The sequence below is a fragment of the Truncatella angustata genome (genome assembly GCF_020726525.1).
Source record: "Truncatella angustata strain MPI-SDFR-AT-0073 chromosome Unknown BKA67scaffold_1, whole genome shotgun sequence".
NCBI lineage: Eukaryota > Fungi > Ascomycota > Sordariomycetes > Amphisphaeriales > Sporocadaceae > Truncatella > Truncatella angustata.
The window spans coordinates 6,260,386-7,304,185 of NW_025763381.1; the positions used below are offsets into that span (position 1 = coordinate 6,260,386).

The 1,043,800-nt window shown below is 49.7% G+C and overlaps 341 protein-coding genes, 7 non-coding genes and 1 pseudogene across 349 annotated transcripts in view; 180 read left to right on the top strand and 169 right to left on the bottom strand.

The window, feature by feature from the left end:
• Nucleotides 1-654: 654 nt before the first annotated feature.
• On the top strand, nt 655-5,086 carry BKA67DRAFT_653945 (SNF2-family ATP dependent chromatin remodeling factor snf21; the record flags this gene model as incomplete). The annotated part of the gene is made up of 3 exons (XM_046106472.1): nt 655-747; nt 858-4,820; nt 4,874-5,086. The coding sequence occupies 3 exons, from the start codon at nt 655-657 to the stop codon at nt 5,084-5,086; spliced, it is 4,269 nt and encodes a 1,422-aa protein (XP_045964919.1).
• A 2,578-nt stretch (nt 5,087-7,664) lies between these two features.
• Nucleotides 7,665-9,408, top strand: BKA67DRAFT_653946 (uncharacterized protein; the record flags this gene model as incomplete). The annotated part of the gene is made up of 3 exons (XM_046106473.1): nt 7,665-8,048; nt 8,097-9,265; nt 9,321-9,408. 3 exons carry the CDS (start codon nt 7,665-7,667, stop codon nt 9,406-9,408), a joined length of 1,641 nt encoding a protein of 546 aa, XP_045964920.1.
• A 102-nt stretch (nt 9,409-9,510) lies between these two features.
• Nucleotides 9,511-11,372, bottom strand: BKA67DRAFT_590056 (major facilitator superfamily domain-containing protein; the record flags this gene model as incomplete). Its single annotated transcript, XM_046104547.1, has 6 exons — nt 9,511-9,703; nt 9,768-9,886; nt 9,952-10,544; nt 10,604-10,931; nt 10,996-11,137; nt 11,200-11,372. 6 exons carry the CDS (start codon nt 11,370-11,372, stop codon nt 9,511-9,513), a joined length of 1,548 nt encoding a protein of 515 aa, XP_045964921.1.
• Nucleotides 11,373-11,731: 359 nt separating this feature from the next.
• Nucleotides 11,732-13,410, bottom strand: BKA67DRAFT_549196 (CoA-transferase family III). Its single transcript, XM_046101564.1, has one exon. The coding sequence runs from the start codon at nt 13,226-13,228 to the stop codon at nt 11,891-11,893; it is 1,338 nt and encodes a 445-aa protein (XP_045964922.1). The 5' UTR covers nt 13,229-13,410; the 3' UTR covers nt 11,732-11,890.
• A 382-nt stretch (nt 13,411-13,792) lies between these two features.
• BKA67DRAFT_530879 (acyl-CoA dehydrogenase/oxidase) lies at nt 13,793-15,109 on the top strand (the record flags this gene model as incomplete). The annotated part of the gene is made up of 1 exon (XM_046099303.1): nt 13,793-15,109. The coding sequence occupies one exon, from the start codon at nt 13,793-13,795 to the stop codon at nt 15,107-15,109; it is 1,317 nt and encodes a 438-aa protein (XP_045964923.1).
• A 45-nt stretch (nt 15,110-15,154) lies between these two features.
• BKA67DRAFT_65585 (uncharacterized protein) lies at nt 15,155-17,351 on the bottom strand. Its single transcript, XM_046106837.1, has one exon. The coding sequence runs from the start codon at nt 17,213-17,215 to the stop codon at nt 15,200-15,202; it is 2,016 nt and encodes a 671-aa protein (XP_045964924.1). The 5' UTR covers nt 17,216-17,351; the 3' UTR covers nt 15,155-15,199.
• A 201-nt stretch (nt 17,352-17,552) lies between these two features.
• BKA67DRAFT_590060 (propionyl-CoA carboxylase-like protein) lies at nt 17,553-19,477 on the top strand (the record flags this gene model as incomplete). The annotated part of the gene is made up of 2 exons (XM_046104548.1): nt 17,553-18,128; nt 18,188-19,477. 2 exons carry the CDS (start codon nt 17,553-17,555, stop codon nt 19,475-19,477), a joined length of 1,866 nt encoding a protein of 621 aa, XP_045964925.1.
• Nucleotides 19,478-20,545: 1,068 nt separating this feature from the next.
• Nucleotides 20,546-23,482, top strand: BKA67DRAFT_530882 (UNC-like C-terminal-domain-containing protein; the record flags this gene model as incomplete). Its single annotated transcript, XM_046099304.1, has 1 exon — nt 20,546-23,482. One exon carries the CDS (start codon nt 20,546-20,548, stop codon nt 23,480-23,482), a length of 2,937 nt encoding a protein of 978 aa, XP_045964926.1.
• Nucleotides 23,483-26,584: 3,102 nt separating this feature from the next.
• BKA67DRAFT_653953 (RNA recognition motif 2-domain-containing protein) lies at nt 26,585-29,216 on the bottom strand (the record flags this gene model as incomplete). The annotated part of the gene is made up of 10 exons (XM_046106474.1): nt 26,585-26,730; nt 26,784-26,898; nt 26,951-27,030; nt 27,083-27,155; nt 27,204-27,252; nt 27,307-27,428; nt 27,491-28,042; nt 28,092-28,355; nt 28,408-28,581; nt 28,635-29,216. The coding sequence occupies 10 exons, from the start codon at nt 29,214-29,216 to the stop codon at nt 26,585-26,587; spliced, it is 2,157 nt and encodes a 718-aa protein (XP_045964927.1).
• Nucleotides 29,217-33,059: 3,843 nt separating this feature from the next.
• Nucleotides 33,060-35,945, top strand: BKA67DRAFT_549207 (exocyst complex subunit Sec15-like-domain-containing protein). The gene is made up of 3 exons (XM_046101565.1): nt 33,060-34,908; nt 34,961-35,664; nt 35,727-35,945. The coding sequence occupies exons 1-3, from the start codon at nt 33,367-33,369 to the stop codon at nt 35,812-35,814; spliced, it is 2,334 nt and encodes a 777-aa protein (XP_045964928.1). The 5' UTR covers nt 33,060-33,366; the 3' UTR covers nt 35,815-35,945.
• Nucleotides 35,946-36,345: 400 nt separating this feature from the next.
• On the bottom strand, nt 36,346-37,317 carry BKA67DRAFT_653955 (CCAAT-binding protein subunit HAP5; the record flags this gene model as incomplete). Its single annotated transcript, XM_046106475.1, has 3 exons — nt 36,346-37,053; nt 37,124-37,137; nt 37,227-37,317. 3 exons carry the CDS (start codon nt 37,315-37,317, stop codon nt 36,346-36,348), a joined length of 813 nt encoding a protein of 270 aa, XP_045964929.1.
• Nucleotides 37,318-38,918: 1,601 nt separating this feature from the next.
• On the top strand, nt 38,919-39,767 carry BKA67DRAFT_65747 (uncharacterized protein). The gene is made up of 2 exons (XM_046107121.1): nt 38,919-39,268; nt 39,487-39,767. The coding sequence occupies exons 1-2, from the start codon at nt 39,023-39,025 to the stop codon at nt 39,601-39,603; spliced, it is 363 nt and encodes a 120-aa protein (XP_045964930.1). The 5' UTR covers nt 38,919-39,022; the 3' UTR covers nt 39,604-39,767.
• Nucleotides 39,170-40,298, top strand: BKA67DRAFT_65673 (Fcf2 pre-rRNA processing-domain-containing protein). The gene has a single exon (XM_046106993.1). The coding sequence runs from the start codon at nt 39,637-39,639 to the stop codon at nt 39,943-39,945; it is 309 nt and encodes a 102-aa protein (XP_045964931.1). The 5' UTR covers nt 39,170-39,636; the 3' UTR covers nt 39,946-40,298.
• A 1,004-nt stretch (nt 40,299-41,302) lies between these two features.
• Nucleotides 41,303-42,283, bottom strand: BKA67DRAFT_549220 (uncharacterized protein). The gene is made up of 3 exons (XM_046101566.1): nt 41,725-42,283; nt 41,552-41,665; nt 41,303-41,495 (listed from the first exon to the last, which is right to left on the bottom strand). The coding sequence occupies exons 1-3, from the start codon at nt 41,861-41,863 to the stop codon at nt 41,326-41,328; spliced, it is 423 nt and encodes a 140-aa protein (XP_045964932.1). The 5' UTR covers nt 41,864-42,283; the 3' UTR covers nt 41,303-41,325.
• A 646-nt stretch (nt 42,284-42,929) lies between these two features.
• Nucleotides 42,930-45,121, top strand: BKA67DRAFT_653958 (uncharacterized protein; the record flags this gene model as incomplete). Its single annotated transcript, XM_046106476.1, has 5 exons — nt 42,930-43,035; nt 43,105-43,206; nt 43,277-43,372; nt 43,454-43,735; nt 43,818-45,121. The coding sequence occupies 5 exons, from the start codon at nt 42,930-42,932 to the stop codon at nt 45,119-45,121; spliced, it is 1,890 nt and encodes a 629-aa protein (XP_045964933.1).
• A 1,664-nt stretch (nt 45,122-46,785) lies between these two features.
• Nucleotides 46,786-50,081, bottom strand: BKA67DRAFT_549228 (beta subunit of phenylalanyl-tRNA synthetase). Its single transcript, XM_046101567.1, has 17 exons — nt 49,935-50,081; nt 49,849-49,867; nt 49,606-49,775; nt 49,247-49,483; nt 49,146-49,184; nt 48,957-49,094; nt 48,803-48,875; nt 48,718-48,745; nt 48,612-48,665; nt 48,401-48,478; nt 48,135-48,339; nt 47,944-48,079; nt 47,665-47,833; nt 47,536-47,580; nt 47,352-47,484; nt 47,156-47,274; nt 46,786-47,093 (listed from the first exon to the last, which is right to left on the bottom strand). Exons 1-17 carry the CDS (start codon nt 49,966-49,968, stop codon nt 46,944-46,946), a joined length of 1,827 nt encoding a protein of 608 aa, XP_045964934.1. The 5' UTR covers nt 49,969-50,081; the 3' UTR covers nt 46,786-46,943.
• Nucleotides 50,082-50,926: 845 nt separating this feature from the next.
• Nucleotides 50,927-53,250, top strand: BKA67DRAFT_510804 (armadillo-type protein; the record flags this gene model as incomplete). The annotated part of the gene is made up of 8 exons (XM_046097356.1): nt 50,927-50,992; nt 51,079-51,184; nt 51,260-51,411; nt 51,481-51,972; nt 52,028-52,287; nt 52,347-52,447; nt 52,501-52,838; nt 52,897-53,250. The coding sequence occupies 8 exons, from the start codon at nt 50,927-50,929 to the stop codon at nt 53,248-53,250; spliced, it is 1,869 nt and encodes a 622-aa protein (XP_045964935.1).
• A 488-nt stretch (nt 53,251-53,738) lies between these two features.
• BKA67DRAFT_653961 (uncharacterized protein) lies at nt 53,739-54,814 on the bottom strand (the record flags this gene model as incomplete). The annotated part of the gene is made up of 2 exons (XM_046106477.1): nt 53,739-54,618; nt 54,744-54,814. 2 exons carry the CDS (start codon nt 54,812-54,814, stop codon nt 53,739-53,741), a joined length of 951 nt encoding a protein of 316 aa, XP_045964936.1.
• A 904-nt stretch (nt 54,815-55,718) lies between these two features.
• Nucleotides 55,719-59,004, bottom strand: BKA67DRAFT_653962 (uncharacterized protein; the record flags this gene model as incomplete). The annotated part of the gene is made up of 2 exons (XM_046106478.1): nt 55,719-56,758; nt 56,814-59,004. The coding sequence occupies 2 exons, from the start codon at nt 59,002-59,004 to the stop codon at nt 55,719-55,721; spliced, it is 3,231 nt and encodes a 1,076-aa protein (XP_045964937.1).
• Nucleotides 59,005-63,757: 4,753 nt separating this feature from the next.
• BKA67DRAFT_641853 (uncharacterized protein) lies at nt 63,758-64,882 on the top strand (the record flags this gene model as incomplete). The annotated part of the gene is made up of 3 exons (XM_046105786.1): nt 63,758-64,426; nt 64,487-64,691; nt 64,744-64,882. Exons 1-3 carry the CDS (start codon nt 64,207-64,209, stop codon nt 64,880-64,882), a joined length of 564 nt encoding a protein of 187 aa, XP_045964938.1. The 5' UTR covers nt 63,758-64,206.
• Nucleotides 64,883-66,034: 1,152 nt separating this feature from the next.
• On the top strand, nt 66,035-67,984 carry BKA67DRAFT_634434 (tripeptidyl peptidase A; the record flags this gene model as incomplete). The annotated part of the gene is made up of 4 exons (XM_046105641.1): nt 66,035-67,124; nt 67,187-67,418; nt 67,478-67,620; nt 67,687-67,984. The coding sequence occupies 4 exons, from the start codon at nt 66,035-66,037 to the stop codon at nt 67,905-67,907; spliced, it is 1,686 nt and encodes a 561-aa protein (XP_045964939.1). The 3' UTR covers nt 67,908-67,984.
• A 693-nt stretch (nt 67,985-68,677) lies between these two features.
• On the top strand, nt 68,678-70,309 carry BKA67DRAFT_653965 (sodium/bile acid cotransporter; the record flags this gene model as incomplete). Its single annotated transcript, XM_046106479.1, has 5 exons — nt 68,678-68,825; nt 68,885-69,070; nt 69,120-69,332; nt 69,442-69,667; nt 69,721-70,309. 5 exons carry the CDS (start codon nt 68,678-68,680, stop codon nt 70,307-70,309), a joined length of 1,362 nt encoding a protein of 453 aa, XP_045964940.1.
• A 430-nt stretch (nt 70,310-70,739) lies between these two features.
• Nucleotides 70,740-72,310, top strand: BKA67DRAFT_549261 (uncharacterized protein). Its single transcript, XM_046101568.1, has 2 exons — nt 70,740-71,109; nt 71,242-72,310. Exons 1-2 carry the CDS (start codon nt 70,989-70,991, stop codon nt 71,835-71,837), a joined length of 717 nt encoding a protein of 238 aa, XP_045964941.1. The 5' UTR covers nt 70,740-70,988; the 3' UTR covers nt 71,838-72,310.
• Nucleotides 72,311-73,480: 1,170 nt separating this feature from the next.
• BKA67DRAFT_653967 (family 1 glycosyl hydrolase) lies at nt 73,481-75,007 on the top strand (the record flags this gene model as incomplete). The annotated part of the gene is made up of 2 exons (XM_046106480.1): nt 73,481-73,524; nt 73,621-75,007. The coding sequence occupies 2 exons, from the start codon at nt 73,481-73,483 to the stop codon at nt 75,005-75,007; spliced, it is 1,431 nt and encodes a 476-aa protein (XP_045964942.1).
• Nucleotides 75,008-75,782: 775 nt separating this feature from the next.
• Nucleotides 75,783-76,362, bottom strand: BKA67DRAFT_549266 (uncharacterized protein). The gene is made up of 2 exons (XM_046101569.1): nt 76,057-76,362; nt 75,783-75,999 (listed from the first exon to the last, which is right to left on the bottom strand). Exon 1 carries the CDS (start codon nt 76,342-76,344, stop codon nt 76,072-76,074), a length of 273 nt encoding a protein of 90 aa, XP_045964943.1. The 5' UTR covers nt 76,345-76,362; the 3' UTR covers nt 75,783-75,999; nt 76,057-76,071.
• Nucleotides 76,363-77,735: 1,373 nt separating this feature from the next.
• Nucleotides 77,736-78,978, bottom strand: BKA67DRAFT_549267 (uncharacterized protein). Its single transcript, XM_046101570.1, has one exon. It carries the CDS (start codon nt 78,480-78,482, stop codon nt 77,994-77,996), a length of 489 nt encoding a protein of 162 aa, XP_045964944.1. The 5' UTR covers nt 78,483-78,978; the 3' UTR covers nt 77,736-77,993.
• A 191-nt stretch (nt 78,979-79,169) lies between these two features.
• BKA67DRAFT_549269 (vacuolar protein sorting-associated protein) lies at nt 79,170-82,334 on the top strand. The gene is made up of 5 exons (XM_046101571.1): nt 79,170-79,466; nt 79,731-80,498; nt 80,555-81,794; nt 81,872-81,953; nt 82,018-82,334. Exons 1-5 carry the CDS (start codon nt 79,322-79,324, stop codon nt 82,267-82,269), a joined length of 2,487 nt encoding a protein of 828 aa, XP_045964945.1. The 5' UTR covers nt 79,170-79,321; the 3' UTR covers nt 82,270-82,334.
• Nucleotides 82,335-82,376: 42 nt separating this feature from the next.
• Nucleotides 82,377-85,183, bottom strand: BKA67DRAFT_590068 (protein phosphatase; the record flags this gene model as incomplete). Its single annotated transcript, XM_046104549.1, has 3 exons — nt 82,377-82,454; nt 82,723-85,059; nt 85,169-85,183. The coding sequence occupies 3 exons, from the start codon at nt 85,181-85,183 to the stop codon at nt 82,377-82,379; spliced, it is 2,430 nt and encodes an 809-aa protein (XP_045964946.1).
• A 1,062-nt stretch (nt 85,184-86,245) lies between these two features.
• BKA67DRAFT_66463 (40S ribosomal protein S3-like protein) lies at nt 86,246-87,399 on the top strand. Its single transcript, XM_046108413.1, has 2 exons — nt 86,246-86,351; nt 86,466-87,399. The coding sequence occupies exons 1-2, from the start codon at nt 86,329-86,331 to the stop codon at nt 87,235-87,237; spliced, it is 795 nt and encodes a 264-aa protein (XP_045964947.1). The 5' UTR covers nt 86,246-86,328; the 3' UTR covers nt 87,238-87,399.
• A 1,156-nt stretch (nt 87,400-88,555) lies between these two features.
• Nucleotides 88,556-90,646, bottom strand: BKA67DRAFT_66520 (magnesium transporter NIPA-domain-containing protein). The gene is made up of 7 exons (XM_046108520.1): nt 90,435-90,646; nt 90,298-90,341; nt 90,188-90,213; nt 89,989-90,079; nt 89,671-89,922; nt 89,317-89,608; nt 88,556-89,241 (listed from the first exon to the last, which is right to left on the bottom strand). The coding sequence occupies exons 1-7, from the start codon at nt 90,449-90,451 to the stop codon at nt 88,773-88,775; spliced, it is 1,191 nt and encodes a 396-aa protein (XP_045964948.1). The 5' UTR covers nt 90,452-90,646; the 3' UTR covers nt 88,556-88,772.
• Nucleotides 90,647-93,258: 2,612 nt separating this feature from the next.
• Nucleotides 93,259-93,396, top strand: BKA67DRAFT_t18 (annotated as a pseudogene). The gene has a single exon. The product of its transcript is annotated as a tRNA-OTHER (tRNA).
• Nucleotides 93,397-96,636: 3,240 nt separating this feature from the next.
• BKA67DRAFT_653973 (glycolipid 2-alpha-mannosyltransferase) lies at nt 96,637-98,288 on the bottom strand (the record flags this gene model as incomplete). The annotated part of the gene is made up of 3 exons (XM_046106481.1): nt 96,637-96,978; nt 97,038-97,941; nt 98,008-98,288. The coding sequence occupies 3 exons, from the start codon at nt 98,286-98,288 to the stop codon at nt 96,637-96,639; spliced, it is 1,527 nt and encodes a 508-aa protein (XP_045964949.1).
• A 2,018-nt stretch (nt 98,289-100,306) lies between these two features.
• On the top strand, nt 100,307-100,377 carry BKA67DRAFT_t19. Its single transcript has one exon. It is a non-coding gene; the product is annotated as a tRNA-Gly (tRNA).
• A 603-nt stretch (nt 100,378-100,980) lies between these two features.
• Nucleotides 100,981-101,951, top strand: BKA67DRAFT_549288 (uncharacterized protein). The gene is made up of 2 exons (XM_046101572.1): nt 100,981-101,743; nt 101,897-101,951. The coding sequence occupies exon 1, from the start codon at nt 101,002-101,004 to the stop codon at nt 101,299-101,301; it is 300 nt and encodes a 99-aa protein (XP_045964950.1). The 5' UTR covers nt 100,981-101,001; the 3' UTR covers nt 101,302-101,743; nt 101,897-101,951.
• A 402-nt stretch (nt 101,952-102,353) lies between these two features.
• Nucleotides 102,354-103,863, top strand: BKA67DRAFT_549289 (uncharacterized protein). Its single transcript, XM_046101573.1, has 4 exons — nt 102,354-102,835; nt 102,904-103,137; nt 103,197-103,271; nt 103,338-103,863. Exons 1-4 carry the CDS (start codon nt 102,618-102,620, stop codon nt 103,747-103,749), a joined length of 939 nt encoding a protein of 312 aa, XP_045964951.1. The 5' UTR covers nt 102,354-102,617; the 3' UTR covers nt 103,750-103,863.
• On the bottom strand, nt 103,864-106,320 carry BKA67DRAFT_549291 (dihydroxy-acid/6-phosphogluconate dehydratase). The gene is made up of 4 exons (XM_046101574.1): nt 105,896-106,320; nt 105,721-105,826; nt 105,533-105,640; nt 103,864-105,438 (listed from the first exon to the last, which is right to left on the bottom strand). The coding sequence occupies exons 1-4, from the start codon at nt 106,043-106,045 to the stop codon at nt 103,958-103,960; spliced, it is 1,845 nt and encodes a 614-aa protein (XP_045964952.1). The 5' UTR covers nt 106,046-106,320; the 3' UTR covers nt 103,864-103,957.
• Nucleotides 106,321-107,353: 1,033 nt separating this feature from the next.
• BKA67DRAFT_530906 (uncharacterized protein) lies at nt 107,354-108,410 on the bottom strand (the record flags this gene model as incomplete). The annotated part of the gene is made up of 2 exons (XM_046099305.1): nt 107,354-108,187; nt 108,267-108,410. The coding sequence occupies 2 exons, from the start codon at nt 108,408-108,410 to the stop codon at nt 107,354-107,356; spliced, it is 978 nt and encodes a 325-aa protein (XP_045964953.1).
• Nucleotides 108,411-110,218: 1,808 nt separating this feature from the next.
• Nucleotides 110,219-110,798, top strand: BKA67DRAFT_549295 (uncharacterized protein). The gene has a single exon (XM_046101575.1). The coding sequence runs from the start codon at nt 110,249-110,251 to the stop codon at nt 110,546-110,548; it is 300 nt and encodes a 99-aa protein (XP_045964954.1). The 5' UTR covers nt 110,219-110,248; the 3' UTR covers nt 110,549-110,798.
• A 6,399-nt stretch (nt 110,799-117,197) lies between these two features.
• Nucleotides 117,198-119,586, top strand: BKA67DRAFT_66685 (uncharacterized protein). The gene is made up of 3 exons (XM_046108600.1): nt 117,198-117,502; nt 118,037-119,066; nt 119,135-119,586. Exons 1-3 carry the CDS (start codon nt 117,423-117,425, stop codon nt 119,279-119,281), a joined length of 1,257 nt encoding a protein of 418 aa, XP_045964955.1. The 5' UTR covers nt 117,198-117,422; the 3' UTR covers nt 119,282-119,586.
• On the bottom strand, nt 119,531-120,856 carry BKA67DRAFT_66721 (uncharacterized protein). Its single transcript, XM_046108610.1, has one exon. It carries the CDS (start codon nt 120,374-120,376, stop codon nt 119,891-119,893), a length of 486 nt encoding a protein of 161 aa, XP_045964956.1. The 5' UTR covers nt 120,377-120,856; the 3' UTR covers nt 119,531-119,890.
• A 640-nt stretch (nt 120,857-121,496) lies between these two features.
• BKA67DRAFT_530909 (WD40-repeat-containing domain protein) lies at nt 121,497-123,096 on the top strand (the record flags this gene model as incomplete). Its single annotated transcript, XM_046099306.1, has 2 exons — nt 121,497-121,701; nt 121,805-123,096. The coding sequence occupies 2 exons, from the start codon at nt 121,497-121,499 to the stop codon at nt 123,094-123,096; spliced, it is 1,497 nt and encodes a 498-aa protein (XP_045964957.1).
• A 1,745-nt stretch (nt 123,097-124,841) lies between these two features.
• BKA67DRAFT_530910 (chitin synthase III catalytic subunit-domain-containing protein) lies at nt 124,842-126,988 on the top strand (the record flags this gene model as incomplete). Its single annotated transcript, XM_046099307.1, has 4 exons — nt 124,842-125,654; nt 125,712-125,902; nt 125,958-126,048; nt 126,404-126,988. The coding sequence occupies 4 exons, from the start codon at nt 124,842-124,844 to the stop codon at nt 126,986-126,988; spliced, it is 1,680 nt and encodes a 559-aa protein (XP_045964958.1).
• A 786-nt stretch (nt 126,989-127,774) lies between these two features.
• BKA67DRAFT_508628 (nucleotide-diphospho-sugar transferase) lies at nt 127,775-128,866 on the bottom strand (the record flags this gene model as incomplete). Its single annotated transcript, XM_046097172.1, has 1 exon — nt 127,775-128,866. One exon carries the CDS (start codon nt 128,864-128,866, stop codon nt 127,775-127,777), a length of 1,092 nt encoding a protein of 363 aa, XP_045964959.1.
• Nucleotides 128,867-129,642: 776 nt separating this feature from the next.
• Nucleotides 129,643-131,171, bottom strand: BKA67DRAFT_590076 (2-epi-5-epi-valiolone synthase; the record flags this gene model as incomplete). Its single annotated transcript, XM_046104550.1, has 3 exons — nt 129,643-130,332; nt 130,386-130,781; nt 130,842-131,171. The coding sequence occupies 3 exons, from the start codon at nt 131,169-131,171 to the stop codon at nt 129,643-129,645; spliced, it is 1,416 nt and encodes a 471-aa protein (XP_045964960.1).
• An 878-nt stretch (nt 131,172-132,049) lies between these two features.
• BKA67DRAFT_653984 (catechol O-methyltransferase) lies at nt 132,050-133,004 on the top strand (the record flags this gene model as incomplete). Its single annotated transcript, XM_046106482.1, has 4 exons — nt 132,050-132,112; nt 132,177-132,705; nt 132,757-132,917; nt 132,969-133,004. The coding sequence occupies 4 exons, from the start codon at nt 132,050-132,052 to the stop codon at nt 133,002-133,004; spliced, it is 789 nt and encodes a 262-aa protein (XP_045964961.1).
• A 553-nt stretch (nt 133,005-133,557) lies between these two features.
• BKA67DRAFT_66809 (carbamoylphosphate synthase large subunit) lies at nt 133,558-135,411 on the top strand. The gene has a single exon (XM_046108629.1). It carries the CDS (start codon nt 133,819-133,821, stop codon nt 135,343-135,345), a length of 1,527 nt encoding a protein of 508 aa, XP_045964962.1. The 5' UTR covers nt 133,558-133,818; the 3' UTR covers nt 135,346-135,411.
• A 103-nt stretch (nt 135,412-135,514) lies between these two features.
• Nucleotides 135,515-136,411, bottom strand: BKA67DRAFT_510176 (NADP-dependent oxidoreductase domain-containing protein; the record flags this gene model as incomplete). Its single annotated transcript, XM_046097305.1, has 2 exons — nt 135,515-135,847; nt 135,899-136,411. The coding sequence occupies 2 exons, from the start codon at nt 136,409-136,411 to the stop codon at nt 135,515-135,517; spliced, it is 846 nt and encodes a 281-aa protein (XP_045964963.1).
• A 757-nt stretch (nt 136,412-137,168) lies between these two features.
• BKA67DRAFT_508664 (uncharacterized protein) lies at nt 137,169-140,527 on the top strand (the record flags this gene model as incomplete). Its single annotated transcript, XM_046097174.1, has 3 exons — nt 137,169-137,361; nt 137,419-137,596; nt 137,647-140,527. The coding sequence occupies 3 exons, from the start codon at nt 137,169-137,171 to the stop codon at nt 140,525-140,527; spliced, it is 3,252 nt and encodes a 1,083-aa protein (XP_045964964.1).
• Nucleotides 140,528-142,252: 1,725 nt separating this feature from the next.
• BKA67DRAFT_67605 (WD40-repeat-containing domain protein) lies at nt 142,253-145,428 on the top strand. Its single transcript, XM_046108797.1, has 2 exons — nt 142,253-142,685; nt 142,799-145,428. The coding sequence occupies exons 1-2, from the start codon at nt 142,428-142,430 to the stop codon at nt 145,115-145,117; spliced, it is 2,577 nt and encodes an 858-aa protein (XP_045964965.1). The 5' UTR covers nt 142,253-142,427; the 3' UTR covers nt 145,118-145,428.
• Nucleotides 145,254-146,171, bottom strand: BKA67DRAFT_549329 (thioredoxin-like protein). The gene is made up of 2 exons (XM_046101576.1): nt 145,748-146,171; nt 145,254-145,598 (listed from the first exon to the last, which is right to left on the bottom strand). Exons 1-2 carry the CDS (start codon nt 146,154-146,156, stop codon nt 145,435-145,437), a joined length of 573 nt encoding a protein of 190 aa, XP_045964966.1. The 5' UTR covers nt 146,157-146,171; the 3' UTR covers nt 145,254-145,434.
• Nucleotides 146,172-148,147: 1,976 nt separating this feature from the next.
• BKA67DRAFT_530919 (putative amidoligase enzyme-domain-containing protein) lies at nt 148,148-149,182 on the top strand (the record flags this gene model as incomplete). Its single annotated transcript, XM_046099308.1, has 2 exons — nt 148,148-148,379; nt 148,437-149,182. 2 exons carry the CDS (start codon nt 148,148-148,150, stop codon nt 149,180-149,182), a joined length of 978 nt encoding a protein of 325 aa, XP_045964967.1.
• A 912-nt stretch (nt 149,183-150,094) lies between these two features.
• BKA67DRAFT_590082 (pelota) lies at nt 150,095-151,231 on the top strand (the record flags this gene model as incomplete). Its single annotated transcript, XM_046104551.1, has 1 exon — nt 150,095-151,231. The coding sequence occupies one exon, from the start codon at nt 150,095-150,097 to the stop codon at nt 151,229-151,231; it is 1,137 nt and encodes a 378-aa protein (XP_045964968.1).
• A 579-nt stretch (nt 151,232-151,810) lies between these two features.
• BKA67DRAFT_67420 (2,5-diketo-D-gluconic acid reductase A) lies at nt 151,811-153,399 on the top strand. Its single transcript, XM_046108750.1, has 4 exons — nt 151,811-151,876; nt 151,944-151,963; nt 152,177-152,260; nt 152,309-153,399. The coding sequence occupies exons 3-4, from the start codon at nt 152,182-152,184 to the stop codon at nt 153,175-153,177; spliced, it is 948 nt and encodes a 315-aa protein (XP_045964969.1). The 5' UTR covers nt 151,811-151,876; nt 151,944-151,963; nt 152,177-152,181; the 3' UTR covers nt 153,178-153,399.
• Nucleotides 153,400-154,250: 851 nt separating this feature from the next.
• Nucleotides 154,251-155,843, top strand: BKA67DRAFT_509214 (general substrate transporter; the record flags this gene model as incomplete). The annotated part of the gene is made up of 1 exon (XM_046097224.1): nt 154,251-155,843. The coding sequence occupies one exon, from the start codon at nt 154,251-154,253 to the stop codon at nt 155,841-155,843; it is 1,593 nt and encodes a 530-aa protein (XP_045964970.1).
• Nucleotides 155,844-157,680: 1,837 nt separating this feature from the next.
• BKA67DRAFT_530923 (uncharacterized protein) lies at nt 157,681-158,978 on the top strand (the record flags this gene model as incomplete). The annotated part of the gene is made up of 4 exons (XM_046099309.1): nt 157,681-158,205; nt 158,265-158,346; nt 158,412-158,518; nt 158,580-158,978. The coding sequence occupies 4 exons, from the start codon at nt 157,681-157,683 to the stop codon at nt 158,976-158,978; spliced, it is 1,113 nt and encodes a 370-aa protein (XP_045964971.1).
• A 334-nt stretch (nt 158,979-159,312) lies between these two features.
• BKA67DRAFT_530924 (DNA-directed RNA polymerase III, subunit Rpc31) lies at nt 159,313-160,140 on the bottom strand (the record flags this gene model as incomplete). The annotated part of the gene is made up of 1 exon (XM_046099310.1): nt 159,313-160,140. The coding sequence occupies one exon, from the start codon at nt 160,138-160,140 to the stop codon at nt 159,313-159,315; it is 828 nt and encodes a 275-aa protein (XP_045964972.1).
• A 297-nt stretch (nt 160,141-160,437) lies between these two features.
• On the top strand, nt 160,438-162,344 carry BKA67DRAFT_549353 (uncharacterized protein). Its single transcript, XM_046101577.1, has 3 exons — nt 160,438-160,894; nt 160,970-162,039; nt 162,092-162,344. Exons 1-2 carry the CDS (start codon nt 160,750-160,752, stop codon nt 161,914-161,916), a joined length of 1,092 nt encoding a protein of 363 aa, XP_045964973.1. The 5' UTR covers nt 160,438-160,749; the 3' UTR covers nt 161,917-162,039; nt 162,092-162,344.
• Nucleotides 162,345-162,596: 252 nt separating this feature from the next.
• BKA67DRAFT_510002 (uncharacterized protein) lies at nt 162,597-165,450 on the bottom strand (the record flags this gene model as incomplete). The annotated part of the gene is made up of 6 exons (XM_046097287.1): nt 162,597-162,944; nt 163,043-163,921; nt 163,974-164,279; nt 164,339-164,522; nt 164,579-164,746; nt 164,804-165,450. The coding sequence occupies 6 exons, from the start codon at nt 165,448-165,450 to the stop codon at nt 162,597-162,599; spliced, it is 2,532 nt and encodes an 843-aa protein (XP_045964974.1).
• Nucleotides 165,451-169,689: 4,239 nt separating this feature from the next.
• On the top strand, nt 169,690-171,791 carry BKA67DRAFT_653998 (uncharacterized protein; the record flags this gene model as incomplete). The annotated part of the gene is made up of 4 exons (XM_046106483.1): nt 169,690-169,798; nt 169,858-170,185; nt 170,248-170,404; nt 170,457-171,791. 4 exons carry the CDS (start codon nt 169,690-169,692, stop codon nt 171,789-171,791), a joined length of 1,929 nt encoding a protein of 642 aa, XP_045964975.1.
• A 2,614-nt stretch (nt 171,792-174,405) lies between these two features.
• BKA67DRAFT_530928 (major facilitator superfamily domain-containing protein) lies at nt 174,406-176,379 on the top strand (the record flags this gene model as incomplete). The annotated part of the gene is made up of 5 exons (XM_046099311.1): nt 174,406-174,633; nt 174,692-174,808; nt 174,867-174,977; nt 175,213-175,736; nt 175,821-176,379. 5 exons carry the CDS (start codon nt 174,406-174,408, stop codon nt 176,377-176,379), a joined length of 1,539 nt encoding a protein of 512 aa, XP_045964976.1.
• A 3,937-nt stretch (nt 176,380-180,316) lies between these two features.
• BKA67DRAFT_530930 (uncharacterized protein) lies at nt 180,317-180,898 on the bottom strand (the record flags this gene model as incomplete). The annotated part of the gene is made up of 1 exon (XM_046099312.1): nt 180,317-180,898. One exon carries the CDS (start codon nt 180,896-180,898, stop codon nt 180,317-180,319), a length of 582 nt encoding a protein of 193 aa, XP_045964977.1.
• Nucleotides 180,899-181,483: 585 nt separating this feature from the next.
• On the bottom strand, nt 181,484-182,334 carry BKA67DRAFT_654000 (uncharacterized protein; the record flags this gene model as incomplete). The annotated part of the gene is made up of 2 exons (XM_046106484.1): nt 181,484-181,646; nt 181,718-182,334. 2 exons carry the CDS (start codon nt 182,332-182,334, stop codon nt 181,484-181,486), a joined length of 780 nt encoding a protein of 259 aa, XP_045964978.1.
• A 1,419-nt stretch (nt 182,335-183,753) lies between these two features.
• BKA67DRAFT_641888 (uncharacterized protein) lies at nt 183,754-188,778 on the top strand (the record flags this gene model as incomplete). Its single annotated transcript, XM_046105787.1, has 10 exons — nt 183,754-184,385; nt 184,471-184,852; nt 184,903-184,920; nt 184,980-185,036; nt 185,087-186,106; nt 186,203-186,704; nt 186,764-187,105; nt 187,244-187,501; nt 187,557-188,039; nt 188,122-188,778. The coding sequence occupies 10 exons, from the start codon at nt 183,754-183,756 to the stop codon at nt 188,712-188,714; spliced, it is 4,287 nt and encodes a 1,428-aa protein (XP_045964979.1). The 3' UTR covers nt 188,715-188,778.
• A 660-nt stretch (nt 188,779-189,438) lies between these two features.
• Nucleotides 189,439-191,207, top strand: BKA67DRAFT_549379 (uncharacterized protein). Its single transcript, XM_046101578.1, has one exon. The coding sequence runs from the start codon at nt 189,647-189,649 to the stop codon at nt 191,051-191,053; it is 1,407 nt and encodes a 468-aa protein (XP_045964980.1). The 5' UTR covers nt 189,439-189,646; the 3' UTR covers nt 191,054-191,207.
• A 1,417-nt stretch (nt 191,208-192,624) lies between these two features.
• On the top strand, nt 192,625-194,477 carry BKA67DRAFT_549380 (zinc-binding dehydrogenase). Its single transcript, XM_046101579.1, has 3 exons — nt 192,625-193,071; nt 193,128-193,776; nt 193,833-194,477. The coding sequence occupies exons 1-3, from the start codon at nt 192,885-192,887 to the stop codon at nt 194,083-194,085; spliced, it is 1,089 nt and encodes a 362-aa protein (XP_045964981.1). The 5' UTR covers nt 192,625-192,884; the 3' UTR covers nt 194,086-194,477.
• Nucleotides 194,478-194,863: 386 nt separating this feature from the next.
• Nucleotides 194,864-195,841, top strand: BKA67DRAFT_530935 (ribonuclease H-like domain-containing protein; the record flags this gene model as incomplete). Its single annotated transcript, XM_046099313.1, has 1 exon — nt 194,864-195,841. The coding sequence occupies one exon, from the start codon at nt 194,864-194,866 to the stop codon at nt 195,839-195,841; it is 978 nt and encodes a 325-aa protein (XP_045964982.1).
• A 1,138-nt stretch (nt 195,842-196,979) lies between these two features.
• Nucleotides 196,980-198,570, top strand: BKA67DRAFT_654005 (uncharacterized protein; the record flags this gene model as incomplete). Its single annotated transcript, XM_046106485.1, has 5 exons — nt 196,980-197,123; nt 197,174-197,278; nt 197,332-197,788; nt 197,842-198,290; nt 198,340-198,570. The coding sequence occupies 5 exons, from the start codon at nt 196,980-196,982 to the stop codon at nt 198,568-198,570; spliced, it is 1,386 nt and encodes a 461-aa protein (XP_045964983.1).
• Nucleotides 198,571-199,154: 584 nt separating this feature from the next.
• BKA67DRAFT_68499 (uncharacterized protein) lies at nt 199,155-200,460 on the bottom strand. The gene has a single exon (XM_046109003.1). The coding sequence runs from the start codon at nt 200,182-200,184 to the stop codon at nt 199,543-199,545; it is 642 nt and encodes a 213-aa protein (XP_045964984.1). The 5' UTR covers nt 200,185-200,460; the 3' UTR covers nt 199,155-199,542.
• Nucleotides 200,461-200,736: 276 nt separating this feature from the next.
• Nucleotides 200,737-204,291, bottom strand: BKA67DRAFT_509848 (pentatricopeptide repeat protein; the record flags this gene model as incomplete). The annotated part of the gene is made up of 1 exon (XM_046097272.1): nt 200,737-204,291. The coding sequence occupies one exon, from the start codon at nt 204,289-204,291 to the stop codon at nt 200,737-200,739; it is 3,555 nt and encodes a 1,184-aa protein (XP_045964985.1).
• A 2,574-nt stretch (nt 204,292-206,865) lies between these two features.
• On the bottom strand, nt 206,866-208,340 carry BKA67DRAFT_654008 (DNA polymerase subunit Cdc27; the record flags this gene model as incomplete). The annotated part of the gene is made up of 5 exons (XM_046106486.1): nt 206,866-207,026; nt 207,076-207,879; nt 207,930-208,126; nt 208,178-208,233; nt 208,287-208,340. The coding sequence occupies 5 exons, from the start codon at nt 208,338-208,340 to the stop codon at nt 206,866-206,868; spliced, it is 1,272 nt and encodes a 423-aa protein (XP_045964986.1).
• Nucleotides 208,341-208,885: 545 nt separating this feature from the next.
• BKA67DRAFT_499582 (uncharacterized protein) lies at nt 208,886-209,923 on the top strand (the record flags this gene model as incomplete). The annotated part of the gene is made up of 1 exon (XM_046097072.1): nt 208,886-209,923. A coding segment is annotated over one exon (1,038 nt), but the record flags the coding sequence as incomplete, so codon positions are not given.
• Nucleotides 209,924-210,411: 488 nt separating this feature from the next.
• On the bottom strand, nt 210,412-211,863 carry BKA67DRAFT_530941 (Snf7-domain-containing protein; the record flags this gene model as incomplete). Its single annotated transcript, XM_046099314.1, has 3 exons — nt 210,412-210,439; nt 210,523-211,746; nt 211,811-211,863. The coding sequence occupies 3 exons, from the start codon at nt 211,861-211,863 to the stop codon at nt 210,412-210,414; spliced, it is 1,305 nt and encodes a 434-aa protein (XP_045964988.1).
• Nucleotides 211,864-212,835: 972 nt separating this feature from the next.
• BKA67DRAFT_530942 (uncharacterized protein) lies at nt 212,836-214,125 on the top strand (the record flags this gene model as incomplete). Its single annotated transcript, XM_046099315.1, has 1 exon — nt 212,836-214,125. One exon carries the CDS (start codon nt 212,836-212,838, stop codon nt 214,123-214,125), a length of 1,290 nt encoding a protein of 429 aa, XP_045964989.1.
• A 467-nt stretch (nt 214,126-214,592) lies between these two features.
• Nucleotides 214,593-215,893, bottom strand: BKA67DRAFT_549404 (Nitroreductase). Its single transcript, XM_046101580.1, has one exon. The coding sequence runs from the start codon at nt 215,536-215,538 to the stop codon at nt 214,711-214,713; it is 828 nt and encodes a 275-aa protein (XP_045964990.1). The 5' UTR covers nt 215,539-215,893; the 3' UTR covers nt 214,593-214,710.
• A 207-nt stretch (nt 215,894-216,100) lies between these two features.
• On the bottom strand, nt 216,101-218,041 carry BKA67DRAFT_549405 (uncharacterized protein). Its single transcript, XM_046101581.1, has 4 exons — nt 217,577-218,041; nt 217,374-217,506; nt 216,856-217,324; nt 216,101-216,799 (listed from the first exon to the last, which is right to left on the bottom strand). Exons 1-4 carry the CDS (start codon nt 217,712-217,714, stop codon nt 216,316-216,318), a joined length of 1,224 nt encoding a protein of 407 aa, XP_045964991.1. The 5' UTR covers nt 217,715-218,041; the 3' UTR covers nt 216,101-216,315.
• A 1,730-nt stretch (nt 218,042-219,771) lies between these two features.
• On the bottom strand, nt 219,772-221,598 carry BKA67DRAFT_549408 (uncharacterized protein). Its single transcript, XM_046101582.1, has one exon. The coding sequence runs from the start codon at nt 221,174-221,176 to the stop codon at nt 220,109-220,111; it is 1,068 nt and encodes a 355-aa protein (XP_045964992.1). The 5' UTR covers nt 221,177-221,598; the 3' UTR covers nt 219,772-220,108.
• A 167-nt stretch (nt 221,599-221,765) lies between these two features.
• Nucleotides 221,766-224,194, top strand: BKA67DRAFT_617418 (P-loop containing nucleoside triphosphate hydrolase protein; the record flags this gene model as incomplete). Its single annotated transcript, XM_046105446.1, has 2 exons — nt 221,766-222,033; nt 222,079-224,194. Exons 1-2 carry the CDS (start codon nt 221,852-221,854, stop codon nt 224,192-224,194), a joined length of 2,298 nt encoding a protein of 765 aa, XP_045964993.1. The 5' UTR covers nt 221,766-221,851.
• Nucleotides 224,195-224,832: 638 nt separating this feature from the next.
• Nucleotides 224,833-227,355, bottom strand: BKA67DRAFT_68701 (peptidase S8/S53 domain-containing protein). The gene is made up of 4 exons (XM_046109039.1): nt 226,660-227,355; nt 226,053-226,608; nt 225,759-225,991; nt 224,833-225,695 (listed from the first exon to the last, which is right to left on the bottom strand). Exons 1-4 carry the CDS (start codon nt 227,133-227,135, stop codon nt 225,041-225,043), a joined length of 1,920 nt encoding a protein of 639 aa, XP_045964994.1. The 5' UTR covers nt 227,136-227,355; the 3' UTR covers nt 224,833-225,040.
• A 617-nt stretch (nt 227,356-227,972) lies between these two features.
• Nucleotides 227,973-228,515, bottom strand: BKA67DRAFT_68721 (uncharacterized protein). Its single transcript, XM_046109044.1, has 2 exons — nt 228,290-228,515; nt 227,973-228,207 (listed from the first exon to the last, which is right to left on the bottom strand). The coding sequence occupies exons 1-2, from the start codon at nt 228,457-228,459 to the stop codon at nt 228,021-228,023; spliced, it is 357 nt and encodes a 118-aa protein (XP_045964995.1). The 5' UTR covers nt 228,460-228,515; the 3' UTR covers nt 227,973-228,020.
• Nucleotides 228,516-229,048: 533 nt separating this feature from the next.
• On the top strand, nt 229,049-231,970 carry BKA67DRAFT_549415 (ER-golgi trafficking TRAPP I complex 85 kDa subunit-domain-containing protein). Its single transcript, XM_046101583.1, has one exon. The coding sequence runs from the start codon at nt 229,523-229,525 to the stop codon at nt 231,866-231,868; it is 2,346 nt and encodes a 781-aa protein (XP_045964996.1). The 5' UTR covers nt 229,049-229,522; the 3' UTR covers nt 231,869-231,970.
• Nucleotides 231,971-232,744: 774 nt separating this feature from the next.
• On the top strand, nt 232,745-233,739 carry BKA67DRAFT_530949 (catalase-like domain-containing protein; the record flags this gene model as incomplete). Its single annotated transcript, XM_046099316.1, has 2 exons — nt 232,745-232,841; nt 232,910-233,739. The coding sequence occupies 2 exons, from the start codon at nt 232,745-232,747 to the stop codon at nt 233,737-233,739; spliced, it is 927 nt and encodes a 308-aa protein (XP_045964997.1).
• Nucleotides 233,740-245,417: 11,678 nt separating this feature from the next.
• BKA67DRAFT_68857 (uncharacterized protein) lies at nt 245,418-248,490 on the top strand. The gene is made up of 6 exons (XM_046109077.1): nt 245,418-245,475; nt 245,526-245,551; nt 245,635-245,837; nt 245,928-246,105; nt 246,174-247,612; nt 247,664-248,490. Exons 3-6 carry the CDS (start codon nt 245,805-245,807, stop codon nt 248,129-248,131), a joined length of 2,118 nt encoding a protein of 705 aa, XP_045964998.1. The 5' UTR covers nt 245,418-245,475; nt 245,526-245,551; nt 245,635-245,804; the 3' UTR covers nt 248,132-248,490.
• Nucleotides 248,491-250,991: 2,501 nt separating this feature from the next.
• On the bottom strand, nt 250,992-252,250 carry BKA67DRAFT_590098 (putative carboxyphosphonoenolpyruvate phosphonomutase; the record flags this gene model as incomplete). Its single annotated transcript, XM_046104552.1, has 3 exons — nt 250,992-251,614; nt 251,713-251,860; nt 251,921-252,250. The coding sequence occupies 3 exons, from the start codon at nt 252,248-252,250 to the stop codon at nt 250,992-250,994; spliced, it is 1,101 nt and encodes a 366-aa protein (XP_045964999.1).
• A 2,825-nt stretch (nt 252,251-255,075) lies between these two features.
• Nucleotides 255,076-256,416, top strand: BKA67DRAFT_687208 (DUF1275 domain protein; the record flags this gene model as incomplete). Its single annotated transcript, XM_046109043.1, has 4 exons — nt 255,076-255,285; nt 255,414-255,643; nt 255,710-255,739; nt 255,809-256,416. The coding sequence occupies exons 2-4, from the start codon at nt 255,463-255,465 to the stop codon at nt 256,414-256,416; spliced, it is 819 nt and encodes a 272-aa protein (XP_045965000.1). The 5' UTR covers nt 255,076-255,285; nt 255,414-255,462.
• A 400-nt stretch (nt 256,417-256,816) lies between these two features.
• BKA67DRAFT_508910 (major facilitator superfamily transporter) lies at nt 256,817-258,799 on the bottom strand (the record flags this gene model as incomplete). Its single annotated transcript, XM_046097192.1, has 4 exons — nt 256,817-257,901; nt 258,085-258,165; nt 258,324-258,474; nt 258,527-258,799. The coding sequence occupies 4 exons, from the start codon at nt 258,797-258,799 to the stop codon at nt 256,817-256,819; spliced, it is 1,590 nt and encodes a 529-aa protein (XP_045965001.1).
• Nucleotides 258,800-259,211: 412 nt separating this feature from the next.
• Nucleotides 259,212-260,554, top strand: BKA67DRAFT_68960 (uncharacterized protein). Its single transcript, XM_046109105.1, has 2 exons — nt 259,212-259,623; nt 259,679-260,554. The coding sequence occupies exons 1-2, from the start codon at nt 259,621-259,623 to the stop codon at nt 260,423-260,425; spliced, it is 750 nt and encodes a 249-aa protein (XP_045965002.1). The 5' UTR covers nt 259,212-259,620; the 3' UTR covers nt 260,426-260,554.
• A 129-nt stretch (nt 260,555-260,683) lies between these two features.
• BKA67DRAFT_508581 (thiamine pyrophosphokinase) lies at nt 260,684-261,634 on the bottom strand (the record flags this gene model as incomplete). Its single annotated transcript, XM_046097167.1, has 3 exons — nt 260,684-261,279; nt 261,338-261,436; nt 261,484-261,634. The coding sequence occupies 3 exons, from the start codon at nt 261,632-261,634 to the stop codon at nt 260,684-260,686; spliced, it is 846 nt and encodes a 281-aa protein (XP_045965003.1).
• Nucleotides 261,635-262,497: 863 nt separating this feature from the next.
• Nucleotides 262,498-263,628, top strand: BKA67DRAFT_68951 (uncharacterized protein). Its single transcript, XM_046109099.1, has 3 exons — nt 262,498-262,857; nt 262,920-263,332; nt 263,386-263,628. The coding sequence occupies exons 1-3, from the start codon at nt 262,647-262,649 to the stop codon at nt 263,431-263,433; spliced, it is 672 nt and encodes a 223-aa protein (XP_045965004.1). The 5' UTR covers nt 262,498-262,646; the 3' UTR covers nt 263,434-263,628.
• Nucleotides 263,629-264,370: 742 nt separating this feature from the next.
• On the top strand, nt 264,371-265,966 carry BKA67DRAFT_509262 (uncharacterized protein; the record flags this gene model as incomplete). The annotated part of the gene is made up of 2 exons (XM_046097228.1): nt 264,371-264,611; nt 264,690-265,966. The coding sequence occupies 2 exons, from the start codon at nt 264,371-264,373 to the stop codon at nt 265,964-265,966; spliced, it is 1,518 nt and encodes a 505-aa protein (XP_045965005.1).
• Nucleotides 265,967-266,128: 162 nt separating this feature from the next.
• BKA67DRAFT_509769 (general substrate transporter) lies at nt 266,129-267,966 on the bottom strand (the record flags this gene model as incomplete). Its single annotated transcript, XM_046097266.1, has 3 exons — nt 266,129-266,289; nt 266,350-267,351; nt 267,462-267,966. 3 exons carry the CDS (start codon nt 267,964-267,966, stop codon nt 266,129-266,131), a joined length of 1,668 nt encoding a protein of 555 aa, XP_045965006.1.
• Nucleotides 267,967-269,240: 1,274 nt separating this feature from the next.
• BKA67DRAFT_510997 (alpha amylase) lies at nt 269,241-271,157 on the top strand (the record flags this gene model as incomplete). Its single annotated transcript, XM_046097372.1, has 1 exon — nt 269,241-271,157. The coding sequence occupies one exon, from the start codon at nt 269,241-269,243 to the stop codon at nt 271,155-271,157; it is 1,917 nt and encodes a 638-aa protein (XP_045965007.1).
• A 270-nt stretch (nt 271,158-271,427) lies between these two features.
• BKA67DRAFT_530960 (uncharacterized protein) lies at nt 271,428-272,409 on the bottom strand (the record flags this gene model as incomplete). The annotated part of the gene is made up of 2 exons (XM_046099317.1): nt 271,428-271,737; nt 271,790-272,409. 2 exons carry the CDS (start codon nt 272,407-272,409, stop codon nt 271,428-271,430), a joined length of 930 nt encoding a protein of 309 aa, XP_045965008.1.
• Nucleotides 272,410-273,111: 702 nt separating this feature from the next.
• Nucleotides 273,112-275,953, top strand: BKA67DRAFT_69162 (uncharacterized protein). The gene is made up of 6 exons (XM_046109177.1): nt 273,112-273,465; nt 273,556-273,762; nt 273,819-274,150; nt 274,204-274,466; nt 274,522-274,605; nt 274,659-275,953. Exons 1-6 carry the CDS (start codon nt 273,436-273,438, stop codon nt 275,570-275,572), a joined length of 1,830 nt encoding a protein of 609 aa, XP_045965009.1. The 5' UTR covers nt 273,112-273,435; the 3' UTR covers nt 275,573-275,953.
• Nucleotides 275,954-276,522: 569 nt separating this feature from the next.
• On the top strand, nt 276,523-277,669 carry BKA67DRAFT_69178 (uncharacterized protein). The gene is made up of 3 exons (XM_046109188.1): nt 276,523-276,572; nt 276,634-276,686; nt 276,750-277,669. The coding sequence occupies exons 2-3, from the start codon at nt 276,667-276,669 to the stop codon at nt 277,456-277,458; spliced, it is 729 nt and encodes a 242-aa protein (XP_045965010.1). The 5' UTR covers nt 276,523-276,572; nt 276,634-276,666; the 3' UTR covers nt 277,459-277,669.
• A 292-nt stretch (nt 277,670-277,961) lies between these two features.
• On the top strand, nt 277,962-278,614 carry BKA67DRAFT_590106 (phosphatidylethanolamine-binding protein; the record flags this gene model as incomplete). The annotated part of the gene is made up of 2 exons (XM_046104553.1): nt 277,962-278,362; nt 278,422-278,614. 2 exons carry the CDS (start codon nt 277,962-277,964, stop codon nt 278,612-278,614), a joined length of 594 nt encoding a protein of 197 aa, XP_045965011.1.
• A 597-nt stretch (nt 278,615-279,211) lies between these two features.
• BKA67DRAFT_654034 (uncharacterized protein) lies at nt 279,212-280,829 on the top strand (the record flags this gene model as incomplete). The annotated part of the gene is made up of 2 exons (XM_046106487.1): nt 279,212-279,750; nt 279,821-280,829. The coding sequence occupies 2 exons, from the start codon at nt 279,212-279,214 to the stop codon at nt 280,827-280,829; spliced, it is 1,548 nt and encodes a 515-aa protein (XP_045965012.1).
• Nucleotides 280,830-281,033: 204 nt separating this feature from the next.
• On the bottom strand, nt 281,034-282,418 carry BKA67DRAFT_654035 (caspase domain-containing protein; the record flags this gene model as incomplete). The annotated part of the gene is made up of 2 exons (XM_046106488.1): nt 281,034-281,059; nt 281,116-282,418. 2 exons carry the CDS (start codon nt 282,416-282,418, stop codon nt 281,034-281,036), a joined length of 1,329 nt encoding a protein of 442 aa, XP_045965013.1.
• Nucleotides 282,419-282,988: 570 nt separating this feature from the next.
• On the top strand, nt 282,989-284,855 carry BKA67DRAFT_549466 (uncharacterized protein). Its single transcript, XM_046101584.1, has 5 exons — nt 282,989-283,244; nt 283,343-283,446; nt 283,551-283,901; nt 284,081-284,404; nt 284,472-284,855. Exons 2-5 carry the CDS (start codon nt 283,350-283,352, stop codon nt 284,711-284,713), a joined length of 1,014 nt encoding a protein of 337 aa, XP_045965014.1. The 5' UTR covers nt 282,989-283,244; nt 283,343-283,349; the 3' UTR covers nt 284,714-284,855.
• Nucleotides 284,856-285,410: 555 nt separating this feature from the next.
• Nucleotides 285,411-287,801, bottom strand: BKA67DRAFT_69285 (uncharacterized protein). Its single transcript, XM_046109231.1, has 2 exons — nt 286,602-287,801; nt 285,411-286,547 (listed from the first exon to the last, which is right to left on the bottom strand). Exons 1-2 carry the CDS (start codon nt 287,603-287,605, stop codon nt 285,527-285,529), a joined length of 2,025 nt encoding a protein of 674 aa, XP_045965015.1. The 5' UTR covers nt 287,606-287,801; the 3' UTR covers nt 285,411-285,526.
• Nucleotides 287,802-288,137: 336 nt separating this feature from the next.
• On the top strand, nt 288,138-290,585 carry BKA67DRAFT_530967 (uncharacterized protein; the record flags this gene model as incomplete). Its single annotated transcript, XM_046099318.1, has 7 exons — nt 288,138-288,140; nt 288,201-288,227; nt 288,262-288,337; nt 289,742-289,786; nt 289,857-289,906; nt 290,027-290,466; nt 290,552-290,585. 7 exons carry the CDS (start codon nt 288,138-288,140, stop codon nt 290,583-290,585), a joined length of 675 nt encoding a protein of 224 aa, XP_045965016.1.
• A 932-nt stretch (nt 290,586-291,517) lies between these two features.
• On the bottom strand, nt 291,518-291,794 carry BKA67DRAFT_549476 (uncharacterized protein). Its single transcript, XM_046101585.1, has one exon. The coding sequence runs from the start codon at nt 291,784-291,786 to the stop codon at nt 291,571-291,573; it is 216 nt and encodes a 71-aa protein (XP_045965017.1). The 5' UTR covers nt 291,787-291,794; the 3' UTR covers nt 291,518-291,570.
• Nucleotides 291,795-292,638: 844 nt separating this feature from the next.
• Nucleotides 292,639-294,394, top strand: BKA67DRAFT_590108 (uncharacterized protein; the record flags this gene model as incomplete). The annotated part of the gene is made up of 5 exons (XM_046104554.1): nt 292,639-293,404; nt 293,461-293,642; nt 293,699-293,809; nt 293,860-294,031; nt 294,195-294,394. 5 exons carry the CDS (start codon nt 292,639-292,641, stop codon nt 294,392-294,394), a joined length of 1,431 nt encoding a protein of 476 aa, XP_045965018.1.
• A 1,209-nt stretch (nt 294,395-295,603) lies between these two features.
• BKA67DRAFT_510541 (ribose 5-phosphate isomerase a) lies at nt 295,604-296,561 on the top strand (the record flags this gene model as incomplete). Its single annotated transcript, XM_046097331.1, has 2 exons — nt 295,604-296,039; nt 296,131-296,561. 2 exons carry the CDS (start codon nt 295,604-295,606, stop codon nt 296,559-296,561), a joined length of 867 nt encoding a protein of 288 aa, XP_045965019.1.
• A 541-nt stretch (nt 296,562-297,102) lies between these two features.
• BKA67DRAFT_590110 (ras family-domain-containing protein) lies at nt 297,103-298,109 on the bottom strand (the record flags this gene model as incomplete). Its single annotated transcript, XM_046104555.1, has 6 exons — nt 297,103-297,158; nt 297,215-297,493; nt 297,579-297,708; nt 297,798-297,886; nt 297,966-297,991; nt 298,057-298,109. 6 exons carry the CDS (start codon nt 298,107-298,109, stop codon nt 297,103-297,105), a joined length of 633 nt encoding a protein of 210 aa, XP_045965020.1.
• Nucleotides 298,110-298,963: 854 nt separating this feature from the next.
• BKA67DRAFT_549503 (ribosome biogenesis protein Nop53/GLTSCR2) lies at nt 298,964-300,850 on the top strand. Its single transcript, XM_046101586.1, has 2 exons — nt 298,964-299,269; nt 299,332-300,850. Exons 1-2 carry the CDS (start codon nt 299,118-299,120, stop codon nt 300,494-300,496), a joined length of 1,317 nt encoding a protein of 438 aa, XP_045965021.1. The 5' UTR covers nt 298,964-299,117; the 3' UTR covers nt 300,497-300,850.
• Nucleotides 300,851-301,041: 191 nt separating this feature from the next.
• On the top strand, nt 301,042-303,727 carry BKA67DRAFT_549504 (uncharacterized protein). Its single transcript, XM_046101587.1, has 2 exons — nt 301,042-303,338; nt 303,390-303,727. The coding sequence occupies exons 1-2, from the start codon at nt 301,280-301,282 to the stop codon at nt 303,404-303,406; spliced, it is 2,076 nt and encodes a 691-aa protein (XP_045965022.1). The 5' UTR covers nt 301,042-301,279; the 3' UTR covers nt 303,407-303,727.
• A 369-nt stretch (nt 303,728-304,096) lies between these two features.
• BKA67DRAFT_530973 (uncharacterized protein) lies at nt 304,097-306,334 on the top strand (the record flags this gene model as incomplete). The annotated part of the gene is made up of 4 exons (XM_046099319.1): nt 304,097-304,539; nt 304,602-305,061; nt 305,125-305,213; nt 305,272-306,334. The coding sequence occupies 4 exons, from the start codon at nt 304,097-304,099 to the stop codon at nt 306,332-306,334; spliced, it is 2,055 nt and encodes a 684-aa protein (XP_045965023.1).
• A 286-nt stretch (nt 306,335-306,620) lies between these two features.
• Nucleotides 306,621-307,854, bottom strand: BKA67DRAFT_510893 (uncharacterized protein; the record flags this gene model as incomplete). The annotated part of the gene is made up of 4 exons (XM_046097364.1): nt 306,621-306,796; nt 306,852-306,957; nt 307,024-307,696; nt 307,772-307,854. 4 exons carry the CDS (start codon nt 307,852-307,854, stop codon nt 306,621-306,623), a joined length of 1,038 nt encoding a protein of 345 aa, XP_045965024.1.
• An 879-nt stretch (nt 307,855-308,733) lies between these two features.
• Nucleotides 308,734-310,717, top strand: BKA67DRAFT_549510 (trehalose-6-phosphate hydrolase). Its single transcript, XM_046101588.1, has one exon. It carries the CDS (start codon nt 308,818-308,820, stop codon nt 310,609-310,611), a length of 1,794 nt encoding a protein of 597 aa, XP_045965025.1. The 5' UTR covers nt 308,734-308,817; the 3' UTR covers nt 310,612-310,717.
• A 741-nt stretch (nt 310,718-311,458) lies between these two features.
• BKA67DRAFT_t20 lies at nt 311,459-311,563 on the top strand. The gene has a single exon. It is a non-coding gene; the product is annotated as a tRNA-Ser (tRNA).
• A 669-nt stretch (nt 311,564-312,232) lies between these two features.
• On the bottom strand, nt 312,233-313,042 carry BKA67DRAFT_530976 (uncharacterized protein; the record flags this gene model as incomplete). The annotated part of the gene is made up of 1 exon (XM_046099320.1): nt 312,233-313,042. One exon carries the CDS (start codon nt 313,040-313,042, stop codon nt 312,233-312,235), a length of 810 nt encoding a protein of 269 aa, XP_045965026.1.
• A 1,281-nt stretch (nt 313,043-314,323) lies between these two features.
• Nucleotides 314,324-316,078, bottom strand: BKA67DRAFT_69630 (uncharacterized protein). Its single transcript, XM_046109343.1, has 2 exons — nt 315,518-316,078; nt 314,324-315,451 (listed from the first exon to the last, which is right to left on the bottom strand). The coding sequence occupies exons 1-2, from the start codon at nt 315,950-315,952 to the stop codon at nt 314,405-314,407; spliced, it is 1,482 nt and encodes a 493-aa protein (XP_045965027.1). The 5' UTR covers nt 315,953-316,078; the 3' UTR covers nt 314,324-314,404.
• Nucleotides 316,079-318,274: 2,196 nt separating this feature from the next.
• On the top strand, nt 318,275-318,964 carry BKA67DRAFT_654050 (uncharacterized protein; the record flags this gene model as incomplete). The annotated part of the gene is made up of 1 exon (XM_046106489.1): nt 318,275-318,964. The coding sequence occupies one exon, from the start codon at nt 318,275-318,277 to the stop codon at nt 318,962-318,964; it is 690 nt and encodes a 229-aa protein (XP_045965028.1).
• A 663-nt stretch (nt 318,965-319,627) lies between these two features.
• On the bottom strand, nt 319,628-321,006 carry BKA67DRAFT_654051 (uncharacterized protein; the record flags this gene model as incomplete). Its single annotated transcript, XM_046106490.1, has 3 exons — nt 319,628-320,579; nt 320,738-320,777; nt 320,835-321,006. The coding sequence occupies 3 exons, from the start codon at nt 321,004-321,006 to the stop codon at nt 319,628-319,630; spliced, it is 1,164 nt and encodes a 387-aa protein (XP_045965029.1).
• Nucleotides 321,007-322,383: 1,377 nt separating this feature from the next.
• BKA67DRAFT_654052 (FAD binding domain-containing protein) lies at nt 322,384-323,760 on the bottom strand (the record flags this gene model as incomplete). Its single annotated transcript, XM_046106491.1, has 2 exons — nt 322,384-323,401; nt 323,456-323,760. 2 exons carry the CDS (start codon nt 323,758-323,760, stop codon nt 322,384-322,386), a joined length of 1,323 nt encoding a protein of 440 aa, XP_045965030.1.
• A 1,947-nt stretch (nt 323,761-325,707) lies between these two features.
• On the top strand, nt 325,708-327,322 carry BKA67DRAFT_530981 (uncharacterized protein; the record flags this gene model as incomplete). Its single annotated transcript, XM_046099321.1, has 6 exons — nt 325,708-325,845; nt 325,907-326,024; nt 326,076-326,300; nt 326,352-326,419; nt 326,480-326,796; nt 326,851-327,322. The coding sequence occupies 6 exons, from the start codon at nt 325,708-325,710 to the stop codon at nt 327,320-327,322; spliced, it is 1,338 nt and encodes a 445-aa protein (XP_045965031.1).
• A 1,064-nt stretch (nt 327,323-328,386) lies between these two features.
• On the bottom strand, nt 328,387-330,626 carry BKA67DRAFT_549522 (cytochrome protein). The gene is made up of 8 exons (XM_046101589.1): nt 330,383-330,626; nt 330,189-330,327; nt 329,827-330,119; nt 329,680-329,769; nt 329,311-329,625; nt 328,873-329,254; nt 328,776-328,821; nt 328,387-328,617 (listed from the first exon to the last, which is right to left on the bottom strand). The coding sequence occupies exons 1-8, from the start codon at nt 330,446-330,448 to the stop codon at nt 328,485-328,487; spliced, it is 1,464 nt and encodes a 487-aa protein (XP_045965032.1). The 5' UTR covers nt 330,449-330,626; the 3' UTR covers nt 328,387-328,484.
• Nucleotides 330,627-331,345: 719 nt separating this feature from the next.
• On the bottom strand, nt 331,346-332,966 carry BKA67DRAFT_530983 (uncharacterized protein; the record flags this gene model as incomplete). Its single annotated transcript, XM_046099322.1, has 3 exons — nt 331,346-332,416; nt 332,542-332,774; nt 332,873-332,966. 3 exons carry the CDS (start codon nt 332,964-332,966, stop codon nt 331,346-331,348), a joined length of 1,398 nt encoding a protein of 465 aa, XP_045965033.1.
• A 672-nt stretch (nt 332,967-333,638) lies between these two features.
• On the top strand, nt 333,639-335,291 carry BKA67DRAFT_617481 (uncharacterized protein; the record flags this gene model as incomplete). The annotated part of the gene is made up of 3 exons (XM_046105447.1): nt 333,639-333,914; nt 333,967-334,013; nt 334,066-335,291. The coding sequence occupies exons 1-3, from the start codon at nt 333,853-333,855 to the stop codon at nt 335,289-335,291; spliced, it is 1,335 nt and encodes a 444-aa protein (XP_045965034.1). The 5' UTR covers nt 333,639-333,852.
• A 10-nt stretch (nt 335,292-335,301) lies between these two features.
• Nucleotides 335,302-338,265, bottom strand: BKA67DRAFT_549528 (sulfate transporter family-domain-containing protein). The gene is made up of 3 exons (XM_046101590.1): nt 336,975-338,265; nt 336,408-336,921; nt 335,302-336,343 (listed from the first exon to the last, which is right to left on the bottom strand). The coding sequence occupies exons 1-3, from the start codon at nt 338,087-338,089 to the stop codon at nt 335,612-335,614; spliced, it is 2,361 nt and encodes a 786-aa protein (XP_045965035.1). The 5' UTR covers nt 338,090-338,265; the 3' UTR covers nt 335,302-335,611.
• A 995-nt stretch (nt 338,266-339,260) lies between these two features.
• Nucleotides 339,261-339,962, bottom strand: BKA67DRAFT_590118 (uncharacterized protein; the record flags this gene model as incomplete). The annotated part of the gene is made up of 1 exon (XM_046104556.1): nt 339,261-339,962. One exon carries the CDS (start codon nt 339,960-339,962, stop codon nt 339,261-339,263), a length of 702 nt encoding a protein of 233 aa, XP_045965036.1.
• Nucleotides 339,963-341,749: 1,787 nt separating this feature from the next.
• BKA67DRAFT_509982 (calcium-translocating P-type ATPase) lies at nt 341,750-345,357 on the bottom strand (the record flags this gene model as incomplete). The annotated part of the gene is made up of 3 exons (XM_046097285.1): nt 341,750-342,568; nt 342,621-344,923; nt 345,042-345,357. The coding sequence occupies 3 exons, from the start codon at nt 345,355-345,357 to the stop codon at nt 341,750-341,752; spliced, it is 3,438 nt and encodes a 1,145-aa protein (XP_045965037.1).
• A 2,339-nt stretch (nt 345,358-347,696) lies between these two features.
• Nucleotides 347,697-348,524, bottom strand: BKA67DRAFT_654059 (serine hydrolase FSH; the record flags this gene model as incomplete). Its single annotated transcript, XM_046106492.1, has 1 exon — nt 347,697-348,524. The coding sequence occupies one exon, from the start codon at nt 348,522-348,524 to the stop codon at nt 347,697-347,699; it is 828 nt and encodes a 275-aa protein (XP_045965038.1).
• A 1,175-nt stretch (nt 348,525-349,699) lies between these two features.
• Nucleotides 349,700-351,477, top strand: BKA67DRAFT_69913 (uncharacterized protein). The gene is made up of 5 exons (XM_046109375.1): nt 349,700-350,141; nt 350,192-350,449; nt 350,519-350,630; nt 350,687-350,746; nt 350,805-351,477. The coding sequence occupies exons 1-5, from the start codon at nt 350,100-350,102 to the stop codon at nt 351,410-351,412; spliced, it is 1,080 nt and encodes a 359-aa protein (XP_045965039.1). The 5' UTR covers nt 349,700-350,099; the 3' UTR covers nt 351,413-351,477.
• A 3,865-nt stretch (nt 351,478-355,342) lies between these two features.
• BKA67DRAFT_590139 (major facilitator superfamily transporter quinate) lies at nt 355,343-357,559 on the top strand (the record flags this gene model as incomplete). Its single annotated transcript, XM_046104557.1, has 5 exons — nt 355,343-355,620; nt 355,681-355,853; nt 356,036-356,788; nt 356,969-357,124; nt 357,252-357,559. The coding sequence occupies 5 exons, from the start codon at nt 355,343-355,345 to the stop codon at nt 357,557-357,559; spliced, it is 1,668 nt and encodes a 555-aa protein (XP_045965040.1).
• A 656-nt stretch (nt 357,560-358,215) lies between these two features.
• On the top strand, nt 358,216-359,332 carry BKA67DRAFT_530991 (uncharacterized protein; the record flags this gene model as incomplete). Its single annotated transcript, XM_046099323.1, has 2 exons — nt 358,216-358,275; nt 358,475-359,332. The coding sequence occupies 2 exons, from the start codon at nt 358,216-358,218 to the stop codon at nt 359,330-359,332; spliced, it is 918 nt and encodes a 305-aa protein (XP_045965041.1).
• A 1,172-nt stretch (nt 359,333-360,504) lies between these two features.
• BKA67DRAFT_549554 (uncharacterized protein) lies at nt 360,505-365,013 on the top strand. The gene is made up of 2 exons (XM_046101591.1): nt 360,505-364,093; nt 364,149-365,013. The coding sequence occupies exons 1-2, from the start codon at nt 360,675-360,677 to the stop codon at nt 364,708-364,710; spliced, it is 3,981 nt and encodes a 1,326-aa protein (XP_045965042.1). The 5' UTR covers nt 360,505-360,674; the 3' UTR covers nt 364,711-365,013.
• Nucleotides 365,014-365,403: 390 nt separating this feature from the next.
• BKA67DRAFT_509954 (uncharacterized protein) lies at nt 365,404-366,980 on the top strand (the record flags this gene model as incomplete). The annotated part of the gene is made up of 3 exons (XM_046097283.1): nt 365,404-365,581; nt 365,660-365,960; nt 366,068-366,980. The coding sequence occupies 3 exons, from the start codon at nt 365,404-365,406 to the stop codon at nt 366,978-366,980; spliced, it is 1,392 nt and encodes a 463-aa protein (XP_045965043.1).
• Nucleotides 366,981-367,626: 646 nt separating this feature from the next.
• On the top strand, nt 367,627-369,458 carry BKA67DRAFT_530994 (Tannase/feruloyl esterase; the record flags this gene model as incomplete). Its single annotated transcript, XM_046099324.1, has 4 exons — nt 367,627-367,739; nt 367,817-368,162; nt 368,275-369,042; nt 369,111-369,458. 4 exons carry the CDS (start codon nt 367,627-367,629, stop codon nt 369,456-369,458), a joined length of 1,575 nt encoding a protein of 524 aa, XP_045965044.1.
• Nucleotides 369,459-369,626: 168 nt separating this feature from the next.
• On the bottom strand, nt 369,627-370,853 carry BKA67DRAFT_654066 (uncharacterized protein; the record flags this gene model as incomplete). Its single annotated transcript, XM_046106493.1, has 1 exon — nt 369,627-370,853. The coding sequence occupies one exon, from the start codon at nt 370,851-370,853 to the stop codon at nt 369,627-369,629; it is 1,227 nt and encodes a 408-aa protein (XP_045965045.1).
• A 1,080-nt stretch (nt 370,854-371,933) lies between these two features.
• On the bottom strand, nt 371,934-372,919 carry BKA67DRAFT_509386 (RTA1 like protein-domain-containing protein; the record flags this gene model as incomplete). The annotated part of the gene is made up of 2 exons (XM_046097237.1): nt 371,934-372,658; nt 372,748-372,919. 2 exons carry the CDS (start codon nt 372,917-372,919, stop codon nt 371,934-371,936), a joined length of 897 nt encoding a protein of 298 aa, XP_045965046.1.
• A 791-nt stretch (nt 372,920-373,710) lies between these two features.
• Nucleotides 373,711-376,155, bottom strand: BKA67DRAFT_549568 (uncharacterized protein). The gene is made up of 4 exons (XM_046101592.1): nt 375,850-376,155; nt 375,708-375,797; nt 374,583-375,624; nt 373,711-374,534 (listed from the first exon to the last, which is right to left on the bottom strand). Exons 1-4 carry the CDS (start codon nt 375,956-375,958, stop codon nt 374,072-374,074), a joined length of 1,704 nt encoding a protein of 567 aa, XP_045965047.1. The 5' UTR covers nt 375,959-376,155; the 3' UTR covers nt 373,711-374,071.
• Nucleotides 376,156-376,818: 663 nt separating this feature from the next.
• BKA67DRAFT_634493 (kelch domain-containing protein) lies at nt 376,819-379,678 on the bottom strand (the record flags this gene model as incomplete). Its single annotated transcript, XM_046105642.1, has 8 exons — nt 376,819-377,277; nt 377,448-377,723; nt 377,787-377,840; nt 377,992-378,236; nt 378,304-378,396; nt 378,484-379,164; nt 379,222-379,393; nt 379,475-379,678. 8 exons carry the CDS (start codon nt 379,676-379,678, stop codon nt 376,897-376,899), a joined length of 2,106 nt encoding a protein of 701 aa, XP_045965048.1. The 3' UTR covers nt 376,819-376,896.
• Nucleotides 379,679-380,632: 954 nt separating this feature from the next.
• BKA67DRAFT_549574 (Alpha/Beta hydrolase protein) lies at nt 380,633-382,333 on the bottom strand. The gene is made up of 2 exons (XM_046101593.1): nt 381,927-382,333; nt 380,633-381,864 (listed from the first exon to the last, which is right to left on the bottom strand). Exons 1-2 carry the CDS (start codon nt 382,068-382,070, stop codon nt 381,058-381,060), a joined length of 951 nt encoding a protein of 316 aa, XP_045965049.1. The 5' UTR covers nt 382,071-382,333; the 3' UTR covers nt 380,633-381,057.
• A 303-nt stretch (nt 382,334-382,636) lies between these two features.
• BKA67DRAFT_549576 (fungal-specific transcription factor domain-containing protein) lies at nt 382,637-385,786 on the bottom strand. The gene is made up of 3 exons (XM_046101594.1): nt 385,242-385,786; nt 384,409-385,189; nt 382,637-384,253 (listed from the first exon to the last, which is right to left on the bottom strand). The coding sequence occupies exons 1-3, from the start codon at nt 385,398-385,400 to the stop codon at nt 383,034-383,036; spliced, it is 2,160 nt and encodes a 719-aa protein (XP_045965050.1). The 5' UTR covers nt 385,401-385,786; the 3' UTR covers nt 382,637-383,033.
• A 207-nt stretch (nt 385,787-385,993) lies between these two features.
• BKA67DRAFT_549577 (uncharacterized protein) lies at nt 385,994-387,579 on the top strand. Its single transcript, XM_046101595.1, has one exon. It carries the CDS (start codon nt 386,067-386,069, stop codon nt 387,498-387,500), a length of 1,434 nt encoding a protein of 477 aa, XP_045965051.1. The 5' UTR covers nt 385,994-386,066; the 3' UTR covers nt 387,501-387,579.
• Nucleotides 387,580-387,615: 36 nt separating this feature from the next.
• BKA67DRAFT_549578 (RmlC-like cupin domain-containing protein) lies at nt 387,616-388,241 on the bottom strand. The gene has a single exon (XM_046101596.1). It carries the CDS (start codon nt 388,145-388,147, stop codon nt 387,779-387,781), a length of 369 nt encoding a protein of 122 aa, XP_045965052.1. The 5' UTR covers nt 388,148-388,241; the 3' UTR covers nt 387,616-387,778.
• Nucleotides 388,242-388,901: 660 nt separating this feature from the next.
• Nucleotides 388,902-391,196, top strand: BKA67DRAFT_549582 (amino acid/polyamine transporter I). The gene is made up of 8 exons (XM_046101597.1): nt 388,902-389,202; nt 389,261-389,309; nt 389,365-389,466; nt 389,511-389,875; nt 389,924-389,997; nt 390,054-390,171; nt 390,222-390,852; nt 390,924-391,196. The coding sequence occupies exons 1-8, from the start codon at nt 389,011-389,013 to the stop codon at nt 390,968-390,970; spliced, it is 1,578 nt and encodes a 525-aa protein (XP_045965053.1). The 5' UTR covers nt 388,902-389,010; the 3' UTR covers nt 390,971-391,196.
• Nucleotides 391,197-392,258, bottom strand: BKA67DRAFT_549584 (uncharacterized protein; the record flags this gene model as incomplete). Its single annotated transcript, XM_046101598.1, has 1 exon — nt 391,197-392,258. Exon 1 carries the CDS (start codon nt 391,994-391,996, stop codon nt 391,199-391,201), a length of 798 nt encoding a protein of 265 aa, XP_045965054.1. The 5' UTR covers nt 391,997-392,258.
• A 1,144-nt stretch (nt 392,259-393,402) lies between these two features.
• On the bottom strand, nt 393,403-396,403 carry BKA67DRAFT_549590 (uncharacterized protein). The gene is made up of 6 exons (XM_046101599.1): nt 396,226-396,403; nt 395,374-395,885; nt 394,968-395,179; nt 394,733-394,848; nt 394,397-394,683; nt 393,403-394,295 (listed from the first exon to the last, which is right to left on the bottom strand). Exons 1-6 carry the CDS (start codon nt 396,360-396,362, stop codon nt 393,664-393,666), a joined length of 1,896 nt encoding a protein of 631 aa, XP_045965055.1. The 5' UTR covers nt 396,363-396,403; the 3' UTR covers nt 393,403-393,663.
• A 178-nt stretch (nt 396,404-396,581) lies between these two features.
• On the top strand, nt 396,582-398,164 carry BKA67DRAFT_549594 (uncharacterized protein). The gene is made up of 3 exons (XM_046101600.1): nt 396,582-396,890; nt 396,951-397,707; nt 397,765-398,164. The coding sequence occupies exons 1-3, from the start codon at nt 396,804-396,806 to the stop codon at nt 397,905-397,907; spliced, it is 987 nt and encodes a 328-aa protein (XP_045965056.1). The 5' UTR covers nt 396,582-396,803; the 3' UTR covers nt 397,908-398,164.
• Nucleotides 398,165-398,471: 307 nt separating this feature from the next.
• BKA67DRAFT_687258 (GMC oxidoreductase) lies at nt 398,472-400,521 on the top strand (the record flags this gene model as incomplete). Its single annotated transcript, XM_046109045.1, has 3 exons — nt 398,472-398,606; nt 398,664-399,923; nt 400,051-400,521. Exons 1-3 carry the CDS (start codon nt 398,502-398,504, stop codon nt 400,519-400,521), a joined length of 1,836 nt encoding a protein of 611 aa, XP_045965057.1. The 5' UTR covers nt 398,472-398,501.
• A 649-nt stretch (nt 400,522-401,170) lies between these two features.
• Nucleotides 401,171-403,166, bottom strand: BKA67DRAFT_509873 (peptidase S8/S53 domain-containing protein; the record flags this gene model as incomplete). The annotated part of the gene is made up of 4 exons (XM_046097275.1): nt 401,171-401,242; nt 401,300-402,537; nt 402,641-402,863; nt 402,921-403,166. The coding sequence occupies 4 exons, from the start codon at nt 403,164-403,166 to the stop codon at nt 401,171-401,173; spliced, it is 1,779 nt and encodes a 592-aa protein (XP_045965058.1).
• Nucleotides 403,167-406,238: 3,072 nt separating this feature from the next.
• On the top strand, nt 406,239-408,757 carry BKA67DRAFT_70370 (uncharacterized protein). The gene is made up of 3 exons (XM_046109377.1): nt 406,239-406,864; nt 406,923-407,582; nt 407,656-408,757. Exons 1-3 carry the CDS (start codon nt 406,485-406,487, stop codon nt 408,548-408,550), a joined length of 1,935 nt encoding a protein of 644 aa, XP_045965059.1. The 5' UTR covers nt 406,239-406,484; the 3' UTR covers nt 408,551-408,757.
• Nucleotides 408,758-408,935: 178 nt separating this feature from the next.
• On the bottom strand, nt 408,936-410,090 carry BKA67DRAFT_509477 (Sialidase; the record flags this gene model as incomplete). Its single annotated transcript, XM_046097242.1, has 1 exon — nt 408,936-410,090. The coding sequence occupies one exon, from the start codon at nt 410,088-410,090 to the stop codon at nt 408,936-408,938; it is 1,155 nt and encodes a 384-aa protein (XP_045965060.1).
• Nucleotides 410,091-412,205: 2,115 nt separating this feature from the next.
• BKA67DRAFT_598881 (glutaminyl-tRNA synthetase) lies at nt 412,206-414,686 on the top strand. The gene is made up of 5 exons (XM_046105314.1): nt 412,206-412,932; nt 412,996-413,231; nt 413,283-413,304; nt 413,391-413,434; nt 413,564-414,686. The coding sequence occupies exons 1-5, from the start codon at nt 412,368-412,370 to the stop codon at nt 414,572-414,574; spliced, it is 1,878 nt and encodes a 625-aa protein (XP_045965061.1). The 5' UTR covers nt 412,206-412,367; the 3' UTR covers nt 414,575-414,686.
• Nucleotides 414,687-414,790: 104 nt separating this feature from the next.
• BKA67DRAFT_549602 (Alpha/Beta hydrolase protein) lies at nt 414,791-416,486 on the top strand. The gene is made up of 2 exons (XM_046101601.1): nt 414,791-415,454; nt 415,531-416,486. The coding sequence occupies exons 1-2, from the start codon at nt 415,164-415,166 to the stop codon at nt 416,194-416,196; spliced, it is 957 nt and encodes a 318-aa protein (XP_045965062.1). The 5' UTR covers nt 414,791-415,163; the 3' UTR covers nt 416,197-416,486.
• A 420-nt stretch (nt 416,487-416,906) lies between these two features.
• Nucleotides 416,907-418,264, bottom strand: BKA67DRAFT_510663 (uncharacterized protein; the record flags this gene model as incomplete). Its single annotated transcript, XM_046097344.1, has 3 exons — nt 416,907-417,319; nt 417,383-417,904; nt 418,075-418,264. The coding sequence occupies 3 exons, from the start codon at nt 418,262-418,264 to the stop codon at nt 416,907-416,909; spliced, it is 1,125 nt and encodes a 374-aa protein (XP_045965063.1).
• A 3,816-nt stretch (nt 418,265-422,080) lies between these two features.
• BKA67DRAFT_509953 (FAD binding domain-containing protein) lies at nt 422,081-423,730 on the top strand (the record flags this gene model as incomplete). The annotated part of the gene is made up of 3 exons (XM_046097282.1): nt 422,081-422,407; nt 422,464-422,913; nt 422,969-423,730. 3 exons carry the CDS (start codon nt 422,081-422,083, stop codon nt 423,728-423,730), a joined length of 1,539 nt encoding a protein of 512 aa, XP_045965064.1.
• Nucleotides 423,731-425,277: 1,547 nt separating this feature from the next.
• BKA67DRAFT_70417 (Clr5 domain-containing protein) lies at nt 425,278-427,164 on the top strand. Its single transcript, XM_046109378.1, has 2 exons — nt 425,278-425,659; nt 425,722-427,164. Exons 1-2 carry the CDS (start codon nt 425,511-425,513, stop codon nt 427,025-427,027), a joined length of 1,455 nt encoding a protein of 484 aa, XP_045965065.1. The 5' UTR covers nt 425,278-425,510; the 3' UTR covers nt 427,028-427,164.
• Nucleotides 427,165-427,503: 339 nt separating this feature from the next.
• Nucleotides 427,504-427,576, bottom strand: BKA67DRAFT_t29. Its single transcript has one exon. It is a non-coding gene; the product is annotated as a tRNA-Lys (tRNA).
• A 2,932-nt stretch (nt 427,577-430,508) lies between these two features.
• Nucleotides 430,509-432,097, top strand: BKA67DRAFT_549623 (concanavalin A-like lectin/glucanase domain-containing protein). Its single transcript, XM_046101602.1, has 2 exons — nt 430,509-430,926; nt 430,981-432,097. Exons 1-2 carry the CDS (start codon nt 430,845-430,847, stop codon nt 431,958-431,960), a joined length of 1,062 nt encoding a protein of 353 aa, XP_045965066.1. The 5' UTR covers nt 430,509-430,844; the 3' UTR covers nt 431,961-432,097.
• Nucleotides 432,098-433,889: 1,792 nt separating this feature from the next.
• BKA67DRAFT_654087 (uncharacterized protein) lies at nt 433,890-434,507 on the bottom strand (the record flags this gene model as incomplete). The annotated part of the gene is made up of 1 exon (XM_046106494.1): nt 433,890-434,507. The coding sequence occupies one exon, from the start codon at nt 434,505-434,507 to the stop codon at nt 433,890-433,892; it is 618 nt and encodes a 205-aa protein (XP_045965067.1).
• A 1,113-nt stretch (nt 434,508-435,620) lies between these two features.
• Nucleotides 435,621-438,037, top strand: BKA67DRAFT_654088 (uncharacterized protein; the record flags this gene model as incomplete). The annotated part of the gene is made up of 2 exons (XM_046106495.1): nt 435,621-436,940; nt 436,994-438,037. The coding sequence occupies 2 exons, from the start codon at nt 435,621-435,623 to the stop codon at nt 438,035-438,037; spliced, it is 2,364 nt and encodes a 787-aa protein (XP_045965068.1).
• A 1,489-nt stretch (nt 438,038-439,526) lies between these two features.
• On the top strand, nt 439,527-440,984 carry BKA67DRAFT_531017 (cytidylyltransferase; the record flags this gene model as incomplete). The annotated part of the gene is made up of 2 exons (XM_046099325.1): nt 439,527-440,879; nt 440,943-440,984. The coding sequence occupies 2 exons, from the start codon at nt 439,527-439,529 to the stop codon at nt 440,982-440,984; spliced, it is 1,395 nt and encodes a 464-aa protein (XP_045965069.1).
• Nucleotides 440,985-442,275: 1,291 nt separating this feature from the next.
• Nucleotides 442,276-443,542, bottom strand: BKA67DRAFT_510157 (structural studies On the mobility in the active site of the Thermoascus Aurantiacus xylanase I; the record flags this gene model as incomplete). Its single annotated transcript, XM_046097304.1, has 5 exons — nt 442,276-442,371; nt 442,439-442,641; nt 442,707-442,944; nt 443,012-443,127; nt 443,200-443,542. 5 exons carry the CDS (start codon nt 443,540-443,542, stop codon nt 442,276-442,278), a joined length of 996 nt encoding a protein of 331 aa, XP_045965070.1.
• Nucleotides 443,543-444,519: 977 nt separating this feature from the next.
• BKA67DRAFT_70580 (uncharacterized protein) lies at nt 444,520-448,212 on the bottom strand. Its single transcript, XM_046109379.1, has 2 exons — nt 447,715-448,212; nt 444,520-447,663 (listed from the first exon to the last, which is right to left on the bottom strand). Exons 1-2 carry the CDS (start codon nt 447,838-447,840, stop codon nt 444,637-444,639), a joined length of 3,153 nt encoding a protein of 1,050 aa, XP_045965071.1. The 5' UTR covers nt 447,841-448,212; the 3' UTR covers nt 444,520-444,636.
• A 1,023-nt stretch (nt 448,213-449,235) lies between these two features.
• On the bottom strand, nt 449,236-452,933 carry BKA67DRAFT_667881 (uncharacterized protein; the record flags this gene model as incomplete). Its single annotated transcript, XM_046108623.1, has 5 exons — nt 449,236-451,126; nt 451,187-451,744; nt 451,803-451,908; nt 451,983-452,697; nt 452,750-452,933. The coding sequence occupies 5 exons, from the start codon at nt 452,931-452,933 to the stop codon at nt 449,324-449,326; spliced, it is 3,366 nt and encodes a 1,121-aa protein (XP_045965072.1). The 3' UTR covers nt 449,236-449,323.
• A 2,816-nt stretch (nt 452,934-455,749) lies between these two features.
• BKA67DRAFT_509837 (armadillo-type protein) lies at nt 455,750-459,325 on the top strand (the record flags this gene model as incomplete). The annotated part of the gene is made up of 2 exons (XM_046097271.1): nt 455,750-455,904; nt 456,310-459,325. The coding sequence occupies 2 exons, from the start codon at nt 455,750-455,752 to the stop codon at nt 459,323-459,325; spliced, it is 3,171 nt and encodes a 1,056-aa protein (XP_045965073.1).
• A 241-nt stretch (nt 459,326-459,566) lies between these two features.
• BKA67DRAFT_549654 (alcohol dehydrogenase) lies at nt 459,567-461,253 on the bottom strand. Its single transcript, XM_046101603.1, has 3 exons — nt 460,929-461,253; nt 460,766-460,873; nt 459,567-460,694 (listed from the first exon to the last, which is right to left on the bottom strand). Exons 1-3 carry the CDS (start codon nt 461,146-461,148, stop codon nt 459,835-459,837), a joined length of 1,188 nt encoding a protein of 395 aa, XP_045965074.1. The 5' UTR covers nt 461,149-461,253; the 3' UTR covers nt 459,567-459,834.
• A 664-nt stretch (nt 461,254-461,917) lies between these two features.
• On the bottom strand, nt 461,918-463,036 carry BKA67DRAFT_641970 (SGNH hydrolase-type esterase domain-containing protein). The gene is made up of 2 exons (XM_046105788.1): nt 462,385-463,036; nt 461,918-462,320 (listed from the first exon to the last, which is right to left on the bottom strand). Exons 1-2 carry the CDS (start codon nt 462,811-462,813, stop codon nt 462,027-462,029), a joined length of 723 nt encoding a protein of 240 aa, XP_045965075.1. The 5' UTR covers nt 462,814-463,036; the 3' UTR covers nt 461,918-462,026.
• Nucleotides 463,037-464,099: 1,063 nt separating this feature from the next.
• BKA67DRAFT_t21 lies at nt 464,100-464,213 on the top strand. The gene has a single exon. It is a non-coding gene; the product is annotated as a tRNA-Met (tRNA).
• Nucleotides 464,214-465,106: 893 nt separating this feature from the next.
• BKA67DRAFT_511232 (peptidase S8/S53 domain-containing protein) lies at nt 465,107-466,951 on the bottom strand (the record flags this gene model as incomplete). Its single annotated transcript, XM_046097389.1, has 2 exons — nt 465,107-466,299; nt 466,360-466,951. 2 exons carry the CDS (start codon nt 466,949-466,951, stop codon nt 465,107-465,109), a joined length of 1,785 nt encoding a protein of 594 aa, XP_045965076.1.
• Nucleotides 466,952-467,661: 710 nt separating this feature from the next.
• Nucleotides 467,662-469,422, bottom strand: BKA67DRAFT_531025 (uncharacterized protein; the record flags this gene model as incomplete). The annotated part of the gene is made up of 1 exon (XM_046099326.1): nt 467,662-469,422. One exon carries the CDS (start codon nt 469,420-469,422, stop codon nt 467,662-467,664), a length of 1,761 nt encoding a protein of 586 aa, XP_045965077.1.
• Nucleotides 469,423-470,915: 1,493 nt separating this feature from the next.
• On the bottom strand, nt 470,916-472,433 carry BKA67DRAFT_598908 (uncharacterized protein). The gene has a single exon (XM_046105315.1). It carries the CDS (start codon nt 472,150-472,152, stop codon nt 471,364-471,366), a length of 789 nt encoding a protein of 262 aa, XP_045965078.1. The 5' UTR covers nt 472,153-472,433; the 3' UTR covers nt 470,916-471,363.
• BKA67DRAFT_549664 (putative aspartate aminotransferase) lies at nt 472,415-474,618 on the bottom strand. Its single transcript, XM_046101604.1, has 3 exons — nt 474,145-474,618; nt 474,008-474,067; nt 472,415-473,782 (listed from the first exon to the last, which is right to left on the bottom strand). The coding sequence occupies exons 1-3, from the start codon at nt 474,337-474,339 to the stop codon at nt 472,712-472,714; spliced, it is 1,326 nt and encodes a 441-aa protein (XP_045965079.1). The 5' UTR covers nt 474,340-474,618; the 3' UTR covers nt 472,415-472,711.
• A 775-nt stretch (nt 474,619-475,393) lies between these two features.
• Nucleotides 475,394-477,046, bottom strand: BKA67DRAFT_641975 (uncharacterized protein). Its single transcript, XM_046105789.1, has 3 exons — nt 476,854-477,046; nt 475,908-476,793; nt 475,394-475,840 (listed from the first exon to the last, which is right to left on the bottom strand). Exons 2-3 carry the CDS (start codon nt 476,735-476,737, stop codon nt 475,600-475,602), a joined length of 1,071 nt encoding a protein of 356 aa, XP_045965080.1. The 5' UTR covers nt 476,738-476,793; nt 476,854-477,046; the 3' UTR covers nt 475,394-475,599.
• A 126-nt stretch (nt 477,047-477,172) lies between these two features.
• On the bottom strand, nt 477,173-479,725 carry BKA67DRAFT_590150 (chloramphenicol resistance protein; the record flags this gene model as incomplete). Its single annotated transcript, XM_046104558.1, has 2 exons — nt 477,173-478,830; nt 479,686-479,725. 2 exons carry the CDS (start codon nt 479,723-479,725, stop codon nt 477,173-477,175), a joined length of 1,698 nt encoding a protein of 565 aa, XP_045965081.1.
• A 63-nt stretch (nt 479,726-479,788) lies between these two features.
• BKA67DRAFT_654102 (uncharacterized protein) lies at nt 479,789-480,982 on the top strand (the record flags this gene model as incomplete). Its single annotated transcript, XM_046106496.1, has 3 exons — nt 479,789-479,975; nt 480,029-480,074; nt 480,124-480,982. The coding sequence occupies 3 exons, from the start codon at nt 479,789-479,791 to the stop codon at nt 480,980-480,982; spliced, it is 1,092 nt and encodes a 363-aa protein (XP_045965082.1).
• Nucleotides 480,983-480,987: 5 nt separating this feature from the next.
• BKA67DRAFT_510742 (TfdA family taurine catabolism dioxygenase TauD) lies at nt 480,988-482,227 on the bottom strand (the record flags this gene model as incomplete). The annotated part of the gene is made up of 3 exons (XM_046097351.1): nt 480,988-481,235; nt 481,287-482,019; nt 482,069-482,227. The coding sequence occupies 3 exons, from the start codon at nt 482,225-482,227 to the stop codon at nt 480,988-480,990; spliced, it is 1,140 nt and encodes a 379-aa protein (XP_045965083.1).
• A 1,283-nt stretch (nt 482,228-483,510) lies between these two features.
• Nucleotides 483,511-484,298, bottom strand: BKA67DRAFT_654104 (GPR1/FUN34/yaaH family-domain-containing protein; the record flags this gene model as incomplete). Its single annotated transcript, XM_046106497.1, has 2 exons — nt 483,511-484,000; nt 484,060-484,298. 2 exons carry the CDS (start codon nt 484,296-484,298, stop codon nt 483,511-483,513), a joined length of 729 nt encoding a protein of 242 aa, XP_045965084.1.
• Nucleotides 484,299-486,117: 1,819 nt separating this feature from the next.
• BKA67DRAFT_667911 (fungal-specific transcription factor domain-containing protein) lies at nt 486,118-488,466 on the bottom strand. The gene is made up of 5 exons (XM_046108624.1): nt 488,347-488,466; nt 487,841-488,296; nt 487,555-487,682; nt 487,335-487,505; nt 486,118-487,282 (listed from the first exon to the last, which is right to left on the bottom strand). Exons 1-5 carry the CDS (start codon nt 488,437-488,439, stop codon nt 486,304-486,306), a joined length of 1,827 nt encoding a protein of 608 aa, XP_045965085.1. The 5' UTR covers nt 488,440-488,466; the 3' UTR covers nt 486,118-486,303.
• Nucleotides 488,467-490,461: 1,995 nt separating this feature from the next.
• Nucleotides 490,462-492,077, bottom strand: BKA67DRAFT_549737 (uncharacterized protein). Its single transcript, XM_046101605.1, has one exon. The coding sequence runs from the start codon at nt 491,897-491,899 to the stop codon at nt 490,565-490,567; it is 1,335 nt and encodes a 444-aa protein (XP_045965086.1). The 5' UTR covers nt 491,900-492,077; the 3' UTR covers nt 490,462-490,564.
• A 345-nt stretch (nt 492,078-492,422) lies between these two features.
• BKA67DRAFT_509784 (major facilitator superfamily transporter) lies at nt 492,423-494,403 on the top strand (the record flags this gene model as incomplete). The annotated part of the gene is made up of 8 exons (XM_046097267.1): nt 492,423-492,610; nt 492,728-492,764; nt 492,813-492,885; nt 492,947-493,022; nt 493,077-493,241; nt 493,296-493,653; nt 493,714-493,953; nt 494,017-494,403. The coding sequence occupies 8 exons, from the start codon at nt 492,423-492,425 to the stop codon at nt 494,401-494,403; spliced, it is 1,524 nt and encodes a 507-aa protein (XP_045965087.1).
• Nucleotides 494,404-495,362: 959 nt separating this feature from the next.
• Nucleotides 495,363-497,291, top strand: BKA67DRAFT_510103 (uncharacterized protein; the record flags this gene model as incomplete). The annotated part of the gene is made up of 1 exon (XM_046097300.1): nt 495,363-497,291. One exon carries the CDS (start codon nt 495,363-495,365, stop codon nt 497,289-497,291), a length of 1,929 nt encoding a protein of 642 aa, XP_045965088.1.
• A 104-nt stretch (nt 497,292-497,395) lies between these two features.
• BKA67DRAFT_71253 (cytochrome P450 monooxygenase-like protein) lies at nt 497,396-499,636 on the bottom strand. Its single transcript, XM_046109382.1, has 5 exons — nt 499,153-499,636; nt 498,739-499,090; nt 498,207-498,564; nt 497,724-498,151; nt 497,396-497,665 (listed from the first exon to the last, which is right to left on the bottom strand). Exons 1-5 carry the CDS (start codon nt 499,394-499,396, stop codon nt 497,500-497,502), a joined length of 1,548 nt encoding a protein of 515 aa, XP_045965089.1. The 5' UTR covers nt 499,397-499,636; the 3' UTR covers nt 497,396-497,499.
• A 2,205-nt stretch (nt 499,637-501,841) lies between these two features.
• Nucleotides 501,842-504,087, bottom strand: BKA67DRAFT_549754 (NMD3 family-domain-containing protein). Its single transcript, XM_046101606.1, has one exon. It carries the CDS (start codon nt 503,821-503,823, stop codon nt 502,267-502,269), a length of 1,557 nt encoding a protein of 518 aa, XP_045965090.1. The 5' UTR covers nt 503,824-504,087; the 3' UTR covers nt 501,842-502,266.
• A 579-nt stretch (nt 504,088-504,666) lies between these two features.
• BKA67DRAFT_71333 (uncharacterized protein) lies at nt 504,667-507,768 on the bottom strand. The gene is made up of 4 exons (XM_046109383.1): nt 507,361-507,768; nt 507,081-507,307; nt 506,611-506,763; nt 504,667-506,469 (listed from the first exon to the last, which is right to left on the bottom strand). The coding sequence occupies exons 1-4, from the start codon at nt 507,436-507,438 to the stop codon at nt 504,915-504,917; spliced, it is 2,013 nt and encodes a 670-aa protein (XP_045965091.1). The 5' UTR covers nt 507,439-507,768; the 3' UTR covers nt 504,667-504,914.
• A 3,197-nt stretch (nt 507,769-510,965) lies between these two features.
• BKA67DRAFT_598940 (uncharacterized protein) lies at nt 510,966-512,798 on the top strand. Its single transcript, XM_046105316.1, has 3 exons — nt 510,966-511,383; nt 511,444-511,567; nt 511,620-512,798. The coding sequence occupies exons 1-3, from the start codon at nt 511,070-511,072 to the stop codon at nt 512,754-512,756; spliced, it is 1,575 nt and encodes a 524-aa protein (XP_045965092.1). The 5' UTR covers nt 510,966-511,069; the 3' UTR covers nt 512,757-512,798.
• A 231-nt stretch (nt 512,799-513,029) lies between these two features.
• BKA67DRAFT_71395 (uncharacterized protein) lies at nt 513,030-513,467 on the top strand. Its single transcript, XM_046109384.1, has one exon. The coding sequence runs from the start codon at nt 513,148-513,150 to the stop codon at nt 513,382-513,384; it is 237 nt and encodes a 78-aa protein (XP_045965093.1). The 5' UTR covers nt 513,030-513,147; the 3' UTR covers nt 513,385-513,467.
• An 82-nt stretch (nt 513,468-513,549) lies between these two features.
• BKA67DRAFT_654113 (uncharacterized protein) lies at nt 513,550-515,286 on the bottom strand (the record flags this gene model as incomplete). Its single annotated transcript, XM_046106498.1, has 2 exons — nt 513,550-515,167; nt 515,228-515,286. 2 exons carry the CDS (start codon nt 515,284-515,286, stop codon nt 513,550-513,552), a joined length of 1,677 nt encoding a protein of 558 aa, XP_045965094.1.
• A 431-nt stretch (nt 515,287-515,717) lies between these two features.
• On the bottom strand, nt 515,718-517,868 carry BKA67DRAFT_654114 (heterokaryon incompatibility protein-domain-containing protein; the record flags this gene model as incomplete). Its single annotated transcript, XM_046106499.1, has 1 exon — nt 515,718-517,868. The coding sequence occupies one exon, from the start codon at nt 517,866-517,868 to the stop codon at nt 515,718-515,720; it is 2,151 nt and encodes a 716-aa protein (XP_045965095.1).
• Nucleotides 517,869-518,499: 631 nt separating this feature from the next.
• On the bottom strand, nt 518,500-519,487 carry BKA67DRAFT_509509 (Pre-rRNA-processing protein ESF2; the record flags this gene model as incomplete). The annotated part of the gene is made up of 2 exons (XM_046097243.1): nt 518,500-518,783; nt 518,845-519,487. 2 exons carry the CDS (start codon nt 519,485-519,487, stop codon nt 518,500-518,502), a joined length of 927 nt encoding a protein of 308 aa, XP_045965096.1.
• A 558-nt stretch (nt 519,488-520,045) lies between these two features.
• Nucleotides 520,046-521,573, top strand: BKA67DRAFT_654116 (Aldehyde/histidinol dehydrogenase; the record flags this gene model as incomplete). Its single annotated transcript, XM_046106500.1, has 3 exons — nt 520,046-520,450; nt 520,514-521,398; nt 521,460-521,573. The coding sequence occupies 3 exons, from the start codon at nt 520,046-520,048 to the stop codon at nt 521,571-521,573; spliced, it is 1,404 nt and encodes a 467-aa protein (XP_045965097.1).
• A 700-nt stretch (nt 521,574-522,273) lies between these two features.
• BKA67DRAFT_531045 (phosphomevalonate kinase) lies at nt 522,274-523,660 on the top strand (the record flags this gene model as incomplete). Its single annotated transcript, XM_046099327.1, has 2 exons — nt 522,274-522,533; nt 522,595-523,660. The coding sequence occupies 2 exons, from the start codon at nt 522,274-522,276 to the stop codon at nt 523,658-523,660; spliced, it is 1,326 nt and encodes a 441-aa protein (XP_045965098.1).
• A 187-nt stretch (nt 523,661-523,847) lies between these two features.
• BKA67DRAFT_654118 (uncharacterized protein) lies at nt 523,848-525,671 on the bottom strand (the record flags this gene model as incomplete). The annotated part of the gene is made up of 4 exons (XM_046106501.1): nt 523,848-525,078; nt 525,127-525,276; nt 525,332-525,518; nt 525,572-525,671. The coding sequence occupies 4 exons, from the start codon at nt 525,669-525,671 to the stop codon at nt 523,848-523,850; spliced, it is 1,668 nt and encodes a 555-aa protein (XP_045965099.1).
• Nucleotides 525,672-527,313: 1,642 nt separating this feature from the next.
• Nucleotides 527,314-528,949, top strand: BKA67DRAFT_590162 (general substrate transporter; the record flags this gene model as incomplete). The annotated part of the gene is made up of 2 exons (XM_046104559.1): nt 527,314-527,469; nt 527,531-528,949. The coding sequence occupies 2 exons, from the start codon at nt 527,314-527,316 to the stop codon at nt 528,947-528,949; spliced, it is 1,575 nt and encodes a 524-aa protein (XP_045965100.1).
• Nucleotides 528,950-528,980: 31 nt separating this feature from the next.
• Nucleotides 528,981-530,347, bottom strand: BKA67DRAFT_549774 (pantoate-beta-alanine ligase-like protein). The gene has a single exon (XM_046101607.1). It carries the CDS (start codon nt 530,181-530,183, stop codon nt 529,047-529,049), a length of 1,137 nt encoding a protein of 378 aa, XP_045965101.1. The 5' UTR covers nt 530,184-530,347; the 3' UTR covers nt 528,981-529,046.
• A 667-nt stretch (nt 530,348-531,014) lies between these two features.
• BKA67DRAFT_549776 (uncharacterized protein) lies at nt 531,015-533,048 on the top strand. The gene is made up of 3 exons (XM_046101608.1): nt 531,015-531,322; nt 531,447-532,654; nt 532,707-533,048. Exons 1-3 carry the CDS (start codon nt 531,171-531,173, stop codon nt 532,979-532,981), a joined length of 1,635 nt encoding a protein of 544 aa, XP_045965102.1. The 5' UTR covers nt 531,015-531,170; the 3' UTR covers nt 532,982-533,048.
• A 436-nt stretch (nt 533,049-533,484) lies between these two features.
• On the top strand, nt 533,485-535,128 carry BKA67DRAFT_71573 (uncharacterized protein). The gene is made up of 3 exons (XM_046109385.1): nt 533,485-533,913; nt 534,002-534,621; nt 534,676-535,128. Exons 1-3 carry the CDS (start codon nt 533,900-533,902, stop codon nt 535,026-535,028), a joined length of 987 nt encoding a protein of 328 aa, XP_045965103.1. The 5' UTR covers nt 533,485-533,899; the 3' UTR covers nt 535,029-535,128.
• A 642-nt stretch (nt 535,129-535,770) lies between these two features.
• Nucleotides 535,771-536,758, top strand: BKA67DRAFT_531051 (Alpha/Beta hydrolase protein; the record flags this gene model as incomplete). The annotated part of the gene is made up of 4 exons (XM_046099328.1): nt 535,771-536,163; nt 536,224-536,317; nt 536,390-536,469; nt 536,537-536,758. 4 exons carry the CDS (start codon nt 535,771-535,773, stop codon nt 536,756-536,758), a joined length of 789 nt encoding a protein of 262 aa, XP_045965104.1.
• Nucleotides 536,759-537,820: 1,062 nt separating this feature from the next.
• BKA67DRAFT_654123 (pyridoxal phosphate-dependent transferase) lies at nt 537,821-539,311 on the bottom strand (the record flags this gene model as incomplete). The annotated part of the gene is made up of 1 exon (XM_046106502.1): nt 537,821-539,311. The coding sequence occupies one exon, from the start codon at nt 539,309-539,311 to the stop codon at nt 537,821-537,823; it is 1,491 nt and encodes a 496-aa protein (XP_045965105.1).
• Nucleotides 539,312-539,904: 593 nt separating this feature from the next.
• Nucleotides 539,905-541,404, bottom strand: BKA67DRAFT_510796 (acyl-CoA N-acyltransferase; the record flags this gene model as incomplete). The annotated part of the gene is made up of 1 exon (XM_046097355.1): nt 539,905-541,404. One exon carries the CDS (start codon nt 541,402-541,404, stop codon nt 539,905-539,907), a length of 1,500 nt encoding a protein of 499 aa, XP_045965106.1.
• Nucleotides 541,405-541,861: 457 nt separating this feature from the next.
• BKA67DRAFT_654125 (ribonuclease H2 non-catalytic subunit-domain-containing protein) lies at nt 541,862-542,608 on the bottom strand (the record flags this gene model as incomplete). The annotated part of the gene is made up of 3 exons (XM_046106503.1): nt 541,862-542,041; nt 542,119-542,417; nt 542,470-542,608. 3 exons carry the CDS (start codon nt 542,606-542,608, stop codon nt 541,862-541,864), a joined length of 618 nt encoding a protein of 205 aa, XP_045965107.1.
• Nucleotides 542,609-543,805: 1,197 nt separating this feature from the next.
• On the top strand, nt 543,806-544,520 carry BKA67DRAFT_511681 (glycolipid transfer protein domain-containing protein; the record flags this gene model as incomplete). The annotated part of the gene is made up of 2 exons (XM_046097416.1): nt 543,806-544,131; nt 544,226-544,520. 2 exons carry the CDS (start codon nt 543,806-543,808, stop codon nt 544,518-544,520), a joined length of 621 nt encoding a protein of 206 aa, XP_045965108.1.
• Nucleotides 544,521-545,062: 542 nt separating this feature from the next.
• Nucleotides 545,063-546,877, bottom strand: BKA67DRAFT_508576 (Cupredoxin; the record flags this gene model as incomplete). The annotated part of the gene is made up of 3 exons (XM_046097166.1): nt 545,063-546,400; nt 546,456-546,681; nt 546,735-546,877. 3 exons carry the CDS (start codon nt 546,875-546,877, stop codon nt 545,063-545,065), a joined length of 1,707 nt encoding a protein of 568 aa, XP_045965109.1.
• Nucleotides 546,878-550,370: 3,493 nt separating this feature from the next.
• BKA67DRAFT_509908 (tannase) lies at nt 550,371-552,262 on the bottom strand (the record flags this gene model as incomplete). The annotated part of the gene is made up of 2 exons (XM_046097279.1): nt 550,371-551,161; nt 551,347-552,262. 2 exons carry the CDS (start codon nt 552,260-552,262, stop codon nt 550,371-550,373), a joined length of 1,707 nt encoding a protein of 568 aa, XP_045965110.1.
• Nucleotides 552,263-553,802: 1,540 nt separating this feature from the next.
• BKA67DRAFT_549803 (uncharacterized protein) lies at nt 553,803-556,807 on the top strand. The gene has a single exon (XM_046101609.1). It carries the CDS (start codon nt 554,086-554,088, stop codon nt 556,591-556,593), a length of 2,508 nt encoding a protein of 835 aa, XP_045965111.1. The 5' UTR covers nt 553,803-554,085; the 3' UTR covers nt 556,594-556,807.
• A 1,237-nt stretch (nt 556,808-558,044) lies between these two features.
• On the top strand, nt 558,045-559,292 carry BKA67DRAFT_667946 (uncharacterized protein; the record flags this gene model as incomplete). The annotated part of the gene is made up of 3 exons (XM_046108625.1): nt 558,045-558,201; nt 558,288-558,380; nt 558,508-559,292. The coding sequence occupies 3 exons, from the start codon at nt 558,045-558,047 to the stop codon at nt 558,939-558,941; spliced, it is 684 nt and encodes a 227-aa protein (XP_045965112.1). The 3' UTR covers nt 558,942-559,292.
• Nucleotides 559,293-560,519, top strand: BKA67DRAFT_71860 (uncharacterized protein). The gene is made up of 2 exons (XM_046109386.1): nt 559,293-560,012; nt 560,084-560,519. The coding sequence occupies exons 1-2, from the start codon at nt 559,615-559,617 to the stop codon at nt 560,421-560,423; spliced, it is 738 nt and encodes a 245-aa protein (XP_045965113.1). The 5' UTR covers nt 559,293-559,614; the 3' UTR covers nt 560,424-560,519.
• Nucleotides 560,375-563,081, bottom strand: BKA67DRAFT_71873 (uncharacterized protein). Its single transcript, XM_046109387.1, has 3 exons — nt 561,975-563,081; nt 561,787-561,921; nt 560,375-561,737 (listed from the first exon to the last, which is right to left on the bottom strand). Exons 1-3 carry the CDS (start codon nt 562,761-562,763, stop codon nt 560,733-560,735), a joined length of 1,929 nt encoding a protein of 642 aa, XP_045965114.1. The 5' UTR covers nt 562,764-563,081; the 3' UTR covers nt 560,375-560,732.
• A 2,862-nt stretch (nt 563,082-565,943) lies between these two features.
• BKA67DRAFT_642004 (uncharacterized protein) lies at nt 565,944-566,678 on the bottom strand (the record flags this gene model as incomplete). Its single annotated transcript, XM_046105790.1, has 1 exon — nt 565,944-566,678. The coding sequence occupies one exon, from the start codon at nt 566,676-566,678 to the stop codon at nt 565,944-565,946; it is 735 nt and encodes a 244-aa protein (XP_045965115.1).
• Nucleotides 566,679-568,168: 1,490 nt separating this feature from the next.
• Nucleotides 568,169-569,316, bottom strand: BKA67DRAFT_531063 (concanavalin A-like lectin/glucanase domain-containing protein; the record flags this gene model as incomplete). The annotated part of the gene is made up of 2 exons (XM_046099329.1): nt 568,169-568,560; nt 568,617-569,316. 2 exons carry the CDS (start codon nt 569,314-569,316, stop codon nt 568,169-568,171), a joined length of 1,092 nt encoding a protein of 363 aa, XP_045965116.1.
• An 898-nt stretch (nt 569,317-570,214) lies between these two features.
• BKA67DRAFT_549823 (uncharacterized protein) lies at nt 570,215-573,723 on the bottom strand. The gene is made up of 8 exons (XM_046101610.1): nt 573,281-573,723; nt 573,197-573,224; nt 572,991-573,143; nt 572,511-572,940; nt 571,735-572,437; nt 571,665-571,672; nt 570,623-571,531; nt 570,215-570,569 (listed from the first exon to the last, which is right to left on the bottom strand). The coding sequence occupies exons 1-8, from the start codon at nt 573,409-573,411 to the stop codon at nt 570,355-570,357; spliced, it is 2,577 nt and encodes an 858-aa protein (XP_045965117.1). The 5' UTR covers nt 573,412-573,723; the 3' UTR covers nt 570,215-570,354.
• Nucleotides 573,724-575,100: 1,377 nt separating this feature from the next.
• On the top strand, nt 575,101-576,586 carry BKA67DRAFT_72029 (glycosyl hydrolase catalytic core-domain-containing protein). Its single transcript, XM_046109388.1, has one exon. The coding sequence runs from the start codon at nt 575,253-575,255 to the stop codon at nt 576,375-576,377; it is 1,125 nt and encodes a 374-aa protein (XP_045965118.1). The 5' UTR covers nt 575,101-575,252; the 3' UTR covers nt 576,378-576,586.
• On the bottom strand, nt 576,489-577,492 carry BKA67DRAFT_654136 (uncharacterized protein; the record flags this gene model as incomplete). Its single annotated transcript, XM_046106504.1, has 3 exons — nt 576,489-576,593; nt 576,660-577,304; nt 577,346-577,492. The coding sequence occupies 3 exons, from the start codon at nt 577,490-577,492 to the stop codon at nt 576,489-576,491; spliced, it is 897 nt and encodes a 298-aa protein (XP_045965119.1).
• A 261-nt stretch (nt 577,493-577,753) lies between these two features.
• Nucleotides 577,754-579,110, top strand: BKA67DRAFT_549836 (HAD-like domain-containing protein). Its single transcript, XM_046101611.1, has 2 exons — nt 577,754-577,998; nt 578,055-579,110. The coding sequence occupies exons 1-2, from the start codon at nt 577,982-577,984 to the stop codon at nt 578,974-578,976; spliced, it is 939 nt and encodes a 312-aa protein (XP_045965120.1). The 5' UTR covers nt 577,754-577,981; the 3' UTR covers nt 578,977-579,110.
• Nucleotides 579,111-581,409: 2,299 nt separating this feature from the next.
• On the bottom strand, nt 581,410-582,580 carry BKA67DRAFT_654138 (XAP5, circadian clock regulator-domain-containing protein; the record flags this gene model as incomplete). Its single annotated transcript, XM_046106505.1, has 2 exons — nt 581,410-581,748; nt 581,852-582,580. 2 exons carry the CDS (start codon nt 582,578-582,580, stop codon nt 581,410-581,412), a joined length of 1,068 nt encoding a protein of 355 aa, XP_045965121.1.
• A 1,076-nt stretch (nt 582,581-583,656) lies between these two features.
• Nucleotides 583,657-585,963, bottom strand: BKA67DRAFT_654139 (uncharacterized protein; the record flags this gene model as incomplete). The annotated part of the gene is made up of 1 exon (XM_046106506.1): nt 583,657-585,963. The coding sequence occupies one exon, from the start codon at nt 585,961-585,963 to the stop codon at nt 583,657-583,659; it is 2,307 nt and encodes a 768-aa protein (XP_045965122.1).
• Nucleotides 585,964-586,474: 511 nt separating this feature from the next.
• BKA67DRAFT_511041 (beta-lactamase family protein-like protein) lies at nt 586,475-588,460 on the bottom strand (the record flags this gene model as incomplete). The annotated part of the gene is made up of 5 exons (XM_046097375.1): nt 586,475-587,315; nt 587,377-587,553; nt 587,609-587,693; nt 587,752-587,877; nt 587,932-588,460. 5 exons carry the CDS (start codon nt 588,458-588,460, stop codon nt 586,475-586,477), a joined length of 1,758 nt encoding a protein of 585 aa, XP_045965123.1.
• A 1,163-nt stretch (nt 588,461-589,623) lies between these two features.
• BKA67DRAFT_531071 (uncharacterized protein) lies at nt 589,624-590,477 on the top strand (the record flags this gene model as incomplete). The annotated part of the gene is made up of 4 exons (XM_046099330.1): nt 589,624-589,919; nt 590,057-590,076; nt 590,201-590,265; nt 590,310-590,477. The coding sequence occupies 4 exons, from the start codon at nt 589,624-589,626 to the stop codon at nt 590,475-590,477; spliced, it is 549 nt and encodes a 182-aa protein (XP_045965124.1).
• Nucleotides 590,478-591,292: 815 nt separating this feature from the next.
• BKA67DRAFT_654141 (Rof/RNase P-like protein) lies at nt 591,293-591,979 on the bottom strand (the record flags this gene model as incomplete). Its single annotated transcript, XM_046106507.1, has 1 exon — nt 591,293-591,979. The coding sequence occupies one exon, from the start codon at nt 591,977-591,979 to the stop codon at nt 591,293-591,295; it is 687 nt and encodes a 228-aa protein (XP_045965125.1).
• Nucleotides 591,980-592,366: 387 nt separating this feature from the next.
• On the top strand, nt 592,367-595,509 carry BKA67DRAFT_549848 (glycerol-3-phosphate acyltransferase). The gene is made up of 4 exons (XM_046101612.1): nt 592,367-592,440; nt 592,492-593,001; nt 593,079-594,930; nt 594,986-595,509. The coding sequence occupies exons 2-4, from the start codon at nt 592,835-592,837 to the stop codon at nt 595,442-595,444; spliced, it is 2,478 nt and encodes an 825-aa protein (XP_045965126.1). The 5' UTR covers nt 592,367-592,440; nt 592,492-592,834; the 3' UTR covers nt 595,445-595,509.
• An 839-nt stretch (nt 595,510-596,348) lies between these two features.
• Nucleotides 596,349-597,778, bottom strand: BKA67DRAFT_531074 (WD40-repeat-containing domain protein; the record flags this gene model as incomplete). The annotated part of the gene is made up of 3 exons (XM_046099331.1): nt 596,349-597,203; nt 597,264-597,498; nt 597,552-597,778. The coding sequence occupies 3 exons, from the start codon at nt 597,776-597,778 to the stop codon at nt 596,349-596,351; spliced, it is 1,317 nt and encodes a 438-aa protein (XP_045965127.1).
• Nucleotides 597,779-601,492: 3,714 nt separating this feature from the next.
• Nucleotides 601,493-603,800, top strand: BKA67DRAFT_590178 (uncharacterized protein; the record flags this gene model as incomplete). The annotated part of the gene is made up of 3 exons (XM_046104560.1): nt 601,493-601,706; nt 601,761-603,126; nt 603,185-603,800. The coding sequence occupies 3 exons, from the start codon at nt 601,493-601,495 to the stop codon at nt 603,798-603,800; spliced, it is 2,196 nt and encodes a 731-aa protein (XP_045965128.1).
• Nucleotides 603,801-605,546: 1,746 nt separating this feature from the next.
• BKA67DRAFT_667966 (glycoside hydrolase) lies at nt 605,547-606,557 on the bottom strand (the record flags this gene model as incomplete). Its single annotated transcript, XM_046108626.1, has 2 exons — nt 605,547-605,700; nt 605,816-606,557. The coding sequence occupies 2 exons, from the start codon at nt 606,555-606,557 to the stop codon at nt 605,630-605,632; spliced, it is 813 nt and encodes a 270-aa protein (XP_045965129.1). The 3' UTR covers nt 605,547-605,629.
• Nucleotides 606,558-610,282: 3,725 nt separating this feature from the next.
• BKA67DRAFT_599002 (Tannase/feruloyl esterase) lies at nt 610,283-612,234 on the top strand. The gene is made up of 2 exons (XM_046105317.1): nt 610,283-610,858; nt 610,915-612,234. The coding sequence occupies exons 1-2, from the start codon at nt 610,388-610,390 to the stop codon at nt 612,139-612,141; spliced, it is 1,698 nt and encodes a 565-aa protein (XP_045965130.1). The 5' UTR covers nt 610,283-610,387; the 3' UTR covers nt 612,142-612,234.
• A 1,137-nt stretch (nt 612,235-613,371) lies between these two features.
• On the bottom strand, nt 613,372-614,438 carry BKA67DRAFT_531078 (Fip1 motif-domain-containing protein; the record flags this gene model as incomplete). The annotated part of the gene is made up of 3 exons (XM_046099332.1): nt 613,372-613,877; nt 613,951-614,209; nt 614,274-614,438. 3 exons carry the CDS (start codon nt 614,436-614,438, stop codon nt 613,372-613,374), a joined length of 930 nt encoding a protein of 309 aa, XP_045965131.1.
• Nucleotides 614,439-614,748: 310 nt separating this feature from the next.
• BKA67DRAFT_72329 (uncharacterized protein) lies at nt 614,749-616,854 on the top strand. Its single transcript, XM_046109389.1, has 2 exons — nt 614,749-615,144; nt 615,396-616,854. The coding sequence occupies exons 1-2, from the start codon at nt 615,074-615,076 to the stop codon at nt 616,717-616,719; spliced, it is 1,395 nt and encodes a 464-aa protein (XP_045965132.1). The 5' UTR covers nt 614,749-615,073; the 3' UTR covers nt 616,720-616,854.
• A 360-nt stretch (nt 616,855-617,214) lies between these two features.
• BKA67DRAFT_510661 (major facilitator superfamily domain-containing protein) lies at nt 617,215-619,176 on the bottom strand (the record flags this gene model as incomplete). The annotated part of the gene is made up of 6 exons (XM_046097343.1): nt 617,215-617,555; nt 617,623-617,818; nt 617,872-618,411; nt 618,471-618,670; nt 618,721-618,814; nt 618,877-619,176. The coding sequence occupies 6 exons, from the start codon at nt 619,174-619,176 to the stop codon at nt 617,215-617,217; spliced, it is 1,671 nt and encodes a 556-aa protein (XP_045965133.1).
• Nucleotides 619,177-620,683: 1,507 nt separating this feature from the next.
• Nucleotides 620,684-622,867, top strand: BKA67DRAFT_72357 (uncharacterized protein). The gene is made up of 4 exons (XM_046109390.1): nt 620,684-620,906; nt 620,963-622,323; nt 622,376-622,587; nt 622,644-622,867. Exons 2-4 carry the CDS (start codon nt 620,994-620,996, stop codon nt 622,749-622,751), a joined length of 1,650 nt encoding a protein of 549 aa, XP_045965134.1. The 5' UTR covers nt 620,684-620,906; nt 620,963-620,993; the 3' UTR covers nt 622,752-622,867.
• A 51-nt stretch (nt 622,868-622,918) lies between these two features.
• BKA67DRAFT_549875 (glutamine amidotransferase) lies at nt 622,919-624,238 on the bottom strand. The gene is made up of 2 exons (XM_046101613.1): nt 623,795-624,238; nt 622,919-623,737 (listed from the first exon to the last, which is right to left on the bottom strand). Exons 1-2 carry the CDS (start codon nt 624,022-624,024, stop codon nt 623,167-623,169), a joined length of 801 nt encoding a protein of 266 aa, XP_045965135.1. The 5' UTR covers nt 624,025-624,238; the 3' UTR covers nt 622,919-623,166.
• A 2-nt stretch (nt 624,239-624,240) lies between these two features.
• Nucleotides 624,241-625,994, top strand: BKA67DRAFT_549877 (pyridoxine biosynthesis protein). Its single transcript, XM_046101614.1, has 2 exons — nt 624,241-624,636; nt 624,786-625,994. Exons 1-2 carry the CDS (start codon nt 624,578-624,580, stop codon nt 625,717-625,719), a joined length of 993 nt encoding a protein of 330 aa, XP_045965136.1. The 5' UTR covers nt 624,241-624,577; the 3' UTR covers nt 625,720-625,994.
• An 8-nt stretch (nt 625,995-626,002) lies between these two features.
• On the bottom strand, nt 626,003-627,187 carry BKA67DRAFT_654153 (uncharacterized protein; the record flags this gene model as incomplete). The annotated part of the gene is made up of 3 exons (XM_046106508.1): nt 626,003-626,388; nt 626,495-626,899; nt 626,965-627,187. 3 exons carry the CDS (start codon nt 627,185-627,187, stop codon nt 626,003-626,005), a joined length of 1,014 nt encoding a protein of 337 aa, XP_045965137.1.
• A 1,291-nt stretch (nt 627,188-628,478) lies between these two features.
• On the top strand, nt 628,479-630,226 carry BKA67DRAFT_549883 (uncharacterized protein). The gene has a single exon (XM_046101615.1). It carries the CDS (start codon nt 628,823-628,825, stop codon nt 629,918-629,920), a length of 1,098 nt encoding a protein of 365 aa, XP_045965138.1. The 5' UTR covers nt 628,479-628,822; the 3' UTR covers nt 629,921-630,226.
• Nucleotides 630,227-630,424: 198 nt separating this feature from the next.
• On the top strand, nt 630,425-631,959 carry BKA67DRAFT_642025 (uncharacterized protein; the record flags this gene model as incomplete). Its single annotated transcript, XM_046105791.1, has 4 exons — nt 630,425-630,996; nt 631,089-631,467; nt 631,566-631,653; nt 631,712-631,959. Exons 1-4 carry the CDS (start codon nt 630,434-630,436, stop codon nt 631,957-631,959), a joined length of 1,278 nt encoding a protein of 425 aa, XP_045965139.1. The 5' UTR covers nt 630,425-630,433.
• A 1,661-nt stretch (nt 631,960-633,620) lies between these two features.
• On the top strand, nt 633,621-635,686 carry BKA67DRAFT_531087 (uncharacterized protein; the record flags this gene model as incomplete). The annotated part of the gene is made up of 2 exons (XM_046099333.1): nt 633,621-633,827; nt 634,415-635,686. The coding sequence occupies 2 exons, from the start codon at nt 633,621-633,623 to the stop codon at nt 635,684-635,686; spliced, it is 1,479 nt and encodes a 492-aa protein (XP_045965140.1).
• A 1,940-nt stretch (nt 635,687-637,626) lies between these two features.
• BKA67DRAFT_72519 (uncharacterized protein) lies at nt 637,627-642,515 on the top strand. The gene is made up of 6 exons (XM_046109391.1): nt 637,627-638,109; nt 638,196-640,023; nt 640,106-641,106; nt 641,182-641,220; nt 641,281-641,632; nt 641,695-642,515. The coding sequence occupies exons 1-6, from the start codon at nt 638,051-638,053 to the stop codon at nt 642,028-642,030; spliced, it is 3,615 nt and encodes a 1,204-aa protein (XP_045965141.1). The 5' UTR covers nt 637,627-638,050; the 3' UTR covers nt 642,031-642,515.
• Nucleotides 642,516-642,524: 9 nt separating this feature from the next.
• BKA67DRAFT_549893 (uncharacterized protein) lies at nt 642,525-645,332 on the bottom strand. Its single transcript, XM_046101616.1, has 7 exons — nt 644,901-645,332; nt 644,561-644,704; nt 644,191-644,507; nt 644,099-644,130; nt 643,142-644,024; nt 642,985-643,028; nt 642,525-642,859 (listed from the first exon to the last, which is right to left on the bottom strand). The coding sequence occupies exons 1-7, from the start codon at nt 645,018-645,020 to the stop codon at nt 642,774-642,776; spliced, it is 1,626 nt and encodes a 541-aa protein (XP_045965142.1). The 5' UTR covers nt 645,021-645,332; the 3' UTR covers nt 642,525-642,773.
• A 254-nt stretch (nt 645,333-645,586) lies between these two features.
• On the bottom strand, nt 645,587-647,407 carry BKA67DRAFT_549896 (uncharacterized protein). The gene is made up of 2 exons (XM_046101617.1): nt 646,756-647,407; nt 645,587-646,674 (listed from the first exon to the last, which is right to left on the bottom strand). The coding sequence occupies exon 2, from the start codon at nt 646,399-646,401 to the stop codon at nt 646,075-646,077; it is 327 nt and encodes a 108-aa protein (XP_045965143.1). The 5' UTR covers nt 646,402-646,674; nt 646,756-647,407; the 3' UTR covers nt 645,587-646,074.
• A 762-nt stretch (nt 647,408-648,169) lies between these two features.
• On the top strand, nt 648,170-650,636 carry BKA67DRAFT_72599 (fungal-specific transcription factor domain-containing protein). Its single transcript, XM_046109392.1, has 6 exons — nt 648,170-648,179; nt 648,365-648,501; nt 648,557-649,195; nt 649,272-649,429; nt 649,558-650,131; nt 650,196-650,636. The coding sequence occupies exons 2-6, from the start codon at nt 648,484-648,486 to the stop codon at nt 650,457-650,459; spliced, it is 1,653 nt and encodes a 550-aa protein (XP_045965144.1). The 5' UTR covers nt 648,170-648,179; nt 648,365-648,483; the 3' UTR covers nt 650,460-650,636.
• A 439-nt stretch (nt 650,637-651,075) lies between these two features.
• On the top strand, nt 651,076-653,157 carry BKA67DRAFT_72601 (major myo-inositol transporter iolT). The gene is made up of 4 exons (XM_046109393.1): nt 651,076-651,371; nt 651,421-652,324; nt 652,451-652,534; nt 652,587-653,157. Exons 1-4 carry the CDS (start codon nt 651,167-651,169, stop codon nt 652,966-652,968), a joined length of 1,575 nt encoding a protein of 524 aa, XP_045965145.1. The 5' UTR covers nt 651,076-651,166; the 3' UTR covers nt 652,969-653,157.
• Nucleotides 653,158-653,514: 357 nt separating this feature from the next.
• Nucleotides 653,515-654,438, bottom strand: BKA67DRAFT_72706 (acetyltransferase). Its single transcript, XM_046109394.1, has 2 exons — nt 654,242-654,438; nt 653,515-654,188 (listed from the first exon to the last, which is right to left on the bottom strand). The coding sequence occupies exons 1-2, from the start codon at nt 654,282-654,284 to the stop codon at nt 653,680-653,682; spliced, it is 552 nt and encodes a 183-aa protein (XP_045965146.1). The 5' UTR covers nt 654,285-654,438; the 3' UTR covers nt 653,515-653,679.
• A 154-nt stretch (nt 654,439-654,592) lies between these two features.
• BKA67DRAFT_654160 (uncharacterized protein) lies at nt 654,593-655,768 on the bottom strand (the record flags this gene model as incomplete). Its single annotated transcript, XM_046106509.1, has 1 exon — nt 654,593-655,768. One exon carries the CDS (start codon nt 655,766-655,768, stop codon nt 654,593-654,595), a length of 1,176 nt encoding a protein of 391 aa, XP_045965147.1.
• Nucleotides 655,769-657,041: 1,273 nt separating this feature from the next.
• On the top strand, nt 657,042-659,535 carry BKA67DRAFT_509808 (uncharacterized protein; the record flags this gene model as incomplete). Its single annotated transcript, XM_046097269.1, has 3 exons — nt 657,042-657,176; nt 657,238-658,888; nt 658,949-659,535. 3 exons carry the CDS (start codon nt 657,042-657,044, stop codon nt 659,533-659,535), a joined length of 2,373 nt encoding a protein of 790 aa, XP_045965148.1.
• Nucleotides 659,536-659,691: 156 nt separating this feature from the next.
• On the bottom strand, nt 659,692-660,426 carry BKA67DRAFT_654162 (kinetochore complex Sim4 subunit Fta1-domain-containing protein; the record flags this gene model as incomplete). The annotated part of the gene is made up of 1 exon (XM_046106510.1): nt 659,692-660,426. The coding sequence occupies one exon, from the start codon at nt 660,424-660,426 to the stop codon at nt 659,692-659,694; it is 735 nt and encodes a 244-aa protein (XP_045965149.1).
• A 378-nt stretch (nt 660,427-660,804) lies between these two features.
• On the top strand, nt 660,805-662,566 carry BKA67DRAFT_72797 (uncharacterized protein). Its single transcript, XM_046109395.1, has 3 exons — nt 660,805-660,828; nt 660,883-662,157; nt 662,209-662,566. The coding sequence occupies exon 2, from the start codon at nt 661,170-661,172 to the stop codon at nt 662,151-662,153; it is 984 nt and encodes a 327-aa protein (XP_045965150.1). The 5' UTR covers nt 660,805-660,828; nt 660,883-661,169; the 3' UTR covers nt 662,154-662,157; nt 662,209-662,566.
• BKA67DRAFT_654164 (uncharacterized protein) lies at nt 662,379-663,165 on the bottom strand (the record flags this gene model as incomplete). The annotated part of the gene is made up of 4 exons (XM_046106511.1): nt 662,379-662,404; nt 662,461-662,826; nt 662,886-662,945; nt 663,003-663,165. The coding sequence occupies 4 exons, from the start codon at nt 663,163-663,165 to the stop codon at nt 662,379-662,381; spliced, it is 615 nt and encodes a 204-aa protein (XP_045965151.1).
• A 2,640-nt stretch (nt 663,166-665,805) lies between these two features.
• BKA67DRAFT_508932 (major facilitator superfamily domain-containing protein) lies at nt 665,806-667,806 on the top strand (the record flags this gene model as incomplete). The annotated part of the gene is made up of 9 exons (XM_046097196.1): nt 665,806-665,995; nt 666,054-666,098; nt 666,158-666,216; nt 666,281-666,559; nt 666,611-666,670; nt 666,728-666,768; nt 666,823-667,036; nt 667,095-667,249; nt 667,374-667,806. The coding sequence occupies 9 exons, from the start codon at nt 665,806-665,808 to the stop codon at nt 667,804-667,806; spliced, it is 1,476 nt and encodes a 491-aa protein (XP_045965152.1).
• Nucleotides 667,807-667,873: 67 nt separating this feature from the next.
• Nucleotides 667,874-669,052, bottom strand: BKA67DRAFT_687336 (putative nucleoside-diphosphate-sugar epimerase). Its single transcript, XM_046109046.1, has 2 exons — nt 668,564-669,052; nt 667,874-668,495 (listed from the first exon to the last, which is right to left on the bottom strand). Exons 1-2 carry the CDS (start codon nt 668,821-668,823, stop codon nt 667,994-667,996), a joined length of 762 nt encoding a protein of 253 aa, XP_045965153.1. The 5' UTR covers nt 668,824-669,052; the 3' UTR covers nt 667,874-667,993.
• Nucleotides 669,053-675,965: 6,913 nt separating this feature from the next.
• Nucleotides 675,966-676,936, bottom strand: BKA67DRAFT_531101 (uncharacterized protein; the record flags this gene model as incomplete). Its single annotated transcript, XM_046099334.1, has 2 exons — nt 675,966-676,347; nt 676,401-676,936. The coding sequence occupies 2 exons, from the start codon at nt 676,934-676,936 to the stop codon at nt 675,966-675,968; spliced, it is 918 nt and encodes a 305-aa protein (XP_045965154.1).
• An 847-nt stretch (nt 676,937-677,783) lies between these two features.
• Nucleotides 677,784-678,094, bottom strand: BKA67DRAFT_549930 (uncharacterized protein). Its single transcript, XM_046101618.1, has one exon. It carries the CDS (start codon nt 678,087-678,089, stop codon nt 677,916-677,918), a length of 174 nt encoding a protein of 57 aa, XP_045965155.1. The 5' UTR covers nt 678,090-678,094; the 3' UTR covers nt 677,784-677,915.
• A 1,256-nt stretch (nt 678,095-679,350) lies between these two features.
• On the top strand, nt 679,351-680,711 carry BKA67DRAFT_654169 (uncharacterized protein; the record flags this gene model as incomplete). The annotated part of the gene is made up of 2 exons (XM_046106512.1): nt 679,351-679,604; nt 679,661-680,711. 2 exons carry the CDS (start codon nt 679,351-679,353, stop codon nt 680,709-680,711), a joined length of 1,305 nt encoding a protein of 434 aa, XP_045965156.1.
• Nucleotides 680,712-681,324: 613 nt separating this feature from the next.
• On the top strand, nt 681,325-682,295 carry BKA67DRAFT_654170 (carbohydrate esterase family 1 protein; the record flags this gene model as incomplete). The annotated part of the gene is made up of 2 exons (XM_046106513.1): nt 681,325-681,772; nt 681,832-682,295. The coding sequence occupies 2 exons, from the start codon at nt 681,325-681,327 to the stop codon at nt 682,293-682,295; spliced, it is 912 nt and encodes a 303-aa protein (XP_045965157.1).
• Nucleotides 682,296-682,539: 244 nt separating this feature from the next.
• BKA67DRAFT_509664 (peptide synthetase) lies at nt 682,540-687,726 on the bottom strand (the record flags this gene model as incomplete). The annotated part of the gene is made up of 1 exon (XM_046097260.1): nt 682,540-687,726. One exon carries the CDS (start codon nt 687,724-687,726, stop codon nt 682,540-682,542), a length of 5,187 nt encoding a protein of 1,728 aa, XP_045965158.1.
• A 2,722-nt stretch (nt 687,727-690,448) lies between these two features.
• BKA67DRAFT_531105 (Myb/SANT-like DNA-binding domain-containing protein) lies at nt 690,449-691,792 on the top strand (the record flags this gene model as incomplete). Its single annotated transcript, XM_046099335.1, has 2 exons — nt 690,449-690,787; nt 690,896-691,792. 2 exons carry the CDS (start codon nt 690,449-690,451, stop codon nt 691,790-691,792), a joined length of 1,236 nt encoding a protein of 411 aa, XP_045965159.1.
• Nucleotides 691,793-694,636: 2,844 nt separating this feature from the next.
• On the top strand, nt 694,637-695,991 carry BKA67DRAFT_590199 (aspartic peptidase domain-containing protein; the record flags this gene model as incomplete). The annotated part of the gene is made up of 2 exons (XM_046104561.1): nt 694,637-695,804; nt 695,861-695,991. The coding sequence occupies 2 exons, from the start codon at nt 694,637-694,639 to the stop codon at nt 695,989-695,991; spliced, it is 1,299 nt and encodes a 432-aa protein (XP_045965160.1).
• A 3,181-nt stretch (nt 695,992-699,172) lies between these two features.
• On the top strand, nt 699,173-701,860 carry BKA67DRAFT_531108 (uncharacterized protein; the record flags this gene model as incomplete). The annotated part of the gene is made up of 1 exon (XM_046099336.1): nt 699,173-701,860. One exon carries the CDS (start codon nt 699,173-699,175, stop codon nt 701,858-701,860), a length of 2,688 nt encoding a protein of 895 aa, XP_045965161.1.
• Nucleotides 701,861-702,430: 570 nt separating this feature from the next.
• On the top strand, nt 702,431-706,101 carry BKA67DRAFT_687344 (DNA replication licensing factor mcm6-like protein). Its single transcript, XM_046109047.1, has 2 exons — nt 702,431-705,450; nt 705,510-706,101. Exons 1-2 carry the CDS (start codon nt 702,712-702,714, stop codon nt 705,633-705,635), a joined length of 2,865 nt encoding a protein of 954 aa, XP_045965162.1. The 5' UTR covers nt 702,431-702,711; the 3' UTR covers nt 705,636-706,101.
• A 1,740-nt stretch (nt 706,102-707,841) lies between these two features.
• On the bottom strand, nt 707,842-712,299 carry BKA67DRAFT_73087 (uncharacterized protein). The gene is made up of 3 exons (XM_046109396.1): nt 711,991-712,299; nt 711,350-711,848; nt 707,842-711,289 (listed from the first exon to the last, which is right to left on the bottom strand). The coding sequence occupies exons 1-3, from the start codon at nt 712,051-712,053 to the stop codon at nt 707,943-707,945; spliced, it is 3,909 nt and encodes a 1,302-aa protein (XP_045965163.1). The 5' UTR covers nt 712,054-712,299; the 3' UTR covers nt 707,842-707,942.
• A 1,579-nt stretch (nt 712,300-713,878) lies between these two features.
• Nucleotides 713,879-714,573, bottom strand: BKA67DRAFT_654177 (mitochondrial F1-F0 ATP synthase subunit F of fungi-domain-containing protein; the record flags this gene model as incomplete). The annotated part of the gene is made up of 5 exons (XM_046106514.1): nt 713,879-713,904; nt 713,959-714,024; nt 714,156-714,309; nt 714,458-714,472; nt 714,526-714,573. The coding sequence occupies 5 exons, from the start codon at nt 714,571-714,573 to the stop codon at nt 713,879-713,881; spliced, it is 309 nt and encodes a 102-aa protein (XP_045965164.1).
• A 445-nt stretch (nt 714,574-715,018) lies between these two features.
• BKA67DRAFT_531112 (ETC complex I subunit conserved region-domain-containing protein) lies at nt 715,019-715,807 on the top strand (the record flags this gene model as incomplete). The annotated part of the gene is made up of 3 exons (XM_046099337.1): nt 715,019-715,254; nt 715,332-715,442; nt 715,498-715,807. 3 exons carry the CDS (start codon nt 715,019-715,021, stop codon nt 715,805-715,807), a joined length of 657 nt encoding a protein of 218 aa, XP_045965165.1.
• Nucleotides 715,808-716,630: 823 nt separating this feature from the next.
• Nucleotides 716,631-717,759, bottom strand: BKA67DRAFT_654179 (CTLH/CRA C-terminal to lish motif domain-containing protein; the record flags this gene model as incomplete). The annotated part of the gene is made up of 3 exons (XM_046106515.1): nt 716,631-717,101; nt 717,287-717,482; nt 717,680-717,759. The coding sequence occupies 3 exons, from the start codon at nt 717,757-717,759 to the stop codon at nt 716,631-716,633; spliced, it is 747 nt and encodes a 248-aa protein (XP_045965166.1).
• An 863-nt stretch (nt 717,760-718,622) lies between these two features.
• Nucleotides 718,623-720,892, top strand: BKA67DRAFT_73144 (uridine kinase). The gene is made up of 10 exons (XM_046109397.1): nt 718,623-718,972; nt 719,027-719,104; nt 719,165-719,214; nt 719,293-719,437; nt 719,489-719,531; nt 719,578-719,663; nt 719,713-719,740; nt 719,825-719,866; nt 719,916-720,147; nt 720,197-720,892. Exons 1-10 carry the CDS (start codon nt 718,769-718,771, stop codon nt 720,678-720,680), a joined length of 1,392 nt encoding a protein of 463 aa, XP_045965167.1. The 5' UTR covers nt 718,623-718,768; the 3' UTR covers nt 720,681-720,892.
• Nucleotides 720,893-722,431: 1,539 nt separating this feature from the next.
• BKA67DRAFT_531115 (uncharacterized protein) lies at nt 722,432-724,475 on the bottom strand (the record flags this gene model as incomplete). The annotated part of the gene is made up of 2 exons (XM_046099338.1): nt 722,432-723,704; nt 723,790-724,475. The coding sequence occupies 2 exons, from the start codon at nt 724,473-724,475 to the stop codon at nt 722,432-722,434; spliced, it is 1,959 nt and encodes a 652-aa protein (XP_045965168.1).
• A 609-nt stretch (nt 724,476-725,084) lies between these two features.
• Nucleotides 725,085-727,092, bottom strand: BKA67DRAFT_549967 (2-oxoacid dehydrogenases acyltransferase-domain-containing protein). The gene is made up of 2 exons (XM_046101619.1): nt 726,443-727,092; nt 725,085-726,372 (listed from the first exon to the last, which is right to left on the bottom strand). The coding sequence occupies exons 1-2, from the start codon at nt 726,755-726,757 to the stop codon at nt 725,317-725,319; spliced, it is 1,371 nt and encodes a 456-aa protein (XP_045965169.1). The 5' UTR covers nt 726,758-727,092; the 3' UTR covers nt 725,085-725,316.
• Nucleotides 727,093-728,735: 1,643 nt separating this feature from the next.
• On the top strand, nt 728,736-734,415 carry BKA67DRAFT_509653 (Sec7 domain-containing protein; the record flags this gene model as incomplete). The annotated part of the gene is made up of 2 exons (XM_046097256.1): nt 728,736-730,046; nt 730,105-734,415. 2 exons carry the CDS (start codon nt 728,736-728,738, stop codon nt 734,413-734,415), a joined length of 5,622 nt encoding a protein of 1,873 aa, XP_045965170.1.
• A 1,364-nt stretch (nt 734,416-735,779) lies between these two features.
• Nucleotides 735,780-737,473, top strand: BKA67DRAFT_73223 (uncharacterized protein). The gene has a single exon (XM_046109398.1). It carries the CDS (start codon nt 735,970-735,972, stop codon nt 737,275-737,277), a length of 1,308 nt encoding a protein of 435 aa, XP_045965171.1. The 5' UTR covers nt 735,780-735,969; the 3' UTR covers nt 737,278-737,473.
• A 130-nt stretch (nt 737,474-737,603) lies between these two features.
• BKA67DRAFT_549974 (cytochrome P450) lies at nt 737,604-740,115 on the top strand. The gene is made up of 4 exons (XM_046101620.1): nt 737,604-737,949; nt 738,154-738,683; nt 738,738-739,631; nt 739,707-740,115. The coding sequence occupies exons 1-4, from the start codon at nt 737,719-737,721 to the stop codon at nt 739,828-739,830; spliced, it is 1,779 nt and encodes a 592-aa protein (XP_045965172.1). The 5' UTR covers nt 737,604-737,718; the 3' UTR covers nt 739,831-740,115.
• Nucleotides 740,116-740,751: 636 nt separating this feature from the next.
• Nucleotides 740,752-741,264, bottom strand: BKA67DRAFT_654186 (uncharacterized protein; the record flags this gene model as incomplete). The annotated part of the gene is made up of 1 exon (XM_046106516.1): nt 740,752-741,264. One exon carries the CDS (start codon nt 741,262-741,264, stop codon nt 740,752-740,754), a length of 513 nt encoding a protein of 170 aa, XP_045965173.1.
• Nucleotides 741,265-744,157: 2,893 nt separating this feature from the next.
• Nucleotides 744,158-745,079, top strand: BKA67DRAFT_549979 (uncharacterized protein). Its single transcript, XM_046101621.1, has one exon. The coding sequence runs from the start codon at nt 744,513-744,515 to the stop codon at nt 744,741-744,743; it is 231 nt and encodes a 76-aa protein (XP_045965174.1). The 5' UTR covers nt 744,158-744,512; the 3' UTR covers nt 744,744-745,079.
• Nucleotides 745,080-745,413: 334 nt separating this feature from the next.
• Nucleotides 745,414-746,711, top strand: BKA67DRAFT_654187 (malate dehydrogenase-like protein; the record flags this gene model as incomplete). The annotated part of the gene is made up of 3 exons (XM_046106517.1): nt 745,414-745,479; nt 745,606-745,723; nt 745,873-746,711. The coding sequence occupies 3 exons, from the start codon at nt 745,414-745,416 to the stop codon at nt 746,709-746,711; spliced, it is 1,023 nt and encodes a 340-aa protein (XP_045965175.1).
• A 352-nt stretch (nt 746,712-747,063) lies between these two features.
• Nucleotides 747,064-747,640, bottom strand: BKA67DRAFT_549983 (uncharacterized protein). Its single transcript, XM_046101622.1, has one exon. The coding sequence runs from the start codon at nt 747,529-747,531 to the stop codon at nt 747,286-747,288; it is 246 nt and encodes an 81-aa protein (XP_045965176.1). The 5' UTR covers nt 747,532-747,640; the 3' UTR covers nt 747,064-747,285.
• Nucleotides 747,641-748,166: 526 nt separating this feature from the next.
• Nucleotides 748,167-751,205, top strand: BKA67DRAFT_668012 (uncharacterized protein; the record flags this gene model as incomplete). The annotated part of the gene is made up of 1 exon (XM_046108627.1): nt 748,167-751,205. The coding sequence occupies one exon, from the start codon at nt 748,167-748,169 to the stop codon at nt 751,203-751,205; it is 3,039 nt and encodes a 1,012-aa protein (XP_045965177.1).
• Nucleotides 751,206-751,489: 284 nt separating this feature from the next.
• On the bottom strand, nt 751,490-752,300 carry BKA67DRAFT_531123 (uncharacterized protein; the record flags this gene model as incomplete). Its single annotated transcript, XM_046099339.1, has 2 exons — nt 751,490-752,237; nt 752,272-752,300. 2 exons carry the CDS (start codon nt 752,298-752,300, stop codon nt 751,490-751,492), a joined length of 777 nt encoding a protein of 258 aa, XP_045965178.1.
• Nucleotides 752,301-752,818: 518 nt separating this feature from the next.
• BKA67DRAFT_654190 (aldehyde dehydrogenase) lies at nt 752,819-754,388 on the bottom strand (the record flags this gene model as incomplete). The annotated part of the gene is made up of 2 exons (XM_046106518.1): nt 752,819-754,199; nt 754,261-754,388. The coding sequence occupies 2 exons, from the start codon at nt 754,386-754,388 to the stop codon at nt 752,819-752,821; spliced, it is 1,509 nt and encodes a 502-aa protein (XP_045965179.1).
• A 767-nt stretch (nt 754,389-755,155) lies between these two features.
• On the top strand, nt 755,156-755,814 carry BKA67DRAFT_73390 (N-acetyltransferase GCN5). The gene is made up of 2 exons (XM_046109399.1): nt 755,156-755,754; nt 755,811-755,814. The coding sequence occupies exon 1, from the start codon at nt 755,201-755,203 to the stop codon at nt 755,624-755,626; it is 426 nt and encodes a 141-aa protein (XP_045965180.1). The 5' UTR covers nt 755,156-755,200; the 3' UTR covers nt 755,627-755,754; nt 755,811-755,814.
• A 559-nt stretch (nt 755,815-756,373) lies between these two features.
• On the top strand, nt 756,374-757,948 carry BKA67DRAFT_508791 (C2HC5 finger protein; the record flags this gene model as incomplete). The annotated part of the gene is made up of 1 exon (XM_046097185.1): nt 756,374-757,948. One exon carries the CDS (start codon nt 756,374-756,376, stop codon nt 757,946-757,948), a length of 1,575 nt encoding a protein of 524 aa, XP_045965181.1.
• Nucleotides 757,949-758,107: 159 nt separating this feature from the next.
• Nucleotides 758,108-760,135, bottom strand: BKA67DRAFT_549989 (aldehyde dehydrogenase domain-containing protein). Its single transcript, XM_046101623.1, has 3 exons — nt 759,783-760,135; nt 759,680-759,721; nt 758,108-759,615 (listed from the first exon to the last, which is right to left on the bottom strand). The coding sequence occupies exons 1-3, from the start codon at nt 759,839-759,841 to the stop codon at nt 758,163-758,165; spliced, it is 1,554 nt and encodes a 517-aa protein (XP_045965182.1). The 5' UTR covers nt 759,842-760,135; the 3' UTR covers nt 758,108-758,162.
• A 983-nt stretch (nt 760,136-761,118) lies between these two features.
• Nucleotides 761,119-762,942, bottom strand: BKA67DRAFT_549992 (pyridoxal phosphate-dependent transferase). Its single transcript, XM_046101624.1, has 2 exons — nt 762,707-762,942; nt 761,119-762,653 (listed from the first exon to the last, which is right to left on the bottom strand). The coding sequence occupies exons 1-2, from the start codon at nt 762,801-762,803 to the stop codon at nt 761,365-761,367; spliced, it is 1,386 nt and encodes a 461-aa protein (XP_045965183.1). The 5' UTR covers nt 762,804-762,942; the 3' UTR covers nt 761,119-761,364.
• A 635-nt stretch (nt 762,943-763,577) lies between these two features.
• On the top strand, nt 763,578-765,485 carry BKA67DRAFT_510228 (uncharacterized protein; the record flags this gene model as incomplete). The annotated part of the gene is made up of 1 exon (XM_046097308.1): nt 763,578-765,485. One exon carries the CDS (start codon nt 763,578-763,580, stop codon nt 765,483-765,485), a length of 1,908 nt encoding a protein of 635 aa, XP_045965184.1.
• A 933-nt stretch (nt 765,486-766,418) lies between these two features.
• BKA67DRAFT_654196 (beta-glucosidase 1) lies at nt 766,419-768,639 on the top strand (the record flags this gene model as incomplete). The annotated part of the gene is made up of 2 exons (XM_046106519.1): nt 766,419-768,180; nt 768,233-768,639. The coding sequence occupies 2 exons, from the start codon at nt 766,419-766,421 to the stop codon at nt 768,637-768,639; spliced, it is 2,169 nt and encodes a 722-aa protein (XP_045965185.1).
• A 985-nt stretch (nt 768,640-769,624) lies between these two features.
• On the bottom strand, nt 769,625-770,984 carry BKA67DRAFT_73444 (uncharacterized protein). Its single transcript, XM_046109400.1, has one exon. It carries the CDS (start codon nt 770,774-770,776, stop codon nt 769,763-769,765), a length of 1,014 nt encoding a protein of 337 aa, XP_045965186.1. The 5' UTR covers nt 770,777-770,984; the 3' UTR covers nt 769,625-769,762.
• A 2,597-nt stretch (nt 770,985-773,581) lies between these two features.
• BKA67DRAFT_549999 (proline-specific permease) lies at nt 773,582-775,713 on the top strand. Its single transcript, XM_046101625.1, has 2 exons — nt 773,582-774,100; nt 774,156-775,713. The coding sequence occupies exons 1-2, from the start codon at nt 773,931-773,933 to the stop codon at nt 775,633-775,635; spliced, it is 1,650 nt and encodes a 549-aa protein (XP_045965187.1). The 5' UTR covers nt 773,582-773,930; the 3' UTR covers nt 775,636-775,713.
• Nucleotides 775,714-776,627: 914 nt separating this feature from the next.
• Nucleotides 776,628-778,010, top strand: BKA67DRAFT_531133 (nucleotide-diphospho-sugar transferase; the record flags this gene model as incomplete). The annotated part of the gene is made up of 1 exon (XM_046099340.1): nt 776,628-778,010. The coding sequence occupies one exon, from the start codon at nt 776,628-776,630 to the stop codon at nt 778,008-778,010; it is 1,383 nt and encodes a 460-aa protein (XP_045965188.1).
• Nucleotides 778,011-778,513: 503 nt separating this feature from the next.
• Nucleotides 778,514-782,008, bottom strand: BKA67DRAFT_531134 (nonribosomal peptide synthetase; the record flags this gene model as incomplete). The annotated part of the gene is made up of 6 exons (XM_046099341.1): nt 778,514-779,925; nt 779,982-780,742; nt 780,796-780,871; nt 780,923-781,156; nt 781,207-781,687; nt 781,742-782,008. The coding sequence occupies 6 exons, from the start codon at nt 782,006-782,008 to the stop codon at nt 778,514-778,516; spliced, it is 3,231 nt and encodes a 1,076-aa protein (XP_045965189.1).
• A 2,323-nt stretch (nt 782,009-784,331) lies between these two features.
• On the top strand, nt 784,332-789,028 carry BKA67DRAFT_590211 (uncharacterized protein; the record flags this gene model as incomplete). Its single annotated transcript, XM_046104562.1, has 3 exons — nt 784,332-784,420; nt 784,822-788,675; nt 788,733-789,028. 3 exons carry the CDS (start codon nt 784,332-784,334, stop codon nt 789,026-789,028), a joined length of 4,239 nt encoding a protein of 1,412 aa, XP_045965190.1.
• Nucleotides 789,029-789,455: 427 nt separating this feature from the next.
• BKA67DRAFT_550015 (uncharacterized protein) lies at nt 789,456-792,998 on the top strand. Its single transcript, XM_046101626.1, has one exon. The coding sequence runs from the start codon at nt 789,703-789,705 to the stop codon at nt 792,856-792,858; it is 3,156 nt and encodes a 1,051-aa protein (XP_045965191.1). The 5' UTR covers nt 789,456-789,702; the 3' UTR covers nt 792,859-792,998.
• A 1,034-nt stretch (nt 792,999-794,032) lies between these two features.
• Nucleotides 794,033-795,586, bottom strand: BKA67DRAFT_654203 (AAR2 protein; the record flags this gene model as incomplete). The annotated part of the gene is made up of 1 exon (XM_046106520.1): nt 794,033-795,586. One exon carries the CDS (start codon nt 795,584-795,586, stop codon nt 794,033-794,035), a length of 1,554 nt encoding a protein of 517 aa, XP_045965192.1.
• Nucleotides 795,587-799,712: 4,126 nt separating this feature from the next.
• On the bottom strand, nt 799,713-801,336 carry BKA67DRAFT_531138 (uncharacterized protein; the record flags this gene model as incomplete). Its single annotated transcript, XM_046099342.1, has 3 exons — nt 799,713-800,065; nt 800,298-800,478; nt 800,635-801,336. The coding sequence occupies 3 exons, from the start codon at nt 801,334-801,336 to the stop codon at nt 799,713-799,715; spliced, it is 1,236 nt and encodes a 411-aa protein (XP_045965193.1).
• A 3,696-nt stretch (nt 801,337-805,032) lies between these two features.
• BKA67DRAFT_73788 (uncharacterized protein) lies at nt 805,033-805,526 on the bottom strand. The gene has a single exon (XM_046109401.1). The coding sequence runs from the start codon at nt 805,480-805,482 to the stop codon at nt 805,216-805,218; it is 267 nt and encodes an 88-aa protein (XP_045965194.1). The 5' UTR covers nt 805,483-805,526; the 3' UTR covers nt 805,033-805,215.
• An 11,430-nt stretch (nt 805,527-816,956) lies between these two features.
• On the bottom strand, nt 816,957-817,980 carry BKA67DRAFT_668035 (30S ribosomal protein S9; the record flags this gene model as incomplete). Its single annotated transcript, XM_046108628.1, has 3 exons — nt 816,957-817,488; nt 817,620-817,691; nt 817,909-817,980. 3 exons carry the CDS (start codon nt 817,978-817,980, stop codon nt 817,198-817,200), a joined length of 435 nt encoding a protein of 144 aa, XP_045965195.1. The 3' UTR covers nt 816,957-817,197.
• A 735-nt stretch (nt 817,981-818,715) lies between these two features.
• On the top strand, nt 818,716-819,471 carry BKA67DRAFT_491312 (EAP30/Vps36 family protein; the record flags this gene model as incomplete). The annotated part of the gene is made up of 1 exon (XM_046096981.1): nt 818,716-819,471. A coding segment is annotated over one exon (756 nt), but the record flags the coding sequence as incomplete, so codon positions are not given.
• An 856-nt stretch (nt 819,472-820,327) lies between these two features.
• On the top strand, nt 820,328-820,423 carry BKA67DRAFT_t22. Its single transcript has one exon. It is a non-coding gene; the product is annotated as a tRNA-Ala (tRNA).
• Nucleotides 820,424-820,886: 463 nt separating this feature from the next.
• Nucleotides 820,887-824,244, bottom strand: BKA67DRAFT_550064 (P-loop containing nucleoside triphosphate hydrolase protein). Its single transcript, XM_046101627.1, has 5 exons — nt 823,639-824,244; nt 823,391-823,482; nt 822,366-823,334; nt 822,200-822,307; nt 820,887-821,738 (listed from the first exon to the last, which is right to left on the bottom strand). The coding sequence occupies exons 1-5, from the start codon at nt 823,782-823,784 to the stop codon at nt 821,356-821,358; spliced, it is 1,698 nt and encodes a 565-aa protein (XP_045965197.1). The 5' UTR covers nt 823,785-824,244; the 3' UTR covers nt 820,887-821,355.
• Nucleotides 824,245-824,972: 728 nt separating this feature from the next.
• Nucleotides 824,973-826,880, bottom strand: BKA67DRAFT_511565 (phosphomethylpyrimidine kinase; the record flags this gene model as incomplete). The annotated part of the gene is made up of 6 exons (XM_046097409.1): nt 824,973-825,011; nt 825,106-825,727; nt 825,778-826,322; nt 826,382-826,464; nt 826,517-826,698; nt 826,780-826,880. 6 exons carry the CDS (start codon nt 826,878-826,880, stop codon nt 824,973-824,975), a joined length of 1,572 nt encoding a protein of 523 aa, XP_045965198.1.
• A 1,045-nt stretch (nt 826,881-827,925) lies between these two features.
• Nucleotides 827,926-829,706, bottom strand: BKA67DRAFT_590215 (tetratricopeptide; the record flags this gene model as incomplete). The annotated part of the gene is made up of 5 exons (XM_046104563.1): nt 827,926-827,946; nt 828,004-829,050; nt 829,099-829,434; nt 829,489-829,638; nt 829,692-829,706. The coding sequence occupies 5 exons, from the start codon at nt 829,704-829,706 to the stop codon at nt 827,926-827,928; spliced, it is 1,569 nt and encodes a 522-aa protein (XP_045965199.1).
• A 4,364-nt stretch (nt 829,707-834,070) lies between these two features.
• Nucleotides 834,071-834,986, bottom strand: BKA67DRAFT_531144 (superoxide dismutase 1 copper chaperone; the record flags this gene model as incomplete). The annotated part of the gene is made up of 3 exons (XM_046099343.1): nt 834,071-834,618; nt 834,728-834,805; nt 834,875-834,986. 3 exons carry the CDS (start codon nt 834,984-834,986, stop codon nt 834,071-834,073), a joined length of 738 nt encoding a protein of 245 aa, XP_045965200.1.
• Nucleotides 834,987-835,531: 545 nt separating this feature from the next.
• Nucleotides 835,532-836,511, top strand: BKA67DRAFT_74585 (ribosomal protein L13). The gene is made up of 2 exons (XM_046109402.1): nt 835,532-835,842; nt 835,926-836,511. Exons 1-2 carry the CDS (start codon nt 835,822-835,824, stop codon nt 836,442-836,444), a joined length of 540 nt encoding a protein of 179 aa, XP_045965201.1. The 5' UTR covers nt 835,532-835,821; the 3' UTR covers nt 836,445-836,511.
• Nucleotides 836,512-837,404: 893 nt separating this feature from the next.
• Nucleotides 837,405-838,289, bottom strand: BKA67DRAFT_511375 (uncharacterized protein; the record flags this gene model as incomplete). Its single annotated transcript, XM_046097398.1, has 1 exon — nt 837,405-838,289. The coding sequence occupies one exon, from the start codon at nt 838,287-838,289 to the stop codon at nt 837,405-837,407; it is 885 nt and encodes a 294-aa protein (XP_045965202.1).
• Nucleotides 838,290-840,454: 2,165 nt separating this feature from the next.
• On the top strand, nt 840,455-845,011 carry BKA67DRAFT_74593 (Rapamycin-insensitive companion of mTOR, N-term-domain-containing protein). Its single transcript, XM_046109403.1, has 2 exons — nt 840,455-843,122; nt 843,180-845,011. Exons 1-2 carry the CDS (start codon nt 840,765-840,767, stop codon nt 844,821-844,823), a joined length of 4,002 nt encoding a protein of 1,333 aa, XP_045965203.1. The 5' UTR covers nt 840,455-840,764; the 3' UTR covers nt 844,824-845,011.
• Nucleotides 844,860-847,827, bottom strand: BKA67DRAFT_74609 (rRNA processing/ribosome biogenesis-domain-containing protein). The gene is made up of 2 exons (XM_046109404.1): nt 847,257-847,827; nt 844,860-847,206 (listed from the first exon to the last, which is right to left on the bottom strand). Exons 1-2 carry the CDS (start codon nt 847,599-847,601, stop codon nt 845,200-845,202), a joined length of 2,352 nt encoding a protein of 783 aa, XP_045965204.1. The 5' UTR covers nt 847,602-847,827; the 3' UTR covers nt 844,860-845,199.
• Nucleotides 847,828-848,655: 828 nt separating this feature from the next.
• On the top strand, nt 848,656-852,844 carry BKA67DRAFT_550094 (filamentation protein). Its single transcript, XM_046101628.1, has 4 exons — nt 848,656-848,761; nt 848,844-848,961; nt 849,048-851,953; nt 852,006-852,844. Exons 1-4 carry the CDS (start codon nt 848,756-848,758, stop codon nt 852,648-852,650), a joined length of 3,675 nt encoding a protein of 1,224 aa, XP_045965205.1. The 5' UTR covers nt 848,656-848,755; the 3' UTR covers nt 852,651-852,844.
• A 914-nt stretch (nt 852,845-853,758) lies between these two features.
• BKA67DRAFT_509713 (MFS transporter) lies at nt 853,759-855,462 on the top strand (the record flags this gene model as incomplete). Its single annotated transcript, XM_046097262.1, has 4 exons — nt 853,759-853,955; nt 854,018-854,209; nt 854,260-855,070; nt 855,133-855,462. 4 exons carry the CDS (start codon nt 853,759-853,761, stop codon nt 855,460-855,462), a joined length of 1,530 nt encoding a protein of 509 aa, XP_045965206.1.
• Nucleotides 855,463-856,071: 609 nt separating this feature from the next.
• Nucleotides 856,072-857,365, bottom strand: BKA67DRAFT_74646 (uncharacterized protein). The gene is made up of 2 exons (XM_046109405.1): nt 856,776-857,365; nt 856,072-856,634 (listed from the first exon to the last, which is right to left on the bottom strand). Exons 1-2 carry the CDS (start codon nt 857,206-857,208, stop codon nt 856,138-856,140), a joined length of 930 nt encoding a protein of 309 aa, XP_045965207.1. The 5' UTR covers nt 857,209-857,365; the 3' UTR covers nt 856,072-856,137.
• Nucleotides 857,366-863,557: 6,192 nt separating this feature from the next.
• Nucleotides 863,558-865,547, top strand: BKA67DRAFT_74686 (uncharacterized protein). Its single transcript, XM_046109406.1, has one exon. The coding sequence runs from the start codon at nt 863,687-863,689 to the stop codon at nt 865,382-865,384; it is 1,698 nt and encodes a 565-aa protein (XP_045965208.1). The 5' UTR covers nt 863,558-863,686; the 3' UTR covers nt 865,385-865,547.
• A 2,780-nt stretch (nt 865,548-868,327) lies between these two features.
• BKA67DRAFT_550112 (uncharacterized protein) lies at nt 868,328-871,036 on the top strand. Its single transcript, XM_046101629.1, has 2 exons — nt 868,328-868,739; nt 868,962-871,036. The coding sequence occupies exons 1-2, from the start codon at nt 868,599-868,601 to the stop codon at nt 870,681-870,683; spliced, it is 1,863 nt and encodes a 620-aa protein (XP_045965209.1). The 5' UTR covers nt 868,328-868,598; the 3' UTR covers nt 870,684-871,036.
• On the top strand, nt 871,037-872,602 carry BKA67DRAFT_550116 (short-chain dehydrogenase/reductase-like protein SDR). Its single transcript, XM_046101630.1, has 3 exons — nt 871,037-871,741; nt 871,841-871,930; nt 872,135-872,602. The coding sequence occupies exons 1-3, from the start codon at nt 871,474-871,476 to the stop codon at nt 872,503-872,505; spliced, it is 729 nt and encodes a 242-aa protein (XP_045965210.1). The 5' UTR covers nt 871,037-871,473; the 3' UTR covers nt 872,506-872,602.
• Nucleotides 872,603-873,057: 455 nt separating this feature from the next.
• On the bottom strand, nt 873,058-874,679 carry BKA67DRAFT_687388 (uncharacterized protein; the record flags this gene model as incomplete). Its single annotated transcript, XM_046109048.1, has 2 exons — nt 873,058-874,519; nt 874,582-874,679. The coding sequence occupies 2 exons, from the start codon at nt 874,677-874,679 to the stop codon at nt 873,409-873,411; spliced, it is 1,209 nt and encodes a 402-aa protein (XP_045965211.1). The 3' UTR covers nt 873,058-873,408.
• Nucleotides 874,680-876,900: 2,221 nt separating this feature from the next.
• On the top strand, nt 876,901-878,037 carry BKA67DRAFT_654223 (uncharacterized protein; the record flags this gene model as incomplete). Its single annotated transcript, XM_046106521.1, has 3 exons — nt 876,901-876,989; nt 877,042-877,578; nt 877,632-878,037. 3 exons carry the CDS (start codon nt 876,901-876,903, stop codon nt 878,035-878,037), a joined length of 1,032 nt encoding a protein of 343 aa, XP_045965212.1.
• Nucleotides 878,038-879,544: 1,507 nt separating this feature from the next.
• On the top strand, nt 879,545-882,062 carry BKA67DRAFT_634578 (uncharacterized protein; the record flags this gene model as incomplete). Its single annotated transcript, XM_046105643.1, has 5 exons — nt 879,545-879,831; nt 879,895-880,135; nt 880,186-880,281; nt 880,338-880,486; nt 880,540-882,062. 5 exons carry the CDS (start codon nt 879,545-879,547, stop codon nt 881,681-881,683), a joined length of 1,917 nt encoding a protein of 638 aa, XP_045965213.1. The 3' UTR covers nt 881,684-882,062.
• A 359-nt stretch (nt 882,063-882,421) lies between these two features.
• Nucleotides 882,422-883,820, top strand: BKA67DRAFT_550132 (enoyl-CoA hydratase). Its single transcript, XM_046101631.1, has 2 exons — nt 882,422-882,791; nt 882,849-883,820. Exons 1-2 carry the CDS (start codon nt 882,647-882,649, stop codon nt 883,577-883,579), a joined length of 876 nt encoding a protein of 291 aa, XP_045965214.1. The 5' UTR covers nt 882,422-882,646; the 3' UTR covers nt 883,580-883,820.
• A 387-nt stretch (nt 883,821-884,207) lies between these two features.
• On the top strand, nt 884,208-887,424 carry BKA67DRAFT_74873 (uncharacterized protein). Its single transcript, XM_046109407.1, has 2 exons — nt 884,208-884,521; nt 884,627-887,424. The coding sequence occupies exons 1-2, from the start codon at nt 884,471-884,473 to the stop codon at nt 887,381-887,383; spliced, it is 2,808 nt and encodes a 935-aa protein (XP_045965215.1). The 5' UTR covers nt 884,208-884,470; the 3' UTR covers nt 887,384-887,424.
• Nucleotides 887,425-887,865: 441 nt separating this feature from the next.
• On the top strand, nt 887,866-889,155 carry BKA67DRAFT_511606 (cysteine synthase-like protein; the record flags this gene model as incomplete). The annotated part of the gene is made up of 2 exons (XM_046097412.1): nt 887,866-888,010; nt 888,140-889,155. The coding sequence occupies 2 exons, from the start codon at nt 887,866-887,868 to the stop codon at nt 889,153-889,155; spliced, it is 1,161 nt and encodes a 386-aa protein (XP_045965216.1).
• Nucleotides 889,156-889,383: 228 nt separating this feature from the next.
• Nucleotides 889,384-890,702, bottom strand: BKA67DRAFT_654228 (uncharacterized protein; the record flags this gene model as incomplete). Its single annotated transcript, XM_046106522.1, has 2 exons — nt 889,384-890,423; nt 890,585-890,702. The coding sequence occupies 2 exons, from the start codon at nt 890,700-890,702 to the stop codon at nt 889,384-889,386; spliced, it is 1,158 nt and encodes a 385-aa protein (XP_045965217.1).
• A 421-nt stretch (nt 890,703-891,123) lies between these two features.
• Nucleotides 891,124-891,944, top strand: BKA67DRAFT_654229 (translation protein SH3-like domain-containing protein; the record flags this gene model as incomplete). Its single annotated transcript, XM_046106523.1, has 2 exons — nt 891,124-891,310; nt 891,376-891,944. The coding sequence occupies 2 exons, from the start codon at nt 891,124-891,126 to the stop codon at nt 891,942-891,944; spliced, it is 756 nt and encodes a 251-aa protein (XP_045965218.1).
• A 729-nt stretch (nt 891,945-892,673) lies between these two features.
• Nucleotides 892,674-894,526, bottom strand: BKA67DRAFT_75016 (WD40-repeat-containing domain protein). Its single transcript, XM_046109411.1, has 3 exons — nt 894,213-894,526; nt 893,720-893,954; nt 892,674-893,661 (listed from the first exon to the last, which is right to left on the bottom strand). The coding sequence occupies exons 1-3, from the start codon at nt 894,363-894,365 to the stop codon at nt 892,871-892,873; spliced, it is 1,179 nt and encodes a 392-aa protein (XP_045965219.1). The 5' UTR covers nt 894,366-894,526; the 3' UTR covers nt 892,674-892,870.
• Nucleotides 894,527-895,124: 598 nt separating this feature from the next.
• Nucleotides 895,125-895,622, top strand: BKA67DRAFT_654231 (signal recognition particle 9 kDa protein-domain-containing protein; the record flags this gene model as incomplete). Its single annotated transcript, XM_046106524.1, has 1 exon — nt 895,125-895,622. The coding sequence occupies one exon, from the start codon at nt 895,125-895,127 to the stop codon at nt 895,620-895,622; it is 498 nt and encodes a 165-aa protein (XP_045965220.1).
• A 597-nt stretch (nt 895,623-896,219) lies between these two features.
• BKA67DRAFT_74897 (ribonucleotide reductase) lies at nt 896,220-898,094 on the bottom strand. The gene is made up of 3 exons (XM_046109408.1): nt 897,859-898,094; nt 897,526-897,774; nt 896,220-897,443 (listed from the first exon to the last, which is right to left on the bottom strand). The coding sequence occupies exons 1-3, from the start codon at nt 897,886-897,888 to the stop codon at nt 896,499-896,501; spliced, it is 1,224 nt and encodes a 407-aa protein (XP_045965221.1). The 5' UTR covers nt 897,889-898,094; the 3' UTR covers nt 896,220-896,498.
• A 1,412-nt stretch (nt 898,095-899,506) lies between these two features.
• On the bottom strand, nt 899,507-900,770 carry BKA67DRAFT_75010 (uncharacterized protein). The gene is made up of 3 exons (XM_046109410.1): nt 900,537-900,770; nt 900,254-900,468; nt 899,507-900,185 (listed from the first exon to the last, which is right to left on the bottom strand). The coding sequence occupies exons 1-3, from the start codon at nt 900,609-900,611 to the stop codon at nt 899,678-899,680; spliced, it is 798 nt and encodes a 265-aa protein (XP_045965222.1). The 5' UTR covers nt 900,612-900,770; the 3' UTR covers nt 899,507-899,677.
• A 670-nt stretch (nt 900,771-901,440) lies between these two features.
• BKA67DRAFT_531166 (uncharacterized protein) lies at nt 901,441-902,274 on the bottom strand (the record flags this gene model as incomplete). Its single annotated transcript, XM_046099344.1, has 2 exons — nt 901,441-901,565; nt 901,623-902,274. 2 exons carry the CDS (start codon nt 902,272-902,274, stop codon nt 901,441-901,443), a joined length of 777 nt encoding a protein of 258 aa, XP_045965223.1.
• A 1,011-nt stretch (nt 902,275-903,285) lies between these two features.
• BKA67DRAFT_t28 lies at nt 903,286-903,358 on the bottom strand. The gene has a single exon. It is a non-coding gene; the product is annotated as a tRNA-Val (tRNA).
• A 324-nt stretch (nt 903,359-903,682) lies between these two features.
• BKA67DRAFT_550147 (2-dehydropantoate 2-reductase) lies at nt 903,683-905,152 on the top strand. The gene has a single exon (XM_046101632.1). The coding sequence runs from the start codon at nt 903,748-903,750 to the stop codon at nt 904,729-904,731; it is 984 nt and encodes a 327-aa protein (XP_045965224.1). The 5' UTR covers nt 903,683-903,747; the 3' UTR covers nt 904,732-905,152.
• A 1,503-nt stretch (nt 905,153-906,655) lies between these two features.
• On the top strand, nt 906,656-906,771 carry BKA67DRAFT_t23. Its single transcript has one exon. It is a non-coding gene; the product is annotated as a tRNA-Leu (tRNA).
• Nucleotides 906,772-908,171: 1,400 nt separating this feature from the next.
• Nucleotides 908,172-909,770, top strand: BKA67DRAFT_550150 (retrieval of early ER protein Rer1). The gene is made up of 4 exons (XM_046101633.1): nt 908,172-908,645; nt 908,727-908,844; nt 908,914-909,219; nt 909,282-909,770. The coding sequence occupies exons 1-4, from the start codon at nt 908,577-908,579 to the stop codon at nt 909,368-909,370; spliced, it is 582 nt and encodes a 193-aa protein (XP_045965225.1). The 5' UTR covers nt 908,172-908,576; the 3' UTR covers nt 909,371-909,770.
• Nucleotides 909,771-910,228: 458 nt separating this feature from the next.
• On the top strand, nt 910,229-912,225 carry BKA67DRAFT_75073 (RNA polymerase II-associated). The gene is made up of 2 exons (XM_046109412.1): nt 910,229-910,739; nt 910,802-912,225. The coding sequence occupies exons 1-2, from the start codon at nt 910,469-910,471 to the stop codon at nt 911,977-911,979; spliced, it is 1,449 nt and encodes a 482-aa protein (XP_045965226.1). The 5' UTR covers nt 910,229-910,468; the 3' UTR covers nt 911,980-912,225.
• A 965-nt stretch (nt 912,226-913,190) lies between these two features.
• BKA67DRAFT_590226 (cation transport protein-domain-containing protein) lies at nt 913,191-916,733 on the bottom strand (the record flags this gene model as incomplete). The annotated part of the gene is made up of 2 exons (XM_046104564.1): nt 913,191-913,277; nt 914,235-916,733. 2 exons carry the CDS (start codon nt 916,731-916,733, stop codon nt 913,191-913,193), a joined length of 2,586 nt encoding a protein of 861 aa, XP_045965227.1.
• A 3,094-nt stretch (nt 916,734-919,827) lies between these two features.
• On the bottom strand, nt 919,828-923,702 carry BKA67DRAFT_687404 (pseudouridine synthase). Its single transcript, XM_046109049.1, has 5 exons — nt 923,295-923,702; nt 923,036-923,129; nt 922,580-922,981; nt 920,694-922,529; nt 919,828-920,561 (listed from the first exon to the last, which is right to left on the bottom strand). The coding sequence occupies exons 1-5, from the start codon at nt 923,420-923,422 to the stop codon at nt 920,259-920,261; spliced, it is 2,763 nt and encodes a 920-aa protein (XP_045965228.1). The 5' UTR covers nt 923,423-923,702; the 3' UTR covers nt 919,828-920,258.
• A 642-nt stretch (nt 923,703-924,344) lies between these two features.
• Nucleotides 924,345-927,278, bottom strand: BKA67DRAFT_550165 (CATB protein). Its single transcript, XM_046101634.1, has 7 exons — nt 926,726-927,278; nt 926,651-926,675; nt 926,357-926,559; nt 926,280-926,302; nt 926,011-926,228; nt 925,392-925,962; nt 924,345-925,341 (listed from the first exon to the last, which is right to left on the bottom strand). Exons 1-7 carry the CDS (start codon nt 926,983-926,985, stop codon nt 924,485-924,487), a joined length of 2,157 nt encoding a protein of 718 aa, XP_045965229.1. The 5' UTR covers nt 926,986-927,278; the 3' UTR covers nt 924,345-924,484.
• A 2,616-nt stretch (nt 927,279-929,894) lies between these two features.
• BKA67DRAFT_617784 (uncharacterized protein) lies at nt 929,895-931,636 on the bottom strand (the record flags this gene model as incomplete). The annotated part of the gene is made up of 2 exons (XM_046105449.1): nt 930,639-931,636; nt 929,895-930,590 (listed from the first exon to the last, which is right to left on the bottom strand). The coding sequence occupies exons 1-2, from the start codon at nt 931,563-931,565 to the stop codon at nt 929,895-929,897; spliced, it is 1,623 nt and encodes a 540-aa protein (XP_045965230.1). The 5' UTR covers nt 931,566-931,636.
• A 2,245-nt stretch (nt 931,637-933,881) lies between these two features.
• BKA67DRAFT_654241 (uncharacterized protein) lies at nt 933,882-934,446 on the top strand (the record flags this gene model as incomplete). Its single annotated transcript, XM_046106525.1, has 2 exons — nt 933,882-933,962; nt 934,045-934,446. The coding sequence occupies 2 exons, from the start codon at nt 933,882-933,884 to the stop codon at nt 934,444-934,446; spliced, it is 483 nt and encodes a 160-aa protein (XP_045965231.1).
• Nucleotides 934,447-935,421: 975 nt separating this feature from the next.
• BKA67DRAFT_510920 (uncharacterized protein) lies at nt 935,422-937,349 on the bottom strand (the record flags this gene model as incomplete). The annotated part of the gene is made up of 2 exons (XM_046097365.1): nt 935,422-935,521; nt 935,578-937,349. 2 exons carry the CDS (start codon nt 937,347-937,349, stop codon nt 935,422-935,424), a joined length of 1,872 nt encoding a protein of 623 aa, XP_045965232.1.
• A 938-nt stretch (nt 937,350-938,287) lies between these two features.
• BKA67DRAFT_590230 (NADP-dependent oxidoreductase domain-containing protein) lies at nt 938,288-939,644 on the bottom strand (the record flags this gene model as incomplete). The annotated part of the gene is made up of 5 exons (XM_046104565.1): nt 938,288-938,632; nt 938,701-939,035; nt 939,093-939,300; nt 939,354-939,398; nt 939,465-939,644. 5 exons carry the CDS (start codon nt 939,642-939,644, stop codon nt 938,288-938,290), a joined length of 1,113 nt encoding a protein of 370 aa, XP_045965233.1.
• A 1,152-nt stretch (nt 939,645-940,796) lies between these two features.
• Nucleotides 940,797-962,540, top strand: BKA67DRAFT_550180 (uncharacterized protein). The gene has a single exon (XM_046101635.1). It carries the CDS (start codon nt 941,254-941,256, stop codon nt 962,068-962,070), a length of 20,817 nt encoding a protein of 6,938 aa, XP_045965234.1. The 5' UTR covers nt 940,797-941,253; the 3' UTR covers nt 962,071-962,540.
• A 25-nt stretch (nt 962,541-962,565) lies between these two features.
• BKA67DRAFT_550183 (40S ribosomal protein S22) lies at nt 962,566-963,876 on the bottom strand. The gene is made up of 3 exons (XM_046101636.1): nt 963,728-963,876; nt 963,284-963,467; nt 962,566-962,994 (listed from the first exon to the last, which is right to left on the bottom strand). Exons 2-3 carry the CDS (start codon nt 963,414-963,416, stop codon nt 962,735-962,737), a joined length of 393 nt encoding a protein of 130 aa, XP_045965235.1. The 5' UTR covers nt 963,417-963,467; nt 963,728-963,876; the 3' UTR covers nt 962,566-962,734.
• A 139-nt stretch (nt 963,877-964,015) lies between these two features.
• On the top strand, nt 964,016-965,091 carry BKA67DRAFT_550188 (50S ribosomal protein L30e-like protein). The gene is made up of 2 exons (XM_046101637.1): nt 964,016-964,735; nt 964,798-965,091. The coding sequence occupies exons 1-2, from the start codon at nt 964,495-964,497 to the stop codon at nt 964,920-964,922; spliced, it is 366 nt and encodes a 121-aa protein (XP_045965236.1). The 5' UTR covers nt 964,016-964,494; the 3' UTR covers nt 964,923-965,091.
• A 2,266-nt stretch (nt 965,092-967,357) lies between these two features.
• On the bottom strand, nt 967,358-967,846 carry BKA67DRAFT_654246 (uncharacterized protein; the record flags this gene model as incomplete). Its single annotated transcript, XM_046106526.1, has 2 exons — nt 967,358-967,524; nt 967,588-967,846. 2 exons carry the CDS (start codon nt 967,844-967,846, stop codon nt 967,358-967,360), a joined length of 426 nt encoding a protein of 141 aa, XP_045965237.1.
• Nucleotides 967,847-968,169: 323 nt separating this feature from the next.
• BKA67DRAFT_654247 (uncharacterized protein) lies at nt 968,170-969,755 on the bottom strand (the record flags this gene model as incomplete). Its single annotated transcript, XM_046106527.1, has 5 exons — nt 968,170-968,470; nt 968,531-968,818; nt 968,871-969,402; nt 969,455-969,533; nt 969,597-969,755. The coding sequence occupies 5 exons, from the start codon at nt 969,753-969,755 to the stop codon at nt 968,170-968,172; spliced, it is 1,359 nt and encodes a 452-aa protein (XP_045965238.1).
• A 1,750-nt stretch (nt 969,756-971,505) lies between these two features.
• Nucleotides 971,506-972,066, bottom strand: BKA67DRAFT_531181 (uncharacterized protein; the record flags this gene model as incomplete). The annotated part of the gene is made up of 2 exons (XM_046099345.1): nt 971,506-971,976; nt 972,034-972,066. 2 exons carry the CDS (start codon nt 972,064-972,066, stop codon nt 971,506-971,508), a joined length of 504 nt encoding a protein of 167 aa, XP_045965239.1.
• Nucleotides 972,067-973,117: 1,051 nt separating this feature from the next.
• On the top strand, nt 973,118-974,691 carry BKA67DRAFT_531182 (DUF1682 domain protein; the record flags this gene model as incomplete). The annotated part of the gene is made up of 2 exons (XM_046099346.1): nt 973,118-973,187; nt 973,463-974,691. 2 exons carry the CDS (start codon nt 973,118-973,120, stop codon nt 974,689-974,691), a joined length of 1,299 nt encoding a protein of 432 aa, XP_045965240.1.
• Nucleotides 974,692-975,647: 956 nt separating this feature from the next.
• BKA67DRAFT_531183 (uncharacterized protein) lies at nt 975,648-977,213 on the top strand (the record flags this gene model as incomplete). Its single annotated transcript, XM_046099347.1, has 3 exons — nt 975,648-975,671; nt 975,737-977,029; nt 977,088-977,213. 3 exons carry the CDS (start codon nt 975,648-975,650, stop codon nt 977,211-977,213), a joined length of 1,443 nt encoding a protein of 480 aa, XP_045965241.1.
• A 1,339-nt stretch (nt 977,214-978,552) lies between these two features.
• On the top strand, nt 978,553-980,476 carry BKA67DRAFT_75418 (PLC-like phosphodiesterase). The gene has a single exon (XM_046109414.1). The coding sequence runs from the start codon at nt 978,949-978,951 to the stop codon at nt 980,233-980,235; it is 1,287 nt and encodes a 428-aa protein (XP_045965242.1). The 5' UTR covers nt 978,553-978,948; the 3' UTR covers nt 980,236-980,476.
• BKA67DRAFT_550209 (YkoF-like protein) lies at nt 980,413-981,709 on the top strand. Its single transcript, XM_046101638.1, has 4 exons — nt 980,413-980,929; nt 981,148-981,253; nt 981,322-981,424; nt 981,480-981,709. Exons 1-4 carry the CDS (start codon nt 980,792-980,794, stop codon nt 981,550-981,552), a joined length of 420 nt encoding a protein of 139 aa, XP_045965243.1. The 5' UTR covers nt 980,413-980,791; the 3' UTR covers nt 981,553-981,709.
• A 103-nt stretch (nt 981,710-981,812) lies between these two features.
• BKA67DRAFT_687419 (uncharacterized protein) lies at nt 981,813-983,066 on the top strand (the record flags this gene model as incomplete). The annotated part of the gene is made up of 2 exons (XM_046109050.1): nt 981,813-982,655; nt 982,787-983,066. The coding sequence occupies exons 1-2, from the start codon at nt 981,961-981,963 to the stop codon at nt 983,064-983,066; spliced, it is 975 nt and encodes a 324-aa protein (XP_045965244.1). The 5' UTR covers nt 981,813-981,960.
• Nucleotides 983,067-985,482: 2,416 nt separating this feature from the next.
• On the bottom strand, nt 985,483-991,444 carry BKA67DRAFT_654254 (uncharacterized protein; the record flags this gene model as incomplete). Its single annotated transcript, XM_046106528.1, has 4 exons — nt 985,483-985,786; nt 985,844-991,177; nt 991,358-991,375; nt 991,434-991,444. The coding sequence occupies 4 exons, from the start codon at nt 991,442-991,444 to the stop codon at nt 985,483-985,485; spliced, it is 5,667 nt and encodes a 1,888-aa protein (XP_045965245.1).
• A 3,591-nt stretch (nt 991,445-995,035) lies between these two features.
• BKA67DRAFT_75537 (condensin complex component SMC3) lies at nt 995,036-998,233 on the top strand. Its single transcript, XM_046109415.1, has 2 exons — nt 995,036-995,189; nt 995,264-998,233. Exons 1-2 carry the CDS (start codon nt 995,152-995,154, stop codon nt 998,133-998,135), a joined length of 2,910 nt encoding a protein of 969 aa, XP_045965246.1. The 5' UTR covers nt 995,036-995,151; the 3' UTR covers nt 998,136-998,233.
• Nucleotides 998,234-1,000,810: 2,577 nt separating this feature from the next.
• BKA67DRAFT_510339 (P-loop containing nucleoside triphosphate hydrolase protein) lies at nt 1,000,811-1,002,834 on the bottom strand (the record flags this gene model as incomplete). The annotated part of the gene is made up of 3 exons (XM_046097318.1): nt 1,000,811-1,001,409; nt 1,001,584-1,001,905; nt 1,001,959-1,002,834. The coding sequence occupies 3 exons, from the start codon at nt 1,002,832-1,002,834 to the stop codon at nt 1,000,811-1,000,813; spliced, it is 1,797 nt and encodes a 598-aa protein (XP_045965247.1).
• A 2,541-nt stretch (nt 1,002,835-1,005,375) lies between these two features.
• On the top strand, nt 1,005,376-1,008,634 carry BKA67DRAFT_511619 (plasma membrane H+-ATPase; the record flags this gene model as incomplete). Its single annotated transcript, XM_046097413.1, has 4 exons — nt 1,005,376-1,005,569; nt 1,005,634-1,005,944; nt 1,005,997-1,006,220; nt 1,006,271-1,008,634. The coding sequence occupies 4 exons, from the start codon at nt 1,005,376-1,005,378 to the stop codon at nt 1,008,632-1,008,634; spliced, it is 3,093 nt and encodes a 1,030-aa protein (XP_045965248.1).
• Nucleotides 1,008,635-1,008,839: 205 nt separating this feature from the next.
• On the bottom strand, nt 1,008,840-1,011,871 carry BKA67DRAFT_550227 (uncharacterized protein). Its single transcript, XM_046101639.1, has 7 exons — nt 1,011,380-1,011,871; nt 1,011,208-1,011,296; nt 1,010,972-1,011,114; nt 1,010,339-1,010,907; nt 1,010,246-1,010,282; nt 1,010,078-1,010,192; nt 1,008,840-1,010,021 (listed from the first exon to the last, which is right to left on the bottom strand). Exons 1-7 carry the CDS (start codon nt 1,011,411-1,011,413, stop codon nt 1,009,188-1,009,190), a joined length of 1,821 nt encoding a protein of 606 aa, XP_045965249.1. The 5' UTR covers nt 1,011,414-1,011,871; the 3' UTR covers nt 1,008,840-1,009,187.
• Nucleotides 1,011,872-1,012,736: 865 nt separating this feature from the next.
• BKA67DRAFT_531192 (FACT complex subunit pob-3) lies at nt 1,012,737-1,014,502 on the top strand (the record flags this gene model as incomplete). The annotated part of the gene is made up of 2 exons (XM_046099348.1): nt 1,012,737-1,012,747; nt 1,012,849-1,014,502. The coding sequence occupies 2 exons, from the start codon at nt 1,012,737-1,012,739 to the stop codon at nt 1,014,500-1,014,502; spliced, it is 1,665 nt and encodes a 554-aa protein (XP_045965250.1).
• Nucleotides 1,014,503-1,015,749: 1,247 nt separating this feature from the next.
• BKA67DRAFT_531193 (uncharacterized protein) lies at nt 1,015,750-1,017,112 on the top strand (the record flags this gene model as incomplete). The annotated part of the gene is made up of 4 exons (XM_046099349.1): nt 1,015,750-1,016,369; nt 1,016,404-1,016,457; nt 1,016,820-1,016,888; nt 1,016,995-1,017,112. 4 exons carry the CDS (start codon nt 1,015,750-1,015,752, stop codon nt 1,017,110-1,017,112), a joined length of 861 nt encoding a protein of 286 aa, XP_045965251.1.
• Nucleotides 1,017,113-1,018,486: 1,374 nt separating this feature from the next.
• Nucleotides 1,018,487-1,024,096, top strand: BKA67DRAFT_550234 (cell division protein anillin-domain-containing protein). Its single transcript, XM_046101640.1, has 6 exons — nt 1,018,487-1,018,957; nt 1,019,034-1,019,162; nt 1,019,235-1,021,787; nt 1,021,956-1,022,322; nt 1,022,378-1,023,111; nt 1,023,162-1,024,096. The coding sequence occupies exons 1-6, from the start codon at nt 1,018,940-1,018,942 to the stop codon at nt 1,023,615-1,023,617; spliced, it is 4,257 nt and encodes a 1,418-aa protein (XP_045965252.1). The 5' UTR covers nt 1,018,487-1,018,939; the 3' UTR covers nt 1,023,618-1,024,096.
• Nucleotides 1,024,097-1,024,392: 296 nt separating this feature from the next.
• Nucleotides 1,024,393-1,025,679, bottom strand: BKA67DRAFT_550237 (uncharacterized protein). Its single transcript, XM_046101641.1, has 2 exons — nt 1,025,298-1,025,679; nt 1,024,393-1,025,086 (listed from the first exon to the last, which is right to left on the bottom strand). Exons 1-2 carry the CDS (start codon nt 1,025,455-1,025,457, stop codon nt 1,024,566-1,024,568), a joined length of 681 nt encoding a protein of 226 aa, XP_045965253.1. The 5' UTR covers nt 1,025,458-1,025,679; the 3' UTR covers nt 1,024,393-1,024,565.
• Nucleotides 1,025,680-1,027,903, top strand: BKA67DRAFT_550242 (tubulin nucleotide-binding domain-like protein). The gene is made up of 4 exons (XM_046101642.1): nt 1,025,680-1,025,919; nt 1,025,973-1,026,166; nt 1,026,219-1,026,660; nt 1,026,713-1,027,903. The coding sequence occupies exons 1-4, from the start codon at nt 1,025,848-1,025,850 to the stop codon at nt 1,027,676-1,027,678; spliced, it is 1,674 nt and encodes a 557-aa protein (XP_045965254.1). The 5' UTR covers nt 1,025,680-1,025,847; the 3' UTR covers nt 1,027,679-1,027,903.
• Nucleotides 1,027,904-1,028,155: 252 nt separating this feature from the next.
• On the bottom strand, nt 1,028,156-1,029,602 carry BKA67DRAFT_550244 (uncharacterized protein). Its single transcript, XM_046101643.1, has 3 exons — nt 1,029,074-1,029,602; nt 1,028,762-1,028,951; nt 1,028,156-1,028,694 (listed from the first exon to the last, which is right to left on the bottom strand). The coding sequence occupies exons 1-3, from the start codon at nt 1,029,371-1,029,373 to the stop codon at nt 1,028,405-1,028,407; spliced, it is 780 nt and encodes a 259-aa protein (XP_045965255.1). The 5' UTR covers nt 1,029,374-1,029,602; the 3' UTR covers nt 1,028,156-1,028,404.
• On the top strand, nt 1,029,603-1,031,187 carry BKA67DRAFT_550246 (uncharacterized protein). The gene has a single exon (XM_046101644.1). The coding sequence runs from the start codon at nt 1,029,794-1,029,796 to the stop codon at nt 1,030,718-1,030,720; it is 927 nt and encodes a 308-aa protein (XP_045965256.1). The 5' UTR covers nt 1,029,603-1,029,793; the 3' UTR covers nt 1,030,721-1,031,187.
• A 663-nt stretch (nt 1,031,188-1,031,850) lies between these two features.
• On the bottom strand, nt 1,031,851-1,034,287 carry BKA67DRAFT_511075 (STE like transcription factor; the record flags this gene model as incomplete). The annotated part of the gene is made up of 4 exons (XM_046097379.1): nt 1,031,851-1,032,142; nt 1,032,343-1,032,426; nt 1,032,499-1,034,101; nt 1,034,164-1,034,287. 4 exons carry the CDS (start codon nt 1,034,285-1,034,287, stop codon nt 1,031,851-1,031,853), a joined length of 2,103 nt encoding a protein of 700 aa, XP_045965257.1.
• A 3,727-nt stretch (nt 1,034,288-1,038,014) lies between these two features.
• On the top strand, nt 1,038,015-1,038,489 carry BKA67DRAFT_75759 (uncharacterized protein). The gene is made up of 2 exons (XM_046109416.1): nt 1,038,015-1,038,210; nt 1,038,265-1,038,489. The coding sequence occupies exons 1-2, from the start codon at nt 1,038,104-1,038,106 to the stop codon at nt 1,038,407-1,038,409; spliced, it is 252 nt and encodes an 83-aa protein (XP_045965258.1). The 5' UTR covers nt 1,038,015-1,038,103; the 3' UTR covers nt 1,038,410-1,038,489.
• A 5,136-nt stretch (nt 1,038,490-1,043,625) lies between these two features.
• The window catches only part of BKA67DRAFT_550261 (aminotransferase, class III), a 2,061-nt gene continuing 1,886 nt past the window's right edge, over nt 1,043,626-1,043,800 (bottom strand). Inside the window, exon 2 of the mRNA XM_046101645.1 lies at nt 1,043,626-1,043,800. This exon is cut by the window's right edge and continues 1,193 nt beyond it. The gene's annotated coding sequence lies outside the window, so the exon portion shown is untranslated.

Below are 1,043,800 nucleotides of genomic sequence, written 5' to 3' on the forward strand. Positions count from 1 at the left end.
AGACCTCAACTTTGCGCGCTATTTGGGTCCGAGATTGTCACTTTTTTGCATCCCCCCAGCGCATTTCATTGCAGTGCAGCCGCGACGAACTCCCCTCCCCCACTGAGAGATTCCTTCCTCGTTTCTTCCCACCCTCGCACCTTCGCACCTTCGCACTTTTGCATCCCAGCCGCACTCTCTTACAGCAGAGTGAGTAGGCCTTTCATTTGTTGCATTTCTCGATTCTTGCGCGTCGTCCACCGCATCGACCCCCCTCCCGGACCACCGTTCCGAGCTTCGACGATATCTTTTTTTTTTTCCCTTCCCTTTCTTGTCTTGACCCGCGCCGCAACGCGACTTATCCTCCATCGCAAAGCTACAGTACCGCGTACCGTCTACCGTCTACCGTAATCGCCTTGCTTCCAGTATCCAAGGCTGACTCCGCGACGCGCCCGCCCTCAGCACTCTACATCCGCATTCGACCTGACCTACCCTGCCATATCGTCACCTTGCACTCAGAGGATAGCCCTACTCGGACTTGCTTTCTCACAAGACTACATGCTTCGAGACATGCAATCGTCGTGATACCGCACTTTGGAGAAGTAAAAGGAATTGCCGAAAGGGTACCCGCAGTGGTGTGATTGAACAAGCGAGACGAGCCGGGACGCGATCAAGATGGCGTCGGTTCATGCTGCGCCTACCGCCCAACATGGCGGTCCTTCGGGCATGTCCCAGATGAGTGGTGCACAGGTAAAGGAGATGTACATGGTCAGTCCCAGTTCCTCACCCCAATTTCCACTCCTCGCCAGAGAAGCTTGTTGCGCTGAACCACGACAACCATATCAACCTCCACGCCCCCGACTGACAACCGTGTATAGCGTTTCAAACAGATGCAGGAAGCAGGTGTCTCCAAGACGGACCCCGAATTCATCAAGCTCAACCAGTTCTTGCAGCACATTCAGCAGCAGCAACAGCTGCAAAATGCTTACCGCCAACAGATGCAGCAGAAGCAGAGTCAGAATGTCAACTCCAATGCCAACGTCAACGTCAATGGCCAAGTCAATGGCACCTCGCAGCCCCCAGCCTCGACGCCCCTCGGCGCATCTGCTCTGCCTTCCACCTTGGCTTCAGCATCACAACCGAATGCCTCCTCTCCGTCGACTGCATCGTCCACTCCCCAGTTCAACCAGCAGCAGTTGAACCTCCTCAGGCAACAGATCCATGCATTCAAGCTGCTCCAGAAGAACTCTGGCGTCTCGTTCCAGATGCAACAGGCACTGAATTCTCAACGACAACGTAGACAAGCTATCGCTGAGCAGTCAACACAACCTCCGGCATCCGCAACAGCCACGCCCGTCGACGAATCGACAAAGCCTGGCTCAGTTGGCCCTGATGGCACCGCCGGTACCGAAACTTCCGCCTCTACCAGCAGCAAAGTCTACAAGATAGTCAAGTCGCCTTATGAAGCTGGTCTTGTTAAGAAGGACATCAGCTACCACGAGCATAACCAGCGCGGAAAGCGTTTGATCATCCCCAGTATCACCCCCACTGGCATTGATTTCGAGCAGTTGAGACACGAGCGCGAGATTATCGTCTTCAACCGCATGAAGGCAAGGTATAGCGAGCTGAAGGCCGTTCCCGGCAACCTGGCCCATTGGGACACGGCCAAAGAGACGGTCGAGGCTGATGACACCGTTCGCCGAAAGGCCCTTATTGAGTATAAAGCTCTGGGCCTCTATGCCAAGCAGCGACAGCTCCGTGAGAAGATCGGGCGCCAAATGATGCACTTCGACAATCTGGCCATGACCACAAACCGGAGTCAATACCGACGCGTCAAGAAGCAGGGTGTTCGCGAAGCGAGAATTACCGAGAAGCTTGAGAAGCAGCAGCGCGATGCCCGTGAGCACCGCGAAAAGAAGAAGCACACCGACTTCCTCGAATCAGTACGGCACCACAAGGCCGAAATTCACAACTCGGCATCGAATGCTAGGGCCAAGATGTCCAAGATGGGTCGTGCCATGTTCGCCCAACACTTCAACATCGAGAAAGAAGAGCAAAAGCGTATTGAGAGAACTGCCAAGCAACGTCTCCAGGCTCTCAAGGCCAACGATGAAGAGGCCTACCTTAAGCTGCTCGACCAAGCCAAGGATACACGTATCACCCACCTGCTCAAACAGACTGATGGTTTCTTGAAACAACTGGCTGCTTCCGTCAAGGCACAGCAGCGCCAGTCGGCACATCTCAACGGCGAAGATTTCGAAGAAGATGAGAGCGAGATTGAAGAGGAGGACGAGGAGAGTGGTCGCAAGATTGATTACTATGCTGTGGCGCATCGTGTCAAGGAAGATGTCACTCAGCAGGCCGACATGCTCGTTGGTGGTTCGCTCAAGGAGTACCAGCTGAAGGGTCTTCAGTGGATGTTGTCTCTTTACAACAACAACCTCAATGGTATTCTTGCTGATGAAATGGGTCTCGGCAAGACCATTCAGACCATCTCTCTGGTGACTTACCTCATCGAGAAGAAACAGCAGAACGGACCATATCTTGTCATCGTACCGCTGTCTACCTTGACAAACTGGACCCTCGAGTTTGAGAAGTGGGCCCCGTCGGTTTCTAAGATTGTTTACAAGGGTCCTCCTAACGCCAGAAAGCAGCAGCAGGATAAGATCCGCCAAGGACGCTTTCAGGTTTTGCTCACAACATATGAGTACATAATCAAGGACCGGCCTGTTCTGAGCAAAATCAAATGGTTCCACATGATCATCGATGAGGGCCATCGTATGAAGAACGCCAACTCCAAGCTCAGCGCAACGATCGCACAGTACTACAGCACCCGCTTCCGTCTCATCCTCACCGGTACTCCCTTGCAGAACAATCTTGGTGAGCTTTGGGCTATGCTTAATTTTGTGCTGCCAAACATCTTCAAGTCGGTCAAGACATTTGATGAATGGTTCAACACTCCCTTTGCCAACACGGGCGGTCAGGATAAGATGGAGCTGAACGAAGAAGAACAAATTCTCGTTATTCGGCGTCTTCACAAAGTCCTGCGACCCTTCCTTCTACGACGTCTCAAGAAGGATGTCGAGAAAGACTTGCCCGACAAGACAGAAAAGGTCATCAAGTGCAAGTTTTCTGCTTTGCAGAGTCGCTTGTACAAGCAGATGGTTACACATCAAAAGATCGCTGTCAGCGACGGCAAGGGCGGCAAGTCTACCGCTCGTGGTTTGAGCAATATGATCATGCAGCTGCGAAAGTTGTGTAATCACCCCTTCGTTTTCGATGAAGTTGAAAATCAGATGAACCCATCCAGTACAGCCAATGACTCTCTCTGGAGAACAGCCGGCAAGTTCGAGCTTTTGGACCGTATCTTGCCTAAATACAAAGCAAGTGGTCACAGAGTGCTCATGTTCTTCCAGATGACCGCCATCATGGATATCATGGAGGATTTCCTGCGGTTCCGAGGCTTGAAGTTCATGCGCTTGGATGGTACTACCAAATCCGAAGACCGTTCTGACTTGCTGAAGGATTTCAACGCACCGGATTCGCCTTATTTCATGTTCTTGCTTTCCACTCGCGCTGGTGGTCTTGGGCTGAACTTGCAGACTGCAGACACCGTCATCATTTACGATTCAGATTGGAATCCCCACCAGGATCTGCAAGCCCAGGATCGTGCGCATCGTATCGGTCAGAAGAACGAGGTCCGTATCCTGCGACTAATCAGCTCCAACTCGGTAGAAGAGAAAATCCTCGAGCGTGCTCGATACAAGCTTGACATGGATGGCAAGGTCATCCAGGCTGGTCGGTTCGATAACAAGTCTTCAGAGACAGATCGTGACGCCATGCTTCGCACACTTCTGGAGACTGCTGACATGGCCGAGTCTGGTGACCAAGACGAAATGGATGATGAGGAAATGAACATGATTCTGGCACGAAACGACGATGAGCTTGTCCTCTTCCAACAGATGGACGACGAACGGGCAAAAGACCCCCTCTACGGTAGTGCTGCGGGTAGCAAAGCTATTCCCAGACTCATGACAGAGAGCGAGCTTCCTGATATCTACATGGCTGAAGGGAACCCTGTTCAGGAAGAAGAGGAGGTGGTTCTCGGCCGTGGTGCTCGTGAACGTACCAGAGTCAAGTACGATGATGGTTTGACCGAGGAGCAGTGGCTGATGGCGGTCGACGATGATGATGATTCGCCAGAGGCTGCTGCTTCACGAAAGCAAGCCAAGAAGGATAGGAGAGAAGCCAACAGGCTCAAGAGAATTGCTATGGGACATAGTTCTGCCGCAAACTCTCCCTCGGGTAGTCGTGCGAGTTCCGAAGAAGTCGAAACGCCACCCAAAAAGCGTGGCCGTAAGCCTGGCAGCAAGAATGAGAAACGAAAAGCTGACGAGGAGGATGGCGAGCCTCCAGCTAAGAAGCGCCGTGGGCCTGGCGGACGACCCAAGGCAGTGGCGGTCAATGGCGGCAACTCGCGCGTTCCTGGTGAAGTGCGCCCCATACTCCAGCGATCGTTGCGTAAGCTGTACGATGGCCTGATGTTATTGGAAGCGGATGATCCAGAGCCAGAGGAGAAGCCAGAAGATGACGAGGACGAAGAGCAGCCCAAGCGTCTAATCATTGGGCCCTTTGTCAAGTTACCATCAAAACGTGATTACGGCGACTACTACCAGTTCATCAAGAATCCCATCTGTATGAACCAGATACAAGCAAAGATCAAAAAGGAGGACTACAACAGCATCGACGACATGCGCAGAGACATCACGTTGATGTGCAACAATTGTAGAACATACAACGACGATGGTAGCTTATTGTATGCTGACGCCAATGCTATGGAGGTAAGTCTTTGGGTTGTCTCTGTCGTTTCGATCACAAAACTGATTATTCCTAGAAATTCTTCAACGACAGGGCTCAGCTAGAGCTCGCCGCGCATCCAGAATTAGCGGAACTTGAGGATCCGTCAGTCAAGGAGAGCAGTGCAGCTCCAACAACAAGTGCGGGTACACCGCAACCATCGGCGAACCCTACGAGGATAAAACTAGTCACTCATGGTACAAGCCAAGCCAACGGTGGCCCCAGTAGTACTCAAAGTGACGGAGAGTAGGACAATCATGGCCACACCTTCAGATATCATCACTGGCCCCCTCCGATCAAGACATCTCCATGAGCGGATTTGAACAACTTCGTACCAGAAAACTTGTCAGCATTGATTGGACGAGATCCAGCCTGTTGTAGCGCAGGAACAATTCCTACATGACTAGATGAGTTTGGAGCGGTTTCTTCTTGCCAGAATCTATCGTTTGCTTCGTTGCCCTCGCAGCTTCCATGACACAGTCATCATTCGAGGTTACAAGACTTGACGTGGCAGGCGTTGCCTCTCTCTAGGCGTCGATGGCGTTATTTGATTGAACGGATCCCTTAGGACAGGTGTTTGGTGGGGGAATGATTGGCACGTTGTAGTTGTATCAGAAGAAACGCCCAAAGTCATGGCAAGAACGAAAGATGCCGCACAAAATACCCAAAGGTGCCTTTCCCGCCTTCATTACACCGCTGGTACTTGAGGAACCAGCTAGCTTAAAATTAGACGAGGCTGTCTGTCATACATTGGTTCTCAAGGTTTTGTTTCTAGTATGTATTTAATATGAGGTGCTGCTAAGCAATTAACTGTCATTTAACTAAACCACCCATGCCATGCAAATTGAGCCCCGTACTTTATGCAAAAAGGGAGTAGTCGAGACGCGATTGCCGCTCCATCAGCAAGCTCTAATAAATACCACACCATGACCGGACGAGTAAAACAGCAGCCACGACGGAGGCGCGGGGCACATTGTATTTCGAACTCTGAGTGTAATTCCCTTGATCTGCACTTGTATTCAGGTATCGTCTTGGCCTTCAAATTGGGTCGTTGATTTGAAGTTGCATTCGCAACAATCTACAACTTTCACAATCCATGGCCCACGACGGCCATCTCATAAGACCATCCTTACATATCCTTTTCAAGCGAGCAACGGTTTTCACACTACCAAGACAAGAAGAGACGCACTCTTCGTTTTTCAGGATGTATTTTTTCTGTCCGACGCCCGCAAAAGCCGTCGCGATCAGACGGTTCATGAAGGTCACAAACCGATACACCATTTTACCCATAATGTACATGGGATTTGTCACGGCGTCTGCTTACCTCTTCCGCTACCTCACCGTGCCTCGACAACGTATCGATGGAGAGTACTACTATATTCGCCTTGAAACGTCCCGTAAGCAATCTCCGGGGTGGTTCCTTTTCCTGCTCGGATTGGTTTTAGGAGGGTTGTACAGTCTATCTAGCGAGACACGCTCCCAGCACAGCAGGCAGTAGTCCTAGGGAACCCACCAGTGCATTTCCATGAGGTTATCAACTAAACCCCCGGACGTTTCTGTAGGTGTGTTCCTTGCCGGCGCCTGCGCCATGATGCCCGTGTTGTGCGTCGCGGAGATACTCCAGCGGTACCCGCCCCGGACCAAGCGCACGATACCTATGCCAGCGGTTGCCGGGCTTGTGTCCAGTATGGTCGGCTCCAGCCTCCTTTCCTTCCCTGCCGGATGGTCGTGGTGGCTGGTATTTGTAATCCTGGCGGCTTTCACACTTGGAGCCTTCCTCGAGTGTTTTCTGGGTGTATATGGGGGCGTAATGGATAAACTTTGCCAAAGCAAAAAGAGTCGGGGCAGCATTATTTCGATCTACTGAGCTTGGCAGTAAGAGTTGGGGCGATGGGTGGATAGAGTTCACGTTGATAGGGCTCGAAAAGAGACAATCAAGCGATGACGAGATATGGGTACTCAGCAATACTTATTCTTCATTTCATAATGTAATAGACTTCGAATTAATCATGATCGATATCAAATTATAACAGGTTAAGTCCTCTTGTAATAGATGTTTGATAAGAAGATGCCAGAATAAGCCCCGGAGCTATCGAACTCGTTCTATTCCGAATCCCCACCCCAGCCCATTCGGAATATATTATCGTGTTCAGGACACAGCATTAATACAACCTCTGAAGTGGTATTGTCGACGGGGAGAAGTCTTTGGGCGGCTCTTGAGAGGACCTTTCGTGACGAGATAACCTTGACTAATCTCGAGCACAGTACAAACTAGGTGTGACGGGCTGTTACTGCGGAAAGATTGTGATTGGCCATTTGGACTTATCGACTGGTCCAACTGGGCCGGCATCTTGAACCGTGCTAGGGAGCCGCCCAGGTAACGTTGACTATACCCACATAGCCGAGATAGGGGGTGAATTGGCCAATAAGGCGATCGCTGCTAACCTAGTAGGTTAGAGTGGTTCTACCAAGTACGGATCCGTATACCCCAGCTTGTCAGCTCCCTCAACCGAGGCGGACCGGGGACCTTTGGACCCACTCCAGGTATAGCGCCCAGGGGTCGTTGCCCGCATCTTTCCCCTCACGCCGTTGGTTACCATGTCTGCATTCAGTAAAACGTCCTTGCAAGGTTTCATTAATCTGGGATCGTGCCCTGCATCGTCGGTCAAAGGCAGTTTAGTTTTCCGGGCTCTGCCAGCTTTCGGAGCTTGTTGACGTATCTGTCCACGTGCCACAGAATGGCGGTATATAAGCAGGACTCTTGCACGCCAGCCTGAAGGTAGCATGGAGGGTTGTGGACACGCGTGTAAGCCTGGTTAAGACTCAAGATGTTGTTCTCACCTGGTAGAGATCTTGTCGTGCTGGCTGCTCTCTATGCCGCCAAGGGTACGAGCGCTGCGGAGCTGACAGGTTACGCGAAGGACATGTTCGATGAGTCCATGAACTTCTTGGACCAGATTTACGATCCAGCCGCAGGGTATCTCGAATACTTCTATTACCCCCTAGCCGCTGGCAGACACGAGACACGCTCTTCGATGTGGTATGCATCAGGTCTTCTCCAGCGCAATGAGGGAACCGATTTAGACGAGGCAATCAAGATCATCACCAATATCATTGGCGGCCAAGAAAAGAATGTGAGCGCCCAGTGGTTTGGTGATTATACCAAATACCCAGAAGAGCCAACTGTTGCAAGCCCAGCATATGAAGCAGTTGTAAGTAGCCCTAACTCCTCACACACCGAACATAGCTGAGCAAAGAAGATTTACGGCTCGTGGGATCCCAACTGGAGAGGGTTCATCGGCACCACTTTAATCGTAATTTATGAGGAGTTTCAGGACATTCTTCCCACAGAGGTCCAGGAGTTGATCTTGGAGAGCATGTACAACAACACCATCGGTGATAGCTATCGAGTGGGCGGTGTCGATGATGACAACCTTTACCCTTCTTATAGCAATCCTGCACTCATGCGTGCTGTAGGATCGGGCTGGACCGGCCGAAAGTTCAATGACTCAAACATGACTCTAGCAGGCGAGAACTACGCAACTGAGGTTTTAGATTTGTTCAACCTGAACAACACCCTCCCCGAGTTCAACAGTCCCACCTATGCAGGAGTATCCATATATGCACTGACCCTCTGGGCCAAGTATATGCCGGAGGACTCGGTCATGGGCCAAAATGGCAAGCGCCTGCTCCAAGAAATCTGGGCGACCGAGGCAGAACTATACAACGCGAACATGAAGAACCTGGCGGGCCCCTGGGATCGGGCGTACGGCTACGACATGAACAAGTATGTGGCTATTGTTACACTGCATATTTACTCTCTCGTCGGAAAGGACAAGGCTCCCGTTGCGAAACGACCATGGGCCATGGCCCACGCAGACGATTACGAATATGCACCTCTGATCGCCCTTCTGGCACCATTCCACAACTCCTTGATACCAAACGAGACCGTGAGCAAGTTCCTGACCTTCCCCGGTGAGCATACCTACACGACCTCCGCATTTTCCCCACCCACCGACACTTTCCCCCGAAACTACACGTTCTGGCTCTCCGACAACCTTACCATTGGTGCTCAATCATTCGACGAGGATGGCGTGGGAGGCCCCAGATACGACTCTTCACAGTGGACTCCCGCCGCAGTGCAATGGCTGCGCTCTGATGGATCGGTGGGGTTCTTCACCTGGTACGCGACCGAGGCGGCGCTTTCCCACGAGGTAGCGCCGAATGTGCTGAACCTGTCGTACCCGCACGGTAATTCGAGCACCCCGTTCACCTTCCTAGTCCAGCCAAATCCTCTCGGTGGCAAGAGAGACATCACGGGTCTCCAGGACATTGAGGGGTTGGACATCACCGCCGTCTCGGGCACGGTTGACTTGGAACCTACCATTAGCTTCTGTGGGCTGCTTGGCGGTAGCTGTGATCCTATCCAGTAAGTTGAATCGTATCTGCTGAGTTCAGAGCAGTTTCATTGACAATCTCAACAGTGGCTTCGAATTTTGGAATTTCACTTACTCGATGCCGGTAAATAGTACTGAGTTGCCGAGCATTAATTTTCAGATCGAGCTTAGCTAGCTTGTTGTAGCTTGTGTCTATAAATTTGAGATATCGGCAAAATAGCCAACTTGAATGGTGTAATGTCGACATATACCAGCATTTGGTCGAAATACCGTGTAGTTACAGTGTATATCTGAAGTGAGGGTGGCGATGGCCCAGTCGGTATTCTTCACCAGTGCGGAGTCTCTCATCTCGTTGCCCAGAACTTCTCTTCTTGTTTTCCCAGGCGCAGTATGCCATTTGCGCACATACAGTCGCCAAGCATAATACAAGTGCGCCAATGCAGATGGAGTGTCCCAGAATATATCTCGGTCTGGACACGAGGTTAGTATGAGTTTGTGGTACTCTAGAGCCTGAAGTACTGTGGCAGCACTCACGCGTCCTTAGCAAGGTATATATACGTCGCCACGAATGCCGCACAGTTCGAAAAGGCGATGAGGAAGCCTACGCCCGTGGCTCTTACGTAATGTGGTGCAAGATTATTCGATATCCAGCCCTGGTCGCACTGTAAGCACGATACTTGATCGAACGCCGATATGTACTTAGAGGTAGACTTCTTACCATGGTCATAGCCGAGCTAGGGAATATCCCGACGGCTACTAAGAAGGTTCCTCCATAACGCGTGGAGTTTTGATCTGCTGCAAGCAGCATGATATAACCAGCAATGGAAACGATGCAACCAACTGCCATGATCGGGCCTCTGGCCTTGAGATGGTCAGAAAGAAACGAGGTGCCAAGCACGACAAAGAATGCAGCCATGTTTGGTGGCACTGTGAACAACTGGGCGACCGTGTTCGTGTAGCCAAGACCGCTGATGATTGTTGGTAAAAATAAGGAAAAGCTCTGGCTTCGGTCAGTTACTTCTTGTCGAGGAGTTACGGAAAAATACATAATTACATATAAGGGAATCAGGAGGAAGAACCATATTAGGCAACAGAACCATAGCTGTGGTGCCCTAAAAGCCATTTTAACCCAATGCCAGTCAAAGTGTTCCTGGTTGACATCACCAGTTTCGGCGGCACCATGATTGTCCAATCGCAGTCTTGTGAGAGCGCGCGCGCTCTCTTCCTCCGTCAGAAACTTGGCCTCCGCAGGCGTGTGGGGCATTGTGAAGAAGCAGATAATGCCGAATAGAGTCGTGATGATGCCCTCAACTGGATCATACAACTTGATTAGTCATGAGCATGGTACAGACCCAGCGGTCAGTACTCACTGAAGAAAATCCAGGGCCATCTGTTATAGCCATTGTAGCTGATCCGCGCCAGTCCTGTCGCGAGTAGCCCGCCAAATGCACCGGACAGAGGTGCCGCGCAGTAGAAAAACCCAATTCGGCGGACCATCTGATGCCGCCGGTAGAACATGGCCAGATATACAATGATTCCGCCAAGAAGGCCGCCTTCAAAAGCGCCAAGTAACAGCCTCGCCACTATCAAGCCAGCTAGAGACTTGGTGAACCCAACGAACGTCGAAACAAGACCCCAGCAAGTAATCAAGGTAGGTAGATAGTATCCTGCCTTGACATGCTTGATTATCCAATTACTCTGGATTTGATACATGTCAGCAAGCTACAAGAGCGTTTGTTTTGAGGGAAAAAGGAATTCGTACCGGGACATCCACGAGGATATATGGAATGTAAAACACCAAGAGTGCGAGGTTATAGGTCGTCCCAGTTGCAATGCCAAGGTCAGTCGCAAGACCATCAACACGAGCATTTCCGATGTTGCTCCGATCGATGAAAGCAAAAAGCCTGGTATATAGTTACTTTAGAGTTTCTTCTTTTCATTCGAGTGAATCAACATCTTGACTTACCATATACCAAACAACCATGGGACGATATGGAGATCGAACTTTCTGTCGATCTTCTTGTCAAGCTTCGACTTGAAGTCCTGTTGTGGGGCTATCCCTCGCAGATTTTCGAGATGGCCTGCATCTGTTTTCACCAAGTCCTCTCCCTTGTCCGATCTATGGTTCCTGTGGTCCATAGTTGCGGGTCACAGTTTGTAGGTGCAGCAATACGGGATGTTCACGTGAACTACTTCTGCGTTTAGAGCCTGAACATAGATGGTATGAGCCGGTAGCAAGAATAGAAGAATATCTAACTGAGATAAACCTACAGTTCAGAACGACCTACTTCTTGCAGACGATTTGGATTTACGTATGATTCTAGAACCGGTGCTCGGTACCGTTATCCAAAGGCTTTGTCTAAGATGAACATCACGATTAGATAATTCGCAGCTATGCCATATGCCAGCTAAACTCCGCATTTGATCTCAACCAATTCAGGCTTGTGGGAAATATCCCCTGAGAGGACCATCATGGCGCGGGGTAAAATTTGGAGAGATTTCAAAGCAATCCAATAGTATTACGGGATGCGGATATCCAGACCGCAGATCTAGGCCTGCCTAATGACACACACGCGGCAACTTTGATCAGTTCCTTCAATGTTCTATCTTGGCACCTCGCCTCTTTGGATGAAGAATGAGCTTTCATATTGACCTTATCAGGCCGGGTCTTTCACGCCTAACTCCTTTAATATGGCTCTCGTGTGCTGGCCGATAATCGGGACTTCATCCATACGGACTGATTTGGTACAAGCAACACCAGGTGGAAGCAGCGCTGGTACTTTGCCTACCGGGGTTTGAATGTCGGTCCAACGCTCTCGTGCCCGGAGTTGTGGATGTTCCCAAACACCTGCCATGTTATTTACTTTAGCGTTGGCCACACCCGCCGAATCCAGCTTCGAAATCACTTCTTGCGCGGAAAGATCGGCAAAGTTGTCCAGCAATATCTTCTTGAGTGCCTCACGGTTCTCAACACGCTTGGAGTTATTTGCAAATCTGACGTCGGTCGCTAAAGCCGGGTCTCCCAACACTTCGGCGCAAAGACGAGCCCACTCTCTCTCATTTTGAACCCCAAGCATCACAGATCCACCACCTCCAGTCTCGAAAGGTCCGTAAGGGTAAATCGCAGAATGAGAGGCCCCCATCGGTTTGGGTCCGTCCTGTCCCTGGTACGTAAAATAGAGCGGGAAGGACATCCATTCCGCCAGACTCTCAAGCATTGAAATGTCTATTCGAGATCCCTTCCCAGTCTTGTTTCGCTTCATTAGAGCAGCCATGATGTTTGTGAAAGCGTACATTGCAGCTGAGATGTCTGCAATGGAGATACCGACCTTTGCAGGCTCATCACCGGTACCGGTGACAGACAACATGCCCGCTTCGCTCTGAACCAGAAGATCGTAAGCTTTTTTCTGTCTGTAAGGTCCACTGTCACCATATCCTGATATGTCGCAAACAATCAGCGACGGATGCTGTTCCCGTAATTGCTCATAAGATAGTCCCAGACGTTCTGTTGCCCCTGGCGCGAGATTCTGCACCAAAACATCCGCTTTCACGACGAGTTTCTTCAAGGTCTCTAGATCTTTGGTATCTTTCAAGTTCAAGGCTAGACTTTCCTTTGATCGATTAGTCCAAACAAAATGTGACGATAACCCTTTGACCCTGGTATCGTAATCCCTTGCAAAGTCTCCTACTCCCGGCCGCTCGACTTTGATCACTCGAGCTCCGAGGTCTGCCAGCTGCCTCGTGCAGAAAGGGGCAGCTATCGCTTGTTCGAGGCTGACGATCGTCACGCCCTTCAGTGGCAGCTCAGCGTCATCTGTTTGAGCTGTTTGAGATACGGTGGCCAAATGACGCATGTGCATACTTGGCTGACCGAAACGGATCTGCTCTGAAGCATATGATACTGCTGCAACTGATCTGTTTACCCAAGACGCAGACCGATAGATCGTGTACTGGACGCCGGGAACCACACCAAACCTAATGCTTCGGCACGCCATGGCCGCGAGCTTCAACTGCTATACGCTATGCTCCCTCCTGCGTTTTAGTTGAAAATATTCAATGAATACGAGTGGAATAGCAGCTCGGAGACAGCAGCAAGGATTCAATGTTGAGGCGAGCCGAGGCACTATTTTTATAATATCCCGAGCCTTGGCGGCAACGGCAGCTAAGAGATCCCCAGAGTGTGGGGTAAAGATCCATGCTCCTACGCACAATGTCCTTGGTGCTAATAATCGGTATCTTGCGGATAATCAGTGACATTCGCTGAAAGCCATTGTTATATGAAAAATGACGACTTCGGTGTCTGTGTAGTATACATCCAACATATGAGCTTCGCAATAGCCCTTTGCTGCGACATCATGAGATATATCTGTGACGTCTTCAATCTATAGCTGCCTCTAGCTCTCCAGCATCTCCACAGAACTCACCCCCCAACTTACAGTGGATACCGAGGTACTCATGCAGGTCATTTGTGCTGCAGTATCGTTTTTCTTGACATTCCCTTTGATATGATCTGAGTTAGTACAAGACGTCAACACTGTCTCCAGATCGTACTGGAGAACATGTCTGGAATGCTATGGCGTGGTTTGTTCCGGCGCAGCTCGGCTGTCCGAATGACGACGAGCTCTAATGTTACCCCTAAACAAAGCTTCTCAACGACTTCCCGGCGACGGATTATGGAGACTACTGGCTTCACAGAAAACCAACTGACTGTCCGTGAAGCCGTTGCAGCGATATGCTCCCAATTTCCTAACACATATTGGCAAGAAAGGGACCAACTAGAACAAGATCCCGAAGAATTTCACGCCGCCCTCGCAAAAGATGGCTGGCTCGGTATTGCATTACCAGAGGAACATGGCGGATCCGGGCTGGGCATATCTGAAGCCACCATGATGATGCAGACGATCACAGAGTCCGGAGCCGGCATGGCGGGCGCCCAAAGCATACACGCGAACGTTTATGCGACGCAGCCACTGGCCAAATTTGGTAATAAGGAGCAGCTTGAGAGCACGATCCCGAACATTATCTCTGGGAAGTGGCGGACATGCTTCGGCGTCACGGAACCTGACACAGGCCTCGACACGTTAAGGTTGAAGACCACAGCGAAGCAGCTGGACGATGGGGGCTACAGCGTCACGGGCCAGAAGATCTGGATCACTTGTGCACAAGTTGCCAGAAAGATGATCTTACTTGCGCGGACGACGCCACTAGAGGAAGCCAAGAAGCCAAGTGAGGGCCTGTCTATGTTTTGTATTGACATAGATAAGGAGTCACCCGGCCTTGACCTACGGAAGATCAAGAAGATGGGCGGTCGCGCGGTGGATGCTAATGAGGTCTTCTTTGACAACTACAAAATCGGCCCAGAGACTCTGATCGGCACGGAAAATCATGGGTTCAAGATCATTCTTCACGGCATGAACGCCGAGCGATGCCTTTTGGCTGGCGAGGCGCTCGGTCTGGGATATGCTGCATTAACAAAAGCAGCCGACTACGCTCGTGAGCGAGTAGTATTCCAGAGACCAATCGGAATGAACCAGGGCATAGCACATCCGCTAGCTGACGCATATATGAAGCTTGAAGCCGCAAAACTGGCGACATATCACGCAGCGCGTCTTTACGATAACAGCAAGACCGACAAGTCTATCAGACAAGATGCAGTCGGGGTTGCTGCAAACAGCGCCAAGTATCTTGCGGCGGAGGCTGCTTTTACGGCATGTGAAAGGGCCGTGATGACGCATGGAGGAATGGGTTATGCAATGGAATATGACGTGGAGAGATATCTGAGGGAGAGTCTCGTACCGCGTATTGCGCCAGTGAGTCGCGAGATGATCATGAACTTCATTAGCGAAAAGGTATTGTGCTTGCCTAGAAGCTATTGAGTGAGAGCGGCTAGCCAGTGCATTGGACAACAACTGGCGCGGGCCAAGTTTCCTAAAGTATATAGGTCAGACTAAAGAGAACAAGCTGAACTACAACTTTGATCTTTCCCCTTGCCCAGACACCTCCAACTCAGCCACCAGTAGCCCTTCAGCGACATCTTCTCCATCCTCGGCCTCCGTGACCCAAGCCACCCGACCATCACTGGGACTTCTGATATCAAGTTCCATTTTCATTTGTTGGATCACTGCAATAACGTCACCTTTCCGCACCTCGTCTCCTTCATCTACGAGGATTTCAACTAGGCGTCCCGGGAAAGGTACTACTACATGCCGTAGATCGGAAGGGTTGCCCTTCCGATGTTTCAAACCTGAGAGAACGGATGAAGACGAGGCCTGGGTACTTGTCAGGGAGAGCTTATATGATTGGGCTTCTGGACTTGAAGGAGATCTATAAGATATCTCGGCTGAAAAGAACGATGGAAACTCGTTACGTAAAACGCGATCGAGTTTGAGGTGATGTGTAGTGGGCTTATCTTCTTCATACACAGAAGTCGAGTTGGGCGTTAGATCGATTTTCCAGCCGTCGCCTTTGCGGAAGAGGACTGCAGAGGATGACAATCCACTCAGTTGTGCACCATCGCTAATCGGCGATGAAGCATCATTACTGGATATAAAGCCAGTGGATGACATGATTTGACGTCCGGTCTTCAGCAGTCTTGGCATCTCTGCCTCAAGCCACTCAATGTCGCATTCTCCATTCTCGAAGGCTGAGCCTGCAACTATGGCACGCAACACATCAAGGTTCGTTTTCACGCCATGTATCTGTGTGTCCATTAAAGCACGTCGAGCTTTTCTGACGACTGCGTCCCATGTCGTGGCAGTTACGATGATCTTGGCGATCAAAGAGTCGAAGTCACTTGTTACCGTCGTATGTCGGTTATTAATTAGTGCTGTATCGACGCGAACTCCATTGCCAGAAGGAAAATGAAACCCAGATATCTTGCCCATGCTTAATGACCAACCTGCATCAATATTTTCTGCTGTCAACCTCAACTGAATGGCATGTTTCTTAGGTGGAAGCGTATCCGCCGACGGAACTGGATATGGCAAGCCAATCTCCAAGCTTTCAAGTCGCTCTCCTTGAGAAACACGAAGTTGTGCTTGCACTATATCCACATCTGCAATGATCTCCGTGACTGTGTGCTCGACTTGTAAACGCGGATTGATTTCCAAGAAGAAGAACTTGCCTGTCGTTGGGTTGGCTAGGAATTCGAAAGTTCCTAGTGAGAAATACCTCGTTCTTTCGGCCATTCGTAAAGCTGAGTCAATCACACGATTGATGAGCCTCCTATCGGTGATGGTACTGGGAGCGATCTCGACAATTTTTTGGTAGCGGCGCTGTATACTACATTCGCGCTCCCAGAGATGCCTTACAGAACCTGTGCCATCACCAATGATTTGTACTTCGATGTGTCTAAACCCGTCGGTGGCCGCCCTTTCGACGAAAACCTGGTTGGATGGCGACTCAGCTATGGCAAGTCTGGCAAGCCTAGGGAGGTCGTGTGGCTGGCGGACGACTCGTATACCCCGTCCTCCACCGCCATCGACAGCCTTAAGCATGATAGGCGCGCCTCCTATACTATCCATGAAAACTTTTGCGCCGTCTGCATCCACAGGTCCATTTGTAGCTTCAAGCACCGGCACCCCTACGTCCCGCGCCAGCAGCTTGGCGGCCAGCTTATCGCCAGTCCTCTCTAGAATCTCCCATCCAGGCCCAATAACCTGCACACCAGCCTCTTCCCACATACATCGAGAAAACTCGGCGCTCTCGCTCAAGAAGCCGTACCCCGGGTGCACAGCATCGACTTGTTGTTCTTTGGCAATGCGAATAAGGTCTGAAATATTCATGTATGAGGCCGGAGAAGGCAGCTGGACCCGATATGTCGAATTGAATGTGTGGTTCTCATCTGAAGGACTATATAATGTCACAGTATCTATTCCGAGTTCGCGAGCTGCTGACACAATGCGTGTTGCTATTTCGCCACGGTTCGCTACTAGCAGACGAGTGATAGTGCGCGGTGGCGGCCGGCCCTTGGCTGATGTCATGTTCTCGAACTGACTATTTCGTAATGTTGTGTCGAGGTTTTGAGTTTAGGCTCATTGCAAATGCATCAGCAATTGACGATCTCAGCGTGACAAAGACTGGTCTGCTGGATAGTTTCAGTCGACGATATAGTGTTGGACCTCGGCAAGTCGGACCCACCCAACGTTTGCGGGGCCCCGCAACTCACACGTCTAGGATACACATATGGTGTCAAGTTGTTGATACCAACGTTTCGTATCATTTCTTGAGAGCTCTTGGGAGACGTATCTCAAGGTAATCTCCTTTCGCATACAAGCCCTAATATCGCCCTCGAGTTCGGAATAAAAATCAGAAAACAAGATGGCATACGATGAATCTGCGGAAAGCAAATCACCAACATCCAAAGCCAAGGATCGCGTAAACCAAATCACATCTCACGTCTCCGTCTCTTCTCCATCAAAGACCAAGGAAGAAAACGAAGACACCTCGCAAAGAGCAAATAGCTCCCGACGCCGGCGCAGGAAGTCGGCAGAGAATGGCCCTCCAGCCGACTATAGCGATATCCTTTCCCAGATACACACGCTACAATCCATGGCCTCAACGCCTGACCCTTCACGCTCAGGCTACGCGCGCCAGAAGCAGACCGGGAAATTGTGGGTACGGGAGAGGGTAGAACAGATGTTTGATCGCGGGAGTGTAAGAGAGATTGGCAGTGTGAGTGGGACAGTCAGATGGCGGCCAAAGCTGAAGCAAGAAGTGAGCGGCAACGAGGACACAACCGTGGGCGACAAACCGGCAGAAGAAGAACCGGATTCATTCGTACCCAGCAACAACGTGCAAGGCTTGGCTCTGGTGGGTGGTAGGAAAGTTTGTTTCACAGCGGACGATTATTCATTACGGGCTGGTCATGCCGATGGAGCATTGTGGGAGAAAACAGTGGGTGCTAATATTCCATGGGTCAACTTCTGCTGCTTGGTATACTAACTTTGAAGCAGATGTATTTGGAGAAGCTCTGCCTCCACCTCCGCCTTCCAATAGTGAAGTTGGTAGATGGGTCGTCAGGTGGTGGATCTGTGACTAGCATTAGGACCATGGGCTATTCCTATGTCCCACCTCTTAATTCCTTCGATGTCGTTGTTGCCCAGCTCAATGCAGGTATCCCAAACCTAGGAGCCGTCCTTGGCCCGGCCATTGGACTCGGAGCGGCCCGCGTGGTATCCTGCCACTTCTCTGTGATGGCTGGAGACATCGGCTCCCTGTTCAATGCTGGGCCCAAGGTCGTGGCAGGTGCGACATTCGAAGAAGGTCTCAGTCTTCAAGACCTAGGTGGCCCTGATATGCATGTCCGCAACGGAACAATAGACAATTATGCAGCCAATGAGCAGGACGCGTTTAGGCAGTTAAGAACAGTTCTGTCATACCTCCCGAATAGCGGAGCATCTATGCCGCCCGTCCTGAAGACGGAAGATCCAAGCTCGAGGACGGATGAGATACTTAGAAGTGCAATCCCGAGGCGAAAGGAGCGAATGTACTGCCCACGAAAGATAATCAACACGATCGTGGACAAGTCTTCGTTCTTCGAAATAGGGCCTTTATGGGGTTCCACAGCCATTGTCGGACTAGCACGCCTCAGAGGTCAACCAGTAGGTGTTATTGCGAACAACTGCGAGGTGAACGCGGGTGCGCTGGATGCAGCAGGCTCACAGAAAATCACCAAACACTTGAAATTTTGCGATATCTTCAACTTGCCTGTCGTACAGTTTGTTGATATCCCAGGGTATGCTATTGGCACAACAGCCGAGAGGACGGCCACTATGAGACACGGTGTTGCCCTTGTAGCTGCCTACTATAGTACGACAATGCCAATCTTCAATGTTATTCTCCGCAAAGTCTACGGAGTGGCGGGTGCAGCGATGATGGATTGCCGTGATCCCAGGATGAGGGTAGCGTGGCCGAGCGGCGATTGGGGATCCTTGCCTCTTGACGGTGGAATAGAGGTGGGCCACAGTGCAGATTTGAAGCGTGCCTACCAGGAAGGGTACAGAGAAGGTGGCAACGAGGAGGGTAAAGAGCGGATGAAAGCACATTACGACGAGCTTGAACGTGATTACAGGCGCTTGATGAATCCAGTACGAACTGCAAATGCCTTCGGGATCGAGGAGATCATCGATCCAGCGACTACTCGACCTTTACTTTGCCAATGGGCTAACCATGTCTACGAAGAATTATTACCAATCAGGATAAGGGATAGGGATACGGGAAAGATATGTCCGAAGTTCTCCTGAGTACCAGACTTGGAGTTCAAGTGTTAATAACAGTAAGATAATACCTAGTCATGAGCTGCGGGCTGCGCCAGAGCTGGTGCTGGCGCAGAGCACATGGCTTTGCAAGTCGGAGGAGAGTCGTTCTAGCCAGTCATGGCTACTCCAGGGACAGCCGCTTGAGTATAAGGCGAAAGATATAACACCGATATTAGGTTGCAAGCAGATGGCTGGCTCTGAATACAACTTGGTGCTTTGGTAGAGGGTGCTCAGAATACTAGACTAGTATGCTCCTGGCAGAGGCCACTAAGAGAACCCGAGTCCCCTTGAACCGCGGAGAGCTTGAACTGTATAGACCGGACGTGGAGGCTGCACGGTCATTCCAATTTAGATATGATTTCGGAGAATAATGCGCACTCGTTTGCGCCATCCCGCTGGAAAGATAGCTGGGGTTGTGGCCCGCAGCAGAAAGGGCCAAAATACTTGGATCAGAGTTCACCCTGCTCAGGGGCAGCTTTGGCCGAGATTGAATAGCGTCGGTCAAGTTAGTCCTGGTAAAATGGCAGTCGAACGAAGTGATATGAACTAAGGTTAGGTGGTACTTGGAGGTTGACGTTTTTCGATACCTATCGTATGGTCTAGTCTAGACTAAGGTTAGAGTAAGTTATGTAACCTAACCTAAGGTTAGTGACCTTGACCAGGTAATCACTGGCAGTGGGCAGGTTGGTTGACCGGATACACACTCGCTGCAATCAACGCACCACTGGACACTGTATGTGGCAAGTGGTTTACAGGGGATGATGGCAACATCAGTGGACCTTTTCCTTCTTTTTTAGTGTTACCAACCCCTGCATTACTTGGTGCAAGTTGACAACGACCTTGGGATGATCCACCCATCCATCCCAACAGCCCAGAACTGCTTAACTTAAATGGCTTTTACGTCAGAAGTCAAGCTAGAATCCTGTACTGAGGTCCGTTAAGGACACCCAAGCTACAGTTTTGGCACAATACCCGTCGTTCACAAATACTCGCAATCTTGATTTTTGATCAACTGCCTCAACACATGGCAGATGCAAGGCGGCGACGGTCAAGATGTTGTTCCTGAGGCACTGCGCCCCACTCATCTATCTGTTGGGCACCGCTCAAGGTCAAGGACAAAGCCAAGGTTCCAGCTCAACCCCGACTCCCGCAGGCGATGCGACAAAGACGAAGACAGCAACACCCACGGCCCAGCCAACCTGCGAATCGAGAACCATAAACTATATCACACATACCTTACCACAACAATGCCTGACCGTGTCCATTTCCCCCGCCACGGCTTCGGCGTCAACAACAACTTCTGCCTCAGAAACAAGTGTCGCTGTGTCCCAAACCGCTTCGAGTATTGGCGGTGACACAGCGAGTGGTGTCCAGGGCCACGACCCCGACAGCGACGAAAATGACCTGAGCACGGGAGCTTTCATGTCATTTGAAGAATGGAAGGAAATGATGCTCGAAAAGTCCGGCCAGGAGAACCTCGAGGACCGTCCGCGCAAATCTCATGACGGACGTGGCCAGGCCCCTGGAGATGACTACGGAACCATGGGCGAAGAAGGAGAGATCTCTTTGGACTTTGGTGCCTACTCGGACAAGATCTCTGAAATAACCTCTGCTGGCAAACCAGCCCAGAAGGACAAGAAAGAAAAGACCGATGAATTGTCAGCGGTGGAGAAGGTATCATACGACGAGGGGCTGGGGCATGTATATCGCAGCAAAGATGCTGGCAAGACATGCAAGGAAAGATTTAACTATGCTTCGTTCGACGCAGGGGCGACAGTACTCAAGACCAACCCCGGCACCAAAAATTCCAAGGCTATTCTTGTCGAAAATAAGGACTCATACATGCTCATGGAGTGCAGAACTCAGAACAAGTTTTTTATTGTAGAGCTCAGCGACGATGTTCTAGTAGACACCGTGGTTCTGGCCAACTTTGAGTTCTTCTCAAGCATGGTCCGCCAGTTTCGAGTCAGTGTCAGCGATCGATATCCAGCCAAGCTAGACAAGTGGAAAGTGCTGGGTGAGTACGCTGCGCGGAACTCTAGGGATGTCCAGCCCTTTCTGATCGAACACCCTCAGATCTGGGCGCGCTACATTCGTATCGAGATCCTAAATCACTACGGCAAGGAGTTCTATTGTCCCTTGTCTCTGCTGCGGGTTCACGGAACGCGTATGCTCGATTCCTGGAAGGAAGCCGATCCCAGTGACCTTGAAGCCGAACTTGAAGGAGAGGAGGAGACAATAGCTATCGAAGAAGCTCCTGAAATATTAGAACCAGCCGAACCTGTCGAGGTTGTAGTGGAAGAAACTGTGGTCGAGGAGCCGGCTCGAGCAGAGAATCAGAACGTTGAACTGCTCCAGAGTAACTTTGAACCTTTCTGGGACCACTCTTATTTCCAGCACAGATTCCCGACCTATGCGGTCTGTAGATTGGACGAAGCACCTACCCAATCTTCACAACATACTTCAGAGACCGAAGGTCATGACCACACCACTACTTCTGTTGAACCCAGAGGTACGGTAACTGCCAAGGAGAATAAACCTGCCTCTGTTGTTTCATCTCAGCAGTCTGGGAACACGTCAGCTTCAGCCAATTCGGCCACGTCTGCTCCTAGTAAAGAACAGTCGGGCGGTTCGAATACTGGCAATAGAATATCCGAGACGACTACGACCTACGTTCAGTCGCAATATTCCGCGCCAGGTGGCGCGCATACATCATCTAGTAAGCCGACAACTACATCTATACCAATAAAGGCTTCGTCTCCTACTCCTTCAACACCTAGAAGCAAGACGGCGGCTGCTACATCTCTCAAGCCCCCCTCATCCAAACCTGCTAGTCCCAAAGCGTCCGGCGGCACCACATCTCGAGGCAAAACCATGACAGCAACCTCCTCGTCCGTTTCGGCTTCACCTACGGTGCAGGACTCATTCTTCAAGCAACTAACTAAGCGACTGCAAAACCTCGAGTCGAATACCACCCTTTCGATGCAATATATCGAATCGCAGTCCAAGTTCTTACAGGAGGCGCTTGCTAAGCTCGAGCGTCGTCATGCAGCAAAGGTTGACCTGTTTCTCGACTCGCTCAATAAGACGGTGATGACCGAGCTTCGCGAATTCCGCTCGCAATATGACCAGATATGGCAAAGTACAGTCATCGCCCTCGAATCGCAACGTGAAAAATTTGAACACGACAACCTTGCGCTGTCGACCCGCGTTGGGCTCCTGGCCGACGAAGTGGTATTTCAAAAGCGAATGGCTATAGTCCAGAGCGTCCTACTTCTTGGCTGTCTTGTGTTAGTGGTTTTTGGTCGTGGACTTGGCACTGCTGGCTTAGAACTCTATTACCCATCTCAAATCCAAGGCTCATTCAGCAGACTCGCTAGCCCGCTCTATCCCTCGACGCCCAAGGGAGTACGTCGAGAGTCAGCTCAGCGCAGACCAAGTACCATGCGTGGAGCTATCGAGGACTCAACCGGTGCAACACCGAACAGAGGGCTCGTAAGCGACAGCGATATGAACGAGACGCCGCCTCGTCCGCCACCGGTAGTGCGCACCCCAACCCCCGAGCCCCTGGTGAGGCCCAAAGGTCAGCGCCACCTTTCGCTGCCGGAGAACCGACAACCGCTTTCCAGGACAGTCTCGGAGCACACAGGCATGGAGTTCTATCAGCCCCCTACGCCTGCCAGCATCGACGCTGACGCCGGGTATGACTCTGAACCACCTCACCTACCCTCGTCCCCGAGAGTTGATTATTTCTCTGTCAAGACGAATGGTGACTTCACAGATCACGGAGACAGTACACCTGCAGAAACAACTTTAGAACATTTCGACAAAACGGTACGGCTGCCAAGGCCGGCCCCTGAAGCAGATGACCAGGCCGAAGAAGATGCCCAGATGATACCCAGGGCGGGTCTCCCGCGAGTACCAACATCTGCTGCGGCGAGCGTGAAGCCGCTGCCTGCTTTGCCCGAGCATTCGGATCAGAGCGACTGAAGCGACTGATACGACACAATCAAGGATTGTATACTATACTATACCACACTAGGGCAGGGCCCTTTGGAATTAGCATTGCATAGCGAATGATCATAGCGTGATGAAGTAATGACTAATGAATACATACCCATGTTCGATGCCCCTGACCCCCGTTGTGAAGTGATAATGGTGTGGCCTGTTGCTACGCATGATCATATAGCAAAACTACCCAGACTTGCACTCTGCTATCATGCTATTTGTAACACGTTGTGTGCTTCGCAAGTCTTTTTCGCGCAAATATTGGTCGTAACATCGGATCGCCCGACCAGGATCCAGCATATTTGCTGTCCCGTTGGGAGGTTGGCGAATAAAGATGGAATAGTTTGGTTCATTATTAATGACGGGACAAGGGAAGAACGTTTCCCTTGGCCCGGCTGGGTAATTCAACAACTTCTTTTCTAGGTCATGATAGATCTTGGAGAACCAAGCAGAGTTTGAATAGGTGTTCGAACCCAACACAAAGCTCAGCCGGTAATCTGGTGATATCAGAACCGAATGCTACCTTTTTCTATCCTCTCGTCAGCACCTTACTAACATCAATGTTAGGTATTATCACGAATTCTGCTATCCAAACTAGGCCCTGATACATTCAACGAAAGGTTTTGCACACAAGTCGTTCAGGGGAAGCGGATCGCAGTTGTCTCTATCTAGACGCTATGAGCTCAGGCGCAACCCAAAAGAACACTATCCTTTGGCCCACTCCAGCAATACAATCTGTGCAGCCATTGTGTGATCTTCATCCCAGTTTTCACCAACTTTCAACCAGACTCCAACGAACCGGCAAGGCATGACGACCGTCCCGGTGAGCCTCGCTATTGAGAGCGAGGCCTTTTGAGCGAAACAAAGATTGATTTACTGATGCTTCCAAATATGGCAGGTCGGGTATAAGTTTATTTATCTCGTGTGAGAGAGAGACAAATACATCCAAGCCTTTTCAAGCTTGAAGCGAGTTTCGCCAAGCTTACAGACCGTCATACCGAGCTAACAGACTGTCTCAGAGGCTTGAGTTGCTAAGGTCGGAGTTCGGGACTTTTCTGTGTCCCCTTCCAGGGGAATGAGTAAGCATTTCTTGTTTAAGACGAGAGATTATTGCAATTGTTCGTGCAGTGTCCGCATTAAGAAATGAATCATAGAAGGGAGGGGAAAAAATGAAATTTGCTGTAGCTTTGATTTGTCCCAGTCCCTCAAATATCAAGGCTTGGTGTTTGTCGAGGAGATGGCCTATTCAAATCTTCAGAAGCAATTTTTCAAGTGTTGCTGTGTCTGGGCAGAGTCTGTCGAAGAAGTTGTTGGTGTCAAACAAGCGCCCATATTCTAAAGATCAAAGAGAAACGTAGTCAATGTACCAAAACATTTGGAAATGATGTCAATACTCATGGACCGATAATGGTGATGAGAACCATAAGGAAGAGCGTCAATGAGTGCTTGCCGCTTTCATGGTTGAGCGTTTTAGGCGGAGGCCTGAGTGCTCTACTTTGATTGCCAAGTTATGATATTGGAGAATTGCTACTGAAGATTAGTTACATCTGGAACTGTTGATGGAGAGTTTAAAATTACTGACTGGAATCAAATCCGCCAAAGGGTGCTGTGAGTTTGGGGGGGGGGGGGGGGGCATCAGGGGGACCAAAATCACTCTCTCATATTGATGAGGAGTATGAAACTGTGAGGCAGGGATTGCGATTTGTCTGTCGGTCTCTTATCGTCCGGGCACATATCGTTTGAGTTGCCAGCAAGCGAATTTGGCGACGAATGAGGGCATTGGCAGAGATTTGCGCCAATATTACCGCGATCAGTTAGCTAACCATCCTGGTGATGTATCGGTACCCTCATAACAAACTGTCCATGATAGGAATTGCGTAAGAACATGGTGAAATTGAATGGGCAATCGATTGGGCTCACATAAGGGTTACCACATAGGCAAACATGCGTAAGACTCTTGTGAAATATGAGAGCGCACCCATTCTGGATTACTGCCATCAGCGGGCAATTTAGCATCCTCCATTCGTTGTGGGTGTTTAAAGTGTCAGTTGCGTCAGGAAAAAATTTCTCAACCTATGATTTACACTCTACACATAACGTATTGTCTTTCCCCATGAGGTCGGTGCCTCCTCAGAGTTCGTTAGTGACTCGCAGTATCGATGAAGTGCCACATGGCAACTGTGACGCACCAATGCTCAGAAAGTACTTGATACTATATGGAGCATGATTTATAGTAGAATGAGAGGTGGTTTGTCAATTTTGTGACAAGCTGTGGTTATGTCCTTGATGAAGGCGTAAAGAGGGTTGTCAGGGGCTGCTCTGACCGGGTTCCAATGCGCTCTGGATATCAACGAAAGAGCTCGTGTGCTCAACCGTCCATTTTATAGTTGTTATTATTTTTTCTACATGAGAGTTGCTGTATCATTGCAAGTCAGATTACGATTCTTTCATAGTCCAGGATATCAGGACACTCACTTTTTTGCCTGACCATTGTCAAGCTACGCATAAACATCTCATCGAAATCCCCTTCAGAAATGTTTTAACTGACCACTTTGCCTGGTTTATGGTAGAACGTCTCTGGGATCTTATAGATGAGGTTCCCGTAGACAATTCGTCTCAGATCAATCGGAAGAAGTTTCGCAAAACTGAAAGATGTTTTCTGCGCTGACAGTAACGAAAATGAAATTGTCGATGAAGTTGATGTTCCGTAAAACATCGAATATCTGTCATTAAATATTTGTCAGCCTTGGTGTATGATCATACAGCAGGACTCCCTTACAGAGAAATCGTAGGTGAATTGTGTCACCGATTTCGTGATAATGAAAACGGACGAAACAGTCTGTACGTCAAATACACCGATGTTGGTCCAAAAAATGCCCAAAAGCGAAGAAATGCGCCGCACATTTTTTTTTTTAGTTGTCAAAAAGAGCCGAAGACGCCTGGAGTTCTGTGATAAGGTACTTATCCGCAATGCAAAGAGGTGGCTGCACTCAATCGATGCCAGGCATGAGTCACACCTTATTGAATCAGCTTTGTGAGTTAGTCGACCTGTGAAGACTGAAGCTGATCCACACGGATCATCTCCTACTGAGGAGAATAAGAATGTTGCGTATGGAAGGTTGGGTAGTCGAACTCTTCCATGGCCGCGAGGCGCGTGCCTCGATCGAACTGGGAACGGCGGCGTCGTTGCTCATCTCGGTAGTGTTGACCAGCATTAGGTGTAAAAAGGCCTACCATGGAGAGGTCAATAAAAACAGAGGATCCAGGGTTGATGTTGACTTACCAACGTGTTCCGCGTTCTCGCAGCTTCGCTTCATCTTTGATTGATTATCGGGCACAGGAAATTCCTCCTCGTGGCCAGCGACCTCGGGTCTTGGTCCGTTGATAGTATAGTAAAGCTAAACTATGTTAAATTGAAGTCACTCAAGAAAACCGTCGTTGGCGACAAACCTTCGGGCGATAATGCGGAGCCTCCAGCATAACGGAGCTGTTCCTAAACTTCTGGACCAAGCAGTCCTTTCCTTGAATGGCTACAACAATTAGTTTGCGACAAAAACTTCTTTGCAACGATAATTGACATACTAGCATATGAAATCTCGGCCACTTTGTCGCTCTTGAAGCAGTTCCATCGCTGGTTGCCTCGCTTGTTGACGAACTGGAAGCGGTTAGTCACATAACAAGAAACAGGTCAACTTCTCCTCACATCGATAATGTCCAGGGGGTCAACAAAGTTGATGAACGCGTATCCGACACTAAAAGTAATGAGTAGAAGTCCATGAGAAAATTTCCAGAGGCTAATGACTTACTTGCAGTCGTTTGCAAAATCTATTCTGAGGTACATAAAGTCATATTTTCCCCAGCTAGACTCGTCCACAATCCTCTTTAGCATGGCTTGATCAACCTTGTTCGGTATGTTGCGAAGCATGATCTTCCGAAAGTTAGATAAAAAATAATGCGTATCGTAAAATCATCTTCTAAGATTATACTCACTGTAGTACGGACATCGATACCTTCGCGGATTCTATCGACATCGACATGGTTGTGCTGCCCGCTGACATTGTGGTGCTGATAAGGCGATCGTTGCACACGGATTGCATTAGAACGGCGGCTGTCTCCTCGTGGATAGTTGAATTGACGAGGGGTCATAAAGTCGGAACTTATCATTGTAGGTTGCTGAGAATACATGGATCCAACCCAAGAATAGTTTCCAGCAGGGAACATGTTGGGGACACGAGGTGAAACAGGATCAATTATGTAAGGCGGACTGAGAGGCATCCCGTGATACACAAGAGGCATCATACCATATGGATGCGGCATCGAGTATTCTGATGCAGTAGTCGAACGTGTTGGTGTATTAACAAAACCAGTAGCCACAGACGAAATTGAAGAGGGAGCTCGATTTGCAATAGACATGCGCTGGAAATCGCCGACAATATCCACTGAGCTGGTCGGGGTTCGCATAGGGCTGGTGAGTCGTTCGTGTGACAGAGACGCCATAGTGGGAATATCTGGACGATGCAAGGTCATGCAAATCTGGAGTCCCTGAGGGATGTCAATACTAATAGGTATGTTATTTAGGTGTTCCACTTACATCGACTACTTTACCTTGCAGCTCCGCCACGGCCCGCAGCGAGACATCATTGTCACAGTACTCAACAACTGCGGACAAGACACTGCCTTCGACACCCTCAGTATTTTCTTTGAAAGCAAAGAGATCACCCTGCTCCACAAGCAGCTCTTGCAAATATGTGACGAGCTGGACTCGGTCAAGGTGCTGCAGAGAAGGCGGGGCGAAGATTGCCATGGCTAGTTGGCCCTCATGCGCTGTAATCAAGCCCGAAGTGGGATCGACGACCTAATGCACAGAATTAGCGAATATATCAGCCTATCAAACAACAACGGCTTACTTGTGAGAATTCTCGTGGGTGAATATAATTGATGACCCAGTTTCGGTTACCGAGTTGGACATTCTCAATAAACAAGCATGCGTCTCGGATGTTTATAAAACGGACGTAAACTTTGTTGCCATGAGCCTGGAATTGTTTGCTACCTTTGAAGTGGAAGTTATGATGGCCTAGCGTCTACATAGAATAAGCTCCATACATACAAGACAATGCAATCGAGAAGTTCTTACTAAGACATATTGTTCAACATCAGACAGTTGAACATGGCCACCTTGCGATGTGGGTGCGACCATGAGGCACCGAGAAATACCGAGATCAGTGCTTAGCTCCGCATGAGCAAAGAGTTCGATAGTTCGCTTCTCTGCTGCAGGCTCTGTTGACCTGTCTACAACTAAGACGTCGCCTTGTGTACCGAGATATTTCATCTCTGGCTCGCTGCCTTGCGGATACAAAATAGTCGACGAAGGGGCGAAGCACGAAGCGGTGGGCGAGAGCTTCTGGCCAGCCTTGATGCCAGAACCGCTCAAAATCACAAACGGATCTCCAGGAACGTTAGCATCGCGAGGGTACAAGGGTTCACGACGTGGCAGATTCAATGAGTCGGGCGTTCCAAAGTTGAACCTGATTGGACCTGATTCTCGAACAACGCCTCCGATGGACTGAGGTGCCCTGAGAGATCTGGTAGATCCATCCTCGGGCGAGAAGGCCGTGAGGCGAGTATCAGGAGTGCCCTTAAATGAGTCTGCTACGCCGCTCGAGGAATGAGGGGACGTGGGGTTGAATACCCCGTCACGACTATGCGAATTTGCCATGTCGGTGATGATGTTTGAGTTTTCGATGAACGTCGAGCCAATACTCGCTGTCGTCGGATGTTGTATCGCAAGTCGAGAGGTAATCAACAAAACAACCTAGCGTCCCTGCTCCAGCAACAGGATTTGAGTAGCCTTTCCAGTCCTTGTGACGAGGAAAGTATGTAGAAGGTCGGGAGAAGAACACGCCGTGTCACAAGATTTTATGATTTTGGACTAAATCAGCGGTTCCAAGTGATTGACAACAAGCGGTTGGTATGGGGTATGCAAGGAAGAGAGACAGCGTCCAAGAGACTGGGCTTATTTTCGTGATATGGGATACCACGAAGATACCAGGAGAAGTGAATGTGCTTATTGGCTGGCAGGAACGATTGTTGGGAAACAAAAGTCGAATAGTCTTTTTTCAGGAACGCTCAGGAAGTGAAGATATCCTAAGGCTAGCTGTGTGAGTCTGTCTTTAGGAGTGTTGTCCTTGTTGGATGAATGGATGTCCTCGGGGGCCTACTTAAATGAGAGTTAGAGATAAGCTTTGAACACCATGGCGGAGATATTGGAAGCTTGGAGCACAAGTAAAGTAGGGGGAAAAAATTCACGAGAAGGCACGACTTGGAAGCTATGGTCACCGAACGTGACATGTATAGCTTGGAGCTTGGGGATCTATAGAAAATGAGGCATTGAATATGCATTTTATAGAGACTCAAAGCCACCGAAGTATTTCCCAATTGGGAAAGAAGTTCTTCCAGTATAAAGATGTCATAGGAGCCAAGAACGTGGCATATGTGGTCTAGTCCAGAACATTGGAACTTGGACCCATGAACTAGGTTTGGGTATAACTTCATACGAAGTCGGTGATGTGTGATGGGAAAAAAGAAAATTTGCAATAACATGATGGGTCGGTAATTAAAATGGAAAGAATGTGCTGACCCCTCAATCTCGAATAGCCAAACTACAGGAATGAAGATGCTAACAATGAATAAGACCGAGGCAAGAACGATATGTATAAATACTTTGCCGGCTGTGCAGTAGTGTAGCAGGAAGAGGAGATGGAATGTGAACAATGAACCAGTAGGGGAGGCGACTGGATAATGTCAGATAGGGACATGGTGGTCATATAGTCCGGTTATCTTGGGCCAGACCATATAGACATCAAGAACTAGCTGTTCATGTAGGAGACCAATGAAGAGTCCGACGTCATTGACGATGTTGGTGCTCAAAATTCGGCATGGGTCTGTTTCAAGATGTCGGATGCCATATTATCCAGGTCTTGCATTACTGCTACCGGAAGACACGACGTGCCATGAAGACGAGACATATGGTATCGATATGTGTCATTGGCGCCTTAACGCTGGCACATTGAACTGTCGGACACCGACAGCCGTAAGGTGAGGGACCAAGAATCGAAAATGCGATGCACAGCAGATGGGATGCGATGGAATAAAAACAGGCGAACTTACAAAGCTTGGGTCCTCCAACGCTGGCAAACTGTGCCGTTCAAAGTCATAGGTACCAACGAGTGTGAAGTGTGGTGATGTGAGGATGGGGGTGAAGATGTCAACGACAAAAGATCTCAGAGTGTTGGGTTGGAGAAGGAGAAAAAATTTGAACCTGCTCTGGTCTGAGAGTTCTTTTTTAAAAAGAAATTGGAAAAAAAAAACTGAAATTGGAAAGATTTCACGTTTTGGAAGGGAAGGAACGTTGTAGCATGCCTTCGTCCGGCCTGCCGACGACGTGCCTTCCTTGTATGGGTGAGCGGTTCAGAAATTGGTCTTGTAAAATTGAAGCGACTCAGTGACTTACGAAAGTAGTAGATATACTGAACTCACTCTTCTTGAAGAAATCAGCTGTTCGAAATTCAGAGCTTCTTAAATCAAGGCAATCTGTAGATGTCGCCGATTCTGTGAACTAGCCTTCTTTCAACAGGTGAGTGGTTCAAAATCGACAATCTTGTGGTCGTTGATGACCTGGTGGACTAGCTTCTTATCAGCAAGTGAACAGCTCCAAAATTTGGTTCAGTAGAATCGAGATGACTTGTGAAAGTCGACGATTTGTGAATATGTTTTCACCAGTTTTGTGGTTAGGAGCGGCATTTTCTTTCAACGTAGTGGTATGGTGTTGGTAAAGTGATGCAAAAGATGGTATCTTGTACATTTTACCGAGCTTTTTGGTTTGGCACGATGATGATTGAAGTGATGTGATGAAGCAGAGTAATTTTTGAAAATTCGGACCATCTTTTTTTTTATTGGAAGTGTTTAGTGTTATTATACCACACTTTTAAATCTTATGGTAAGCCTGTATGTATTGGAGTTTACGAAAAATGAGGTAACTAGCGGTGATAGAGGTGGTATATTGTGGTGGCAGAAGGAAAGTAGAATATAAGTAAGTAGTGAGAGTTGTGTATAGTTGTGAAACTGGTATGGCCAAAAAAAACTATTTGTGACCTTTCAAGCCTTTACTTCATCTTATTAATGATGAACCTTTTCAGTTGTCAAGTTTAAGAAGCATTTCATTAAGGAAGATGCTAACGGTTGTTACGTCTGAGAGAAACTTACAATGATGAGCGCTCTACTCAAAGCTGCGTTATCTAGTATGTGTTTGAAGTGATATGTCACTTTCACACGTTGCCAAGCTGCAAGATATCATTATTAGGAGATGTTGAATATCACGATTGAGTCAACCTCGTGGTTTCAGTCCAATATTGAGCATAACAGCCTTTTTGCATGGTCTTCTGGATTGTCCATGGCTTTACGTCTCAGCACCTAGTCAGAGTACTAAGTAGGCCCAAGGTGGGAAGCAGTTGAGGCAGACTTGGTTCTAAAGGTTCACCGGCACTTTCCTTGGAGAACAAGGTCAGACATATAATTAATGTGCAAACGGTCGAGATTGTTGGCTCATGAGGGCCCGCCCAAAGAAGTTCCCGTACATACATGGCTCAATAAACTGAGCTTGGAAGAGGCTGTCGATTTATAAGATCATATACATCGTAGACTTAGCAAGGTGCCCATTCGTCATTGCTAAGATAGACAAGTCAATGGCAGTCTTGTCGGATGCAAAGCAAGCCCAGTCTGGACAGTGGATAAGAGATTTGTGTGATCGCAACAAGTCCGCCTCACAATCTGTGACTTCTACAAATTGCACATTCGCTCACCTGTGGCGGAATCATATATTGAGTCTAGCACTTCTTCCAACACATACGACCATAGCTCTTAGAAAACTCGGCATCCCGTCCGCTCTGCCCTAGATAAACTGAGAAGCGCTGGATTAGTACTCAGATCGGTGACGGCTGGGGAATCCCCGGTGTTGTATGTTTTTGCACTCATTTTTTGGTGGTGGAGCTTGCTCGAATATCTCCCCTGGCTTTCTTTATCTTGAGTATTGTGTGGTTGGTGTCGAGACATTGTGTACGGATCCGTAAATGTAGACATACGCGGTGTGAACCAACCTTAGATCACTCGCTAGGGCACGTTGGTTTAGAGCTTCGGTACATATGATGACTTCTTGTTGCCCTTGGCTTAGATTCTGATTGCGAGGAGTACTTTCGCAATGAACGATCCCGACAAGCCAACAGCTCAAAAGCTCACAAGCATCATCCCATGACACCGAGATGCTGCAGGGGCACTCTCCAAGTCAGTTAGAAACAGTGGTGACAATCCTGCGTGTGTCAGAGGAGAATGTGTTTAGGAGGAGTTGCACGATAAGACATATCAAATACCATCTCTCGAGGGGTCATTGGAATCAGTAGTTGCCAAGATGTGCTGTTCAACGGCACGTGCCAAAGATGACCTGCAGTCCACTCCGCTGTGGGCATGTGGGTTTGTGGGGAGGAATCCGGCTCCGGGCAGCATAGAAGGCTTAACGAGCCGCTAAAACACATCTGCAGCTTGCCTCAACTTGCAGTTCTGGCTTCAAGCTCCATCTTATTATGTATGTTTCAAAAAAAGCTCCTTGATTGAACAGGCATCGCGTTTCTTCTTCCCATGGTACTCGCTTGAGACTGGAGGTTCTGGGACCGATAGAACGACCATTAGTATGATGACATGAGATTCACGACCAGGCGACTCCAATTCGATTACTGTTGCCTGACGAGAAGCCTATATTACTGCCCCGCCGCCTATTCGCATCTGGCTGCAGGCCAGCAACCACGCCCCGAGTCGATATGGGTCGAAGAGTGCAAACTTATGATGACTACGGCACAGCCGTTCAGCAGATTATCCTGTCCACGTCCGATGCCGACTTTCTCGATCAGCTCATTCCCGTTCTGAAAGATGCCGGCGTCACCAGCCGCACCTCCACACTTACCCAGTCGCTCACGCAGTACGCCGAAGATCGCGAGGCAGATATCGAGAGGATCGGCCTGACCAAGCACGAGGAGTTCTTGGCCTCTGTCAACCAGCTTCAAAATGTGCGCGAAGGCACCGTGTCGCTCACGGCCGAGATCCTCAAGCTCAACCAGTCGATACAATCTAGCACAGAGAAGTTAGCTGAGCAGAAGCAGGCGCTAGTCAACACAAGAGCAGTGCAGGAGAATATCCGTGATGTGTCCGATGCGCTCAAGGAGTCGCTCAAGATCCTGCACGCCGTCAATAACGCGCTGGAGCTTATCAAGAAAAAGCAGTACTACGGCGCACTGAAGAGTCTGGATGATACGCAGAATGAGTTCCTGATACCCATCCTGCAGAACAAGTACGCAAATCAACACAGGTTGGCCGACATTATCCAGAAGAGTATACCGGCAAGTCAGAAGAGCATATCAGAGGCAGTCATGTCGGATCTCAACACGTGGCTGTTCAGAATTCGAGAAACATCACAGTTCCTGGGCGAGGTCGCTTTCTGGCATACGGAGATGAGGCGGTCAAGACAGAGGGAGCGCGTGGAAAGTGACGAGTTCCTGGGCCATTTCAAACTCAACTCCGCCATTGAGCTTGTCTTTGACGAGAAGGAGGAGTTTGATGTTCTGGACAACGAAGAGCTCCAAGTAGATTTCACACCATTATTCGAAGCTCTGCATATTCATGACGCGCTTGGTCAGACGGATAGATTCCGCAGTGACTATGCAGCCACGCGAAGAAGACAGAAAGAACTGCTAATACCGAGTTCTGTCAGTCTGACCAGCGACGACGAGCAGTCGCTGAGCAGTTTGTTGGAAGGCATGGCTGGATTTGCAATCATTGAGAAAGCAACTATGAAACGGCTACCTCAGCTTCGAAGCAGCATTGACGTTGAGGAGCTTTGGGATTCAATGTGCTCATCCGCCATCTCTCTGACCTCGAAAGCGCTAGGGGAAGTAAACAACGCCGAGGTGCTTCTGAAAATCAAAGGCATGATCGCTCTCTTCATACAGACAATGGAAACCTGGGGTTATTCTGTATCAAGACTGGATGAGTTCTTGGTCGACTTGTTCGACCGGTATGCCGACCTCCTGAAACGTAGGTTCAGCGAAGACTTCCAGGAGATTGTCTCGACTGATGATTACATGCCAATGGCGATCAACTCTAGAGAAGAGTACGAGAAGGTCGTCAACGTTAGTTGGTTTGCACCCGAGAAGGATATCAGCGAGTTGACCTTCCCTTGCGTCTTACCTTTCTCACAAATGTACCCCCTGTGCTGTATTGACATCAGAAACTTTTTGAATCAATTTTACTTCTTCTCCGACGACCATTTTCAACACCCTACCAAAATTGATGAGACATTGCGAAAGGCAAGTCGAACACAGCCCGACCGCTATTGGACGTCCACTAACATGACAACAGTCCCTTGATATATTGTTGACTGAGAAAGTCTGCCAATCTCTTGTCGAGCGCCTTAGCTCCCAATATCTGGGTCAAATAGTACAGATCCTCATAAACCTGGAGCACTTCGAAACGGCTTGCACAGAATTGGAGCAGCTTCTTATTCGCGCCCGCTCCACCGCGTCCGCCGGCGGTCCGTTGACGCTGTCGGCCACCGAACAGTTCCGGGAGAACAAGAAGACAGCCGAAAAGCGCATTTTTGAGTTGGTCAATTCAAAGATTGATGACCTGGTGGAGACTGCTGAATACGAGTGGACATCGGCAACGCCGCCACAAGAGCCAAGCAATTACATGCAGACCTTGACGCGGTACCTCTCAAACATCATGAACTCCACGCTCCTCGGCCTCCCGCGCGAAATCAAGGAACTTATTTATTTCGACGCCCTGTCACACGCAGCCAACACGATTCTTGCCCTCCCTCTGTCGCCCGATGTCAAGAAGATCAACCCCAACGGTGTTGCCGCGCTCTCCACAGACGTCCAACATCTCACGGATTTCGTCGACGGGCTCGAGAACGGGTTTATGCTTAGAAGCAATCTCGACGAACTCGAGCAGACCGTTCTGTTACTGCAGAGTGATAACACGGACGAGTTCTTCGACGTCTCGATGAGAAACAAGAAGTATGGTCGTGTGGATGCTATGAATGGGCCCATCCTGCTGGAGAAGTATGTTGACAGTTTACTTATTTGTCATGGCCGCGTGGACTCACTGCTAATTGAATATGCAGACTTACATCGCAAATCTCGAGCTCCAATTCGGCTGCGGGACAGCGATTTGCGAACTTCTCTTCCAGGCTCCAGTTCAGTACGAAGTAATGACTCGTTGAGCTGCGAAATTCTGGTCCGGAAAGACCACACCGTCTTTCTACCCAGTATCCGCGACTGGCTAATGAGGAAGGAAGAGTTCGCAACTATATCACGGCGGCAGAGATAATGTTATCATGAGAAGCCAAATGTCATTTCGTCAATGTTGAAAGGAGGATACCCTTTGCAGAGCTGCCTACTGATGTGCTATTTGTACTGACCGCAATGGTCATTCATGTTTCAACTCAAAAGAAACCCCTAACGCCGAACCCTTCGTAATTGAGAAAGTTGCCATGAAGTGAAATGGAAAACCAAGCATCATAGACGACCTTTTCGGAGACAACTATACCAACTTATCTTGCTTCTAGCTGCGACCCGCCGCTGGTGGTAGGTGTGTCACTGAAGAGCCTCCCTCAATTGTCCAAGCGCCGACTCTTCCGAGTGGGTAAGGCCAGTATTAGATGAAGGTGGTTCAGGATAAGCGGACGCGGCCTGCTTCTGAGGCGTCTCTGGTGACGGACCCGTTACAGAAACGCCGTCATCCTACTGCGGCGGTTGCATCCCCGGATACGTGTACATATTATCCATCTCACCATACATACCGGGTGCCTGGCCATATGGCTGCTGGCCAGGCTGGACCTGGTTGTAGATGGGGGGCGGGTTGCGGTAATCCTGGTCGGGAGCACCCATGGCATGACCTCCCATGTCGTACCCGGTAGGCATGTGATTTGGCGGCGGCGCCATGTTATGCTGGCCACCGGGACCTAGGTTGGGTTGGGTAGAGCCCGGCACAGCGGCACCTCCTTGCACCGATTGTGATCCTGCGGGGTTTGCACGCTTTGCGTGGCTGGCCTCCTCGCGGGGTACGATATCGATGAGGAAATCAAACATGTCGCTCTTGGCGAGAGCGCTTGCAATGTCGGATCGTTGCAAGGTTCGGCGCTTGTTTTCTTCGGCGTGGATCCAGGCGCGCATAGTCAGCTCGGTGATGAAGATATCGCAGCCCTTGGCGAAGAGGATAGGCGCCTCGGCGGAAATCATCTTGACCTCGGGGTCTGCCTTCATGACCTTCTTGATTCGGGCGAGGGGCAGCTGGTGAAGCTTGTAGTCGTGCGTGTCAGACTCGAGATGGTTGATGGTCTGCTGCCAGTAGGTGGTCAAGATGTCTTTGTACTGCCCGTGCAGTCCTTGGTGTACGTTGGCCCATGGCCCAGTATAGAGCTCGGCGGGGGCGAAACCGGAGTTGGCAAGCTAGAAGGGCATGATGAGTAGGAATTCGCAAAGAGCAGAACCATGTGCCGGTATTATTAGAAAGACTTACTGCTGCGCTGGCGCCTAGAACAGAAAGTTAGCGACGTTGTACAGAACAGAGTCAAAAGCACGGCCACTTGGCCGCATTAGAGTTTCGATGCATGTGTACGTACCATAGTGGCCACCATGTGTCGTATCATAGACTGCATTCTGACTGCGCGATCCTTGCGGATGACTCGAAGATGATTGATTGTGGGGATCCATGTTTGCAGATTGGCTATGCGACGGATACTTGGAGGTTCTGCAGCAAACGGAGCGATTGGCAGAGATACTCGAGGCGGTGCGCGCTCCAAACACGGCAAGCTTTGGTCTGGTTTGGTTTGGGCCTCTCAGCTTTCAGGCTGACAAACAGACGGAGTGAACGAGAAAAGGCTTTCAGCGCAAAATGTGACTGATACACAGCGTCCGAACGTTGCAGAGTAAGACGGTTTTGCAGTAACACCAACAGAGCAGGTCTTGAGATCCTTTTGGTAAGCTTCTTGCTTCTTGGTCCTTGATCTGGCTTGTTTTTTTGTTTTTTGTTTACTTGAAGCTCACTTGCTCGGCTGCCTCGCGCGTTGCCAAATGATGTAACAAGGGAGAGGAGAGCTCGAGATAACTAACCTTAGCTGAGTGCTGCCCGCGATTGGCGTGGGTGATTGGCCAAAGCTCGAGGGGCGAGGGGACGAAGGACGAATCAACCGGGGCGGTGTGCGTGCAATACTCGCATCAAAAGCTGGCACAGTCTGGATGGGTTGGAAGACCAAGGTTCCTGTCGCGGTTTCCGGATCGCGGTGTCTCCACAAGAGGCTCAAACGTACACAAGCCAGTGGTTCGTCTGACTCGATGTAAACCTCTAGTTTAAATGTTCCGGCGATAGAGCTGATTGCTGGTTTCTGACTGGATGTGTTTTGGTTTGATGCGCAATGTGAGAGGTTACAGGTGCGGTTTTGAGCTGGTCGGCCAGTCGGGTTAAAGTCTGGTATGAAATCCGGGGAAGACTGGCGCGGGTAGTGCCGCCAGAGAGTGGTCTGTGTTGCTTCAAAGTCAAGAGTCGAGTCAGTTGTAACTCTCTTGCTTCAGATTCAAGTGACTGAGCGGAGTGCAGTACGGTACGGCACGGTATGGTACGGCACAGTACAAAATGCACCAACAATTTCTCCTCCCTAGGATGGGGCAGTGGGCAACAGTCAACGGCGATCTTTACGGAAGAATGACGAGGCTGAGTTCCAGTGGCAAAAAGAAAATGGATTCGCAAAAGACACTCGGCAAGGAACGACGACGTTTATTTGAGGGTTGGGTTTCAACTTCCCAAGAGTGTGGATGTGATTTGCCCAATGACGTGGGATCACCACTCTACAAGCTTAATACCAATATCTCATACTATCGGTGTAGGGCTGACGATGCATCTTTGCGTGTCCGTATGCCTTCACACCTCTTTGTGATTTCTTAACGTATGCATGCAACTGCCTGCCGCAACAGATGAATGCGCTGGCAATGTGGTTGGGCGTCAATGTCTCCTCGGCCTCGCGTTCCAAAATGACATGGGCCAGGTTCCCCGACACGGATTTGAAAACGACAACACATGCGCCATGAGTGACGCTGTCCATTTTTTTTTTTTTTTCCTCCCTCTTTCTCCCTTCCCCTCTGCGCCATCCACGTTCACTGTCAATTCTGAGGCTGTGGCGCTCTCGGAAAGCCAAAGTGGCAGGTGCTTCTGAGAAATGCTCTAACTTCAAACGGTCTTCTTTTGCTCCCTTTCCGTTGGCCTTTTCACCGGCCTTTTCACCGCCTGCTCCACTAATCCACCACTACAGGCAGACCCCATTTTCTGCCTGCTGGGTCTTAGGAAATTTTATTGCTGCAAATCTTCATATCTTACCCACCTACTCTACTCGCAGTTTACTCTGCCACATTTCGCAAACCGACTATGGCTACGGCGGTTGTCCTCAAAGAGAGCGACATTGAGAGGCTGCTGCAGGAAGCTGAAGCCAGGTTGTCTGCTAAGCAAGATGGCCACAACACCAAGAGCTTGACTGTGCCTGCAAAGCTGGATATACAGAAGCAAGACAAGGAGGCAATAACGGCCAGCACTTATCGGACCAAGTCAAACAACGCAGATGAACTCTCCGTGCGCCAACCTAAACTCAGACTGAGCAACAAAGCTTTTGCCGAGGTATGTGCATAATATTTCATCTCAATGGTCCCCCTCACCTACTTCATGCTCATGAAGACAAATAATCCCAATAAATGAAGCGGCAAATAACTCCCGTCATGGGTAATGTTGCTGCGACCTCCATGATCGATATTCATAGTTACACAGAAGCATATTCCTCACTTTTATTCGATAATCAAACCTTTTTTGCTGCAAAAGCTAACTTGCTCGTTCCAAAGACAACCAAACAAACTGCCAAGCAGTGGTTCGATCTCCCAAAAACAGACATGTACGTAAAGGAAACAACCTGCACCTCCGAAGGCTTTGGCTTTGGGAGAAGGTTTACGGGGAAGTGACTGACTGAAATATTTCAATACAGGACTCCAGAGATGATCAGGGATCTAAAGTTGCTCAAGATGCGCAGCACACTGAACAACAAGATCTTTTATAAGAAAGACAACAGGGCAGCCGTACCCGAGTTCAGTCATGTTGGAACTATCGTCGCCGGACCTACCGAGTTCTTCAGCGCGAGAATGACCAAGAAGGAGAGAAAACAGACTCTGCTCCACGAGGTCATGCAGACCGAGAAAGAGAACAAGAAGTTCAAGAGCAAGTACGGCGAGATCCAGAAAGCAAAGACAAGTGGCAAGAAAGCCCACTACAAGAAGATGACGCAAATGAGATATGGCAAGAAGTGAACTTGATGCTCTCACTGCCCACTTCCTACATGTCGAGGCAAACTCGCCTTGCTCGACCCACAATCAGCCTGGTAAGGCAGGATGGCAAGACGCACGAAGTGCACCTGCACAGTTTCCACACTGTTTGTGCCGGCTAATCGTTGCACTTCGCAATTGTTCTAGTTTTCGATCTGTTTTGAGAAATCGTCCAGCAGATCGGGAATGGCTATGTACACGGCGACCAGGAATCAGGTCATCTATGCTGAAGCATCAAGCTTGGCTATGACCCACCTTATGGCTCTTCGCAGAGACTGATTGACCATGTCTCAGTCCCATGAACACTACAATGTCATGCAAAGGAAGCTACGCCTGCTGAATGTTTCGTGTCCTATAAACGGAGTGAAACCGCTGCGTCGCGTCATGCAATGCGACATGCCGCCGCGGATATTATACAGCATAGTTGAACATGTCATTGCTTTTACCAAGCAATGACCGAAATAAATCAATTTACCAATAAATGAAAGGATTCAGCTTATGTACCCAAGCTTCTTCCTGTCTACATAGTATTTGCCCATGGTGATATTTACTTCCACGAGTGTCTTTCGCCAATGGACTCAACACTTGCTCGACTATGAAATAGTACATTATGTTACATTCATACACATCCGTACACAATGCAGATGCCCCTGCCTCCTACATATTGAGTTTCAGTAACTCTTCCAACCTATCATGATGACTGATGGGCACGTATCCTGACTCGCCGTCTTGCTCGTTCATCTGGCGGCGGCTCATCCTTAATTCGTGAAGCATTCGACATCGAAATGACCTTGAAAACTGACGTTACCACTGCTGGTGTGTTGTTGGACCACCTGCGCAAAAACAAGACAGCGATCATCTAGTGCCCAGGCGTTGTGACTGCCCTGTGTAAATGTTACTCACACGCAACCACTCGTGAAAGCAAGCCCTGGCAGTAACCTCTCCCAGCGAGCCTCATTCTCTCGGCCACAAGTGACGGAGGCAGTGCATGCAGGTCTCGTGCATGTAAAAACCATCCAGTACAAGACACTGACTGCGTTATGGTGTTATCGTATGACAGCATAACGGAAGGGCCCTAGTTGCTTGCTGAAGCAGGTGCCTGTTTCGCCCTTTCCATTGATTGAGCCTTTAGCGCTGCCAAATTCTCGTCAATGATAGCGAGTTCGGCATCGAGCTTCAGAATTTTCTCCTCTAGAAGTTTCTCATATTCTTTGTCCGAGAGCTTCTTCAGCGGGCTCCATTTGGACTCGAAAATACTCTTCCTCTCTTTGGATTCGCCGCTTGAGAACTTCTGAGATAGGTATGTAGTGCCACCTCCTAGTGCAGAAAAGAAGAGGACACCAGGTATAATATTGCTTGGGCCCCCTAGCTCCGTGTCAGTGTCCATTCGATCATGCTACGGGTCTGAGTGGGCTTACGAATCAAGCCTCCAACCATGCCGGACACACCACCAGCGGCTGCACTGGCCGAGACCTTGTCGATGGGCCTGAGGTTCTCCTCACCACCCCAGGCATGATGGAGTAGACTTCGCGAAGCTGTCCTGGTCAACGGACTGGCCGAAAAGACGTGCTCCTAGACAACATGCACCTACCTACGAAACTTGAACCAAGAGTGAACCACTGAAAACCGGCGAAAGCAGCGAACAAGGCAGGCGGGGCATTTCTCATGATACCAGAACCAAGACCAACAAAGCAGCCCACCACGCCTAAAAGAAAATAGCTCAGTATACATGTATCAGTTTGAGACAGTTCAACCACAACGAACCAGTCAGGGCGCCAGTCTGTAAAGACTTGGCGGCTATCTCGTAAAGCTCTGTTTTGGTGGGCATCTCATCGTGTATTTTAGGTTGAGTCGTGGTTGGAGATGGCCGCGCTGGTGGCGCTGGAGCGGCTGCCGCGGACATGGTGTACTGAGCGGACCAGTATACTTAGCTACGGTTAAGATTGAGATATCATGAACGCTCAGAGCGAATGTGTTGTGATGTGGGCACTGGGCAGCAGCGAGAACGAGATGGTACAACTCGGCTGGGCCAATAGAAGCCGAGCAGACTCGACGAAGTGAGTGGAAAAGAAGACCAAAGATACTATTAATAGGCCGAGACTAAGTGACCAGCTGGGGGAGGGATGATGAAAGTATGCTTTCTTGCACGTTCGTTCATCTCAAGTGTTGCAGCTCTCCCATGCTGCCGGGATTAAGATTAATAAAAGTTGCAGACGGGGCGGTTGAACCTTGCGCAGTAGGACGATCCAAGCGTTGCAGCTCGCTGGGCGGGCCGATGCCCAGTAAGGTTAAGAGAGCCAACCCGCTATTCAGGCTAGGCCCAATAGGCCATGGAACTGGGCGAGCCCCTCGGGCGAGCCCCTCGAGCCCTTTTTGTATTTTCCCACCTTTTTGGCACTTGGCATCGCACCTGCGCACTTGGGATAGTACGGCGAAAACGAAAAGCACATTTGAGACGCTCGAAACTTTTCAGATCCAGGTCCAGGTCCAAGTCCAGGTGCAGGTCCTGCCCGTCTCATTGCCCCTCTTGCACAAAGACAAGACATTTGAGGACGACTGAGGAAAAATCCCACATATCCCCTGTTCATGTATATCGGACTGAATTGAGTGAGTACACACTTGTGCTGTTGGTTGTTCTGCAGAGAGACAGACTACGATTACCGCTACAACTGCCACTTCCACCACCACTACCACTCTCTTGTCTCGTTTCTCTGACACCCTGAGTCCCCGAGTTCTGACCCCATTCTCCGCCCAGGCCAATAATTTATTGGATTCTGATTCTGCCGCACTCCATACTGTGTTGCATATTACCGCCTACCACAACCACCTAAGTTAAGTTAGGACCTCAAAAAAACTACTCGCCCCTCCCGACATCGAAGGACCACGCTTGGTTTTTCGACACCACACGACTTTCTACCTGCGCGCAGCGATCAATTTGACGTCGCGCGCAACTTATCAATACCGCAATCATGGGTAAGTCCCTCCACCAGACTTCTGTCACTCTGCCGTCCACCCACATCTTGCTGCAGTCTCAAATTGAGCCAGCATCTCAGATGGAAGGGAGCAAACGCTGCCGTGTGCCGAGACATCTCAGGTGATCCAAGGAAGAACACCATGCTAACTCTCACTCTCACTTGCCTGCAGCTCCCAAGAAGAAGGAGCAGAAGCAAACCATGTCCCTCGGGGCTTTCCTGCAGGATGACAACTACGGCGGCTCTTGGGCTGACGAAGTTGAGGAGGTTGTTGGTAAGTCCGGAAATCCCCGCAGCCATTGGCCGCCTTCTGCTTCCTTTCAGCTGCTAACCATCATTTGTAGGCTCCCAACCTCTCCCTGCCGCGCCTTTTGGAGGCGGTCGCGCGGGCGGCTCAGGATATTCTGGCTATGGCGACCGAGGCTTCGGCGGTGAGCGCAGTACGTTTCACTCTTTCCATCGGCCAGAGAGGCTGTGAAACTCCCATACTTCCACCGACATTGGCTTACCACCTTTTGCAGGCTACCCTTCGCGCGACTCCTTCCCCACGGAGCTCCCTACTAGGCCTCCGTACACCGCCCATCTTGGCAACCTCTCTTACGAAGCAACTCAAGAGGCCGTTACCGACTTCCTTGAGGGCTGTGACGTTACCAGTGTCAGAATCATCGAGGACAGGATTGAGCAGCGCCCCAAAGGCTTCGCCTATGCTGAGTTTAAGGACGTTGAAGGATTGAAGCAGGCATTGACCCTGGATGGACAGAGTTTCCAGGGACGCGGCATCAGAATCAAGATCGCCGATCCTCGTATGTTTACCAAGTCGTAAATTCCTTTTTTTTTTTTTTTTTTTTTTTTTTACCATCATGGCTGGTCACTAACCCGTCGCAGCCAAGGACCGTGACCGAGGCTTTGGAGGCGAGGGCTCTGCTCGCGACCTCTCCAGCTGGGATCGCAAGGGACCTCTTCCAGACCTGCCTCGCGAAGGAGGCCGCCGTGAATTTAGCGAACGTCGTGGCCCTCCTCGTGAACCTGCTGGCGACGACGGCCCTCGCCGCGACTTCAACTGGGAGCGCAGAGGACCTCTCTCACCCCTGCCTCAGGCCGAGGGCTCTGGATCTCGTGATGGCAGCCGGCCTGGCACCAACGATGGCAGACGCACCGATTCGTTCCGTGGCGAACGTGGCGAACGAAAAACCTCTCCAGCCACTTGGGGTGAGGGTCGATCGGAGGGCTCGCGACCTCCCCGTGAGTTCAGCGAAAGACCCGAGCGTCCTGAGCGCACCGAGCGGGCTCCCACTGCTGCTGATCTTGACAACAAGTGGCGCAGCAACATGCGACCTGACAGGTCGACCCCTGACCCTAGCGAGGCACCCTCGGCTGGCCCTGCTGCACCTGCTGGACGTCCAAAGCTGAACCTTGCTAAGCGTACTGTTTCGGAAGCTCCAGGTGTCACTTCGCCCCCTCCCACTGCAGGCGCTGACGCAAAGGCGAACCCATTCGGTGCCGCTCGTCCTATTGATACGGCCGCCAAGGAGCGCGAAATTGCCGAGAAGCAGGAGCAGGCGGCCAAAGAGAAGAAGGAAGCTGATGAGAAGGCCAAAGAAGACCGTCGCATTGCAAAGGAGAATGCTGCAAAGGAAGCTGAAGAGAAGGCTGCCGCCGCTGCTGAAGCTGAAAAGGAGAAGGAGAATGCCCCCGCGGCAGAGGCACCTGAGGCACCTGAGGCACCTGAGGCACCTGAGGCACCCGAGGCACCCGAGGCACCCGAGGCATCTGAAGCACCCGAGGAAGCCGAGGCACCCAAGGCAGCTGAAGATGCCGCATCTGGTGAGCAGAAGATTCCCACAAAGCCGAAAGAGCAAGCACAGAACCCCAAGTCCAGAGCCACAGAGGCTGGTAACTGGAGGTCCTCACCGTCGGGAGAGGGACGTGGCGGCCGTGGAGGCTACCAGAACGCTCCCCGAGGAGGACGTGGTGACTCTCGCGGTGGACGTGGCGATCGCGGAGGACGCGGAGCTCGCTTCGAAGGAGGCCGCGCCCCTCGCGCAAACGGCAACGCTCCAGCTGCTGCTGCGCAGCAAGAGGGCGCCCCAGCTACACCAACCACACCAGCCCTCGAGCAGTCGTCGGATCCTGACGGCTGGACCACTGTTCCCTCAAAGGGTCGACGCGCCCAAGGCGGCCGCGCATAGTTTGCCAGGCCCCTATGAGAGCGTGTGTACAAAAGATACCTTGCAGATTCTGCTTGCTCAGGTTTTGAATCCGGCGGAGGATTCTGTATGGGGAACCGACATGATACCCGTCACTGGACGAAATATGAACACTTCCTTCCGCCTCCCTCGCATCTCCTAGTCATGTGACGACCGTTTCCTTCTCTCAACGACTGTCACGCCCAAGAGAAAAACTCTACTTGCCCGCATAGATCTACACTAGGAACGCTTACTGATTTTTCGGTTGCTTACGAATGAGGAGGACTGGCAGATCGAATGGGTCTGGAACGTTTTTGATGCTGATGATGATGAAGAGTTGAAAACGGTGTGCTTTTTCGTGTGCACTTTCAAAAGTCATTGTCCATTGCAGGCGTTCTGGAATGGAGGCCTCTAAAATGAGATCTGAGTAAAGATCTTTGATACGACTTGACTTCTAGCTTTGTTCTATGATGCAAAGTAGAGCGGCAGAGGACAGAGACGAAAACAGCATCGTTATGGGATAGACTTTCGGTATAGGAAATACAGCATTGCTTGACATGAATGTTTAAAAATGTTCAAACTGACTCATGCTCTTGTGTCGTACATGTCTAGACATTGATATGCGTCGAACTGTTCTCCTAAGGTGGTGTCGACAAGTCGTCAATGGCGGAACGATGCTATCACATAACGTAGATGGTCTGAACTAGGAGCACAAGAAGTCGCAGATGTCTGGAGACGTTGTACGGGTCAAGGCAACGGCCGCACATTGAACAATACTGCAATGACCTATCCCAAGTCTTGTGGTAACTTGGGTGAATACGTCCCATCTCCAGGTCTATGTTCAGACAATCTTGTGTCAATTTCAAGCCGGTTCTCCTAAATGTATCCCTATATGTACCGACGTGCATTAAATTCCCCATGAACCAAAACTTGATCTCCCCGCAATCCTCCACACCTACGACTGGTTCAGGGTTATCTGTACCATGAGCCACACTACCCTCGCCCAGTGAGAATCCCTATGAGTGATTAGTGGTTCAGAGGTTCATTCCACTGCCGACATGTCTCGTATTCTGCCTGCCGTCCTTTCAGACGGTCGAAATTTTCTTTTTCAACAGACATGGCGACTAGCTAGCAAGGCCCGCGGCGAATGGCCTCTGTGGTTGGGAAGCTGTATAGCAGCAAAGACGAGGGGGCAGAGCAAAGATCTCACCGCGCGTGAGGACAGCTCAGCACATCGAGGGCAATGGGAGAAGAGCATACGTCGGGGAGAGACACGCGTGTGTGCGTGGACGGCTTGTGCCAGTACGTTATTGTATTTAAAAGCCGTTCGGGGTGGGATTAATAGAGACCCAACACTCGTCTAGACGACAACGCTTCCATATCGCTTGGGGACTATGCTAGGCGTCGTGGGATTACAACCGACACAGCTGTTCTGGATGGAAATCATACTTTTTTAAAACGTACCTGGACTCGAGCTTCAGTCGACACTATTTTCCCCTGTTGGAGGAAGCTTTTGCAAGATTTCTTCCCTACCCACCCCCCATTTTCCCGTTCCTTGCAACACTACCAGAAAAAGGACGGTAATTTCTCAGTCCTGTGAGCTATAGTCGATGGATCAACACAAAAAGTGATTATTAGGATGTCGAGCTTCTGGGAAAAAAGATTGACATCTGGGCCAGTGTATTTGTTCATCCAGATTGGTCATATTGACATGCTTAACTATAGTCTATCTAGCTACGTCTCGTCTCAGATCTATCATGATTCACCTTGCTCAAACCTTTCTAGATACCTTGACGACGCATGTCTCCTAGATCGAACCCAGTATCTACAAGAAAACTTCGAGGTTGATCTCCACTATGCTCACAGGATATCTCAAATCGAAATTCTCCAGCACAGTAGGGTGAAGGATACCAAATTCTCCTATCCGTGTTGCTTTACCATTGAGTCTGAGGTAGATAGCGGCAACGCGGCCCTCCTGTATAGCATGATTAGCTTCCTTCGCAGAATCTCAAGGACATTGGTGATCTTTTGGCTTACGAAGAATGTGTCCTCCTTAATTTCTTCCAACCAATATCCGTCGCGCGCAGTATGGTCTTCTGAAACCTTAAAGTCTAGGCTCTTGCTACTCTTTAATCCCTCCTCGGAAGTCAAGAAGCCTGTACCACACTGGTCAGAACACGTCGTGACGATAGGTGTTTGGGGTATTAGTGGGAGTCGGTTGGGGAAGACTCACCTTGGCGTAGCATCAACATAACTCTGTCGAGCAGACCGTGGACCTCCTCGAAACCGCTGGACTTGCCGTACCATGCAGCACTAAAGTGGCGCTCATTGCGGGCCTTACGCTCAACAGACTCGTCCTTGAAGACCTAATCGATTATTAGTCATCAAAACGTACAAGGAAGCGATTTCCTACTTACCACGTCTGAGGTCTCGAAGATCTTGATTGGAATGCTGTGCTTTTTCTGATGTTGGAGTTAGTAATGTAGCTAATATATGTTTTGGAGGTATGCTAGACAGAGTAGAAGCTGGTATAGAAAGCTGCTTACATTTTCTCGAATCGTCTTCAGGAGACCTGGCACCAATGAGGTTCTCACAATCTGATACTCAGCTGTCTTGGGGTTGGCGAGCTTGACTGCAGTCTTGCCATCATCTTTCCTATTGAGCCACGCAAAATTCTCGTCATGTGAACAGAGAATCAAGGGCATCACCTCGGACCTAACAAATTCATGTCAACATCTTCTTTTCCTCAAGCCGAACAGAAGATTTCTGGTAGTGGAGGAGCAACACATGGTGGGATTTGCGTGCGGATCAGATTTGACACTTACCAACCTGCCATGCCACATTCAAATCGAATAATATCAGCCAACTTGTTAATGGTCAGAGGTTGTCCTGTTGTGCTATTCACAGACATGCGCGGAAGTCGGTTGAACCCGAAGGCGATGCCAAGGTCCTCCATGATATCTAAGACTGGAGTTCAGCAAAGAGACTTCTGGAATTAGCAAAAGAGTACAAAAACTTACCGCATCTTTGGAGGATGTCAGCTCTGTTGGGGGGATAGAGACGTCCACAAAGCCCTTCTTGCTTGAGGGCTTAGCAGAAAAAGACATCTTTGACAGTAGCTGTGAGATGCTCTCCTCGGTTTCATGAATACCAAGACAGGCGTTAAGGTAATCGATCTCTACCTCCATGCTTCTTGCCGATAAGTTGGGCGTGATCCTCGACTGGTCACAATAATTAGTACTTTGTCATACCAGAGCGTTTCGGGGTATGCTAGAGGATTACCTTCTGATTATGCTCAGACACAATCTTGACTGGCTCGATGGCGTACTGGTCTCCACAATATACAGAGAACATGGTTACCTGCAACACCAAAAGTCAGTAACTGCTCCTTTCATAATAGTGTAGCTAGTTTGAAGAGGTACACAACGTATGTAAGTCAAAATCGTAGCACACGCTCCCACGATAGGTTGAGTAAGGAGGCCGGAATACATACCATCATGTTAAGAACTATGTCCAGTTTTGTCTCGTCTGTGGCGGTGCATTCGATCTGATGATCACATCAGTAAATAGTACATCACGGCATACTTCAGTAGACGTACGAAGACATTCGTGCTGTCGAGAGTGATCCTAAGGATGGTATATTAGCAAGACCATTCCACAGCAAAGAAATCAAACGAAGCATACTTGGAATGATCACCATTTATGATCGGCGGTAATGAGCATACGGTTCTATTGGCGTCGTAGATCACGGGGTATACTATTTGGCCCACATCGAATTAGTGATTTCTTTACACAGGCTGGTTCAGAGTGCGTTTGAGCCTTTTTGATGAGAACTGACCTGGCTTGTCCTTGATAATGTAAAGGTAGCGACCAAGATTCTTGTCCTTGTCGTAGAACTCCATCAATTGCTCGCCATTCATCTTCTTGGTTTGATTCAGGGGCGTGAACTCGATGTCCTTGGGCGGCAAGGCCTCATCTGTGGGGTAAGATTAGGTTTAGGACTTGTATGGAATGAATGGAGGCTTACAAGTGAAGGGGCCCTTGACAGTATCGTAGTCGTGGGTACCTGCAACATGTGGAATTAGCAATCACTTCTTCGAGGCTGTTGAATGACATCTGGGAGCTTACCAATAGCGACCAAAGTGCGACCTCTTGCGAGGTTCTGGTGAAGCTTGTCTTGTAAAGATATGAAGGACTCGTAAGTCTCCTTGGTGAATTTGACATTACGCAGGATAGCGCCTGCTACCAATGGACGGACTTGCTTGGTGTCTTCCTTGACGAGGATAGTTTCGAGGTTTCCGTCGGCGGGTTCGACCAGCCTGAAGTTCGGGGGGGACTGCTTGCCGCGGAAGATGTTGAGCATGACTGTTTCGAAGTCAGTAACCACTCCTTGGGTAGTAACAATGGCAAAGAGCCGGATTGCCTCTGATAGACAGTACATGCTCCTCCAGAGACGGGGCAGGAAGACGGGATCGGAAGGAGCTTACGCGCAATACCCTCGAAACACAACATATCATAGCGATTCGCGGGGATCTCAATTTTCAGTTGAGCTGGCTCCCGAACGCCGTCAACTATTGGTCTGTCGTCATTCTCGGTGTCCTCGTCCAGCTCAATACCAAACTCAAAGCAAAGCTCTTCGAACTCCTCGGTCGTGTACCTGTTCGGAGGCCGTGGTTAGCAGGGGAGGGCAGGGGGAGCGGGCTTGTGTGGTGGCAGGGACACTGGCGCACTTTTGACCAAGAGCCTCGACTACATAGCATGTCAGCATCTACTCTCCGCCTAGTTTCTCGGGGTTTGGAGGAAGCGGGTTACTAACAGAGCCTGCTTTTGTGCACTCCGACGGTGGGCATGGTGAATAACGATTGCCTCGAGGAAGTGGGATTCGGGGAGTCGGTGTGCCGTAGGGGATATAAATTATCGTCGAGCTGGAGGACCAAGACCCTGCCCGCCCTGAGTCACAGAAATTTGGCTGGTGTTTGGCGGGCAGCAAAGCTCAACCCCACGTTGAATGGGCGCGGCAATATGCGTCTAAAGGGGTCACTGTTTCGGGCACGGGCAACGGCATGTACATTGGGGATCCGTGGTGTTCTAAAGTCCTCACCAGCCACACCCGCCCCACCTCCAGGGCGATAGATATCCACTTGAGACGCATCATACAGTAACTTCCAATGTGGCTGGCTTCGAAGTCGGGCTCAGTCCAATGGATTGGTTTGGTAACTTGGTGGAGGCTTTGGAGGGGCAGGGGAGGGAGCCTTGACCTTCTCTGCAAAAGCATTCCCCGTTTTCCACAATCGACCTCACCAGGCCACCCCCCAAAAGAGAGATACCCCTCGATGACCTAATAAACAACGATACAGATAGACCCGAACCATCCAGCAGGAATATCTACATACGTAACATATTGTCCCTCGCTTGTTTCTTGTGGCGTCTGTCCCCTTTGGACTTCAAGCACGAGCACAAAGCACAAGTGCCAGTGCAGGCAACAAGTACAAAGTTACCAGCTTTGGCTTTCTCGCTGCACCCACACTAGTTGGGCCAAACAGCAGCCACACATACCTGTAACTACTTAAGGCGAGGCCGGGCAAGGCAAGGCACAAGCACAGCACAAGCACAAGGCGAGCCCAAACACAACTGACTGGTATGCGTTCAAAGTCAAGCGGGCCTTCAAGTTAAATCCTCTTGCATCACTCACCACGCGATCAGCAATCAATCACCACTCCTTCCACCCGACCACCTCTGACTATTCCCGCCAAAAAAACTCACCACGACAGCCACTCTAGGGCACCTATTCCAACCTGGTAGCCCATCATGGCTGACGCGCCCACTGCGAGCGACGAGCTCTACCCCATCGCCGTGCTCATTGACGAACTCAAGGTACGTGTGGGTCGGGCGGTGACCACCAGCGTCATGTCGGTATTCGGGAGCACTCCATGTCAATTAACTGTTTGCCTCATCCACAGCACGACGACGTCCTCCTTCGACTGAACGCCATTCACCGCCTCTCGACCATCGCCCTCGCCCTCGGCGCTGAGCGCACGCGCGAGGAGCTCATTCCTTTCCTTGACGGTTAGATAACCCCTACCTGTTCCTGGATTGATGCCGTCCGTCCCCTGCCTGCATCAACAACTAACCCCCATCCAGAGTCGGTCGAAGATGAAGATGAGGTCCTTGTCGCCCTCAGCGAGGAGCTTGGCAATTTTATCGAATACGTCGGCGGTCCCCAATGGGGTCACGTCCTCCTCTCCCCGCTCGAAAACCTCGCTGCCATCGAGGAGCCCGTAGTCAGAGACAAGGTTGGTCCTGCCTCCCCATCGCATCTGCCCATTCAATGTACCAGCCCGCCCCCTGCTCACAATCTCTAGGCCGTCGAGTCGCTTAACAAGATCTGCATCGAGCTGTCCTCTCAGCAAGTCGAGGAATACTTCATCCCCCTGACCACTCGTCTCTCGAAAGCCGATTGGTTCACATCCAAGGTGTCGGGTTGTGGCCTGTACACTGCCCCTTACTCGAAAGTCTCTCCCCAGGTCCAGGAGACCCTCCGACAACAGTTCGGTCTCTTGGTACATGACGAGACCCCCATGGTGCGCCGCCAGTCTGCCACGCATATGGCCAAGTTCGTGAAGGAGATGCCGGCAGCCGTCGTTGTTGAAGAGATGATACCCCTCTTCCAGCACCTCGCTCAGGACGACCAGGACAGCGTGCGGCTTCTCACAGTCGAGATTCTCATCTCAATTGCCGAGGTTGTACCCAAGGAGCAACAAGCCAGCCACGGAGTCCTGCTTACGACCCTGCGGAGCCTGATAGAGGACAAGAGCTGGAGGGTTAGATATATGATCGCCGACAGGTTCGAAAAGGTATGATAGGCCACCTCTTGCACACGTGTCTCATGTTTTCTGACGTACTGTACAGATCGCCAAGGCGGTGGACGAAGAGGTCGTCTCAAGGGATCTGGTTCCTGCATTTGTCAAGCTACTGAAGGACAATGAGGCCGAAGTGCGAACTGCGATTGCTGGTCAAATTCCTGGTTTCTGTGCTCTGGTCGACAGGACCACCCTTCTCAAGGACATCATGAGCAATGTTGAGGACCTGGTCTTGGACACATCTCAACACGTCCGTGCCGCTCTGGGTACCCAGATCAGTGGCCTCGCTCCCATTCTGGGCAAGCAAGAGTAAGTTGCACGACGATACTCGTTTAGCGTGGCTTAACGTTTCTGACCATCCAACTTAGGACTATCGACCATCTACTTCCCATGTTCCTCCAGATGCTCAAGGACGAATTCCCTGAAGTGCGCCTGCACATCATCTCAAAACTTGAGCTTGTCAACCAAGGTATGAACTCGTCGGCGATGCATTACTCTTTTGTCCCTTGCTGACATATCCAGTCATCGGTATCGACCTCTTATCTCAATCTCTGCTGCCTGCCATCACACAGCTCGCCGAGGACAAACAGTGGAGAGTCAGGCTTGCTATCATCGAGTACATTCCTTTGCTGGCCAGCCAATTGGGTGTCAAGTTCTTCGACGAGAAGCTCAGTGGGTTGTGCATGGGCTGGTTAGGTGACACCGTCTTCTCTATCAGAGAGGCCGCCACGCACAACCTAAAGAAGCTCACGGAAGTCTTCGGTGTCGAGTGGGCCAGTGAAGCCATCATTCCCAAGGTCATGGCCATGGGTTCGCACCCCAACTACCTGTACCGAATGACCACTGCCTTTGCTATCACAGTACGTGAACTTCCTCAAGTGACCATGCCTCAAAACTCGCTAACAAATTGACTCCTAGACACTGTCAACCGTTGTCAGCCTGGACGTTATCGACAAGTCGATTCTTCCCATGCTTGAGAAGCTTGTGGAGGACGACATTCCTAACATCCGGTTCAATGTCGCCAAGACATATGGTGCTCTGGTGGATACACTCAAGCGACTGCCCGAGTCTGGCACGATTTACGAGTTGGAGAAGGCCGGCTCAAAGGACCTGACAGCAGCACCGAAGTCTCTGGAGTTGATTACTTCGAGGATCTTGCCAAGTCTGGAGAAGCTGCAAAAGGACGACGATGTGGATGTCAGATACTTCGCAACGACGGCAGCAGCGCAAGCCCCGGGTGCAGGTGGAGAACCGATGAATACGTCGCCGTAAATGAGAGGGAGGGAATCCAATCATGCAATTGCCTGTCTCTAAACTTCGCGTTTTCTCAACTGCACGTAGATACAGAAGCATTGCGCCAACTCATGACAACAGCATCAAAAGAACTGCCCCTTAGAAAAGAACCGACAGCACAAAACGGATAAGGACTCGGCCTTTCTAGGACTTCTTAGAAATCGAGTCTCGTTCGCTAATGATTTACTGAGAGACAAATATTCATAGATCGAGCCAAGAGACGTCTCAAATGCGAGCATGGAAGACACTTGATCCTATGAACACTAGGAGCATGTATGATTAAAAGGGCAGCAGAAGTCATGAAAATAAAAGAAGCAACGATCTATAGAGGGCTTCCTTTGGCTGTGTCTATGCATGGAGGTGTGAAAAACAACATGTGCTGCTGATTATGGGTATCAAATGAGTATTGCGCTAACTTGTATGTCGTTTTCCAAATCGGTCATTTGCCAAACCGAAATCATTTGGGATTACCGTCCAACCTTTCGGAAGCAAACACTGCTGATGGTTTGTCCCTTGACTCCTCCGAAACTGAAACTCCTGTACTCGATCCGATGTTCCACCTCAAACCGGCCATGCACCTCACCCCCTTCGTCGGACTTCCCAGCAAACCACTTCTCCAGCTCGTCTTCCGTCCAGTTGCAACTCGTGATCAAAAACAGCCCGCCCTCTCTCACCAGGCCAAGCGCAGCGGCGCGGTATCCCTCGTTGATGCGCCGACCCAGACCATCCGTGGCGGACGACAGCGATATGGCATCAAACGTGCCCTTGTCCAGCACCACGTCCCAGCCCCGACTCTGGGCACCGGACAGGATGGCGGCGGCAGAGGCGCCGCGCGCCGACAGGATGTCATGCTGTGCGAACTCGACCGGCTCGCGGGACGGCGTGGGCTCGTCCTCGCCCTCGTCCTCGTCCTCGTCCTGGTCTCCTCCGAACCGCTCCTGTCTCGTGTCGTTGATCCGCCGCGCGAACTGCACGCTCTTCTCGCTGTAGTCCACGCCCAGCATGCGCCCGGCCCACCCTTCGTCCCTGAGCCCGAAGAGCAGCTCCCCGTTGCCCGTGCCCAGGTCCAGGAAGCTTGTCTGGCTCCTCGCGTGCCCGTGGTCTGCCTGTTCCTCCGTCGAGGAGAAGTGCTCGGATAGGAACTGCAGGACCTTGTCCTGGGCTCCCGAGTCGTCGAACCAGTTGGTGCCCGTGTCGGAGGGGTTGGAGGTGTGGTTCGATATCTCGCGCGTGTAGAGCTCGTCCCAGCTGCAAGAGTAATGGTCATTTGGTGAGAAGAGAGAATTTACACTAGTCGTTGGCGAGGGCGAGGGCGAGGGAAGCCAACCTTCCTTCCCGCCAATATGGCTACGAAGGAAAAGCAAGCGCGGTGGAAATGAATGAATGCGCCCAAAAAAAAAAAAGGGAGAAAAAAAAAAGGAAAGGGGGAAGGGGGAAGGGGGAAGGAGGAAGGGAGAGCTGGTTACACTTACTACTCCTTCGTTCCCAGCTCCGAGGGCTCGAGGTGGGTTGGATTCGCAATGTCCGTGATCTCGGCGGCCATCTTGTCGATTCAAAATAACACGGCGAAGGCTATTGCTTATAGATCCTCGATTAGTTGGCAAGAGAATGGCTCAGTCGGTATCATGCTTATTCGAGGTGTGTTTTCCTATAAATGCGACGGCATCTATAGTGGCCGCTTAAGATTGTTCGGAGGGGTAAACAACCTAAGCTCGCTGATTCATGGAGGGGCACATGGCAGACGGCAGAATTGTCCGCCTGCAAGGGACCCAGGCGGTGTAATGCTATAGACGTGCACTAATAATAAGGCCTGGTCCTGGTCCGCAGATATCTGGGTCATTCATTCTACTACTTAGCCTACAGTAACCTACCAATTCTTGTGTCCAGGTCATGGACAAACCAGCAGTGCATTCATCATGTTCGCAAATGTGCCAATGGACAACGACTAACCAATTTTCAATTCGAAGAGGGGTATAAGAATGCAACCTTTTCAGCTTCTTTTTCGTCGTTCATCATCGCTGTACCGCCTGGCCGCCCCACGCCATGCCATGGGTTCCATGCCCGTATGCGTTGACACCAGCTCTTCATTACCCATACCCATACGACTCGGCAACCATGCCGCGCTCTTGTGAGCATACTCAATCCATAAGCGGATTGGCTTCTTCGAGTTTTCTCATCAGATTGACGGTAAAGCATGCTTCAGGACTGGACAAGATTCCGTCCTGCCAGCTTGTCCCGATATTCGACCGCCCATAGTCTTCTCTGAATCATGCAGTAGACGCATATTACCACGGACATCATGTCCCTATCCAATCCAACTTATCCTAAGATGATTAATAGCGAGTAAGGGCGATATTTATCGGGTTCCAACAAGAAAGTACTCCCCCGTGGGGAGGAGCTACAAATTTGAGTGGTGTGGGCAACGGGACTTGCTCCGAGACTGGCTACTATCCAAGGTTCCATACGGGTGCCTTTACCAAGACTTGCCTCCCGCGCACTTCGACTGCCACGAAACCGGCAAAACGAACTTTGGTGGTATCCTTGGCTGGAACGGCTGGGGTTGCTGATGGGGCATCCATGTCAGTATTCGAAACGACGCTGCCTTTCCGGCTGCCTGGAGGCGGTACGCCACCCAGCATATTCAACATACCACTCTTAGGCTTATCTCGCTTTGACTTGTCACCATCTTGGCCACTGTCCTCTGCATCTTCGCTATCCGGTAAGGGAGGCAATCCTGCTTTCTCTAGCTCCATGAAATCTGCTTGTATTGTGTCGCCTGGCAACGGGTACGTCACGGCAACGTCACGTGATTCCAATGACAGATTGGCTGCGATTCCCACAGCAAGCTCGACAATCATGGCGACGCTACCTTCCACTCCCGCAGGTGGCGGTTCCACCAGGTGCTGGTAGAGATGCGCCGTCAGGTTGCCGGACACCAACGTTGTGAAGTCCACACGGTTGTCCTGACTCTCCTGGGACTGGAGGGCCTGTTGAAGTCCTTCTAACGTAGCCATCCGCCAGCTGACAACTTTGGATGTCAGAGCATCAAACTCCTCTTGGCTGGTCAAGGTATATGAGAATCTGCGAATATTTTGCTCAATATCCTTGAGATGCCGACTGAGTTCCATATCCAGTCCGGGATGAAAGCACTTGTTGAAAACCTCTTCCAGCACCCAACGGGCAATTACGGCACGCCCCACTGCTGTCATCTCTTGCTTTCCAGTCCTGAGTGCTTCTACGCTGACATATCTATCGATCCAGGATGGCAGTGACTTCCAGTCCTTGCGGATGTTGAAGGACAGGTTGTTGATGGCACCGTTCAATCGGTTGAAGCGAGTGGTATATTCACTGTCGTCAAGCGCGGTTCGAGACTGTGATATGCGCTGGTTGGCTACAGCATTTTGCAACTGCTCAACCTGGCTGGTCAGTTGTTCGATCTGAGCCTTGCCGTCGAAATAAAGTCTCTTGACGTTTTTGTACTTTGTCACTGAACGCGATGTTAGTTAGGGCCGGTGGATTTGCTTAGTCTGAGGAAACCCTACATAGATCCTTGAACTGCTTCTCGTCCGCTTCTCTTTCCCCTCCGGTTGACGGCTGTGGACTGTGCCGGCCGGTCTCAGTGCCACCATCGAACTGCTGCTGTTGCGCCTGCCTCTCGGGCACATTGCTCGCCCGGAACTCTCGATTGGGCTGCGCAGGCCCGGGGGTTGGTGGTAGTGACCCCATGTTGCTCATTGCTTGGCTGTGCCTGTAATTAGGGGGTGGTCCTGGAGGTGGTTCGATATTGCTTCCTCGCATCTTCGTGTCATCGCCTGATCTGCGGCTCGTAGGCCCTCCGGAGGGTGGTGCCATGGGGACAGGCTGTGCCAGGGACGGTAAAGGGGAAACGGGCTGCTGACTCTGCGGGACTGTAAGTTCCTGCTGCATGTGATTCACGGCGGGTGAGGCCTGGGTGGAGTGGACGTGTGAAGAGCGCTGATCCGAGTCAGTCACGGGGGATTCGTACGATTGCTGAGAGATGGTCTCTGGGTTCGAGTGCTGAGATGCAAGGTGCCCAGTATAGATTCTGGGTGGGTTGCCCTGCTGATAATGAGTTTGGGCCTGGGCCTGAGGGTGTGCGTACTGCTGATATTGGTCCTGAGGCTGAGCAGGGTCGACAACGACGACTTGTCCGTAGCGGTGCTGATGCTCGGCGTGAGCTTGCAATTGGGCTTGGGCCTGATGCTGCTGCTGATGTTGTTGTTGTTGCTGCTGCTGCTGCTGCTGGAATGCTAGACTGCCGGAGTTATAGGGCGGTGGCTCCGTGTCGGTAGCGGGTACCTGCCGTATAGTGTTCTGGTTTTGGTGGGGGTGGGGGCGGGGTGTTTCTGGGCCCGAACGGGATTGGGTCTGAGCCTGAGCTTGAGCTTGAGCCTGGGCTTGAGCTTGAGCCTGAGCCTGAGCTTGAGCCTGAGCCTGAGCTTGGGACTGAGACCGGGACTGGGACTGGGACGGGGACGGGGACGGGGACGGGGCCTGGGCTAGGGCCTGGGGATGGAGACTCTGTGCGCGAAGATCTGGGTTAGGTGAAGATGTCTCGGCGGAATAAGGTTCACTGGTTTCGCCTACGCCTTTGAGTGGTGAAGTCTGAGTGGATTGGCGCTGTTGCGGTGGCTGTTGCCAGTCGGGAATCTGTTGTTGCTCCAGTGACACGCTGGTCCTGATCGAGGGTGGAAAGGGATTGCTCACTCGCTTAGACGGCTTACGAGCAAGACCGGTAGGGTTGTCGTAGGGATTGCTTTGCTGGTGGTGATGGGAACCAGAAGAACAAGAACTCGAGGAAGTTGCGGCTCTGCTTGCGGAGGCTCCTTGAAGTATCTTCCTGATCAATTTGCGGGTGGACTGTTTTCCTTCCGTGGGGGCGGGTTGATTTGGACTTTGACTTTGACTTTGGCCTTGGCTCTGGCTCAAGGTGTGGTGGTGAGACTGAGACCCAATGGGATAGCCTGATTGCGCCTGCGGAATGAGGGGTGACGAGATAGTGTCAGGCAGGTTGTCGGCTGAGCTTGATGCGGGCCCAAATTGCTGTTGGGTCTGCAGTGGTGACGCCTGCGGGTAGCGTGTAGATTGTGACCGCGACACAGAATCAGCAAAGTCTTGATTGTGGCTCTTTGGCAACTGGTGTTGCTGCTGTCGCGAATTATTACTGTAAGCAACGGCACCGGCAGCTGAATTGGAGATGCTCCCAGTGGGGTTATGGTTTGACGTAACAATAGTAGTAGCACTACCAGGGTTAGCAGCATAGGCCTGGGCCACCTGGGGTAGACCCGGTTGCTGTTGAGGTGTCAGAGGCGGTTGCTGCTGGCCAAGAACCCGCGAATGGTGTTCCTGTGAGCGCTGGTGCTGCTGTTGCTGCTGCTGCTGCTGCTGCTGATGATGTGATTGAAGTAATTGTAGTTGTTGTTGTTGTTGTTGTTGTTGTTTGTTTTGCGCCTGCTGCTGGGCCGCCCTTGTCTCGGCGTGTTGAAAGGACTCGCTTGAGCTTAATGCAGCGGACGAGGCTGAATGGGGGGTAGTAGAAGCAGAGGCACCACCAGCTTGAGGCCCTGGGCCAACTCCAACTCCAGCGCCAGCGGATGAGCTTGAAGTTATCAGCGACGGCGGCGCATTTGCTTGCTGCTGCTGCTGTTGCTGCTCGACCAGGTTATGCTGGGAACGGTTGCTGAGCCTGCCAATCCGTCCGAAGGAGGGCATAGTTGTCTTATTACCCCTTTGTAGCTGGGGGGGCTGTTCCCTCCTTAGGCTCGTGCTGTGCTTGACACGCAACGAAACAAAAAAAGAACGCGTCCAGTCAATCCTCACCTAGGTTAGGTTGCTTGCTGTGTGCACAACTTCCAAGCTTGCAGCCCGGTGACCTGTGTGAGAAAAGATGGGACGGGATGATCTGGCCTTGCTCGGCTTATTCCCCAAAGATGCAAAGGCTGACGCTCTTTGGCGGGTTCAGAGTTGGCTATCCGGGAATATTGGGCCTGTTGCAGCACTATTGCAGGGGGCAAGCAGCATTTAGGGGGGGCTGTGCAAGCTGTGCTAAACCGAGCTGCTGCGCTGATGCTTTGCTTCCTCCTCTCCACACGAGGATTAGATTGGGATGCGATGGATTCGGTCTTTTGGTCGCAATAGCCCTTTGGAGCTGTTCAATGTTCCGGCGGCTGCGTCCGGCGTCAAGCGAGAAGTGAAGGGATCCCGTCACAAAGGCTAAGTAGAGGACAAAGAATAAGGTATCCAATTATAGAGACAGTTTCAACATCACCAGGCGCCCGTCAAAAATGATATCCAGCGCTCCAATGTCATTGAGTGAGACGTTTGCTTTTACAGCGCGGAAGACGAAATGAAAGAGTTGTAAGTTAAGTGGGAGAGAGTCAGATTACATCAAGCCCAAACAAATCGCGACAGGGCTGCAGAAGCTCATTAACCGATGGATTACCTTTCCCCTCCCATTTGCAAGATAACACGCCAATAAGGGTCCATCTAAAAGTTCCCAGCTGAGAAGGGACCTACATCCTCACCAAGCCGGCTTATTCTATCCAAAGCAAAGCAAAAGACTCGCGCCTTTCGGCCATGATTCCCTTATTTTTATTTTTATTTGGTCTGGTATGGAGACTGGAAAAGACCGCAACTCGGCGCAGACGGGGGTGTACTTAACCCTATTTGGCCGAACAAGAACCACCCACTTCATGACAAACTCCCCGAGGTTGTGTTGTTGCCAAAGGTTGTTGCCCATGATTCAACACGTTCCAGACACGGCGACTTTCAAAACGTTCGTATATGTGCAGAAATAGTGGATGTCCATGTGAGATGCAGGTGGCAATTCCATCATCTCGGACTATTGGCAGATATACTTGCGCATTTCTTCTGCAATGCATGTCCCGTATCACAGGAATTTCCTTTCCTGACAGGCTATTGACGTTTTCGACTCTGTTTCGGGCAGTGCTCTCTGCCACTAGATCGACGAGCGCAACTGGAGCTACCTCAGATACCTAGTTAAGCATATCTTCAAGCGAGTGTGTAGCAGTGCTCCATGTCAATTGACCAATGCAACCTCGAACATAACAGAAAGTTGCACGCAGCCCGGGGTCTTCTTATGTGAAACCGGTTGCGTGCAGTTGACTTTACTCAAGCCGCCCCCAAAGCAATAAGGTCGTGAGATGCTCCTCTCGTGGGGAACCAAGGTCGATGCAGGGAGTTGTAAAAGCTAATCCTTGTCTGAGTGGGACCCCTAGTTTTCTTGGTTCCTCGAGAGTCTATAAATAGACATCGCTAAGCTCTCACTTACACCGCAAAAAGTTAGAATATCCCTCTAGTTCTTACCGACTATTGCTAGTCCCAGCCCTGTTTTCTCAAAGACGTTGATACGCATCCGAGGGGCCGAGGAGGACGGTGGGGAACAAAGAAAAACACATATTCCACAGGCGGTAGACAAACAAGAAGTTTCATTGCCTTCCAGTAGACTGAAGTGCTGTCAGGTATTGCGGCATAGCGGGTTATCTCGACAAGATATCCCAATGCAACACTGCAGGTGAGCAGGCGGAGCAAGCTGGGTCGCATTGCAGCGAAGAAATAACCATGCATGAGAGGCACCAAAAGTGCTTCCGTGAAACTTGATTCAGTCGAGTGCCAATATCTCACAGTAGACCCTTTGAGGAAAGGCCTAGCTGCAAGCCGGTCGATCAGTGAACGAGAATCCAAAGGTCGGCCCGCATCCAGTCCGCTAGGTGAAGAGGTTGTCCGTTAGAGTAGTATACTACGACCATATGTAACCCAGCTCTGTTTGAATCTCGAGCTTCGACCTATCATGCATACTTAACACTTTCTTGGTCTGTATCAGCTGGAGCACTGCCACAACGTACAAGGCCTCACGTGAAGGTTTGAAACTCACGATACGTGTTGGAGTTATTTTTATTTTGATGAACAACATCAGTTGTACACGATATTGGGCTCTCATGTTGACCGCTATATGTCAGCTCCATGCTGACAATGTCGCATTGCAGTAGAGCTTTAGTAAATACTCACATGCCGAACAGCTGCAGCATTCACTGACATACTATCCATCCTCATCATCAGCAGCCGCAAGAGCTCCATGTCGTTTCACGTTGTCCCCGATCAAAACGCTCACCGCCTGTTGTCATCATGAATTTGATTACAATATCAGTCTTTTTCGGCCCCGTCAGGTTGTGTCTTTGCGTGCGCAAGGTATCGTTCCGGCCATTAGACTCTTCGTTTGTCGATGAAGTAGAAGAAACCTAGCATTCGAAATTGGTAGTTGGACGTTGTTGCCGGCCTCGAGTATCAGTGGGCTGCTTTGGTTTGGTGGCCAAGATAAGAAGCATATGACAGGAGTTAACGCTCAAGATATGACTGAGAATGAACAACAAAAAATACAGCACTGGCCATTCACCAATATTGCAATTTCCTTCGATTCTTGATGATCGCCCAAAACTCTGGTTTTTATCATTATTTTATTTATTTATTATTACGTGTATGCCGTATTGGCCTCTATGTGTCCGAATCATTTAGTCATAGTGACTACTATCAAAGTTGATAATAATGCCTTCCATGATTCGGTGACAAACTTTATTGGCAATGATGTCTCTTGAAATGTGAGTATGGAATGGCTATAGTCCCAGTTTCTTGTTTCTTCTATTATCTAGTTAAACTTTGCCAATGCCTTTTCATTGAGCAATATCTCCTTTGTGGCTGTTGCAAAGACCGTATGAATGCAAAGATCGAGTAGATCCTATCAGAATGAGTAACGAATCCAACACTGTATCACTTACAGTCGAGTTGGACCTGCTTGCATAAACCTCGTATCTGATTAAAACAATATCGTGGCATTGCCGTCTACTGAAGAACTCGGCGTAGCGGCTCGAAAGACTTGTTTGTACGGTCAAAATTATGAAGAGAAACTTCAGGATGCAAGACCCCGTGCCGAATCGACATGCACGCAAACATAAAAAGAACATGTCACGGATTTGAGTCCGCTGACTGGTGCAACCAGTGGTCACTTGCCACGTGTGTGTTTGATAACAAGCTTTTTCACCATGTTTGGCGTGAAAGTGCCGGTGAGCTGGAGGCAGTGCTGGATACACAACACTTATTGCAAATACTTATAGTCCATGGCTCTTGTTCATCCAAGACAAGGCCTCGTGGCCTAGAGGTCGCGTGTAACTGCGACTCTTCGGCCGTTGCAAGGTGCGTCGAGTAGCGATTGCTCTCTTCTTTTTATCGCGATAGAGGGCAACAACTTGGTCTCGAATATAAGTTTTACGAGACCTTAGGTTACTGCCGAAATGGAGGTGGAGGACAAAATCGCACCGGCACTTCGCAAATTGTGTGAGGATTCCAGCATTCATGGAAGCGAATTACGCGTATGTGACTAATTACAGCTAATGCTACAAGAAAGTGTATGGAGAGATTCTACCGATGCGGCACCAAGGGATTGTAGTCGACCAAAAGAAATCGGATGAAAGTGTGTGACAGGCGTATTTTCTGAATTGTCAAAACTCCAAGACGAAATTGGACATATTGACCGCTTTGGCAAACACATAACATCGGCTCGCTGCTGGAGGCGGTGGGTTACCAGCGGAGTAACACGCGGGTACGAAAAGGAGCAGCGGTCAACTGTCCCGAAAATGCAAGTAAGGTAGGTACAGTGTGTACATCTTCGGGGGTTTCCTACGAAACACAGGAAACGAAGTATGCAACGCTGTACTGGCTGTGCACCATTCTGTTCGAGTGCTTCCAACCATTAGAGACAACTGATTTGCAGAACGTAAGAATGACTTAACCCTAGCAGTTCTCGTGATGCCAGATTGGTACCAAGGAAGCCTCGTTGTCCGACATCTATCACCGTCCTCGATGCTTTGTGTGCGTGCAGTGGACGGATGTCGAGATGCCTTGCCGAAGGTTGCTGTCTAACATCTCGGTTGAGCATAAGACATGCGAAAACAAACGACAAGAAGTATCGCAATTTGCGAATTTCACTACATAATGGTTTCAAGATTTTCATCCAAGGATGATCTTATCCCAAAGAAGAAAATTCAAACAGCTACGATCTCGTGAGAATACCGAGGAACACTGTCGCGCATCTGACACGACATGTAAGGTAATAGTTGAGTATATTCGTATTTTAACCATTAGTACATGACTGTAGATTGCGGGACGTGTCACTCTGTGTAACCGGCACTAGTATCAAGGTAAGCAATGACTTGGGGGGTTTTCTATTATAACATCATTGACATTGGTTCGTACAAGAATCTCAAATAGTGGATATCGGTTATTCATAGTACAGAAATCTGGACTACATTGCGACCCAACTCGTTGCCAGTCACGTTACCAGTAATAGTAAAGGTTGAAGACTTACACGAAACTAGATAATGCTAGTAACATAACCGGAGATATATTGCATCATGTGTAACCTCGATTTGCCGCTGATGAGCAATCTGGGTCAGCCACCTCGCAATGCAGCTCGAAGATACTCGGACATCGGACTGGTTCGCAAGGTTTCTGTTCGTTGTGCTGTTAAGGGTCCTCAGGCAGGTACATCGGCAAGTTGCATTACTACCCTCAAGTGTCATTCGGGCCAAGCGCATTTGTGTATGGTCATTATTCTGATGAAGAGGTCGTTAGCAAGCTTTTTTGGTCACTCTGTTAAACCTGAAGAGTGGTTGTGATTAACAGAGATGCAGACTTTGGCGGTGAATAGATGCCAGTTGATTATATAAAGCCTGACGCTGGCGTCTTCCTAGGGTCCTATTTTCCTTCCATTCACACTCCTACACCACTGCGGTAACACACAACCTACAAAGCACGAACATTTCTTGGTCGATATTAAACCAAACATTCTTAAGCTCAACAACGAATTGGCTCTCCTACACCTCCCAACCTTATTTATCCACCATGTGCCACATACCTATCTGGACCTTCTTGCTTCCTCTGGTAGTATGTTTACCTCTTTTCATCCAGGAATCCAAGTACCCTGCTTCTTCTGAGGTGCTCCCCGTCGGACTGAAATGGATCGACCTGGCACAGTTCGATTGGGATGATTACGTGCTCTCCGGGATATCGCTGAACTGCGATAGAGAGTCAGTTGACCAGAAATATAACTGCGCATACAAATGTACGCCTAACGAGTCTAATTTCACGGCCATATGTAAGGGGGCTGACTAATTATAAATAGTCCATTGGGATGATCCCAACTACGATAACTCGATGGATTGCAGCTATAGTTTTCCTTGGGACGGCGTTACGCAAACTCAAGGCGATAACAACAGCTATCCGACGGGTTATCAGTCCTGTGGCGATTCTTGGCAGTTTAAATTCGAGGTGGTTCGTTATCTGTGGGATTTCAACATGACGATCAGTAAACTTCAGGATGATCCCAGGTAGGTACATCGACACATACTCATATGTTCGGGGGTCTACTGACACATGCAGCAAATTCGGTCGTTATAGTGCATGGTTCTTTGCATATCCGAATATCACATTGGAGAGAATGAGCCAATTGGATTTCCGCAGTTTAGTCTACTCAACAATAGATCCTGTTAAAGCTAAGATCCAAGGATTAGCGATGTGAGATGAGAGATGAGGGAGAAGAAATTTCACAGCAGTAGCTAGGCACAGGTTCTTGATAATACAGACACCCAGGCTCTAGCCTCAGAGGCAATAGTTCGCAGATGCCTGATGAACTGACAAATCTAATCCTGCTTTTTACCAAAGCAACGGGTTACGCGTGTGGTGGAGACGACCACGGGCGGCCAAGTAGAAGCATAGCAGGTATAGACAATATGTTTCAGAATTCGTCAAATTATTTTTTGCAAGCAGTAAAGCAAGCATTTCGCTTGCGGGAAGTGACCCCTAAATTCGACAGAATAGAATACGGACCATATAAGAGTAACTGGGCAATGGGAATTATCCTAACTGATTGTTTGTCGGGCTCGCACTCCGTTCCTCCCGGAACACTTTGCGTAGACTGTGGTCTTGGTGTTGCTTGATCATCGTATCTTTCTTCTTCCGTACTTCCTAAATTTGGCAGTCAATTCATCCGATGCAGAGCTCGGCTCTTATAATTGCCTCTTACCGACGGCTTGCTAGAAATGTTCCGGGTAATACAGGTGGCCGTTTCCTCGCCTGTCTCCGCTGTCGCAGCTCCTAAAACGGCAAGCCTAGACCTTATCACACAAGACCTTGGCAATAACAAATCAATCCAGACCAAGTGAACCTCTTCCGATCTCCGCATTGGATCTAAAGCATAGATTGTGAATGTAACATTCATTGTAACTTGCATCATTGACTTCTGTGCCTCAATAAGGCGCGGGTAAGTAAACTGTGCAAGCTTACAGTTGGAAATTGCCCGCCATGCACTCGCCGTGCCTCTTTCTCTTTTTGCTGTAGTATATGATACAAATTACTTTGTAGGTCGCAACTTCCATTCAAATCTCTTCGTACTATAGGTAGGCAGGCTTGTGTAGCTTGGTGGTAGAGAACTTCGTATACATACCTCAACCTGGGCGATCATATCTGATCTTCATTCCAAAACGGTAGTACCTCTTTCAACAGTCAGGCCACCTTTTTTAAACATCAGTTTCGGAGTGTTGAAAAAAAAATGTTAAGGCGACTGGCATGTTTGGTCTCCTTGGCCACACCAGCTATCTCTGCTATCTTGAGCCGCGTACAGCTTGGCAGCCATGTTGAGCTTCTTCACACTCCTCCAAACAACCAATTGATAATGCTCTCAATCGGACTGGCACTAGAGAATATCGAGCACTTGGAAGAAAGGCTGGTGGCAGTATCAACGCCGGGAAATCCCGAGTATGGGAGATACCTCGATAGAGGGGAAATGGAGGATTTCTTCTACCCTTCCCCCGAAGCTTACGGGACGGTCATCGCATGGTTGCAAAACGCCGGTGTCGAATACGTTTCGCAACAAGGAGCAAGTATTAATTTTGCTACCACGATTTCAAATGCAAATAAGCTGCTTGACACCAGGTTCGCGTATTATAATGTCGACGGTGTCCAGAAGCTCCGCACAAAACAATATTCTGTGCCGGGCGAGGTTACTCAATATATACACCTGATCCACCCTACAACATATTTCGGCAAGACGAGATCTCATAAGATGCCGGAAGATATGATCATGCAATCCAAAATTGCCGCGGCGCCATTCGAAACCAATATTAATGCGGCCACACATTGCTCTGCTCTTGTTACCCCTGATTGCTTCCGCAACGCATACGGCGTTGGCCACTACAAGCCCGACCCAGACAGCGGTAGTCGTGTGGCTTTCGGCAGTTTCCTAAATCAATCTGCACGACTGGATGATCTTCATCTTTATCAGAGCACTTATGGGATTCCTCTCTCGAACTTCTCTGTTGTGACTATCAATGGAGGTCTCGATCATCAAGATCCCAACGGCCACATCGGCGAAGCCAACCTCGACGCCCAGTTCGAGAATGCCATGTCGTACCCACTGCCTCAGATACAGTATATTACAGGAGGCAAACCGCCTTTCATTCCCAACCTGGATAAACCCACCGCAGACCACAACTCCAACGAGCCTTACCTGGAATACTACGAATATCTGCTCAACAGGACGAACGATGAGCTTCCACAAGTCATCTCAAACTCATATGGCGATGACGAACAGACTGTTCCTCCAGAATATGCCAAGCGCGTGTGCGACATGATTGGTCTGATGGGTCTGAGAGGCATCACGGTACTTTATTCCTCAGGTGACACGGGAACTGGCGCGTCTTGCCTTTCGAATGACGGCAAAAACCATACTGAATTTACGCCAGCTTTCCCTAGTACTTGTCCATGTGAGTATCTTGCAATGGCTTTGGTTAATGGTTTTTCGGTCTGATGCTGATTACTCTGATAGATACCACTTCTGTTGGTGGTACTCAATCATGGGGCCCTGAGATCGGCTGGAGAGCTAGCACTGGCGGTTTCAGCAACTATTTTCCTCGCGCATGGTACCAAGAGAACGCAGTGGAGGACTACCTCAAACATGGCATCAACTCCAAGGCCAAGGCATACTACGAAGCTGGAGGGTTCACCAATTTTTCTGGGAGAGCTTTCCCTGACATCTCTGCTCACTCTCTTCATCCTAAGTAAGGTTATACGGAGGCACCTCATTTGAGATCCGTGCATGTGGCTAATGTGTGCATAGCTACGCATTTTTCAGTCGAAATAGACAAGGCTCGACAGGCGGAACTTCTGCATCAGTGCCTATTGTTGCTGGTCTCATTGGTCTCTTGAATGACGTTCGACTTCGAGCAGGCAAACCGACCATGGGCTTCATCAACCCTTTCCGTGAGTAGATAACCTGTGACTTTAAACACTGCATTTCTGGCGCAACTCACATGTTGTCGCACATAGTCTACGGCATCATGACTAAGGGCGGCTCACTCATTGATGTGGCAACCGGAACAGCAACAGGCTGTGATGGTACGAACTCCCAAACCGGCGAAGTGCTTAAAGGTAGTGGAATTATCCCATATGCAAGTTGGAATAATACTGTTGGATGGGATCCAGTGACGGGATTGGGTATGCCAAACTTCGCAGACATGGCCAAGGCGGCCTTGTTGGTTGCTGATTGAATGTTCGGTGTATGATAATAGTATTGACATGCTAGGAATTGCTGTAAGACCAACGAAACAAAACTTTATGTATAATCAATATAGAATTGATTATATATTATTTGAAAATAAACAAAGTTTATTAATTCTGAATTACTTGTCTATGGTCATTAGTGACCTGTATCAAACGAGAGATGATTCGCTGTAGGAGATCTGATAATGAAGGCTGATCGACATAATTCCTATTCTCTTATCACACTCTCATATATCACCAGTTCGCCTGGTGCGAGGTGGGGGTACCACCGTTGAATCAATGCGACACCTATCCAAAATATATCCAAGGGGGTCGGGGGAATACAAAAACTGGAGATTCAATCAGAGATACAACGTACTTTGAATCACGGGCCACAACTGGAGTGACCGGGCAGCATTTCATCTTTAAACAGCAGCGTGTCAAGTGATCAGGTCGTGTCAACGAGCGCGGAACTCGCCACAGAGATTGGTGATGGAAGCTGTCTGAGCTGACGTTGACGAGGGTTGGATGGAGATTTGTAGAGATTGGCCGAAGATGGCAAGGACCCGCTGGCGCGATGCCGTCACCACTTTTTTCTGGCCATCTTCCAATCCGAGCACTGGCACGGCAATAAGACGGAATGGCGTGCTTCGACAGCCAGATATCGTGAAATGGACAATTGTGCTCTTTGGCTTCTCATGTCTATCCACTTTCGCTCAAAAGCTGTGCGCCAACCTGTTTCAGACGGCGAGGTATGCCTCATGTCAGATAGCATATCATGGCGAAGGAAGGTCAAGACAACTCGGTGGACGAACAGCACAAGAATGCATCTATCAGAATCGCGAAAACCATCTCGAAATTCTGTTTAGACAACTGGCTGGTGTTTGGGTTTGGTATCGCGACACTGCTCGCATATTTCTTTCCAAGTAAACACTTAGAACTGCTACTTGTTTGTGGGATGATTAGTGCTGACATGGTTCTATAGATGTCGCCGCTAAGGGAGGTGTCATCCGCTCGGAATACTCCATCTTGTACGGCGCGATTGCGTTGATTTTCTTCATCAACGGAATGCAACTATCGCCAGAAAAGTTGAAGCAACACATCACGAATTGGCGATTGCACATTATTGTCCAGGGAATCGGGTTTATCATAATCCCCATCCTGATGCTGAGTATGTATGTATGAAATACGAGAACGAACTGTGAGCTAATAAGATGTAGTCGTGATTCGCATAGTGATTGCTGCCAACGGATTGGAATCGGGCACCATTGACATCACGATGCTGGTTGGCATGGTCGTAGTGAGTGCCATTCCGACTACTATTGCGTCCAACGTGGTCATGACTCGAAATTCTGGAGGCGATGAAGCAGCGGCGATCATCGAGGTTGTTATTGGTAACGTTCTTGGACCTTTCATTGCTCCAGGTTTGATTTGTAAGTGGCATCAGAGAACTTAATGACTTGACCTCTTCACGTCAGTGTCACAGAGCGAATACAGTTCGCGAGGACTAGTTGAACAAACTAACAACCATCTCGCACTTAGACGCCTTTATTCCCTCAGGTACGGAATTCGACCAAGTAAGGCCGGCATCTCCATCGACTTTGGGACCGATGTATGCCAGTGTTATGAAACAGATTGGGCTGAGTGTTCTGATTCCTTTGGCTGTCGGGCAAGCTCTTCGCTGGACTTGGTCGAGACAGGTGGAATGGACGCTGAGGAGTTTACGCCTGGCCAAGATGTGCTCCCTATGTATGGTTTTGCTTGTCTGGTATGTGGGGGAAAGGGATTGGCATAAATCATGAAGCTAATCACCTTCTTTAGGGCAACGTTCTCGGGCGCTTTCAAAACTGGTGCCCTTTACGACTTGCCGAAGTCTTCAGTCATTTTCAATGTGTTGATGAACTTGGCTTTCTACATGGTATTCACGATTGTGTGCTATTTCGCAGCCTATCCTCCAGACTTTCTGTGTAAGTTGATTAATACCTGGTTTGCTGACTCCAAGTTTGGTATTCTTCTCCCTTCTATCATAAGACGCGCGATCACAATCAAGAAAATGCCGAGAGATCAGGTGGTCGCTGTTTGCCTTTGCGGAGCAGCAAAGACGCAAGCATTGGGTATCCCTCTTGCCGATGCGATGTGGGTTCAATCATCGGATCTGACGCGGTCCCTCATTCAGATACCAATACTTCTCTACACAATGGAGCAGGTGTTTACTGCCCAGTTTTTGACAATCTTGTTCCGCTGGTGGTTACGAAGAGACGCGAGTAGATCATCCGACGAAGAATCGGAAGATGCCAGGCACGCGCGAGGAGCTCAAACCAGCCCAGAAAGCACTCATGGCAGCGAGCGAGTTGTGGGTGGTGTCAAGCGTGGCCCGCAAACCAAGTCTGGTCAGAAAGTCGTAACGTAGCCATGAGATATGCAGCCTTCTTTGATTGCAACGATTTACTTAAAACTCATGCACCTGAATGATTATTCTGTTGATTGAACATGTCTAATAACCACACATGCTACAAGACAGATTAGTTTAAGTCACAGTATACACTTGCAAACTTGCAACTTACATAGTACGACGCTTAATTAAGCGGGATCAACGTGGGGGCGACAAGGCTAAGTGAGATAGCTCGGTTAGGTTAGTCTGAGTACTTGACATTAGTTTGGCATTTGTATATTGCAACACAGAGGCGTAACTCGCTCCATTGGATCTCGCCAGAGATGTAAATTAGACCATGATGAATTGGCTCTGTAATGGAAAGGACGCAACCACCTTGCACTCTGCATTGCGTGTTCTGCAATTGCGTTGGGGTTTGTCGAATACGGTTCAGAAGGCTGGGAGCTCAGCTGGAGACAGTTCCGTCATAGTGTCCCACCTCGACGCTCCGGGGTGGAATGATCAACTGCAAGTCTCAAGTTTCTAGGGGATTCTCCCGACAAACAACTTTCCACGCATTTCCCTCCACGTACAGTATTAAGGTCAATTGATGACAACAGGCTCCATGAGCCAGGCTTAACTGCCTTCTCAGATTTATTAATTTATATCACATCATATACATAGGCAATCCACAGTCCATCTACGTTGCACAGCCAAAATGAGTCCCGGCAGAGCACTGCGGGGCAGCTGCCATTGCGGCCGAAATCAGTACATCGTCCGAATTCCTGACAATTCAGCACGAGATGCACAGGTTCTCTTTGACACGAATGCTACTCAGAGTACGTATCTCAAGTTCTCTTAAGACAAAACCCCGGCCCCCGTCCTTGGACTGTTGTTGCTGTGGCCCGGAGCTTCGGGATCGTGGGTAGTCTACGAGTAGCTGCTTATACTAACGGAGATCATCTCTACAGGAATCGCCTCTGCTACACCCCTCTCAGCTTTCCTCCGCGTGCCTCTCACCTGGTATCACAGTCGGACCTACCCATTCTTTGAGGACGAGTCGAGATTGGCTATTCGACGCATTTACGCGCATCCATCCGAGGAGCACACACAAAGACACTTCTGTGGTTTTTGCGGCACTCCAATCTCGTACTTCACAGAACAACCCAGAAGCGAGGCAAACTTCATCCAGTTGACCCTCGGCAGCCTCCTGACAGAAGACTTGCATGATCTGGAAGAGTTGGGTCTGCTAGCTGAAGATGACCAAGGCGACATGATGGATATAACTCCAACAACACCCGGAGCAGGTAACGACTCGCAATTGACTGGGCGTGACTTCACTCATATCCCTTGGTTTGACAGCATGATGCAGGGAAGCCGTCTGAGCAACGTCCGTACCAGCCGAGGTGCTCGGGAAAGCCGGGACGGCACTGTGCATGTGGAATGGGAGATCACCGAATGGACTGGCGATGACAACGATGAATCATCCGAGTCTTCAGCTACGGGTAAGAGGAAGCGCGGAGCCACGGATCAGAACAACGCTTCTGCTCGAGCCAGCGCGCATTGATTCAAAGCATTGTGTCCTCTGCGATGGCTGAGAGGTCCGCAGAGCCGTACAACGCTCGCATAGGGCCTCGCCTGTAACATATCGACTGGCGTATAAGGTTCTTTGGCTCGGCATTTGTGATAGGGCGTTGTCGTTCATTTTTATGGAAGGCTTGGCGGGCAGGCAATTCCTACGGCAGCTAGGTATGGGACCACAATGATGTCAAAAACCCTGAGCATAATTCAGAGGAAAATTCTGCTGAAGGATGAAGACCCGTGTTTCCGGATTGACCTCGCATACATCGAGTAGAGAGGAGTTTGCAAGGCTGAGGTAAGCGCATAGTGCTTTCTGTGATTTATCGCCATGAGGCGGCGGGATATCGAGGCTTTAGATCTGCGCTGCATTCACGGCCGGCACTGCTAGCCGCTGCACATAGGAAAGCGCTTCCGCATATTATGTATAATACAGCGCATTATGGAAGAGTTGAGCTTCGACGTGCATTTTGTTGTGACATGTGGTCCAATTTACGGCCAATTCTCCGAAGCTTAACATGCAGGGACGGGTACCATCGAAGTTAAGGTACTACTACATGGAGCTCGCCAAATAGGTACATGTGCGCTGCACTCAGCCAAAATCGTCCCAAGTCGACAAGAAATTCGCAGTTGGCGAGACTAGCCAGGGACAGACAGCCATATTGTGTTCTTACGCCTGTAACGTGGAACAATTATCAGAACCAAGCATGGCCTCATCTAAACTCGCCATGGTTGCCGGTGTTAATATGGCAGACAGGCAGCATAGGCACAGCTGATCCGAATGTTCAGCCGCCAAGCTGCCCACCATGATTGAACGCTTTGATGGCGGGCGGTTTAAGAGACTTGTCACCAATCTAGGCCCCAGTCCGACACATGAGAATACGCCGCATGCATAGAAGCTTCATATTTGTAACTGCAGGCCCAGTCCCTGGTCGGTTTCACTCAAAGCAACACCGTCCCGAAACCAAGGTGCAATGGCAATCCTCCGAGATGAGGAAACACGAGGCACCAACTGACAAATCAGCACCAAGCCGAAGTTTTGGCGGGTCTTGACCATATCCAGCTTCAGGGTTTCGGAGAGGCGGGCCGTTACAAACTTGGATACAAGCACGTTGCTCGCTGCGGAGGAATTTGGGGGTACGACCATCGTTTGTCGTTCGCCAAGTTGCCCGTCTTTCTTGAGGCGGCCAATACTACCAGCTCCAATTACCCCGCCGCGGGGATCATCTGTCTTTCTTCAGTCTGGCGCATCACCAAGTTTGGAGAAATCAGCCATCGTGGCCAAAGTGCATCTCGGTCGTTACGGTCCGACGAGGGATAATTGGGAAAAGCGCTTGCGCGTAGATTGACGGATCAAAGATGGCCTGCTGTACAGGTATAAGATGATGCCTCTCCGCGCCAATCCCTTGACCGCAGACAGTTCTGTGTCCTTGGAAGCGGTATCTCTTGCCATCATCCCACCTGTTGATCTGCGTCTGAAGATTGTTGCCCCTAGGTCTTGGCGCTCACTCGAACCACTATATTTCGTATTTTCCCAGACGAGCCCAAACCATAAGACGGACGCTGGTCACGCCGAAATAGCCTAGATAACCCAGTGCTGTCGTGCTCAGTCACTTATCAAGCGAGGTCACCATGTCTCTCCCATCGGATTTCCAGTGGGGGTTCGCTACCGCTTCGTGAGTGATGCCCCATTCTTTTTCTATATCCCAACCACCAGGGCCCGCCTATTCTGAGTGAATTGCGGAAGCTGACCTGCGGGTTTCCTATTTCAGCTACCAGATCGAAGGAGCCACCGAACAAGACGGACGAGGTCCGTCTATCTGGGATACATTCTGCGCTACTGATGGAAAGATTGCCCATAGCGCAGACGGCAAAACTGCGTGTGACTCTTACAACAGAACTGCGGATGATATCAAACTGCTCAAAGACCTTGGCGCCAAAGTCTACCGTTTCTCACTTGCATGGTCCCGTATCATCCCCTTGGGTGGCCGTAATGACCCAGTCAACCAGAAAGGGCTTGATCATTATGTGAAGTTTGTGGATGACTTGCTCGACGCTGGTATCACCCCTTTCATCACGCTATACCACTGGGATGCTCCGGATGAGCTTGACAAACGATACGGAGGTCTTCTCAACAGGACCGAGTTCCCTCTGGATTTCGAGAACTACGCTCGGATTGTCTTCAAGGCTATACCGAAATGCAAGAATTGGATCACCTTCAATGAGCCATGGTGCAGCTCAATCCTTGGGTACAGCACAGGCTATTTCGCTCCTGGCCACACCTCTGACCGAACAAAGTCCCCAGTTGGGGACAGTGCAAGGGAACCTTGGATTGTTGGCCACAACCTACTTGTTGCACACGGCAGAGCTGTCAAAGTATACCGAGATGAGTTCAAGCCAACCAACGGTGGGCAAATCGGCATCACTTTGAACGGCGACTACACATACCCTTGGGACCCTGAGGACCCTGAAGATGTCGAGGCCGCAAATCGAAAGATTGAGTTCGCTATCTCCTGGTTCGCCGATCCTATCTACTTTGGCAAATACCCTGACTCCATGCTCAAGCAGCTTGGTGACCGCTTGCCGACATTCACGGATGAAGAGAAGGCTTTAGTCCAAGGATCGAACGATTTCTACGGCATGAATCACTACACTGCGGACTATGTTAAGCACAAGTCTGGCACTCCGGCAGAGGACGATTTCCTTGGAAATCTCGAGACCACTGCTTTTGCCAAAAATGGCGACTGTATTGGTGACGAAACACAGTCCTTCTGGCTGCGGCCCAACCCTGAAGGCTTCCGTGCCCTTATCAACTGGTTGAGCAAACGATATGGTTACCCAACAATCTATGTTACCGAGAACGGTACTAGTATCAAGGGTGAAAACGACCTGGGGTTCCCGGAGATCCTGGAAGATGATTTCCGTGTCCGTTACTTCAAAGATTACGCCAATGCTTTGGCAAAGGCCGTTTCAGAAGATGGATGTGATGTCAAGGGCTACATGGCCTGGTCTTTGATGGACAACTTTGAGTGGGCTGAAGGATACGAGACCCGATTCGGCTGCACCTATGTTAACTACGAAGTTGGTCAAGTCAGGACTGCAAAGAAGAGCGGCAATGAGATGGCAGGTCTATTCAAGGGATTGATTAAATCCGAGTAAGCAAATGAGTGCGTTGCATGCAATGTTAGCGACGGCCGCTTGTAGGATAATCATCTATGTAGTTCTTATATATTCATCAATCAGAAGTCGAAGCAACACCTTGCCCCGTGAAATTGCACAGTTTACCTGCTAGCGAGATGTTGGCCGGGACAAGAATTTGGTCCAGCTCCGAACTGTTGAACTCATGTCAGCATCTTTTAATCCGTACCACCTCTCAGCAAGAAAGTAATTCTTCTTATCTGCAATATCTCCAGCGAACCACCTGTCTGGTTTGAAACCACGAGCATCTTCGCCTCAGTACTCTGGAAACGCAATGTGGGTTTCACTGAATTAAAATCCATCCATTCGTTTGTGGGGGTTTTATAATCTACTCTACCCACAGTTGTAACTTAAGCGCCGGAAAGTCAAACAACGGCTAGGCTGACTTATCAGGCATTAGGAGTTTCGCAGTCTGTTTTTGTTGGAAGTGACATAGGATGTTGGGTACTGTTGCCGCGAGCATATCCATACTCGCATATATGATTGATTGGCTTCTGCCCTATGTGCTGGCAAATATTGAGTATTCACGACGAAATAAGTATATAACCCTAAGTCTACGTTATCGTTTACTTTTGTGAGGTTAATGAAAATGTAGCATTCACCGCAAATTCAAAATCATCCGTCACTTTAACGGATTGTTGCCTCCTCAAATGCCAATGCACTCCATATGGGCAACTCTCTGTTTAAATGGTGCCGTTCTGAAGCGGAAAGAAGTCCAACTACATCTGCGAAGACCCATAGGAGTAGACAGGTCTCCAAGCACATTAGTCGAATTGAAGAGGGTACTCAGCAGGGCTGCTGGGTATGCATCAGCCTTCTTGTGGCGACTACTTTATGGGGACAAGTAGACCAAAAAAGACCTGCAGCCATTGAATGTCCGATTCAACAAGGAGAGGTTCACGATAGGGTCAAGCTCCCACTTACCAAAGTTGCAAAAAAAGAATTTCCAAAAGGTCATTGGTCTTCTATTTTTCTCGATGGAAATTTCTGAGACTAACTCACACATATAGAGGGACTTCAAGCTTTCAGATTCGTCCTTGATTCTTGAGTTGCCGATAATTGCATCTGAAGCGCATACGCTTAAATTTATTGGTTACAATCTCAATTGATGCATACGTGGGCACTCGGCTTGTAATATTTATCAGATGGAAATTAAGTCGGGCGTGAATGACAAGTGGCCCAGCTATACTCTGACGATAGATGCCAATGTATCGACTATACAACTGACCGACCTCAGCCCACACATGCAGTCCAAGTACACTGCATTGAGCTTTTGTTGGGAAAGCCAAGAGGAACATCTCACTTCGGTCAAGGAGACATTGCCGCGCCTCGAAGTTGGTAGCAAAATCTCAAACCTACTGAAAGTTTTGAGAGATGCCGTCAAGGTCACAATTAGTTTGGGTTCGAGCTTGATTTCGATCGACTCCATTTGCATTATTCAAACCGACGAAACTCACTGGGGCCGAGAGGCTGCCTGTATGAGAACAATATACGCACAGTCTCTGGCCACCATCATTGTCGGCTCAGCGAACTTATGTAACGAGGGCTTCTTGGAAAGAAACGACAACAATTCATCCATGTCGCCAAGGTCTGTGTCTATGATCAGGCGACTGAGATACTTGCGAGGGTTTAATACGACTGGGGCCATCATAAGGGAGGCTCTCAATCCCACGAGAATGCACGTACGCAGTGGATGGACTTAGTCGATGCTAGAGGCTGAATACTGCAGGAATGTCTATTATTAGGATACTATATGGATTTTACGTCTGGAGAAGTCTAACGAGGGTGCTTTTCTAGCTGAGCTTGTGAGTGTGGCTAAGCACTATATGAGCTGCTCTACGAGCTACTATCAGTTTTTGAAGAGTGGTTTTATATTGTTCAAGAATATTGCTCGTGGATACTTACAGTCAAAACTGACAAATTGGTAGCACATGGTATAGCCAGAAATATATCAGTTTATTCTTCTGCACAACGGTGTGCAGCTGGTCTTTGGATATCGCCAGATTGGAAACGTATTCTAGCGAGGGGAATCTTGTGGCAGAGAAATAGTGACTCTCCTATTTCATCATTTTCAGACATATATATTCACCAACCTTCTCCTGGGTGTCGATGGAAGGAGAACCCGTCCATTACAATCCGACATCATTCAGCGAGTGTACTGACCCATCTGGAGTCATTGATGTGGATATGGATTATCGTACTAATGACATCCTTGGCCGTTTAGATAGTGCAGTTTTGTGAATGCATGGGCCGTTGGTATCCGTGAAACTCAAGTGGAGCGTAACAAATGATACGACGATTTCAAAGCCGCTATCGTGATGGGTCACACATCTGAAAGTTACCATCACGGTTGTCGAACGGACTGATCAGTCGAGGCGGTCCGATTATCTGAAGGCCGTTTCATTGCTATCAGATGCAAGGTCTCGGGTAATGCGCCTGAGGTGAGGTTTGAAGGCGCAGAATTCTATTTGTTGCTAATCGTATACTAAGTGCTTGGTTATATGGTAAGACCCTCGGAAAGGACCAATATAGACTGAAGCTCGTCGCTAATGGCTTTCTGAAGACAGATAAAGCAACTGGCCAGCACTCTGCGTCACCCAAAAGCTCAATGTGCCACGCCGAGTGCTTGATCCATACACACTCATCGCAATTTCCTGGCATTGAGCGTCTTGGATTGTACACGTCAACCCAATGGAATCCGGACGTCGCACGTTCATACGAGGACATCTGTATGTATTAAGCCAAACACACGCCACCACTAGATGAGTCTAATAACTACATAGATTGATGAAATACTACTCTCTATTTAGAAAAGCTTTAAAAAAAATTTCTTCTCCCCGAACCAAAGGCTTGGATGTGGAACTAGCTGTCTAAGTTTTCATTAAATCATGCTCAAGCAAATTCCATCCGCAATGGTCGAGTCACGGGCTCACTTGCCATCTAAAGCCTAGGCACCATTTGCACCACCACCTATCTTGCGCTGATGCACATTGAGGGCATGGTTCTCAAGAGTGGTGCGAGCCTCCAGAGCAACGAGCTTGCCATCAACCGGCTTGAGCTCCAGGATGGTGACCTCCTTGCCCTTGACTTCGGTGTTCGAGGGATCGTTCTTAAGCACTCGCGTGTTGATAGCTTCGAAAATAACAGTGCGGCTGCCATCCTCTTTACCAATATCATAAGCCACAGAAACCTCCCGGTGCAATTTGGCAAGCCTATCGACCCGCTTGATAAGGCCCTGCAGAACCTGACCGACAGGAGTAGGGTCATTGGAATTGGTCACGAAAACGGTCTCGTTGTTGAAAAACTCACGGACCGGCTTCGAAGGCTTTCCGAGAGCATCCCAGGAAGGAAGGAGCTCCTTGAGGAAAACTAGGCCGGGAGAGGCGCTGCTAGGGATGCTCTCATAAGAACCAATGTGCACGCTGGTGGTGGCCATTGTGAAGATATATATATATAAGTATAGAAATGTGGGTTGTACTTGTTTTGTGGAGATGGAGATAAATGCAGTTGACCAGTAGTTGATGAGATAAATGATGTGATTTGGACTGTCTTGGGTTGTCAGAGTGATGTGAGGCTTCTTATACGGATGTCCTCGATCGGCTTTTCCGATCCTTTATCTACGCAGCGTGAACCTCTCCATTTCCGGGGCGACGCTGATATTCATGCATGGCATAGCTCAGCTCTCTATCTCTACGAGGAGCTCTTGGCGGAGTGTTCACATGCTGATGTCTGCGAGTGCAGAAACGCTTGAGCTCCTCAAAGGTAGGGCGCTGTAAACGCGGGAATGGCATGATTTACACCACATGTGGAGCACATTTGCTTGTTCCAGAATGATTTCCTGCATTGTGCCAGAAACACGCATTGGTTCTTAGACCAAGCACGTGCCGGGAAATGTTTGCATTTCAGGAAGTTGACACGGGATGGCCCCCTTGCTTGGGCGACAGTTTGGGGAATGTGCAAGCTGCCTTTCATGTGAAGTGGCAGGCAAACCCGGGCCCAATGCATTACATAAGCGGGGAGGGCCCAAGCGCTACTGTGGGTGTCGGTCGGTGTGGGTGTGGGTGTGGGTGACGTTGCCTAAAGCTCTCTCCATGGGCTTGGAGCTTGACGGGCCAGCATCCGCATCCACATCCGCTTCCAACTGTACCTGGACTACAGCTGCAGCCTGTGAATCTGACGCACCTCTCTATTAATCGTTCACATTCAAGTCTTGGTTGCCAAGCACAGTCGATATTACAACATCTCAAGCCATATTGTAAAATGAGGTGACCAGCAATGGACGCCCCTCATCCTACGGCAGGATGGGAGAAAGTCGGAGATCGCTTCTACCGCAAGACCCAGCTTTACACGGCAGTCTTCGACCGGGATCTCGATTTGAACAATTACATTGTTGCCGGAGCCCCTTATGGAGGCGCCGTAGGTATGATAATTCTCTCATACTCTTTCTTTCATTCCCCCTCCGTCTCTATTTCTTGGCTTATAGAGTTTGCCTGCCATCAACATATCTCACGGCCCAGGTGGGTGTCTGCCCAAGGTGTCATGCTGGGACCCAAATCAAGCGCATGCATGCTGCGGCCTTGCGTTATTCACATGCTCTTACAGGACATGGGACTGTGACGAGTAGACGGCGCCACTTGTTGCAACAAATCACACTTTCTATTCGCATGTACTGATCGTGGTACAGCAATCTACCGGGATGAAACTAAACTACAAACGCTCAGGGCAGCTGCAAAGTCATCAAAGCCGAGCATCGACATCTATAGCTGTGCAGGCAAGCTCCTGAAGAGCATCGCCTGGGACAAAGGCTCTATCAAAGGCTTAGGGTGGTCAGAAGACGAAAAACTTCTCGTCGTTAGTTATGACGGAACTGTTCGCTGCTATTATGACCTCCAAGGCGATTTTACTCAATTTTCTCTTGGACGTGAAGCAGAAGATTTTGGTGTCCACTCATGCAAATTCTATGATACTGGCATGGTCGCGTTGCTTTCCAACAATGCCCTCATTGCCGTTTCCTCCTATGACGAGCCCCGACCAAAGCAACTGGCTACACCGCCTGAAGGAGAGGTCCACGCATGGACTCTGGTATCTCCAAGTTTTACTCTCTCGCGGTCCGTCGAAGTGTTCTTGAGTATCAACCAGACAATCTATGTCATAGATGCTACAGATTGCGAAGACCGGTTCCTCGATATTGGACCTTTCACGCATATCAGTGTCTCCCCCAATGGCAAGTTTGCAGCATTATATGCTGCTGATGGAAGAGCGCACGTCATCACCGCAGATTTCCAGAGCCGATTAAGTGAGCACGACTCCAAATCGAAGATCCCGCCCAAATATTTGCACTGGTGTGGCAATGATGCTGTTGTTATTGCATGGGATGACGAAGTCAACGTTGTTGGGCCTAACAATGCTGTGGCCCACTACTTCTACGACGGAAAAGTACACGTACTGGTTGGTAAGATAAAGGTTTCATATCAGCGTGAGAGAGCCGCAGATTGACACCTTGTCCAGATCACGATGGCGTTAGACTCATTACCAATGACGTGTGCGACTTTTTGCAAAGGGTTCCGGACGTCACCGACGAAGTTTTCCGATTTGGCACTGAGTCGCCGGCCTCGATCCTTTTGGACGCTGTCGAACAGCTCGAGAACCAGTCTCCAAAGGCTGACGACAACATCCAGCTCATACGGGCAAATCTGGTCGAGGCAGTAGACACCTGTGTGGCTGCTGCTGGACATGAATTCAACGTTCACTGGCAGAAACAGTTGTTGAAGGCTGCATCTTTCGGCAAGTCAGTCCTGGATATTTACAACAGTGATGACTTCGTCGACATGTGTGAGACGCTCCGTGTTCTCAATGCCATACGATACTACGAGGTTGGCCTGCCATTGTCTTACGAGCAATACCAGCGACTTACGCCTGAAGGGCTCTTACAAAGATTAATCAATCGCCACGAATACCTTTTAGCCCTTAAGGTGGCCGGCTATCTTCGACTGCCAACTGATCGTATATATGTTCACTGGGCATCTGCCAAGGTTCGTACTGGATCCGAAGATGACGAGGTGATATGCCGTGTGGTGGTAGAGAAGCTCTCTGGAAAGCCCGGTATTTCATTTGAAGCCATTGCTAGGGCGGCCTACGATGAGGGGCGTGGTCGCTTAGCCACCGAACTCCTGAACCACGAACCACGTGCCGGTCGACAAGTACCACTGCTCCTGAGCATGGAGGAAGACGAGATAGCACTTGATAAAGCCATTGAAAGTGGAGACTCGGACCTTATTTTTTTCGTGTTATTACAGCTCAAGAAGAAGCTACCGCTAGCCGCTTTCTTCCGCGTCATCAATGCTCGTCCTGCCGCCACAGCTCTTGTCGAGTCTTCTGCGGCACGAGAAGATGATAATGCCCTGCTCAAGGACCTCTACTACCAAGACGATCGGAGAATAGATGGGGCTGGTGTTTTCATACGAGAAGCTCTACGTCAACCTGATGCTCGTACAGCAGGAGATAAACTGGCTCTCGCGGCTAAGCTGTTATCAGACTCGCGAGAAAACGCCTTTGAGCTGCAATCCCTGAAGGAGGCAGCAACCCTACTCCGCATGCAGGAAGCATTCGATAGAGATTTCTCTGACAGCTTCACTGGCCTGAGCGTGAATGAGACACTGTTCAAGCTGATCCGTTTGGGTTATCATAACAAAGCCAAGAAGATCCAGAGCGAGTTTAAAGTGCCAGAGAAGGTTGCTTGGTGGATCAGGTAAGCCAAAAGAAAGGAAAACCCCCTTCCCCCCCATATCGCGCTAGCTGTGGTAATAGATCTGACACATACCACAGACTCAGAGCACTTGTCGCCAAACGTGACTGGAACGAGATCGAGGAGATTTCCAAAACGAGGAAGAGCCCCATCGGGTGGGAGGTAAGTTGTGCACGGCCAATTTTTATTTCAATTCCATGAATCCCTAACAAAATCACGTGTGCAGCCCTTCTTCAATACTATCCTCCAAGCGGGCAACCCTCGCCTTGCATCCGTCTTCATACCGAAGTGCCAAAACCTCGAACCAGGTGCCACGGTTCCCATGTACGAGAAATGCGGCATGCGTATCAAAGCTGCGGAAGAAGCAGTTAAAACGAAAGACTCAGAGGCATGGTTGCGTCTCCTAGAGGCGGCGGGGAAGAACACCACAGAGGGCAGGGATATTGAGAGGTTGGGTGCTGCTGTGTTCAAGAAATAATGGTAAATGATACATGCGGCCAGTTTTAAATCATAACAATAATTCAATCAACAAAGACTTTCTTTTGCCAATTGGTTTGATCATAATCATGAGTCTTCGTAGTTTAACTATGTTTGTGCATCAATCAGTTCGTTAGATGCTCCGCTGCCTATTTGGCTCCGTCCCTCCTCCCTTCTCTCTAATCCCTACTATACAATGAGACTATACTATAAAAAGACACAGTCCGCTTGATCGTGCCCCGTGTCCGGTATGTTAAATGCCGCATCATGGTTCAGGATCTCCTGTAGATAGTGCATTTCGCCGTGCCGGACAACGGACCTACTTCATTTCTAAACCACTCACCCCATTATCGCCTAGAGGCGGTGTGGGCAACGGAATATCATCCGTCTCTTGTACTGCTTTATGAAGCCCATTACTCGGCACATCAACATTGTTAGAGCCGTCCGGTTTCACGGCATTCGTCGTGGAAGCAGCAGGGCCGCCGCCGCCGCCACCGCCAAAAATTCCCTTGCCTATTTCCAGGCCGACAACACCATCCCTGAGCTTTGCGAAGTTGGAAGCAAAAGCCCCAGGGGTATCGGCACTGGCACTCTTCTTTAAGGCGGCGTGAGAGTTTCTTGTAGTGTCCGGCGTAAGAGCTTCATGTGCCGTTTCAACACCCATCAAGACGCTTGTTGATGCCTTGAGCGCGGGTGTCGATGACTGCGCTGGCAGTGGGCTCCTACTCCTACTGCTAGGTGCCGGGCTCGTCGAAACGTTTGCGCTGTAGTTGTGGACACGATCGCCACGTGCAGCGGCAGCGTCGAGGTACTCGTTCATCTCTGCGTCTGTGCGGCCAAAGACGCCCGCCCACCAGCGGATCTCGCCCAGGTTTGGGAAGATTAGACGCTCGCGACCGGATTGGCGGTCATCGATCGTAGGGTCGTACTCAGGATTCGTAAACTCCTGCTTGCGAGAAAGAAAATAGTCCCAAACGCTTCGCGTGCGTTCGGCCGCATGCGCATCCTTCCGGGCCTTCTCGGAATTCCACAAGAATGTTCCGTACTGTGCAGAATAAAGGTGGTAAAGTAACCGGCGGAGGAAGCGCTCGTTGAATTCAAAACGAGTGGGGTGCTGCCGTAGAAGCTGATAGGTGGCATCCAGATACTGGTGAAAGACAGGTGATATCTCGTTAGGCCGGGTTGCCTCGCCTTCGCCACGCTTTATTTGCGAAGGGTCATCTGGTGGTGATGAAAGGTCATCGGAGTCTGCGTTGTCGTCTTTGTGTGCATTTTTCTTGTTGAAGAAACGGGTTGCACTGGCGAAGGCCTTCTCCAGCGCCTCGCCTGCTCGGCCATCCGACTCGCCGGGTTGGAGGGTGCTTCCCGCCATTGCGTCCTTCTCTACTGTGAACCATTTTTCGTGGTTCAAGAGGCCACCGCGTGTACCGAACATATGCCCGAATGACATCCAGTCCTTCTCGGCAAGAATGATGAAACCATCTATCGTGCGGTAGAAAGGATCAAGCATGATCTGGGACAGCGCAGACAGTTGACTAGTTCGGTCCCAACCATCCGAGCAGTGTATCAGAACGTGAGAGTGCCGTATACCAACCTGCCGAGCAATCAAGGCTGAGCCATCCAACACACCAGTAATATGCTTGAGCCAGGCACTCTTCTGGAGAAGATCTCGGTTTGGTGGCAAACGACTAATATCGCCATCCTTGATCGCTTCTATTACTGTGTTGAGAGACTCGCGCATGACGTGGATATTGTCAATATTGAGGTAGGCCTTTTTGGCGAAGTTGTAGTAGTCCATATTCTCCGACCCCTTGCCCATGGCTTGCATGACTACAGCATTGATCGTCGGGCGGGCGTCGACAATAAGATTGCTTTGCTGTGCGCCAAATATGACTCGCTTGCCGGTCTTTGCGTCGTAGTTCGGATCACCAGCTGCAATGAGATCATCTTCGAGTTGTGCCGTCGCAAAAGTCACGGCATCTAGACTAGATTCTCGTATGTCGACTTGGCTGGAGGCTGGACTGGGCTCCGTGGTTTCCGGGGCTGGAACGTCAAGGCCGTTAAACTCGACAGTGGCTGAAGCAGAGAAGCTTGCGCTCACGATTCTCTCGTCTTGTGGGCTGCGGTTTCCCCTTAGACCAACGCATGGTTGTGAGCTTCTCGTGATAGAACAGTTGTTGAGAGAGTGCAAATATGTCAGGACGGGAATGCGCTGTCGCGAGCGGTATGGACCAGCGTGTTTGATGACGTTGTCGGAGATGGACGAGGGCACTACCAGCAACCCCGGGTATGTCGGAGAGAAGGCGTAGTCCTTGTTGATGGTGGATATTCTCCAGCCTCTGTCTTGGGACTTGCTGCTGATGCCTTGCCTCCTGAACTCTGCCTTGGGATCGTACAGCTCCCAGCCATTGAATGGCTTCTCCTGCTTGAGCGGCTGATAGCTGAAGGCGTACAGCTTCTCTATTGACCCCAGGCGACATGTGCGGTTCCGAATAAACTCGAAAGCTTCGCGTGCGCTTGTATCATCCTTGAAGTGGATGCTCATAAATGTGAAGTCGCGACCTCGTATACGTATGGTAGAGGGCCTTCCAGACGTCGGGGGCGAAGGTCGAAAGTTGCAGTAGTTGAGGATAGGATATGCGATGTAGAGTTCTCGGTTCTTTGGGGCGTTTGGTGGTAACTTGGCATCCGAGGGAGGGACATTTGGCATCACAAATACTATGTGGTGCTCCGATAGATGCAGGTCACCTTTATGGACCTCGCCCCCGCGAATGGCTTCAACATCGGGTATCTAGCGATTCGGTTAGCAGGGTGGTCGGGGTCGGCCCCGGGGGAAGAACGCATGTCTAAGCACATGCACTCATCCGTGTGAGGGAGAAGGCAAGAAGAGGAATGGATACCTTTTTGACCTGCATCTTCGAAGAGTTTTGGTCTGAACTGCACAAGCACTTCTGCGCACGGAAAGGAGCGTGTAATGTCTTAAAGCGACCTGCATGGGCAAAGGATGTGCCGGGGCTGTCAGGAGGGCAGCTCTGAATTGTGGGAAAGGACAACACTGCTGGGTGATGAAATGGGTTGCGTTCTAAGCGTGAGACTGGGCTGGACTGCAAAAGATTCAATCAAAAGCCTGGAGAAGCCAGTCTAGTACTGATTGCCGGTGCAAAAAGTCACACATGCTCGACATTCAAGTCTGATTTGCTGTTTTGGAGACACTTGGAAATCACAAGCCTACCACGCCACGAAGGTAGCCACGAAGACAGCCACGAAGGTAGCTGCTGGCCGTGGTCATGACCATCACTGGAGGTGCAGCTACATAACAAGTTCCTGAGGTTAACAAGTTGCTCGCAGCATCTAGCCAGGCGGCGGGGCAGTCGGCATCAGAAACAGATGCAAGAAGCCTTGGCCATTGGATTTGAATGCAGTGCGAGGCTGATGTATCGGTTAGTCCGGTGATGCATGGGGAGGGAACAAGAGCTCAGGTGAGTGAGCTGCTGTAATATTTCCTCTGAGGCGAATGCCCCGACGTCACACTGTAACTTAGTGAGTGCATCTACCACTCTCGCTGGAGAGTAGCACCCATCCCGTACTGTAAATGCACAACTGGGGGAGGGGGGGGGGGGCAAGACGCTCCAAGTGATGCCTGTCCGTGTGCCAAGATTTGCTCGTCATATCGACAATCGACAATCGATAAGCGATAAGCGATAAGCGATAAGCGAGCGAGTGGGGATGTCCTTGCTAAAGCCTGTTTAAGTGAATAAGCTGCAGTTATATGAATAGGTGCGGGGCCAGTTTCTCCTAAGCCGTACTATTACCTTCTCGGTGCGGGCCCACTCAATCATTCCTATTCCTATTCCCATTCTAATTCTATCCCACACAACCCTAGATTTCTGGTGAGAAATTCTGGTGCAGTCCAATCAGCGCTCAGCAAATCCACTCCACCACAATACTTTTCGTGACCTCTTTTGCGACTCCTGCCTCCAGGCCGTTCACGACAACCATCACCCAACGAGCAAAGACACCTGATCGACTTCCCGCCAGTCAATCAACAACTACCGTCAAAATGGCTGTCCCCGGTACTCAGATGTAAGCCCAATATTGGTCATTTTCCCCCGCCCCCGGTTGGATTTGCATTTGGATTTGCGTGTGCTGGGCTGCAACGGCAATGACCATGTGCTGACCTTGTCCTTTCTTCTCCAGCTCCAAGCGCAGAAAGTTCGTCGCCGATGGTGTTTTCTACGCCGAGCTGAACGAGTTCTTCCAGCGCGAGCTCGCTGAGGAGGGTTACTCTGGCGTCGAGGTCCGCGTCACACCCACCGTCACCGACATCATCATCCGCGCCACCCACACCCAGGAGGTTCTCGGTGAGCAGGGTCGCCGCATCCGCGAGCTCACCTCCCTCATCCAGAAGCGATTCAAGTTCCCCGAGAACAGCGTCTCCCTCTACGCCGCCAAGGTCCAGAACCGTGGTCTCTCCGCCGTCGCTCAGTGCGAGTCCCTCCGATACAAGCTTCTCAACGGTCTCGCCGTCCGTCGTGCCTGCTATGGTGTCCTCCGCTTCATCATGGAGTCCGGCGCCAAGGGTTGCGAGGTCGTCGTCTCCGGTAAGCTCCGTGCTGCCCGTGCCAAGTCCATGAAGTTCACCGACGGTTTCATGATCCACTCTGGTCAGCCCGCCCGCGACTTCATCGACCACGCCACCCGCCACGTCCTGCTCCGCCAGGGTGTCTTGGGTATCAAGGTCAAGATCATGCGCGGCTCCGACCCCGAGGGCAAGGCCGGTCCCCAGAAGACTCTCCCTGACGCCGTCACCATCATCGAGCCCAAGGAGGAGCAGAGCGTCATCCAGCCCATGTCCCAGGACTACGGTGCCAAGGCCGCCCAGATGCAGGCTCAGGCTGAGGCCCAGCGTGCTGCTGAGGAGGGCGAGGGTGCCGAGGCCGAGGCCGCCCCCGCCGCCGAGGAGCAATAGGATTGAGGCAATCGGTGTTGGGTTCCCTCAGTTTACTTCCGACATCCGGCTCTCACGATCCGGAAAAGAAGAAGAAGATGGCATAATGATGACAGCATGTGGAAGGTACGATCAGGCGTTTTATCTTTGCAATGCTAAGGAATGGCAAATTTCGGTAGTCACATTGTGAATACAGATGATTCACTAAACTTACCACGTCTTCCGAGTGAAACAAATGCAAGGGACGTGTGAAGCCGAAGATGCGTGATTATAGAATCGAGCGACGCTGAATCTAACAAGACTGGCCACCACCACGAGTATCCCATCCCTTTTGAAGGGGGTTATTTAGTTTTTGGAATTTGCAAAAGTTAGCGAACGTAGCACGAGCGCGGCATAGCTCTCGGCATTCATGCTTAGATGCAGATGGCTGCACTCCCCATGTGATTGGGCCACGCTCCGTGTCCCCCCCTCTTTGATAGTGTTCGATTTCATTCTTCCATGAATCTCCCACGTGCAGTTCTTAATCGAACCCTGGGATTGGCCTTCTAGACTGTCCAGCTTCTCTTCAACACCACGGACTCGGACCGTGCGCGCAGAGAGGGTGAGAATTGTCAGTTTCATTCAAGTTTCTCCTGGGCCCGCTTGCACTGTATCACAACGATGGAGAGAGGGTTCAAGGAGCACTGCCGCTCTCATAATCTCCCTCGCGCTCGAATGCCACATGAAGCAAATCTGGTATCACGCGAGCATTCTTCCCACCTACATACACAAACGGCGGCGAGTCTATCCTCTGTACCAGAGGATGTCTGGGCGTAGTGTGATGTTGGCCATGGGCACACGCACGTCCCGTGCGACGGATTCTGCTGCAGAAGAACTCATCGGCCAGGCCTGAACTCAAAGGGGATGATGCTCAACAAAGCAAGCACACTGGGAAAGGAACACCGAGAAATGCCACGATAAAGTCGTGTGCCCAGCAGGAGGTCGTCGAACGAACCTATTTCCCCAATTCTCACCAGATCGTGGCGTTGTTCCAGTATGAAATGGTCGAACCATTTGAAGCACCGTCGTTTCTTTTTCGTCTATCAAGAACATAAGGCAACTTGCCTGTGGGTCCATCAGCATAAAGAAACACCCAGTTATCTAGCCTGCCAATACCAGGTTTCTGGGTATCTGCTGTGTCCCCTCTTTACAATGTATCGTACACTACATGGCTTTTTATAAGCATGGCTCGAAAGACATCATGCTATGCCAAAATAGATCGATCAATAGAGGTAGCTCGCTACCGCTGTCATGCCAAAAATTTCTTTCGTAATCCCTGAACGCCGTATGCGATGAGAAGATGATTCCAATCCCCATGCCCCTAAAAGTTCCCAGCTCTATACTCCTGTCATGTAAACCGCGCCAAGCCCTTCTCGTTCAATCGTGTGGTAGTCTTCAATCAAAAGTTCCCAGCCTCCCTTTTCATGACAGGTAGTCGAAGATAAATTTACAGTGTGTGTTGATGATGTGTTTGTTGGTGGTGGAGCTCAGAGTGTGCGAGCTTGATTGTTCGGTACTCACCGCTCAGCAGCTTTTGAGGACTGCAGCTCGATCGAGTTGCCACGAGATTTCTTGGCATGCCCATTGCCATTCGTCGTCGCGTTGTCGGCATCGCTGTCATCTGCCAGGTCTGTCAGACCAAAACCAGCCTCCTCGTCATATCCACGCATCAAGCCTTCTCTGTCGTTAGTACTCCCAACACTGTAGCGTGGGTCCATGCTCCGTCTCGCAGACATGCTCAACCGTGTTTGTACACTCGAGATCATGTCTGTGCCTCCCACATCCCTGCCGCGGCGCGCAAGCATCTTGTCGCCATTAGGGTCAGCGCGTGAGAGGTTGAGCAGATAGACACCAGTAAAAGTGACGAGGAACCCGCAGAGAAGGGATAGTGTGTTGACGGGATCGTTCGTGTTGAAGCCCGAGAAGAGGATGAACGAGGCGCATAGGGTGGCCGTCGTGAAGGTAACGTAGTACAAGGGGTTGACACTGTTGTAAGGTGGTTAGACTGGGAGACTCGCTTTGCAACACGCAAGCATTGCGGAAAGGGGAGAGGACACATACATCTGGGTAGAGAAGGTGGCCAGAGCTTTGTTGAAGTAGTTCATCTGAACGAGTATGCAGACAAGGCATAGGATCATGAAGACGTATGTGGAGGCGTGAACGAACTGGTTGTTGCCCGCAAAGGTAAGCTTGACAGCGATACCGAATGCCTTGACAGACATGACAGACACGGAGCCGACGGTCGAGCAGATGGAGAGGTAGATCAAGGGGTTTTTCTTTCCGTGGATTGGTGCAATCCTGTAAATCATGACTGTCGCGAACACGACGACAACGAAACAGTAGAGAAGGTAGCCTGTAGCGACAGTTAGTTGAGCAATGACAATATGACCAATGCCTGGCTAAGAGACGACTCACCAGGCGCAAGAGCATATTCCAGGATCTGGTCAATGGTTTCGATCTCCTCGTCGGGCGGCGCGTGAAGAACAATAACGATGGCGCCGATGAGACAGATGGCGCAACCCAACCTGCCCAGTGTTCCAAGCTCTTCTTTCAAGAAATATGACCCCAGCACAGCTCCTATCAAGACGCTGAGGGCACCCAGAGGCGTGACCAGAATAGCTGGCGCAAATGCGTAGGCGGCAAAGTTGCAGACCTCACCAGCAACCACTAAGATGAATGTCAGTCAGTCCACCGTTGTGTTGTGCCGCAAAGGGTGCCAAAAGCGGATCTCACAGCTCAGAATTCCTATCCACCACAAGGGGTTGCGAAGATATACGAAGCCATCGCCCTCAAACCCATGCCTTTCGCCAGCTTGCAGTAGACCCTATTTATCCATGTCAGCTGGCCATCTTGATTTGAGGCGCAATTCGGAACACGTGGAGGATGGAGGTCCTATCGAGGAAGACGGTCTCGTCGGACTATTGGATCGTACCTTTTTCGTTATTACGAAACTTGTGCCTGCAGACAAAAGACTGTCAGTTTGTTCCACCAGATTAGGGACAACTCTCGGATGACTCCCCCGAGCCTGTGGACGCAACGTACCTATAGCCAAACTAGATGACATGGCCAAAGCCAGTCCGATGTATCTGTAGACAGCCGCGTTAGTGTGTGATGCCAGCCATTTTGAGGTAACGGTCCGGTCTGGGCAGGGCGACAAGAAAGGCAAGCACGGAACATACTTTTCCTCGAGCATCATTTCGGTGAGTATGCGCCTGTGCCGGCTTTGTTTGTAGTTAGACAAGAGGGCTTCTAATCAGTCCCTTAGGTGTCTTTGTGGTTCAAGCCGCTCGCGCCTGGCGAAGGGCAGTCGCAGTTACACGAGCAAATGCTTGTCTGTACCAGAGAGACGAGTCGCGTCCGGTGCGCTGCTTCGTATCCAGTGCCGAAAGGACAGCTGGAGATTATGGATCTGGTCTTGGTCAAAGTAGACGTCTGGACTGAAATCCGGCGACTTGGGTTCGTCTTGGTTGTTTGGTTGGGATGCGCGCGCTAAGCGAGAGAATGGCGCAGTGCGATATCTGGTCAGGTGCAGAGAGGAGTATCGGATCGAATGGCCCCCCCAGTCCGGGTGTTGTTGAGTCGCAACAATGAAAGTGAGCTTTGAAGGGGTGTATAATGGCTCAAAGGTAACTCAGAAGGCCGGCGGGGTTGTTGCTTTGCTTTGCGTTGCTCCGGTTCGGTTCGCGACCAAACTCCGGCGGGATTGTGTAGATGTGTCCTCGTGGTCAAATCCAAAGATGGTGGACTGGAGTGTGTTTCTGTTTCTGTCTCTGTTTCGTGGACAGATGGGTTGGGTTCTGGGGCGGGACGTGCGTCAAGGTGAGGGAAAGGGCAAGGCAAGGTACGGAGTGAGTTTGGAGTGCGAGAAGAGCTGTACGGTATGTGCCCCGTATCGTCTGTGATTGGGGACCGGCAACCGTATTGTAGGTTAGTACTTTAATTTACTGCGGTGGTGCAGATAATACTCCCCCGTAAGGCAAAGTCGTAAATAAATAAAAATAAACCCCCAAATAAAGACTTGAAGACAAGACAGACGTAACAACCGCTATTGGCGTCAGGCATAGCGTAGTTTAAGTTAGGTGAGTTTTTGCTTTCTTTCACTAACGTCGTTTTTCAAGGTTCAGAGCCCGTCAGGACTGTCCCCACTCCCCCCAAGTTGAGCTAGTCTTACCCCTGGCTCCAGTAACACTGGGCACGGATTTGCATTTCGATGGGTTTGAACGCTCCAGACCAGACTTTCCAATGCCAAGCCCACATGTTGTAATAGCAGAAAACGGGCGTGGCCAGCCCAGGGCAGGTTACATATCAATCCCATCTGTCACTATGTATGCGTGCAAATCATAAAGAGGGGCTGTAGAGACCATCAGCTGTGCGATGCAGTATCTTCCCGCAAACCAAACCAAATCAAATCAAGTCAAGTCAAAGTCAAGGCTGCAACTCTTGACATACAGCACAGTACATAGTACAGAGCACCCCTGTGAAGTGACAAGGGCAACGTACCATGTATGATGTACGTAGCGGCAGCGCCGCCAAGCCTGTCCTGAGCGAGCTCCGGGGACACTGCGTCACCTACCAGTTCAGTTAGCACCTGGCATATGAGAACAAAGGACACGATGAAAGGCACCTCCAAGTCCGTTCGGATCAAAGGCCTTCACAAGACAAACCAATCCGAGGGCGCTTCAATTCGTTCTGTCCTCCACGGCAATCAAAGTGCGTCTTCTGAACCGTGGCCTGATGAGACCGTGGTTTTCCAAGCGCTGAAACAATTCACCTACTGTAGCCGATCCCGCTTCTGAAACTTCTTCGAACCCTGGGCGCTAGCCAAGGATTGAGTGTCTGCATCTGCGCTGCACTGCACAGCCTCGCGGCCCTCCTCGGTTGAGATCAAAAAGGATCGCCATTGCTCGTGACGGTCCCTGTTACGTGCTTGAGGGTAACGAGTAGCTTTGTGACCGGAAGTTTGAAGATTGCGCTAAGCAGGACGGCTCGACTCAAAAGAAAAGGAAAATGCAAGGGCTTGAAGGGCTAAGCTTGAATTTCTTGTCCCTATCTCCCGTAAAATTTTGCAATCTTCTTTACCTTTTCCTATCGCTGATCCGCCAGTAGGAATGAACAGGACACATCCATACTTCAACATTGCCCCGTTGCGCATCAAACGACTAAGACTTCGAATCCAGGCCCTAAAGAATGGCGCCAAATCCTCACAACCACGTCGTCAGATACCAATTATATCTTAGCCTATTGCTATATCCACAGTTCGGCAGTGCAAGCCTTGTTCGTATTCAAAGCTGACGTGTAGTCCAAGATTTTGGCATAGCTCGGTTGTCCCAAAATTGCTGACGACGACTGGGTGGGCTGTTCCGCTCCAGAACAGTAGGCCATCATAGCTTTCTCTCTTGTTTGTCTTTGTGAAAAGCTTGGGATGAATCGCCATCCCCAACCATCGGTGCTGCCTTCGATGGAAATCGATCTCCGATGGCTGTAAGTGTTGTGTGGAGGTCGCCATGAGTTCTACGGTAAACTTGGACCCAAGCGGAAATGATTACTGTTCACGAAAGCAGCAGCTATACGAACACAAGTTTCCATTGTTTGCCATTGTACTGTACCGTCTTCTGTCTCTGACACCTGAATTATCTGATATACGCCCCTTTTGCAGATGTGTCCTCGTCCGGCCCGTCGGAGTACCGTCACAACTTTTCCCACTCTTCGGAACTTGCAAACTGATCGTGTACCTCAATCCAGGATAAGCTGGGCGTATCTATAAAAGCTTGGCATATCTTATTTTAGCATATACTCACTCCTTGCTTTCTCGTGGCCATCCCGTCAACCCTCAATCTCTTCCAACTTATCCATAACCATATACGGTACTCGTTCGTGAAAGTAAACTTATTACATACTGGCAGGTCCACCCTGACTCATTTGAATACCCTCAGAGGTCCCCATGCCCTAAATTCATTCTTTCCAACATAGTACGTTAAAAAGCGTGGGTTTTTCAACTAAGCCATCACCTTGGCGCAGTGGAAGCGGTACGATCCTTTGCCTCCTAACACAATTATGATCCTCATTCTAACTTATAAATAGCGTCGGGCTCATACGCTACAAGCGACCCGAAGGTCTCAAGATCGAAACTTGAAGGTGATACACCAATTTTTTTTTTCTTTTCTTTTTGTGACATTTTTCGCTCCTTTCTTCGGTCTCAATGCCATCATATCGTGATTTGTTGTCTTGCAAGTCGTGCTGTTTTGTCCTCTGCTTATTCGACAGCATGGATGACGATATTTATCTTCCGACGAGGCCAGAACATACGTGCACAACATAGCTTCAAGTCTTCGTGGGTTGGCACATTAGGGACCGCTCCTCCATGCTGTATTTGATCAGGGCGAAATGGAGATAGGAAAAATAACGAAGGTCGTGAAGAAGTCCTACAGAATGACGGTGCTCTGATCATTGACTATCTAGGCCATCAATACTATACCGTTAACGATACACCGTTATTCGATATGGTGGAATCCTAGGGTAGTCGTTCGGATTACTTCGCGCTTCCCACTAGAGAAGCCCTCGTGTATTTCGCCATTTCCCTCCAACAGCACCTATGTACAGTCATGGTTGTAAGTCTTATGCTGAAACCATCATTCTCCACAACGTATCCATGACCATACCAGTCAGGTCTGTGGAAGACCGGAAAACTAGAAGCTTATCCACGTGTGTTGGTCAGGGTTTATTGTCAGCCATACATATGTAGCCAGCAGGAACACAACCCCGAATACGATGCTGCCTGATGGGATCGCTATCCATTTCCAACAAACATGGATGTGCCTTTCGTATCAAAAGCCTCGCCTCTCACTGTCAGTTTGGATCGGTCACACATAGCCTTGCTTACAACCTCGGAGAATTTGGACATCAGCCACTCTAGAGCATCATGCCGTTGACTACCTCTAGATTACTATTAACCTAGACTAGCGCAGATCCTCAGGCATTAGCAACCCTGTCGTTTCTGGACTTGCGATAGCTCGGCTGCTGTCACTTTATTTTCGGGTGGGAACAATTGAGCATAAGTTAATCTATGATACTAGGACCTGACTACAATGTTAATGCATCGGACTTTACACGTTCATTCAGCTAACGTTCTTCAACAAACTCGAGCATTGGTGAGGTGTTGAAATTCCTTTGGTGAAACTTCGATGGCCCATTTGGAAAGCTGTATGGAATATGTACTGCGATGATAATCTGAAGGACATCCACCATTCCATTCAATCATTTTTGCTGTCTTTGAACTTTTGCTCAGATCTTGTAATTATATTTGGTTTTCTCTTCTCTTCTTCTACCACGTTTCGCTCACTACACTCCGTCATCTGACCAGATATGTTCAATTTTGTTAACAGGGACTTTGTGACAAGATTCTGTATTTGAGGTGATGGTCACAAGCTCACTATTCTTGAAACTTGAACTCAACACCATGACTGATCAGTAGCCACAGCAGAGTTCCCATAGAAATAGAACTTGCGGACCTTCGCCACTCCTGTTGTTGGTTTTGATCGGTACAGGATATCATATCTGCATCGTCGCACTATTGTGTCTCACTAACCTAAAAGGGCGTAACACCCATTGCCCCATATCCTGATTGAGGAGGATACCTTCTGTTGCTGGTTTATGCTTTGTTGGTTCGTCACCACTATACCCAGCATATTTTTGCAGTTTGACATTCTCGCCTCGAAAGTGCCCGTACCTTGTGAATACTGTCCTCCGTGGTATACACGGAACATTGCAGGCCTCATCAGGACATCTGATGGAACGCTCCCACTCGCGGACTAGATGCAAAAGTGCGATTCTCTGGCCCCGACTTGTTTTAGAAGATCCATCAACCAGAAATGTAGCGTAATTATAACTAATTTCGGATCTTGGCATGGTCATATGGCGATAGGACTTGAAGTTGGGTATATGTCTTAGGCAATGCTAGTAAAATAACTGAGAATCTAGATTATTATTAAAATGTGCCAACTTAGGTCAAACTTCACTGCATGGCGGACGAGAGACCCTTTTCTTCTTCTTCTTTTCTTCTCGCTTAGACATAGGTAACTTCGTGGTTATCGTATTTGGTTCGTTGGTTTCGTGAGGTTCATGCCTGGCAGGCAGAATACAATAATGCTGATCTCGAAACCGCAATAGAGCAGACCCTTGTGTTTTCGAAATGTGTTGGGAGAGAAAAGGGCTTCCAGCACTTCGATGGCGACAATGTAAAAAGCCTAGGCCTCAACACGACAGTGTCTATCTGTGTGAAGTAGAAGGGATTGCAGTCGCAGGTTAGCAGTGAGCCGGTTACATTTTACAATCACAGTATCTTTCATGTTCATCTGACGATCCCTGGCATTGGATTCTGTGGCTCTGATCCGCGAACAGCACAGTGTGTCGACGTGCAAATGCTTACTTACTTTGAACTATTACAAAAACCGATGGATAAATACTTGTTTCGCCACGTCACGGAGATCTTCGGCATCAAGGACGCTGGGGGGGGGGCGAGGCAAGAAGACTGAAATACTGCAAGACCATGGCAAGGCAGACATACATGATTGTTTGTTATTGATATGAATAGCCAGGCTGCATATTTTGGACTGGTCCTTGGAGTTAACATTCAATGGTTGTGAATGGTTAATTAAACTCTAGAAAGCTCGAACCGATTGACACCCTTGTATTGGTTCAATGACGATGGGCATTGTAAGAAAGGCAGAGACAGTTCGGTCTGATCTTTCATGGTTGTAGGTGGAGGATGGCGTTGCTTTGAAAGCACATTTTCCAAGTGGTACTTGCCTACAAACTTATGGGGTCGGCCGACGTTGCCTGCAGACACGCGTTGCTCGTTCACGATCCGTCTAGGGATAGGACAGAGGTGAAAACTGGACATGGAAGCGTGAAACACAAGCAAATGCAAAGAGGATTTGATAATAGATGTAATGCAAAATATTATGTACCTTTGATATCGTCAACAATATGTATGTCCACACACTCGTGAATGATTCCAAAAAGCGTCTTGCTTTCTGATCGTTCTTCAACAGCGTTCCCCGAAGATGGTTTCCATACCCAATGTTCTACATTACATTCATTGCCCTTGTGACTAACCTTTCTACCTGGCGGTTTAGATGGGCACCACAAATTCAGGCTTTCTATGCTTGGCCCAATCCGAGACTAGGAAATGTCAAGCAACACGAAACGCCGGTGACCAACACTTTAAGATGTCAAGCATCCAAAGGTTTCCAAGTCCAGCCGCCTCCGGTGGCATACCCCGAATCGAAGGACCTTGGGAAGCAAATCTTGTCGAGGTGTTGCGAGGGAAGATCAGGTCATGCCACGTCGAGAGATGAGTCGATGAGCCAAACTCTGATATTTCTATGGGCTAGCCCATCCACCGGCAACATCGACCCACTCAGCCAAGCAAGAGCCTTCCTTGCCTTCGACATCAACAATGTCGGTATCACAGCGGCATCGGCAGCCAACACCGTTCTCCTTCTCCGGGTCCCACTGGTCCCAGTACTCGTCTTCCTCCTGACGCTTCTTGTAATCGGTTGTGGTCTTTTCCAAGAACGGATCACGAGGAAGCTGACGGGCTGGAGCGTTGGCGGGGCAGTGCTGAATAGTGGTGTGCCGGTACCCGAAATCTCGGAAGTAGTGAATATCCTTGACTCCAAGGAGGGCGCCGGCAGCCAGCGAGTGGATTGGAGCATCACCCCACTGGTCCAGAATTAGTATCATACCGTACAGATGCAAGAGAAGAAACACATAGAACTTACTCGCTCCATCCAGAAACCACCGCTTCGGTCTACCATCTGGAAGAAATCCTCGTATTCCTTGCTGCGGAACCAGCTGAGCTTCGCAATTTCGAAGTTGGACCAGAAATGGCACATATTATATTTTTCACCTTCCATAGCTTCAGGGTCGATCTCGGGCAGGCTGTTGGCACCAGGGTCGCTGCGAAGGATCTCTTCGGGCAACGGTGGCTTGTAGTTGGGATCGTCTTCAGGCTTTGACACCTTTGGTTTCTCCAAAGGCTCGACAAACATCTCCCAGAGACCCTGAGACGTAATGTTGTTGAGACGCTTGTAAGCAGAGGCATAACGGAAGATGTTGGGCACAGTTTCCTTCAATTCCTTGACGGCAATGGTGAAACCATAAGTCTTGTTGCTCTCAATCATCTTCAGGAAGGGGTCGTAGGTGATATCGCAGAAGTACTTGATCTCGGGCTCCAAGCGCCAGTACCATTCGTACTTGGCGAGGAGAGGGTGCTTGTAGAAGAATCCAGAGTAGAAGCGGCACATGGAATGGTAAGACTCGAGACCACCGTACATGACAGCGGCGTCTCCCTGCTTGGCAATGCCTTCTTTGGCGATCTTGGGATCTATCCATTCAGGGTATCCCCACATCTCAGGACCGACTTTGCCAAACTCGACCTCTCCCGAAGTGTAGTTCTTGACAACATCCTTAAAGGTCTGGTTGAATTCGCCATCGTTGAGGAAAACGTATGGGTAGTGGTACCAGCGGTTGAAATGTCGCTCGATGGACTTGACAGACTGGATTACACCATCGAGTTCCTTGTTTCGGGCAAGTACCACAAAGGCACCATTGGCTCGCGGCTTACTTGTGTCGGGCTCGAGACATCCGGTGACGAATACCTTGTCGTGTTCCTCGCTAATTTTTCTGCGGAAGGCCATGTGTCAGCGAGGTACAGGCGAGACAGGAAAGCGCAATGGCCACGATACATACCTAATAGCCGGCGGCGCACCAGCGGGCATCAATATCCTGCCCGGTGAGCTGGGATGTCTGACGAACAGGACCAGAATCAAGATAAGGACGATGCACGGGAAGAGGACAACTACTCCCAGAGGCACCGAGATGCTGGAATTGCCTTTTAATCGGAGAGGCCTCTTCAAGAATGCCAAAGGCGATGCAAGGCCTTTCGATTTGGATTTGCCCTTTTCATCGCTTGTCGGTAGTTGTGATGTTACAGACGGCACGCGCTTGTAGGCGCGCCGAAAGAGATCCATGGTCATGGATCTTTGCCAGCGATGTGCTGTCGTTAATCCAGGTTGACCCCTATTTTTATTTTATCTTCTCGATGTCGATGTGACCGACGGCAAGAGAAATGCTCCTTGCCCACTTGCTATCTCTGTATGCCAACCGTAGTATTGGTACAGGATAGAATGCAGTGGGGTGGCGGCAAGGGAAATGGAGCCCCTCGATGAGGCGGAGGTGGTGCGAAAAGATTTGAGGCAGTCGGACGTACAAACTGCGCAAATCTAATCTGCTCGCCGGTGGTTTGCAATTGGAAGAGAAAAAAAAAACCCCGTGCAGATGCTGTATGATGGAAAGCTGATGGAGGCGCAGATAACGCGTCAGAAACTTGGCATCTGTTTCAACGGGGGATCTGGCCAATTGGACCCGATCGCTCTTTTAGTTGTACGTTAATTGATGTCGCCTGAACCCGAACCCGAACCCAGCGACCAGCAATGAAGAATGATTCAGGAAGGATGATGGGAGCAGAGCTGCCGGCAAAGCTCAGAGAGTCTGGTAATGCCAGAAGGGAAATATTTCAAAATAAAATACAATACGAGCAGTTGCAGCTGGGGGACCAGGGAGGACAAGATTTTGGCCGCACCAAGCTGTACACAGGTGTGACCGTGACCTTGCGCCAGCGAGATTAACTTACTCAGGCCCTGTCAGCGGCTCGCCATTGGATCCCGAACTACCTCATGGCGTTCCCCTTCCCCTAACCTACGCAGAAAAGGAGGTGTGGTTAGCTTCGTTCGGCCGCATCAACCTTCTGCCGACCCCTTTGCTGAATCCTGCGTCGCAGGTAACTTACTCCGTACGGCGTACGTACGGGACATACAGCTGACAGTACATACATGGGCACAGCATGCCAGATTTAGAAGTCTGGAGAAAGGCGCTGAAGTCTCGAAGCTTTTAGTGGGCAGCGATACATACAAGGCTCAGCCCTTCAGACACGAAAGTTAACGACCAACCTAGCTACCTACTTGGGCATGTCAGCATGATCGCATCCACCTGTTGAGCAAATATGACATTGCATGCACACTGCGAAAATACGATTTACCCAAGCGTTAATTGAGTGCTTATCAATTCTGCCTGTACTACATCACATGGCAGGTCTCCACCATCAAACAAGTTGGAGCCAACCTTACGGAGTAGATGGCGGGGGGGTTGTACACGTCTAACCTAGACTACAAGTAATTGTGTTGAAGAAGTGCGCTAAAGAAATGCGACCGGGTACCAGTAGACCTCTTTGCCAGCCAACCACTTAAACCACCACCCCTTCATGTTGAGATCCAATTGTCAAGACCAGTTGCCATCATGGTAATTTGAAAGAAATCGTTGTCCAGTCAATTAGAAGAGTTTCAGCTGCTGACAACTTCCTTAGGGAGCATTACTACATAGATCAGCATGCGGTTTGTTCCTGTCCTGATGCACCCAGACATATTAGCAGAGCGATCCCTCGAACGCTACAACATCCTCAAAAGGCTTGGTTGCAGCCGCGCATTCTCGTAACACGGCATGCCGCATGAGAGCTATACTATCTTCTTTCACTGCGCAGATCACGAATACTCAAACCCCCTTTCTTCTCCTTCCCCCCCTTTTCCTTTTTTTTTTTTTTTTTTTTTTTTTGACAATCATATTGACTTATTTGCTTCGAGAGCCCTCATAGACTTCCCACCAGGTACTGATGAACCCGCTCTGCATTCCGCCGTTATCGTTCTTCTCACTTTTCCAGTAGGTCGAAGGCTAATACATCAACCCCAACATACCTACCTTCCAACTACCCAGACTCTCTTGGTGGTTGTTCATCACATTCAGATCCTTTTTTCTTTCTTTCGTAGCACCTATTCTGAGGCCCACCGCATCAGGCAGGCCGGCAAGGTGCAGCTATCTCCCGTCTGGGTTGGCCCGTTGTGGAGTACTTCATACTCAATCGATTAGGGCTTAATGATCAATAAATATATACACCCACAGCAATAATATATCGCATCGCCTATATGGTGAACCAGCAGCACTAGTGGTTTAGTGGTAAAATCCATCGTTGCCATCGATGGGCCCCGCGTTCGATTCGCGGCTAGTGCATCATCATCTACTTATCTTTTTGTCGTTGTTGTATGTTCGTATGAAGTGTCATGGCCACCCATCATGCAGGACGGCGGCATCCCTTTTGCTTCCCTGTCCCTCCAGCCCAATCCATACTTCTTTTGAAAGTAACTTAGGCTGCATGAAAGAAACTTCGGATGTTGGTTGATCCGCTCTTCCAAATGTGTTCTTCATCGACCTTTCTTTGTGTGACACCTTACAATTCGGAGTCATTTTCTGCCCTCTCTAGCGTGTCTACAGAGCCAATATTGCCTATCAGAGACAATTATCTCTTTGTGACTGGTTCACGGTACTCCCAAAGACTCACCGACTCATCTTAAAGAACTAAATACCAACTCTGAATGATCAAGTATATTGGCGAGTTGTACGAGCCAGTTAGTTCTCCTTGTCCACCTTTTACGATCAAAGTATCAAAACTGAGAAGGCAGAAAAGGCAACGGCAATAAGATGGTACTCAAGCGGCGTACACTTCAGACCTGCTTTGGGTACGTCTTGTCACTGTCGTACAGCTTATAATCAGTATCTGGGCACATAGGTCTGCTTCTTGGAGGTGTTATAGTCACTTATGTGAGCTGACGTGATATTTTCTGGTCCCAGGCGGCTATGAGTGAATTGGCAAGTATTCTCGCTATCTTCTTCATCCCCGAGACTATTCACCGCAAGCGGTGTGTCTTCGCTCCCAAAGATAAGCAAATTCGGGAGACTTACAGTTCACTCAACACACTTGAGCTGCTGTCACTATTTCGAAACCTAAATACCTTGCTCATATCGGTTGCCTCTTGCTCAATTGTGTGGAACATGTACTCGTTCCTCGTTCCCATGGTATATGTCATCAATCTAAGGTTTGGCCTTATGACACCGTTGCAGTCAGGTCTATTCGACCTTGGTCCGGGATCTGGATAATTTCTTGGCGCCTTCTTCAGGCGCAGGCGAGTGAATCACACTGTTGAAAGCTGAATTCACAAGCGAAACGGTCATCGAAATCTCGAAGATAAACCACGCAGCGCGGTGTCATGGATGGGAATTACTGCGCCTGTATGCATGTTGACTTATGGCTGGTGCTTGGAGTGTGATAAAGGTGGTATCCCCGTGATCATTATTGTAATGTTCGCGCATGGCTTCTGTCCAATAATGGTATTCTCAGGTGAGTGTTTATTCCCATTGCGCAGCAATTAAAGACCTTGCTAATTGACGTACATGTCATGTCATCACGGTCAGCCGAGATAACATATTATTTTATAAGATAAACATTTGGGGCAGTGGAAGCGAAGCCCTACTTCCTGCGATTGAGCAAATCGGTATCGGCACTTTTAGGACCGTTTCGGCTAGGTTTGTAGATAGAGCAGTAAGCAAATTTCGGGATTATCTTCTACCTTTCAACATGTCTAGGCCGTATACTGCCTGATAAATGATCATGCTCTTCATGAATGTTTCAAAACACCCCCGAATACTCCCAGATTCATAATGAATAAGTCATTACTGACTCTAAATGCTGTAGTGTGGTAGCAAACTCCTCGTCATACATGACAAAGTACCATTCGCGCATAAGGGCATGTAATGTATGTATATTCAATAAATAAGATACGATATTCATACGTTTGCCTAAGGTCCTTAACTAGCCTAGATAAGCCGCTTTATAATTACATCCGGTAGCTAAAGGCAGTGCTGTGAAGCAATCATGCACAATGACTAGTCACATCATCTGAGCGTAGTATGGCACAAATCCACGTATAACCTAGCCCTCCCCATCCTGATCTTGTTGTCTCCAATCAATCTCCCTTCTAAACCCCTTATCTACTACACGGTATGGTAATCTAGCTCCTGACTGGTGGGCTTACGCCATGAAAATGACTGTGCCGCAGGAGATTTGGAATGACCTCCGCGCCAACACGGTCTGGTGCAAGCCCAAAGCCGGAGGTCAGACCCACATTCCTACTCCGGTAATAAACATCAAAGCTTCTCATCTCGGAGTTGGGGTTGTGACCTTTAGACCCGGATTTTGTGCTTGGTGAAGCCGAAAAGCCGTCTGGATATGACTCACTGGCCGGCGCTGTTTACGTGAATAAATAGCTGAGTGTGTTCTGCCAATTTGTTGGGCTTATATATTCGGACAACACTACAAACAACACACTCGTACATCCACCTTACCATTCTTAGCCAATTGCGGAACTTCGCTGATAAAAATCAATCCATCACTTTCAAAAGACCGCAGATACATCATGACATTCAACAGAATAGCGGTCTATGGCCACAGAGGCTGGGTCAGCTCGGCCGTTGTCGAAGCTCTCGCAGCTTCTGGTGCGCCTGTCCGGGTTCTTTACCGGCCTGGCTCAGACGTCTCATCCCTTCCGACCACATCGAATCTGACCAAAGTGAAAGTAGATTTAGAAGACATACCTGCTGTAATAGCGGCACTCCAAGATATCGACATCGTGATGTAAGCCGCATTCCAGGACCTCTTCTCTTTCTCATATTCTATATGGTCTATTGATACGCAATCCATAGCGGCCTCCTTGGTCAGAAAGGGGTGCCCTTACAGCATGCATTGGTAAAGGCTATCCCAAATACCAATGTCAAGCTCTTCGTGCCGTCCGACTTGTCAATTCGGAATGATGAGCAGGGTATGCGCGTCGATGTCAATAAAGTCAAGGACGACGTGGAGAAGGCGGCTCAGAAGGCCGGTATACCGACCACTGTTATCCTGCCTGCCTGCTTCGCCGAGTCTTCTCTAGCTACAGGGTAGGTATTCGAGCCTGAGACCGTATATTTCATACTGATACTGGAGTGTCCGTTGCCAGACTGCTGGGTGTCGATGTTACCGGGAACAGAATCATCTACACTGGTGATAGTGCCCATCAAGAATTAAACGCCTGGTAGGTCAGCAGAACATGGAGCAAGGCGCGTTTTCAAGACTAGAGAACTGACTTTGTCCCCCACAGCACGAGAAGTTATGTTGCAGCCGCATATGCATCAATCTTCGCCAGCACGCCTGTTTCTCAGTTGCTCAATCGACAAATTGGGCTCTCAGAGGTGCGTGCTACTGGAGTAGAGATTCATGCTGCTCTTCGAAGGAAGCACGGCGAACCACCCCAGATCATTACCCATACACTGGAGCAAGTCGATCTTGAGATTGAGACACGTGCTGCGGCTGGATCGCCATTAGCGCTGGCATATTACTGCCGCAAGTCCTGGGCAACTGGCCGACTTGTATCGGGCATCGGTAAGGACATTTGGGAGGTGCAGGGTTTCTGTAAGGCTACCTTGGATGATTTGATTGTCAAGGGAAAGCTTGGTTCCTACAGAGAAATCCCATCAGAGGCGTTAAACGCAATCAACGCTACGTTTCAATAAGTGCTGCAAGATCACTGAATGGAGTAATGACCATATTCAAAAACTTGGACGGTTCTTTTTGTCATTTGTATCTGCAGGGTGTCATACTTGTGATGGAAGAAACACAAATTAATGACAATTTCTTTCTCTATTGAATGATAAATGCTTCACTACACAGCCGGTAATTCATAAGTGGGAATGTACTTCGACTATTATGTTTCTGGGTGTTTTATTTGGGGACAGCGATATCATCCTCCCATTGGTCAGTCACAGCACCATGACTAGCATCTCCAACCAGGCGTGCGTATTTCGCTAGCACGCCTCTCCTAACGCGAGGGGCTGGCGGCTTCCAAGCCTTCCTACGCTCATCGAGCTCCGCATCATCGACGTTCGTGATATCGATTCGGTTCCTCACCGCGTCGATGGTGATCGTATCACCATCCTTGACTAGTGCAATTGGGCCACCACGAGCTGCTTCTGGTGTGACGTGCCCGACGATAAAGCCGTGACTGGCTCCGCTGTATCGACCGTCAGTCACCAACGCAATATTGCTCAAGCCAGCTCCCATGATTGCAGCAGAAGCCTTCAACTGCTCTGGCATACCTGGGCCACCACGAGGCCCCTCATACCGAACGATAAGCACTAGATTTCCCCCGCGGGGGATCTCACCACGAGTCAATGCAGCATTCAGCTCGTGTTCTGCATTAAACACTCGTGCTTCACCTGTAAAGCTCAAACCTTCTTTACCAGTGATTTTTGCTACAGCCCCTTCAGGTGCAAAGTTGCCCCGGAGGATGCGGATGTGACCAGACTCCTTGATAGGGTCAGATAAGGGACGAATAAGCTTCTGGTCTGGCGGTAAACTTGGCCAGTCTGCAACATTCTCAGCCAAAGTTTTGCCGGTGACAGTTGGAATGTCTCCATTGATGAGGCCAGCAGCAATGAGCATCTTCAGAACCGAAGGTGTTCCGCCAATCTTATAAAGGTCTTCCATGTAGTACTTTCCACTTGGCGCTAGGTCCGCCAAGAAGGGCGTCTTGTCGCTCACTCTCTGAACATCGTCGATGGTCAGAGGCACTTCCGCTGTGTTGGCCATGGCTAAAAAATGCAGCACACCATTCGTCGACCCACCGAGGATCATGGTAATCACCAAAGCATTCTCGAACGATTCTTTGGTGATAAGATCTCGTGGGCGGATGTCCCTAGCCATGGTCGTCTTGATCACCTCGCCGGCACGTTCGCACTCACGTGCTTTCTCGGGTGAGAGTGCCGGATAGGAAGATGAGCCCGGTAACGTCAGTCCCATCGCCTCGATAGCAGTGGCCATAGTATTTGCGGTATACATTCCACCACATGCACCTGCCCCGGGACAAGCATGACGTTCAATGTCTGACATGACATCGCTCGGTGTACGGCCCTCGCTACCAGGGTTGGTCTTTGCGTTCAACCGCCCATAAGCATAAGCGCCAGATGCTTCATAGCAAGTACTGATGTTAATCTCCTTTTCCAAGAGGTTTGAGTTGCCTTTGCGGATCGTGCCACCGTAGATCATGATAAATGGCCGATTATGGCGTGCAGCGGCCATCACGACGCCAGGCATGTTCTTGTCACAACCTGGGATGGAAATATTCGCATCGTGGTGTTGAGCACAAGTGACAGTCTCAATACTATCGGCAATGAGGTCACGGGACTGTAATGAGAAGCGCATCCCTGGCCGCTGATTAGCATAACACCGGTATATAAACATTGACTTCGCATGCTCGAACATCAGCGTTGTAGGGGATATGGGAGAAAGAATTTCTACCTTCGCCTCCCATAGTGATGGCATCCGATACACCAACCGCGTTGTACTGCCATGCCAACATATCCTGCTTCTCGATGGACTTCTTCACAATCTTTCCGAAGTCGAGCACTTTTCATCAGTCAGCTTGGTCCGCACATGTCACTTTAGTAATATCACTTTGGTAATATCACTTTGGTAATATCACTTACAATGAGTGTTGCAAGGATTCCCTTCCCACCAAACCGTGGCGACACCAATTTGAGGGGCCTTCTTCATCATTTTCTCATTCGGCACGCCTGCTCCATAGAGCATAGCCTGTACTATTTAGTGCTAAGATTTCCACATGTGCTTTTATAGCCTGCTCGTTAACGTGGAATAATTTACCTGAGCTCCAGGAAAATCATGCTCTCTAGTGATCATATGCGACCATCTATTCAGGGCGTCGCCGGGTGGAAGGCACTTGAATTGGATGTACTGGGGGTCAGACTTTGGATCGACCGACCCGGTACCCTGGTCCTCGCGAATGTCACTCATGATGATAGCCTTAATCACTTCCGAGTCGTTCCAATAGTTCGTTATTGCCGGGCTTTATAGAGGGACGCTGCGGGGTAGCTGCCAGCAACGAGGATGCAATTGTAACAGGGGTAAACTTGGGAGCCAACAATTTTCAAAGTAGGATTGCATGCGAAATGCAAACTGAGCAGATAGGTCTTGATAAAATTTTGCCAAGTCAGAAATGCTCGACCAAGTATGGAGGGCATGTTTTTTCTGTCGTCCAATCCTTCCGAGTCTAATTGTGATGACCGATAGTCGGTCGTGGAGATCTAATGGAGGGGGACCGTATCTAAGTACCACTGTGGATCCGTGACTTCAACTCCGCATGAATACGGCAGTTTACGGCGACCATCACCTCATAGAGGGAAAGGAAGTGGAGTTTTTGGGACATCAATGTGTAATTACAGTATGACGATTGTGTTCTGCTCGACAACCCGGGGAATCGTGATGGCATTTTCCAGATAATGTGGAGTTATATCTTTGATGGAAACAAATTGACTATAAATAGCATGTGCGAAGCCCCACAGGAGTATATCATGTGCTCATGGACCCTGGTAACTGATGTTTGCTGTTTGTGAACATCATTGCTTGAGATCGTGAATCGTTACTGCCCCCACATAGAACACTTTAAGCACCTGAAGCAATTTGTTTGGCTGGTTGGATTTCAGCGCAAAAGTAGCATGGGACTTGGCAAGTGCTGTATAACAGGGTTTCTTTGATATTCAACTCTCTTGAGCTCATTCCTAATGTACATCGGTCTTGATACCTAAACATCTTAGGTCAAAGTCATCGTCAATCATGGGAGCGGAAACAAGGAAACCATCTCATCTCATCGTGCATCCCAAATCTGTCGCTCCAGAATCCCCGATGACTGAGACGCAGTAATACATTTCTGCATCGCTGCACCGTCAGTGGTGCTCTGAGGCTCTTCATTCAGCGACAAACTTTTTTCCTCCTTCCCATTGAACTCCGTGCAGCACGAGATCTGCTGAGACAGAAAAAAATAATTTAGAAAAAGAAAACGGCTGGAAACAAATCGGGTTGTCAAATGAAGTCAAAAGAAGTGAAGCAAGAGCCGGGAGCCTCGGATGGTCTGACCTGAAACACCCTCGTTAATGCAATCGAGGCTGGAACATTCTCTGGTATTTCAAATGTATGAAAGCTATGTGTTTGCACACATAACCCTATACTCTTTTGTTTTTGCAAGACAGACTGCCTCAATGGTAGCAAAGGAGCAGAAAGTCTGCTCCAATACTCAATTTCAATCAATTGTCGACATTTGAGGTTTTAAGCACTAGCCATGACGCCAACACTTCTCTCTTCTTCAAGCCGCCTGACCATTTCACGTTCTTTAGGGCTACGCGGATTCGCATCGATTCCAAGAATTGCGCTGATACGTGTCTTGTCCTGCTTTTCGTAGACCAAATCGCGGTCGTTGGGGCTGACCATGGGTGAGATGGGGGTGTGGATACCAGCGCTGAGAATGTTGGCCTTCCAAGCCTGCTCCAGGACGATCGGGCTTGTACCAACACCATAGTCGTTGGCAATTGCATTCCAGAAGGAAGATCGGTGAGCTGAGTAGATTGACTGCAGTCGGGGAATGTCTACATGAGTAGAGGGCGGCGGCAGGCCACAATCAAGTCGTAGTGGAGCGCTATGAATAACAGGAGATGGATGCGGAAACGGCGAGGGACCCAAAGATCTCGCAGTGTCAGGAATCGGTGTTGGATAGCCGAGACTTGGAGACATGGCGGCAGTTGTCAGGTTCATGGCAGCCGGCTTAGGTAGGATTGCAGGCAAACGCGGCGAAGTATTCATGTTGGCCATAATGCTTGGAAGATGGACTGGTCCTGGAGAACCCGGACCATAACTCCCAGCACTTCCGGGAGGGGTGCTGTCTCGTGAAGAGCACTCATGAACAGGGGATGGAACAATGGCAGGTAAAATTGGTGACTGGCCTGAAGAAGAACCGGAAGAACACGAAGTGGTGCGCTTGCGGCGGTTACTTCCGTGGCTTAGTTGATGATAATGTAAGCGACAAGCAAGCTCAGTTTTCTTCAGATGAGCAGCGATGTGCTTGTATGGCATTTTCTGCAGGCGAGTCTGAAGTAGGTAGACTTCCTATATCTCTCGGTTAGTCACACATTTTCGCATATTTGTGGCGGAAGCTCGATTCCAACAGACACCGCCGACTACTGACCTCATCTTCGCTCCAAGCCCTGCCTCCACCAGTAGATGCAAGCTTCCTGTTCTTTGATATGCCATAGTCATGGCGGTCGAGCGCGTCGCTGTTAGGAGTATAAGGTGTTGTGAGATGGGAGGTGAGCTGCATGGGGGGCGACATGTTGGCTTGCAGAAATCTTCAAAAGTTGAAGCGATTTTGAGACGGTGCGGCCGAAGAATCGAAATTGTAAAGTTGTTCTTATAACGGAAGCAGTCCTAGCTGCTGAAGAATCGAAGTTATCGAATAAAATGTAATATAATTTTGGAAAAAGGTATCAGACGGCTGTCGTGAAATCTCAGAGTTTCTGACCAATGTCTTTCGGAATCGGACTGAGCGAAGAGTCGATGAGCTTTTACTACGGAAAGAGGCACATATGAAACGATATCGAAATCCGAGACGAATGTTGGACTGTATTGCAGACCAGATCACACCGATGAAGAATATAATTTGTTTTCCAAAAAGAGCGTAAGCAGCCAAGCCAGTTGGGCAATGAAAAGAGCGTGGTCGCTAGCTGCGAAAGAAAAGGAAAAGAAGAGGCCGCAACAACGTCGTGATCGTGCAGAGTATAATCTGTGTGTGGAAGAAGGAACAAACAAGAGCGAAGAATGAGGGGACTGCAGCTAGTAATAATGCATTTGCTGCTTCACCATATTTCGGCAAAGACGTATGTATCCAGGCACACGATCAACCAGGACCAGGATCAAGGGTGAGCAATGGATGCAGGGCCTTGCACACACCGCAACAAGTGGCCTTGTTACAAGCCTTCCCAGCGACCACAAAGACGACATGAGGTGACCGTGACAGGGGTCAGAAGCATAATCTTGGCATGATCCGCTTGGCTGCCATCCATAGTACCACCTAAAACAGTATATCCTAGCCATATCGAGTTCGGGTTGAGAAGGACGTGCGCACATGCAATTCGGGAACACCGTTCCTTAACCCTTTCCAGCCTATCGGCTAAGAACTCAATGGGCATAGAATGGAGAACGCATCCAAAGGGATCCGAGATGAGCAAAGCAATCGCTTGACTGTAAGATGCTGCACCCTGGTACCTCTATCTCAGTAACAAACTCTTGTTGATTAGCGAAATCTGAGACACTACCCACAGACTTGGAAGAAGAAGAGAACTGCTAGAAGCACAAATTCATGACGTGATACACAAGGCTCAACGGCAGCTTATGGTAAAGCCGTAACAGACACGGCATGGACCCCGCAGATGGTGATTGTCAAGACAAGACTGGAAACATGTATCTCTCATCTGTCGTTATTTTTGTTCTCATCCTGTGTTTGTTCTATGTAGCATCGCCTGGTAGTAGTGGCACCAGGGTGTTTCGTTCGATGGTAGGTCCCAATAGCGGCCATTGTCATGTCCCAGACGCGAATTCTGAGTTAGGAGATCCCAGCTGAGAATGTTTTCGCTTTGCGAATACGCGTGTCGTCCTCTATGTAAAGAACGCAACGGGGTTCTCGCAGGGGATGCTGGTAGTTTGGTGTCGCGACACACAATCTGATGTTGACCGACTGCTCAGATAATGTCGACTGCCGCGTGACCTCACAACCCACGGCACCAGCTGTAGAGGCAAGAGTATCATGGGAGTCTCGCATGCGAAGGAACGTTGGGAAGAGGGTCTGTGTTTGGTGTTTTATGATGGGGGGATTATTGTAAGGACGTTGCTTCAACGTGTTACAGAGCCGCGCTTATGGATGTCACAGGGGTTGTTATTGGATCTTTGAACAAGGTTGGCCCACTGACCCCAGTTCTCCGGCCCATCGGTTCAGCGGCTCTGCAGCAACAAGATTTAGGCCTGAAGCAGTCCTTGGCAGCCTAGAGCTGGCACCCCTGTCCCGTGTGTGTCCCCTGTCAGCTTTGTTCGAGGGGATCTCGAGTTGTCAACATTCCCTCGAACCCATCCAAGCCCACATGCTATATTGAACGTCGCGGACTTGGACGTTGCGCTATGTTGGCCTGTCAATTGGAAGCGCTACTGGTTAGTAGGTGGAGCTTGAGTGTGCCGATGTTACTGCGTACTGTCTACCGAGGTGGTCTACCGAGGTCATCCTTCGAGATTGGAGAGACGGCGGGTACGACGTCCCACTACGATGGTTTGATATCTCTGTTTTTCAAAACAAGCTCAGCGTACATGTTTCAACCATTGAGGCTCAAAACTAACAACTACACCGATTTGTGCTTACTCCACAGTTGCAACAAACACCTCTGTAACGGTATTGACAAGTTCCACCGATCTGTCTTGATCTAGTACACACTACGCACAATAGTTAATGGTTTCTGTTCCTCGTGTCAGTCAACGATAATAATATCTACTATATGCGTATCTTTTGGCAAGGATTCTTGGCATAGGTTCATCTCATACCTTCGTCGCTCACCTCCGTTTGTGTCCTATCACTAAGCGGCTATGGAGTTCTTGACAGCAATTCTTCCCACTTGGCATGAGAAGTTAATGCGAAAAGCCCAGTTGAACCAAGAACATCTGAACTGCTCCAGCCAGTAATCATGCATCGTGCCCCTTCCACACTTGAGGGCCACGAAACTCGCCAGAAGCTTAGGACTGAGAGTCAACCTCAGCTGGGTATCACGCCTTACCCGATATGCGCGTAATTTACATCAGACCATCTCGCATTGCCCACAGAAGAAGAGTTTGTGAACCTGTTTTAACATATGGAGATCATCTTGGATTGACAGCTAGAATCTCGAGCGCTTTATCAAACAAAATCGTCAATGGGACGACGGCACCTAAAGACTTTCCTTGCTAGGAGGGGATGAGAATAGATATGTATTATCGGCTATGCCGTATCATCCATTCATCATGAGTCTAGGGCTTTTTATCTAACCTTACATGGCCCTCATAGTGAGTTTTATTGAAATCAAAACCAGGGATGCTGGACAATTCCACGACTAACAAAATTTTTGTCGATGGTGAAGAAACGTTGATGAACCACGGCCGTTACACTTGCCACGTCATTCTTTGCTTCTGCACTAATCCCGCGGCGAGTCGCTTCATTGAGCTTCACATATATGACTTACTTTTCAAAGCACTCATATTGTAGAATTATCTGATGCCATAAACGTCTAAATATACGCTATTGGAATCTTCAAGTCCTTCTGAATACGAAAGTATATGGCTCCAAAGAAGCCAGTCAGAAAACCCGGGGCTTTCAGTACTGTCGGCTTTTTCTCTCCGAAGGCAGTATGGGGTAAGCATTTCCGCCATCAGGCATCATGAAGACATCGATTCCCCGCACTATCTGCGACAGCCGTTCTCTTCCACGGGTAGGGCCCAACATGATTTCTGCGATGTTATTGCCACCAACCAGGTTCTGCGAATAAGGCAAGTAATCGTGGCAGTCGATCATCGGAAGCCCCAGACGCCGGGTCGCTTTAGGTGAACAAGGAGCGTGTGCGCTCTTCTTAATCTGGTCAGGGTGTTTGGATTGTCGGTATCTCACCTAACGCCAATTGTAGTCGTTCATGAAATGTGGTGTGAAGGAGGTGTCTCCGTTGCTCGCCTGACCATATAAGTCACCCTTACGTGTTGAATAGCCAACAGGGATTTGTGGCCAGCATCCGTTGTTCGTCTGATTTATTCTCACATCTTTCGCGAGCCTTCTTTGATTTCCGGTGGGGTTCTCTGCGATCATTTGACGGTACGATGACTATACACTCTAACTATGCCCAGACAATCAATTTAACATTGCAAACTTAAATAACAGTCTTGTCAGTATCTTTGGACTGCTCAATCAACTGAGTAATCAGGAAGCCTTCTAAGTGCTATAGCTGCGCCGGCCGTCCATATCATGCGGAAAGTACAAGACTGCTCCAACCAGCAGTTTCATCGCCAATGTTCCATAAATTGGGATATTCAGTTGTTGTTGTGTGCAACCGTGTAATGTCCAAGTTCCAGGCCTATTGAGCTGCGATGACAGCCCGGAGCCAGTGCGGCTTTGGCTTGCAGGTTGTCAGGCAGGCAAGTGATAACCGAGAATGCCAAAGGACCCCCGCCCTAAACTTTAAAACCGTAGAGACCCACACAGCCCTCCCCAGGCTTAATCCCTGCCACATCCGCAGAGCCGCTATTCTAAAACCTCTTTCCGACAGTCTCAGACCTGTACGGTTTCATTGGTGATGCTCAAAACCCGGCCTCATTTTTTACTTCAGCATGAACGTCTCTGTTTTGGACATCGATATCTGGTCTAGCATCTACTCGGCGCATTAAGCAAGGAGTTATGATCTTCGATGACAGCGTATGGGCAGTTATCGACGATTCCCAGCATGGGAAAAGATCAGACGACAGCGGCACACCGAAGTTGAGGCCGAACGGCCAGATATCTCTACACCCGATAGCTTCATTGGATTCAAGTATGATCGAACGTTAGGTAAAAGTATACGTATGCTTGAAAGAATGAGTGTAAATCGTATCGTATTACCACCCGTTGCACACATGCTTCGGTCACGGACTTGATCCTTGATCGCCGACCATGATAGGCCGCGGCGCTTATGGCAGATATTATGAACCCAACCTCCACAAAGACCAGTTATATTGCAGTGACGGCAACTATCTCATCCGATCAACCTATACTAAATTTGACATGCCTCTTTCGGCTTCATTTCCGTGCTCCTGTTTCGCTCCTTAGTTTTTTTGTCGAATTGTTTGGTTTCACGACCCGTCGAAACATGGCGCTTTCCATCGCGACTTTTGTTCAATGAGGTATGTTTCCGCCGTGATGGCAGGGTGCGCCGGGCTCGGCTTGATTCCGAATGGGTTTGTTTCAAGGGCTGGGGTTGTCGCTCAGATCAGCCAAGCGTAAGAAACCCCCGGCACGTAATGACTGCTAGCTTTTCGATGTTGTTTTCGAGTTATCCAAAACGACGACGTGCTGAGGCTGTTACTTGGACTATGCCTATCGGGAGCTAATTATATACGCGATAAACTTTTGCTCTGTGCCAAGTGCCAGCGGAGATTGTGCTATCCATCCTCTGCCTCCTCGAACAGTATCGACTAGTTCGGATATTCTCTGCGTTTTTGTAGAGCGTTTTCATTTCGCCGCTTGAGCATGTCATAAGTATGTTGTTCCAATAGCTACAGAATGGGGTTTATTTATTTATTTGTTTTCTTTTTGGCAACTTGTAACGTCATTCTAATCTTCTTCTCGGTGTTTTCCCGCCCAATCTTAGTAAAGCCGTCTTACCTGGCTATAATAAGCAGCGGCCAAACGCCAAAGCGTATAGCGCATCAAGATATAAAGAACTCAAAAAGAACTTCTTTATTTTACTCAGCCTTGCTCTGATAAGCTCACGAAACCACTAGACCAGAATTTTATAGGCATCACGTCAACCTCTTCTTAAATATATGGAGCAGTCATACAGCGTCTCAGCATTGCTGGAGCTATATTTTTCAAGTTTGTGGGTGGAATGAGATGAGATATCATCTCTAACATGCCTGCATGTTTTCAAGGCCCACAGGGTTAGGTCGTTCTTAGAGCAACTTGCGGAGTTGTTGATAATCGCCCAGTCATAACATGGCACAAGTATAGACAGATTATTATACAGATGGCCGTCTATTATGCATAAGGGGACATAGCAAAGAATGAAGAATACTGACATACAAATTTATTGAGCCCAGGGTATACAGCAGCATTAAGAATATGTCGTGAATAAGATCTATTAGCTCTTACATAGGCACAAGACATATTCTATTGATAAACCGGCTGTCAATCCTCAAGCATATCGTACAGACAACATAAACTGTGCATAGAACATTTAGACGCTACACAAACCTTGTGATGTGGGCAAACATAACCAACATTTTGACCGTTGAAGACAACAGTGGTGTGCGTCACTGCTAATACTATATTGATTTCCCTTGACGAATCGAGACGCTACTAGTCAAATTATTGAATGTTATCATAAAGCATTTTAACATGAAATAAGCAAACAAAGCTATAGTATGATTTATTCGAAGGTCAGCTGAAGACCTCACTCGCTAAGGCATCTCAAGAAGGATCTAGGAGACCAATAATTGCCGCCACGTGCCTATGACAGAAATAGTGGTGCAAATCGATGTGCGTTTTCGAATTATAACTGTATAGCCAGGAGTATCAGAAGCTGTGATCATATATTGTTAAATTGTACCGATGCAGTTTGCTGCTATCAAGTACCAGATGTAGTTGAGGCTGCATTGTGCATGGTGTCAGCCGAACGCTGCATACCGCGGGCCTGAGTGTCGCAAAGAGTACTGCAAAATCAAGTAGCGGGTACCTAGCAGGGGTCACGATGCTTGGTAGTGGGTCAGATAGCAACCTGCAAGCAGTAAATTTCTAGTACCAATAATCGGTGTAATCTTACCATGTTCAATATTTGCTCCTTGTGTACCGTGTTATTCAGATCCGAGTGCAATGTATTGATTCTTGCACAGTTGAATGATGTGGGATTAGTGTTCTTGCTAGAATGGAAGATAGAATGCCGACAAGCAGTAGTAGAAGACACTTTTAGTACATATACACCTGGACGATCAAGTCAGTTGATCGCTATTCGAAAAGCAAATTTGAGCACAACATTGAGAGTTATACAGGATGAGCACACTGCCTTGATAAATATATCTTTGGCGGTCGTTATGAAAATTAATATGGCTTAGGCCGTCAAGGAGAGTTATAAGCGACGTGCTAATAGTCATGACATCTTCATGGCCTTTGTTCAACCATCGCCCTCAAACCTAGCATTCTCCCTAAGTTGTACTGTAATTTTGAACTCTGCGCTTTGAGGAGTAGGAGCCTAGTGGTGAGTTGAACCAGTCCGGTTAGGTACTTGTCGGCTATGGCTACAGCTATTCTCACTTTGTGGTGGAACCGTGCACCAATAGTTTCAAGCCGTCACTCATATGTAGTGGTTTCGTTCCCGCGATCCGATAATCCCTATCACGTACAGTGCGCATGTCGAGCGAGCGAGTAATAATAATAATCAGTTCAACATACGTTCGACATATTCAGCATACAGTCCTTAACATGTCCTCCACAGTGGCAGTATTCGCTTGGATGCTCTCTGAATGTCATCACCTAAAAATGCATGCTCAATATTGGAACTGTGTCCTGAGTGAGTGGCTTCAACCTAGACTAACTAACCTAGTCCAAATTCTGGTACGCTAATTTCACAAGTCACGCAAGCAGTCTTGGAAGCTCAGATCTAGGAAGAATCCGTCAATAGGATTGGCTTCTGCTGTTGGTCCTCATTAGTTGGTGCTCGGGTGTGGCTGTGGGCACCTGTCCGGGCTGCAAGGTAAATCAAGTCACTTGCAGGCTGGTGCCAGGCTGCAAAGTACAGGGTTGGCAGGAGCCAAAAGTGTGCAGACTCGGGCAGACAGCGACAGAAAAGGTACTTCTCGACGCCCACACCCCCCTACCACAACTTCTTTCACCTCTCTTCTCCCACCTTGCGCTTGTTGGAACCCACACCCGAGAAAAAAAGCGTGAGGGTCGCTCCCTGAACCAGTGCCAAAACATCGACCAGCCCGAGATACTTTCATCCCAAGTACATCCAGGGCCATCGACAACAACCCGAGTGCTAGCTCATTTGGTTCGTCCATCGATCAACTGCAAAGATCCACCAGAGCTACTATCACGGTCACTCTGCGCATTTGACAAACATCGTCGCTTTGCATTGCCTTCGATACTCGGAAGCGTCGAGTTCGTCGAGTGGCAGAGAAGAGAATTGTGCGCGCGTCGTTCCTTCATCCCACTATCGCTATCGCGGCTTGTCGTGCGCCGACTCAGCCGTCTTTGGTGGCAGGTTTTTGCCCACATCCAATTGCACATTGCACCCGCATATTGGAACAAGTGTCAGTTATCAGGTAGAGAGAGCTACTGCTCCAGGTATGTGGAAAAGATTTGATAGCTACAAACCCCAACGATCACGTTTTAAAAGCCCCAGCCTGTGTCCTCTTTTCAATTATCTCGTATACACACGGCACGTCGCTTTTAAGCAAACACATCCGTCCATCGCACTCGTCATTTTCACCCGCAGCTTTGGTGATTACACACCATAATATCGCCTCTGTTGTCATTCAAGTCGTCTGTCATCCGTCAACATCCGGGTCAATCTTGTTTCTTGAGCTACTGTACCTGTTGGCTACCTCACCGGGGGTCGCGGCTGGTCTTGCGAAACACAGTTTCGACGTCCGCCCCTCCTTTCCCCTCCCTCCCCACTGGGTAAGGAATACATCAGCACCAGTTCCCTCCTCGGAGTACCTTCGTCGCGTCGTTCCCTGCGAATTTGAATGAATACATACTCCCATTATCGTTGCGTTCGGCATCCCATTGCACCCTAGACCCGTCCTGTACCATCTACTTCTTCTCATTCATCGACTTAGAACTTCGCCCACGGGCCAGCCCTGGTCACTGAATGCACGTATGTTCTAACACATCTGACAGTTTTTCTTTCAGCCTTGTCGGAATTGGGGAGCGCGTCAAAACTCGGCATCTCCTTCGCGTCCCGTGTGCGACACTTTTGTGTGCATTCGTGAAATATTGAATACCCGTCTTATCACGGCTAGCTGGGTGCACCTTTTCAACTAAAATAAACCAAACAAGCATCTGAACCGTTGTAAGTAACTGCTTTTTCTTATTCGACACCTCTTCCTCGATCCAAGGCACGAAGCGCATCACATCATTCATTCTCGAGGCCTATGAGTTGCATATCAGGATTAGACTATCTCAGCGCTTGCGCGGACATGAGATGCAGCGCTGCGGCAGTTTCTTGTCCACAAGAGACAAATCTTGGGGCATCGATCGCTCAAGCTATACAGTTGGTCTCGTCATAACGCCCTTTTACCTACCGCAATGAAGTTGATCTTGCTGTTTTGCGTGTTGGGGTCTATGTTTTCGTCACCATGGTCGCGTTTCGTGCCCGGCGATACCAAATTCGCCCCCGTTTACCGACCATCTGTCCTAGCCACATCATTTCTGCAAACTACCAACAACATCTCGTGCCCATTCAAAAGAGTTATCGGGTCTCCCAAACAATCTTTTACCAAGTTCCGATCTGATTAACACTCTCCATTCCGCACATGTCGGGCCGTGGTCCAAAGTTTATTCAAGTATCGCGTGCTAACACTAGTCCAGACAATGCAGCAGTGGCAGGTCGGCCCTGTGCCGGAGTACATGTACTCCAACACCCAAGCCCCTCAGCATGCAAATGACTTGCAGTAAGTACCCAATTTCCTCGTACTGGTTACTACTTGCCCACACATCCTACCCGATCTATTTCATCTCCACTTAGATTGTTGCCCACGAGTCTTCCCGAGTACACCCCAGTCTACTCGCGATACCAGTACAGAGACCATACAGCCGCAGTAGTCCTGCCGTTAGTATAATCTGAACGATAATGCCAAGAGGTGATACGTCCCTCATGTAGATATCCATCGGAAGTGTTTCTCTTGTCGGCTTGGTTACGCAGATAATGGCACGGCTCCCGCCATGAAGCGGCGGCGCCTGGAGAATGCTCCAAATAACCTGCGAGACCGTTCCTTGCCGAGAATACTTGTTTCCATCTGAGAAGTATTGTTTGCTATAGAGAGCATATGTTTGGTGGTACTGGTCTGCCATGAAAGTGTCATGGGGAAATCGAGACCTCGGGTACTCGTCGTGTTCGGTTTGTTCGACCATGGTCGATATTACTTTGCGCAATGCAAGGTTATACTTCGTAGTATTGACTGGCAAATGCTAATTGATACACACAGTGCTTCTCATCCCTATCAACCAACCGACATGCAGCGTCGTCCTGACTTTACCGGCTATGCTCAACCGCCCAACCCTGCTGCACAACATCAACCACATGCCCAGCATCAGCAGCACCATCCGCAACATCAGCCACATCAGCAGCACCAGCAGCATCAACAACATCCGGCTCACCCTCAGCACCAGCAACTCCCCCACGTCCAGCATGCTCCTCATCCCCAGCATGCCCAGCATGCCCAGCACCCCCAGCACCATCAGCCTCAACCACAACAGCACCACAGTACTCCGGTGCAAGCTCCAATGACCATCCCTCAAGCTGCAACTGCACCTCCACAACAACAACAGTCCACACCAACGCCTGCTCCAGCTCAGGGGCCCCGCGGACGCAAGAGGACCCATCAGCAGGTTCAACAGCATCAACAACAAGCTGTTCAGCAACAACACCCACAAGTACCACACCAGCCGCAGTCTCACGCAACACACCAGCAGCCTACGCCACAACAGCATCATCAACAACTACATCAACAACAGCATCAGCAGCATCAGCAGCAGCAACAACAACAACAGCAGCAGCAGCAGCAGCAAGCTCATCCGGTGCAGGTCCAGCAAGTCCACCAGCAACCACCACCCCAACAGCCACAGCAGCATGCTCAAGTACCGACTGCTGCCCCAGCACCTCAAGCCCAGCAAACACCGGTCCCGGCGGCTGCACCTCTGCCTGTTGCTCCAGTGGCGACAACGCCCGCGCCACCTCCGGCACCTGTCGCTGCTCCACCACCACAGGCAGCACCTGCAGTACCGTCAGCCCCCGCACCAGCCCAGGAAGCCGGTGCGACTCCTGCGCCGCCTCCTGCAAAGAAGAGCCGTACAAACACCCCATGGACACCCGCTGAGGAACAGCGACTCAAGCAGATGAGAGATGCAGGGAATAGCTGGGCTGAAATTGCGAAAACCTTCCCAACAAGAACAGAAGGAAGTGTCAAGAAACACTGGTATAAGGACATGCACTACGCTGAATTCGCTGAAGATGAGGTATGTCTTGAGTCCAATTCTGACGAGCCTATAATGTGACTTTGATGTTTGAACTAACACGTCTTTAGAGCCAGGCTCTCCTGACTGCCATCAAGGAATATGAAAATAACAAGTGGAAGACTATTGGACAAAAAGTCGGCAAGCCTGCAAAGGCCTGTGAGCAGTATGCCAAGGAGCACTTCCCTGACCTTTTTCCTAATTCCAAAGGTCGCTGAGAGCGTTAAGATATGACCATGATCAGCTAGTACCTGCCGCGGGTTTCGCTTAGGGTTCATTTAGTGCTCCTGGTGTTGACGAGTACATCACTGCGGGACGAGTTTCATATCGAACTTCTTTGGGAAAGTAGGGGGCGCAGTAAGATTTTGTTTCGATGCATACTTTTCATACCCCTAATCGCGTTCTTTTTGAGATGTGTAGAAAAGTAGTTTAAACAGGGAAATTTGGTATCTTTTGGAACTTAACCGGCGCCATGCGCATTGGCTTGGCTAGGCTATGAATGGAAGGCTCGTCCAATCATTGTGCAAAGACTATTTTTTTTATGACATAAACGGAATGGCAATGTTACAAGAGACACTATATCACACTGTCTGAAGCGGTCCAAATGGCGTCTACGACCTCATGTTAGACTTGCCTATTCATCGCCCAAGGTATCGTCTTGGTTCGTTGTACTATTATTCATGATGAAATGCCAAGCAGTGTCGTTTAAGTAGATGACTTGGAGTAGGCTACGCCTTTGTGCAGTGAGTGATCAACATACTGTCTAGCCATTTGAACACAGTGATATATAGGAACCCCTTGAGGGAAATATCCCGACCGTCGTCGCATTACAAGCCCTTTTTCTGGTCTAGAACTGACTTGGTGCTACTCTCAGGACGCATGAGGTCCGGTCTGAGCCACACAGCAAAAGAATGCCATGTCAGCGCAGGTAAGAGGAGAGACGCAGTGGTTAGCAACCCAGCTCGACTGAATCCTCCTTCCTGCTCTTCCGAAAAGCCGAGCCCATGCCACCCTAGTATGCCGACCAGGGCCACCTCTCCTGCGGTAAGCGTTTTAAAGACGAGATCCCGCTTCTCGTAGACAGCCCTTGACTCCGGGACCACCATGAGGATCGGCACCGTGAGTGCCAAGACCAACCCAGCGTAAATCTGCCATAGTACGGCGGCGCTGGCGGGGACGGTCGTCGTTTTACCCGTCGTTGATTGAGGCAGCATGTAAGAGAGACACCATAATGGGTAGCGGAGGAAGACCAGTGAACCTGAGATGTTGAGAAAGGCTTCCGTCAGAAGACCAATTTGGAATATGCGTGTCATGGCGCGTTTGGGTACAGATGCTGCTATTCAGTGTGCGCTCGTCAAAGGAAGAGGATGCAGGGGCAGCGGCCGATTGAGGCTGACTATCTATGTGTCAAATTGTGGAAGCTATATATCAATGACGTCGTGACTGGAGGAAAACCTTGGAGAGGATATTAGAACGTGGGATAGTAAACTGTTTCAGTCGGTTTTGTAGCATTTGAGTGACGAATTGACAGAATGACTTTGAAAGTACAAGATTCATAGTGTCTGGGTCATTTGCAATTAGTCTAGTCTAAGCTTGGGAACTGATCACTCGGGGAGCTGATCACCATGGGGGCTCGCGTCACCTGGGTGTCACCTAGGAGTCGCCACAGCCGTTGGCTCTGTACCAGCAACGGTGCACATTGCGGGACAAGGCAGATCCAGACCCGCGTAAGACGCCCCAAGGGATGTAGTTAAGTCGCTTCATTATGAATTATGCTGTTGCGCTTGGGCAAACAAAGGCTACTGGATCATTTCTTAAGTGTCAACCACACTGCGGTCCCTAAGACTATGGAACGCATTGGACTTACGATTCATTTCAGAAGGAGAAGATGAATGGTGAAATCCGTGTAGATTGACTTTCTGTATTTTGAGTGCCATTTGAGAGTGAAGCTGGATTTCTTATATATATTATCCACATTGGATATTACGACACTACTATGAACTAGAAAGGATATAAATCTTGCCGGTGTGTATTCCATTCAGAATCTTGAGTATCTTACCTAGGTTAGTAAATTAGGGGAAATGGAACTTACTGGGGGGGGGAGGGATGTACTTAGCGTACATTATCTTTCTTCTAACGCAAAGCCTCCCGTCTTAAGTGCAGCCCATGACTTTAGGTTAGTGAAGTTTCACCGCCCGCCGAAAGTAATTTCCGCAGTTGGTTACACTAGCAACAGCGTACAGAAACCCAGACACCCCGCGGTACACTGGACCTACTTATGGGACCGTACTGTATTGCAGTGGCAGAAAAAAAAAGAATTGATTGCCCCTCCATTTTTTTATCGGGCCTCAAGACAGCGAGTGGATAGAAATCCCACTGCAGTTGCGACAACGTCTGTCATCCAGCACACAACGACCTCAAGAATCGCAAATCATGTCGAAGCGAACGGCTGAAACTGATAATGGTGACACGCCCATGAAGGGCGGCGACCGCCCCGAGCCCATGGATGTAGACGTCGACAATAACATGGGCGAGTTTGAGGATGAATTTGAGGATGAGTTCGAGAGCGAAGACGAGATCCTGGAGGCTGGCGTCGATGGTAGACCAGATGCAGAGCGAGAAGCCGAAGAACGCGCAGGTAAGTAGGAATGAAAAGAAACGACAAGAAAAGAAGAAGAGGAAGAAGAAAAAACACTTCAGGGTGCCGCAACTGGGATGACAGGCACTGACTGCGACAACAGCCGGTGCAATGGACGTGGACAACGGCACATTTATCGTCGGTCGAAACAAGCTAGAGGCAGGCCAGCATCTTGCACCCGATTCAAGTGTGTATGAGATGCTGCACAGCCTAAGCACGCCGTGGCCCTGTCTTTCATTCGATATCCTCCGCGACGGCCTCGGTGACAAGCGCGAGAAAGTCTACCCTGCCACCATGTACACCGTTGCTGGTACGCAAGCCGAGGCTGGCAAGGAAAAGGAGAACCAGTTGATGGTCATGAAGTTCAGTGGACTGAGCCGGACTCAAAAGTTCGACGACGACTCGGATTCGGACTCGGATGACGATGAGGCTGAAGACGCAGACCCCATTCTCGAGTCCAAGTCGATACCAATCACCTCAACGACAAACCGAATACGTGCCCACCAAATGCCGTCGCAGGACGGCTCCACACCCAAGACCTTCACAGCTACCATGACCGAGTCGGCACAGGTTCTCATCCACGACATTACACCGCATCTCGAGTCCTTTGACAACCCCGGCACAGTCATCACACCACAGCAAAACAAGCCTCTTTCCACCATCCGCGCACACAAGTCGGAAGGTTATGCGCTTGATTGGTCCCCTCTGGTCCCCGGTGGAAAGCTGTTGACCGGAGACAACGATGGTCTCATCTACGTAACTACACGCACCGACGGTGGTGGCTGGGTCACGGATACGCGTGCATTCCAAGGCCATACCAGCAGTGTCGAGGAAATCCAATGGAGTCCCTCGGAGGCATCCGTCTTTGCATCGGCATCCAGTGACGGTACTGTGAGGGTTTGGGATGTGCGGAGCAAGAGCAGAAAGCCCGCCGTCACCGTGCCTGTGAGCAAGACCGATGTCAATGTCATGTCTTGGTCCCATCTGACCAGCCACCTTCTGGCAACTGGAGATGATAACGGTGTGTGGGGCGTATGGGATCTGCGGCAATGGAAGGGTGGTGATAGCAAGCCATCGCCAATTGCAAGCTTCGGCTACCACAAGGAGCAGATCACGAGCATTGAATGGCATCCGACCGATGACAGTATGGTTGCAGTGGCATCAGGCGACAACAAGGTCACCCTGTGGGATCTGTCAGTCGAGTTAGACGATGAGGAAAGCAAGGATACCGCAGGCGTACAGGACATGCCGCCTCAATTACTGTTCGAGCACATTGTAGAGCATGCCAAGGAAGTGCACTGGCACCCTCAGATTCCGGGTACCTTGGTTACCACCGGAACTGAGTTCAGTGTTTTCAGGCCAATCCCTGTGGTGTATGGCGTAGCTACAAAATAAGGAAGACAGATATCACACACGACCACAACAGGAAACCCGCAGATGGACATGCGTCTAGTATCTATGTAGGATGCCATCTCTCGCTGACCTCAGAACGTTATATCTCATGTTTGATCATGATTTGATATATTTTACCGTCCACGCTGGTTTTGCCTTTTCTCGACTTTCACGTACATGCATGTGCTGCCCTCGTGTACTTAAGCCTACCTAATCTTCGACAGGTTGGCAGCATACCAAAAACGGTTGGCTCACGTTGCGCTGCGCTATCTCGATCTATCTCGTGATCTCTCTTCTGTGCTTCTCGCCTCATACAACAACAACAACAAGTCATGAGTAGCGGCCGGGCCTGGTCCAATCGATTCGACCACTAAAGCGGGAATAGCCATTGATTATCGCTAGTTGAAGACATTTCGTAAGCGCGGTAGGCGCCGTCTACACATTATAGTCACTGGGTTTGTGGAATTTTGGTTCGGAGGCTGGTGGACAATTCAATCTGTTTTGAAAAGCCAAGGCTTTTTTTGTTTTGTTTTGTTCGGTTTTGTCTTGTTTCTTTGATGAGTCCTCAAATCCTAGCAAGAAAACATCATGGCTATAACGAGTACCCAAGTGGTTCCGTTAGAAGTAGCTAACCTAGGTTAGAAGGTGTAGATGAGCTGGTTTATACCCCCTTACTAACATTAGTTAAGTAGCCGTCTTCGTGGAATTGAAATGTCCTTTTCTGTCTTAAGAAACAGCATAGCTAAAGATTTACTAATTCGCTTACTGTCGCAATAGGAGCGCATACGTGATAGACTTGGGCAGAAGAAGAGGTAAAATAAAATAGTAAAATAAAATAGTAAAATAAAATAGTAAAATAAAATAGTAAAATAAAATAGTAAAATAAAATAGTAAAATAAAATAGTAAAATAAAATAGTAAAATAAAATAGTAAAATAAAATAGTAAAATAAAATAGTAAAATAAAATAGTAAAATAAAATAGTAAAATAAAATAGTAAAATAAAATAGTAAAATAAAATAGTAAAATAAAAATAAAAGTTACGTAGGGCATTACCCCTCGTTAGTTTATAGGCCTTGAAATATCCTGGCGCAGCTATCTGCCGAGCTGTTACTTAACTTATGTATGTACGGATTACTTTCCTTCGTGTTACACTTGGTCTAGACTGATTAAAGGTCTGGCGCTAGTACCTGATTAAGAAAAGCGCAGCCGGAAACACAGACACGAGGCCCTATGTAGTTACATACATCTTAACTTAGTAGTTCGCGAGTTTGTACAGTACTCAGCAAAATAAGGTAAGGAAGATACAAGACAAGAAAGAGAGCCCACTGATCAGCAGCCCGCTGAAGGGAAGCTAAGCCACTTCCAGCGTCACCCTTTCCCATGGCAACGGGGTCCTGATCTTGAGTCTTGAGCGGCCACCTCGCACCCAAATCATCATAAGCGATAACTAGTCAGTCGCTTGTTGCTTGCTTCGGCATCAGCATCTATCTCCTCGTTCTGCCGACCCGTCTTCGATGCTCTGTTCATTCGCTGCAGATCCATCGTCGATATCCACCGCGACGTCCATCGTTTACCGAACCGTAACTACCACGACCGCGACACTCGCTTCCTCGTCCATCTGCAACACCCGTCACCACCGGACTCACCATATTCTCGGGCGTCGCAATTACTGTGCGACCGGTGCTGATCCGACTTTGCTTTGACCATTGATTTCTTCCTTTGCGAAGGACTGCACTATAACTGCAAGATGGGCGGCTTTGGGGATTTCACCACAATTTGCGAGACGGCTCCTTTGCCGCTATGCGCCAATGTTGGACCCATCACCTCCATCGCGAGCGGCGTCGGTATCGAGCCCGACTGTTTCGCCCGCAACATTGAGGTCGCCAACACCATCATCTTTCAGGGCGCGTCGAGTTTCATGCACATCATCGCTCTGGTCATGACCGTCGTCATGATCCTGCACATTCGCGGCAAGTTCACAGCCGTCGGCCGCAAGGAGATCCTCGCCTTCTTCTACTTCTACATGCTCCTAAGCTTCTTCTCGCTCTGCGTAGATGCCGGTGTGGTTCCACCAGGCTCCGTGCCTTATCCGTACTTTGTCGCCGTCCAGTCCGGCCTCACCTCCTCGCTGATTACCTGTCTCCTGATCAATGGGTTTGTGGGGTTCCAGCTGTACGAGGACGGCACACCGTTGTCCGTTTGGCTACTTCGAGTCTGTTCATTCGCGGCATTCGTCATCTCGTTCCTCGTTTCTCTCGCTACCTTCAAGTCGTGGGCCGGACTTGGTCCCACCAACACGATCGGCTTGTTTGTGGTGCTCTACCTCTTGAATGGCATTCAGCTAGTGATCTACTTTTCCCTCCAAATACTCCTCGTCACGAGAACACTTCAGGACCGATGGCCATTGGGAGACATTGCCCTTGGTGTCATCTTCTTTGTCATTGGCCAAGTCATGCTGTACGCAGTGAGCAACACCATTTGCGAAGCCACTAGCCATTATATCGATGGTCTTTTGATTGCGACCACCTGCAACTTGTTGACTGTCATGATGGTCTACAAGGTACGTTCGATGCTGACATCTCTGCGACCTTGGTTTAGTGCTAATCTATTTGTCAAGTACTGGGATTCCATTACGAAGGAAGACTTAGAGTTTTCAGTCGGCACGCGGCTCAACAACTGGGAAGTCAAGGAGCTGTTGCCCGAGGACGACCGACGGACTACCGTTTATGCCGACGAGCCGAGTCCTTACGCTCGTTCCAGTGCCTACGACCGTGGCTACTCGCCTAACAGCAATAATAGGATGTCCAGGTACTAGGTAATGGGCACCCATGAGTGCACGGCGATTACTATGCAATTTATGTAGACATTCATACATGTTGGGCATTGGAAGCATGGCAATTGTAACAGACATCTTACACACGGGGGCTACACTGCATTGGCAAGGGGTTCGAGGCGTTCGTTTTATGTTTCAAGGGGGGTAGTTGAATAGCTTTTTTATGCCAAATATCAAATTCCGACAGGCGCACATTTGACATACCGTCTGATGGTGGTTTTATAGGTCGTGGACGTCTCCGTGGTAAATTGATGCAAAATGAAGAGAGGAAGAAAACGGCCAAGTCGATCATAGATTAATCCTCCCGGAATCGAGTAGGTGAACCGGCCCCACCTCAACCCTCAACTCCGGAGGCCTTAACGCGACCATGAAATCTATCAACCAGACCCCCAGCGCGTCATTCTTTGCTTTAGCCAAAAGCTCTCCGGAGAAACGAATACCAGTGATAACAATCGTGTATGCACCACGATACGCAGCTCTCCAGACTCGCGATGCCTGACAAGATCACCTCCAAAAACCTCGGTTACGACAAGACCCTCCCACCGTTTCTTGCGCGCCTGCACGGCCAGCAGACCTCAAACTCAGAGTTTGCCGATCCCATACTCGCTGCCCGCCGGAGAGCGGCCAAAGTACGCAGCGCGAGTGAAGAGGCTGAAGATGCACCGGTCGTGGTAGACGAGGACGGGAACGTGGTGCAGATGACAGCTGGCCAGCTCGACGAAGATGGTGGACAGGGTGATGCAGCTCAGAATGAGGGGCCCGAGGATGGCGAGCCCAAGGGAATCAACGATCAAGAGGGAAATCAAGCTCCTGAAAGGGAAAAGGTCGCTGGTATAGGCGCAACCAAGAAACGCAAGGTCGGAAAGCTCATCGGCGGAGATGACGAGGACGAAGATAAAGCATCGGACGCAGCCATTGCGAAAGCCGTTAATGCGACGAAGAAGCTGGCGGGCGGAACCTCAAAGAGAGAACAGAAGATGCCTGCCAGCAAGCCTAGCGAGAAGGGAAACAAGAAGAAGGCGAAGAAGATTAAGCTCAGCTTTGGTGACGATGAGAGCTGAGACTGCCGCCAGCATCCTGCCATGACACCTTCTGAGCACAAATCCCGGCAACCGGTGTCCTCCCCCAACCAAGTTGTATAGCCCAGGGTTGGCATCAAAGACTAGGTTACTCTGCTTCTGCGAAGATTACCTCGATTGGTCCCTGTAAGTCATTAAGAAACTCTTCAGAGTGTCATGGTAAGAGTAATGCTAATCCAAATCCTAAGACTGTGGCTTATAAATATCCCTTAAGACACTGCTAAAGCGAATGCTAAACCCGAATAATGGGCCATAACACCGCGGGATCAAGTGAGCAGAACTGACGGTAGAAGCTTCGATATATGCCTTCTAGGATGCAATGTCTCCTTCGGTTGCCTCAAGGCCGAGGACTATTGTTCTTTGAAATGCCCGAAAACGCCTGAGATAAGCCTAATAGCCACGACAGTGACCGGGCGGTGCTGTGATGAAGTCTCCCACGCCAAAACGTTGATGGTGAGCCAGGCGCGAACTCCGGTCTGCAGTTTCGACCTTGTTGATATGGCTTTCGAGTTCGCGAAAGTCAAAACTTTGTGTAAGAACATGAGAAGCAGAACCAGACCACTCTGGTCTCATGCCAGAGCAGTCTACAAGGGCTCAAGCTATCAAAACATCATCTTTTATGTTCTCATTTCTTTTAATTCTTTTTATTTTAATTTAATTCTTTTCAATATTCTTTATTGCCTAGAATCCTCATTTCATTTCAAGGGTCAGTCTTGATGAATGCATGAACATCTATCCGAGTCCGTCAATCGTTCAATCTGATTTCTTCTACTCTTCGTGTGCCAGTTTATTCTTGGCGAATCCCTGTACATTACCTCCAATTGCTAGCATATCCGGATCTTCCTCGCCGCCCGAAGTCCAGTCAGTGACAGAAGCTCCTATCGGCGGTGCAACTCCTCTTCTGACCAAAGCCACAACCTCTGGACCACCATGAGGGCTGCCCCACCTGTCACTTTCCCATTGCTCATACACATCCCACCACCACTGATGGGTTACGCCGTCCCGACCTTTGTAACCTGCCATACCGTTCGCACCGATACGCGATGCCCATGGCTTATCAACGATATAGTGCAGCGTTACGACTTCTTCGTCGCGCCAGATATTTTCGTGCCAGTATCTCATGGTCTTCAGGGCATTATACTGCCAACCCAACGCTCGCCATTTGTCTCGATAATAATGCGCGAGGAAGTCCTGATCAGGGAATTTGAAGGTGGAAAGCAGAGGAGTTGTGTTGAACTCGGCCAGCATATCATCCCATAACTCTTGGGACGGTCGGAATAGAAACATACCCCCGTTCAGGAGGGTGTGCGTCCTTGGGCTCTCGGGACCAGGTTGTGTCGGCTCCGTAAGAGCTTGGGGATGCGTAACTGAAGTATACGCACAATTTTCCCGGCGCCAATCCTCAGGCGCCCAGGCATCACCATCTCTGTTACACACGCACGAGTGGTTCGCCCCAAGCCCACCTTCGGGAATGTGGCTTATCCTATCAAACACCGAGTCTGCATTGCGAAAGACAGCCATGTCGGCATCCAGATAACAGACGACATCGTATCCGACGAGCTCAAAAACTCGCAACTTTGTCCATGTGTCAGCGAAGCGCTCCGCTATCAACGTGATCTTTGCGTCCTTGGGTGGTAGTAGAACATCACACAGACGCAGTATGATGTTACTCTCGGCCGACTCAAACCTCAGCGCTTGGAGAGCATGTTCCGCAAGGTTTGGCGTGTACAACACAACCAATGGATATTGGCTGCCGTGCTTCTTCAATGTATGTGCCAAGATCACCACACCAGCAAGATAGCTGGCACGTGTGATCAGGGTGGCATACGCGCACTTCCTAGCTTGTCCGTTGGCTGTCATGGGGGTAAAGTTTGCTTGATGGTGAAATAGCTTGCAAAAAAAATAAAAAAAAATGGCCTGATTGTCTACTAGTCGTTTGTCACCTGTTGTTACGAGTTATGCACATCGTACTTGGTAATACTTCTTACGAAAGCGTATGGGCAAAACGCGCCAGCCCAAGTCAATAACGTCATGAGTCCACCCACCCGGCGAGTACCTTTTGGTATCAGCATGACTTCATGACTTCGTCGTAGTATGCTGCTGCTGCAGCAACCGTAATTTGCGGGCGTTCTTGGACCAATTTTATACGTTCCTCCTGTGGAATACCCCACGAATATCTACCCACCTTGGGCTGCCCCATGTTGCCAATTATCTAGGTCAATACAAAAACGTGCGCTTCTGTTTGCTCGTCTACAACTAAAGTTCGGGATATCCCTGTCTCGTGCCAACGTAGCAAGCTGATTCAGGAACGTAGTCAAAGTCAATTACAAGCTAACTAATGCATGCATAGAGATCTCGTGACATACTCTCAACCGCACCAAATGCAGTACGTATAGCAAATAACACCATAAATAGTGCCTAGCAGTGTTACAAATATTGTCACTAACCAAGAGAATTTTTTATGAACGTTGCCAGTAGTTGTAAAAGACGGATAGTAGGATTTCAATGCTCGCTTAGTTATTCATGTACGTCGTGATGACGACCGTATGTCTACATACTCCTAAAAATATAATTCATTTTACGAGCTTTCGGGAAAGCGCTCCCAATCCCCAAGCACCACCTCCCCACATTGCGCTTTACGCCTGAACCTTGACACCGTTAGTGTAACCATTTGTGTGACCATTGGTGTTTGGCGCCAAGGCAGCCTTGACCTTCTCGAGCAGAGAGGCATCGCCGTTGCTGTGGCCGTTGGTGGCCCCGTTGACAAGCTTGCTTCCAGGTGGGAAGTCCGCCGCCTGGGCAGCCTCCTCGACAGTCTGACCATTATCGGTGTAACCAGTATCGCTGCTGTCGACATACGCCTCGAGACCTGCCCCCTGGCGGGGGTACGTTTTGCAAATGCGCTTGTGCTCGTGGAGAGCGTCTCTGAGCTCGTCCTCGGTCGCGTCGTTGACGAACTTGCAGCTTCCTAGGGGGTTGGGCACGGCCAGACGTAGCAGACCGTCTCGAGTCTTGAGAATGGCTTGTGTACCCTGCTCGAGGACTTCGTCGTCGAACTGAGGGTGGTCTATGGTGAGACCGGCTCGAGAGAACAGAGTGAGGAGTCTCTTGTGTTCCTGCTCGGACAGAAGACCTCTCTGTTTAGCAAGTGTCGCGGTGTATGCCATGTCGATGGAGATGGCATGGCCGTGTCGTAAAGGTGTGTCGGGGACGAGCTCGTGGAGAGGGGACCAGGTGTGGCCATACGCAATCACTCTGTCAAGTCCAATCTCATGGAGGTTGGGCGACTCCAGCTTCAACATCTCGAAAATACCCTCGCGATTGATCTGAGTTGAACGTTAGCACGGCACTGGTGGGATAGTTTGCAGAAATTGCTTACGATATCAGCAGCCTTGCGGACCTCATCTGGAGCACCATCCGCTCTGCCAAACTTGCAGTCGATCAATTGCTCGCAGAACTTGTCCAAGAGGTCGAACACCTCAAGGTGAGAGCAAGAAGAGATCTTGATCAGCTCAGCGAAGCCGTTTCGTACTTGTGCAACGGGAAGTGTTCGCAGGAATGTGAAATCCAAGAAGGTGTGCATTGGAGCGTGGTAGGCACCCAGGCGGTTCTTGTATCGGCCGTAGTTGACGGCGACCTTGATACTGACGCTGGCGTCGATCAGGCCAATGACTGTGGTGGGAACGCGGATGAAGTTAGTGTTACGTCTGTAAGACGCGCAAGCATAGCCAGCCACATCGGTAACTAGACCACCTCCGACGACCAATACTGGCTCCTGTGTGGAGAGTTAACATAATACAAGTTTCCTATATCAGCAGGAGAAGAGTGACTGTACCTTTCGGATGATGCCAAACTCTGTCATGGAGTCGCAGATCTCCAAGAAAGTGTCAATGGTCTTTGCCTTCTCGCCAATGGAAGTCTGGTGGACCTTCAAATCAAGGTTGTAGTGACTGAAGTACTTCTCCATCTTCTTTCCATACACGTTGAAGACATTCTTGTCAGTGACAGCAAGAACACGGCCCCATTTTTTGTAGCAGTCTGCTAGGTTGGAGTTTGCAACATCGAAGACTCCATCGATGAAGGTGAAGTCGTACTCGATCTTCTCATAGCCCTCGACATGGAAGCCAGTCTTGGTCTCTGAAACGGTTGCCTGGAGGTCAGACATCTTGAATCGTCTTAACTTGGTGTTTGCAATGTTGGATACTGTGTAAGAAGAAGAAGACAATGAAGAACAGAATCTTGTTTCAAGAGTTATGGGAAACGTGGGAAACTTTAAATCTACCATTTCTCCTCCTCCAGCTGGATTAGGAATTCTCCGTTTCCCATGTACGGTTCTTCATTTTGCATACACGCGTCATCATCTCGTGGGGTGTCTGGGGTGACCAGCCTAGATTCTTCGTCTCCGTCTTGCCGTATGTCGAAAGGGGACGTAGTGAAAACATCACAAGCTGAGCCTGCCCAGCGCTTATTCTCAAGCTCGGCTGGTCGTGAGGGTTGATCGTACTCGAATCAGATAAAACTACAAATCCAGGTGGTCCCTGATCGGCACTTGTTTGCATGCACGGAAACTTAGCCTCCAAGATAGCCATGGTCTAGTCCATCTAATATGGTCGATCTCGCCGTGCTAACAGCCACTAGGGCGATTTAGACCGAGCATAGGGTTCCATCGATCTGAAATATAGTCCGCGTTACTACAAGTAACACCCGTAGCACATTACTTAACCGACACTGTTGATTGGCGGGATGGTGTCCGCGTCACAAATAACTCGGCTAACTCGTCGTGTCGTCACTATAAGTCAATGACACCAAGATACATGGAACATAAACGTATGGTGGTGACACATGACATTTCTTTAGAGCCGCGCACGGAAACTACCGAAGTCAATTGCAGCCCGATCCCTACTAGGTATGCAACGGTAGACAGCAACGGTTCCTGACAGATCAAGGGAACGAAATTCAACAGAACACGGTTAAGCACAGTTCTTCCGGCCGCGTCGCACCAGAAACCTCAGATCAAATCATTACTAAGTTACAACTCTGAACATGGCGAACGAAGTTCACAAAGACTTCAAGGGCGAGGCCTATCAACCTCAAGAAGAGATTTATGTATGTATTTGACGGCTGCCTTGCTCGACTGAGGTAATTGAGTGCTGAAATACAGGTTTGACAGTTCAATGATGGTCGCGAGATAGCTCTGTTGCACTTCGTCTACAAACATCCAAACCTTGAACAGATGCGTGGCAACCCGCAAAAAGTCCTCGAAGCCATTGACGAATATGGCAGAACAAAGAAATACCTCATGAACATTGGCGAGTATAAATCCAAGACAGTAGTCGACTTGATTTCCGAAGTGAAGCCTCAGACGATGGTCGAAGTCGGTGCCTACGTTGGTTATTCTGCCATCGCATTTGCAGCGGCAGTGAAGAAGGCCGGCGGCAGGAAGTACTACAGTCTGGAGCACAACCCCGAGTTTGGAGCCGTAACATCTTCACTCGTAGATCTGGCCGGACTTGGAGACATTGTTACAGTCGTCATCGGCTCAAGCTCCGATTCAATCAGACGGCTACACAAGGAAGGCGCGGTCAAGAAGATCGACCTGCTCTTCCTTGACCACCTGAAGCCTATGTACACACCGGATCTGAAACTTTGCGAAGAACTTGGACTTGTCGGACCTGGATCGGTATACGCAGCAGATAATGGTTTGTCTTGGTATCCTATCCAAACTGCAATTGTTCGCTAAATCTTCCCAGTCGTGAAACCAGGAAACCCTCCTTATCTCGAATATGTCAGAAGCACCCCGGAGCAGAAACGAAAGCGATTCGAGTCTGCTAGCAAGGATGAACCAAGAGGAAACCCAGACCTCGTTTACAAGAGCGAGTTTGTGGAAGGATGGGAGCCCAGTGGCGTGCCGGTAAGACAGTGGCTGTTCCTCGGTTGTTGAAGACTGTACTAACACAGGTAGGATGCTTTGGAAGTTACGAAATGTTTGGAGGCATAGAATCACATATTCAATTCGGCTGGCGACTAGATTGCGGATTTATAGCCGAGGGGTCGTATTGAAGACGTATAGGCTCGTTGTAAACAATAACCTGGGACCCTTTGGGCTTAAAAATGCAATGTGTTGATCAAGACGATGAATTGAAACCGAACGCCATCATTACTCCCTCCATATATCGTGGATACATATGCAACTTACACAAGGCTATAAATGCTATACTCGCAACCAATGGTCTCTGTCTTGATTTAATTCTGGTTTCAATCGGTGTAAGATTTGAGTATATGGTATGTGTGGGGTCGATCAAAACACCAATTCCGGCATGTGGAATATCATGAGATTCGACTAAGGTTAGGAATCTGATCTCGGTTCGGCAATTTGACCCGATCGAGTTCCATGTTCTCGAGATCTCCTCCACCTGGGATTAGACAGTTACTCCGCAAATCTTGTAATATGGACATCAAACTCTAGTTTAGATTTCTCCAGAAATCCACTCCTTGTTCTCGGACCGGTTGGCTTGTCGCCGTCATTATTACGGTTCCTTCTCTGCAGGTGGGGCTAATGATTCATGAGCCAAAGAAAGCAACACTGCGGCTTAGATCGGCGAGAATACGCGAGCCGCCCCGTGAAAGCGATATACAGAAGATCTAAGCATAAAGTTTCAAGCTTCACATACAGAGTTTATTCACGTATTGCAGCGCTTGCACGGAGTTGGTGATTTTGTTGTCTCTTGCAGTTTTACCTCATCATCGACTCACTAGACTATCACCACTTACGCCGTTAGTTACGCACGCTACATGCTTATGCAAAAGCCACGATGCGTCGCACAGTGTTCTCTGACACCATCAGGTCATTTGGCCTTGTCATTACCAGCATATTCTTGCTTCCATTGTCTCTTGCATTAACGTCGTTTGCCATCTTGATGAGGCGATGGTCGTCTCATACTCGAAAGCAACAGCCTGTACCTCTGGACCCGCGTCACAAACGGAATATATTGGTCACTGGGGTTGGCATGGCCAAAGGCTTGACTCTTGCTCGAGCATTCCATCTCAGCGGCCATAATGTGACTGGGGCGGACTTTGAGGGAAACGGCATTTTATGCTCTGGAAAGTACTCCAAGAGTCTTTGTGGCTTCCGACCTATGAACAGACCAGACTCTGAGAACGCCACAAGGAGCTACATACAACAGCTTCTCACTATTGTCAGAGACAATCACATTGATCTCTGGGTCTCCTGCTCAGGCGTTGCTAGTGCGTTGGAAGACGCCAAGGCAAAGGAGCTGATTGAGCGGAAGACATCGTGCAAATGTATCCAGCTTGGAGTCCAAGATACGGCAACACTGCACGAAAAGGATCAATTCATGAGTGAAGCAGCAAGGTTGGGATTGCCTGTTCCCGTGACGCATCACCTTAGTTCCTACGATGAAGCTATTGATCATCTTTCGCATTCGCAATCTGCACACCCAGAACGAAAGTTCATTCTCAAGACAGTCGGCATGGATGATGCCAATCGTGGAAACATGACTGTTCTTCCGCTTGATACTATGGAAAAGACCAAGACCTATATGTCTCGCTTGCCTATCACGCCAGAGAATACATGGATTCTGCAAGAGTTTATCCCTGGTGGTGAGGAATACTGCACCCATGCTCTAATTGTCCGTGGGCAAGTCAAGGTCTTCGTGGCATGCCCAAGTGCTGAGCTATTGATGCACTACGAAGCTCTGCCGCCAAGTTCTGCGTTGTCAAGAGCAATGCTTGCTTTCACGCGCGAATACGTGTACCGGTCAGAAAGCTCGGAACAGTTCACTGGCCACCTGAGTTTCGATTTCATGGTCAAGGATAGTGTTGTAGATGAGAAAAGCTTCGAACGATCCATCTACGCGATTGAGTGCAACCCTCGGGCACACACGGCTGTTGTACTATTTGCCCAGGAAGGCCCAGAAATGGCATCCATGGTGCAGGCTTACTTGTCAACTCTTGACGTGGGCCATGTCTCGTATGCGGAAGTTGTGAAAAAGAATGGCTTAAAGGAAGATGAGATAGTGTATCCGCCAAATGCTCCTATATCACGCTATTGGATCGGCCATGATCTCTTCAGTCTGGTTGTCCAGCCAACTTTTGATTGGACTTCGGGACAGATTACGCTTCACGAATTAAGTCGTTGTTTTTTACAATTCATCAACCATGCGCTCACCTGGAAAGAAGGGACTTTCGAGACTTGGGATCCGTTACCAGCATTGGCGCTCTATCATGTGTACTGGCCATTGACAATACTTTCGGCTTGGTGGAGTGGGCATCAATGGAGCCGGGTCAACGTTAGCACCACGAAAATGTTTGCGTGTTAATCCTGCCTGGTATCACAGTTAGTATATATATATATATACATAATCATACTATTCATAATACGAAACTAATTATCATCACTTTCTGACTGCAATTGGACATACTAGTGGCTACAGCGCGTTCAGGTACGTTGATATTTATTTTCTATCTTGCTGAGGCTCTATAATGTGCTTAATTGTCTACTGGTTGCACAATTGACCCTTCACGACCCTGGTTGAGATTATTCAGACTCGTCATATCATCGTCGCTTAGATCGAACCCGAAAATATCAGCATTGCTATTGATGCGTGATGGAGTATCACTCTTCGGGAGTGGAATGAAACCTCTCTGAAGAGACCATCGAATCAGGATTTGAGAGTTCGAGACACCGTGCTTCTCAGCAAGCTTCTTAAGAGTCGGTTCGTCTGCCTTTTTATTTCGTACCAATGGGCAATAGGCCTCTACCGCGATGCTGTGCTTCACGCAGTATTCCACGTTTGCTCGCTGCTGGCACCATGGATGCAACTGGAATTTGTCAGTGAGCAGAGTTCCAAATTGATTTCCAACCCAACTCACCTCGATTTGGTTGACATGAGGAGGCCAGATCTTAGCGTACTGCTTCAATTCCTCGATATGCTCAATGCTGAAGTTGCTAACACCGATACTTTTCGCTTTGCCATCTTGGTACAGCTTCTCGAGAGCTAACCACATTTCTTTCCGCTTCTCGGTCCCGCTGTTCGGGCTGTGAATGAGGTAGAGATCAGCATAGTGCTCGACGGCGTCAAGCTTTTCTATGCTTTCGACACATTGTTGGTAACTTTTGTCTACAGAACCAGCGGCCTCGAGGATCTTGGATGTGACGAAGATCTCTTTGCGAGCCAGTCCAGACCTTTCAAGGGCCTCTCCGACTTGGGACTCATTGGCGTAGTATTGTGCAGTGTCGATGTGTCTATACCCGCATTGTAATGCAGTAAGGCATGATTGCACGCACACCTCAGGAGGCGACTTGTAGACGCCAAACCCGAGATGGGGGATCTTGCTGTCGTTCTGGAGCGTCACCTCATCTAAAATTGATCTTGGTGCGGCCATCTTTTGGGATAACCGAAACATTTCCCAGGTCCAAATGCCGATGTTTGCCTTAAAGATCCATTGAGTACTGTAGTTTGCGTACAATTCCATTCCCCACTGTATTCCATACAATTGTTACATTACTATATGCGAGTAAAAATATATGCATTTAGTCAGGAATTGTTGCTTGGCAGCTATGATGGTCACCAATGCACTGGCTTATCCATCGCGTGGCCAAGTGCAGGCGTGTGGCTTAGACGATGACCTCACGATGCTCCGTACATAAAGTCTCGCATGCCAAAGTCACCAGCACGTGGTCATTTGACATAGAATTGACACATGGGAATTGAAAGGAAAACACGCGATTCTTTGCCTGGGCAGATCGCTGCCAGGTACCCATCATCATCGATTGGCAAAGATGGGTCGAGACTATACTTTATAGATCGATCCACTGGAACTATCTCAATGTGCATGGTAGTGCCGTGTAGCATCATAAGCTAGTCTAGTCGAGCAACCTGGTAATTTGTACCACTATGTTTGTTGCCATCCTGCAAGTCTGCGGGGAACGAATTTAGCCATTAGATTGTACCGTATCTTATGGTTTTCTAAGAAGAAACTGTAAATTGCACATGAGCCGTCGGTTATCATTACCGACCGCCTAACGGCAGCTATTGAACCATAATTGTGACAAAGTATGAACACCAAACACTTTAGCGATAGCTGGCCATACAAGCAGAAAGAAGCACTGATGTATGTTGAGCAGACTCTCAGGAGCGCCATGGATCTCAAAGGACTTAATTACTTTACCTGTACTTTGGGACAATCCGCTTTATGGCAGCAGCAACAGCAGTCAAAAGGAATTAAATCGGCCTTTACGACTGTACTTGAAGTGGTCGATGAGCAGGCCAAGGACCTTCCAGAATCACCTGCGCTCGGCTTTGCAGATTTTTCTTCCAAGGGCCAATCTCATGGTGAGTTAACTTATTTATCACTGACGGCATTTTTATATGATACTGACGAATCTACAGAGACACCGTATGTAACATTCGAACAACTAAGCGAACTCTCTAAATCAGCCGCGTGCGTCTTGACGAAGATTGTTGGTTCAGCTACCGCGACCGTTGGATTGATAAGCACCAGCGATCTCAACTTTGTGTTGACATGGCTTGGTCTGATGCGCCTGGGACACACTGTGTTCCTTCTTGCGTGAGTCTAAATAGATTTGATCAGTTGGAACCACGACTGACATCAAGTAGACCGCAGTTAGAAACTGCTGCGCTCAAGCATTTATGCGAAGGCTCAGGGGTGAAAAATATTTTACTCGGTGGAAGTCAACAGCAGAAGGCATTACAGCCTATTGAAGGTGTTTCGTTCGAAAAGATTCCAGACTATAACCATGGCGAAGTAAATATAAACCTAGCAACATACCTGGATGTTTCGACCTCTGATGCTGCTTACTTGCGCCATACCTCGGGCACATCGACAGGCATGCCCAAGCCAATTGTTCAAAGGCATTGGGGCGCTGTTGGTGTCTGTCCACGGTTGACTGGAAACGAGGATAAAGCTACTTTCACGACTACGCCCCTCTATCATGGCGGCTTGGCGGACTGCTTCCGAGCCTGGACGGCCGGAGCAATGATATGGTTTTTCCCTGAAGGGGTTGTTCCGGTTACAGAGACCAATATCATCAAAGCCATACACTATGCCCATAAGCAGAGCCCTCCCAATGTAGCAGTGGCATACTTCACGAGCGTGCCATATGTTCTGCAAAGTCTTGCCGGAGATCGAGAAGGATTGAAATTGCTCCAAACGATGGAGCTTGTCGGAGTCGGAGGCGCGGCTCTCGCTGCTTCGGTAGGCGATGAACTCGTGGGAAAGGGCGTTCGCCTAGTGTCCCGAATGGGGAGCGCCGAATGCGGCTTTTTGATGTCCTCACACCGAGATTACGACACAGATAAGGAATGGCAGTATCTTCGACCTGTTGTTGATGAGCGACTTCTATCTTTTGAACCTCGAGACGGGGGTCTGTTCGAGCTTGTCGCTAAGAAAGGCTGGCCCCTTCGAGCAAAGCAGAACCGGCAGGACGGCTCCTATGCGACCTCAGACCTGTTCCAACCACATGGCCATATACCGAATGCTTGGCGCTACCATAGCAGGTCTGATGCCCAGATAACTTTGGTGAATGGTAAGAAATTCGACCCTGCTCCGCTCGAAAGCTTAATAGTTGCTTCTGTCAAGCAACTGGAAGACATGTTTGTATTTGGTACTGGCAAGGATTTTGCAGGTGCCCTCTTGTTCCCTAAAGACGAAAGACTATCCGACAAGAAGCTCTTGGAAGCTGCGTGGCCAGTGATTGAGCAAGCGAATACAAACTCACAGAGTCATGCTCGTCTAGCAAGGTCGACCCTAGTCGTAGTTTCCAAGAAGGGGGGCGATCCAGCGCTTGAGAAGAGCAGTAAAGGAACTGTTATGAGACGCCAAGCTGAAGAGAGGTATGCGGACTTGATCGAGTCCGTTTACAACCCTTCAGGTGATGAAACCCTTATTCAAGAACATTTGAAGTACGATGAGCTTCAATGTATCATAATCGAAAAGTTTGCTCAGGTGCTTGACAGGGAGATCAATCCGGCCGAAGACTTATTCAGACAGGGCGTTGACTCCATCGCTTGCATACAAGTGCGCAAATTGATTGCGGCAAGTCTTCTGCCACCAGGTTCTGGCTCTCTGCCCCTCAACGTCATATACGAGCAAGGGACAGTTGAGAATCTGTCAATCTACATTCAGAACCTACGTCAAGGTGGCAAAGAGGTAGCAACACTATCGAATGGTCACGTTATAGACTCAGATCTCAAACTCATGTCCAATTTCGCTCGGAAACATGGAAATTTCAGCTCCGTGCCCGTGGCACCAGCAAAAACAACGAAACAAAACCATACTGTCACGCTTACCGGAGCAACGGGCGCACTAGGCGCACATATTCTGCACTCCCTCCGTGAAGACACCAGCATTCAGCGAGTCTATTGTCTTATACGAGCGCAGACACCCGTTGCTGCGCATGAGCGAGTATCAAAAGGACTCTGGAAGCGAGGACTGCAAGGCCTGCAGGATTTGAAATCGTACCCAGATTTTGATAACAAGATCGTGTGCCTTCCGTGCAACCTGTTCGATAAAGGGCTCGGACTCTCGGATGAAGACGGCAAGCGCATCAGCCACGAGTCGGCGCTCGTCATCCATGCTGCATGGACAGTAAACTTCAGTCTTCAATTGGGTTCCTTTGAAGATCATCTGGAAGGGCTGCATCATTTACTCCAGTTTGCACTATCTTCTGGGTCGCATTTCGTTTTCGTAAGCTCAACAGCTTCTGTTGGTGCTTCACGTGAAGAGCGCATACCGGAGGAGAAGTCCATCAATTCCTCGGACGCGTCTCCTTTGGGATATTCGAGGTCAAAGTGGGTAGCGGAGCAGATTTGCGCTGCTGCAGGTGAGCGTTGCAATGCGATGGAGCATGAGATGGGATATGTTGCTCGTCCCAAAATCTCGATTATCAGAGTGGGCCAGCTATGCGGGAACGCAGCTGGCGTCTGGAATGCCAGTGAAGCATATCCACTTATGCTATCAACCGCCAAGATCACCGGCAGCTTGCCGGACTTACGAGATGAAGGCCTCAATTGGTTGCCTGTCGATCAAGCTGCTACTGCAGTCCTTGAGATAGCGTCGGGTGTTGGTCGTCACGCGATAAAAGCCGATGGTGTATCGGTATATCACACCTTAAACCCGCACAAGCAACCAAGATGGCATGAGATGCTTGACTGGCTCAAGACGGATGAAGACCATACGCCGTTCGAGGTGGTTCCGCCTTCCGCATGGCTTAGCCGTTTGGAGGAAGCTGTGGACGGTCAAGCTGCAGAACATGCCTCACAAACGTTATTGGGATTTTGGCAGAGGAGATATCGAGCCCAACCCAGTGATGAAAATGAAGGCACCGGTGATGGCATGACCCGGAAGCCTACCTTTGAGACGAGCAAGACCTCAGGTGTATCAGTGAGCATGGCCAAGATACAGCCACTCAGTCAAGATCAAGTGTTGAGGATGTGGGATTGGATATGTAACAATGTCGGTTTTGACACGAAGGAGTAGCAAGGCTGACAAAGGAGCATGGGACGCGCCAACAGCTTCTGTCAATTAGCTACATACCCCAGCTTTGACAAGGACTAGCTACTATAGTATATAGTCCTGTGGAAACATTGAGGAGGTAGTTTACATGCTTTGTACTACATACAGCAGGTTAGGCCAAAGCGGCGGTCATTCGGCTCGACTCGACTCGGAGAATAACCTGCAGCATGGAGTTGTTAGCGGAGCTGATCCCAGCGCATAGAACCGCATCGAATTCGGATTCCTCGTTAAATGACAAGATCTGCGGGTGGAGCTGGCATGTGCCTTCGGGTAGTGCCGCTTGCCGGATTTAGTAACTTGAGACACTCACACACACACACTCACACACTGACAAAACGTCATACATTGAGCACCACAGCAGCTACTGCACCCCGGATGAGCCCCCCTTTCAGAACCGCCAAAATCGGTTACTTCAATCTCTCCAGAGTCCGAGAACAAAACCACTTTGACCTTTCAACTTATGTACCACAGTAGTCTAACTTAGGTCGAGATGCTCGCTCACACCCACCCCACATCAGTGATCTTTACCTACAATCCATCTCCTAAGATCGCTTCTCTGCTCGACTAGAGATTAGTCCATACCGATATCCGTTCTCCTTCTCGTTAGAGTTTAAGTAGAATCAATAACCGTCGTTACATAACATTCTTGGCATTACCCCCACTAGACAAGGCAGCGAATTGCTCACGATCCTCGGCAAATTAGCCCTCACGGCGCTCATTCGCATTTTCGCATTGGCCCTCGGGTTCTGTGGCCGCCCATTATTCCCGAATTACACGAGCTCCCCGTATATTTCTCGGCATCAACCACAAACCAACCCAAATTAGAGCAGTGCAGAGCAGTCTAACAGACCGTCCCGAGTGAGGGGCACCGTCGCCGATACGACGAACCCGAAAAACAAGGTTGTTGCGACGCCATGACAGTGAACCAGTGAAAGCCCGAGATCCCACGCGCCGTATCAGCGTGTTTTGCGCAAATAGGGGACACAGGATCGCGGAAAGGAAATATCTGCACGACCGGCTAGACGGCTAGCAGTTGGAACTCGGCATAATGCAACATGTCTACAGCTGTGCTGACCAACAATACGCCAAACGGCGCGCAAGACGATGATCAGGGCCTTGCCTCCGGATCTCGCAGCGGACCTGCGCCGGCTGGTGCCTCTCTTTCCCAGAATATCGAAAATGGGCCCTCACATTCACCGACTACGACGCCCTCAGCCGGGCAAGGTAAGCCGCTGCGCACTCCCGTATTTCCATATCACCTCTAGCAGCACTGCCCCAATGCAGGAAGGCCATACCTTGTACAGTGGCTATTCTTGCAGTCGGTTTCATCTTATATGATGTGATACCTTCTAGAAGAACTTTGGGGCCTGTCGCGAGCTCTTGCATAATGTGTAGTCTGTTGGGGATCTTCTGGATCCATGCCTATGTATATATCAACGCTAATCAACCATAGTCGCAACAGGCAGCACTAATCAGTCACTGCTCCCCAGTGCCCTCAAAAAGGCGCCTGTGAAGCTGTCGCGCAAAGAGACAGCTGGCAAGGAAATCAAAGATGCGAAGAACCGACCAAGCCAAGCGACACCAGTAGAGCCAGCGATCGATCCTTTGTCTCATGTGCGTCATTTTCAACCAATATGGCATGTTCAAGGAGGACACTTCACTAAGAGACTCATAGCATATCTTTGTGAGAACGAACACCGATCGTTCTATTCCCTTGCATCTTCGTGGGCCTGGCAAACCCGAGAGCCCTCTCCATGAACCCCTTCCACGATCTAGTTCCGATCTTGTGGCGAAACAAACGGCACCACAGTCCGAACAGCCCAAGGACAAGAAAAAAGCCGGGTCTTTCCTGAGCCGATTCAGTATGATCGGCAATAAGAAAAAGGGAGAATATATCGACGACGATGTCTCTGAAATAAGCGATATGCGCACTGAGGGTGCCAACGCCATTGCCTTCTCTTCGGATGTTGCCGGTGGTGGTTATATACCTCACCATAAGGAACCTCCCCGGTACATCAAGGTTCGGGCACACAATAAGAAGGTCAAGGAGTTCAACCGGACATTTCTGGCCCAAGAATTGGCTGGCACTAAAGTAAGTAATCACAGCTGGATCCTAAAAAATGTGAGCTCAATAGAATATGCACGACAAGCTGGTGCCGCGGCAACACTGCGACGGTGTACCAATGTCTTTTTGGCTGCTAAATGTGAGCACAATGTCACTAACTGGGCTCTCAGGCGCCAAATATTGATCGTGATGCGAAAGCGGCCATCAATGGAGCGCCTGTCCAGCCTACCAGAGGATTTGGGCACAAGGACCTCAACACTGGTGGTCCTATCTGGGCGACTGAATTCAGCAGGGATGGCAGGTTCTTGGCAACTGCTGGGCGCGACACAGTTGTGCGAATTTGGGCCGTGATTGCGACTCCAGAAGACCGAAAGGCTTTCGAGGAAGAATCTGTCACCACGGATGGAGGCGCAGGTGCCCGCTTGAGCGCCCCTGTCTTCCGAACAAAACCGATCCGAGAGTTTACAGGCCACGATGGTGAGGTGTTGGATTTGAGTTGGAGCAAGAATAACTTCCTGTTGTCGTCGTCCATGGATAAAACTGTCCGTCTATGGCATCTAAGTCGGAACGAATGTCTATGCACATTCAAGCACAAAGACTTTGTTACTTCAATTGCTTTCCATCCGCGGGATGACCGCTTCTTCCTCGCAGGGTCGCTTGACTCCATTTTGAGGCTTTGGAGCATTCCAGACAAGTCTGTAGCCTACTCAAGCCAAATCCCCGACCTTATCACAGCCGTCGCGTTTTCTCCAGACGGGAAGACAAGCATCGCTGGCTGTCTGAATGGCTTATGCACATTCTATGAAACAGAAGAATTGAAATTCGAGACACAGATGCATGTCCGGTCGTCGAGAGGCAAGAACGCCAAAGGGAGCAAGATCACCGGCATTCAAACCATTGCCTCCCCGCCCGGACACCCTGATGGCGAGGTGAAGGTTCTGGTAACATCCAATGATTCTCGCGTACGCATTTACAATCTCCGCGATAAGGCTCTGGAATTGAAGTTTAAAGGGCACGAGAATACCAGCAATCAAATTCGGGCAAGTTTCAGCGATGACGGCAACTATGTAATTTGTGGCAGTGAAGACAAGAAAGCCTTCGTATGGTCAACTGGGCCGTCACAGTCTGACAACAAAGACAAGCGGCCTTGCGAACATTTCGAGGCACACTCCACAATAGTCACTCAAGCGATATTTGCCCCAACTACTACCCGTCAGCTTCTCCAGGCATCACTAGATCCGCTCTTTACGCTCTGCAACCCCCCGCCAGTCACGCTACTCAGCAGGGAAGAGGCCAGCATGAGCCAGACTACACTGGGCCAAGACGTTGTCCCAGAGAAATTGCCACAAATCAAAAAGCCGGAAGAAACACCTGCGTTTATAGCTCGGTCGAAGCACCTTGATGGCAATATCATTGTGACAACGGATCATTCTGGCATTCTCAAAGTCTTTCGTCAAGACTGTGCCTTTGCGAAAAGAAGGCATGAGAACTGGGAGACAGGGTCAACTTTCTCGCGGAAAATTGGTAGAGACGGCTATCTTGGCAGAACAGGAAGTGTTGTGACGCGGACCAGTGCAGGTAGCCGAGAACCACGCTCGCGACGTGGTTCGGTATCACAAGCCCCCTCTGGACTCGGGATAGGGACTCCACAGCTCAACTCGGAGCGGATCATGTCGTGGCGGCAAGGCGTTGAAGGCACACCATCGCGGCCAAACTCAATTGCGATAGCGACTCCTGCCAGAAGCGAAAGGTCGATAAGTCCCGCGAAGGCAAGGACCTCATTCATACCGAGCGCTACCAATCTAGCCTCGGAAGCCAGACGACAGCCCTACGCAAGCTCTTTAGCGTCACCACCACTTCAGCCCACCAGTCCAGCCTTGAGTGTGACGTCGGCTGACAATGACCGCCTCACTACACAGGAAAGGGATAGGGCAAGACAACCACCCCCACCGAGCTTCACTTTTAGAAGTATGGACGAAGATGTGGATAGTGGGCTACGTCTCGATCCTGCCGGGGCTAGCTATTCTTTCTGGAATCTGAACCGATGGCGAGGTTTGGGGAATCCCCTCAAAGGAGGGAGTAGCAGTGGTCCAAGTTCGGGGAGTCTTGATAAAGTACATGGGCGGACGAACAGTGAGAACCCAGTGACGACACCGTTTGCTCCCGATTTTGATGACACGCGCCGTAAAAGCTTAGGTTCTCGCATAATACGGTCTGATACTAGCAGTCCTGATAAACTTGATCAGGCCGCGAGAAGGAGGAGTGTGCCGGCCAATAACAACCACTTGGCTTTGCCTGGTCGACGTCCTGATTACGACCGCCAGGAGAGCGGTCTCAGCACGTTGACGAGCGAGGGTCCCAGCGGCGCAAGCGACTTTGACGATGACTTGCGATGCACAAAGTGTGGTGGCCGTGAATTCAAAGCCAAGAACGTTAGTGGACAGCAAAGATTCCTTTGCTCATCATGCGGACGGATGCTTGATGCTTAGGGGCGTCATGGGTACTTGACGCGAGAAATTTAAAGTGACCAAAGATGGGTTGCATAATCCCCGTTGCTGAGGCATTCGACGCTGTGCATAGGCACGTGAATTAAAACATCGGGGTACGGGGGGCTTAGTTATAACGATGATGATACCACTTCTTATACCCTCTGTGCTCGCAGCACATGCATAATTGAATCTGTCTAGAATGAAACTCGTGGCATACTCATGTCTCTCGGACTTGAAAGACAGACAAGTAGGCGTCTCCTAAATCCAACTTGGACGTCTTCTGAATAAAGTTACAAACCACACATTCGGTGCCTTGATTACCAATCCTCATCCATGATAGCTTTTGCCACGTCGTTATCCTGCTTCTCGTCCGTCTGCCCACTGCCTCTGGCGAGCTCTTTCGCAATATCTTCTATTTCCGCCTTGAGTTTTGGTGGATTGGCAGCACGGATCTCCTCGTACTCTTCGCCGTCCTTGACAACTGATTGCACGGAGGAACGTTAGCTCTGCATTCGATTCGTCTGTGTTGAGCATCATTCATAGGATGCCAGCAAGATAGGCTTTAAACTGGCGTCTTCCTATACAAAAGGGTTCGGGGAATAAACGTTTTACATATTTTGCATCACTCACACAGAAACGTAGGTATACTGGTGATGCGATACCGCTGGGCTACCTCGGGTATCTCATCAATATCAACCTTCGCAAAGGCGACCTTCCCGGGAGAGGCATGTGCGGTTGCGTGCTGGGAAAAGATTGGGGCCATCGCCTTACAAGGCCCGCACCATGAGGCGTGGAAGTCGACTACGGTATACGTATGTGAGGAGAGCAGAGCATTGTACTCGTCGACACTGTGAATTGTGTGGATTTGTTCTACAGCCTGCGCCATTACGATGACGAGTAACAGCGAGGCTATTGCGGTTCCAAGAACAGGCACAGTATAAGCTCCAGAAAGGGTCCGTTGGTGTGCTTTCTTTCGTACCGAATGATATAGTAGTTGTGTGACACATCTTATATCAGCCCCAACAAGCAGCAAATGCATGCTGAGAATTGGTAAGCAGCCCTCTATCGCGTCATTGCGGGGTCAGTCAGCTATACTGCCATAGGGGGTTTAGACTATCCGATTAGCGATACTATTGCGATCAACTATCTGTGCTGCACCTTGCAGGCTGCTTGTGCGACGAACGATGTTTGTGTCTCTGCCAGCTGTGCAGGGCCCATAAATCCGGGAGAGCTGGTGGCTGCTGCCTGCACATGCACCACAATGCATGCACATCTGATGATCTCGGTCGCATTGATCATGCAAGGGAAGCCGCGGCTATCGCCCAACTGCTTGTCCACACTTGCCGCGTCTTATCACCAGCCCTGGTATCTTAAGACCTCAGTTATTGCCACCATGGACGGTGTGACCTCTTCCAACGGTTCCAAAAGCCAACAGTGCAGGACCTCTACTTGATTGATCCACGCGGATATATGAGTTTTTGAGCATTTCTACACTACTCTTCAGGCAGCAGGTCCAGTATCTAGGCCAACACTTCCAACTTGCACAAGACCTCAGGTCTCGACTAGACGGTCGAGTTTGACCTTGTGGAAGTTCTAGATGGCGGTTATCGTCAGCAAAGACGCTTTTAATAGGCCAAACTATGGTCCCTTGCAGCTTGACATCACCTTCTACGCGCGATCTTAACAGCGATCGACCATCTAACCCACAGCAGCAGCAAAACATAGTTCGGTTAGGGTGCATCACCAACAATATGCTTGCCATATGACAACAATTGAATCCAACTTGACAGTCACAGGATACGTCACAGTCCCACCAGCAATAGCATATGGGAACCTTCTGGCGCTTATGATTCCTCACAATCCATGTTCAACATGGTGGCCGCCGTCTTTGGTGTGGACCGGTGGCTTTTGGACCCCACAGCAAACTCGTAGTGTGGTCTAAATATAAGCCAATGAGAACTCGCCTCTATACCGAAAACGGGAGTTGTCTCTCCCGACATGACTGCGGACGACATCCTTCATGACGGGGCTGTAATGGCACGAAAACTGGGCTCTTGGTTTCAGAGAGCATCGAGGAACTACGGTCAGTTGTCGACCAGCCTGCATGCTAGTACTTCATGTCTCACGAGTACCCGGCAGCCAGTAGATTGGACGCCTCACATCCCGCTCGCCTGGGCCCGGTGTTTCTATTTGTTCTTAACGACATGATCGTCCATTGCTCTCCAAGAGAAGGCTTCGTGTCGTGAAATGGCAGATATTCCAGTTCCGACCACACATATACCGGAATAAGTTGTGCTGGCTAGGCTCTAATACGAAGGGGTTACAGCAGCCAATATATGCCAATTGTCGGCTATGACCATTCCGCTCAAGTCAGTACCAGCAAATATCCTGATAAATGCTGCCCACACAACCGGCCATAGGTGCCTGAGACTCTTTGCCGCTCCTGTTTCCAACGCTAAGCCTGCAGTCAGCGCTTGGAGTAAGGCTTCAAGACGAACACATCCTTTCAAGCACGAAATTTCCGCTGCTGGTTTTCCCGTGACTATTTTCAACCTTACCCTGGCCTTGTTGCATGTTTCACTTCTCGCCGAAACTTTGTCAAGTTGCTGTCCAACACTGGGCCATGGCACGAATGACTGGGCGAGGAGGCCTTGAATGGACAGACTAGTCAACTATGCTTCAGCAACTTACGCGCCTCCTATATCTTGTCCTCGTAAGATATCTCGGCCAGCATTCTGCTCAACACTATCGCCAATAGCACGCGACTGCCTAGCGCTTTGGGGAGAAAGTTGTCGCCCTTGGGGCCGTAGTTGGGCTGGTCATGTTCCGTTACGCACGACGTGATGGGTTACTGACGTCCCAGGGCTAGATCAGGTACTCCGCTCTGCAGTCTGTGCACCTGCTATAAAGTTTACCGGCGGAGAAGTCGGACTGGGAGGGAAATATGCTTCTCCAAGCCCAATAACAGTCAAGCAGTGTGTCGACTTTAACATCTCTTCGATATCATCAGTCTAGGTTGGGTAACTCATCATGGCAAACCACTTATCTTTTTTCTTTGGAGTTGAGCTAGAGTTGCTAATCGGGAGCCGGTCTAAAACCCACAAGACGTGGAAGTCACTTGCTGCCGAGGTCAGTACGAAGCTGAGGAAGGCTGGCCTCGCCAACCACGTCAATGAAGGAAACGACAAGGCTATAGAGCATTACGAAGAATGGTCTATTGTCCAAGAGGTCACCGTACCCTCGCAGCCTGGAAAAAATCTTTGTAAGCCACATACAAGCCCTTTTTTTCGTGGTTTAATTGTGTTGATCATGGTCGTAGGGGGTATCGAGCTCGTTTCTCCTATTTTGGACTTGTCAACCCCATGGGAAGCGCACTTGTCGCTGATATTCAAGACGCTCAAATCGTCTTTTACCATTTCGAGCTCTCCGAATACTTCCACCCATGTCCACCTATCAACCTCACCTGCACTACCGCCAGGCTATCTCAACGCAATAGCCAAATCCATCTTGTACTTTGAGCCAGCCATGGATTTGCTGCTACCGTCCACACGAGCTTCTTCGTACTGGTGTCAATCAAACAGGATTAACCCAGTAATGAAATCACTCTCTCTCCCACAGTGCTTTGAGCATCTAGACTACTGCAGCGATGTTCACGATGTAGCACGCGCCATGTGCTCATTCTCAGCACAATCCGCATACGGAAGGGCCAATGGATACACCGAAGACTTTGTTCACGGCGTCTATAAATGGGACTTTTCGGGCATGGTCGATCCTTCGTCATGCCTCTCGACGAACCTTGCGCCCAACGGGACGCTCGAATATCGACAGTGCCCTGGCAGTAGCAGCTCGGAGGAAGCCCGCACATGGATCATGCTAGCTCTAAGCTTTACGGCCGGCTCCATGGACAGTGCCGGTTTGCTCGACCCTGAAACACCCGTCCGCATGGAAGACCTCTGGTGGACGGTCAGCTCCGGACTCCAGACCTTGGGCATGGCAGACGGCGACATAAGGGGCATCGAGAAGCTCTTCTCTGGAACGAAGAAGTCCAGAGGAGGCCGGCAGTAGACAGCAAAAACCCGTATCAGACGAATCAGGAGTGCTACCGGGACTGAATGTCAACCAGGTAGATTGAATTATTGACGAATTATTTCCGTGGAAAGCTTGCATGTGAGGTGTAGTTTTTACATGGTGAAAGAACGAAGTATATGTATATGTATCCAAGCAGTTCTCGTCCGAGCTAGAAGTATCATGTCTTGCTTCAGTATTAGGTGGCCGTGGTTGTGGATTCACCCATTGCATGTCGGGTATAGATGACCAACGGGCGTGTCTGATTGGGTACCGAGGATATGACCGTTTCGGCAAAAGAATGCTGACATAAGCCCCCACCATTAGTGCATCCTTCCTCATTTGCGCAAGCATCTTTCGGAGACGATAGCGAATTTGGCGGGGGCGGATCGGCCGCTGCGGATGTCCCAGCCCAACGTACGGGTCAGTAGACATCTGCGAGGTAGGCCGACAAATGCAGTCGAAAGCGCCCGGAGATTCAAGCAGGCATCCGCTTGGCACGAGTAATACCAGATCGCCATGAGAGGCAACATTTGATGTGTCCATCCAGGTAGGGCTGCCTCCCAACTGTCACGTTCAAAACCCGCACTCCCAGCACCAAGCAGTCTAAGTCCTGTAACCTACTCTTGTACCCCGCGACAGGGCAGGGCCTAAAGAACTAGAAGTATTTTTGGGCACCACCCGCTTTCTACGATCATTCCATTCACTCATTTATTCATTCCTTCATTCATTCACTCATGAGACGTCGCTAGAGAACCCCGTCGAAAAACTATACGCTCCGGGTTCTCATTATTATCCACATCTCCCTCCAGCAGGTAGCGCACAACAAAACCTGCGATGCAGCTGGTCAAGTCAAAATCGGCAGCGCGCCTTGATGCGTCTATAGGCGACGGCAGCCAAAGCGTCACATTGATGCCGATCGAGCCCGAGGACATGTGGCATGCGAACAACCTCATCTCCGCGGAAGACGTCATCAGGGCGCATGCGGTACGGAAAGTCACCACCGAGTCGAAGACGGGCAGCACCCAGTCCGAGCGAGTACACACCGACCTGGTCATCCGGGTGACGTCGACCTTCTTCGACACGGCCGCCTCGCAATTACACGTCTCGGGCACCGTCATCGTCGAGAACAGCTTCGTCAGCCTCGGCCAGTATCACACCCTCGATCTCGAGCTCAACCGACCCTTCACATTATGGAAGTCGCACGGCTGGGACTCGGTCGCGCAGGAGACCCTCCAGGAGGCGCTGAAGCAGGACAAGGAAGGCGCCGTCGCAGCGGTGGTTATGCAAGAGGGCGTCGCGAATATCTGCCTCATCACCGAGTACCGAACGATCCTGAAACAGCGAGTGGAAAGCACCATACCGAAGAAGCGCTCCGCCAGCTCAGACCAGAGCAGCGGTATGAAACGGTTCTACGATAAGACGCTGGGCACGCTGTTGCGAAGTATTGATTTTAGTGTCCCGCGCCCCCTACTACTGGCCAGCCCCGGCTTTGTTGCCGGCGACTTCAAGAAGTTCATCCAGGACGAGGGTACGCGCAAGGGAGACAAGGCCATGATGGCCCTTGCCAAGGAAGCAACCGTCGTCCACTCGAGCTCCGGCCATCTTCACAGCTTGAATGAGATTCTCAAGAGCCCCGAAGTTCTGGCCACAATGAAGGATATGAAATTCTCAAAAGAGACACGGACAATGGATGAGTTATTCGACAGGCTCAGGAAAGACGACGGTCGAGCCTGGTATGGTGTGTCGACGGTGGAAAAGGCAGTCAACGAAGGTGCGGTAGGGAGAGGCGGCGGTGTTTTACTCGTCAACAATTCGCTGTTTCGCAGTCTAGACATTGCGACGAGGAGGAGGTATGTTGCCATGGTGGACAAGGTCAGAGAAGATGGTGGCGATGCCCGCATCCTGAGCAGTGATCATGAAAGCGGTCAACGTCTCGATGCTTTGGGAGGCATCGCTGCAATCTTGACCTACCCCATTCATGACTTGGACGAAGATGACGGGGGGAGTGTCCCAGGAGAAGAAGCGTCTGAAGAAATGATCATATGACCTGGCCTTCCGACATTGGAACCCAATTCCGATAAAAAAGAACTAAAAAGGGGAAAAAAAAATAAAAAAAAATAAAATAAAAAGAACAAGAAGAAGAGGAAGTCACTGGCTTTACAACGAAACAATTAGCTGAACCCTTGCCGAAACGATTCACTGGGCTGTAATTTGTCCTTACAACCACCACTCAATGGTTCAATTCTGAGGGTAGGATTAAGGTAATATTCTACTCGATTAATAATCTCTCAGCGATACCCGGAGGCGTCTGTAGGTTGTGCACAGTAGATGAAGTACGGGCCCATCGGACTTTGCAGAGGGCGGGAATAACGCCGAACCCGCGGCCCGCAATATATCGACTGAAGTGAGTAGTGTTACAGGCTGCTTGTTTGGAAGGAGTTTGCAAAATGTTTGGTTTCGGCCTCTTCGAGGCTCGCTCAGTTACATGCCGATAATGGCCCACGTCCGTCGGAACAGTTGTTATAGATGACATCACCAAAGTTTGTGCGATATGTGTGATATGTGTGATACGGGGCTGGACTATCGAGAGTGGATTCGTAAACACCGTCGTAACTCCGCCGCCACGTCTGTTTTGAGGGGTCGAACTTTATAAGCAGATCACATAATTAGTCTTCAGGAATATATATTGAGGTCGGTTGTCCTGGCACAAATCTCTAGTCTAAGAACATGGCCGCTTAATTTCGTTTGCATCAATAAGCTATAATCCATTACATACGGGTATGTTCCTATAAATGATCCCAATGCCTATCCGTACCTCAAGATTATTCTGCAACACGGGTGAATCTCTAGCGCTTAGCCTGGGCCAAACGCCGAAGAGTTGCTTCCACCACGTAGCGCAGAACAGTTATTGGAAGCGCACCCAGGTGCTCTTCGCTCGCGTTTTCCCGTCGAGTCATTCTACGTATTCTAACAATCCAATTCGTGAGATAGTTACCATGGCGTCGACTTACAACATCAACTCAACCGCGAAGCTCAACAGTGGATATGAGATCCCCCTGCTGGGCTTCGGTGTAAGTGAATGACATCATCCAGTCGAAAAGCAGCCGCTGACATCCGACCTAGGTCTACCAAACGTAAGCAGTAGATATTGGCATTCGTGCCGTTTGTGGTTTGCTAACAATACCGGCAGCCCGCCCGACGAGACCAAAAAGGCTTCCCTTGAGGCGTTGAAGGCTGGTTACCGTCACATCGACTCTGCAGTGGTCTACGGCAATGAGGCCGGCGTCGGTGCTGCAATCAAAGAGAGCGGGATTCCGCGTTCTGAAGTCTACTTCACAACCAAGATTCCTCAGATGCCGCATAGACCCCTGGATTACGACCAGGCCAAGGCCCAGATCGACAAGAGCCTGAAAACTGCAGGGGTGGATTACTTCGATCTATACTTGATCCATGCACCCTTTGGAGGTTCCGCCAAGCGCAAGGGTGTCTGGAAAGCTCTGGTGGAGGCTGTCGAGGAGGGCAAGGTCCGCAGCATCGGGATCAGCAACTACGGCGTCGACCATCTGGACGAGCTGGAGAAGCACATCAAGGAATTGGAAGAGGAGCGCGGCGGAAAGGGCAAGGGCGGCGTGATTTCCGTGGCACAACACGAAGTCCACCCGTGGTGTGCACGCAGCGACATCGCCGAGTGGTGCGCCAAGCGAAATATCGTCCTGGAGGCCTATTGTCCTGTCGTGCGAGGGCAGCGGTTTGATGAGCCTGCCCTCAAGAAGCTCTCCGAGAAGTACGGCAAGACACCAGCGCAGATCCTCATCCGGTGGAGCCTGCAAAAGGGCTATGTCCCTCTGCCGAAGAGCGTGACACCCAAGCGTATCGTCGAGAACGCAGAGATCTACGATTTTGACTTGACCAAGGCCGAAGTGGACGAGCTGGAATCGACTGGGTATGAGCCTATTGCTTGGGACCCAACGACATCGGGTTTGGACAATTAGATACAAGTTGATAATCGTTTTTCGACTTCAAGCAGCAATCCTGACCCCCTTGCGTCGTTCTTGTCGGGAAGCCGAGTTCTTACCAGATGCATTGACATGAATTGTTCGCCCACTCAACAGGATAGCTACTCTCTTGATGCGAACTCTTCGCCTGTGAGTGATGACGATGTCCTGCATCCCTCGACAACCCATACACAAGATCCTGGCGTTCCTTATGCAGGCCGGTGGTTGTCCCCAGTAAGTAGATGCATGATGATATAATGACATAGGGGCAGTCGTCGACACGTACGGTGCAGTCTGGACAAGATTGTGATCTAGTCTAATTAGATGGACGTTTGCCTCCAAACATGGTCCGTTATGAGTACACTTGAACACTTTACGATCTGAGCGGAAGAGGTACCAACTACCGCCGGGATTTGTTATGAAGCTGAAGAAACCAACCCGATGACAGAGTTCAATCGCCCTGGAGGTAGTTCGACGCCATGCCACAGAGTGCCTAACGTGACCAGCGTGGTGCTCTGTAGTCCCCTCAGGTTAGGTCCTTTTGTTGGTCACACCATGCTCTCCACTTCCCCGCAAAACTTTTGCCTTCCAGAGCGATCTCCCCACGTCACCAGTGCTCGTTCGAAAGTTTATTGATAGCTTGTGCATTAGGTCTAGGTCACATAGGGATGCCAAGACCGTCTGGAAGTCCCTGTGCGTTCGGGCAAAGGCGAGTCTGTAAACGCGCGATTGCTTTTGTGCCCTCATGTCAGTGTTTTCCCGTGACATTGTCTGCCTCGTATATATGTGTTGGAATGCGTCGCTGCACAGAACATGTACATATTACTCCTGACGAACACCAGCATATGTAGGGCACCGCTCGAGATACCCAGCACGACCAGTGCTGTAATCTTGCGTCATTAATTTTACTTTTTCCTCCTCTTCTTCTTCTCTTCTTCTTTTCTTCTTCTTCTTGTTTTCTTCTGAAGATAACCAAAATGGCCAAACCAGTGGTTGATAAAGTCGCCGACGGTGATACCGTGCAGCTGCCCCAGGACTCCATGAGGAAGATGTCGACCACCGCAGAAGCCATGGACATTCTCGCCGACGCCCAAAAGGCTACACTTGTCGAACACGAGATGGGCCTTCTACAGAGTCTCAAGGTGTATCGCAAAGGGGCTCTCTGGTCTTTGGCACTGTCGACAGCGATTATTATGGAAGGATTCGACCTGATCTTGATAAATAGTCTTTTTGGTTTTCCCTCATTCCAGAGAAAATTTGGTGTTCTTCAACCGGACGGGACTTATGACTTGACTGCCGCGTGGCAAACCGGACTTGCCAACGGTGTCCTGGTGGGACAGATCGTGGGTCTGTTCATCAACGGCATCGTGGCTGACAGATATGGGTACCGGAAGACCATGGCCACGGCGCTGGTGGGCGTGGTGGCTTTCATCTTCATCATTTTCTTTGCTCCCAACATTCAGACGCTTTTGGTCGGAGAGATTCTAATTGGGATCCCATTCGGCATTTTCCAGGCCACCGCCTGTACGTATGCCTCAGAGGTTTGTCCCACTCAGCTTCGAGCATATTTGACGACATATATCAATCTATGCTGGGTGATCGGACAGATCATCGCATCGGGTGTTCTCAAAGCATTGGTCGACAAGACTGACGAATGGGGTTACCGGATCCCGTTTGCCCTACAGTGGATTTGGCCGGTCCCGATTCTCATTGCAGTCGCTCTTGCTCCTGAATCGCCTTGGTGGCTTGCTCGACATGGTCGTATACAGGATGCGAGGAAGTCGGTGGTCCGCCTGACCAACACAAGCGCCCACCCGAACTTCAATGTGGACCACGCTGTCGCGATGATGGTGTATACCGACAACGTGGAGAAGGCAGTGTCAGCAGGTACCCACTATACCGACTGCTTCAAAGGGACCGACTTACGCCGCACCGAAATTGTCTGCGGCGCCTGGGCATGTCAGGTCCTCTGCGGTTCGGCGTTTTCAGGGTACTCGAGCTATTTCTTCCAGCAAGCCGGTCTCGACGCCAGCGACTCGTTCAGCTTAACCCTTGGGCAGTACTGCATTGGCGCTGTCGGCGTTTTCACATCCTGGTTTCTCATGGGATGGTTCGGCCGTCGTACTTTGTATCTTTACGGGTTGGCAGCCATGGCAGTGTTTCTTGCAATAATCGGATTTGTCGGTCTCGCCGGAAGATCAAACACGGGTGCGCAGTGGTCGATCGGCGCGATGATTTTGATCTTCACGTTCGTCTATGACAGCACTGTCGGCCCAATCTGCTACGCCGTGGTGTCGGAGATACCATCTACCCGCCTCAAGACCAAATCGGTGGCCCTGGCGAGAAATTCGTACAACATTACAGGGATTGTCAACAATATCATCACGCCCAGGATGCTCAATCCTACGGCATGGAATTGGGGAGCAAAGTCCGGGTTCTTCTGGGCAGGCTCGTGCGTCCTGTGCTTCGTTTGGGCATACTTCCGTCTTCCTGAACCAAAGGGCCGTACGTACTCCGAACTTGACATCCTCTTCGAGACAAAAATATCGGCAAGGAAATTCAAATCGGCCGCCGTGGATGGCTTCAGCGGAAATGGCCGAGAGCATCGAGATACCAGTCCGCTCGGTAAAGTCGAAGGTGTCGAGGCCGAGAAGATCTCGTAGTTATTCCATAGAATATTTGACATATTCCGTGTCATATCGAGGAATGGCTTTTCAAGAAAAGTGAAGAATAGAAAGTTAAATCCATGTTTATTCGACATAGAAATGGTTGAATAAATGTAGCTGCGCAAGTGGCAGAAACGGCCTTTGTCATAAAGGACCCAAAGCTTTAATTACTCTTGCGGCCAAAAGCCTGCCCCCAATAACATGTAATATTTACTCCACATCCATCATTCGCTTATCGCAGGTCTCTGAGCATCAAAGTTTCACTCGAGACCGTTATCCCGCCGATCCTCGTCCGTCCTCCCGGGATGACCAAGAACGGGTGCTCGTAGTGTTTCAGGTCCCGAATCAGGTCTAATACCGCGTCCGAGAAACATCCGGACGGAGCCTGCAGATGTATTCTGCTTCTCAGTACGGGCGTTGCCTCAGAACGGACAGCTCATTCTCGAATTTGCGACGGCGCGTTCGCCACTGTCGGCGACGCCTGCCAGAATTGAGTTCGATCAAATCAGAATGGTAAGACTGAAGGAAATGAAGCTGATGCTGATAGAGGCGATGCTAATAGCAGAAACCTCGGCCATGAGGAGGCCTCTCCCGGTCGTGCTCCTCCTGAGAGAGTGAGAGAGATTGCGTGATCGTAAAGAGCGTGTCCATGTGTGAAGATTGAGCGACTCTGAGAGCTCTCTTCGTAACACTAAACGGTATTACCGAAATATCACCAACGCGAATCCCACACTCTAGCACTTACGCCAACGTTATAGTTTGTGCTTAATTATCAGTACATGTGAAGAATACCACACATGTGTTGATGCGCTTAAGCAAACACCACAACCTAACCTATGCAGGTAATGTAGAGATTCAATGACTGGAGCGAACTTTAGGTACCGAGCCATGACTTCTCATCATCATTCAATTCCATGGCATTGCAATGTCGAATCTCAATACAAATGTTTCGGCAGGTCCCACTCTTGATATGCGTATCCAGGTACCTTGAATGAGGACGAGTACTACGGAAACTGCCCGATTGGAGCTTTGAATAGACAGTACAGCAAATTCCACTGTCATCCAGCCTCCGTATTGATTGAACAGCAAGTGATTTTTAATCCGCCTGTGGTGGCTACCAGAATGGTGGAAGGTGGTCAGCGCCCCTCACTTAGATGTCACACCGAAAGGATAGCAAGGCCCATAAAGTATATTACTGGGTGCTCACAGACCACCAACTGCACCATGCATCATCCCACGAGCTCGGGAAGTAACAAGAAGTGAGCTACATTCAGTTTATCCGCTGGTGGAGTTAAAGAGTTATGGTGGCTTGCAAATGTGGGCCTTAAGGATTGCCTTGGTTGGTTTTCGTATCACGAGCAATCATACCTTTCTGCGCGGAGTATCTGTTCTCCCCTGGATGCCCGGCGCAATTCGATTGCAGCAGCAAGCCACCCCGGGTGCGAAGAGGTGGAAGGGTAGTTAATGCTGGCGATGGACCCAGTCCGAGAGCCGACAAACTATGTCGATTATGGGCAGTTTCCGGAGTCAAAGCGGGCCGTCAAGTTTTCTCGTTCCCTATACAGTAGTACGGCGGCCACATTATGTCCCTGTGGATTTCAAACAGGGACCCACTTGGCAACTGAAAGTTACGCCGAATGGGGCAAACCAAGGGCCGATGGGTTGTTGAATACTAATGCTCCGATCAGGGCATCATACTTTGTAAACAAGCATTGAAGAATGGTTTAATTCAGTATATAATGGGAGGCAAATCCAGTACGTTCTTGGAGCATCCAGCAGCAGATCCAGCGCACAGAAAATTCCTAGTACCAATTCAACTTCTAACTCGACCGCCATGTCTCACAATATTCTCATTACCGGTGGTTCTGGCTACCTTGGTGGCGACCTTCTCGCCCGTCTAAAGACCACAAACTTGCCCTCGTACGGCAAGCTGTTCGCGCTAGTCCGAACAGATGAGCAGGCACAGAAGGTAAAGCAGCACTACGGTGCGGAACCTCTGCAATTTGACGCCTACGACGAGGCCGCAGTGCAAAGGGGGGTGATTGACAACGACATCTCGGTTGTCTTCCACCTCATCGACGCTCTGAACTTCACCTCCCAAGTTTTCTTCATAAAGGCGCTTGGAGAGGTGAAGAAACGCACCGGTCGTGACGTACATTTCCTCCATGTGGGTTCACTTTCCACCGGCCTCGAAGATCCAGGCCAAGTAGCTTTTCAGACTGACCTGCTGCAGACAACCGGCGCGAAGCTCTTCTCGTCGCATGCGGGGGCGCCCACGGACCAGCCACTGTACGACTCGGATACAAATCTTTATAAGATCCAGAAGGGGCAGAAGTCGCATATCCCCCTCGTGAATGTTGTGGGTATACACTCGTCCTCAACTGGGGTTTATCCGACTAATGTGGTCTAAATGACCAGGCTGTGCAAACCAACAATACTGTCATCGAGCAATCAGAAGCTCTCGGTGTCAACTCTTACATTTTTGCCCCATGCATCGTCTGTAAGTCGGCCCACATGATCCAAGTTCGGCCAAGGAATTATCTCATTGACGGGTACCACATGCAGACGGAGAGAGTGCCGGCTTCGGCAATGCCATCTCCATCCAGACCGTGGCTATCGTCAAGGCCGCGAAGGCAGCCCGGCGCGTGTACAGGACAGACGAAGGCAGACCGGTACGAGACCAAAGCTCCCGTCGAAGCCACACCAATACCTGATTACTGACCACTCGACTAGACTTGGCCGGTGTGCCACATCAACGACAACACCACGCTCTACATCGCCATCCTAGAGGCCATCCTCTCCGGGTCCAGCCCCGATCACGGTCGAAATGGCTATTACCTGGCCGCCTCTGGATCCGTGGCGTGGGACGACCTCTACGACGCCTTCTCCGCTACGCTGACCAAGCGCGGCGTGGTCGAGGACGCGAGGGTCGAGCTGGCAGATGAGTCGGCCATCAGCAAGATGGCTCAAGGGCTGGGCTACCCACCCGAGCTGGTCGCCTTTGCGCTGGGAGGAAAGTGCACGTTTGTCGCCAAGCACGGGGAGAAGGTGGGTTGGAAGCCAGAATACCCACCTGAGCATATTTTGGAAGATGCGGAACGGGAGGTTGACGTAATTCTGGCCAACATCTAACCAGAGACGTAATCATGCACGGTCGCGGCTCTGCGCAATGTTATGTTCTTTTGCGGCGAGCAGGTATGAAAGGGCATACAGTCATTGTAGCTCAAAATTCAATGTTCCTAGACGATCTCAGTGCCCATTTGGTGAATCCGGAAGGACCACAATTCATTGCCGGACGTTTTCTTGCGTTTTCCCCAGTCAGAGCACGCAATGTGAGCTGGAAAAGAGTTAGAATTTAGAAAGGGTATCATTCCTCATTATGCTTGCTCGGACCGTGACTTGCCGGAAAGAGCAGAGCGAACCTTCTAAACGCCGAACCAATGCGCGAGACAGATGTACAACTGCCCTAGTATTCACCACCGTCGCCACCCCCGTCGTCTCCTTCGTCGTCGTCGCCATTTTCAAAGTACTGCTCGGCGTCGTAATCTCCACCATCCTCGTCTTCCTCGAAGTCGTCGTCTGGGTCCTCCAACTCACCCTCCTCGTCTTCCTCTTCATCGGCTGCATCCTCGTTCTCCCCGCCCATGGCCGCTTCCTCTATACGGCGTCTACGCTCCTCGTCGGTCTCTGGCCGCTTGCGCATACCGTCGTCATCCTCGTCATCGGGAAGGTTGTCGGCAGCCACGGACTTGCGCTTGGTCGCTTTGGCCAAGGCGTCCTTGGCGGGCCCACCGTCCTTGCCGTCCAATGTTGGCCATAGTTCCTCGGGGAACAGGTCGTGATTCCAGTCACGTCCTCTCAGATAGGGCATGGGGCGGGTTTCGGAGACGAACTGGTGGGTGAACATGGGCACAGCGGTGAAAGGGTCGATGGTGGCCCGGCTGTTGATGCCATAGCGCTCGTTGACCTGCTCCTGGCCGTAGGTCTTGGCGATGGGATCGGATATACTGGCGCCGACAGCCTCGGTGGCGAGGTGCTTATGTGTGTAGAGAGGTGAGTTGTGGAAGTCGCGACGGAACTTGACGAAGTATCGCACGGACCGGCTCTCGGAGGGGGTGAGAGGAAAGCTGGCGGCCAGGGGAGGTCGGTAGGTCTTTGGATAGGTCTCCTGGGGTTGGTTCGAGACTGTGGTCGGGTCGTAGTCCCACGGAAGGCCGGACGCTCCTCCTTTGCCGCCTCGAGCACCACCTCGGCCGCCTCTCCCTCCGCCTCTACCTCCGCCTCGTGATGCCATTGGGCACTATGACATGCGATGTGAAGTGCGCAGGGACTGGTTCAAGGCACAGCAGAGCAACGTTTCGGGTCGAGACTGAGGGTGCAAAAGATGGCGCGCAGAGAGATGACCAAGTTTGGGATGATTCACATGCCGGGGGGAGGGAGATGTCGCAAAGTTTCCCGGGGCGGGCGGAACACTTTTTTCAGCGGGGCACACAAGAAACAGCGGCGCAATTCCGGGCGCGGGACCCCCTAGCAGAGAGCACTAAAATGTACACGTACATACCCCGCGATTTATCAAAAGAGTGCTCCCAGGCGGCAGACCACTCTGGGTAACCCAACCTTGGGTGAGATTTATCTAAGGTTAGGTTACTGCACTGTACCTAAGCTAATGTGCTGTAGGTTAGAGTAACTTAAGTAGTCCTTGTTGACCAACCTACGGTTGGCAGGCAGCTCCCTGACGCAGCTCCCCGACGCAGCTCCCGCGCTCCGATCCTCCCACGTTTGTGACTATATTATACTAAAGCTACCACATACATAGGTACTGTGCTGTAAGCAAGTCTCTGTCCATTGATCCTGCTCCTGATCCCTCGTGCAATACCACTCGGCTGCCAAACGCCCACAACCCATGTCGAGAGTTGCCGTCAAGATGAACGATACCGTTCCAATCACAGGCGTGGATGCTCTGGACCAGCATCTTGACCAGCTCGTCGCAGATCCCACCCTGCCATCTCAGGTGAAGCTCTTTGACGATGTCACACTTCAACTGACAGGTACGTCTTCTCTTGCACTGTAGACAGATGTTCCAGGTCATCCATTCCCACCACTAACCCCACGTATGCAACTAGATGTCAACATCCTGCCGCTCATCCCGCGACTCCTCCCCAAGATCACCGAGATACTCAAACAATACCAACAAGACCCTGCTATCATCTGCGAGCTGGCCATCAAGCTGCTTGGTCCCCTCACTTTCACCCAAGTCATGTCGCTGGCTTCCGAAGATGCCATCCTACAAGCCCTTCGATCTCCCGCCCCTTCGGCAAACCTCCTCGCCATGGCTGTACTCGACAAGGCCTCCAAAACTCCTGGCGAAGCAGCTATACTCGCCACCATGAAGAACACCATCCTCGGTTTCGTCACACAATGGCTCAGCGCCCCCCAGGTCGAGGTCGGCGAGAGAGGCTCCAGGGTGCTGGGCAACCTGCTCGACGTCGACTGCACTACACGGCCCGAGCACGGAGTATCTCTGAACGGCCAAGAGATCGTCACCCGGAAACCTCCCGGCCAGGGCCTGATGTGGCGGAGGGTCTTCCAAGACAGAGATATCTACGGCACCATCCTCTCTCTGTCTGGCGCCGGGCCTCACCACGACGCAGAAGGCGGCCAGAGCAGCCACCAGCTCACCCTCGCGCAGGGCCGTCTCTTCAGGGTCGTGCCGCGCCTGGCTGCGCTCAACTTGGGTGCCGTCACCAGAACCGAGTTCCCGGACCTAAATCAGCGTGTTTCCCATGTTGAGACCGACGAGGGTCTGCTCCAGTTCACAGCCCTACGAATGATTGATAAGGATGACCTCCTCATGCACTTGACCCTGGTTGATTTCTTCGAGACTCTGGTCAGCATCCAGCGCGTTACCCCTTTCTCCACGTATAAGATGGAGACTCTCAAGAAACTCCTGCTGGATGCAACCGGAAATGATGCTGCGGTGAAGGACGCAATCCTAACCCTGCCCGACCGTACGGTGCCAGAAGAAGCTGGAGATTTGCGCACGTTTATTGGCAGTCTCCTCCGGCCATGATGGACCGCAGAGCTCAAGAAATGCACAAGCACATTTGGTAGGGTACACCAGCTCTCATCCAGCTCGAAATACAGAACGTCCGGACACGGGGCGATGATATCTGAAAACATGACGATGATGCAGGTGAGCAGTCCCTGTTTTTCGTTCAACTGCATCCATTCTTATCTGATACCAGTTCAGCGTAGCCTGAGACGTTGTCATGACCACCAACCTGAACACGCCGCGAAAGCTTACAAATGAGCAGTGGTGGATGGTATGGAGTGATGGCGCGGGAATACAAGGCCGTACCTAGTCTAGTCTAAGGTGTATTGGACTGGCCAATGACTTGCACGTTCACCCAATCTGAGGCCCATCCTGGGGCATTTGCTTATTATTATATAAATACCAAGTACTTAATACTGAAGGTGGCTATATTGAACAAAAACTATATTGCTTGTCAAAGTGATGCAGCCAACTGTTCGCTGTTTCCATGAATGGAAAGTAAATACTCAGAATGCTATATAAGAGAAAAAGAAAAGAAAAAGGAAGGGGGGGAAAAAAAGGAGGAAAAAAGAAAAGGAAAAGAAACGAAGAAAAGGAACTGCCTCATGGTACTGATACGTATCCACCCACAAAAGAAAACTGAACGACAGGCAACGGAACATATGCCCAACTATTGAAACACTCTGCAACCGGAATCCCTAGAAATAGCTCCTCATGGCGTCTTGGTAACCAGGACCACCCTTGAGGTCCTTCTCGAAATTGCCTAGAACATCGAGGAACTGGATGATGTGCTTCATGCCCAGCGGCTCGCCACGGTTCACGGCCAGAGCCTGGGCGGTGCGGATCGTGTTCTTGATCTGCCGGCCATTCAAGTCATGACGAGCCAGGGTATTATAGTCCTCCTCGGTGAAGCTCGTGATCGGTATCTCCTGCAGACTGCGTACGCGCTCGACGAAGATCTTGAAGATGGCCTTCTTCGCCTTGGTGTCGAGTTCGTCGTATCGTAGTGCGATGTGGATACGGGACTGGAAGGCGTCGTCGAACGTCTACGGGAAATTGAGTCAGCCATGACAGTCCATAACTGCGGAGATTTACAGGAGAAGGTTTGGAAGGCCCGCCCTTTGGAAGACGTATTAGTGCTCACCTCGACGCGGTTCGTAGTTAGGAAAAGGATGCCCTGATAGTACTCCAACTGTCGTAGAAATATGCTGACAAGGGCATTGCGATGGATATCGTGCATATTTCGCTTCTCAAGGAACACATCCGCCTCGTCCAATAGTAGGATGGCGCCCCACGCATGGCATATATCAAGGACTCTCTGCAATTCGCCCTCCAGCAGTCGCGAGTCCGTGCCGAGATCTCCAGCAGAGACGTTGTATAGCGGGCATTTGAGCAACTCGCTGATTCCTTCGGCCGTCAAAGTCTTGCCAGTTCCGGGCGGGCCGTGGAGCACGAAGACCAAGCCCTTGCCCTTGCCCTGGATGACATCGTCGATGCTCTCAGCGGCATGGTACTTGTGTGACTCGACGAGCGCTCTTACTATGTCCTTCGTCTTTGGTTCAAGCACAAGCGAGTCATAGGCCGAGTCGTTCCATGAGATTTCCTTGACACCGCTCACAGACAGCTCGAGCCAAAGCTTTTCGGCGAACGCAAAGCCCAGCACGACGGGTGAAGCGATGAGGTATTCCTCTTCCCCAAAGTCCCGGGTAACTGCGTTCTTATCGTCGTTTTCGTCGCTGGTCTCACCCGTGTTCAACGTATCGTCATCTCTACCCGAAAGGCCTTCTAACGAATCTTTGTCGTTGCTGGTGAGATCGTCCTTCGAGATGCGTACCATGCTAACATTCCCATCTTTGTCTTTGATGGCCTTTGTAACGTACTTGGCCCGGTCTTCGTCGTCGATCAGAGCCTTGCCGCCATCGGCGGCCTCGTCATCAGAGTCAGAGCCGCAACAGCCGCCTTCTTCATCGCTGTCGTCGAAATCTTCTAGAAGATCGTGATCTTTGGGGCGCACAAGGGAGACCTAAGATCTGAGCACAATGAAGTAACATTGAATATAGGTCGAGAGGACTTACGGGATAGTTTGGATTGGTGCGACGATGTGTGCTTGGATCAACCATGATTCGGCCGTTGATGTTGACTTTGATGACCGCCTTCTTCTTTTTGTAGTATGCGAGGCCTTTATGGCTTTTGTAATGAGAGCCGGCAAGACTCACAAACTTCTTTCCGCGCTCGATGAGGTCCTTGCGTACTTGGGCTTCGTTGCTGTGATATTTGAGCGGGTAGCAGTTCAGACTGGTGATTTTCCGAGCGCCTCGGAAGTCTGAGATCTCTTCGGCCATACTGCCATATCCAAATTGCTTGCCATCGTACTCAAAATACTGAACATATGTTAGCTTATTCACTCAACAACCGAAGCGCATAATAAAGGGCTGATTACCTTGCCTTCCACGTAGAAAAAGTCTCCCTTGAGCATACTAGAGTGCTTGTTGGCCATCTCCACCTTGAACATTCGAGGTTCATCAGCGCAACCATAAGTGGTAGTGTAGGCAAGAGTGTTGGGCTTCCACAGAGCCCAACATAGATCAAACGTAATGAGACCATTCTCGAGCAGAGGATATAAGCTGTGCATGAGTCAGTGAGACGCAACGAGACAAATCGTGATCCCTCTTGTATTTACCTCTTTTTGACCTGAGCATAGTCTTCATCAAGATACTTTATGAGGATGCGGAGATGGCGACGTTTTTGATCAATCCACTTTTGTATCTTCTTTCGCTCCTTCTTGTCCTTACCTTCGGGTTCAAGGTCCTTCAGATTAGTCATGTGCTCGCGAAGGTCCTCAAGATAACTTCAGTAAAGTGTTAGCAAGGTTCATGTAAGAGTATCAGGAATTATGTGGACTGACAGGAAAAGCATGTTGGGGTCCAGCTTGGGGGTATCTTCAACCAATGTGAGACCTTTTGTGGTGCCTATAATATCGCGCAAGGCTTCGCGGAGCTGCTTGCTCTTGATGTCGACCACCGTGGCTTTGTACTTGCCCTCCCAGTCAAAAGTACGGCGTACATGGAACAAATATTCGTTATAGCGTGAATTCGTGCTGGTCTGCGCCGTGTCCTGGAGCTTGAAGTTGTGAATCGTTGAGTCCCAGACCTGATCAACACGCTTATACTCCAACCGAGGCTGGCCCTTCTTAACTCCCCCTTCAGCTTTAGTGTTGGGGTTCCTGCGAAGCCCCAACGAATTTTCTTCGTCGGCATCTTCATCGCCCAAACTGCTACCATTTGAATTCCTTCTTGTGGTGCTGTCAAGGCGGCCGCTTCTATGTGTGTTTAAAGTGTTGCGAGCTTTGTAGTTATCGTTGCGTGGGGATCCGAGGTTTTGGCCTACGCCCAGGCAATTGTTGAGATTGCCCAAAGAAACTGCTTGTATAGCATTTGCATTTAGGCCAACTGGGTTACTGAACTGCAAAGCTGGGTTGCCGGATAAGTACGGGTTTCCTAATGGTACACCACCCAGACTTCCCAAGCCGAGGCCGACGGTTTGATTGCGCATCAGCTCCTGGACTTGACGCGTGACAAGCTGGAGTTGCTGTTGTAGAAGGCCAACATCCTTGTCCGTCTTATCTTTTTTATCTTTAACAGCATTAGTCGTGTTGTGCGTCTCGGCGTCAGAGTCATCAGTGTCCGTATTGGTCTCTGCAGACTTGGTCCGCTTCTTGCCAGGCTTGCCCAGCTTTTTTGCTTTCCCTTTGCGTGGACTAGATCGAGATTTCACATCCCTCAAGTCTGAGCCTGACTCTGATAGTTCCTCAGATGACGACTCGCAGTTCGACTCCTCACTGCTTGTTGACTTATCATCGATGATCAAAACCTTCCTGCCCTTTTTTGACTTGGATTTGCACTTCTTGCCCGAAGACTTGGAGTTGCTTGTCTTCTTCCCATCCGAATCCTTAGTAGCCTTACTTTTTTTCTTCTTCTCCGCAGCGGGTGAAGAGGAACCAGAAGACTCAGCAGTCGGAACTTTAGCATCATCGGTGTTCTTGGCGATACCACTCTTCCGAAGCGCAGCAAGATCGCCAAGAAGGTCTTGATCGGGAGATGCCAGGTCCCTAATGATGGTTGATGCCATGATATCCGTGGCGATAACAGTCAATCTATGGAAAAGGAGGGAAGAGAGGTGAAGTTGTGGGGAACCAATGAGTTGAGGGTGTCAGCGCAACCTCAACTTTAGTGCTGTGGCGTGGGACAAACGTTGCTGACACGAACTCAAGACTAACATAATGCATTAGTAGAGCTCTTCGATCAGAGTGATCTCGACGTGTGAAGACTTAACTTCCACAGCAATGGAAGATTACTTGATATAAATGACGAAGTTTTGCTTTGTTTGACATCGCGTCTGCATTGCTTACTTTTTAAATTTAAAAAAAAAAATTTCTTACTTGACCAAAGTAAGAAATGTGCTTGCTTACCGAAAACCACTGGTTGACCCTTCGACTTTGAGAATGCGGCCGTAAAGGGAGCCTCAACAACCACAGCCTATTCGCAATGTCTTTTGCTCAGAAATGACTGGTCAGCAATCAGCTACCCACTGTCACAATTAGAAATAAGAACAATGAATTGCTGAAATCCGGTGGATGATTTATAATGTTGATGGAGACCTCTCTGACATGGTACAAGATAACGTGAGTGATTTCGGATATGCCAGTACTGATGCCTTGAAGCGACTGTGCCAATTCTTGTGTCCACTGTTTGTCTAGCGAGGCAATTTCATCCAAGAAGTGTGGGAGTGCAGGTGTGAGATACCGATGGCGACTGGCCATACCCCGCAGTCCAGGGACGGGATTACATGAGTGTTTCAACCGGTGAAGGAAGTATTAGGATAACAGAAATTTGTCGGATGTTGAGGTAAAGAATATTACATACCTTTGGTGCTTGTTGCAGTATGATGAGAAAGAACAATAGCTGGTCCTAAACTTTTTTTTGGCCCTTTCCCCCTTGTTTAAAAGGCGAAGATCGTAGACCCTGGTTACGGATACAAAAGCTGGGAGTTCCGCTCGACTTTCTGATCGTTTGGCCCTTGGAAAAGCAGGGTCTCAACGAATTATATGCGTTCGGTGTGAATGATGTGGCGGCGGATTCTGCAGGCAGGTAAGGCTAACTCGAAGCAATATGTATCATCTTAACCCCAAGCAAAATCTCAAGGTTCATGCATGAGTGTTACCGGAGCTCGATGACAGCAGGCATTGCCTGCAGCCTGATAATAGACGTTGCAATGTATACGTGTTAAGTCACTAAAATAAGCCTGTGAAAGACAAGTCTCCATTTTTGTACTTAGACGAGATGTCTGAAGCCATGTACTATTTGCTTGTGCACATTCCCCATCTTCCACTAACGTTAGTATAATTCCCACCATCCAGTCATGCCGGAGTTGCTTGGAGCTTTGATAATTGAGCGCAACAGCAGTAGCGAATCAGACGGATTTCCGCTAGACCCATTCTCCATAAAGGGCTAGTTAGATAGAATAATACCCTTTCTAACCCAGGTGGTGAGCTTTGTGATGCCCTAACAATCGATTTCAATATACTTTCATGGCATGACATGTCTTACCGGGATACATTGTGACCCAACTTCTATGCATAGGCCCGTTGGTTAAATTGCGTTTCTGTCTAATCTGGTTATGGTGTTGAAGTTTACACCTTTCTTGGTTGCGGTTGCGGTTGTGATAATTTTATTGAGAGGCATTCATATTTCTCGTTCCAGATGTCGGTGGGCACAAGGCTGAGGAGTCTCTTCGGCAACAAATTGTCCCATGAAAGAGACGGACTAAGGATGGCCGATAGGAAAATGTTGGTTCTCAAAGTTGATTGAAGGGATACTGGGGTGCAGGTTTGACAGGCTTCCTTCTGGAGATGGGATCGACCGGCAACCAGCACCCGGGGTTGTAACGCAGCTTTTTGCAGCATCCTATATACGAAGAGCCGCTTCCACACAGGGATTGCAGGTGTGCCAGTGTTACGAGTTCGTCCTGTCAACCACCATTCAGCTAAAATTCTGTGAGTTAAGCACGGCTACCTGCAGCCTAACAGCTCAAGTTGCACATTCTTCGATGATCTCAAGGTCTAGGTAGGTATTTGGCGAAATTGCTCTGTAGGTACGTAGCTACAGCCCCACTCGCGGCAGGGGCCCGCAACTTGGCCCAAGATATTTGCGAAAGCATCAACCAATAATGCAGTCAGCCTTGAATAATCATGATCAATTGGATCCGAGGTGTTGGCGAACCGACATATTTTCTTTACTGGAGTTTAATGATCAAGTGATGCGAAATGAGTTGAATGGTGCTGAACTGAGTTCAATCATGAGTGTACAACATCTGTTCGACTCAAGACGATGCATGCTCTCAGCTGCAAAGTGTCACCTGTCGAGTCTTCTGGGGTATTAAATAACCAACGAAGCTCTCCCATGCCGTGAACAGACTGTTTTGGATACTATGCACCGTGTCGTGCATGATAAGCGCCTTGCGTACTCGGTACTTTCACTTGGAAGGCAGACAAAACGAACCTATCATACGAAGCCCGCCTCACTAACAAAGTCGGTCAAGACGTGCATAAACAACGAGCTCCCACGTCCGGCGCCGGGACACGGGAAGTTGCACACTAACACAGCCAGAGAGCGGGATCTGGAACGTTGAGGAACTCATTACGATACGATCCAGGTGAGATGCATCCGACCTGGAGTACACGGCATTGTCGGAGCACCAGCGTAGTTGATCACACCAGACGTCCTCTCCAGTACTCTCCAAGTTTAAGAGGGAGCCTGCCTAATCACGCCCAGACGGCAAAAATCGCTATCATGGTTTAGTGTAAGGCCTGGCAGAACGAGGTCAGGAAGCAAGTCGCAGAATATTCGCTGCTCATGGAAGATGATAGACGTGAATCTGAGGAGAAACTGATATTTTGAAAACGCCACGAAGTCTTGCGCTACTGTAATTTCCCCGTGCCTTCAATTTCGATAAACTGAGACTCACACATATATAAGCTAGCAACAGCGATGCAACATCACGGCAGCCCATATTATTTTCTCCATAATTCTACAAATCTGTTTCAGCCAGAGGTCTACATAGTCTATAGGTCGTAACGGCAAACGATGAAACAAATGCGAGGAAAAGATCGCCAGGAACATGGAAGGTTTCGTCTAACCTGAAGAATTGGTTTGGATGATACGCTATCAAGATGTGGTGAGTAATCACTCATTTTGCAATAGCGCCATAACTGAGCCGCTACCCCGGCCAGCCTGGCACCCTGGAGCTTGAGCTTCGATAGCTCCCCACTGACAATACCAAGTAACCTAGTTATCCACCGTAGCTGTTAAGTTAGTAGCGATTGCATTAGGAATACGTCATGCCATTGCGCCAGCACCCGACTAAGTAATTTTTGATCCAAGCTATGAACCTCACAAGCTAAAACAGGTTATGGGATACGCGGAGTTGATGCAAAGTGGGGTGCAACGAGCTTGCAACTGAGTTTACGAGACGAAAAGGGCCATTGCGATTGAAGTAGATTTCTTCCCGCACATTTCACAGGTTTCCCCCACCGTGTTATCTACCGTACAGTACTCAGAGCTGTAGATCACGCTCAATTGGCGTGAACCATTCGTCAAGAGGCTGCTTGTTGTAGACCGACAATCGCGACCTGCTTGAAGAACGCGCCGACGTGACTGCGCCTCGTCGACAAAACCCCGTACTCGAGACCCAAGCACAGCTAGATATCGGTATATACCGCACAGGGCCCGAAAGATGGCACGAGGAAACGGTAGCAGGTTCAGCTTTGCGCGATTGCTTGGTTGGAACCGACATCCGCACCATGAGGGCAACTGGAGTAGTCTTCATGAGTCTCGCCGAAGATGTGAGCATCCTATAGCCCTTGACAACTGCCCCTACCAATGTATTAATCGGTTATTGAAGTATTGCCAATTCACGGGGACTCTCACATCGAATCTGCTATTCCTGCCGCCGAAGTCACCAAAGTCGCATTGCGTTTGCGCTATCTGATAGAAGAGAGTGTTCCATGCGAGCTAGAGGAAGACCAGATTACCCGTCCCCACAGCAAGGTCATCACCAAGAACGTTGTGCGGGCTGCAAAAGAGGCAGGTGGTGCTGAGTACAAGGCATGTGTGGTCTATTGTCTTCTCGTTGTAAAACGTTGGTTCAAGCACCAGGGTATTGTCGAGTTATGGGACGCCGACCTGCACGATCTCCGGGCTACGGCTTGCGAGGTGATTGCGAAGCAGATGTAAGTGCTTATTTTGGACAACTGGCGTGTGTTTAACTACGCGCGTGCTAACCCCTGGTCAGAATCGAAGCTGAGGAGGACATGGGCTACCTCATGCACTCTGTTCTCTTGAAGCGCTACTCCATTGTTGTTGACGAAGAGGACACACCACCTGTTAATGTCATCGAGAAAGCTGTCGACCTCCACGCGCTTCGCGTCATTGGCGCATCAGGCTACCAGGTAATGCTTCCCGTGGTTGTGCTAAGTGATGTGTTCTGACGAAGCAATGCAGAGATGTATCAGCTACCTCTGGAAGGGATGGCTAGTCCAAGATGAGGACGACCCTGCTAGTTTTGTTGATTATAAGGGTCGAGACGATACGCGACTTTGGCCTCATCTTGACCCCGATCGTATGCGAGCACCAATGCACCAAAATGCAGCCCAGTTAATCATTTCTGTCATATACTTGGCCTTGTACACTGGTGCTATCAACACCATCAACCCTAGTGGTGATCTCGATTTTGTTGAGATTCTACTCTACATCTTCACTTGTGGCTTCATATTTGACGAGGTCACGAAATTCTGGAAAGCCGGCTATCACATTATTGGATTCTGGAATGTCTTCAATGGTTGCCTCTATTCGCTCCTGATAGTCTCTTTCGTCATGCGCATCGTTGCATTCAGCCATCCGTGGGGTGATGGAGGAGACAGCGATTCGAGACAGCATTTCAATCAACTGAGCTACAGCTTTCTTGCATTCGCTGCTCCTCTGTTCTGGGCACGCTTGTTGCTCTACCTCGATACGTTCAGGTTCTTTGGGGCTATGCTTGTAGTACTCAAGGTCATGATGAAGGAATCCGTCATTTTCTTTGCATTGCTAATTGTCCTCATTATCGGATTTCTACAGGCTTTCATCGGTCTAGATTTTGCAGACGATATGGCAGCTGATGATTCACTTTTCATCATCCAGGCTATGGCCAACGCAATCATGCAAAGTCCCGATTTCAGTGGCTTCGAACGGTTCAGTCCGCCTTTCGGGATTATTTTATACTATCTCTTTACATTTGTCGTCATGGTAATTCTCCTCAATATCCTCATTGCTCTTTACAACAGCGCCTATGAGGATATCTACGAGAACTCAGACGATGAATTTCTCGCCCTCTTTTCGCAGAAGACGATGCAGTTCGTTCGGGCACCTGATGAGAATGTATACATTGCGCCGTTCAATCTGATCGAAGCATTTCTTCTCGTCTTACCTTTTGAATGGTGGATGCCGAAACAGCAATACGAACGTCTAAACGATATCGTTATGGCTATTATTTACTCGCCTATCTTGCTCATCGCCGCTATCTTTGAGGTGCAGACTGCCAAGGACATCCGCCAGAATCGCTCGAGGGGCGACGAAGATGATGACACTGTCGAGGAATGGGAGCAGATGTCCAACCAAGTGGACTTCGAAGGCGAGGGCTGGACCAAGAAGGTAGCTGAAAGCAAAGCCAACGTCGAGGAAGAGCCAGCTGTTCTTGAAGTTCAAAAGCTGAGAGAAGAAGTTAACAAACTAAAAGAGTTATTGGAGGGTGTGGCCAAGGCTTTAGAGAAGAAAGAGAATGGTGAAAGCCTGATTTGAAACGGTCGGTAGATTCTAGCCTTTCTATCATTGAACCCGCGATAAGGGCTGTCCGGCGCGGAAGGCAGCCGTTATTTAGTGATGAAAGGCACTGAAATTGTATCAGTCAAGTACACGATCAGGAGAATCGTGGTTTACGGTAAGGTGGTGTGGAATTGACAATTTGGAGCCCGGTCCTGGAGTTAGTAGTGGTACGTCAAAAATATTTTAACATTATGTTGCCCCATTAGTCAACGTGCATATTTTACTGCTGGCTTGCGCTTATGTTCCATCCCCTCAAGGCATCATGAAATCTTCGGGCAACAGTTGGGTAGAACTTAGGGAAGCTTCGAACGGATGATGACCGTTCAACACGACTCTTCGTGAAATTTGCACACAGAGACAAGCCTTCCCTGCCGTTGCAGCAAAAGTGGTAGGCGAAGATGAACGCCGTCTCAATACGGATAGAATCACAACGCAATTGGTTATTTGAAGCTGTGGCAAGGACATTGGAGTCAATAATCCCCAGGGGCACGATATCTCCCGTTTATTCATTTTCAAATTGAATATCAGCAATAGGCGGCTGTCGATATACGTCGTCCATGATGGCGAGGAAACAATTTAGACGACCGGTGAGGTCTAGCAAGTGGGCGAGACCCCTCACAGAGCCCCCTTTGTATACCTGAGAGCGAATCTAGAGCCCTCAAACCCCAATCAAGACATTGCCAACGTTGAGGAAGTCACAGGTGTGTACTGATTTTGCCAGAAGTAGGCACAGATGCATTAAAATTACTCTCCTGCCGGACGAGAAACTCTCCAATGAGCACTGAGGTCAAACTCCTCTTGTACAAATATACCGCAACCACTAATACTACGTCGCATATCGTAACCCTCCGAACACAATGTACGAAATGAGTGAAGAGCATCAACGTTCGAGAATGCTGTAGAATAGTATCGTTACTTAAGCCATGAAGTTCTTCTTAGGCGGCTGGACAACACCACCACCACCACGCATTTCCAAGGGGTTGACCTGCGACAATTATTGAGTATTCTCGGATGTTCGGCACGTTTCACCAATGATATGGATGCAGCTGTCTTAGGTCATCATATTCCTATGTCAATCCTACTCAGTTACAGCCGAGGACTAGCGGTTTCGTTATTGTGCTCCTGGTAAAGTTACGAGTATTGCTAAGCTTTTGGCTTTACGCTATAATCATCTCAAGTTTGGCCCGAAGCACATTGGATAACGGTGCTGCTAATCTTCATTCGTGTAGCTTTTCGGGTGTCGCGGTTTTTATGGCGTTGATAGTTCCTATAGTAATGCCAAATAGTGGTCTGCTTGAAGGCGCCGATCCTCCGGATCCGTAATTTCGCCCAACGTATCCAATGGCCCTTGAAATTCCCAAGCGAGCACAAGCCCAATACATGCAGGGAGAACTCATGGTCGAGCAAGAATCAATAATCTGTGCTAATTCACTCATCGGGCAGTATGGAGTAACTTTGTAAACAAAGCCTAAGGTTGTCTCGAAATCCAGCTGATGAAGTTGGTGCTGGCGCCTGGGGTTAGGGCGTGCGGGGACAAGTGAATCCCCAACTCATCCCCAACTCTTGGCTGAGGATCGTCTGCATCATGATCCTCCCAGGTTAGCGCATCAAGTATTCTAGTCGCCGGCCATTGATGATGCAACACCAAGATCCTTGCTCGATTTGCCGGATGGCACCAAGTTCGCGTTGACATCAGACGGCTTCAACTCATCGTTGTCTTGAATGCTCTACAGAACATGGTGGTTGTCAGAGATAAAGCGCTTCGTTTTCGCAGCTTCTAGGTATACTTGGCGTTGTCTTTACTCAAATTATGTCCTGGTGCCGGTACTCGGTCGGGAATTCATGATATGATGCTGGTACTGGTACTCTGCACTACAAGTACCCCCGGTAGCCGTTTGGCGCCGTTTCCCCAGCTCCATCCTGGACTCTAGCTCGTTTCCCCAAAGCTATATGGGGACAAACGGACATTTTCAACATTTGCAATAGCGACAGCCAGTCAGTCATAAGCCTAACCTAGGCGAGTGCTTATTGAACAAGGGGTTGTTCATACTGGGATATGCAAATGATGCTACAGCAGAACTCCTATGGCACAAAATGGTAGAATGCGGCTGGTCACGATGGCTCTCGTGGCTGAATGCAGGCCTATTCCAGGGCTTCGTATCCTCCGCACTGCTCTGAACTCCTACTTGACTCGTAGGGTGTTTGGTTGGATGCATCCATTTCCCCGGGCAAGGTTCTTACTCGCCAGATTCGTTTGTCCACTACTTTCACGCACTACTTTGCCTAGTCTCAAGAGAGGTTGTCGCCAACACGGTGTATCGTCCCAATCAAGACCCTGGTAACCACCAGAAAGGCTTACCAGGAGAAGCATATCGTTTACTAGATGTGATCGTCAACTGATGAGCAATACCCCGCACAAGTTGACATCGATAAGACATGGGTCCAAGGTCTGCATGTTGACTAGTGTGGGCAAGGTTAGGATTTCTTAAAAGACACATGCGGTCCTTGATCATCTCTCTTGACAGGCTCTCATCCTTCGTGCTCGAGTGATTTTAAGCCAGCTTGGATTCTTGTAGACTCGCACGCAAAGATGGCCAGTAATCAGGCCACTACTGGTGCCTTTGATGGCACCGGTGACTACAACGAGCACAATTCGAACATGCATCCGCCTCACCACGGTATGTCCGCTGGCAAATACTTAGCAACTCGTGTGAGCACATTGAAGCCCGTGATGGCAAAAGCACCCAACCCGATCAAATTGCTCCGAATGCTAGACCGCCATCACTGGGGATTCTTCCTCGTGGCTTTCTTTGCCTGGGTAAGGAAATCTCGTGTACTTGAACAGGCTAACGATGAAACTAATCATACTGCAACAGACTTGGGACGCGTTCGACTTTTTTACCGTTTCCTTGACAGTCAGTAGTCTCGCGGCGACTTTCAAAGCAAGCAAACCGGACATCACCAATACCGACATCACATGGGGAATCACGCTTGTACGTCACCCAGACTTGACCATATTTCAATGTCACTGTTGCTAATGCAAGCCATTAGGTGCTGATGTTCCGATCTGTTGGCTCCATTATTTTCGGTGTCGCAGCGGATCGTTATGGGCGCAAGTGGCCATTTATTATCAACAATATTTTGTTCATTGTGTTGGAACTTGTAAGTGTTGTCACATTAGTTGTAAATACCAAGAATACCAAGAATACCAAGCTTTCGCGGCTGCTTCTTGGATTTTGGGTGCATCGTCTGCCTGAAAAGGCTCGGGAGCCAAGGCGGCCATAGGGCCTTGGCTGCAGGCCAGCCCGCCTGGGCAAGCACCACTATCTCATCCAAACTCATGTGGAGAAATCAATGAGACAAAATCCGTACAGCAATTCACTAACACGCGGGTTAGGGCACTGGTTTCTGTAATACTTACGAGCAGTTCCTAGCGTGTCGCGCACTGTTTGGCATTGCTATGGGTGGCTTATATGGCAATGCGGCAGCAACTGCTTTAGAAGATCTCCCCGTTGAGACACGTGGATTGATGAGTGGTATCCTACAGCAAGGCTATGCTTTTGGCTATCTGCTCGCCGCCGCTTTCGCACGCGGCCTTGTTAACACTACTCCTCACGCATGGCGGCCTTTATTCTGGTTCGGTGCCTGCCCGCCCATACTCATCATCATTTGGCGATTGTGTCTTGGCGAGACCAACACCTATATGCACCACCAAGAGTTGCGCCAGACTGAAGGAGGGAGTATCGGGAAAACCTTCCTTGCAGAAGGCAAGATCGCCATCAAACGTCATTGGCTTCTACTTACTTACCTCGTCTTGTTGATGGCTGGGTTCAACTTTATGTCTCACGGTTCTCAAGATCTGTACCCGACAATGCTTCAAAACCAATTCAACTTCACCGCAGACGAGGTTACAGTCACTCAGTAAGTACAGCTCCCCTTCTGTATCCCTTCATTGTAACATATGAGCATCTACAAAAAGGCACCCTTATTGATGCAGTCCCGCAGAGTCGTTGCCAACCTTGGCGCAATTCTTGGTGGTACAGTGGTTGGCTTTTCCTCGCAGATTTTTGGTCGCCGCATCAGCATCATAGTGATGTGCATTATCGGTGGGGCCTTACTCTATCCATACACCTTTGTATCGAATCACGGCATCATTGCTGCCGCCTTCTTCCAGCAGTTTTGCGTTCAGGGCGCATGGGGTGTCATTCCTATCCATCTGATGGAGTTGTCACCTGGAGCTTTCAGGACCTTCGTCGTCGGTACTAGTTATCAGTTGGGTAATTTGGTCTCCTCAGCCAGTTCAACTATTGAATCAACTATTGGCGAGCGATTTCCTCTGCCTCCAAAGGGCGAGACTAAGCGCTACAACTACGGCAAGGTTATCTGTATCTTCATGGGCTGTGTCTACGCGTATGTGATCCTATTGACCTTCATTGGTCCGGAGCATTTGAGTCGCTCTTTCGATGCAGCTCTGGATGCCGATCTGGAAGAAGCAACTGTGGCGACCACGCATCGGCACGGCAAGCCGCATGCCGAGCACGACGAAGAGAAAGGTACAGCCTAGAATCTTGGCCACAAGATGGTTCACATTACAGTAACATAGGTAGCCACAGCAGTGGCATGCCTCCAGAACGTTACGTATCTTCGAATAAGAGCCATGACTGAGAGGCTGGACGAAAGAACACCCAAGATTTGCGGAGATTGTAGGCGCATGTGATATTAAGATGGTCACAGAAATGATTCGATATCCACAAATATTGAACCGTATTACTTGGCTCTTCAAGCCTTACATCACCGTCTATCAAATTAACACGTCTTATGCTGCTCAAATCTGTGCATTCCCTTTTGCGGCGACGATCCAAAAAGCGGTTATCAAATTGCGCTCCACGTGGAGGGGGTAAGCGATTCTGGGGCTTACAATGGACTAGTCTAGGGCCGTAGAAGGATACCTGTCATAACTTGTAGAATGCCAAGCATAACTGATCATGTCGTCTATGCTTCATCCAAATACTGCCGAGCAACATCACATCCCTGACGGTGATGTCGGAGAAAGTTCGAGGAAGGTACGGAACTAGCGGGGCACGAGCTGTGTTAAAGGCCACAAGGATCGCATGACAGTATTGTCGCTAGATACGATAATCCAGATTATGGATCGGCATTGTCCGAAAAGGGGTAAAGGGGCACTAATAGTTGTCAGATTCAGGCACAAGGTTCTTGGCGTTGGTCAGGACGAGGGAAAAGCCATGGTAGATGTCGATGTCAGTGGTGGTGGAACTTGCGGAGGTAATGTAATGACGGCATTGGCCCCGGAGAGACTTTCGAGTATCAATTGATTGTGACCAACATGAGCCTAGTATTCGGAGTTGTTGCGAAAAGCACGGCTAAGACAGAGGGAGCTACATGATGATTAAAAAGATTTTTCTATAAAAAATAAAAAACAAACTCGCAGGGATCCATCACAAAACGTAGGTAGGGCGGGTTTTGGTGAGTTTATTATTTTATTATTATATACGCCGTGGGACTCGAGATCCCTCGGTACCTCTACGAATAAAGCCGTACGGCAAACCTTGCCCTAATGGCTGGAAGAAACCCGTACGCTTCGTGTACTACATGCCCTCGTGGCGACTTCGCTACGTTCACGACAATGCTACGTCAGTTCTCACCTAATCAACGGATTTCCCCTGAAAAGACTATTCCTCCTTCTTGTATACTAACCTAACCGAATGTAATAGCCACTTAGCTAACAGCCTTGCTTGTACCGGGACCTTCGTCGCTTCCGCGAGGTCGCGGCGAGTGTCTAGCCTTTGGCGAGTTACCTTTGGTGACGGAGCAGGATATTCTGAAGGCGAATACTTCATGCGCGAATGGTATATCAAACGAATGCTGCCTGGTTGCTTGGATCCGGACCAATATGAAGTCGGCTAACCAATCATGTACAAAATCCACAATCGTTGCGTTAACAAAACGCGAGTGGGAAGAGTGATACTCGCAGCCGACAGCGCACGTTTGCATACTATGGGGTGGGCGCGGGTGTATGATAGGAGTATTGGACGTTGATTGGCTTGCTTGTCTGATTATGTATTATGGAAAAGAAATCCATGAAGTAATACTTAATTTATATGCTGAGATAAGACGGAAGAACTTTCTTACCTATATCAATGCAAGACATAGAAAGAGCTTAGATAGACTCAACAAGACTGATCCTTGGACTGTCGCGGAAACTGAACCTTTCATTGAACTTCCAAAAGAGCTCGATGGAGACAACAGAAGGAGAAAGGAGTTTATATTAGTAAGTTGAATTGTTGATCGAGGAACACAACCCGAGTATTCTCATACTTTTTGCAGTACAGAAGCAGTCGAATATCGAGTATAATTCCAAGCAAAATTGTCGATAGAATACCAACCCAAGTCAACCGAATATGTAACAATAGTAGCTGTATTAAGTGTCAGATTACTCCCTGTGTAGTAAAGGGAGTTACGTGTGGAATATCAAGACAATGGCGTTTTCTGTACAAGACAGCTCATGGTTTCTTTGAAAAGTCCTTGTTATTAACGCTGTTAGCTTATTGCGGAGTTTCTTTGTACAAATTACTAGATTGATCATAATACAAAACTGTGTGCTAACGATTGCTCCTGATGGACGAGAATTGCGAAAACTGAAGCTTTAAATAAACACCTATCTATTGCACGACGACATTTCTAGAATATTGAAGACCATTGAAACACGAAGTGCTACCGACAACCATGGTCAAGAACTGCGCTTGTCCACACCACTTATGTTCCGCATGGGCGATGGAAGACGACACAAGTGGGCTGTGCCAACCATGCTCAAACGCCGACATTCGTGGAAAGACTCATCCGACCTACCGAGGGTGTATGTGCACATGCCCTTGCAAACTAGAAAGAGCAGATGGCGCAATGCAGTGTGAGGATTGTATTTGTGCGAATAAGGACAACAGAAAGCGGCATCGGCTACATTTCACTCCTCAACGAGGATCATTTGGGCGAGACACCTAATAATATGGATCTATCATGTGTAAATGAAGTATTGATATGGTGGATGTCGCCTGGATGGAAAATATTCACAGGGGATTATATTGCTATACTATTGACAATGATCGTATTGAGAGTATGTATGTGTGAGGATGGAGGACATGCTAAATGCGAATTACATGAAGAAAGAGAAAAGAAAAGAATACATTGGAGATATTGAGAGGAGTCTTGGTTCAAAGATATCGTGCTGTGTACCATTTCATTTATTTCCTATGAGATATCCAACTGACAAAGCAAAACCCACAGACATCTGCTCTGGAATTCACGCCATAAGTCCGTGTCCAAACCAACCTGAAACTACTTGTATGCGTCAAAGATCATTGAGAAATATTCCCACCGCAGCCAAACTCGTCACTAGCAAAATACTCACGGCCAAACACGACGTCGGCTTGGGAAACAGGTATGGTGGGACTATATGGTTTGGAACAAAGTTAGGAGTCTGCTTATCATCTGAGCAGATGGAAAGCCTTCAGTACCACCACGAATTGAAAGCTCGCTGTTCTTATCGTTTAAATACCCGATGTCCATATCTTGGTTACGGCTTGCCATATGCATGATAACGATAAGATAGGCCACACCAAATGACCAGTGTCGAATTCAGGAGCCTTGGAAATATTAATGTTCTTGGCATGGACAAAGGCATTGTTGTAGGAGAAGTATTGCCTTTTATGGCTTGTTGCAGTGGAATCTTTCTTGAAACAGCCGTCAGCAGGCCCTGAAGCGACAGCTTGATTCTCGTTGTCGAACATCTCATCGAAGTCAGGCTCATTATTGATATCACCAAATACCCCGTTTCTCCATATCTTTTGATGCAGCGCAATCATTGCACGGGTTTAGGTATTTTTCCTGGTGTAAGAAATGTTTTTCGGGCTTTTCATGGCCGTATTTTCTGTAATCGAAGAGCATTTCAACTTTTGTTGATCTCCGTGTGGTCATCGCCTTAGCACTACGTTACCCTCGTTATGGAGATTGACGTATAATATCTAGGGAACTATTCCAGGAATTTGTATTGTTGACAGTCACGGCTTTTCCTCATGCCCGCCTTTCTGCTCCGCTCCCCGATCTTGAAAACAAAAATTGTTACAATGCATCAAAAGGATATCTGCAGATATATCAAACATGAGGTTGCTAGAGGGATAGAACTCTTGGATAGGAAAGTCATCGTCGATCCATGGACAAACTGCTTCTTCGCCGGGCTGCTTGACCTTGCTCTCTGCCTCAGCTTCCTTAGCGGCCTTCTTTACTCGGTATTGCTGTGATCTGTCGACCTTGTGATATTGTAGGCATGATTTCGCAATGACACCAGCACGTCTAGCACGTATCAACTAACGTTATGACTCATATTCCAAGCAGTAAATACACTCGATGGTGCGTTGCTGAGCCTTCATTGGTTCGTCTTCTATATCGCTTGCATCCGAATCCGTTTCAATGTCCGCCATAACAGTTGGTTATGTTGTTTCGCTTCGCATTTGGTTCTCTGGTCCCAGAGCCTTACTTGGTGTAATGTCTTTTTTAGTAGATTGGCTTGAAGACAACGGTATGTTCTCGTAATATGCAAGAAGTTCATCCATTTGAACAACCCCGTCATTGTTGACGTCCAACTCAGTAACCTGGAACCCTCCAAATGTCCATTCAAGTGGAGAGTGAGCATGTCTGAAGGTACACATGAGGGGTGTGCTAGTCGTAGTGTCAGACATGATAGTCTTAGAAGAATCGTGACTTTGGGGTTTAGTTGTCGACTCTTGGTATTTGCTAACAAAGATGCCACTTGATAGGCGCCACCAGTTAGCCGCTCTCCTCCGTAGCTGGTACACAATGGGCTTCATTTGTGGTACCGAACGGAGTGATGTGTATGCTTTGTGTATCCATCGTCTCTGAGGATAAGAGATTGCGACTGTATCGGCGCAACAAAAGTACTTTAGGCGTTGCTGGCGCAGCTGATCCGGACTGAGATGGCTGGTCTCAGCGCATTCTGTTAAATGCACCATGGTATCCGAAAGAAGAAACTGAGTATCTTCCGCATTAGCCATATTACGGAAAGTGTAGCCAGAGATAACTCAATGGCAAATTAGCGACTGGTATAGGCAGGACTTTTTATGATAGGTCCAGAAATGGAGACCGGCGAAATTTATACATGGGCGTGTGCAAAAAAGGTGGGCCAAGCTCTTCTTATATCAGAAAAGTATATGCTAGTATTATCCTAGCTAGAGCCACCTTGCAGCCTGGCCCCAAGGAAGGCAATTTGAGACATTTCAGATATATGGGACAAATATTGTGATATTTGGAGAATGATTAGCAAGACGTATTCTCTTGATATGGCTAAGGGTACGTGATTATCAAGGTTGGTACAAGGCACAGTCATGCCTACGAGCTTATAGGCTGCCATGAAAAGCCTACGAGCTGCTTACCTTGAAAGACGATTTTACAGTAGAACAATAATAATATGCCACCTTAAATTAAAAAGCCTTGTCTCAATTATGACAATGCAATACTTATGCCTAATGACAGGCGAATTCCAACGTTGATGTATCAAAGCTACGCCTGATGCCTTGAGTTCGCCTTTAACGCCTTGCTCTGACGTCATCGCTCGTGATTATTGAAGAAGAGTTTGTTCTTCATTTATTCTGCTTCTGCTTCTTGTAAGTATGTTCGCGGTCCGCCGGATCGGTTTTGGGCACGTCAGGCAACTGACTAGCTGTTGCTTCAGCCTCAGCTTTCTGCTCTTGTACGGCCTTGTTCTGCTCAGAGGAGGCGGCTGTGCTAAGCGGAAAGTAGCGACTGGAAAAAAGGATGTGGTTAGACTCAGCTGCATGGACGGGTTGGGGTGATAATTATTTGGGTGAGCTCACGGCAGCGTGGAGTTGTACGAGCGGACGTCCTTGTCCTCAAAGGTAACGAAGACCACTTTGTCAAGTTTCTTGCCATCGTCGCCATCTAGGAATTTTTGGACGGTTTCGCAAGCAGCTATGGACGCGTCGAGACTGGGGTAGCCGTAGATCCCTGTGCTAATGGCACTGAAAGCGATCGTCTTTAGACCGTGCTGAACAGCCAACTGTAAGCTTGATCTGTAGCACCCTTGCAACTCGGAGTGGCTCTTTTCGGGTCGGAGGTCGTCAAATATGGGGCCCACCGCATGGATGACTTTCCTACAGGGCAGATTATAGGCATCGGTGATCTTGGCCGAGCCAGTCACACATCCATTGAGCGTGCGGCACTCGGCGACGAGTTGGGGACCAGCAGCACGGTGAATGGCGCCATCGACCCCGCCGCCACCAAGGAGGGAGCTGTTTGCGGCGTTGACAATGGCGTCAACGGCCAGTACTGTGATATCGCCTCTAATCAGCGCGACACGGTCGTTATGGGCAGGAGTGGCGCCTTCAACTGGCGGCGTTGCAGCTGGGAGGAGCTTCTTCAGCTTGTAGAGCAGGCTCAAAGATGGGATGTCCGATGCTACCACAGGAGGCATCTTGAGGAAGATTCAGGCTGCGTGAGACGAGGATCAAGATTTATTCGGGCTGACGTTTCGCTGACACAATGTCTGGCAGGGTGTTTGTCGTGTTGAAGGCGGGGCGATGTAGTTGGTCGTACCTCAAGGCTGAGCACTAACCTTAGAGTGGTACCAACCTTCATTTTGGAGCATACTAACCTAACCTTAGGTTATGTAGTTACAGTATACTGTGCAGTAGCGCCTATTGATTGTCATGCAAGGGCTTAGCTCACGTCCCATCTTCGAAACTGCAGTAATATTACTTTAGATGACCCGCATACATGTGTGTTCGTATCATACATATAGCCAAGGTTACCTGAGTTGAGGTATGTAGTGAGCGGTAATTGAGGGTTCTTCAGGGTGCCTAGCTTGAGGAAGTGGTTTTGTCGTTGCACACCCACAGTGCTGTGCGACCCAGATGTTCTAAGCATCACATTCAAGACTCTCAGCTCAAAAGGTAACGCAACCGCCAACCACTCCAGTATGTATTATTATTACCTGCTTATTGGGCTCGTTCTGGCGACTTAAACTTTGTAGACGACTTTCGGTCGTGCCACAGGGGTTGCTCTTTCTCGATTTCTATCACTACAATTGCTGTTGCCATGGTGCTCAAAATTCCCAGGTTGTTCGTTTCATTTATGATTTAGTCGAAGCTTATCGTGGTGTCATCCCATTACTGCACCACGTTACAGAACAGGCGCAAACCCAACCTTTGTATTGCTTGACCGAAACAGGCAACAAGCACATATCTAGAAATTAATTTTGTTTAAAATCCGGTTCCTGCTGATTCCATTGTAGTGATTTTCAATAAGACCATGTGAAGGCCTTCCATGATTGAATGTAGGATGAACTTGCGCATTTGTTTTAGTCGGAGGTCTTGAGGTTAACTATTTAGAGGGAAAGAACTCGACATCCTTTCAGCGTCGTACTGAAGTCCAAATGGGCGGAATGGCGTAGCAGTAAAAGCCGTAGCTGTTCTTTGAGGTAGCTCCCTAGGTAAAATATCTTTGAGATTTTCCGTACGCTGGGTTCAATCCCCAGCTTAGCCTTTATGCCTTTTTGAGCATCTTCTTCTTTTTTTCTTTTCGTTTTTGGATTATTATGCAAGATGTCTCTCCTCCAGAACGCGGTGCTTCTACCGCATGAAATAAGAGGCCGGATATGGGCTCAAGCTTGGATGAATGCGTTTGGCTTTAGGTCGTATTGAAGCATTCCATTCACTTCCATTCTGGGAAATCAACATTCCTCTGGGTAGTCTTTTGGTTCTGTTTACATCTGATCCAAGCTAAAAGCGAGAACCTCCAAGGAGGAAATTATTTTCCTTTCCCAACGCTCCCTTTCTTTTCTTGTTGTGCTGAAGTTGGATTTTCTCCCTCGCGGACGAAGTCAGACATAGCCATGTTTCCTTGGCGTCGACGTAAGCAGACTGCACCATGGCGGCGAAACCAGAAGCAAATTCCCCTCCAACGATCGCCATGGGCTCGTGAGTTCTGGCCTTCTGCTATTCCTTACTGGAGCATATGGGGCGGCTCCCTACATTCCTTCCTACGGCCGATGGATCCCGAGTTATGGCCAAGTCAGATGGCCGACGTTAGATCTGGGCCTTACGGAATGCAATTGCCCCAACCAGATAACGCGTGGCTAGACCGATTATTTGTATCGGAAGAACTACAAGTTAACTTGACACATGGAGTGCGGACATGGCAAGTACCTGTCCTTCAAACTCGGCCTGAACCGTACTTGGAAAACGACCGGATCCCTCGAAACGATGCAGATGCTGGCTGGGAGAAATATCATAAAGCAAGAATCGATATAGACGAGTCGACGTGGTTAGATTGCTTCAGCAGAAACAGGTGGCTCGATATGAAATTGGATTGCACAGCGGATATCGTTGAACCCTCTCCCGGATTGGGACAACACTGGAACAACTGGTGGACTGTAGACAATGACGTTATTTGGAGGGCCCTTGGTGTGTCGATTGAAATTGCAAACAGAATTCTACTGCAGCTGCTGAAGGATAGAAGTACTTGGTTTGTCAACCCCCGCATCTCCTTTGTACTCCTCGCAGGAACGTAGAGACCAGCGCTCACCCCTTTCCCCTTAAAATAATAATAGGCTCGATGCGCTACTATTTCAGCCTGTTGAGTTTTGGCGCAACCGTGACGCGCATATTAAAAACTTACACAAGCAAGATTCCTGTTTCGACCCTTGGATCCTCGAGCAGAAAACAGACTCGAATATGTGTCAGACCACAGAAAAGCTCACCGAACAGCTTGAGAGATACCTCGCTTACCATCTATGGGGCTTTTTTGATGAAGATAGAAAAGTCATGGGGTTTGGCGCTACTTATGCTTGGTGGTTGAAAACGCATAGAGGTGGCCATGACCACTATCCTGTTACCATGAGCGCGGTATCAGTTGGCTATCTTCGTGCATTGTGTTCAGGCAGACTGTCCATCTCGGAAAAATCAAATGTGCAGGTAGCTTTGGCAGCTACGGTAAGTTACCCACGTGATGAGCATGTCATATTTACTTACAGTTCGAACAGATACTACATGAGCTAATTGTAGGCCTGTATATTCTAAAAGTTCTCAACCTACCGTCCGAACTAATTTCGAGTAACAGCATGCTCTTTGGAATGGACGGGCTATGGCAGAATTCGGCCAAAAGGTATTAGAACCGGTAAGTTGGCGCAAGGACTTATTGTTTACATGTTTCTGATGACTATGAAGTACATGTACCCGGAGATAGTGAAAGAGTTAGGTCAATCTTTCGAGAATCACTGTGTCGGAGGTTTAATGGATATCAACGCGGACGATGCTGGTGTATACAGGTTTAACGGCAGAACCTTGACTTTGACAATGGCCGAATGGCCCAGTCGCTATTGGACCAGCCAAAGCGATTTACCTACGGAGTTGCTTGGAATCCCAGAGCTCTATTCAAATGTTTTTCTCATTCCAACAACCTGGAGTTCGGCCTTTGCTACCAATTTCTTCTGGGACCATGTAGTGCCAGACTTCAACGGTGGCAGCCAAGCGATCCGAGCGCCAAGAATCTTCCGAGCTGAGCAGTCTCACACGTGGCATTCGTTCGGGGGGAAAGACTTTCCTGCCAAACGCATGCGACTTCCTGCCCTTGACTGGTATAGTAGCACGTGGGAACACTTACATCGGGAGTGGCAGCACCGAAGGCGGACATGGGATGAATTTCGACTTTGGTATCAAGAGGAGTACGAAGCATGGGCTGTGACTCCTTGGAGCTCTGTGCTATGTCGAATAATTTTAGAGTGTTTTGTTGAGGCACATAACAAAAGAGACCTCCCCAGATGTGTTGATCTGGCAAGGCAATTTGTCAGCCTCGAGACATTCTATCTAACAACACTCCAACAAGGAATCCACTATCCCCTTCCATGGATATTCATCTCGCTTGGACATCTGATGCAAACAACAATTCCAAAAATGGCAATGGACCATGTTACAGTCATCCCTCTACGTAATGGCTTGCGACTGTATCCAGATCGCAGTTGGGGAAGAGGGGGGAGGGGGCGACCAATTTGGTTAGATACGACAGATTGTGATGCTCACCAAACTGAGGGTGTCAAGGATCCGATGTTCAACCCCAGGCAAACCGATGCGAAGGTAGATGTGCTCGATCCTGCTACTATTTATCCCACAATCTGCTTCAGAGAAATCACGATAGAAAAGAGCAACTGGCAAAACTCAATACAAGAATGGAAGAAATGGAAACAAATAGTAGGTGCTGTCCGATTCCATCCACTACATGTCACAGCACTCTTGAAAAACCTTCGAACCAGCTTGAAGGAGCAACTACTAATATCTATGCTATAGTGGGATGCGGAACTGAATTTACACCCCATGCCTAAGGCTTGGGAAGAAGCTATTCTTTGTCTGTCAAACACATTACTAGCTGTCCTTAATAAAAGGAAAGACATCTCAAATTACGCACCCAATCAATGGATCGACTTCGACTTTCAAGTACCGTACTATGATAACGATCGGAATTGGATGCAGCATGTACAAGGCTCCCTCCAACCCGAAGAACGTTTGGTCAACCCTCCGGCAAGTCCAACAAACATAGCGACGCGTGACTTCTACAGGAGTGGTGTGTTTCCAGAACCTACCGACCCTCCATCAGGTCCGTATTATAAGAGGAGAACACCTGCCAGCAAATCCGCAACGAAGAGAAGGAAAGTAATGCCTGTAATGGAGGGAACACCCCATATCAAATACTATACAATTGGCGATGTTGGTAATCGCCTTCATTCAGGTCCATCCACGTGGGTTGTTGAACCAGATGGCAACTCTGGGTTTGATGTGTATGACATAACAGGTGGGTTGCTGGAACATACACGCTTTCTGGATTGGTATCTTTTCTAACGAGTTCTGTAGATTCTTGTCACAGGCGCGGATACAGAACAGGCCAGGACATCCGAGCGATGTTGCTCCATGTGGGAGTGTATGGCGCTTCATTGAGAACGAACGGAAACAAATACACCAGCACGGTAAAGCCATGGTTACAATCACTGGTACAGCGTGATCCCGCGTTCCATGACCTGTTAGGGTCAAGAGTAAGTCAAGACGCTGAAGCGATTCGTGCAGCACTCGGTAGCTACATCCATCCTCTTGGCAAACTCTTGATGCCTAGGCGACAAGAGGAGATTGCGGAATATGATGGGGAGGATGGCATGCCGTTCTGGGTCACAATAGGCGATACTGTCTACAATCTGACAAGTAAGTTCACAAAATGCTGCTTGTTCAAGTTGTAGTCTGCTCGAAGGATCATGACATATTTCTTGCCTAAAAGTACTGCTCGACAGCTCTAGCGAGTACGTTGAAATATATCGATCACGAGCTGACTGTTTCGGGCAGATTTCGATGCTTCGAAAAGGGATCTCGATACACTTCGTCATCTCGCTCAGCCATCAAAATATAAAGCAAATATGGACCTAACGAACAACGCCAGGATGATGGAGAAGTTGAACCCGTATAGGTGTGCCTTCGTGCAGAAACGTCCCGTGAAGTTCCTGCCCACCCTTCGCACTTTCACTAAGGACAGTCTGAGGCAATCAGACAATCCCTTGTGCGGCTGTTATACCAGTATTGGAGGCTACGTTTACAATCTGAAAGGTTGGTCTCTAAATCACACGTCGTAAGAGGCAAGTAACATCTGACATATAGTAAGACTACATCGACCTGCACCCTGGCGGTCGTGAAATTATTACCAAATACCTCGGAAGAGAGGCGACAGACTTTACCGACTGGCATGACTTGGGTATAATGGAACATTACGAGCATCTGCGTGTTGGTCGTCTAGTACCTGATATTGCTCCCGACACAGTTGAGAAACATCAAGTTGTCATCCACAACTGGGTGTTTGACTTTTCTGGTCTGGCTCCAGACCAGTCCAAAGATGAGGCCGATCATTGGATATATGCGAACGTTAACAAGCTTGGAGGAACAGATGCTTCGAAGGCTATCGAAACATACGATGACGAGGGAGATGCTTTAGAACGTCTGTATAGGCAGAAAGATCGTATTGTAGGAAAGGTCCCCGAGAAGCGGGACCTTCCAGATATTCCGCGTGGCGAAGTGAAGAAGCATAATGATTCTGACGGCTTCAGGCAAGCTTGGGTGGTTTTCGACGGGCTGGTCTACAATGTCACCAGTAAGCGCACCATGGCTGACGGCTACATAGTCTGTGTTGCCAGAGGCATCATTCGCTAATGTTTATTATTTTCTTCTACCAGTGATCATGCTTCATGGTCAATCGTTCTATGCGCACGAGATCCCGAGGATATGGGCAGGCGCCGAGATCAAAGATGCAGCACTTTCCGCGTGGCTCAAGCAGGATTACTCGCACCTGGTAATCGGAAATCTTGTCGAAGGACCTGCCTGGCCAGAGCCAACTCCGGTCGACGATGCAGAAGTGGAAAGAAAGAGGCGCACAGCAGAGCTTGAGAAATATCGACGTTACGATAACATTCCGGATGATAAGATTGTGCCAGCGGATATCCGAAAATGGATACAGACGATGCATCCGACCCCTGAGCAAGTACACGACAAAATAGCAGAGCGGCGCGGAGAATTTGAGGACAAGACTCCCCAGTATGATGCTGCTGAAGGTCTGAACCGCCTTGCTATGCTTCAAGTTGATGAGGGCATCGGTCTTAGCGCGGAGCATGAAGGTGGCAAGAGAAAGCGTGGTAGTGCTTCCGGACATTCTCAGGAGCCGCGCCCACGCAAGATTCGATCGCTGCCGACCAAGTTTGGGTCGCCTGTCAATGCGAACCTCTGGTCATCTCATCCCGGACCGACGGGAAATTTCCACACACCTGCGTAATGCTCATCTATGACAGTTTCTACAGTTGGTATAGAACACTGTTTTGGTGAAGGATAGGTCTGATGCACTGAAAGGAAGAGCCTAAATCTACTCGAGCACAGGATAGCAAATGCGGTGCTCGCATGAGCGTGGGATCGCAAGTATAACGCTCTAGGCGTGAAATGACAGTATAGGTACTGTCTAGTAGTATATAGAATTCTAAAGTCCACACAAGAGAATATCGTTGTGCAGAAGATGGGCATGCTGTGATGGTTTTGGGGGGGGGGGGGGGGGGGGGGGGGTTCCACTTACAGTAGTTGATCAGGCTGATACTGAGTTCGATCTGCTCTCGTCGACATCATATTCCTTTGTGGTAAGTTAAACATAAATAAAAGATTTGAATATAAAAATAACATAAGAATAACAATACAAGCAGAAAGGGAAAAGCGTAATGACGTCGGGTCTCCAGCGTAAACCTGGTGGAATGTGTCTAATCGACATTGCAATAAGTATGTTGCGGTAATCTGTAGTTTAGTCTCGTCTGAACGTGCCAAAATCCCAACGCACCCTCACAAGGGACTTAACTAACAGCCACCACTATTACCTAACCTAACCTTAGGGAGTCCCGTCCAGACGACAGGGCGAACGTTAACTGGGCTGCGTACTTGCAGTAGCACCCCGCCAGTGTGGGGATCCCGATTCCCAAGACGTGAATTGGTCTAAGGTCGGTCTAACCTTAGCGCCAACGTCCGACGCGACAGAATCTTTCCAAACTCGCCATCGCCTTTTCACGAACATAACCGTAGAGTTCTGGAAACAACTGCTCGCAATGCTCATTGGGGTGCCAGCTACGATCCCCCGCAAGATTTAACCTCGTGCGTATATACCACTATGCAAACGTAGATTCGGTGTCATGTCGCAATCGGCTATTTCACTCCTTACACATTCTCGCAATGTCTTCGAGCACAGTCGCGAGACGACAACTCCAGAGGAGATTTCAGAGAAGTCATCCATCAAAGCCGCCCATCTCGCCGAAGCGGCTTGCTCTGGCAAGCAATGCTAGCAAACATCATTTTATCAATGTGGGGAATGGTGAGACAAGCGAGATACAGGCAGCTGAACACCGGAGACGCAAGATACTCTATGTGAAGCATCAACCTATACCCCATATGGATCGCTTTTTGCAATTTGGACACTCGTCAGTCGGTCGTGTTATTATCGACTTGTCAACCATTCTGCGTACCTTCAAGCGGTACGTCAAAACCGCTCGCATGTTTCCCTACAGAGCGGTGGGCTTGCCAAGCGCAAAATCCACCGAAAACAAAATTGCGTATATTGCTAGAGGTACGCGCTTGTTGAAGGGTGTTCTTGTCGCTGTATTGCAAGTGAGGGCTGGCCATTTTGCGAAATTTAAACGTGACCAGCTGGCTTCCCAGTTCAGCGGCAAAACCACCGGAAGAAGCCACAAAAACCGCAAGCCGCAGCTATGGACTGTTTTCACAGATAAACTCTCGCCTTTGCTACGACGACCAAATGGCCTCAGTCACATTCACAGCCACCTACATACCTGGCTTGAGGCGGGTATTATATCTGCGAAGAGCCCAAGAGGCGACGTGGTTCCGCTATGCAAGGTTCTGGGCCATCCAGAGTACCGCGCTTTAAGGGATTCAACATACATGTCATTGCCCATAGCACTAACGCAAGCAGCCGAGGGTATCATAGTAGAACTAAGCATGGAGAGGGCACAGCGCCAAGCCGCTATGACTGAGACATGCCTTCTCGACATGAATGCTCGCGCGCTCATAGTAACCTTGAGTCGCTTCAGACGAGAGGACGCGAGCAAGGAGAATGTATGCGCCAGGTTGCCCCTATTCGATCAATACCTGACACAAGTAGTACGGCAACAGGAGCTAGGCGTTTATGTTTCTGGTAATCATGCGACGCCCGTCCTTGTGAAAGAAACTCAGGAGAAATTGCAAAAGATTTGGAGCTCCCTGAATCCATGGGAGCAACAAGACAGAAACTTCGAGGAGGCATACGAGAAGCAAGTCAACAAATTGCCGCTGCGATTGGCGGAGCACGAGAAATGGCTGGAGCAAGAGAAACTTCGGCAGCGAAAGGAATTTCGGGAGCTACAGAGACTTAAGTTGAAAGAGAAAAAGAAACGTCGGGAGGAAAGAAAACTTCGGGAGCAAGAGAAACTTCGGGAGCAAGAGAAACTTCGGGAGCGAGAGAAACTTCGGGAGCGACTGTCGCAAACCATCAAGACTCGGCGAAAGAAGGACTGGCCCCAGAATAATAATCGGATGCAAAGCTTAGGTAAGCGGGTTCTCACTGGGAATAGAATTGGTTGGTTTTGATCCAACCTGAGATATTGAATTTGGCATCTGTAAGATTTGACGTGCTCCTATGTGTATATCAGAGCAAACCAGCCAGGAGTGACTTAAATATAAAATGAAACAAAACGCCATCGACTGCCATGGAACCAGACATGAGTGATTCGCTTGCTGTCGATAATCAAGTTGGTTTCTGAATAGGATTTCCGATGATAGCACTGCCATAACCCCATTTATGTCTTACAAAGCCTGTTGGCAGATGCAATGCGATGGACTTTATAGATGGCCCGTGCGCTGCCTAACGCCTATCATGACGGGAGTCGGCCTTTTAGACTCCTCCTACCTGCTTGTACGATTATACAGTGCGTACACCCACTTGGTTACCTACCTGGATTCAGGTATGCAGCGGCTAACATGTAGCCTTCTGATATCTAGGTAGCCCAACTTCGTCGCCAGTTTCTATCTTTGTGCATTCTATCCTTACACTCCAGAAGCGGCAGTGATACAATTGATTCGGCAAGATCTGGACTACTAAACGGTCTAGCTAGTTATTTAAGCTAGAATTCTGTCAAAGGTCTGCTTCTCAATTTATCTAGAGCCGAGAGGACGAAGTGTCGAATTTACTAAAAGCTGTGGTCGTATGTGGATGTGACTGTTGCAAACTACACTTGTGACGCCCGCCTATCACGCCCGATTTGTCTCCTAGCATCCGAGTAAATTGGATGCTGCGCCAAGTCTTGTGTCTGCCATCTGAGAAAGGTGCCTACGAAGCATGGTTATCTACCGTATTGATCTCCGTCACATACTTCCCAAGTATATAGCGCTGGTGGCCGAGCATTTGCCGGGGCTCTATGATGTAAATACGGAATCACTTTTGTGGAGCTTCACGGCCAGACGGACACTTGAAGGGTCCCGAGGATGGGTTTCCTAGGTGCATGACCTACATAGCAACCGGACTTAAGAGTACCCTTTGCAACTGGCATTTCACAGTGACGAGGCATGTGCTTGTAACCGATCTTGCATTTTCTGCAGCATTACAAGAGGACTTACAGTAAGTCCGCATGCGACTGCATGACAGCCAAAGCTATGGCACGCTAACGCAACCTGCTTATGCACATCTTAAAACCCCCCGTAGTCACAGTACCGGCCACTTCATTGGATGATGTAAGCATTTGACCGCAGTCTACTATTCGAACCCCAAATACCACTCAACAACTGTTGCCCATGAAAGTGATGCGCTGCGAGGGTCTCAAGCCGGTGGTAACGAAAAGAAGGAAATTTAGCATATATGCGGCGTAAAGTCTGCCTGGTCCCTGTGTCCTCCGTTCTTCAATTGTCTTGATCACAAAACTGCACGAGGGATGGTATAAGCAAGTTGCAGCATACGGGCGTTTCTAAGTCGCAAATATGTGCGATCTCCACCATAACGCTATCATAACCGAATCCTGGCTCTCATGACTTGCCATTTTCTAGAGGGTTCTGAATCGACATGCCATGCTCCACAGCACGTGCTAGAGCCAACTCTATTCTATGTTATCGCCTACAAATAACATTAAACGCCGAAGTGGTCCACTGGTTAGCACCTTATCTTGACTTTCTGATGATCAGCAGCCAGTCAGTAACCCCATCCTGAAATATCAACTAATGCTCTTAGCGTGTGGTAACTCACTCCATTAGACGTCATCAATACAAGGCAGCAAATAGGTCCATTCCGTAAAAGCCGCTCTCACAATAGTATAAAGACGAAGAGCATTGCGATCATGATTCCGCTGCCAGTTCCAGAGCACGTATTGCTAAATCAATTGATATTGTCTTCGATATTCTTCAAACTCTAACTACCGACCTAAATCTCAAAATGGCAAGCCTTAAGTTCCAAGGATGGCTCGGCAAGACACCCGAAAGCGTTAAGGGCAAGATGGAGTGGGGTGATTACGAGCCCAAGAAGTGGACTGAGGACGACGTTGACATTGAGATTTCGCACTGCGGTATTTGCGGAAGCGACTTGCACATGTTGAAGTCTGGATGGGGAGAGACACCGTACCGTAAGTCGATCACCACAGAGTTTCGTAGATTAGATCACGGTTCTAACACCTTCCAGCCTGCGTTGTCGGTCATGAGATCGTCGGCAAGGCTGTCCGTGTGGGAAAGAACGTCAAGCACGTGAAGCAGGGTGACCGCGTCGGTGTCGGTGCTCAAGCTCGCTCGTGTTTGAAGCCTGACTGTGATGACTGCTCAGTCGGCTTGGAGAACCACTGTGCCAATGAGCAGATCAACACATACGGATCGATATACCCCAACGACGAGGGCAAGTCGTATGGTGGTTACGCTGACTATAACCGTACAAATGGCCACTTCGTCATTCCCATTCCAGAGGGTTTGGATTCTGCGGACGCAGCACCCATGCTCTGTGGTGGTATCACGGTGTTCTCACCGCTCCACCAGAATGGCTGTGGACCTGGGAAGACGATCGGTATCGTTGGTGTTGGTGGTCTAGGACACTTCGGTGTTTTGTTCGCCAAAGCTCTCGGTGCCGACAAGGTTGTCGGTATCTCGAGAAAGGCCGAAAAGAAAGACTCTGTGCTTGAGCTTGGCGCTGACGAGTACATCGCGACCGACGATGATAAGGACTGGGTAAAGAAGAATAGGAGATCTCTCGATCTCATTGTCTGCACCGTTTCCAGCGACAAGATGCCTCTGGAGAGCTACCTGATGTTGCTGAAGACGAAGGGTACATTCATTCAGGTTGGGTAAGTCGAAATCAAAACTGGAAATTTTTTACAAGTATAGGTACTAACATTCATAGTGCCCCCGATGGTGGTGCCCTGCCAAACATCAATGCCTTCACCCTTCTTGCCAATGGAATCAAGGTTGGTGGTAGCGCAATCGGTGCTCCTAGCGAGATAAAGGAAATGCTCCAGCTTGCTGTCGACAAGAAGGTCAAGCCTTGGGTACAAAAGCGAAATTTAAAGGATGCCAATCAAGCTATTGTTGACATGACGGACGGTAAGGCCCGATACAGATACGTGTTGGTCAACGAGAACTACGGCAAGCATTAGTTCTTTGTTCCATGAAATATCAGATATGTTGGCATTAGGAAAACTTTAGAGCAGGTGTTTGGATATGATGAATACTCACGATTAAAGAGTGCATTTGATGAACGATATTAGAGACCTTACATGCAACCATGGTCCGAGACTTCGTTCACAAGAATTAACAGATGTGTACAGCTTGACGACCACGCATCCTTGGGTTTGTGATGGATTGACAAAAATTGTAAAACAACGTTTGAGAGATAATGTTACAACACATTCTGCGACACGGCTGTGATACAATGCCGTTTGCACTCACCCTCACGCCTCTAGCATCCAGTTAGGTTAGGAAAGACCAAAATTCCTGAATTTCGATCATATTCCACAGCTCGGACCTGACAATTGCGGTCCTTTATCCCCCCCCCCCCCCCCCCCCCCCCCAAATAATTCGCCGTAAGATCTATAAGAATTACAATTCTTGACAACAGAATCTAGTGAGAATATAGAAAATGCTATCCGAAATGCTATAAGCAGATTGTTGCGCCCAGGCGAGAATCAATCTTCAGGACCTTGATTCGGGGAACAAGTACGGAGCAGTATGCAGAAATATGCAATTAACGAGGCTGCGTGCAGATTAGTGGCGCGAGGACTTTAGCTGCCATTGTCTCCATTAAAAATCTCAAAGGTCACTGATCATCGCCACCATGTTCACAATCAATCCAGCAACCATTGCATCTTCATAACGGCTGAGGATCTGGCGATGACTGCGAATCAATAGCTCGGAGATATTGGAAATTTCTGCAAGATGGCGGAAGGACTTTCATCAAACTGGAAAAGGCTGCAGGCTACAATCAAAACGGAATCATCCACAACAGCCAACCCATCTACCAAGAGGAAGGCCGACACTCCTGCTCCAACTCAGTCTAAGCGTCAAAAGTCTGAGAAAGCGAAAGCTCCTTCACACGCCAATCCACATCAAACATCCCGTAGTGACAGCAAGCCGCGGGGAGGTGCCATGGGCGTATCTCAATCGTCAGCTGTCGCGAAAGGATCCTCATCGACGGTAAATCCTTCACTGGCGTTATGGGCAAAAGATTACGACATCTCAGCCGAGTCCTTAGCTGAGGCATACGGACTGGGCATCAAACGCAATGCTCTAGTGGTCTCAGAAAAACCTCGCGTTAACGAGGGTCTCGCTCCTGGTGTGGAGATTGGAAAGTACGTCGCAATGGACTGCGAGATGGTCGGTGTTGGACCCGATGGCCACGATTCCGTCCTCGCTCGTGTCAGCTTGGTGGATTTCAATGGACGACAAGTCTACGATTCCTTTGTGCGTCCAAGGGAGCGCGTCACAGACTGGAGAACGAAAATAACCGGCATAACGCCAAAACACATGGCGACGGCCCGCGACTTCGACGCAGTCCAGCAAGAAATCGCGGATTTAATCAAAGGCCGCATTCTTGTGGGACACGATATACGCCACGATCTTGCAGTGTTGATGCTTACTCATCCAATAACGCACATACGAGACACTGCTCGGTTTTCCGGCTTCAGACAATACGGACATGGGCCAAAACCGGCATTGCGGGTACTGGCGAAAGAACTTCTCAATCTTGAGATTCAGACCGGGCACCATTCTAGCATCGAGGACGCCAAGGTTGCCATGCTACTCTTTCGGAAGAAGAAGCCAGAGTTTGACATGGAACACGCCAACAAGTTTGAAAGAGCGGAAGGGGCTGGACGCTCAAAATCAAAACCGAAATCCGGCAAAAAGAAGCGCTGAATTTGATACCCACAAACAATCATGAAAGCTACCAGTGCCGAGCCGACGGAAGGATGGGAAAAACTGGAGATACGGTGTAAACATCTAGTCTAGGCCAATGCGCACAAAGTATCAAGCTAATTGCTTCAGCGCGTGGCGAGAAAAATCCGCAAGAGTAGCCTTGTGTTACTCTAAATTGTTAACCGAGTCATGGAGCATTCAGGATTATCTCGCTTTGACTTTGAAAGTTCTGTATTTCGGACACACGCCAAGACTCGCTACCATTGGTCCAGGCCTCACATGCCCCTTCGTTTCCGTCCTTGCGTCTCAATTCCGCTTGACCTCAGCTCGGCAAGACCATTATCTTCGCATTGACAAAACGAACCTCAATTGATGTGCAAGCATTTGATTCCAGTGGACACACTATTATGCTGCTTTAAGTAGCTATGTCCTCCTTTAGAACACAAATTTTGTACCACTGGCAAGTGATCGAGGAAACCAGCTGGTCGATCTATTCCGCATACCACTCACCTTGCTACAATGTTACCCGCTTGATCTTTATGGCAACCACTGGAAGGTGCGCCAACCTGTGCGCTGTTTGACCATCTCTTCAGATGAACGCCGAACACTTACTCGTTCATGCGCCGTTGCCTGTCGCACAGACACTAGTACCCCGGAATCCTTCCGCTAGACCATATATATCAAGGCCAGTCACCACGCTAAGATATCATGTCAACGTTTTCGGCCGTGTTCGTGGCTGACGATCTTTTGGCCATGGGTCTGCAGAAGTACTGGGTTTGTTCAATTGTACGGCGAAACCTCGAGGGGGAATGATGATTGGCCATAATTGATGCTATCACTTCTGACTAGCGACCTGTTGAGGCCGGCATGTCCAGTACATATGTAGTAACGATCAATCCGGCAGGCCGCTAGTAGAATATAGTTTGTTAAGAAGGGATGATCCTCTCCGGTTTGGCACCATGCCACATGTTTTCAGGGATTCGTGCTCACACGTACCTAGTCATCATATAACCTTAAACCTCCACAGCTTTAAAGGCTGGAAGACCTGGTCACCCAGCACACACGAGTCTACGCTCCTCCAGATCCTGCGCTGCGCTTTCACCAAGCCAGGCCCAATGACTGGAACATCGTATTCATGATGGAGGACAAAAGTGCGACGGTGATCGCTATCCTCGTCGTTTTCTTCGTTCTGAGTTATGTGGCCGTGGGTCTACGAACTTTTACACGACTCCGTGTAAACCAGGCCTTCGGAGTTGATGATGTTATGATTATTGTTAACCTGGTAAATATTGTATATACTTGTCTGTCTACCAAGTGTTAATCATAGAACAGGCTGCCTTCACAGCCTACCTGGCCGCCCAAATTGAAGGATGGAGACACGGCCTAGGGCACCACGAAAGCCAATTGACATCCAGTGACAGAAGTATCGCCTTGATGGTCAGTATCAACCCCAGATGTAGAAATAATACTACTGTGCTGACAGAATATAGTGGTGGTACGTGTGCTTCCTGCTGTACATTGTCAATGTTTGTCTCTTCAAGATAGCCGTTGGGCTATTTCTACAACGTATAGCAGTTGAAAAGTTTCACATTTGGACTTTGCGTCTCATCATGGTCGGTGTACCAGTCTGCGGCACGGCTTACTTCTTTATGTGCATGTTCCAATGCCATCCTCCGTCTGCGTGGTGGCTGGACTCGCCTCGGGCCCTCGGCAAGTGCTGGGACGACAAAATCGTATTTGGAATGGACCTCGCAGCATCTATTGTCAACTGCAGCGGTGACTGGGTTCTTGGGATTCTGCCAATCTTCATGGTCAAGTCTCTGCAGATGCAGCGACGCAGCAAGGTTCTCGTTGGGTGCCTACTGAGCTTTGCTGCGGTTGGGAGTACAGCAACTGTCATAAGAATCTTCTACTTAAAAGGACTGCTTCGAGGAGATGATTTTCTCTGTGAGCCGATACCTAGGAGATATATATATTGCGTCTACTGACTCAGATGGTAGTCTTTTCCACCGAAGTGGCCTACCTCAGCACGATCGAGTGCGGAATAGGCATCACCGCAGTCTCCCTGGGCACGCTGAAGCCGCTCGTGGAACGATGGCGTGGTACCATGACCATGTCATCGAATTCGAATGGACCAAGTTGGTCACTCCAGAACCGGGCCAACCCCCGAAGGAGTTATGTTAGAGCTGATGGAAGCGATCGGGCCCCGACTCCAAAATCAAGACTGGGAAGTATTTTCCACATTTCCAAATCGGAACATTCAGCGTCGAACACTGTTTCAAGTGTGAGCTACGCAGATCAGGATGTAGCGCCAATTCCAGCAGCTACGAGCGCACATGACGACAGCAACGACAACACCGCCGAGGCAAGGCAGTCGGATCGTCCAAGAAATACTCTGATGCTTTCGGTTCCTCTACCGCCACCTGCAGTATTGCCAAGCGCAGTGTTTGTGAGTCGAACAAGTAACGCTTTAGAATCCTCGAGCTAACTATGGCTAGCTCGACAACTCCAGTAGCATAGACGTGGGCACTCCAAGAATTCCTAGATTCGCACCACTACCTTCTCTACTCTCGATATTCAACCCCTCAAAGCGCAAGTCTATGGCTTCGTTTAGGTCGAATGCTAATGCGTCACCGAGTCCCAACTCTGCCAAATTCGAATTCTTCAGCCGCCTTCGTACAAGCGGGCCTGCAGGCAATGGAAGTCAGATACAGCTTAGTCCGGTTTGAAAACGATACGACGGATGTAAGACAAGAGTTGGCGAATATCAAGAGGCGCGAGTAGAGTCGCCACCATGAACATAAATCGTCTGTTTCGGTCTTCATTGATGCTCAAGCCACAGGCCGAGACTGTCCTTATGAAAAGAGCATGCAATCGAACTGTCCCACGACTCGGATGGACTGGAGGGGAGCTTCGGACCGATGCATTTCAGTGTCGACAACACAGTGGCTGGGTGAGATATGTCGACTGGCTATATTATACAGAGACTAATGTCAGTCCAGGCAAATACTTGAGAACTGTGGCATGGCTCCAAGCAGGAGTCACGAGCATGAGCGATGTGCAGCCTTTTACGCAGATCAGATCATACAGGGGTAAATCATCAAAACTACGACTCTCCAATTCTGACCAACACAAAGACTTAGATGGTAACTCCCACCCAAATCCTGGCGGGTAGTATATTACAGAGCCTGGGTGGTCCAGGTTGGCGGGGAAGACAACCATCGATGTTGCTTTACCTTAGTACGAATATTATGATGAGCAAATGCAGTATTTGGTGCCTAAACCACCCAGATTGTGACAACAAAAGCGTCCGATCAAGAAACTTGGATGATTTACAATATATAAGTTATTGTGTGCGTATATTGGGGAAGAGGTGGAGTACCCACAAGTATCGTGATCAATGACACAATACCGAGAGGAGTAGCTGCTACGCTCAACCTTATTATGGGCCAGCTCGTATGTGTGCGGTTCAACCTTACCCCATGTGCGTGAAATTTAGGAAGCTCCGCTGGCTTGTGCTACCGCATCGCGACTGCTTTGGGTAGTTCTCCTCCCCAAATCTCACCCCATTATGACGATCATTCTGGGGGGGAGCTCCCCACAAGTCGCGTGGTTATATTCGCCACATTCTCATATATCAGCCAAAGAGCTCGACCCAACGGAATCGTGGTGTTAAGAGAGAAAGCTACATGGATAATTTCTCACCCACTGAACCTACCCAAGTCAGTATCAACTATACAAGCTATCAATATGTCTTCCAACGACAACAACAACAACAGCAATAATAACAACAACCATAATTTCCTCGCCACTCTGAGGGATACCTTCACGCCCAACGATAAGCGCAAGCCACCCCAAGGCTCGAAGGAGCTGGAGCCCAAGCCCAGGCCCAGGAGGGAGTCAGATTTGAGCACGACTTCCAGTTCCTCGGCCACCACCACGGGCACAGAGATGCACCGCGACGCGACCGGAGTCGGGAGCCACTTCCTCGACGGCCTCACGCCGGGACGACAGAGGCGACGCCGAAGCAGCATCCTGGAAGCGCTCGGTGGACTAGGCGGTGGTGCTCCTCGGGAGCGACGAGACAGTGCCGGTAGCAGTCTGGGCGGCGAAAAGCGCGACGGGAAAGGTAATACGGAGAAAAATACCGATAAATATGACATGTACGTCCGGCTCTGAGGCGCGGCGAGTCGAATGGTAAGAGAGTCAAGCTTTGTGCTGATGAAGGCAGTTTCAACTAACTGATATTCGAGTATCAAACACGGTGTCGGTGTGATATATGTAAAGGTCACTTGCAAAAAAAGCAGTACGACGGAGAGCAAAGACGCAACTCTGATCTTCATGTTAAGGAATGCTGGATGGCGTTATGTCGTGACTTGTAAGCGAAGCATTCAGGAACTATAAGAACCAGTATGCAAAGTATGTTATAGTAGTTGAGCAATCGTAGATAGCTTGAAGCTATCCTTTCAATTATCTTTCATCCCTGCCAGTGAGCGGGTATCTAAGAGTGGAGATGGTCTATCGCACGCATGCTGTCTATGAGCTTTGCATAAGCCTTTCCCAGAAAGAGCTTCTTAACCACCGACCATGCCAGGTCATAGCCGTTTTGTACACGGATTACCGCACCACAACGCCTGGCCGACCATAAAATCCCGTTCCAGCCACATGAATCATGTTTAGATACGATGTGGACTTCGTGACGCAAAAGACAAGATAAATGCATGTGTCCTCCCACCCTCTGAACCCGAGAGACACCCCGGCCAAACCTGGTCCCTTTTCCTCCGCAAAACAACGCTCACTTTAACTGAGCACGGGGTATCGCTAGAAGTCAAAGCATTGGAGGACAAAAAAATAACCGCAAACATAGGAAAATTGCAACGCAAAAAGTATCACCTTTATGCAACCGCAGCCTCCTCGCTACTACCACCGCCAAGGAGCTCAAGGACCTTGTTGACGACAGCACTTGGGTAACCACGGGAAAGCATCTCGCTGACAACAGACTTGGCGCGCCCCCGTTGCTCAACGGCAAGGTAGGCGCGGGTCATGGCTTCGTAAGTACTAGGCTCACGCTTCTCGCGGCTGACCTGGCTGTAGACCAGTCTGGCCTTGTCGATATTCTTCTCATTTGCCCACCCATGGATGAGAGTATTGGCAATATAAGGAGTCAGGTCAACACGACGCTGTCGCATCATAGCCAAGATGTCTTCCGTGTCACCCACGTGGTGATTGGCGACCATTGACTCAAATAGGGCTTGGAAGATGCACGGATGCGAAGGTATGCTCGGATCACGCGTCACGGAGTCGAAGATCCGTTGAGCACCCTCCATGTCGTGGAGGACACATCCACGGGCGTGAATGAGAGATGCATAGTGAACAGGATCAGGTTGTTGCCCGGAAGCACGAATCATGTCCAGAACAGCTTCGGCAGCGGTCATGTTGACTGGCTCGAGTGTGGCGTGGGTGTCAACAAGAAGCTTGAAAGTGTGCGACGTGGGAGCAATCTTTTTGGCCTTCATCCGCTCATAGTAAGACAAAACCTTAGACTTATCGCGCTTGGTCGTCAGGAAGAATTGCATCATGCTGTTATAAGGAGCGGGGCGAGCTTTGTAGTTGGGCATGGCCTCCATCTCATCGAATAACTCCTCAGCAAACTTCTCATCGCTGACACGGCAAAGCGCGTTGACAACAGTGCCGTAGGTGACGCTGGTGGGCTTGATACCAAGAGCACGCATTTCGGCAAAGTAGAAAAGACAGTCGTCAATACGTCTGGCCTTTCCAAGCTTTCCGATCAAAGCGTTGTACAAGAAACTGGAAGGCTCGACTCCCTCAGCCTTAGCGCGGTGAAAGATCTTCACAGCCTCTGTGGCCTCGTCAAAAGTCTTGGTCGATTCCTTCAGAGTAGTGATGTATAAGCCGAAGGTATTCGCAGACGGGGCAGCGCCCATCTCGAGAAGCTCAAGGTGGTATTGCTCGGCCAGGGTGCGGTCACCGAGGGTCAGACAAGCACCTACCATTGCATCCAAGATCGAAGACCAACCATAGCGAACAACAGCATACTGGGTTAGGAGGGGGACATCGGTTCGTGCCATGGCCAAAATGTCATGACACATATCCATGCGGTTCTCACGAGCAGCAGCAGAAATTAACTTGGCGTAGGTAATGTACCGCGGATGACGACCAGCACGACGCATGTTCCGGAATCGAGTAAGAGCATCGTTGAGCCTTGGGCCCTTGCGGCCATGAGCACCCTCAAGCTCATCCGAGATGATGGACGAGCCCTTGAAATCAGTGCTGTGGGCGTAAGGATCGAAGTTGTCCTCGTAGCTCGAGACTGTCGGTGTGGACTCAAAGGCAGAAGCTGAAAAGGTCTGAGGAGCGTAGCTGGCAACCGACGCGGTTTCGCGAGGATCCACGATTCCGCGAGCAGACATGTAGTTCTGTATCAAGTCCATGGCCTCCTCAATCTCCTCAGCAACCTGCGACCGAGTTTGCATCTCGGTAGCGCGGATGCGCTGGAACATGAGCTCCGACTCAGCCAAACCCTCGGCGGCGTTGCCGGAACCGATCATGGCCACCGCATACATGGTGGCCGGCTCGACGAAGGCGGCAGTAGCCTGAATCTCGGGATTGCTAAGCACATGCCAGTACCTCGCGGCTGCACCAACATCGGCCTCGCGGACACTTAACGCCAATAGAGCCATGGCTGGTGTGGCGATGCCTTGGAAGGCCCGGGGAATGTTGGCGAAGGCAGCTACCGCAGTCATTTTGTCACCTGAATCAGCAGCGGCCGTAGCGATGCGAGCGATCGATGTGAATTTGATATCACTTTCGATGCTCTGTGCCCACTGAAGTGCTTCCTGATAGACGCCACGCTCCGTAAGACCGTTGACAATACCGAAGTTGATAATATCGTCCTTGAGATGAGCAGCATTGGCGTCAAATTGCTTCACAATCCTCTCGTAAAACTTCATAGCACCATCAAACTTATCGGAAATGACGTAGGCATTGATGACAGCAGCGTATACCTTGGCATCGAGGCGATCATTGAGGGTGTACTTGCCGCTGTCATGGGCAATGGCGAGCTCCTTGTACTCATTGTAGCACTCGACTGCACTGGCCAGATCACCGACCTTCGCGAAAGCAGTGATCATGGTGGGAAAGGTGGCTGCTGACGGAACAGCGCCGCTGACTTCCATGTGATCGAACATACGGAGCATATCGGAAACACGACCAGCTTGAGCGCATGCTGAGATGAGCTGGTGATAGACCTCGGATGAGTAGTTCGCCTTGCGGTACTCAACAGATGAGTCGAACAGCCGAACGGCCAGATCAAGTCTATCATCCTCGGAAAGAATGGCATATTCCAATTCTGACGAAGCAAACATGAATTTGCCTGGCTCGTCCATTCCACCAAAGCGGGCCAGCTTATCCTCCAAGGCCTTCTTGAGGCTAGAGACCTCAAGACATCTACCGGCAAGAAGACCTACAAGGATGTTATAGGTCTCGCTATCGGGCAGGACTTGCCTCCTCATCATATCGGCGTAGACATCTAGTACCTTGGTGACAACCTCATATCTCTCCACAGGGATGTTGATCGCCGCAACTAGCAGAGCGTTGTAAGCCTTGGCAATGGGCTTAACATCGGCCACCAACATAGCCTCGAAAACAGCTGGAATCTCTGCGTAACGTCCATCCTCGGAGAGTTTGGTCAAGTGGTCGGCGTATGTTTGAGATTGAGGATCGATAGGCGGAGTTGCCGTTCGAGCAATGCTGATTGGTGTGGCTGATCTCTCAATAGTGGGTGTACCGGCTCTGGACTGGACGAGCTCGACAGCAGGAGGTGTAGGGGCCCGCGACGGCAAGGGGCTACCCTCTTCTAATGCCTCTTGCAACCTGCGAACTTCGATCTCTCGCTCCAAAGCCGCATTGATGTGGGCCAAGGCTACGTCTGCGTCAACGGGGATCGGTTGATTCTCAGCCACATCTTCTGGTGCGGCCTCGATAGTCTCAGCAGCGCCAGAGGTCGACTCGGGTAAGACAGACGAGGTTGTTGGCTTCCACTCGATGGGCTTTGGAAACTGGAACTGAGTCCACTCTTTCTCAACTTCAGCAACAGCCTCTTCATTCCCGGAAGCTGTAGCTTGTTCCTCTTTCTTCTGCAGTGCCTCAAAGTAGGCGTCTAGGTTATTGACGTTGCCATGTTTGTCTTGCCGGTGCTCTTGTGCAGCAGCTGTCGACGTCGAACTCGAGACATGGAAAGCACTCTGCAGTTGTAGACCCCCGAGTCTACCGACGCGCTGGCTGCTGCGCCGGGCCCACGCGGGCCTGTTCTGCGAGTTTAGAACATGTGGATGTGTTGCAGCTACGACAGATTGTGCGTAGCCGTGGGTGAGTGTCTTGCTAAGTCCTGTACGGAAGACGTTCTGGTACAAGGTAGAGTGGAATGGCATTTAGATGACACCAGGAGGGAAGGGTGACTGTGAAGGGGGATCAAGTCAGTAAATCGTGGCTCAGTTCCGTGCATGTGAAGACAAAAGAATCGATGTGATTCAAGCAGGATCTAAAGACAGCAGTGCCATTGGTAGAGCAGAGTGAGCCCATTTCAAGCCCTTCCACGTGAATACATGACTTTCCTCTGTTGTGTCAATTACACCAACTGTTGCTGCAGTGGTGGCGCGGTTCGCGACGCAAAGTCTCCCAACATGGTGGTTGCATCGGCGTGTTGGTCGAGTCACTTAACTCGCAGGTACGCTTGGTACGTGCCTGTACATGCATACACACACGCGACAGTAGGGCAAAAAGTGGACATTCATGACGACTTACATAAAAAGAGGGTATTAAGAGTCGTTGCAGGTTCATTTGACAGCGTCCTCAAGCCGTCAAACAAACGCGCGATCTGGTAGAGAAGATTAGTTGGTGATTGGGGGATAGAAAGAGTAGACTGAATGAGGAAGAGGGAAAAAAGACCAAATGCCTCGAAAAGATGGTGGTGGTATCTGCATGATATTCTTTTCTCGCACATTGGATGGCTTTCTTGCATTATCCATCAGCTCCGAATGCACCCTTCTGGCACCCCCTGTAAGACCCGCTACGGGTCACTGTCAACGCTGTGCTGGATGCACTAACGAATTGTGGAGTGCGGCCCCCGTAACCTTTCTGACTCAACCACAACAGCGATCATCGCAAATGGTCATCTACATGTAGAGCCGTGTTTCGCCTTAAGGTTGTCACTCTCAAGGAAATACACGCACTCGAATGGAATCAGCATTTCATGGAAGTGGCAACACGAGTACTATGCTCCAATTGTCGACGTGTTTCATATTATTACAGTCCCAAGACTGATGATCCTATAGGTATCTGTCAAATGTACCACCATGTCCGGACTTTTTCAGCGATGCGCGTGAAACAACGTTTAGTTGGTGCATATTGCGCTATATTCACGGGGAACACTCCCTAGAGCCACTATTTCTCTCACGCTAAAGCCACGTCGCCATTGCTTTCCTCAGGCCTCCTTTCGTCCACCCATGACGACCTCAGGACGAAACAGGTCCATGGGCTTCCACTTCCACTCTGCGTGGCACTGTGGCAGCCTAGGGCTGCATTGGTCTGTACCGGCTCTTTCGGCGCAGCTAATCAGTAACCTGTCTATTCGTTCCTTCACATGAAAAACGGGTCCCGGAAGCAAAATATGGGGAACCGAGATCCTATCAATGCTTGATTGGATCGACAGGATAAAGCCGGAATCTAATCAGCTACCCTGTCCGGCTTTTCAGGCACTCGGATTTTTCGAAAGACCGCCTCATCATGCAGGATTGAGCTCAAGAGGTGTAGCCGTGGCTGTGGCTGCGACCACTCGAAATATCGCCGAATGCAGAATATGATGCTCGTACAGTACCCTGAACGGAATGCATCCAATCTGATACCGGCATAGAACAATTGTAGCGTCCTCCAGGTTTGGACCAACTTGAGCCATAAGCAACAGAGATACTTTGCATGATCTGCCCAAAAGTCATGCAGGGGTTCAATAAAAAATTTTCTTCTAGAACGAAGCTCCCGTTCTCCCGCAAGCAACTGACACCTTTTTCCCGCACTGTCTTACCCACTAAGCAATGCTTGGGGGCCGCCTCCTATTTCAGGGCCTGGAACAACACAGTGGGCATTTCGTCGCAGGCACATACCGCCCAGAGATCAATGATGAAGTCGTCGACTTCGGTAGTGTATGTATGAAGTCAACGACGCTATTCTCACCTTGTCGCGTGCCTTCTGATTTGCCCCCTGAGGCAAGGATACTTCTGCTCGACTTTCTAGCGCCCGACCGTTAAAGCACTTTCCTGTTCCTACCGGTGGCTGTGAAGGTTCTACAAGGCTTACGCATAAATAAAATTCGACCATTGCCTATTCCTCCAAGGTTAGTTGCTTTCTGTCCACGAGACCGCGCGAACCTTTGGCGAACGAAAATGGACCGCGTGCCACACGGCACTGGGTTCCTCCGCTTACGCGCACGCTCTAATAAGACCACCGAGTGCGCATCAGATTGTCGGCCACTCGGCCCCGATCCTTACAAATACCGAACACACTCGGGCTTTGGAGTTAACAGATCCGGGTCCGACTGTCTGTATTTGGTTGCTGCAGTAGTCGATATGCCTGCTTAATCAGACCGTCATGGACTTGAATTATACCCCAATTATATGAGGCAATCCACGGGGTACACCCCTGATCACGACAATCCGTTGCAGGGGACGAGAACCTGTAATGACAGATCGCATTTGAAGCTGGTGTTAACAATACAGTATGCCCTTGGCCTGTTGGACAATTGATGATCGCAACCTGGCAAGCCTGGGTTGATCGCGACAACAGGGTAGCAGTGCATGTTCTTACATATGTCGAACACCTTATTTATGACCAATAATGTTGTCTCCATTCTGTCTGCGACTACCATAATAGCCATTATAAGTTGAACTTTCTCGATGATGCAGTGAATCAACTCAGAGCTAACAACAGCTGTGCGTGAATTGGCATTTGCATTATTTCTTGGCAAAGAACGACATGATATTGCCTTGTCCTTTCGCAGACGCCTTTTTCTTCGCAGCAGGAGCTGGCTTCTCGGCTTTCTCCATCTTTAGCTTTGAAGGCGGAGGAGCTTCATCTTCCGAGAATGATTCCCAACCCTGTTCTTGAATAGTGACTGTATCTCCGGTTAGCAATTACCATGGTGAAATTCCGAGAAAACCTACCCAGGTACCCGTCGTCATCCATGACTTGTTTCTTTGTCGTGACTCTCCTCCGCCCACGTTTTCGGCCGTCGCCAGTACTAGAGAGCACCTCCGCTGAGACCTCTTCAGCCTTAGGCTCTGGTTCGGCCAGAGTGTCCTCTTCTATTGGTTCTTCTGCCGGGGTTTCAGGTTTAGACTCAACCTCCTCATCACTTTCCTCCATCATTCGGCGTAGCTCATTTTGTCTACTCCTCCGCGCCTTGCCAGCTTCAGGATCAGGCTGGACGTCAGGCATTTCTGAATCGTCTTCGCCATCGTCCGATAACGCCGGACTCGGCGTGTCGGCGACAGATGGTGTAGTGGACGTCGTTTTGGATGCAGGCTTCTTAGGCTTTGCCGCTGCTTTTGCAAACATTTGGCTAATACCCCCAGAAGAGCCCTGTCTCTTCAGACTTGGAGCGGCACTGCTCTTCTTTGCGGTACTGTTTGCAGGGGCTTTCGCCTCCTTGGATGGTGCCGCTTCAGCTGCCTTCGGCTCTGCCTTGACTGTTGGCTTGGCTTCTTGCTTGGTTTGTGGCTTCGGCTCGAGTTTCACGGCTGGTGCTGAAGATGCTTCCCTGGGCACACCGTTTTTGCGTTCTCTCTTGTGCACGCCCGGATTCGTGATCATTCCATAGACTTTGCCGGTCTGAACCAAATCTTCCTCTTTGGCCATCTGGATTACCGTCGAACCTGGCTCGGCCAGCAGCTGCAGGTCCTTCAGAGGGTGCGGCGCCAAGCTATAGACGTGAATTGAAGTAACCTCGTCGTATCGCTGTAGAGCCTCTGTCTACGGTCAGCTTGCGACATACTTTAATCGTCCGAATATGACCCACCTTGCAGCTGCTCTTCCACTACCAACGTGAGAGTGGTCGTAGGGACCTCGTCTGATAATGGTTCTGATTGAGAGTCTGTCATCTCTACGTCGTTGTCAGGCTCCTCTGGCTTTTTGCTTGTTCCATAAACCAAATATGTTGCATGAAGTGTGCCTGGACGTTTGTCATTCTGCCACTTGTGAAATTCGTATAGCATTCTGAAAGAGTCAGCATTTTCAAGTCAAAGGCAAACACAGAGGAGAGCTCACTCCTTGGCAGTATTGACATGGACCTTCAATGCGCGGCTCAGCAGCCGATATGTGACCTTGGGGATATGTTAGTGCGAGAAATCTACAACTGGGATTGTATTCAGCATACCAATTTATCCTCAGTCAATATCGCCTGGGCGAGGTAGTTCCTATAACCGTCCATGTCGACGGTTCGTCCAAAGGACTTCAGCGACAAGATATGTTGATGGGGAATTTGTGCTCTTCAGAACTTTGATCGAAGATCATATCGTTTTCATCATGGCTGAACAGTGGACGCGACGCGGTAGGTGTCGCGGTTTCACGTGGAGGGATGTCTAATTACAACATCAGTGTCCGAATTCTGCGTGGTGGAGCTTCCTGGCATTGCTACAGCTCTTCCATATGGACTCGAGATTCAAGATTCGGAAGACCGAAACACAATGATTCAAGAGTGGGGGCATCCATTTATGGGTTTAATTGGCAGTCGCGTCTCGTTGGGAGCAAAGCGTGCCTGCCAATGATCTCACGAATCCCGGGCGCAAGACCGGATTTCTTCGTGAAATTGCGATTGCGATTGCGATAACATCTGGAAACTCGACACGAGGGTGTTGCAGGTTGATGACGTCTTGATCGCAGTACCGACAGCAATTTGCCTGATCTACTACAATCCCATTCATGGCCCGCATCGTCCAACCTCCATCACAATCCGACAACGTCTGCACCATGAACGGTCACGACTCTATCGAAGTGAGCGACTCGACCGATTGGCTCCCGACACCGCTCCCCGGCCTCGCCTCCGTCGAATCTGCCCTGCGATGCCAAGTCTGTAAGGATTTCTATAAGACGCCTATGCTCACGTCGTGCAATCACACATTTTGTTCGTTATGCATTCGCCGTGCGCTGTCCGCTGACGGCAAATGTCCGCTCTGCCGAGCCAACGAGCAAGAGATCAGGCTGCGAAGTAATTGGTCTATGGAGGAGGTTGTGTGTGCATTCGTACAGACGAGGCCAACCCTCCTTGAGTTGGCGCAGAATCCACCCACCGTTGTGGTGCAGAGTGCTGAGTTGCCTAAGCGGAGCCTGAGCCATGACTTTGCAGAGGACCCCAGGGAACCGAAGCGCTTGAGGAGCTCTGCGAGGCTGAGTGCGTCGAAAGGAGCCCACGCCACGGCAGAAATGGCGAGACAAGAAGCATATATACATGTGCCGGAACAGGAAGAGGTGGACCTTGACGACGGCCTAGTCGCATGTCCTATCTGTCTAGCCAGAATGAAGGAGGTACAAGTCGACCGGCATCTCGACAAATCATGTCCAGGCTCGCCGCAACCAGAGTTCTTACGGAGACCAACTTCGAAAGATCACTCTGCTCTTACAAACGGCTACAATTCTGTTGTAAAGCAATCAACACCAACAAAGCGGCCCGATCGCTTACCAGCGATCAACTATTCCAGCTTTAAAGAGGCGCCGCTCCGAAAGAAGCTCTCCGAACTCGGTATCTCGACTGCTGGAGACCGAAAGATGCTAGAAAGAAGGCATAGGGAGTGGATGACGATCTGGAACGCCAATTGTGATGCGCTACAACCAAAGAAGAAGACCGATCTTCTCCACGATCTAAATGCGTGGGAAAATACCCAAGGGAGCCGGGCACCGACTGCTTCACGGTCTGTTAATTTAGGTGTACAGATCAAGGATAAGGATTTTGACCAACAGGCCTGGTCAACAAAACACGACTCATCATTCAAGGACCTAATCGCTAATGCGAGAAAGAATGCTGCTAAAGCCAAGCAGAACATAGAAGCCACACCGATACCCCAAGAGTCATCTGAGACTCCACAAACACAGCAAGCTCAAATAGCGTTGCACAACATCCCAAATGAAGCAACCGGACGATCTTCAGGCGGCCCTGTGAACCTAGATGGGGCAGAGTCATCGAAAGTCATGGCGACATCAGCACATGAATCACAGATAGACATAAGGAGTGCGAAAGCCAGTCCATTAAAAACAAGTCCGACATTGGACAGTATAGCTAGTCAAATGAACTAGGCGGTGGATAAACGTACATGTTTTCAAGCTTTCAGTGCTTGATGTTCGTCGCCAATATCAGATTTGCTAATGTTACATGTGAAAAGGCTCAAAACTGACAGCTCTCAAATATCTAACACCAACCAAATATACTCCAAACCCAAATGCAATGCGTTGTTGTGCTCAATCAAACCATACAAGTTCATTCAGCAGCTAGCTGCACAGGTTCTCCCTCAATAGACATGCTCTCCAAGTCTCCAGCTGCAGCGGTAACAGGCGCATTCGGGTCTTTGGCTTTCCCCTTTGCTTCGTCTGTGTTTGCGACAGGGCCCAGCCTCTCCAACTCGGCGAGTCGTTTCCGGGTCTCCTCCGCCTGCTTTGATTCTTCTGCTTCCTTCTTCTTCCTCTCGATCTCTTCCTCCTTCTCCCGTTCCTCAGCAAGCATAGCCTCAAACTCCTCGTCGACTTCTGCGTCGTCCACTGTAGCCGTTGGACCAGATTCGGCAATGATGTTGCCCACTTCGTCTACCTCGCCCATTTGCTCGCGTAGCGCATCGAATACCGCGTCAACCTTGTCCGCACCACCGACTTGGGTATTCAGACTCTTCAGGGCTGTGGTACTACTCTGCATGACCTTGACGAGCTGAACGTTGTCTGACGCCTCCTCAATCTTGGCTGCTACCTCTTCCAGCTGATGAAGCGTAGAGTATCTGTTGGATAGATTCGTCTCGGCAAGTTTTTTGGACTTGAGAGCCGCACGAGCCGACACCATATTCTTCTTCATCACCGCTTCCTTGGCAGCGGTGCTGAGCTCCTCGATGCGCCTGCTCAACACCTCGGTTTGTTTCGTCAAGTCCTCCATAAGCTCCTTCAGATTCGCAATCGCGCTATCCTCTGCCGTTATCGTGGCGCCTTCTGTTTCTGACGTCCGTATCTTGACGATGTTCCCATCCGTAGCTAAAATCTCCTTATCTCTGGTGAGGAACTTGAGCAACACCTCAAAGTCTGCCTCTGATAATGTCTGGCCGTCCAGGAGTCCATTCTCAAACGTTTTCTTGAAATGTGCTTTCGAAAATGTCCTTTCGAATCTGCTCACCCGATCGCTCGTCACTTTGCCGAAGCTCTTTGCGCCGGTCTCGAGATTTGACAGAACCACGAACTGGCCTTTGGGCATCTTTCCGTCCGCGCCGGGAGCGCCAACGAGTCCGGCTTGACGCAGTCCCCATTTGGCGACCTTCCAGCCCAACGAACCCCAGCTCTTGTAGTAGATGCTTTCTCTGCTAGCCAGGAACTGCTTCCTTGGTATCATCTCGCCATTTCCAACAGCCTCGGCCAACACGGCGCCAAGAGCAAGGGGCTGGCCCAGTTGTTTGCTCTCCAGTGATCGAAGCAACGAGTCGTCGAGCTCGAGGACGAAATGGGATTTGTGGGGTGATCGCGTTGGTGCATGGCCGGACAACAGAGCTGCCGACAGTCCACGTTTCCATGCTGCGACATTGGCAGCATAGCCATCCGGGTTCAGGGTTCGTTGGGGCGTGAAGTCTGAATAAAGGGCTGGGAGCCGGGCTCTTGGAGCAATACGTCAGCTTGGGTCCATGAAAGGGGAAGACGAAGTCAGCGGGCAGCCCGTACTTTCGGAAGTCCCCCTCGTTCTGAGCGAGGTATTCGAATAGTTCGCTGCTCATGCTGGGCTAAAATATGATGAGTGCAAATGCTGCTTCGTTTGCCGTGCCCCTATGGTTATTCGGCCGTTCTCGAGGCTTGAATCGTTTCTGAATCGAATAACGACAATACACTGATGAATGGGTCTGCAGCCAATGTCAACACATGATATATCTCATATCGTTCTGATACGGTTGCGCTGGGACGGAAAAAACAGAGGCGTCTTCAAATTCATGTTCGCGAGGTGTGCAATCGCTTATCAGTGCGACGTCACACAGGGGACTGCTCTAACCTTAGCGGCTTTCGGCGGGGTCGTCTTCTTGTGACAGTACCCAAGGCAAGTTTCTTTGCAGGGGACGGATTATGTAGGTACCTAACCTACCTGCCTACTGTACATTCCAGTAACCTAGGCCAGGTTACTTGCTCTAAGAGCCGAGTGCTAATTACAGTGCGGCAGCAGGCCTCTCTTGCCAGGGATCATCTTATGCAATTGACGTTGTAACAAGCTTATTATGTCGAGTGGGCAGTAATTATGAGCCAGTCTAAGTGGCATGACTACTTTGGAGCTTCAAATTATCGGTACCTAAGGCCTGTCTGTCTGTATATATTGTAGCAACACCGAAACTCCTCCATTAGCAATACATTGTCCACCCCTAGACAAGTACCATTTCCCCATACCCACCAATCCAACCTACCGGCCGTTCGATGAGGCCTCTGACTAGTAGGCGTCAATCCTACTTACCTGGAGAAAAACCACTGACCACCTCAGGCAACCGCAGACTTACCATGGGCAGTTTTTGTTTATTTAACACAGCGTAAATCTGCCTCGTGTCACGAATCCGACGCGTTTGCTATCGATCTTTACGTGGACGCGATCACCTCCAGGTAGGGAGGCCCACCATTTAGTATACCCAGCACCACTCACGAAGTCACTCCCTCCAAACACTCCATATTCATGAGGAACAAGCCTGAGAATTTGCGAACATCATCCAGCCATGTCGTTACTTCGAGATCTTGTCAAGCCTTTAGTCATCGAGGCCAAGGAAGACCATTCGCACACTGTCGTCTTTCTTCACAGATTCCCGGCAGGTACCACGGATGATGAGCTCCGTACCAAGGTTCTGTCCGAGAAGAAGCCGGGCTTCACTGTCACGCTGCAACGACGGTATCCTACACTGAGATGGGTCTTTCCTTACCCAAAGCTGCACTCAGGGGAGCATCAGCACCGCACAAGCCATTGGGAAAGCCTCTCCGCTACTGATGTCGCCACGCTTGAGTTAGAGGACAACGGTCTACCCTATATCACACAGATCATCCTTCGAGAGGCTCGGCTAGTTGGCGGCCTGGATAAGGTCATCGTCGGGGGTCAAGGGGAAACTGCCATCGCTGCTCATGCTGCTATCAACAGATTCCCAGAAATCCCTTCTAGAGTCAGAAACGAGCCGACAGATGTGGTTAGCTTCCTCCAGCAAACTTTTCCCGGCTCTTGGACAGAAGCCTCGCAATTCAAACTCGCAGGATTTGTTGCCATGCATGCGGCCGACGACGAGGCAACTCAGGATCAGCGAACGTACTTGCTCATGTCTAGATTCGCGAATAAGAAGACAATCAAAGATAACATCACACTCAACACCCCCCACAAATTCATTCACGGTGGAATAAAAAGGCGTGACGATCAGAACGACGGTCCTCGCATTGTCGAGTTTAGCGACTTTCTGTCTAGCATTGGTGTGCCTATCCAGACGAAATTGGTAGCCAGCCCCATCGTTCAGATTGAACCACAAAGGGTCGTTCCTCGCTTTACCAAGGCAGTTGAATCAACAGCAAAAGAGGAAGACGATGCAAAACTTCGACATGAGCTTGCTGAGAAGGAGAAGTATCGTCAACTGCTTGAGAAGAAGAAGCGGCAGGAAGCAGACGCCCGAAAACGCACATTACAGCGTATCGAAGAGGATAAGATTGAACGCAAAATACGTCAAGAGAGGGAACGGCGAAGAATTTTCGGCCCCGACATTTCTCAGACTCTACCAGATGAGTGCAATCCACAACGAGTAGATTCCAAACTCGAAGATGAGCTCGCAGAGAGAGAAAAGTATCGTCAATTGCTCAAGAAGCAGAAGCAACAGGAAGCTGAAGCCAGGCAACGTGCATTGATGCGTATAGAAGATGACAAGATAGAACGCAAGATTCGCCAAGAACGGGAACGACAAAAACTTTTCGGCCACGACGTTGCTCGGGGGGTCGACGAAGAGGACGCTCATCATGACAGTGATCACGACGCCTAAACCGGTGACCCAACAGGCAACTAACAAGGCAGCTAAAGCACCAACTCGTGTGGTTGAAACTGGCAAGACACTGGGTGGTGGTAGCACCGTGACTCAACGGGGAACCCCAAATGACATGGTGCGGCATGGTTCAGGACACGAAGCCTCAAGAGTCATGATGCCAACGAAATATCGGTAGTTCTAGATACCCGTACATATTAGAAATGCCCTGCCGAAGGCTTTACACAGTTTCTGGATAGTCGCTACATATGGTACCTGAAGTATATTGTAATTAGATATAGGATCAATAGGTTATCTCATCAGCTTGTGAATAACACTATAAGACAAATATGTTGCGTTGTGTGATCCCAATATATCTCATTACGGCCCACATGAATAATCTTCTACCCGCTGTGAAACATAGATGTGGCTTTCTGGTGGTCGGTGTTGCCTCACGCAGGCAGTTGTATGCACGTTTGTGTGATTAGCCATAGTTGTGGTAGTTACATAGTGTTCTCGTTCTACTACTATATGTTTTATAAACCAAATTTCCATTTTAACCATCTTCAACCAACATTTAACGATTCGGTCACCATATACCAAACCTCATTTGAGCTCAAACCCACGTTCTTTCAAAACTTCATTCCACACATGCCGTCCGGTGAGCGACTCAACCGTAGCCACCCTTTTCGCACATCTATCGGTCCAAGCCGGTATCCCCTCACGTGTCTGTCCAGCATTGAAGGTCGCAAGCACGTCGTCATACTCGGCGAAGCGCTCGACCTGCTTCTCTGTATCATCACTCCACGTCTCTCTATGCAAGACCTCATCACGGCCAAGTCTCGGCTTGACCGAAGCAGGACTCGCCGGGTCAGGGAATCCCACCGCCAGCCCGAAAAGCGCAATCACGCGGTCCGGCAGCCGGAGCAGCGCCGCCATCTCGCGGGGCTTGTTCCGCGCCGCGCCCACGTAGCAGATGCCCAGCCCGAGCGACTCGGCGGCCAGCGCGACGTTCTGCGAGGCGAGCGCGGCGTCGATCGACGCCATGAGGAACATCTCGGTGTACTCCAGGCCCGCCCCGGGCGCGCCGCGCCGCTGCGAGACGCGGCTGAGCCGGCTCAGGTCCGCGCAGAAGACGAGCAACAGGGGCGCCGCGCGGATGAAGTCCTGGTCCCCGCTCAGGGTCGCGGCCTGCGCTTTGCGCTCCGCGTCCGAGATGGCTATCACGCTCCAGGTCTGCAGGTTCGAGGACGTGGCTGCGCTCTGCCCGGCTGCCACGAGAACCTCGAGCGTTCCTGGCTCCAGGGGCTTGGGCAGGAAGCTTCGCACGGAGCGGTGCTGAAGCAGCGTTTCCAGGGTCGGGTTAGCGGCTCCGGAGGTAGATGCTGAGGGCTGGCCGTACCGGGCTTGGAGTAAGTCGGAGATGTCAGACATGGTATGTGATCACACTGCGGAGCAATTAATTGTTGGCCACCTAAATCATGGAACACAAGAAAGAACAAAAGGATTTATAATCTTAGCGAAAGAAGTAGGTTACTCCGCATGTAGTTCCGGCTGTCTTATCGCATTCCGATCGCGTCATTCGGGTGCGAATTGAGAACATGGTGCAGCTGTTTGCCACTTGACGACTATACTTCACTATAAACCTTCTATACTCCATATTAGACTTCGCGCCCCAACGAAAAGCTTAAGATGTTGTATTAGGGATCATTAAACCAGGGAACAACGCCAACTGTCTAGCAGGTCTCAGTTTTTATGTTCAAGCACTCTTTGAGTTGTTTAAATTAAGCGTAGAGTAAAAGAATTGAGCATCGTGGCGGTGCGAGCTGAGCAAGTTATGCAGCGTTCTCAAACCCAAAGCCTTGGCAAAATAATTAGTCATGAACAGCCCGGCCGAGCGATTTTTGCTCCATATTGAGGTCATCTTTCATAGTAAATTTCTGTCGATAAAAGGATCCTGATATCTCAATCAATTAAAATGTCTGAAGCAACAAACCACCCTTCAACCCAACCTTTCCTGTTTAAATTCTTCAGATTTGATATATATATATATAGTACATTGGCCTTTTGTATAGCGAGTAAGCCGTAATAAATCAACAAACGCTAAGGGGTATCTGTAATGACTGCGACGTCGTTCTGGTGCATCCTTAATCTGCAAATGCTAGTCCACACCGATTTTATTCGAAAACCTGTTATTTTGCGTCCACAAAATCAAAGCTGTACCCAGCCTCTCTTCTTATCCTTGGTGGTACTATCGCTCCTGACTCTTGTATGCGTACCTGGTCGCTTCGACTGCGAAGACTGCGGCTGGAGCGGCGCCGACCCCTCGTCGTCATAAAAGTAGTGCATATTTGTTGTAGTTGTTGTTGTGACCTCCTGCTTCTTAAGATCCTTCAGCTCCGTTGAGCTGCCTGGGCGTGGCAAACTCTTAGAACTATGTTGAACCTTCGATTCCTCGTCCATGTCGCGGTACTCGTGCTCGACGCTGACTTCTTGCGTGACAAAAATAGCACCGAGGTAGGGCGACAAGACGGGCCAAAATATGGGGACGGAAGCGCAGATGCTGGCGCAGTCGCATTCGAGCGTAGCGAGGAGTAGAGATATCGGGCCATACCATGTCGGATCATGGGTCGGGTAGCGACCGGCTTGATGTTCCACGAGTGTCTGGAGACGCCAGATGGAAAGGAAACTGACGCTATGCCAGGTATTAGCAAGCTTCTCATCCATAATAGATTGAAAACAACCACATACATTGCCCCCATGAGCAGCAGAGCGAGGAGACCCATACGCATCTTGAACGTCATGTCGCTCTTGAAGTAAAGATGAAAAGGTATGGCCAGGATAACGATGTCGAGAAGCATGTTCATTGCGGTATGACTGTAGAACGTTGCTACAAGGTCCGCTGTCGACCAAGCACCATACCCCCAGCATTTGGCGTCCGCAGGAGAATACCAGAAATCCGAAACGGGCCAGCATGGGAAGAACGCCAGAATCGTGAATACAAGACCCCACACAGAAACGACTCCGGCTGTAAGCTGCGAAGCTCTATAGGGCCATGTGTCTTTATCGAAAACTCGTAAATACTGGAAAAGGAGTGACAACTTGATGAATGTTGCCGCAAGATTCAAACATGCATTGAACATATAAAATGACACCAAGTATCTTCCAGCTTGTCCAACTGTTAATAAGAGCATGTGTTGCCCAAAACCGTAAGGTATCGCTTTATGATATCAGAAATGCGTGCTTCCTAGGGATTTGGGACAGCTTACAGATCAGGAGGGCTACCGAGCCCAGCGAGCCTGTGATCAAGTAGAGAACCACGAAGAGATCATCCCACCAGGGCACTCTCACGATTCTGAAACGAACGTATAATCTGAACAAGACAAAAGACCATGACAAAATCTGTCAAAAACGATAAATAAGCAAGAGTACCAAGGAAGTCTCAACTGGAAGCTGTGTGTTGAAGTCGTACCATGAATGTGATCGTCAACCCCATTATCGTGGACTTCTTGTTCGACCACGGCACCGGTTCGTCAAGGTTGTCGTAGTCCGGTGGCCCTAAAATATCCCACAACAGCTCGTTCTCATCGTATCCAGACGTGGCAGACATGACGAGAATGAGTTTGGCGACGTCAAGCCGCAGTGACCAGTTGCTTGGAAGGAAATGATGGACGCAGTCATCGGGCCAGAGTCACTCACTCACGATGTGTGGGGAGGTTCGTTGTATTTTATCTGCTCAATGCTCCCACCTCGCGAGTGCTTTGGGCGTCGAGGACGTACTTCCCATTGCGGAAAAGTAGCCCGGCTGAGCCTGGATAATGGCGTGGTTCCAAGATCTGTGTCTACCACGAGGAGAACCGTGCAGATCTGTCTGATGGACCTACAGGGCTGCGTCTGGTCTGCAGATTGCGTACGTACTTATTGAAGCATTTTCAACAGACACAAGCGAGCTTGAAACATACCCACGCACGGAACACCCACATCTCAGTGGTTTTAGCCTTTTCGCGATAGCCGGCACCTGGTGGGAACCCTGGCTTGTGCAGGATTGGAAGATGCCAAGTCTTTGACGGGTCTGTGCTGCACAAAGGACCCAATAGAGAACGAGTCTTGTATATATCCCTGTCCGTGGTAAACACAGAGAGTGGATTCATAGTGGGGGAGAACATGGCCCCAACGTGAGATTGGCCAATGGTACTATATGATCCTTGAGCACGAACCCCTAGCTTGTGCAACAGAGCAAGACCGGTTTTGTCAGGTGCTATGTACATTACATAGTGTACGTTCTGCAATCACGGAGATATATCCAGCTCTAACCATAATCAGTTTCGGCATTTGCTCTCGAGCCCTCCTGCCCTCCTCTCCGAGGAAAGAGCTGAACAGTTAGCAAGTACAACTAGGACGCGTTAGCAGCTATTCTATCGGGACGTGGATCTGCTTCCTCGAAGCACAATGAAATGGGGAGAGACTAACCTCGGTACGTTGCCCAGATGGTAGTCCTTGACTACGCCCTTCCTGCCACTTTGGCTGGAAACTTCCCAATACGCAAGTAACGGATTTTTACTGTACAGGAACAAGGATATACAGTAGGCACAGACGCACAGCTCGTAACCTATTCCGTGCTAAAGATCGGCGCTGCCATCCGATGGATGCCAATCGCGGCTCAGAGAAACATGAAACGCCTAACGGGAACCACGATTGCTACCGGGGATTGCTGCTATCAATGGTACCCCAATTACAGGCTAAAGTTATGTAAGGCCAATCAAAGCACGCGACGCCTTGGATAACTGCCCTCCGTGGCCCATGTTCATAAACATCACAACCATGGAGCGCAGAATACTTGATTACTCTACCACAGTAAGCAGTGGATGTATCTCTCCATAATTAGATACGGTCAAGTAGCAGCACGTAACTTATCAGGATATGATTTGGTGAATCCGTACAATCTTAATGTCAATTGTCCCGTCAATTGGGGACATGATTGCACTCAAGTGTGCAATTTCTACTGGAGTATTGCACATGTGGTGGGGCGGGTCCGCAAGTCCGCTAATACACCATAAAAAACAATTGCTTGTTAGATTGGTAATTCTGCCTCCAGCCTTTTTGATTGGAGGTCAGCATGCATATACACATGTATAGCGTTAAAACACTGAATCAATTCTGATTGCCTGCTTAACTCCTTCATGAGACCTTTCCAGGCCGATATTAAATCGTAAAATTGAGAATCAAGACCGCTGTGTTCAATCGAGGCGTCCCAAGACACGGGAAATTATTAGTTGTGCAGGTTCCATAACCCACAAGGTGCTCTTCGCAGCATGTAGCGATTTCCCCATAAGAAAAATACCCTCTAGACCTGCAGCCTCCACCCTGCTAGATAATCGTGGTTGGGTTTGAATACTCGAGATCTGTGCGCCTATGTGTTTCTGCGAAGCGGAGGGTGAATGTCATGGGAACCAAGAATGCCAAATTTTAAACCGGCCCGACGCCCATTCTACCCGCGATTGCGCATCTCGTCTCCAGTCAAATTTATTCTGTGACTTCACCTACCTCACGTAGATCAGGCCCAGATTTGATGTGCAAACTATTTTGTCATGGAAAATGGACAACGGTGACCGTATGGTTTGGAGAAATTGTCTCTTAGGTCAGTCAATCTTATATTTATCAAACAGGCTCTGGCATAGGTGACGTGGGCGATGTCTGCATACATCCTTGTGGGATTGCAACTGTGGTCATCAAGGATTGTTGTCGTTTGGTCCAGCTGACAATGTGTGAAATATCGTTGCCAACTCAGAATAATAAAGACCGAGTCATGTGAACTGTTGCGACCATATCCTGAATGGTTGACATGCCTCAGAATTCATACTGAAGTACAACAACCTGTATTACCCACCCTTCCCCACATATTTTTCAAAGCTCCAAATAGACATTACAGTATGTAGTAAACCTTTCCATAACACTAACCATGCTCTCAATGATGTATAATTGCACAAAATGTTTCCCATTTGTTTCAATAAGGTGGTGGGCTCTCACTGTCTCCTCCATCGATGGTGGCGGACCTCACAATGGCGAATATCTCAGATCTGCATGATTGCAACTCATCCTTGACTGTCCTCAAAACGCTTGACCTGGCCTTGGCATTCTCAAAGGCTTCATCATATCGTGATCTAGCCTTGACCAGTTCCTTTTGAATCTCATCCACACAAGCCTGGGTCCCAGACCTCCACCCCCTCATCATATCATGGAGGGCCATCGTACTCCAGGGATTATCGTACACATCACTCGTCAGGAGCTTGAAACGGATATCGACTGGCGGCAAGGTGTTGATTGTAGGCAATATTGCCTGTGCTTCCGCCATCAACTGGCGCATGCTCTTAAGCTCCAAGTCGGCAGTTTCAAGCCTCTTCCTCTCAACGGTGCTCGAGGAAAGTTGGCCGCCTTTGAGAGCTTCGATAATCTCGCCCAGCGCATGGTCCGCTTTCTGTCTCGCTGTCGTCAATTTGTCGAGGAGTCTGCAAGCAGTCTGTGTCTTCATTTCAGCGCAGTGATAAGTATGCAACGCTGCTTCAGCCTGCCTTTCAAACTCATCCTCTTCGGGAAATTCTGGATTCGGGCCGTGGAAAATACTGTCGTAGAGCACGTCGAGTTCGGATTGAGCTTGGTTGTGGCGCTCTACAGCTGCCTTTAACATGCCCCGAGTCGCGAGTGCCTCATGCCTTCGGGCCGAGATCCTGTCTTCCTCTTCTTTGGCCTGTTGCTCTTGCTGCAACACATCAAAGTACTCCTGTTGGCCGCTCTGTGCACGAAAAGCAAATTCGCGACTCTGTCCGCTCAGTCGATAGGCGAGCTTCTTGACGACGCTGTCGCGGTAGGAGGTGTGTCTCTTCAGGTCTGACTCGCGCTTCTCGTCCAATTGACGAACCCGCTGCTTTGCAGCCAACAGGTCTGCATCAATCTCGGCGATGCGAGTTTCGTGTATATCCAGGTCTCTTATTGCAAAGCGAGTTTCCGCGAGTCTTGAGAGCAGCTCGTGGTTGTGGGGGCTTGCATCGTAGATTCTGCTTGCAATCGACGACATGCTGGTGGTAAGGCGGTTTTGGGCATGGCGCCCACCCCTTTTATCAGTTGCACGCGAGCAGAACTCGCGGGTGAATATATAGTAAGTGGGCGAATGTGCTGTCACACGGCACTTCGCACGACGCCGATTGACTCATCGCATAAGCCGCCGGGCTGAAGGTGTCATGTGTGCCAAGCCTTGCGAGGCTCGAACTCTAGAAAGCCCACAACAGGAGCTGGCCGCCGACCCCCTCGAATTGAGGGCGACAAAGGAGACTTGCTCAATAGTCTTCAAGTCTAGTTTGGCAGCAGTGCTTTTATGTATGTATGTATGTGTGTATGTATATATGTGTGTGTGTATATATGTGTATGTGTGTGTGTGTGTGTGTGTATATATATACATATGTATTGGTTCAGTTGGTAGTTAACTAACCTAGTCAGCTGTAATTCCATCCCGTAGATCGCCACCAAGAGACTAACCTAAGGTTAGTCTATGCTATAACTCGGTACTCATACTAAGTTAGACTAGACTAACCTTGGACTAACGTAGGCGAGGAACGGAAAGTTGGAAAGAATGCTGCCCCACTTCCTAGGCTAGCTCTTTACCGCCAAAAAGTCCCAAATTCTGCCGGAGAAAATCAACTCTCCTGTCCAGACCGACATCAACAACCCAAGGTATATACGACAAATCGGCACAATGGCGGATAGTGGCATGATCCTGAATTTTGACATCGGTGCTGCCGGCCCGGTAAAACAGAAGGTCAAGTTCTCCGGCGGTCGCTGGAGGGACCGAGTGCACGCCCAGCGCAGCGAAAAGAAGGGCCATCGCGAGAAATCATGGGACGGCGCAAATGGAACCCCTCTGGACAAGACTCGCGAGTTTGGCCGAGGCGGCGACGACAACAACGATGACCGTAGCAGCAGCAACAATAACGATCATGGCAGGCCTGCAAAGCGGCTGAGAACATCCGGCGAGGACTCAAATGGTCACCGATCGAGGCCAGCCACGGACTCCAAATCCCTCTCGTACATGACGGGAAAGCTGCCTCCGGGAAGCATCACCTCGAGACTCTTTACGTCGAATCCCGCACAGAAAACCGTCTTTGAGGATCCCGTCGAGGAAGCCGAGCCCGCGAAACCGTCCAATGCCCCATTGTCAGAAGAAGCAGAGAACTTCCTCAAGCTGGGTCTGTCGAGGCGCATTGCCCAGCATCTGTCAAGCAAATTAGAGATGAAGGCACCGACATCCATACAAAAGAATACGATCCCCCCATTAGTAAAAGATGATAGCGACGCATTTTTGCAGGCCGAAACCGGTTCCGGAAAAACCCTCGCATATCTCCTGCCCATCGTGCAGCGCATAATGGCGCTCAGCCACAATGAAGACGGGACGCCTACTGGCACCAAAATACATAGAAACTCAGGCCTGTTCGCCATCGTCTTGGCGCCGACGAGAGAATTGTGCAAGCAGATTGCGGCTGTTTTGGAGAAGCTTCTGCGTTGCGCGCCCTGGCTCGTGAGCACGACAGTAATCGGTGGTGAGAGTAAGAAATCCGAAAAAGCCCGATTACGGAAAGGCGTCAACATCCTAATTGCGACACCGGGTCGTCTGACCGATCATCTGGATCATACCAAAGTCTTAGACGTCGGGACTGTGCGATGGCTGGTGCTAGACGAGGGCGATCGCCTCATGGAGATGGGGTTTGAAGATGAGCTGAAGACAGTTGTCGGAAAAATCAGGGAAGAAGGGTTGAAGAAGCAGAACGAGGAGGGTGTCAAGCTGGATGCGCTACCGCAAAGGCGTGTGACCGTCCTGTGTTCGGCTACCATGAAGATGGATGTCCAAAAATTGGGCGAGATTTCTCTTCACGATGCCGTCCATATTACTGCCACCAAGTCGGATCACGATGGTGATGACGAGGTCAACGACTCCGTTTTCTCTGCTCCGGCTCAACTGAAGCAAACATATGTCATCGCGGCCGCCAAACCGAGACTTGTTACGCTGTTGGCCCTTCTCAAGTCAACATTTGCACGAAAAGGTTCTGTGATGAAAGCGATTATCTTCATTGCTTGTGCTGATTCCGTCGACTTTCACTTCGACCTCCTGCGCGCACTCCCAGTGGCTTCATCGAACGAGGACAAGTCGCGCACAGTAAACACTGTTGCAGAGGCCGCCTACATCACTTCGCCGGCAAACCCCGCGATCACGTTATTTAAGCTTCATGGATCGCTACAACAACCAGTTCGGACAGCCACCCTCGATGCTTTCAAAGCCGAGGAGAACCCTTCTGTTTTGATCACTACCGATATTTCATCTCGAGGTCTTGATGTTCCGGCTGTTGATCTAGTCATTGAGTACGACCCTGCCTTTAGCAGCGCCGATCACGTTCACCGCATGGGTAGAACCGCGCGTGCAGGGCGCACTGGAAAGGCTGTGCTCTTCTTGCAGCCAGGATGCGAGGAGGGATACATCGCTCACCTGAATGCTGCCAACATGACTGGGCAGTCGTCGGACAAAATCATCGAAAAGGGTTTCATGACCCCAATTACCCTACCCAAGGCCAAGCCGACTGATGATAACCCACCGATTCTTGAAAGCGAGAAATCGCCATTCAAGCGCGCCGAGGCTTTGCAGCTGCATATCGAACAAAGGCTGCTCGAATCGGAAAAAAGCGGTAGCAAGCTTCTTGACTCGGCACGTCAGGCTTTCCGGTCGTACATCAGGGCATATGCAACCCACATAAAAGAGGAGCGGGTATTCTTCGATATCGCACAGCTGCATCTCGGTCACACAGCAAAGAGTTTTGGTCTGCGTGAGGCACCTGGCGGTATTGGCGGCGGCCCAACGAGACGTGTCATCAGGGGTGGCCAACAGAAGTCTGGGAAGCGGAAGGCTGCTGGCGACGACAAAGCTGCTGCGCCAAGCAGCAGAGGAGTCGACAGGGAAGAACTTGGTGAGGCTGATGAGGATGCTGCCAGGCGTATGCGCATGAAGATGAAGGTGGCGATGAACGCAGCTAGCGAGTTCAACATTGGCTAAGCATTTTACTATGAACTGGGAAAAGTTTGTCATTGAGGCGTGGCGTTTGTGTGGGCATCTCGAGAGTGGCAATTATAGCATATGGGTTACTCCAATCCAACAGCATTCACAAAAATTAGCAGCAACTGTCGTGTTTCTCAAGCGACGAGTGTTGTTCAAAAAGAAAGTGGTAAATGCATTGATATATTTTGTTAGCAACCATCCACGGCAACTGATCTTCCATCCAATGGAGAGTTACCATTGTTTCCACCTCTCAGTTTCCACCTCCTGTCTAAGCGGTGTCTTCGGAAGATGGTTATCAACACCATCCTGGATGAAGGATAATACGACCTCGTACCCCTGATAACCACACTTACCAGGCTACGAATTCGTCCAGCAACCAATTTCAGAATGAATATCATTCTGGTTCCGTAGTGTAAGTTTGACTGCATAACTATAACCCATCACATCAGTATTCTAGCCGCCCCGCAGGTTTTCTTCTTCTTTTTTTCTTTTATCAGAACCGCCCCTGTATTGTCTGTCGAATCAAACCAAGGATCACCAGGGTCACCACTGGCGATTCATTGCAAAGAAGCTGGCTATAATTACGAGAATCATGTTTGATCAAGCGCCACTTCTGGAAACCCGGTTGATTCGGTACATATTGGAAGGTATATAAGACGGGTGCTGCTTGGAAGGAGGCGGCCTCTGAATCTTACCGAGACGCACCCACTATCACTACGTACATTTTCGGAGCGTCGGAGGACATCAACTGGAGACATATTCTGAACACCTTGCGAAGGAACAGTAGTAGTAAAAGGCACGTAATTCAGCATCGAGTGCCATAGAATGGGTCTCAAGATCCTTCTACGGAAGATTCATGAAGACCTCCAGCAGCTTGGGGTATTGCACTGAACCCAAACCAGTCGTGGGGTCCCAGCCCTGGACTGCCTGGAAACCTTTCAGGCCACACATCGAGTTGTTGCCCACTGTGATGTCGTTGAAGATGCCTGGGTTTGCGTACAGAACCGGGTTGATGAAGCCAACCACACTCTTACCAGCCGCGAGTCTTTCCTCGTTGATCCTGTTGATCATAGCGCCGATCAAAGGAGTAGAGGCTGAGGTTCCGGCCGCAGTGCCGAGTTCACCAGCTACAGCGACGGCGATATTATAGCCCACAGCCGAGATATCAGGGATGCCACGACCGGAGCGGTTGAAAAAGCCGTCGAGGCCAGGGTCATGGTCTGCGAAGTACGTGGCGAGGACAGATTGTTGGTATGCCGGCGGTGAAAAGTACCTGGAGAAACCCCCGGAGGAGGCCCAGGACGCGTCCATGGCAACAGCTTCGCTACCGTCGGATCGCAGCATCGTTGCACCGACGGACGTCACGTATGGACAGGTGCCCGGGTTGGAAGCCCAGAAGCTGCCCAAGTTGCTAGCTTGACACGATGCCGTCGCGAGCGGACCGCTGTCCCCCGAAGACGAAACGACCGTGACGCCTTGGAGGCCGAGTTTCATCCATCTGTTCATTGTTAACACCGCGTCATGCCGTATCCGATGCGGGTGCAGTCGTGTAATCACTTACTCGTCGCATTGACGCATTTGGTAGCTTGCAGTCCATCTGCTCTCCGCCGCCCCCCAAGACATAGAGATGACGTTGGTTGGTTTGTAGACGCCACACATGCGTGGGCCTTTATACGTGCCTGGGTCGAAGGGTTCCGGGCGACCAGGGGCTATCACTGTATGGTTATCGGGGTACTGCGCATCATACTTTGGGTTATCACCCGTTTCGTCATATGCCGAGTAGTCACAGTATGACTGTGGCGGGTACTGTTAATTTCGCTTCAACTTTCCCAATGACCGTAGGTAAATGACTTACACCGTCGATCGCGTCAAGAAAAGTGTTGAAAAGCCCCGTATATTGGACTTGATATAGATGATAGTATTCGTCATCGACCTGGTATACCGTCAAGGACTGCGGGTAAACAATTGGATACGCAACATCAATGTCCAGGTCCGCCTCACCCGGTATACTAATGCTGCTGTCGCTTTCATTGTAGTGCCAGGCGGCGAGGTCGATGCTTAAATTTAGGGGCCGCGTACCCTGAGGGATGTTTGGCGCGTATGACTCGAAGAACAAGTCAAGATCTTCGTCCTGGTACCAGCATTCTCGTTCATACAGCCCCATTGAGTTGTTCGGGTTGGCTTTGTCAGCTGGCGGGATCTCGTAGAGATCAGCAATACACTGAGGCGTTACGAGTTGTGAGCAGTCCGTTGAGTTCTGACGCTTGTATGACTTTACTATAGATTGTGACTTCGTTGTACTCCCTCCATTGGTGCGACGCTTAGAACTCAAATACATCGTGCTTTCAGCCATCACTACACCGGGGTAGACGAAATCGATATGTTCCGAAAGGTCTGATGGAATATGATACCTGAGACGATTGAGTAAGTGCAATAAGTATAATTATCTTGTAATTTCTTACTCATCGCATCCAGCCACCACCTGGCCTTCTTCATTTTCGTACAGCCAGAAGTTGGTTTCCAGAAGTCGCTCCGCCTCATCAACAGTCGCATTGAAAACCAGCCATCCTCCGCTTGCAGTATGGGCGATTCGCTTGGCCTCTATCCCGGTGGCAGTCACCCAATCCTTGGTCATTTGAATGGTTTCGTTCGAAGGTGAAAACATCTTTACAATGTCCTCTGAACTCCAATGCTTGCCGTAGTTCGTAGAATTTGGATCTGCGACGTCCATGAGCAGGTCATATCCGTGGTGTAGATTTTGTTGCGTAAGACCGATGCGCATCTCGAATGAATGAGCCAGCGGTACTCGGTCCCGCTTTATCCATTCAGTCTCATGGTGTGCATCTCGTTTCTCATGAACAACAGTTCTTTGCGTGATCGCGGTAGTGGCTGTAGCTACGAGAGCCAATACGCCAGCGACCGTGCGGAGGAAGGCCATTGTGTCGGTATAGCTTTGGACAAATCAACTACAAAATAAGTTTTGTGGCCATGATGGCATTCTTAAAATTTCTTGTTGGCCATCCCACCTGCAGTTGGAGCGCGCATGAGCTGTATGGTGATTTCTCGTATTTGCATCCTTGACATCCGGTTTGATCCAAAAATCCGGCTTGTCAACCCAGCAAAACAGGGACCGGGACATGGGATCCACCTGCCATAAAGGCAATACGAAACCTTTCCACCCAGTCATAACAAGCGGGTAGGAGGATCAATATCTGCGAGAGAAGGTGGAAAGATTATCAAAACCGGACATCGATAGTAGTTTGCGTAACGGTAAATGATGTACCAGCAATATTATGGGCATGAATCGAGGGTCATGCGATATCAGATTGCCGTGTTGCCTTGAACCCAAAGAGAGAAAGCACCTACAGCGTGAGTTCTGATGACTCTGTGGTTGAGAACCCATGAATTGGAAGGTATGTTTCAGACACCCAAACCGTCGATCTTAGTGACGACCGATTTCGGCCACGACCTTCACATCCCCAACCATGAGCGTATCACACCACATCTAACTGTCTTCAAGATAACCGCCAAGCACTACGCAGTATCTCTCAGTCTGTCAGAAACCTCTCAACTTTTCAATGCTGTGGAGCGGAATAGCAAGCTTGAAGCCGTACAGGAGCAGTCGAGGATAGTTAACGCAATGCCGGGAGCTTCACGTAGGCTACCGGGCAATTCTGCGCAAAGACCAACGTAGGTGAGCTCGAATTGGTGAAGCGCTGAGCACTTCGTGTTAGCGATGTGATCATACCACAGTTGACGAATGCATTTGGAGAACGTGCGAAATCTCTCTTAAGCTGCCTACGTCATGCGGCATTCTCAAGCCTCAGGGGAACAGAGACTGATCGCCGGAGGTCTTCATGATCTCTTCCCATGACCTAATAAAAACCTCGTCCCCTCCTCCATACACTAGCAGTGTATTCACATTGTATGCCCAAGGATGCAGTAAGCCACATTCTCTTCTCTCAACGTCTTCCGTTCGGCTGACCACGATAAACACTCGGCAATATCTGCTGCACCGATCAGTTGGCCGCCCCTATCTTGACGCTGCACATGATGTTGAAATACCAGTTATGGTCTGAATGGTCTGCTCACTTGAACATGGAGTTGATGGCCTCAGAGAGCTCAGCGGTGCTTGATTTATCCATGCAACATGTGTCAATCCACACGTACTCGAGTCCATCTCGGAGTGCTTGCCGGTAACAGCCATCGATTTTCACACAGCCAACCTTTCGTTTACTATAGCCAGCGCCTTTACATATCATCGTAGGTCACCTTCTCGCCACCTTCTCAGTCAACTCATGTATGACACAAGGTTGCGTACGACAAATAGCACGTCGGCCAGACTTTCGGAAGACGTTTGGCTATCGCGTGTAGGAGACGCATTGTGTGTATTGCAGCTCGTCGGTGCCCGGAAATAATGCAAAATCAATAACTGAATGATGAAGAGCGAAAGTATTGTGAATTTAATCGACCAAATTCCAAAGCCCTGTCCACCATGGCCTCGAACGAGCTGTGCGGGCCTCGAGAACAACATGCAGGGTATCATCCCTCAGCGGCCAATAAAAGTGTTGGGCGCAGTCAAGTTGGTCCAGCTTGCCAATCCAGACCGGAAAGGAGGCGTTCAGCTGGGCACACAGGTGCTGTGGTGGTACATCGAGCTACGGAGTCTGCCATCAAAAAGCAGTGCATTGCAGCAGTCAGGATTTGTAAACAACGCGATTACCGTTATGTATTCTCAGAGTGACGCTAATGAAAACAGGGTTTTATGTACGTGTTTGGTCCTGAACGTTTTGCTTGATTTGTCAAGGGATAATAATATAATGCCTCTGCGATGGAGCATGACATGAGTTTCAAGGCCGTATTTCCCTTGGCTTTCGGGGACTTTGGCCACCGAAGCTCCGATTAAGTTAGCTAACCTAGGTTAGTTTGCTGTGGGTTTAACCATTAACTGTGACTTACAGTAGAAGTCTTCAGAAGCGACGATCAAGTGACATAGTTCGGTTAAGACGATAGGAATTGAAGGGTTCTTGCGTCTGTACCCAACACAACGACTCAAGCTCGGCATTCCTGTACCTTTTGTTCTTTGAGTTGATTAATGACTTCTGCAACGTAGTTAGATTAGAGGCCTCGATGGTGCTAGCTGATGTCTATCACTGATGCAGCTTATTCTACTGGACCTTAACCTTAGTCTTACAATAGTACTTACTGAACTCCCAACTCGACGCCATTGTCTTGCTCCTCCTTGCAACTAGCCCTATAGTAAATCCTACGAACGAGCGAGCGACAATTGCAGATGCCACCGTTGCCAAACGCACAAGAAGAGTCATGACGTCCAGTTTCGACCATGACTCCCCCACAGAACCCCTCGCGACGCCTCCTTTGGCAGCATCATCCGCCGCCGTGAAGGTCCAGAAGACACGAATATCCTCCATGGAGGGCACGCCACTACCCCTTACCCAATCCGAGACTACCCTGCCCATACGAGACCGCCGGTCGCATCCGGCGGCGGCTTCTCTCTACGCCTCGACGTTGTCGCCTCCTGGTTCGCGCTCGCAGTCACCTGCTGGCCGCCCGGGCTCACGGTTTTCGTCAGGCACAGCCTCCATCTTCGGTACTGTGGGCTCGAACAATGCACGAGCGCTCATCGAAGGCGCAGGCGATAGCCCCGGCGATCCTTTGAACCTTCTTATGCATGCCTTGGCACCACATGTTGCCGTCTATGCATCTGACGATACCGAGCAACTTGTGAGAGAGAAGGGATTTGACCAAGGCCTGTGGCAACTTCTCCGACCCTTCGGCGAGCGCGTACAAGGCAAGGTCATCATCAGGGACAGTAATGGATCGAGCCGTGCATACGAGGACTATTCGATACACTTTGTCAGGTTTGGCAAGGGCATAGAACATCCCGAGCCAGCTGTGGGAGGACTTAAGACAAACAACACTGCAGGGGTGACTGGCACTGGAGAGAGAGTACACACATCAAGCCATGGAGCGAGGCTCGCAGACGTCGGCGCCGTCGTGAATCGGCATCTCGACTACGCGGAAGAGGCGGCCCCGAGCTCTTCACAAAGCCCAATAGCTACGAAACACGGCCTGGATATCGATATACCATCACCCTACTACTCACTATACCTGCGCCGCTTGTTGTCTGGATTGTCCATTGCGCCTCATGAATCGTTTGCTCATCCAGTCGCTTGTGTAATTGCAATTAGTTCACGTAATGCAGCTCCTATCGAGACGCTTAGGAAGTTGTATAACGATTCGAGCTCGGGAGACAAACGAATGCCAAACTGGGTCGATTCGGAATACTTGCGCTATTACGTTCTGGTACATGACGAGGAGAAGGATGACATCACTAAATCAATGTCATTGTTTGACCAGATGAAGCGAAATCTAGGTCTACACTGCCACCTACTCAGAATACGGGGAACCCACAGTGCTGCGACAGATGACGACAGCATACCATTGCCGACCAGTGAGTGGATGTCAGCTTCGGAGGAGCTGGCCAACATCCGAGAGCACGACGAACAGGGGGATTTCGATGATCTGACAAGATATATATTTGAGTCCGATGCTACCGCGATCCGAACTTTTATCCGAGAGATGGTCACACAATCTATAATTCCCACGATGGAGCGGCATGTGTCAGTTTGGAACGATCAGGTTGCGTCAAGGCGTCGAGGTGTCACGGGACGTCTAATGGGTCTTACCCGGCGTTGGGGTTTTGGAAGCAGCTCTAGTTCGAAAAGCAGCAGCCAGCCTTCCGGGAGTAATTACGATACCTTGGGTTTCTATCGTCAAGATACGCCAGAAGCCATCATGCGCAAGTTGGCCGATTATTCATTCATGCTTCGCGACTGGAAGCTCGCATACTCGACCTACGACCTCCTTCGGGGTGATTTCATGAACGACAAAGCCTGGAAGTACCATGCGGCTACAAATGAAATGGCTGCTCTGAGCTTGCTCATCATGCCCCAAAACTTGAACGCCAAGATGCGTGCTGAGACTATCGATACCATGTTTGAGGCGGCTTTCTATTCCTATGTTACCCGTTGCACCTCTCCTTACGGGGCAGTACGGTGTTTGACTCTCGGGGTTGAGCTCCTCCGTCTTCGAGGAGGATCAAGTATCGATGATGCTGCAAAATGGGGTGTGCGCCTTCTCGAGAGCAAGATTTTGGACCCCATTGGTGACGCTCTCATCAAGGAACGCCTAGCCGTTTGCTATGCCTCAAAGAGTGGTTTGGGCGCACAGAACCTAGGTAGTCGCAGACGGAAGTCGGCGCTATGGAGTATCCTTGGTGCAGATGCTTGGTTGTCACAAACGAAATACATTCAAGCCCAGCGTTGCCTCAACGAGGCGCGTAGGATGTACAGCGATCTACCAACGGACTATGGCATTGACAAGTTTGAGAAAGCAAGTGCATTTATGCTAGGCATCGGACAGCGCCTAAATGAGCAATTGGAGGCTGGCGAACATGGCCGGGACTCACTCGGCGATGACGATGAAACAGTGGACGAGGAAAGCGAAGTCCTGAATACAAGAGGTCGAAGAATGAGCCTAGCCGGCTATGCAGGTGCTCCAGTACCAACACTAGAGGCTGCGCCGCTTGGGAATACAATTTTAGGGCAAGAAGCAAATGACCAAAACCCGGATGACGACTTTGGATAAGTGGCAAGAATTATAGAAGAGATTGCATAGACCAAGCATACATGCAATAGAATACCAAATCAGTATGAATTTCAATCCTCTTGGTAATACACAAGTCACAGGAAAAGATGCGGCTCGGTTTTCGGGCTTAAAGGTATACCTATTTCACTACATCCACAGTGATTGTGATTGCTCAATGGCTTCATCAAGATCCTGTCGACGGTCCTTATTTGGATGATGATTTTGCTCGCTAAGTCAAGCAATCCCAATTATCACCACTGCAGTCAGCAACAACTCGCTTCTTGGTAGTCATCCAATCACAATGAATCGCTTGAATATCAGTGCTGCCAACGCTGAGTAATCCACCAACCCGGATTCAACCTTCGGATACACGCAGAGGCCGGCATCCAATCAAAAGCTGACGATAGCTTTGATCACCTTGTAAGCCATCCGCAAGCGAATTTCCCATGCTTTCCAGACCCCGCTGTAGCCTTACGAACCCCTGCAAAATCGGTTGTGGTAGGGATGCTAGAAATACTGAGCCCTGTTCAAAGAAGCAGGCTCGAGGCGTACTTATTAAGTGGACAATACACTGCGCCCGTTTCGGGTCCTTGTTGATGTACTCCAGGCATGCTATTGGTGAGCTGAGCATGAAATTGCGTGCAAAATGACATGATCTGGCATTGAACCTACTAGCTTCCGTCATCGATGGCCAGGAGGCTTCTACAAGACCCTCTCATGGTGAAGGGCTCCAAGGTATAAAGAGACTGAAAGTCTCGCACACTGAAGTAATTTACCTAATGCGCCTGAGAGACGGGTTAGTGACCGTCGCTCCACTTTTGTCTTACATTTCTACCAACCCAAACACCAGCCGAGCTCAGGCAATACAACGATAAGATGCCTCAGCCTGATGACAGAAAGGTCGTTGAGACCAGCAAGGCTATTCTCGAAACAATGCACGAGATATTTGGACCACAACCGAGTTTCCGACCTGGTGAGTAGCATGATATTATGGGTGAAATGGATAGCTTTTTGTCATAAAATCCTAATATGATCACTCAGCCCATGCCAAAGGCGTTCTCCTTAATGGAACTTTTACACCAACAGAGGCTGCCAAATTACTCTCCAAAGCACCACACTTCAACAATCCCTCAACCGCCATCCTAGCTCGCTTTTCCAACTCGACCGGTCTTCCTCAACTTCCTGACACAGATCCCAACGCCAACCCGCGCGGTTTTGCTATTCGGTTTAAGTTAGCAGAAACACCACGCCGCGTGCACACGGACATCATCACGCATTCAGTTGACGGATTTCCAGGAGCTGACGGACAGGAAGCCCTTGAATTCTTCAGTGCTATAAAGGAAAACAAGGTTCCCGAGCACCTAGCTTCACATCCCAATGCACTCGCATTTGTAACACTACCCAAACCGACCCCTACTAGTTTTGGCAAAGAGAAGTACTTTGGCGTCAACGCCTTCAAGTTTGTCTCCTCGGAGGGCAAGGAAACATTTGTTCGTTACCGTTTCCTGCCCCTTGCTGGCGAGGAGTACCTTGGCGACGCGGCACTCAAGGACAAGACTCCCAATTTCCTCTTCGACGAAGTTCCAGAAGTGCTCAAGAAGGGACCGATTGAGTTTACGTTGGCGGCTCAAATTGCCGAAGAAGGCGACATCACTGAGGACAACACTGCCAAGTGGCCGGCAGAGCGTGCGGTGGTTGAGCTGGGAAATATCAAGCTGAATAGTATTGCGGAGGGTCAGGTCGCTCAGCAGAAGCAAATCATCTTCGATCCCATCCCCCGTGTTGAGGGCATTGAGGCTTCGGACGATCCGCTCTTGCAGGTTAGAGCTAGCGTCTATTTGCTCAGTGGCAAGGAGAGGCGTGCTGCCTAGGGTGTACTTTTTGCTCTTGTGGAAACCGTGTATCGATGTGGAACTTGTATAGCTCGGTACACGATGGAGGTCGTTCTTTGCAGATCACGAGCTTTCTTGTAGTATGCCTTCAGAACTCTGTGTCTTTTTCGACGAGGCAGGTACCATTGATTGGTTCCGTCCCCGCAACGAAGCCTGGTTGTTAGCATGAATTTCGAGCACCGGAATTCAGACATTGATTTTCGAAGAAGTGGTTTCACTACCAGCCACGCCGTTGAAAGCAGGAACTAGTATAGTTGGCTTTGACTCCTGAAATCATGAGTATTGTTAAACTTGATCTTTTCAATAATATATTATGCTGTTGTCTTTTCTTGATAAGCATGGGTTCTTCTTCGATATTCTGGATACTTCTGTTCATCCCGTATAAACTAATAGAGGGTTTCACACCATGTTCGAAGCTACGTGAAGTCGTGTATCCACTGTCGGCCAAGATTGTCTCGTCGAAAGCCTGTGTAATGGTCTGAATATTATGTACACAGGAGACGAATTACTGGCTGTCTGTACAAGATGGCTACTATCGGTTCTACCTTTACTTCGAAATTCGATCGAATACGATATTACAACGTGCCAAATTATTACGACATCAAGAGGCATTGAAGTAACCAGAAGGCCATCATCACAACCAGCGGTGCTGTAGGTCGGCTCTTGGCTCAATCTACAAAGAATCTGCAATGCTAAAGTCATCTACTGACCGCTTCCCAGTCAGACATTAGCCGGGGCCTGATGGCACCACGTTTCAAAGGATGGCTGGATGACTTGTTCGAAAGCAACGACCAAGCTGGGCTTGAATTAGGTATTTCACCGTTCTCCGTATGCATAACTAGCGAGTGACTCTAAGCAGGCCAACACCATAGGCCCCAGTGCTACCTACCTTCATGCAGACGTAGCTGAGTACAACACGCAGGCTGCGACCGTTCTGACGGCATGGAAGGACTGAGGTCATATTGATGCGCTTCTAGCTAATGCCGGCACCATGGGCTGGTCGTCCATATACATCCTCTCGCATAAGTGACGTTGCCGCGGAAGACATCCCGCATGCGCCCGGCACGAGCTGTACAGACATTGACGACAAGGGATTCGCGTACGGTACGTTGATAGCGATTCATTTCCCATGCGCCACAACAGTCCAAAGTGCGGCATGATAGTCGGGACGGTAAGTGCGGCCGGTGTTTGCCCACACCCTACGTATGCTCAGTACAACGGCCGTGAAGGCGGGAATGATCAACGTTGTGCGTGGTTTCACGGATGTGTTGAAACTGGAAGGAGGGCATCGAGATCAACGTTGTGTGTCCCGGCCTCGTGGGCGACTGACAGCGCTCCGCCTGAGGTGGTCGTTACATTCGAGTAGAAGTACTTGACTCGGGTCCAAACCGTTGTGCAAGGTTACGGCCGCTTTTTTTATGAGTGTGATGAAAGGTACGGCGTTGCCGTAGAAGCTACGCTGGGTTAAATCATGCAGTTAGCTCCTTGGTTGATGGCAAACAGAAAGACGAGCACCAGAAGTGTTATGGTTCGGGATTCTTTATTCAAGCAGATGCATGGCGAAAATAGTGGACTACCAAGAGCAGTTCTGTAACTCATAGGAACTACGGTGATAGGTCCCCTGATTAATGCATTGGATCTGATATACTTCATCAGTTAATTTCTGTATCTGAAGACTGCTGTGGTCTCTTATATCAAATAGCATGTAGTCATCACAAGTCAGTAGAACTCAGTATGAGCGAGAATAGTGACAGTTATCTGGAGACGTTTGACGTTTATCACGCATGTCTAGTCTTCCTCCATGTCAACTAAGGCACGGAGAAACTGGATCAACACTTTTCTTCTAAAACTGTCTAAGCTACGCAAACGGGTGCGATGCGACAGTCTTTCCCTATAAGCCGTTTGCCATATGGCTTCAGAACATATGTTTCTGTTTCCCGAGCTGTCAACTTGTGTATAATACAATTCATCTCCCGTTTCTATTGACATCTTGCCACTAGTTGTTGTGCTGACAGGAAAGTTAACTTGAACCGTCAGCGATCACGATAAAGAATAAATCTATTGTGACCTTAAAGGTGACCATCAAAATCAGCTGTCTGCTCTCTATTACGGGATCCACAACTAGTAAGCTGAGCTGAGATCTAGGTTGTCAATGACAAACAATGGCTACAAAAGAACCTCACCGTGGATGCGAAAAAGAATTAAAAAATTCGCTTGATCAGATGAACGGTCGAAAAGAGACTTAGATCGACGGAGAGGAGGGACGGAATCCCCTTCGCAAGCTTGGGTTTCAGGCGGGAAGGTCTCTGCGAGCCGTGCTGTCAGCCTCCCTCTCACGATCTTGAACACTCGAAGCGCCTTTCCCCAAACTTTCGTCAAATCATCATCAGCCCGAACACAAATCTCACGCAACTTGCCCGAACAGCACGATTGGAGATGTGTTAGTTCGAGTATGATGCTCGGTCCCGAAACAGAAGGAAATCATCATAGCATTCGCGCACAGATGGTATTTCTCCTTTGTCTTCATTGTCGTCGACTTTTGCAACGAACTAAGTTAAATAGTGCCGAGCATATATCCTCGAGGCTGTCCCCTACAACAGTTACATGTAGCCCAAGTTACTCACGGGTACCTTGCCGTAGTCAAAATAAACCTTCGAGTCTATGATGGGTACCTTACTGCTGTGAGGAGGAAAGCTTTTATGCTATGCCCACGATGTGATGATGATGGTGCGTACAAGCTCTAGCTTTTCGCACGCAGCACGGGCTATCTAACTTAGTGCCTCTGAGTTCGTGGCCCCTGATAACTTACGGGTTAAGGTTCATGAAGACCGAACCTTGACGATTTTAATATCTACTTTCGATTAGAGTGAACATGCTTGTTTCAAAATAGGACAGGTTTAGTCTAACAGGCGTGCGGAGCGTGGCAATCGGATATGCAATGACCCATTCAAGCACTGCTATCTTAATTGGAAGCATAAATCTTAACAGAACCGGCTAGTCGCTGGCTTTTCAGTTCAAGCCATCGTGCAGGAGACATGAGCTGGCACCTACTTAGTAAGAGCCTCGGCGTGTGAGTTGGCGCCATCACCGGAGTTTCCCAGAAAAAGCAATGAAGACGGCCCCCAAAAAGATCAACTTCGCAGGCGCCTCCCCATATCAGGATGGTCAGGTGACCCCTGCATAAGCTCGCCAATAGACACACGCGGAAAGCGAATTCTGTCTGAGATTTCCTGCGTGGACCCGCGACTGGGGCTTCATCAGCGCCATGGAGCCAGCCCTCCATTGTTGCGAAGACTTTTGTCGGGCTCAAAGCAGGTCTTCCGAAGGGGCCGCAAGCTCTGTTGTTCCTAATCAGACGTGAATGCCACAAAAGAATTCACTTTGTGGCACAAAACCATAGCAACACTGCAAAAGGAGGTCCATCTTTCCGCAATTTTGCAGCTGCGGTGTCGTGGCTGACAGGGATAGGTTGCAATTCCCCGTAAGATCAAGCACCGCCTGATCCAGATCTAGCGATCCATGAGGGCCCTCAATGACGACGGCTACTTGCAGTCTCTCGCATCAAAGTCTACCAAGGAGATGGCCCCAAATACCGATGCTTACGTCGAGAAATTGTGTTACAGCGAGGGAACAATTATCGTAAAAGCTGGTCGTTATGGCGAACAGCGCAAGGCATAGGGGTACTTGCACAGTAACGAGCGCGTAAAGCAGCGGATGTGACGATAAGCAGACAATCGAAGCGGGAGACGTTGATCATTCCACGAGACTCCAAGACTGTCAGATGAGAGTAAACTCATTTCTAGGTGCCAGCTAGTCACGGGCCATCGACACATCGTGGAATATGTCCATTTGCTTCACATCGGGGATTGCGATCAACAACGAACAGCTAATGTTTGTGTTGAGAGTTGACGGAGCCGCTTTTTGACAGTTTTGATCACCTATAGCCAAACTCAAAAGACATGACCATCTCGGTCTTGTGAGATTGCTAGCCGGTCTTTTAGAGGAAGTACACCACCATGCTTTGTATATTACAGACACACGTTGTCCTAGTCTGCTTTGTCTGACCCAGCGGGCAACTGCAGAAGAGCGATAATGGATGTTGTCTCTTCTAGTTCCGCATACTCGGTAACCTAATTAGAACCAATCGATTGAGGTCACATTGCATAACCATGGCCTTGGTGTTGTCTCTGACTGGATTGCCGCAATGTTGGCTTTTGCATCCGTTATGCTGCAGGACTACACGACGAGGGCAAAACGTCACGTAAGCATGAAGTATACGATTAAACGACTTCGATTGATACAAAAAGTTGCGAGTCAGAATCGGAAAAACTTTTGAGTGGCTGAATCGTCATACGAGATGCATATGACCGGTGGACTACATGACTTCCAATAGCAACCATTTAAGGCGAATGCTGACCCGTGGGACATCGGATTGCCGAAGTGGAGCATATCGTAGATGTGCTAGGCCTACATTACGCTGTCCTTGAACTATTGCTATCCAGGGTCATTTTTATTGGGCCAAGGTAGGCTCGTTCGGTGTGTCCCGGGATTGATACCTCACTAAACCAACCGCCGCCACCACCTTTCCCATATCGTTTCTAGAACTTCTTCCAATTTATTGAATAGGCTCTGATTTGAGACACGAATTTGACAAAACCGGTTTATTTTACAGGCGAGTTCTACGCCGTGGTACACGTAAGCTTGGGCCCCAAAGATAGGAGGCCGCCACAAAATTTCCTCGAAGAATACCTTGAGAAATACTCAAGCATGTTTGTTACGCAGTTACACTGCAGCGCATAATGTCTCTTACGGGCGTAAATACAAACGAGTGTGATCGTGACACACCGCATTGCTGCAGGATCGAAAACAATACCAAGATGAGGTACATAAGACGGGTATATGCTCCAGACACGCAAATTGGTGGCACAAGCGAATCCGTATGAAGTTATGGAAGAGAGAGCATGTGTAGATATTGATGTATTGTTTATATATTCAGGAGGTGAAATTGTCTACTCTTCTTTCTTGGTATGAATATAAGGTACTAGAGGTCTACAAAGTGCAGGTAATAAGACAAGTGATATCTTATCCCGTGGACAGACTTTTTCGTAAGAAGAAAATCAACTGGAACAGGAAAGCTCAAGTAAGGTATTGGAGTTTGAGCGGCTGTAATACCCATGGCCGTAAAACTTGTGAGAACAACCTGACTTAAGTGATTCCGAGATTCACGATGTATTATGAAGGAATTCTAGTGGTACGTCGTAATAGTAAGATGTTGGGAATTCCCTTCACAAGCCCATAAGCGCGGCTGATCCTGCGCTTCATCTGACTATATCGATACAAATTCGACCATATATCTAGAAATGCTGCTAATTACTTCGCCTCATTCAACGGCAACACGCGTGCAATATGAATTCGAGATGAACCGAACCCGAAACCTACCACCCCGTTGGAATCCTCAATACCCGCAACGGTACAAGTAAGACCACGAACCGCAAGCCTCGTGGCCCAGAAACATCACCTCCCCCTCAATGGAGGGAAATAAAGGACTTTGTTTTTCTCTCTCTCTCTGTCTCTCTGTAGAGCTCGGAATAGTGAAACGTTTCAAGAGATACACCGGGTGAGTCTGCTGAGCTGGCCAATAAAGCCATCACAGACGTTGAGCACTAATATATCATGATACTACAGCGTGAAAAAATTAATCAAAGTTAGGTGATTATTGGCGAGAAATTTGCACCGTGCAATGTGGCCCATGCTATAGTGCGTAAGAGGTGAGTTTCGAAGAAAACAGTTCGGTGTGAGCCTGACATTGATTCATACCATTCGGACAGCTGCATCAACTCTGGGTTCCGACTGGCTAGGTCGAAACCTCAGTTCTGGAGATATTGTAAGTCAAATTTGTTGATAAAAGAATAAAGTGAAAGATCGCTGTGGAATATTTGGTATAGTAGAGTAACGATGTCCGGCCAACCAATTTGCTCTCCAATTTGTCGACGGTCGCTCTGTAGCGCGTGACACTCGTCTAAGCATGATTGTCGCTGTGATACCACCGCACAGCATGACGAGCTACTTGTATGATTAGAGTTCCAAATGTCAGGAATCGCAAGCTCGTGGGAGACCGCCAGATCTCAGGACACACTGTCCGCATGCATGATCTGATGTAACTAAGCGCTTTCCTTCGTTTCCTGTTACCGTTGTGGGCTAAGTCATCGTTAAGGACACTAAATGGATCCAATACTTCCGGATAAGAAGCTATCCCCATCACCTATACGAATGTTCTGGGATCTAGTGAGGCTGGCTAATGTAACGTACCCTCTCGGCATATAGATAGCATTTGGAACTCTATAGTACCTATTTTAATGCATGCATTAGAATTGACCCCTGCATTGGCGGCTCTTGAGCAAGGTTTTTGGAGCCGAAAATGGATATATCGGAGAGTGCTGCCGTCCCCAGTCAAGCACACAGTTCGAATCAACCTCTGAGACTTATCAAGGACTACCCTCGGCTTGAACCGAATGGCCTCGTCCCATGTTCCATGTGGCTGCATAGGTACTAGAAATAGTGTCTTGGCTCTACAAAAGTAGCCTCCATAATCAATCAAGAATTGGAGAAGCCCATGACGTGACTTGGGGCCCGAATGGAGGTTCTCGCGCATGCTACGAGCTGTATGTCGTATAGCATGTATGGTACCTCTGACAGATTTGGAGCCCTGACACCCGTTGAAGTCGGCATAGACTGTGCACACCCAATGGAAGACAACGTAGATGCGAACCGTGAGTGGTAGTGGCGTTCGTTTTGTCTCAGTCCGCACATGCGGTAGTATGCTCCCTAGCAGTATGACATTCCCAGCCTCTTTTCTTTTTCAGCAACGAAACTATGCGTGTTGGTTACTGGAAGATCTGAGTAATTAATATGGAAAATAATCTTGACAACAGTAGTGTGACTGTAGGGCTTTTTTGATTGATCATTGCATAATTCAACGCATATTGCCCTCCTACTACAGAGTCAATTAGGCTTTGAAACAAAAGGCAAGTGAAGCAGCGTGGACAACCTTCGAAACGAGGTAAGGTCCCGAAAACTGGCGCCACTTTGTTACCGGGTAATTGGGAGTGTCACATCTAGCGTTCCTTACAAGTACATACAATGCATAGTGCATGAAATTGAAAGAGATCTGATTCGTTGAACATGCAAAGCAGGATCGCGCATGTTACCGAGGAAGTTAGTGCCGATAGACAGACGACTACGTTGTCTTTTACTCGCTCAAGGTAACAGCCCTCCCGAGATACGTACAGTCTTGATCCAGCGTATTCCTGACTGTACCTACCGTACGATCGTGTGCAACGCCGGAAGACCTAGGAAAACCTCGGCCATGGAGACTGACAGGACGGCACGTAAGCCAATAACGAGAGCGGGCAAGTCATACTCATTCGAGCGGGAGTAGTGAGATTCCAGAAGAACATACAGTGACTGATTTGGACCGGGGACATTTGCTGCAATAAGTCATGCTTCACCAATCTAGCAGCTCCGGAGTGGATGCATACATAGCTAAGTCCACTTGACGGTCCCCATTTTCGCATAATGTTCATCCAATCCGCGGAAAGAGTACGGCCGTAGACCACGAAGGATTTGTATTGTAACGACCGAAGATCTTGATGAGAACTGAGCTTTCAAGGCGTCAACACCTTGCAGGTCGTGCAAAGTCTCGCTCAGTTAAGACAACAGAGGAGTACTGCAAAGGGGTGCGTTGTGTTGAGTTTCCAAGCCGAGGGTTTTGGTGCCTGGAAGTCAGTGTATTCTGTTACACTGTCGGGAAGCCTATGAACAGGCCTAATGTCAGGGCAAGCTACCCAACAACTCAAAGCGGCACCGTGGTGCTTTAAGTTTGATGCCATCGCTGAACCTAGGTGGCCACTGATGAGAGAATGACGAGGAGAAACAGTCCCCATTCTGAAAGACTCTACCTGAGGCATTCCACTTGGGGCAATAAGCTAGACTAGTGAAAAGACCGAACCTTGAATCTCACTGCTTGGCCTGCTTCGAGGCACTAACGTATGTACAAGTAGGCCCTACGGCGGGGTCAAGCGCGCTGACGGGTGATCAACCGCTAGATTACCGAGTCCACTGAGCAAGGTTTACCTCCCAGTGGTTAGGGGACGGGATCTCGCATGGCTGCCCCTGTCGGTTTTGGAGCCCTGGCAGTCTGGACGATTCAAGAGTTGAAGTCAAATCCTGGTTGCATTGCGTCTGGTCTCTGGGGTATCGTCCTCCCACCGTCCCTAATGAGCTGATTGATGTAGGCACGTTAAAACACCTCACCAACGAACCCGCAGCGTCACAACTAGAGTGGATGCTAGATTGAGTCGCAACGACAAGATGGCGCGTTCGAATTGAGCTACGGCTGTTTGCATGAGTAGGTTGGCTCCTATGCGCATCATGCACGCTTAGCAAGTTGCCGGCTCGTCTGATCTAATTCTGGGGCAGCTTAGGACATATCACGGATGGCGCATCTGCTGCTTGCATACTTTGTGTCGACCGCAACTGCGAGCAAAAGTACTTGCAAGATCTTGATACACTTCATATTTATAGTCTGGTATCACTAATTATGACCCAACTGTGTCACTCCGATTCCTAATATTGGGCGATGATTTTTTGCATCGCATCATGTATCTGATCTGCCTGGGACTTCTTATACAATTCGCCTGCAGATATGCTGTTCCAGATCAATGTCTATCTGCAGCAGGCATATGGAAGTAAAAGCCACTGGTTCGAGACGTCGCAATATCGAGAGGACGAGAATTTCCATTTATTGCTTCAGCTGAATAGCTCAAAGACTAGTTTAAGAAGTCGTCTGTTTCTGCCAAAGCATGATAAATCCGGCCGTTGTCTTCTTCGCAACCTCATCTTATCCTTTGGTTACTATTAATCGCAAACGTATTGGTCTCTGCGACTCGTCGCAAAGTCAGTCAGTCAGTCGGAAAAGTTTACCCACATATCTTACCGAGATTACATGCAGCAGTTACTCGAGTAACAAAGTCCTTATGATTGCAGGCTGCATACGGCTAGACGTCACTTGCATTTGGTCTGCGCCTGCAGGCATTGGAAAAAGAATCGCTGCTAGGTGATCATTCCAAATGCTCTGTTTAATCATCCACACTCTGTAAGTTGGAATTTCGGCTTTGTTCACCAGGTAGCGCGGCCCTCCCTTGAATCGCTAGTTTCGTCCTCTGCTTTCCTTTTCCCTCCAGACCATTATCATTACTCGCATTCCTAAGTGGGAAATGAATATGGCAATGGCAACATGAGGCGTCATAGTAGGCGCTTTCTAGGGCTTGTCCTATTAGCTTCGCATGCGGCAAACTGCACAGTCCGCCGAACTGAGCTTAACGTTGAAGTGACTTCAACGGCATCTTATGATAGTGCCATGCAGGTGCGCATAGCCCGTCTGCTTTCCCTCGAACGAGATGCGAAAATAGCGGCCAAAGCCCAGCTGCCATCTTTTCCCAACGTCAGGTTCCACACCTTCGGCGGCTGATGCATGTGTTCCGCTTACTCTGTTGTGCACTCCAGATGAGGTTATAGGCCGGTAACACCTTGGAAACGAATGCATTTCGAGCCATGGGTTCCGGACGTAATCGGGGTCACAACAAAGTACAGAGGGGATACATCTGCGAGAGCAGAGATTGGCGAAGTACAAGCAACCTGGCTGTCCTACCTCATCATACAGGGTCGCCAGGGGACCCCTATCCAACTTGCAGCCCACTACAGCCCGGATCCACGCGCGTCGCAGATCCTCCAATAGCTGCAGAAGCTTGCACCGGCTCTAGCCAATGACAGGTCTGAGCTACGACCTATTCGTGCGAAGTGCCCATCCTCCACCAGAACGCCCTCCGTTGAGATAGAGGTGTCATTCTTAGGTACACGGGCATTTACACTTTGAACTGACGGCTGATCTCTGCCAATGATGCTGGCAATTATCGGTGCTTTATCCGGACGCTCCTTGCTTTATGCTTTGAGTAATTCTGTCTCGCATGTTAGGGAGATGAAATGGTGCTAACTTTGTTGATACGCAGATTAGAGCACGACTGCCATAAGTTGATGGCATACCAAACGACGCCTCCAAGTACATAACAGATCCACGCCTTATCTTAGACGTCCCCGTCGCTTTACGCAGACGCCACGGGCGCTTGTGCATCATCACCACCTACTAGTCCTACTGGTAACGTATAACGCAAGATCTTAGCGTAGCTGTAGCTCAACTGTGAGTTCAGGAATCCCTGCTTGTCATCCCTCTGTCCCCATTTCAATCATGCGTGTGCTTTTTTTCATGTCCACCTACAAACATCCCCCATGATCAAGAGTCCCTTCGATCGACCCAAGGGACTTGTCCTTGCCGGCTGCCGTTCTGGACTAGCTGGCCCACTATATCCCGTCCGTCAGCTGTGGAGACTATCGCGCTTCTCTGGTACCTCCCATCATGTTCAGGAACTATTTCGCCGCATATACCTTACTTATTCTTTCCTCCTAAAACCTAAGACCCTTGCATTGATTTGCAGCTCTGAGACATGATTAAATCTCAACGGCCGGCTCATAGCTCATCCCTGCCAGATGCTATCTTCTCCACTATCTTACACCCATCTACGCCGACATAGAGAGTACCACTCCAAGTCTTACCCTGCACGTGCAGCACAGATTCCTGGAGAGGCGTGAAAAACAAAGATCCGTTCCTATTAGGCCAGATGGTCGCAGGAGGCTCCGGACATTTTACTTTCTGCCCACCGTCGGACCAATTAACGAAGGGGAGACACTAGGCTACATTGAAAAGAAACGCGGTGCATTTCTCTACGCAGACGACTACCAAGGAAAAAGGTACCTCGAGGGTAGTGCGTGGTCTCGACCGATCACAGGAATCTTGATGTCAAGCCCCATTACTTCAAATCGCTGAACACCACCATTCCGAGCGATGCTTTTCGTCCCTTCGCATCTTCATTCTTTATCTTCCCACATCCCCTTCTCATCTGTCCCAGGTTGAAAAACAACGTCTCACATATCCTCTACTTTCTGGAACTACGGAGTGTCCGTTTGCTGGTGGCCATTTATCCAGCCGACTTGATTCTTTGGTTCGTCTGCCTCTTCGATTGTTAGTTCTACCTTCGCCCTTCCGTGTTTTCGGTTCAGTCATTTACTACACGAACCGCGCGGGAAGCGCGAACCATCTAGGAACCCGTCGATTCTGATTACAGCCTTCACTAACACGCCTTCATGCGAACAGGTTCGGGCTACCTGCATTTTTCCAACGGAACAGATCCCCACTACTCACTCGCACCATTCGTCAAAGTAGTCAACTTCAAGTGTCAAGCTTCAATTACTCTTTGTTCGCAGAAACACCAGGTAAGAACTCAATCTCTACCTTGTAGTGCTCAATGATGTGAGGTCTTGGGATGTCGAGCATACTCTAACATATGCTGCAGAAAGAAAGCGCCAGTCCCAGGCTGACCTGTCATTGTATAGCTGTTTCAAGCCTGCTTCTCACGGTGGGGAAGGAAGGTTTTGAACACTTCCATCTTCCGAGACTCGACTCACTTAGTTTGTCAACGACCCGTGTGGACCAATGAGCACTGCCGCGGCATAAGTTTACTCTATCAACTCTGTCATCAAAGACGTAGATCTGGGCGTAGAAAGAGATCCGGCTCTATTAATTTCCCGCAAGAAGTCAGAAACGTGTGCAACTCCCTGGCCCTCTACTGGAATTCAAACTAATCACCTCTCAGTACTCTCAAAAACGCCATCGGCCAATGTGAGTCGAATTGTTTCACTTTTCTGCCAGGCCAACAGAAGCAATACCATATCTTCCAAACACTTGCCAAAGGTTTACCTCAGACACACTGAACACTCTACGGATCAATTTGATCGATCACCCTGGAGAACTCAAGCTCCAAGCTGTCAGATCCAACCTATTTTCACAACACCCTTCCCGAAACAGGTGCTGCATCAGATTTTCGTAGGGTCAGAACCATACACCACACTGGAACCCTCAACCATCAGTCTGGATGTCTACCACAAAGTACGGGTATACTTTCGAGGTGAGTCATCGAAAGATCCAATATTCCCGTCGTTGATGTTTTGTACACTACCGATTTTGGGAACAATAACAGCGCTAACAAGTTATCTAGCCTCATTTCCATCCAGATAGGCCAATAATAATCGATCCAGACGTCGAGTCTCCAGAGACTGTGGCCCTGAGATACGAGGAAGAGGCGGCGAGAGCTAGCGGTGCAGGCCACCGTGGAGACTCGCCTGGACTTCTTGGCTCATCTGCCTATCCAAAGTCGCAACAACCCCAAATGCACGGTATGTTCGCCATCTACATTGATCTTGTACGATACAACGAATGAGTGACCCTAATATTGGCGTTCCAGGATTCGAGTCTTCCAGAGCATACCAGGACCCGACCTACCAATATCCGACACAGTCTTTCCCATCACATCAGAATGAAAATGTCGCTGCCCATCTGAATCAGCTGGCTTTTGCAGCCAATAACTCGGCCAACTCCTATGTGACTCCAGTCTTACCAACAGTGATATCCCCTTGTGAGCCAAGCTCTGGAATCAACGGGACAAAGGTGATGATCAAGATCTCATCTCCTTACGACTTGGTCGCGGCGACAACCCGATTCTATCTTTCCTTTGGCCAACAACGATGCACTGCACACGCGGTGAGAGACCACCAGGACACCAGTGGGCTTGGGTATATAGTAAGTGGAAATGCACCACACTTCAACGACACGAGGAGCGGGAACTTCAGCGTGCCTTTATCATTGTCGGTTGATACTCCTGAAACGCAGGGCACAACGACTCTTGACGCTGGCACGTTTACTTATCATGACAGCCAAATCGGACCAGCTGATGCAGCACCTGAGGATATCACGCGCTCCAAAGTATCACAATCACCTGAGCATAGACAGGATACACCAAAACAGGACCATCATCGACTCCAGGAGACTGGCACAAATACTTATGGCTACCCTTCGGAAACCCAACATGCTCCAGAGCCAAACTATGATCCAAGCTTTGCAAACGCTGGCGGCAACGGTACTATGATGGCAACTTACTCGCGCTCTTCGTACACAGATGACTACACTCGACACATCCCACCTCCAATAAAGACCCCCTCGCTATGGGGTAATTACGGCCCGTCCCTGACTTCCATTCGAAGCCCGCCGACGTTGGGCCATACGACACACACAACGATTACTCGGCCCAGCATTGCGTCTCTTCCAGCGCCTGCATCCGCAAATCCGCAGCTCGTTCGTACTAGCACGTTGCAGACGTCTGGATCTCCGAGTGCATCTTTCAACCCTTATGCAATGTTTCAACAGTCAAAGGCCAAGCTTAACATTGTCGGCGACCTGGAATCTATGGCACAGTCGTGGACCACTGAAGAATGCGACAACCGCAGACGAATCGTTCTTTTCAGAAAACACCAGCAAGGCGCCACCCTTACAGCCACGTTCAAACCAGTGAGCGTCAACGAAAGACCACCCAATAGTATCTGTATCAGCTGCATATATTGGGCAGAGAAGGGCGATTGTTATGTCACCAGCGTCGACACCATTCATCTATTGGAGCAACTAGTTGCAGCACCGGCTAGGTTCACTGTGGAGGAGAAGAACAGGATCCGTCGCAACCTTGAGGGCTTCCGTCCCTTGACCGTAAGCAAAGCAAAGCCTGACAGCGAGGAATTCTTCAAAATCATTATGGGCTTTCCAAACCCAAAGCCGCGCAACATTGAGAAAGATGTCAAAGTCTTCCCGTGGAAAATCTTAGCTCAGGCGCTCAAGAAGATCATCTCGAAATATGTAAGTAACACACATTGAGCTGTTACATGTGACACGACTGACACACCGTAGTCGGCTTCGCCTTCTTCTCAAGTTGGTCCCAGTGCTGGCCATGTGATGCTCACTGGCAACCCAGGCGTTGGGCTCTATCATCACCCACAACCACCACCAACCCCCAGTGAGAGCTCGTATGGCCACCATGATCATCATAATCTCACATCACCACGATCGCTGTCGGGCAGTTCTGCAGGCACGGGATGGAATACATACACCGCGCGACCTTTGTCCCCAAGCTTGAAGTCGCATTCACCGATAACAGGCGGCATCCGCATCCCAAGCCTGTCTGGATTCGGCGCAAACGACGGTAGACATGGCACATCATCAGGTTACGGCATGGCCTCACAGCCCCAGCCCCGTTGGGACCCAGTGAGTACAAATGGTTACCTTGACGCAAGCGCTATTCCAGCGTATACGGGTCATCACCACCAGAATCAGGTGTACAGTGCAGGCGGATATGCAGATGGAGGCCAGCGAGCGTGACGCCAACCAACCGACACGAGGTCGAGAACCAGGCTAGGAGACCTATTCAGGGTGTGAACTGATATCACGGGTGACTGATTAATGTGGGCCTGCTGCAACGACGCGTCGGCCTGGAATGTCATTGCAAATTCTGCAATGTCAACAAGCTGCGCCTCCTCAGCAATTTCCTGGCAACGTTGAAATTCAAGCCTTTGGTTTATGCATGCAGTTTGGACGGGCCTCAAACCGATGAAACTGCTACAGTAGACACCCCGTGGGTGCTGTGATGGTGGTCGCTTGTGGTGTCGCTGGTGGGGCATTCGCATTGTGTCAGGTGTTGTGGCGTTTGTGGCACACACCTATCAGAAGCCCAAGCACTACTCCATACACTTCGGCTTTCATGTATCCACGACCTTTCCACACCCACCCGTGGATAAATTATCCGACGTCGTTCTCCCGCCTATTCCGACCTGTCCTCGTCTCGGTTGCCCTGCTGACCTATTGGAGCGGATCCGCCATTCCTATATGTCCTTATCATGACTCTACGTCCTTCGAGCCCAGGCCTTCATGTCCAATGTCGATCGGTCTTGGCTGGATGGCTTACACCTATCCACATGACTTCGCAGGCTTTGGGGTTTCCACCAAGTATTCTGAGCGCTTTCAAATCGAGTTCTGACTTCTGACTACTATACCCCTGTTGGCTCTCGCCTGTGGCTAAACGCTTGTATCCTTGTACCACATGGCATGTCGGGATGTATACTATCCGGCCCTGCCATCTGTCCCGCATCGTTCCCGAGACTACCAGTTAACGACCAACCATTGGTCTGTGTTTTTCAGGTTCTGCCCTGAAACTGTTAAGCAGGGCGTCATGACTCGGCTTCCCTTTGGGACTAGTCGCATACCTATGCATACATGTATATGCAACGCATCACAAGCTTCACATTTCCTTTCTCATCAATCGCAATCATATGATCCATTTGGGCCCAGCTTATTAACGACACGGTCGTCAACACATCTTAAGAACTCGGACGCTACCCTTGGGCGTGTGGGGCATTTTATCCTTGCATGTACTTTTTGTTACACATTATCACTTTTGTCATTTTCCGGGAGGGTGTCTTTTTCCTATATTTCTTCGTTTTCTTTACTGTCGAGTTTTATTTACGACTTGTTACTCATTACTTAGAGTTCGCGGGGCGTATGTACTAGTTGGCCACTGAGTGGCGGATGTGGTAGAATGAGCTTGGCGAAGGTTACTCTGGCTGGACTATGGTACGGATCAGGCTCAGGCTCAGGACAAGTACACAGGACTGGACGGCGCATATACTGGCCCTAGGGACTTTGGGTTGGTTGATTAGCATTATACCCGATGACTGCTTTGAACCTGCTAGAAAAAAAATACCACACTACAGGACCTGGTGCATTAGAGTGAGTTGAGATACTCCGAAGATCGTTCTAATCGAGATGGTACAGGAATACCATGAGAAATAAAGAACAGGATAGGAAGTTTCGAATAGCTGGAGTTGGGAATCAATACTTGCTTACTACAGGCACCACACATTAATCATAATATTTAAGCGCCAAGTTACTCGCTTTTAAGCAAACAACGCCCTAAAAGATTGATTAGATGCTTAGGCAAGTGGCTGTCGCCTTCACTTGCACAAACGGCGCTTACGGCATGTCTCATTTGTGTTGCCTGCATCGTATCATCTACAGAGTCGCCAAACTTAAATAACCACCGACACGTAATTTGACGACTGCATGGGTCTTCGTCATATCTATGGCTTACGGTATCAAAATGTATTATGATAATATCTTATTAAAGAATTGAGCTGCACAAGACGTACTATGCCACTCCCTCTCGTGTTTTCTTTTTACGTCAGAGTTCATTGCGTGTTACGGTACCGCTGTGAACATTTCTGACATGACCCGCCAAAAGCCATCCGTCTTGTATATTCCAAATCCTTCATACCACGCAACAGGCAATCCCAACACTGGCACCTCATCACCGCCAGGATATATTTTCTACAAACACCAATATCTACACTCATCCGCCTCGAATCGGCTGTTCGATTGTGTACGTTACCAGCGACGCTATAATGCTGACACCACTCGTCTCAAACGTAGATTCAATACCAGCTTCTCATAACGATACCGTGCAACAGTCAGCATGAAAGCTTCGCGATTGTTTTTGCCCTCACAAGAATCGCTGTGGCCTAGAATATGTTAAATCCAGGTATCTGGGTATAGTAGAACATAGAAAACTAAACGCACGCATCACCATAGTATGTACGCTGGTGGCTATATGTGCTAGTATACCAATAGTATGGTAGTTATAATCACGAGAAGGTATTTGCGTCACAGAAGTAGCGCTCAAGGTGGCACTTAGGCACACATAAACACTGAGAGCATTGCCATAAAGTCTGGTCAGGTATGATGAGCTTCAAGATATAACATGCCATATAAGTTTGATACAATGGTTTGCAGACCTAATACTGTTCAGGACTCTTAGGGCCTATCAGATCTTGTCGTACTCAACAAGATTATATCGACTCAAAGATTACTCTGGTCTAGGTGTCGGAATTGGAACGCGAAATAAAGCTAACTTGTTGTTGTCGTGTTGTATGACAAACATGACGGTACTTGTGTCAGATATGATGACTGATTTTCACTAATGCTAAGCGTGGTAAGTAAACAGTAAAAAGTGGTGAAGCCTAGTATCAAGTATAATGAACAACCACTGTTAAAATTTTACAAAAGAACGACTATACAATTCATCAAAGATCAGAATACAAAGGGAAGTCTTTGAAAGCAAAAGAGCGCCTGATCTCCCGGGTTCCTCCCAAGTAACTCTTGGGGCCTTCCATTCAATCACGTCGTCGATTTAAACTCCCTCAGCAAACGAAGCACCCCCTGCGTTCATATCAACAGCCATACTGTGCTTGAGCCCACAGACCTCAAAGAGTTTGACTGGTGTGATATTCTCGGGTGTCCCTACAACACCCTGGGTCTTCAATCGAAGAAGCGTGTCGCGAATGGCGATATAGGCAGGAGCCAGTGTTGCAAAACTGAAAATGATGATTCTGAACCCCATGTCCCGCGCTTCGTCCACGGTTATGGTAGGGCTCTTGCCATTCTCCACAGAGTTGAGCAGTAGGGGCCAAGGTGCCAAGTCCTTGACGGCTTGTGCTGCCTGCTCCTTGGAGGTGAATCCCTCGAGGAGACCAACGTCCGCACCTTCTTCCCGAGCCGCCCGCAGCCTCGAGATGCACTCGTCGTAGCCCAGCGACTGAAGTGCATCGGTTCGTGCGATAAGCACGAACTCGGACTGCAGTCGGACGCGGGCTGCGTGCGCTGCACGGATACGAGCAAGGTATTCTTCACGCGGGACAACCTTCTTCCCGCTCAGGTGACCGCAGCGCTTCATCAACACCTGGTCTTCCAGATGAGCACCTGCTACGCCAGCCCGAATATATTGCTCGACTGTCCGTGCTGCCATGATAGGACCTGTAGGAATCTTAGTGACCTTTCTTTAAATGGGAGCAAGGCAAGTTGCATAGTGTAATCGTTGTGTTGGAAGGCGATATTAAGTTTCAATGACTAACCTCCATATCCTGTGTCCATATCAGCGATCAGAGGTGGGCCAAATGGGTCAAGGTTGGCAATCATTTCGGCGTTCTCCCGCATCTCGTGGAGTTGAGCAATGGCCAAATCAGGTTGTCCGAGTCGGGATGCGGTCGTGCCGGCTCCGGTCTATAATACAATTTGTTAACGACAAGCGTTCGTGATACCGCGCGAAGCTGGGTGACGTACCATATACATGGCGTTAAAGCCAAGCTCAATAGCCGTCCTTGCGGATAAGCCATCGTATACGCCAGGACATACAATCAACTCATTGGTCTCAAAGAGCATCTTGCGAAGCTTCTTTGCTCCTGATGTCGGTTGATGGACACTAGACGCGACATGATTGAGTTGAAGCCAGGTACTAGCTCCATTGGTAATGGCGGCCTTTGCGCCGTTGACATCGTGGACGCCGTTGACTCTATCAGTAGTGGAAGACGATTTGGTGAGCGGCTCTTCAAATACCTCAGCTGCGTTGATGCTGGATGGTAACTTAACATGCCCCGAAACTTGCTCAGACATAATGTCTGTTGCACTTTGGAGAATGGATGCGGAGACATGTTCGAGTCTTGAAACAGGATCTTGAGGCTGGAGCGTTGCAACTGACATGATGAATGATTATAAAAAAGTGCTACAGGGTCGATCCTTGGGGCGATGAGTCTGAGTTAAGATTATGTTCGGGTAGTCGTTGCTTAACCAAGATCTACTCGAGCTTGTTCGGGCTCCAGCCAATATTTATACAAATTTGGATACCTTCTTTCGCACCTTTGTCCCCATATTGCGCAAGTTATCGTCATCGGCAAGATCTTCGTACATACTGACGGTGTATCACAGGTCAACTACTTGTTTGCGATCCCTGCGAACTCGGCGCTTACGTGTCTTCGGGTGGTGTCTTATCAGCCAAGAAATAGTTGCTGCAGCACCATCTACGAATGTGTTTTTTGCGCATATATGCCAATGTCTCAGGTGGAGCAACCTGCCATTTGAAGATACATGATGTTCCTTTGAGCAGACCAGTAGAAACGCTGAGAGAACTGCCGGTAACACAAAGTCTTCGGGGCAAGCAGGCCCATTCATGAAGCCCTTCGCAACATGGTCAGCCCGATTGGTTTGTTTTTTTCCTGTTCATATCTAGCGTACTTGGCTGTTCACATTTCAAATCAAACAGAACTAGACACGAACTATAAGGGGTTGTTATTGGATAAGAGTATTGCATTTGTAAGCTACGTGGTCAGGAGATTCGTTTATAGCTGCGAAAAGAAACTGCCGGAAACATACAATATACTCCTTGATTGACATCGTCTAGCATATGAGAAGCGTAGCTTCTTAGGTACAGTTCCAGTTTTATTGCCAGGTACAGCCCGGAGTTGGAAATACGATCTCCTTTTGTGATTTCTTTTTGTATACATCGGCGGAATAGGAAATGCAGCCGGCTGCCACAGAGATAATTGTAGGTTGCGAAGACCCACTCTCCGCGGAATATCGACTACGTAAGAATCATGGTCGGATCGTATCTTCTCGAATATAACCGTGAAGGATGTCTCGGCGTTGAAGGATCATCACCATTGTGACCGCTCACAAGTCCGAGTCTTGTGGCGCTTCGAAGTACATTTGCGGGTTCTTGGCATTTTGTCATTTCTCCTATCTCTGGGCGTGCAGATAGAAAAACGTCATCCTTGGCCTTCACTTTTCGAGAGCGCAAAGAGGAATGATCCGGGAATGCAACCGAGATTCGGAAAATTGAGCACAGCCGTGGTTCCCTTTTGAAACCTTTTGTTTGTCCAATTTCCTAGAAATATATGCATTTTCTGAAGCGGCGCGTTGCGTGTATCCTTCTTACTATATAGCGCTTCTCGAGAAAAGAAAAAAAAGAAGACGGCATTGACGATTTCTGCCCCCTAGAAACTACAACTACTGGCGGTTGTGCCAAGCACTGCACAGGTACATACTAAGGAAAGATCGCTGAAGTCAGACAGGGTTCTTCTGACAAAATAGTCCAGCGGACCGTGCCGTGAACATGGTTTAGGATCGGTTTGTTAGTCGATATAGTCAATGCAAGATTGGAATAGCATATCACACCTAAGCTTCTTAAGATTTGTACTATTGTATGCCACCAGACAGAAGCTTCATTATCCGCCGCAACTATAGGCTCAATTTTAGCGCAATCGATGCACGAAAGACGCTGTCTTTCCGGTTAGATCCGAGCCAGCACACGAGTCATGGAAATAATTATAAGCAACGGTATTAGACGAAGAGGCTCAACACAGCCCCGTGGGAATGCATGCATTGTAACCGAAACTAGCAAGATGATGTAGGTGGGGGTTACATCGGGTTTATTAACGCCTACTGCCAGAGCCTCGTGATTGGATGAGTGTAACTATGGCATGCAAGGTAACATGTCGCTGAACGTTGAAGAATATTCGCGACGTTTATCTTCTATTGTAAAACATAACTAGCGCAGCTCTACGAAAGCATCAGTTTGCGAGCCGAGACATAACGCGTATAGCTCATATAGACATAGTGACAATAGATATAAAGATTTAGGTATATGAAGTGCGGAGCGTGTCCATGCGATAATCTCCACTGCCCAGACGACCAGCGCAACCGCCCCTAATGCGTTACAACTCCAAGACTCCATACGCCGAGCCCGATCAAAATGAGCCAAGCCGGCCGGACAGTTTTACCGGCTTGTCTGCATCGCCCAGTCCACGTTTGCTATCCACTCGATGGCCACTGATCGTTCCTGGTCCATGTGCGCAGGACATGTTTTGCGTAGTGGCTTCCCGCTCCGGTCCAATACCGCCGCCCAATGTCCGCCAAGTTGACGGCTTGTGATCGACCGCGTTCGGCCGAAACCTTATCTAAGATCTAACCTGTAGGTTTGTTGTATATAGAGCCACGATTAATTGATCAACCTGATGCTGGATGGAAGATCCGATATTGGACTTGGGCTTACGGTGAGAGCATGTTGAACAAGAACGACACTGACGGGCGCTGCACCGGGGCTCTATTCGATTGCGGGACTTAATACGCCTTCTAATGCCGATACACCCTGGTTATGTAGCCAAGACCAAGCTGAGACTGTAAAGCCCGAAAAAAGTCTTGTCCTATGGGTATGACGCCTTGTATGGAAATGATTGGCAGATTGGATGGTGGATTACCGCTGTCCATCTCATCTGTCGAGAAGCGATAACGCTGCCTCTCCGCTGTTGCATTCTTGGCTGCGCGAACTACGTAGGACCAGGAAGCCACCAAAGTCTGGGCACTGATCAATCACCAGTCATGTGGGGGTTTGCAGGATCTTTGTAAGAATCACAACATGTCTTGGTATTTCAAGTACTGTAACAGAAAACCTCTCATTGTAGACTTGTGCCGCATCACCAACTGCATCGGAAAAGGTTGATAAAGTGGCCAAGACGGAGGAGTTCAGGAGTCCGCGAAGTCCTCGTGAGATCATTGTCGCGAAATTCCTTCGTGTATGTCACTTCAGCATCTTGGCAGATCCATCGATTCAAAGCAATTCTGACACCGAAACCTGGCTGTACTCGAGACTCAAGGTATGCCCCGCCCCCGAACCTGGCCATACATTGATATCTGTCTACATTTGTGGACTGAACAATCATGCGGTTTCAATATAATGCTTCTCATGCGCTGAAACATCACATCTCTAACAATCGTGTACCAGTTCCCATTATACCTGACCAGTGCACCATAAGTCACCACTCGTAACAGCTATGCCTGACGAAGAAAAGCTCGAGAGCCCGGGGGAGCCTGTCACGCAGAAAACTGAGTCTCCAGATTTGAGACGTCGCCTGGTTAAGCACTTTGCCGTCGAAGTTGACACCTCCTCTGGGTACTACCCTTTGTTGATTTGCTGTTTCGTAACGGGGCTCACTGACGGAACGCTATACAATGGTCAGTATCTATCTCAGGAATCTACCTCATTCAGTACTTGAGTAGCAAGCTAATGTCCAACTGTAGCCTACGGAACCTTCGTTTCTATGCAAACAGGTAGGGATATCCCCAAACTCCGAGACCAACGCTGGAATTGAATGAAAATCACCCTGATGCAAATGCCAGGAAATACCATCTTCGTGGCGTTAGGTACATCCGGACAGAACAACAGACCATTCGGCTGGGCCCGCTCCCTATGCTCAATCGGATGCTTCACCATCGGCTGCCTGATCTTCGCCAGGTTGCATAAGCTCATCGGCGGTGCCCGTCTGCGACGAACAGTCACCCTCTCGTTTCTGCTACAAACCGTTTGCGTCATCGTGGCCGCAGCAATCATCCAAGGCGGCGTCATCGACGGCAGTTACCCCTCTCAGCGAGATCCCAACGATGTCAACTTCACCGAGCTCGCCGCGGTCGCGCTGCTGAGTTTCCAGGCCGCGGGCCAGATCGTAAACAGCCGCGGGCTGGGCGTCAGCGAGGTGCCAACAGTGGTCATCACGAGTTTGCTGTGTGATCTAATCAGTGATGAGCAACTCCTAGCAGGCCTCAGCCGCAACGCGAAGCGCAACCGTAGAGCCATTGCGTTTGTGCTGACACTAGTTGGCGCGATATGCGGCGGCTGGATTTCGAAGGCTACGGGCGCTGTTCAGCCCTGTCTGTGGTTAGTGGCGGCTATAAAGGCCGCCATCACGATCGGGTGGCTGGGATGGGGCAGTCTATTGAAGCGTCGGTGATCCCCCCCCCTTAAGTGATACCATATGCGGGCCGAGCTACAACAGTCTGCACCATTACCGACTACCACCAGTTACACCGCAGTGTCTCACCGTGGGGCGAGAGGGCGCAATGTTGGCATATCTCAAACCATTCGGCAAGGTAGCAGCTATCATATCATCGTGTCACCATTTTGGCTCAAATGGCCCTTTCCGCTTGTTCGTCCTCCAACAACTACCTTTTGTTTTCACTGTTTGCGCTACTAGGTGGTTCAATTGAATTTGGTTATATTTCTTTGCCGTAGGTGGTGCCAATGCGTAACGTATAGTTTGCGATGCCATGTACTTTAGGACGAATGTCGTTGGTGACATCGTCAGTGGTCTGCGTATGATGATAGATTCAAGCGCTGCTGACTGTCTTCTACTATGTGACAAGAGTATTATTCTCCTTATTTTGTCGTCTTGCTTGTTTTCTCTTCTCCTTGTCCTTGCGCCATTTGATGCCATTCTTCATGATGAGCCACAGAACGGGTGCACCTATAAGCTGTAGCATCCCAATGATGAAGAAAGCCCATCCACTTCCGATTCCTTTGATCATGGGATCAATAAGAGCACTAGCCGCAGCGCCGATCAAACATCGAGTTAAATTGTTGCTAGCTGTTGCAGCACCAGCATTTCCCGGATTGACGTCCACAATAAGCGTGTTGGTAGTGTTGCTGAACCCAATCAAGCCTATACCCATGAGGAAAAGCAGGACACAAGGGACCGCCAAGTGGGCACGATATTGCATTGCCCAACCCCAGGCCAGAAGTACGACTGCGGAAAACAGCAACAACGGAATGCCGATTTCGAGTCGTGCTTTCTCGATGGGAAACTCGGAAAGGTCTTGCTCTTTGGTTCGCTCGAAGGGAATTCCAAGCTTTTTGCAGTGGCGGCGATAGTTCCAGTTGACGAGCTTACCCATAATGACCGCGGCTATCACGGATCCACCGCCCAAAGGCAAATACATTAGTCCAACTTGCAATTCATCGAACCCATATAGGTCAGCGAATTGTGACGGCATCGAAGTAGCGATTGCATAAAAGCCGGCGAATATGAGACTACTGTACATGAGTAACAGGAACATCTCTATCTCGAATAGAATCGTGAGGCTGCGGAGCGGGTTTAGTCGCTGCATTTTGAATTTTCTTTTCTCTGGAGCCTGTGATGTTGTCTGTTGCCAATCCGGCTTTACACCGTTACTCTTTATTTTTCGCTTATGGTATACGTCTTTTGTGAGCTGCCAGAAAGTCCGATAGAATGGATGTGGATGTATGCTCCCATCTCCGACGATATTTCGACAAGTTTCAGGCATGAACAGTGCGTATACAACGAACACAGACCCAGCCAGTATAGTCAAAAACCAAAAGATCCATCTCCAACCAAGGAACTGGGAGAGAAGCCCACCAATCACGGGGCCCAGTGCTGGCGCCAGAATGACGGGCACAGTCACCAACCCTACATATTGACCTGCATTAAAGAAAACATCCCAGTTAGCCAATGTATTCAAAGCAGACGGGAAAATCACTCAGGGCTCGGGCTTGTGTGAGATGAGTAATCTCATTTCTTGAGAGGTCTGAGAGGGGCACATCGACCGGTATTTCCTCGAAAAGCAAAGGGAAATCAGGGATGCAAAGTTATTTTCATACGTACCACGCTCGGCTGATGTGATAATGTCGGCAACGACGGCTTGGCATAGAGCGACTGTGGTGCTCGACCCGGCCGATTGTAGCACTATAATATTTGGAGTTAGTACTTACTTCCTTATGATGTGTTGTTGGGTCTTTGTCAATATGGAGAAAAATTCACAAGTAGCTCAGTCGTGTTGGATAAGGGATATACGCTCCATTGACAGGCTGAAAAGGGTAGGAGATGGTTTCCAAAATGCTTACTGCGAAGTATAAGCAAGGCTACGTATGAAGGGGCTAGTGCACAGCCAATATTGGCTGCCAGGTAGATGACAAAACAGATCATATATGCCGGTCGTCTCCCAGTACTATCTGCAAATGAACCAATGAACATTGGGATGATGCCCTGAAATATCTATGGTGATATTAATGATGAAGCACATCAAGAACGGCTTGGAACCAAGTACCATGTAAGTTGTTACTGTCAAATTGGCTTGTGCTTCGGAAATGTTGAACTCTATCGTCAGAAGGTTAAGTGCTGGCAAATAGATTTGGGCAGTCAGGGGGGAGAAGAAAGCTGCCGCCGCTGCGCCTAAGACGATGCTCCGCTTCTCCCATGTTGTGAAGACTGAGTAGTTGGGGCGACTGTCGACCACTGGAGCCTCGCTTGTGGGCGCTGAGTTTAGTGGTTTAGCTTCTGCATGTTGGTTACTGCTCTTCTTTTGGGAAGTCGTAGACATCATGGCAACGTGCAGAGTTCTGATGATGCTAAGCACATCTTCATTGTACGAAGCCGGGACGCCAAGTTTTATATCACTTTCCTTGCACTTCACCAATATCCGGGTCGGCAATATGGTGCAAGCAAACTCCAGGTCAGTCTCACTACATTTTCGCCTCGGCGGAGAACAGGTACTTGAAGTTCGGTGTCAATACCAGCGCTGTTGTCGTACCTGCACTGAGCGGCTTCGGAACCGAGACCGGCTAATATTGCGAGGAGACATTGCGAGCACGGTGACCTGTTGCTCTAAACTGGAAACGCTGGTGGGATATTTCGAACTTGGGTACCAAGAACAAACGGATATACCCTATCTCCAGTAAGTAGGGGTGGCCATATGGCCGGAATGCCGCGAGTTTTGCGAAACAACTGGGGGCGGCATCAAGCGCGAACTGTGATAACTTACCCGTACGGAGTAGTCAAGTCAGTCGTGTAATCCATCCACACTTGGCATGGGATGAATGCCCCACAGTTAGCCGTCGGGTGTCCAGTATGTACATACCATGTTGTAGCATGGATAAAGGATTCTCCGCAGAACTCTAATTCCAGGGGTTGTCGCGAAGAATTTAGGCGTTGAACGAATCAGAGAAAGCCAGATCACTAGCTTCGCTTCGCTTCGCTTAGCTTAGCTACGGAGGCAGAGAGTATCGTGGGCTTCTACGATTTGTATATTTGTCCAAATCACACGCTTGTACTACACACAGGCAGCCCAAGAACTAGCCCTACTCATCACAGGTTGTAAATCACAGTCAAACTCTAGGCAAGCCGAGGTTGGATGAACCGAAAATGGTAGGTACCATGGCGTTCCCTGTAAGTGCACTGTACATTAGCTGAGAAAACGCAGAACGTCCAATTCAACACTGCCCTGAAGCAGTCGACTGCTATCAAGAAGGAGCTTGCCTCTGTGACGTCGGTGGGTGGCCCAGCAACACCAGCAGCTCTTGGCTCCCTTTCCGCATCCCTGACAGCCTTCTCGCGGACACTCGACGAGTACAACCAGCTAGCCAAACAAGAACTTGTCATCGCGAAGCAAGAAAAGGCCCACGAGCGAATAAAGAACTTTCGGAATGAGCTCTCTGAGTTCCGGGAACAGTTCAGCGCATTGAAGACCGAGCGCGATGAGTCAGCGCACTTAAATAACCGTGCTGAGCTGCTGGGAAGGAGACCATACACCACGAGTACACCAGAAAACCCATACGCCAACGTAGGCGCTCCTGAGACAAGTAGCGGCGAAGTCCCGACGAATCGCTATGGTAGTGGCGGCGCCGTTGGGGGGCAGATGAGCATGGGAAGCAATGACTACACGCGCGAAGCGCACGCATTCAGAGAGCAGAACTTCTTTGCAAGCACGAATACGGCCCTGGACGACTATATTGCCAGAGGCCAGGCAGTTCTGGGAGATCTCGGGGAGCAAAGGGAGATGCTCAAGAACACACAGAAAAGGTTGTATAGCGTCGCCAACACGCTCGGAGTTAGTGGAGACACAATACGCATGATCGAGCGCAGAGCCAAGCAGGACAAGTGGATATTCGGAGCTGGCGTGGTCGTTTTCTTCGCCTTCTGCTGGCTGTGCTTGCATTTCTTGAGATGATGACCCCGTTAAGGTTGAGTGGTAAAGGATTTGCACTTTGAGAATTACGCATAGCAAGGAGTCCGGCGTTCATACATGTTGGAAACGAAGCAGCAATTTACTCTGGCATAGAATGAATCCATGCTTGTCCAGACCAATCGTCTGATTGCGCCAACTGACTTGTGTGTTTGGATGCCAGACGTTGGGATATCGCTATTCTGTGATGAGGTGGCTTGACCCTGTGTTGCCTGGCCCCGCAAAGGAAGACCGCATCAACGACTACCCCTTGTCGCCTCGGCCCTTCAATGCGATGGTGAAAATAACATCTTTACTTGTTATGACTTCCACAAACTGGCTTTCCGGCAACACGTGATTGCTCGTACTGATCTGGCCGCCAAACTCCGTTGGCCAATCTTCGACGTCCCACTCGAAGCCCTTGAGTGTGATGAGACTCGGCTCCTTGACCGGCACAATTCCAGCATACTTGTCAAAAACTTCCTCTGCTGGTTGGCCGGCCTCCGCGCCTGGTCTCTGTTCTCGCACATGGATCTTGTGGCTTCCCGCCTTCAGAACAAAGGTCAGGCTCTCGCCACTAACAAGGTACATTTTGCCTTCCTCGTAGGTTGGCGACGTCTGGAACATGTAGAGGTGGTGTATTTGACTGAGACCTTGGTCAACGCGTCCTCCCAGACCACCCATGGCTACAATATCCATAGCCCCACCACGGGCGGCTTGGACATATCGTCCAGCCTTTGTAAAATCCGTACTGTATTGGTCTGAATCATGGATAACTTTCATGGAGGGGTGAACGGCCTCGTAGTATTCCCGTGTCGTGTCGGTAAGAGAATCCAGGTCGCCTATTATCACATCCAGGGCTATCTACAGGAACGATCAAAATGGAACCAAATACAGCAGGTGGAGATTGGCTTTGACTTACGAATGGAAATGCGTCCTCGTCATCTTTGTTTTGGTCTCTCCCGCGCAAGCTATACAGACGATTTGCACCTCCATCTGCGGCAACACGCAGTGATGCTTGTCAGGTCAGCAGGGATGCGCACGCGGTTGAGCGAACCGCTTACCGTTGGCCCATAATCTTTTCAGGGTCTCAACATCTCTTAAGGGCTGGTTAAGAATCAAGAGAGCGAAGCGCTGCGTAGCTCGGTCCTCGTTGAGCAACGAGGCCGGATGCCACTCTATGTGATCTTTCTGTGGAGCAGGTGACAATGCCATACTGCCGTATGAGTTAACTCCTTCCACGCAGGAGTTGATGGGTGTCTGCCTCAAAACATTAGCAAACGCCGAGGAGCTGTACATATATGTCGCTCACGCGGCTGCCTTTTGACCTCCCACGCTTATGAATATATTGGTTAGTCAAACGACTACCTGTTATCTATTACTATTCGGCGAAATATTCACCAGAGGAACATGCATGCACGGCGGTCAGATTATCGATTCTCACGGTTGTAAGCGGGTTATGAATTTGCAGCTTCTTGAAAAGTGCGCCCAGGAACCATAGGGATTAGCTCGCCGGGGAGCGGGGGCCTCAACGACAGGGTCCGGCCATAAGATTGGCACGACGCCGCATGCACGGTGCCAAGGGTTGGAAGATGTACACCGACTATAACTGTGTATAGTTCGGCATGTGCAAAATTGGCTCTTGAAGGGGTAGAAACGAGTACTCATAACATAATCACGGCTTAGTGCGAGTCCATGAGTTATTTAACTATCGAGAGCCTGCCGGTTAACCCAGCGGCTTGAGCATGAAGTTGCAAGTCGGGACCGCGCATTGCAGTGAACAGAATGGGGGGTGGGGGGAAGGCGGAATTGGTAGGTATGTTTCAAACTTTTGGAAAGTCCAGTCGTCTGAGGATATCGACATAGTTGCTTTCAATCCGGTAAGAGCAAATAAAATACAGCATCATAAAAGTATGACCACACTGTAGTTGAACAGAGGCTGACCTACGAATGCGTACGTGGGTTTCAATTGACTTTTGCCTCGTTGATTGATGAATGGCCCAAGCTCCCTGGATCGCGGAAAGTCGGACCCATGCGCGTCACCATCGAAACGATTTTTTCTCGGAACGGTTGGCTTTAGAAATCAGAGCCACTGCTGCCACTGCCAGCGCTTACCAAGCTCAACTGAAGCTATTCCACTTTTTTGCAGCAAGGACTTTCTGGCGGCATGATTGGCATTTTCTGTTAGCATCTCTTTTCGTCACTCATTCAGAAGTACATCGCGACCATGTATCGTACAGCGCTGCGATCGGCGCCACGCGGAGCCAATGCTCTCAAACAGGCTGCCGTCAAGACGACAGTACCCCGACGATTTGCGTCGACATCGCCAGTAGACAAGAAGAAGAGGAGTTGGAAGGGATCGGCAGTCAGATGGGGTCTCGCGGTTGGAGCTGTATATTGGTACAACACAAGCCCCGTGTTTGTGGAAGAAGCACTGCGTATGCGCCAATACCCGACACGTTTTCACCGTACAGTTCAGCTGACTTCTTGTCTATCACAGCTACTCATGTGCTCCCGCCGCCTCAGTTCTCCGATGATGACCTCCCGACGGTAGAAGCAGTGGTCGCGCAGAAACGTAAGGAGGCAGAGGCAAGATTAGCAAAAGCCACACCCAAGGACGAAGCCGCAGCACCAGCTGCGCCCGCTGCCGAAGCGAAATCAGATGTTCCGGACAACGACGCGGAAGCTAGTGCACCTCCTGGCGAAGCGCTCAGTGGACCTGAGGCCTTGGAAGCCGAGGCCAATCAGCAGGGAGCGTTCAACCCCGAGACTGGCGAGATCAACTGGGACTGCCCGTGTCTGGGAGGTATGGCTGACGGGCCTTGTGGAGAGGAGTTCAAGGCTGCTTTCAGCTGCTTCGTTTACTCCAAGGAGGAGCCCAAGGGAATGGATTGCATCGATAAGTTCCAGTGCGTCGTGATCACCCGCTGCCTGGATTTGACCGTCGACCGCTAACACATCTCCAGGCATATGCAAGATTGCTTCCGACTGCACCCGGAGGTGTATGGGGATGAGCTCGCAGATGAGCTTGCTGATGCCGACGAGGAAGCCCCGGCTGGTGAGGGTGCATCGGAGACAGAAAACACACTCGCAAAAACATCCCCCGAAGCTGGCGTCAATGCTCCTGCAGCCAGTACGGTCGATGCTAAGTCGGATGTACAAGCCACCCCTTCGGATGCGCAGCCTTCCGCACTCGCTCCCACGGCAAAGACTGAATCCCAGACGCCCAAACCGTCGTCGTCATGAGGTCGTTGAAGTATTCGGGCCATTTGAGACACCCCTGGCTTGCTTGTTGCAACCCCCGGGTTTTCCAAGTCCACGTGTTAAATCGGGGAAAGCATTTGGTTACCCCTGAAAAGCGTGGGCCCGAATGTTAATATGTACACTTATCTGTATCATTGTGTATGAGACACGCCAATAATAGACAATCACAAGACCCAAGAATCCTCCTGTGTCATATTGACCGCTGGTACACCAAGAAGAGGTTTCCCACGTATCCTCGGTTATGCTGCTTAGTTTGGGTTTTGATCGTTCTATATCATCCCATCCTTGTCCCCGCTGACGCTATTGCTGCTCCCATCTTTTTCATGCGCTCGGATTACTTTCATTTCAGCATTGGGGAAATGTGCGCGGGCTTTTCATAAGTGTCCGCCAATTACTACTCTACCTACTCTCCTTTCAGCAGCATCATGGTTTCGGGCCAGGGGTGTTGCCGCAGCTGGATCGCTCACCCAGACTTCTAATAGGTGGTCAACCCCGCAAGTGCCCACAAACCCCAGGATCGCCTATTTACCAGAAAGTGATGGCGCCCAGCCAACCTCGGAAATTAGGATCCAAATGAGCATCTTTGTATTAATACTTGCTATAATCCGTTTCGGTCAAAGCGATTGAGCATCCCGCGCCGCCAATTTCGATAATGTTATAAGAATTGGCCCATCCTAAAACATGGGCATGACGACGTCACCAGCCGTTGCGCTAACACCAATCATCACCACACCGCCCACCGTAACAACTTCAAATGGAACGTCAGCGAGACGGTTGGCGGAGTTGTCGTCGGGATCCGCTACCGCGGCGCGGAGAGCGAAGCGAGCTCAAGTGTCGCGTGCGTGTGCGAGGTGCAGGCGTTTGCAAAAGGGTTGCAGCGAGTCGAGACCATGTCAACGATGCGTTAAGACGGGACTGGCTGAGCAGTGTCTTTCTGGACGACTTACTCCAACCTCAGCTACAGCGCACCCTCGATATGGGAGCGAAGGGGATGGTTATGATCTAGGCGCGACATCGGCCCTGATTACCTCACCCACGTTATCGACCTTGGGCGTTGGTAGCACAACACACACTAATTTTGCAAGGGAATCATTCCAAAGACAGGCAGACCTGGTGCCTGTTCAAGTGATTGAGCAGTGTTCCCAGCGCTTCTTTTCGCACTTGGGCCCTACAATTCCAATAATCTCGCCCGAATACATCGCAAACCTACAGAGGCGCACCTCGGAATCGACGGAAGCTAGCGCCGAGGCGTATGGCGTCCTGGTGGGCATGTGTGCTATGGTGTTATTGCAGGTCGAAGAACCAGGGGGTCGGCGTTTTGGCGACCTAGTGACCGCGGATACGAATGCCGCTTACGGATGGGTGCTTCTAGAGGAAGCTCTGGCGGCGCATCGTCATGCTCCCAGAAGGTCAAATCCTAGTTTTGAAAACGTGCTTTTCACTTTCTTCATCTACGCTTGTCACGCGGCATTGTTACATCACAGCCAAGCGTTCTTCTTTCTGAGAGAGACTACAACCCTTTACCTCTTGCTGAAGGCGGAGGTATTGCCGAATCCGACCAGAACTCTAGCCGAGCGATTGTTCTGGGTACTTATCGCATCCGAGCGGGCGCATGCAATACGTTATCGACGCCCAATAACGCTTCAGATCACATCTGCCAGTCCCAGTGTAGCCTCACTAACCACGGGTCCTGGCGAAGCCCACTCACTGGCTGGGTTTTGGTCTTTGATAGCTCTCTTCAGACCACTCGATACGTCCTTCATCGCAATACTGAATTCGGAATCCATCTCCTGCCCGCCGTCCCAGGGCTCCCTCGATGAAACAGAGGCCGCTATCAATGCTGCCTTGAATCATGCTCCACCGTCATCCCTACATCAGACGCAAAAGGCTAATTTGCGAGTGACGCAACTTTGGCTACGTATAATTATATGGCAAGTCCGACTTCGATTAGGACATCTGTCCGAGACGGCAATTGCAAAGTCAAGCCATACATATCATTACCCATTAGAAGTTGCAAAAGACCTAGCTCTCAGCACGCGAGATTTAGAGATTGGCGCCATGACCGTACATGGAGTCGGACTCACGGAAAAGCTTTTTGATATTGCCTGCGTCGTTATCAATGTTCTAGCGAGAGTCCCATTGGGGTTCGAGAGGGGGCCAGCAGAAGAAGACGTCAGATATATGAGAAAGTTAATCATGGAACTGCCTGGTGGCAAAACTGTGTACGACAAGCTGATGGTCAAACATTTAATGGCAGCCCTTCCGGGAATCGTAAGCAATTGAGACCGGAGCAGAACTTACACGCGGATTATAATTAATATTCAGCATTACTTGCATCTGAGGCAAACCCCCGTGAAACGATACCATTGCTCTGTAAGATAGCCCGCTTGGCCGACATCACCTCCCTTTACCAATATGTGATAAGCATCACTTGCTGATCGGACTTCATGCGGACGCCAACTTCGCATCTTCTCGACCTTCTTTTTCCATTAATGTCTGCTCGCCGCCGTTGGTTGGGTTTTCATAAGGATCAATCTTCGTCTTGGCAAATTGGCGAGCTGGCACTTGATGTTCGAAAAGCATGTCGAGTTCAGCATATGTTCGCCCTAAAACGATGGCGCGTTAGCTCATCCAAACGAGAAACAATGCGAAGGGGTACCACCTACCCTTCGGTTCTGGCAAGCGAAAGAAAACCCACACCGCGCTCAAAATGCAAGTGCCAGCCCAGAAGAATGCTGCCCTCGCTCCCCAGTTCCACGCCGTTGAGCTCAATTGGTAATTTGTCATGACATTAACAAAAATATTGCTTGCGTTGTATGCCGCGCGGGCAAGTACAATCGTCTTTGCTTTGAGCCTCGTGCTTGACAACTCCGACACTAGAGAATAGGTGACGGGGCCGACAGTAAAGTCATAGACAAACGTGAAGATGATCAGCAGTGCACCAATGGCCCAGATCGATCCGTTAGTGCCGGCAAAGGCGAGCGACCCCACGATAATCAGAAGCAGGAACTGAGTGCAGAGTCCAGAGAAGTGAATTGTTCTTCGTCCAACCCTTGACATCAAGAACCAGGATCCAGCGGTTCCGATCATGCCGAGGGCGTACTGGGCCATCGACAAAGAGAACGAATTAGTTGCATCCATGCCTGCTTGGGTTAGAAAGTATGCAAAGTATCCCATGATGTTTTGTCCTCCCAAAGTCTGGACTAGCCAGATTCCAACAACAATCTCTGTTCTTCTCAAATCGACACCCCGGAAGCAATCACGGAAAGTAGTTCCTGCTTTCAGTTCCTTCTCCATCTGATTTGTGTGTTCGATCATGGCAATCGCTTCGTCAACGTTGAAATTTGTGTCCTTGGGATTGGTGAGCCTCAATAGGCTCTTTCGCGCCGCTTCTCGGTTGTTGTGTCGAATATACCACCAAGGACTTTCAGGAGCAAATATCAGACCAGCTAGAATCGGTACTGGCCAAACCCACTGGACACCGAATGGGATCTTATAGGCCCACTCGTCAGTTCTATTTACAGAGCTTCGATTTACGGCCGCAGCAAAAAACTGTCCTATGACCCAACACATGTTGATAAATGTCGTCAGATATGGTCGTAGGACCAATGGTGCTACTTCTGAAGCATAGGCTGGAGTGACGGATTGGAAAGCACCCCACGGGATGCCTATAGAACGTATTAGTCTATATTTTCTCGACCTCCAGACAAGGACATATGTTGATGATTCACTCCTAGACTGGGAATGGGCCACATGTATATATGCATCAAAGACGTACCGCAGAGTATTTCCCCTACAACAAGTACTTGAACATTGGGGGCGAAGAACAACACGAAAACGAATGCAATAATCAGAAGCAAACTTCCCATGGTAGTATACTTGTATCCCCAACGGTCTGCCGCCCATCCAGCAAAGATCAACCCGAAGATTTCACCCGCTCTGGCACCGTTGGAGAGACCAGACTGCCATGCTGCAGAAACGGCCCATTTTCCAGATATCGGGTTCTGTGTTCCAAATTTCTGGTTAAATACTGGCGAGGCGTATAGCGATCCGAGGAGGGCGAGGTCATAACCTTCCATGATTAGCGTGCTAGATAACAGCATTGACCATCCAATTGCCTTTGGGTATAGCTTGAGAGCGGTCCGCAAAGTCATCCGGTGCTCTTCGTCTGCCGCATTCTTGGCCTCCGCGGCCAGTGCAGACTTGGGGACATCTGCGTCGGCGCCGTGGAGTGGTATTTCCTTCTCATCGTGGGCTACCTCGGGATGGTTGTGGCTGTCCATGGGCTTCGGATAGCTCAATTCGTCACGTTCATGCTTTGGTTCTGTCATGGCTCTCTGGTGTCGCTCGCTAACATATGAATCTTTGGAAACCGGAAAGGAAGAACAAATCAATTGCAATTTAGATATGACTCCGTGCGACTAAATAGTTGTGCTGCAATGTCTAATTTCCGCAGACCGATATTTTCTCTCAACACACGGGCCCCGGTCATGCCATACGCGTTCAACGGCCCGGTTTTCTCGGTCCTTTTGGGGTTGCTTCTGGGGGAATGGTCTGATGCGGAGAGCAAAACCTGGAGTCAGGCAATGGTCTGGCTATCACCCTGCAGCAAATGTCCCAATCCGGTAAAGTGGACCGAGTACGGCATGGGTATCGGACAGATGCTGCTACAATTGGTGCAAATTACATCTCTCGTCCAACCCCGACTCACGCCGGCTTAAACTAGTCGGAGTCTGTGATATCGGTCGGAGTCGCAAACAAAAGGCGGAGTTGTGCCAAGCCTGCCGGGGCCTATTACCCACGCAAGTGGTCCCCTCTGAACCTTGACAATTATGCAGCAGAACGTTACTTGACATCGAGCAACCCTCCAGAGCAGCGTCTTGGCAAACCCTTAATACCACGCTTTTATCACATGGCTTCCCAACCGAGTTATAACACACTCGCCACTATTACTGAACCAGCCATCTTCCGCTGGCTAAACTTCGTAACTACTTTCGCGATCCTCCCTCTTTTCTATCGTATTCGCAAATCATCCCCAAGATAGGTGAGGCCCCATGTAGCTTCTCCGCCCTCTTTGTCTCCGCCCATTGCTAGCAATGGAAACGAATGTATGCAGCTTAACACTGCGGGATAGTGTGGTTGCTCCGCCGGTTGTGACTGCATTCGTCAAAATAGCTGAGATGGATTAGACACAAGTTGCCTGAGTAATACAACAAACAACGTAAAGCGGGTATGCGGGTCGGTGATGGGGCAATTGATGGAGCCGCCGTCGCTCGGAAGACGCCTGACCGATCATCGGGACATACGTTCCTTATTCAAGCATGTTCAACGGATTAAACCATGGGGAGCAGGTAGTAACGACGAAGTGTTGCCCATGATAAGCTAGCCTTTAATTCACATATTATCATCGTATACTATCCAAGTCCGCGAGTCAGGACAGGTGACGTGACGTGACGCACATCTGAATAGATAAGAAGGTGCCAGTATTCGCAAACAAAGACGCCAGACTATTTCGCATCATCTCCCCGAGAAGCTACAAAAGCCCATGGCTTCAAAAATGCATTCCCACAACGTCACGATCCTGGCTGAAAATGCCAACAAAGTCGCCCTAGGCACTCTTTATCAACATCAGGTCCCATCTAAACCCCTCGATGGCTTGAATCACCAAGTTCTACAGGACGGGCATCACTTACTGGGCAAAGAACCATGGTGGAAGGCTGGTGTCTTCTATCAGGTTTACCCAGCTTCATTCAAAGACAGCAACGGTGATGGTTGGGGAGACATTCCAGGCTTGATTTCCAAACTGAATTACATAGCAGATTTGGGCGCCGACTGTGTCTGGCTTTCACCAGTCTTTGACAGTCCACAGGCAGATATGGGCTACGACGTCTCGGATTACCAAGCCATATACACGCCATATGGCACGGTGGAAGACGTGGACCGGCTGACCGTAGAATGCCACAAGCGTGGCATGAAACTCATACTCGATCTTGTGGTCAATCACACGAGCATGGAGCATGCATGGTTCAAAGAGTCCAGGTCTAGTAAAGACAACCCCAAAAGAAACTGGTATATCTGGAAGCCGGCACGCTACAACAGCAAAGGCGAACGCATACCACCGACTAACTGGCGTGGGTATTTCGCGTGTCCAACTTGGACTTGGGATGAGCATACGCAGGAATACTATCTACATCTCTATGCGCCCGATCAGCCGGATCTGAATTGGGAAAATCCAGAGTGTCGAGAGGCCATCTACAAGGAGACCATGCGTTTCTGGCTGGATCGTGGCGTCGATGGCTTCCGTATCGACACTGTAAACAAATACTCGAAGCGCACTGACTACGAGGACGTACCCGTCACGGATCCAAGATGGGAATCTCAACCAGCCCCAGAGATGTGGTGCAACGGGCCCCGGATCCACGAATTCATCCACGAGATGAACGAGAAAGCACTGGCACCCTACAACGCCGTAAGCGTGGGTGAACTGTCCAACATGGCCGGCGCGCTGGATGTCCTACCCTACGTCAGCGCTGCAAGAAAGGAGCTCGACATGGTCTTCGAGTTCAGCATGATCCGCCTCGGCACCGGCGGCGGCTTCGGACCAAAGTACATCTACCAGCCCTATACGCTGCCGACGCTGAAGGAACACGTCGCGCGGTTCCAGACGTTCATCGAGGGGACGGACGGCTGGACGACGGTCTTTTGCGAGAACCACGACAACGGGCGCGCGGTGTCGCGCTTCGGCGACGCCAGCTCGCCCGGCCTGTGGAGGGCGAGCGCGAGGACGCTGGCCATGTGGCAGGCCACGCTGACGGGGACGCTGTTCCTCTACCAGGGTCAGGAGATAGGCATGGTGAACATGCCCGCGAGCTGGGGCGTCGAGGACTACAAGGATGTTGAGAGCCGGAATTTCTACGCCGATGCGGTGGCGAGTGGCGATCAGGCGTTGGTGGAAAAGACTATGCATGGCCTCAGGATCTTGGCAAGGGACCATTCGAGGATACCATTTCAGTGGGATGGGAACGCGAAAAATGCCGGGTTCAGCGACGGCGATGAGACTTGGATGAGAGTACATGATGGATATCGGGATATTAACGTCAAGAAGCAGACAGGTGACCCGAGTAGTCCGTTGGAGTTTTGGAGAAGGATGTTGAAGATCAGGAAGAGATTTGCAGGCATCTTTGTTCATGGAGCGTTTAGAAGCTTGCAACAGGAACACCTGGAGAAATATGTCTACGTGAAGGAAAGTAAGGAGGATGTGCCAGGCTGCCCAGGCGTCAAAAAGAAGGCATTGGTAGTTATGAATTGGTCCAAAGAAGCGCAAGATGTTGGTTGCGTCCATCAAATGTTGGGGTGTGCAGAGAAGGAGGCCTGGCTATTGGTCAGCACTATCGATGATATCAAAACGTACCCATCTGAGGCAAACGTATTGCAGCCGTGGGACGGGAGGATATATCTTAATTTTCAGGTATAGTAGTCACAGCATATTAATAAGTGATTACGATTATGTTTCGTACGTCGTCGTAAATATCGAGGGTGACACATGATGACTGCCCAACAGTGTATACATTTAACTAATTGGTATTTACAAAAACAAAAGTTTTCTTGGTCCCCAGTCATTCGATTACTGTAACATATGAAGTTATAACACCCACGGTGTCGCATGAACGTGCTTGGCTTAGGTGTCAACCGCGCGGCGATGATTGGAGCTACTCATTTTATGTCCAAATTTCCAACGGCGTCCTTAATTCGCAGCCTTGGACGTAGTCTTGGCAGCAGCAGCTGCGCCGGCCTTCGAAGTTGAGCTAGCGGCGCTGCTTGACGTGGACGATGCAGCAGATGTAGCAGATGATCCAGCGGAAGCACCACCAGCGCTTGTAGAACTGGCAGAAGCGGCAGCGGAACTGGTGGTGGAAGCCGGAGCGGCAGCATTACCAGCACCAGCTGCGGCAGTGCCAGTTGGTGCGCTGGTAATTTCAAGGCAACCAGTTGGTCGGCTCGCGCTGATAGTGGAGGATCCGGCAGCGGCGAAGTATTTGTCGATGTTGGGAAGTCTGGGCTCGTGGTCAGTATCATGACATGCTAAAATCGTCGAGGAAAACTTACACGTTGACGCAACGGTTCTGGTTAATAGCATCAACATCGGCCTGGGCAGTGTCAGGGCCTTGGTCCACCATCTTTTGCAGAGTGTCGACGACCATCTGGAATGTTCCCTGCATTGCTAATACGTTGTTGGCAGCCTGGACGTCGGGCTGCGTACCCATAGCAGCATCGAGGATATTCTTGTGATTGAGCTCATCCTTTTCTGCGTTGAGGGCGATGGTGGCCTGACGAGTGAACTCGTCACCGGTGAACGAAGTTGCACTGTCAAGGAAGTTGGTGACCTTTCCGGTGTCATTCATCCAAGACAAAACAGCGTTGGCGATTTGGGTATCGCTGACCATCTGCATGCCCATAGTGACGCCACTGCTGTCCACAGCAGGGACCGCACTTGATGTAGAAGAAGCAGAAGCGCCTCTTGCCGAGGAGGAAGAAGAGCTTGCCGATGCGCCAGCAGCAGAGGTGGCACTCGAAGTGGCGTTACCGGCGCCAGCAGCAGCAGCGGTATTAGTTGAAGATGCTTTGGCTGAGGTCTTCAAGGTCGTGCTTGACCGAGCCTGGGGCACAGCGGCGCTGAATGCCGGCAGCAGGGTGAGAACCACAGCAATTACTTGAGAGGAGCGCATATTGACCAGCAAATGTCGAGGAGAAGAGAGTGTGTGGAATTAAAATAATAGTTACGTCAACCTTACAAAGGGACTGGTGAATAATGTAGTATCGATTGAGAGAACGGAAGGCACGTCGATTAAAATGAGAGTAAGCACCGTCAAGGTGACTAGACCAACCTGTGTATGGAGAGAAGGAGTGCAGACCACAAACATATTCGTGTTTTCAAATGGAGCTACGCCAGTACATATAACAGACGGACTTGGCGGCCATTGCATGAAAACACCAACTCTGGTATGGCCATGATACAGCCAAGAACAACTACTGCGCTCATTGGAAACGCCCAGATTGTCAGCTTCTAGGGTATGGGGAGGTCCGGCTAAGGTATGCCAGTGGATATGATGATGTTGGCAATGGCCATCGAACGCGAGAGGACCATGAGCATTGCTATCTGTTTATGACAGAGGTTGGAATTGAGTAAGACGCCAACGAAGTGTTTCGATGGAAACGGTCTTGGCAAATAACCTTAACCAAGATCTTTCTATGATCCTAGTGATCTAAACGCATGAATGCTCGAGTAACACGGACATGATTAGCTTGGGACCAATCGCAACTATCCGTGCTCCTTGCGAACGCCGAATGCGGTAAGTGCCGATCTGAAACTGGGGTGCCGCACTGACTTCTAGGGGCCCTCTAGAAGCTTCAAACATTGCAAGAGGAAAGTTTCAACCAATAGGACATTTCTCTCGTCACAGTTGCACAGCCGCCAAGAGGACTCCTTGTGGCACATCATCAGGCCAGACTCGACTACTACGAGCCAAGACCATGTTGGATGCCGGCATAGGCCGATCCGCTCTCAAGCGCCAGCAGACCAATATTCCTCTCTTCATTACCAGATATGCCGCTCTGTCAAAATCGCATGTCTCAACAAAATCATCGTTCAAAGACACTCGGAATGTCGACGGCACAGCCTCTTTGACTAGATAGATGAGACGGATCCGGACCCGGATCATGCGATGAGTCCGTGGCCATGAAGTTCGTGATGAATGGTTTTGGCCAACTGCGCGTGGCAACAAGTATGCTTAAACTCTTGTCCTCCCATATAGTTTGGATGGTAACGTAGAGGCTTGAATTTGTTCTATTCTTCATTCCCTAATAGATCGTAGGGCAGGCTTGTCCCGTACATTCTCTCTCGTTCGCCTTCGCGTCTCTCCTTCATTTCGTACAGCCCCGGTGGTTGCTCAATTCATAATTACATAATGGCTTTTACTTCGATATGTCTGTCTTTACTCATGCTTAACTGCAAGCTTGGCTTGGTTGCAGCGCAAGACCAGCAAGTTCAGTTCAACCAAGTCATCAACCTTAACGGTGACGTAAGTTCTTTCTGCCACATAACTAGGATAGCAAACATGCTCATTTCTGTCACTAGATGCAACTTAATCGCCTCACATTCCCGGATAACTCGAAGATTGAGACATTCTCTCAAGCTCAGAAGCAAATCATCGTCAACCAGAATCCTAATCCGTTGTCAGCCAACCATGTCGTTGGATCCACTGGCCAACCGTTCGTACAACTGTCACAGAACTCCATGACCATCCAAACCAACAAGGCCACGGATTTGGTTGGGGGCCAAATTGAGATGTCGATCGATCCCAACGTGATACAGCAGATGGGTGTCAGCTCTGACAACACATTCGTAGCACAGCTCTCAACAGATAGACAAGCATGGGTCATCATGGAAGGAATTAAGAGCGTCAATACGTGAGTCTTGGCCCTGAAACCTCGTGACAAATGAGTGGGCTAATTTGGTTTAGCACTGATAACACGGTTCGCATGATCAAGATGACCAGTCTGGATGGTGAATACATGGCAGTCGGTCGACAATCAATCGAAACCGGCAACGTCTTGACAACGTTCAACCAAAACCAACAGGTTCAAATTTCAGGCTCAGGTATTCAGGAGGTCGAGTTTACCGACGGCTTCCGCATGTCCATCAAGGCTAGCCAGCCCATGACTCTCAAGACGGATGTCGTAAATGGAATTAGTTCATCCATGACTGGCAGCATGATGACTGTTAGTAAGTATTGATGAGTCAGTAACCAGGTTCAAGAAACAGCCCTGACCTTTTGCAGACAACTACAGATACAAGGTCACATCGAACCTCGCAGGTGTCGCAACGGATCTCAACAGCATGGTGGCTGTGGTTCAATTGCCGAGTAAGTTTCGTTTGTATAACCAGATCTGCGCCGGATGCTAACTGGAGTAACAGTCAACGCTCAGCGCATTATGGCCATGGCTCAGCAGATGGGCGCACAGCCAAACAGTGCGATCAGTCTGGGCATTGCGCAACGTGTAGTCCTTCAGAACCCCGGAGGTTCAAGCGTACAAAATCTGGGCCGCAGACAAGATACTTCCTCTTCGTCAACATCCAAAAAGTCATCGACAACTGCTGGTGCTGATGCTGCCGCATCAGGGCCATCCACAGCTGCTGGTTCTGCCACATCCGATTCGACTTCCGCGGTAACAGATTCCGCTGCCACCGCTGCCAGCTCTACCACCGCGACAGATGCTGGCGCTGCAACATCCGCTCCGCCGGCGGATGCAGCCGCTGCACCCACCACCGCCCCTGCTCAAGCTGCCACGACTCAACAAAATTCTCAACTTCCTCCCACCCAAACTCAGGCAACACTGCCAGCTGCCGCTCAATTGTTACTGTCTCCCACCTTCTCTCCTGTCTCAGCTCAAGCTCTTCTAGATAGTCAGAACAACCGCATTGCTGTTCCGGTGAGCCAGATCGACGGCGAGTTCATTCTGACGATGGGCATGACGGGGGCTGGTACTATTCAAGTCGCTCCAGCAGCTTCAGGCAAACCCGGCGAGACACAGGGAGGAGAACCTGCAACATCCAATACTTCCAATCAGCCTAACCAGCTGCAGCAGGGCAAGCCTCCTGCTAGTCCGGGCATTGCTCAACGACAAGCGGCACCCGCTGCTCAAGGTACGATCACTATGACCATGGCCGAACTTGAGAAAATGGCCCTTCGCCAGGCTACGGGAGGCGTCATGCCAGTGTGGAGTATGATGAATGAGTTTGTCGCTCAGTCCGTTGCGCAGCCGCCAAGCGGTGCTGCGAAGAAAAGAGGGCCTGCCAATGGTTACAAGGCTGTTCCTCTGAGAGCGTAAGAATACCATAATGCGTGTGTCATTGATGGATAGCGGGCACGTCAGGAGACGAATTCAACTTCTGTAGTAAACATTTGGTTGTCCTTGAACGTGAATCTTAGAATGAAAGTTTAGCAAAATATAGGTCGAGGCTGCGAAGCTGCCCGTTCGGTTGCCCGCCGCAGTTGATATCATTCGATCATGTTCTTCGTGCAGCTTCCAAGCTGAAGTTTTCTTCTTCTTCGAAAACGACATGCGTGAACGCGCTTCGTCGCGACTTACCAAGTGTTGGATGTCGGTCGCGATTGTACCTTAACCTTGAAGTAACGACAGCGAGGCCAGATACAGTGGAGATCTACCGCTGACTTAACCCTGCTTGCCCCAGCGGCGCAAAGCTGAAACTTAGAATTAGAGGAGCCAAGCTTTCCATGCTGCCAGGGCCGAGACTGCAGACAGGGCTTAGTGGCCGTGATATCTCTCGTCCTGCAAACCGAACCAGGAATGGTCAACATGCTGTGCCGCAAACCTCGTATTAGTGATGGCCCCTGAATCCCTCATTGAGATGTTTAGCCGAGTTCATTGGCTTAGGCATCCACATTAGTTCATCAAGTAGCGGATCCCTCAGGGGAAAGAAACATGACAAGCATGAATCCCATCAGGGCTGAGCCTTTTCCAAAGCTTCTAACCTTAGCTGACAACAACTCGAAGAGAGTCATTCCTCCATCTGGATTCGTGCAATCCCAGTGCATAACTGAGAGGAGCGGTTTGCTACCAACTACAAGCCAACAACGGACAGCATGTCTTACACCACACCTCCAATCACAACAACGACTAATTATGGTGCAATTGAGTCATACAGCGCGCTTCAATCAGCGCCGGCGCTTTTGACGCGGTTCACGCCGCCTGCCCAGTGCTCTACGGATTGGTTTTGGGACACGGGCGCTTTAAGGTCTGCGAGTACGGCCTTCAGCAACGCCGCCCATAATCCTCAATGGAAAACGTGCCAACCCTATAATGAGACGTACGCAACCTATTCGGCCGGTGTCTGCCCCCAGAAGTCCGAATTCAAGTCAGTTACACAGGTGTCCTGGGATGGGGTAAGCAGCCCATATTACATGGGAGCATGTTGTGCAAGGTGAGTACCCATTTGAGATGTGGGTGGATTAATATTGATTATTCTTCTTCCTTCCTACTTTAGCACTGCTGCGTTCCAGGAATACCAGAGTGGCGATGCGACGGGCTTATACGGTTGTATCGTGACTGTGACACAGAGCGAGGTCGTCGCAACTTGGGTACAACAGAACCAAGACCAAACCGCAGTAACCTCGAAAGGTCCCGTTACTGTCATTGCAGACCCTCTATATATGGTATGGCATGTGTCGGATACATCGATGCATGCTGTCTCAGAGGCAAATTCGTTACGTGCTGCCATGGGCATGGCTGTAGTAACAGAAACCGGTACGACCTCATTATCAACATCGGCGCCAACCATCACAATGGCACCACCAACTGCGTCTACTATATCAGACACCGCGACCAAGCTGTCAGGTGGCGCGATAGCCGGGGTTGTTATCGGCTTCATCGTGTGTTTGATCGCCATCGGCGTTCTGGCTTATTTCGCCTGCATTCGCCATAGATCAAGATCAAGTCCTTCAGAACAAGCAGGGCCGGCGGGAGGACCAGGAAACTCAAGCGTATGCAGCAGTCGGGAAATATACGGACAAGGCGCGCTACAGCTGCAAACCTCCATGCAAAACACTACTCATAAAACGCCTTCCTTCGTGGACCTTCATCGGGCCGAGAGCGCACAAAGTCATACGCCCCAAACACCGCGCACACCACAAATGCTGAGTCGGGCGAAAGAAGAAGACATGTATGTTATCGAACAGAAGATGTTGCTTCGCTGAGAGGAAAAGTCAGAATGATCGATTAACTGCTTACTCTATTGTGATGATGCACAACGTACTGCGCACCAGCCACGGCATAATATACAAAATATTGACATGGCAACACCTTGCGCGATGCGCAGCGCAAACTTACCTATGAGATCAGTGAGTCCTTGCAACAGAGTTTCGAGAGGAGTCACAGCATCACGGCAAAATCGGGCAAGTGTGAACAGCAGTCTTTCAGAACGTACAACATATCGAATGCCAGCGCTAGCCACTGCCATTAGGATCAACGATGGTCAATACAACAACGTCAACGTCCAGTGCTATGCATCTTGGCATTCCTACAGTTTCACAATATCATGCCAAGCAATGACCCACCATAACATGGTAATTTTCCACCAGTCAAGAGAGGCAGATGCGCTCGCTCAACAACCCCTCGAATGTCGCTCATATTACGAGAGAGATCACCTCTATTCACGATAATCATCACTCCTGCGCTTGAAATAATAAAAATCTCCAGCATGCCTCTCCAAGATCACGCCACCGCCCTCACGAGCTCGCTCGAGAAGGCTAATCTTGTGCCTGGCTCAGCAGCGAGCCTTATTCCTTCGTCCTTCACGCCAGGCACTAAGCTGAGTGTCGCATTCGGGGACAGATCTGTTGCTTTGGGAAACTTTTTTCGTGCTGGCGAGTGCAAGATTCCTCCCACTGTATCATTCAGTCCTGAGGCTGGCGCGTCCTCAAGTGCATCGTACACTCTTATTCTCACGGACCCGGACGCACCCACGCCAGATGATCCTAAGTTCGCTTTCTGGCGACACTGGATCTTGAGCGGACTGCAGCCTCTGAGCGGTAATGGAGGACTAGTAGCTGTGACAAAAGGACCAGTAACGGAGTACTTGGGCCCAGGGCCGAAAGATGAGTACGTGTTTCGAGTTGAGAGCTACTGAAATTGAAAGCAGATACTAATGGAATTCATAGCTCAAAGCCACATCGATATTTGTTCCTTCTGTATCGGGAGCCAGAGGGCCTAGACCTGAAGAAAGAAGATGCCGGCGGCGAAGAATTCGTGCAGAGACGCTCGTTCAAGCCTGCTGAGTTCGCGGAGAAATTTGGGTTGAAACTGGTCTCCGTCAACTGGATGACTTGTGCTGGAGATGGGTGGACAGAATAGATCATGATGCTGTGCCACTGAGACAGAAAGCAGAACCGGTTGGAAAGACAGAAGATGGCTTTTCTTTTTTTTTTTTTTTTTGGTGTATGAACGAGGGTATCAATAGATGTCAAGCATCAGAATCAGATTTCATCCTATATTTATGAAGGTTTAGTTCTATGGCAAGAACGGGGCATTGTCTCAATGTTCCACCTCAATTCATGGCAAGATTAAACGTCACGGTTCTCCAAGATGGGTAACATAGCTGAAGCAGTGTGTTACTACACAACGATGGAATCAACATCAGACACAAGCTCGGTTGGTTGAGTAAAGAGTCGCCGTTGTGCCACGTATAAATATGGTTGTGACGATCGAGAATAAAACGAATCGCATGCAGCTCTTGCATAAAGCCAAGAAAATTTACTGATCGCCAATGAACGGCAGGCTGTGCATCCGTGGCGAGCCGACCAATAGCCCCATGTATGCACCCTCTGGCGCAGCTGAGAGGGGCACAGAGCCTCGAGCACGATCGGTAAGGCAGCCTGACAATTTCGCATTGTTGCCACTGTTTACAGTCTCGATCCAAAGATGGCTACGATTCCGGGGTTCTGAACCACCATGGATGTCATTTCGGCAACAGCAAGTCTGGTCGCGCTGGTTCAAGCTGGCGGCATGCTACTGCAGGTGGGGAAGGCGTTCCACGAGACCTTCATCAGCAAAGACAACGATGACCGCGCCGAGGATGCCGCGGCGCGTATCGCAAGCATTACGGAGTTCATGCAGAAAATCGAGCTATTCCAGGCGGTCAAGTTGAAAATGTCGCCAAGTGTCAGCAGCATCGGGGCCCCGAGCGCCGTGCCCGGTTCAGCCATTGCCTCCTCGCCGGCCAGCGGCGCTGCCAATGTCAGCAACGCTCCTGTTCAGCAGGACCTGGACCCGCTGTTGAAGCAATGCAAAGCGCAGCTGCTGAGGCTGCACAAAAAGGTTCAGAAGATGATCGTGCCGGGACAGGCAAGCAAGATGATGCGGTTCTGGGGTGCGATTCGGCTGAAGATGAAAGAATCCGAGTTTGCACAGATCGAAGCGACGATCACGACCATGCTGCAGCAGCTCAGCATCTTCATCTCGCTAGCTCAGGTACGGCTGTCACAGCAAAGGTAAGCCCCCTATAAAGCAGTCTCCATGCCTCTTTTTATGTGGAATGACTTTGCTCACTGACCCGCAAAGTTATGTCGCAGCCCAGGAAAGACTGGATGAGTTTAAACAGGGGCATGTGGCAATGGAGACACAGATCCGGGATGCTAGCCAGAGAAGTCTAGAAGACCACGCCAGCTTGTCAGTCGAGCTCCAAAAGATAATGGAAAACCAACAGATGAACGCGGTTACTCAGGCTGCTGCGTTTGAACAGAGCAAGGAGATAATCCTCAGCAGTTTCGCAAAGTTGTCCATCTCGCCGAGACTGGACCGCTCTACGAGTGGCTTGTCCGGGACTACTGTAGCTAGTGAGTTTGAGCAAGTCGAGGAAGAAGACCTCTTTGCGCCAATAGCTCCGGCTCTGATAATGCATCCCGGCCTTGGATTTCGTGAGGATCGCCTTATTGAACCCAGGCTTGCCAAGTCATTGCTCGATCGAGTTGACGACTGGCTAAGCCCAACTAGTCACCATGGCTCGATTCTGTGTGTTCAGACGACAGGCGATGAGGATTGTATTCACGATCTCTGCAACCGAATCGTGCAAGAGATAGCAGGCTCAGGGGCGAGATTACTCTGTTACAACGGTCTGCCAAGAAAGGGACCGCCACCTGCAACTGGATGGTATACAATGGCACATGTAATATGGTGGCTCGCTGGCCAGCTACTGATTCCGATACCCCACAAGGATGGGCATATGCCGTCTCATGGTTATGTTCCCAACATTGAGGCGGTTGTTGAACGATTGGAGAAACATAATGGTTCGACTACCTACATCGTCCTCTACCTCCTGACCAGGTCATGCCCCACGAAACCAGATCGGACGCTATACAAGCTATTGTTAGAACGCTTGCATGATGCGTCGAAGGCTGACGACGTTAGAATTCTCCTTTTCTCAGATGAGCCGCTTGATGCATCATCTAGGACTTTTGCTTTAAATACGATAGTTGCTCATTCCCAAAAAGGAGAACAGGTTATGTTGACCGAATGGGAACCTGAAGCACTCATCGACGATGACGAAGATGACGACAACGACGAGGATTAGGAACGCAGCGGCAATACAATCACAGAATAGCACACGGCGAATTCTTTTCGAAATTAAATATACTTGAGATTCTCTCGCTTGCGCCGCCGCAGATCAGAAGTACCCGCCGAGTGCTATGCTACGTGCGTTCTGGCTCCAGTGAAACACTGCGCTACCATGCTTTGACCCTGATCACAACTCCTACCGATTTGTTTTGAATGTTCCTCACATGACAAATAGAATGCTAGTATCTGCATAAGTGTTAGCATACTCTAATCATAAACGTCTTGGGTTGGTGGAGACTTACCCAAAGGATGACTGCAGCTCAATTGCGGCTTTTGGGAGTACTTGGTCTCCAGCACATCACGAATACTGTTCAAGAGCTCGACATAGCTCTGTTGAGGATTTTTCTTAAGGGCAGTGATAAAGGCCCAGCTCATGGCGCCAGTAGCCTGCTGCGCGATCGTTGCATCTGCAGATGTCTGATCGTCTTTGGATCCAGACCACATGATGACGTCAGCCGGAGACGTTCGGGTGTCCTTGGTCTTGTTGTAGGCATCGTCGCCCTTGTACGCCTTCTTTGCAAAGCCGAGGATGGAAGAAGCCACACCACCCATGTCGCCGCGGGCGTAAGAGCCGATGGCGGATAAGAGACCTTGTCCGGCTTCGGCGGCCAGATTGGGCTCCTTGAGAACACCCTTGGTGCTGTACATGTAAGGCAGGTCCATGACGGAACCCGAGTGGCAGGAGTCGAAAATGGCGGTTAATCGCACACCAGCCTGAAGGGGCTTGACCACTAGGTGGTGAATCTCATCGTCCACGATGTGACCAGCACTCTTGTAGTCGACAGGATAAATGACCTCATCGGTTCCGTCCTCTTCATCTCCATCGAGATCGGCTGTCTGGCCGCCGTGTCCACTGTAGTGCAAGAAAAGCGCGTCGTCTGGCTGTGCGCCAGCCACAAGCCAACCCATTGCGCGGCGAATGTTGTTGGCAGTGGGCTGCAGGACCTGGTCTTGGGCATCATCGGTCAAGATGATCATGTCCTCGCGCTTGTAGTTGTAGCGTTCCATGAGGAAGCTCGAGACGTTCTTGGTGTCGTTGATGCATCCACGGAGTTCGCCATCTTGTCCAAAGTAGTTGATACCGATCAGAAGGGCCTTTCTCTTTCCCGTGCAGTGGGAGTACTGGAATGTGTAGTTGGAGGGTGCGCCGTGTCCGAACTGCTGAGCGTTATGGGGAGGAGCGGGAGCGCTGGAGCGTCCCTGGCTGTATCCGCCCTGGCTGTAGCCGCCCTGGTTGTTCTGATAGCCGTATTGATCGAGGTTCTGTGGTGGGGGGTAGTTCGGGGGCTGGTGGTGCCCGTAGCCATGTTGCTGGGGAGGCTGCGAATATTGACCTTGGCCGTATTGTGAGGGAGGAGGTCCCTGAGGGGGAGGGCCACCACCATATCCACCGTATCCTCCTTGCTGTCCCCATTGACCTGGAGGAGGTGGTCCAGGAGGAGGGCGCCCGTACCCATCGCCGCCGTAGCCACCGTGCTGTCCACCGTGCTGACCAGGGTAGCCGCCGTGCTGGCCAGGGTAATGACCGCCAGGATAACCGGACATGGCGATCGTCCTTGGTGTAATGAGCGGATAGAGTCGCGTGATGTTGGCAGAGAAGGGATAGAGAGAAAGAGCAGATGCCAAGAGCACAGCGAAGACAAAGAAACGCAGCTCGTTAGATAAATGTAAGATGCAGAAGAGTGGGATAAGTTAACATGTCGCGCGTCGCAAGCTGACCTGCGCTGCAGGTGCGGGGCAGGGCATTCGGGGAGGGGAGCTTACATACTGCACATGCTGTACCTGAGCTGAGGACACAGCCCACCAACCCACCTGAGGAATGGAAACCATCACTGCTGGATACCAACCTAATGTGTGAGACCCAGCACTGGACCTCCTGTAGGTACACGATCCAAAACCGAGGTTTCAGTTTTTGTATCTTAAAAATCAAACAAAAATTACATTCTCATGCAAAGCACCCTGTATGTAACTAACCTACATCGGTCCGCACAATTCATGTTGGAAAATAAGTACCCACCCTCACACAGCGCAGCGCAGCGTACGTACAGCAGGAGACGCTCGAGACAACTTGACGTTGAAAACCTCGGGCCCTGCCGCAGCTGCCAAGAGGTGGGACACTGCTGTAGGGTGCCGTCCTAGCCGGGAGGACTCCCATCCATATGCACCCAAGATACCTTCCCTTATACAAACGGGGGACCTTCATAGGGCTGTATCTTTGCTGCGAGCCACAACATGCAGCAACGTGCTTGCTTGGCAGTCGCAGATGAGGGTCTGGTTTTATTGCTGTTGTACTCATACCCATAATCACCCTCACTTGTGCCGTGATCCGGTAATCATTTGTTTTCCATGTCGTGCTTTAGATAAATTCACCGTGAGCAGCCTCCTGTCATCTGCAATTCTACATGTGCATCTCAGCTTGCAGCACCATCATTTCTCTTGTTTCCATTTTCTAAACCACAAGAACTACAGGGTAACCATGTCGTTCTTCAAGAAGCTTGCCGACAAGTTCGACGATCTCGACTTGACCGGTGACAAGAAGAAGGACGAGCCCTCCGGTGCCTCTGCTAATTCTGGTAAGCTAGCACATCGCGCCAACACATGCCCACCTACCCAGACTAGTAGTATATGTTACATATTTTAAGCTTAAATCCAACTCTATCTGACTATGACCCCCTAGCCAACCGGGACTTCGGCGATTCTCACTCAGGTTCCTACTCGTCTGCGCCTCCGCAACAGTACGGATCCCAGTACGGACAAGGTCAATACTCGGCTCCGCCCTCCCAGTCCTACGGAGGCCAGTATAACACCCCTCCGCCTCAGCAGGGGTCGCACTCCTCTCCTCCTCCCCAGCAAGGCTACAGCGGTTCTTCCCAGACCCCGGAGTACAGGCCCCCTCAGGACAAGCCGCCCATTCCCAGTGGCTGGATCCCCAAGTGGGACTCCCAGTATCAGCGATGGTACTACGTAGAGGAGGCCACTGGCCGCTCGCAGTGGGAGGCACCTGGATATGATGCAACTCGCCCTCCTGGTATGTACTGAAAAGGGTCATCCCTTAAACTTTCACTGGTTGTTCAAAACCATCTTGGTTCAAGGCACTTTTCCCTTACTCTTCTCAGAGAAGGAGACCAGCTGCGAGCGAGACGTGATACTCAAAAGAACTTCCTGTATCTTGGCAAGTTTGTTTTGCTAATGTGATCGGACAACTAGCTGAGGCACGTGGTCATGATTCTTCGTACGGTAGTGGCGCTCCGCCTCCTAGTGGTTACGGCGGCTACCAGGACCCCGGTCATGGTGGCGGTTATAACGGAGGCCACGGTAGTTACGGCGCTCAAGGTGGCCACGGTGGTGATTACAGAGGAGACCAAGGTGGCCAAGGCGGCTATGGGGGAGGCTACGGCGGGCAACCCCAAGGTGGTGACTACGAGAAGCAGAAGAAGGAGAAAGGCAGTGGCGGAAGCGGCATGCTTCTAGGTGCCGCTGGTGGTCTGGCCGTCGGTGCCATCGGCGGTGCATTGCTGGCTGACGCCTTAGGTATGCACTATTCAACCCCCTCTCTCTTGTGTGGATATACACTCGAACTAATCAATCAATCAATCAGATGATTCGGACGATGAACGCCATCAGCAGGTTGTCTACGCGGCACCACCTCCTGCCGCACCCGTCTATATGCCCCAGGGCGACGAGAGCGATCGCGAGTCGCTCGAGGAAGCACGCGAGGACTACATCGAGGCTCTGGAAGACGCTGCCTCAAGTAGCGCCAGCAGTAGCGACCGCGAGGAGCTGGAGGAGGCTAGGGAAGAGTACCAAGAAGAGTACGAGGAGTACTACGGTGACGACTAGGACCAGTTGGCAGGGCATGGCCCGAAAGGGATGTTTCGCTGCGTCAAACATGGCGTGCTCATGTAGCCGAGCTTCTTGCAGAGGCAAGAACATGAAATAGATTTCGATCACCCCTGGCTAATAGAGGCCGTTTTGACTTGAATGTAATCCCAATAATGCGCTCGGCGGTACAGACAATACTCGAAATCACATTGCACATATGGTGGTCAGTTTTCATTCTCAAGAGATGAAAATGGGAAGGAATGGTCCCTGATATTGCCTTTGGCCTACCCAGGGTGCAGAAAATTGGGACTTGCTTGCTCTGAGTCGACTTGAGATGTAGTGGGATCAAGCGTCCGAGTCTATTCGTGAGGACGTGAAGTTCTGCGTTTGCCGGCCAGGGGCCCCTCTTGCTATCAAGGTCCGAGTTTCTTGCATGCTTGTAGAGTGGATAATTTAGCCCCGTTCGGATCGTGAAGTCATATATCGTATATTCATATCTTTGAGTATTATTAGTGGTTGCCTTGTGCAATGAACCAAGCCAAAATTTCCCCTCTTATGACCGTAAGAAACTGAGAATAAGAGTCGCTCAGTCAGTGACATGAGCACTCTTCCATATGCTGTCTGTGTATCTAGTCATGCCATGTATTGTGTCATAATGCGTAAAACGTCCAAAGTCATAACCCCACCAATGCTCCTAATTAGTGTCCAAACGAGTGTATCATACAGTCCTTCTACCGGCACTACGTTCACCTATCGATCCGCTGCCCTCCCCTCGGGCCAAATTCGTCTCAGAGTTCGGAAGTCCATAGACGAGCTCAGAACTTCCATTGATCAGTTTATGGCTCCACCTCCCAGCCCATCTTCTGACCCGTTTGGCTCGGGAGGCGGCTTGTCGATCGACGCGCCTCCCGGCTGCTCGTCTGGATCCATGGGTAAAAAATTCTTCTCCGCGCTCATGTCCTCACCGCTGGTGACAAAAGACTTGGTGCGGTCCTTTCGAGAGATCTGCCGTGCGGCGCGGTGGATGCCCTGGAGGAGAGCGACCTTCTCCTCGTTATATGCTGGCTTCACTTGAGCCTTGCTGAGGACGTGGCCCTCGGTAAGCAGCTCGGATTCTCCGCCGCGGAAGGAAAGGAAAGATGGCCACAGGACGGCAGCAATGTCCTCGATGTCACCGACACTCTGGTATCGCTCATCGTCGGCTATCGCGGACTCAGGAGCCGCGTCCTCGGCTCTTGTGTCGACGCCACTGCCGTCAAAGGTCGATAAATTGAGCAATTTCCAGTCCTCCTCATCGTATGCGTCGAAGCTGGGCTCGATCTTCTCGTCGAGGAGCTGCAATCGCATCCACTGTCCACAAATCTGCTTACAGACGGCCTCGAGACTACTGCGAAACTCGTCGTGTTTCTGGCTAGAGAGCACCGGGGATACTGCAGTGAAGACTTCCGTAACAACTTGCTCGATGCGCTTTTTGCCATTGGATTTCTGTCTCGAAGGCAATACCGGCAACAGGACACTTCGAAGATAGTTCTCTCGTACCGGATCGCCGTCGGCTAGACCTGCCAGCAGATCCGATAGCTCATTGCACTGCAGAAGGTACGTGGGCTGGAAGATATATTGGGCCAGGGACCAAGCGAGAATAGCGAGCACAGCGGAGATACGCATCTGTTTCGCTTCCCGTGTATTGGACAGCGGTAGTGGTATGATTCGGTTGACCCGCCCATGGTTCCGAATCTTTGCCCAGACGGTGCCCGAGGCGACAGTCTGGAAAGCAGACTCCTCAAGGTCCTCGGTGAAAATCTTCTCTACCCAGCTATAAGCCAAGGTGAACATGTTGTGGAGTTGGTGATGTCTGCATGGGTTCAGTCAGCAATATGTATGGTGGGATGGAGTCAAGGCGACCTACGTTTGGTTCTGCGGAGGAGACTTCATCTTGTACGACAGTGCATTAAGCTCTCCAAGTCTCGTATTCTTCGCCTCAAGATCCTCCCTTATTGAGTGTAGTTCATTTGTCGCCTCCTCGAACTCCGCCTTCGATGCGGCTATGGCTGATTGTCCTTCCTCAAGACTAGTCTTCAAGCCCACAATTTCCAAGTCTTTGGTTTCAACATCTTCGTGCAACTTTGAGCTTTCGACTCGAGATTCTTCGAGTTGGGATGTCGTTGAGGTGAGCTCTGTATGGGTGTCTTGGAGCTCGGTCGTCTTGTTCTCCACGTCTGTTTGCAGCCGCGAGATATCGTCCGTTTTCTCGGTCAGTTGGGTAAGGATATTTTCGAGCTCGATTTTCCTCTCATCTAAATCTGCCTGCAATCTCGAGGATTCCTCCGTCTTGTCATGCAGTAGAGTATTAATGCTTCCAATCTCGGTTGTCTTCTCTGTCACCTCATTTTGTAGCCTCGAAACCTCTTCTGCCTTCTCATTCAGTTGTGCATTGGTGTTCTCGAGCTCGGCTGTTCTATCGTCCAATTCTGTCTGTACTTTGGAGACTCTTTCTGTGTGTCCCTCCAACTGCGCCTGGGCATTCTCCAAATCAACTGTCTTCTCAGCTAGTTCTGCTCGTAGTTTTGAGGCCTCATCTTCAGTATCATGTAGTTGGGCTTTGATCGTCTCAGAATCAGCTTCCAGCATCTCTACCCTTGCCTCCAAGAGCACTTTGTCTTGTGTTAACGTGTTTATCTCGTCAACCCGCTCCTCGCCACGCTTCGTGGACTCGTCGAGGTGCTGCTGAAGTTTTGAGATGGTTCTGGCGTTTTCGTCATTCGTGATGTTGAGTATGTGATTACGATCTTTGAGGGCAGTGTTCTCTTCCAGAATACCTTTCAAGTATCCATAAGAATCGTCTTGAGCGAGAGCTTGAACGTGCCGTATAAAGCCCTCGAGGAGCGTAGAAGGGCCTCCTTCCGTCATCATTACCACAACCGTACAAAATGAAATGAGTAGTACAACAGTTGTAAAAGGAGAAACCACCAAGTGGTAGGCACAAAAGGTCAAGCAAACTGCAAGGGCCGCCAGTGGATCTGCAGTGATGATATACAAGTGAAAATGGTAAACTGTTTCGACAAAAGATAGAACAACGCAGATAGTCCGAAATTATGCAAACCAGCGATGGCAAAATGGTGGAATGATACGAGTTGAAATGAAGTGTTTGTCAACGTGCCGATGGCTGGTGGTGATAGGGAACTAAATGTTGTGTAAACTCTCATGTACTGCATGACCATCTCTCGAGCCTTAAGTAGGTTTGGATATTGTATGGGAGTAGGTAAGGCTCGTGGCTCGATAACACGTTTGTATGCCTGTCATTACTCACAAGTAGAAGATGCAACATGGGCTGCAAGTGAAGGCTTTCCAGCACAGTGACCATTGATTATGGAGCAGCCAACAGATGCGCTGAAAGTGCCCAAGCACTATTTTTGGTCTTGCGGCGCTTGCCGTGGCAGTGGTCATGGTATGTCTGAATGCCCAGAGTGACTCAACTTTGTTACTGGTACATAGAATCATAATGCAGATCAGGTCTGACGACCCAGAAAAGGAGGTATGCAGCTGTACCTTGACTGAACACCTCTCAGTTCGCGGAAAACGCGTGGCCGAATGAGCTTTGGGCATCGTTCCCGATCGCCTGCACTCGATGCAGGTTGGGTGACGGTATGTTTGGGAACTTGGGTTCCAAAACACTGTGAATCGGTGGCCTGGCACCATCACAGGACTGAACAAGTCCACGTCTCTGCACATTTGGGCTGTGGTGTTGTGGAGTTGCTTGTGCATAGCCATATCTTCCAGTTGGATAGAAAACACGACGTTGGGTGAAGCTCATTAACAGGATCTTCGTCTTATGCAGACACAAGCGAGCCTACCATAGCCAGACTGCTGTGGCAGCTGGATAGTATAGGTAGGTTTGCGTCAATCAGACCCACAACTATAGTCCAAACGGATCGCAGGCCGCTAAAGACGCAGGTGACCTAACACGTTGGCCGCCTCATTGTTCGCAGCCATGAGCTTGGCTTGAAGCATGTTAATGTCAACACTCAAAGTGATGTTCGGAAGTTGTCAGCACCATTGGATGGTATGAGTTGCTGTGTCCACAGGCTTGGTTCAATGCATTGGAAGATCGACTGCATGCTGACTCTTTGAACTCGCTCGATAATGCCTCGTCAATGTCGCGTGATCATTATTGCAGCATCGGGCTACTGCATTGTCTCCTTATCACAGGATGGACTGCAAGTATTGTTCGGGAGTGAGCATCTCATCACAATAACATTCGACAAAGTCGCATTCGGAATTATTTCATCCCATATTTACATCTAAGCACTCCGCCCGGCTTGAGTTATTAAAACCAGGGCTAGGGATCGTGAGAGCGAATGCGCCAGTACACTTACATCATTCCGGTAACGTTTCCAATCTGTGGCTTTTCAAACATCAAGACAATCCCTACATAGAGCCCCGAATTGTGAAGCTGAATGAGTTTATGTTTGGAGACGACGCACCTTTCATGAGTTTGGAGCCATTCAAGTTGCCGCACACAGATTTCGCACGCGGAACAGGATTTGGGAGCTTGAGGTTTTGCACAAGTCCCAAACGTTGACGGGGTACTGTAGGTATAGACAGGGAAAAGAATCGACGAGCCCAATCGCTGGATGAAAGCAGTGCCAACTTTTACTTATCTATCGGTTGACTAGTTGGGACTTGAATGTTGATAAAAAGAACAAGCCCCCCCCTTTCCCCAGGAGCCTAGGCTTCATCGCGATGGCTTATTAAATCGCTGTCCCTTAGCTCAGCTAGACCAGGAGCTTTTTTTCCATGAAATTCTCTTGATTTAGTGCTGCTGGTCTGTCGCGAAGTACGCAATAGATGCGCCAGACCAGTTGACGTCATTGTCGCTCGAGAAAGCTAACCGCGTCACGCATAAACATCCACCCGGTTTCTCCCTTCAATACCAAGCACAACATCACATGCACTTCATCATTTGATCACACCACACTGTCCTGCTCGCGAAAAACCTCGTTCTCAATTGTCATTTGCTGTCCTTACCAGCGCAAATAAGTAATACAGAAACCACACGAACCCTTGTACGACCCCCGCTACATAGCATCAACAGTAAGTGCGCATACCGGCGACTGTCGCAAGATGGCTGGGTAGCTCGGCAGATGCTAACTAGAGCTCATAGTGTCGTACGCCGCTGTAGCAGCATCCGGTCCCAAGCAGACTCCTGAGGAGGTAGGTTTTTGTTGTTGCTGTTTTCTCTCCCCCGCCCATTCCTGGGGGCTATCGCGAGCCTGTTTAACCAAGTTATCTTTGTATATACAATGTAACAAGAGCTAACCACGGCCATTGCAGGCTGCCGCTCCTCCCCCTGTGGAGATTGAGCATTCCGAGTCCGCCAGCACCGCATCCCTGATCGACGTTGACACTCCTTCTGTGCATACTGTGCCCTCCGACTTCTCTGAGCAGGAGGTTCAGACTTCCACGCAACAATCGCGAATCGAGCACGAGCACGAAGAGGAGTCGGCACGCGCTGAGGCCGACCTGGCTAAGAAAAAGGCCGCCGCCAAGGTCAAGAAGGCCGACAACGTTCTGACCAAGTGGTTCGGTAGCCTCAGCGACGGCGAGAGCTCGGCTCTCGTCATCAGCAACCTGGTCGGGGTCATTGGTCTGTCCGGATTCTTGGGCTACAAGGCCTGGGATCTGCACGAGCGGGGACGTTTGGGCTGGAAGAACATTGGTCTCGGCGTCGGTGTTCTGGCGGCTGTCGGTGCCATTCAAGGTGTCTTTGGAGGGTAAGTTCCAGCTTTACTACGCCCATTGAGCTAATTCTGCTGTGATGCCGCATCAAGAACCACTTGGCTAACCTGCAAACTATAGATACTTCTACAAAGGCAAGAAGAAGCAGTCATAGGCTTATCGCAAGCGTCTGCTGATTTCGATGACGGATGATGCGAAACCCGATGTCGAGATGTTACAGTATATGTTGTTCACATGTTTATGATTGCAGGAGTGGTAGTTCTGGGGTAAACGGCGTCTCTACTCTTACACAGTTCGATGTGCGATAGTCTCCTTACTGCTTAATATGAACTTTTCGGTTTTTGGAAATCAGCACAAGCCACAATACATTTGACATTCTTAGAATTAAGTCCACCAACGGGATCTCGTCGATTAGCTCATATCATCTTTCCTGCTTCGAAAGATTCGGTCTAGACATTTGGGACAATGGCTCCTCTGCCTCACTAAAGAGATAATAATCCTACACAAACCGTCTGAAGGGCACTTAAATATGATAGGCCGTGGTCCGAGACCAACCATATAGAATAGGGAGTGCCCAGGCATGTATTTCAACATCCTTCAAGATTTGGTCCCGATGGGCTTCTCCTATGTATCTTCGGCAGAGATTGGGGTTGGTGGTCGATTTATGTCCGTCGAGCTTTCGTCACTTCCACTTTCTTCGCGATAGGAAGTATCACTGAGCCCATCGTCATCCAGATGTGGTATATTGCAAGCGTCCTAAGAATCATCATGTAGAAGAATTTTGAGTAGATAGTATTGGTCGGCATCATTAAGCAGATTTGATTTGTATGTGTCTATATATGCTGTCAATGTTTCAAGGCTCCCGAGTTGCCTAAGGCCGGCCCGAAGGATATCATTGTTGACCAGCGACTGACATCTCCAGCCGAAGGTCTTGCCGGCAGCCAACGAAAGTTGTCATGGGTGACACGATCTTTCCCAACTGGGATGCTGCGCACGCAAGCTCCTAAAGAGGGCTTGCATTTGCCGTCCCCCCCTCCCCGCCCCCCCCCTTTTTTTTTTTTTTTTTGTTGGATCAACGGGCTCCTCAAGTAGATGAGTTGACATGATTGATGGTTGTAATTGAACTATATGTCAACGAACTAACAAAAACGCGCCAACTGCTGACGATCCGTATTGGCCAAGACCAGAGACACCAAAGCTTCGTGTTCGCCCGTCAAGTGATCGACAATATTTACCAAAATGTATGATGGCAACTCCAACAATCGACTCCCAGGCGTTCTATAGTGGCCCTCTACGACCTGATCTAACAGAAATAAGCGTTTGCGCTCAACTTCAAACACACTGTATCCCAACATCTTGTAAGACTCAAGTAGATTGTAGATTCCGCAGAAGGTTCACCTGAAATAATGCGAAATAATGCAGTTATACTATGGCCCTCTGGATCAAAATGCTGTATATTAAATGATGCCAGCGAAGACGAATCACTCAAACATGTGCCTAATAGTTCGATAGCAAGTACATGAAAGCCTGTCGGTTTTAACCATCGTGATAATAAGGTCTGTAAGGTGTTGGATTATGACCCCATAATAATTCAGGGAGCTGAATATTTGACTATTCATCCCTTGCTGACCCAGCTGACGTCGTGGAACGTGCAATGATGCAGTGCTCTTTTCACACCAGATATCACAATCCAGTGTATTAAAAATGCTACCAATTTTCTCCGTAGGTTCAATTTACTTTAGTTATGCGTGCTCCAACGTTACTGTTTAGTAATAGAAACATTTGGCTTCACCGGTACAGGATGGTCCACGGCAGGCTCCGTAGGCTTTGTGGGTGACATGAAATGTACATCAAGCGAACATGGATCAGTCTATATCTAGGGTACCTATAGTCAAAAGGCAACATGCGCTGAAGATATACAGCCAGACCGGCAAATAACCCTTATCGTTACGGGTCCCTCCCCAGTATGCACATCTGCAATACGACCCTGTGTACTTGCCAAGTGTTGATCAGTATGCACATTGCTGGTACACAGCCAATTGCACCGTCCGTGATCATCGGAGCACCGTCAATCTTCTGCGACTATCGTCTAACTTTGCATGAAAGGCCATGATTATTCACTTCGCGGGTTCCACTGGTCTTTCTTGAATTCCCATTCTTTGATCAAGTCATTTTTCTTTCTGAATGCCTAGTCATACATACTGGTTATGGCGACTCAACTAAGACGCAGGTTCCGCTTGCACAGTCCCTGGACTCAAAACTTTATCAGCGGCATTGGTGTAGGCTGTTCTGCTGGTCTTTATGTCGCACTGAATCTTCTGGGGGCGGGCGGAGGTCGTCCCGACTCTGCTCAAGTGGTCCAAGTTGTCAACGCAACTCTATGCTCTGTCTGGTTCTTGTCATCCTCTTTCGGAGGATCGATTCTCAACAAACTTGGGCCCGGCCTAACAATGTGTATTGGTGTGCAGACATACGCGGTTTACGTCGGCTCCTTGTGGTATTACGACGAGACGGGCAAGAGGGACTATCCCTATGCGTCGGGCCCCATCATCGGTATAGGCGCAGGCTGCGTCTTCATCACGGCCGGCTATGTTGCTACAGCATATCCCGAGGAGAAGGAGAAGGGGGCTTATGCTACCATGCTGATGAACATGCAAGCTCTGGGCTCGGTCATAGGAGGTATAATACCCGTCATCATAAATCGCGACTCCAACACGACTGCTGGAGTTCCCCGTTCTGTGTACATCTCCTTCATCACGATCATGGTCGTCGGTGGGCTGCTGTGCTTGTTACTGCGGAGACCGCACAAGCTCAGAAGAGACGATGGGTCTGTCGTGGCTGTCAATCCGACAAGAGGTGCTTGGGAAGAGTTTAGGTCCAACCTGGCAGTATTCAAGGATCCAAAGTTGCTCATGATGCTTCCCGCATTCTTTCCGTCAGAGTGTTTTCTGGTGTATAGTGGAGCTGTGAATGGTGAGTACCTGCAATGCTAAAGCCCGACATACCATGGCTAATACGAGCTCTTGCAGCATATCTGAACAATTTACGCGTTCGGTCGCTTTTGAGTTTCATTGCGGTGGTGTTTCAAATACCGGCAGGGTATGGTCTCCAGTGGATTCTTGACCATGAGCACTGGGGGAGGAGAAAGCGCGGGCTTGTCGGACTCACGGTAGTTTCAGCGCCCATGATGGTCGCTTGGGTCTGGGAAATGGTGCGGTTTTTTGCTTCCTTGTTGATTTTGCCAAAATCACTGACAAAGCCTTCTAGATCCGTGTTCGCAGCTATAACCGCAGCCAGCCTCCAACTGACCCAACTGACTGGACTGAGCCAAGGTTTGGATGGATCTTCATCCTCTTCATGCTGACTTGGATCTCTTGCGTGAGTGACGATATCTGTTCTCAGAAGCACCAACTGACCGTTCGCTGTAGCAACTATGGCACAATATAGTATACTACTGGATAGGAGCCCTTACCAATAACCCTCGAACGCTAACTCACTACGTTGGTGTCTTCCGCGGTGTCTTGGGTGCCGGAGAAGCATTGTGCTTTGGGCTTGATTCCATCCAGATTCCGTTCATCGCTGAAGCTGGTGGTACACTATGTAAGAAACTCCAGAAACCATCTTCTCCCCTTTCAACATGTCTAGGCTAGAGGGCATATGGTGTCTAAATGACGCAACCAAGCTCTTTCTGGTTGTTCTGTAACACTCCTAGAGACACTCCGAATTATCATACGGAAGTACTCGCTAACTCGGTATATTGTAGTGTTCTACGTGATTGGTATTTCTGTGTTCTTCTACCTTGGTATATACCACATGGCGGACACGAATTACGACAAGAGCGAGGAAGGGGCGGTCGTACCGAACCATATCCTTGTGGAGAAGGGGATGACCAGTGATGCCCAGGGGCTGCATCTGCGTACAGGTAATTTGGGTTCGGATACGTCCCAAGAAAAGACCGTCTAATGTTTTCGGGTCCCCAAGTGCAGGTAGTGGTTGGCGTGGTACAGCGTTATCAACCTCGACCCATACAGGTTGCAGCAAAGTGTTGGGGCGGTAGTCCTGTAATTATACATTTTAGTATAGCAGTAACCCTTTCATGACCTCCTGGCTGTATTACTGTAATGCAACAATTTCTTTGGGTGGTCGACCATCGACGATGTCGCTCTTACCATGTCGGTCAACTGCAAGCGCCCAAATCTGTGAAATGTTCAATGGCGCTCGATGTGTTACAAAATAATCTTAACCTTAGTAGATCGCCAAGCTGTGGAAGTTCCCCTGAAACTGTTTCTTAGCTCTCACGGGCATCACATTTTGCGATATAGATTTCCTCTTTTCTTTTCAGTTCTCGTCGCCAGACGTCGTATCGAGGGTCAATCCCTGTTCAGTAAACACCGTCGATTATCTGACGATGTCTCGTTACGAACGGATGAAATCACGCGCTTTTGTGCTGATTGCATCAGTTTTCATGCCAGCCAAATCATCTGAATTCTGTTGGCCACATGGGACGCACGTGTATGGGTATGTGTATGTGTAATCAACACAGCGATTTGTTGTTCCATTGCCGAGACGTTGAGCCGTAGGCGCCCATCACAAAACTCCCATGTGCAAAAGCGCCTGACTTGCCGGTGATCCGCCAGCTTACTCAGGCCCACAACGGGGGGGCACTGGGAACGTCATCGAGACCCCTCCATACAACTGCCCACGCAAATATTTACGGTTAGCCGCCGCGCAAGTCGTCGCGGGGCTTTTCTAATTATCGTGAACACAGGCAGCTTAGTTAGCAAATCTTGACGTTCCATCCTGAGAATTGTACGCTTACTTCCGCAAGCTGTCCGCTCAACAGCATATCGTGTGACTGTACAGGACCCAGTTAATACCGCACTCGTTCATCTGGCTTAATTACTGGTCATCGCAGCCCAATTACTCACTGCGCGTTTTCTACAAGTAAGCCAACTTTAGCTTCACACATACATGAATTGTGCTTCTCCGACTTCCGGACTGAGAGCTCTTTGTACTACACCTCGTGCACTACTACCTCGAGTCCCGCACCAAAGCCTGGTCCCGAGACAACTTTTCACGACCAGCCCACGGCCCGCCTTACCCCGAGCCCGAGCAAAGCTTTTGAAACCACCACCGCGACTCAGCCCAAGAACAATGTCGTCGGCGACCAAGATGGAGCCACCGCCCCCACCACACGTCAGCACGGCGGGGGACCTGGTCGAGTCGGCCAAGCGGGCGGCGGGCCGCAAGGCGGTCGAGGAGCACCTGCTGCCGTCGTACACGCGGATCGGGATCGGGTCCGGGTCGACGATCAAGTACGTGGTGGAGGCGATCGCGGACCTGCCGCGGGCGCAGACGGACCGTATGAAGTTCGTGCCGACGGGCATCCAGTCGCGGGACCTGATCCGACAGGCGCGCCTGCCCCTGCTGGCCATTGATGACATGGTCATGGAGGCCGAGTACGAGGAGGGCCAGCAATACCTCGACGTGTGCTTCGACGGCGCCGACGAGGTCGACCTCGAGCTGAACCTCATCAAGGGCGGCGGTGGCTGCCACTACCAGGAGAAGCTGGTCGCCGTGTCGAGTAAGAAGTTTGTCTGTGTTGCTGGTAAGCTTTCTCCCTTTCCCGGCGCCGCCATGACTCTGTTATAAAGGATAATTTGCACGTGAATACTTCAACTAACGGGGAAATAAAACAGACTACCGCAAAAAGGTTGACCGCCTCCTGACCAACTGGGTCGGCGTGCCGATCGAGGTGCAGCCCCTCTTCACAGAACGTGTGCGACGACAGCTCATCACCATGGGCAGCATCAAGCCTTTCATCAGGTCCGGTCTCCCTGGCAAGGCCGGGCCGATCGTGACGGACAACGGGAACCACATCATCGACGCCCCCTTCCCGCCGCTCCTGCTGAACAGCGAGAAGCACCTGCAGGACGCGTCCAAGGGCCTGTGGACGGTGGTCGAGCTGGCGGCGCGGCTTAAGAACATGCAGGGTGTGCTGGAGACGGGCATCTTCTCGGGGCTCAATGGCCCCGACTCGAGGGCGATGCTCATGGATGCTGAGAAGCCCATTATAGTGTACTTTGGTATGGCGGACGGAAGCGTCGAGACGAGAGCGGCTCAAAAGTAGATGATAGTCCAACAAGAAGTAAAAAAGAAATACTCTTTTGAGACAACAAGAATTAGAAGTTGAAATCACCTACCAATTGAGTACGTATATTGCTTTTTTCCCTGTGGAATTTCAATCCCCCAGGAACTTGCTTTACCAGATAAGACCCCATGGCCTTGAAGCGAAACACTCTCCCCCTGGCAGGTGTGTGTTCAACACGCTCAGCTCTTACAAGCGACCTCATTGGCTAGCGTATGTAAAATGGCAACGGGACCCTTATTATGAATATCAATTAGACGCTGAAACAAAGGCGTATTACATATAATAAATGTCATATCGTTGTAAATGCCAGTCAAATCTCCTTTGACGACTTCCTCTCCATGCGATGCATAGTACGTCTGTGGTCGTCGAGCCGCGGCAGCTGGGCTCTTCTATTATACAAATCCGCGTACTCGGCCGGTCGATATGTCCCCTAAGCCGGGCCCACAACGTCCTGACTCGTCTTGTCTGCTCTAGTCGGGAAATGGTTGGCGGCTGTCTAGGATAGCACCCAAAGTGCAGTTTAGCAAGCGCAGCCTTCTTGTTGCGCGGACTGGGCGTTGGTCTTGACATCGATCACTGTAGTGCGGGTTAGTCGGTGGGCGTTTGGCATGAAATCAGGGAGCAGGGCATACTCTGGGAAGCGGCCTGAGCAGCGCCATCGGTACCCTCCATTCCTGGCAGGGCTTGTGCTATCCTCCTGAAAAGGGTCTTGACGTTGTGGCCCAGCTTAGCACTCGTCTCGACGAACATGAGGTTGTTCTTCTTGGCCTCGTCCTCGCCCTGCTGTGTCGTGACCTCGCGCTTGTCGTTCAAATCCGTCTTGTTGCCAACTAGCACAATGATGACGTCGTTACCACGCTCTGCCCGAACGTCGTCTATCCACTTCTTTGTGTTCTGGAATGATTTTGCGTCTGTGGAAGAACAGCGTATGTCAGTCTGCTGAGCCCCAGTTATACAAGAAGGAGGCTAGATAAAGGGAGTGCAAAGAGAGCGTACTGGAAATGTCGTATACTACTACCGCCACGCTCGAGTCTCGGATGTACGAGGGGATCAGACTCCTAAATCTTTCTTGTCCCGCTGTATCCCAGAGTTGTAACCGTACGGTTCGGTCTTCGAGGTACATGGTCTGAAGGGTGGGAGGGTATGTGTTAGTCGCAATGGTTTTGATGGCAGCTCGTGCTGTTACGGTTGTCTGGGACCGGGGTGGATGCTTGCCTTTGACAAGAAATCGATGCCAATGGTGGCCTGGTACATGTTGTCGAACGAGTCGTACATGAAGCGGGTGATTAGAGATGTTTTGCCCACTGTGAAATGTCTACGTCAGACGATTGCTCTTGTGCCCGCGCTTTCCAGAAGCAGCTGTTGACATGTGAATATACATACCGCTCTGCTCACCGAGGAAGACCAGCCTACAGGGACATGAGGGTTAGCATCGAGGCAACAAACAAGACGTGGACGGGTTAGGCGCATTTACTTGAATTTCTTCAAGGGGTTGTTGTACGACCCGCCTGCGCCAGCTTGAGCCATGTTCGCGTGTTTTGGTGAGGGCCGCGGGAGCGGGACTGGGACTGGGACTGAGTGATATCGTGCCTTGCAGAAAGCGGATGGCTGGATGTAGGTGTGGTATACTTGGTATACTGTGCGTAGGGAGATTCAGAAGGCTACTAAATGCGGTTGGAGGTGTAGCTCGAGTGTCGTTCGAAATGCCTGGTTTGGATGGGGGCGGAAATGCTTCTAAGAAAGGGGCGTGCGGCTCCGCGGTTCACCGTTCTGGGTCTTGCATCTATCTCTCTTCTCGGGTAGTATCCTAAGGTTAGTCAATAAATAAGTAGGTCCTGAGTTCTGGGTCCTACTGTAAGTCCTGGGGGTGTCTCTCTCTCCAGCGGAGTGGATCTGGCGTTCAGGTGCTACACAAGGCCCTGAAGTAGTTATGTATGTAACCTAGTGACCTGACCTAGGAAGGGAATATTGATTGACCTCAACCACCATTGAAAGTCATTATTGCTGAGAGCGAACCAGCCTTCAAAGAAACACTCTTTATTCAAATCTATCTTGGCATAATAAATCCACATAGAAGCCCGTACAAATGCTTCCAATCGAAGGGTTTTTGAACAGAATACATTTGTATTGAATCTACTAACCTTTACAACGGTGCCGTCTATTCCAGCGTTACGGGCCTGTATTTGGGAGGGTCTAAGTCTAGTTGCACCCATCGTTTGTTTCCTGCTATGCACCACTTTCAACCATACCCGGTAGGTATGTGTATGTCTTTTAGCCTAGATGCAGGCGCCTCCAGCTGGCGACTAGTTTTCACTAGACTCTAGCGGGGAAGCCGATAAGGTATTGTTTCTTATCAATAGCGCCGAACCGAAATTTTGTGAGACGAAGGGAGAGAGAAGGAGCACCTGCAGCGCCTGGAATTCGTACTGGAACTGGAATTGGAACTCCCCGCCAAATTTGAGAACCGGACAAATTCAGACGTTTGCAACAGACGCTTTCTTGACTTCCCTCCAGCGGCGCCGGCATACCAACAAGATGCCAGTCATTAAGCCTCTTGCAGGCTCGACAGCGGCCCCGGCCACGCGCAAACAGCCCTCCAGAAAAGGCAAAAAGGCATGGCGAAAGAACGTAGATGTCTCCGAAGTCGAGAAGGGTCTTGACGAACTGAACGAAGAAATCATCAAAGGGTAAGCAAACTCGCACAGAAAGCAAATCTTGATATCCACGCCCGTTAACATTGGTCGTATAGTGGCGTTGTTGCTGAGCGAGCTTCCCACGACCTTTTCACTCTCGACACCGTCGGCGACGCAGCAATCCCCAAGAAGTTCCCCAAGCATGCTTCCAAGAAACTGAAGTCGGATGAGATTCTGGCCGGTCGGTCAGCCGTGCCAGCCGTGGATTCGCGCAAGAGATCGAGCGACAGCGCATCCAAGAGTTCAGACGGCATCATCGCCCCCAAGCGACAGCGCACCGGCTACGTCACACAAAAGGAACTCAGAAAGCTCAAGAAGGTAGCTGATGGTCATCACGATGATTCAATCGAGTTCACTGAGACCGCTTATGACCCCTGGGCTGTTGAGGCACCAAAGCCCCTGGCAGACGACTATGTACATGACACTCGGGACGACAGCAAGAAGGCGCCCAAATCACTGGCTGGCAAGGCTATCTCCTTGGCTGCAAACGGAAAGACAATCCCCGCTGTATCGAAACCCGCTGGAGACTACAGCTACAACCCTGCCTTCGAAGAGTATCAGGCTCGTTTGATTGAGGAGGGAAACAAGGCTGTTGAGGCTGAGAAGAAGCGCTTGGCCGAAGAAGAGGCCGACCGTATCAGAACGGAGGCTGCCGCTAGGTCAGCTGCCGAAGCAGAGGCCGCAGAAGCCCGCGCTCAGTTGTCAGAATGGGAGGAGGACTCGGAGTGGGAAGGCTTCCAGAGCGGGGGTGAAGAATTGAAGGTGTCAGCCAAGAGGCCCGGAAGGAAAACGCCAGTCCAGCGCAACAAAATCAAGAGGCGCCACGAAGAAGAGCGACGGTTGAAGCATGAGGCCAAGACAAGAGTCAGAAAGGCTCAACTGGAACAGATCAAGGAGATCGCCAAGGCTGCATCAGAGAAGGACCTGGCACGAGCCCTGGCCAATGCCGAAGACAGTGACACAAGCACCGAAGGGACCGACAGTGTTCTCCGCAGAAAGCAACTAGGCAAGATCAAGCTACCCGAGAGGGATCTCGAGCTCGTACTCCCAGATGAGCTACAAGATTCCTTGAGGTTATTGAAACCAGAAGGCAATCTGCTCAAGGACCGGTACCGGAGCCTCGTGGTGAGAGGAAAGGTGGAGGCCCGCAGAAGAACTGCTTTGAGACATGCCAGGATGAAGGCTACGGAGAAGTGGACTTACAAGGACTTCAAGATATAGTCCAATCACAGCAAGCAATAGACGGTGCAAATACCTCAGGTTTCCCCCCTTCAAATACCATACTAGCGGACCTCAATTCAGAATACGACCACCAAGTGATGGCCATGTTGAATGCGATGAGCCCCTGCGTTATGGCATAGTTTTCTTGTTCGGTGAGGCTGTACAAATTCTACGCACCCAGTGAGACCCCTGAACTCGGAGCGGCGAGTTGCAATGACCCATCTGTCAGTTACTGTATAGTCGGACATCTACAGTAGAACCGTAAATCATTTCACAAAGTGTATGCCTGCTGTACTGTACGACTGCAGCGTCAAACATGATACCTACATAGGCATAAGTACCAATACATGGACCGTTTCTTGCGGGCGGACTGGAGATCCCACGTCGCAAAGTACATAACTATTTATCAGATTGATCAGATAAGAAACTTGGGGGGTCACAAAACCGGCGCTCGACGAAGTGGAATCCTTGCCATAAGGTGGGTCACAAAGCTTGGTTACGGCATGACTACGTGGAAGGCCCGACCGGTACTAACTAGCAGAGCTAGCTTATGACGCAGTACCACGCAGATGCAGATCCCAGATCCAGATGGACGAAAAAGAGTTTCTACTGTGACTGTAGTAGTATTTACTTGTTTACTACCGTAGATATACACGAATTGGGCATTTCATGTTTGCCAGCACATCAATTGGCCTGTACGCAACGCTCGCTTAGTCGACATGTGGTTGCACTCTTAAACACCCACTTCATTGTTGTTTTCAACCCACGATAGATATAGCCTCAATGCCTCCGCCGCAGTCAGGAGCAATCCTGGCCCGCGTCATCCGCGGACAGGGCAGGTCTGCTGCGTCAGGTCTGCTGCGATTCACCTCCACCCCGCAAGCTACCAGCTTCTTCCTGTCTCGCCAGTTTGGCCAACCAAGTAGGAGACCACAGAGTCCTGAACGAAAATACGAAAATGCCACCAAGTGGCTCTTCCCATCGAGGATTGCCGCGAGAGCTCTCTCCGGCGCTCCCTTGCCCCAGCGACGGTCTTTCTTCCTGAACTTTATGTACCGCTCAGCCGCTGTGCTTGGTACTGGTATCGGTTTCGTCGCTTTCCTCTTCGGTGCCTTCTTCCTCTACGACGCCACGACATACAAAGAGTCCGCAGCCTTTGGCGAATGTCGCGTCTCCGAGTACGCTCTTTCACCTCGTAGAGGCGGCCCCAAGAACCTCCCGATCATTGATGCCCTCATTGACGACGACGATACCGATGAAAAGCGAGCGCAGAAGCAGAAGCCGCGTCTGGTCATCCTGGGTGGTGGCTGGGGCGGCGTTGCCATGCTGAAAGAACTCAACACCGATGAGTACCACGTTACTGTCATCAGCCCCAAGAATTACTTCCTCTTCACTCCTATGCTTCCTTCTGCCACTGTGGGAACTCTGGAACTGCGGAGCTTGGCTGAACCAATCCGGCGCATTCTAGCCAGACTCAACGGTCATTTCGTTCGCGCTGAGGCTCAAGATGTCGAGTTCTCGCACAAGCTAGTCGAGTGCTCGCAAGAGGATGCCAAGGGCAACGAAATAAGGTTCTATGTACCCTACGACAAGCTGATCATTGCTGTGGGATCCGTCACGAATCCACATGGTGTCAAGGGTCTGGAGAACTGCCATTTCCTCAAGGATATCAATGACGCTAGAATGATCCGTAATCAGGTCATGAGAAACCTCGAACTCGCATGCTTGCCCACAACTCCCGATGTTGAACGACGAAGATTACTTTCTTTCGTCGTCAGTGGTGGTGGCCCGACAGGTGTTGAGTTCGCTGCTGAGCTTTTCGATCTGTTGAACGAGGACTTAACTAGGCGGTTCCCCAAGCTATTGAGAAACGAAATTTCTGTTCACCTGATCCAGAGCCGAAGCCACATTCTGAACACGTACGACGAGGCCTTGTCCAAGTATGCAGAGGAGAGGTTTGCACGCGACCAGGTTGATGTTCTTACCAACTCTCGCGTCCAAGAAGTCCACCCCGACAAGATCGTCTTCAGCCAAAAAGATGAGAACGGTCAAGTGGTTACTAAGGAACTGCCCATGGGATTTTGTCTCTGGTCTACTGGTGTATCGCAAGCTGAATTCTGTAAGCGGATAGCAAAGAAGCTCGGCGACATGCAGACAAATCGTCACGCGTTAGAGACCGACACTCATCTCCGTGTTGCTGGTACACCTCTGGGTGATGTTTACGCTATTGGAGATTGCTCCACGGTTCAGAACAATGTCGGAGACAACATTATTTCATTCCTGCGAGGCATGGCATTCAAGCATGGCAAAGATCCTGAGAATCTAGAACTACATTTCCAAGACTGGCGAAACGTTGCTGCAGATGTCAAGCGTCGGTTCCCTCAGGCCGCTGCACATCTGAAACGGCTCGACAAGCTGTTCGGGCAATTCGACAAAGACCAGTCAGGCACACTCAACTTTGGAGAGCTTAGAGAGCTTCTTGGACAGATTGACAACAAGCTGACTTCCCTGCCCGCTACTGCTCAGCGTGCCAACCAACAAGGTGTCTACCTCGCCAAGAAGTTGAACAAAATGGCACGCGCCGCACCTGGTTTGAGTCATAATGATATCCGCGACGGTGATCTCGATGAGGCCGTCTACAAGGCCTTTGAGTACCACCATCTGGGTGCTCTCGCATATGTGGGTAACTCCGCTGTCTTTGATCTCGGCGGCGGCTGGGGTCTGACTGGTGGTTTGTGGGCCGTGTATGCTTGGAGAAGTGTGTACTTCGCGCAGAGCGTTGGTGTGAGAACGAGATTCTTGATGGCGATGGACTGGATCAAGCGAGGTCTCTTTGGACGAGGTGAGAAGCTCCTAACTCTAAATTTTACGGACGATGCTAACCCAACACTAGACCTTATCAGTTTCTAGATTCATACACAGCATGGTGTACGAAGTACGCAATGAGACAATTGCTCGTTTTCAGACCGTTAGAATGGCGCTGGCGTTCAGGATGCCCCGTAGCTCAAATGCTCCGGTGGACCAGATAAGTTAATATTAGTGTTGACTGTGTATATAGAGATTGAAGATAATGATATGAGTTCGGATCTTAAATTGCACCAAACACAAAAGTTGACCTGTCTCATCGTGTTATCATGGACATACAAAATCATCGCTAAGCATTTGCTCAATAATTAAACGAAGTGGAACGCAAACATGATTAGCATGAGATAGGATAGGAGAAGGCAGCAGAAATACACTAACATGGCGCAAGATAGTCTGCGTGCTCTTGTGTCTGCCTACCACTGGTCAACTAAGCTAGGAATACCGCACAAGCAATATCGGTGTGGCTCACATTGGAGTGTTTCACGAGGCTGAGCAGCTATGGGCCAGAAAGCGCGTAGCGATCTTTCCAATGTTGTACTGTGCAGATGCAGGCTGATTGACTGACCGCCCCAAGCCCCAACGTGGCTCTGCATGAGGCATACTTTTCGGGGCTACCTAAGCAGACAACCTGTTTCCCCCTCGATCCTGGAACCCCGACTCTCTTTTACTTTCCGGCTCACACTCTCATCTTCCCTTTTGGGCCAATGGGCCGAATATCGCTTTACTCTTGTGCTCATGGCCGATGTGCTAAGCGTAATTGCAAGCGGCGTCGCCGTCGCCCAATTGGCGGGCACGGCGGGCGGCGCGGTGCTGAAGCTCAAACGGCTCTGGGACCAGGTCAAGGACGTGCCCGAGACAATCCGAGATCTCATGGAGCAGATTGACTGTCTGGATCCCGCCCTGTGGCAGGCCGAGCAGCAGTTTGCGCAAAACGAGTTGCCCCAATTACTCTGGAACGACGAAGCGGCCGTTCGAAGCGTGACCTACTGCCGCAAGGCTCTGGGCAAGCTGACTGAGCTTGTCAACGACCTCGACGTACAGATCAACACCAGCCGCCGGGTGTCGAAGAAGGTGGCCCGCATCAAGGTTGCGCTCAAAAAGGATGAGTTGAACAAGCTGGAGCGGCGACTGGATAATGCTGTTCGGATGCTCCAAGCTGCACAGCAGGGCTATATCATGTAAGTCCACCTACCTCAATGTAATAATCAATGTAGATAATGTCTATGCTCACGCATCATAGAACACTGTTGAAGCTCCAGCCTGACATTATAGTGGGAAAGTTCATGTCATGTATCGAAGCTGCTAAATCCGCAAGCAACTCAGGGACCATAGTGGAAATTGACCCACAAGATGACCGAAAGGAGGTCAAGACCTACTCGATCCAGCGGAAAGTGACCAGGAAACCTTTGAAGTCTCCCAGCGCTGTGGCCGGTTTCAGAATTGGGAGTTCGTCAGAGGGATTATCTGCTGGGTTCCGCCCTCCTTGGTGGCTGTTTGGTGTCACTTGTGCATTCGAATTTAACGCGCGTCGGTCCCTGGCAGGATGGGATATTCGCTTGCGGACGTATGCCGTAGTACCTTACAATACCCCAATATGGGCTGCCATGTCTGGAGGTCATGTCGAACGCGCGCGAGCAATTTTCGATAGTCGCCAAGCATCCCCGTTTGATGTAGATGAACTCGGAAGAAGCCTGCTATTCGTGAGTTCCCCGCTAGAGAGAATGCCATTTACTGGGCTCATATATTGAAATATAATGTGACAGAGGGCAATTTACTGGTGCAGCCCAGCTATTCTTGAGCTCATCTTGAACCTTCATGTCTTTTCAGAGGAAGAAGTCGCTCAAAATATTGTGTAAGCGATTTAACAGTCTTAGTCCACGTAAACGAATGCTTATATTAATTGTTCATAGATCATCGATTCACACTTTTAGTTATTTAAATTCTTTCGCCGAATTGAAAAATACTACATTGAAAAACAACTGCAACATGTTGATTTCAAAAGGGTTTCTTGCTAACTTTGCTGGTTATGTTGAAAGCACGAAGCATTGCAACTGTTGTTTACTGGATGATTGGGATATGTTTCAACTTGTTCAGCCTATCTTTTGCCCAAATCATCAAGCTACCACTTTAACATCACGAATGAAGAGGTTTAAGTATAGAATATGTCATAATTCGGCGGTGTCACGTTTTGTCATTGGATGGGACTCGGTCTTAGACAGCGACGGCAACTTGAGCTGTAGCGAATCCACTCAAGCTTCTCTTTTGCACACAGTGGCCAGAAACGTGTGCTGGGTAGAAGTGTTGCCGATGCATCCGAGTTTTGAGGATTATGAATCCAAAAAGAAAGAATATCAACCGTTTGCAGTTCAAGTTGTGAAGGGAACAAAGGACCTTCATCGGCTGGAGAGCAGCATCAATTTCTATAAGCTCCACACGCCACTGACATATGTGATACTGGGACTTTTGCTCCAGCCGCCTTTTCCAGCGGTCCTTAAATGGACACGCTCAGAAGTGGAGGCCATTCTAGTAAGAAGGCTTCGTCAGTGGCTCATGATACTCCAAGATGCTGGAGTCAACATTGCTGCGTACGGACGACGGGAAGACGAATTATTACGTGGCATCTCACCTGGGTTCCCGAGACGAATTTCCCGAACAGCCAGGGCAAGATGCATGCCAGGTCAAAAATCTTCTAGCCATTCATTTATATCTCGAAAAAACGCATGGAGTTATCATAGCCGTCTCTTGGGCTTCAAAACAGGCCCGAACATCGAGGACTGGGGAGTCTGGATGACAGAACCAACTGATCGTTTTGCTGGGCACTTCTGGACCATGATTGAAGCATCACAAACACCTCATCATGTACCAGGCGCTTGGGTCGATAGCGAAAACGACAACGACTCTTTATATTGGTCGTCGGACGACGATATTGACGAGGTTGACTCGTCGTTATATTCGTTAGACGCTGATGAATGATATTGTGTGTTGACACTCGGTGAATAGAATACGTGCAGCCTCAACTACAGCCTGTCAATTTGCTTCTCAAGGTCCATATCTTCCTGGGATCTCTGTATCATTCAACGTGCGAAGTGCCGTCGTTGATTAAGGCGCCACATGTGTGCATGTCTGTATGGAATTTAACTTTGTTATTTGTCTGACATCATATCCAAGGGTTTTAGCTTAGTTCTCGATGCTTAATGAGCCTTCATTACTGCCTAACCAACCTCGGTTCGTCTTGTGCTCCTTCCTTGTAGTATCAAGGCTAGAACAGTGCCAACGCATTGGGTGGTGAAGCTACGAGACCTGGGATGTTCAGTGGCACAGAAGTAAGCAGGAAAGAATAGCGTTTGGTGCTGGCGCAGTGCTCCCCCAAAGTTTTCAGGTTCCACAGTTCACCAATATTCAAACCGAACATAGAAAGAAAGTATGAGTGTAACACTAGCCAAAGAGTAATCAGCACAAATGCAAAGTCCGACAAGAGTCATATACACACCGAGGTCACCCATATCACCTAGTGATCCGTCGGGCTTTTGAGGGGGGAATACTTCAAATGCAAAAGTGTCGCCGGCTACAGCAGCAAAGTGTTTATTCCAAAACCACTTGTTACCAGTTAGTATAATACAAACCGAATCAAGGATAGAACAATGCATAAAGCCATGGCTCACCTTGGCGGCATCCTCGCTTCCCTCCACTCCAGCCATACCGCCTTGTCCCTTAATCATCAAGCCCAACTGCTCTTCGCCATTCAGCCCCTCCAAAGCCTCCGCAACACCTGCCCTTACAATAAGGATATCGCCTTTTCTGAAGTCTGTCTTTTGAAACGCTGCTACATTCTCTAGGTCTTCGATCGTGATCGCATATCTCGAGAAAGGCTCATACGTAATACCCTTTGCTCTGGTATATGCGAGGTAGTCCAAAAGCACGCCTCTCCCCACCACGCCTCCCCGCTTATGCCAATGTTCCAAGCCGGGAAGATCTCCTCGCTCGTCCGGGTCCTCCAGACCCGCCTTGGTGACCCTGACGCCGTTGTAGCCAAGCCCGGTGCCCTGGTGCGCAAAGTGGCAGAGCCCGTCCCACTGCGAGCTGGCCTGCGTGTTGAAGCTGACCTCGTCGTCCAGGACCTTGAGGTGGCCGCACGCAGACGGGGAGACGTCCTCAGCCCACGAGAGCACCTTGTGGCCCGTCGCTGCGCGGGGACCCCCGGGGACCTTCAGGAGATTCATAGAAGCATTGAGAGATATGGTCACGCCGTCGCGGGCTTCTGCATATGCCGCCTTGACCGTGTCGGCTGTCAGGAGGTTGAGGCAGCCAAGCTTGTCTTTATGCCCATCCCGATCGCTGGATTTGTTTGTGAGCCTAGGTTGCTCTGCAATCCGATGGATATGTGGAAGGTGCGGAGATGTTTAGACTTACAAAACACCCCATGCGCAGCCTTTCGGCATGCCTTCCACGGGAGGTAGGGCATCGAAGTCGGGGAGATCGCGGGAATCACTCATATTGTTCAGGCAATCTTGGCTATTACGAACCAAATATGTCGATCCTGACTGGCCAATATATACCTGCCAGGCCGGCTCGGTATTGTGGAGCCCAAGGTTATGATATGATGACCAAGAATCGCGTTTACTGCTGCCTAGTACGATAAGGATTGGATGTAGGTCTTCCAGTAGTCTCATTACCGTATAGTGCAGTGGTGTTGCGCTCGTTATGTTCCTATACGGCACAGTGGTCGGTTAAGTGACACTGCCACACTGAGGGGTGGGTCTACATCGTGGCGGAGCTCACCACAAAACATAGCCGAGAATATTTACAAAGTAGAAGGTCAATGAAAACTACTTTCACCATGGAAGGAGATGTGGAATACAAAATGTACGATATGGAAAAGTATGGAATTGCACTGGTAGCCTGAAAGGCAAAACCTAGTAGTTGATAGATTGTACCTTCAGAGTAATGGATGATGTATGAGAAATACAGACCTACGAGACTTGGCACGCAAATATATTCAAAGTTAAAATTCCGGCAATCCAGAGATTTCGCGGTAGTCCGCGTTCGAGAAATTTCTGGTGCAGTGTACAGATCATTGAGGATCGTTGAACACTTTTTGTCAATGTTCGAGGGCACTCCACCCTGAATATGCTCACAACGTGACCTCGGGGATTGAGCTACGGAAATAGAGCCCTGCAGGGAAAGTGATTTTTCTGGCAGGAGGTATACAGTTGATCAGCTTACAGGGTAAACTATACTAACCTATACTGATAAGTTAACGCTCGTCATTGGGGACGTGGGGTTCTCGGACTGGGTGCATAGAGGGTGGTGGGGTTAGGAACGACGGGGATATTTTCGGAGAATTCGAAATGCACTCTGTACCTTTTGAAGAAGTTTTAACTAGACCAACCCAGTTGATTTACAATTACTCGCAACATAAGTTCGACAAGATCCAGATATAATTCATCTCATTCAAAATGGTCACGGAATCGTATAAGACGTCATCGTTTTCAACCCCGCAATGGTGGAAGGAAGCTGTAGTATATCAGATCTATCCTTCCTCTTTTCAATCGCATCCTGGCAATTCATCAGGATGGGGCAGTATCAAGGGCATCACCTCGCGGCTGGATTATTTGAAGTCCCTCGGTGTTAATGTAGTTTGGTCTAGCCCTATCTTCAAGTCTCCTCAAGCGGATATGGGCTATGACATCGCGGACTACAAGCAGATCGATCCATGCTACGGTACACTCGAAGATGTAGATACCTTGATCGCTGAGCTGAAGAAGCGTGATATGAAGCTCATGATGGATCTCGTTGTCAATCATACCAGCAATGAACACGCATGGTTTCTGGAGTCTCGCAGCAGCATAGACGGCCCCAAGCGCGATTGGTATATCTGGCGGAAGCCTAAGAGCATCGGGGCAGACGGGAAGCCAGAACCACCCAACAACTGGGCTCAAATTCTTGGTGAGGCCAACTCTGCCTGGCAATACGACGAGAAGACTGGGGAATACTACTTGGCTCTATTCACGCCGGAACAGCCTGACCTGAACTGGGAGAACCCCGAAGTTCGTGAGGCTGTTTGGGATGTGATGCGATTCTGGCTGGAGAGAGGTGCCTCTGGTTTCCGCATGGACGTCATCAACCTTATTTCAAAGGTGCCGGGATATCCTGATGCAGAAATCACCTTGGGCGAGGGACACAGGTACCAGCCAGCTTGGAAGTATTTTGTCAATGGACCAAAGCTACACGACTACCTCAAAGAGATGCATAAAGAGGTGCTCAGCCACTATGACACGATTACAGTTGGCGAGATGCCCGGCGTCAGTGACGAGAATGAGGTCTTGAGAACAGTCGGCGCAAATGCAGGTGAGCTGAGGATGATCTTCGTCTTCGACGTTGTAGATATCGATAAGCCGCATGTCAGATTAGCGCTCAAGCCCTGGGACATCAAAGATCTGAAAACAATTATATCAAGATGGCAACGAGTCATGATCGACCTGGATGGCTGGAACTCCGTGTTCATCGAGAATCACGACAACCCCCGTTCTGTGTCACGATATGCCGACGATAGTGATGAATGGAGGCATCTAGGTGCAAAGCTGATTGCGCTTATGCAGACGACCCTAGGCGGCACCCTATTCGTCTACCAGGGTGAAGAGATTGGCATGCGAAATATTCCGACGGAATGGGACCCTGAGGAGTACAAGGATATTGAGACAATTAATTTCTGGAAAAAGACCCAAGCGCTATATGGGAACGACCCTGAACTGCTGCATCACGGTCGGACTATTATGAATATGAAGGCAAGAGACAACGCCAGGACACCAATGCAATGGAATGCTACCGACAATGCCGGCTTCTGCGACTCGGGCATCAGACCGTGGATGCGCGTCATGAACGACTACAAGACCATCAACGCCGAGGTCCAGATGAGCGATAACAGCCCCGATTCTCTCAGCGTCTGGCAATTCTGGCAACGAGGTCTGAAAGACCGAAAAGAACATGCCGACGTCTTTGTGTATGGTGACTTTGAGGAACTTAGCCATGAGCACCCGCACGTCTTCTCGTATGTGAGAACAAGTGTGAAGGGCGAAAAATGGGTTGTCGTACTCAACTTCTCTGGCAAACAGGTCGAGTGGTACCTTCCCGAGGATCTCAAGGTCGGCTTTTGGGCTGCTAGTAATTATGCCAAGGACCGTGTTGATAAACCGCGTGCGTCTATGATACCGTTGAAGCCTTGGGAGGGTATACTGGGAAGATGCACTTAAATTCTACTTGACCTACTCATGATGGCGCTGTGTAGATACATAAATTAATCGCAACAGTCCATAGATTTGAGCTTCCTAATTCGTATTAGATATCACGTCGCAAACCAAAACCTCAATTATAGAAGATGTAGTCACGACTGGATTGGCCACAAAGCACCACATGGTGCTAGAAGAAGTGTGCTGCATCATGTATGAGAAGCGTCATGATACTGGAATTTCGTCACCTCAAGGTTTTGGATGTAATCCGAAGTGTGCATGCTTCGCTATAATATGACCCAAGGGGACCTCCCCTCCCCTCAAGCTAGTAGAAGTGGCATGAGGGAAGTCAACCAGTCGACTCGACAGTGTTGAAGGGGTGGGCGCAGAAGTTCACGCTGACCACAAGTATCTATTACCTCAGCAGAACTTGATACTTGATATAAGACAGAGTTATAATATGGGTTAAAATGGGCGGCCATATATATGTATGATGGATAGATGATCCATTTATATCATTGCGTGAAGCTTTTATACGTGTATGCACCGCTTGAGTGCTATGCTAACCTAACGATCCGGCTACTCGTCGTAGGGAGTGGTGCACAAAGACCTTGCCGCCAAAATGAAGCATGTAATACACCGCCGCTTCAAATCCTTTCTTCTGAGTATTAGCCCATTGAGATTAAGACAGCACGTCTACTAACCTGGCGCACACAAGGAGTGCATAGATATGCAGCTTGGCGCCTTTCTTCGTGCGATCTAACTTCAACTGGTGGAGGTCGGTGGTTTACAAGTGGGGCTATGAGTCAATAGTAATATAATTGATCTTGCAGCCACAATTTGCATCAACAACCAATTGGGTTAGTCGCTCGGCACTTTGGCGGAGTGGTTAACGCGCTGCCCTGCTATCTTCTCTGCGATGATATCGGTTTAGGCAGTTCCTTCGGGAGCGTGTGTTCGAATCACACAGGTGTCGCTTTTTGCTGTCCTCGACGCTCTGTCGTCACGTTTTGCAACTCTGCAATGGTTATCCTACGTTGTTTAACGTGTATGTGACATTTACGTCATGTACATAATAATTGCCTGCGAGGGCGAACGATTTTTCCTTTATCGTGGCCTTGTTGAATTTGGCTAATTATGTAGTATTAGATGTAGGCTACTCGGCGCATTGTATAACGCAAAACTACGAGTCTAGGCCGGTGGAGCCGGTATGAACACGCAAGAATGAATAAAACAGAACTTTATGAATAACGTACATAATCTAAATTAAGATTGTGACACGTCGCACCCCATATTAATAGACTTAGCTAAGCTCTCAAGGTTCATATGGAGTGTGGGTGCATGCTGAAAGTGTCAATCTGTTATGGATAAATCTGTTATAAAGTACGGAATAGAGAAGCACGCATCACTTTGAGCAAAATAAACCCCAGATAGGAGGCAAAAAAAATACGAGGTATTTTTTTTATCGTAATGTTGCAAAAAAAATTTCATTCATTACTCGTGGTCATAATAGACTGCTTGGGTATCATTGCCCTGGTGCCTTAACCTGAGCTCCCGACTTGAGAAACTACCTGATGTATCCTAGACAAGTAGGGCGCCGCCCATTTCCAAAGTGCATCAACACAAAATATCTTGTTGCCGTGGTTTACCAACCGCCGCCATGGTGGCTGTGGTGTCCGTGATGACCACCGTGATGGCCACCATGATGACCACCATGGTGACCACCGTGATGGCCGTGGTGACCATGGTGTCCACCATGATGCGGCGCCGGCGGCGGGCCATACGAGGACTGCGAATGATGGCTTCCGCCTCCAATCAAGTTGCCCATGCTCCCCAGCATTCCGGACGAGTGGTGCCCGGACCCATGCTGGCCATATGGGTCCTGTTGACCATGTCCATGCTTGTGCTTGCCACTCAGTTTGCTTGAAATGACACTGGCAGCCACCGCACCGGCCGCGCCGCCCAGAAAAGTCCCGAGTTTTCCATTTCCAAGCTTGTGCCCTAGGAAAGCACCGGTTCCTCCACCGATCAATGTGGAGCCAAGTCCTCTCTCGCCATCTTGTGCATTTGGGTTGTTGGGATCTCTGTACTGATTCTGCTGTGCATACTGACCCTGCTGGTTGTACGAAGATGGATCTGCAGAGTGCGCCCTAGGGGGTGGGTAGGGTGACCCGGAGTGCGTGCTAGTGGGTCTCGAGCCGTCGTAAGCGGGTGGGTAATCTGAGTGAGCGGAACCTGGACGGGCATATTGCGGCTGCGCAGGGTAGGGAGTCAAGTGCTGCGACGATGGCTGTTGTGGTGCGGGAGATGCGTAGCCTTGTTGAGTGGGATAAGGTGATGGTGATGCGTATTGCGTTTGCTGAGGATGCTGTGCGTATTGCGGCTGTGATGGGTAAGGCGAAGACGACGAGTGGTAACCTCCACCCGAAGTGCCATAGTAGTCTTGCGCCGACATTGCGGTTTCGAGTTTGTGAGATTCGTGCAAAAGGTGTTGCTGACGGTGAGATCTCGCCAAGAAACTAGAAAGATGAGAGCAAAGCAGACAAACTCTCAGGTCGGAAGTTATACGTATGTATAGGCAGTGCGTCACAAGGCCGTTTCGTCAGATGACTAAGTTGGTGTGATACGTTTGATCGCCAGATTTCAAGAACTCGAGTCACAAGTCTAAATGAAGGACGGAGACACCAAAACCTTTTATAGTCCAGGTCCAACCTACCTCGACCATTAGTCACACCAATAGGCAATACACGTATGCAAGCCACGACCTCTTTCAGATCTTGCCGCAGCGCTTACGCATCACAATGGTAGTATGTGGAGAGGCTGAGCAGTTAGTGCAAGAATCTTCAACGTGACCTTTTGAGGACTTGGCTTTGCAGGTCAGCCCTGACTTCTGGAAGACTCTTGAGTAATGATTGTGGCGAGGGGCAGCTGGGGGCAGTACTCAGCTCAGCAGCGCCGGATCTGCCGTAAGCCGATGCTCCATCCATGCAAGATACATATGCGAGATGCCGAGATCGCAAAGCTGCAAAACCGAAGGACCGTAAGGTAATGATTGGTCGATGATCTGAAGTTGAAAGTCCGGAAGGAATGATAAATATGTGGGGCAAAAGCATGCCGCTTCGAGCCTAATAACAAGCTGTTGTCTGTTATTGTTTATTAGTGTCTGGTGTTGACTGTTTAGTGTTGACTGTTGACTGGTGCACAGAAAAGCAAACAAACAGACCTCCGGCGTTACAGGCATGAACCCCGCTAATGTGGTTCAAAATGTAGCGTTTATTTATTAGTGGTACGCCATCATAGGCCGTGTTGCCGTTGTCAAAATGTCGACATATCCCCGGGCGATGCAATGTTATGGCATGGCAGTCTTGCGAGAGATGCAGCCATGAATCAGTGAGCTGGAGATCGTTCTTGACATGCGCCATATCGGTGCATGTGAAAGAATTGCTGGCATGCAGGGTTTGTTTCTGCCATGGGTAGAAACGGGCTTCATGGGAGACAATCATCGTCATTAAATGCAAGGGATGCTTTTGGGTATTCCCAGGTGTGCTGAGCTCTCCTATATACAGCCCATAATTTCCTTCCACCATATTCCACAGCCACATGTCATGATAGTCATCAAAAGGCTGAAAATGCACCAAAACTCCTTGTCGCGCCATATGCGACCCCAAATCCTCGAAGATGAAAATGTTAATGCATCATAATCGTAAGTAAACGTGTCGAAACCATATGTTTAGGCTAATCGTCAAACTTCCCGGACAAGAAAACAGGTACGCCTCAAGTTGATGCTGTGATAAGGCTGTATGGCACGCAATCAAAATCATCGAGCCCCAATAGCTGGTGGTCCTTCTCGCCTTTGGGATTGAGATCGGGATTTCGGCATGGTGATCTCACCCTCCGAGTCCGAGCTGTCATCTGCAGCTACCCGATCAAGCATTCGCTCGATGTCAGTATCTTGTAGCTCCTGTCGAGGCCTCGGAGGTGCGTTGATACCAGCTGGGACGGACAAAGACGGTCGGTGTCCACCGATGGTTTTCCGACGCGGGGTTCCTCGAGGTGACCCATAATGATCGTCGACATCCATATCGCTGACGTTGGTCGGTGACTTGTCGAACACGACGCGTTTGCCAATGGATCCATGAGCCTGATGCCTTATTGTCGGCAGGTTCTTACGTGACTGACTGTTTGGTGCCAATCTGGACGTGGGCAGCGCTGTTCTGGGATGAGTTTGAGCATTGCTAGGTCCGTTCTGCGTCAAGGGGGAGAACGCATGTTTCATGTTTGCCGAGTTCCCCGGACTGCTCATGAACAGGAGGGTCTCCAATGCCTCCTGTTCTCTGACGTTCTGGTGAGGTGAGAACAGTATAGGATCCCTAACATTAATCGCTCCGGGAGTGCTCTGGAGCGGACTTGGTTGCCCCGGTGTATGAGGTGAAGCTTGGCTTGAGAGATAAGCCGGAACATATCTGGCATTCGAATTACGGCGCGAGTTGGAATATGCAGATCGTCCTGGTTGAATAGTTGCCGGAGGGGCCAGCATAGGAACGTTGGACATGGATGGCGGCGAGGCGGAATGATGTTGGGGTCTGGTATTGTTTTCCCTCCAACCCGACTCATAAGCGCGTCCTTGAGGCGGCTGTTGACTCACGGGACTGATACCTGCACTCTGTATCCCTTGGCGCATAGCTGTCAATGTGACTCGTGGACTTGCATTTAGGCCATATCGGCCATGTACAGTTGACGTGCTCGACGCGGGAGAGGCAACTTGTGACGCCAACGATTCTACTTGGTCGATAGAGTGACCTTGCCAGCCATTGTTGACCTTGATCATAGCATATGACAGTTTTGTCTTGAGCTCAGCGGAGAGCTAGATGATACGTTAGCGACAAGACGGTCGACGAGGGGGCAAACGGGCGTCATGAAAATAGCATACATCTCCAATGCGACTACCAGTGGTTGAAGCCACACTCACGGCGCTGGTGTTCCTTGAGTGACCAGGCTTGCGGACTGGAGAAGTACTCAAGCTGTCTCTGGTATATTTCACCGCGCCGTCTGCCATTCTTTTCCTTGCCTGGCCATTATCGGCCAGTTTCTCTTGGGCAGCAGCAAGCTGCGACAATTGTAGCAACTGCGACTCTTGACTTGACGAGTTAGAGTTCCCAATGCCCTGCACAGGACCGCTGCTTGCACCGCTGTCGCTTCCCGGGGGGGTAAAGACGCGATCGCTCTCGTGTGTCCCTGTCGTGCCCTGCGAGTCGTCGTTGCTAGAATAGTTGTACTGGTTATTTCTGTTCGTTGCTATAGCGTCGCGCACCTGATCCGGCCCGGCGATAGTCGCATGCGAGCCATTGCCGTTGATGGGCAGCATGGTGGAAGTAGAGTGTTAGCCGCTACCGGAAACACAGAGTAGTTGGGTGGGTTGAGGTGGGATGTGCGTGAGCCCAAGCAAGGAGCCGTCGCGTCGGCTTAGAGTGCCTCGTCCGTGTCCGTGGGAACAATAAGCAAGCAAGCAAGCAATCGCGACTATGGAGCAAGTAATAGCCACAAATTGGCTGCGAATACGTGGGTTTCTAACCGTGTCTCCTTCCGAAGGGATGTTCCCCGTTGCGATCTGCAGCAGATGACACAAATTGATTATGTTTTTGCTCTGCTCAGCTCTGCTTTGCTTTGCTTTGCGTTGCTGCGCTGTCGATTCGGCTTCCACTACCAAATGCGGCTTTTCCTCTTTGTGCGAGACACGCCCAACACGCGTCGGCGTCGGCGGCGGAAAGTTAGTCGAGTCAGAGCTTCAGTGAATTGGAAGCCAACTACTTCAACCAACACGTGCAGGTCCGAGACATCGGAACGTAAAGAGGGAACGTTCTGCGGGCAATTAGAGTAGCGAGAGCAGAATACCTAACTTCGCTATATCAATAGCATGTAAAAGACAAAAAGAGAAGGAATGCGGGATGCCTGGAAGTCGGATTATGGCAGTCCTGGAACCAAGCTACTATGAGCCACGAGCACACACACGACCGGGGGGGGCAACACTTTAGCCTTGCGTGCTGTGCAGTGCTGTACTCTACTGTGCCGCGCTGCGCTGCGTCTTTAGTAGTAGCTGTCTGGTCTCCAGTTTATGAGCGGGTTAACCTTAGGTAGTACGCAGTCCCAGGCGTTTATTACAGTCAACTCGCGACCAGACGCCTCCACAGATCGACTCTAGTTAGACCCGAAATCCTTTGTGGTTGGGGGGACCCCCAGTCCCAGTCCCGGTCACCTGGCCTCAGCGGTCCGCAGCGCCATTTTTCCATGGATCATTCTACAAAACCTCATCATACTCGCTGCCATCTCTCGTCCACCCTCGTCCACCAGATCTTGCCTACTCACAGAACCCCATGGCTGGAACCCTGCTTACCTAAATTATTCCCTCCACCGCCATATCCAGGACCAGCCGGGCAATTTTACACCGCCGATGGATTTCATAAGAAGCGCAGGTACTGTTTCAACTCGACTGTGCTATGTAGATTGCGATCCCTGTCACCCACGACTCGCGCATGTGCCTGTCAGATGCCAGCCGCCGCGGGACGATTCGAAAAAAAGCAAAGAGAGCCTGCACGACACGCATAGCGCATTGACCATTCCAACACGAGATCACGTGAGTCCTTAATCACAAACAATACCATGTACACCAAACGGGCTTGATACGCCTCCGTACTTGGACTATGTAGCGCACCAATTGCTTCCATACATCAGGTATGAATGCCCTAGGTTAAGTTTTTTGCATGCATATGTACTACGCTGAGTTATTCTTCTGATTTATTTCATTATTCGGTTTGACGTGACACACTCACCTCTTTGGCTGTTCTGTAGACAATCAATATGGTTCCTTACAGAATCGATTTTTAACCGAAATATTTGGTCTGCTAGGTATCATATTTTTCTGCTTCTATATATTTACAACGCCAAGTTCATATTCAAAAGGGTTCGAGTGAGTTTTACTCCTGACCACATCATCAGGTCTTGGAAGCAATCAAGAATATTCTTCTTGCTGATCACATTCTGCATCTTCTTGACCACCTCTCCACACTACAATGTCTCCTCCCTCTGCGTTCCATCAGCCAAGTGGTTTACTACACTCTACCGCAGTTTTTATTCTGTAAACTGCCCAAAAAGCTTCTTGTAATGTTCAGAGACGACTGTAACTTAGCTAAGTCAGATAGGGTCAACTTGCTCTATTACTCGCCAAAAAAAAAAATTTGTTGTCTCTGAATTGCTGTGTCCGATCATTGTCTTCGATTGTTGTCTCCGAAACCTTAGGCTCTGTATAAGTACTGCCAGGCTTCTTTTCCCAGTTATGTTAACCAACATCCTTCTCCGTATTCACTTTCATTCTAGGCTCACTAGAAATATGTCCACAACTTATTTCTCGCTTCATTACCATCGCGGTGCAGCGCAACCAACACAACTATCATCGCCGTCAGAACCATTATACGTACCAACGACACCGTATCAACAATGGCCCGTACATCAGGGAATCCAATATGGAGCTCCCATCGGAACTAGGAATTGGCCTAGTAGAGTTAGTTTCCCTCATTCTGGCGACCCTCGGCATACATACCCCCCAGCGCATGGCGGAGTTCCTCCACACGTGCTAACTGAGCGTCAAGGCCAGTATTTATGGCCCATATCACCTCCTTTCGTGCCTCTAAATATGTCAACCCAACTCGTACCCACGCCTGTTTCCACAAACTACCAACAATCCAACTACGGGGCACCGTGCTCTGGCATGTACACGCGAGACGACCACAATGGATTTCATACAGGATGGACTGCTATTGCGCAAACTAGCAACTTTCTATCAGTCTCTTTGCCCATGCCCATGCCCATGTCCATTCCCGTCAGCCTCACTCCATTGTCCGGACATCAGCCTGGCTCTTCTACCCTGGTTAAACTCCTGTACGGTATCGCTCTGGAAGCTGGGTGGGAGGAAGAGAAGTCCCGTGGAGTACCTATCATCGAGGCCAGAGACCTCCACAGACACCGTCCATGCAAGGAAATGCAACACTTTGCATACGAGTTCCTCCTTAAAAAACTGTACGAGGAGTTGAAGTGGCCCAAGAGCCGAGAAGCAGCGTTTGTGATATCATGCTGTGAATGGGCAGCTTATGACCGCTGCCATCCACCACCTCCATATTTTATCCAAAAAGCAATCCAGAAGCTCATGTTTCGGGAGTGGCCATGGTGGTACTTCGACGCGACAGGAGCGGGTGTGGTCGTTCGGGAAAGCGAAAGGAGCACTATGACAGGGCTCATAAATCTTTGGAAGAGTCAGCGTGCCAGGCACGAGAAAAAAAAGCTCGAAACCTTCAAGTCCGCAACGAGTTGTTACTTCTCGTTGTGAAGAGACCACGGAAGTAGAAGAAATCCTGGAGCAGGATCTAACATGTGTAGAGCGACATCGAGAGGGAAATCCACAGCCCAAGGGAGAGCAGCAGCCAGTGGTGCAAGCAGCTCGATTATCTGGGGACCGATCAATAACGGCGCCCGTTGACCTGCTCGCAAGTAAGAACCGACCTGTTCAGTCGGGACGTCGCCCCAGACAGAAATAGCTACGTTTACCCGTTACTTGCGCGTGACCCAGCAGTATACCGATAGTCAGCCGAAAGTAAGTAGCATAGTATCATGCATCGCGATAGGAAGGAGTGGTAGGGAATAGATCTGTGATGGGTTGAGACATTCGCGCATTTCCGTACAAGGAGAGGCAGGTCAAAGAGAAATCGATTACAACAGGAAGAATGACTTGAAATATGCATCTGTCGCGAAAGCCACTCGTGTGCTGGCAGGAACACCTAGTAGCGCACGATGCGCGCGTCAGACCACCTATCTACGTACATAGCTGGAACAATGGAAGAGAAATATCGAGCCACCATGTTTGCATAATTCTCTCATTTATTTCCGGTTCAACACCTCGGAGAAGATCGCGACTGTCTTTCCGGTCACCAGCAGCTTCTCAGTATGATCCTACCCACCGCGAATCTGCTCGTGGCACTAGTGTACCCGTATATCATCCCTGCAACTCTGCAATAGGGGCCATTGTTTGTTGGGCAGAACTCTCGATACCGCCTGTTACATGATTCTGTGCCGATCCCGTATGCTGGGGGCTGACCGAGGACACTGCGCTGTGCATGGTATCGCGCTGGGGGCTGTGTAGCTCGGACCTGTTGGCGTACTGGGGGTAGTTGCCGTGGATATCAGGGTTGTATGCCTCGTATTGTCGCTGTTGTGTTGGAAATTGAGGACTAGCCGTAGACATAGACGACACGATGCTACCCCCGCTAGGAGGGCCATCCGCAGCGAGCTCGGCCTTGTAGCCAGAGAAGCTAGGTGCGTTGGGATGGGCGTTTGAACTGGGTACTGAGGAAGATTCCGCGGAAGATGTAGAGTCCGGCCAAGGGGATTGCTGGGGTTTGGGCTCGGACTCAGGTTCCCCGTCTTTCTTCTTCCCCAGGTTCCTTTTCTTCAAAAGCCATATCAAAATGGCAAGAGTGCCCAAAAAGAGAGCTGCGATGGCCGCACCTGCGCCAATGCCCGCTTTTGCTCCAGTAGACAAAGTCGCTTCGTCATCTGCTGTTTTAGTGGCTTCCTCCGTGGCCGACAGTGTTGAGGCCAAGATTGAGGTTGAGACTGCTGCCGTCGTAGACTTGCCTGCGGTCATCTGTGTTGGTATGGTGGAGATCGTTGGGGCAGAGTGTCCATTGATGAATCGCAGAGTGCCACCACTGGTTTGCGGGAGGATCGCGGTGCTGACCAATACGGCGTAGTCAGTGAACAATGGCGGGTTCGTATCGTTACATTGACATCCTTTGGAAAAGGTAGTCAGATGGTCAATGTCCACCTCTGGGCACCCAGCCCAAGACACGTTCTTGGTCCACGGATCCGTGGGATTTCCGCAGATGACCAGTCCGTTCCACTGCTGCTCCGAGTATTTGCCTTTATTCTGGCATTCTGATGCTTTACTACAGCGACCAGTGTTAGTAGTTGACACTTCGCGGTGGGTTTCAGGGTCTGCCGGTGCACTAGGGAAAAATCGCAATAACCCTAACTGCCTTTGATGGGAAATATGCCCCCAAATACATGCTATTAAGGGCAGAAAATGATCTCGAAAATTGCTTACTAGGTAGGGTCGGTACAGGCGGCCAAATAGGTTGCGCCATCTGCGATTTCGTGTTAGCAGACAAGTAAACATCTGGGTTGATGTGACGGTATCCTACATTTGTCATTATAACAAGCTCCGTTGTCGAAACACTTATCGCCAACACTGCAACATTGGAAGTCAATACCGGGTGCGAAAGCATTGCCGCATGGAATGAATTCAGAACCAGCTTCTGAGCCTACTTTCCAGTAGCAAGTCCCGTTGGACGCTGAAGTATCAAAGGTGGTCATGCTGGATGAAGTAGACGAATAAAATTTGTGCCTTATTGTGCCAATGTTTTCAACGACCAGAGAGATCGAGAGTCAGGTATCAACCTGAACTCGCTTGTGCAAAACCCCGGCTTAGCTGCAGGAAACCTTTCCTTGCATCATGCATGTAACCAGCTAAGGTATTGGCGGTTGCAGAAAATCCTGTTTGGGCGGAAAGTTGCAGAAGATGCAGAAGAAAGAAATCTAGCTCTGGGATGACAGTGAAAGTGTTTGCTTGTTCGGTTGGTGAGTGGGCCAATGGCAGCTTGTGGCTCAAATCTGATGGTTCCAACTGGGAACTGATGGATGACAGCAAGTTTTGTGGCTTGATTCTAGAGGAGATGAAGAGACCGTCCAACGCACAACGAAAGGTGCAGGTGTTTTGCGAAAGCACATCGGCAGATGGTCGACTCGCCCACAAGGCTATTCGCTGTCCCTTCTATATATTCCACGACTCAGCGGCAATCATGATTGGTATCGACTAAAGAAAGTATAGGCCCAACCCAGCGACTGTATCAAGGGAAAAAAGGGGAAAGAAAAAAAAAGAGGATTGACGTGTCAATATTTTTGAGGTCCTTTGTAACGTGATACATCAATTTCGGCAACGTACTTTCTATGTGACTGTAAAGTGAACAAAAAAACTTATGATAACAAAATTGGTACGACAAACATGAGTAAAATAAAATAGAGAGAGGCAATTTATGTGATCGTCTTTATCACATTCGATAATCTTGTTTTGCTTCAAGTACGAACCTGCCAGGTAGTGGCCTCGTGTACTCTCATCAGGTCAGGCAGGTCGTGAATGGGCGATCCTATCGACATATCTCTTTACTGCTTGCAGACCATGATTAGTAACGCTCTAGAATTCCAGAACTGCCCAACAGACGCGATTCAAGCGCTTTGAACCAAGTGACTTTTGACCAATGGGCACGGTATATGTATGCTTTGTATGCATCACGGCTTGTCTAGCCCGCAGCGGAAGAGTTGCAACGTGCCAATAAGAATTGTTGCGGATGGCCCAGTACTACAGCTACAATAACTGATACCCACATGATCAAGGCTTTTATACCGGGTAACATTCAAATACATCTTTAGACATGTAAGGGATTGGTGAGAAATCACATACCGTTAGCTAATGCCTTAACCTAGTGTGCTTTCTGTTTTTGGGTGCGCCATGTGGTCACCCCTGCTGCAGCTGCAACCAATCCCACAGCACCTGGTGCGGCTGGAAAGACCCAAAGAAAAGAGGAAAAACAATAGCAAATTGATATATGTATGGTATCTTGAATAATTAAAACTTAAACATCCGGTATATGAAGATCTCGTCCGGGGGACCGCACATCCATGATCATCGGCTTGTTATGAAGAACCCACAGTCGCAGGCCCAACATGGTAGGCATATGTGCCATGTTTAAATGCCTTCTCTTCTAAAAAGTCCAACGGAATGCCCTTCTGTACTATTGGCGACATGAGGACATTTAGTGACGTGACATCGCCTTTAACGTACGGAAGAAGATACTGATCAGTGAACTTCCAAACCGGGTTGTTCCAGGCGACTAGTCTCGTGTATAAGGCGGACATGTCGACAGCTTCTTTGGAGTTGCCCATTCGCGAGGTCTGATAGTCGCGGAAGAGTTGGGTCAGAGTTGCGTTGTCGGGGTCCGAAGTCTTCTGTACGAGACTGTGCAATCTGTTGACAAGCTGCGCAACGCCTTGCAGGCCACTGTTCATTCCGAATCCTGTATTGGGTGTCATCTTGTGGACAGCGTCGCCCACAAGCACGGCGCGTCCCTCGTGCCAAGTTTTGACAATGCCTTCCTCAAGATTTGCCAGTACAGCCCACTGCTTCTGAGCCCAAACATCGCCAAATGTGACGAATTCGCCTTCCTTGGTACCAGGGTAGCGAACGTCTGCAAATTTCTTGGCGAGAGCGTCGGCATCCTCAGGCGTGTACCGCGTGCGGTCCTTTGTAGGTTTTGGTAGACGCTCGTACACCAGAAAGTGTTGTTGTTCTTCAGCGACAATAAGTTGGATGGTCAGGTTGCGCTCGTGTGTCTCGTACAACGTGGCAGGCTCCAGCTCTGGTGAGCGCTTTGCATATCCATAAAGACCACGATAAGTTGACAGAAAAGGTTCGTCCTTCTTGCCGACCGCCTCATTCATCAGCTTTCGGACGCTGCTATGCACACCATCGGCTCCGATGACGATAGAGGCCGAATACGTGGTCTCATCGGCGCAAGTGACTGTCACACCGGAATCGGTGTTTTGTAGAGAGACCACTTCTTTGTCGAGCAGCACTTTTGTTGTGTCAGGAAGTCTGTGATACAGCATTTGCATAAGTTTCGCACGGTGGAAGCACATCCAAGGGTGGCCGTGGCTATTTACTGTTAGCGGACGTACAACGCTTCGACCTCAATGGTTTGTAACTCACTTGGTTCCTATAGCCTCGAACATGTTACTCCTCGACAATTCGGAGCCGTCTTTCCTCAAATTGCGCTTGTTTTTCACCGGCATATACGTTTGTTCCGCCTCCTCTAGCAAACCGAGCTGGTCCAGGAGGCGCACGTTGTGCGGCCATACAGCAACGGATGCGCCAGAGTCCGTATCGAGTTGCTTCCGTCGTTCGAGGACTATATAGTCGATGCCAGCTTGGGATAGGGCATGCGCCGCGGTCAAGGCTACAGGGCCGCCTCCGACTATAATGGCGCTGAAGGCTGTGGATTTATCCTCAGCCATTGCGATGGTAGATTCGGCCTGAAAGAACTGGTCTGGTTGGAAGCTGTCGTGGCTTGAAGATGGACAAACAGTCGATAGGTGCTGAGCTCAGTTGACTACCGACACTACAGCTAGGAGAAAATAATGCTTGTTCCAGAAGTTCGATATGGTCCGACACGTGGAGACCCTTGTGTCGAAGCACATGGCAAGGACCCATTTCACCATCTTTTTCAGCTCCATCACAGATAAGAGCCGGCGAGTCCAGATGACTCCGAACAAGGCATAGCAGTAGCCCTCCGGCGACTCCTGAAGCGCCGATGATGCCCTGGGCAATTTCCTTCTTCAAAGTTACGCAGGGTTTCAGGGACGAGAGCAAATCGTGGAGGGAATTCACGTGAAAACATCGCAAGGGCCAAGGCCCACTGTACTATGTAGAGCCCTGGCCTTGTGAGATTTCACTTTAGTAGACTGGCTAATACCTTACTGGCGCGCCGTTCGCTCGAGTAATTCGCTCGTCACTCTAGTGGATCTAGGCATACCGGTTAATCCACTGCTGCAGGAGGAAAATGCAGGGGAACGGTGATTGCTAACGATAGTTCCTATGCATGTTCTCCGCAAGCACTTTCACTTGTCACCAAAACCGGAAATATAAAGAGAGCCATTCGAACCCCTGCTAGCCCAATATGCGGTTTTCTGTCGGAATTTGAACATGTTCCCCTCCGCAGATGAAGGCCATATGTGTAAGTGCAATGGCTTTTCGGATGCTTATCTATGTCACTGCTTAGGCATAGTTTTAGATCTCGCCTCTAAGGAAGCTAGTTAGAATGACATAAATTACGGATCATTGGACGAGGGATGGTAATCCGCAAATAGCCAAAAAAGGACATGACTCGCGGACAGTACTTGGTACCGAAGTCTGTGAGTTGAAGGGCCCACCCTATCGTCCGGGAAGCACGGCCCGCTGCCTAGATGGGACGCCCACCAACAGGGAGATCAGCGACCACAATAACGGAACCAAGATCCCAATACATACAGTAGTAGTCGTCTTCGGCTTTCCCATGTGCCTGGTTCTGTTCTTCCTCCATATCTGTTTCTCACAGGCAGGGCGGCAGGCAGGTTGATAACTCATCTGAGATCGTAGCAGGGTTAGACCACTAAATGGAAAGATGGTATGGTGGATCACGGTGAGTTCAGACAGTCCGCTGTCGCGACGTTACTGTGTATTTCTTGAAGTTTCTTACATAAGGTGGGTGACACGAATTGGTGCAGCGGCCACTATAGCTCACTTAACAGTGCGCCAATTCTTGTGTCAACCACCTGATAGTATTGTGAGGACTTTTTGCATTTTAAATTGTCCCCTCAATCATCTTATTATTATTACCGTGCAGCTATGTCTGCGCTACCCCTTAGACCAGTGCATGGAAGTACTATGTACTATAATGGTCCGACGTGCTACCAGGATAGCCCAGCATCTAGTTCCCAACTGTATGGGGCACCGTTGCAATTCGTATGGCGTGGCCATTCCAGGAAATCCGAAGATGACCCTGGTGGATCGTGAACCACCCAGAAACCCCGTTACAGACACTCATATCCTACTCTGGCTAGCTCGCCACTCATAGTCTCGGGCTATGATGAACTCAACCAAAATACAGGGTTCTCAATTTCAAGGATCAAGGGGGCTTTTTCGTGTTTGCAGACGTACGGTATGCGGCAAATGGAGAGCCGTAAGCGAGTCAAGAAAACCTGTCACGGCATATGTAAAGTACTGCTCTATCTGCCCCAAGCCCCAAACCCGCGATGTCACCACGACCCGCAATCTGTACCTGATAGACGACAGTCGAACCATGTTATCGTAAATAGAGACGCTCCGGATGTGAAAGACTCTGCCCGCGCTCGATCAGTTGTGTTTCGCTTTTTCCATCATCAGACAATGCCATTTGGAGAAGTGAAGCGATCATAGCAGTCAAGATGGCGTCTCGGTTGATGAAGATTGGAATATGGCTGCTGGCTTTCGCGGTTGCCTTGGTGGCGGCAGAAAGTGCTCCTCGGTCTACAAATCTCGTCTCGGTGTTGACAAGTCTCGAGGGTGAACTTCCAAAATGCGCAGTAGGTTATTCCGAGCACTATAGATGTGGCATCCGCCTTTCTTACTGATGTTTTGTGACAGTACAAATGTTTCAGTGCTTACGCGACTAAATCACAAAGTTGTAGTCTTGTCGAAGACTTCATGACTTCCAACGTGACGCAGTGCCTGAACAAAGACTGCACAACACGCCTTCTGCTTGGTCCGTCGATATTCGCAAACAACGTTTAGTACCCTCACTCACCTTGATTAGAATCCCAAAAACTCGTCACAAAGACGTGCGGAACCGAGACACGGAACTATCAAGGCGATGTTAGAGCCATCTCTTGGACCCTATGGGCGTTCGCCACATTCTTTCTTAGCGGACGATTGCTTGCACGTACTTCATTCTTCGGTGGCATGGCGCTGGGCTACGATGATTGGGCAATCGTGGTTTCGTGGTTTGTGCTTACTGGTGTGACTGTTGGTGCCGAATTAAGTACGTGAAATTTCCGTCCTGTACACTGAGGAACTACTAACCAGTCTTCAGTGGTGATCTTTGGTCTCGGAACAGACATGTGGACACTTGATGATACCCATATCACCATAACCCTTATCGTGAGTACACCAGTTGCAAGACGACGGCGACATATTTGATGGCACTAACCAATCGGCCAGCTATTCTACGTTGCGGAGTTTGCATACGTCATCGAATCAACCATCACTAAAGTCTCGATTCTTTTGTTATATCTTCGTATCTTCCCCGACAAGCTCTTCCGAAAACAGGTTTATGTTCTTATGGGCTTAATGGCTGCCTTCTGTGTGGTATTCGTCGTGACACTGCTCACATATTGTGTGCCGTTCGATTATACCTGGATGCGCTGGGACAATCAGAACACGGGAACGTGTATCAACATGAACGCACAAACTTATGTTTGCGCTGCGTTGAACATCGCCCTTGATCTTATCATTTTCTTCATTCCTATTCCTCAACTGTAAGATCAAAGACCGAGTCAGCTAAAATTAGGGAGTCGCTAACAAAACTATAGGGCGAAACTCGATTTGACACTGAAGAAGAAAGCCGGTATCATTCTGACATTCTGCGTCGGACTATTTGTCACCATTTGCAGCATGATTCGTCTTCGAGCACTGATCGGATGGACCGAAAGTACGAATCAAACCTGGGATTTCGCCAAGCTAGCCGTGTGGTCTCTGATCGAGTTGGACGTGGGCGTCATTTGCGCCTGTATGCCGGGCATGGCTGGTCTCTTCCGCCGACTGAAGAAACGAAGCACCGAATACATTCGATCCAAGTCCAGCTTCGGAGCTTCCGGTAATGCCTCACAGGTACTGGGTAGTTCGACGGCTGGTGGCCCTGCCATCACCAAGACCACAATTGTCACCGTAAAACACACACGCGGGGACCATAATCACGGGTCTAGTGTGAGTGAGTCGGAACTAGAGCTGGTGGATCGCTCGAAAGGCTCCTCATATTACCAATATGGGAGAGAAATGGTATAGACCACGTCAAAAGTGGCTGTGTTGCCACAAAAAAGTTTCTTGGCATATATATCCCCAAAACGATTGAGTATAGAATCATATCATGTTAATATAGCGAGCGCAAAATGAATTTGGCTGAAAGGATATTTACCCCTTCCAATGTCCCTTTCTCTACTTTGACACAATGCGCCATACTTAACTCCTTGTGACATCTGGCCAAAAAGCCATATCCTACAAACAGCAAAACTTACCACGCCTCCAATGAAGCTCGCCTACTGAACACTAGTTTCCTTGCTTGCATTGCGGGACAAGCCGTATTAGTTGCAAAGTCAAATTGCAAATTGCGGCTCCATGCGACATCTACGGCACAACGCCGAGGCATCTTGGAAAGTGTACACCTAGGACGTCCAATAAGTAATACTAACATATCATTTAATATTAAGAATTCACTCGTTCTCTCCACACCTCGAATACAGTTTCTAGCGCTCAAATTGCAAGGTTATGCGTACAGCTTCACCTATTCAACTTAAAGGGCAGCCGACCATGTTGGTTTCTGCTACCACGAATTAGATGCCGCCTACATCGAATGGCTCTTCCTGGCAGTATCCAGATACGTACCTCAACGACGGTATCCCCTGGGCAAATTTTGCAAACGCCGTCCATGAAGTGCCGGCTTATGAGTTGGAGGGAAGGGCGAGTGCAATAACAGTATTATGGGCTCGTTGCTTTCAAATATTTTAACGCCGATCATGGTTACAGCCAAATTTGGGCGTCGTGACAGGGTGGAGACGAAATCCGGAGGGATTGCTTGTATCTTAGCGTAGACGAGAACGATAACCTATTTGTAACATCATGTCCCAATGAGAGAAGGTACACCGAATTGGGCTGATAATGGAGATTATCCGTATCAAGCATGGATATTCGTGGCATACATGCTGGGCCAATCCGTTAGCCCGAGTCCAAAGGGCTTTGCAACAAGCCCAACTCGTCCGCATGTAAACAGTAGACTGTCGTAATTTTAAATGCACAATTCTGATTGACTTGTCACATTATGGGGCATAGGTTGGCAAGGAGATCCATATGATGTTCATGGTATTTTAGCTGTGGCTGAACGAGCTCTAAAACATATTTAATACCCGGGTCTTGTCAATCGACCTTCAGTGTTACATAGTTGACAATCATCTCAAGAGACTTCTAGCAGACATCTGTGTGTTTTTGGAGTCAGCAGAAAGTACATCTCAGGCTCCATATCCTCGTCTTTGAAGCCTTCCAGTGATGAGATTCTGGCATTTGGGAAGGCAGTAAAGAACCTAGCACTACAACATTTGGAGTCAGTAATTATTTCTTCATAATGGACTGGAGTGTCGTTCCAGAGTATTGTGAAACAAACAGAAATAATTTTATCCCTTTGAAACGCATCATGCAGTCCTTGGACATGATGAAAAGGGGGGAAATAATTCCGAAATTTGCTTACGTCGCCAGGCGCAGCTCCATACGGGCCAGATGTAATCCCAAACAAACTCGTAGACTGGTCAGCATGACTTTCCAAAAGGTTCATCGATCAAGCATACCTCGACTACCACCACCAAATGGTACAAAAGCATCCTTCATGGCTTTGGTCGGGCTTTCCCAGCGTGATGGGTCGAACTTCAACGGCTCCGGAAAGATATTCGGAAGTCGGTGCATACTCCAGGCCTGTGCAGCTACCGTAGAGCCTGCAGGGAGGTAGTGCCCACTAAATTGTACGCCGCCGGCTGGGACTACTCTGGGAAGACCTGATGGTGCGGCAGGGTAAAGGCGCAAACTCTCTTCGATAATACGGTTCAAATAGGGAAGGCTTTTTATGTCGCTATATTCGAAGCCTTCCGGAACGGTTCGAAGCTCTCGAAGAAGCTCGTTCTTGATCTGAGAGTGCCTACAGACCATCCAGACAAGATACGTGAGTGTGTTGGCCTGACAGATATTAGTCACGTCTCTCACCGTGCTGGGCACAAGCGCAGAAAACTCACAGTGGTGTCCGAGCCGGCGATAATATAGGACATCGCATTATCACGAAGCTCCTTCGATGTCAGTTCACCAACACTTGTATTGTTGTATAGTTTTGAGAATAGCGTAGGTTTTGCTTCTCCGCCTTGTTCTTCAACGACTTTATGATGACGCTGCAGTGATTCATCGGCGTATTGAGTGGTGCGCTGGCGGCCTTGCACTGCGGCGTTGAACAGGGGCAGCTTGATGTAATGGCTCAGCCTATAAAGGAAAGGAAACGCTGCCCTCACGCCCGAGCTTTTTGCTACAGCCTTTAGGTCGCGCATGTACTGAGTTTCCTGTATGTTTATCAGTACAGTGATATTACGTCAAATATGTAGGTGATGTTATACTTCTCCCGATTCCAGCATCCTGAACGACTCGCCGAAGCTCAGTTCGCCAATCACATCTGTGGCCATGGAGAGGAACCAGTGAAAAATGTCCTATCAAAATTAATTCAGCTGGATGTTATCAACTTCCTGGCGCTCATGGGCACATACAGTAGTATGACGTTGCTGCATCTCCTCTCTCATGCGCTCAATGGTTAGTCGTATTTTACTTTCAACCACGGGTATGTGTTTGTTAAGACCGGACTCTGATATTTCTCCTGACAAGAGGCGTCTTTGACGCCTATGTATATCGACACTGCGCGTAGTAAACACACTGACTACACCGACACCTATATGATCATAGAAGTTGCTTTTGAGAAATTCGCCCTTGGTTCGGTACATTTGCTGCGTGGCGGCGACATCTTGGACGCTGGATTCGTAGGGACTAACTCGCACAATGGGGCCTGACAATTTTTGTTAAGGTTAGCATTTGAATTGAGTATCACTGAAAGGAAAACAGAAGAAAAACAGACCATATTTTTCATGCAGGAGGTGGACCCAACGCGGTCTTTGTCCTGTGATCGTGTACCATCTGAGCGGAATATCGGTGAACTTCGTGATCAATGGACCTGGAAGTTTTCCCATAGGGCTAGTAAATACTGTGTAAACCCACTATCGACATGGTGAGTGCCTATGTATATCGTGACAGAGTAAACGACAAACTTACTCCTATAATTGCTAACAGTAGGGCCGCGGTTGGAGCAACTAAGTGCTGCAAGTTTGATTCGACCATTTTCTTTTGGCGTTGTTACAGTCGATTTTCGACTAGAAAGAAGAGAAATCTGACGAGAATCATGAATTTAATATATTTGTATCTTCTTGTCCCCTCCAAGAGCCTTGCTGCCCATATATATACTGTAGTGTGACCCAATTAGCCACGGCCGAACGGTCTTCTGACCTCCGAGAAGACCAGCAAGCAAGCATTTGCAGCGGACACGAACAAATTGCCGGGACGATGCCATGCAGAGCATGACATTAACGTTTGAGCTTTGGCCAAGCCCTATCCCTCCAGACACCGGCCAACCTGCTCTCCGAACAGTGCGACGTCCAAGTAGGGTTATATTGAAAGTTCATGCACGGACCATGTAACTATTGATCAACCATGAATTGGGTCACTTTTGTCTTACGATAGTACATCATTTTTCTGATAAAAGAATAAAGAAAAAACTTATAACCGTACTTTAAGAACTCCTATATCGATTGGTAGCAGTTTTATCTCGTCAGAAACTCATGTCACTGAGTTGTGGACGTGCGTGAGAGTAGACTCGCGAAGCATTTTTGAAATAGGGAATTACTTTTGTGCACCCTTGGACGTAGTATCGGTCCTCAACGGTGCAAACTAAAGCCGAATTGTCCGAGATGGTATTCTATCCAATTATAGATAATGCTGGGATGGACGACGGAAGTGCCCGTCCTTTGCGGCATTGGCGCGAGGGCCGAACCGATATAGCGCCCGTTGTATGCGTTATTGTACCACCAACCACTACACCTGCTATGACCAGAATCGGCAGCTCGTGCATGAAATGCAAGATTTCTCCAACGAATCCCACCTGTTTTCAGCGTTAAGAATATTGTTTTCGTTGTTGGCCACTACTCTAACATGGTGTACAGATGATTCGACCAATCTTTCTCACCATAGGCACCCCACAATACCCACAACCAACACGATACGTGCATCCAAGCGTCGACTAATAACTGCAGCAGACTGGAGTGTCGAGGAGCCAGAAGGAACACTCCCTCCGCTGCTTTGTGTAGGAAGTCCGCCACCCGCTTCACTCGGTGCAACAACAACGGTGCTGGTTGTGGTTGCACCCGCCGCATCCGTCGTCGTCACTACAGAGGCGGGTGCTGATGACACGGCAATTGTAGTTGCAACCGATGCACCTGCCGAGTCAGTGGTCGTAACGACTGTTGAAGCGGGTCCTACAGTGACGCTCGAGGCACCAGTCCGCGTTCCGGTAGCATGTGACCCGGAATCGGACTTAACGGACTCGCCTGTGAAAGCAGCGTCAGACTGATGCTCTAAAGTTGATATACCATTCGTGGTGCTAAAAGAAATGTGGGACGATTCGGGGACATGGGTGCTGATGCCGAGACTGGGTTTGCCAAACGCCGAATTGTCACTTGGCCTGGCTGAAGATGAAGTTCGTGGAATCTCATGATCTAAGCTGCTCTCGATACTGCTTGCAATACTTCGGGTCTTCAGCGTGGTCTTTGGAGATTCATCGACAGTGTAACTGGGCGCGCTCTTAGCACCAGGGGGAGTGCTTGTTGCCACAACAGTGGTTGAAACACTTGTATGTCTTGAAGGAGAAGTAGATAGGGTGGTTGTGCTCGCAGGCGTTGAAGGAGTGGCAGTCTTACTACTTGTAGTAGATGAATCGTCGTAACTGATCGTTCCTATGACAGTCCAATGGGTTGCGGTGAATGCGCCCAGATTCGGTCCGGCACCACCAGGTCTGCAGTCTTGGATAGCCTGTGAATTTGGGAACAGGTCAACGACAGATGGGTATTCAAAAAGCGTTTCGTCCATGCCAGCCGGAACGAAGTCGTAGGAGAACCCTTCGGTGTCATTGGCCGGCATAGTCGCAAACAGAGGCCCAGATGTGGGTTGAGGGTTAGATGTGATCGGTGTCTTTGTGGCTCCGAAATAATCAGAGGCTGTGTTCGTCGTCACTGTCGAACACTGTGTTGTACCGGACTTGGTGGCATTCAGAGTACCTTGCCATCCGTAAAACTCGGGAAATGCAATGAAAGGGGTTGGGAAGGCGCTACTATTGTGAGCCTCTCGAGTCGATGATGGACAGTGGCAATAGCTTACATTACAGTAGTCGTGGCTTTCAACGATCGAGTGAATGTAATCGTCTCAACTCTAGTGCCAGCATCATTCGTAGGCGGAGGAGTGTATCCTAGCGGGTAACTCGTGATTGTACTAGTTGTATCAAGAACAGTATTGATAACGGTGACCAAGGTCGATGTTGCGGTCACTACATCAGAGTGCCAACCAAACTCGAGCCAGTTCTGGTTGGGTGTCCAGATCCATACTGTGGCATAGGGCGCTAGAATATCGCAGTCTGCAGTGCACGTGGAATTAAGAGACCCTTCTCAAGACTTCAATTAGTGCCGGTCTCTACGCATACTCTGCTCTCAAACTAACCTTGTGCTATAACCCTAACTGCTAGGAGATACCCAGCAACCAGCCAACGACAAAACATTATGCTGTTTAGATTTGTACGAAGTCCACATGCCATGAAGGTCTATCATCCAAACCCGCACTAGATGCGACTCCGAGTGGCAGCTCGCACTTAAGTGTTTTATAAAGCAATACGCAACCAGAGCCTTGCTTGTTGTGATTGGTCGTTCAGGCGCCGACCCCAAAGTCCTACAGGCACAGCCGCCTCTAAACGCAGACGTTGTAGTATTATTTCTTTTCAGCTCGGTGGAGCCTCGGCGTGAATTTCCAGAAATAGTCGAAGGCACTATTGGTTGACTAATTCGGATGCCCCCCAAGTACGCTTGTAAGACGAAGCCAATGCTGCTGTTACACTGTCTGTGCCGGCTGAATGTGAAACTCATGGGGCATAATTCTTAGGATCGCCGTTCTACTGACAGTCTAGAACTATGAAAACGGTTTTTTTTTTGTCAATGGAAACCGCATTTCTTTTCTTCTGTGAAATGCAACTGATCGACTTGAGCATCTCTTCCCTCATACGATCGAAACGATGATCTAAAGTAATTTGCCTAATGATTAGCATGGCCTACCGTCGTGTCGAGATGGAGAAGCAAGCTCTCGCTGGTAGCCCTAAGCGCTCTTCAACTCTTTTTTCGAACACCGGACTACAAATCCTCCTCAGCATTGTTAATCCCGGTCTCTTCGGTGTGCTCATTGTGTTCGTGCTGGCGTCATTCAACGCACGTAACCGCTCCGACAATAACGAACGCTTGGGTAGTATTGATAGGCTCAATACCACGTTCACTTTGGCCTTCCTCCGTATCATCCAGGCGGTTTTGGCGACGTTGACCACATTTTCGTTGGACGCCTCGTTTGAGCTCGTTCAATGGAGTCTAGTCGGTGCGCGTGAGGGGCTGTCTTTTTCCAGTCTGTTGGCTCTTTCACCAACAACTGGGACACTGGGAATGCTACGGCTGCTCGGGTCTTTCAGTTCTAAACTCTCAACAAAGATCTGGACGGTATTGAGGTATGTAGCAAGTGAACATGCGACTAAGCTATAGCCTAATGAATCTGGATAGAGGTTCGCTAATGTTAATGCTGTGGGTATCGACTCTGGTGCTTTTTCGTAAGTCGTTTATCCCTAGTTTGCCAATCATGGACACTAAACCTTTTCATAGTCCAAACGTCCCAAGTCACCGTTTATGACACATCGGAAATTTACAATGTTACAGCTGGTGTAGGGTCATTTAACGGAACCAATGTACAGCAGTTCATCGACCTTCTGCAGGATAACCAACCCGATTATCCCTATCAGGTCTTTCCGTACAACTACTATGCACCGGTATACAACCTGGTTACCAACCCAACATTTTCGAGCCTCGCAGATCCCGTCAAATGCTCGGGAAGTAGCTGCTTTTCGTATCTTCTGAGCGGTGGCCTCGAGATGGTGACTCCTTGGGTGTCACTGCGCGATCCCACGTTTCCCCTGGCCAGGATTTACGATGTGCCTTCCATCCAGCTGGAATTCTCGCAGATGCCCAGAGACTTCTCATTTGCATCCAAAGACTGCAGCATATTCGGCACAAACACCAGCACTATCGCTGCGCGTCTCTGTGTGAGGGACGACGCGGACAATTTTGGGGTTCTAAATGCAGGTCTATACGTATGCTTGAACGGAACCGCACATGGTGCCTGCGAAGTAGACAGCGCCACTTCCGTGCCCAACATCACAACGACGATGGCGGTCTTTAGCCGCCGCGCTACCGTACTGGCCGGACTTGCAAACTTCAGCATCGTTTCGACCGAGTCGCTCTCCCCGCCGGTTCGACTCGAAGATCTCGACATAGCCTCCTACGAGCTGGCACTGAAGTGGCTCCTCAACTACACGGCCACCAACATCCCGGCCCCCTCATCCATCATCGAGAGTTTCTGGGTGTCCGATGTACAGCTTACATCACCCACAACTCATGGGCTGTTGACACAGAGCTTTCAGTCCATTCTCGCCTTTCCATTCTGGCTGTTCAATGCGAACAATTATGGCAACACTGCCCTCAAGACACAGGACATGATTGACACTCTGCCCATTGAATTTTACACTCAAGTCGCTGTAGTCGCCCCCTATAGCAAGATTGGGTTTGACAAGGGCATGTTCATCGCGTTCATTGTGCTGCAGGGTGCGGCTCTACTGTTCATTTGGGTTGTGCTCGCGTGGGTCTGGGTCTTCGTTGGAGCTAGAGAAGCGTCGGCGCTGCCTAAAATCACCTCCTTCCCTATATTCGATGTTGGTTTCAAGAGTAGAGTCGAAGGGCTTGATCTTGGAACAGGAGAGCTGTTGAGAGCCGACGGCTCGGAAGCCTTGTATCTTATACAAGGTATGAACGCTCGAGCGAAAAGGGAATGGTGATTAGGTATCATTTCTGGGACATAAACTCATGGGTATTATATAACCAAGTCAACGCTATGCTATGTATGTATATCTCTCTCTCTCTGAATAACGGCACTGGTGACGTAGCTCCTACAATTAAACAGCACCATCGATACAGTGACCAGTTCTGCATGCTACCACCAGTATGCTAGAACTGGAGGTGGATGGTCGGAATAGTTGCCTCCCAACCGACAAACCTGCCAATTCCTTCATCTTGGATAGTGAATTCTTGCATCAGTGAAGAATTTCTCCAAAGTTCATGGATAAAGCTCTTTGCACGTTCAAAGCGTGTTCATGCCCTACGAGAGCTCGTCGCTTGCAACAACACAAGCTCCTGTCTCTTCTAAATCTTGAGTCTCGGTCATCCGTAACGCTTCCTTGACGTCGGCGACGAAGTGCGTCTCACCGCCCACGAGCTCAACAATGCCGCTCTGGTCTAGAAGCTGCCAGACTCTATGTCTCTTACTTGGAGCCCGACTGAAAAATACGCGAACGCCACGAGCGCGGTAGCTACGTACGATTTCCTCGAGTACCTGCGTGCCGGAGCCATCCATAGAAGTTACGCCATGAATATCAAAAACCACGTTCCTGTGGCTGCTATCAGGCCGCAGACGCGGCAATGCAGGGTGCGCAGAGTTGGTGCCATACCGCTCAAGTCTCCGCAGTCTGTTCTTGAGTTCACCTGTATTGGCAAAAGTGAGAGGTTCGGGGATCTTGACGATGAGACAACCTTCGATAAACTCAAGAAGTTCTGGATGTTCCTCTGCGTTCTCGAATCGATCTGTTCCTGGATTTCGTCCCAGAATCTGAATGCGCGGGCGCGTTGCATGTCTAATTACCTGTAAAAGGGAGAGTCCAATGCCGATCGCAATACCAAGATTGAGTGAGAAAAACACCGTCACGAGAAGAATTACTGCCATGAGAGATAACTCGGTCCAACCTCTAATGCGAAGGAAGAAAGCTATGTCGTGGGGGGCTTCCTCGATCAGAGACCATGCGACCACAGTTATAAGTGACGCAAGAACAGGTTTCTGGGCGGATTAGTGCCTAGACTAGCGACATGATTGGGTGATCATGAGACAACAGGAAACTCACTGGTATATAGTAGAACCATGGAAGCATGAATATTGTGCAGAAGACCGTGATAATGCTGAGCAAAATCGAGCTCATAGGACTCGTGCCACCAGTGGACTTGTTGATCTTACTTCTGCCATATCCGCCAAAGGCTGGAATGGCCATGAAGCAAGAGCCAACAAGATTTGAGACGCCGAGTGCAATAAGTTCGCGGTTGGGACTGAGTTGCATACCTTCGATTGCATCTCCTGTGCCAAGACTTTTGGCTGCTACTGAAGACTCAAAGAAGCCTAGCATACCGATAAGGAAAGAGGTTCCCATGGCTTCACGTATATGCGTGATATGGCCCATTTGAAAAGGGTTGTGGATCTCGAAGAGATCGGCCGAACCTTGTTGCACATCACCCAGGACTGCCACTCCCTGCTCGTCCCAACGCAGTCTCCATGCCAGCAGGGTGGACACGACGACAACGAGTAGCCGATCAGGGAAATATGCTACACTTGGATATCTGGGCTGGAGGCGCCTTTTGAGTTCACTGCAGCGTTTATGAGTCAACTATTTCAAGGTCTGTGGTCCAGAGTGGCTTACCGCAGAACCATAATGATGGTGAAGCTTACCACACCCACAAGGGCTGAGAGCTTATGGAGGTCGGTTAGGTGGCTGAAGAGAAACTCCAGCTTTTGCGCCGAACTGCCATGCCCGACACCTGCTGTCCTTGCAGCGACTGCGGAGAGACCAAGCACGGGAATCAGTTGGTCGATGAAGATGACGACACCAATAGCAGATATGAAACCCCGAAGAAAGGGTCGGCTTAGAACGCTGTCCAGGAAACCTAAGCGGAACAGACCCATCATAAAGACAGTAGCACCAGCTATACCGACAGCTACGCCGGCGACCCTTGCATGCATGACGGTATTATCATCATCTTCATGCCCAGAATCAATACTGCCTTTCACTATTGAGCCGACAAGAAGCGACCCTGCTGCTTCTGGCCCCACCACCATCTGAGGACAGCTCCCTAGAAGACCATAGATGAAGGGGTTAAAAACAAAGGCATACAAGCCATTGATTGGAGGGACATGCGCCAGACTGTCTGCATACGAAAGGGCCATTGGCAGGTACATGGAAGCCAGTGTGATGGCGGCTGTAATGTCACCCTTTAACCACGTCCAATTATACTGACGTATCCATATCAAGGAGGGCACATAGTACGATAGGTACATCATATTCGAGTCCCTGAAACCATGTTGTTCGGCAAGCGAGCTAGAGTTGGCCATGGTCTTGGTCTTCATTTTGGAGGACAGGGTCTTTCTCCAGTTGCCCTTAAGCTGCCCAATGGAGGCATCAGATCCCACCATCGAGGTGGTGTCGACATCAGAACTCCTGTAGCTGCTGCCGACGGGGCTACCGGGACGAGGAGAGAAGGTGCCGTGGTCGCATTGCCCAGGGTGTGCTCGTTCGTGGTGGAGGAGGGACGTCGATTCCGACGGATCGGCAGAAGTGTTGGGTACTATACTTGGTCCGGCCTGGGTCGAAGGCGGGCTGTTTTCGTCTCGCGCAACATCATCGTCGGCCATGCTATTGTTCGACAGCGATGAAGAGGACAAGGTATGGCTATTACGCAGTGCGCTTGGTGTTGTGGGCGCGTGATCGTAGGCTTGGCGCGAGTTGGACCGCGAGGGCGAAGGCGGTCTGGGTGACATAGTGAAGCACTTCAACAACCTAGACCATGTAGTCTAACTTGAACTGCGTCTGGCTTGGCTAGTCCATGTGTAACGAGCCTACGTCGTTTGGATTGGTATTAGAAAAGGGCAATCAAGAGGTCAAAAATTCGAGTTTGGTCGTTTGATCCTCTGACCGCCGAGGATGTTGACTTGTGATGCTTGAGATGGTTTTTTCCCCCCTACCCTTTTTACCCGCTACCAAGTTAAGGCTGACCAATGCGCTAATGGTCGTTAGCAACAAAGTGACACCAATGACGATGGTGGCACAAAGGGGGTTCCAAGTGGGGGCATTAAAACTCCCCAAACTCCCCAAACTCCCCCGCGGGCGTCCAACCGATTCAGGGCCCACGATATTGGGAAAGGTATACCCCGCCCTATGACGTGGACTTCTTGAAACGAAATAACATTATTATGTACAGTATGCGTTTTCAGCTACACGACACTCAACTCAGCCTTGAAGAACATGCCGTGCTTGTATACACCTGCTCATGTCTGAACGAGCGTTGTTATCATTACTCGCCTTTACGTAGCCAGACAGTCGCAGCCCCTGGCGCTTGATGTAATTAATTAGCCTTACTCCCTATGACTTACTAAGTTAAAAGTTGTTTTCATTACCGACAGCTTGCTTTGGAAATAATGCGGCGTCAAAGGGAGGACGAGGTTAGTTGACTGGACACTACGCAGTACTGAAATGCATCCGCGTTTCACAGTCTCGAACCCAAGCATTGGGGAAACGGACCCCTAAAATGACGGGTGCCGCCTTTGTCTCAGTGATGTTCTACAACGAGGGCACATCCAGTGGTCACAGCTCGAACCGATGTAGGATCCTGCAGGGGCAGGTCGCGAATATCACTTTCAAAGGATTGACACATGTCGGCTTGGTTCCCATCTGGAGAGACCTTACGTTTCCTGCATACAGCGAGTCTAATAAGGGAATAGTGACAACAATGAATGCCCGATTATGTACAAATTCATATTACTTCCTAGCTAACGTCCTCGACCATCGTTGAAACCCCTATTGACAGAAACATCTCGTCCCATAGGCTTTTAATACCATCGTACTTCCGATGAGAAGCAAAGGGAAACGATCTGCCCCTTTCTGTCCTACCAATGGCCTAATCGGAGAGAGGGTTCAAGTCCTCCGCCCAATTTAAGGACGACCAGCTGGCCAGTAAGTTCCGAATCTACCGTTCTGCGAACTGATAACAGGCTTGTAGTGGTCGTCATCAACGAAAATATAGTTGGCGCCGACTTGGGAGATGTACCAGTCGCGAACAACGGTGTTGATGCTGCCGTCGCTGTTCTCTGTATACTTCAGCACCCACTGGCCATCGTTCTTCATATCGTAAGAACCCGTTGGCGCACCGTCAAGGATGTACTGAGTAAAGCCGCTCCAACCCTTGGCGGCGTCGAGACCCCATAGAAGCACAGCACCATCGCAGCCCCGGATCACGCTGACGTCAGTCCACATCACGCCGCTCGCATCAATAGTGATCTCGAACCAAGTGGCAAGCAGTTGAGGCTGTCCGTTCAGCATGTACTTGTCAACACCACGGACGATGCGACCTTCGAACATATCGGGCAACGACACGAATTGTGTCTCGCCGGCATTGATCCAGATGTATTTGTACGGCACGTTGTCACAACTGTTGTGGTAAATGTAGAAGCCGCGCCAGTCAGTATCGGCATTGTGGATGGTTACACCCTTGCCACCGTTGTCAGCATCACCCCAGGTTAACGTTGCGGATCCACTGCAAGTCCAGCGCTTCTGGACGTTGGTGTCGTCGCTCAGGTTCTGGCGTATGAGTCCACCAGTGGTATAGGTGGGAAATGTAGATGGGTCGACGGCCATGATGGCCGCGATGTCTGGGGCAGGAAGCGACTCTGTCCGAACGTACAACTCGGATAGGCGACTGGGAAAGGCAGCCGCCGAAGCTGCCAGCATGGCAATGGTAGAGAGTGAGAAAATCATGTCGGTAACGTGAGACCTGGGCTCCAGTGAAAGAGTGTGTGGCCTAATGGCTGGATGACAAGGAGTGTCCGCGGAAAGAGTGACTAGATGGTAAGAGGCGATAGCAGAGCTGGCTGTAGAAGAAAGGGACTCATGCTGGCAGGAGATATGTTCACTTATATATCTGCCCCGGTTAGGGTCATAAATCTTGATGCTGAGCTTGTCCTCAACAGTCGAGGACATTTTTCTCGCTCCTTCGCGCAGCTGGCTTAAGTGGACTGCGCTAACATGTATCACGAAAGACGTTACGAAAACCGAACCACCAAGTCTTTCGCCATGTACTCACCTTCACATTTCCCTTCTATAATACCCGAATATGTTCATGCTCATGCTAAAGCCAAGTCTTCCTGCCCTTTACCGTTCCAAGACTAAAGCTTCCTCATCGGGACGGCGTGATGAGCCATTTTTGGTAATATATCAATAGCACCATTTCCTATCAATGCCTCAGTCAAGACAAAGTGATAGATAGTGCTATCCTTGCAAATAGTTGTTGGGCTTTCTGACAACGTCGGCGACCTCACCTACCTATTTCATGCGGCTCTTCCGGTGCTTGGGGGCCGAAACAGCAATTTTCTCTTGTGGTCATGGGGACGGACGTGAGATGTGTATACGTTCGTATTGGTCCATCGCTTCGGACTCCGCGATGACTTGTCCCGGGTTCCTGCTCCTTCGTTTGCCATTTACACCGGGGCACGGCCGGGGTGCAAAGCAATTGATCCTGTGCCTGACCCGATCCGGGGTGACGATCCCCTGTCGGCCCTTCCCGAGCTCGCTTAACCACGATCCACAACTAGAAAAGCTTGCTTTTCTGGGTCAACGAACCACCTAATTATAGCCGGGCACATGGTTTACGGTCCTTGGGACTGCATGAAATTAACGACACTATCGAAACCCAAAGAGGTTACAGTATGCAGAGAACTTGTCGCAAAGACCTTGAACTTGTTCTTGAGGTGATATGGGTTTAGTCCTTTGAGAAAGGAGAGTCCTAACGGACCAAAATCGGGCAAACGAAGCAAGACACCGAGAACCAGGATAGAAATGCACGAAATCGCCCAAGGTAGTGGGCTTTCAGAGCGCCGCAATTTTGGATGCTACAGCAAAGACAAACCGCCCGCCGGCATTGATTACAAATTTCGCTTCTCGAATCCTTCGAAGCCACACGATCCCAGAGCTCATCTAAGCTTAGTGTAAGGTTATAATAGACTTAAATGGGAACCACAAACCTCGGCAAGCGGAACAATCAACGTTACCTACTAGTATCGATCACCAGATCGCTACTAGTGGCATCGTATCCCCACTGACTGCTCATGATCTCTAGACTTCCGTGGGCCTGGCAAGAAAGCTATTTTGTACTACCCACTGTAAGTAGTAACGGACGCAAGATTATGAAGCCAGTCAACTGTAATCTGGTGTCGTCGAGTTGAACGGTATCGACCCATAAGCACCTGTTTGCCCACTCGATTATGCGACCATATCGTCTATGGGCGGGTCGAAAATAGCATGTTGCTCGATGTCAGAGATATACCTCCTGTTCGCCTAACAATTACGGCGAAATTGTGAAAAGGTAAATACTGATGAGACGAGGATGAAGTCATTATCGCATTGCTAAGATATCTAGGTAAAGTATTCTAGACAGCTTCTGAGACAACAACAGCTGGAGCATCTTGAGTTTCATTGGGCCGCTTTTCTGTTTCTTCCTGTTCCGTTTGTGTTCCTTTCTTCACCCTGAGCTTCTGAGCAGGCTTCTTGAAAACCCTGCCCACACTGGAGAAGAAGCGACCTAGACCTCTGTAAAGGACAACTACTGGCTTGCCAACCGTCTTTGCAATTTTCTCAAACAGTGGATCCGGGAAGAGCCGGATCAGTATGGCCCAGGGCAAAGACAGTGCCGCCAAGACCAGACAAATAGCCCACTGAACACCGTCGATACTGACGATAGAGAAGACGCTACCACCTTTAAACACGATCAGGATCTGCGCTCCCACCATTATGCAGTTGATTATAATGAAGAACTTGTTGCAGTGGATGCCCTCGAAGATGTTGAATTTGTTGTCCAAGCGACGGTTGTTGAATTCGTTGAAGATTTGCATCCAAACAAAGGTGTTGAAGACGATCGTTTTAAGCTCTGTCTCCCGGGAGGCGTCGTAGCCCAAGATTGATGCACCAGCAAAGTAAAGAATAAGGGTGATTGTAAGCTGAAATATAGCTTGTCCAACAATCATTTTCCACATGTTGACAGTTATGAGAGATGCTTTCTTAAGCTGTGGTGGCCGGTCAAGGATCTTTTCTGTAGGCGGATCGGTAGCAAGCGCAAGGGCGGCGAATGTATCCATGATGAGATTAACCCAAAGAAGCTGAATAGCAGTCAATACACTGGTGAAATCGGAACTGGAAACACCACTGATGAAAGCCAGAAGCACTGCAGTGATATTGACGGTGATTTGAAACTATTGATATGTCAGCTGAGACGCCATGTCAGTTTGTTTTAGTTGCACTCACCTGTAGGAACTTCTGGACAGCATCATTGACAGCTCGACCCCACTTGAGCGCGACAATGATGGAGGCAAAGTTGTCATCCATCAAGACGATTGCGGATGCCTCCTTCGCGACTTCCGTTCCAGCGATTCCCATTGAAAATCCGACATCGGCTGCCTTCAAAGCAGGTGCATCATTTGTACCGTCGCCAGTCACTGCCACAGTTTCGCCAAGAGCCTTCAATCGAATGACAAGAATTCGCTTGTCTTCGGGTGAGGAACGAGCGAGTACTTGTAGTTTGGGCAAAGTCTCATTCATAGCTTCATCACTCAGAGTCCGGAAGACAGGCCCTTCCATGATGATACCGTCAGTATAAATGCCACATTCGGTCGCAATGGCTTGGGCAGTGACTGCATTATCGCCAGTGACCATTCTTACTGTCACCCCGGCATGCTGAGCTTTTCTTACTGCTTCGGGAACACCTGGTCGGACAGGGTCCTGGATGCCAACTAGTCCAAAGAAAACAAGATTGTTGAGAACAGTCGAGAGCTCAATCTGTCCTTCCTCAGACTTGATTCCAGCAGGGGGCCACTGAGCATAGTCGCGGTAGACTAAGCCGATGGTACGGAGTGACTTTTTGGCATATGAATCAATCATCTCCTGAAGTGCCTTCATATCGGAGTGAGCCAAGTCACTTTCTGCCAAAGTCGTAATATCTGCCTTCGAAGTACAGTAACCGAGCAGAATTTCCGAGGCACCTTTTAGCAAGAGACGAAAGCCGCCAGATCGTAGTCGAATGACAGCGCCCATGCACTTTTTGCTCGAGTCGAACGGCATCATCTGAACGATGTCCTCGTTTGCACGGACTTCGGACAAACTCTGCATCCCCAAGTGATCCTTGGCCAGTTGTAACAAAGCTGTCTCTGTTTTAGATCCAATGAACCCAGTTTGGCCGCCATCGTCTCCCTCGAATGCGGTCGAATTGATGGCTACCGATTGAATTATGAGGTCCTTCGCTTCTTGTGACAAACCAGTTGCCCATTGAGAAAGATTCTGATCGGTGCCATCATTCTCTTCACCCTTAGCAAACCGAGAGGCACCGAACGTGCCAGTGACCACTGTCATCTTATTCGTTGTGAGAGTGCCAGTTTTGTCGGAACAAATGGTGGTGGCGTTACCCATGGTTTCGCAGGCCCTGAGAATACGAACCAGATTATTCTCTTTCACCAGTCTGGTCGTAGCGAATGCCAGGGCCAGAGTGACAGCTAATGGCAATCCTTCAGGAACGGCAACCACAACGATAGTTACCGTTACAATGAGAATATCCAGAAACGAAAATGCCTTCTCGGTCGGTCCGCGGTTATCGTTTGGCAGACTGATGAGGAATCGAATGAAAAGCACCGTGAAAAGCAGTAGAGCAGCGGCACTGCCGAGCTTGGCAATTGCCATTGCAAGGACCTCTAGCTTCTTTTGCAAAGGGGTTGACTCCATCTCCGTCCGCACAGACATCATGATCTTTCCGAAACTCGAGTTCACACCAACAGATGTGCAAACGAAAGTACCCATACCCTCAAGAACCTTGGCGCCAGAGATGATAAATGGATCCAACTCCTTGGTCATTGTACCAGACTCGAGAACCTTCATGACCTGATCTCCGGGTGTTTTCTTGATAGCATCTGATTCGCCAGTAGCTGAAGACTCGTCGCATCTTAGGTCGTGACCTTCGATAAAGATACCATCGACGGGGATCAAGTCTCCCGGCTCTAGGTGTAAGATGTCGCCAACCAGAATGTCGTATACACTGATCATGAAAGATTTTCCGGAGCGAATAACCTTGATCTCTCGATCGTCCTTCTTCGCATTGAGCTTCACAAATGCACGCTCTTTCTGCCAGTCGTTCAATGAGCCAACTGCCACTACAATCACAATGGCAACGACGATGGCGAGTCCCTCAACCCAGTCGACGGCTGGTGCCGAGTCGTCCGCATGGCTAACGCCGAATGTCTCATAAAGACCAAGGGCTAGAGAAACAACAGCAGCGACTGTCAGTAATATGAGAACTTTGTCATTGTATGCTATCCACATCAGCTTCCATAGCGGGGTCGCCTTCTTCGATGGTAATCTGTTTTTGCTGTAGACTCGAATCCGGTCTTCGAAGGCGTCGGCATGACCTGCAGAGTGAGGTTTTTCCGAGTATTTGACCGTTCCAGAAACGGCTTCATCAAAAGTGATCCTTGTGGGTGCGCTTGTCTCATCAATGCTAAGACCAGCGTGAAGGTCCGTCTGCAAGCCTTTTTCTATTCCTCTTAGTCCACCAATCGCGCGGTCTAAACGGAGAGATTGTTAGTCTTGATACGACCAATAGAGTTCTGAACATGAGTCTTCTGAATTTCTTCAGTTGAATAGTGGGAAGAGAAAACCCAATGGTACGTCACATCCACTTACATGCAGGCAGTGATTTGGGGCCCAAAAGCTTGTTTAACTGGCCAGGGCTGTATGCAAATGGGTTGTTTTCGACATGGAAGTCTTGCTCTGTTCCGGGATCCGGCCGCAAAGCGTCCGGATCTACTGCTGTAGCGACGCTCGACGCGCGACTTCTATTGCTGGGTGTGAGAAACGGATTCGAATTTGATGGCGTAAGGAAGGGATTGGATATGGTCGATGCCCCAGAAGGTGAGATGGTATCGGTTCCGGCACTGCTTTGCCGAATATGTGTGTTGACACTCAGTGCCGGCGGAGGCGCTAGACTATTGCCCGCCATGATGTTGAATGAAGAACAGCAGTATACTATAGTGGAGTAGTATACACTTGATTTGTGGATGCACAACAGCGTAAGACGTATACAAAGCACCTATACACTGTTCAGTAATTCGGCAATCCGGCAACAATGTTAAGAAAATGAACATGCCGCATTTCCGAACGAAGGACACTCAACTTGTCATATAGGCGAATGAGGGGCGGCACAGGGGGCTGTGTATTCAAATTCCTCACGTTATCTGCCTTGATGGGGCGTTGAAACATTCTGACTTCGTAGTGGAGGCGACTCAGGGAGAAGCGCCGTTGCGTATGGGTCAAGAAATACCAAGACTCTGGACATACGCAATATGGCAGGAGAACGCCCGCCCAGAAGTGCTACCGTCACTAAGGTAGAAAAATTACTAACAAGGCTGTGCAAAGAGGGAACCTACCCATCTTGGCCGAAGAGACTAACGAGAGATGATGATGCTTGCCCAGCCAAAGGTCAAACCTTGCTCGGGAGTTTGGTTGCATGACAACCACAAGCCTTGTCCAGCTGGATGAAAGCGCGGCAGAACTCATAGCTACGATCATAGGGACCGTATAAGTAAAGTAGCCTTATTCTACTAAAAGTTGGAAATGTACTCATGTTGGCATAATGCCTTGCCCTTCTGGGCTCATGCACTCACAACATTAGTTGTAACCGCGCGCGATTATGAATTATCTGACACCTGTGGCCTTTGACCGCTGTTCAGATACACTCAATCGCAATCAGTGCCAACGGAGGCTGTGCAAAGATGCAGTGGATTTAACAGTTCAACTGATCAATGGTATTGATGCGGATATGGGTCGAATGAGGCAATTGTGAAGGCGGCCAAGCCTTTGCAATTGAAAGGGACCCATAGTAGCCATAAAGCCATGAGTAGCCCGCCGTTTTTCGAAGTTTTTCGCCGCCGTGAGTGTCCTTGGAAGCACGCTTGCCGCTGGCGAGATTTGCAGCGTGATGCCAAGGGCTGGGTAGTGCGAGCATTGGGGCTGTGCAGTGGTGTTGAGGGATCTGGAGCGAATCGACGTCTTCTGTGTTTCCCGCATGTGGCTCCGGTCGCACATGCTCAACTGTGTCTGGGCGTTTCCATCTGCACAGAGCGACATGGAATCATGGCTTTGAAAGAATAAAACTCAACTGGCTACCTCGGTAGCTGATGCCAAAAGCCCCAATTCAGGCTTGTGTTGAAAGCCTATACGTAAGTCTCGGAGAGTATACCAACAACTCGGGACGACAAGCAGCTCCAAATCGACGGTACCCGCAGCCCCAAGATTCCGTGCAGCAATGCTACATGTGGGAGGGCTCTTCAATGCAACAAATTGCTACTTAATCGAGGTCCACTTTCAATTATTCAGCGGGGAAGAGATGATAAAGGTCCACATAAAAGGGAACGCAGCAAGCGGCCCAATTATATTCAAGGCTCGATAGCTAACGTAGTGCATGTCTTCCGACTACTAACCAAGTCTAACCAGTTATGGTTAGTTAAGTTACCATTTGCATGAATTATCCAAATTCAAGCCATTCCTACTGGTTGCAGGTCATGTATAATCATTCCTTGAATCTCAACAGTGGTGTCATATGCCCAGGAAACAGTGAACCGAAATGTTTCTTGCTTCATGAACTTCTCTCGCTTGGTCTCAACAATTTATTCATACGTAGTGAGAAAATCTTAAGACAACATCATCGGCGGGTAAGCAGGAGCCCTTTGCATCACGAGGTTGAGCATTAGTACACTCCTGAGTGCGTAATCTCGTATCCCCGCCTAGCCACTGGATTTTGTCAGCAATGAATACCGGTATAATCGATTAGGTTGTTTGCATTGCCTTCAACGAGCTGGGTGAAACTCTTATTCCATCCAGATTTTCTTTTCGATCTTGGTAAGCTTTGTAAATACCTGCCAAGCATGGCGGAGTGATCAACAAGTCCGCTCCAAGAGTCGCCCTCGTATTGCGTCAGCCGACTAAAGCCGATCAAGGGTTGAGTTGCCCAACTAATTAATGCTCCTGTTCAAGTCAGCGTTTGTTAGATGTCACGCTGGCGGCTATAGTGAGGACACGTTATACATTTCAAAGGCAACTATAGCCTCGATGCAACCGCTATCTATGCACTTTGCACTGTCAACATACACTGACAACCCCGCAAGGACTGGCTGCAAACTCGTTGCGGCCCCAGAATGCCTGATCCAAAGGGGTTCCCAGACGCTGCTAGGAAACATACCGATATGTTAAAAGATCATGAATGACACTATTCCAATATCACGCTCTTTAGGAACTCAAGTTCATATTTCAGTCTAGCTCCGCCTGTTATCCCCTACATGACTAGTCAAGAGACTCTTGTCCTGGCCACTGTCCTCTGTGGATACACCATTGCAATAATTGAGCCAACGCTTCTGAAACTTCCTTACTTTTTGGTAATTCATGGCCACCACCATGGTCGTAGACTTGCCGTATGTACGGATCACACAATCCGGCCAATTGCACAGATGCGGGCAGTCGAGGATCTTTCCTGCCATACACATGCACAGTTGGTATTCTAATCTTTAACTCCAGGGGAATTTTGTTCAAATTTAAACCGAAGCAGTCGTCCGAGTCGAATTGAGCACGACGTGCGACACTTGCGTAGTCAGTCAACTGCCAGCGATCTCTTGTAATATCGTACGTCGTCTTTTCCGACAATTGCCGCTTCGTAGCCTGATCCAGTTCCTCCACCTCTTTGGATACCGGCACGCCTAGATCCTTTAAGGCCGTTATGGGGATACCACCACACATGAACATCACGAATTTGAAAGGTGGAGGGCTCTCCGGCTCGAACCATTGTTGGTATAGAATATAGCTCGACACAAGTGCGCAGCCCTGACTGAATAGCAAGGCTCCATCATAGGGGCCTTGTCGTTGCAAGACACTGCTCAACCAGTCATGGGCCTTACGGATGGCTTTGATGTCGGTTCCCTCGTAAAAGGCATAGTACGGTGGGCTGTAGAACAATGGCGTGTCTGGAGCTGGTGTAGAGTGTTGCGGGCCATCGACAAAATCAAATTCAAGTGTCAGTCCTGGGTTGAGCTCTTCAAATCTTCGCCGCAGAGACACGGTTTGAGACTGGAAGATTTGTCCGCTAGTACCTTTGCCATGCAAGCAGAGTATCTTCATGGTGCTTGGTGATCCGACGACGGTTCCTAGTTGAGTTGTCGATGTACGAATAAGGCAAACGATCAACGTCTGTGACGATGTTATTGAACGTGCAGTATGATACGTGTCTGCGAGAACTTTTAGCTTCAAGCCGGTACACCTCAACATTACTCAACACCTTCAGACACTCACGACCGGAGCTCCGCAAATCTTTCACTCGGAACTCCGGAATAACACGGCACGCACTGATTATGAAGGTCTAACATGGTTTCAGAAGCGCAAAATAATGGCTAGATAAACCCCGAAAGTCATGTCATAGTGTTTTAATCCCTATTATGGAACATATCAAGCTTACACAAATTGCTTTGGACCATCGCTCCAAAGTTGAGTGCTCGTATGTCACGTGATCAGTGTTTTCCAAGTATTTACCGTTCTGTCAAGATCTTTACCAGGGTCAGCAATTCAGGAGCCCATAATGCAATGTGAGTATCGCAAACTGAGACCTTTTATCTTGTTTTGTGCTTCTGTTCCATTTCAGGCACGAGACACGGCACCTGCCAACTACGCCACCCTAAATGCACAGCCACTGGCTGGAGGGAGCCGATGCGCATATCGGCGAATCTGCCTTGCTGTCACATAAATCTGACACGCGGTACCACAAAAGCTCACATTAGCCACGTTTCGCATGCCATGAGTGCTGGTGATTCCAAATCACTCTATACTGAGCCTCACCGAGAAGAGCTGAAAGTGCGCAATGTTTTGGCCACGTCGGGCGCTAGATCGCTCAAAGGATAGCTTGTCCAATCTTGAAGATGGTTACTCCGGTAACCATGAGAAAGCGTTGCCTTGTCTCTGGAGCCGACCTTCCAAAGCTCTGTAGTAACTACGTGCATAGAAGCGCACACGTCGCAATATTGACTAACCAAAGATTTCGGTGGTAGTATCAACGATTTCGAGGCATCAACGATTTTGAGGCAACCACAATTCCCTTGGCAGTCAGGGCTGAGTGGTGGACACAACAACTTCAAGTTTGTCAGGACCTAGTGAATATGTTCAAACTATTAGCTGAGAAACTGACAGTATCTTGTGAGATCCGTCAAATTTATGTAGCGAATCGTCAATTATGAGTCGCAATTAATGCGGCAGAGAAATGACTTTTATGCGCATAGCTTGGGGCCGTACCGTACGCGTATCGCTGTGCATTATGGGCTTGTAAGCGGGGGACTTCTGCTGACGCCATCACAGAATTATCACCAATGAACAGCTGATATTCTAGCAAATCCTGCAGTACATGTTGTTGTTGTCCCCAACCATTGACCTGTTCAATGTTGCATATGCGCAAGCTTCGCAATTATTGGTGTTTGGCGTTGCCTTTACATACATTGCAAGTCGGGAGAGGCCCGGATGTCTAAGGTTCCATGACCTTATGCGGATATAATTGGCAGAGTTGCTCTAACCAGGCTGTCTTGTATCCACCCCTGGTCACATAAACATAGCGACATGACCAGACAGCATATGCATATAAATACGGTACTGCTCGCTCGTGGGGTGACCTTAACATTTTTGTACAACGTAAACTGAAGGCAAATCATCACTATGCAGTCATCGAAAGACTCCTCCCAGTTTCATCATGTCTTGGTCAGTCTCTTCCTGAATAACTCACCCCTATGACTAATGGACAGCCTAAGATTACTGGCATTACAGGGTACATTGGATTCAAAACTCTTTTGCTTGCCCTAGAGAAAGGATATCGCGTCCGGGGCGCTGTTCGTAATAGTCGTAATATTTCGGAGCTTCTGAGTAAGAGCCCATTCCTAAGACAAGGTCAAGAGCAAGGTCAATTAGACTTTGCCGTGATTCCAGACTTCTTCAATCTCGAGTCTTGGGTCAAAGAACTTGACTCGATAAGAACTGTCATACACTTGGCTTCGCCACTGGCGATTGAAGTGAGTTTGAGCTGCATTTCTGTTTTGCTACATGTAATTTTTTACAACAATACTAACAACTTATGATAGTGCGATGATTACGAAACTGGCATCATTGAACCAGCAATTTCCATGGTTACAACGGTTCTAGAAGCTGCAGCGCGAGCATCAACGGTCAAAAGAGTCATAATTACTTCTTCATGTATGCATTGCATTTTCTTACATATTTGCTCTCCGTACTTGGACTAATAAAGCAAGGTGTCACATTGGTGCCATTCGAATGGAACATGAATCCTGATACTGAGAGAATTTACACAGGTAAGAGCATCACAACTACCTGCCAAACAAGGACCGCGAACCTAATTTTCCTCATCAGCTGCGGACAGTAATAGAAACCCGACCCGTCCATTTGGAAGTGCTATGGAAGCCTACTGGGCATCTAAAGCCTTGGCAAGAAAAGCTACACGGACATTCGTGGATGAAAGAAAACCGGGCTTTGATTTTATCAATCTTCTGCCGTCCGTGGTCATCGGCCCCGATGATCGTATTCAATCGGATGGTGGCGTAGCACCGCTGCTCAAAGGCACGCGCGCTGCAGTCCTTGCACCGGCACTGGACGCTTCCACGAATTCCTCGTTCCCCTACCCAGGGGCACCAGTACACGTAGCCGATGTCGCAAAGGCCCACGTCGACGCGATTGATGCAGATCGGATTCCTGGAAATTCCGAATTCATACTTAGTTCAGATACCCCTGATGGCATTGAGTGGGACCGCGACATCAAGTATGTCGCACAGGAATTCTTTCCAGACGAAGTAGTGGACGGGAGTTTACCTATGAAGGGGTCTCTACCAACGATAAGGTGGAGGCTTGATGGGCAAACAACAGAGGTTGCCTTTGGCTGGAAATTTCGCAGTTTCATGGACACTATGCACGACCTCATCGTGCAATATTTGCATCTGAAGGTTAACACGCCAAGTCTGTAGCATATACTCAAAGTCGTACCTAGATAGTCCAGTGGGTGAACCAGTAATGTATTACTGTAATTGAGTCTGGTCATGGAAGTGATGTATAATTAATGATTGATTGGTGATCTCTGGTTTCTTTCCTATCGTCTATTGTTTTGATGCTGGACCTAAGCAGAAACTCTCTTTCCTTCAAATCAAACATCACCGATCCAAAACAGGCCAATTGCTTCCGCACTAACAGATTTTCCTTCTTTGCCTTCTTTAGCGCTGAGGAAAATACTTGTACGGTGACTGAGCGTACGCTAGGATATAGGATTGCTGAACAAAGCACAACATCTGCTCTATCACTGACGACTTTGAGCCTATTGACTTAAACAACGAGTCTCAACAGATGTTGTTGTTTGTGATTCTCCCATAATGTAAGATCAGCGGTAGTATCTAACGCCGTTAATTTCGAAGAGGCCGCTTTGTTCGACTGCTTGTTGAGTAGGTACCCACCCCTGATGAGAATATGCGTACGTCTGAATCAAGGTTGATCCATGCATACCTGAAGAACTTGATATAATACTCACGGGACAAGATTCGACTCTTTCAGGCATGTGGTGAACAACATTGTTGCCAATTTGGATAACCTTCGCAGGCGTCAAGCTAGTTGGAGACGTGTCAGGGATACTTCCTTAAATTCAGATGTGTTGTCGGATAGGACCTTTCTTCTTGTATCAGATGATTTGTCATGTGTTGTTGCGACTTGCGAATCTAACGGTTCCGTGTGACTCGTATTAATCTCTCAACGTACTGTACAGTCCAATTCTCCAAGATGATAGCGAATAATGCAGTGGTGACAGCAGGAGCCTTCGCGGCCTCGCAAGTCTTGAGTGAAAGCCCTCTCAAAATCATGGCTATTGTCTATAGAGTTGTTACTTATCATGATTAAGTATGTTTCTCGTCTTTCTAGGAATAAAATATCATGCATGTTGTGCATATTGATACGAACTGATTTCCTGCACTTTTCTTGAAGTGCAGCTAGGAGAGTTTGCAAGTTGTTTCGGCTAATGATTATATTGAGGTCATAAAGCTTGGTACTACCGTTCATGATACCCATCGCTTGACAAATGGTACTGAATCGGGAATGAGGACATCGCGTCACGTCCTGATCGTGAAGCCGATACCACGATTTCGCGCCAACATGAAAGGCATATCTGAAAGATGAATGGGCTCCTTATTCAAGGGTGTCTTACACCGGGTCATGTAATTTTGATGTTGTTACTTACCAGGAATGTATATTGTGGCCTCCAACTCTTTGTCCTAGTTGTAGTCAGATAGTACGTCGAAGCCGCCGCCGATTGGCATCGTTTTGACGTTCTTAATCGCTAATGTGGAGGGCGTGATTTGAACAATAGTTGTGACCCTTCCACGCATCTTTCGGCTTCTTTGCTATGAAATTACTTAGGTTGTTGTCAAGCTTGCTCTCCTGTTTCTGCTTTAGCCTCTAACATCCCCAGCTGCCTTAGTCACGATAAACAGCCACTACACCTTGGATTTGCTGGGCACCATGTATGGTTTGGACAAACAAATCGTCAGGGTTTTGAGTCCTGGGATTTGGTAGATAAAGTTCCAATCAACGATTTTTGTTTTAGTGTTTTGACTGAGACCTGATCAAGGGGGAAACATACTGAAGATTGCCGCACCTCAAAAGGTGCTGCTCTGGCTGCAACACCTATTGGTCCAATTGGTTACTCAGCTACAGACTAACCTAGACTAGTCTAGCTGCCATGGTCTGAGGCTACTCCATCGTTGTTCAGTCGACGAACCAGCTATCTATCACTCGCGTGCAAATTATAGATCAATGAAAGTGAATGGGGCTGTGGTTATCATAATGACACAGACAAAAATATGGATTTGTTAAGAACCTAGGTCCGTTGATGATCTGCTAACTACTATATCTCTCACCCACGGATGATTGGCGGGTATTTTAGACGAAACCTTTCACATACATTGTCAATAACGTTTCTTGCGATCTTGACACACTTAACGCAGACCAAAAGCTAGGATCTCGATCTTGATTGCCAATAGCGAACTGGAAGAGGGTAAACTTTGACTCCTTGTCAACGGTTTTCAGGCCGAGAATTGAGCCTTTGCTAGTGATTATTCTGCAAAATTGTGTGGCGCGGGATTGTGAGAACATGACACAATCGTAAGGACATAACAGGCCGGTTTAGAGCGGATTCGACACAAGTTGTTCCGTCACCAATAATTCCGTCGGGACATTGACATTTCCCCAGTCTAGGAGAGAAACAAGTGCCGCTCCTTAAGTTAGGCGACGACATGGGGTGACACCAAGGCCGATTTCTCTTCGGGGCTTACCGGAAGGGAACTGCCCTCCACGACCACGAAGCCCTGCAAGGCCCGGCAAGGGACAATTAAAGTTTGTTTGACTCGCGTTATCACGCTGTCACGTTTGCATTGATGCTTTGGTCTCTCACTACAGTACATGGTGTGAGCTGAGCATGGCGCAATTTATCTGGGAAAGATCGGAGAATAATACGGCTGAGCTTCGTAGAAATCTCCCACTCCGTCCGGCTAACAGACCCTCCACTCGCCCCTCAATTGCTGCTGACCGCCTTCCCCGCTGGTTTTCACAAATAAGAAAGTTCGTGCAACCACATATGATCTGTGCTTATTGAGACTTCGAGGTTCAACTCGGAACGCTTCAGGTGGTGATCCACAATTCTGCTGGTTAGTGATCATAAAGGCAAATGGGTGGTGTTGGTGTCAAGATGCGTAGAGTTAGTTCCAGGGGCGAAGGGGTTGGTGACTGTATTCTTCGTTGGGAACATGGTACTATACCAAGTAATTGTTGAAGTTGCCGGGCGAAAGTTGTCATCAGGACTCAGCAGGAATGTGGGGGTTGCTTGCCAGCCGCACTGCAATCTCGACCAACGGCCTACGACCCCATTCAACCCCATTTAGCCCCATTCGACCCAGTCGTTCGGTGATGCCTGCCGGTTCAGTCGTAGTACCTTAGCCTAGCGTCTCCCCTCATCCAGCACAATTCTATCCTGGCAAAGAGAGTAAAGCAGTAAGGATTTTGTATCCCACATGGTACCTTGAATTCGCCGGAGGACGAAGCGTAAACATGCTGCTTCCATGGCCTTACTAGATCTCGCGTATCTTACATGGCATGCTGGTATCGGTCGTTAAAAGTCGGTTGAACATCTACAGTTACGTTGTTTGCTGTGAGTCTAGCGGCAACGTTGCAAACTTCCCGTCCCATGGCACTATGGCACCATGGCACCATGGCACCATGCCCAGAAGGCTTCGCAATGCTTGGTCATGGGAGCCCAGAGAAGCCACCAAACGCCCACTTCTTCTTGCTTTCCCTCTATGGCTCCTTGGCATCTCCTCACTTCTTACGCATTGTGTAATTTGGAACGTTCTCAATGGTTGCAAATGGAAATCCTTGTTACCTTGGCGCGAGAAACATCAGGGTTAACATCGTGAAATCTTCGTGGAGAGAATGCGGGGACCCCGTCCAAGACCGGCCAAGCCCACTAAAATCGCTCGTGGCTGCGAAGCGAGCCCGCAGATTTGGGTTCTAAACCGTTAGCCTCTCCATTTTTCACCCCGTTCCAATCACGCATGCGGGGATGAACAAACATCTAAACACCGTTGTGCCAGCCACGAGAACTATTGAATCATTGCGGCAGTCGGGGCCTAGAGACAAGCCAGCCGAGGAGGGTGATCGACAATGTCGGTCATCTTCCGATGGCCGTCAATGAACCTGCAGAGCTACCTTACATCTTGGACGGCAGTATGTTAAGTACTACTTAAGATGTCTGACCCCCACGAGTATTGCGTTCTTCTTCTCAAGCATTCAAGGTAGTACCTTCACGTCAATTTACCTCTACCGCTTTCTGAGACACCTTGAATCATTTCAAAGAGATCAAGATGGCAGGAGGTGTAAAGAAACCAGTCAACATTTTCAAGTTGAAGGACCTGGACGAGCCGAAAGGAGTCTTCAACTGGCGCCTATGGTTTGCAGTCGTCTCCTTTGCCCTTCTGGGTGCTGCCCGTGGTGTCGATGAGGGTCTTATATCTGGTGCCTTCAACTCCAAAGATTTCCAGAAATCCATCAATTACTCGTCGTACAGTGATACAGAAAAGACAAATATCAAGGCGAATGTCTCAGCTATGGTACAGATTGGTTCCGTTGGCGGTGCGCTCTTGTGAGTTATCTCTGCTCGTTGTTGTGTGCAATACAAGCTCGCTAATGCCGTCACTATCAGTGCATTCTTAATATGCGATCGTGTCGGTCGCATTTGGGCCACACGAGAGCTGTGTCTCGTTTGGATTATAGGAATCGCCATGTTCTTAGGCAACAACGGCAACCTCGGGCTGGTGTATGCCGGAAGATTCATCGCAGGCCTGGGTGTAGGTCAAACTCCCGTCGTCGGACCTAGTAAGTTTTAGAACCTAAGTTCTCAGTTGGCCTTTTTATTTGAAAGCATACTAGTCGGTGATCTTCTCAGACTGCAGGCCTTTCGAGAAGGGAGACCGGTGGCACTATGCAAACTAGAGCCCCCGAATATATAAGCTATCTTTATATGGAAAAATAACTAACTGGATGATTTTGCAATGTAGTCTACATTGCCGAGATTGCCCCGGCATCTATCAGAGGTCTTTGTACTTGTATGTTTACTGGGTTTGTCTATCTCGGTATTGTCTTGGCTTATTTCGCCAACTACGGCGCTCAAGTCAATCTGGGAGACACTAGTCACGTCAGATGGATGGTTCCGACGAGTTTGCACATCATCTTTGCTGGTCTCATCCTCGTTCTCATGTTCTTCCAATACGAGTCTCCCAGATTTCTCGTGAAGCAGGGAAAACTAGACCAAGCCCTGACAGTTATGTCACGTTTACGCCGTTTGCCCGAAACCGATCCCTACATAGTGAACGAGGTTGGCGCCATCTGTCGCGCAAATGAGGAAGAACTCGAAGCTACCAAAGGCACTGGATTCTTTGGCGTTGTTAAGGAGATGTTCCTTATTCCTAGCAACTTGTACCGCCTCTACCTGAGCTCTATGGTACAGCTTTTGTCGCAATGGTCAGGTGCTGGATCTATTACGCTATATGCTCCTGACCTTTTTAAGCTCCTGGGAATCACTGGACAGAACGAGTCCCTGCTTGTCAGCGCAGTATTTGGAGTTGTGAAGCTTTGCGCTGCTGTACTGTGTGCCCTGTTCTTGGTTGATGTCATTGGAAGAAAGCGAGCTCTGCTTATTGGTATCACATGCCAAGCTATTGCCATGCTTTACGTCGCTGGGTTCCTTACCGCCGTCCCCGGACTTGGTGTTGTTGATGGCTACACCCTCCCAAGCAACGAGCTTGGTCCCAGTACGTATAAAACATCTGACGTTTTCGAATTGATCTTGTCGTTCAGAAAGATACTAGTCGTTGACCTGACTCCGGGTCATTCGAGCAGCGAGACTAGTGGTCTGAAGAAGTTAAATCCATAAATCCCTGAGTTGTCACCGTCATGGAAAATTCAACTAACAAATTCTTTTTACAACGCAGGTAAAGGAGCGATCGCCATGATTTACCTGTCCGGATTTGGATGGGCATTAGGCTGGAACTCGATGCAGTATCTACTCACAGCTGAACTGTTCCCGTTGCGAATTCGTGCTGTTTCCACATCGTTGATGATGATGTTACACTTTGTCAACCAATACGGTATGCGAATCCCAGATACATTTATCCCCATTCTTAGTTGGGCCGTCTCGCCGTCTTTAGAGACGGTGCGAAGCCGCCTTTATTTTCGAACAAAAAGAGTGATACTGACCTCTGATCGCCACAACAGGAAACTCTCGTGCCGTCCCTAATATGCTTCTGCCCACCAGCCAGGGTGGTATCGATCCGAAAGGGACATTCTGGTTCTTTGCTATCATAACCATTATTGGAGGTATCTGGGTTTGGTTTTCGGTACCGGAGACATCCGGAAGATCACTAGAGAGCATGGATAGACTGTTCAGCCTACCTTGGTACAAGATTGGTCTTCATGGCAACGATGATGCAGACCGCCAGGATGCTGTCTATAAAGAAAAGGAGCAGGAAATGGGCCCAGCGGAACAGGTTGAACATGCCCACCCTGAGAAGAGAGAAGTCTAGGACACCCAGGTATTTCTAGCAGAAATTATCGAAATCGGTTGTCATTCAACGCATAGCATAGTCGTAGTACATTAACAAAACAACAATGATATTGCTCCTTATATAGCTCGAGTGCCCAAATGAATCAATCTTATCACGTTAGTAAATAGAGAGGTATTTGTGGTTCTGGGGTGGGAAGGGGGGGGGGTTCCAATGGAATATTCCGATTGTTAGTAAGGGAGTACATTTTCTGGAAAGGCGAGTCTAGTGCTAGGAGGTGCAAGAACTCGTTAGGTTTCTATTCAGTAGGAAGCGAACGATGAAAGACCAGCACGTTATCCTGAATACAAACCATGTACCGATCGCTAGTTGAGACATCGTCATTTCCACAGCAATACATTCCTATTGGGAACGCACAGTACCATGGTCTTGTCCTGTTAATCGCAAAAGTGCGATCTTGAGTACAATGTAAAATGATTAAAATACTCTCAGAACAAATGTTAATCTTGGCCCAAAAGGGTTCTTGCGTTGCCCCCGTAAATTCAGGAAATTTGTTCCAGCAACCAGAAACTTGCGCAATACCCACATTGTCGACTGCGTGAAATTATTCAAACTCTTTCAAACATTTTGAGAAGAGCAGATATCGTGGATCATTACGAAAATTCTGCAACTGACACATGACATCCACTGGCATGCTTTTAGTCGATACATCACCACAGCCATACACACTCTCACGGGTTCGTATCACAACTCATCTGAACTAAATACACTTTTCGGTTCGGAAACAATACGATACAAATAGTGCAAATTCGATTCATTGCAAGTGTACGCATACTACCAACCACATTGAATAATGCATCATGCACCATCCATTTTTCAACATGTGCTACAGCTACCTTACAAGAAAAAGCTTCCGTTGCTTGAACAAATAAGCAGGCGACTTGGCAATCACAAAATCTCCCTGTGAAGCCATTTTCCACGAGAGTGGATACTTGGGCGGAAGATGGTTCAGAAGACGACATATGCGAGGAGATCGAAGACAACGTCATCGATATCCCCTCTCGGTACAACAAGGGCAACTTTAAAAAATTTCGCCAATCCCTCAGTTGCCTAATGGTCGAGCAGGTGTTAGCCGCTGAGATGATCATCGCCCAGATTTCGGACCACAGAGGCCAACTAGCCACATTCAAACATTGTCTCATAACGGTCTGTAAAGATCATGTCAAATCTTCTGACACCGATGGGCATTGGCCAGTTCGGCTGATGGAACTGAGGCCCATCGTCTTGGCCGTCATCAACTTTCTCCTTGAGCGATGTTGGCGCAGACAAGGCAAGGCTCCGGGCGAGACAGTGAACGAGGTGGGCTTCCTGGATATGCACACAAAATTGGAGTCGGCTTTGCTCATCGACGTTTTCCCAGACGTCACCAAGCTGCCAACTCTCGTGGCCCGACTTCAAGAGTGCTTCAAACGGCTGCATAAGCACCGCCTTGATAGTCTTTGGGACCTCGTATACGTGAAACGACAAAACGAAGGCTATCATGACTGCGTATGCAGCTCAACGTCAGCTATGAGTATTGCTGGAGCCTTTACCTGCATGTCCCGTTTTCGGAAGTTCACATTAACCACTCGACAGAGGGCTTGCCAAGGGGTCAGTGTCCGGCCCATGCCAGGCCAGCGTCCCGTTCCACATGGCGTGGCAATCAGACTCGGCAACCTACGGCCCAGCACCCGGACGAGGGCGCTACCACTATCCTATCTAGAACAATGCGTCGAGACCCTTGATAAAGATTGAGCTATTCGAAGTATGAACCCACTCCCAACGCGGAGGGCAGATTCCTGAAGTTTTCTGGAAAGCCATGGGTAGAAGCTTATGGAATTGTGATTGGACGACGGCATAATGTCGCTAGCGCTTGGTCTGAAGACCATGTGGAAATAAGCGATTTCAGGAGAGATACGTGATAATTTATACACAGAGCAGTTATAGTTCAAGGCCACGGGTCTCCTGACTCATCGTCAAGAGCTGTAACTTCAGTAAGAAAACAATCTTGCTGTGCTTTGTGCATGGGTAGTGGATCAACTTGTGATGTTGCCCACACGAACTTTGATGGTAGAAGAGCGGGACTGTCTGATAACGATACTGTTGGCTGGCCAAGCGAGGATTTGGAGACAGTCAGCATGGCCCATTGACATAGCTAGTTTCCAAGAAGCATTACGTCCGGCTCTAGAAGTTCTGTGGTATCGGTGGGAGCCCGCTGGATATTAGCTGGTCGGATACACATATGGTAAACCAAAGCTGCACGCCGATGATGAACATGGCACACTTTCGTGGTGCAGCAGTGGTAGAGGTGGACGAAGAATATCCAGATGTGCCACCCAAATACTACATAGATAATGCCGGTTCGTTTCCCTTTCGCACATAACGAGTGCCAATCGCTATAGTGACTCAAAATCGCATATCGCCCTTTCCCATGGGTATGATCTGAGGTCCATCTTCGTTTTCGTGAGAGTTTCTAGGACTCTCAGACAGCGAACTGCGCACATGACGGGATGCGACAACGCAGTTTGTTCAGTTGCCAAACCAGTTCGGTCCACTCAAGGCGACGTGTTGTATCGCTGACGATATGGAGACAGACTCAGGGTTGTCTGGATACAGGCATCAAGAAAAGGTGGGTTTACCTACAACACAGCACTTGCCTGACTTGTTCCATCGAGAGAGCCAGAGCCGACGACGGAGCGTCTCCACCGTGTGTGATTACGGCGGACGGGTAATGAGGGGAACATTGAACGAAGACTGAACGAGGGGCGGGATCGGCCACGGGACAACAAGACAAGGGCCGGCCGACCGCTGGGCTCAGCTGGCGGCCACACGTCACGTTTGCCTAGCCTTAGACTAGACCAGACTAACCTAAGGTTAGACTAAATAGCACAATCAAATGGAGCCTACAGTACACACGAGAGAGCCAGAGAGCTAACGAGGAGCTTGGCACGCCACCGCAGACCCAGACGCAGACCCCCCTGGGAAAAGTACAGATCATTGCAGTGGAAGCCGCCAGAAGAACCCGAACCCTTTCTCCCTCCATCAAAACGCACCGAGGAAGTCTGTCTGGGATGAAATCAGTGTAAATTGATTCATCATGGCGCTGGTGCAAAACGATCAGATCAAGGGCGCAGAGCTCCTGAACGCTCTGCCCACCTTCCGGCATTTGTACGTCTGGCCTTTTGCCATTATTTGGCCCATTTTTGCACGATACTATACCGACTCGGATCTCTATGAAAAGTACATCGGCGCATCCGAGTGGACAACCGTCTGGTGCGGCGCAATCATCACCGCCCAAGCTCTTGTTTGGCTCAGCACCCATTGGAGTGTTGATCTGAAGGCTTCCTTCACCGCGAAGAAGGCCAGCACTATCGAGGCCGCCGAGCTCATCAAGGTCATCCCCGTCGCCAACGCAGGTTCCCCCGAGATCTGCAAGCTCGAGCGCGAGACTGTCGCTGGCAAATCCAATCTCTCCTTCCTCTTCCAAAAGCGCCGGTTCCTTTACCATGCCGACGAGAAGACCTTCAGCCCGCTGGCCTATGCCATCGACGCCGAACCAAAGCCGCTGCTGGACCAGTTCCAGAAGTCCAAGGGCATCACGAGCCAGGCCGAACTCACCCGCCTAGAGCAATACTATGGCACAAACACGTTCGACATTCCTGTGCCTACCTTCACCGAGCTCTTCAAGGAGCATGCCGTGGCGCCATTCTTCGTCTTCCAGATCTTCTGTGTCGGCCTGTGGATGCTTGATGAATACTGGTACTACTCGCTCTTCACCTTATTCATGCTAGTCATGTTCGAGTCTACCGTTGTCTGGCAGCGTCAGCGCACACTGAACGAGTTCCGAGGCATGAGCATCAAGCCCTACAACGTGTGGGTATACCGGCTTGGCAAGTGGACCGAGGTTCAGAGCGACAACCTTTTGCCTGGCGATCTGGTCTCCATCAACCGCACAAAAGAGGATAGCGGTGTCGCCTGCGATATGTTGCTAGTTGAGGGCACTGTCATCGTCAACGAGGCTATGCTTTCTGGAGAGAGCACGCCATTGCTGAAGGACTCTATTCAATTGCGCCCCACTGACACTCCCATTGATCCTGAGGGACTTGACAAGAACGCCTTCCTTTGGGGCGGCACTAAAGTCCTTCAGGTGACACACGGCAACCCCGATGAGGAGAAACCAAAGCTTGCCTCTGGAGTGCCTCTCCCGCCGGATAACGGGGCTATGGCCATCGTCATGAAGACGGGCTTCGAGACATCTCAGGGCAGCCTGGTCCGAACCATGATATATTCTACAGAGCGTGTTTCCGCCAATAACGCCGAGGCACTGTTCTTCATTCTATTCCTGCTCATCTTCGCCATCGCCGCTTCATGGTATGTATGGGACGAAGGTGTCAAGAAGGACCGAAAACGATCCAAGCTCCTCCTCGACTGTGTCTTGATCGTCACAAGTGTTGTTCCCCCAGAGCTGCCCATGGAACTGAGTTTGGCTGTTAACACGAGTCTTGCCGCTTTGGCCAAATTGGCCATCTTCTGTACTGAGCCATTCCGCATCCCCTTCGCTGGACGTGTCGACATTGCTTGTTTTGACAAGACGGGTACACTGACCGGCGAGGACCTGGTTGTTGATGGCATCGCTGGGCTTGGTCTTGGCCATTCCGGCACTGACACTCCAGTCGAGTCTGATGGAGCTCACAGCCAAGTGACCCCGGTCAAGGAGACTGGTATCGAAACCACGCTTGTACTCGCTACTGCGCATGCTCTCGTTAAGCTTGATGAGGGTGATATCGTGGGCGACCCTATGGAAAAAGCTACACTGACGTCTCTGGGTTGGGTTCTCGGAAGGAATGATATCTTGACTGCCAGAACAGCTGGCACTATTGCCGGGTCTGTACAAGTGAAGCGCCGATTCCAGTTCTCGTCTGCCCTTAAGCGCCAAAGCTCCGTGGCCACGGTTAACGCTATGGATTCCAAGACTGGCACCAAGTTGAAGGGCACCTTCGTCGGTGTCAAGGGCGCGCCTGAGACTATCATGAAGATGCTGACCACCGTCCCCAAGGACTACGAAGAGACGTTCAAGTACTTCACTCGTCGCGGCTCTCGTGTTCTTGCTCTTGCCTACAAACAACTGACCACTGACAACGAACTTGGATCCGGAAAAATCAACGACTTGAAGCGTGAGAAGGTTGAGGCTGATCTTACCTTTGCTGGGTTCTTGGTGCTTCAATGTCCCCTGAAAGAAGATGCTAAGCAGGCCGTCCAAATGCTCAACGAGAGTAGTCACCGCGTTGTGATGATCACTGGAGACAACCCTCTTACTGCTGTCCATGTCGCTCGCGAAGTCGAGATTGTCGATAGAGAAGTTTTGATTCTCGATGCTCCAGAAGACAACGAGGGAGGCGAGAAACTTGTCTGGAAGAGCGTCGACGACAAGATCACCGTTGACGTGGATGCTTCTGCCCCTATTGACCCTGAGATATTGAAGACAAAAGACATCTGTGTCACTGGTTATGCTTTGACGAAGCTCGGTGAAAAAGGAAACGATGGGGCTTTCCGGTCTCTGCTGCGATACGCCTGGGTTTATGCTCGTGTTTCGCCGAAGCAAAAAGAGGACATTCTTATTGGCATGAAAGACCTAGGCTATTACACCTTGATGGCTGGCGATGGTACCAATGACGTCGGAGCGTTGAAACAAGCTCACATTGGTATTGCTCTTCTAAACGGTACACAAGAAGATCTCACTCGAATTGCGGAGCACAGCCGAAACACCAAGATGAAGGAGATGTATCAAAAACAAGTCGACCTCATGAAACGCTTCAACCAACCTGCGCCGCCAGTTCCTCCCATGATCGCTCATCTTTACCCTGCAGGCCCTTCGAATCCCCACTTGCGAAAAGCGGTCGAGCGCGAGGCACAGAAGAAGAACATCACACCCGAGGAGTATGCTAAGCAGTACGGTATTGATCTTACGCAGACGATCACGTCCCCTGCTGCCCAGCAGCTGATAAACGCCGATCCTCGTCAAGCCAAACAACAAGCAGCTCAACAGAAGGCTGTCGGGCTGGCCGACAAGCTGACTTCCGGGATGATGGATATGGAAATGGATGATGAACCGCCGACTTTGAAGCTCGGTGATGCCTCAGTTGCCGCTCCTTTCACGAGCAAACTCAGAAATGTCGTCGCCATTCCGAATATCATTCGTCAGGGTCGTTGCACACTTGTCGCTACCATCCAGATGTACAAGATCCTTGCCCTTAACTGTCTGATCAGCGCCTACAGTCTATCTGTCCTCTATCTAGAAGGCATCAAGTTCGGTGATGGCCAGTACACCATTAGCGGTATGCTGATGTCCGTCTGTTTCCTGTCGATCTCTCGCGCCCGAACTGTTGAAGGCCTGTCCAAGGAGCGCCCGCAGCCTAATATCTTCAACTTCTACATAATTGGTTCTATCCTTGGTCAATTCGCTATCCACATCGTCACGCTCATTTACATCGCCCGATTCTGCGAAAAGCTTGATCCGTAAGTCAGCCCTCTTATCGACATAACTGTGCTTTTTCTAACATTGATTCTCTAGCCGTGGTGATCTGGATGTGGATCTAGAAGCTGAATTCAGCCCGTCTCTTCTCAATACCGCCGTGTACTTGTTGCAATTGATTCAACAGATCTCTACCTTTGCTGTCAACTACCAGGGTCGCCCTTTCCGTGAGTCTATTACGGAGAACAGGGGCATGTTCTGGGGAATCATTGGTGTCACCGCTATCGCCTTTTCCTGTTCAACCAAGTTCATTCCCGAGTTGAACGAGAAGATGATGCTTGTTGATTTCTCGAACGAGTTCAGCACCACCTTGACAACCGTCATGATCCTCGACTTCGCTGGATGTTACCTTATTGAGGTTGCCCTCAAGCGACTCTTTAGCGACTTCCGTCCCCGAGACATCGCAATCCGAAGAAAAGACCAGGATGCACGCGAGCAAGAGCGCAAGTCTATTGAATCTGCTGAGAAGTCCCTCAAGGATGAGAAAGAGCGTTTGGCTAAAGTAGAGGAATTCGAAAGGAAGGTAGAGGAAAGAAGGAAGAAGGTTCAGGAGTGGGCGCAGGGACGACAGCAACAAGCTGTTCCGGCTGCTGCTCGATAAGGGTTTCGCCATGATGGGCATTGCCAATAGACTAGAAGGGGAAATAGACGGAGCTCTCATCGTGACTCCCGTGTATAGATATATGTAATTGGCTATAGTATGAAAACAACTGTAGATAGATAACTCACATTGCCCCTCAAACCGAGTACTTCCAATGCGCGCCGCCTAGGACAAAGATTGGTTATGGCTTGTGACACTTTCAAACTTACATAGTACAATTGACAAATTGCATTCTCGTATCTACTTCGCTTTCAGACGTTCGATATCATGTTCTTAGCTTGTCGGTTCAACTTCGGAAACCACCGTCTGTGACAACGAGCTGGCGGCTTTGAGTCATCGCGACGCCATGCGTCAAAGTAACACGTTGCAGTGTGAAAAAAGGGTTTGTATTACAAACTAATGTGGTGCTATATAAGTCAAGCTTGATTCGTAAAGTTGGTGTGAGCGATGCACAGTGGATTCGGCCTAGGTTCGAGTCCGCCGAAAGGATTCCGCTTGCAGCTCGCGTCTGCCCCTCGATCCTCATTCAATTGAGCGCCACTATTAAAAGTATTCACAGCAGTTGCGTAAAGGGTGTAAGGTGCGCGAAGAATCAAACTTCAGGCCATACATAGTGGACTGCTGACTGTGACCCCCAACGTTTTTCTGGGTGACTGATTCGTGCACAGCTCTCGTCCCCTGCTCAAGGACACAATGGAATCCCCACGTCCGAAAGGCATCGTTGTCTTTGGTGGTGGAACCGCAACCAACAGTCTAGTTGACGTGCTCAACGATCTCCGCGAAAGTAGAAGATGCTCACTGAGCTACATCATCCCCATCAGTGATAATGGTGGCAGTTCTTCTGAGCTAATTCGGGTATTTGGGGGTCCTGGTTCGTGCCCTTGATACCTTTCCAACGCCAATTTATGGCCACCGCAAAGTACGGTCGGTTGATTAACCTATAATACAGGTATTGGTGATATTCGTTCTCGTCTTGTTCGTCTCATCCCCAAAGTAGACTCAAATGCAGATTTAGCAGCCACAAAAGCACTGTTCAACTACCGCCTCTCCAAAGATCCTGAAAAGGCACGCTCTGAATGGCTGGATATCGTGGACGGAAGGCACGAATTATGGGAACAAATCTCGAGCGACAAACGTGAGCTCATCAGGAGCATCTTCAACATGGTCAATATGGAGATCGTAAAAAGAGCTAGACCGAGTTCAACCTTCAACTTTGGCAAGGCGGCCGTTGGGAATTTGTTCTTGACTGGGTGAGTACTTGCACCCATGCGTCTGAGCGTCGGGGAAGTGTGCACATCCCAGGCGACGAGAACACTTCTTCGGATTTACGATTATTCATCATACTTACACCTTGCAGCGCCCGCATCTTCACTGGCTCTCTTGAATCTTCTATATACTTGCTATCGCAAATATGTTCCATCCCACCTTCAACGTCAGTTCTTCCAGCTATCAACACAAACTTCTCCCATCATATTTCCGCTGGACTGTCGGACGGCACCATAATCACCGGTCAGAATGCTATTTCACATCCCAGCGAGCCTACTGCCCTGCCCGACGCCAATGGTGCCGCCACCGCAGAAGCGGCCGCTGTATCAACGACGGAGGATACGGACGCACATGATCTCATAGAAGACGCCAATCTACCTGGAAGTTTACCAACGCTGCGGAAGCAATACATCGAATTCTCCAAATCCGGAGAAGATGATTTGTCCTGCAGGATCAAGAGAGTCTGGTATATCAATCCCTACGGCCATGAAATACGGCCACGTGCAAATCCGAAAGTTGTCGAGGCTATCGAGCAATCCAACGCGGTGATCTACAGCATTGGATCCCTCTACACATCCATTGTACCGAGTTTGGTACTGCGAGGCGTCGGACAGGCGATCGCGAACTCGGGAGTCCGACACAAAGTGCTTATCCTCAACTCCAGCAATGATCGCGAGACAGGGCCCAGCACCAGCCCTTTCACGGCGGTGGATTTCGTCAAAGCTATAACGTGCGCCGCTGCAGAGAGTCAAGGTGAAGTCGACAACAACGGCCGTCTCAGCGAAGTGAGAAGATATGTCACCCATCTACTGCACATGGAAGGCGAAGGCACACCAGTCGTAGACAAAGAGGCGTTGGCCAATCTCGGCGTGGACTGCATTCGGGTTTATGGACGCAAAATCGACGGTGTCCTCAGGTATGACGAACAGGGGTTGAAGAGCGCATTAGAAGCAATTCTTGGCAGGACAGAGAGGGGCAGGAGTCGAAGAAACACGAAGCAGTAATAACAGATGGGAGCAACTAAACTTTACTCAGACGCGTATTCCGTATATTAGGAAGGCAAAGGTAGCAGCTGAGCTGGGCGAAATGCGGCCCGAATACGCTGACCGTGATCAACGATACTACTCGTTTCGACGCGATTGGCTTGGAAGTCTGTCCTTGCTGCCTTTCACGCTGGTCGTGTACGAAGGTTTTACCAAATGATAGTCGAATGAGGTCATGACCAAATGAAACCATCGTATGGTAGCTGTGTGACTGGTTTGACGGCAACCTAAATTTGTCCCTTTATGATAGAAACTAGGAGGAGCCAAAGGGTGCTGTAGGAAGAACGATGTGCGAGGAGAGCTTTCCCTTCCCGAGATCACCATTCTTGGCTCCACTGGGCGCTTATCACACGCCTTGTTCCTCCTATGATGTGAAGCTGGATGGTTTGGTTGATATGTTAGCGTACTATAGATCTGACAAGCCCAGCGCACCCGGTGACATACTCATGGATGGCCCGTTTGCAGTGATGGGTAACTTGACCTGCTTCATAGCTGTTTCTCTAAGGGACATCCTCCCCGATCAAGTGCTCGTTATATAACTAGGGTTCAAAGCGGGGTATCCTTGAACCCATCACGTACCTTCGGCTATCTACCAAGTTGTGTCGTAATGGCTGCTTGTGCTCCCTCCACATTCTCACCATCTCTGTTTGGTGCAGAGGTGCTTTCGTTACAAGCCTCGTTGGTCACCAATTACAGTGCATCAGTGTCATCAGCGTTCAGGTACGTGATCACGCGGGCCCTGAAAAACCATATGTATCATGGTGACCAGACCCACTAACATTCATGGAACTTGTCAGATTTACTCAGCCTTCCGTCGAGCTTAGAAACGCTACTTTCTGTAACGTCACTGTCACATACACCCACCCCGGCCAGAACGACAACATTGCGGTCGAGGCATGGCTTCCAACCGCCGACAAGTGGAATGAGCGCTTGTTGGCCGTCGGCGGAGGCGGATGGGCAGCCGGGCGGTTCTTCGTTTCCTACGAAAACATGAAAGGCGCGGTCGCAGACGGATACGCTACCTTCACTACTGACGCTGGATTGGATAGCTCCATATTCCCAACTAATTGGGCTCTGAACAGTCCTGGAAACGTTAACATGTACAATCTGAAGAACCTTGCATGGGTGTCTTTAAATGACGAGGTAAGTTGAATGGCCATGTCTTCCATGGGATTCATAAAAGATGAAACATTCCACTCCATTAATTATGTTTCACTCTGTCCTGCCCCAGGTAATTAACGATGAAATTCAATAGGCGATCATAGGGAAATCACTCATTAAAAGTTTCTATGGGAGAGGTCCAACTTATTCATACTGGAACGGCTGTAGCCAGGGTGGCCGACAAGGCCTGATGTTAGCGCAGAGGTTTCCAACAGCTTATGATGGCATATCAGCCGGTGCCCCAGCTCTTCATTGGTCGGAGTCCTTCACCGCAGCTCTTTGGCCACAGCAGCTCATGAATTCTCTTGGAGAGTATCCTTACGGCTGTGAGATCCAAGCAATAACCGCGGCCGCTATCTCAGCTTGTGACGGACTCGATGGCGTCTTGGATGGGATCATTGGCGAGGCTGATCTATGTCTCAAGCAGTTCGATCCTTTCAAGGTTGTGGGCACCACGATCACCTGCGCCGAAAAGTCAAACAGCACGGTCCAGATCAGCAACACCGCCGCCAAGGTCGTGAATGCTACATGGCACGGTCCTGTGACAGCCGAAGGCAAAAAATGGTGGTACGGCTACAATCCGGGGGCAAACCTCGTAGACAACAATGGTCTCCCAGGAGTCGCAGCAACGAATTGTACCGCACAAGACTGTGTTGGAAGCCCCAATATGTTGGCTTTGCCATGGCTAAAGCTTTTCGTAGCCGCGAAACCTGACTTGAATTTTTCAAATCTCACACAGCGCGAGTTCGATGATCTCATGCATTCCAGTAATCAGCAATACAGATCCATTCTCGATACTGACGACCCCGATCTTTCAGAATTCCGAAAAGCGGGTGGAAAATTGGTTAGCTTCCACGGTCTTGTGAGTTATCCCTAGCCATCACTGTCTGCTAATCCACTTGTCTTGTTCAGGGCTAACCCATTCATTAGACTGATGAGTTCATTCCCACGAAAGGTAGCGAGCAGTACTACAATGCAGTCGGCAAAGCTGTGCCTGGCATAGAAGAGTTCTACCGCTATTACCAGCTGCCGGGCTATGAACATTGCTTTGGAGGCTCCAGCAGCCCACCTACTTCCTTGTTCAGCCAACTGCGTGCCTGGGTGGAGAACGGCACTGTTCCCGGCTCGACTCTGGTACAAATCACCAACCTGAATGGAACGACACAGCGTCGCATAGTATGTCCGTATCCGCAAAAGACACAGTTCAATGCGTCTTGCGGTAACGTTTCCAACGTCGACTGCTGGTTGTGTATTCGCGCAACAAGCCTTGAGCATTAGTCAAAGATCTCTCCGAAGGTTTTAAAAGTTGCTGCTGATAGACTGCACGAGGGTCTTCGGTGGGTTTATCCTAGAGAGTTGTCTATACAGTTCTTGGGTGAAAAGAGAAGACAGCAGATATACATTCCTTGCCTTCTATAATAGTCCAGTTTTATATCAACGATCTTTTCATCGAGGCCCTCCATGTTGCAATGATGGATCTTCCAGCATCAAATTCGGCCATTTGAGCCATGGGCTCCAGTATGATCCGAGGTGTCTCGTGATTGATTGTATCAAGAAGCCTCCAGCACCGTCTATCACCCAGTAATGTTTCGCCCTGAGGAGCAGAACACTATAATGAGCAAGAACCACCAGAGCCTCTGGTCGACGTTGTTCTACAAGGTGCACAAACTCCACAGAAACTCGTACGAGCCACTCCTGGGGGAGAAGGATGTAGCGGCTTTTTGAAAATTCCCGGCTATTCTGCTCATCAAACATGCGCTGAAGCGTCAAGACATCTTGCTTTATGCAAGACCGATTGAGACCACTCTCGTCTAAGAGTTGAAAAAGCGATGCACACTCGTCCCCCCGGCTACCTGTCTCGATTTCGGCTGGGTCTAGCGGTAGGTCACCGACGTGGCCGTAGAGCTCCTGTTGAATCCGCGGCCACGCTTCGCTGGAAATGACGCGGACGCCTCTGTGCAGGGTCAGGCACTGCACAAACCGATCTAGCACTGTAGAGAGGTCTGATAGTGATGAGAATGTGTTGAACATAACATGCTGACCCAGGATAGCAGAAAACCAGAACATAGACATGCAGTTCTCATCTGAGATTTCTGCTGTGGCCGCGTTGAATGCAGCTAGCGCTCTGGTTTGTAGTCGCGTTGCCTCGCTTGCATACAAGCTTTTCGGCTGACCTGGAACGACGCTTTTGTGCGCCGCCGCGAACGCGATCAACTCATCCATCAGGTAGGGTGTTTTATATGCTTGGTTGATTGCTTGCTGGATGAGATTTTCGTCCTCTGGCTGGTCACGCACCAGTTCTTGGCCAACGACGGTTCTAAAATGATTCAACAGCTCCAAGTGCAGCAGATTGTACCGCTCGTGAGTGTGGGGACTTGATAGTTCCTCTTTTCCAGCGGTACTACAGCCGCTACTGCCGCCTGTTGTCAACTCATGTTGAGAAACCTCATTCGTAGCAGACAATGCGGATGAGACTGGGCTTCTATGGGAGGAGGTTGATGCCACCGGGAGTGCTAAATGCGGACGTGATGGTTTGGCAATGGAATCTAAATATGAGCACCGTCGTTCCGCTGTGACGCAATTCTGACACGATGGCCGTCCTTCGTCGCATTTCTTATGTGACTGTTTACAGTTCTTGCATCCATACCGCGATTTGCGGTGTGGTCGCCGCATGGCACCTTGTAATGCATGCCAGCATGGAAGGTTCAATTGGGACGTAGATGTTGAAAAAGAGATGCCAGAGGACAAGATGCATCGATGGGGCTCGAAAGCCTTTTAGCGAGTTCTCCACCCGTTTAGCGTGAACGGTATGTAATCATGTAACCTACTCTTTGGACTTTCGGGCCATGCATTCATTCGTAGTGGTTCATCCACTGCAACTCGGCGGCCTTCGTCGCCGTTGTAACCTATGGTCTCAATCGCGATTAGTCTACGGATTAACTTTTGATGGCCCACCCAGAGCAATATTGACCTGGCGTGCCGTTTGGTCGATATTCTAGATCTAGCACTTACGGTTTACTATATTTATTTCTCAAATAATTAGCATCATCAATTTCCTTGAGCTTGCGCGTTTGGATTGAATTATAGAGTTCCCTCAGCATTTTGTGCGTAACACTACGGCCACCCGACGCATCCGCTTCACCCTCACAGATCACGCTCATGCTAGGCCGATTACATCACTATCTAACTTCAGGGGTTACCTTTGCCTTTAGTAGATATTACCGACACTTCTAGATTCGAGTTGGCTCAAGTATCAACCCACTTACCTAACTCATTAGACAACGCGATCTGAGCTCGCTTTCGGCAGTGCACCTTGTTTCGCTTATTTCCAAAAGAAACACTAAAGATCATAAGCAGTCAGTCACGAGTCACTTTAGTTGCGAGTTCAAATGGGACATCGAAATGTCGCTAAAGCGAGAGATACAACATACGAAACTGGCTGCAACTACGGCAACGTTTGCAACATCACGATCAACGACATAGCCCCTTTTATATAGAAATTACTAGCCTCATGCATTGCCGTATTCGACGCCTTGAGCATTAATATCCGCTCTTTGACCAACGAAAAAACTGACTATCTCGAACTGACCACTAGGCAGCTGGAATGCAAAGGTAGGTCCTTGAAGCGATGGATTAGTACTCAGGTAGGCGACCACTGGCAGATCCCCAGTGTTGTATGTGTTTGCTTTTATGTGTGGTTCTGTCTATACCAGTATATATATATACACATTAAGAGAAACAAAAGATTCTATGCTATGGTTTGACCCCCGTCCGGTTTGTATAACCAGTGGTATCAGTAACGGAACCCACAGGTCCCGGAGCCGGGTCGAGAACAGTCATGGAAGTAACAGAGTAGAAACTGTTGTGATTAGAGATAGTATCCGGAAACCACTGCCAGAAAACCGCCATCACGAGCCACATCGGTACCGAGTCGAAGAGGTACATGGCCCATTCATTTCTCAACAGATAGCCATCAGCCCCCATAACAAATTCCACTATGCGGAAGACCGACCGAATCATTATCAATGCACTGACACCGTAGAGCATACATAAAGTCTCTTGCCACTTGATGTCAACAGAAATGTAGATCACTGACGGATCATGACGCATTCTGATATGGAAGACAGCTGCTGTGGCCCAGAAGAGACCAAACATCACCACCTGCAAGACCAATCCAATGATAACAACGGTTTGCCCTAACTGAGCCTGCGAAGCGACCACCATCAGACCCGCTGCACCGCCTTGAATCATGAGGGCTAAGATATCTCCAGCGACGAACAACCTGGTCAACCAGGCTGGGCGTATGATTGCATGTTTCTCGCCGCGGACGTTATTGATGATCTTCTGTAAAGTCATGTATATAGATGCCGCGAATAGAACGGGCGCCAGCAGGATCATGTTATTCTGAATAACATAGGGCATCAATTTTCCAGTTCTGTCATGCGCTGACGCTCGAGTCGCGTATCCTATGATTTCCACTATTTTACGATATTAGCGTTTCTGAAGACGATCTCTCAGATAGTGCACATAGGAAAGGCAACCCGCTGACAGAAGCAGTTCTACTTACTATATCCACCAATGGCGAACGGAATGGCAAACCATCGTCGTGTTTTGTATAAACGCCACGCATGTGCCGCGGTGGCGATTATGAACAAGATGCAAAATATTACAGCCGCGGGAATCGAGGGGAGATATTTCCAAAGGTAATAGCCTCCCTTGTAGGGTTCGAGGACCGCCATTGTTGGGAACGAGGGGTTGAAAGCCAATAAAAAAGTCTCTTGCGGCTAAATAAAATAGTCACTATGCTGATTTAGCAGACTTGATTTCATATGTATCTTGATGCGTATGGAAGGCGCTGAAATGCTCTTTGGATTTTCCCATACACGATGCGGAATACCAGTATGCTGTCTTATATGAAAAACCTTTGAGGAACTATCTTAAAAATGATATTTAAAAAGGGTTGGATACATAGCCTTCTACATCTAATAACCCACATACACGTATCAAGATCCATCAAGGAAAGATTTAGAGCCCATGAAGCCAATAGGATGCAGCTATATACGTCGTTTAGCAAATTCCCTGGTCGTCGTCAAATTACGCCAGGCCACCAAATACGACAAGTGGAACTATAGACTTAGACGGCCCAATCAAATGCTGAACAATACGCCGTCGCACGCTAAGTAGATACGATAGTCCCCATAATACGCCCGCTGGCTGCTTTGAAATTTGGGTTATTCAAGGAGTCGTGTCAACCACAACAGGGCAATTACCAGTTTTGTTATTATATGCTTCTATGCGCGAGAACAGGAGTGCCCCTATGAAAAAGCATCTGCAACACTGCGGTTCTTCGGCCTGACATAGTGAGGAAGCCGAAGGGTAAAAGAGGATAAATTTTGCTGCTTCTGATAGCAAGTGTAACCTAATACTGTTTGTAGCCAGCCTTTCCAGGCTACAATAGCAAGAGAACTTTAAGACCAAGTCTAATAGGATCGAATCCATTGGAATACTGTAATACATGGGGAAACTACGGCTAAGGATATAAATATTCAATAAATAATACAGTGATAAGAACAGTTAATTGGGTACAAGATGGGCAATATCAAAAAGACCCTCTATAGTTTCTAATACTCCAGAAGTAAGAGAGGTTGTAAAGACAAACTCTCATGAAGAAGTTTGAGGCTCTTATCAAAAATATTGACTGCCATCAACAAAGTGCTGTTGATACGCACCCACGCTCTCTCATGTTCATATAAGACCATCATTAGAGGTCAACTCTGAAATGAATCTGGATGAAGGAGGCATTGCGCTATGGGTGCAGAGAAATATTTCTTTCCTCGTATCAATAGCAGGATGAATGGGTCCTCAATACCAGTTATTGTAGTACTGGATGTCTAAGCCATCTCGTGCAAATTGCTATGCACACCTTGCAGTGCCCATCCTTGGTGCGGCCGCTGACCCGAACCATGTGTAATGTCTAGTTCACTGGGGTTTTCAACCGCTGCCAGCATTGCCGGCTCTTGGAACAGCTCCTGAGGTGATTTCTCTTGCTGGTGACTGTCGTAAACCGGAGGTGGTGTCGGGTAGTTGTGGTAGCCTTCTCCAATTTCCTGCACGGCTGGCTGTGCGTCCTGTTTTGACGTGCGGCGACGAAAGAACCAGAACGCGAGCCCCGCGAGTATGAGAAAAGCCACACCGCCAATGACTCCTCCCACTATCGCACCGATGGGGGCTGATGAACCACCCGTGGAAGAACTCACTGCGCTGCCGACACCCGATGAGCTGTTGGAGTTACTCGATGTTTCTATAAAAAGTGATTTAACCGTACCCGAAGTCCAGTCAACACTTCCCAGATTCCTGAAATCTTTTAGCATCGAGATTCAAAGTGATTAACTATGAACTTACCCAGCATTATACCATTTGGTGACTGCATCGGGCGACTCATAAGCTGCAGCATCAGGGTCGAACTCGGAATTCCAGCTCAAGCTCGAAATGTCCAGCACATTGATACCATTCGGCCAAGGGTCTGGATCCCGCAAGGCTGGGTAGTAATCCAGATCGGGATTCATACCACCAACGATGATCATCTGCCGCTTACCCGCGACGATACATTGTTGGGAAGTCCGCGGCCCGTCGGTCGACACACTGCTCTTGATCCATACAAATCCGGGAACTGACAAGACGTAGATGTCCTGGAAGCTGGCCTGGTTTGATCCGTCGTAGCCGCCGAATAGGAAGATTTCGTGGGTACCATTTTGACCGGCAACGTCCACAACGCAGAACTTGCTACGTGGGCTCGGAATATCACCTGTAGTCTGCTGGAAGAACCAAGTCTTCGTTTCAATGTCCCAAAATGACAGATTACCAAGACCGATCAAATTAGGCTCACTGGAGTTATAGCCACTTCGCCGGGAAATTTCACCGCCCAGTGCCAGCACCATACCGTTTCCTGAAGTACCAAAAGATGGCAGGCATGCGGCGCTTCCTGAGATATACGTTTCGTAGCTATTCAATCCTGCTAGGGACTCATTCGCCCAGACGCCACTCGTGATGTTGTAAGTGAGCATGCCAGGAGATGGAACCGCGAGATCGCCGGCAGCAAATGAACTGTCTGTCCATACGCTACCCATACCTCCAATGAAGAATCCCATTCCATTACATTGGGTAACAGCAGCATTGGATGTGCGCTTAATGGACATGAAGATATCGACGTTGGCCGCAGGTTGTTTCCGCCACGAATTCTCATTTGCAGAGAACTTCCACAGGTCTTTCGTCTTTGATAAGTTTCCCCATGGTCCTTGCCCTCCCCACATATACATGGACTCACTCGTCTGATCCGTCCATAATGCCGAGGTGTCGAATACTGGGGCTGCTTTCTCGATCGAAGTAATGGGCACGGTCTTGTTTGTCCATGTCACGTCCAAAGGTATTGACAGGGTATCGTTCACTAGCGACCGACAATGTCAGTTTACCACTGTGGTGAAACCCGGTCGCTAGATGCAATGCGATTCACTGTTCGAAACTGCTTACTCTGTCTTGTTGGTTGTGATTCTGTTTTGCCATTACGATACTGCGCAACTTCCCCGCCATCGACATACAAATTCTTCCCAATTACGGCGACTAGTTATGCTTGATTAGCAGATTCCACCACTAGACTCATGTCTCAGCCTACCGGCATGGCCCGTCCTCCGGATGAAATCCGAAGATGAGTATGTGTCAACGCCGTACACGCCGATACTGATGCCACCCAACAGCAACATAAGACTGCGTCTTGGAACCATTGCGACTGACGTCGCCGACAAAGAACAGTGTCTCCACTAGCGGAGGAGTCAAGTGAGAAGAAATGTCAAAGGATGACAACAAGGCAATCCCAGGACTACGAGAACTCTAAGGCCATTAAGGTATGTGGTGGATGGGTCCGCGAACCCTGTCGAGCGCTGGCCGCGGTGGGGGGCAATTTGAGTTTGCGGCCCATCAGTGTGCATGCTGGTACAGTAGACGAACCTGGCCAACCTAACCTAACCTTAAAGCAACAGAAAGACCCCCAATACAAATCAGTTCACGACACCGTCTCCCAACGTGGGTACTACGGGAGAACCTAGAGAGAGAAATCCCAAGATCTATCGTAAGAACAGAACAATGATGCTTCTGTACACTTATTACTAAACATAATATTTGCAATTCATCGCACGGCAAGTTACAGCATCTCGACATGGCGATGTTCCTCGAATTCGCGTTTCATGCCTTGGTGCGAGTTCCAAGGTTGCCTCTGGTAGGCATTGGGGGAGGGGTGAGATGTGAAGGATTTCTACCTTGTAAGGCTTATGGAGCAGTGGAGTATGCACGGCTCGGTAGCAGCACATCGCGACGCTACTGGAACACGCCAAACTCCCGATCTTCTGGACCACCAGGGGTATCAGCCAATCAGTGGGATCAAGTCATCATGGCCGAGATTGGTGCCCTTGGCCAATTCTAAGATATAAGTTAATACCTAAATAGGGAAGACGCGAAATACCTTGAGTGTTCAACAAAAATAGTTTCCAGGCAATGATTCGTTGAGATTCGAGATCCAAATCACTGGGACTGAGTACCCGCATTCCCGGTTATACATCATCTTTCAAACATTAAGCACTTCATTTAAATTTTTTGGCAAAATATTCAATTAATTCATATAAGTGGCGGTTGCTAAACTTGATTAGCCAATTTTCTAATCCTGTCGCTACAGGGTGACTTGGACAGTCTTAGCGATCGAAGGCACGCCGGCACTCGATAACGCAAACAAGTAGTAGTATCCAGGAAGAAGAATACCACTATCCTTTTCGAGAGTAAAACTGTACTGGGTGCCACTTTGCGTCGTCGCCGCAACGGGAATGCGTCGCTGGTCAGAGTTGATGGAGTGGGTTGCGCTGCCGATGCGCACCAAAGAGAATTTCACACCACTCGCCGACGAGCTCATTGTCGCGCTTAGGTTTCCGCCGACTCGGACGGACGTTGCGGATACGGCACTAATCACAGGTCGTGTGGCAGGACTGTTATCCGAGTTAAATAGGTAGGGCGGTGTGAATATCTGGCCGTCAGCATGATCTACGGCCTTGTTACACTACAAAATTTGAATCAGTATCTGTTCCCTAAAGATGGCTCATTGTGGATGATATGATCTCCAGGAGTATTGTGAAACAGTCCCCTAGATTCAACTGCCTTGGATTGGCAATTACGCGCTCCATCGAAGTGTTAGGAAGGGTTAAAGATGAGTTCGGAAATCTAACTTACGGCGGCATCGGATGAGCCTGGAGCACCGACGTAGCAGAGGCCGCCGCCACCACTAAAGACGGTACCGTCGGGGAGCAGTAATGAGACAGAGTGGTAGTTACGTGCGACAGCAGCCAGCGCAAGTGTCTTCCAAGACTTGGTGGCCGGATCAAAGAGCTCGGCTGCGAGAGCGCCATCAGTGTCTGTGAAGACATGGGCTACCTTCTGGCCCCCAGTCACTAAAATGGTTCCATCAGGAAGTACGACGCCGTTTCCGAACGCACGTGCATAAGCCATCTTGTCACGAGATGTCAGTCTGGGTGCAAATTGTGCGATAAGGGAGAGCGTTCGACGACTCACATCTGCTACACGCTCGACCGTCGCCGCGGTATTTGGCTCGCCAATTGTGGTGATCTGCGTTATTTAAACATACCGGTCAGTCCATCTTTCCATATTGATAGGGAATATACTTCGGGAGTTTGGCTCGGTTAAGACCACTGGTCTGGCTTCTCGGAGGACCTAAAGAACAAAAGGAATAAAGGACGCAGGCTAATTTCATACGTACATGCGCAGTCTTGAACCCATCACTAGCATCATAATCTGAGGCGCCACCTGCAGAGAATATCTTGCCAATGTCATACATGACGTTGATACCGCACATAGCATCATCCGTATCACGTGTTGCTGCTTGCACTACTGAGCCTGTACCGCTTGTACCGTACCAATGTTGCGTGCGAGAAGGTCCAGCCTGGAAAACCGACTGGTTCTTCCAACCGTAAAGCCATCCGTGGTTGTCTTCCCTCCAGATGCCTGTTGATGAACATGTTAGTCCTCTGCACAAAGAAATACAGACTTCTCACAAGCATCAAAAATGTACCTTCATGGTCATCGGTGAGCATTGGAGTGACATCAGCTCCATCAAGAAGCGTCCAAGCATTTGTTGACGGGTCGTATATTTCACCGTTTTTGCCTACAGCATTTGAGGTCAGTATCCAGACTATCTTCGTAGTCTAGGTGAGGTGTAGGTGCAATAAACGGGGCACATTGTCTCACTTACCACCCAGGCCACCAGAGTATGAACCACCAATGGTGAAGATCTTGCCGTTTGATAAAGTTGTTGAAGACTGGTAACCTCGGGCAACATTCATATCCGGTCCTCGGGTAAAATTATTCGTTTTGGGGTCATAAATGCTTGTCTTCTCGGCATCAGATCCACCTGTAATGACGAGTTTACCGTCTTGCAGCTGACTCATGCCTGGGCAGAACATATCATGGTTCGTGTTAGATACCTGCCTCTGCGAAATTGCTCCGGTCTTCCAATTGTAATCGGCAAACTGGGTGTAGCCGCCCGCACCTCCGAAGGTAGTGGCGCCCCACGATGAGAAAACCAGCATTCGGCTAGTGTCAGGTGCTTCCGGGACAACGTATGCGGCGACTGGAATGATGGGGAATCGAATGAGATCCGACCACTGCCCTGTAATTGCCGGGGTTTGTGCAACGTTCTTCTTGATGACATCGAATTGCTTGTTCATGGCCCAGATCAGCATAGCAGTGGTGTCCTTGATATGACAAACTTCGGCTGCACTGTCGTAGACTGCTTGAGTGCATCCACTAGTCGTGTCACATAATTTTGCACAATCGTTTGTTGTTGCAACATTGTCTACAATCTGAGCACTTGTGCCTTGGAGATCCGTGTCGGGGCAGACTGTATAAATGGCACTTCCGGTGTATGTGGTAGCTTCAGAAAGCGTCAGCATCTGTAAATAAGGGGTTGGAAGACTGCAAAATCTCATACTCGTGAAGGGGCATATGGCAATGATTTCGCCTTCGGCAAGCGTGTTGTTGATATATATGACATCAAATTGGGTATTGGAAACCCAGTTCAAGTCTGCCGTGGCGTCTTTAATATGGCAAACCTTGTTCGTGTTGTCATAAACTGCCTTGGTACATGTAGTCGTATCGCTGCACTATAGCTCGCCGAGTCAGCTACGTATACAGCAGATACTCCCTAGGCTTAGGAAGAGTCTTCTCTGGAAGGCATTTCTCACAAGCTTGGCACAGGCACTCGTAGAAGCAATGTTGTTTGTAATAACAGCACTTGTTCCTTGCAAGTCCGTAGCGGCACAAATTGCGTACTTGGCACCATCGCTGTCAGTATAGTAACTAACAGCGGAAGGGCAGGCAGTCAGAGCTGCTACAATAGACAAACTCAGTGCCAAAGCCAAGGCCTGGAAGGCCGTCCGCACTGACATGATTGGAAAAAGAGTTCGATCAGAAACGACTGGATTAGAGGATGGCAAAGCCTAACGAACAGGTAAACCTATCGCGAGTGATAGCAAGTAGAAATGGCAGGGAAACGAAATGAATTTGTCATAAAACCTGCTCAAGTGCAATTTAGATCATGGTCGACATCCTGCTATGTGTTTATAGACCAGCATGCCTTATTTTTGTATTATTTTATATTATTTATTTTACCGATAAGCGCCCTTCCTATATGCAGTCATCAATATAGTTGTGTGTTCTGGTCTTGGAAGCTGCGTCAGCACTCAAAGCGACTTCCTCTTCGGTTTAAACTGTCCGCTACACATACAGATCACTTGGACCGGAAAAGACATCCATTGGCTTGAATTCTATATCGGTCACCTAGATCTAGTTCATGTCCAAGATGTTGATCACTCGGAGTGTCCCGAATACCCTGGTTCCTTGCAGTTCCAGCTTATGGTGTTGCGGACTGTCGTGGGGGTTTGGTTTAAGCGAAAGACCCTCATTGGACGCGCGATCAGAAGTTGCATGTGCCGTGACAAGTTTCCCATCCCAGTTGTGCCGGAGATACTTGTATATGATCATAGCGCATAAAGCGGATCGTATGCGGGCTCGCTGCTATCGAAGTCAGTAGCATGTGGGAGAGCCAAGTTAGGTGTCCCGATACAAAGGATGCGCATCACGCCAAGGCAGCGCGGCGAACGATATATGAACGGTAGACTGAAGCGCGATTGCAGGCTCACGCCATCATTCTTTAGAGCACGCGACAGGGTTACATAGCAAGATGATCATCCGAGCCCTCGGGAACGATTGTTTGTTCTCACTGACCCGATACAAGCCAATCAGATGTGTTATAATGGTTGCAATAACCTCCCAACTTTTGCATCTAAAAGCCTTGGCATGCTGCAGCACTCTACGCGAATGTCAAACAATTTAATTAAACGACCATCACAGCTTTAGTAGCAAGCCAAGAATTCCTCTGCAGCTACGTTAGAAGTCAGAAACGGCTTACATGATCTCAATTCATTGGGTACAATGGAGTGTCAGACCCCCTTGCCATGTGTTCAAAGGCGTGGCCGTGCGTCCTACCACTGACTAGTGAAAAGCACATTGGCGTACTGCAGGAACAAGGATAAACAGGGAAGTAATAACGCCACGAGATCACGATTCCACGGTCTCTCTCACGATAAACGAAACATGAGAAGATAGGATATCGCTTAGCTCGGCATGCTCATGTAAACTCACTTCGCGAGCTTTGGCATGGTTAAGAGCAAGTTTTGTTGAGGTTTGATTGATGGGTAAAAATGCACGCAGACTTTTGGCTTAGTTAGACTAGCCTGTGTAGATATTTTTCGCTTGAGCTACAGTGTTACAATGCAGCCTTCGATTCCGTACTTTTGACCGTGCTTTGCAGGAGGAAACGAACCTGCTTGGCCATGATCGATTCAAAATCCTCTCCGTTTAGCAAGTCCATGTGACCTTTGTTCTTAACCAGAAGATATTCTTTAGGGCCTTGGAGGCTATCGAATAACACGCGCTGCTTCTTCGGAGGTGAAATGTAGTCGTCGCCGGCGGTCACTATCATCACCGGTGTTGGCGAGACTAGTGGCATCAAGTCGTAAGGCCTCCAAGTCGAGATACGATAGTGCGTTTGAACTGTCATCTCGTTCTTGTATCCTGGAAGCATAGCTGCAAGTCGTTCGGCGACACGGTACTCATAGGTGGTAGTTCCCGCACCCCATCCAAAGGGGCAAGCTCCGTCTTTCTGTACGACGGGTACATAGCGTGGATTTTCGCCAGCTATCTGAGCGGCGCGGTCTTGCATTGCATCCTCGTACAGAATCTGCAGATCGCGCTCAGGATACGAAAGATCCGTGAGCGGTGAAATGGCGATCACGCACTTTGCACGTCTATCCAGCGCTGCGGCATTGAGCGCAACGACGCCGTTGAATGAGAAGCCCCAGTACGCGATTTTAGCGGGATCGACTTCAGGATGACCTTGCAGAAAAGTTAAAGCATCGTGGAAGTCGGCCACGTGCTTCGCGGGGTCAATATCGCGGCTCGGCGTTCCTTCACTCTCACCCAGCGTGCGCGGGTCGTAGCACAAGGCTAGTATGCCGGCAGACTGGAAATACTCGGCTGCCTTTGGCACAAGTACCTCCTTCACGAAGCTGAACTAGACGTTAACATTATTAGTTGGACTAATACGTAGTGATGTCATCTGTGAAGGGACCCTACTCCTGGAAGTAGAATCACTGCGGGACCTGGAACCCGCTGTGTGGGTGAGTAAATGTTTCCTCGCAATGTCAATCCATCAAGAGTCCGGAACGACACTTTTTCAAACCGAGCCATGAAGATCGTTCGTGTTGCCCGACAGGGCATTCCAATGTCGTTCGTGTCGTGCTGACGGCGTCTCACAGGAAGCAGACACGTTACCGGGCTAGTTTAGTCAAAAACTATCTACTTTGGCGCTTCAGCTACGGTTATGGCGCAAACTTACTCGGTCTACCCCAGATTTCCTTCCAGCGCCTTCAGGGCACAACCGGTTTGATCGATATATTGCGGCACAACTATAATAGATATAAAGTAAATCTCTCTTATAGCCCTGATTCTAACGATCAAATCATATCAAGTTATAACAATACATGATTTTTTAATTCTAAATATATATATAAATTAATACGTAAGTTAAAATTAATAAGTTTTATAAAACTATCGACTTGAGACACATTATTGTTTCTCAATAGGGGCGGTATTTGAGCTGCAAGATGGCCCTTTCTTAAAAGTCTCATATAAGCTGGACCGAATACGTTTGCGCCCCTACTGTAAATGTACTGGAGGCTGAACTTGCGACATTGAGGTAAGCCACGGGTTGTCAGTGCACCACCCACATGCGAATTTAGTGGTGACGGCACTGCCATTTGTTCCAACCGAGAAACCTCAATCCTGCGCCTCGCTGCCGCGTCAAAAGGGTTGCAATGTGGCGCACACAGGCATGAATTCTTCGCGCTGTTGCATGTGGTAGTCTTCAGCAATAACGATGATTACTTTTAGTTCGTCTCCTTAAGCTTGTGGAACAGTTTGAACAAGGATCAATCATCAAAATTCAAGGCTGGAAATGCTTAGCATGAACTGACACGAGTACACCTCAAATTGGACACGATTGATCAGGCTTGAACTATGTTTATAATTCCCATACCGATGAATCCAACAAATTTACAGTCCCTCAACCGCCCCCGCCCCCCAAAAGAATTAAAATAAAATAAAAACAAAACCCCCACGCAGTGCGCCTCGCGAATCACCATTGAACAATCAGGTCATTACCAACAACCAGGCAAGGCATTTTCACCCAAATATTGTTCGCAGCTCAGAATCCTCCATGACATCAATCCAATGGGTGTAACTCGTTCCTGGTGTATCGCTATCATATCCAGCCCAGATTGCTTTGACTAGATCTTTAGCTACAAGGACCGGTGCTGGTGGAAGGCTGTGCTCAAGTGCGCTGAGCCGTTCCATTACGAAACGACGAGCATGTGTCACTTCAATTGAGAGTCTGGTGATGGTGACTTGAGCCTCCAATGTATCGCTGCCGATGACAGAAGGCACCAGGGGGTTGACCGTGCTCGGATTGCCTGAATTGTCGATAGATCCCGCTCTCATTGACTGACTTGCTCGCCGATTATGCATCAGAGTTTCTGCGTCAAACCTCAATCCAGTGCTAGCTGACAGATATAACAGTGGCTGAATACACCGTGTCCCTGAGCTTACTGGCACCTTTTTTAATGTGTTGACCAAACGAAGGCTCAGCGGTACAATCCAGTTATCCCAAGGCACAAACCCAGCAGAGCCTGTGGCATGTTCGGGTAACCTCCTGGAGACCAGGTCTGGAAAAGTCTGATATAGCTGTACGAGTGAAGCAAGCCGGTACCCTTCGGCGACATCTATGAAATGTGATGCCGGAGACATCCTATCGCCGGTTTCTGAAATCTCATGTGGCTGGTAATGTTCGAGTCCCAGGAGCTCTTCTTCTATGTCCTGGGCTTCTTTGATACCTCTCAATGCTGTTTCCAGATTGCGCATCGTCGCAATTGAGCCTTGCCTCAGGTTACGCCGGAACCTTCTGCATAATCGGACTGCTTGAGTGAATAGTCTTTGCGCCGTGGCAGATACACCTGTCCAAGGATGTGGGACAATTGGCCGCGTCAACCCCTTGTTCTCCGGTTCTTTTAGTTTAGGAACTCCCAGATCATCTTTCTCATCCGAAATGACAGCTATCAACATATTCCAATAAATGATGCTGTTGTTGAAAAATGATAAAGTTTGCCGATCTGCCGCCGACAAGTTTCTTGAGTCTCTGTTTAGTCGCTTTAGCATCGTCTTCGCCTCTCTCAAGAACCGGCTTCCAATCTCCTTCGTGTCGATCCAACAAGCTGCAGTGCCGATGCAGCACAAAGATAGCAGAACCTCGGTCGGAAATGAGCCATCAGGTTGATCTTGAGTCGATTGCAGCTCCTTCTGTATGGCGTTGACAGCACTTCTCAGATATGATACGGCAATTTGCTTCACTATAGTATTAACAGTTAGTGCTTCTTTCTTCGAGATTTCCGAGGGTCTGTGGGATATTGCGAAAAGAATTACAAAGATCTTAATGGTCCTGGAAGGTGGCATGTGTTCCGTAGACGTGCTAGAAGGGGCAACATATATTTCCAAACTTGCTTACTAGCTGGCATCTGGCTGCTGAGACAGGATGCACTCATAGCCTGGAGGCAATTCATAACCGCTTCGGAACGAGTCCAGGTCTCATAGGCCAGCTTACGATTCAAGTTGGCCTCAGAATCAAAACTGGACCACATCGAGCAGACATTCCGAAACCATTCCTCCACGAGTAAAGATGAACGATCGTTGACTGCACGAGGTATCTGGGAAAAGATGGGCTGGTATTGAGGGCTGAACACCGGACTGCCCTGCCAGAGTGGGAATGCGGTTGTGTCTCCAGGACTGCCGAAAAGGCACAAGGATTGGTCAACAAAATGGTCATTGTTCTTTGAGTTGTCCGCCTGGATAAACTCATTAGGTTGTTGGGAGACGTCTTGCCATATATCTTGAAGCAGGTCCTCGATTCCGTAATCATATTCGGGTAGGATTAAATTGTCCAGAGTTGGCGACGCTATTCCATCGGCGCCCTCCAATAGTATGTCAGTACAAACGTCTGATCCCAGTTGGTCAGTGGATACAGAATGCGACGAAACAGGCGTAAGTTGATCTGTGGGCTCCGTCTGGTGAGTTTCCGCGGTTTGAGCTTGCTTCGAGACTTCGTCATTCGTCGGGATGGCTTTGGAAGTGGCACTGACGAGATCTTTGAGATTCGATGGCCCTTTGGATTTGCCGCTCAAACTCTTCTCGTGCTTTGTTGACCACTTGAATGACTGAGTATAACCGGGACACTTTCGGTTGTTTTTGACGCACATCAGACATTCCGGTTTGGTCTCATCACATTTGAGCTAGGATGCGATGTTAGAGCATGGGTAGGATTCGGGAGACCTGGCCACGTACACGCCTGGACTTGCAATGTGGGCATCCATTGCGTGACCTCGTCTTGATCTTCGCGCTGGGCCTCACGTGGTCCTGACCGTTCTGTCGTTGAGTGCTGCCCGCCATGGCATGAGGTTGTGACATTTCGTAGGACCAGCAATGGCTCCACCCGGACACCATCCAATTGGGGAATAATTAGCCAGTAGCACTAAAGGACAAGCCTGAACGCGATCGACTGCCAGATTCGTATCATGGCAGGACTCATACCAAACAGAGTCTTGCTCGAATGCTCGAGCTCCAAGAAACATGCGGCAGAGGGGTTCGGTAGGGTAAATATTTCTTGTTTAATAAGGTTGCCGCGATGCGATAAGCCGTTTGGGAGCTGGGCCAGTCGCGACGTGTACGGCTCCCACACGCCGTGCCCGACCGACGATGTCTGACTGTCCAGATGGCGCATCACTAGATCCAACTCTCCGAGTTGGCCGGACAAGGGCCTAGGTTAGTCTAATGTATGTATCTGATGGTCTGCGTTGCTTGTCCAGCACGGGCATCCAACCAGACTTGGTGGGTGTCAAATGGGAGTGCTACTGCACAATTGCACCCCACGATTCAGACGCTCATGCCAAGCGCTGCCAGCCCAGCCGCATCTGCTACGTACGGAGGGCTTGGTAGGTCACCTTTGCCCCTCCCGAAATGCGGGGAAGTATCTTACACTGCACCGTGTACACATTCTAGTCTGTCATGATGCATCTCAAGCTATCTCTCGCTATCTACAGGCGTTACTCCTCAGTCTATCGTGGTTGCCCAGAAAGGCAATGCCATGCCGCGAGGACCAATATCGCCGCCATGAGCTCAGGCAATGCGATAACAAACAAGGTAGAGGATAATTGTGCTCATGTCTGCATACAACTAGTGTCGATATATGTGTATACTGCTGTTATAGTCGCTCGTGCCGGGTCCTACCACGTACATGAACCATCTTATCAGCTCTACATACTAGTCTGCCTTGCTATCGATAGAAGACAGCGCACAATGCTGCTCCCTAGTTCTCTTCTGCAGAAGCCTTTGCTGCTGCCAGCATGCTTACTTTTCTTGGCAACTATTACTGTTGCTCTGTATACACTATTGCGACGAAAGCAGCAAAAGCTGAACTATACACCACCCGCTTCGCCAACTCCTGAAAAACGATCAATAACGAAACATAAAAGGATCAACCCGCCACGCCAACCCGGCCAGTGGATCCCTAGTGATTTCAAGTTCCCAACCCCGTCTCCATATCCAGAATGGTACCTCGGTTCCACCAAACCGCTGCCGTATCGCGCATTCAGATACGGCCCAAAGTACAACGTTACGATGGGCCTGCGGTCCATACCTTACGACGATTGGATTCAGCTGGACAACCACTATCCCAAATACCACGCAGACAAGGCTGAACGCATTCGAGAAAGAGGTAGCAAATGTTTTGCAACCGCACCAGAGGCACACCCAGCGGCCATGGAGTTCCTGCAGGAACTAATTGACTATTTGCCGGCACGTTATCCCACAATGTTTAAACGCACAGAGAACGGCATTGAAAACTTGTGGTCCGGAGAATTTTTCAACATCACGGAGCGACCCTTGAAGGAGGATCCAATGTGCATCGCGGGTCGACTGGTTCAAGACGACCTTGCGCTAATGATAGAAAGGCCCGACGGCGAATACTACCTTCTTGCTGGATGTATTCTTTTAGCAGGATTCTGGAGATTGGAAGACAAGTTTGGCATGCGAATGTCGGATATCCACACCTCGGGCGATGTTCCCCAGTTCAAGGAGAAACTTGAATCTAGCATGATGAAGTTCTTTTCCAGGCTGCACTGCGAGGAGCTTTACGCTCGCAACAACTACTTCATCCAAGTGGATGACTCGCTTGCGTGGTCTTGGAGTATTGGCGGCGAAGATTCTCCTGGGCTGAGCTGGCAAACCGCAGAGAAGAACCGCGCCATTGAACATCATTGGTTCCGATCTGAACGACAATCTCTAAGAAGACTTCCAAAGACAGGGGCGATTGTGTTCACCGTCAGAACGTACTTTCATCCTATCACTGAGATTGCCCAGGAAGACTACGTGCCTGGCCGACTTGCGAGTGCCATACGCAGCTGGGGAGATGATGTTAGTCGGTACAAGGGCAAGGAAAGATATGAAGAGGTTTTGTTGGAATACCTGGATAAGGAACATGAGAAGCAAGTCGAAAGAGGGCTGAATTTGGATCATGAGAACGAAACTCATCAATACCCTTGGTGAATGCGAGTTCTTTTAGAATATGTCATTTTAGAATTCCCATAGCAGCTTCACCGCTTTTATAAATTCAATTTTTGATCGGTTTAAGACAGAACTTCTCTATCCAAAACTACTAGATCACCACCATGTTCTCAATGTGATATTTCCAGATGCATTGCACTGAATTCTATAAACTATCATCATAATCATATAGATTTGTCGTACCTCTGCTGGGACTATTGGGTATTCTATATGTCTTTAGGCCATCGATGTTTATCATGCTCAAGCGTGTACAATCGACTTTAGAAGTCGTTGTGCTTCCTTTGTCCACAGTAGAAGGCCAGTCCGTAGTCTGACGTAGTGAATGTTATTGTTGAGCCTGCCGGAAAGAAGAAGACATCGCCCTTTCCTGCCACCACTGATTGCCCCGTCGCATCGGAGATAGTCATATCGCCTTCCAGAAATATCTTCATTTCATCGTATTTGTAGGTATACACCAATGGCTCCCCCTTTTCCAGCCGGTAGAATCCGGCAGAAACGGGCTTCTCAGGGTTGACCTTGTCCGATGAGAACACATCTCCGAGATAAGCATTGTCGCCGGCTAGCAAAGGGATCTTGAAATCTGTCTGGGCTTTAGGATGGTGTGCAAAAGCGACAGCTGCGGTAGCCATTGTTGGTGGGAGAGCTGAGACCGAAGTTTCAACACTTTAGGGAAGGCTTTGGTGATTGAATTTCAAGCAGTTCGAAAATATAAAGTAGACTCAGTATTACTGGCATTTTCTTGATGTTTCATGGTCCTCGCTCTGTCTTTCATACTTTGCCACCCCCCCCCCCCCCCCCCCCCCCCAAAAAAAAAAAATCTCCTCACTACCTTTTCCAATACCAAGCCATCATATTGCCTTATTTGGCACTACTATACGTCGCAACTGTGTTGTATGCCACCGTAATGCAACTGGCACTCCAATATACGAGTCGAAGGTATTTGATCCAAAAAGAGCCTAGTCTAGTGCACCCTCTACTTCTACCGGGTACTTTTACCTGAAAGGGATTAGTATGAGCTTTGTTCTTATCTCGACGCCAAGCCTTCCCTGCGGCAGTTGTACAGTGAATATGCACGTTGGCCCAGTTTTGAGTTCCAGCTCCATAACTTCTAACGAATGCTTATCTTGTCCGTTTGTTGCTAGGGCATCAGCCATGAACCTGACAAGCAGAGAGTTGGAGACGCTCATCTCGCTTCTATGTTCCGCCATGGGCTCGGCGAACCCTCCAAACTTCGGTGATCAGTTGTTGAGGTTGCACGGGTCTCAGTGCTATCACCTGAGCCTGATAGGTTGTACGACAGGCACATAAGCTTGTTCTGGCCAAAGCACGGATACAAATAGAAGTTCCATGTGATAAGAGTACCGAGTGAGATAGTGTGCGCAATCAAGCCTTTTATCATGTCGCTATCTCGCTGCTTGGTGTTTCCACATAGGCTTGATTTCTGCATCACTGCATCACGTATGATACAACAGATTTACCATAGTTTGTGACAATGGCTTCTCTTAAGAAAACCACGTCGCAACCTACGAAGCCGTCATCAGACATTAAAGATGGGCAGGTTTTGGAACCCTCGTCAGGCGAAAGCAATGATTTGTACAATCTTACTGCCCTTGGCTACAAGCCTGAGTTGCAACGCAATCGGTCAATGTTCACCTTACTGTTCCAGTCATTAGCTATTGCAGCGGTAGGCACTTTGAACAATAATTATGATAGCTTCACAAGTCTCTGATTATTTTTGGTAGATTCCTTACGGATTCGGAGGGCCTCTCATCAGCGCAATATACGGTGGTGGTGAGTTTAAGCTTCGAGCATATCTTCTAATAGAAGTTCTGATAGTCTATCTTAGGTCAACTGGCCATGTTTCTTGGTTGGATCATGGTACTAATAGTCGACGAATGTATTGCAATCTCACTTGGTGAGCTTGCCTCGAGATATCCAACTTCTGCAGGTAAGGCCCTCCACTTTGCCTCAGTTCCTGGCTTACCATCCCAGGGCCGTACTATTGGTCATTTCAAGTCGCAGGTCCTCGATACCGGACTTTGCTCTCGTTCATCACCGGATGGACTTGGCTTGTGGGTAATTGGACAATTACACTCTCTGTGAACTTTGGTTTTGCTTCTCTGCTAGCTGCAGCAGTGGCAATCTATTACCCAGACTACGAGTGGCAACCTTACCAACTCCTTCTGATCTTCTATGCACTTTGTCTGATTACATTCGTGATCGTGGCATTTGGAAACAAGTTCTTGCCCACAGTGGACACATTCTGTGCTGCATTCACCGCCCTCACCATATTTATCACCCTAATTTGTCTCTCAACAAAAGCAGAAGCAGGTCGCAACTCACCAGGAGATACATTAGTAAGCTCGATATTTATGAACTGGGTTTATATAGTTGACTCTGTCTAGGGATACTACGATTCCACCATATCTGGCTGGGGCAGCTTTTCATTTTTGATTGGGACCCTCCCATCTGCATACACGTATGTCATCACAAATACTTTCCACATTTGTTGGTTGGTCTGACCACCGTATTAAGATTCTCTGCTCTTGGCATGATATCATCAATGGCTGAAGAATGTGGTGATGCGACCACCAAGCTTCCCAAAGCGATGGCATTATGTGTGCCAGTTGGCGGAATAGCAGGTCTCTTCTTCGTGAGTTTGTTCGACAAGGCATGTGGTCAATGATAGCTGAAACCTTGTAGGTAATTCCGATATGTGCAACTATGCCTGCTCTTAGCGATATCCTCACGGCGCCCCTTGGACAAGCTCTTCCATACATATTTCTTCGAGTCATGGGATCAGCCAGTGGTGCTCTAGCATTGACTGTCCTGGTGCTCATTATCACTCTCTTCTGCTCGATTTCGATCACCGTAGCTGCCTCAAGGACAACGTGGGCCTTTGCTCGCGACCGTGCGATTCCCCTTTCCAGAGTTTGGTCGAAGATTGACGAGCGACACGGGACCCCCATCTGGGCACTCGTGCTCACAACTCTTGTTCAGATGCTGCTTGGTCTAATCTACCTTGGAAACTCGTCTGCATTCAATGCATTTGTATCAGTTGGTGTCATTGCACTTGCGATATCATACGGTATTCCAATTGCATTATCAATGCTGAAATGGCGTCGTGGTGTCAATTCTGCGAAATGGTCTCCGGGAAACACTATCGGCTGGACTGTTAACATCATAGCTGTGAGCTGGATTGCATTCGAGTTAATCCTTTTCTCGATGCCCACCGCGATTCCAGTAACCGAAACTACCATGAACTATGCTTCGGTCGTCTGGGTCGGCTTCATGGCAATTTCCGCGGTTTGGTATATCGTTCATGCACGACACGGTAAGTGCTCTGTTACCTCGTTGAACGGACCTCAACTCTCTTTATCTCTCAGCTGACTTTTGTGGTCACAGTATACGAAGGTCCCCCAGAATCAGATGGTCTCACTATAAGCTCGTGAACTGTAATTTTCGAGTCGTCTTGAACATGACTCCTGTTAGTATGTGGAGGTCAAGCCTGAACAGGAATTATTCTAGTAAGGCCAACGAAAATTTATGATGAACCACTGCTATACCGATGCTGCCGTCATACTAGTACGGCTCAGTTTATATCATAGCACGCGCTGATTATCGACACTGAAAACCAAATGGGATATAGATAATATTGACTCAATCGCTGGAAGCAACCCTCATCCAATCTCCGGGTTTGTCCTAATCGTTGTGTCCAATATCAGCAATGCAGTGATCACCGTCATGATCTCCCAACGGCTACCCAAAACGCTATTTGCCCCCGTGCCTACGAAAGCAAATTTCCAATCATCTCCCACAAGAAGCCCGCTGCCACTGGAGAATACGGCGACAATTTCTGCACCATTATTTGTCTTCGGCCATGCACCACGCGGTCCACGTATCTGATCGGTGAAGGCATCTTTTGTAATGCGGACCAGTTTCCAACCTAGTGACTGCCCACCCAGTAAGCCCCTGATGTTGTCGTTATTGCTTGAGCGCCACTCGAAGTCTTCTCTTTCTCTGCGGACCTCGGTCGCCACGGAAAATTTCAGAACTGGTCGTTTCTGAGCGCGCCAGTCGTTGCCCGCTGAAACGATTTCGAAACCCACATCAGGCTCGGCGTCGCTTGGCGGCAATCTAACTTTCCAGGTCCGTGGTGTACCTTCAAGCGACCGGAATGAGGCAAGTGTAGGGTCGTTCAGTGAAATACCATCGTGCAGAATTACATCTGGCTTGTTGCCGCTGCGTGGCTCTCTCCTGCTGATAGCGAAGATGGGTTGATGACGGTATTCTCCAAGAATCCATTTGATTGAGGATCCCGTACTGTTTGGCGAAATTGAGAACTTTTTTGGGAACGCGCAGCCTGAACGATCGAGATGACGAAATGCTGTTTTGATCGCAACGGCATCTATGTAGGATGGAGGAAGTCCAGGTTCCATATCGGAATGAAGAGCATGACTAGCAGCTGGTGTTGACATCGCCCTTAGATGCAGTGATTGGGGGTGATTTTGTGTGTATTGTTACAGAGCATTGAGGAACTTTTCACATGGACGATCCACCTTCGTAAATCGTAGCTTGCGTATAATGTAAATTCATGGCTCTAGAAAGATGGACAAGAATATGGTATCTTTACTTATTCAGATGAAGAGATGACCCAGGGTTATGGTTCTCCCATTTTACCCCAGATGCCTGGTGGAGATAGGGACAAGCCACGTGGAGTGGCCTTGACTTGGCGCATTGAGCGCAACCCGGCTAAAACTTTAGTGCTCATATTTTGTTGTCATTCATTATCAGCCAAGAACGGTCTCCTTGCCGTATCCAATGCCAAACCCGCTGATCTCATGGTCTCGAACAGGTTGAATCCCCTTTGCCTGGGTTTGTCGGCCCCTGATTGTGCCGACGGCAGCCCTTTGAATGTTTGAGAATGAGGAACATGCTCAAGGCCGCACGTGGCTCTACCCACAAACCACTAAATCGCCCCTGTGCCAAGTGCGGCTTGTGATTGCGTCTCTGAAAAGCAGACGTTGCTTGGATGGTCCCAACAAGGCCCTCAACAACTTGAACTCAGAGTTGTAGTGACCACCGGCCATTAAACATCCAGACCCGGAAGGTCAATTTTACGACAATTTCTCCTTCAAGGGCTTTACAGTGAAGACGAAGCACGTAAGCCGTGACAATAGCTGGAGAGAGGAATCAGTACTCACCCTGTGAACTCTTTCGGTGCTTCCCCTGGATTGGCGTGTTCAACGGGTGGGATTGTTTCTCAGCGCAGTGCTAGATGATCCTTCCCAAAGTCGACTGACCGTGACCATGCCCATTTCTATTATTACTATGTCTCAATAAAAGTTAGCCACAAGTACTAGTGTGACGGTGAAGATTCATTCTTATCTCATCCTAATGCACACCTCGTTCTGAAGCCGGCTCCAAAACTAAGGAAGTACGGTTCTCGCCTCCCTGTCAATTAGTCTAGCTGCACAACTTCACCCTCACCAGTCACTAAGAAGTTTATTGTCTGTCCCTTCCAGCCATCGTGTCGGATTGAACTCATCTGCATCGAAACTGTACACAGATTTATCTCGAATAACTACCCAGGCAATTGCACTGGGCCTAGCCTATGTTGAAGCACTGTGGTTATAGTCCCTGGAAGTTCCGCAATTGAGGACCTGCGGTCACAAATTTGTGACCATCGTCGAACCACCTTCGGGGACAACTAGGGGTCGTGTCAGCGCCGTCGAAAATATCGCACGTTTCTCGTGAGACGATGCAGGCATTATCATTTAACCTTTTTTCTTTCCTTTTAGATAATAATTATTTCGGATAAATTGGTCATACATCTGCTGTCGAAGCTGGCCCTGGCTAAGCCAGCATAACCACAGACATGGCCCCTACGACTTGTCACTTCGATAACGTGGTATTATATCGGAGATGGGGAAAGTTACTGAAATTGAGCCCTCGAGACGAAGTTCAAGTACATGTCATGGATTTAGATCTGCCCTCCTATGTACTGCTTGTAGTAGTAATAATACCAGGCAACTGTTCGGAAATCTTATACCCGTTTGTCGCCAAGCTACACAACATCTTTTTGTATTGTGTTCTTTGGCAAGAAAGTGTGACATAACCTTTTTTATCATGCCACTTTGAGTTGTTATCTGCTATCATACCCCTCCAGAGGCATTTCGAAGGACATGGCCGGTGCCCAGTCGTCAATAAATATGTCCGATAACCACGGCTCGTAAGCAAGATTCATCATGAAATCATCCATCGGAATTTCCTCCACCAGTGTGGCGGGTGCATCTCCGTTGTCAGCGTCCGCAGACTTGCTCAGATGTGCAGGCATTTCGGCCTGGAGTAGAGCCTTGATGGCCCGCCACAGATATTTGGCTTTGAAGAAAAGACCGCTCCGTGGGCCATCCGCATCCACCATTCCATTGACATCCACAATGCCTTCGATCTGTCGACTTGTAGAGTCCAAAATTCCGAAAATATCAGCGCGGCTTCTCACTTCCTCAAGATCCCACCCAGCTTCTTCTAAGGTTGACAGTTTGAAAAGCACGACGATGCTGTGAAGAAATTGTGTGAAGTTGTCAACATGAGTGCCAATCGCGTCAACTAGAGGCAACTCAGTGAAGGCGCACAGCCAACCTTCAACAGCTGTTAGGCAAGAGTCAAGATCTTTCAACCTCTGCATATCGGCTGTTGCCATCTTGTTGATTGGCTTCCGTAACACGTACTCTCGTATTGAGAGTTCAGAGTTGTAGATATATAGTTGAACAGTATCTGACGATGATCAGCGGCCATGTTCTCGGTGTTACGTCTTCAGGATTGGATGCAGTGGCTCGAGGAGTAGACCGAGTAAGTAGGGGATGTCATGGACTTACTTAATGAGCGCGCCTCTACCGGTAGGCTCTGCTGTATATCGTTGAGTTGTCTTAGCAAGGCCGTAGTCAACATAGGAGATCTCCGTACAGCATCCGTGGTCAACCTCGTGTCGTCATGGCTATCTGAAAGCAACTCGTTGGTGATGAAATGACATTTTATTTGCGCAGCTAAGACGGCATCTAGTCGGGTTTCATTCTGAGCCCCATCGCCGGAGATGATGCGTAAGCAGGAATCGAGGTAAGGGCTCCATTTCAAAGGCTCTGTCTTTCGATAGGCGGCCCATGTACTGGAGCTTCGAGGTCAGTGATGATCTGAAATATCAGTTCCAAACTTACGCAGATGTCAAATGAAACACGGCTAACATGGTGCGTCGCTCTTCCAACGAACGGCGCTTAGGTTGCTGATCCTTAGTCTGAGGTGGTTTAGAAACCCTTTCATATTTGGCAGGAACCTTTTCGCGGTTTTCTGTTAGCTCAGACCTTCATGAAAACCAGTGCTACATATAGATGTAATGAAACATCCGTACTACTCATATCACAAGTTAAAACATTATTTCAGAGAAATACTTACTTCTGTGTGTAAGCCTAATTCAAGTGAGAGCGAGACAGCCAGCTGAGCGAGCATGGTCATGAACGGTTTCTCTTTCTTGAAATAGTGAGACCAAGAAGCAAAGCAAATTAGTCCAAGCAATAAATCCAGATCTGCGAAGTGCTGCACAACAATTCGTTGCGAGATGATCTTCCATATCGTCTCCTCTATCGCAAACTGCTGTGAGACTATCACTAGTTATAGCATATAGGTCAGCTTTGCAATCTTTTCATCTTGTATAGAACACCGTCACAGAAAAGTGCTGATTTTCTGTAGGAATTTATTCTACAGGGAGGAAAACCCTTTAGGAAAGCCCCTCCCAAAAAGGTACGATATCGACTACGCCGAACCATGGAGGGACGGATTTCAACATTGATTTGGTGCTTACTTGTTGTCAGAGCCATGATGTTCAGCCACAGGAAAGGTTTCGCACGACGGAGCTCGCTTGCGTTTAGGGAACTAGGAATGTGTACGAAAGGGAACATTGGTAGAAACGCTCGACGAAAGGTGGCTAATTGCTCATTCGATTTGAGATCCGGTATATGATGAATTGCGACATCTTCTTGGACAGGTGACCTCGTTGTGGATGGGCCTATGGGCCTCAACAGTTGCACATAATTGTTCTCGATGTCAACCACCACTTCCGGCTGATAATCGGTAACTGTGACCGGTCCAATACTTGACGGCGTGCTTTCCACAGTTGATGGATGTGACGACTGGGAATGGGTGGCTTGTTTTTCGACTTGGGTACGTAGTAGTGATACCAAGTCGTCGAGCTTATCCTCCAACCTCGAAGGCGTGGTCAAAGGTTTTGGTGTTGGTAGTTGGTGATGAGAACCTTCAGCTTTACGCTTGCGGCTGGTGGTTCCGGGTTCACACCGCTTACCAAGCCGGGAACACCTGTGATCAAAATTCAGCCATGTTCAACCTGTATGTTACATGATCATTATCTCCGGTAAATGATCAAGGGCACTCGTCCCGTCAAGTCGTACAGGGTCCAAGCTTGGTGACTATACGCAAGTGGATACAAGTACACTAACTTGGTGATACCATGTGCGCACCACTCCCATGCCTTACTTTGTCATTCAGCCCCAACTTGCATTGTTCGAACTGCGTGACCTTTCAGTCTCTTTGCACTTCAAAAGAGTGACAGGAATCTTGAGGTACCATAGCGGGATAAATACCATTGAGCTTGCATGAAATAATACACGGCAGATACAAATATGAGGTTGACACGTACCGCTCGCAGGCCGTCCCTCCTGGTTGGTAAAAGCACTTGCATTTGGCATGGGCGCAGGCTTGACAGCTGTTACCGTAGGCCGCTGGAATGTAGGAGCTTTCGCGTTCTGTGCCTGGAGACATTATTTGCTGTATCATAGAACGTCATCAACGCTTTGAAAGTCGGATCCCGTGGGGTTTACTGAGCTGGGGCGCGGCGTGTAAACCCGAGCGCCACGATCCCTGGTTGGAGAAGTGATTGGCAATAGGTGTGGCGCAGGGCATCAGACGCACGAAGCCTCGGCTCGAGGCACTAAATCCGCCGGAGACTTTTCAAGCCCCTGGAATTCACCTCAATGCAACCCGCGGGTTTGACTGACTAAATCCTTGTGCTTCCGATCGCCAGTACGAGCTTGCGTGTTGTGGAATGTTTGTTGCAGGCGACCTGCCTTTATATTGTCTATATAAGCCAGAAAACTCATTCCGTATCTTAGCAATCATGTATCAGTCAAGAAGTCACTTTCCACGCATTCTTCTCAGCAGTTCGATAAATCAACAACCAAATCCCAGAAATCCAATACGCAAATACACTACAAAACCATGGGTAATTCAATCAGTCTAATGCGGCAGACATTCCCGGGGAAGCCGACCTTTACGGAGCATAATATCCCTGACCTGACAGATAAGGTATGCTTTCCGGTAGATTGTGTGTTTGGTGCGGTGCAAAATCTGATAAACTCGCTGTAGGTCATCGTTATTACTGGTTCGAATACAGGCATCGGTAAAGAGATAGCGACCTTGTGTTACTCGAAAAATGCAAGGGTATACATTTTCGCGCGCTCGGAGCAGAAGGCACGAGACGCAATATCTACTATCAAATCAAGACTGCCAAATTCACATGGAGAGTTGAATTTCATTCAACTGGATCTTGCGGATTTGCCAAGCATCAAACTCACTGCGGACAAGTTTCTTAGCCGCGAACAAGAGCTGCATGTTCTCTTCAACAATGCTGGCCTTGCATTTCCTGAAAACGGATCCAAATCGAAGCAGGGCTACGAAATACAGCTCGGCGTCAATTGTATCGGCACTTTTGCGCTCACCAAGTATCTGACATCGACTTTAATAGCGACTGCGAAATCATCACCTCCGAACACCGTTCGGATTGTTTGGGCTTCGTCTTCCGCTGCGCTAGCTATAAGCCCAAAGAACTATATGAGTAATGTTCTCAGCGCGGGAAAGAAGTCTCCATCCGATGCATACTTCATCAGTAAGCTCGGGAATTATCTTCAGGCAGCTGAGTTTGCTGCTCGCCACAAAACTGACGGAGTCGTATCCGTTTCCCTGAATCCGGGAAATCTTGACTCGGAACTTTGGCGGACTCAGGGGCCCATTATGTCTTGGGTGCTCAAGAAGTTCGTGCTCTATCCATCAGTATATGGTGCATACACGAACATCTTTGCCGGCTTCTCGCCGGAAGTTACACTTGACAAGTCTGGTTCCTTCAGTGAGTGTCTTCCCTCGTTCCACTGAAGTTGGATTTGCAAACGCTGACAGGTTGTAGTCGCCCCTTGGGGAAGATTTTGGAATGCCCCAAAGGATATGGTCAACGCTTCGAAACCAAAAGTCCTTGGTGGAACAGGCGCAGCAGAGCAATTCTGGGACTGGACGGACGAACAGACCGAGTTGCATCAGCCAAAGGCCTAGTGTATATTTGGCAGCGAATTGGTTGCCACAGAGTTTTTCAGAGCATTTTGAATAATAGTTGTGCGCTTATAATTTTCCCTGGATTGAGGTATGTCCATAGACGGATGATATGGAAGGGACTAATATGGCCAATATGGACTTACTGTTTAGTTACGTTACACCTCCGAAGAATGCAATATACTGTCGACTTTAATTGTATGGAGATATATAGAAATATGTTAATAAAGGCAAAATTGGAGTTTTTTCTTCTTCAAGAATATACCCAAGCAACAATCCTGCTATGGAGTAGCGCAATCATGCAACATATCCCTCCTAGCGCACTGCATGCGGCTGACGAACGTCCTGCAGCATGCATTGCATAACTTGGTTTTCACCATTAGAATGGACTTGGCTGCATATAATATGCACGTGGTAGCCAATACGAAAACCGAGAAAAAGGTAAGTTAAGGTGTTGCTGTGCTGCAGCTGAGGAGTAGCCTGGGGTACGACCACATGACGCATCTCAGTCGCACATTTAAGGAGCATATGTCCCCATCAACCTTGCCCAAGAAATGCATGCGCCCACCCATCTCGGTTGATGTTGTCGTTTAAGCCATGTCTTACTTGTTTCGTGCCGTATTCTTGAGAATTGCTGCTGTGTGTGTTGCTTCTGCTTCGACAGAGACAGTATTTAAAACAACGTGTGGAAGCTATGACTATGTAACCTATATCGCAACTACTTCGATGTATAATTATATGAGCTGACCTGCTTCACAGATAATTGTAGGCGGAGGTACAGCCGGCACTGCCCTTGCAACTCGACTAAGTCAAAGCCTACCAGATCATAGTATATTGCTTATTGAAGCCGGTCCATCTGCGCTAGAAGACCTCAAAATCAATGTTCCGGCCTTCCGAGGATCAACAGTCGGCGGTCCGTTGGATTGGAATTTGACCACTCTTCCACAAGCACAAGCAGGTAATCGTGTGTTTTCTGTCCCGCGTGGAAAGGTACTTGGGGGTAGTTCAGCCCTCAACTTCATGCTCTGGAATCGTGCCAGCATCGCTGAGTATGATGCATGGGGTGAAATTGGAAATCCAGGCTGGAACTGGGAGTCAGTCAGTGAAGCCATGGTTCGTTCCGAGAATTTCACCAATTTAAACCTCACTGAAGCTGGCTTCGATGTTCGAGGGCATGAAGGGCCAATCCATACCACTATCAGCCGATATACACCCGAGACGCAGCATCTATGGAGAGCCTCATTGGAAAGTCTGGGCATTCCACACAACATAGAATCTCTGAGTGGTCACCCACTTGGTGTCGCTTTTCATCCAGGCAGTATTGATACAATTGAATGGAAGCGATCTTATAGTGCAAACTCGTATCTTCCCAAGTCCAAATCGAATTTGGAGGTTTTGCTGAGCACGAGAGTGGCTCGCGTGGATCTCGCCAATTCTGACGGTAAAGATTTTGTTGCGACCGGGGTTACGCTCGAAGATGGAACGAAATTCCATGCGCAGCGGGAGGTTATCTTGTCGGCTGGTTCTTTACAAAGCCCAGGGTTGCTTGAGCTATCAGGTATAGGGCAAAAAGCAGTCCTTAAAAAAGCTGGTATCGAACAAGTCATCGATCTTGCAGGAGTTGGGGAGAACATGCAAGACCACATCAGGGTCCAGCTAGTATGGCAAGTGAAAGATGGATATGCTGGACTCGACAAGCTCATCTATAACTCAACATTCGCGACAGAGCAACTGACATTATGGGGAAACCGCGAGTTCTCTATATACGATGAGATACCTAACGGTATTGCCCTTCTGAACTACAACCAGGCATTTGGAAACGATACTGCCAACGCACTGCTGGCTGTCGCAACAGAGGAATATGGCAATTCCACGAACACCATTGACAAGAAGAAACTCGATCTGCTCGCCGATGATTCCGTTCCAAAGGTCGAGGTTGTTTTTCTAGATGGGTACTTAGGCACCGGATCTTACCCGACTCCAGACAACCCGGACTACGGAAATAATTACGTTACTATGGTATGCAAGTCACAGAAGCCCATGTTACCCTTCCTAGCTATTTTAATTGTTATTTCAGATGATCATTTAAATCCTAGCTTTGTGCTTTCCTACTTGAAATAGGTACTGACCGCTGATTGCCACTTAGGTTATTGCCGTTATGCATTCTCTCAGCCGCGGAAAGGTGCACATTACTTCCGCAAATGTTTCAGACACTCCAGATCTTGACCCAGGGTACCTCTCTAGCGAGCACGATGTTAAGACATTAATAAGTAGCGGGAAACTGGCAAGGAAGCTCGCCAATACCAAGCCCCTTGCTGATATCCTCGTTGAAGAGTACCAGCCTGGCAATGGCAAGGTAAATACTGATGATGAATGGAATGATTTTGTCAGGGATCAGTCCTTGTCGTTTTATCATTTGGCATCGACTTGTGCAATGCTCCCGAAAGAAGACGGCGGTGTCGTTGATTCGCAATTAAAAGTCTGGGGTACAAAAAATCTTCGGGTCGTTGATGCGAGTGTGATACCGGTCCTCATTGCATCTCATACACAGACTGCGGTTTATGGAATTGCGGAAAGAGCAGCAATACTCATCACTGAGAGTGCAATAATAGCGTGACGATGATTCGGTTGGAGGTCATAAGATCAGGAGACTATGTAGAGATATGCAACCTTACATATCTAACTTTCTACAAAGCGCTGGTGCCACATGCAAAGGAAAAATACAGCCACGGTATGGTTTGAGCATCCGTGGGTCATAAATATACGGAAAGTGATACTGAAGTGGTGCAGTATGGCTGCCCGCGGGATGGCGCCCCTACGGTGGCTTTGACTTGAGTTCTAGCAATGATCTTCGACCAATTATGGTCTTTATCATGACCATATAAGTCTGGTTCGTTGCGTCATCGATCGGCTCAAGGAGTTTTTCACGTTACGTTCTTTAATATGTATTTTTTATCAGACGCTCGCGAAGACTTCGAAGGGAACACTAAATATGTCCCCTATAATACACACTCCCTTTAGTTCTTATACTTGATATCTATGCTTTGGTACGATCATGATCATGGTGGCACAAGCTTGATCAGTCTGCGTGGTTGCCAACGTGCACTGCATAAGGCTTACTAGGCAGTCTCAGATCCCTAGTTTAATACACATGGAACTAGGGGCACATATATGCGCAGGATGAATACGTGCGTTTATTGATTTCATTCAAATTCACATGCTCCTATTATTTGATGCCGATATGCAACAGAGGATGAACTGATCTCCTAGGTAGCATTTGAGATAGCCAATAGCTTTGCGTAATCAGGAGTTCCCCATCCGGTTGCAGGGTCCCACCCCTATACCTTCTGTCAGCAGTCTAAAGAGGTGTGTTTGCCGGTGATAGTTTCACTTACAGAAATAGCAGAAAAGCCGGCACCCCCAGTAATCACACTTCGGCATCCAGTAGACTTGCCGGTAGCGATATCATTGAAACCAGAGCTGGCGTTTGAGTATAGCCAAGGGTTCAAGAAACCTAGCGGAGACTTGCCTCCAGCTAAGCGCTCACTGTTGATAAGTTGAATCACACCAGCGAAAATTGGTGAGGAACAGCTTGTTCCAGCAACCGTGGTCACGGCGCCGTTGACGACGATGCGAACATTGGTAGCTTGCGCCGCCACATCGGGATACGCACGGCCAGATGCATTGAAGTACGCAGACACACCGTCTTTGTTGCTCGATATCCATTTCTGGACGGCAGCTGTCTGGTAGCTTGGTTGGCCAAATACCTCGGAGAACCCTGCACCACCGCTTGTCCAAGCTTGTTCAGTCGCTGTACCCTGGGTACCACCAACCGACGTGATCCATGGACACGCCGCGGGAAATGCTGTCGTGAATTGAGTTTTGCCATTCAGCTTGCATGTGGTTCCTACGCTGGAATCGCCAGAAGATGCGAGTATTGAGACACCACGGGCGCCAAGCTGAGAGAACAAGTTGCATACGTTATCGGCGTAACTCAATGGTACAGTACTTTCATCATCACCATAAGAAATCGAGAGAGTATTAGGTAGATTCGTGTCATCGAGGCCCTGAAGGTATTCCAGGAACTCAAGGTAAGGCTCATTAGTGTTAGTACCACCGCCACTGATTGGAGGCCGGCCTCCCACGCTGTAGAAGACATTAGGAATTTGCTTGGTGATCGCACGAGCGTATTGCACGTCGAGGTTGGCCTCCACACCGACAGCACTACCAGGTTTGGCAGGACAAGTGCCACTGTTGATAAGCGCGCAAGTATACGTCTCCGCCGTATTACCAGTAATAGCATAATTGGTCAAGAAAGTTTTCAAGTCCGATTGACTGGGGTGTTGCTCAAGAAAGCCGGCGATCCCAATAAGACCGTTGCTCTGAGAGGCAGTGCTTGAGGCAAAGTTGTACAAGTTGGAAAGACATTCGGGCGTGACTCCACTAGTACAAGTTGCAGCTACTGCTTCAATCTCAAATGCGCTCTTTGGTTCGGAGGCCGGAGCGACCTCGCTAACGGTTGAACGGAAGCCGAAGAACGTCGTGGGCTGTATCATGCTCACGTGGCCATTGAGGCTCTCTGGAATGCTGTACGCGAGAGTCCTGACAACCTGCTCGCCCGTCTCGGCATTGGCTATGAAGTGTAAGCGCTTATTGTTACAAATTATGATACGCAGTTTCTGTATACGCCAGGAGCAATAAGGGACTCGACTCCAGGTCATATCTAATAGACTTACTATAAGTATTGTAGTCGGCTTCGAGGAGCTTTTCGGCCTGGCTAATAGTGGCTTTCACAATGATCGTGTTACCACGGGTCGAAATAGATGCGTTGTCTGCGAGACCCTGTTGACGAAGCCAGTCTAGTACAAGTGACTTCGATTCATCCTTGGGCGCAATCATGCTGTCGATGACATCCTGTGAGACATGCTTTCCGTACAGCGTATGACCAGGGGTTGCAATCTATATTAACCAGAAATAAGTGTTGTGGGGCTCTATTGGAATGTCTATTTTACGTACGTTTAGAGCAAGCTCGTGAAACTTATCCATGTCCTGATGTACGAGTTGAATACGCAGTTCCATTGTTGCGTCATCTTTGCTGAATTCATGGATATCCTGCTTAGCCCATCTGGTGGGTGCTGCGTTGATTGACTCAAAGATGTTGGTCTTTGCAAAAGAGCGTTTCTCAGCACCGCCAAAGTTGGATGTGGGGAAAGCAAAACTGCCCACAGCCGTAGCGGCCAAGGCAAGGAAAGACACATGCATGGCGTCGAGGGACGTGCTGTGATCGCTGTGTCGATGTTAAGGACTGAAACTGGGCAGTTGAAGAGATGTCGCCAAGTGAAGCCAAGTAGAACAAGCCTTTTAAGTAAGAAATGTGCTGCACCGTCACTTGGGGTGCAAAGATATTAGCCTGAGTATAGATCCAATCCCAATGCAACAATCACGGATTTAGTTAAAAAGACGAACTGAATATGGCATCTGGTATTAGACCTTGATATTGTATCACGGCACTTGACGATGCAAGCTTCCAAGACGGGGGTGCCAGTGATGTCGATTATGGGACTAGAGCTATGAAAGGAAGGTGCGGCATGCACCTGAATAACGTTAACACTCGAGTACGACGCCTGGGTCGCAGTTGTCTCGGACAATCATGTATGTTAATCCATGAATGAGCAGTTTTCTCCTTATTTTCGGTGATGGCGCGATCTGATAACAAGATGATACTGTCATCGTCGATCAGTTCAAGATAAGCGTCACCAAGGTCTCTGCGGGAGCAAAACTCGCTCGACTATAAGTTGGGCAGTAGTTGCACTCAACACGCTCAGTGTGCATTACACTGTTGACTCAATTCAGGAAGCAGAAATCAGAGGCAAACTATATGTTTTTGGTCAATAATCAATATTTACGGGTTTTCCAACGACATGCGGCCCTGCGACGAACAAACAATCTGCACCAGCACACGTGCCAAGCGCGTTTAGCGAGGGTTTTCCTGTCACAGGAGATACTTCTCATCCCAACTGATTGTGTCAATATAATGGAACGGCTTGCTAATCGTCATCAAAAAATCACAACAGCGTTATTTTTTTGTGATAATCATGTTCAAGGTACCACATTTTTGGGATAACTTCAAAATGCCAACTGGTCTAGCAACACTTCAAGACTACGACTCGACTGTACCTTATAGCAGATCATTTGCGTTTCTGTATTGTTATTAGCGTTTCTAATAATCCCCCACTCTTCGGGCGGCGATTTGTTCTCGCAGAACTCTGTTCGCAAAATCACCGTGTCGTCTTGCACACATGGCTCCTCGTCCAATTACTTCCATGGTAACTAAATGTTTACTCCGCAGGTAATTTATCATAAACCTAATAGGCGAGCCAGTTACGCATGATAGGTATTCCTCCCTGAGAAATTCTCAGGTTCGTAATAGGGCTTATCTTTAGACTCAAAGAGTAATGACTCCGGCAACCATTCGTGTCCCTTTTCACTTTACAGTGAACTGGCCTCCTTTTGTAGGTAATCCTTCTTTAGCCTAGTTATATGGGCATTTGCAGTAGTCAGGGTCGTTAAGAAGACTGTATCGAATATATCGCCTATATATGACGTATATAAACACACACTTTTAAGCTAGAATTGAAGCTATTCACATTCGGGCAAAGCGCTAAAATGGCTGCCCGCTTAAAATAATCCTTGATCATAATTTAAACGGTCTTCTTATTTATGATATCGTGTTATCGAGTATATTCTTTAGCCAAATGACTGGGGCATTGCCAATATGGATTTATTTATCATGTTTAGCATTACAAAATTGACTCGTATGCCCTCAATGATTTCATGGAAATCTTTATAGCATTGAAACAGACCAAATATGCCAAGTTTTATGGCACTGTATTACGAACAACCCATACAGCGAAATCAACAAACCGGCGACGGAGTTTATTAGTACTGATGTATCAATCTGAATATCTCGATGAGTAGTAAGATGTCTGTTTAGGAAATGTGTTGTTACTTTTGTAAAAAGAATGTTAATCCCTAGGGTCTACATCGAGTACTGAAATTGGTGATGCTTGGTTCATACCAACGTTATCGGTCTCGGCTATGAAAAGTTGGCCAATCTAGTCAGGTCCAGCGTTGGAAACGGCATTTATGAACTATCCACCTTGACCTGAGAGGTGTAAGGACATACTGGAATTCTGATACATAAGTATTCATAAACTTGACATGGGGTAGCAATGTTCTTGTTACTGGTTCTTTGACATCGCTGAATACGACCTTTCCACTAATTCCTACCAAGCGACAAGCATATTCTTGTGGATGTTTGTCAGGAGTCATCACCAGCCTACTGAGAAACTACGACTTCGATGCTTGTTGTCCAGGTTGACTTTGTCAGTTGAATTATGAATTCAGGGATAAAAACGCAACTGATTTTTACAACAAAGATAACATTAAAATCTGACGACGACGAAGTAGATTACTATAAAACCATGTGTATGGTACTTGAGCTGCTCTTATAATTGATCTTCAGCCTGAGTCATACTAGAGTAACTATAGAGTGCGTTGTATGATATGGTTGAATATCATGAGCGGGAGAAAAGTTTGCTCATACACGTAGATTATAGCCTCCACTTGACAACCACCAACCCATATATATATAGCTGGTCTGGGGTGTTTGTATTGTCACTATTGATTGGTGCCTGAAATCTACTTTCATGGCAGATCCGGCCCGAAAATAGTTTCCTCGACCGACTCACTGAGCGCGCAAGCACGTTTCCGGCCTTTACATCTAACCAAAATTAACCATATTCGTATGTGCTTATAGCATTTTAGCTTTCGTTACCACCAGGCGAAGAGCTCGTCACCTATAAGGGTCCGCTTCTGCCCTTTCGAGAACAACGCACATACACAACGTCGCCTGTGACGCATTTAAGACTATCATCACTATCCCAAGCCAGGAGCAGAAGAACCGTACAATGTGGAGGTGGCACCTGGGGAGTATTCCACAAGCGCCAATGCGCAAAGGCGATTGCAAGAAAACAAGGGTAAAGTCAACAATTTCCAACGGCGAGGCAACCGTCTTTACGTGGCATAGAAAGGGCTCGTTCAATGCTGCACGTTGGCGTTTGCGGAGCCCTTGAATATCATGAAGTCAACTAGACGTAGAGTTGCTCACGTTGAGCTCATGTCACGCCCTGCCAAGACCTCAACCAAGCCATCTGCCCATGACATGATGTGTTACTTCCTGGGTCATCGAACAATCGTGGCAGTAAGCAATATCCTGCCGAGAGGAAAGTGCCGCGACAAGAAGATCGTCGTGCGGGGTCATGCACCGACCGCATGGTAATTCTTGAACAAGTCTGCAACTGGTGCCAAGAGCATAGGCAATTTGTACAATGTAACCCCAAATGTTTATAATCTCCTGTCAGTAAGCGGCTCGACACGAATGCTGCAGACAGCTGCCGTCCCGACCACCAAAAAGGACCACCGCTCCCACGGTGAACATTTGTATACTCTTCCGCGTAGTCGCCCAGAGTCTCGCTTTTCTAGCCATGTCGTAGCATTGCAAGAGAGCACACGTTCAATATGAGTCTTAGGTTCCGCTTCCTCAGTATTTGCGTTACTCTCCTTACTCGACCAGGACTGATCGGGGCGCGAAATATTCACCACACAGCTCCGACGGTGGAAAAGAGCATATCCGGAAACTCTTTGTTCGAGTACGAAGTATCATCCTTGAAGGTGCAAAGCTCCGACGATGGTCCGATTCTGAGCAGCGGAGAATGCAAAGCATTTCCAGGGGATGCGGCCTGGCCGTCGGAACAGGAATGGGACGACTTGGACGCGCGCCTCAACGGGGCACTCATCCCGACCATTCCAATAGCGGCAGCATGTTATCGGAGTTGGGGTGTTTTTGACAAGGAGAAGTGCGACATTGTCACTACAAACTTCAGCAATCCTTACTTGCAGTGAGATTGTCCCAACTGACTAATATTGTATGAGAGATCTAGCACTGACGTCTCGCAGTGAAGCAGACCCTACTTCGGTTATGTGGCCCCTCTGGCAAGGGAGAAGCTGTTTGCCCTCTAATGACACCAATGGCACGTGTACTCTGGGAGGATATCCAGCATACGTGGTTAACGTTAGCAGCGTCGCTCAGATACAGCTAGCCTTGAACTTTGCCCGAGATTCAAATGTCCGACTAGTGATTAAAAACACCGGCCATGACTATCTAGGAAAGTCTGGGGGAGCCGGGTCGCTGAGCGTATGGACACATCATCTAAAAGACATTGAGTTCCTTCCCCAGTATGAGAGCGCTAGCTACAGCGGAAGTGCCCTCAAGGTGGGTGCTGGTGTCACAGTCCGTGAAGTATATGAAGCAGCCAATTCGCATGGCGTAACCGCGCTTGGAGGCATTTGCGAGGTTTGTTTCCCAGACCAGACAATTAAAACTATTCTCACACAATTGCAGAGCGTGGGATTTGCTGGCGGATACTTGGCCGGTGGTGGTCACACCCCGATGAGTGGATTGTATGGGATGGCTGCAGATCAAGTACTGGGCTTTGAAGTGGTGACCGCAGATGGGAAGTTTATCACTACGAACGAGCTCTCCAATCTAGACCTCTTCTGGGCTCTACGTGGCGGAGGAGGTAGCACTTTCGGGATCGTGACATCCGCTATTGTTAGGTAAGACTTCTCATATTTGGCTCAGAGTCATCGCGATATAACGCACGATAGTAGACTGACACTACAGTTCTAGAGTTCACCCCAAAGTCAACATCGTGACGTCCACTTTCAGCTTTGGAACTGGCCCAACTGTCAGCAACGAAACATTCTGGCTGGCATTGCGTGCATACTTCGAGGAGTTTATTCATTATACTGACGCAGGCACATATTCCTGGTTCATGGTGGCTTTGAACAACGGATCCTATCAGTTTACCATGACACCATTCTTTGCACCGAACCATACTATCGAATCCTTCAACCTTCTCGTGAAGCCATGGTTTGATCGCCTGGAGGAACAGGGCATCTCTGTGTCACCTAACACAACCTACCATGAAGACTACTTATCTGCGTATAACGCGAACTTCGCCATGCGAGACTCACCATCTGGGAAGGACAATGTGGGTCGATCTTCCAGCATGCCGGGGAATCGACTGTTTCCTCGAGGCAACTGGGAGGACCCCGTCAAGTTCAACGCCACCTTTGCCGCCATCCAACAGCTTGGGTCCAACCGTACTTTCTTCGGCTATCATCAGGCACCGCGCAACAGACTGGATGTTGACAACGCCGTCAGTTCGGCCTGGCGCGAGACGATCGCATTTCTTATCTCGAACGCTCCTGTCCCAGATAATGCGACGCCATCGGAACTGAAGGCAGCGCACGAAGAGGTCAACGCTGTGTTAGATCCGTGGCGACGAGTAGCACCGGCCAGCGAGGGTGGCGGGTCTTATCTGAACGAGGCACACGTCATGGAGCCGAACTGGCAGAAGGAGTTCTATGGCGAGCAGTACGCTGAACTACTCCGCTTGAAGCATAAGTGGGATCCAAAAGGCGTCTTCTATGCCACGACAGGAGTGGGGAGCGAAGAGTGGGAAGTGAGAACTGCCGACCAAGGTGTCCAAACACAGAATGGGAGACTATGTAAACTTTGACCATTACAAGTCGAGGAGGCAGTGCCGCTATTGTGAGTTGCCGACTCCTGACCCGTCATAGTCCGAACCACAGTCCTAAGCGTCACGTTTTTCGTACTTCGGGCTTGTTCTGGACTCTCACAGGAAGCAATTCTCTCTCGAATTTTTTCCTCCTTGACTATTAACTGGAGGTACTCCTTTCCAACTGACTACCAATGTGCATAAACTTGATATATTCTCAGTGAATTCGTCATGAAGCCTAAACGCCTAGCTGATCTATGGTATCTTTTGAAATCAATGCCCCACAACCGCAAACTCCTCATCTATCCTAAATGCATTGCAATCTTGCAGTGTTGCTCATTCGGACATGTCGTCTTCTCCATGCCTGATTCTAAGGCAATACTTTCTAGTAGTTCAAAATCTTTGCTTCCACCACACCGTCCTGATCATACATTCCCATTACTTTGTCATCAAATCTCAACAAACCAGGCCAATGACTGTCGCCGTCGCCAATCAGCTGTGGAGTGGTCGACCATTCTATTTTACCGTCCTTCAGCCCTTCGCTACTGATCACCGACTTGACTTGCGCCACGTTTGGCCAATCCTGAGTAGTCGTGCTCTCATCTGTCATGAACAGGACTGCTAGGCGATTGTTCCCCACGGCTGCGATTTGCGGACTGCCTGCCTGTTTCCCCGTCGCGGGAATGTATACCACCCCTCTGTCTCCATATGTTGCGCCATCGTCATATGATACCGCATACTCGATATTGAAGTCATGATAGCCTCTAGAAGTCGTCTCGAACACCATGACAAGTGCTTCCTTTTCGGTGGCTGCATCGTGGACCTTGACGATCCCTTGCATTCCGTCTCGTAGCGTCTCGGTTTCCTTGTGGACCTTGAGGTTGACTGGCGTACTCCAAGACTTGCCGTTTTCTGATATTGTCCTGAAAGTCTCCTGGTTATCCGTCGCAAGCTCTCTGCTATACGTCAACTGGATCTTGCCGTCGTTTCCGACCCTCATGAACGGCTCCCAGACACCCATGCCTCTTGAGCTCTCTGCAGAGAAATCCACAGCCTGGCTGGCGTACTCCCAGTTCTTGCCACCGTCGTCGCTAATGCAGACGGTGATGCGGAACCACGTATAGTCACCGTCATCATTCTTGTCGTGGTTCCTGAAAGCAGCCAGCACTGTAGGTGGGTTGGTTTGGCCAATCTCCAGCAGGAAAGTATTGTCCATATCAACATTGGAATCGCGATGTGCAATGGTACCAAATGGCTCGAAGCTTTTCCCGCCATCATTGGATCTTGTAACTTCTATGGTGCGGGCTGCGCCATCGAAGTGAGCGTATCCTAACAGCAACGAGCCATCTGAAAGCTGCGTAGCCCGAGCATATGCATTATTGGAGTCTTGAGCTGTTTCAATCTTGATAGGTGTAATTTTACTCAACGCTCCTGTTGAAACGTCTCGCGATGAAATTGGAATACTTCGACTTGAAGCCAAAGAGGGAAGATAGGACAAGAGCACCCCAAACGCTGTCTTGAGGACTGAATTCGAGAGCATGACTAATGATTATGATATTGTAAGTTGCGCTTAAAGATGCTGATGTGACGGCTGAATAAAGGGGGAAATGGCAATACTTATTATTACCTGATACTTGAAAGGATCCTTCGAAGTATTGATGCTGCGTAGGCATACTTCTGTAACTGCCACGGGAAACCAACGGACATAGCCCAGATTCTTGGCTATTGACGTTGCAACCACCATGTTGAGGAAGTGCTATGCTGGGCCAGCACCCTTGGACGAACTCTTGGCTAGCATTACTTCGCAGCCTGGCGAAATGCAGGGTCCGTTTAGACGGGGCTGCGCCGAAGTGATTGGGCATGTAGAACCTCCATAGTTGTTGCCCTGATGCGGATGAGACGAGCAGCTTGGCACGAAAATCTATTTTGCAACCCAAGGGCGATGCCTTGCTCGTGACGTTGGCATCCAGAGTCCATAGGTGTGCCAAGGTCAGCAGAGAGAAAGAAAGCATTGCGGCTCTGGAAGGACCATCGAGTCTAGTCTAACCTTAGGCAGAGGCGGGTAAGGCTAACCTTAGTAGATAGAGAAGAACCAGAATTGGCTGGAGGGTGAGCTAAAATTGACATCACACTTGATGATCTGACAGGCTTAGCCCTGCGGCACAGCGCTATCCATTCCTCTGGGAGAATCCACGTGGCGCTGTTGGTTCGCTAAACTGTTGTCTGAATCCTAATGTGCGACCCCCTGCATGATAGTCTATTAGCGTCCAACATGCCAGCGCACGCAAATATAGCCAAGCATCGACACTGTTGTTTGAAATGTCGTCACCATGTTTATAGCATGCCACCGCATCGAGAACGAGTCGATGCATTGGTTTTTGTGGTGACAACTCGACGGTATGCACTTGGCAATTTGCAGGAATCTCAAATGCTCTCAATTCTAGGGAATAGCCATCATTTGTTTTATTAACAACCATCTTGATAACTAGATGTCGAATGGTCGCTATTTCTATAGCTACAACGGCAATATGAACTTTTGAAATTATTCATCTATACCCTCGTGTCCAGAAGCAAGAGTCGTAGATGAATCCGTTAGAAGTTGAATTGATGGCAAGGCCTTGTTGGGAGTTATCCACTCAGCCATACCATTATTAAAAGTCCTAGGGGAGGGGGGGAACCACGATTCTTTTTGAGGACTGATGGGAGGGATGGTTTGCTTGTCATGCGAGAGTTTCTTCTGATGAGCTTAGCCACGGTTTGGTAACAATTTATTAGTATGTGCTCAAGCATGCGTGAGATTAAGCGCATGCGCAGTTGGCGCCATGTGTTTTTGGACCAACTGCGCTTCGGAATGGCGAGTATGGATTTAAGTGAGCGGCAACGCGTGATGATCTCTTTGGGGGTTGGACTTTTGCATACTGTAAGTCGCTGGGATGGGCGTTCTGGCGTTTAGGAGGTCTTATGTGTGTAAGCTCTGCTCCTACCTCCCACCTAACCTAGGTTAGTGGGGAGTCCGACTCCCGCCAAAGGTTAAAAATAGACAACCTGAGCAGAGAAGACGTATTCGCGATTGGGCATTTCCTGTGCTTTTCATGTCACAATCATCTCATTGCGGACCGAAGAGTCAAACGAAGGAGTTGTAGCGAGACTATGACGGCGTGGTATGCGAGGCACTCCCAAGTAATGGAGTATCATGCACATGGCCTGATGAAAAGGACGTCTACATGTAAGTTTTGGGCTCGACAGACTTCAAGATTCAGGAAGTGCTCTGCCAAAGTTCTGCCGCCCATATGACTGGCAGATAGAAAGTACAACATACGGACTGATGTGATGGAACTGCATCTGATTGACGTGTTGTGATAGTAAGCTTATTAAGTGGTCGAGCGGTTGATTTATGAGCGGTGCCCAACGCACAGTAGCATTGGGGGTCCGGAAAGAGGGCGCAAGTATGGTAGGTGAGCGGCTATATACATACATACATAATATGTAACTATCTTATCGCGTTATCTCTACAGAGGAGTCGAAGGTTAGGTGGTTTTGCTTGGGGGGGGGGGGGGGGGGGGGGGGGCAGGCTCGCGTGTGCCCCTCATTGCCCCTCCACGACTGACTTTGGTGCTAAGCTCAGATTTGGGCTATTTTCCTGGCAGTTGTTTGTAGTCGCACTCCGTTGAGTCACCGCCCACTTCTCCGTGATATGCACACACGAGCAGCACCGTCGGCTTCTTGAGTTTGCATCCCACAACCTTGAACATCGCCTTTATACTCTCTTGCCAGAACCTGGATTGTCTAGTGCCTACTCCGCACACAACCCGCAATCATGGCCGACGCCATCGCCGAAGGAGTAGCCAAGTTGTTCCTCGATGAGGAGACTGGCGAGATGGTGTCCAAGAACGAATTGGCAAAGCGCACCAAGAAGAGAGCCAAGAAAGCAGCCACTGCCAAAGCCAAGGAGAACGCCCCTCCCAAAGAAGCTGCTGCCGCAAAACCAAAGCCCGAAAAGAAGCCCGAAGAGCCTACTCTGGACCCGGAAGCCATGTTCAAGCAGGGCTTTCTCAACGACGTGTACAACGAGAGGCCCGTCAAGCCTGTCACCACTCGATTCCCTCCCGAGCCCAACGGCTTCCTGCACATTGGCCACGCAAAGGCCATCGCCGTTAACTTTGGCTTCGCCAAGTATCACGGAGGTCAATGCTACTTGCGATTCGACGACACCAACCCCGAAGCCGAGGAGGAGAAGTACTTTGTCGCAATCGAGGAGATGGTTCGATGGCTGGGATTCACTCCCTACAAGATTACTTACTCCAGCGACAACTTCCAGAAGCTTTACGACCTTGCAGAGAAGCTGATCGGGCTGGAGAAGGCTTACGTGTGCCACTGCAATGGTACGTGCGCAAGACGTAATATTTGAGCCATGGGAAACACGACTGACGTATGTACAACCATAGACGAAGAGATCAAAGCCCAGCGCGGAGGCGAGTCTCACGGAGAAAGGTTCCGATGTGCACATGCCGACCAGAGCGTGGAGCACAACTTGGCCGAATTCAGGGGCATGAGAGATGGCAAATACAAGCCTCGTGAGGCTTTCCTCAGAATGAAGATGGATATCAGTGACGGAAACCCTCAGATGTGGGATTTGGCCGCATATCGTGTGCTGGACAAGCCCCATCACCGGACTGGCGATGTAAGTCAATAGCCTCCCTCACTTGCCTTACAATCACTGACAGTTTAATAGACTTGGAGAATATACCCAACCTGTACGTATAGGAAACAACCCGCATACCCAGAAATATCTGTCATGTCATCATGAGAGATTAACTAACTCGATTTTTTCTTGATTTAGATGACTTCACGCACTGTTTGTGCGATAGCTTTGAAGGCATCACCGTACGTCCTCCCGCCCTCCTCATCCTCCTCCTCCTCCTCCTCCCTCAATGCACAATGTGTCCTGACCACCCACAACACGGACCCACGGATCCTACAGTCTGACAGTGAAGATGCTAACTCTATCTACAGCACAGTCTCTGTACTACGGAATTCGTCCAATCTCGGGTCAGCTACGAATGGTTGAACAAACAACTCGCATCCATGCAGCCCATGCAGCGCGAGTACGGTCGCCTGTCTATCCAAGGCACTGTCTTGAGCAAGCGAAAAATCATGAAGCTCGTTACTGAAAAGTACGTACGAGACTGGAATGATCCGCGGTTGTTTACCCTCATTGCTATAAAGCGCAGAGGAGTACCACCCGGCGCTATCCTGGACTTCATTAATGAGCTTGGTGTGACCACTGTACCTTCAACGATACAGCTTAAACGATTTGATCAAACCATTCGTCGATATTTGGAACGGACAGTGCCGAGACTCATGCTGGTGCTCGACCCCGTTCCCCTCATCATTGAAGATGCCGAAGAGGTTGAAGTCGACGCACCATTCAATCCCAAAATTCCTGCTATGGGTACCCACAAAATCAAGTTCACGCCTACTGTATACATAGATCGGTCTGACTTCCGTGAAGAGGATAGCAAGGACTACTTCCGTCTTGCGCCGAACAAGACTGTCGGTCTGCTGCAGGCACCGTACCCTATCAAGGCCGTTTCTTTCACCAAGGATGAGGCTACAGGAAGGGTCACAGAGATCCGAGCAGTATTTGACAAAGAGACTAAGAAACCAAAGACTTTCATCCAGTGGGCAGCTGCTGACTCTCGCAAAGTTGAGGTCCGTCTGTTCAACTCGCTTTTCAAGTCTGAGAAGCCTGATGATGCCGAGGGTGGTTTCTTGAATGACATCAACCCCGACAGCGAGGTTATCTACCCGGACGCCTTGGTCGAGTCGGGCTTTGATGAAGTCAAACGCCGCGCTCCTTGGCCGGAAGCTGCTGGTGAAAGTGAACTTGGTAAGGGCGGACCAGAAAGTATACGCTTCCAAGGTATGCGTGTGGCTTACTTTGCCGTGGACTCCGACAGCACGGACGACAAGACCGTATTAAACAAGATAGTGTCACTAAAGGAGGATGCTGCTAAGAGCTAGAGATGTATCACATCCATACTAGAGAACAGTAAAATGAAGAATGTCTGAGAATCATGCGTGTCTACTTCGGTCGCTCAAATGTATGTGACGATCCAGGTACCGTGAGTGACACATAAGGTACTGTGAAATCTTGATAATAATATTTTAATATTTTAAACATCAGATGTGGTGGACCCAAGTAGAATTTACGAAATTAACAAAGCCGACTTTGGTTTTGGAAGGATTGCTTACTAGCCATCACAGGCTGTCGCCTAAGCCGGCATTTCGATATAGTGGCAGTGCAGATTCCGAAAGCTATTTCCAGCTCAACAAATCCGTGCCGCTGATCCTTGCACGACGTAAACAGTATGGGATCTTCGTCACTCAGTTGGCACGATTGGCACTTTTGGGATGATAATACAATACCGCGAGTCTGGCCGATTCCTCACTCAGCCTATTACTGGGCTTATATTACAATAAGCATGACGGCTAAACCCGAGATGCAACGGTCGGGCGCTGCACGACACGGTACGGTGGCTATATAGGCTGAAACACATGTAAAGAACTCATTCTTTTGTAAATCTTGTCGTTAAAGTGTCGCCAAGCAAATATGCATTTCTTGAGTGCGATACCATTCATCATCTCAGGCGTTCTCGCTGTTGCAGCATGCGGCTCGGCGCCGCCGTTCGAACTCGGAGTACTTAGCGATAATCAGACTGTATTGTCAGATCGTCGTTACAGAGTATTTTTGCCAAACTCGTATGATCGGAACAAGCCGGCGCCTGTAATCCTGTCGTATCATGGAGCCAACCGTCAGATCGAAGACCAGGTTGCCCTCGATGGGTTGACCACATCATTCTTCAACCAAGACTACGTTATCGTATACCTGCAGGGTAATGCAGTCAGTCTTATCCCAATCTCGTATCAGCAACAGGAACCTTGGCAACGTTTTCGATACTAACTCGGACTTCTGACAGGATGATCCGGACCGTCCCGATCATACGACCTGGGAGGGAGCACCAGGCAATGAATCGGACGACTTTGGCTTCACCACTGCCGTCCTCGACGCGCTCGAGTCCTCTCTGTGCATCGATGTGAGCCGGATCTATGCGACGGGCAAGTCGCAGGGCGGCGGCTTCGTCGGCCGCCTGGCCTGCCACACCACCCTCTCAACCCGCATCGCGGCTTTCGCGCCGGTCAGCGGCGCCTACTACATCGAGCAGCTGAGCCTCAAGAAAGACTGCAAGGACCCCGCCACCGTCGAGATACCGTGCCAGCCGGGTCGGGCCGAGATCCCGATCATGGCCTTCCACGGCGGCGCGGACCCGACCATCAAGTACTCCGGTGAGTTCCAGACGTACTGCCTGCCGAGCGTGCGGCACTGGGCGGAGGGCTGGGCGCAGAGAAACGGGCTGGACGCCAGCGGCGTGGACAACAGCACGATAGCGGCGAGCAAGAACGGCGTGACCAGCTCGTGGGGTGGTGGACTGGTCAAGCTGGTGTATGATGGAGATAATATCAAGCACGACTGGCCGAGTCTGCTCCAAAATGCGGACAACAAAGGAAGCCCCAAGACGGCGTTCAACGCGAGCGGTTGGATTACGGATTTCTTTGGGCAGCACTCGCTACCTCTCACCAACTAATTAATGGCGGGCAAATCCGGAGAGCGTTGGGAAATGTTGTGTTTTAGATCGTAATCGATCGGAGCGAGGCGTTGGTGACTGGTTCTAGAATGGGTGTTAGATGAAATTAACAATCTCCATAGAAATATTTCAAGAGAATTCCGTCGGCTTCAATTCACGTCCGGTTCAACTTGAGGTAAGTTAATCCGTGACTGAAGTACCTACAATTTATATGATGATGGTCAGAAATGGTAACTGGCACAAGTCGTCCCGGTGTAGGTGCTTTAAGGTACAACGTAACAAGAATGACCTGATCAGACCAATGAGTCGTTGTCATCACAAACAAGCCATGTGAGGTTTCTCGTGGTTTAAACGAGACCTACGGTGCAGATGCTAGTTAGTAAGCGGGAGGCTTGGTTTTGTCAATTTAGAAAGCCACTTTGGGCCAAAGTGAGTGATGAGTGGCACTACGCATGCGCCCCAGAGGTGAAATGAAATACGCCATCCTCAACGTAGCCAGGCGAATATCCAAGCAGTATAATACAAACATTGAGCGTAGGGGGCAGTGGTTGGCTTAATAGTATATTTCATTGGTCTTACGCCGCTTAAGGGGTATATGGAAATGTTGACATGAGAAGTATCGAAGAAGATGCAAATGCAAATACCGCCAAACGCTTTTCTAACCCAATCCGCTTATCGCTAGAAGAAGAAAAGAAAAAAAAATAACCTCTCTACTTTGACTCAATTGTGACTGAGCTAGAGCTTGCCGAGTCTTTGCCTTTGACATGTCCCGGTCGTGGTGCATCGTCCCGCACCTCTTCCACTGTATAGCCGAATTGCACAGTCTTGTTGATCTGCGCTCCAGCGAGACCATGCATGATATATTCTTCGCTTCCCGTGTCGTCCGCCTCGGCCTTCGATTTGTTGTTGGCAGTTCTTGAGAAGTGACTTCCACCCCCATAACGTCCGTTGTGTGAGGGTAAGGGATAGGCACCCGAAGTACTGCGACCCTTGCTGTGACCGGTCGATCCCAAAAGCTTGGGGAAGAAACGTTGTGCGAACGGCTTGAGCGCTGGGATGGACCCACCAATTACTGAGAGGTTGAGTTCGAGAATGCACCACATGAGCGCAGTAACGGTATTTCCTTAGATCGAGTTAGCTCTTGCTTCATCTAGACATGGGGCCATATAAGACAAGGACAACGTACTCGTCAAGTCCGCGTCGGTCAGCAGGACATACAAAGACTGCAGACGAACAATGCTGACAATACACACAAACGCACCCATAGTCAGCACGAACGCGACTCCGACCTTCTGCTTTGTGCGCAGCTGTAGTGATTTCAGAGCTGGCAAAGGCACGACGACAGTTGCGATATCAGTAAAGATGCCCAAGCCGGCTTGTGCAAAGTAGAAGGCAGGTCGGTTGATGCAGACTGCAATGAGTGATTCTTCGAGCGACCATGATCCCGCGATGGGATTGCAGCTGAGAACATTGACGAAAACGGAGGCCAATGAATAACCGAGTGTGAACGCAAAGACGCTCCAAATCGCGATTTTCATTGTTTTCGATGGGAAAATTCGTAGATAAAAGAGTAAAATCGACCCTTTGGCCAAACCGGTGGCGGCGCAGAACACCATGGCCGCAACAACATTCCGGATCATCCATTTCGGGTAGAGATCGGGCTGGAGAGGTACATCCCATAGATTCTTGCCCAGGCCATAATTCAGCACTGCCGACAAGGTCAGTCGTGAGTCAGATACAAATAAAGGTACACAGTACTTACTGTCCATACAGAGTGCTACCATGACGATATTTAAGACCATTGCCGCTATCATTAAAACTGCAAGGCTGTTGCATCAGCAGAAAGTCCAATGTTCCTTGCCTCCAAGACGTGCTTACAGTCGTCAAATGCGACTTTGCCAGAAATAATCGCTCTCGTGTATAGTCGAATAGCCATCGTTATTGTCGATAGTGGTAGGAATATGCCCACAATTGTGATTAAGCTCGTCGCCTCGTATGGGTTATCTTTGTTTGGCGTGACACCATCCGGCGCCGCCATCGCATACGTTATTCCATTATACAGCGACATGTTTACGCTGTCGTCCCGAGTCGCTGGAAAGCCCAAAGACTAGAGTATGGGGGAAACAGCCCTACGGCACTGCTTTAACAGTATCAAAGTGAAAGCCAAGTCGTCTAATGGTGATCTACACAATGACACTGGAGAGTCCCGGCTCTTGGGGAAGATGGACGGAAGATGGAGACGCGCGAGACAGGTACTGCAAGAGGAACTGTTGATCTGGGCTCCAAAATACTATTAAGCTACCAGGGAATCGTAGGCTAACCAGCATGGTCCAGGTTCTCATTATTACGTGCCAAGCTTCGAAGAGTGTCCCTGCAGCAATGAAAAGGAACTTGTGCTCCTTGGGAATGCTTGCAGTGTGACTTCTATGCAAGTCTTGCTGCTAGTTAAGCGAGGTGACATCTGGGGTATAAGAATCGGAACTCGTAATCTTTTTTCAATATTTTTTCCCACGATATCGGGTGATGCTATTGTGGGATCCAGAGGGGCAGCCATGCTTCTCAGAAATTCTGTCACAATTTCGGCGTCAAGACTAAGTTTGCCAGGGTTTATCATGCCATAAAGGGATCCGCCAAAGAATCCGTCTTCTGTCCCAGTCTCGCTCTGCATTCCCTGATACAAGTGAACAATACACTAACCAAGGGCCGTCCTTGTAATCTCTCCACTGAAATGCCCTTGCAAAATTCTGTCGTATGTAACCCGTGTTACTCGAGAGCGAGACTGGCGACTCGAACCGACTGTCTCCTTCCTAAGTACCAGCAACAGGAAGCTGGCAACCGACTGGCTTCTTAATCGAAGCAAGTCGAGACTATTATTCTGCTGTTGTCTACTGTACATGGGGCACTGGCCTCATTCTCGAGAGTCCACCATACATATCTGCAAGTCACGATCCATTTGGCGAAGATCTGACTTGCCAAAGTTACAGAAGAGGAAATGATCAACTCATTTGCTAGAGAGATCCTCCAGACTATCATTGCTTAAGTGTATAAAGAGGAGGCATTCGGAAGCCACCCCATGGGATGAAGAAACGACCGACACTAACTATGGCGTGCCGTGATCCATTTGGCAGTGTTCGGGATCCCCAGTGCTTTCTTGTTGCAGCGTCGTCATATGCGAACAAACTATTGCCCGCAACAATGCTCGAATTAAGTATGGTGGCATTGGTGGCGCGGACGATAGCGGCTCCACTTGGTGCTGCATGGTATGTTCTTCTGGAAGGATACCTGAGGAAAAGCTTTTTGCCAAGGGGTGTCAGTTTGAGCAACGAGCTCGTCCCTGTCGGTTTGAATTTCTGTAGTGCATAATAAGATGAGCGATGTAACGAGTGAGTTGTGCTAAAGCTTGCGATGTCCACCTTGACGCGCACAGAGGTTATACTATAGTACATTTTCTCCAATCGGAGAGTGTTCAGCACCGTCCCTAGCAGAACGAGCAGCGCTACAACGCTACGGTTAGAACGGACGGAGATTTTGACAGTCTTGTTTGTTGAAACGGGGCGGTCCGGAACAACGGGCTATAGTTTTGATGGCTTTAAACACTTGCAGTAAGGCGGCATTTTCTGGACTTTTCTGAAGCCAGGACCAAGGCAACAAAATTACGGCAGGCTCTTGCGGCTGTGGACGAGCAGTGATGTGGTGGTCAATCTAGGAGTTTGGTACCGACAAGAGAAGCTTTATCATGTGCCGCGTTGTTGCCTTCGATTGTTGGCTCCGTGGGTTCGGTTGTGAACGGATGCATGTGGATTCTCTGCCAACCACGTGGGAGGATTGCTTTAGCGATCCCAATTACTAGGAGGCAGAGGAGTGCCTTGCCGTTGCAGAAAGTCACGATGACACCCGCATATGCGGGAGCAAGGGTCCTAAATGAAGTGCGATGTACGGACTACGTATACATGCAAACTACAAAATGCCCCCAACTTCCCAAATTCGTGTAGTAGAGGCGATCATTGAAGGTTAGCTCTACCCAGTATTCATATCGAGAAATGATCAGCTACTCTATTTAGCCCCATGTCAGGAATGGGCGATAGGAAAGTTGAAACTTCCGGCAACGTGAGTAGTTTCAGAAAGTCTGATGATACTTCGCGATCCAAGACCAGTGGGGGACATGGCGCAAACACGGCGTCCTTGCTAGAGAGCCATCGTGCCATAATATATCAACGCAATATAGATTTTCTGCGCAATTCCAAGTTTACGCTACCGTGGGCTCAATCACACATAACGTCTCGAATATCCTACTAAAGTTCGTAACTGCAGACATACAAGTACGTGCATTCCAAGGAAATAGATACGGGGAAAGAGGGAAAAGAGCCATTGTCACTTTGTATAAACCACAGCCAAGAATCATAGTCCATCAAGTGGCGCAGTTATTCAACCTTCAAGTATCATCGATCGGATCTCAACGGCCGATAGGCTTGACCGTGGCGTCTATTTTAATACCTATTCTCATGGGACTTGGTTCTTTAAAAAACGGGCGCATCATCACAGAGATTCGGCTGTATAACTGCAAGAAGACCTGTTTCATGGCACGCTTGTCCAGCATTGGCTATTTGGCTCCTAGCCGGGTATACCATTTTTCTGTGCCATAATGATAAGTGTTGTCTCAATCTTCGGTTTGGAATTGCGCGACTTGATGGCCTTGCAAATTTGCGCTTCTTGCGCAACACCACAAGCTGAAAACTCTTTTATTGTGTGTCTTATGTACGGAGTACGGATCCGTATGTATGCAGGTACCATGGCTTGTAGAAAACAGGGTCTATGGAGCCTTTCTCCTCAGGTGGCACGCGGTGTTACTACTCCAGATTCGGACTTATCTCCTTTCCCTGGCGGAAATTCTAGGTTTTTAATTATTCATCTCGCAACTAACTTTCCAAAAGGGGGTCATGCACGCAGGTGTAGGCATGCATTTCTTTTGACTTGACTTTGCCATCTCTTCCTGCATCCACGTAAATACTAATTAGTATTGCAATAGTGCATCAGGGAGCGGCCCGCCTAGTCAGAGATGTTCAGGCTTTGCGCGGCGTTGGCCGTAAAGCCACACACAGACAGCGGGACTTCACCTCAATGGTAGCGTGAGAGTGGGGTAGAAAGGTACATGGCATGAAAAACACTCAAATTCGATAACAATATGTATATCACCCTTGAATTATTCGTCCTCTTTTGTCTGTATATCCGTGTTGAGTGTGCTCATGGTATCGTACAGGTTTCCAGTCAACCAAGTAAATTCTCGACTCAGGAACCCCTTAGATTCGGTCGAAGGATTCGCCGCTTACACCCAAGCTTCGCCAACTAACTTACCGTCGTAGGCTGAAGACGGTGTCCTTCCACCCGGAACTAATTGTGTAGAAAACGGTCGTTTCGGTGCCTTGGTCATCACTGTAGAAAGCCCGAGACCATCGCAAGATCCCCACGCGAATAAAAACACCCAGTCGATTGGCCATGCCTCATGGGGACAATTCGCGCACCCGGTGCCGATTCGGGTCGGCCGGCGTCAGCCCGTCACGACCATTTACGGGGCAAGGGTCTGCTGGCATGACCGAGGCATGTTCAGTCATTTCGTGCTGGAGAGGCGAAGCCCTTGGCTTGATCCTGGACGACTCCAAATAAACATTGGGCCTCTGGCTATATCCCTGCAATCGGTCGATAGTGTAATGGAGCTGTAATTCAATTCGACGGCCTAGCCCATCATTACCGACAACAGAGGCGAATGCGGTTCATCTTTAAAAGGACAAGATATGCAGCTGTCACTTGTCAGTGAGTCCTCTAGTTCCTCAAGGTAGCGAGTCAAGTCAATACCACCTCACTTGCTCCTTGAAAATCGACCATCAAGATGCTCAACACAGTCATCTGTAAGCTCATTACGGCCCTCGGCCTGCACGGTGCCCTCGTTGAGGCTGCCTGCGACCCTCGAGGCACCAACTCAAGCGGCACGGTTGGTTGCGCCGCTTTGGAGATCAAGTTCCCGGGAAAGACTTTCTACCCCGGTGATGAGGTCTACGAGTATGAGACACAGGCCTTCTGGTCAAACACGGAGTTGATGACCCCAGCCTGTGTCTTCCGGCCCGAGTCTGCCTCGGATATCTCTGAGGGTATCTTCATCAGCAAGAACACCGAGACCGACTTTGCGGTCCGCGGTGGTGGACACATGGGCATCAAGGTAAACCTCATCCGCCTGTCCAATCAGCTTAGCTTAAATCGCTAATAGAGACTCAGGGTGCCAACAATATCGATGACGGGTTCCTCGTCGTTTTGTCTAATCTCACTACTTTTGAGCTCTCTACAGACAAGAGCACTCTGACTTTGGGACCTGGTTACAAATGGGGTACTGTCTACAGTGAGCTTGCCTCGTATGACCTGGCCGTCAGCGGCGGCCGTCTCTCTCCCGTCGGTGTTCCTGGTCTCTTACTCGCTGGTGGTGTCAACTTCTACGGTAACCAGCATGGATGGTCTGCGGACAACGTCCTCTCTTACGAGGTCGTCCTTGCTAATGGAACAATCGTTACTGCTTCTGACTCCGAGAACAATGATCTCTTCTGGGCTCTGAAGGGCGGTAGCAGCAACTTTGGTATTGTTACCAGCTTTACTCTCCGTACTTGGGAGTCGAAGCAAGTCTGGGCTGGTGTCTACAGTGTCTCTGAAGATCACCTTGACGACATGTTTGCCGTGAGTTTCATATACTATATTTGTTCCCAAGTAGCGATGACTGACATAATCGCAGGCCATTGCCAACTACTCTGCATACAACACTGACCCTTTGTCGCATATTGTGCCTCAATCCATCGTCACCGGCGAGGACAGCGCCATTGGTGGCATTATTCTTTTTTATGATAGCCCTAATGTGTCTTACCCTGAGTGCTTTCAAATGTTCTTCGACATTCCTAGCATCGCGGACTCGACTGCTTTCCAGACCCTCGCTGGGTTCTCTGAAACTGTAGGCCAGCTTGTCACAGACCATATCAACGACATCTTTTTTGCAGGTACCACTGTTGGCCAGACCTACGAGGAGCTTCTCCAGGGTATTGAGATTACCAACCAAGTCTTTTTCGACGCTCTGCCTGATTTGTACGAGGTTATTCCTTATGCTAACCTGTCTCTCGTCTCTATCGATTGGCAGCCTATCGGCTCTCTGTGGCAGTCTGGCTCTCAGTCGGTTAACCCCACTGGTAACCCTCTTGGCGTCGACCCAGCTACTAAGGGTACCTACCTTTGCTGGGCTGGAGTTGTTGAGTGGGTCGGAGACTCATACGCCGACGTTGTCAACGAATGGGTTGAGAATACCACTGCTCTCATTAACAAGGCCACCCAGGCCGCCGGTATCTACGATGCCTTCAACTACATGGGAGACGCCGCTGGCTTCCAGGACATCTACGCCGGCTACGGCTCCGGGAACCAGGCCAAGCTGCTGTCGATCTCGCAAAAGTATGACCCGGATCGTGTCTTCCAGGAGCGCCTGCCTGGTGGCTTCAAGATCGGTGTATGAACATACAATACTTGATACTTCATAATACACAACTCAGTTAAACCACCCATAATCTGTTCTATTTCACATCTCTGGACCACGTCCGATATAAGCAAGTTGCACGCCCTGCTATTGCGACAATTGCAAACGCACCAAGACTGTCAACCAGATGTACACATGAGAGATAAGCTACAGGGTACAATTTAAGCGATTGACTTCATGGCCGCTATTGAGATACGACATTCTGTATGCGTCGCCATAGCTTGCGATTGAAAGCGTTGCACCATTGTGTACAATACCAATATCACGATATATGCGTGTTTATGGCCGTCTCGTCTAAGACGATGATGATGGTAGATCGGGCTCTGATAGCTGTCTCATTGGATAATGGTAAAAAAAAAAAAGTAATTGAAGAGATAATGGGTGGCGTTATGTTGGAAGAGAATAATACTGTTACTGGGCGTTCATGTCAGCCTGAAATTGGTATCTTTCCAGAGAACTTGCCAGAAACTGGGATACCCATTTCTACCAGCGTACGGAGTATTAGATAGTCTTCTATAAAGATTGTTGATCGCTACCAGACTTCTTCCCAGGCATTTTGGGTGCAAAGTTCCACCATGTTAAGCTCTGTGCTATTGCGAGCACTATAAATGTACCAGCGAGGGCAATGCGTCCGCCCCGCGATGTGGTGATATCGCTCGAGTTGAATGATCCGACTTTCGGATTGTCGCGTGATGGCATCGCTTGTTGCATCATTTATGTCGTTGTCGAGAAGTTTGCACCAGTAATGCCGCTCGTTTGTGGCCGCTTTTGGGCGAAGATACGTTTAGAGTTCCTGGTGAATGTTATATTTGTAGCAGCAAAGAAGTGACACGATACAGTATACACACATTGACAAGTCCGAATGGTATTGTGTGGCTCTCAAAACCAGGCTGCGTAAGGTTGAGAAGTGCACCTACTTAAGATGTGCTCATGAGTCGCCCAGGCTGAGGTCAGCATTCCTCCGTTGTACAAGAATACATTCATCATCCGAATTGGCGGGTTTAATGTGATATTAAGCACCTCGTTACGACAACTAAGTATTCCAAGCACCAACACTCACCGCCCCTTGCACAGTGTGGAGTTGGTGTCATAGTAAAATTTGTTCAACCACATTGAACAGTCGCCGCCGGCAAAGTTTGGGAGACGAACGCATGGGAGTGCTTACGATGTGTCATATGCGCGCATAGAATTTCACTTGAACCAGATGTTTGCTGGCAGACGTACATCGAATTGCGAAAATAGGTGGGTTAACATGGCCATGGCCTCGATGAGGAATGCAGTTTTAATTTAGTACCTACAGATTATATGACTGTAGAACAACCATCCGGCGCCACCGGCATTCGTATTTTCTTCAAGAAGTGACAGGCACAAAGTCAGATTATGCAATTAGAACAAGAATATAAGCTTTGCATGGTTAGATGTGCAGATCAAGGAGAAAATATTGGGTCTGTGCAACACCAGATTCAACAACGTTACCATTCTGCTGACAATCTCCAATATGCGGTGTTCAGCTTTCATGCGCTGGTGGGTTGCATCGAAGAGTCTAAACTTGGCCGCTGTCATCTGGCGAGTCCTAAGATAAAGCCTCTCAGCTTCTCCCCAAGACCCATGTCGTGTCGCCAAGTCGATAAATATGCACGCGCCAAATCTCCCTGACATCAAATACCAACAGCCATTTCCCAGAGCTCCCGAAATGACCTTCAAAGAACAAAATCACACAACTTGATAGTTATCGTATGATTACAATTATTGAATCACAATGGCCAGCACTGCTTCTCAACGGCGATGGGCTACACCGCAAGAGTGGGATTCGTACAGGGGGACGATCACAAGGCTGTATTGGGACCAGGGCCGACCTTTGAAAGATGTGGGAGAGATCATGAGACGCGAGTATGGATTTAATGCCACGTGAGTACCCCAAGGTTGATATCCTATTCCCAGTAAACCTGACACTTGCACTCGAATTGCAGTGAGAAGATGTACAAGACTCGAGTAAAGAAATGGGGCCTGACTAAATATGTCAAGGTTGGCAAAGCCAATGAGCCTCGCGGGGAAGTGGAAATAGGCGACATCTCAGTACCAGTCATACGCAGTCGCGTCACAGCAAAAAGGAGGTCAGAGGGGGATTGGAGCCACAAACAATTTCAATCGCTTACGGAGTTTGAACCATCGTTGCGATCCATAGTCCTACTACGTGGTTCGCAAGGACTTAATCCTTCGCCATTAGCCACACAGGTTGAATCTCCGTGGCAGTTCAAATGCGTTGAGAGTTGCTTGACAGCAGTTCTGGACTATAGCCAAAGTAGATTCCAGACCAAGCAATGGGATCCTACGATTGACCTATTCCGAACTGATCATTCCGCCACGTGGGGAAATCAAGTTTCCATGGGTCATGCAATGATCAAGAATGGAAAGATGAAGGAAGGCTTTCGTATGATCGACATCTGTCTTAAAAACTACAAGTCAGTTATCCAGCGGGAACACCCACTTATACTTATCGAGACGTATACAACACTCATGTATCTGTCAGTACACCGGCTGGATCTTGCCGAATCCATCCTTCGATATCTCGCAGGTCTATGTCGTGCGTATTTGGGTCCTGCGCACCCGTTCTCTCGTCTTTGGACAAACCTGATCTCTCTTGGGATGGAGCGGCTTCGTCAAGCCGCAGCGGTAATCATCAAGTCACAGCTGACCTTGCTGGCAACCTATTTCAAGCCCGATGCTGAATTCCTACTCAACCAGCGAGTCGATACAGCTCGACAAGCGCATTGTTTTGGGGGGCTTTCTATCGAAGAGGCGGAGGAAGATATTGCGAATGCAATTGATCTAAAACAGAAAAAAGGCATGCCTGACACTCTTACTTATGTATGCTGGGCGAAGGAAATGCTTGCGTTCGTTTACAAACACAACAAAAGATATTCGGAAGCCGCCTCTATTTTAGATGAAGTGGGCAAGCATATCGGCTCTGGAGAAGTTGACGACTTTGAGATCAATGAGTATTACAGTATTAAATGTCAAATTGCAACAGAAATCGGCACTTCTCAAGAATACACCGCTCTACTCAGGGAAAAACTCGACTGGGCTGCATCGGCAGTTGGCACCAGTCATCATTGGACAATGACAGCCGTCACATTGCTCGATGCGGAATATGGCAAACACAACGATGCTGCTGCTTCTGCCAAGCTACATGAAGAGTTCAATTTCGAGTCGAACTGGGACATTATCTGTGAGAAAGTGGACAGCAAAATCCAGACGATAGAGGAGCAGTCCTAGAGAATCACAATCGATACATGTGGCGCTGTCGTATGCCGTCAATTCTCGCTCATTGTCTGTTCTTATTGATACAGGTGATGGGTATGAGTGTTGCAAATACATGAACAAATAAAATGGTGTGGGCATTTCTGAGTAATACTGTTGTTCTCAACATGGTGATTTCGCTTCCAGTGCGTACGGCTCCATAAAAATGAAAAAGTCTATACTTAGTCTAGCGCAAACTTGGGACCAGCCTCTGCACCCAGTAACATGTATGGTTAAGAAAGAATGACCAACTGGACAACCAAACTATTTTCGACGAGAGGGTGTAAACAATGCAATTGACAGCATGTTGCTGCACATTTGTAAGGTCGGGAGAGCAATGTCCATCGGGCGGAAGTGGCATCCATCTATCAACCTCCGTTGATTGCCTCAACCACCCACTCAAAAAGTGGCAAAAGAAGATACCCCGGTGATCCGGGATGCATCAGGAATTGAGCCCGATGCGGGGGTCGAACCCGCAGCCTTGAGATTAAGAGTCTCACGCTCTACCGATTGAGCTAACCAGGCCGTGAAACGCTTTGTGTTGCGGTGTTGAGGATGCTCGGCCTTATTACGTACTATATTGATGGCTACACGATTCACGGTCGACGAAATATTCGGAAGATGAGGCTGATTTTACTGAAACACCCCGAAGGACTATCCATGATCCAGAAAGACGGCGGGCTTATATAAGTGCATTTATCTGACGTCGGTTCAAAACAGTAGGATCGTGGTGCCCTGATGCTACTCGTTGGACTGACATTTCACCCATTCGGCGACAGTCGGTTAGCCGTGTTGACAGAAAGTATTCATACAGACTGTTCAATTAGGCTTTCTTTGTAGTGTCGTCTTTAAAACTATTTCTGAATATGGTAGTCGACGAAAATGTGTGAACTCTACAGTTGCAAGTTCTCGGCTCGCTTAGGTTACATCTTTCACATGGATCACTCGACACCACCGGCAATACAATATTAAGTGATTATATCGTGCCCAGTAAGGTCAGGTTTTACCTCATCCCCTTGTAACCAGTCTTTGCGCTTCCCGCAAAGAATGTTTCGCTCAGACCTATGGGCATTAAGATGTAACTTTGGTGGGCGTCCTGCCGTCTCTTCACACCAACAAAAATACCAATATGCACCGAGAGGGAGGGGGATTAGTAACTAACATCATCTTTGTCAGTAGGATATAGAAGTAGACACCCAATGCACCCTGGCGCTTCCCGAGTAGGAAGAAGTAGGGACAGTCGGCCTCTTTGTTCATTTCAATGTTATCAATGGTAACTCGACATGTTATCGTTACCTTCATTTTCAAGACAACACGATCACCTTGCACATCAACAGTTGCCTGATTAACTGTCAACGATTCTATTCTAACGAATTTGAGCTTCTTAGACGGCCTTAACAAACTGCAATACAAATATCAACCAGGGGAGGTGTCTAATCATAATGCTTGATACAAACTAGCATGACATGAACTATAGTTGTTTTCAACTAATTTATAGTAACTAGTAAATGAGACACTCACCGAGGTCCTCTCACGGTAAACAGGCCAGCTCTCAAAACTTGCGGACCTTCTTATGGCCCAATTGGTATTGGCTCTGCGGATCTGAGGCGCTGTTTCTTCCGGCTTTTCGGGGCGAGTCAACAACGGCACCTTCTTCGTGTCGCTGATGGTAAGGGCATAATGGCAAAGGTTTTCGACAGTATTGTTACACCAAAACTTCAAAAAATGAAATTGAATATCGAAGTGCTTTTTCTTGAACTACCCCTATTTTCCCCCCTCCTTTTTTCCCTGTTAAAGATGAAGCTATCGAGAGCTCTATTTGCAGACATGATGCATCATACTGATGTTTATACTGGATTGTATGAATACTGGTTCAAAACCACAGCGACCCTTCCGGCATTCAACCCATAAGCATATTGGCCTTACTGCATGTGTTGGGACAATTCTGACCCCGTCCACGGATGGCAATACCCCTGGTCTCTATAGTATAAATCGGTGCGTGATGAAATCATTGGTTAGACGAGACCTTGACGTTACCGGTCGAAGCACAAGCATTGGCAAGGGAGGGTCGTCACTGAAGTTGAACAGAATTTTGGCTCCGCGCAGTTCATGTCATCCCTCGCACCGGGAAGAGGATGGGGAATGAGAGATTGAATTTATATAAAATAAAATAAAGTCTTCGATTCCACGATGTATGAACCTGTTGATCTTGTTGATGAATTGCAAAATGTGCCTCCTGTGAGCCTTGATAGCCCATAGCCGGGCTTGTGAAGGACTGTGAAGCACGAGTCGCGATGATCAATGACGTACAAGTGGTTAGCAGCAACGCTAGAGCCGCGCTCACATTTTGTAGACAGTCAAGCCCTCAATTCCTCGTCATAATGGAGATTGCTAAGTATCGGGTCAAATCGAAATATACTATATGTCAGAGCAGGACGCTCAACACCTGCTTTATATGAGTTATTTGACAGACGTTGTAGTTGCGCAGCTGTTGAAGAACCACAGCTCGTGGCTGTGAGTGGAATGGGTTAACGCTATGTTATTGGAAGGCATAGGGGCCGAGTGGGGATTCTACTCAAAGGGTTCAAGTGCCTGCAGAGCACCCTCCCTCACTCCATAACTTACGGTATGTATGTACAATACATCGAAGATAGATTCGAAGTACAAACCACGCAATCTAGCTACACAAGTCTGTGTGATTATTGTTCCAATTCCGGTGAACCAATAGATCATAATCATCCAGACAGCTAATGAGACGGTTCAGTTTCGAATCCCATTATATTACAATACAGAATTGCAAATTTAGTGGTTTCGGAATCATGACTTGTTATTGCGTTGAGTCAGGATGCCGACATCCGAGTCGGTTCTAACATCTCGCGGCCTGCCACTTTTCAATTAAATCCGTACGATGGCTCTGGATACGATTAAGATGCCAAAAAGAAACGTGGACGATTTGATTGATTAGAGTATGCTCGTACCTGGTATGGGCTGACCGCGGATAACACTACATATGAATGGAGTGACCCTTTTCTACAGGCATCTGGGCATCAGTCAAGAGCGTACCTGGGGCTAGACTAGGCAATAACGGCACAACCGATACTCTGGACCCCTGTGCGCGTCCCTCTGTGCCAAGCTGTCAAGCACATCATCCCACTACGCGACGACTCCCCAGTATGGATCTATACGATTTCATATACCACTAATACACCAGCATGTTCGGATTAATACATGACGATTTTTCTCCTGAGAGCCTCGTATCGAAGGCTCATGACGTCTCTCTCCAAATATATCACGCTTGAATGACTCTAATGCTTTCGACTTTTAATGGTCCATGACCTAAAAGCAAACTAAAGTGGACTAAATTTGCCAAGCCCCACAGGCGTACGTGGACAGAAACGCAACTATCACCGGCCTGACAGCTAGGCGAACCCTACTCAGCCTCAGACCGTTGGAGAATCCCCATGTTTTTCCTCATTAGAAACCGTAGGAGAACAAGGAGAAATGGTTGTCAGGTCGAATAACCCTGAGTAAATCGCGTAAGGCAAGTCCACATATCCGCTCAAACATCCAATTGGCCAATCGTAATGTGATTTCGACGTACGACGAACGATACCAGGAGCAAAATAATGGACCGCTGCTCCATATGTGATGGGCATGTTGATTCCTCGATACTTATGAGTTCCCTAGGTCCCCATCCATCTGAGCTATCTGGTCCCTTTTGAGAGCCTCTCGTTGTGTTTTGCTCCGTTTCACTGACTTTCGCTGTAATCTATTACTCCAGACACTCGTTAAAATGCACTTCACACGCTTGGCAGGCCTTTTGCTACCCGCTGTGGCTCTTGCTCAGACCTACACCGACTGCAACCCTACCAACAGTAAGGCACATGGAATATCCGCATCCTCGAAGACATGTGACTAACACAAATCAGCAACTTGTCCCTCGGACACGGGCCTCGATGACAGTTCCTACACCGTGGATTTCACCGCCGGTGAGAATGACGATTGGGTCATGACCTACGGTGATGCTAGCTACGATGATACCAATGGTGTCTCATTCACCATTGATGAGTCCGGCGAGGCTCCTACGATGCAGTCAAATTTCTACTTCTTCTTCGGTACTGTCTCTGCTGTTGTCAAGGCTGCCAATGGAACTGGTATTGTTAGTTGTGTGATCTTGGAGTCGGACGATCTTGATGAGATTGATTGGGAGTGGCTTGGTGGTGATGTCGACCAGGTACAGACCAACTACTTCGGCAAGGGCAACACCACTTCTTACGACCGTGGCACGTACGAAACGGTCGGCGACTCACAGGATACCTGGCACAACTACACCATCGAGTGGACCTCGTCCTACACTACCTGGTACATTGATGGTTCTGCTGTCCGTACTCTGAACTATGATGATGCTGTTAGTGGCAAGAACTACCCCCAGACACCCATGCGCGTCAAGCTCGGTGTCTGGTCTGCAAGCGACAGTGGCAACGAGGGCACTATCGAGTGGGCTGGCGGTGAGACCGACTACGACGATGCCCCTTTCACCATGCACGTTCAGTCGATCACGATCCAGAACTACAACCCCGGTACCACCTACACTTATAGCGATTTGACCGGAGACTGGACCAGTATTGAAATTGATGCCACTGACGCCACTGCTACCAACACGACCAACACTGAAAGCATCAGCAGCAGCTCCAGCGCTGGCACTACCAACAGCACCTCGTCGAACTCAACTTCATCCAGCAGCTCCAGTTCCGGTTCATCTAACTCATCTGGCTCTTCTAGCTCATCTGGCACATCCAGCAGCTCGTCCTCTTCCGCTACCGGCTCTACAGTCACCTCAGCTGCCATTGCCACTGTTCCCTTCGTCGGACATGCGCTTCTTTTCGCCGCGCTCACTCTTATGTTCTAAACTATGTAAAGCCGCAGCAGGTGATGTACCTATCATAGATACATCCCACAGCGAGTGGCTCAAATCATTTTGCAAGTAGCATATCTGTATAATCAGCATTTGTTATCATTATCAATCAAAATATACCTCAGTATGAAGTGGCAAGAGTTTCCCGTGTCTCGTTCTTGACTTAAATGTCGTGTTTAATTTTCTTGTGCAAGCACCCATGGCATTCATTTAGCGGAAAACGATTGCCTGACAGAATTATAATAGCAACCTTGACCTGAGGCGTTATGATCCGGTCGTCCGCCTGGATTTCATCTCTACAATTCGAAAATTGGTTGCTGCTTTAAGGCTCCTCTTTTAGCTTATCGACCGCAATGGATCTATTTGCTATTGTGGTCAAAACACTTATCCATACCATGGTATTCATTATCAAAGTCTGAACTTTAGTCCAAGCCTGGATATCGAAGACGACTATCTGCTCCAGGACCATACCATCTACGGCGAGTCTAGGCCAGTCAGATACAGCGATTTGTCGCACCATTGACGCGGGTGTACTTGGGATGAAAGGCGGACATAATGGCGAAACTAGGTATCATCTTGTCGTCTCTATAGAGAACAGCAAAATGAAACAAAAGCAAAATAATTTTTTTTACCAGACCTTTAATTTCACCACGACAGTTTGTACGGTTCTATCATTCTTACCACGTCTGACTATCGAAGAGGGACTTACACCGCCTCTCCACCGCCTCTCCAGGTCGACATTTGTGAGTTTCACGTAATCCTGTAAATTCCCAAAAGTTTGCCCATTTCTATCCCATAGTCTCAAATTGAGGAAGAGACCAGGCCAGTCACAATAATCAAGTTACCGGCAACTCCACGGTGAACCATAATCGAATAAAGCATTGTCGGATCTGCAACTTTAGAGCCACATGTAACGTGTGGTAATGAGACAGAGAAATGGATGTACTACCAGAATCAGTCGCCGTATCAGCCAGACTCGTCGGTAGCATCCCAACCGCTGATGCAGGAAGAACCGACGAGGTTTGGCAGTCTGATGCACTTGTGATAGAAGTCCTCGAGTGTGTCGGAGTTCAAGTACAGCTCCTCGGCGCAGGCTGTTGATCACCCCCAGGTAGGTCGGGGAGGAAGATGTAAATCATAGGAAGTGCGTTGGCTTGAAGAGTGAGTACGGTCGAGAAGCAGAACTTTGGAAGGGGTTTAAATGACACCTCGTCGCCAATTGCCAAAAGCGCAATTTTCTTGAGGTCGTTGCATGATCTGCCGAAGCTGTCCGGAGGATTGGCGCTGCTAGATGTAGACGGAGAACCCGAACAGATCAGATGATATTTTCTGTAGTACCTCTGCATGCGTCGACGGCTTATACTGGTAGCTCTTACTTCATCCACTGCAAGAGAGGGCGATTGGCATGAAGTCGTGTCGGCTTCCAGCACCATCCATTGGTCTAGGTCTTTAGCTGGAACGGGTTACTCGTTCCCGATGTGACGAATTGACGAACCACGCGCTTGTAGTGTGTTGATTATCGAAGGAGCTGAAATTTGCTGCAAGTGGCACTTACTAGTCTTTGTTGTGGTGGTGGCGGCCTTGGGAGAATGACCTAGTCTAGACCAAATTTTTCAATCGCGCCTAATGGAACATACTTGACTGGTTGCGCGCCATCAAGCAACTGACATGAGTAAAGGGGAGTGAAATTACGTGATAAGAATATGTGGTTCGAAATCAAGTGTACAAATGCCTTAGTAGCGACGGTCTCAATCATGGAGTCTCCCAATCATACATCAACATCAACAACGACAACAACGACAACAGCTTCTGTCATACCCTCTATACCCGTGAGTTCGGAAGTCCAAGCCTTTGTACTCCTTCAAATCAGACCGTGTCAACCATGAACCTCCATACACAGCCTCTCAGCCGAATCTCGCCATCTCAACCGTCTGATCCCATAGTAGATCGGATCGTCGTAGAGCCCAACGCCTTGGGTTTACTCTCTGATGAGAGTTGCCTCGACACTCTAGGCATTACATGCACAGCACTCATGGGCACTGCCAACGGCCCTGCTTCCTCAAAAGACGGCTTGCTCTCATTCTCGTAGTCCTTGAGTTGAATCTCGTCGTGATAGTGACGAGTGCTCCTCGAGAAGTGCCCGTACTCATCTTGTTCATCATCGTCAATAGACTTGTATGTGCTCTCCCCGCCGTGATTTCTTCTCCAACGTCGAATATATAGGAACGCAAGGACGGCTAGAGCTGGTACAACAATGAAGACGGCGACGCAACCAACAGCGATGCTGAGCACAGTAGTGCCAATGCTTGGTGAGTCGGAGGGTGCATTTGAAGGTGCGATAGGAGGAATGACAGTCATCGAAGCTATTGTGGACGTATCCAAGGATGCAGGTGAGGGAGGACTATCGAAAAGATTGGTTATATTGGTAACTGGATCCCCAGTCCTTCTCTGGAATTGGTTTTGTCCGCCGTTGAAGGAAGCTTGGAGTTTGTGTAGCCATTGGTCTGCGCCTCTGTGAAAAAAATCTCCGTTTACCTCCATGGTTGCAGATTGTGTCGACCGATAAGGTTTTATGTATCAGAAGCCGCTATGATCCCAGTTGAGGTAGATTGGAAATACCATGGCATGCATCAATGGAAGCAGGATGGGATCGAAGAGAAAAGTTCTGACCAGTGACCTTCGAAAGGCTCATGTCGGACTCCATTAGGGGACAACTACTGCGATAAAGAGTCTTTTGAAATGAGCAAACGCTATCAGGCGCGGGTTCGACTGCCTTCGAGACATCTGCGCCTTCCCGCAACTTACTCACACGCGACAAGCCCTTTCCCACGAAGAGTATGTACACAGTATATATGTCCGGCAGGACTAGAGGGAGGACATGGTATAGAGATACAAGCCGCAGCAGTGTTGATTGAGATCCATTGTTCAGAGGAATAAGGATGCGTGACCATAAACGTGATGAAAGACGAAGGAAGCTCCCACAAGGGAGAATTCGACGACTTAACTAGGTGGAAGCTGCTGCAGTGTTTTGACTTTGGGTTGTACAGACGGCTACGTGCAGCTAAACATCACGTTGCTTTTCGGCTTTGGACATGGCGAGACACTCTGTTTTCACAAAAAACCCTATATGGATGGATGCCTTGGTTGGCGAGCATTTCGGATGTACCAATGGCAAAGTTTGATGGGCTACGCGTTTTTGCCGTGACATCAATAGGGTTTTCGAAAAGGGAGAACACGACTGACAGGCTATCGGGTGTCTCAACCGTGTTGTAATTCGTGTCGTTTTCATCCCAGGTCAAAAGATGAGACAATGCTTGTGAACAGCCCTGGGCGGTTTATTACTGCTGTCTGCATGTACAGTACGTATGCATTTACTACGCGTGTATTTACTCACGGAGATGATAGGGGTGGGGCTCAGTTAGCTACTTTACGCGGTGCAGGGCGGGATGGGGGCGCAACTGTTCATGGCAAGTCACGCTCATAAACCAACCACGATAAGCCCTGATAAGGACTTCTTGACTGGACTTCTTGACTAGACTTCCCTCCGGAAACCAAACGCCATGTTCAAGTTTGCATAGCAGATCTGAACTCTCATATCGCGCTGGCCCGTGCCAATGGGCTCGGAGCAGAAGCGTATTGACTCGCCGAGTCGCCATGGACGATTTCTCAGACGATGAGTTCGACGACTTGAACGTAACCGTGCTTGACGAGCTCGAAAACAATGCCATCCAGTTCACACAGGCGCAGCAAGCAACGCAGCAAGAAGACGCCTACGACGAATTTGACGACGATAATTTTCACGACACCGCCATCACAGATGATCCACGGGGAAGCTCTGTCCTGCTTCTCCAACAACCAGCTGCCCCAACAGCGACTTCATCCCGCCTAGTGCCACAACAGTCGCAACAGCAGAGCGCATGGGTTTCAAATCCTGTTCCTGTGAGCCACTACCGGCCGCAACCCGTTGGCACGGCTACTCGACAGCCTGTACAGGTGTCCTCAGGATCTCGACCGTCTCAATATGGCGTTCGACCAGCTCAAATGGCCTCGTTCGGCCAGGTGCGACCGCCGCCTATCCCTCGAACTACTTCTGCAGCCCAGTCGCGCTACCAAGCGTCACAGGCACCACATCAACCTGGAGCAAAAAATGTAGATCAAGCCGCTCTTGAGGCTCGAATACAAGAGCTCGAGCTGAAACTACAGACGAAAGATGGCGAGATCGACATTGTCCGGAGAAATCTGGACAGACACAAGCAAGATCACGAGCGGGAGGTGCAGGCCCTAAAGAAACAAACATCCGAGCAGATCTCCAAATCTGAGCGCGCGATTGAGGCAGCCAAGGCTGCCCAGCAGACAGCTACCACGGAGCTTGAGTTTACGCGGCGGGATCTGAGGGAAGAGGTCGATCGGGCCAAACGAAGGGAGAAAGATGGTGGCACGCCAAGAAAGACCGCTGCTGCGAAAGTCTGGGGCGTATCAGACGGCTTCGAGGATGTTGAGATGGCCGCCAGTCCTAGTAAAGGGACCAGAAACAGAAACGCCAGTGCTGTTGCGAGCATGATGCCAGATCCTCCTGCTAGACTCTTGAGGACGCCAACTAAAAACAAAAGAAAGCGGCCAAACATAGAAAGTCCCGTGGGAGAACTCGAGACCGACGAAGACGTGATCATGTTGAATGAAGACAATGCCGGGGGCGCAATCGAGGAAGCCGATACGTCAACGCCCGCTCCACGGAACCCGTTAGGTGTTGAATACTTGAGAGCCATCCTCAACCATAGTTCAGATTATGGACGACCTCCGACCTTTGATTACCTTGCTGGGTTTTCTCTGCCATCAAAGCCTGGAGAGAGTTTAGCCGCCATTCTTTTTCACAAGCTTGCCATGATCGGTGATCCAGAAGATCCAATGCGGCTTCCTGTCGAGTTTTGTGACAGTGTCATCGAGCTGTGGCTCCAGTGTCGCAAAGACGGATGTGTAAGTGTAAAGTTTACTTTTCTATAGGGAAATATCTGACTGACCCAAAATAGCTTGCTCCCATTGGGGAACTGGTCTCTTTGATCACATTCACGCTACAACTGAACACCATAGAACTCGCACCATACATAGCTGAAGCGTTGGTATCGGCTGCACTAGATTCTTGGTATGAGGTTGGCATTCCCCGCCTGCGCAACCAAGGCCCTGCCGGGGACCCTACAGATGCCACTTTCGTCCATCTAAAGGATAATATACCGTCGTCAAAAATCATTTCGGTAATGTATCTCACCGCTCTAGGTTGTGCCACGTCGAACGCAATTGGGGGTTCCCTGTCAAGTCCCATCAAGGATTTCTGGAACTGTGTCCACCCTAATTTCATTCTCATGATGATCAAGAGCCATAAGCAGCCAGTTGACGATTTTATGACAACTCTGAAGCTGCTCTGCACATCGGCATTCGACGAATCTATTGGGCCGATATCGACAACGCCGAACCGCACCGTAGACTTGATCTCGCCTTTGATGATCGAACGACTTACGTACCATCTCCTCGAGACTCGCCAGTGGAATATCGATCGGAACAAGTGCAGGCTCATCTGCTTCCTGCTGCTGCGGACTTTGGCAGCTTTCACCAGGTCGAAATTTGGCATGAAGCAGCTCGCTATGAACGACTATGCTATCCCGCGGCTTGTCATGTTTCTCAGCTGGTGTATTGATGAGATGTATGATGGCAGTAGCACGTCTAGAGCCTATATACTTCCTGCTCTAGATTCTCCTCCATCACAGGAGCAGGCGAGGATGGACCGCTTCCCGGGGTTGGTCTTAGATGAACCGGACGAGGTACAAACACTTGTTGCTCACACCATGCTACTTTTACATACTATCATCACAAATAAAGACAACAAAGACAGTATCAACGTGCCCAGCAAGCTCTCCAAATTCAAAGGTACTCACCAGAAGTACTTACTGAGTTTAGGACGACTGAACTTTGCCGAAGAGGGTGTCAGCGAGGAGACTGCAGAGTTGGCGCATGAGCTGCTAGAGTTGGCCGTTACTGAAGAGGAGGGCGCAGAATTAGGAGATTTCTTCAGTGGCTAAATTGAGCTGCTGCAGTGGGAACCCACGATTCTACTAGGAGCTTGGGACAAAGCCTTGTAAGGCAGATTTGTGCTCGGTAGGCGCGCAGAGCCATAAGGAAGGTCAGGCTTCACAACAATGCGGTCGAATCAATCTAATCCTGCACTCGTTGATCACAATCATTTGGTTGTTCTTGTTGTCGACAAAACCAATGCAGGCGGGCTACGACTTGAAGGTATCTCGTTGTCGTGACGAGTCTTTGTTGATTCGATATACTGCGACATGTGAGTTGGACCGAGGGAGTTGGACCAAGAGAGGGGCTATCTGGTAGCGCGCGAGGCAATGTCGAGAAACAGTTCTAGACTGAGCATGATATTCCAGGAACAACCTTTCCAAAGCTATGCAAGGCAAACGCGTTGACTCGCATGATATGCACATTATCTGTCCGATATTCGATGGTATTGAGCGACTTGACACGATCAAATGCGAGTATAATGGTCATACCTGCAATGAGAATGGGATGACTATATCAATCAAATAGGCGGATCAACTTTGGTAGTGCAAAGTTATTCATGTATGATGACGTCTAAAATGATACAGGGAAAGCAAATGCATGTGAGATGAACTAAGTTAATTAGCCTAGTCCAACTTGATGTCGCCCTCTCAATTATTTAGCAAAGCACTCAACTGAGATACAGCGTCTACCACTGCTTCTCTCTGCGGTGTCCAAACATTCTCAGCTACGCGTACACAGCTGGGGCCTCTTGATGCTCATTATTATAACCAGTAATCTGGGACACCATGGGGCAACCATGGGACAGTCTCGTTTTGATGGTCAGCCCGGACTGGTATTCAGTCCCGGCTTCCCGCCGCCAAGGCGCTTATTACAGGGCGCAAGATTTACTACCTACAGCATGGAGTTAACAAGTACTTGCGTCTTGCAGCAGGTCCCCGCTCAGGCCACAGATTGGACGAGAGTCTACGTCAGGCCTCAGAGCTGCGCCGAAATAATGACAAAGCTAGCTGAAGCTAATAATGTAAGGGAAAAAATCAAGAAATGACATTGCCATGTTTGTCTTCTAAAGACCGACGATCAATGAGACTTTGCTGATAGCCTCATCTGACTTCCCCCCCAAAGGTCAACAAATACCTGTTGCTTGCATTCAGTCTGGTGATATTCTCTGGAGTCACCGCTGTCCGATAGATCCTTTCGCGGCATCAGCTCTTTTATGTTGCCGGTATTGCGCTCGACTCCACCTCATCTCCAGACTTCCCACAGATCCGGACAGGCTAGCAACGTGACGATCCGCGACGGCTGTTCACACCCCTAACAAACCCGCCCAAAAGCAAACGAAAGAAAGAAAAAGAGAAAGAAAAAAAAAAAGGTCGGGCGTACACGTCTAGTATACCACAGGCTCAAAGACGACGAAGACAAAACAGGAGCCCACAAGGCCACCTTCCAGTAGCTGCCTCTGTTCGTTTCCTGTCAATCAACGACACAGCCGACACGATGACGAAACCACGTCGTGGGGTCAAGTTCCCCCATCGCAACGGCCAGGCCGACGGTCGTAGGGCAAGCATCAGCGAAGTCAGCGAAGATGGCTCTGGGTCGCCGATACGCGCGAGAAACGGAACGAAGCTCGGAGATATTGGCGAGAAGGAGGTCACCGAGCAGCGACCACCGCCGTCGCAGCCAGACAAGTCCGACTACGAGAAGAAGAAGGCCAACTTTATAACGCGAACCTTCTGGACATTTGTTATGATTGCCGGCTTCTTCGCTGCTCTTTTCATGGGCCACATCTACATCATCGCAGTCATGACCGCCATACAGATTATCTCCTTCAAGGAGGTTATCGCCATTGCATCCGTACCAAGCCGTGCAAGGGACATCAAGGCCACCAAGACTCTGAACTGGTACTGGCTAGCAACGACAATGTACTTCTTATATGGCGAAAGTGTCATATACTACTTCAAGCACATCGTTTTGGTCGACAAGGTCTTGCTGCCCCTGGCCACTCACCACCGCTTCATCAGCTTCGTCCTCTACGTCACCGGCTTCGTCTTCTTTGTCGGCAGCCTCAAGGCCGGCCACCTCAAGTTCCAGTTCACCAACTTCGCTTGGACGCACATGGCTCTCTATATGATCGTCGTCCAGGCACATTTCATCATGAACAATGTGTTTGAAGGCATGTTCTGGTTCTTCCTTCCTGCTTCGCTTGTCATCACCAACGACATCTTTGCCTACATCTGCGGTATCACTTTCGGCCGCACGCAGTTGATCAAGCTGAGCCCCAAGAAGACGGTCGAGGGATTCGTTGGCGCCTGGGTATTCACCGTCATCTTTTCCGTCTTCTTCGCCAATATCCTCATGCGCAGCAAGTATTTCATTTGCCCCGTCAACGACTTGGGTGCCAACATATTCACTGGGCTTGAGTGCGACCCCAACCCTGTGTTCCTACCACACACGTACAAGCTTCCCGAGCTTCTTTTCCTTCCCGAGCCGTACAAGCACTTCAGCATCACCACGGAACCTATTCAACTCCACGCCATTGTCATTGCAACTTTCGCATCCCTCATCGCGCCTTTTGGCGGCTTCTTCGCATCCGGCCTCAAGCGCACGTTCAAGATCAAGGACTTCGGCGACTCCATTCCCGGACATGGCGGCATGACCGATCGTATGGATTGTCAATTTGTCATGGGCTGCTTTGCCTATATGTATTTTCATACTTTCATTGCAACGAACAAGGTCTCCTACGGCCATGTGATGGAGCTCGCTATCACCGGCTTGTCGGTCGAGGAGCAGATCGAGCTCATGAAAGGAATGGGTCACTACCTCGAAAATCAGGGCGTCTGGGGTTCAAAGGTAAGTCCATGATTGCGTCATACAGCACTGAGTCGCTAGGAACGATGGCTAACATGAATTTAGGTTGTGGCATGTCTCGACAACGCTTTTCCTGCGAAAAGGTAGAATCGATTTTTGAAGGAATGGGCTGTGGGTTGGCATAAATACAGAAGCGTCCTGGCAGTGCAATAATGTGGTAGACTGGCGTTCTCTCATGAATTTTATTACGAAAGGGAAAGAAAAAAAAAGAACGGCCATTCTATTTCGTGATAGACAAACGTATTGTCGCTGATATCGTGCGCCAAGGATTGGTATATGACAAGCAGGAACCATCTTTTTAAAACACCGACACAAAAGCCAAAGGGTCTTATAGTCCAAAGGCAAAGGCAAAGGAAACTTAGGTCTTATTTATTATATCTTGGAGGCCAATCTCAACCTACCATCAAAGTAAACAATCAACTTATGGCCTGCTAGTTTTCGGTGTACAGTATAATACTCTATGATCCACACATGCTAAAGGCAAGGCCACCTCATTGAATAAAAGTAGTAGCTCTTCAAACGGTAGTCCTATGAACTCATCCGTGTGCGCTATTGAAGGGAGAAGGGAGGGGGGAGGTTGAGAGTGCAATGCACGTGTGAAATTCGATGTTGGCCCCCTCGCTTGACGAGGTGCTGGCTGACCCATCAGATATAATGGTCAGGCTATCTCCAATCGCTATATATGAGAATTCTGCATACCCGCAGACCGTCACACGCTAGCGATTATGAATTTGGTTGTGAGACACTCGCAAAATTACTAAAATGATTCGGCTCCGCCATTCTTAAGAGGACAAATCTTCTGCGCTTAAAGGCGACTAAAAAACCGGCACTCTCTTTCCAGTGATTTTTGGGGGGCTCTAATAGGGATAACATCAACCATGTCATGCCCGGTGGTTGGGTAAGCTGCCGTGCAGCGCTTGACTCTTCGTCGCTGTCATCGCGCCGAGTGCCAGAAACTGGACCACTGACCAGGCATATAACGTAAGCCAGTGGTCTTGAAAGTGTCCCATCACCGAGCGTTTTATCCATGCGACTATACAACCAGGTCCACATACACCAAGGCGTACCACTGCGCGTCACTGGCCATGGTTCTCAGGTTGACGCACATCTCTTAGCCGAGTTGTGTTGACACGACACGAATCAGGAACTTTGCAATCTATTCCGAAGGTCACCAATATCTACCAATCAATAGACATGTTATCATTAATAATAACAATAATAATAATTATTATTATTATAATAAGTGGTAATATAGGTAGGTGCTTGAGTCGTACGTGCCCATATACAAATTGTTCCAGTTCGGTGCAACATAATTGCAGGCCACGGGACAGCACATACCGGGGCTGTTCGTACGAATCTCATATGCGGGGGTTGATATTTACTGCTGGAGAGCATCCGCAACAGAGTAATAAGCATCCTTGGGCTGGTAGCTAGCATCGAAGAGAAGAGGAGTCTCCGAGGCTTGCCAAGAATCCTAAGCACCGAAGGGTTAACAAAGCCACTCTGTTCCCCCCGCGGGGCGTGTCAGTGAGAAGACTTACGTTATCGCTGATTCCCCAGGTGGTGACACCGACGCAGGCGTCGACTTGCAGGCAAGCGTTGGTGGCAACCCAGTAGTCGTCGTGCCCGGCGCCCTTGATGTCCAGCTCCGTGATGGCGACCTCGGAAACACCGGTACCGGCAAGCGCCGCCAGAGCGCCCTGAACACCGCTGACCTTGCCGGCGTCGAGGTGAGATTGGGAGCCTGTTCGCCGCGTCACGTCAGCTTTGCGAGGGATAGGCCGCCTCGGGATGGCGAGAATGTCTTACCGATGCCGTCAATGGGAATGCCGGCAGCAACCCACTTCGCGACGTGCGGGACAACGCCAACCGAGAGCTGGGGCCACGAGGCATCGTCCAGGTTGTAATCATTGTAGTAAAGCTTCGCGCTCGGGTCTGCGGCCCGGGCGGCCTCGAACGCGATGCGGACGTAGTCCTCGCCTAGGACATCGAAGAAAACCGAGCTTCGCCATGACCCGTCCACGTTGAATGCCTCGTTGACGACATCCTGTTTTTGGTTGGTGTTGTTAGCATCTTGTTCCAGAGTCATGCTCGGCAGTGGAGCTGATGCATACCCAGGCGCGGATCCTGCCTTTAAAATGCTCCATGACATTGGTGATGTGGTTTTGAATGACCCGGGTCAAATCATCGGCATTTCTGGTGTTGTTGACCCAATCTGGCAAGGCATTGTCTTCAAGTGGTCAGTTAGCTACAGGTCCTTTAATCGGACATCTTCTCCTGGAAGGTACAGTTCATTGCTTACACCACACAAGACAGTGTCCGCGAACAACGAAGTTGTTTTCCTCAGCCCAGCCGACCAAGGCATCCGCGGCGGCATAGGTGAACACACCCTCCTCCGCCTCCGTGGCATCCCACTTCATGCTGTTCTCGGGTGTCACCTGGCCGAAGTCTGCCTTCAGGATCCCCTCATCGGTGTTGCCGCTGAACTTGGACACCTCGGTGGCGGCACCAAAATAAATCTTGCCCTTGGCAGTGATCAACTCGTGTAGGCTCGGGTCGGCCTGACGCTTTGCAGCCTGGAGGCTTGCAGGGGATGCAGATACGGCTAGGGCCCCGAGGAGCGAGAGAATGGTGGCTGACTTCATCCTGTGCAAGGCTGATTGGGTTCCAGTGAAGTAATGACCGGTTCGATGTTGACACTTCAATAATGACAGACGGATTATGCGGACGGAGATCATTGTTATAAAGAAAGCTAGCACCAAGGCGATCCATCCTATCCTCCAGCGGATATGAGTTGCCCAATCTGTTCAGTACCCACCCTTCGTGTCATTCTCAAGCCGCTTTCCGTTTCGCCATGAACAAGACAGTTCTATTCCTGAAAAGAGGATTGGAAAGTTCTAGGACAAGCATGGCAGCTTAATTGACGTGCAGCGCAGATCATTCCTATACCGTGCCCACTTGCACGTCCCCGAAAGCGGACTGCACGTGTGGATTCGGTTCATGTAACCGCTTGTAACGTCAACCCAAGTTGCGAAACCAAATAATAACATATCTGTCAGTAGGGGTCCGTATACCTAACTAGCATAGTCAGCAAGGTGTTCGGACCGGCTCACCACTAGAGCCAAATGAAGGGGTTGTTGGCAAGGAGCAAAGGATTATGGTGGACACCTAGTACGATTTCTATTTATGGCAGCACTCCGGGCTTGCCCGTCGTGGAAAACGTCATACTACCTAAAATTCCACAGAAAGGCGTTGTTGCGTTGAACCATCAATCGCGGTACAAGGCGATGTTTACTCCGTAAGTCGGTTTTATTTTTATTTTTACACAAGGTTCATCATGTTGAAGCAGTTGGCACGCTTCGGCTTCGAAACATTGCATCTCTACATTTGGTGCCCGGAGTTCCTGCGCAAGTACATTGTTGCTTGCAACCATGCCGAAATGTGATTGCTACCATCCTAAGCCAACTTGACATGCACAATACTTCCGTGAAACCTTGCCAAAGCATGGAATGAAGCAGACTCGGTGTCGCTTAGTTTGAAGATAAAAAAATAATAATACTGTGTTGTAGTATGTTACGCTTTAAATCCACTGACACCAAAACTCCTCGCCAATGCATTGATCATTTCCACTTCTATATATGCTCCGTAAGGGTATTTTGGTGCATGAAATCTCAGGTATTTGAGGTTTTCGACACATACTCTCTCCCTGCCAGGCGCCGCAGATTGAGTTTATAGGCCCCTAACGACACATTCGCATCCCGGTTAACGCGACCGCAGCTTCCTCTTCAAGTTGTTGTGACGGACTAGGTGTTGACGACTTTCGAAGTGTAAACGTCAGCGTAATCAATGGAGAGCTGAGCATCATTGGATGCTGAAGATGTTGTAGGCTAAACCTACGCTGATTAGGCGACAAGGAAGCCAGTGGTGTCTGATCTAGCGGGCTATGTGGAGGTGAAGGATTCAAAGCTGGTTCCATCGTAGCTAACCGTGGGCCCGCTAGAAGGTCTTTGCCAACACGAAAAGGAGGAAGAATATTCTCCTGATCCATGATAGGCAATCGGGTCGTAGCCGAAGTCGCGCGCGTCCGAGCAGCAGGTACAGGAGTAGACGGGACGTAATTTTGAGCTTTAGCTGTAGGCTTGCGCTTACGAGGATTCGACTTGACAGCAGCACTGACGGTCGCCGATGGCTGGTAAGTTCCAGCTTCTCGCTCGGCTTTGGAGGTAGTACCAGCTGGTGATGCCACTTCAGTCAGCTGTCTAGCCGGCGCAGGAACGGACGGCTCGCCCGTAAATGCCGGCAGGAGAGTCCCTGGCGACCGCACTCGAAATTCGGAGAATAAGTAGTCAGGGTTGGTTCCTCTATGGCTCTGAAACCCCCTTAACTCTGCAACACGGTGCGGCGTCTGCGGCCTTTGAGCACTCGAGAGCTCGGAAGCAGCGTTCTTCAACTTGTTCTTATCAAGGGAATCAAAAAGAACACTTTCTTTGACTGCAGGTCGACGACGGCGTTTCGTGTTCGGCACCGGCTCTTGCCGAGTAGGAAGAATAGCTGGAGCAGAATACCTAGGCTTCTGCACTTTGACAGCCGGCTTTCTTGCTGGGCCAGAGTTTGAAACAGCCGGCAAAGTGGGTGCCGGTGGTTTTGTGGGAGCAGTATATCCAAAGAAGTCGAACTTTTCTCCACGAACCATGTAAAATGCTTCAGCGATCCTGCCCATACAATAAGCACCGCAGTTATAGTCATTCCTCTCGGCTTGTGGATTTTTTGCAGGCTCTTTAGACTTCGTGGATGCTTTCAGCTCAAGTTCGGGTTCGGGTTCAAGGTCAGGCTTAGCTTTCGGTTTGGTTTTGGGTTCAGGTTTTGGTTCGGATTGCAGTGCTAGGATGGAAAAGCCAAACGGAATGGGCACTGGAACTGGTGTCTCCTTTGGTCTTGGCCTGTCTTCCAAGATTTGAACCGTAGGTCGCCTCTTGGTCTCATTACTGATCTCCCGTTTCTTCTCGCCCATGCTTTCGCGCTTCTTGATGGAAGCAGCTTCCCGCTTCTTTTCCGCTAGCCCTTCACGCTTAAGCTTCTCGTATTCCACGATCGCGTCTGGAGACATCCAGAGTGTTGGTTTACGCTCTTTCAGATCGTCGACCCAAGCGTCACAATCCCATTGAACCCAATAGTCAATGATGTCACCCCATATGCTCTCAGATGGCTTCGTGAAGTTGATGAACACAACTTTGCCGCCTTTCTGATGGACAGCTTTGGCAAACTCTCTAACCATGACCTTCAAGCCATGAACCCTGAGACTCGTTCCGAGAACCAATAACAAATCAGGGCCGATGGAAAGATCATGCTGAACAATGGGTGAGATCAGGTCAGACTGCGGATGCTCTTCTCCGTAGAGGACTATGTCCGGCCTCAGCTTCCCGACGCCGAGAGCTCTTTTACCCTTTTCTTGACGTGCTGCGGTGGCGCCAGCGCAATGAGGACACTCAGGTTGCTCTCCAGACATGGTCAAAGCTTCTCGATCGTCTGCATCCCAATCGCAAAGTCGAGCACATTGAAAGCATCGAAGAGCCTGGAGTGAGCCATGGAGAAAGACGCACTCGACGCCTTTCTCTGCAGCACTGCTCAAACGGGACTTGGTCATATCCCCGTTCTCCGTGGCCTGTGATGACTGGGAGGCGTCTTTTCCGCTAGAATCATCTTCCTCTTTGAATTGGTCCAATTCGTCTCTCTCACCCTTTTCGGTTTCCGCCAATTGTTGCTGCTTGGCTGATTTTCTCCGCTTGTTACCTGCCCCCACCTTGAGATCTGTCGACAGACCAATCTTTTTCTCGATCTCATCGATATTCTGAGTGTATACTCTACTCAGCTTTCCGATGTCTCGCAGGCGGGCAATGAATTGGTGTGTGGTTGTTGGTTCGACTTCCCTGACTTTCTGCCTCAGAGTCGTGGCAAATCGATAGAAGACGGACGTTTTGAGGGGATCTGACCAAATATTGCAGTCGAAAAGGTCCCGCCCCTTCATGGTCCGTAGCCGTGCCTGTGATGTTTGAGAACTAAGGAAATTCGCGCCCTGGTCGTCTTCGGAATCCGATTCCTCAGAGGCGGAACAATCAGAGCTAGGGTCGGTGGGCTCATCCGACCGATCGTAGGGGTCAAAAAGAACCGGCGGTGGCGATGACAATGGCGATGACACAAAATGCGCTCCTTGGCCGGGTCGGGTCGGAGTACTGCTACCAGCAGGGTATTTGACCTGGTCCGAGCTAGCTGCCATGTTGGATATATCTGTTTGTGTAGATGATCTCGACATGTCTAGCGCAGAAAACGTGGACTCATTACTTCCCGAGGATTCGGAGGACGCGCCTGTCAGATGGCGTGGTAGTTCTGGGCGCATGACGGACGCGCGCGACCTTGTTATCCTTGTTGTAGACAACTTGATGTTTGCTTCAACGGGGGGCAACCCTGTGGCGCGCTGTCTGGGGAGATCCGTGACTGGCTCATGGTTGGCACATGTGAAACTTTTCCTTGATCTCAGTCCAGGAAACGCTACGATTGGCGATTCTTCAACGCTCGACTCAGAGGCGTTGCTGGGCGGACTGCTTGCGCGAGACGCGTTGTGTGTTCTTGACATCCGCCTCCGCTTGATGGGTCTGTCGTTCATGTCGGCATCGCTGGACGTGTCTTCGTCTTCGATAGCCCCGGAAGCCTCGGCCTTGTCGAACTGAGCCTGGATCAGGGAGTAAAGACCATGTTCGGAGCGAAAGTCCTGGGCAAAGTCAGTTCCATATTATATACCACGCGTTGTCGTGTCACTCACAGGTATGCCTGAGTTTGTGCTTATCCCGGCTCCTGTAACCACGACAACCTTTTTCGCCTTGCCAAGCGTGTCGGCGACAGCCTGCAACAGCTCTGCAGAGGTCGGGGTGATCTGTAAGGTCGGCATGGTGCGTTGTGTTGGTGGGTTTACAGATCACGACAGATAGCGTTGCTTACACAAGCCTCAAGCTGTGTGTTTCCTTCAGAACGCGCTGTCCAGATAGGGATGGCGTTTCGCGGTCGTAAATGTGGTTCAGCATGCAAATTGTTGCTCCATTCTTGATTTGAACATGGGGACGCGTTGAAGTGGGTTTGCGCAAAACAAGACCTCGCAAGGCGAGCACTATGTCCCAAGGGGCCCTCGATACGCGCTGACCGACTGGCTGTATAGGAATGATTTGATCTCAAACGGTCTTCCCAACTCGTGGCTAGTCGTTGCTGTCGCTTATGTTGATTTGATCGGATGTGCTGAATAGTTGAGACGCGTCGAGAAAACAAATCCTCCCTGGATATTGTGACAAGCGCTTGCTCTAAGCTCTGGCTAACGGTAGACAGTGACCTCGGGAGTTCGTTTGGCAAACAAGAAAAAGCTGTTCGTGTTTGTGCAGAGAAGTTTGGGATTTATTTGTTGTGTTCCTTTTCCCGAGTGCTGGTCGACCGAGAAATCGAACAGAGCAGGAATATTCCGTACTGTATGTAAGTACTACTAAGTAGTAACGTTAGTCTAGTTCGAGAGCGCGACGCTGGGTTACCCCACTAAAGCTCAAACTCAAAGCTCCGGGGGAATCGGACGGACGCAGCGCGTGGCAACTTCATTCAATGTTGTCTCTGTGAGCTCGAGTTCTTTTGAGCTCGACCTCAGCTCCAGCACTCAGACATCAGAGCAAAACAAACAAAACAAAAAAAAACAAGCAGTTCGTCTCACCGCGGTAGAGGCAAGGCCACCCGGGTACCGGCTGCGTATCGTAAGGTAAGGTATAATCCGTGGACTTAGGTAGGGAGCACAGTACCAATTGGAAGGGTAATAATAAACACCCGGGAGCACGGCCCCGCATCACTAGTCTCAACTCAGAGTGACATTGCTAGGCTGGAATAGAACGGCTGATCTCGGCCCCACTTTAGGTTAGTTCAGCCTTGCTTTGGGTGGCTTTCGAGCCGATCCAACCAAGCCAACATCCATCTTCTGCCGCGCTTGTGGGCTCTAAGCCGAGTGAGCTCACATTGTCGCCATGCCATCCCGATGAGCCATATACTGTCTAGGTAACTCAAATGCCAAATGATTCTGTCACCATGGCAGTTGCTGTGCTGATGGTGATGGCCTATGAGTACGAGTACCGAGCTGACGATTGGTCTCTTATGACAAGTCGAATTGGGAGTAGCGTCGAAACGCAAACACAACCTTATATCACCCACGTGTCTAAACACTATAATCATACTCTCATTCCTTGAAAGCTTATCAGCCAGTACTACAGTCCCCTGCTTAATTCTGGAGACTTGAAACACCAACGATGCGCTAAGTTTTACAGATACTGGTTATGGAAGCCTGGCTGATGGAGGAAACCCTGGCTTATTACACGATCCTTCCCAGCTTCTGTGTTGGTGCTGCTGCTTCATGGCCGCGGAGCGTTACTGCTACTCAACTTAGCCGCCATGATATCTCGAGCCGGTCGAGCGACCGACAGTGATATCGCGGCCAGTCGATCGGCAAAACAGCTAACATTGAAACGTCTTTCTGCCCCCGGGGGGAGCTGGGGACGTACGAAAGTTACGGGCGCGCTACTTATCCCCGGCACTAGAGGTGGTATCATGTTTGTCCTTGTCGGCGTGGTGTTCATTGGCGATGCTATCCCTGTTGTCGAGGGACTGTACGCATTGGCGAGACCACTCAGACTAACTACTCGTATACTAGGGTTAGGTGTCGAACGCCTCCATGCTTGTGCTCTCACTGGTCTTGGCGAGAGACTGCTTTCAAGAAAAGGAAGTGTTCTTCCTTGGGCTAATGCGCCCAGCCTTGCGTAATCATCCATGAACTTGTCAATGGTATCGCGAATTCCGGGGCTGGCCAGGTCCCGTTCCAGCTCGAAGAATCTCTGCAGCTGCTGCGTTCTGCTCTTAGCGGCCGACGAGGGAACCTTGAGTCTACCCAGTATGTCCTCGACCTCATTGTCGTCCTTCTTGATCACATGGTCCCCTATAAGATCCTCATGCAACGCGTCAAGTGTCGTCGCGAGATTTGCAAAGTGGTTGTTCCATTCTAGCATCCAACTTGTGTCGTCCTGGCCCCGAAAGCGTTCATTTTGGGAGATCCTCCAAAGAAGATTTGCTATATCTCTGGCCGCTTTTCTATACGTGCCAAGTGTCATCTCTACCCAGCCGAACTGGACGTTCTCTTGGTCATGGGGCCAGAGGTCATACCGGCCCTGCTTATTTTGCTGGAAATATTCGTAAATGTAATGCTGAAGCCTTCCAAACTGCCGCAGATGGATGTTATGCAAGTCTTTAACGTGCTTCAAGAGTGTCCCGACGTTACAGAATGTGACAATGAGAAGCTCCTGTAGTCCAGCATGCCATTCATCATCAGACACCAGCCGGGCGGAACTGGGAAAGGTGACCAGCCAGCTTGCATGGCTGGCCCTGCGGTCAGGGTTTCCCCAGTGATTCAAAACCAGCACTCCTAGCCTGGCTGCATTATACATTTTATCCAGGGCAGTAGGTAGAGGGTCGATCATCACTTCTGATTGATTATGCTCTACACGCTGTAGATATTCCTGGTGATAGCGAGACTTTATGGACAAGACTCCCCTCATTTCCACCAGACAAGACTTGCAATAATTGGCCAAGATTGTGTGCCCTCTTCGCTCAAGCATCGTGTAGACAGTTTCGAAGAAGTCCAAGTTCATCTTTGAGACGAGTAATTCAGTGACCTTCCTGTGGTACCAGTCGCACGACATCAGCGTGAAGTCGTCCTCGTCTGGAGCTGACAGCTTGATCCACTCGAGACCAAAAGCTGCTATGTCTTCGTCCCAGAAAGTCTGGTTGAAACATTTTGCCACCCAGTCGATCCTTATTGGTCGGCTAAAGTCGACGACAGGCTTTGCTACATTCAAAAAGCCCTCGTCTTCACAGAAGACCGCTGGCCATGAATAGCCTTCCAACATCAGAGGCTGCAAGGAAGTCATGCTCTCTGCAATAGGGAGCGCAGCAACAGACATGTCGAAGGTTTCGTATTCGAAAGCGCTTCCCACCTCCGCCCAGAAGTCGTCCTTCCAATATGGCTCGCCGTTCGCGTGACTCATGTCGAATATATCCCTGCCGGCTTGGTCGAGCAGATCTACGATGCGAGCAGATTGGTCAGGCAAAGTTCTTTCCCCAAGCGCACCACACATGAATGCGGTCGCATAATGAGTAGCATGCTAACACAATGATGAGTGAAGATTCCAGCCTTCCAACAGCATGAGTTACGTGGTTCGTACCATAAGTTCGTGTAAGATTGTGACAGCTACCATGAAGCTGCAGCAGAGTTTCTCGCTGTGACTATACTCTGGCACCAACAAGGGCCAAATCAGCTGCGCAGAAATATGCACTGTGAATGTGTCAGGGTCATCTACTCCCACGTCAGTAAACCCATAAAAGCTGCTATCGCATTTATCCCACGATTGATCCCATGGGTCAGAAAATTTGTCCGTGTAGTAGTCTCGTTTGGGATGATATTGGCCGTCGACGATGCGGAATCGCAGACCACATTCGAGTATTTGATCCACAATTCCGACTGTACTGAAGCCTCCCCGATCCCCATAGAGGTCCTTGATGGGATCTGGGCATTTTGTCAGGTCTATGGCTTCCATTGGGACCATTTTTATTAAATAGTCGGTGACTAAAGGTTGCCTGCGAGGATCCAAATCCCGATCAATAATAGATTGTCTGGTACGCAGGTCTCTCAGAGATTCCCAAAATGGAGGGCCCTCGTTCAATATACGTGTGGCGAATTGTAAGGCGGGCTGCAAGGCGTCCCACACCTCCGTGTTCCGATTCTTCCTTGGTTGTTAAAAAGATTCTTTCCTGTTAGCCATAAGATAAACAGAAACTCACAGCGTTCCACTCCTTACGATGGTTCCCAATAGTATAGAAATAGCGTGGGTCGTCCGCACTCGTCCCAGCCCCCGCAGTGTCTATCCATTTATTCCGAGTGAATAAACTGCAAAACAAGGGGTCAGGTCACACTTGCCAATGAAAGCATAAGCCTACCTTTGTTCCTTATATTTCACTCACTTATGCAGAGGCCGACTCATGTCTAGATCATTGGTGCTATCATTCGACATCGTGTGTATATTCCCACTAACAAGCTCCTCTGTTGTTAGGCCCCTGAATAGAAGACGTTGCCAGTCCTCGCCATATTCGATATCTTCGCGCAACCCTCCATAGAACTTTTGAAGTGTGGGGTTCAGATTTTGCTGATTCAGCAGGTCTAGATCAAACGGGTCGATAGTGAGATTTGGGTGATTCATCGTCACTGACAGTGGCTGGATCGCGTCGGGAATGCTAGCCCGGCCAGCCCGTTGTGCGTTCTTCCGCAGTTCGAACACCGAAACGGCAATGACTTCTTGGCCTCCTACCTTGAGAAGACCTACCAGGCCTTGATTTCTTGTTTCTCGGATCATATCATCTTTGTCGTCTTGCGCCTGTTGGTCTAGTTGGAGCTGGAGAACTGGCAGAATCCGACGTGATGGCGAATTTGAGGGGTTCAGACAACTCAAACCATCACCATCAGGCCGATCGGGATGCATTCCCCATCGGAGAGCATATTCGGCCGGTGCACGAGCTTTATCCTCGAGTCTGAGAGCTGGGCGTAACCGCCGCAAGACGTCGCGCTCCGGCCGCTCGATGTATTGCCAGCCTGGAAGTTTCAGCTCACGGTCGATTCTGAAGTTTGGTCTTGTCCATTGCGGCACATCAACTTCATACCAAGAATCACCTAGAGTGGGCACTGTCATAACGTAGTCAGCATGGTTACTTCAAATCTCATATGGAGCACCTACAAGGATTTCTCCCAGACTCTCCTGTGTATACATTTCGCTCGAAGAGTGCTGTGAGGAATGGTCTCCAATCATAGGACGGCTGGCTCCCGATCGTTAAGTGAATAGGAAACAAGTTCCTGTCTATTACATCTTGCGCCTGTCGTGCAGGATCCGCTGAAGCGGATGAAAGTCCAAATGCAGACATGTCCTATTACTATCAGGATGACTGACGCGTGGTAAAGGTGCGGAGATGTGATTGCACGAATGATTTTCGTAATCATGCATGAACTCTGTTGGTCCATTGATTATATTGCTCGACGATAGCCAAATACTATTCCAGCACTTTGACAAAGGGCTGTGTACGCCATTGATATTGTTCAGCAGTGTTGCTTCCGGTTCTCGACACTTTGTGACAAAGGCCCAACAACGACGCTGACATAATCATTCCAGAGAAAATGCACAGAATATAATAGTTATTGTCTAGGACTAAAAACAAGACGTTTTTATTGTTATGTTGCTCTGACAGCACTAATACTAAGACGAAAATCTCTCAGAATTGAAATTTTGAAATCTTTAAATTAAATCTGACAGCACAAACCAACCATTTATTACCAAAGAGGAAGACAGTAACATTGTATCAATCAATGAGGCGACGGGATTTAGTAGACTTGCACGTCTATGAAATGACAGAGTGTCAAGAGATCTTGTAACGAACGATGTACTGACCGTTTGCTTCAGGCTCTTCTGGCGACAAAATTGCCTCTGTTCTGTATGTCAGGCACTGAAATCTTCCCGCTATTCGTTGTGTACTCTGGTGTCAAGCCATGTTGGTTGCATTGCTGTGAAAATGAACAATTAGTTTGTTGTTTCAAGAGCTGAGGATCCTGGAAGGATTTCGATGGGGTCACCCCAGATTTGGCAAAACGAACAGCTGGGGTCAAAATCCGGGGTAGGAATCGCTCGGATTATCACGGCCACGAACTTTTGCACCACCCAGTATTGTCGTGTGGCTGCAGATGACAAAAGAATGATGCACATTTGCTGATGTTGAACAGAGCCAGGCACCCTCCAGGATTCTTCAGGGGGCTTAAGAAAATGACAACTTGTGACTACTCTTCAATTCGATCAAGCTTTGGCGCGACGGGACTGAGTTGAGCATAGCGCTATTCACATGCTGAGGCTACAAAGCACTTGTTCGGAAGCGCCGCAACGATGCGAACCTTCCAGCTAGACACAGGTTGGCGCCTTCAGACGTGATGCCCCAAATGATCCCATATGATTCTGATAGACTACAGGGAAGATGGTCGATTTACCAAGGGTTATCACGGGGTAATGCGATGTGAAACTTTGCTGAACTGGATAGTAGTGTGCCTGGATATATTGACGACACAAGTTTTCAATCTTCTTAATATGAAGCGCACTACGATTGTGCTATGCTAAATCTTGTCTACTGCTTGGCTGTTGGCTGGAAAACCTGCAATCGGTAGAATTTTGACTTTTAGTGGATCTGCACAGTAGTGGGCTTGACTGCTGTTGAGTTCTGAGTTTAGTATACGAGGCTATAAAAATGTTATCGCAGGAAAAGTTCATCAGAATGAAGATAAACTTTTTAGCACTTTTTGTTGACAGACATGGCATGCATGGTCAGGTAAGAGCGGCATTGCTGTCTCACCACAAATCTTATCCCTAAGGATGAGGCGCAGGCTGATCGTCAATGTCGAGCACACCACAGGGCGCGGGAGCAAAAATCAAGGGTGGCGATGCGAAAGAATCAGGACGTGGAATAGTGGATCGAAGGTAGCTTCTAGACGTCCCGCAGCTGCAACCAAAGAGGCAGGCCAATGGCGAGGCAGGGAAGATGAGCAACGAAGGTCACAAATTTGACATGCCTAGACCCTGAACTTTACCCTGTCCGCTTGTCTATGTGGCCACAAGCGATTCACTGAACTAACTGGGAGATTGAACATGAAGAGATAGACCTTCACGCCCTCGTGAATTAATGTAAAGGTTCCTCTTATGGCAGATGATGTCATACTCATGACGTAAAACACGTTAAAAAAAATAAAAATTTGCAGATACCATACTCGGTCGGTATGTATGTACGTACTTTACAGTAGACAAGAGGCGACTCGGCTGTAATAAAGACGGAAAACGACTCGGGGTCCATTTCGTAGTGTGATGAGAGATGGCAATTCATGAAACTGGATGCAACGCGGTCGCCGGGGGGGGTCGATGCTCACCGCCTTGCTTAGCAGTGCCGAAAATAGCCTAGAGCTGCTGATAAAGTCTCCCAGCGATAGAAGCGATATGAATCAGACAGCAGCCAATGATTCGCTGACGATTGCACGTTGTATCCGAGATTTACATGCATTGTAGGTTCAAGTACGTATCCTTGGGCCTGGACTGTGCTTTCGCTTTCTAGGCGGCGTTAGACTAGTCGATGTTTTCTACAACGTAAGGCAAGTCAAAGTGGGCTGGATCCCTGCAGCGAATGGCTGCCCGTGCTTTCCCCCTCCATCCCACCAAAAATTCGGTTGTTGCCCCTCGCCAGAAAATAAAAATTTATTCTGGGCCGGAGCGCGGATTCCTGAATAAAAGCTCTCTCAGCCTTCCTCGCACGCACACAAATCTCTCCTCTTTCTCCCATCTCCAGTTCTCTCCCTCCATACATAAAATATTTCCTTTTCCTCAGCAACAAGGAACTGACTGAGCTCTCCACTCAGTGATTTCCTGCCACACCGCCGAGGTTAGATACCAGCAGTGTGATAGCTACCATAGATCAGGCCTGATATCCATCGGCATCTGTGGGCATCGCACCTTTGCTTTTTTCTTTCTCTTTTCGACAGCCATCCCCCCCCGGATCAGTCGACCCAAGAAATATCATAGACGTCCGGCGCGACCACATTTTCTCTCATTTCCATCAACTATACGATCGACCGACCGACCGATTCCGCGGCTCGATCAACCACCCGGGACTCTACACATCCTCTCCACGGGTTATCTGAAAGGACACGAGTCAATATGTCTTCCAAGGAGAACGCCCAGTCCATCAAGGTCCTTGATGACCTGATGAAGAAGCTCACCGTCTCCAAGGACGCTGCTGATATCAAGGAGACCACCGTTGCCCTGGCTGGCTTCATCAACGGCCGCATCGAGGACCAGGCAGCTCCCACCAAGTAAGCAATTCCTCTACACGCAACTCGCCAGCAAATTTCACATGATGCGGGTGCCACCAGTTACCGTGCTCTCTCTGCTTCTGATTTGCCCCTCCAACCATCTACCTCACCCCTCTTGACCCACAAGCAAAATTTCCCCTCACCATGCCCACTTGCGCCCAGTTGGCTTTGCAGCTTGTCCCTCATTGGCTTTTCAGTTTCGAGCGGTGCATTCTTGGCTTGTCACTGGGCACAACCTATCTGGCATGTGGAAGTTTCCCAGTCCAAATTTCCAGTTTTGCGACATGGCTTCGGAAATTACTGTTCATCCATCCATCTGAATCGCAACACCCGCCCCACCGTCTTTGTCGTCGTTATTATTCTCGCGCGTGAGAGAGCTTTTGGTTGCTAACATGGTTTGCTCAGGACTGTTGAGGCCTTGAAGAAGGAGCTCAACAACAAGAAGGATGCCACCGCCAGAGAGAAGGCCTGCAACGCCATCCAGGCTATTGCACAACACTCTGAGGTCAGCGCCAACGTCGAGCCCTACCTCGTCGTTCTTTTGCCCTCCACTCTGGCAGCTATTGGCGACAAGATCCCTGGCGTCAAGAACGCCGCCATTGCTGCCACAACTGCTATCATTGAGAACATCACCCCCAACGCCGTCAAGGCTGTCCTCCCTCACATCGTCAACTCCATCTTGACCGCCCAAAAGTGGCCTGAGAAGATCACTGCTCTCGAGTGCATTGACACCCTCGTCCGCACCGCTCCTGCCCAGTTGGCCTACCGTGTCCCTGAGCTCATTCCTGTCGTCTCCGAGTCCATGTGGGACACCAAGAAGGAGGTCAAGGAGCGTGCTTACAAGACCATGGAGAAGATCTGCGAGTTGATCGTCAACAGGGATATCGAGCGCTTCATTCCCGAGCTGATCAAGTGTATTGCCAAGCCTGAGAACGTCCCCGAGACCGTCCACTTGCTCGGTGCCACCACTTTCGTCACCGAAGTCCAGGAGCCCACTCTTGCCCTCATGGTTCCCCTTCTCGATCGTGGTCTTGCTGAGCGTGACACCGCCATCAAGCGTAAGTCTGCTGTCATTGTCGACAACATGTGCAAGCTTGTGGACGACCCCAACATTGTCGCTCCTTTCTTGCCCAAGATGATGCCCGGTCTCCAGAAGAACTACGACAACTTGGCTGATCCCGAGGCTCGTGAGAAGACCAAGCAGGCTCTTGACACCCTCACCCGTGTCGGTGACGTCAAGAACGGCAAGATTCCCGAGGCCCGCCACGACGGTGACGTTGCCATCGTTCTCGGACATCTCAAGTCTGTCATCCCCAGCAAGCATGCCAAGACTGCTGAGGCCCTCGCCCCTCTCGTTGAGTACATTGCCGCCATCGGTGGTCAGCTCGTCGACGAGAAGGAGGTTGAGAGCACCACTTGGGCTGGCGCTGTCAAGCCTTTCCTGACTGTCCTTGTCGGTGAGGCTGATGCCGACTCCGTCCTCGATGCCCTTCGCAAGAAGGCTTCCTCTGCCCTGACTGGTGGCGCTGAGGAGGAGGCTGACGATGATGAGGGCGAGGATCTTTGCAACTGCACATTCTCTCTCGCTTACGGTGCCAAGATTCTGCTCAACCAGACCCACTTGCGTCTCAAGCGTGGTCGCCGCTACGGTCTTTGCGGTCCCAACGGTTCCGGAAAGTCCACTCTCATGCGCGCCATCAACAACGAGCAGGTCGAGGGTTTCCCCAAGCAGAGCGAGGTCAAGACTGTCTTCGTCGAGCACGACTTGGACTCCGCTGATACTGAGATGACTACCATCGACTGGACCATGAAGAAGCTTCAGGAGGCCAAGGTTGACGTCTCCAAAGAAGAGGTTGAGAGGCGTCTTGATGAGTTCGGTTTCAACAACCAGATGGTTCAGGGTGAGATCTCCGCTCTTTCTGGTGGTTGGAAGATGAAGCTGGCTCTGTGCCGTGCTGTCTTCGAGGCTCCCGATATTCTGTTGCTCGATGAGCCTACCAACCATTTGGACGTGAAGAACGTCAAGTGGCTCGAGGACTACCTCACCAACTCCCCTTGTACTTCCATCATTGTCTCCCACGACAGCAGTTTCCTCGACAATGTTACCCAGTACATCATCCACTACGAGCGTTACAAGCTTAAGCGCTACAAGGGTAACTTGAAGGCTTTCGTTGAGAAGAACCCCCATGCCAAGTCTTACTACGAGCTTGGAGAATCCGAGATGGAGTTCCAGTTCCCTGCACCCGGTTTCCTCGAGGGTGTCAAGACCAAGGCCAAGTCTATTCTCCGTGCTACCAAGATGAGCTTCCAGTACCCCGGTACTGAGAAGCCTCAGATTGACGACATCACCTTCCAGTGCTCTCTTGGCTCCCGTATCGCCGTCATTGGTCCCAACGGTGCTGGCAAGTCTACCCTGATCAACGTCCTCACTGGTGAGCTCATCCCTACCAAGGGTGAGATCTACCAGCACGAGAACATCCGTATCGCCTACATCAAGCAGCACGCTTTCGCCCACATTGATAACCACCTCGACAAGACTCCTTCTGAGTACATTCAATGGCGTTTCCAGACTGGTGAGGATCGTGAGACTATGGACCGTGCCAACAAGATCATCACCGAGGATGACGAGAAGGCCATGGACAAGATCTTCCGTGTTGAGGGCACTCAAAGACGTGTCATCGGCATCAACAGCCGTAGAAAGTTCAAGAACTCTTACGAGTACGAGTGTACATTTGCCCTCGGCGAGAACATCGGTATGAAGAACGAGCGCTGGGTGCCCATGATGAGTGCCGACAACGCCTGGTTGCCCCGTAGCGAGCTGCTCGCTTCCCATCAGAAGATGGTTGCCGATGTCGATATGAAGGAGGCCCTTGCTTCCGGTCAGTTCCGTCCTCTGGTCCGTAAGGAGATTGAGTCTCACTGCACCAACTTCGGTCTGGATGCCGAGCTTGTCTCTCACTCGCGTATGCGTGGTCTGTCTGGTGGTCAACGTGTCAAGGTTGTCCTGTCTGCTTGCTCGTGGCAGCGACCTCATTTGATCGTCCTCGACGAGCCTACCAACTATTTGGATCGTGACTCTCTTGGTGCTCTTTCCAAGGCCCTCAAGAAGTTCGACGGTGGTGTCATCATTATTACTCACTCTGCCGAGTTCACCAAGGACTTGACTGAGGAAGTGTGGGCCGTCATGGACGGTAAGATGACTCCTTCCGGTCACAACTGGGTGCAAGGCCAGGGTGGTGGCCCCAGATTGGACAAGAACAACGATGATGAAGAGGAGAAGTTCGATGCCATGGGCAACAAGATCGTGACCACCAAGAAGAAGGCCAAGCTTACCTCTTCTGAGGCACGTAAGAAGAAGAAGGACCGTATGGCTCGCCGCAAGCGTGGTGAGGAGGTCTTCTCTGACGAGGATGACTTGTAAACTCGTCCCCTCGCACGTTCCCATTGCATATTTACGACTCTCACGTACGACTTAATACCTTCATGAATATGGTCACTCCCTTTCCTTTGTAGATTCCCTGATCAGCAGAAAAGTTCGGGTTGCATGGTTCAGGCATTTTCTGTTTTCGAGCGCCACGGGATGAAAAGCAACCGTGGATGGCGCATCCTTTTGAAAAAGCCAGTAGGGCACGGAGGCTACTTGTCTGGTTTGGAGACCCAGGTGATGATAGCTTTCATGTATTGGCCACGAGGATACCATATAGACAAGAAGGGCTGTTAATAGAGTACATTAAAAGATGACTTCGACTTAACCTTCGATGATTGTGAAGTGTATTGTGCATTCAACCTTGTCTCCGCGTTGTTATGATGATTTGTATGCGTTTCCAGCGCTTGAGCCCGTGTGTATAGTGAAATTTTCTGTTGTCAAAGCCATCTAAGTCCTTTGACCACACGCATGTTAACTTTTGCGAGTCTACCTGTACAAATAAACTACGTAGCAGTTTTCCAGACGAGGACTGGCTTGACAACCGATCCGTCACCCATACCTTTGATCGCACCTTCAAAATCCTCGAAGTCAAAGAATTTGATGAGCTTTTCCACAGGAAATTTGCCCTCGCGCCACCACTGGATCAGGTCTGGTATATACTTGGCAGTCCGGCTATGTCCTTGGACAGCGCCGAAATACTGTTTTCCGCTAACCATGAAACTTTGCATATGGAGAATTACGTATGATTCTGGCATGCCCGTACCGACCTGGATAATCCGGGCCATGTATCGTGTGAACTTGACGGCAGCATCAACCAGCGGTGGATGGGCTGACGTGTCAATGACTATGGTGGCTCCCAGGCCGTCAGATGCATCCTTGACAGCTTTGACTATCTCCTCGATGGGCTTATTGTTCGTGTCAACCACGTCTGTGGCGCCCAGGTCACGAGCGAGGTCCAAGCGCGAGGCCAGACGATCGAGCCCGATGATTCTACGACATCCGGCGTTCTTAGCGGCCATGACAGCAGCGAGACCAACGCCACCCAGCCCGATGATGGCGATACAGTCGTCCGGACCTGCCTTGGCGACGTTCTGTACCGTGCCGGCACCGGTCTGGAGCCCGCAGCCGAACGGTGCCAGCAGACGCAGCTCGTCAAGACTGAGGTCCAGTGAGGAGACATTGACCACCGACTTGGAAGAGACGATTGTGTGGCGCGCGAAGGATGATTGTCCAAAGAAGCAACCACCGATATCAGGATTGGCCGCGGCCGACGAGTCCATCGAGGTCCTGATATGGTGGGAAGTGAAGACAGGGTTGCCCATGAAATTTATGTTGAAAAAGTCTGTACAGTGAGAAGGAGGTCCTGTGGTTCTTGTCAGTATGCGCTGCCGCCATGCTTCCACAATGCTTATATATGGAGGCGATGCGCCATACCCGTTTTGCAAACATGGCATTCTCCACAATACGAGAATGATAACAGCACAGCATCCCCTTCCTTGACAGAGCTGACCGCAGAGCCAGCTTTTTTGACATATCCGGAGCCTTTTACAATTTTAGCGAGCCTGTCTCTGCTTGGATCGAAAAGAAAATTTTCAACCTTCGTGGCCTAATACTCTGGGGTAGAAAACTGCCGGCACGCCCTTGTCGTCGGGAGTGTTGCCACAGTGTAAGTCGGTATGACAGATTCCCGAAGCAACAATCTCAACAAGCACCTCATCATCGCCGACTTCGCGCAGCTTCACCGGCTCTATCGCCCATTTTCCATCCGAAAAAGGGCCACGTGATACCAGGGCTTGAGACTGGGCGGCGCCGGACATGATGCGTATACTCGCTTAGGGTGCGCCTGATGTAGGGTGGGAAAGCACAATAACGTTCACATAGAATCGTTTCTCTGACGTGAAGATGCCAAAAGCGACATTCCGTCGAAGAGCCAAGGTCAGTATACTTTTATCCTTACGCCGTCACCACCGGCGGCTTCCGGTGTGGGGTTTGCGGGGGGAGTCCTGCGTTTTTCGCTCTCCAGGAACCGTCGGTTTCCTGAGGCTCACACAATGCTAGTTCAAGGCGAGGGTGTTTCAGTACCCACAACCAGTCTTGGATTATTTTTATAGCTAGGGAACGACACATAATATCGCGGCAACGGCCACCCGACCTCTGGTGGACTGTATGACGAAATTGGCAAATCCTACCCATCATATTAACATATCTGTGCAGGGAACTGAGGTATTGAAGCGGTTTTCTGGGGCTTCACACAGCGTCCCAACCATTGCTTAGGGTAGGATTCATGAGTGAGCTGTGAGAATCAGGTGTCCATGCTATGTTGCATTATGTCATTGATTTCGCTTGGTGCCACCGCGGACATCATGGACATCCTGATCGCTCAAGGATAGAAGACAAGGTAACTCAGTTGAAATATTTGTTTACGAAGTCGAGGGAGGAGAATATCACGAATCTTGATCATAAGTATAGTAGGTAGACGTTTAAGCAGCCTTTGGGAAACCTTTGCAACTCTGTAGTGAGATTATGAATTTTGTGCATGGACAACGTTATCACCTTCAATTGCAGTTTACGAGAATGTGACTATTACTAAGAAGGAACTACTCATTTTTCATTCTGCGCACTCTACTTTGTTTGCCAATATCCATGATTCGACATCTCAGCTGGACTTTCTACCACATGTTTGGCGCTGGGCACTTCAAGCTACATAGGTGACTCCGACATCCCGTGGAGAAGTACTTGCCGCCTTTGCAACCTCAAATGCGCGGACCAGAGCGGGATACCAGATATTTGCCATCTTCGTGTCGCCTGCGTCGTTAGGATGAACCCCGTCCCGAAGGTCACTAGCACTACTGAAGCCCGTAAACTGGTCCACAACCCAGATAGGCGAATCAGTCGAGTTCTTTGATTGTGCCCAAGGTATAATGGCCTTGTTAAGGGCTTGAATCTGCGTGTTGTAGTTACCCAAGTTGATCGGGATGATTTGTGCTACCTGGTGACAGAACATTGTTAGTTGCTTCCGGTCTGGTTTTAGGCGCTGGACAACTGCTACTTACAATAATCTTCATCTTTGGGTTGCTATCTCGCATGACTTGCACGAGCGTAGAAAACGCAGCAATAATGTCGTTGACAGGCTTGTTCTGCTGCACGATATCATTCGTGCCAAGATGCATGGTGATCACGTCCGCAGGGTTCTGTTTCAGCCAACCGACCAGCTGCTTGTTATTCGCAATGTTGATAGCCAAGAACCCGGAATGACCTTCGTTGTCATGGTCATATTTCGTGTCCTTGCAGTTGTTTTCCGTCGTACCCGAACCAACCCAGTTCACATTTGCCCACTCTGTCGACTGAAGCTTCTCCCAAAGCTTGGCACGCCAGCAGATGATCTCCGTTATCGAATCGCCAAAGGGCATGTAGCGCAATGTTGCATTCTGAGCCAGCGCGGATGTTGCCAGAACGGTGATCAGACTATATTTCACGAGCATTTTCGTTGATCTATTGGCGGTAATTGCTAATACTAGAGAACTCACATGACTGTATATTAGAACCCCATGATACGGGCGTCCTTCACATTTATATTGAAATACGAGTGGAGCACAAAAGCCTTGTTGGGTGTATTTGCAAAACTATTATAAGTTGCAAGAAAACCGATGAAACGTCATCATATCCGGGTATGATGCGGCAAATATCAATGATGTTGCAATTTGTATGCGGCTAAATACATATGGTTATTCTCTAAATAGTAAGTCACAGAATACCTCGTGATTGGCCCCTCAGTACCGGATGGCAGACCAGAAATATGCGCCAACTCCGGAAGCATTTTTGGTAATTCTTACGGAAGGCTAATATCCAATCCTCCTAGTTGCGTCCGACCCACTGGTACATGAATTATGAGACGCCTCTCTCATTGAAGTCTCTTCATTTGACCATTCACAATTGAGCTGTCAGGTTACATTGGATATCCGCATGCTTTAAGCTTTTGCCCTTACTCCGTGAAGTCGTATTCTCGTATACCAGAGAGCATATCCCAAAAGCTGGCATCATATATTCAGCAAGTAAAGCTACAATACATACTTCGGATTTCGCCTCCATCCCAACGGCTAATCTTGCATTGAACACTCTTGTTTTTGTTCTAATGGTTAATGATAATAAAAGTTGATTGGGTCGTTCTTCGCTCCTATATTCAGCATGAGGACGAAAGGAAGGTCGTTGTCGATCGCATTGCTTCCGCTACCGATTCGGCCATCACCATAGCTTTCAGAGTCGTGGTAAAGTGAAGGCCCAAGTATCAACGTCATGAGCGCTGCACTAGCCGCTAGTATACTGAGTGTCCATTTAACTAATAGTGTTTGACTTCTGAGTGATCGTCAAATAAGTGATTTAGTATAGAGGTATTGCGTTGATATCGCACATTTTTTTCTATGTTCTCTAATACTGAGCTTCCAAGTAAAACTTCAACAACCCTGTGAGAAATCACCCAAGTATTACATTTAACTTAATCCAAGTCCCTAGGCCAATATCGTGAGATAAGATGATGAGGTATTGGATCTTCAGTTGAACCCTAAAGTAGGCCATTTATACTAGGTTAGATGACGCATCGAAAGCCAAGACTTTAGTGGACCTTTGTGTGCTGTCAGACTAATAATTGGCACGGAGACGACAGAAGCTAGAAGGAAACCACAGTGGAGATAGTGAAGTTTCTCATCTAGTCTCGCACTTTCTCACGGATCTATTTACTAATAACACCCTGACAGACATCAACAATAAGAATGTCTTCGTGGCTCAGTTGGCTAGAGCGTCAGTCTCATATATTATACATATGATTCTCTTGGTAACGAGAGAAATTCCTATCTGAAGGTCGCCAGTTCGAGCCTGGCCGAGGACATTAAGTTTTGCTTGTGTCTCTTTTTCGCAATTTCCTTTGCATTGTGGTTGTGATTGAGAATAACTATGCAAGTTGAAATTTGTGAGGTTGTGGCGGCTTATTATAGTGCCTCTCGGTGATATTGGTTTAAACTACAGCTGGTAGGGTAGCAACATATTTTGAGTTGTTGAATCAACCACAAAATCTCCCGGAACCACCGTAGCTCTTTCTGCTCTCTTTAAATTTTCATAATTTTGCATGTGCTTTATAGCTCAAATTTTTGCAAGAATGCATCATGTGTTCTGCTGACACAAGTTTTGGGAGTGAATGCCGACTTATTTGTCCTCAGTGCTAGTTAGTGGGTGCATTTGTTAACGAGTTCAGGGGGCGCACATTAAGTAAGTACTGAAAAAGCCTGATCAGTCATTCAATGCATTGTTACTTACGTGAATGACGCACGAGACATTTCTACTCATTAAAAAACCACTTAACATGAGCATTATATTTCTCTAATGATAATATCATCTCTTTCCTAAGTAGGCGTGCGTCATCTCTCATATACACGGGTTGTAAGTAGGAATCATAGCTTTGATTCTTCATAAGACACTACGACTATAATATTAGTGGTCTCGTATCACACTGCCTGAAGTAGGTCAGACTGCTTATCACTCCAATGTGGCAATTGTATTGCCAACGTAGAGTGAGGTTTGAGCTTATATGATGATATTTATGCTGTACTCACAATCTCTTATTCATTCGCGGTTAAATGTTTTGCATGCGCCGGTTAGGATGTTAGAATATGTCCCTCATGTAACAATTTCCGAAGCGAAACTCTAACATGATACAATTGAATTCTATAGTAGTGACGCCGTACGCCACGACGCCTCTTACACCGTCATGTGAATACATGACCCCTAACCAAGCGCTTCTGAGAAAGTACTGAATTGACCAATAGCTCCCAGCCCAGTAACACAGTCGTAACCTTTGTAGGCCGAAAAACCCTCTTCCGTATCATTCTTGCCATATATACAGGGTGCATTGCTCCCAGCTGACACATCAATAAGCGACTGGCGCACCTTACCACTATAAAGCCGAGGATTCAACCAACCCAAACTTGGTTTGCCAGCCTTCAGTCTCTCCTCGTTGACCAAGGCCACTAATGCTGCGACCACGGGTGTGCTGGCGCTCGTCCCACGCACCTGGGCCTCTTCTCCGCCGGAAAGGATAGTGAAAAGCTCTCCTGGCGCGCTAATATCTGGAATCGCACGGCCAGTCTGGTTATAAAATCCCATATGCGCACCGTTCATCGCTTTGATGTATCCGGTGGCATCCTTGTCCTGCCACTCTGGCGTCTCGAAAATGTTGCTAAACCCGCCCCCGCTGATGAGTGCACCCTCAATAGGCAAAGTATAGCCAGTGGCGCCAACGCCTGTCACATAGGGACAGCTAGCCGGAAAGGTAGGAATAAAGGTCTTTCGCATGTGGCCATCATTGCTGTAACATTCTCCCAGGCCAGTGCCTGCCGCGCCACCGTCGCCAGATGCGGCGAACACTGAGGTGCCTCGAGCTGACAGTACCGCGAACAAGTCACAGACCTTGATGGCGTAATCCCTTGGAACAGTGTCCTCATCATCGGCGTATGATATGCTCAGAACATGTGGAACTTCATCATCCGACAACTTGAGCATGTCCTGCAAGAACTCCAGAAAAGGTTCATTGCGGCTCTCCTCGCTCGGCACCAGTGTCCCATTTTCGATCTTCTCGCCGCGCCCACCCATAAGCCAATATGTCACATCCGTAGGATAACCAAGCGTCGTAGCATACTCCAGGTCTAGACTGGCTTCTGTGCCAGCTGCCTCCGGCGGTGACTGGGGATTCGTGGCGGCATTCAGGAGTGATACAGAGATGTTGTAGCCTGTCGCGTGGATATCGGGGGCATATTTCTGCATGAAAACCGACAAGTCGTCGTAGTGAGCGTGCTGCTCTAGGAAACCAGCCACTGCGAAGCGCGTCTTCGGCGTACCATTGGAAAATTCTGTACTGTTCGAGCTGGGGAGATGATATAGTTTTCGGAGGCAGTCAGGGGTGACTCCGTCAACGCATGGTCCTGTGGAGTTGCCCTGAGTTTGACGAGAAGCGACACCGTAGGGCTTGTATCTGGCATCACGACGCACAACGTTATTTCGCGTTGCACCACTTTGTCGGGGTATATCCCGTCCAGTAACACCCTTCGAATTTGAAGGTACCGGCTGTGCAAAGTGCGATAGTGGGTGGATAAAGCGAATGTGTTGGGCAAGATGGTCCGGTATCGAATATGAAGTTGCGCGCAAGTGTGTCGAAGATCTTCTATATGAGAAGTGTCCTATGTCTGCCTCAACGAGATCTCTGACTGCGCCCACAGAGGACCGAAATTTGATGGATGAGCCCTCAAGCCTAACGTTGAGTATCCCGTTGTCCCTGAGCCAGGACGTTACCGACCGCAGTGCATGTGCATCTGGTTGTTGATAGAAGTCCACCTCGTCTTTCGTGAGATGCTTGCCATAATCGATACTCTCTGGTTGGCTGATCGCTGCCAATCGAGCTTTCAACTCAACTAACCCAGGCTGTTTAAGTTCAACTGAAAGGTCAATCTTTTCAGCTGGGTTAGCCCTCCTCTCCAGCTTCCATCCACTTGGTAAATTTTGGCCTTTTACGGGCAAGGTAACAATTTTTGCGTTAGCCACTGCTATAAAGGCAGCAAAACAGGATAGAAACTTCATGACTAAACAATTTGCAACTGGGTACAGCAGGTCAAAGACTACCATTTAAGTGATCATATCGTTGGGGTTGGCTTGAAATAAGCCTGGTAACATCCATCACTATGTATTCAGAGTTGTCGACTCGACAGATGTTACTCGGCCGAATTGCAGTTGGCTAGTACATTCACATCAACTGATCCTATAGGATGTGGCGTATTTTGTGGAAAAGGAAGCCCAGTTGCAGATCCCGCTAAAAATGGGAGAGTGTACCCGGCAGCTGAAGGATGCGGCATACATCATTGCTTACAAGGAGACAAACCTATTCAATCTCAAGGCGATCAATCAAGCTGAACAAAATAGATCAGCACAATTGCTCTGTTGATGCATGTTGCTCAGCAAGATTGTCCATTGGATTGGACTTTCAGAGTGGGGAATGGGCTCCAAAGGGCTACTGCGGAGTGCCTTATTTAGAACCATGGTTTTAGCCTCCCTCCTTCTTCAGCATAACGTCACTAACCTTAGCTATAGTGGTGGGCCTGGCACGCAGCCTCAACACTGTACCTTGCCTACGCAGATGGCGTCATGTCGTTGGTTTCGCTCCCAAGACATCGAATCTATCTAAACGAGCACTAAATAGGAAGCTGACGGACGCTGTACGATTCAGGTTCGGTTCGTTGTCAGCTGGCTGTTAGATTGCTTGGGCATTTCCAGCCCTTGCAATATCATCCGTATCAACCATCTGCATCGTCAATGTCATTGCCCTCATCTGAGTCATCCTGCGACAGTTCTTCCAATGCAACCATATGGGCAGTTTCTTCTTCATCAGTCGAACCTTCTTCTCCTTCTCCTTCTTCTTGTTCTTCTAACCCTCCTTCCAGTGCTACCATGTCGGATAAGTCTGTGTCATCTTCTGTCGAGAAATCGTCAAGGGGTTCCGTCTCGAAAAACAAATCGTCTTCGTCTAATTCAGATCCAGAGATGCCAGACCACTCATCGCTGCTGTCTTCTGGTCTAGCATCTCTAAACCCGAAGATGTTCATCTCTCTCATCCTGGCGTGTACTCTCTTCTCGGCTTTGCGCATCTCCTCTTCATCTTCTGCTTCTGAATGGACAGCCATTGTCTTGCGGACGTGGCTCTCAAAGTACTTCTTGACAACTTCGTTGCTAAGAGGTAGCTCATCGGGATAGTCCTTGCCCCCTTGTCTGCAATAGCAGTTGACCGAGCTCCTCATATCGGATGGGCCGCTTTCAGGTGTCCAAAGATCATGCACTTCGACTAGGCTACTCGCGCCGTCCGAGCCATCCCAGCCATATGCCGTTTCTTCCGATCCTTCAGGATAACCGCTGAGACGCCCGCAGAAGCATACCTCTTGTAGCTGTAGTGTGGATCTAACATCGGGTAAAAGCTTTTGCCACGAGCCCTTAGTCAGGCTAACGTCTCTCAGGCATATATCGGACAAGGAATTCCTGTGTAGCTCCAAGAATTTCCAGAGGTCTTCCCTGGTGCAATCAAAACCTTCGAGTACTAAAGTTGACAAGGTTGGCCAGTGGTGATCTGGAGCTATAATCCAGTTGAGAGACGCAGCAGGTTTGCGATCCTCCCAATCGCCACGGACGGCGACCGCAAGAGTATCCAAACCAGGCATCGACGTCAAAAGATTTCTCAGGCCGCCACTCTTTAATAAACTGCGGCATTTGCTAATGTCATCGGTGATAACAACTCCATTATCGTCCGCCTGGATCTCCAGAACAAGATCGATGTATTTCAAGTTGTGCAATGGCGCGAACAAACGGGATAAAACATCAGGTTCCTTGTCGAAGAAACGCCAGCTCATGGAACCTGCGCGTAACTCTTGGATGCTGAGCCGGTGATGCGCGAGGCTTTGGAGCAATACCTCCAGCTGTGCAACTCCCGGAGGAAATGCATAATCATGGGCGTCCCGTAGACATCCATCATATACACTCTTTGGATTGTTACGGCCTTCGTAGAACTCATGCCCCGAAGACATTGTAATTTGCTGCAAGTTTGGGAAACTTGGGAGGACTTCCTCAAGACACAGACGGTCCATCTGGTCTGCAATGAGAGCATTTTGCGAGGCTACCATCTCCAGGTACGTCTCGTAGTGTGCTTTCAGTTGTGCTGGAGATTGAAACAGCTTCCATTTACGTAACTCCGTCAGTTCCAGATCAATCAACGAAAATTGTATCGTCTGCTGATGATCGTGTACATATTGTTCATAAGTAAAGGGCAGGGCCTCCAAGCGCGCTGCGAAGTATGTCAAGGACTTGACATTGCGTGCCAGGACTGAATTAGCAGCAATTCCCCTCAGCTTCGCCAGGTCTTTGGCATGAAGATGGAATGAGACCTCGGGGAGAATGTGTGCGCCAGCGATGACCGACAAGTTCTTGCTAACAAGGCGGAAGTTGAGCCGGTCCTTGATGTCCAGGAACAACACCACGATATGCAGGAGCTCAGGCGAAAGACGATCCATATTGCCCGAAACAAGCTAATATCTCAGTATGATCTGGAAGATCCGCTTGTGCTTGTGCTAGGAAGTAAATTGTGTCAAACAACGCGCTTCCTATGTAATGCAAATTCCTTCTTCAAAGTTATGGTCTGTGCTGCGATAGCCAAGGGGACGCTCCTAAAATTAGTGCTAACTAGTCTTAGTGGTTTGCTTTTCCCTGCCAATGTTACAGTGATGACGAAATAAACACCATATCATGCTTTGGTGGACCCTCAATGTCGCTACTTCCCGCTCCTTACAGTAGGTTACTATCAACAATGTGCGACATGCGCGCGATGTGCACGTAGCTGGAGGTTTTAGGCGAGCTTTCATGTTAAATCTTCATCGCGGGGGAATTTTTTTTTGGTCTTTTTTTTCACAAGAAAACTCCCGGACGTCCAATGAGTAGTGATGGACATGTGTGTGGACTGAATCAACTCCTTGATACCTACGAGGACTAATGTATAATCAAACGGCGTCTATTCTGTCGATGATTTTACGGCGATATGCTACAGCTTCCAAGGATTCAATGGTCCCTTGCTTGGTCCCCAAGAGTGTCCTAACCGTGCAGGAGCCGACTGCGACGAAAGTCCTCGATTTCTCAAAGAAACTTCCCTGGCTTTGCGGACCGCCTGAAGAACCATAATAGTAAGCCATATAGGGTGTGTCACTCACTCGATATTCGAGCTTGGGACGCTGTAACGAAATACCGAGGGAGTCTTGTTATGACCAGCAGCTGAAGCAGTTGGCACAGTCCAGCCCGCTCGGCTGGATCAGCTTAACAATTTTGGATTGCTCTGCAGACGAGTTTTGTATGATGTATGCGCCAGCGTAGGAAAAATTGCATAAGTACTCAAATGACTTGCAATCGACATCTTCTCAAATGACTGACCGGATCTTGCGTCTTTGAAGCTTCCGTCAACCAGCGTCTTGAAGTACGGCGACAACCATGTGAATGCTGTTGTGCGGACAAGGCACATTCATTTTTCAGGCCCAGCAACAGACGTCTAAGGTTTTGAATTGAATATACTGCGAAAGCTCGGTGATTAGCCATCATTGTGTGGAGACTTGGTCCAGCCGTTTCGCTTTTGAGGACGTACTCTTGCAAAACCTGGTCATCATGCGATACTTCAGAGGACATGTGCTTGGCTCGCAAGGATACATTTCTGGACGTATCTAGCAACCCGTTGATTTCGGAGATAAGATATTGACATATAGGGGGTCTATTTCTGCAGAGGAAATGTCCCTATCCAAGTCGAGCTCTCTGTTTGAAATACGGCCACAACCTCAAAGATTCATATCAGGCAATTAATTAATGTCGCATATGTATATTTCACGCAGTATTAGTAGCCGCCGCAACGTTGAAACGCTGTCTGAGATTCCGTTGTCAAGTGAGCGTTTGCATGGTGATACATGTATAAGAACCAGTACCCCAGAAATATAGGGTCTTCTATCAAAGATCTTGCATATAGTAAGCAGCCTCTTGACAAAAAGCAGAACTAAGTATGCTAATTAGCTATATTTAAACAGACAAGTAGCGTTACTTGATATTATTGCGCTATACCGAGTAGTATATATCCAGTAATGTGATTGGAGGTTTGAACAATGATAGATTCCAAATACGAGCTCTATGGGTTCATGGAATAGTGGCCAAAGAATAATGTTGTTCCAAATTCAATTATCTACATGTCGGGCATGGCTCTGCCGAAGGTACGGGACGAGAATATCAAACAATGCACTAACCTAATATGAACCAGAGCTTCGACCTGTCCGCATGATCCTGAGTGCTTCAGATGTGAATTGCTTTATACCCTGGCTTCGAGCCAAGTTTCATCCAACCACGGAGCCAGAGTCGTAAATCACACCAACGGCGCCTCCGTCTGGTGATTTTACACAACCTCAAACCGTGGTCCAGTCGACCTCCCCTCATATATTATGCGTCAGCTGCAACTCAGCGTGCACCCTCGCCAGGTCGGCCCAGTCCCGCTCCATGAACCTCTCAGGATCCTCGACACTGTCGACCCAGTGCTTGATAGCCAGCACAGCCTGCCTCGCCCACCTCTCGTAGCTCACACGCCCGGTGCCGGTGCCCAGCGGGGTCATGAGCAGGCTCGCGATCGCGGACGCCCGGCCGGGCTCCTCGCCGCCCTCTCCGCCCCTGCCCTCGGCGACCGAGTCGTTGTGCCTCTCAACCCGGTTCAGCAGGGACCAGACGCACTCGTAGACGAGCTCCTTGTTCCAGTCGCAGCGGCCCGGCACGCGCATGGTGGGGAGCAGGAGCAGGTAGCGGGCGCCCCAGCCCGAGCCGTCGTGGTAGCGCAGGCGGGCGGCCTCGCGCCACTCGCCGGGGAGGTGGACGATCTGGCACTGGCCGGGCGGCAGGTAGCCGCGGTGGGTCGTGTAGAGTTGGGCCTGCGCGTGGCGCGTGAGGGCTGCGTAGTCGTCCCTTGGCGAGAAGGCGCGGGAGATGGCGTCGTCGAACCCGCCGTCTAGGATTGCGTACGAGTTTGCTGGCGAGACGACGGCGTCGAAGCGCAGCTCTGAAGACACCTGGGATAAGGCGCAGTCGTGAATTGTGTACTTCAGATGGGGAGATGAGTTAAGTTTATACTGCTTGACTGCAGCTTCCCAGGCTTGTTCCGCAGCCGAATCCATGCACAGGATATGCAGGTGTGGTAATAGGGGAGTATTGCTTGAACTAGTGGAAGATGCCATATTTAATATGAGTTATGGAGTAAATTCCTGGTAAGGCTTATACGTCCGTGTGATTTCTGTGTAATGGACGTCAACAGCTGGTTTGTTGCTTTTGGCAATGTAGACGTTTTTATAGTATGAGCTTTCAAAGAAGCGCGATGCATGTCAGGGACTTGGTCGTAGCTTGCAGGTTTGGTAGATTACATTTGGTAGTATCAAAGATCAGCAACTCAGCATAGGCATCAACACAATCAGACTGAAAGAAGGACTCATGAAAGTGGGGAACTGAGATTGCTCCTTCGCCCATAATGATTGGATAGATTCAACTGCTTCCTAATGTTACTGCATACGAACGCTATTCTGACAGAGATGCGACTATTGTTCAAGACGAATCGCACATACTCGACGTGGATATATATCATTATTGTTATTGGCTCATCTACAAGCTTAACTCTGGGTGGAAAAGTTTATTCATCCGGCCTTCCTAAACCATACCTTCGCTCATATAATAACACACTCTATCCGCAATCATGGGACGAACAAGCGCGCCGGAAAGACGCGACAAACGGTCAATTGCTCATTACACCTGGCGTACAACGTCGTCAAGAGCCTTGGCAAAGTACTCGACATTACCCTTGTTCAAACCAGCCATACTGATACGGCCGTTCTTGGTCATATAGACATGCCACTTCTCTCTAATCTTGAGGACCTGGGCCTCAGTCAAGCCGGTAAAGGTGAACATGCCAATCTGGTCTGTAATGTGATTCCAGGTGCCGGGTGTGCCGAGCTCCTCAAGCTTCGACTTCAGTGCCTTGCGCATATCAATGATGCGGCCAGACATGGTACGTAGGTTGTCCTCCCACTCAGCAAACAGCTTGGGGTCGTTGAGGACAGTGCCAGCAATGCGGGCACCATATAGCGGGGGATTTGAGATCTCGGACCTCTGAAGGATGGCAAGCTGCGAGGCGACACGTTCGATGGTCTCCTCAGCATTGGGACTGGGCCCGGTAACGACGTGGAAGCAGCCTGCTCTCTCGCCATAGAGACCAAAGTTCTTGGCAAAGGATTGAGCGACGAGCAGCTCGAAGCCTTGCTCTACAAAGTAGCGTACTGCAGCATTGTCCTTCAACAGGTCGCCGGTAGCAAAGCCTTGGTATGCGGTGTCGAAGAAAGGAATGTGACTCTTGGCGCGGATGACATCAGCGATCTCCTTCCATTGGTCGAGTGTCGGATCTACACCGGTAGGATTGTGGGCGCAGGCGTGTAGCAGGATGATGGATCGATCGGGAGCGCCATAGATGGCGTCCTTCATGCCCTTGAAGTCAAGGCCCTTGGTCTCCTTGGAGAAATAGGGATATGTTTCGATGGGCAAGCCTACATTGCTGAAGATCTGGTTGTGGTTGGCCCAGGTCGGGTTCGAGATGTATACCTTCTTGGTGCCAGGGTAGAACCTGGCGAGGAAGAGGGCCCCGAGATGTACGGCGCCAGTGCCCGAGATGGTCTGGAAGGATGCGACTCGCTTCTCCTTGATCGCTGGCGAGCTTTCACCTCCAAGGATAAGCTCGGCGGCCTTGCTGGTGAAGAACGGGAGACCGGCGATGGGGGCGTATTCGTGGTCCAGTTCGGGGTTATTGAAAAGGATCTGCTCTGCCTATTGGATTGCAGGTGAACTGGTCAGCACAGCACAGCCGGGGTCGGAGTCGGAGTGGTAAAAGGAAGACATGTGGGTGACGACCCGCCCAGGTAAACATGATTCGAAAGTGTATGTTTTCCGTGGAGGCCACATGTGGGGGAGAAGTGAGCAAAGTGTAGCGTGGTGTGAAGCAGAGCAGAGCAGAGCAGGAGCGGAGGAATCAGATGTAGAGTGACAAATTACCTTCTTCACCACGGGTAATACCCAGGGCTTCGCATTGTCGTCGCGGTAAGCACCAATACTCTGGAGAGAGGCAATTTGGTTAGCACATACAGGACAGTCGTCGCAACTCGACGCAAGGAGGACAAAACTCGACTTACCAAGTCCACCTTGTTCGGGTCCTTGTCGGCTCTGCAAGCCCTCACGAGCCCGAACAGAGCATCCTCGGGGGCCTGAGGAACGACCTCGGCGGTGAAACTTGTTGCTGAAGGCGGCGACATTTGTTTGACTAGGCCCGTGACTCTGCGAACTGAATCTGCGTGGTATGAAGGGTCGAAGCTTTTTGAGTTGGTCATGATGTTGAGGAGAGCAAGAGCTCCAGGTCCCTCCGTCCGAGTGATATGATTCACAACTGATACGATTCGCCGAAGCGGGCAGGTGGGCTGATGCAGGGTGCTACCACTGCCCTGCAACAAGTAATGGATAGTGGTGCGCTTAGTGCTATAAACGGGCACTGGCTGACCTTTGACCCTGCGCTCCAGGCTCTGGGTTAGGCTCTTTGAGCTGGACGCTTCAAGCGCTCCAACGGCGGGGAAGCAAGGGGGCAGCCGGGGGGGTGGAGGGGACCGTTTCGGGGGGGGGGGGGGGGGCTTCCAAGCCTTGTCGCACGACGCAGGCTATAACAACCGCTCGAGCAGGGGGGAGCTGGGCACTGTTTCCAGCCTTCGTGGCGGGGTAATGGCCGACTGATCTCGCTGCAAGGTCCCCGAGCTGACTGGAAATGGCAAGGCTGGCACTCGTCCGGGCCTCCGGGCAGTAACCCACACCACAGTGATCGAGGATGACTCGTGCACCCCCGTGGGATTTGAGGATTTGTCGCAAAGTCGGAGCTGTTCAGCCAAGCTCTCGTCTTCTCTCCTCTCTGGGTTACAGTAGCCGTCGCAGCTGCAGTCCGACAACGGAAAGCCAAACCCGACTAGCAAGATGTTTGATCGTCTAATTCTGGATAATCTGACGTGATGGTTTGCATATCAAAATAGAGAATGGAGAAATCGGACTTACACCCCGTCGATGGAAGCTCATTCAGGGGAAGTACGGGCTTTTTAATGTCACCTCCCCCAGCTTCATTCATGGTGGAACCCCCCCCCCCCCCCCATGGGCACGTCACCCGCCTGATAAAGTATCATATCTCACTAACCTAGACCGAGGTTGCCATGACCAAATGAACTGTGCTCGGCATTTGTACCGAGAAACTCGCGCTCTTCAACCGATGTCCTCCATAACTCTGATTCTTTAGACCGAGCCTTTGGATGCAAGCCTTGATCGTGATAACTGCTAAGTTCCCTATCGAGTCTAACCTTAGACTACCCTTGGACTAACTAGTCCAAGTCCTGCTGGTACCTTGCTTTCCATTCCTTTATCATCATGGAGCACCACCTTCCAGTGGTTGGCGGTAGGCACCTTTTCTTCTTCTTCACAATCAGCATGTGACAGCTAGCCATCAAAACCACCAGCCACAGCCAGAGTTCAACGGCTTTATTTCTCACATGACAGACCTAGCAACTAGTGTAATTTGCCTTTTGATAATTGGATATATTGTTTTCTTTATTTGTCAGCTATATCAATAAGTCCCACGCTACAAGCAACGTGCATATGCCACAAGTCGCATAGAATGTGTATTTGGCGGGCCGGGTTTTCTGCGAGGCTTGTTTGAGTTGCTTGTTTCCACCACCGACATCTTCTGTGATGTTTTCGGAATCCGCTACGAGCTGGTCTATATGTGCCGACTGCGTGGCCAGGTTGTTGACCAGCTGAGTTTGTAATTCTGATATCTCGACCAGCGACTTTTCTGCCGTTCTGTGGCAACCATGTTAGCTGTGATTCTGTGGTCCCAAACCAAAAAGTGTGTTGGGGCAATGTTTACCTTACTTGCCCAAGCACACTCTCGTAATGCTGTAGCATGTCGTTGTTCTCCCGCTCGAACATCTGAATCTGCTCGGCAGAAAGGTCTTCCTGCGGGTTGTGTGCTGGCTGCTCGTCGCCTTGCCATGCTGCATGGCTAGACCTCCTTTTCGAAACTGGACTGCTCGGCTCCCTCGCACTGATGCCGGGCATGGCGCCCATGCCCATTCCCTCGCCCACGCCGGCCCTCGCCAACACGCTCCTCTGTTTCTCCAGCTCCCTGTTGAGCCTGACCTCCATCATGTCCTGTTGCGTCTTGACACATTCTTGTAGTCGCTGCCTGAGCGTCCACAGCACGCTCTCTCGGTGCGTGTTGACGCTGTTCGCCGCCTCTTCGGCGTGACGATATTCGAGGCTCTTCCCACCCAGCCCACCATTTGCACCACCCGAAGCCCAGGAGCCTAACGCGCTCAGGCCCTTTGCAAATTTCTTCTTGAGAAGCTGTACTTCCGTCTCCCGGCGCACCTGCTCTGCGTCGGCGAGCTGCCTGATTTTCGCATTGAGGTCTCTGAGCAGCGTCTTGGAGTTGGCATCGATCTCCTCGCGGTCGCGGTCGGTGAGTGGTCTCTCGCCATTCTGTCTGTTAATCAAGGTGCGGCGAGGCTGGGCGGTCGAGAGGTAGGACTGCCGGATACGCAGAAGATCCGTGTGCAGCGTGCGGATTGCATTGTTGATGGTGTAGGCTTCTTGCAAGAATTCGTCGAGGCTATCGACGCTGAAGGTGTGTTTCGTGGTTGGCGGTGCAGAGTGGGAGGACAGGAGATTGTCGAAGAGAGGCGTGAGGTCGGTCATGTCGACATTGAGATGATCAACGGCTACGGGCGCATTGTTGAATGACGGAGGTTCTTCTGGTACTGGCGGGTTAATAATAGTGTTGTGAAGTACTGGGTACACGTTGTGACGTTTACATTTTATGTTTACGGTTTACGTTTACGTCGACTCGAAGCCGCCAAGTGTCCTGGCACTGGAACTAGGACTGCAAGCTGTTCTGACGTTCTTTTCGCCCGCCAAATTCCCCGGCCAGCGCCTTACCCTTTTCGGAGAGGCCCGATCACATATGCAGCAAGTCCCAGTACAGTTTTACAGTTGAAAATGTCCATACATACGAGTCTGTAATGTAGACAGTGATTGTGACTGTAGTCAAATCTACCTTGGCTACGTACCACGTAGTACGTACCGACCCCAATCAAGATCTGCCAGCAAATGAATGCCTACGCACTCTACGGCTTATTCCTTGGTGCTAGGATGTGGTGACGGCTCAATCATGGCCGCATTGCCTGTCCCAGCCTCCGAACTCTCCTTCTCTTTAGCCTCCTCCTGCTTCTCCTTCTGCTTCAACATCTGCACTCTTCGCTGTTCTCTCCATGTTGGACCATGCTTTTGAACGACCCACAAGATTGGCGACGGCACCGTGAAGACCAATGCGATCAAGGTCAACGCCCATCCTCTTCCCATGCCCTTGATCATATCCTCAATAACAGCAGTGGCCACCGCGCCAAAAAGACACCTCACAAGATTGTTGGCAGCCGTGGCCGTAGCCGGTGCTTCGGGATACAAGTCAACGATCAAAGTGTTAATCACCTGGAAACTGCCCGTAACAAATAGTCCGATGAAAAATGACAGCACAAGAGGAACCGCAACGTGCACACGAGCTTGTAGGGCCCAGGCATAACCGATGTAAACGGCACAGCCAAGGAAGATGCATGGGGCAATGACCTGGATCCTGACCCTCTCTATAGGAAAATCCTTGAGGTTGTCCCCACGCTTCTTGTCAATCTTGAACCCGAGTTTCTTTGCCGTCCGTCGATAGTTCCAGTCCAGGATGAAGCCTTGGCAGATGGAAGCCGCCATAGTTGCGAAGCCAATAGGAAGATAGCACAAGCCGAGGACCAGTTCGTTGTAGTGATAAATATCGGCAAACTGCGTCGATAGTGTCGACGTGATCAACATAAACCCGATGTAGAGCATGCCATTGTAGAAGAGCACCATTGCCATATCCTTGTGCCCGAGCACCCTGAGCGTGTTGAGTGGGTTGGGAATGGGGATCTTCTGTTTTGGACGAACCACGGACGGATCTCGGGGGAGCCGCCGGAATCTGATATAATCCAGCAAAGTCATATTCCAAACCTGGGGCTTAATTGAGCCGTTTCCTACAACTTTCCGTCCAGTCTCCGGAACAGTGAGCACGTATGGGACTATAAAGACGATAGTCACAACAGTACAAAACCAAAAGACAGATGGCCAACCAAGGTACTGTGTGAGAAGACCACCAATGGTTGGTCCTATGGATGGTCCAATCGTCAGCCCTGCACCGACTATTCCCATAAACTTTCCACGCTCGGCGCTTGTTGAGATATCGGCAACAACGCCAAAGACTAATGCGATAGTACCGCTGCTCCCAGCACTCTGCAAACATCTGAGAATCAGAAGCGCTGCATAGTTGCGTTGCAAAGCCAGGCCGATATTAGCGCCTAGATATATGATGAAGGCAATGATAAAAGCTGGCCGCCTGCCCGCTGCATCGCCGAAATCACCAACGAAAGTTGGCGACAGTCCCTGGAAGATCATATATGTTGTGAGTGACAGATTGATCGCCGCCGTAGAGACGCCGAGGTCATCGGCTATAGCTGGTATAGCTGGGAAGTAGATGTTGGCGGTTATCGGTGATATGAACGCCGAGATGCAGTTCATTGCTATGATCCACCATATCATCTTCCGACTGAAGACGCTATAAGGTGGACCGCTCGAGACTCTGGAGAGCTGCGCCTCCAGCTCTGGTCCTTGCTCGACATTGTCACCATTCTGGGAATCGTCAGAAGACAGGTGCTCATCGGAGGCCCGATGAGGCAGATCTGGTATCGAAGCCGAGCTGGGAAGTTGTTCCACTGCAGTCTCTAATTCTTTCGGAGAGTTGCCTCCATGGTCAGAGATTGTGATTGATTTCTGGTACTCACTCATCAGCACATAAATCGCAATGGCGCAAAATGGTAAATCGAGCAAAGGAAGAGGATAAAATCATTGCAAGCCACACCGATAATAAAGCGCCCTATCTCGCTCATGGCGTGCCCTGTAGCGGAAACGACATCGGACGTCCTTTACAGCAGTTCGTAAAGATCTGGTGCAAGACTCGACGTTATTCCCGTTTAGCGAGGTCCACATTGCGGGTATTCGGTCATGATTGCTGCTTATCTGGCCGGCGCGGTTCCGAAAGGATGGGCGATGCATTCTATCGCACCCAGTACGGTATAGAGACGTTCGGGAATATCTGCCTGTCCAGATGGTCCGCCATCTGTAGTGCGAGTGATGCGGTCAGCGCTGGACAGGTATCTCTCCACGAGCTGGTCATTATGCCCTTGGGGTATTTATATTCTCGCTTTTTCGGCGAATGGCCAAAAGCCTATTACAAGCAAAGTGGGTTCCCCGAAGAATTCTAAAGGAACACAGTGTAACCAATGATAAACTACAAGACTACGAAAACTTCGTATATTCTCGGGAAATGCTTGTCGCACAGAAATGAAGGAATGGCCAAATGGCGTGACCTTAGTATAGTCCCTGACAGTGGAGAGGTAAAACTACAGCGGAACCTGGCGCCCTACACCCGGCAGCACCTGACCTCAGCGTTTCGGTGTTGTGCCAACTCTTCATGCTTCAGATTTGGGGCAGTACTATGACAAAAGAGACGCGACTCAACGCCTAAGAGTGCATATATTTTATTGCCTCTTCATCACCATTCCACGTACTTGCCTTAATTTCATCATTTCCTTTATCTATTTTCTGCATCGGTCAAGCAATGTGCCTTCTTAGAATATCAACAACTCGGCTTCGTACAACATTGTGCCCACCATGACACGCAAATTACCGTGGAGAGATGGCACCAGCGCCAAAACCTCACGCATGCCCCCTGCCCGCGACAGTGCAACGCCCACAGTCAGGAAGCGTGCGAATGCCGAGATTATGAACTCTGATGCAGGGAGTAAGGACTCTGCATCACCCCGCGCCTCTGAGCCAAAGGTCCAAGGATCACTTTTGAGTATGCTAGTATTACTTCCTTATGAGCAAGTACATGTTGTTCACAATACTTAGAACGCTGTAGATTGGATTCCAAACCGCTGGAACCTCTAGAGGAAAGGTAGGTCAATAGTTGGTGAATCACGACGCCTTAATTGATCTAATGATAGCTTCATGGTGGAGGGCCTTGATGGAGACGATGTTTATCGCATGGTTGAGGACGAATTCTATCTTACCGCTACCAAGTTCACTGCTCACCTGCATGCTGCAGAGTATCAAAGACTGCAGGAAGAAGCCAAGTTGCAGAATGCAGCAACTATCAGGAACATATCTCGTCCTGTCGTAGGCAGGATGACAGACCTGGTCAAGAAAAAGCAGCAGCGTGTATCCCGACTTCAGCGACAAAAGACTGTTTTGAATGGCTTCGCTGGTGTGGTTGATGGTGACGACGCCGCCGGTACCAACCCTACTACACTTTTTGGCCTGATGGAGAGTCCTCGGAAGAAGATCCCACGGCTAGACCACTTCGTATACGGAGATGCAAAAAGCGCTTCGAAGGGCCGATTGGCGCATCAAAGCTCTATGCGATCTTCCCATTTGGGATCATCTCCAACGCACCAACGTACATCTCACAACACCATGGCGCGAAACATTCAGAAGTCAACACACCTCGAAAGTGATGATGAGGATTTGGATGGTCCTGGACAGCGCAGTTCACCTATACCCTTCAGGAAACATGCAATAACGAACTCCTCTCGACCCACTGCGCATTCCAAGGCGTACAAAGCACCAGAGCCAGCCGAAACGACTCGACAGACACCTTCAACTGCAACAAATGCACGACCATCATCACTGGTGATGCAACAGGTCAAAACAGCAGTGCAATCTTCAGACGATGATTCAGACGAGGCTTTGTTTGGGTTTCAAAAGCGTGCCAAAAGTCGCGCACAACAGAAAAGAGTTACGCCCAAAAACAACAACGAGAATCGGTCAAGGCCAATTCAAGATTTTATTCCCGGATTCCTATGACCTGACTAAGCCTTATAAGGTGTTTCAAATGGCCTCTCCGCTTGTGGAGTGATTCTGGCTAGGTGTCTGCGTTGCTTATTCTTCCAATCCACCAGGGCTGAATGTTGAGTCACCCGGTTGTCCCAAACGACGACAGTTCCTTCCTCCCACTTCACTCGTGCATGGAAGTCAGCGCCATAGGCGATGTGGTCGTACAAGAATTTCAAAATAGCATCAGATTCTTCCTTCTTCATACCGACAATGTCTCTCGTAACTATGTCCCGAGATCAGCAGCTGTTGGCTAGGTAATGGGGGTTGTACTCACACTGGGGGTTTATATAGAGAGCTTTTTGTCCAGTGGCAGGGTGTGTACGCACTATTGGGTGCTCATTGACGACAGGCTCGCGGCGTTTGATGCCATCTCGGGCCATAGAAGCATTGACTTGCTCGATACCAGAATGAGTTGCTTTCAAGCCGTGTAGACGCTCTTTGAATAGAGGACTCAGTCTCTCATACGCTTCGACACAATCGGCGAAGAGAGTATCGCCACCAGTTTCTGGCTTGTTAAGAACGTATAGGAAGGTAGTGCCTGGAGGCTGCTGCTCGTAGGACACGTCAGAGTGCCATGCAACGGAGCTTGTCCGCGACTGGAAGAACTTCTCAGCACCGTCATCGCCGGCGCCACGGTGTACAAGGTGGACCTCCGGGTGTCCTTCGGGAGAGCCTGAAGTCGGATGAATGTGGTGGCGACCAAAGTACTCGCCGAACTTAAGAGCTTCCGAGATTTCCAGATCTGCCAGGTCCTGCCCCCGGAATGCGACTACCTTTCTTTCTGCCACGTATCGTGCAAGCTGGTCTCTTCCAGCATTACTCAATTTGCTTAGCTGGACGCCTTTGACTTCAGATCCAATTGATGGTGTCAGATCTACAACGGCTGCATCCTTAGGTAACAACTCAGGGTATGATGTGTCTGCGTCCTTGCCATGTTCATAATGCTCAAATGGCTCGAGAGGAGGATATTTCTGCTCAGTGTTCCAGGTTGGGAGATAGTTGGGGTACTATGATAAGTCAGACGGAATTCAAGTCGATTTAGACACTCAGTTCTACCTTTGCGGCCTCAAAATCTTCCCTTCCAATACGCTCAGCCTCTTCATCGAGTCGACTCGATCCGAGCTCCTTGTAGGCTCCAAAGTTTGTTTTCAAAGACCGGACCGGTAGAGGCGCCTGCTCTGTCTCGGTCAAAGTTACGGTAGCAGAAGGGGCCATGTTGAAAATGTTTACGCTTTCTAAGCAGATAATACTACATATACCAGTGCATACTAGAGTTGACACGCAGGTTATGGAAACTTATATACCTGCGAAACCGCCAACACACCCCGCATTGCCGGAGACATTGCAAAGTCATGGCCATGATTGCGTGAGCAGCACTAGCATCCAATCGGCCTTGGTATTTCCCCCTTTGCTTGGGAAGTACAGAAGTGGCCGATACGGATATAAACGACCTACGATCCAACCCACAAGCGCCGTTGTACCAGACTTTGTTCTGAGAGGGCGTCTTGGTAGGGCTGCCCCACCACCCTTTGGAAATCGTGACGCGATCACGATGTTGCTATTGAGCTTCGAGAGCACGCAATCCGGAGACCGACAACCGAAAGTGCATTGAGGCTGTACATCGGAGCGATCTGCGTGGTATTCGTCAGAAATGCTGCACTTCAATTTCTGCGACGGCAAATCTTTCCTAGCCCGTCTAACACAAAGGCTTTCCTTTCCTGGGTTTTCTGTATGCCTGCTGTTTATGTCTCTCTTTGAGTATGCTTGCAAAGGCGGAAACCATACGAAATCAGCATGGATGACCATTTGAATTCCTTATCGGGTGCATCAAAGGCTTTCAGATACAAAAACATGCCACCTTCTTTTCTCGGAACACATTCTTTTCATGTTCATGGCTAAGGTTAGTCGACTCAGCACTCCTCTGCAATGAACCCTGCAGTATACTCCAATGTTTTTGGAATAGATCGAGAGCACGTGGAAGATTAGCACATGGGGACTTAACGTCGTCGCCGGATTGAGCCATGTAACGGCATGTAGCAGGCGAATGCCATTCAAAGCCAATTAACTTAAGTGGTAGCACTGTCCCTTTAACAACAATCGCTAAAGCTGCCAAGAACGCACCACCATCTAAACCTAGCCAACCCCTGCGATGCCATATGAATCGGATCTAAGATATTGCATGGCGATAAGGTGACCGCAAAGTAAATCGGACGGCTTTTGTTCCTTGAAAGATGTGGGCGCTACCATACTACACTCACTTTTATTCAGCCCGAACCTTTTTCTCAGTATTATGCGAATAATTATCAGGTCAGTACCTTGACTGGTAAGCTCAAAACTTGTTTCATTTGAGTATTGCACAGATATGCCTTGAATTGCTGCATTGTTAATATGGAACGAGCCCATTCGCCGATAGAGGCGACTTCCGGACTATCCTACTTCATACATCCATCGTCAAGCTTGAGCCACACATCGCCGTATCCAAAGTGATCATCTTCAGGTTAGGCCGATTTCTCCTGCTTGACCAGAGGGAACATGGGCACATTGATGGGCGTTGCCACGCTCCACAACGCAGCTGCACCGGCCCAGTAAGCCAAGAAAGCCGTGACGAATCCAAACGCACTAGCAGCCGTGCCCAGGGCGGCAATACCTGTGTGGTATTGACAAGCCAGGAATAGCAAGGTCAGGTCAGTGAACACCAGGACGAGCAGCATGATCAAGTTGCTGCGGGTCGCGGCGACGGTGAAGATCATGGTAACAATAAACCAGGCCCAGATGAACAGCGCAATCGCCTGGGTGAATTCCGCCGTAGGAAGACCGGTGACTGTATCGGTGTATGCGGCAATGATGCCCGAGCCGGGAAGGTAAATGAGGGCATATGAAAGCTGGAAGCCAGCGTAGGTACAAAACACGGTAGCACCGAAGGTGTTACCGTGAATGAAGGCGAAGATGCCGGCAATCGTTTGGCCGAGGCCGCCGTATGCGATCAGACTATCCAGTGTAAGTTCTCCCGTCTTGTCGACTGCCCACTCCTGACGGGGCAAACATACCTTGAGATCAAAACATTAGGCACTGTAACACCCTTGGGGCTTACACCAAACAGGCTGATTAGAAATAGGGCCTGGGCAAAAGCAAGTAGACCCAACGGCGACGGATCAGCAAGTTGACGGTGTCGAGGTTCTGCTGGTGTAGCCATCAGGGACGTGGTGACCGCGGGACGGTGGACATCCTGCTTACACTGCTGTGCTTCGAGATCACAAGTCTCGGCGATGGAAGCGGAGGGAGACATTGTTGTTGCCAATACCTAATAGACACAGGCGCTTGCGAGGGACGCGATTTTCCTGAGGTTATATCTACAAACGATACACAAGTAATCCGCGAGGATTTCGAAATACTTCCAGAGGATAGCAGCGTGGTGTATAATAAAGAATCAGAAACACTCTGTTCGTGGCCACTAAGAGATCCAGTACCCATTGTCGCTGCCCGCATCTGCATCCGCCCCCTGTGATAGCATTAGCATGATCAACATAGTCGCCGTGCTTTCATTTCCATCTTGGGTGGGAATTATTTGGCGTCTCCACGACTGGCGTGATTGGACCCCAGCATCGATAGACAACGTCTTGATAACCATCGATCCATTTTGCGACAAGATCGTCAACTCTTCCAATTACTCTGCTCTACATTCTGCAGCCTCTCTACCTCTGTGTAGAATTCGGCATATCAGCTAGTGATAGGGTGCGAACTTAGAATGCAGGATAACTTTTTGCGACAGCCCGTGAATTCGTATGGATTGCTTTCGAGTCACCGCATGGCATCTGCTGCTCAATGGGCCGATCTGTTTCAACGAACCTCGTCAGGCTGATACATCAGTTGAGGCTCAACTCCACGATACGACCCGTTCTGCCCACCAACAGGTTTGAGACCCCTGGGCAAGAATTCGACATGCAGGAACATAATTGCAATCTCACGTGGCTGCTGGGCCTTACGGTGCACCGACATATACACTGCCTATCGGCTGTCTTCCTGCGGTGGGCCGATAAAGGGCCCTGGCATGCCCCGTTCGGGCCGGAAATATCATGGAAATTATTGGTGTCGATGTTTTCTCCTTTGAGGTTTGCGATCCGGGATTACAAGTTCACTTTTGGTAAGAACTATTGATAATACTGGATCTCAGGCCATTTCTGGACCAAACCTCGGCATTTTCCTGCCATGGATATGATACATTTGGGGGCGATTGAAAAGGTCGCGACATCGAGTGGACACGACCCACAACCGTTTCCCTGCATCCTACATGGTACGACGGGAAAAGTTTTCTTTGTGGAACAAAAGATGGACCTCTGCCGGGGACACAATAGAGATGGTAAGATCGTGATCTTGTCGTTGTCGGCGATTTGTCGTCATTCAAAACGACTGGCTGTTCGACACTGCTCAAGCGGGCAAGACGTTTCGATCACAAACCAATGACATTGGGCCGGATGCATACAGCCTATGAGATGTTTGCAGTCCATCAATTGCAAGAGACGGATAATAAAAGTGTCCGTTCAAGTTTAGCGGCTCTCTCTCTAAGCTACAGGAGCCTCTTGTTGACTCCTGTGTCTCGAAAAACATGACAGGTTCTGGCTTGGTTCAATGTCTCTCCGGGTCCTGCCTCGAGGATCAACCCAGTCACCCTCGGTGGCATGGCCAATCGCGGCAATTTCACGAAGTCACAGCCTCACAGTGAAATGATCTAACTAAGGACTAGTTCACACACGTGAATAACCTCTTTCCTAGATGACTGTCGCCTCTAAACCAGTGGTTGTAGCGCGAGTGCGAGTTGCTGGCAACTGCTATATCACACGATCGCTCATCTTCATCGACTCCAGCAATGAACCGTTGCTTGTGAGTTAAGTAGTATAGCCTCTTTCCTATCTTTCGATTCATTTTATCGGGAAATTTGATTGCGTAACAAAAGATCTGTTCGTACTAAGCGGTGCGTTCTTGAAGTGTCCTTCGTTTGAACTTACAACAGCGGTTTTCGACTATATAAGGCTAATGGTCACAATCCTGCTTTTAAACCCTTTTGTGAGCCAAAGTTGACGGTCATTATAATTCAAGAAGAAGAAGAAGAAGAAGAAGGAGAAGAAAAAAGGATAGAATAGGCAAGGTCACTCCTCGGGGATATCAAGCGGAGTCACTGGAATCGTGTATCGAGCTGATTCCTCGTTGACTTCATGAAAATTGCTCAAATGTTATTTGTGGGCAATAACAGTGAGAAATACTCTAGAGTACGTTGGACGTTTGTCCTTTCCAGTTCAAAGCTCGTCTTGCAAACCAGAAACCCCCAGGACGTCGAAGCCGGTAAGACCCATAAGGAAAGCTTGATCGTCATTGTATATATTCGAGAGAAACCCGTTATCTACAGGTTGTGATGCGAATGTGCCTCCGTCGTCCTGTGCAAGACCAAGCGTCGTGAGAGGAGGGAGTGAGAGTCGTTGTAGAGCCGTAGCTCCATCCCATGAGGTGAACCCAGACGAGGAGGATTGTGTATGAGGTACTGGCCACGTTGATGTTGTCAAAGTCGAACTACCATTAGTGTCCAGTGCGGACGACTGATTTAGCGCGACATCTAGTACTTTGCTGGAGTCGGTCTGCTGCAATAGCCAAGCAGCCCAGTTATTGTAATTTGTTCCTTGTTGAGGTACCGCAGATGAAAGGACAGCAGCCTTTGCTTGAAGCAATTTATCGAAAGCCTCATCGGCAATCAATTGAAGAGCTTCCACAAAACTAACTCCCATCTGGGCAGTAGTATTACCTTCAGCCATTTTCGTCAAACACTCCAAACCAAATGACACTTGCCTCTCGTACCCAGCATCCCGCTCAACAATGCCAGCCAGTAGGACCACAATGGTGGCAATACTGCAAGCTTGAAAATCGGTGAACGAAAATCGAGTCAGATTACCCGTGGTACGGATGTCTTCGAATAACCGAAGCATCTTCTTGCCGGCTTTAATGCAATGCTTAGCTAGTGCCTCAATGTGCGGGTTTGTCTCAGAGACTTGGGATTCCCGGCCAAGATAATGTCGAAGCTTGCCACGGACAACAGTCACAACACTAACCTTACCCATGGCAATCCACGAGAAGTAGTAATTAGTGTACAGGTGGAAGGTCGCACGATAATGAGAAGACCGTGGATGTATGTTTTGCAATCGAAGGGTATCTGGTAGTGAATGCTTCCAGTCCTTTAGCTCAGCCTCGAACGGTGTTAAACCTTCCAAGGTAGAGGCCCATTCACTGCGGATTGTTTATCAGCTCACAATCGCCAGGTTTGTTCAAACCTACTTACAAAGCGTCAGGGACACGGTCCAAGATCATCATTAAGCGAGCATCGGCTATCTGAAGTTTAATGTTGTTGAACTTCTGCTGTTTATCTAATGGTTCTAATAGACGAGGAAGGCCGACGGTGATGATCGACGAGCTTATTGATCTCGGCCTGTTCAACTTCACAGTCGAAGCACTGAAATATCTCAGATCGGCGCTATCAAGAGATGGACAAGCTAACTCACCGCTCTAAAGAGTATACTGACCACCAAATTCTTCGACGAATTTCTAGTTCTTCTTCACTCAGGTTCGGATCATCCGAATTGAGATGTAGGTCAAGTGCAAGGGCTTTTCTAAGTGCTAAGCCAAGATACTGTTGTGTTCGTGGTCAGAGATTTTTTCGTTGAGATAGGGCCGGGGGCCCTCGGGAAGTATTGTAAAGCAGTTGCAGCAACCTTGATTATATCTGACAGGCAATGTACCCACCATAGACATACTAGCAATGGTAGAAATAATCCCAAAATTGCTTACCATGTAAGACGCGCCTAAAGCACTGGCCGGCAATAGGTAAACGCCCATTACAAATGGCGCTTGTACAGCCCGAAGGCACGGCATGTCAATGACGTCTGGAATCAAGGAGCGTGCCTGGTTATAAAAAATCCGCCCAGGATCACTGTCCTCTAGTGATAATGAGGATCGAGAGCTTGCAGGCCTTGCTAGTGTGGTCCATTGACTGCCGAGGGCGAAAGCAGCGTGAGCAAGACAAACAAAACTGCAGTCCGAGCGCAGCCGAGACGAGGTATCCGTATAGAATTCGTTGATCTCAGCAAGAAACTGAGGTTGGTGAAAATAGAAGAAGGAATCAGTACCATGGTCTATGCAGACGGATAGCAGAAAATCAGCTACTTGTCTCGGTGGAAATGCTTCGACAGCCCTGCGTAGTCTTTGTAGTTCGGCGGGTTGTAGCGCATGTGTGTGGAGGGCTTGCTGTAATAATTGTTAGTAGAGGGTTTCCTTGATGTTAAGAGATGCCTGACCGCCTGCATAGATGCTATCACATTTCCCTCTAGGGCTGGCCCTGGGTCGAGCGAGAATGTTTCTCTCAGTCGCGAAAGGAAACGAGGCCACATAAACCTTTCAGTTGGATCTGTACTTATTCATCAATACGCATATCCACGACATACACACGTCGTTATCTCGAACTCACGGCCATTGCCGGAGCGGTATGTGCCAGGTGGGCTTGTCTGAGTAGCACTGTCGTCGAATCTCCCCGCCGTCTCTTCACGACTATCACGAGGGATCTCAGAGGTACTTTCTGTGGGACTCAATTCCCTGAGTCAATGTCAGTCAATGGTATCAAGCATAGGGCATGAAACATGAAATATATCCTGGACATTTGACTCGCCAAAGCATGAACCGAAAACAATACATCCAACACTCTGAGACTGGAAACCATAAGCTGAAACTTAAATGACGATCTCTACAAGATTCTAAACATAACACATCGTACCTTCGGAAAATGCAAGAAAGCGAGTTCGACTGACATCGCTGGCACACACCAGAACCTGTGCCTATACACTTGCTCTTCCTCACTTTGCATCGATCACAACTATGACACTTTTCATTAGTGCTAGGACTACCTAACGTTACTAGGTTAATTCAATGACTTACGCTCGAGCGGCACGCTTCCGACTCTCGTCCGGCACTCGTCTTCTCCGCCGGCGCCGTGCAGCTGCAGGTGTATCAAGAGTAACACCTGCCATGGTTGTATCTGTGGTGTCTCATGTTGAATTGATGGATCCCAAGGACGGCACGAAGGTCAGATAGCCGAGCATTGATATCGGGAAATTGGTTCTTACTTACGTGGGAGTCAATCACCGACGTCGGATAGCATGCATCCCAAACCCGCTGACTCGGCAATGTTTGAGTGGGGGAGATGATAACAATGGGGCGATTCAGCTTCTTGTCGAATCTGGGGAGCACGCTAAATTCTGCTTGAGACCCCACTGATAAATGGCGGGCAATGTGCAAACTGCAATCCAGCTTCAGGAAATGATACAATGCCCAAGATCGTTATCGTTGTGATGTACTACATAGTTTGTTAGAGACGATATGTAGTGTGTAATTACATGTCGGGGCGGTAATAAACCGTAAAATTACAAGTGAGCACGTTGCCGACAAACAAACCGATTGTATCACCATACGGAGTACATACCACACCGAACACCACACATCTGCCAAAATACTGTAAACCCATCCCAGCTTCTAGACTAGACTAGTTTAATTGTTTATCTCCACGACCTTATAGCATTGTGTGCAGGACAGAATGAGTATTGACTATGATGCACATACTGATTTAAATAAGCAGAACATCACTTGTGCATGAATTGGCGCATGGTTTAGTTACCTTAAGCGCGCATCACAGACAAATCTCTTTTATTGAAGGAAAAGCATGTGTACCGTACCAAGACCTACCTCAACATTTGGGGGCTGGTCAACGGCTGATACCGGGCAATATCTTGGTGCATATATCTGGATTTGCCAGTTATAAGACTCTACTGTACATAATTTTTATTTCAGAGCCTTCTAAACGGAGGTGTGATGCAAGCCAAACGTGGGTGACCTATGCACTAGGTTAGGCAGTAGTATACCCATTGTCAACGCAGTCATAGCGATTAATATCGTTTTGATATTATCGATTTTAGATTACCGAAAGATGAGGCCCATTTGCTTCCATTCGCAAGAGCATCATCGTATTTTCATGCACAACATAGAAGTTATAATGATGAGTTTAATCCGCACACTGGAAAGTGAGCCAGTAAGTTTGATCATCCATTGACGCCACACAAAGAATATGGTCGGTTCTAACGAAAGATGACAGCGGTCTCGCAACAGCTGCTGCGGAGATGGCCGGAGTTAGATAATATTGTGACGGAAATTGGGAATCATGATATATGCCGTCATGGTTAACATGTATCTAGATGTCATATCTATTAAGATTAGGCCGTCTATGCCTTGATATTGAGCATATCCTATACATCGTTTTTGGGGTGGGCACTTATTGCTTACTGGTACAATATTATTGGGGCTAGTCTAGTAACAAGCTGAATGAAAGGTGGAAGATGTAGAGATTTGGTGGCTGGTGCGACTATCCTCAAACGTGAATTTCTGTCAAGAATAGTATGTTGAGGCGATTGTGCATATCATAACGACTAGTTACGCTATTAATTTACTATGCGATCCTTCTGAATTGCACTATAGTTGTGGTTTAATCCTGACTGGCACGTATGCATCTTCAGTTATGGTATCAATCCTACTCTTATAGATCCGACCTTCCTTCATAACACCGTTGACATACTGATCCGGCTGGTCCAGTATAGTGACGTCTTCCAAGGGATTAGCCTTTAGAAACAGGATATCCGCATCAAAACCTTCCTGTATCTGGCCGATAGTGGACTCTTGACGCAACATGTGTGCAGGATTGATCGTCGCACTACGTAGTACCTCGAGTGATGGAAGGATCTTGGCCCGAAGCGCGAATTCGTGTGTCTGGGCTGCTCCCAGAGGACCAAGCAGGTCCGTCCCGAAGCAGATCTTAACTCCGTTCTCGTGTGCCACTTTCAAAGCTTTCAATCCCGCGTCCAGCACCTCGGTGTTCTTGGATTGCGATTCGGGGGGCAGGTACCCTGTCCACTTAGACGATGACATCTGGTCGTATGTAACCAAGGTCGGTGTCAAATAGACATCATTTTCAACCATCAACTGCGCAGTCTCCTCGTCCAGGAAGTTGCCGTGCTCAATGCCCTTGACTCCGTTCCGCACACAATGGCGTATCGCCTCTGTAGTATACGCATGTGCTGTAACATAAGTTCCCGCATTTTGGGCGCACTCAACCATAGCCCTGATCTCCTCCCCTGTGAATTGGAGATGGTCTATCTTGTCCGTCGGGCTGCTGACTCCACCAGATCCCATGATCTTGATGAAGTCGCTTCCAGTGCGGATCTCCTCGCGCACGGCTTGCATGCATTGCGCTACACCGTTGCAAACTCGACCAAGTCCAGTCGTGGCACCACCACAGCACGCTGAGTGATCGTGCTTGTTTCGAAAGTCTGCGTGTCCTCCCGATTGGCTAAGTGCATGCCCAGCAATAAAGAGCCTCGGTCCGGGGAAGACACCATCCGCAATGGCCTCTCGCATGGCGGAATGCGCCCCGCCACAATCCCGTATCGTGGTAAAGCCGCGGTGCAGCATCTGTGAGCAGACATATGGTTGTCGGAGTAGACTGACAGACTCTGGATTACCAAAGGCGGAGCTCAGGTCCATAAAGCCTGGAACGGCGATGAGATGAACATGAGAGTCGATGAGGCCTGGACTCAGATACTGCCCCGTACAGTCAATGACATCAAACCCTGACGGCGATGGTAACTTATTCGAAGCTGGGTTGATAGAAGTTATTTTGCCATCCTGAATTCTCACTGTTGCCGACTCGCGGATTGAGCCCTGAGCGACGTCAACGACGTTCGCGTTGTGAAGCAGATAGGCCTTGGGTGGTGGCCGTAGCCAGGGCTTGATGTCGGCTTCTTGAACCATTGTGACAGTCACGTAATGCAAACAATGCAACAACACAAGAATCGTGGAGGATAGTTGGTGGTTTCTTTGGAGGCTGAAGACACTGATCAAGTCAAATCAATATAATACATTCACAGTGTCTACAACGATAACAAGACACGTTCCAAAACTGCTTGTCAATGAAATATGGAAGGTGAATAATAAGTCGGGTAATTGGTAACTTGATGCAGATTGCCGAGCCGTTTCGGCCACTAAAGTCGGGTATCTGTCATCACAAAGTAGGCGTACCTCCGATACGGCGCGATCCGGCTCATTGGTACTATCAGACTCCTATCAAGCGGATTGACAATCTTGTTCCCCAACTCCGTGCACTTCCCCAGATAATTTTGTGGAGTCATCGATATGACTTGAATTACAGTAAAAACAAATATAAGATAGGGCTCGTGCCTTCTCATAATGGCAGTGGTCCGAAGCCATTGATTGTGGTACTGCATACTGTGGTGCAAAGTATATCCAACCCCATACACCACACTGCCTCGCCGCCATGGTGTCCGCTATCGAAAAGTCTGGTGCTAATGTGCCAGATGGTGGTGCAGAAGGCAAGCGGCTCAGTGTAGAGGAGAAAGGCGACGTCGTTGAGCTTGCATCGTCCTATACCGAGGAAGAAGAAAGGAGAGTACTCCGCAAGATTGATTACACTATTCTTCCTATGATGTGCTTCATCTTCTTTCTGTATGCAACTCCCCACGGCCATAATTGTACTTCACGACTATTCTATTGGTTGTCTCAGAATGCAACTTGAGACCATTTCATAGAAAAGAATGGTGCTGACTTCCAGTCGTCGAATAGACAATACTTGGACAAGCAGACCTTGAGCTATGCATCTGTATGTCCCCAAATCACACATTCTGTAACATGCAACTCACAGTGAAAGGTTTTCGGTCTCATCACAGATCTTGGCATGTCTAGTACCCAATATTCGTGGTGTACTTCGATCTTTTACATTGGTACGCAGTCCATGCAATTGAGTTGTCCTGTACAAATATGCTAACATGATTTGTGGTACAGGCCAGCTAGTCGCCGAGTATCCCTTCATCTACCTGATGTCTAAACTACACCTCACCAAATTCGTTGGTGTAACAGTGTACGATCCCTAAGTCGTTGTTCGTCCACGATATTTGTTGACACCACGTCACAGTGTTATATGGGGCATTATTTGCATGTGCTTGGCAGCGCCGCATAGCTTTGCTGGTTTTGCAGCAGTCCGTTTCTTGCTCGGTTTTGCGGAAGGTGCTGTGTCTCCATCATTTGTAACGATAACTGCAATCTGGTATCAGAAAGACGAGCATGCCGTCCGGACAGCGTCAGTGCTGTTGAACCCCATTTCTGAAGTCATAGCTAACATCATGTCCAACAGACTCTGGGTAACAATGAATGGAATTGCACAAGTGATCGGATGTCTCCTGATGTATGGTATTGGTAAGAATAACACGCTATCTTTGGCACCTTGGCGGACAATCTTCATTGTTTGTGGCGCTATCACAACCGCTGCAGGCGGTGCCTTTTATCTCATGATGCCGAATGGCCCTAAAGACGCCTGGTTCCTAAACGCTAGAGAGAAGGAGGTCCTGTCAGCACGAATGGCGAAGGACCGTGAAGGAGGGGACAAGACTTCATTTTCTGTGCGACAACTTAGAGAGGCTCTCCTAGATGGAAAGTCATGGTTCGTTCTTGGCTTCGGAGTTTTAGTAACAATGCAGTCACCAGTACTTACGGTACGCTCCGTCTTTCTTGGCATCACTTCCAATTATGTATGGCTGACTCACTTTATCTAGTTTGCTTCTCTTGTCATCAACACGATTGGATACGACAAGTACCAAACGATGCTGTATACAGCGCCGTCAGGGGCAGTTCAGGTTTTGCTTCTTTGGATTGGGGTAGCAGGTTGTTGGTTGTTTCCTCGCAATCGCACATTGGTGGTGCTGGTGTTGATCATCCCTCCGCTCATTGGTACAGTTCTCCTCCTGAAGCTGTCGACTGATTCGGGCTGGGGTATGATTATTGCTTCCTGGCTTGTGAGTCCTAGAAATGCCCCATCTTTGCCGTACTTTCGACTAAGCATCAACGCGCTCACCTAGGCGTCGTGCATTACTGCCGTCATGTCACCTTTACTGTCCTTGACAGCATCAAACGTCAAGGGAAATACGAAGCGTTCTGTCGTCAGTGCCATGTTCTTCATTGGATATTGTGCTGGCTGCATTGGTGCACCGCAATTGTGGACAGACAAACCTCGGTATTTTAAAGGTGTTGTGACCGGCATTGTCACTTGGTGCCTCTTGTTCATTGTCGTTGCAGCGTATCGTTTCGTGTGCATACGCGACAACGCTGCTCGCGACAAATGCGCAGCCGCACACCAACATGTGGATGGTGTCGCTACACATACGCAAGTTGTGTTAGATAAGTACGGTGCGCCACGCACAGACCTGACTGACAAGGAAGACGCGAGATTTCGATATAGTTGGTAGTGGTCATATTGTTTCTGCTCACGAGCCGGGCATTTCGATTTGGAACCGGCGCTGGCATGGCCAAATGCGTGTTCCATGACAGCAGCTACTGTTTGACTGTGCATCTCCCTGTCTGCGAAGGAATCCTCGCAAACCTAATTGTAATGAGGTCATTTCATATGGCAGGCTTTCGTCTGGTATACATTGCTTACAGTTGTGGAGCTCATAGAATGCGACCAATACAGTGATTCACCCGCGAGTCGTTCACTCATCCAACAATTGGAGCAGGGAACCCCGAGATGCGATATCCGGTTGTAACGTTGAAGAAGACACTCGAACAGTGATGGCCCTACTTTAGCGGTTAAGAACCACTAAAAAGGCGCTGCCGAAACTCACATTCAAGCCATCAAATGCCCGAGTAGGGGGTGCTTATGCTCTTTAGCGGTTGTTCCATGACTGATTGGGGTATAGCAATGTATAGCTAGTGTGCAAGTCACCACTCTTAATGTTAATTTTAGGGGACCAACCGACTTGGCAAAATGCCGATCACGCTGGGATGGGAAATTCAGCGTCATAGCATGAGAAAAGAGACTTCAGGCTTCTCGTTTCTCGTTTCTCGTATTGAGAATTGGGAACTGAGACTTGTGAAGACGATTTGCCACTTTGAACACACGAAAAGCCCCCCAAGAACTTGATCCCAGATACTTGTATTGTTGTTGTTTGCGCCCGGCGTCCTGAATTAAAATATTTGCTCAACTGCCTCCGGGGGCTGCGGTTCAGCACTAATAGCAACAACCCTGGTATTTTACTAAGGTTATACCATGGCGGATACCCGAAGACCAAGTTCACGCAGCGAGTCCTTTGACGACAAGAAATATGGCAAATACGACGATGCGGCATCGTTTGGTTATCGTTCGACAGACACCGGATTTTCAACAGCAGAATACGACTCTGGCAAAGGGGATGGCTATAAAGACCGCATGATTAAGAGTTCGCGCTCGGCCAAGCAAAGACCACGGTACCATGTTCTCCGGTTCTGGACATGGGAAATACTTTCACTCATCGTGGCCATTGGGCTGATGGCTGCGACTGTTGGGATCCTCGCTCATTACCAAGGCCAGCAAGTTCCTGATTGGCCGCTGTCTATAAATTTGAACACACTGGTGGCATTACTTTCGACGATTCTGAGGGCCGCCATGTTGGTGGCAGTCGCGGAAGTCATCGGGCAGTTAAAGTATGGGCATTTTGCCAAGCCGCAATCTTTGAAGCATCTGCACGACTTTGATCGGGCCAGCCGCAGTGTCAATGGATCTATCAAGCTATTGTTCGTCGCACCGAAAAGTCTATTGGCTGTCACTGGCGCTCTGGTCACGATCATATCTTTAGCCATTGGCCCATTCACGCAGCAGGCCATTAGATCGGTGACGTGCCCACAGTTCGTGGCAGACATGAATGCATCTATTCCGGTATCGCATTTCGTGCCTGGACGCGCTGTCTATTATCGAATAGGGGCTGGTCAATGGGAAGTTGACACAGACATGAAAGGTGCAATGATTAACGGCTTGACGAATCCTGCTGGCAACGACTCTGCCATTGTCGCAACTTGTCCGACGGGCAACTGCACCTTTCCCGTTGACTCAAGCAACATTACCCACTCTTCAATAGGTATGTGCAGTGCTTGTATCGACACTACTGGATTCGTCACCAAAACCGAGAATCTCACTACCAACTATACCATGCCAAATAACCTCTGGCTCTCACCGGGCTCAGGTCATGCGTATCTCAACGTCATGATTGATTATAACCTTACATGGGCAGAGTCTGCCTTTACGGGTGGGTTCGGAGCGATAGCACGCGGCGCCCTCACCAACTTTACCACCATGACATTTACCCAGTCGTCGTGCTACAAGAACAGTGAAGGAGTGATAGAATGCCCTCACAACGTTACTGGATATGTTGGCCTCTCAGACTATGTTGCCACGTCATGCTCAGTATATCCATGTCTCACGAATTATCATGCCGACATGAGCTCCGGGGCGCTGGATGAGCAAGTCGTATCTACTATACCTGCGCCTGTCAACTGGGTCGAAGCAAACATAAGTGTGGATGGCTTCAGCTCCGGGGCGAACTACACGGCACTCAAGTCGCCCTGTTTAATTGACAATGTCATGTACGACAAAACGAACTTCTCCGAGGTGTCACAGCCTTCGAACCGGACAATGACAGGCATAAACGTCGATGGGACGAATTACACAGTTCCAGACGAATGTCTTTACAAGGTAGAATGGCTCTATGGTGCCGCACTGAACGCTTTTATGAGCGAGACAGTCTTCAGTGGGTCCTGTTCGTACGATCATAGTCAGGGCGGTTCGCTTTACTGCTCCAACTCATGGTGGCTCTCACCACTATACAATCAACAGAATGCATCATTTGAGTCAATCAGTAATCGGATCGGTCAGTATACCACGGCGATTACCCACAAATTTCGGACAGTGGGTTCGAGTAACTCTGACTACTCGACGAAAGAGTCGACATTGGGCACTGTTATCGAGATGACCGTTTGTACTGAATTCGATTGGCGTTGGTTACTGATGCCGCTAGCCTTGCTGGTCGCATCAATAGCGATGCTTGTGCTGATGATGATACGCAACTATGCAGACCATCCAAGACAGCCGGTATGGAAGAGTTCTGTTCTCCCGCTCTTGTTTCATGGACTCGATAGCGCGCCTCGCACGAACTCTGGACCTGCTATGGAACTGGATCAAATGAAGGAGCAGGCAAACCAGATTAAGGCTAAATTTCAAACTGGGGCAGCTGCAGGTTTTGTAGATATGACGGACGCTGGCAAGGGCAGTATTAGAAGCAGAGATGTGGACATGGACTCCTTGGTGAGCTCTCGGCAACTTTAAGACTTCAGATTTACAAGTCTAATTTTGCATAAAATTTATAGATCTGATAATCTAATTACGATATTTCTGGCCCGCTATGTAGGGGAAGTGTGCCCTGTGTATGCGGCGATCACCTCGCATTCTTGTCAAAACCAATGGTTATATCAAGTGTGAGCTAGGAGAGCATTTGACCGACAGCAACCACGCCCGATTCGCCTACACTGGAACTTCAAGTTAAAGTGATTTTGACAGAGATAGAACCTTTGGTTGTCTGGACCACGATGAGATCATGATCATATGAAATATCTTCGACGGTGGTATCATGAAGTGTGGCGCGCGGCAAAACTCGAAGTGCCATAGCAGCCGCCATGATATAGAGCTCACAATAAGCCAGCCTGAGAAGTACTGATCAGCATCTGCTATCGGAAACTCTTCAGAATAAAATCAACTTACTGCTCACCGATGCAGGATCGGCTACCCTTTCCAAATGCGATGAGAAATTTCTGAAGCTTGTGATTCGGTTGACCGTCTGGCAACAACCACCGCTCCGGTCGAAATTCATTTGGATCTGGGAACAGGCTCTCGTCGAAGTGGTTCAGCATCGAAGTCATACCGATAGGGGTGCCTTTCGGAATAACCCATTCGACATTGCCGTCCTGGGACTTGTAGAACAAGTTTTCGTCTCGCGCTATCCTGGCACTTCTGTGTGACACGCCAGGCATCATTCGCAACGACTCATGAATTACGGCCCACAAGTAGGGCCTCTGTTCCAGATCTGTCCATTTGAGGTTCGATGGGTCGGTGCCGTGCAGACTTTCCATCAAACATGCGTAGGTCTGTGGTTGTGCCAAAAGATAATAAGTGATGACTGTCAGTGACGCCTAATGTACATGTTAATCACTAGCACGTGCAACAGGCAAATAAGGCGTATCTTACGGCAGTGGTCTCCGTACCTGCCAGCAAGAAGTTGAAGCCTTCCCCTGACAGACGATAGGTGGACTTCTCCTCGGGTGGCAGGATCTTTGAGTCCATGAGTTCCGCGAAAACCCGACCATTATCCGGATCTTTGATGGCCTTTTCCACGTATCGTGGTATCACTACCGTCATCTGGTCCATTACGGTCTTCAAATCTTTACTCAGACGAGTCGCCAGTGGGATAGCAATCGCTCCGAGGTTCCTGGCTAAGGCGTTGTGTCTCATCATGTAAGCACTCTGAAAGAAGCTTTTGACCCAAGTGGCAAAGTTAGGTTCCCAACCTTCCTGGTCGACAAAACCCATAGGTTCGCCAAACGCACTGCGATATCAATAACACGTCAGCAAATGTCTACTTTTGTAGTTGCATGGTAGATTTTTCGGGGCGGTGTCTTGTGTGTGGCCACTAGTCCCACTCCTCTAAAGATCTGTGGAAGCACTGAGTAGTGGTCATGACCAAGAAATTCCTGAGGTTAAAGATTATTTCTATACATACTATTGCGAGATTATATCGGCCGTGAAGCAGTTGAATGCTTCCTTTACGTCAAACGGACCTTTATCGGCATACCGCAACATCTTGTTGATAGTACGCTGAGAGAAATCGTGTACCTCGCTTTCGAGCTTCAGCGTTTGGCCCTTTGAAAAGAACCTCGATAAGGCATCTTTACGAATGCGGTGCAGTTCATGCGGAACGGTAGAGAAACCGGTCACTGCTACTGGACCAACAGCTCCGGTATTCAACTGGTGTTGCCACTTGTCGCGAATGCGACCTCCCACAGCATAAATCTCATTGGTGAAGTATGGGTCATTGCAGTGAAGCTCATCCGGATTGATCCTAACGACAGGTCCTAAATTTCAATCGGTCAGATAAATTCTGGGAAGCAGTTTGCGATCTGATAAGAAAGCTTACCATATTTTTCGTGCATGCGTTTAATTTCGTGGCCATAGCGCCCTAGTAGCCACCAGTCGTAGTATGCTTCGTACAGGTACGTCGCTGCTGCAATTTTTGGGCCTGGGAACTGGGCCAAAGGGTGAAATGGTGAGATGTTATATATAAAGAGAAGAGTATGGTAGGCAATCCAGCAACCAACTATACCCAGCACGGCTGTGAGGCCACCCTTGATAGTCAGGACTTCATCGAGGCCTGAATGCATGGTATCACAGACGACAAAAGTATGTAGGTCCAGAAAGAAAACCAACACCCAAGTCGAGAGAAAAGAATTAGCCGGCTATTTTCATGCTTTAATGCAAGTCAAGGAACGAGGCTCTAACGGATACCCCTCAAGAGCCCTGTAATTCGTAGCGTACGTTTCATTAGAATCCTTGCAGTGGTGGAGTGAAGAGTGGAAACTGTTGAAGATAGGACCCCGAACTGTTAGCCTTTGTTATCTTAGTACTGCCTTGGGAGGAAGAATTACGGGTTGGTCAAAGTCCATTCTCCGTATTCGTGTGGATCACACCCCCATCTCAACAAGGTTAAACCACACATCTGGTCCCTTCATGCATCCAATTGGCGCAAGAGAATATGACATTACTTCACGGACAGACGGACTAATAGACCGCGTGACGCACAATGCACAATTTCGATGGGGATTGTGGTTGTTATCAGTATTACCGGTAGGTCAAATGGAAAAAGCATTGATATACTCCTGCTTAGTCAAAAGTTTCAATAGTCTTGCAATACAGATTACTCAATTATCAATACCTAGCTATGATCTGGACTATGTATTCGCTGGAATTTCATAACATTTCAACCTCCTTTTCTACTTTAATTATAATGTTGAAATGCCTATTCTGGAGCCTGAAGTATTTTTCCCGTTGTCTTGTGTGCTAATTCTCGGGTTAATCTAATATAATCGAAGGCGCTTGAGGCAGTCCATCTCTTTGTTGCGCTAAAAATGTAATAAATATAGGCTAGCGCAGTGAGCAGAAATTGGGTAACCAATTTTTCGTAATAAATGATGTCTCTAACATAACTACTTCATACTTTTTATAAGGCTCAACCGGGAGGCAACAATAGTGCAGTATTTCTAAAAGTAAATTAGGGTTAATTAATAAATATACTTAGACTAATGTATACATAGGCTCCTAACGCTAAGAGCGGATGTCGACTTGATAGAAGCATAAAAATCTTCGGCAAATCTTCACATGCTTGCATCTTATTCAAATTTTTTTTTTTAATTCAGTTTCATTACGAGATAGCCACGTTCAGCCACTGTTGAAAATGTCACCAATACTATCCAAACTCAAAACAGTCGTTCCTTTAGAACGCATTTTCAGTGTCCCAGTTTCATAAGTTTTAGTATCTGCTGAAGGAACTGAAAGATATGATTTGGAACGAGGCATTACTCGAGGCAAGTCACAATCGTATATTCTTTATCATGAGAAACAAAAAGAAGCCCAACGCCATGTAATTTCCTGGCGTCATGTCCTTGTAGCTCAGCGTAAAATGACGAAATCAGTGAAAAAACTCAAACGTTTTATCCGTGTCATGTTCTACAGCAAACTTGAGAGATGCCAGGGTAGGGGAGAGATCGAAAACCTATGTAAAAGGTGAGAAGAATGGTCCCTCATAAATATAGAGATGTAACGAACACCAAGTCTGGACCACGACGCTTCCACCGGACATATGGGACTGTTTCGTTGGGATTAGCATGCTCTAATAGAACTATGCTGCTTTCACGTCGCATAAAGCTCCACAGAACAAATATCAACTGTAATTGATCCGGCGGTACTTAGAGCAATGAACATCCATCTGAAATATGCGGCCTCTAAATCAAGGAACAGGGTTATCGCCGGAGCAAACACTTCACGGTCCTGTAAGACTTTTATATGTCACCGAGAATCACTTCAAGGAGCACATTCAGTTCATTCGTTCCATCAAGTGGCTTAAAAGAATCCACAGATCTCTTACCAGAGTCATACGATCCATGGGTAATCAGGAACCATGGTGGCATGCTCCAACTGACAAAGAGTCGCTGGCGGATAAGAAATTTCTTCCCTAACACATCTCACAGTACTGGTTGAAGTTTGAGGAAGCTTCGCCAAACCTTGCGGCTTGGTTGTCTTCTGGAGTATTTGCGAATCCACTATGTTTGCTGTTGAAAGAATAGCTTGACCAAACCATTAACAATAATCTCTGGTACACACTTTTCATCCTTGTGCTAACCGCTGATACTATGTACACCAGGGATTGTATTGGAACCGTGGGGCTGACCTCTCAAAAAGGACAAGTCTTTCATGACCCCTAAAGTCTTGGATATTCTCACGCAGCGAGTATGCTCCGTAACATCACCTGAGCTTCACGATTGGAACGTCCATCCGCTTCGATAAAGATACCTTCTTTGCACTACACACGTATATCATCCCTTAACCAGAACCCAGTTTGATTATGTTGCTCTACTGTAATGTTGAAGTCTTTACCGTCGGTGCCCCTGGACTTGTATCGAAGATTGGCATGATCACTGGGCAATAGACAGTTTTTGAGGTCCGATGACTTGTATGGAGGCGATACTTCACGACACTGAGGTGTAGGGGCAAGCGACTATGCGCTCTACATCACCAAGTAGGTGTTTTAAGTTGTTACCAAAGTATTTGGTGTGGTCCTGTTATTGAAATGAGGCTCAGATCTGCGCCAAGTCCGAATTATTATTTGTAAATGAGGGATACTTGGTCATGAACTTTAGGTCAAGGCGGGCCGATATTTTGCCACGGTGCGGAAGGTCCCATACTTGAGCACAATCTATTAGTGTAGTAAAATTATAGCATTCCTGGGAAGTTGTCCATGGCTTGGATCTATAGCTCACTGTTAATCGTATATAAGTAAAAGAATGGCGGACGACTCAGATAAGTTAAATTCGATTGCTCATTTTCCCTAAAACTGGACGATGCCATCTAGCCGGCACCTTTTCCCTAACCAATGTAACGCCTGCAGCATCATAAAGAACCACTACTAGGACCTTATCTCGCGATCTTGCGCGAGAAGGCAAGGTTATCGTTTCTCAGTATATGCTCCAACTGCTACCTACGACTCTTGCATTGTCAGTTCGTCGAAATCGTCAAGAAGCTCTTCCATGTGTATGCGGGCACCATCCTCATCACCACCCTCAGTCTCGGCAATACTCATCTCGTCCGCGGCGGGCTGCTTCTCAGGGGCCTTGAATAGATGCATGCCAGCTCTAAACTCGGCATCCTCTTCAATATCATCCAGGAATTGATCGAATTCGCGATCCATGCGTTCTTGGTCAGACTTCTTGGGCAAGAGCTCACCCTCGTCCTTATTAATACGTTTGACCTTGAAGTTTCTCTTTCTGTTTCGGCGGCGGTTGGGGTAGTGTTTCTTGACGAGAACTACGTCAGGGATTGTGGAGGCGTAAGTGTTGGATGCCTCTATCGCATCGAACTCGGTGTTATTGAAGTTGGTACCGGTGAGCATATATCCCAAGACAGAATCACCAGCATGTAGAAGCCCACCCATGTGCGTGCGCGTAAAGTAAGTCTTGTCGTTGACGCCCAGATCCGATGCTTTGGCGACCTCGATCTGGCCGAGCACCCACTTGCCCTTTGTCTGACCTGTCGGCTCCACGTCCATGACAATGAACTCGACGAGATCTTTGGCTTCGGCAATGGGACCGAAGGGAGAGCGCCAGTATATCGGAGCGCTAACTTCGGCTGTTTGGAGAGTGTTGGGGTCCATGAAGTTGACAGATGTGCCTATCTTGTTGCACAAGACGAGGGGAGAAATGTTACCGATTTGCTTAGCCAGCTTGATGGGCAGCGCCACAAGATCATCCTTGCAAATAGGTACTAATTCAACGGAAAAGGTGAACTTGTATGATTTTGTACCCGTGTGTGTGTCTTGTGAAATAAGTTCCTGGGCCTTCTTGACTCGTACGGGCACGACTGAGTTGAGGAAGTCGACAAACTTCTCTGCTTGATTCCTTGCGGAAAAGAAGAAATCGATTCCATCCTTTGCCTCCTTGATGTTGATGGTGTCTCGGTGAGCGGAATGCCTGAGGACCATCTGTTCCAGAAAGAGAAAGGTACGCTTGTGTAGAACCTTCTGGCGGACCTGCACGGAAGCGCGCCAGACGTTGGCTGTGTATGACTTGGCACATTCGGGGCACTGCTGCCATGCAACAATGTAGACAACCTCAAAGCTCTGTTGTAGGATGACACCGTCGGACACGGAGTCTTGGATGGTCAATTTGATCTTGATTCGTCTCGAATGGGGTTCGGTCCAGATGAAGTGAGCATCGATGATTCGGACTTTGTGTAGACCTCTCAGCTTCTTCAGACACATGGAGAGCAGCTCACGGCTTTCGGGTTGAGCTGCGATCCAGGACTGGGGAGGCAGAAGCCATCGTTCGCAGTCCCTACAGAAATGGACCACGGCTTCTCGCTGGATGCCTTGTGATATGTCGATCTTGAGCTTCACGCAGTCGTAGCAGAGCGCATTTGCTGAGGTTGTGCCGTCGATGGGAGCCCCGCATTCGCAACAGAAAATGGTTGCATTGGAAGTAGGCTCTTCGGCATGGGGCGCGATCGAGATAGGCACGTCGCTGTCTATGTCCATAGACATGGCTGCTGCGTTTCGGATCGTTTTGCTTGGGTGTCTGAGTGTGTGAAAGAAAGAGAGTGTGTGTCCGTGTCGTCTTGGTGCGAAAGTCGAGAGTCACGGTGAACCAAGTCAACTCTTGGAATGGATGGATGAGTTGGGCAGAGTGGAAATGGAAATGGAAATACACCAAAAGGCAGTAATAATAATAATAATAATAGCGGGGGGGACGTCACTTTGGGTTCACTTTCTTCACAGAAAATGTCAAAAAGTTTGCCCCTCTATCAGCCCCCCCTCCAGCATCTGATTGATAATCGATAAGCCACCCGGGAGACCCCCACTAAAAATTAATATCAGGACCTCATTTATGTAGGACCCCACCTACTCTGCATACATGCCTAGGTTAGCATCATCAACTTGTTCCAACCACTTACTCCCTTCTACTTCGTACATGTTCTGGAAATATTGCCCGTTGAAGTCGCAGTCGCAGCAGTCGAGACGAGTTCGACTTTCCATGTGCAGCTGCCAAGTACCCCGCCCATCTTTGAATATCATAGGAAAATTTGGCGGCGACAACTCCATCCATTGCTTTCTATTTTTTTTCTTTTTTTCTTTTTAATAGTCTAGACTAGACTAGTCTAGCCTTATTAGAATCTATCAAGTACGACTCTTCGACATAGGAAATCGCGGCCGGCTGCTAGAAACAGTACACTACTACATGTCAAGTAGAAAATAGGGTGTCTTAATACAGTGCTCTTACGCCTTGTGACGCCTTGTTGTGACCATGGCTGATGGCCCCATTTCCCTCAAACAACAAACAGCATTTCGCCAAATATCACATCATCAGCGATTCTATTACCATCGATTTGACCACAGCCACATTCCTAAAGCCATAGTCAAGTCGTATTGACGGGTATGAACTCCATGCAGATGATCGCTCCGTATGCTGACCATGACTGCTACTCCGAAACTCCGGCAAAAATAATAAAAAAACACTTGAACCGAAAAAGCAGGATTAGTACAATGTCCATGAACACAACACAAGCTGGTTCATCTTCAGAAAGTGTCAGTTGTTGACATGGCCAAATTCCCTCGTCTTGCACAAAACAGCCCATCTACACACCTCCACCCATGAATGCCGCCAGATCATCAAGCTCAAGAAGCTGATTCTCGAATGCCTCGCAAAGCTCCGTGGCGGTCATATCGTTGGCAGTACGCTCTTGCGGGACTTGCTCTACTGGTGTGTCACCGGCCGACGACGGGGCCCCGGTAGATTCAGCCTTCGGGGCTGCAGGGGCTGCTGGTGGAGGGCTAGCAGTTGCTGGTGTGTTCACCAAGGATGCTCCATTGATAGCAGCGAAACCCGACGTGCGCGGCGGCTCACTCTCTCTACCCTGAGATTGGTCTTGAGCAGCAGGAGGCGGCCGCTCATAGTCCATGGCATCGGGGTTACTATCTGGTTGGCTGTTGAGGTCATCTTTTGGCGCCGGACTAGGCTCCATCTTCATCGGCTGCGGCTGATAATGGCCGCCGTTGCGAAGAACCTTGGCCATAACAGACAGGTGCCGGTACCAGGGGATGGAGAGAGTCCAGTAGTCTGTTCCTTCCTGCAAGAAATGCATCGCATCCCTCACAAGTGCTCGAGAGGTCTCGTTGGCATTGACGGGAGTCAAGCCTTTCAGACTGAACCACGCTACGGTCGCTCCAGCTTCGAAACAGGTGAACAACATCTCCAAAGGGAAAACAACAAGACCGTCTTTGGAGGTTTCACTGTCTAGTGCAAGCAGCAAGGAGACAATCGCGTGGGCAGACGCAAAAGCCCGATCGACGGCTTGAAGCTGCGTGTGAGGTGCATTCCTCCAAGCTTCCTCGGTGAACCCCTCGGTTCTAATGTATTGGAGAAGTCGGCGCCGGTTGACCATGATGGTTGCGCAGTGCAATAGACAATGCAACATGGCATAGGTATATCCGCTGCCCATGGTAATGTGAAGGTTGATGTGACCAGCCTTGTCCATGAAGTGCATCGGCAAACCTTGACGCACGGCCTCAATCTCCTTATCTAAAGTTACACACTGCTGCTCCGAAAAGGTCTCTACCTCGACGGTGGTCAACATCTCGACGACGTTTCGCCATGCTTGAGTGGCCATGACAATATGACCGAATTCGCCGACCTCAGTCAAGGACGTCGTTGGATCTGGCATGTCGCGAGGAGCTTGACCACTCAGCGTGCGGACAAACACGGGGGAACCGAAGCTGAAGCTCATATCGGGACAAGGTAGCGCCATATCCTTGATGTCGAGAGCAGTAAGAGCAGGCAGACGGCCGGGACTGCTAGTCAGAAAGCAGTCAAGGATGTAGATCAACCACAGCGTTCGCCGGAAGGATTCATCCTTGATAAATTGCTCCGCTTCAGGCTTGGGGTTATAGTGCGCGGAAACAATGCGATGCATTTGCGCCATACGGGCAGCCTGGCCAAGGTAGACATATGCCCGAATGGCATTTCTGCTACCCCATTCGTGTATAATAAGCAGGCAGAGAGCTTGAATGTCCACTACTAAAGGATTGTCAAGATTCTGCATGATTGTGCTAATAGTTTTGACGGCAAAATGCTCCGCAGCAGCAGTGGCGCCGCCCTGTCCACCATAACGCCTCGTCAGGTGAGCAGAACTCCTATATTGTTGTTAGTGAACATGTTCCGCTCGTAGGCCGAGAAAGAACGCATTGCACCATGTGATGGATCATGAAGGCTGCAGTGTGCTGGACTGATCAAATAGCACAATATACAGACCGACGAAAAGAAAACATGCTTACCGAGCTCCAATTGTTAGAAGAGCATTCACAATGCTAGTCTCCAGTGTACCATTTTTTAGTTTCTGGAGAAACCCCGGTTTGTGAAATGCAACACATGCTGGAAGAACTTTGTTGATGATTCTCTCACACTCATGGACTAATTCCGGTGTGAGTCTATACAGAAAACCGTTAGTGAGTTCGGTGGTAACTTGTTGAGGGATGGATTTAGGGGTGTGGAACACGGGAGTTAGGACGGCTTGGCGCGAGCGACAAGTCGTGGCGATCCCGAGGCGAGGCAGCCGGCATGACAGCCACAACAGCACTGTTGGCGCTCTGCCTGAAGAGCCCCCCATTGACGCGACTTGGAGCGGAAAAGTCGGCAAAACGGGTAGTGGGAAGAAACTTGAGACGATGATGACGCCGATGACAATAATGCATGAATAGAGAAAGGGACACAATGTGAATATCATCATTGAATATCAAGTACTTACTTGTCGTTGTTAGAGGTCACTGTTCGGGAGGCCAATGGCTGGCTCGCTGCAGCTGGGCGATCGTGAGTGGCGGTTGAGACGCTTCGCTCGCCCGGCAGACTTTCTCGAGGTCGCGGAACTCTCGCAGGCGATTGTCCGTGATGATGCGCCAGGCTCTCTGAAGGGAGATAACACTCGTGCATTCCCTTGGCGCAGTTCTTGCAAGGAGCGCGATTGTTCTCATAGACCTATTGACACTCAAAACTTGTCGTGTGAGTGATATAGACGGAATTTGACTTACGCATTTCGTCTTGCCCTTCCTGCAGCGGACGCAGGCACCGCCGGCCCTCAAAGAGGTGCCACGAACTGCACTCGACATGACAAACGCTTGTAGGGAAGACTAAACACAAGAACCACGAGAAATTCACAGTAGATAGAAGGTAGATGAGAACCGGCTATGATGACGAAAGGACAAGGGAAATTTGGAAGAAGAATGAAGAAGCCGCAAATTTCGGTGCCCCGGAAATTGTGGAGGTCTACGGGCGAAAATCGAGGAAGAAATTTGGGAAGGCACTCCCTGGACGCGCCGCCGTGAGGACTCTAGCGCTGCTCAAAACCCCAGCCCAGCTTTGGACGGTCGGGCGGGTCAGACACACGGCTGTGGTTTTCTTTCCCACGTCCACTTCAAATTCTTGCAACAATTCGACACCTATGGGATTTCGTGTGCTATGAATCTTGTTTGGTTTTTCTTCAACTATTATTTGCCCGAGATTTCGATGTATGAGCCACCTTGGTGACCGCTTGCAACGCCTCCCTTTGCAGAAGGGTGACAATTAGTAGGGGCGTGCCGTCCGTGTCGGGGAGCCCGGGGTTTTGGAAGATTTCCTGTGAAATTGCCGCCGTCCATAGTTTCAACCGACATGTTGTCCAACAATGGGTCCATTTACTACTAGATCGACGCAAACAATTTTTGTGCTGATTGTGTAAGATGTTCCTGATGTGTGTTTTTCATACAATACATTGTCATTGGCAATATACGTCATGGCCAAACGGTGTCTATTGCCAGTCTAATAGATGCCAAACAAGGCCCTGTCGCCTGTCTCAGCGATCTGGGCATGCGTAGGCTGAAAGCCAAAAAAAAAAAAAAAAAAAAAAAAAAAGGGGGCGACTCATCCTGGGGCCGTCCGGGTGTGGTGGGTTGTGATCTCCGATGATGCCAGCTGAGGTCGGACGACTTCGAAGCCGAAAGGTGATTGGTGATTGGTGCTAACACGGGCAACGTTTTGAGGCACCAGGCGCGAGGTCGCATAATGTACTATTCATTCTTTTGTTGCATGATAACCATTAACCAATACTTATTTCACTGTCTTGCAGAAAGCCTTTACCGCTAGACGATTTGCTACAAAGGGCGCCATACTGGATGGGCAATCTAGTCATCATTCAACAATATGTCGCAGGCAACGGGCGGATTAATTGAATTGGCTGCGTCCATGGGCTGACAGGATCTCTAGTGGTACACTCCTCCTTTACCCGACGGGGGCGACGCGGGATGCCGTCTGTCCGTTTTTTGCTTTCCAGCAGCCGAGAATTTAGTTGACTACTGCCAACTTTCGGGATTATCCATTTTAGGAGCCGGGGGAAACGGCTTGTTTACCTGGGCATCCTGACCGAGTAGTTGACCAGCTTGAAAGGGAAGTGATTGTGACGCTATTCGCAGCGAGCACGTGTTTGAACGATGCACAAGCTCCCCGTGCTGACGAAACCTCGGGATCTTGTGAGGAACTCGGTGGTGCATGCGAGAGATGTGTGGATCTCCCGGATCAGATGAGCACCGAGCCAAGCTGGATCGCGCGGGCCCTAACGTTGTAGTTCCGCACTCACAAAGGACACATACATCTATGTGTGCGCATCGCCTCTGCAATTGGCCTGGCCTAGATTCATGATTCTTACGTCTAAAAAGCGTCGCAAATGGTATCGCCTATGTATGCCATCGAGACATCACTCAGCTACTAAGCTATTGCGGTTACTATTTTGAGCAGGGGGCGGCAGGTGTATCCAAAATAGTCACTGTAACCACCCGCACCGCTCAAACAGGGCATTTTGAGGATCGCTCCTTCCGGCCCGCCCCATTGATGGTGTCTTTCTCAGCATCAGCCTTCCTTCTATTCAGCGGCGTACATTTGCGTTGAAATAGTTCAACATAGTACTACGCGATCTCGGTGATTTGCCCATCTCATAGTGTTTACTTAAACACAAGAAGAATCCCTGATGTGCAATGCACAACTATGACAATGATCAGGTATTGTCGAGTAACCTAAGACGTCGAGTGCCGAGTGGCGGATCCCTTACTTTGGGCTGCCACTCCGGCGAGGCGCGATGTTAGCCATACCCGATTCAGTATGCTACATAGTACACTGATTCCAGACCAATTTTATCCATCGACTCGCAGACCGTAGAAATATCCCCGTCATTGTCATCACACTCCTGCCTCGGGCCAAGACACTGTTGCGCGCATTCGTTGACGGCGTGTTCCAAAGTTGGACACACAGCTCCCCCCCAGTCCACTGCTCACCCACCAAAGTGCATGGGGGGCTGTCGGCGTTGCGATTATTCAGACACCTGGCAAACACCACGAAGTCTAGAGTCTAGACCATGGCTCTTTCGTCTTTGCCGCCGGCCCCATTCTTTTGCACGGGCAGCCGTTAGTCTACCTCCACACAGCTGCATTCTTGTTCCGTAATGAGCATCACCGCCAAATTCAAGATGCCCATTCTGCTCTGTCTGTAACAGTACATCATAATCAAGTTCCCCAACAGATATTTCTTGACGACTGCTGGCTGTGATGTGCGCAAGAATTGATGAACGGCTATCAATCCCATGGGAGATGGCTGGGGCTGGGAATGAACGGCGACAGAGCTGGGCACTCCACTTATTTGAGCAACTCGCCAAACAGCCGGGAGACGCCATGCAGCATTTGGTCCGCGTGAAAAGACACCGCTGAAACCCGGGGAATCTGCTCCGTTGCGCACTGTCGAACTTCAATTGACTCACGTTTTGCTACTTAGTCAATCGTCGTCAAACCTTGTCACAGATTAGATAGATGGGCTTTTTGACGGTAAGCTAAGCTGCATAGTCGCCGCCGAATTTTGGGCGTTCTAATTAACTGCCTTCTAATCTTGAATCTGGCTCAGAGTCTAACTGCCGGAGTCTGCTAGAACTGCAGTTGTGCTTCAGATCAACACAATCAATCGATCATCGCAGCTTTTGAGCGAAGACTTATTGAGACTGCTTATTACACTTTACAAGTACCGTGCAACCTAGTCCGGTGTACATGGTTGTGTGATCCTCTCTTGCTTGCATAACATGAATTAATGGAGGAGAACATCGTTGCAGAAGTGGATGTATTAAGTTATCTATCACGATAGAAATACTACGATATATTCCGAATTGCTTGCTTTTTTTACCTGAATATTATACTAGTAAGCACTTTATAGCTTCCCCGAATCTAGCACTTATCAATAACATGAAAAATGACACGAAGATTTTATTTAATGAGTTGAAGAAGAAGTAGGAAATCGTGGAAGGTAAATTACCAATTATACCAGATGGTTGGTTATCGCTTTAGCAAAAGTGACGTTTTCCTAGCAGCGGCAGCCTGGCAGGTTAAAGGCTGTGTGTACGATGTGCAGTGACTGTATGGGACAACAATAATCATTAACTAGCGTTCGTATAAGTTGATACTCTGTGTGAAAACAGAATGTACTTGGGCTACGAGGCTCTCGCTCTTGCACCCTTTTGATTCGAGCATTATTGTGCAAGTCAGAGTGCCAAGTCATCGCAGTTTACTAGGTTAGACTAAGGTCCACGTTTTCAGTGGGTGCCGAGCACAGGCCATAGCGCATTTGCACTACTTTCTACCGCCATCTGCTTGCGACCTCTCACAATAACAAGATACAGCTGCATGCGTGAATCCGGAAGCAGGCACAGCAAATAAGACAATTGTTTGAGTCATGGGCGGGGGTGAGATCAGCAATGAGCCAAATCACGTCCGAGGCGTGAAAAGAAAGCATGTAGGCGATGAAGTGAGGTTGACGTTTTCTCAACGTTTGGCGGCGGCACAAAAGAACCCAAAGCAGATTGAAGGCGGCTCGGCTTCAGTTCGTGCGGAAGTCAACTCGTCCCCGAAGTTTCCTGATAGCTCCGACGTCGAGGATTCACCAAAAGATACACAACATTTGGAGAAAGACGATCATTATCGCCATTTGTATACCAACGAGGTGGACTTTGTTGTTCTTGCCGAGAATGATGAGAAATTTCGCGCCTGGTACGATTCGAGAAACGTGACCACTGTTGTATGAATATAAAACTAACAGATTTTCTCTAGCCTGAAAGATGGAAGGCACTTAGATTTTACTGATCCTTTGTCAGTAATGCAGTTGACCAAATCGCTGCTCAAGGTTGATTTTGACTTGCACATCGAATTACCTCAAGATCGGCTTTGCCCGCCAGTAAGTACTCTGCGGACTCTCAAGCTGGTTTCGTCAAAATCTGATTTCTAAGGTACAAAACCGCCATAACTACCTTCTGTGGATAAAAGAGCTCCTGGACAGCAGCGCTTCAACATACAGCGATACATACGAGCCAGACCGCAAGGTAGTTGGCTTGGATATTGGAACGGGTGCAAGCTCAATATATCCACTGCTAGGATGTGCGCAACGACCTGCCTGGTCTTTCATTGCAACGGATATTGACACCAAGTCATTGTCCTACGCTCGAAACAATGTCGAGGTTAACCGTCTTAGCTCACGAATTCGGATCGTTCAGCGCTCTGTAGACGGCAGCATCGTGCCACTGGACGACCTGGAAATCGAGTCGATAGATTTCACCATGACCAATCCACCATTCTACGCATCGGAAGCTGAGCTTACACAACTTGCAAAGCTGAAATCGAAGCCACCTAACAGCGCCTGCACTGGAGCGCCAAACGAGATGGTCTGTGATGGAGGTGAAGTCGGTTTCTTCAAACGTATCTTCTCAGAGTCCTTGATACTGAGAAAGCGCGTGCAATGGTATACGACAATGTTGGGCAAGCAATCCAGCCTCCAAGCTGTCGTCCAAGTGTTCCAGGAGCATGAGATCGAGAACTATGCCATGACGGAACTCATACAGGGCAGCAAAACTCGCAGGTGGGCTGTTGGCTGGAGTTTCATGAGTCGCCGACCGAACAATAAAGCGTGCAGGGGGTTTGAACCTTCTGCAGGCAAGAAATTCCTGCCGTACCTAACAGAAATGGTGGTGGCATCAAGGTCGGTCCACATTGACAGCGCAAAACAGCTGGAGAATGTGTTTTGGACGCAGCTTGAAGATGTAACTGATGGCCTGGACCTGGTATCTTGGAATCTGGACGAGGATAAACTTAGAGTTGTCGGCTTCGCAGACGAAAACGTTTGGAGCAGGGCTTATCGCAGAAGCAAGGCGAGACAGTCCACGGCCGACGAGGCTCAAGAAAAACATGGAGCCACGAAACTCATATCTGAGTGTGCGTTTGGGTTTTCTATTACCGTCAAAGCTCGCCACGACCAGAAAGCTGCAGTAAGCAATGTTGATGTCGTTGTTCGTTGGCTGCAGGGAACCGACTATTCATTATTTGAAAGCTTCTATGGAATGCTTCGTAATGCATTGCTGAACGTTATCTGATGACGGCTTTATCAGGGTTAAAAAAATAGAATAAAAGGGGGGGGGGGGGGGGGGGGTTGGCTCATTGGGATCGAACATACTGGATAGAGAATTCTCGACCAGAAGTCTCCATTGAAAAAAACACAAGTCGCATTTGTTGTTATACTAATTCATAAAAGAATTAAACAGAATATTCGGTATCAAAAGCTCTTTCAACCCCCCATGTATATTCCAGCTCTTGATGGGTAGGTTTCTGAGCTTGAGAGGTCACGCAATGGGGATTGGTCTAGTTTTCGACAGCTTCAAAAAGAAGGATTCGAACGTGTCGACCATGAACTGATAATGCTAGAGAAAGCTCGCCAACGTCGCATACGCAAGAGCCTTGGCAAGCAAAGCATTACCTGGGTTCGAAATGGTTTCAATTAAACCGGGCGAGGCGAAGACAAATTCCTGCATTGGCAGGCGTCTCGGTCTGAAGGTGAATATCATCAGAGCTATTGCTGTGCGCATAATTGCTATCAGTATAGAGGATGGCGTGGAAAACTATCTCTGGGGTGCTACGTCCAAAGATGTCAAAATAACAGAGTACTACGAACCAGTAGGCGTTGGCGGTAAAGCGTCAAAGAGTCTCAGGATGATGTCTTTGTGAGAAGCTATGGGACTGGACAGAGCAAGAGCTTGCCGGACATGAGCTTTGAGTAATATCTTTACCGTCGTGTATTGATTTGCCAGAGAGAAATGCACATATGTGGTTTCAGTTACATTTGTGAACCGCGGAGGGTGCTCAATGATGCTATGTGAGATAGGCATGGTTTTAGGCAGCATTCCACGATTGGCTATTGAAATTGTACTCCCTCTTCAAAAGGTTCGACGAGCCTCCATTTCCTACTTTTTCGCATTCGATTACAAGCCCTTCGGAAATATCGTTCGGCAGAATTACCCGAACCTGGCATATTCGACGCACCAGTGGTAGTGCTGGCAGTGAAGCGTCTTTCACTACAGGGGGTGCGAAAGGTGAGAATCCGTCATCCAGCTCGAAGGCTTTGTAGAAGTCTCCTTCCTCAATTCTCATGACTTCCTCCGCTACGCATGCCGCTATAACTGCATGCCATATGCCTTCTGAATGGGACAGTAATCTGAGAATCTTGATCGCTTGTAGCCTGATTTGGTGGACACGACATTTTAGTGCCACGTAGTACAGGGGCGGAATGGCGCCTAGATCACAAACAGATTTCGAAGTTCCTCTAGTATACCCCGGTATAACTTCCTCTGCCTTGGCGGATGCAGAAAATTTCAACTTCGGGATAAAGTTTTCTATGATGGATGCGAACTGAAAGGTATATGAGTCAAAAGCTAGTTCACCAGCCTCATCTAGACATGTGTCTGCCATGATTAGGCCCATAACATGGTATTGCTCAAGGATATCGTAGGCCCATGATTCCAAAAAGGATGAATTCGTTTCAAGACTGCTCTTGGAGCTGGTATGAACTTGCTTCCACCGTGAGAAATCCGATTTCAACTCACTCTGCATGTGTGATAATGTGGTGGAAATTGCGTGCTCCGAGAGAGCTCCTGCATGGCGGGTTTTTGACATTAAGCTGGTAACTTTTGCTAGTAGTTGGTCGAGGCAGTGTCGTGCTTGCGTCACGGAGCAGAAGATTTGAGGGAACTCAGCTTCATAGCTTATTGGATACAGGTCTCGCGAAATCTGTCCCGACAAGACTGTCGAGATATAGAGCCTGCCGAAAGTTACAGCGATCCAGTGTTCCTCGAAGCGATATGGGCTCTTCATCCTATCAATGGTACTCTCAACTCCGGGAAAGAACTTTGGCATATTCAACAGCTTAAGCCCAGATTCAAGATGAGAGACAGCCGACTTATACTGTCCGCGGAGCAGCTCCAAGCAGATAAATAAGAGACAGGTGATCAGTGTCACTCGGACGGAGGCTGAGGTGCCAGCTGCCAAATGTGCCTGAAGCTGGCTAATGGCTCTGCTATAGTGTTGTAGGATAAAGTGTTCGTGATCATCTGCCAGCTGAGATGCTTTACCAGCAATTCGATCATTTTGAAGAGAATTATTCTTGTGTGCGAAGCTCAGAGCGAGAAGTGCTGAAAGCACTGCCGCTTCATTTGAACTTGCCTGGAAGACTAGTGTAGTCCAGAAGGGCGAAGCAAACGCACCGGGAAGCCGTGGGGCGCTCTGAAACACGAAATATTCGAAGGCCAGTGATTCTCGAGCCGTCATCACACCTAGGGGAGATAGCGTCCGGCACAGAGTGACGAGATTGGGGTTGGGATATTGTATGCGGCCACATGGGTCTCCATACTGGTTGCCACCTCCGCCCCAAATACCATAACCGGCGCAAACCCGGCCGGCAGATATGCATCTATGACAAGAAGGCTTGCGCTCATCACATTTAACCTTGCGAAGCCTGGGTTATTGTCAGCAATTGTGCATTCTAGGTAAACAAAACCGGTCGCCGCATTCATACTTGCAGGTGCGGCACCCTGATTTAGCGTTTTTCCTCCTCCCGTTCTTGGGCGTAAGCATTCTGGCAGAACTTGCTTCTATGGTGAGATTCAACGAGTGGGCTTTGCATCGGAATGGTTTAGCCGATATGTCGTTCGCATGTCTACCTTCTATGGCAGGCAGAGCGTACTTGTGTGGATGAGCGACTGGCTGCCGCCCAACATCCCCAGAAGTGCAGTGGATCACAAATGTATTAGATAAGCGCGATGAATGGACACCTCGGAAACTCTGCGTACCTATTGGTCAAACCACGCGCTTTTCCAAAGCAGCATTGGGAGGGGGCGCTACATGTTGTGATCTGCTCTAACGTTGATCAAATCCATGTTAGAGAAAGTACCTTGAATTTCTTGGTATACTAAGGAATGCACGCTGAAAATCGGTGTAGTGCGTAAATCTGGAATGCAGAAAGTGTAAATCTATAAAATTTATTTATTTGGCTGAATGCCACTCGTTCACACTATTTTCAATTCAATTGGTTCGATGTTAAGCAGTGATTCCAGATCGTCCTTGATCATCTTATCCCAAAAAGCGACAAAACCGACCCTTCGATATTGCGGGATTACGCTGTCGCTAGCTACGCGAACGAGTGCGATCCCGTTGCGATCATTTGTATCATCGCGGCGTTCGGTTACGCCAATATACGCGCATTGTACTTTCTCGATCTTGGCTTCTTCTTCGCCATCGAAGAAGATTGTCGCAAAAGTGCAGTTTCCTGTCTTCAAACAAGCTGTCAAGTCGATGCGGCCGCCCGGAGGCATGAGCACGCCGTGTTTCGGAGCCTCCCACGCTTTACTTCGAACAGCATATTCAGAGTCCGGATCTTGTCGCGTTATCTTGACAGGAAGATCTTGATCAGTGTTGTGTAGCTTGTACTGTTCATCTGCCACACCGTCTTGTGTCACTTGACACTTAAGAAGTCGTGCTTTTATATGAAGTGATCCTGATAAAACCTCCCCAAACATGTCATCGTCCGTGGTCTCAATATGGGAAGCAATGAGTTCGGCATCAGGTGTGACGCCAGTTCGATCACCTCGGTTGAACAAAACTTGTCCCTTGACACTGAGCCATGACCAGCTAGGAGCCTGGAAGTCGGCAGGTCTTTCCAGCGAGTAACCGGTTCTTCGCCACAATAACCCCGTAAAGATGTCTTCTTCCCAGAGCCCAGCAATAAACGTCTCCTCGTACTTGTCCATTAACCCGGCAGCGATACCGGCCAAAGCCGCGAATACGTCTTTGTGGTAGGTCAAGCTTCGGGAAGTATATTCCTCAACGATGTTATACCATTCTCCAATGACTTTGGAGCTATATGTCAGAATGTCAGTGGGATACGGTGGAATCATGTAGCCTTCGTCATCTTTCCCACCTCCAGGTGACCAAGTCCCTGTCTCATCGTGGCTTGAACATACACATTCCCAAATAAACTGCGAGTGTGTGAAATAGAGACGACGCGGAGACAGGAGTTCCTCTTGGAGACACCAACCACGCTTCCTCGTCGGACCCTCCCAATGAATCTTGCCAAAAGTCGTCCGCAGTGGAAACAGGGCGACGTGATGTGGTTTGACGGAGTCTGTCACCGGGCTAGCGGTCATATGAGCGGCGCTCACTCTCAGCTCATCTCGTGGTATAAATAGCCCACTTGTTGCACTATCTGTGCCGGAAACTATAGTAAACTGTGCAGCAGTATAAACTCTTTTTAGAAGCCTAGATTCCTTTGCCCAGTCATCAAGGTCATCCTGCACAATACAGAGGCTATCGACCCAAAGATATCTGATCCCAACCGCACGAGCAACAGTCACCGCGTCCGCGATCGTCCGTGGTAATATTTCCAGTGAAAAACCTTCCCTGCGCGATTGTATATTGCTTGTAGTAGTGATCCAGGTTGGTTGCCCGGTTCCCTGGCCCCAACAATAGCTTAAGACGACGTACTGCTGTGTGGGTTCCGGTTTACATGGGCCCTCTATCAAACGCATAGTGGTTGACGTTTGGTCGTCACCAACATCGATCAATCGTGTTGGTCTGAATGCTTCCTTGGGCCATGCTGAACATTCCTCATTCTTCATACATTCGTGAAGCCATTTGCGTACAACACGTAGAGTGCCAACGTCCCCAGCAATAGGTGAGACCTGTCGTAGTCCTATCGCTGCAGCATAGGCTCCAGCATCTTTGGAGAGCCAGTGCCCACTTGGTCCTTCAATCCTGAACGCCAATGGTAGCATGATTTCCCCGTCAGAATCTGTGTTTCGCTGCCGCAACGTTATAACAGTTTGCGGCCAACCCCAATCGGCATCAATGTCGAGGTCCGGCTCCTCCAATATGTTCCTGCTGAGATATGCGCTGAATTTCAAGCTCTCCGGTACTTCGAGAGGCTTGCATTCAATGTAGACCGCGGAATCCGCCTCGAGGTAGCGCCCGGGCATGCTATCAATATGCGTGGCTAGAGCTGTGCAGAAATGGCATTCTGACTTGGCGGACTCTCGAAGCTCGCTGACGGTCTCAAAGAGCAGATAAGGTTCCATGCTCCGCTGGATGGCCTCGATCTTGCGCGTAGTCGCGCTTTCACCCTCAGTGTCTGCAACTTCATCTTTGGGCGCCTGTATGATCATGCCATTCTCAAAATACAATTTGTACAATTCATGACCCTGAACGCCACAGTTCTTCCCTGCTGCTTTACAGTTTTCGCATACGTTGTAGTCATTATTCTGGCAAATGCGACACCGGTAGTGGACTTGATTTTCGATTTCTTTTCCGCATTCAATGCAGTGAATGTCGTGCTTCCCTTTGCAGTGCTCCGTTTCATGCTTGCCCCTACATTTGTTCGAACTGAATCGCGAGCCAAAAAGGAATAATTCGACTGGTATGCTGTTGCAGCGCTGGCATATGTGGCCGTACGTAGGCCTAGGGAAAAAAGCCCCGCCATCCCCGCGCCCTTCATTGTGGAAGCGATTGCCGTCGTCGTCGATTGAAAGCTTTTCCATGATTTCAATCCTCAATTATGAGACTGCAAGATCTTCACGAAACTCAACAGTCTATTTGCTTTTTATAAGAATCATATTTTGAAAGGAACACGTGTTATGGTATAGGGTGGAGGATTTCAGGCACCCACAGCACAGCCCACGCACACACGATTCTAGCATGGGTGTCAAAAGGCGGTAGGGCGACATTGGTCCCGACACAGTTGGTAGAATTTCAATGATTGACGACATTTGAGCAATGGGTATCTTGAGAGTTGGGTGCTCAGAAAAGCATACTGGCAACACGTTTCGAGCCCTCGGACAACTTTTCCGGTCCCTTCTTTGCTATTGCAGCCTGTTCGAATTTGAATTGTCTCTGGGACTCCAGGGGCTTGACGGGGGCTTCCTTTTGCTTGTCCTTCTTCTTGGACTCTATTCCACCAAGCATCTTTGCCCTCTCGACGTTCTGAACAAACTCCTTGTTCTCTTTAGTGGATCGCGAGATCTCTGCCCTCATTCTGTTGGCCTTTTCGGCGGCTTCAGCAGTAATCTGCTCGGTGAGGTTGTCTACAATGTGTGGTTAGCCGATGATACAAATCCAACGCCAACTTGAAGAAGGGGTACGCACGCCATTTGAATCCTTTCAAGTATGACAGAGACCACATGTCGTCTCGATAATAGCTGCCTTTCTTTCCGCCTATCGGGCGACCTCTCAGCAAGTCTACGGCTGCCTTGGCATCCTTCTTCTTGACGAACTCGACCCAGCCGTCTGTGAAGGATTTCTTTTTGTTGCCCCCGTTTCGAACACGCCTCTTGTGTGCTTCGGGGTCTTCTGGTGACAAGAATATGCGGTTGATGGTTCCGTATGGTTCTAACAATGAGCGCAACTTCTGCGGCTTCATGAATGGAGGAACTCTAGAGATATAGACTACGCCAGACTTCTTGATGGCGGCCTCAGACGCTACGAGGTTTTTCTTGAGCAAAGGTCTGGAAACGTCGGGTAGCTCGCCAAGTTTCGAGTCTCGTGTTTTGGGGGCATCGTCGTCGGAGCCAGCTTCTCCCACAGAAGCTTCGTCATCCAACAGGAACCGCGGGTCATCTTCTTGCTCATCTATGCTTGCTACATCGTCTTCCGCGTCGCTTCCATCGTCCGTCTCTACTCGCCGCCTCTTGGCGTTGCCTTTACGAAGTTCCTCTTCAGACTCGTAGCCGCCAATGTCCTCGTCGCTTTCGTCGGCGTCAAGAAACTTGTTGCGCTTCTCTGCGGGCATTTTGTCGGTTGGTGTTTCTGCTGGATCTCCTATTGGATGCGATATGCGACCTTGATGCGACTGGAAGAGCGCTGGAGCGTCCCTGGAAAAGTCATCTAGCGATGGAGGTAGACAAATCAATTGCAGACCACAGGCGGACAAATTTTAGTGGAGCAATTGCGCTTCGGCGGGCGACAGCCAATGGGCCAGGCGTTTGCACAGGCTCACCTCGACCAGGTCTGCCAGGTAGGTAACTGTAGGCAGGGGCAGGCTTTTAGGTGGAGCTAAAATAATTCTACACGGTCCAATATTTTAGGTATTGCTCTTATCAAGCGAGTACAAGTACGTTATCGGGCTTTCCGAGTTCGGACGGCGGGGTGGGTTGTGCTACTGACTTGCGAGATGCCCCGCCATCATTATTTAATAGCAGATAGCTTAACGTTTTGTAGATAGACGTCACAGCACAGGGGGGGCGAAGTTAAGTAACTCACATTTAGGAGATCAACAGCGACCTTCAAACTCTGTCTTTGCAACATAAACACCGCATACCTTGAAAGTAGTCAAGCTCCAGAGATCAAAATGTCTGTCGAGGTACTTACCACTATCTCGCCCACCACAAACGAGCCCATCATCACTCGCAATGGTGTTAGCGCATCCGATTTGGAGAGTTTGCCCGAAACTTCTGCTCAGGCTTTTGAGAGTTGGAGGAAGACGTCCTTAGTCGACCGTCAAATCATTGTGAGAAAGGCTCTGAAAATCATCGGCGACAAGAAGGATGAGCTCGCCAATGAGTTGACCGTCCAGATGGGACGTCCCATTCGGTACACTGGTGTCGAGATCACGACAGCTGTCAAGCGTGGCGAGTATCTAGTCAAGATCAGTGAAGACACCCTCAAGGACACTCCTGGTGAGCAAGAAAAGGGGTTCAAGAGGTTCATTCGCAAGGTCCCCGTCGGTCCTGTTCTTGTCATCTTCGCCTGGAACGTAAGTCCTTCTCTCCCATTCTGCGCCTGTTGATACCGCCAGTAAATACTTATTTCTTCTTAGTATCCGTACTTGATTCTTGTCAACTCGATAATACCGGCATTGCTTGCAGGAAACAGCGTCATCCTGAAGCCTTCTCCCCAAACACCCACGATTGTAGAGCAAGTATCCAAGGCCTTCGCTGAGGCTGGGTTGCCCGCTGGCGTTATGCAGTACTTCCACTGTGGTTCGCCAGTACTAATGGAATCAATCATCCGCAATCCCAAGATTGCTCTGATTTGTTTCACCGGATCCGTCGCAGGTGGTCTGGGTGTCCAAAAGGCCGCCTCGGATCGTATTGTGAATGTCGGTCTGGAACTCGGTGGCAAGGACCCTGCTTATGTTAGAGGTGACGTTGATATCGACTGGGCAGCGGAGGAAATTGTGGATGGATCCATCTTCAATTCAGGTCAGAGCTGCTGTGCCATCGAGCGGGTGTATGTCGATGAGAATATTTATGATGATTTTATCAAGGCTGCGAAGAAGGTCCTTGAGGGCTACAAGGTTGGCGATCCACATGATAAGGAAACTCAGATCGGGCCAGTAGTCTCGCAAAGATCGAAGGAAGCCATCGAGGCACATATCAAGGATGCCTTAGAGAAGGGAGCCAAGGATGACACACCGGAGAACGCAACCTTCCAAAACCTGCCTTCAAAGGGCAATTTCGTTAAGCCTACCCTCCTGACGGGTGTCAACCACACCATGGCCGTCATGACAGAAGAGACATTCGGCCCGGTCATTTCCGTCATGAAGGTCAAAACAGATTCGGAGGCTATCACGCTCATGAACTCCAGCGAGTTTGGACTCACTGCTAGCATTTGGACTAAAGATACAGAGAAGGGCTACGAACTGGCCCAGGATGTCGAAGCTGGAACTGTTTTCGTTAACCGAGCTGACTTCCCTAGTCCTGTAAGTGACCCCAATATGTATGAAAACTTTACTGCTCAGCACAACTAATACTTTTCATCAGGATCTGGCTTGGACAGGATGGAAGAACTCGGGCAAGGGCGTGACCCTGAGCAAGTTCGGTTTCGACCAATTCGTCAAGCTCAAGAGCTATCATCTCAAGGACTATCCTAAATAACTTGAATTATAGTGTGGCACGCAAAAGAACAATCAGTTGTCTGTGAACGGACATTACAACGATCTTAGCTAAATATAAACAAAAAACAAAAAGCAATTCCGAAGTGATATACAAGTCTTTGAGACGATCGTTGCCAAGGAGAAGTCATCTTCAACGTTTAAAGTAGAGGTACAGAAAAATGGAAAGAAAGAGAGAAGAAGACAGCTGATGCCAAGAAATGAGGGGCATTGCTTCCAGGCGGTTCCGAGTCAAGCGGCATTGACGCGCCATGGCATCATAAACTCATGCGGATCCGATGCTCTGGACGAGGTTCTCGTCGATATACAAGCAACTTAATCAAGCCTTTAACTTCCTACCGTAATACTCTCTCGGAAATAGTGGCTCCACTTCGTGAACAGCAAGCAGGACAAGTTTACACCGCCCCGCAATTCTGCGGCCCAAATCTCGACTCAAAGTTCACGACTCATCTCATCGTGCAATTCATATTGTGATTCTTTTCTTTCTTTTTCTCGGCTAGTGCAGGGATTCGAAATATCAATTCCAGACAAACTTCGATCGCTGCAGATCACTCTAGACTCGGTAGCCAATTTGCTTTTGCAGCCCACAGCACGTAACCATCTTCTTATCCCACCCCAACGCGGGGTCATTTCAGGGTCCCCTTATTTTGCCCAACAGCAGCGACCAATTCAAGCCAGCACCAATGCCCACCACAACCGCTGTCTCCGCACCGGGGAAGGTGTTCTTGGCTGGTGGTTATCTGGTATTGGACCGGAAATACACGGCATTGGTATTTGGGCTCAGTGCCCGTATGAACGTGATCGCTAAGAAGATTGAGACCAGTCAGGGTGTTCAGCTTCAGGAGATCGTGGTTGCCAGTCCCCAGTTCCTTGACTCTCAGTGGCGCTACGGATATCATCTCGTTCCCGAACAGGGCGGTATCTTGGTCACTCAGTTCCAGGTGTGAGTAGAAATCCATGCACATTCGTTCTGGTATTTGGTCACTGCTTACACAACTCAAAAGCGGCTCAAAAATCAATGCCAACCTATTTGTTGAGACAACGCTCAGCTATGCTCTGACATATATCTCATCCGTAGCCAAGTCGGGTCAAGGGCTGGCACCGGTACAACTCACGGTGTTGGCAGACAACGACTACTACTCACAACCCCACTCCATGACAGGCACAGAGAAAAACCCGACCCGGTTCGCGAAATTCCCCACGCCCCTCAAGGAAGCGAACAAGACGGGACTCGGATCGTCGGCTGCTCTCGTGACATCTGTGACTGCTGCGTTACTCACTCACTATCTCCCTACGACGTTGTTCGATTTGTCAACGGAGGAAGGCAAGAGAGTGTTGCACAACCTCGCTCAAGCCGCCCACTGTGCTGCGCAAGGCAAGGTTGGCTCAGGCTTCGATATCGCAGCAGCTGTCTACGGAAGCTGCCTGTATCGCCGATTCAGCCCTTCTCTCCTGCAGAATCTGCCCGCACCTGGTGCGCCAGGGTTTGCGCCGGCTCTGACTAAGCTCGTATCCAGCCCGGAATGGGACTACGAGATCACCAAGGAGGGCATTACGATCCCGCCGGGTGTGGCGTTGCGCATGTGTGATGTGGACTGTGGCAGCCAGACCGTGGGGATGGTGAAGAAGGTTCTCGCGTGGCGGGAGAAGGATCCCGCAGGATCGAAGAAAATCTGTGATGCCCTGCAGGAGAGGAATGTGGCTTTGGGAAGCATTCTTGCCAAAGGCAAAATAGACGAGATCGTCTCCGCGGTTGGCAAGATCCGTGAGCTTATCCGTGCCATGGGCACTGAGAGTGGCGTGCCGATTGAACCCGAGAGCCAGACCGCACTCCTTGATGCTCTGAAGGAGATTGAGGGCGTCCACAATGGAGTCGTGCCCGGCGCCGGAGGCTTTGATGCGGTTACATTGTTGATGAACGATGACGAGGCAACTGAGCAGAGGGTGAAAGAATATTTGAAAGGTTGGAGCAAGGAGCATAATGAAAATGTTAGATTGCTGGCTGTAAAAGGTGAAATGGAAGGAGTTAGGCCTGAAGGATTGTCAGAGTACAAGGGTTGGCTGCCATGATCTATCATTGAAATATAAGAATCAACCATGAGAAATACCTCCAATACAGCATAAAATTGTCCAATATGTCTGATCTGCGTGGCCTTGAATCAGAACGTTTGTTGTGCACAAGAAAAGCTTGATCGTGATTTGATAGAAGCCTTTCATTCTCGCCAATTCTACTCCATGTCTAAATATTAGAGACTGTTCATGCGCAGGTGTATTCCAGCTCAAAGGAGACCGACGGAATTCCCTCAAAATCAGTAGGCACCGCGTACGAGATATTGTAGATATAGTGGTCACGTAACTGGGTACCATATGTAATCTGCAGAGCTTCCAAACCGGGCGCGGAGATATTTACTGATAGACACGGTAAGTTCTCCAGACCAGTGATCTTGAAATCGGGGCTTCTGAAGTACTGTGGTGGGATGCCTGCTAGAGCGAATGTGAAGATGTTGGTTCCTTCTTGAGTTGTGTTTGGATACGAGACTCTTAGGGTGCCATCGCCCACCTCTGATGTGATAGTCGATGCGCTCGGGTACAGTGAGAAGAACCCATTGTATGGGTAAGGAGCGTGATTCGGATCCGAAGCCCAGTGTACGATTGCGGGCACAAACTGGTCACCACGATTCACGGTCTCGGCTACAGTCTGCCCGCCAATCATGAGTCCAGCGCTGACCCACGAAGATGCGGTGCGATACTGCTGGGTCTCGAGATCTTCATAGATCGTCTTACTGATGAAGCGACTCCCCTCCCACCAACCCTTGGCCTTCAATGCAGCAGCGGTATCCTTATCAATATACTGACTCACAGTATCCATGATCAACGATACAGAAGCACCCTGAGCAACATCGTAAAGAAGATCTGCTTCTCCCAGAGGAGGCTGAGGGCCACATTCCCGCCCAAACACTCCCCACCAAAAAAGAGAAATGATGGCGGAGTGCTCCGTAGCATCACGAGTGTAGGCGCGGTCGTAAGGTCCGACCATATTTCCAAGATAAGGATTGAAGTGAGTTGCCACATCCTTCCAGACTTCGGTGATGATGTGCTTTGAGTTGTTGGTCATTGGAGCATCCTTGGGTCCATACGCGACATTGGCTGCCAATGCCCACATATCCATACCATAATAATTCGGGGCATTGTATTCTGATAACACATTCTGTCCATCCCTCTCAAATAGCTCCAGTAATTCGTTCCCTTGTTTCCGAGCGAAGTCAATAAAAGTTTGGTTGTTGAGCCGTTTGCCGATCCAACCAACTGTGAGTGCGCGCATGAGTCCTGGATTGGAGTACCCGAGGACCAGGTTGTCATCTTCCGGATAAGAGCCATTTCGACGCATGGCTCCAACAGCGTTCTCAGCAAGGGATGTCTCAATACGTGAGATCAAGTCATCGGTTAACAGGTGGGAGAACTCTTCCACGACCTGTACAAGAGCCGTACTGAAGTCTGATTAGCATTTTGACATGAACGGGTATATGGCTGCGTACCCAACGAATTCTCTCCAGTTGGGGTCATAGGTTGTGTAGATCTTTGGCGGGTAAAGATCCCCATTTGCGGTGGGATATGGGGCATCGGGCGACAAACGGTATGTGCCATACCAGGCAGAGTCATAGTCTTCTGTCATTTGCGTAGATAGTCTATACCCACATCAGTATAGACCCGATTATTAAGTTTATTACATGTCACACTTACACGGCTTCAATACTTGATATTGCGTTGTCTATATCATTCCCCTGTGCCCTATAAAGTAAGCCGGGAATATACCACGCAGTGAATCTGGTCGACCAAGGACCTTTGTCTTGGTACCAGATAAAACTGTAGTAGGCATCGTATCTAGAGTCTTGCACTTGCATGGAATAGTCAAACAGGCTTTGGGCAGCTATTTTTGTCAGTTATTGGGAGTTTATCGTTGTTGTCTGGCGGGTTACGAACCTGGCGACAACCTTGACGATGAGAGATTATATCCACCACTAGATGCCAAAACCGTGGCACTCAATGCCAGGGTGACTGATATAAGATTTTTGAATGCCATGATTTGTTTCGAGTCAGCCCCCGAAATGTGTTCGTCGGTGCCCAGTTGACAATGTCCGAGGGTAGAGCGAAAGCTCAGGATTAAAAGAGATCGCTATGTTACATCCTAGCTTATTGACATCGTCATTCATGCAACGAGTAACTGATCGTACCAGATTCCAAGCACTTCGGCCCCGGTGCCGAACCGTGATCTACCCCGCCATACGCACCTGGTATGGCTCGTTCCAACTGCTTGGGTATATTTTGCCCGAGCCCTGGCTTGAAGATCATCTTACCCGCAGCTGGAAGAACACCCCACACATATTACGTACGTTGTATACAGGAATCATTTCCCTAGGCACCTTATAACTAAGTTAGTGGTGATCATAAGTGACGGAAAATTTAGACCGACAGGTTCTAATAATGCCGAAATAATCCACTTTGATGTTACCGGGGACCTTTAATCAGGCTGGCACTGTTGTCTTCTAATTTATTTTAGGGGAAGAAGTAGACGATATCAAAAAGGGCTGTCCGTTCGGTATCATATTGATGTTCGATCGATCCGAGCCAAATTACAACACGAGAAATCCACTGTAAGGGTTACCTGTAGAAAACAGGCGGTATACACAGATTTTCCCTCGTGGCGCGGAATAAGTGCCTATGAATGCTTGTTCAACCTCGCTTATGAAAAGATTGGAGGTTGGGGACTGCGAATACTCACAGCATTATAATGCGGGGAAGTGCATCAGCTATGCTTGACAACAGCGGCTATTTCCAGGCTGTAGCCCCTGTTAGGTCCGGATCCATAACTTGGCACTGACCTTGAAAGTATTGATGGTTTACCGCGGCAGGCTTGTCGAGTACAATACATAATGGCGACGGTTCATAAGATCAATCACCAAACATGTATTTGAGACCGTCACCTTACATTTGAAGACCCTTCCTCTATCTCACGACGAGATCTCATCATCTAACAAAGAGTCGTTTCACCGGAATCATGTACCCAGTCTTGAGAAATACGGTTCATAGATTTGTTTCGAGACAAGTTGCCGATATGGGCACGGAGCCGCTCGAACGTCGGAAAGCTCTTCCGCCTTTTTCGGCACCGTGATCCCCGGCAGTCCGCCTTGGAAGTCCCGCACTTGATCGACTCACCTAATCTAGCGTGGTTGTCTCTCAAGAAAGTAGTTTAGATATGGCCGCGTTGTTGCAGATAGCTGCTCCGCCTGGGATGGCATGGTTGCCCTATCGCTAACCATATCTTTAACCCGAGGCTGCAACCCACCGCCATGTAGAGACCCTGGAGCCCGTTGCGCCCCACCAGCGGCGACCTCTGGGATCTCATGCGACAACGATAAGGAGCAATGCTGGCTTCTGGCTGATACGTTACCAGTAGAATGGATCAAGCAGCACAACGTTCTAGGCCTGATGGAGCTGGATGGCTTTATCAGGGTTGCAAACTGCAAACTCGGCTTACTTCCCAAAGGTATTGTGCGAGTAGTTCCAGTCTTATGACCATTGCTTGCACAGCTGTGCAGCAGAGAGAAGCGGCGAAAGCAATTTTTGTTTCTTGCAGATATTATACGGAGTATAGCCAGTAACCTCAGCGCGACGCTGTCTGTTGACTTCTGGGCCATCCGGACTCTTAAGTGTCTGAGAGTATCATGGCAGATACTGTTGGAGAAATTCCACTGAACGTGGACGCCGCCGTTCAGCGCGGTTTTCTATCATGGCTTCGCAATGGCGGTATCGTGAAGCTTAATTGTATTTTAATGTTATCACTGATATCATCATATGCTACCGGCTTTGATGGCTCAATGGCAAGTGGTATCATAAAGGAGTAAAATTCAAGACAACTCGTGGACTAATAGAATGGAATAGATGAACGGCCTCCAATCCTTAGACACTTGGAATGCAGAATTCGGAAACCCTGGAGCGAGTGATCTTGCCCTACTGAACGCCATTCAGAATGTCGGTCAGCTGGCAGGCATGCCTTTCTGTGCCTGGATTTGCGATACTTGGGGCCGCAAGCGTGCGCTTTTGGGCAGTGCCTTCGTTCTTATCGTAGGAGTAGCACTCCAAACTGCAGCCCAGAACACCGGGATGTTCATTGCAGGCCGCGGTATCATTGGTTTGGGATTAGTTCTGAACATTACCGCGGCGCCCCTCTTGATCATGGAGCTGGCCTATCCCACTCAACGAGCGCCTTTGGTTTCTATATACAATAGTCTCTGGGGTCTAGGTGCTCTCGTGGCCGCCTGGACGACATATGGGACATTCAGGATTGACAGCAATTGGGCGTGGAGAATCCCGTCAATCCTGCAAGCCCTTTCAAGTATCCTCCAGCTCAGCCTGTGCTTCTTTATCGAGGAATCTCCCCGCTGGCTTATCTCGAAAGAGAGAGACGCAGAAGCTGAGAAGCTTATCGCCAAGTATCACGCGGACGGAAACGCCATGGACCCCGTGGTTCCGCTGGAAATGGAAGAGATACGCACCGCGTTGCGTCTCGAGATCGAGGCGAACAAAACAACCTCCTATCTCACCTTCTTCTCCACACCAGGAAATCGCAGACGTTTCTTCATCATCTTGGCGGTTGGTTTCTTCAGCCAATGGAGTGGCAATGGACTGATCTCGTACTACCTGACTTTGATATTGAACAGCATCGGATACACAGATCAGAGCACACAAACATTGATTAACGCGCTCATGACCCTATGGTCGATGCTCTGGGGGCTTGGTTTCTCCTTCTTCGTGAACCGGTTCCGCAGACGCACCCTGTTCCTCGGGTCAACCATAGGATGCATGATGGTCTATATCGTCTGGACGGCCCTCGAAGCCAGATACGAGATGTCGACCGACCTGAATGATGACGGGACGGGTGGCCCCGACGGGTTGGCCAAGGCCGTCGTGGCCATGATTTTCATCTACCAAGCTGTCTTCGCTGTGGGGTGGGGTGCCCTGCAGGTCACGTACGTTGTTGAGATCCTGCCGTTCAATCTTCGTGCCCGCGGACTGGTTTTGTACAATCTGTTCGTTGCGCTCGCTCTAATCTTCAACCAATATGCAAACCCGATCGGAGTGACAAAGAGTGGCTGGAAGTTTTACATCACCTATGATGTATGGTTGTTCGTTGAGGTGATTGTGGTGTACTTCCTCTTTGTTGAGACGGGCAAGTTGAGCTTGGAGGAGACAGCTGCTGTGTTGGATGGAAGGGAGATGGAGCAAAAATTCCAGGACGAGGTCTTGAGGAACACTGAGAAGTCTTTGGGTTTAGCTCGCGTAGATACAGTGCCTGAGTAAAAGCTCACGGGACTGTATCGATCGATACAAGTTTGATTTTAAAGATTTTACGGTTTATTGCTGTTATGGGTATAAATCTATTCTAGAATCCAGGTTCTCAAGCAGTCGGCTTCAGCACAATGTTGTCAATAAGCCTGACTGGCGGGCCGCCGCTATGTCCTAGGTCTTCTCCAGGTTGTGGTGACTCGACCGGTAACATCTTGACTGCACCACTCAAGATGCCGCCCTTGCTCGAGTCAACCTCTGTGAGCTCTTCCATTGTTTCTGGGTCGGAGAGAGCAATATAATCAACCTCATATTTCACCCTCTCTTCTGGGCTCAAGGCCATTTGTTGGTTGAGCGTGTCTGTGGTGATTCTGGTAGCAGCGCCTAATATAGACTCCCGGTCTCTCCTTCCGCCCGCATACACCTTCTCGGCCGCCTTCAAAGCTTGGCTGAGTACCGTGGCTGCCTTTCTCCTTCTCTGGCCGAGGTACACATTTCGGGAGCTCAGCGCTAAGCCATCGGCCTCCCTTTCTGTCTCACCAATCTGCACGTCAATAGGCATGGCGAAGTCCTTGACCATCTTGCGTATTACGACGGTCTGTTGGACGTCCTTCTGACCAAAGTACACCTTTTCGGGCTGCACGATGTTAAACAACTTCATACACACGGTCGCAACACCCCTAAAGAAAGTTGGCCGGCTTGCGCCTTCTAGCACCTCTCCCACAGGCGTCAGCGTGACGAAGGAGCCCTTGGAGTCCACCTCCTGTCCGGGAAAGCCAGAAGGGTACATATCGGCGGTCGTGGGCGCGAATACAGCGCTTATGCGTCCCAAGTTCTCACCGTCGTCGGCAAGCTCGCGGTCCAGCTCGGCCAGGATCCGGCAGTCTGACTCCCAGGTAATGGGGTAGCTGGCCAGATCCTCCTTGACGCCGAACTGCGCTGGGTTCACGTATATGGAGACGACGACGTGGTGGGTGTCTCGGGCGGCGGCGCGGATCAGCGAGAGATGGCCCCGGTGCAGGGCGCCCATGGTCGGCACGAGAGAGACGAGGCGATGGTCGAGGAGATGCGGCCGGCGCCATGCCCGCACGGAGTCGACGGTTCGCAAGATGCGGATCGCGGAGGATGGGATCTTCTCGCGGGTGGTGCGACGGGCCGAGGCCATTGTTCGCGAGGATGGTGTGGTGAGATTCAGGACGGTGTTCAAGGCACGCGACCCAGCCGATCTGGGGATTGTGTGGACGAACATGGCTGCAGCGGTGCTTCAAAATGCGGGCGGAACAGCTCGAGGCCTGAAGATACTCAAGGAGAAACTCCAAGTTCACAGGGAGCCATCGTCGTGACTCAATGGCAATTGTAAAATTGAGGCAACTGTGATGGTTTGTGCCGCGGACATCTGGGCCCGGTGGAGAGTCCTATAATTTTAAGGCTTCACAATAATGGGCTCCAGACTCCAGTTTGAGCCGGAGCTGAGGCAAGCACGTGCCAGACTGCTTACATACGAGTCAAGCAACATCAAAGCAGCAGTCTACTTCCATGCGAAGAATACATGTAGACTGTTCATCTATATGGTCTTATTCTAATGAAGTGTGTCATCGAAAGTCAATTTCTAGCAGGAAAGAGCGCTACTGTAGTCATCGTTTGGATTCGGTCGTTGTATACATAGTAAAAGGTCCAAGGTTCTATCTTGCACATGCGGCTAACCTTACTTGTTTCTTGCGAAATACGAACCAAGATCTGTCCGTTGAGCGCGAACATTGTTGAAATCCTCGACGCTCGTCGACCCGCAGCGTAACATTGATCTACATATTTACCATATGTACCAAGTATCCGCATCTATCTGCGGTATCTGTGGAGGCTAGTCTAACCCAGAGCTGTTTGCACTGATATAGGCTTGATAGGTGACAACCTTAGGCCCGGGTAGCTGGTAGACCCCAAGTTTAGTGGTTGATTGTGCGGTAGCGGGGTGCCTAACCCACCGCAAGGGGTCCAACTGTCTCAAGAGAGTGACGTATCAATCCACTAACCTGGGTTAAACAGGCCTGCAAGCGGTGACCCCTTGCTCGAGCTCTCTCTCGGGGACTTGTCTGCCGATAACCTTAAGTCGCAGCTACCGGAATCCAGATTGAGAGGTTACCGTGGTGTTTCCACACCATCAACCTCAACCAAGCCCATCTATGCGTCCTATGACAACAGACTCAACACCAGAGCTTCCACGCTCTTGATTGCCCTCATAATGATACAGCTCCTTGCACAAGCGGCTGCGGGCTTGTTGCTGCTGGACGCGGTACAGGCTCAGAAATATGGTGCCTCGGAACAGCAGCTGGTCAACACCTTCCACTATGCGGAAGCCTGTCCGGACTATACTCAATACTCAGCTTTTTCACAGTACGTCCTCGAGGTCCCACGGTTGCCCCATAGCCAATTGGCTATACACGATCCGCTACCCATTTGTAATTTGAATTTCACCACATCAGCAGCGACAGCATATTGACGACCGTGTTTTCTCTAGCCACCCTCTCAGCGACGGACCTCTTCAGCTACCGTTTCAGCGTCCCGCTCGACAATGTCGCACCTTTCACTCGGACGCCATCGAGAAAGTCATCGAGGATGTGACCTCGCGCATGATAGACCCCGATCTGGCACGCTTGTTCGAGAACGCCTTTCCTTCCACCACAGATACCACCGTCAAGTTCCATACCGACGGAACGTCTAGTAGGAAGCAGAACAACAAGAAGAAGGACGAATACGACGATCTCAAATGGGAGGGTCCGCATTCCTTCATCATCACAGGAGACATCATTGCCGAGTGGCTGCGGGACTCCACGAACCAGCTGACGCCCTACCTTCCACTGGCAAACAAGGATCCCGCCATATTCCAACTGATCCTCGGAGCTGTCAACACACAGGCCGAATATGTTATCGAGTCGCCGTACTGCAATGCCTTCCAACCGCCTCCCATCAGTGGGCTGCCGGTCAGTCAGAATGGACAAAACGATGTCGTACACCCGGCTTACGAGCCATCGTCCGTATTTGAGTGCAAGTACGAACTTGACTCGCTGGCCCATTTCCTCGCCTTGGGTAACAACTTTTATGAGCACACGGGATCCACAGAGCACCTAAACGGCCGCTGGTACCTGGCTTTACAGACCCTCCTGGGTGTCCTACAGCAACAATCACAACCCACGTTTGATCCTGACACAGGCCGGTACTGGAGGAATGATTACACCTTCCAGCGCCAAACCGACACCGGGACTGAGACTTTGAATTTGCGAGGTGTTGGTAATCCTCTCAACTTTGGTACAGGCCTCGTGAGGTCTGCCTTTAGACCCAGTGATGACGCCACCATTCTCGGTTTCTTCATTCCAGCCAACGCTCAAATGGCAACCGAGCTGAAGCGAACAGCTGCCATGTTGAAGAAAGCAGGCAGAGATTCCATTTCCGAGACAGTAAGCAAATGGAGCGAAAAGATTACCAAGGGCATCTGGGAGCACGGTGTGGTTCAGCACAAGAAGTTCGGCCAGGTGTTTGCGTACGAAGTTGATGGTTACGGCTCTTCTATTCTGATGGATGATGCCAACTACCCCTCGCTTCTGGCTCTTCCCCTTATGGGCTTTGTGCATGCCGACGATGAGACATACAAAAACACACGAAAGATGCTACTCGCCAAGGAGTCCAATCCGTACTACTTGACAGGCCGTGAATTTCATGGTATCGGAGGTAGGCTACCCATTTTGACCAATGTCCTGGCTTCTTGCTCACATGACAACAGGACCTCACATTGGCTTACAGAACGCATGGCCCATGAGCCTGCTGGTCCAGGCACAAACATCAGATAACGACACCGAAATCGCTGAGTGTATCAACTTCGTCCTCAGTTCCAGCAAACTTGGATTGATTCACGAAAGCGTGGACGTCAATAGTGTTGTTTCTTACACAAGAAGTTGGTTCGCATGGGCAAATGGAGTATTTGCTACAACCATACTAGACCTGGCTAAGAGGAAACCACATTTAATCTTTAAGGACGGGAACACGTACGAAATTTGAAGAAGTAGATAATGCGTTTTTAAAGAAGAAAAGAAGAGAAAAGAAAAAGAAAATAGTATACTAAGATCGTTGTCCACACCTGTCATAGGCCGTCTCTAGAGTTCTTTGGTTGAGTCCATATTCCCCCCTTCCTCTGCTCGGCTTCGGCTGCAATTATTCTTATGCCTAAACACCAGCACACCCTGTATAGCCAGCCACTGCTGAAGCAGTACTGATTTGCACCAAGCAGTATCAAGACAATGTGACTGTTTCGAGAGGTATGGTGGAATATACCAACTGGTGATGCGGTATGCATCACCATTACAGGCCTCGATGCATGCGGCTTGTTCGGCTGCCGTTTGAGTTTCGCACGAAGCAACGTTGCCGCCCGTCTCGCGGTCGCACGTTTCCTTCTTCACTTCAAGGGATGAGGTCGTTGCTGGGCTAGAGATAATGAGGACAAGGGCAAACCACCCGTTGTCTTGGGCTCTGCTGATTGTAACAGGAACGAGTCTTTAAATCCTTCTGTTCAAAAATCATTTCTGCATAACCAAGAGGGTTAGATATAACATCCCCGTTTCAACCATGTAACCATACTTGGACCGGCACCCCAACATGACTATCACTAGATGTGGAAGTACTTGTAAACCGCCGCCGATTGATACTGCAATTTGGATCTCAGTCAAGATCTATGCCTTCGATACTTGATTATCAAGGTCTCATTTCCGACATAATCCCAAGACATAGGGGTTCATCCAGACGTGAAGACACATTACATAGAAAGTAACTTTCCATATATGGCTTAGCGTTCCTTTCAATAGCGGACCACGAACATGCAGCCGACTCGGAAGCAACAAGAATTACCTTCTATGTGGCATACATGGCATACAGAGGCTTGGTCACGCCCTGTCAGATCATATTGCTCTTATAGCCCCCACAATGTCTCTTGAATGGTACTTACAGCTTATGTCATCTCCAAACCCCCGGAGCTGTTTGCACGTACCGCATCCTTAATTGGTAGCCGCTAACTCGGGTTACCAGGTCGTTTCTGCAAACGTTAGGTGACCACTTCACAAACCTGCCTATTCCTGCAACGGACTGCACTGGCAAGGTTGCCATTGTTACAGGTGCTACAGGCGGCTTGGGTTTGGCAGCTGCTCGTCACTTCGCGCGACTGAATGCCAAAAAGGTCATTCTAGGATGCAGGAGCGTTGAGCGAGGCGAGATTGCCAAGAAGGCCATTGATGAATCTCAGCCAAACATCGGACATGACGTTGTGGAAGTCTGGCCGGTCACACTAGACTCATTCGAGAGCATCAAGGAGTTTTGCACACGTGCTGCGGCGCTCGACCGTCTGGACTTCGTGGTTGAGAATGCCGGACTCGCGACTGGTGTCTTCAAGGAGCTCGAGGGCTACGAGGAAACTATCACCGTCAATGTGCTCTCCACCTTCTTGATGACACTCCTGCTGCTGCCGACCTTTAGGAGCACTTCGGCTAAATACAATGTCACGCCTCATCTGACAATCGTAGCTAGCGATGCACACTACTTCACCTCTTTTCCGCAGAGGAAAGAGCCAAACATATTGCAGTCGCTCAAGGGCGATAACGATATGATGAGCCGTTACTACATTTCAAAGCTTCTCGTTGTACTGATAGCACGTGAGTGTCACCAATAAAATGTAATTTCCTCTGCCATGGCTGATAATCACTTAGGCGAGCTAGCTACAGAAATTGAGGTGTCAAGCAAACCGAAGGTCATCATCAACACGGTCAATCCTGGTTTCTGTAATACAGATCTGTGGAGAAATGCACCTTGGCCACTCCAAACGATCCTTAGATTGTTCGCTCGATCGGTTGGTCGGACTTGCGAGATGGGTGCTCGTACACTGATGTGGGCTGTGTTTGCCGGTGACGAAACCCATGGAAGGTACTCGGGAGATTGTATGATTCGCAGTGAAAGTAACTTCGTGAGAACCGAGGAAGGTCATGCCGTTGGCCAGAAGGTCTACGACGAGCTTCTCAAAATTCTGGAATCCGCCTGCCCTGGTGTTTCTCAGAATATCTAGTGCTCTTAGACGTCACCATGTCATCAGCATGGTTCTTATATATGCCTCTCCCTTGAATATTATCGTACATGAGCAATCCGTTTAGATTGACATGACCGGTGGAGCCCTCAGGCCAGGAAATTTCTTAAATATAGGCATGGGGGTTACTTGGAGCTCTATTTATCTGCGAATGGATTATGGAGATCCAATTGCGATTGTGCTTTGCTAATAGCGGTTGCAACGATGATGGGTTATGCATGCCATTACCCTAGGTGACATCTTCCCGTGACAAGGTTTACTATGCATTGAACTACCTGCCTAGACTATTTTGGTCTCCCAATATGGTGGTTTGCAACTTCTCTTTCCACTGGAATCTGCTACGAGCGTTGTGGCTCAGCTGAGATTCGCAACAGCAGCTCCTGCAATCGCAGGCGCACTTATGGCTGTCAATTCACCCAAAACGACCCGGCGCACTTTCCTTGATGCATTGACACGAATGCTGTACTTAAAGATTTCTCACAGGACATGGGCTCGGTGGTCTCGTTCTTCTTCTTCAAACCTTCATCATACAGAGTTTATATCCCTTTTCTTTCTGGTCAAGAACACACCATCCGTCCTTGGATTATATCAACTCTACATTCAGATTACTTTTACAAGAATCATTAGTCTGGTCCTCTTTTCTTCGTTGGTTACATTCCAGCACTCGCTGCAACCCGTTGGCCACTGTACGCGACATCCCACGACTTCAGACCCTTTGTCCATCATGGTATCCAAGACTATCTCCGCGGCTTCGCTCCTTTGTGTTCTACTCCAGCCGGTTATCGCCTACCCCAGTCCTCAACAGTCCCTCCATCAAGGCAAAGAGTGTCCAACTGGCGTTCAAATCATTGGCGTTGAAGGTACAGGTGCTACCCCAGGCAGATTCGAAGGCCTTGAAGATCTCCGTGCCGACCTCCTCAAGAGAATGCCGGGATCTGCCAGCTTTGCCCTGGACTATCCTGCCTCTGGAAGCGTGGACGCTGCCAATGTGTCTTCCTACCATATCCCCACGTATCTGCCTTCTGAGATCACAGGCGTCTTCACTCTCGGTGCCAAGATCAATACCTTCACAAAGAGATGTCCTCAAACTGGAATAGTCCTCATAGGCTATTCTCAGGTATGTTTAATGGCCATGTCACCGTGTTGTTCAAGAAGACTCACCGTTATAATTTTCCAGGGATCTCACGTTATCGGCGATGCGCTGTGTGGGTTCTCTGGTTCTCTGACCCGTTTCATCAGTACCGCTATCTCGCAGCAAAGTCAAAAGTCTAGTAGGTTGGATTCCTTCCGGATTCGCTACATCAAAGATAGTACCACGTTCAGTGCTAATTTTACATATTCAGTCCGAGCAGTTATCCAATTTGGCGACCCAAGAAATACCAGGAACTTGAACTGGCATATTGGCAGTTCCACAAACGCAGGGGTGAGTTTTGTCTTCACAACAGATTTGCCTTGACAATTATTGAACTAGCTTCTGATATTTTATATAGATTCTCCCACGTTCGGATTTTGATCAATGCGAACACCTGGGAAATGTATGGCAATCTTACTGCGACGCAGGTGATTGTGTCTGCGACGGGGATTCCTTCTTTGGCTGCAACATCGGAAATGATGTCCACGTGAGCTACCTTCCGAAATATCAGAAAGACGTTGTTGATTTTATCGTAAAAAATGCCAACAGTTCAGTCATCGACACGAAGAATGACATTTGAGGACAGTTTCGGTCAACGCTGATTGAAAGCGCTTTAGTGCAGGGTGTGCATAACATGGTGCTTTCATGAGACTGTATGAAAGATTGAATAAAATTCGCTGTAGTAATTAATTAATCAAAGTTTGTTTCACATTCAAGGTGCTTACTAGATTCGTCAAGTATACGCTCTTTGTTCTAGTTGGTGGGAGTCATGAAGCTGTGCCTGTGAGAAGCGATTTGGCTATAGCGCAAGAGGTGTGGGGCGCGCTTTCAATGAGTATGGACGTGAGTTCAACACTCTTCATTTCATGGCCAGCAATAGAGTACCTGTTTCCAAGGAGAGAGAGGCTATCTGTTACTCCTAGCAACCCGTAGATCCTATAGTGGTTGATATCTTTTAGGATGTGACTATTAGCTCCATAGGTTAGGATAGCCTATAAAAGTCTAGCTTCTGGTTCTGCAAGCTGTGTAAGGCGACTCAACAAGCCCAAAGGAGGAGGCGATACGAGAGAGGCAAGGCTCAAATACTCGCTTTGAAAAATTGCGTCTCTTTTGGCGATCAAGGTTGTGATCGGAGGATTCTTCAATAGGGAAACCATGTGCGATAATCTCGGTCGTAATATTTCTTTATCGGTACCCTGTCATAATAATTGAGGCTTCTCAGGTCTATTTGCCAGGAAATGAGGTGGCCGGGAGCAGCGTATGGGGTTTTGGTTAACGTTGCTACATACATACCTTGTGTAGTTGCTTTTTCTTTTAATTTTTTCTTTAAACAGGCGCTGAAGCTCGGGCAATCCTCATTCACTCAAACATTTTCCGTCTCATGTCTACCGTAAGTCCGAATGCACAAACATTGTCATTAGATGACACATATTCATACGATCTAATCATGACTGGTCAAGTGCAGATCATCAAGGGAAACTTTATCATAACTCAAGGAATATGAACATGTCTAAACTAGAGTTAACTTTTTGTCAAGAAACGTGGTCGAAAGTAACATTCGCGACGATGTGCTATGTGAGTTGGTATAGAACCATATTGGTATTGATAATCTCATGAAGGCTCCGGGGTACGTCTATGCTTATCATTTGAACTCGTCCATATTTCCACTACGACCTGTAGCGATTTGTTTCGGACTAACCGCATCGCCGCCTTCTTTTTTCAAGGCCTCAACGACTCGGCCAAGTCTCTCTACGCCCTCCACTAGATCTTCCTCGTCTTCCCAAGCGAAACACAAACGAACATCATTGTCCAGCTTTACCGCATCCTCATCACCTGGCACTTCAAACAAAGCCCCATATCCGATGGCCAGGTTCTCCTCTCGGCAGCGGTCCGCGACGAGCTTCGAGTCGGGGCCGTCCGGGAAATGTATCCATAGGAAATAACCACCAAAGATATGCTCTTTGTCCTTGTCGCCCTCCAAGCTACTAACTCGCACCTCGGCGCCGAGGGGGTCCAGGGCGCGCCGGGCCGCGTTGACCATCAGCGCATGCCGCTTTTGGTAGCTGGGCTTTAGGCTGTTCTCGATGTGCCGTTCCAGATCCCCGCTGCGAAGCAGCTCGCACAACACCGCGGCGCTGAACTGGCTCGGCGCGCCACCCGATTTCGTCGAGCCCGTCTGCGAGACGCCGGCGGCGAAATCGGGCGCCGCGTCGACCCAACCGGTTCGCATACCGGGCCCGACGAGTTTGGAGAAGCTGCCGTTGCTCATTGCGTGGCCGAACTGTTGGCCCTGGGGGTCGTGCGGGCTCGGGCCCAGCTCCATGTCGATGTCTACCAGCCTGGGAAGGATGGCGCCCTGCAGCGTCGACGGATGGCCGGGGTCGTCGCGAGAGAGCGGCGAGGTGGCGGTAGGGGACGAGGCGATGATGGGCCACTGCAGCATGTCGTAGACGTCGTCACACACCACCAGCGCATCCCACTTCCTAGCCAGCTCGACCAGCGCCCGCCGCCGCCCCAGGGTCATGGTCTTCCCGGAGGGGTTCGAGAAGGACGGCACGCAGTAGATGATATGCCTGTAGATCTTCCGGTAGGGCGCCGGGTCCTTGTACAGAGGCCTGTCCTCCGACCCCCTGCCGCGGTTGTCCTTCTCCAGCTTCTCGACCTCCCGCGCGAGGTATTCCAGGTCGATGCCCTCCTTACCCTCGGGCACGGCCCTCAGCCTGCCATCAAAACCGGCGTCGCGGAAGATGCCGGCGGCAAGAAAGTAGCACGGCGCCACCATCCACACGGCGCGCGTGTAGCTCGGGTCCGTATAGCTCTGCAGAACGCAGGCGACGCTCTGGGACGCGCCGCCCGTGACCGCGATCCTTTCGGCGCTCTCCTGCGTCCCGTAGAAGCGGGAGAGCCACGACGCGAGGTTCTCTCTCAGGGGCTGATAACCCGGGTCCGGTCCGTATTGGAGCGCGGGCACGGAGATGGCGGGGTCAGAGAGCACGGCCGTGGTGGCCTTTTGGAGAGCGGCGGCCGGCAACAGAGACGGCGCAGGCCAGCCGCGGAGAAAGTTAATTGGCTTGAGTGAGGCATCAGAGCTGTCCAAAGCAGAGGCGCTCATGGGGGGCTTCTTGGTTGCCATGGTTCTGTGTTGTAGCCCGGATCGTTGGAGTTGTAGTAGACTTTTAAAAGGTAGGAAGGCAGAGCGAGGTGTTTCAGGTTGTAAGCACCTCAGCATGACCAATCGCGAAGTTCTACGGGCCTTGATGTTTATGATATGCCAGATTTGGGGGTGTCTCGCACTCTGAGGTGTGGCATCAGTGATCTTTATTCATGTGAGGGGTTCTCGGGGGTCTATTTGGAGTAAGCTCCTTTGTTTGGGGCTCCTAGTCTATTGCATCATCTGATCGAACTCAAAAACATCAGAAACTCAAGTGATCCGAGACTCGGAGGGAATGTTCAGAAGGTGGACATTGATGGGCTTTCTTGTCATGAAATCGTGCGGCTGTTTGATTGTCACGATGCTAGCTGATGCCGTTGGAGTTAGCAAGCTCCACTACTCTTGTCGCTTTGGGATGCATATGCGACGCAGCCAATGACAACCTACGAGGCCGCTTTTAGTAATATAAGTGTAAATAATATCGAAGGGGAAAAAAGTTGGGGGGTATCGCATTTATCTAATCCTAGCTTTATTTCGCTCATAACCAATACCGAACGCCTGAACAGACAATTGACCTACCAGCCCCAAGTCCTCGAAGACGCCGTAAACACCGGAGGTTTCCATTGTATGCGATCTGGGTCAATAAGCTGCTTCTGCTTCTGTTTCGACTTCTCCCGCGATTGGACCATCTTTTCTGGGATGACCAGCTTATGCTCTCCTTTGTGATAAACCTGCATTCGCAGGGCTTGTAACGTGTGTTCCACATCCTGAGTGGTCATGGCCAGTGCTGTGGATATGGACTCAATGCTGACCCTGTCGTCCCGTTCGTTATTGTCAAGCAGCAAATCTAGGATGTTTTCGGACCAGTACTGGCGATAACTCAGGAGACCGAGATCGGAGAGAGGCTTCTCCGGCGAACCCAGCTTCCCTTCGATTTTAGATAGTTCATATGAGAACTGGATCAGTAGGCGTCCAAATCCCTTCCTTTGGTATTGTGGGAGAGTAAGGATACACGCGACGTTGTATCCATCGGCGCTTTCCTTCTCCTTGGAGAAGTAGCCGACGAGATGATGGCCCTTTTCAGATTTCTGCGTCATGACGTAGAACAAGAAGGGGTCTACATCGTAATACAAGGTCTTGTGATCAAGGAACATCTTAGACAGCAGACACAGGTTTCGACACCATGTGCGCTGCCGGCGACCATCTATCTCAAAAAAGGAGACGTAGTCGTCGCGATATATTTCGTTGCCAGGAGGATGTTGTAATGTGCACTTGGCGCGATGGCGGTGGAAGGACTTCTGTTCGCCATAGTACATGAGACAGAACTCGCAGACGTATATGACATCTTCCTGCGTGAAGGATTCCGGGTAGGGAGAAAAGTACCAGGGAAAGAGATCAAAACGACCAAATTGCACTTTTGAAATATTCCGTATCCTCGCAAGCTCGGTCGGATTTTGTGTCATGGATCCTCCTGTCCGCAGCTTTTCAATCTCGGCCTCCCTGCTGAACTCCTCCTCCTCCTTCTTGATGCCAAGCACGCTGTCGTCGTCATCGACATCCATGTCATCGCCGTCGGCGGCTGGAGTTAGGCCGGCCTTGACTTCCAGGTCTCTTGGTGTCGAGGGTGCTTTCGAGGTGGGTTGTGAATCGATAAAGTCGGGGAAGGGATGCGGCGTGACAGCCTCAGACGCAACGCTCTGTTCCCTCCTGCCCGGTCGCTTCTGGGCCTTTTTCGAAATGGTGTTCTTCTTGCCGACGGTAGAAGCCTTTGATTTGTTCTTGCCATCCTTCTGCTTGTCCTTGTCGGGACTTGGCCATTCGACATCTTGCTCGAAATCTATCCTCTTGTAGGGTACCCATTCGTCAAGTCGTTTGTTGAAGTTGTCAAAGTTGCAATAGAATTGGCGACCGCTTTTGGTATCCTTGATGCTCAGAATTTCTGCGCGGCGGGCTTGTCCGCCCTTCTGGACCATGGCGATGCAGCCGACTCGAAGCGTTTCAGGTGTCGCTTTGCTCTTTTGTCGCGGCCCTTCGGGCCCGACCTGGGCGTCGCCGTTCAAGGCGCCAGGACTCATGATGGAGGTGACGATGGCGCGTCGAGTTGTTGATGAGCGGATGGGGAAATCGATGGAAAGAGTAAGGCAGGTTGAAAAACTGAATTAAAAAGTACCTGATGAGCCGAACGGTCGCAATTGAGCTTCAAGTTTGGAGGGGCAAGGCTCCGTGTTCAGGTAGTGTTGCGCTTAACTTTAGTGCACTAACCTTAGGTTAGCTCTGTAGTTTCTCAGCCCTGCAGTAACGGACATGAAGTCGGAGTACATCAGCATGCAAACCACGCGCCAAATGGTTTGAGCTGACACGAAAACATTTGTGGCGGCTATGTTCGAGTGCCCATGGAATGGATAATGAGTCGGGCAACTTTCCTCAATTTTAGATGGATTTTCTTTTAATATTTTCCCATGTAAATTGAATCCGTACTGATCTGGATCGGCACACTCGTCACCCGACCATGACTAACTTGAATATATTGTCTCAAGCCCTATGATCCCCGCCACCGTCCGGTTTTACGGGCGTGGTGCTAGCTCCTGTCGTTGAGATAGCAACGTATACACATACCATGCGCACAAGATGCTTGACTTCTGTAACCTTTTTGACTCCCGAACGCCTGTCCCATGCAACGACCATGTCCTCGGGGTCTGCTATTCTCCCTGGCTGCCTGCTGATGAATATGAATGGCACTGATGAATATTAGCAGACCGTTCTCGTTACTCCCTCCGGTGAGCACAAACCTTCTCCGCCAGTGACACCCATTCTTCAATGCTCCTCAGATACGGGTCTGCTCCTGAGTCCGCAGTAGACTCGTGACCCCAGATTACAAAATCGTCAAACGTCGCTTTGCTGCTTAGCGGTGCAATCTCAATAGCTTCGGGAAGATCTGCAAATTCCACATCTCCTTCCCCCTCCTCGGCGCCCGGGACCTCTTGTTTCGTCTCGCCCTTTTCCACCACTGAACCATGATAGCCATCTGGCAACTTTACGGTCTTGCCATGGAGTTTTCGGCCTCTAACATATGCTGTCTTTATGCCGCCTGCGAATGGTTTTAGCAACTGTCCAACAAACTAACAGCGCATGGATCTTACCGCTGCTCCCTGACGGGCTCCAATACGGTGTAACCGTGTCGATAGCTCCATCATGATGTATACGGCACGGCAGTAGATTCACATGCACCCTGTTATCCTCTGTCCTGGTCTTCGATATCGTGAGCATTGAATGCGACATGGTGTTCTGTACAATGAGGGCCGTGGCTGAAGATTTCTTGAAGTGGTCTCCGTATATGGTGTGTCGCGTGCAATTCTGACTGACGCGTTTCGGCGGCAGTCACCCCCTAAAAGACGCGTTAAGCACCAGTACCGGAGGCGCATCTGCGATAAGCTTATCAAGAAACGAAACATGAACCCCTGCCGGACAACCGTGGGACCCACCGAGAGGTATAACTTGTACGAATGGCAGGACACTTTGCGCGCTGCTCAACTAGATGGGGCTTATTGGTAATCGGTGCTGTCAAACAGAGGAGCTGCAGGGCAACAAACGTGACCCTGTCAGAAAGCAGAAGCAAGTGGCATAGGACCGCATCAGGAAAGCTAGGTTTTCTGATAATATATCAAAGGTCAAATCACTGGATTACCGAGAACTTCTCATGCCAGACAGGCCATTTGACAAAACCGCCTCGATCGAGGTGTTGGAACCAGCAGGAAAGGATCTCCTGGCAAGGTATTCGTTACGCATAAGCCAGTTGTTCGAGAAAGATGGTGACATTGCCATGTTCCTCGAGTCTCGATCATTGATTAACAAGAGTGCTCGATATTAGGGGCGTCATGGAACGCATGATGCTTTTGCAACTCGGAGGGTTTGCCTAACGCCTCATCAGGTTATGCGGAGTTATGTTGTAAGCATAAAACAACGCGTGTACGGATCCGTACCGTAAGTTACCTAAACTTCTGTACGCAGCAAGGGACGAGAGGGACCCCACCTCGACGAGCTAGGTACTAGCCAGCTACTATGTACCGCCAGCTACCCCTCAACACGGAGCCCAAAGAGCCACAGCGGAACACGCAAGACAGGACAAGACACGATATGTTGCAGTAAAATCCAGTCTAAGAGGACCCCTAGATATTGACTCGACTTCCAGACCGCTCCTTGCTTTGGAAAGTTGGCATTCGTCTTCAAAGTGGATAAGTATCATAGCTTCGATCAATCTATTGGGTACGTGTGCAATTGATTGACTGGAATTGATGGAGTGTTGATCGATTGATTGATTGTTGAGTTGCCACGTGATTCCCTTCTCAGCCAGCTATTATAAGTTTCTATCTTGTCGGCTTCATTGTAGCTGCTTTGTTGCTTCTTCCTCCACACCCAACAATTGTAAACCCTTATTCCCTACCGTCGATCCCCCATTATCCTATACCTCACCTCAAAATGTCTGCCCCTACCTTCCCCGCTGGCGGTACCATCATCGACACCTTCAAGCAATCCTTCACCACTGTCCCCGTCAACAGCGAGAAGGACAATGCCGTCGCCACTACCCAGTTCCTCGATGCCGCCGAGTCCCTGACCACCATTTTCGACGCCCTCGGCTCTGTCGCTTTCTCCCCTGTCAAGAATGACTTGATCGGCAACATCAAGAAGCTGCGCGAACGCCAGGCCGCTGCCCCCACCGAGTCTGAGACCGTCCAGGAGCTCGTTCTGAATGAGCTCAAGACCAAGAAGCACGTTGCTACCGAGGGTCTGGTATGGCTGGTTCGGTGAGTAAACACGTCCTTTGCCGTTACTATCTGCCGTCTATTCCTTGCGTGGTGGGAGAAGAAGGTCCCAAGCTAACTGAAGCTCTTCCCATAGTGGTCTCGACTTCACATGCATTGCCCTCTCCCAGAACGTCAACAGCGAGACCGAGGAGCTCTCGGACTCTTTCCGCAACGCCTACGGCGCCACCCTTAAGCCTCACCACAGCTTCCTCATCAAGCCCGTCTTCAGCGCTGCCATGAGCGCCTGCCCCTACCGCAAGGACTTCTACACAAAGCTCGGCTCCGACCCCGAGAAGGTCAAGGCCGAGCTTCGCCCCTACCTCAAGAGCCTTGAGCAGATTGTTGCTATCCTCAAGGGTTTCTTGGACCGCAAGGAGGCCAAGTGGTAAGCCGCTGTTAAGACCATGTTGCGGAGAGAACGGTGGTTTTGGCCAAGCGGAATGGCACCTACGTAGATATTGCTGCTTGATGCACCAAGATGCTCAAGAGCTCGGTGCCGTGCCGTGCCGTGTCGGGCGTTTCTCACGGAGAAACTGGGGTAAATAGCCGATTTCAAAATAGCTGGACCGCGAACGAAGGCCACCACTGCCAGGCACCAAAGGAACAAATACAGACAAATTAATCATATCTGCCAACCAAGAGCATGCTCCAATCGGGCAGATTTGAGTGGACTACATCATCTCAATATAATGTTACGCAGTGAAAACTCATCCAGGTCATATCTCATTTGTTATACTCAATGATAAGTAATATTTCGAAAAGACTATATGCTAAGGAACTAATCAAACGCTACGCCAAGCAGATAAACAATTATATACTTATGAAATCTGAGTGGGGAAAGAGGTAATGGGCATTAAACGCCGTCAGTGATATACACCAGTGTGACGCTGCAGGTCTGATCTGTTGCAAAAAGATAAACCAATAATGATACTTATGAAATTCGTTTCGCCTTGACCTTAGCACCACCACGGGAGGCCCAGTATTGATTGAGCTTTTGATCCATGGCATCCAAATCACTGTACGGTTTCAGAGCAGCCATGGTTTGGACCTTGGTGTTGATAGCGTCAGGTGTAAAGTCCGCAGCCACCACCGGCTTCGCCCGCCACCTCTGCTCCATCGGGTCGTTGAAGCGCGTTTCGGTGTATCCAAAGTCCGACAGCGCCGTGACGTTGAGGGCGGCCATCATCTCGTGGTCCTCGTGCACGAGGTTGTGGCAGTGAAACATGTACAAGCCGTCCCACGGCGCGTACTGTGCCTCGACCGTGACGGTTTCGCCGCGGTCCAGCCAGACCACATCCTTGAGCCCGCTGGCCTCGTAGTTCAACACCCCGCGGTTGGCGCCCCCGGTGCGCTTCAGCACCTTGAAGTCCACCAGGTGCACGTGCACCGGGTGTGTCCAACCCCCGCTGGTATTCTCCAGCTCCCACACCTCGATGGTTCCCTGGGGAGGCTTGGCGAGCACCCGGTTCGCGACATCGGAGAACCCAACGCCGTTGATGAGCCACCCTCCGTTGGATCGCTCGAACCTGAAGCGCTGTGCCACAGTGCTCTTCACGGGGAGGGTAGGCACGTCGCGCAGCTTCGTGGGGACCGTGGACGCGTCGGCCACGGCCGCGTTGGACACTACGAACTGCATCACCTTGTCCGTGTTCAGGTAGGGGATGTCGGCGCCGACCCTGGCGTCCGAGCGGAGCGTGATGTTCTGGCCCTTGTAGTTGGTGAAGTCGAATACGACCTCGTACCGCTCGGCCATGGAGATGGAAAGCTTATCCGCGGGCGCGGGACCCGACAGCAGGCCGGAGTCGGACGCGATGACCTGGAACGGGATCCGCGTCCCCGCCGCGGCCTGGCGCTCGAAGTAGAGATTGAACGAGCGGGAGACGGCCGCGTTCAGGAACCGGAGGCGGTACTTTCGCGGTTCCACCTTGAAGAACGGCCAGGGCTGGCCGTTTACGTGTACCACGTCGCCGAAGAGACTGTTCGTCTCCCCGGCGGGGCTGACAAGTGTACCGTCGGAATTGTACTGCTTCGAGGACAGAATCAGGGGAACGTCATAAGTCCCGTAGCCAGATGGCAGCCCCAGTCCATCCTCGGCTGGGTCGTGGATGAGATATGCGCCGGCTTGGCCAAAGTAGGCGTTGACAGCTGTGACATCCATAGCATGGTCATGGTACCACAGTGTCCGCGCTGACTGGCTGTTTGGGTAGTAATAGTCCTTGTATTGGTTTGGCTGTGTCGTGTCTTCAGCCCAGCCATCAAACGGTGCTCTCTGATCACAAATGTCAGCGTCTCCTCAGCCGTCATCATTCGGGTAGGTTTCTTACAGAAGGGCTACCATGCAAGTGTACGGAGCTCGGCAACTTCGCGTTATTGATGAAGCGGACCACAGTCTCTCGTCCCTTTTCAACAAGGAAGGTTGGGCCCGGTGCAATACCGTCGTACCCTACGAGATTCGTTTTACCCTTGTTAGGGTAAATTTGGCGCTGGAACGGCTGGATATTGACTTCATAGTAATCAATTTGCTTGTTGGTCACGGGGTTGGTGATGGTCCTTTTTGGTGGTCAGTAATCAATGATGGTAGATACACAGGGGCTGTCACGTACATCTTTGGAGACTTCACCGGTGGGATGGGCAGTGGGTATTGATAAAGCCATGTATAAGGCTCGCCCTCCCAGTCCTTGGCCAAGGTGGACGGCAACACGGCCAGGAAAGCTACCAGGCAGCTGAGAGAAGATGAGGGCAGCATATTGCGTCCTATGTCGATGAAGACGTATATACGGAATGAGTTCTTGACAGGGAGTCCTTTGAAGTCAGAGTATATGCGGGACCGTCTTGAACAAGGAGTTCTTGAAACTTGGAGTAGAAATTTGTTGACTCTGATCTCCTTCTTACAGACAGGCACGTGCTCTTATTTTATAGTTTTTTTTCCCCCATGTCACTTTCAGCCATACCATCGTCGATGTCTTCTTATCAATATTAGCTCCAGGCCCTCGAAGCAGCCACCTTCGCGCAGTTCTTGACGCCTCTCATCCTCCATGGAAATTTGTTCCGATCGACACATAGCCAGCTGATGCCCGGCCATCTTAGCTACCGTCCTATCCATCCTGCTGGAACAGCCGCAGAAGCATCTTGCCCGCTAGCAACGATCCTACGGATCTTAGCGTAGAGCATCCGGCGTGCCGGGTACGGGCGAACCCACTGACTCAAACGACATGTCAGGCATGCGGAGCGACGACATAAAAAAGTTTGTTTGCCAAGAGGAAAGGCGTATAGAGATAATCCAGGTCACTTGGATAGCATGATTGGACATCACACGATCGGTATGTGGGGTTTCCAAAGTTTATGAGCCTCGCCGTTGACTAATCCTATGGCTAAGTAAGCCCTTGTAAACAAGCTTTTCCCGACTATTGGAATGATACATAACATCTACGGTTCCAGTGCTTACACTTGGTAGTTGCACTACTGTACCATTTAGCTGAAGTCTCTGTCCTACCAAGTATACAAAGTATACGAATTACACGAATTATAGTAAGTGTACCAAGTAGCAGGATCCCCTCTCATAACTTTGCTTACCGGGTTTGTTGTTGAGGTTGCTCTACTAACTCACGTGCCGATTGATATGAGGGGAGCACAACAGACTGAGGTCATGATCGTTGCAAGGATAGAGCCTAGAATGCATTAAGCTTCAGCAGATGCAGCTACTTGGATTTTTAGAATTTGTGGAGACAACGAAGAATTACCTGGACGAAGTTATCATTGGCTAAGCATGTCACAGCTGAACTGCGGGAGCGCAGCCCGCCCGGTGGCGCCAGATCCCAACGCTTGGCATGGGGATTTTAGCATTGAGTTTGGAATGAAAGCTCGGTTGACGCTACGTGCCGGCAGACCAAAGCTACGTTGACAGCGCGGTTGGCTACGGAAGCTTCGCTGGTTGACGTCCACGTGAAGACCTTTGATAATACTAGTGACGTCGAGGTGAGAGAAAGAGCAGGTAACGTTGATCAGCCTAGGCGACGTCTGTCAGGGAGCCGATCTTGAGATGATTGCATTAGCAGGGCTTGGCTGATGAATGGTGGTAGGTCTTGACCATGGTATCCCCAGTCTGTCAAGTTCCAGCCTTTTCCTAGAAACATATTAAGGCATAAGTCAAAGTGATAGTGTGTAATCTAGTGCGCCAACGAACGTCGCGATACGAAACGAACGATCTGAGGCGCAACCTCGGGATGTTACATTGCCTAGTGGCTGGCTGTGCATGTCCGCATGTTATTGAGCTGTTGCATACTTTTTACTAATGTATATTGGTTAATATCAACTTTTCACTCGATTCTTGCGTGACTGTAGACAACACGACTGGTCTGGCACATGTGTTTGCATGGAAATTATTGATTATTGAATTTGGAGCCCATGGACACAAAACACTATACCGTCGATGTGACTCGTGGGGTATATGGTGAACTAAGAATTAAAATGCACAGTATTCCAATGCCATCCAGAGCCGAGGATACCCTGTCTACGCCCGAATAATGTAGTACAAGACGCATCCTTTCGTAGAGCTATTATGCTTTAAATAGCCAGCCGGCCAGCTAACGTCTTGGCTTACAGCTCAGCTTCATATTGTATATAAATGAAATTGCAGTAACCCACTGTTAGCCAGGAGCTACAGAAGTGAGACTGCTCAATAGGGAAGCACCGGTCGCCTTATCTGCTTGAGCCGTATCCCCCACTGGCCACACCTCCACACCATCAAGTCTAGCATGACTGCATTCGTCATGGATAGCCACGCCTGGTTCTTGTCATAGTCCATCCCCTTTGTTCTGGCTTTAACTTGTATATAGTAACGCCTAACCTCTCGTAGTCGGCGAATATATTTTCAATAGTCTCTATGTCTGCTTCAAGAAGACATGGGTTAGAAGGAGCTGCACCCTTGACTCTCATGGCTTGAGCCCTGTTGAGGCGGCACCTTATAATTGCACGACCTGTTCATTGCTCAAGTCCTTGTTGATAGCAATCCAGTCACACGCCCGCGGCAATCGTATCTAGGAGATGAGTTGCTTTGCCACTTCATGACACACAGAAAGGGGGGTAGGTCGTTCCCAAGCTCACGTTCTGGTCCTGAAAATAGACACAGGATATTTCCAATTCTTTCAATAAGCACTTGATGCCTATTTCCATTTCTTCGAAGCCACCTTTTCTCAGGTCGTGCTTTAGAAGCTCCTGGCCATTCAGATCCTCAAGTTGTCCGTTGGTCTGACCCATTGCAGGTCACCGTGGCAAAGCAGGCCGTGGTGACATGGGCCAAAATTCGGCTGCCATCAAGCGAGTATCTTCTACCAAGAATTCTAAAGGTGGTTGCCCAAGACATCCGTTTGATCAACTGATGAACCCTGAGTAGTCTCCGAGAAAGGGTTGAGGCCACTAATTGACCGATGAGTGTTTCTCACCGGTCAGACTTCACACACACTCTGTGCGTGGCAACGACCTAATTGAGGATTCTCTAAGACGACGACTATCTCACGTGTGTCAGCAATATCAGTCTTATATTCTGCCCAATACTTTGATGAGATGTAGGTGAGAAGTCGCTGGCCAAGTTCAACTCAATGTATGGCGCTTTTATTTATTTATTTTTACAGCTCATCCCTGAGGCCAATTCAGCAAACTCAAGAAAACATGATTTTCAGCAGGTAACGGTTATCAGCACGTCTTGTATGCTGCAGCTCCAAAGGTGAGTACAGTATTTGATATTTAAAGTGTCGATGGCTGTAAGATCCTGAATATTGTTGTCGCTCAAGTCACACAAACCCTACCATCGACCCAAGCATGAGCTCATTGGCTTAATTAACCCGCTGCAATGCAAGTTTGGTGGACACGTTTGCATCTGGGATTTTTTTTTTGGCTTTGATAAGCGCACTGCTTAGAAGCTATTGTTTGTCTCACATGTCTCGATGAGGCGTGCGGCTTGACGTTCCGATGTGCATTAGCGGACGCCACACCAACATCATCCGGTACAACCTTTTTTCAGAACGACCCGACAAGGGGGTTCAGCCGCTCCTGTGAGACAACGCGGGAATTTTTTCTCTCAAGTCACTGGCACTCGGTAGGTCATTCATTTGAGAACTCGCATTGATGGACTTGCCTCGCCTAGCAGGAAACCACAGTGGCAACCCACACGTACAGAAGCCGAATGATTTGTATCATAAATGTTATTTCTGTCTTTGCAGCTCTTATTTACTCCACGCCGATTACCACACCGGAACAGGGATAGAGTCCAGCTTAGGCAGCCAAGACTCGTATGACTCTTGGTCAAAAACGCATTCTTTCTCATCGCTGCCCTCAGACCAAAGAGGGCGGGTAGGCCACAGGCAAAGATCTTCGCTAACGCCGCTAGTTGTGGTAGCTGGTAGCTGTTCAGGTGCGCTATCATTCTCAACCCAGTCAATTACGCTGCCAAGGATATCAGACGGGAAAGGACCGTTGGGCTGTGACTGGCTGCGACCACAGTGTCCAGCGCCGGGCACAAGGTAAAAGCGGTAGAAGCTGTTCAGCTTGGTATAACCGTCGATAACAGTCTCGTCAGGATACATAGCCTGACGAACGGCATCATGATAGATGACAGAAGAGCCGGATGGGACACTGTTGTCAGATTCACCGTGGTAGTGAATAATCTTACCGCCGTATTCACGAATGTCTTCCAAATCAGGCCAGTTGGTTTCCAGAGTATCTGAGTATTCCTGGATACCCTGGATTATCCAGTCACGCAGTGTATCGTAGCTTGCGTTGGTCAGGTCGAGGTCGGCCGAAATGACTTTCTTCAAGAAGTAGTTCACCCATTGAACTCCAATACCGCTGACTGACGCCTCGTACTGTCCAGTCTCAGCGTTGTAGGTCGTGCCAGCGTCACCAAAATCAGACGATGGTTGAAACATAATGTAAGCCTGACGACCTTGGGAGTCGAAGAGACCGGCCCAAAGGTCTTTCACGAGCTCGGCGGCCTGATCGCTGACAGTACCATTGACCGCTGGGGAGCTAGTACCTCCACCTAGACTATTTGTCAGAAAACCATAAGACAGCAATATTAACTTAAGTCATGGAGAACTTGAATATGGTGCAAGAAGGAATTCAAGCCGCATGAAGTAAATGAAAGTGACATACCTGGACCTCCTGGCCCTCCAGGACCTCCTGGGCCTCCTGGGCCTCCTGGACCACCACCACCACCACCACTGCCGGCAGCACAAGCGTAGCTATTGCCAATGGAAGACGTAGCATTGTAATGTAACTTGCACAGATCTGTTCGACTCACAACACCGTCCTGCTTCCCATCAAGCAAGTCACACGCAGCGATCGTGTCGTTGTTGATTCTGGTAAGCTCGCAAGTAGGAGGGAAATAGTTGTTGGTGATCTCCACCATTGCAGAGAATAGGTGAATGACTTGCTGAAAGGCCATGCGCATAGCTGGAGCACCGACGGCAGCACCGTCAAACTGCGTACCGTATCTCTGCAGCTGGCTAAACCCATCTCGTCCACCTTCCGAGCACCCTGAGTAGTAGGAGTAGATTTTCTCCACGCCAAAGAAGGCCTTTGTGAGCTCTTGGCCAAGAACAGTCATCTCGTGGATAGCCTGGTGAGAAAAGGCGTAAAGGGCATCATAGTTCATGGAACCATTAGCATAGAGGACCTTGTTGGTTAGTTGAGCGCTCCAGCTTCCCAAACCCGCATCAGTGGTACCAGAGGCAGCGCCGTAGCTCAGGCCACCAGACAATCCACCTGCTCCAGAGGTGATTGAGAAACCACCGCCTCCAGTGGACAAGAATCGATTCTTGAAGTTGGCTGGATCAGGAAGATAATACCAAACGTTGGTCTTTCCTTCCTTGCCGTCATGGGTGTAACCGAACGTGACATTGCAAACAGCGACTGCTTCGACTCCCACAACTCCATCAGAGGCTGCGGATGAATAGTTACCAATCGCATTGACAGCCACCGAGGTAGTGTCGATCGTAGTTCCAGGAATGAAGCCATCGCCAGGCAGAACCGACTGCACATATTCGGAGGTGCACACTTCAGCAAAATCGGTAGCTGTTGTTGTGCCCACGAGGCTGCTCACCGCTGCAACGAAGACAGCAACAGCGCGACGCATCGTCATCATGGTTTATGTCGAAAGAAACGAGAGAAAGGAGTTCGATAAACTGGTTGATGATGTCCGAGAATGTACTGAAGATGAGGTGAGGCATGCTGAGTTATGTACATCCTCTCCGGTCGCATAATCTGAGCAGGTGGCCCTTAATGTGGTGACCCGTCCGCTTGACTTCCCGAAATGTGGTTTTCGTCGGTCTTGCTACTGTGAGTATAGAAGAAACAAGCAACCACTTCATTCAGGACGCGCGGCTCGTGCGACCTGAATTGAGCCGCTGACGGATTGCAATAAGCGAATGGAACATTGATCAGGGGAAACAGACGATATGCTGCCCAAGATTCCCCTCTCAGGTTCGACCCTGACCTTTTGTCTCTTTCTTTGGTCACTACCTACCATTCTTCGAAATTAACTCTTCCGTGTGGATCTAGCGTTACATTGAGTAGCATAAGGATTTTAGACTTAAAAGGCAGTTGCAGATACCTTGTCCCGGATGCTGAAGCCGGTCGGGCCTACATCTACCGCCGTTGGTTATGCGTCCTGATTTCCACCTCAAAACACCAATTCTTCAGGTATTTCTGAGTCTTTATAGTCCGAGGAAGCGTTGATCTCACATGATAAAATTCGCGGACAACTAAGTTGATCCAATAGCGCTGTATTTGACACAATAGAAGGCATGTCTATCGCGGCTTGGTGGATGCTTAAGAGACTCGTTGGTTCCATATAGCGATCTGCTATAGGACGAAATCGAAAGATCAAATCAAGTTGAAAGGCACTGTCCCAGTCTGGCAGTTCGATTTGGCTTGTGGATGTAATGAAGCTGAGCAGGAAATAGAATCAAGTAATTATTTGGGACATTGCTTGTGATCAAGGATATTCTTGGCGTTAGGAGTATAAGTCCGACAAGACCGAGATCCGAGTTCTCCGAGCAGTCCCGTGCACGAGCGCGGTGGTTTTACTGCTGACCACTTAGTCATTCAGTAACGGTCGATTGCCCCAATATGGACTGATTTGTTCTTCTTTTTGTCTTGGGGCGAAATGATCTTCTATGAAATAGCGGTACATCTCGAATAGGTCGGGACCGGGACTTCCTAACCGGCGAAGAGAGTCTAGATCGATGACTATGGCCATATTTTCCTATAGACCTAAGGGTCGAAGTGAGATAACATAAAAATAATTACCTCGTCTTCGACCTGGTGAAAAGGATTTTAACGGCAGGCTGACCAAGGTGTAAAATGTTACATAAGTATTATTGAGATGCAGCTGGGAGAACTTTGACTAATGCGAAGTTGGTACGTACATGGGAAGCATGCTTTGCAAAATTATACCACTTTTGCGGACGAGTAGAACTTCGATGTGCGAAACTCGAGTTTGGCGTTTCAGGGATGCTATAAGTTATCAGACAGAACAAACAGAGCCAGGCAGACACAGGGGCTTGCTTCTCGACCAATCAGAGTGCAGGAAGGGTTGGTTTAGTTGACTGCCTAATTCAAAAGCCCCATGATTAAATATGGTTTCATAACGAGATGTTAGTCTTTTGTGACGTGGAATCTCGAGCCTGGGAGCGACCAAATCTCGCTGTCTATCATGTTCTCTGTTGCTTCGTCTTTAACTTGTTAGCTGCTATTGTTTGTTCTATTGGTCAACTTGGCCCGCAGGCACGGACCGTCTTGGTGCCTGGCCAAGCTGCCTCGTTTTAACGACCTCATATGCACCACGAAAGAATATGGTGAGGTATAAGTTAGCGGTCTTGACTTGATTCTTGCACCTTCCAGACCACTGAATACTTTTGTCAACAACAGCAACATCGTCAAGCTAGCACAACCAAAATGAATCGTGTGCACCAGCATGACTTCCAAATCCGCGATCTGGCCACACAATCTGTGACGCTTTTCCCTGGTCGAGCACAGGTTGTCCGCGAAATCAAGGCACAGCTCAAACCCGGTGCAAACCAGATCACCATCATCGGTCTGACGCCCGGTACTGATGAACACTCCATCAAGGTGGAAGGAACTGGGTCAGCCATTATCACAGACATAAATATTCAAAGCTTGCCGAACCGCGAAGTCTTTGAGGATGTTTACCCTGACTCAGACGAATCGGAATCTGGGTCTGAATCGGACCATGACAACGATGATGAAGTCACAGACAGTGAATATGGGGACGTCAAGGATATCTCGGAGAAGATAGCTACATTGCTGGACGAGCAGAGGCGTGCCAACGAATTGGTGGCAAGCGCTGAAAGCCGGATGAAGATTCTTGACTCGTACGGCATTATGTTGGCCAGTGTGCCACCAAATAATAATACCGCATCCAAGGTTCAGGATTTTGATATTATCACTGGACTTGACACTTACCGGACTGAGCGCGAGAAAATCCACCAGGACTACATGGAAGGAAACGCAAAGCAGCGTGAACTCAATGAGCGGATGGAGAAGCTTCAGACGGATAGATCTCGCCTGCAAAAGCGCGCTAATAAAAGGATGGCCAAAGCTGACAAAGAGAAAGCCAAGGCTCTCCGTCATAGAAAGTTGAAGGAGCAAAAGGCGGCACATAAGCGTGAAAGGCTTGTGAAAGAGAAGTTGCGCATTCGCCGCGAGCGCGAGGCATTTTGGCCCAGAAATGTCTATATTGTCAAGGTCAGCTTGGAAGCCGTAGATTTCACACCGGTGACTTCACGGCGCGGCTCGGTGTCAAGTGATTCTGCCACGCTTGCCATCAATCATCCAGAAACAGTCGCCGAGGGTGACATAGCAACTACAAAGTGTGACCTTACTCTATCATATGTCACTAGCTATGCATACTGGTCACCTAGTTACGACCTGGCCTTATCCACAACCACGAACTCTGGGACACTGTGCTTTGATGCACAGTTGACCAACATGACTTCTGAGACTTGGTCTAAATGTAAGATCATGCTTTCCACATCTCAAGCTGACTTCTCCCGGTTGAACGACGAACTTCCGACTCTCGTTCCTTGGTACGTGCGACTTGCAGAAAAGCGCGGTTTCGGGTTCACTACTCATGTACCAACTGAGATCATGTACTCGCGAGAGGAAGAGTCCTATAAAACCGGCACGGGGCTGCGAAACGCGCGAAACACCGAAAAGCCACGGGCGGAACTGTTCGGGATAGACAACGTGGACAATCGTTTTGGTGTACAGCCGCTGCCGCTGCCGCATCAAATTTACAGCACTATCAACCAAATCACTACCGCCAACTCTCAAAATACTGCCACTACTGGCGGTGGTCTCTTCGGACGCGTTCAAGATACCAACCCAGCTCCCACCCACGGTGGTCTATTCGGCTCGAGCCAAGCTGTCGCAACGGTCTCTCCTCAATCAGGTGGCCTTTTTGGACGGGTTCAAAATACCAACCCAGCTGCCACCCACGGTGGTCTATTCGGCTCGAGCCAATCTGTTGCAACGGTCTCTCCTCAGTCAGGTGGCCTTTTCGGTGCTTTGAAGTCGAACGAAGGCGAGTCAAAGAAAAAAGATCAACTCACTGTGGACAAGCTCGCCATGTCGAGTTCGAGTTTCGATGGTCTTCTTCACGCTCATGGCGAAATTGGTGCCGTGGTCATGGAGGCAAAGCCCGACCTTGAATTTCAAGGATCTGTGTTCGAGGAAGTAGGGTTTACTTCCACCTACGAAATTGATGGATCGAAGACTCTCTCACCAGCCTCCAATCCCTCAAAGCAGCGAGTTGCTCGCGTATCCATGACATCTGTGACCTTTAGCCACAATGTTGTGGCGAAGTACAAGCCTGCCGCTTACCTTAAGGCTAAGCTGAGAAACGAAAGCAATCTCACATTACTGAAAGGCCCAACTGGCTTGACCTTGGACGGCACCTTCATCGGCCGAACCACTTTACCTCGTTGCAGCCCTAGCGAGACATTCGATCTCAATCTTGGCATCGATCCGGCTATTCGAGTCGCGTACCCTAAGCCTGATGTCAAGCGTAGTCAAACCGGATTCATCTCGAAAGAGGATAGCAGCACGTTCAAGCGATTGATTACACTTTCCAACACTCGATCTGATGAACAGAGCAAGCCGGCGCAAATAACTGTCTTGGACCAGATACCGGTCAGCGAGGACGAAAGGCTTCGTATCGAAATTATACAGCCGAAAGGGCTGGTAGCCGGATCTTACGGAGTCAGTACTGGAGCTCCCGAGAATGAAGGGAAGGAGCATGCGATTTGGGGCGAAGCGGTTTCTACCCTGAAGAATGGAGGAGAAATTTCGTGGGATGTCAAGTTGAATGCTGGTCGTAGCGTCAAATTGGCATTCGAGTATGACTTGTCGATTCCTGCGGGCGAGCGTGCGGTCAATATTTAAGATGCCGTTTCACAGTTGATTTACCATAACGGAAGGAGAAATATAATAGGACAGCAAGGTTTATGATACAGTGAGGAAAACAGACACAATAAGGATTTAACACGATGAATGTTACGGTTAGTAGCATACGATGGCACTCTTGATACAGAATAAATACCAACTAGTCTAACCTTAGATAGAACTCAATCATAAATATGCAGCACTTATGCTTCAAGATCTCCACTCGAATTGTCATGGCTTGGAAATTTTCTAGTTCAGTTAGTTGTTCTTCGCAAACATAATCAGATCTTCGTTCCAACTAGTAGAAGAAATATTTGAGTGTTTATGTTGCTCTCTTGAGTTGCAATTCAGTAAGACAATGGCATTTACCTCCACTTGAGGAAACATCAAATAAACGAACATTTGTTGAGTGGATGACGTGCCGAATAACCATAATTTTCGAGCTCCAAAAGCCTTCTCAACAGCTTCAGGAGTAAATATTGTCTTCCAAGATACCATGTCGTATTTTACACTTCAGAACGCAGTTGATTCACGTCAAGGTCTCTACCAAGATGTCGACAAGTGGAGAGAATAGCAAAATTTCATGGGTTATACGACTGGCGGTGATCCATTGCTGTCTTCTCTGTGTTTCAAGAACCTGTGGTACTTGTTATATCTTCCGTATCTGAAGAATCTACAATGCTTGCTGTATCCTTCCTATGTCAAGATGGTCTTTAATAGAGAATGATATCCCTGTAGACTTGCTCTTTTCTCTAAGAACTCGGTTTCATCTTTGCGTGTCCGTGCCTCCATTTGACAATCTGGCAAATACTGCGAATTATCAAGATAAGGAGACAACAAGCATTTTAAAAAGGTCACGTTTTAGCAAGGCCTTTCCTCGTGGCAAATAGAAGAAATCAAACACAAATAAAATTAATTTCTGACAAAGGTCATTCTCAAGGCAAAGAGAAGAAGAAATGACGTGGTCGTGTAGTAGGTACTCCGAGGTCAACAACAAGCAATGCTCGCCTGACCATGTTTGTAACAAGACAGACAGTTCACATTAAATTAGTACGAGATAGATGCATTCGTTTGTACTGAGTAACCAGCAGCGAAGTTGCCTCAAGATATTGAGTTATAAAACGGATTAGTTGTACAACAGTAATACATATTCCGCATGGGGATCCATAATTTGCCCGTGTATGCATGGGTAGGCCTACACTGTACTCGACGTTTCCAGACTAGAAATCTTGAAAACTAGTCCAGAGCATCACAAAAAACGTCATATTATATATAAGTCATGGTCAGCATGTCATGAGGTGATCACAAGTTTGAAACTTGTGACAGAAAGGATGACTGCACAGCAAACATGATACGCACAACAAAAGAAAGACATAAATGCCACAAAGTATCTGAGAATTCTTTCAAAGTCTTAATTGATTACGCGCAAGCCAAATCTCGCATTTTTCAATATGAACTCCGCCAACGACGATTGGGAGGAAGACTGTAGTTTTGACGACAGTAGAGCTTTGATGAGGCGGCGGCCTCCCCATGATCCTGCCGCACCAGTTGATGATTCTAAACGGTTGACAAATGTGCCCTGTGTTCGCTTTATTGATACTGGGCCCAGTTTGTCGCTACCGCATAGTCTAAGCCTTCACAACTTGCGGTGCCTCGGGATTGTCATAAGGCCACCCCTTCAAAAATTCCACTAGGGCGCGGGCAGGACTCTGAAGCTACCTCATTCATTTCCACGCCAAGTGATGAAAGGGTCAGCACAATGAACACGAGTTTTGTGCCCTTTGATAGTGAGTCGGCCCCGGGCACACATACCTCTCGACCTGGTTCGAAGCATTTCAGCGAATTCTGCACACAGCATAACATCAATTTTCACTGCAGCCGTGAAGATTTACTGTACCATTTTCTAATGCTCAGACAGGAACCCTTCGGTCGCAAACTTTTGCATACTGGATCGCATTCGCCCGGATCTCTGGCGCCCAGAGACACCATCAGCCGTCGCGCACATCTTCGGGGGACTTGAGAGTTACCGGATCAATAGAGGACTGGGATGCAGTGAGGAGATATTAGATCAGATTAATGAATTTGTGGTGGGTATGCTTGAGATGTTTGAGCCTGAGTGTCCAACTCCCGAGCTCTTATACCGCAATATCGTTGTCTCGTATTCCAAGGTCTTCCAGCCTAATACAGATAGCCACTTGGAGACATTGAGGCAAGTTTGGAACCTAGTGCCAATGGAGATCAAAGTAATGATATTAACTGAGCTGGTGCAGATTGCGAACAGCACCGCATCGGGAGCTTCGAGTCCGCAAATTTTCTTCAAAACACTGAAAGAACTCTCTGTGTTGTAAAGACACTGAGGCAGTATCACCTTCAACATAGTTTAATGAATCTCAAACTACTTTTTAGCAAGTACTAAATCTCGTCTTCATTGCAGAAACGGATAGCATCAACGTTAACAAGCACGAAATGCTCCTTGAGATACGTGCAAACTTGGTTCGCAGTCTATGATTCCCTATGCAAGAAGAAGTCGAACTGATATCCGGGGCTTACGGGTTTAGACCAAGACACGCTTAGGCTCAAATATCTTGCACCTATGTTGTAGAATGCTTGAATGGTAGAAATTTCTTTGGAACGAGTAACTTATTGCATGGAACAAATTGAGATTGTGTATGTGTCTCCATGAGCTCAATGAGTAATGGTGTACATTCCAGGGATCAGCAGTTCTCACCCCACAATCCCCCGCGATTTGACCTCATGTTTCCGGTCTCCACTCCCAGCCACCTTGATGAATCGTCAGAGCAGCTATGTCATGTCTGAGGCGTATTTGAACCCGCCTATCCTTTTCTCTCTGTCTCTCTCTCTCTCTCTCTGAAACCAGTTAACAATGTACTACGCTAGAAATTATCATATATACATATGAGTCAAGTCCCTACATCGAAGATAGTAAATCATAGTACTTTGCGCACAACTTACTAGGCGCGGGCCGAGCCTCCAATCACCACCTCATCCCTCGAATTCAAGATGTCAACAACAGGGACTGTCAAGCCCATCACCATGACGGACCCGGGACCAGTGCCGATGCCTGTGCAATACCAGCAGCCGGTAGCGCCCACGCCATCATTCCCCGGTCCGCCCTCTTATGATCCAAGACTACTCAATCAGCAGTCGTTCCCTCAGTCCATCTCTACTCAGACGACCCATGGTCTCAAAGCAGCACGGACAGCGACCGAGTACTCCCTGCGCGAATTCGTGATGTTGCAGCAACGGCGGCGCTATGACGACCCGGCGGCAGAGAATCGTCTACGCATGCAGAAAGACGTAGCGCTAGCTGACCTGAAAACGCTTAGAAATGAGGTCGCCACACTGCTGAAGGCAAGTGAGTCGCATCGCTGGGGGCGTTGGGCATTGGGTGGATTCTTGTAAGTGCACACACAGCATTAGCCATTATTAGAAAAGAACCTCGGCGTATGCTTATGTATATGTGTGTAAGTGCAATCCTCATCCCGGCAGTCCGTAAAATCTTTCGGAGACCGTCGGATGATAATGAGACTTCCAATGATACGGAGTACGCCTTTCGGCGGAGCAAAACACTAATCTCCCGCACTTGGACCCTGATAAAGAACAACGGCGCGCTTGCTTCTGTGGCAATGTTCGCGCTCTCGGTACTGTACGTTTTCCAGGCGGAAGTGTCACTGCGCGTTGCGAGGACAGTTTCAAAGCGATTAAAAAGGCTTATCCAAAGAATTGAGATTGGGAACGAGGCTTTGGATGAAAGGGATATGGATCTCTTCAAAGGGTGGCGGTGGAGAGTCTTAATGTGGAAAAGTTGAAAACCATATAGTCCAACGTGGAGTTCCTTTGGTGATGATGAACGGCGTGTGTGACAGGCTGGTTTATTGTAAACCTCAAAAACAGGCCTATATCGTAGATATCAAGTTTATTTGACTGTGCTGTATGTACAACCTATCCAAGGAAATGGGTATCCGTTGTTGTAATGAAATCCGCCAGTGTCACACAAAGGGATGATCCTTAACTCCACGCATATTTTCCTAAAGGCATCAAAACCAAACAGCCCTTATGCAAGTCTCCAAACGAGTCGTTATTGTGCTTTGTGTATGTGTTCATGTGCTCCTAGTTCCTCATGCAAAGAAAGGAGCACCAGACAGCTGCCGTTTCTCCACACAGAATTGTCGGACACCATCACCCATTCTTATCCCACATACGTTAATAATATAATCTAACATCCCCATGATGTACTTGAACTGGTCCGCATCGACAAGGTCAGTGGACGCAGCCGTAGCAACTGGCCATAGTATCATCAGTCCGATGTAACTTTTGGCAAGATTCGGTACTGATCTTTGGGTTTTGGATACCAGGTATTCGTCTCCACAGGCAATCGAAGAATCGTCTGAAGATGAAGACGACTCGTATTCCCGAGCGATAGAGGAAGAGAGAAACCTATTGCTGTTTGTCAAGCCGGAGGACTCTTCAATGAGTCGGAAGAAATGTGGAGCCATCCTCAAAATCTCGCGGATTTCCTTTCGGCCCATTGAAACTGCCTCATTATAATCCCGAGTTGCACGGGGAGAAAGCGCTGCTGCCAATCTGGCCATAACGTTATAGGTAACTAACCTGGCAGTACAACCACATACATACAGGCTTATGGTTGCCAATTTCTGGTAAGTCTTGTCCACATCCGTAACATAGTCACTTGTCCTTGACTGGTCAAGGTCGGCCAATGGCTCAGTCGGTTCATCCAAGTCAGGAATCGGCGGAAACTTCTCTGAGTATGCCATTATCATTTTTTTTGTCTCCAAGAGAGCAAGTGTGATGCTAATGGTTTCATCCTCGCCCTGCGGCCCGGCGTATCCAACTGGTGGCGCAGGTGATAACTGCGGCACTGGTAATGTCCCAGCACGGCCGCTCTGTATCTGATCTACTGCGTCAGCTCCTTTTAGAGAGGCCAGTTCTTGAAAGCTTAGGCCGTCCATGTTACGTGCTAGATCCAACATATCCGCCGCATTTGGATCTGCTGCTTCGGCCGCTGGAGTTATGTAAGTCATGTATCGGGGCTCAGTGAGCCACTGAAGCCAAACTTCAGTACCAGTATGGGGAGAAGAGACGCCCAGCATGTGAAGTTTAACCTGCACGGGTTAGTTTCAGGATGTCTTTGGGCTCCATCTACAAACATACTGATTCGTTGCTAACAACGCGAAATAATGCTCTGACCAGCTTGTCGCGTAGAGAGACCTTTCCACGAGCACCGAGCATTGCGGCTGCGCCAAATATGTGACTGCCCCAACCGAGTATATTTTCGGAACAGAAGACCTAATCTTGTCAGCACAATCAGATATACAGGTTGCTCGGGTTCGACCATATACCTCAAAGAGTGCTAGTAATACGACAGACGCTAAGAGCTCGTCATCGTTGTACGATTTAGAGCGTTGAATGGCCTCATTCGTCATCTGCAAAGCTGTTGCATATTGTGCCCTTGCTCGTACTATAGCCTTTCGTGCATTTGCCTTGGTAGAGAAAGCTGCCAGGGACACAGCAGACAATGAAGCTGAGAGGCAAGGCCCGAGACTCTCTTTTTGACTCACAGCCTTGAGTACTGGTAAATATCCTGGATCAAGAAACTGCGTTGGCGCGAATGCGTAACGACTTGCGAAATAGCATAGAGCTCGGTCCTCAAGCGGCAAGGCGAGCAGTGTTTGTTTTAACATCATCGACCTCTTCTTCCTTGGCCCCTGATGTTCGACCCAAGATTTCTGTTTTCGTATTTTCCTCCTGTCTCTCTCACTTCCAAATTCTTCATCTGCGGAAAGCGAGAATGAACCCTGAAAGAACGATGCAGACGAAGATGCAGCAGGCGACAGTGCGACGGTGGAGCCTCCTTCGGCGCTGCCCGGTCCATCTGTCTCTGAGATAGGTGGCGCCGTATCATCTGCCAACGACGAGGACGACGCTGGTGTAGCTGACTTGGGCTTGTGTTCAAATTTCTGTATAGTGGCTGTTGTCATGTCCCGGATGATGAAAGCTGATTCATCTCTGTAGCCCAGACATTCTCGTCCAGCGCGCTTGCATTTGAGGCAATGCGGACGGACCTCATCACACTTTAGACGCCTCTGGCGGCATGTGTGACAAGCTGTGGACTTGCCCGTATAAAACATGGTGTAAATCGTGGTGTAATGGGCATGATGACCAGTTCTTGATGCAAGCAAGACCAGCGTGCCGTATGTTGGCTCGCTGACCAGGTAGTTCCGCGAACGCGACCCTAGTGGCGATCACGAGTCCGAGCTTCAATTGTGGTTGAAAGAGGAATGAGGGTGGTCCTTTTGCTGGCAGTGCTGGTACCGACTAACCACGGTTGAGTAGATCATTTGTGGAGCACGTCAGTATCCCACCTTTTTATCCTTTTTCTCCTAGGTCGCAGACTTTCACGAGCCGGGAATCATTGGTTCGGTTCCCCGGTTCCAGAGAAGAGGATGCGTGGACAACACTAAAACACTGCAATGCGTGGTAGGCAGTGCATGCCACTGCGCTAAGGCCAAGTAATAAGCAGCCGGGGTCGGTATGGGGCCAGGACTTGCAGCGACAAGGAGGCGATTAAAGACAAAGCAAGCTGCTTCCTAAGAACCGGACAACGCCATCGCCGTTATTACATGTGGTGCAATATGAGAAGTCCACGGTAAGTAGTCAGGTTGCTGCTGAGGAGTGGAATGTCTAAAAGTACCAAGGCCGCCCTCCGCTCGTCCAAGTCGTGCTACCAAGAAGCTACGCACAGGCCCTAGACTAGAGTCTCATAATTATCGGCCAATTTTCTGGTGTTCAATACAATCACATTTGGATCGAGACCAGAAGTCAGCTCTTGAAGATTTGCTCCGGCAAATACGAGGTTGGTCTGCCTTTGCCTTCTCTTGTTGGGCTGATGAAGTGCTGAGTAGGGTATTCAATGCCACTGTTCTATGGTAAGAAACGATGCCCAAAATATCGGTGCCAGAAGTGCGTGGTTATCTAGGTCGATACTCAACCGTGCCAATTAGGTTTGAAGGGCTGTCTCAAAAACCACACGCTGCTACATTTGTGTCACCCTATGTCATACTTGGTGCTAGATGCAACCTCAGAGCAACATAACCGTGGCCCTCCAATCAAATCCACAGTGTTATACTTTAGTTGAAGTATAATTGTGTCTTTGGTCCCAACCTGGAAGAGTGGTGGTTGCTCGCTTATGCTGGGAATAACCTATTGCCGTGTTGCTTCCGATCAGTTCGATGCTCCGCTTACGTACCGAAAGCCTGTATGAGACATGCATTACCGTAAATCCCTCCTCTTTAGGACACCAGAACATGCAGGTCTAGCTTCCCTAATTGCTTCGTCACGAGATAAGAACATATACGCGCAAAGATCAGCAGCGATTGCTTTTGCTTCGTTGTCTACCACGCAGATTTGTATGGTTATACATTATCGTCATCATGCAGCCATCAGATCTTTTTATGCTCCCGCCATTGGTGATGAATACTTGCCGGCATTTTCATCACCGAAGAAAAGAAAAGCTCATTCTCACTTGAATTCCGGTTCGATAGTAAATCTCGCCCATGCTATAATTTGGCCGTAATAGCCACAACCATAAAACTACTTGCTGACTCTGGGCAATTCTATGCTCTCGAAAATGTAGCATGAGTCAAACGATATGGGTCGGCCCGTAGAGCTGGAACAGTGGCACCTGACTATGTGTCAAAACTCACCTATGGTCCTTCTAGAAGCCGAGGATTTAATACTTCTCACGCTAGAATCCTTCTGATTGACTTGTGCGACTTGTATAATGTTGAGCACGTGGCAGCCATGATATTGTACCCGTCTTCCACACAAAGCTAACCTAGTGCTATTAAAGTTCCGTTGGAATCCCGAGGGCATTGAGACTATCAACGGGTAGGTTTCAGGGGAAAAGATGAGGATACAAAAAAATTAGGCCAGAGAGAACATTCTTCTTTCGAGCTGCGATATGATTACTCCAAGATGTTTATCGTGACTCTCCAGACGCTTTCCATCTCGTCATGCTTCTGCTGTCACCACTTCGAACTACCGGCTGCTAAAGCCGCAGTTGAAGGTAAGTTGTATTGAAAGTATGGCCACCTCGGGAGTTTCTCGTCATACCTTTGTCGGTAGTAGAGGCGCAAAGACTCATTCTTAAACCGTTTTCTCAATCGTTATACATGTTGGCCGTGGGAGCCTGGTTAATAGAAATATTAGCGGCGTGAAGTACCAGCACCCGCACCCGTGGCAATGCTATGCAAGTGGCCGCGAATGAAGAGAGCCTGAGAGCACCGATTTATTACGTGGCACGGGGACTAGTAATGAGACCAGATCACAGGTAGTGCGGATTTTGCTCCTATGATACAACAACTTCAATGAAGACCGAACCAGCAGGTAGCGCGCACTAATACATCGGCCGTCAGCGAAAAAAAGAGCCGCAAGCTAACTGTAGTGCTCTAAGGTTAGGTCAACTGTCGAATGCCCAGTGTTGGCATCTCAGCATTTCCCAGGTACCACAATACTGATGCAACTACACTTGGTAACCGCATTCTCTTCCCAATGTTGTCCTGAATTCTGCAAGAACGAATACTGAACTACTCGGACCTTACATAACATCGTTGTTCGACATCGAGAGCACATGAAAGAAATGCTATACTGATCATCAGTAGAATTACGGCTCACCAGACAAGCACGATTCAACATCCTTGTGCCTTGTAAATGATTGGACGCAAAAGTCACGCCATCAACCACTGGTTGGTATGACGGGAATCAAAAGCCCTGAACCCCTGCATTAAACTGTAGTCACATGTCCAGTTGATGGCCCGCGCACTGTTCTGGACAGAGTCTAGAACAAATAGAACAACATTCGTGCTTCTAATAAGTTCAGAAACCTAAACCCAGAAACAGAGACTAGCTACACTTCTCCCCCAGACAATATGGGGTTCTCCTCAATTCCGACCTGCGTGCTTCAAGGAAGACACCGTCAAGGTGCTTTCAAATCCTTTTTACACGCAGCTCAGTCCCTGGTAGTCAAAGTCCTAGGTCTGATAGTAAGAATGGCAAGCATCACGGTAGAATAAGAAAGTTATCATTAATACTAATTACAACTATAGTTGTCTATGTGCGTTTTCGAAAATGAGTGTCGTAAGTTGTTATGTGATGGTTTTGACCCTGCTCATGCCGTGCGTTTCGATGTCTATTGTGTAAATTTGTTAAAATCACTGTCTTGCCCCCTCGCCGCCCTCTCCCTAATTATTATTGCCGTGCCAATGGCAGGAGCTGTCCTCTCTAGAAACCAATATATGATCGTCCCGAGCTCAGGGACCGTATTGTGTCCAGTCGATGGCAGAGACATCCCCATAGCAGACGGAGCTTGATGCAAACTCGTGGCTAGAGAGGCTGCCCTCGGGCAAATCATTCAGAGTTGCACATTCAGGCACCAAATTGATCGCGACACATCCCTCCGGGATCTGGTGAACGTTGAGGAAAGTCTCCGGGTCGACGGTATCGTAGGTCCACCGGACCGTGATGTAGTTGGCATTGTAATAGGGAACCTTTTGGTCGCAGGCAACGTAGGTACCCTGACCAACGCCCTTGAGCGTGGGATAAACCACAGGGAACCGAGTAAGCTGCACGCCCTTGTTGCCAGACCCTACGTTGACGCTGACATCGTGGAAGCCATCGGCATCGGTCTGGTCTTCGCTGGCAACGTAGATGCCAAACGGGAACGGGGGAGAACCACCATCTGTCAGGGTGCTGCCTTGACCGTAGAAGACTTCCTCGGCAGTTCCGTTGACATAGAAGATCCTCCCGCTGTCTGTGCCGTCCGGAAGAAGCACGGCATCGTTGGAGCCAGCGCCGGTGTGGATGCCATTGAAGACCCAGTTGTTGACGGGTGGGTTGAAGTCCTTGGAGGGATCGGTTACGTTGGCGATCAACCGGAAACCAGTGGAAAGCTGAGTGGGTGGGTAATGCGGCACTACTTGGCGGGCGTTGAGAGGCGCTGCGCAGGACAAGCCGGCAAATGCAAGCGAGATCAAAGCGTTGAGCATGGCTGTAGTTTTGAAGGTGAATTAATGCTGACCCAATGTGTTTATTTAGTGAACAGTGGTTGGTGCGCAAAGAGGCAATGCGTCTTGTTTCTGTTGATGAATGATTCTGATGCTAATGCTGGTGCTGATGCTGATATCGAACGAAACACTGAAATCTAGAGGAACTCGACGCCTTTATAGTTAGGAGATAGATCACAGTTGGCCTTATAAGCGGCCGTTTAATGCAGACATTGTTATTTGGCTCATCTTCATGCCGCCGTGATCAATCACGATGTAAGCATCACGGCATCACTTCGCCGCCATCATGGCAGAGCAGTCCACCACGAGTTACTTTGCATGAATAATACGAGATTCAGAACTGGACCTTTCCACAAACGACTGGACAAAAATTTCCATGGCTATAGTCAGTTTTCTTGACACGGGTAAGAAGTGTTTGTCAACTGCGTGCGCTCCATGCCAAGGTGGTGCTTATTCATACCCCAAGACGTTGCTTATTGAGAGTCGCAATGGAGCTCGTGTTTTCCTTGTAAGCAATGACCGATGTGCCCTAATCGCATTGAGACACGCGAAAACATGCGACATGGGACGAGAGGTTGTATTTTTGACAGCTCGAAAAAGGGTATAGTGTCCGCCGCAGCAAGCCTAACTCGGTAGCTCTACACGCCTAAATCCGGGGGCGTGACCTTTGAAACGGGCTCCCCAGTTGGGCAGACGCATGTTAATAGCATCATGGGGGATTCCTTTTCCTTTTCTTCTTTCTTTTGGATCAAGGCTCATGATAAATTTCTATAAGTTAGGGTGAATACGAGTCGATCAGAACCACGAGAAAGTCGATAGTGGATGTTGTTAGTATGGAACGAGTTACACAAATGTTTGATAGTCAACCGACCTAGAAGCTCAAGCATATTAAACGCAAGTTAGGATCGCCGGTGAGTAGAGTTTTAGTACTTAACTAGGAATTGATGCTGGTTCATATGTCTGGAGATTTGCCGTGGTAGGCTCTCTGAAGGTATTGGTGATTCGTCTTACACATCGATCTAGTTATCGCCCTATTAAGACAACATGAGCTTCTTTCAAGAGTCATTGAATTGATTTACGTTGCCATCAAACTAGGATGCTGAAAAGTCGATACTGTGATCACTTGTCACGAACCGGCTGGATCACGTCACTTGATTCGCGGCGACGTCAAGCTAGCAGTTGAACAGGAAACATCTTCTACAGAACTAGGCAAAGCATCGCGGATTCCGCAATTCATTTCCTGTCATCTGGGATGCCACAGAGAGCCCCAAATACATAGGAAAGTAGAGGAGAGCAAGTGTCAAGATTCACAAAGAACGGGTTTAATTTTTGCTAACACCTTAAATTATTTGGGCAACCCCCAGATAAATACAGCATTCATAGACTCCAGTTCTCATCATCGTATCGTCGTCGCCATCGTCGCCATCGTCGCCATCGTCACCATCACCATAGTCTCATTCTTCCAAGCTAATCTAGACGTTGATGTTCAAGGCGACCGTGGCACTCATGGTCGCGCTGCCATAGAAGACTTCAGTGCCCGCGTTGCCTGCGGTCACGTATTCGCTGTCCGAGATATATCCCTTCTGCACCATGATGTCCAGCCACTCCTTCAGATTGCCCTGGAACTCGCTTTCAAAGTCCTGGTCGGCCAACATGCTTCGGACAACGACACCGTTGTTGGGGTTTTTACCTTCATAGAGCTTCCAGCTGGCGCCGAAAAGATTCAAGGTTGCGACAGGACCGTCGGCATAGCCGATGGGAACCTGGTTGCCCCAGTTCCTGATCCAGAGCATGAACTCCGAGGTCGCGGTAGATGTAGTGTCACCGGTGGTTGGGGCCGTGATGAAATCGAACAAGTTGCTCCCTGCAGATGGTTGCGTTAGCATCATACCAGATATGTAGTACATCATAAGAGCTTACCACGGAACGCGGTGGTGTTGGTACGATCCCACTGGAAATAAGCCGGGATAGATGTGATAGCATTCAGTCGCTTGTTCAGGTTGACTCCAACACCGATGTTGGTGTAGCCTTTGCAGAGGTCCCTGGTGGAGTCGACAAACGCAATGTCGGTGATACTGTTCCACTGGACCTCTTTGGTACCATCGGTGGCCTGGAGAACACCTGCAAAGTTGGTACACTGAGAGCCTACCATTTGCCCAGCGTTGTACATGGAGTTGGCGACCACCCATGGCATCCCCGGCAGTGCTAGGACGTCGTTGTTTCCGCACTGCTCGGTGGCGGCCACCTTGTAAGATACCTGCGTTGCTTGGCTGTAGGCATCAGCCGCCACCTGCGTAGCTTCAGAAGTCGATGACACAGGACTTGCTGTAGTGGACGTGACAGCGGTCTCGCCGTCGAGCGTTGAAGTTGTGAGAAAGCTCTCGATGGGGATGGCGGGATATGTAGTCAAATCACCAAGCGTCTCGCTTGTAGTCTGCGCCTCAGCTTGACTTGTAGGGACGCTGACGGCCGAGGTAGGTGCCTGGCTGTACGTCTGTACTACAGTGGTAGTGGACGATGATTTTGCACATTGCACTGGCCTGCCGCAGTCATAGGATTTTGGTAAAGCATAGGCGATGAGTGGGCTGAAAGCCACAACTGCCAAAATTTGATGCTTCATGTTTGAAAAGAGTGAGATAATGTATAAAAAATTCCAGCCGAGTCTGTTCGAATATAGATCGCAGATCAAATGAGTGAGTGACGAAGTCGTCGAAAAGGAGTGTAATTGAGTCGAGACCGAGACCAGCGATCGCAAAAGAATGTGAAAGTGAACGGAAGCGTGTGTCTTACCCAACCGTACGACACAGCAACAAGAAGACGAGCGAAGATATATATTATACTCGCTACCCGGTGCCCCTCATCCCACTCCCCATCGGATAGGGGTCGAGCAGTCGAGCCCGGCTACCTGCACGTACTATAAGTTCGGAGAATTCTCGAGCGTTTCAATATGTGAGCGATCACCAACCCCGCTGACAAAATCTACAAGTACCTGCATTAGTGCGCCGTCCATGGGCCAGGTGGTTTAGGCGCCGTGCTCTGCTAGCCAACGCAGGGTTTGATGAAAGGGGATGGCCCAGACAAGCCTACGGAGTAAAAAGTGCTTCTACGTTATGTTTCGTCCAATACATGTGAAGAAAGCTCACTCGACGACCCACCACCCTCCACGGCACTTTGCATGACATGCAGTAGCTGGCCGACGGGGATTTGCAATTCCATTCAATCGGAGTACACAGCTGTTTCAATTCGAAATGTTCTACAATAAAAGTAAGTTGTCTGTCATACTTGAATTATTATCTGGCAGGTGATTGCACAAAACCCCACGACTTTGCAATTTATCTGAAGTAAAAGCGCGGGACGTCATGCATACTCACAAACTATAGTTGTATGAACTCGAGATATGCACAAGGCCATGGCATACTCGAAGTGTACGAGTCATGATCTGTAATGGGCCGAGAAGAGCGGCCTGGAGGACGAGCATGACACCATCACATGTCCCGCTCACGTTTATCTTACTTGAGTAGAAATAGAGTAATAACATTCATAATTGGTATCAGCTATTAGTATTTGTGCTCCATTCGCGTGATGTTGTGCTATCTTCATGCTAAACCAACCAAAGCGCCATTTCTGCCCACGTCCAATGTAAAGTCCTCTTCAAATCTTAGGTGTAAACGCTCTCGGTGAACTGGTTCACTTGCAACCCAGACTCCGCCATGTTCGCGTCCTTGAGGAAGTCAAGCGGCATCCAGACAAGGTGGCCCTTTATCTTGTTCAGTTTGGTACGGATGTCCTCTGGAGGCTGGAACCTGTCAAAAATATGGCCGGCCTTGACACCCTTAGGCGGAAGGAATGTGTTATAATCGTCAAAGGTTTTAACTGGGCTTACGTTAGCTTGTTTTTCTGTCAGTAAGACAATGAGGAGTACAAACCGTTATCATCTGGATCAGCATGGAACAAATGTCTGAAGACCTCGGTATTCACCGTGGCATTTTCGGTCCACATTTTCCACAGGTCCTCCGACAGTGGATCTTCCACGAATTTATACGAGTCATCTCTATCCCAGGGGTCATTCGGCGAGTCATCGCCTGGAGGCTGAGCGTTGGGATCGCCCTTAGCATCAAGATCCTGAGGCGGCAGAAGACCAAGATGCTCGCGCCACAGATATCGTCGTAGAGTAGCAGCATGTCGGCCGGCTTGGAATGACTGACCATCCATGGTGCTTTCAATAAGGTCGGTGTCTTCCATGACGATAGAGAGTTCACTGTCGTGATGTCCTTCCTGACTTCTATCGTTCAGATTACTTGAACCACAAACGACGATCCGGTCATCGACAATAAGCAGTTTGGCGTGGATGTATAGCTCTTCTTGGATCCAGTTCGACACTTCCTCCTTAGGATCGCCCTCCCATGGCTCATCAGTCAGGTCGCCAGTACCTGCCATTGCATGGTGCGCTACACTGAAAGCTGTTTTGGTATCTTTCGCTCCGTCCGTTTCTTCCTCGAAAATTCTCTTGGCATCAATAGCCTTTTGAGCTTGCTCATCATCTTGTATCCGATCAGCCTTTCCATGGTCACCGTGTTCGCCCATGTGCTCGTCGCGACCTCCTTCAACATCCTTTGAGCCGTGGATACCACTACCCATGATTTCCTCAGCTTGAGCTCGTTGGACATCTTGATAGCTCAAACCAGTCTCTTCTTCTTTCTTCTTCATTGATGGAGTCTTGTTGAGACGATCATATGTTCGGAGGTTGAAAACAAAGATGTGGTTGGTTGGATCAACGCCTTCCTTGCGAATCTGCTCAAAGATTGAATGCTCGCCGCGGCAGAGCGATTTGAACTCTATGATATTGTCAGCTTCCTTTCTTTATTGGCAAATGACACAATAAACGCTCCAAGTTGTGCTGAATCCAGCTCAACATTTGCCAGATAGCAGTTTCATTTATCAGATTCAGAAACTGCATATTTCACTTACGGTAGTCCCTGTACGGTAGTTAGTATTTTCCGTTCGGTCACTGTGGTATATCGTATTTGATTTGACTTACATGATAGCTCTTGTTCCGATTGCGGCGTTGTCACGAAGGTCGCCAGCGAACCCAGGAATAGCAGGGATCAGTATGATCACCCGGAATTTCCGGCCTTCTTTCCCAGCTCTCACGCAAGCGTCCACGATTGCTCGGCCAATAGTATTGTGGATTGGCGATTGATGTTCGCCAGTGGAAGTGATGAAAAACTGGTTCTCGATGTAGACAAAGTGCTGGGCATTACGGATAATCTCAGAGTAGGCGTTTTGGATCGAGTGTTCCCTTAGTATACCGCTTGACCAATCAGCACTTGATCGGACAATTTGAGCATGGATGCTGCCACGGTTCTCGAGGTTCTTCGTATCCATCGGCGCGAGTGGGTGGAGTATGTAATCGCCGACTGGATGTTTGGGCCGCTGAACACCAACTAAGCTCTCTTCGTCGCCTTGTCGTCCTCGAAGTTCGATCCAATCGAACCGCTCATCACGCTTGTACTTGTCACGTTTGATGAAGTTCCAACGCAGCACAAAATGCTCTGCAATGTCATAAACACATGGCCCAACGACACCCATGGCGACGTCATGCCACGGCATGCGCCCGTAATCAGCTTTACTCAACTCGTTCTGCTGCCAATCCTTAACATTTTGGAAATCCATGATTCGGTTGTTGTTGAAGTCTTGTCCTGGCCATACTTCATTGGCAACTCCTTCAGGGTGAGCATCACCTACACAACGTATTAGCAAATCCCAAAGCAGGAAAGGCCGAGGCTTTGCGGGATATATATATTGGGGCCATACTAAGCGGATGCTGATGTGCGTCCCAGCGACCAAAGCAAAGATCAAGACCGCCAATGAAGGCCATTTTGTAGTCGATGACAATGAATTTCTCGTGGTGGGCCCAGTAGAAGATCATATCGGCGGCGTTTTCGAGCACATTGTGGTCAGGGTGCCGCATGATCTTGATGTTGCCATAGCCCGGGGTGCCTTCCGGGCAGAGAGCTTGCAGTGCATGCTTTGTGTGTGCCGAATTGCAAGTAATGGCTGCTTCAACCTCTCTATACACCGCGATGTAGATCTTGACGCCAGCTTCTGCGCGGCGTTTCAGGACCTCATCCAATCTCCACTCCTGGTTAGTAAACGGAGGGCGCCTTAGGAACAACTCGGGTGAGAGCCACCAGTCTTCAATGTAAATAGTCTCTTGGGCCTGCTCCAGTGCGACGGAGACAGCCTGGATACAGAGTAAGTGGGCTGACTCCCGTTGGTTGCGATTTTACTTACCCAGAAATAGTCTCGTCCATCTACATACCATTTGATCATGTTCCCATCTCGTTCCGGGAAATATGATTGGAAGCGGTGTTCTTCCCCAATTTTAGTGCGCATTTCATCAGTTGCTTGCTCATGCTCTTCATCGTGACGATGGCCGGGATTGAACTAGCGGAAAATTGAGCGAGTGTCATCTGGATGACGGGCTATTAGTTACTCACCAGATTCCCAAGCTTCCCGATTTGGTGTCTGATTAGGTTAACGATTGCGGCTGTCTCAGAAAAAAAGAGATTGACAAAGCTCACTTCTTATGAATCAGGCCGACCTTGGCGTCATGAAGTCGTGTATGCTTCAGTTTGTCTTTCAACTCCTGCATTTTTCCGCTGAAGCCAGAATATGAGCTCCCCCCGCCGCTCTCCTCAGATGCCTGGGACATGATCAAGAGGCTTGGCAAAGTGCCGTGTTAACCGCAGCGCTGGTGCAAATCAGTTCAGACCGAAAGATATATCGCGAGACGATGACAAGCACATCAAGAGGGTAATGACTAGGTGAGACGAGGACCGATCCGAGCGAGAAATAAAGTATATGAATCAAAGTGTCCAAGCGAGGAAACAAAGGGAGCGAGCTGGAATTTGGATTAAGTTGGCAAGTGAAAGCATCGTGCATCGTCATCAAGTAGTGCAACAGGTTCTTAATCTTACAGGGGGTAATATGGAGTGCCGTTACCCGGAGCGGGCTAGAGCCAGCAGGACCGGAAGCTGAAACGATATTAATGTAGATTTCTTCAGGTCATGAACAGTTGCTAGCAGCCCAATTGTATTTCCTTCTGTGATCTTTGCTCTAAACACGGACTGCACTACAGAGGAATAACAGTTTCACACGAAAACAGATTGAGGGATTGCCCTTGAAGATATTCAATAATTCGTCAATTGCATATCCAATGGGCTCAACTTATGCTACATATAATGCTCCCCAAAAGGTTTCTCGGGCCATCGCGGGGTAGCTGTATTGAGGGGGATGATGTGAACACGCTCGCACAAGTCCTATCCACTATTTGTGTCACGCTCCCGCCCCAAAGCGGTGTGATTTACGTATATTCCCATACGAGGGCATGTTGTCTGGCATTGGGCCTTCTTGTCTAATAGGTTACTTCCCAAGCTGGAAACTGGGCACGCTTCTTGTGGTTAGGATTAACGCCTCCGATGGTTTCCAAGAGAAGCTTTGAATTGAAACAAGCAGCATTGTTGTGACGTCACAGAGCATAGAGGGGTAGGGGACGGAGGCAAGCGGACCTCTATTGTCCTAATTCTGCTCATGTCATTTCAAACATTTTGATGTGATACCTACTGTCTGCTCTCAGGGAAATGGGATGGAATTTAGCTATGGCGTTACATCCAGCGATCATGGTGCAGTCGGGATCAGAGTCTCCGGATCATATAGTGAAGTTCTAAAACAAGACACATGGTATCTAGTTAATGAGGCTGGCTGGAATTTGAAAACTAATACTATCTGATTACTATACGGCAAGGCTGATGTTCACTTTGGAGCTGTTCCTTAATTCGGACACGACGAATCCAATTTGTCCAGAGCATAGCACAGTACATTAATTAGAGTGCAGATGGCTAGCCAGGTCGAGGCTTTGAGAATCCCCAGAATTTAAACTTAAAATCAATCCGAACCTGATCGTTACAAGGATGTTATCAAAGACTGGGCTGAGGACTGGCGACCGCCATTGGACAAGGAGAGGTCCTTGAGACGTTTCTTATCAAACTTCCGTCTCGACATGAACTAGTTGCCGGGATGCACTCGAGTGGCCAAGAGTTGTTTCTCAGAACTGGGAGTACCAACGTTGACCTCAAACCTAGTGTTAGTCTCTATTGGCATCCAGGCGTCCAAGCAGATCGCCAATCGACTCCAAAAGCCAAGGTCGGGGGGTTACATGCCCAGATTTATTTCAGGGGCCGAGACCAGTGACATGGACTCTTGTCATTTACAGATGCAGGGTGCTTGGAACTAATCTTACACCCTGTCACTGTGCCTGTGCCGTGCGCCAGGAAGAGTCTTGCGCGCCGCGGTTTATTGCGCTGAGTTTCAATTTGTCTTTCTCTTTCTCTTTCTATTTGTGTATTGTTTCCATAGCTATCATTGATGACAGTGGTCATCCACTCGTTTTTTTGTTTATTTATTTTTATGTACATTTCCGTTTGAACTTGTTCATAGAAGTGTTTCTTTTCTAGCGACTTGGGTTGACTATCTCGAGGGAGATACTGCTTTTCCATGATGAAGTCGTCCTCGGCATTCGTAGTCGCTTCCTCTCTTTTATTCTCACTTACATCAGCGCAATCGAGCGCAACCTCCAAACGTGGCATCGCTTACATAAAGGGCGGCGAGTCTGCAGATTACAATATACTCCTGACTTCCAAGTCGCCCATGGACTGGTACTACACATGGACTCCTCGAACAGCTCCTGGCGACATCTTCTGGGGGTCAAAAGTAGACAACGACACAATCGAGTTTGTGCCGACGATCCACAACAATACCAAGCTCGACGATGACATCGAGGCGCTGAAAGATGCGCCGTCTGCTTCTAAATACCTGTTTGTTTTCAATGAGCCGGACGGTACCTTCGAAACAGGTGGCTGCGATTTGACCCCCCAAGACGCGGCGAGGGATTATATCGCCAAAATTGTGCCTCTCAGAAATCGCTGGAAGATCTCGCATCCCGTTACCACGGGCTCTCCGCGCGGCTTCCAGTGGCTCCAAGACTTCAATGCCGCCTGCTGGGCCATCGACCCCAAGAATGGCTGCCCGACAGACTTTGTGACTGTGCATTGGTACGGCGATTTCATAGGCATGACATCGTGGATTGGGCAGTTGGCAGCGTGGTATAACGGCTCCGATGCCGGCCTCCAGGGCGATCTGAGGGTCTGGGTGACGGAGATAGGAGCCCCGAGTGCCCCCATGGATGCGAATTACAACGTGATGAGCCAAACGCTACCCTACCTAGACTCGCTCGAGTACGTTGATCGGTACGCATGGTTCGGGGCCTGGAGGATTGGTGGCGCTAATCGCAACGAATGGACAGGGGACGGTCTGTCCCTCTTCGATGACAATGGAGGATTAACGACACTTGGGGCACTTTATGTTGGTGGTGAGACAAACGGATTCGCGATCGGAGAGAAGGGGAAAGCATATACTGCGCCGACCAACAACGGGAGCAGCGGCAACGACACTAATAGCGAAGGCGGTGCCGACAACTCGACGGACACTGGAAGTAACAACAGCACTGGAAATAGTACCGGCAGTGGGCAAGGCGGCAGCGGTAATGGGGCTCAAACCAACACCGCCGCCACCTGGATATTTTGGACAGGCCTCGTGGCGGCAGGCCTCTGGATGCTATAATAATGATAATCGTGCACATAAAACGAGATACCCTGTATGATATACGAGGGGTATAGGACGAGACTTTGGTAGAAGATTATGTATATACATAGACATATCTTATGTGGGCATTTACTTCTGGTTGAAGTTCATGCTATAACCACCCGTCTTTTCATCCTTCACCATGTTGAAGTTGTCGGTGCTCAATCCGAAAGGCTTCAGAATGCCGTTTCCGAGCTGCAATCACATTAGCAACAGTTCCCGTCAGGAATACAATATCCATCGGCACAGCAGAAAACTTACATCCTTCAGCTTCCCCCACATCTCACCCATTTCCTGCTCCTGCGCCGCCTTGGTCCTGGGCGGCAGTGCCCTTAGCTGGGAGGCCACGATCTTCCTGTCCGCCGAGCTCAAGTTGTCCATGGCAGACAGCGTCTTGTAGTCGTCTTCGGCAGCAGACAAGTTGGCCCAGCTGCCCAACTCGCTCTTGGCGCGGGCGCGGCGCATGAGCGCCTTGGCGCGTATCCTGAGGATGTCCTCCTTGCGTTTGCGCGCGGCTTCCTCGGCGGCGGATTCTTGTTCCGGGTTGGGCGCGCTCTTCTGCGCGCCTGTGCTAACTATCTCTTCCTCCACCTCGTCCTCGTGCTCATGCCCCTTCTTGGATTCGGGTTCGTCCTCTGCCTTGTTGTCCTGCTCTGGTGATTCAGCCTTTTCGACTCGGTCCAGGCCCTCGAGAGCCTTGGTGGCGCTGCTCACGGCGTCCTTCCACTGTTCCAACTTGAGGTGGCACGCGGCGATGTTGGATTGTAGGACGGACAGCTCGTAGTCGAGGTAGTGAGGGCAGACGGAGGCGGCCTCTTCGTACTTGGTGATGGCATTCTCGTAGCTTGCGGAGGTGAAGAGCTTGTTGGCCTCTGACTTTTTGCCATTTGACTCGGTCAAGAGCTCCTGTGCATTCGAAAACTGTTAGTCCTTCATGACCTAGGGACTTTTGTAGGGGCGGGAGGGGCGGTCATTTGTTTACATGCCGCTTCTTCCTCAGCTGAGAACCTTGCTGGTGGCCCTAGGTTCTCATCATGATTATCGTTGGTAGGTGGCACGACCGGCCTTTCGTCGCCAGTCTGAGCTGAAGCCATGGTGAAGTAGAGCGGCCTTTGCAAGGTTTAGGAAACCAGTTCGAGGTTTGCGCGGTCCTCAAACCCGCTGTTAAGACGTCACAGAAACGCCCAAGACTGACATGACAAACGGGGACGGGTACGACGGGGTGCTCACGGCGCAGGACCCGCTGGAACGCCGGAACGGTTGAACGCTGGAACGCTGGAGGATCGGCGAGGGGCAGCATTTCTTATTATCAAACCTGCCCCTGCCCCTGCCCCTCCCCCTCCCCCTCCCCGCGCGCCAATTGGGAAATATTGGAGGGGCAGACGGGCTACCATACTGTAGTATAGCGAGTGGTTTGAACTTTGGAGGGAGGCCACCTTTCTCGACTGAACTTCGCATCTCCTACGCATGATCCATTACATACTCGGTTTCGAGCACACTGCGTAGAGTCTGCCTTATTCCAATCGATCCAGCGTTGTTGCGAACATTAGTTTATTCCCCTAAACTCCTGAGCTCTCTGCACCATGGCTCCTCGTTCAGAGTACGTCTATTGCCATGTCCCTTCCGTCCCAACTTACGCTCACACCTTTGCCCCAGATTCCCACCCGTTAGGGCGTGTCTGTTTGACATGGACGGGCTGCTGCTCGACACTGAAGACATTTATACCCTCTGCATCAACCTGCTTCTGGAGAAATACGACCGCCCCAACCTTCCCTGGTCCATCAAAGCCCAGCTCCAGGGCCGCCCCGGCCCGCAGGCCAACGAGATATTCCACAAATGGGCCCAGCTGCCCATATCCAACGACGACTACCTGAAACAGTACAGCGCCCTGCAGCAGCAGCACTTCCCCGCCGCGAAGCCGCTGCCGGGCGTCGAGAAGCTGCTGAGCGACCTGGGCCGCACGCGATGGTGGGATCTGGGAGCGAGCGACAAGACGCCGGTCCAGGGGGCCAAGCCGACGCGGGTGCACATCGCCCTGGCCACGAGCAGCAACAGCGGCAATTTCAGGATCAAGGCCGCGCACCTCGCCGAGCTGTTCTCCGTCTTCGAGACCTCGAGGAGGGTCCTGGGCGACGACCCGCGCGTCCAGCCGGGCAGAGGAAAGCCGCTGCCGGATATCTACCTGCTGGCGCTGAAGACCATCAACGACAGCCTGCCCGAGGGCGAGAAGCCGATCACCCCCGAGGAGTGTCTGGTGTTTGAAGACAGTGTGCCAGGTGTGGAAGCAGGTCGCCGCGCAGGTATGCGGGTGGTGTGGTGTCCTCACCCAATGCTGAAGCAGGAGTACGCCGGGCGAGACGCTGAGATCCTGGCTGGACGCATGGGCGCTGCTGGCGAGGCAGTCGATGTCCACCAGCTTGGTGAGATCGGCGACGGCTGGGCAGACTACTTCTTGGACCTGCAGAACTTCCCGTACGAGAAGTACGGCATTGTCGTGCCGCCGGCCGAGACCGAGTTGGAGCCCGCTATGCAGGAGAATGTGGGAAACGGCCTCGTTGCTGAGAAGGTAAACTCATGAGGGCTGCATCATGAGACGGATCTTAAAGAAGCTTACTAGAACTCAATATTCGCGCTTTCGTAGAAACACACATAGACAGACCGGCTGGCTTTACAGCGGCAGTAGTATAAAGTTGACAGATCGAATTTTTGCCACAATGAAAAGATTGATGGATAGACAGCATGTCATTCGAACGGTAGACAATCGCTAGATAACTATTTAATTACAAGAGACACATATTCCATCACCACTCACTGACATTTTGCAGTCTCAGACAGTCTCTCTGCGCAATGTTTGTCGTATCTCCCGGTGATAACATGTAACGTTGACGATAGGATGGTACGCAGAATATGCTGGTAATTAAAAAAATTATATAAAAAAAAAAAAACCCTCCGGGAATAGCCATGTATAGACCGTCGTGGGTTGTTTGAGTGTTTATCAAAGTTAAACACTATAGGACTTGTTCGCTAAAAGAGGCTAACATTCCACGAAGCCGTGGTTTATCGCTGCCGAGAAAGGCACAAGGTGGTTTCGAAGAGACATGGGATGCGGGCATAGCTGGCGGGAGTATGCCACGAGCAGGCTGGGCCGTTGAGCCGGTTGTCAGAAGACAAATCACAGCAGTTGTGTATCAGTGTCTGCCCGACGTAAATGGCTTCCTCGAACGGGCAGTCTGCATGCCAGCTTCTGGACCACGGGCCTCTCTCGAGCGATGCGTTCTCTTTCGGAGCCCATCAGTTTCATGCACCAGCTGAGTAAGCCTTCTACTCTCTACAAGTTCGTCCTATCTGGGGCAACGTCGAATCCGGGACACACGGCCAATCACAACACACCAACCGACACGTTTCCGGCAATGCGTAGCAACAGGCACCATGAAGCCTCAATCGCCCGGCCAATGGGGCTCCATTCCGCAACCACAGGTCCAGGATTGCCGGAACTGATTGCTATAGCTTATCGCGGCAACAAACGAATCGCAGGGTTCTGGCTCTGGGAAGCACGCAACAGTGATAGACGGCAGGGCTTTCGCACGTCTGGGACCACTTTATACGGTTTTCCGGGTGTGTGTAGTCAATATAGACTTGTCGTCCCCCTCATGGTACATCAAGCAGAAAAGTCTAAACCTTAGATGTTCAGCCCAGGAGCGAATGGAATAATGCACCGTAAATGCGTGCTCGGCTTCATTTGCACAGCACTTACTGTACATACCGGATTGTGCATAACATGATAACGTACTTCTAGAACACATAGTGGAGTTGCTTTGACGCTTCAATGACGACACATGTGCCTGTGCACGATAGTGATGGGGCCCCTGTGACTGCGCGTCTGGCCTTTGGTTTCGGAGCAAAACGACCAGGCTTGGCGTGATCCCGGCGGCACTCGAGCAGCCTTCAGCAAATGCCTTCTCGTGGATTTCATGAGCCAGTGGATCCGGCTTGGGACGATGACATGGGATGCCCGGGGTTTGTCAGGGTTGGGCACGATCGCAGACCATGCTACATCATTGGTGGGGCCATTTCGGCTGCTGCTGGAATGTTCATGAGGCTATTTAGATTACATGTACCTGAGGCTCCCCACACGGGGTAAATAACATGTGAAGGAAGAATTCGTCCAGCTTTCCAATCTGCCTCTCAAACCCAACTGCTCTGATCAAAGTAACCAAACACTCGGTTGGCCCAACTTGCATCCAAACAACCTTTACCAACACGCATTATCAGTAATGGAAGTTTTCAAAATGAACGTGGTCCCTACTCGACCGAATGACAGGCCCGCCCTGCTCAGTCAGAATTCAGACATTATCAGTGCTCTTGGGCCAGTCGTCAACTATACTACTCAATGCCAGCAAGCACTGAAAGACTTGCTGCTATATCTCGTCTTCCGATCGTACTTTCTCGCCTCCCACCTCCTGTCTTTGAGCCGATTCGTTGTTGCAAAAGCCGCCATTGGCTTGAAGATCGCACTGTCGAATATTGCAGTATATTTAGCGAGCGCAAGCTTGGCCGTCTGGAACACCCCAAAGATAAGACGTCTGCGAAAGAAAGTAGAGTTCGAATTCTTCACCTTCATTTTGGGTGGGGGTGCCCCTATGTTTCTTTTGATGTTCTGGCCAGGATGGTGGGTCCTCGGTATCATCACCTTAACGACAATATGTTTTTCATGTATGGGCTGAATGATCTCGAAACTTGTAGGTGGTATTTTCTTGCAGAGCTGGGCCTGTTGTCGCATGCTAATGCATTTCCAGAGATTCGTTCCCGTCACGGAGTAGCATGTTCAGCCATCACAACAGCCGACCACAAGCGGTCCAGGAGTCTTGGAGTGATTCGTTCCCGCTTTCGACGGTGACAGTTGACCATTAGCCGTAACCCTTTCGCGCATCCGGAAGACGAATGCTAGACCAACAGACTCCGGACGCCCCCCAAGGATGTTCGGGGCGTGTGCTGCCACAATGGCAAGATCTCATGAGTAGAAGAACGTGTTGCCGCCCAAGTCGCGCCGGACTTCTTGTGTATAATCCTTCTCCGGGTCGAACTCTTGCCACATACTGGCAGGGTAGATGTGCTTGTTGCGCTCATACCAGCGCCGATCGACAACTTTGGTGAAGGTCGGGTCGTCTGATGCGCCCTCCAACTTGCTCATCTCTTCTGCAGCCTTGGCAGCTCTGCTGGCCGCAGTCGAGAGCGGATCATGAGGAAGTACTTCGGAGGGTTTGGGCGGTGCCTCGTTGGTGTAGTCGAAGAGGCGTTTATCGTTGGGGCCGGTGGTCTTGTTCATGATAAAATACAGGAACTCGTAATGCTACTAGGAAGTCAGTCACATACACATTTGCCAGTATCTTGTGCATAGTTCGAGCAGAAGGGGAGGGGTGGGAGCAGATAGTTAGATAGAAATGCAGACTTACATGAGGAATAATCATGTTCCCTCGAACCATCATCAGATCGTCAACACCGACTCTTGCCCATTCTCTCCTCGCATTGGCCTTGTCACCAACCCCCAGATCAGCGCCGACCTTTCTGCTCTTGTCGAGGAAAATCCATATGAAGTCGCCCTTCTTGACACGGACCGTGCCGCCAGGTATGTTGGAGCCATCGTAGAAAACAAAAGGGATTGCGATCTCGGAGGTCTTGACTGCCTCCTGCCGCTCCAGGAACTCCTTCCTCAGCACTTCGCGCTCTGCAGCCTCTCGTCGCAGCGCGGCCTTGGTCATGGCGCGGGGCACAACCGAGACGGAGGAGTTGGCCTTGAACTTGCTCTTGGGGGGCTCGTTCGTTGCTGTTGCCGCCCCATCTTCCGTGTCTTCGCCTGTGCCTTGGTCTGCTTCATCGTCGTCGAAGCTGAGCTTTGCAACCTTCCGCTTCTTTTCCCGCTTCTTGAACTTGACGGCACTGCTATCGGGCTTCGTGGCGGCCGGGTCGGGGGTCGAGGTCAGTGACCGGTCGACTGGTGTCCCCGTGGCCTCGCGCTCGTGAGCTTCCCTCTCTTGGGCCTCGAGAACCTCTGCGCGACGCTTGCGAAAGTCGGCATGCGTGACGAGGCCCACTGTGTTGGTTGAGATGCGCTCTTGTGTTGTTTGGTTCTGCGCCTTGAACCGCGACTCGTTGGTCGTGGGCGTGGGCGTAGGCGTCGCCATATTGGGCGGGTGGGAGGTGACTGGCTGATTTTAAGGTATGTAGGTAGCTGGGATACATGCGTCTCACAAGTGATTGCCGACCTGTGAAGCCCTGACGTCGCAGCCAATTGGGCGCTGGGCCTGGCGCTGCATCTTCTTTTTTAGCAGCAGTTGCCTTATCTGATAACGGACCAGCCCTCACTGTAAGTTGGTCGCCGGCTGTGATAGCGCCCCTACATACTCCGTACCTGCGCCTAAGTTAGCACTTACACGCGCAATATCCCTAGGTTAGACTAATGGCAGTGTTCTTTTCGTATTATGTGCTCGTTCCTCAGATTATCATGATTCCATCACGGCCAATTCCCCGACCTAGATCTTCCATTCGCCGGGTACTGTCCCGTGTGCCTTACAGTGGTCAATTAAGTCAAGAAGTAATCATAATGACCCTGACCAAACCCCAGGAAATCAAGCCCCTTACTCTTCTATCAGAAACAGGGATGTTGTTCGAGGCAGAGCTTCTCGCACATATACGGCGAGCCGGACTCTTTATATGGAGCTTCACAATACGTCAAGCTGCCCTCGAGCATCCATGTGTACTCGGAACACACTGCGTAGTCTCAGAATCAGTCAACATACGCGTCTCAGCGTACTACGGTACGGTAGATGGCATCAACCCCCGTCGTTCTCAACAAGAAATGACGCCTATTAAAACTCAGAATGTCTACAGTCACCTCTATGTATCGATACTTGATGAATACTCGGTACTAACAGTAGCCTGCTTGACCTCCCGTCAACATGCCATGTCAGTAATATGGAAACAAGGCTGTAGTTTCCCCCCGTATTTAGCCCATGGCGGTAACAGGCCCCCTTCCCCCTGACCTCACAAATATCAGAATAGAACTGACAGCACCTGGTTCTAATCAGTCCACACACTCTCCTAAAACAAAAAAAGAAATCTCTATCATAGCCGCAGAGCCTCAAGAAGCCGTTGTGAACGTATTTAATCACAGGCTGTTAGATATGATATGCACGCTGTGGGAAATACATGTTGCAGCATTGCTATAAACCGTCTCCCTGCCACTTCGGTACACGAGAAACTATGCGTCTTGAATTTTCTGGCCTCCTTTCCACTCCCACGCCCCCCACTCGTCAGATGCCCATACCTTTGCATCCTCTTCGCTTCTGTGTTTTGCTTCCCACGCCACCAGGTCCAGAAGTCTGCCCTCTCTATCGGCGTTCACCCGGCGGGCGGCAGCACGTAGATGCCATATCGAGCCATATGTACCTCGCAACCATCCGAGATCCGTGGACCCCTCTGTGCCCCTGAGCCACCTCCCACGGATGCGACCATACTTGGATTCATCCACAATCCACCGAGATACCTTGCCGCCGACCTCCTGGGTACGCCAGATAACATCGTCCCCGCCGTAGGGCAGGCCGCCCATCCACGTGGCACCGCGGTCGACGCAGGCATTGTAGAAACGGCCCGCGAACGCCAGGAAGCCCTCGATGTCCTCCACGCGCCCAAGGATCTGCTCCGCGCTAGAGATGGTTCCGTCCCCGACCACCATCTCCCAGACGCAGGGCGAACAAGCCCCCGCTTCGAGGTCCTTGTGCCAGTTGGGGAGCTCCTTTCGCAGCGCTTCCTCTTCCGTCGAGGTGATGCCTTTTTCTTTGACTGCAGCTTCGACAACATCCGGGATCGGCTGCTGCGCGAACCCGTCGACGAGGCTCTGAATGTCGGCGAGTCCTACTTCACCTGCATGCGCCCATTGCGGGCGGCCGAGGCCCATAAAAACCGGAGCGCACAGAGTGTTTTGCCTCCCAGCCTTGCGGCAGACAGCAGACCGCGTTGCTTTGGCTTCGTTGTATGCCAACACCAATGGACCTGCAATCTCGTGTCGATCGATCCTCTTATATTGACAGACCTGGAGTGCCGGGCCACCCTCGCTAAGCGCTTGGCTGCACTCGTCCCGGCAAAAGTCTTGGAGCAGGTGCTTTTTCGACCGTACTACTTGGCCTATCTCTGATTCAGTCAGATGGATGTCGCAGGGAAGGCTGATCAAGTGCTCGTGGAGCTTTTCCAGGCACTTGACAGCATAGGCTGGTGGCGTCGACATTTGAGGTGTCCCGCTTGCGAGGATCAAATCTTTCGCTGCCCGAAGATCAGGCAGCGGCTTATCTCCTACCGAGAGACCGTTCCGGAGAGTCCAACCATAATCACCTGATGGAAGATCTTCCCAGTTTTTGGAGATACTCGCGTCATTGACATATCTCTGGACTCCTTCAGTCCATATCCTATTCCATTGATCGCTCTCACATCTCTGCCCGGCTTGCCTCAGCCTACGGAGATGCTCCGGTAAGGATATCGCCAGATCGGTATCGGGACTGATGATCCGAGAAGGCTCCCAAGCATTTAGCGTTTGTTCAAACCACTGAAGCGTGCACGAGCCGCAGTCAGTCTCCCCCATGCCCGGTCCGTAGCTGAGAGGTGGAGTGTTAAACCGGTACTTTGTACTCCAGCCTCCATCGGAACCGCTACCTCTTGTGCCAGTCTTCACACCTCCGGGGTCCTTCCGCCGCTTCGAGGTGGCGTGGAGAAACGTGCCGATGCCCTGCAAGTTGGCGTGGTTCATACCATCCATGATCCCCCATCTCTCGGTCATCTCAATGAGACAGTAATCATACCCACTACCCTCGCTTGGCCGGCAAGAGTGATCGTTGCGACGAAGGATGACCTCGAGCGCCTCAGCGGGCCCGGACTCCAGCCACGTCGTGTTGAATATGCCATGGTAGGCAGTGGTATTGAAGACCATGTCAGCAGTACATTTTGCGGATATCTCCTCCGATGAACTCTTCAGCGTCCTTCGACACTCCGGTTGGCAGAGTTGGGGGACATATCGCAGCGGCGACGGGGTCATCAACGGTCGCCAGGTCCCATTGTCCCAATCGCGACTGAAGATCCGCGCATGACATGGCACTGAAACCAAAGCGTCCCAAGCAGCCTGGCAGTCCCTTAAGCCGCTCGTCGGCTCTCTACGCGCCAGAGGAGGATAGAGGCGCGGGAGGTCAAGAGCCCCATTGACGGCCGTTACCGGCCTTGAACTCGTGAGCTTTGCCAGCTCGGTTTGCCGGTACGAGCGGTACGTCCGAATGAGTCGGGCTGCCGACACGAAAAGGACAACTGCAATGACGATGACGACAAGAATCACTCGAAATCTGCTCAACGGTCCTCGGCGTCTCTTGAGACGAGTATATTGGTCTTCGTCGTCGTCATGCCAATCAGTTCTGCCCCTTTTCTCGACCCTGACGCCATGGCCGCGTCTGAGGACGGTATTGCCTTGATTGGCTGGGATTGGTACCGGAATAGTCTTCTTCTGGTCCTCTTGGTGTGTTTGCTCCATTCTTTGCGCGTAGAAGATGGTAAGATCTAGATCGATGTGGCACAGCCCTCTAATCAAACAGCCAGGCTGAGTTCAACCCCACTGTTATCCTGGTGCCTACAGCGAGTCGCACTAAATGGTAGCTCCATACCATAGGTGTGTTAATATAGTGCCTTACAGTAGTTTTCACTCCAGCATAGCGAACGCGCTCTACTTTGCCAACGGATGTCATATTCGATTCCTATGCATCAAGGTATCATCATGTTTCCCGGATTCATTAGTCTGTAAAAGCATCTGGCTAGATCCTTTAATCTGCATGATTTTCTCAAGGAGATTTAGTAGGACGAGGTTTATAATGCGTCGACGCTGAGCATGTAGATCGAGTGCTCTTATGTCAGAACCTGTTATACTGTGCACAGTTCCGCAGACCAGACCACCCTTACGGACGTGTACAAAAATGCAAGGAGTAAGAAATTGCGGGTGCTACACATCCCCAGTATTGTTACAGCTCTGACCAAAAAGCGCGATAACATCACGAAACCTTTGGCAACGTGATGCGCAACGCCGGTATTTCCACGCCCGTTACGTCGCCCGCTGCATTCTGATGGAATACAAAATCGTCTGCGCTCGTGCTAGCATATAACACGCTCTCCACCCCTACCCAAGATCCACAGTCCGTGCTGAACATTTTATCAACCTGCTCCGAGGCCGCCAGGTCCTCGAAGATGGCCTTCATCTTGATCTTCTTGCCTCCGTCCGCCGTGTTCGAGAACAGGCCGCCGGGGTACAGACGAATCGAGGGCGTGGTGGGCTTGTAGGTCAGCTGCAGGGAGATTACGGTGCTGCGGAAGTCGGTGCCGTTGCTGAACCACTGGCTGACGGACAGCCCGGGCCTCCCGTCGGTGGTGATGGTCAGGGAGGAGTTCAGGGGCTTGTTGGAATTGCCCGTCGTCACGTTGGCGGGGGCGGCGTAGACACCGCTGTACTTCTGCGCGGCCGTGTTCTTTGCTGCCCCCGTCACGGCAGGTATCATCACGTTCCCGAGAATATCGGCGAGGTTCCAGTTTGTGTTGCCTGGGATATCGCCAGCGACCATGATCGAGAAGCCGATGTCGTAATCGGGAACCAAAACAAATGCGGCCATGTAGTTGCCGATTCCTCCAGCTTTGTTGTAACCGGTAGTTTGGCGATATTCGGGGCCAAGAGGAATGCGGCGAACGCCCCATGGTGCGCCTACACTAGCTCTCGGGTCGGACGAGAAAGAGAATGGTTTCAACCAGCGCCTCGTAATGACTGGTGACAATTGCTTGTAGTTCAGGATGGCGCGACCGAATTTTGCAATGTCAGCTGCGGAAGAATACATGTTTCCGGCACTGGTGTTACGTGTCAGTGATTGCTAGATGGGACGTATTCTCTCCGGCCTATTGTACGTACGGAGCCTCTTCACCAAGCTGGAAGTTCCACTTGGTATCGTTCGCATTTCCAGGAATAATGCCCAACGCGGCCTTGGGTACTTTATAGAAAGTATTGTTCAATCCCAGCGGCGTCAATACAGTATCCTCAAGCAGCGACTGGAAGTCCTTGCCAGTGATCTCTTCTAAGGCATATCCTCTAAAGTCCGGGTCAGTCCACCGCTGTTCAGCTCTTTTCGGTGATCCTAACTTACAGCAGCTGGAAACCAATGTCCGAGTAAGCTGGGGTCTGGAAAGTCGCAACGGATGGAGCAAAGTTGGTGATCCCGGCGAAGAACTCTGCAAAACCATTTCTTTCAATCACTCTGTAAAGGATAATGGGAAGTGGGTGGCTCACGTTGTCTGTTGCATAACGGCACATCACCACAGGGCGGCAAATCCGCTGCAGGGAGAGGTGGGAACCCCAGAGCTGTGATGTACTTCTTGGTTGAGTCCTGCTGACTGATTTCGCCAAGTAAAGCGTCTACGGAAGTGAGCTTCGCCGTTGATACTATGAGGGCCAGGTTTTAAAACTTACAGTCTCTTGGAATCCCGGACATCTGCGTCGCTAGAGCTCCAATTGTCACTTCATCCCAAGCTGTGTAAGCGACAGGATCGTCTGACGATCTGTTTGCGATCGCCGCCAGCTCTGGGACATATTTTGTGATAGGCGAGTTCCAGATCTCATCCCCGGCGTTCAGCAGCAAGTTGTAAATGGTAAAGACTTTTGTGAGGCTACCTAACCGAAACACTGTATTCTCGTCGACTGTTTTCACTCCAGGGTGTGTGATGTTCCCCAGTTTCGGTGAGGTATGTGACAACGAAAAAAGGGGATCAGACTCATGCGCTGAGAAGACCTGAATCGAGTACGAGAAACCTGCCGTCGCCGAGTAATTTGCGTTCCATTGCGCAAAGTACTGAGTCAAATTTGCCACGGCCTGCTTGATGATGGGCATCGTTGAAAGCTCGGTCGGCTTTGGGAAGACGGGACCATCGAGTGGGCAATTGTTGATTGCAGCGCCCAAGGGCAGCGCGCCCGCCAGGAAGACGAGAGCCTTCGCCAACATCTTTGAGTCGTCGTTTCTGTCCTGATCGCCGTCGTCTCCCGAGAAGACCGATATATGACTGGGCAAGAAACAGCCCTATTGAGCAGTGACGAACAAATGCCAAGACATGATCTTGTTGCAACTCCATTGCGAAGTATATATGGAAACTACTGCACATATTATCGCCTTGACACGCAAAGTCTTTTCACGATTATATTTGGCGTGCCGTGCGGGTCAACACGCATAATAGGCAAGTGTTGTGTCGCATGCCCTGATATGATGTCCCAATTGGGAAGCTAGTGCAAAAGGCACAGGGAGACATCCATAGGCAGTGTTGGTTGGAGAACACTTGAAGGACGTGGGTGCCATTTCAATCAACGGCCACATGGCATAGAGCCTCCAGATTTGAGAGATACCATTGACTATCAATTATGCAGACCCGGTGTCTGCGGTGAGCCTGACTGTTACATCTGCACTGAAAGCAGCCACGCGGCCACAAATTTGCACGTGAGTGGTACGTGAGTGCATGATCAAGGCTCGAGCTTACGTGGAGCCAAGGATATCTATCTACATATGACAGGCTTGATACTGACATGCAGCGGTAGAGACTTTGAGTTTGTGGAGGCGATCTGCAATCCGCATGCAGGAACAGACCGACCCCTTATCGTATTATAGCCCAAATCTAAGGAGCAGCCAGACAACGAGCCGCACTGGCGTTCTCCGTTGCCTTTTCTTAACCATTCGAGCACATGGAACGCTCACATGCATTACTCAGGATCATGTCACAACTTTTGGCTCCAGAAAGATCTTCGTGAGTAAGCTGCTTAATGACTACCCCACAGGATGGTGTTGATGCTGATGCAGCTAGCACGTTCATAAACCTGCAGTTTCCAGACCTTCCATAAGATGCCAAGACCCGTTTAAGATGACATACATGTATCATCACTAAATTTATGGATGTCGGCTTCGTAAAAATAGTATGTCCAGATTGTCGTTGCATTGGAGTCAAATCTAACGGGCCTCATTATCGAGATCGCTGTCACATGGGGTCCCGAGTTTGCAGTTGGGTGAGCGTCTAGTTTCTGAAATCCCGAAGGGGTAGGTGACAATCCGCATTGCTTGGTCGATTGAGGAGGAATGCCGGCTATAGCCAATGGCGTCGCTTGTTTCCTTGCATATCAACGATGCGAAACGAAGGTCTCCACACATGTCCGGACTGGCACCCGAGCCAGGCAATTGTTCCAGATTCTATACATAACATTTCGGATCACACCTCGGTATCAGCAAGATCACAGGAAAGTTTGATCAAGCTCAAACGAGACCTGGAAGAAGCACAAGCTACCAGATTGGGCCCATCTACTGAAGACGTCCGCAGAAGCGATTGCATCACTGGGCACTGTTTACCCAGTTCTATAGTGCTCAAAAACTCCGTTTCTTTTGTGGTTTGCGATCTAAGCTTGCCCGGCGGCGACCAGCTTTGGTAAAATCGTGTAGTTTTGGCCGCTTGTATTTTGCGCAACAATTCAAATCGGTGTTCTGTAACACCCAGAGTGCTCTTATGGAAAGGACTAGGAGCACACAAGGTATTAGCAACTCATACTAAACAAGAGAAAGTAGGTGCCATAGAGGTGTGATAGGTATGTAGTCAGCAAACAAAATTTGAAATCCTTGTCCGCAAGCGAACTCAGGTTTTGTGGATGGTTGTTTATGATCATCATGAAAATAAAATAAAAATCACAATTGTAATTGTTGTTGTCGCAGAAAATGAAGTAGACTTACGGGATGACCACATCCTATCACCGAGAAACACAGGAGTCATTGTAATGGTGTGTGTTCCTGTCTGTCTTGTGAGCTAGCATGATGTTGTCAGATCGAATTCGCTGTCTCAAATCGCTGCGAAATGCCTGCTTTCCGTTCTGTGGGCAATGGTGATCGTACTCGGCCAATGCACCTGAAAGATATGAATGAGTGGCTCCACTCGCCGAGGCACACGATAGCACCGTCAGATCTTTACATGCACCACACGGACAATTGCTAGGAGTAGGCCACATCCCGCATGAGCCTATATGCTCCCTCTGGTGTTCGATGACTTTGTTCTTCGCGTGCGCAAAAGCAAACAAAGAAATGGCCGCAACAGGATTCGAACGACCATCCTGCAGTAGAACGGTGCCGAGACTACTGCAGCAAAATAAAAGGCACGTCCAAATAGAATTTAATTCTCTTTCCGACGTCCCCTTTTACAATTTCGAACCGCAGCGTTGAGTTTCGACGTTGACTGGAATATTGATTCGAGGGGTCATCGTTGACTTCGTCCATTCGACCACTTTGACTGTCCGATTGCCAGAAGGCGAAAGTCCTCAGACGTATTGGGCTTTATAGGGCTAAGTCGGGAAGCTCATTCCCTCCCGGGCACGAGGAGGTGAAGAGGTTGTGGTTGCTCAAGTAGCACCTCTAGGCGACGAGAGGGGAAGAGACATTGCGCCTTACACCTTGTCCAAATTGGCAACACGGGAGCCCAGAAGACGAGGGAGAATCTAAGCACTAGATAGGTGTATTTGATGACCGTCACGAACAGTGGAGTCGAGGGCAACGCAGGTGGTGACAGCGGCTTCATAATACAACAAGGTCGGGACGAGTTGTCCACGCAGAACGTTCGCCAACGACGAAATTGAACATTGCTCGTGTCAATGATATGACAGTCGGTCAATCGCGATGGACAAGCCAAGTCTGCGGTGACAAATAGCAAGATACTGTGGTTTGTAGGACATTTTGCCAGACTCCTGGCATCTTGACTGTGTGTGCCATTTCAATAGAACAATTGGATGCGAGACCGGTGACTCTCGGGTTTTGAGCTCAAACCAGTTTCAGGTAATGGGCCCTAAACTTTTTGTTGGCTCTGTCGGCCGGCCTGTACTGAAATTGGTCGCCAAAGATCTCAAAGACGAAGTCCTTGGTGTCTTGAGCCGCCACATCAGAAGGCGCGGCACCAGCCACAGGAACGTTAACCTGGAATGTGGTGCCTTCTTTCGGCACAACCTTGACCTTGTTCATCTTGGTGACGATCTCAAAGGTGAACTTGGAATCCTTGATAACTATACCAGATAGTCCAACGCGACCCGGATTGCGGCTTCGACAAACTTGGATCTGGGCTCCGTGGTAGTCTGCCGCTGCCAGCTTTGCTGCTGCACCTTGACAGCCTGTGTAGAGCTCGTTGCCGAGGATCTCTCGAATGTAGCCAGCCCACAGCCGGTTGAGCGGCTCGTAAATGTGGTATTTCTGGGCTTCCTTTGGCACATGGTACAGACCAAGCTTGCGACGCTGCTGGGATGTCAGAGGCTTTGGTTTCAAAGCTTTGGCGCGCTTATTCTTGTCGTCGCGAGCTTTCCGGCGTGCTTGACGAGCATTTTCAGAGGGGGGAGAATTGGGACGCAAGAAGAGTGGACGGTAATGGATTTTTTCACTGAAAATGCGCTGGGCATTGTCGGGGCCGTGTGCGCGAGCGAGGAGCTCGTGGGTTACTGATGGTGTGTTGGATGCCATTTCAGGATCATGATCAGCCTGCAGACCATGGCTGAAGGCGGCGGTTGAGAAGTTGAAAGGTAGTTTTTGGTGTCCAAAACTATTATCGTGGCTGGATTTTTTGGTGCGTCCGTTCTTACATGCGCTGGTGAGAGTGGATTTCTGGAGAAGGCTTTGCGGTCAGCACTAAGACAGCCGGGCCGCCGGGGCTGGCAGCTGCTGGATAAAAAGTTATGTACGGTAGGTGTTTATTGGCAGGTGGGGACATCAGCGGAAATGTTCCTACAGGCTATTACACAGTTATGTAACCTAGGCTAGTGGACTTGTAGGGACTCGCTCGGGCGGTGCCTACTGTAGCAGCCGGGGTGCTTCAAATTGACATTCCCAGAATTCCCAGTGCCTTCACATGCCTAGAGCCTCGGCTTGAGGCTATACCGTAGGCGCGCAGGCACGATTACACACAGGTTAGCATGCAATGTACTGTATGTATGTATGTAACTTAGCATGCATTGAGCTAGACTGACCTAACCTAGAGCTAGGTTAGTCCAGAGGGGTCGCGGTCCGGGGAAGGGAAGTAAAACCCCGGAGCTTCAATGCGGCCTCCCTTGTGCACCCTGTAGGCTGTAGCCAGAGTTACAGTGAGCTTTCGTGTCGTATGTCAAGAACGCCATGCCTTGTCTACCCATCTCTTGATCGGACCCGGTCTTCAGAGTTCTGTATACCACCGGCATATATCTGGAGACTCGTCTAACAGGCCGAGCCAGTTGCGCCTCACATCGAGTTATCTACCACTGCTGTTACAGCGACACAGATGGAGTTTCCAATCCAGGCTCACGCATCTATCTAGGCCGGCCGACGTCGAAAACAGCGGCCAGTATGGCAAAGACGAGCGACCCGATGCGCGACTCGGCGCCCGATCTCCAGATCCTGGGTGACCAGATTACCCTGCAGCCGCGAAGCTATGTCGGCCCAGCGCGGAAGGGTCAAGGAAAAGAGGAGGCTCTCATGGAACACATGGCAAGGTTCCGTTCTGAACCACTACAGTATGCCACCCCAGACCAGACCGCGCCCAGAAGACGTCTTCGGAAAGAAGTTGCCAAGCTCATGCCACTGTATCCAGGTTCCTTCGTGAAGTCTCCCTCTACGTATCCGGTCAGGGATGGCGCGCCTACGATAACGTCATTGGCCGATCCATCTTCTACTCTGGCTTCTCCGAGCAGATGAAGAACTCGGTCGTATCGGCGCCATTGCTGCAGACTCGGATATCCCAACTTGCCGACATGCGCATCCAGGTGGAGGAGAAGGAAGGATGGATCAAGCAAGGCGACCCCAAGTATACCATCAAGAAGGCACAAAGGCGATCCGAAATCGAGCACGGCCTTCAGCAAGTCACCGAAAGACTCACAAACGACATGATTTGCAAGTTCGAAAGCAAGACATTCATCAGAGGAGCGTACTACCTCTGTACTCAGCTGTTGACCCGCGCATACCACCAAGGCATTCACGTCAACAGCGAAGAAGTTGTTCGACTGAGGAAGGTCGCCGAGGTCGCCGCGGCCAAGAAGCAGAGTATAATCTTCTTACCAAGCCACCGCTCACACGTCGACTATGTTTCTATGCAGCTCATTTGTTATCGTCTGGGACTTACCCTACCTGTCGTGGTAGCTGGTGACAACTTGAACTTTCCCGTAGTGGGCAGTTTTTTACAGCATGCCGGAGCAATGTGGATTAGGCGATCATTTGGAAACGATGTCCTATACCAGACGGCTGTTCAAGCGTATATCGACACGTTGTTGCAGGGTGGGTACAATTTCGAGTGTTTCATCGAGGGCGGGCGATCGCGGACTGGAAAGCTGCTATCGCCCAAGTTTGGTATTCTCAGTTTCGTCTTGGACAGCATCCTGTCTGGCAGGGTAGAAGACGCAGTCATCTGTCCCGTCAGCACGCAATACGACAAGGTCATTGAGACCGAAGGCTACGTGACCGAGCTCCTGGGCGTTCCCAAGAAGAAAGAGAACCTGCAGGATTTCTTGGCGGGAGGGTCCTCCGTCTTATCATTGCGGCTTGGTCGGGTAGATGTCCGCTTCTGTGAGCCGTGGAGTCTTCGTGGCTACATTGACAGTCTATTGACGAAAATACCCCGCGTGCCAAATGATCTTACCGCAAAAACACCAGAATCGGCTGCAGTACGACAAAAGCTACTGCGGACAATGGGCTACAAGGTGCTCTCGGACATCAACGATGTATCGGTGGTGATGCCAACAGCACTAATTGGAACGGTACTACTCACACTCCGCGGCCGCGGCGTCGGCAAGGCGGAACTGATGCGTCGAATCGAGTGGCTCATCAACCGCGTCACAGCCAAAGGTGGCCGGGTTGCACACTTTGAAAACGCACGCTTAGCTGATGTCGTGGAACGTGGGCTTGATGTCCTAGGAAAGGACTTAGTGGGCGTTGTCGGCGGACTTGCTGAACCGACATACTATGCCGTCGATCGGTTTCAGCTGTCCTTCTACCGAAACATGACGATACATCTGTTCATCTCCGAGGCTCTAGTTAGCGCTGGTATGTATACTCGGGTGAAGCAGGGAGGTGGGCCTGCGAACCAAGAGATTCCTTATGCCGAGTTACGTGATCAAGTCTTGTTTCTATCGTCTCTGTTCAGAGGCGAGTTCATATTCCCTAGCGACGGTCTTGCGGTAAACTTGGAGAAAACATTGGTTGGCTTAGAAAATGATAAAGTGATCAGCCTCAAACGCGACAGTCATGGCCAAATAACTAGCGTCGGTGTTGCGGAAGAAGAACGACTCGCTGGCAGGGAGAACTACGACTTTTATTGCTTCTTGATCTGGCCATTCATCGAGGCCAGTTGGCTCGCGGCTGTATCGTTGATGGGCCTTGCACCCCCTGTCGGCGTTGAAAAAGACGATGTCTGGATTGGGGTTGCTAAGGCGCAGAACAGTGCTCAGTTGGTATGTTGCCCTGGCCCACCTTCTCTTCATAATCAAGGTACTGACATGAGCAAAGCTGGGCAAAACACTCTACCACCAAGGCGACTTATCTTATTTCGAAGCCGTAAACAAGGAAACACTTCAGAATTCATATCAGCGTTTCGAGGAAGAAGGCATTATTTATGCAGTCAAGTCGAAGGATGCCAAAACCCCTCCTCGTCTGCGGCTTGCGTCCGACTGGATGCCAAGTCGCGACCCAGAAACTGGAAACGTGCTTGCTGAGGGCCGGCTATGGGACTTCGCAGGCCGTATTGCGAGTTCGAGGAGAGAAGGCAAGAACCGCAGAGACGGTGCAACCGTCATCACGCGGGTCGTCATGCTTTCGGATATGCTCGGCAGGAAATTGTTTGAGGAAGCCGTTGACCAAATGGGCAAGAGCGCGATGAGGTTGAGTGTAGATGATGCTTTGAAGCTCAAGAAAGATGTCAAAGCAGATAGACGCAGAAGGAAATTGGAAGGGAGGGCAAATTTGTAAGAACATATATCAATACATGAGATCATAGTCTTCGACTTACTACGGATTGAACGGTAGCAAAGCATTGATACTATACCATTTATACTAACATAGATTGCGATAATATCGACGTCCTATCCAGACTGATAGTTCAGGTGTGGCTACGAAGTAAGTGTGGTATAGGGTGCTAAGGCAGCCCGTTCATAGGACGAGATACCTGCAGCTGTCAAATCGCAGGATCGATAGCGACAGAGGAAGTCTTCGTATGGCGAATACTGTCAAGTATCCACACGTAATCAGCTACTCAGCCGGAAATATTCTCAAAAAAAATTTACAAATATTGAGGCCGTAAGCCATAAGTGGAAGAAGACACCCGTCCGGATGTGAAGTCATACTTCTCCTTGCATTTAACGCCTATGAGAGAATCAGAGATTATTTCCAGCGCAATTGATAGAAGATTTCAGACGTGGAAGTGGCACCAACCACTGCGGAACACACGCACCAGCTTTGCCAGGCTATAGAAATAAGAGCTAGTGCTTGACATCATGAACAGAATCATGGCACCTTTAACCCAGCCGTTCAGGATTGGAGTGCGTGCCAAGAGGCGTGTGCGGTCAATCAATTTCCTCATATATCGACGTAGAATGAGACCTTCGCCGGGCACGAGTTTCTGTACCTCCTCTCGTCAACTCCTTTTTCCTATCGGCTTCGTTAGTAGGCTGAACATAAAAAGTTTTAAAAATCCCGAGATAGTATTCTCCTGGTCGTATATCATATCCGCGACAGGCATGGGGTGGGTAATCGAAAGATTATGGAAGTAGCACCTAGGTATCGTTCAGTCGCATGTGCACAACTGTCAAGACAGGACATCAGTAGCAGAATGAACTCAGTCACATTGTTTATCCGGCACTCTGCAGTTGATGTCTTAATAGATGTCCCACAAGCTGATTTTGCCATCTTTGCTTCCAGCTGCAAGCCAGTGAGACTCCTTTGCCTGTTTAATCCGCTTTTGTCTAACGGTCACATCAACAAGTTTAGGAACAGCAGCATTACTTTTCTCCCCAACTGTTTCCTTATTAGTCTCATTAGGCTCGTTCTCTGCTGGTCCGTTGACTTCGAAATCAAGATTGGCAAAGGTAACCGCGAAGCATCCAACCTGGTGCCACTTAAGAACTGCGAGTTCCTTCATTGTTCGTGCCGAATAGACCCGAATTTTAGAATCCCATCCTGCCGTGGCGAAGATCTTACCATCCGAACGAACTCGAAGACTTTGCTGGCCTGAATGTCTGGTGTTCACGATCTTTAGGGCCTGTGTCTGAACTTCGGGTGCTGGCTGCGGTAGTATCTTCGCACGCCTCGATTCCCCTGCTAACGCTGCGGAAAGTAGTGACTTTCCCTTGCCTGGCTGTAGAGTCTGAACCTCTTCCTTCTCGTGGGCTTCTGTCTTTTCTTGTAGCTTCTGAGTGTTTATTGGTCTAGGGATTGGGTGCTTTACCAGAAGTGCATCCGCGCCCGACGTCAAGAAGTACTCCTTGTTAGGAGCAACATCTAAAGATAATACAGGTTGGCTATGACTGTGTGCTCGATACACGAGATGCCACTTTTCAAACAAATCTTGTTGAAATACCGTGACAAGACCGTTCTCATACGCGGTCACCAATACCAGAGAGGAATGTAGATGCAGGAGAGCTAGTGCCATCACCATACCACTTTTCTCTCCTTTTTCAGAAGAGTGAATAGTATAAAGCCTTTCCTGGCTAGGAAGCCTGTATATGTCAACCTGAAAATGGGGTCAGAGATCAATATCATCACAGAACAGTCCTGCAAGATGTCGACTTACTGATTCTGAGGCTAGAGTGTTAGGGACAGCTATGAGGATTTCTTCAGTCGACTCATCTTCTGTGGCCCGGCAAGACCCAAATGAGCAAAAGTTCATAGTATTGACCTCGATAATGTGCAGTAGCCATGGCTGGGGTCTCGAATCTGACGAAGGGTCCAGTGGCAGTGTTGTGCTCAATCGAGTTTCGTCCTCCTCGGTGACTCTCCAGACATTCAACCGATGATCCCTTCCGTGCCTGCGGATACCTACTCAGTCGATAATCATAATCATGTGTTATTCTTAACCTACGTAATGACCTTGTCCGTACCCCAGGAGGCGATGCCTAGGATGGCATTTGTGTGAGCACGCCATACCGCTGTAGGGCGCATGATAGTGAGGTCCCACAACACGACATATCCTTCGGCATCACCTGACGCAAGGCGCTGGTTACCGCTGATGAATGCGGTTGCGTGCACCTGAGCATGATGGCCGCGCAACACCGATCTGGGGGTTGCTGGCGGTAGTTGCGATGCCATATCCGGAGTGGGCAGACGAATTTTCAGCTGCGAATCAGCTTAGCGTCAATGTCGCTCTTTTCTGCGATCCCACAAAATTCCTGGAGATTTCGCGGGACTTTGAAATGCGCGCCCTTAGGTTGTTGTCCTACAAAATCGCGTTTGTATACAGCTGTTTAGAGTTGCTTCGGATCATATGCAGCTTTGCTGGGTTGCGTGAGGCGCCAGTGATCGTGAGCATCGCTAAAAGTTGCCTTCCGAAGCTGCAAGTTGCCAGAGCTGTGGCACTTGCAAGGTCAAGTTCTAGGGAGAAGCTTCGACACATAAACACCTCATTGCCAACTTTCACGGCTCATCAGTCACAACACCTCATGTCTTCGACCGCCGTTCTTGATTTACGGTTTTCATCCCTTGTTTAACGGAATTTACAGCACATGATGTCTGCTTTAGCGGCCTGCCGGTGGTCTCAGTACCTGTCATTCTACTGTAATTGCAAGCTACCAGGGCAGTTGCGTGCAACAGCTCACAAAAGCAAAGTTCACGACAGCTCGGTCAGATCTGTATACTACACGGCCGCGAAACCTGACCAACAACTATCAATTGGCTCGTGCCATCGCAAATTGAACCACCACTACGCTTACGACAAGACCTGTATGACAAAGATGCCCGATGTTTCAAGTGCCACGATGCCAGATTGATGCACTTGTCCATTCATTCCGAGCATCGCCATGTGGTACCTGTCATAGGTGTGCTCCCCGCATTCTCTGTTCGCCAAACAAAACCATAACGCACCTATCGCGAATGTTGCTCAACTTGTATTTCGCGAGGACGCCTTCTGGACTGCCACGACAGTTGCTTTAGAGGGAGCCTGCAGTACTGGTAATACACACGCAGACACACTCACATTCACGCAGCCGTCATTCTTGCGATGAACAATCTCTATCACGACGACTAGACCTCTGTGCGACACCCACCTGATGATGGGTTTGCTGCGCAAATGGTTCGCTCGGTAGTCCACTCGAGGCTTGCGCATGGGACGCCTTTGGACGTGCCCGGCTTCGTACGGATCCGTATGCTCGGGGAAAACCTGAGCATTGACGACACACCCCTGTATCCGCTTGGAGATCCGCAAGATCTCGGTGTGGCGATCTGTGCATCATCCCAGACGGGAGCTGAAAGCGCCCCCAAGCAACGTCACATTGTCGCTGTTGGTAAAGTACCTTTGATGCACTCTCGTCATTCAAATTCGCCTCTACTTTGGCGACCCATGACCATGTGCAGCGTCCCAAAGATCTCTACTAATCAGATATTATATTGTGGCTTGCAGGCTTGCCAGATTATTGAATGTTCACCCAATAAGAAGCTTAGCCTCCGGGATACTGAGATCCCGGGTCAGAAAGCGCTTGACCTCTTGATTAACTCCGATCCAACCCTGGCCCTCTGGGTTTCTTGGCTTCCGAAGGCTTGCCGGCTCAGCGTTGAGGTGCATGACTCGACAATGAACTCACGAGGCGAGCTTTTCCCAATCAATAATCAGAGAAACGAAACACGATGTTTCTCGCCACAGCCACAGCATGATAGGATATAGGCAAAGCAAATATGTGTTCAAAATCATGTGAGGATTTTTGCTTCAATGGCCAACGTCAGACACGGCATAGTATTCAGGGCTGTAACCCACATCGTGTGTAATAGCAATCACGACCCATCTGTTCCATGAGTATGATTGACATCTCAATTCGTGGTCAAAGTGGACAAGCCTCCGTTAATCACAATATCGCCCTGCCCCTGGTGTCTTTAAACTTGGCTGCTGTACTTGTTGTATTTGCCGTTTCTCTGTGTGGCTGGGTCATCGCTAGCTTCCGCTTATGCCAGGAGAGGTGATCAAACCGTACCTGAGGCTCTGGCAGCGCACCGCCTTCTAGCGAGACTCAGCCAAGGTTCGGCGGCGCAAATGCCATCTTTGAACACAATCGATATACCTACCAAGACGGACCTACTGTTGCGAACGAGGCCATAACGACACCCACCAGAAACATTAGCGCCTTGAGAGGATATCATCCAGCCTCGAATTGGATCCCTGGATGCAACTCCGAAGCCATATCATTATCAGTCTCAGAGACGCATTAGTCTAGCAATACTGGGAGCGTGGCAGCTGTGGTGCGGTTCCTTGAAATTGTTTGGAGTGCTGGGATTCATCAATTACCTGGACCCACGGCTCATCGAGGCTTGGCAGGCACACTGGTCGCAGCGCCTTGCAGATGCCCCACGCACACTGGGCTCGTACCCCCGGTACCTCCTGGAAGCAACTGAAGCCGAAGCAATTCTCTGACAGCATGGCTATTCGAGACGGACCGGGAGCGCTTTATTCCCTGGAAACTCGGCTGACTCCAGGATAAAGCAAGTAACTGTGGAGCTTGGACAACGATCCCCGTGTTACTCGCTTTGTATCCTGGTTGATCTACGTAAAGTATGGCGGAAAGGGTCAGCGTATCAAGATTTCGAATGCTCACCGTTCTGCACATGGGCAATCTGCCCGACTCTCCCAACCCGTTGGCAAACCCATACTGGTGGTGCCGTTCAATCTTGCCGTTTTCTTATTGACTAATCTAAGTTGGTGAGCAGCAAACTGTAAATGCAGCTGCGGACCACTCAGAATCAACCGAAGACCATCGCCTGGCTATCGGCGCAATTTGGTCCTATCCCCGTTCACCACTGTTTCTTTCACTTGCCTCATGGAGGGCGCTAAGAGTAACTATTCTGACTGTTCTTCGTCATCGCTCGAAAAAACTCAACCCGCCGTCGACACTCATGATAGCTAGCGGGCACAAGCCTATCCTCAATGGCCCACTATCTCATGCGCATCGGCTGGCGTCAACCCAGGACCCCCGGTATCTAGACTTGCTACTGTAGACCTTCCAGCGTATTAGTAACTAGTACAAACCCACAGGCACATCCAGTTTTGTGCTTGGCCGATTGGATCAGAAGAAGAAATTGTATCATCAAAGTCAGGATTTGCGAATTGAACACACACTCGTTGGCCTTTTTTTTTTTTGTTGGAGAAACACGGGTCGCTACAGCACACAGCTGTAACCTTCCAATCAGTGACCATATACCCACTTGGAACATCCAAGACATTAGGTACATCCCGAGTCGTGGACATCGAAACATACCAAGGGTCATGGTAGCTGAAGATCTGTTCAAGTGCATTCACGGCCCCCCGCGATCTTCTCCACGTTTTTATCTGGCCCTCGACAATTCTTGCCTTTCATTTATACAGTTCCTGCCATGAGCAAACATCACATGCTATTCGGTACCCAACCGTTTTCATGATTTATTGCCCACCCGTTGGATCTGCAAGGCTTTCCGCGCCGGGGCAAATAGTCGGCTTACAGCACAGAGCCGTCTAACGGACTTTTAAGGCGTTCCCCGTACCCCGTTTTACCGCCGTTCATCTCAACGTCTCTTCCGGAGACGTTGGCCGCAACTCTGGCGGCCTACGAGACAGTGCCGACCGTCCTCCTGCCGGGTTCTGGAGTTGGCGCTGGCTTCGCGCCCTCGGAAGCGCGCTATGCAGAGCAGTCGGCACCTCGGTACACCGTCAGTGTCGGCTATACATACGACCAATTTGACCTGCCATCTCCGAAGCGACGTGAGCTGTCGATATCAGGAAAAGCAGACGTGCCCAGAACAAAAAGTCTTTCAAAACCTGCAAAGCCGGTGGCCACAGGCAAAAATATGCCCGCATCATCTGCCACTCCTGCTAAAAGCAGGCGGGTGCGGACAGGCTGCTTGACATGCAGAGAAAGACATCTCAAATGCGATGAAGGCACTCCAGATTGCCTCAACTGTAAAAAGAGCAGTAGAGAATGCAAACGTGGCGTGCGCTTAAACTTTATCGACATGACATGCAAGGAACCTCCCTACATTGCTCCCACGGAGGAATGGTCAGGTAGGAATTCACTCAAGGTAAACGCTGCATGATGTTACTTACTTATAACTCCAGTTCAATTTGAAGATGAATCTCGCCTCATCGCGTCTGAATATCAGGGTGGGCTCGGAAGATATGCGAGGTTGGAGCCGCCAATTGTTACACCGCCTAGGGAACCAGAATCAGCTGTAATTCAACGCCAACCTATCTCTGTTGAGAGTTCGGATGGGCGAATGTCGGGTGGCCATGGGACACCTGCTGCAATGCCGACACCACAGTCTCTATATTACACAGATAGGGGCCAGCTACATCCGGATCAATATTCTAGTGGCAGCCACTCCAGAAAGAATAGTGCTGCCTCATTCATGGCGCCTCCAAGTTCATCACATTCCGTTGGGTATGCGAATCTAACATCAGATTCTTTTGTGGTAGTAAAGGACGAACATAACCGTCGCCTTTCGCAGGGCACTTACATAAATGGCAGTGACGCATCTACTGCTGCGTCCATTGCTGGTATGACTGGGGCCGAAGCTCAGTCTCAGTTCGCCGATCCACGGGCAGTAGGTGTTGAGCCCGGACCTATACCCGATACAGGGATAATGACACCTCCCAACGACAAGAGTGGCGAACGTGAATATCTCAACTCACCTGAAGAACTTGAGTTCATGCAAGTGTTTGTCTCAGAGGTAGGCGTGTGGATGGATAGTTTGGATAAGGAGAAGCATTTCTCGAGACTGGTTCCGTACCACGCGCTGAAATGTCCAATGCTTCTCAATGCGTTGCTCGCATGCGGCGTGAAGCAGTTGACCTTAACACACCAGTACAGTGACGATAAGGCTCTTTACTACTACGATACGGCGACCACGCAGCTGTTACGAAGTTTACAAAATCCCGAACGAAACACATCTGAGTGTGCTGCTACGGCTGTGGTTTTGAACGTTTACGAAATTATGAGCGAGAAACCGGCACAGCGTATGAGCCATATAGCCGGCGCGCGTGCCCTTATTCGGGAGTGTGGATGGAATGCAAAGAGCACAGGGCTCGGTGCCGCTTGCTTCTGGTTGAACGTTGGCATGGAACTGTTATCCTGTCTCGCATTTAACTGGCAAACGGCTTGGGATCCTGAGCAATGGGGCTTGGATATGGATTTGACAACAGAGAAAGAGCATGGCAAAGAGGAGATTTGGGTTCACCGGATATTTTATGTGGTGGCAAAGATTGCCAATTTTCGTGCCAGCATTCCGAAATTCCAGGAGCCAAGCCCGCATGATGAGCAGGTTCGTCTTCAGGCGCGATTTGCTGAGTGGCGACGATTGAAGAATCTTTGCGACAACTGGAACAACTCTTGTCCAAGGCCGATGCATCCCTTTGGCTATCTGTACCCATTACAGCAACCTCAAGATCCATCTGGTCGACGGAAATCACTCTTTCCGAATGTTTGGTACGGATCTAATTCGCTCGTGCTGCAGAGTATTCCATGAATTGCTAATTCGACTCAGGCTCATCAAACGTGCTGCCATTGTAGGCCGTCTTTACTACCACACAGCTCAATGTCTTCTCGCCCAAATCAATCCGATATTGCCCAAGGACACCGAGGAATCTCGTGCCGTCCAACAACATCACGCACATCAAGTATGCGGTATTGTTGCGCATACCAAAGATCGCGGTGTAGCATCCGTCTCGATCCGCTCCCTTGCTATCGTGGCAGATGTGCTCGACAACCATGAGGAGCGGCAGGAAGTCATCTCCATATTAGAGAAGATCGAGTCCGAAACTGGTTGGAGGCTTGCGGCGCTTCTGAAAAACCTCAAACGTGTTTGGGGTTGGGAGAAGATGGCGGGAACCGGATTGGCCGCACAATTTCTCACGCAAGCGGCCAAAGTACAACAACAGCAGCAGCAGCCGCCCCCTCTTACACAGACGACAACACCACCAAATGCGCAGATGATGCCCGGCATGGAGAGGGCGCAGCAGACGCTTGCCGCACCCAGACCAATAAGAAGTATCAATCCGCTAAGTTTCGCCGATTTCAGCCTGCCAAATCACCCATATCAAAATTGGTACGAACCACCAACTCGGTCGGGCACTTTGAATTCTACACAAGGCTTTCTATAATGTACCACAATCAGTAGGCTTGTTGGGTATGATCCCCACATAATCCGTATCGTACTCACAATCGGCTGCTGAGGAGGGTTCCACAACACGTTTCGGTTCATATGACATAGTATGTAAGGGGGAAAGTCCGCAGAAAATCAGTACCCTGTGTACATAAGCACGACAAATAGGTGGGAAGACGGCGTTACGGTTTGATTGTAGCATATTGCATGGACATGACATTTGCCTTTAGAATTTTTTTGCATCAGCGAAAGGAGCTATCATCATTGTGGATGATCTGGCGTTTGGTATGACAATATCTACTACAGTGGATGTGACTATCCATAGTACGTTTGGGCTCTAATGAAATGTTCCCGAAAAAGACGACATTTTCCATGAAAATACTCTCACATCTCCGTGATTTGGTTGTACCCTTCGGTTTATTGTTCACTTATCCTTGATGGTCTACTTTTCGTTGGAATGCGAAAGGGTCGGTGGCGGTATATCTGTCTATTTCTCCCGTCTCGACCGCGAAATAGTATCATCTTGGCGTATTTTCTTTTATCTCGACAACCTAACTTTTACACAACAGTTAAAGAATCAATAACTTCACCATCATTTCCCTGGTCTCGGAGGAGATAACAGCATCTGTCGCGGGATCTGAACACACTTTGTCTTGATATGATACGCTATGCTTTAGGGGGGGTAGGTCGCTTGCTCCCTTTTACTCTGCAACATTGTCCGCAGTGACGCAGATCTCGTTTGACTGCTTTGCCCATCAGTAGTCACAAGAGACGGACTAATGAGCTTGTGCTTGATGACCCATAATCAACGATGTTCTGACCCTCTACGCTTCCCAAATATTCTTGTCATTGCTGGTGTCAATCCGCAGCCATACACAGTGAGAAACGCAGATGATACCTGCCGAATTCCAGTACTTCGGCTTTCGGAGCCATGGAGTGTATTTCGCCATCATTGGCGAGATAGAAGTATCATCTCCTGGAGCGTCCCTTGCTAATTATCATCAAAACTGCAGAAAAGATACGGGGATGTTCTCCCAAGCACTCGGCATCGTCACTTCGGCGTTTCTCATAGACAGTGTTCACGAAGCCTCTTCTTAGCAAGTAGATACTGGAGCAGATCAGCACAGCCAGTATACTGCACTAGCCATTGCCTATGCATCTGGCATCACCAGAAACGGCACTAATGGCAATAATCTCTGAACGCCGGTGCCGAATGGATCGCACGCTCTCATCACTGATGAAGATGTTGGAAGAGTTTGTGATGTGTAATCTTCTGGCGAGACTGCGTGACAGGATTCTAATTGAACATCTCGTCGGCAACCAGGTCGTTAATGTGCGCTAGACAAATTACCACCACTGTCAAAAGTTTTACTCCTGTTGATTGTAGCATGATGTAGCATGGTGGAAGCTTTCAAGTTTTCGTAAATGCCGATGACTAGATTCTCGGTTGCCGGTTGGTTAGAAAATGGGTACACTGGACCATCTTGAATTCATTTGTGGTTTACTTGATGCATGTCTATCAGCTAATTAAGGAGTTGAAACATAAATACCACGGGATGAGTCTGAAGAGTCAACCGACCGCTCTTTTTCCGACGTGGCTACATTATTTCAACCACAGAACGTGACGCATGATATGATTTCTGGTTGCTTAGTTTTGATGGGATGATATTTATTCACGCTTCCCCCTCTTATAGCTTGGATGTAGTCAATAAGAGGTGCGCATGCAATTGTAGGGGCGTCTTGAGGGTTTTCAACTTTTAATATAGAAAGTAAGACCAATGAAATCCATGCCCTATTTGTAATCCCAACTCTGCCCTTGTGCTACATTCAGCTTTCAGTTGTCCTTGCCGTGCGATGCATTCCAAGTGCTGGTATACCTTCTTGTGACTTAATCTTCGCTAGAATATTGTATCACTTTCCCTCATGTGCCTGTATCTGTTTTAAAATGAGTAATTTCCTCCTGTGTCATTTCGTCCCTAGCCGCCTTGAGACTTGGAAAGGGGCATAACTTACATAGTGGAGGCCCGGGCATGATATAGGTTGGCTTTGCTTCATCATTATAGATGTTGTAGTGAACACCGGGTTCCGTGGGGCGATATAACTCCTGGCCAACAACGCCGTCAGGCGAACTGGTTCCAGACCCTGTTATTTGAAGGTTGATACACTGGGGATAGAACTGGGCTGCCCCTATTTCGTATGCTGAATGTAGGGCAAGGATCTCATTGCGCAGCACGTAGCTCCCCGCCTTCAAAGACGCTGGAATCTGGACCTTCCAGGCGGCGTTGCTCTTCATTATCTCATCCGAGGCCCAGTACCCTGGGGTACCGTTCCCAGAACCAGCGGTTATCTCGCCCTGTTCTGCTATCTTGAACCACTTGAGCTCCGTTTTGTCTATTTTCGCACAATCTCCACCGCAATCAGCAAGATATGTCATGATAGGACCGTGGTGCGAGTCGGGCCAAGTGGTCCACCTCAAAACAATATCGCTTCCGGCACTGACAGAGGCAGAGATTTTTGCATTGGTGGCATTCTTCTGACATATAATGTCGGGACTCGAAACATCACTACTGTAGACTGGCCCTGTGTCGGTATTCCAGCTTGGCCACCCTATTGTTCCTTGATCGGGGACCCAAGGTGCAGCTGTTGGGTTGAATCCGGTGTACAGATTACCGCTTATAGTTATGTTGTCAATCCACCCATGCGCCGCAACGAGACCTGCACAGCCGAGTGCGCTCAAAACAAATGTGTGCCACATTGTCTGATTGTGATCAAATGTTAGTACACCCGGTGGCATACGAGTTTTCAGTTGAGGACAAAGATACTCATTTTATACTCGTAACAGCCAATTTTCCTTTGCGTAGATAAGGTTGAGGAAAATCTGCTTGTACCACCAAGTCAAAACTCTCGGGGCGTCTGATGATTCCGAATACCGCTTTAAGAACAACATGTTGGGCTTCGTGGTTTCAATTATGAGTTGAGGCTAAATACGTATACATTAACTAGACTGGATAGAGATCCTCGCTTCTGCTTTTTGAGCATACACCCTGTTCGACTATATGCGATCCAATCAGATCTCCCTTACAGAACACCCTACAAAAATGGTCGCATACCTGCAATACCTACCGCTACCGATAGTAGTATCGTTGCACCAGATCTGATCGAATAGGGAGCGACTCGCTTTATTCAAGAACACAATTCCGCCATTCATTGACTGAGTCAGACTTCCAAAAGAATAACGCGGACCGTAGCTTGGGCTGCCAAGCCGCCAAGACAGCGTAATCCTCAGGGCTTTCTTCACCTGCAAAACCTCATCAGGCGTGCAGACATCATCTTGTCGGGGCAGTCTGCGCGGCTGTTGCTCACTGCTGGTTCCGGTTCGTTAGAATTCTATTACTCTAAAGAATCTCTGAAGTCTATGCCCCGCCAATCTTCCCCCTTGCTCTACGTCAATTAAGACCTCTCCTCGGTGGCTTTATGTATCTGTTGGGGAGGCATTACTTGTACGAGAGATTACAGCAGCGATATATTCTGTTATACTCCAGATGTCTTAATAGTGTTATCTAAAAGTACATATATAGCTTACTGTGACTTACAATCATAGAGGTACCCGTGTCTATAAGATGCGATTCCAGCAAGTGTCATCTGATTTGCTCCCTGCTCCCTGAATATTTGATTAATAAGGTCGTGACGCCAAACAAAATTCTATTCCGAAGAACGTTCGTAAATGTTTCATCTAATCACGACATGTATCGGTTACTTTATGTTCGTTCGAGAAACCTTCATCTAGAGATTACGTTTACACCATGATCTGCACTGTGTCTTTATGCCGGTGCAAACATCGCATTTATAATCTTTGATGTCCTTGGAGTGGAAATGATGTGCAAGCAATCTGACGGATTGGGAAGAGATCTATGAGAGTATGGATGCGAGTAATTGACATTGATATAAATGACACGAAGAGTGTTAGACAAATAGCCTACAACGTCACAAACTATAAAGTTGATATGGGCTAGTAATATATCTTCAACTAGAATAGAGGTTCGCATTAAAGCGAAAGTTTGAGATGCTCGAGGGCAAGTGCAATGCATACGACGAACTTCATCGATTGCTCTAGTCTAGTTATAGAGAAGAATTATGTGAGATCCTTAACCGCCTGCGCGCTGGCACGGATGCAGAATTGCTACTGCGACACCTCTAGTTGGCTGGCCCGCTCTTGCGATTTCAGCTGAAGTCTGTTGCAAGGCACCAATATCATCTTGACGACTATATCCGGTTACCAAATTACTTACAGCGAGGAGGAAATCCCTTCTTAAATTCCAGCGTGTTCAAAACGAACTTCAAAACTGATTTCTCTCTAAGATTACTGTCGGACAGCCAACCCACCGGCAAAAAGGCCTTAGAGTACAATGAACTGCTCCAGGCACCCTATCATGTGGTAAAACTAATAGATGCGAAACTGGATCGTATTCAGCCATCACGATAGACGTCAGTTATTCTTGATGATAAGTTGCTCCGTGAGTTCTCGAAATCTACTTTCTCAATGACTACCCGCCGTTCACATTCTCCCATAAGGACTCATTGTTACTTGACCTGGAGAATGGGCATAGACGATCTTGCTCATCACTTCTTGTTAATTTTGTCTTGGCCGTAGCCTGTGTGAGTAGCACATGCTGGTTTGCTTGATAACATGCGCGTTTCCACAGTAGCAAACGAGTTCTAGGACTCTGGTAATCTTTTGTCACGTATGGAGTAGTATAGCATAGAGGTGGAGTTGGTAAACAAATTTCCGAAGCTCCCCATGTACGTAGTTGGCTCATCAGCCATTTTCTTTTGCAAATGGAGAGAAGAGATTAGTAGACCTTTTTTCAATGCTCTCACGATACAACTTAAGTGTGACACAATTAATATAAACTAAGAACCCTCTAACTCTATGTAGCTAATCTACCGAAAATAGCACAGTAGATGTCATCGATGCATGTCTTGCGGCCTCCACAATCAATCGCAGCTAGGCAATTATGCGGATAGTCCGGGCCCGAAGCCTCGTGTCGCACCTCGATTCCGGAATTTCCGGTTAATTACTAGACATGCCAGGTAAGCCTAATAGGGCCAGCAACCTTCATTGTTGACTTTCTCAACAAGGTATGCTAGTCAAAGACGTGGCATGTAAAATGAAGGATTGCCTCGATTGTCTCGGTTGTCAGACTTGTAGTTGGTAACACAGGCAGCCATTTTGCGGCTTACTATCAAAGCCTGTCATCGACCGGGTCTACAAAGGAGCGTACATAGCTCTCGGGCACGCCATCGCACTGGCCGAGTTGTCCGGCTACGGAGATCCTGATGGTTCGAGCCATGTGGATTTGGAAGCGGAATCCTCGGCGACGAAAGCGGGATCTGCTAGGTTAGGATTGTTTGAGATATCTTTGTTACGTGATTCTGGCCTGCTAAGCCGCACTACCGGCTTCCTTCACCGTCAGCTATAACCATCCTATAGCGGTTGCGAAATTAATCATGGCCCGAACCGCTTCTAGGCCTTTATCGACATCGCTATGCGTCCTCTCATCTAAGTAGACCGAGATGCTTCCTCTCTGGTTTTGGGTATAATAAAGTAAATCATTGCGAGGAGCTGTCCATTTTGTGCAGTTTACAACGAAATGCTTCACAATCTATTTCTTGTGTCCGCAAGCACACTCTGACGACAAGACTACGCTAATCTGACCTCAATAGTAGTTAAGCCTTGCCATTCCTATCCGCAGCTAGTCTAGACTAGAATACTATCTTCCTTTCATAATAATACACTGTGAAAAAGTCGAGTGTGTCGTCCGGGTAAAGCTATGTCAACCCGCTGGACGAATGAACGCACTAACGGTGTCTGGTAATATTAGGGGCCTGCTTTATGTCTTTCTAGCAATATTCAACGTAATTGTTTTGGTTCGAAATAGTAATACGCACGGTGAGCGACTCAAGGAAGGCCGCTTGCAAGTAGCTAAGCGTGCTAGTCTACAGCAAAATTGCCATTGCTATTGTTATCACTGGCCTCCAGACTATAACAACCATGTTTCTCCGTTCCGGAAGCTATGCCGCACAAGCACAGTTCTCACAATTAGTAACGAAACCGGCTTCCGCTTGTATGTCGCGAACCTTTAATGCCGGGAGCCATTTTTGGAAGCTTGTGCATAGTGCACGTTGGACAAAATATGTGGGCCTCATTTTACCTACATAATCTACCCCTTACCAACGAAGAACATCGCCATCCACCGTAGCTAATTAGTGCGTGCGTTCAGGTACTAAGGACATCGTATTCGGTACAATGGAACGAATCCATGATCCGAAGAAGGGCTGTGTTGATTGTGATGAAGACTTACGCGTGTAAAATATCCTCTAAGCAAAGGTTTTCTGGAAAACGGCCCGTAACGCTAAATAGCGTCTATCTGTGCAGTGTACGCCACTTGCTGCCATTATATAGAGGTCCTTGGCAGTTCACGACTTCTGAATATATCTCAGAATTCTATTTGCGTCACCATTAGTCGCGGTTGAAGCAAGATTCCATTTCGCGGCACATAATCTCATTTTAAAAGTTGGCTCAACATGTACCGCTCCTCACGTGTAGTTGTCACAGCTCTGGCGGCAACCGCAGCCACCGCCGCCGTCATCGAGGATTTGTGTACAGTATCTAATGTGCAGGCTGCTCTTCCCACCAACGGAACCCTGCTGGGCATCAACTTAATACCTTCTTCCGTGGCGACGACTATTGTTTACAATGCCACTGCTGAAGAAACCACTAAGACCTTCTCCTACTGCAACGTAACGCTCGACTACACACACTCCGGCAAGGGCGATGTCGTCAAGCTGAACTATATCTTGCCGAGCCCCGACGTTTTCTTAAACAGGTTCCTCGTTAACGGCGGATTCGCTTACCAACTCAATACTGACTTCCTCGGAGGGCTTGTGTATGGCGCGGCCACCGGCGGTACGGATGCCGGTTATGGTGCCTTGGAAGGTACTTCTTTCAGCAGCGTATTCTTACATGGAAACGGGAGCATTAATTGGGACACTACGGTAAACAGTCCAGAATCCCAACTCAAGCCAAAAGTTACTTACGCATACTGCTATAGTATATGTTTGCATATCAGGCACTTGGCGAGCTGACCACCGTTGCGAAACCTCTCTTGCAGGGCTTCTATGCTACTGACGCCAAAATTTACACCTACTTTGAGGGCTGCTCAGATGGCGGACGACAGGGTCTAAGCCAGGTCCAGCGTTATGGCGAACTTTACGACGGCGTCGTCTTGGGTGCTCCGGCCATCCGATACGGGCAGCTACAAGTGAGCCATCTATACTCGAATGTTGTGGAGCAGACCTTGGGCTACTACCCCTCGACATGCGAGTTTGACAAAATTGTCAATGCCACCATTGCTGCCTGTGATCCCCTTGACGGGAGGACGGACGGTGTGATATCACGGTCAGATCTTTGCATGCTCGGCTTCAATTTGACTTCGGTTATTGGCGAAACCTATTCGTGCGCGGCTGCGGCGGACGGCTCCTCGCCAGCTGAAGATGGGTCGGTCAGCGCAGAGGGAGTCGCTGTCGCTCAGGCTATTTACGACGGTCTTCATAACGTCGCAGGGGACCGAGCTTACGTATCCTATCAGATTGGTTCCGCGTTCACCGATGGCGCAGCCCGATACAACTCCGCGGACGACTCGTGGTCGCTTGAGATTGCGCGCAAAGGCGGCGAATACGTGGCCAAATTTGTCGAACTGCTTAACATCGATAACCTGCCGAACCTCGACGACGTCACTTACGACACCCTCGTTGACTGGATGACCACTGCGTTTGAGAGATACTCGGATAGCTTGCAGAATAGCCTGCCCGACCTCACCACGTTCCAATCGCATGGCGGCAAGATGATCCAGTACCACGGCGAGTCCGACCCTAGCATACCGACCGCCTCGACGGTGCGTTACTGGCAGTCGGTCCGCTCTGTGATGTACGCCAACGAGTCGGAAGCGGACTCCCTCTCGGCAATGTCGGAATGGTACCGGCTCTACCTCGTTCCCGGTGCAGACCACTGCAAACGCAACACTCTCCAGCCGTGGGGACCGTACCCAGTGGGCATCGTGTACGCGGTAATCAACTGGGTCGAAAGCGGCGAGGCGCCGCAGGCTCTGAACGCCACCATTAATTATGGCCCTTACGCTGGAGAGGTACAAGGGCTATGCGCCTGGCCAACCCGCCCCTTATGGCAGGGCGACAACAGCACGTTCGATTGTGTCACGGATGTAGCGAGTCTTGACAGTTGGGATTACTCGTTTCCCGCTTTCAAGCTCCCGGTATATTAGATGTGCTATGCGTCGGCCAAAAGTACAGTTAGTACTGTTAAATTCTAATTCATAATTTATGTACTTAATTTCTTGTTCATATTGCCTTTGGACACCAATTTATCTTACATTGATATATGTGTATATATTTATATATAACTTCACAGTACGAGAGGAACCGGAACATGGATTATGTAGTAGATCGGTTGAACGCCCAGTACGGGCCCGGCGCGTAACGGCAGCGTTACGGGAAGGGTGGGGTGAGTTAGCAAAACCCACTGCACCGGGCAGGCTAGGGAAGATGTTAACCTAGAGCTTCGCAATTTATTTAGGGCAGTGCGGACAGGATGCCAAGTTTTGTAAGAGCTATAGTCGTAGGTGCATACAAGCGCCAGAAATGCTAAATATGTGATGGACAAGCGGTCTCGGTCAGGGACATGTAATTAAATAATCAAAATTATACTTGTAAAGTCAAATAAATGAAGCTAAAGCGCAATACATTAACCCTTTATCATATTTTCTTTAGACTTAATACCTTGATGTAAAGAATTACGACTTAGAAATGCGCCATATCAAGTGTAACAAACTTGTGAAATTTACCATTGTTCGCAGATAATGAAAGGGGCTAGGCAATAGGAATAGTAATGTTAAACCAACCGTGGATGTAGCAATGGTCCATGGTAAACATTGTAGTGTAAGGCCACATAGGAGCATGAAAGCCTATATACCTGTCCCATGCTAACTTCAGAAGTGTGGTTCGGCTCTCAGACTGTTGTGATGGGCTGAAATGTACCCAAGAGTGCAGATGTTGTGTATGTTCTGGTGACAAACATCCTAGCTCCTTGTCAGCTGATTGACTAAAAATGTGGTGTAATAGATGGGAATCATGAGTCTCATTCATAGGACCCCTTGTCAAGGGCTTAGTCTCTAGTATACAAGCAAGCCCAATAGCCTCGGCGTAAGCATGCGCATAGTTATCGGCTAGCATTAAGACACCGCGCAGTGGCCACGGGAACTCTTCACAGCTTGGACTGTGCAGAACTTAAGGATTGTACCTGAAATCCCAAGCCGCCGCTCTCATATTATCCTACTACAGTGGATTCTTCTCGGGCTAGAGTGGTAGAGTAGAATCAGAAGGCGTCATGACTCAGCTGCCATTCTGGCTCGTGCATGAGCCGTGGACTGAGTGACTTGGGGCCGCCGTCGACTGCATTGGGTTATGGCGTTGAGCTGGTCGGTCGGAAATTGTTACTACCAGTTCCCACGACCCCGACGCCCTCGACCACCAAAGCCACCACGGCCCATGCCCCCGTCACCATAACCGAATCCTTGGCCCTGCTGGTTACCAAAGCCTTGGCCGCCGAAGTTTTGGTTCTGGCCTCCTTGGCCGGCACCTGCGTTGCCTCCATTGCCTTGCATGCCGGCAAACATGGCTGAGGGATCCATCTGACTGGGATCCATGCCAGACTGCATCATCTGTTGCATCATCTGCTGCATCTCCGGCGGCATGCCGTCCATACCTGGCATTCCTGGCATGCCGCCTGCCCCGCCTCCAGGCATGCCGCCCATCATCATCATCTGCATCTCCTCCATCATCTTTTTGTTGTTGTTGGCGATGGCATCCTGACTGTACTCTCCACGGACACCCTCCTGCTTGGCAGCATAGAGGGCCCATGTGAACTCGTCGAAGCCATAGTTGAAGTAGTCGCTCAGATCCGTACCAGGCTTGCGCCAAGGCTTGTCGTTCTCTGGGAGATCTGGGGTTGTGTCAGCAGGGCTGTGGAATCAATGGGAGAGGGGTTTGGTGGCGGCGCAGTAGATAATACGGACCATCGTCGATATTCACTTGGGTGATGGGCTTGCCCGTGCCCTTATGTATGGGAATGGCATGGACGTCGATCTTGGAGGTGGACACGGCAGGCAGTTCTGCTCCCGATACGGACCTGGACTCCTCCTTCTTGATGGCCGGTTTCGTAGCTGTGTCGCTTGACGTTGTCCGTTGGGGTATGTTTCTGATATCGCTGTATTTAGACTGAGCTGGGGGGGGAGCCTTTGTGCCATCTTTCCGTTCCGTGATGATGTCGATGTCCTGTAGATGTGGGTCAGTGGATTAGTGGATTAGTGGGTTGGCAGTGAGTCTGGTTGGGACATACAGAGTCATCTTCGTCCATGTCAGCTCCCTCATCCTCTTCTTCTCCTTCCTCTAGGTCCTCGTCGTGCTGGTCTGCCGGCGCATTGGTGTTTGCTGGGGCCGCAGGAGGCTGGGTGGTTTCGGGCTCGTCGGGAGCGTAGAAGTCATCGTCGTCGTCGATGTCCATGTTTGCTGCGATTGTGGTGCTGGTAGCTGGCTGTGTTGCTATGATGTTGTGCTTGTTGGAGGGGGAGGCTGAAGGGTACCCTTTGTTACATATTTGGTGCAGACAAGGCTCTGTCCAATCTGAGAGCTAAGCACAGCTAAGGGTGGTCGAATTAGTGGTCGCATTCAGCAGCAGCTGCTGCAGTCATGCTGTTGAACTTGAGTTAGCGGGGGGTGGGGATTGCTGACCTGCTTGGCTTAGCAGGTGTCTCGCAGCTCAAGCCAGCGCCAACAAGTTTTGTTTTTCTTCCCGCTGGAATGTGCTGTACTAACCTAAGTAAACGTTTGATCAGAGGCCCGAGCTTCCAACATTAGTTACACGCTGCAAGCAAGTTAAGCATCCAATCTGTTTGTCAACACTGGAGAAGTGTGCGGGCCAACGTGAACTGGTCCACCAAAAAGTGGCAGATAATTCTTGTGATGCTATGAGACAAGGCTGAAAGGACGACACCTCATTGGCAACCACCCGGGAATCCTTTATAAAAACAACACTTTCATTCCAGTCGCTCGCCGCTCCTCACGCCCCCGAGCATCCCTTGCATCCCTTGCATCGCACCACCAAGCATCAACCACCAAACACCAAGCTCTCTCTCAGCGATGGCCCTCGCCAGGTCTGCCAGTGGCCCTGGCGGCTTGAGTATCAACACGTCTTCCGCCAACAATCTCTTGTGAGTCTATCTGCTATGTCCTTGCTGCTCTATGTGCACATAGACTTGTAGTGCTGTCGTTTCGATGCTGGTGCTTTCCGTCCCAATATGATTCCTTGCCTCTCCGAGAGGCGCAAGAAACCAAAGACGGCCGAGGAAAAGGAGGCAGAGGAGCGCGCACAGGAACGCAAGATGGCCGCCCACATCGCAAGGGCAAAGACCATGATGGAACAAGCCCAAGCAATCAGAGAGACTGACGGACAAATCTTTAGTGGTGCACCCTCGACCAGTGCAGCACCTGCCGGCGGTGGGCTGTTCGCCAACGCATCGCAACCCCAGACCACACAGCCTGCGACCGCATCAGGTCTCTTCGGAACCGCCTCAAACACCACGCCAGCTCCTAGTACCGGTGGTCTATTTGGGTCCACCGCCGCGACTGCCACAACCCAGCCCGCACAGCCACCCGGGGCATCGAGCGGCGGTCTCTTCGGATCCAACACAGCACAAACACAGCCGACGATGGGGTCAGCTCTGTTTGGTGGTCAGACGAACAGCACGAACCAAGCTGCCCAACCAGCGCCTGGCGGTGGTCTGTTCGGCAACACCAGTACTACAAATCAACCCGGGCAGCAGCCTGCGACCGGACAAGGCCTGTTTGGCAACGCCAACACCAACAATGCTCAACCACAACAGCAACAGCAACAGCAGCAGACCGGAGGCCTCTTCGGAAACACCCAGCCCACCCAGGGCAGCTCCCTCTTCGCATCTTCCCTCCTTGGTGGAGGAAACCAGCAACAACAGCAACAGCAACAGCCTACCGGCCTAGGTGCCTCCCTAGGCCAGTCGACAAACCAACAGACCGTCCCCGGTGTGCGAATTGACCTGTCCAATGTTCGCGGTACCACCCGGTTTAATGACCTCCAGGAGGATTTGCAGAAGAAGATCATTTGGATTGACGATCAAATACAATCATACATGAACCAGAAGAACGAGCTTGACGCCTTCATGCCCGGCCATGGCGAGATGCTTTCCCATGTCCCCAACGATGTCAAATTTGTCCAAATGAAATACGACGGGGTCCAAAGTGCTTTGCGGTCCGACGCCGAGGCCATCGAGTCCGTCCAGAATTTACACGCCCAAGACGTCGAGCACGCCAAACTGAGTTTCAGAGCCATTGACAACCTCAAGCTCCCTCAACAATATCACAACACTGGTCTCTGGTCGTCCAGGTCACAGACAGGCTCTAGCGCCAATACCGAGTCTGATGGCCAAGATCTTGTCAGCTTCTTCTCCAAGACTAGTGATGAGATGGACGAGCAGTTGAAGAGATATGAAAAGAACCTCACGGAAATTGAGATGCACATGCACGGTATCCAGGGCAGTCTGATCGAGCAGCTACAACGAATGATGGCCACCAAGAATGGCGGGCCTTCTCCTGCTGACGAGAAGCTCGCTGACTTGGCTGCCGTTCTACGAGACTTCGAACAAGGTATTCTCCAAGTCGCCACGAGTGTTGGCGGGGCGCGTGAAGGCATGACTCGCCTTCAGTTGGGAGAGTTCATCCAAAATGACCACTCGAGAAGCGGCGTATATTGATGAAACTGTGTACATAGTCTTGAGCTGGATTCGGTTTTGGTTATCACATAATCTGGCGTTGATACCCGGCAGGAAAAATAAGACGGCAATCATTACAGGCGTTGGGGAACATGCTCCTGTGCATCAAAGCGCAGGATGTTGCAGGATTACGATAGAACGACTGTGAACGCGCAATACCAGTCTCATCTGTTCCATACCTTGAAGCTGGTGACAACGGGCGGTGGGGTACTATCCAGGGTTGAAGGAGAGCGACGCGTTTGATATCCAAACATGATAATATTATTCCGATTCTGTTTGTTGGCATACTTTTTGATCACCCTCGAAAGCGGGCGGAGAACTCTTTTTTTCATGACTTCGTATCTCGTATCCTCGCCATATATCTACTATATACTATGGCTTCCTGAACCATACTCTCTATCGGTCGATGTATCCAACGTCCAGCATCAAGCCATCGTTTTTGATGCGACCTTTTATCTCGCAGCAATAATGCATCGCTCAATGAGCGAATCTAAAGTCCAGCCTGCGACTGCCCTGTATCTTCGTCACTTTGCGGTACTCGACCTTCTCCTCCTCGGTCAGTACATTCCATGCTCGCTCCTTCTGCCGGTTGCGATAAATGTAGTAGATCTTGGTCAACAAGAACACCAATATCGACACAAGATTGATTAGGAGCAAAGTTGAGTTTCCGCGCCGGTACAGAGGCTTATCATCGTCTCGGTACACATAAGCGGAGAAAACCGACCCCGTCTGTACGGACATGTTGTAGAGCGCCGCAGAGACGGTGCGGGTGCCGACGTTGTTGGAATTCTTGGAGGTCCAGCCTACCAGGATCGCATCTACAAGCACACAGTGTCAGGGTTCAAACCTTGTGGGTCAGACTTGGAACGTTTTCTCCAGACTTACGACAGTAGGGATATGACAGCAGAACCATGACCAGAGCATAGCTTCCCCATGCATTCTCGAACGTGCCCTCCCAGAATCTCAGTGCGATGATACACGGTAGGGTCCAGATCGGCTGCAGTATAGCCACTAGAGCTCTCTCGTTTAGCCATTCGGAGAGTCGCGTGAGGCAGATTAGGTTGAATATATGGAAAATTTCCTGCATTCCTTTTGTAAGCCTTTGTTGTCCAAGCTGCCACTCCTATGACTTACACCAGGGATCGTCATCAGGTTTGTCTGAAAGACACTGAAACCCAGATTTCTCAAGATCAATGTGATATAAGTCTTTGGTGGACTTTGTGGTATGTACGCAACCAATCCAATCGCGTACAGCGGCCACAAATCGAAATCTGTCAGCGCCTCCCACAGCCGCCTTGGTGTTAATGCTTCTCGGTTATGCATGTCCCCTTTGCTCGGATCATCACGCAGCACTCTATTCACCACGATCGCCTCTTCTCGCTCGGTGAACCAGCCGTTGGGGCGAAACCACGTCTTGGTCTGCACGGCCGAGGCGGGCATGCGGAAGAAGGAGGCCGCACCGACCGCGAGTGTGATGAAGCCCTCCACTAGGAATAGCCAGCGCCAGCCCTCCCAGCCGGCCAGCCCACGCATGCGCAGTAGAACGGACGCTAGCAGTGACGTGAGGATACCTGTCACCGAAAGGGTCGTCCAGAAGTAAGACAGGCGGATCGGTAATTCGCGAGACGTGTAGAAGTAGGAAAGCCAGAGAACTAAGTCTGGTATAAATCCGCCCTAGAGCTGGTCAGCTGAGCGATCTTGCCTAATAGTACCAATCCCCGATGTGCAGATACCTCTAAAAATCCAAGTAAGCTACGCGTGAGCAGGAAGCTACCTCGACCGGTGATGAGACATTGCGATATAGCCACGAAGGACCAAAGGACCATCTGCATCGGTATCCAACGATCTGGACCTAATGCTTTGGATATAAGCTGTGATGGGAGCTCGGCTATCAAGAACGAAATCAGGAATACCGAGTTGCCGTAGTTGTAGTCTGTCAACTGTGAGCAAACCGGATTGTACAGCATCATAGGCTCCTCATACCATCCGTAGTCAAGCCCAAATCGTCCAGCATGTTATCAGACACAGCTTGACTCAAATTATTCCGATCCACCTGGAGGCCGAAAAACATGACACACTAGCCTCTCATGGTCAGTCACAAACAACTATGTCGAAGGGCGACTCTCGGCGAACACATACAGCCCAAAGACACACTTTCCAGTCCAACTTCCTGACTAGCTCCTCCTCCTCCCTCTTTGACCACTTCAAGTTAGGATCAAAGGCATGCCGACACTCGTACTGGCAGCCATCGTAGACCTTTCTCCAGTACTCGGCCGTCTCAGGATCCAAAAATGGGTTGGCCGTCTGCGGCCGCTCAAAATCTTCCAGCACCACATTTTCTATCAGCAGAGCCGTTGGGCTCCCTTTTGGCGAGGAATCCGTCGACCCGTAGCTCTTGTGCTCCTCCGGGTCGTCGGGCGACAGTGGCTGATAGGACATCTTGGTGTCCAGTCGAGGCAGCCCGCGGGACCTTGGCACGCGCAATCGAGCATGCAAGTCGGAGAGCTCAATATCCAAACCGTCGTCCTGAAGGCTTCCGGATGTCTGTGGGATGCTGTCACCGTTGTCCTCGAAAGGGCTCGAATTTGGCATGGCCCATTTGGCCCCCCTTTGGCTTGGGGGCAATTGGCGGGTTTTATTATGCTTGACCCCCCAAGTGATGCGCAGCATCCGCGTGTAGCGAGCTATGGCGTGCTTGGTGCGTGCTACTTGCCCGCTCACGCGTCCCAACGTGGTGAGTTGTAGGATCACAAGGGGGTGGGGGGGTGGTAGCAGACCACGGTATAGCGGGATCTAAGGCTCGCTAGGCTTTCCCAGATCGTCGGGATGATGGGGGTTTGGTGCGTGTTGTGCAAGATATACCATTGAGAGGCAGCTGTGGTTGGATTAGCCTCTGAGACAGCATGTGGGATGACGGGGCAGGGATCAAGCTCGCTCCTCAGGCCCTGTGTTGCTGTGTGAGCACCCCCAGGCCATCAGGTGTCGATCACGACATTTTAGCGGTGTTTGCTGAATGCGTAGCCAATGAGCGACTGTGCACAACGGGCAGACAGCAATTACGAATTACGGTCATCATCACTTTTTACGGAGCGACTTTGAAAATGTGATTTGAAATGATACTCTTGGCATGCGTTGCTGAAGTATAAATGTTTTGATTCCTCTTCGTAAGGAATATATGGGTTGACTGCTAGCATTATTTGTGGGGTTACAGAGTGACCACTCGGTCGGTCGCATCGTTTTGGCTTCAAGCTGACATATATTCGATTTCAACTGCATTGGGTTTTTTTCCTCAGATTTTTGACTGGAAACATTTCTTTTCTGTAGGGATACCCGCCAAGAGTCATCTTGGCGAGGGAGAAACTTGAATTACAGCCCCAAGATTTCAGTTGACTATAATCGACCATCCCCTCAACGCTGCGAGACTCCGCCCTATGATGAGTATATGCGCATTACATCATCTAACCCAGGTATCTTTATGAATCTAGTTATCATGGTCAGATTTGGCTCGCAGCACATCGTTCTCTCCGACAATTTGTGTATGTTAATGCCCCAGTGTATACAATCAGGATGCTCGATCTTGAAATATCTTCTCTTTTTCTAATGGTGTTATAGTAGAAAGCCCCACGACCTCTTATGGGAACCGCTGTAGGTGTAAATATCCAGTCTCGATGAAGCGGTTTCCGTACCGATGAGGTTGCGACAGGGTGACGAGGTGCTGCATAGGCTGCTTACTGCACGGATTCGTACGACAACTCAATCTTTAGGTTGACCATTAACACTTTAGTTAAGCTAGATACTGACACTATCCCATATTGGTACCCATGACTTGACGCGTGAAGTACGACAGGACTAGCTCCGCTTACGAGATCGCATGGCTGAGGATGCCGGGGTTTCAGCCCTGCGGAACATATGGGAAAAGCAGTGTACTAGCATTAGCATGGATATGGACAAAAGCTGTCTGGACGCTCCCCAATAACTTACTTTCAATTCCGTCCCATGCAGATAATGTCGGCGTTCGCTTACGCACACGGAAACATGCGGGGCTGGTGGACAGGGTGCATTTGGAGTGTGGTAAGCTGCAGGACCACGACCCTGGCGACTCAAAGAAGAAGGTCATTCTCGACGCGACCCACTGCGACGATTTGATCGTTTGCTCTTTTATTTTATGGGTGCGTGACCCCGAACATCTTCAAACAGTTTTGTCCTTATTTCCCCAAACTAAAAGCAACCCTGTCGGCTTTGGGCTTGAAGGACAAATGGCGATGGCGTCGGAAGAAAGCACACCACACGAGACGACGCCACTGCTGGGCAATGGCACCGCTGAGCACGATGGCGCGTCTACCAGTGACAACAAGCCCATTAGCGGTTGGCAACGTATCGCAACGGCAGAGGTGCGACTACTGCTCGCTGGATTCTTGATCACAACCGGATTATGCTTCACCCAAGTCCCAATCATATTTGCGTTCAAGAAGATGGCATGTGAAACATTCTATGGGCGTGGTGAACCTTTCATTGGGGACGGCGACCGGTGCTCTAGACAGGAAGTAGACGCCAGCACCGCACGACAGATGATGATTCTGGGATTGTCGACCATTTTTTGTGGTATTCTCAACCTGACCGTCACCGGGACGGTAATCAGGAAACGGGGCCCGTACTTTGCTCTGGCAATCAACACATTTTTCCCTATCTTGCGTGTGAGCTTACAAGCCACTGCCATTGGTATTGGTGGAGAAACGGGTATCATCCTCATGCAATGCAGTCAAGTCTTTGGAATCATAGGAGGTCCAGCGGGGTACTTACTCACACTTAATACGGCCCTCGCTGAGCTTGTAGAACCTGCTAAGCGCACTGCTGCGTTTGGCAAGCTCCAAGGCGCATCAATGTTCGGAACAGCTTTAGGATTTCTGCTTGGTGGGATTGTTGCCGAAGTGACAGTCATTCGCAGACCCTTCGAGATCGCAGCTGGTCTCATGACGCTCTGCTTCATATATTGTATATGCTTTATACCATACGTTGACCCCCAGACAATGGGTGGCGATAACAAGAAGGGATCCAAGAAGCACCCGTCGTTCCTGCAGAGTCTTGGCCCTCAGACATTGCGACTTCAGGATGGCAGGTCTATCAAGTACTACGGGCTGACCCTGCTTGCATCAGGTGGTTTCGTTGCTGGTTTAGCTATTGGCTACGCCCCAGTGTTGACGCAGCTGTACTCCGTCACCGTACTTCACTTCTCACCGTCGGACAACAGCGCATTCATGTTCATGACATTTACGGTGAGAGGGGCGTTTTTGATGTTTATCTTCCCCCAGATCATTAAATATGGTAGAAGGTGGTACGCAAAGTCAGAAGCGGCTGCTCAAACTGGACCGACCTTGGTAGAGACAATCCCGACGACTGCACGGGACCTAGGCCCTTTCGAAGCAGCCCCCGAAACAGAGCCCACGGAGCCTCTGAACCCGCCGAAGCCAGTTGATGAAGATGCAGGTGCTGGCTTCGACTTGTTCTATTTGAGGTGGAGCATGCTAGGAGACGTGATCGTCACTGGTTGTATTGGATTCGCACACCAACCATGGCATATCTTTCTCGGTGAGTACGAATCTCATCGATGGCGGTGGGTTTACTGACATGGACGAAACAGCCGGAGCTGTACTGCCCTTCTTTTCTGGTTCCGATGCAGCAAGCAAGGGAATTCTTACAGAATTAGTTCCAGCAGCTCGTCGGCCTGAAGCGCTCCAGGCCATCACTTTTGTGTCCTACGTTTCGGCCTTAGCAACCGTCGGTATTTTTGGCTCGATATTCTCCGCTCTTGCTGAAATCGGCAAGACCAACCTGGTATTCTTTTGTAACGCCGTAAGTTAGGCCGTGATTTTGATCGCATAACAGGATTTGCTGACATATTATCGAAGGCCGTCGCACTGATTGCAATTCTCCTTCTCATATTCGTCAGAATACCACCAAAGGGAAGCACTGTGGAGACGAATGACGAGGACCTCGAGCCTGAAGCAACTACCTAAGAACAAGCGTAACACGATGGTACTTCCTGAACGCGCGACGCATAAGCCGTGGAATGGCACGCTCCCAACATAAAACAACGCATTGCAGACGGCAAAGGGTTTGGAATTCTGATGGGATGATGGGACCTTCAATAGATATATTGCACATATAGAGACAAATTATATACAGTAGAAAAGGGCCCATTAAGTTTCGGTAATTGAATTATTCATGTTCGCCTCGAATCGATAGGCCATGACATGCCTATACAGCTGTGCTCATATTTCTGCGCCTGAATGTTGTCAAAGGGCAACTCTGATACTCGTACTCGGGCGCCATCCGAGCTGCATACCCCATCGTGCCATTCATGATACAAGCTGGCTTGATGTAGAAGCGGCCGGGTATCTATCATTCTTATTAAGTTTCGGAATTGCTTCATCATTCCGGCATAGATGCTTGTTCGACTTGTTGTAACCACCAGATATGTATCCGTACGTCGCCGGTCAATTCTGGATGAAAGCTTGTACCGAATACATTCCCTTGCCTGAGCGCAACAATATCACCGTCTCCCTTGGGTGATATGGAGGCATCTACGCCGGCGATAGCCGCCTTGTTCGATGCATGCCGGCCAGGAAGAATAGCAAGGACTTCCACCGCTGGTTTTTCGGTCTGCGAGACCTCTACAGCGGGTGCTGGAAGCTCACCGTTTTCAACCTCCTGACGCTGGGCTGACTTATCCTCTACTTCTTGGGCCAGTAATTTGTCCACTACAGGAGCACGAATAAAGACAGCCGGGAAAGGAGATGACTTGTCAGTCGCCGAGGAGTCCTTCAAGAAGGCCAGGTCCAGATCTGTTATGAAGCTCTCCTTCTGCCTTCCGAAATGATTTCGATGCACCCTAACGTCAAGACCTCCAACAAGTTCTTGGCCACCCCTTTTTGTCGAGCTGGCTTCTTCGGACAAGAATATCAGTCCCGCGCAGGTGCCCCATGTTGGTCTCTTCTTCACTCTAAAGGCGGCGTTAGCAACACGAAAACCACCCAGTCCGAATCTCGAAAGAGCTTACTTGACAAATTCTCTCAACGGCTGCAAAAGACCAGATTGTTGAGCTACTAAAGAAAGTGTAGTACTCTCGCCACCAGGCACAATGAGTGCATCACAAGTGGATAGCTGCTCTGGTGTGCGAACTTCTATGCAATTGACATCGCGGTTGAGATGGGTGGCTGCTTTTCGTAGGGACACCAGATGCTCAGAAAACCCACCCTGCAGCGCAAGAACGCCGACTGTCAACACCATCTCGAATTTATCAGAAAGTATAAATTTTCTTCCTTCAGACAGGATTTTGACAGTGGCAGTTGGGCAACCTCGGGGGTCTGCAGCTAAATGGCCAAGCGTGCAAATAGTCCCTCAAGGTCAAACGCTAATTCGGACACTTTTCGCTCCCTATAGAAAACCACAGAAATCAATTACAACACAACCAGCCTAGATTTAGAATCGAAATATGAGATATGACTGATTTCGGATTGTATCGGTTTATAAATTTCCGCTATGAGTCCTCGTGCCAAGCACACTACCAACCGCCCTTATACTACCCGACATCGGGCAGGTGGCTATGCGTCATGTACTCACTGAGGGTCATGTACATACCCTAAGATGCACTACTTTGAGCACTTTAGAATATGCTTAACGCCGGCGCATCGACCCGCGGCGAGACGGACTCCTCGGCATTTGCGCTTCCACAAGGTCGTACCTTGTCATAGACTTGAAGGGACTGCGATTTTCGGTTAGAGTTTGGGGACCCTTGAAATGTGACTAACTAGAAATTTTTACGCACTCGCTAGTATCATACATGCATCCTAAATCGCTTGCACATATGGCTCTGGTCTCTGCACCTGACCACGTTCCCTTGTAAGCACACCTTCCCCGCGTTCGTGTCTCTTTTTGTAAAATAAAATACCTTATTATCTGAGAAGTGTTTGGCATTTTACTGTGTTCTTCTTCAATTTTGTTCCATCCTTCACATCATTATTCAGCGCAATGACCAACGATATCACCAGCAGCGCCGCCGCCGTGGCAAGCAGCAATGGCTCAGACTCTTCCAGCACCAATGACTTCCGTGTCAAGTCCGGTCTCGCCCAGATGCTCAAGGGCGGTGTCATCATGGACGTGACGGACGCCGCACAAGCTCGCATCGCGGAGGAGGCCGGCGCGTGCGCAGTCATGGCGCTCGAGCGTGTACCCGCTGATATCCGTGCCGAGGGCGGCGTTGCTCGCATGTCCGACCCGGGCATGATCAAGGAGATCCAGGAGGCCGTGACTATCCCCGTGATGGCCAAGGCTCGCATCGGGCACTTTGTCGAGTGCCAGATCCTCGAGGCGCTCGGCGTGGACTACATCGACGAGAGTGAGGTGCTCACCCCTGCCGATGACTTGTACCACGTCGAGAAGAGCGGCTTCAAGGTGCCGTTCGTATGTGGCTGCAGAGGCCTGCCTGAGGCTCTGAGACGTATCACGGAGGGTGCCGCTATGATTAGAACGAAGGGTGAGGCTGGCACAGGAGATGTCGTGGAGGCTGTCAAGCACATGCGACAACTCAACAAAGACATTGCTAGAGCGAAGGCTGTGTTGCAGGAGTCTGGCGTCTTGGGTATCAGGGCTTTGGCCAGAGAATTCGAAGTCGATGCTCAGCTTCTGCAGCAAACTGCCGAGCTAGGACGACTGCCTGTTGTCAACTTTGCTGCTGGCGGTGTTGCTACACCCGCCGACGCCGCACTAATGATGCAGCTGGGTTGTGACGGTGTATTCGTGGGCAGTGGTATCTTCAAGTCTGGCGATGCTGCTAAGAGGGCAAAGGCTATCGTGCGGGCAACCACCCACTTCAGAGATGCCAAAGTTCTTGCAGAGTGTAGTGAAGGCTTAGGTGAGGCTATGGTCGGCATCTCGGTGGCCAGTATGCGCGCAGACCAGAAGATGGCCGGCCGCGGCTGGTAAGCCGTCACAGACCTCTTGCAATAGGGTTATTATAAGTCTCGACAGACTTACGGATGAAGGCAAGTTCAACACAATGGTTCTTCACAATAAAAGGTTATGTTTGAGGATTTAAAAGAATATAAGGTCTGCTCAGCGAAGTCATTTCATGGAGTATTTTGAGCATTGCTCGGGCATCAGAGTCATTTCGAGTAAAATATCGGCCATGAGTTGTTCAGCCCTACTAGAAATTACAATATTATAGCCACTTTAACATGTCCATCTGTATCCATTCAAATCTACCCATTCATCTGTACGCCGGAGTAGCTAGCTCCGACACTGGATATTGTGAACCCTGAAGCTCTTGTGGCACGTTCGAAGACTCCATCTCATGCCGCTCAGAGTGCGGGATTGCGAACGCAGGAGGAAATACATACTTCGACGCGGACGCGGGCTCAACTACGTGTGCCAATGGTGCTGTTGGAGAATAACTGTGTACGGTCGTGCTACCTCCATATTCAGAAGCTTGGTACTGAGGTGACACGTACGCACCGCTGCCAGTAATCGTTGGGGATGAATCCAGTGGCTGGGATTTTTCGTCGGTCATGATTCCTCTCCTTCGTCTCCGCACGCACATTAGTATAGCAAGAGCCCCGATACCAATGGCTGCAACACCAACTCCAACTCCAATTCCTATGCAGCAATCAAGGTCAGTACAAACAGACAAAACAGTTGCGCATTGCCTCTTAATATAACAAATACGAGGGCTCGGGTTCTAGAGCCGTTGAAATGGACATACCGGCTTGTGCGCCCACTGATAAACCCCCGGATGAGCTATTTGACGCCTCGCCCGATGCTGCCGTGGTTGGCACTGACGTAGCAGATGACGTAGACGTTATCAGGAGATTAGTCCTCGTCGCCGAGGTTTGAGAATTACTTCCCGCGCTTGCTGGTGTCGTTATTGTCGCCGCCGTCGTAGCGGTGCTGCTGCTATCGGTAGAAGATTTCGCAGTGCTTGTTGAGAGTAGACCGATGGTTGCTTCGTCTCCAACCTCGGATACATATGCAAACGACTGAGAATTTGATCCTTTTCCTCCCTCCAAGTCTGGTTTGAGATCAAACCAACAATCGGTATCTGCATGTGTGTAGTCGAGCTCAACTAGAACCGATGCATTTCCCCCAGGCACGTCCATCTGTTTCGCCGCTAACGTAGTGTCAGTCAATTTAGTCTAAGCCCGTGTCGACTGTGTTGCTGGTTGCTGTACTCACTGTCAACTCCTTTACCATTGGCTCCTCTACAATAAGTTATCAGGATAGGTGAGGCGAATGATGATGTCCAGGTTACGTTGACAACATCATTATGGTGGTATGTCATCTTCTCATTCGTTTTCGGGAACAGCCAGTATACTCCAGCTTGGCCATCCTGCTGCACCGAACGCCCAACCAGCAGGCTCAGAAGCAGAGCAGCTTGTGCTGTAAGTTGACGCGGCATTTCCGTTGTTTCTTTACTCGCAGTGGCTTCGCCTGTGGAAATGATACCAGAGAGCAGCGAATCCAGAAATAAGGAAAGCAAAACGGAGACTATGGCCCATGGCGGTGGGAGCAGGACCCTTGATTATAACTTTATTTGTACGGACCCGAATGAAAGCCCCCGTCGCAGATTTTCTTCATGACATTACGGACCCGTACCGTGGCCCAGGTTCAAGTAGAAGCACGGCATTGGATCAATCCCAGGGGGGGATGAGAACTGTTACGAAATATGCATATCGGACAGGGTTCTTTCGCCCCTGCTAGTCCAATAGCCATTGGACCGGTAGCCGGATTGAGTGATTCCTTCTCGCTTACCCATGAAACATTGCTGATTTTTTGACACGCTGACAGGAACCGACATTTCATGCACAGCAGTTCATTTCATCTCTTAGTTACATGGTGTGGGAACCGCAGACATGGCAGCCATTTTCGTCGTCAATTGCCCCTCAACGTATCGCCAACGCTCTTCAAATCTCGAGTTGTTAGGCGAGCAAAAAGCACACTGATGCTGCAATGGATTTAATGAATGTGCAAGGATGTATATTAGGATTTGGGATTTCGCGGAAAACCACGTTATAGGTCGGCCAAGAGCGCAAGCCCCCCTCAAAATAGCCCCCAACCCACCAAATGTTGAAAGCTAAGCGCGCGCCGCGTTAAAGCCATCTCCATGGTTGCACAAATGGTATGAGTTTACCCGAAAATATCTAAAACTGACGCAAGATGGTCCAAAAGAGCTTTGGCTTATTATGCTAGACTTGCCGATAGCAAGATTCTGTTCATACCAAGTCAGCGTAATATCTGTCATTGCCTTCGGTGCCGGGCTAAAAACTTTGAGCGCCTGTAGTGGGTCGAATCCGAGCTGATCAAATCCTAATCCACGAGACCCAGCAGATCAGACCATCACACATCCCCATCCGGCCTCGGATGCTAGCCGGATCCTTCCCTAATCTACGTAGTAGTTGCTCTGTTGTCATTAAAGCACGGTACGGATCTGTAGTTCAGGTGGTTCCCCAGGATTGTCTTCAACGCTACACTACTGCATACGTAGATAAGAACTCGTGGCTCGGCTGACAACGGCTAGTAAAGTAATCGTCTCCGTTCTGCGCATATTTGTGCTTTTCTGGAAGAACAAAGTGGAGTAGTCTGGCTGTACTTTGGCGAATATAGCAGATGGGTCGAGAATGTATCGACGCCATACTGTTGGAAATCACTGCTTCTCTTCTAGAGTAGCATCTACTTACCTTCAAGGTTGTCAATAACCTCGAGGTGGTCTGAAATTTGAGGTGGCATCCGCTTGGTCCCAGTAAATGGCCCAGCGGCTTGGCGCTTACCCAGTACGCTAACCGAGTAACCTCAGTGGGATTCGCAGAGCATCTAGACTTAGAGCCAGGTGGATAAGGCGCACCCTTACTGTGGGGCAGCCATTAGAAGCGTTGTTCGCCAAAATTTCATTTCGTTGTTGCGCAGTGGCAAGGTCAAGGTAGGAATAACTTCTTCACTTTGGCCCCTGTCAAGTCAAAGAGCTTGGCAGTAACGCCTTTCACTAACAGCCGGATCAAGAAGCAAACTGCTGTTTGACGAATTCCGGTCATGAGACATGGCGGCTACAACAGACCAGACACAACCCCGGATGATAGATATCTTGACTGTGATAATCACCACGTCTGTCACACCTTCTATACCATACACGGACCTTATATCGGCTATTTTGGACGGTTATAGCAAGTACTGTCCTCAACTGCTCCGATGCCGCTTTATAGTAGTGTTCGACAATTACGATCTAGTCGTCCCTTTTGCAAGATTGAAGAAAGGGCATGTCACTCCACAGCAAGCAAAGGACTGGAACTTATACAAGACCAATGCGAAACAGCTCATTCTTCAGCAATTTTATAGTACTTCTGGAGAGGTACATATGGTTACAGAACGGGGAGAAGCGGAATACGGCTCTCCTCAGAGCACAAATGGCGTCCCATTCACTGCAAAGCGGACTGTGGACAACAGGGTTACATTCATAGAACCTGAAAGGCGTTTAGGTTTCGGCCTGGCGGTGCGTTCAGCATTACGCCTCGTCGACACCCCTTACGTCTGGCTTCAGCAGCATGATTGGAGCCTTGTCGCTAGCATACCCATAGAGTCAGTACTCCAAGTGATGCAAGGCTCAGAGAACGATCCCGAAGTACCCATAAAATATATTTGCCTTCCCGCCAAGAAGATGCTTTCCTACGCGACATCGCAAGACGTCGTGCGATTCCCTGCCTTGCAAGAGTTAACGTTGAAGCTTCAACGAAATTTCTCACCATCACTGCAACCCGAGATCAAGATACCACTAACGCCGCTCTACTTTTGGCATGACAAACCTCACATAGCCTCTACTGCACATTATCTCGCGCGGGTCTACCCCTCTCGCCTTGCTATGCTACGGGGAGATTTTATTGAGGACAAGATAGGCCACAGAGCACGGGACCAGATGAAAGAAGGACTCTGGTCGAAATGGGGTACCTGGCTCTATTATCCGGATGAAGGCAGACAACTGTGCTTGAGGCATCTCAACGGCAGAGTTTGGAGGGGTGAAGATGGTCAATCGAAACAAATCAACACATACCGCGAGCAGAACATAAATTATAGGCAGGAACTTGATGGAGAGCTGACGAATGTCACGAGTGATGATGATTTTGAGCTAGAGAACTTTTTCTAGCATAATCACAACAATTCGTATGTCTAGGAGATAATCACGCTCCGCAAACAGGCTATTGAGACACGGACTGGTCAAATCACCCAACACTGTTGATCTTGTAACAAAGAACAGCTGCTTGGACTGTGGTCAACTAAAACAATTATTTACTATGTGCGCACAGCAGCTCAAGATCTGTCTAGATTGTCAGCAAATACATGGGTTACAAGATATGTCTGCTGAAAGTAGTGCTTCTGAACTCTCTAAAGATTCACCGATCAATTCTCCTGGACCACAGCATTCGAGTTTCCTCGCTTTGACTTCGGTAGAACCAAAAACATGGACACAAGGACCACCTAGCGCCGTAATTCGTCAATGTCCACAGTCGCAGGCTACAAAATACTCGGCCATTTGGTACAGGTTTATGAGTAAGCCTAACTTTTTGGCTTGCTCGCACTGTTATAAAAGGCATATCTCAAGGTTAGCTCTGGCTCACAGTTTTCTCTGTTTCCGATCAGTGACAGGAATCCCGTTTCGATGCAGATTTTGGCACCACGCATGTCTATGGTTCTATGGCCTGCTGCGAGAGCTGTGGATTATTCGCAAGGCGTCGTAGATTATGTCTCACATCGCATGGCCGTTCAAGACTGTAGAGGAATTTGCGGTGCTGCAGTAAAGGAGAAAATAAAATGGTACCAGCCTGCTGATACGCGATTGCCTGAGTTTATTTCCTGTCAAGCTTGCTACGAAAATGCAATCGTCGGGACAAATTTTGAGAAGCATTTCCTTCCGCTCTGCGCTGTGCAACCGGAAAAAGAGATATGGTCGTGCGATCTCTGCCATCCATTTATGGTACGGGCTGTGCCCTTTTTTACGGAGCGTCATGACTGGTGTGGCTTCAAGAAGGCGATTTATCGTCGCTCACGGCTTCAGAGCTGCAAAGGTCAACTCATTGAGCTACATGGAAACCGCTGGTTCAGCTGCAACGGGCTGGAAAAGTCATTGCTGATCTGCGAGGCGTGCTACTTAGACCGCGTAGTGCTTACAACTTTCGACGAGCACTTCAAGCACTTCAAGCACCTTATGGAAGATACGAAAATGTTCGTTAGGCCGGTTGGGCAATGGAAATGCGGAATGGCTATTGGTCCTTTGATGGTCGCTTTTGAATCGGCTTCCTACAAAAGGACTTTAGTGTGTTTTATGAGGCCGCAGATATTATCGGCAGTACTAAATCCTGTTGTCAAAGAGAGAGTTATAACGGCCCTTGGTACACTGTCTACGGGGAAACAGGCTTCCACATTTGTAAAACATGCTACGTTGGAATCATCACTACATGCGAGTTAGGTGCTTTCTTCCGCCCTGTCGTAGGCAACAACGGTTCGCGAAGAATGTGTGACCTCAACCCAGCAGCGTCTCGGTTCTTATACTACGTTGAGAGACTAGCTGAGGCGGTGGATCTTGGCGATTTTGAAATATCTCATCAATTTGTGCGAAGGCTCTCGGAGAAACCACATTGTCCTAGCCGAAAAGCTTTGTTCATTGCTACTTGGTGGTGCTTCAGTGGCTGCTCAGTATGCCCATAATGCGACGAAGCAACAATACGTGGCACAAGTTTGGCTGCATTCTTCGAAGCGCGATACATAGACGGCGATAATGCAAGAACATGCAGTCTTGGTTCTCCTCGAATGCAATAGAAGTTCATGGAAGCATGTCAAGACAGAAGTCTAGAGAGGTTCCGAGCGTTCTCGGACTACAGGGTAAAGTTATATAGGGATACCGTGCGAATGATCGATATTATCATATATGTTAAATCAGTTCGTGCGGGTTTAGCGAAGACGTATGGTAGGTTGGGAGCTGTGTCCGCTGCACTAGATGACCTCGTTCTTGCTGCTGGGTCGGGCGACGAATTGCCCCAGTCCGACTTCGACTGGCATAGAACGCAGTATGGTGCTAAGAGTGAGCGCATGAATCAACTCATGCATGAATATATGGCAGCAGCAAATGCAGACGAAGAGTGGCAGTTAATCAGGCAGTGGAAGGCCTGGTGGGAGGAAGTAGAATAGTGCTGTATAGACAACAAGTGCTGGATTCGTTCTGAAGACGATTTGCTTCGAATAGACATATCCATGAGGGCTATCGTGATTTCTGTTGCATAGCTGTGTTATTCGCTCCCCATTGTTTGGTATTAAGTTCGACCATTCGTTTTGCGTTCCATGTTGTCTGCCCATATACTAACATTGTACTCTGGTGGCTGTTGCATTGGTTATAGTCACCCATAATTGACATCAGAAGATCTGTAGTTAATATGTAATCATGTCTTCTTATTCCAGTCTTGTTTATTGCAAACAATTCGTGCTTTGGATGCTGCCGTCTCGATCCAATGTTGCGTATACGTCGCTATTTGGTGCTTGGCCCTTCGGTTGAAGTTTTGCCAAGCTGACTTGTGGCAGAATAGACATCGTACAAAACAATAAGTTTTCTAGGGCCGTTAGAAATTACAGAATTTCTCTTCATAGAACACTGGTAAACGCTGTCTTGGTATCTCCATGGCCAAGTCGACATAATATGATCTGGAAGGCAGATGTAATCCTATTTGATTAAGCTGATTTCGTGCCTGGAAATGGACCTTGTCCCTGACTTTTGTATTGCCGCCACGGTCTTCATTTCTGCGATCCTCTGAGACGCTTTTCCTGCTATTGTCGATTATTGCAATTTGATATGAGGTCATAGCAGGATTCACCACTCGATGGGATGGGAAGTCGCCAATGACACATCTTGATATGTCGCTCCTTACTATTCCTTCTGCTAACTGTAGATTCGACATCTGATATCAGTTGATGTCATTAAAGCCGTCCTACCTTGATGTTCGCTCCAATACGAGCTCGAACGTTGTCCAAGGCCACCAGCATCACTCATCTTTCGGGGCCATCGATTTTCAATGTTGCCGTTCTTAGCAGTATCAAAAGCCACCAGTGAATCGATCATTTCACTCACGACAATCCGCGTGTCTATCTTTCCACCAGCTCTGATGTATGTGCGCCGCTCTATCTTCATATCGATATCCCGGACCTCGATGGTTATAGTTGCGCAAGCCCTATTCGACAGGCATATTACCAAGCCCTTCACCATCGAAAGATATGGAATACCGGAAAAGAGATAGCAAAGAGAAATCATACCATGGTTTCTAGAAGCTATAGGACAATAAACGTTGGACTACAGCATATTCATTCAGATATCTAGTTCTGAGAAACCGAACCACATCGCCCTCAACCCTACGCCAGAAATACATTTCCATCAACGCCTCTTCAACAAGCCTGACCATTACCAAAATTGCAGATATGGCTATATTCCACCTCAGCTATCATCCCATACCAGTCTCCACAACCAAAAACATCTTCATCATCTTAACCCAGCCTCACTCACGCATTTCTTTTGCCTCACCTCACCTTAGCCGGCCCGTGCTTCCCCCTAGTCCTAATATGTTGTTACCATACCCTTTTCGTGACCAGGCCATGTAGAAAACCGATCAAGCTCTTAATGCATATGCTCTTGGGCAGATACCACAAGTGCTAGTATCCTTCAAGGGCCATATGCATCAGCCGAGGGCCAGTGTTCTATATGACCAAGCCCAGGGCGCCCCCTTTCCTGACTTTTCCTTCTCCGTTTCTTCTCCCGTCCGCCTTCCCTTCACTTTCTCTACTCTGCTCCTTCATCAGCTTTCATCATGCGATCCCAGCGATCTAAAACCACGCGATCCATGCGATCTAAAACAGAGCTCCATGCCTTTTGGCGCGAGCGAACCGATCAGGTCTTGGGTCCTCACGCAGTTCGGCACAAGCATTTCAGGGCCGCCCTGGATGCAGCGTTGTTGATCTTCAATGGTCCAGACCACCCCCTTTCCTCTCATCCCCCCTTCCCTCGTCCATCAGGAGTAAGTTGTCTTTCTTTTCATAGTGAACCCAGACATTGGACCCTTGACCCCTATTGTCACCGACTGTAACCCACTTGCCTAGCATGCACAGCGTGATCCTCATCATCATGCCACAATCCATCCCCCATTGTCACCATCAACAACATCACCACCTAGTAACAACATCACCAACAATAATCGACTATGATCATCGTCCATCATCCATCATCACCATCCATGGTCAATATTATCGCCCTTCACCCTGCTAGGTATCGTCTTCGGTTTCAATATCATTGCCATCTTGCTATCGCTGCTCCCATCACCTCCTATTCTACTATCAGTGCCATATATGTCCCCGTCGTGATATGTTCCATCGCTCTTGGCTATAGCAACTTCGGTTTTCCCACCAATACTAGCTTGTATCATACTGACGCCGTTCTTAGCAATCTTCGCCTCGATCACTTCAGCGTCCGGAGTTACCTCGTTAGAAGCTAGGTAGTCCTGTGGCTCTGAAGCCGAGAGCCTCAATATCTTGCGACCAGGCAACCCCACTAGTAGGTGCTTCGTTACAGCCCTGCTCTATAAATCTGAGGCTAACCTGTATACAGGTTGCTGGATCTTCCTCCCCCTTCTCCCCCTTCTTCCCCTTGGCCAGGCGTCAGAAGGTCCAGCGGTGCGATGTCAGCAGCTTGTCTGCGGACACCCCACCATCTTGGGCTTCAGGCACCATCACCTCCACAGTTTCAACCTACTATTCACCAGTCGGAAGGGCTTCGGTTCTGAGACGGATGAAGATTGAACAGGAGGCCCAGCACAAGGAATTCCTTCAACAAATGGCTGCTATCGATGCGCCGTCTTTGTCGACTCTCCCTCCCTCCCAACTCCCAACACGGTTAGAACCCACCACAACGGGTCCATCCACTCCTTTACCAGCACATAATGGGTCAGACATCACATTCGGCAACGTTTGTGACAGTCCACGATCCCCACCTTCGTTCTTTTCTTTGTGCGACTCTACACCCGCTGGGCTTGTCTCTCTTTCCGAGGGATCCACCGACTACGGATCACCTCTTCCAGCCCCTCCACTTGCCGCCGCGGATCTGGATGCATTGTTTAATTTCGATGCTTTCAGAAAAGCCTGCGCCGCGTCCAAAGAGCGTGATGTATCGATTTTAGCACGCTGTGCTGCTATCGATGCTGAAGAGTCATCGTCCTCTCCTTACACAGGAGAATTCACTCCCAGCTGGCTTTGTAGCGGTTCGTATTCTGACGGCTACCTTGATATCCCTGAAGCGTCCGTTTTTTCAGTTGGCTCCGACTGGGATGTCGTTTCCGAAGACGAAGCCATGGATTCGGGCATTCTTCTCCAACAGAAATTATGTGGTCTCGAACAACGGTGGGGTCGCCTCCCTACCGACGTTCCTGCCATATACCTCGCCATAGATTGCGCCGCCACTCGTCTTCTTATGAAGCATTCACTCTCTTTTGCTGGAGCGTTCGCTTCGTCCGATCGTTCTGGTTGCAATCCGCTTCCGTTCACTCCTTCGCCATACATTCCTGAGCTTCCTTACGCCGAGCTTCAAAACTCGAGCCCAGAAGCATCCGCTCTTTCTCAGGTTCCTGTGGCCGAGTCTCAAAACTCGAGCCTAGCAGCCTTCGCTCCTTTGCCCGAGATCGACCTTGGCACGGCGGTCCGCGCACACATGCGACAATACTCTTGTCGACAAGAACCCATATTTACAGCTACAACTGCTTCAGTCAACATGCCTGAAACCCCCAGTCGTCCTCGTAAGACGTCTTGGATGTGGAAGGCTACCGCTGCTGTTGCCGTCTCTGCCGCTGCTGGCCTTGCGTATGCTGCTTGCTGCGCTTGGTTCTAGGCGGAACAACGAGTCGAATCCAGCTTGGGAGGGCTGGTGCGGCTTCCAGTAGGAGAGGTAGAGGTCGCGGTCATGCTTGGCGTTGTTAGTGTTGTTGGTTTGGCAGATTGTCTTGGAGGATTTCCTATGTTCTTTCCTATGTCTTTTCTTATGTTTGGCGTTGGTCGCGTTGGTCGCGCTTTTCTGTGTTTTGATTTTTGGCTGGTCTCTGTTACTGTAGTCTTCCTGTTCTGCGTCTTTAGACCGTTTAGGTAGCTTAGATAGCTTAGATAGCAGCTGGCGGTTGGGTTTGGGTACTGGTGATCTGGTATGGGGGATGCGTTGGACATGGAGTTGGAGGGAATGCTCGGCAGTCATTCTTCGACTGTGACTGCCGAGATGGACTTTCGGCTTTTGTAAGTCCTTTATGTGTTGCTTCCTCGAGTGGCAGCATACAAGGCAACAGGCATGGTCTGCTTGGTAGTCATGAGGCTGGGGATGACTGCCTTGCAGGATGGACAGGGAACCAGGGAATGCCGGGCATCAGTCTCTTCAGAAGGCTGTTGTCACGCGGGACTTGAGAGGGGCGGGCATGCTGATCGACAGTCTCGGGCGGGAGCATTGTTGTACGGCCGCCGATCAGATGGATTTTAGGATGGTTGCCATGGAGGAGTTTGGGGGACCGGGGTTCAGAGTCGTGTGCCTTGTAGTTTGGTTTCTTTTGTCTTTTTCTTTTGTCCAAGTACATTCAGGTTGAGCCCAATACACGTCTAGCTCCCTCTCACACAACTCTACGTTTTGCCATGCTAGTGTGAAATTTGACTGTGTTTTGGTTTCGCTCTTGTGATCCATTGCTCTGCTTGGAAGCAAATCCAGGATGGTGCTGATGTGAAAGGCGATGACATGCCGGGAATGCGACTCGACGAGCAGATACTGGTGAGGGGACTTTGCCGCTGCTGAGCGAGTCCTAGTTGCCGTCTTAAAGCTGTTTTCGTAGATGAATAGTTCCTGGTCAACCAATAGCCCAGTCACGTTCTTCTCATGCATAGTGGATCTGAAGTAATGGGGATTGCTCGCAGAATAATGGGCTACGGTGATAATGTGTAGTTAGATTATTGCTGTTGCGTCTGCAACTGTTGAATCAAGCTTCTTCAGCACATTCTGTAACTTGTGAGAGTGTGAACTAGGTTCAGCTTCATGCAGCTGGGCTGTATAGTGAGGTCCATTTCGGCCATTCTTCATAATGACAAGCAAGCTATTGGCATGAGGTTGAAAACAAATAATGGAACAACCCTGTCGTGGCAACTGAGTAGGTGACTGAATGAGGTTTGCCAACAGGCCATCGGAAAATGCAGGTCCCTGTCAACTTCAATCAAGCCTTCAAAAGCCTCGATTTTTGCTCCCGTAGGCATTGGCGTCTAACTCAATTCGCTCAAATGATTGAGTTTGGGGATAGTTACCAGACGTCTATGTAGACAACATCCCTACTAGGTTAGTAGCTCTGCCCAGTACTTTTCTGCTACAAGGCAAGCGCTACTTAGTCCCAAACCAAAAGGTTAGCGCCTTGGGTCAAGGTGTCCTGGATTTTATGCGGGCACGGCTGTTAGTAAAGATAAGGCCACCTGCCCCATATGAGCAGAAATATCGAATGCGTATTTGGCCATGTACGTATGTGTGGCAAGAAAGGATAAGATGGTATGAACCATACAAGTAACACGGATGAAGGATGAATGATGAGCGGGACTAAAGAGAATAGTGTATGTGGGTAACTTGGAATGAACGTGAATGTTAACCTGGCTAATTGGGAAACAGGAGCGTACCAATGAAAACCTGGATCAGCTACAGTATATAACAGGCTTACTTGTAATGTAACCGTACAGTAAATTACCAAATCAAGTGCCGCTTGCTTGTGCAAGGCGACGCCGAAGCAGAGATAGCAGGAGTGGCAGACATCAAACTGCCGACTGGACACTGACCGTGCTAACCATGGTCTAGGCTATGGTTAGACTACAATGCCCGCCACCTACCTGACCCTTAGACTAAGGATAGTCTAGACCTGGCGGAGAAAACTTTCCCAACGAAGAGACCCTGGGAAATTCCAGGTACTTTCACGTTTGGCAACCTACCAAGAGACGACGTCATGATACATGAGAAATTTCACCATTTATCGAGAGGCAGTGTGTTGGATTTCAAGTCAATTCGTGTTACTACAGTACTTTCACACGAAGACCTGGCAGTACTTGGCTCGTACAGATCTATAAGGCACTGTATAATAACAACTCTGCGGAGACTGCCTGAAGGTCGCTGACCCTGGCACACCCCGCCAGGCCCTGACCCCTCGACGGGCCTGACATCATTGCATACAGTACGCATCTGGCCTACGAGATGGTAATCTACCACTCAGCAACCATCTCAGAGGCTGCTCGGGAGCGCGAAACATTCAAGCAAGTTCCTCTGCATCCTGATAATTGATCGACGTGGCATTCATCGCGCATCGAATGTGTCGCTAACGTGAAAGCCACTACCACAGATATGATGCTCTCACCATCTCAACTGCAGGGCTCAAAGGGCCTGACCCACCGAAGGCTATCCAATCCATACATCTGTCTTCGACATCCGACCCCGGTCTCACGGCATTCGCCCATCTTGGGTGCTATAAACTGGAAGCCGCTCGTGTCATGATCTCCCTCTTCGACCGCAGGTACCAACATATTATTGCCGAGGCGCTTCGGCCACCACCATCCGCCCCTTGGTCCGCCGCACACCATCAGCCCGTCTCGTTCAACGGCCTCAGTTTCGAGCGCGCGACAAGTGTTTGCGAACATGTCGTTACCCAGCCGGCCGGAACCCAGTCTATTCCGGGCACTGCCTTCGGGCTTGACCCGACAGATATACCCGTATCCATCATCAAGAGCCTCGACGATGATGCGCGATTCTGCCACATAGCAGATTCGGCTCGCCAGTTCTACGCTGGTGTGCCCATCCGCTCGCCGACGGGGATCAACATTGGTGTTTATTGCATGTTCGATGACAAGCCGCGGCCCGAGGGATTGCACGCCGATGACGTGCGATTTATGCAAGACATATCTAGAGTCGTCATGGATTATTTGGAGAGCAAGAGGAGCCACGAGTGGTATCGACGGGAGCAACGAATGGTGAACGGGCTAGGCAGATTTGTCAACGGCCAAGCTACACTACGGAAGTCCGTTTCAGAGTCCTCAGATAGCCCAACGTCATGTCAGGATTCACCCGGCATGAATGAGGGCTTGCCGAACAAGAAGCTACAATCGTCAACCGCTGCCGCCGCCCAGCATCAGCCACAAAAAAGGCAGCAACAAGAGGTTATGCACAATCTCGATGTTTCGACAAAAGATCATCTATCACCAAGCTGGAGCGACCCAGCTACCACTAAGGCCAGCTTGGCTGCAACGATAGCTTCACCGTCCAGTTTCTCGCCGGTTTCTTTGCCTACAAGTGAGCCTTTATCCTCATCGACAACGGCCAAAACGCAATCTAGTACAACAAACTTGCTAGGCAGCAAAATAGATCATGTCTTTTCCAAAGCAGCTAATATAATTCGCGAAGCCATAGAGGTCGAAGGCGTGCTCTTTCTGGATGCTTCTGTGCGTTCATATTGTGGACTGATTGGCAACGACCCTACGGCGCGGCAACCATCCCCTGGTTTAGATTGTGATCGTGGCAACGCGTCGAACGAGGATGTCCACACACCAGCCCCCGCTCAACCTGCTTGCGATGTACTGGGCTTCTCAACGTCTCAAAACTCCTCCCTAGTGGAGGACGCAACACCAAATGAATTTGAAGGCTGCAGAGAGCGATTTTTACAACGACTGTTGCAGAAGCATCCGCGTGGGCAGGTCTGGAACTTTGATGCGGATGGGACGGTGTCTGACCACAACGTCAGCTCAGATGACAACGAGTCCCCGACCGAGTGGAAGAGCAAGCAGTCAACCACGGCGGCGCGCATTATAAAGATATTCCCTGGAGCACGAAGTGTAGCGCTTGTACCGCTTTGGGACGCACAGGCTGGACGCTGGTTTGCCGGTGGGTTCGCATGGACGCGGACACCAACCAGGACACTCAGTGAAGAGGATGAACTCACGTATTTTCGTGTATTCGGACTGACTGTGATGGCCGAGGTGACACGGCTGAAGACGCGGGCGGCTGATAAAGCTAAAACAGACATGCTTGGATCTATTAGCCACGAGCTACGGTCACCACTGCACGGTTTAGTCGGAGCAGTTGAGCTGTTAAGACATACAAGCCTGGACGCACTGCAGGACAGTATCTTGAGGACAATTGAGGCATCAGGGAGGACATTGTTAGACACCATCGATCACGTAGGTAACTCTAAGCCTTCCAGCTCACTACTTACTACATTTCACCCCTGGTCTGTTGCTAACTGAAACTTGTTCCACGCAGCTACTGGATTTTGCCAAAATCAACGCCAAGCAGTGGTCCAGAACCGGGCGAAAGAGCTTATCTTCGGGCTCGCGGCAGAGGTCTATTTCTAACTCGAATCAGCAGTCTCCACCGGAGCCGCCCATCCAGCTGGATGTACTTGTGGAAGATGTCGTGGAAAGTGTGTTTGCAGGCTCTAGCTATCTAACAAGGTCGGAGACGGACTCCACATCCTTTACTGCGAACGGCGGCACCCCTGCCACGACGGAATCACATACCTCAACCGGTGATCAACAGCGAACCGAGCTCTCTGTTTCTAACGGTTCTGTTCAAATCTATCTTGACATTGAGCAACCTGCGAAGTGGTCGTTTCACATGCACCCAGGCGCTTTTAGACGTATCGTAATGAACCTTTTTGGCAACGCCCTCAAATTTACTAGGTCCGGCTTTATTCGGGTCTCTTTACGTCAGGAAACTCACCCAATGAGATCGGACGTACCTACTACAAATTGGGTCGTGCTCGCTGTTTCTGACTCAGGCAAAGGCATGACAGAAGATTACCTCCGCAATCACATTTTTACGCCATTTTCTCAGGAAGATCAATTTGCGGTTGGGACTGGGCTGGGGCTTAGCCTCGTTCGACACATGACGGTGACATTGGGTGGCACCATCAATGTATCAAGCAAAACTGGACAGGGAACAACAATAACGGTTGCACTGCCGCTCTTGCCTGCTGCCGAGCTGGGGAGGGATGGAGAAGAGGCTGATTTCCAGCATAACATCAAGACACTAACCGGGCAGCGTGTGCAGCTTCGCAACTTTCAGCACGAATCGGGGACTCATGAGAATCTTCGAACAGATCATGGCAGACAAAGTCCACAGTCTGAGTTAACTAGAGCAGTTTGCCGGGATATGTTACAGATGGAGGTTATTCAAGAGCTTGATGGGCCGCAGACCCTGCCAGACTTCGTCATATGCGCTGTTCGTAATGCATCAGACTGCTTCGACGTAGAAACCACAAAGCATGTATCCCGGTGCCCGTACATATTTGTTTGTCAAGATCTGGCCTCTGCACACAGATTGACGGAATTCGATAGTGGTTCATTGCCTAGAGTATACGAGGTTTGTTCACAACCGTATGTATTTTCCTATACTCACAAGTATCTCAGCCTGTGTCAGTCCTAACACCAATACAGCATTGGACCAAGGAAACTCGCTAGAGTGTTGCTGGCTTGCCAATCACGATGGCAAGATTTCCGGAGCTTGGGCACAAATCCCGTTTTAGATATGAAGGATTCAACCACTGGGTTAAGTTCGAAGGACTTAGCCGTTCAGCTCGCTCAGGAGATGGAAAAAGCGACTCTTCCAATACAGGTTCTGCCTAAACCCGCCAATTCCAAAGCTTCTGGTCCTTTGCTGCAACAGCCGTTGCTCAAACAGCCTGAAAATGTGGTCGTGGCAGAAGTCAATGCTCCGGGTTCGAGCGGCCCAACGTTAGACTCTCGAAAGCCGATACTGATCGTGGATGACAATGCCATCAATCTTAAGGTACGTAAAACGAAACCAGGTGATCCTAAATCGCAGCCATGGGCCTTAACCACAGTTTATAGATCATGGCTGCATATCTAACCAAGCTTAAATATACATTTACAACAGCGATCAACGGCTTGGAGGCGCTGCAAATATATACCGGTAACCCCGGCAAATACAGTTGCTTGCTAACGGATATCTCGATGCCTGTGATGGACGGATTGGAGTCTACGCGTCGTGTACGGGAATTCGAACTTTCAGGCGGCCACAAACCCATGGTCGTGATAGCTCTCACTGGTCTCAGCGACCCAGAAGTGCGACAAGATGCGCTTGCGAGCGGTGTGGATTTGTTTTTGACGCGACCACTGGCACTTCGGGGTCTGAAAGAAGCGCTCGCTACAACGGGTTTAGGTTGATACCATTCAGTAATTGCGGACTTGAGTCTCGAAATTATCTTGCTTTTCGGCTCCCTTAGCATGTGGAGTTCTGGCCTTGTTCTTCTCGCCGGTCAAAGGCCCTTGGGTAAGTGCGATACGTTCGGTCAGCTGGGCATTCGATATCTCCCGCCCCTGGTACATTTGTACCGCCGTTAAGAATTTTTTTTTAATCTTTTTTTCTCTTTTTGCGAATTGACATATGGTACTAGAGTTTAGTAGTATTATCAGAGGCAGATCAGGCATGTTGCTGAAAGAAGTAGAGGCGTAATAGCTGTGGCACTTGTTATCGCAGAAATAACGAATCTCAATAGCGCTCTTCCCCGCTTGTTGATATGGGTTGAGCAAATTGTGCCGGGCGCTATATGTTCTACACTCCACGATTTACTTGTGTTCAGTAGATATCTGGTTTCATAGTTTTCAGTCTACTTTTACCCTATACAATATTGACCTACATTTAAATCTAACGTTCTTGATTTTTTATTAGTATGATGAATGATTTATGTGTATTTAATTCTAGAACATAATGACTCAGATTTTCTGGGTCATCTTACAATCTGAGGTTTTTATTTGCTAACACAATGTCTACATAAGAAAGTAACGGAGTTTTAAGCTATAATATGAATCATAACAACTAACGTCTAATATCACTGATTGCCACAAGTGCCTTTACGTTTCGTAGCCTGCTTTTCAACACCAGGGTGCCACCAGCTCATGGGGCTACATTACTGTAAGTGCTCGGGGAAGTCGCTGCCCTGTGTCCATCGTGTAGCAGGCTGTAGTTTTTCGGTGGAGTCTAGATGCAAGTTGCCTATCCGAGCACCAAAGGTCAGTATCATTCTGTATGACGAGGGATCGAGGCGTTTCGGATCGCCCGCCTCCTCAGGCAACAATAGGCCGTACCATAGGAGGGCGACGGGAAATTAGGTCGCTTACCATAATCGCTGTTAGCAAATTTACATGTATTCCCTCGGATGCACCTGATCAGAGGTCAGCACTAGTTTATATTCGCTATTTTCTTTGTTCCCTCAAGAGGCGACTTGAATCGGTCTTTTCTTTTGAAGTATAATAAAGGCATTTGGGGATCGCATACCTAGGATCCTTCAGGCAATGATGTGAAAGGTAGCAGTCATAGTCGTCGCACTCTGGTCCACGAGGACACACGCTCGTCCTGGCTTTGTATCTGTGGATGGCGACCTCTTGTGGGGTCAAGTCCACATTATGAACGCGCTCGCAGCCATTTCGTCGGCAGGATCCGACCAAGTAGTGGTCATTACAGAAAGCATTAGGAGCAACTTTCTCGAGCTTGACCTGATAGGTACTCTGAGCAGGCGAATTTGCGGGATGCTTCGTAGGTGGGTCAATGCGGCAGCCGTCGTAGTTGTAGAGGATAGTCTTGACAAGCTTTTTGTTCTTGGCAGTTTTAAGACTAACGTTTTGAAAATCGCTAGCACCGCCTGCCGTAGCATAGCTAATTGATGTTCCTCCATTACCAGAGTTCACGACAGAAGGAGTACGTGAGACCGTGTCGGCTTCAACTTTTGCCGCGGCTGGAGAAGGCTGGGACTCTGTGCTAGCCGGAGTCGGCACAAATCTGGGCATTTGCTCAGGTGAAGTTGCTACAGCTGATCTGGTACTTTCAGCGATGCTTTGTGTAATGGATGGCTGCCTAATAGGAGCTATTGGTGGCAACCCAGTCTCAGGCGGTGGTTGCATTGATCTGACAGGCAAGGGAAATGGGTGTTTAGTCTCATTGTCCAAAGGCTTCGAACGGAAGACACCATCGAAGCGAATGATAGGGAATCCCAATTTTTGGAAGTAAGGCTCTGCAGGTGTAGTCTCGACAAGAACGATCTTTTTCTGAAGATCCGTCTTATCACTGTACTCACGCAGGTCATGCAAATAACCGTTATCGTGACAGCACGCGACGAAGATTTTTCGGCACTGCACGTTCTTGTGGTAGTGACTAAGCATCTCTGTTATATTGTCAATACCCAAGCAGGCACGAGGAGAAAAGCCATGCTAAATTTCAAGTCGAATATAAACTCACTTCTAATCTTTGAGTCGGCATTTTCTTTACCTCTACATCGGCAAGCCAAGTCAGCTCAATGCATCAGGCAAACTAGACATATCGATACTGACCTTCCAACGTTGACAAAGTCTACTTCGGTACGACTGTTGGTAAGCTGCTCGGCGAATATCTTCATATCATCATCTCTATCGATGACCCTTGAAAGACGTAATGACTGCGCTAGACCATTGAGGTTGGCGTAAACACGGATGAGAACGGGAATATCGTCACCATTCAATTCGGGACATTCATTATCAATATAATTGCGGATCGCTTGCTTAAGGGCTTGAGCGGCCTGAGGAGCACCTTCCAAAGGGCTGCGCAGGAAAGCATCGGCGAATTTGGCTCCGTCGCCGTCTATAAGAACTGAAATAAAAGATCCCTCGTTCTATTGCCAAGTTAGCAGAGAGGCAGTAGGATGGAAATATTGTACTGCTTCACAATTCTCTGTTCAAGTCTTCCGTAAGATGACTCATATCGTTCTGCTTCCATCTGGAAGTTATTTCGTGACTTGTGTTCAGCTGCCAGGTCTCTTCTAAGTTGACCAATCTCATTTTGGCTGTCATCCAGTAATTTGATTAATCCCTGGGAAGATCTGTCAGCAGCAGACCAATATAGGTAAACTTGTAGTTCCAGGCATCCGAATCAGGTTCAGTCATAAGAATGCAATACTATGAGGTTGAGATGTGTGAGGGGAGTGACAAACGGTGGTGGTTTCGCAAACGTAACCTCAACAAGGTCTGGGCTCAATGAGAGCAGCTCGCGTATGGTAGGGACTCACGTTAATAACTTCATTTTTATTGTTGTCAGCATCGATGAAGCTTCCCATCCATTCTCGAGCGTCTCCGAGGATATCGTGAGTCTCTGCAACACATCGCCCTGCTTGAGCGCGAAGGTCCATTTTGAAAAAAAGAAATATGAAAAAACCGGCCGAGTATGTCTGCGTTAGAGACTCGGTGAACCAGGACACACCGGATGGTAGAATCAATCAAGGTTGACTATTGCTACCAACACTAAAGATATGGATATAAAGGGGTGCAGCCGCTTGCTTAGATAACAAAAGTCGAAAAAGTGATGGCTTGTCCGTCGAGGAAGCCCTGAAATTGCCTAAGTGGGGAAAATATTGTGAAGGCCTGAACAAGTGAAGTGAAGTCAAGTGAGGTTGGGGTTACATACACAACGCACTAACCTTGAACTAAGGTTGAAAGCCTGCAAGGTCAGCACCACATATTTTGTGCCAGTTACTGCCGGACGGGCAGAGGTGGTCCGTGTGTACTTCCGCACTGCTAGGTGAACGTTACTGACCGCTCCAGTATTGGAAAGACTGTTCATTGATTGAATTTCGCAAGCATTCTTCGACTCGCTATGGGTTGCGCATAGCAGAGTCCAGAGCGGAACTCTCTTCATATATCAAGCAGAAGAGCATAAGAGCCCACAGTCATAAAATGCTGATGGATGTGATATCTGCCCACTACTTACGATTGAGTGCTGCTAGAGCTAAGGTAGCTGTGAGTTTCGACCATCAAGCAACAGCTCATCTGAACTGTGAGTTTGAGAACTTGCGGAACTTCCAAATTATCATGTTTCTGGAAGTCATTCAATTCCATGCCTCTCGCCTCACAGTCGTGTGAGAATTCTGCTCTTGTCGTTATTTCACTCTCAAAAATCACCTAACCGAAATCCACCGACTTGCACGCGAACATACAATCAGCTCTTCCAAAGCCATAAGACCCAGCTTAACAAACTTTAAAACAAATTCGTCACAAATATACCATATAGACCAGATCGTGGCGTTTCTCAGGACCAGCCGCCACATTTTACCAATTTCTTTTTTCCTTTATGCAGGAGCAGAGTTGCGCAGTCCCCAGTATTTCTATAACCATCAAGCCGCAAGTGACACGAGCCCACAAATGGACAATTCGTTTCCCCAAGTAGAACAATAGAGTACTTTAACCTCAACTGCAGGCGTAGGCTATAATAGTCGTAACAGGCGCTGTAAGTGTAGCTGTATATTGTGGTGGCGGTCCGAAGCCCTGAGCTTGTGTTCGCACAGCTAGAGCACATCCATCACAACTCACTTGGGAAACCTCAGTAGATGTCGCCCGGTAAAGCGTTGAGACGACTCCAGCTACTTGAGATGGGTTGATGGTGAGCGTTGTTGTGCACGCGCGGGCGGCTTCTTGAATCTCCATGGTATAAGCGGGCAGCTGGTTACCAAAAGCCGAGTTTGATGCTATTATCCCCGAAAGGACCAGATATATCACACAGTCTATGAGTGACATTGAGAGCAGGGTGATGGCAAGGTCGAAAATGACGCGATTCGACTGCAATTGAAGAATTAGGTAAATACTCCGGATAGTGCTTCAACATGTTGTACTATAAATCCTGCGTCACGCGAAGTCGATTGAACATATGGTGAACGCATTGCTTATGTACACGTTGTCCGGAGTCGACACCTGGTCTCCGAGAGATGTCGTCCACAATCGGCATGCGCCAAATCGTACTTGACAGCGAACCTGTCTGCAATCTTAAAGGCCATCGTCCCAGTTTCTAGTCTTCGTTTCACGGAAACGTTTAAGCCAGCTCGTCTTTGTTCTTCCAACAGAACGTAAACTCGGTCGCAAATAACCACTTACAGTAGTCTGCTCAGCTTCATTTGGCAAAACGCGATAGCACGTTGCTATCGGATGGTCATCCACCGTTCATCAATAAGAGTATCGCCAGGCCGGATAAATTGGCTATACAGATTGAGATCCTAAATAATTTTGGGGGGTGGGAGGGGAGGTCGTCATGCACTCCAGAGCGACGTGTTGCTTTCGGACTTATAACAATGCTCAGGTGTATCTAAGTGCGCGATACTTCCGTGAGTAGTTAGTATCGAATGCGATATTCTCATGGACCTCTGATGCTGCTGCTCATTGTTTAAGCATATGCCTAATCTTGCTCTTGACCAGCGTGATTGGTAACAGTTGTTCCAGAGTTCTAAAAATTAAATATGCCATCAATACGAGTCAGGATTGAGTAGCAGGAAGCTCGCGTGGTGTTCGTCGCATCGAGTTATATGTAGGTGCCAGGTGGCGCATACAAAAGTTCACGGATGCTACAGTTGATTCCTCGTGGTCTTTAACTAATGAAATATGAAAAGAAAGAAGAAGAAGAAATAGTAAGAATAGCCCCGGAACCTGCGAACGCTGGCAAGGACTTTGAGTAGGAAGCCATTCAATATAGCACGGAGTACGGTGGGCTACCACGCTTGAGCTAAAATTGTTCGAGTTTGTATACTACGTATTGACAGCTTCATGGAGCTCAAAAACTAGTGTGGCCCCGGTTCTAGAGGTAGTCTTTGGACGGATAATTAGGCCAATAGGAGCATGCCAAATCTCGGACAATCAGCTTAATTTCCCGGGATGGTCCCCAGTTTCAGCAATTTCCCGATGGTAGTTCGGGAAACCGACAAACCAAACCTCTGTCTATAAAATTCCTGATCTTCGAACCGTGCAAAGGAATTTTGAAGTCTACATATCTCTTATTTCCGATTTTTCTTTGCATATCCCGATTTCGTGATGTCCGACTCCGCACAGAATGACGAAAGCGCGACTCGCCGTCGCAGACGACCGGCAACGTATGAACCTCACCACCCTCCCTTGATTCTATGATGACTAACAGCACTAATGACCAATTCTAGCTCCTGTAGCTTATGCAGAAAAAGGAAAACCCGTTGCAATCGGGCCATACCTTGTAGCAATTGTGTTCGTTCCAAAAATCCATCCTGCAGTTATGATACTGGGGTAGATGACACACATCATAAGCCAACGGAGTTGCTACCACTGCAGGTAAATGCTGCTTATGAAACTGAGGATAGTCGAAGCTTGTCGAGCTCGATTCCCAGGACTTCCACTCCGGGTCAAATAATTGCAACATCGGCCTCTAAAAATCGTGGCCAATCGGCATCGTCGCCCTCAGTAGTTTCAATAGCGCATTCTGTGGCATCAGCCCAGAGATCGCTACAAACTGTGGTCTTCACAGAGCCACAATCAGGTCAGGCTTCTTCCACCATTTCGTAAGTACATTGTTCTTTAACAGGTGACTTTATTTCTATGTACTACGGTTTTTACACGCACCTCAGTGGTGATATTGTGGGTTTAATTATCTACTGATCGATATCAAATGGACAAGCCAGGCGATGATAGTCTAGATATTGGTTGCAAGTAATTCTGATGGGTATTCAACTAATGATAATCAAAGGCTAATTGGGATTCCTCAGCAAGGCCTCGGGAACAGCCACTGGCCTTCTGACCAGCGACTTGCACAGTACCGATCGAGGTGTCATATCCAAGACTCGCTTATTTGGCCAAACTCATTGGATGAATGGCGCAATGTTGGTGAGAGTTCCTCGGCCCAATCTCTAGTACACAATACAGACTGAGTTACCTATAGTTACGACCCATGCTCGAAAGTTTCGAGCGTCTTGTTCAAGATAAATCCTCACAAGCATTAACAATGCTCAGTGAATGCAAGTCGTTGGCTAGGAATATCAAAGCCCACAGAAATCCTGATATTTCAGTGCTCTCATTAGCTAGCCTCCCAACCAAAGAAATAGCCGATAGATTGATTGATGGCTACCTACGGAGTTCTGAGTCTATCTTCAGGGTTCTACACATTCCGTCTTTCAAGAGAGAATATCAAGGCTTCTGGTCAGCTGTGGCAGATGGGACTTCCAACACACCTGCTGTTTACCGTCTCCAGGTCAAGTTAGTGATGGCCATTGGAGCAGCAACTTTTGATAAAGACTTCTCCCTGCGAGCCACTGCTGTCCAATGGGTACAGGAAGCGGAGACATGGCTTTCAAGGCCGTCTTCTAAGTCTCGTCTTAGTATACCTGCTCTGCAAGCCACGATTTTGCTTCACATAGCTCGTCAAACTACCGGTATTGGAGCTGATCTGATTTGGATCTCGACTGGGACTTTGATACGAACAGCGATTGCTATGGGCATGCACCGTGATCCCAAAAAGCTTCCGAAGACGTCATTATTTTCCACCGAGATCCGCCGAAGATTGTGGAATACCATTCTTGAGGTAAGCCAATATCAGACATATTTCTCTGTCAACATCATAATATGTTGGTCATCCAGTGCTGACCCAATAATTGTAGATTGCTGTTCAGTCTAGCATTGACTCCGGGGGTCCTCCTATGATTTCGTTGACCGATTTTGATACTGAACCGCCTGATAATCTCGATGACATGCATTTGACGACAGAAGATGAACATATTGCACCACAGGCAGTGGATATTTACACTCAAGTATCAGTGTAAGGCGGCCCGACTGAATGATTTATGCTTCAATCAAGGCATCATTGATGCTAGACTAGACAAGTTTCTTCCTTAGCACCAAAGATATCCTGCTGGATTGAACAAATTTTCTGACCAGTCGGCACAGGGCAATTGCTATGCGTCGTACATTTCCGATTCGTCTAGCCATTGCCAAGGCTCTGAATGATCTCCGACCAACAAAATTGTCATACCATGACTTGATCAGAATAGACGCAGAATTGAGAGAGGCGTATAAACAATTGAGCAGGCATCTGCACGGGTTCAAGGATCATACCACTGGGCCTTACGAGTTGCGCTTCGTTGATCTCATCATTCGCCGGTACTTCCTAGCCCTCCACTTACCATTATTTGGACCAGCCCTCCATGACGCAACCTTTGCCTATTCCAGAAGGGTCGTAATTGATACAGCTACGAAACTTTGGCAAACTACTTCGGGCGCAGATGATCTAGCTTCATTATCAGTATGCGGGGCTGGATTTTTCAGGACGATTCCGATTCAAGCGGCTTTAGTAATTGCAGCAGAACTTCGGGCACAACTGCTAGAAGAAGAATGTCTTGGTCCAAGGACTGCGCGACCAGACCTAGTTGCCATATTGAAAGAGTCGAAAGATTGGAGCCTGAAACGTATTGAAGCCGGCGAAACAAATATCAAGGGGCACCTTTCAATATGTGCGCTCATCGTAAGTCATCTACCCATGGAAATTCATGTCAATGTAATGACACACAACTCACATGATCTCCTAGGCCCAAATAGACGCAATAGCGCAGAATTTGTCGGATAACGAAGGATATCAGTCCTTTGTTGCTAGCGTCCAACAAGCATTGCACAGGTGCTTAGCAATATTACAGGCAGCTAGCCATGTTGCAACGATATCCGACAGCGCAAACGAGGTGGAAGAAGATTGGGAAATGCCTGATTTTCAGTTTGGTGTGCCAGAGTCCGAGGGATTCTTCTCGTTCGCGCCCAACTGGCTGTTGGGCGATATATTACCAAATGTAGCCCTTTGAAAGAGCTTCTCCGCAGCAATAACATTGCCGCAAATAATGATATTCTGGCAACTGGAAGATTGTGCTTTCTGGGAAACCACTTAGATTCAACTGGCCCTGAGTGTATATTCCCAAAGCAATCTGGCACGAAAACCCAAATATCTATAAACTTATACCATACTCCAGATATCTCTCTGAACATGTCTTAATGAGTTGCATATCGATAGCAGAGACAAACCCTTTCCGAAGTCTACATAGGGATGTGCGCTTCAGCACCGTGGCTTCAAGCAACTCATCCCTCTGGCTGGCGCCGCCGTATATGCCAAGTGCTTACAGCATTGCCATCTCATAGGACATCAGCAGGCAACATGTGTTCACGAGGCACGGATGTTCGCCAAGACTGCACTGCTTATCCTTAACGCCGTTCCCCAACATTCCATCAATGAAGAGGCCAGAATCAAGACTTCCCCGCATTTTACAATGCTTGATAGACATATAGCCTGATCCTTGCGACCAATAACAAGGTCACAGGTCGTCTTGGCCATCAATCTCTACGAATTCGAACCAAAGATTCAAGTAGGACTACCCGTGGACGTACCCAGCACGATATAAGTACGGGCGTCCCACGATATTTAGTCAAGACGGCCAGACGAGATATTCTCCTGGCTAGTATTAGTTCCCATAATAAGTGCTTGTCTCATTAGTCGTGGGCATCGACTGCGGACAATATGGCCATCATTGGTCGAAAAGAAGAGCTGGGAGACCCACGGGTTTCTGATATCGCACGCAACGACACCAAGAAATGGTACCACAAGCCCAACCTCCGTTTCCTATACCTTATCCTTGTGCCTTGTGGCCTGGGTGTCGAATGGACCTCCGGATTTGATTCATCAATGATGAATAGCTTGCAAGCTGTAGCTTCATGGGTTGAATGTAGGTAGTGCGATGCTGGGCGAAAGATCATGGACTGATTAGCCATCAGACTTCAACAACCCCACTAGTGATCGGCTCGGTCTTCTGAACGCGATGTATTCTTTGGGTGGTCTAATGGCTGTGCCATTTGTCCCCAGCGTGTCGCAGTTACTGGGCCGTCGTTGGACGATTGCTACAGGCTCACTGATCATGTTTCTCGGAGCCGGGTTACAAGCTGGCGCTCTGAACCAGGACATGTTCTTGGCATCTCGCTGGGTCCTTGGCTTCGGTATACCATTTGCCATAGTCAATGCATCTTCTCTCATCGGTGAGCTATCATACGAAAAGGAGCGGCCGTTCATGACATCTCTTTTCAACGCTTCCTGGTTCGTCGGTGCTATCGTCGCAGCCGGCACAACTTACGGTACTTTTCAAATGAGCAGTACTTGGGCATGGCGGCTTCCGTCGCTGTTGCAATTCGTGCCAAGCATGTGCCAGTTGTGCTTCTTGCCATTCTGCCCAGAAAGTCCACGTTGGCTCGTTTCGAAAGACCGGAGCGATGAAGCCTTCGCCATACTGTCAAAGTATCACGGAGAAGGCGAACACGGCGAGGAATTTGTCCGCCTGGAATTCGCCCAGATACAGAGTACGCTCGCGCTGGAAAAGGAAACAGAAAAGTCATTCATCTGGGCAGATGTGTTTCGAGACGCGCCAATGAGGCGCCGATTTCTGCTTGCGGTCATCATTGGTATTTTTACTCAGTGGAGCGGTAACGGGCTTTTGTCTTTTTACATGAAAAAGATCCTCAACCTCGTGGGAATTAATGACAACCTGACGATTCAGAGAATCATACTGGGCAAGAGTTGCTGGGATCTCGTAACAGGAGTGCCCATCGCCTTGACTGCGCCTCGGTTCAGACGCAGAGTCATGTTCCTTACCTGTACGTGCGGAGCGGCATGCGTTTACGTGGCTTGGTAAGTACTTAAACCAGCTGTCGTGGTTCCTCGAAAAATGTTGTTTCGAGGCAGCTTCAGTTTCTATCATCCTGCTTTCTTCTATTTCAATGAGAGGAGAAAAACTAAGATGCGACATGAATCCAGGACGATTGCTTCGGCACGGTATGCCATTGACAACACAGCAGCAGCTGGCATTCCCGTACTGGTCTTCATTTTCCTCTACTCGCCGTAAGCTCGTTAATCATGCTCCCAAGATCCCTAGAGGCTAATCACCCAACAGGTTCTACAACCTCGGCTGGAACGCACTGACCTATACCTACCTAGTTGAGATATTTCCGTATAGTCAGCGCTCCAAGGGCATTGCTGTGGAACAGCTGGCGGTGCGCACGGCTGTCTTCTTCAACACCTACGTCAACCCGATTGCTCTGGACAAGATCGGATGGAAGTACTACATCGTCTACTGTGTGTGGATTCTCGTCGAGATAACGACCGTCTATCTCCTATTTCCGGAAACAAAAGGCCGCACGCTGGAAGAACTCGCCTTTATGTTTGAGGGCCGCGAGGCTCGGGAGAGGCAAGCCCGCGGTGTGGAAAAACAGCTGGAGCTGGAGCTGGAACCGACTACTATTCACGTTTCGGATACCAACCACTCAAAGGCTTGAAAGGAAACGGCATATAATGGCTCTTCGTGGTACTTTGCCAAAGACCTCTACTGGCGGAAGAGCTTTCTCAGCAACGGGCTGAGTAGATTGTCTCCGTCCTTGGAAACCGCACTCTAAGACTACCAAGCGGTAGAAACAAAGCTTGCGCTTCGATTTACCGATGCCTATATAGCCCATATACTATTCTGAGCAGTGGCTCATACCTCTGTCACGACTTGTACGCAACGAGCGATTTTTATACTGGATGTCTCATATTATACTAGTCTTCATACACGCGAGTAAGACTGCAATTATTATATTTTGGGTGCTTCATTAATATATCATACTGTGATAGCGATTCCGTACTACAAGCACACCTGGCCGCATCATGTCTCAGTCTACCGACTGTATAATGGGGCTCTATCGGCTATCATGCACCAGAAAACAGAGTTATTCATCCGAAGTCTTAGTTGTACAGCAATACCTGAAGCTGTATCTGCCATCATCTTAACATAACCAACCAGCCCACGACCTGACCAGCGCGAGATTGTAGTTCTCGTCAAGAGACTCAAGATGGACTTTGTTAGGTACTCTGGTTTTCTATAATACATGCTATACGGTGGCAATGACGGGAACAATGTGTTGAGTAGCCTCCATACATGCAATACTTCGAGCAGCTAAAGAGAACGCGAAAAGCAGATGGACTTGCATCCAGTGTATATTTTATCTAGTCTAGTCCACAAGCTTGGTTAATCGTGTCAAACCCTCTCGGTCAACTCTCATGCCAACCCAATCATGCATTGCCTTAGCCCCTATCGACTCGTAGAACTTGATGCTGGGCTCATTCCACTTGAGAACGACCCACTCGAGTCTTCCGCCATCTGTAGCCACGACTTCCTTGGCCAGCTCAATCAAGAGTTTCTTTCCGTAGCCCTTCTTGCGTTCTGTTTGCCTGACGTACAGATCCTCAAGGTAGATGCCGGCCTTGGCTCTCCATGTGCTGTAGTTATAGAAATACAGAGCCATGCCACATGGTTGTCCGACTTCGTTAAATAGCAGCAGGCAGCGGGCTGGTCGGGTTGGCGATGTGGGCTCTGTGTTGGGTGCCGTGGATGTTGACTCTACACCATCGGGAGCAAAGGCAATGGTAGACAGGAGCGTTTGCTCAGTCGCCTCAACTGAATTGAGCTCCTTTTCATAGTCGGCAAGCTCTTTGATCAAGTCCAGAATTATAGGAACATCTGTCCGCTTTTTAGCAGGGTCTGCGTCGTTGACTAATGGAACTTCTTCATACCTTCTTGACGAGCATGTCGAACTGTACAAGCTGTCGGTGCCATTTTGAAGCTCAGTGGTGTAGTCCTGTTTTGATATTTTTTTCACGGCCAAGACTCCATAGACACTCCCAATTGATTGAGTACTTATAGTTCTCCAAGTGATGTTGACTTTCTTGACGCCGCTCAAAGTCGAGGTTGGATGTTGGCGCCCTTCTTGTCGACTAACTTTTTCAGCGGGGCAGATGCAGCTTTAGTGACAAAATGTTGGTGCAAGGACGGGGTTTAATGCCTGCCAACTGCCAACCCGTCAACTGCATTCGAAAGGGAAGCCATTGAACGAACATGGTCACCATTGCAACTGCGCAAGTTGGTTATGAAATAATAAGTTTGCCGTTGTTATCGATACCCTGGAAGACTTTCATGTCTGACGATCGTGGTTTTGACGGCGCAGGCTGCACAGGTGCCCCCCAAGTGATCGACCATTTTGGTTTGGCCCCTCTGGGTTTCTCTTTCACGACGGGAGATGCCTGCCAAACCATACTGTAGATGCCACGCTTGAGTGATCTCGGCTTGAAGGCCCGTACTCCTATCGGCGGCTCGTCATGATGAGATTGTCCTTTGGGACTTCCTGAAAGTGCCTTAATCCGCCTCGAGTTCTTTCTCTCAAGCTTTCTGATCGGCGTGGTAGCATACTGCTCCCAGTCCCAACTTGCCATGCCAGGGCGCGCTGCTGATAAAGAGTTGTTGGTTTTGAATGACACCGCCACGGGTCTCCTAGGAGGAATTGTCCACGTAGTCCCAGGGGCATCGCCACTTGCCAAGGCCTTCAACGCATCCCATTCTCCCTGTGGCAGTGGCGGCATGAGTGAGGCAAGGACACTAGTCCAGTGTTTTTGAAGCTTGTTGGTCATCTGTGTCGGCTTGAGATCTGAGCCCCAGCAGTTTTCCTTAACAACAGAGGTTCTGGGATCAACAGTCCGTCGTACTTTATTGTTCTTGACCCAATCGCTCGTGCTCTCCTGACGTTCGTACTGGGACTCGGCCAGGAGCCTGACCTTCTCCAGATCCCACTTGTACATCCAAGAGGACTCGGCCGTGGGCGGCATGTGATGCTTCTGGGGTTTATTGTTGCTGGGCTTGCTGTCCGCAGGCTGTCCCCATGCCGCCAACGATAGCGCGCGCATAGGGTTATTCGATGCGTGGTGGCCGTTCTCCAGTGCCGTCAGATCCTCGGGGGCTGACTTTGACAGATACGCGCCAGAAAGCTGCCGTCTTCGTTTTCCTATACGGCCAGTGGCCAGGAGACAGATGCGCAGCATGCGGTCGACATGGCCGGCGTTTGCGGCACGCAAGAATCGCAATTGACGGTGGGCGACTTTCATGTAACGTTCGGGATGCTCAGCATGTTGGCAATGGCGAAATCGGGATTTGACGTGTTCGAAAGTCCATGGGCGCGCAAGAGGGGGTAGGTAAGTGGCTTCTCGTAGAATGTGCCGGTAGAGATGCAGGGCTGTGTTCGGATGTGCATGTGGAATCTGAAGGGGCATGGCAACGAGTTCAAACAGGACTGAGATTATGGACTACTAGCGATACATTGACTGCTGGTGCTGGTGGAGAGTGACCGACAGGAAGGAGAGAAATGAAGTATGTAGACTACAGAATGTATTTTGTCTTCGCAGTAGCTCTACGCGATGGTGCAAGACCAAAACCCCAGGTTTCTGTCCAGGCTGTCTTCTCAACACTACGGACCCGTGCTGTAAGCACTAAAATACCCCGAAAGCTTGGGGAAACTCATGTCGATTTGGAGAATATGTGATTAATGGTTTGGCAATGGCATGGGCATCGTATGTTTCCGAGTACTCGTAGCAGAGCTTGAGGAATAAGGGCAGGCGTCGGTGTTTTCGCATTGCCGCTGCAGGCAATCTACGTTACAGCATAGTCAGTGCATAACCTATCATAACCTAGCTTGGGTGAATCCCCCCGAGTCTCTACCTCTGCCGTGATGAATGATGCTGGAGGTAACTAACCTACTGTAACTCAATCGGTATGGATCCCCCCCCCCCGTCTTCCCGCCAATGGCGCTGTGTCCAATTTTCGCGCGTCATTTTGGCGCGCCCTCACCCGCGCCCTCGTCCTCATTTCCACGCTTCACGCTTCCCACACCCTCAGGCTTCACGAAACTGACACGTCTTCCCCCCCAGGTCGCGTTACAGGCTTAATTGATTCCTCCTTTCGGCATGATATAGCTTTTTGGGTCGTCACTGAGCACATGAGCGTATTCCTGAGCGAATACTGGAGGCCTATCGAGCTACATCGTAATTTGCTGCTTCATGTCGGTTGCTGTAGGCAAGTCGCATAATTTGGGAAGCGCTACGCTAGCAATAATCCCATTCTTTTCTCCATGCTCTGAACTCTGAACTCTGACCTCTGACCTCTGACCTCTGACCGAGTCGACATCTCGACCTCAATTCCATTAGCCGCCCTACCCTACCCTTGAACGGCAACACCACCTCGTCCAGTTCTTGCAATACGCCTGCCAAAGAAACATCGCCGAAGCTGCTCCTCCCACAACCGCCGTCCGAGCTGCTCTATCCGCCCTTCTTCTGAGATCTGTGGCTTCCTTAAATTGAACCACGTCCAAGGGCGCATCATTGCACCCGGAGGCAGCTGATGGCCTCAACAACCTTCACAAACTCCACGACCGCCCCCACCGCCCCTGCAACCGGACATACTCACCGCGCATCCTTCTCCTCGTCGGCACCGCAACCTCTGGTGACCTCGTCAAGCAGCTATCTGAATGCCGCTGGTCACAACACCAAAATGTCGCAACCACAGCCCTCCTCCCAGTCGTCACAGTCCTTCGCCATGAGTCAGGCGTCTGCGTCGCAAAGCTTTCGGCCATTCGCAGATCCCCAGCCCCGGCCAAACCAGCCCAGCGCCTCGGAGATATATTCCGTAAGTCTTGCTTCACAGGGCCAACGAGCCATTTCCCGGACTGACGTGCCTGTGCACATAGGCCAGTTACTCTAGCGTCGAGGTGTACGAAATGGAGGTCAATGGAATCGCCGTGATGCGCCGCCGGAGGGACAGCTGGCTTAATGCGACACAGATCCTCAAAGTTGCTGGCGTCGACAAGGGAAAGCGCACCAAGATCCTGGAAAAAGAGATTCAGACAGGCGACCACGAAAAAGTCCAAGGCGGCTACGGCAAGTATCAGGGAACCTGGATCGGATTCGACAGAGGCCTCCAGGTCTGTCGGCAGTATGGTGTTGAGGAGATACTGCGGCCTCTCCTGACATATGATATGGGCCAAGACGGAGGTATTGCTGGCAGCGGAGATTTCAACACCCCGACGAAAGAACAAGCTCTTGCGGCTCAGCGGAAGCGCATGTACAGCAGCATGGGCAACGAAGGGCGGACCAATGGCTCCTCGGGTACCTTTTTCAAGAACATCTCAAGTACGGCGTCCACTGCAGTCGCTGCTATCAGCAAGGCTCGCTTCGATTCGCCAGGCCCCCGAGGTCGCAACGGTCCCTCGAGACCCCCGAGCTTCAGTCGCCAATCATCCATGCAGAACGCAGATGATTTCCCAAGCAACTCCCAGCAAAGCTTTGCTTCGGAATATGGTTCACAGGTGGATTCGGCCTACTCTACGCAGAACACCCAACTATTCAATGGCGAAGAACCGCCGCGGAAGAAGCAGCGGGTTATAACACCCAGCGAAAGTTTTGTGCATCCATCGTCACAGCAATATGCATCACAGTCGATGGAACTCTACGCCAACAATTTTCCCGGCTCTCCCACTGAGCCCAACGAGTCTTTCGTCTATCACGAAGCCGGTGTTGGCATGGAAGGCGCTGGAAACGGCGTACCACTGCCCCCACTACCATACGAAATGTCTCACGAGGCTGAACAAAGACGAAACCTTCTGATGGGATTATTCATGGACTCAAATGCCAAGGATTTCGCAAAGACTGAGGCCTTGCAGAAGTTGAGCCCCGCGGAACTCGATTCACCGATAGATACTTCTAGCCATACCGCACTGCACTGGGCAGCCACCTTAGCTCGGATTTCTCTGCTACGCGCTCTCATTTCAGCTGGTTCGGACCCATTCCGTGTCAACGGACTCGGGGAAACAGCGCTAATGAGAGCTTGTGGTGTAACCAACAACTCAGACCAGAGCTCATTTCCGGAACTGTTGGATGCTCTAGGTAGTACTATCGAGGTCAGGGACAAGAAGGGCCGGACTGTATTGCACCACATCGCCGTGGCCAGTGCTGTAAAAGGTCGCAGCCAGTCCAGCCGATACTATCTGGAAAGTCTGCTTGAGTGGGTGGTCAGACAAGGAAGTGCGCCGAGCAGCCAGACTACAAGTGGAATGAAAATCAATCTGGGAAGGTTTATGAGCGAAATCGTAAATGCCCAGGACAATTCCGGTGACACAGCGTTGAACATCGCTGCCAGAATAACCAACCGCAGCATCATCTCGCAACTGCTGGAAGTAGGAGCCGATCCAGGCATTCCCAACAACACTGGACTAAGGCCCGTCGATTTTGGTATCAAGGGCAATGGCCTCGAAGATGGCCTCAATGGTGAGGCGATAGATGGAAATGGTACTGTGGACGATAGCCAAAAGAGTCGTGAAAGCAGTGACGATATTATCAAATGTAAGCGACTCGTAGCCCTGCGGACTAAGTTCTTAGACTAACCTTTTTTTTTTTTAACAGCAATTACTGATATGTTAACCGACACTGCAACAAGCTTCCAATTGGAGCTGAAGAAAAAACAGACAGATCTAGATTCATTGCATGCGTCCTTGAGGACAACATCGCAGCAGCTGGGTGATGCGAAAAGGGACCTTGACTCGTTACAAGAACGAGCTCGAATACAAAATTTGACCCGACAGAAGATATACAACCTAGCCCGTGGGCGTGAAGAAGAGCAAGCTCGTCTTCAGCAAATCGAACAGAGTCACGGCTCACTGGAGCCTGGTGCGGCCGCCTGGGAATCCGAACTTGCTGCTTCGACGCCAATCGATGTTGCCACCCTACCAAGCTCAACCATATTACGTACAAGGATACAAGCCCTTCGTTCAAGGAGCGAAGGCACACGGAAGACGGTGGCGTCGTTAAAAAGCAGAAGCAAAGATGTCGAAGTAAAGTATCGCAGGGTCGTTGCGCTTTGTTCCGGTGTGCCTGAGGCCGACGTCGATGCTGTCATTGACGGTCTACTGAGGGCTGTTGAGAGTGAGAAGGATGGGCTGGAGATAGGCCGTGTACGGAGGTTTCTTGGCGGTGTGGATGGCGTTGCATGATTGGTCATACCATTTGGCTGGCGTTCCCGGCGTTTTTGAAATGAGTCAAAAGCTCAGTGGCTTCTATATCATGTGATAGGGCGCGACAGCCTAGTTGGTCTATATAGTTCAGAATTTGGGAAGTAGTGATGGTGAAGAATCGATAATCCTTCTTAATCAAATGTGCTCTAGGCTGATACCATTGAGAACAACGGCGGACGCCGCTTCATCAAGCAGTTTCATCTTGCCTCCCCCCAGCACGAAACCACCACACGCAATTTTCACAATCCTGACTCCCGCATGTTTCATATTCAGCGCAAGGTGCTTGTCCATGTAGGCTGCCAAGTTGTCCGAGAAGTTCTCGCCCTCACCAACGAATCCGCCCACGTCCTCAGCTGGAATGGCAATGTCTATCGACCGAAGTCCCTCACCAGGAATCTTGTCGCCAAACCCCAGGGCAATAATGACGTCCTTTTTCGTGCTCAGGCCACCATCTCCCAGCCATGTCTCAAATACACTGATCAATGTGGCCGGGTTTGGGATCAGCGGTGAGATGCGCGTGTCGAACGTCTGCGCCAGGAAGCGAACCACGGCGTTCCGGATCGGCGCCGGCGCATATAGCAAGAGCAGGCTGCGGGAGAGGAGGACAAAGACGAGAAACGTGCTCTTCTCGTAGGCGAGCTCGACCCGATGTCTGATATCCTCGGCGTCCTCCTCGTCCACTTGCCAGTCGATTGCGTTCAGAGTCCCCGAGTCCCCGACGGTGCTCTCGTCAACCGAGACTTCCACGCCGCGTACCGTGTCGCCGGCTAGGTAGTCACGCAGGCGCTGCGAGAGGATGCTGGGGTCCGGTGCCGTGACCGACGAGGCCACCCGCATACAATGCACCGTGAATGTTTTGTTGATGTCCATGGCGATACCATGTGATCTCCCAGTACCGGATTGTTGGCTCAATAACGTAAGAAAATAAGAATATACCACGTGGAGGGGAATGGTCCTGGCCAAAGGTATGTTCACAGCACAATTAGGCTTTAGTCTTCCTTCCGTGCAGAGCCAATGCTTTGATCTCACCCGACCGGGCTCGGTGTGGCATATGCGTACACCCAGGCACCTTGACTTTGTGGTTATAGTCGTGCAGGATATAATAGATGTGCATATCAAATCAGGCTTGGTATAACTATCCAATTAGTCGCGTCTCATCTAACGCGTCGTTAGTGGGAAAGTGGCAGTGGTGGGGCTGGGTCCTCCTTGGGGGGCGCTGCTTGTCTCACCCCGCCATTTGAGAGCAACGTCATTGACAACAGATGAGCAGTCGTACGTTTGTTCCTACACTCAAAACCGAGACTAGGTTAGACTAATGTCTTCAAGACTTACATCTGCGGCTTCTTTTCACTTCAAGGTCGCTCAGGAAGTGTAGCTCTCGCAAGCTACTACTCTTACATGTACAAGCGTCCAAAGCTCATGGAGGCTTTTGCACTAATTATGCTGAACTACACATATTTGTAAACATTCTCCATCCGAAAAAAGTAAGGTGAACTTCTGAAAGGCGGGATCAGGGAAAGTGGGAGCCAGGTTAATCCCAGTTTCTGTACGCCGGCATCAAAAGCCCTTGCTACGATACATCGCCCCCCAAGACGCCCCATCACAACAGAGCGATGCAAACGGGATGTCCAGTAGATGATACAGGGGTTTCCTTTTCCCCCCAATTCATGAGGTTACCGCCCGAGATCCGTCATAAGATTTGGCTTGCTGCCATACCGTCCCCTGGTATCAACTTCTTCAATGTGCACAGCTTCCCCAACGACCATAAAGGCGCGAACAGAAGCACGTCACCACCAAATTTACACCTAGACCTCCGTCGTAAATACAACTCGCACAACGACCAGGACGTCGCGAGGTACGATGCTTCAGTTTGGCAGGCCCGACACGCTCTTCGCCAGTCATGTCGAGAAGCCCGGCTCATCTGCGCAATTCCCGGGGACAAGCTCATCCGACTGACATTGTCAATTCCTAAACGCGGTCTGTTCACCGAAGCTGGAGATGGGCTCCAGAGATCTTTGACGCCGATGGAGCATCCTGCTGCTGAACATGAGGCAACCGTGTATCGCCAGGTCCATGTCCATGCAGACGACATGGTGGTTCTATCGGTAGAAAATCATAGCTTCAACATCTTCTTTGAAGAGTCTACCGTCTTCGGCCCTGTAGATGACGATATCAATTTGGGCTGGTCGTATGACCCGCAATTTAGGGACGGCATATCGCTGGGTATCCCCCCGGGCAATTTCTGCCTCGAAATGATACGTGGCAGGACGGGCGACATCGAAGAGATTGCTGAAGCGTTATTTGTAGCCGCTACAGGAAATGACGAAAACAACGACAGTGTCAGAACTTTCGGAAACATGATGTTCACTAGCAAGACGATGGAGAGAGAAAGACTCCATCGAGAATTCCGCGACAAGAGTTTAAGGAGATTCTGGGACAAGTATGGAGACTGTTATGTTGCTATCCCATGGAACCATGACGACTTGGCAATGGCATCACAGATTGTCAAGCTTAGCCCTGAAAAGGAAACTTCTATGCGGAGGGGCTATGTGACTTCGGCGATACTCAAAAGTCCAAAACGACTGGTAATGTCATAGCACGGTAGGTATCACATGCTCAGCAGTTGGAAGAATTGCCACACTAACGGAAGAGTTAATGAATTCGCTACGCAATGATCTCTACAATCCAATGAAATACAACAAAGACCGAAATATCATTCTTTCGCTCGGACCACGTGTTGAGTGCAAATGCTCAGACATGGGCTAGACGGTATCAACCCGACACTGCCCAATCGAAGACATCAAACGCGATCTTCTGGGAACTCAGAGGGTGTTCGGGTTTCCTGGACCTTTGAGAATCGTCAGCTCTTGGATGCAGTCAATAAATTCAAAGAAATTTAGTTACCTGGAGGGTTGTGCGGCGGCACTGTAGGCTTCACTGTCCGCAAAGTGACTTGGACCTTGTCACTCGAAAACTCTGTGCTCGAATCCCAGTTGAGAGTCCAGAGGTTCGTGTCAGCATCTGGTAGCGCATACCATTTCGTTTGTAGAGCACCAGTGGAATCCTCCCAGGCGGCTGTGTTACCGTAGAAAACGAACCCAGTAGTCACCTCATCACTACTGGTAGTAGCCCCGGCAAAACCAGTCTGGTGGGTGGTGGTTGTATCGCTAGGAAGGAAATAAGTCACATTAGACCACGACGGGGCCGTCTCGCCTGGCGCGACGAGAGGATTTCCGACCATAGTCGTTGTACTTTCACTGCTGCGTATGACTGTCCAATTTGGTGAGCAGTTGCTCGTATATGAGTGAACAGGAGAGTCGCCAACTTACACAGGACCTGAGCTGCCTCAGTGTCGTTGGCTAGCGAAGCATTGCCCAAATACGCAAGGCCTTATTTTGTTCAGCGAGAGCCAGGCATAGGACGGTCGAATTTAGATGGGCACATACCATTCCAGTTGAAAATCGAAACTCCACCAAAGCCTTCGCCATAAGCATACAGCTCGAAGACATTGTTCGGAACACCAGGACCAGGCGCCTGACTGTCCGAGCCTTGCGGTGCTGCAAGAGTGAGCAGAGGCAAGAAGCCTAGGGCGATGATAGTTGAATGCATCATGTAAGTGATGGGAAGTGAAGAATAAAGTTTGCGAAACTTGGCAACAATGTAAGACACAGATGCTGAAGAACACGACTGGGCAGACATATATTAATCAAGGCGCAGGTTTCTTCTCAACGAGTTGCACGTGCCGGTCGAGACCTTTCGCACTCTCGCCTAAGCCAAACCTTGACCGTGGCAGGATATAATTAACATATATAATGACACCCCAATACTGTACTTACAAGGCATGTTGTACTGCCGCCGCCGGAAAGTGGGCAGAGTTGCATCGGAGACTACGTCGCAGTTCGGTAAATACAAGACAGGACGACTGTAACCATGATCAAATGAGGTGTAAAATATCCAGAACCTCGGTGGCTTCAATACTGCAACATGTGGATTACAACCAATAATCCTGCGAACGGACCTTGCATCTAAGGTCATGAACCCGGAAGAGGCAAGTTGTTAAGGTGTATCGGAGTTCGTGACCCACATTACGGATGGTGACCAATCGATTGACCTGAGCTTACCTCCGATGCCTGTATTTAACAGTCGGCAAAAGCCGAGCCTCATTGGTGTCGCTGCACGTGTAAGGGGCCCGAATCAATGGAAAGTCCAGGTGCAGCGGCTAAAGCGCGGGCCAGAAAAGGTTCTGTCTAATCATCGCCAGATCTCCTAAATCTCAAGATAGTGGGCTGTTCGTACCTGCATGTCCTTAAGGACGCCTCCCATCGCCCTACACGGTAACTTGTTGGCATGTATGTTAAACTCAACCTTGCACTTGACTTTTTAGGCCAACTCGGCCTTGTCTAAAGTGTTGGACGACAAAGGTATTTTCGAGACCGACGACGCCGTAATACATCTTCCAGACGCGAATGAGCAGTTATACCTTACGGCAGAGACCAACGCTTGCCGCCACAGAACCCTATCCATCTCCACGGTCATGTCTTCTTCGTTCTGACCAAGTGGCTAGCTCGTACGCCTTCGACGCAGTGCTGAACTTGCTCAACCCGCCTCATGGCCAGGTTGCCGGCACCGGTGGATATCTTGTGATGCTCCGGGAGACTGATAGCCCGGGTATCTGGGCTACTCCGGTTGCCATACCGGTGATGGTCTTGGCGTTGCAGTTCGCGAGCGGCTAAGCGGGATTGTCAACGCGATTGTCAACACGATGGTTCGGCCTTTGTGAACAACAATTGCAGTTGGAAAGGCAAGTTCCAGGAAGCGACCTCAAGGTTCACCTTAAACTACAAGTTTTGGGCTACCACAAGAGTATTTTGCTCCGACGAGTTTCTTTCCTTCTCCTACTGTCTTGTTCTTTTCTTCTTCGTTTTCTTTCCTATTCCATGAAAAAGGTCTCTTTTCAAGAATAACTCTTCCATTTTCAGCACCTTTTCGTCGGGTTTTCCTCCCATTTCTCCTTCTTTTTAATGTGCCCATTCTCATATTTCAAAGGAAGCTCTCTTAACGGTGCCAGCCTGCACAGTTCTTTCAAAGACTGTTCCTCACAGCAAGTGTCGAGAGAAAAATCAACGCCATTCTCGGAAATAACACGGGTTGCCATTCCTATGCCCATGGTGGTAAGAGCCCCTGCGATCACGCAAGCCCTCGTCTCATGGTTCACCCGCAATAAGGGTAGGGAAAACGCGAGAAAACAAATGGAATGAAAATGCCCGGGCAACTGATCATTGATAAGCTGGAAACTAGGTGTGAAACATGCGACGCAATATCCGTTCTACCAGCGTACGTGGGTTAAGTACCAACAATGTTGAAGTGACAATCATCCTGCTACCTTACCCAAGAGGCACCTTCACCATGATTGCCTAGTCGGTTTTCTCCATACGTGACGCTAAGGGGAGCGACTGCCGTGCTAGACAGAATATACTCGCTGTGAATCTTGGCAGACAACCGGCTTGTGATAATTCGGTCATGATTTCGGAGTTAAGCACGCCATTGACGCCTCAGTTTAGCTTTAGCTTTCGCCTGCATGTACAATTCTGCGCGATCTAAAAGCATGGCTCTGTGACGAAACTTTTACAGGCACCGTGGAGTAGGGCTATGTCGCGATTAATGATGATCAAGGCGTGCTTCCCCTCCCGACCAATCAGGTGTTGCCAATTGGAGGAGTATGCAACCTTATTCAGCTTAGAGGGTATTGTGCGATTGATCTATTTCATCATGCGGCTTGGGCACGCCTACAGCCTACCCGGTATCCGGTAGTCTGGAAAACCGTTGATTAAAGCACGGTTCTTGCGCGACGCGATGGATTCATGGTTCCCGTGCTGGGAAAGCTCTGGGGAATAGTTTCTTTTTTCCTATCTACTACCGGTGCTACAGTCCCATATCGATAGTTCCCCGTACGCCACGTGGACCTGGCTTAGATTTCATTAAGGAAACATCGCTATCATTCGCTGTAAGTGGGGGTTTTCTTACAATAAGGCAATCCATATGCGGCCGAACGTGCATGTTCAACTTCGAGGCACGACATTGATATAATCATGACCGATGGTCTCCCACATGATAAAAAGCTATTCCAGACCTGAGTCTTTCACCTGCCGAAACGTTTCTGGGTCCTGAATACTAATGCTTCACACGTAGTGACAGCACCAATTAATATCACAACGCCCAAACCGATAATTACGAACCCTCTGCGCAACAATGTCTGTCCGCGCAGACGGCGTGGTAGATGAGAAGAGGGCCAATGGGCCCACTGAAAGCCCACCCGCGTCAGACGCTGAGATTGCGGGCAAGTACATCGATGAGAAATCGCTGCTTCGAAAGCTTGACGCACGTCTACTTCCCGCCGTTGGTATCTTATATCTGCTGTCGTTCTTGGACCGCAGCAATGGTAAGATGATCCCCTTATGAGATATAACGTCCGTTGAGCTAACAACGATTTTTCTTAGTCGGAAACGCCCGCATAGAGGGAATGCTGACCGATCTTCACATGAGTAGGTGGAAATCGCTCCCCGGGGAGGCCCCCCATCCACTAACACACATGTCTCTCCAGCTCCCGACCAGTATTTGAACGGCTTGACTCTGTATTTTGTGGGATACGTAATATTCGAGGTGAGCTTTGCTATGGCAATTAATCAAATGCCGAGTTGCGAGCGGAAAACTCACGATCACGCAGATTCCTTGCAACGTTGTTCTGAAAAAGACATCGCCAAGAATATGGCTTCCCACTTTAACGATCGCATGGGGCGTGGTTGCAACGCTACTCGGCATTGTCCAGAGCTATCCGGGATTCTTGGTTGCAAGATTCTTCCTCGGTGTGACAGAATCCGGTCTCTTCCCCGGTGTTGTATACTATTTCTCCATGTGGTATAAGCGACGCGAGCGTCAGTACCGAGTGTCGTTATTCTTCAGTGCAGCTTCGCTTGCCGGTGCATTCGGTGGTGCTCTAGCCTATGTAAGTTCGGCTCCCGATCTATGAGAAATTGTCACTGACATGGAATAATAGGGCATTGGGAGAATGGGCGGGATTGTATGGGCTAATGGTTGGCGCTGGATTTTCATTCTTGTAAGTTGCCGAAAAGCTTGGGTAAAGTAGTGTAACCACGATGCTGATGTTGCACAGGAAGGTATACTTACGGTCCTAGTGGCCTTCAGTGCTTACTGGTATGTTCTCCCGTCATGAGAGCGAACGAACCTATATTGATATTGCTTGTGCAGGTTCATCCACAATTATCCCAAAACCTCGAAGTTCCTAAACGAGGACGAGCGCCAATTCATCCAAGAGAGACTAGCTGCGGACTCAGACGCCACACACGAGGAGCATTTTACCTGGGGGGCTGTATTTGAGGCGTTCAAGGATCCCAGCTGCTGGCTGTATGGTCTTGGTTTCCACACAATGAGTCTGCCGCTCTACACGCTTTCCCTGTTTTTGGTAAGTCAGCAACTCAACCGCAGACATCCAACCAACAGAATATTGACCGAAGCTGTAGCCCACTATTATCAACAATCTCGGCTATTCAGCTGCTACCGCCCAGCTGTTGACCGTCCCGCCATACGCCTTTGCTTTCATCACAACAATTGCTATTGCCATCCTCTCTGAGAAACTTGGTCAACGTGCCATCTTCATAGCTGGATCATCACTCTTGTAAGTGTTAGGAACGCGTCGAGTTACCGAACACTCCTGGGAACTCCCATATCTGGCTCCTCACGGTTGGGTGTATTCGGCTTGACAATGAGTTGATAAAATTACTGACAATAAATCCCAATAGCGCGGCGATCGGATACTGCATCTTGCTCGGAAACACGCATCCCACGGCACGACCAGGCGTCTCCTACGTAGGCATGTTCTTCGCCGCCGGCGGTATATACCCAGCGGTTGCCCTAGTGCTGTCATGGCCAGCCATCAACGTGTCTGGGCAGACCAAGCGAGCCATCGCCAACGCCATGCAGATCAGTATAGGAAACTGTGGCGCTGTCATTGGAACCCAGCTCTACCGATCTACCGACGGTCCTCGCTTCGTCGTTGGCCACAGCGTCGCGCTTGCTTACCTCATTGCGAACATTGCCGTCGTTACTATTCTATTCTTCCGTCTGAAGAAGCAAAACAAGAACCGAGATGCTATTGCGCCAGAGATCAAGGACGTTGGAGCTGTGCCTGACTGGAAGGGCGACTCCGACCCTCGATGGAGATTCGAGTATTAAAAAGCGAGCTGGATGGTTTGATCTTGCGCAGATAGCCGGGCGGTGAGGAATATCAGCGAATTAATACTCAAGGGCTCCAAGGGCCCGAGTGACAAAACTTGCGTTCATATAATATTATTAAGTGGTATCATTGAGAGGATTCTCGTATAGTAATACAGAGTAGGGAAAACCCAAAAATAAACAAATATCATTGGAGACCAGCTAGACGCCGCAATACGGTGTTCTCAATAATTGGGAAGCGGCCGACCATTTGTACACCTTTACCAGCCACAAATTGATCTTGATGTCTCCCCAGTGCGATCTCAGTCATGACTCTGCCTATAGGCTCGGTCGGACTGTGAAAGCTCTTGAATCCCAGGCGGACCGGGGGTCCAAGAAGGGGCTCGAGCAACCGGAGGGCCAATGCTTTATTCGGAAGGTACGATTGGATGGCCGCGTGAGCGCTGGCATCGACATACGCAGGCCTCACGGAGCTGGCGTGCAGGTTTGGATACTGCCTGCGCAGTTCCGCGAGAGCCAGCTCCGTCTCCCCCTTGACCCGCGCGAAGATGGCAGAGAACCGCCCGGGCTCCGTCGTCGCGCCGCTGCCTGATACGTAGACAAAGTTGAACGGCTGCTCCTCGGATGCCAGGTCCTTGAAGGCCTTTGCGGCTTCTAGCGCATACGTCTTGGTGATCTTGACGTACTCCCTGGTGATGACTTGTCAGCTCCTTGGCAATGGTCGCGTGCTAATTATTTGGTCACTAGACTAGCGTACTCAGCAGTAACTTGGGTTTGGCTAATGCCTAGAGCCCAGACACATCCCTTTGCGCCCTTGAGTTTTTCGAGCAGCTCCGCGTCGTACTTTTCGTAGTCTTTATGGATAATCACGTTTATCCTTGGGTCCTTTGCATCTTCTGCCATTTGGACAGGTCTCCGGGTGATGATCGAGATTTTGGTGATGTCTTTCATTTTGATCATCGTGTCTAACACGCCCGAGCCTACCAGGCCCGTAGCGCCGGTAAGAATGACATGCATCCTGGGTAAGGGGGGGGATAATCCGCAGTGTGATGATTAGAAGTGAGGGAATGTTGAGGAAGTTGTTCGCCTACGGGGTTGTATCATCAAAGGACGGGGGTCAACTTGATGAATTGCGAAAGACTTCATCCTTTTTATTTAAACATTTCAAGACTTGTGGTTGACATGTTAAAATCAGCGCGCTTGCACGAACGAGCCTTGGGCCAATGCAACGTGCTGACATGAGATGTCTCAATTTGTCACTGAAAGCCTGGAATTGTTGGCGTTAGTGGTCGGATTAAACCTTGCGGCCGGTATCTACATTAACTCCGTGCGTCCATCCCCGCGGGCCCCGTTTATTTTACCCTCATAAAACACGCCCCGGCAGTAATTATTCTGGCAAACGGGCCGCCGCCAATCAGCGCCTTCATTTTTACTCAACTGCCATTTAATCATCCTCGCAGTTTCTCGAAATAGTAGAGAAGCTTTAGGCTTTGACACATGTCTTTTAATTCCAATAAGAGAGCCACAGGCTGCATAATATAGAATGAGAGTCTCTTGAGGGTGAGCAGACACTATCTGACTTAGACTAGACTAATGTCAGTGGGGAGATGGCTTACGTCGAAAACAACGTCAGCATTGCTGTCACAGCCCAATTGCCGCAATCATGCTGCTGGGTTCTAAGGCAACGCGGCATCGACTGCCTGCTAAAACTTCTGTCGAGATAAGAGTATACATCATCTTAAAAGAAAGAACCAAGGTCATATCAGATCCTGATAAAATGTAATACCATTGCTTGCGCAGAGCCGCCTAGATATACAGCCGATCTATCGAACGCCAATAGTCATAAATCCCGATGCACCGATGTTTGCTCCGCCCTTTGCGCCACGACCGGCGTACCGCCCGAAATAATTCTCACAGAACCAAATGGTAATGTAGCAAGAGAAAGCCGTGAAGCCCGCTTCTTTCCCGACATCATCAAGTCCAGATCTTCCATTCGCCATTCCCATCTGTGCTGTTCTATGACGTCTCCGGCGACTTGTAAACGTTGTCGCCAACCTTCTACAAACATCCAAGCGAGCCGGTAGTCCGCACTAGCTTCTACGCTGGATATCGAGAGCGAGTCGTCGGCGTCATATCCGTCGTCGTAATCATTCAACCCGTTGACCCTTTTTTGAACGCCAAGAGAATGACCAGCACCCTCTACCGCAACCGGGCGTGGTCAATGTAGCAGTGCGCTCCGCTCATCAGATTCATATTCGCGGTCATTTACGAATGATTTTCGGGGAGAGCTGGGCCGCGATGGAATGTGAGATTCCCGCAATTGAGACGAGCTCCTCTCCCGTCCAACCGTCTGGAAGATGCTGGAAACCGGTCGCGAACGTGTCGGGCTAGAGCCTCGGCTATTACTATCGCCACCACCTGGAGGCTCGAACATGCTTCGGAGCTTCTGGAACATAGGCGAACCTGTCATGGAGTTCCGGCTTGACTCCAAGACGGGCCGATCTACCTGTACGCTTCGTCGCGGGGAGTTGATGTCATATGGTGACGGTCGCGGGGAATCATGCTTGAAAGGATCGAATTCTTCGGCAGCGTTCCGATCAGTAAACTGAGTACTAGCCCGTGAGCGGACCGGATTATGCCATGAGTCTCGAATCACCGGCTCGTGCTTGTCTACTGGTAGCGATGAGTGGACCGGTGACGATGGATTCGATGAGAGGGTGCTTTGGCTTCTCATGGAAAATGGTTCCGAGTCATTCCGTGCGTGCCAAGGAACATGGGTGACATCACGGGGGGCAAACATTGTTGGGTCAATCTCCGGTTCCAGTTCTGGCTGGGCTGGTCGCATGTCCTGCCTAGTTGGTGTCTGGGGATCGTTCCAAGGGGCATGTCTACTTGAAGACAATCCTCTCCTGTTAGGTGTCATCGGGCTAGCGTCTTGAAGGACAAGAGGGCTGATATCCGGGACGTTACGCTGGGACACGGGCTCTAGATTTGGCGTTCCGTCAGGCGTGCCAAGCTGAGGATTACCGTGTGGTTCAGCTTCATCTACCATGCGGATGCCGAAGCTTCTGGCGAAGTCAAACCTGCTTTGTGTCGGCGTCGGAGTTGGTTCTTGAATGACTGGAGCAGTGCTGGGAGGCTCGACGCTGCTCGCATAGTCCTCTGTGAAATCCTCCCCGCCCCAACTGGCTCCGTCATATTGGCCGAGACTCGCCTGTTGTATGCGATCTCCCGAAAATGTACGTTGTTCCGGAAGTGCAGAATCAATTATTTCAGAATCCTCCTCATCGCTGAAATGCGACGATGCAGTTTCCGTGTCATCAAATAGGTCGTCTTGGCCCTGGACCGTCACATTCTCGACAGGCAGTGGTGAGATTGTCTTTTGTCTTGTAGGCACATTGACTGAGAGATTTCGTGAGTCTTCATCAGTTTCTGCTGACATGGAATATTCCGTGGAGTCGTCGATGGAGTGGCGCAAGACGGTATTATCGTACGTGTAGTCGTGCGTGACGTGCTGTGGCTCCGGGTGTGAGCTTGTCTCAGAGACAGAAATATTGTATGAATAGTCGTCATCTGGAAAATTAAATTCAAGATAACGTTCGCCCTCCTCTGGTACTATTGAGCTGTGATCTTCCGCTGGATGCGAATTCTCTTCCTCTTGTCTTTCCAATCCGCGTTCTTGGTCTTCTTTCGCGTGCTTTCGCTCCTCATCATGAGCCGAACGCTCCTCGGGCTCCCCGAGAAGCTGTGATCGCTGATGAGACTGGACTAGATTCAATGTTAGAGAGGACAGGCTATCCGAATCAATCTGGGACTTGGGAATGGTACCAACTTGATCATCAATCAAACTTTCCTGAAGTGATTGATCAGCTCCGTCACCATCTTGATAGCATTCTATAGGCTCATGAGTCGAATGTTCCTGCTCATTCATGGCAGCCTTCTCCAACAAGGATCGACCAATTATTTCCTCTTTGTCGTTGACGCTATCAGATTCGCCATGTTCCACATCGCTGCTCAGGATGTGACTGCCAGCTTCGCCGTCAACGCTTGAGTATTGCGAGACGCTTTGATCGTTTATAAGAGAGGTCTCGAGGTCACGGTCAAGAGCTGCTGCCTCGCCTTCCGTAGGAGCGTCATTGGCTTCAACAGACTTATCCTCACTAGCCGCGGCTTGGTTTTCATTCTGTTCGTCTTCGGTCTCAAAGCTGATGTGGCTGTCCTGAGCAACGTCATCCTGAGCACCAAATTTGGAAGCGTCTGCCTGGGATACATCATGATTATCTTGATCCGTCACTTGCGATGATTGGTGTACAGCCTCAAACTGCTCGTCAGTGACAACTTCTGATGCATCCTTAGGTTCAGATTGTGTTTCCGTTTCGACATCGTCAGTTGGATCGGGTGCTAGACTCGTCTCCGCCTCCCGGTCATTAGGGCCATGGGATTTGTCTTCTGTATCCCGAGGAAGGTCTTCTTCATCACTATTGCTCGGCTCTTCCGGCAGTTCGCTGACATCAGTTTCCAATCCTCCCTGCTGGGGGAGATCAGAAACGTCGTCCGAGCTTTGCGCCATCTCAGGTGTGCTTGATCGAGTAGGCAGTACCTCTACTTCTTCATCGTCCGGATTGGGAGTGGCAGGTCGGCTGGCTGCAGGAGAGGTAGGATGCTCTTCTGTCGACTCCGGTTGTGGTGTGGGGCTGGCGGTTCTGCTTTGAGAAACAAAGCTGGGGTCCTCCACGCTTGGTCCTGGCTCTCCTGGCGCAGATGTCTCTTGGGTGTCACTGATTGACGCATCTTCCTCAGCTCGCTCGGCATGCTCGGAATAAATCGAATCATCCTGCTGAAGCTCTTGGGGGTCCTCGAATTCAGGGGAGTCTTCTGTCGCGACGGGAATGGGCTCCTCGTGGCTGTGGTCTTCACTGGGCATTTCCTCGTCGTTCTGCTCAAGCACAACTTCAGGAGAACTGCCATCGGAGGTGTCATCAGCAACGGGGATAGTCTCCTCATGTGCTACGTCAGACTCCAATGGCGTGGAACTAGACTCGGCACTTTCGGCGGCATGCTCCTCGTTCTCAACAGAATCCTCGTGGGAATCAGTCACCGGGCCTTCCTCGGCGGCGACATCCTTCGAACTCTGCTCATCATTTTCAGTTGGGACTTGAGCGACACCGTCGCTGTTCGTTTGATCGGGATCCTCTTTCGGCAAATCATGCTGCTCATCACTTGAACTCATGGGGTCTGACTGGGAAGTGTTCAAATCTTCATTGACGTCCGTTGCTTCCGACTCGAGAGGTTTCGCATCAACTACCTCCCCATCTTGCACCTCATCAGCGCTGTCTGTGTCGCGCTCTTCGTCACCGTCCTGGTTGGGAGATTCGCTCCCAGAAGGTGATGCCGGCCGCGACTTGCCCGCTTCCACTTCCGGGTCCAAGCCAATACCAGAGTCCGCGACCTGCAGACCTGCAGACTGTGCCTCCTCCGGTAATTCCGCCTCCCCGTCCTGCTGTTCTGCAACTGGGTCACTTTCAGAGACTTCTTTTGCCTGTTCTGGCTCCTCCAGGTTGACCTCTTCGGACTGCTGCTGGCCTTCCTCGGATGCGTCAGTGACACCTTCACCTCCAATTCCGGCACCACCGTCGTCCGATTCAGCCTCCTTCGTATCTTCTGTGGACGTTGCTTCTTCGCTCTCGGGTGAGGGCGCCTCAGCTTCAGGAGCCTTGTCATTGTTATTCGATTGGTCTTCTTGATCTTCCGGGGCTGGCTCACTGGTAGTAACGTCGCCGCCATTAACGACCACAAGTGCTCTCTCCTCATTATCCCCAGGAGCATCTGCTGGTACCTCTTCGGCAGGCTCGGCTTTAGCTTCCTCGGCAGGTTCAGGCGCCGCTTCTTCAGCTGGCTCAGCCGGCACCTCTTCGACAGGTGCGGCTTCCTCTGTTGGCTCTGCTGCCTCCGCTGGTGCCTCCTCGGCGTCTTCAGCGGGATCAACAGTCTCGGCTGGCGCTTCCTCGGCGGCTTCAGCACTATCGGCCGCCTGCTCCTCGCTAGTCGCCTCGGTATGATCGGTTGCCTCGCCAGCTCTGGCTCTCTTACGTGTTGGCACTGGAGGAAATGGTGGAGATTCAAGGTGTTCGTCGATGAGACGGTTAATTTCCTGCGAGTAACAGTGTTAGGGAGTGTTTCGTGTCGAGAAGTTCGAATTATCAGACTAACCTTTCTTTTCTCCTCGAGTTCCCTGAGCTTGTCCCTTGCCTCGTCTATTATCTTTTGCGCTGCTGCCTCGACCACGTCCATTTGTTTGTCTGTCTCTTCGTCGACTACCTTGATGTCGCCATCAAGCTTCTCATGTCTCTCCAGATCCTCAGCATCATTCTTGCTCTGGTATTCTTCATCTTCTAATCTTCGCTTTGCATCACGCTCCTCGTCTTCTATCCTCCTCTTCTCCGTGACCTCGTCGATTTCTGCTTGACGCTTGATTGTGACTTCTTCATGCTCCTTGTCAAAGGTGGATCTCAGCTCGTCGAGTAATGAGTCTCGCTTTTGCTCAAGTTCTGTGAGTAGAGCATCATGGCTGTCGGTGGAGATTCCGGAAATGGTGTCATGAATCGCAGACAGAGTGTCGTGCATCTGCTGCACGAGCTCCGAGGCGTCCATGGTGTGGGATTGGGGAATAAACTGCTATCAAATGGGTATCTTGCAAAAGAGAAAGAAACAATATACAAGAAATGTGACGTATTCCGCCCGAAACAGATAAAAAGACACTTGTCTGGACAAATATGCAGCAATTAGGAATATCGAACAAGGAATCAAACGACAAGATCCGAACCATGAAACATGAGAGCTATTTGTAGAATTTGAGAGGCACCGACGATCTTGGAGATTGGTTGCTGGGATGTATTTTGGCATCAACAACAAGCCCATAATGTTTATGCGACCTGGTAGCTTCGAGCACTAAGCGACGATGTGGACCTTTAGTCGTCTAGCTATTGGACCCTGGCGCAACTAAACACTGAAGTCGTGGTCATGATTGGGCTTGGAACATGTCAGTGCCTGACTAGACCATTGGCTGCCACGACCGGTGCATCCAAACGGCGACGGAGTGAGGCTGTTCTCGAGAACGAATGGGGACGGGCCGCTATGTGGACATGGTTGCAACCGCCTGTGACAGGGCTCCTTGCGAGTGGAAACGGAAGCAGACGCATGTTGATGGAGCATTGAGATCCAGACGTGGGGTTTCCTTGAAGTTCATGCTCATGCTGAGCTCGCATCTCGATGAAGAACCGAGAGTCGAGACGCCGCCCCATCCGGGCTGTCTGACCCCGAGTGGTGCCACTGTATCGAGATGGCGATCTTCAAAACAGTGAGCTGTAGCCTGATTTGTTCGATGATCGAGTTCATGGCAAAACGACAGAGCCAAGGGAGCTGGCAAAAGACGAAATGTGACCCCGACTTGTTCTCCGGCTACTTTGTTGTGTCGCGGTGCCCTGGTCTCACCGTATTTCAACTGTGGTGGAGCATCTTCTCAAGGCACAATGGTTATGGTTGGTGGAAAGCGACGTCATCCGCCAATGCGCTGTCACCAGCAGGTACTACCCAAAGATCAGTGCTCTGTTAGCGCATGCATACAGCACCTGGCGGTGAGACTAACATTCTCCTAGCTACGCTAATTGCCTTGCATAAAATCTATTGAAATTCAGCCAGGGTCATGCTCAGTGGGTAGAGCCGGTGTGATTAGATCGACCTCTTGGGATAAACCACGAAGTTCGATCCCTGCATGACGAGCTTTCGGGCCCAATTTTCAGGCATCTTTTATCCACATCTAGACCTGGACGACAACATTGGACATACTCTTGTCGCCGGAGCAACGGTTGATCAACGAATGTTTTGTGGGACACGTCCAACTTGACGATTTCCTCGATATCGAATCTCTTCATCTACAGTACATACATACATACATACTTGTCTAAAATGTGGGGTATTGGGCATCCAGACCTCGAGGTCAGGCGACCAGGCGTGGGAGTGGCCACTTCATCATTCGCATCAGGCAAATCATGCGACCACAAAAAGATTGCAAACTTCCTGATGCATGGCGGGCAGCGGAGGGAAGTTGTTCGAAACGTATCATGAGACTGCAGTAGCCACGACCATTGGCGGAACTCAGCTCAGATTCTCCCAGCGGATGACTTTCCTGCTCTTGCCTTCCTCGACCTGTAGGACTCTCGATAGTTGATACGTTGAAATGTGCCATAGCCATAGGCTGCGAAACCAATCAGCGACCAGAAGCTTGTTACCACCAAGCCAACTGGGAAAATAAGTATGTTGACGCCAGGAAGCAGGAATGCAACAGTTCCATTCCTGAGGCCAGCAAGCTCATCATTGACTGCCAACTGAGCGAGGGCAAGGTCAGACATGATTATTTCCTTGGAAAATACGCCATTCACAAAGGCAGCTTCGTTCGACGAGACATTCGTGGTAATGGTGTTCCCGGCAGAATTGACGCCTTTGAGGCTAACTGTGGGCATGATTAATGCCTCGAGAACCCCCCTACACCACAGCGTTAGTGACTTGTCAGACATGTTCGATTGGCTGCAGCTTACATAGTCATTGGCTGGGCGAGCTGGGCCTGGTCGATTTGTCCCACAAACATGTATGTTTGTAGTGGACTGGGGTTAACTTCACGTCTTCCCAAATCGCGAGTGTTCACTTGCGACGAGCTGACCGGTGACACCGAGGCGCCATTATACTGCAGCTCGACCTGGATGTTCTGTTGTGGTATGGTAGTGAAATCACCCGTCGCCAACGAGACCTGAAATAACCTTAAATCTGCCATGAATGTGCCGGTATTGGTGTCTAGACTGGGAATATTGTAGCACACAGCCGTCCCTGAAGGGTTAGATGCCACTGCGAGCTGTTTCAAAGCCGCCGTACACGCTGCTGAGGTTTCCGTATTCCATTGAGTAAGATTCATCGATGATGAGTCTGGTGTGAGGTTGATTGAATTGCTTTGCCTCTTTTGTAGTATCGGTGTAACTTCGCCCTCCATCCTCGTCTCCATCATGCCTATCATTCTATCAACTCCAGCATGAGCGCCTGTGGCCAAGAGCGAGGCCGCCAATGCAGTAGCCCAAATCATGTTGTCGTTGTGTATGGGAACCGTTGTCAAAATTAAAAAAGAGATATATAATACCGTTAGAGGAAGGACTATAAAAAAGCACAACAGGAAAGCCGACCGGCGGGACCAAGAATAGAATTATGAATGAACGTAACCGTTGGGCACGTCTCCGTTAGGGGCCGATCAGGAAATTGAGAAATAGGAAAGGAAGAAAGAAAGAGAGAAAGGGACCTGTCCGCAAGAGGGAGAAACTGTCTATGTTTAGTTTCGTGTTCTATGTAGGATGTACCGGTGGGAGTAACGGAAAGAGAACAGTCTGGGCTTAGACGAACCAAGTTACAAACAGGGTTGTGACCGGTCCCGGCACATTCGCCAGTGTATAATGCTTCGGAGTAAGATGGGATGGTGACAAGGTATCGGTCAACGCCAGTTCTTACACACGTCTCTGAACCTAGTCAGTGGCGTGACAATGAAGCGAGGAATCTAGTCTGGGGGAACAGCAGTGACCATTCTGACGCTAGGCAGGCTACGAGGAGCTGGCAAGCAAGGCCAGGAACGAGGAGGCTTAAGATCATGACACGGACTTGCAACAGATTACAACCAATAACTGCGCCGGAAAACGCTAAGCTCTGGTGTTGACGGGTAGTTTTAAGCTTACCCCTACATAGTCATTACTGCTAAGGTAAACCCGTACAGGGTATCAGCGCTGGACGTGCGAAATACCTGCAAGACGTGAGACAAACTTTGTTGCCGTTGACCCACCAAAGCATTGAGATGAAGGACGGCATGCCTCAGAATGCTGCTATGGGAAACGTCAGTGCTCCAGCTTTGTCGGATCGACTGACGATGCGGCAATGCGCGACGCTAACCCCTGCCCATGCGCTCCATATCAGCCAATCGTGACACTGTACCCCCAGTCAATCTCTTACTCCAACCCCTGATCAGTGTCTCAATGGTCAGACTCAGATCTTGGCTTAAGCATTTTTCTCAACTGAATCCTCTAAAGATGATTATGTACATAACTGCGAATATAATAAGTCGTTCGACCTGATTGGCGGCCATTGCCTTGCACACCAGATATGAGAACGAAAAGATAGCTGCGAAATGAAGCATGTGGAGTTAATGGAACACAGGTCAATGGCCTCCAACTTGGCAAACAGCTGCATTTGAGCATTTCCCTTTTTCTTTTTTTTTCCTTTTTTTTTTCCTGGTGCTTCGGCACTTTGGCACTGAATCTGTAGACATGTGACCAGAGCAATCTCACTCAGTAATGATTCCGCGTGCTGGATTTTACACGGAATGATCTTGTTGGTCCCGTCTGTTTCATATTGTCTCACGATCTTCCGCCATAGCTGGGGTGGGGTGAACATGGGAAAACACCAAATGATCCCATTTCCACGATTTCGATAGCGAACGTAAGATCAATACAGTATGTCGTCCGCTATCCTCAAACAGGTGTCCTCTCTTCAATTGTGCTCGCGTCTTCAAAGGGTGACAGCAAGCGCTTGGTTGGGCGCTTGGAAATGACGACGGAGCCATCAAATGGAACCCTGCTAGAAGTAAGCGCGAAACTCGTAGATCGAGTTCTACTTCCTACTATGTATGTAAGTCGATATAAACGCTTCTAAAAATGGGTTGAAACTATTTACAAGCTGCCGAATGGCGTACCAATTAAAAAGATGTGGCGGGTTAATGTCCTTGCAGATAAGAAGCAGTTAATTGCGTGGCTAAATCGTACCTACATCGCACCTCCATCGAGACCGGCGATAAGAAGTCTGCGGTCGGCTTGATCGGGGTATGATGCACAGTATTCTAGCTTTCGCCCATTCAGTATTTTGCATGTACTTCTCGTCGTTGGGAAGGTAGACGAAAACTTAAGCATCATATCTCATATCCTTCAATAGCGATGGTCTCGAAGTCATAGGGCCTTATCAATTACCCGCTCTTTAGAGTTGGCATACATTGAGCACGTTAGGCAGAGTCAATGTTGACGGTCGCGTATACCCTTAAGCAATGTGCATCGGGTAGTATAAGCAGTATTGTTAAACGCTATATGTCTATCTGTCCGTTGTCCCGATGTGTGCCACAGCTCTGCAATAAGTTGTACATGCCAGATTCGGAGGAACGCCAAATGACTGTGCAAGCCTATCAAACAATTTCCTCCTTGGCACTCAAGATAGTAAGTAAGCGTAAGCCTATCAGCACTTCGATGTACAGGCTTAGTTTCTCTATGCCTGAGATTGGTTATTGGCGGCTTCTATTGAACATTGGGATGGCCGATACTATCATGCCATTTGGCTAGGTCTTGCGCAATTGTGCGCCCGCATTTGACGGCCCTCTCTGTAGACACGATTTTGATCAACACGTCAACTTTCGATTGTCGTCTAACAAAACTGGCACTTTACAAAGTCTCATTGTTAAATTAATCTGACAAGATGGCAGATAATATCAAACTTCAGGTTGCGGTGATCGGCGCAGGCATTGCCGGCCTCGCAGCAGCCATTGCTCTTAAGAGCCACCCTGCAGTCGATGTGCAGATATATGAACGAGCAGCCGAGCTTCGAGAGATAGGGGCATCGATCGCACTCGGCCCCAATGGGATGCGGACACTTGACAGGCTCGGGGTCCACAATGCTCTCGAAGACACGATCGCATTTCGCAATAAATCAAGATTTCCGATGATTTATCGGTCGGTATACTAGATTTTACTGTGGCCAAGGGAACCTTCGCTAACGAAATAGCCAGCCACTATAAAACAAACGAGGATGTATCTGTAGACACACACAAAAGCCATGTGGAATACAACCATCTCACATCCCGTTTCTACAGAGCGCATTTGCATAATGCACTTGTCGAGCACGTAGACGCATCACAACTGCACTTGTCTAAACCGTTTGAATCTGTAATATTCGACGAAACAATACAGAAGCTCGTGGTTAGTTTCGCCGACGGCTCTACCGCAAATGCAGATATTGTTCTCGGAGCTGATGGCATTCATTCCCGAGTCCGGACACAATTTGTACCGTCCTCGCGAACTGCTTGGACAGGCTGGGTAACTTTCCGCTCAGTCTTTCCCGTGGCCCATCTCTCACACATTCACGATGTCCCAGATGAGGCAGTTCATATCTGGGGCCCTGATAGAACCTTATTCTTATCCCATCTTGGCAAGGATTTGTTTACAGTAGTGGGCTCCGAGCAGAGCGATCCTAGCGCACCGGATGCGCCATATAAGGATGCTACGTGGAATTCAGATGGAGATGTGAATGTTCTGAAGGAGTACTACAAGGACTGGAGCCCATCTGTCCGGGCCATTGTCGATGCCGTGCCGTACACTAGAATCTACCCGAATAGCACTGCTCACGCATTAGACACATGGATCCTGGGAGAAGGCCGTGTCACCCTGGCAGGCGACGCCGCGCACGCCCATGGTGGTGCATTCGCAGCTGGCGGTAGTCTGGCGCTTGACGATGCTTGGGCTTTTGCTGCCTCAATATTCCAGATTTTCCCACCAACCTCAACGCATGCCCCGAAAGGCCAGGCCATCGCGGATGCACTCGCCTTATATGAACGAACGAGGAAGCCACATACGGATCGGGTGATGCAAGTTGTAGCCCAAGGAAATGCAAAAAAGGTCGAGCAGACCAGAACAAAGGATGTCATTACCGATGAACAGCTGAGGAAGAGAATGAAGGAGAGAGCAGACACTAGTTGGATTCATGAGCACGATGTCGTTTCAAAGTTCCGAGAAACTTTGGCGGCTGGATCCAAGACTGAGGAGCATCAAGCTCGATTGTGATAGATACGCACTCAAGTAGGCCGTATTCAAAAGCTGGGGTAACCTGCGAGATAGTCACTTTCTCGTGACTTTGGTCAAGATTATCTGAGACACACAATCCGGCAGAGGTAGATCCTAGGGACGTAGTCACCATTGAGAGTGGGGTCTATAGAGCGTGTAACTTGAACATTATTCGCCTCGACCGATTGGGTCGTTCTCATTCATCCAGATTGTCCCCCCGAGGTGCCAAAAACGGCCATGTCGCCCCGCTAATGTTGGCTGCATTGATGCGTCACAGCCGCTATCAGGGTTCACGTTTTGCGGAGACTGTCGGTAATATAGTTTTACGATGTTGTGTTTCCTCAATTGGGATATTTGAGCTGCGCTTGCTTGCCTTGAAATTCGGCTAAATGTCAGGTACTATTAGCGAAAAACCTCCGCATTCGTCAGTCACAACACCACATTTTTACCATGAGAAGGGGGTATCCTAGCGGAGCAAAGGATGTGCCAGTTGACTTGGAGTTTGCCTCACATCTTGTTCCGGCCATTTCCCAATAAATGATGGCGGACGCCCCATGGTTTGTGCCAAGAGTCGTCTTTATACTGATCTCTGTAACAGTGTGATTATAGCAAGATGATGTTCCTTACACAGTTATTTGGGGCTTTGGCCCTCAGCACGTTGGCGACTTCATCGCCAACTAGCAACCATCAATCCATCAAGCGTGCATCGCTGCAGCAGGTCACCGACTTCGGTGAGAACTCGTCCAAATCGAAGATGTATATCTATGTCCCTTCGAAGCTCGCTACAAACCCTCCGATCATCGTTGCAATCCATTACTGCACAGGCACAGCACAGGGGTATTATAGCGGAAGTCCCTACGCTCAACTCGCTGACCAGAAAGGATTCATCGTCATCTACCCAGAGTCTCCCTACAGTGGTACCTGTTGGGATGTCTCTTCTAAGAGTGCGCTTACGCACAATGGTGGCGGTGACAGCAATTCCATCGCGAACATGGTTACCTATACTCTGAGCAAGTACAGCGGCGATGCGACCAAAGTGTTCGTTACGGGATCTTCTTCAGGTAAGTTCATCGCCGTCACGATCATTGACGCAGACCAAGGACTAACGGACGGCTCCAAGGCGCCATGATGACAAATGTCATGGCCGCAACTTATCCCGAGCTGTTCGCGGCCGGTATCGCATACTCCGGCGTACCTGCAGGTTGCTTCGTCTCCGCATCTGGCGGCGTCGATTCTTGGAACAGCACCTGCGCGCAGGGTAATTCACGCGCAACTGCTGCAAAGTGGGCGCAGGTCGTCCATGACATGTACCCGGGCTACAACGGTACCCGACCACGCATGCAGATCTACCATGGTAGCTCTGACGCCACGCTTCTACCAAACAACTACAATGAGACTATTAAGCAATGGGCCGGAGTGTTTGGCTACAACGAAAATGCACCTGCAACAACATTGGCGAATAACCCTCAGAGCGGGTACACGAACTACACGTTTGGTGACCATCTGCAGGGTGTCTACGCGCGAGGCGTCGGCCACACCGTCCCCATCCGTGGCGCGGATGATATGAAGTTCTTCGGGCTTTGAGCTATAGTTACTAGCATAAGGCTCTGACTTAATCATTCAGATGATGCAGGTGTGTGGAAAAAGATCTTGTAAAATGCTTAAACGCAGGAGACAAGATTATTTACAAACACCAAATAAACATTGCTCGAATGTACTATGTAACAGAAAATGTGCTATAGACGGACCCTCAAGTGCAAAAGCTCAAAGAAACATGGGCCAACTCTCACATGTTAGACCCTCCTCACTTTCAAACTTTCGTTCTACTTTACCAAGGGATGACTTCCTTTGGCCTCCTAACAAGCAGATCCATGATCTCTTCCAGCTCGCCAAGCAACTCGTTCGCGACTGGGATCCAGTCAGCGAATGTGACGATTTCGAACATGAGTTCGTCACCCTTGACGAACGCCTGAATCTTCCATTCTTTCAGTGGCTCATAGTGCGGATACACGGTTTCCATGCGGCAATTCGCCTTACCGAACTTCATCTCCTCGACGTGGTAGACATCTTGGTGAACAACCGTATCGAACCAGTCCACGCTCTCTGGCCAGTCTGTACATTGCGGCACGATCTCGCTCAGACCCATGCCCTCATGCTGTGCACTGGAAATATGCTGGTGTTGAACGTAGTCCAGAAGATCAAGACCAGTCCAGCCCTCTTCAAACTTCACACGGAAAGGTACGTATTGCCACGTTGGGCCCATGACTGAGTCTACGTTGGTGAGGTCAGTGTTGCGACCGCTCACGACTTCCCCAAATACCACGTCACGACGACCCAAACGCCTAGCTAGACAGAGGGCCCAAGCTGCGGTGGGCAGTGTAGCAACTGTGATATCCCTTAGACGCGCGGCGATGCTCACAGTCCGAGTGACAGCATCGGGGACTCTGGTGCTAAGGGGTAGGTCGGGCTTCAACACAGACATCTCTGACCCTTTGAGCACTTCTCGCCAGTACGGAATACTTTGTGGGAGAGTCTTGTTCAGAGTGTGATAAACGAAATTCGAGAATGAAGCGCTAGGCCTGAAAGATAGGCCATCGTATAGAGCTCCAAGCTGGCGTAGTAATGGTACCAAGCATATTTCATCATATTGTGCATGCGAGATGCGGATGATCAAACAGCTCCGGCCATCATCTCCTCGCACTAGCATGAATTTGACGAAGGCGGATCCGAGAGGCATCTTCGTCTGAATGTCCGTTTGACACAGGTTGTGTGCAAACTTTTCGATGTTTCCCTCAATGTCGAACTCGTCAACCTTGGCGGTCAGCGACTTCAGCACAACACCTAGGCATTGCCCTTCATTCTCAACGAAAACGGTGCGCAATATCTCATTTTGAGCGACGAGCTCCTGGCAACTTCGAAGAAGTCTTTCTCTATCAACATCGCCATCAAGATGGAAAAGTTCGTATCTTGTTGAATATCTTGGCATCTTCACGGTGCCATAAACAGCGACTTGCTGAAGTGGTCTTGTCGGGTAGATGTCTTGAATAACCCACTCCGGCTGGGCCAGTGCGCCCTGTATGTCCAGAAACCTGTTGATGTCGGCATTTGCTAGCAGAGAAAATGGTTTTGCTGCTTCTGCTACTTCTTTGGGCGTTGCATTACGAGCTTCTCTCAACACGCTGGCCATGTCATATAAGGTTCGATGCTTGAAGATATCCTTGACTGTGATATCGTAACCTTCAACTCGAGTTTCAGAAACGAGTTTCATTGCGCCAATCGAATCGCCACCCAACAAAAAGAAGCTATCATCAAGCCCCATCTCATCCTCGGGTATGGCCAGGATTCGACTCCAGGCTGATCGCAGTCTGCGCTGTTTCGTGGATGCGACTGTTATCTTGACCGTTCGATCCACTTTCTTCTGTTTCTGCTCTGCGATGGGCTTCTCAACGATTATGATGGATCCTCCTGAGTCGTACTTGGCCAGCTTCCTGGTCCGATAGACCTTTCCAACCACGGTGTCTGGCAGCCACTTTGGAGTATCGATAGACTCTATCTTGGGATCACCAAGGCAATGCACGAGCAACTCGCCGGTCGCCCCGACGGGGGAGAGTCGCTCGGGATTTGCAGGGTCGACGATCCAAGCATCGGTTACTTGCACATCGTCTGAGAACATCGAAGAGCAGGCAGAGCTGCCGCCGCTCAGCCTACTGAGCCGTACAAGCTCAGTCAACTCCGACGCATCTACTATTTGGAGATCACCAATATGTTTGTTCGGAGACTCGCAGAATTGTTGGGTCAATCTGCCAAGCTGAGATAACATTTTCTGCATTTGCGGGCTCGAAACTGTTTGTGAATCGAAACTGGCCATGATCAAGAAACCCTTGGGGTCAAGCGAGCACACAAGCATGAGGGCGTAGGTGTTGAACTTCAGAGCTTCTTGAGCAGCTTCTTCGTCGCCTGCAGGAACGAAGCCATTTGCAGGCTGTTCTTCGGTACCACCAACCGCCTCTCCTTCAGTGCTGGGATGAAGCACAAAGCCTGTCCGAAGTTCGCATGCTTCGCGCGCATCGGGGCTTAAGCGACGGATGTGTTGGAGACCGAAGTGCTCGTGGGGAATGGCGAGAACCGACTGGGTATGGATATCCTGTAGGTACTCGGAAACAGTCGCATCGACATCAACCGTCACGCGAATTGGCACAGTGGCAATCATGGGACCCTCAATCTGTTCAACGCCTGGGATAGGGGCGTTTCGACCAGTCAATGTCTCTCCAAATACCACATCATTTGACGCAGTATAAGAGGCGACCAAGAGAGCCCATGCGCCCCGGATAGCGGTGGCAACCGTAGTTCCTCCCACTCGGTTTCCCACCGGGACGTAGTGCTCAAGCAATGAATCGGCTTGTTGTTGATATCCTGGGTAAGGTAAGGATGGGAATTGCTCGCCACCGGCACCGTCCAAGCGTTCGCGCCAGTAGGTCTCCGAATCTTTCCGGTCCATATCACATAGCCACTTGATAAAGTTATTGAAGCTCGCAGGTCGTTCTGTTGAAACTCCATTATACGCATCATTGACTCTCTCGACTACCAGCGGCATCGACCAACCATCATACAGGGCGTGGTGCATTGTGAGGACAAAATGTGTCTTTCCAGTGGACTTCTCGTTCGTGATAATTGCGTAGCGTACCAATGGCTTACCCAATTCCATTGGGTCGTTTCGATCTGATTCAAGAAACTCAGTCAGACCCTGGCCTTCCAACACTGGGCACAAGAAGCCGTCATTGACTACCACTTGCATTAGGCCTTGCCGTGGCACCTGTACGATTCTTGTTCTAAGGATTGGGCAACCTCTAGACGCCACATCGAAAGCGTTTGCAAGTTTAAGTGCCATGTCAATACTGGGTAACTCAACGACTCGTTGAGCAACGTATGCTTCAGTGACCTTTGCCGATAGCGCCATAAGGGCTTCTTGCAAGGGGGTGCATGGGTAGACATCCTCAATAACCTCAGACTTCAAATTGCAGAGCTCCGCTGTTTCCGCCTTTGCTACATTGGGGGACCAGGTAGGACTAAGAAGTGAGAACGGCTCCACATGGAGATCACCGTCCAAAGTCGTCGGCTGAGCTATCGAAGCCATATCTTCGAGTACTGGGTTTCCAAATATCCCAGCCACAGAGAGAGAGAGACCTTCGGCTCGTGCAGCAGCCACAAGTTTCATTGCCTTAAGCGAATCGCCACCGACAGAGAAGAAATTGTCGGTAGCACTGAAGTCGCCGTCTGGGCCAAGTACGTTGCCCCAAATAGCGGCTAGCTTTTGCTCCATTTCCGTTGATGGCTCTCTTCGTGGCACGAGTGCAGCAGCGAACGCAGCGAGGTCTCTCCTGCTCATTGCAGTACCAATTTCGCGTAGTTGCTTACGGTCTGTCTTGGCTGAGACCAGAAGAGGCATTGTATGTAGGGGTATGTAAACCGCTGGCACCATGTAAATCGGCAAGTATTCCGAAAGCGCCTTGGTCATAACCGTCAAAGCAGTCTCCACCGCTGGAGAGAAAGAACCAAGTAGGCTGTCGGTGCCAGATACGAGCCCTGCATTGGCAGAGATGAACGCAACAAGACAGGGTTCACCTGATGGACCGCCTGGCTTGATGACTTCAGCTGCAACACGAGTTTCTGCCGGTAGCTTGTCTCGCATGTGGTGCTCAATTTCTGCGAGCTCAATGCGTTGGCCTCGCAATTTAACCTGCTGGTCACCACGACCAACAAAAATGATGGATCCATCTACGTCGTACTTAACCAAATCTCCTGTCTTGTAACATTTGCCGCGCCTACCAGGAAACTGGCCGTAGCCAGCTACGAGAAATTCTGGGTCTTCGATAAATACTTCAGAAGTCTTCTCGGTATTTCCGAGATAGCCAGGACCGACTATGGCACCCTCAACAATGAGCTCCCCGATAGCCCCAACTGGGACTAGACGGTTATGGTCAACCGGGTCAACGATCCAGATAGCACCACCGACTCCTTTACCGATAGTGATTTGTTTCTTGCCGTCGCGTCCGACTTGATTGTTGATCGTGCAGCCCACAGTACATTCTGATGGGCCGTATGCGTTGACAACTTGTGTTTCCTTGCCCCATTTTAGTGCATCTCCATTCGAGATTGCTTCACCGCCCAAGCCAAGTACCTCAAGCGAAGGAATAATATCGACGTCCAGGACACGTGCGACCGAGGGAGTCATGTGCGCCATGTTCACTTTCATCTTTCGGATGGCGCCGCTCAAGTCGTTGACCCGGTCTGCCTCCGTAGGAATACATAGACATCCTCCATTTGCCAGAGTACAAAGCATGCAGTCAATGCAAACATCGAAAGCATACGATGCGAAGTCGAGGACTCTTGAATGTTCACGGTATCCAACTAGATCTGCCCGCGGTATAGCGCCACTGGTGTAGTTCTCGTGGGTAACAAGACAGCCCTTTGGTACACCGGTACTGCCAGAGGTGAATTGAATGTAGAGGTTGCTGCCTCCTGGGACATGCGGAAGTTGTGGATCCGGCACAATGTTGTTTAGTTCGAAGCGGTCTGCCGACACAACTACAAGGTTTGCGCTCGGTGCTACGGTCTGTCCCAGTGCTTCTTGCGATTTTGAGGTCAAAATATGTTGTCCGCCAGTTTGTTCCACAATAGCTCGTAATCTTCCTTCTGGCTGGCTAGGGTCCATCAACGCAAATGTGCCTCCAGCTTTCATGATAGCTAGAACAGCAATTGAGGTCCACCTTGACTTTTCGAATAAAACAGGTACGTTCTTGCCAATGCCGACGCCGATAGAAATTAAATGGAGTGCAAGATCATTCGAAAATTCTTCCACCTCGCGATATGTGAAGTCACCATCCCACGAGTTTACTGCTGGTCGATCTGGATGGCTCTTAGCTTGCTGTGAGATGAATTCATGCATGCAAGTTGAGATGGCTGGCGGAAGAGGAGAATTCCACCGCCATACTTGCTCCAAGCTCTTTGCCGTCATCGTATCTTCGTCTAGTTCCGTGGGCGGTGTTGAAGTGGAAGTATGGGGTACATTGTCCGCAGAATGGAGCGAATCAGTTTCGCCTGCCGGATCATTCTGTACATTGTGGTTGGAAGACATGTCGGCGCCGGGCGTGCCGTTTGGTGAATTCAGCAAGGTTGGTTCATTCACGGCCTGAGGATGAGCCAAGTGTGTAGTTTGGGTTGTTCTTGATGACTTGAATAAAGGCAAAATCCTCAAAGCTTGAAGTCACACCTGATAGTCGGGGACGGACAGCACCTAGGTATGTGAATCTAAAGGTTTGCGGATTCAAACTGTCAACATTTCTTCAGTCGTCGGAAAGTGAATGTCAAAGAAATCTCGCATCGGTTTCCTAGCCATCTCTGATCCGGTTGTTGGCCTCTGCCGAAAGCGGCACCTTCCTTCGACGATCAACCAGGGCGATGACAAGAAGTGGTTCCATAGCCTCGCAAAGCTCCAATCGTTACAAACAAGCTAATGCATTGGAGGCCCTTGGGCCGAACGTTTTGGGCGCGTTGGCAGTGGACGACTGCAATCCCAGGGGACGTACCTAGGCAATCTGGGGCGGATCAATTCGATCAGATAACTTTAAGCGGATCAGATAACTCTATAGGGCAGTATGGCCATGGGCCAAGACGTGTTCCATGCATATTGCGCATGGAGCCGGGGCGATGCGTCATTAGATGGAACTAAGCTTTACCCTGCAAAGGAGCTCGCAACAACCAGGGTCTCTGTCAATTCCGGATGCTACAACGAAATCACGCCTGTATCAGGCAGTAAGCGAAGGTGCTCGTATTGCGAGATATTCGCACGTTTGAAAGGCCCCCGGCGCCATACCTGTCTGTCAACTGGGCCTTCACTTGGTTGTCAATACAGACCATAATGCCTCGAGAGGGATGTGAAGACATAGCTCGCATCATGGGCGTGTAGAGCGCTTCGGCTACGATGCTAGTATAGCACCAGACCACGGACTTGTCAAGGTGTGTAACCCCCCACATGACGATTCGCAAACCAGGGCTTTTACGAGCGTGTGATTGCGCAAGCGAATGGATAGGACATTAGCTTGTGAAAATTTTTGCACTGGCGAGGAACTCATGATGAACTTCGGGTCGCATTGTGGCAGGCGAAGTGGCAGGCGGGAAGCGTGATTGGATGAAGGAGGGGCTTGGGCATTGCAGAAATGATGGAAAGATGGGGTCGTGGAGATCAATCAGATTAGATAAGATAATTTGATCAAGGATCTATGAAGGATCTAAAGGATCTAAAGGGCAAGACCGGCATATAATATTCCGAGATCGGGATCGTCACTTTTGTCGACCTCGCTAAAAAGAAATTTTACGTGAACAATTCTTGAATTTGACCGCATTATTTGCCAGATGACAGTGCAACAGTACTAATCCGAGTAAGCCCGAAAAGTACCATCGGCTTCGCAGCCATCTTTCGTTCGACCTGGATACTGTCACTGAAGTCGTCACTGCCTATTTTCCATAGAGAATAATGTAGATTAGTTGGGCAATTGCTATACATTATTGAGACTTTAGTATCACAGCAGAGCGCAGCTGAACAAGTAGTTTTACTATCGAGTTTTGAGTGCTTGACGCGATAACTCTCATACGGATCATTAGTGCAAGCGGTATAATATTGCACCACATCTACAAATGTCTTGAAAATCTAACTGAAGTATATAGACTTAGCAGGATACTTGGGTTGGCAAATTTTCAGTACCATCGTTTTCAAAACCGCTGGTGGTAGACATTTACTATCATGGTGATCATGGCAGCTTCGCATTGCAATGACAAAGACGTAAGAGCTGTATAATCTAATGTATTGTTATTTATACTGACTACAGATGTATCCACGAGTAGTCTTTAACGCATTGGTGTGCCTGAGAACCGAGTTGCGCCACATACTTCAAAACTTGTGCGTGGGCTTGATAATGGAAGAAGTGGTAAATATTAGGTTACTTCAGAGTATACTATACCAATTTGTCACTGGGCCTTTCAACTGATGAGTATAAATCGCTAAAAGAATTTAGACGAAGAAAAAAACAGGGATCGCATTTGAGAAAAACTTGCTTCAACCATGTCTAGCCTTAAGTATGAATATGCAGAAATGTCTTTAACCATAAGGCATATTGTGAAAGCTAACTATGGTTAGTAGTGTCATGACTGCTACAAAGCTGCCCAACGGAGCGCACTACTACCATGAGCCCATCACGAATAGGACGACGCAATGAGCTCGCAAATATTGAGGAGAGATTCCCAAAGAAGTGGAGGCCCATGATCACGGTTGAACATTGGGTATGTTTGAATACTGTCCAACAAAGTATGAGTTGTTCTGTTCTGGACCTGTAAAATGCGTTCCGCCTGTATGTTGATACCTCCCTAACCTAGCACGGGCCATTTACAGCCCCTCACTGACCCGGAAGGCTTGCGGTGGGTGGACCGCGAAGGGGAAGATTCAAATGTTCCCAGCCTCCATTAATTAATTAACCTAGCTGCTGCCGTTCAGGCGCTAAAGGTCGCGATAAAGTCTAAGTCTAGTTATCGTGACGACTGGAACAAGCACCCGGATCCACTAGATTTTTATGTCCAGTCCTGCCTTCAACGCGATCGCGATTGCGACTGCGACCCGGCACAACTGCATCGTCCAGCGATAGACAAGGCGTACACGCATAGCCTTGCGAGCAACCACATCCACAATGGCGGAAAGCGACGCGAGGACCCCCGACAGGAGAACTCCGAGGTTCAGCTGGAACCCTGCCTACGAAGCCACATTCTTCCGATCACTCTGCGAATCGATACAGCTGGGTTATAAGGAGAACCACAGCTTCAAGTCTGGAGCGTGGGAGAGGGCCGCCATTGCGCTTCGCGATAAGCACGCAGCGTACCCGGAGAAGAGCCACTTGATCAACAAGGCAGACAATGCGCGCAAGAGATTCCGGATGTGGAGAGGGCTGAGGGAAGACCCCGAGTTTCTCTACAACCCTAATACCCGCATGGTGAATGCCAGCGAAGAGGCATGGCAGAGACATTTCGAGGTGGGTTCCTAAGAGATCCAAGGCTCCTGAACAAAAAAAAAAAAAAAATTTATAAAAATTTTTTTAAGTACGTATTTGTCACGCTAACACAACGTGTTGGTGACACAGAGGGAACCGCTTTCCAAAGCACTACGAGGTCGACCTTTCGATCATGAGGAGTATATGGAGATATTGTTTCCGGACGTCATTGGATCTGGTGGCGCGCCGAAGCGTGTCATGAAGAAGCGAAAAGGTCCAGATGGCACATCGATAGCTGGTGACGGAACGCCCACCCAAGGCCAAAATGTCATGGACCTGACATTAGAACCGAGCCTGTATTCACAGACGCCGACACATAATACAACCCAGCAAACTCCACAACAAGCCCCGAGCAACAACTCGCAGCCCATTGTACACCCCTCACAACACCCCTCACATCACCCCTCGCAGCATCCTTCGCAGCAGCCCTCACATCCCTCGCATCCTCCGCATCCAACATCGGCTGGTATACCGCCTCATACTTCGATAGCTAGCAGTAGTGCTCTGACGCCCCCGGACGAAACGCCGAATGCCAGCTCGAGGAAGCGATTTGCTGCAGAGGCAGACAAGAGAAGAGGCCGTCCCTCGAGGTTCTCTTCGAATATATACAACAGTTCCCCCGTCGCTTCAGGGTCATTTAGTGTACCCGCTGCATCAGCGGCAAACCAATCGCGCGCACAGCCTCTACATCCGTCGTTCAATTCACCTGCTCTCTTCGAGGATGGCCTGTACATGCTTGCCGAAGCTCTCAAAGCCCGCAGTCAGCCCAAGTGGCCGGAGCAAGCTATGGAAATTCTTTTCCGGGACTTCTCAGACGAGGATGCTGATTTGCAACTCAAGATTGCCGAGAAAGCACTGACCGACGAGAACAAGGCTATGATGTTCGTCAAGGCAACGCCGGAATTGAGACGGCACTGGGTTGGGAGACTACGAGAAGTCCATTTACGTGGTCTAGGACTGGGAAGAGTCGGTGAGGAGGCTTCCTGATCCTGAGAAATCCGCATTCAAGCGTTCTACTTGGTTTTTGCATTTTGAGCATTGAGCGTTGTTTTCTGTATTCGAAAAGATGGTCTCTTGGCAAAATTCTGACATGCGGCACGGTGTGCCGAGACGCGAGGAGCATAGGATATGCTTGTGGGCCGTTGGAACGATGAACATGGAGGATTCACAGGCAGAGCAATCCCCCGATGACTTTACGATAGCGTTATATGAGCCATGCTCTCATTCGAGTCTAATGGTGATTTCTGTTCCGGACACAATCACTCACGAGGCTCAACTGGTTACACGAGAGTCTGCCCCCGCGGTATTTAGCTACTTAATACTCACAGTTGATAGCAGCTAGTATGTCTATCTCCTTTCCCACTGTCGTACGGTTCGTGATAGATGTTCGGCACCTCTAACCGGCACCAACTGCTGCTTTTGTTGAATCAACCTAAAACTCGTCTCTGAACATATATCTCTCATTGGTTCAGTCTTGATAAATTTCTCGTGTAGGATGGAGTGATTGTCCATAGAGTATAGTGGCATAGTGAGCATATCGTTACTGAACACACTCCAGTCACTTTTTGTGTCCCAACCCCGTGTCGCCGAGTCATATGTTGCCACCACGCTGACTTCTATATTTTGAATTCAACCTCACGAAGCCTCGCAGGCTGTCACTACCTCTGAATAGGTCAGTCTCAAAGCCGAAAATTGTCCGATATGAAAGAAGTGCCAGGGCTAGCTTGAGCCAGGCCCAGAGCTCTCCCGGGCCGTGATGCATTGAGATTGCGACGAAGTTTTGCGATGTCATGTTTGGTTGTTCAATTTCCGGTATCAGACATGTCATATCAAAGCCCTCTAATAACATCTCATCTCGGCCTGCTTGTATGAACCTATGCGAAGTGGATTGATGTTGATTAAATTTAATTAAAACCCAATGCTTATTCGCATCAAGCTTAATCCCAATTCCAACTGACAAGCTTACGCTACTTAAAGCGTTCTAGGTGAGTTTAGTAAGGCACTGACTGAGGCGCTCGAGTCTGGACCATGCAATGGCGCGGCTAGACTATGCTCGGTAAGATACTTGATGAAACTGGACTATTCTAAAATGAGGCTTTGGATGTCATCAGACGAAATGGGTAACCGCCGAAAGGAGTCGATCTGGGTGTTGCGCAGCCGGCATCTTCGTGTCAATTGGTGGACAGGCCCCTTCGAAACAAGTGCTTCAAACTTGTGGGGTAGTGCTAGGGCCATGGTTTCACTGGGGCTGGCCGCTTGCACCCCAGCGCCCAGTATGCCAATCCCCCCAACTACCGATGCCAATGAACTTGGCAGGCGATCCAGAAAGCTTCGAAGAAACTCCTAACCGAGTTGCAGACATGCCTGTCTGCAATCACCTTCTTTTCCGACTAGTTTTATCTTAATCAATCACGCTGGGGCCAGCGCCATTCGATTGCCAGTAGAATACACGCCGTTGCGTGAGCACGTCACAATCGACGCAAAATAAGGCCTGTATCTGACCATCAGAAGCGAAACAAATCTGAGGCAGAAAGCCCCGGAATTTCTCTTGTCTTTACGCTCATTTTCCGATTTCATCCCAACTCCGTCCAGCCACTTACCTCTCTGAAGGAAGGCCTCTCCTTTTCAGATGCGCGGAACGTCCTGAGGATCTACCATGCCTTTCGTGGCGTTGGACTCCCCCGCTACGCTTCGAAACAAGTAAGCATGTTCAGCGGCGGGCTTGCGCCCATAGTCAATGTCTATCACATGAGAAACGAAGTTGAGTGGGCCATTCGCGTTACTCGCACTTGGTGATTATTTGGATGGTCAACAGAAGTCACCAGGTACTTGCAGCCTGATGCTTCAATACCACTGAAGAGCCTCTTTCTGCGGGCATGGGCTCTTTCCATATTCTTCCCACACTGGACTAAATAGGCACGCACGACAGCATACAACCGGAATCGAGGTGGATTGAGGCTCTAACGTCGCTTGCCAAGAGATGCGAACCAAAACAGCCAGTAGCCGATTATGATTGGTTTGTGGGTCCATATCTGGGGTGCTGCCAGGAACATACCGAGATCCATTGCGCCGCAAAACCGACCCCTGCTCTAGTCTGCCAAGCTTCTTTTGGGATCCTTGAGCACATGTACCCTCCAGCTTCGACCAGATCATTTCTAAGCCCTAGGCACAGCCTTCAAGCAGCTGATCTCAACTAACATTACCGGACAAGTGAGGTTCCATCGCTTGGCATATGCTTGTTCCTTCCATGGGTAAGACCCACCATCTTGCCGCATCCTATGTCTTGGAATTGCTTGGATGGTGGATCTACGTGAGCCGCGCTCGTTTGGCGATCCACGAGGCAATTCGGACTCGAGCCAGTACTACGCAATTCGTGTGCCAGGTCAACCATAGCATGCAACACCTTGGTGATCTCCGTTTCCCGTCTTGGCTAGAGTATGTGGTATTCGCACCCCTGCTGAGTGGTATGCCCGCTCCGCATGGGGATTTTCCCTCTGTATCATGCTCCTGGCCCCAAGTGGAACAAATTTCAACTATTCCTGTTAGGATGTACTCCCTTGCTTCTCTCAGATCTTGGATGTTTAAAACATCAATGGAGCCCTGAGGATCTCGAGTCTTGGCATTCTCTTCTCTTTATCCTTCTTTTCTCTTCATTACCTCTCCCTTAAGTCCTATTCTTTGGATCTTCATCAACTGTCGTCAGAAGACCTTTGGTGATAAATCCCAAGAGAGAGTTGAGCTCTTTCTATTTCCGCTCATTCTTCTCTCCACCTGGTGTGGAAATATTTTTGTTAGACATTCTTCTTTTGTATATTCAGGATGCAATCATTAATGAAGGTCCTTTTTTTCCTCGGGCTCGCTGCCCTTGTTGCTGCAACGCCAGCACACATCCAGAAGCGAGGTGTATACAAGGTTGAGCGTATACCAAACCCCAACTACACTGGCACAAATGGTCCTCGAGCGCTCCTGAAGACACTCCGCAAGTATCGAATGCCAGTTCCCGCTGGTCTGATGGAATCTGTTGAGGCCCATGAGATGATCACCAAGCGCAAGGATGGCAAGGGCAAAGGTCAGAAGGCGGCGGCCGGAAACGGAACAAATGCTGCTGCCGCCAGGAACGGAACAAATGCCGCTGCTGCTGCTGGTACTGGACTCGTCACTGCTACACCCGAGACAAACGACGTGGAGTATCTGTCTCCCGTGAATATTGGTGGCCAGACTCTCAACCTTGATTTCGACTCTGGTTCTTCTGATTTATGGGTTTTCAGCAACCAGTTGAGTACCGCTGCCACAACAGGCCACACTGTCTTCGACGCGACAAAATCCAACACCTTTGCTCTTATGCAGGGCGCTACTTTCCAAATCAGCTATGGTGATGGATCCGGAGCCGCTGGCAATGTCGGCACTGATACTGTTGATATTGGTGGTGCCACTGTCACTCAACAAGCTGTGGAGCTTGCTACCGCTGTCTCCAAGTCTTTCGTCCAGGACACCAACAACAACGGTCTTCTCGGTCTTGCTTTTTCGAAACTCAACACTGTGAAGCCTGCACAGCAGAAGACATTCTTCGACAACGTCATGCCCTCGCTCGCTGAGCCTCTCTTCACTGCTGATCTCCGCGCTAACGCTGTTGGTGCTTATGAATTTGGCCGGGTTGACAACACCAAGTTCACTGGTCAGATGACCTGGGTTCCCATCAACACCACTCAAGGTTTCTGGCAGTTCAGCAGCGAGAGCTTTGCTGTCAATGGCGGCCAGGCCCAACAGGGCACCTCTGGCGGCCAGGCTATCGCTGATACCGGTACAACCCTCATCCTGGCTGACCCCACTGCCGTCAGTGCCTATTACTCTCAAGTATCAGGCGCAGTCAACGATGCCCAAGCCGGTGGTTTCGTCTTCCCTTGTAACACTCAGATGCCTGACCTGCAACTCGATGTTGGCGGCACCATGGCCACGGTTAAGGGTTCAGACATCAACTTTGCCCAGGTTGACAACACTAGTAAGTCATAGTTGCATTAAAGTTGGTATTATCGCTCACTAACACGTGGCCATCAGACTGTTTCGGTGGTGTCCAGGCATCTCCTGCCAACCTCTTCATTTATGGTGACATTTTTTTCAAGAGCAACTTTGTCGCTTTCAACGGCGGCAACAATTCTTTAGGCTTTGCCACACACGTTGTCGCCTAGGAAAGTCACATGTAACTCATACCACAGGAGAAAAATCTAAGCACGAGGTCTGGGGACACTATATGGAGATATGAGGGAATAAATCAATCTCATCAGGCATTGGGTCGATATAGAGCTTAACGCGTCTAATGGTTCACATAAATGGTCGTTATGTTCATACTAAACAAGAATCAAAGTATATATATATTTTTCAAAGGTGGCACCATCATCGATCGTACTGCGACTACTTCTGCTCATATATTGTGGATAAATATCACGTCTCACTGCCCCCATCTCAAGACATCATATTCTACACAATGAGGGATTGCCCCATAAACACGCACATATTGTTGGCATCGTTTCCTTATGTGGTCACCTAGTGAGTCTTTACGTTAAAACTCCTCAGGGGCCTCCTCAGGTACATGCATTCTATCCAATATAAGACGAGACAGCGATGCGGATGAAGTATCCAAGCCTAATTGGCCGTTAAGAGGAATGGTAATCTTTGAATAGATTACTAGGCCCAGTCAAGCTCGACAGAAGTCTTAACTAGCTACCACTAAAGTATAATGATACTTTATTTATAGTAGACCTAAAGTAGGCATATAGGTAACCGTACTAAACTTATCTGTTCATGCATCTTAATTCATACGAATTAGATGTCGCTGATGATGTGAGATCTTGTCTAGGTAATTTAGCAACTGTTCCTAAGTAGCAATTCTTCTTTGACCTCGCATTGAAGGTTATGAAGTCACTTCCCCATTGTAACAATATATCAGTACGAGTTTATTTCGTCGTTGTTCATGATTAAAAGCCGTCTTGGACGGAAGCGGCTTATCAAGATCGAAACATAGCCCAAGGAAACTCAAATAAAAGTACACTTTCCGGAATACCGAACTGAACAAACTGCAAACATGTATCACCTTTCAGTTCCCTAACACACACTTGTAACGTACTCCAATCGCCAGGTTGTTCTTCAAGAGATTTTCCCTCACCACTCTGCTGGCTGCGTTCGTGGTCCCTCCTAGTCCCGGCAAAGTTCCGGATAGTGACGACCCTGACCCTTCTCCTTTATTGGAAAAGACAATCGACAGGGATATCTTGCGTCGGCTTCCTGTAAAGCCGGTCTTGGTTCTGGTACAATATTTAACGGCCTGTGAATGTCGCTCTCCTTTATGACTCGTCAGCAGCTCAGGCCGATATCTGCCTGCAGATGGACGACAAGGCAAGCAACTTTGAGTTGACCCACGTGTCGTTCAACTCTCCCGACTACTCACACCGTTTCCTAAGGCGGTTTGCGAAACGTCTTTCCATAGTGCAAATCACGCATTGCTCTTCTAGAATATTGGTTGTGGTGTTACTACGCCGGCCCGCTACCTTCGGTAGTGAATCAACTCAGGTAAGCTTGGTACCCAAGCACTTGACGTCCCATCAACTAAATAGTGTCACGAAGGTCTCCATTGGAACGCAGGTGTCTACCTAATAGATTTTGAAGTGCGAGCGGAACGATAACTATTTGAAGAACTGATGAGTTTTGTCTTGAAAGCGTGGTATGGTCTCTCCATTAGTGAAGGGGATTTGCTCCGTGTGACGCCTCTTAACACCAAAAACACCGACCTGCTGATGGTAAGAAATGCGAGTTTTATGATAAGACGATAAGCTCGAGTCCTGTGAATAAAGTTCAACTGACCGGCGTTATCTTTGGAGGTCGACTTTGCTGGCTTCAAGTTTACCCAGGTCCACTAGATCCAGTGGAGCAGTGTGATCCCCATTAATACAACTGAGTGGCAGGTTGGTAGCCGAGAATAGCATCTATGTCCCACGGGACTTTTTCTACGGATAAGACGATTGCGTTCAAAAGATATTATGGAGTCAGAAGGGTTTACACTAACTCTTTCTCTTGAGATGTGATTTGTCCTTCGTTGGGGACAAAGATTAGGTTCGATTTTGCATAGTTTTATAGTTTCTTCTGCGCTGTGCCCCTGCTCAAGACCAACATACTATAGTCCTGAGGATAAGACCTAAGCCCTACCTCATTCTGGAGTTTCAATGCCGAACAACTCGGCGGCGCAAACTACACGAACATTTTTGAGTGTTATGATAGTCGACTGCCGGCATGGTTTCCTTCAACCCGTGACGCCTAACGGTCATTTTGCCGCAAGTCATGATACAGTAGACTCTACCAATCCAGACTGTCTGCACAAGATTTGTAATGTTGGGTTCAACATTCAGCTTCAGGAGACCAGTCATTTGACCAGCCGAGCTTACAGGCACGTTACGACAGTCACTAGTCATATAAGTCTGCGCGTGCGTTACGCCGTGTTACGCCGTGTTACCCTGGTATATGCGGTCGCGTGCAGATCGATCGCTGGTGGCTGTACCTGAATTAACACAGAACCACATCAAGGGAGTTGGTCCTAGGACAGAGGTCGCAGCGGCTGTAGGCTGTGTGTCGCGTCCTCATGCTGGTACGTATGAAATATGCTCATCGAGTTGTGATATTTCAATGTTGTATTCAATGCATTGGCGTCTGTTCAGGTGGGACTCAATGTTTGTAGCCAGGAAAGACGTCACAAGTGCCACGCAGATCACATGTCGTCAGGGTCTAAGACCTTCCCAACTCAATTCCATTCAGGTCGTAAGGATATGGCAGTTGTGGTTACACGCCCAACAGGAATGTACAATTTCCGTTTCACAAGACCGGGCATGAGACAGCGGGACGGGCCCGTATTTGTTGCAGACCAATTTCGCAGGAACCACGCTCGAGCAGCTTTTGTTCCCACCGTCAACCCACGCGGCTCCTATCAAATGTTGATTATCGAGGCCCGATGCCAACTGTAAGCTTGGGCTAGCATGGGGATGACGGTGTGTCACCTGCCCCTCCTCGCTTCGGTGATTGTTTGCCACCGTTTCAAGTGGGCAACACAGCTATTCGACAGTCGGTATGCAGCATTGGCTCCGCGACCTGTACAGCAGTCTTAGTCCTGAAATTGGTGCGATAAGGGAATGACCAACTGTTTGAAACGTGACCGGGCAAGAAGTTCGTTTCTTCATTCTTAAGGCTTTTCAGAATAGAATCCACCCAGAGGAATAAATTTTATGACTCGAGCGGCAATGTTTTCTTGAATGTTTGGAATCGAGATAACTCGCAACAGTGCTAGCATAGAAGCCCGGAATTAAGCGGCGGTCACCAGTTGTGGTAATGGCCCCGCACTTCACGACGAAGAAGCAGCAGCAGCAGCAGCAGCAGCAGCAGCATCAACAGCGCGATCATCTAAATGGGCCAGGTCTCACTCACAGTTCCCAAGCATCAGACAATGTACAACGACCAAACATCTGGCGATACATTTCCGTGAGAAGTTCCGGTCAACGGGCGGCAGGGGACTCTGCAGATGAAGGCGATGACGATGATCTACGACGGCATGCGGGCCTGACGGGCCAAATCTATAATGAACCGGACGGGTCAAACTCGATCTTCCTTGTCGACGAGGACGGCTCAGACGCTGAATCCGTTTGCTCTGTCTCTGAGTACTCGGATGCACATAGCCACTGGGAACATCCCTTGACCAATCGAGAAGATGCCATCTCGTTTGCTTTTAGCGAACTGCTGCAAGGCGACGATGCACAGGATAGCCCACCTAGCAAATCGTCACCGTCGGCTGCGAGGTACGGAACGTCAACTGCTACGCGCCGGCCAGACTCAAGTTATACGATAAATGGTTCTACGGACGACGTGGTCAATTTCCAAGGACTTGAAAAATTCGATGCTTATTATGCACGAGAGACACCACCGCCGCTATCCCACAGCATGCGACAGATGGCCCACGACCCCTTTTCTGCGGAGAATATCATGGCGCAGCAGAGGCCACAGGGGCAATTCTGGCAAGATGTTTCTGATCTCTCGAGGAAAGGCAAGGATGCACTGAGATCTCCGGATTGGAGCACGGCCAGCAATCCTTGGGCATTGATTGACGCCAGCATTTCGGAATCGAATGAACGAGACGCTATTATAAAGGAAAACCAGCGTTTACGGGCCGAAATCGAAGAAATGAAAGCTGTAAGATCTACGGAATATCTTCAGGATTTACCACAACCTGAAATGGGATCTCCAGTCCGCTCATCCAACAGCAGACCGCAGAGTCGTCTACGACGGGCAAAGAACAAGAAACGGCAAGATGTCACTCTATTCAAAACCACAACGCTTCGTGATCTTGTCCTCAAGAGACTATTCACTCCGCATGTGATTGCTGACGGAATAATCCATAATGAGGAGCAACCATTGACACTTGATACCCCCCTGACGGCAACACAGGTGCACGACATCACGAAGATTATGAACGATATCATCGTGTCGGGGAGTCATCTCAAGCAACCAATTGCACTTTGTGCAGTCTGTCATCTACCCAAGTTCAAAGGCATCAAGAACATGCAACAGAACTCTTACGTGTCCCAAGTCTTGGCACAGTTGCCTATGGTTTCAGCCTCAGCTTTTGAGGATTTCGATCCTGTCTGGGGAACTTCAACCTGCTGCCGGCGTTATGTGTGCAAGACTTGCCTAAGTGCTGCCATAATTTCTGGTATCAGCACCCATTGGTGGTTTGACTTGCAAAATCGTGGCTCGAACTGGCTGAAATGCCCCGTACCCTGCTGTGGACGCAATCTACCGCTATCATCTGTTGACGAGATCGACGAGGTCATGCAAAAGCTTAATGTGCATACTATCCTACCACATCTTGAACGGTATGAACGCGCATCGAGACTGCGTTCGCAGCTACAAGATTTAAATCCACTGCCTAGCAAAGACGAGCTGCGAAGGAGCAAGGCATTGCATGACAGACTAATTCGTCATCGCCGAATGCGCCCGCTGCTGGAAGACAGCCCGGATCTCGAGACCGCAGAAGATATCGAGGCTGTGTTGCAACCCATCGATACAGCTGATGGACGTGGGACTATGCAAGTTCCCATCTTCAAGGGCTTGTTCGCACATCGCGTTATTCAGACTTGCCTTGTGTGCGACGAGACATACAATGAGCCCAACCTTGGCAATATGGAGACTTGGAACAAAATCATCAACGGCTTTGGCGGCGGATGGACGTGGGGAATTTTGGCCTTTCCAACTCCAGAGATTTTGCCCGGCTGCCACCATGACCACACAATATGTCGGAGTTGCCTTGCCAAATACGTGTCAACGCAGGTTGAGTGCCAGGGTCACAGCGTGGCGGAGAACATCACCTGCCCTACTCCAGACTGCCAGCACAAATTCATTCACGCTGAGGTACGAACTCTCGCCGCTCCTCAGGTATTTTCGCTATACGATCGCTACACGGTGCTCAATTCTATCTCTTCCCAGCCAAATTTTCGGTGGTGTCTACGTGAGGGATGCGTCTCTGGTAGTGTCTACGACGACCCAACATTATCGGCCTCTACGGATAGCACGGACGTCGACCCTAATCAGATCGAATGCTCAGAGTGCAGCTTTGCCATGTGCTATACGTGCCAAACGCCGTGGCATACGGGCCTCACATGTGCGCAGCACACGTCTCAACGCGAATCGTCGTTCGAAGAAACACAGACATGGTTGGCACAGCATACAAAACCGTGTCCGGGCGAGGGCTGTGGTGTACAGGTACAAAAGGGAGATGGCTGCTTCCACATGACTTGTTCCAGATGCCACTACGAGTTTTGTTGGGAGTGCTTGGAAGATTGGCGGCGCATTTTCGTGCCAGGTGAGGATGGCGGTTACTTGAGGTCGGATGGCCATCGTGAGGGTTGCTTCTTCAGAGGAGAAGGGGCACCACTGCCGACGCAGATCAACGGGCAGGACATCGAGGCCGGCCTCAGAAGGTTGGAAGAGCGGGAAGAGGCTGTCGCAGTTGCTGTCGCGGAGTAGGATACACGAGCGCATGGTGTATTTTTTTTCTTTTTTATTATTAAATATCTTCTTTTTTTAGGAGCACATTCCATTTACTAGTTGATGAGCATATCTGGCGTAGCATTTACAGGGTTGGGAATTTTCAATCGTTGGCATCTACATGTAGAAGGTCTTGTCATCCGTTGCCCAAGGGCAGAAACACAGCAGCAATTATTACAGTTTGTTTGTCTATAGGGATGACCGACGCATCTCAGCAGCACAAATGGTGAAGCTAGTACAAATCAATCAGTCGTTATCCCGCTACTACACACAAGAACTTGGAGCTCATCGAGTGACTGTCATGCCTAAGGACAGAAACAATATGCCAGAGAGTTCCGTGGATAGAATGACATTCTATGATACTGGTAGTTAACAAAGCGTAGATACAGAATACAGGGGGATGATATGTTGGTAGCGGTTCATACAGGCAGGCTATTCCAGACTATTTCAGGTTCAGTCTAACCTAACCTAACCTAGTCTGGTGCTGCATACCAAGTACATACTGCAGTACGCTGCTGTACTGTAAGTTACATATAATTATGTACTCCGCAATTGCAAAATCAATTAAACACGAAAAGGAAAGACGCGCGACCCGACGCGTTTTCAGGGGGAAACGCGACTAAGTCAAGTTAACACTAACGTTGGACAGACAGACAGACAGACAGACAATTTGGGTGCCCCGCAACCATCAACTTGGTGAAGTCTGCCATGTCAATTTGCACACCTTCGACTCTCTACTTTCGGGCTTTGAGCAGGTTCGACACAATATACCCCCCCCAACCCCCTCCCCCAAAAATATCGAAGTCGCAGTCACTGCAAATCAATCCATAATGGCGACCCCCAGTGATGCCACCATGACCATGTCGGATGCGCCATCGCGCACCGGCACGGCCAGGCGCAATTCTCGTCCCAGGGCTCCTCCATCTGAAAGCTTAGCCGCCCCGAGCGACGACGAGGGCGAGGGCTTTGCAGACGATCAGATACCCGGCCGAACAAGGCGCAATGGCGCTCAAGATGTGCCCCGAGTGGAAGACAGGATTGGTATTACCGTGCAGGAGCATTTCGAGAACTTCATCGAGGAATTTGTCGAAGACCCGACATCCTCAGGGGCGCCGACATCAAGCGCCGTCACGACAGATAAATATTATGTCGCTCAGATTCATGCCATGCGGGTGTACCAACTGTCTACCTTTTACGTCAACTACGATCATATTGCCGCCTATCAAAACGGCGGCCTGGCCAACGCCATCAACATACAGTACTACCGATTTCTCCCCTTCCTTACCAACGCCTTACACAACATGATCGCCAAGCACGAGCCACAATACTTCCGCGAGCATCGCCAACCTACAACCTCGAGCAACCAGACCACGTCTGGAGCGAGCAATGCTGGTTCCGCCAGCCAGTCCGAGGCCACACAAGGCAGCAAGACGGCCAACCAGCAAACCGATAAGCTGTTTGCCATCGCCTTCTACAACCTGCCATTAGTCTCGCGGGTCCGTAGCTTGCGCGCAAAGAACATCGGCCAGCTGCTTTCCATCTCCGGTACTGTCACCAGGACATCCGAAGTGCGGCCTGAGCTGTCTGTGGCGACCTTTGCCTGTGAAGCATGTCGGTCAGTCGTGCTCAATGTCGAGCAGACCTTCCGCTACACCGAACCGACGCAATGCCCGAATCAGCAATGTAACAACCGTATCGCATGGCAACTTGACATCCGGCATAGTACGTTCGTGGATTGGCAAAAGGTCCGCATCCAGGAGAACAGCTCCGAGATCCCCACGGGAAGCATGCCTCGAACAATGGATGTCATTCTGCGGGGAGAGATGGTCGACAGAGCCAAGGCCGGCGAGAAGTGCATCTTCACGGGTGCTCTCATCGTTGTTCCCGACGTTTCTCAATTAGGCCTGCCCGGTGTGAGACCTACAGCAATCAGGGACGATCGCAATGCGTCTCGCGGCAACGAGGCGGGTGGAAGCGGTGTCTCCGGTCTAAAGGCTTTGGGTGTACGAGACCTCACATATCGCCTGGCTTTCTTGGCCAACATGGTAAACTCGGATACATCAACACCCGGGTCAAATGCCCAACGGCCAGTACAAGATATCATCGGCTCCCTGACGCAGTCGAATGCCGAGACTGCAGAAACGGTTGACGAGGCACAGCAGGCTGTGCTGAGCTCCATGACGCCCGCCGAAATTGACGAGTTGCGTGAAATGGTTCACAGTGACCACATCTACAGTCGACTTGTTCAGTCTCTAGCTCCCACCGTGTACGGACACGAGATCGTCAAGAAGGGAATCCTTCTACAGCTCATGTCGGGTGTGTCCAAATCCACGGCAGAGGGTATGCAACTTCGTGGAGATATCAATATTTGTGTTGTCGGTGACCCGTCGACCTCCAAGTCACAATTCCTCAAATATGTATGCTCGTTCGCACCACGAGCTGTTTATACATCCGGCAAAGCCTCATCCGCCGCTGGTCTCACTGCTGCCGTGATCAAGGACGAGGAGACGGGAGAATTCACCATCGAGGCAGGAGCGCTAATGCTCGCCGATAACGGCATTTGTGCCATTGATGAGTTCGACAAGATGGATATCGTTGATCAAGTTGCTATTCACGAGGCCATGGAACAGCAAACTATTTCAATTGCCAAAGCGGGCATCCAGGCTACCCTCAACGCACGTACGTCTGTCCTGGCAGCCGCCAATCCCGTCGGAGGTCGGTACAACCGCAAGACGACCCTGCGTGCAAATATCAATATGTCGGCACCTATCATGTCGCGTTTTGATCTGTTCTTTGTCATTCTTGATGAGTGCAACGATCAGATCGATAGACATTTAGCCCAGCATATCGTTGGCCTTCACCAACTTCGCGACAGTGCCATTGAGCCCGAGTTCAGCACCGAGTGTCTGCAGCGATATATCCGCTTCGCCCGGACTTTCCGTCCTGAGTTCACCGATGAGGCAAAGGAGCAGCTTGTCATACGATACAAGGAGCTGCGTTCTGACGACGCCCAAGGTGGAGTTGGAAAGAACAGCTATCGTATCACTGTAAGACAACTGGAGAGTTTGATCCGACTCTCTGAGGCTATCGCCAAGGCAAACTGCGTGGAAGACATCACAGCCGACTTTGTAGACGAGGCTTTTGGTCTCCTACGACAAAGTATTATCAGTGTCGAGCATGACGATGTCGAGATGGACGAAGACGAAGACGAGATGGTCGACGATGCTGCTGAGCTGATCGCCGCCGCCGATGCTGCCTCTGGTGCTCATCAACAAGCCGACGAGCAGGACGTCGATGGTGACGAGGCCATGGCTAACACTGATGGTTCCCCAGCACAACCCGACGGCACAAAGAAGAAGACCGCCGTCACGTACGAGAAGTACATTGCCATGGTGAACCAGTTCGTCAGTCGCGTCAACGACGACGAGTCTACTGGGGCCGGAGAAGGCGTCGAGGCTGAAGCTCTCTTGCAATGGTATCTTGAACAAAGAGAGGATGAGCTTGACGGTGAAGAGGACTACCACCACGAACTATCGCTTGCCAAGATGGTTCTGAAGAAGATGGTCAAGGTAAGTTTATCTCACGTATCTGCTTTTTTCAGAGCCAAACGCTGACTTTTGTGATACAGGACAACATACTCATGGCTGTTCGTGGAGAGGGTCTTGCTTCCGCAGACGGAAACGAAGCGGACAACGCTGAGCAAAAGATCGTCTACGTTCTACACCCCAACTGCGCTGTGGAAGATGTTCAGTGAGATGTATGTGAATAATATGGAATGACGGCGTTTGGAGTTGAGATGGCCCCGGTGGAACAAGATGGATGATTCATGAGCGTATAGTAATGACATTCTAGACATAGCGCCATATCGGTGGGAGAGCACTAGACCTAGTGGTATATCAAACTGATATGCAGCACGGTCATGCTAGTGGAGTATCTCTGCGATGCTATGGGATTAAATTAAACAAGAATTACTGTCCACTAGGCTACCCACCTTACTATATAGCGTACTCGTCTATGAGTCTTTCAAAACCTAGATTGCCTCTCGAGAGGCATGGCGGTCCCGAGCGCGAGGATAAAAGGTGTCGAGGACCTCGCGGACGACCAGAGGCCCGGCCATGCAAGACGCAATGGACCCCGTGGATTTGTTCGAGAAATCCCTCTACAAGGTGTCCAGGAAAGACCTGCGCCGGGACGCACCTGTTTGAACCGGGAAATGCAAGAATCTTGGGACGGCTAGCCACCGAACCTTTAATTCCCCTTGTCCTCTTCTTTTTGAATTGCAATTCCTTTTCTTCTTCAGAGTATGACGTTTGGATTACTTATCAGACTTTGACAGGATCAGAATCGAAAAGAACTGCAGGTCAATCTTGAGACGTTTGCTTCGTGATTAGAGAGTTAGTCTTACCAATTGTGTGCTGTGTTTACTCTTGCCACTATCTGCCAGATGTATTTGGGAGGACGCACCTGCAGGTGAATGTATTGTAAGTGGAGAGTGGAGGTGCAAAGCAGCGCTTATGTTTAGATAATTATAAATTTGTATGAAGCCTGAAGGTGTTCGTGCCGGTATTGACGATGATTTTTCGGAGATTGGTGCTCCGTGAAGAAATTTGAAGCTCTGTCACCACGGACCTGCTGTGGCGACGTATTGAGCGGAGGTTGCGAGGGAGGTCCTGCCTATATGGCCGCTTTGGGCCTTGAGATAAAAGTAGCTACGAGCAACTAAATCGAGACCGGTCGCGGTTCTTGTGGGAGAAAGCGCCGTCCATGAATACATGAGCAACGAGATAGTTTGTGTACTGTTGTTCGGTGCCGCCAAAGTTGATGTTCTTATTCCGTTCTCTTGAACCTACCCATTAATTACTTATATATACGTTTGGAGCGATGTAGTTACGGCTCGGAAAGCATGTATTAGAATTTCAGAATTTCGTCGAAAAAGGAACCGCCCCCCGCGCGGCACGTTTTAAGGAAGCAGAGCGTTGAGAGCTCGTGGCAAGTTTGGTTTGTACGGCACGAGTTTCACGACGGAAGAATGGATCATATGCGAGAGTCTTTCCTGGGCTACGCCCTCCACTCTAAGAATCAACGAGCAACTTCAGGTACGCCGGACAAGTTTACAATCAGCTAATGACCCCTCACGTACGGTGCCTACGTCAATCACGTTTGTAGGCTGATAATCATCTCCCAGACCGTGACGGTGAAGCTATCTACTTTGAAGGTCATAGCACCAAACATATATCATATAGCCTCGCATCTAGGACATGACTAAGAGCACCTGCTCTATATGCAGTAGCACGTGCATCATAACGGCACAACTAATCACGATTCGTTTGTGTTTACCATATCTCATTGCTTGTAGCAGAAGCTCAACTATATCTGCCTGATGTAGTTCCTTCATTCGTCCAGGGGTCTTGACGAAAACAGGAGGAATGTTAATACCGCCGCAGCGTTATGTTCCCACCTGCTATACCTTATTCGCCCTTTGGTCGTGAAGGATCAAGATGTGCTACTTTTCCTCATTAAACCACCAACGCCCTTCGTACATCCAGTCAAAACCATCCTATGCACTCCTTAGCGGTTGAACATACAGCAACTATGTGTGTGCAATTTCGCGAAAAGCAGAAGAAGGCTTTGTCGCAAATGCAAAGGGTAGGACTGAAAACGAACAAAGGCGCTTCCACGAAAGTCGATCGTCAGCTTCGTATCGATCCATCGCTTGATTCATATAGTCAGAAAGTAAAGGCAAAAACAATTGGCCTTTGCAGGATTGAGAACGCAAACGACAGTAATGCGCTAGACAGTACTTGTACAAATTGCCATATTGGAAAGCAGGCCCAAGCCCGTATGGCAGTGAAAATGTGATTGTTGTTCGACATTTGAAACTCGAACTTGATGTTTGGTATGGTCGAGTAGTAGTGGTAGCATTCGCTCTTTATTTGGACGATTGCTGTTCAAACTGTGTACAGTTTGATTGTATCAGAGAGAAAGTTCTCTGGAGAAGCCAAGCCGCGCACAGACGGAACTGAAAACGCATAGACGGGCATGATGCAGTAGAATGATAAATCTAAGATTGCATGGGTTGAGCGAGCGAAGAGGAGTTTCTGCTCCAATTCTCAGATCGAGCTCGGAAATTGCCTCGACCACCACCACGACTGGTAGTACGATCAGGACGCTCAGGACGATCAGAGATTGTGGGGGTCTTCTGGTGGTCGCCGAAAGAATCTCTACCGCCACGCTGGCCACCTCGGGAACCGCGACCACCCCGTCCTTGACGTTGAGGGTTGCTTCTGTTTCGAGGAGTATAGGGTGCGAGCACTGTCTTGGGTTCGTCCATACCAGGGGTCAATACGCGGTAGACACTCTTGTGGTTCACCATCTCGTAAGGGAAGCGGACAGACTCAGAACCCAGAGCATCAATGCGATACTGGGTTTGAAGAGGGTACCAATTGGGTTCGGCCGCTTTGTTGGGCCATAGAGCGGGTGGCACATCGTGAGGGAGGTTGATCAGCGGAAGTGAGCCCATTTCCTGTTCGTCAAAGCATTCCTCAGCCATCTCCTTGGAGGTGATCGAACTGAATTCGCTTGATGATGAGCCTGTCGGAGAAAGAGCCGGAAGAGATACGGTTGCAGAGGTATTTGCATGAGCATCGAAAGCGTACTTGCTCGAGGAGTCAACCGACATCGGCTTCCCAGGAGCGGCACGGACGAGACTGTTAATCTTTTCCTGCCAATTCTCTTGCTTCTTAATTTCACCCGCTGTCTGGATGTTACCACCGTAGTTTGCACCGCGACCAGGTGCCAACGCAGCGGTTGTGGATCTAGATATGGGTGCGGCGGCGGCTGCCGCTGCCGCTGCGGCAAATGTAGCAGGTTTAGGAGCAACCGGCGTTGTGGCCTGTTTCGGGGCTTGTGTTTGTCTTGTCACGGCCGGGGGCAACTTAACCACAGGACGTGTCGGGGGAAGTGAAACATGCGGATGTGCGACGTCTCCATCATAGGCAGGATGCCCATCCATAGTGGGCGGCGGCGGAGTGGGTGACTTCGATCTCGGAGGCGCCGGCATCTCTTCATGGCGAACATCACGCGAACCGTGGTGTGGGAAGAAGCGCGAGCCAGCACGAGGCTGAACCATGGGAGGGCCGGGAGGAGCTGTGCTAGCGGGGCCCATGGGTGCTGCTCTGGTATACAAGCTATCATGCGGCCCATGGGAAGCGCGGTAGTCCTGACGATGTAGCTGTTGACGCAATATGTGTGCTTCAGTTCTTGCGTGCTCGTGCTGGGAGCCCGAAACAGGCGCTTCCCAGGTAGGAGCCGCTGGGCGATCCAACCTCTCGCCATGATGAGTCGTCAGTACTTCACCCGCAAGTCGTTTACCGTCATGTCCCACGTTCACACCACGCCAGGTTTCGCTGACGCCATGATGCACCTCGTTAGTGCTCAAGCCCTGACTCTCAAGATTCTTCCTGTACTCCTCTGCTTGCTTCTGTTTTTCGGCACGAATTGCACGATCGTCGGCGGCGATGTCCGCCGTAGCCCAAAGGTTGCGACGATTCACGTTGGAGCCATGGACAGGCGGAGCACCAGGGCGACCACTGCCAGGTGGACCGATTGGAGCAAGTCGACCAGGCTGCTGCTCATGGCGCTGAGTCTGGCCCTGTGAGGTGCTCCGCGGAGGCCCAATGGGCGTCGGTCGCGCAGTTACGCTGGCTGGTTGAGTGGGCTCGGAGTTGGCTAATTGTCCAAGATCCGCGTCGAATGTGCCATTGCCAAGGGAGCGGTCATTTCCAGGGGCAGCCCAAACATTCTTCGGACCAGGCTGGGGGCCAGTGCCCCAGGATGGCAATCTCTCAGTGGACTTGCGTGCGGACTCGGGCCAAGACTGAGCTGTCTGATTTCCTGGAGGCGGACCTCCTCGCCCAACTTGCAGCTGCGACTTGTCTGCCTGGGTTGGAGGCGGCGGCGTACCGTTGACATTGGTTTCGGCCATGGCGGGTGAGATTTCCTGCTTCTTCGGGGACGTGACAGAAGGCTGTATAGCTCGCTCGGCGGCGGCGGCAGCCAGGTCGTCCTTGGTGAAAATGCCGGCTGGTGGGCCATCTCGTTTATAAGGAGCTTCCTTCGGTTCGTCCTTCTTTGTGCTCTTCCGTTCCGGCGCAGGACCCATAGCCTCCAACTTCAGGCGAATTCGTTCCTTTCGAGCAGCCTCCTCGTTTGCCTCTTCTTCCAACCTTCGCTTGATAGCCAGTTCTCGTCGTTCTCGCATGAGACGCTTTTGCAACTCTACATCATCCTCTGAGGGTATGGCTGCGGCCGCAGGATCTGGCTGGGCCTCAGTGACGGGTGTCACGTTTTGGGGAACAGCCTGAGGAACAGCATGGGTTTGGCCGGGTGAGGGTCGTGGCTGCCACGGTTGAGCATGTTGTGATCGAGCAGGCGAGGCCTGAGTCGGGGCAGGCAGGCTGTGCTCCGGAGGGGGCATATCATGTAACTTCCCTAAGCGGTGCGCGAAGCTACCACTTCCACCACTGACGTTGGAAGAGTTGCGACGACGTCCATACGGCATCCCGTCCTGACCACTATTCCTGCTGGTTTGGAAGGCAGCCGAAGGCTCAGCCGGACCCTGGTGGTCATGCTGCTGCATAGGTCGCTGAAGCAAGGCGGGATGACGATGATTTATGTCGTGCCGCGATCCCCGGCGATCATGAACGGGTTCGTATCTGCCAGATTGTGAGTTGTACAGCTCCCGGTTCCCGCCCGTGGGGCCGTCCCTCCAAGGTGATCGCGTAAAGTCGTCTGCCGCAATCTCTTTCGCAGGTGGAGGAGTCGCGCTTTGTCCGAGGGAGGGGTCACGAGGAGGATAGCCTCGCATCGGCGCTGGGGGATGTTGATGATCGGATACGTCCATGAGCACAGGTGAAGCTTTCTCGACGGGCGGCAACGATGCCCAGGGCGACTTGACAGGTGTGGGCAGTGCTGGGGCCTTGGCGACCAGCGTAGGCTTTTCCGGAACTCCCTTCAGAACAAGACTCTTGCCAGACGAAGATGTGATTAGGCTCGGTTTAACGGAAGGCGAAGCTCTAGCACTCCCACTCGTCAGAGCTGGAGCTGGGGATTTCGGCTTGTCAGTCGGCACGGGCACGGGCACATTGGTGGTCGTCGGGATTGGCAAAGGCGCAGTCGAGGCCGTGACAACGGGGACGGCAGGTGCTGGGTTGGGCGTCGGCTGGTTGTCCAATGTAATCCTAGTACCATCGGTCCATGTTATTTGTTCCGGTTGCCACTCATCGTCATCATCGTCAGCCCAGTTAGCCTGACCACTCTGGCTCTCTGGCCGCAAACGGTCGGCCATGTGAATGCCATACTTCTTCAGCTCTTCATCGGAGAACTTCTTGGTCTCGGGTGTAGGGGTGGCTATTTCGGTCAGCTTGTTCATGTCATTGGGAACGTTTGCAAGAGACGAAGACTACTGACGCTTGTTTTTGTTCCACACGGTACCCCCGTCCGGAACTCCAGAGCCTTTGCCATTTGTTGTAATAGTCTTGGTGGCGCCCCCGAGGCTGGATCCCGACTTCGCGACCAGCTTCAGCTTGGACGCAGAGGAGCTAGAAGCGACAGCGGGAGCCGCTGGGGTTAAAGAGGGAGATGAGGTCTCAGATCGTGAGGTGGCATTCGCAGCATTCTTGGGACCCAGAAAGGACCGGTTGACGGAAACGGATTTGAAGCTTTGGGGTTTCTTGAGCGTGGAGGAGCTCGATGCGTGATTGCCATCCTTTGGCTTGGATGTGGATGCCTCTGTATCCGAGCCGCCGCTCACACTGACTTCTGCCGAGTTGACGACTTCATCGACAATATCGTTGACCGCCTTGTTCTTCTCAGGCTCGTCGTGGGAACCAGTGCCGTTCACTGTCGGCGGGCTGGGATCTTGGACATGTTGAGGTTGGGGTTCGGTAGATGCAGTAGTCTGAGACTGCTGGGGAAGAAAAGTGTCAGCATTAGGGGACGGCAGCAGGACGAGTCGGATGGAAAGTAAATGCGACACCAAAAAAGCATCATGAGATGGGCAGGTGGTAAGGGCAAGCCGGAGCAGTGGTGAGATGGGAGGACAAACTTACGAGCGAAGCGTCAGTTACTGAGACATCGACCGGCTTCTCACTGGTGGCCTCAGTAGCCATCATCCACTTGAGAGGAGCTCTTGGGGTCTGGGTTGTGATGGGGCAATCAAGCCAGGTGCGGTGATTATTATGATGATGAGCGAGAAACGAGGATGCGCTTGTCGCTGAGGTTCCGCAAAGTATCCGTATGGGATATGGGGTTTGGGGGGGTGTGGATGACTTCCAGCAAGCGGAAGCTGGGCTGGGCTGAGGGTGTGGTGGTCTCAATTGAATTGCCAAACTTTCGATGTCCAACCAGCGCGGAAGCTGGCGAATAAAGGACAAGGTTGTTTGAACTCGTTCGGGGGGGACGGGAGTGGGGAACGCGAAAAAGAAGCCCAGTACAGTTATGTTTGTTAGTAACTTATGTAACTTAGTAACCTAGGCGTAGACGTAGACGCACACACGCAGGCGCAGATGCAGGCGTAGGCCCGAGGCGTAGGGGCGCAGGCGCAATTCAATACTTCCTGTCCACGATTGAGAAGTACCGTGTGTCTTGTCCCTAGGAATGGCGTGATGGGAAAATTGGGAATGAAAAGGGAGAAAATGAACAGATTGGTTATGCAACAAGAAAAGAAAAGAAAGCTCAATGCCCAAACTCCAGCTATTAGACCTCCTTGGTCTCGTCTGGGGGGCTTTTTTTCTCTCTCTCTTTCTATGCGGCTGGGCAAGGCAAAAATTGTCGTATCGGCGATGGGTGCAAGTTGCAGTTCTGGCAGGAATTGGGTTAGCTGCTGTTCCGAGCTTTCGGTAGAGAGTTGTTTAGGCTTAGCCTACTTATCCAGTTCACTTATTGCGGAAGGGAAGCAACCAATTTGGGTCGGCCTTGTTTGCCGGTGGATGGTGAGCCTGGCAGTGATTGTTCTTTTCTGGCAAGCAGCTTGGGCTTTTATTTTTGTTTTTATTTCCGTACATTAGAGAATTGAACGGCCTCTTTCTAGGAAATATGCTCATAACAATCATGTCCATAGGGTGAGTTCACTGGGCACCAAAAGACTACCCTCCTCTTACCTCCTTGACGTGAAATAGTCGAGTCACCATGGTTCACTCACCCTTTTATCGACACTGTTCCTGTAATTACATCATTGTCTGTGGCAATTCTTCAAGACCATCGATACATCTCCCAGGCCTCAAGGCACTGAAACCTCTAATGTTATCCATGATCCTTGTCACCTTTTTGTTTACCTGCCACAACCTGTTTCGAATCCGGTCACCCCTATCGTCACCACCAACACGGACATGGAACAGCATGATTCTAGTGCTAATTCATAACATCCTACCACCAGAGGCCTTGTTCTCTTATTGCTTCGCTCAATAAAAACAAGAACCACCTGTCACAAGATGCGCCTAGGAATGGCACCACTTGCTAACATTCCCATGTCGTAACCTCTTAGATATATATCAGACTCGCCTAGGTTAGTCCAATAGGCCGGCAACAATTGCAGAGGGCTTTCTTGCCAAGGCCCCGGAATATACAACATGCACGGTGGTTCTGTCGCGTAACTCCTCACCTTAATTCAATAATCTTTGTCATTCCTGTTGTTCCGAGGGGGACGCTTTCCAAGCGCCTAGGGCACCCGTTAGCTAAATCATGGGCCGTGGTCCAATATTCGACCATGATCGAGTCAGATTCCAACTCTATGATGTTGCAGATGCCTCAAAAGAAAAGCTGCGGGTTGACGAAACTTGAGCCAGGGCGCACAAAGGGAATCAGTTCGAATCGAATTCTCTCCTTCCTAGTACACAAAGGTTTGCAGTCTGCTAATGACGCTTCGCCTTTTCTATGATATGTACATGTTGCTCCAGTTATAGGCTGAGCTTCCGTCCATCCTCGCCAGATATTCCACGCTTAGTGAGCGTTGTTCTTGTGGTGGCCTAATGGGCTGTGAGCATCCGCCTGTTGGGCACGGGGTACAAGGTAATACTTACGCAAGTGGAAGTAGTAGGTCATGGGGTAGCCGATGACAAGAATGAGACCGATGGCGTGAATGATGGCTGATATCACATATTAGCCCCTTGTGCAAATGGGTTTTGATTTTTTTCCAAATCCATCCCCAATTTTATCCTATATCCGATTGCCAAACACCATCCAGGGGTAGTGCGATTTTGAGAAGAGCAGAACGTACGCTTGGCAGAGGCGTTGTCACCACCGAAGTGCTTGGCCTGGTAGCGGCCGAGAAGGCCCTTGGCCTCGACCTTGGGAGCGGGGCCACGAGGAAGCTTCTCGTAGAAGTTGACGACGCGCTTCATGCGGAGGGCATCAGGAGCGGCACCGATGGCCTGGTTGGTTTGTTAGCCAATGTTCGCTTGTCAAATCCGTGGCCCTCATGTTTCATCGATTCGTCTTCGGCGTCTCCCCACCAGAAAGTCGAGAGAGAGGCCGGCCTGGCGCGCATTCGGAGGGGGCGGGAAGATGGGCGATACATACACCTGGAGAAGCGACCTACAGAACATGGGTTAGTCGGTTGGCTCACAAATCAGCCTTGGAATACGGACCTTGGGGGGGATAAGGGTCGAGAGCGCCCTGCGAGTAACGAAGCTCATGTTGGCGGTTGCGCAAAGTGGCGATCGATATGTGCGGTGTACGAAGAGGCGCAGGAAGTCAATTGGTCCCGAAATGACACAATTGACGTGCTGTAAGAAGAGGAGAGTTGTCGTCGGGATTGATGCTCGATAGCTTGAGGTGAGGTCAAATCACCAAAGGAAGGCACGAAAAGACCTCGTTAGCGGCCAAGTCCCAGACCCGCGCCACAAAAGCCGATCCGAAAGTTCCCACTGCCCTTTTGTCCTTTTCCGCCAGCCAAGCAGCTTAGGCTAGGGGGGGGGTAACAGCGTAGGTACAGCACATGTGCTGTGTTGCAAGCCACAGCTGGAACTGGCCGCTCTGCACCAGCCACACTCACGTATCTCGACCTCACTTGGTGCAAGTTTCGAGCTTGGAGCAACGACGCCCATTGCAAACCCATTGCGACGGCCAATTACGACCACTATGGCTTCTCTCCGAGTTCAGTCTGCAGCCAAGCTGCTGCGGACGGCACAAATCTCCCGGACTTCTGCCACATCTCTCGTCCACCGCCGCTTCGAGTCCACCGACGCCGCCGTCCGCGCCAACGATAACTCCAAGGCCCTCTCCGACCTGGGCCCCGTAGCCACCACCACCAGCACTGCTGCCGAGAGAGCTCCCAACTCGCCCGACTACGCTGCGCACATCGATAAGGCGACATCGTAGGTTATATGACCCCCGGTCCACGCCTCGGAGGATGGACGCGAGAGGGGCGGGCTGCTAATTGACTTCGGAACAGGACATATACCCCAGTTCCCAAGCGTGTCCTGGACGGCAGCGAGGACACCGATGTCCTGCCCGCTGCCGTGCTCTCTGGTGCTCCCATGGAGCTGCAGGCCCGTCAAGTTCGGTAAGCCTCAGGTTTCCCCTACAGCATACGGCCAAAACTGCTCACGTCTCTGCAGCATCTTTCAACCCGCAAAGCCCGCCACCCAGTCCGGTAGCTGGGGCTCTCACCATTGGCGGTTGGACTGGGACGTCCTTGGCAAGGGACACCGCTGGGAGAACCCTTTGATGGGATGGCAGTCATCGGGCGACTTCATGCAAGGCACACACCTGAACTTTCAGAGCAAGGAGGATGCCATTGCTTTTGCCGAGAAGCAGGGCTATGAATACTTTGTCCAGGAGCCCAACAAGCGTGCTTTCACCCCCAAGGCCTATGCCAATAACTTCTTGTACTCTCCAGGCAAGCTCAAGCACATCAGGGCCAAATAGAGAGACCAGGTATCGCTATTTATTTCCCGACGCCTGTCTTTCTCGACTTGTCCCCTCGTGATCAAATACCACAGCGAGGAGGGGCCGGACTTTTGTACATAAACAGAGACAAAGAGTTTTCGTTACGGCAACATGTTGTATTATTTCTCTATACTTGCCGACATGTGTCACGTTTGTTTCTAGGGGTGCTCTAATACCATCAGAGAAGTCTGATAGCTGCCGGCTTGCTTGGCGGCAGTACTATTTCCACACGATAACAATAACTTTGGTAGTCATTATTATGTATGCCCATACATGACCACCCGATGAGAGCTCTCAAAACTGCTATTGCGACTTCAGGGCGGCAAGTCTCGTACTGTGAACGTCTGGTACCCCCCGCAAGTGACTACTCTTCTGGCTTGTTCGGTGAATACAACAAACGTGGCGTTGCAATTGAGTGCTAGTATTTCAAGACTAATTGAATCACATTTTCCCCAGTTAGTCACGCTTAAGTAGTGGCAACTTTGTAGTATCGCAGCGTCAGGACCGCGGTAGGCCCAACTTCATTCGTCATAGTGATGGCAGCGCTCATGGCTACTGTTCCAAACGTGATCATGAAACCTAGTACTCCTTGATCCATGCCCTCGTTTCCCATTGTTCCGGCATCCCATCCCAAACGCCATGCTCGTAAGTAAATAAATAAATAAAAAAAGAAAAGAAAAAAGCAAAGGGTATGTCTTATCATCCGAGCTCGTCTCGCCATCAGGCGGCTAGACTAAGTCCGGTACTCCCAAACGTGCACCAGTGGGATGACCACCTTCATGAATGGTACACCATTGATCATCTAAGTCATCACAGTGTCCTGACCGTTCTCGTGGAAACCGTTATGAGTATCATCACCATAAAGTCCCAGGTCGATTCGTGCTGGTAGATCTTTCTGGGCGTCCTTGCGGACAATTTCCTCGCCCCAAGCTCGCATCTGGACCAAGTGGCGTATCGCCGCATCCCTACGCGACGTCTCACGCTCAAGGATAGCCTTGTTGACCATGTCAGCAACCTCCCGGCGGAGATCTGGCTTCAGAAGCGCAGCGAGAGATGGATCGAGCGAATCATGAGAGAATACTACAAGCGCCATCGTCTTCTCAAGGTCCTCGAGAAACTGGGGATTCGTTGGAGCCCTCGGACCAAGTTGCTGCGTAGCAAACTCCAAGGCTGGGTTGATATCCCGCCCAGGCGTTGCGTTGCATTGGCGGATGAGTTCCACAAGCTGCAGACGAAGTAGTGCAAAATGAAGTGCAGCGTCTGTATCAAGTATCTGATGCCACGTTAGCAAAGTCCAGCAATTGAAGTAGTTGACAAAAACGAGGTTCGGGGTTGTGCTCATATAAAGTGGTTGTTTCTCATCACAAGGTCCGAAGACCATAAGAGTGGTGCATGTAAAACTCTGTTTCTAATCACGGCAACAGGCAGGCAATCACAAAGAGATGAAAGCAAACGTACCTCGGGGTCCAGATCGTTCAGATCGCCTATCGCTTCTGCAATATCGCCTCTGTGTATAGCTGTCTGGATCTGCTGCCTTGCCTCAATGGAGTCATGGACCTGTTGCGGAGGAAGGTTGGCTTCTGCGGAAAACTTCTTGGCCGCATTGGGGTAGCCAGCCATGGTCAAGTAGTCGAGGATCAAGGCATTGATATCGCTTTAGCTTTTCACGTTAGCTGCGAACTCCAGCAGATAGCTGCAAAAGTTGAGGAGAATGGGGGCTTGTGGGTCAGAAGTAATGAAGATACAAATCGGTCTCCGCACGGTTTTGCTCAGAGAGATTCCCATTGATTGTGGTTGACATCATATGAAGCATGGAATGAAAAGCTTGGTTGGAAAACGGTACAAACTTACCTCTTGGGGGCCTTGACCTCCTCAACGTGACGAGTGAAGGCATGCTTCATCGGGGTCGCCGTCGATGTTGATGAAGCCATCTTGGGGTCTACTAAAGCTTCGGCGAGTATTCTGGTGTAACGAAGCTGTTCCTCAAACTCGCGAACAATTGGCGAGGACATACCACCATCTAATGAAAGGGTGGATGGAAGAATATAATACACATGAATGAGTTACTTGGTCGTGTTTGTTCGCATGTGCTCTGCTCCAGGCTGAGTGTGATGGAGAGCAGAGCTATGTCAATGTAGGAAAGCAAGAGCAGCAAATGGAAAGCTCTGTTGCACAGTTGGGGTTTTGGTTGCAAGATTTCACTTCAGTAGCCTAGTGGGGGCTGTGACTAGCGCCGCCGAACACTAACCTGGTCAGCGTCGAGCACCTGTCAGAGCCTGTACTTGTACTATGTACCCCCGTTGGACCCTCCGTTGATAAACGTCTCACAACAGCAACCGGAATGAAGCGTGATCCCAATACAATAGACAACCTGGACAGTGTGCTTTGGCCAAGTCGATATCTGCTCAACGTCCCATGGCTCTGTCTCCCGGAGTGGCATTCCACCCTGACTGCAGCCGCTATGATACCTACGCTGTAGGAAACGTAGGCAATAGAGTTCCTGCTAATTGGTATGCCTCTTTAGGCTGGCTCTGCTTGGTACATCCACAATCCAGAGGTGGCAGCTGAGCTGACAGGCCCATTGATTTGACCTGATGCATCCACTAACAGCTGGCAGGGCAAGTCCATTCAACATTTGCTGCCTCCATACTCACTTCACTTCGCTTTGTCAGTTCCTCGGATTCGGGAGTATAATCCTTGAGTTGCGGTGAATGCAAGACTGAGCCGCTCGTTGATCCCTCGATTTTAATTTTTTCGTTGGTCACGATTCAGATTTTTCTTTCAGAGTAAATGCATTCGGCGGAAACCGACGGTTGTCCTCAGTAGAGTTCCATTTATTATACCTGGGCCACGCCTAGTCACGCGACCTTTTTCTTTAGGACCCTTGAAACAACAACAACATATTTTCATAGTCGTTCTTGATATACATTTTACTTCAGTATGGATTCCAGCATTTCAACACCACCCATTATTCCGGAGTATAGGAGCAGTCAAGACACGTTAGCGAAACGCGCCCACTACAGTCCACCATGGGCGGATGTCAGCATAATTGGCGTTGCCGGTAGCTCTGGGTCTGGGAAGACTACGTTGTCTCATGCCATCATCCGGGAGCTAAATCTGCCGTGGGTGGTGATCATGTCAATGGTATTTCCCCATCCAGGTGTAGCCAGGCAAACAAGCCCCCATTAACAGTTGAAGGATTCTTTCTATAAACCTCTAGACGAAGAGTCTCATAAGCTCGCTTTCCGAAACGAGTATGATTTTGACTCTCCCGAGGTGAGATTGCTTGAGCTGAGTTCACCATGTATGCACGATGATGGCTGAGTCAATATGTAGGCAATTGATTTCGACGAGCTGTTTAGCTGCTTGAAAGACCTCAAAGCAGGGTAAGGAACGCATACTCAAATTCCTTCCGTCTTCTATTGTTGGTCTATAGTTGGTGGTTTTAACTCGTTCTCGTACAGAAAGCGGGCGGAAATCCCCGTGTATTCTTTCGAGAAGCATCAGCGTCTTGACAAAACCGTTCCCATATACTCTCCTCACGTTCTTATTCTCGAAGGCATATTTGCGTTGCATGATCCTAGAGTACGAGGTTTGCTGGACATGGGTGTATGTTAGTCTCGTCGGCAGTCCCTGTGACAAGCACTGATCGCACTGTAGATATACTGTGAAGCTGATGCAGACACGTGTCTCTCGAGGCGAAGTATGGCACATCACCTCTGTGGTTGAGCTCAACTGACATTTGCCAGTAATACGTGATGTCAGAGATCGTGGTCGGGATGTCGAAGGCTGCATCAAGCAATGGTTCGCATTCGTAAAGCCGAATTTTGAAAAAGTACTGCGCTCCATTTCTTGGGATAACTAAGGTACTAACATTCGAGTAGTATGTGCAACCCCAAAGAATAGTCGCAGGTAAGGCCCAAGACTCGCCATCCCTGACATTTCATTCGAAGATAGCTGCATATGTGGTTAATCCAATACTGACACACATTTTAGATATTATTGTGCCTCGTGGTGTAGAGAATAGGGTAGCTATGAGTGAGTAACAAATTACGAGCATTGGCCAGCAGACCGCTTACAACCGCAGGTATGGTAACCCAATATATTGAGCGAAGGTTGCTTGAAAAGTCGACACACCATCGAGCAGCTCTCAAGAGCCTGGAGAACGGTTTTGATTGCGAGCCGCTGTCCGAAAGGGTCATGGTGCTGAAGTCGACTACGCAAATTCAAGGAATGAGTACGATCTTGCAGGACATTGACACTTCCAGCGAGGACTTTATATTCTACTTCGACAGGCTATCTTGCCTACTGATTGAGCAGTAAGTCACTACAGCCAATACGAGATCGCATACAGCTAAACAGAGACAGGGCTCTGAACAATTCTCGTTTTAAGGAGAAGACCGTGGTAACGCCTCAAGGGCACGAATACCGTGGGCTGGCTGCTAACGGCGAAGTCAGCGCTGTGCTTGTACTTCGCGGTGGTGCCGCATTCGAGACTGGCCTACGTCGTGTTATTCCAGACTGTCGGACAGGGCGCCTCCTTATTCAGTCGAATGTTCGCACCGGCGAGCCTGAGCTTCACTACCTGAAGCTGCCGTCGGACATTGCCCAACACGATAGTGTTTTACTACTCGATGCACAGATGTCTAGTGGAGGATCTGCGCTCATGGCTGTTCAGGTACTGGTAGATCACGGAGTGCCTCAGGAACGCATCGTGTTCGCGACATACTCAGCAGGTCGCGTTGGTGTGCATCGGTTGACCAAGGTCTTCCCTGAGATTACGGTTGTGGTCGGAAGCCTTCTATCAGACATTGAAGAACGATGGATTGAGCAGAGGTATTTTCGGTGCTGATTGTGGCCAGAGTCAGCATTGTCCGGTCTAGCTTGGAGCCCAGAGACCCCTGAGGTAACCCTAGAATACATAGCGAAGTCGAATATATACGAACCATCAAGCGAAATGTATACCCTGAGCTTATAATGTTAGACCACTCGAGCGTCTATCAGGACGTTGTCACAACACCAGAGGAAACTTTGATCCGTCTGATAATAGTTCATGCTCCGGGCGATATCGAATTTCTTTTCCGCATCCTCCCATGCCAACTTATCATTTGTCGCAACGCCCAATCATTTGGTATAATCGAACTAGTTAGTCTGTCGCATCCTCGTTAGTCTCATAAGCACAATCCACACTTCACATATGACACGGTTTCCACCAATCTCTCTGATTGTGCCCTAGATGGTAAACCATCTCCTGATACCCGCCAAGGCAGTGTAGAGGTCGTTGTGCAGGTAGTATTTCATGGGCTTTGGTAGGTTCTATTGGCGCCCTGGTAGCCAATTGCCAATCGAGCATCGATGTAATAGATAAAATAGAACAAAACAAAACAAAATAAAACAAAACGGTCGTACGTCTGCGCAGTGATCGGGTATGATCTGAATGTTTGGACAGTGTGCGAACAGCCCTGATGGCATCAACATGACTGCGGACTCGGTGTTGGCGGACGGGGGATACAAATAGATGAGCACATGTGAGTTCGGCAGCCTCGGCCCAGAACGGATTGCAGGCGCCGTTATCCAGGTACTGCACCCTGTGATTGTCTACGCATCAATCGTTCTATACTATAGAAGTTGATGGGTGCACCATTAGCTTTCCCACCTGCCCCATCGCGCGCTCGAGTTCAACGGCTGCCGCAGTGGGACCTTGTGTTGTTATTGCAGTGAAGAACACCAAGCGATCTGTGTTTGCTCGGATATAGTCTGTCTATATCTCACTGTCGATGTTGGTCGCCAGCTCCGTGGCATCGGCAGTAGTAATAGCACCGTCGATGCTCAGCGCAGGTAAACAGACAGTGGTCGCCCAAAGACGTCGATCGATATCCTCGTTTGACAATGTTCACAGCTGATTTCAGATTTGGCCAGTAGTAAGTTATCCTTAGATGTGACGACTATGCTGTACATGTACAACCTTGTAACAACAAGGTCAGCTTCTATCTTGGCGAGTTCTCTTGTTGTTCAGTTCCACGTAGATAGAGACTTATGAGCCCATCGTCGTTAGCATCGTTAATCATGGTTCGGAAGCTTATTTTGTCTCATATCCGATCTCTATAATGGATCCACCACAAACCTACTTCTGTAAATGCTGTCCCGAGTATTGCAACAGGCATTCATTTTCATGTTGTATCTCATAATATTTATGTTCTAGCACCCAAGTAAAACAACACCCGAACATCTTAGTGGAAATATAGCTAGGTCTGACTCTGATATACTGCTCGATAAACTCGATGCACTCGTGGGCAGTAGCAGGCAGGTTGTAATAACTTCGCGCACCAGAGATCAGGTTTTTTTCCCAGTCGCGAAAATCTTTGCACACGACTTCTACCTGCTCGAGTTATTCCAGGCTAGCAGGGAAAAAGGGAACTTCTTCGCCGGTGGCAGGATCCTAGTATGCAACAGCGACCTTGATCGTAGAAAAGGTATCCAATCAGACCATACTTGATCTCTTCCATCAGTCAATACATCGAAACTGTATGTCAAAAGAATGCCAGGCTCTCGTATCTCTATTTACACGTTACCACACGACCTTGCCGAGACTCATATATGCTACTATAGCTCTTTATCGTGTTTGGCCACCCACTCGAAATCTGGGTCATACCCGACATGGATTCGCCAAGTATTTGCCAACTGCCGATAGAAAACCTCACGCGTCCCATCAGGTCCACCCACTTTCATCAGTTCCGGCGTCATCTCTTGTTTCCCTCGTCTCTTTCGCTTCTCGAATGTCGACGCAATTTCCCACGTTTTGTAGGATACTGACACACGCCTGAGATTATAGTGGTCCTCCCAAACAAACTTGTTGTTTGTAGATGTGAGGCTGACCTGAGGATTCGATAGAAAGGCGGAGAGAATGTTGGAAATTATATCGAATCCGGGTTGTTCTGGTCGGGGATAGCGCGCCCAGCTCGCATGGGGGAAGCAGGTCACAGATTCCAGATTGCTACCACGGCGCAGGGCTTGACCAATTGCATCCATCTGTGCTTCATCTGGCGCAAATTCAAGTTCCCGCAACTGCGGCAAGCTGTCAACAAGAATCCCCACGGTCTTTGCGTTCAGGTACGGGACCTCGTAACCAGATGTTACTCCTCTGTAATTTATCCTCAACTCATTCAATTTCTTGTGCTTGAGAATAGCTTGTAGCAACGCATCCGAAAGGCCTGGATTACTGATTGTATTTATTGGATATTGGCCATAATCCTGGAGTTCCAGACTTGTCAAAGTGTCAAAGGAGGCAACGAAGCGACATTTGGCTAGGAACAAGGCATCCTGCTGGGTGGGACTATGCGCATAGTCACGCGCCGACATGTACAAGCTCAACGTTCGGAGGCTCAAAGAAGTTGTGCCCTGATGAAAGATAGCCTGCTTCGTCAGATAATTGGGAAGGAGACAATGAGGATCCTTCAAATATTCAAGAGAGAGTTCTCGAAGTTGGGAAAAGTAAATTGTCTTGTCAAGCTCATTGATGAAATCCTCGTCGATTGTTAATCCCCGGAGAGAAAAGGATTTCAAGACGGTGAAACCGTGACTTCTGTCACTTGTACCAGTGATATTTGTCTTGGTATCCTTTTCACAATCCTCTAAGAATCGGCTGAGACGATACGAATGTGAATTGACGGACAGGCTCTGAAGCGTCGTCCTCGAGTTTCGGAGCATGGACTGGAGGAAAGTGATACCGTGGGATGAGTAGCCATGGTCTTCCACTTCCAGATGTTTCAGATTCTTGATTGAAGCCAGTGGTTCCAAGCATCCAGGAGCAGCATTGGTCGCGATTAGACGAAGAGCCTTCAGATTCTTTAGCGAGGCTATACTATGGCTGATAGATCTAGAGAATTGCGTAAGTAAAACTCGCTTGCATGTTGCCAATTTGAGTCTGGATAAGCACAGATAGCCTATGTGGAAATACTCACTCAGTCAATACCCGCGTTTCCACAATTTCGAGGTTTTTCATATTCTTGAAAGCTTCCTCAATGTATCTATCGCAGATATACTTGTGCTTCTTACCGGGATCTGCAACGCCAGCCACGAACTGTCTTACATAGCTAGCACAGATTGGCTTCGCCTTCTCATCAAGTCCAGTTTGGTATCGTTCCTGTTGGCCTTTGTACTTGCCTTCCTTCTTCAATTGCTTTTTCTGCCCTATAGAAAGAAGCGGCTCGAGCGCACGGATAAGCTTCGGGATGTGAGCGTGAAACATAGCCGCAACGGCGATGCGGCCGTAGAGTTTAGGCATCATAAGAGAATAGAATCTCTTGCTAGTCCGTCCTAATGCGCTTATAGCTGATGGTGCTAGAATATTGTCTTGGATCATGGTGAAGATCTCGGGAGGAAGAGACGATATCTTGTCTTTAGGTCCGATCGGGCCAAATTCATTTTGAATGCTGAGTGCTCGACCATTGCTGGTAGTTGGTTTGCCTCCTGCGGTCACCTTGGCTCTCTTAGCTGCCTTAGAAGCCGGAGCCGTTCTGCTTTCTGATTTTCCTGTTGGTGCTTTGCGCTTCTCTCCTCCACCAGCTTTGGTTAGTGCATCTTGCTTGTTGTCGACTGGTTCTGGAGCTGGTAGATTTGCAAGTCGGTTGCTTCTTCTTGTTGTCATTGTATCAAGAATTAACGCCGATGTGATAAATATACAAAAGAAACAAAGAAATATAATAACATAGGACAAGAACGCGAACTTGGTGCTTATATACATCAATATGTTGAGGTCTGAACACGACATGAGGATCGAAACGCGTCATCACGTGATTGTCTTGACTGTGCTAAACCTGGCTTCTGCCTAGGATTCACTGCGCTTGTTGAACTAGCGGTTGAGTCTGCCTGAAAGAGATCCAGTTCCGCCAAGACGAAAACAAAGGTTTGATAAGGATCCCGCCAGAAATAGAACGTCAAATTTTGTTTGGCGAGCGATATTGAGGCTAGTTCATTATCACAATGATGTTAACTCGAGTGCTGTCGAAGATAAATGCCTGGTGTCCACTACTACTGCGAGACTCGGCATTGAACCCCATCAGTGATATATATTAATGTGACGCTGCAGATGTGATGTTGCAACATACACCAATAATAGAGTCCACTGCTTGCCTATCAGTGAGAAGAACTTATTCCTTACTGATTTGGCAACAGCGAATAGAAGGCTGATCATAAGGTAACGTCGTTCAGGCCAGATTAGATGGTGTTAAACCATTAACGGTCCATCTATCTTAGCTCCGTATGAAGGCAAATGATCATGTAAACAAAGAGACAAAACGCTTCCAACAATGCTGCAATTCTAATGGAACATCTGCCTTAAATACTACAGAAAAGAAGGCACAGTTTTGGGACATAAGAGGGCATAGTTGAATCCATTCGTACAATTCTATACTTATTATACGTTCAGTACGCCGCAACGCCTGATCAAAGCTACCCTATTAGTACACTGCCTCCCTAATTTACCCAAGTTATAGCAGCAGTTCCAAGGGGTTCTCAAGAACCTTCTTGAGAGCCTTTGTCCATTCAGCACCAACAGCACCATCGACAACCTTGTGGTCGAAGCTGGCAGTAACAGTTATTTGGTCATCCCACTCAATGCCAGTGCCGTCCTCTGAGGGAATGGCAACCTTTCTGGTAGTGCCAACAGCAAGAATAGCAGCTTGAGGGGGGTTGATGACAGCGGTAAAGTTGTCAACGGCGTCGTTCATGCCCATGTTGGAGATGGAGATGGTACCACCCTGGTACTGCTCGGGCTTGAGCTTACCGTCGCGGGCGAGCTTGGCCAGCTCCTTGACCTTGTTGGAGATGGACTCAAGGCCACGAGCCTCGACACCAGTAACGATAGGAGTAATGAGGCCGTTGGGGGTAGCAACAGCGACTGAGACGTCGACATTGTTAAACTGGCGGATAGACTCTCCCTGCCAGGAGGAGTTGGCGGCGGGGACCTTCTTAGAGGCAACACCAATGGCCTTGATGAGGAAGTCGTTGACCGACAACTTGTATGAGCCATTGGCGGAGGCGTTCAAGGCCTGGCGAAGCTTCAGCAGCTTGGAGACAGAGACCTTGCTGGTGACAAAGAAGTGGGGGTTGTTCTGAGTAGACTCTTGCAGGCGCTTGGCGATGGTCTTGCGCATGTTGGTGAGAGGGATGTCCTCGAAAGAAGCAGCGGCACCAGCAGCAGGAGCAGCTGATGAGCCACCACTGACGGCCTTCTTGACATCCTCCTCGGTGATCTTGCTGCCGGATGCCTTGATGCTGGACAGGGCAATACCGTTCTCCTTGGCCAGACGTCTGGCAGCAAGAGACACATTTGGCTCACGGTCGAGGGCTGTCTCGAGTTTCTGGCCGGAAGAGGCGTACTGCTCGGGCTCAGCGGAAGGAGTAGGGGCGGACGAGGACTCCTTGGATTCCTCGCTCTTCTCCTCTTTGGGGGCGGGCTTGGCAGCATCACCACCGGCGTCTTCAATGCTGAAAGACTCGAATGCGGATACATCGTTACCCTCCTCGACAAGGACGGCAATGGGCTAGATGGGGCCAGTCAGTACCTCATGTCAATCGCATTGCTTCACACTGAGGGAAGGACATATCACATACGCTACCAACGGGCACATCCTTGGCACCACTGTCCCTCAATAACTTTGCGATGGTGCCCTCCTCTTGGAACTCGAAGTCCATCTGAGCCTTGTCGGTCTCGATCTCGACCAGCACATCACCAGGAGCAATGGCGTCTCCTGCCTTCTTCTGCCAGACACCGATGTTTCCGGCCGTCATGGTCGGGGACAGGGCGGGCATCTTGACGACGGTGTGCGGGGGGAACGAGGCGTACCATCTTGCCAATTGGGGCGAGAGGGTGACTCTGATGTTGGAAGAAGCCTGAAGGGCTTGCCTTCTGAGAACGGCGCTGAACATTTTCGGTATGGGTATGGGGGGGAGGGGTGGGATAAGGAAAAATGTCTCGCGTCCGGAGCTGCGACAGTCGTCAATGGGAAGGAAGAAAGGGCACGGTGACCTCGCGGAATCGATGCTACAGCGAGTTGCAGCTGTTGTGGAATAGGCGACGGAGTAGCAGTCGACGAAACGACGAAAGAGGTAATGCGCCCGCAGCTGGCAAAGGGAGTGAGAACGGGAGAGGGAGAAGGAGAAGGTGAAGGCGAAGGCGTTGACGATAATGGTGAGGATGGAGCTTACAGCGAGATATTTTCGTAGGCCAAAGCCAATTGAATTGCTGGCTGGGAATTTTTCGCTGGCCGTTGTTGGGAAGCTCCGAAGCTTGCAACTTGCAACGGGGCCCATTCGGTCCCTTCAGAGATACACCGGCGCTTAGCCCAGTGAGGCTTAGAGCTTTCCCCATCAGCCATGAGAAGTCCCCCCAAAGTCCCCCAAAGCAATCCGCGATCGGCCTCTGATTGGCTCAGCTGATCTCATTGCGATGAGATGTGAGCCGGCTTAGAAGATACGGTATTATTCTGCCTACCTGACTGAGAGTTCCGTACATGCATGTAGGTAGGTACAGGGCAGTAGAAAATAATCGACAGACCCGACGGGTTTGGCCAGGTCAGACGAGCTGCTGCAGCCCTTCATCTCTTCGGGGGGTTGCGTGATACGCTGCCGTTTTTAATGAAGCTCTCAAACAAACACCGCAAACCCATGCCCTATTCAAAAGAATTCAAAGGGTCACAACACATCATGGCTCTGCGTGGTGTTAGTCAATCTGCAAGAGGGCGAGCAGGCCAGTCAGGTGTCATTACAGCCAACTGCCAGTCTTCGGAAATTCCACATCGTATATTGTAGGAACTTGACTTCTGTAGTCCACGCGAAAGTCTGATTGATTACATTTAATGTACCCTTGCCTGTCCCACCATATCATGCCAGAGTTGCCGACTGCAGTGATCTTGGGAGGTTGTTCCCGTACAGCATTATGAGAAGTACATTAGGAATAAGGTTACTTATAATATCCGTGAACTTTTTGTATGCGCCACTTGCCCATGCCCATGCCCATGCCCATGTCTGTCTACGCCCACATACGCAGCGTTTCGATTCGGACCATGTAGGGACCGAACCACATCCGAACATGCGCGAGTCCAGAGCTTCGAGAAAGCATTGACCCCTGATCCCCTGGGCCAACTGAGTTTATTAACTAAGTATCTGCCAGGGCCCGAATGGAACGCATTTCCAAGGCTGCAAAGTATACGGATCCGTATGGATATGGAATTACCTTTGGTGTGAGTATTAACTTTGATTTGTCGCTTCACCATCCGAGAGTTTGAGCAATGAATAAACAGCCAGGCAACGATGTTCCTGAATGGCACGGACGAAGAGCTCGATAGAAGACACATCTCGGACATTTCGGGGTTGGCCTTTTCTATCTACTCGTCTAGTCTAGTACGAATTGCAGCTCTCGTGAATCATTTCAACAAACCCGTCGGGCCTTCGTACTCCAGATATGATGTTGCAAAACGAACTGCTGCTGTTTTCTTTGCCACAATGTTAGGGGTAAGATAATGAGGTACTAAGATTAGTCTACGGTGTAGGTTTAATGAGGCACCAGACTGGCTCATGTAGGGTGCCCTGGGTGCTGTAAAAGCACTTCCATACAATTTGAGCGTGAAAGATCTTGGCCCCACATTACCCTCTGCCTACATGTCAACGTGGTAAGTACTTTCAAAAAAGTTGCCAGCTTATTTAACGATTCCCAAGCTACCGTAGATTGGCTACCTCCAGTTAGTACCAACCTAGCATTACGCAGGCTCACCTAATCCAGTCCTCCACCCCCCCAGCTATCCATTTAGTAAGTATTCAGGGACCAACCTGCCGCTAGGACGACGACAGAGAATACCTCCCCTACTTACGCAACACATTCGATGGCCTTGCCGAGTTCGCGGCCACGATGAGCTCTCTTGTTTTCGTCGTGTCCTCACTCGAGGCCCTGCACGCCTCCAAGGATGCCCAGCGGAACAAGCAGCTGGTCGAGTTGACAGAGAAGGCCCTGAAAGCTGTCAAGGAGGGCCAGAATCAGTCCCAGCTACCAGATCCCGACATTGTGTTTGCGCCGCTGCAGCTGGCTACCAAGACAAACAGTGCACAGCTGATCAACATCGCCCTCGACTGCATCGGCAAGCTCATATCATCATCGTACTTCTCCACCACAACCCAGGAGGATGGCACCGAACGAGCCCCCTTGATCGACCGCGCTATCGACACTATATGCGATTGCTTCCAGGGTGAAACCACGGTTGTCGATGTCCAACGCCACATTGTCCAGGCACTGTTAGCTGCTGTGCTCAATGATAAGATTGTTGTCCACGGTGCTGGTCTGCTCAAGGCTGTACGTCAGGTCTACAATGTCTTCCTGCTCTCCAGAAGCACCGATACTCAGCAGGCTGCCCAAGGAACATTGACTCAGATGGTCGGCATGGTCTTTGAGCGAGTCAAGTCAAGGCTGCACATGAAAGAGGCGCGCCTGAACCTGTCCAAGCTGAAGAACAACTCGAGCAATGGGACATTTGAAGCTCCCGAATCAGTAAACGGGATTGCCGGGGGAGACGAAGATGACAATGCCGCGGAGGAGAGCGAGGGCGCAGACGAGAAGGATGGCCAAGTCGACGCCGCATCAGTTGACCCGGGATCCGACGCTTCTCCGCCAGAAGACGCCAATGAGGATGGTGCTGCCGGCAAGCTCACCCTGAAAGATCTTGAGCATAGGAAGAGCTTCGACGACTCGAACCTCGGCGATGGCCCAACCATGGTCACACAATTGAAACCCAAGAACGGAGCTAGCAGTGTATCGGGCCAAGCTGAAGGTGAGAACACGCCTGAGGATACAGCCGAATCGCTGGACGCCGAAGACGAAGTCTACATCCGAGACGCCTACCTTGTCTTCCGGTCTTTCTGCAACCTCTCCACTAAGATCCTTCCCCCCGATCAGCTGTACGACTTGCGTGGCCAGCCTATGCGTTCAAAGCTGATCTCACTTCACCTTATTCGTACGCTCCTCAACAACCATATTCACGTCTTCACTTCTCCATTATGTACTATAACCAACACCAAGACCAATGATTCCACCAACTTCCTGCAAGCGATTAAATATTATCTATGTTTGAGTATTACACGGAACGGAGCCAGTTCCGTTGACCGTGTTTTCGAAGTCTGCTGCGAGATATTCTGGCTGATGCTGAAGTTCATGCGGGCGCCTTTCAAGGTAAGTCTCGCAATGCTCTCACTGCCTCATCTACTATGACTAACATGATCCTGCCCAGAAAGAGATAGAGGTGTTCTTGAACGAGGTGTACCTTGCCCTTCTGGCTCGAAGAGGAGCACCAATAAACCAGAAGCTATACTTTCTCGGCATTCTGAATCGCCTATGTGGCGACCCGAGGGGCTTGGTGGAGCTCTACCTCAACTATGATTGTGATAGGACCGTTGTCAACAACATTTTCCAAACCATCATTGAGGACCTGTCAAAATTTGCCACGGCCCCTGTTGCTGTAACACCAGCTCAAGAACAACTTTATGAAGAAAAGAGCTCAAACTTGAGCCACAATTCCGAGTGGCAGCTCAAAGGCATGTTGCCTCCGCCTTTGACGGTCGTGCATATTGTGCCACCCAACGAGCCTGAGCCTGACGTGCCTAAGGAGTACGCTATCAAGAGAACTGCTCTTGATTCCCTGGTTGATGCGCTGCGAGCTTTAGTGAACTGGTCTATGGTTGGTCGTCCAGATATTAGCCAAAGTGCTAGCAACGGCGAGAATAGGGGTTCGACTGATGACATCCGAGAGTCGATAGATCCTTCTATCAGCGACAGCGTTTCCCGAATGGACACCCCTTTGCCGCCATCTACTCCCCTGCTAGAAGACGATCCGGCGCAGTTGGAGAAAGAGAAGGCAAGGAAAACAGCCATGTCGAAGGCTATACGTCTTTTCAACGAGAAACCCAAGAAGGGTATCAAAATCTTCCTACAGGAGGGCTTCATTGCCAATGATAGCCCAGAAGAGATTGCAAAGTTCCTCCTGACCCATGAACAACTCGATAAGACACAGATTGGTGAATATTTGGGCGAGGGTGATGCCAAGAACATCGAAATCATGCATGCATTCGTCGATTCAATGGATTTCACCAAAAGACGCTTCGTTGACTCCCTTCGACAATTCCTACAATCCTTCCGACTCCCTGGTGAAGCTCAGAAGATTGATCGATTCATGCTCAAGTTTGCTAATCGCTACGTGATGGGCAACCCAATTGCCTTTGCCAACGCAGATACTGCCTACGTGCTGGCATATTCTGTCATTCTGCTTAATACAGATCTTTATAGCGCTCAGGTCAAGAAACGGATGACCAAGGAGGACTTCATCAAGAACAACAGGGGTATAAATGACAATGCTGATCTTCCTGAAGAGTATTTAAATGCCATCTACGATGAGATCGCAAGAGAGGAGATTGTGCTCAAGAGCGAGCGACAAGCTGCCGCAATGGCCGGCACTCTGCCAGCTGCTTCGTCGAGTGGTTTTGCCGCTGGTCTTGGTCAGGCTTTGTCCAATGTTGGGCGCGACTTGCAGCGGGAGGCCTACGTGCAGCAGTCGGAAGAAATTGCGTTGCGCTCCGAGCAACTCTTCAAAACTCTCTTCAAGAACCAACGGCGCAGTGCTGCGAAAGCTGGCATCAAGTTCATACCAGCAACCTCCTTCAAACACGTAGGGCCAATGTTCGATGTGGTCTGGATGTCCATGTTCTCAGCTCTTGCGAACCAGATGCAAAAGTCGCAAAATCTTGAGGTCAATCGCTTATGCTTAGATGGCATGAAGCAAGCAATCAAGATATCCTGCTTGTTCGAGCTTTCGACCCCACGCGAAGCCTTTATGTCCGCTGTCAAGAACGCCACCAACCTCAATAACCCTCAGGAGGTCCATGCAAAGAATGTAGAGGCGCTACGGGTTATCCTTGAATTAGGGCAGACGGAAGGCAACTTCTTGAAAGAGTCCTGGAAAGACATCCTTATGTGTATCAGTCAGCTCGACAGGTTACAACTAATTTCCGGCGGAGTAGACGAAGGTGCGATTCCCGACGTGTCAAAAGCTCGGTTCATACCACTTGAGAGGACGAACACTAGCGATTCAAAGAAGTCGACAGCCTCGACCAGGCGGCGCGGCCGGTCTAACACAGCACCCAAAGGAGTTTCGACCGAGATTGCACTTGAAAGCAGGTCCGACGAGGTCATTAAGGGAATCGACCGGATATTCAGTAACACTGCCAACCTGAACGGCGAGGCAATCGTACACTTTGCCCAGGCCTTGACCGAGGTCAGTTGGGACGAGATCAAAGTCTCCGGATCCAACGACTCCCCACGAACATACAGTTTGCAGAAAATCGTTGAGATCAGTTATTACAACATGACCCGTGTACGTTTCGAATGGACTAGCATCTGGGCTGTGCTCGGAGAGCACTTCAACAAGGTCGGCTGCCATAACAATACCGCTATTGTCTATTTCGCTCTAGATTCTCTCAGGCAGCTATCTATGCGTTTCATGGAATTTGAGGAGCTGCCCGGTTTCAAGTTCCAAAAGGACTTCCTAAAACCATTCGAACACGTCATCTCCAACTCCAGCAACCTTACTGTCAAAGATATGGCGCTACGATGCTTGATCCAAATGATCCAAGCACGTGGTGAGAACATCCGATCTGGCTGGAGAACCATGTTTGGCGTGTTCACCGTTGCTGCACGAGATCCACATGAATCCATCGTGGCCTTGGCTTTCGAAAACGTCACTCTGGTTTACAGAACTCGCTTTGGTGTTGTTATCTCGCAGGGTGCTTTCACCGATCTGATTGTCTGTCTGACTGAGTTTTCAAAGAATATCAAGTTCCAGAAGAAGAGCTTGCAGGCTATGGAGACACTCAAGTCCATCATCCCTCGCATGCTCAAGACTCCCGAATGCCCACTGTCTGAGAGGTACAACCAGGCAGGCGTGTCTGATGTCAATGGTCAAAAGTCCGCAGATGTACTCTCTAGAAAGCAGAGCGGGACGTCTGTAGAAGAGGGTTTCTTTTTTCCTGTTCTGTTCGCCTTCCATGACGTGCTAATGACTGGCGAAGATCTCGAGGTACGGTCGAATGCCCTGAATTATTTCTTCGAGGCACTGCTAAAGTATGGTGGCGGCTTCCCATCCGACTTCTGGGACATACTGTGGCGCCAACAGCTCTACCCTATCTTCATGGTTTTGCGATCGAGACCAGAATTATCCAATGCATTGAACACTGAAGATCTGTCCGTATGGTTATCGACTACCATGATTCAGGCTCTGCGGAACATGATTGTGCTATTTACTCACTACTTCGATGCATTAGAGTATATGCTCGATCGTTTCTTAGAACTTCTGGCTCTCTGTATTTGTCAGGAAAACGATACAATTGCAAGGATAGGCAGCAACTGCTTGCAGCAGCTCATCCTGCAAAATGTTACCAAGTTTAATGGTGAGCACTGGGCGAAAATTGTCGGCGCGTTCTGCGAGCTTTTCGAAAGGACTACCGCTTATCAGCTCTTCTCGGCAACGACCATCAACACACCAGCAACGCCATCAACACTGTCCCCGCCACCAAATGGGCTTGGATTCGAGGTGCCACTTACACCGACGGACGAGTCAGCCGATGAGAAATCTCTTAAAATCAATGGTTCGGATAAGAACGGCATGCCCTCTGGATCTGATTCCTCAACAATTTCAGCGCCCTCTGTGGCCAGTGTCGACGAGGCACTTAAGACTCCAACTGCTCCCGCTGCTCAGATTCCGCTAGAAGATTACAAGCCCTCATCAAATCTCCAACAACAACCAGTAGTTGTGACGGCCGCGCGGCGCCGCTTCTTTAACCGTATCATTTCTCGATGCGTGCTCCAGCTCCTCATGATTGAGACGGTAAACGAGCTATTTTCAAATGATGATGTCTACAAGCAGATCCCTAGTATGGAACTTCTGCGACTGATGGCATTGCTCAAGAAATCATTCATGTTCGCCCGTCGCTTCAATAACGACAAGGAGCTACGAATGCGTCTTTGGCGTGAGGGGTTCATGAAGCAGCCGCCAAACCTACTCAAACAAGAAAGCGGGTCAGCAGCAACGTACATACAAATTCTCTTCCGCATGTTCGGTGACACCTCACCGTCACGGGCGGAGAGCAGACCAGAGGTAGAGAAGGCTTTGATTCCTCTTTGCAAGGATGTCATCAAAGGCTACATCGCATTGGAGGAAGAATCACAGCAACGCAACATCGTCGCCTGGCGACCAGTCGTCGTCGATGTCCTGGAAGGATACTCCACATGGCCAGAGAAAGAGTTTGAAGAGCATGTGCATGCATTTTATCCGCTTGTTGTTGAATTGCTGGCAAAGGAAGTCAGCGCTGATTTGCGAGGCGCGCTCCTTGCCGTATTGAGAAGAGTTGGTGAGGTTGTTCTGGGCATTCAAGGAATGGCCAATGGTAACGGACGTAGGGAGAGCGTTGTCAGTAATGCCACAGAAACTGCGGCGCTTGACGAGCGCGGCGAAGAGGAGGGCGAGGTTGGCACTAGGACCATGCGAGTCTAAAGGTTTTCTTGTAGCTTCAAACCACCATCCCCTTGTCCTAAACGCAGAATTACATTCAAGGTGTAACTCGGCACAGGTGTTCAATACAGAACTGCTGGATATGGGTTTGCCCTATCTCAGCATTGGCGTTAGAGAGTGGGAAAACACATCCTTAGGGTCAAAATGGTTTATGTGGAGTGCTGAATATAGAGGTTGTACAGTATGGAGGGAGGTAGCAGAAAATTGATCCTTTACCTCTTCATTTCATCGTGTTCTCATAGGATGCCATCAACTACACTGTGCGATCTATTGTACTGGTTAGTCTCCTGCGTCCATCAGCGGAATATAGAATGACATTTCAGCATTCCACTACAGTAAACCATGAACCTCAATGCATGTCCGAATGACGAGTTTTCATAGATTCGAGATTTACATATATTACGTCGCTTTGAACTTTGGCACCTACTTCGCAAGGAGATTGCTACTCTCTTTTGAAAAATAATTTGAAAAATTCGCAGATTTTAGAACCCACTCAGTTGAATTGAAAGATTGAAGTTGGTAGCGAGTGCCAAACCTGTAAGTTGCATGTCACATCTCAAGGTTCAGACTTGCTGAAACTCTATTGCTGCTCATATTTCCTTTGTCGGAAAACGAGAAGATAACAGACCGATGATTTTTCTGTCGCCATACTCGCTGAATACCGAGGTCAATAGGCGATCTAGATTGTAGTATTTCACACTAAAACGCAGTAGTATGTACTTGGTATCGGCGCCGCTTGCTACTGTGCGATTATGATCCATGTAATCTGACTACATTAGCGAGCGCCACGGGGCTTCGGAGATCGGCAATATGGATGGATACACAGTTGTCGGTCCAAGCGTAGTAGTTCTTCTGCTGAACAATCAGTCCTGTAAGCAGTCCTGTAAGGAACAGAAGATAGACTGCAGACTAAATATACGAAGATACAAGTTACTGTCGCATCGGGTATAATCAGATCGAGGTTCGAGCATTGGCTTGGGTCTGTCTTTGGGGAAGCTGAAAACGCGGGGGCTGGTTGGCTTTGCAGCATCTGATGTAACCATGCAAGCTGAGGCAGATATGTGGGTAGCTGCGTGTCCTAGGAACCCAACATGTCTTCGACAGTGCATGCAGATTCGGGGATGGGTGTGTGGAGATCTGTCATTCGGACTGCCCATGACGATTTTGTATGGATAGCTTTTATAATTATGCTCAGTGGCGGGAGCCTACCACATGTAGATGGTCTGACAAAAGTGATTTAGCCAAAGCTAGACTACGACGCCAAATTTGCGACTCATGGCAGACTTAAAGAAATCTGGAGTATCCCTTGCAATCAGGAAAAAATGCACATTGTGTTTACTCTTTACCGTTGTTAATGGAGCCCTGACATCGTTGTGCGACCAACGTCATCAGCTGCGCGAGAGAGCTTGTCCGAATCTCCCTCTCATGACTTCCACAGTCCAGTCACATCGCAGGAGATCCTGTCGGAAGCCTGCCGACGTATTATTATATCGCGATTCCTGAGGGAATCGGATCCTCAGAAAACCGCTCATAAAAATGACGACCCACCAGAAGACGGCTGAAAGTAATGCCTCGAGACATGGAAGTGGCTTGCGTACGATAATCGGCAAATTACGGACAACCAAACGGCCGCCATCGCTGGACTTGACTGAAAATAAACGAATATCTCAAGTCCAAGGTATGCTGCCGTCGCAAGCACTGAAATCTCGGGGCCGTCAGTCTAAGAAGCACGAGAAAGATGGTGCGGCTTCAGGCAATCTAGCACAGGATACGCAGGGTTTCTTTTCCAAACTCCTGGGGCGACAAAACCGGCGTAATAAGCATCCAGAAACCAACGGACAAACGCAAGCTGTACCAGTACGGATACGTGAGAAGAGAGTGATTGCCTATAATGGAGGTCGACCGGAACAAATAGCGCAAGTGGCGTACGATCGCACTGTGTCTGAATCAAGTCGGCTTGGTCATTCTCGTATTGACGCGAAGATCAATTCCGGGGAGAACAAAAGACAGTCACAAATCTATGTCCCAACGCATGCAGCTCGAGATACCTCGCGTATGCCTGTATCCCATAGCCTGAAAGACCGATATTCGACCTTGGTCAACGAAGAAGAAGCGAGGCGACTATCGCAGATGTTGGCCCAACTATCACCGCCGGCGGAAACAGACGATAGCAGACCGCAATCTTACTTCTCTGACGACTACTATCGTGATGAGCAGCGGCGCTTCACGGTTGCGACCTTGGAAGGATCTAACGTGGACAGCGAAAGCTCATTCGGCGTCAACGAAACGGGCATGAATAACACCTTGCAGCCGCCACCCACGCCAACTCGACGTCGGCACAGTCGACAGAAACGACAATCGCACCCGCTTGCGGAGGAGTATCAACAGATATCCGAAGAACCAAAGGAATCGTCTGACTACCAGCGTTTCGTTCAGCAGGCACTTGATCGAGATCGTCAAGAATCAAATGAAATGTGGCGCGCGGCTATTACTAGGCCTGAAAATAAAAATATCCCTCCAATCCACGCGGACTATTTGAATTCGTCCTCTTTACAACGATCCGGCACTTTCGGGGCTGGTAAAAAGGAAAGGTCTGCGTCAAAGAAAATGGACGATGCCTGGAAGAGATCGAGCCACTATAGCTATCAATCAGATAGCAGGAAGCGGCGATCTTACAACATTGGAGGAGATAACGACCTGAACTACGAGTCTCCCTCGAAAGATCTCAGGAAAAAGACAACCGGGGCGAAGAGACTGTCGGATTATTTTAAGCCTCCCAGGGATGTCATAACTGGGTATGAACAGCCGGATAATAAGCGTCTGAGCAGGGCGACCTTCCGATAAAGGTGGGGGCGAAAACCGGCGGTTTGTACCATAATCTCTGCCCTGAGACGAAAGGTCTCACGATGTCTGATTAACTTATCAGAAATGTAATGACTGTTTTTGTAACGATCACGCGAGTAGGATTTGGTTTGTCGGATTCTGGCAGGAATCAATATTGTATACAGAGAATACCATTGGCATTTAAATCTCCGTTACACCCTACTCCGCTTTGGGGGATTTGAAATACTGTGATTGGTAAACTAACTACGAATTCTACTACCGATTTGATTTCTTGCATACAGGACGCATGCATACCTAAGGTTGGGTTAGCTAGGTACGCGGCCCACCACAAGCGGCAGTTTGCTGGACCAACTGAGGCATGCAGCTCGTAATCGATTAACCTAAGGTTAGTGTCGTCGATATTATCCCTGCGATGGCCAGTAGACGTCAAAAGTGTGTTGCATGCAATTTGACTATACTGATCAGACGCCCTTCATTTCAAAACCGCCAGTTTATTCTTTGACCGCAGTACAGATGGCCGTTTTCAAAGTCTCTGAACAATGGGGCTCAGGGAACAGCGTTCAGCTGGTCCTTAGCGCAGTGTTTGCCGTAATCCTGGGGAAAGTAGCGCTATTCATGTATGAAGGCATACGGACCCGCTTGAGATTCCGGCGACTGAAGGCGCAGGGCATAGTAAGTGGTAGCCATCTCCTACTAACAGGGCGATACACCGAACAACTGTATCTTCCTTGTTGTTCATACAAGACCAGTCTCCGTAGTCTCTGAGAAGCTATAAAATTCCATCAAAGTTCACTAGTATTATTCTCGATTTTGAGCATCACTGGAGCTCACCCACATCTCATGATAACGAGAAGCGCTGACTTGGAGAATGCCTAGGCTATACTCGAACCTCATTCATTCATTTGGGGCCACCTCAAGGTCTTGGGCGGGGCGAGGGCTCGATTTCCCCCGGACGCAAACCCGCACTATGTACAGATTTACATCATTCAACGATGGCGAGAGTTCTTTCCCGACGCTAAGGAATGTCCTTCGATTATGTATATCGACCTTTGGCCGGTTCGTGACTCCATGGCAATGATATTGGATCCAGGGATGTGCCAAGAACTTGTTCTAGAGAAGAATCCCCCTCGTCACCCCATGATAAAGCATTTTATTAGAGCCATTGCGGGAACAAGAAACTTGACGTGGTTCGATAGTGCACAGCACCGACTCTGGCGATCACGCCTCGCTCCCGGCTTCTCGCTGCGAAACATCCAGTCACATATGCCAGCAGTCATTGAGGAGATCGAGGTCTTCGTGCAAAATCTTAAAGCCTCAACGACAAGCGACGGAAGCTGGGGCTCTGTCTTCCCGTTGTTTCCAAAGACAGTTGATCTTACATTTGATATCATTGGTCGAGTAGTTCTGTTCGTTAAACATTCGTAACCCTCATATGAGGATGAACGCTGACGGGTGAATAGAGACCTTCGTCTAAATGAGCAGACTACTGGGCCAACGGGTCTACAGACTGCACTCAGAACGCTGGGGGAAAAGCACTTCTACTTTCACTCCTTACTTAACCTGCCGAAGAGACTCAATCCGTTCCACCGACTGGAAGAATGGCAATGTACTCAAGAACTTCGCCGAATCCTGGTTCCACGCATCAAGCACCTGATAGGAGTCGAGCAGTCTACAACACAAAAGACCGTGGTTCAGCTTGCCATGAAGGAGTACAGCAGCGAGTCCCAAGGTGCAAAGAAAATCGCGCCGAGCAACGATGTGATCGAGGACGTATTCGGTATGACGAGGTTGTTCCTGTTCGCCGGCCACGACACCACGGCTACCACCATCGCCTGGGCCTTCCACTACTTGCCAAGCCACCCAGATGTCTTAAAGAAATTGCGAGTTGAACATGATCAGGTCTTTGGCACTGATACACGGACCGTAGCTGAGACTTTGCGGCGTTCACCACAGTCACTGAACTCCCTTCCCTATACTCTAGCCGTGTCAAAAGAAGTGCTTCGGGTTTGTCCAATCGCTGCAACAATCAGACAGGGAAGCCCGAGCTTCTTTTTCACCGACAGTGACGGCACCAAATTGCCAACCGATGGGTTTGCGCTCGTCACTGGCACCGCTTTGATTGATTATCACCCGGAACTCTGGCCTCGAGTGAATGAATTTATTCCTGAGCGTTGGACCGTCCCCCAGGACGATCCTTTACATCCGTCGAAACCGGGACAATTCAGACCTTTCGAACATGGCGTAATGAATTGCATTGGTCAGGAACTAGCTATGACGGAGATCAAATTGGTCTTACTTTTCACAGTGCGAGAGCTTGATATCGAGCCCGCATTTGAAGAATGGGATAGATTGTCGTAAGTGTTTACTTCTATCCAGATTCCAGAGATATGAGCGGTACATGTTCTCTGGCGACTAATACCTTGGGATAGCGAGAATCTCAGCAAGCCCAAATACACAATTGAGGGCGAGCGCGCCTATCGCCTGGCCAAGGGTATTTCGCCACCGACGGAGGGGCTGCCCGTTCATATCAGGCTGAGACAACCTGCCGCATGATATTTCTACAATCGTCGCCGAGATCTTTAAAAAGTAAGAGTAATCATTATCGAATGATGGCGCGGTGACTGGAAACTCCCAATTTTTGAGGTCATCTCAACCAAGTAGCAGACAATAAGTAGATCATTGGTATAGGTGCGTGAACGTTTTTATGGTGGACCGGAGAATCGTGGGCAAAAGAAATTAGCCCATCTTCTTGATATGTGATCATTGGCGGTGCACAGAGTGCATTGGCGAAGCAGCTTCAGCATCAAGTATTGAATATTCAGACCGTGTTGGAGCTTGATCAGATGTGACTGAAAGACAACACCGTCATACTCAGAACCAAAGCGTATATGCACCTTATCGGTGTCAAACGAAGATCCGGTTTCAGCTCATGGTGCGTGTATATCACCAACACCGTTTGACCTTCAAACAGCATGTGGCCTCTCGTAAAGTAAAGTTTCAAAGAATTCCGCGACCCGGTACCGATGTTTGACATACTGCACATTGTAACCATTGGGCTGGACAACAACACTCTGATCATGGGGCCTGTGCATGCCGGCAAGGGCCCCCGATTGGGGCGATGGGTGTGCCTCGTTTGTTTCTCATCCTAAATGTATCATTTAGTTAGAAGAAAAATATCTAGCGACCACGGAACTATGATTCTAGTAGGTGGTACACTAATATTTAAGCTTGATCAAGGAGCAGACTCGAGCAGAAATTCGAACATTGAGACGATCCCTTCTGTCTCGCGTTTCTCAACAGCCACCCCGTAAAATCCAGGTGGAAGTTATGAATGGCGTTTGGAATTGTTTTCAGATATTACATTGAGTCGGCATGGCTCAGTTACGATATTGGCTGTGTCTAATTAGACCCCGCACGATATTAAAGATACTATTCCTGTGGGGGTAACATGACTGTTGTCGCCAGTGTCAAATATCATTGACAGAACATTATTTGCGTGGCGTCGGGGCTCCGGGCCAAGACGTCAAAGCCACCGATAGGATTGCCAAAATCGTCGATACGCACACGCACGGAGACGCCCAGGCCAGAGTTCGACGGCTCGTATGGAAGCACCGTCGAACCATTCATGGTTGTCGTATCTGGCACGGGAATACTATCGACTATCGTGCCCGTGTTTAGGGATACAATATAAACGCTCATACTACCTCGCTCGAAGGCAAACGATGTATGTAAGCCACCGCTAATGGTATACAGGGCGTTGTCGTCATACCCTGGTAGCGGAGGTATACCGGTGAGAGCCGTAATATTGCTATCAAAGGTGGTTACCACCTTAGCCCGAGGATTTAGTGCTGTTGGGTCCAGAGTGAAAAGGAGACCCGTGGGTAATTCCATCATGCTAAGAAGAAGGGTGCCATTGCGAAGGACATGCAAGTTTGCAACAAATTCAGTAGGGAAGTTGTATATGCTCGAAATTCCAATATTACCCATGGCGGGCTTTGAACTGAAACAGCAAGAGCCTTGATTGTAGGATGTCCCGTATAGCATCGAAAGCTAGAAGTTCGACGTGCATGATATGATTACGCATAGACAAGAGAGAGCCATAGGTAGCGGCTGATGCGCCGAAAATGGGCCAGCGACACCTGACATTAGAGTCAATAGATGTGTATGATGGCCAAGCCGAAATAGGCAGGTAAGTATAAAGAACTAGTAAACTAATATTGGAATAAATTGGAATTATTGTTTGCGACCTGGTGTACACCATTATTAATGCGAGGAAAGCTCGAGGCTGAGAAAACAATACCCTGAAGACAGTGTCTCTCTGCTAGATCCTGGAGCTACTAGCTTTTGTGGAGATAGTTATGCTTAAGCCTATAGTACATACCAATTATGGATCTTTGTATTGCCATGAACTTGTCTTGGAAATTGAGCGGTGGTACGGAGTTGATTATGGAGGTGAGAGGACGAGCCAAGTCTAGCTACATACGTGACATTATTGCCACCATCTGGAGCTAATCGGTTCTAGACGAGCTTTTGATTTCGCAGCAACCTTTGCCCAGTAGGCCCATATCGTCGTTAGATATTGTATCCTTTTCGAAACCGTCAGTAGCTTGATTCAAGAACTGTTGTAATATCGTGTGGCTCGATGTTAGGTAGGCCAGGAACGACGCGCACCTCCATGCCTGGACCGTGAGTCATTCCCGGTTTAGCGATGCATGCTTCCACGTACCGTAAGATTGCCCCGAATACTCTAAAATCTGAGCATCGAATCGGCCGTAGGCATGAGAACAAGCTATCAGCGTCCAGCGTCCAATGCCCAGGCAGCCAGGGCAGAAGAGCGACGCATTCTCTGAAACCAAACCCAGGCCAGGATCAGAACTATCGATGTTCGATTACTTAAGTTCTACTTACACACGTCAAAGCCACTTCAACCAAGCCGAAATCAGTCAGAGGTTTGACAATGTGGGCACGGTTGCGCGGGGCGAAATATGTCGATGAAGCGGAGCGGCCCGTACCGTTTGCAAGGGGGGGGGGGGACTAGCTATCTTGCCTTGGGGGCGACGAGGGTGTAATCGCGACAGATCTCGACTACGTCTTTCCACGGCGTAATCTTCATCATTGATGGCGTCACAACGATTGTCCTACTCCAGCGGTGGTCAAAATTAGCCCCAACGGTCGGCCTTGGCACCGGACCGTGAATTGCTCGACCGACAGGGAAATCACACACCAGATGCAGGCATGGGCATTCTCTAACTCATTCTTGAGGCCATCGGATTGGTTTTCAAAGTCCTCACAGACCATTGATTTCAATTTTCCGGCGTCATCGTTTGACCACGGTGGAACAGATGTTTCCCGTCGGCGAATCTCAGCGGTAGAAGTGATCCCCGGATTTTTAAGAGCTTACCGGACCAGCTTAGTGCCCACGGAGCCGAACGAGCCTCCAACCACGAGCTTCACAGTGCACTAATTTATCTGGAACAAAGGTATAAAAATGTTGTGAGGAGGAAAGAAAACAGAAAATATGCGGTTGCAAGCGTTTCAGATGTTCTTTATTGCAAATTTTCATGTCCTCCAAAGACGGCGCAATCAAGACACACTGAATACACCTCCCTTGCATCGCCGCACTTTTTTTCTTGCTGGCTGCTATTGAATTTGGAGTGCCGCAAAATCCGTGTCCTCCTCGACAACGGGCAGACTGGGACCGGGACTCCGACTCGAAACAATCCTGTGTACGACCATACCTAAGTATAGGTGCAGGCAAGATGTAGACAAATTTGATCAACATTTTTGGCAATTAATGGGGAGCTGCAGAGCCCAGGGCGATCTGCAGATGAATGATACCTTCGTATGCAGCGTTACAAATTCAAACGGTAACGAGGAGGCTGGTACCACCTTATGTTAAACTTATCACAAAAGGGGCTACCGGTCATGCCCAACTCGGCTAGGCCTACTTTCAACTATTCCGATACGGTGCAGTAAAGTCCGAGTCGAATCCATATAAAGGGTAGATGTCATCGACGCGATATGCATCGGTACAATATAATGTAAGGTGTATATAACACTATTCTGCAAGTTGACTATGCGATCCAGTCGAGTCATAGTCACAGTTGTGACTTCTACATGTGGTGTGTATGCACTTGCAGACCGGTGAACCATTCACGATGATCTTGCCTCTCTTTTTTTTTTTTCAAATTTTTTTTTCAACTGCTTCTGAGATTGTTCTAATATCAATTGTCACGTATACAACAGACTTTATCCCTCATTACAATATCGTTGAACAGCCCACTCACATTGTGGCTGTAAAACCTGTAAAGGTCAATGATTTACAGATAGTGGCAATCTCGTTGTCTACATGTGCCCCTGTTGTCTAAGCATACTTTGCGCAATTCAGGTCAATACTGCTGTCAAAACTATCACCATATGCGGTGCTCTACGGTCTGGCTAGGCGGCTACTACCCGTCAGGAGGTTGGCATGGAAACCCGTGAGTGAAACGCATACGTATGGTTACCTTATAGTCAATGAACTTCCATTTCGGTTCTAACGAGGTAGGTCATATAATAGAATCAAATCCCCTCTCAAATGTCGAGTATTCCGGAAATGGCTTACGCGAATGCCGCAACGTCGCGGTGGAGGAATGCAGAAGACGCCAGTACTTGTGGCCGAAGTCCGTAACGAGAAGACTGTTGCCATACAACCGAGGCGCCTTGTAGTACCGTGTTTGTTGTCATAGACTTGTTCATATAGGCGACGACATTAACAAGTTTTGGTCATCAACTTGATAAAGATTGACGCCGTAGGGTACATGGTAGCCGTCCGGAGTGCACCCATATTTCATTATGGCGCCGTTGTTGGCCATAGTAGGTATGTCTTTCCAGAGAACGGCGAACATGTTGACCGCTAGAGGTTGAAGATCTAAGAACGGCTGGAAGCGTGCCGTGCCTTCGCCCCGTGGTCCAGCATTTATGAAGTTGGCAGTCATGACAATGCCCTCAGGAGTCGGATCCGAACTGTAGGGGATAGAGAGGCTGGTTCTCAGCTCCTTGGGTTGTGAAACGCTGCGTCCTGCTGGATGAGACTCCGCACATAAACATTTTGGTTTCCGACAAATACCATGTCGGCATACATAGCTTTCCCATTGTTCGTGACGGTATATGTTCAGTATTTGAGAGACGTTACCAACCCGTGATTAGACCCCGCACATTCTGTACAAGGCCGGTGGTTCTACGTGCTCAGGCCGATGCTGACCTCTACTATCAGGCAAATCGACGGAGTTGGCACAAGTTCAGCGCAGGCCCTTATTCTTACACAATTCGCCCGGGAGACGCGGGATCTCCTACAAAACGGCAGTGGTAGAAACGGGCTTAATGTCTTTGTACAATTCGCGCATGGTGATAGGGGCCCTACGGCCTGGTCCTCAACAACGAAGCATGAAAGACAGCAAACCACTGATATATGTCACAAGAAGTGATGACGCCTAATAACTCACGACGCCATAGAATGCTACGCAAAGCGTCAGTAGCCGTAAAGCCGAGAATATCTTGTTTGGCTAGATCCATGGTAGTGTATAAAGCTCTGAGAGAGACGTGTGCAACCTGACCGGAGAGCGGTCTTTGAAGTAGTTTTCTCATATTCGCCTTCAGAAGCCAACCACAGCAAGGGCATAGCAACGCGGGCTACGGGTAGTCATCAATCGACTACCCAAACAAATCGAACCGGGGAGCAAACGGCCAGCAGGAATCCACGACTATCATCAATCAAGATGGCAACCGATTACCGAGGTATGGTTGAGTTCTGTCACTTCGTGGCTTTTGTGGCTGATACGAGATGCCTTGTGTTGATGATGCGATATTTTAACGAGTCCGAACTTGGTCCGAGGCAACTGAGCAAGGAGGCGCTATACCTGAACGAGACAAGCGCAAGATGGAGTGGAGACGCAACTCCGGGTTAACGTAACTTTTTGCTGCTGTTATTCCCCGTCGTCCGTGCTCTCCCGGCAAGCTTTCTAGGTGAAGCCAATGCAACTTTCGACACTTCAAATCTTCTCACTCTCTCCGTATTTTCTCACCGTGCTTCACAGTCCAAGTCTAGGAGTCCTCTTCTTCCAGTCCCAAGCCTTTCACATTTACATACCAGACACAATGGCTGCCGCTCGTGCTGTCTTCGGTGCCGTCCAGCGACGTGCCTTCTCTGCTTCGGCAAGAAACGTGAGCTTCGTCCCATTCCATCTGTCCCATCTATTTTATTTCCATCCGAACGAGGCTATTCCCACCCTCGCACTTCATCCAACCCCAACTCCAATGACCTCAATGCTGATCCAACTTGCACTGTAGCTCTCCAAGGTCACCGTCCTCGGTGCCGCTGGTGGTATCGGACAGCCTCTGTCCCTGCTCCTCAAGCTCAACCCCAGAGTCACTGAGCTTGCTCTGTACGATATCCGCGGAGGACCCGGTATGTTTACATCTTGATTCATTTTCTCTTGCCCATGAGCAGTCACTTCCACCCCTGCTTAGGAAGTGCAATTCACTCAAACCCAAGCCTCCCTGAATCGCGTGGTTTCGATTCATCTCAACTGCTAACGCATATCCCCCCCTCGTCAGGTGTTGCTGCCGACATCTCTCACGTCAACACCAAGTCCACCGTCAAGGGCTATGAGCCTACTCCCAGCGGTCTCGCTGCCGCTTTGAAGGGTGCCGACGTCGTCCTCATCCCCGCCGGTGTTCCCCGCAAGCCCGGTATGACCCGTGACGATCTGTTCAACACCAACGCCTCCATTGTTCGTGACCTCGCCAAGGCTGCTGCCGAGTCTGCTCCTGAGGCCAACCTCCTCGTCATCGCCAACCCCGTCAACTCGACCGTCCCCATCTGCGCCGAGGTCTACAAGGCCCGTGGTGTCTACAACCCCAAGCGCCTCTTCGGTGTCACCACCCTCGACGTTGTCCGTGCCTCCCGCTTCGTTTCTGAGCTCAAGGGTACCGACCCCGCCGATGAGAAGATCACCGTTGTTGGTGGTCACTCCGGTGTCACCATTGTCCCTCTCTTCAGCCAGAGCAACCACCCCGACCTGACCTCCAACGCTGAGCTCGTCAACCGTGTTCAGTTCGGTGGTGACGAGGTCGTCAAGGCCAAGGACGGTGCCGGTTCTGCTACCCTCTCCATGGCCATGGCTGGTGCCCGCATGGCTGACTCCGTTCTCCGTGCTGCTCAGGGCGAGAAGGGTGTCGTCGAGCCCTCGTTCGTCGACAGCCCTCTCTACAAGGACCAGGGTGTTGACTTCTTCGCCTCCAAGGTCGAGCTCGGCCCCAACGGTGTTGAGAAGATCCTGCCCATCGGTGAGGTTGATGCTAACGAGCAGAAGCTCCTTGAGGCTTGTTTGGCCGACTTGAAGAAGAACATCGAGAAGGGTGTCTCTTTCGTCGCCTCCAACCCTGGCAAATAAGCGCATTCTGGAGCAGGCGTGGCGGCGGAAGAAAGGATATCGATCTTCGATTGACTTCACTGGAGCAAGCTAATTTGTTTGTGGTCAGAAAAAAGGACTGGAAATGGGGCTTGACTTCTGCTTGACTCGGAGGTAAAAGACATAGACTTTGACTTTGAGCAATGCGAGCTGTATGATATGAATGAAAGATACGATACCATCTCCCTCTTTGTCTGTGTGATATTCTGAAGGTGAAGATAATTGATGTCAGAATAGTATGAGATATGCCAAGCCCCGGTTTTACTATGAACTCCTCAAGTAAGCACTTTTCGCCGCAGCATGTTTACTGTGCTTTGGTTGTGACTTGTTCTACCAGAAAGCCAACGCCAGTTCCAGGGCCAAGTCCGCCCACACCTCTCAAGGTAGTCTACAGGTTATGTATGGACATAGAACCCTATGAGACTTTATACATTGTGAGTAGAATTGCTTAACAATGCTAGGTGCGATGCCTGTGCACCATTTTGGTGATGGGCTGTGCCGCCTTGGAACCTTAGAGCACTCAAGAACAGGCATAGTATATTGTGGAGTATTTATACTAGTTTTGGTTGATTGCCCTTAAAAAATGCGAACTATCTGGACTGCATTTGGTAGGGTCGTTGGGAATTGTGAGACCCAGCGGAATACGTTCCAAAGAATAGTGGGATCCCGGTAGAAGTTGTGGTCGCATGTGAAATATGAACGTACATGTGGAGTTATACAGGAGACACCCGAGAGTTAACCAGCAGGATGATAAGATGTTCATATATCCATACATTGTCATACTGGCCGTCACTCTTGTCATTATAGTTTTGTCCAACACCTATTGGGCAGCAAGGAGGTACACCGGCTCCATTTTCATTGCTCTTGCTCTCCTTGTTCTCTCGCCAAAACTGGAAGGAACGGGACTGATGGTATATAAAGTCTACTGCCAACAACAGCGGATACAATCGCTTCGAAGTAACTAAAGCGGCTTCTGAATTGATTACAAGATACATTTTTGGTCCAAATGCTTTTGCACTTTCCATGCCCTTCTTTCACTCCATACATAATGCGCATCCTTCCGCATGATGCAATCCCAGTAAACCCACAGCTAGAGCCATGAATCTATTACCTTCTCGGACCCTCTTGTGTTATGTTGTCGCTCTAGATTGACAGCAGCACAAGCTTGGACTCGTAAGAAGCGCCCATCATAGACATAGGTAATACCACTCCGATTGCGCTCGCCTTCTTAGATTGGAACGCTGAAACGACGCCGACAATAATACCTTCCAACTCTCCATTGAATTATACAGGAATAGCTAACACTAGGGTTGCAGGTGATGCTGTATGGATCTCTGGAGCACCCTCAGTGGCAGTTCCTTATAGTATCCAATATCATCTTTTTTTGTTCTGAGAGTGAAGTATTCCACACCCCCCTATGAAAGCAATGCTGTATGCATGGCTGGTATTGACGAGGCAAAACACACACAACCGGGCGCCGGTAGAGGTCTCCATCGCATCAAAAAGGAGAGAACTACCGATTTCAACACTATCGTCCATCCAAAGCGTTCTAAAAGAATCCTGCCGACATACCCCAAGAAAGACTTCAACCCCTGCTTTGTGACAGGTGATGGGGGTATGGGTCCAGAATTGTTTCATGAACTTTTCGACGATACGATAGCCGATATTTTCATGATGGACCAAAAGAACGAATTCGAGCCAAGACAGTCCCCTGCTAGTGACTTGCAGACCTTGTATGAAACAACGCCTAAGAGGCACATCCAAGACTGTTCACAACCGGCCACACCTTGCACTCCTTTCTGTTGCAATCGGACACCACAAAACGACCATGCTCCCAATTACCCGCAGATTGGCTTGAGGTGGGAAGTTAATGGCTTTGATACCAAGGTGAAATGGGAGCGGAAACCAAGAATTGAATCCATCAAGGCGGTGTTGGAGCAAAGATTTGGCCCTGGCAAAGACTATGAGGTCAAGCACATATGTGACGGCACATACAACAAGTTCTACTTCGTGGGCTTTGAAGGCAAAAAATATGTGATGAAAGTCACGCTTCCCGTCTGTCCTCGAACGAAAACTGAAGGGGAAGTGACCGCCCTTCGGTGGACAGCAGCAAACACCAACCTCACGTGCCTGGTCCCAAGAGTTATCGACTATAGCTCTTCAGCAAAAAACCCTATCGGATGTGAGTGGATACTCATGACGCGCCTCGAAGGCGTACCTCTTTCGTCGTGTTGGCGTGAAGTCTCACTAGGATCGAAAGAGCGCATTGTCAAAGCCCTGGCGGAGTATTCGCATGATACTTACCGACAAAATTTCAGACAAATTGGCAACCTTTTCCCTGCCCCTCTTCCGTGCCGTGGAAGAAGATATCAGGTCGGCAGGATCTCCTCCATGCGCCTTTTCTGGGGTAAGAGATTGGAGGTTGGGTCATTGAATGGACCTTTCAGAACGAGCAAGGAGTGGACGCTCCGTCGCCTTGTTGTTTCACATGAAAATCTTCGGAAACAATTCCAAAGCATCAAGCATTGGCCAGATAGGCAACGAAACCTCTGGTGGCGTATGGTGGGTATAAGTGGGCCTGATTCTCAGCTCTGGCGATTGCATGATACATTGTTTTCACCTCTGAAGCAAAACGACGAAGAAGGTCAGACAGAGGGGCATGAGGTCAGAGTCATTGGAAGTCCCAAACTACTTCCATCCTCTCTTATGCCTGTATCTGTCCAGAATTCCGACGAGGATGATGACTCTGAAGATACAGACAGCGATTTCTATATGACTGAAGAGGATGATAAGCATTTCGAGCAGGCAGATAACGAAAAATCTGGTGAAATACGCTCAGATCAGACTGGGAATCAGCAAAGCGGCATATCGCCGCAAAGACAGAGTAATACCACCTGCCCATGTAAACAACCTGCTCATATAGACGCCGACCACACTACGACGGAGAATGACGGACAACGAACCCTTCCAACAACACCCTCCGAAATCGAAGTTCAGAGTGCTATTCACAGACGAGATTATGAGCTGCAACGTAGCCCTCACCAAGTAAGAAGTAACCAGGATCTTCAGGAAATATCAGCGCAAGAGACTTCGGCCGAATACAAAGCACGACTGGCACGAGAATTTGGAAACTGGGAGCCTCTTTGCCCGGATGCAGAAGACCTCATTCAAGATGAGCAAAACAACAACCTGGGAACTGAGCCGACAATTATCTGGCACGATAATCTCTCCGCTGATAACATACTTGTTGATCCCAAGGCCCATACTTTGACAGGCATATTAGACTGGGATTGTGTGTCGTGCCTTCCTGTTACTTTGGCTTGTGATTGGCCAGCATTACTTCATGAGGGCAAGCATCGAACAACGGAGCCTGAAATCAAGGATCATGTTGTCTTTGTGCCAGAAGATGACAGGGAAGATTGGCAACCGCCGTTCGATCCGCTCAATAACCAGACCGAGATTAGAGAACAGCAGCGAGGTCATCTAGCCCTTAGGTCAAGCTACTGGCGTGCAAAACGTGACTTCGAACTCACATATCTCCGCAAGGTATTCCTTCAGGAGATGTATCACAGATGCCCAGCCTGGTACAACACTTGGAAAGGGTCTCAAGTCCGGAAAGATTATGAGGCTGCAGTTCAGAACTGTGACAACGAGTACATGATTCACAAGGTGGAAGCTTGGGTTGAGGCTGTTGAGATTGCCCTCCAAAAGGGGCAGGATATAAAGGCGCCGCAAGTACCGAGTCTCCACTGTTCGATCTATGAAGGTCCGGACTGGAAAGATTGGGCCGACTTGGACGACCTGAGTGCCGGGTGGATGAAGGTCATCCGCGAACCTGAGAAGCGGATGCAGCAGTGGCACAGTGACATGGTGGCGCTGGAAGCTGCGAAAACAGTAATTCCGGGTGCAAAAGGCGCGGCTACCAACGCCGCACGAAAATTTTCAAAGGCTAAGAAGGACTTGATGAAGCTGAAAGAAGCTTTCAAACAAGCCTCGAACGACTCGCGGCTTCTCGAGGGTCTAGATCATCAAGGACTTGACACACAGGAACTGGAACGCTTGCGCCACGAAGCCAGCGTTAGACTGAACGAATCTGCCAACGCCACCACCAAAGCCGAAGACAAGTTGGCAGAACTAGAACTTAGAGCTATTGTTGCTGCACAGAAGTTTAATACCGCTCTGGTCAAAGCAATGGCTGCGAAGGAGAAGGTCGACACCAACAGAGAATTCCAGGAATCCCGCCAAGAAAAGGAATTCAACCTTCAGACGTGGAAGAATCTCGAAAAAGCTCTGGTCAAAAGCTACGGAAAGAAAAAGACCAGCGACTGGTGGGAGCACAGACTTGAACCCCTTGGCTACTGTGTGAGGAAAAGGAAGCCCAACGCGGTACCTAGGACCGGAGAATCAAGTGAAATCAAAGCCTCAGAAGACGAGGGGACAGGCGACGTGGAGTCAGAGATTTCGGAAGAGGAGTAAACAGCTTTTATCCGCCAGCTGCGGCACCAGTAACCGTTTGGAAGCGAGCATTTAGGCTTTTGCGTTTGGAGGTAATCGTGAGATGGAATAACAAGGTGACTCAAGAGAATGACAACTGAGGAGATGTTAGCGTTCGCTTGGGGAGCTAAGTTGGTTCACCATTTACACTCACACCATTCACTTGATTTGCTTGTACATTTGATATGATAGAGAATCCACGTTTTATGTACGTCAGTGCTATGCTATTGGAATAAACTGAACAAGCCTGGAACCAACAAAGCTACTCAAACCATCACACGCAGTCTAGCCAATTGAAGACGAACAGGAGTGGCCCAAGAACTTTTCCCCAGACAAGTGCGTCTATACTCTGTACGGCGATGTTGGCTTTCTTCTTCCGAAGGGGAATAGGGAACGGAAGAGGCCACCGCTTGCAAATGAGCCATCCTTCGTTCTCTTAACCAGTCTCTCGCTATCTGGTATCCGTCCTCCTTCTGCTCACCATTTTCTATAATAGAACCCTCAAAAAGCTCCGATATATTTTTATGCGAGTGGTAGAGGTGATATTTACGAAAAGCGAGTATCTCGCAATCTTCATCGGACTTCAAAACCCAAGGCTTCGTGGGAATAGAAGCCGCTGACAGGATACGGCGATCGCCAATAACACCGAAGTCTCGGGCTGGCTTATCTTTCATGGGAGGTGGGGCAGGAATCCTCACGGGCGCCGGGTTGAGAAAAGTTTTATACCTCGCCTTTATTTCTGCTTCAAAGTTGCCGTCCACAAACTTGGGGATGACCTGATCGAGCACATCGCCGAGCCCTTCAAACCCTCGGAGGGAGAAGCGCGGCTCCGATCCGGCGGTGTCCTCTTCGCGGACGAACCGTTCCATCTCCGGGTTCCTCATAATACAGGCCGGGGATCGCACTAGCGGTCTGTTTTCGTTTCTAGGGCGCTTTCCATTGATCTGCTGTGAGTTGCAGCCGAAAGGGATCAGCGTGATCGACAGATCAGGGGCCGAATGAGAGCATCCAGGTCTACAGAATGCTATATTTTGGCCTCGACACCCACATGCGTAGTAAATTACAGTTCTGAGGCATGCTGAAGCCAACATGGCAGTGAGTGAATGAGCAAGCCTGCTTGCAAACGGGTGCGTCTAAAACAACGAGATTTTCCGTGACTCGGAGTGCAAGATAGAGGCTAGAGACCAAACGGCGTATCGTGATAAGTTGCTCAATGCGTAGAGATCCCAACTTTACTGTCAGTCGAGCAAACTTTATAGAGCCAGCTTCAAACAATGCTGAATTGCATTGTTTCGGTACGTAACACTTCGTCAAGGAGCGCTGATGAACTAGCAATTACCGATACAACGGCTCTTTGTGCTAGATAAATGCGATTTGTTCTGCCGAGGTCTGCGTTGATTGGAATTTTAACCAGGTTTTTCCTTGTTTCGGTGTGCTTTGCCATATACTTGTTCTGGAAGCATCCTAGCAACCTGAGTCAATCAATTGTAATGAATTATACAGATGCTAAAAGCCAGCCCACTATAGAGTATAGAATGCCTGGTTGCCATAACTTGGAACATTCGCCTAGACATGACTGTACGCAGGGACAAATTTTACAGTTTCTCTCCAAGATTGACGTGAACCGCCTTTTCCTGAGTATAGGCTGACAAACCAGCCTCTCCCAACTCACGACCAACGCCGCTTTGCTTGACACCACCAAATGGGACACGATAATCGGAGTCGTTAGAACTGTTGATCCACACCATTCCACTTTGAATCTTGGCTGCCACACGATGGGCAACCTCCAGATTCTGTGTGAAGACGGACGCACCAAGGCCGTAAGTCGTGTCATTTGCCATGGCGATGGCCTCGGCCTCGGTCTTGAAGGTCGCAATGCTGACGAATGGACCGAAGATCTCTTCCCGGTAAATCGTCATATCACTCTTTACGTTGGTAAATATGGTCGGCTCGATGAAGTATCCTTTGCCCTGGCCAACTCCCTTGTATGGTACACCGCCTGCTGTAAGTGTTGCCCCCTCGGACTTGGCGGTTTCGACGTAGCCCAAAATCTTGTCATATTGTGCTTTGGTGATCTGTGGTCCTTGGAAAGTGGTCTCCTCGAACGGGTCGCCAACCTTGTTAGCATTTAAGATAACGTCCTTGAATACCTCAACGAATTTGTCGTGGACACCTTCTTGAACTAATAATCTGGAGTTGGCTGTGCAGATCTGTCCCGAGTTACTCATAATTCCAATCTGAGCCCATTTCGCAGCTTGCTCAAGGTCGGCATCATTGAACACGACGAGTGGTGACTTGCCGCCAGTCTCCAATGTGATATTCTTCAAGTTTATGCTAGCAGTCTTCATAAGGAGCTTGCCAGTTGCGGTGGAACCAGTGAAAGCAATCTTGTCGACATCCAAGTGAGCAGCAAGTGCATGGCCAGCCTCTCTACCATACCCGTTCACAACGTTGACGACTCCAGGAGGGAAGCCAGCCTTGGGTATCAGACTAGCTAAGTAGAGAATTGAGAGGGGTGTTTGCTCCGCCGGTTTTAAAACTAGAGTGTTGCCAGCGGCTAAGGCTGGACCCAGCTTCCAAGCAGCCATAGCCAGAGGGAAGTTCCATGGAATGATCTGTGCACAAACACCGATGGGCTGCTTCAGGGTGTAAGCGAGCTTCTTGGGCGTGGTGGGGATTGTCTGTCCGAAAATCTTATCGGCCCAACCGGCATAATATCTGATGGTCGAAATAACCTCACCAAGGTCAAGATCCAGGGCAACAGTGTAGGGCTTGCCATTGTCCCAAGTCTCGATGGTGGCCAGGATTTCTTTGTCGGCCTCGATTAGATCTGCAAGCTTGTTCATGAGGATACCTCTATCCGTGCCAGGCAACTCGCTCCAGGACTCGGCGTTGAGTGCAGCTCTAGCTGCTTTCACAGCCTTGTCAACATCTTCTTCTGAGGCTGCCTCAACCGAACAGATGACTTCTTCGTTGCTGTTTCACGGTGAGTTATTGGCGCGTTTAGGTCCAGAGAAGCTGGTATAAGTGTACTTACGTGGGGTTAATGCTCTCAATCTTGCCTCCACCAGTAGCTTTCACGAACTCATTGTTGATGAACAAACCGGTTGGAAGAGTAAACTTCTTCCCGTTGGGAGCGGTCAAGTCAACAGAAAGCCCAGACATTTTGAAGGTTGAAGTGAAACGACGCTGATGGACAAAAGATGAAGCCCGGTGCTTTGGGTAGCTGTGAACCGCATAAGGTTTAAATAAGGTGCATGAGGGGAACCTCTGTGACAATGCTAGCCTAGAACCCAAGATGAGAGGCGGGGGGATTGTTGGAGACCCCATCACGCCTATCACTGCGTCACGGGGAGGCCTGGTCTCGTCTTTTGGTCGCACAGTCAAAGTATCTTCAGTAATGATAGACCTATCGGCAGTGCATGTCTGACATAGCCGTACTGTTTCGTAATAGGGATGGTGCTTGAGTGTGTGCAAGGCGGGGGGCCATGATAACGTTATTAGATCGGCACCGGATCGAGTTGCCAATTCAGTGCTAAACCAAGCCAATACCGCAGAATGTGGGGAACTATTCCTAAGCTTCCGTGGAGGCTTTAAGAGGTTCATGGACCGAGGCTGGTCTTATCTCCAGTTGAGCCCTTGAGCCAACCTCGATCAGGTCAATAATTTGCAAGCTATGCATCAGTCACAGGTTAGCATGGTGTATGGGACAACAGCGTGTGCCAAATGCCTCAAATATAGGCTCCATTCGTTGTAAGCGTAAGCGACGTCGGTGATATCAATCACGAATGAGGAGTTTCCCCATATCAATCAGCCCCGGCTCCCATGTGTTGAAGGTTGCAGTGACCTAATCTTAGAAGGCACATAGACGCTAAGATCTGGTCACGTGATTGATTTAGGCGCTATCTATCCAGCATGAAGTAGCTGCTCCAACACCATGCATGTCTGCACTATGAGAACTCAAAACTGCTTCTACGATGGAAACGCCCAGGACCTCTGTGGACATACGTTCTATTACAGTAGCAGACACGTACAGCCTGCGTCATCTTGTACTTTGGCCTGACCGGCCCCTAGAGTACGTGAAGCTTCCAGACGACGAAACCGGCCAGCATTTTGGAGCCTATGTCGACAGCCGACTCGTGAGCGTCATCTCTGTGTTCTTCGATGCAGGAGACGCTCGATTTCGTAAGTTCGCGACAGATACAACATGGCAAGGAAAGGGTATAGGGACTGCACTTCTGCGCTGCACAATTGAGGAAGCCAAGAAGGCTGGCGCTCGTACTATATGGTGCGATGCACGCAGCTCAGCCCTTCCGTTTTATCAGCGATTCGGAATGGAGGCTGAGGGCGAGATTTTCCACAAGGGCGGGCAGCCATACCTGGTGATGCGCCGGACACTGTAAAATAAAACAAAAGAAGAAAGAAAAATAAAGAAAATAAAAGGGGGGGCGGCGGCGGGGAGGGTATCTACAGCAATACTTTCGTTCAAGATTTCAACTTTGCGTCATTGGAGTCGTACACTTGAGGTATTGTAAGCCTCAATGCTCTATCAACACTTGCCGCACAGTCACTAATTGGGCCGAATAGTCCGGGAAGCAATGATGTTGCAGCGCAAGGTACCTTGCCGCAAAAGTGTTGCGAGCTTGTGGTTGCAGATCTTGGAAGATCTAGAACGGCTACTCACTAAGTAAACGGCATCTCGCGATGCAAATGTAGAGTAGCAATGGCCCCGCGTTGGTCGTTATGGTTGAAAGCCTCGTCCAAGCAAGGATCCTGGATGTTTAGATCGCAAAACAACGTTGCTTCAGTGATACGTAATTCAAAGGCGAGTAAGATGGGTTTATTAGACTCTGACAACGTTGGCAGTTCAGTGTGGTAGAGGCGGCTTGATCCACTGCAAAGTGACTGCTCGCTAAGGCTGTGCCGGCAGAAATTCGGAGTCCACTACGCGAACTGGCAGGCCTGTAAATTGACCTAAGGTTAGCCTGGGCAAGAAGCAGGAAGCTCCAGGTTGGGCACGGCGAGTGACTCTACATATCTAATGTAAGCGTAAGACATATTTGTTTCCACATAAAACGTCGTTAGCATAACCCATCCTCAAGTACCTACAACCACTGCGAGATTTTCTGTATTGGCAGGTTTGAGGTAGAATGTCGGCGACACAACTCTCAAGGCTTCTGCCTCTGCCAGACGAGGAGTTGAAGCAGGTATTGGACTATGCAGCCACTTTATCAAAGCCGGAAGCTGTGGAGCACTTCAGCAACCTGCTTGGCGATACGCCTGACGCCATCGATTTCATATCATCATTCAACTCGCGGCGACAAGACCCAAAAGCTGCTGCATCGCAACCACAGTCGCAGTCACAGTCGCCCGCCCAGTCGGACGTTGAATCTGTGCCTAGACATGCGAGGCGGCCCCAGAAGAAAAAGGCGAATATCCACATCCCTGCGCCGCGACAAGTGGCCAATCTTGGACTTGCGCCTGGCACGGCTTACAGCAAGAAAGGTCTAGAGGACGACTACATTTCAAGGAGATCCAGCCCAGCCGCAGGTTCAAGTGCCTTTGCGGCCCCTACAAATCCGCCGCCTAGATTTGCGACGCCTCAGCCCCCAAAGCTGCCCCCTTCTGCAACTGGTCACTTAATATCTGAGGTATCACGGGCAAAGCCAAAATCTACACCTGTGTCTCGATCGTCGACGCCAGGCACAAAGACCAAGATTAACATCTCGGGCGGCACCGCTATGCATGGTGCTTCCACGACTGTGTCTGATGTTGATGCTGCTATTCGTGTGCTGGAGATGACGACAAACCCAACAATGAACGCAGATGACCCTGCGAGAAAATGCAACTGCGTCGCAGCACGTCATCCTCTTCTCGCTGCTGCTCCCAACTGTTTGAACTGCGGCAAGGTGGTTTGTGTCAAAGAAGGCCTGGGTCCATGCACTTCTTGTGGTACTACTCTACTGAGTCCTGCTGAGGTCCAGTCGATGATCAACGAGCTAAAGCAAGAGCGAGGTCGTGAAAAGATGGCAGCTAACAAGGTTGCACACAAGAAAGCTGATGTCTCCCGAACTCCCGCGCCTTTCTCAAAACCACGAGAGGCGCCGGAAAATCTCAACGCCGCGGAAGCAAAGGCAAAAGAGCACCGTGACAAGCTGTTAAGCTTTCAAGCCCACAATGCTCAGCGAACGACAGTCCGAGATGAAGCTTCCGATTTTGACGTGGGCGGCGCAATGTCAGGAACAGGGGGTAATATCTGGGCGAGCCCAGAGGACCGTGCTCGTGAGTTGAAGCGCCAGCAGAAGATCATGAGGGAAATGGAATGGAACGCGAAACCTGATTACGAAAAGAGACGCCAAATAGTGAGCATCGACCTCGTGGGGGGCAAAGTTGTTCGCAAGATGGCAGCAGTTGAGCGTCCACCAAGTCCAGATGAAGAAATCGAACCCACATTTACGCCTGCTCTTGAAGAGACAAGTGGTAACAGGGGGAAAGGTGGAGGTGCTTTCTCTCGAAACCCTCTGTTGGGAGGTCTCATTAAGCCCGTCTTCGAAGCGAAGGGTAATGGCACGGAGTTAGAAGGACGCAAGGACCGGAAAACGAGATGGCGGAAAGTTCAGGACGATTTAGATAACAACGAAAGCGTGATATTAGATGGTGGTGCTTACGGTGGATCTGGGGCGACGGAGCGGGCCACTACTGGTGATGAGCCCGCCTGTGGTTAGCCATGATTGAGATCAAAGACTGTGCTTACATCCTTGGTGAATATAAATGCTCCTCTATGAGGTTTAATCAAACAAACTCGCCACCAAAAAGCTGTGTCACTCAGCATTTTCGAGAATTCACATCTTTCGTGGGGTGTTTGGACTTTTCAGATAAGACTATACGTGGTGATATCTCATGATTTTGCCTTTCTACAGTTTACGCACTCACGCTACACTAACCGTACCTTACACTTCCACTTCCTTCCTTGAACCAATCATCTGAAACTAACGACTCCTCTGGCATAGCATAGTTTATGATGGTGCTCTTCACGGTCGTATATTCGTTGTACGCATCGACGCCGTTTTCGCTTCCTACCCCGCTTGACGACTTGAAACCACCCCAGGGACTGCTCGGATCATTGCGATGATGTGTGTTTACCCAGACAATACCAGCGTCAATCTGTTCCGTCACACGATAAGCTTGAGCCAAGTCCTTCGTCCAAACTGCTGCTCCAAGCCCAAATTCGCTGTCGTTAGCCAGAGATATTGCCTGCTCTTCCGTGTCAAACCCTACGACCACAATGACAGGTCCAAATGCCTCTTCTCTCCAGATCCTAGAATCTACAATGCTGCTGCCTTGGCTTGACACCAATATAGTAGGAGGATAATAATAGCCTTTAGTGAAATCAGTTCCATCCAGCTGGCTCTGGCCGGTCATCCTGCTCCCGCCGGTCGACGTCTTAACCTTTCCACCATCAAGTGCCTCTCGGACCAAGGCCTCGATGTTGTTTAATTGCTTCAATGAAACCACAGGGCCCATCATCGATTCTGGATTGGTGGGCGCTCCCATTCGCCGCGTGATGGATTCGGTCTTGGCAATTAGCTTCTCGAGCAGCGTCGGTAAGATCTTATTATCCACAATAATTCTTGTGCTCGCAACACATGTCTGTCCACTGGCAACAAATGACCCGAACGCGATACCATTGACGGCCACATTAATGTCAGCCTGTTCGAAGACAACGAGAGGCGCTTTACCACCCAACTCCGCAGTGAACCGAGCGAGATTACCTCCAACAATGGAACCAATTGCGCGCCCGGCGACCGTACCGCCCGTGACATCAACTTTCCGCACGAGAGGGTGCTCCACCAAAGCACGGCCCGTTGTGGCTCCATATCCCGGGAGCACGTTGAACACACCGTCCGGCAATCCAGCCTGTTTCAACAGTTTTCCGAGTAGCAGAGTCGTCAGTGGCGTCAACTCACTCGGCTTGACTATAACGCTGTTTCCGGCCGCCAGCGCTGGTGCGAGTTTCTTGACTGCAATAAGAAGGGGGTGATTGAAAGGCGTAATCTGCACCACAACGCCGAGTGGCACACGGTCTACCCAATTGTGCAGCTTCCCTTGCGTCGGGAGAACTGCTCGCTCTTCGGTTCGGAGTAGCGCGGCATAGTACTTGAACCATCTTACAAGTGAGGGCACTTGCGCGTTCATCTCACGGATGGCTCGTCCGGTCTGCTTGACCTCAAGTGGGATGAGGTCTGGGATGTTGGCTGTCAGGAGTGCAGCCGCGGTGTCCAATACGTCTGCACGGACATGTCTGGGAGCTTTCGACCAGGCACCTGACTTAAAAGCTTTGTGGGCAAGATTGACGGTTTCGTCAACGTCGTCTGTGCTCGCTGCATAGCATCTGATATTCATATAATTAGTACTTGTTAACCTAGTAGAAAATCCGTTGCTTGGGTGTATCGCACTTCGCAAAGATTTCACCTGTAGAAGGATCCTCAACGGGTATTCTGGGGGAACAATTAGCTGTGTTGGTCATATAGCCTTGAAACACCGTTTGACAACGCTTACAACTCCGCCTGGCCTGATCGCTCCTCCCCGGCGATCCACATTTTGTATGGATCTGTCATACTGGCTGGTGTTTTCCGTGGCGAAAATATTCTTGAAGTCGTGATTAAAACAAATATCAAAGAAAAGTGAGCTATGGGTGTTGCCAGATATGCCAGATGATGAGGTCGTTACTGTCCAGCGGCTTGTGATGGATGCACCATGCGAAATGGAGCATCCCCGGCACGGCGAGCTCCAGTTCGGCGGTCGGAAACCGTCGGCGATCAAATGACGCGACTATTGCCCGACAACAACAGCCCTGGAAACTTTGTACGCAATGACTTTTAAGAACTTATTAGTGATTTGCTTAACGTACAATATAACACATTTAATTGTTCTGAATGCCAAGATGGCTGGTATAAGCACGACGCCGTCCACATACAGATCCGTCTTTTAGGAGACTATTGATGCCGTCCCACCAGTTATCTCGGAGGTTTTGGAATCCTATTCCAGCATTGCCAAAGATGCGCAAATCGAACACATCATTGAAGTCGCAATGCAGCAGACAATACATATCCTTACCCATGCATCGGTAATCTGCGATTTCTTAATTTTAACCTTTCGATTCATCTATTATGTTAAGAACATGTTTAGGCCTGCTGAAGTAACTGAGTATCGAGAAAAGACCTGGGCCGCTTTTTTTTTCTTTCCTTTTTTTCTTTCCTTTTTTTCTTTCTTTCCTTTTTTTCTTTCTTTCTTTTTGATCTTGGGACTTGCTTTCGGGCAAGATGTGTGCAAAGTAGTTCATAGCAGTTTACCACGAGACCGACTATTGCCAAGCGATATTGAGCAGTATTTTATTGACATAAGCTTCAAGCTTTTCAATGCTGAAGGCAAGTTTATCATGAGACCATTTCTTGTTCCCTGGAGACATGTTGTCGAAGTCATCAAAAGATCGTCTGAATGTCCTGGACGATAAGGTTATGATTGTCCACGTGACTGCAGTTTTACATCTGTTTGCGCTTGAAGGCCAGAAGGAAGTATGGGCCTTTGCCTGCGTCTCTTAAGGAAGTATACTGGCGAACCAGTGCTTCTCCTTGGCGTGCAAGTAGGCAGTTCGATGCCGGTCCGTCCCTGCGCAAAATGGTTTCTAATAAGTTCAGCCACAAATATTGTCATAGCTAAGAGAGCTGGGAGAAACTCTGGAAAGAAATGTCTACTAAAGCGCAATGAAGAGACCACATCACGCAGCTGGAGGTCAAGTCGGAATTGTTAGGTAGGAGCTCCAAGCCGAAAAGCGCAGAGAACCACCTGCTAGCGATATTCGACTGAGGCGGTAGGTATACCTTTGAGCTTTGTGTTGCCTTCAAAGAATGATACTATATCTTGTAAAGCTTTTGGGTCTCTGATGACTACAGGACAACACAACCACTTTCAAACCCCTCTGGAATTATGAGTGTCCTCAATGTTCCACCTTAAGTGAGACTCACGACTTGTATACCCTTTCAGCAGCACAGCGTAAAATTCTATCTATGTTCCTATTCTATGTTCTCTAGGCATCTCATACGAATATAACAATTCAAACAATACGAATGCTGTGCGCTCCCTACAAGGAATTCTTGCAAGCATATTCCTTCTTTGCAACTCGCTTGCAAAGTTCGAGCAGCGTTTTACCAGCCCACTCGAAATCTGAAAGGTCAAGATAAGTCTGGGCGCTAAGCCTAGCCCATACTCGGTCCCCATGAATAAAGAGAGCGACAAAGGTTTTGTACTCGTGTACCAGGACCTTCGACATCCATTGGCCCACGTCCAATGCTTCCTCAAAAGCTAGAATGATGTCATCAACCGGAGGCGTGAACGACTGCGAATGTTCTTGTGTTTTGGTATCTGGACGAACCCACATGGGTAATGCGACATTGACCATTGTACACTTCGTCAACGTCCCTGCGGCATTCTCCATGATTTCTGTGCCAAGTATTTCCGCAGCTGTTCGGCCACCTTCTGCTGCCAACCACTGTGTGTACTTGATTATTTTTTCCTCGCCACCCAAGACTGCCTTTCGCCATTCGATGGCGTCTTTAACACACAAATAAGCGCTGCTATCCATAGTGCCGACGAATTCGAAGTTGCTCACAAAAGCAGATTTATTTTCCTCTGGTGGAGGAAGAGGGTTGAAACGAGCTCCAGTCTTTGATACATAGCCATGCGACGTTGGCACTGTTGACGAAATAAGGTCTTGATTTCGGAGCGGAACGTAGAGCACTGCACAGCTTCGGGGGACATAAAGCCACTTATGGCAGTTCGTGACGAAGAAGTCAGGATCAACAGCTCCAAGATCAATCTTGAGTTGCCCTATGCCTTGCGCGCCATCAATGAGACTGAGAACTCTTAATTCCTGGCATGCTTTCGTAATGCGCTCGAATGGAAAGCGAACGCCGGGAAGGCTGGAGACGGTGTCGAACACGCAAATCTTCGCACGCTTCCCAGCAGACTGGCTGTTGCGCACAGCAGTCATAAACGCATGGACTATATCATCGTCCTCGCACGGATAGAGAAGAGGAATCTCGCGCGATGCCACACGGCCATTGCTTGAATCCACGATATAGTCGATTGTCTTTCCACAGGCGCCATAAATGGAACTAAAATACAGAATTTCATCCTTGCCACCATCGTCCCAGATGAGATCTCGCAAGATTGTGTTAATGCCGACTGTTACATTCGTGACCAAGACAATAGTGCTGACAGGAGCATTCAGAAGTGACGCAGCCGCCGCTCGGCATTCATCCAATATTTTGGGCTGGTCGTATCTGGTGAATGGATCCGGTTGAGACTCGAAAAGTTCTTGATAGTGATGCAAGCGTTTCTGGATATCTCGAGGAGTGCTGCCAAAAGAGCCTGACGAAAGATTTAGCTCAAATTACTGGTTGCTTCGACTACGACGTAGTTACCATGATTCAGGTTGTGATAGGTTGGATCAAGCGAGAAATGTCGCAATAACCGCGAGCCAAACTCGGGCAATATTTCGGTAGCCGCCTCGCCATACATGTTGTGGCCGTTCTATCGTCTTTCAAGGTATCGAACGGATTTCTGTCTGTCGCAAGAAATCGTTTTGCGCTAGAAACAAATGAGGAAATGTAAGGCTTGGGTACGGTTGTAAGTATATCAATCATCCGTCTTCACGTTCCTCGGCCCCCGCATCGGAGCTGTGTCGCACCCGCTACAGCTTTGATACTGTAAAGCAGAGCCAATGGTATTATCTCAGGTACTCAGCCTGTGCTATCACTCATAGTGCTATTGGTTCATGATGCATGATGGAAACTAACGATAAGGCAAGATGCTTCGACTATCAGCGACAACGCTGATGACCGTCACCTAATATATGAACGGTTCGTTCTGGTCGCCCTCGACAACAGTGTATAGATTTTGATCATACATATTGTATATCTTATTTGTTCCATTTTCGCAGGACGGGATACATATGGCAGGGGGCTTAGGACATCACCACGAACGATTATAACCCACACTATCGCTTTCATCGAGAAGACCACAAATATCGAGAGTTCTCGGCTTCTAAAGTTGCCAGTTTAAAAAATGGATTACAGTAGGCATGGTCAGTCACGGTAGTGTTGTTCGTTAATGCGTCAAAACCTGTTGAAAGCGAATTGAGGCTCGGTGCTTGAGCTAAGCCTCACAGGGCAAGAAACCTCCTTGAACTCCCCCGCCTTCCGAAAGTGGGCTTGCTTTCAGTGCTCATTGCTTCCAATGTTTCGACTGCCACGAAAACAAAGCAGCTAAGTAATCCTACAACACAGCATCAAAATGTTTAAGAAGAAACCCGAAGTCAAAAACTTGTCACCCCTGCGATCTTCTGACCGGCGTAAGCTTGCAGATCAAATCATCCAGGACTACAACATCCAGGTCCCGTCCCAACAGCCTGCCAGTGAAGATGCAGCAACCCCACAGACAACGCTGTCGTCACTGCGGAATTCTTTGCTACCCGAATCGACGTCTAGTGCCAGATTTACCACAATATCTGGGCCTAATCATTCGTTAGTGAGCGGTACTGTCTATGTTGGAACTCATCCAGATCAAGACGAGAGAATCCTTTGGTTTCAGTATGGAAAGAACGCCAAACTGATCCCCACGGTGTATACGTTATGGCAGAACCCTAACATTGTTCCTCTCTTGCATACGCCGGACTTTGTCGTGGAAGAGAAACTCACCCACGGCAGTGATTTGATGATCCCAGGATTGTTCAAACCAAGGGGTTCACAGTGGGATTCAAGAGCGACAACGGGTGCCTTAGTGGCAGTCGCGGGTCTCAAAAAGGATACCGTACCCCTGTGGGTTGGAATGTGTGAAGTCGACGTCACTAAACTAGGTGACGATCTTCGAGGCCAGAAGGGCGTGGCAGTAAAAGGTCTACACTGGGCAGGCGACGAAGCCTGGAGCTGGAAGATCGTTGGAAGCAATGGGCTGACTGCCCCCGAAACTGTGGCCGGCTGGAAAGGCCTGACCCAGGACGTTACTGCTGCGGTCAATGAGGTCAGCCTGAATGACGATGACGATGATGATGCACAAGATGGTGATGGCGGCACAACACATGCAACCGGCGACCACCGGGTTGTGATTGCCGATATTGCTGATGAAGCGGAAGAACACGAACCAACAACAAAGGAGGTCGACGATGCATTTCTTCACGCGTTCTTGTACGCCGCACATAAGGCAAAGTCAAGCGGCACTGAGCCCCACTATGGACTAGACTTTCCCATTCCGCCCTCGGTGCTTATTTCGAATATGATCCAGCCAAACCTCCGGGTTCAGAATCAGCATTACAACATTAAAAAGACCTCTTGGAAGAATGTCAAGAAATTCATTAAGCATCTTGACAAGAACAAGTTATTGAAGTCAAAAGACAGGAGCGGAGGAGAAACTGTCATCCTCGATATTGACTTCAATGATACTCAAGTGACCGGTTTTCGGCCCTATCCGTTGCCAAAACCAAAAGCGATCACCGGGTCAGCCGCATCAGGATCAATTCAATCAAACGAGGCTTTATCATCCAGCGACCCTTCGGTTGGCCAGAAAATTACGATCCAAACAGTATACCGGGCGTCGTCGAAGCTTGTACCAACACTCCTGCCATCTAAAACGGAGTACTACACTGCGTATCAGATTACCTCTGCGTTGAAGGCCTATATTGACAAGCATCCCGACCTGGGAGGACAAGGAGCAGCCAGCATTAAACTGGACCCATTTATCGCGAACACTATCCTGGGAGCGAAGCCTTCCCCTGAGGACAACAGAGCAATTGCAGCTGGTCGTATTGCAAGAGGCACACTACAAAAGCGTATTCTGGAGGATACTCATCTATGTCAACCATATCACATATTAGGTCGCAGCTCCTCGACAACTGAACCGAAGCCAAAAGCCGGACCTCCTCCAAAAGTGTACGTCGCCCTGGAGAAGAGGACTGGTACGAAAGTTGTCACTAAAGTCTGGAATTTGGAGCCTTTCTCTATTGATCCTCAGTTACTTGCACCCGAATTGCAGAAGAAGTGCGCAGGCTCGGCAAGCGCAGGACAGCTTACCGGTGGCAAGCCTGGTTTATTGGAAGTTGTGGTCCAGGGCGACCAACGCAAAGTGCTTCTAGAAGTTCTAGCGACGAGGGGCATTGACGCGAAATGGGTGGACGTTGTCGACAAGACCAAGTCGAAGAAGAAGTAGAATGACACTTTTGAAAACAAAAATTTGAGAAAAACAAAAGGAAATGAAAAAAACCCACCCATTTCACGAGCCGCATCGCTCAGAGAACTTGACACGAGAAACAATTGCCATGCTACTCTACGGAGCATTACTCAATGGTCGTAACGACTAGCTGAGTTATGTCTTGGCTATCAAGATTCACTGCCCATCCATTCTATGCAAAACCTTGTCCGGCCCAATTTCCCCCTTGAACCTAGGATTCGAAAAACCTTACCGTATGACCTACGCAATCTTGACAGATACGTCCCTGCACGTCTGGCAAAATTGGTTTATAAATGCCTTGGTTTGACAACGGAGGTACGCAGACAGACAGTCCGAATTTGGGTCGAATTACAGCGGAGGGTAGCACCCCACGATCTACACGCGGGGCGGTAGCCAAGCAGCCTATCGGTTGTTTGCAGTGGCTTTGCACCTTGTATGAGTGGCCCATGCTAATTAATTTCTGGCTTTGCGGTCCGGCTTGCTGTTCAGTTCTCGATGCATTAGCCTTTTCTGCATCCCAACCACCAAGTTGAACCTTACTAAATCTTCACGCTGTACGACGATCTTCGCTCATTGAATGGGGTTCCAAGCCTTGGACAATGTCTACGGCGAAACCAATACCTGTAATATGCCGATGGCTAAGACAGGACAGGCATGGTTTTATGCTGTTTGCGGAAGTAGCAAGCAAGCCTGTTGCTCAATCCCGCACTGCATTGGTGCTGTTCGTAAGGTATAGTGCCGGGGCAGAATTCCGTGCGAGATCCTGAAGTCATCCCTTCCCGACGTGCATATGACTTCCCCACACTGTCATGCGCTGAAGTGCTCTCTATATAAAATGACGCGGCCGAAGCCATCAACTGGTAGCCATGGCCCAGACTGTTTGCACTCAGTATAATATCTCTACCAAGCAAGATGCTTCTGGTGAACATTGTAGTGTTCTCAGGGGCTTCGCTCGCCTTGGGGCAATCGACGGCCAGTTGGTCCGCTGCATACGAAAAAGCTAACGCGGCGCTGGCCAAGCTATCCTTAACGGACAAGATCAATATTGTTTCCGGCATTGGATGGGACAAAGGACCATGCGTGGGCAACACGGCTGCGATCAGCTCCATCAGTTATCCGCAATTGTGTCTCCAAGATGGTCCCTTAGGTGTTCGATATGGAAATGGTGTTACGGCTTTTACCCCTGGGATCCAAGCCGCTAGCACTTGGGATCGGGCCTTGATCAAGGAGCGCGGTCAGTTCATGGCTGAAGAAGCAAAAGGTTGTGGGATTCACGTACTGCTTGGGCCTGTGGCAGGGCCACTTGGCAAAATTCCAACCGGAGGTAGAAACTGGGAAGGCTTCGGCGTAGATCCCTACCTGACCGGAATTGCCATGGCTGACACAATAACGGGAATGCAGAGCGTTGGCGTACAGGCAACTGCAAAACACTTCATCGCCAATGAACAAGAGCTAAACCGTGAGACAATAAGTTCCAATGTTGACGACCGAACAATCCACGAGCTCTACCTCTGGCCATTCGCGGACGCTGTTCAGGCCAACGTGGCATCAGTGATGTGCAGCTACAATAAGCTGAACAGCACCTGGGCATGCGAGAACGATAAGATCATTAATCAGCTCCTAAAAAGTGAGCTCGGGTTCCAAGGCTACGTCATGACAGATTGGAATGCTCAGCATACTACTTCGCAGAGTGCAAATGCTGGCTTGGATATGACAATGCCAGGGTCTGACTATAACGGGGGCACGGTTCTTTGGGGGTCGAAGCTCACCAGTGCTGTAAGCAGTGGCCAGGTTCAGCAATCTCGGGTGGATGACATGGTTCGGCGTATTCTTGCTGCTTGGTACCTTACAGGCCAAAACAGCGGGTATCCATCCATAAACATTCAAGCAAGCGTCCAGGGCACACATAAAACGAATGTTCGCAGCGTTGCAAGGGATGGTATCGTCCTTTTAAAAAATGATGGCGGTGTGTTACCTCTAAAGAAACCAGCAAAGCTTGCGCTGGTAGGCTCTGCCCAGATCGTCAATCCATCTGGCCCGAATGCCTGCACTGACCGCGGTTGCAACACTGGAGCTCTCGGTATGGGCTGGGGGTCAGGGACTGCAAACTATCCCTATTTTGTAGCTCCAGCTGATGCTATCAAAACCCGTGCAGCAACCGATGGCACAACGATTACTCAATCCACCTCTGATAGCACAGATTCTGTGGCTTCAACCGTCAATGGTGCAGATGCCGTAATTGTTTTTATCACTTCAAACAGTGGAGAAGGTTATATCACGGTTGAGAATAATGTTGGTGACCGCATCAACCTGGACCCCTGGCACAACGGGAATGCTCTCGTTCAAGCTGTTTCTCAGGCGAGCAAAAACGTCATTGTAGTTGTGCACTCCGTCGGTCCGATCATTTTGGAGACCATCCTCGCTCTGCCGAATGTAAAAGCGATTGTCTGGGCTGGTCTGCCATCTTCAGAGAGTGGCAATGCATTGGTTGATATTCTGTATGGATCCACTTCGCCATCTGGAAAACTCCCATACACAATCGCCAAGACCACAACAGATTATGGTACGAGCGTATTAAGCGGCGACGATAGTTTTAAAGAAGGTCTCTACATCGACTACAAGCATTTCGATCAGGCAGGCATCACACCACGATACGAGTTCGGTTTTGGATTGTGTATGTATCCTCATACATTGGATTCAAATTGACACGGGCTAATCTCTCATAGCTTACACGAACTTCACCTACTCTAATATCGCAATCAGCGGAACGCCGACCTCTGGTCCTGCCACTGGTACGGTTACATCAGGTGGCCGCTCTGATCTCTTCCAGACAGTGGCCACAGTCACAGCTACGGTGAAGAACTCCGGCGCTGTGACTGGATCGGAAGTGACCCAACTGTATGTTAGCTACCCTTCCTCGGCTGGAGCACCACCAAAACAACTACGAGGATTCGCGAAGCTGCCCCTAAGCGCTGGTGTGTCCGGAACCGCGACTTTTGCGCTCAGGAGAAGAGATCTCAGCTACTGGGATGTGAAGCAGCAAAATTGGGTCGTCCCATCTGGTACTTTCAACATCACGGTTGGATCCAGCAGCAGAGATATTCGCCTAGTGACTACACTGACTGTAGCATGAGTGGCGATACCAGTTATCGTTTATGTGCACCAAATCAGTCGGAGTATGCATTGGTTTACATTGTTGCAAGCAAAAAAAGATTTCTCTAATAAACATATCAATGAGAATGAAATGTGCTACCCGCAATATGAAATGCATTACCAAACCTCTACGCGTGCTAATAAGACGAAACCTTCGCTTTTCTTCGAGTACAAATCTTTAACCCAGGGCGCGCAATTATTAGATAGATTGAATCAGGTCACGGAGGTTTTTCAGTTGGACTTCTCCTGGCTGACAACAGTTGAAGCTCTGACCGCTTTTGCAACTTTTGCCACTTTGGCAGCCTCCAGCCGCTCCTTTCTTGATAATGGAGGTAGTCGTGAGTTCTTCAGGTTCGATGAAATCTTAACATCCTCGCCATTGGGTAACAATCCATTTAGCTTCAACGTACCCGCTGTGGCAAACTTCCAACTGCCGTTGTACACGTAGCTGCACTCGAGGCCAGCCATCTCGTTAGTGTTAGTTGCATGCGTGTTCTGGCTCATCGAATCATCTACCTTCTTCTGTCGCTTCTCTTGCGAAGCCGCAAGTGTACGCGGTGGTGTATCGGCGTCCGGATCTTCGTCTTTGATTAAGAGCTGACGCTCTTCACCACCCGCGGCGCCTTCGGCGAGCTGCTCATCCCTCGTCGGTATACGCTCTACACCCTCACTCCGGAAGATGTCTTGTATGCTCCGAGGTTCCTCTGCCTTGATACGCATGGCTTCGGTCTCGCTGGGAAGGGGTACCGCGAACAGCTCTGGGTGCCGCTTCTGCATCAAGTTCATGCAGTCCAGGTTCGCCTCCTTCAGCCTGTTGTACACTCGCATGTCGCGGATGTCATATCCGACTTGATGTGTCACCACGAAGACGGTCTTGCGCGAGTGGCGGCCCTTGTCCACCCATTTGTACTGATTCTTCCCGTACTCACGAACCAGTGCAGGTGGGTACTGAAGCTGCTCGGAGGGCGTGAAGCGTGTAGCACGCTCCCGCTCGGGTTCGGGTTCGGGTTCGGGTTCGGGCGGGTGCGACTCGTCGGGGTGAGTAGTCAACGGTGCGATGCTGTCTATATTTAGCCAAGTCACGACTCTGACATCAAGGGAGCTTACCGATTGCCGAACGTAAGTGCCTTGGTAACTATGATATCTTCAGATGTCTGGCGCTCTGCTTTCGGATTTTTTGAGCACCTGCTGAATGGTTTGAAGGCGACTCCATGCTCGATCAGTTGTTTCTTTAGCCGGGCATAATACGTCCCCCGAGGTTTGGTGTTAGGCTTAGGCTGTGACTGTGGCTGTGGATTGACATTCCCGCGCAGATTCGGTGTTCCAGAGAAGTGCGTTTGTGTGCGATATTGGTTTGGCAGCGCTAGAGGAGTCAGATACCGCGGTGCTGGATAGGTCCAGCGATCTCCAGGCCAGTGGGCGTAAGTATCAAACGCCGGAATTAGAGACTGATTACGTGCTGAAAATCTAGGTGCAGGACTGTCGGGCTGCGCTGTCTTAGCTGGCTCGTCCAAGATCTCATCTTCAAGCTTATCTTCGGACGTAAGGTCACTTGAGTTCCCCTTCCTAGCTCTGTGCAACATCTTTGTATATTCACTTGGACTAGGCCCAGGCGATCCATCCTCATCTTCGTCATTCTCATTGTCGCCTTTGACTCCGGGCAATCCGGCCTGTGCCAAAGGAGTTGCCAGTCGAGGCCAGTTCCTGATCGCTGGACTTGCGCTGGGTTCTTCGAAATCGAATAATGGCTGGACTGTGGTTTCCAAGTCATTTCGGGGCAAAGCGTATGGCACTGGAACCATTCTTTGGCGTTCGAGCAAGATATGTCGCCGTTGCTGTTGGAACCATTTTGTACCGCCCATCATGTTATCCAGATCAACAAACATATTGTCACGTTGGATTGGTTTTGGGCTGCTTTTCAGACGCTTTAGTGCAGCCTCTAGCACTGGATCGTTAGGCTCTGTAGTCACGGGTGAGCCCTCGGGCTCTGGCTGGAACGAAGAATCCCTCGAATCTTGGTCATTGGTGGCGGAGTCGTGTGCGTCCGAATCCAGTACACTGAAATCTCTGTACGATCCGGTGAAGCAGGCAGACCTGCGCGGCTTTGATGGTTTCATTTCGTAAGTGCGAGATTGACGCCAGGGTAGGTTAGTTTTGATTGGTGGCCGCACAGCGGTGCAACAGAAAACCTCTTTGAGCGTAGATATGTTCGTATATCAAATCAGGGTGTAGAACGGGACAGCAGAGACTGCCTCAAGAAGATAAGCAAGCAGGATATAAAAGCTCGAGACGAGAAGTCAGGAATCGCTCTAAGGACATGTGATGGTAGTAAATGAACGAGTAGAACGTGGGGATGATTTTACGGTGTGATACTGTAAGGAAAGAACGTGTCTGTAGAGCACTACGACCTACCAGCGCCGAGTATTGTGATCTGTTTGACTGAACGCAAGATTCGAGAGAAACGAAATACGGGCTCTCCGCAAGAACTCTTGGCTTGTGACTTTGTCGGTACTTCTGCGAAGGTAAACTATGTTAGATTTGGTGTGTAAATTTGTCACAATACTATCCAGGCGGGTTGATCGAATCTCAAGACTCAGCTTCTGAGCTATTGCCGACTTTCGTCAAGAGGGCTGGATATTGTCATGTTAATGTCGTGTTGGTTGGCACTATGCACATGATTTTGCACTTCCTTTTCGATAGTATACTGTTTCAGTGCAGTTGCGAGTTCAAGATGCAATGATGGCATCCAAGGGGCATAGGGAAGGACAAGGTGGGAGAAGTTGTCGTGTCATTGTTAGCACAATGAAATCGATACCTCAGTTCCTCAAACGGTTCGTGATAGCCTCTATACTGTATTGTCTTGAACAAGATGTGCCTACAGAATGATAGAAGGAATGAACATGGAATAGTCTGGTTTTTTTGTAGGTAGCAGCCGAAGTGTACGTAAGCCCTTATACACCCGTGTAAACGCGTTCGCCACTGGCAAAGCCAAGGAAGCATCAGTTTTCGTTCTTTTGTATTTCATGTTGACTGGTGTTCTTACCGGATCTCACATCCGTCTATTTCTTTTTTAATAAAGTATGAATCATCTTTGCTGTTCTATCAGTAGGATATTGGTTACGGAGTTTGGAAATTGTACGAAATCTTCTCGTCTTCAACTTACCGGCTAATCAGTACTCGAAGCGTTTTCGATCGCAAGATGTGAATGCATATCAATAAACAGCATGTGATTTTGTCTGTCAGCATGCCCTAACATGACTAGAATACCAGAAATGATAATCATTTCTTTCGGGCATCAATTCCAGGAATCCACAGATAAGCAATCGGTCCGTCTGAATACTATCATGCCACTACGAAATGTTGGACTGAGATGGGAGCCAGTGTGCCAAGATAAGAATAGGCAATGGTGTTCCCTAAATTGCTGGCATACGCAGACCGCCATGGTCTGAATCCCGAGACGAGAACTAGATTAGACTAACCATGTGGAACTGGGTCGTGAAACAATCCAGGCCGCCAGAGCCAGATCAAGTGACCATTTGCTGTTCCAAATAACGACTTGTCTGAATACGCCGTCCCTTCCCCGGCGTCCCAGCGTCCTGGGGTTGGACTGCAGTTTGACCCATAGCGAGTGGATTAATTTCACCGTCAGAAAGCAAATCAATTCATACGACCGACAAGTATCATGTGATATTTGTCAGTCGAAAATCTGTGGGCTAGACTCAAAGGTATTTGCCCACTAAGGGACTTCGCCCGCTTTCACAGATATCAACGACGTTATGTGACTGATAGTGCTCGTCAATGGCGCTCCCTTAGGCCAGGGAGTCCCACCACTCGATACGGCGCAAAGCTCAAACACCCCCCAATGACTTGGTGCGCGGATCATTTGGATCTGGTACACTGGCGACTGTAGAGGTATTTTGAAGATGATGGGAGCGATTCTCCCGCAGCACTGGTAGCCTAACGCAACGGAGCAGATGTTACAACATGATTGGGCGTGCTCGAGGCTAAAGATTTTTTTTATACTCGGGGCTCTTTTCCAGATTCGTGACGAGACCAGCTCAGCCGGTACTGGCCGCCAACGTCTGACTCGTTAGTTCTAGCCAGGAACATTGGGGGGTTGCGGGCTGGCGGCTTGGAAACTAGACTGCATAGCGGATAAGGCTGCTGGGCTGCCACGCTGCATAATCCGGGAGCACCGAATTGACCTAGACTAACATTAGACTAACCTAGAATAAGAAGTGAAGTTGCGGCACTGCACAAGGCCGAAACAGGCAAGTCAAGCCCATTGTTTGGTGCAATAGTGGCCATCACCGTTTGTAAAAACATTGCTTGGCCATGTCATGTTTGTTGGAAGCATTGTACTCCAGGCGTGGCTCAAGGGGAATCACTGTGAGTACCTGCTGCGAGGCTGCCAAAGTGTATAGACCACAATTGATTGGTTTGACATGAACACATTCCCCAGAAATGCGGATTGCATAAGTGTTGCTGGTCGCACGTGTACCTAACGTCGTGAACGACTCAAGATGCAGCCACTATCAGAACGATATCCACCCGTATCGGCAAGTTGCCTATTCCTCTTATCTGGGGATGCACGGTCGGCAGGTTTACCGAACGACTGGGAAGCAGACGGGGAAGCAGACGGTTTGACTAATTACTCAATGTGTACAATTGGCTTTTGTGAATATAAAATTGCATCCCATGATATTCCAGACATAGAATTAATTGTTGTTTCTCAAGCCGACACGAGCCGCGTCGCTGGATCCATGAGGCTCCAGTGTTTTACGTTATAAGCCGCAATGGGGCTCATTGCGGCGCCGAAGCAAGGCCGTTCTAGGCCAAAAGTGGTCTGGCTCTGTGGAATGCTCAAAGTGCCGGTTCGCCTCGCAGTCAATCCGATGCGATGAACGTCTCCACGCGTCACCGACGCTGGCCGAGCCAGCATTATTCAATCCAGAATTGTGGTTCGAGATTTCGTCGCCACTGACACAAATGAATATTATGAATTGAATGCTATGTATCAATCGCTTACCCCAGTTATATGGCCGCTTAATCCAGTTTTCTGGGTCTAGGCAAGATAAGCCATGCCTGGGGTAAAGATAGTCTGTGTTCCAATCTGGGGATATATTATGGGGGCCCTGCTCCGTTGACCATGTCGGGCATTTCCCAGCCAGTGCCTTTCAAGACACCAACCAGCTGAGATTTTCTCAGTCTCACCCGTTTTTGAAAGAGGAAAGCGACAAGAGTCTTTGCTCACCATCCAAAACAGTCAACATGTCTGTCCACACAATGGATGAGAAGAACAACCTCAGCAGTGCCGAGATGGGCGGCATCACCAACACCCAATCGAATGTCGCTGGTGACGTCGGCCTTGTTGTTGGCGACGAGCAGCTACATCGCGGAATGAAGAGTCGGCATATTCAGTTCATGGCATTGGGTGGAGCGTGAGCATAACCTCGTCCCCGTCATCGTCCCACATGAGACTAACGTGGTGTATAGCATTGGAACTGGTCTTTTCGTCGGTTCGGGTGCTATTCTATCTCTTGTCGGACCCTTACCCCTTTGGCTGGGCTATCTATCGATGATGTCTGTCGTATATTTCGTCATGAACGATCTCGGTGAAATGGTTACATTTCTGCCACTGCGGGGTATTTCCATCCCGTACTTGGTCTCCCGATTCCTCGACCCATCTTTGGCCTTTGCAGCAGGCTGGAACTACTTCTACGCATACGGAATTCTGGTTGCAGCGGAAGCCACAGCAGGAGCTATCCTTTTGGACTATTGGAAGACTATTACGCCTCTTTGGATCACTCTCATTTTGGCCGTCATTCTTATTCTGAACATTATCGCTGTGGAAGTATTTGGTGAAGCAGAATTCTGGTTCGCCAGTATTAAGCTAATCACTATTGCCGGTCTTATCTTTCTTGGAATTGTCCTGATGTGCGGAGGTGGTCCGGATCACGATGCATTGGGTTTTCGCTACTGGTATCCGAACTCGCCAGGAGCAATCAATGAGTACCTGGTGCCAGGAGCGACAGGCCGATTCCTTGCTTATTGGGCAGCATTCATCAAGGCTGGCTTTGCTTTCATCACTAGTCCTGAGTTGATCGCTGTTGCTGCTGGAGAGACTGTTGCTCCTCGCCGCAACATTCCCAAGGCTGCCAAGAGGTTCATCTGGCGACTTGCTCTTTTCTACGGTGTTTCCACCCTCATTTTGGGTTGCATAGTCCCGAGCACCGATCCTCGCTTGCTGTCTGGCTCCAGCGATGCATCTGCCAGTCCCTGGGTTATCGCAATTCAGAACGCCCGCATCGGTGGCCTCAACCACGTCATCAATTTCTCGATTCTCACTTCGGCTTGGTCAGCTGGAAACGCCTTCACCTACTCGGGAAGTCGTGTACTATACAGTATGTCCTTGACCGGTCAAGCTCCCAAGTTCTTCAGTCACACGACTAAAAAGGGAGTCCCTTGGGCTGCTGTTCTCGCTACCTGGTCTTTCGGCTTACTTGCCTACCTCAACGTCAGCAATACTGGTGCTCAGGTTTTCAACTGGTTCAGCAACATCTCGACAATCAGCGGATTCATTGCCTGGATTGTAGTCCTCGTCACCTACCTCAGATTCCGCGCCGCGATGAAGTATCGAGGAGTATTGGACACAATGCCATTCCGAACTCGATTCCAGCCCTACGGAACCTACTACTCTCTGTTCGTCATTTCGCTACTGACACTTACCAACGGTTTTTCGGTATTCTTCCCGGGCAAATGGAGTGTCTCTAACTTCCTGGCCGCTTACATCACACTGCCGATCTTCCTTGCTCTGTATCTAGGTCACAAGATTTGGTTCAGAACCAAGTTCTATATTAAGACTGAAGATATTGATGTCGACACCGGCGTCAAGGAGATGGATGAGCTGGCAGCAATGGATGTGCCACCTGTAGCGAAGAACTTCCTCGAAAAGGTCTGGTTCTGGCTAGCTTAAATATTATCATACGAGTCTAGAACATTAGCAAGCTTATTTAACGACATGATGATTGAATATTGAACGAAATCTCCGCATTAAGTGCTTTCTCAAGTGGTTCAGTTCTTTGAACATCGCTGTGCGTATGTTGATCTTTCGCAACACCGCAGTCTTCCGGAAACACAAGTAAGGTCGACTGGTGTTACGGTACATTAGCCAGACTGTTTTGATCAACAGCGCGCCACCGGACCCGAGACAGTGTAGCGCTGGGGCTTTTCACACAGCATAAGAAAGAAGCAATGTGCCCAAACAATATAGGAATGTGACAGTTGATCCACCCACTCATGATCAACGGCTTTTTGTATCCGAAAAAAAAAAAACCAATCAATTATTCCATCAGTACATTAGCTAGTACTTATTCTCAATTCGCGTCTATCGGATACTAATAAGAAAACAGGGAATATTAATAGTCTTTGAGAGTAGAAAGCTGTGTGGTTTCTTTCTTTCTTCTTTACACTTGCATACTGCTATTGTCTGCACAACTGTTTGAGCGAATCAAACAACCGAATCTGGCTTTGTATCTGTAATCATTCCTATTTCAGAAATAGCCCGCGTGCCTGCCTCTTAATTCCATCGACAGTGAATTCAATAAACAACGAGCTTATTCAGATATGTAGCGTTACTGCCTCTTATTCCCCATTAACAGTGAGTTCAATAGACAATAAGCTTGTTCAGGTCTGTTGCTCAATTGCATTCTTATACTTCCAGGCTTCTGTCCGTTTATTGTTAAAGAAAATACTATAAATCATTACCAAGTAAATACTCCTGCTCTTCTCCTTTTTCATATCCGAACACAGCCCCACTAGACGGCTTCCGTACACACTCACAAACACTCTCATGGGCTTTCTATGCCCATTTGATCCCAAAATTCACTTCCAATACGTTCTTCACAACAACTGTACTAACGTGCTTTCCAATCTCTCCGAGCTTCCCAAATTAAGGATAAAGACAAGATGTCTTGGAGTCTAACATTGAGATTACTTGCTACCTCTGCTTTGGCAGTAGTGGCAGGTTTTCTCACAATTACACTCCCATATCTCTTCTTTGGTGCCTTCACTTTTCCCGTCATTGGATTTGAGGTCAACCCTACGGTTGCCTTCCTTGCCCTCTTCTTTTTTCGTTACTGGCGCCTCCTCGTTCATATAATTTCCTTCTGTCTGTATAAGCCGGTATCGAGGGCCGTCAACCCGCGGTATACTGCCATGGATGTTACAGTCATCTGCCCCACGATCGAGCCGTTTGGGGACGTCTTTCGCCGCTGTATCGAGTCGGTTTGTTCACAACACCCCGCTGCTTTCTATATCGTTGTTGGTGGAGCTGGTCTTATTGCTACGGCCGAAAAGACTTGCGTAGATCTTCGCCTCAAATATCCTCATGTCGATATTCAAGTTCACGCTTCAAGCGAGCCAGGGAAGAGAAAGCAGGTCGACACAGTCATTCCACGGATCAGGACAGCAATAACGTTGTCGATCGATGATCACGTTTTTTGGCCTGTTCAAAAGCCGTTCCTGCCTTCTGTACTGGCTCCTTTCGAAGATCCTAACATCGCACTTGTTGGTACCAACAAGCGCGTTCTCGTCAAACTAAATCAAAGCTGGTGGATAACATTCTGGAACATGATTGGAGCACTTTATTTGGAACGACACAACTTCGAGATCGCAGCTTCATCTTGGATCGATGGTGGTGTATTTACCGTGAGTGGCCGAACTTACGCTGTTAGGAGCGAGATTCTTAAGAATCCTGAATTCCGTGAGCGATATCTACACGAGATGTTTCTACGTTGGGGTCCGATCATGCCAGACGATGATAATTTCCTAACGAGGTTTATCTACGAGAAGGAGCGTGAAATCCGTATACAATTCGAGCCCGAGTCTCTTGTAGAAACAACACTTGGGTGGTACCCCAAACACATCTACACATCTTTCAGATGGGCTCGCACAACATTCCGCTCTAATCCGAAGAGCCTCATGATGCGGAAAATATGGGCCCATCAGCCTTGGTCGATCTATGCTGTATACATCTCAGGCATGACCAATTTCGCACTGCCTACCGATATCTTGCTATGCTACCTTTACGATCGTAGCCTATTGAACAGCGGTTGGCATAGTACGAGGTTTATAGTCGGTTTCATTGTCCTCAGTAAATTGGTCAAGACAGCTCCATACTTCCGCCGCTATCCTCTGCATCTCGTTATGTTTCCTGGCTACCTCCTGTTTGCTTGGAGTCATTCATTCATCAAGTTGTATGCACTACTCACAATCAACGATGGCGCTTGGAGTGGTCGCAGCACTTATGAGCTATTAGGAACGGCTCATATTAGGAACAGCTCATATTGAACGGCTTACATTCGAGGAAATGATTCTGTCGAAACCGCTGACCACCTGGCCGAACACAAACAAGTTACTTCGGGTTCCTTTACCCTAAACACCAAAGAGCCCATCCTAGCATACCTCATGCATCTCAGCCACCTTTGAGCAGCTCTCTTGGATAGAGAATAGGAGCGCTTCAAGATAACTCACAGTTGCGGCCACTATGGATAATCTTGTCGAACTTCCTGCACCAATTGAGTATCCCTTCCCCCCCCCCCCCCTTTTTTTTTTCTTCGGGGTTGGAGGGTTGGGGGGTTCCGTCAAACGGCTATTCGTTGAGCAGGTACTTTCAACAGGGGCACAAGGTGAACACCGGACAAGGCAACTTAAGCCAACCAAGTATTATTTTATTTCGCAGTTGTATTCTTTATTAAATACTACATATCGCGTTTTCTTCCAAAGTCCTACAGCAACCCAAATAAGAAAAGAAGAAAAAAGCGCTTAACTTGATCGTATGTGACCAAATCCAATCAGTTACCAAAACTCCACTGCTTGCACCAATGTCTCATTAAGCTAGGGCTGATCGCTTTGGCACTCCTCATAGTAGGACTCTGCCTAATGGTGCGCTTCATGTCGAAGATGACAGGTTGGTGTCCAGCCTTTGCACCTGAAGCCATACCTTTGTAAGTGTCCAATAGCTTGATACCTGGATTGTCATCCATCGCCCTCATGTCCTCAGATTGGGTCTTCTCCAGACGTTCAACCCACTCCGTAAAACTAATTAACTCGGGCAAGCGACCCTGCCCATAAAACTCTTGAATGGCGGGCGCAATATTCGACCACGCATTCGGCGACGGGTTGACGCCGTGGTAGTAGCCACTGATGTCCTTTGGGTCAACGTGCTGGGCAACTCCGATGACTTCAAGAACAAGACTGGCGATGCGCTCGACCGGCGTCCAATCGACTTGGTCCATGAGCCCAAGATCAGACGGCAGGGCTTTCAGATATAAGCTGCTGGCAATGATGCTGGGTAGCCACTCGTGGCGGTTCCAGACTCCGGCTTCCGACTCGGGACCCGCGATCTGACCGACACGGATCGTGGCTGCTGGAAAGTTGCCGACCTTGGAAGCGTCTTCCATTATCAAGCTACCAACCATCTTGCTTCGACCATAACCACCGCTAGGTAGGCTGGTGTCCTCGAGGCGCTCTTCGGGAAGAGGTCCTTTGCTCGAGTCCCACCGGTCACCGGTACCGATGGATGAAATGAAGACAACCGCAACGCGCTTGTCGGCATGAGTGGCGAAGTCAGCAACATGTCGTACACCACGAAGCTGCGGTTCAAAGGTCTCGACTGTGATATTGAAGTTCACAGGCCATGCATTGTGAATGAAACGGTCTGCTTCCCGAAGTAGGCGCCGGTAGACCTCACGTGGCAAGGCGAAGTCGGAACGAGAAATATCGATGTGATAGAACTCGGCTTTTTCCCGGTATGAAACGTCAAGTCCTCGCTCCTTCATTATCTTCTCTTGTTGTCTGATACCGCCATCTTCGGCACGGTTGAGGCAAATGACCTTCTTGACGTTGGGGTTCTTCACCATCTGATCAAGTAGGTATGAACCGAGCATTCCAGTTGACCCGGTGAGCACTACCGTTTGATCTTTTTCTGAGGCGTCCTGTCTGCCCTTCTTTGGATACTCGAGGTTGCGTGTGTACTTATCATGAAGTTGCCTCATTACTCGCTGCTGCTCGATATCTTCATTCCGAATATCCTTGCCTCCGCCCTTGATGAGAGTATCCATCAGGTAACCTGCCAGCCTTCGAGGTGTAGGGTTGCCGTATACTACGCGAGTTGCAAGCGATGTTCCGTCAGTGTTGTAGCCTGCTGCCTCGAGACCAGCACGGATCAATCTGGAAGCGTTGATCACTTGCATAGAATCAATGCCTGGACACGATTGTTAGTTGTTGCAAATGCAATAAAGCTTGGTGTTCAAAACTGACCTGCAGAGAAGAAATCGGTATCTGGCTCAAGATGGGGGGATCCCAGGTGCGATTCGAAGAGCTTCTCAATCGAGTTGACTAGAGCATCCTCGGAGCTTACATCAAGCCTTGGTGCCTCGGTTTGTGAAACTTGACCGACCTGGTCGTAAAGCTGGTCGATCTCATCTTTGTAGAGCTTGACAGCTGCAGCACGTTGGATTGTTCCCTTTCCAGCACGAGGGAAAGGCTTATCAGGGTTGGCTAGTGTAATGAACTGGCGTCCGATCTGTCCATGAGCGACTGTCTCCTTGTTGGCTCTGACCACCGATGGCCACACAGAGTCCAGGAACTTCTGCTTCTCTTCTTCACTTTCTGGATGGGACACCGGCTCAAGGAACAAAGCGGGCTGGAATCTGTTTGAGCCGACGACTAAAGCTCCTTTGACTGCTGGATGATCGCTCACAATCTCCTCAATGGTAACTGGGTTGAGTTTCTCGCCATTTGAGAAAACAATAATGTTATCGGCTCTTCCATAGTATATCCAGTGGTGTGGCAAAGTGGGATGTGGTTTGTATAGATCCTTGGTGTAGTACTCATAGTCATTTGGGAATGTGTAGAAGAAACCCTGGACACCGGGCTTTTCATCCTGCCGAATGACGACTTGCTCGTAGACATCTTCCTCGTCTGTTTTACGCCAGTCCGCGCCCATGAGGTCTGAATTGATAATAAAGTACTGCCACAGCTCAGGATTGGGTTGGATGAAGTATGGCCAAGGGCAAGCCCTGATACCTTGTTAGTACGATACTTTATGTTCCGCAGGTAGTTATTAACTTACTCGGTCGCCGCGATACAGTTTGCGATCTTCACACCATTATTCACGAGCCTGTTACCAGCTTCGCGCGCAAGGTTTCCTAGACAAAGAGTTAACCATGACAGATAATGGAAAATGTGATCTGACTTACCACCGCCGAATATAACGAGGTTCAGCTTCTGCAAAGCTTGGACACACGTGTCGTCCTGGCTCATATCTTCCAGAATAGCGGGTGGTAATAATGCACTCTCTACATCGACATGCTTTAGAGTCTCAACTACGAGATCCGATGACAAAGGTCGTTCAGCGCTGAATACCGCTGGGGTGCCTCGAAATATGACCAGGTTGATAAAACAATATAGCGCTGCAGCATGGAAAAATGGCACTGAGATAATGAGCACAAAACCGTGAATACCAGCGGGGGACAATACTCACTTGGTAAAAAGTGCCTCTTCGCTCTTTCCGCCCAGCCATTGAAGAGAAATTTGCCGCCTTGGAATTCGCCTAGTTGACTCCAAGCATCACCAACAGATATCATGCCAACTCGTGCAATGACGGGCTTAGGAAGACCCGTGCTTCCACTGGTATGAAGTACTACCACAGGGTCCCACTCTGCATCCTCATAAGTTTTGTTGTATGGAAAATGGTGAACCTCTTTTTCAGGGAACCACCGATCCATATCTCCAACTTCTATAGCCTTCATATTACGTTCTTCTAACCATGGCTGGGCTGTGTTATGATGCGATTTGGGGAAGGCTAGAATGTGGCAATCGGTCTTGTCGAACAAATTAATCTGACCCTCTTGCGAATTCCGAGGAGAGATGAAGAGAACCTGGCCAGTTAGCTCATGACTGAAAGGTTGACTCGTAGCAATCCTTACCTTGTATCCCGCTTTTATGGCAGCGACCATTATTACCTATGCCTCATTAACAACCGAATTTCAAAAAGGGATGAGCCGGTCATTGCATACAACATAACGCGCATCGTTGGGCCCAATGTAGGAAATGGTAGGGAAAGCCCCCTTCTCAGGTTCGCCGCAAGTTTCAATAATTCGCCAAGCTACATGATTGACAGCATTGGCGTATTCTTTCCAAGTAACCACCTTAGATCCATCTTTGGGGTCTGCTGAGCATGGAATCTGGAAGGCTTCTCCTTCGGGCTTGGTTTCAGCAAGTTCGTCGATGATGTTCGGGATAAGTCTTCGGCCGTAAGCAATGGGTTTGTTATCAGGAGTCATGGTGAAGTGTGTTAGGATAAACTTTTGTTGTGTAATAGTCTAATGTGTAAGAATGGGTAAATATGTAAACCTCCTCGTCCATTGACACTTGGCACTACTTATATAAACCATTTTCGACGCCGTTTCTCGCCTCAATATTAAGCGCGAATACAGCGGGTAGCCCAACGGCGAGCGTAAGATAAGCATGATGAATAGGTGTCTCAATTCGAGTTCCACTGCGGGGAGAAAACATATTGCGGTGTATAATATCTGAACTAGAGACGTCACCAACCGTCACTGACTAGAGGATCCACTTCGGGCAAGGCGATGTGTGTGAGGGTAGTCGACAGAACTACAGCTAAAGTGCGACCCCGGGCGACTAGATGATCGCATAGATCTGTCTATCGCATCCCGGGCTTCCGAGAACGGCTTGTAGTGGCAAGACGTGGATGTTCGTGTGTATTTCCCCTGTGCATGCAGGTGAGTGCCGACGCTAATTATGACGGAATGCTCACGGCGTTAAGTCAAGCTTTCTCTCGCTCCACAAAAGCCGCATATATCGGTGGGTACATCGCGTCAACAATTGTCGCGAGGTTCTGCAGCAGCACGGGATTCGAAATTATGCATGCATTCCAGACGGTTTTCGGCTCGAACATGTCATAGCTGCACAACGAACTGCTTGGTCATCTGCAGCACGGTCGCCCCAGGTGCCTGTGGTGCGTTGCGGGCAGTCGTCCGAGGCCGACAACACTACGGAGTGCAGTACCTTAAATAACAACATAAATCCGGGTATATTGCAAACTCGTTGTGACTGTTTGAAAACGTTTTCTCATGTACGACCTCTGATGCTTCGATTTTAATGAGCAATACCTTATTGTTGACTATTGACTTGACATAGAAACATTGCCATTACTATTTCTGGCCATGCGGGAATTTGTCTGGTAATATACAGTAGACCGGTACAATATTTCGAGATGCCATTTTCTCATTTTTCTTTAGGCTTTCAAGCTGTTTCCCTAAAATATTCCTGTTCTTCGTTTTCAGGGGGTACATATTCTGCGGCACGATTCCGCAAGCGAGCTCCCCTAAACCAAAGATATAATAGGAGAATGGAGTATTTTGTGGGCTATAATCATGGAAATCCGAAGAATCCCAGTCGTACTCTCCGTTGTTTGAGTTGAGATAAGAACGCTTGATGACGAACGCTGCGCGCTGCGCCTATCATGTCGGATCAGATTGTTCTGTACTGCCCCCACAACATCAGGGACCGTGAATCATCGTACTCAGTGAGGTAAACCCAACCCAACCCCCAAAATTAGTATATATATATATATCCTCTAATTTATCGCCCACAAGCCAATGATTTGAATTCGGGTTGAGCACGCGAACTCGTGGACCGCCACTTGCCTATTTTCCTTCTCGATATCAAGAGGGAGTAAAATTTAATGGCCAGATTTTGGACCTCAAGACAGTGTTCCCGCTCTTGATTGGAGTGATTGATGTAAGACTGTAAATGTTTCGATAGCCTCAACATATGCACCAGATGAAGAGGCAAGCTATACAGTTTACCCAGATAAGGGGTAGCTAGTTGTTGGCCTGAGAGCAGTTCTGTCTGGTTTTGAGTCCTTTACTGGTAATGTAATGGGGGCTAAGCTAACACGGCAGGCTTGCACCGGAAGGGCCTAGGTTAGCTCGGGGTGGCTGGTGAGGACTACAGCGACCCAATTGGAATGGGTTCAGGTTCGCCTCAAGATTTTTGACTGCTGAATGGCTGCTCCAGCTGGCAGCTTGAGGCCAAGTCAGGTCAGGTCAGTACGAGGTCGCCGATTGGAAGGCAAAGTGGAAATTCCGAAATTTACGATTTCGACACTGGACGGACCCGGACGAGAGAATTGTCAGTGCCCGAGCAGAAGCAGAGGAAAAAGAAGAAGAAGAATAGGATTGTAAAACAAATTATTGTTCCCTGGGCGGTGCTTGTTTGAAACCAAAATCTCCTGTCCCGAATAAGCTTTAGACCACACCCCTCCAAAAAAAAAACCCGAACCGAAACCGTCGTCACTTTCACCTCTCGATCTACTCCGTAGTAAAAGTCGCCTTATTAAAGAAAGCTTTGACTACACGCGCCGCGAACTTCTCAATTTGTGCATCATCGACCAATTGACCCGCGACACGAAAGCAACACCACAACCTCCTTCACACAAGCACTTGCGAGCAAGCCCACTGATCTTCCCACTTCTCTACCTAAAACAAAAAGAGGCTTCTGGCTATTATTCCCCCTTGCATTATCTGGTCGAGTACTTCTTCAAATTCCGCCACGCAGTATCTTGTCGTCGAAATCTTCAATATGCCATCAAATCTACCTTCAAGTTTTGCTTCAGCAGCCGCTGGACAGAACTCGCATCGTGATGGACGGGGTAATAACAGCGGAGAGTGGTATGCATTCCTTTTGTTTATTTTTGTTTTCTTGAATTCTTCTCATCGTTACTGGTTTTCACCTTTTCACACCCCCCCTCCTCCGTCTCCTTGGGGCTCTTCTGCAACTCCCATGGCCGTCCGATGTGCGAACCGTCTCGGGTCTTCTGCTTTGGTCATCCGGAGGCTGCTTCCATATCCTCTCTGTTCCATAACCACTGGTCATTCAGGCCTCGAAACGATATGCACTCACTTCTCATCCTTTACCACTGTCCTCCTCTTGAGACAGACCCGACTGAGCCTCTCCCAAAAAAGAAAAAAAAAATTATAAAAAGAATTGGGCGGGTCCCAAGGGGCCATCTCCTCCAAACATCTTCAAATCACAGTCGAAAGTGGTCGAACTAATCTCAATGTGCCAACAGGTCTAGAACCAACCGTACCAATGGAACCATGACCTTCCGCAGACCCTCAACCACCCCGAATCAATCCATCAGCAGCCAAGCGCCGCCTGCAGATGCTGTTCAGTCTCTTGGCACTACCACCGAATCTACCCAGCGCAGATATACGAGGGAACAGCTTCTAAGCATTTACGATTCTCTTCCCCCCACCGACGTCTCGTCCTTGTTCGTGCAAGGATGGAGTCCCGGTCATGTAAATGGCAATAATACAACCACTCGGGGATGGGGCAAAACCAATGAGGCGCACGTGCAGCCTCAAGAACCCGATCTGTGTTGGAATACCGCTTCCTCGAGAGTACCTAGCAGCATGCGAGATATGACTGACGAGGAAAGAGAGCTCTTCATGACCGACGTCAACTCGCCCGTCAAGCCCCCACCTCAGAATAAGGATGGCAATACGTTGAACGGAGGACGCAAAACTTCCGTCAGCCACGGTGTCTCCAACAACTTTTCGCTGGCCTCCCCGTCTTCTGCCTCTAGGCCCGGTACCCGACGACGCGAGACCACCGACACGAACCCGTATTCTGGTGGTGGAGGTCTTACCTCACCGACCACGGCCGCTCGCGAAGGCGGATCATTCTGGCTGAGGAAGAACATCGAGGCCAAGGAAGCCATGTTCGAAGAACCTGAGGAGGACTCTTACCCCCGCGAACTTCCCACTGGACAAAACAGCTCGCTTCCTTTTGGCGGTCTAGTGCGCAATAACACTGCGACGGGTGCCACTGGTCTTGGAGCCTCTTCTGGTCTCTGGGGTCAACCTTCCCCTTCGGTTACTACTCCGTCCGTATCGGGCTTGGGCAGCTTTGGTAACTTTGCCCTGCCAGGTTCTTCTGCCATTGGTGACAAACGCCCGGGAGGCGGGCAATCCAGACTTGCCCGGCTGATTCCCAAGGACAGCAACGATAGCATGGGCGCGCGCGGAAGTGAGCCTTCCTCGGCTGTGGATGGACGGGGTTCTTGGCGACCTCGCCAACGTACCGACACTGATCCGTTTGCTGGCGACGAAAATCTCTCGGGCAGTGCTGTGCTGGGAGGTGCTCAGGATACGAGTCCCCCTCCGGCACAACGTGCTACCTTATTCGATACACCTGTGAAGGGTTCCGCTGGCGACTTTGGAATGTCTGGGCTCAACATTGGTAGTCATATGGAGACTGAGCCTTTGAGTCCCTCGGAGACCAATCCTTACCGAAGCCCCCCTGGCGAACGCGGTGCGAACGAGGAAGGCAGTGAAGGACTGCATAGCCATGGGCTTGGCGTTGGGCCAGAGCATGTTTCCGCGTTCGGTGCCGGAGGTTTCCCTCGCGCTTTCGGTCAGACTGCATTTGAGGGCAGTGATCGAAGCCAGACCTCGAGCGTGGGCGCTAACAAACCTCTCCCACCGTTGAGCACCCTCGGCGGCTGGCCTACATCCGCAACACCTGATCGTGAGCGCAATCTCTTCGGAAATGCTTTTGGCAACTCCCTCTTCTCGCCCATGGGAGATTTACACTCTCCTAGTTTGGGTAATTTGAGCGGCGTTTTTGGTCCTGCTAGTACCACTGGACTTCCGGGGTCGGGCTCGATCAGCCGCGGAAGCAAGCTGAATTCCTTGTTTCCTCCGGCAATGCAGTCACAGATGCAGAATCAAGACAACGAAAGCTTGTCTGACTCGATCCCAGATCTTCGTCAGATGAATCCGCTAGCTGCCATTGGCCGAAATGCTTTTGGGGAGCCTAGCCGCAATACCGACTCACCTATTGGGACTGGCCGACCGGCATTCGTTGATATGTTTAATCCACCTGTGACTTCGGACACCATGTCTGGTAGTATTTCAGCTATTTCTCAGCCGCAGGGGTTCCCACAATCCAGCGGCACACCTTTCAGCGCAAATCAAGGTAACGAGCCTCCCTCAGCTCAGCCTCGAAGCATGGTCATGCCTGATCGGATGCGTTGGGTATACCTTGATCCCCAGGGACATCAACAGGGTCCGTTCACGGGTCTCGAAATGAATGACTGGTACAAGGCAAATTTCTTCACTGCAGATCTGCGTGTCAAGAGAGTTGAAGATCCCGAATTTGAGCCTCTGGGACAGCTTATCAGGCGTATTGGAAACTCTAGGGAGCCTTTCCTCGTCCCTATGATGGGCATCCCCCACGGCCCGCCTGCCCAAGCTGGCCCTTTCTCTCCCAGTACTGGTGGAGGCATCTTGCCACCCCTAAACGGTGTCTTCCCTAGTTTTGGTCGAACTCTCACCGCTCAAGAACAGAATGATCTTGAGAGGCGCAAACAGGAGGAGCAATACCTGATGGCTCAACAGCGGGATATCATCTCAACTCAGCAACGACTAGCCAGAGTCCAGATACAAGGACATCCTGGACTCCACCATCACTCAAGTGCGCATAGTCTACAAAGCCAGCCCAGTTTTGGGAGCATCAGCTCGCCTGTCACCATGCCTCCCCAACCTCCTATTGGCTCTATCGGAGGCAGTGCTCCCTTTTTCGGCGCAAATCCTCCGCAGTCTGGCATGGCTCCTGGGAATTCCGGGCACACGATTAGCGATCTGTTTCGTGAAGAAGAGATGACGTCGGGCGGGCCAGGACCCATCGGCTCCATTCCGAACCAGCCCCCTGTTGGGAGTTCGTCCATGGAGTCATTTCGGGCTCGTCTACCCCAGACGCAAGAACTTCTAGAGGACGACGATGGATTTCGTGAGCGGCTGGAGGAGTTCGAACAACTTAGGGCTCAGCATGAAGCCGAGGCCGAACGAACGCGACAAGCTCTGGAACCTCAGTCTCCAACGGACACTGACGCCGTTTCAACCTCTAGTGCTACTCATCCTCTCGATGTTGCAGCCCCCGCGAAGGAAAAGGTGAAGCAGAAGAAGGACGACAGGCTCATCATCCAGGAGACAGATGTGGAGGCTGACAACAAGCAAGCGGAACTCGCAGAAGCAGCCAGATCTAGCGGTCTACCAATGCCGTTCCCTCCTCCTCAATCCTCGACACCCTTGCCTGCTCCGGCTCCTCAACGCGTCAAGTCTAACCTGCCAGAGCAATATGCTACCAGCTCGCGATCCGAGACCCCTGAGATGATTTCATCAGCTGCTACTCAACCTCCCCCTCTAGCTCCCTGGGCGAAAGACCCTGCTTCTGAGTCGCACCGTGGACCCAGCCTGAAAGAAATCCAGGAGGCCGAAGCTAAGAAGGCTGCCAAGGCTGAGGAAGCTGCTGCTGCCGCCCGCCGTGTCATGGCAGAGCAGGAAGCAGCAAAGGAACGCGAGAAGGCCGCAACTCTCGCTTCTGGTTTGCCTACTACCAGTACCTGGGGTACGTCATCGCCGGCAGCTGCTACCAGTCCCTGGACTACCCCGTCAGTCACTAAAGCGCCCGCTCCGGGACTCAGCTCAGCTGCGCAGGCAGCTGAGAGAAAGAAGACTCTAGCTGACATACAGCGTGAGGAGGAGGCCCGTAAGATGAAGGCTAGAGAAATTGCTGCTCAGACTGGATCAGCCTCTGGTGCGAAGCGCTATGCTGATCTTGCCAGCAAGCCCAATGCGGCTCCTAGCCCAACCGCTCCAGGCGCGACCCCGGTTGCATTAACTGGTGCTGGCTGGGCCACGGTTGGGGCTGGAGGCAAGGTCAAGGTTCCTACGGGCCCTGCCATGCCATCTCGCTCTGTAAGCTCCACGACCATCAAAACATCAGTTGCTGCTCCTCCTCCAGCTCCTGCCGCCGCCGCTCGACCGATTCTGAAGACAAACAACACTTCGCGCAATGAAGCAATGGATGAGTTCACCAAGTGGGTTCAGGGCCAACTGGCACGAGGTGGCGTTGCTGAGGGTAAGTTTTTATGAATCAAGATATCTATTGTTATCATAAGCTAATATATACGACCAGTTGAGATCTACACACAGACTCTGCTCGAGTTTCCCGCCGAGGCTAGCACCATCGCGGATGTTGTCTACGAGATCTCCAAGACCATGAATGGTCGTGAGTTTGCAAATGAGTTCATCCGAAAGAAGAAGCAGGCCGAGAAGGGTGTATTTGAGAAGCAAGGCGCCGTCGATGTACCAGCTCAGTCTACTGGCGGTTGGAACGAGGTGGCCAAGAAGAATCCGCACAAGGAGAATAACGGCAACTCAATCCCTTCGGATTTCAAGGTAGTCCCTGCCCGAAAGAAGGGCAAGAAATAAGCGAGGATTCGCAGCAGAGACTCGTAAAAACCTGGGCTTGCCTGGATTACGGGCATATTTCCCAACCTGGAACTACTTTGCATTACTACAATGTCGAAGAAGTGTCAAGACTATTTCGAGGTCTGGGAAGACCCGTAGGAGTATCTAGTTTACCACAAAAGCGTCCAGCATCAATAGTCGTAGCGCCAATAGTGACTTCCAATGGTAGCGTCTATGCTTTCGACATGCAAAAATCTGTTCCTATGTTATGGTCTCACAATGACATTGTAAAGCTCCTGAAAGCATCCTTCTTTTGTTTTTGATGTGCTGGGGTGGCCTCCCTCTACAAAAGAAATTTATATAGTCACCAGGTGCACGGGCCTTCTGAACGAATTGCCCCTCCCCCACCAAAAGTTGGACAACGACGTCCCAAAAATTTCTTTACGCGACCCAACTGAGCAGCCAACGAGTACCGGGCTCCTTGAGAATTCTCCAGCTCAGTTTCTGGCAGTGTTTGTCTAATTTATCGTCCCATTTCATTGCTCCTGCTTTGATCTCGCTGAAGTCGTCCTGCAGACTTTTGTGATTCAACGAGCCAGGCGCCGTTCACTACCCCGCCATCCGGCGCCCTTGGGTGTGAGTACCGGGATTCTGCGCCGCCGTGTAAGAGGGACCGCGTAAATTGAATTGTAACTATGGACGGCTTCGATATCGACCTACCATCCGACACGCCGGTTGATGCGGCAGAGGCACAAGCTGAACAGAAGTCATATGTGCCCGCCGACCAACTGAGTCTTGCCAACATCACAGGTGAAGCGCCGTATCTTTCTGCGTTGGAAACAGATGATGCGAAGGTCCTCGTTGGGCGGTTCGTACATGTCATAGTTGCTGCGTCACAAACATCGTCTGACCAGAATTCTGACGCTCCGTCCGAGCCGGAAACTCTGGTGGAACCTTACGAGGCTGTACGGATAGGCTCAGCAGCTTTCAACGCCTTTTTACAAGCAAATGTTACGGGGCCCGTGTTAGAGGGGGCAGCAAAATGCGAACAGAATTTTGCGTCTGCATATGACAGGTCTGTAACAGATGCTCAGCCGAAAGCTAAGCCTGGACAGCCTTCCATCGACTTGCTCAGAAGAATTTGTCTCAGGTCACTGGATGTTGACGGTGTGTCGGTGTATTCATATATACCACATATCGAGCTCTTCTCCCTTGCAAAGTGGATATTCACTTCGGGAAAGGTAGTGCTTCCGGATATAAAAGACCTGACAAGAGAGCTGGCATGGATGCGTTTCCGGATACACTTATGGCACTACAAGCTTCTTTCACAGCCTTCGCTGAGTTCCGGGTCCTTGTTCACGAAAAGTGGCAGGTTTACGGATGTCGCAACATTACAGGAGCTGATTGAACAGACCCTGGTGGAAGCCAAGAAACAGGTGCTGGTTGACAGCAACGAAACACCGAAAGATGGAAAAGTCCAGTTCTTACTTGAAGAGGCGAATGCACATCTCATGCTCGGATATGACCATCGGGCGAAGCAAGCCCTTGACCAAGCCGCAGGAATCAGCGGGTTTGTTTATGCGCTTTCTGGTGCGCTGGGCAAGAGGACAAAGTGGCAGGAGAAAAGTACGAGTCAGCTTGTTGTGCTCGCAAAAAGCAGTGAGGATGACGAAGTGCCACAAGACAACTTGAAAGACTCAGCGCCAAACGCGTTGGCATTGAACGATGACACCTTGCTGGAGAAGATCTCTTTCGCAGATGAACAAGTGGAGGATCTTTCGGAATCAAGGTTGCCGGAATCTTTGCAGGGACTCACACCTGAAGCCCAACCACAGTTGAAGACGGAGGATCAAATCATTCTTCTCACTGAAGCAACGTTGAAGGATACGTTCTCTCCTGCGGATGCTCTGACCTCGGAAGAGATCCTGCCATTCGCAGTAAGGGTTATCGAGGATAAACCAGCGAATTGGCAGGTTTATACACAAGCGCTTCTTGTACGGTCAAGGATTGAACTTAACCGAAGTCGGACAATTGAGCGTGGCGTCTTGCAGATGCAGGCTGTAGTTGATCAAGTCATCGTCGATACCGATTCTGCCGCACCACAAGGCAGGGATATCGATAAACTAGATGAACCAAGTAGTAACCAGCCAGTGCCAACCATCGAAGTTTCCGACGCGAATGGTGCCCCTCAAGCCAATGACCAAGCCAAGGCCACAACATTCTTTCCGGCCGCTAAGGCATCGGAAACAGCTTCGCCACAGATTCGCTTACGGTACGCTCATGCGCTCGCATCGCCTCCAAGATGGCACCTCGAATCCGAGCTCGCATTTGCTTGGACATCTGTAGGGTCTCTAGTCTCGGCACTAGAAATATTCAAACGTTTGCGGCTCTGGCCTGAGGTTGCTCTGTGTCTTGCAAGTAGTGCGAGCACCGACGACCCAGACGGCAGAGGTAGCGGAGGTGAAGAAAAGGCACGAGCGATTATTCGATGGAGACTGTTCAACCGCACTGATAAGTCTTCACTAGACGATGAAGAAGATATTGACAGAATACCTGATATACATAGTCTGAAGGCGGCGGATTACTGCGGGACTGAGCGCGATCCCCCCCCGCCAAACGCTCCTCGTCTTTGGTGCATCCTCGGCGATATCGAGGATGAACCGAAACACTACGAGCGTGCATGGGAGATATCGAAGCACCGCTTTGGGCGAGCTCAAAAATCACTCGGAGAAATCTACCTAAGGCAAAAAGAATTTGAAAAGGCTGCGGACGCCTACAGACTGGCTGTAAGAGTCAACAGGCTCAGTCCTGAGTTATGGGGCAGGCTGGGCGATATCGAGCTCAGACTCGGTCACTTTCCCGACGCAGCGGAGGCTTTCCAGCGAGGAATTGGGGCATCCAACGGCGAAGAAGGGGGTGAAGGTGCAAGAACGTGGAGCAACTTGGGAACGGCGCTCCTGTCGTGGTATAAACAAGTTGCAAAGGAGAGCAAGAGTCTAAAGGAGAAGGAGAAGGCTGCAGATATCGACGACGAGGATCAATCTGCCGCCATCAATGATGACATCGATCCCACGAAGACCCCAGCAATAGCACGCGCCGCTGAACTCAATAAGCCAGCTTACAAACTGCTACAAGACGCTCTCGCTGCTTTCAAGCGCGGTGCCACGATCGCCAACACTAACTGGAGGATCTGGGACAACGTCGTTACGCTCGCGGCTTCTCTCTCTCCCGAACCCGCTCTGGGCGATGTGATACTTGGCACTCGAAACGTTCTTCGTATCCGAAACAGCGAGGAGGCTCTTGATGCCGAAATCCTTGGCCTACTCGTAAGACACATCAGCAAGGATTCGCCAACCACACCGGGAGACGGCGTCTACATGGCGCCCAGAGGCAGCATCGAGAACAAGGTCATCGCATTGTTCGAGGACGAGGTCGTGCCGCTCATCACGGCCAATTCCGAGATCTGGTCCCTAGTATCGCGGCTGCGAGCCTGGCGACGGGATTACACCGGCGCCCTGGACGCAGCGGAAAAGGGCTGGCGAGCTGCCTTGGGATCTGCGGCCTCTTCTTCTTTGTCTGCGCCGATAGGAAATGCGGCCACCGGAAGTGGTAACGGAAATTGGCAGTCCGGCGAGGACAAGGAGGCCTGGGATACAGTTGTAGCGAGGACGAGCGAGCTGGTCGCCGCTTACGAGAACTGGGGGCCCAGGATTGAGAGCATTGGCGAACAAAGATGGAAAGGAAAAGCTAGGAGCGCCGTGAGAAGTGTCACGGGCAAGGGTAAAGAGATGTGGGAAGGCAGCGATGGCTGGAACTCACTGCAGGCATTGATGGAGGACTTGAGGTCGTGAGTAAAAATGAGGCATGAGGCATCTTGAGACACCAATTGCATGGAGGGCAAAAAGAAGAAAGGATAGAAGGCTGGCAACAGCCATAGTATATACTGATAGATATCAAATACTAGTGACGGAGCTATGTCCAGAAACATCCATGTCTCTCCTACGCTGTCTGATGTCCTCCTTCGCTCATCGCCTGTCTCTCCATGAAAGGCTGTCCGTGAAGTAGCGTCAGGTACAAAAGAGACCACAAGAATGAAACAAAACATTCCGGTAAGACTTTTTTTTTTTTTTCTCAATCTCAATCAAGTCTCAATCAAAAGCGGCACCGTCTTGAAAATTGGCAAATCATCTGGCCCAGTTCAGTTCGTCCGCATTATCATGCGTGACAAATTTACTCGATCGAAAAAAGAAAGAAAAATTGAACATGACAAATTTTCTATGTAACGAGGGGGGGAAAGAGAAAGAGAAAGAGAAAGAGAACCCCCCCCTCCCCTTCATCCTATGTGAAGTTGCGGAGAGCCATCCAAGCCAGCCCTGGAGCAAAGAGCAAACCACCCTCCAGCAGCTCACCACCATGTGAGGGACGCCTTGAACGAAAATTTGACACGAGAGGTTCCTCAAAAGAGAGTACCAGATTGAAATGACATTTCTCGATCAGGGATGCCGTAGACTACCACATCTTGTTGTGGCTCTATTCCCAGCCGAGTTCTGAGGGCTAGTATAAGTATCTGAGGCACCCCTCGCGGTAATCACCTGTTTGCCGACCGACTTGGCCACCTCAAATATGATCACTCAGCCATCCCGTCGGCACTGGGTACGTAGCTCTAGATAATTAAGCTTCTCCCAATAAACAAAGCTGAGCCATAGTGACACAGTGGTAATGGTACCGTCCATTACTCGTTAAACCCCCCCATGCCGAGAGAGGTTTTTTCAAAGGGGACTTCGTTTTGAATGCCTATGTAAGATTGGTTTATAGGGTTAGCCCCCAGCAATCATCCACACAAAACCCGCGACGTTATCTGAACTTTTTGCATGTTTTTGGACGGGATTCTCTCCTCATTTCTAGCTTGAAGTCATCAACTTTCGTTTCGTCGTGGTGGCTATTACTCCCGCGAAGCTTACGGCGAACTAGAGATCTAGAGAATGTATCACAGGCGCTCCGAACCTAAAGTCATGATTGCTGTCTTCAAACAGCAACCAGGTCTGTAGGCCGTCCGTTTTCGTCAAGCTCCACTACCGCAGCTGCATAGTCACCCCTTTCATCCTCGTCCTCAAAGTCCGAGAGCTCGGCATCCACTATCTCGCCGTCCTCGAGCATCACCTTCCCGCTCCTCACATAGTCACCTCTCAGATCCCATCCGAAGCGCCACAGCCAGCTTTCAAGCGACAAGAACGCCTCGCCAACCGCACTCTGTTCTTCGGTACACCTATCGCCCAGTGATAGAAGTTGCTCGTTCAACCGTGACTTGTAAACGGTAAGAGCCTTCTGTAGCTGCTTCGCATTCTGGGGCATGGTGTCCAGGATCGAGGATCCTTCAAGATAACGTTCATTATAGGCCAGCTGCGCATGAAAATTTTGCATCAGGCGCAGAACAAGGCCCGGACGCTCGATAGCGAGACGGTATGACCGGAACACTATGAGCGTTGTGTAATACCACCATTGCTCGAGGCAGGAGTAATTGCCGAGATGCATACCGGTGAGGAAGGCGAACTGGATTTCGCCCAACAGTGCGTCTTCATCCTCAATGTGGGAAATTACCCAGGAGGTTGGGTCGAGGGCCTGCTGGGTACGCTCCGACCCTTCAGCTGAGGGATCGAAGAGCCTTTGATCCATGGGAAAAGAGAACTTGAGTTGTGCTGCAGATGAGGGATAGAGGCGTGATTCCTCCAGAAGGTTCGTCTCTCCTACGATACGGTCGGATGTGTTGACTGGCCAGGCGCGTTTCTGGCTGCTGGCGAGCCGATCCAACAGCGGTGGTTGAATGGCAGAGGTAAGATGTTGCCATATGGTGGTGCTGCTCAAGAAAGAAGGTAGCGGGTCAGCACCGACCGCGCGACCCGGAGATGAGACGGCTGAAGTAGACGCCTTGAAGTGGTAAGGCGCAAGTTTGGCAAATATATGACCGAGTCGTTGCTTTTGAAACATCTCCTCGGCATTTGTTGCAGGGTCACCCAAAACCTCGTTGAAGTTATCCCATTGTTTGACATGGACCGTACCAGGCGTGGTATCCTCTTTCTCCTGCGTGATGAGCCAGTACCCACTGCGAATAGAGGTTGATTCCAGCGGTGAGACCCATATCAAATGTGCTCCCGGTGGGATATCCCGAAAGCCTAGGAACTGCTGCGTGGTTGAGAAGGAGATGGTATCGCAACCGACAGTAAAACTAGAGGGCAGGTCATCAAGAATAAACACATCCCCGCCTTCCAGCATCTCGACGTGCTTGTCAACGAGGTCAGGGGTCCCATCTGGGACTGTCAACGGTGTCGCCGGGCCCATATCAAGGTCCTTCTCGTCCTCGGGTTCGTTGATACGCAGGGAACCCAGAGGGTAGACGCCTGTGACGGGGACTGAGTCAACAGACTTCAGTGAAGCCAAGCCGGGCGAGTCTGTAGATCTTCGATGCAATTGAGTAATCGCCTGAGACTGAATATCAATTGATAATATGTGCGGTGCGTCTCCGGCAGGGGTCGAGAACGGTGGTGATTTTGAAGAATTCGCGGAGCGACCGGGTGGGTCCATCGCGGGCGTTTAGCTGTTAATATAGCGGACCCCGAGAAAAGTTTAGGCGACAGTCCAGGCGACCTGTCGACTAGCGATACACCTCCTCCTCGAAGCTGACAAGGGGGAAGACTGCTTTCAAGTATACTTGTTAACTCGGATGATGATACCTCGATAGGTGTGGACAGCTGTATTAACTGGGCGGAGTTCTCGCAAGTGCAGAAGCGGCAGGAGAGACTTGACAGCAAAAGAAAGGAATTACGAGCGGCCGACTAAGTTGGCACAAAGCAAACAACACAGCCAACGACTCTGACCCTTCACTGAGGATGAGACCTCATAACAGTAGATATCCGCTCATGTCCAGTTCAAAATGAAATGGAGGCCTTGCAGAGTTGCTTCCATTGATATAAACAACACCTACGGTTGCAAACACAAAACACAAATCTTGGTTCAGGATCGTCAGGGTCCTTCCGGAAGTGACGTTGGTGCGCATTTGTCGTTGCGCGACCTCAAACCGGCTACGTCATTGCTACTTCGTTTGTCCTACCAAAATAAACAGTACTTGAACCATACACATCAGATTGCCTCGGCTACATCCGTTGTGCCGTTTGAGTCGGCTTCCCCTCTGGATGTGGGTAGCACCCAGAAAAATCCTGTTTCTGCGACAAGTGAGAACGTCCACAGGCCTCTTCTTGGCAAGCGCACCCTTGTCGGATTTGTTCATCTACAGATGGGATCGTCGAGGTGAGGCTGTCTCTCGCTTGCTTTGCACCCGCGGCATGTAGGCAAATAGGATCCGTGTCTATGGAAGCAGTCCTCCTTCATTCCAGCTGAGCCGCCTAACAAAGCGGCCGAGTCTATAGACAGAGAGCAACAATCGTCGCAAACGGTATATGCCTTATTCTCACACGAGTACTCGCCCGACAAACATGGTGTGCAACTTACGGCGCAGATTGTGTGTTCAGGCAATCGCCGGTATGGAGAGGCTTAAGACTGCGATCCAGTGGCATGCGAAAAGGCATTTTTTGAGCGCAGCGGATCCAATAGAAGTCGAAGTTGGTTTGGTCAAATGATTCGGAAGATGCTTTACAATACTGGCCTTGGGACGGCACGATGCTGTTCACTAATTTTGTCTCCGACTGATTCGCCATGTCGAGTTTGTGAGCTGACCAGACAGAGGTCTTTGGATAGAAATGTGGCACGCGAATGCGAAGTGCGAAACCATACATATACATCATGGATGAGTGCACTGCCTGCTGGCACTATAAATTGGTCCGGTGCTCGTTGCGGACTGGGGTAATTTCCTTACCCCAGACACGTTGCCAAGCATTGTTTGTATATTAGTAGGATAGCTTCCCGGCATCATGGTAACGATGGTCTTAGTTCTTTCATCCCATGGCTGCGTTTCTCGCCTACTGTGTACTTCTATGCATACTAAGATGGAAACAGCAAGCTTCTAGTAACGGCCTAGAAGACCCAAAGGACGGAGGAGCAGGACAGGGGTTGTAGATCGATTCTGCTATTCCTATTCTAACCATTTCGCAGCGCTATCTTTTTTGCGTGCCGTGTTTCTGGGTTCTTGTTGGTGGTGTACCATGCGACGCTCCGGGTGCGGTACCCATGGAAGAAAAGAAACCTATGTCGCGTCAGTGAAGTCTCCCACTTTTCATTGCTCAGGATAGCCGTCACGTCACGTCGGACAGTCCATGGGCCGTGTATGATATCGTGTGATCAATATTGCATGTACTTGATTTGCTTCAGCACACAGCGTCCCCAGTCTGCCCATTATGTCATTCGATGCAGACGCCGATGCAATATTGATTGGGTAGAGCAGCAACGGTAGGTAATGAATACTTTGTAATAGCACCTGGAGGATTTGGATTTCCAGACCTGCCTGTTGGCAATATTTTTGTTGTTAGCTCATTCGAACACAACGAGGCAAAGCAAGGGGTCGTAGCGGAGAGCTTGCCGGCGGGCACTAAAAACGGCGCGATACTTAAGCATTGCACCGCTTCGTCTCGTCTTTGACAGCTCGTTAGTTCGTTCAATCGGGACGAGGCTACACAAATAAAAGCCAAATAATAAAAAATTTAAGATCGGAACCAACAACTGGTCTCTACAACGGCTCCAAATATTCCTTGTCTAGCTTCAACACCAACAGATCGACCCTGGGCCTTTTGTCTGGTTTACCATAGTCGACCATGCCAGCACGGCAGCATTCGCAATTGTAACCTCACTAAAACCCAGTTCCTAAGAAAGAAACCCCCCCCCCCGCTCCTCCTTCCCCCCCAAAAACCCAAACGAATGAAATCAAGGCAGACACAATATTATTGTAATCCCCTCGGCCCAAATGGCTTCGTTCATGGTCGCCTCAGTGTGTAAATACCCGCCAGTTCTGTGCAGAACGAATCGGCCAAATTGTACCAACATCAATAGAGCGAACTCAAGCCAGTAGGGCTTGACTTGTAAACAACGCCGGGTTTCCTGATACTGTCTTTGGGCCGTCCTTTCATTGCTGCAGAATTATTCACCACCAATGCAATGCAAACAACTCAACAGACCACCGTTGTAACAGAGTGCAGCATTTCGATCAACGTATTTCCGCATGCACCAAGTGCATCCATTGAACGGCCGTAACTATATGCCCATATGGTTCACATGGGTTACAATTATAAATGCATGCATATAGTCGGCAGGCCTAAAATTGTTTCGTGGAATGATGAATATCAATCCTGGAGGTATAAAAGTGGCGCAGGGGCGTTGCGATGGAATGTCGGCAACTCGAATCCCGCGTATGCTGTGCATTTCATGTTGCACGACTTGCAACAGCCTGAACTACACAGTACCTACCATCTATGTCGTAGGCTTCATGCCCGTTCCGAAAATATTCATTCCAACACCAAACCCAACGAGGCAAAAGTTGGTTCCTAGATGGGAGTCCGGGGTTGAACATAGCGTTAGTTACACAGCATCCCCTAGCCCGGCCGCCCAGGGCCATTTTCGCGTGGGCTGGCAAGGTTGTTTCTCGCGTGTCTTACCTGCGGAAAGACCGGCGCCGTCGCACCTCGTGGCGGCGGTGGTACATAAAGCAGCTAGGTTAGAGGATTTCGACAGCCTGACTTACAGATGCAAAGCTTGATTTACGACCAGGTTCTCGGAGAATAATCAGCATTAGTATTTGAAGCGGCGTTGCCATGGCGCACACTTGGTGCAACTCGAGGACAGTGTATGTACAACAAGCCCGGCTGGAACATGGCGCAAACACATTTGTGCATTTGAGGCGGGCAGGTCTTTTTTTTTTTTTTTTTTTTATACAGGAGTTTTTTTGGATTTGGGGGGTGTTTTTTTTGGGGGGGGGGGGGGTTCCCGCTAATTGAACGGGACATCATGAGAAGAAATCACATGTGCAATAAGATGGGATTCGTAAGTACTGCACATGTTCTAAAGCAGTAGTATTGCTACTTATAAAGTAAGATAAAAACATATATCGTGTGCGTGAGGCCATGGCGGTCCTCGAAAAGACTTCTTGTCTATGTACCGAAACAAAGCCTTCCAGACGAACCGCTCGCCTTACAAACCGCTTTTCCATCACTGTCAGTTTCCTTTTTGTGCCTCCGCAAAAGTGGTACAAGATGAAATGACTCATTCACGAAAAGATAAAGCGGTGATGCTGATAATCTCCTGCATGCAATGTCCACAAAACCGCCGGTGAGTCCAAGACCATCCATCCCCTAATGTGCGTTGCCCTGCGCCTGAACCGAGAATCAATGGTGTACCATGACGTCCATCCTGATGACGACCGAAGAAAAGAGTCTCCTGTTCCCAGATGCAAATGCGAAAGAGACGCGACTCGTGAGAGTCGCCGGCTGAGCGTGATTACGCGACTGAAAAGACAATCTCGTGAGAATCTTCGAAACCCAACGAACCAACTCCTTGACGCGGTGTCGTGTCCTCTAAAATAAAGAAATGGCCGAAAGTCAAAAAGGTATGAACAGTGGAGAAGTAATCTTGGAAGGGTAAATATAGTACAACGGTTCATTTCAACCACATAGCTTCCATTGCAAACATCGGGACTACGAATCTTCGTGTGGATGTTCTGCAGCCCGGTTCGCACCCCAAATAAACCCGTTGCCGTTACCTAGTGCAGTTACTGACGTTGACTATACATCTGCTGCTGGCCAGGAGGCGGCGCATAAGGCGATGCTGGCATATATTGACCAGGGTAGGCATTGCTGGTAGGGCTGGTGTACTCCGGCAAAGGCTGTTGAGGCACTGTGGCGGATGGAGGTGCTGGGTAGTTGCTTGCAGCAGGCTGGTACCGGATTGGAGGCAAGCTACTACCATAAGCTTGAGGGGGTTGACCGGAACCGTTGTCAGCCGGTGCACCATTGTGGGCGGCTTCTTGCGCTTGACGCTGGCGTTCCTGTTCCTCGGCCGCCTTACGATCGGCGTCCTCCTGCTTCTTGCGAGCCTTCCACTCCTTACGGATCTCTTTGAATTCTGCATTCAGAGTTAGTCTTGAGTTATTCTTCACATGAAATTGAACATGAACGTCAAGGCCCTTGAGTGAGCCTCGGTTCTCATCTCAGGGTGTGACAGTTGAATACGGCATTACTTGCCGCGGCTAGTCCGCTTCCGGTCGGCAACAAACAAGTCGCGTCTCGGATCGCGTGTGATGATCACGCGCATGCGGAAAAAGGGACGAAAAAGAAAACCAAATTCACAAACATACCCTCTGGTGTACGCTTTTGTCCGTGTGACTGCATTGTGACATGCGCATTGAGATGGTTTAGTGTTCCGTAGGCTTTCTCGCAGCCGTTCCACCCACACTTGTACATGCGCTCAATCTCTTCATAACGTCTGCGCGGTCGCTTGTGCTGCTGGGCGCCGGGAATAGGAACAAATGAATAAACCTACATAATCATGTTAGTCGCGTTATCAAAGATAAAATCCATCAGTTACGGCCACGCGCGTTTGAGGTCCATACAGATCATCACAGCAGTGTAATCTGCATAGTGAGCTGATGCAGAGAATCGCGCAACCAGAAAAGAAGCAAGAAAAATGCCTACCTGAGCGGGTCTACCGTGAGGAGCGGCAGATGTCGGCGTAGGGGGGTACATGTGAGGGTGGTGGACTTGACCAGGTTGACCATAGTTAGCCCAGTCAGGTCGCTGCTGCGGGTAAAGGCCACCACTCGGCGGGTAGCTCTGCATGTTGTCGTGATGTTGAGGTGGTGCGTAGGGCGAGTACTGGCTTTGACCGTAGGTAGGGCTGGGGGCCGCAAGAGAAGGATCTAAGGGTATATCGTCATTAGATTTGACCTGTTGAGGCTGATGGTTGCGTCCATCTTGAGGCAAGGACGGACTTGTTGGTGTTTGCGCCATACCTGCGCTTCCACTGTGAGAGCTTGCAGGGTGGTATTGACGCTGGATATGTTCGGGAAACGAACTTGACCTGGCTGAGGGCGGGTAGACACTGTACTCTGAGGTCGGCGTAGCGGACGTTGAGTAGTTGGCCGAACGCGGTTCCCCTGTGCTTGAGTATTGGGCAGCAGATGGGTGATCTGCAGAGGAAGTCTCAGACTGGGTGTCGCCGTAGACGCTTGGATAGGGCGAAGGCAAACCTGACTGCGAGTACTCCTGGGCAGTTCTTTCCATAGAGCGAGGAGCTTCGGAGCTTGGGCTTCGGCTTTGAAGCTGTAGGCCGGAGACACGTGCGACGGAGGCGGGATGCTGAACGAAGTTCTGATTCTGAGCGCCCGTCAAGTACATGCTACGTAGGCCGGTGTTTGCTCGACGACAGATGGCTGGCCGGAAGATAGTCCTTACGCCAGTTGGTTGACAACGGTGTCTGTATGTGGTGGAAGGTAGGCAAGGTGCTTTGTGTGAAGAGTAGAGTAGAATAGGTTACACCAGATCCAAAGAAGCAAGCTGCGGATGGCTGCACTGGCTTATTTGTTCGGCGGGAGATGGTGAGTGACGGGAGGGTGATCCAGAGGAATAGCGCGGATCTCTTTAGTTCCAGTCCAAAGATCCAAGGGTCTGGTTGGATGAAATATAGTCCTCTTCTGGGTACTCCACCAAGTCCACTGAGTGTTCAAGCCACCTTTATTTCAGGCCAAGATAGTCTTGGGTCCAGGAGTGAGCAAAGGGTACAGTGAAATGATCGTGCTAGATCACGGGCACCAAAAAGCTGCTAGCTGCTAGGGCTTGGCTTTTTGAGTGATGTGACAGTAGCACGAGAATAGGGTGCGAGTAATACCCGGTTCCGCAGCGAGAGGGAGCTGTACCGGACGCAAAGGTAGTGTCAGAGCTAGATATGCTAGCGCTGGTGGTGACGCCGGGCTCTGGTGTGGAAGAGGGCGGCGGAGAAGGTGAGGGAGATGGATGTGCGCCCTGGTGCAAGTGCAATCGTAGAGGGCCTTTGCTCTCGAGTAGGTGGGGGGGAAGAGAGGCTGGAGGCTTGAGAACAGCAGAAAACAGTGCTGAAAATTGGGAGGAAAAAAAGGCTTGGTTTGATTTGGTTTGGTCGACCTTCAAGCTCAAGATGGGAGTCCTTTCCGAGTTGTGCTTAGTCTAGAGCTAGCGCGCTGACGATTCAGGTGCTAGCAGACAAGAAGGCGCGATGTTCTTAATGAAATCGACGCTCTTGGTGTTGACTGACTCTGTTCAACTCAGATGACGTGCAGCCCGGGTGATATTTAGAGACCCGGACGGGTTTAGAATGGATGAGCTGAATGATGATGTCGATTGAGACGACAAAAATTCGACTAAAAATTGCTCCCTCAGTCTAGGTGCAATTAGGATTTTAGCTCCAACTTATTTAGTCGAAAGTACGTGCGCGCGAAGCTGATTTGACGACTCGGCCTACTACGCGCTAGTACCGAGTACTGGAAGTCGAAGTTCTTCTGGAGGTCTCCGATCTCAAAGAGATGAACTGGATCTAATCGTCGATTGCAGCTCAAAACGTTGTGGTCTCAGCGTGAACACAAACGCGTTGTTTTGGAGGTGAAGAAAGGGTGAAGGATTTAGTTGGGGAAAGAAAATGAGGAAAAACGCGAGTCGATGCGCCTCCTCTCAGAAAATCCGAGTGAAATTTTTTTGGGCGGCAATGGAAGGCGCGTTCTTGCCGTGTGCACAGAAGCAGATTGACAGAGCAAGTACCTTGGTAACTTGGTACCTTAGTAAAGGTTGGTAAAAGATACGTATCTCCACAGCTGCCGAGTTACATACGGTTACTAGGACGGACGAAAACGAATTGGGATAGTAGGCAATTTTGACCACACGATACGTGAATCAATGAATGACTTGACTCGATGACACTCAATGATTTGAGAAACACCTGAGGGAAAAGACGGCGGGCCACACTGATGTAGACGATGGACCACGGCTGATGCTGCTGCTGATACCTGCTCCTGCGTCTGCTTCTCCTCTCCTCCTGAAGGCCCATAACAGTGGATACTATGTACACCGTACCCTCGGGCGAGACAGGCATAAGAAGGGATGAATAAAAAAAAAAATCCCGATCACGACCGCCAGTGTGAAGAGTGGGGCATCCGAAAAGTGGGCAAAAGGAGGCTTAGCAGCATTTCAGGAAGAGGTCAAATCCAAGGATGCGGAATGCCCGTTCAAGAGATCCCTTGCCAATTAATGCTTCCAATTACAATTACATTTACTTTCACAATTACGGATTACACGATAGTCGGCAGATACTATGCACGGCATTGATGAGCACATAGCACAGGTGTGGTACTTTTTTCTGACGTCCCTGGATTGCTGGTCATCGGGCCACCATGGAGCAAGTTAAACTTGGCTGATTAGCTGATCCATGATCACAGACACAACACTGAACCCGGCTCCCTGACTGAATCGCAGGCCATTTCCCATGATCGCACCCTGGGAAGTTACATTGAGACCCTGGCCGAATGAATTGCTCTTACTGGCAATCCCAGCACGTGAATCCTTGACCTTGCTGGGCGATCCATACTTCGTACTGGATGCAGTGCAGCTAGCATGTTGAGACCAGTCTGTGCGTATACATTCTGCATTGCATCTCGCTTTTCCCTCTCTCAAGCACCCACACGAACGAGCTTATGTACTGATCATCTTCTCACACTGTGTAGGATTTTATTCACTCAGCACCGATGCATCCATTCCCTGCCACGGTGTCGATGGCCCTGTATTTTCCGAGGCAAAACTCTGAACTCAAAACTGTTCATCTATTGGAGAGACCTTGTGTTTTGGGTTGCTCTGTGTGGGGCGATTATGCCTATGTATTACATTCACTTTCCATCTCATCGAACTTTCCTTTATAGTTTGTGCAATATTTTCTGCTAATAAATGTCAGTTCAGTTCACTGGTTTCTCAGCGAGATGCGAGCGCTAAAAACTTCGGCAATCTGAGTCTACAGCGATGGATTAGGAATTCCCCTGCGTATGTTTGTGAAGTAGCGTCTTCTCCACGTTCTCTGGCGAGCCAAGCCTTCCAACCTGCGAGCCCAATGCACCGACAGGGGGATCACTACCACCTCGTCAAGTATTGGGCGGGATACGTTATCGTTAATTAGGATTAGCCCCGACGATACTCAACTAGAAAACATACGCTTGTTGCCTGCCTAGAGCTTGCTAGAGGTAGATCTCTGCCGACTAGCCCGCTCGCCGGTGCCGGCTCTTCAGCTGACTCGTGCTGGTGAATGAACCCCCATCCACTCATGCGAGCCAGTTGTGTGAAAGCTAAAGACAAGCATGCCTGGCTATGTCGCCGTCTGCACTGCGATGCATGCCAGTGAATGACCGTGGACACCAGGGCCACTGCCGCTGCTCAGAAGAAGGTCTGGATGAGCAAGATATCCACCATGCAGACGCAACAGTGGCTCCGGGGAGAAAAAGTATTCAAGCGCGCCTGGACATGCGCCCGCAAATTGCTCGTCAGCTTGTGGAGAAAATGCCAATGTGATCATTGCCAAAAAAGCCCAGGCGAGGTATCCTCTCGTCATTCTGTCCAGTCAAAACAGTGCATACCAAATACGGCAAATTTCTTCTACTCGGCTTGTGGGCATTCCGTTCGGTACCGTGGATCGTGGACCAAAACCACCCATAGGCGCTCGGCTCAGCGAAGCTGGATTTGGTATCTTAGAAATTGTCGCCTAACGCCCCGTAATTCCTCATTTGCAGCCAGATCGCCACAAGTACCTACTTCATCTTTTTCTAATAATAATAATGAAATTCTAATTGTGAGGCAAGTTGTGGCGAGCATAATCGACAGTACAACTGGTCCGAAACTATAGCACATGCTGCTGCACAACCTTGACAAATTTTTGAACTCTAACGGTCTGTCTCTCTTTTCGCCTCGCTCCGTATGGTTGAAGCAAACGATCATGTTCAGATGTTGTAATCGCTCGTGTGTGCTCGGAAGTGCGGTGAACAGAAAACTCTCTCGCCATCTCATTGGCAATCAGGCCGAGGTAGTGCATATGGTGTGGGGATATTGATTGCAACGATATACCCATTCCAGCACTCTGCAGATCAGCACGGATTCACCGCACCGCGAAATCAAGAGCGAGTTGTTTTGCGAGCTCAGGCTCTAGACCCTTGAGACGAGTCATAAATGGCATGCGAATATCTTGGTGTCTGTCAGCTGATGCTGATACGTTCAGTTGCATGATGCTTTCTCCGTCATATTCTTCGCAGCGAGGTCATTTGCATGAAACCAGAAATGTATGGTAATCTGGCACGTTAGATCTAGTAGTGCGCAGTCCTTACTGGACGATTGCTGACCATAAAACAAAAACTTCTGACACTTTTCAGAATGGGGGCTGAATTGCGACTTGGTAATCGCCAGGTCGAGACCCAATCTGTCAACCAGCCTCGTGAGCTGACAAGTGCTCGCCAAAATAAAAATAAAAACACCGAGTTCCATTTCGTCGAGTTTCACCGTTTAACTGTGGCTCTCCACTGTTGTGCATGACAGCGCATGACGTGTTGATGGCCCATGCCACGTCCCATCTTATTTGGTCAAGACGAGATGCGACTGGATAGTTTGAATAAATATACTCACTGGCAATTATCGGTATCTACCGAAATGCACAGGCAGACACGCGTCTAACCAGATATCTACTAGACCCTCATTGTTCCGCTGTAAGGTGCTGTAAGGGGTGGGAGTGTGCAGCAGATCATCGACCTGGCCATGGGTTTGTTATGCTGTTTCGTGGCTCAAGCATCTTTGCCAACGTGCGCGCACGAACAAGCGGTGATCTTGCACATTAAGCATTAAGCATTGAAAATTGTACATCATAACTAACCGTGTACTCATGCTGCATTTATCCGCTACTGTGTTCTCACAGACTTTTCCACACCACCTCACCAAAAGAAAAGGCATCAAGCATGGTTCCCCAGAGAGATTTTCCACTAGAGCGATCTGTCAGGAACTGTTTTAGGGCGCCAGCGTCACCAGATCTATGGCGACCCGAGTCTCTGGGTAGACTAAAAAAGCGTGATGCTTTGGAGGGGCACAGTATTGCGAACTGGAATGCTAGCTCGAGATAGTATGACCTATATTCAACGAGGCAGCTAGTGGTGATACTATATTTCAACGACATGCCAATGAATAATCACATGTGTAAGAGAAGTCTTTTCGAGCTTCTTGACCGCAATCTCGTAAAGCCTTTGGGGGCGCTTCCGTTGTCGAGCAGTCCGATCACACGCATGTATTCTTTCCACACACCGCCATTATAGTAGCAATGAAATTTGACAAAGAACTACAACAATGCATAACAGGTCAATGACCAGTTGGCAAGATTCATTCCTACATAGGCTGCAAAGGGAGATGAATCAACAGTCACGGAAATCGGTCAACTCCTATCAGCCGCCCATGCTTTGTGCCGATGAGCCATCAACAGGTTCCGGGATAGCTGACACACATACTTGACAGCGATTCATAATAACACTGTGCTGCAGGTAAAGTCGACAGGGTCATGTTTATGCACCCATCGAGGCTGAACCAGTCAATTGACAAGATGGGGTACCAGGTATCATGCAGAAACACCTTGGTGGTAGTTCACGTGGGTGACATGTGCACAGGTAAAGGCGCCGTGGCAACTCCCGACTTGACAGTGGCTTCAGCATGGTTCAAGAAAATGTGAAGGACATGGTTGATGAAATGAATGGTTGCAAATGCAGTGAAAACACTCTGTATAAACGTGCCAACTACAGAAACTGCGCACACTTTTGAATTGACAGGCTACTATACGTCTTCGAAAACATTTGCGCGATCCAGCGAGTCACTTCTTGCAATGCAGCAGGAATTACAGGATGGGACAGAGATGCGGGAATAGAGAAGGGGAGAGGGGGGTAGGAAAGAAAGAAAAAAGCACTCCTCAGCAAGAACAGGAAATCCGGTACGGCCTACCACACTTTGCAATCCGCATCCCGTAGTCCGCAAACCCAGGTTTAAAAAATAAAATAAAACCTGGCTATATACCGTACCGCACGATTCCTCGTCTCTTTCAGGATCATGTCCACAGGAGGAAGCATTCCCGTGATAAGAAAAAGCAACTGGAGCCTCTTGTTCATACTTTAATCTTGCACGTTCTCAAATTGATAAACCTCGCTTTTCGACACGGGCGAATATATTGCCCGTGGCATTTCGACACCCCTGTTTTCTGACAATATTCTGTGACAGAATGATCACAATGAAATTTCACGTACCATGTATCAAGCAAAGCGACTATCCGTATTACAGGCGAGGCATGGTCGCCAATATTGTTCCAAGACCAGGATGTTGGGGCGAAGATCCCCATCGCTCCAAGCGAACCCCATGCGCAAACCCAGCGCTGTGCTGTAATCCCCGACTGGCGCGAACTTAAATCTCAATATCCTTGTCTTCGTTGCGGCCACCCAACCCCCGCATAGGCAGAGGTCGCCTTCTTGACAGACGCTGGTTCGACCTTTAGAACACATCGTAGGTATTCCATACTAACTTGTTATATATCGGCTACAGGGTTGCCACGAAGCGCCAAGGCACATACAGTAAGCACACTGTAACTTATGATTGGTTTACGTACATAGCAGACCACAACCTGAATTGGACAACGCTGCCGCATGCGCTCCGGTGGTTTGGATCAATTTGTCCCGCCGCGCTGGCGGAGCACGTCGGGGTGTCACGGGCTCCCTTAGGAGACCACTTACAGTGCATTTTGGACATGCAGAGTACTTTCACGGATCGAACGACCCCATACACCTCTGATTGACCATCTATCGAATAGAAATGGGTAGTCCCAGATCATACACGTATTTGTTGGGCACACTAATCATCATTCAAAGGTGGACTTGTCGACCCATCCAAGCCCCTCCATCCATCCGAGTCCGACCCCCTGGATCCCTCTCGGTGGCTTTGTGGGAAAGATTAGTCAACGTGGTGTCAATAGCACGACATGGGATTTTCATGCATCGATATGCAATTCCGCCGTCAATACGATTACGGTGATGCGGTGAAGATGGCAGAATATTGCCGCCTGATCCGTGACTAGAGGCGCTTTGCGGGTACGGATTACAGGCTGGCCATCCTTCACAAATGCCCGTTGGTCGGCCCTCGATCAGTAAAGACAAAGTTATGCTCAGCAACTTTTGTCAAATGCTCGCTCGGAAGTCGAGCGCGACACACGATTGTCAGCTAGGTTGGCTGAACTAACCTAGACAGGCAAAACCTACCTATACTGTAGATCGTATTGGATCCCCTTTTATTTTTGGATTAGTAACCTCAAGTAGCTCTGGGCGTGGTATATTGCCTGTCCCAGGTTCGGAATCTTCTCCGCCATGTCACTGATTAGAGCACACCTAGCTTCGCCCACTGCTCTGGTAGCGAATAAAGGCAACTCAATACCGAACAACAATCGACACTATCACAATTGCCGATGATATTGTGCCTGCCACACCCGGCTTGGTATCAATCAGCCATCACAAAATTGGTTGTCTGCTCAATTGCGCAAGCAGAAAGACTGCGGCGCTAATGGTAAGTGCCGTGGGAAACCGCAGCGAATTACACACACGTGATTGACAGTACCGCACTGCATGCCCGAGTCATCGTTGGCAGCTCACGTCATGATTATACTATAACAAATCAGCACACATGAAATAACCTTGCGCACTGTCCTCCAAGACCTGGGGCATGGCCAACCTGGACCCTCGACTTGAGAGTCTGGACTTACCTTTTACTGTAGTACAGTTGTGTTCGAAAGCCAGCCGTTCCTTGCTGGTTTTAGCGGCAGTTGAAGCCATCAGCGCGGCATAGGTCCTGGAAGCATTCGTCGTCGGCAGCTAACACTAACCACATGGCTAGTCAAAATATAGTAGAGAACACGCTTGTTCACAGTGGCTGGGCGAACGCGAGCGGAAGCCAACATCATGGCGGGTGTCAACAATCAGATTCCAGCCTAGCCCATCGCGCAAAAACAACGGAATGTGGGTGCGGAAGTAAGGGCGGGCAATTCTTTCAAGATCTAGCACAAGGCCAAGCGGCAAGCTATCAAACAATAATCAACCAAGGAAATCTGTCTCAGATTGCACAGACAATGTCATGTCCTAGCAACTCGGCACGGATGATAATCAACCTTGAGGTTCTTTCACACTTGCAAGCGGGCTTGTGTAGCATACATAACATGATCGTTGATGAGAGCACGAACACACTCTATTCTGTTATTCTTCGCAACAATAGAAGAGCCTTCCTGTCGGAGGTGCACTGTACAAGCGAGCCCGGATAGAAACTGTTCATACTGTAGCATGGTTACAGTAGCCATGACTCGATATACCTCAAGTGGTCCACCAGAAAGTTCCTTGCATTCATTATTTTGCAAATCATGCGCATTGACCTATGCTGATTCTCTGTACGTTGTGGGTTTCTTCTAGTCGAAGAAGTTCAATGACCTGTTTCGTGCTAATTCACGAAATCTATCTATGACAAGTTGGTCGCGGGCATGCCACGTTTTTCGGGAACGCTGTCTGTGCAAAGCCGCCTCCAATTGTAATTGCGGTCGGCTCCTAATTGTGTGAAGTTGTTTCTGCGCAAGTACATAGTACCTCACAGGAAATGCTCCGTTGGGTTTTCTGACTGGTAAAGGTGGGCCGACTCCTCTCAAGAATAGAATGAATATTGGAAAAATGATATCCACTGCTAGTTGGGCAAGCTGAGCTGAGGACGCTATCGAATATTGCCCTGAGGCACCAATCTATATCTGGAAAACCTGACGAAATTGTTTGTTGCAGATCTTGCGCAATAAATCGCACAGATACAACCTTACTGATCGTTCCCTTGCAGAAATTCTTTCAATATGCACCATGAAAATTTGCAGAAGAAGCATACTAAATATCTCAAGCCGAATACCCCCATGGCTGAGGGTGTTTTGGCATATCTGCTGCAGCGATGGGAGCCACGCCAAGTGAGTTACCTCTACGAGACTGACTACCTACGTACGGTCTAGGCGGCGATCATTTACGCACAGAACTTTTCGGATCCGACGTGACCGCGGTTCCAGATTACCCAGCTAGTAACCTTAATTCTAGACAGTGTCAAGGACAACCCTCATCGACAGCATTGCTATCTGCCATGGATACCCTCGATACCGATGGCATAATCTCTCTTGACGCGTTCTCGGCGATTTACAATTCCTACGACGGTTGCTCGACACCAAATCCCTGTGAATATCATCCGCGACACGCCCCTTGCTAGATCTGCATATCTGAGTGCCAAGAGCTGCGATGACGATCACTTCTCCATAGACAAAGCTGATGCTCATACGCTAGCTCCCTTGATTCGACAACAATTTCATCAGACTTTCTCTCTGCCATTTCAGATCATGCCAATGTCTTTTTTTTCTTCTTTTTTTTTGTGGATTTGCGATATCTTGGTCCGATCGCAGGAAGACATCTAAAACTGCTGTATGGATTCTGAGATATGGAACTTTGAACGCCACTGACGTATATGACTTGTTATCACAACCATGATCTTTACGTACTGAGATCGCGCCTTATTGCAAATTTTTCGGCAGATGCTCAGGCGCCATGTCTCACTCAGGAGAGGCAATTACTTGGGCATTGGCCTTGTTCTTGAAATCCCGATGTTATATGGCAAGCGGTAAATAAAGAAAATACGCGTTCCTAAGCGCGGCCAGTGAGAAGCGGCTCGTTCTAAAACATTTCGTGCCACGGCAATGGGATTCAGACGGCTCAATTTCCCATACTGCTAGGCAGCTAGGATCTCTCAGCTCCTGGGCCGCTGTGTTCCCAGACCAGCAGCTAGTGTACACAGTAGGGGAGGGGAGATGTTAGCTTGGTGTCGCTCTTTTAGTTAGACAAAAGCAAAGACATGCAGCTGTCACTCTCTAGTATGAGGTTTTGTTTCCTTATTTCCCCACGGCGATATGTCCCATCCTTGTAGATCATCTTGAACTATTTGCTAAGGATAAAATTACTAAGGACTCTTCTCCCGTCTCTAATCCTGTCTTGAAACTGATGGTTGTTCACACCATTGTGGGAAGAGCAACCATGCTTGTCATGTATTAATTATTACGCTGATTGCAATCAAGGCTGGCACAGTGCTCGCAGGGCTGAAAAGAAAAAAATACTGCTCAACGCCGATGTGCTCCCATAACGCGGCTGACAACAATCTTGGTTGCTCAGCCTCCGTGTTTCAGGAGCCGAAGAAGGCAATCCAGATTCACAATGCAACTGTAACGTAGAAGACACACATTATATGCCTGTACTGCTGGCCCGATGGCTGTGCATGATATGTCCCTGAATCTCGGATAGCTGCCATGTGGGCGCACGATATGCTGATCAGACAGCTTTGGTTATACTGTAACAAACAGGCCTTCTGATCATCCGATTTTCTATCCATCAATGCAGATTAGCATGCTGATTCTACCGGTAAATATCGTGGCTTGTTCGCTGCAATGTGACAATATTTGACCTAGCTAATCTGAGTATTCTACTAGAAGAGGGTTGCCTCGTATTGTGGGTTGAAAGCATACTGATGGTGTGTCATACAAGTAGGCGTCTTGTGCGTCGGTTAGATTTTCCCCGATCCTGTGTGATAGAACTTTGTTACGCACAGAGAAATGCTGAAGCTTATCATATGCTTGAAGGATGCGTGATGTTGGAGCTCACACTTTCCCATGAGCGATATATGCATGAGTCACGATGTTGATTCGCAGGTAACAAAAATATCGACATGGCTTTTACTTGAATCTCTGAGCTGTGGTATTCTCCATCATGTGATAGAAGTGCTTGTGGTAATTTGAGTTTAATGAGATCACAATTGTTCGCGCATGATGCACGGCAATTCCTCGAGTGCACTGCTTCAATGTACATACTCTTCTAGAAAGGGCCAGAACGTTCATGGCTTCGAGCAATAAGAACAAAAAAGAATTGCTGTACAGGATAAAGTTCAGACATATCTAGAGTGCTGGTAAACGGCAAAGTGCGTCTTTTTGGCCTGGTTTCATGCTTCCCATGGTAAGGTTCTCTCCTCTTTTCGGGATCATTCAAATTGCTAGTCATTCCAACTTCCTAACTTATTATCTACTGCAAGGGTCACGAACATCGAGAATACTACAGTCAATACCTATGATAGTTGTCGCGCTTCATTCGTATGTAAGCAATGTACACAGTCCGCCTTATGATCTCATGAGACATTCCACACACACGCGTTACTTAGTAATAGGCGCAACGGTTACTAGAACAAGTAGCATCAGGTTTGCGTTCAAAAGTTGCGGGGGAACCGTCCCGAGCGCGCCACGATTACGTTCTCTTGGAGTTACGTACGGACGCAGCAGCTTTTGAACGTGATTGATTATCTGTCACAGACAGAGCTTGTTGTCGAGATCTTATTGGTCATATCAACAATGAATAATGCAAATAGAAAGCTTCCACGCGAGGTTAATGTATGTAAGCCCATGATCGCGTGCAAGTCAACACCAATCAAACATAATACACACGCGCAGAGCAACCTAGACATGGAAAGTATCGACAGCTTTAAACAGATTGAGCAAACTGTGCCTAGCGCACAAGAGCGCAACAGGAATCTGTACACGAAATGTATCTGCCCAGAACTCTTGACTGCACGATTGCCAGCTTACAGGCACGGTCGCATGGTAAAAACAATTTCAGGGTCAATCACTTGCAAAAAGTTGTAGCGCCACACGCGGCCACTCCTGATGCAGTAAGACACAGCAAAGACACACGTTCCAGGAAATAACAATAAGTCTCGCGTCCTTTCCGCGTTTGTCGATTGTTGCGAGCCTGGGATCTTCGTGGCAAAAATCGGCGCGGATGTCAACCCCCAAATTAAAGGGGGAAAGGGGGCTCCTGGCCACGCCGGCCAGCCACCTGATAAGCGGAGCGAGTCAGGGCCGACTGGCATGACTCCGAGTTCGAGAACGTGACGGTCCCAACCCTCCGCACACGCGGTCGATGCGGCATCTAGAATAACTTGTCAATAGCGTGCTTACTGGAACGTTGTCGCTCGATAGACGCTAGGGGTGATTGAATTGACAACCGCATAAGGTTTTAGCTGCGAGATTCTGACAGTGGTACACTCCATACTCAAGTGTACGAATCACGCCTCATACACTACCAGAAACTATGAAGCAATGTAGCCCCTATTGTATGGTGAATGGGTAGTGATCTCTCCCATTTTATTTTAGGAGCTGTCCAGATCATGAATCCCGAATTGTAACTGATAACCCAGGGCTTAGCCTGCCCAGCTGGAGCAGAAGATTCTTCTCTACCCATATTGCGACAAAGGGTTCTGGTAGCAAAGGCGCCAACTTCTGACATAAGAACTCTGGTATGTAGGCTGATAGTGCTGGCCAAGTTAGTTAAACGCTGATAAAGGGGGCATCCAACCTAAAGACATACCAATCACGAACCCATTCCTGAGTCCAACTGGTACTACTACGAAACGTTCTTGTCATTTATCAGGTTTGTGGTTGGAGTTTATATGCAGTTATCATGATTGATATCACTGAGTCTCGAATGTGACGGTCAATTCGATATGCAAAAGTATAAGGTCCGTATGTAGGGAAACACCCCAATCCCATAATCTGTAACACCTATGAATTGCTCTCACTGGCACTGAGGTCTAGTTGGTTTACTGTTGGCTAGACAGTGTTTAACAACCCAGACAATGCTCAAAGGTCATTGCAAATGCCAGCCTCCCTCCCCCAATGACCTTGAAGAGAAACCCCCCTTCCCCCTTCCAAGGACACGTTTCTCTCTCTGAGTGCCTGTTTGTATTATTGCCACGAGGTTTCCAGCAATAGATGTCCAGTGTACTAAAGCTTAGCCTATCTGAGCTATTAAATGTAGAAGGCTATAGTATACAGAAACAAATAAAATATATTTGACCGGTACTTGATATCTAGACAGTCAAATCACGTGAAGGGTATGAGAATCCCATTTCATCACATCTGCTACCTATGATTGACAGTTCTGTGAGGTAACATTGCTCAATCCTAATGATTCTCTTGTGGCTCTCACTGCCTTGTTCATACACTGTAACGACAGATTTTTTGACCATGCAGCAATAAATTAATTCAGAATGAACAGATGTGTAAGATGACATCAGGTTATATAGTGCGTTTGTGTAGGCCTTTGTTGATTACAGCTTGGGTGGGTTCTCATTGGGATTTATTGTCACTTGTGATATTTCTCGGACCATACGTATGTTAGCCATACCAGAATGATCAACAAACCCCAAACACGAATGTGGTTCACGGCTTTTCCTGTGATGCAAGTGAGTCGCCTGTGATGGAATTTTCATTTCACAAGTTCTGCAGCGCCAATGATATTCGCTCGACGACAAGAATACCCTTGTGATAGAATGGATGCCATTCAAGTTGGACGACAAAACTCGACAAGTTCATAACGCTGCTTATCATGACGTGTTGAAAACTCAATACCCACTTCCACACCGCGGTGAAGTGATTATGTTGGTACACGACACCTCGTACCGTATACCAATTGTCCAGTTTACATCAGTAGACGGGATCAAACAAGAGAATACTCATTGAGTTAAGGAAAAGTTCTTTGTCGAGGCATCAGAACAGTCGAACCAGCAACACGCTGCAACGTTATTCTATTCGAGGACTTGCAATTCCCCTGTCGATCGGATATGGCCGAGAGCCGCGTCTGTCCACAACCGTGTATTATCAGTGAAGAATAGTTAATGGAAATGAAGGTCCCATTGGTTCACAGCAGATTTCCTTTGAGATGCCCACCATCATGGGTTTCGACATATTGTCTGGAACAGGAATGTCCCCATGATCTTGCTCGAGAGCTCTGTGTGAACCCCGGTTGTGGAATAACCTACGCCCAGAACGAAAAAGGTACTGTACATGGTTCAGCGTTCTTGCTCTGCTGAGGTCCAGTAGAGATCATGGTTTCGCTGCCCTGCAAACAGCTGGAAAGATTCTCAAGGAGCCTGCGCAAATGTCAAAAACAGGTTCCTTCAGGGATTTGTTTGTAGCACGGCACAGCATCCCCCCTAAGACCGGTCAAATTCAGTCGATTGATTTGTTGGTTAGCTGTAGCGATCAAGCCGCGATGTAGGCTCTATACCAGTCAAATGGCCATATTTCATGTTAGGAGGCCAGTGATGAACCCCGATGGTCAGTACGATGTGGTAGTGTTGAGTCCTATTTGTGTACCATGAAGGTGCATCATGACCTCTATTATCCTTTGAAAACAGGTATTACTCGGATTGATGATACTTCTATTCAACCTCACATCTCGTTGATTCCCATTCACACCACGACATCATCTGGACCTATAATGAGGAATATGACCGACGATGCTGTCGTTTTGATCCAGTCAATATCACGGAATCGTTTAATCAACATCCGGACAAGCCGAAGAGTTATGTAAAATTGTGCACATGCTCGTAAAGATCATCGTCAATATTATATTCAGCCAGCTACATAATCACCAGTGAGATTCTATTATTGACATAGCCCTCTTGAAGGCCACCCACGAGCTTTTTCCGATGAGGCTTGGAACAAGTTTGATGAAATGCTGTTCGGCAGTATCATTTCTCTCCTAATGAATGTGAACCGTCGAGAAAAGTGACACGTGGTACTTTTCCCGCGAGTTTTCTGGTATCTAGCCAGAGCCTACATCCATTCGACGGTCGTCGTCCTCGGCGTATTCCACGATTTACCAATATTAGCCAACCGCATTTACCAAGTTCAGTACACCTGCACCGGCCAACTTCACGGACCCTGACACGGATGCAGGATGCCCGAGATCGGACGGGCTGTATTCACCAGCCTTCGGGAGGGGACAGGTTTCACAGCTCTATTGGTCTGAACAATACAATCCGCTTGAAGAAGTCCATGAAGCTACAGTTCACAATATCATAATACACCATCAAACATACTTACATTCTCGTCCTGGCCGCTGTTTCTGATTTGCAAGCCGGACCATTTCCATCTTCTCCTCTTCTTTCGCTGTCAATTACTAGATAGACTTACGATATCCATGCTGGCTCGAGGATGGGGTGACCCGGTCTCTCATTCCTCGGGGACCTAAGTCCCTAGCATAACAAAGAGTTTGGCGTTTTACTATTCAGAAATGTATAGATGCAGTCGATGCCACCACTGATACTCTCCTCTCCCCTCAACAAACAGCAGATAAGCTATCATCTGGAGAGATGAGTTGTTTACTGGATCTTAGTGTGCAGAGCGGAAGATAGATTGGAAGGATGACCATATCCACCGGGGGAAAAGAAAATTGAGAGAATAAAGGAAGAGCTGAATGGGCGGTCGCTTCGTTCGGATTACCTGATGTGGTGTTAGGGATTGGGGAATCTCCTAATGATTAGCCAGTTTTGACAAAGTTTCCGTCGATGAGAATCGGAGTGACAGGTTCTCTGTGGGGTTATGCGTAACATTTCGCTCCGTCATGATTGACCTAAACAATAGAAAGAACCACCCGAAAGTCGAAGGTATGGAAGTGGTAGAAGCAGGGTCCTAGATGGGATAAATGATGGCTTTTGTTTGACATATATAGGCATGTGATACCGACACAACTACTAACAAGTAACATCGGCGGCTACGCAGTAACTCCTAGAATAGGCGAGGACACATCGATCCCGTAAGAGCGAATGGTACCTTTGAAGGGGTTTAGAAAACCATCGACAATATTATAACAGTACACCGCACAGCTTGGGGCAACCCCGGATTTTCCTGGACAAGACGAGACAGTTTGCATGAGGGACCAAGGAGTTTGTGAAATTTGTTGACGTTTCATTCGCCTATTCCCTTACAACCCAGGCAGAGAGAATAACCTGCCATTGCAAATGCATTGATGATCAAAAGGCGTTGACATAAGCCCTTTTTTTCATGTCAAATATAGGATCCTCTTTTTGACTCCGTTGAGACCAAACGCAAAATAGTAGCCGTCCGTTTCCGCTGTGGAGCCATAGAAAGATTACCCATGCGTCGTTCCTTCATCACGTCCAGCACGACCGGTTTGGATTCCATCCAGCTTTCCCTTTTATGCCGGGGGATAAACAAGCAGTCGGCCGTGTCCCTCCATCCCCAGCAGACAACAGCACCACCAGATACACCAAGAAGCAAACCGTTTAACGGTAAGACTTCTGGAATCTGGAACGGGCACCCTTACCACCGAACTTCTTGGGCTCGCAGCGACGGTTGTCGGCAACGAGGAGGGTACGGTCGTACTGCGCGAAGGCAGCCTTGAGGGTGTTCTTGGAGTGCTCGTCCACGAACTTCTGGTAGTAGGCGATCAGGCCCTTGGCGATAGCCTGACGGATGGCGTAGATCTGGGAAGTGTGACCACCACCGGCGACGCGGACGCGGATGTCAACACCAGCGAACTTGTCGAGGCCGATGACGAGGAGAGGCTCGTAGACCTATTTTGGTTGTTAGCTGTTGATGTGGCGCATTGACAAGAGTCCAACGAGGGATCATGGTGCAAGGGAAGAATCCCCCGAGGAGTATTCGATCGTGCAGTCATGTATCGGAGGGATTTCGTCATTCGTACCTTGAATCTGAGGATCTCAGGCTGAACCAGGGAGAGAGGACGGCCGTTGACCTTGATGAGGCCTTGGCCAGACTGTGATTGAAAAGTTTTGTTAGTTACACTGGCCTTGTCTTCGGTTTGTATGTATTTTTCATGCGATTTTGTGTCTGATCCTTCCCGTCACCAGCGATTCCTGATCTCTTTCTGCCCACACATGGCTTCCTCCTCCTCCTCCTCCTCCTCCTCCTCCTTCTCTCTTCTCTCGTGTCGCTCGCAGATTTCTTCCAGAGTGGGCGGGTCAAAAACCAACCTTGACGTGGGCGACAGCAGTAGCCGTCTTCTTCTTGCCGAAGCATTGAACGCTCTGGGTGGTAGGAGCCATAGTTGCTGATCTGTGGTTGTCGTGAGGTCGAGGATATCGCAATCTCAAACGGGCTTCTCGTAGAAAAGAGGGTCGGCTTCGGATTTGCTTGCTTAGCAACGTTGAGGCGGCGACTGCCCTTGGAGATTTTTCGTAGGGTTTTCAAAATTGTGCCCTCGGAATGCGCTAGTCTCCATTTGGTTCGATTTGGCACGGAGCCAGGCGGTTGTGAAGAGACGAGGTGCAGGTGGGGAATTAACCGGATAATTGCCGTCTATCAGCAGTCCTACTGGAGGTCAGCTGTGGATTTCTTTTTATCGGACACGGACCTGCTCTGGAACCGACATTGATAACGTCCATAGTTATGGCGATGACGGAAGGGCACGTGCACGAGCACCTCCCTGCCAGTCACTTACTTACATGAGGGGGACGAGATAGGAACAGGATGCAATGCGCATGTGTACTGGCGGCGCATGCCATCTCCGAAATCAAGAGGGCTGGCGTAACCATGAGTATTGTACTCCCATACAGATTTTCATCATCTTCAATCTTGAAATTCGCCAACGCTGAAAGCAAGAGGACTGCCAAGACAAGTGCAATCTTCAAGTCGCTGCGGTGGTTCTAGCTTAGGCGACAAGCCGTCTACCTCTAAATTCGCGCTTTGTAGATTAATAGCAGCATTTAGACATACTGCGAAACGACGTATACATGAGCAGGTCTACATATTGTCGGTAGGGTCTACTTGCTGTCGTCAACATGTCCCGGAAAGGTGTCGGCCTGGCAGCCTTCGACCGCTCGCGTCTCACCTCCGCCCAGTTCGCCTCTCATGGAACCTCACTCCGTACCACCAATACACAGGCACTAGAAACGCAGCTCTCCGTGTTTCGGTCGCTGCTTCAACAATTCGCCCAGACTCATGCCAAGGACATCCGGTCCAATCCATCCTTCCGCGCCCAGTTTGCGCGCATGTGCGCCGCAATTGGTGTTGATCCCCTGGCGTCATCCAACTCTTCATCCTCATCTGGTTCAGGAGCCGGAAACATCTGGGCACAGCTGCTGGGACGAAGCGTGAACGACTTTTATTTCGAGCTTGCCGTCAGGGTAGTCGAGACGTGCAGCGCAACGCGAGGAGAGAATGGCGGCTTGATTGGGGTCAAGGAGCTCCGAGACAGACTCATGCGCGGACGGATGGAAGGTGCCCCTGAAGTCACAGAGGACGATGTTTTGAGAGCAGTCGACACTCTGAAACCCTTGGGAAGCAGTCATTCAGTGGTCAAGGTCGGAAATAAGAGCTACATCCGCAGCGTGCCGAAGGAGCTGAATACGGATCAGAGTGCCGTGCTCGAAGCGGTACAAGTTCTGGGCTATGTGAGCGTTTCTATGCTCATGGTGAATTTGAGGTGGACGAGGGCCCGAAGCCAAACTGTGATTGAAGATCTGCTGGGCGAAGGCATGCTTTGGGTGGACAAACAAGCAGATGAATGGGAGTATTGGAGTCCTGGGTTCATGCTGGGCGGCGCTGGTGTTTGATAAAAGTTGTGGCCCATATGACCGCGCAAGTTGATATTGATGCAAATCTTCTGTTTAGTGGCCTGTCGTGAAGCTAGGGCAATGCCGATGCAAGCATTTGGCTCTCATACCAGTACTACCGCGACAAGGACATTGTAGCGGCCGTTCGCCATGTGGGATCAAGTCGACCTTCACGGATACTCGACTCGTATCGGACTCAAGATCTACCAGCATCGAAGGTCGACACTGGTATAGCTATGGCTAGAGGTAGGCTATATCTATGAGATGACTCTTATACAAGGCTAGTACTTATCACCGCGGGCACTGAGCATGGATTGGGGATACTTAGGAGTCGTGCCCAAATGACGCTTGAAATAAGGGCCGCGACACACTATCATGTTATTTTGGCTGCCGTCTGTCTCAAATGTCAGCTCTGAGCCGGCTTGTCCAGCGTAACAACCAACTCATCTGCTCTTGAGGAGCCTGACCGTATAAGGATCAGCTCCTTGCTTCTAGCTTCCGGTTCATCTTAATATGCAGACTACACTCGGTCTCCGGAGCGTAGAGTTCGGCCAATGGAGGATAACCCTGCATGATTACCACCTCTGCCCATCTCCACCCAATCTCCATGCCCATAAGTACGCAATGGCTTGGCATCCATCCCCTTCAGCTAGTATCCACTCGTTACCTACCATTCTATCTGTACATTCTTCCTATCCCCATTTTCATCCCCTTAACTGCAAAGTTTTCCATCTGAACGAGTTTCCACGTGTGCTGCTACTTAGTGTCGCTTTAAAAGACAATTTTCATCCAATCACCATCGTGGTGACCAGTTCCATATATATCATATATGTCTCAAGGGGATGTGGTCTAGTGGTATGACGTTTCCTTAGCATGCGATGAACTCGTTTCACAAGCATGGAAAAGGTTCTGGGTTCGATTCCCAGCCTCTCCACCATTACTTTTGCCAGCTGAATACTGAATTCTTTTTTTATTTATTCATCTCCCACCGTTTGTTGGCAGTGGCTTTTTCGGATACCATCTTTCGTAAACGACTGACTTAACGTAGAACGACCTTAAGCTTAATCTGTATATTATTAACAAATGATGAATTCCGAGGCATGAGCCAGTCTTAACTGATAGCCTCATGAAATTTCAATCAACTCTATGTAATATAATAAATACCAATAAATTTGGCCGGATTGTTTACATATTAGTTACAACTGGTAATCTCAATCGTAGGGTAGGTGTGTTTCAAAGCTCACGCGACTCTGTATTCCACCAGTCCGTCTTTATCATTGTATTTTCTTATTCGACAAACTCTCACTCGTCCAACTCCAGGCGAACAGTGATGGAGATTCTGTCAGAGCCATGTACTTCATTCAACATCAGGTTTTTCACTGGACAAACACCTCCTGTTCGAAACAGAATACAATTTATTCTGCTACCTATTCGGCACCAGACACAGACCTCTTCGTCAAGCTTATTAGCTAACTACCTTTCCACCTCCCCCCTCAGAGATCAAATTCCTGAACCATCTGAAGGGCTATCTGCTACACTGAGCCTAGTAACCTACAAAAGGTACCAAGGATCGCTTCGGATTAATGGCATGATATGGGCTCTCAAACAGACCCTCGAGGCCAAATCTAATGTCAAATCAAAATCCCTCTAACCCCAACGCCGACTTTTGTTGCATATGTGCATGTAGAAGAAAACAACCGTGAACTATCATGCTCCCCGAAAATTTGAGGCAGAATACAGTGAGCTTCGCTGCTGTGAGTTCAAGCAGATATCACATCAGTTTACCATCGGCTGTTGCCGCCAAGGGGTTGATCGTTGGCACCAGACTGGCGACCACCGCCGCCACCACGGCCACCTATGTGCATGTCAGTCGAAAAGCTCACATTGTCGCGTAGGGACACAAGGACTCACCTCTGTGACCACCACCACCACCACGGCCACGGCCCCAACCGCCGTATCGACCGCCGCCACCTCCACCGTATCTGACCATCTCTTGAAGTCTAGGATCAATCTGCTGCTTGGCTTCTTGCAAGACATTAACGAGATCACGAGCCTGCTTGGAGTCTGGAGAATGTTGTTAATATAGGGCCAAATGAGGAAATAGCACATGATCGGCTTACTATCAGTAGTGAAAAGGGTGATGGCCGTGCCAGTTTGGCCGGCACGACCAGTTCGACCAATACGATGGATATAATCCTCCGAGTTGTTCGGGTAGTCGTAGTTGAAAACGTGAGTGATGTTACGGACATCTTGATTACGATACAGGTTAGCTTCAGATAGCAAGGTTTTGTGTAGCAATCCCAGCAACGGATAATATATAAAAATATAGATCCGTGCTTTCTCCGTGGAGAATGGGGCTGTCCGTTGCGTCAACATGCCAGTATGGAGACATTGAACACGGTCCGGGGTCCTCGGGAAATATTGGAATCAAGAGACAGCTTGAAAGAATCAAGAAATGCCAATTCCGCCCTTGTGCGACAAACGAGAGCAGGGCACAGGGCGGAACTCAAATGTTATAGCAGCACGGGCACAGCTGCTATACAAAGGATCCCAATAATCCTGGAAGTGAGAGAACCACGAAACACGAGATCAGGCAAGTTTGTGCACAATAGAGAGAGCCCCTAAGCATACATGAGAGTAAAGCACAGTGGAAGTACCTCTGCTGGAAGCTGCTACGGGGGGAGGGGAGGAATGGGGTTTATAATCATACCGATACCACGCGAAGCCACGTCAGTGGCAACCATGATGGGGCTCTTGCCGTTCTTGAACTGGTCAAGGACCCAGTCACGCTCGTTTTGCTGCTTGTCACCGTGGATAGCTGCAGGAGAAAATTAGTCATGCCCGTAGTGCAATACGAATAAAGGAGGAATACGCACAGAGTGCCGGCCAGCCGTCTTGACGGAGGAATCGAGTAATCTCATCAGCGACACGCTTGGTGCCAACAAAGATGAGACACTTGTTAGCCTTGTCATCCATGATCTTCTCGAGGTGCTTGATCATCTTGTCACGCTTCTCGGACTCGCTGACAACCTCGACGATTTGAGTGATACGGTGATTGGCAGAGAGATCCAGGGAACCAATGTTGACTTGAATGAAGTCATTCAGGAAGTCAGAAGCCATGGCTCTGACCTCCTTGGGCCATGTGGCAGACCACATGAGGGTTTGTCTGTCGGGGCGGATCTGGCTGATGATCTTGCGGATCTGGGGCTCGAAACCCATATCAAGCATACGATCAGCCTCGTCGAGAACAAGGTAGGTTACACGACGAAGGTTGGTCTTGCCACTCTCAACCATATCAATCAAACGACCAGGGGTCGCAATGCAGACCTCGACACCCTTAGACAGGTCGCGAATCTGGGGACCACGGGGAACACCACCATAGACACATGTGTTTCGAATGCGAGATGATCGACCAAACTTGGTAATCTCCTGTTGAATCTGGACGGCCAACTCACGAGTGGGAGCCAGGACAAGGACGATAGGGCCATCGCCAGGCGCCAAAAGCGGCTGGGCGTTGATGTGAACGATAGCGGGCAAACAGTAGGTGAGTGTCTTTCCTGAACCGGTCTCGGCAATGCCGACGACATCACGACCAGTAAGAGCCATGGGCCAGCCCTGGGACTGAATAGCTGTGGGAGCGGGGAAGCCTTGTGCCTTGACCTCGTCCATGACATATCGAGGGAAACCAGCTTCGTCAAAGGTCTCGACGGGCTTGGGAATATCACTACCGTGGACGGTCATCTGGTGGTCTCTTCGGAATCGGTCAACTTCTTGAGAGGATCGGGCAGCGACTGCATCGTCCTCTTTGTAGAATGACTTCTCGAACTTAGGCATTGCGCTGAGATCTGTAACAAAGCTGTTAGCACGTTACCAAGAGTGACAATTCAAAAGAATCACGAACCCCAGTTTTGCTTTTGCAGACCTGCACCGAGGTTAGACATACGGTCACCACCGCCGCCGCCGCCGTGACCGTTGGAGTAGCCATTGCTGCCACTGTAAGACATGTTAGTAGGAGCGAATCAGAATTTGGAAGCAAGAAAATGCGAGTATCCCCAACCGTGTTATTAATCCGACTTCTCTCCGACAAGCTGGGGGGAGTGGGAGAAAGCATGGGAGAACTCGCACGATCCGACAAAGATCTTAACATACCCGTAGCCACCACCGTTGCCGAAATCACGGCCACCACCACCGCCGCCGCCAGACCCATACTTATCGTAACCGCCGCCGCCGCCACCGCCGTAGCCGCCGCCGCCGCCGCCTCCGCGACCGCCACCGTAGCCACCGCCGTAAGACATGATGAACTTGTCGAAGGTTGTGGGGGGAAGAATGGGGTGAAGTTGTACAGAGCGCTCAGCGCAGATGTCGCAAGATTATCGAGGTTGAGCAAAAAAGCTACCGCGATCGCAACTTGGATGGAAGGTCGAGGTGTATTAAAGCGAGCTGTTGGTCGCGAAATGAGAGGCTGTGCGAAGATAGATCGGTCACACAAAGAGTTGGTTGAGTAGATGAAGGAATTGAGACGGGTGGTTGTTTGGGTGGATGGAAGTTTTGATGGCTGAAAGAGGCGAGGAACTCGAAGGCAACAAGGGTGGTCTAGTTGGGCAAAAAAATTATTTCAGCAAGAGCTAACCTGAGGTCTGCTAGCCTGGAGGAGCGCTCCACCAGCAGACCCGAGCCCGGCCAATTACTGAGGCCTATGGCCCGTGCGCTTCGGACAGCCCCTGCATTCTCTGTCATACTTGTACGGTTAAGTACCTAACCTAGAGGTTAGTTGATGCATTTGCCAGCATCTAATAAATAAACGGGTCACGGCCGTTCCTTCCATTGATAAGGAATGGGCATTGATAACGGATCAATACGTACGGTACCGTATGTGCGCAGCGTCTTTCTTGTTGATGTTGATGGCATTTGGCAGTCGCAATCGCAATCGCAATCCCTCGACTCAGCCTTGTGTTACAATACCGTCGAGGTTTCGTACTTGCTCGTCCAATTCTTCCGGTCTGAGATCCGCCAGATCTCATTTGTACTAGTCTAGGTTACAGCATTCTTCCCTCCAACACAGCGACCTCGACAAGGCCCATATCACTCGAGAGTGGATCAGTACTGCAGCATATTACAAAGCAGCCGGAGCTTGAAACCGCCATAGCCTCAACTTCCAAACTCCGACCAAATGTTGTGTGAGGTCAAGAACAAGCAGTCTCCATCACCCAAATGCAGTTTTGGGTAGGTGCAACTAGTCAAGGAAACTGTTCAAGTTGCATGCATCTGGGAGACTTCATGGAGAAAGAAAGAACTTTACCACAATCGAGTCCTACCACTGAGTGCAAAACAACGAGCTACTATGCATACGCAAACGCGGGCGGTTTCCTGTGTACTCTCATTATTGTGTTTATGTCAACTTGCGCCGCCCATACTTTCTTTTTGTCTGTTGCTATCTCATAATCGAAGCCAGTGTGTGACATTATCCTCTCATAGATCCGTCCTTACTCATAAGGGAACATCTCCCAGAATCCAATTTCCATCTGCAAGAGTATTAGCGCAGGAATCTTATATGAACAGCGACAAACAGAAGGGTATGACATGGTGGCCATATCTGTCGGCCGTAGATGGACCTACCTTTGTAGCATGGATAAAAATTTTCACCAATTCGTCAACCCTCTTCGGGCTCTGATCTAACGCATGGCGTTCCATCAGCTCCCTCCCCGTCTGTACGGCAGTGGTATAGTCCTCAGCGATATAGTTCAGAATCCACTTGAAATATGTGTTGTCCTCTCTAACCGTCTTCTCGTCTTCGTGTAGCAGCTGCGCGATGGCGCCATAGCCCAGAAGGCACGGCGCCAGAGCGACCTGCAGACCAAGCCAGTCCTCAGACTGCCCGATATCGAGCACGTACCGCGTGTATGCCGTGCAAGCCTGCTGCTCCTCCGTGGCTTCGATCTCAGCCCTTGGAATACCGAATCCGGCGCAGTAGTCCAGATGGAGAGACATTTCCGTGTTGATGTGTGTGACAATTTTTGCGCCCGCGGCAATGTCCGCAATGCTCTTCGCCTTGTATGCAGCCAAAGCATTCGCTCGTGCAAAGTGGACAAGATAGAGGTAGTCCTGAATCAGGTAGTTCTTGAAAGATTCCAGGGGCAATTTGCCACTACCCATGGCCAGCACAAAGGGGTGATTGACAAATTCGTGCCATACTGGCGCGACGTCTGGACGACTGAGTAGATAGTCGATGAAGCGGCCACTAGTGCAAGATCAATACCCGCGTATAGCCCAAGGTCCATGACGACTTACGGTGTGAACGGCAGCGTGTATACCGAATGAAAATGGTTCAGCGGGCCGTTGCCTTGCCCAAAGTCAGGAGCCGTTCGGATACCTGCTTCAACATACTGCGAGGCTGCTCTTACGGCCTCCACAGGTGCCAATCCTCTTGCGATGTTTGATGCAATGGCCGAGGCCAAGGAACAACCCGTCCCATGGGTATTCCTCGAATCCTGGTACGGGCTCACAAACCGCGTAATTTTGCCCTCACCGAACAGGATATCGACAATCAATTCTTTTTCTTCGGGTGACCTGGCAACAGTTCCGTCTTTCTTGAAAGGCACGTGGCCGCCTTTGATCAAAATCCATTCCGGTCCAAGCTTCTGTGTTTCTCGGGCCAGCGTCTCAAGATCATCAATATTATGGATTTCTGTAGGCTCGTTGCCAGCGTCGGAGAGTAGGAGCTTGGACTCTGGGATGTTAGGTGTGACGATGAATGTTCGTGGTAGTAGCAGCGTTCGCAGGTATTCCACAGCCTCTGGCTGTAGAAGGACGGCGCCTGTTGTCGCTACCATGACCTGTTGCTCTCGTCAATAACATCTCAGAGAGAAAGACAATCAGGGTAGGTGACACTCACCGGATCCAGAATAAGCTTCTTGACATCGTGCTCTTCACATGCTCTGGCCAACATCTCAATAGTTGGTGCAGATGCCAGCATGCCTTTTTACGTCAATATCGGTTCCCAGGGTCTCTTACATAGACAAGGACTTACCTGTCTTAACAACATCTGGCCGAATGTCTTGGAATACAGCGTCGATTTGCTTTCGTACAAACTCAGGAGGCACATGATGTATGCCACTCACACCTGTGGTGTTCTGTGCTGTCAATGCTGTGGTGGCAGTCATGGCATAGCAGCCATGAGCCGCAATGACTTTTTGGTCCGCTTCCAGGCCCCTGTTTGGAACCGCAAGTTAGCCTTTGAGCATTGAAGACCTATAATATGCCAAGGAGGTAACAATTTGGAGAGGCACGTACGCTCCACCCGAGCTGTCCGAGCCCGCAATCACCAGCACCTTTCCTTGAATCCGTCGACCAATATCTGGTACGCCATTCTGAACAAGTTTTCCTGTGCTCATTATGACCTTTCCCTTACTCTCTCGTTTCCTTGCCCTGTCACAAAAAGGAGACTGCTTATAGTCCAAGAAGTTTGAGGGGTTAATCACACGAGCAAGAAGTTATGACCTCGTATAAATAATATTCACGAGGCGTGATAGGTGCATGAGCTGGTCAGTTCCGATCTCTCCTTCACCTTTCCGAAGTTTCAAAGCGTATAGTGTGTTGTTCCAGTCAACGTAGTCCTGGCGTTGTGTGAAGATTTCAATGATTTCCATAGTTTTAATGGCGCGAAGCGGGGTGTGGGGGCATTATTCAGATGACATATTTGAGTCAGTCGCCGCGAGTGATGAAAAATCCATATAGGTGCTCTTTTTCATGTAATGTACAATGACAATTGTTCTATTATTACAGCGAGGAGTGAAATGTGCTTGCCGCAAACAAAGGACAAATCGAAATTATCGCCCCTCATGCAGTCATCTATACCGCTAGGGAGCTGATGTATTCCATTGTCCAGGCCGCAAGCGGCGCTTTTGCACAATATTTATACCGACAGCACTCCGGATTGTCAATCACACGCTCCTGATCTCGCCAACATGCCATCCTACTTCATTATAATGCTGGACTGGTGCGCTCATTCCTCGTGACACCATTTGATAAGAACGAAACTTAAAAACAAAAAGATAAGTGCAATAATGCCACGCACGGTTCTGTTCCAACAAGTCCAGACAATATTACTTTCGCCGCATTCGGAGAGAGTCAATTCAATGGTGGACTGGCCAATAATCTTCGTGCTGTTCCGTCCGAGCTTTAGGCTGTTTGCAAACAATAACGATGCAGAGGAACTAGACGAAGTATCGAAGCGGAATGTGCTAGTTTGGTCCCAAACACGTTCAAATGAGCCATTGGTTACAAATAAGGGGCGTTGGCTTGGGCAGCAAATCTGCAGCGTAAAATGGGATGCGATGATCCGAAGATGCGGAAGTCTCAAGTTACTATGTCATTACTTCGTATCGAAATTGCTGGGTATCGTTGTATGTGAATGGCCGCCAAATCATATAGAAAAGTCTAAACTTCTTGAACCCAAATCTGTTGCATATTAGCCTCTTGTTCCTGTGCACGGTTTAGCATCAAGAGAAAACTTACCTCCATCTTTCCAATGTCTTGCCTCTGCTTTCTTGCCGCCTGCTTTGCGCTCATAATGACCATGTCCAAATCATCTTGATCTCCCATGGTAATCATGTCTTCAGGCGAGTCTTCATCGCGAACCTTGATCTTGAAGCGCCCTCGTAAGCCGAACTTGTCACGAATACGATCGACAAGATCTGGGAACTCTACTGCAGTTCCCACCATGATATAACGGACATCCTCGGCGTGCACCTTGATTCGAATCTTGCGGGCTTCCGGTCTTCTCGATTGACCTCGTGACGAGCTTGACACTGATCCTGCACCTGGTCTTCGGCTCGATACCATTTCAAAATCCCCTTCGTCAAATGAGTCGTAATCACTGCCATCAAACTCCTCTTCACCGTAGCGCTGCTGGTTGCGGCGGGGCTGCGACCTGCTACTTCTCGAATCACTGCCGCCACCATTATATGATTCGTAGACATCGTCCAAGTAGTCCTCCGTAGCGTCTCTTGGGGGCCTAGATTGTCTGCGTCTACCTTGATCCCGCTGCGAATAACCACGCTGTGGTGGTGATCTTGCCTCCGAAGGAGCCCTAGTAGGTGCTCTCCGCTCGCTGGGATTGCTTTGGGGTGAAGTCGTCTTCGTATAGCTATTCGATCGTGGCGGCTCAATGTTGAGCTTGGCCAGCATCGGTTTCGGTCCATTTCGTACCGAGGCACCACGGCTCATCTGGGGAGGCTTGTCGTTCTCAGGAGGCGGAGTAGGCGGGAAAGCACCATTGCGACCAGCTGGAGCTTCAGGTTGCTGCCGTGCGCGACTCTGGATGCCAGGCTTCACCAAGTTCGTAGCAGCAAATGAAATGTTGTCGGTAGGGCGGTCGTCCTTGTCGTTTGCTCTGCCTGCATTCTTAATTTCCGAGCCGGCGAAACCAGTAAAAGCATTCGCACGATCTGAGGCCGCAACAAGGCGGGCTTTGCCCAGATAGTCTTTTGTCTTCAAATTTCGTACTTTGGCTTCGTTGGGTCTGTAGACGACACCGACTGGAATAGAGAACACGGTATAACCCTGTGGACGTTAGTATCTCAAGAATGGAAATGTTCCTTAGTTGCTCACCTCTGCCTCCTCTCTGATGGCCTCATCGATAACGTTGTGATCCTCCACAACCTTCTCCTTGACTGCATACTGCAAATCTTGCAAGCCAGCATCCTTCTGCTGCAGATATATGTAGCAAAGACCACGGTTGAACAGGACCTCGCAAGAATACAACTTGAACAGAAGTCCCAGCTGTGCATAGTCGATCATGGTGTTTCCTCTCAAATATAGAAGCGTGTCGTTGAAATTGGCCAATGCCTCCTCGAAGTCGCCAAGTAAGAAATTCGACACGCCCTCTTGGAAGTAAGCTACAGCGAGGTATTGGTCCAATTTGATGGCTCGCTGGTATGCTTCGACCTGTGACATGCATGAGCAGGTGCTATATGTGCCATTGTGGTCCGGTCAACTTACAGCTTTTTCATGTTCACCTAGCGTTGCGTGAATAACTCCCATATTAAACAGAATCTTGGAGGTATCGGCAATGCCCTCAAAATTCTTCAGCGCCTCGTCGAACTCATTGTTATCGTAGTGGCCGAGGGCCGATACCCAGGTCTCTATTTCCTACACAATTGTAAGTCTCGCAATGCGCCGGTCACAGTCGAGTTCTGACTCACTTGTTTCAGCGACATGTTGTCTCAAGCATGAGAGTTTAACTGAATGTCGTGATCCCAAAGTCAAGAACCCCAAGAGGCCGCGAGTCGCCCTGCGACTGACAATCCCCGGGATGCGTTGACCGAATTGTTTCCTTGGTGCACCGAAAGAATAGCCCACTTCGCCTGGTGGTCAAAGGAGGGACGGGCTTTAGTAGTCCTTCTGGTCGTCGAGATCGGCTAGTATTAGTGTCGTGTGTTGTGCGCCTAATCGCAGGCTAGGTTTCCCCGCTCTTCACTTGGGTTCTGGGTTGAAAACTTGTCCCAAATTGCAGCAACGAAAGTAGATCAACGGTCCGGTCTTCAATGTGTAAGCATTCGATCAGAAATTGATCGGCTGTTGGTGAGGCGATTTGCTTGTTTGATGCAGGTCCCAGGAGGGCCCCCAAGGGATTGGGTTGTTGGTTCGGATAGGTATCGCGCGCTTGCGAACCCAAGTTCCTGGGAACGTCGTCGGCGGAATATGTGGGATATGTAGGATATGTAGGCCGATACAAGTGCAAAGACAGCCACGTACAACGTACGAGGACTAGTTCGTAGCCAAGTATGATAGTCTCGTTCTCGAAATCACGAGCAACACTTTGCTGTGGTCAAATTGCGCAACGGGAAAGACAGACTGCGTTAGATTGGTGATGAGATCTGAACACTTGCAGCGTGGGCTGAGAGGTTTGCAATAAAAGTGAGTGGATGCAGGACGAGCCAGCGCTTGCAGAGAGGCGGAGAGTGGACGGAGTCGGTTCACTGAGAACTCGATGGCTTGCCCTGGATTGCTTGGCCTCTAAGGTTAGACGGAATACACGGGCAACAAGTCTGGTCGGAGGGTTGGGACCTGCTGCGTATATCATGCAGTATGCGGTAACCCATCCGACCTGGGGGCGTCGCTTGGCTTGGAGTGGGTACGGAGTAACGTACTCACAAGCAAAACGATCCTAGACGCCTGTGCGCTCGCCGTGCAGGCCCCCCCCAGGGGGTGGGAAAACGGCTAGGGGCAGGGGTTAGTACTTGACCTCAAGCAACAAGCTATTATTGAATTGTCCTATCAGTGAAGGGGTCGGGTTCGGCGCTTAGGATGGGCGATAAATTATAATAGACTGATCGTGGCCTTGTTCGACAAGCTTGCTCGAACGACTATAGGCGCAATTTTAAATTGTGCCAGTACCCTCACCAAACCATTGGAAATCATGGCCTAAATATCGAGAGGCCACTTGCGGCTTCCCACGATCGCCCAGGTTCTGTGACGATCATTGGCTTCTACAAACCTAATGGGCCGCTTTGCTATGACCACAAAGACGTCGGTGATATCAGCAGTTTGAGAACAAGTAGATCTGTTTGTATCAGACTCAGGTGGGCGGGTTGTCAAATATGCCAAGGCCGGGTACAAAGATTCAAATGTCCATAAGCATACATGTAGCCATCATCTGTCCTGGCTCCTCCTTCGTCTCATCATTCCCAAGATCTCAATAAGCTTGGAACTGCCTCTAGCCCAGCTTTTGCCCCTTGCTAAGAGGACGAAGAGGAAGAGGAAGCGGGGATTGTTGCTTCTCACGAGAAGTTTAAGCCGGTATTCGAATAGAGCCAAGGGCAGTATGAGCATGAATGCCATGCCATATAGCGTAACTTGGAAGTGCCACTCAACCATGCCCTGTCATCTTCAAGCACCAAGTGTTCCAGGTGTACGAACTAGTAATGATTGGTTGTGGAGCCTCGGCGAGGTATGGGGCGCACGTTTTCGGCGTCTCATTGGACGCTATGCTGGCTATCGTGTTCCAAGGGCGCGTAGAGTGCACACCGTCGTTCCCCCCCGATACCGTATGTGGCCTCGGGACAATTACTGAATAATAACTGCATCGTGCCAACAGTCCTCTTTGCTGGAAGGTAACCAAAAGTAGATGCTAATTATGTAGTAGCAGTTCTGGATATTCTACCTGTCAGGCGACGCTAGTTATTTGTTTCACCGCATACGATTTCTTGGGCGTTCAAAAACTTTCTGCCACCGGCCCGACATCTTAGCAAAAGCTCTTTCTGCTTAACTTATAGCCAATTACCATTCAGTCACTAAAGCCTGAGTTGCGTCTTGTTGTATCTTGAGCACCTGGTTGACTAGCCACTACATGACCTCGCAATGGAGATGAGAGTGTTGATTAATATGTGAGTACCGAGACGTTCGACGTCTCTTGACTGCTACCGCAAATGCTACCGCATAAATGACTTGGTAAATCACCAATGTTCTTTTCGTGTTTTGATTAGCTGTTGCTTCCCGAAAGGCCACATCACCCAATTGACCTGTTAGCTGTCCTATTCAGGCTTCTTCGATGAGGCAATTCCCCGAGACTGAGACTGCAAGTGCACTGCAACCACCTCGCCAATCTGCTGTATTTCTGATGATCAGCAGGATATTCCCGCCTGTGCCAAATCCTCTCCAAAATCCTTGGCCACAGCCTGAATCCCGAAACCTTATTGCGAAACTGGCTTGTCTTGGGTCAGTTTGAGACCTTTTTACTGGAGGAGTGGGGGCTTTCTTTCTCGCTGAGCACCCCACGAGATCAGAGTACCTAACCTTAGGTTAGTCCCACACCAGACTGCGGACACCAGGCATATTCGGAATCTCAAGCTACTTGCCAGAATTCCAACCTCACTCTCTCTCATGTGAAATTGCATTAGAAGGTGATGCATCATGAGCTCTACCGTTTCATCTGTCAAGATTTGTGAGCCTATGCCGCTCTGCTCGGCCTAATACTCGGAGCCAGCTGATGAAGACTTCGACCCAATACTCTGGATGCGCTTGGGGGACGTAAACATGCATGGTATGCTAGCGTCCGCTATAATAATTTTCTTAACATCACAAAGGGTATAGTCTATCGTCTGATCTGCAACAGACCCTGGCGTCGATGATTCCTAGCCGTGACCTGAAGTAGATTTCTTCCAGAAGATTATGCATTCGCCCGTCCTTTTCTTTGTTACTTACAGGGTTTGTCAATGCCGATGCATAGAACTATGCGTTTCGAAAATCAGAAACTGAGATCTTCAAATATTCTTAATTACTGCTCTACAGCACATGAAGAAGCGCCGCTGACGGCATGTGGCAGCTTTCTCGGCCTTTCATGAGAGAGAACTCAAGGTTATCCTGTGACACTTACAAGTATTTCGATGATCCCAGCTGGGTTCGTCATTCCAGATCTGTACGTCCACGTCATGATTCACACTTCACGACAATGCTTGTTCCAAATAGTCGGAACATACAATTTCTCGGCAGGATCAATTTGAGGCTCACTCGTCTCATCTTTGTTCCTGTCACCGCGTCTGAGTACTTCCGGTCACCATTAAGTGGGGGCACGATGAGATGTTTCGTGTTTGCCTGCCTTCCGGAGATGTACCAGATCAACTTAAGGTCTACGACGAGTTTACATCCCAGGTTTATACGTCCCTGTGGCATGGAAACACATAGCAACGAGTTCAGACGAGTACTGGCACATGTTTGTTTTTCTCGGAGCCTGAAATAGACCTATGGCCAAGCTTCGTTCATGGTATCGAGTAAATGAATATTTGATCGCTTGTAATTGTCTTCGGGAATTTGCATTATGAGAAATAGTGTAGTTCGGTGCAACCGCCGCACGTGGTAGCTATCAGCACATCCATGGCGGCACAAATGCATCACTCCCCTGCATAGCCAAGGTGCCGAACTGTATGGTCAGATCATATTCACAGTTGACAATGTGTCTGTGCGATCAATTATTTCGTGGTTTGAATTCGTCCTTCGCTTACGCAGCCTCTGGGGAAGAGCTGCCAGGTCCCTTGTCCGTGGGTGCCACTTAATAGCTAGGCTAAGCTTTTCCCTTCCCCTGTGCTGACTTCCCATGGTGCGTCGCATCAGAGCACATCAACACGAGGAAGTGGCCTGATTCTTGCATACTTGATGTTGAGTAACGCGCCGAGCATATAGGAAATTGTTTCTTGAAGACGGCATTGTGCAGCGCTGTTTGTGTATAAGATGCGCTTAGCACCCCTACTCGTTCGAGAAGTTCCTTGGAATCGAACCACCGTGGTGCCAGTATAAGGGCTGCGTCGCGCCGACCTCTTTGACAGGCTCAACGGACGGTTTCCAAGCCTTCCCCAAGAAGCAATGATGGCTCGCCGACCAAGTTCAGACTTGGGAAACTATTGGCGAGAGACGGTACTGGCTTGACGCAGGAAGGCATATGGTGTCATCACGGCCCATGACTTTCAGTCTCGAGGTAATCCATGATACTCATTCGGATTCAGTTTATCAACGCATGTAATGTCTTAGACAGGGACCACCAGTGTTCCATGTGCACTCAATGTATGCCCAGCTCGTGGTCATGCCATTATATCATGCCTTTTTGAACCTCATCCTTCCGCTCCTCCCAGAGCGTCTTACCCGTGCATGAGCATACGGTCTTGTCATTGTCCCACATACCAGCGCTCCTTGCAATAACACCGACAACAGTATTCTCGTCGTTGCTAAGTGGACCATCGGCAACCTCCTCCCTGTGCACTACCATCGCATGACCGATAACCTCCCACACTTGGAAAGGATGGTCGATAAACATGGATCCTCGTCCGTTCTTACCGACCTCGACGAACCCGAGCAAGCCTCTAGGTTGTGTCGTTCCATTGCCGCCTGCCCACACAGGACCTGCAGATACTGCACCGTCCGCCAAGTTTCCATACTCTCGGATAGATGCCCGATATCTACCAGGGTCTACTCCACGCAATGTGATATCAACCAATGTCGTTTCTGGCGATACCTGCACCAAACGCGTTAGACCTCTCACTTCGCGTTGTTTCCAGAAGCCTCCCTCGCCCTCTACCTCGGGCACTGGTGCCTCGTTGGCATTTTCGTGGAACGTTTCGAGGATGCATACTGCGGCACCTGTCTTATGTCAGAAACATCACGCCACAGTTTGCTTGTTATCCAACCTCTAGATTGTAGCGGAGTATCCGAACTATCCGACATGAAAAGCAAGTACCGGGGGACTTACTGTTTGATGTACCCGATCCTCGAAGGATAGCATCTCTACCAGTTGCTTCAATTGCGCTTACAATCGCTGACGGCGCAGCTGCAGGTTTAAGATCTTGCGTCAGCTGGACTAGTCACCTGATTTGAACGCAGACAGCCATTTCCTTACCAGTACCCTCAACTGTTACTGACTGGTCTTTCAGGTTTGCATCGACCTTGGTGATCCCTTCAAGACTGTAAAGTGAATCCGAGACAGACTTGACACAAGAATCACATGTCATATGAACGGCGAATAGCGTCTGGTGACGAACACTGGTCAGCCATGATTACTCCCTCGGGCGTTCCCCCAGAACGTTCGACCGTCGGATCCTTATACGCTGACATGCACTTGGATAAGACGAACCTGGAACGGGGTTTTGACCTTTCGGTCGACAGTATTGACGGTCATTCTCGTTGCTGGTATATTGGGCTCACGCTTATGATAGTCCGTGTGCAGTCGGTGGAAGTATGACGCAGTGAACAGTGCAACGGACGCGGATCCGCTCGCAGTAGCAACAGACTGAAATGAGATATTGTGGAAATATCTCAGCATAGTCCAACGAGAAATAACGAATGAAAACAAGAGCTCTCTTATTATTATTCACCTATGTACCAAATGGCGGCCCAAATTTCCAATCAAAATGGGGCTATTGCCGGATGCTTTGAAATCGCCTCCATCATTCTGTGACAAGTGTTCCGCACTCGGCGGGGGGACGGCGCGCCATTCTTCAGTGAGATCCAGGAGGGGTTAATGTTTAAGAATTGCACGTTTGAATTGCATGTGCAGCATCACGCCAATCCAAGCTCTCGGAAGCTTGTGCTGTAGTACATGTACAAGTGGGAAGCTTGGAGGTCGAACGCGCTATCGGCACGTGACTTGGCTCCTATCGAAAATTTGGGGACCGCGCATCTCGAACCTCGACGTCTGGTGCATACGCCAGTAGTCCATCTCGAATTACAGGTGATTCCGATACCGACGGCGCAAAGGGACTCTTTTTAGTCAATTGCCCTGGTCTTTCGTCGGCAAGATCGCTGGTCAAACCTGTGCATAGGGACAAGATCCCTCCATCCACCAACATGTCGCAAACACTCGGACTGGTAAGCTCGGCTCCCCTTTCCCCTGACGGCCCTCCCAAGCTACGGCTCGCTTTCCAAAGCACTTGATTTGACCTTCTGTTCAGACCAAGCTCTCCTACTCGCGAGTATGGCACCATGTTTCGGCTTCTACCCTTCACCCTACCCTCTCTACACAACCCGGTGTAACGCCGCCCTCCCTCGGACGTCTGGCCTCTAGGATAGCTACCATCTTGATGGGCAAGCACAAGCCGACCTGGGACCCCTCGACCGACTGCGGCGACTACGTCGTCGTCACAAACTGCGCCGCTCTGCACACTACTGGCAACAAGAAATGGCAAAAGACCTACTACCGACACAACACGCGGCCTGGTTCGCTCAAGAGCGTTACCATGGATGTCCTGATGGACAAGTATGGTGGCTCCGAGGTTCTGAGGAAAGCTGTCAGCGGTATGCTGCCCAAGAATAGGTTAAGAGACAAGCGTCTGGCCAGGTTAAAGGCGTTTGAGGGAGATGCCCATCCGTACAAGCAGAACCTGATACAGTTTGGAGGCAAGCCGGTGGGACAGGAGGGTTGGGAACAAGCTGTCAAGGCGATCAGAGAGGCAGATTCGATGAAGTTATAGGCCGTTAAGCCCCGATGGCCAGACTATCATCATATCAAGAGAAGGGGAAGCGGCTGGTTCGATATTGAAAGAGAAAAAAACCGAACCTTGTACATTTGCATGTATTACGACCATGTACCTATAATGGACGATCTCATAGCTTATCGCCCAGCTTTATATGTCGATTTTCCAGCTGATTTCTCAAATCCAATGTCTTCCTGCGGGATTGCAGAGATTTGGAGGCTAGTCGTGGGGATGGTGACAGGTCTGAGGACGACTGAAACGCAACATGACGTGATATATCGGACGTGCTAGGACATGTAACATGCGGTAAGTATTGTGAGAACCATATCAGCAGCCTTGGAAAGTAAGGAATCATGGCGTTGTGTATCTTGACAAGCTAACATACGTTGTGTAGAGGTGAGCGCATCGAACGTTATAATTAGGGATGCAAAATAGGAGCTAAACGTACCCTTACACCGAGATTATGTTAACAACATCATTGATGGTAGCGTGGCAGTGCTGACAACACAAAGCACGCTGTTTATGCATTCTCAAAGCTGGCAGATATTCTTGTTTGCAAGACACGAGACACCATTCAAATCACTGCAAAACCACTCTTGCAACAGAGAAGTCAAAATAAGTTTGAGAAGCTAAACAATGAGACTACCGTACTTGTCTGTATCCCCAAGAGAAAACCCGAGACATGATTTCAAATATCACATTGCTACAATTGATGTACGATATTATGTGTCTAAAGTTTATGCTGTATTCATAGTACCATTGGCAAAACGCCGTGGTGAAATTTCTTGTGCGTTAGCCCGCCTCCTATTCGAGCGTGCTTCCGTAGTAATCTACCAATTCCTTTGCCGAGTACATCTGCTCAATTGCTCTGCTAATAAACAACCCAAAACAAGTACTAGTCATCATGCATGTCAAAACCAGTTTAAATCAATACGCTCTATATGTCAACCACACAGCCTAATCTCTTGCAACAGTGCACTTGATGAGACCGTTGGGACCCGATTGAGGAGCATACACCTCAGCATCCTTGCCGGTGTTCTGGATACCCTTGTGCCATGAGAGGTCGATTTCAAAGTAGTGCTTGTTGGGCAGCGCATAGCTGACGGTAGCCGTCTCGGGCGCTGCTTCCAGAATCTTCTCGCACATCAGGTACATGGTGCCCTGAACCGAGGGGCTGTTCTCCTCAGCGAACGTCTTGAAGGTGATTTCCCTTGTGGCCTGGAAGGCCTTGTCGAAGGCGGCGACATTGCTCTTGACCTCATCGACACTTGAGAACTTCTTCCATTCCCAAGTGGCGTCCACGGACGTTGACAGAATACGGTCTGTAGTCTCCTTTAGGGTGGTGAACTCGTCTTGCACGTAGCCGTAGAACATGGAGCCCGTGCTCTTCAGTACGAGCAGGTCCTTGACCGAGGATTTGATGACGATGTCCTCACGGGTCACGCGCGCCTCGACGGTGCGCTTCTCCTCGCCGTCCCGGTAGAAGCTGTGGGGGTGCGGCTTGCCGTCAATGACCATACGAGTCCACTTGTGCTTAATGATGTCGATATTGGCGACGGATATGTGGGGGTATTTGTCCAAAAAGTGCTGACCCAGCATGGCGGCCCACTGCTCAATGGGGTTGATGGGATACTCCTTGGCCTTGATGAAGATGGTGTTCTTGATCGAGTCAGTGGCGACGACAGAAGCGTTGTCCGCCTTGGTGTATGACTCCTCAATGGCGCCCTCCAACAGACAGCACACAGTCAACTCTGTGACCTCCTCGCTGCCGTCGGCCAGCTTGTCACGCTTGAAGACGCGGACGTTGTCCTTGCCGTAGCGGGCTGCAGAGAGACGAGCCATGTTTCTGGTGTTTGATTTGATTTCGGGGGCGAGATGTCCAGCTATCTGAGAGATGGCAGATAGAGATCTGTGAGCAATAGCACTAGCGTTCATGTAGAAGTTGGATGATGCAATGCAAGATTATGTAGGAGGGGGGTATCAAGAAATACGAACGCTTCGATAACACGTTACACCAAGGAGGAAAGATACAGCTGTGTGGGAAGTCACGATGGAATGACAAAGAGGAAGGGCAGCGGGAAGACACTAAGGAGCAGCCGGCTTTATTTAAGTAAACTGGCGAATGAGTTCATTCCAGAGACAACATTGAACCGACGCACTGTTCGGCAGGATAGTTGAACACTTCCCGCCGTTGACCGAAACCTTCTCCTGAGAGCGCCGAATGGCTGGGAGCTGTCCGGATAGGGAGGCAATCCAGCGTGGGTAGTGAACGGAAGGCGCCGACAGCCCGTGTGGAATCCAGTACTACTACTCGACGGCCCATTGCAACGGGGACGTTCGGATCTGTCGAGTCATACGAGAGCAGGTCTTGAGCCGAGACGATCCCTGTAGAGCCACGTGGATTTTGGACTTTATAAATGGGCCATCCTTTTACGTTACATGTTTTTTTGTGAACTTGTGTGTTAGTTTGACAGATTATATTGACAAGTGATAATAAAGGCGCTCAAGAGATCTGGGACATCAAAGCTAGGTTGTGGCCGACGTACAACTGCGGGGTGGGCTTTGCAGGCCAGCTGCAGATTGCGGGGGTCAAAACACTCAGTACAGTTCGCTGTAAAGTCCGCCAGGTCTAACGGCACATGAAAGATAAGATGCCACCACAACGCCAGCCATTTTGGGACATCGTACGACATGTTGCACAAACAATGCCCTCCATAATGGGAATGAACGAACGATAGCCTGCATCAGCATATCAATAGTGATGAGTCGGAATGCATCTATATTTCAAAGTCGACATGAGTGTCCATTCTGGAATTAGTCTAACCTTTGTGGCATTCTCTCCTCAGCACCATGACTGCAGGAAGCTCAATGTAGGAGTGTCACATCGACAATCAATATTGATGTTGTCCTTAGTCCTCGGCAATAAGTGGCTCGTTACAGTTCCAGTACAAACCCCACGCCTCGCAGCACAAGACGTTAATAGTGCTCTCAGACTGGCGACCTTCCTTCATCCTTTGTTGGAAGAAAAGAAAGAGCAGCATAGCCACGGCTAGCTAGAGGAGGCGATGAACAGGCAAGATGGTGAGAGCATATGAGAAACTAGGCAAGTGTGTAGATACTATGATCATAGTCTTTGAGACGTTCTTGTTGCGGTCCCCCTCAACGACGCGCTGTCAACGGTGAAGCCGACGTTAACAGTCCAAGCTGACAATGGGTGCAAGAATGGTCTACTGTGAGCCTGTATGTACGTATGCATGTATGTACGTATGTATGTGAGTATATATTCATGTAATATAGCTTATGCAGTAGCCTAACCTAAGCTGTTGAAAATCCCGCTCTTCCTCAACCACAGTAATGTATGTATGTATGTATGTATGTTTGTATACAAGTATGCATGTGTGTACTGCATGTAGCTACCGTGGGAATGTATGCACTTAACGCCATCAGCTCAAGAGGGCTGGCCATTCATCCCACTTGGCTCCCACTCAGCTCCCACTTGGCCTGGCTAGGCGTTAGGCGAGCGGCCCCCTTGCCTGTGTCGTTCTTGGCGCAGTGCACAGATCCCGGATCCTGAAATGGACCTCTGATGTAGATGATGATGATGATGCATTCTGCTCAGATCAAACCCAACAGTCGCTAGCGATACCGATACACGACTACCCCCGACACGCTTTTTAGCACCGAGAGACTGACCCATACTTGTGGTTCTATATTCCGCCCGCCACGTTCATAAGACCCAGTCCTTCAAACACATCAAAACTGCAAGTACCACACCTCAGCCGTGCAAACGACCACGATCGCAAGCCCTCTGAACACCGCCCTCACCGACAACACCGGACCCGTGCTACTCCATATACCACTGACGGCTTTCAATGCGGTGATCGTGGAGTCGAAGGCCGCATAACAAATCCCAGGCGGACAGCTTCGTCTGGTGCATTTAAGGAACCGGCAGCGATTCACCCACCCTCCAAAACGGCCATTCTTGTCCTGCCCTGCCTTGCCCTGCCCTTTTATCGCCAAGGATTTTCGAGCTTGTTCAAGCTTAGCCGGACTACACAGTACATGTGCTTGTAAGAGCTGGTGAAATTGCTAGTCGAGCCACAATATACAGTGTCGCCGCGCAGCCAGGGGACAACAGAAGCATAAAGAAACAGGGAACACACAGACTCAAACTGCAGGCCTAGATTACCGCCGTCCATCGGCACCCCGGTCGTCTCTCTTCTTCTTCTTCAAAACCAACATCTATGCGAACATAACTCGAATGAGCCGCTCGCGGGAATCGTCCCGGATGGTGGACAGTTGGTTGGGACTGCCACAATGCTGAGCACTTCTGCAACATCGAACCAGAAGGCACTTGCGCCACAGCCAACAGCGTCGATCAATTCCTCAGTCGCGACGGGGCGCCCCAGCTTAGAACGAGATGGACTGCAACCTCCAGGAACCGCAAATGGGGCAAAGGGATCGTTCGCGCCCAGGGCCGCCTCGCTCAATCCTTCGCCCGCTCCTGGCAGCTTCAGCTCCGAGCTGCGGAGCCAGATGGCGGCACCAAGAAGCGGTTCACGCGCCGACACATACAATTTGGAGAAGCTAGATGAAGAAGAGCTATCGCTAGCTGAGCAAAACATAAACCATCTGAAGGATGCGCTGAGCCGTGAAATGAAGATTCGGGAGGGGAGCGAGAACATGTTGGAAGCCCTCAATGTCAAGAAGGCCAAGCAAACCAAGGACCAGAGGCAACGCATTGAAATCGAATTGAACACTTCAAACAAGAAAATCAAGGAGCTCAGGCAGAGAATTGACGATGCACAAAGGATCAAAGCAACTCCAGCTACTCCCACGCGGAATCGCACTGAAGGACTGCTATCGAACAGCGGCATTCGATCACCACAAAGTGCGTCAAGGAGTGGTGCTGGGTCCGACTTGGATGAGCCGGCAGAGCAGTCTCCGACATTCGCGCTTGCAGAGATCCTGCAGGCTTTGGAGCAAGAAGGGCTGACGGCCGAGTACTACGTCGGCCGCGCCAACAATCTAGTCGACCTCTTCAAGAAACACCCCACACTCAAGTATGACTTGGTATGGTCTATCTTTGGCGAGCGGATGCAGATGATGCTTTTGAGCGATAGCCGAGAAGTGGTAGCTGCTGGTTATCGCATGGTTCGATATGCCATCTCGGACATCTCGTCTTTGAAGAAGATCCGAAGCCTCAACACAGACTACATGGTCGTTGTCTCCTTGGCCAAGGATCGGAAGGCTGATGTCGAACGTGAGCAAGCACTCAAATTCGTCCGCGTCTTCCTCGATGTCAAAGATGGAGTACGAGAGATATCAAGGGCTGTTGTTAGAACCATCGTAGCTGTCGCCGAGCATGCAGAGGACCGTTTGCGCCCAATATGCATAGAGACTCTTGCCGAGATTCTCCTCAGAGATCCCGCTTTGCTTACTTCTTGCGGTGGTCTAGCACCCTTATCTGAGGCACTTGCTGAAGGGACTTATAAGTCTCCAGAGTCGTTGGTGTCTGCATTCCTGTTCCTGCTAAATTCTCCCAATTCTCGAAAGTATCTGCGGGCAGGGTACGATTTGGAGGTCATGTTCACTGCCTTTACAGATGTACTGTTCTCCTACGAGGGTGTCGTGAAACAGAACTCGAAAGCTGTTTCGACGGCTCTCAAGTCATGGTCAGGGCTTATGTCTTTGTCCATGTTCGATCTCAGGGCTATCAGAGCTCTAATATCTAGCTTGTTGTTGCCCAATACTGCTATTCGGGAAACCGTGATAGACTTGCTCTTCTCGTTGTTACGCATAAAACCGCCTGCTTGGGCGACAACTTTCCTCGCTGGGAGGCGACTGACGACTTACGGAAGAGTTGCCAGCTTGAAGTCAACCACATCATCTAAGGGTAGTACAACTTACGATGAGGAAAATGCTGAACAGAACTTCGTCGAACATTATACATCCTTGCTGCTGGCCATCTTCGTCAAGGCAGGCTTACTGCAGAGCCTTCTTGTTATCGCGCAAGAACCGGAGGTCTCCATACTGAAACGCAAAGCGACGTTACTCATCGGCGAAGTTCTCAAGCTTGCTGGTCGGCTACTTCCCCAGGCATGGAGCAGCCAACTACAATTACTCCCGGAGCTCTTCTCTTCCGCCGTGGAATTTAAAGACAACACCAGGTTCAACGCTACAGGTGTCGTCTACCAGATTAGCAGCGTCAGTCGGACATTGTTTCGATCCTCGCCGTCAGGTCTCGGTCTGCCTTCTAGTGCCAGTCTTGACCAACTGGGCTCAGTAGAAGAAACACCCAAGAATAATGCTTCGATGAACACGGATGATGCGACATTTCGCCAGCTTCTCATCGACTCGGGCGTTCTTGGAAGCTCGAACCCATTGAAATGGAATTGGGACATTGTTCTAAGAATCATTGAAGGACCACTAACCAACGGAAAGAGATTGGAGGAAGCGATCAAAGCTTCAAAGTTCGTGAAAAGAATCATGAGCTTTTATCGTCCCTTCAAGTATCGCTTCTCAGGTACAAAAAGTCATCGAAACTCGCAGAAATACATCAGGGTGGGTTGTGCTTTGATGCACACGTTATTACAATCGCCAGAAGGGCGAAGATATCTATCAGACAACAAGCTGTTGAGGCAGCTTGCCGAATGCCTTGCTCAATGCGATCCTGTAAGTCATCGATCTCAAATGATGGAACCGAAACAAACGTGCTAATACACCTAAAAGACTAGTGGTTTAACAGCGCAGAAACCCATGTTTTCTAGGGACTATTTAACCGACTATCTGTGTGGTGGCTACTTCCCTATGCTGGGCGTTCTCACAGGTGATCCGAAGGGGTTGCAAATGCTTGAACGGTGGCGAATATTCAATATGATATATCACATCATTGATTTCAACCAGCGCCCTGATCTCATCAAGTTGATACTAGCAAACTTCGACTATAGCTTACAAGGTCATCCTCGTGTACTGCTGTCCAAGGCGCTGACAGCGGGTACTAAAGAGATACGCATTCATGCGACTAATGCTCTACGGATGTATGCCACGGGCCAACGGGTCTCGTCGTCGGGGCAGATTGTCTCTGATGCGAAGTGGGCGATCCAGCTTCTTGTAACTCAGCTATATGACCCCGAAATCGAGGTTTGCGCGACTGCTGTGAAGATCCTGGAGAAAGCATGCAATACCAAACACTTGCTTGAGTATATTGTGGAGTGTAGGCCAGCTTTGGACCATCTAGGGGAGATAGGAGCCCCCTTGCTTCTCCGATTTTTGTCGACATCTATCGGATATCACTACCTCGACGGACTTGACTATATCAGCAACGAAATGGATGATTGGTTCTTGGGCCGAAACGACAATTACGTCAGTCTTATAGAAGCGAGCTTAGCACGTTCGTTTGTGGATCAGCCGGACGATCACACCGGCCGCCTAAGTTTATATGAGGACGAATTTGATGTGGATCATGACAACCATATCCCTCCTCACTTTTATCGCGAACTGACGCGGACCAAGGAAGGTTGCAGATTACTGGAGGACAAGGGACATTTCGAGGAGTTCTCGACGACTATTCGCGAGTATGGCATGCAATCAGATGACTCTGAGACAATGACCAAGGTCAAAGGTTGCATGTGGGCAGTTGGCAATGTGGGCTCTATGGAGCTTGGGGCACCGTTCCTAGAGTCTACCGACGTTGTGGAGCACATTGTCAAAATCGCCGAGTCACACGAGGTGATGAGCTTGAGAGGCACCGCGTTCTTCGTACTCGGGTTGATCTCACGATCTGTGCACGGACTCGAGATACTCTCCGAGTTAGGGTGGGATTCTAATACCACACCATTAGGGACGTCGCTTGGTTTCTGCTTGCCGACAGACCTTTCGAGGTTTTTCTCATTCCAACCCTGGAAACATGAGACAGCGGCATCAGTGGCGCTTCCAGACACACAGAAGACAATTATCGAAGCGCCACCAGCCGTGATGAAAGATTCAGATGAAACGAACCAGCGAATCCTGGAAATAATGGTTGAGTTTGGCGACATGGTTCTATACAAGAGAGCCAAACTTGAACTCATCCAACTCAGGCACAAAAAAGTACCCGGGTTTCGCCAGCCCAAACTCTTTAGGCAGGTGCTGTCTCTTCTTGAAAACCATCACTACCGGCTTAGCGACCGACACATGGCGATAGAGATGTTTGATAAGAGCGTCTTGAGACATATCGTTTACGGCGATGATAGTGGAGACGAAGTAGAAAGCAGTTCTGGGGACGAGGGGCGGACAGAGCGTCAGAGGAGCATCAGTGACCCGGCGGATCTGGAGCCGACTAGAGTATTGACAGGGTCTCGAAAGCTCATGGGAACACAGAAGTTCTCCATCTAAAAAGGGTTCACGAAGTCTTGGATAGTCTGCATGGGCGAGGCCGAGTAAACAACATACTTGCATATAGCGCGGGAGATACACGGCATTTTACGGAGACAGACAAGGGCGTTCGAAGGTCGACATTACATATGTATACTACTGCTATATCAGAGGACATGGATGTGAGGAGTCCTGGGTGGTTTCAGGTGTGGCACAGGAGTAGTTAAAATCTCGGCAAATGGCGCGTGGCGTTCTGGTGTCATTGTGGCCAGACTGGTAGCACAATGCTTCGAACTTGAATCGAAGGTTTGATTTTGTTTCAACACATATTCATAGATCTCCCATTAAACTATGTCTGTGCCTCGCCGTTGTATTGTTGTGGAAGATATATGCTCAGCTACTCATCCTCGTCGCCATCTGAGTCCAGATCCATGTTCAGATGCACACTCTCCTCATCACTTTCGCCATCTTCTTCCATCTTGTCTTCCACCTTCGTGACGGGAGCAGGGACCATGGCAAGCGTGTCTTCGACCAAGGAGCCCAAGACCCCAAAGCCAGGATCAGGCGTGGCGACATTAGCAGCATCAACGCGTTTCGATGCGACCAGAGATTCCGGATCTTCGCTCTTTCGCTTGAGAGGGATCGTGTTTGCCGCGACCGGGTTGACGGCCGGCACTGCTGCCCCCTGCATGAAGGGCTGCGGCAAGAATGGGCTCGGCTGGATCTCGGCTGCGATGCCCGGTGCGGAAGGGGCGGTCCGCCCCACGACCGGCTCCTCCGCCGCCGTGGTTGCGCCGGCGGCACCCGTCGTGGCGAAAGAGGAAGATACCTGGAAAGGCCGATCAAAGGTAAATCCGTTGGTGGGCTTCTCGGGCGCTTCCTCGGTCTCGATCTCCATCTCGTCGGCCATGTCCATGATATCCCCCTTCTTTCCACCAGTGATGGGGCGGAAGTTGAAGCGGAGAATCTCGACAACTTCGTCACGGGGGAACTGCTGGTGGAGGTATGGGAGGATAACCTGTGCCGTTCTGCCATTCTTGTCCTTTGCAGGGTGGAGAATGCTGGCGATCTCGGCATCTTTGATTTGGCACAAGATAGCGGTTCGGAGCATGCGGGAGCGCAGGTCGGGGTTGATGTGATGTTGAGGCAGGTGACTGAACAGAGTCGTGAGCAGCAGTTCTGCCGAGGCAAGATGCTCTGCGTCGAGAGAAACAGATACAGACTCGTCTTCAGCATTCGACTTGAGGAAAGCGTCAGCATTTTGTGTCGCCGACTTCGCTTTTGTGCCGTTCTGAGCCGTGAGCGTTTGTTGTTTTGGCACCTTGATGTGGCCGGCAGCCCCAAGCAGGTCGCGGCAGGATATCATCGATACAAGGTAAAGGGCATCGACCTGAGCTTTTGACATTGTTGGACCACATAGTTGTAGCAGCTCCGCAGTTATCGCAAAAGTGATTTTACGAATCTCCGGAATGCGATAGCCCGAGTCAACGGTTCGAATGACCTGTTCTAGTGTCTCCTGAGCTAATGGGGTGTAGTTTGCGCCTAGTCGTTGTACCAAGACCAGCACGAACTGGAGGGTGGCAACTTGGATGTCGGGGAACACTGTCCATAGATCGTCCTTTTCTTCCCGGCCCGCAGTCGGATTCATTTGGGCTATTTCGTTCTTGTCCTTGCCAGGAGTGGGAGGAATGATCAAGGACACACGCGTAGCCAAATCGATTAACGCACTTATCGGAATTGAAACAGCCACCTTGGTTGCGCATCGTAGGTAATCGGCAAGACAGCCCAAGAGACCAATCATCCGTTCGCTTCCAGCTGCAATGCCCGTCCATGGTGGTGACTGCTCCTGGGAGTCACCACCACCGGTTGCCTCGGCATCAAAACTGGTTGGTTGGCGTATATAGCCAGTTGTTGGCTCCCAGTTCTCTTGTATGGCCCGGAAGACCTGATCGGCCGTCTCGTGGAACTCCTTGATCAGTTCCTTGACATGTTTGGTCCATTCGTCCGCACCACCGTTCTTAGCTGCTGTCATATGCAAACGAGTGACCAGTCTGCGACTGCTACTCTGTAGACTCCGGGGAACAAGCAACGCGTCAGAGCTTGTAGGTGAGAGGTATATTCGTGTGACAGAGCGAAGCTGACCAACGTATGGCCGCAATGTGGTGGGATAGAGGGGAATTAGAATGGAGAATGCTTCAAATATTGTCTCAGTGAAATTCAGGGGTGCTTTTACAGCTGTCTTGTTTGAGTTTGCTGGCTTCAAAATCTGAATGCATGCAGTTGCAAAGGTGGAAATACTAGGGGTGACGATCTCTCGCACCAAAGTCTGGTATTTCTGAGCAAGTGCATATATCTTAGTAAGAGTTACCACACACAACTCCTTCGTTGCCATGGGATCTCGTTTCTGGTATGCGTTAGTGTTTAAACATGGGGTTTGAGATACCTGGAGCTCACCTGAAGTATAGACACAAGGCCCCTGACCCAGGGCTCGGATGTACGAAGAGTTTCCCATCCTCCCGCTTCGATGTAGGTCTTGATGAGGGCGACAGCAGCGAAATGGCCCTCGATACTCCTGCCATTGAGGAGCGCGCTGATCTGTGTCCGGAGCTTGTGCACTAAAACGGCGGCCTCTGACGAGTTGGCACTGCTTTTGGACTCTTGAGGTTCTGACAGAGGGCCCTGGCATCTTTGCAGGTCCTTGAGCAAAGTTGGCAACAGGATGGGAAGCTGTTCTACTTTGACGGCAGTGAGTTTCCGGCATATACTGCGAAGCTCCGGCGGCAAAGCGACGAGAGACATTATGATAAGCGCAGTTCTTTCGACGCAGCTATGAAAGACCGGTTATTGCACTGTGCAACAGTTGGAGAAAGAACTGTGATTGCCAACTTCCAAAGTCGAGAAACCTGTATATATCATGAGAATACCCCAGGACCTAGCATGAAGACTCGCAGTCGGATAAGGTTTGCAAGTCGCGGCCGAATCTTCAATGCATTGGAAAAGTCTCGTTCAACTTTTTAGTGGGTCTCGAAGTCCAGGGACCAAAGATCCCTGTTGATGTCACGATTCACGTCTTGAACCAGAAAAGTTGACGGGGCCGGGGCCATCTCTTCGGACAGTGATGTTGAGAACGTCGCAAGAACTGAATGATGTGAAAGAACCAATCAAGATAAATAGAGAGATGAATCTTGCCGATGATGAATCTCTTCCACGAATTCAGTACCTTTTCAGACCTAACCTTTCGTCTGCACATATTAGTTATCATGTGCCTGTCTTTGCTTGCTGGCGAAGTGCTTCGCAGCTGCTGGGCGGGTGCCAGCCACTAATCTAGCCCCCTCATCGGGTGCTTTGGCTGTGTACTGTAGGAATCCCCATGTACCGTAAGTTAACCTTGCTGTAACCTTAGTGATTGCTGGGCAACTAACACCTGAAGGTTCCAGGCAAGAGGCAAGAGGCAAGAGGCAAGAGGCAAGCCGTCGATACCTCCAACCTTGCTGGCTTTTTATTTCCATCGTAAAACCCACTGACAGACCTACAGTGGTCTCGAGATCATTTCTTATCATATCATTATTATTATTATTACAGTGTTATTGTTAGGTTAGTGGAAGCCCACTCGGAATCAATTGTACGTACATAGGCATCCGTGGGCTTTTCCATGCGCCACTTGCCAGGTTCCAAGAAACCCCGACGTTCCAGGGGTGCTGTACATGTAGTCTAGAAGGAGGCAGGGGGAGGTGACGTTCGTCCCGCTTAAGCTTCTAATACTGCCGATATTATTGCCCATTCATGATTTCGATTTTAGGAGCATCGCTTAGTTGTGCTCCTTTTTGTCTCACGGACAGCAATTGCTGCCTTGCCTTGCCTTGCCTTGCCTTGCCTTTTAGCATGCTCAGTGCGTGCTGCTATTCCTAATAATCGTCGCTCATTTTGCTGGGTAGCCCGTTTGCGCCGCCAACATGACGGTAAGTTCAGTTCTGTTCACATGCTACGTATGTATCAATCATGACCCACGGCCAATGGCTAACACGCAACCCAACAATGCAGAAACCTACCAAGGCTGAGGTTTATCTGCAACAATTGGAAAACTGCCGCTGTGAAGATGACTGGGATGCTGTGCCCGAGACGGTACGAAAAATACGCAAGCATGCGCCGAACAGACAATGTACGACCCGCCTGCGCGCATAGCACATTATATCATGTGCATTGCCTCTGTTCCATGTCTAACCAGTCCCATTCAACGTATTGTAGGCCTTGCGACGACCGCCGAGACCGAACATGCCATCACCAAAGCTCAGCTGAAGCAGACTGCTCGGCCCCAGACCGCAGTGTCCCACAAGGACCTCGAGATCACGAACCTTCTGCCCAAACTTCTCGACGCCATCGACAGCGAACACACATTCCACGAGGACAAGTATCAGGCCCAGGTGTGTTTGGGATGGTTGCATTGGGCCGTCGGGGAATACGATATCGCCATGGTCCGCCTCCCCAGCGTCTTGGAGCAAGATCCCGATGATGTCTCCGAGTGGACGAGAGTATGTAGTCTGAAAGCCGCATATCTCAAAGCGAACTGCCTCTCGAGGAACAACGAAAGAGTCCAGGCTCTCGCCGTCTTCGAAGCCGCCTTGGCCTCCTTGTCAACTGTCTGGACAGGTCAGAAGGGACGAAAACAGTTACAGTTCTGGGCAGAGCTTTTCCTCACCGAGTTCTGTATGCTACAGTCTCAGGCTCTGGAGAGAGGTGAAAAGACTCTGCAAGATCCAAATGTCTTGGCAGCATTCCGATCCTGGGCCCGGTATTGGGAGACCTCCAAGACTCAGGGGACTTCAGGCGCCCCCCTTGTCGGGGGGCATGGCTTCAGAGGAGCTGTACCTAGGAGACGAGTGTGGAGTGAGTACTATATGGCGGTCTCCAGTATTCTGGAACTTGGCCTGCCTTTCCCGACCGGTCACATCAATGCCACCACAAGTGAGACCTCTACCAGGAGTCAGTTACGTATAGAGCTCAAGAAAGCAGAGGCAGCCTATGAGTCCCTCTTGCTGAGCGAGACCACATTCCCTCGCGCCAACGAAGAACGAGAAGAGATAGAGGATTTCATAGGTCTCATTATGAAGAACTGGAGTATTCTTGGTGGACGCAATTGGCATGAGCATGACCTTGGACAAGGTGGTAAAGAAGGTCTCAGTCGTGGCGTTCTTGAAATACTCTATCGTGCAGCAACCAAAACTTTTCACTCGACTGCGATTCTGCGACATCTCTTCACAGTCCACCTTGCTGTTGCAGAGTTTGACTTGGCCTTCAAAGCTTTCGATTCATATCTCGAGATTGTTAAGAAGGGCAAGGCCCGCGTTGACAAGACTGGGCATCCTGAACCAAGTCTTGACGACGATGCAACCGTGCTGGAAACGATATCCACAGCAGTGACAGCATTGTGCAAATACGGCTTACAAGACGAAGCTGAAACAGCATATGGTTTGGGTGCTGAATTGGAAGAGATGCTGCATAAACTACCAGCTCCTTTTCCCAACACGGAAGAAAACATCACATCTTTGCCAGAGGAGAATGCCAACGGTGTGGTTCTTCACCCAAGATTACCAGCCAAGGTCAACGCCATGGCATGGCAGGCAATTGGCCTTTCACAAGCTCAGTGGGCCAGGAAGACCTTTGATGCTGCATCTCGTACGGAGATCCAGAGCAAGGCAATTCGAAGCTTCCAAAAGTCCTTATCTCCAGATACAGGCAATCCCACCGACGTTCGCACTCTGTTCACCCTTGGCCTCCTGCTTGCTGAGTCCAGAGAATTAACAGCGGCCATTGACATTGTTAAGGCTGCACTAATGTCTAACAAGAAAACAACTGGCAATTCGTCTTCGGCAGGAAACTATTGGCGTGAGCGCTCCCTGATACCAGTGTGGCACCTCCTTGCTTTACTACTTAGTGCACGACAAGACTACGTTATGGCTGCACGAGCATGCGAGGGAGCTTTCGAACAGTTCAGCGATCCAACAGTGTTGTTCGGGCCGCAAGGGTTACAAGGACAGTTCCGAAGCGATCACCTTAACGAGGCGGAGGCCAATAATGGGTTGTCCCATCCCGCCCTTGTGGATGAGATGGATGACAGCGAGAAAGAGAGCATCGTCGAGGTGAAAATGACACAGCTCGCACTTGTTGAGCTTCTCGAAGGTCCAGAGGTAGCGGTCAACGCCAGTCACGAATTACTTGTCCTGTATACCAGGCTGTTTGGAAGTCTTCAGCCGAACACGGCGCCTTCACCGACAACTCAAACGTCACCTGTGACTGTGCCAAAAAGCTCTGCTGGAACCTTGCGCAGCCTCAGGGGTAGTGTTTTCGGCCATAGGGGCAGGGCCACCAGTAAGCTCAGGGAGTCCAGCACTATCGAAGAGAAGTCCGACTCACCCGAACGACCTCAAACTGCTCAAACCAGCACGACTACCGCCACTGCTGCTCCAACAATTCAGATTACCAGGGATAACACCGATCAGTCAGATGCGCGCTCTCGAAAATCGGCAAGCAGTGTGCGGGGGCGAAGAAGTAGTTCTGTAAAACGGAGTGAATCGATGAAGAGAGGCAATAGTCTGAAGAAGCGTGACAGTAGCAGCCATCGGCGGCGAGCGGGTAGCACTGGAGCCCCGCGTCAATCGGGCCATCAACCAACCATATCTGATGGAGATGCCTACTTCACCCCTTTGGGTGACTCGGCCGCCAATGATCGACCTGACTTCTTTGCCTCGAACACGAAGGATAAAATCGCCAGACAGCAGTCCTTCTCCAAGAACAGAGGACTCCTCAGATTCGATTCATCGTTGTCGTCCAATAGGGTGTCGACAAACTCTGAAATGCTCATGCTTGATTCATTATCGCCACCAAACCCACTGCCAACTCTGCAATTTCCTGTGGAACAGGTACGCCGACAGCGACAGACAGTTCTGATCAAGGTGTGGCTATTGATTGCTGCTTTCTACCGTCGCGCAAGCATGTATAGAGATTCGCAAGGAGCAGCCGACGAGGCCAAGAAGCTTGTGTCAGCGATGGAAGCAGACATAGCGAAAGACTCATCGGGTTATGTTGCGACCAACCACCCTGGTTGGGGCGGAAAGAAGAGTGTCGAGGAGCTATGGGCTGACGTCCACTGTGAGGTGAGCAAACTTCGATTTATGTGACCTGACGTATTACTGACAATAGAACCAGATGGGTTACCTCTCAGTGGCCGAAGAAACCCCCTACAATGGACGGGCTGAATTTGAGGAAGCTTTGATGCATTATCCAAATCATCCAGCAGCTATCGTGGGACTCTCAAACATACTTCTCGACCTCTACGCCGAGATTATCCTACCACACTCTGCCATCCCAGGCATCACCGGACCGGATGGTGAGCCAGTGGACATAAGTAGCACAATGTTGGGCTCAGATACTCTGGCGTTACGACCCAAGTCTAGCCTTGCAGTTTCCGCTCTACCTTCTGGGCCGCTGGGCCTTGGGGCGGAGGGTACGGTTTCAACCGCATCGCACCCACCAGGCAAAACGCCATTGCCAAACAAGCAGTCAATCAAACCAGGGACGGTTGAAGAGCTCCCTGCGCCATACAAGGCCAAGTCGCTTCCACTTATTGATAGGCTTGCTGCCAGAGACCGCGCATATGGTCTGTTGTCTGGTTTGACCAAACTCGGATCCGGCTGGAATTACTCGGATGCCTGGTTCGCTCTAGCTCGGGCTCATGAAGAAAGCGGCCAACCTGATAAGGCAAAAGAAGCATTGTGGTGGTGCGTTGAGCTCGAAGAAGGCCTCGGTGTTCGTGATTGGAGCTGTGTCGGTGCAGGCGGATACGTGTTGTAGTCCGTGACCAAGAACACAAATCAAGATTACGCCAGCAGACAAATTCAAGACAGCGCATATGCGCCTGAAAAGAGTCCCAAGTTAAAGTTGGTAATATATAGCGTTACTGCAAAGATACCCAGTATAGGATGAGATTAATATCGCGACACCTTGAACTATCAATGCAACAACTGAATTTAACCAAGTAAAACAAATTTCATTGTAAAACATTGTCCAGTCCCAGATATGAGCTGACATGTTCTCCATACTGGCCCAGGAATATCCTTCTCTGGGTTGGTACACACCCAACCTTCCCAAAGTGGTCAATTCGAAATGCATACGCTGCTTAAAGTTGTTAATACAGAAACAAGTTCACGAAGTCGCACAAACGCGAACATGTACCATTCCAACTGTAATAACCCAACGGTCTACCTGCGATACTACTGGCCTCCCTTTGAAAGCGCCAATCGAGTATGAGAACTTTCATCGCTATTCCATATCATATCATATAGGACCATGAAGAATTACCTGTAGTCTCCATAATCTCTTGTATACGCCACTTAACTGCCATATTCGGGGACTTCTGCAACCCCCGTCAGCACGATCAAACGCAATGGCGAGCCTTTCTCAACGCAGAATCTATTTCATCGATGTATACCAATGGTTTGCCTACTTGGAGATGTGCCGAGAGGCAAATAGTCGTATTGCTGCCCACGTCGCATCCTCGCCGATCGAAGGGTGCATCGCTCGGCCAACTTCCGAACTCTTGCTTCCCCATGCTGTGGGGGTGGAGCGTGTCGAGGGATCCCTAATGTGCGGAGAAGGACTCCATGCAGTCTGAAGCATCGAGTTGAACCAGTTAGGCGTGTATGTCTGAGGCCTTACCCCATCATCTCGCGGGAATCGCGCGACGCACGTACTATCACGCCGGTATATGCATGTATTACCGACCATCATGGCGTACAACATATTGTTTCCCCCGGTTTCGGCTACCACCGCCGATGGCACTTTACCGACGAGCTGGAGATACTTAAGGTCAGACAAAATCGCGTAAATTGGACGCCGATGGCTTTGTCATTTCTTTCATGCTTGATTTGTTATTCCTGTCCGAAAATAGCGCGTCGCCACGATGACATTGCACATCAAGCCAAGGACTTTCCAAACAGAGGTGGCTAACCACGCTAGCCATGCAGCATTCAGCGACAGAAACGCCTCGCCAAGCTTGCTGCCCAGCGATGTAAACGAGTACCAAGCCTTGGAGAGAAAGCTTGTCCGTAAGGTTGACTGGAGACTTATGCCTGTGCTGGTTGTCATGATAGTTCTCAAGTAAACAAACCTCCATGTCTCAGGGTGTGCCGCGGTTGCTCGGAGATTAATCGGAAACACAGTTATCTCGATCGGCAGGCTCTCCCTAATGCCCGGGTACAAGGTATCGAGAAAGACCTGGGCCTGAAAAGCGACGAATATAATGTTGCCATATCAGTGCTGTTTGCCGGCTATATCGCCCTACAGATTCCATCTAATATGCTGCTTACGCGTGTGCGACCGAGCATCTACCTTCCGCTCTGCATGGCTCTCTGGTGTGTCGATACTGGCAAAATGTTACGATTAATACTGACTGGTTGGGTAGGGGAATAGTCTCCGCGTGTACTGCTGCCGTGAAGAGCTTCCAGGGTTTGGTGATTTGCCGTTTCTTCCTGGGGTTCCTGGAAGCTCCATTCTTTCCCGGTGCACTTTTTCTCCTATCATCTTGGTACACTCCAAAGGAGCTGGCCACTCGAACCGCAGTCCTCTACACCGGAAGTTTGCTATCTGGTGGGTTTGGCGGCTTGGTGGGTGCGGGCGTGCAGTACGGTCTCGATGGTGTACATGGTCTCTACTCCTGGCAATGGCTGTTTATTCTCGAAGGTACCGTGACCGTGTTTCTCTCACTCTTGTCCATTTTCCTTCTTCCAGATTTCCCTACGACTACACGATGGCTCTCAGAGCAGGAGCGGGCCATCGCAGTTCACCGTCTCCAAAGAAACAGCGGCAGCCAAGACGACGAGCGCGGGCCTATTCTGCACGGCGTTAAACTGGCCGTTGCTGACTACAAAGTCTGGCTGCTCGCCTCCATTGTCATCACCAAGACGACTGCAGCCGCCGTGACGTCCTTCGTCCCAACACTCGTCGCCACATTCAAGTATTCGTCTGTGCAGTCGCTGCTCATGGTGGCGCCCCCGTACGTGTTTGCTGCCATCGCAGCGATGGCCATCTCGATATCAAGCGATAGGCGCTCTCAGCGATATTTGCACTTGGTGATACCCCTGGCTGTTGGAATGCTGGGCTATATCATCGGGGCTGCCACGACGACACTGGCGCCGAGGTACTTCTCGCTCTTTCTGATGTTGGGTGGCGTGTATGGTAGCTTCAACGTCACTTATGCTTGGATATCATCCACCGTAAGTCCTCCGCCACGCCCCTCTTATTGACCCGCTGGTTTGACTTGTTTCGTCCACTTCAGCTCCCGCGACCATTGGAGAAACGTGCGGCGGCCTTCGCGTTCACCAACATGGTCGGCAACTTTGCCCAGATCTATTCGCCCTACATGTACCCTTCGACCAATGGTCCACGCTACCTGCCCGCGATGACGGCGAACACGGTGTTTGTCTTTGCGTCGATATGTTTCGCTACAATCCTCCGCTTCTGTCTGGTGCGAGAGAACCGTAAGCTGGAAGCCCTCGAGGTTGTGGATGCTGCGGAGGCGGAAGATCCCAAGGCGAGGGGTGAGATTGTGCAGGCGTGCCCAGGTGGCTTGGTGGTGCTCAGCTCGGGTTTTCGCTATGCACTGTGACATGACCAAGGTTTATTCGTAGTTTAATATGAACTCCTCACACAGGTATCCCCAAAGGAAGTAAGGGAATAGATATGAAAGGGTTTATGATCGCGAGCCTACGAAGAAGAAACCGTTTTCTGCAAATGAAAAACCCAGAAGTCCACAACTACATCAAGCGCTGGACTTTCGTCGCCAGCTCACCTCATGATAAAAGACAGTCAGTGACTCCATTGGCATCTTGCCGTCCGACAATATCGAGCAGACGAGGTTCTTGATGCCATGCCAAAAGCGCTCTGTCAGAAGTTGACAGTGCAGTTTATCAAACGAGCTGTAGCGGCAATGTAGAGTACTTCTTCTTTTTCTTCTCCTTCTTTTCCTCAGTATATTTTTATACGGATGGTGTTGGGCCTGGCATCTGTCCAACGGCTGCAATACGGATCCTCAGGATAGTTCAGGAGCTCAAATCCTGACATCATATGCATTGTAATTGCTGCCCACGGAATCAATTCCACCAGCCACGCAGGTGGGATCGTCTACACTATTCCGCATTCTATCAGGTGATTTTATAGTGACGGCAGCTTTCGCAACTGTTACGGGAGTGTGCAAATTGTTATCTCATTCCGGTTGTGAGCCATATCTACGAAAGTGATGATCCTCGTTTTTGGAGGTTCAATCTAGGGAGCGCTTAGCTCTCTATGCTTCCAGCTTGAAGTCGTACGGAGGCAATCCCTTTACCCCAACATCAACTCTGTACAGTCCGCCGCTGAAGTCGACTTGCTCCGGTGTTCCCTGACCTTCCTCCATACCAGCAGTTGTGATGAACAGCTCGGTACCTACGAACTCGACGCACGTGATATTTTTAGTCGGCATATGTATTTTGCCAATAAGCTTGCCATCGGGTGAGATCTTCAGCACCACAGCATCACCGTAAACAGCACACCACATGTTGCCTTCAGCATCAACACGGTGGCCATCAGGATCGCCTTGGCCTTCGTAGATGAAGAAATCTCTCTCGTTCGAGATACTTCCATCATCGAGCGAGTAATCAAAAGCATGAATCACTTTCGAAGTTGAATGCGTGAAGTACATGGTCCGGTTGTCTGGAGACCAGCTCACGGAGTTCGGGATAGACACGGGTTCCTTCATGATTTGACCAGGTTGTGTGGAGTGGAACAACCACAGAGCGCCTACTGAAACGATCAGTACATCTCCAAAGCCAAAGCCCAATGTCGAGCCCAATGTCAAGCTGCAGCACCAAAGCCAACGCACTCCTAGTCATTGGGCCATCATGGAGACACGGAGATATGGAATATCAACAAGCGACAGCCTACCTTCAGCTTGCACAGGTCCTTGCCCAAAGTCGGTCATGCTACCGAGCCAGAAGCGTCCGTGGGGATCAATAGCGCCATCGTTGCCTCGAATCCGCACGTTCTCCTCGGCAAAAAATTTGGTGATGTATTCGTACTTTCCGGTCTTGCGGTGTAGCACCGCCATTCCGTGCTTGGCTCCTATCAGGATGCGGTCCTGCGGGTCCACGCCCTCGATGTCGGCGGTGACACCAATCGGTATGTCGAACTCAAGCGTCGTTAGCGACCCGGGACCCTTGTTCAGGTCCACCGTGTGCACGCGCTTCTTGATGATGTCCAGGAAACGCAGGCTGTTTGTTGCCTTCTCATAGTATGGCCCCTCACCAAGTGCGCAGTGGAGCTTGATGTAAGGCTCCCTCACCTCCCATTCTTGCAGACCTGCGGCCACGCTTGACATCTTGGCGACCTTGTCTTTGTAGGAGCTTAGATTCTTCGGTAACTACAATAGAAAGCAAGTAGGCAAATTTAGAGCTCTGGAATTCTTTTTCAATTAAGCGTGAACGGGGCGCCGGTAGGTGGAGATGCGGGCCTCGGAGCGGATCGGTTCAATGTTTAACTCAATTCGATTTGCACACGAAGAAATCGCGATCGCTTTAAGGAGAACTAGAAAGAACACTGTCTCAATCGGCGGATTTCACGTAGAAGAGGAGAGAGCCATCCTCAAGTATTCAGGTATTAATATGGGACCATTTTATGACACTTTGTCGCCTAAATGCGACAATTTTCGATTGAACGGCATACGGCCCTTCTCTCCGCAGAGTTGGTATTTCTCCGTCGTTTATATGCATCTTCGGAGGTTCGCTTCAATTGCAACGTCGCTTCCAGTGTCAAGGTGTCGTCGCTCGACAATCCATCCAGACTCGGGATGTAGTGCTGCGGTTCATCTCTCACGCACAGGCATTTGACAGTCAGAGTTCATCTAGACGAGAATAACACAATAGATGTGGCAGAACCTGCCCGGACCGGACGCGGTGTGGCCCCATGTGATTTTGTGCGAACTCGGCATGATCAGAGAAGTTGGCGGTGACTTGGTCACAGCCTGTGATGAAACGAAAACTCCACTACGGCTTGTTTGCGTGACCAGACCGCAAGTTCACAATCCATCCGCGGATCACCGGAATAGACGCGGGGTTCAATAGTGCTAAAGGTTTTGCGAAGCAGCTTGTCGTTCGATACTGTCGCGTTATCGCGCATGTACCGGGGCCTTACCTTGTTGGTGCTTGACCGCTTCGCCATTTCCATTGCAAATGTGTGACCGCCGTAATTGACATGTAAGATATCAAGAACGAGAAGAGAGGGCTGTGTAGGATGAAACAACATCAAGTCAACCGAGCGAAGAGCTTGGAGTACTGCTATCCAAGGAGATGCGGGAACTTTGCAGATGAGCGCAGAAGAAGAACTGCCGAATATTGGCATATATGCGAAAACAATTGCTTCTTGGATCCCAGAAGCTTGGAAGATTGCCGACGCCGAGTGGAGGATCAAGTAGTAGGCGGAAAGCCCATTGCAACCCACAACAGGGCATAACCTAGCTGCATTGTCCCTCCGTCAGAGATGGAGGGCCCGACAACATTCGTGCCGTCCCGCATATCTCTAGTCGGCCCCAGCGGTGCACACTCCTACATGATCTGCACTGGATGCAGGAAGGTTAGTCTGAGAGTTTTGGGTGAGCTAAAGAGGAGCAGAGCAGTGGACGGATGGTTCTGAACTTGTTAACAATGCATTGTGCTGTGCTTTTTGAATCACTGTCCATTCGGCCCACTGTGATATGCTCTGTCGTCTGCGATGCCGCCGAAGTAAATCAAGAATACATCACCGATCTTCGAGACAACTTCGACGGCTGATTTGTGGTGACTTCGCGCCAACACATTGCATTGCGCAGCTAGCCGTTGGAAGTTACTCGGGTTTGGATGGGCGATTGCGTAGTGCCTTGGTGTTGTATTTGGGGCAGCTTCTTCTTCTTCTTCAAGACCAGTTGGATTGTATGTGGCCAAAAATAGCGCCAGCATATGTGGCGGTTGACAAAAACCATATTAGCATTATTCCCCCATGTAATACGAAACTTGAAACTACTGCCGAATGGTTGGATCGCACTGTCTTCCTGTATGCGTTCTAGCGGAAGCCCTGGCCGGTCTGTTCATAGCAGCTGGATTTGGGAGCGAGGAGCTAGACCATGAATGCGAGAATGGATACTCGACAAACCCATGTCCAGGGCTGCAGCATGAGATTGTTAGTTGCAGATGTGACCTGCATACCATACATGGTAGTTTTCAAGTAGTCCCATCTATGTCCCATTAGACACGGAGCCAGTCGGCAAGAGTTCCAGACTCCTGGCGCGCTCTTAAATGCCGTAATAATTGGCATCAGAGGACAGAGCGTGCAATTTCATTGTAAGCGCCGGCTGGCACTCATCTGATGGGTAGTGGCAGAAATGTCGTCCATGCAATGGCTGCCACAAAGGAACGGGCCGGCAAGCATACGTACTGACGATCCTCCTGCAAGATGTTTGGATGTCGTTCCGCGGTAAATCGTGTTGCATATGTCCTCAAAAAAAGCAATCACCTGCTGGATGCAAAGGATCTCAGCGACGACCGCCGCTTCCATGTCACTTGAGCCCGTCTAAACACACGAGAACGAAGCAATAGTACCAATGAGGCTCCCTGTTGTCCATGACAGGGTTTGATCATCACTCATTACGGGTATCAATGCCGCAACTAGCTCGGTGCCCAACGATACATAGTATAACCATCCCCGCGTGACATTAATGTTTGAGGATGTGCAAAAGGTCCTTGTACGCATTTGATAAACCCTCCCTCGTAGCAACACCTGCAATCTCTGACATTTGAGACTTGCGAATGTGCAAGTTGACGCAGAAACAAGAGACCAAGGACTTTCCGACGCGCTGCCATCTTCGTCGTGCTCATGGCTTCGTTTATGACATAGACTTAATCCACTACAGATTACTGTACATAGTAGATGACGTGTATGCTTTGCAGCTGCAGTGGTGCTAAGTACATAGTAGAAGCTGAAGACTGGAGCAAGCTTTGTCGGTGACAAATCTGGTCAACGATGGCGCCTCTTGGCATCAAGGATATTGTCCGGCTGCAAAGAGAATTAAGAACGTATATTATGACTAGGAACTGGGGGTATGAGGTTGCGACGCTATGTACCGGTGACGGACATCTCGTGATATTATCTTAATAAAATTCTGACCGGCACCCGCTCACCTTCAATCCCCCTGTTAAAATGGGAAATGTGCTCCGGTGGCGCAGTCATTGACCTCAAGGGCATCAACCAGGAAATTCCTTTTGAACCGGAAGGAATGCAACACTCAATCATGGTACTAATTTTATCCAAAGCCCGTCTAATCAAATTGCGAATGTCTCTAGTGATTAACCGTCGTCATTACTAGGGCAAAGGGTACCCGGGTGGCCTTTGCAGCCCTGCTGGCACATCAGATTTCGACTCTCCCGCTGCAACGCTGCAGCCCACCCTAGAAGCATAAGTCTAATCCTGACTCGGCATAGATTGTGGCTCCTCACCCAGTCTGCTGGGTGCACCAGGATCATAGCTAAAGAATCCTTGTACTTATGAGTTACCCAATGAAAGTCTTGTATTGTGCTTGAGTTGAGTGGTTGCATACCAGGCCGCAGTGAATGAGCCTTGCTTTTCAGGGTGGGAGCAATCTCGCGGTCCTTGCAGAATATCGTACATTATCGCGTACATGATACATACATGGCTGACATGCAAATGACTGCATCGCCATTGCCAGGGTAGCTTGTTCTCAAGTTTGTTTTTGTCATGTATGGTCCATTCAGAAGCGCTCGATGAACGAAAGCTTTGGATTTATGTGAAATGTGATATGTGCCTTGTGATAAGTGTATGATAAAGAACAGCATTCACAACCGAGACGGAAGAGTCATTAGCCTGAGCCTGCACCAGAAGCTGATCAAGCAGGGCTGACGGGTACGCGACTTGCGTGAATCTGACTGCCAACACCCTATTTGGATGTCAGCGTTACAACCCGTATCGTACGCATGAGTGAGAGAATGAGAAAGTATCTTGAAGCAGTGTTTTGGGAAGGGCCCCGGCTCCAGAAAGGCATTCATTTCCCCCACGTTCGGTGACCCTGCGCTTGACGTTTGTGGAAATGATGCAACTGTATGTGCGTAATAGTAGGTGACTGGGTTCGAGGATCTACTATGTACAGTAGTTAGTATGTTTCGATTAACAAAGCTGACATCACGTACCGCGCAATGGCCAAGGGGAAGCAAAGTTTGTAAGCGGTAGGCTAATGTTGGCCTCACATAGGTACTGGGCCAGGTGAGGATCAACCTGGTTGCATTTTTTATGTCGCATCTCGCGTGGGAGTGCCCCGTAGCCCGCCCATTTCCGCTGTAGGATTTAACAAGGGCATGCTTACTTGGGGAAACCTGAGTTCCGCGTCCCCCGGTGTCGATAATACAAATGGACTGCAACCAACCCGCACTAGCGATTTTTTATGTGCTCTGTAGCTGTTGGAGGTTTTCTTTGCTAGCATCAGGGTCCGTGGGTGCTCCCTAGGTTCCGCCACGTGCATTTGACCTAGACAAGATAAGACAAGCACAAGAATTTTGACTCTCGTCCGAGCCACGCACTATGCCACAAACCAGCAAGTTTCTCGAATGATTGATCATATATCCACCGGTCTTGACTTCAACCGGTCACCTACAAGCACTAACGAGCGATGCCCAGCACTATGAGCTGCCGAAGTATGGACAGCCAGGCCAAAGACGATGCTACTTCACACCGCATTCAAGCATCCTCCAACGGCCGGTCCGTGCCTCCAAACTATCCTCCAGCCTCTCTGCTTTGGATCACACAATCTTCATGACTGGAAAAGCTAGATGAGTGGGTATGATGCTAGTGAGCGCACAATTCGATGACTGTTTTCACTTCGACCAGTAGATCTCATACTCCCATCTGCATAAGCTCTGTTGACGAATAGCAATGGGATACGGAGTGGCTTCTCTTGCCAACCAACACCTGCTGTACAGTGGCTAAGGAACGTCCACGTTGATTGGCTTTGCCTTTCGCTATGCTACCTACCATCATCATGCTATGTTCACGGGATTGGCGCGGTAGAACCATCGGCTTAGCTGGTCGTCATCGCAAGACCAAGAGGACATTGCTCACATCATCATTGGCTGCAGTATCGCCGCCATATGTCTGCTAAGCCGGCCACCCACAATGGGCGACAAAACAGGTGCTCAAGCCTCTATATCTCCCATACCCCATGCCAACATCCATAGAATCTCCTCTGTAGATTCCGTCAAAACCCCCACCATTTATTACGAAACTCGCAGTTTTATGAGATGTTGACATATACTGCGCGATATCCGATAGGGTCACTAACTTGAGGTATCCCACCCCGAAAGAGGCTACAGTGACGTGCAGCAAGGCGGTCAAGGCTAAGACCACATTGTCTTCTGCCTTGAGATCACGGCCGCATCATGCTCTCAGTTCACGGCAAAGCAGCGAGTTAAAAAAGTAATTCGTCATGGGATCCTAGCACCCTAAGCCCCCCAAAGTTACGGGTACCAACGAACCACTCCTAAGCCCTGCTTGACGTTCAAGTACCCTTGCAAGTATGACATGGGGGCCCTGAACCACCTGTACCCCGTTCACCGTTCCAATCCCAGATGGTTGGCAGCTTGCTTCTATGGTACCTTCGAGTGCTTCTTCGGACCCCCATACCCATAAGTCTTTCATTACCAGAACAAGTTAGGTGGAGCAGCAGAGCTCCGATAAGAGTAGTTCCTCACACGCTTAAGTCTGTGATCTTTTGTGTCCCGGGAACTAATAAGCAAAACCCACCCCAGATGTGGCTTTGTTCAGACTCGCTATGGCTGCTTGTATTAGCATGACACAATCTTCGGGAAGTTGACTTGCAACAAGTATCAATCCATTTAATCTTGATAACCGGACGAGCCACCTTCAACTAAAGAGCTGACGAAACAGCTGCAACTAGCTTAACCGCCACCACTCTGCCAACGAGTAACATCCTGGATACGAAACCTCTGATTCGCTTCAGTTGTTCTCACGGATTGCGGGAACTAGGCTCACCTTTCCTACGAATCTCGGTATTTGGGCCTTTCTTCTTCGCCATCCACTTCCGGGTTTTTGTCCAGTAGACTACCTGCCACCAGTTAGGACGCAAGGCTACTTTCAAGAAGCTTAACTCGCCCGCCGCTCGATTTCTCATTCGACTGATCACAATCCGGGATTAGCCGCCATTTTCGTGGTTATCCTGTACTAAGATCTATTTGACGTTCTTGCAACTTTAGCTGCCCTCTATATCGAGTAGTGCTACAGACTGTGTTACTGGTTGTTTGGTTTCGTGGCCGAAGATCGAAACTGTTTCGCACCTCATAAGGGGAATTTGCGAGCACGACAGAGAACACGCACTTACCAACTTACTAGCTAACTCTCTTGCTACGTTGAGGTTTGCAGACGAATTCTGGAACAAGACACAAGTTGAGCACGATTCGTGTTCTGTGTACGCAGCATAGAACGTCAACCTTGAGCCGCCGACAGCCTATGCACTTGCTGAAGGCTCTAGCATAACAAATTACCATTATCTACTGTATAATCCCGTCGCCGTGGCTGTATCCGAGGGTCAGCGCCATCATATACAGCCGCTTGGCCGCCCAACTCATCCAACCCGGACAATCCGAGGAACGACTGACCAGGGCTCGGAAAGGACTTGGGCCAGATCAGGTAGGAGCAGCCCGGTCACCAGCTCACCAGAATCAGTAAAGCCTCCTCGAGACGCATTTAGTGGTGGTCAATGTCCGGGTCTTCAGGACCACCTCCCAGCAGGGGCACAGGTCTCGATGTCGCAGAGGGGTCCTGCGTCTCGTCCGGCCTCGCCCCCTCCGTCAAGGTCTCCAAGTTCTGTCCATCACATTTCTCCGGCAGCACATCGATCGAGTCTGCGAAGCGGAGGTGATCCGCCTTCCGAGGATGAGTTCCAAGAAAGGGGAAGCATACCGGGCGTACACAGAGAGCATGGTCAGAGAAGCTTAGGTGTTCACAACATCCTTAATCCCGCCACTATCGCCATCCCGACGCCTTCTGCCCGACCATCGATAGGACGGGGCAGTTCCATAGGTACATCCGCCGCCCAGTATGGACCTAGCCAATCAGCGCAGCGGCCATTGTTGTTCCAAGGACATGGAATTCCCCGTCCGCAAGAAAATCTACGACTCGGTAGAGAAGCATTTGTTTCAGGCACGTCAGTGCCAGCACAGTCTTCTCCGGGTGCCATCCATCCACTGCCCGCACTTGGAGGTCCGAGGCATTATTTGACGCCTAGATCTCCCAGAGCAAGTAGCGTGAGCCACGACACAGCACCAAGACCACCTCATGCTCAACAATCGCATTACCCAAGTCCTATCGTTACGGATTCCAGAAGAGCCCCTGTGCCAAGCGGAGCTGGTGTCGAGAGATCACCACATGCCCAGCCTGATCAACCATCGGTGCCACACTTAAGCAGTTCAGGGCTACCCGGAATCTCAAGATCCGGCAGTCTACCAAGCTTAGGTGTCTCGTCAAGGTTGACATCACAGCCAATGCTTGGTCACCCGACCTCGCCTTCACACGAGCATGCACCTCGACAACAATTGATTCCTGGGCGATCGCAGCGACCGCCAGTCTTCCCGCCTCCTTTACAATACCCACCAAGTAATGGACCCGTCGGGCAAGGCTTTCCGGGTTTGACCCCCGGGGACTTAAGATGGACATCTGTACATAGTCCACAGCAAGGGGCACACGAATCCAGAATGTCAGAGGAACAGTCGACCATTATGTTCGCCACGCCTGGTGGAGAGCATATAGAAGTAGCCATTGAAAGAAATACCGCTTCGCGGCAGGCTGATGAGAAAAGACTCAGAAATGCGGGAGCATCAGCCAGGTTCAGACTACGTAAAAAGGAGAAGGACCAGCACAAGGACAGCGCAATAGAAAGGTTGCAGGCACAAAATAGAGAGCTCGAAAGGAGAATTCGAGAATTGGAGTCGGAACGCGAAACATATCGAGCCGACCGTGACCGATTACGGGACGTTGTCTACCGCACTCCGAGCATCTCAGACCTAGCTTACCAGGGGCCAAGAAGCCCTGCCTTAAGGGGTGCAGCTTCATTCACCGGTAGGCCAGCCCTCGAAGGTGTACCTCCTCCGCCTCGTCTCCCAGCCACGGTATATGGCGCAGGTGATCCTGTCACTGGGGAAAGGTCTTCAAGGAGACGCCGTACAGATCCTCAACTCGACTACAGTCCTTCAACCTACGCAGCTGCGCTCCCTCCACCGAACTACAACGCACCTATGTCACAGCCTGGCACTCCTTCTGCTGGGGCGGGCCCTGAGAGACTTCCGCCATTGCGCTTGGAGCAGCACTCTGGTGCACAAGCTCCGGCACATCTTCCCACGAGTAACGCTCCACCTCAGAGTTTCTCACCTGTCAAACGAGAGTCTTACGAAACAGGCTGGGCTACTCAACCGAGCGGGCCACGACGCGATCTCGGACAGCGTTGATTCCTCCGCCGTGGGATGTATGCAGGGCCAGTTGCAAAACAACTTATGTTTGCTGCGACGAAATACATTCCACAACATAATAAAATACGTCGGGTTTATCGCACCTGGTCGAGCAGCAGGCGAAGAAGATCTTCAGATTGGAGTTTTGCGTGTTTATCAACTAGAAAGACCTTGCATTAGTCGGGCGACCGACGTGGAGCAACTGAATGAATCTCTTCTTGCATATTTGATAGGATGCCAATCGACACTTTATAACACGACAGTTATGGCACCTTTGAGGTTTACCGAGGGCAATTAAGGGGTTTTATCTATCATCTGTCGGACCCATGGTGCGAATGTGTTTTTATTCCCTTCAGAGCGGCATTTTACAAAACCGGATTGCATTATCACAACAATACAGATCTAGCTCGGTGGCGAATACCTTGTTCGGTCTTGTTTATTTGAAACAGATATTGGGCATACCCCAGCGTGTACAAACTATACTGGCGTTTAGCAGTCTTCGTGGACTTAGCAGGATGATTGGGTGTTTCTTGTTTGTTTGCAAATTTCAGATTGTATAGGTCTAAAATAGCATAGGTTCCGGCGCATCCTCGTAATATTGGATAATATAAGATTGCATCGAGCTTGTGTATTTATCAATCTTTGTTTAGGTGTACATAGCGGGGGAATCAATAGGAACTATTTCGTATATTTGCCGAAACAAGACTTTACGAATGACCAGGACAAGATAAAGACTGCAATACAGGTGGGCATATCATATAGCCCGAGTCAGCTTAGCAGTGGTTCTCCCTCTAGTACTACATAGCCCTCTGTATTTGGGTGCTGCGACAATGAAATAAGGAGCATGCACGATCCTTGGTTATCGTGTCGACGGACGCATAGTCTGGGATCCCTTGCACATGCGAGCCGGCACGGTTGCCGAGTTTGGTGACCCATCCGCCTGGCCGCTTCATATCCGGCCCGCATAGCTAGCGTCGACAACTTAATTCAAACCTCCTTTCGGTTTTCTGCCACGTCTTTTCTTTCCACCCTCCTTCCTTTCGTGTGGACTTTTATCTGACAGTGGTCACCAGTGACATGGGTGCTCCAGCTTGACATTTGCTCCTGAACTGCTACGCCTTATTCGAATGTGGTGTAAACTGTGACGGCTATACGAGTTCACTCTACAATAACCTAACGCTAAAGAGATATATATGGAATACGTGAACGATTTTGATCACCATAGGGGGAAATAAGACACAGAGAGAGCATATGGAAGACAGTATCAGCAGTGATGTTGATTTGACAGATAGGGGAAAGTCTCGCCCCAAAACAAAGGAAACTTGCGAATCGGGTTCGAAGCAGTGTGTCAACCAGGCTGAATTTCGAATTGTTTCTCTTAGGTGAGTACTACAACCTACAAATCAGAGAAAGCTTTACTAGAACGCACAAACAATGGCTAGTAACGTTTCACGGCACGCTATCAAAGGTTGGTTTCAACGCATAGTAGCTTTGTTGCCTTGAAACTCATCATGTCTGGGTGTCGTATGCATGTCAAGACAAATCAAGTGCCTCAAAATCGAGCCAGACTGCTGCCAATACTCGTGGCAGATATTGCCTGACACTGGAGTATCACTAGTAGCATAATCTCGGTATCTGGTAGGGATATAACACTCCAAGACAGCTCTAAAACGTAGAAGTTTACCTCAAGCCAGTAACTCGGCGATCGTTTGAGGCATACATAACGCTGGGCAATCCATAGTCGTAGTAGCCGACCTGGGCCAAGAGAAAACCGGCTGGAGATAGGCATCTACTGGCAACAGGCAATACAAGTGCGCAGAGCTCTGTAAATTTCATGTCGTTGGTATATCACGTCGATCGCTTACCACCAGACGCTTCGGCCTATTGCCGGTTTCGCCTATCAGTTCACGGCATTGTTACAACACGATCTGATCTGAGAACAAAGTATCTATCCTCCTTGGATAGCGGAAAGACACCGGGCCGAAGACCACGCGTATTGTATGCAGTTGTGGTGCTTGTGTATTATTCCAGCGTGTTGGATTTTGGACTGATAATAAAGATGCAAGTCCAGCCCAAGCCCACCCAGCACTCGTGACATGTCAAAGATTACGGATACACAAAGCAGGATGATGGGTCAGCTGGCAAGCCAAGTGGCACACAGAAAAGATGACGGATGGGACGGTCGATCCCTCTTGCAGTTCCACCATTATCAGATGGATATAAACTCAGTTATTACTCGGTTCGGTAAGTGTTCTTAGTAGGAACGCAGCAGGATAAGGTTGGATAAGCTGGGCTGTCATGGCCAGACCAGTAGATGCTAGACCAGACCAGACCAGACCAGACTAGACTATAGCCTATGGGGGGCTTGGGATGAGCAGAACAAACAAACACCTCAATTTCGACCAAACCATATGTCAAAGTTTAAAACACGACCTCTAACGTTAGTGGTGGGTTGCGTTGTGTGAATACCAGTTGAAGCAGCATGGCACCATTACAATCTATGAAGCTGGTACCCTTTGGTTTCCGTGTGTGCAAAATCACCTTACTCTCCCCATGAACTACTCCGTACACAATCACAAGATATACCGAAAGAACTAGCTGGGCAGTCCAACCTACCCCAGGTTCAATTGGACCCTCGAACTAACAAGACCAGCACGGACCATCGGTCCGCTTGCAGCCTACTATGTAGAAGGCTCTGTGTGGACTTTCCACTAAACTTGTGCTCCCGGGGGAGGGGGAGGAGGGGAAGCTAGCTGGCTAGCGGGCGCTGTAGACGAGGCTAAGGGCCTAAGGCTGTCGCTAAAAGTACGTGCGGATCCTGTGAACCTCCAGTCTTCGCCCGTGACAGTGGACAAAATTTGGGCAGCTGAGATCTGGCCTTGTCTACGGATCCGTATTCCTCTCTGGTGAATGGCCTGCCTCCCCCCCCCCCCCCCCCCCCCCAGTTCGTCATCAATTTCCCAGCTCCTGTGAGATGAAAGGAAAAAAAAAAGGAGATTAGTCAAATTCGGCGCCCGCACCGCGACGTCTCGCGCAGAACCAACCTTGACAATACACACGTACATGCATGCCATACAGTAGTAGCATGGCAGCATTGTTATCTTGACTGTACTACTACTGACCTACTACTGCTACCACCACCACTGCTACCGTCAAACACTTCTTGCCTCACCCTACAGCAGTCAGTCATCATCAACAACTACGCGACGCGACCATGGTGAAGAGAACACTGCCGAGCGCAAAGATCACCCTCTCCTGCCCGCTGTGGGCCTGCGACTTTGTTCCGCAGGATGCCAGCCAGCTCATCGTAGGCGGTGGCGGGGGAGCGGGCAGACACGGTGTGGGCAACAAGATCGTATGTTTATTATATTTTATTATTATTTTTTGTTTAATTGTCATTGATCGATCGATTGATTGATTGATTGATTGTTTTTATTTTTTTTAATATGTCATCTCTATTTTATTGTCTTAAAAGTCAGCTCTCATGTTGTCCAGCACCGTTTTTTTTTAGAGACATGGGCTTGTTTCGGGCATGTTTTGTTGACCAAAGCACCCCTTCTTGTGTGGTGCCCTGCAGACCCTCCTAAAAGTATCCAGCCAAACCGACGTCGAAAGTGCGGGCGAACTCGAACTGAGCGCGCAAGAAGATAGCGTTGCGACTATAGCCGTCGGCGGCCCGCGAAACGACAAGACAAACAACGTGTTCGCAGGAATCAATGGCACCCCGGACAAGTGCAAGAGAGGGGAAAGCCAACACTTTCGCATCTTTAGTTTAGCTCAACATGCAGGTGCTCCCTCTACCAGCCTAGATGCAGATGCACCACCCAACAATAGCGGTGTAAGTCGCTCGTTTTTGCCGGAGACCGCACGCGAGACCCTTTTCGCATCCACCGATGCGGATACCTTCCAACGTCGCCTCAGGCTCTCCCAGCCTTTCATTAAACACTCCCTTGGAGCCCAACTCGGTGCCGTCTCGACCGGCTTCGCCAAACAACACCAGATCGCCATCTTCAATGTCCCTGCCGCTGGTACCGCAAGGTGGAAACCCCGGGGCCGCCTGGAGATTGCAAATGAAGCGATGGACCTGGACGTCATACAGACTGGTCCCGACACATACCAGCTCGCATACTGTGATGACAACGAGATCTTCACCGTCGACGTCTCCAAGTCGGAGGTCTCGGAGCCAAAGTGTGTTTACACTCTGACCGGTGATGTCGCCAACGACGGCCCGAAACCCTCTTTCCGCTCGCTGCGATACCTGTCCCCTGGCTTCGTCTTCGCAGTCGCCAACAATGCTGGAGGCAAGGGAGTGGCCCTGCACGGCTACCGTCTGCCCAAGAAGGAAGAAGAGAACGCCCGGCTAGCTGTCGTCAAGCACTTGCCCAAGTCCGTTTCACGGTCCACTGGTTTGGCAATCCGCAACCTCACGCCTCCCGATACGCCCTCTGATCACCAAGGCGAGTCGCAATACGTCGTTGCCGTCTCTGGCCAAGACAGCTCGATATCCCTCTTCACACTGGAGTATCAAGCCAAGCACGGCGTGGATCTGCTGGCAAACCTGGCTCCCTTCCACACCATTGAGTCGGCTCACCCACAAGCCATTACTGGCTTGAACTTCTCTACCTTCACCCCTCCAGAGGGACCACGGGGAGAGGTCTCCCTCAAGCTAGCCAGCGTTTCTCTGGGACAGACTGCCGTTGTCCACAGCATACCCTTGAAGAAACATGTCGACAAATCGGCATCCCCAACCAAGGAAGGACGACCCGTCACACCAACACGCTACGTCGTTGCGATACCATCAAAGCGCGACTCGCCCAATCAACTCTTGTTCATGCTTGCCTTGATGGTTTTGGCAATGGCTTTAATTGGCCAAGTGTTTATGGAGGCTACACATCTCGGGCCACCTGTCCTGGGCACAAACAAATACCTTCCAGCATCCTGGACTCGCCCTCTACAGGTTGTTCCCCGTCATGGGCCGGTGGTTGGGTCCAAGACCTTCGGTGATCTCCTGAAAACAGTAGTCCCGAAAGAACACGAGAAGGTCATCGTTAGGCATGAAGATCTTGCTGCGGTTGGTACGGATGGCCTACCAATTCTGAAGGCGGACATTCACAATGAAGAAGTGCATGGCCCCGCCAAATCGTGGGACGAAATGGAAACCCACGAACAACGAGTATGGAGAGAACGTCTCAAGAAGACTGGCCACTGGGCAGAGGAAATGGGAGAGACTGTCTTGAAGGGAGTGGTGTTTGGAGAAATTGGCGGCGCCATTGGTGCCATGGTTGGTGAAGCACTATGATGGTGCTTATGGCCAAATGAAAAATCATATGAGCGGCCATGCTGCTGCTTGCCTCGACGATGGGGAATGATGCGTACGTCAGACAAGATGATGTCGTGGTAGTCTAAAAACGCCATTTGTACAAAGACAAAAGAGAGCAAAAAGAAAAACCCAATATACCCCCTCCCATGAAAATTATTACGAAGCGTTTTGCCCGTCGTGAAGGTGTTTTCTGTTCGGTCGGCTCATTTTCGCACCGAGTTTTGTTGCAGGTCATCAGCTCTGCGCAGCGATTCAATTGACCCTATCGCTTGTTCTGCTCGTCGATTCTCTTTTCAATTCAGGGAAACACCATATCTTGGCTACAACGTATGGAATCACGTGAGTTCACCCCGATTTATGCATATCCTGTGACAAGTTTCGCTCTCGCTCTCCACGAAGCGCGATGCCACACACTGCTAGTCCATGCTGTCATCTGATTCGCGGGCTGATTGATAAGCAATATGCTGAGGATGTCTCTATACTGGCCTTACAACTGTAAGTGAGATTATATGGGCCCCACACTTGGCAATTCGTATGTTTGTCAGCCGGACTTTTGGAGATTACCGAACTGGCTGATTATAGAGCTGCAGTTATTTCATATCAGCGAGCAAACTATTAATATGAACGTCTGTTCAAGGCAGAGAAGGATTCAGGATATCACCATAAGAGCTCGGGTTCTCAGTACACTATTGAAAGCGGCTACCAGAAACACAACAATTGCCTGAGAACAATACCTCGATCCACAACCCAAATATTAACTTTCCAGGCAATGGCCGCAACCAAGGAGACAGTCCTCGTGGTGGGAGCCACGGGCAACATCGGTACCTCGGCCGTCATAGGCGCTTTGAACAGCGGCCGCGACGTGCTGGCCATCGTGAGGAACCAGGCCTCGGCCGAGAAGCTCTTCCACAACGTCGGTACCCGCGAGGGTATCACGACCGTCGAGGCCGACGTCCTCGCCGACGACGGCGTGCAGGGCGTGGTAGACCAGGTCAGGGCCGGAAAGCTGCCCTCCTTTCAGCATGTGTACAGCACCGGTAAGCAGTCTTAGTCATCAGCTGGGGGAGAAAGAGAGATGGATCCCAGACATGAAACTACGAGTCCCCTGTTCTAATCATCGGCAACTCTCTTCTTAGCTGGTGGTGTTTACAGCGAGACGCCGCTCTCGGAAATAGCCACAAAGGACCTGCGTGTGGCTATGACGCAGAACTTTGAGTCTAATTTCTGTAAGTCTAAATTTTTATTTTCCTCTTATTTCTTTACTCCTCCACGCACGAACTTTGCTTTTATGTGTTCGGGGATCACCAACATCACCATCAGCGCTCTGCCACGGCAAGAGAAGAGAAGAGAAAAGAAAAGAAAAGAAGAAGAAGAAGAAGAAGTAGAAGAAAAAAAAGGCTAACCCGACTCCCTCTCTCCCTCTTCCAAAGTCGCCTACCGCGCAACGTTCCCTTATCTCAAGTCCCTCGGGGCCCCGGCCTCCTTCACGCTCTGCACGGGCTCGCAGGGCAACATCGGGGCGCGCGCGCTGCCGGCCATGACGCAGGGCGCGCTGTTCAGCCTGGCGAACGCCGCGTCCCGCGAGACGGCCGGCTCCGGCGTCCGCTTTGTCGAGGTGTACCTGGACCTGCGCGTCGAGGTGGACGAGAGCGCCGCGCGGACGGGGGCCGCCCGCGCCAGCGACTTCGCAGGCGTCTACGAGGAGGTCCTCCGCAGGGGAGAGATCGAGGGCGCCCGGGTCTGGGTGGCGAGCAAGGAGGACTTCAGAGGGTTCAAATGGGAGAAGAAGGTCAAGTTGTAGAGGGGTGGGGAAGGGGAGGGAGAGAGAGAGAGAGAGAGAGAGAATGGGAGGGAGGAAATAGGTGAGTGGAATTGGAAGAGGTGAGTGAGAGCTTGTGAGCCCCAAGGGTAGCGAGGTGATGTTTGTGGACTATAAGTACTTAAATTGACAACATTGCTCTACGGGTTGGGACCTTGTCGTATTATATGACAGATTGGTCGTGCCAAGCATCTAGTTTTGCTTGTATAATTAGTAGTTAACATGGATCAGCAGTATAATCATGGATCGAATAATACAAAATGTAACGAAACGCGGGTAACCAGTTGGCAGGTACAGCTGAATGAGCATGCCAAGCCGTGTAGGTAGAACCTGAACTTCGAGTGTGCGTATGGCTGAGAACTCGCTTATATGTTTTTCTCTTTCTCTTTGGGCCGGGGTTAATGCAGCACATATGCGTGCCGCTCGACTGCATTTGGAGGATCGACCCGAAGCCTTGGCATTAAGTCAGCAGACAACCGCACGCCACCTTTTCGGGGGGGCGGGGGGGAGTCAATTTTCTTTTTAAACACGTAACATTGATCCTTAGATGTCTTTTGTCAATTCTGTTCACCATTCTTCTGCAGACAGACAAAGTCTGAAGTAGCCCATTTTTCATGATCCTTAGATACAACGCCGATTTCCTGCAAATGCAACTGACAAGACATGTAAATGCCCGACGACATTCCCCACCTGTAAAGTCAAAACGTACGCCACATCCATGAACGCCTGTCCGATATCCCTTCCTGCGCTCAATGGTATCGCTCGTCAATGAGCATTATTCGTACAACATTGTCTTCAGGTTATATCTTTGGGCCCGACACTGATTGACCACCAAATGCAACATGTTTGCCAAGTGCACAAATCTGCTGGGAGACATGGTCAAATTCACCAAGGCGCTAGATTTGGAGGTAGCATAGGGTACTCGACGCCGTCAATGATCTCGGTGCCATGACCGTAACCGCTGTTATCCAGACCGACAGCCCCTGTCTCACCTGTGGACCCGGAACTCTCCCAGGTTTCAGAGTCTCTCTTCCAATTTGTATGGCAGCTGCCCGGTACGAACCTAGCCACATCCATGGCAAGCGTCATCTTCACCTCGGGACAGTAGTTCCAGATATGTTTTCTTTGTTCTGGCGTGCCCCAAATGCCGCCGTGGAGTGTACTGCCGCTTCCTCCAGTATGGTATCCCATCGGTTCATAGAAGCCTTGTCGCCAGTCGTCGATGCCTTCGACATAATCGCCGTGCTTGGCGGCTTCGAGTGCGGTGTCATTCACCTCTGAAGCGTGATCGATCTTCGTGGCCTTACCAGAATGCATCTCTCCGCTGAAGGTCAGGGACGTGGAACCATTGGCCATTCTTGCACCGTGTCGATGTGCCAATCGTTCTGCTAGCCATACATCTTCGGGTTCTGACCCGTCGACTCGTATCTGATCTCGCAGGATCTCGATTATGGCGCTTACGCGGCGCAGGGACAGGCCACCATTTCCTCCATACCGGCCGCCAACGTTCCAAGGTGCACCAATCCAGTCATAGTCCAGATAATCGTTAATGTTCTGGCGGCTATTGGCACAGAGGATGCTATCGGTCTGGAATACTAGGAGCCATTCGGCTGGTTGCAGCACGACTTCGTAGAGCCAAAGTGTTGTGAGGAAACGACTGATCATTTCCTGGCCTATGGTGCTCATGTTGGAAGGTATGTACGTCAAGTCAAGCTTGCCGTTATCGACCTGTTCTCGAATGGCTACTGATTTATTGACAAATGCCACAGATTCGGTCGACCCCATGAAACGGAAGCGCCAGTCTGGTGGCACGACCGACATGAAATGCAGCAACAAAGGCGCCAGAATTGGGTTGGGTCGGTTCTCGACCAGCAAAGCGACCTTGCTGGCATTGTACGGCGATACTACCGGCTCAGGGTAATCCAAGTGTATTTTGGGAATATTTGGATATTCCGCCGTCCGTATGGTCGGCAGTGAAACCCAGGCGGTTGCTATTCTTTTATCGTGTGAGCAATAGCCCGCCAGGAATGATAGGTTGAAAAGGTCACAATCACTTACATGAATATCAACAAGCCACCGGCCAGTCGCATCCGCTTCGTAGTTCGCGACCATCCACCGTGCGCCAAAAGCTTTGTTTTATCCCATAAGTCCTGCATGGTCATCTCTTCCTTCCCGGAGGAAATCGAAGATGGCGAAGAGGGTACCATACCAGAGGGTAGTAAAGAGATCCACCAGAGGTTCGAAAGCAAGCTCCGGAAGAAATAGCTTGGGAATACGATTAGCTTCGGTAGCTCTTACAACAGCTTCAAATGCGAATGAAGCTTTTCTTGTAATTGACCAAGCCCACTCCGCTGGAGCCGGCGCAGCGCCTATGTCAGAGACGAGGGCCCTCCAGTCGATGCAGTGGATGACAGGGAAGCTGTTGCTAGATGTGTTACAAGGTGACGCAAGCTCGAGCGATCTCGAGCTTTTCTTGGCACCGAGCAGTCCACTACAACCTAGAATACTCCACACACGAATATGGAGCAACCCTATTCGTAACTTTTGCTGCGATTATTTGAACGCTGTTACAGTAGTCTAGCATCGCACAGGAAGATATGGTACGATGGATGAAGAACTCAAGGCGAGAGTTGGAAGTTGGATTCAATCCCGACGGGCATGTGTTGGAGCACAAGTGTTATTTTAGTCTAGTCTGCGACTTGGAAACACGAAATAAATTGACTAGATTCTTGGGGTATTAGAGTCGAGAGCACTACTCCGTACATATGATACATTGTTCTATTAGCGTTGGACACTGCCTTCAGCCACGCACGTTGTTCGAGGCCGCGTAGCAGCGAAAGCTCAAGAGTCATGTTCCTTGCGAGATTAGCTACCACTTTTGTTTCAGGCCTCAGAAACATCAGTTGAATTGTGCGTCTCAGCTATCAGCCACTGTCATAAGTGCTGTAACACGACAATTCCTCTTCAAAATAAGTGCTTTACCACGCGAAAAGGGGGAAGGAAAAAACTTTCGAATTCATGTGGTCCGATGGGTGGTGATTCTGTTGTGACAATAGATTTTCGCCATCCCTGTGAGTGGCTGCAAGTTCCGGCTTATCAAAAGCCTTATATGCATGCGGGCCTTGCTCGAAAGGGCAAAAGGCCAAACTTCCCGGCAAACTACTACGCGTACCGTGGGGTCAACCGTCACTAACAAATTCAAGCAACTTTAGGTACCCTGAAAATCACATGTACAGGTGAATGGTGCAAACTTTCGATTCGATCAGGAGAGAAGAACAGCTGGGCAACAAGTGCACGAATGTTGGAGAGAGTATTGCGAGATTGCCGGGAATTGCCAATGTTCCAGTATCATAAAGTAAAGTGTGCCAATGTCGCCCAAGGCTAGGCAAAAGAAAATACCTCAAGACAAATTCAGATGCGCTCGACGAGTGATTCGCCGGATTACAATGTTGATGTAGTACTTGTCATCCCTTCGATTTCGAGCTGCAAACTGGCAAGATCGCTGTGGGAATGCAGCCTCCAGCTGCTTGACAGGAAAATGTTTCGCCAAAGAGTGATCAAGCTTTCAGCGGCTCGGTCATCTGAAATGCAAGGTGGGAACGCGTAAGGAACCCTGGCTCACACCCCCCATTCAACACGTTGCTGTCGATGAGCGAACTCAGACTCGGAAAATTAAACTCTGAAAGTTGTCATCTTATCAATCCCCTCCGTGTCGAAGGTTTTGCCAAAATTTAAAGAAGATATGATATTCGTTGAAACGTGCGTAGCACCAAAAATGCCAAGGAGAGTCGCTAAAGTATAGCAGGGTACCATCCCGCATTGCCAAGAACTCATGCCCCTGCGCGCCAGAGGGCCGGGATACGTCGTCAGCTTCTACATGTAGGGATCCGTACCTCAAGTGGCACGCAGTACTGTTACTCACGCAGTAATAATTGCAGTAAGTCGTGGAGCTGCCGGACCCCACGTACTTGGTACAGAGGGCGGCCAAACAGTCATCTCAGGTACCTTGCCTTGAACTGAATTACCTTTCTGCGCAATATTACAGACACGCACTCACTGCTTCATCCACATCCTCTTTTTGCTCACCTCTCCACGGGTCCAACGGACACTTTGCCAGCTACAAAGTTGTCAACCAGAATTACTCCTGGGAGACACGCAATTACTATATACGAAACCAACTAGATCGACTGCCTTCATGTTCAGTCGTTATGACACTATGATGCTTTCCTAACAATCCGCGACCTCCGATCTCGAAAACCGAAAGATTGCGAACTTCTTGGCTTTGGCGACCTCCATCCCAAACTCCGCCTGTTGTCGGCTCTATTGTATAGCAGCATATTCTCTTACTTCAATCTCAATTCACACAAAATGAGCGCCATGGCGACCGGCTCCGTATCGTCCATCGTTGGTGGCATCTTTACCGTGAACAGATTCAAGGTTTTTATTGTGCTGTCATTGGCCATCACGTATGTTAATGCGACTTTACCTCGTTGTTTTGCTCGCTAACTTCTTGTCAAGATGGTACATTGCTGGCCTGTTGCCTCATTATAGACCACGGATTCAGGAATCTTTCAAGAACAGACTAGACGAGGCCATAGAAAAGATCCCCACCGTGAAAGTGGACTGGAGTCCCGAGGCAGCAGTTGTGGACGTTGACCCACGGCTCAAGTACAACAGTTCCAAAGTTGCTTTGTTGATTGAACCTCGACCGTTACCACACCTGGTTCCTCAAATTCTCCACATGATCACAGTTGTACCGTCAGATTGGCGCTTCGTCTTCGTCGGCTCTAACAAATCAGTGGTCAGCGTCGGCCGTAGTTATGCTACAAAGCATCAGCATGCCATAGGAAAACTGGATCTGATGGTTCTTCCAGAGCCTTGGGATATCGGTAGCAAGGAAGCTATTCACAGAACCTTGACTGATATGCGCTTCTACGACGAATTCCTCCCTGGCGCCGAGTGGCTTCTCAAGTACGAGTATGACAGCATTCTATGCGCCAACTCAGAGACAAGTCTCAACGACTGGCTACATTGGGACTGGGCAGGGGCACCTAGGTATGTAGCTATCCCTATTCGTGCGTGATTCCCTGATTGACATGTCCACATAGAACACAGAATGACAGATTTTCTGGCAATGGTGGACTATCCCTACGGAGGATATCGACTATCAAACGCGTATTGAAGTTTCAAGAGCGCGTTAATGACACTCAGCCAGAAGATGAATGGTTTGGGACAAGAGTATGGGTCTTGCCTGGCGCAAAAGTGGCCTCTGGCACAGAAGGCCAGTTAGCCGTTGAAGACACTTATATACCAAACTCTATGGGGTTTCATGTCAGAGATGGCGGCAATAACCTACCGGATGCCGTTTGGAAAGATGCTTCACAAAGAAAGGCAATTTTTGAATATTGTCCGGAACTGAGCCTCATCATGGATATGAAGCTGGAAAGCGAACGGTGCCCAGGAGATGACAAGCAAGGCAACCTTCCGGCGTCTCCAAGCGTCACACAATCTTAAGACGGACTGTATGTTTTTGAGCATGTGTCTCCGGTGTAGGTTAGGTGTACGATGAGGATATAGCTTTTCTTACGATACCCAGCCAGCTTTTACTGGCCTCTATTTCCAGTACGGCAAGGCGTTAAGCGGTGGACAGGGCGAAAGGAGTTTGCTCAACTTGAATTCGAATACACTAGTGGATTCGCAAGTTCCAAGACTTGTACAACACACAGAAATCGATGTTATCACCAAGCCATCCGTTGATTGCAGGGGCCACTCGACCTGGATCAGTGATGTCGTGAAGTACGGTAACCGTACAATGTTGCATTGGAAGAACTACGATCCTGACGTCGCCGATAACTCTGATAACTTAACGTTGAGCGGAGCCATTCGAAGGGGGAACCTGCATCATTGGCAGATATTGTGTTGGTCTGCATCGACAGGAGATCTTCGGGGAAATATTCCTCGGCAGTCCCCATCTTGATGGTCGACACTGTGGGCCATGTTCCTCTGGTCGAAACTGTGTTGTATGAATTTGAGCAGTCGTCAGCTTGCTAGGTATGAGATGGCAAGAGGTAACGATCCATTCGTATTAATATATTGATTCAGCAATAAAACAGAGTAATTTATGTATTGGGTTACACTGCAGCAATTCAGGCGTCGCTCCGAATGGTCAAGGCCGCATGCGGTCAATCTATTCCGCCTAAAATCCACGACCCGTCTTGCAAAGCCCCGGAAAGCCATAAAACATTACGTGTGCAGATCTCGCAGTTAAGCTGAATGCAATTCCGATATTATGCAAAACATTTTCAGGAACGAGTTTCTATTTCTGAAGATTAGTTGGTCAAGGTTGTTCGCCAACTTCAATGGTAACATTAATCGCACCGACCACAACTCAACGCTAACACAGAATTGAACCCGTCCAGATATGATCTGATAGACCATATTACACATTGCTCTGACGTTGTGTCGTTCCATACCACGATATTTTTGAGTTGCAGGGTTCTTCGGAACATACTTGTGGCTAATCAGGTCCGACCTCAACCTCAAGAATGATATAACAACTCTCCTTGAATTCAATTAACGAATGGGCGCCTCATGAGTGCCTTTCACATTTTCTCCACCGCGCGGGTACCCGGAAATTAGTGGTAAAAAGATGCAGCTACAATTTGGGGATCATTCTTAATGAACAGCTTCTATGCAGAGGCCACGCCAACTGGGTCGTATCCGGCTATATTCGAAATGTACCATTCCATCCGTCAAAGTCCGCATGTTATTGTGGCCTGCAGCTACTACGAAATTTGCAATTAGTACCGTACTGGCTTTCCTTGAAAAGAAAAGAAAAATCGATTTTTATAATAAGTAGTCAGGATCCGTTGCAAAGTGTCCGTTTCGATGACTTTCGCAGGCTCCCGCAACATAGTATCATCTTATAGCTTATGGTCATCTTAATGGTTCATGGTTTCTGACTCCCCTGATTGTCATAGCTACTTGTCTTGATTTCAGGGCCACCATTTCACTTGCAACCATGCATTGGTTAGTTATTTTCACCCTCTTGGGCCTTGCCAGCCTGTCAGCTGCGCATAGTCCTCTACCAAAACTTGCCGGAGGACGGAGACTGCTGTCAGAGCTCAGGGGAAAGAGGATCTCAGCCAAACAAACTTCCCAGACACGAATGGCTCATGTGCTTGATGAGATAGTCAGGATCGACAAAAGGGATGCCGCTGACACCAATGACTCAGGCGGCGGCAAGAGTGGGAAATGTGGTTCAGGTCGTGGCACTTGTGCAGCTGGGTATTGTTGTTCTGCGGAAGGGTTAGCACCCAAAGCCCTATCATATTTGCCAAATGACTTCCAATGGTACTGACTGATCTGAAGATGGTGTGGCCTGGGGATAGACTACTGCGAGGCACCGGATTGCCAGATCAATTATGGTCCAGGTTGCGACGCGAATCAAAAGCCGAGTGGGGTTGATACTTCCTCTATTGCAAGGAAAAGAGTCGGAAATGTAGAATATGGAGGACTTGGAATTTACGATTGCGTCAATGAGGGTGACATTGCAATGACCTTCGATGATGGCCCCTGGAACTACACCAGCGACCTCCTGGATAAACTCAAGGTACGTCTCCCACCATTATCGTAGAATTACAAGTGCTAATATCTTCTCAGGACTATGGGGCAAAAGCCACTTTCTTCATCACGGGTAACAACATTGGGAAAGGTCCTATCAATGACCCTGACTTGCCGTGGAAGGCTGTCATTCAGGTATAGTCTTGATATATGTAATGAACGATGCACTGTAGGGTACTGATTCGTAATAGCGAATGGCCGCCGAGGGCCACCAAGTCGCGAGTCACACTTGGTCGCACCAGAATTTCAGCGAACTGACAACAACTCAAGCTCAAAACCAGATGATCTGGAATGAGATTGCGCTGAACGATATTTTGGGGTACATCCCAACTTACATGAGGTCAGTCCTAGGAAACTCTCAAAATCTTGTCTCCATGTTCTGACTTCAGACAGGCCTCCATTTTCCATTTGTGAAGATGAATGCGAGTCCATGCTGTATGATCTAGGCTACCATGTCATCTATTTCGATCTAGACACAGAGGGTTATTTAAATGACGACCCAACCCTAATCCAAGCCAGCAAGGATATTTGGGATGAGAATGTCGACAACTCGGATGCGTGTGATGCCAACTTCCTGCAGATCGAGCACGACATCCATTGGCAGACTGTCTACAATTTAACAGACTACTTTCTCGAGTCCCTCTTTAGCTACGGCTTCCGCTCTGTAACTGTTGGAGAATGTCTTGGTGATCCACCGGCGAACTGGTACAGAGCTGGCAGCTCCTCAGTTCCGGCGTACACTTTCCCGGTGAAATCTCCTACGGTTTCGCTTGATTGTGGTGAGGCTGCCATGGCGAAACGAACGACTGTTGGACAGGCCGCTGACTCGTCGACAGGCGCGAGTCCCACCCCAACCGGAGGCGCAGTCGTCAGTGAAGACGGAGACTGCGGCAATGGCATCACTTGTGTAGGCTCTGAATTCGGCAACTGCTGTTCGCAATACGGCTACTGTGGAAACACCACCGATTACTGCGACCAAGGCTGCCAGCCTGCTTGGGGTTCTGGATGTCTAAGTAGTTCTTCGTCTGCTCCTAGTACTAGCGCGCCTACTTCTACTAGTAAGAGCACCTCTGTGACTACCACATCACCCTCTACCACAAGCACGACTACCAAATCACCCTCTACCACAAGCACGACTACCACTAAGACGACGTCGGCCACTTCTTCGTCGACTACTGTTACTGTCCCAAGCACGACCAGCACTCGGACGACTTCTACCACTAAGACCAGCACATCTTCGTCCACCTCCACATCAAGGTCCACCTCCAGGTCGACTTCCACTTCCACATCTCGTTCTACCACGAGGACTAGCACTACAACTGCTACCAGCCCAACACCAACGATTCTAGTTCCAAGTGAGGACGGAACCTGTGGTCCTGGAACCGGATATACTTGTCGTAGTAGCAAATTCGGCCTTTGCTGTACTCTAGACGGTCAATGCGCGTTGCTCTGCCTACTGACCGGATGCCAGCCCGATTATGGAACATGTGCGGTCTTGGTCGGGCCTGGTGGTGGTGAAGAAGCCGGCGAGACGTGATCGACACATTAGAAAAGAAGAAAAGCGTGCTAAAATGTTGGGGTTGTTATTGAGAAATTTGAGAATTGCATACATACTAAAAGTAATGTTTCAAGTAAGATAAAATCCATCTTGTCAAGTGGCGCGTTTCAAAATTCGTGGAGAGACTGTCTAATTCCCACACACCTGTCCATCTTTCAAGTCGAATAAATCTTACCGAAGTTCGTGAAACTTTGATGCCAGTGCCCTTAGAGACATTACTAGTAACAACGACATGAAAGGTAACCTCCGGCATGCTTTATTTGGCAACGGTGGACTTATGCAGTGGTCTTGTAATATATAAGCTTACCCCTTTCATTCGCGATCGCGTCAGATTCGATGTATAGCTCCGAGTGTTTCGTTCCTCTACTAAACTAGTAGATTTCTATATAAGAAGCTGTGGCAACGAATATATACCCTGAGATTACCATCGTTCTAAAAACGGTGGGCCCACTGTTTTTGAATGTCACAGAAGCGTATATAGAAATCACGGAGGCTACGGAGGCTACATTTGATTTTTCATTACTATCGGCCTTCCATTTGAACACTTACCCAAGCCAAATCATCCTCGAGGTTATTCAGTAGATATTGAAGTATGGGATAACTTGGTGCATTATGGTTAGACTCATAAATTCTCGAGTTTATGCAATTATGTGGGCTTTAGTATCAATAGCTTGCCCGTGCTGGAGCTCTGTAATGGAGCTCTGACCTCATGCTTGGGGACGCTGTTACCCACTGGATATCCTCGGCATAATATCCAATTGCCAGGGCGACTCACTTGGAAATGTCTTAGGTTCACGGCTTTCTTTTCCATTTTGTCACCACTTCATCAGCAATCAGTTCAATAGTCCAACACTTGTTTGGATATTGTGTATCGCTTTCGAGTAAACTCTCTATAGTGGGCTCGATAACTGATCGCACTTGAAGCTACCACCAAGTTACAACATGAATTCTCTACGCAACTTGCGGCCGATTGCCTCGCGTATCCAGCTGAGCAGTTTGCCTATAGCCGCCCGTTCATTCTCCGCGACGCCAGCAAGGGCCTACGAATATATCCAGACTTCAGAACCGAAACCCGGTGTTGGTCAAGGTATTCATCCTACCATACATATAGCCACCTAGCTTCAGATGACTTATATGATTGCAGTAACGCTAAACCGGCCTAAGGCTCTAAATGCACTCTGCACGCCTCTTATCAAAGAGCTCAATCAGGCATTGAACGAGTATCAAACATCGGAAAACATCAAGGTCATTGTCTTGACAGGCTCACAGAAGGCCTTCGCTGCAGGAGCTGATATCAAGGAGATGCAACCTCTTACCTTTGCCGGAGCTTACACAACCTCATTCATCGAGTCATGGTCGGACCTAACCACCCAAATCAAGAAGCCCATCATTGCCGCAGTGTCCGGCCATGCGCTGGGAGGTGGCTGTGAGCTCTCCATGATGTGTGACATCCTGTATTGCACGGAAACAGCCAACTTCGGACAACCGGAGATCAAGCTTGGGACTCTCCCTGGAGCAGGTGGAAGCCAAAGGCTGACCAGAGCGATTGGCAAATCCAAAGCGATGGAGCTCATTTTGACAGGGAAATCATTCACTGGGGCCGATGCTGAGAAATGGGGACTTGCAGCAAAGGCGTTCACAAGTTACGAGGAGTTGATGGAGCAAACCTTGAAGACAGCTGAGACAATCGCGGGACACTCATTGGTGGCCGTCCAAGCCTGCAAGGAGGTCGTCAACAAGAGCCAGGACTTACCGCTCAGAGAGGGTGTAGAGTTTGAGAGACGAGTGTTCCACAGCTTGTTCGGAAGTCAAGACCAGAAGATTGGAATGAAGGCATTCGCGGAGAAGAAGAAGGCTGAATGGACGCATCAATAAACATCTCGATCGGGGGTATAGTACCACACCTGAGCGAAGAAGCAATGTAATGCATGTTCCTATTTCAAGACAATGTTGTTGCTGTATAATCTATTGGAATATACGAGAGGGCGGGTGCTGCACTGAAGGCACGCATGTTGTAGCCACTGTTATAGCAGCCTATAAGCTTGAAGCGGGGTGGTTCAGCTCGCTAAGGACGTTATGATAGGGCTGACCAAATTGGATGCCTTTCCGAACCGGTAAGAACGGCTCAGTGTCTTGCACTTGCAGAATAACAAAGTGTGATGCAATAGGAACCTCGGGCATCTATTCGCAGGCTTTGGCAGGCTTTGACTCAGCAGCGACACAAGCTCGGTCAAGTTAGATGCTGTTTTTGTCGGCCGACATGAGAGACATTCAACGTCAGACTGACAGTAGACCTCCCCACGATGCCTTTGCCTTGCCTCGAAGATCCAATGCTGACAGTGAGATAAGACTGACTGACTGACACCTGCATCTGCATCTGCCACCCTCCACTTGGGGAGACTTCAACTACTACTGACTAGCCAGCCTCATCATAACTGTGTTCCCATTTGTTATATTAATTTGACCTAACCTAGTCAATTCCATGGGGCACATCGCACCGTGATGCGCCACCATGCAGGCGGGACTAGGCGAAAAGAATACGAACTGAGTCGCTTCATGAGACTTGCATGCGTCCCCGGCATCATCCTGACTTGACATTTCGGCCTGACATTTTCACAACCAGGATCCCCCCCACCGTCGCCGGCTGTCATCGTCCTCGACGCTGGACCATATTAACCCTGAGCATGCACACGGCACTCATGCGATAACCTGCATGAACGGCTTACTTGTCGAAGCCATAGACATTCCTCGAACTCGACCCGCATCATGGACTCTCCAAGGCCGGGAGTTGACCTGGAGAAGGAGTTGACATGCTCGGTGAGTATTCCAGCGACCTCTCCCCCACGGCAGTGCGGCACCGCCTGTCAAGTCAGCGCCCATGCCAATGGCCAAATCGCTAACGCGGGGCAACCCGTCTCTCAGATCTGCACCGAGGTCCTCTTCCAGCCCTTGACACTGCTGGACTGCCTGCACACCTACTGTGGTTCTTGTCTGAAGGACTGGTTCTCATGGCAAGCGACGATAGCTGAAAGCTCACCGAACCCACCACCACCTGGCACGACAGTTGCCACATGCCCGTCATGCAGGGCTTCCGTCAGAGATACGAGGCACAATGCCACGGTCGCGACGCTGCTGGACATGTTTCTCACAGCCAACCCGGACAAGACACGCACCGATGAGGACAAGGCGGAAATGCTGGAGAAATACAAGCAGGGCGACGACGTGCTGCCAAGAATACGAGCCCAGGAGAAATCTCACGAAGAGAGACGCTTGGAACAACTGGAAAGGCAGATGCTGGACCAGGCAAGAGAAATGAGCCTAAGAGCGGATCTGGGAGTCGAGTCGCCAGGGCCAAGCCATCATCGACGCAGAAGAGAGCACCAAATACGGCAGCAAGATAGCTCTCAGTCAGACAGAGACAGTAGCCGAGATTCGAGAACTCGCGATGCGCGCCACCATAGCAGAAGAGATGGAGAGAGGAGACAGCGCGCTGAGTCAAACGGCAACCTACGACCGGCCGAGGAGAGCCGCCGTGGACGAAGCGAATCACAACACAGGTCACGCGACTCATCGAGGACGAGGAGGGCCAGGCCGATTGAGCATCAAGCATCTATAAGGTCACTGCTTAGCTCTTCCAGTGTCGACTCACTGGACATAGAAAGAGAGATCGAGGAGTTCGCCCGACAGATACAGGAAGAGGGACTGCTGGAAGGACTGGACCTCGACAACATAGACTTGAGCCGGAACGACGAGCTAAGCAAAAGGATAACGGAAGCCTATCGAAGAAGGCAAACTCAGAGGGTACGGCAAGAGTCGTCTAGAAGACCGGCCACCAGCGCTCATTCTAGTCGCACAGATCTAGCGGCGTTGAGTCCTAGGCCCCTAAATGTGGATAGGTCCAGAGCAAGCAGCCGGCAGAGAGCGAATTCGGAAAACACGAGAACTTCAAGCATGACAAGCCAGATCGATCTGAGGAGCCGACCCCCCATCACGGCAACACACCTGGAAGTGAGAGGTCCCGAGAGGCGAAGGAGGCGGACATCTAGCGGTGCGCGAAGTGCAACAGAACCTATCAGGCCGCGCACTGCGGATGTAAAGCCGGCGGCAAGGTCGCAAACCGATCTCACACTGCGGGATCGGAACCACGAAGTCGAACGTCGGCGCCCTTCCTTTGGAGACAGGAGCTCCAGCATGCCAACCACCACCCCCGGAAAGCAGGCTACAGTAGGCCTCGGGCTGTCGTTTGGCGAGCGTGCGGCCACGGCGATAAACACAGCGCCGCCTGCCGAACTTGACAGCGGTACATCAACGCCTACGGCCAGCAGCACGCGTGTGAAGCAACGCCCGGCCAGCCTGGTTGTGGTGCCTCAAAGCCCACTACCCAGTCTTGGTGCGCCCGTGTCTCCTGTAAGCGGTCATCACAGAGCCAGGTCACAGTTCTACCAGGAACCATCGATCGCATGTGCCCGCTGCAGTAAGACTCATATCGAATATGATCTTCACTACAACTGTGGGAAGTGTAGAAGTGGAAATTGGAACATCTGTCTAGACTGCTATCGACAGGGTAAAGGTTGCTTGCACTGGTTCGGATTCGGATATTCTGCGTGGCACAAGTGGGAAAAGGCTCGCGCAAATGGACATCCAGATCTGGAAAGGCCTCACATGCTCACGTCGAATCGGTTCACCCCGCCAAAAGTTTTACCTGGCGGTGCAGATGGTCGGCGAACGCTGACAACAGATGACCCTATGCGAAGACTTCAGATGGGCGTCTTCTGCTCAGGGTGCTTGGCCTGGGCCAACGGGTGCTACTGGCGCTGTGAGTTATGTAACGAAGGTGACTGGGGCTTCTGCAACGACTGTGTCAATCAAGGTCGAGGCTGTACACACGCCCTGCTGCCCTTGACCTACGTATCACCTTCGGGCAACTCTAAGTTTCCACCTAGCCCTCGCGTGCCCGATCCACCGCCGTCGGCCAGTCTCTATACTGGGCCTGACGCAGTCTCCATGGGCAATTTCAAGCCCTTGACTTTTACTACAACATGCAGCGTGTGCCAAACTGCCATGGCATCTGCCCAAGAGAGGTTACACTGCTATACATGTTCGCAACCTGTTGTATCAGTTGGCAGTACAGTCGCCGATACGCACCTGGGAGAGTACGAAATATGTGTTGGTTGTTATCACAAATTGGAAAAGGATGGACGCATAGCTGCGGACAACGGTCATCTCGGCTGGAGGCGCTGCCTCGATGGTCATCGCATGGTCATGATCAATTTTCAGGTTAGCAACGGCGGAGAACGACGTCAGATCACGCAAGACCTTGTGGGTGGTTGGGACTTGCACATGGAGCCATACAAGTCGCCTACCCCGGGTTTCCAGGTATGGCAGTGGAGAGGAGCCAGTGGGATTACCCTTGAGAGGCTGGTGAGCACTGATGTAGCCGCTGCTTCGCCCCAGGGAGGATCATGGACAGAACTTTTTCCTCCTGCAGGCGGCATGGGTATGAAGGCCGCGGCTAAATGGTCATGGTATCCTGACGCTGGCTCTAATGATGAGCTTATGTTTCCAAAGGGGGCCGATATCAGGGAGGTGGAAGATGTGAATGGGGAGTGGTATTTCGGGACCTACATGGGGAAGAAGGGTCTATTCCCGGCTCCATTTGTACGAGTCACTGAAAGTTGACCCGACATTCAAGACCTGCTGAAAAAGGGGCAGAGATTGAGATCGTGGCATTTGCTTAACAGGGCCCAGGGTTGAACGAGGTTAATAATGATGACGATGCCCGAATTGCGGGAGACGATATATATGCATCCTGATGAGGTAATGAGAATGTCTAATGACTACCTGACAACGATCAGAATGATTTGTTTCAAATAAATAAATATATATATATATATATATATACATACAAACTATATAGTTATTCATCAATATGCTGTCGACATACATGAACCCTTCCCACAAATATGCGTGGACAACCGACTGCCGGACAGCGTATCGTCCAAAAGCCGGCACCGGTGGATATGACGTGATCCCGGCGTCGAAGCTAAGAGACAGGACAGTACAGAGCCCCGCCAAAATAGCTTTCTAGCCGAAAGCTATTCCCTCGTTCAGCCTTGGCTCCTGAAGTCAACTTCTTTCCCGCCATCTTCAAGAAGGCAAACATGTCAGCGCCAGCAGTACTTCGGATAGGTGCGAGGAGGTTCGCGACCTCGACGGCACGCCGCGCAGTCGCCGCAGCGAACCCGCCGAGTCCGTATACACTCGGCGTCTCAAAAGCCCAGGGCGTCGCAAAGGGCCTGGTTGGCGGTACGTGGATTTGTCAAAACTCTGTCCCTCTCTTTCTCCCTTTTCAGGGACCCTGTCTCTCCCTTGCACCGCTCACGGACACTCATTCGGCTTGACGACTTTTTGCTGACCTCGTCTTCTCCTGACTAGCAATCGGCAACACCCCCCTGATCCGCCTCAACAAGATCTCGGAGCAGACGCAGTGCGAGGTGCTCGGCAAGGCCGAGTTCATGAACCCCGGGGGCTCCATCAAGGACCGCGCGGCGCTCTACGTGGTGCTGGACGCCGAGGAGAGGGGCCAGCTGCGGCCGGGCGGGACCGTGGTCGAGGGCACGGCGGGCAACACGGGCATCGGGCTGGCGCACGTGTGCCGCTCCAAGGGCTACCGCCTCGTCATCTACATGCCCAACACCCAGTCCCAGGGCAAGATCGACCTGCTGAGGCTGCTCGGCGCCGAGGTCTACCCGGTGCCCGCCGTCGCCTTCGACAACCCGGACAACTACAACCACCAGGCGCGCCGGCACGCCGAGAGGCTCGTCCGCGAGCAGGGCGACGGCGCCGCCGTCTGGACCAACCAGTTCGACAACACGGCCAACCGCCGCGCGCACGTCGAGACGACGGGCCCGGAGATCTGGGCCCAGACCCGGGGCGAGGTGGACGCGTTCACGTGCGCGACGGGGACGGCGGGGACGCTGGCGGGGACGACGCGGTTCCTCAAGGACGCGAGCGGGGGGCGGGTGAAGAGCTTCCTGGCGGACCCGCCGGGGTCGGTGCTGCACTCGTACATCCAGTCCGGGGGCAAGCTGCAGGAGCGCTCGGGGGGCTCCATCACCGAGGGCATCGGGCAGGGCCGCATCACGGACAACCTGGCGCCGGACCTGGGGGACCTCGACGGCAGCCTGCACATCAGCGACGAGAAGAGCATCGAGATGGTGTACCGGTGCCTGGACGAGGAGGGCCTGTACCTCGGCGCCAGCAGCGCGCTCAACGTCGTCGCGGCCAAGGAGGTTGCCGAGAAGCTGGGCCCCGGGCACACCGTGGTCACTATGCTCTGCGACGGCGCATACAGGTATGCCGATCGTCTCTTCAGCCGGAAATGGCTGGAGAGCAAGAAGTTGCTGGACGCCGTGCCGGAGAGCTTGAGGAGGTATATCGTCTTGCCGTAGAAGACGGAAGAACAGGCATATAGATGGACAAGAAAAGATCGGTGCAGTCCCGCTGAAAGCCATGGTTATCGTCATTCTGAGCTAGCGAGCGGTTCAAGATCGTGTATATATATAGATAGAGAATATATGTACAGTGTTGGTATTACACATCTTATTGGCTCTTTCATGTCTGATGGAGAGCAATCGGGTGGTACTATACAATGTCTTCTACTCGTACATTATGGTGGTCTATGAGCTCTCGCCTCCGTAGAACTTCTGATAGACAACCTCGCCTCTTCCGTTCTTTGATTTCTTGGCAGCCTCGCTGATGGCGCTCTCGATTTCACTCTTCAGGGTCCGGGACCGCGATTGCAACTCTGCGGCCAGTGCGGGTTCCGACACGGCCTGCGACGCCAGCTCCAGCCCATGCAACAAGGGAGTCGCCAGTGCCACGAACTTGTTGGCGTCCAGAAGGTAGTCCATGTCTTCCACATAGCGCTCTAGCTGGTGCAGCTTCTTCAAGCCGTGACCGGCAGGCCATAACTTGACGATGGTGCTGGAGAGCCTGTTGACCTTGGCGACCAGCCTCTCCTCCTGCACTCCAGCCTTGACCACCAAAGCCGCAGCCAGGTGAAGGGGGGCCAGGAGAACCTGGGGGTCCCGGTTCAGGGGCAAGTCACCCTCGATCTGCGCCGTCTTCGGTGCATGCGCCTCGTCCTCCAGCAGCTCTACAACCTCCTCGGCCCACCGCAGTGCCTTCTGCGTCTCGGGCCTGCTCCACTCAGCCTCGAGGGCCCTGAGCTGGCAGAAGTGCAGCAGCTCGTTGACCTTCTCGCTCGTGTCTAGTCTGAAGCCAGTCTTCTTGCTGCCCCTGGCCAGCTCGACCAGCTCGTAGACACGGCCCTTCAGGCCGACGATGCGCAGGATCTTGGCGTAGAAGTCGTCGCTCAGGCGGCGGCCGGTGGCGTGAACGCCCTCGAGCAAGGGCCTCAGGTTTGCGAAGTCGTCATCGCTGGCGCCGTCGAACTTCTCGACGGCGGCGACGACGGATTTCCGGGTGTTGGGGATGTCGCCGGAGAAGGGGTTCATGTAGCGGAACTTGGAGAGCTCGCCGTCGATCTCGATAGTGATGGGGTCGACCTGCAGCTTCTTGGCCCATTTGGAGCTGATGATCTTCTTGCGCTGGGCGAGGGTCAGGTAGGAGGGGAGGAGGATCTTCTCGCGGATGGTGGAGAGGGCCGAGTCGAGCTCGGCGGACGAGGTCGGCGTGAAGTGTGTGATTTTTGTTGCTGTTCAGGTGTTGTCAGCATATTTATACATCAATTTATATGTTTATTTATATATTCATATATTTATATATATGTATATGGACAAATGTATGTACATATATAGCACGTGGCATCAAGAGTTGCACGCGTGCAGCTGTTGGGAGAGGGCGGGGGGATCGTACCATTCCTCTGGGCTGTCGAGGTGAAGCTTCGTGATGCATGCTGTGGTATCCTCCGGCCGACGGCCTCGAATGCGCCATTGCCAGTGGTGACGGCGCTCAACACCGTCCTCCTCGACATGATTTTACCGTGTGCGGATTTCGATTGCCAGCTGGTTCAAGCCAATTGCATTCCCTTTGCCTTCCGGGATCTTTACACAAGTACGATTCGCTTCGTTGTTGTCGTTGTCGTTTTCGTTTCGTTTTAACGCCTCGCGGTTGCGCTTTCCCAGAAATTTTGGCCGACTTTAACATCCTTACTAACGTTAACCTAGGTGCTCAAGTGGCAGTCGCGCGCGGCCGGCAGAAGGGGTGGCAGCGGGGTGACAAGGACTGTCTGGTCGCGTTTTTGGTGGTCTGACGGCCCGGAACAACATTTTGCTTTTAGCTCCGACTGGCTCCCTGGGAATTTGAATTGAAGCTTGTGAGGGTCCTCGGGCAATTTCTCGACCACTTCCCAGACAGATGGGGAAGACCAGCTTCGATCCGACCCGACCATCACGATGAATTGCTCAGCTGCAGTGAGACGGCCACTCGGGCCCGTCAAGACCCTCCTGCGACAAAGCCGCCAGCAGAGGGTCCTGTTCCGGCGCTCAATGGCCACCGAGACCGTCACACCTACCACAGACGCAGCCGCAGCAGGCTCGATACCACCGCCCGGCCTCGCGACGAGGACACCACAGAGATTCCGTACGCTGACCGTTGCCATCGCCGAGCAGCACTTGACCTTTCTTCTTCTGACACGTGCCAAACAGACGTAATCCCATCCAACAACCCCGCCAAGCCCATCCGCACCGCCTTCGCCGTCTACGCACCGCCGCCCTCGGCCCGGGCGGCGCACCCCTCGCCCCTGGTCTCGTACCACGCGCAGCAGATCCGGCGCCTCGACCGCACCGGCGCCCGCACCCAGCTCTTCAGCAAGAAGAACCCGGACGCCGCCAAGGTGGGCGACGTGCTGCAGGTGTCGTCGAGCCGCGGCGAGCCCTTCGCCGGCGTCTGCCTGTCCATCCGCCGCGCCGGCGTCGACACGGCCATCCTGCTGCGCAACACCCTCTTCAAGACGGGCACCGAGATGTGGTACAAGATCTACAGCCCCACCGTCCAGGGCATCGAGATCATCTGGAGGCGGCCCAAGCGCGCCAGGAGGGCCAGGCTGACCTTCATGCGCCAGCCCCGCCACGACATGGGCAACGTCGAGCACCTGGTCGACGCCTGGCGCAAGGCGAGGAACGTCTTCAGTAGCAAGTCGCAGAAGGGCGGCCAGAAGGGCGGCAGGGGCGGTGGCGGTGGCGGAAGGCCCAGCCAGGGACGCGGCAAGAGGTAGAGCGAGAAGGGGCACAGCAAACGAGTGTATTTTCAGTACTAAAACACGTTGGCTCGACGAGTCGACATGCTGATGTGATGTACGAGATGAAGATAGGAGACCAACCGCTGCTCGGACAAAGCAGTAATCATTACGGCGTTGGCATGTAGCATATCCGTGTATAGAACTGTACTATAATGGACACCTTAAACATGGCCAGAAAGAAGCGGCCATTGAATTTTTCAGTCAATGAAGAACGAGCCGAAGGATGCATGTCTTAGCTTTCCAACCATGTCCTCGAGACAAGCAGATGAGAACGCGTGGGCACAGGAGAATTATAGCATATAGGTTTCTCTTTTCAAGTGACCGTTTTCCCCATTGCGAACGCCATTGCTATGCCGAATGAGGGTATCAATAGTTCCGATGCTGCCACAGATCTTTCCAGTTTCTTCTGTTGTATCTTCCTCATTGAACACCCCCCTTGGTTTCTAAATATGATAACTACCACCTTTCACACTGACAGCATGCGGGATTTTGGAAGAAAGTGCAATTAGAAAGCCTTCTTGTGTAAGCCGCTTCGCCAAAATAGTCTGTTGTGACCTGGCTCGCTTCTGGCTTTCTGCCCTTTGGAGGCCGTTTTAATGGCCATGGTATTGCTGCACACCGGCAGGGTGCTTGTTGTTGAAATCAACTCAAGATCGCTATAATCTGACCTGCGGCCGTCCTACAATATGGTAGATATTCGTGAGATAGTTGATCTGGATTCCTTGCGACCGCTCTAATTGTAAGGCGGAATTGGCCATGAGCTCGCCATTCTTGGCGCCGCCTCTGTGCCTGTGAATGATGCTGGATGGCTCTATGGGGAGTTCAAGTCTCCATGGCGTGAACAGGTCATAATTCCGCATTAGCTGAAGATCTTCTCCGCTAATCGTCCGTCACCCCGAGATCTACGCATGGGGGTCGGGCAGCCAGAAAACGACTTCCTGATCCGCAGTTGCAAGGAAGTTGAAGCGTGGACTGAAGGCGACCACAGATGCCGGCCGTTCGCTATCGATAATATGGACAGGCTCCAAAGTCTTGTCCTCGTCCACCTGACCAAGCGTGTCCCAGATGAGTAGCTTGTTGTTCGCCCCTCCACCAACAACATATCGGCCATCTGGACTGAAGCCGCAGTCGCCACTGCCCTCAACATTGCTCGAGCTTCCGGCCGAGGCTCCATTAACGCCCGACTCCTCGCCCGCTGCTAGTCTCCGAGTGCCACCATTCGGTTTGTGCAGGTATGCTCGCAAGGTACCCTCAAATGCGTCGATCAAGAAGTGGCCATTTCCCTTGGTGCCCAGAAGGAGGTTCTTGCCGTCATTGGAGAACTCCAGCTTTGTCCAACCCTTCAAGACATAGGCCGCATCTGCGAAGGCGCATGTCTCGCCAATGTCGAACGTGTTAAACGGTGCCCTGTCAAAGTTTCTATGGTCGTAGAGCAGAATCTGGCCGCTGTTGGGGGAGCCTATCGCAAAGACCTGGCCGCTCGGGTCCCAGGCCGACAGGTATGGTGTGTTGAGGTTCAGTATTCCCGTCGCATTCTTGGTGCTGGCGTTCCACAACCGGACGGTGTTGTCCTTGCTACAAGATATGAAGTCGTCGTGTCCCGGGTGCATAGCCAAGGAAGTCACGGCTGCTTCGTGGCCTTCAAAATATCTTATAAAGGCGTTGTCGTGTGTCGTCAAGTACCGTATCGCATCTGTCAACTCGTCAGCACACGGTCCGGAGCCTCAACTAGGCGCTAGACAGTACGGCACCATTGACTTTTGTACTGGCATATACTACGCTCGAGCTGTTGTGTGTGAACTTGGCGAGTTTGACTCCGTACTTTTTGCTTAGTAGCTGCTTCTCGTGCCGGCCCTCACGGACTTTGTAAATCTGAATCGTATCGTCGCTCTCCGAAGTCATGAGAAGCTCGCCAGGATCATCGTAGTCAAGACTGAGAATATACGGCTGCGGGCGGCCATCCTTAATGTCATCGCGCCTGAATAGCTGTTCATTGTCAGAAGCTGGCACGGCCGTACTCTCTGGGCCGGAACTCTTGGGAGTTGCAAGTGCAAAAGCAGGGGGCGTCGGAGGAGACTCGTCAAGATCAGGGAGGATGAGACTGTTCTTGAGCGGAGAGCTCTCCTTGGGGGCATGAGGTCGCACACTGGCTGCAGTGATGTACGTCTTTGTGGGTGAAGACTTCTTCATATGCGACAGACCTTGCTGCGACAGTGGTTGGTCCAGGAAGGGGCGCGGTGGTACCTTTGTTGGCCTGAAGCCGGATATCACATCCGTGACCGTGGAGGTGCTTGGCAGGTTGTTGCCCAGGGTTCGGGTTATGTTGAGTGAGGTTGAGGGGGTGCCGTTCGCTGGCGACGATTCAGGGCCGTCCAAGTCCATGGGTGTAGACGCCATGGCGAATGGGGTCGCGCTCGACGACCTGTACAACTATAGCAAGGCGTCGTTCAGCGATGCTGGCATTGAGCCAACCAACCGTGTTGTGGGCGAGCCTGGCGACAAGCTGTGCTGCGTCAATGGTTGCAGTGTTGCGATGGATGAAGAAGTAAACAAATGTCGACGAGGCTCCAAAGCAGCCTGGTAAAGAAGGTACAGAAGGTGTGTACTGTACAGCAGCACCTAAGGTTGACTGAAGTTAGGTTAGTCGAGGCTGGCGTTAAATTCCAATGGCGGGGTTAGATGCTCCAGCTCCAAGTCTCCGGTCTCCTCTTGGTAGTTGATGAGAAAGAAGCTGAAATGTCCAACTGGTTCCAGTAGGTTACGAGATACTTGGTACGCTATGCTATACAGTGCTACCGCTGTACAGCACACAAGGGATAGAGACAACAAGCGCTGGGAGCCGTCCAGATCCCCGCGGAATTGGGGCAGTAAAGAAAAAGCTCCCAACCCCACCAAACATCGGTCCCAGGTTTTGTCTAAAGTCCTTACGGAGTAACGTTAGAGGTAGCAGCAAAGTGCCAAAAATCGGCGCACTTTATCCCTTCTTCAATCCATCGCATGGGAAAGAGAAGCCCCCCTTGAACCCACACTCGCACGGCCAACTACAGCATCCCCGTAGGCCCCTTCGACATTCTTCCCAACCACAGCGCAGCCAACAGGCCGATCAGAACACCATCATCATCACAATAGCCTGCAGGGCGCCCCAGAACCAGAACAATGCCCTATTACGCCACCGCCGACGAGTGGCTGCGGCAATCGCAACTGCTGCTCCAGGCACGGCCGAGCACCACCAGAATCACCACAGCCTACTCGATAAAGCCGGCACCCCCCCACCGCAAGAAGGCCGCCGCAAAGGAAGAAGGAGCCCCCGCCGCCACACCATCCGAGCCCAAGCCGCCCCGCGGCCGCCTCGTCCTCAAGACCTTTGACCCCAAGACGGGCACCACCCTCAAGTACAAGACCACCAAGGCCGCCGAGGTGTCGCGCCTCATCACGAGTCTGGGAAAGCTGGGGAGGCCCATGGCCGGGCTGCCCGAGCTGAAGGAGGACCCCGTCGTCTCCGAGGCCCCCGAGAGCGGCACCGGGACGCCTGCTGCCGAGAAGGTTGAGCCGGTGGCAGCGAAGGCGGGTGCGGGTGCGGGCGCACCGCCCCAGGCACAGCAGGGTGGCGGCGGCGCCGGTGGAAAGGGCAAGAAGAAGAAGGGCAAGCGATGAACAAACAATCGGGATGCGAACCTGGTAGGGACTGCGTTTGGAGCGAGCGAGGCTCTCTCAGCAGCCATCTCAAGCATGGACCAGCCAAGAAGGGGACGGCCATCATGCTGGCGGACAACAATTTGAGGTTAGGGGGAATCCAAAAACTGAGAGCAGAGGCGGCATCTAGGCATAGCAAAGGCGTTCGGGGGAATTTGGGCATCTGCCGAAATCGTCGGGCACATGAAGAAGGAGAGATGCGACACGAAATACTGCTCATACTGGATAGCTGCACTGGCATTAGAATTTGGTACTCATACAGCTTTGTCCAGGAAAGGCATCTGTTCATGTTTCAAAAAGGCCAAGAGTCACGAGAACTTGGTCGCATGGCCCCCTGAATGGGCCACAACTTGAACACGGCAGACAATCAGCTACGGTCAAAAATATCACGTCACAAAATGCAGTCCAACACAAATAGATTCGGTTCATCATCTCTGCAATTATTCACCAAGTGCGACAGTACACTTCCATATCCTATACGTGATCTCATTTTCCATCTTCCCCGTACCATGGATTCCTGTATGCGCCGACCGTCCGCTCCTATACCCAGAAGCCGGTCGAAGAAACCGTATCATAAAACCCCTCAACGCCAAAATTGTACCAAAGTAAAACATGTGCTGCGTGCGACCAACTATAAACATAAATGACTTAAGAGATGCGAGTAGATCGAGATCAGGTTGCAACCGGATTGCTCGCTCGTCCTCTAATGCCATGCAGGAGTAGGGATAGACAAAAAAGAAGCGCCAGGCCAAATATACACAAGAGCGGTGTTCTATCGGGATAGTAAGGGGTATCGAGAGAGAGAGAAGGGAACAGCAATGACTTGGGATGAGACGTTTAAAAGTCATCATCGAAGCTGAAGTCACCACCGTTGTCGTTCTCCTTGGGCGACTCCTCAACGACGGGCTTCTTGGTGCTGTTCATGACACCAGCCTTCTGGTAGTCACCGACACGCTTCTCGAAGAAGTTGGTCTTGCCGCCAAGAGAGATGTTCTCCATGAAGTCGAAGGGGTTGGAGGAGCGCCAGACCTTCTCGTTGCCGAGGGCGACGAGAAGACGGTCGGCGACGAACTCAATGTACTGCTTCATGAGGTTGGCGTTCATGCCGAGAAGAGCGCAAGGCAGGGCCTCGGTCAAGAACTCCTGCTCGATGTTGACAGCATCGACAATGATCTCTTGGATGAGCTCCTTGCTGGGGCGGTTCTTCAAGTGGGAGAAGAGCAGGCAGGCGAAGTCCGTGTGCAGACCCTCATCGCGGGAGATGAGCTCGTTGGAGAAGGTCAGGCCGGGCATCAAACCACGCTTCTTCAACCAGAAGATGGAGGCGAAAGCACCGCTGAAGAAGATACCCTCGACCGCAGCAAAGGCGATGAGGCGCTGAGCAAAGGTGGACTTGGTGTCGGTGATCCACCGCAGTGCCCAGTCGGCCTTCTTGCGGATGCAGGGAATGTTGTCAATGGCGTTGAAGAGGTAGGTGCGCTGGGCGGGCTCCTTGATGTAAGTGTCAATGAGCAGCGAGTATGTCTCGGAGTGGATGTTCTCCATCATGATCTGGAAGCCGTAGAAGCAGCGAGCCTCAGGAATCTGAACCTCTCCACTGAAGCGCTCAACAAGGTTCTCGTTGACGATGCCATCAGAGGCAGCAAAGAAGGCCAAGATGTGGGAGATGAAGTACTGCTCATCCTCGTTCAGCTTGTTGTTCCAGTCGTGCAAGTCCTTGGACAAGTCAATCTCTTCGGCAGTCCAGAAGGAAGCCTCGGCCTTCTTGTACATTTGCCAGATCTAGATGAGGTCAGGTTAGCCTCTGGCGCGTCACGATGCCACTATACGCGTGAGAGACGCGTCGGGGAAGGACCCCACTAACCTCGTGGTACTTGATGGGAAAGAGGACGAATCTCTGAGCATTCTCCCGCAAAAGAGGCTCGTCGGCTTCGTCTGGCTTGATCGTGGGAGCCAGCGCCTTTGCAACGTCCTCCTTGGATGCCTCGATGGTGGGCTTTGGTGTCTCAATCTCGAGGGGCGCATCGGCATCGAAGGGAGCGTTCTCCTTTCCGGCAAAGTCGATCTTCTTGACAGGAGACTCCATCTTCAAGGAATCCAGGGCGGATGCAGCCTGCGAAGTAATGCATGTCAGTTGTCACGACTCTCTTTTTCTGGCGCCAGGTGGCGCGTCAGTGCGTCGACGTCATGTACATACCTGCTTGGAGGGAGTGATCTCAACAGCCATTGCGATTGACAGGTATCTGTGATGCGGATTGAATTGGTTATGCAGAAGCGAGAACGGCAGTGTTTCGTGACTCAAAGACTACTGCAGGGATTGTGTCGCGTCTTTAAGAGTTGTGGTAAAGTGGTTGAGTTGAGACCGGCGAGAATTGGTTTCTCTACTCTAGTGTGTCGGCAAGGCCTTTTAAGTAGCCCAGACGCGTGAAAATCACACAAAAGACAAAGACGCGACTCCCTGTAATGGCTCGGTAGCACGGAGTACCACCCCACCAGCCACCGATTTCGCGAATTTCACGCGTTGACCAGGGGAACCTCACCTACTGCAATCCGTAGTGTTTGAATCAAGACAAACGGAGATCTAGCTCTCCACCGGGCTTGCCCAGATTCGTCGCAGGATTGCCTGTTTAATGGGCAGAGCTGGGCCGAGCTGGGCAGAGCTCGTCCATTACTTTCGTATACTGAATGGAGTCCAGCTCCACTGCCGAAGCACACTTAAACAAGTCAACAACAAGAACACGGTTGATGCTCATATTCAATCATATGCAAGGCTGAGTGGTAGGACATGCAGGGTTCTATCCGTCTCTTCATTGTCAAAGGATGCCCGCCCGCTTCTCCTTCTGCTTGCACACGGCAGTCTCATACTCTGTTTGAGAATTTCCTCCCAGTTTCCCACTCAACGCGCTCGGTCCTGACACTCAAGATTGCGGGTTAGAGCCGCTTGGCGTATCCGAGTACGTAAAGCCAGAGCAGGGGTCGAGAGGGTCGCCGGCGTTCCCAGCGCGACCCAACACGACCAGGTAGGCTTTCGATCTGATAAACAATTTCTGAAGACTCCACGTTGGGTGTCAAATTGCTCATCGCTTGCTCGGAATTACGGATTAAGCCACCAAAGTGCTTGGGTAAAGCTGATAAACCGCTTATTGATGATGATGGTATAGTGGAGCACACAGTTATCAGATCGTGCTAGTGAAACTTCTAGCCGCAAACGCGCTCCAGAATAGCCAGGCGCGTCGCTTTTGCTAAATGGAATCATCCTCGAAAGATGACGAGGTTATGGGTTCCAAGATTTGAGTGAGTAAACACTGATTAATCTAAGTTAGCGATTTTCATGCGTTCATCACGACCCAAATTACTGGTTGATCGTGTGTTCCATGAAGCCAGGGTGCGTCAAACTGTAAATAACATCACCAAAGAGAACCTCACTAACCTTGGAGAGCATCATCCGTGTCTATACATTGGGATCGAAGAAGCTGTCTCTACCTCCACATGATGCTCAACTTAATGCCCTCCTCGAATATATACGTGATGCGGCGGAACATTCCACGGCCTGCATACGTACTGCGCAGACCAAGATGTTCCAACCAACAACCATTTCAAATGTCTCTTGCTATGTACCACTTCCGCTATGTTTTCCATATGAATAGATTAAAGTTGGAGCTTGGGAACTGGTAATTGACCGGACTTAATATCCTCCCACAAGGCGAGTGCTAATAACTGTGCTACATAATGGTATCATACAAATTCAAACCCTCATTACACCATAACCCATTTCTCATCTCATTATGCGTTCGTAAAATACGTACAATCGGGATCTTAACCCAACAATGGTGACAAAATGACCGTCACGTTTCCCCGCCCGTCTCGTTCAGATCAGCCCTGCACCGTCAAGCAGAAAGGTTCAGGCATAGAACCCACCACGCTTGGGGTCAGTGGTTGGGACGGAAGAGATGGTCCAGCCAGACGATTCACTGGAGTGTTGCCACTGGCATATCTTTGGAAGGCGAATGTGCTCGCTATCCACGGCGAGTCGACTTTCTTGTGGGAGGCTGAGTTGCAACACCCGACTCTTCATCCGCGCGGCGGCTCCTGCCAAACCATCCACCACCAGCGCGTCGGTCGTCGCGAACCCGAGCCTCGGTGGGCCGTGGCGGCATAGCGGGAGCTGAATCAACGCCGGATTCTTGGGCTCGGCGGCCACTTCGTCTGTTCTCCGGTCCTTCCTGCAGTCGGTCGAACTCATCAGGATCGCTAGGATCGATTTCGGGAATGGGTAGACCACTTCGGCGGAGATTCTGCTGTCCCTGCTTGCGCAAGTGCTCTTCTAGATAGATGGCGTTGCGGCAATTGGCCTTGATAATGGCATCAAAAACGTCACCAAGGAATGGGATGAGGCCAATGACCAAATCCAGACACGCCCAAAACCACATCTTCAGCACAAGTCCGGATGGGAGGCCACCATCTACCTTCTTAGCTGAGTTGATTACCATAACAGCCATGAAGAAGTCAACAGCATCACCCGCACTATTGTGTCAACAGTTAGCTCGCAGTCGTGGGGAGGAAAAAAGAAGAAGAAAAAGGCCTTGACTTACAAGGGGACTAGACCAATGACGCTGCTCCAGCCAAATCGTATGCCGGCAATACTGAACAGACTCAAATCCAGTTTATAGGCTCTTCTTTTGACCTTGTTGAGGATCTGTGCATCGTGTTCAGATATGCCCGGTGGGAGGGCTCTCTTGACTTTCTTTGTCTTTCCCGAAGGTTTGCCATCGAGTCTCGTTGCGGGAACAGTTTCGAATAGGGGGTCCTACAGCCAGCCAAAACAAAACAAAATGTTACTTTTGCCACAAACGGAACACTGTATTGACCACTTACCTTAGCTCCCCATTTGTTCTCCAATGATTCGCCAAGGATCTTGGAGCTGATCTTCTTTGCAATGAAGGCTGCCATCTGAAGGATGAGTAGACGGAGAGACGAGAGGCGGATCTCCTGTTAGGACGCCGGACTCCAAAAGCGAACCAATTCAATAGCCTTGGGTTGTACGTGGGGATATGCGAGAGTAGCTATTGGGTTTCAGAAACAACTGATTTCTTTACTCAATCAAGGCCAGTCGCAAAACAAACAAAAAAAGTTAGACCTTGGCAGAAGAAAGCAGACTTATGTACCAAGTATGTAGATCAGGGAAAACGATAAATTCGAATGACGACGGGCGCCATTGGTAGCACCAGCACACCGTTCTCACGTTGCACCATCAGGTTTTGGAGTGTCATTACCCCCAGGCCTCCGACAACTCAGACCCCGATGATGTCAAACTGCCGCATCCTGCATTGAGAACCAAGCTTAAATGGCCTGGAACCAGGGGCTACCTTGGCTAGCTAGCTGGCTGGCTGGCTGACTGGCTGGCTAGCTGGCTACAGTAGCGAAGTGGTTGTGGCTGAGTCGCCAACTGTGGCGTTGCCAGTGCTCCACGCCTTACCAATTACACCCAAACTGCCGGTGCAGTGTAACACTTGCAATTCTGCACTTCTGCACTTCTGCAATTCTCATTGCAACTGAGCTAGCTACCGAGACGTTACTCGGGCAAGCATGCATGCCCACAGCAGAAAACAAACGGTCGCGGCATCGCTGGATATGTACATATGTAGATTACTGATCGACATCCGGCCACTGTCGATCTCAAATAATCTCCACATCTGAGCATCGTTGAGCGTTCCAGAATTCTCCTTGCATCATGCCATGCACATAACATGCACCCAACAACTCCTGTTGATTCGACAAGTTAGCGGGCCTTATCACGATCAAAGGGCAATTTGCTGCCTTTGTAGAGCATAATCTTGTCTCCAATTTGAGTTTTGGTAGGTACCAGTGCAAGCAACCCGCATTGTGTCCAGACCAGCTTTCGACCTATCCAATATTTCTGCCAAGGCATTGAGCTTGTTCATTTGATCTTCTGATTTCTACCTGGTCCAAACACCTCTATCAACGACTGCCGGAGTTTCGAGGCATCTGCACTCTCGTTATCTTTGTTCTTCGACTGAGCGAAGTTGTACGCGCGCCGGCATAAGTTTAGCGCGGCCATGTGCTCATCGAGGAGAGAGCATGATTCTTCAGGACCCTCAGGCATATCTACTAGCCTGCTTGACCAGACAGGGGCCCATGAAGGGAAATTTCCTATGGTAGCAGCAGTTTTCAACTGGTCCACTAGATAAGTCACAGACAGAATATCCAGGTTCCGTAAAACCATACATATAGCAGTCGCTGTTCTTATGATAGTTTCAACGCACGTTGTCTCGCGGCCGTACTCAATACTATAACCTGCGTTGCACAGTACCGTGAGTTCATCGCCTTGCACCATTCCTAGCACACTGTATACATGGTCCTTAGAATGAGTTGCGAACGATGGTCGAAACTCATCAAGCAAATGCAGCAAATTCACGTTGACATGGTTGTTTCCGAGTCGTTGCCGTGTCCTATACTCCATGATCTGTGACGAAGACCATGCCGCTGACATATGTCCTCGATATCTGAGATCGGGCGTCGACGTGGTGGAAGGGACCAATCCCAAGAAAAGAGAATCCAGGTCGAAAAGTGTTTCTCCGCACATGAAGATCATATCCGCGGGAAGGCAGGCCTCCTGAATTAATCAGACTCGACTCTAACATCCCCCTGCACAATGGGTTCTGCGAAGTTATCTGCCATGAGCCTGAGACAATCCTGCTCCCGAGTACTTTTTCCCTGAAGCGAGAGCTGTTGGCAAAAAATACTTCGCCATTATACGCACGACTTTCGGCGTATCGTCTGGTGTCATGGCGTCTACTGCTGAGCTGATATCGGTAAACTTTGGTTTGCCTCCAGGCCAACAAAATATTTCACACCAGCCAGTCCATAGCCGACAGGGGAGATGGCATACATATGATTCACCACAAATATCTGCAGCCCCATCCTCAGAGGCTACCAACATATCTAGGAGCACAAGACATGATAATCGGCATCCAAATGGACACTGGAAGACGCTGATTGGTGTTCAAAACGACATAGTGGACTGACGTGGCCAATGAACCGTTGCCTTTATCGGCCAACATACATTGTGCATGCTACTGAAGGCTGTGTGTTGCAGCTTGCGTGCTGAGAAAATATGTGATCGGGCCGGACCTGCCGCTTGGCGCCAAAGCAATAATACCAGGGATAATTCCAACATCTATTGATGACTCCCAAGAGGTGTGAGTAAGCCTTGCTTGCCCTACAGCCCTGCTAAACAGCACCACAGTGACTCGGCGGTTCGGAGCACTGTCGACGCAACTGAACTGCGAGATGGGTTCGGATACCAACAGTCTCTCAGGGTCCTACACCGTCTCTCACAAATAGAACCACGGCTTGATACCCTGTATCATACACATCCTGCCTTATTGTCACCTATAGCCAGCAGGTCCATCATAATAAGCGTTGGCAATAGGTTTTGCCGGTGTGATCTGTCGCAGTGTAAAAACCAATAATGTGTTTTATCAAGCATAGGAGGTTGATGTCGCCATTTGCTGAACTGCGCTATATTGGTACCAAAGCTATCACACCAACCCCCCAAAAAAGGCATCTTCAATCATGCAAGAATTGCAGCAATGCTCAAAAATGACGCCGCCCGGGCTCGAACCGGGGACCTCTTGTGTGTGAGACAAGCGTGATAACCACTACACCACGGTGCCATTGATATTTTCGAGGTTATTATGCGCTATGTCGTAAATTGTTGTAGGAGTTCGCAACCATTCATCATGTAGTGGTGGTCGTATGGATCGCGCCGACAAGAAAATGTCCTATGTGTTGCCAAAGCACCCGTGCATCCATATCATATTAAACACGCTCCGAAAGAGTCCCACAGGATAAAAGCACGAGTTGTTCGTATTTGATTCCAATCCAGAGTTCGTTGTTGGCTTGGTTGTTCCAAGCCCGTTATGTATTACAACATGTGGGGGCGTGGGGCATGTGCACACTGCCTGCAGCTCGAGAAACGAGATCGGAGCTCGCCCCGAGTGAGGATACAGTGTAGTACAAGGGCTCGCCGGTCACTTGGAAACTCGGTGATCAAATCGTCAGAATGGCGCCCCGTGTGTTGGTGTTTGGCACCGGTAGTATCGGAACAGTCTACACCTGGGTTCTCTCTCAGGCCGTTCCTGCCGCCAATATCGCAGCTATATGTCGCTCCAACTACGAGGAGGCATCGAAGAATGGCTTCACGCTGAACTCAAGTCATTGGGGTGAGAAGCTCAATGTGAAGCCAGCGATATTCAAAAGTGTCAGTGATGCAGTCGCTGCAAGCCCTGGGCAGCCATTCGATTATATCCTCGTATGCAGCAAAGCTCTGCCCACAAATCCATCTACGGCGGATATCATCAAGCCAGCCGTATCTCCAGGTACCACAGTTGTGTTGATACAGAACGGCATTGGAATAGAAGAGGAATACCACAGATTGTTCCCCAATAACCCCCTCCTGAGTACAGTGGTATATCTCCCCGCGACACAAGTTAGCCCCGGAGTTGTGCAACACAAGGAAATCGAGCTCTTGCATGTGGGCACATTTCCCGCAGATGCTCCCAAGACGGCCAAAGACGCAGCAAGAGCATTCGTGGATCTCCTCGGCTCAGCAGGCGCCACGGCTGAACTACACGATGATGTCCAAGGGGAGAGATGGTCCAAGTTGTTGGTCAACACGTCATGGAACCCGATATGCGCCCTGACGAGGTTACGGGACAGGCAGTTCATAGACGTTAATGGGGATGTTCTACCGTTCATAAAAGACGTCATGATGGAGATTGCGTCAGTTGCGCAGGCGTATGGATACAATAAGATCGACGAGGAGTTGGTTGATTTCCAAATCGGTCGGGCTGCGAAGCGAGACTTGCCAGGTGTCCAGCCGTCCATGTTGGCTGACACATTCGCCTCAAAGAATATCGAGGTGGATGCTATTGTTGGAAACGTGGTCAAGTTGGCGAAGCTGAAAGACATCAGAGTGCCTGTACTGCGTACTATATACTTGCTGGCTTGTGGACTGGATCAGAGCCTAGGGATGGACAAGTCTTAGTTCTACTATAGCCTCCCTTGGAATGATGGCTAACTGGCTGACTGGAATGATTCCTCCATACAATTAACACATAATCCACATATTCTTTGTGTGCTTATCTACGACCCAATAGGCCAACAAGATTATAGGTACTTGGTGTGGATATGCTGAATAGGTTTTTCCTTCTTCTTTTCTTATTCTTTCCTTTTCTTCTTTTTTGACCGAATTACCATCACAGACCGCACGAACTGTTTCGTTGTATTTATGTTTCCATTTCATGCAATCAACAAAAACTCATGCATTGCGATTAATACACATAGAAGTAAGTGACCACTAGCTAGGCTTGTCTCTACAGGTCAAGACACGCTCCTTAATCTGCGCCAAAGGGAGTGTTATCCAGGTACTACGTTTGGAGTGTCTTTCGGAATCAGCTATGAAGAAGTCGTTAGGTTAGAAAAAATATTCATTAGTGTGTATAGGTACTTGTCATGAATTTCCCGGAAGCATCTACTCCAAATAGCTAGATCTTACCAAACACTGACATATATTTGTACCTAGGAGTAATGACTAATTTATCTTCAAAACACTTCATACCCCATCCTTTTCTGAATCGGGTTTTCTTCCCTGAGCCATTTCATCAAACCGAAGCCAGAGGGATGGAAATTTTGGGTGAAACAGAAGCTGTAAGCAAAGTTTAAAAATAAATCAGCTAAAATAGCACACAATCTGTAACTTCTTTGCTTTCAGGAAGTCGAGTGACGTTCCCCGAAAATGGCGATGATGCGATTTCATGGACGAAAATGTGACATCTCGATGTCATAGCGGTATGCACGTGTTATAATGATAAGCTTTCAGATCAGGATCTCTATATCACTACAAACTGGCCAAACAACTTTGATTGGCTGCTACCAAGGTGTTCGGCGCAAACAACCATCCTAAATTCGAGCGTCTACGCGTTGCCATTTCCTCTGCACCATATAATTAGCTCGATAGACTAGGCCGAACAGATACACGCTTACGCAGTATGTCAATCCTTGATGCGTGTCACCTCTATCTAAAGCTGAGTATCTCGCCTGCTAGTCATTCGGACTAAAGGCTATTTATTACAAGCTTGGTATACTGTTGTGCTACTTTTGGAATTGCATGTTTATTGTCATCTATTTAGTCTTAAATGCAAGAATTCGGTACATAGAACAATGAATTTTTCAATTGGAGCTTTTGAAGCAAAGAATTAGCATTCCGAGTTGTGTCGCTTTCCCGATTATTGGCAGAAAGCTCAACAGCTTTCCAAACTTCACTTTCAAATTTTCCTACTTGATGGTTGCACGGTCCAATGATATCAAAGCCGTACGGTGAGATAACAATGGATAGAGTGGGATACGAGTACATCATGATAGCCATCTTGTTTCCTGTCATTGGAATCTAGTTACTCGGTAACTAGTCCTATCTATGTGGTAGGCAAGCCACACATAGCCGCCGTGGAATTTAAGGCGTAGATTATAACAGCTTATGATAGCTCTTCATGAGGATTAGAAGTCGAGTCCGAATTCACAGGTAGAAGAAATGCAGTAGACGTGTTCATGTTAAACAACCATGACTTTTGCCACTTGATGTCTCATTATTATCTGGCTGTGTACATGGTAATTATGAAGGTTTGCTTTGGTCACTCCACACATGGGAAGGTGGTCTTTAGTCAATATACGGATCCGTAACGCTAACGCACATCCAAGGAACGCCAAGCGAAAGTTCAGTTGACACTTCATACTGCATTGTGTAGTTTGGGCTCGTTATTTTTAGGCATCACTTATTCATACAGTCTGCCTTGTCTTGTTTGCGCAGGTATTGGCTCGAAATAGATCGACACAGCGAGATCAGTCAGGCGCTGACTTTGTTGTCGGTTCTGATACATCATGATTACTAATAAGCACAATCTCTTCAACAAATTGGTGAGATGGCCGAGCGGTCTAAGGCGTTGCACTCAAGCTGAAGCTTCATAATTATAATACAATTACGGAATTGCAATCTGTTTCACAGGCGGGGGTTCGAATCCCCCTCTCATCATCAATAATTAGGACTAATCCTAATATTCTTTTGCATGTTGTTTTGTCCTTTTTTCTTTTTCCGCTTGGACTTGTTATAGTGCCTAATACATGTGAGAAGTATCTCGTCAAACTCTGAGGGGTAGGTTTTCAGAGTGGGTTTCCTGTGCACGGTAAGGATGCACACACGCTCATTGGTCCGACTCCCGATAGATTGATTGATTGGTTGGCTCAAAGCGGGCTCTAGTTGAAAGCCCAAGCACTGCAGTTAGTTTGTTCAGTCCTTGAGGGGAGCGTCCTTTTGTTATATGGTAATTGTCCTAACTTAGGAAACAACATTACATGCATTGCAGTATAAATACCGTTTTTCCTACGTAGTGCTTCTTTTTCAGAAGGCGGCAAGACATCTTGGTAAAGGTATGAAACCAAACCAAATCATGCCTTTGGACGGTGCCAACATATGTTACTATTGGCCCATGCAGTATGTAGTGATACGTCTATTTACAATGGTCACCACATTCACTATATTGAATGGTGCTATGAGTTATGTTGTGTCAAATGCTTCGAATGCCGCACATAAAGCCGTGAGGTAGCAGAGGCGCCACATGAGCGCAACTATCCTGTTAAAATTTGTTTGCTTCTTTGACTGATATGGTGCTGTAATGTTGTCCCACTGAGCTCATAAGAGCCTCGTGCTCACGCCTAGCTCAGGGCGAAGGCTTCGTGAGCATTATGAACTAGTCTAGGCCAAACCCCCGCGTTTCCTGGAGAGAAGAGGTGAGGGGAAGTGTTCTCCGGTCTGGAAGCAAAGAGAAACTATAAAGTTCAGGGCGAAGAGCAAATTAGGTGTCAAGCCAGCTTCGCAACTCAACGAGGTATCTTACCAGCCGCTTCGAGGTCAACGATTCATTGCAGTACCGCTTCCAAGAACGAACTAGCGATAATAGGACGTCATTCAGTGCTATCCGAAGTTCCATATCAAGCACCAACACGCCATCGAATATGGCAGATAGTATCAGCAAAGCACTTGCGAAGTGATTCATCCTGGATGTCAGTCTCAGCAGAACCCTGTTTTATACTTTTTGTGCAGGGCATGAGCTTAGAGCGTGGTGGTCCGGTAAGACAGATGGTGGGCATAAAATGCAACTATGTACGGTTGGAGTTGATTGCAATGTATAGAATAGTTCCGGGGCTCGTGGGACTTGAATTCTCATGTATGCGTATCCATCATGAGTGGAAAGTCGGCATTATAACATATATGGGTGGCCGCATTTACGTTAATCTAGACTAGACTGACCTCAGTCTAGTCTTTGTTCCAGCTGTGTGATTGCGATTTTAATCAAATTATGAGGTGAAGAAGTTGCACAGCCACTTTCTACAGCAGCCAGGCCGGGCCCCCTCCCCCCAGCTTGTGCAGTTTGGGCTAGGTTACAGCAGTATCTTATCCACTGCAAGCATGTACATACGTACTGCATGTACAGCAGTACTGACTAACCCGATGCTTTGCCCCAGGGGCTCCAAAAGGTTGGCGGCACCCCCCAGATGCTGGACAGATTTACCATTTGAAAAGTGCAGATCTCATTGGAAGTTTGCGACGCGCATTTGTGCAAAGTACCCTTTCCGTACAGTAGTGCTGCTACAGTATTCATTTCATGTTCACTCGCGCAACCTTTTATTTTATTTTTCGTCTTGCTCGCCATCACTCTTCGACCCCAGCCGCCAACTCTTTTCTAAACCTCCTGCCCATCTCAACTCGCATACGCAGTAGCTCCCGACAGCCTGTCCATTACGTTACCGTATCGTGTCGTCTCTAACAATACCGCCAACATGGAGAGCATCAACGAAGATCAGACCCCCTTCGCAGCCGTCACGGCTCAGACGTCCAAGATCCAGAGAGTTCGTCAGCCCACCATCGCCCGAGCATTGTCGCATCAGACAGGAGCAACAACAATGACGAGACTAACACTCCCTTGACAGCAATACCAAGCTTATCTCGACAAGTCCACCCCCTTCGTCACGTACCGATGGGTTGGAACAGCCAGCTTCCTCCTAATCTTCTTCCTGCGCATCTTCCTGGCGCAGGGCTGGTACATTGGTACGGCACACGCATTTAGCATTCCTTGATCTGTAGCCGTGAGTTGTGGTTGGCTAAGACCTTGTACAGTTGCCTATGCCCTCGGCATCTACCTGCTCAACCTGTTCCTCGCCTTCCTCCAACCCAAGTTCGACCCCTCGGTCGAGGCCCTTGACAGCTCCATGGATATGGAAGATGGAAGCGCCGGCGGCCTCCCCACGAAGCAGGACGAGGAGTTCCGTCCCTTTATCCGCCGCCTTCCCGAGTTCAAGTTCTGGCACGCCGCCACCCGCGCCATCGGCATTGGCTTCCTGTGCAGCTGGTTCGAGGTCTTCAACGTGCCCGTCTTCTGGCCTGTCCTCGTCATGTACTGGATCATCCTATTCGTTCTGACCAGTAAGACAAACCCAAGGCCTATTTTTCCTGTGGGCGGAAACAGGTCGCTAACACCCGAGTAGTGAGGAAGCAGATCCAGCACATGATCAAGTACAAATACGTCCCCTTTTCCTTCGGCAAGGCAAAGTATGGAAAGAGCAGCACCTCATAAGGCGTTCGATATGTGGTTTGACGTGATGATCAGTCGGTGTTGGCTTGGTCAGATTGTGCAGCGAATGGACCGAGGAGCAGGAGTACAAGAGAGGTTGGTTTGTATGCTACGGAGTTGGTTTGGGGAGGGCCTACACTTCTTGTATAAAGGATCATGATGATACGAGGCAGCGGCATGAATCATGAGCTGTACGACAGTATCGCATGTTTACTGCATCCAGTGGACTATCAAGCGTTGAAAAGTTCACAATAGAACCTGGGTCGAGGTCTGGGTCTGGGTCTGGGTCTGGGTCTAGGTCAGGGTCAGGATCAGGATCAGGATCAGGGGCAGGGAACCGATTATGATCACAGAATAGACCGTTTAATGACACGAATATTAATACGAGGTTGTTCCTGTTATACTACATTTTATTTTATTTTATATGAGACAGAAGGCGGGTCGGCTGCAACGCATTCACAGCGCAGAGTACCATGCATGCTTCAAAGATGGGAAACAAGACGACCTCAGTATCACTACATGCCAGCTGGCTCAGTGTTCTTGGAGCACTCTCCACGACTTGGAACGGATTGACACCTCGTTTTCTGCCTACAGTTGACTTGTCAGAAATGCAGATCTAAGAGATATCAATTGTAAGTCAAGAAGCTGATTTTATCGTTGAGGTTAGTTGTGTAACTGATGGCGGTGGTGGTGGTGGTGGTTCGTTCAGCCTTGCAGCGTTTAGTTAGTCGGAGGTTGAGGTAAGTTGGCGCTAAATAAAGCCTCGCAGACGACGACGCATACGCCAACTCCAGCTGCAACTGGAATTGGAATTGGAATTGAAATTGGAGCTGGAGCTGGAGCCGGAGCTGGAGCCGCAACTACAACTGCAACTGCAACTGGGACTTTTCCGCGACTCGGCCGGCTACCTGACGACGAGCTCTGCAACTTTGCGAAATCCTCATCACGTCGCGCGCCTTTCATATCTTGAGCCAACACCATCGGCTCTTCTTCTCTCGCTCACACCTCTCCCTTTTGTTTACATAGATAGCAATTTCTACTCGCAACGCTGCGCTACGCTACATTCTGCCAGCACCCACCCGCCGGCCAAACTCCCTCACGATGGCGTCCTCGTCGCGTAACAGCGACAATCGTCCAATTCACCAGGACTTCATTGCGCGCATCCGATACTCTAATGCGCTCCCTCCGCCCCCGAACCCACCCAAGCTACTCGATATTCCCAACACCGGTCTTGCAAGTGGCCAATACACAGAGCCTGGCTTTGCGTCGCGGCTCGCTCGTGAGCAGCCGCTGAACATCGAGGCCGATGCCGAGCTTGGTATGCCACTGGACCTGGTAGGAATGCCAGGCATCTTTGATGGAGACGAGAGTTGTGGGTGCCTCTTTTCATTCACCCCCCATCCAAAACGAGTACTGACACCACCATTGTTGCAGCTATCCAGGCACCTGCACAAGCTCCTCAACCACACCCACACGACAAGCCTCTGCTCAGATCTATACAACAGCTAGGCAAGCCCAAGACGGACAACGCCGCAGTCTCCTTCCTTCGCCGTACCGAGTACATCTCTTCGGCAGGCTCCAAGGCAACGGGCAGCAACCCTCTCCGCGCTCTCAATACCACCCCAGCAGCTCGCCGCATAGCCAAGCGGAAGGCTTCTCCGGAGCCTGACAAGGACTCGCCTGCCTATGTCAAGAGAAAGATCGACCAGAGCTTTTCCATTACCGAGCAGAACCTCAGGGACAAGACTCGTATCCGGCACCCTACGAAACGCAACCTCAAGCTTGTCGAAACCTACCCCTTGTTGCCCGACCTGGAGGCCTTCCCGGACTCTGGCACCTACGTCACCATCAAGTTTCTTACCAACCCCGTCGGCAAATCCACCAAATACGATTCCCGCCTTCTGAATGGTGTCTTCAGGCCCATCGCCAAGACTGACGTCGAGGAAGCCGCCATCCAGGCTGCCCGCGAGGCATATGAACTGGATCCTCAGAACAACCCTAGACCTGCCGACACCATGCACTACGACTACTACCTCAACGATACCGAATCCAACGGCAAGAAGTTTAGGCAACGATTCGACCTCGACAACCCAAACCACGACGATGAATCCCTCTACCCTCACAAGCACGATTCCGAAGGCTGCTTCCAGTTCTCCAGATTACGCGCCTACGAGACCGCCCACGAGACAGAACTTGACCACAGGTCAAAGTATGACGAGGAACTCATCATCGCCTTTAATGATGACGAATCGTCCCTGCACCAGAAGGCTGTCTACTATTATCCTGTCATGCAGCGATCTCAAATCAGGCCACAGCGTACCAAGAACATCGCTCGTAAGATAGGAATTGCGGACGAAGAGGAGCAGATCATTGACCAATTGGATATCACTGTTGATGATCCCTCGGACGAGATCAAGGAGCAGGCAGAACGTTTCAAGCGCGATCCTTATGGCCTTGAGGGTGAGGGTGAGGGTGAGGAGGAGGAGGCTGCCGACGAGGAAGTGCATCAGAATGGTAATGTCCATGAGGACACGAATGGTCGATCGAGATCTCGAACCCCTCCTGCCCACTCGGACGAAGAGCTCGATGCTGAGGGCGATGAAGAGGATTAGTAATTCCCTTCTGCTGTACAGCTAGCTGCATAGAGTGGTCGAGAAAACCGAGAGCAAGTCATCTCAACTTGCCAAAGTATGGAGTTCTGATTGGCCATTGTTCGGTAAATGCATGGGTATGGCGTGGAATTTTTCAAAATACTGTGATAGAAGAAATTGTATGAGAGCATTTACGTGATCCTTACTCTGCATGGAAGAAAAAAAACCAATCACTCGTATTTTTGGAAAGGGTTAGTTAGTGTCGTTTTCCACAGGGGATGCTCGTCACGTAAGGGATCCAGACATAAGGGTGCTGTCGAGTATTACACGATGTTGGTGGAAGAGAGGACATGGAGGTACAGCTTGCCTTGTCCAGTGAAGAAGTTGGTGCACTTTGTTACATATCACAGGAGCAGAGATCCCGGCTTTTCCCATTATCAAGTGCTCTTGCTTCTTTGAGACCACTTGGATAATTTCCTGTCAAGAAAACTCACATGTGATTCACTTTGGTACTAGACGAGCAGCTTCCGCACGAGAAGACTCCAGAAGCTCATAACCAACGCCATTGGTTCTCGAAATTTCCGCGCTTCCCAATACACTACACCACATCGAACCACCGGGGGGGGGGGGGTTTGGGAGCCTGCAAACATCATGAAGCTCGCCATTGCTGTTGCTGCTATCTCGACAGGCTTGCCCGGCGCCACGAGCATCGGCCAGCCCTAGACCATACAGGCCACGACCGCCGACGGGACGATCAAGCTCCCGGAAGGGCGTCGAGTGCTGGAACAGGGTGCCATGGTCCGCATATAACGTGTCCCGGCGATCACCCTCGAGGCCCGGATTATAGGGCAAGACCGAGACCAAGAACTCGAATCGGTGCTCGGATGGTACTTGCTAGACCGTGGCCAGTGGTGGTGGTGGTGGTCCAGTCGGAAGCACTGTACAGTAGACCTTGGGAGCATCTCGAACTGGAAGACAACAGATGGGGAAATTTTCGTGAAACCGCAAGGCTTAAAGCATCTCCTGATGTGGATGCGACCACCCATTGTATGATATTGAACTAGACTGCTAATCTCCATTCGGACCAACCGGCTACGCCCAGCGGCTTTCGGGTTTCATCATTCCATAGCACACATCAGAGACACTCTGCAAGTAGCCAGTCCTTGCCTCTGTGGATTCTTGAGGCGATTTAAGCAGGTTTACCACGCAACACTACAAGTTTATCATGTCTGTCATTGAAAGCACTCGCTCGAGGGCGCGCGCGGGACTTTCGCAGCCGTTGAGGAGCTTCGCCGTACCAGCGTAACGTCCTCGTTATTCTGTAAACGGTGAAGAGTTTGTCCTCTGGGATGTGTATTGGACGGATCATGTAAAACTGGACGGGGGCTGTGACAGAACGACCTCGGTGGCAAAAAGTGGTCAGACAGATAGAGACTTGTAGTGCGCCGGATCTCTCAAGGCTGGATTTAGGTCTTCGACTTTTGTGAAACAAAGTGTACCGTGATACCATTCTTCATTGAACCCTCCACTTCAAAATATGGGCCTTACTTCCACGTCTTTCCAGATAGTTTAGTTCTCTAAATTACCACGGCATGGTAGGACAGCAACTTCAAGACGTCTAAATGACTGCCCGGAAATACTTCCCCATGTTTGCTACCTTACATAATATAGTATTGGTTCAACGGACGTGAACACAGATTCTGCGATGGTATCCAGTCTCCCTGTGCAACACATCGGCCAGCACCAGATCATAAGACATAATTTGGCCTATTACGCCGCTGCCACAAGACATGAAGAAAAGCAAAGCTCGATCAAATCAAGTAATATCTTATGTGTTACTGCGTATGCTTAGGTAGGAAGGCATCTTGCGATGCTGTGTGGTATGTACAATTCCCCCCTCGTGTATACACTTCTAGTAAGCAGCATTGTACCCAATGCTCCCATGCTTCTATCCCTCCCATGCAACTTGCTATACAAAGACTCGCATTCTCCAGACGCCGATGCCTATTATCAAATCAAAATCACCGTGTGCTACCCAGGCACCAATGTACAGTTTTGCGCCAGAAAGTGTTGGCCAACGAACTTCGCCTCGAAACCGACGCCGCGTCTTCGCTGCTCTACTAATGCGGTAACGCTGGTTGCGTCTCAGCTCTGTGTGGCTTCGGTGCAGATCTGTCAGACTCATCTTCGCCACTGCCGGGTTCAGAAAATGTGCGTCTAAGACCATCATGCGATCTCACGAAAGAGTGGCGTCCGATAGTGTCCGCTTTAGATACAGATATTGAATTGGCAGGGTATGTTGGACCGGGATGAAGGAACGAAGTCAAGACGTTCCGGCGCTCAACACTGCGGCTACGCCCTCGAGCCAAGCTCATCGCACGTGGTCCAAGCGACACGGCGGATTGTCGACGTTGCAGTCTTGCCTCGGCTTCCTCGACCTCCTTACGGTTGAGAGACTCACTAGGTAGGAGAATAGCTCGATCCAGACCATATGGTAGACCACGATGCCGTCCGCGAATCATCATAGCAATGATCACAAGCTTACCCACGACAGAGAACTGTGAGCACAATGACGCATTGATCCCTGTGTAACCAAGACTGAGCCCCACGGTACCATAGGCACTGACAATCTCGAACAATACTGCGAACATAGAGATGTCGCCGGACATAAGGCGCGGCCCTTCGGAAATTGTGATGATGAAGTAGCCTATAAAGATATACCACAAATCGAAAGAGAGCTGACGGCGCAAATGGGCTCCAACATAGGAGAATCCGTTCTCGTTACGCTCCTCGTTCTCCTGTGTCGAGCCATAAAGACCGAGCGACTTCTCTTCGTAGACGTTTGTACGGCGAACCGAAATAGCGATGGGGAACACAGATATATACATCATGATGAGATATGATGTCTGGACCGCGGGATGGATGGCTGATAGGTTAATCACAGAGAACCCAGCAGTTCTTGTCGACGCAGCTTGAAACCAGCCGTCTAGGAATCTGATGTTGAGGGGTAGTTCAGCAACCGCGCCGGTCCCCAAGTCCAGAATGATGAACAATATCAAATCAAGCCCATTGAGAACCACGAGTATGAGGAAAAGCCACCAAGTGGCTGTCGAAGGGAAGAGCAGGGTGAAGCACCGCCTAGGATGATCTAGCAAGAAGCGAAGTTCTTCCCACAACCCTGAACCTCGAGAGACGAAAAGCGAAGTGACCCAGATGCAGAATCGTAACATGATGGGGAAGCCGGTGTTGCCAATTATGATGAGAAACGACATAGACAACAGTGGCCAGATTGCGGTGTTGAATGAATTCATGCTGTCAGACGTCAAAGTGAAGCCAAGATCCATGAAAGCCGAGTTTGAGGTGAAGAACCCCCACCAAACTCTGCTCTGGCTCGCGTTGTCGACAAACGAGCCATAATAATCATTGTTGACCAGGATCCAAGGTAGAAGGCAAAGAACGCCAAATATCCAAAATCCAAAGAAATAGCAGGTTGTGATCACTGCCAAGGTTTTCAGTGACCGATACTCAATACCACCAAGTTCCTCTCTCTGCTCTTCAGTCAAGTCCAAGAACTCCGAGTTGCGACCCAAAGTCGGCTGCCAGCTGAGGTAAGGCATGGGATCTGTGTGCTTGCCGTGAGACAACGCGGTCCTGATGCGCCTCAAGGGATTGACATGTGAAGAATCGTTGGTAGCCGTGTGATGTAATCTTTCAGAATTGCGTCTAGGTCTCCGAAATTTCAGCGCAGACATGGTCTTGGTAGCCGCTTCAAAGTCATCGTGCAATTCGGCCCTCTTGGGATGATTTTGCGGCTCTGCAATTGTGATGGTCTTCTGCCCGTCAGGGTTCGAAGAGACACGTGTCGGGTCCGAGGAGTCACACTGCGAGGATGTGATGCGATTAATATGCGGTATTTGGTCTGTTGGGCTGATGTAGTCTTCGTCGAACTGGTCGTCATCGAGCTCCTCCGGCAAAACGCCCCTTTCGGCGTCTCTAGGCCCTGGGATGCGAAGCGTACCCCGTTCTTCGTTTCGCTGCCTTTGCAGGATCGCGATATGTTCGGCTTCTGTCCGCTGGCCAGGGATCGGCACCGCATCCTCATCATGGTGAACAACATCACTCCTCTTAACCTTGTCAGAGAACTTTATGGCTCTAGGTGATGTAGGAGGGCCTTGTGTGTGAGAGTCTAGTTGTTCTAATCCTGGGTATGGCTTGTTCGTACCGTTCATCTCATAGTCGTCAAGCAAGATTCCATCGTTTGTCATTCGAGAAGCCTTTGCAGTGCCATGCATGACCCTGATGTCCCTGCCACCCACTCCACGTTCAAGATCAGTGGTATTGTTCTTCGCTTTGGACCGAGTTTTGGTGATGGTCGCCCGTCTTGATCTCGCGTCCTTAACGATTCCTTGGAAGCGTTTCTCAAACCAGTATAGACGCAGGAATACAACAGCAGAATTGATCGAAATAGGATTGGTGACCATGCATGAAAGAAAGATGACGATTTGTTGGAAGGTATTCAAGAGGTTCACATCGACCGTGTTCAAGCCGGCCTGAGTGTTGGAACCGCTAGCGAAAAACAAGGAATCGATGTAAGGCAAATCGCCTTTACCTCCACCGTAAATGAGGACTGACGCGAGAAGGGACATGCCAATGATGAGAAAATAATGTACTGTAATGAAGTTGAAGTGTGGATTGGGCGACAAAAATGCCGGTCGGAGTGTCAAAAGCCATCTTCCGACTGTCTGCGCGCCTTCCTTTAGATTCACAGTCGCCATGTTCGACGGAAAAGCTGTTGTCTGGATGCTAGATTGAAGTGCAAAGGAGACGGTCAGACTCAAAGTCAGGATGTGATGACCCGCCGTTTTGAAGCTTTAGAGTCTGTACAAGGAGTTTGGTAATCAAGCATGATAGCTGTGAACGAAATGCGGGCTATGAGAACGGTTAACAAATGACCGACACAAGACACGATTCCAAACAATCTTTGATGCAGAGCTTAGTATAGAACCATGCCGAAGAGAATGCGACTGGCGGCAGGTTCGGAATTATGCAAAACCCCTATATTGATACGGGAGCGCAAAGACAACATGGACATAGGATTCGTGAATCATAGGAAGAGGGAGGATAATGAATGCTGTGCAGGCCCTAATTCTACCCAAATGCACTCAAGTGCACCTTGGTACTAAGGAGTTGTTTGAGCATTGCTCGTTGATGTCTTGTCCCAGAAATGACAGACAAGTGACACAACGAAGAGCAGATTCCAAGGGGTAAGGGCAAGAGACATTCTGAAAACTCAAGGAAACTGCAACACTGCAGGTTGGCGACTCACCTCCTGCAACCAGAGGCCGGCGATCAAGCAAGAGATTATGCGCCTTGGTTATACGATAGCGGTTGGTGGAGTATTAGACAAGGCGCAATTGCTAAGGTTTTATCTCTCAGGATCAAAGCCAGAGCCAGAGCCGAAGCCAGCAGAACCAGAGGCAAAGCTGGGAATACAGCTGCAACTCACACGGGTCAAGTCGCGCGAACTTGGAGTTCGGCAAAACTGAATGACTAGCGTTAAGCGCTAAGAATTTTGAAGATGGTCATTTAACAACAAGTGCTGGATCGAATCCGGTTGGAGACGGAGTTGTGCTTCGAGCTCGAGCTCGTAACACGATAGCAAGTCAATGAGCCGCTGACCTTTAGCTTTGGTGACGGGTCGACCGAGGTGAAGGAATTGAAGGAACAAGTCGTTGGCAAATAGGAGATAAAGGTCGAGTGGAAGTCGAATTCCCAAGCAGTTGACAAGAAAGGCTTGGCAACAGCCAAGAATGGCTGTGAGAAACTAATCCAACTCAGCGCGGCAGCGACCGGTTCCAAAGTCAACTCAGCATCCCTTTGCACAGCGCAACGCCCAGCGAGCCAGCGGGAAGGGCCAAACAATAATCCCTCCGACTCCTTTAGTACCGGCTGGGGGTCGAATCAGGAGGGAAATTGGATTCGAATTCATGTGCAAAAAGACCCCCGAAAGCACAATGCACCTCGACAATTTTTCGTCATCAACAACGAGGTGGAGATTTAATCATTTTTGGACTTGGTAACGCTAGTCAGTGCCGCACCTGCAGGCTGCAGCTCGCAGTTGAGGACCAAGACTAGTCTAGGCAGAGCCGGGGGCAATAGACAAGGACAAAAGGACAAGGGGCAAGGGGCAAGGGGCGATGCCAGCTCGAGTCTAGATCGTCAAACCTTATGCCGAGGATGATACGGCCAAGTTCGAAACATACGGAACAATAGCAGAATAGCTTTCAACCGAAAATACACGTACATATTAGCAAGGACGATAGAGAGGCGGCCTGATGCATACAATACGTTTTAAGTCTGCATTCACTGTGATTCGCGACCAGGCGAACCAATGGCCGCTTGCAGTTCCGGACAGGGTTGCAATGATGTCACCGCAGGGCGGTGTTGGCTTCCTGTCAGAAATTTGAGATGTGATAAGCGAAGGTGCAACACGATGGTACGACGCGAATTTGATATCACTGCACCTACCGTGCCGCGTACATGGGATAGCTGCGCGATAAGATGACTATATCCAATGGTGTTGTCGCTTGTTAGCACGAGGATAAATGATTGCACAGTTGGAGTTTTGAATTGGTTGCAATGCGAGCTACGTTTAATGTTCTGTGTCACCGGCGGCACTACACTGTATATATTAATATACCATAAGATGCTGGCGCAAGTGATTTGAATAGTACACTGCACATAACAATAAATTGCTTTGAGCGATGACTAGCAGAATTTAACGTAAGTTCGTGCAGAATCAAAACAGACTAGGAAGGCAATGAGCATGTCCCTAACTTGCGTGTAACACACTAAGCCCAGTTGAGCAGTTCTTGCAGATTTCTGTTGATACTCCATCGCTATGTAAGGAACCTAAATGAAAGGTGTAGAGCGGATCTAGCCAGACCTTGACTGTTGTGAGTTTCCATGATTTCATAACATTATAGGTATACTTGAACTATACGTGATGAGGGAGTACTCGTAGAGCAAGGTAAGACGCGACAGAGATTCGGCGACGGTAATCAAGAAGTCATCGGCCAATGGGCTAAAATTCTTTGACCTTCGGATACTGCGCTCTTTCTAAGGATTAATCCAGACAGGCCGGTCTTGGCGGTCGGGCTTGAGGCGTAGGTAAGAGAAACCGTGCCTTCTCTTCGTCCCAAATGCCTGTTGGCACCATCTATCGGCCCTCTCATGGTTTGAGCTTGGTAGTGGGCGATAGAAACCTGTTGACAGCATCCTAGATTTTTTCGTCGTCTGGCATTGGCACTTGCCCCGAGGAGTTGACTTCGTCCTCGTTGCTATCGAGGTCTCTCGGAGTCGCTGCTCTAGTAGTCGAAGCAGTCGAGGCTTTGCCTGACTTGACTGCGCCCAATACGCTAGAAGACGCTTCCCTCTTCGTTGGTGGCATGGTGACGATGCCTCGAATCAACGAGGTTGAGGGAACGTGAGGTACATAATCGGTGCTTTCGTTGGAAGATTGTGTGGAGTGTAATGTGAACAAACTACTTGTAAGCTAGTCTAGCAGCTGACGAATCGGATAATTACCATTTAGTCAGTTAGTATGTGCCACCGACCTGGTCCACTACATGATCACAACAGTACTCGTACATTTTTTGGGATGCTTATCGTGGAGATGAGAGGCCCGTCAAACTATACTTCTAATGCCTGCAGGCGGTAAATGTGCTACGGCAAGGTAAAAAAAAATTTAGGCAAGCCGAGGTATGTCAGATATGCATTTTCGTCTGTACCGCTTTACTGTCATGGATCACTTTCTGACGGCTCACTAAGCGTAACATTTGCCCCATGACTTGAGAAGCACACGCATATAATCAAAGCAAAACAAATCTTCATTGCACTTGGGCAACTAGGATATCTACTTGTGCTCATACGTAATACCAGGATGCAACAACTGCAAAGTAGACGACATTCCTTATTTCTTTTTGCCCTCGTCACTCAACCATTTGCAACTTTGGAGGGGATTCCACGTGGTATGTTTCCTTTATAACACTATCCCTAGTAATAATACTGAAGCTGGCAATTCCACGTAGCAAATCATAGATACCGTGAAACCGTTGGACCACCACCCAAAGAGTGCAGTGATTGGTTTGTAGATTGATCGAAAGCCAACTCGCAGCGATCTCCTTTGTAGCAGGTCATCAAAGCTTCGCCATCGCTCCCCATCCGCTTTAAACGCTACCTCGGTCCAAAGTTGACACGGCACGGGTGGACTCAATAGACACTTCAGTGCTTGGCGGCTTCTAACCCTGAAGCTCACGAAGCACCATGGTAGCATATGCGCTCGAGCCTAGTGAAAACTTGAGAACGATCGCGATCTTCTGTCCTTCAGTCGGTGGTACTGTGTGGCCTTGTTGCATCGACTCCTTTGCAGTATCTGGGCTGAGAGGGGCATCTACCTGAGAGTCCAGGGAGGGGTCGGCCATGGGTGTGTCAACGGACGGCGATGGTCCAGCTTTAGGGTTCTGTTCGTTAGCAGACTCACTAGTTGTTTCGGGCAGTATAGTCTTAGCGCCCGATTCAGATTGCGGGGATTTGGAAGATGGCTTGCGCAAGAGAGTGTTAGTACTAAATATTTTCAAGAGGTCTCCAAAAGTGGCATCGTAAAGCTTGTAAAGAACTTTCTTGAAGCGTGTCCACCAGCTCTCCTCGGTAATGGGATAGATTATCGTACTAACCTCCGGCGCCGAGGTGCCGTTGGCTCCATCGTGCTTCGACAGTTCAGTATTTTCTGCGGGCAGTGGAGCGGCTTCTTGTGATACAATCGGCTTCTTATCGACCTCCATACTATCGGCCTCCTGGCATCCGTTGTTTTCGTGACCAACCTCGGTTGAAGTAGAATCAACCTTGATTCGCTTGTTGCTTCCATCCGTTGATGTCTGGATCCAGGTGTCTTTTACGCGTACGTCAGAAGGACCGTCATCGACTTCTTCGGCCTTTCGTCGCTGGGCAACAGCAAACTTCTCGCTTGCTTCCGTGCGCTCGTCGGTCTGGACATTCTTTGCAAAAGAGTTCCATCCAGATGTTGCTGGTCCCTGAGCATGGGCGGCAGCGGCAGCCTCTGCGCGGGCTTTGGTCTGTCGTGCTTTTATCAAGTCCATATCCGTAGGGATCAATTGATCATTGTCATGTGTGTAAGAGCGGACACTGCCCGATGGAGTACCAACAAAGCTACCCATGAACTTTCGATAATCACCAGTCAAACTGAATGCCTTCTGAGAGCGCTGCATGTTGTAAGGATCAAGGGCACCGTTTTCCTCTTTGCCCATGAACTCCTTGTAAAACTCGCCAATTTTGTTGTCAGGATAAACAACGTTAGTTCCAGGAATAGATAGCACGACATCGTTGATAGAATAACGACCGCTTGCGATATCTTCCGTGGTCAATGCACGTACAGGCTGTTTGGAACCTTCTCTGGTGGAATCCATCACCGTGAGATGAATGTTCTCTTCGTCGTCATCATCAGCGTTTTGGCCAGTCGTTCCGGTCTTGGTTGCTCCATCTGCCTCATCATAGACCAGATCGCCTTCCACGACTGAGGCACCAAAAAGTTCCCAGCGCTTGCTCGCAACAAAGTTCCACACCAGCGACTGATAGGCATGTATATACATGTTTCTCATGTTTCGGGTAATGGCCAGAATGGCACCGTGATAGTCGTTAGGCGATTTACTGAGGTGCCTGAGAATAGTGGATTCAGTATTACATCGCTTTGGAAGCCCCTTGATTGCTGCCTCTACGTCATCGCCATCCTTGTACTTGGCCAGCGCCATGGCTCTGTACGTATCAATGAGACGGTTGTTGTTGTTGTTGTCGTCTTGCAATGTTTTTGGGTCGGTGGCGGCCAAGCCTGGGTCGAAGGAAAGAATATCCTCAATGACGCCTTTGAAGTCACCCTGCAGAATCTTCATTCCTAAAACTTGCGTTCCAATCTCGTAGGTACCAAATCGCTGTGTGCCAAAGTAGTTGATAAAGCCTTTCTTGGTAATATCGGCAATAGCGCGGTCAAGCGTTGATTGGGCGATCTCAAGTTGTCGTTCGAAAGGTTCACTTTCGAAACCCTGGAAGTTACAGTCTTTCAAAACTATCGTGAACTCATTCCCATTATGGCTGCCGAGGTACAGATCCTTTTCAGAGAACTTGAAATCGCCGATAGCTATGCCGCGAAGTTTGGCATTGGCACTCAGAACCTTTTTTGGGTCACGACCACGGATGCTCACACGTTGTACAGTTACTGCGCGACGATCCTTGGTACCAGCGGTGCTGAAGAAGTTGGGTCTCATGTTCAAGGCGCCAGCCAAGATGTTGATGGCCTCCATGGTGTCCTTATTTTCTTTGTAAAGAGAAAAATGCAGAAACTTGCCAATCTGAACCTGGCTGGACTGATTGCCGCGGTTGCGGTTATCCGAGCGGCTACCCCATCTTGAATTGCCACGAGCAGGTTGAGCTTTTGCCTGGATGATGCCATCAGAGTTAGTTTCCGTCTCGATTTTAGAGGCGAAGATACGGCGAATTTCCTGCTTCAGGTCAGTTTCGCTCACAGAAAACACCCAATGACTATACACACCGAATGAGTAGCAGTACGTGCAGATTTGTCGGCAATTCGAGGAAATTTGACAAACCCGTGGCTTTGCGGTCGTGCTTTAGGGTCAGCAAGGATCTTTTTGTAAAAATCCATCAACTCTGCGGTCGCTTCCTCGCCCAACAACTCCGTAAGTTTTGCCTGATCAGATTCTGCGACGCCATCTGTAGATTGCTGCTTATTGCCCGCATTTGACTCAGTAGTAGACTTTGCAGTGAATTGGGTTGCTGAGCTCTGCGCAATTTCGAGTTGTTGAATCCTGTCCTCAGTAATCGGTCCTGCATTGGCAGGAGTGGCTGTAGTGGCACCAGGTTCACTCGCATTACTCTGTGCTTGTGCCTGTGCTTGTGCCGACTGTTCTGACGAGAGTTCTTCTTTTTTGGCCGTCTGCAATTTAATATCAGCAATGCCGATTCTTTTTGGTAGCGTTTTGACACTCACAGCTCTCTCGTAGTCTCTGATGCTGGTGAAATAGTCTTTCAGGTGGACGACCTCTCCGTCTTCATTGATCTCATGAACCTGGAAATCAGTGAATCTGAGAGCATTATGTCAGTTTCTTGGTAGAGCAGCTGGTACATGAGAGCAAGAACATAGGCTGAACCATTCACGCTGAAATAGCACCAATCATTCAGCAAGATTGCTGCGACCAACAAAACTCTATTACCCAAATAAAACCAGATCCTCTCCCCAAGTATCTTACCTTTTTCGAAGAACTCCATTCCAGCCATGCTCCTTGGGTGAAACGAAGTGCAGAATGCCGACTTTGCACTCAAGTGAAGCACGAAGGTTAGGGTCATTGCCCTGCGTCATGGCGGTGTGCGTTGCCATCTTGAGAAAAGCCTTGGAAAGATCTCAAGAGATTACTGAATCACTCCAGATAATGCTGTGTTTAAGTGCTTGAAATTCTCATCTGTGTTGAGTTGTTGCTGTGGGTGGTGGGGTGGACGCAAATCCGACCCGTGTTGGAAATATGAATTTGTTGCTGGAGGTGTTGGTTTTATGAATTAGATCTGGTTGCGCAGGACATTCAACCCTGGCCAACAATAAAAAGAGCAATAAAGAAATCCCTGCTTAATCAAGGGGCTTGGAAAATTTTGGTAAAATTTCGAAATGAAACCTGATGCAGCAAGATCAATGAACTGAGTTCGATGGAAGGTGCAATAGAGATTGTGACGGACCGTCAAGCTCTGTCGAACCACTCCGCCAGCTGTCGCTTGCTCGTGCAGCACCGTATCAAAGGACGTACTGGAGTCATGCTCTCAGTGAATGACTTTTTCGCATAAGGCTAACAAGCAACCTCTTCTGTTTGAATTGTGTCAATCGGGTCTCCCCACCCCAAGATCTGAATGCCATGCAAGTCAAGTCACTAACAAGTACAAGTGATTCCGTGTCACTATCTTTCTCCACGTGCGGTATAGGGAACCTGTGCAAAAAAGAAAGAAAAGAGAGAGAAAAAAAACCCCCCTGGGGAAAAAAAACCCCCCAAAGAAGGTACAAAAGCCCACCACCATGTTCAGAGTCGACATAAAGCCAACACACCATAAGATTTAAGTCACTCACATAAGAAAAATCTACACTGATCGAGCAAACGTCTCCGTACGTTAGATTAGTGCATGTCTATACGGGGAATATAGAAGGACATACTTCGAAAGCTTTTCACATGAGATAAGACTAAATTATACTAAAGCAATACACTCACTAAGATATTATACACAATCAAGACTAAATACTGTAAACGTTGCAAAAGTAACAAGTTTTGGTGGGGAAAGCGTCTATATACGGAGACATTTACTCGCCCAATATTATAGTCATGTTCATTTAACTTTATTACTCAAGTACTCATCTTTACAAAATATATAAGAATCAATCATCTGTCGGAGCCGCCATAGCTCATGAATCCAAGGCGAACCGATCCGTGAACTTGAAGATTGCCAATCCCTTCTTGAGATCGCTGACAAAAGACTCCAGATTATTGTTGAAGTAGACACCGGCTTCATTCTCGGCCCATCCAGCGGAAGAGATGGAGGAGCTGACAGTACCGTTGCTGCCGAAATAGCCGACAGGCTTGCCGAAGAGGTACGCGTTCTGTGCAATCTCTGTGGGGCGGTTTCTGGGGTAGAGCGCAGAGACAGAACTGCTACTGAATATACCTGCTTGATCGGCGGCGGAATCGATGATGACGGCGTCGAAATCAGTGGCATCGGTGGCGGAGTAGGTCTTGTTGACACCACTTGCCAAAGTCTCAGCAACGACAGTAACGACAAGACCATCGGTCTCTAGACGCTGCTTCAAAGATATGGCCTGGTTAAGAGACTTGGTCGTGGTCAGAATTCCGACCTGGAGTGTGGCAATAGTTGGCAAGGTGTGGTTGGTGATTGATAGACCTGCAGTCGTGTTGTCGTGATAGTAGGTATCATCGGGGATAGGCGCGTCAAGGCCTAAAGCGGTGGCAACGCGCGTAGCCAGATCATTGTCAATGCGGTTCAGCTGGTCAACTACGTTCTGCTTCACAGTAGCGGACTGTACATTGGAGGTCTCAAATCGGATAGCGTTGACAATGAATTGCTGCTCGACAGGCATCAAAGAGTTGTAGAAAAGACGTGGTTGAGACCAGTGATCATCGAAGGTTGACGAGAGCTCGCGCACCAGATTGCCAGACACGGTACGGCTAGGGGCGTTGAAGAATCCACGGCCATTCCTCTGGTCGGCTTGCTGAGGGTACCCGCCATTCAGGGTGTTTGGAGAGTCTGCAAAGAATTAGAGAGGGGCTGTGACAATCGGCAAAGGCTGAACATACAATGGATCTTATTCTTGTGGATAAAGTTCTGCGCTGCACCATCACGGTTGTTGTTATGGATAGCCGCACGAGGACGGTTGATGGGAAGCTGCTCAAAGTTGGGACCACCATGTCGGTTGAGCTGAGTATCCAGGTACGAGAAGATCCGGCCTTGCAGCAAAGGATCCTCAGTGAAATCAACACCGCGGACAATATGTCCAGGCTGGAACATGATTTGCTCAGTCTCGGCGAAATAATTGGTCGGGTTAGTGTGCAATTTCATAACACCAAGTTTCTGTACAGGGGCGAATTCCTCAGGGAGAATCTTAGTGGGATCGAATAGGTCGAAGCCGTAAGCCATGACGTTCTCTTCGTCGACCACCTGGACGCCAAGCTCCCACTCTGGGTAGTTGCCTGACAAGATAGCATTCCAAAGATCTTGTCTGTGCTTGTCCGCATTTTTGCCAGCCAGGATCTGAGCCTCCTCCCAGACGTAAGAAGCCTTTCCTTGCTTGGTCTTCCAGTGCCACTTGATCAGCTTTGAGGTACCATCGTCAGTAACGAGGCGGAAAGTATGGACGCCAAAGCCGTCCTAGACGATGTCAGCACAGTCTCAAGATGCCATTATATGCGGACTCACCATGTGACGGAAACTCCTGGGAATACCGTAACCTGCCATCGCCCACAGGAGAGTATGCAAAGAGCTTGGCTGTTGGCTAAAAAAATCCCACGCCGAGTCATGTGCTGTAGCTGCTTGAGGGATTTCGCTGTCGGGCGACGGCTTGACCGAGTGGATAAGGTCAGGAAACTGGATGGCATCTTGAATGAAGAAGACCGGGATGTTGTTTCCGACGATATCTGAGTTCCGAAGTTAGTACCACGTTTCGGGAGTAAAAGTAGTTATCGTACCAAAATTGCCCTCATCGGTATAGCTATGCCATCATTAGCCGGGTTTGATATCAGCACTGAAGAACCTCCAAACTTACAATCTTGTTGCGAAACCATGGACATCACGTGCAGTATCGGCACTCCCCCTCGATCCTGCGACCGTCGAAAAACGGACGAAAACAGGAGTCTCTTTGCCGGCCTCGCCAAGGAAAGATGCAGCCGTAAGGTTACTCCAATCGCCGTAGCTAGTGAAGGTACCATGTGCACCAGCGCCTCTCGCGTGAACAGCCCTTTCAGGAACCTAGGCAAATATTTGTCAGTATCAACCACAAAGACACTAAAATCGTGGCACGAAGGCCAAGAGTCTTGCCTAATTCCAGGAATCAGCTTACGCGCTCGTGGTCGAAGTGCATAATTCTAAGGAACATTAGAGTCTGTGCCACAGCGCAAGCCAAAAATAAACATACTTTTGTCGGAAAATATAATCCTCAAGGAGTGAGGGTCCACGACTACCAGCCTTCAGACTGTTCTGTTCCGTAATTTGACCGCCAACATCATCGGTCATGTAACCAGTGCTATCCTCGAGCTCGAATTGAGCGAGGTAATCGTCAGACGAGGCATCATCTCGGGCTCGAAGGGTTCCTGGGTTGGCGAAGGGACAGCCAACAGCGGAGGCAAGTCCCAATAGCCCAGAAAGGACGAAAGATCTTGTGGTTGTTCGACCCATGTTCACCTGTCCTATTTCTCCAAGCTCGTATGCGAATTATCGAGAGTTTGGACAAAGGAAGAGCATCCAGTGAAGTGGTAACGGAAGGTATGAATGAGAGAGAAGTGGTCGGTCTATTATACCTGTGGTCAGGTTTGTGCCATAACCTAAACCGGCATCAGATCAGGGCATGCCTTGGACCACGACACACCCTATCCTCGCAGTGAGGCTCTGGTACGAAACTCCATTGCTGCTAACAACATAGCATGCACATAGCAGCACGAACTTTCCTCCGTCGCATGCATAACGTGGTGTGATCCTAGCAACCGATTCCGATTAAAGCTAAGCTAGACTTATCCATATGGCATACGCATGGACCCACAGGAGCTCCAGTGCTGGGGGCCAATCGAAACTATGATTATTATACCGAATGGGGAACCCAGATGATCGCCGGGCCCACCAAGGATTGTGGGAGACAAGTCTTTGGAATCATCGTGCATAGATTGGAAGTTTATCCCGGAGTTTGAGGAGCGCCAAGTCCGGACAGTCAAAAACTCACAAGCGAAATTGTCAGCCTGCATAGATTTACATGCCTCGGACGTGATGCGTATTTTTCTGAGACTTGGCGGCGCCCATCACACCAATGCACTTAAGGTATACATGCTTGGCAACGATCCAGTTAGTGATCTGAGAAATATGCTTCGAAACAAAGATTGTGCTCACAGCGTGGATTGGTAATTGTTTGCTTGGCATTGCAGAATATGGTCTGATGTTGGCGGTTAAGTTGCGCCCATTTTTAGAATCCTGGAAGGAGTATTGAAAGGACCGCCGCCAGACGGCACCCAAACTTCGCAGATTGGTTTAGTTGATGACCTTAGGCATTGGAATCTCTAGAATTGAGTGAACAACCCGTTAGCCGAAAAGATATTCGTCTGAAGACTAACTCGTATGCACGCTAGTTGGGCAAGGACATCTCTATAGCGTTTCCTCGAAGGTGCCCCATACCTTCGGGCCGCTCACGATCGATCAATTTATGATCCGTTCATAAAAAATACCTTTTCTTTTGTGTTTACAGTACTGTTTTGTTCCCGATGAGGAACTGCATAGAGAATTTCATCATATGATGATTATCACGCTGTAATTCAATTGCATTTCCCAGATGCTCACAGCCATGTCGTTCTAGCATGGGCCCTTTTGCGACGAAATAGCGGACGAGTACAGTAACGAGCCAGGTCCACAGATTATTCTTGATGGGGATGAAGGGGACAATTACTCAGTGGCCTAAACATAAATACACTCGCAAGCATTTCCAGATCGACGTAGGTGCGATAAATTGACCACTCATACCTGCTGACAACGAACAAGGGCATTTCCATGTGACTTTCCGCAATTAGTCGATCTCATCCCAGTGACAGTATGTAGTATCATTGGCCCGACGGGGAGTTCGAGAAAAGAAAATAATGGTTCACAGCAAGAAAACCAGATTTACATTTCGACTGGGATAGCCTTTTGATTCCAAACTCCAATCTCGATGTTGCGATGTACTATGAGCGAGGTCAATCCTGTCGAAATATATGGCTACGAGGCTTTTGGCCCGTCACAAAGCTGCCGAACCATGCGAACCTTGAAATCTCGTTGGCTTTGTTGGGGCGTTTCTTCGCCGTGGGGTGATGGGGCTGCCAGAGTATATGGGCCGACCGTACTTTCGCGGACAACGGATGAACATGCCAAGATAAGCAACAGCCCGGAGTATATTGCTCCCCTGAGTCTAGAGGAATAGTTGCATATATCATGACGCCATAGCCGATTAGCTTTCCTTCAAGTAATATCAGTAAGGAAAGCGCTGATCACCAGACCTGGATCACGGTGGCCCTGGTAAAGGATAACAAGCACATAATTGGTTTAGAATGTCTCCTGGTGCAGAAGACGGAATTGCACTATCTACCAGGGACGTTAACTGGAGAGCTCAACCTTCCAGGACGGATAACGGAGAGTGGTGGATCAAGGCGTTCCCTTAACTCGCCGTTCTCTAGAGCTTGATTCCCAGTCATGTCGTCATTATCATTCGGCGAGGGATGTGGGTTCCTTAGGTACTCGTGCCAAACCTCCAGCAAATGCTCAGGGATGGGATGGGGTTGGTAACATTGAATTAAGTATGGGTCTCAGAGGCAAGGTTGCGGAGTCGCATGTTTACCATGATTCGATACTAGAACCAATGCTACTACTAGACAGGCACAATTACCTTTGTTTTCTCTGATTCCAAAGACGGGTCTCGTGGCGAGGCGTTTTTGTTGGTACAGTATTCTCAAGCCGATGACACACTGAGTTGCTTTAATATGCTACTGTAGCATTTCGCCGCAGTCAAGCCAGATCACTGGAGGGCTGTTTCATGCGCTAAGTTTTATTCAGATTAGTGTGCGGGTGAGGCGCTAACAAGTGCCGCAGTCGATCGTCAGGTACCAAGCGGTCTTAATTGGGTGGCACAAAAGACATTCCCAGATAGCTCAACGATATATGTAAATCATTCGCCTGAATTCACATGGACCTACTGGCAGAGACGAGGGCTATCATTTACTACACGCATTCTTTGTCATTCTGAAATCGGCCCATACGTATCACGTCAAAGTCCCATTCGCGCAACAAATGTGCCGGGGACGTCAGCCGCTAGCACCAGTGTCGCCTCACCAGGGCCGCAGGGACGTAGCAACATAACTGCATGCTTCTATAACAAGGGACTCCTGTAATGCTACATGCCTAGCTTGCGGGCAGGTAGCTGCCGTCAAGTCACTGCGCCTAATCTCGGCAATGGTAATTGTCATTATGACTTTGATTGCGTGAAAGCAAGGAAGTTGTTCAAACGCTTTCCACTTAGACCAAGCTATGCGTCATGCTATCGTACATGCGTTTAATGTTCATACAAAGTATCATTGCTAAAGTCGCCTTGGTGACCTCCTTAGCGATGGTGAACCAAAATCTAGATCTTGAAAATCCCTGACAAGCTCATCATCTGATAGAATTGACAATATCGACCTTTCGATCATGCTCCTGCTGCCCATCAGTTGCTCTTCATCAATCCATCCAGATTCGACAGCGAACATGACTATGTCGCTAGCACTGGCAAAACCTGGAATATTGTCGTCTGCTGCTGGATCAAGATGCGTCCAAAAGTCCCGCGTCACACGCTTGAACGCATTTAATTCCTTTCTGGAGCCTTGGAAGTTGAAGACGATATATTCGTATAGGTACGCAAGCCATAACACGTTGGTATACGGCTCATGCTGAGCCCATGAGATTGGGCCATCATTACCTTCGGCATATGGGATCTTGTGGTTCTGGGGTGACATACACACCCGATCACCCCGTAGAAAGAATGAGCGCATCTGCCGGTAGACCCTGCATTGTGGTGCGTGCTCGCTAGTGAAGATGCTCAGGTCTCTCTCCAGGTCATAGGCAATCGGTTGTGAGTCATCTGACTCGATAATTTCTCTTGCCCGGGATAGACCATAGTCTAAAATTGTGATTTCAAGACCCGAATATCCAAAAAAGGAGGATGTGCATCGTTCTTCCTCTGGGATTGGCTGCCCAACCTGGCGTATACACAAATTTCCTTCATGCAAATCACGATGCTGTTTGAGTTAGATAGACTTTTCGTTTCAGCTTCGTTTTCAACATACCTCAAACTCTACCTGGGCTTCAGCCCGAGCTAAGGCAATCGCGACATGAAAGAAGATATCCCATATTTGGTCTACCAACCGGAGCTGGAAGTCCTCTAATGCAACTCCCGCATCACCGAGCTCAACCACAAGGAACCTTGTGTCATCCAAGTATCGACTTGGTGAGGGATAGAATTGCAGCCGGTTAGGGTCTTGCCGCTTTGCCTTCTTGTGGAAAGCTTGGTGCGTTTCGAGCAGCTCTTTACAAGTTTTCCCTTGCACGACGTATCTCTCTTTATACACCACAAACCCAGGAATATCCGCAAGCAACTCGGAAATCTTCAGCTCGCCCATTAAATCGGCTTCTGGATGCGGCTGTTCATCGACTAGACCGGATTTTTGTTGTGCTTTCGTTTGTGCTTTGATGGGAGACTCCATGCGCACAACTTTGATGATGCTTGTGCCCCGTTCGTTTGTGACCCGGTAAACTTCCGCGTAAGACGCTTCCGCGATCTTGACTATCCGGTCTTCTGGGGGACAGACTTCCGACCACGAAAGTACTCGAAGGCCAGCCTCTGCGGGCTCCACGCCACAAGATTCGGGCCTTTCACTACGCGCCTCTTCTGGCAGCTCGTCAGGCTCAGCAGTTGATTCTTGAGCCGTTTCTACTGTTTTGGTTCTCCTTGAACCTCTGCTTGGCGCCATTGATGCAGATTTCTTTGGAAGCTGGAGCGCATCGTTTTCGTCTCGGATATCCATAGTTGTTATTTTTCCCGTTATGCAGTTGATTGCATCGTCTGTTTCTTCGATAACTGCAGCCCTTCTCACACTCAAACGAATTGGGGTTTGCGGCAATTCCGCGAAAAGGCGTTCGCACTTCGCCTTCTTTTGTTGTTTCCCATATTTACGTACCGTAGACTTCGACATGTTTTCATTCCCGTTGTTCATGTCTTGTTATTTGCCTCTGATACCTGGGTAATCGCCTCCCGATTTCAGGAGTAGCTGAGAACGACTTGTTGATGTGGGTCTCACTGTCGGCACAGCAACGACATTGCCCAAGGTGCTCCATAATTGCCGGCCCTAGTCAACTCTGACTGACCTGTGCTTGCCGTGTGGACTCGCCTCCAAGCTTCAAAGTTGAAGACATTCCACCACTCCATTCAAGATGCGACTGCTTTGTCAAATACTGTGACGACACCAAGAAGCTTGAAAAAAGTATACGTATAAATTTGATTGATCTCACTCACAGTATTGTACCGTCCTGTGGAGTGAGCATGCACCGATGGGTAGCCAGAGGAGAAATAGGTTGTGTACCGTTCACTCCGCAGAGCCGTGCACCTTTCTCTTTGATGCAAGATTCTATCTGTAATTGAATATCTCACTGTTAGTCTTCCGCTACCTAGTGTCGTTCTCCCCAGTATCAGCGAGTGTGTATGCTTCTTCATTATAGTTACATCGGCGCTGTTAGCTACAGTATAGGAACGTGCCTGGTTGCCAGCGAGGCGCTTGTTGGTGTGATCCTGAGGAACGGCGTCCCATCAATTTTTAATCCCACAGCGCGTAGCTAAAGGGTGTTGATGCTGTACCTGGCTGAAGTCAGTGCTATGGTGTATACAAGGCAGCGTGTCAGACATATCATTACGAGACGCTTCCAAGTATACGTGTTGAATGGACAAAGAGTCAAAGCTCTCTGAGTTTACCGTACTACGGTTTTGGCGAGGCAGAGCTCACGGGTTATACTTGTTGTTGTTAGCGCATTGCGTCAATTCTTCGCAATTTGGTGTGGTGATGCCATCCACAGAATGAGGGTTGCGCGTTGGATCTTGTAGGGTTTCCCCTGATTGTCGGCAGTAGACGAAACCTATAGAAACTGGCCCAGCGAAGAGGTCTCTCAACGTGATGGTGCTGCAGTGCCGCTGGACGCGCTAGGGAGCTCAACATATTGCAGACAGAGTCAGGTTAGTATTTAGGATGACGGGACTAATAAGAGGATCCTGTCTTATGGCGGCCTGATAGATGGACAGTCCTCATCCGTGTTTGGAGGACTTGTCACTCATAGATCAGTAAGCACGTAAGCATGTTATAGCTCAGCGAAGTTCATTCCTAGTTACATGAGTTTTGCACCATAGCAATATAGTCTTAGCCAACTAGATGCTTTGGGCAGATATAAGGTGCACTTAAGGCAACCCTCCTTAGGATAATGTATTATACATGTTCAGAGATTGTTTTATTATATTTAATATTAGCAGTCGCCAAATTTAGTATAAACAATAATATTGGCACTCGCCAGCTTTGGTGTAAATATTAATATTGGCAATCGCCAACTCCAGCTTCAAATTTTTCGCCCGCCACCGTCTTCACTTTTCCACTCACAATCGCCGACTTGACTTGGTTTTCCCACTCATCACCGTCTTCACTTCTCCAGCCACCACCGTCTTCACTTTGCCAGCAATCGCCGACTTGACTTCTCCACCCTTCCACGGTCTTCAAATTCTTTTTTACAGGTCGCCGTATCCTATAACGGCCGATTTTCAGTTTATCCTCGCGGCTATATTATACATATATGTGGAATGGCTTCTCCATTCCATTTCTTTCCGTACAGTTTGGGCGACAAATAGATCTATTCAGCGCTATCGTACGAAGGAGAAGAAGGGATTCTTCCCCTCGTACGTGGTCTATAGATAGGGGTTTACCAGTACGGCTGCTGGCTGCCGACAGCCACATCGTGGCTGTGGTGGCTTACTGCTAGCACGCCGCGTGACTACTTATACTACGTAGTCAACCGTCGTACGAGACCGCGAATAATATATTCCAACAATATAGGACTTTGAGGTACTCAGCTATACTGGGTAAGCACTTGGTGATTACTTTGGCAATCACTCGGCGATCCCATAAAACTTCCCAGCTTAAACCGCCCAGTTTTAATACTATTCTTTTAGTATGGCTTCTCATCACCGACTTTCTATCACTAACGTTCATTTATAGACTAGGCAATCCATAGTCGCATATCGACACCCTAATAGTCGGCATCACTTCCCTATTGCACTTGAGTTTCTTCCGAGGTTCTTTTCACTTCATTCCGCATTCCTCGGAGATAAGTGGAACTTGAATAAAAAATCCGGAGCAGCAACTTGTCCACTTAACTACGCGAACTCCGGCACCACGCAAGGGATAAGAACATTGCATTTTCGGACACCTTAGCAAGGTGAGACACCATAATTTGACAGCTATGACTGGACACATACTAATACTCATGCTTCACAGATGCCTACAAAGAGACGCGTAGATAGCGCTTTAGATGAGAAGGCTCCCGCCAAGAAGGCCAAGGTCGATGTCGGAGCCACGGTTATGAGTTGACCCAACTTTCGAGGTCTGAGGCCTTCCCCAAATGTTAACCTTTCACATATAGATATCTAATGCACCCTAGCCAGACTTTTCAGATACCTACAAGATGAAGTGGGCTGCCAAGCTAGGCAAATACAAGACGTACGCGTATAACAATGGCATAGAGACCCAGGTCTCTGCATTTGGCGGCTTCGGCAAGATTGTGGCAGAGAAGGGCAAGTTTATGTGCCACCGCCAGAACAAGCACAACCCTATGGAGATTTGTGGCTCTTTAATGATTTCAAAGGAGAAGAACTTGTGGGATCACAACCACAAGGTCCACAACCTGGAGTCGACTTACGCCAAGGAGAACACTAAGGAAGAGTGCAAAGAGTTCCCCTGCAAGGAACGCAACTGTGACACTGTCCTGAGCACTCATTCGAGCTGGGTCACTTATATAAGACGCGAGCACAAGATGAAGGGCAAGTCGAAGGAATTCGCCTAGGTGTACATACCGGGTGGTGTTATAACACAAGGACATGACAAGAAGAAGCACTATCGAGTGTAACAGACCAAGCTATGATAATCTGGTTGTGACAAGAGACCAAGACATGAATTTGATAGCAGACAGCTTCGCGGAAACACAAAACTAATTTTCGTGACGATTGACTTTTCATTTCGCAGAAGTCTGGGCGACTTTATGTTTCATTAGCGGATCCAGCACGTATATGGTGTAAAACCCATGGTAATATAATGGCACCGGAAAATGCAAACATGGAATGCCAAGCCCTAATTAACTATATAACGCCCAACTCATGCAAGAAGATACAGACCCAATATGCTATACGTGATATACCAACGTGGCATCAGTTTTGTATCTGTGTGAATCTTGGGAAGGCGACTACATGTTGGGCCGTAATAACAAGCGTTAGGGGTAGCTACGAAGTTTTGAAGAAAATATACGATGCTCTTTACGTTACTACTTCGAATTACTACTGCAATCCTTTAGCAATAGACATTGTTCTTTCAACCGGATGTGGTCGCAAGTAGCCTTGAAAGCAAATGTAGCAAAGCTTCTCTCGCTTGAAAACCATCATCTGCATGGTAGCTGAGGCCAATTCGTTTGCTATTAGGTATCGTCTTGTCCTAAGCTCTTTTGCAGTATTGTATATCAGCCACACCCGCGCGACTCCTTGTCAAGCGCATCAGCTCGTGATCATACGGCCTTCCATCAGGACGTTTATAGGCTCGCGCCCTCCATTCGAACAACTCCGCCCATGCCTAATGCTGATATTGTGTACAAAGTGTATGTCTCTGTGTGTGTGTGTGTGTGTGTGTGCGTGTACAAAGTAACGATGATCACAACGCCTCTCCCAAAAGTGTCTGCTGTTCGTGATGAAAAAAAAAGACCCCCCAAAAAAACCTCCCAATATGAAAATGTATATATCTAGCAAAGTACAATCATCCCCATGCCTGTGCTTTATACTGGCTTTCCGACAAGTACTTCCTTGATTGCAGGAGCGGCGCCATTAACGGAAAAGCCGATCGATTCACGATCATCATCTATCAACCGACCATATCTGCATGCTATTAGTCTTTGTAGTTCGCAGTCAAGAGTGAAGGAATAGGCACATACTCTAACAATAGCCTGAAAAACCAAACCTCCATGTCTTCGTGTCGAAGGACTTTGTTTGCCCAATCACGCTGCTGGTTCGCCAATCTTTCCGCCTCTTGCTTTCCAAGAGGGCCATCGCCAAAGAATCGAACGGCTTCCAACCACTCCTCTCCTTGCGCGCTGAGCGGGATGTAGTGCGCCCAAGGCTTAAGCCATTCCAAATGCCATTCTCTGAAGATGGCCCACTTGAAAATCAGACTGCGGCTCTTCAAGAATGCATAGAAACGACCGCTGAATGCATTGCCGTCAATGTCGAGCAAGTACTTGTAGTTCCAAGCATCTTGCTGTCCAGCATGCCCCTTGATGGTAAAGAACTCCTTCTGCGCGTCGCAATCGCCGGGGTCACATTGGCCAACGCCGCTGAAGTACACGTCCATGATATCCTTGTAATCACCCCGATTGACACCCTTGGGTTCCCAATGTTGCTCCGTGTCGCTACCCTTGTTGACCATGATTTTAGCGCCCTCGGCTGCGTTAATCTTCTGCACAAATCTTTGTCGGTGCTGCCGCCGCCAGCCGCCATTCCTACTGAACCCGCCGGTGGTGCTGCCCCTCCAGTATAACTTGTCCTCTTTCTTGTTCCACGCTATATCCTTCTTCTCATCATAGCTGACCTTTTCGTACCAGTACCAAGGCGAAGGGTAGAGGATATCCGAGTAGGATGATATCTTGGACTGTGAGAAGATGGGGAACAGGTCAAGCACGATGTTGTATGCATTCGGCCGATCGAAGAAGCCAAAGCTGGTGCCAAGGGAAGGAGAATTGCAGATATCGGACATGGCTGTAACATTGTAGATGAAACCCAAGTCTCCTAACGCGTACTTGGACAGGTCGTCACGCTTCTCGTCTTCCTCAATCGCCCTGGTCGGACTTTCTGGCGGGCACGACAGCCGTGAATGTGACCAAGTGGGCTGGTGGGCGAATATGTTGAACCTGGTAAACTTTTGCTCTTCAAACCCATGGCCGCTGGTCAAGCCGGTCTTGGTATTAGAGAACTGGTTTCTTGGCTGCTGGTTCATGTATGCGCGTGGCATATTGGTCTCCAGGCCTCTCCTAACCAGCTTGGCCAGATCATCGTGGGGGACGGTGACTCGCGGCTCGTCGTGTAGGTTGAAGCAGAGGTCCATGTTGGGCAGCCACTCAATGAACTTGCCCATCATGCCTACGGTGGCCTCGCGCTGCCAATCACCACCGCCCTGGACGTGTGTGGTCTTGCCCCCCCGGATGGAAATGCCGAGAAGCGCGTTGTCAAATCCCAGGGCCTCCTTGGCCCTTTCGCGGATAGTGAGCGGCTTGAGACCCCAGAAGGGTGTCAGAGACTCGTGAATCATGTCAAACTCGTCAATGAGCTGGACGCCCTTGGCCTGAGCGAAGGCGAACCACTTGTCGAAGTTTGGCGGGGGTGGGATTCTGTATCTTCTTCTGTATTCAGCAACGGCCTCTTCCAACGTCTTGGACTGCCGCGCTTTAGTGTGCTCGAATTCGCGCTCGGCGGCGGTGACTAGATGCCATATAGGATGCGAGCCAGCGGGGACAGGCTTGGGCTTGGGATTGAAGGGCTCCGGGGCTGGAGGTGGTGGTCTGGCGGCAGAATCATGGTAGTTGCCGGCTGTGTATGAAAAGGCGCCGGGGCTAGTTATGCGGGTACCAGTCGGCGATAGTCTGAAGAGCGAGAAGATACAGATGAGGAAGCATAGAAATCCTCCGGTGAGGATTATCTGTCGTGGCCGCATGTTTGCGACACCCATGCCTCGTGGCAATCTAACTTTGTCGCGAGCCCCAATGGCGAGAACCCTCTCCTGCTTGGCCCCGAGCGGCGGGTGCGACTTAGCTGTAATAGCACAATGAGTAGAGCAATCAGAACAGCAATGACATGGCCCCTTCAAAACCCAAAAAAGTGTCAGCCATGGAACCACAGCTCCAAGAGTGCCGTTTGCGAGTTTATGAATGATGCAATGGGGAAACGTCGTAGTGCGCTTCGAGATGGTGCTAAAGGGCGGGTCAGGGGCAATCAAAGCTGGAGCCGGAGCTGGAGACGCGGCCTTGAGATTAAGAGTCCGCTGCGTGGGCAGGAATTCAAGCGCATGGTCGCGCCCTGCCGCTCTTCCAGGGCCAAGGTTGGTACTAAGGTTAGAGCCAGACATCCCTCCCCTGATCTGCTTTCGTTGACAGCTGTGCTGTGCTGTGCTGTGCTGTGTGTAGTTTCGCGTTTTTGGGTTGGAGCGTATAAAATCAATCGAAATACTCCCGCTATATTATTTTTCAATGTTCAATCGTCACATGTCTTTTCAGTCAGACATCTTTGTTTTGTATTACGTTACAGGGGTCCCTCACTGGGCCATAGCAACCACGAACCAAAAACAGATGCCTTCGGCAAGCCGCCTATGGAGTGCATCCTGCCAATTGGAGGAAGAGAGAGCATGCCACTTTTGGAGATTCGGCGGCACAGTCAGGTCATGTCATGCGTATCCTTACATAAGATAATGGGACTGGACCAAGGTCAGTCTAACAATACAAGAAACTCACACGGTTACTCTCCTCCAAGTGCGCGTTGATATTCATTCACTTTTCGATATGTCGAGGCCCCAACTTCAAGGTTCAAGCTAGACTAGTCTAGGCTAGGCTAGGCTAGTCTGGTCTAAAAACAAGTTTGATCCCCTTTCCGGCCGAATTATGAATGACCTTGTATAGCCCTTGGATGATATAATTCCTCCAGATATTCTTCTTCCGTCTCTGTCAACGCCTTACCCAGAGCTCCAAGAGCCTCATCCATCCTCTCCGCGCTGCTGAAGCCGATTATGGGTGCTGTCACCCTCCGATTGAGCCAAGCCAACCCGACATGTGATATTGGCCAGCCACGTTCATCAGCAATTTCCGCCGCCCTCGCTATTATCCTTTCAGAGTCACCATCACTACCACGGTCGTAGAAGCCGCCCATTTCGTTGACTGACGTTCTGACCGTGTAGGCTGTCTGGCCTTGTCGACGTGCCAGCCTGCCACCGGCCAATGGAGCCCACTGGAGGGTGTTGCAGATGAGCAACAGTTTGACTCTGAATCCGGGAGGGCAAGGGGTGGTCAACTCACTGGAATAAGGCCAACCCCCGTAAGCGTGCAGTACCTAATCATCTCCCGTTCTTCCTCGCGGTACAATAGGTTATAATGGTTTTGCATCGAGATGAACTTCGTCCATCCGTTTTTCTCCGCAACATGCTGGAGAATGGCGAACTGATGTGCCCACATTGAGCTTGCGCCCAAGTAACGGACCATTCCAGACTTGACCATGTCATGTAGTGCACTCATCGTCTCCTCGGGCGGGACTGTCGGATCAAATCGATGTATTTGCAGAACATCAATATAAGTCGTGTTGAGACGCTCGAGAGATGCCTCGACTGCGTTGAAAATGGCCGATCGTGATAATCCTATACGGGCTCTTAGCTAAAGAGCTGTTCCCCTGCACACTCAAGACGGTATTATACCCCATTGATTGACGTAGTCTTTGCTGGAATCAGCCACCTCATGATGCATGAGAACAGCTGCACCAGGGTCATAATGTTCATGGTCGCAAACAACACGGAAACATTTTGTCATCAAGACGACCTTGCGGCGAGGAATTTTATACCTCTGCAGAGCTCTACCCATGAGCCGCTCAGATTCACCATTCGAATAAGCGTTTGCTGTGTCCCACTATTGATGGTCAGAGACGCGGAAAGCGTGGAAAAGGCGAATCTCAAATATACTGTATTTATACCTCGATCGTAGGCAGCCTTGAGAATACCCAATGCCTGACCAGACGTTTGTGAATTAGACCTTCCTTCATTTAGCGGCTAGCGTGAATATGATAGACTTACCTTCTCTTCTTCCAAGACCCATGGGAGCCAGCGAGAGCTGCCGAGATGTGCGCCTCCGAGTATCGGATTTGATACCCGTAGTCCGCTACTCCCCAGCCTTCGATAAGATGCCCTTGTGAGGGACACCGACTCACGAAGGACGTCGGGCACCATGGCTAGTTTCGAGATAGAAGACTTCATAACTGTCGATTTTGAGTGTACAGTGGGTTGCGAAAACAGGTAACAAGCGCCCGGCCACTTCGAGTATTCTTCCAAAAATGTATTTCAGTCTCCTCCGCACTCCAAATTAAAGGAAGTTCTAATTACACGAAAAAAGACGATCAAACCAGCGTCACAACAGATGAGTGGTTGCATATGAATAGATTCGATACTCTTCTGTATCTCATTTGGCATGTATTTAATTAAGCACACACTACCCGGGATGCCACCTTCGACTGATCGAAACATTAGAGGACGAGCCCAAAGAAATGAATGGTGACTCAAATTTTGAAAGAGCTGTACTCTTCGTCAAGTTTAGCGAGATCTTCTAGTCTGTGGAGTCCCGATCAACCCAGTGCGAGTCGATCCTGATCCGGATCATGTCATCCGGGGAGGTAAGCCGGCTTGGGAGTCGGGGTTTGACCTTGCCATGAGATTTTGTCACACACACGCAGCCTCGCTGGGGAATGTCTGAAGGATCTCTCGCTCCCGAGGCTCAGACAAGAACGGCCAGCGCACCAAGCTAAGCTCGGCGTATGCAGCATATATATGCAAAGCACTTTATGTATTAGCCACACAGGGTGCCGAGTATTATATCGAAGCCGCCCGGGATCTGGAACTGTCCGACTGTCCGGCGCACCGCAGAACGTGTGAAACCCAGAAGTCTTGCAGATGCAACCTGTCAGCCTTGGCCACGCAGGAGCATTCTGACGGCACAATGGTTTGCTGATCATCATGCAGGCGTGGAAAATAGGGCAGAATCCAACCTACACTTATTGGGGTCACCATGCTGTGGTCACTACAAGCTGTGCCCCATTTTCCATGCGGGCCTATACATGATGCCGATTGGCCCCGTTTCCACTACTGCATATCCCGTAAATCATCGGCATGGGCCTGTATAAGCTCCCCGATCGATCCGGCTGCGCAATCAAATCCCTCCTTTTGCCAGCTACCTTCCGCTACCATGATTAATAAATCTTGCCATAATTTCGTGTGTTTGGCGTCTCAATTGCATAAATCACTATACTCCCAATCCCAATCACCAACAAACATACCCACAATGATGTTAGTATACACCGCGCTACCGTTCAGTCAATTGCTACAGTTTTATACTAGTCTAAGCAATCTCTAAAGCGTAATGTTATCGTGCGGGGAAGAGGAGTGTGCCAAGTATAGTGGTGTGAAGGGGTTGTATAGGCGATGCGGAAGTCAGCATTTAGTAGCCCTCTTGTTGTGGAGTAATCAGAAGGATTCAATAAAGGACCCAAAACAGTGGGATCAAAGGAACGGTCATACGAGGAACACGCACTGTAAGCGATGTATCTCGGTTCTTATGGCACACTTACCTTGGCGGTCACGGCATTCCCTGATTTGAGACACTCAGTGCGTGTGCACAATATCTGAGTTGAAGCTCGGATGAATGATCCTTTGAGGAATTTTTCTGCATGGAGGCCCTTACCTGAATCATTGCTTGAACTCGGCTGTTACCCAAAGTGAGCGAGCACACTGTTACGCATTACCTGGTTCCATCGTCCAACATTTTGAAGAAAGGAACCATATTTCTACACACAAAGACAATTTGCTGTCAATCATGGACATGAAAACCGACAGAACCATTGGAAAAACTTCTTTCTTGGATGAAGACCAAGTTGAAGCAATATGGAGTCTAAACGGCCTCTTGCCGGATATGGTCGACGACTGCATGCACGCCATAATTGCATCTCAAGGTACTCGTCATCCGGAAAAGATAGCTGTTGATGCATGGGATGGTCTTCTGACCTACAGGGAGCTGGAACAGCTGTCAAATCGGTTAGCATACCAACTTGTTCGCTTCGGTGTCCGGCCGGGGGCGGTTGTACCGCTCTGTTTCGAGAAGTCGATGTGGACCGTCGTGGCCATGATAGGCGTTCTCAAGGCTGGCGGTGCCTTCGCCCTACTTGATATAAACCAGCCGGAGGCCCGCTTGCGGGAGGTCATCGAGCAATGTCAGGCCAAAGTCGTTTGCGCCTCAATCGGCAGCCGAGCACTCTGTTCACGTGCGCAAGCGCCAGTCCTCGTAGTCGAATTAGTGCTGCAACAGGAACTTCACGAGGAAAAAGCCACTGTCTTACCCGAGCCCAATCCAACTTGGCCAATGTACGTTTGTTTCACCTCTGGGAGTACCGGAAGGCCCAAGGGAATCGTTATCACGCATTCCGCATTCTGCAGCGCGCGTAAGCACCAGGCCGATGCGTTCCACTTTTGCGCGGAAGCGAGGGTGTTCGACTTCGCGTCCTACAGCTTCGATGTGGCTGTCTACAATACAATGATGACCTTGTCTGTTGGAGCATGTCTTTGTATTCCATCGGAGGAGCAACGCAAAGGGAACCTGAATCAATCATTGAGGGACATGGCTGCAACAATGGTGGCTCTCACACCCTCAACTTCTAGGCTTCTGGAGCCCGAAAACTTACCAGATTTGCATACCCTGATACTATCTGGAGAGGCTGTCAGCCCCGGCGATCTAGAAAGATTGAAGCGCGGTAACTTCCGCGTCCTCAATGCATATGGTCCCGCAGAGTGTACGCCTATGAGCACCTTGAACGCAGACGCAATCACGCCGGAGATATCGACAAACATAGGGAGAGGAATAGGAGCTCTGACTTGGGTCGTTGATCCGAATGATCACACGAAACTTGTACCAAGGGGAACTACCGGAGAACTTCTGCTAGAAGGACCGGTTCTAGCGCAAGGATACCTTGGAGAACCGGAGAAGACAGCGACTGCATTTATCAATGATCCTGCGTGGCTGATCCAAGGCGCCCTGAACCGTCCCGGCCGACGGGGACGCTTGTATAAGACGGGAGACCTTGTGTGTTATAATGCAGACGGTAGTTTGAGCTTTGTTGGCCGAAAGGATGCGCAGGTGAAAATTCACGGCCAGCGTTTAGAACTCGGGGAGGTGGAACATCACGTGCGGCAATCGATATCGTTCGTTGATCAAGTAGTCGCTGAAGTCATCGAGCTTGGAGGCCAGAAAGAGAGACCCATGTTGGCGGTATTTCTGACGGGCCAGGGAGGATTGTGTGACCCAAAGCGAGTTACAGATGATATGGAGCTAGTAAGTGTGCACAAGAGCATTGAAACGGCGCTCTCGCAATCATTGTTGCCGTACATGATTCCCTCGCTATACTTACGGATTTCCATAATGCCGTTGTCGGTGACCGGGAAGATTGACCGGGCCCGGCTGCGCGAAATGGGCTCGATCCTATCCGCACAACGGTTGGTTGAGCTTCGTGGATCAGCAAACGGGCAGAGTCACCAACTGCAAACGGATATCGAGATAGTCCTGCGAGGCCTTTGGGCAGATGTACTCCACGTCAAGGCAGATAGCATCAGTATAGATGATGATTTCATCTTGCTAGGTGGCGACTCGATTGCAGCAATGAAGTTGGTAGGAGCGGCTCGCAAGGTTGGCATCGCCATTTCCGTCGCAGATGTATTCCGCTCCCCGACCCTTAGAGTGCAAGCTCAAATTCAAGCTGGGATAGCACTACCCAATGAGGAGACAACAACGCCGTTTTGTCTCATCGCTGGCGACTTGGGACCCCAACGGCTTCGCAAGGACCTGGCCATGCTCTGCAATCTGAAAGACCCTTCATTCATCGAGGACGCTTACCCGTGCACTCCACTTCAAGAAGGCATGTTCTCGCTCGCGACGAAAAGGACTGGCGACTACGTCTTACAGGCTGTACTCGATATATGTGACAGTGTGCAACCTGAGTTGTTCAAGACAGCATGGGAAGAGATATACTGGTCCGCGGCAATTTTCCGAACGAGAATTGCGCAGCACAGTCAATTCGGATTGATACAAGTGGTGTGTAGGGACGACGTCCACTGGTCACAGGCTTCCGAGCTGGATGACTATCTTGAGAAGGACAAGGCAGCATCGATGGGTTTGGGCGATAGCCTCTTACGGTTTGCTCTGATTGGGAATACAATCAAGCCACGGTGGTTTGTGTTGACCATGCATCATGCGTTGTATGACGGATGGTCGCTGCAGCTTGTGACAAATCTCGTCAAGAAAAGTATTCAAGGTAAACTAGTGAGAGGGGCGATTGACAAGAAACTGGGCTTCGGTGTCTTTGTGCAGCACGTTGTCGAAAAAGACGATAGAGATATCGAGGCATACTGGCAGTCGTACTTGGCGAATAATGAGTTTGCTACGTTCCCATCGTTGCCTGTGGCGCTCAGGGAACCCATGGCAAATGCTAGCCTCGAGATGAGACTTCCATCAAAAGCGCAGGCTGGAGTGACGTTATCGACGATGATCCGCGGAGCATTAGCTGTATTGTTGAGTCATTACACAGGATCTACGGATGTGGTTTTTGGTGCGACCGTATCAGGCCGGAACGCCCCAGTGACGGGCATCGAGGACATCTTAGGGCCGACCATTGCGACGGTACCTATTCGTGTGCAAATGAGAAAAGAACAAACGACATCCGACTATCTTAAAGGTTTGCAACAAGGGGCGACCGATATGATTGCCTATGAACAAATCGGATTACAGCGGCTTGCAAAGATGAGCGAAGAAGGCCGAAACGCCTGTGAATTTCAGACCTTACTCGTGGTCCAACCGCAAGAAGATGAGCTAGAGTCGGATGATGTACTAGGGAAATGGCAGACATCATCTACCAAGCAAGAATTCATTACTTATGCTATCACACTGGAATGCTTCATATCAAGTGATAGTATACTGGCTAGGGTGAATTTTGATAAGCGGGTAGTGGATGAATGGAGAATGGGGAAAATGCTGCAGCAACTCAGTGTCATCCTTGAACAGCTGGCCAACGCTCCACCGGATCTGAAAGTAGGAAACATTCAAGCCTTTACAGCAGAGGACAGATCAGTCGTACAGGAGTGGAACAAAACGGACCCTGATGTTACGGAGAGATGCATACACGACATTATCGGTGAGCATGCGCAGGCCGAGCCAGACGCACCAGCTATAGATGCATGGGATGGCAAGCTGACGCGCAGAGACCTGGACGAGCTATCTACGCAATTATCACACCAACTTACAGCGGTGGGTGTTGGCCCAGAAGTGATAGTTCCGTTATGCTTCGAGAAATCGATGTTCACGGTGGTTGCGATCCTCGGCGTGCTCAAAGCAGGAGGGGCGTTCGTGCTCCTGGACCCTGGTCTTCCCGACAGCAGATTGCGACAGCTGTGCTCTCAGGTAAATGCTAACGTCGCCGTAACATCTCCATCTTGCCAATCTAGACTCTCCGACTTCATCTCCCTGACTCTGGTCGTGAGCTGGCAGCTTTTCAAGTCATCGGAATATCCTAAGGCGGTATTGGACTCCATATCATTGGATCCAAGCCATGCTGCTTATATCATTTTTACCTCAGGCAGTACAGGTGTTCCCAAGGGTGTTGTTGTTGAACATCGTTCATACTGCTCAGCTGTAATCAGTCATCGAGACTTGAATATGGACGCCAACATGCGCACTCTACAATTCGGGTCTTATAATTTTGCCGGGTCCCTTGTGGAGATGTTAATGACTCTGATTCACGGTGGTTGCTTATGCATTTTGTCTGAAGAGGAGCGTGGTAGCGAGTTAGCGCGAGCAATCCGTCGACTTGACGCTAACTGGACATTCTTAACGTCGACCGTTCTGGCCAACTTAAATCCAGATGATGTACCATGTTTGAAGACAATATGTGTGGGTGGTGAGCCAATAAGGAGCTATCAAATTGAGCAATGGGCCTCGAGAGTCCATTTACGGCAAACCTATGGATCTGCAGAACTATCCGGCGTCGTGGGGTCAGCTCGACTGAGTAGATCATCGGTCCCTGCTGATGTTGGTAAAGCGGTCAGTGGTAGGATTTGGCTGGTCAATCCAGATAACATTGATCAGCTTGCTCCATTAGGAGTCCCTGGAGAAATCATCTTAGAAGGGCCAGTGGTCGGCCGCGAGTATATCGGGCAACCTCAGAAAACCGCTGCAGCTTTTGTTGGAATGCCAACCTGGAGGGCGTCTTTCGGCCCACGCAAGCCGGCATCACGATTCTATAAAACCGGCGATTTAGCCATGTATAAAAGTGATGGGTCAGTCCAGTTGCTCGGCAGGAAAGATACACAGGTCAAGTTGCGGGGGCAACGTATCGAGGTGGGAGAAGTAGAGCATCAGGCAAGACTGGCTACCCCTGAAGTGAAAGAAGTTGCTGTGGAACTTATTACTATCCCTGGTACCATCAAAGGTCCAGAACTAGTAGGGTTCCTTGTGCTACGAGAAAGGCAAAGACATGCAGAGCCGTCGAACAGGAAATTTGAAGGCTATAGCAAATCAGTAAGCACAGCTCTCAGGTGTGTTCAGGCTAGATTGGAGAGTGTACTGCCTCACTACATGGTTCCATCGCTCCTGGTACCCATACCAGAGCTCCCACTCACAGCATCGAGGAAGACGGATCGAAAGCGTCTCCGCGAAATGGGATCGGCGCTGTCGGCTGACCAATTGAATGGGCTGCGTACTCTGGCAGCAGGAGAGAAAAGACAGCCACGTACAGTAGCTGAGCGCCATCTGCTTGATCGGTGGGCCAAGGTACTAGATATCAATGCCAGCAGTATTGGTATCGATGATAGCTTCTTTCGGCTAGGTGGTGATTCGATCGCTGCGATGAAGCTTACCGGATTAGCCCGTAAGTCCGGACTTGCTCTGGCAGTTGCCGACATCTTCCGGCACCCTACCCTTCTCGCCCAAGCTCAGCTTCTCACGAGCGTGACATATTCTGCTGATGAAGCTGTGCTTCCCTTTTCTCTCATCGGCGAAGATCAAAAGGTCCATGCACTCCGTGATGAAGTCGCTGCTCTCTGCGATGTTGACGGCTCGTTCATTGAAGACGCATATCCTTGCCTCCCGCTGCAGGAGGGTCTTCTATCGCTTAGCGCTAAGAACACTGGCGATTACGTGTTGCAGAGCGTGCTAGCACTTTCTGAAGATGTTAACCTCGAGACTTTCCAGGCCGCGTGGGGAGCAGCTGTTAAGTCAATAGCCATACTGCGTACCCGAATTGTACAGCATAGCCGGCTGGGACTCTTACAAGTTATATGCGACGACAAGATTCGTTGGAATCATGCACAGGAACTAACGAATTATCTAGAGCAAGATAAGCTGGAACCTATGGAGCTAGGCCATCAACTGTCACGATATGGTCTAGTTGGTGACAGCCAGACCAGATCACGCTACTTCGTGTGGACGGTACATCATGCATTGTTTGATGGATGGTCACTTCCGCTTATATTGGATGTTGTCCACACTGCTTATAGCGCCAATGAAATGGTAAAACCGATAGGTTTCAATTCTTTCGTCAAATATGTGGTTGGTTTGTCTGAGGCAGATGCCAGGGAGTATTGGCAACTTTACTTGGCGGACGCCGAATGCGCACCATTTCCTGCCTTGCCGCCATCAGTGGAAGAGCCAGCGGCTGATGCAACCCTGGAGCTGGAGTTCACATCAGATTTGAAGACCGAGACAATAACGTCGTCTATCTTACTCCGTGGAGCGTTGGCCATTTTAATCCACCAGTATACAGGCGCCTCGGATATCCTATTCGGAGCAACTGTCGCTGGCCGAAACGCACCCATAGTGGGAGTCGACGAGATCATCGGCCCGACCATTGCTACAGTACCAATTCGAGTACAGGTGGAAGAAGGGCAGTCGGTCATGGACTATCTTAAGATGGTGCAGCGGGACGCCGTAGAAATGATTGCATACGAACAAACAGGTCTGCAGCGCATTACAAAAATCGGCGATAACGGTCGTGATGCTTGTGGATTTCAGACCCTACTCGTGGTTCATCCAGCGGAAGAGAAATCTAGGCAGGATAGCACACTTGGGACTTGGCAGCCAACTTCAGATAACAATAAAGGTTTTGTGACCTATGCTTTAACACTCGAATGCTTCCTTAGGAGCGAGGGGTTCAAGGTAAGGGCGAGCTATGATACGAAAGTGATTAGTTCTTGGAAGATGCAACATTTGTTGCAGCACCTTGGCATCCTCGTAGATCGATTGGCAAACTCGGAGCCAAGCCGGTTAATCAACGATGTGTGTGCAGTAACCGAAAAGGACGTGGCCATCATCCTGGAATTGAATAAGCCCATGGCAGACTTGGCCGATTCGTGTATCCACAGTCTCATAACTGGACAGGCCCAGAAACGACCGGCCGCATCAGCAGTCCAAGCCTGGGATGGAGCTCTCACCTACCAAGAGCTGGAGGAACTATCCGAAAGGCTAGCATGCTATTTTATGACGTTCGGGGTCGGGCCGGAAGTAATAGTACCCCTTTGCTTCGAGAAGTCCATGTGGACAGTGGTCGCAATGTTGGGCGTGCTAAAAGCTGGTGGTGCATTTGTCCTTCTTGATCCAGGACTACCTCATAGCAGAGTCGAGAAGCTCTGCCGTTTAGTGAAAGCAACAATTGGAGTGACATCATCCATTTGCAAGACGAGGCTTTCTGATTTTACGCCCGACACCATTGTGGTGGATTGGAAATTACTCCGGGCAATCTCAGCTTGTGAATTCCCGCAGCGGTCAGATTCGGGACCAGCCAATGCTGCCTATGTTATCTTCACCTCGGGAAGTACTGGAGAACCAAAAGGAGTCGTCATCGAGCACCGTTCCTACTGCTCCGCCGCACTCGGACACGGATTGAGAATGAATATGGGTACAAACACTCGCGCACTGCAATTCGGCTCTTACAACTTCGCCGGCGCCATCATGGAAATTTTAATGACACTCATCTATGGTGGGTGTGTCTGTGTTCTATCGGAAGAACAACGCGGAACTCAGCTTATACATACTATTCGCGAACTGAATGCTAATTGGGCATTTCTCACTTCAACTGTATTAGCTAATATAAGCCCTCAAGATGTGCCATCCCTTCGAACAATATGCGTTGGCGGCGAACCGATCCGTGCCGCTCAGATTAAGGAGTGGGCATCACAGGTTCATCTACGCCAGACGTACGGCAGTGCTGAAACATCTGCAGTTGTCTCTTCCGCGTTACTAGATATATCTTCTGTGACGGGCGATGTCGGAAAGGCAACCACAGGCAGGTATTGGATTGTTGATCCCGCAGACCCCGATAAACTTGTGCCCATAGGCGCCCCTGGCGAGGTCCTTATCGAAGGACCAACAATTGGGCGTGAGTATATAGGAGATGCGGTAAGGTCTTCGAAGGCTTTTATCTCTCCTCCTGCCTGGAGAGCTGCATTCGGTCCGCATCACCCAGCGTCTCGATTCTATAGGACAGGAGACCTCGCTGCATATAAGCAATATGGTGCTATTGAGCTGCTTGGCCGGAAAGATACGCAGATTAAACTGCGTGGCCAGCGCATTGAAACTGGTGAAATTGAATATCACGCGAAGCTAGCCACACCGGCTGTCAAAGAGGCAGCCGTAGAGCTTGCCCATATTCAAGACAACCGCTCAAAAGGTCCAGAGCTAGTAGGATTCCTTGTAATGGGAACACACCAGGGAAATGCCAACTACAGAAGCCCAAAAGATGGACAATTTGACGAATGGACACGTACGATCATCCAACGCACTCAGGCCAGACTGGAGAAGGCATTGCCTCACTACATGGTTCCCTCGGTTTTGGTCCCAATACCACAATTACCGCTGACTGTTTCTGGAAAAACAGATCGGAGACGACTACGTGAAATGGGCTCGGCCTTAACTCTGCAGGAGCTCGCAAGTTTGCGGTCTGCGATGCGTGGCGAAAGACGATACCCACGGACGGAGGCGGAACACCGATTACAAGCATTATGGTCTCAAGTCCTCCAGGTCGAAGCTGGTAATATCAGCGTGGATGATAGCTTTTTTCGATTAGGCGGTGATTCAATTGCTGCCATGAAGCTTGTTGTGTCAGCCCGTATGGTTGGTGTCACACTGGCAGTTGCAGATATCTTCCGACATCCGATACTCGCTACCCAAGCCCAAATCGAGATAACCACAGCGAAAGAGCTAAGTTCAGAGCCTATAGGACCGTTTTCGCTTCTCGGCGATGGAATGACGTCGAATGGTATTTGTAACGATTTGGCTGTCCTCTGCAACCTGGACGCATCGCTCATCGAGGATGCTTATCCATGCACTCCATTGCAAGAAGGTCTGTTATCACTTACAGGCAAAAGAAAAGGAGACTACACAATGCAGGCTGTACTCGAGATATCAAAAGACGTGGAATTGGCATCTTTACAGGCAGCATGGGAAGATGTGGTAGCTTCAACTCCAATCCTCCGCTCCAGGATCGTGCACCATAAGGAACTGGCCCTCCTACAAGTAGTGTGTAAGGGAAACATCGAATGGAGGCGAGCTGAGAACCTGGAGAATTATCTTAGAACAGATAAACTGGTTTCTATGGGGCTGGGGAACTGCTTATCGCGTTTTACTCTTGTCGACGAAGGTCCAAAACGACCACGGTTCTTGGTCTGGACTCTACATCATGTGTTGTACGACGGCTGGTCGTTCCCGCTGTTGTTGGAACTTGCTAGCAATGCCTACTGGGGTAAAACGATGGCCAAGCGGACCGAGTTTAGGGCATTCGTCAAGCAAACCTTACACGTGAGGCACGCACGTGATGATGCTGAGACGTATTGGCGAGCATATCTAGCCCAGGGAGATTTTGTACCATTCCCGACTCTACAAGCTATAGGTCAAGAACCAAAGGCAGACGAAACTCTGGAATGCAGTCTCCCCCTCACCACGAAAACAGAAGTGACGGTCTCCACACTCATTCGTGGGGCAATGGCCATCCTCATAAGCCAATATACCGGCTCTAAAGATGTAGTTTTCGGCGCGACTGTGTCTGGTCGTAACGCAGCAGTTATTGGCATCGAAGAGATTATCGGGCCGACCCTCGCAACGGTTCCTGTACGAATCCGGGTTCAAGACGACTTTACCGTGTCAGAGTTCTTCGACAAGATACAACAACAAGCCACGGAGATGATAGCGTATGAGCAAACTGGTCTTCATCGGATCGCAAAAATGGGCGAAAGCTGTCGTGATGCCTGTGGCTTTCAAACGTTACTTGTTGTGCAGCCAGAGGAAAGACCTCAGAGCGATGATGTTCTTGGGGTTTGGAAGACATCACCTGACCAGGAAGGATTCAATACCTATGCCGTCGTCTTGGAATGCATCCTGAGCACTGATGAGGTTAGATTAAAAGTGGGGTTTGACTCCTCGATCATCAGCAAGTGGCAATTACAGAATATGATTCGACAGATCAGCAGTATCCTAAGCCAAGTAGCAGATGCACCGCCAGATCGAACTCTCAGAGATATCAATATATTGACGGCCGAAGATGAAACCACAATCTGGGGTTGGAACAAGAGTGTTCCAGAGTCCATTGAAAGCTGTGTGCACGATCTCATCAGCAAACGAGAAAATGTTTACCCAGATCTACCAGCAGTATCTGCTTGGGATGGAGAGCTCAGTTATAGAGAACTAGAAGAGCTATCTTCGCGGCTAGCATATCGCTTGGCTGATCTTGGAGTCGGGTTCGAGGCAGGGGGCGTGGATACAATAATCCCGATTTGTCTTGAAAAGTCGAAATGGGTAGTAGTAGCGATACTAGCAGTCCTAAAATCTGGTTGCGCGTTTTTGCTTATCGATCCGACTCAAGCAGCAGATCGAACAGATCGTATCATGGAATTTGGTTCCAAGGTCATATTGACATCTACCCAAAAAGCATATCTTGTAGCTCGCCCAGGCTATACTCTTATCTCTGTCGACACTGATATACGATCTTCTCTGCCTAACACTTATGGCAAGATCCAATTTCACGTGTCCCCAAGCTCAGCAGCTTACATGATGTTTACATCTGGTAGTACTGGAAACCCCAAAGGCATTCTAATCGAGCACCGTGCAGCGGCTACTAGCTGTATATCCCATGGCTCCGCAGCAGGCTTTAATAAAAGCACGCGAACATTGCAATTTTCATCTTATGCATTTGATGCATGTATTGTGGAAATTCTTACCACACTACTTTTTGGAGGATGTGTTTGCATACCATCCAGCAGCGATCTGTTGACGGATATTGGAAAAGCGATTAGCAATCAGCGTGTCAATACTGCTATATTAACACCTTCTGTTGTTCGGCTGCTTGAACCAGTTTCAATCCAATCTCTGAAAACCGTCGTTCTGTGTGGCGAAACGCCGACAGATGCCGATCTGAAGCAACTGGCTGCAGTCCCAGCTGTATTCAACGGATACGGTCCAGCAGAATGTGCAGTCTGCTGTTCAGTCGGCAGAATAGACTTCCAAGAGGCAAGGTCTTATATTGGTCGAGCAGTCGGATCAGTATCCTGGCTTGTAGCACCAGAAGATCACAACCGCCTTGTGCCGATAGGTGCAATAGGTGAGTTGCTTATTGAAGGAGCAACTCTGGCACGAGGCTATCACCATCGCCCAGGTGAGACGGCAGCGGCTTTTATTAGAGACCCAGCTTGGCTGCTTCGCGGTACCCAAAGCCATTCGGGTCGACACGCACGTCTTTACAAAACGGGTGACTTGGTACGATATAACGAAAATGGCACCTTGAATTACCATGGTCGGAAGGATACGCAGGTAAAGATTCGTGGTCAACGCCTAGAGCTCGGCGAAGTTGAGCACCACGTCCGGGAGTGCTTGGGATCGCGCGGCCAGATAGTTGCAGATATGGTCAAGCTCAAAGGCGGAAACGAGAATTTAATACTGGCGGCTTTCATAACCGGCCATGTTGACGGGGAAAGCAGTAAAGAAGTCACCATCCAACGGTTATCGCAGGTATCAGAGGGCATAGAGTTAGTACGGGTGCCTACAGTTGTGGAGACAGCTCTGTCGCAGAGACTCCCATTGTACATGATACCTGCCGTATACTTTCGTTTTGCTAGTTTCCCTCTTTCGGCATCGGGAAAGATAGACCGAAAGCGATTGCGCGAGATAGGAGCATTCCTGTCTGTCAAGGATGTAGCTGACATATATACGATGGCAGACGGAGAAAAGCGACAGCCACAGACCGAGGACGAACACTTACTTCGAGCAATATGGGCGCAGGTGCTCAATCTTGACGTTGGAGACATTGGTATCGATGACAACTTTATCCGGCTTGGAGGTGACTCTATAACAGCCATGATTACTGTGGGCGAAGCTCGCCGGTTAGGCTTTGAAATAGGAGTGGCAGACGCCCTTCATCAACCCGACCTGCATCATCTTGCTAGCAAAGCACGACACTTGTCAGAGAAATCTCTCAAAAATATCCCACGAAGTCATAGCCAAGGGTCTGTGGAACAGTCATATGCCCAAGGGCGACTTTGGTTCTTGGAGCAGCTGTATCCCGGTTCGACTCAGTATCTCATGCCATTCGCGATACGGCTACGCGGACAACTCCAGATTGATTCCCTCAACACTGCACTTCAGGCATTAGAGAACCGCCACGAAACGCTCCGAACAATTTTTACATCTCAGAACGGTGTCGACCTGCAAGTTGTTCGGTCATTCCAGCCAATGGACTTACGAATGGTCGACATCCCATTGGGTGATGAGATCAGCATGTTGCAGGCCTTGCAACGAGAGCAGAATACCCCCTTTGATCTTAAGACCGAGACAGGTTGGAGAGTCTTGGTATACCGGCTACGTGATGAGGAGTACGTGTTGTCAATTGTCATGCATCATATTATTTCCGATGGCTGGTCTGTCAATGTTCTCCAAAAAGAATTGGCAAAATTCTACTCCGCTGCCATTCGCGGTCAGGATCCTCTGTCGAAAGTAAATGCTCTACCAATTCAGTATCGAGACTACGCTCTATGGCAAAGGACGCAGTATCAGATGGATGAGCACCAGCGGCAACTCGAGTACTGGACTATACAGTTGGAGAACAGCCAGCCAGCCGAATTACTTGGCGACAGACCTCGGCCCCCAGTATTGTCTGGGAAAGCTGAAATACAGGAAATGATGGTTCAAGGGTCTCTTTACAGCGAATTACAGCGGTTCTGCAAACAACGTGGGTTGACGCCGTTTGTTGTGCTTCTAGCTGCGTTCAGAGCAACGCACTACCGCCTCACCGGCTCAAAAGACGCTACAATAGGAACAGCAAACGCCAATCGAGATCGATGGCAACTCACAGATATGATTGGATTTTTCGTCAACTTGCAATGTATACGGATCAAGATCGAAGAAGAGTCGTTTGAAAAACTGGTTCGACAAGTTCAGGCGACGACGAAGGCTTCGCTGGAAAACCAAGATGTCCCATTTGAGAAGATTGTCTCCAGTCTAAGGAACACCAGAGACATTTCCCGTCAACCACTGGTCCAAATTGTGTTTACCCTCCACTCCCAATCAGACCTGGGGCAATTCACTTTGGAGGGTATTGAAACAGAACATATGGATCCACCACCATCGGCAAGATTCGATCTTGAATTTCACTTTACCCAAGAAGATGACCGCCTAAGAGGCGAAGTTGCGTTTTCAACCGACCTTTATCATTCGAAAACTATCAGTAGTATGATGTCGCTCTTCCGGACAGTACTTGAACAAGGCCTCAAGGAGCCCGAAACTGCCCTCGAAACATTATCATTGATGACTCATGACGACTACTCGATGCTCAAAGATTTTGGTCTGCTCCATATTCATCAGACTGATTATCCTCGAGAGTCGAGCGTTGTTGACATATTTCGTCAGCAAGCCGCCGCGTTTCCTGACAGAGTAGCTGTCAAAGATGCTAAAACCCAACTGACATATGCTCAGTTGGACCAGAAGTCTGATGAACTTTGTTGGTGGCTAAGCGCACAATCATTTGCGAATGAGAAACTAGTTGGCGTGTACGCAGGACGTTCTTGCCAGACTATTATTGGTTTCCTGGGTATCCTGAAGGCCAACCTGGCCTATGTTCCACTCGATGTCCGGAGCCCAGCGGGTCGCGTGGAAACTATACTTTCATCCATCGAAGGCCTTAAGCTCGTTCTACTTGGACCTAATATCCAGCCCCCACCCATGCAATTGGACAATGTCGAATTTGTTAGCATTCAGGAAGTTCTGCAGCAGCTTCGAATCAAATCTAAGGATCACAACGAACTCACATCTACCTTGCCTTCTGCCACGAGTCTTGCCTATGTCATGTTCACTTCCGGCTCCACGGGAAAACCCAAAGGGGTCTTGATCGAGCATCGTAGCATAACACGTCTGACGAAGCAAAATGATATTGTGAAACACTTCCCTACCGCTGGCATCATGGCTCATATGGGTAATATTGCTTTCGACATTACAACGTGGGAGATATTTACTACTCTTTTGAATGGTGAGACGCTGGTATGTATAGATAATACGACCGTGCTGAACAACAATGATCTGGCCGACATCTTCACCAAGGAAAAAGTTCAAGGCGCCATTTTCACACCGGCTCTTTTCAAGCAGTGCCTCCTTGAAACGCCAGCTATTGTTGCTCAGTTAGATCTGCTTCTTGTTGGTGGTGATCGAGTGGACGCGCAAGATCTTTTTGCAGCGCGTGCAATCATGAAAGGCCAGATTATCAACGCCTATGGACCCACGGAAAACACAGTGATAAGCACATTTTACTGCCTGCCGGATGATGAGAAGTGTGTTAACGGAGTTCCCATCGGTCAAGCTATAAGCAATTCAGGCGCATACGTTGTGGATTCACAACTGCGTCTTGTTCCCATGGGGGTCATCGGCGAGCTTATCGTCACAGGTGATGGTCTGGCAAGGGGATACACCAGCTCTCAGCAAGACTTAGGTCGTTTCGTCCCAATAATGATTGATGGACGGCGGGTCAAAGCTTATCGGACTGGAGACTATGTCCGTTATCGACCTGTGGATGGCCAAATGGAATATTTCGGGAGAATAGATGCACAAGTTAAGGTTCGAGGCTATCGCATCGAGCTTGGAGAGATTGAAGGTGTACTACGTAGCCATTCCTCTGTGACCGACGCCGTGGTCGTCTCACGGCAACATAATGAGCAGGCTACTCAGCTAGTAGCTTTTGTCTCCATCGTTGAAGATGGAAAAGAGCCGGATCGCCTTATGGAATTAGATAATGAGGATGAATTGCAGCACGTCGAACTATGGGAAAATCTCTTCGACTCGGACAAATACACCACTGTCGATGAAGTGCGACTAGAGACGATCGGAAGAGACTTCACGGCTTGGACCTCGATGTATGATGGGAGTGTGATTGATAAAGCGGAGATGAATGAGTGGCTTGACGATACCATTATTTCAATACTCAACGGCAGAGACCCTGGCAACGTTTTAGAATTAGGAACCGGCACAGGAATGGTTCTATTCAACTTAATGGGCGGGCTGCAGAGTTATGTCGGTCTAGAGCCGACCGCCAAAGCAATAGATTTTGTCAACAAGATATCCAGGTCAATACCTGCTCTTGCGGACAAGGTTTATATGCAAAAGGGTACGGCAGCAGATATAGGTCAGTTGGAGAGGCTCAACTCGCCCAACCTTGTCGTCATCAACTCGGTCGTCCAGTATTTTCCATCTCAAAATTATCTTTTCAAGGTTGTAGAAGATATTGTTCGACTGGAGGGTGTCGAGACAATCTTTTTTGGCGACGTTCGATCATATGCTCTGTACGACGAGTTTAGGGTCACCAAAGCCTTGCGTCTTCTTGGAAAAACGGCAAGCAAAGGTGAAATCCAACGACAAATGGACGAGGCAGAAAGAGTTGAGCAAGAGTTGCTTGTTGACCCCGCCTTTTTCACTGATTTACCAAGTCAGTTCCCTAAGATCGTTGAGCATGTCGAAATCCTGCCTAAGAAGATGGAAGCAAATAATGAGCTCAGTTGTTACCGATATGGCGCTGTCTTGCACATGAAGGACAACCGCCACCCGCAGCAGATATACAAAATCGACGGAGACGAGTGGGTCGATTTCATGGAATCAAATCTCGATGTTCCATCGCTGCTACTATTACTCCAACAGTGTTCTCCGAGATCATCAATTGTAGCTGTTGCCAATATTCCACACAAGAAGACTATTCTTGAAAGATACGTGGTCAATGCATTAGCAAATGGGACAGAACACGTCGATCGCGAGTGGTTTCCTTCCGTCGCTGAAGAGGCTCAAAGAAGGCACTCACTTTCCGCGGTCGACTTGGAGGAGCTCGCTCGACTGGCGGGCTGGCGGGTCGAAATCAGCTGGGCTCGACAGCGTTCCCAGCATGGCGGCCTTGACGCTGTTTTCCATCACTATCAGTCAATATTCAAGGGCAGTAGGGTTTTGTTTGATTTTCCAACCGATAATTCGGACGGACGATCTCGTTCCCTAAGCAGCCGACCTTTGAGACAGCGGTTGACGCAGAAGATTCAGAGTCAGCTCCAGGACCGACTACGGGACCAATTACCTTCTTATATGATACCTCAGAAAATTACAGTTCTGGAAAAGATACCGGTTACCGAGAATGGTAAAGTAAATCGTCAAGCGCTTGCCGAGAGTGTCCCAAAGTTCGTACTTCCGCGAAAAACAAAACAGCAGCCAGCATCTTATATGGAGCGGCAGCTGCAACGCATATGGGGCCAGGTTCTATACATCGATCCGGCCACAATCGGACTCGACGACAGCTTCTTTCAGCTTGGAGGCGACTCAATTATGGCTATGAAGGCTGTGGCTGAGGCTCGTAAGGTTGGCATTGAACTTGCTGTGGCGGATATCTTTAAGTACCCTACACTTGCCACACAGGCTCTATCACGAACGATCATGACAAACGGTCACACAGATATAATACAACCATTTGCACTTCTTGAGAGCAATCAAGAATGTGAAGACATCTGCAAAGAGTTAGCCTTGCTTTGTAATACTGGTGCATCGTCGATTGAGGACGCATACCCTTGTACGCCGCTTCAGGAGGGCTTGATATCACTGACGGCTAAACGATATGGCGAATATGTCATGAAGGCTGTTTTACAGATATCCGAGCACGTCGATATTGCTTGCTACAAAGCAGCGTGGGAGGAAGTAGTCGCTTCCACGCCAATCCTACGCACTAAGATCGTTCAGCACGAGAAGTTCGGTTTGACCCAAGTCGTCTGCAGAGAATGTCTCAAGTGGACCGAGAACCAAGACCTCGAAGAACACCTCGAAAGCGATAGCTTGGAACCAATGGAGCTTGGCAATGACCTATCGCACTTCGCAATCGTCAGCAAAGAAGATGCTAGCACGCCACGCTGGCTTGTATGGACGATACATCACGCTCTGTACGATGGTTGGTCACTTCCACGCATCATCAACCTCGTCGATGACGTGTATAGGGGCAAACGCACCACTAGCAAACCTGCAGGATTCAATACATTTGTCAAGCATGTACTTCAGATCAGGGACATCAATGCTGAGGCATATTGGCGGTCGTATTTGACCAACGTCGAGTTCAACCAGTTTCCAGCGCTGCCAACATCAGTCCAAGAGCCGATGGTCAATGCTGTGTTTGAGACAAGGCTTGCATCAAATATCAGATCAGAGGTGACAATGTCAACCATGATCCGCGGTGCACTAGCTATCCTCATTGCCCAGTACGTGAACTCTGTAGACGCTACCTTCGGTACGGTCGTGTCCGGCCGAAACGCATCAGTAACTGATATCGAAACCATTCTCGGACCAACAATTGCCACAATACCCGTGAGAGTGCAGGTGCAACGGAAGCAGACTGTTCTGGATTACCTACGAACAATACAGAAACAAGCTACAGAAGTGATCGAGTTTGAGCAGACGGGCTTGCAGCGAATCGCAAACGTGGATGAGAATGCTCGCCGGGTATGTGGCTTTCAGACACTCCTCGTGATACAGCCACAAGAGGATGAGCAACCTGAAGAGGCTAGACTTGGAACCTGGCGGTCTTCAAACATACAGCAAGGACTCAACAGTACATATGCATTTGTATTGGAGTGCTCTCTAGGAGCCGGTGAAGTAAGAGTGAAAGCAAGCTTTGATTCCAGGATCATCAGCACATCACAAGTGGAAAATTTGACCCAGCAACTAGGTCTTGTCTTGGAGCAGTTTGCAGATATAAAGCCGGACCAACTTGTCGAAGACATTAATACTCTCACAACCACCGATGAAGCAAAGATATGGGAGTGGAACAAGACCGTACCAGAGGCTGTCGAAAGCTGTCTACATGATCTTATCAGCAAACAAGCAGAGCTTCGTCCAGATGCATTAGCAGTTAATGCCTGGGATGGAGACCTGACGTATCAAGAGCTAGAGAGCTTTTCCACGAAGCTAGCATGGTATCTGGTTGATCTGGGGGTTGGCCCTGGAACTATCGTACCACTGTGTTTTGAGAAGTCGCTGTGGATAGTAGTAGCGATATTGGCAGTCTCCAAGACCGGCGGCGCGTTCTTACTGATCGATCCGGTCCAAGCAGTGGATCGAAGGAATCGAATGATCGAGGAGACCAGTGCGAGAATTGTCTTGTCCTCTGCCCGAAACCAAGAGCTCATGGACAGAGCTGATTGCAGGAATATTTGTGTAAGCTCTGACATGGTATCGGCTCTCCCTCAGCCGACAGACAAGACTGTCCACGACATCAGAGGCAGCTCTCAATCTCGTGTTAGCCCGGAATCAGCCGCTTATGTCATGTTCACGTCCGGCAGCACTGGGCAACCCAAGGGCGTGCTGGTTGACCATCGTGCAGTGAGTACCAGTTGTTTTTATCAAGGACAAAGGATAGGCTTCAATACAGAGACTCGAACACTACAGTTCTCGTCATATACTTTTGACGCCTGTATTATGGAGATCGCGACGACACTTCTGTTTGGAGGATGTATCTGCATCCCATCCGACACCGACAGGTTGGCCGCTATGGAGGAGAGTATCGATCGCATGGGTGTCAATCTGTGCTTCTTAACACCAACAGTTGCTCGGCTCCTGAGACCAGATCGAGTTCCTTCTCTGACAACAATCATTTTGGGGGGTGAGAAGGTTTCAAATGATGACTTCTGCCGATGGGTTCCAAGTTCTACAGCGTTCAACGGATATGGACCTACAGAGTGTACAATCTTCTCCTCCATTGGCGATGCGAGTACTCACCAAAAAGAAGCGTTGTGTATAGGACGCGCTGTAGCATCAGTATCGTGGATCGTATCGCCAGAGGACCATAACCGCTTAGTACCTGTAGGCGCAGTAGGCGAGCTCCTCGTTGAGGGCGTAACCCTGGCACAAGGTTACATCAACCGTCCCCTCGAAACCGCGACCGCTTTCATCGAGAATCCAACCTGGTTGCTCCGTGGGGCCCACGACCAGTGCAACCGAAGTGGCCGGCTCTATAAGACAGGGGATTTGGTTCGATATAGTGAAAATGGAACCCTGATCTTTCTTGGCCGCAAGGATACACAAGTCAAAATTCGAGGTCAGCGCGTCGAGCTAAGCGAAGTTGAATATCAGGTACAAGAGTGTACATCTTTCCTTGGCCCAGTAGTCGCAGAAGTAACGGAGCTAGAGGCAGAACAAAATCGGCCGGTGTTGTCAGTATTCTTACAAACAGAAGATGGCATCGAAAGCGAGCGCGGGATATCGAGCTCGATACGATTGGCATCAAATACGAATGAAGACATCGAACTAGTGGGGTTGAGCCCGGAAGTCCAGGCAGCTCTCTCACAGCGATTGCCGGCATACATGATACCGATGCTGTATTTCCGACTCAGCAAGCTACCACTGACTGCATCCGGTAAGGTAGACCGACGAAAGCTGCGTGAGGTTGCGTCAGCGCTGTCACCGCAGAAGCTTGCAGAGTTGCAGGCGGTAGCTAAGAGAGATAAGCGGCCGCCGCGGACACAGACAGAACAAACTCTGCAGCACTTGTGGGCACAGATTCTTGATATCAGCGTGGAAATTATTGGGATAGACGACAGTTTCCATGGGCTGGGAGGTGACTCTATCACCGCCATGAAGCTTGTTGTAGCGGGCCGAAAGGCTGGGATCATGCTGGCCGTGATGGACGTATTGAAACATGGTACCCTCGCAGCCCTGGCTGCGTATCAAGACCAAAAGGTCCCGGAAACACGATCTAACTTCTCGGTAAAGCCCTTTTCTCTACTGGATCATGCTGCTAAGGACCAGATTATCCACTCATCCAGACCACTCATGGTGCCTGAGGAGGTTGTCGACATGTACCCTGCGACTGACTTTCAGAATGACGTGATCAAATTGAGTATGCAATGGCCCCGACAAAGCTTGAACTACATTTTCATCGATTTCGGCTTGGATTTGGACCTCGATCGTCTTAGAGATAGCTGCCTCGGTATCGTGGAACGTTTTTCATTGCTTCGTTCAGTATTTTCACACTTCCAAGGGACATATTTCCAGGTCACCCTAAAGCAGATACCTCTGCAGTTTTCTGTCATCGATGTTACCGAAGACCTCGCCTCGGCTTCTCACAGCATCTGTCTTGCCGACACGGAAATCGGATTTCAACTTAATCGTGCGCCAACGTTATTCATGCTCGTCCGGAACATGTCTCAGGGTAGCAGGTTGGTGGTCAGGTTGTCACACACTCAGTACGACGGCTTCTGTCTACCTGTTCTGATCACGTCTCTGCTGGACTCATACCAGGGCAATGTTCTACGACCTGTAACGGACTTCTCGGAATTCGTGTGGCGCAAGCACTCTCAGCGAGCTATCTCATCAGCCTATTGGCAACGCCTCCTTCGCGGATCGGTTATGACACAGATTTCAGAAATACTTGTTCCAGAGGCGAATCGGGAGGCGCGACAGGCTAGTGTTCCAGAGAAAATCATCCTCGAGGACTTGATAAGTATACCTCAACTGCCAGATGGAGTTACCTTGGCTTCCGTGGTCAGTTCCGCCTGGGCGGTTGTTCTGTCGGAGATGACAGGGCAAAAAGACGTTGTATATGGCAGTCTTGTCTCTGGTCGAGATGTTTCCATGCCGGGGGTTGAAGACATCGTAGGGCCCTGTGTGAACATCGTCCCAGTCAGAGCACAGGTGTCCCCGAAAAAATTCCCACATGAACTTTTCCTGTCCATACAAGACCAGAATCTTGCTGCCCAAGAACACTCCTTCAGACTGGAAGACATTCTAGAGCACAACACAAATTGGTCAGCTGGCTCCGAATTCAGTAGCGTCGTCCAGCATCAGAACATTGATGAAAACCCCGAATTCCACCTGTCCGGAAGTTCGATCAGATTGGGCTGGTTTGATAATCCGTACCATCTCCCCCCAAGACTTGCCATCATGACTTATGCGATCGAAGGCCGTGTCAAGGTCAGACTTCTCGCCAACAGCCATATCGCATCGGTTGCCATCGCAGAGACACTGCTCTCCAGCCTGTGCAGAACAATCATCAATCTCATCACGAACCAACACAAACCGTTGTCTTCCTGCAGGCTGGATCTGCGTCTATCGTAGCCGCGGATGTATGAATCTGTGAAGTCTGCTCGTCGAGTTTTGTTGGAAAGCTGACGAATTGGACGCCGAGGCCAAAAGCTACGAGGGGCTCCATTCTACCATGCCAAGGAAAGTGGAGCGCTTCAAATTGAGAGATATCATTTTGATCGTTTGACCACTGCACAGAGTATTTGAGGTAATGATAATTGGTAGGGTAATATGAAGTCAACTTAGAGAAAATGAAGAACGGCAAGAATTTAAACGAGGTGTAAAGCGGATGAAATGTTGTTAATAGCAAATAACCTCTCAGGTTGGAGTAAATCAACACCTATTGTTTTGTCAAAGAATACTTGACGTTTAGTTCCTAGTTCAATTGAAGCCGTCGTTAGAGCAGATATGGAAAGATGGGAACTGACAGGTGGGCCGATTGGGCAGATAAAAACGAAAGCCCCGACCGCACCATGACAATTTAACAGTTTCAGGTTCACGAGGATTCATGGTTCAAAGCTTTGATAGTAAGGTGATGAAACGAGCATTTGCAGTTCGTAATTGCTTCATTTGGCTACAGAACATCAAGCGTATTATGGCTTGGCCGATTCATGACCCCGAACGCCCGAAAATGCTTTTGTTTGGTCGTCCATTTCCCGTCCGTTCATCTTTTTCCTCGTTCACGGGTCTATCTCGCTTAGTAGAAGAAACCGATGATCTTGCCAGCAACGTGCTTGCGACGGGCCTCCTCGTGGTCCATGATTCCGGCGGAGGTGGTCAAGATGACGTAACCGAACTGACGAGCGGGCAGCAGCTTGACAACCCACTTCTCGAGGTCACGGAGCTGGACGTTGTAGCGGGGAGAGATGACACCAGTCTTGTTGAGACGACCGTTCAACTGAACGACGATCTTGCCGGAGCGGTGGTCGTCGACCTCCTCGAACTCGCCGATGTAGCCTAGAAAGGTTTTGTTAGTTATGTGACGAAAGACTAAACGTGAGAACTTCATGTTGGTGAATCAGAGACACGTGTAAGATTCCTTCGCTTGTGAAAACACATCAATCTATCGGCAACTTAAAAGACTATGGTCGTTGGGAATATTGAGACCGTCATCCAGTTATCATGCCGAATGGGTAGAGAGCGAGGCAGGGTGTTGATGTGTTCCACGAGCGAAGGCATCCCGTCTTGCATCTCTGCTTGGACCAGGCTGAAAATAGGGTAGATAGAGGGGAGGGTGGTTACGAACCGTGGCGCTGCATGACAGTGAGGAACTTGACGATGACCTTGGAGCTAGGTCGGATGAGGACCTGGCGCTTGCCGGCCTTCTCGGCGTTGTTGATGGCGTTGAGCGCATCGTGGAGAACGGAAGTCTTGACCATTTTGGCGGTGTTGTGAGATTCTCAAATCGTCGTGGGATGGAAATGAGGTATCTGTCAGAGGGATTGGTTAGCCTTCAAAAGCCATGAGCATGGAGAGTGCCCCCGCAAGAGGGTTCTGCCCGCTCAATACTAGAAGAAGAAAGCGTATCAGAGACGGCCACCGAGTGAATCAATCATAATATCGACCTGATCCGAGTCGGGTGCGCGCCTGTGCAATGCATCACGGCCGCCAATGATTGCTTTCCTCTGGCTTCTTGAAGGGCGTTCTTGCGAGTTGGTCACTCCATTGGAAAATGAGTATCAAGACCTACCTACACTGGAGTCGTGATGGGGGATGTTGTGCTGGAGAAGCTTTCACGAAAATTTGATGGCGGTGGAAATCAAAACCTTTGGGACCTACAGTAGGTCAAAAGTTCGGACCAGGGACCCACCAGAATGAACACCGGCAGTGCGCCTTGACTACCTGGGTCACTAACTCACTGTGCTGCAGCCCGCGCACACGCAAATTTCGGTGTGGTGCACTGGCCACGCGGTCCGGATAATAAGCGGGCAAACTTTTATCAACCCTAAGCAATTCCTCATTGGCTGCAGAGCTCCAACCCCACGTTGGGCGGAAGGCACGAAATTCACCCACCCGCCAGAGATGGGAAGCCTCAATCGAGAAGTCTCGTGAAAAAAGGTCCTAGCTGGGATAATTTGCACACGTCCTTCACATTCACCACCACAACACGTTTACCTCACCACCCAATCGCCACCAAGAACTCTTCGAGGATCGAACCGGTATCACACAATCTCAAGATGGTGAGTTGCTGCATTGCCTCCACGGCTAGTCGCATCGTCTAGCATCCTCCCGCACTCTGCTGCCTCGCCTCATGCGATATCTCCAAGCACGCCCTCCCCCGATCCAGACCCAGATCCAGATCGAGATCCCTATGCGCCGACACACCCAATGCCTCCAAGACTGTGTCGCACAGATCGCTAACCCATCTTTCCCACCCAACAGTCGGACGTAGAAGAGAACAACGCCCCTGAGGTCCCCGAAGAAGTCGAAGTCTCTGCCGATGCCTCCAAGGGCCAGATGTCCGTTCTCGACGCCCTCAAGGGCGTCTTGAAGCTCGCCCTCATGCACGATGGTCTTGCCCGTGGTCTCCGCGAGGCCTCCAAGGCCCTCGACAGACGCCAGGCTCACATGTGTGTCCTGAACGAGTCCTGCGAGGAGGAGGCCTACAAGAAGCTGGTCATTGCTCTCTGCTCCGAGCACAAGATCCCCTTGATCAAGGTTCCCGATGGCAAGCAATTGGGCGAGTGGGCCGGTCTTTGTGAGTACCACCAAATCACCACCTCGCCGATCTCCTCAGCGCAAACTAACACATCCATACAGGCGTCCTGGACCGCGAGGGTAACGCAAGAAAGGTTGTCAACTGCTCTTGCGTCGTTGTCAAGGACTGGGGTGAGGAGTCCACCGAGCGCTCCATCCTTCTCAACTACTTCCAGACTGAGCAGTAAACAACGAAAATGTCTATCGTGGCGTTGCATGGCAGGAGGGGTATAGAATGTTGAGGGACGGATCTCTCATACTTCATCTTCCCCCACGGCTCATTGGGTTGTACAACTCTATTTATTATGGTAGAGGTACTATACTGCATCGGATCAAGGAAAATTTGCATTGAGACCACACCTTGAACTTCATTATCGTGACTTATGACGTGGTTCCGATCGTTTCATTCATGAGGCATATTCTGTCGTGCCAGAGGGCCACATGCATATTTCCACCGTGATCTATCAACGTGTCCCCGGGTTTTCTGTCCTTCATGCGGTCGTGCCAAACCTGACGCCCGCCAGCTCGGCAGATTCAAACGGCGTATTTCGTGGACAGAAGTGTCACAATCAGTATTAACTCTACCCGACCCTATTTCGTATTAACGCATAAAACTACCCGGGCCGCACTATACTGAAGCAATGAGTTCGGCTCGACCGCCCTCTCCACAAAAGGCTCCCGAGATCGCCCCCGTGAAGCGGCTAGGTAGATTCCCAGCTGGTCCGTTCCGCGCCTAGGGACTGATGATTCGTTCGGACGTTGCGACCACCATGATGCGCCGCAGGGTGCCTTTCGAATTTCTAGACATGAGACTGAACTAGTTCAGACAAGTATATCCTTTTGCCCATTCATGAGTCCGAGTTTCCGTTGTGTCCTTGAGTCACCACACTTTTGTGATTTCAGGGCCCAGCCAGGTAGTGGACGCAAGACTTGGCGACGTCGCCCCAGGTCGCCCCATTCATTATTGGTAAAGCTAACTGCTAGGATCCAATATTATGTTGTGGTCTATCAAGCTTGGGGTTCGGCCGACTCTTGTGTACACTACTTCGTATAATCTATAACCGGTTATAAAATCAACGCTCTTGACTCTGCTACTACTACCGGCAGTATGCTGCAAAGTCTCAAGAAAGTGAGCACGGAATACTCCTACCTGTAATCCGTTTCGAGATCTAGAGGCAAACCTGATACTCCAGAGGCTGGTGCTCCCAAGAGACGCTGTTGTCTCATCGGAGGCTTTACTCCATCAATTACCACACGCTCTTCAAAGCCAACGACATCCATGGCCGCGAGAACTATCCTGTGCCCCGACGACGACATTGGGCTCATGCTCGATATCGACCAAGTAAAGGATCATCCCCTGTGAGGCTAGGTTGGAATAGGAGCACGCACGCTGCGAATACAGTTTACGAGATTCACGGAGTCGATTTGGACCGAAATGGTTATAATGCTTCATGTCCTTAAGAACTTACTGCAAAAAATCTGACGTATGGTTGGAACTCTATCAATGGCTTTACTGGTGCTTTAAAGGTCTTTCTACGAAGCGACCACTATTCTGCAGTTGTCATGGATCTCCCACTCTTTGATGCAGCATTGATGGCTCTTCACGAGTCAGAAATTTCTCTTGGGAGACTTTCATACAAATCTGGGAATTTTCCGACCTGAATCTCACGTTTCCAGAATAAGTGCTTCGGCTATGCTCTAAAGTGGAAATATGCTGATCATTCAACGCGCCGCCCCGAATTTCCTTCTTGGAGATGGCGGATTGGAATGGGCAAGTTTACTAGAACAATAGATATGGTAGCCTCTACTGTTTCATCCCGCGCTTCGACATCACCGCTTTCGAAGACTTTTCTAGGGATTCCTCGAACCTGATAATACTTTCTGGTCTCGAAATACCCTATTCAATCGTGCGCGAGGCACTTGTAGTTCCGAGATCAATATTCCTGTGGCACCATTGCTGGAGTAATTTCTCCAAGGAGGAGACAATTGCATCAACTATTAAGTGGCGCGCAGAATGGGTGTACGGCAGAACTTGGCCTATACGTGACTGCACCGCCAAGGAGATAGAAATGCAACAAAACTTCAACAAAGGAGCCTGGGCATGGCTTCTCCTAAATGGGGTTCTCAACGAGCAGCGGGCCGTATTTGACGCAATGCTCCTTGTTTTCGATGGCAGGAGGATGGGAGGCATGCTTTCCGCGATTCAATCCGCCGATTGTGTAGGCGGGTTGGAATTGTCGACCTGTTCCACCATGGTGTTGGGAAAACTGGTAAACTTTCCACATGTTTCCCTGAATTGGGGTCCGTTTAAAATGACATGACTACAATTGAGCACAACATACTGTAACTATATTGCACCAGAAATTGTGGTTTCACATGTGGCAACGAATATATACCCTGAGATTACCATCGTTCTATTGACGATGGGCCAACTGTTTTTGAATGTCACATCACATGCCTGAAAGCATTGTCGAATTGGCTCCTCCGTTCCGCTCACGAGACTGAAGGCGTGTTGTTGATCTCTCATAGAGCAGTAGCAATGAAGTTCTCTTCGATCGGCTTAAACCAACTGTCAATATGAACTCAAAATTCAAATGTTTACTTCGATTGCGTTCTTCTCCATTCACTTCTTTTCGTCTACCCGAATGATATGATAACCGAAACTTGTTTTGCAGTCGCCGTACGGATAGCTCTGCAAGTCATGGTGTTCCACTATCGAAGGCATAGAGAATGCAACAGTCGCAAACTCTGCCTCGACGTCTCCCTTTTTCTTCCAGCCAATCAAGCCACCTAGAAAACCAGGATAAGTATCACAGCCCAGGGACATTTCAAGTGGAGACTTGGACTTCGTACCTGAGTTTACTTTTTCGATGGCATATTTGTCACAGACGGCTTTCCAACTCTCTCCCTGTCTTAATTCTGCCAGAGCTTCCTCTCTCCTCGAGAATTTGTCACAGAGGATGTTGCGGACCAGGATCTGTTGGGCACTTTTATTTTTGACAGGCTCTTTTGTATCCTGGTTGCCCTTCCCCTTGCCTCCTTTAGCGGGCTTGGCACTGTCGCCTTTCGCCTGCGACTTGCCCTCGTTTTTACCCTTCTTGCCCCCAGCCATGATAATATATGAGATAATATGCTCTATTGAGTCTGAAGATGAGATGGACATCATCGAAACCCCACTTGGAATTTGACAGTGAAAATACCCCCTTAACGGCATACACTACCGTCATTGGGCTGGTTATGCAACAATCCGAAGCTAACTTACCGGGGTATGTACCGGGTTGTATGTATTACATAATGTGCTTTTGTATATCGGATGCACCCAAAACACGATTTTTGCAAAGGCAACCCATTGAATATCACTTTCCTTACGGCCCTTCTACTTAAAAATCCGATAGCGCAGTTTTCGCCCAGTCCTCTGCCTCTGAACATTTGAGTTCATTCCAACTTCCAAGAGAACGAGGCTCGGAACTGGCGGTCGCGTACATAGTCCGCTCGATCTAGCCTCTCTTCTTCCCGCTCGACCGTCCAATCGAAGAACTTTGCTTCGCCTTCTGTTAATTTGATCTTGTCACCTTCGAGTTTCTCGTACAGTTTCCAATCGTCGAGCTGCGATGGCTTGGGTATCCGTTTTAAGCACTCCATTGTCTCCTGGCCCTGAACTCTTTCCAAGGTCAACACCAGCCTGTGTATATTCATGACTTCGTTCAATTTTGTCCCATATTGTCGAACAATATACCTAATACATATCTGTATTAGTCTCGAATCTCATAAAATATTGGCAAAAAGTCCGACTTACAACCCATCATAACGCACACCAGCTTCCGGCGCAAATATACTCTTCAGTCTGTATCCTCTCAATACACGGATTTGCCGCCCAACCTCTGAGATTATGGGTATGTGCATGTCACCAGAACGGCTGCCCTCGCGTATATATTTGATGACATGCTGTTCACCTCGGCGGATTAGCTCCTCGCGTCCAGTGAGCAATGGAAGAGCTGTAATTCCGTATCGGCCACTGGTTGGTCTTTCGAGCGGGCAACCCACTATGCCATCTCTATGTGCGCATACGTTGTTCAGCCACCAACTGGAGTTGTGTTAGTTATACAATACAACTCGAGGTTCTTTGGGCAACTTACTGTCCAGCTTCAAACTGCTGGTTACCCTCGACCTCGCCAACTAGATTGGTCATTGTATCCGTTTGCCACAGCCCGAGGTCATAGATCATATCAGAAGATGAAGAGCCTTGTTTCAACCGGCCTCCTTTGACCATTAAGGCGCATCTAAATTGGTCGATCAAGGCATACTGCTCCCGAAAGCGATGTCTCCAGAGCACACGCAACTTCTTACAGTGCGCGATATCAACCCGGAACCTTAGAGGCAGCTCGACGGAACAGCTCGCTGCTTTCATCAACCCAGCGAATTGTATCAACTCATCTAGTAACTTGTCAAGGCGCGCATGCTCGATCGTCTCGAAACCCATTGTCGGGTGTCTGCGTTCCTCGTCCTTCAGGACTATTTCGAGGAAGACGCTGAGTTTGCTGGTATCGGGACCGATGCTCTCGTCGTGCCTTATCGAAGCCCTGATCGAGTTGGACAGATCTTGTAGTGCCGACTTGTCCCATTCAGTTTCTCCGGGATCATCTGATTGTAAAGATTCGGCTGATTGCACTGGCATGAATTAGTCTAAATACGCTCTCAGAAACTTCCAATCGATGCTTACTTCTGGGCCAAGGTGACTTTTTCGAGAAAGGAATACTAGCTCCATCAAAGCTGAAGTGCCGTATAGTCGGGGTCAAGAGCTGGCTCTATTAGCTGCTGTATATCTGATATAGCAGCCCAAACCGAAGAATATGACCACTCACTTGATTCATGATAATATCCTTGGGTCTGTCAAATAAAGACGACTTAGGGTAGCCAACTTCTAGGGTTTGGATGGGTGCTGGTCTCGACTTCCCGAGCGTTCCCTCACGGCGTGACCTCGTACTATAATTTCGCCGTGCGAATCGTTCAAGTGCGCTCATGGTGGAATCGCAAATCTAAAAACTGTTGTCTAGGCTAATTATGGCTGTTAGGTCAAGTAGAGTATAATGGAAGACTCAACGAGAATACGTACTAGTATACTGATGTTCGTACGACATGGAGATAGGACTGGCAATGCCAGGCTGTAGATTCAATAATGGTAGCAGGACGTCGGTCGGTACATTAACCCCTGGTCCGGACTGATTGTTAGTCTTCATCGAGGCGACAAAGAACGGAAGGCATTACTTACAGCCATCGCAGTTTCCAGAACCGTAACAAAGATATCCAGAAGAAGGAAGCCATGCTCCTCGTTTCAATGCAGAAAAACCTATCTTTGGTTAGGATAACCTTGGAAATATGCTGATGATTATCTCATTTGAGATGATTCCTAATAGGAAGGAAATAGAGCAGCCAAAGAAGACCACTCAAGATAGAAGTCTAATGACCTCCCCAATGAGGTGAACGCTATACTGTTAGTTGGAAACCACATCAGTCTATCAGAGCGAGATGATAGCTAGCGAAGCACGAGCAACTGTGCTCTCAGATAGAAACGGGCCGCAGGTTGTGCTACTCAGCGATTGATGAGGGTCGCGTCGTCTCTGTTGTTTTTTTTTAGTAAAGCTGGCCAAGGTCGGCAGAAACGCATCTCTTTCCTGGGCTTTGTTGACATGACCTAAAGAACTGTCCGCTTTGTGGCTTTCTTGCATCGTTTTTGTGAACCTACTCTCACTAGACAAATCCCTCCTATATGATGGCAGTATTTTGAGGCTCGGGGCTGCCTTGCCCTTTCCTTTTCCTTTTCCAATTCAACATTCATACTCTCTTTCATGCGTGCCTTAAAATTTTTTTTGTTCGAGATCGTTGAACACACTTCGTAGGTGAATTATTGGTCCAATTCGTACTCTCTATTCTTGAAACCGGAGCTCTCAGGGTTGTGGACGTTAAGGTATGGTAATGGGTATTGAGCCCGGCCAATTGATCTTAACACTGCAAAACATAAGTATCAGCACTGCTCGTATGAAGGCGGTGTAACAGGCACAGCTGTCATCGGCTACATTACAGTGGTCTTTGTATCAGGATATCTTGGTCCAGTATCGACCACGATATGCATACACGAGGAAATCTGCTTGACCGACACAATGATTTGGACAAAGGCCAAGAGGGCCTGTGAATATAAAGGACTTCTACCTTTGTATACTGTCAGTCGAATTCCCAATAGCAGCCGTTGGCCAAGATAATCATGTCTCTCAAGTGTAACACAAGTGGTAGGGTTGCTAGAAATCTCGGAATGAGGAATCGAGACTAAGGTAGATAAATACTGCTTCACTGTTTACGAGTCCGGAGTCATTGATCGTCTGAGTGGTAATCATGGGCTTGGATCGTTCCACAGTGTTCTGTGAGGAAACAAACCGATGGACAACTTGACGTGTCCGTTGATAGCACTATGGTATCAAATCCGTGAGCCCAATATGGAATCTTGTTGTTTATGGCTCTGTTACCTGCGCTGGTACAATGGACTCGTCCTCCGAGTAATCACAAACTTATTTCGGTTCAATATCAAGATTTCACAGTAAAAGCGGTTGTGAATTGTGAAGGCCGTCCTTCTTTGTGGCCTGAAAACTATCGCTCAAATGCTATCTGATCAACAGTGGTAGGAACCTGAATCCAATGCGGTTGGCGTCCTGAGTTCAATGCTGTTGGTGTACTGCTCCCCAACACAATAGTGTCCTGGTCTCTCCATTTGTGACAATCCTAATACTCCTTCTCTTCGCCAATGACGTTGCGTCTAAGGTGTGCAGCACGAATGTGCTGGATTAAGCTGTGCTCAGTGCTATACTTTCCGGTACATTCCTGGCAATCATAGGTGACACCTTTGACTGCGGTGTTGTCGCGGGTGTAGGCACTGTTGGGACCATGGATCTTCAGGTCATGGTTGAGAATGTTCACACCTGCACACTTGATCTCACTACCACAGATCTCGCCTGGGTCCTTGACATTGGGTCGATGACACTTGAACTTGACGACGGTCTGGATGACCTCGACGTCCTGGACATCCTGGACACCCTGAACTACTTCTCTCATAACAAGCTTGCCGAATCCGCCATAATCGGAAACAGACGTCTTGCGAGTACCGCCGTAGGCGAAGATGTCGCAGCCATCAAGCTCCTGAGCGTGGTCCTTGGCGAACTTCTGGGGAAGTTTCTCACAGAACGAGTAGATGTTCTAGAGAAGATGTGGTCAAAATTTTATTTTATAGTGATGACTTTCCAAGAAGCTTACCATCTCGTGGTTGTTGTTGGTTCCAAAAGCCATAATAGTAGTGGTCTTGTTGGGTTATGCTACTAGTATGAGGGTTGGTGTGGATGTGAATTCGAGGACGAGCTTTGATTTGGATGCGAACTCGAGGATGAGGCCTGAGGTGAATGTGGATGTGAGGATAAGGCTTGATGTATATGGACGTGGGAAGTTCGAGTGAGTACAAGTAGGCCACCTCTGTTCGTCCACTGATTGAGAATTTACGTGATTTTCACTTTCGAAAACAAACAAATAATGGCAGCCTAAGTAGTCCACATTTTACCTGAAGCCCGCTCGTCGACATAGCTATGAACAGCTACAGCCCGCTCGTCGACTGAGGAGTTTAGGATCTCCCATAATGGCTTTGTCGGGTTCTTCAGCACAGCAGTTGTGGTCAGTGAGCCAGTAACAACAGCTTCCCCGTCCTTTCAATGCTCATTCCTCTAGGGACGATCATAGCAGGGCAGTGATACAACGGTATCGTCAAAGTAGAGGGCAAATTTGAAGGTGAAGATGAAGATTCAGTCATAAGATGGGGGGGGGGGGGGGGGGGGGGGCTGAAACGACCCATATGATGGTGTTTCCTGTGTACCTCCGTATAAACTTGTGTAACCTCGGTCCTATTTGCTTCAGCCACTCTGGGCGGTGTATCGATATCTAGGAGGCTCTAGAATTTCCAATCATTCAGGAAAGACACTTTGACCACGTTGCACACTTGAAATCGTGATGTAGAAAGACTAATACGGATTCAAAGTATAGTGTGTAAGTTGTCAGACCGAGGGCATCTTACGCTTATGCTTACACTTTGCGCTCACGCTCTCCCATATACAAAGCCTTATATAGGTGGCTTATGTAATCAGTACTGGAAGCACAACCGATGGTAACTTTAGACTAACGTTAGTCGGCCTCCTCCGCATTCAACCCCCAAAAGGTGGAGACAACCAGCTGCAGCATTGGCCAATTCCTGATCCCCTTTCCGATTTGGAGAGCTCCCTTCTATTTCTCATTTGATCTTCAGTCCAGCCCAGTTGTGTCTCATTGCCTGTGCCAACCGAGACAGCCAGCCAACATGGCCGATTTCCTCAAGAACATCATCGGCGGCAGCAAGTCGAACGAGCCGGTACCTTCTGCAGACTCTGGTAAGTCCTGTTCTTCTTGGGAAGAGTGTAAAGTGTTGTGGCAATAGCCATTTGAAATGCGTCAGGTGCGCGCGTCAGATCGCCAAATGGGCAATCCATCTCTATGGTGCGTGGGACAGCACAGAGCAAGGCAAGCAGCCAATCGTGCTCGCTCTAAGTGTTGCAGCAGCCTTCACTGTACCCTCACGGGTGTGAGGTCGCATGAGTCTCCCCAAGCGCAGATATGACGCATTTCTCCCCTTATTTATTGAGCTGTGTCGCTGACGATTCAGTAGATTTCGCAGATTTCGCCGAAGCACCGTCTCCCACTCCTATAGCATACGAGAAACCCCCGCCCGGTAGTGCAACATTGTCTGGCGGCGGGCCCCTTGTGACCGATCGTCCCTATACGAAATGGTACAATGTTCACGAGCGCCACAGCCTCTCCGAGTTCAAGGCCGAGGGAGTCATCTTGACAGTCATCGCTGTCATTTTCACCCTGCACTTCATCGGCACCAGGCTGAACAAGGCAAAGGCAAAGGCATGGGCCAAGTCGCATGCTCCCTTACTCGAGAACGAATTTGCACTTGTTGGCTTTAATGGTGTGCCAAACGCACAGCAGCAGCCCGAGAAGATCCTCAAGGAGAAGAGTCTGTTCGAGTATGCGACATATGCTACTGGCCGACAGAATGTCGCCTTTGTCGATGTTGGCCTGACCCTCAAGAAGCGCTTCAACCCGCTGATGACCTCGGTTGAGACTCTGTTGGGATTCTTCATTGACAGCTACGGCTCTCCTGAGGACTCGCTCGAGGCCACTATCTACCCATTCGATGGCAAGGAGGCTGCTATTGTGCCCAATCTTCCCGGTGCTGCAGAGCTGCGAAGCAAAGACTCCAAGAGCGGCTACGATGGCTTTGTCTGGGCACTTGTCAACAAGGATCAGATGAAGAAGTTCCGCGAGGACCGCTACGATCTGTCGATTACCTTCACCAAGGATAACTCCAAATTGCCTATCTGGTTGACTTGCATGAGTGAGAGCGCCGAAATCACAGATGCTCTTCTTACCAAGGACCTCGCAGCTGCTGTAGAGAAGGCTGGTGATCTGTTTGAGGCCTTGATCGTTACTGACCAGCCAACGGAGAAACCGTCAACAATCGATGAGACGACTCCGCGCAAGCGCATCTTCCTCCGTTACCGACTTCCATCCTCGAACAACTACGACGATTTGCTCCCCCTGTTCACTGCCTTCTTGCGCCTTCCTGACCACCTTTCTGCATCTGCTCACTTCCGCCCCGAGGTGTTGCGCAAGGTCAAGTCTGTTCGCGACGAAACTATCAAGCAGATCCAGAAGGTTGCAGAGGATGAGAAGGCCGAAGAGCGTGCTCTTGAGCGCGACAGAACCAGGAAGGCCAAGCGGGATGCTGAGCTTAACGCTCTGGATGCCAAGGCTCAAAAGAAATACCTTGACAAGGAGAAGGAGAAGCAAATGCGCAAGCAATCGAAGAAGCAGACTGTCAGGGGTTAGCAACTGCTCAGTGGCATATGTAAGAGGTTGGTGGGACCCTTTCAAGCCGTGTTGGACTTGGAGGTGATGCGCAGACATCCAGGCAGTCGTTTCGGCGTTTGCCTGTAGCGGACCATGCCTGAAAACCATGTTTGATGATGCCTTGGTGTCATTGCATTCAGCTGCCAGATATATGATCACATTCAGCGCTGGGGCAAGCAGTAGTTAAGGGTGGGGGAGGGCATCAAAAAAGCGATAAGCTCTTGTATCATTTTAGAAGTAGCGGCACTGGAACTCGAACTGAACTATTAATGGAGAGCCGACACATAGTCAACGTCCAGCCTCTCACCGCGGGTATCCATTACTGATGTAAATCGGTGAGCCTCAAGGATGAAGTGATTCTGAAAGGTGCAGACTTGGAATTGTGACCCACAACTGTCATGAGCGAAGAAAGCAAGGCACAGCAAAGTCAAGCAGACCGACCTCCGTGACATTCATAAACTGGAATGACCATCAACCTGCCGCGTCTCTTCGCGTTCTTTGGATGCAAGCCGCCAGAGCGCACCACAACGCTGACGCGGGGCATTTCATCTGCCCCGCAGCCCACTTTTCAGGATATACTGGGTCGTGAGGCAGTAGCAGGAGCATGTTTCAAAGTGCTGGGATTCACCAGACAATGCCTCTTTCCACATCACCAAGGGGGGACAGAAGGGCAACAGACAATCCCTTGCTTTATTGTGAGAATCCTAATTAATCAATATTTATTTGATCGGTGCCTTCACCACAGCACAGTTGCCGGCTATTTTGTTGTTGTCTCATCACCCTTACAAGTAGCAGTACCGGCATATCCAGAAGATTCCAAGGCTCAAGTGACTGTACCAAATCCACATCGACACTGACGGAGCCGCACACCTTGGGATTTCGAACAGACCGAGAGCCCGTTTTAACTTGTGCTTGTCATCATCAACAAGCTAAAAATGCCGCTCGACTACAGTAAATGGGTAAGAACCTGAGATCACTCTACACTTTTCTAGCGGCTACCAACTTACACGTGTTTGTCATGTAGGACGCTCTCGAGCTCAGTGACGACTCGGATGTTGAAGTACACCCAAATGTCGATAAGCGCTCCTTCATTCGCGCCAAGCAGAACCAGATCCATGCCGAGAGACAGCAGCGCAAGAACCACATCGAGACCCTCAAGTACGAGCGCCAGATCAACGACGGACTGATCAAGAGGATTACTGCCCTCCTGAACTCACTGAAGAACCATGCCTCCGATGCCGAGTCTCGCAACCCGGCCGAAGTAGCCTTCCAGGCCGTCATGGAGAGCGTGCCTAGCAGCTCTGAAGAGGACAAGCCTCCCGCGAGGCCCGAGGGTGTCCACAGTGAGGTCGAGAACCCCCCGACCTACACCAAGATGATGGCTACCCTCCTGGATCAGGTGAACAAGGCACTTGACGAGAAGAAGCCCACGAACCGTTATCAAGCCATGGTGGAAGAAATCGGCGACCACCTGGTCAACGTCGAGAACTTGCAGAAGCAGCTCCACGAGAAGCTCGCCGAATTGGAGAAGGCCGGCCAAGGCAAGATCACGAGCGAGAGCTACAAGACCGGGTTTGACTCATCTCATGTCGCCAAGTCTACGCCTGAAGAGAAGGGGAAGAAGGCCGACAACAAGGTCGAGCTGCTGAACCCCAACTTCGACATCAATGACCCCAACTCCCTTTCCCAGGCCGAGCCAGACGAGGATGACGAGGTCACGGCCAGCGCTGATGCCCAGAAGTTTGCAAAGATCAAGTCTGTCGATTACAGGGAGAGCAATAACTTCATTTCGTCGCACCCGAGCATTCTTTCGGAGAAGGAACAAGATGGTATTCTTATGCTTGCCTTTGATGCCCAGCTGGAAGGCAAAGACGATTTCGCTCGGAACTGTGTACACCAAGCCTTGCTGCTCCAGTATTGCCGAGCACTTGGCAAGGATGGTGTGGCCCTATTCTTCAAGCGTATCACGACCAAGGGTCACAATGCACAGGATGTCTTCTTCAAGGACGTCCAAGATACATACATGCGGATCAAGAACAGGTGCAAGGAGATCAACGCCGAGCGGGCCGCTGGCGGCAATGACGAAGATAAGGAGCAGATTCAGCTACACGCCGTCGAGCCTGGTACAGTGATCAACATCAAGATCCCACCCGAGAACAGCGAGGACACAGACGAGAAGAGACACAGGGAGATATTCGAGTCCTTCAAGCCGGATGTTAGAAAAGCATTGGAGACTGGTAGCTTAGACAAGGTGAATGAGGTTCTCGGTAAGATGAAGATTGACGAGGCTGAGGCACTAGTTGGCCTCTTGAGTGAGGTAAGTGATCTGTGTGATATTTCAAAGTGTTTGCACAAACAACTAACTGTATTGACAGGCCAATGTCCTCAGCCTCGAGGACGAGATCATCGACACCACAACTGAAGCTGGCCAAAAGCATCTCGAAGAAATGAAACAGCAAGCAGCGCTGGAGTCCACAGATTATGCTGACGACCCGGAGTAGTGTCAAAGTCGTGTGTTTCGGTTTTCCGGCGGGAAATGGGTGTAACGTGACTCACCTGTACTAGTTCAGGATGAGGGAGGCATCATTAATGAACTTGGAAGTAGAGGTATTGCTGGGAGTTTGTTCTACTGTAGAAACAACTGCCTGTCAGACCCGTCCCTGTATATATTTATATGCAAGAAACTCATTCTGCCAAAGACAACCTGAACCCTACTCTGCAAATAATTTATAGAGCCTGACTTTTACACACGGTGGTCATGGCGAGGAGATTGCCGACTGGATTCTTTTAGAAGCTACCTTTTTGTAATTCGTGACGATGTGTTCAGCAACCACTTACCGTGGCAATAAAGCGCTACTGAAGGACGAAAATCATGAACGTAGCTGTAAACAAGGCCGATCCAATGGGGATTTAGACTACCCCCAGTTTTGGCTTAAACATGTAAAATCGGCATGTTGCAACTCTGTGTAGTTAGTAGCAAGTATGGAATATGTTGATCACCAAATAGATTACAATGGGTGATGTCAGTATATGCATGTTTGCTCACTCTATATCGAGCAACAAGTCTCCAACCTTCTTTTTCTCCAAGAGAGGCCGAGAGATCGACGGCCCCCTGCCTCTAACTACCGGCAGTCTACGGATCCGCACGGAGTAGGTGGGTCTTGAAGAAACGTCGCTGGTTGGGGGCCCACTGACCAAAATCAACACGAGCACTACCCAGCTATGTACCTCCATACTGCGCCTTACAACCTTGATCACCCCCTTTTCAATTATCACTTGTCGGAACTACACGACAATCCTGTGGCGATGCACATCACATCTGTTACCCTTAGTCACTGGCTCATGAAGCTCGTTTCATTGCCAGTAAACCAAATTGACTCGACCTGGATCCAGTGTTTCCAGCCTCAACTCCAGAGCCATGGCTGCGCTTTCTTGGCAGAGTAACAATAAGCAAGGCGGACGCGGGCACTAGAAAGTCGACAAAACTTTGCAAATTGTGCAGGTCCCATTACAAAACCCCGGAGCTTACTGTTCGCGATGCATAACATCCTCCGTGGTACTGAACATATCACTCTTGGGACGAATAAACAGAAATAGTTCTAACTGACGCGGCCATCGACGCGGAACCCCCGAAATCTAGGGCCGTCGCCTGTTCGGCATTTGGGCTCAGCGTCAACCCACGCAACAAGCATTAAAACCATCAATGCTGTTCATCTGAATTGGGAAAAGTTTCCCTCTTTGCTCACGAAGGGAATGCTCGTCAGGGACCTGATTGGAATATTTTCTGGGCCTTGCAGCATGGCAACACCGCGCGTCTGGCGTACTGGCTACGTTCTGAAACCTCACTGCTGACGTCGCCGCAAGAACTCAGCCTCCCCTGGTTTTGCTGCTAGGGTGAGAAAAGCTGGAGCTTTGCCCCACGGCCTCGACCAAGGACCCAATGATCATCGCATACGCAGCAACAGGCTAAGCCGGAGCGGCGTATGGGTTCTAGCCAACCTTCTGCTCTTTTATGCCTGACATGCGATCGTTTAGTCATGGATCATCGCTGTGGGTAAAGTACAATATATGAGATGGCTAGTCCACACCACTGTGTTAAAAGGTAGGATGATATCTCTCCTATCCATTGTTTCAATCTTCTCTCGTTCAGCATTACATTCGCTTTTATCGCATTGCTGAAATCGTATACAACACTCTTGCGATTCTCAAATTTCTTATTTCACATTATCCGCCGACATGTTCCCTTCATTATCCAAGATCTTGACTGTTGCTTCCGCTCTGTCGATCACAGCCTACGCATCCCCTCAAGGCTGGAGTGGCTCCTCAGATGCTAGCCAGGGAGGCTCGGGTGGCTCGAGTAGTTCATGGGGAGGTGATAGTGGAAGCAGCAGTGGTAGCAGTGGCAATGAAGGCAGTGGTAGCTCAGTTGTAGCAGCGGCGACGACAACAACGGCAGCCTCCAGTTGGGCAGCATCCTCCAGTACGGCATCATCGACAGTCGCGACGGCATCATCACTTGCTTCAGGGACCGCCTGTAACAACTCCCCCGATCTTTGCTCACGGACGTATGACAACGTAACACACATGGGCGCTCATGACTCGTCCTTCCTTCGTGATGACAGTACCGACAACTCCGTTGCTGGAAACCAGTACCTCAATGCCACCTATGCGCTGAATAATGGTCTACGTTTGTTGCAGGTCCAGGTCCACGATTTGAACGATACCATCGAAATGTGCCACACAACTTGCGATCTTCTTGATGCTGGTTCGCTAGAGTCGTGGCTCACTGTTATCAAAGAGTGGATGGACAACAACGTCGACGACGTTGTTACTCTGCTCATAGTCAACTCGGACGGCTTTAACGGCTCGGATTTCGGCGCCGCTTTCGAATCATCGGGCATCGACAAATACGGCTACACGCCAACTAGCACTAGCTCTTGGCCTACACTTTCTGAGATGATCTCCGCCGATACTCGTCTGGTCACTTTCATCGCATCTTACACGGCCGACACTACCTACTCTTATCTGCTGAACGAGTGGGACTATGTCTTCGAGACTGCTTACGAAGTCACTTCCCTTTCGGGTTTCAACTGCACGCTGGACCGCCCTTCGACCTACAGTGACTACTCCTCGGCCATCTCAGCAGGCATGCTGCCGCTGATGAACCACTTTGCCTATACCGTGGTTCTCTCTTATGAGATTCCGGACGCAACCGACATTGACACCACCAACAGCGACTCGACATCTACCACGGGTGCTCTCGGTTTACATGCAAAGACTTGCAACAGCGAGTGGGGTCAGAAACCCACTTTCGTCTTGGTCGATTTCTTTAACAAAGGACCGGCGATTGACACGGCTGATAACATGAACGGGATTACGGCTACTGGCCGCTCAAACAGCAGTTCGACTGCTTCAAGCGCAGATTCTAGCACAAGCTCTGGCGCAGGCTCAAAATTTCAGAACTCTAGCTTTGGGTTAGGCGCTTTGCTTGCCACATTGGCTGGTACTGCTTTGTTGTTGTAGATGGAGCCATGTTCGGCAATTCGTGTGGATTGATTTTTACTGCATAGCGAAGGCGTTACAGCATCTGGATGACTAGGGATTGCATACAACTGGGTAGGAAAGCGCCCATTTCCATCATTGCATTTACACAACACACATACAAGGTCTCGTAGAAGAGCCAGTTCATAGCTAGGCTCGATTCAGACAACTAAGACAAATGGAATCTGATACTATACAAATCATATGTTCAAACCGTTCCCGATTCTCTGTCATGTGAACTTGTGGCTCTTTCCAAGCCAGATGCATTCTTAAATGAGAAGCTCCAGTGCAACGCAACCGCCATACGTCAGGTCCTCTAATGAGTGGGGCCAGATCGTTCTGTCCGAACCCGCAATTCATCACCTTCGCCCTCATCAAATCTTATCAGGCAACGCATCACAATACGTCGAAGCCACGCTAGACTTCAGAGACCTGAAAGGCAGTCCTTCCAGGTGACAAAGACTTTTGTTCGTCAAAGTTCTACTTAGTACTATCGTTTGAGTGTACAGCCAAGGATCTTGAAATTCCCCGTCATCTCATGTTCCGCCCCGCCCTGACCAGGATATCCGGCACCCACACCATCAGAGCTTGTGTATCGAAAAGACGGCTCGGCATCATGGACTACAGCACGATCAAGACGCCGGATCGGTGCTACGCTGACTTCTGCCTCATTCCTGTAAGTTATGGCCTACCCTACCTAATCATAACGATGAGAGATGGGTTGCGGGGTTTTCGCAGATATGTAAGACGGTTGTGTGGGGTTGCTATCAATAATCGCTATGTCAGGGGGGCCGCACGGAGAGTATAATTGCGCGCCCCCGTGCCGGGAGCGACCAATCTCTGTGGATCTTGTGTATATGAATATGAGTAGTGGTCTGACATGACATCGGCAAGGTCGGCACAGGAAGCGCCTCTGTGGCTGAGGAGGTAGCTGGGGTCCAGCGACTGCTGAAGGAAAGTGGGCTGCAGTATACTATGCATTCCGCTGGTACTACCGTTGGTATGTTGATGCCTCTACTATTTTGTACAATGAACTTTGAGAAGACTGAATATTAACGATGTTGGCAGAGGGGTCTTGGGATGAAGTGTTCAGAGTCATTGGACAGGCACATAGTCTGGTACATCAGCACGGTGTGGTGAGAGTGCAATCTAGTATGAGGGTTGGCACAAGGTGGGTTCGCTCTGCATACCACCTTGAAAGAGAGTATTTAGCTGACACATACCAGGACGGATAAGAAACAATCTGCTCAGGACAAGGTCAAGAGAGTTCAGGATCTGCTTGCCAAGGATGCCGCGTGAGGTACCTTGTACCAGGAGTATTGGTGGTATTCACTTGAGCAATTTGGTCAGAAAATAACAATTCACTTGCCACAATTTGTGCAAATTCTCGTCCTTTGTTTAGACTCATGTGTCATTTTGCTTTGCCCCTATATCTGGTGTGTCTTCATATACAAGCTTATTTGTGGGTGTCCTCAATAGGCCTGGAGACAATACAACTGCCCAGAGTTGTATGGCAATTGATCAACTATATGTTTGTTTCACAGCACAAATGGGTCTACCTGAGATCCTCCCAAGGCAGGTGCCAATATATAAGCAACACTTGCCCGCTTCCAAGACACCTCACTAAAAGCCCCCAATCAGAGGACCTAAGACCAACAACCACTACGATAGCGTTTCACAGTAGCAAATCGCAGCTATCACAAATCTATGATGAACTCGTTCAATAAAGTTCTATCTCTTGATGCCCTCCCACACTCTCACTTTCGGACCACAGATACACCACTACGTTGCAAAACAGCTGTAGAAGCCCTCGCCATGAAATCTCGTCTTGAGCTCGAGGCCGAAGAGAAGGGTTTCGCCGATGTAGAGGCATATCTAGCCGCGAAGGAGCCTTGCAATCTCGCCACGCTCGACCTGCTTGGCTACACCACGACACTCCGCGGCAAGCAGCTCGACACCGCGGCCAGTCTCTTGTCGTACAACGTCGACAATGACCCATCGGTGCTCGAAACTAATGAGATGCTGACCTTTCGTCCCTTGTGGTTTATGTTCTACGGCATCCTCAGAGACAAGGACATCTTGACAGGCGTGACTGGGGTGCCAGGACCACACGCATTTCGCGAGGCTCGTGTTGAAGGTGTCGCGGTCGTCCATCAGCAGGGCGTCGTACCTACCGCTGATTTCAGGGAAGGGGGCGTTGTTAAGGGTTTGGTTTGGAAGTGTCCTACTCCTCGTGCGCTTGGGGCACTATTGGAATTAGAGGGTGGTTACAAGCTGGCCAGGGTCAAGATCCTAATAGATGGGGGAGAGGTTTTAGAGGATGGCAGGATGTTCGTGGCTGGTGATAGGAGTGATGGAGACGTTCTAGAAAATGACACGATATTCGTGGCTGATGACATGTGGTAATTGAGGGGATAATTCTATGGAAGTCATCACTTCGAAGCGATAAAGCGAGACAGCGTCGCTTTTTCCCTATCCATCTGACAAATACTTTGGAAATGACCGACGATAATGCCAGACTATGCGCAGCTAGTATTCTCTACAATACTAGACAAAAAGATATTCACACTGTCCATATTCTTGTCTCTCCTCTGGTGTTCATCCGGGAAAGGGTAGCACTACATCGCTTTAATGGTGAGCTAGAACACCTCTTCGTTGGGAACGAGATGTCTTCTGAACTCTACTATTACTCGATTCAGGTTGTCTCCCCATTTCACGTAGCCAAAATTTACTTCCCAAACGCTTCAGAACTATATGGAAGTCCTTCGCGACGCAAGACGCTACACCAGTCGCTGAAATACTTCTTCGTCTAGCTAATGTGCCTCAGCAGTAAGATGATGTTTCAAATTCAGGCTGATGGCTTAGCGGAACACATTTCATTACACATGTACACCGCAGAGATTTTTCAATATGGTATTATCAGGAGAATTCTTAGCATAGCATAGGAACAAACGAAGTTCAAGTCTAGCAGTGTCTTGGTGGCGATGGTGGGTACATCAATATGAATGACATGAGTGTCACTAACAAATAGATAATATGGCTTGGAATCTTTCTGTGAGACAAAGCCGTCAATATGTCAGTCGTGAAGCGGCATTCGTGTCTCCTCATCATACATAAGAATATCAATCGTAGTCCAAGTTTGCAGAGCAAGAACATAAACCTGATGATTCTGGTTGGAGGGACGGTTGCTGGTAGTAATCGTTGGCTTGCTTCATAGATGGACAGCCAATACCAACATACCAAGACGGTTGGTTGTAGTCCAAGGGACATTTTGAGAACTATCAAAACCTGTGATAGGTGATCTGAATTAATGTGGAGAGGCTTGCATGCAAGATTCATTAGTAAATCTAGAGCAATAACCACGAAACATAACGACTGGCATCGCGGCCTAGTAGTAAGCATTCCAGATTGTCAATGATGATACCCATTTCTTGTTCTCTAAGCTTTATGAACAATGATTGAGAATTACGGAGGCCTGAGACTATAAATTCTAGACCTAATTTTCCTATTTTGCTGTAGGGACAGGTTTTTTTTTTTTTTTCATATGCTAAAGTCCATCTTCCACTTGTGTTATTCTTAGTTATCTATCATCTTGACTTCTTCGAAAATATGAAGTCTTTTGGAATTGAATCCTGTTCCTCCATAGATCCCGTCGTCCTGTGCTTCCTGATATCCGCCTGTCCTTTGTTTAACATATGCCCATATCCCATAGGAATTTCAAAACGAAGGCAATTGTAGCACCACAAATTATCTTATAACACACAGCCCAGCTAATCATTACTATGTATTCGCTAAACCATTCTTGTGATGACTGACTGGTTACATATGAGACAGGGCTGAACTCAATGTTCTGCCACCAAACCCACTCACTTTTGTATTTTCTATCTGTCGACTTTGTGCCTATACCGGCAATCGAGATGAGTACAATGTGATACTACGGCTGCCGAAGGGAATTACCTGATGCCTGTTGCGCTTAGTGTGCCTGGTGTGATCCTTTCGAGCGCAGTGCATGATGACTATGTTTACTTGAGTAGCTTCCAAGATAGTATAATCACATAACGTCACAGCTTGGTGGGTAGTATGTCACATCATATACGAAGAGCGCACTGCGTGTCTTTGAAAATATGCAGATGCCTAGCGAGCGGGAAGAAAAGTAAAAAGGCAATAAGCTGGGATATGGCAAAATGTCTTTCATGGCTTCTCTTCCTGATGTCTGTTCTATTCGTAACACTGCAAAAATATTTGTCAAAATGTCACTGTAGAGACCGCAGGATGAATTGAACACACGAGCTACAGTTCATGCTGCAGGACCTCCAAGGTCTCTAATTGAAGCCCTGTAGCAATCTTTGTTTGACCAAACCCGCGCCTGCACTGGAGCTTAAAGCAAATAACGTGCTGAATATTCTCAACAAACAAAGCTCCGGTAAGACGGCTTAGCGGTCAGCTTACCAGACCGTCAAATGGTTACGGCTGATGGAACAGATGTTGTAGTCTTAATGTATCATACAAAAGTCGTTGTGCTCATGTCTTAGGCTCTCAGCTATAGATATGTTTGCAACCTAGTCTACCATAGTCGGGCTTGAGTCTCACTGGCGTAGAAGCCACGCTAGTGCACAGCGCTTTGGCCACTTGCTGTTTTTGGCTGCAGAACTATAACAATCTCTGGACATTAATTTTTTTCTTCTTCTGTTTTTTCTTCTTCTCGTTTTTGAAATATCATGCACCTCAGCCGCTAAAACCCCAATTTAGTATGGTTGACCTCGGATGAGATAGGGATACCCACTGGACTTAAGCATATCAATAAGCGAATGAAAAGAAACCCACAGGTTCTGTCACTTATTCACTATTGCAACCTTCCGAATTATGCCAGCCAATCGCTTGCTCAAACCATCTGTTATCAAAGAGGTTCATTGATTCGTACACCTGGAGTCAGATGCGGCTTGGTTCACCACTCAGCTGTCTACTACAGGAAGTTGCATTTGGGTCATTGTATTCTGTATAATGAAATCAAAGCTGCTGATCCATCGACCAGTAAGCAAAAGACAATCGCATTACGCCTTGGCCAGAGCCACTTCTTTGGTGAAGCCTGCTGCCAGCAGTATGAGTCAAAATGCTACAGTACAACAGGCAACTCCATCTCCTGGTTCAAGTGCCTTTCCTCAGATCCCGCAGAGCAGTTAAACTATAATTATTTCAAGGTTGATTTCTTGTGGCATCATACCATTCGTCCTACTGCATTGTCTTCATAAATCCATCCAGATCGAAGCTTTCCTCATATTGGCGGTTATCCCAGAGTTCGCCCAGATCATCGATCCAGGCTTTCTTGCCCGGTGCACGTACATCGCCCGTTTCAACATCGACCATGTCCTCCTCGCGTCCCTCGTGGCCATCCTTCTGTTTGTCGGATATGAGGCTAGGCCCTGCATCGCCCAAGCTGAAGAGGTCGAGTATCTGATCTGTGTCCATGGTACCCAATCCCGCGTTTTGTTGGTTCACGACGGTGGAGGCGACATCAATCTTGAAAGCTTGCAGACTGTGAACCATGTTAGTATAAGGTGGGCGTGCTTCGATTACCAGGGGTTTGACTTACCTCAAGATCTTCTCCTCCAAAGTACCCCTCGTGATCAAACGGTACACGTTGACAACCTTCTTTTGGCCAATACGATGAGCGCGATCCATGGCTTGGAGATCACGTTGAGGATTCCAGTCATGCTCAACAAATATGACCGTATCGGCACCAGTCAAATTAAGGCCTAAACCACCAACACTTGTAGTGAGGAGGAGAACGTCATAAGATGGGTCGCTGTTGAACTTGTTGACGATGTCTTGACGCTTGTTGGCTTCCACAGACCCGTCAAGTCGCAAGTAGGACACAGATGGCAACATGCGTTTGAGAACGGTATTCTGAACCATGTCGAGCATTTCTTTCATCTGGCAGAAAACAAGGGCACGATGCGGTTTGATAGGCTGGTATAACGGATCGTTAGACTCTGTGCCTTCAACTCCGATGCCGCAATCGACCAGGAGATCTTTGAGCGCAGTGAGTTTCGGTGCATGAACAGGATCGTCAATGCTTGTGCCCTGTTTCGCGAGGAGTTTCTGTGTATCCTCGTACAGCTTGTTGGCAGGGGTCATAACCATCGCAGGGGAGTTGCACAGCTTCCGCATGTATTGCAAAGCCTGAAATATGTGCTGCTTTGCATCCTTGTCTTCACGACCAGCCACCTCCTGAATCTTAGTACCTTGCTTCTTGTTGAAGTCTTCGAAGAGTTTGCGTTGCAGATCGCTAAGATCGCAATAGTAGTTCTGAAGAATCTTGGGGGGGAGATCGTCTAGCACCTCTTCTTTCAAACGACGCAACAAGAATGGCAACACTTGTTTATGGAGTGCCTCGATCGCAAGAGCACCAGCCTCTTGCTCCTTTGATGATGCCTTACTAAAACGACTGGCAGCAATAGGCTTTGCAAACCGGTCAAGGAAGACCTTTTCTGTACCAAGAAAGCCAGGCATCAAGAAGTCAAATAGAGACCAGAGTTCGAGCACGTTGTTCTGGATAGGAGTACCGGTGAGAATCAGTCGATGATTACTTGGCAATTTCTTGACCGCGACGCTGATCTTAGCCTTGGGATTTTTGATCAGATGACCCTCATCCAGCACAATGTAGTTCCAACTTTGCTTTTCGAGATATTCGGTATCGTTACGGCATACTTCATAAGAAGTGATCACAATGTCTGACGTAGCGAACTGGTCCGCTTTGAGTCTCCTCTCAGCAGGCGGACCCACGAAAGCAGTTACGGCCAGGAATGGTGCATATGTCTTTAACTCCTGTTGCCAATGTCCCGAAAGTGTAGGTGGGCAGACGATGAGCGACGGGAGCTTCCGCACGTCTGCCGCACCGGTCTTCTTGAATTCTTCGGCTCTGTTGTAGTGATCACTTGCGACCATGCAGATAGTCTGCAACGTTTTACCAAGACCCATATCATCGCAGAGGATACCATGCAAGTGATATTTGTTGAGGAAGTTGAGCCAGTTGACACCATCTTGTTGGTAAGAACGCAGCTCAGCATTGATTGAGACAGGGATAGTGAAGTTCTCAACCTTCTTTGGGTCGAGGAGTTGGCCCATGAATGTGCGTTCCCGGTCTCTGCCCTTCAGTAATTCTTCAGAAAGTCCAGGTGGATCCGGTATGCCAGCCTCTAAGGGTACCAATTTGACCAGCGTTGCAAACGACGTTGTTGCAATCAAACGAATGTCGTTGTCGGAATCACTCATGCGTCCCAGAACTGGAACGATGAGGAAGATGACATAGGGCAGGATACCGTCTCCCATAACCGCGATCAAGTGATAGATAGCCTCGATTGCGCCTTGCCGGAAGCGAAGATCAATAGGATTGTTAATGGACGGCAAGACTTTCTCAACAAGGGCAGTCATGCCCTCGACAGGAAGCACGCTGCAAATTGTTGCAATGCACTTGGCGGCCATATAGCGATAGATAGATAAGTCTGAATGAAGCGCTTTGATAATGAGTGGTAGTTTCTGCATGATGAACGAGTGCAGTCCTGGGTTCAGAGTTGGCGCCATAGTGCGGATGACTGACATGGCATCAACTATCTCCTGGCCTAGCGCAAGGTCAGGGTTCCTTGCATCAGCGGGCAAATCACCAGAGAAAGCCGCGATCAGCGGTTCTTCCATGTATTTTTTCAGGCTCGGAACTATATCAAAGATGTCAGCACCGAAGACCTGGGACAGTATCTCCAAAGCTTCCTTTGCACCACGCCTGGTAATACGTGCGGCTTTTGCTTCACGAGCCCACTTCTCAGGGTCATCATGATCGACGCGGTCTTCTTCCTTCTGCATTGACAGAACGATGTTTGTCTTGGCGGCGTGTACAGGAAACTCAGGGGTTTCGGCTACCTCAACACAGGAAAACTTGACAAGATTGGCGACGACTTTGTCTGCAGGAGCTCGTCGGCCCTTCTCAGTAAAGAGTTGTACAAGACGAGATATTGTCTCGGAAGATCGAACTTGGAGAACATAGTTCTCCTCGAGCTTGATGCTGTCCATGATACCCTTGATGAGTGGGCTAGGCTTTTTGGGCAGTATCTTCATTGCGATTAGCGCACAAGCGGCAGCAGCCTTAACGCGGACATCACGACCATCCTTGGCCACCTTTGCCTCCTGGATTGCCGAAACAGTTGACTTCCTGGCTTCTGCCAGATCGGTGGTAGTGATAAGTCGCTGAGCAGGCGCCATGGCTTTTCTTAGGCGTTCATAATCGTCACCAACGCACTTCTCGGCGATAGATATCGAGAAGGCATTAGGGCCAGCTTCCGCCTCGCCTTGGACGACCACAGGTAGGGTGGGTAGTTTGCTTTGGGAGACCTTGCCGTGGTCTCGGAATAGGTTAATTAATTGTGAGCATTGCGAGCGAACTCTCTGCACATAGCTGACAAGGTCACGGTAGTGGGAAGGTCGCTCAGAGTCGATAATCTTCTGTAGCTCATCGACGTATCTCTGTTCTGTGCCCGCTGTACTGCTATTTTTGGCATATTCGTCGATGATGACGCATGCAGACAGCTGTGTTGATGAGTATGACGATGTAAACCCGGGCACTAGAGTTGCGTCAAAAGCTTCCAACCTGGACACAGGCACTAGTGACATTATGTAACCCATGGCCCTGCCTGCAAAGATGCGTGATCGGACCAGAGTATCCATACCCACGAGATCCACATCGCCTTGCATCATGTGGCCATCTAGGTCGTGTGAGTGAGAGGTGGTGGGGGGTTCATCCACCTTGGTAGACTTCTTTCGCCTTTTCGCTGCTCTCTCGCCATCAGGTTCCGATCCCTTTCGTGAAGACTGGTGCATGAAGCCAAGGACAGAGTAAGTGCCTCCTGAAGGCTTCTGGAATAAGGCTCCATTCATAGGAATGGGATTCCGTGAAATACCAACAGGATGTAATGTGAGCTGCATAAGCGCGTCGATGTGTGGAAGGAACTCCTGTGAAAGGCGTTCGGGATCTTGGCTTAAGCACTTAACCAGTGCTAACCAAAGATCCATGGACATGTGAAGTGCGGCAATATCTCGCTCGACCAAAAGATTCTGAAATATAAGGCGTAAAGTCCTACCATCTAACCATCCAAGCGACTCCTCTCCCAAATGAACAAAAGTCATAAGGGCCTTCAACACTGCAAGTCGGACAGATGTAATTGTGTGTCTTAAAAACGGATAAAGACGGGGTACCAGTTCCTTGAAAGAGCGCTCCTCATCTTGCTGGGCAGATTTCTTCATGGTCTCGAGGACTTCAGGGAAGCCGCAGAGAGTGGCCAAAAGATCCATGATTTTGCCTGTACTGGCACTCAGGTCATCGCCGAGGCTGGACAAGCTTTCCCATACTATGCTGATAAGCTCGTCCAGAACTGCTGGGCGCATGGCGACAAACTCCGAAGCCATAGGAATCAGGGTTGCGGCGCTGACGGATCTCACATCGTCATCAGCATCGCCAAGGCCTTTCATGACAGCTTGAATGATACCATCGATGAGGTCACTGTGTTGCAGTAAAAGATCTTTTCGCACAGCCACGACATAACGTAAGCCGACCATGCCTCCGTGGCAGACTGACCAGATTTGGCGGTCGAGTCCCAGATCCTGTTGCTGCAAGACCATGCGGTGGAGAATACGATATATGCTATACACGGATTCCGGAGAAACATGCTTCAGGAATGAGCCCAGAGTCTGTCCGACTGTCTCTCGGATAGGAGCAACGGACGTATCGGATGCATAATCTGTGAACCTGTCAAGCATGAGAACACAGCATAAACGACATGCCATGTCATCAAGCCATTGCTGGTTGGAGAAGTCATTCTCTGCTCTTTTCTTCCCCCTCAACCGACCAGCCCCGGCACCATGGACTCTCAGGATTTCTCTCAGACCTAGTGCAGCACCATGCCTCGTCTCCCACTGGGGATCGAAAATGTCGACCTTCAAGAACTCGCATAGTCGTTCGTATGGCCATTCGGCACCCTGCAGTTCGTCTTCAGTCTCGATCTCCGACTTGATGGGGATGACGGGACCCTTGAACTCAGAAACGACTTTGCTGTCCTCGTCAATATTGTCAGGACGCTCCAAAGAGAAGTAGTCTGATTTGCCATTTTTCTTCGAGTCATTATCGGGCATGGGCGCGTCGTCCATGTCTGATTTGTCTGTGAAAGAGCGTCTTATTGAAAGATCACCAAAGCCGCCCTTACCCTGGGCGGCTTTTTGTGCTTCTCGTTTCCGCTTACGTCTAAGCTGATTGATTTGGCGTGCACTCAAACCCGCTTCGTCGGATGTTTGACCTACGCTAGAGCCGTTCATGCTCTCTTGACGAGCTAATCCATTCTGATTTAATGAGGAGTCTTGTGGTGTCATAGGACTGGCTGACTTCTCAACTTGAATGGGTATTTCATCATCCTCGAACGTCCGGCCCAATAGACCGAGGCGCCCCAAGAGAGTCTTTTTTTGGTGGGCAAGTCGGGATTGCGGTTCAAGGCTACCAAGTCCAAGATCGACACTCCCTGTTCTGAGCAGCTCTCGTCCATATTTGAGGATCATTGATACATCCAAAGTTTCTAGTTTGAACAAGTCAGAGGTTACGGTAACCTCAGGTTCCTCTTCCTTCTTGATATGTCCATTCTCAGTAAGCTCTTCTTTCTTAGTAGACGAAGAGACTTCGCTCTCATTTGGATCATAGCAAGGAGCATTTTCAACGATCTTTCCAATAGCTTTAGCAGCAGTCGCTCTGGTATCCCAATCTTTATGGCGAAGATACGGTACGACTCTGGAAAGAAGGTTGAACAGTTCCTCTGGGTGCTGTTTTTGCCAATCCGCAAGCTGGTTAACAGCCGTGTCCTTGATCAGCTTTGTGCTGCCTGTCTCTAGGATCCTGTTATACAATTAGCCCGTGTTATAGTGCAAACGCAATCTCTTTTGGTCAAGTGCCCGGAACAAACAATGTGAAACCACCCTGCATGGCTCATAATCGTAAATTGACTGGACGAAGCCATTGGAAAAAAAGAATAAAAATATTTGAAAGTAGTGTGAGAGGGAGGATCTGTCAACTTACGTCACGAGACGATCCAGTCTGTGGAAAAGTTAGTACTTAGTTTATCTTTTTTGGAAAAGGAACGATTGAAACTTACCTTGATGCCATCTCTGCAGCTCACAACAGGCTTGGGCCTTTCTCTATTGAAGGTTCATGACGTCAGTTAATCTGAAACTTGTCAATATACTGTGTACCAAAAGACTCATGAAAGCAAGCGGAGAAGCGTCTTGGTAACGAGGAACAACAACGTAACAGTCGCAGATATGGTGGTGAATACACAGTAAAAAACGGATGCCTAAACCCTGACTGAGGATGTGTATCCTACACAACGGGAAAATGCAATCTTTGTGGCAAGTACAAACGGTGTATTACATCGCCAGGGTGTACTATAAGCCTGACTGACAGCTCTACGGCCTATATAACCTAGGCTTGGCTTCCAGTGTCGCGATGGACACATCTCGAGGTTTTACGCCAAGTGGTGTCAGGGTGGCAATGTGAGCTGAAGTGAGGCTAGCAAGGTTTCAAAATATTTCATCATTGACGATGTAGACTACAGGTCAAAGGAGATATCTTGAAAGTCGCGAAACAACTCTTGTGTAGCCCAGACTGGCAATGGGACATGGTGGATTTATAGAAGAAGTGGAGGGCATAAAGGTGAGAAGAGGAGAAAGAGAGTGGTTATGCCTAATGCACTTACCTAGTAATACAATCAGTTTGAAGGGCCAGGTCCAGGTCACTCTCAGTAGTATTAGGCGACTAGACTCGGCGATAAGCTGCAGGTCCCAAGCGCCAGGATGCCGAAAATAAAAATGGAGAACGGCCGTATCAACAATGCTGTAAAGAAACAGGAAAACGCCCGGTAATGCAAGCAGGATGCAAGATGCGGGTTTCGTTGACGAATGTTTGGAAGGCTGATGAGATGCAGCCCAAAGAATTATGTGTCGCCGGTGATGTATGTATCCGATAGCATCGGTGAAGTTAGGCGGCGTTTCGTGATTGTATATGTATGCGCGCGCAGTTGATTTGTGTGGTGAGGTGCAAGGCAACTGTGGAGTGCACTGTCCCAATCCTGGCGAAAATAGTGGGCGAGGATTGGATTGGTGGTTGGGTTGGCTTATTTAACAAGCGTGTCCTGTTGCAGCAGGCTTGTGAGGCTGGCCGGATGGTCGGTCAATCGCTCCCTCCTGCAGCAGGTCTGATGACTTTTCGCGAAAGTGGGCGAGCCTGTCCATTAATATGTCTACCCATATTTAAGTACTTTTCAGGTCTAAGCTCTCGAGCAGGGGTGGATCCACCAGATCCCGTGCCACCGGCCGCCAACGACTTTTGGCACCTCCAGCCAGACCGTCGCTTCCCCCAATTTGTTCCCTAGGAGCTGATGCATGCTCTCGCTTAATCGCGCTAGCGTCTTTAGCGCATGCACGCCCGCTGCCAGTGCCTTACCTCGACAGGGTGGCTTGCAAAGCTGGTTTGGCTGGAATGACGATTCAAGATTTTTTCCTTCTTGGTGATCTGGTCTTTTCATTTGGCTATTGGGTATAAATGGCCAGCCCTGCTGGACTTGATATGCATCAAGATTTGTTTGAAGCTTTGGAAGCGAGGTGAGTTACTAAATCACCAGGACAGAACGAACGGAACTTTTTGGGCATTGTAACTGTTCCAGGTTTCTCTTCGTTTGTATGTCGTCTAGAAGGCTATGCGACCCGATATTGCAAGTGTCGAGGAAAGCTTGGAGGTTTGAAGAGAACCCTTGCAGCTTCCCAAACACCCTGGCCCATCAAACAATAACCCCGTTTTCCGTTGCGATAACATTGAACTGGCACGCGTACGGCAATGAAGAAGAAGGAACGGGAATACGCAAAGGAAGGACTTATCACTACATACACAGCAAGCGTTTATGTATTACGAAAAGACATGTCATATTCGAATTCCCAATGCTGTGGAGGATTGCACAAGGCTCTCAGGCAGGGTCCTATTCATGTATCTCAAGTACAGATAGGTATCTTGATAATTTTGAATTTAAAAGACGACGGCATTTAATCGCTGGTAGCAAAAGAAAGTTTGGAGAGACTGTAACATGGGATCTTCTCATTTATTGGGAGAACCGAGGTGGCCCATAAAGTTTGACTTTGCACAGGGTCGCGTTGAAGGATGCCCACTAACTAGTCCGGCAAACGCCATCACCAAGACAAGACATACTACTATGGGCCATGTGGTTAGTTAAGGGGAAAACCAAACCGTTGGCCGGTAGCTACTGATCAGAGTGCCACTTTACTGTTAGACGATTTACATGTTTACTTAAATACGTACTGTAGGTAATTCTGTGTGATACCAGGACAGGCGAGCCGTTCTGCAAACTCTGTACGGACCCGTACCTGGTATGTTACGGAGTACCGGCAATACAAGTAGCCCATTTTGATGCCAAGCCCATTGAAAAAAGGGATTGTATGGACCACGGGCAGAACGGGAAAGCACGGTTGCTTGGGTGGTACCCTTCGCCCCTACACGGCATTCGAGGGATCCATCTAGCAAATGTTGCGCCAGAGCACAGCAAACCTGGATCCTCGTCATGCAACCGTGTCGATCTCTTTCTGGATATCGAAATTCCTCATCGGCTTCAAGCTGGCAACCCACAACATAAGATTCGTTGATCACAGAAGCAATTTCGAATGGGTATTATCTGCTGCTTCTAAAGTGTCCACCGTCCTCCTAAAGAAGGCCCCTTTCTCATGTTTGCCCCTTGGCGCTGCCGTGGCCCATACCACGCCAGTGTGGCTACGAGCAATACTTGACCACGGAATTCAGGGCCGGACCGTCATCGACGCCACGGCGGTTCAGAGGCAATGATGCAGCTCTTTCATACATGATTGTTCTTATGCTCTACTATTGTTGGAGTAACGCAGAAGCTGGAACGCAATGTACAGAGTGGACCGTGATGTATGGTTCGTCCGTGTTGCTTTCTGAAGTGTATCTATCGATTGCGGGTTACCACGCCCGGCGGTTCAGCGAGAGCATAGCTTGAGACTACCCAGCACAAGAGGTCAAAAGGTGATTACAGCTTGCGCTCACTTCTTCGCAGGAGTCAGCCACAGACTGCACCGGAATTCAAGTTTTTAGGTAGTAATTAATTATCCCCCAGTATAGAAAGATCTGGTTGCGTTTACAAGTCTAAATTAAGGATAATTCCGAATCTATGAAGTTGAAGCACTGTCAGCCAATCACCTATTAACCAGGTGCGATATGCTCCTTGGATAACAGATCGAAATTGCGTGTTTAGGCATGGATTCGTCGTTGCGTTGCGGACAATGTGATTATATATATAGAATCAATATGTGCCTATACTGTGAAGCCACATCTGCCCAGGTAACCTTTAGACTAGACTAAACCCAAGCATGCCCCAGGGGTTAAATAACAAGCTGACAAGGCCAATTGACATTGTGGCTGTGCACCACCAAAGCTTTGGATAGTCGGGAGTACATGACTTATCTGTACTCCGTACGGCGCAAGCTGACCTCAAATGGAAGCTGTGCTTTGCTTTGGGCTGCTACCAAGGGCAAGGCGTACGGATCCGTACCTAAATAAAAAAACCTCCCCGCTCTATTCCCAGCTCAGCCCGCGCGACTTGGACGCGTTTGTTCGTGATTTTGTATCACAAGTCCCACTTGCAAGTCAGTTCATTCACTGGATTACCACGCGACAGCAACAGCGTCGCATCACCGACGGTCTCTGAGGTTCTGCTTGAAAAACGTACATGCGACCGATATTCTGATACTGTGATTTAATCGAGCTGCCCGTTTGGCAGCACCGCCAGCATCATGTATATCAAGCAGATCATCATCCAGGGCTTCAAGAGGTACGCCGGTCCATCAGAGTCCCTGTCGCGCGCGCATGCCGCGTCGCATTGCACCCCTCGCTGACTTGCCATAGCTACAAGGACCAAATGGTCATTGAGCCCTTCTCCCCTGGCACCAACGTTGTCGTCGGTCGCAATGGCTCCGGTAAAAGTAACTTCTTCGCGGCTATCCGGTTCGTCCTCAGTGATGCCTACACCCAGCTCAGTCGCGAGGAGCGCCAAGCTCTGCTCCACGAGGGCTCCGGCTCAGCTGTCATGTCTGCATACGTCGAGATCATTTTCGACAATAGCGACAACCGATTTCCTACCGATCACAAAGAGGTCGTCCTGCGGCGCACCATCAGCCTTAAGAAGGACGAGTATTCCATTGACAAGAAGGTCAATACTCTGAAAGAAGTCAACCAATTCCTGGAGTCTGCTGGTTTCTCCAAATCCAACCCATACTATATCGTCCCACAAGGCCGCGTCACCGCCCTCACCAACATGAGAGAATCCGAGCGTCTGACTCTGCTCAAAGAGGTCGCCGGTACGCAAGTATACGAGGCTCGCCGTGCTGAGTCGCTGAAGATCATGACCGATACCGACAACAAGCGTGGCAAGATTGACGAGTTGCTCGACTACATCAAAGAGCGTCTGGCCGAGCTTGAGGAGGAGAAGGAAGAGTTGCGTGGTTACCAAGACAAGGATCGCGAGCGCAGATGTCTGGAGTATGCCTACTACCACAAAGAGCAGGTTGCTGTCCAGGAAGCTCTCGAAGAGCTCGATGATGCCAGGCAAGGCGGCATGGAGGATGCCGACGAGAACAGAGAGGCCTACACTGCCGGCGAGAAAGTTATTGCTCAGCTCGATGCCGAGATACACAAGCTACAGCAACAAATGGAACTGCTCCGCATCGACCGCAGGCAGTTGGATGAAGACAGAAGGGATGGCGCAAAGGCAAGAGCTAAAGCCGAGCTGGCTGTCAAGAGTCTTTCCGACAGTATGTCTGCTCAGGATCAAGCCAAGCAACAACACGATGCCGAGCTGAATCAGGTCAGAAAAGCCATTGCGTCCAAAGAGACCGAGCTGGCCAGGATCCTCCCTGAGTACGAGAAGAGAAAGAGGGAAGAGGCAAGGATCAAGCAGGAGCTGGATTCAGCCGAAGCTAGCAGACAGCGACTATTCACAAAACAGACGCGGAGCAGCCAGTTCAGGAACAAGGGCGAGCGCGATGCCTATTTGAAAAAGGAGATTAATGATCTCAGTATGACCTTGAGTCAGCAAAAGGCGAACCGTCTGGACGCCGAAGAAGAGGTCAAGAATATCGAGGCTTCCATCAAACAACTCGAAAAGGATGTGGCTGACTTGCGGGCCAAGAACGAAGGCTTTGGCGACAGCAGGAAATCACTGGCAGATGACAAAACCGATGCGCAAGACACACTTGACAAACTGCAAGAGGAGCGGAAATCGCTCCGACGCGAAGAAGACAAGCTGGACACGATTCTCTCAAATGCGCGCAGAGAGAAGGACCAGGCTGAGCGTGAGCTCTCCCACACCATGGATGGTGAGACGTCTCGTGGTCTTGCGACCATCAGGCGGCTCAAGGCAGAAAACGACATACCTGGAGCCTATGGAACGTTAGCCGAGTTGATGGAGGTCAGCGAAGCATACCGTATCCCGGTCGAGCAGGTGGCTGGAGCGAGTCTCTTCCACTATGTTGTTGACAGCGAGGAAACGGCAACATATTTTATGAACGCTCTTCAACGCACTCGTGGCGGGCGAGTTACTTTCGCGCCCTTGAGCAAGCTTCGTTCGCGCCCAGCAAATTTGCCCCGAGCCAATGATGCTGTCCCCCTCATAACTAAGATCAAGTACAACCCAGAGTTCGATGCTGCTTTCCAGCAGGTGTTTGGAAGGACAATCATATGCCCAAACCTGACGGTCGCTGGTCAGTATGCCAGGAGTCATAACTGTGACGCTATTACGCCAGAAGGTGATACGACCAACAAGCGAGGTGCCATGACTGGTGGTTTCATCGACTCTCGCAAGTCGCGTCTTCAGGCCGTGCAAAATGCTACTGAGTGGCGGAACAAATATGAGCAGCTACAGAACGAGTTCCAAAACATCCGCAAGCAGATGGAGAAGAAGGAGCAAGAGGTCACCCATGCTACAGGCGAGGTCCGGAAACGTGAACAAAAGCTTCGTCAAATGGACGATGGTTACGGCCCACTTCGAGTCGAGCTTAGCGCAAAGACAAGCCAGATCAGCCGCGAGCAAGACCGCCTCGAGGCCGCCATCAAGCGTCGCGATGCTGTTGACAGGAACATGAAGGATTTTAGCGACACGCTGGCGGCCCACGAAGCCGAACTGGCCTCTGATTTCAAGAAAGCCCTGACAGCTGACGAGGAGCAACAAATGGAAACCCTGGGCCAGTCTGTTCAGGACCTACAAAAGCAATGGACGGAGATCAGCAGGGGCCGCCGCGAGCTGGAAGGCCGTAAGCAGATACTAGATGTTGAGCTCCGATCTAATCTTCAGCTCAAGCTTGATCAGTTGACGAGTCAAGGTTTTGAGACCAGCTCGGGCGGTAGTAGAGGAAACCTGAAGGAAGCTCAACGTGAGCTCAAAAAGGCCCAAAACGCTGTTGCTTCAATTGAGGCAAGAATCAAAGAAAATGAGCAAGAAATCGAGACCACGGAATCCAACATCGCCAAGTTGGAGAAGCAAAAATCTGCCAAGGACGTCGAACAGCAAGAGCTAGCAAAAGATATACAGAAGTACCAGAAGAGACTGGAGAAGAGCGTACAGAAGAAGGCGCTCCTCACGACTAGGGCGACCGAGTGCGCCAAGAATATCCGCGACCTTGGCGTGTTGCCTGAAGAAGCTTTCGAGAAGTATGAGAGACTAGAGTCGAAGAACGTAAGTCCATTGCATCTGCCATACATGATGATCAGTATCCAACACTAAACTATACGAAGATTGCCTCAAGGCTCAAGAAGGTCAATGATGCGTTGAAGAAGTACAAACACGTCAACAAAAAGGCCTTTGAACAGTACAATAGCTTCACCAACCAGCAAGATCAATTGCTCAAGAGACGAAAGGAACTCGACCAGTCACAGGACTCAATCAAGGAACTAATTGAGCATCTGGATCAACGCAAGGATGAGGCCATCGAGCGTACCTTCAAACAAGTGTCCAAGGAGTTTGCAACTATTTTCGAGCGCCTTGTGCCTGCAGGCCACGGTCGTCTCGTCATTCAACGCAAGGCAGATCGCCGCATGGATCCTGAAGATACTGACGAGGAACAACGTGGGAGTGTTGAGAACTATACAGGTGTTGGCATCAGCGTTTCGTTCAACTCCAAACAATTCGATGAGCAGCAGCGCATCCAGCAGCTCTCGGGTGGCCAGAAGAGTAAGGTTGAGACTCACCTTTCATGATTTTGACTAACATTAAAACTAGGTTTGTGCGCATTGTGCTTGATCTTCGCCCTTCAACAAACAGAGTCTAGTCCTATGGTCATATTCGATGAGGTTGATGCCAATTTGGATGCTCAGTACCGAACAGCCGTCGCTGGACTTCTAGAGTCTATCTCTAAGGAGGCAGGCACGCAGTTCATCTGCACCACTTTCAGGCCTGAAATTGTCCATGTCGCAGACAAGTGCTACGGTGTCACTTTTAGGAACAAGAACAGCAATATCAATTGTGTGCCGACCGAGCAGGCGTTGGATTTCGTAGAAGGTCAAGCTCCGCGATAAGGGGGTTAGACCTAGAATATTATTGCAAGCTGTATGGTCAATGGAGGGGTGCGGAAAGGGGTTAGGCGTTTACTACCAAGTCACCAAACTTGTATTGAGCTTTCTGGCTGCACTGTTCTTGAGTTTCTGTATCATGATTTGTATGATGTTCGCGTTTGTTGCGAACCTGAGATATCACTTTGAGCTAATACATTGCGTGCACTTGACGATTTGATGCTACCGTATGATGTAATCATTATTAAAAAAATTAAAAAAAAATTAAAAGAGAAAGACAAGAAAGCGTTGCGGACTTCAGCATCAGTGTCATGTCCAAATTGATGGAGGATGCCACCGGATTGTTTCCTCCCCATAGCCCACATGGCCAGTGCAAAACATGCAGTAAGCCAATGCTGACCGATATATCTAGGTCCGGGCAGAGAAACAAGGTCTCACAGGCAAGGTGCTGAAAATTGGAATCCTGAGGAATCCTTTGTGGTCAAGAATGCGGTCTCCGACGAAATCCAGCAAAGTGTGAAGGAGAGAAGAGGAACAAGACAGTGTGCGGACACGCAAGCCTTTCTCTACTACGGTTAACATTAGAGGAGGGTGTTCTCATGAGCAAAATTTAGTGTACACACGCAGCCTGCTTGTGCAAGACCGAGGGCGATTTGACAAGATGACGGAGGAAACTCCCTCTTGCGGGTAAACACGCTCATATACGGTCGCCTCGTGGCCCAGGGGTCTATGCAAAGGTGAAGGCCATCCCCTGAGATGCACGCTTTTTTTTTCCCTCGAGGATTCCCTCAACTTTTCTATCTACCCGAGTACCTTATTTCACTTTATAGAGGATTCCCTCGCACTTACTTCCACACGGGCATATATGACAATACATTGTCCAGCTTGCGAAGGTACATGATGCAAATTGATAACAACAGCAGCTGGCCGATAATAGGAGGCGGCCATGTTAGACTCCATCAAAATCGTGTGCCCCCGAAAACCTTCTCAACACTGCCACAGCCGTACCGCCGGGGAGCGAAACCTAGTCACGGCCTCATCCGCATATTGCAGAGATGGACAGTAAACTGTCCTGCTTGACCAAAGGCTACATAAGCCTGATTAAAAAGGATCACATTAACATCCACGAAACCACAGGTCACAGTGGTGTAGTGGTTATCCGCTCACCTAGGAATTATCCTTATCTCCTGGCTGAGCCGTCCTCCCTCAGCCGCTCTTCTTTTTTGCAGGTTTCGAGTTCGAAACCGCTGGTTGACTTTGATGATGGTTTATCCCCCTTTTTCCTCCCACACCCCCCTCTTGATTTCCTCTCTATTTTTTCCATGATCTTTCTTGTACCTTCAAGATCGAGGAATCAGGGAACAGAGGTGCTCGACAATGCTCATGACAGAACGAACAAATCACGCGAGACTTGATCGCCAGTTTGAATAGCGGGGGCAGATAATAGTCTCTGTACTGTCCGTTCTGCCAACGACGCCAGTAATGGCATCATCACCAAATCAAAGTAAGATGTGGTATTTAGTTTGAGATGTTGAGTGTTTGACTTGGTGTGAGTATGATCAAGGAAGCTCGTGAGTCATCATCAGTGCTTTGTCTACTTGTTCTTGACGAGCAAAGCCTGGGCCGAAGCAGTCCAAGTCGATGTTTACTGATTGAAAAATGCCTTGTGAATAATGCTGATGCCGAAGTCTGTGCTAGCTCGGCGCTCCAAAAAGTTTCACGACAACGAGAATAGAAGGGGTTTGGACCTTGATCAGGTCTTGAGCCGCTGATCGGTCACATTTGATCGTAATCAAGACCTATGGGCCTACGAATAGAACGAAGGAAAGATAGGGAACATGGGACATAGATTGGTACAAAAGACCATAAAATATTATTGATTGTAGCTACTCATTTCCTGGACTTAGGTCTCCCCCTGAACGATTTCAAGGGATCGACTCTGCGGCCACCAACTTTTCGGCCTTTACCCTTGAACGACTTTCCTTTCTTCTTTCCATCCTTGTTGAATGGCACAAATCCAATGTCATTCGCCGTAATGGCCTTCTTCCCCTCCGGCAAAAGATAGTCTGGCACCTGCTTCAGATGTGACTGGGTTCTTGCAGTCCTCATTTCCGTATCGTGTCGTACGAGATGTGACAGCTCTTGTGGCTTCTCCTCGAAATACCTCTTAAGTTTCTCAGACTTTGCAAGCTCTTGTCTCAACTCTCGCACTCGAGCCTCACGGACAGCAACGCTGGTAACCGCACGCAGAGCATCGTTCATGCGGTATCGGAAGTTATTGACCTGCTTCATGTCGAAGCTGTATGGCTTTACCTCCCTGCCCTTCTTCTGCTGCTGTGTTACAATTTTGGCTAGGACCTTCTCGTCATTCTCGGCTGTTTCGACTGAGGTCGGCATATGTTTTCGATACTGATCCTTAGGAATCACGAAGGACAGAGCCATGCCACTTTGGGATGCTCGAGCGGTTCGCCCAATGCGATGTGTATAAGCTGATTAACGAAAAAGAAATCACAGTTAGCTAAATTTTCCCACGACAAGGAGTATTGTTCGGGGTTCTGGACGTGTCCAAGACCAGCAGTCTAACCTCTCAAAAGCCCACTGGCTGTGGCAGAAAGTTACGGGCTGGGGTTTCCCGGAATAGCAAAGGGAATTTGAGAACGTACATCTTGACGAGGTAGGAAGATCAAAGTTAACGACGCATGATACGTTTCGAAAATCTATACCACGAGAAACTCCATATTCAGTGTCCTTGGGGGACTTTCTCTTCTTTTTCTTTGGCGGGGCGGCCTCTTTCTTGCTCTCGACCTCGTCATCATCGTCGTTTGCATCGGCGTTGTCTTGGTCTGGTGTTTCTTCATCGCCAATGACTTCATTCTCGTCGGAGGCAATGATGATATCGTACACATTGCGGTTGAACTCAGAGACAACATGCAACCTAGAGTTAACCGGGAGCTCGCTGTTAAGAATACAGCTTCTAATACCGAACTATAGGCAAGGGTCAGCAGGGACATGGAAACAGCGCCTTGCCAGAGTCTTACCTGTTCAAAGAAGAGTTTCAATCTGTAACATCTGTCCACGTTGCTGACAAATATGATGGACTTGCCCTTGATAAGCTGGAGTTTGTACATGACATAGGCGAGAAGGAATTTCTCATCCTCTGCACACTTGACGACGAACTGGGATAACTTGTCATCCTCGGCCTCGTCTTGTAGGTCTACGACGGTAGGATCTCGGCAGAACATGCCCTTCAGCGTGTCGACCTCGGGGGTCAAAGTGGCGCTCAAGACTATGGTTTGGATGGCCTTGGGAGCCAGGCCCGAGATGCTTTGCAAATCGCCCTCATAGCCGTAACTAAGGAGAAGGTCTGCCTCATCCAAGACAAGGTGGGTAAGATGCTCAACAGTAAGAGATGAGTTTTTGATGTTGTGCCAGATCTGGGCAGGAGTGCCGACAAGGATATCGGGAGAGTTGGCCAGCAGTGACTTTGAAACAGTGTCGGCGACCTTGTCCAACTTGACAATTTGAACATCTTTGGAGCAGAAGGTGGTCAGATCTCCAAGGACGGTATAGACCTGGTCTACGAGCTCTTTTGTAGGGACCAGGATGATCGATGCAGTCGCTTGTGTGGATTTCTGTGCCTTCTTCTTCAAAATAGACTGTATCATGGGCAGGCAGTACGCCGCGGTCTTGCCCGAGCCGGTCCTTGATTTTGCGAGTATGTCCTTGCCATCCAGGGCAAGTGGTATGCATTTTTGCTGTATCGGGGTAGGGGTCTTGTATTTCTGGGTTGCGATGGCTTGGAGGAGGCGCGGATCAAGGTTGAACTCGGCGAAGCTGGGCTCGACAGCCGCCGTTTTCCCCGTCTCGACTACCTCTTCGCTGGGGGCATCGTTGACATCCAACTTTCTCTTCATGATGGGCGAACGGAATGTGATGTGTGCTGGGCTTTGTTCCACTCTGCTGTGTTGTCAAGCGTATGGAATCGGCGGGTGCAACAATGGCAGTGCGGTGCTATCGTGAGTTGGAAGGAGATAGCAAACCCAAAAATTATTGCTTATCTTATCAGCAAGCAACTCAAGTTGAGGTGGGGCGTTAGCGCATCCACGTCCCTTCCCTACATGACACTATGGTTAGTCTAGTCCCAGAACGGCTTGAGACATGGCAACAGCACAGCAATACGCAAGGGCTCAAAGTGTGTCACATACAGCAGATTTACTTGGAGTATTCTTCGCGCTCCAACAACTTAGGTCACCTTGGAACCTGTCGGTATTTTATCCATCTTGATCATTGAGATGTGCTACAGCTTACAGAGGCAGCTGACGCCCCATGGCTGTTGCATTTGCCAGAAACGTGTATACGTTTGGCTGTTTGACGGGAGACAAATGTTACACTTGGCCAAAGTCGATTGATTGATCCCACTCGTGCAAGAGCCACTGCCCTATGCTTTGGAGCCTATCTAACCCCGAGCTCTCCAGTACAGTATCTCCAGAACGTTGCTCCTCATCCATCCCCAGATTACCTACTGTCCAACGGACCCCCCAGGTTGCCTGCCCACTTCCCCAGAGTGTACTGCCGATGCCAAGTGAATCAACTCGAGGGCCAAACGTTACTGGCACTACCGTGATGCTCTTGGCACTTGGCCGTACTGTTGATCGGTGCTTTTTCAGAAAGCTTGATCCGTGTGCAAACATTGCTATAGGCCAACCAGTCCCTTCAATTGTCCGTATCCGGTTCTACTTCTGCTTCTGCTTCTTCTACGACTCACCATTCGTTTTGGCCAAGGAGCCCAAGACAGGGCAAACGCCGCTGTGGAAAGTGCCACAGACGCGTTCGGGTCCACTGCATACTGCTAACTCTCCCCGTGGTGCGACAAGGTCAGAAATCGCCGCCGAGGTCACACTCGTTTGATCCTCTACCCGTTTCATCAAGCCCGGCCAAATTTATTTCAAGATCCACCAGGTATCCCATCTTTGCCGCGACTTCACAATCCTCGTCTACCATCTCGTTCCGTTGCTCAACAATCTCGGTCAGCCCCCGGCGTGCGCTGGGCAGCATGGGTTAGCTGGGGAGAGGTCATAGCGACAACGATACAACACCCTCCCTTGCACTCAGATAATCCATCCGCACCGGCGCGCACAGGCAATGTTTCTTCTCCGTCTAGTGTTTCCTCCAATGACTCTCGACCGTCTCGGTTGAGCCTTCTCTCGGGCGTAGTCGGACACAACTACCATGGTTGGCCTGCAACCTTGAAAATGCCTCGTAGGACATGCTGGTGAAAACGGCGGCAACTCTGGCGTTACCTTGAATCCCTGCCACGAATTCCACGCCCGGTCTCGACAATCGATTGACTTGCGGCTTGGTACAGTATTCTCAAGCCCTGCTTCCACTTGCTCTGCGTTTACTTTTTGTCACTACTAGTCTAGGGCCATGATTGTGCAGTCACAGTTGGGCGCGTACACGCACTTGGCAGTGCTGCCGTTATTTTCAGGTCGACTATCTTACCAGCTTCTGATATGGTCGATCTGCATCTATTTTCATTTAGCGGTAGTATTTCTTTGGTTGAGATCGTCGAGAACAGACACAATTAAATCTTACTTGGCGAGCTTGGCGACCCCAGTGCGTCTTGTACCATACAGAGTACTACAAGGACACTCAAGGGTCCATTTCAGGATAATCAATTCCCATCTACTGTTTCTGATAGGTCCTTGCAGATGGCGACAAGCCCATAAAAGTACGAAAAGGTCACGTGCTGTCCTGAAGCCGCCCAATGGGCTTCGTTTCATACCACGAGTGCTGAAACTATGATATGGGTCTTGTGTCTCTGGAATTCACGACTCCCACGGACCTCTTTGTTTCCTTCTTTCGGCCCCATTCGTCCATACTGAGGCATTTTCATATATGCGGGACTTTTTTTGACACGTTATTGAGAGATCCAGCGTAACCTGAATAGTTCGCTTGAGACTGATCGACGGGTCGCGTCGGTGATTATCATGTCGGAACTACCCTAGAAGCACATAGGACCCCAATCTCTCTGATTGGCTAGCTCGTCTCATGTTGTATCCTTGCCGTGAATGAAAACCCACGAGTGCACCAAAAAGCTCTCGAAGCTCCTCGCATTCAACTGAAAACCATCCTAATATTCATGATGAGGTGGAGCTCTTCCCCTGCAGACTTTAACAGTTCCTAGTTGCTTCAGAGGAAACGGCCAAGCCCTTGGCCATGGCGGCATCTAGCCTTTCGTTGTCGCTGGTAGCTATGGCTTTCTATAAGTAATATGAAAACTCAGCTTCGAACTATGGTTTATTCTTTTCCTTCCCTCTCACCTCTCGTCCGTCCTCCTCTCTTGTCTCCTAGGCGGCCCGGCTTCGTCGCTGCTTTCTTTCTCTTTCTCTTCTTTCACAGCTGGTCTGTAGCGCAGGTCGTGTGTAATGGCCCCTAATATTAAAAAGGTGAAGATGTTCAGGCAACACAAGGACGGTGTGGGTGCTGGTGCGCCCGAATACCTGGGTCCTTCGATTGATGAGACCGCCAATGCCGATTTGGAATCTGGTAGCTTCTTGACTGAAACCCAGAGAAATAACAACGTTGACAAACCGGCCGGTCCACGTAACAACCATGGCGACAACCCGTACTTGGATGAGTACACCGCGTAAGTTCAACCAGTACTCCATAGTAATTTGATAGCAAATGAACCATCGGCTGACATTGGGTAGTTTGGTCCGCTACGTCGACACCTACCGGGACCCCCACGCCACAGACGGAGCAGGAGAGGAAGACTTCGAAGCAGACGCCAAGCCACGTCCGTGGTGGGCGTTTTGGAGAGGAGGCAAAGCTGGATATTCTTCCGCGACACTGAGCAGCTTTGAGACGCCAAGTGACTGGCTGACCACCGATATTCGAGATGGACTAAACACCATGGAAGTGGAGCGGAGACGCAAACACTCTGGTTGGAACGAGTTGACTACCGAGAAGGAGAACATGTTGCTTAAGTTCATCGGATTCTTCCAGGGTCCCGTTCTATATGGTATGTTTGCATTCAAATGCGTTCACATTCAGCAACTAACGAGTTTTCCTAGTTATGGAAGTCGCTGTTATTCTAGCTCTCGGTCTTCAGGATTGGCTCGATGCCGGTATCATCATTGGTATCTTGCTGCTCAACGCTGTCGTGGGTTGGTATCAAGAAAAGCAAGCTGCCGATGTTGTCGCCAGTTTGAAGGGTGACATTGCTATGAAAGCACTCGTTGTCCGAAATGGGCAAGAGACGGAAATTCTCGCGAGAGAGCTTGTTCCTGGTGATATTGTACGTATTTCACTTCTCCGTCATCCTGAACTATATACTAACTAGCCCAGCTTATCATTGAGGAAGGACACGTCGTTGCCGCTGATGCTCGTTTGGTCTGCGACTACGAATCCGGTCCTCAAGGACAAGCCCAGTACAATGCCGAGCTTAATGCTCAGGATGTCACTTCTCCTCGCCGTGAAAAGTTTGAAGAGGACGATGAGGAGGGCACTCCTCACATTGGCCACGCCATCATTGCTGTCGATCAGTCTGCCATGACTGGTGAATCACTCGCCGTCGACAAGTACATGACTGACACTGTCTACTACACTACCGGCTGCAAGAGAGGCAAGGCCTACTGTATCGTCACTTCTGGTGCTCAGGCCTCGTTCGTAGGCAAGACTGCCTCATTGGTCCAGGGTGCCAAGGACAGTGGTCACTTCAAGGCTATCATGAACTCAATTGGTACGACTCTCTTGGTGCTTGTCGTCCTCTGGATTCTGATTGCCTGGATTGGTGGCTTCTACCGCAACCTTCGCATTGCTCTTCCTCAAGAGAGCTCCCGGACCCTGCTCCACTACGCTCTGATTCTTCTGATCATTGGTGTGCCCGTCGGTCTGCCGGTCGTCACCACCACAACATTAGCCGTCGGCGCGGCGTATTTGGCAAAGGAGAAGGCCATCGTGCAGAAACTTACCGCCATTGAGTCTCTTGCTGGTGTCGACATTCTCTGTTCCGACAAGACCGGTACTCTGACTGCCAACCAGCTCTCTGTTCGCGAGCCGTTTGTTATGGAGGGTGTGGACGTCAACTGGATGATGGCCGTTGCGGCCCTTGCCTCTTCCCACAACATCAAGCATCTCGACCCTATTGACAAGATCACCATCCTGACTCTGAAGCGCTACCCTAAGGCTAAGGAGCTCATCAGCGAAGGCTGGAAGACTGAGAAATTTACCCCCTTCGATCCCGTCTCCAAGCGTATCACCGCCGTTTGCACCCACCAGGGCGTCCGTTACACTTGCGCTAAGGGTGCCCCCAAGGCTGTGCTTGCTCTGACCAACTGTACCGAGGAGCAGTCCGCTCTGTTCCGCGAGAAGGCTTCTGAGCTAGCCCGCCGTGGTTTCCGTTCGCTTGCTGTCGCTGTCCAGGAGGAGAACGGTCCTTGGGAGATGCTTGGCATGATTTCTCTCTTTGACCCTCCCCGTTCGGATACCGCTCAGACAATTGCTGAGGCTCAGGCACTCGGTCTCCAGGTTAAGATGTTGACCGGTGATGCCATTGCTATCGCCAAGGAAACCTGCCGCATGTTAGCTCTTGGCACAAAGGTCTACAACTCTGATAAGCTGCTCCACTCTGACATGGTTGGCACCTCGATTCACGATCTCTGTGAGAGAGCTGATGGTTTCGCCGAAGTCTTTCCCGAGCACAAATATCAGGTCGTAGAGATGCTCCAGCAGAGGGGCCACTTGACAGCCATGACAGGTGATGGTGTCAATGACGCACCCTCGCTCAAGAAGTCCGACTGTGGTATTGCCGTTGAAGGCTCTACGGAAGCCGCCCAGGCCGCCGCCGATATCGTCTTCCTCGCCCCCGGCCTCAGCACCATCGTGTCCGCCATCAAGATCTCTCGCCAAATCTTCCAGCGCATGAAGGCCTACATCCAGTACCGTATCGCCCTCTGCCTGCATCTCGAGATCTACCTCGTCACCTCCATGGTGATCATCAACGAGACCATCCGCGCCGACCTGATCGTCTTCATCGCCCTGTTCGCCGATCTCGCCACCATCGCCGTCGCGTACGACAACGCCCACTACGAGAAGCGGCCCGTCGAGTGGCAGCTGCCCAAGATCTGGATCATCTCCATCATCCTCGGAGTTCTGCTGGCCCTCGGCACCTGGATCCTGCGCGGCACTCTCTGGCTCCCCGACGGCGGCGTCATCCAGAACCATGGCGGCATCCAGGAGATCCTGTTCCTCCAGGTGGCCCTCACCGAGAACTGGCTCATCTTCGTGACGCGCGGCTTCGAGACGCGGCCGGCGTGGCAGCTCGTGGGCGCCATCTTCGGCGTCGACATCCTGGCCTCGCTCTTTGCGCTCTTCGGCTGGTTCAGCGGCGGCGGCCCCGGGAACTCGCACGAGACGGCCGCCTCCATCTCGTCCAAGCTGTCCGCCGACGGCGCTACTGACATCGTCACCATCTGCGTCATCTGGCTCTACTCTATCGCTGTCGTTATCGTCATCGGCATCGTCTACTACATGCTGACGGGCTGGTCCAAGCTCGACAACCTCGGCCGCAAGAAGAGGAGCGCCCAGGACACCATGATGGAGAACATCCTGACGCACCTGAGCAAGGTGGCCCTCGAGCACGAGAAGGACGACAAGGGCTCCGAGAGGTATTACATTGCGCAGAAGCAGGTCGTCGAGGAGGAGGAGTAGAGATCGAGGGCATAAAAACGGGGGGAAAATCTAGGTTGTAAAAATAGGGGGAAATGGATTTTAGAAGACATGCAATGGCTGTAACAACTTTACACTACATGATACCACTACGGTCATTACCCAGGTCTGGAGTAAAGATACGAAAACAATAATCAAGTTCTTTTTGTTCAAAATCTCTCTTCCACAATATGAGTAGTGGCGATGCCTTGGATATTTCGGGCGCGGCGTTCTTCATGTTAAGCCTGCCAATTTCTTTATGATGCTAAGCCACTATCGCAATGGCGGTCCCAAGCCTGAGATATGCACAAAGGTATTTGAGGTCGCAAGAAAGTTGTCGATTCTCGCCATTATCCAGCAATTCTAAACTTTTTGGTCACCTTTTCGGACTAACCTAAAGATACACATTAAAAAAAAAGCCCACCCCTGCAATCAACATGATCATCTGTCCATCAATACACAGACTATCTCGTCTTTCGATAAACTACTATACTAAGACTTGAACCGCCCACAGTGGAACTGAAAAAGCATTGATTCCTGCTTAGAAACATCGCACCTAAGATTTGAGGGACTCAATCTCCAGCTCTAGCTGCCTGATGCGCTCGCTCTGATCTGGCGAGCCAGAGCCCACGCGCTTCTTCAACCCTTCCACCTCAGATGTCAATTGTATAATCTGCTGACCTTGCGACAAGATCATCTTGGTCTGCTTCTCCAAGAGCTGCTTGATCTCACCAAGGCTAGACTCCACTCCACCTGAAGCATTGTCAGGGGCTGCTTTAGTTGATGTAGTTGGTGCCGCGACAGGCGTAGATGCGTAAGTTGGTGACTTGATGGGAGGGGACGCGGCTCTGGGGGCAGGCGCAGAAGTAGTCTTTGTAGGTGCCGGAGCCTTGCTTTGCGCCTGCGCAGCGGCGGGCACGGAACTTCGCTGAATGGGCTTTGAGATCTCCTCAAAGCTCGATCCATCATCCTCCTCCTCTTCCTCATCGTCTTCGAACTTGGACGCGGCTGCAGCCATAGACTGTTTCTGGTCCTTGAAGGTTGGGGGAGGCGATCTCACAGCAGCAGGTGCGGGCTCAGGCTCCTTTTTGGGGGCGGGCTTGGCAACGGGTGCTGGAGCGGGCGCATGGGTAGCAGCAGGAGGCTTGTAGTCGGATGGGACCTCGACGGGAGCATTTCCCTCGTAGATGCTCTCAAAGTCGATCTTGGGAGGAAGGGCGGATTTTCCAGAGAGCCAGTCCTGAGCGCTGAGACCAGGTTTACCACCGGTGGCGGGAGGGAAGATGTCTGATTGGAAGGTTTCAGCACGACGAGGGACAGTGAAAGAGATAGGCTCAATATAAGCGTCGTTGACCGTCTTGAAAGCTCTCATGACCTCGTTTTCATGCACCTATCACACGTTAATATTCATGTGTAGCTATCGAGCTTAGATAAAAAGTTGCTCACATTCACACCGCGCTTGGGCAAGAAAGCGATACCCCTTTGAGGGTCGGCGGACTTGTACTCAGACAAGAACTCGAACTTGTCGTTTTCATACTCGAAGTAGCGGATATTTCCATCACTGCGAATATGTTAGGGTGGCGAAAATAAACATAGAGGGGGGGGACAACTTACCCCTTTCCAGCTAGGTATAAGCAGCTACAGCTATCGTCTGCGCCATGGTCAGTATTCTTCCGAGTAATCGAGGATGAAGGGGGTGCGGCATACCCCAGAAAGGCATGCAAACACCAGAGATGCTATCGAGGGTAGTGAAACCGCCGATAGGTGAGGTGTTGCCGGGCTCCCAAAGTGCCAATTGGCGATCGCTCATTCTCGAGAAACCTGTGGTGGCGATACGGTTGTGCTCGCCCAGCCAGACTGCTCGGCTGTTCTTGGCACCTTCGTGGCCTTGGTGCTCAGAGACGGGCTTCTCCTGTCGGACATCCCATACGCGCAGCTTCTTGTCTCTAGCCGTGGTAACCATCATGGTACCAGCGGCGTTCCAAGACAGCGACTGGACAATATCGGCGTGCTTCAGAGACAGCGCCGCTTGACCAGTTGATACATCCCATACCTTGATGGTCAGGTCGCCGGAGGCCGAGGCCAAGATGTTCTCTGCAGCGGGGTTCCAGAGGACTTGTCCAACTTTTCTCGAGTGGCCGGTGAACTTGGCGACAGGGGACACATCGGCGGGCTCTTCAGCGTCAGAGAAGAGGGTGAAAGCATTGGGAACCTCCCAAATCATGACCTTGGCATCATCGGAAGCCGACGCGATAACGTGGTTGTTGAAAGGGTTCCTTTGAAGGGAGTTAGATAGACATATTCCTATACGCAAGGTAGATATTGTGGTCGCGTGCGCACCAGTCGGTATCGAGGACGGCCGAGGTATGGCCACGAAACAGAGGGAGATTGTCGGGGAGCTTGCCCGTCTCGTTCAATGGGATGACTGCAAAGGCACCTCCACCGCTCGCCTCCCAGTTGACGGAGATGTACTCGGGGTTGGCCTATGCGATCAGGTCGTCAGCGGTCAAGTCAGACGGAATGGCGCATGGAAGAGCGGCAAGGTTAGGGTAAGGGTTCGCGGGAGGAGCTCTGACCTTGACCAGGTTGGTATCCCAGGCATTGCGACTAATGCGAATGTTGTCGTAGCATGACTCCTTCTTTGTCGGCTTGCCAAAGACGTGGCCTGCGATTGGGGGTCAGAATTGCGTTGGCATCGAAACCGTGTCTCGCGGCGAGAAGAAAAGCTATTCGAAGCGATTTACGTACGGTATTTGGAGGCTCTCACGAAGCGACCAGCCATGATTGCTGTCAGAATCGGGGGGTTATTGGGGTATCGGTACGGGTATGATACAGGAAACGATGAATATCAAGCAATGATTAAACAGACAAGACAGGACAGGACAGGAGAGGACAGCCAGACGCCAGAAGAACAGCCGAAAGAACTTGTAGATGCTGAATCGCTGGAGTTTCCCAGGGGGAAAGAATGCCAAAAGTAGTGTACGGAGTAAAGTACGCAACAGAAACGCAACCCTGAAACTTGAGCCGCTTGAGCTGCGCCTCGAGGTCGTGCTTTCTCGTCAGTCTGCTTATGGCTATTGCTACAGCAGTACTACTGGTATGGGGGAGGATGGCAGGCAATTCGGCAGCGGCAACACCTCTCTCTCTCTCTCTCTTTCTCTGTCTTTGTCTCTGACAAGCTTGACAGCTTGACTGCACTACAGGTAAGACCCAGCGGGCAATCTAGTGGGGTAGTATCACTGAGGGTCTAGCCTATCCAAGTAGAGTGAACCCCTAAATATAAATATTGAGCATGACGTGCAGCTGCGCATTCCATATTTTACGCTTCCAGGCTACTATGTAGTCAAATGCACATCTATTTGGGGGAGGGAATGATGAGTCAAGTTGCATATATAATCAGAAACGTTTTCGACATTGAGGAAAAGGATCCCCTCTGGTCTCAGCTGGCTGACCCCATTGACAGTTCGCGCCCGTTGAAAACCTGAGGTGCGCAACACTGAACGCATGTAATAAGTATACTCTCAACCTAGGGGGGGCGGATCAGCGACAAACGCTTAGGGATAGGCGCTCAGGGTACTTCAATCGATGGAGCTTCATCCTTGCCTGCTACTGTAGCACTTTTAGCCATGCAGCTGCCATGGTTTCAGTACTGTGTATGCACCTACAGCATGTACGGATTAGAGACAACGAACCCCATTCTCTCTCAATTCCAATCCCCATTCAGCTGGGGTAACGTTGGGCTTATCATCACGTGCCACTACATAAGTTACTCACTTAACGCGAAAGCTAACTTATCGAGACAGCTCCCCTACAGCAACAGCAGTCGCGTCCCGTCCTAGCAGCGGGTAGTCGCGAGGCAGCGGGTCTCAACTTTTCATCTCGTCTCGGGGCTGGGATACTTCCCATCTCATACCTGATATTTGCCCAATTGTTTGCGCCACTGCCCTGCGACAGAGTGTCCTTCAAATACCCAAGCCTGTCCTCCCTTCCAGCTGTGAGAAGCAGCTTCCATTGGTGCAACCCGTAAAAATCCGCTGCTGGCGAAGCTGAATCGTCGTCGCATCACCGTCATTCACCTATTCCACCCTCACTCTAGGCAGTCACCATGTCAGCAATGTGAGTTTACCCGTACAAGTTCTTCGAGGATTTCAGTACCTCCCCCCCGAGTAGCCTGCCACCCCGTCCAAGCTTGAGTGAATCCTGACTATGGCGCACAGAGAGAGCTTCGACAACATCTTCCTTGACCTCTCCAAAGAGAGCGGCAAGTGTCGATTCTCCGAAAACGGCCTTGGCTGGAAGCCCTCGGGCGGCGGCAACACCTTCACCCTCGAACGAAACGACATCGCAAGTGGTCAATGGAGTCGCGCAGCCAAGGGATACGAGGTCAAGATCCTCAAGCGATCATCCGAAGTCATTCAACTGGATGGCTTCCAGGAGGATGATCTGCAGAGGCTAACTAAGGTCTTCAAGAACTGGTACAGCATCAACTTGGAGACCAAGGAGCATGCGTTGAGAGGATGGAATTGGGGCAAGACCGAGTTCACGAAAGCGGAACTCGTCTTCAACGTCCAGAACAAACCAGATTTTGAGATACCGTACTCGGAAATCTCAAACACCAACTTGGCCGGTCGAAATGAGGTCGCCATCGAGTTCGCTGCCTCCGACGAAGCTGATACAGGAACCAACGGACATCTCGGTGGTGCACGTGGAAAGGGCAAGAAGTCGGGTGCTGGTGGAGACCAGCTGGTTGAGATGCGCTTCTACATCCCTGGTGTTACCACACGCAAAGAAACCGAAGGCGAGGAGGCCGGGAGCGATGCCGAAGGCGAAGAGGAGAAGAATGCCGCCACCCTGTTCTACGAAACGCTCATTGAGAAGGCCGAGATTGGTGAGACGGCTGGTGACGCCATCGCTACCTTCCTTGAGGTCCTGCATCTCACGCCCAGAGGACGTTTCGACATCGACATGTACGAAAGCTCTTTCCGACTACGTGGCAAAACCTACGACTACAAGATTCAGTACGAGCACATCAAGAAGTTCATGGTCCTACCCAAACCCGACGATCTACATTGCATGCTGTGTATTGGTCTGGATCCTCCCTTGCGCCAAGGTCAGACCCGCTATCCTTTCCTGGTCATGCAATGCAAGAAGGACGAGGAGATTACCATCGACCTGAACTTGACGGATGACCAACTCGAGGCCAGTTACAAGGACAAGATACAGTCCCATTACGAGCAGCCTATTCACCAGGTTATCACTTATTGCTTCAAAGGCCTGGCGAACAAGAAGATCGTCTCTCCTGCGAAGGACTTCCAAACTCACCGCCAACAAACTGGCATCAAGTGCTTTATCAAGGCCAGCGAAGGATTTTTGTATTGCCTTGAAAAGGCATTCATGTTCGTTCCCAAGCCCGCTACCTACATTAGCTATGATCAGACTGCCAGCATCACATTCAGTAGAGTGGGCGGTGCTGTATCAACGCTTTCCACTTTCGACATAACCGTTCACATGAAGAACGGCGGTGGTGCAACGTCGTTCAGCAACATCAACCGTGAAGACCTGAAGGCGCTTGAAGACTTCTTCAAGCTCAAGGGCTTGAGAGTCAAGAACGAGATCGAGGAGGAGTCTAACCTTCTGGCGGCCGCCATGCGTGCTGAGGCCCTGTCCGACAGCGAGGAGGAGGTGGTGCGTGGAGGCGCTGATAGAGGTTCTGCTGATGAGGACGAGGAGAGTGTGGACGAGGACTTCCGGGCAGACTCTGAATCTGATGTTGCTGAGGAGTACGATTCAGCTCATGAATCCTCTGGGTCAGGGAGCGGCGAGAGTGGTGTCGAAGACGAAGACGAAGAGATGCCAGATGCTGATGACTAAGGCGAAGCTGACCAATCTGGTCTTACTGGATAATAGGAAATGTTTACAGATACCACTCATCCACAACATCGCGGGAGGACTTTTCATGTCCTTGAGTTGCGAAAGGACTGGATACGTGTGGCAGTCTACTTCACGGCATCTTTTGAAGTAAAATAGCCACCGTTTGAGGCAATGGCGTTTTGGTTGATCAATGACAATGTTCTGATTTCTTTATCAGAGACAAATTCTCGAAACTTCTCCTATTTATCTCATGGTCTAAAGTAAACCTGGTTTCATAACCAAGCCAACCAATATCACAGCCCTCATGGAATTTCCTTGGTCAACACATCCAGATCTTTACCCTTGACCAAAGCGTTTAAACCCCAGCTGTCTAAATCCCTCTTGCGACCTCGGCATCCGAGGACCCATCCGTCCTGAGTAACGTTATCATGCTCGAGAACACGTTCCTTGTTCGTGTTAGGAGTTGCCTGTTCTTGGGTAGATATATTCGGTTTCCTTCTCCGGAAGCAAATTATAGTTCTCCGTCACCATTGTTGTTGACGCCGTGCTATACAAACTTGAAAACCCAACACGTTGGACCTTGAATAGAATGTGTCGAGTTAGTCCTTGTCCAAAAGATCAGACAGATATCGAAAAGATACCGAAGATCCTGTTCCCATCTTATAGGCTTGATGCTGAAGCGCCCATTATCCAACTGATAGCCAGCAACACATATTAAATATTACCTTTGTCAACATAGGGAGACTTTGGAGAGATCGAAAATTTCCAGCGCTTGCCCTAGGTCTTTCATCATCGTTTGTCTTATTTAATGGTCATAGAAAACGAAACTTCGTTTTTATTTGTAGCCGAGTGGTATACAGTTGGTGGTGTGGAAAGGATGTTGTCCGTGTGACTTGTGGTTGCAGCTTCGAAATACGTCAGTCGAAGTGAACTGAGTAAATTGCTGGATTGTTCGAAAAGTTTCCTGTCGGTTGTTTAATTCTCATCAAGCTGTAGATAAAAGCATGTTCATCAGTAGTCAGTCAGTAAATCAACTAGATCTAGTCTAAAGAAAATAAGCTTGGACAGGTACATCACAGAAATAACGGTACTATAAAGCCAGTCATGCCGAGCTTTCGCATCAGCAATCCTTTCTAATGACAAGATCCTTTTATATCTGCCACTACTTCCTTCTCCTCTCTTGATAGTCACACGGCCATCATATGACAGAACTGCACATTCATCATAACCGCGAAACATTCCACGACATGGTGGTATCAACGACAGCCGCCGAAACCTTTCACCGATTCCAGGACTTGCCTGCTGAACTGCGGCTCCATATTTGGAAGTTTTCAGTCGACTCAGTAGGCTTCATCACAGTCACAGTAAAAGACCATAATCATATGCCCACCCTGACAACGCCTCTGTGGTCTGTGAACCACGAGTCAAGGGAAACAGCTATCCGCGTTACCAAGGTCGAGCCCGACGGAGTGCACAGGCTCGTCACGTCTGGACGCAACGGGCAGAACGAATGCAAGATCATGCAAGGCCTTCAAGTTGGCACACACAGAATCATGACCCTGCCTCGCAAATGGGCATTGCCCTTCGAGGAATCCATGTGGATGGAGCACAACGGAGCCTCTTATGTCTTGTTCAATCCTTCGCGCAAAGACCCTGCCACTGTTGAACGCGTTGCCCGCGAGGTCCTCAACTGTCGTTGCATAGAAGAGGCCATGTGGGATAAGGCCCTGTGCTTCGGTGGATTCGTCTTGTTGGATGGTGATCGGCCGGAGTCGAGCATGGAGGTAGGGGCTCCGGAAGAAACAAATTGGCATGGGGAGACAACATGGACGAGTCCGTTTAGCCATCCTTGGCTGTCGATTATAAGGTCTGCATCTCACGACTGCAAGATTTGGTTCTAGACTAAGAGAATTGAGCGATTTGGCCAAAAGTCGACCCTTGAAACAAAGCAATATGTAAGTAGGGAGGCGACCGGTTGATGCAAACACCAAAGCAATCAAGTCGGTCATGGAACTAGAGAATGAGATTTTACCAAGTACAACCACGCGGCATATTTGACAATCCATTCATTTGGCTGCAACGAAAGCTCGCAAGTGGGAAACCTTTGGTGGTATACAACACCTCCTTGATTCGAAATAAAGTAGGAAATCTTTTCTCGACGGGGGGAAAGCTTTGCCTGAGCCAGCAGCGATTGTTCTGTCTTCCTTCGTTTCCCCAACCGCCCATAGAGACAAAAACAGAGATTAAGTGATCAAAGACCTTTGGGCTCAGTATTCGCCATCGAAAACCGATATATCTGTATGCTTGCACAAACTAGGTTGTGCCATGGGGGACATAAACTGGCCATGGCAGTGAACCTTGATCTCATGAACTTGCTAGGCCGCAGGTAGTGGCAGCTGTATTGCAAAAGCAATAACCTGTGTCCTCGAACTGGTCAAGTTCAACTAGTCATCACTCGGTATAACGTATCGGAAGACTTCCTTTGTTATTAGGATCCGTCTCGCCTGGGTCAAGGTCTCCCTTGCCATCAAAGGTCAAACGGCGATGCACCCAGGCGGGCTTCGAGGCTCATTGATGCGGATGGTGCCATGCGACTCACGAGAGCATTGATATAGTATGCCGTTCCCATGTTCAACCTTTCTCCCGGCATGTTTGAGTAGAATAGATATAATAAGATTGACTAATTACGAGTACTATGCATGGTATGCATATTTCATCAGCTCGAGATGAGCTCAATCGAAAGAATAATGCTCTGGAGGACAATGAATGATTCACCGCACAGGAGCGGCTTCAGCTAGGTTGCAGAATACTATCAGTCCAGCGTATGTTTATCACTATAAATAAAGTGTGGATTTACCAACATGGAGAAAGTGACTATTGACAAGTCCTGAAAATCATAAATGCCAACCCCGCAGGATGCGTTACAGTACATTGCTCAAGTTTCGGTGTAGGTATACTGGAATGGACCACTCTGGTGGGCAGTACATCGACACACGGCGCCAGTCTACTGCACAATCTGTTGCTTCATCTGAAGCTCTAAAAGCAAGATGCTCGTCTCATATGTCAATCGGGCGTCAGGGTATGCTCAGGGAATTACGAAAAGCAAGCTGAGGCCCACTACGACATGGCTCGAAACATGGAAAATAGTTAGGCTATGGAGAGGTATGGTACAGTTCAACATCAACAGGGTGACGGAACCGACCGTTTGCAAAAGCGTTCCACTCATAGCAAATCATTGCTTTAGTTGTGACGGTGACTCGAACAAAGCATACAGCGGCATTGTACTTCTGCAGAGATGATGCGCATACTGCGCAAGGGCTATGCGGCTTATGGTGCTGCATGGCATCCATAGTACATAGTAGGATATCCATCGGTTGCGCAGTTGCAGTAGCTGCATCAGACATGCGCCTTGCTGCATGTTTGTGGGGCATAGCACGAGAAGGTTGCTCGTATTGGCTCAGGTCGTTGCCAACAATGCAAGCTCTATGAAGCTATTGGTTGCTTTGCTGGCTTTGTGGCCTTGCTTACTTGTACATGCTTTAATAAGTCGGTATCAGTGAAGAAGTGGCACAGCAATGAGCTGAGTAGGACTACTCCAGACTCTGGCGGGGTCTTCTGGCAAACGGTGATTATTAAGTTAGTTAAATAAGCAGAATCGGAGATTTCTGTCAGTGATGGCATTAGGACAGGCGCAAAGGGACGGATGGAAAATCATGGCCATGGTGGAAGTTGCGCTGGCCAGCTTCAAGCATCTTGCCGGAGAATATTTGGGCTGCCAGGATAGAGGGTGGGGCTAAGGACGATCCACAAGGTGTAAAAGTGGAGCCGTTGCGAGGGGCAACGACGGCACCGAATAGATTAGCGGGGGAAGTCGCAAACCGGCTTCTGGACCTCCAGTTATGTTTACAACTCGGATCGAGATGAGCCAATCAGCGACTGCAGCGGCTATCCTCGTACAACCGCCCTTCATGCTGCAACAAACATAGACTTCATAATAGTCCGCCTCGCTTCTCACGAACACCTCCGACAACTAATCCTCCTGCTTGTCTTTCCTGTGAGGGAAATCGCTGGTCATATCTTCTGCGGTATACCTTTCGTTTCTTTTGGTTTGGTTAGGTCCTGTGACTCCCTTTGAAGCTGAGTACCGCGACTTGTTCTATCTGCTTCTCCTTCATTGGCACCAACAGATCTTGGGAAGCGCACGCTCGAGTGATTTGCACCCCTCCTCGGAACCCGTCTGTCGCATTGCGGTTTTACGTCTCGTTTTTAACTCACATCTCATTAAGTGTCCATACTGGTTTCGCAGCAGCCCAGTCTGGCCAAACAAAGAGGGATATCGATACGGCGCCCTTAGTTCGCACCACGTATTTCTTGTGTTTATCTGATACGAAGGCCATGGTCTCGTAATTCCGTTGCACTGAGCATTTAAGCAGGAACATGGCATCCGAAGAACCGGTCAGTAGTTTGTTCTCTCAAATTTAAACTTGTTGCACATGACGCGTGAAATTAACATTGAATAAAAAACCACCAGGTCACGCAGCCATTGCGCATTTCCAAGAACGCACCAACCCCAGTCAAGAGTAGCATACCACGCCCACTATCCGAAATTCCAGTCACAGAGAAGAGGCGCAACTCGCCCAGCTGGACTCAGCCAACCAAGGTCAGTATTGGTCTCCTCGCCTGTTTCACACCCAGGCCCGTTTGTCCTTGATCTGACGAGGGTCGCTTACAGAAAATGGGCGCAAATACGGATTCCTCTCCATTCCAGTCCTCGCCGTTTGACACCACGGCCTCGCCTCGCCTCTTTTGGCAAAATCGCAACACAACCAAGCAGAACGAAAACGATCTCTATGCCGGCCGCACTGGCTCGCCCTCGCCCACGCGGCGCTCGTCCATTGAACGCCTGCAGAAGGCGTCACGTGTCAAGAACAGCACCATGTTTGCACGTGAGCAGAAGCAAGAATACGACCCTACCCGTACACCTGTCGTTGAACGGCCGCTTGCCAAAGTCCAAGGCAATGCCTACGGTGGCACTGGCATCACCGGCTTTCGAGCCGGGCATGGCCGAAGTGAAAGCCAGAACAGCATCCCGACACTGTATAGTCCATCCAGATTCGACTCCAGCCCGAAGCCCAATTTCTCTGCCCCTCCGAGTCCAAGTAAGGAGCAGATGTCGCCCATGAAATCGTCACTGTCCCAATCTCGTTTCAAGAGCAGCTATGATTCGCATCCCGGCGATTTGTCCCTCGACAACGCCTTCGAGAGCGAGTTGGAGGATCATGAGCTTCCTCAGGGCAGATTCCTCAACCGAAGCATGAAGAGCGTCACATTCGACAATGCGCCCCCGCAGGTCAATGAATACGAAATGGCCACACCCGATATCTCTTCAATCGACTCCAATTCGCGTGAGGGGAGCTATGAATCGGAGGACGAAGACGACGACGGGTTCGAGCATTACCGACACAGTCACGACGGAGACCTCCACGAGGACAGCTTTGACGCAACCCTCGAGGACACGGACAAGACACCTGTCGTAGGCCCGGATGATGACTGGCGCCGAGATCTTGACCGGTTTGACAGCAGTCCCATGCCAGAAGCAACTCCATCGACGCCGCAACATGCTTCTCCACGGCCACAACACATCCGCACCGACTCATGCACTTCATCTGGGGAGCACCGTCCGCTACCACCTCTGCCTGGTATGGGCCATCAGCGAACGCAGTCAGGCTCCTCCGCCGGCCTCTCGGCAACCGCTGAACGCATGCTTGGTTCTCCCCGCCGAGGGTTGCCATCCCCTCCACCTGCACTGGTTAGCAAATCCGAGATGCAGAATATTGGCAACGGCAAGATGTCGCTTGAGGAACGTTTGAAGCTCATGATGCTTTCTGACGAGACAAGCCCGAAGGGAGCTGACCAACCGGCAAAGACATTCGCTGAACAACAGCGCGAGCGTCGCATGAGGCGTGCTGGTGCTCGTGATAGAGTCGGGAGCCCCACACCTGAACGTGATGCCACAGAGTCTGAGGCAGGTGAAGAAGATGACACGGTAGGGGACATCTCGGGACTCGACATAGATTATCAGCTTCCCAGCATTTCCCGCCAATCGATTCTCAACCGCGTCAACGGCAGCAATGCCCCAGAGCGGGAATCCGACTACAACTTCAACTCTTCTCCCGCTCCTTCCAGCCCTGAGCGAACCATGTCCTATGACCCAGATGTTCCAATCGCTAGCATCGAGGACTCGGTCCTTGATGACATTGAAGAGCAGAGTGAGCCAAGCGTCATCATTGACAACGGTGACGACAAGGAGAGCGATGTCCTCGACCTTTACCAGCGATCTGAGGATGATAGCTCAGAGGCGGAGTCAGACACCCAAGATGATGATAGTGACAGTCATTACTCAGACGAGATCCCAAAGGCCGATGCCGAGCCGCAACAGCCAGAAGAGGACACAGTTACCACTCCACGGGCTACCACACCGGCACAGGTAGAAGCAATTACAAACTTTAGCGCTACTCTGCCGCAGGTAAATCAGAGCGCTAAAGAATCGGATTTCACCCGCAGCCTCCAATCCTTCATGCTCCCCAAACCAAGAGATCCCGATGTTTTAGAGCATGTCGAAAGTCATAAGATGGCCGATACCCACGATTATCTGCAACGACCCCAAACACCGGAGCATAAAAAGCCAAAGCCCGGGTTATACGACGGTTCCGGATGGGGCGACTCAGAAGATGAGGACGAAGAGGAACCTGGCACTCCGGAATCTGTGATTCACCATCCCGTCTCGGATGATGAGGAGCTAGAGGAGCTAGAGGAGCTAGAGGAACTGGAAGAGGAGGAGGAGGAGGAGGAGGGTGACGGAGAGGTTGATGAAGAGGAGGCTGGCGTCGAGACGATCGAAGAGGAGGTTGGCTTCGAGACGATTGCGGAAGAGGAAGAAGCGCTCGAGTCTCCAGCCATCCCAGAACGTCAGGCCACTATCAAGGCCTCTGGTTCTAAGCTCAAGACCCGTCCTTCCGCCACCCCATCTGACATTGCATCAATGCGCGAAGCCCGCCGACATGTGAGCCGCGAGGTCCCGCCATTCCCTGATATTCCTCCCATCCCAGAGAGACATCGCAACCGAATTTCGCGGGACTTCCTGGACGTGGAATTACCAGTTGATGGCAACGGAGACGAATATGTAGACCGCCATCCCAGCTTTAAGAAGCGCAGCCTGACACTGGATCTTGATCTGGGTCTCAGTCTTGATCAGGACTTCGAGCGAGTCATCGAGGCACAAAAGGTTGCGTTCCAAAAACTTTCTTTCGAAAAACAATTCTTGGCTGCAAGTAACAGTCCAACTAGACAAGTGTCTGAACCTCAACAACTTGTGCTTGCGACTGACAAAACCCCCGGCCGCAAGCAATCTAATCCATCATACCTTAATGCTAACATAACTTCCCGGAAACAGCGCGGATACCTCATGCGCCAAAACACCAAGGTCGTCACGGCCACCGACAAGCCCTCCGACGAGAACATTAGAGACTCGACGCGATCCGCAGGCAATTCGCCCGTGAAGCAAACGGCGAGACCGCAATCTTGGACGGTAGAGCCCTGGAATGGTAAGCCCAGGCAACGCAGCATCAGGAAACGCCATGGACCTAGCATGAGTGGGCCGGTTCCGCCAATGCCCGGCCAGGAGAGCAACGCCGCCGCTCTCAACCCCTTGGCTGAGGAAGAGGCGCAGCCAGAGCTAGCCACTGAAGAATGTGGTGAGAGGGGAAGGCTCTTCGTGAAGGTGATGGGTGTCAAGGATCTTGACCTGCCTCTGCCCAAAAGTAAGTCATGTTTCCATCACAACTTACCCTCCCATGTCACTAAATTATTTGGCAGACGAGCGAACTTGGTTCAGCCTCACCCTTGACAATGGCGTTCATTGCGTGACTACTGCTTGGCTGGAGTTGGCGCGTAATGCACCTATCGGGCAGGAATTTGAATTGGTTGTGCCCAATGATCTTGAGTTCCAGTTGACTCTCAATGTCAAGTTGGAGAGACCCGAGCCGCAGCGTTTGCCGGCTTCGCCAACTAAGATGACAAAGCCCAAGACCTCTACATTCTCCCGTGTCTTTGCCAGCCCGAAGAAACGAAAGGAGATGGAGGCTCGCATGCGCGCCGAAGAGGAGGCGTACGCGCAGGCTCAACGCGACGCCGTAACGAGGCAGAGGAATATCGCACCCACTGCTTGGGACCTACTATCTCCTCTTGCTGCCGATGATGGAAGCTTCGCACGATCTTATGTCTGCCTCAAGGAGCATGAAAGTCGATGCTATGGTAGACCCTACATGGCCGAGATTGCTTGCTTCAATGAGTGGGCTACTGAGGACGCCGGATTTGCCAGCAGTGTAAAGAGCAAGCGTGCTGGAAATGGCAACTCCGTAGTCCGCAAGGCACCGTACAAAGTTGGCAAGCTCGAAATGCAGCTTCTGTTTATTCCTCGCCCAAAGGGCTCGGCCGACGACGATATGCCAAAGAGCATGAACTCATGTATTCGTGAGCTCAAGGCTGCGGAGGAGAGATTGAGCCAGAGTTTCGAAGGCCACCTGAGTCAGCAAGGTGGTGATTGTCCTGTAAGTTCCCCCATACAGCCACTAAAATGTCACCGCTGACCACAAATTAGTACTGGCGTCGCCGCTACTTCAAGCTTGTAGGCACCAAGCTCACCGCTTACCATGAGGCAACTCGCCAGCCCCGTGCTACCATCAATCTGTCAAACGCAAAGAGAGTCATTGATGACCGTCGCAAGTTGACGGAGCCCAGCACTGGCCGTGATGGCAAACGTCGCCGCTCTGCCTTTGCTGAGGAAGAGGAGGGCTACATGTTCGTGGAAGAGGGTTTCCGCATCCGCTTCAACAACGGTGAATGTATCGACTTCTACGCCGACACAGCCGAGGAGAAGGACAGCTGGCTGCAGGTTCTCGGTGATGTCGTTGGTCTTGAGGGACACGAAGTTGACCCCGGAGCTAATGGCGGCCGAAAGAAGTGGTGTGAGCTCGTCCTTAAGCGGGAAGAGGCGCTCCGTAAGAGGGCACAGGGCCGTCGGTCACACTCAAGGACAAAGAGCATGATCATATAAGAGTGCTGATTCGAGACTGAAGATACCGACTCTCGATCGGATTCCCATTGGGTCAAATGAGGAATATATCACGAGACATGGGGCCATGATCCACGACCGGACCTGAGGCGCAATAACGACGCGGCGTTTCCTGGGTTCCCAGTCTTCCGCTTCTTGGCTGGCCACCACTTCCACAGCCCATTAATCCCCCTTCTTTACACTCTGTGCTTCTTTGTCCGGTTACAAGAAGTGCTAATTGTTCTATAATTTGTGTCTACATTGGGAAGCCTGCTGAGATAAAAGTTGTTAATTATGCATCGACTTCAGCATACATTTCACATTCGTACAGTTGTGGGGAGGAATAGGAGGCCATGGCCTAACGACGGAAGCAGACAGCGAGAACTTCTTTTATGTGCACTATGGATACTGGCGGAGTTCAGGATTGGCCTGTTTCTACTTTGATGTTTTACGTATTGTACGGAGTATAATAAATGACATGAAATTTCAATACTGCGCTTTGGTCAATCGGTGACGTGTTATATGCATTAGTTTATGTCTTCGGTGTTCGTAGCTTATCGCCATAGCAATGCTATATATATGACAAGGACGCATATCATGCTAATATTGCCACTTGATGTTTGGAGCTCTCGTCTTCTCTAGTCTGGTGTTTCTTATGGTCATCGACGCTACACCAGTGATATTTCGGTTCGCTTTGTCTGCTATTGTATAACCGGTGTATTACGGTACAGTACGAGATCTCTTGAATGGCCGAGGAATTATTGAACTGGACATATGTGCGAATCAAAGTCGTTCGGTTGATGCATGAAAGCAAAGCTCGCCTGCTATGATGATATATATGAGAATGTGACACTCGTTTCCTGTATGTACATGGACAATATAATACAAAACACCCTCAGTAAAATACCTGTTACCCGTTCCAACCATTCCGGCCCTGGATAGTTTTCGACACTAGTCTTCAATCGAGAACTTGTCCTCGTTATTGTCCCTCTTTTCCGGCCTCAATGATCTCGCATATATCGCACTTGGTGATTGATCGCGGGGACCCCGTTTGCGCAGCCTGATCCCCAAGGTCCCGAGGGCCGCGTCCAGATCTGGCATATCGGCCGCCGAGGTGGCGATCTTGGCCCACCGCACCGTGCCGTCCTTGTCGACGGCGAAGGCGCCGCTGGTCTGCCACCGGTTGCCGCTCTCCGTGGGGCGGTTCCACACGTTCTCCTGCTTGCCGAGCTGGAAGGTCTTGTAGAGCGTCATGGGGCCCAGGACGTGCCAGGTGTTGGAGATGCCCATGCCCCACTGCGCGTACATCTCCCGCTCGTGGTCCACGACCACCTGCACCTCCCAGTTGCCGCCCACCTGGACCACCCAGCGCTCCGTGGACTCGGGCTCCGAGTGCGAGACTGCCACGCAGTGCAGGACGTCCTGGTACATGGACGAGATTTTTGTGAGCTTCTTGAATGTCTTCTCAGCAACTATGATGGCCAGTCAGTTGTTGGGAACGAAAAGTGCAGATATTTCCGAAAGGTAGAGATCGAGCCCGGTAATATTTACAAGAGCCGCAGATCATGCCAAGAATATGATAGACCTTGTCCGTCCTTGGACGTACAGTAGACCTGGGTCACGTGTCGCGGAAAATCGCAAAATCTAGCTGATCAGGAGATCGGGACCACCACATTGACTTACATGGGCAGCCGCAATGCCGCAGGAAAACAACAAGCGTAGGCTTGTCGGTCTTGAACTGGAAGCTGTCGTTGACAGGCGCCCGCTCGCCAGGTTTGGGCGCCGCCTTCACCGTTTTGGCGGCCGGCGTCCTCCAGGACTCCAGTTCCTGAGCTACAGACATCCTCAATTGGGCGAAATTGTCGATGGGAATACACTAACGGACGTCGAATGAAGAAGAGAAGGATTGTCTGGAATGACTGCTGCTACGGGGCCCCTACTTAGTCTAGATGACAACTTGCAATGGATTGCTCGGGATTAAATAAAGGGTGAATGGAAGCTTTCAGTGGCGCACTGCCACAGTTGCCAATTGTGGGCAGCCGCCGCCCAAAGCTTCATAGTTACTCCACCTGCTTTGCGACGGCGAATTTGATGACCAATAATACCTGGCATATGCCAACCAGCAGATGAAAAAGAGGAAAGCTGATAGGATCTGGATCCTTACGATACTTCCAAGCAGGTGTTCACTCAGCGTCGCCATCCACAGCTCTCGAGGCAAGCGCCGTTAGACATCATGCGTGAGATCGTCACTTTGCAGCTTGGCCAGCAGAGCAACTACCTGGGTACACATTTTTGGAACACACAAGTATGCACGTCTCTCCGACTTATAAGATCTGATTTCTTGCTAATTACGACTAGGAGTCATATTTCACATATGGTGAGGATGGCGAGACACCGGTGGACCATGATGTCCATTTCAGACCGGGTATTGGTGCCGACGGCACAGAGACATATATGCCAAGGACAGTCATATATGATCTGAAAGGAGGCTTCGGGTCCATGCGCAAGATCAACGCGCTGTACGAAGCCGAAGGGGAGCCAACCGCTTTGTGGTATGTGCGGTGCGGTGTGATCTAGGGAAGTGCTTCCATTGACTGAGTACAGGAATGGACAACCGGTGGTGCATAGACAACAGCCCATTGATCCCAGCGCCTACCAGGAGAGCCTCGATACCGGAAATGCAGCCCCTGAACTCACCACAAGCTCTGTCAGATACTGGTCTGACTTCAGCCGTGTCTTTTACCACCCGAGGTCGATAGTGCAGTTGAATGAGTATGAGCTAAATTCCAGCCTGATGCCTTTTGAGAAGTGGCACATGGGCGAAGAGCTCTTTTCGTCGCTCGACAAGGATCATGATATACTTGATCGGGATCTACGACCCTTTGTTGAGGAAGCCGATCATATGCAAGGTGTCCAGATCATGACCGGCATCGATGATGCTTGGGGTGGCTTTGCTGCCAAGTACCTGGAGCGCCTGCGAGACGAGTATGGAAAGGTTCCCATTTGGGTCTGGGGGCTTCAAGAGCCAACATCCGGGGTACCGCGGGTAGTGACTACAATCCGACTTCTAACAGCACTGGTACTAATGTTCGTGCCAGGAAAAACGCCTGCTGCGACTGGTCAACAAAGCACGAGCCATTGCCGATATGTACTCGCAAGCATCACTCATCATCCCCCTTGCCGTGCCTTCGAGACTCCCTTCGGGCGTGTCGTTGGATAGATCTTCGCCTTGGCACGTTGCAGGCCTCTTCAATGCAGCAATGGAGAGCACTTCTCTCTTCACCCGCTTGAAGGCGAACGACCAAGTGAACAGCATTAGTATGGGCCATGCAACTGACCTCTTGAACGTCTTCGGGAAACAGACGCTCGCCAATCTTCAATTCAGCATGGTTGAACCTCCCAAGGCTGCCCAGAATGGCACAAATGGAGCTATGCAGTTGCCTACAGGAAGAGGCGAATTATATGGCCGCATCAACGCCCTGGAATTTGAAGATCAGTCAGACTCAGGGGCTCAAAATGAAGTGTCTGCTTTGGACATCGACCTTTCCACAATTGAAGAAGGCATCACTTCGTCCGCAAGCTCCAGACGTCGACGGAGACCGCATCTTTTCTCGCAATTGGCCACTGCACGAGGGGAGGCCGCCTTGAAGGGCTTCCAAGAGGAGGAGCCTTCTGATGAGTATAGGAGGTACGAGCGGCCGAAGACGCATAAGTATGTATATGAATACTTGAAATCCGCTGCTGGCACATTTGGTTTTACGGTGCAGAAATTTTACTTACAGTTCACTAGGTTCCAATCTGAACTCATGTATCCAATGCTGGACAGCTACCCCCGCATCTTCCGGGATAGAGAGCAAAATTCGATCAGGAATCCACTGTCTATGCGCACAGTACTTTCAACGGACTCGTCCGTCACCGACAAGATGAAGGGCCTGAGGACAACTGTGCTGAGATCGATTAGCGTGGAAGATCGGGAGGATGTTGGCAATGAGCTTGCTGAGATATCGGAAGGTTATAAAGAGGGCTTCTCGAGCGGTAGTGATGATGACGACGACGATGAGTGATTCAAGATTAGGAAAGGTATATATTGTATCTCGGTCACTTGGCTGGAGATATCGCTCGACCAAAAGTTTCACGGTTACAGTTGGTACATGATGTCCAAATAACGCAAATACCTTGTCTAGGGCTCGAGACTGCATTAGGAAGTAAGTGTCATCATGAGCACTTGGAATTTGTCCTGACAAAATGGCAAAAAGTAAGGAAATAAAAATAAAAATCTTTTACGCAAAAACGGCGGAAGATAGTGAATTTCATTGCCATTAAGTTGCTTCTTCCATTGAAAGGGATCATTCAGGACGCAAAATCAGTCAAGATGCCGATTGAGATTACTTGAAACCACGTTTCTGGTCAAACGGGGGCATACATGTACATATATGTTACCCCTTTAGGACAAGATATCACATTATTTCTCCGTTTTCCAACGTGTCTTTAAGTGTAAGAACCCCCCGAGACAGGTTTTAGGATTGAACACATCCTTGTTGGAGAATTGAGGTGGAAAAGTTGAATTAGACCAGAGCATTGATTGGTCAGGTAATAAGCCAATGCTAACCACCCTATACTGTTTCCATACCGAGACAAGTATGACACTATAATGCTGCGAGGATAAGTAGCCAATCGAGCCAACGCTACTTGCTGCTGACTGGATTCAATGCACAAGTGCACAGCTTTGGGGATGGACCCCTATTTAATATTTCTATGCTGGCGTTGACATGATTATTGGCCCCTTCTCTTTAGCTGCTTTGTTTCCGATTCCACTCGACACAATCGTCGAATTTTACACCATCGCCTCCGAAACAGTCGAGGGCACTTCCGATGGTCAGGTCGACCTTGCCACTGCTAAGCTGTTTAACAAGATCCAAGTCCTCGAGATGGCGGCCACCGCCCGCGTATGTCACGGGTATGCTACACCACTCGGCCAGCCTCTGGACAAGCTTCTCATCGACACCCTTTTGCAGGCCTTCGTTGTCTGCTGCATGGATCAGGAACTCGGAGCAGTAGGGCTCCAGCTGCTTGATGGACTCTGTATAGTGTTACAAACTGGATGTGATTCTGTCCCGCAGACGTGCGCCTCATAAAATGGAACTTACCTTGATTCACTTCCATGTCCGTGATGGTCTGCCACTTGTTCATGGCAACGAACCACTTGTCGTCGCCTTTCCTCCTGCAGCTGAGGTCGATGACGAGTTTGTTCTTATCTCCGCCGAGAGCGGCCAGGACGGCGTCTAAGCGCTCTTGGCTGAACTTGCCCTCCGGGAAGAGGTAAGACGTGATGATAACCTACTAACGCAAATTTTATTTAGCCTCGTACATACACACCCACACACACACACACACTCTCTCTCTCTCTCTCTCTCTCACTCCAACCAACGGAGCGACTGAGTGACAGGAACATCACCCACCTTTTCGGCACCGTTTTCAATCCAATCCCGTGCGTTCTTGTCACTGATGCCGCCGCCTACTTGCAGGCCCCCGGGCCATGCGGCCAGGGCCTCCTTTGCGGCTTCGTCGTTCTTGGGCCCCAGCATGATGACATGCGCCCCGGTCAGGTCATTGTCCTTGTACAACTTGGAGAAGTGTCCGGCCGGGTGGAGAGATACGTGGTTGGTTTGCAGGGCAGAGTCATCATTGCTCAACGTCCCCCCCACGATCTGCTTTACCTGACCTGCATGCAGGTCTATACAAGGCCGGAAACGGGTCATACTTCGGGTAGTGTATGTAGACTGGGTTGTCCAAAACAAAACAAAAAAGACGACTTATAATGAACCCCCCCGGTCAAAAAGCCTACAGAAAGCGTGGATGTACAGGAGCTTTTGATTGTGCCTGCCCAGGTGTCATGGCGGGGTTGTAGATCGCTAAAAGGCACCGATAACAGCGAGGCTACCGCGGGGTATCGCTGAATTTTAGTGTGTTTTTTTTGCTAAAGGCCAGTGATTTTTCGGCGCGGACCCTTGCGAGGCTGGCAAACCGAAGGAGAGAAAAGGAAGGGAAAAAAGTCGCGGCCATCTTTAGATTAAATCTCCCAAGGACCTTCCCCATCTCATCAGGCCTTTTTCTTGCCAGAACGTCTCAGATCGCCCAGATCACACCATTTCTGGCACGCAAAACAGACGACCGAAACGATGACGGTCCTCGGAAAGCGCAAGTCGCGCTCAGCGGCCCCCGAAAAGCCAGCCATCTCTGAGGAAGAAGCCCAAGCCATCTTCCGCCGGCACTTTGAGGCGCAATTCATGCCACTCGAAGAGAGCAACCCGCACGGCGAAGCCAGCACCAGCGCAGACACAGAGAATGACGGCGACGGCCTGGAAGACCTGCGATCCTCGGACGAAGAAGACGACTGGGACGGACTCTCGGGATCTGACGGCGATGACGATGACGAGGCCCCGGAGCCCATCACGGTCGAGGTGGTAGACTATTCGAAAAGCAGCGGCCCGATCAACCCCCTGGCAGCCGCGCTGGCGAAGCGGGAATCCAAGCGGCTCCTCTCGTCCAAGGTCCCCCTGTCGGACGCGGCGGCGGCGGTCGCCACCAAGTCCAAGACCAAGACGCCCACGGACGAGGACACGACGGACCTGCTCAAGAACGACCTGGCGCTGCAGCGGCTCCTCTCCGAGTCGCACCTCTTCAACCCGTCCGGGCACAGCTCGTCCATGATCGGGTCCTCCGCCGCCGCCGTCGACACGGAGCACAGCGGCCGCAACCGGCACGTGGCCACGGACATGCGCCTGTCGGCGCTGGGCAGCAAGGCCTCCGTCTTCAGGCAGGAGAAGATGCCCATGAGCCACCGCAAGGGCATCGAGGGCGCCAAGGTCGCCCGCGAGTCCAAGAGGAGGAGGGAGGCCAAGGACAACGGCATCATCCTGGAGAGGGAGGTCAAGAAGACGACCAAGCGAGGCGGCAGTGGTGGATCCGGCCGGAGGGAGAGGGCCGTGGATGCGCCTGCGGTCGGCAAGCTGATGAACGGTATGCTGAGGCTGAGCAAAAAGGACGTTGCTGAGATCAACGGTCCGGTACGGAGTAGCGGCAAGATGAAGAAGCGCCGGAGGTAAGAGGCAGATATCTATGGAGTCGTACCAAAACGTTTCGGCGGGCGAGAAGCAAGAAACAGCGCATCGCGCGTTCAAAGGTGCAAACCGTGTTTTTGACTGGCCGCAAAGGGGGAGTTTTTATTTTTTATTAAATTTTTTTTTAAAATATGTTTTCAGCGGGTTACTTGTTCAGCTTCAACGGAGACAAGCTATATAGATGGAAATCTCATATACCCACAGTACCCAATACCTAATAGAACATTGTTCAAACACCCTTCAGGATGTCTCGTCCGACCAACCTTGCGATACAACAGAAAACCACAGAGGCTGAAATCGTGGTTCTAGACCATCTGCAACCAAAATGGTGCGTACATGAGAAACCAATTGTGGAACCTCGGACTACTTGTACACTTGTGTAGCTACTATACCCGGAAACCCCAAGCTTGCAGTAACAGATCACGGCACGATCAGTAATATATCACATGGGCTGCTGAGAGAGTATATGCATAAATATCAACAAGTTCTATCGTCGATTTCAAAAGTTCTTATACTTCAGATATTGGTTTCCCGACCTCTATGTCATCTGGGTCTCCTCTTCCAGGCCCGCTGCAGTATGCGATGTCTGGTGGCATCTGCTGCGAGCTTCTGTCCTCCTCTTCGACGTGGTAAATACAAGCTAGGGAATAGTGAAAGGTGCTAATGAAGAGTATATATACATAGCACGAGTTTCCCCTCGCTCCCAATTGTTCGTCCGTCATTCGAGCCTATGTCGTTTTGTGACCGTGGGTCGCAATAATGAAATGCCACCCGCCCGTCTATCGTCGCGTTTTGGTATCCCTCGTGTAAAATGGGGTTAAAAAAAATAATAAAAAGAAAGATGGAGTATCAACTTGCGACCAGAGAACACAAAGTTGGCTTCCAAAATGCCCGGCAAATTGGCCGGAACCGTACAACAGAAACTCCCCAGATATCGCGCACATGATGCGAAATAACGAAATCAATCCGCTAAACCCCAAAAGCCCCGAATGCCATGCTCGTTGATCCTGAACGAGCCAACCACTCATGATCCTCCCGATTTAATAAAATGGCGTACCCATCATGATGCAATCCCGCTGGAAACAAGAAAAGTTGAAAACACGAATGCCACCCATCTACATCATCGCACCAGTTGGCGTGCTCATCGTCATCGGCATGCTGAGAGTTTGCAGGCTGTTGAATGTTGGTTGCGACATGGTTGTGGCTGGCATCATGCCGTTGCTGGTTGGCGTTCCGTGGCTGTGGGCGACACCATTGAGCGAAGCGTGCATGTATCCGCCCTCCGAGTTGGGGGAGGCTTCCTCCAGAGAACCAAGGTGGTCCTCGCCAGAGTAGTCCTCCTCCTCCTCGCCGGACAGGGGGAATCCACCCTCGGCACCATCACCGCGATCATGGGTGCGCTTGTGTCTAGTTGAGATAACGTTAGTCTGTCTATTCATGTAATGGTACGCTTCTGTGAGAGTGACGTTCTGTGCTGTGACTAATGCGTGTTTCGATCTGAGTGGTTGGATTTGCTTTGCTGTCGGTCTCGCACAATACATCGTAACTCATCACAAGACTCTGCGTTGACAAATGAAATATACATGTAGGAAAGATGTGGGGCATACTGTGCTAGGTTGTCGGATCTAGAGAATGCCTTGCTACAATAAGGGCAGATGTAGGGTCTTTCTTGTGTATGTGTTCTCACGTGTCTAGATATTTCGGTCAGATACATGCGCGGCGCATCACACATGACTCATAACGAAGAAAATTATCGTTCTTACCGCTTCAGGTGCTCTAAACGCTTGAAGAGACGGCCGCAAGTCGGGATGGGGCACGAGTGGGATTTCTGCGGGTATGGGCCCAGCTCCATGACGGTGGCAGAACGGGCTCGGCGGACAACGTTGGGTCCTCCTCCCTGCATCACACTACGCTCACTCATCGAATCACCGTTCATGTCATTGTGGCTCATGTGAAGGTAGTCGTGGTGCTGCAGAGCGAGTGGGTTAAGAGCGGGACTACCCTCGACGGTCGAAAGGGGAGTGCCATGTCTGGACATCTCAAGCATCTCCTTGTGGTGGTGGTGATGGCTTGCCATGGAAACTTGGGAGTTGCTGTAAGCAAGCCCTGGTGGCGAAGTCTCGCCGTCATCCTCAGCCAGGGGCCCTACGGAGGCCGAAACAGATCGTCTCAAGTCAGAGGGGCGGTGGGCAGCCTGGACTTGGGCAGTAGCGGCTGCGATGGCAGACATGGACGGAGGGATCGACGAACGGCGTCTCCTTTGCTTGTAGGTTGGGGAGCCCTCAATGACAGAGTAGACGTTGTTTGCACCATAGGCGCGAGAAAACTGAGGCCCAGCCAGGTTAGAGGGCGGGAGCTGAATCATGCCATTCAGGCCATTCACCCCACCCATGTGGTCAGGAATCGCTGTGTACAGTCCAGTCTCCTCGTTGGCAATGTAGGCAGGCTCGGCACCCATATGCATGGCTTGCTGGGGAGGGGTGATGGGCTCGAAAGAGATGCCGCGGTTGCTGTAATCCTCATATTGAGAAGAAACGAAAGACGGAGCGGGCGAGTATTCCAGACCATATGCGGGCATGGAAGCGTGGCGCTGATGGCCTTGCATGGGCACGCCGTTCTGGTTGTATTGAATACGAGCGTACTCGGGCTCCCGCTTCACTACATGCTGGATTTGTGGGGGCATTTGCGGTGCCATGGCCATTGTCTGATATTGGACCATCGCCTCCAGACCATGCTCCATAGGAGCCATGGTTTGCGGGATCATCTGCGGAGGTGGCATGGAGTCCATGGCCCTCATCACCGGAGATGGCGCTTGAGACTGAGGGAAAGAAACCTGCTGGGCATTGAACGACGATGAGTTGGCTTGCTGCGCCTTGGTCAACTGCTCGTAGAGAGATTGCGACGAGTCGTACTGGAACGACAAGGCGGGCTCGCTGACGGCCATGGTAGTGGCCTCCTGGCCCATCTTTTCCCTCTTGAGATCACGCTCCAGCGCATCGAGGAAAAGGCGGTCGTGCGGCACGCTATACCAGTAAAAGACCTTCTGCTTCTTTTGTGTTCGAATACAGTTGTTCTTGTAGAGGAAATCCAAGAAGGGACTCTTGGGCTCCTCGAGAGACGCATCGGTTCCCGACTTCAGATTTCTCAGATCCGAGAAGATACCCTCTTCGAACTTCTTGGAGTTTTTGACTGGTCGGCCGAATGCCTGGAATCGGAAGGAAAGGCAGCGGACGATGTCAGTACCGGAGATGTGGAACAGGTTGTTCCACAGCACACAGGATACATATTCGCCAGTAGGAAGAAGGAACCTCCGGATATACTGGTCTGGTTGCCAGTCGACAGGTGCCGAAATAAGGAAGTATTTCACTAGAATAAACCGGGTAAGTCCACTGCAAACCAGACTACTTGACTACTTTGGAGCTACTTACGGTTGTCGACTTGCTGCAGGGCTACCTGGGCATCATGTGGCAATGCCTGCTGAGCCTCCGTGCTCAGCATAAACGTCTCTGGTTTTTGGGGTGCTGCCGCCATTGCTGCTTGCTGCGTGTACATTCTCTGCACTGACGCAACTGTAACTTAGCGGACAGGAGTCCAGGGAAGATGGGGGGTCGCGTAAGAATAACCACAATCTAACTGGAACAATTATGCAATGAATATTTGCGTGGAAAGGTAAGTAAAAAAAAACTGGAAAACGGTTGAAAGATGCAGCAAAATAAGTGCTGGCTGCCGTTGGGATGCTTGCTGCTACGAGTTCCAGGGCGCTGCCTCTAGAAACGATTATAGCTTTCAGTGTGATATTGTATTGGTTTTTTAGAAAACAGTCGAGTCCGGCCGGCGGGTAATATTTGCACACAACAGATCGGGGCCAACTTGCTTCAAGCGAATTGGCAAATGAGATCAGTCGACGTGGGTCTTCCAGGTAAGTTGAGGCTGGCTTGAACGAGTGAAGCCAATGGACCCAATGCAGTATTCCGTCCAAGATGCGCGCTGCGGGTGTTGGACGAGGGGCCTTGTGAATAAAAGCGCGTGTCCTCGGGGGTCACTGGTCAAGGCCGGAATGAAAGCTGGGAGCTGTGTGCCGGAACGACTTGGGAAGACCAAGGTGCGTCTGACGGGCAGCAGTTGGGTGTCAGGTACCAGGGGTGGGATGTCGTGAGAGAAGAGAAGCGTCTCGCGAGGGTAGCCCTTTTGACTTGATGGGTGTGCAGCTCTCCGGAAGGTTGTTGGAGAGTAGGAAGCCTGCAACACTTGAGTGACGAGACGGAGGGGAGAGAGAAAGAAAGAAAGAAAAGAGCGAGTATGTCTCGAAGTGAAGAATCACAAGAGTCAAAAAGGCCGGGAGAGGTGGATGAGAGAGGCGGATCTGGGGGGGGTTTAATGATTTCCCTGAGCTGTAAGTGGGTTGGGGCGGGTTTGGAGCAGCCAGAAGCAGAGAGATTTGGGGTGGGAACCTTGACCAGCAACTTTGGACATGGGACTTGGGACTTGGGACTTGGGACTTGGGGCGCCAGTCTCCGGCTGGGCCATGGGAGGGTGGACGTGCAGGTGCAGGTGTAGGCGCAGGCGCAGGTGCAAGGGAGGAGCGAGGAGCAGAGGAGCGAAAGAGCGCGGACACGCAGGCTGGATTGGATTGGATTGGATTGGATGGTTGGTACGCACACGATTGGACAAGTTCTGCCCACAATCCTGCCCTACTGTAGGTACATGCTATGCACAAAGCATGCCACCCAGTCGTGCTGCGTGGTGGGCGGAAGCTAAAAGTCGACCAAGGTACACACACACATCCAGCACTACCATTGCATTACGAGAGGGTACTACTAGTATGCCGTTCGTCTCTATCCAGTTTTTATTATCCATCAGTCTCTGCGATGCAGTACATACGTGCATGCACGCATCTTGCGGCATGTACTTGTATTGTAATTGTAACCGTAATCTCGGACGCCAAAGAGCGGACAGAGGGCACGCCCAAATGAGTGAGTGCTTCGACCGCCCCCAGCACAGAGCATCTGGCGGTTATTGTCAACGGCTGGTGCTTTTCTAGGGACCAGCGCTAGCCCTGACCTGTACAAGCCTCATCTCTCCACCTCCACAGGCCATGAGCCATAGGCGAGCGAAGCCAGGGACGTTGTCTCTTCTGTCATGCCATGCCAGCTCCGGCGACTTTCCTGCCCTCAAAAGAGGAACAAAGCTGTTGTGGGTATTTCCGAGAAGAAAAGAGGAGGCGTGAGGCATCGCAGGGAAGCAGGAAGGGATCCTGACAGGGTCACGAGAGGACATGGCTCAGAGTATCCTTGTTGCGTATGTATTATCGTCACGCGTTGTCTGTACATACAGTGCCCACTAGAATCAATCTCCAAGTAATCGTTTCTTCCTTCTCTGGTCTGCGCACCACGTTATGTTTTGGTTTTTCTTTTTCTTCTTCTTCTTCTTCTTCTTCTTCTTCTCCTTCCCCCCTCCAAAGTCCGTCTTGATATAAAATGCGTTGTCCCTCAATCTAGGACAATTCTACAGGGGCCTAACGACGCTGCACGCATCCGGCGGCTGATGAGGAGAATACGGTTGCTCTTGTTTACCCACTAGTTGTGGATGTCACCGGATCATCGCGGCCAGACTCAAGGATCACCTCTTGAGGTGAAAGATCAGGATCAGGTAACAAGGAGCCAGTTCGGGTGGTTGACACACGGCCCTTCTAGTTGCATTCTAGTGCTGGGATTGTGCTGGCTTCTTGGAGATAGTCCAGGAACGGTCGGCTTTGATTTCTGCAATGGTACGGGGTCCAGCTTATCCTTGGCGAAGAGCTTTTTTGCCAGAAATGACCACAATTAGGTGACCCGCACCCAATGACACCGCAAGTCTTTGCTGGCTGGCTGGCTGGCTTCCTATTCCCAACATACGCTGCAGAACGATCCAGTAAAGTGGGAAATGGTTCAATCTACTCGTGTCCCTTTCAAACTCGGGCTCAATGCTGACGGCGTTACGCTCTGGCGCTGTGCGTCCGGCCGCCATGACGGTCGCACGCAAATTAAAGCAGTGGTCCAGAATAGATCATCCCGCAAGTGCGAAGAGATCTGAGATGACCGAGATGGAGACGCTGATGGGTCGCATAGTCATGCTCTAGCAGGGATTGAATGGAGTACATAGCATTTCGTTGGTCAAGTTCACAGCAACGACACTTTTCTGCTTGAGCGCGACAAAGCGGCAAGCACCTAGGCAGTCTAGTCGGTTTGCTTCGGTACCGGTACTCCACCCTCTTAGCACCGCAACCAGAAAATATTGCATCTGCATGAACCGAGTATGATGACTTACTCTCAGCAGAAGGGAACAAGCAGATCGAGAGACATTGTGCTCAGTTATGTGACCCAGACTAGCTCATTAGTATCCACTGTGATTATTATGTACAGCTGTCAGTGTCTTAGACAAGCTTAAAAAGGAGTCAGGATATATTACTCGGTAGTGCGCCAGCGACGGGATCAGCGTAATTTCCGCATGCTGCTACATCGCTTGGGTTTCTGGAAGAAAAACCTACATGCTAGGGCAGTTCTGACAGCTCTGTACGTCTTCAGAACCACAAATGTTGAAGATTAACGTACGATGTCAAAACCCGGCATATAATAGAGCAGCTGCTGGGCTTAATCGATATCAACTTTGCTCGTAGCCGTTGCTCACAAGGGATGAGTTCATGAAAATACGATATTCCCACTGAAAATGCAACCAGGCACGAATTCCAAAGGGCGCAACCAAAAAAGCTCATGACGGACGTGGGCCATGGTAGGCATCGAATCTTGCCATGTTCATTGATTGATCGACTTGCTCACGGAGAAAACGCCGATGTTCATTCTGACTTCGTCGTGTAAAACACATCGTATACAGAGAGCTTTGCTATAAGGTATAGGCAAGCAAGCATTTCAGTGTCGCCTAGTATACCCAACGACACAGCTACATAGCAGGATCATGCCAGCCGGCTCTTCTGCCGACCCATGAAAAGGCAATGCTCTCCACCACGGAACATTTCCTGCTGTGCATAGTAAGGTGCAGTCCCATGAACGAGTATACGGAGTATATTATGACGGTATCCTCCAAGTTAAATGGATCTAAACGATGTATCGGTACTTTTGCATCGAGCCCCCATCGAGCAAATGAAATGTAACCATTCGATGGCATGGGCTTACAACGCTGCTTTAGTCTTCGCGTACGTGACTGGGCAACGCTGAACGGTAGTCGCTGTCTGCATGTCTGCCTCCGAGCCTCTTGGCAGTTCTTCCTTGTTCTTGCTCCTGATCCTGGTTCATTGGGCATAACGGGACCGGGGTTTTCGCTGCCGACTTGTCATTAGTGCATCTCTTGAGGAATCTGAAACGAGTTTTAGAAATGGGCGCCATTTTCTTTCTTTGGACTTGCAGCATGGCAGGCATGGCAGGCATGGCATGCATGGCAATACCTATGCCTATGCAATCACTCACCCCGACCATTCTACAGTACGTATGCCTCTCCTTGTACAGAGCAGCCAGCTTATTCTTCAACTCCACAAGCCAAGCAGAGACGCCATGTTGTGATTTGATCAATTCAACTAGCCCAACCACCGCGCTACCGCACCTTCGACTATGCAAATCCATCATTTCCAAACCACTCGTTGAGCGCTTTCATCGGGTGCGCCATGGAAATTCACGCTCGTAAGAATTGCGGAGATGGTCAATTTTGTAGGCCGTCTTTGACGAAGCAATACCCAATCGATCTTTTGTTAGCCGCCAGGCCAAAGTAAATCGGCGTGGCTAACTGCACTGCACACGTTCTGCGGCTGGTAGCCGTTGTACTTGAGCGAGCCTGCATAATATCACGCCGCTGAAAAGCAAGCATAATATTCCTCTCTTCAACCTCGAAATTAAACAGCAACATGTTTCCACCATTGCTTTCTCATCCTGGTGACTTTGCTTGTGCCAACTCCGCTGTCATAGATAAACCTGTACACCACCCTCCTGATCACAGACAAAAGAGGGTGTGCCCGAGTAGAAACATCATGACGTCGGCGCTGCATGAATTGTTCATACCGATTATTGAATTTCGCCACTTGCACTTACACTGGCGCCTTTGGCTGCCATTTATGGACCTGAGGTCTTGACATAGCGATTGCTTGGCTCTTCAAATACTATGAGAAGAGAATGCCATTATGGTGACCCTTCGGCCGAACGTGCGTTGTGGGCTGCATGCACTAGCAATTGGTCAATTCCCAATATGGTAGGCGGACCTGTTTGATCAGCATCACCAGCATAATGTGAAACCATCACACTCAGGAACCTCAGCAGCGGGCAGGCCAGCCATCTGTGGCTCAACCTCCCGGCAGCAAGTTTGTCTCGTGGGTTTGGATGAAGTCATACCCGAATTTCTCTTTACGATTTTCCACGGCTCCCCTGACCCTGCTGGAATGCGACCTATCTCACCGCTGTAATGTTCGTATTCTGCAAAGCGTCGTTTCTTGCAGGGAAAGACAACTAGCTTAGGAATTCCATAAAATATAAGGTGACATCTCGCCAAATGCGAAACTCCTCCGCAATTTCATTTCGTTAGCACTACCGGCAAGTCACCCAGCAAATCGGCGTTTGCCGGCAACGACTCCCGGACAGATCTAGAAGGATGTTTCTTCGTCTCAACCATCACTCGAAACAACAAATGCTAATTCAGAAAGCCTTCTGCGATCCCATATGCTGATGAGCGCATGCTCGATTGCGCGCCACGGTACCTTCATGTCCACCATAAAGTAGATATCACTGCCGGTATTTGTTTTACTGACTCGTTTCAACCTTGCCCAGCGCCATGTCTAGAAATCACATGATCTATTGGGTTATTGCGTACACCTCCATTCGTCTAAAAGAAAAAAACTTACAAGCTGTCGGTTTTTGCTTTTGCGTAGTCACTCCCGTTACTGGAAAGATCCAGGGTTACGTCCTACAGATACATAATGGCACTTGAATGGTCCATTCTGTACGAGCCTTCTGATCTCAGTGTCGCTCGTCTTTCGGAGACATAGACAGCTGCCGTCCAAACAACCTCTAATCCAGGGCTTTCGGGCATCTCAAGGTGTTTTGTTTCAAAATTTGCCCGGTCTTCGGTCATAACTACCAAGCTTAAACTTTACCTCCGGCAGACTTCAGTGGTGGTTTCACAGGCCAATGATGCCACTGAAGAGCTTGCACCCACACTTGCGTATCGCTTTCATGCCGGCCAGGAGAGCTGTTCGGCACTCTGATTGGCTGCTTCAGAAAGCCCCAGTCACCAATTCGCGTGTTTCGTACTTCTTTGGTCCAGAAATAGAATCTTCAGCAACGCTCATCCATATATCTCTACCCTATCTCACGGTCGCGTTCTCGACGGCCTGCCTATCCGCTGGGTGGCCGCAGAAAAGTACGCTGCCGAACCCTGGGCGGCTCCGTTAAAGATCAGGTTCGTGCAGAATTAATGGCAAACTGCGCGTACCTGCGTCAACCAAAATAAGATACTACGATGCGGAAGCCGCCAGCAGATGGTTGGGTGGGAGTTGAAGACATCTTAGGCCTACTAAGCGGGTCTTATACAGGCGACATCGCAATCAGTCAGCTTCGCGATCAAAGAGTGAGAAGAGCCTCAACCGCGCGCATGCAAGAGCTACATAGTTCATGCGAGAGCGACTGACGACCATTCACATGAGTACACAGCATACGACCGTTGATTAGATGAAACTAAGCCACTCGGGCAGGTCGCGTGTAAATATTCATATCAAAATATCCCTATGCAAATTAAAGCAGAGTGGAGGCGACAGTGGTGTAGTATTGCTAGCTGTTCGGGTAAAAAAAATATATTGCGCGGGAGATCTGCGAAGCTTATCATATTCCAGCATTCTTTCTGTGGCGGTGCCAATCCGTCGCAACTGGCAAAGTTCTGGCGGGAAAATCTCACATTGTGCACTTGCCACCCCAAGCATATGAATTTGAAGTGCTCTCAATCAGAACACCGCTTGTACCATGAGTCCAGGTTCATTTTCAGTGCACCGAATCCAGTATATTCTTCTGATACGAAGGTGTACGCACGGTGATCATCCGCATTCGCCCAAGCGCTGATCATCGCTTTATCATGGCCAGAGATCGACTGCAGGTACTATTGCAGCTCCTGAAACGCGACTCACGATGCCATCTTATTGCACATGGCGATGAAACATTCAGTCTTTATCCTGGCAGTTTTCTTTATGCCAAGCTCATATCCTCAAATCCTCAAGAGCAGTGGTGGGCTACCGTAGCACTAGCCGGTGCCATTGCAGCTGCGGAGATCTAGAATTGGTGTCCCTGGTGTAAAAAGGGCCGACCTACATTCGTTCGCTACATGGATCTGCTCTCTTTCAGGAATGCTGCTCAGATGATCCTGCCCGGTGACACAGTCATCCTCAAAGTCACGGGCTGAATGTGCACGTCCTCATAAAGGATGTTCGTTCACCTGAAGAAGATATGTCATGCGTACTTGCAGAAGACGGTCGCATCTAGTAGGGCTTGGCAAGCCGCCATCACCACAATGGGCATCGTTTCAGAGTCGCTAGCCTCAGGAACATGAGACAGGAACACCCAAAATGGATTTGTCGCAAGTTTTTCTGGCCCGCTTCCAGAAAGACACACGGACCATGATTTACACCTCGACCTCACAATAATCAGCGCTGCCAGTCGACTTTGATGAATGCCCACATGACTAGCACGCCAGTCATACGCGATCCCGAGCTGATGCCATGATGGCCTACATAGTATACGTTTCTCCATACCCAATTTTAGAGTCCTTCCGAGTCTAAACAAGGAACATCCCTGACACTGTCAACTATGTCCCTTTTTGACGATATCCCCGATGCCCTACGAGCTGATACCTATTCACCCACCCGGCTAAGTTTTCAAGACGATGGTTTGGAGTAGATTGCTTCCAGCTTTTTTCCGCGTTTGCAAGGGGCTAGATCACTTGGAGCTCAGCGGCAAAGCGAGCATACTGCACGGTTCGGCTGCTAAACGGATTGCCATCCATACCAGCCGCCTCGGCTTCGAATACAGCTCGGGCGATCCGCCGATCAGGATGGCAAGTAAGCCCAAGCCCCAGCGTGTAAACTGACCCTGCGCCTAGACCACTGCTCTCTCGTATTTAAAAGATAGCTTCTGCTTGAGCAATATCAGAGGAATCCGCCATGTACCACGGCATACTAATTGCAAGCAGTTGAGTAAAACTCACTCATTACCCCGGCTGTGATACCATCTGGCGGGTAAAATGTCCGCCCAATACTCCGTAGCTGCTGTTACGCTGGGCGCTTGGCCTGTGCTTACGGCTTTCCATGTTTCATCCTCCATCGGTACCCCTTCTTGGCATGGGCAAAGGGACAATTCCCACCTGTCTGGTTGCTCCGTTTGTGGCGCTGAGTCTGATCTCTGGGAAACACACATTCGCGGAAGACGCCCAAATCGGCGTTCGCAGGATGGAAAGTGTGCAACCTCTGATCTATGCGGATGCCCTCGCTTTGACTCCTCCGGTTTGCCCAAGTGGTCGAAAAGTCTGAAACAATGACAGATAGAAGTTTCCTGTTACATCACGAGTCACTTCTGTTTTGCTGACGCGGTCGTGACCAAATCTGCCCGGCGTCCTATCGGCCAAAAGGTACAATGACAATAGTGAATGTACGGATCCGTACTATTTTTGGGAAACACAAGCATAACGTCGTGAACAACATCATCCGCCCTTTTCGGTCTCTGACTCCTTTGCCAAGCTCCAATGTTGATGTCAGCGGCGAAGGGAGCTTTTCGGGTCGGTTGTGCCTTCCCGGAAGCGAAGTGAAGCCCACAGCGAAACAAAGGTACCCATGGCCCGTTCTATCTCGTTGTGCTAGTTACTCTCTTTCCATGACAGCAGGCTTTTTTGGCTTTCATCCGAAAAGAGCACGCTCCTCACCCTGGGCCCAGATCCTCTGCCATGCTTGCCACGAGAAGTCCCTAGAGTGCAGAGTGATAGGGCTAGTCCCTCAACCGGATGGTATACCGGCTGGCCCACCAACGGCGCCAATAGAGAATCGGCTTCTGAAACCGCCAGGCTCTTCGGAAGTGGGTTTCCCAGCTATCGTCAAGACCTCTCTTCAAGGGTTGTGCTTGCTTCCACGAACATGCGGCATAAAATCTAGAACTCTTTGGGGGCAAGACCGATGGAGTATGGTAAGGCCAGGCAGGGCTAACTATAGTATCTCCTCCTGCGACCCCACCAGCTGAGAGTCAGTGACTGCTTGATGATCGACGCCGATTCGCATGGTACACCCAGGGTGCTGTACATGCTCGCCTGGCTCGTTGGTAGCTGATCGCGTAGGCCAAGAGCGGCGATTCACGGACCTAGGTCCTCAGATTTACTAAGAGCCGCCGCTGGTGGCGCCCGCATAGCCAAGCCTCGGGGTATAGTGGTTTGCTGGAACAGTACTACCTAAAGAGTTGGTGGACAGTGCTCCATACCAGGCTTTGTGACAAGATAATGATGTATTCATGTTGATCGGGGTTATGCAAACTCTCTTGTCTGATGTCATGCCGATAACTTTTACAGTAGATCTGGCATGTATAATCGTGGCGGAGATATAGTTAAGGGTTGTGAGTAAAAGTAATTTTCACAACATCAAAGGTCTGGATCATCGTCAGGTTCACCCATTGTCTGAAGAGCAAGACTGTGATATAGTTGTGTTGGTGGGCACACAGACAGAACGTAAGTCGTCACGATAGTGTGTAGTATACTAGGTAACACCTGCGATAGAGAGAATCGTTTGGCTACAGAAGTCTTCGATTACTCTGAATCAAACTACGTCCCTACATAAATGCATCAGAAAGGCTACCAGGGTATCCATACAGAAGCCGCTGATAGACTGTTATAGTTGTGAATGCCTTTGACTGTAATCGTTTTTGAGTCTACCAATCTTACAAGTCTGGTGATGATTTCGAATTATGTAAGGCTTCAGATCATGCCACTATTTACTATTTCTGAAGGCGTATGTATATGCTCTCAATAACGTCATCCGCCGTTTGGTTGGAGTCAACATCCTGTCCA

Excerpts from the sequence above, each read along its gene's own strand:
- BKA67DRAFT_71860 (XM_046109386.1), top strand. The coding sequence starts at position 559,615 with ATGTCAACAACAGGGACTGTCAAGCCCATCACCATGACGGACCCGGGA. Across the intron at positions 560,013-560,083 it reads TGGGCATTGGGTGGATTCTT|TGCAATCCTCATCCCGGCAG; the intron begins GTAAGTGCACAC and ends TATGTGTGTAAG.
- BKA67DRAFT_71395 (XM_046109384.1), top strand. The coding sequence starts at position 513,148 with ATGGTTTCAATTAAACCGGGCGAGGCGAAGACAAATTCCTGCATTGGC.
- BKA67DRAFT_549896 (XM_046101617.1), bottom strand. The coding sequence starts at position 646,401 with ATGTCACTCATAGACTGTGTGATATATCTGGTCCTTTCGGGGATAATA.
- BKA67DRAFT_549576 (XM_046101594.1), bottom strand. The coding sequence starts at position 385,400 with ATGGTGTCCGGGTGGAGCCATTGCTGGTCCTACGAAATGTCACAACCT. Across the intron at positions 385,190-385,241 it reads CACATTGCAAGTCCAGGCGT|CTCAAATGTGATGAGACCAA; the intron begins GTACGTGGCCAG and ends ATCGCATCCTAG. Across the intron at positions 384,254-384,408 it reads CAGCAGCCAGATGCCAGCTA|TGAAGCAAATTGCCGTATCA; the intron begins GTAAGCAAGTTT and ends TTAATACTATAG.
- BKA67DRAFT_549803 (XM_046101609.1), top strand. The coding sequence starts at position 554,086 with ATGAATCGTGTGCACCAGCATGACTTCCAAATCCGCGATCTGGCCACA.
- BKA67DRAFT_550150 (XM_046101633.1), top strand. The coding sequence starts at position 908,577 with ATGGAGAGCATCAACGAAGATCAGACCCCCTTCGCAGCCGTCACGGCT. Across the intron at positions 908,646-908,726 it reads AGACGTCCAAGATCCAGAGA|CAATACCAAGCTTATCTCGA; the intron begins GTTCGTCAGCCC and ends CTCCCTTGACAG. Across the intron at positions 909,220-909,281 it reads CATCCTATTCGTTCTGACCA|TGAGGAAGCAGATCCAGCAC; the intron begins GTAAGACAAACC and ends ACACCCGAGTAG.
- BKA67DRAFT_549380 (XM_046101579.1), top strand. The coding sequence starts at position 192,885 with ATGGCAAGCCTTAAGTTCCAAGGATGGCTCGGCAAGACACCCGAAAGC. Across the intron at positions 193,072-193,127 it reads ATGGGGAGAGACACCGTACC|CCTGCGTTGTCGGTCATGAG; the intron begins GTAAGTCGATCA and ends AACACCTTCCAG. Across the intron at positions 193,777-193,832 it reads GGTACATTCATTCAGGTTGG|TGCCCCCGATGGTGGTGCCC; the intron begins GTAAGTCGAAAT and ends TAACATTCATAG.
- BKA67DRAFT_69285 (XM_046109231.1), bottom strand. The coding sequence starts at position 287,605 with ATGATGACGGAAGGAGGCCCTTCTACGCTCCTCGAGGGCTTTATACGG. Across the intron at positions 286,548-286,601 it reads TCTCCTCCGCAGAACCAAAC|ACATCACCAACTCCACAACA; the intron begins GTAGGTCGCCTT and ends GAACCCATGCAG.
- BKA67DRAFT_73788 (XM_046109401.1), bottom strand. The coding sequence starts at position 805,482 with ATGGAACTCGGTGTTTTTATTTTTATTTTGGCGAGCACTTGTCAGCTC.
- BKA67DRAFT_549992 (XM_046101624.1), bottom strand. The coding sequence starts at position 762,803 with ATGTATGGCGAGGCGGCTACCGAAATATTGCCCGAGTTTGGCTCGCGG. Across the intron at positions 762,654-762,706 it reads CTATCACAACCTGAATCATG|GCTCTTTTGGCAGCACTCCT; the intron begins GTAACTACGTCG and ends ATCTTTCGTCAG.
- BKA67DRAFT_74609 (XM_046109404.1), bottom strand. The coding sequence starts at position 847,601 with ATGTCTCTCGTCGCTTTGCCGCCGGAGCTTCGCAGTATATGCCGGAAA. Across the intron at positions 847,207-847,256 it reads GCCTTGTGTCTATACTTCAG|AAACGAGATCCCATGGCAAC; the intron begins GTGAGCTCCAGG and ends AACGCATACCAG.
- BKA67DRAFT_549848 (XM_046101612.1), top strand. The coding sequence starts at position 592,835 with ATGGCAAAGACGAGCGACCCGATGCGCGACTCGGCGCCCGATCTCCAG. Across the intron at positions 593,002-593,078 it reads TTCCGTTCTGAACCACTACA|GTTCCTTCGTGAAGTCTCCC; the intron begins GTATGCCACCCC and ends CACTGTATCCAG. Across the intron at positions 594,931-594,985 it reads CGCAGAACAGTGCTCAGTTG|CTGGGCAAAACACTCTACCA; the intron begins GTATGTTGCCCT and ends ACATGAGCAAAG.
- BKA67DRAFT_549295 (XM_046101575.1), top strand. The coding sequence starts at position 110,249 with ATGTTGGCCTGTCAATTGGAAGCGCTACTGGTTAGTAGGTGGAGCTTG.
- BKA67DRAFT_66520 (XM_046108520.1), bottom strand. Across the intron at positions 89,923-89,988 it reads GTGGATAGGAATTCTGAGCT|TGGTTGCTGGTGAGGTCTGC; the intron begins GTGAGATCCGCT and ends CATTCATCTTAG. Across the intron at positions 89,609-89,670 it reads GGAATATGCTCTTGCGCCTG|GCTACCTTCTCTACTGTTTC; the intron begins GTGAGTCGTCTC and ends CTGTCGCTACAG.
- BKA67DRAFT_549267 (XM_046101570.1), bottom strand. The coding sequence starts at position 78,482 with ATGGCCACCACCAGCGTGCACATTGGTTCTTATGAGAGCATCCCTAGC.
- BKA67DRAFT_549405 (XM_046101581.1), bottom strand. The coding sequence starts at position 217,714 with ATGTCTGCCACGTCTGGATACGATGAGAACGAGCTGTTGTGGGATATT. Across the intron at positions 217,507-217,576 it reads GGTTGACGATCACATTCATG|ATTTTGTCATGGTCTTTTGT; the intron begins GTACGACTTCAA and ends CGTTTTTGACAG. Across the intron at positions 217,325-217,373 it reads CTCGGTAGCCCTCCTGATCT|CGATACCTTACGGTTTTGGG; the intron begins GTAAGCTGTCCC and ends GATATCATAAAG.
- BKA67DRAFT_549220 (XM_046101566.1), bottom strand. The coding sequence starts at position 41,863 with ATGTCCGCGGCAGCCGCTCCAGCGCCACCAGCGCGGCCATCTCCAACC. Across the intron at positions 41,666-41,724 it reads ACAGACTGGCGCCCTGACTG|GCGTGGTGGGCTGCTTTGTT; the intron begins GTTCGTTGTGGT and ends ATTTTCTTTTAG. Across the intron at positions 41,496-41,551 it reads TCTTGGTTCAAGTTTCGTAG|CTTCGCGAAGTCTACTCCAT; the intron begins GTAGGTGCATGT and ends TGACCAGGACAG.
- BKA67DRAFT_71333 (XM_046109383.1), bottom strand. The coding sequence starts at position 507,438 with ATGTCGAGTGCAGTTCGTGGCACCTCTTTGAGGGCCGGCGGTGCCTGC. Across the intron at positions 506,764-507,080 it reads GTGACCTCTAACAACGACAA|ACTCACACCGGAATTAGTCC; the intron begins GTAAGTACTTGA and ends TTTTCTGTATAG. Across the intron at positions 506,470-506,610 it reads CTTCTAACAATTGGAGCTCG|GAGTTCTGCTCACCTGACGA; the intron begins GTAAGCATGTTT and ends ACAACAATATAG.
- BKA67DRAFT_66463 (XM_046108413.1), top strand. The coding sequence starts at position 86,329 with ATGGCTGTCCCCGGTACTCAGAT. Across the intron at positions 86,352-86,465 it reads GCTGTCCCCGGTACTCAGAT|CTCCAAGCGCAGAAAGTTCG; the intron begins GTAAGCCCAATA and ends TTTCTTCTCCAG.
- BKA67DRAFT_549979 (XM_046101621.1), top strand. The coding sequence starts at position 744,513 with ATGCTGACCTCTACTATCAGGCAAATCGACGGAGTTGGCACAAGTTCA.
- BKA67DRAFT_75759 (XM_046109416.1), top strand. The coding sequence starts at position 1,038,104 with ATGGGCGCCATTTTCTTTCTTTGGACTTGCAGCATGGCAGGCATGGCA. Across the intron at positions 1,038,211-1,038,264 it reads CTCACCCCGACCATTCTACA|CCAAGCAGAGACGCCATGTT; the intron begins GTACGTATGCCT and ends CAACTCCACAAG.
- BKA67DRAFT_550209 (XM_046101638.1), top strand. The coding sequence starts at position 980,792 with ATGTTCCGCCCCGCCCTGACCAGGATATCCGGCACCCACACCATCAGA. Across the intron at positions 980,930-981,147 it reads CTGACTTCTGCCTCATTCCT|GTCGGCACAGGAAGCGCCTC; the intron begins GTAAGTTATGGC and ends GACATCGGCAAG. Across the intron at positions 981,254-981,321 it reads TTCCGCTGGTACTACCGTTG|AGGGGTCTTGGGATGAAGTG; the intron begins GTATGTTGATGC and ends CGATGTTGGCAG.
- BKA67DRAFT_549291 (XM_046101574.1), bottom strand. The coding sequence starts at position 106,045 with ATGAGTGACATTCGCGAGGACCAGGGTACCGGGTCGGTCGATCCAAAG. Across the intron at positions 105,827-105,895 it reads ATGATTTTCCTGGAGCTCAG|GCTATGCTCTATGGAGCAGG; the intron begins GTAAATTATTCC and ends TAAATAGTACAG. Across the intron at positions 105,641-105,720 it reads GAATCCTTGCAACACTCATT|TGCTCGACTTCGGAAAGATT; the intron begins GTAAGTGATATT and ends ACTGATGAAAAG.
- BKA67DRAFT_549228 (XM_046101567.1), bottom strand. The coding sequence starts at position 49,968 with ATGCCCACCGTCGGAGTGCACAAAAGCAGGCTCT. Across the intron at positions 47,834-47,943 it reads GAATGTGGCATGGCAGGTTG|GTCCGAGGTGATGCCCTTGA; the intron begins GTAAGTGTCAAA and ends TGAATTTGTTAG. Across the intron at positions 47,094-47,155 it reads TTAAGGAGGACACATTCTTC|GAGGGCCGCGTTGCCGCTAT; the intron begins GTAAGCCAAAAG and ends CATGCTATACAG.
- BKA67DRAFT_550234 (XM_046101640.1), top strand. Across the intron at positions 1,021,788-1,021,955 it reads GAGTCATCGAGGCACAAAAG|CGCGGATACCTCATGCGCCA; the intron begins GTTGCGTTCCAA and ends TCCCGGAAACAG. Across the intron at positions 1,023,112-1,023,161 it reads AGCAAGGTGGTGATTGTCCT|TACTGGCGTCGCCGCTACTT; the intron begins GTAAGTTCCCCC and ends ACCACAAATTAG.
- BKA67DRAFT_687336 (XM_046109046.1), bottom strand. The coding sequence starts at position 668,823 with ATGCATGTCATTCTTACCGGCGCTACGGGCCTGGTAGGCTCGGGCGTG. Across the intron at positions 668,496-668,563 it reads CAAACCCAAGTTACTGCTGA|GGAGTACGTCAAGATCACCA; the intron begins GTACGCTAGTCT and ends AGTCATCACCAG.
- BKA67DRAFT_72357 (XM_046109390.1), top strand. The coding sequence starts at position 620,994 with ATGGCGATGGCGTCGGAAGAAAGCACACCACACGAGACGACGCCACTG. Across the intron at positions 622,324-622,375 it reads ACCATGGCATATCTTTCTCG|CCGGAGCTGTACTGCCCTTC; the intron begins GTGAGTACGAAT and ends TGGACGAAACAG. Across the intron at positions 622,588-622,643 it reads TGGTATTCTTTTGTAACGCC|GCCGTCGCACTGATTGCAAT; the intron begins GTAAGTTAGGCC and ends ATATTATCGAAG.
- BKA67DRAFT_549504 (XM_046101587.1), top strand. The coding sequence starts at position 301,280 with ATGCCTCCGCCGCAGTCAGGAGCAATCCTGGCCCGCGTCATCCGCGGA.
- BKA67DRAFT_72029 (XM_046109388.1), top strand. The coding sequence starts at position 575,253 with ATGATGAAGTCGTCCTCGGCATTCGTAGTCGCTTCCTCTCTTTTATTC.
- BKA67DRAFT_549577 (XM_046101595.1), top strand. The coding sequence starts at position 386,067 with ATGAGCTCAGGCAATGCGATAACAAACAAGGTAGAGGATAATTGTGCT.
- BKA67DRAFT_549875 (XM_046101613.1), bottom strand. The coding sequence starts at position 624,024 with ATGGTGTTGACAGTCGGCGTTCTTGCGCTGCAGGGTGGGTTTTCTGAG. Across the intron at positions 623,738-623,794 it reads CCGTTGAGAGAATTTGTCAA|AGTGAAGAAGAGACCAACAT; the intron begins GTAAGCTCTTTC and ends CGCCGCCTTTAG.
- BKA67DRAFT_74585 (XM_046109402.1), top strand. The coding sequence starts at position 835,822 with ATGTCGCAAACACTCGGACTG. Across the intron at positions 835,843-835,925 it reads TGTCGCAAACACTCGGACTG|ACCAAGCTCTCCTACTCGCG; the intron begins GTAAGCTCGGCT and ends CCTTCTGTTCAG.
- BKA67DRAFT_598881 (XM_046105314.1), top strand. The coding sequence starts at position 412,368 with ATGGCCGACGCCATCGCCGAAGGAGTAGCCAAGTTGTTCCTCGATGAG. Across the intron at positions 412,933-412,995 it reads TTACGTGTGCCACTGCAATG|ACGAAGAGATCAAAGCCCAG; the intron begins GTACGTGCGCAA and ends GTACAACCATAG. Across the intron at positions 413,232-413,282 it reads CCCATCACCGGACTGGCGAT|ACTTGGAGAATATACCCAAC; the intron begins GTAAGTCAATAG and ends ACAGTTTAATAG.
- BKA67DRAFT_73144 (XM_046109397.1), top strand. The coding sequence starts at position 718,769 with ATGGATTCCAGCATTTCAACACCACCCATTATTCCGGAGTATAGGAGC. Across the intron at positions 719,215-719,292 it reads TTGAAAGACCTCAAAGCAGG|AAAGCGGGCGGAAATCCCCG; the intron begins GTAAGGAACGCA and ends GTTCTCGTACAG. Across the intron at positions 719,438-719,488 it reads GAGGTTTGCTGGACATGGGT|ATATACTGTGAAGCTGATGC; the intron begins GTATGTTAGTCT and ends ATCGCACTGTAG.
- BKA67DRAFT_549522 (XM_046101589.1), bottom strand. The coding sequence starts at position 330,448 with ATGGTCGAATCAAACTTGCAGCACTTAGTTGCTCCAACCGCGGCCCTA. Across the intron at positions 330,120-330,188 it reads CCTCCTGCATGAAAAATATG|GCCCCATTGTGCGAGTTAGT; the intron begins GTCTGTTTTTCT and ends AAAAATTGTCAG. Across the intron at positions 328,822-328,872 it reads ATTTGGTGGTGGTAGTCGAG|TTTGTTTGGGATTACATCTG; the intron begins GTATGCTTGATC and ends CCAGTCTACGAG.
- BKA67DRAFT_549269 (XM_046101571.1), top strand. The coding sequence starts at position 79,322 with ATGGACGCCCCTCATCCTACGGCAGGATGGGAGAAAGTCGGAGATCGC. Across the intron at positions 80,499-80,554 it reads AAAAGTACACGTACTGGTTG|ATCACGATGGCGTTAGACTC; the intron begins GTAAGATAAAGG and ends CACCTTGTCCAG. Across the intron at positions 81,954-82,017 it reads AGAGCCCCATCGGGTGGGAG|CCCTTCTTCAATACTATCCT; the intron begins GTAAGTTGTGCA and ends TCACGTGTGCAG.
- BKA67DRAFT_550132 (XM_046101631.1), top strand. The coding sequence starts at position 882,647 with ATGAATTCTCTACGCAACTTGCGGCCGATTGCCTCGCGTATCCAGCTG. Across the intron at positions 882,792-882,848 it reads GAAACCCGGTGTTGGTCAAG|TAACGCTAAACCGGCCTAAG; the intron begins GTATTCATCCTA and ends ATATGATTGCAG.
- BKA67DRAFT_549574 (XM_046101593.1), bottom strand. The coding sequence starts at position 382,070 with ATGCCCTGTCGGGCAACACGAACGATCTTCATGGCTCGGTTTGAAAAA. Across the intron at positions 381,865-381,926 it reads CAGTGATTCTACTTCCAGGA|TTCAGCTTCGTGAAGGAGGT; the intron begins GTAGGGTCCCTT and ends GTTAACGTCTAG.
- BKA67DRAFT_75537 (XM_046109415.1), top strand. The coding sequence starts at position 995,152 with ATGTATATCAAGCAGATCATCATCCAGGGCTTCAAGAG. Across the intron at positions 995,190-995,263 it reads ATCATCCAGGGCTTCAAGAG|CTACAAGGACCAAATGGTCA; the intron begins GTACGCCGGTCC and ends GACTTGCCATAG.
- BKA67DRAFT_75418 (XM_046109414.1), top strand. The coding sequence starts at position 978,949 with ATGTTCCCTTCATTATCCAAGATCTTGACTGTTGCTTCCGCTCTGTCG.
- BKA67DRAFT_549930 (XM_046101618.1), bottom strand. The coding sequence starts at position 678,089 with ATGCTCAAATGCAGCTGTTTGCCAAGTTGGAGGCCATTGACCTGTGTT.
- BKA67DRAFT_549329 (XM_046101576.1), bottom strand. The coding sequence starts at position 146,156 with ATGCATTTGCTGCTTGTTGGGGCTGATATAAGATGTGTCACACAACTA. Across the intron at positions 145,599-145,747 it reads CAGTATACCTACGTTTCTGT|TTGTCAAGGACGGCGAAGAG; the intron begins GTGAGTGATGCA and ends CCGTGCAATCAG.
- BKA67DRAFT_74897 (XM_046109408.1), bottom strand. The coding sequence starts at position 897,888 with ATGGCTGTTGAGATCACTCCCTCCAAGCAG. Across the intron at positions 897,775-897,858 it reads AGATCACTCCCTCCAAGCAG|GCTGCATCCGCCCTGGATTC; the intron begins GTATGTACATGA and ends ATTACTTCGCAG. Across the intron at positions 897,444-897,525 it reads TTCCCATCAAGTACCACGAG|ATCTGGCAAATGTACAAGAA; the intron begins GTTAGTGGGGTC and ends GACCTCATCTAG.
- BKA67DRAFT_550242 (XM_046101642.1), top strand. The coding sequence starts at position 1,025,848 with ATGCGTGAGATCGTCACTTTGCAGCTTGGCCAGCAGAGCAACTACCTG. Across the intron at positions 1,025,920-1,025,972 it reads CACATTTTTGGAACACACAA|GAGTCATATTTCACATATGG; the intron begins GTATGCACGTCT and ends AATTACGACTAG. Across the intron at positions 1,026,167-1,026,218 it reads GGGGAGCCAACCGCTTTGTG|GAATGGACAACCGGTGGTGC; the intron begins GTATGTGCGGTG and ends GACTGAGTACAG.
- BKA67DRAFT_549590 (XM_046101599.1), bottom strand. The coding sequence starts at position 396,362 with ATGATACAGCAAATAATGTCTCCAGGCACAGAACGCGAAAGCTCCTAC. Across the intron at positions 395,886-396,225 it reads GGAGGGACGGCCTGCGAGCG|GTGTTCCCGGCTTGGTAAGC; the intron begins GTACGTGTCAAC and ends TTTTGATCACAG. Across the intron at positions 395,180-395,373 it reads CATCATGGCTCTGACAACAA|TGATAGTCTCACAGCAGTTT; the intron begins GTAAGCACCAAA and ends TGCTATAACTAG.
- BKA67DRAFT_549415 (XM_046101583.1), top strand. The coding sequence starts at position 229,523 with ATGACGTCCAGTTTCGACCATGACTCCCCCACAGAACCCCTCGCGACG.
- BKA67DRAFT_73087 (XM_046109396.1), bottom strand. The coding sequence starts at position 712,053 with ATGATGGCTACTGAGGCCACCAGTGAGAAGCCGGTCGATGTCTCAGTA. Across the intron at positions 711,849-711,990 it reads CAGTAACTGACGCTTCGCTC|CAGTCTCAGACTACTGCATC; the intron begins GTAAGTTTGTCC and ends TTTCTTCCCCAG. Across the intron at positions 711,290-711,349 it reads CGTGTGGAACAAAAACAAGC|CCACCCCTACACCCGAGACC; the intron begins GTCAGTAGTCTT and ends TGACCGAAATAG.
- BKA67DRAFT_66809 (XM_046108629.1), top strand. The coding sequence starts at position 133,819 with ATGCGTCGCACAGTGTTCTCTGACACCATCAGGTCATTTGGCCTTGTC.
- BKA67DRAFT_550165 (XM_046101634.1), bottom strand. The coding sequence starts at position 926,985 with ATGGGTCGAACAACCACAAGATCTTTCGTCCTTTCTGGGCTATTGGGA. Across the intron at positions 926,560-926,650 it reads TGCACTTCGACCACGAGCGC|GTTCCTGAAAGGGCTGTTCA; the intron begins GTAAGCTGATTC and ends ATATTTGCCTAG. Across the intron at positions 926,303-926,356 it reads CATGGTTTCGCAACAAGATT|CTATACCGATGAGGGCAATT; the intron begins GTAAGTTTGGAG and ends ATGATGGCATAG.
- BKA67DRAFT_75073 (XM_046109412.1), top strand. The coding sequence starts at position 910,469 with ATGGCGTCCTCGTCGCGTAACAGCGACAATCGTCCAATTCACCAGGAC. Across the intron at positions 910,740-910,801 it reads CTTTGATGGAGACGAGAGTT|CTATCCAGGCACCTGCACAA; the intron begins GTGGGTGCCTCT and ends CCATTGTTGCAG.
- BKA67DRAFT_65747 (XM_046107121.1), top strand. The coding sequence starts at position 39,023 with ATGGCTACGGCGGTTGTCCTCAAAGAGAGCGACATTGAGAGGCTGCTG. Across the intron at positions 39,269-39,486 it reads GCAACAAAGCTTTTGCCGAG|ACAACCAAACAAACTGCCAA; the intron begins GTATGTGCATAA and ends CTCGTTCCAAAG.
- BKA67DRAFT_549466 (XM_046101584.1), top strand. The coding sequence starts at position 283,350 with ATGTCGTTCTTCAAGAAGCTTGCCGACAAGTTCGACGATCTCGACTTG. Across the intron at positions 283,447-283,550 it reads CGGTGCCTCTGCTAATTCTG|CCAACCGGGACTTCGGCGAT; the intron begins GTAAGCTAGCAC and ends ATGACCCCCTAG. Across the intron at positions 283,902-284,080 it reads TGATGCAACTCGCCCTCCTG|CTGAGGCACGTGGTCATGAT; the intron begins GTATGTACTGAA and ends TCGGACAACTAG.
- BKA67DRAFT_549823 (XM_046101610.1), bottom strand. The coding sequence starts at position 573,411 with ATGTCCCAGGCATCTGAGGAGAGCGGCGGGGGGAGCTCATATTCTGGC. Across the intron at positions 572,941-572,990 it reads ATGGACGAGACTATTTCTGG|GCTGTCTCCGTCGCACTGGA; the intron begins GTAAGTAAAATC and ends CTCTGTATCCAG. Across the intron at positions 572,438-572,510 it reads CGCACATCAGCATCCGCTTA|GTGATGCTCACCCTGAAGGA; the intron begins GTATGGCCCCAA and ends TACGTTGTGTAG.
- BKA67DRAFT_549774 (XM_046101607.1), bottom strand. The coding sequence starts at position 530,183 with ATGTTCGTCCACACAATCCCCAGATCGGCTGGGTCGCGTGCCTTGAAC.
- BKA67DRAFT_68951 (XM_046109099.1), top strand. The coding sequence starts at position 262,647 with ATGTATCGTACAGCGCTGCGATCGGCGCCACGCGGAGCCAATGCTCTC. Across the intron at positions 262,858-262,919 it reads GTTTGTGGAAGAAGCACTGC|CTACTCATGTGCTCCCGCCG; the intron begins GTATGCGCCAAT and ends TGTCTATCACAG. Across the intron at positions 263,333-263,385 it reads GCATCGATAAGTTCCAGTGC|GCATATGCAAGATTGCTTCC; the intron begins GTCGTGATCACC and ends ACACATCTCCAG.
- BKA67DRAFT_69630 (XM_046109343.1), bottom strand. The coding sequence starts at position 315,952 with ATGCTGCCCATCAACGGCAATGGCTCGCATGCGACTATCGCCGGGCCG. Across the intron at positions 315,452-315,517 it reads CTGGTAGTCGCATTGGAGAT|CTCTCCGCTGAGCTCAAGAC; the intron begins GTATGCTATTTT and ends CGTATCATCTAG.
- BKA67DRAFT_641975 (XM_046105789.1), bottom strand. The coding sequence starts at position 476,737 with ATGACCGACCTCACGCCTCTCTTCGACAATCTCCTGTCCTCCCACTCT. Across the intron at positions 475,841-475,907 it reads AGTGTGCTTGGGCAAGTAAG|AACGGCAGAAAAGTCGCTGG; the intron begins GTAAACATTGCC and ends TGGTTGCCACAG.
- BKA67DRAFT_67420 (XM_046108750.1), top strand. The coding sequence starts at position 152,182 with ATGGCGTCGACTTACAACATCAACTCAACCGCGAAGCTCAACAGTGGA. Across the intron at positions 152,261-152,308 it reads CCTGCTGGGCTTCGGTGTAA|GTCTACCAAACGTAAGCAGT; the intron begins GTGAATGACATC and ends CATCCGACCTAG.
- BKA67DRAFT_72599 (XM_046109392.1), top strand. Across the intron at positions 649,430-649,557 it reads ATTTACACTCAAGTATCAGT|GGCAATTGCTATGCGTCGTA; the intron begins GTAAGGCGGCCC and ends CAGTCGGCACAG. Across the intron at positions 650,132-650,195 it reads TTTCAATATGTGCGCTCATC|GCCCAAATAGACGCAATAGC; the intron begins GTAAGTCATCTA and ends ATGATCTCCTAG.
- BKA67DRAFT_549664 (XM_046101604.1), bottom strand. The coding sequence starts at position 474,339 with ATGACCAACTCAAAAAGCTTCGACCCTTCATACCACGCAGATTCAGTT. Across the intron at positions 474,068-474,144 it reads ACCCGAACAAGGTGGACTTG|AGTATTGGTGCTTACCGCGA; the intron begins GTAAGTCGAGTT and ends GCCTCTCTCCAG. Across the intron at positions 473,783-474,007 it reads TATTACCCGTGGTGAAGAAG|GCAGAGCAGATCCTTTTCAA; the intron begins GTAATTTGTCAC and ends GCAATCCAATAG.
- BKA67DRAFT_549353 (XM_046101577.1), top strand. The coding sequence starts at position 160,750 with ATGTCGAGAGTTGCCGTCAAGATGAACGATACCGTTCCAATCACAGGC. Across the intron at positions 160,895-160,969 it reads TGTCACACTTCAACTGACAG|ATGTCAACATCCTGCCGCTC; the intron begins GTACGTCTTCTC and ends GTATGCAACTAG.
- BKA67DRAFT_549554 (XM_046101591.1), top strand. The coding sequence starts at position 360,675 with ATGGCGCTGGTGCAAAACGATCAGATCAAGGGCGCAGAGCTCCTGAAC. Across the intron at positions 364,094-364,148 it reads TTCTGCGAAAAGCTTGATCC|CCGTGGTGATCTGGATGTGG; the intron begins GTAAGTCAGCCC and ends TTGATTCTCTAG.
- BKA67DRAFT_70580 (XM_046109379.1), bottom strand. The coding sequence starts at position 447,840 with ATGCCGACCTTACAGATCACCCCGACCTCTGCAGAGCTGTTGCAGGCT. Across the intron at positions 447,664-447,714 it reads GCACAAACTCAGGCATACCT|GACTTTCGCTCCGAACATGG; the intron begins GTGAGTGACACG and ends GACTTTGCCCAG.
- BKA67DRAFT_71873 (XM_046109387.1), bottom strand. The coding sequence starts at position 562,763 with ATGTTTTATACGGGCAAGTCCACAGCTTGTCACACATGCCGCCAGAGG. Across the intron at positions 561,922-561,974 it reads TATTACTAGCACTCTTTGAG|GTCTTCTGTTCCGAAAATAT; the intron begins GTATATGGTCGA and ends TGACAAGATTAG. Across the intron at positions 561,738-561,786 it reads GCGTTGTTAGCAACGAATCA|GTTAAACTTCACATGCTGGG; the intron begins GTATGTTTGTAG and ends TAACCCGTGCAG.
- BKA67DRAFT_550183 (XM_046101636.1), bottom strand. The coding sequence starts at position 963,416 with ATGGTCAAGACTTCCGTTCTCCACGATGCGCTCAACGCCATCAACAAC. Across the intron at positions 962,995-963,283 it reads CACTGTCATGCAGCGCCACG|GCTACATCGGCGAGTTCGAG; the intron begins GTTCGTAACCAC and ends AAACCTTTCTAG.
- BKA67DRAFT_70417 (XM_046109378.1), top strand. The coding sequence starts at position 425,511 with ATGGCCAGCACTGCTTCTCAACGGCGATGGGCTACACCGCAAGAGTGG. Across the intron at positions 425,660-425,721 it reads GAGTATGGATTTAATGCCAC|TGAGAAGATGTACAAGACTC; the intron begins GTGAGTACCCCA and ends CTCGAATTGCAG.
- BKA67DRAFT_74686 (XM_046109406.1), top strand. The coding sequence starts at position 863,687 with ATGTCGCAGAGGGGTCCTGCGTCTCGTCCGGCCTCGCCCCCTCCGTCA.
- BKA67DRAFT_68499 (XM_046109003.1), bottom strand. The coding sequence starts at position 200,184 with ATGAAGATCAGAGTTGCGTCTTTGCTCTCCGTCGTACTGCTTTTTTTG.
- BKA67DRAFT_549883 (XM_046101615.1), top strand. The coding sequence starts at position 628,823 with ATGGCGGCTACAACAGACCAGACACAACCCCGGATGATAGATATCTTG.
- BKA67DRAFT_73444 (XM_046109400.1), bottom strand. The coding sequence starts at position 770,776 with ATGAAACCATCAAAGCCGCGCAGGTCTGCCTGCTTCACCGGATCGTAC.
- BKA67DRAFT_549754 (XM_046101606.1), bottom strand. The coding sequence starts at position 503,823 with ATGTCTATGGACATAGACAGCGACGTGCCTATCTCGATCGCGCCCCAT.
- BKA67DRAFT_550237 (XM_046101641.1), bottom strand. The coding sequence starts at position 1,025,457 with ATGTCTGTAGCTCAGGAACTGGAGTCCTGGAGGACGCCGGCCGCCAAA. Across the intron at positions 1,025,087-1,025,297 it reads GCGGCATTGCGGCTGCCCAT|TTGCTGAGAAGACATTCAAG; the intron begins GTAAGTCAATGT and ends TGGCCATCATAG.
- BKA67DRAFT_550246 (XM_046101644.1), top strand. The coding sequence starts at position 1,029,794 with ATGACGGTCCTCGGAAAGCGCAAGTCGCGCTCAGCGGCCCCCGAAAAG.
- BKA67DRAFT_549877 (XM_046101614.1), top strand. The coding sequence starts at position 624,578 with ATGCATCCTAAATCGCTTGCACATATGGCTCTGGTCTCTGCACCTGAC. Across the intron at positions 624,637-624,785 it reads GCACCTGACCACGTTCCCTT|CAGCGCCGCCGCCGTGGCAA; the intron begins GTAAGCACACCT and ends CGATATCACCAG.
- BKA67DRAFT_549510 (XM_046101588.1), top strand. The coding sequence starts at position 308,818 with ATGGTCACGGAATCGTATAAGACGTCATCGTTTTCAACCCCGCAATGG.
- BKA67DRAFT_549503 (XM_046101586.1), top strand. The coding sequence starts at position 299,118 with ATGCCAGTCATTAAGCCTCTTGCAGGCTCGACAGCGGCCCCGGCCACG. Across the intron at positions 299,270-299,331 it reads AACGAAGAAATCATCAAAGG|TGGCGTTGTTGCTGAGCGAG; the intron begins GTAAGCAAACTC and ends TTGGTCGTATAG.
- BKA67DRAFT_549776 (XM_046101608.1), top strand. The coding sequence starts at position 531,171 with ATGATACAGCTCCTTGCACAAGCGGCTGCGGGCTTGTTGCTGCTGGAC. Across the intron at positions 531,323-531,446 it reads CAATACTCAGCTTTTTCACA|CCACCCTCTCAGCGACGGAC; the intron begins GTACGTCCTCGA and ends TGTTTTCTCTAG. Across the intron at positions 532,655-532,706 it reads TGAATTTCATGGTATCGGAG|GACCTCACATTGGCTTACAG; the intron begins GTAGGCTACCCA and ends ACATGACAACAG.
- BKA67DRAFT_75016 (XM_046109411.1), bottom strand. The coding sequence starts at position 894,365 with ATGGCGTCTACACCCATGGACTTGGACGGCCCTGAATCGTCGCCAGCG. Across the intron at positions 893,955-894,212 it reads CCGGCTTCAGGCCAACAAAG|CTATTCAGGCGCGATGACAT; the intron begins GTACCACCGCGC and ends GACAATGAACAG. Across the intron at positions 893,662-893,719 it reads TGCCAGTACAAAAGTCAATG|ATGCGATACGGTACTTGACG; the intron begins GTGCCGTACTGT and ends ACGAGTTGACAG.
- BKA67DRAFT_549893 (XM_046101616.1), bottom strand. The coding sequence starts at position 645,020 with ATGGACCTTCGCGCTCAAGCAGGGCGATGTGTTGCAGAGACTCACGAT. Across the intron at positions 644,025-644,098 it reads TGCCGACTCAAAGATTAGAA|AGATGCTTAGTCACTACCAC; the intron begins GTGAGTTTATAT and ends ACAATATAACAG. Across the intron at positions 643,029-643,141 it reads CATTGCCTGAAGGATCCTAG|GTGCATCCGAGGGAATACAT; the intron begins GTATGCGATCCC and ends ACCTCTGATCAG.
- BKA67DRAFT_68721 (XM_046109044.1), bottom strand. The coding sequence starts at position 228,459 with ATGATATGTAAAGGCGCTGGCTATAGTAAACGAAAGGTTGGCTGTGTG. Across the intron at positions 228,208-228,289 it reads GCCATCAACTCCATGTTCAA|CAGATATTGCCGAGTGTTTA; the intron begins GTGAGCAGACCA and ends TGATCGGTGCAG.
- BKA67DRAFT_550015 (XM_046101626.1), top strand. The coding sequence starts at position 789,703 with ATGGACGGCTTCGATATCGACCTACCATCCGACACGCCGGTTGATGCG.
- BKA67DRAFT_71573 (XM_046109385.1), top strand. Across the intron at positions 534,622-534,675 it reads TCTCGTTGTACTGATAGCAC|GCGAGCTAGCTACAGAAATT; the intron begins GTGAGTGTCACC and ends ATAATCACTTAG.
- BKA67DRAFT_550116 (XM_046101630.1), top strand. The coding sequence starts at position 871,474 with ATGGCCGCAACCAAGGAGACAGTCCTCGTGGTGGGAGCCACGGGCAAC. Across the intron at positions 871,742-871,840 it reads TCAGCATGTGTACAGCACCG|CTGGTGGTGTTTACAGCGAG; the intron begins GTAAGCAGTCTT and ends CTCTCTTCTTAG. Across the intron at positions 871,931-872,134 it reads GAACTTTGAGTCTAATTTCT|TCGCCTACCGCGCAACGTTC; the intron begins GTAAGTCTAAAT and ends CCTCTTCCAAAG.
- BKA67DRAFT_667911 (XM_046108624.1), bottom strand. The coding sequence starts at position 488,439 with ATGTGGCCTCGTTTCCTTTCGCGACTGAGAGAAACATTCTCGCTCGAC. Across the intron at positions 488,297-488,346 it reads TGATAGCATCTATGCAGGCG|CAAGCCCTCCACACACATGC; the intron begins GTCAGGCATCTC and ends CAATTATTACAG. Across the intron at positions 487,683-487,840 it reads CTTTAGGCGCGTCTTACATG|TATCTTGGCTTAGCACTTAG; the intron begins GTAAGCAATTTT and ends CGAACACAACAG.
- BKA67DRAFT_549476 (XM_046101585.1), bottom strand. The coding sequence starts at position 291,786 with ATGTTGGGATACAGTGTGTTTGAAGTTGAGCGCAAACGCTTATTTCTG.
- BKA67DRAFT_550188 (XM_046101637.1), top strand. The coding sequence starts at position 964,495 with ATGTCCGTTCTCGACGCCCTCAAGGGCGTCTTGAAGCTCGCCCTCATG. Across the intron at positions 964,736-964,797 it reads GGGCGAGTGGGCCGGTCTTT|GCGTCCTGGACCGCGAGGGT; the intron begins GTGAGTACCACC and ends ACATCCATACAG.
- BKA67DRAFT_549967 (XM_046101619.1), bottom strand. The coding sequence starts at position 726,757 with ATGTTCAGCGCCGTTCTCAGAAGGCAAGCCCTTCAGGCTTCTTCCAAC. Across the intron at positions 726,373-726,442 it reads AGGATGTGCCCGTTGGTAGC|CCCATTGCCGTCCTTGTCGA; the intron begins GTATGTGATATG and ends GGCCCCATCTAG.
- BKA67DRAFT_74873 (XM_046109407.1), top strand. The coding sequence starts at position 884,471 with ATGGACTCTCCAAGGCCGGGAGTTGACCTGGAGAAGGAGTTGACATGC. Across the intron at positions 884,522-884,626 it reads AGAAGGAGTTGACATGCTCG|ATCTGCACCGAGGTCCTCTT; the intron begins GTGAGTATTCCA and ends CCCGTCTCTCAG.
- BKA67DRAFT_549528 (XM_046101590.1), bottom strand. The coding sequence starts at position 338,089 with ATGTCACCCAGACCGCCTTCGCCCTCGCGGTCCAACTCGCGCCAAGCC. Across the intron at positions 336,922-336,974 it reads ACCATCATTATGGTTCTGCG|TGAACTCAAAAGGCGCCTCC; the intron begins GTAAGCCACTCT and ends TAAACGCTGCAG. Across the intron at positions 336,344-336,407 it reads CATGGTTCTACTATATACCA|AAACCTGTTCTTGCGTCACT; the intron begins GTGAGTTTCCTG and ends TAATCCGCCCAG.
- BKA67DRAFT_550147 (XM_046101632.1), top strand. The coding sequence starts at position 903,748 with ATGGCGCCCCGTGTGTTGGTGTTTGGCACCGGTAGTATCGGAACAGTC.
- BKA67DRAFT_549568 (XM_046101592.1), bottom strand. The coding sequence starts at position 375,958 with ATGGTTCCAAGACGCAGTCTTATGTTGCTGTTGGGTGGCATCAGTATC. Across the intron at positions 375,798-375,849 it reads CCGGAGGACGGGCCATGCCG|TCGCCGTAATTGGGAAGAAT; the intron begins GTAGGCTGAGAC and ends AAGCATAACTAG. Across the intron at positions 374,535-374,582 it reads ACCAAATGGTATAATGCTGG|GAATCTGGGAAGTGTTGACT; the intron begins GTAAGTTCATAG and ends AAAAGATTTCAG.
- BKA67DRAFT_67605 (XM_046108797.1), top strand. The coding sequence starts at position 142,428 with ATGATCGGCAATAAGAAAAAGGGAGAATATATCGACGACGATGTCTCT. Across the intron at positions 142,686-142,798 it reads ACAGCTGGATCCTAAAAAAT|GCGCCAAATATTGATCGTGA; the intron begins GTGAGCTCAATA and ends CTGGGCTCTCAG.
- BKA67DRAFT_549196 (XM_046101564.1), bottom strand. The coding sequence starts at position 13,228 with ATGGCGTGCCGAAGCATTAGGTTTGGTGTGGTTCCCGGCGTCCAGTAC.
- BKA67DRAFT_68857 (XM_046109077.1), top strand. The coding sequence starts at position 245,805 with ATGTCTACCACAAAGTACGGGTATACTTTCGAG. Across the intron at positions 245,838-245,927 it reads AGTACGGGTATACTTTCGAG|CCTCATTTCCATCCAGATAG; the intron begins GTGAGTCATCGA and ends CAAGTTATCTAG. Across the intron at positions 246,106-246,173 it reads GCAACAACCCCAAATGCACG|GATTCGAGTCTTCCAGAGCA; the intron begins GTATGTTCGCCA and ends TTGGCGTTCCAG.
- BKA67DRAFT_549289 (XM_046101573.1), top strand. The coding sequence starts at position 102,618 with ATGACATTCAACAGAATAGCGGTCTATGGCCACAGAGGCTGGGTCAGC. Across the intron at positions 103,138-103,196 it reads GAGTCTTCTCTAGCTACAGG|ACTGCTGGGTGTCGATGTTA; the intron begins GTAGGTATTCGA and ends GTCCGTTGCCAG. Across the intron at positions 103,272-103,337 it reads CATCAAGAATTAAACGCCTG|CACGAGAAGTTATGTTGCAG; the intron begins GTAGGTCAGCAG and ends TGTCCCCCACAG.
- BKA67DRAFT_549623 (XM_046101602.1), top strand. The coding sequence starts at position 430,845 with ATGCACTTCACACGCTTGGCAGGCCTTTTGCTACCCGCTGTGGCTCTT. Across the intron at positions 430,927-430,980 it reads CGACTGCAACCCTACCAACA|CAACTTGTCCCTCGGACACG; the intron begins GTAAGGCACATG and ends AACACAAATCAG.
- BKA67DRAFT_74646 (XM_046109405.1), bottom strand. The coding sequence starts at position 857,208 with ATGTCAAGCGTGGCCGCAGGTCTGCAAGAATGGGAGGTGAGGGAGCCT. Across the intron at positions 856,635-856,775 it reads AGGACCTGTGCAAGCTGAAG|TAGGCGCTCTGTGGTTGTTC; the intron begins GTAGGCTGTCGC and ends TGATCGTTTCAG.
- BKA67DRAFT_641970 (XM_046105788.1), bottom strand. The coding sequence starts at position 462,813 with ATGCTCGTGAAATATAGTCTGATCACCGTTCTGGCAACATCCGCGCTG. Across the intron at positions 462,321-462,384 it reads ACCCAAAGATGAAGATTATT|GTAGCACAAATCATCCCGAT; the intron begins GTAAGTAGCAGT and ends TTCTGTCACCAG.
- BKA67DRAFT_550227 (XM_046101639.1), bottom strand. The coding sequence starts at position 1,011,413 with ATGGCTGGTCGCTTCGTGAGAGCCTCCAAATACC. Across the intron at positions 1,011,297-1,011,379 it reads CGTGAGAGCCTCCAAATACC|GCCACGTCTTTGGCAAGCCG; the intron begins GTACGTAAATCG and ends CCCCAATCGCAG. Across the intron at positions 1,010,283-1,010,338 it reads TGTTTGCATGCCTTTCTGGG|ACGATAGCTGTAGCTGCTTA; the intron begins GTATGCCGCACC and ends ACCATGGCGCAG.
- BKA67DRAFT_70370 (XM_046109377.1), top strand. The coding sequence starts at position 406,485 with ATGAGTCTTAGGTTCCGCTTCCTCAGTATTTGCGTTACTCTCCTTACT. Across the intron at positions 406,865-406,922 it reads TTCAGCAATCCTTACTTGCA|TGAAGCAGACCCTACTTCGG; the intron begins GTGAGATTGTCC and ends GACGTCTCGCAG. Across the intron at positions 407,583-407,655 it reads GTGACATCCGCTATTGTTAG|AGTTCACCCCAAAGTCAACA; the intron begins GTAAGACTTCTC and ends CTACAGTTCTAG.
- BKA67DRAFT_65585 (XM_046106837.1), bottom strand. The coding sequence starts at position 17,215 with ATGACATCAGCCAAGGGCCGGCCGCCACCGCGCACTATCACTCGTCTG.
- BKA67DRAFT_549999 (XM_046101625.1), top strand. The coding sequence starts at position 773,931 with ATGTCTGTCCACACAATGGATGAGAAGAACAACCTCAGCAGTGCCGAG. Across the intron at positions 774,101-774,155 it reads TTCATGGCATTGGGTGGAGC|CATTGGAACTGGTCTTTTCG; the intron begins GTGAGCATAACC and ends CGTGGTGTATAG.
- BKA67DRAFT_549404 (XM_046101580.1), bottom strand. The coding sequence starts at position 215,538 with ATGTCTGACATCTCCGACTTACTCCAAGCCCGGTACGGCCAGCCCTCA.
- BKA67DRAFT_69162 (XM_046109177.1), top strand. The coding sequence starts at position 273,436 with ATGGTTTTGGCCAACTGCGCGTGGCAACAA. Across the intron at positions 274,151-274,203 it reads GGAATTAAGAGCGTCAATAC|CACTGATAACACGGTTCGCA; the intron begins GTGAGTCTTGGC and ends AATTTGGTTTAG. Across the intron at positions 274,467-274,521 it reads TGGCAGCATGATGACTGTTA|ACAACTACAGATACAAGGTC; the intron begins GTAAGTATTGAT and ends GACCTTTTGCAG.
- BKA67DRAFT_549578 (XM_046101596.1), bottom strand. The coding sequence starts at position 388,147 with ATGGCTACCGCAGCTGTCGCTTTTGCACACCATCCTAAAGCCCAGACA.
- BKA67DRAFT_72601 (XM_046109393.1), top strand. The coding sequence starts at position 651,167 with ATGGCCATCATTGGTCGAAAAGAAGAGCTGGGAGACCCACGGGTTTCT. Across the intron at positions 651,372-651,420 it reads TGTAGCTTCATGGGTTGAAT|ACTTCAACAACCCCACTAGT; the intron begins GTAGGTAGTGCG and ends ATTAGCCATCAG. Across the intron at positions 652,325-652,450 it reads GCATGCGTTTACGTGGCTTG|GACGATTGCTTCGGCACGGT; the intron begins GTAAGTACTTAA and ends ACATGAATCCAG.
- BKA67DRAFT_549582 (XM_046101597.1), top strand. The coding sequence starts at position 389,011 with ATGGCTTCTCTTAAGAAAACCACGTCGCAACCTACGAAGCCGTCATCA. Across the intron at positions 389,310-389,364 it reads CAGCGCAATATACGGTGGTG|GTCAACTGGCCATGTTTCTT; the intron begins GTGAGTTTAAGC and ends AGTCTATCTTAG. Across the intron at positions 389,998-390,053 it reads ACCCTCCCATCTGCATACAC|ATTCTCTGCTCTTGGCATGA; the intron begins GTATGTCATCAC and ends CACCGTATTAAG.
- BKA67DRAFT_72519 (XM_046109391.1), top strand. The coding sequence starts at position 638,051 with ATGGTAATCTACCACTCAGCAACCATCTCAGAGGCTGCTCGGGAGCGC. Across the intron at positions 641,107-641,181 it reads TTCGACGTAGAAACCACAAA|TGGTTCATTGCCTAGAGTAT; the intron begins GCATGTATCCCG and ends GGAATTCGATAG. Across the intron at positions 641,221-641,280 it reads TACGAGGTTTGTTCACAACC|CATTGGACCAAGGAAACTCG; the intron begins GTATGTATTTTC and ends ACACCAATACAG.
- BKA67DRAFT_74593 (XM_046109403.1), top strand. The coding sequence starts at position 840,765 with ATGCTGAGCACTTCTGCAACATCGAACCAGAAGGCACTTGCGCCACAG. Across the intron at positions 843,123-843,179 it reads GCCTTGCTCAATGCGATCCT|ACTAGTGGTTTAACAGCGCA; the intron begins GTAAGTCATCGA and ends TACACCTAAAAG.
- BKA67DRAFT_598908 (XM_046105315.1), bottom strand. The coding sequence starts at position 472,152 with ATGGCATCTTCCACTAGTTCAAGCAATACTCCCCTATTACCACACCTG.
- BKA67DRAFT_549207 (XM_046101565.1), top strand. The coding sequence starts at position 33,367 with ATGGGTCGAAGAGTGCAAACTTATGATGACTACGGCACAGCCGTTCAG. Across the intron at positions 34,909-34,960 it reads TTGATGAGACATTGCGAAAG|TCCCTTGATATATTGTTGAC; the intron begins GCAAGTCGAACA and ends ACATGACAACAG. Across the intron at positions 35,665-35,726 it reads GGGCCCATCCTGCTGGAGAA|ACTTACATCGCAAATCTCGA; the intron begins GTATGTTGACAG and ends TTGAATATGCAG.
- BKA67DRAFT_550180 (XM_046101635.1), top strand. The coding sequence starts at position 941,254 with ATGGACATGAAAACCGACAGAACCATTGGAAAAACTTCTTTCTTGGAT.
- BKA67DRAFT_75010 (XM_046109410.1), bottom strand. The coding sequence starts at position 900,611 with ATGGCAGCCTTCATTGCAAAGAAGATCAGCTCCAAGATCCTTGGCGAA. Across the intron at positions 900,469-900,536 it reads AGAACAAATGGGGAGCTAAG|GACCCCCTATTCGAAACTGT; the intron begins GTAAGTGGTCAA and ends GGCTGGCTGTAG. Across the intron at positions 900,186-900,253 it reads GTCATTGGTCTAGTCCCCTT|TGCGGGTGATGCTGTTGACT; the intron begins GTAAGTCAAGGC and ends TTGACACAATAG.
- BKA67DRAFT_72797 (XM_046109395.1), top strand. The coding sequence starts at position 661,170 with ATGCAAACGGGATGTCCAGTAGATGATACAGGGGTTTCCTTTTCCCCC.
- BKA67DRAFT_549974 (XM_046101620.1), top strand. The coding sequence starts at position 737,719 with ATGCAATTTGACTATACTGATCAGACGCCCTTCATTTCAAAACCGCCA. Across the intron at positions 737,950-738,153 it reads GACTGAAGGCGCAGGGCATA|GCTATACTCGAACCTCATTC; the intron begins GTAAGTGGTAGC and ends GAGAATGCCTAG. Across the intron at positions 739,632-739,706 it reads GAAGAATGGGATAGATTGTC|CGAGAATCTCAGCAAGCCCA; the intron begins GTAAGTGTTTAC and ends ACCTTGGGATAG.
- BKA67DRAFT_549594 (XM_046101600.1), top strand. The coding sequence starts at position 396,804 with ATGGGTAATTCAATCAGTCTAATGCGGCAGACATTCCCGGGGAAGCCG. Across the intron at positions 396,891-396,950 it reads TCCCTGACCTGACAGATAAG|GTCATCGTTATTACTGGTTC; the intron begins GTATGCTTTCCG and ends AACTCGCTGTAG. Across the intron at positions 397,708-397,764 it reads TGACAAGTCTGGTTCCTTCA|TCGCCCCTTGGGGAAGATTT; the intron begins GTGAGTGTCTTC and ends GACAGGTTGTAG.
- BKA67DRAFT_550112 (XM_046101629.1), top strand. The coding sequence starts at position 868,599 with ATGGTGAAGAGAACACTGCCGAGCGCAAAGATCACCCTCTCCTGCCCG. Across the intron at positions 868,740-868,961 it reads ACGGTGTGGGCAACAAGATC|ACCCTCCTAAAAGTATCCAG; the intron begins GTATGTTTATTA and ends GGTGCCCTGCAG.
- BKA67DRAFT_73223 (XM_046109398.1), top strand. The coding sequence starts at position 735,970 with ATGACGACCCACCAGAAGACGGCTGAAAGTAATGCCTCGAGACATGGA.
- BKA67DRAFT_72329 (XM_046109389.1), top strand. The coding sequence starts at position 615,074 with ATGGCCCTCGCCAGGTCTGCCAGTGGCCCTGGCGGCTTGAGTATCAAC. Across the intron at positions 615,145-615,395 it reads TCTTCCGCCAACAATCTCTT|TGGTGCACCCTCGACCAGTG; the intron begins GTGAGTCTATCT and ends ACAAATCTTTAG.
- BKA67DRAFT_72706 (XM_046109394.1), bottom strand. The coding sequence starts at position 654,284 with ATGGCACCGACAGCTTGTACAGTTCGACATGCTCGTCAAGAAG. Across the intron at positions 654,189-654,241 it reads TCGACATGCTCGTCAAGAAG|ATGTTCCTATAATTCTGGAC; the intron begins GTATGAAGAAGT and ends AAAAGCGGACAG.
- BKA67DRAFT_550064 (XM_046101627.1), bottom strand. The coding sequence starts at position 823,784 with ATGTCTTACGGCGGTGGCTACGGTGGCGGTCGCGGAGGCGGCGGCGGC. Across the intron at positions 823,483-823,638 it reads GGCAACGGTGGTGGCTACGG|TGGCAGCAATGGCTACTCCA; the intron begins GTATGTTAAGAT and ends CATGTCTTACAG. Across the intron at positions 822,308-822,365 it reads AGACGGCTGGCCGGCACTCT|CTATCCACGGTGACAAGCAG; the intron begins GTGCGTATTCCT and ends TTTCTCCTGCAG.
- BKA67DRAFT_549737 (XM_046101605.1), bottom strand. The coding sequence starts at position 491,899 with ATGGTTCAAGAAGCCGACATCAAGCCCTGGCTACGGCCACCACCCAAG.
- BKA67DRAFT_687404 (XM_046109049.1), bottom strand. The coding sequence starts at position 923,422 with ATGGCAACGCACACCGCCATGACGCAGGGCAATGACCCTAACCTTCGT. Across the intron at positions 923,130-923,294 it reads AATGGAGTTCTTCGAAAAAG|ATTCACTGATTTCCAGGTTC; the intron begins GTAAGATACTTG and ends TAATGCTCTCAG. Across the intron at positions 922,982-923,035 it reads TCAGAGACTACGAGAGAGCT|ACGGCCAAAAAAGAAGAACT; the intron begins GTGAGTGTCAAA and ends ATTAAATTGCAG.
- BKA67DRAFT_549261 (XM_046101568.1), top strand. The coding sequence starts at position 70,989 with ATGAGTCCCGGCAGAGCACTGCGGGGCAGCTGCCATTGCGGCCGAAAT. Across the intron at positions 71,110-71,241 it reads TGACACGAATGCTACTCAGA|GAATCGCCTCTGCTACACCC; the intron begins GTACGTATCTCA and ends TCATCTCTACAG.
- BKA67DRAFT_549983 (XM_046101622.1), bottom strand. The coding sequence starts at position 747,531 with ATGACAAGAGTGACGGCCAGTATGACAATGTATGGATATATGAACATC.
- BKA67DRAFT_69178 (XM_046109188.1), top strand. The coding sequence starts at position 276,667 with ATGGGAGCATGTTGTGCAAG. Across the intron at positions 276,687-276,749 it reads ATGGGAGCATGTTGTGCAAG|CACTGCTGCGTTCCAGGAAT; the intron begins GTGAGTACCCAT and ends TTCCTACTTTAG.
- BKA67DRAFT_549408 (XM_046101582.1), bottom strand. The coding sequence starts at position 221,176 with ATGTCGTCGATTGCAAGCAGAATCTACGATGCAAGCCCCCACAACCAC.
- BKA67DRAFT_549602 (XM_046101601.1), top strand. The coding sequence starts at position 415,164 with ATGCATTTCTTGAGTGCGATACCATTCATCATCTCAGGCGTTCTCGCT. Across the intron at positions 415,455-415,530 it reads TATACCTGCAGGGTAATGCA|GATGATCCGGACCGTCCCGA; the intron begins GTCAGTCTTATC and ends GACTTCTGACAG.
- BKA67DRAFT_66721 (XM_046108610.1), bottom strand. The coding sequence starts at position 120,376 with ATGACACGCATATTCCAAATTGGTCTTCTGACGGAAGCCTTTCTCAAC.
- BKA67DRAFT_550244 (XM_046101643.1), bottom strand. The coding sequence starts at position 1,029,373 with ATGACCCGTTTCCGGCCTTGTATAGACCTGCATGCAGGTCAGGTAAAG. Across the intron at positions 1,028,952-1,029,073 it reads TTGAAAACGGTGCCGAAAAG|GTTATCATCACGTCTTACCT; the intron begins GTGGGTGATGTT and ends TTGCGTTAGTAG. Across the intron at positions 1,028,695-1,028,761 it reads GGACATGGAAGTGAATCAAG|AGTCCATCAAGCAGCTGGAG; the intron begins GTAAGTTCCATT and ends AACACTATACAG.
- BKA67DRAFT_599002 (XM_046105317.1), top strand. The coding sequence starts at position 610,388 with ATGTACCGCTCCTCACGTGTAGTTGTCACAGCTCTGGCGGCAACCGCA. Across the intron at positions 610,859-610,914 it reads GCATTAATTGGGACACTACG|TATATGTTTGCATATCAGGC; the intron begins GTAAACAGTCCA and ends ATACTGCTATAG.
- BKA67DRAFT_687344 (XM_046109047.1), top strand. The coding sequence starts at position 702,712 with ATGGCGACCCCCAGTGATGCCACCATGACCATGTCGGATGCGCCATCG. Across the intron at positions 705,451-705,509 it reads TTCTGAAGAAGATGGTCAAG|GACAACATACTCATGGCTGT; the intron begins GTAAGTTTATCT and ends TTTGTGATACAG.
- BKA67DRAFT_66685 (XM_046108600.1), top strand. The coding sequence starts at position 117,423 with ATGCAGCAGTGGCAGGTCGGCCCTGTGCCGGAGTACATGTACTCCAAC. Across the intron at positions 117,503-118,036 it reads CAGCATGCAAATGACTTGCA|TGCTTCTCATCCCTATCAAC; the intron begins GTAAGTACCCAA and ends TGATACACACAG. Across the intron at positions 119,067-119,134 it reads CTGAATTCGCTGAAGATGAG|AGCCAGGCTCTCCTGACTGC; the intron begins GTATGTCTTGAG and ends ACACGTCTTTAG.
- BKA67DRAFT_550094 (XM_046101628.1), top strand. Across the intron at positions 848,962-849,047 it reads GCATGCGCCGAACAGACAAT|GCCTTGCGACGACCGCCGAG; the intron begins GTACGACCCGCC and ends AACGTATTGTAG. Across the intron at positions 851,954-852,005 it reads GGGCTGACGTCCACTGTGAG|ATGGGTTACCTCTCAGTGGC; the intron begins GTGAGCAAACTT and ends CAATAGAACCAG.
- BKA67DRAFT_598940 (XM_046105316.1), top strand. The coding sequence starts at position 511,070 with ATGGGCGGGGGTGAGATCAGCAATGAGCCAAATCACGTCCGAGGCGTG. Across the intron at positions 511,384-511,443 it reads GATGAGAAATTTCGCGCCTG|CCTGAAAGATGGAAGGCACT; the intron begins GTACGATTCGAG and ends GATTTTCTCTAG. Across the intron at positions 511,568-511,619 it reads AAGATCGGCTTTGCCCGCCA|GTACAAAACCGCCATAACTA; the intron begins GTAAGTACTCTG and ends CTGATTTCTAAG.
- BKA67DRAFT_69913 (XM_046109375.1), top strand. The coding sequence starts at position 350,100 with ATGCAGTCATCGAAAGACTCCTCCCAGTTTCATCATGTCTTG. Across the intron at positions 350,631-350,686 it reads AGTCATAATTACTTCTTCAT|GTGTCACATTGGTGCCATTC; the intron begins GTATGCATTGCA and ends TAATAAAGCAAG. Across the intron at positions 350,747-350,804 it reads TACTGAGAGAATTTACACAG|CTGCGGACAGTAATAGAAAC; the intron begins GTAAGAGCATCA and ends TTTCCTCATCAG.
- BKA67DRAFT_549288 (XM_046101572.1), top strand. The coding sequence starts at position 101,002 with ATGAGTGAATTGGCAAGTATTCTCGCTATCTTCTTCATCCCCGAGACT.
- BKA67DRAFT_71253 (XM_046109382.1), bottom strand. The coding sequence starts at position 499,396 with ATGCATTCAGGCCTCGATGAAGTCCTGACTATCAAGGGTGGCCTCACA. Across the intron at positions 499,091-499,152 it reads ACGCATGCACGAAAAATATG|GACCTGTCGTTAGGATCAAT; the intron begins GTAAGCTTTCTT and ends ATTGAAATTTAG. Across the intron at positions 498,152-498,206 it reads CAGGTACGGAGACCACTGCC|GCGTCACTGACAGTCATCAC; the intron begins GTAAGATACGCC and ends CATGTACATTAG.
- BKA67DRAFT_68701 (XM_046109039.1), bottom strand. The coding sequence starts at position 227,135 with ATGGCCTTCCTCCGCACGGTCGCTGGCGTATTGGCTCTCGTAGCTACA. Across the intron at positions 225,992-226,052 it reads TTCTTGACGCGATCGACGGT|TCATACTGTGACTACTCGGC; the intron begins GTAAGTCATTTA and ends TACCCGCCACAG. Across the intron at positions 225,696-225,758 it reads CAAATGCGTCAATGCGACGA|ATGGATGAAACTCGGCCTCC; the intron begins GTAAGTGATTAC and ends AACAATGAACAG.
- BKA67DRAFT_65673 (XM_046106993.1), top strand. The coding sequence starts at position 39,637 with ATGATCAGGGATCTAAAGTTGCTCAAGATGCGCAGCACACTGAACAAC.
- BKA67DRAFT_549379 (XM_046101578.1), top strand. The coding sequence starts at position 189,647 with ATGTCTTCGAGCACAGTCGCGAGACGACAACTCCAGAGGAGATTTCAG.
- BKA67DRAFT_549266 (XM_046101569.1), bottom strand. The coding sequence starts at position 76,344 with ATGTTCCTCTTGGCTTTCCCAACAAAAGCTCAATGCAGTGTACTTGGA.
- BKA67DRAFT_549654 (XM_046101603.1), bottom strand. The coding sequence starts at position 461,148 with ATGTCCGGCGCCGCCCAGTCTCAAGCCCTGGTATCACGTGGCCCTTTT. Across the intron at positions 460,874-460,928 it reads CAGAGTATTAGGCCACGAAG|GCTCCGGATATGTCAAAAAA; the intron begins GTTGAAAATTTT and ends AAATTGTAAAAG. Across the intron at positions 460,695-460,765 it reads ATGCCATGTTTGCAAAACGG|GACCTCCTTCTCACTGTACA; the intron begins GTATGGCGCATC and ends CAAGAACCACAG.
- BKA67DRAFT_549989 (XM_046101623.1), bottom strand. The coding sequence starts at position 759,841 with ATGACAGATCCATACAAAATGTGGATCGCCGGGGAGGAGCGATCAGGC. Across the intron at positions 759,722-759,782 it reads CGATCAGGCCAGGCGGAGTT|AATACCCGTTGAGGATCCTT; the intron begins GTAAGCGTTGTC and ends TTGTTCCCCCAG. Across the intron at positions 759,616-759,679 it reads ACAGGTGAAATCTTTGCGAA|ATGCTATGCAGCGAGCACAG; the intron begins GTGCGATACACC and ends TATGAATATCAG.
- BKA67DRAFT_73390 (XM_046109399.1), top strand. The coding sequence starts at position 755,201 with ATGGAAACGCCCAGGACCTCTGTGGACATACGTTCTATTACAGTAGCA.